At 37.1% G+C, this 1,104,722-nt stretch overlaps 3 protein-coding genes, 2 long non-coding RNA genes, 1 other non-coding gene and 1 pseudogene across 10 annotated transcripts; 6 read left to right on the top strand and 1 right to left on the bottom strand.

The window, feature by feature from the left end:
- Positions 1-12,498: 12,498 nt before the first annotated feature.
- On the bottom strand, positions 12,499-46,856 carry LOC106005709. 4 transcript variants are annotated; one of them, XR_006603292.1, is made up of 6 exons: positions 46,597-46,856; positions 46,268-46,328; positions 25,009-25,122; positions 24,565-24,670; positions 22,112-22,267; positions 12,499-14,453 (listed from the first exon to the last, which is right to left on the bottom strand). It is a non-coding gene; the product is annotated as an uncharacterized LOC106005709 (long non-coding RNA). The 4 variants fall into 4 exon arrangements; XR_006603291.1 differs by lacking the exon at positions 12,499-14,453 and adding an exon at positions 20,672-21,498; XR_006603293.1 differs by lacking the exon at positions 12,499-14,453 and having other exon boundaries at positions 20,663-22,267; positions 25,009-25,118.
- Positions 29,430-32,542, top strand: LOC106005710. The gene is made up of 2 exons (XR_001179286.2): positions 29,430-29,512; positions 32,330-32,542. It is a non-coding gene; the product is annotated as an uncharacterized LOC106005710 (long non-coding RNA).
- A 208-nt stretch (positions 46,857-47,064) lies between the features above and the next one.
- FHIP2A (FHF complex subunit HOOK interacting protein 2A) lies at positions 47,065-81,793 on the top strand. 2 transcript variants are annotated; one of them, XM_045069058.1, is made up of 17 exons: positions 47,065-47,298; positions 53,732-53,810; positions 58,472-58,641; positions 60,531-60,635; positions 61,095-61,217; positions 65,844-66,137; positions 66,328-66,524; positions 67,597-67,711; positions 68,284-68,360; positions 68,657-68,849; positions 69,021-69,190; positions 69,549-69,692; positions 70,610-70,700; positions 72,669-72,812; positions 77,775-77,915; positions 78,284-78,387; positions 78,492-81,793. In XM_045069058.1, exons 1-17 carry the CDS (start codon positions 47,254-47,256, stop codon positions 78,595-78,597), a joined length of 2,298 nt encoding a protein of 765 aa, XP_044924993.1. In that variant the 5' UTR covers positions 47,065-47,253; the 3' UTR covers positions 78,598-81,793. The 2 variants fall into 2 exon arrangements, with proteins under 2 accessions (XP_044924993.1, XP_044924994.1); XM_045069059.1 differs by lacking the exon at positions 53,732-53,810 and having other exon boundaries at positions 47,215-47,298.
- Positions 81,794-135,743: 53,950 nt separating this feature from the next.
- TRUB1 (TruB pseudouridine synthase family member 1) lies at positions 135,744-176,773 on the top strand. The gene is made up of 8 exons (XM_004751869.3): positions 135,744-136,084; positions 142,961-143,059; positions 151,601-151,656; positions 160,247-160,328; positions 171,189-171,261; positions 172,960-173,099; positions 175,111-175,167; positions 175,927-176,773. Exons 1-8 carry the CDS (start codon positions 135,799-135,801, stop codon positions 176,184-176,186), a joined length of 1,053 nt encoding a protein of 350 aa, XP_004751926.1. The 5' UTR covers positions 135,744-135,798; the 3' UTR covers positions 176,187-176,773.
- A 91,978-nt stretch (positions 176,774-268,751) lies between these two features.
- Positions 268,752-1,084,099, top strand: ATRNL1 (attractin like 1). Its single transcript, XM_013055772.2, has 29 exons — positions 268,752-269,176; positions 297,214-297,297; positions 299,057-299,170; positions 304,396-304,524; positions 305,881-306,089; positions 327,743-327,917; positions 333,335-333,422; positions 338,488-338,743; positions 360,303-360,486; positions 388,655-388,809; positions 422,093-422,177; positions 423,963-424,171; positions 425,176-425,294; positions 429,612-429,744; positions 434,360-434,541; positions 448,458-448,671; positions 450,901-451,089; positions 460,607-460,825; positions 487,928-488,065; positions 504,753-504,846; positions 529,464-529,516; positions 563,868-563,962; positions 583,255-583,333; positions 585,389-585,546; positions 646,630-646,691; positions 679,476-679,554; positions 838,564-838,671; positions 980,078-980,192; positions 1,081,926-1,084,099. The coding sequence occupies exons 1-29, from the start codon at positions 268,878-268,880 to the stop codon at positions 1,082,048-1,082,050; spliced, it is 4,149 nt and encodes a 1,382-aa protein (XP_012911226.2). The 5' UTR covers positions 268,752-268,877; the 3' UTR covers positions 1,082,051-1,084,099.
- Positions 707,781-707,971, top strand: LOC123388777. Its single transcript, XR_006603294.1, has one exon. It is a non-coding gene; the product is annotated as a U2 spliceosomal RNA (small nuclear RNA).
- Positions 816,327-816,539, top strand: LOC123388779 (annotated as a pseudogene).
- Positions 1,084,100-1,104,722: the final 20,623 nt, after the last annotated feature.

Below are 1,104,722 nucleotides of genomic sequence, written 5' to 3'. Positions count from 1 at the left end.
GGGCTTGGACCTCAGTGGGAAGAAGGCCTCGGGCAGCTCACGCTGGGCGGTCAAAGCAAAATTAGCGACCTGCGAGCTCCTTCGAAGTCGCCTGGGTGGGATGGGCGGGACTGGACTTCGGCGACCTTTGAGGTAAAACCCTGCAGAGCAGGGCTGAGCCCGCTCGGCTTGGCGTCTTGAGGCAACACTCAAGGGATGCCTGTAGATTCATTTGATTCATTGTTTCTACTCGGAAGTGTCAGAGCGGGGCTGGATTGGAAACAGGGGGCGAGCACTGCAAACAAATCCACTTTTTCTATATACCAGGGTGAAAACGAGAAAATACAAAAACAGTCTTTGGGTGTCCAGAATATAAACCCTGAAGGTAGAGCATTCATGGTAGTAAGCAAGACAGCAAAAACCACCAGATCCAGAAATCATGAACTGAAGAGGTGCGATTCTAAGCTTTGAGAGCAATCACAGTACCTTACTTAACCTGTAAGACGGGTGGAGGGATTCCAAATTTGAGGAATTCACACGCATTCCCTTCTCTGTCAGCTACTCCTCTATACACGCTCACAACATATATTCTAGTTATTTCCTATGTAGCCACTTTCCAGATCCATCCTGATATGTATAATTCATCTGACAAGCTAGAAGTATTCAAAGAACAGGTGAACATAATAGCTCTAGAAAAAAAAAATAATAAATTGGTGGATAATTGAGCATCATCAAAGAAAGCCTAATCAAATATTCAGATGGGGGAAGGAATTACAAGATAAGAGATCAATAAGGAAACTTGAAATTCTCAAATTCAACTACCAACTACAAAAATTAACTCATTTATCCATCATGATAACATCTTTTTTTTTTTTTTTTTTGAATTCTAGGCAAAAACTTGCCAATAAATCACAATCCAGTTGGTTCAGTCTCAAAATAACTCTTCTTTCCAGCTATCCTCAGTCCCTTATTAACCCTTCTGACCCAATGGACAATTACATGAATAGCCCAGCTGCTCTCCCCACACCTGGTCTCCACTCCTCCAGGTCATTCTGACTATAACCTTGAGAATAGTTTTCCTAAAACACTATTTATACTACGGCATCTTCATACTCCAAAACCTCCAGTGCATTCCCATTGATCTCCAGACAAAGCCTCAACAATTCCAAGTGTCTTCATATATACAATGAATCCATTCAACAGAATTTCATTGAAATATACTATGTACCATTCTGTATGGTTAAGTACTAGAGTTATACCTGTGAATAAGATAGAAATGCCCACATGGAACTGAAGGTCTACAAAGATTTTTTTTTTTAAGATTTTATCTATTCAGTTGACAGAGATCACAAGTAGGCAGAGAGGCAGGCAGAGAGATGGAGGGAGAAGCAGGCTGTCTGCTCAGCAGGGAGCCTGAGGCGGGCCTCGATCCCAGGACCCTGGGATCAGGACCTGAGACCAAGCCAGAGGCTTAACCCACTGAGCCACCCAGGTGCTCCAGGCTAGAGAGGTTTTCCCCCTCCCACCTCTCCGGCATCACCTCTAGCTACTCCCTAAGGAAACACTCATAGACAGAACACTGTCCCCTGTTTCTCAGTAACATCCTGATATCGTCTCCCTCATCCCCATTGCACATTCTCATTGCTCTTCCCAAATGCCCTTCTTCTTACACAAATTAAGGTATACATCGCCTCCTCCCCAAGGGTTCTCCAGCTACCCTAACCCACGGTGATCTCCTCATTCGCTCAGCTTCTGTAGTCTGTATTTTCAGAACCACCTATTTTTACTTAATACAACCCTGCGTATTGCTATTGAATGGTTTTATTATATATGTTTCCTATCTTCCCAACTGTTGTAAGTTCCTTGAAATCAGAGACTTGGGTAGTTTTGTTGAATTGAATTTGTTCTGGAAGTATATTACAGAATATTTTTATACCAGACAGCATACTCATAAGATGGGGGGGTCCCAAAATAGTGTGTTTTTCTACCTTCATCCTTCAGTTAATATCCAGTCCTTTTCTCCAACTGCCACAACAGCTCTGGTCCTTTGAATCTCACACCAGAAATACAGGTATGGTGCAAAGACCTCAATGAACACATCTTACTCTTAACCTTAAGGACCTAATAAAAGACTAGCACACTCCTGTATATAATTATAAGTCTGAAATAGGACACCTTACACAATACTGTTAGGCACACAGTTAGTACTCAGGACCTGATTGACTGGAAGCTTGATTATCTTTGACTAAAGAAAGTTTTCCTATGAGTTTAGCATTAGCCTTTGGGTTATATAGCAGTTCAGATTTTAAAATATATATGATTTGGGGTGCTTGAGTAGCTTAGTCAGTTAAGTGTCTGCCTTCATCTCAGGTCATGATCCCAGGGTCCTGGGATGGAGTCCGAAGTCGGGCTCCTGCTCATCGGGGAGTCAGCTTCTCCCTCTCCTTCCACCCCTCTCCGTGCTTGTGCGCTCTCTCTCAAATAAATAAATAAATAAAATCTTAAAGATAAAATATATATGATTTACTTATATTTTGGAGTTATGATACTTTGAAATACCTTTTAGGGTCAATCATGTCATCCCTGAATCTCTTCCTATAATCTTAGAAATCTAAAACTAATTCTTCCAAACATAGAGCAACCAAGTTCCTGTTAGTAGCTTAACATTCTGGCAAATTTCTCATCTAAAATAACTAATAATACTTAGCAAATCATTGTAAAAACAAACTGTAAGGTGCAAAGAATTTTAAGAGAAAAATCAAGTGCCACTTTTTTTTGAGCGAGAGACTGTGCACTTGCTTGGGAGAGTGTGCACTTGGTTGCACTTTTTTTGAGAGAATGTGCACTTGCCCTTTGAGTGAGTGGGGGAAGGGACAGAGGGAGGGAGAGAGAGAATCTTAAGCAGGCTTCCACACACAGCACAGAGCCTGACACAGGGCTCCATCTTAAGACCCTGAGATCATGACCTGGGGTGAAATCAAGAGTCAGACATTTAACCAACTAAACCACTCAGGCGCCCCTCAGTGCCAGTTTTTGAAGTCATAAAATATATATTCTGGGGGCGCCTGGGTGGCTCAGTGGGTTAAGCCACTGCCTTCGGCTCAGGTCATGATCTCAGCGTCCTGGGATCGAGTCCCGCATCGGGCTCTCTGCTCAGCAGGGAGCCTGCTTCCCTTCCTCTCTCTCTACCTGCCTCTCTGTCTACTTGTGATTTCTCTCTGTCAAATAAATAAATAAAATCTTAAAAAAATATATATATATATATTCTGTTGGTTGAAATTACAAAAAGGAGTTTCTATAGACCAAAGGGAAAAAACACATTTCAGTCTGCATTTGAGAAAAGATGAGTTATTTGACTCTTGTCAAAAATACCCTTTCAACTTCTAATGGAAGGAAATCCAGTGTATATTATCAGTAATTTCTGTTCTTTATTTTTTAAGATTTTAGTTCCAGTATAGTTAACATATGGTGTTATATTGGTTTCAGGTGTACAATATAGTGATTCAACACTTCTATACATTACTCAGCTGCCATCACGATGGTTGTCTCTCTAATCCCCAACACCTATTTCACCCATCCCCCACTCATCTTGCCTCTGCTAACCATCTTCCTTATTGATTTTTTAAATGTGTGAATATGGATTTTTACTCCCACAGCTTTCTAGCTACTGACTCACTATCATTTTTCACTCTGAACCTAAATTTCTCATAAGTAACATGACAATAATTCTGCTTTTTGCATAACTTCAAGTTAAAAAAAAAAAGGCAGGCTGAGCTGCTCAGTGACTTTTCAGCAAATACTTTGGTAATATGTACCATGTAATAGCCAATGAGGAAGGTATGGCAAACAATTAGATGAAGTCCCTGTCCTCACAGACATTTGCATTCTAATATACAAGCTCAAGAGGCTAGACCTAAGACTCTTCATTAAGTCAGGATACTAAAAGGGGCTAAAATGATCCCACATCAGTGGCATCCTTGGCTCACAAGAGAAGCAAACAAAAATCCCATTTTGATAAAAGCATTCTCAATTTAGACTCCCTGGATTCCACAGATGATCAGCCAAAAATGAGGTCATAATAAAAAAATTACCAAATACACAGGGCACCTGAATGGCTCAGTTGGTTAAGCAACTGACTCTTGATTTCAGCTGAGGTCATGATCTCAGGGTTGTGAGATCAAGCCCTGCATCTGGCTTTGTGCTGAGCATGGAGCCTGTGTAAGATTCTCTTTCTCATCCCTTTGACCGTCTCTGCTCACACACACACACACTCACTCTAAAAAAAAAATTTTTGTTTTAATTTTAAAAAATTTTTAAAAAGAGTTGAAATACATAAAGCAATAAAATAAAATAATAAAGATATAAATCACATGAGACTATAAAAAATGACCAAGTAAATTTCAAAAGGAGCCAAATAAAAATTTAAAATATCAACAGTTAGAATTTTTAAAGAATTCAGTGGCTACATAAAACAAAAAATTTGTTGGGGAAAAGAAACAATTACTGAAATGGAAGGTAGATATTAAATATTACTAAGAATACAGCTCTGAAATATAAAGACATGGATAATACAAGAAAGATTAAGCTATATGGAGAAAAGGATGAGATCTAATGTATAATACATTATTATAATTAATAGGAGTCCTATAAGAGAATAGAAAATATGGAAGAGAGACATCATTTGAAGAAAAAACAGCTGAGAAGTTTATAAAAAGACATAAATCCATAGACAAAGGAAATAGAACATATACTAAGCAGGATGAATAAAAATCACATTGTCTTAAACTGAACAACACTAAAAACAAAGAAAAGACCTGAAACGCAGACTAAGACAAAAAGCATAGCCTACAAAGAGATAACAGACTGACAACAGACTTCTTGATGGGAATGATGAAAACCAGAAGACAATGAAATTCTGATTAGACTATAACTAGCCATTTAATATTGCATAAACAAGAAAAATACCTTCCAAAAATGAGGGCAAGGGACACTGGGTGGCTCAGTGTGTTAAAGCCTATGCTTTCATCTTAGGTCATGATTCCAGGGTCCTGGGATCGAGCCCCACATCAAGCTCTTTGCTTTGACAGGGAGACTGTTTCTGCCCCCCCCACCCCAACCCCCGCTGCCTGCCTCTCTGCCTACTTGTGATCCCTGTCTGTCAAATAAATAAATAAAATCTTTAAAAAAAAAATGAGGGCAAAATAAAGGTACTTTAAGATTACACAAATAGGGCACCTGGGTGGCTCAGTGGGTTAAGCCGCTGCCTTCGGCTCAGGTCATGATCTCAGGGTCCTGGGATCGAGGCCCGCATCGGGCTCTCTGCTCAGCAGGGAGCCTGCTTCCCTCTCTCTCTCTCTCTGCCTGCCTCTCCATCTACTTGTGATTTCTCTCTGTCAAATAAATAAATAAAATCTTTAAAAAAAAAAAAAAAAGATTACACAAATAAAAGGGATGCCTGGGTGGCTCAGTTGGTTAAGCAGCTGCCTTCGGCTCAGGTCATGATCCCAGAGTCCTGGGATCGAGTCCCACATCGGGCTCCTTGCTCAGCAGGGAGCCTGCTTCTCCTTCTGCCTCTGCCCGCCATTCTGTCTGCCTGTGCTCACTCTCTCCCCATCTCTCTCTCTGATAAATAAATAAAATATTTTAAAAAAAAAAAGTTACACAAATAATGATTTTTCCACTAAAGTAATTTGTACTTTATATATATATACACTTTACTACTTTATATATATATATATATAAATAATAAGTAATAAGTTATATATATATAACTACTTTATATATATATAAAGTACAAATTACTTTAAAGTAGAAATTAATTTAGTAGAAATTACTAAAGTAGAAATTATATATATATAAGTATAAATTACTTTAGTAATTATATGTTTTATTTATATATAAAACATAAGTATATAGAAGGAAATGATCCCTGTTAATAGGTGTGAGATAGAAGAATAAGAGAAAAATATTTGTTTACATGTAGACAAATCCAACTAAATGTTAACGCATTTGAAATGAAAAGCAGGATAAAAAATTGGTTCTTTTAAAAGATTAAGAAGTATATAACGTTTAGTGAAATTGATTAAGATTAAAAAAAAGAAGGCATAAATGAACAATATTAGAAATTGAAAGAGGTTTTTAACTACAGGTAGAGCAGATGTTTAAAGAGGCTATGGACTGGGGACACCTGGCTGGCTCAGTCAAAAGAGCATGGGACTCTTTTTTTATTATTATTATTTAAGATATATTTATTTATTTATTTTAGAGAGAGAAGGGGAGTTGGGGGAAGTGCATAGAGAGAGTTTGAGAGAGAGAGGGAGAGTCTCCAGCAGGCTCTCCACTGTGTGAAGCCTGACATGGGGCTCAATCTCACAACTCTGAGATTATGACCTGCACTGAAATCAATAGCTAAATGCTTAATGGACTGAGCTACCCAGGTGCCCCACAAATTGCTGGAAACCAGCAGCAAAGAGAAAATCATTTAAGTGGTTAGAATAAAAAGGTAAACTACATGCAGAGCAACAAAGTTAAGAATCAGAATAGACTTCTTTACCGAACTATGCTATAAAGAAGACAATGGAAAGACTTTTTTAAGTGCTGAAAGGAAAAAAAAAAAACCTCTCAAACTAGACTTCTATATCCAGCAAAAGTATTTGTCAATAACATTAAAAACTTTCTTCAACAAACAAAAGCTGAGGAAATGCATCACTACCAGACCTGTACTAAGAATGTTGAAGAAAGTTCTCTAGGGAGAAAGAAAATGATGCCAAGTAGAATCAAATAGAACCAGACTTGGACATAAGCCCAGGTTTCATAATGACCAGACAAGGGCTTTAAAGTAACTATGAATCTGGATCTCATGCAAAAGAAGGACAGACAACACATCAAAGAGATGGGGAATTTCAGTGACAAGACAGAAACAATAGGACAAGTGCCATGGAAATGCTAGATATATCTAGATGAGATGAGATGAGACTTTCTTCAGTGAGTTCATCAGTAGCCTGGACACATATGAAGAAAGAACCAGAAAATCTGAAGGTATCTGAAACAGGGTTGGTTCAGTCACATATTGAAATATACTACATTTATGATAATGCATGCATCACACTTGTACCCGACACCATGGTTAAACTGCAGAAATAGAATGTTGTTAAAAACAAGCCATACTTGGGGCACCTGGGTGGCTCAGTGGGTTAGGCCGCTGCCTTCGGTTCGGGTCATGATCTCAGGGTCCTGGGATCGAGCCCCACATCGGGCTTTCTGCTCAGCGGGTAGCCTGCTTCCCTTCCTCTCTCTCTGCCCGCCTCTCTGCCTACTTGTGATTTCTCACTGTCAAATATATAAATAAAATATTTAAAAAACAAAAAAAAAACAAGCCATACTAGAAAATGTATCATCTAGGGATACATACTTGTATGGTAAATACTATTTTTTAAAATAAGAGAATTCTTTAAACCACACTATAACTCAGTGATATAGCAGTCTCTGCTTGGCCACAGGGACAGGTCTGATGTGGAGACTTGATCCAGAGTGGGCCAATCCAGTTCTCTTTCTAGAGAGTTTGGATTGATTGGGAAAAAGGACACTTAATAGGCTACTGTTTGGTCCCTGACCTGAGAAGTGAGGTATTGTGAACTGAATTTTGTCCCCCCAAAATAGATGTTAAAGTTCTAGTCTCTAGTGTGATGGTATTTGGACAGGGAGCCTTTGGGAGAAAATTGGGTTTAGATGAGGCATTAGGGTAGACTCCTTACAGTAGGGTAAGTACTCTTATAATAAGAAACACCAGAGAGTTTGCTATCTCTCTTTCTTCCCTTCTACCATGTGAAGACACAGCAAGAAGAATCCCATGCATCAGCCAGGAAGGGAGCCCGCAGCAAAAATCAACCATGCTGGGGGGCACCTGGGTGGCTCAGTGGGTTAAAGCCTCTGCCTTTGGCTCAGGTCATGATCCCAGAGTTCTGGGATCGAGCCCCAAATTGGGATCCCTGCTCAGCGGAGAGCCTGCTTCCCCCTCTCCCTCTCTCTGCCTGACTCTGCCTACTTGTGATCTCTGTCTGTCAAATAAATAAATAAAATCTAAAAAAAAAAAAAAAAAAAAAAAGAAAGAAAAACCATGCTGGTACCTGACCTTGGACTTGGTCTTCAGAATGGTAAGAAAAATAATCTCTGCCACATAAGCCACCCAGTCCGTGGTATTTTGTTACAGCAGTTTGAGCTGACTAAAACAGACATACAACCTTGTGGACACACAAAAAGATAGTGAATTTTACATTTTAAATGGGTGAATTGTACGGTATATGAATAAAGCTCTTTTGAAATAAATCACCAGAAGGTCGGGGCTCAATTCAAATCCTAAACTTCCTGGATGGGAGACCTTGAGTAAGTCATTTAACTTTCAAACTTAATGATTAATTGCTTAGGATTATTAAATCCTGGCTCTCTCACTTGCTCTTTCTGCTTCCTTAAGCACAACCTCTGTAAGCCTCAGATGTCCTTATCTGAAAAATAGTTGCTCCCTCTTGGAGATTTTTAATGAAGAGAGATAACGAAGGTTAAATACATCACCATAATCAGACATATGGTAAGTACTCCATAAAGTTAGCTATTATTTGCTGGGTTCACAATGTACATAATAGGGGGGGTCTGGCTTGCTCAGTCGGTAGAGCGTGCAACTCTTGATCTTGGGTTTGAGCCCAAGTTTGAGCTCATAAATTTGAGCCCCACATTGGATGTGGAGCCCACTTTAATAAAAAATGAATTAAAAATGCACATAATAGAAACAATATTCACCTCACAAGGTTATTGGAAGAGGAAAGTGCAATCATGTGTGTGAAAGAACTTTTTAAGATAGATCATTGGACAAAGGGTAATTATTTGCTTGGTTAGGAATGGGCACTTTTAGTGGGTCCTACCCCTCTACACTCCCAGTGGAGTCCTAATTTTCACCTAGGGAGCTCCTGAACTAATGAGTGAAGATGTCAACCTGTCTACTACTTCTTTCTAGAATCTCTGTTCCTTTCACTTCAGCCTCCAGCTGTGCCCATGTTTCAGAAATTTAAGTGATCTCGTGCCTAAAATGGCTATTTGGATGTGAAGCATACTGCTGTGTTTGATGTCAGCCAGTTTCTTGGGAATTGTGCTCTGAATGGGATCTATTCTGTCCTTCAGTAAATAGTAAATGCTTTACTTTCCAGTGTGTGGGGGGCCTAACATAGGGAAACTGTTAGTCTGAAGCAGACGGCTTGAGTCTGGTGATGCGGCATGCTGGAAAAGTTACGCACAAGTTGGCAGCAACTGGGGGGAAATTAACTGGACCAAGAATGGAGAGATAAAGTCAAAACAGAGGAATGAGTAAGTGAGTCCAGATCCAGGCCAGAACGTGAAGCTTGAAGGGCCTTTAATTTAGATGTGAGGGCCAGCAAAAGAGTGGAGATATTAACTATTTCAGATGTGAGTTCTGTCATTAAAAGAAATCAATACAGGGGCACCTGGGTGGCTCAGTCAGTTAAGCGGCTGCCTTCGGCTCAGGTCATGATCCCAGGGTCCTAGGATGGAGCCCCACATTGCACTCCCTGCTCAGCAGGGAGCCTACTTCTCCCTTTCCCTCTGCTTGCTGCTCCCCCTGCTTGTGTTCTCTCTCTGTCAAAAAAGTAAATAAAATCTTAAAAAAAAAAAAAAAAAGAAATCAATTCAAAGGAATGAAGGCAGAGGTAAGAAAAAACTGTATTTTCTAGCAGGAGTCAGGCAAAAAACTACAAGCTGTCCAAAGGCACCCACTCCAGGGACTATGGCCCTTAAAGGAAAAAAAAAAATGGCCACAGCCAGAAGCAAGGTATGCACGCAGCCTAAGAAGGGATGTGGATGCTGAACGGGACGTTTGAGGGATGGGGAGTGGCAATTGGCTAATTCTAACCATCAGGGATTAGGCCTCTGCTGCCGGCTAGGATCTCCTCAGTTTCAGAAGAGAGGCAGGGCACCCAAACAATATATAACTGGATGCTCATTCTAAACCACAGATAGGCCAGAAAGGGCACGTTAGCCACCAGAAGTTCTCGCTCTTCTGCTTCACTTACGACAAATCTATAGGAGTGCTGAAGACACACATTTGACAAACCCTCTCAGTCATTATTTGGATATGTTAAATCACACCAAAGGGACCTAAGCCCAAGGACGGCATTGCTGCTTATAACACTGAACTGACTTAACTCTTCCATCTCTCTTCACACCCCAAACACAGGAAATTCATAAGTAACATGGAAAAAAAAAAAAAAAATCCTGGTCTAGAGCGTGTGACTAAACTCCAAATCAGATGTTTTTAAATAGAAAATATTCTTGGTTTGCGGCACCTGGGTGGCTCGGTCGGTTCAGCATCCAGCTCTTCATTTAGGTTCCTTGTGATCTCAGGGTCATAAGATCCAGCCCCTTGTCCGGCTCAGTTCTGCATGTGGCGTCTGCTTGGGATTCTTTCTCTCCCTCTCCCTCTGTCCCTCCAACCCTCTGCTCACATGCATATTCTCTCTCTTTCTCTCACACAAGTGTTCTTAATCACTGAAAATCAGCATTACTTGTTTAGAAAATTAGAATAAAAGCTTCTAATACAAGTAATAGTCCTGATATACAGACAGAAAGCTCTTGCTAATAGGGTTAAAGCAATGTCAACTCCTGCTGAGAAGATCACAGTGATTCTATGATTTGATTGCAGAGTCCAGCCCATAGAGTACTAAAGTGGACATCACCTGAAAGGAGTTAGAGCTCCAGTCTACAACCTGATATAGCTGATAGAATTGCTCTTTATGTCACACATTTGCAAAGTCCCAAATTATGTAATATTCGGAGGGTGTGAACCCAAGTAACTCAAAGTGCTGAAGAGAGTTTCAGAGAGCCTATAAATAGTTATAAGTACGAGATGGTGGACAACAAATTCATATGTGGTGCAAGTAAGATCATTAGTGACACCTTACATAACATTTTTTTTCTTTCACCAATATAAAGATGTCATTCCACCACCTTTTCCCATGGTTTCTTTTGAGAAGACTGCAATTAGTCTTACTGTCGTTTCTTTGAAGGAGAATGTCTTTTTCCTACTTTAAGATTTGTTTTTACCTTTTTCAGTTATCACCAGGTTGGTTATGACATACCTATGTGTGATTTCTTTTTCCTTTACCCTATTTGGGGTTCAGTGGTCTTTTTTAGAAATCTTTGGGTTAAATTTTTTTTTTTTTTTTACAAATTTCTGTTCTCTCTCTCTCTCTCATATGTAAGCTAGACTGTTTTTAGACCACTGTGTTCAACATGTCTCAATGCCCTGTTCTTTTTCTTTCATAACTTTTCCTTTATAGATTTCAGTTTGGATGATTTCTGTTGACCTGTCCTCAAATTCACTAACTCTACTTTGCTTTGTCCTATCAAACTCATCAGAAGCGTATTTAAATTCACATACATTTTTCATTTCTAGAATATGAATTTGAGTCCTTTTTATAGATTCTAATTTTCTGTTGGACTTCTCTGTATTTTTATTCATTTTTCCATATTTTTTTAACTTGTTAATCATATTTAAAGTCCTTGTCAGTTAACTAATACATCAACATCTGTGACTTTGCTTGTATTGTCTATTTTTTCTCTTGATTATTGGCTGTATTTTTCTATGTTTTCATACATTTTTAATTTTTATTGTATGCCAGACTTTGTATATAGGAATCCAGAGGCTGCAGATGGTGTCATCTTCCATTAGATAGGCAGAGGACCTCAACCAAAATAGGGATATCTTTGTCCCTATTCCTCAGGTGTGACCCTCCTGCATTTTGATTGAAAGCCTCCTGGGTCTCTCTCTTTATTTCTTCAGAGTCAGTTCTGTCATTTATAGGTTTTGTGTTTAGCTTTTTGCCTACTGACCCGATGTACCTTCAAAATTGAGCAAATGTTTTAAGGGGATAACTGACTATATATTTGTGACAGGATCTCTCCTTCTGGGAGGACTTTGTCTCCCACATTCTATGAAACTAGGACATTTCATTTTGCCTTTTAGAAGCTCCTAGCCAAGTCCTCTAGCATCTAGGAATCAACAAATGCTCCTTTGTGTTCAGTTCTAAACTAGTTTACAATCTGTCAAGCCAGCACCACACAATCACCAAAAAAAGCTTCACTAGTTTCTCTTTTCCATGGAGAGGATCCTCTTCCTAGGCCATGCCTGATTCTTAGTCCTCACCTAGAACTGACAGATCTCTCCAGGGGATAAAATGGCCAGAGATTATCAGCTCATTTAGGAAGGGATCTTCCCTCTCTGGAATTTTAGTTCTTTTTTTTTTTTTTTAAGATTTTTATTTATTTATTTATTTGACAGACAGAGATCACAAGTAGGCAGAGAGGCAGGCAGAGAGAGAGGAAGGGAAGCAGGCTCCCCGTTGAGCAGAGAGCCCGATGCGGGGCTCGATCTCAAGACCCTGGGATCATGACCTGAGCTGAAGCAGAGGCTTTAACCCACTGAGTCACCCAGGCGCCCCTGGAATTTTAGTTCTTATAGTCTTACTGGGTCCATTGCTCTCTGATGTCTTTAAACTATGAATTTTGTAACTTACCTCTTTTTTCCCTAGCTGTTGTAGGAAGAACACTGGCTTTTGATGCCCTACTATATTTTCCCTAGAAGCAGAAGTCAGACATCAAGCTGTAATATTTCTTCAAAAGTTATTTGTCAAAGTTGAGACCTCTTACATAGAATCCCCTAACCTGTCTGAATAGGCAGGTTGTTTTCAGTAATCTTTCCACTGCAATACTACAGAATTAAGACCACCTTCATTTGTCACTATATTTCCAAACTTGTTAATCTTTACTTCTCCCAGTGATTTTTCCCCCATTCCATTAGCCACCCAAACACACATACACATATATAAAAACATATACACATTACAACGATATCAAACTACTGTAGTTCCCTCAGATAAGTCATGATGTTTCCTTTGCCTGGAATCCCCAATTTCTTCCTTATTTTCATAGGTAACTCTTCCTCATCCTTCTAGAATCATCACCTCTTGCTAGAAGCTTCCCGTCTTTTGCCATTCCTTTCTCCTATAACTCTATTCATTGTTCTGTATTCCTATCACAGAGCTATGTTGTATTGAAATGATCTGTTTACTGATTGATTCTTCCCTCTGCCACACCCCCATCACACAGAATGGGATCCTTAAGAAAATTTGCCTTTTGGTCTTTTTGTCTCTAACACCCAGTGCAATGGGTTGGCGTTAATGTTGATTGAACGGTACTCTCTTCCAGAGTGTCATAATGCATTTTGATCCAGACGACTAAATAACAGCAAAGCCATTAAAAGCCTCATCTCCAAGGCTGTTTGACATTGATTTTTTTAAAGGTACATTTCCTGAAGTCTCATCGGTGCCAAAATATGAGGAAAGAAATAATTTCCCTCTGACTAAAGTGGGATAACTAATGATTTATTCTTTACATAATCAATAATCCTAGCTAGCACTTACATAACTCATACTAGGTGGTAAGCATTTTACACACATCATCTTATTTCATCTCTACAATCTCTTTCTGACTAGGCACTCTTTTTAGGCCCATTTTACAGAGAAAAAAATCTGAAGCACAGAGAGGTTAAATAAGTAGCAGGCTACAACCTAAACATAGGCTCTCTGGTTCCAGGGGCCATAAAATTAAATTAATTTTCTTGCCTTCCTTTCTCTCTTGTCTCTTTCTCTTAAATGTTCATTATCTAAACAGTACATTAGTACTTTCATATTGTGAAGAATTAAAAAAACAAAACAAAAAGTCCACTTTAATCTAACTTCCACCCAAATCCAGATTTCTTCTGCAGAGGTACTCACTGCTGTTTGTTTGGTGGGTATCCTTCTAGACCCATTTCTCTTTGCTTACATACAGATATACATTATGTATACATGTACATAAACACAGGGAAATAGCTTCCTATAGATTGCTGCAGGTTTCCATATCAGTACTTGTAGATCTATTTCATTTTTATGAAATGCTGCATAGTATGGATACATTCCATAGTATTATAGTTTAGTTAACCATTTTCCTTTGTTTCTGATACCACTCGTTACATATAATGTTGCAACTGAATATCCTAGAATGTGTCTCTTTACAATTGTTTGCAAATATGTCTAGAAAAAACACTAAGAAATAAAATTGCTGGGGAGGAAGATTGTGTCAACATTTTTTTTTAAATGGCAACAGACAGAGGCCTTCCAGTGAGACTATAAATTTTACTTTGTCATTCACAGATAAAAGGGCTTGAGGCTGCTGTGTTTCCAAGAAATCAATTCTGTATATAAACACCGTCACTCTCTGACATATGAAGGAAAGCCCAAGCCTTCCCTCTTAACCACTTCATCTTCAGGAAGAAAGGGTTTTGATGTAGGTTGTTGTACAAACAGATTCCTTGAGAACACACAATGGGTTTCCTGAAAAAGGAAGAGGCAGGCCAGAAGGAAGTGAATTTTCTGTGGGGGAAAAAAAAAAAAGTGGGTCAAAGCTTTCTTTCTCCTCTTGAGTTTCTTTTTTCTATATTTTCTGACCTGTATGGTAAAACCAACCCAAGGGCACGTCCCTTTACCCTTGAAAGGCCACATTGGACAGCAGACAGTTCAGGGTTAAGAGAGAATGGAGTGAACAGTTCTGGAAAATTCTGCTCTAGTCCCCTAAGGATGATGAGAGCAACACACCAGAGACTATGAGGACCGAGGATTTAGCTAAAAGCAGTATACAGTTGCCTGAAGGTTCCCCTGCACATATACCCCTCACAACTCCAGAAAAGTCACAGAGGTAGTGACTCGTGATTGTTAGTGGCATCAAAATCACTTCTCATGAGACAAAACCAACAAGTATTGAAATGTATTTCTTTTTTTAAATGGCTTTAAAATTGGTTGCAAGTACTGTATTATTTCACATGTTATTTACAATGTTATTTTAAACATTATTTATAATGTTATTTTAAATTTTATCTTACTTGAATTTACTCCTAGCAGAATAAGTTGATAATACTCTCTGAGGCACTTAAAAAAAAAATAAATCAATGCAGTTCTATCCTTACACTGTAAGGATAAACAAGCTGTACTTTTAATACATGATTAAAGTTGCAGCACTCTCTGATAGCAAGTTAACTGACTAAATTTGTAATCATAAAACTAGAGCATATTATTATCACAGTCTAACTTATCATATTGCCAAAATCCAAATATGCTCTTTCCATATGTGTTTGATCAAGGAAAAACAAAAGGTATTTATGGCTTAATACTTTCATTGGTGCCATTTCCCTCTTGCACTGCTTGGGTTGCCATAAATATTTCAATTCCTCTCAGCAATCCTAGCTCTCTGTCTCGTAAGTACATGTGAGTAATTCAGGGCATAAATACCAGGGATGCTCTGCTTAAGTTAGGGTACCCGACTGTGAAAGGAGCAAGCGAGAGTTTCTTGAGTCTCCACACTGCCACCTTCAGGTCAGACATGGATCTTTACTCTGCACTCTGGAATGTTAAAAATGAAATGAAATTTTAAAATAGTTGTCTCCCTCCCTCCAAGAAAGTTGCCACTTATTTAAACTCCACTGTGCATGAGGGCTTATGCTAAGAACTTTTTAACACTCCTTTCACTATTTATTTCTATAAGGTAAATCCTTGTTTATATAAGTTGATTCCTTCATTCATTCAACCAAGATATAAATAGGGGGCTGAGATAAAGATCAGAACAATCAGTAGGTAGGTTTAAATTGATTTAGCATTAAAGGAACAGTAGAAGTTAATCACAGAGAGAGCAAGGAAAAGATTATTTTAGACAAGGGTGCGTATACAAAAGTTCTGTATTGGGGGGGGTGGCGGGGGAGGGAGGGGGGGATTGACCAGTTCAAGGACTAGGACACCAACCACTGTCAGCTTGAGCAGACCAGAGTGAACTTGAATGATCACACTTCAAGATGGACAGGTAAGCAGGGACCAGTTAAAAAAACCTGAAATTTGATTTTTAAACTAAATGTAATGAAAGACCACTTAAAGATGTTAAGTAGGGTAGTGAAATAAGTCAGAGAAAGACAACTATCATATGATCTCCCTGATATGAGGAAGTGGAGATGCAGTGTGGGGAGTTTGGGGGGTAGGAAAAGAATAAATGAAACAAGATGGGATCGGGTGGGAGACAAACCATCAGAGACTCTTAGTGTCACAAAACAAACTGAAGGTGACCAGGGGGAGGGGGGTCTGGGGGGGGGGTTATGGACATTGGGGAGGGCATGTACTATGGTGAGTGCTGTGACGTGTGTAAACCTGGCGTTTCACAGACCTGTACCCCGGGGCTAATAACACATTATATATTTATTAAAAAAAAAAAAAAGATTTTAAGCAGGGCAACGGTTACGGTTCATGACTTGCTGCTGCTATCTGGACATGGACCTGGGGGAGGGGTGGAGAACTGAAGTTCAGAGATCAGTAGGAGGCCATTACAGGTTTTGAGCTGAGAGATGATAGCAGCCCCAGAAGTGATGGCAATAGAAGTGAGGGATAAAAACAAGAGCCAAAAGATATTTTACAAGCAGAATTGACAGGATTTGCTGCTGGATACGACAGGAGGATGGATGGGGAAGTACCGTGGATAATGTCTGAGTCCTCAAGAAGATCGCGGCTCCTTTTACTGAAATGGAGGCTGTTGGGATGGAGAAAAGAAGCAAGGGAAAGATTTGTGGAATTCAGTCTGGAACTTCACTTTGGCCATGAGTTTGAGATGTCGGTGAGACATTGCGGACAAGTTTAAATAGATGGCTTGATGTTTGGTTTCGAACCTTTGACTGGAGGTCTGGGTTGCAGACACAAATCTGAAATCGATCGGCATAATGGTAGTATTTAAATACATGGAAATTGGTGACATTATTTTTTGAAGGTAGGGTGTGAAAGGGAGAAGAGAGGGTCCAGGACTGACTCCTGAGGAAAGTTAACAGGTAGCCATGGGATAGAGGAAAAGCCGGCAAAGGAGAAGATAGAAAAACTGAGATGGGAGGAAAATGAGGAATAGTGGCATTGAGTAAACAAGAGAAAAGAGAATTCTGTGAAGGGAAACATTGTCACATATATTTGCAGGCAGTGTGAGGGTAAATGTTTAACAAATGGCTATGGCAGGGAACGGCTCTCATCTGCGGCATTTGCTGATTTCTGTAAACGGCCTCATCATGGTGAATTTCAAGGTACCAACATGTCTTCACAGAACTTGGATGTTGCAAAAAGCCACACATAATTAGCTGTCAGGCACCATTACTCTTGGACTCCAGGACAACACTGCTGCTGAGAGGGAGCACAAGATGAACACAGGAAAATGTGCACTGAATTTCACAAAAGGAAGGTCATTAGTGACCTTAATAAGGGTTGTTTTCAGACTCTAGGGCAGAAGTGAGTTTGAAGTGGGTAGAGGAGTGCAATGAAGGTAAGAAATAAAGACAGTGCATGACTTTTGGTAAAGAAACAAATGACAGGGGCACCAGGGTGGCTCAGAGGGTTAAGCCTCTGCCTTCGGCTCAGGTCATGATCTGAGGGTTCTGGGATCAAGCCCTGCATCGGGCTCTCTGCTCAGCAGGGAGCCTGCTTCCCCCTCTCCCTCTGCCTGCTTGTGATCTCTCTCTCTGTCTGTCAAAATAAATAAATAAAATCTTAAAAAAAAAAAAACCAGAAAAAAAAGAAATGAATGGCAGCTAAAGGAAGAAGAGGAGTCAAGTTTAAAAAAAAAAGTTAAACTCAATGAGATTAAGATTTTTGTCCTGAAAATGCATCAAGTACGTGTAAATGGAAGAGATGGGATTTTAACCTGGCTTTGTTTGTCTCCAAAGCTTATGCCTTATTTGGAGCTACCTGGACTTTAGAGCAAAAAAAATTGTGTAAACTCTCTAAATATGGGATTATAGATGATTTTTAAAATACTTTCCTGTATTTTTCCAATCTTTTCATTAACAGAATAAATTACTCTCACAATCATAAAAATACTTACAAAACTATAATGAATTTTATATTTGCAGAGTAACTACTGAGATACAGCAAAGTATATGGAAACCATTGGCTAGTCAAATTCAGTGTAAATAACCCATGACCGAACAGTGCCACCTAGTGCAAAGCTTCCTTCTCTGATAAATATTTACACTTTAATTCCATTTTATAGCTTATAAATCAACACATATTGAAATGTCTGTGAACTAAAATATCAAAAGGTGCGACCTTCAAAACTCCTGATTTTATAGATTCTAATTCTGAAATGGTTTCACAACAATAGATATGGGAAGGGTCCGTGTCCCGTGTTTTGTGTAGTGCTAAGCCTGCTGACACAGCTCAAAAGATAACGAATAATGGTAGGAACAAGAAAGTGATGTAGCTTTCCGGCGAAAAAAATGGAACACTCTTGCATTGGAATCCAAAATAAATTATAATTATTTTTCTCTAGAATACAGTATGTAGTAATGGCATAAGTTACTTGGGAATGTGGATTTCATAAAGATGCTTTTTCCTTTGGCTTTGCAAGAAGACAGATCTCTGTGATCAGAGTGAGCATTCTTAGGACAGGTAGGGGTTGGAGCATGGATGTAGATGCAACAGGACCATTGTGGTGCCATTTTATAATTGTATACCATACCATTCATGGACAAATACAAACTATAAGATTATGTTGTATTTTTAGATTATAATTCTAAACTACAATAATTTTGAGTGAATATAAAATTTCAAACTAATAGAAATAGTTTTTTTTAAAGATTTATTTATTTGGGAGAGAGAGAGAGAATGCACATGAGCACAAGGGGGGGAGGGGGAACAGAAGGAGAGAGAAACATCAGCAGACTCCACATGTCCAGAGCCAGAAGTGGGGCTCCATCCCACCTCCCTGAGATATGACCTGAGCCTAAACCTAGAGTTGGACACAACCAACTGAGCCACTCAGGTACCCCCTAGAATAGTTTTTTAAGAGCATGCATGTAATCATTTCTCTTTCTCTTTAGTGCCTACATTTATTAGAATTACATTTCATTTTTTTCAAGTAGGAAAAAGAAATTGATTGCTATTTTCTAAAAAAGAGAGAAAAGTATATTACAAAGAATATTTATAGTAATACTACTTGAACTATAGAGTATGGTTTCACACAAAAATAAACATGCAGAAATCAATAGCTATCTTAATCACCAGAAGTAGTGGGTTAGAAAATATAAGGGGAAAAGATCCTATTTACAGTACCATGAAAATATTCCAAATTCTCGAAATATCATTAGAAGTATAAAAGTCACTGTAGCCCATTAGGATTGAACCACATGGGCGTTTAAATCCGTTTGATGGTGAGTTTTGGGAAAGTTGAGGACGGACTTATATTTAGTTTTGAGCATCTTCAAAATTTATCTTTCTTTGATGAAAACTTACTTTATATGAAAAATAGTCCTTTTTTAAACTTAAAAAATAGCCTTATTTGTAGATGGGTAGATAATACAGCATTACACTGGGATTCGCCAAGTGGCTCCCGTGAAATTATTTGATCAGACTGCCACCTACAGGGCACAAGGAAAGCAGAGCGGCGTTAAAACACCACCTACCTCGTCTCGAGCACAGGATTAAGAAAAATGATAGGGTCGCCAGATAAATCCAGAACTCTCACTTAAGGTTGCTTTCAGTTAATTATCAATACTTTTGTGGTATAAGTATGTCCCAAATATTCCCTGTGACATATCGATACTGAACATTTTTTCATTGTTTACCTGAAATTCAAATTTAACTGGGCATATACAGTTTTATTTGCTAAATCTGGCAACCTTTAAAAATAAAGATAATAATGTTGACCACACTCTGCTGAGTAAAACCTTTCACTGGCCTCAGGGGAAGGTAGAAGCATCTTAACACAGTGCGTAAGAACCTTCACGTCTCTGCTCCCATCCAGTTCCTCTCTCTTTAGTACCAGCTTCCCGTCAACATTAAAATCTTTCCTTTGTTTAGGTACTTTGCTTGGCCTAGAATATACAGTTCCCTGGTTTGCTGTCTTTTAATATTGCTTATGATAATTTTATTATGTAATCACACCTTGCCTCAGGACTTACTAAGTGAATGTCAAATTATCACAGCAAATTATAATTAAATAATACATTACTTCAAGACAAAAACCAATGAGAACACGTAACTTACATAAAAACATTGCCTTGGAAAGGCACACTGGAAAATGTTTTATCTCCTGAGAATTTTTGTGTTCTTATTTAAATGCTAATGAAACAAAAGTCCTGTTGAACTTAAATTGTATGTTTGTGTGTATCTGGCTATGCAACTTGCAGGGTCCTGGGTGACATAAAAATGTGGAGCCTCTTGTTCAAAAATTGCTAAGAATTTCAATATGGTAATAGCATCATATTAACCCCAGGCAAGGGACCCTTGTAAGAGCAGGGCTCTGAGCGCTGCGGTCACCTGCTCTGTATACATTTTCGCCCTCAACTGAACATATTTAGAATTGAAATTTCTCTAAAGGAAATTCTTTTTGCTTAAACTAGAAGGATATGAATAATTTAAGATTCATGATGTTTCAAAGATCTTCTTAAATGGACCTACAAGACAATCAAGAAGAAAATTAAGCTGATAAGAATGTGGACTTTGCAGGTGCACCTGGCTGGTTCAGGCCATGAAGTGTGAGGCTTTTGATCTCAAGGTCATGAGTTCGAGCCCCTTGCTGGGTATAGAAACTACTTAAAAAAATAAAATCTTTTAAAAAGGAAGAATGTACACTTTGCAATCAATTCAAGGCTTATTTTCACGGCTGCCTGGTGGATTTATTGGTTGGTTTTCGGGATCCACAAACTCCCCCTAATTATAATCAAAATTGTGTGTGTGCTTGTGTATGTGTGTATGCGTGTGTGTGTGTGTTTACATGTGCATTTTTTAGGGGAGAGCGTTCATCCAATTCTCAAAGGGATCAATAACCCAAAAAGACTTAAGAACCACTGTTCTATAAAATTATTTCTCTTTATTTCGATGTTATCTCTATAGCTAGCCATGTTTTACTTAAAGAAATGTCTGGTTTTAAAAAAAAACAACTTTAAACAAAAGGGTTAGGGCAAATTTTTAAAACAATGTTTATTTTAAAACATAGAAAAGAAATATATAAAGAAAAATATAAGGAATAAACAAATAGGTCAGGATCCCAGTCAGAGAAATCTGCAAGGATCTACATTAAACCCTTACATCTTAGCTGCTACCATCAGAAAACGTTAAAGATAGTAAAATTGATCTTTAATTGCAATATTTATTATGTAATAGTATGTAATACTTATTGAACACTTATGTCTCGGGCACTGTTCCAATTACCAACTCACTCCACTCTCTTACCAACTTTATACGCCCCCTTGCAGAAATGAGGAATCGAGCAGAGGTTAAGAGCCGACACACAATGGATAGTGGTAACAGGTCTTGAATTGGTCACAAGGTCAATATTCTTTATAAGCTTCATTTTTTCTTCATTATTTAGTAGGTCCACTTAGCAAGATGTCAATACTTCGTAGAACTTTCAGTTAGGAGGTATCAAGATTAAAGAATTAGAACACTGAAAATGTATCTTTCCAGAAAGGTTTTTCACTCTGCCTCCAGGACACAACTTCTCTGTGGGTCTCCTTATGTCTCTACCTGGCCAGTCTTTCAGTCCTTGTATGGGATTTTCCCCTTTTCCCTGTCGGGACTTGAACCTCTTCTCTCCATCTATACATCCTCCGTAGGCAAAACTAATCCAGTCCCATGACCTTAAGTGCTTCCATATGTTGATGATTTTTAAATTTGTATCTCCAGGTTGGGACACTACTTTGAACTCTAGATTCATGTATTCAGCTACCTTCTCAACCTCTTCATTTAGGGTCTAATCAACATTTCAAGCTAAGCCTGACCAAAATGAACTGCTGATGCCCTTCCTTCAAGACTCTCAGTCTCCCTCATTCAGTAAATGGAGACCCCATTCTTCAGTTAGAACAAAAACTTTGGAGCCATCTGTGTCACTTCTCCCTCCCTCACACCCCGTACCAAATCTATTGGCAAATGAGGTCAACTTAACCTTCAAAATATGTCCAGATGAATAGAAAGCAAAATTCACCGACTTTCCTAACCCAAACCACCATTATCTCTCTTACCTGGATTATGGCAAAGTCTCGGTGATGGCCAGAGTTCCCAGTGTGGAAGGATAATTGACTGGTGGGCCCATCCATCATGAGTTCACATGGAGGCCATACGTCCCACAGAGAGCTTCCAGCTTCTGGCTGGTAGGGTATACTGGAGCGGGTCCATTCCTGGGAGACAAGTGTTTTGCTGGTGGATGACTTTGGCTCAAGGACTCTCTGTTGGCCTTACCACACTTTCATAGAATGACAGTGTAGTTTCAGAATGCCCCATCAGACCTTCCTGCCCCTGTTCCGGCCCTTACCTGGGTAAGACCTACACTGCAATCTGAAGGCTCTTAACATCGCTTTTGGCCCTTTCCATGGGTCCTCCCAGCTGTTCCTTTTAATGATTCCCTCACACATCTCGTGCCAACATGGCTTCTCAGAGGACTCAGACTAACACGGTTTGTTCATCGGCCTTCCTGCTTCCACAATTACACTCCTACAGTCCATTTACGCAGCAGCCAGAAGGGATCAGGTGAAGACCAACCTCTTCACCTCTGGCTCTGGGCTCTACAAGATCTGGTCCTTGCTCTACCCATAGATCTCATCTCCTTTCTGCTGACTCTGCTTCGGCCACGCGAATCTCCTGGCTATTCTTAGACCTTTAGGTACGGTTTGCTTTCCTGTGCACTCGTCTTTCTCTGTGGAATGCTTGTGCCCCAAACATGTACATATTTTTATCCTTTTCCTTGTTCAGGTCTGTCACTCTCTATCCTCTTATCCTGGTTTATTTTTTCTTCATAGCATTAATCATCATTTGGCATATTATACATCTACTCTGGTTATTTGCTTATCGACTCCCTCTCCCCACTACAACACGAGCGCCATGAAAACAGAGGCTCTGTGTTCACTCCCATATCCCCAACACAAATAAAAGCCTATATATATATATATATATATATATATATATATATATATATATATATATATGCATATGCAGGCAGGGGCAGAGGGAGAGGGAGAGAATCTTAAGCACACTCCACACCCAGTGTGGAGCCTGACATGTGGCTTGATCACAACCCTAAGATCATGACCTGAGCAGAAATCAAGAGTCAGAGGCTTAATTGACTCAGCCATCCAGGCACTCTTTTTTTTTTTTTTATAAAGATTTAATTTATTTATTTGACAGAAATCACAAGTAGATGGAAAGACAGGCAGAGAGAGAGAGAGGGAAGCAGGCTCCCCGCTGAGCAGAGAGCCTGATGCGAGACTCGATCCCAGGACCCTGAGATCATGACCTGAGCCGAAGGCAGCGGCTTAACCCACTGAGCCACCCAGGCGCCCCAAGGCACTCTTGAATAATAAATTCTTACTAAAAATCACATATAGGGTCATAAAAATCAAAGGAATTTACAAAGCATAGGTTTGATCAGTAACATCAGAGTTTTCTGAAGAATGAGGACACAAGTAGAAAAATTAGTACCATAAGAAATTAAGGACACACATTTTTGTTTTCTTTTTTTTTGCTGATTATAAAAAAATGCTATTTTTTTAAAAAACAAAATTCATATTTATAAGTAATCTATTTAATATAAAATATGAAGTAGTATTTTATTACAAGCAAGCTCAAGTCACACTTGATTAGCTGGATTATAACCAGGAAAGTGCTAAAATATCAAGGGAGTAAAAGCTTGTCTTTCTATGACTTTGAGAGAGTAAGTGATACCAGGGAATAGTCAGAAATCTATTTTTTTCAAGCATAGAGAGAAAAATATATAGGAAAACACTCAAGAATCTCCCTAAGCTGGGAATATATGACAGCAAATTAACTTGCTGACTGTAATGGGAAGTAATTGGAAATATATCTGAATTTCTGTGAGATTTAATGAAACCGGAGTCTTGAACACACTTGAGATTAATTTTTCCAAAAAATCTATGTTGTCATGACACTCAAACCTACTTTTCTACTTTTTCCCTTTTCCTCTTCTCTTCTAGCTATATTCTTAAAGAAGGAAAAATAAAATCAAAACATTATTTAATCTCACTTAGAAAATCTGAGTCCCAAACGGTAAGTCAGTGGGTCCCACAAAATTTCTCTGACATGGTAGTTATGTGCATCCAAATGGCAGACTCTCTGGCATGGAAATAGAAGCCACAAAGTGCCTTTTTGGCCACCTGCCCTTTCTGAATATTACACTTAGAGACAACAGAAGAAAATGCAGATACTACATCCTGTCATTGATTCACTGTCCAGGAAATCAGAATTACTGAAGTGTTTAAATGACACAACTACTACCGGGAGTCTATGTGATCTTTGTCAAGTGACTAAAAGAAGCCAAGCAGAAATTACATTTCTGGTTTACCATTCAGCTATTGTATGCACTTGAATTAGTCCTCTCGATACTTCCGGAAATTATGGCAAAAATATGTAAGCATGTTTTAGAAATGCTTATGTATTATTATGGGGCAAAGAAAATATTTACCTTATTAAATTTTATTCTGCATCCCGTGAGGAAGCGTGGTCCAGTTTTCTTTTCTTTTCTCTTTTCTTCTCTTCCCTTTTCTTTCTTTCTTTCTTTCCTTCTTTTGCTGGTGAAAAAGCAAAACTGTGATCCATTGAACTATTTTAGGTAGTGCATCTGTGTTCAGTACAAAAGAATCCAAGATATATCAGAATATAGCATGATTTAACAGAATATTGAGTTGAGAGTCTACAGCCCTCTGTTCTCATTTTAAGCTGGACACGAGCTATCTGACTATGAGTAAGTTACAAAAAGTCTCAGAATTATTGACCTGTTGTTAACAAATCCCAATGAACATGTATTCTCTTCCAGGTTCTGGGAGTGGGTTCAGGGCTGGCTTAACTGCTTCTGGCTCAGGGATTCACATGAGCTTGCGACAGCTAGAGCTGCAGTCATCGGACTCACCTGGGGCTTGAGGCTCTGCTTCTAGGTTTACTTGCACGTCCAATGGCACAAGGCTCCAGGTCCTCGCTAGGTGGGCTCCTCCACAGGCTTGCTCACGAGGTGGCAGCTGACTTCCTCCAAAGGGTGTGATCCAAGAGTGAGAAAGTAATGAGGCAGGTGCTGTGATATCCATGATCACTTCTTCAGAAACAATGACATCAATTCTGCTGTATCCTACCACTCACGTAAGCTGACCTTGATGCACCGTGGGAGAGGGGTGACACAAGGCTATGAACAGCAGAAGATGGGAATCACTGGGGAACATCTTGAAGGCTGCCTATCACATTCTCTGACCTCCTTTTCCTGATCTATAGTGAGCTTTTTTATACTACATGACCTTGGAGTTTAGTGACCTCCTCTCTCCCAGGTGCTGCTTCCAGACCTTGGTTTTCACTCTCACATAGAAAATCCTATTCCTATTACTCGGCCATCAGAAAGAACGAAATATTGCCATTTGCAATGACATGAATGGAACTAGAGGGTATTATGCTAAGCTAAGTCAGTCAGAGAAAAACAAATACTATATGATGTCACTCATCTGTGGAATTTAAGAAACAAAACAGATGAACATAGGGGAAGAGGAGGAAAAATAAAATGGGATAAGTCAAAGAGGGAGGCAAATCATAAGAGACTCAACTACAGGAAACAAACTGAGGGTTGCTGGAGGGGAGGTAGGTGGGGGATGGGGTAATTGGGTGATGGCATTACGGACGGCACTTGATGTAATGAACACTTGGTATTCCATGCAACTGATGAGTCGCTACATTCACTAAATTCTATCCCTGAAACTAATAATAAAATAAAATAAAAAAAGAAGAAAATCCTATTCCTCTTAGCTGTAAGCCATACAGTTAAACCTTTCTCCACCCATCCGTGTCGCTGTCATTTCTAGACTTCCTGGTCACCGTCCTTCATCTCTGTAACTTAGCACCTGACCTACAGTTGTCCTTTTCACTCCAAGTCCTGTCATTATTCTAAGACTTCCATGTCCTCATGGGTGACTCATCCGTTATCATGGCCTTCAAGTTCCTTAACCTCCCCATCTCCAATGCCCTTCTCAGCCACCTCACTTCAGAGCCCATTCCCTACGATCACCCTGAATTTGTCATCACCAAAACTTCAACTCTGTAAACCATAAATGTAATCACTTTACTCTCTTGCTATAACTTCCCATTTATCTGATCCTCTCATCAACCGTCCCAAGATGGGTCCCCCAGATCTGAATGGAACTTCCAGGAAATGGTCAAATCTACTTTCTCTGCATCCGATCTCTCTTGTCTTCACTTCATATTGGATCTTAGAGGCCATCACTTGAAGAACCACTCTCTGGAAAGACTCCTCACCTCCTTTGTCTCATGGTCTTTCTTTTACATGTGCCTTAGTCCCGATTGCTTTCGATGGACTATCTTACACCTTCTCTGTCACCTGCCACCAGGCCACTGAAGGCTGCTGGAGAAAATCACATGACTGCGGGCTACGCAGATGGTCCTCACGTTCACACAGGCTTCCACGGCTGTCCACCAGCATCCTTGCCAGCGCTCTCCTCCAGTTGCACGGAGACTATTTCAAATACTCCCCACTTTCCGTATCTGCCCCTGCCACCTCTCCCATCCCCTTCATTTGCTCTCTCACTCTCCAAGGAAAATAAAATCCATTATCTGGACTCTCTATGTCTAGACTCACTCTTTCCTCTTTTCCTCTTTTAATGAAAGAAGAGCTTCACCTCTGACTTGAAGTCTGTCTCTGACTAAAATTCCATCCTTCTCACCTCCTCAGAAATCCTGACATTTCTTTTAACCCAGTGCAGTCTCACAGCCACTTTCTCTTCTTCCCTGAAGTAGTCCCTTGTCTTACTCTGTTGCCTTCTTTTATCTAAAACTACTGTCCACTATGGTACCACTAGCCACATGACTTGAAATATAGCTAGTCCCAAATGATAAATCCTCACCAGCCTTCAGAAACTTAGTATTTAAAGAAAATAATGTATATTATCTCTTTAATCACTTTCCATATTAATTGCATATTGCATGTATAGATTTTTGGGGGGCAGAACAGGATAGCTAGATTGACCTCTAATTCCTAAATACTCTATTCTGTGACCTGTATTATGAAGTTATCTGGTCCCCTTTATCTGAATGACATAACACATTTTCCTCTGTATATATAATCAAGATTAAATTCCTTACATAGTTGCGCCCAATATAAAAAAATGCTATCTTTATTCACAAAGTAAAAGAAATGAGTTATCTTTTACTTTAATATGAACTGTGTTCATAAAGTAGAGAACTGTGTAATGACTTTTTCTGGGAAAGTGAAATGTGACTATTTTCTTCTTTAGCTCCTTTACATAATAATATACTATGATATACTACACTATGTAAAGTGTAGAGTCTCATACACTATACCACACGTGGTATTTATATGTGAGATGAATAATGCTACAGAGGCTATTAATACTTGAATATAGGGTTGTTTGTTTTTTTTTAAATTTTAGCCCAGTGGAACCTATTCCAGACCTCTGACCTCAGAAGAGTAAGATAATACTTTTTATTGTTTTAAGCTACAAAGTTTGTAGTAAATTCTTAAAGCAGGAATGAGAAGCTTGTACACTCATTTCAGACCCTAAAGTCTCCTTTTTTTTTTTTTTTAAACAAAATGATTTTATCATTACACAGGTTCTGTGTAATGGGGCCAGGAGTCGGGATAGTTTAGATGGGTCCTCTGCTCAGGGTTTTACGGACTGCAGTCCAGGCATGGGCCTAGTGTTGCCTTCTTGCTGGTTATCAGTCAGGGGCTGCTCTTAGCTCCTAGAGGCCCCCAAAGATTTTTGCCATATGACCGTCTCGCAAATGGCTATTTGATTCTTCAAGGCTAGCATGAGAATCACTTTGACCTCCAAAAGCTGCTTTTATTTATTTTTTCATCATGATACATCCACTCTTTAATCCCCATCACTATTTCTCCCACCCCCAACACATACCTCTCCTCTGGTAATCATCAGTATCAGTTTGCTCTCTGTTATGAGACACAGGCCAGGATGATTGATGTCACTACCCTTTGCCGGCACCTCTGCCTCGTCCCGGGCTCTGTATCTTGATGAGCTCCGGGCTTATTTCTTCAACCCTCTTCCCTACCTTATCTACATCCATCCCCTGGGTGGTTGCACCCAGCTTCATGCACTGAAATCCTCCTGTAAGCCTTGACCTCCCCACCGCAAATCGACGCTGGTATATCTAATTGCCTGTTCAGCATCTCCACTTGGGTGTCTCCTCGACATCTTATAGACTGAAAGCAGAACGCTTGATTCCCCTCCCCCCAAAAGTTCACTTCTCCCTGAGTATTTTCTGAATTTAAAAATGACACCATCATTGCAGTCATTCGGGCCAAAAGCCTGGTGTCTTCCTTGATCTCGCTCTTCCCTCATTCATATCCAATTTTTCAGCAAATCTTGTCCACTTTACCTGTGAAATGTATCCAGAGTCCAACTATTCTCCACACTTCTTCCACCAACAAGTCACCATTACCTCCTACTGGAAAAACACGAGCCTCGCATCTGGACTCCCTGATTCTATTCTTGCTTCCCCCATAGTTGATTTTCCACATAGCTGCAGTCAGAGTGATATCTAAAAATGTAAATGGAACATTTCTGTTCAAAACCGTCAAATAGTTTCCAGTTTCACTCAAAATAAAATCCCAAATCCTTATGCCTTTGCCCTGTGGTAAGATCTTGGTCTAACTGAGACAACCGTAACCTGGAATTTTTATGGAGGACTGTGGCAGGGAACAGTACTAGACATCCTGCAATATATGGGGTGTTCCCATAAAAGGAAGACTTGTTTCTTATTCTATAGGATTCTTGAATTTCTGGCTGGATATGCAGGTGAAAAGCCTATTTACTATTAGTTGAGAATTTAATATGTAACCCAATGTCCAGGAAAGCACTACTCTGTAAATCAAGTGGAAGTGGCACATTATTTTTCTTGGAACATTACCAACAACTGCTCACCACTTTGGAGAATCACATTGTTCTTGGCAATACCATTGGCTATTTGCATCACTCGTATAACACACCTGAACACATTTATAGTTATCATCTTTATGCTGATTCCACGTGTAGATATAAACATCTTTTACCCTCCTGTATTGTAATTGAGTCTCTGCATTTATATGTTAAGACACACATAATTCTATAATTTTGGTCCAAATCCATCCTCCTCAACTCCACTTTCTGGTGTAGGTCTAGAAAAGGGCAACTGTATTTCCCTTTACCAGGTACCGCTGTGCCCACTTCTGCCAGCAGAGGGTGCTAGAGGGAAGGTATTAGGCAGGAGAAGAAAAGCCCCTCTCCAGTCCTTTGTGATTCCTGCCTTTGTGACTTCAAGGACACTCCAACACTCCTTTCCTCTGCTAATGGCAGCTGGCTCCAGTCTTCAGCTTCTTTGGTACTTCCAAAATGAGCTTCCAGGTAATCCCCTGAAGTACTGGTATGAGCAAGACAGCACTTCTTTCTCAGGAGTCTAAGCCTTAGGTCTACGTGGCCCCTCTTCCAAGCCTCTAATTTCTGAAAACACCAACCTCTTCTCTTTGTTCCTCTAGCAGGTTAATACATGGGTCTCAACTTTTGCTTTTTTAGTCCTTCAAGCTCCATCGCAACACATTTTTTATATTAAATTCTCTCCTGGGGGAGAACTGAGGATGGCTCAGTTGGTTAAGCATCTGATTTTTTTTTTTTTTTTAAAGATTTTATTTATTTATCAGAGAGAGAGAGGGAGAGAGTGAGCACAGGCAGACAGAGAGGCAGGCAGAGGCAGAGGGAGAAGCAGGCTCCCTGCGGAGCAAGGAGCCCGATGTGGGACTCGATCCCAGGACGCTGGGATCATGACCTGAGCCGAAGGCAGCTGCTTAACCAACTGAGCCACCCATCTGATTTTTTTTTTTTTAAGATGTTATTTATGTATTTGAGAGTGTGCGAGAGAAAGTGAGAGAAAGAGCGAGCGAGCACAAGTGGGAGAGAGCGCTAAAAGGAAAGGGAGGAGCAGACTCCCTGCTCAGTGCAGAGCCTGATGCCAGCCGGATCTCAGGACCACAAGACAATGACCAGAGCAGACGACAGCCACTTAAGTGACTGAGCCACCCAGGCACTTCCCAAGCCCCCCACCCTTGATTTCATCTCGGGTCATGATCTCGGAGTAGTGAGATCGAGCTCTGTGTCAGGCTCCACACTCAGCGAGGAGTCTGCTTGAGATTCTCCCTCTTCTTCCACGCCCCCACCCTCTCTCACATCTCTCTCTCTCTCTCTCCAGAATAAATAAATCTTTAAAAAATTTCTCTCTGCTGAAATGATGGGTGTGGTTTCTGTTTTCCTGACTTCATTCTAATGGGTACTTGCGGCCAGAGTGGTTCCAGGAAATAGACCCTCCATGATGGGATTTGGGATTGGTTGGTTCTATCCCTAACTCTGCAATCACCTGAGCTCTTTGCCTACAGAAAATTGTTATCTGGTTATCTGTGGTCATATAATGCATCATGATTATCTGACGTGTCACCTGTAGTTGACTGTGCCTACTGAAACAAATGGTCTGGAGGACCAAGTGGTGGTTGCACTTGGTAATGAGCTATGGTAAAACTGATGACTACAAGAACTGTGAGGTCAGTGGCTGCTTCCGAACATGCTGGAGAGCTTATGGAAAGGAAATAACAAGATCAGGGTTTTAAACTTTCATCTCAGGTCACAGCCAGGGGACTAGAGAGTATCCATGGCAGCTCTAAGATAATCTACTCATTCCCAGAGTGACAGCGTCAAACTTACTGAAAATCACATCCAAAATTAGTTGTCTGGGTTGCAAAACAATAACTTAAGTTGAATTTACAGACTATCCAAGTATCTTATGTTAAACTTCTGGCATTAAGAAGGAATAGATGTGAGGCTCAAAAGGGCGACTTCTGATGGAATTTAACAAATATGAGAATTTGAACTCCCAGATCTCTCTAAGCCCCTCTTGTCAAGCCTGCTTTCCTGTGTCTGGGGAGAACAGATTCACTTAAAGATCTCCTGTAACCTCACTCTGGGGAATCGGCCTTGCAAAGACATGCCAATCATTCTCAAGATGCACCCTGACCAGCCCCGAATCCTCTAGACTCAAAAGTAGAGTCCACTTGGCATACTCCAAGGAGATGAATACAAAGTTTGGCCTAGGATGACATAGCTTATACTCTCTAAGAATTTCCAGATTTTTCCAATATACAGAAAGGTAAAAACAAATATATATAAAGACTAAACTGTTGGAAATGGATTTGAGAAGTATTACTCCAAGGAGGAAAGCATACAAAACAGGATCCGGGAAAATGTACAAATATAAATGCCCTTGCAAGAGATCCCGGTGGTAACGTATAAACTAGCAGAGCTGTCAGCTTCCCACCACACGGCTGGAACTGCTTGACTGCCCGATGATTATAAGGCAGAAAATTCACAGCCCTTTATTATTATTTAAGCCCAATGCAGGACTAAGACTATTACCTGACAGATACTGTTTAATACCTCCAAACTTCAGGCTGAGGTCCTTACTTTAAGAGGGACTTTTCTTGGGAAGACTCATTTCACAGTTAAAGGTGAGGGTTGTTAGTAGCAGACGTACTGCTCTATCATCCCTACCACGGCTCCTTCCACAGTGTCAATGCCGAGCCAAAGGTTCATAGTGTGGATCCTACCTTCTCAGTTCACACTTCTCAAGTCAGTTCCTACAACTGCAGTCTGATGAATCCACAAATGGATTAATCCACAATGTATGGGGACCTAAAACATTCTCATCACCCCCAACATGGTTTCATGACAGAATGCAATGAAGGAGCCAGACTCATTTGAAGAGAAAACAAGATGATGACCACTGTAATACCATGTAAAAAAAATAGAATCTAGCCTTGATGCATTTCTGGGTAATGAAATTAAGTAATTATAGATCTTCTCAAGCTTCATCTTAGAAACTTTAATGAAATTACAGAAACCTATGAAATTGGTTTTATAGTGCATGAGTGGTGGGAAATAGGATGATAAGGGAAGAAAAAATAACATTCCTTTAAACACCATTTTATATAGGTCTATATCAGTCAGGATTCAGTCAGAGATCCAGAACCATTAGAATCTCTCTCTCTCTCTCTCACACACACACACACACAGAGACACAGATTTATTACAAGGATTAAACTTTATGCTGTGGTGGGAGCTGATAAAAGCAGTTCCTGTAAGGCTGTCTTCATATCTGATGCTAGCCCTTGAAATCTGCAGGCGGGCAGTTGAGAAGAGAGATGTCAAGTGGTGACTGGAATCCGTGTCAGCCTCACTGTCTCCAGCTTTAATGATGTGGGTATCATGCCCGAGAAGCTGGCGCCCTGTGTCCCACAGATAAGTGCAGATCTGGAGGAGGAAGTCAGAGAGCCCAGGGAAGATCCAGGGGAAGGTGAAGCAGCAGCAGGCTGGCTGCCCGCCCACACTGAGGAGGTGAGTCAGCAGACAAACAACAATGTGCATGAGCTGCGGAAGCACCCGGAGACCCTCCCCCAAACTTCTGAGCCTAAAAAGATTACATATTTGCCACCACATATTTGCACCTCACATCTCACACAAAAATGTCTCTTGCGGCACACCCTAGCTGGACATATCTAGGGGACGGAATCATGGGAGTTGTAGTTCAGCCCAACCTGCTGGACACACTACAAAGGTTCTGCAGTCCATGGATTCCCTGTCAACTTGGCACACATACATCTCTTGAAATTACACAATTTCCAAATGAAAGCAATAAAAAGTCAAATTGTCACCTAACACGTACAATTATCCCATATATAACCTAAACCACATTAACCGTATTCCCAAAAGAGGCTATGAAATCTCTCCGTCGTCTTCGGGTGATGTTCATTCCTTTTTGAGTTAATTTATACTCTCCCGTTTGTACCCTATAATTTAACTACTGAGATGAAAGGGGAATAAGAAGGGGATGAAAGTGGATAAATATATATATATATATATATATTTATATATTATATATATATACACACACATATATATATATACACACACACACACATACTTACATACATATACATAAATAGAAACATATTCATATACAATAGAAAAATTACCCATAATGGCTTTTGCCCTTATTTCTGCAACTGGTCACATGGTCCTAACTTGTATATACCACCTTCTACTACTAATTTCATATTCCCCTTACCCTTAGCAAGCGCCTCAACTGGCTGTGGTTTCTTTGGTGACTCAAATGTCTGTTCCACGGGAGTCTGGGACATTAGCAATGCAGCCTAAATTGAGTTGTTGTAGTTTTCCATTGACTGTAATCATAGGACCTGGAAGCAAGACTAAAAGCAGCCTAGAAGACAGCTGCATTCTAGACATACTCCTCCTCGCTCCCACTGAGCAGTAGCAACCCAACTCTCATTCTTGAGTCGAGATAAACGACCCCAGCCAGGGCACAACCCTTCTTGTTTGCTTGTTGATTCACTGGCAAAAAGCCCCAAGTGGGCATATCACAATTTCAACTCCCACGTCAATGGAATCACTGTCATGCCCCCTTTTGGAAACATTCCTCTCATTCCAACTAAGGCCTTTCAGCCAGCAGAATCTAATGTTATTCTGATCAAGAGCCAGTATTGCACACCCATTTCCACCCTTAATTTCCAGACTCATGAATCATGGCTCCAGAGAAACAGCAACACACATTGCTGCTGGAGAGTATGTATTACACCCCGGGACACCGTGACACATGGTGCTGCCACTTCACCACCACTGTAACTGAGTTCTATTTATTTATGCTTCAGATTTTATTTATTTACTTGACAGAGAGAGTCTCCACACGCAGGGGAAGCGGCAGGCAGAGGGAGAAGGAGAAACACACTCCCCACGGAGCAAGGAGCCCGATGCACGACCCAGTCCCAGGACCCTGAGATCATGACCTGAGCCAAGGGCAGATGCTCAACCGACTGAGCCACCCGGCCACCCTGTAACCATTGTTCTAGCAAGCCAGCTGCTTCTGGTTTATAAGAAATAGGGGATGCCCCAGGAATTACATGAGCAGCATGGACCAATCACCATATTTGATTTGCTCTAAAATAAGTTATTTGATCAGAAGCAATGCTGTATGGAACACAATGACAGTAGATAGATTTTTAAGTCTGTAAGTTATCGTTCCTGAGGGATGAAAAACAAAAAAGCACTGAGGGATGAAAAAAGTCCATGTCCAGAGCAAGTGTCTATCCTGATGAGAACAGAATGCTGTCCCCCACCCCCGCCATGATGAAAACAGGGCAGTAGAATTGAGCTGCCACAGGAAGCCGACTTATGCTCCTTGGGATGGTTCCACATTGGGTGCTCAGTGCTGGTCTCTGCAATTGGTAGTTTGGACACTCAACAGTGGCTTTGTTACATTGGTCTTGGTAAGGGGAAATCCATGTTTCTTGTCCCATGCTTAACCTCCCATCCTTGCTGGAGTGGTCACCTTGTGAGCCCACTGGGCAATGATAGGAGTGGTTGGGGACAGAGGCTGATGGACCCCCACAAAATAGGTCATCTTATCCAGCGGATTAAAATTCTGTACAGAGGCTGCCTCTGAAGCGTGTTTACACAGGATGAAAATAATATTTATTCTCTGTTCCCACTCAGAGAGCTCTAGCTACATACTTCGTCCTCAGACCTCCTTGTCACCAATCTTCCAACCATGCTCTTTCCAAATTCCTGACCACACAGCCAAAACATCAACCATATCTCAGGAATCAGTGGGCACACCCCTATCTCCAGCTACCTCCACTTTCAGGAAAAGCAAACAACCTGGTGTACTGTTGCACGTTCTGCTCTCTGGAAGCTTCCCTGTGTTGCAGGGTCGTCTTGGAGTGGTTCCGTGGTGCTAGAGCTGCCCAATTCCAGGCAGTATCAGTAGGTAATGCAAAACCATCTGGAAACCAAACCAGAATTATTATTATTTTTTTTTTCCCCTAGCAAACTGGTCAGAGAATTCCTCATGAGGCCACAAGTGATAACTGAGGGAGAAACTGTTGTAGAAGTAGGGCCCTGGTCCTCCGGGCCACTTCCTCATGCAACTTACTTGTATCTTCAGAATCTTCTCGAGCTCAGTCTCGTATCTATGAAGTGCTGCTGCACGTGCCCGACTTACTGGATGACTTAATGGGTCGCACACAAGGTCATTACAGGTCACACAATACCAGGTCATTAAGCACAGCTTAGGTCTCATGGGACTGTGGTGGTCCCCTGCCAAGCATTCAGTGTCTATTAAGGACTCAGAGCCTTATATAAAAGCATAGTGTTATACGGATAATTTTATATGGCTTGACTCCAAAATCCAGAGTCTGTACTGCAGCTCTTGTGTACGAGACTGCCCAGTGCTCCAGGCAGGAACGCTGTCCTCCACCGATGCTTCACATACCGTTGGGTCTGCTGGGTCACAGGACCCAAGCGCCAGACCCGTGTATACCACTGCCTAAACCTGCTACAGAACCTTCTATTGTTTGAAGACCCACTCAAAACTGGCAGCTTTTGGGGCCATTTAGTAATGGGTCAGAGTAGTGGGCAAATTTTTGCTTCCAAATTCCAAAGAGGTCTACTAGGTCGTCTGCTTTTTATTAGTGGTAGCGTGGGGCCAGATGTGAACTTGTCCATCACATGGAAAAGATATTTGATGTGCCCCAGACCTCTGAATCCCTAGAAGTGTCCCCAAGGTGGCAAGCCTCTACGGTTTTGTGGGCTTTCTTTCCTACCTCCTGGTCCATGTGTCTCTTAACAACACGCATAAAGATATTAATACTTCATCCTCAGCAATCAGCAGAATGTCATCAAGGTATAAGAGCAGCATGATGTTCAATGGAATGGAAGGGTAATCAAGGTTTCTGCAACCAGATTATGACAGAGAGGTAGAGAGAGAGATCTTCCAGCTAAAACAGTGAAGGTGTATTATTGGGTCTGCCTGCTGAAAACAGACTGCACTTGATGATCTTGACAAAAGGTCAGCAAACTATTGCACAAAGAAAAAAGTCTGGCCCATCACCTGTTTTTATAAATAAAATTTTATTGGAATGCAACAATCTCCATTCATTTACATATTGTTTATAGATGCTTTTGCACTACAGTGCAGATCTGAGTAGTTGTGACAGAGATCTATGGCCCACGAATCCTAAAATATTTACCATCTGGCCATTTATAGAAAAATTGCTGATCTCTGATAATAAGGAAAATACATTTGCCTTATTTATAGCTATTAGCCAGATGCAAAAGGATATGTTGATTTGCTTCAGCTATGAAAGCACATCTGGAACAACAGCTGCAATCCGAGTTACCGCCTAATTAGGTTTACAAAAATCCACTGTGGTTATACGAGTTTCTTCTGTTTTCTGTAGGGTAAACAGGCAAGTTGCATGGAGAGGTGAGAGGGATCACCATCACTGCATCCTTTCCATCCTTAAGAGTGGCACTAATCTCTGGAATCCTTCCATTAACATAACAGTGCCTCACTATTTTCATAAACAGAGGCAGTTCTAGTAGCTTCCACTTGGTCTTTTCTGCCATACTAGCATTCACTCTATGAGCCAGGGAATCAATGTGGATTCTGCCAGTTGCCGAGTGTGTCTACTTCAGTTATGCCTTATAAATCTGCGCAAATACCCACAGGCTAGATTCAGGTACCCACCGGGACCACTATGAAAAGAACCTGAGCCAAAACTCCACGGATCATCTAACAGTGATTTTTTTAAGGCTCTACTCTGACTGTTGGGTTTCAGTGACATTCGGAGTCTCTAAGAATTAGTTCAGTTCAGAGCTAGTATATAGTAATCCCTTAAAAAGTCTGAGTCTAGAAAGACCCTTAAAAAGTCTGAGGCTAGAAAGACCAACAGAATAAATGTTTGGAAGTACGGCATGGTCCATTCTCAAGAGTACCTGGCTTTCCCTTTATTCACGTGACTCCAGATCTGTGAAATGACTCAGGTCTGGGAAATGACTGAGTAACTGAGGCTGTCTACTTTGGTGATTCAAGTTGGACTTCTGTTCATTAGATCAAGTGAGACCTTAGTGGTGACGCCACCTGCTTTAACTGTAGGGACACCATGATTAACTAGCTAATGCCAAAGATCTCTGTAGTTTAGGCTACTTTAATTACTGCTTTGCCTCTGTTGCCCATTATGTTAACTAAATTTACCTTGACTTTGGTAATTAAATGCTGCCACTTGGCCCCTGCCATCCTAGGATCCCATCATCCCCATTTAATTTAAGGATCCCAATTCAATGGTAGCAGTTCCCAACTGTAATCACTCGCCTAGAGAAGAGCCACCCCAGAACTCTTCAAGAATCTGGGGTTCCCCTCATGACTCTTTCTCACTGCTGTGGAAAAGAGTGTATCCCGTGAGTCCTCTTGAATATAGTCAGAGGCTGGGTGAGCAGGTCTTACATGATTAATCCACTAACACTCCAGTTTCCTTAAACATTACAATTTCCTGAAGAGCTTCCTCTATAATATACAAAAGAAGTGTGGCATTTCTACTTCATGTAATGGGAGGTGCCTTTGGGTCCAGATTTTGGGTCAACCAATCAAACAAACAATTAGATCTATTCCATGCTCATTCAACACACTGAACCTGGAGTCTCTGATTATCTGTGAGCCAACATTTGGCCCGATCTAACTTTATATTCCTTCCATCCGGATCTTGCATCCTTAAGGTCTATTCCCAAACACATTCTCTAAGTTTTCTTATAAGTGGTCAAAAGCGTGCTGGCGGACACATTACCTTTAAGAAAGCAATACCAAAACTGACAGCTGACTTCTCAAAAAAATGGAAGCCCACAAAATGGAATGACATCTTTAGGATATGAAGAGAAAAATACACACCAACCAAAAATTCCAGTGAAATATTTTTCAACATTGAAAGTCAAATAAGTGAATAAGCAGACACAGATAAAATAATACATAAAGTAATGGTATCTTTCAAAATGAAGGTGAAATAAAGGATGTTTTCAGACAAAAAGGGAAGAAAACCCCAAAACAAAAAACAAGACTTTAGGGGTGCCTGCGTGGCTCAGTCAGCTGAGTGTGTACCTTCGGCTGAGGTCATGATCCCAGGGACCTGGATTGAGCCCCGCATTGGGTGACCTGCTCAGCGGGGAGTCTGTTTCTCCATCTCCCTTCGCTTGCTGCTCTCCCACTAGTGTTCTTTCTCTAATAAATAAAATCTCTAAAAAAAAAAAAGTCTAAGTACAATAGATTCTTTCTGTAGTTTTGTCAACGCTTGCTTTCTATATCTTGTCTCTACCACATATTATGTACAGGAACATAAAAATTACATCATCTTAATCCACTGTTATTTTACCAATATGTTATATCTGTTTTTAGCTCTTGTGATGTTTTTCATCTTCAATCCTTTTTTTTTTTTTTAAAGATTTTATTTATTCATTTGACAGAGATCACAAGTAGGCAGAGAGGCAGGCAGAGAAAGAGAGGAGGAAGCAGGCTCCCTGCTGAGCAAAGAGCCCAATGCGGGGCTCGATCCCAGGACCCTGAGATCATGACCTGAGCCGAAGGCAGAGGCTTTAACCCACTGAGCCACCCAGGCGCCCTTGATTCATATTTCTAAGTTATATCTTTTTCTATTCCTTTATTAGAGCCTCTCTTTACCCTTTTAAATATGACTCTTCTAGAAAATATGGTACTAGGTATTTTTAAAAAACCAATCTATGTATCTCTGGCTTTTAATTGGTGAGTTTGGTCCATTTCTGTATATTATAATTAATACAAAAACTTATTTTGTTTTCTATTTTTCAAGCTTTGATGTATTTTTTCCCATATTTCATTGGACTGGGCAAAAATTTTTGTACTGAATTTGAAAGTTATACTTTGTATTTTTATTTTTCTAGTGGTTACTCAGAATTCAATACTACATTTCCCAACCACCAGGTGTGGTTATATAAGTTCTGGCTGATGAAATGCAAGCAGAAGTGTGGAACTTTCAGAAGGCGTTTGTAAAAAGGGAAGAGGTAGACCCTTTCCCCCTTGCTTCCTCCTGCTACTTTTTCCAAAATTGGAAACTGGAGCTTCAGTACCTATATGGGCCCATGAAGTGATTTTGAGTGTGGCTGTGCTAGACGGTACACAGAAAGTTAAGAGTGTGTCTCCATGATAATGTCCTGATATAGTCCTGGCTACCGACCAGGCTAAAGGCAAAGAAACTTCTTTAGGTTACTGTTATTTGGGATTTTTTTTTTTTTTTTTTTTTTTTGTCACGTGCAGCTGCTGGACCTAATACGGCATGGTTCAATTCCAGGAATTGTTTCTTTAATTGTAATTAATCTCTTAGCCTATGGGATGAAGGTCTATCTCCCTTGGTCTACAGACAGTCTGTAGCACTTGGCCTTTCCATCTGGACTTCTTCCACTCTAATTCCCACACACTGTGGATTTCCCCGAAAGTAGAGCCTGGGATGAAGACTTGACTGTAAGTAGTTTACTTCAGGTCCTGGGAAGTGAGGGTCGAGGGAGAATACGAACAAAGGAAGGAAGGTGTAATAGGGCTACTGCGGTGACTACTGTGGTCAGTGGGTCCTTGATCCTACTGGGATCTTCTGAGAAGTGCTCAGAACACTTCCTAGAATTGCTTCCCACCACAGAGATAGGACACTGGAATATTTACTCACTAGATTCCAAACCTTCTTGGCTAAGACTTGTCCTTGCGGGTTCTAACTTCACCATGCTTTCGGAAAGAGCAGGCTCCCCATACAGAATTTCCAGTGGCAGAAATTCTAACGAGAGTAGCATGAGACTGAGATGAGATGCTGTCACCGTGAGGTGAGTCTGAGCTTGCACAGAACTGTCCACCACAGCTGCAAACACAATCAGAAATAGGCAAAGGGAATGTGACAGCAGATAGCAGCAATATCTGCTCTATTGGCCAAGGAGTTTTCGTAGTCGCTATGTAAGTTTCTGAAATCTATGAGCTTCCTTCTCATTTCTATGGCAGCTGTAGAGTTGAGTTCTGGAAACGAAGTTGAGTTCTGGAAATGAAGTGTGTAGCTTATGCAAATTCGCCCCTACCCTGAACCAAACTCCCAATTTTAGAAACTCTTTTCTCCCTGAGCTTTTTCACGGTATGTTTTCCTTCTCTCTTTGACTGCTCTTTTCCAGTGAATTCCTCCTCCCTATTCTGGTCCTTAAATGCAAGGAGTCCTATGTTTGTGTCTACTCTTTTTTCTTTCACTTTACCATCTCACTGAACTATCTCCTTTTTCTTTGTATCTCATCTACCGCCTAGAAAGGATAACTTTTCCAATCTTTATTTCTAACCTAGATCTCTCTCCTGACTTTTTAATTCAAATGTATCGCCCCCTACTAGACATGGTCATACAGATTCATCACACAAGTAAGAGAATCTAACATATTAAAAAAAAAAAAATCTTTTTGTCTTTCTACATCTCAGTAAAAAGCACCTTCACCTACCCTCATCCAAGCCAGAAACTCCAGAAACATCTTTGCTTTCTTCTTCTTCTTTGCTTCTCCTAAGAGCAAAATTGGGTTGCTCTTACCACATTTTTTAGGACTACTCTCTCCTTTCTATTCCCATAGTAAGTAACCTTTATAATCTTGTCTGAGCTTTTTAAAAAAATGGTTTCTTGCCTCTAGTTTCTCCCCTTGCCAAATAAAAGGAATATTGTTTATACCAGTGTATAGTTTAATCAAGAAGTTTTACATGGTTTGTTATGAAAGCCCCTATTCTTCCTCTAAAACTCCCAATTTCCTGCTCCACAGAAGGATCTCTTTCAACACCTTGAGCAGACTCTTACTATTTACTTGCTTTCTTTAAATTATATTGGGGCACCTGGGTGGCTCAGTGGGTTGGGCCTCTGCCTTTGGTTCAGGTCATGATCTCGGGGTCCTGGGATCGAGCCCCGCATCGGGCTCTCTACTTGGCAGAGAGCCTGTTTCCCCTTCTCTCTCTACCTCCGTCTATGCCTACTTGTGATCTGTCAAATAAATAAAAAATTTAAAAAAAATAATATGTCCATAATTTCATGTCATGATATTTCTGTTCTAAGCGGTAATAATGTTTCCTCATGACAGATGATGATGATTTAGCCTTTCTCTCTCTCTCACACACGCACACGCACATGCCCTGCCCCCAGTTCCACCACATATCCATCCACTCATCTTCCCAATATAGCAGCAACAACATAACTTTAATTAGATCTATATTTACATTACTATGGTTATATAGACATATTTTTAGTTGAGCTATGTGTGTATTATGATTACTTGTTCCTACAGAATATTTTATTTTTCTTGGTGTTCTAACGATCTCATTTGTTTTTTTGTTTTTTGTTTTTTTTGGCTTGGTTTTCTTTGTATTTATCACTAGTTCAATGTCAGACTCTCCTATCTTGTAAATCTTCTCAAACACATAGATAATCCATCTATAAGTTTTATCTTCTTGAGAACATCTCTTCTGACCTGCTCCAGTCTAGACAGGTTGGTTGGCTGTTCCAACTTGATGTATAGTTATCCTGGAATTCTGCTTAACCAACATCCTAGGAATTTCCTTCACCTCCCTCTGATGACAGGTTTTCTGATCTGATTCCTTCATCCTTTTTCCCTTTGGTTTACTCCCGGAGGTTTGACGGAGCACTTCTGAGAGCTTCTTGAAAGAGTGCAAGGTAGGAGAAATATTCAATACCCCATACATCTGAAATGACTTATTTTATCCTCATACTTGACAGTTTCTTTGTACAGAATTCAATTGAAATTATTTTATTTCAGAATTTTAAAGGCATTGCCCCAGTGCCTTCTTACTTCCCATGCTGTTGTAATTCTTAATTCTCTATATGGACTTCTTTTCTTTTTCTCTCATTGGAAACTGTGTAGGATCTTCTCTGAACTCAGTGTTCTGAATTTCACAGTAACATCCACTGGAGTGAATCTATTTTCATTCATTGTTCTGGCACTTAACTGAAAATTCATGTCTCTCAGATCTGTAAAATTATATTGAATTTTAAGTTCAATGATTTCCTCCCTCTGTTCACTCCAATTATTCAAATGTTGGATACACTCAACCAGCCCTCTAATTTTTGAAAAACTTTCCCATTTCTCATCCCTACATCATTTTTTAACCTAGTCTTGCAGAAAATATTTCAAGTTCATTTTCTATCCTTTCTATGTTGTTTTTCATTTCTGTTACCATATTCTTGATTCCTAAGATTTAGTTTTTGGCACCTTAAGTGTGTTTTAAAAATAGAATGCCATTCTTGTTTCATAGATGCTGTATCTTTTATCTGAGAATATTAATGATTATTTTTTTAAGTTTCCTTCTCCCTCTATTCCTATCAAGTGCAATTAATTGTTTCTTCCAAGTTTCTTTTTTGCTCTGCCTTTTCTTTTGGTCTCTATCATTAACTCTTCTCAAATTGTTGATGACCCAGCCTTTCGGATCCCATTTACGAGCGGTGCATGAAGGCACTCAGTGGATGCTCCAAGCACGTGTACAGAGCTTGTCAACTAGAGGCTGCACAGTAGGGCTGAAGATGCTCTTCAGTACCTTTAGGTCTTTTCTATTAGACGACTCAGATTCTCCAGAGAGGACTCTACCTATCTTCTTGGAGGCGGAAGGGGAGGGTGATCAGTTTGATGCTTTCATTCTGGGGGCCAAGAAGAGGATGAGGGTTGGGGATGTGTTCGATATATATACAATATCTCCCTTCACTTTGCTGTGATTTGAAGCTTGGGATCCAGAGCCGATAGCCAAGAAAGAATTCTTGAGATGTCCTCAGTGCTAAAAGGTGGTTTTAGGGGCACCTGGGTGGCTCAGTGGGTTAAAGCCTCTGCCTTCGGCTCAGGTCATGATTCTGGGGTCCTGGAATCGAGCCCCGCATCGGGCTCTCTGCTCGCAGGGAGTCTGCTTCCCCCTCTCTCTCTGCCTGCCTCTCTGCCTACTTGTGGTCTCTGTCAAATAAATAAATAAAATCTTTAAAAAATAAATAAAATAAAAGTTGGTTTTATTAAAGCACAGGGATGGGACCTGTGGGCAGAAAGAGCTGTAGTGGGGTTGTGAGGAATGGCTGATTTTATACTCTGGAGGCGGGGGAAGTAAAGACAAAGGGAGGTTTCCAGAAGGACTTTCACATATAAAAGGAGACTCACAGAATACTGGAGGCCTAGCTATTATTAGGAAAAGGTCATTTATTACTGTTTTGCAAACCCTCAGTCATGAGACCCTTCAGATGTATATCAATGGGCCACATGCTTGGAGGACGATGGCTAGCATGGGGGTAGTGATAAAGAAAGTCTCCAAAGGAACTTTTATATATTAAAAAAGACTTACAGGATCCTCGATGTCCAGCTAAGGTTGCCTTTTGCCCTTAGCCAAGTGTTAATATCACAGCAGCTGAGCTCCCAGGGGAAGGTTGCTCTACTGGTTTCATGGATTTGTCAGTGGGCTGTAGGCAGTAAGAAAATTTATTTTTTTCTTTTGCCTTTGATTCCCACATCAACTCTATCTTCTTCTTCCCTTCCACCCCCTATCAATATGGAGCCTCTGATCTTCCCCAGAATTAGATTCTAATCTGAAACCAGAGTGGAAAAAGGGGAGTCAGCCAATCTTGTGCCTTGGGGATGATCTATCTACTTCTAAACAAGTTTTCAATCCATCCTGCTATTTTTAGTCCCACTTTTACCTCTATTTCCAGAGGTACTTACTGCTACTAATTTCAGAGTCATTGAGGCTCTATAAATGTATGAATATATCACTTTGGATCTTAGTTTTCTTAATTGCTTCCTTAGGATTCAGCTTTCCTAAGGAACTGTATCAGTTATTCCCTTTACCACTACTTTCCAATTCTCAAAATTTTTTTGCCATTTCCTCCCTTAATTTGTTTGTCCTTTTGGGCTTACATACTGAGAAATCTCTTTATTGTAATTCTAGTAGCATTTAGGAAGGAAATGTTGCTAAATTCAATCTATCTATTTAACCAGAAATCTGCCAAACTTTGGAAGTAGGTGTCATCTAACTCTCTCTCCTCTTTGTTCAACTTCATCCAGACTGAGTTTCAGTTTTGTGGATTTTTCTATGTCCTCGCTGATTAAACTTCGTTCAGTAAAGAATTTAACAAACTCATTCACTCTGAAGTGTAATGAGCGATAGAAATTGGTGTGTTCTCTCTCCTAAGGGTATTTTAATTTTTAGCGGGGACTAAATTTCTCATTTGACTCAAGTCAAAGGGATAAGGAAATAAAATCCTAATTGAGGATTTTCAGGTTCCCATATCTAAGTGGCTTAGAGGCTAGAGAAGCCTGTATTATGCTTTTTCAAAACACACTTTGTTTCAGGAGTCCCAACCCTGCCCATGCATAAGGTTGGTGATAATGTTAGTGTCACTACAGACTTTCTAGGATGAGAGGTAAGGGTATCTGCTTAATTATCATTCTAGTCCAACTTGTATGTCTTGGAACCTAGATATCAGAGAGATGAATCATATTCCTAAATATTGATATTAATCTCGAGCAAAACATTTTTATTACATTCATAATAAGTATACAAAGACAAGCATCATCAAATGCAAATGACTTTAAATAGCCCGCGTTAAACAGACCCCCTTATACAATTAGTGGTTGTAAGGCATTATGAAAATACAAAATACCACATAAATGTATTTATTAGGTCAGGAAGATAATTATGGTTAATAATATGACTAACCACCTCACACTGTGTGAATAATAAAAAAATACGTCCTCTTGGTTGAAGCAGACACCATTAGCCAAAATTTGGTAAGAAGCACGTTTTAATTTTTGGCAAACAGAGAGGATGGCTCCAGCATTCTGGAGACAGGACACACAAAATTAAAGTCACATTTACCTGCTTTGCCAGGATATAAGCAACAAAAACAGAGTAAAAAAGATGAGAAAACTACAGTTCCCACTTTACAATGGTTTTACTTATGATTTTTTTACTTTATGATGGTGCAAGGGTGATAGGCATTGAGTAGAAACCATACTTGGAACTGGATCTGTTCCAGGCCAGTGGTATGCCGTGGGCTACTCTCGTGTTGCTGGCCAGCGGCAGCAACCACGGCTCCCAGGGGGGCCACTCGATCACAGGGGTAATCAACTGATGCACTTAAAATCATTGTGTTCCACTTTCAGTTTTCAATGAGGCACATGAGGTATTCAGCACTACTATAAAATAGGCTTTGTGCTAGATGATTCTGAACAATCTGTAGGTTAATGTAAGTGTTTGTTCTGAGCGCAATTAGGTAGACAGGTAGACTAAGTTGTGATATTCTGTAGGTGAAGTAGATTAAATGCATTTTGACTTAAGATATTTTCAACTTATGATGGAGTTATGGGGACATAACCCCACTGAAGGTCAGGGAAGATGCATCAAGAGTCCTCCTTGGAGAGCCTGGGTGGCTCAGTGAGTTGAGCACCTGCCTTCAGCTCAGGTCCTGACCCCAGGGTCCTGGGATGGAGCTTTGCTCATCAGGGAGTCTTCTTCTCCCTCTCCCTCTACCCCTGCTGTCTCTCAATCTTTAAAAAAAAAAAAAAAAAAAGTGTTCTCCTTAAACCTTGATTTCTGGTCCTATTGGTTTGTTAAATACTATTTACTGCTAATAATAATGGTAATAACAAATGCCAGTGTTTTCCGTATGTTAATATACGTCCACACAACCTCATGCGGTAGCTGCTTATTCTCCCTCAATTTCGCAGATGAAGAAACTAAAGCACAAAAGAGATTTAAAAACTTGCCATGGTGAGTGGTAACGCAGGGATTTCCATTCAGACCACCCACCTCCAGAGACCAGCTCTTAACACCACTCCACCCACCTCCAGAGACCAGCTCTTAACACCACTCCACGCTGCAGCTACTTCTCTGCTGCAGCTACTTCTCTGCTTTTTTTCTGTTCAACAAACTCAATTACAAATCCTTTTTATCATCACGGGTTATGCAAAGACTGACTCCACCCTCGCCTGATCAAGAAGTTAACGGTCCTTTGGATACAAGACCAATACTAGCCAAAACAAACACAAAGTTCTCCAGGATATGAGCGTTTTTATAACTTGTATCCACCCAACCTAAACTTTGCCACCGCCATTGTGCTGCTCCAAAGCTCGGCTGATACACTGTTGCACAGTACTTTCCAGAAGCCGCGGCGCAAGGACTTAGATTGTAGCCCCACTTACCGGTGCTGTGCATTGAGCAGAATTCCTTCAGATTCTGTCCCTCACTGTTGTCCTGTATCGTCTGATAAACAGAACAGAAAACACGACCGTGAACCATGCTCTGCACCCACCAGACAAGTCACACACCATTGACTGAGCCATCTTCCCATTTGTCCATCTGGGGCTTCCTGTTTTAACGGTGAATAATTAACAATTAATAATGTTAACGAGGATAATGATCTATTTTCCAGGTAGCAAAACGATTTCACCAACATTCGTTGATGCGTTCTAATTCTTAGCATTTCAAGGCACGGATCGTTTCCGATTAGGAACACTGTACTGTTTCTTACCGGCCTCCCTAGTCTGCTCTTAAAACACGAACTTCTGCACGTTACACACGAGTAGGGCTACGTTTCCCTACAAAACCCGCCTGTTACTTCCCCCGCAGAAAAAAACCGGGAGGTTGCCGGAGTTTTTCGACCGTGAGGACGACGGTGTCGGAGGCGCCCGGGAGCCGGGAGAGAGCGGAGGCTGCCCCCGTCCGGTTCCCGCCCCCCGCGGGCGCGACCTCCCCGCGCCTCTCCCGCCCCCGCGGCGTGCGGCCGGCGCGCCGCTGGGCAGGCCGGGTCGGGGCCTCCCCGGGCCGCGGCGGCGCCCCCTGCAGGCCGCGGCGGGCAGAGCGGGCGGAAGGAACCCGAGCCGGGCTGCCACCGTGTCCGAACCGGAGCCTCAGCCGCCGCCGCCGGAGCGTCGCGGGGCCCCGTGTCGGAGCCGAACGCCCCGCTCGCCGCCCGCCGCGCCCCAGCGCCCGCCGGAGCCGCCGCCGCGCCGCCCGCGCACCCCCGAAGCGGCCGGGCCCGAGCCCGCCTCGGCCCTCTGCTCGTCCTGCCCGCCCCGCACCGGCCTTCACTCTGGAGCGGCCCCGGCAGCCGCAGCAGGGGCGGCGGCGGCGGATCGAGGAGCTCTCCAGGTCGTCCCGGGAGAGGCTGCTGCAGTCCCGGGACAAGATGTTCTCCAAGTTCACCTCCATCCTGCAGCACGCCGTGGAGGCGGTAAGGCCGCGGGCAGCGGGCTCACGACAGGCCGGGGATGGCGGCGGCCTACGCTCCCTGCGGCCTCGGCCCGGGCCTCGGCGGCCGGGATCCCGCGGTGGGGGTGGGGGTGGGGGCGGCGGGCAGGTCGGGGCGGGCGCTCCGGGGTGCGGCGGGGCCGCGGGGCGCCCGGGCCAGGCCCCCTCGGCGCCGTCCTGCCCCGGGCGGGCGCGGGCCCCTGTGCGGCTGCGGTAGGGTGGGCGGGGGTGCCCGGGCGGGACGCGCGCTCCGGGCCGGCGCGGGGGTCGTCTGCCTGCGGGAGGGGGGACAGGGGCGCGGAGCACCTGGCGGGGCCGCAGGGCGCACCCCCGGGCTCCGGACCGTTAACCTGCTCCGGGAAAAGGTGGTCAGCGCGGAGCAGGACAAAAGCGACGGCCAGACGTGGCCCGGGCTGGGTTTGGCTCGCGGTCGTGTTGACTGTGGAAGGTGGGGTGGGCAGGAAGGTGCGCCCCGGCTGCGGTCGGAGGGGGCGGCTCTGCAGGACGCCGCCCGCCGGACCCCGTTTCGTAATCCTGCTGGCTTTGCCTCCGCAGGCCTCGAGGCCGAGCTCGGCCGCACCTATTGATTGTTGAGAGACTTATGGGAGCTCGGAGGGTCCGGTCGAGCGTGGTCGGGACCCTTCCGAGCCCTCGGCCGGGCGGCGGGACCATCTGTTTCCTTTCTTGCCTTCCCTTCCTGGACTCTCCCCTTTGAGGATTTTAGACACCCGCGTAGAGAAACATTCAGATACCCAGACTAGCAGAAGACAAGTAACTACAAAGAAAATGCTGTGCGGCTGTTTTCATAAGAAGTCTAGTTTGCTTTACTCAGGGAGAGCTGCCCACGTTGGAAAATGCATCCTGTGAAAGAAACCTGTACTTTGCTAATTTTAAAAAATGTCATTCTTTTTCTGTGTTTAGATTGTGTGCTAGGGCACCTTGAAATCCACACAACTTAAAACAAAAACAAAAACAAAAACAAAAACAAAAACAAACCCCAGCGGCAATAGAACCATTTTTATGGCCAGGTAAAAATAAAATGGATTTTTAGAATGAAGAATGAAAACAAAACTTTAGTACAATGTTTTTTTAAGTGATATGCAGGAAATGCTTAAAAATCATTTAAGCTCTACCACAAGTTCTTGGGAAAACGGGTATCAAATCAAAGAATGTTTTAATGAATGAGGAGCAGTGTTACACATGAAGGAGATGACAGCTTTAGACTTTAGGACAACTTTTAATTTCCCCTTCTTATACAAATTTTACAACTTTATGTTAAAAGAAGTTAACTAAGATTTATAGAAACACTGGCATTTACAGTTTATATTATTACTTAACTTAAATTACCAAGAATCATTTAATTTTAACATTGAGTACAGGTTAATACTGAGATAATTGGGAATACAAAATATATTACATTGTTTACATATTTTACCTATCAGGTTGAGATATACAGAAGTAAGTACTTAGAGAAAGGAAGATAGCTTTCATACTCTCCCAGTAAAGACTCATTTTTATCTTGAGGCTTGTGTTGTCTGTCCTCATTATCTTTTTATAACTATATATGCTAACATCACCCAAACTACCCATGTAAATTGTCTGACTCTGACTCTGTAATATCCAGCTTCTCTACTTGGCTGAGGTGAGAAAAAGTGGATTATATTCATCTGGTACTAGTACCTGATCCATAGCATTTAGAAAACCAACGTTTTTATTGGAGAGTTAGTGTTTTCAGCTGTGATACCTCCCAGTTTACCTTGATAGGAGGTTAAATCTGGGAAAAAAAAAAAAAAAAAGTTCACTAACTTTTTCCTTTTTACATTCCTCTTGGAAACCAATTCATACATAATGATAAAGAAGCCATTCTTGTGGTATTTAAAGAATCTTTTTGCCTAGCACGGGATTGGTTTCCATTTTTTCAGTTCTACTTATTTTCCTGGTATTTTCTTCTATAAACTGCTTTCATCCTTCATCAGTTTCTTTCATTAACTTTTCTCTCTACTCCTTTTAATTTGTGTGCCCAGTTAGCATTTTCCTTTTTTCTTTCTTTTTTTTCCCAATTGGCATTTTCTGATATAGTATTGCAGTTAGCCTAATTTGTCTGGATTTTTCAGAGGTGGGGCATTATCCTATGTGCAGGTGCTGACATGACCTTTTTTCAGTGTTGCTGTTTTCAACTATTTTGATATTATCACTTTATAGGTTTTCTTTGTTCAGTTGGTTCAGCCTTCAAATCTTCAAATTTTTTTTAGGGTCGACCGGATAAACATACTCATTTAAATGAGCTTTACATGTAGACTTGTCCTTATTGTTTAATTAATGGTTTCTCCTCACTTCCTGTTTACTAGTACAAGGAAAAAATATATAAGACTTTCAAGATTAGTATTTGAGTGTTACAGAGCTGATACATTATATTTTGAGCTTAGGAGAGAAATTCATACCTTGATCAAAAATAAAAACTGTAACGTAACTCTTGCTTCCCTTTTCAGAAATGAGTCTTCCCTCGGTCTAGTAATGACTGGACAGTAAGTTTTGCAGTGATCCATTTTGTTAGCCTGTTGCCACATGTCATAAGAGTGAAGTCTTATAGTTAATTCCTAGGTTGGACTAGATCGTGTTAGCGCAGTTTCTCCAAAGTACAAGTAGAGCACTTAACATCTGGTACAATTAAATATTTGTTGAGGGCCTAGTCCTAGGTCATCTGCCAGGGGCTGGTTCTTTTTAAATTTCAGCCAGTTTCACCCTTTGAGGGCAGATTTATTCCAGGAGGATAAGGGAAGAAAGATTTATCTACTTCTAACAAATTAATTCAATGGAAGTCATCCTTCAGAATTTGAGTCTTTTCTTTTCAAATTATGGTTGAGAGTTGATTGTTGAAACTGGCAATTTTTTAAAAGGTCTTCTGCCCTGGGAATCAAAACCTCAAATCAAACATATATAGTGTTTTCTTAAGTGTATCTTTTCTGATGGGATCTCTGACTTTTCATCCTTTAGTCATTCAGCTAATGTTTTATTGAGACCACCACAAAAGAGTGGCACAGTGTGGAGGAAACAGGGCCCTTGTTCATAATGCTTGTGGTCTAATTGGGGGGACAAAAGAAATACATTAAAAATTAAACTGCACAAGAGTGAGGCCTAGTCCCTAGAGCCATCCAGAACAGGGTTTCAGTCCTGCGGCTGTCCCTTCCTTCTACACAGGACAAGTTACTTAATCTTTGTACATTTCAGTTTCCTCACTGTAAAGTGGAAATAATTATACCCACCTTGTGGGCTTATTGTGAAAATTAAAATGAGTTAATACATATGAAGTTAATACATACGAAGTGCCTAGTGCAGTGCCTGGTACATTGTAAGTGCTTCATAAATGTCACCTGTTGTTATTAATTTTTGGATGATTGTTCAGTCATTGAGTTCTGTGGGGGCAAGCAGTTAGGGTTGGGGGACTTGGAGAAGGCCCTCTGGAGGAAGGGGACTTGAGCTGGACTTGAAAGAGGCTGGGCAGATAGGTGGGGTCTTAGGGAAGTTGGAAGGAAGTATGTTTGAAGATCAGTGCATGAAATGTTCAAGATACAGGTGAGAGAGAGAGCAGGTGGGGCTTACGTGGCGGACGTGGTATGGCTCTTCTCTGAATTACTGCTCTAGGTCCTTCTGTGTGGTCGGCCTTCTGGAGAAAGACGTTGTGGGTTTCTAGTTAGAAGCAGTGTTTCCCCTTGGGTGAGGCAGTTAACTGGCTTTGGATCTTAATAGGAGTTTGGGGAAAATCGGAGTTTATTGGAAGATCATTTAAGACCCAGTAGGAATTGTCAACTTTGCAGTGCTGTGCCTGGCACATAGCTACTCACTAAATGACAGCAATTTCTGTGTTGTTGGATTATTCACTCGGTGAGTATTACTGAACCCTTACTCTGTGCCATGAGTTGGAAACCAATGGGGAAGTCAGTGATGGAAAAGACAACACGATTCCCGCCCTTTTGGAGTTCACAGACAAGTGGAGGAGATCAGCAATGACAAATGTGGGATAAGGGCTAGGGAGAGTGAGCAGGGGGGAGGGGGTGCCACAGACTTTGTGGAAAGAACTGGATCTTCGGCAAGAAGTCTGGCAAGGCTTCCCAGAGAGAGCCCTGCCCAAGGTAGGCCCTCAGGTCCAGTTTGGGTTGGGAGTGTGATTGCATGCATTTCCAAAAATTTCATTTCAGTTTTGTAAAAACTTAAACGAGAATCCCCTCATGCTGATTCACACACCACCTCATCCTTTTTTTAATTTTTACCCATCGCATGCTGATTCACACACCACCTCATCCTTTTTTTAATTTTTACCCATCGCATGAATGTATATTTTATGCAATGATAAAAACAGGCAATTTGCATGTTAGAATTAGTATGAAAGACAATTTTAGTAGGAAGTTTTGCATAAATAAGGAAGTTTATTCATGTTTGAACAAGATTTTTACTAAGTTGTTAGCAATTTGGAACATCTCACTGTATATTTAAATAGGTTTCTTATTTAAATCAAACTCCTGGAAGAGAGGTATTCACAGGTAAGCAACACCGTCCTGCTTTGAATTGGACTGTAACAGCCAAGGTCCCAACACAAATCCTGTACCATCTCTGACCTAGTGACTTGACTTGGAAATGGAGTTAAGTCCCACAGGTAAAATAATCTGGAGCAAGGATGCTGTAATTCCCTACAGACCAAGGAGATACCCTTGGAAAAAATTAGCAAATCGAAATATTTAGACTTAAGAATTTAGGTACTTTTTTAAAAAAAAAAAACACCAGTCTGCATTTGGGTTTATCCCAATTGTTAATCCATTTAATTATTTAACTATATAAAGATGGTGTATTAAAAAACGGTCCAAAAAAACCAAGAGAATTTTGATATATAAGACAATCCTAAAAACAAATAGCTGATAAACAAACAAACAAAAAACACTTTTTTAATCTAAAAGGTTTGGGAAGATGGTTCTATCTGCCTAAGATAACTTCTAATTTTCTTTCTAATTTTTTTCCTCAGTGTCTCCCTAGTAAGTTCTCTGTCCATGTTCTTCTGGAAGGATACTAATCCCAAATGTTCCTAACTCCTTTGTTAAAGATCTTAAAGTCTTTTTAGAAATTTCATAGCACTCCACTTGGAAATGAGGTGGATACTTAGAATCTCTTAATCCAGTATGATTCAGAGCTGTGCACACAGGAGGTCATGAGAGCTAGCACTGAAGCGTTGGTGATTGCCACCCAGTGTTGAGGTCCACTACTTTCCTAAGGACATTTCATCTGGATTGAAGCAGGCAAGATGTCTGTGACCCGTGTTTATAATTTGCCCAGCAGCTTTGAGATTGTTTTATTAGGATTTCAGACTTTGAGGTCTCTCTTTAAGGACACCAAGAAATCAAAATGGAACAGGTAGAAGGATTGGCATAACATGATCTCTCGGATCATCAGTTCAGATGAAGTGTCTGGAAATGAAAGATGACGGTGCCATGCTTTAGGTTTCCAGAATAGGAACCTGCTTGTTTTTAAGTAAGCTGGGTCAGTTGTGAACTTTCTGACCAAAATTTATAGGGAGTAGTAGGACTGGGGGGAGCATTCTCTCTCTCTCTCCCTCCCTCTGCTGAAGGAGAAGACAGTGTTGTGGAAGGTGTATCTGCGTCTTTAGCTGTCTGTTTAATACATCTGAAATACCTGGCCGGTTGGCTATGAGATGGCTGAAGGCATAGAATTTTGGTCTTAAAATTTTTGAAGTAAATTTTAAAGCTGAAACGTAAGACATTTTGGCTTTGTGGAATTTAAATTGATAATGTCTTGTTCCCATAGGTATTTTGCTGAAAATATGCACTGCCTAATCCAGGCTTTAAAAAGAAAAGGTTTACATCTGTATGTCACTGAAAGTAGGGGACAGTTTTAATCAGATTACAGGGTTGACTTTGGTGTATGTTGTTGTAATGGTGACGTGTAACTAATTACATAGCAACTTTTTACTGTTTTGCATTTCAAAGTCCTAGGTACAAAGATCCCTGGTTACTGATAATTTCATTTTACTGATAATTTAAATGGGATTTTGCATCTTTTCATTTAACACTGATACTTTTGAAACCATATGTAGTTACCAGTTTCCGGGAGGAAGAGAATAGTTCTGGTCCTTGTAGTTTAATAATAATATTGATAAATATCTTTTTCTTTGTTCTTAATAAATCATTTTTACTTTCTTGATTTTGACCCCTTTTGTTTCTCTTCGATATCTGACATATAGAATCAAATTAATGCTCATCCCTTATTTTTATGCCGCTTTTGTATTATTAGTATTAGTATTTGTATTGTATTATTAGTAAGACAAATACAGAGTTATACTTTATGGGAAACATTTAATGCCATTTTCTTAATTGTTGTGGTTTTTTTTGTGTGTGTGTGTGTTTGTGTAGCTTGCACCTTCTCTTCCTTTACAAGAAGATTTTGTTTATCACTGGAAGGCAATTACCCATTACTACATAGAGACTTCGGGTAAGAAACAAAGCTAATGTTAATTGAACACAATTTATGAAATACTAAAATCTATTTCAGATTAGTTTTCAAAGTTATTTTATATTTAAATTTATAAACAAGTTATTTTACTTTTAATTCCTCTTTTAGATTCATTTTAAAAACGTTATCTGTTGAGCACCTGCTATGTGTAGGCAGTGTTCCAGGCACTGGGCGATAGAAGAGTAAATCAGACCAAATCCCTATCCTAATAGAGCTTACATCTTGACGACAGAGAAGCGAGCACTAAATGGACACATCCACATAGTGTGTCAGATGGCAGGTGCTAAGGGGGAAATGAGGCAGGCTAAGGGGATAGAAGCGCACACATGAGGAGAAGGGGGGCAGTTGGCTATTGTAAGTTAGAGAAAGCCTCATGGCTGGAGCAGACTTCTCAGTTGGAATCTGAAGGAAAGAGGAAGCAAGCCTGGGGGGTTGGTTTCAGGAAGAGGACGTAGCGCAGAAGCCCTGGGGCTGGAGCGTCCAGCATGCTTGGCATATTCTAGAAACTGCAAGGAAGCCGGTTTGGCTAGAGGAATGTAAACAAGGAGAAAAGTGTGAGGAGGTGACATCAGATGGGAGCTGGGTACAGTCACAGAGGGCCTTGTAAGCTATCATGAGGGCTTTGGCTCTTACTCTGAGGTGGGAAGCCATAGAGGGTTTTGAGCAGCATGTAACATTATCTGCTTTAAAGGGACCACTTTAGCTTCTGTGAAAAAAAAATGAGATTGGAAGAATGCAGAGGTGAAGCTATAAACTGTTAGGGGACTATTGCAGTGGTCCAAGCAATGATGGTGGCTCAAACCAGGATGGAGCTGGTAAGATGAGATTGTATTCTAGGTGTATTTTGCAGAAAGCTTTGTTGACAGATTGGATGTTGGGTATGAGAGACTGAGTGGAGGAAACTCCAAAGTTTTGGGCTTAGGCAGTTGGAAAATAGCAAAGCTACTTACCAGGACAGGAGGCTGCAGGAGGAACAGGTTTGTAAGAGTATTCTGGGCATGTTAAATTTGAGATGCCAACTATAATGTCCAATTGGATGTGGTGAGGAGACAGTTGGAAATAGGAATCTGGAATTTAAGGTGGAGTTCTAAACCAGAGATGTGAAATTGCAGTCATCATATGTAAGAAAGATTTAAAGTCATGAGACTGGATGAGATGTTCTAGGGAGTGAGGATGGATGGAAGAGGGTTGTTCAGAAATGGAGCCCAATGTTCAGAAATTGGGATGATGAAAACAATAGCAAAGGAAACCACTTTTGCTAATGGGGTAGAAGACAGCCAAGAGAGAATGGTGTCCCAGAAGCTAGAGGAAGAGGAGAGAGAGGGGTTCACTGTGTCCAATGATGCTGATATCAGGTTAATACTGAGAAAGGATCTTTGGACTTAGCCACAAGGAGCTCAGTAGTGGACTTGGTAAGAACCATTTTAATGGCAAGAAGAGAGAGAAAACCTGAGCATAGTACATTTAAGAGAAAATGGGCAGAGAACATGTATGGACAGTGCATATGGACTGCTCTCTTATGTTAGTGGAAAGGGGAACTGAGAAGTGGAGCATTAAATGCCAGGGAGAGATGTGGCTTCAAGAGAGGGTTTTATTTTATGTATGTATATATGAGTGTATGTGTGCATGCATTTATTTATTTAATCTCTACACCCAACATGGCGCATGGACTCAACAACTCCGAGATCAAGAGTCATACGGTCTTATTCCTGAGTGTGTCAGGTGCTCCTCAAGAGAGGGTTTTACTTTCTTTCTTTCTTTCTTTTTTTTTTTTAAAAGATGGAAGATATTTCAGTTTGAACTTTGATGGAATGATCCAGTAGAGAGGGAAAGGCGAACCGTAGTTAGCTACGACCATTTCTGAGCAATGCCCCTAAACAGGCAGGGTGGTGGAGTGTAGTGCACAAGTTAGGGCTTAGCCTTAATAGGCAGGTGGATAGTCCATCCGTCAAAATAAGGTGTGGAAAGCAGAGCACAGATGAAGAAGGAGGGTGGATGTGGTCTACAGAGCCTTGAAGAGTTCCGGCTTTCTCAGTGAGTTAGAAGGATGGAGAGTAAGGGAGATGAGAAATAAATTAGGTCAAAGGTTGACAAACTTTCTGTAAAGGGCCAGATAGTAAATATTTTCGTCTCTGTGGGTCCTTTCGCCTCCATTGCAACTGCTCAGTTCTGTTGTGCCAAGGCAGCCATCAACAGCATGTGAAGAATTGTGGTCCTTTGTTCCAATACAGTGTATGGATATGGATGTGAGGGTGGTCTGGCTGCGACATCTGTCACCCCATTGATCGTCAGGGTTGATTCGGCTGATCTGGCTGGCTAGGTGGGAGTCCCCTTCCTCCCTCAGCGCTCCACGTGCATCCCTCCCGCAGCCGTGTGCTTGGTCAAAGGAGACGGCCTTCCCTGATAGAGGAGAGGACCGTTCTGCGGTCAAGGCTCTACAAGTAGCTGCGCTCCCGGCCAGAGCCTCCAAACGAGCTCTCAAGGTCCAACACAGCATAAACAGGTGGCAAGGCTGGATTTGCCCCATAGGCCAAAGTCTGGCCCCTCCCGAAACAGAATATTCAGGCAGTCAGTCTGGTTGAGGAAGCCGAGGGGTTTGTAGGTGATAATTCCATAAAAGAAAAATTCCTTTATAGTTGTATAAGTAAAGATTAGACACAAAAATGTGTATACCTTTCTGTGTAAAATATAATTTCCACCTTAACTTGGAAATTTAGACAGCAGATCTGTGGGAAGGTTTTTTGATAGGAGCTGCCTTTTCCAAATGACTGGTCCTTAGCCCTTGTGAGTTTTTCACTCGTCCATAGCTTTAAGGAAATGCTTTAAAGGAAAGGCTTTTAAGTTCTTCTTTAAATGATTTTTTTGCAGGTTAGTAGAAACAAGTGCATTATAATAAAGTATGGGGTGAATGTATGTGTATGTGTCAGGCACAGAGAACGAAGAAGGGAGAAAGAGAAGAAGGTAGAGACCATAATGTGGGTTTTCCAGGATGAGTAGGAAGTGCCAGTCGGACAAGGAGGACCAAGGCTTTTCAGGTAGAAGGACTGGCATATGCGGGACCTGCGAGGAGCAGCGTAGGAGTGTTTCTGTCTCGTCTTCCAGGGAGCTAGGATTTTAATCCTTTCAAGTCACATTTACAATTCATTTGTCTCTTAATTTACAAAGCCTTTCTGGTCATTTTTCTCCATTGGTAACTGTAATCAGACCATGCTTGAATATTCATTCTTTCCTGGAATGTTTATAAAAGTCTGCAATGAAAGGGGGAAAATTTTGGAAAAAAAAAAAAAAAAAACACAAATTTCAAATAAATGTACAAATTATCTTCTGTTAGTGACTGGCTACTCATTTTAGAATACAAAATGAAACATTGAAAGTTAACATTTCTTGAATTCTTACTATGTGTGAAGACACTGAGCTTTACACACATGGTTTCATTGAAATCACACAACACTTACCAGTGATGATTAGCCCCATTTTACAGGTAGGTGGTGTCTGAGGCTAAAATAGTTTGCCCCGGTCATCCGGTGACAAGTGACAGAACCAAGAGTTGAATGCAAGTTATCTAACTGCAGGGCCCTGTGCTTATAATACCTGCCACATCGTGTATCAAATTTGGTGCATGTGTCATCCTTGGAAACAAGGCTGACCCTTGTGTTTCCATTCTTTTCTTTATAGGGTTAGTGTTATGGTTGACCCTATGTGTACATACATACATGTGCACATGTACAGGCAAAGCAACACATCAAATATATAGCTTCCTAGAATTGTGTGGCACATACTGTGGACATACTCAGGAAATGACAATAGAGACATAGATAAGAACTTGGCACTGCCAAGTATATTTTGTATTTAAACATTCTGTAAAACTTCACATTTTATTAAGAGCAATTTAGCCCTCGTACAATAAGGATAGGCTGATAAAATCATGTGATCTTTAACTCCAATTGTGAACTCAAAGAAGTATTGATGAATTTTTATCTTAAAAAATCAATAGTACTTAATAAGAATTCTCCTAAGAAGAAGTTTTGGCTTTGGGAATAGCTGTTTGTTTATGAGAGATGCCAGAAATTTTTCTTTGGGCTCCTCTGTGTTTTCACAGTTGGAGATGAGTTATGGGCCGTAAGTGTCTGACTTCCCAGTGTTTACAGTGTTAATTCGGTAGCAGTCAAAAACAGAACCTGCCCTTTCTATGTACCCTACCTGATTCAGCTTAATGTTTAAAGCCAGTCTGTTTCTATATAAAGAGATTTAAAATTCAAATATAGAACTTCAGATCTTCTGAACTAGCTATTTGAAAAAAAAAATGTTTTTAATTGTTAAGTGTATACAAAATTTTGATGTTATGTGTATTTTTCTTGATCATATTCCCATTTCTGTATTATTGGCTCTCATTTTGAATTATCATGCATGGACATATTTCAGAATATTGATTCCATTTTTGAGTAAGAAGATGGCGAAAAGAATCACCTGAATCCTGGCAAGGATAATTATATACCATGAATATAAATTTCACTTAAGTGTGTAGTTCAGATTTTTCTCAGTTTGAATTCTAATAGAGAAATACTGAGGGCATTTTAGGTACAAATAGGCAGTTTTAAATTTTTTGAATGTTTGATGATTTTTTTTTTATTATTATTTAGATGATAAAGCCCCAGTGACAGATACAAATATTCCCTCTCATCTGGACCAGATGTTAGGTATTTTGCTACAAGAAGAACGAGAGCGAGAGTTCGGAGTGACAGGGCCGTGTATGGAATATTTGCTCCATCACAAGATCTTGGAGACATTATATACCTTAGGAAAAGCTGACGTAAGTTCCTCACCCACATGTTCTTGGGCAGGTAATATGTGCATTAATGGCTTAGAGGTAAAGAAGCTGCCGAGTGCTAAATTTAACTATAGAGGTATGTGTCAAGCATGATGGGATTCAAGTCAGGCTTGTGAAGGACAGTTCAGCCTGCACGAATGGGACTATCCAGAGAGCTAGCAAAGCCCCCTAATGCTGAAGCCACACCTGGTACTGGGGCTCCTGAGAATTACAGTGTAAACGTTTATGAAAATACGCTCGAATATGTGTACTCAGAGTCGGAGGACACAAGAAGGAGCCCAGTGTAAATTGGGTTAGGAAAATAGGACTTAATTTTCATAATCCTGAAAGAGAGTATAACGGATCTTCTGATGGCTGCCTCCACCGATGAGGGCAGTCACGTTAAGTTTTAGACCTCATGAATCTCCGCAAGCTGGTATTTATGATATAAATAATATTCTGTACCAGGTAACTGTAAGGCTACATACAGAGGCAAGTTTCAAAGCCTGCTGGGGGTGTGAGGAAAAGGGAAGAACTTGCGCTTGCGGTTGGGAGGCCTGGCTTTGTCACTAAGACACTCCGGCCTTCAAAGTCCCTTTGGTTAACCTCCTTTCTCTTTAAAAATTAAACAGGTGATTTTTATCCCCTATAAAAAAAAAAAAATTTAAAAAAAAAAAGAAGGCAGATATAACCAAAAAAAAAAAAAAAAAATTAAACAGGTGATCACGAAAATCTCCCCCAAGTCTCAAAATCTGTGCTTTTGTCCTGTGAATTTCTCCAATATATGTGAAAATCAAACTGGAAAAAGAATCAACATGTTTAAACACCAAATAGAGTTATCAATAATGGTATTACAGAAAGTTTCCTTTTAACTAAATCTGTAATACTCCCAGTTCATTTTAAGTTAAATTTTTTGCAGTTTTATTTTTGAGGCAGGATGTCCACTCCTCTGCTGTGCGGAGAGAGCGATGGTACAACACTGAGTTGAATATAGATTAATTGATTTTTGAGCAGATGTCAATAAAATTGTAGAGCTGATAAATTAACTGATATCAATGATTGTAAATATTAGGGTTTATCTGAATAATGTAAAGTATTTGCTATCTAAAAAATATTATTGTGCATAAGATTATCGTTTATACCATTTCCAGATAGCTTGTCTATGATGATGCTATGGAAATGCTCATTTTGTGACTATATTTTAATTGCAAGGCGGTAGAAGCAGGTTGGTTAGTCACAGAACATGTCATCTTGTTTGTGCTCTCTTAACACACAGTGTAAGCAGTCATCACGTTTACCTAGTTACCAGCAAAGATTTAAAGCAGCTGGCATGTTATAAAAACTTCTTTATTAAATATTCATTGTTGATAATCATTAGATGCAAAACAGCATTGTTAGAGTAAATCACAGTATTTTATACCAGAGGATTCCCTTTACTGACATAAACATGTTTGAAGGCTTTGTTTACTCCTACATCTCTGGGATGGAAAGTTATTAGTGGCCTGTTATGTTATGAGTGTAAATAACAAGAGTCTGCCTTGCTTTAGCCATAGTTAACCATAATAGTTTGAGGTTACCCTAGCATTTGGAAGCAAACAGGTTGGTGTTACCGGAACCAAACTCTGAGTGCAGCAGCGTGTTGTTGCGTGCTGTCTGTCATCATATCGGCCTGCGGTTCCACTGGCTGTACTACACCAGGATGTGATTTTATTTCTAAAATACCAGTCATTAATATTTGATGGAGAATTTTATATTGAAAGACTTATTAGTTGGCTGGTTGCATTGACTTTGGGGGTGAAATAGATTCACATTCCTGTTCTTTAAGCTTTTGAGTAAGTGTGTTTGTGTTGTCTGTCCTCTCCTTATTTGCTTTTCTGTTCTTGTGTGCCCAGTGTCCTCCAGGAATGAAGCAGCAGGTTTTGGTGTTCTACACTAAACTCCTGGGGAGAATCCAGCAGCCGCTGCTTCCACACATTAATGTCCACAGGCCAGTGCAGGTATTTTGTTTCCCTTGCAAAACAGTATTTGGTTCCAGTTCTTTTCATATATAAATAATTCAATGTGATTTTTCTAAGGGGAAAAATAAGAAAGGAAATTGTTCCCAAAATAATGTGTAAATTAGCAAATACTTGAGCTTTTTTGTATGCATGACATTGTATTAAGTGCTCTTTCTATATTTCTCTTAAAATTTTATACATTAGTTTTTCCTTTAACTTGTGGCTATGACTTCTCAAGGAGTTTATTGTGTGCTTATTAGTTTTCTAGGGTAATGTATTTGAAAAACTTAATCCTAGTAAATCTCTTTTGTTAGAGGTGCTGGTAAGTAGTGTTCTGTCTGAAAAATGAAAGATATTTGTATTATTTGAAAATTATAAATACTCTTAAGGCAAACAGATGGCTATTTACATACTTATAAAATGTAAGTAAGTTAAAAAATTTTTTAACTTCTTTAACAGAAATTAATTCGACTCTGTGGGGAAGTCCTTGCAACACCGACAGAAAATGAAGAAATCCAGTTTCTCTGTATCGTGTGTGCAAAGCTGAAACAAAATCCTTACTTGGTTAATTTTTTTCTGGAGGTATGGTACACTTCTTGTCAACCTTCGAAGCATGCTTTTATTAAAATTATTTGGAGAATTGAATTCTGTAAATAAATTCTGTAATTACAGAATTCTGTAAATTCTGTGAATAGAAGGAATTAAATTTTGTGGGTGTCATATGGCTTGTTTCACTTCCTAGAATTATTCTTCATTGAAGACCACTGTTTTGTTTTAACCTGAAATCTTCTGAGGAAGACAGTTTTCAGAGAAAGTAGGTGACCCAGGGCAGTGCAGGGCCTGGACGAATACAGAGTCAAGGCTTAGCAGGCCTACAGCATGAAGGGGAAAGTCGGGGAGAGTGAAGTCATGGGAGCTTATCATCTGTGGTGTTTTCAGCCAAGTTTACTCAAATGTGGAGCGTGGGTAATCCGGCCCGAGGTTGGTAGGGATGGGGTGTGCGGATTTAGACGGCATGCACAAAATCGCGAGTTACCTGTCGAGCCCGGCGTAGCAATTGTGATCGCTGTGGTATTCTGTCCTGTTTTTTCTTAGCCAGTCCCTGGATCACACTTTATGTATTCCATCAATCAATATTTTGGGTTTTACTCCCAGTTTTAAATTAGAAAATACTTTGTGTACTTTCTTCTGTCACTCATTTGTTTTTTTCTGCAGTGAAGTCATTTAGGAATATAGTAGAAAAATTAATTTAGGGGGGCACCTGGGCAGCTCGGTTGGTTAAGTGTCTGCCTTCAGCTCAGGTCATGATCGCAGGGTCTTGGGATCGAGCTCCATGTCAGGCTGTCTGCTCAGCCGTGACTCTGCTTCTTTCTCTCCCTTTGCTTCTCTGCCCATGTATGCTCTCTCTCTCTCAAATAAATAAAATCTTTTAAAAAAGAAAGGAAGAAAGAAATTGATAAGTTTTTAAAAAATTTTTTTTGTGTTTCCTTTTTTTTTTTAGATTTTCTTTATTTATTTGACACAGAGAGATCACAAGTAGGCAGAGGCAGGCAGAGAGAGAGGAGGAAGCAGGCTCCCCGCTGAGCAGAGAGCCCGATGTGGGGCTCGATCCCAGGACCCCAAGATCACAACCCGAGCCGAAGGCAGAGGCACGAGCCACCCAGGCGCCCCTTTTGTGTTTCTTTTTGTCTTGTGTCCCCTAGATTAGGTACAGGTGAAGTACAGTGCAATATCATTTTTTTGGCCTATGGTTCTCTGAGCTTAACAAACCCTCAGTGCTGTAGCCGCCACTACCACCAAGCGACCCAGCAGGTCCACCACCCTCCCGCAGGTCCCTTGTAGCCCTTCTCACTCCACCCCTGTCCCTAGCAATCACTGATGTGCTTCTGTTCTAGGTTTCTCTTCCATAGAAAGTCATAGAAATGTAATCAGCCTTAAAACCTTAAAAAAAAAAAAAAAAAAGGAGGCTCCTGGGTGGCCCAGTCATGAAGCGTCTGCCTTCAGCTCAGGTTATGGGACCAAACCAGGACCCTGGGATCATGACCTGAGCTGAAGGCAGGTGCTTCATGACTGAGCCACCCAGGAGCCTCCTTTTTTTTTTTTAAGGTTTTGATATAAATACATCAAGTATTTCAATCTGGCTAAGTCTGAGATTTTTCCTCTCAAAGTTTGCTTTAGTTAAAAGTTTTCTTAGATAACCTAGTTACTTTCGATGCATGGATTTTTGTCCAAGCTTAAGCTTTAAGGACTTTTTCTCAGAATTCCTGAAACTCATTCAGAAGGACACAGCCTTTGATCAGAAGCAGAGCAAATGCAGGGGTACAGGCATGCTGATACCGGTGAGATCGATGCGCTTTGTTCACCTGTCTTGAGAGAAACGTTTCCATTTAGACCTCACAACTCCAGACGCCAGGCTTTAGAGCACATGCTTTTTCACCGCCTGAGGTATAGGCAGCTCCGTTTTCTCAAGACTATTCATAAGGTTTTAATGTGGTGGTTACAGTCTCCCTGGCATTAGAGTTACTTAAACGTGTTTCATTTTCTCCTGCTGGTCAGTAAGAGCAGCAGTTCCTTGAGGATAGGGACTCGGTTTCATTAATCTTTGGGTTCCCACAGCTTCTCTAGTATCCAGTGTAATGTATAATAACTGCTTAATTAACACTGACCGAATGAATCTTCAGAGAAATGCAGCTGTATTACTTGAAGTACAGAGAGGAATAAAAGTACTTTGCATTTCCCAGGCATGTATCCCCTGAAATCGAATCTCTCTTTTCATGGAAAGCAACTCCTATGTGCATCTACTACAGTTTAAGTGCCTGTGGTAAGTGGGTTAGGAACAGACTTGGCCCTGAAGGAGTTTACAGTCTGGTGACAAGGGTAAGATCAATATTCAGGCTGCAGTCTGAGGTAGAGAAGGTGACTGTCGTAAGAAGGGTACAAAGTCATTGTGCCTTAAGTCTTCCTAGGATGAAGGGATTGCATCTGCTCTAGGTTGTTGAGAAGGACTTCATGGAAAGGTTGTCTTTGATTTGGTTCCTGACAGATGTTTAGAAAAAGTGGGTGAACATACGTAGGATAATGAAAATATAAAAGGTTGTGGCGTGTTCATGAAACAGTATAATTAGAAAGGCCTGTGATAAGAAAAGGCCCGGAGAGACAGACTAGGAAGGGTCAAAGCCTTTGAATGGAAGGATGAACAGTTTGAACATACTTGAAGTCACTGGGGAGCCACCGAACATTCTTGAGCAGGGACGTTATTACATGATGGTGTCTGTACTTTAAGTGAAATTGGTGGCAGCATCTTGCACACTGGATTCCTTTGAGAGGAAAAGGGAAAGCAGAGGAAACTAGCTTGGAAGCTGAGGGAATCACCCTGAAGAGAAGTAGCAAGGACTGTAAGTTGGAGGCAGTGGGACAGAATGAAGTGAATATATTCCAGAAACACCAGAGGTAGTCTTGTGTGGTCTTCTGTGATCTTGTTCAGGAAGCAAGAGAAAGGATGATGAGTGCTTGAATTTCTGAACCAGCAAGGCTGTTGCTAACAGAAAGAAGAGCCCCAAGGGAGCTTATGTTTGGGAAGATGGTCATTACGGTTCTGCTGTTCTGAGTCCTCCCGGTATCCTGATGGAGATAATCAACAGGCATTTGGTCTTGCAAATCTGTGATTTGGGAGAGAAGTCTGGGTTTAAGAGCGTTGGGGGTTATGTGTGTAAATGTGCTGTGGCTATCAGGAAGACCCCTAAAGGAAGGGAGCAGTTTCAGTGAGAACCAAAGCATTAGAGAAGGCAGCAGTTCCTCATCATGTAGGGAGCTTTGAAAATGCAGATCCCATCATGATGTTGTGTACCTGAAACCAGTATAACATTGTCAGCTACATTTCAGCAATGCAGGTAAATAAGTTAAAATGCGGATTCCTTAGCTCTACCTCCAGATGTTCTCATTCAGGTCTGGGTGGGGTCCTGGAATCTACATTTTTCTCAAGCCTCACGGAAGACCATGACACCAACAGTCTTGAGTCACACTTTGCGAAACACTTGTCGAAGAAGTGAATGCTATTCTAAGATTAGTCTTCCCTTTGCCATTCTGATCTGAGATACCATCTCCAACACTATTATTAGTATTTTAGATAGAATCAAGTGTTTACATTCATAAGGGCTGTGATATGCAACTGATTTTGTAGGAAATTTGGAAGTTGTTTGGAGTAGTTGTTTTAACATGTGCTGTGGGCTCAATTTCTCAAGAAGATTGGCCCAAACTATACCTTTAACTGTATTAAAAGTGATTTATAATACCTATAATATAACTTTGGAAATGGAACTTTGAATACATTCAGTACTGAATGCATCTCTGTGGTGGTTGAAACACGGTAATGGACCCCTGAGGAGAAGCTAGTTCATGATGACTTCTGACGTGTGTGTGTGATTTGATTTTTGCTCTTAGGTTCAAATGGAAAGCAAAATACTTTTCCCCGGAGACTAAAGTTACAATTCCTTTTTTTTTTAAGAGTTTATTTATTGGAGAGAGAGAGCAAGAGAGAGCACACACAGGTGGGGGAAGAGAGAGGGAGAAGCAGACGCCCCACTGAGAAGGAAGCCCCATGTGGGGCTTGATCCCAGGATCCCAAGATCATGACCTGAGCCAAAGGCAGATGCCTAACCAACTGAGCCCCTCAGGCGCCCAACTTCGGTTAAAATTCTCTTTGTGTTTGTGTGTGTGTGTGTATTGGGGAGATGGGCCAACATTTCAAGTAAATTTCTCTAATCAAGAACACGAATAAAAGGGTCCTGAGACTACTGAGTTCTTTTTATAAAGCAGAGGGACAGGGAAAACAGAAAAATCGTCTTAGAAAACTGATCTTAGAAGAATCAGCAGTGAGGCTATGTATTTTCAGTAGCCCAGCGATGAGAAGACAGTTAATTCCAATTGAAACCTGAATCTTTTTCCCCCACTTGTATCAGTTGTTTTGAGCAATAGTCATATAGTTAACACTAATATTGTTCCTTGCTTATGGTCATGGTAAACCGTTTTGTCCTTAGTGCAGAGAGTGTTGTGACTGCCTGGGCGATTTTTAAAATAACGAAAACCCAGCTTGTTGACGTCTGAGTATTTTCTTTAGTCATAACACTTTTATCTGTTGCTACATTGGCTAGACATTGAACATTATAGGTCCTTTGACACAGATCATACAGAACATGTATTCTTTTTCAGAATAAGTTGAAATCCCTGGCTTCCAAAGGCACAGCAGATGTCATTTCAGAAGAGTCCTTGAAAGGTCAGGATTCCGTGTCAACAGACACGGGACAGTCCTGTCAGCCAGAGGAACTGTCTGGAGCCGCGGGCCTGGAGCCCCCAGAGTTCGAAGACGAGTCGCCTCAGCCAGCGGATGAGCTGTCCGCCAGCTTGGATAACCTCGCTGTTGCCCCACTGCCGGAGGCCACGGTTGTTCGTCCAAACCAGGATTACAACCTAGTGAATTCCTTGTTGAATCTCACTAGAAGTCCTGTGAGTCTTCCTTGCGCGTCCCCCCACCCCCCCACTAACCTGATCACAGTTGGTGCATTTGAAATAGAAAAAAAGAAAAAAAGTCTATTGTTTTAGTGTCAAACGTTCAATCTTTTTAAGGTGAATTTTTCCCCAAGCCCCTTGACACACATGTCATTCAGGAGTGGACGGGGTCTGTGTTTTCCCTCAGGACGGCCGGATCGCTGTGAAAGCCTGTGAGGGCTTGATGCTGTTAGTCAGCCTGCCGGAGCCCGCGGCGGCCAAGTGCCTGACGCAGAGCACGTGCTTGTGCGAGCTGCTGACCGACAGACTCGCCTCCCTGTACAAGGCCCTACCTCAGTCCGTGGACCCGTTAGATATTGAAACAGTGGAAGCAATTAACTGGGGGTAAGAGCCACTGCTTGTGTTTGCCCACAGAAGCGACTTCTTAGGCCTGGACTTGGAAATTCACTGCTGCTCTGCAGTGATAGAAATCTTCAGTTTTGGAAAATGTGACACGACCTGTGGTCCTTAAATGGGATTGTCGTCTGAGGCGCGTTTGAAATTTGTTACCAGTCCGAAGCGAATTGGTGTGGGAACAATCCAGCCGTTACGTAGTTAAGCTATTTTTCCATAATAGTGAATAATTAGGACCTTAAATACATTAAAACCAACAACTTTGATTTTTTTGTATTAATTCCTGAAAGAAGGAACATCCTTTTGTAAATATGCCTCTCGGGCAGTCTTATGCTTCGTGGCCCGTGTCTATGAACTCTCCTCTCCGACCTTAGTCTCTCACCCTCTCTACCCATCCGTCGGGGCTTCCCCTGATTCTCACAGGAAAATGTGATTATCGCAGAACATTTATAAGTATACAAGCAGCATGAGGAAAAGTACCCCAAGTCCCACCATCTATAAGCTGCCTAATGTTTTAATATAATAATAAAAACGGTTGCAGTTTTTCTGTGTATTTTTAACTCTTGCTGGGTGTTTACTAGTCTTTTTCCACCTGATATTCTGCCAATATCTCTAGTAGGGCAGACCCCCTGGTTAGCTTTACTGCTGTCCATGTGAAGGTGGGAAGAGAAGCAGGCCCCTTAATTCTTTTTGCGCATCCTTCGTTACCTTTCCTTCCGGCCCCGCGGCTGGGCACCGCCGACACTCCCTTCCCACTCCGGTCAAGTTTATGGCAGGCGCGTGAGGAGCTGTCTGTGTGGTTTTTCCTCTGCAGTTACGTTCTGTGTTAGTCTCTCTCTTCCCACTCAAGGATTAAAAGTTATTTACAACTTTTATTTGAAAGGTTTCCTCTTATCCCTGGCTTTCTTTTATAAAACCTGCTTCTGGTGGTCATCCGGCTCTCTCTGGATGCATGTGTTTTACTGCACGAGCTCGTTCACGGGCCTTCCTTGTTCCAGATGTGCTGAACTGGGTTAATGCGTTGGGATAACTCTGGGCTAAGCATTTCTTCTACCTCCTACAGCTTGGACTCCTATAGTCACAAAGAAGATGCTTCAGCGTTTCCAGGAAAACGAGCCTTAATTTCATTTCTTTCCTGGTTTGATTATTGTGATCAACTCATAAAGGAAGCACAGAAGGTTTGATTTTTTTTGTTGTTGTTATTTATTGATAATTTTAAAATGTGTCTATTAAGTAAAATTTCCTCAGTTTATGTCTCCAAAAATATCTTAAGTGTCTTAGGATAGCACAGTCAGTAAAATAAATACAATCAAATAAAACAAAAAAACCCCTGGGTATATACGTGTGTGTGTGTGTGTGTGTGTGTGTGTGTGTGTGTTACAGCTCTGGAATAAATCACAGTTCAAGTTCTGCCCTTATATTTCTTTAAGTATCACAATAGGAAGCTTCATAAGGTGATGCTGGCTTCCCTCCATTTCTCCTCTTTGAGGACATGTTAATGCCATAAGGGGGTTGGGATAATATTTTTGTCCTGTTCGTCTTGTTCTTGGACATTTAGATAAAGTGTTGAGTATGGAGTAGCTCACATCTAATCTAGGTTTACATGCCATCAACAAGATGGCCAATAGGCAAGTTTGTTTCTCCACATTAATTCAAATGGAGAGTGGAATTGGCTTACCAATGCTACCAATTAATCCTCTTTTCCATTAAAAAGAAAGGAAAAGATAATGTTACTCCTTCTGTATTCTAGACCGCTGCTGTTGCTCTGGCCAAAGCTGTTCATGAAAGATTTTTTGTCGGAGTTATGGAACCTCAGTTGATGCAAACGTGAGTAGCCTTTTTCTTAAAAAACAAAAAATGGCTGGGGGGGGGCACCTAGGTGGCTCAGTGGGTTAAAGCCTCTGCCTTTGGCTCGGGTCATGATCTCAGGGTCCTGGGATGGAGCCCCGCATCAGGCTCTCTGCTCAGTGGGGAGCCTGCTTCCTTCTCTCTCTCTGCCTGCCTCTCTGCCGACTTGTGATCTCTGTCAAATAAATAAAATCTTTAAAAAACAAAACAAAACAAAACAAAAAATTTCTATTTCATATTCTGTGCCCCACTAATGACCTGTCTGTTATGCCCAGTTCTGAGATGGGTATCCTGACCTCGACTGCTCTGCTCCATCGCATTGTTCGGCAAGTAACCTCTGACGTTTTGCTTCAAGAAATGGTGTTTTTTATCCTTGGAGAACAGAGGGAACCGGAAACTCTGGCAGATATTAGCAGACACCCTTTAAGACATAGGTTAATAGAACATTGTGATCACATATCTGATGAGGTAAGCGATGGAAGATTTAGAATGGGGCTTTGAAATATGGTTTTATGGTGTTTTGAGTGTAGCTTCTTTTTTGATGTAGCTTTAAAAATCGAAAGCCTGACTTACAGGATGGCAAGAAGAATTGTTTTTTCAGAGATGTTTTTCAGTTAGCCTTTATCACTTTGGTTTCAGATAAGCATAATGACATTAAGAATGTTTGAACATCTTTTACAAAAACCCAACGAACACATTCTTTACAACTTGGTCTTAAGAAATCTCGAAGAAAGAAATTATACCGAGTATAAGCCTGTGTGTCCAGAAGATAAAGATGTGGTGGAGAACGGATTGATAGCAGGAGCCGTGTAAGTTCCCACCCGGCCTGCAAGCTTCCCATTTCCTACAGAACTGTCGTCTTCTCTCTCCTGCTTCTCTCCCTTATTCATGAAAAAATGCCTCTTACAAGATTTTTGAAAATAAAATTTAGATGCCATGGTATCACCATCCCTTTAAACCACAAGTGGTATTCATTAAATGGAACAAAATCAATATATTCTTGAATTTGATGTTCGTATCAAATGTTTGTTTCCCTATAAAATGTAATTTTTTAATTCTTTTATTAGCAAAATCATGTAATGTTTTGTAAGAACGTGGCAGAGAATCTTCTGGTTTAGAAAATGTAATAAAATGTTGTCTTTTTATACATCATTAAATTGAACATAGAGATCTAGAAGAAGACCCATTATTTACGGACATTTCGCCGGATAACACTCTGTCAAATCAAGAATGGCTTAGTTCTTCACCCCCTGCTACTCCAGACCACCCCAAAAACGATGGGAAAACGGAAGTCCATAAAATTGTAAATAGGTGAGTTGACATATAAATGTGACTTCCATCTCTTTTGCTTGGTTTTATAACCTATAATAGCTCTGTTCTTGGATTGTTATGGAGACATACTGTAAATTCAATCTTCCCTTCTTTAAGGATTCTGTCAGCTTTTTGTCATGTGTATGTAATAAGCCACAGCCTAGGGGCAATAATCCATATCAGAGCAGGAAAGCTCTACTTAACATAGAAACAGAAATGGATAACGGTGGTTAAATAAACCTTCAGATGGCCTTGCTTTTTTATTTACTTATTTAAAAATTTTTTTTGTTATGTTAGTCACCACACAGTACGTCATTAGTTTTCAGTGTGTTCCATGATTCATTGTTTCCATATAACACCCAGTGCCTCATGCAATATGTGCCTTCCTTAATACTCTTTTCTTAACATAAATAAACTTAAGTCGTTCCCAGTTGGAACAACATGGAGAATATCCAGTTTGACAAATTGCAGTTCTTAGTCATGTACTCACATATGCTAAGGGCCATTCCCTTTTGATACTTTGGTTTTACCTTTTTTTTTTTTTTTTTTTTTTTTTAAGTGCCCCTTCTCTGGCGATGTTCTCTTTCTTCTTCCGCAGCGCTGTCACTGATGTGCCTGGTGCTGGCAGGTGACTTTAGAGAAATTGCATGTGGCTCAAGATGCAAAATTAGGGTGACTAAAAATCTTGTGTTCAGTTACCTAAGAGCCAGTTTCCTGACATGGACGGCTATTGTGGCAGTCTGTCACGGGGCTGGAATGTAAAAGATCGTTTTAGGCTTACTTCTGTTTCAAGTGGAATGAGTGATTATTAAATAAAACCTTTGAGATATGAAAGAGTAATCGATCTATAAAACTGATTCAAAATTAAGTACTGAATTGTGTATTTCTGTTATTGACCATGGCTTTTCTTATCTAAGTTTTCTCTGTCTGGTACCCGATGAAGCAAAATCGTCCTACCATGTCGAGGGCACTGGATATGACACCTACCTCCGAGATGCTCACAGGCAGGTAAGTGAAGTAGTTAATTTTTGGAAATGAACTCTAATGAGGGCACATACACACTTGGTCCCATTGTGCACAGTCATTTCTCCAAAGGTTTCCCTTAGCAAGACCTGAACTCTCTCTTATTACTTTAACTTTAGGCAGGTGACCTTACTTTGCCTTTTACTGACTGTCTCTTGTCTCAGAATTTCTTTATGCTTGCTCCTCTTTCCCTTGTCTCCCTCCCCACCTCTCCCCTTCCCACCTCCCCCCCATCCTTCTTCCCTTTCTTTCCTTTCTTTCTAAACTTTAAATTATATCTGCCCCCCATCCTTTTCTGTATTGATCCAAAACATAACTTCTCAATGATTCTGCCCACCGCCCACCCTTGATCCCAGTCCCCAGGCATAGCCCTGTCCCCTTCTCCACATCTTTTCTCACTTGAACAGTTTTGGACAAGTGCTGTGCTCCCTCACTCCCTGCCCCCCTCCTCCCTGCCCCCCGCCCCCCCCCTCAGCTTGCTACCTCCCTGATAGGACTCTGAAAGGTGTCCTCTGAAGTATTAACCTTCATGGCCTTCTCAAGGTCTACTTTTCCTCTCTCTAGCATTTTACAGAATTCCCAATTTTAAAAATGTCTCAAGTCAGAAAAACGCACATTCAATTTTCATTTAAATCCTTGAGATTGCAGTGTAGTGTTCTATACAATTAATTTGCATGTGCCTGTAGCAGGAATGCAAGTCCAGATGACTGCATGAGTGACCGGAGCTATTGTGTAGCTAGTGCCTTCAGGGACAAGAGAGTGAAAGCAAGACAAGTGGTACCAATCTCAAGATTGATTTTTAAGCTGCATTTATTCTTTTTGTAAAGTTTCATTTCCATTTTCCACAAGTGCAGTTATTATGGGTTGTTTAGAAATATTAGAAGATCAACAAGAGGGATATAAAAATGTTTACACTACTGCTTTCTAGGTGAGAATTTCAGTCATGTTAATGGGAAAATGCTTTATTGAATATTGGGGTGTGGTTTAGAATAGAAAACTGTTTGCTGAAAGCCAAATCATTTAAAACTCACGAAATACTGAAGAAGCTGGCTTTTTGATTGTTTTAAGTATGTTTTTCTTTTAAGAGTTGAAGTAGTTCGTATTTCATGGTGAGAATGTGATTTAATTTCACGTAATTTCCAAACTAGAGAGGTCAGAGTAATGTCGCTTTGTTGAATAAGGAGAATCTGAAAAGGGCACAGAAAACTGCTCTAAATTTGTTTAAACTCAGGTAAATTAAATATTGGGGAAGACTTTTCAAATTTATTCTTATTATGTGAGGTCCTGTGCTTATCAAAATCCATGTTGTTTACCCCTGTGGTAAACTGTATAGTGAAGGACTAGTTTCTTACTAATTCCAGTCGGTCAACAGACCAACAGTTGGGTAAAGTATAATAAAAATGAATTATTAGAAAGATTAAAAAAAAAAAACACAACAAAATACCAGCCCTGATTATTTTATTAGTTTCAACAGACATAAAATTTGCTCCGGTAAGTGCCGTAAAGGTTCCACATGCCGACTCTCAGTGTGGTGCTCCGCTCACTGCGAGGGTAGCAAACCATCGGCAGAGCGCGCCGCGCAGCATGGCTTTGTGCCCTGTGCTGGAGGAGAGCCAAGCCCGCCTTCCCAACGACGTGCATGTCTTCATCTCTGTGCATGTAACGTTTTCAAGTAGATTTGAAAATGTGGCTAGGGCTTACTGTGATACTAATAAGGGGAGTTAAATTACTCTGAAGGAAAGCACGTGCCTATTTTTACATCAGCGTATGTTGGTACTAGAACTTATAAGCTTCCGGGGGCCCACGTTAGCCTGTTCCCTGTGTCCCTCCCCGCTCCACGGGCACACACCCCCCCCACCAGTGCATTCTTATATGCCTGTTAGAGGAAATCATTTCTGTTTGATCTCCATTTGTTCTGGTTTGTTCTTTAACGATGCAAATGCTTTTCCCTAGTTCCGGGACTACTGCGCTATCTGCTTAAGATGGGAGTGGCCTGGGTCTCCAAAGGCATTGGAAAAGTGCAATTTAGAAGCTACTTTCTTTGAAGGCCATTTCTTGAAAGTTTTATTTGACAGAATGGGAAGAATTCTTGATCAGGTAATAAGCTTTAAAATACTGATTTTCACATTATTTTGCTACCATTCACCATGGGTTCATCTCAAGTCTTAGTTTAGCTCTTTAATAAAATAGTTTTGTTTTCTTAGTTTTTCCGCTAGATGACTTTTTCATAAAGCTTGATTGCTGGCAAGTGGTGCATTTCTGACACATTGGTTATGTCCGAAATTTTTTTCAACCTGACAGCTGTTACAGAATCCTATATTTTACTTCTCATTTTAGAACATTGTCTTAATAACCTTCACACATTTTGGAGGTAAAGGTGATTAGAAGACTTTTCCTGTCATGATGTAGAAACCCTTTTCTTTTATTAGGACAGTCAGCACAGATACAAATTGAGTCAACCTTGTAAAGTTCAAGTCAGAGGACCTTAAATATCATTTCAAATGGAAACCTGAGCGCTCTGGTCTCCTTAAAATGACAGAACAATATTAGATGAATCTGCTTCAGACAAAGAACTTATGAATGATATTCATTTTCATAAGGGGGAGGTGAAATGAAAAAGGTAAATTTACTTATTCCCAAGTAGATCGAAAGCACCATCAGCTGGTGTGTTGCTGTGTGTGTCCGGCTGTCAGGAGAAATGAAGGGAACGGATTACAGACCCTCCCTCCTGCCCTGTCTCCTTGACGGATGAACAGAGTGAGGACAGAGCTTTGCAATGCTTCACAGCCTGGGAGATACACTTGAAATAAAACCACCTGGCATAATACTTGTCTCCACATAGAAATTGACTTAACCAATGTGGAATTAATTTAAAATTGTATATTAAAGTACTTGTTCTTTTTTAGCATTTTAGTTAAATATTTATGTGAGCATAGGGAGTTCTAAAGGAAATTTACTCCCTAAGCAGGCTGTCTTCAATACCCAGAAAGCCAAATAAAGAAATTATAATTTAAGAAGTATTTCATGGGGTTAGACTTCAGTCAGTACTGTTTCTGGTAGTAATCAGTAAAAAGATGGAGTAAGTCCTTTTTTCTTTTAACCTCTTAATAGCAAGTGCTGTGTTTCTCATTTTGGTCCATTGGTTGTGAAATCCAGCTCTTGTGGGCATTAGGCTGTAGCATTCGTATCCGTCCTATACATCGTGGCTGTGGAAGCCCCCTGAGTGGTGGGGTTCTTCAGTTCATTGTTCTTTGTGCTGGTTTGCTAAGCGTCCTTTGGATCTCAGGGATTTTTCCCTTTAGTTTGTGGAGTGCTCAGAATATCCCGAAATGCTTTAAAGCTCTTTTTATGTCAGCAGCTAGCACGTCACAGCACAGAGCTGATTCCCGCATGCTGTCCCAGCCGATCTTCTGTAACCCTGTCCTGCAGGCAGGACACGCTTCTGGTCGTGCTTTGTCAGTGAGGAATCCCTAGTCGCAGTTAACGCGACTTACTGCTAGTTCACTACAGGCCCCAAAACCTTTGGTCTTCAAACCCTTGATTTTCTAAGCCTTTTTTGGTAAGAACGTGATGTAGTCAGATCTCCGAGGTAGTCGGGAGTCCTGGTGTGCTAAGCGTGCTTGGTTTAGTTTCATTTTCTTTCTTTTCTAAATGTGTTTTGTTGAGGATAATGTTTGCTTGTATTTTCCTGGTAGAGAAATAGGGCCAGGGCAACCAGCCTGGAACTAAACATTCACTACAGATAATTAGTGAAGTAGCTAGATTCCTGTATGTATAATTGAGAAATTGTGATTCAAGTGTTCATAATACTATTGTGTTGTCACAATGTTAAATTTTCTAAAATACCATATAACAGGAACCTTTAGTATCATTTGTGATGATTTTATAAAGCTAGTAAAATGCTGAGATCCCTAAGCAGAAGGGAAAGAACACCAGGGAAAATGGAGTGCGGCGGGTCCCACTTCTCTCTGCTGGGGTTTGGGCAGCTGCGCCACTGTCACATTTTCTTCTCATTAAGGTGAAGCTGATATTACTTGCTGTAACCTCCTACTTGATTTGCTTGTAAGAATTAAATGAAAAAAGCAACTTAAAATACTTGTAAAAAAGTGCAGGAATAAGGCAAATTTTATTGTCCTAAAATTCAGGCCTTGTATTTAGTGTGAACTCAAAGGTGGGCCAAGTTCATTTGATAAGTCAGAAAAATCTGGTTAGCTTTCATTCCAGGTGAATTCTGTTTGTAAAGTAGAAAATAAAGAGATCCAAAATAATAGATATAAACATTCACTGTTAACCCAGGAAAGGGTTATTCATATTAAAGGAAAAAAGTCAACTCATTTTAAAGTTAATTACCATTATAAAGTAGAGACTGTTTCAGATATAGGACGATTTCTGTATAGCTGAGATTTGTTTCCATTTTCACATTAAAATATAATCTGAGTTAGCCTTAAACTTTTTAAACAACCAAGGACTTAGATTCTTGTTCAAATAAAATGAAAAAAACCCAAAGTAATAGCCTATAAGGAAAATACAAAGTTTAAGTGGCAACGTATTACAGCCTTGCTGAAAGCCAAATTCTGTTGACTTATTTAAGTTCCTATAAATGACAGAATTCAGTGACCTGAAAATCTGACTACCAGAAATCAAGTTACATACAAAACTGTACTAAAGTTACATTTTAAGTGATTTTGTTCACATCCTGGACCAAATGCATTCTTCTTTTTTTTTAAAGATTTTATTTATTTATTTGACAGAGAGAAATCACAAGTAGTCGGAGAGGCAGGCAGAGAGAGAGAGAGGGAAGCAGGCTCCCCGCTGAGCAGAGAGCCCGATGTGGGACTCGATCCCAGGACCCTGAGATCATGACCTGAGCCGAAGGCAGTGGCTTAACCCACTAAGCCACCCAGGCGCCCCCCAAATGCATTCTTCTTAAAGATTTTAAAAAATGTCTCCTTCGTGCCTAAAATACAACTTCGTTGTTTGCTCTGAAATGAGTCCTGGAGGCCGTTCTGTTGCACGTTGTCACCTGGCTGGAGAATACGCCCTTCCAGTTACCCTTCCGTAGGAATAGTGTCCCCTTTCATTCATCTTGCTTGAGGCTCGACCGTGATTAAGAGTGACTTAGGGATACTTTTTCTTCTTTCAGAAAATCCATGTTCATGAATCTCATGGTAAAAACAAACAAACAAACAAACAAACAAATGAAAAACCCACTACAGGTGGGCTTGTAACATAGGACTTGTGGTTTCCCCATGCAACAGGACCTTTGCTGGCTTCTGGCACATGCCGTAGCATTTGTGGTCTTCTGAATGCCAAATGTTCACTTCTTAACTGCTGTTCATCATATCAACTGTGGGTTTTTTTTTTTTTTTAAGATTGTTTGCATTTATTTGAGATAGAGCAAGAGAGAGAGAGAGAGCTGAGGGGTAGAGAGAAAGAGAGAAGCAGGCTCCCCCCTGAGCAAGGAGCCCGACATAGGGCTTGATCCCAGGACCCCAGGATCATGACCTGAGCCAAAGGGAGACTGAGCCACCTAGGCGCCCTATATATATATCAAGGGTTTAGCAGCTGCTCAGTGAAAGGAGTGAAGCAGGCAGAGTCTGTGGTTAACATTCATCCATGTCAAATCCCTTTTTTCTGAATTTCTCTGAAATTCAGGCTCAGCACAGGTGCCTCACTCACCCCCTAGCCCTCCCTTGGAAGTCAATTTTGTCTCAGCCACTCAGTTTCCTTTGGCTGCGCAGAAGAAAACTGGAAGGAATGAGATTTCTGTTGAAAGTTCTAGGCATGGTAACAGCAGCTGTTTTTGTACAGTGTGCCTCTTCCTTTGACTTTGATGTCTTCCCTAAACCATCTCCAAGCTGCTTTCTCTGTGGAGTAAACAGATTAAAAATAAAAAAACTAGAATTCAAATGAAATTGTGATACGACATACAAAAATTATAGGAGGAATTGTACCCAGATGTATAAGTGTTTTGGGATAATTAATGCTCTTGCAGTAAATGAGATGATCCTTGTCTGTAATCACCATTTTGAACCTTTTCATTCGCTGTGAGGCATGTGGCAGTCATTTCTATCCCCCAAACTCTCCTGCTGCTGAGAAGGTTCTGTGATGTATCTGACTTTATTTTGTTGTGTACATGCTCTTGATAATTGGCAATAATTGAATAATCTAAGAGATGAAAAATACCTTTTCTAAAATTAGACTACCATATACTTTTTTAAAGATTTTATTTATTTATTTGACTGACAGAGATCGCAAGTAGACAGAGAGGCAGGCAGAGAGAGGGAGAAGCAGGCTTCCTGCTGAGCAGAGAGCCTGACTCGGGGCTCCATCCCAGGACCCTGAGATCATGACCTGAGGCGAAGGCAGAGGCCCAACCCACTGAGCCACCCAGGCGCCCCTAGACTCCCATATATTTTATTAAGATTTTATTTATTTATTTGATAGAGAAAGAGAGACGCAGCGAGAGAGGGCACACAAGCAGGGGAAGTGGGAAAGGGAGAAGCAGGCTTCCCACTGAGCAGTGAGCCCGATGTAGGGCTGGATCCTAGGACCCTGTCTGTAATGACAACCCAAGCCGAAGGCAGACCCTTAGTTAAGCTTCTGAGCCACCCAGGTGCCCCAGGCTACCGCATTTTAAAAGATCTTTAATACCTCCCCTTCTATCTTTGGTCTTCTATTCGATCTGTCCTATGTTGCTGTTATTGTTACATATGACACTTTCATGGGTTTTGGTGAATTTTTGAACACTTTGATTAATTAGGACAACCTGTGTAAAACAGAAACATTGTGACTATGTTATATATTTTCTTCTGTACGTCTATATATATGCTGCTTTTTTTTCTCCTAAGTTTTAGCACTGTGAAATATGCACTTTGACTAATATGGTGAGAGCCAACTTAGTTATCAGTGTTTACGTTGTAGTAGAGCACATGGAGGTAGGCATAAGATGGAATATTTTCCTTTGTTGAAAAGACAAATTGAAATGGTAAATGAAATGCTCAGGTATCTACGTTATAAATAATGTCAGATGTCTTTTTGTTTTTTACCTCTCCATAGCCATATGATGTAAATTTACAAGTCACCTCCGTGTTATCTAGACTTTCTCTCTTCCCTCATCCGCACATACATGAGTACCTTTTGGATCCTTATGTGAACCTTGCTTCTGGCTGTAGATCCCTCTTCTCTGTCATCGTCAGGGTGAGTGCTTGGTTTTGTTACATTCTCTAAGATTGACAAACCCTGTGATAAACATGTCCATTAACATTACTTACCATTGTATGTGCTTAGCGCTACGTAATGGGAAGCACTATTTATATACTGTCAAGAAGTCATTATTTTACTATGTGGAGAAAAAAAGAAAAATTTATTCTTTTAAATGGTAACTTCTATATTTAAGGAACAGGTGTGAGTCCTTTGCCAAAGATGGTTATGTGAATAGTGAAGGGTGACGCTCTTCATTTAATAATAGGAAGTTGAGGTTTTTTGTTTGTTTTGTTTTGTTTTTAATTCTGAGAGTCCCTGTGAGGTTGATTTCAGGAATACAGTTCCTTTTGTCCCTGATGCAGGTTGTCGGAGACCTGATGGTCCGAATCCAGCGTATTCCAGACTTTACTCCCAAGCTTCTGTTAGTCAGAAAGCGATTGCTTGGCTTGGAACCTGAAGGCCCCATGTAAGCCAGTGTTTTACCTGTTTTTTTTTATCTAAAAAAATTCACCCAAACTTGATGAAATATTAGTATCTCACATTGACTTATTGCTTGCTTTCCTTTCCCAGGATTGACCACATCACATTGCTGGAGGGCGTGATCGTGTTGGAAGAGTTCTGCAAGGAGCTGGCGGCAATCGCTTTTGTGAAATACCACGCTTCCTCCACACCGTAAACAGCCTCCTGCAAGTAACTACGGGAGCGGAACTGTAGTATACATTTCATCAAAAAGGATTCAGCTGCACCCAGCTGAGAGGATAAAAAGCCTTTTTAAATGAAGTACTGCTGTAAACTGGACAGGACCATTAAGAACCCATTGAGTGGACATTCTCAGTAAAATGTTGTATAATGTTTTCATTGGCTTTACCATAATGGTTCTATATGTAAGATTGCACGTCCTTGAATCCAGGATACAATCAAAGGAACTTCAGGAAATAAGCATTTCTAATGCCTGTGTGAAAAGCTGCAAAATTTCCAATGTCATGACTTTGATGATATTTCTTTTATTTTAATATCCTTTTAGGTAGCAAGGCATTTTGACATTCTCTGGGACTCAAATGCTTATATTCTTTTGGATTAATAAGTAGCAAAGAAAAAAAAACAAACTAATTTTATAACTTTTTAAGGTCAGAATTCTTATCAAACAAAATATGAAAAAAACTGTAAATGAGAAAAAATACAATTCAGAAACCATCAAATGAGTTAGGAGATAAAAATGTGTAGAGCACCATTAACTTTCTTCAGCTTTTCTAAGAATAACGATTTAATATGATAAAGAAGTTCTTGATTAATATAATATATATTTTTTAAAGAAACATTCTTTTACTCTTTTGTGCACATAGCCATGTTAGTGATTGATTTTCACGTCTGGGTCCCAGTGTATTTAAATGGTGTCATTTTTGCAACAATGTTGAATTCGTGCTCTCCATTGGTAATGTTTGCTAAAATAGTATTTTTTTAAGCTAATGAACACATGTTGGGTTGAGAACCTTTTTTTTCTTCTATCTGTCCCAGTCTGAAAGTTGCTGTATAAAAATTGCTTTATAATTTGGTTTCTTATTGGAATACATGGTAGTGTCCAGGCGGATAACTCTTAGGCAGCAATCAAAATGCCAGTGGGCCTCCTCAGTGTTTACAGTTTGAATGTTTGTTTTCATGTTGTTCACTCTTTTGTTTTAAATGATTCTAAAGAGATTTAAAAGAAAACCAGTCTGTCCTGTTTACACGTTAAGGAATTTGGGTGAATTGGGTCTGCATGAAGAACTGCGCGTTAGGTCGGCCAAGCCACCGTGCATGGCGAGCTTCTCCTGGATGCCTTGTGCGCATCCGCTTTCCCTTCTGCCTTCGGTGATGTTGTCACTCAGATGTTGCTTTTAAGCTTCTCCTTCCTCTCCTCCTCCTCTTTCTGTTGAAATGTTAAGCAGCAGCACTTTGCGCCTTACCTTTCCATTGACTGATATTTTACTGGGGGGAGCGGATGATCGAACTTTCCAGCTTGGAAGGAACTGTCGCCGCTCCTGGTAAGAAGTTATTTTGTGTAGCGTCTTCGCAGATGTACATCATGTGGGACTTGCAGAGAAGCATGTTTGACACCTTCTGCTGATTTTGTGGTATTTGTTTTTCTGATTTATAGTTAGTTTTAGCTATCAGGACAAAAGAGCAAAAGGTGATGAATATTCTTGGCTCTGGAATGCTTCCCAATGTTAAGACTTAATCCAAGTCTTTGTTGGCTCAGTCTAAGCACACTTACTGAGCAGAACAAGGGAACAAGGGAAAAAACAAAAGTGGAAGATGGTTACTTTGTGTGTGATGTTCTTCAAATGATTTTTAATGGTGGGAAAGCATTGATTGTTCAGTGCTCGGTATTTATTGGTCAGCCCACGCAAGGACCACTGCAGCATTTCCATTTTAGACATAGTTGTTGTCTACTTTGATGTAGGTTTATTTAAAATAAGGCATTAGGAGATATTAGATATTTCTTAATGTTTTCGTAGTGCTCAATGGGTGTACGAGCAATATTACCTCTCAAGCCAAATACTATTTTATCCTTGAGTTCACAGTGGGACCTTGGAGCTAATACATGACACCAAGCTCTGAAAAGCTTTAACTTTTATATTTTTGTCTATGTATGCTGCTTCTTAAAACATAATTATTTTCCTAAGTTATTGTAATGATTTTTGATCTGTAGTCAGCTAAAGCTAAAAGTGTAAGTTGTTTCTCTTCTAAGTTTCTCTCTTTCCTCTAGCTGTTTAGTTCAGACAGACCTAGAGCCAGCACAAGTTCTCACAGTGAGTTGGATTTGTCAGTGAAACAACGTGCTATATTACTAGTCTTTTTCATACTGTCTTGTGAAAGCTAAATATTTGCATTACTCAGTGACTTCAGTGCACTGTGTTGGGTGGAAGGTACCACCTTCACAAATGATTGCCATAGCAAGTTCCAAACTGAATTTTAGCCCTGCTTCACATCAGTATAAATAGGTATGCACATTTTTTTAACTTTCTAACAGTATAGTCTTTGACTTTATTTTTAGTAATGAGCCACATTCTTTACTTGATAGAACTCAGATTTGTCCTAAACCAATTATCATTGTAGTACTCACATTATAACTATGTAATGTTCTCATAATGTATCTGTCTGTGCAATATGGAAGCTATGAGAGGATTCATAGCCCTTTGGTTTAATTGTACATTATTTTGTGTGAACATGTATATATATATATATATATATATATATATATATATATGTATGTGTGTGTATGTGTGTGTGTGTGTGTGTATATATATATATATATATGGACCAAAATCCTTAGCTTGCTTACACTGTTGCTAGTGTAAAAATTGTTACACTTAATTTTACGGGGCACAAATTATGGAATTACTTCATAATTCATGATGACATATTTCCATAAATTACTGCATTAATATACAGTTCCCATTTAATTATGAAGTTCACAGGTATTGACAGAAGTTGCAGTCATGTGCTGAAACCACAAATTATATGGCAGTTATATTTTGGGTTGTATAATTAATCAAAATATGCATGTCCTTGTGACACTTGATATGTTAAAACATGATAGATAATCATATTTCTGAGCCCTGTAAAATAGTGTTACTATAATACTCTGGCCTCCTGCCTTGTTTACATTAAACAAAGGATATTTGGTGAATTTTTCTATTGAGCATTGTGTAGGTTACTGACAGTATTACCAAGGCTGGAATTCTTGGGCCATCTGTGAAGAAAAACTCTTCGGATGGCGATTGTGTACCTACTATCTCTCCAAAAGGAGGTTGTGATTAAGTTCAACTTTTTGTGCTAATGATGCATGCAGGACTAAGAGGGATAATCAAAAAATAAATAATGTAATTTAAGCAAAGTGTCTTATATTTTTATAGAATTCTAACTGAAAACACTTTATTCACTGATATATCTAAAACAGTAATTCATCATGTACAACAGGATTTGGCACACACTGAGGCATCTGGCCGGCTCTGTGGGTGGAGCATGTGATTCTTGATCGAAGGCTGCATTGGGTATACAGCTCGCTTAAAAACAAGAAAAAAGTTTATGACACACAGTCGTTCATGGGTCACTCCAGCATTGATTCCAGGAAGAGAACAAAAAGGAACAGAATCAGAATATTTGTGGAGGGGAATGTATAGCTTGGAAAATCCCCCTGAGCGAGCCTCTTGCCTCTTTATATATCCTCCACTCCACTCCTTAATGGTAACATTCTTAAAGGAAGAAATGTTTACACAAGTCTTAGAAAAACAATTCATTGTAGGCATTATTGCTTAATATATTTGTAACGCATATAAAAATTGTCTTCTTCAACTGACACGTAAGACAATTAGACTCTAGGTTTATTCCATTCATGTGAATATTTGCCAAAGTGCCCTAATTGGAAACTGAAAGAAACACATAATATATGGCATAGCCAGGGAGAGAAAAAACATAATTTTTAATCCCAGCTACCCAGGGTCTTTCCAGCCACTGTTACTCAAAAAAGTTTATGGACTTAAAAAGGAGAATAGGTTGAATGGATGTAGGGTAGGTAGGTTTAGGCACTGAGGAGTTGAAATTACCCTTCTTGCTTTGAGTTTCTATAAAAGAAAATTGCATTTGAGGGATGTATAATCAGATCCTGAGTCCAAAAACCTGGTTCAAACAAACGTGTTATCTGAAGGGAATTTAAAGAATTGACATAAAATTGTGAAAGTCAAAATTTTGTGAGTAAGTCTCAAGTAACTGTTATACCTCTCTCAAAATAAACAAAAAATGAGCCAGCAGAAGCACTGCGTGACAGTTTGATGCCAAAGGATCCGTGGTTGGAAGAAATGGAATAGGTTTTAGTTGGTTTTAGCTACGAAAGTCGTTGCTCTTGGGCCTAGCTCTTAGGAGACTGGCTTTCGTTTTTACTTGATCTATACCTGACTGTGCACATCAGGGACACCAATTGAAGCCTGTTTTGTGTACACTCACTGCTCGTGGTTTCTCGCTTGCCTCAGAGGTTTTTCTGTGTTATAATAGCATTTCTAAACATGTCAAAAATGTGCCATCCAAAACAATAATTTGGTTATTCAACAAATATTGAGAACTTGTGATGAGCCGGTTTTTAAGGTGCTGGGAAAACAAGAAGCAATTTCTGGCCTCAAGAAGTCCCAGTCACAGGGGAGAAGTGTTCCATGTGCTTACACAAATTCCAACCCACATTGATGAATGCTGTTAGTACCCAAGTGCTGGGAGAGCACAGGGAGAAAAGTAGTGTTAGCCCTTGAACAACACCTGGGGGTTAGGGATGCTGATTCCCCCACCTTGAAGTCAAAAAACCTGCATATAACGTAACAAAAATTGTCAACAGATATTTTCTATGTTATGTGTATTATGTATTGTATTCTCACAATAAAATAGGCTAGAGAAAAGAAAGCGTTACTAAGAAAATCCTAAGGAGGGGTGCCTGGGTGGCTCAGTGGGTTAAAGCCTCTGCCTTTGGCTCAGGTCATGATCCCAGGGTCCTGGGATCGAGCCCCACGTCGGGCTCTCTGCTCAGCAGGGAGCCTGCTTCCCCCTCTCTCTCTGCCTGCCTCTCTGCCTACTTGTGACCTCTCTCTCTTTCTCTGTGAAATAAATAAAAAATCTTTTAAAAAATCACAAGAGAAAGGACATTTTCAATACTGCACTATAGTCAAAAAGTCCATGTGCAAAGTGGACATGTACTGTTTAAACCTTTGTTGAAGGGTCGACCGTAGTGTCGGAAATCACCTAAAGGGAAAATCTACAACTCAAGTTTGACTGAATCACATTCTTACTTAGAACTAGAAATACACTGGATATTCTGAGAAGTCAGAACCATAAGGTCAAGTCAGCGAGAAATGGAACACGGTTCTCTATCCTGTTAACTTTACCACAGCTAACTTTTGCTTCACCTTCCTCATTCTGAGATTGGTATAAAGCTCCAGCCCAAACAATTGTGCTTTGGGGCCCATATTTTCTCAGTTGGTGAATAGTAATAAACTGCTCTGATTTAAATGACTCTTTCTAGAACTGTTACACAGAGAGAAGGTAAAAAGTCAACCGGAGTCTCTCAGTCCTGAAATTGAAGGCTGAGGTCAGGCTACAGAGCAGGACAACCTGGGGGTCATACCTGCCAGGGAGCAAAATCAAGAGACCTGACATGTTTCCCTTCTAACCCTCATATATCTGGAAGTAGCCTCAAAGAATTACTTGGTCTCCCAAGGTTAAATCAGGAATTGAAGGAAATGCAGCTTACTTTCTAGTTTGATATTTTAATCTTATTTTTCACTCTGATTAGACTAGACAGTATATCAACCAACAGAAATTCTCTTTTTAAAAGGGAAATGGAGGAGAGGAGATATTGGGGCAATAATTCTCTCTCTCTCTCTCTCTCTTTTTTAAGATTTTATTTATTTGAGAGAGAGAATGAGCAGGGGAGGAGCAGAGGGAGAGGGACAAGCAGACCCTACATTGAGCTCAAAGCCCGACACGGGGCTCGATCCCACAACCCTGAGATCATGACCTGAGCCGAAATCAAGAGTCAGACGCTCAGCCTACTGAGCCACCCAGGTGCCCCCAATTCTCTTGACTCTTGATGACTAACCAAATCCTGACATGAAAAGAGGACCCAGTGGGACTGCCAGAAACTCAAGGCGCTACCATGGGTTACTCTGCTCTCATTTGAGGAGGTGAGGGAGAGGAACGAGAGAAGACGTCCATTGACCCTGGTAGCTGTCTGCTTCCTAATGGTACTCGTGTTGTTAGCTGCATTCATTTGCATGGTGATCATTCTATTAGTTCTTAACAAAACGTTTAATTCCTATAATGTGCCAAGGGACAATATTCAGGGTAGTGAATCCAAACAAGCCAAGAACACATCCTGGGTCCAAAAGACCCTTGTTTTTCAAAACACAGTTTTTAGGTCGAGAACTATAATTGCAGGCTTGAGGAGCTGGATGTGGTTCAGAAAAAAAAAAAAAAAAAAAAAAAAAAAGCAGGTGACACGCCCAGCCCGTGAGAGTAGGGAAGACAAAGCAAAGGCATCTCCAAGTCTGTTACGGCCTCAGGCCTGTAATTTATGAGTAAGGAATCATAAAATCAATTTCACTGTAATGCAGACAGATGAGATGACATACAAATTCACTATAGTCTGGATGAAGTTATATTTCAAAGCCCTGAAGACGAGATTCATTTATGTAATAACACAAGAAATGTATTTCTCATACCCACTCACAAATGGAAGAGCATGTTGGGTTTTAATTGATTAGATTTCCCCAGAGAACCATGTACTGAAGATTTCTAGAGGGAAACAAATTAGCCATTCCTTAAACATTATTCTTCCATGTTTAAAATATGCTTTCCTTCTTAAATCTCTTTATCCTGTTGCTCCTACCAACCATGTAGCAAGTCAAAGAGCATTTTATGGCTCTAAAATCTTTGTGGGCTGCTTCAATTATTAGAGTGTCCTACAGTCTTTATGTCCATTCTGTTTTAGCAATTATTAGACAATACATCATCTTTTTCTTGAATTGATGGTGAGCTTCCACAGAAATGGAAATTGAGTAGAAAACATGTACTTTTAAGCTATAAACATTAACCCAATAGTCCATGTACCTTTGGACTCCTTGACAATACACAGGTTCCATTTTATAAAGATTTGCATTTTCCCTAAAATGATCCAAAGTGAGGCAGCTCCAAGTAAAGCTTTCCCTGAAGACTCTGTTAGCAAGAACACATGACTTATTGGAAGTTGAGTTCAAAACCACATCCTAAAAATAATGAGAGCCATCAATGCAAATGTGTGTAGCAATTTCTGAGTGTTTTTATTTGGAATTTGACATTAGAATAAAAAGAACTTTGCATGATTCTTAATGGTTGGCGTGTTTTCATGCATAACACATAATTGATATTCATTGAGTTGGGTATTTTGAAGAAAAGGCTGATACATATCTTGCCAAGTTGTATTGCTCATTTATTATCATTTTTATTTTAAGAGAAAGAAGATGAGGAAAGTGCAATTAGTTTGACATGCATTTCACCATCAACAGCATTCTGAGGCTGTTGTGAAAAGTTCTTTGTCCTCATACAGTATGCCACGACTCTACTTTCTGATACAAGCACATTGGATTTTGATCTTTCCTCCAGTAAATTATATGGTCACACATTCATCACTCCTTAGAGATCCTCACTAGTGGCCTTTTTTTGGTTAAGAACGGTGTTGGACAGATGTAAATGCTGAATTTTTCTGCTGGTGTCCGGGCTATATTTGGAAAAAGCGTGCAGTTTTCTCAGACTCTGCATTATATATATAAATACACATATTTATCACTTCAGAAATCCCCACATTGCCACGGAAGCTGATCCCTGCCTCTTACCGTGATTAAAAAAGAAGGTATTTCACAGGGGTAGGTAAGCTCTCCTCATTATTTCTGTTCATCAGACCACTGACGGCTAGAAGCTATTCCACATAGAGGCAGAGCTCTGAGTTTCTGATAGAACTTTCCAGAATGACCCTGCTTGAAGTGGAAAAATCATTCTAGCTAGTCACATAAAACACTATAATCAAGTGTTACATTTGTCGATGTTGAGGTCTGAGGTCCAAAATAGACTGTTTGTCCTGGGATTATAATAACATCACCCATGAAGCTCAGCCAATGGTTACTAAAATCTTGCCTGGCTGCTGCAAGAGGAGGGAATTTCAAGTAAGTGCCCCCTTTGAGAGATTTGCTTTTTAGAGTAGAGGTTGATAAGGCAAGCTCTGTGTAGGTTATCAAGCTATTGTCCCTCAGTTCCAAATCTACTCTTCTGTGTTACGAGGCTGTGCTGGGATCCCACACATTAGATTTCTCCTTTCCCAGCTGGCTTTCTACTAGCTTTTGGCAGTAAGCGCTTCTACAGTGAGAAGGGGAAATAGGCGGAGGAACTTCTTTCTTTGAGTTTGCTTGCTGTTCCAGACATGTCACCTCAACACGGGGTTCAACCTCTGTATTCTTTAAGCTCCTCTGGAGGCAGCATGGCAGTGCCTTCCTTGGAGGCCCGAGCCTCAGCTTTCCAGAACCTTCCTCCACGCTACCGGGTCCATAATCCCTGCATCTTCCCTTCACTGTCTTAGCCCTGGGATCCTGCTTTCTGGGTTAGTATTAATGGGTGAAGTCAGTGAATGATGCGTGTTCCTCATTCAGTGCCCCCCAACCTTACTACAACTCATTCCCATATTAAATTCCCCCCACTGAAATGCCTGTGACACAGTTTCTGTCTTCTTGACAGGACCTATCTCAGTGGCTGTATATTCCATGACCAAACCCAGCCTAGGGAAAACAGTCGGCACAAAACATTCCTGGGATGCTGATGCTTCCCTTGTTGACAGTCTCAATACTTTAATGAAGACATTGCCACCTGGACCCCATCAGGGGATATGGTAGGGTATTCGTGCCACACATGAATCCAGATCCTTATCTCCCCGAGTCTTTGGATTAGTTTTCTACATGAAACCAGGAAACTATGGCATCTCAAGTCACTGAATGTAGGCCACCAATGAGAATACATTTCATTGACTCAGAAGAGAAAACCCCTTGGGCCACTTCCAGCTGGGTGAACTAACACAACCAAGCCAAACTCAGGTAAGTACCTCCAAGTCCATGCATTTGACCTGACTGAATGTCCTACTTTATCTTCATTTGACTCTATTCCCAATAAAGTTATGCCCCACCTCTTTCAATACTGTCCTCTTTGAAAGCAAATGCATATCCTACATTTTTTTTTTTTTTTAAGTAAACTCTACCCCAACATGGAGCTGGAACTCACAACCCTGAAATCAAGAGTCACATGCTCACCCTACTGAGCCAGCCAGGTGCCTTCACAGTCCACACTTAAGAAATAGGGTGTTAAATTCTATTTTCTCGAGGCCAGAACAGCTACATGAATTATTTGGAATTCTTCTCTAAGGAAAATTTGCACCCCCCCCCCCATTTATTTGTTCAATCATTTGTTCAATTTATGTATTTATTTTGAGAACTAGAGAGAGAGCATGCATGGGTTGGGGGAGGGGCAGAGGGAGAGGCAGAGAATCCCAAGCAGACTCCACACCAAGTGCAGAAACTGATGTGGTGCCCAGTCTCAGGACCCGGAGATCGTGACCTGAGCCAAAACCAAGAGCTGGGACGCTTAACCAACTGAGCCGCCCAGGCACCCCCATTTGTTCAATCATTTATATCAATATCAACTCATGGATCTTTATCTTATGCTTTGAGTTAAAATCCAATACTGCTTCATCGCTTTTGTTGCTCAAAGTATTCCAGTCTGGCCACTGGGAGCTCTTTCAATTGGCTCCTATGCCCCGTTGACATCCCCCATCGAGGAAAGGGTTTCTGTTTGTTTTTGAACATGTCCTTACTTCCTGCAAGGTGTAAGAAATGGGTCCTTTATGCCACTCACAAATGGTAAGGAGCAAGGTGCTCAAGCTCGACTCACCTATTTCCCGCCCCAATCCTGGAATCAGCAATTTCTTCAAGGAGCACCAGGCCCATTACAAAAATTGGGTTCTGTAGCATGCATTGAGTTGGCATGGCACGTCGGGTCCAAATGGACTAAGAAAGGCTGTTGAACTAAATGTATATGGTATTGTAAATCCCTTTCAACCTGAGCATTCTTAGGTCAGGCGAAAGGACGTTGCTACACGAACAGAACTGTTTAGAATGGGTGACACAGTGGGACAAGCAGTACAATGTATTCAGAGACAAGAGTGTCCATGTTCACACACAGAAACCTCCACAGTCACCAATATTATTAGCTGGAACATGGCCACACAGAAGACTTTAATTTCAGACTTGTGTTGTTTCCAAAGGAATCATATACAGACGGGATCAAAAGAAGTTTTTCGAATACGGCTTTACACCTGTATCCCATCAACTATGGTGCACTGTGAATTATTACTTTCTAGAAACCCTGTCATTAGTTTGTAACTAGAACAATTATATTACCCGATATCTTTTGTGTTAAAAATATTAAATTCCTAAGGATAATCATTCACAATCAACTACAACTTTTATGACCTTATTTTTGCATTTCTTCACTTCACAGCTTCTGGGAGACAACCTCGGCCTCTCTAGGCCACAGAGGCCTGTGTATTATGGATTTTCCTTTCTTCTGACAAAACTGGTTTGTTGCAATCTGTACAGATGAGAACACAATTACTGTAACCTAGGAAAACCCACATAGGCTTGTGTACTTGTGTTTGCTCTGCAAAGGGCAGCATTTATGTATCTTAAGCCGCATCTTGAAAGCTCTTCTGTCTCAGCAGCTCCCTTGCATTAAACATGAGACGCTAAGTGCTGTGGCCTCCAGGGAATTACAAGCCGCTCTGGGCGCCCCGGGATGATCTCAGCTCCGGGGGTGGGTGGAGGGGTGGGGCCCGGGGGGGGGGGGCGGGTGGTTGCCTTAGCTGAGGTTTGGGGCCAAGGCTGTGCGCACCTCGGGGAGGAACACAGGTGTGGGTTTTGACTGCAGACAGAGCTGATTTTGATGTTTTTCTTTACTTAAACGATTGATTGTTCTCCTTTACATCCTGTGAGGAGAGTGTGACATGCTGTGCGGACAGGCCTTGGATCTGCGAGGGAAGATAAAACGCCCCCCCTCTGCGGGGGGAGAAAAGAAACCGGAAGAAAGGATGTGGGAGAAGAAAGGAACATGAAAAGATCCAGAAGCAAGCAGGGAGCTCAAGGGGAACGGACTGCGGGAGGGCGCGGAGGAGACCCCGGCCCCCCATCCCCCCCAGCTCACCGGCGCTCCTCCTGGCCTGTGCTCTCTGCGGTGACTGCCTGGTTTCCCGGCCCTGCTTCGTCTTCTGAAGCTCGACCTTCTCTTCCCCCCTCGCCCCATCTCCACCTCATCTCCAGCCTTTCATTCCCCGCCAGCACAATCTTGGCATCATCCCGGACTCTGGGGCTTTTCCTCAAGGAGAGCAGAAGGTCCTCGAGGGGTTCTGTGGGCTCGGCGTGCAGGTCCCTCCTACTGTTGGTCCTGCTCTGACTTGAGGCACCGGCTGTAGCAGTCGGGCATTGGACTGTTCCTGTGATCTGCTGCCTCCCGCCCTCCACCTGGTAGTGCAGTCCCAGTTTCACCCCTGTGCAGCTATGAAGCTTCGAGCACCTAATGCCACCTTCCTGAGCCTCAGTGTCCTCCTCTGTACAATGGGAGTGGCACCTCTAGCTCAGAGGACTGTGGTGAGGACAAAGTGAGGCATTAGTATTGGAGCACCATGCCTGGAACCCTCTACTGCTTCTCAAATTCCCCTGAGAGCCCCCAGGCCCATTGAGTCATAACTGGTAGAATGGGCCTTCAGAAGCCTTCTGGACAAGCGTCCCAAGTGGCTCTGGTGTGCACTGAAGTTTTCTTCACACAGATTGGTCTTCCCCCACATGCTAGCTCCAGGGCCCAGGTGTGCTCTCTGGCGCATCGTCCCTGTCCCTCTGGGCGACACTTCCTCTCCTCAGCAGCCCCCTCCCGCAGCGTACCCCCGCCTACCTCTAACTTCCAGCCCCCGCTGGGGAAATAACTAAACTGAACATTCTAAAGGGTCCCTGTCGCTAAATATTTACATTTTTCTCCTTCCCATACCCTACAACTGTTGAGGTGATTTTTTTTTTTTCTATAAGGTTACAGGAATAATTCTAGCTCAGCTCAGCAAAAAGCAACCCCACAACTCTCCTGTCCAACTGCTAAGCCTTACAATTAAGGACAAATCTGGAAACTCTGTCCCAGGTTTTATGGTTCCAAGTCTGTTGCCAACCTGTCAGGAAGGGGCAAACATATTACTAACGTGAGGGAGCTTTCCAGGGGCAGGCCCACGCCCGGCCGGTCATTGGCTGAAAAGAATGCAGGCCCAACTGGAGGCTCCACCAAGCAAGGTTCAGGAACAACAGCCCTTGGTCCTGATCCTGGAGAAACCACCAGAAGGGTGAACCCAGGCCTGGCTAAACAGTTACCAAGTGCTGCCACTGGAGGGCGATATCTCCAAACAGTCTCTCACCACCAGGAAAGGCACAGCCCCCGGGGGTGGGGTCCAGCGTGAGTTTCCAATTCGTTCAATTAGTAGGGCATTTGAAAATCATGAAGCTCCTTCTGAAATCCTCACAGATACGGATATATTAAGCTTTAGACAACGAAATAATTGAATATAGAATTTTGTATTCAACTAGGTATTCAATTAGCAGTTCCCAGTTCTGCCTGAAGATTAGAATCACCTAAAAAGGTTTTAAAGCTATAACTATCTGGACCCCACAAAAGACCAATTAAATCGGAATCTCTGAAAGATGGAGCAATGGTATTTGCATATTGTAAACCTCCACCGTAATTCTAATGTTCACTCTACAGGATTCTAGTTGAGAGATTGATAGCAGACATCAAGGGAAACTTTATGGGAGAAAAACTTAATTTTAGAAAATTCTATTATGTTTTCTCTTACAAACTGGGAAATCACTATTGATATTTGACATTAGAGGTAGAACTGTCTAGCCTAATTCTGGAAGGAATCAGTGGTTGAGAACAACTGTATGAAGTCATCTTGCCTCTAGAAGACTATTTTCAATAACACCCTTAAAAAGCTAATAATTTATTAACACCTACGTGCAAATTAGCTTATCAAATATCAAAAAAGCTTGGATTCTGATAGAAATGGGGCCAGAAGAGCTTAATCTTTAAAGAAAAGGGGGAAGAAAATTTACATTGGTTTTTGCCCTCCATTGTATAGACTTAACCTAAAAAGACAGAAAGTATTAAAAAATAAATAAATCATTCAGAACCCCTTTCTTGCTATTCACATTTTTATGCATTTCCAGTATTTTATGCGCATGTATTTTTTTAACCTATGAGGACTACATAATTTTGTTTCATCCCTTTTTACCTTAGCATTACAATAAATAGAAATAAATTAAAAAATTCCTTAAAAGCTTTGTGAATAGTCACCTAGAATCACACTGTATGAATACATGTCAAATCATGTGGCTACTTGGGGCGCCTGGGTGGCTCAGTGGGTTAAACCATGTGGCCACAGTGGAAGATGAGAGGATCTGTTTTATGCCTGTACCTTGTTTTTATGCTTCTAGAAGGAAATAACTGCACTGTATTGTCGGTTTGCATATTCCCTTCCCTAGAGTCCTGGAGATACCAGCTGGAATCCCTTGGCCCCAATTATGAATTCCCAGGGCAGGGACGCATTGGCCAACCTTGGATTGAGTGTTCTCACTTAGTCCAAACAATTATACCTGGGCAGGGGAGTGGGGGTGAGATCACACTGTTATGAGAGCTGCTGGAAGCCCCCTTCTTCTTCTTCTTCTTCCTCTTCTTCTTCTTCTTTTAAAGACTTATTTATTTGAGAGAGAGAGAGAACAGGTATGAGGGTCAGAAGGAGAGGGTCACAAGCAGACTTGTGCTGAGCACGGAGTTGATTCTGGGGCTCTATCCCATGACCTAGATCATGACCTGAGTTGAAATCAAGTGTCGGATGCTTAACCCACCCAGGCGTCCCAGGAAGCCCATTTCTATAATCTTGTAGATGGACGGTGATGTCAGGATAACCCCTAGGAAAGGAGAGCCTGGACAAGTGACCCATGGGTGTCCTCTGTAACCTGTCCTTCTTCCTTGACTCTCTCGGCTTTTGCTCATAAAAAAAACTATAATAGGAACTGTGTGGGAACTAAAGGACTATCCTCAAAGGGAGCTTAAAGTCCAAATATCAGATGGACTTTGTATGAGATGAGAAGTTAAAGAACAGTAACATTTGCTACTTTTTACTGAGCATATATTATGTGCCATGTTGTATGCATTTACTGTATCATTTGCTCCTCAGAATCTTTCTAGGGGCCAAGCAGCAGTATTCCAAATCTACAGGCCAAGAGAGGGAATATGACAGTTATTAAAGGTAGATTAGAATTTGCACCCAGGCAACCAATGCTTTCATGATTTCCCTGATGCCAGGCAATCTCAGGTAGCTCATAGTTAGGTAGTGACCTGTTCTTTATTCCCATTTGCCCTCTTTCCCCTGGGATTTGGTTTACGTCAACCCCAACATCAGATTACAGAGGGGAACTGATCTCATCTATAAAATAATAGAGCCAGACCAAAGCATAAGTGAACAAATATTCATGGGATGGTAAAACACACACACACACACACACACACACACACACACACACACACTGGGGTACTAACAGTTTTCTAGAAAGGTAACAATCTGGGAAAAACTGTCTCTGAAATAGAGATGGAATAGTGGTTCCTAATACCTGTGTGTCCACTCCCTAACATCAGAATCACCAGAACTGCTTGTCCCAATAACCCAGATATCTGGAGTCCACATAAAATTTGCTGAATCTCTGGAACAAAGCCTCCCCCCAGCCCCCATATCAAGAGCCAGTTCCTTAACTGCCTTGTGAGGAGCAGGAAACAATCGGTTAACTGTGGGGTTTTGGTTTCTCTGAGTAAACTTTGGCTTGTTTTTAAATAGTTTTCTTAAGATGTGGTTCACATACCACACAATTCATCCATTTAAAGTGTATGACCAAAGGACTTTCGGTATCTTCACAGGGCCGTGCTTCCATTTCCACAGTTTTATCACATTTTCATTATCTCAGAAAGAAACCCTACTTCCCGGGGCACCTGGGTGGCTCAGTCGGTTAAGCGTCTGCCTTCAGCTCAGGTCTTGATCTCAGGGTCCTGGGATTAAGTCCCACATTGGGCTCTCTGCTCAGCGGGGAGCCTATTTCTCCCTCTCCACCCTGCTTGTGCTCTCTCTCTCTCAAATAAGTAAATAATCTTCCCATAACCATCATCCCTAACTCTCCCAACCCTGCCCCAGACAATCACAAATGTACTTCCTGTCTGTTTGGATTTCTCTATTCTGGACATTTCATATAAATGGACACACACACATACATACATACACACTATGTCGTTGCTGAGCAAAGTTTGCAGGTTTGGGGCAAGGGCAGGTTCCCGGCAGGCAGCAGAGGCGTCCTCCGTACTGAACACCACGTGTCTGTCCTCTAAATAGGGGCTGAATGCAGTACTTTAAAAACATTGGCTGGAAGGAGGCCAAACACTCATCTTCCCAGGACCCCTGTCGATCGAGACTGGGATTACACCAAGCAGTCGCCAAGAGTCCTCTGAGCACTAAACATCCAAGGGAAAGTGCCCTTCTGCTGTTTTATCAGACCTACCTGGGCATTTGAATTACCTGGGCCCGTTCTTGGATTCGGGGCGTCCGGAATGGGGTCCAGGTAGCTGTATTTTAAGGGAATACTCTGGAGATTCTGCGTGTGGGGTACCGGATAAGCGCTGGAGAACCACTTATAAAAGCCTGTTTCAGAAACTAGACAAAAGCTGCCTTTGCTCATACGCTCCCTTTGTCAATCAGTCTTCCTTTCTTTGCAATAGCAACAACGGGGGGACTTTAAATCCACAAGAGACCATCTCAGTTATTATATGGAAATTCCGTTCTTATGGAGACCAGAGGACACTTGCAGGTATAAAAGTAACAGAAATCCCTGGAAACAACTGCAAACTGCTGACCGGCTACACGTTACAAATATGCTGGAGGATGGCTTAGGGATTTTAAACAACCACCGTGCCTGAACTGATGTGAGTGTTGGGGAGAGCTTAATGTGCCCAACAGTTCCCTTCGGCCTCCCAGCGCCCCTTCCTGGGCCTGAAACTCATTCTCCCAGTGAGCGGAAATGCTTCCTTGGCTGAGTCCCTTTTTATGACTTTGATTTACAGAAGCTTCCCAACAAATAAATACGAGGTCAGAGCCCCTGAAGAGCTTTCCAAAAGCCTCGGAGGGTCAGGAAGACAAACTGGAACGGCGTTTGCAAAATAATCCCTGTTGTTTGTCTGTCACTTTAGCGGGGGGGGGGGGGGGGGGGGGGGGGGGGGGGGGGGGGGGGTGGGGGGCTGAGACACTGATTAGATCGGGGCTCCTCGCCACCACCTTATAAGGCAGATAGGCGTTTTTTAAACTACTTTTTACAGATAAAGAACGGAGATCCCAGCGAAGAGATTTGCCCAAGATTACCCAGCTGGCCAGGGGCAGCCTCCTCCTGGGCCTTCGTCCCAGATCTCAAAGGCCCTGGGCTTCCCATGTTGCCTCCCTCCCGAAAATATTACAGCGAAGCCTGCCAGGATGTAGGAGACTTCAGAGATGTTTGTCCCAGCTGCTGAGCCCCAGAGGCTGGGTTTACAGAGCCACTAATTTAGCCTGGTCTCTCCCTGTGGTCTGCAGAATGAGGAGCTGTACATTTCAGGCATGGCTGGCCCAGGGGTTCTCGCCAAATGTCCATTCTGGGGCATCTCACAGCTCTGCTAGAAACACACACACACACAGATACATATACACATGCATACACATCTACACACACAGAGAAAGACACACACTCCCTCTCTCTCTGCTGGAAAATCCAAACATGACCTGTTTTGTTGATATTTATCGGCCTGAATATGAGCTGCCAGCCAGGCCTTGCTGCCTTGCATCAGCATCCTGCACCACTGTGGGCCTGTGTCTGCTCGCCCGAGAACAGAAGAGCCTCAGGCCGGCAGTGACGCCTCATCACCTCCCGGGAGCCAGAAAAGCTCCAGCGGCAACCTTGGGCATGTCCCTCTAAGCAAAGGAAGCGGCAGGACCCAGGCTCTAGCGTTTCTGTTCCCTTCACAGGACAGGAAGAGCTCACATGGTTGGAGAACCCACGATGCCCCCTAGCCAGCTCACGCAGTATGCCCTCCATCGTGCAGGGGAGGATTCAGTTTCCAAGAGTGGATGCAGATACCACACAAATTCCCACCCGTGCTGTGAAGAGTACGAAAGACCTGCCTGGTGGTGCTGCAGGGGTGTTTAGAAGGAAGATTTGGTCTAACGGTCAGAAAACCCCTCCTGAGCTAGTCCCATTTAAGCTGGATCTAGAAGGATGACTAGGGGATGGTGAAGGTGTGAGGTAGGATTGGGGCAGGAAGCAACAGTCTGAGAGCAGGACTAGGGAGCGTGAAGCTTGGGACAGAGCAGAGCATCAGAGGCACAAAGAAGGCCAGGGTGGTGTAGTTGGTGGACAAAGCAAGAAGGCGAACCAAGAGGTTAGGAGGGGGAGCAGGATCCAGACTAGGGAAGGCCTTGGACGCTACGGATTTGGGATCATTCTGTGATATTACAGGGTTAAATCGTTTTTGTAAATGATACCTGAAGTAGCAGGACCTTTAGAACACTCTTCCTATGGGGAAATAGTCCGAATTTTACACGATCTGTTTTCCAAGGGACGGCTGGAGCATAACCAGCCAATTGCTAAGCTACGGAGTCTCTCCACCAACCATGCCAGTTCCCGTCTTCTCTTCTCTGTGCATCTTCTCTTCTCTTTTTTTTCCCCTAAGGTTTTTTATTTATTTATTCATTTATTTGTCAGAGAGATCACAAGTAGGCAGAGAGGCAGGCAGAGACTGAGGGGGAAGCAGGCTCCCCGCTGAGTAGAGAGCCCGATGCGGGGCTCGATCCCAAGACCCTGAGATCATGACTTGAGCCAAAGGCAGAGGTTTAACCCACTGAGCCATCCAGGCACCCCGTGTGCATCTTATCTTCTTACCTACAGTGTAGTTCCTTGGCTTCAAAGGTATCGCACTTTATAGAACACACAACTCCTTACAGCCCTAGTTATTTACTATTAGAGTAAGCAATTGTTGATAACGCCTCTCTTTGAGAGTAAAAGAGATAAGCCATCTGATTGGTCTGTATTGGGTGAAAATAAAAGGAATAGTCCAGCCCAGCTTGACAGACAACACAATAGATTTTCTTACTTTACAGGTCAACTGACACTTCCTCTGGTCAACTGACACTTCCTCTGGAATGTGTGACTAGTTAGTGAAAAAACTGGTCACCTCCACACACAGAGATCTGTCTGATTACAGTGGCATCATGTTCAGAGTATTTTGTTCATCTTACTGCATAATATACCAAGAACGAATTAACGTGCTGCCCTATCATGAAAATTGCAGTGGGAATGAATCAGAATACATTAGGTTGCAAGTGTCCGAAGCTCAACTTGAATTCACTGAAGAACAAAGCACATCTATGGGAAGGTTCCTGGTATGGTAAGTAGGCTCTGAATAAAGATGGGAGCTCCCATGGGGTTCGAATGAGCCCTTCTCGAGAGAAAGGAGATCTTGTCTGGACAAACATTAATGACGACTACAGGTGTCTACTGTTTAAACTTTGGGGCTTGTTCTGTAAAGCTATCAGAAGAACACAGTATAATAAAAAAGAGCACGACTCTTCAGGTTTGAAACTTACTAGGGCTGAGACCTTAGCAAGTGAAAAACTCTTTGGACTTTTCTTCAGCCAAAAAAGAAAAGACCGTTTAAAGACATAATGAGATTGTGTATTAAAACAAAACTTAGCACAGTGCCAGAGACTTGCTGAGGGTAAATAGCGTTAGCACCGTTCTTCTCTCTGCCCACTGGGGAATGAGGATTCACCACTATGTGTGTATATAGTGCTAGGACAGTTCCTGACATATGGCAAGAGCTCAATAAATGCTTCAATTACCATCATTTTTATGATTGTTTCCAATACCCCTAAGTGAATCCAATGGCTTCCCCAAATGCCCACCTTCCTGGGAAAATCGACACAAGAGGATGTTGACCTTTTTTCTTGATCTTCTTGTCATCTTAATGCCAGGAATTGTTGCTGCTCTGCAGTGCCCAACAGACTTTGGACACTTAGTCAATATTAATTAATGATGTTGGTGTCGGTGTGCTGGCTCTTTTTTTTTTTTTTTTTTTTTTAAAGATTTTATTTATTTATTTGACAGAGAGAAATCACAAGTAGATGGAGAGGCAGGCAGAGAGAGAGAGGGAAGCAGGCTCTCCGCTGAGCAGAGAGCCCGATGCGGGACTCGATCCCAGGACTCTGAGATCATGACCTGAGCCGAAGGCAGCGGCTTAACCCACTGAGCCACCCAGGCGCCCGGTGTGCTGGCTCTTTGACACTAAAAATTTTTATGCCGACAAAGCCAAGGTAGAATCCAGCAGCCATGCTTCTGTCTGGTCTCAGATGTAATCACTGCACACTTTGGTCCTATTCCCCATGCTGTTCCTGCCACTTAACTAGCCCGGTTTTGCTGCCTTTACACTGACTATATTGGTACCCCTATGAAAGCCCCTTCAGGAATAATCCTCCCTTGTTTTTCTCTTTCTGTAGCTGTGGGGGATTGCAAGACCCCATCTCTCCCTCAACCAGGGCTTGCTTATAACCTGTGGCAAAAAGAGTGTAGAGAAGGCACCATGTTTTGCAGCCCTGGTGCATGATGGGGAAGGCAAGTGTTGTCTCAGGGCTTGGTTTATCCTGGTAGTTTACCCATTATTATGAGTTGTCAAAGAAACGGGCGACACGGACATGGTTCCATGAGAGGGTTTCTCACATTGAAGACAACAACTTCTTGATGTCAGTGATATTGCCTAAAGCATCAGTATTTCCTCTAGTGCTTAATTTAGGGCTTTGATCAAATAAATAATAATAACAGGAGAGAGATCCAACCTTTAAGTGCTTATGGGTGCTGGCATTATTCTACATTTTGCATATATAAATTGCTTAAATTTCCAAACAGCTCTATGACATACTTACTATTATTACCTCCACTTTACACATGAGAAATTAAAACACAAAGAGGTTCCATAAGTCACGGAAGGTCACCAGGCTTTCACGTGGCAATCCTGGCCCTCCGAGCTTACCGCGCGCTTTGAATCCGTGATGCAGAGACTCGGGAGTTTCTTATTGATGGATTTTTTTTTTTTAAAGATTGTATTTATTTATTTGACAGAGAGAGATCACAAATAGGCAAAGAGGCAGGCAGAGAGAGAGAGAGGAGGAAGCAGGCTCCCTGCTGAGCAGAGAGCCCGATGCAGGACTCGATCCCAGGACCTTGAGATCATGACCTGAGCCGAAGGCAGCGGCTTAACCCACTGAGCCACCCAGGCGCCCCTGATGGATTGTTTTTATTTTTACTTTGTTTTATCTGTAAAGTGTCCTTTAGGGGCTACTGGCTGGCTCAGTCAGTAGAGTATGAGACCCTTGATCTCACGTTTGGCATGGGGATTACCATGCATATACCTACCTAATATATATATATATATATTTTTTTTTTCCAATCCATGTAAAGTGTCCTTTAACACTATCTCAGGAAGAAAGAATGGAAACATTTATTGAATATCTATAATGGGTCAAATATGGCATTCGGTGTTAACTTTATCTCACTTCATCTTTTTAATAACTCTGCAAAGCAGTAACCCTGCTATTTTCTATTCTTACAGTGGAGGACACCATGGACCAGAGAAGTAAAGGATGTTGTTAAGATTCTGTAACTAGTAAGGAAGGTGGCAATGAGATTTGAATACTCACAGCACTGTCTGACCCAAAGGCCATGATTCCATTCATTTCCTATAGCAGTTGGCTTTGCAACACAGATGGAAACCATGGAGTCCTTTTCTGTACATTTTTCACTAAACTGTCCTTTTGAGGTATGGTTGCCAGCTGTAGTAGATACCTTTATATATATGCACATTGCCGTTATGATTATACTGTGTGAATACTGGCCAAAAGATCTAGAAGAACCTCTAGAAGGACCTCAATACTAGAAAAGAATCTCCTTTTCAAGATGGACCACAATTGGCCATAAATGCAATACCAGTAATTACAACATTTTACACATTTACATTATAATTTCATTAATAATAAGCACCTTACTTTTTCCTGAGGCTTACTATATGCCTGATAGTGTTTCAAACATTTCACATGGGTTGAATCATTTCATCCTTACAAAAACCCATGAAGTAATTCTAATATTACTTCCATCTCTGAATGGGAAACTGAGGCAGCGAAAGACAGAGAACTTGCCCCAGGTCACCCCGATACAAAATAGTGAAGTCAGACCTGAACCAGGGCAGTGTTGCTCCAAAGTCAGAGCTCTCAGCTGGACCCCACACGGCCACTCATTAATTAGTTATTTCAGAAATGGTAGTTCCATTTCTCTGACCATACTATAGGCCATGGGGATTAATATGAGAATTAATCCTGTGTAGTACATGACCTAATAAGTGTACTAAATGAGCTAAATATCTATTTAATGTTTATACACACACACACACACACACACATAGCATTGTGCTAGACCCTGGGAATGTAACGCCTGTCTTCCAGAAGCTGAATTAAACGAATCAGCAAACACAACACCATGCGATACAGGACTCCAGTAGGAATGTTGGCTGTGTGTATTTTCCATCTATTCCCTACACCTCTCCGTCAAACCCTATGTCCCAGGAAGCTGACCCAGGCTTTGTTGTCCCTGACTTAGGTTAGGTACAGCCTATGGGAGGAGGAGAGATGAGACAGGGTATTTCTTCCCCAGCCTCCTAGCACTGCCCAACCTCAGTTGGGGCATGTTATCCTGCCCTGAGGCTGTAAGTTCTGTTGGGTGACTACCTTTCCCTGGCCCAGCTCTCACAGGGGCAACTGTACCACCTTTCTCTCCCTTGGTTCCCTCAGGCTTCTTTTTTTTTTTTTTCCTCCTTCAGGTTGAAGGGTCGGAGCTTAGGAGTAGCTTCATCATCCCTTGTTGCATTTCTTAGCTCCTGAGTGTACCTTTGTTTCCTGCAGGGAGACTGACCGATACCAGATGAGAGCGGAGGATATCGTGGGAGGAGCCTACGGAACGGTCCCTGACCTAGACTTTGAGGGAATGGGGAGGAAGAGAAGAAATGAAATCTAAGATGACTTCTAAAGAACGAGTAGGAATTATCCAGATTGGGAAAGGAGAGACAGGACGAAAACACTGCGGAGAAAGAACAGTAAGTGGAAGGAGAAGAAAGCTAGCACGGAGATACTCCCAAGAGCCCCAAGTGGCTGCTGGATACTGTTCAAGATGAAAATCAGTACAATTAAGCCTAAGTAAGCAGGTTTCAAATCACAAAGATGGGCCTTCTGATGAAGGTTTGCTGTGTGGTTTGTCATGTAACCTTTCCTGGTATTTCCTTACGGAGCATTCAGCAAAATCTCTGTGACTTACCAGGAGTTCTAGAATTGGGTTGGGGTCGCTGAGTGAGACGAAGTGCTGAGTCTGGTTTCAAGGAGTATGTGGTGGTGAGCTGGCAATCGGCCTTAGATTGCTCTGTCAGATTCTGAAATTTATGAGCCTACACATACTACTGCTGATGTGTAGCTGTGGGCATGGATAATGGATGAGACTAACAAAGCTCATTTAGGACAAATGATTTGGACAGGACTAATCAGCAAAAAGAAAGTTCTGAGGAAAAGAGGCAGTTAATGTTCATATGTTTACAGAAGAAGCCTTGCTCTCTGCTTTTATTTGCATAATCCCTACTGCAACATACCAGAATTATTGGTAAATACCATTTAAAACTAACACTGAGGGGTACCTGGGTGGCTCAGTGGGTTACGCCTCTGCCTTCGGCTCAGGTCATGATCTCAGGGTCCTGGGATCGAGCCCCGCATCGGGCTCTCTGCTCAGCGGGGAGCCTGCTTCCCCTCTCTCTCTGCCTGCCTCTCTGCCTACTTGTGATTGCTCTCTCTGTCAAATAAATAAATAAAATCTTTAAAATAAATTAAAAAATAAAACTAAACTGAGTTCTGATGAGGAGACATGAGATGTCCCTTTCTCCTCCTATGCCTCTATTCTTGCCTCTTTTTTGCAGTTGTTAATTACCATCCTTGTTGGTGTCTTGTTTATTTTACCTACGGATGTCATGCCCCATTAGTTATTTCCATAATTCCTCATAATCCAGCCATCTTGGCTGTTCTTTCTACACTTCTAGTCATGACAGTAATGATGGTCTAGTCTCCATGGGTAAGTGCTATCGCCTACCCTAAATACCTTTGGGGCCCCATCCCCCGTGAATATTAACAAGCCCGACTGACACCATCTTTTCTAGCATGTGAGACCCACTGCCTCTGAACTTGTCAGCAATGTGTCCCCTCACTAACACATTCCTAATGGTTTTGGTAAATGGCGTGTCCTCTGGGCCCTCTGAGGACTCCAGTCCTCTGATGGGTCTTCTAGCCTTATACTTAACAGCCCTTAGTTTTCCTTCCTCACGCATTGGTCAGGGCAACTCTGGCATTTACACTTCCCGAGTGTTGGTCATTGCTTTTTTTGGGCTTCCAAGAACCACCCAGCCACGAGTTTGCCCCCATTCCCTGAGGCTCTTGCTAGGTGTTGTGAAATAATACAAAAATGCATATTGGTCTCTGCCCTCCGTTCCTGGCAGAGCTCCTCAGTCTGTTGTCATCTCCTACCTGACAACAGCACTAGGGGTATCTTCTGTTCTAATATTTGGTCTTTGCCCTCAGTTCCTGCCAGAGAGTGCCTATATCCCTTGGAATTTTCTGGGTGATAGGAGCATCTTTTGTTCTAATGAGACAACCCTGCTGGGGTCCTAAATATCTTCCAGATGGGCGCAAGTCACCAGAAAGATCAGGCCATGATTAGTCTGGAATTTGGAGACCCACCCCCTGTCATCCTGGAAGGGGAGAGAGGCTGGAGATTGAACTAACGATCGATCATGCCTACATGGGAAGCCTTGCTCAGGATCCTTCGAAACCTCACCCAATATATCTCTTTGTCTATTCATCTGATTCCTTCATCATACGTTTATTATATAATAAACTAGTAAATGTGTTTTCCTGAGTTCTGTGGGTGATTCCAGCAAGTTATTGACACAAAGAAAAGGTCATCGGAACCCCAATGTATAGCCAATCAGTCAGAAGTACCGGTAACAACCCGAGGCTTGCTGATTGGTGTCGTAATCCCGCGGGGTGGGGAGGGGGGTGGTGGTGGCGGGGGGTGGGGGCAGTCTTCTGGGATCTGATGCGGAAGTCCAGGTGGGTAGTGTCAGAATGGAACTGAACTGTAGGACACCTGGCTGGGCTCACGGAATTGCTTTGTGTGGAAAACCTACATATCTAGTGTCAGAAGTGCTGTGAGCGCCACAGTAGTGTGAAAGAAAAAGAAAACACTGTGTTTCCCCTGCAGAGGTGTTAAATCCCACATGCTGGGAAAGTGCCCCCAAACCAGTGAATTCTTGCTTTTCTAGTTTAACATTCTAGCCCTTCATCGGTCACTCTTAAAATTCGTTTCTTCTGCTGGGACACATTTCCAGGTCACCACAGTTGAAATATTCAGTAATTGAGCTGCAGTTTGTGTAATAGATGGTGCATATCCTACCCCCCAGTGAGGGTGACGTGTTTATTCCAAGTCCTAAAACTTTGCCATAACACTTGGTACAGAAATTCAACTTCTGTGAATTGGTCCTAATGCAATAAACAGAGATATATGAAAATATTTAGGAACAAATATGTGCAATAAGTCCTTGCTTTTAATAGCATTGGAATATGTATAATAATATTAATTCGAATAAAATAAAAAGGAAAGCAGGAAGATAGGCAGGCAGGCCTGAACGTTAAGAAGCAGGAAAGGGAACCTGAGTGTGAGACAATAGGAAAATGTCAGAGAAATTGTGTCACGTACGGATACGGATACGCACAGTATTTTTTAGCCTTTAGATGAGACTGTATGTTGGGTGGGAAGAAAAGATATCCAGAACAATTAATTAGGTGAAAAAAGAAACGGAAAAAGACCACCAGGATTCTTACTTGTGTTTATTTGTATACTTTTATGAAAGCACAGAGAATGGACTGAACGGATAGCACTAAAGTCTCAACAGCAATTATATGGTGGGGAGGTGGGTGGCTTACAGAGGATTTTAATTTTCTTCTTTTTATGCATCCATATTTTCTAAATGTTCTGCAATGAACCTGTAGTACTATTATAAAAATTTTTCTTAAAATCTTCTGTTGAATCAACAATCCACTTCTAGGACTGTTTCCTAAGAAAATAACCAGAGGTAGTCTCAAAGACTGGTTAGGATGATCATTGCAGCATTATTTCTAAGAGAAGGAAAATTGTAAATAATACAATTACTATAGTTATTCCACAATAAGAAAATAATTAAACCAATTAGGGTACTGAGAATACAAATATTTCTCCTATTCCTAGAGAAGTGCCTATTGTTTTGTACTCCTGGTAACAAGTACTGCTATAACCAGTACGAAATCCCTTCTATGATTCAATGCAACGTATTTCAGCGAATGTGCTCTGGTGAACCAACCAGTATGTGACAGTCTCTTAGGACCCAAAGTCAGCCAATCAGGATCGAAGGTTGGCCAATAAATAGGCTTTTCAATGCCAAACAGTCAACAGTAGTCTCACTAGCATAGTCACGTTTCTGGAGTTGATGTCAACCTATTTCTGCGCCTGAAAATCTGCCAATCCCTGAAGTGCCCATTCCCCCAAAACCCGTTATAAAATCATTGCTCTGTTACGATCCTCGAGACTGTGGCAGGCCAGCCCATGTACGCTTAGTATACAGTAGGCAACAAATTCAACTTTGTGTTGTGCTGTGTTTTGGGTTATTTACTATAGTAACAAACTCATCTGTGTGCACGTTGGAAGGCATGCACCCATGTGTCTAGGGCTGGGTGTACAAACCCAGAAGGAGCACACATTTACACACACGCATAGACACACACATGGTGGGATGCCATTCTATGTTGAACGCATTTGTTAACGAATTTATTTTCAAAGACTATGCTGGCAAGTAAAACCGCTCAAAATATATTATGCGGAAAAGATGAATACAAAACCGTGTGTTGTATGATTCTACTCAGAGAGACAGAGACGGGGGAAGAGGATGGGAGTTAGAAAGAAAATACACCAAAATGTTAAAAATGTTTATATCTGGGATCGTGAGACTCTGGGTGATTTTTACCTTCTTTAGTTTTTTTTTCTTTTCTTTTCCAAAAAAAAAAAAAAAAAAAAAGAAGAACCTACAATGACCCTTTGGTCACTTATAGGGAGTGAGGAAGACGGTGTCTGAAAAAACATTTTGGTTTAGCACTAAAGCACGAAACCAGTTAATTTTAAACGCCATCTGGAAAGTTTAGGACCTCCTTATGCGTCCTTTTTATAAGATTCTTTTCATTGATGAAGCAAGCCATGTTATGAATGTAAAGGCCTGCATTCAATGAATATGTATTGTGAGCCTCTGCACCAAACACCTAATTAGGCACCAGGTACTAAGAGAGTATCCCACTGTAACAATGTAAAAGACATCTTCACAAATGACACTAGCGTCTGAAATTATGCTTTCCCCTTTAGACACGCTCACAAGCTTTTTATTAGACCCTCAGAGTAGCAAGTGAAGGCAAGAGGAGAAGTAGAGGTGTTAGGCAGGATGGGGAATAGTGATCTATGAAATGTGGAACAATTAAAAAATGGCAGTAGTATTAGAGAGTGCAAAATAAATGATAATTTCTCCTACTGTCTTTTTCTTTATTTTGGAGGAAGAGAGCCCTAGCTTCTTAATAAAAACTGTGTCAGTGTCCTAATTGCATTTAATTAAGCCATATGTCTGGTGCTGAGAGTGTGGAAAGACGCACGAGAGCCTGCTGGTCCCCATCTCCTAATTCATGCAAGCAGCTCTTAAATGGGTAAGAAATGATGATTGAATATTGTGAGCAGGCACAATAGTTAATCTTGTATGAATAGGCAGTGGGAGGGGAATGTGTTTGTCTTGGGTTTGTTAGAAAGGTTTTCGTGATCAAACACTGAAAGAGGATTTTCCCCATTTTCTGCCTGCTGACAATGCATCACTGATAGTTTGACTTAATGAGGTTCTTAGGTTTAATAAAATAGGAAAAGGCAGCGAGCCATTTCCCAAAACGACTTGAAAGAAATATTTGGCAAAAATAATTGAGATTCGGAGATTACCAGTACAAAGAACTCTATCAGTTTCTCCCACACCAGGCTATGCCCACTTGCTCTGTGTTTCCTGCTGATTTCAGAATTTGCCCCCATTTCTGCCAGGGGGGTAACAACTCCCCTTAACAGAGGCCATTCTTCATAAACTACGAGGCGCTGAGGAATTAATCAAAACCGTCAGTGGGTAAGCAGTAAATGGAGAGTCTGTACAATTCTTTATAACCATACCCTACCCTACCTTTATCAAATCTGCTGGAGTTTACCTAGTGCTATTCTCATTCTAACCCTGTGAGTTAGGGACTATTATCCTGGCTTTACAGCTCAGGAAAGAGAGGCTCGGAATATGTAAGTGAGTTGTCCAAGGTCTTACAGTGAGAAAATGTTAGAATTCAGAACCCGGTCTGATGTTTGATCCAGTCTATCTGAACCACCACACTTAAAGGAACAGAAAGGAATATTCAGATCTGAAGTCTGAGGCCCTGGGACCCTGCCTCTTGTAAGCAGGTGACATGAGGTGTATCAATTGACCTCTCTGAACTCTACTTCTCTCATTTGAAAAAACAGAGATAATCAGGTTAGTTACCGATTTATCATTATCTCTTGGCTCCAAATCTACCCCTTATTACCACGCTAAAAGTTGAGGCTGTTATTTGACCATTCAGGTCCTCTTATGCTACTGGTCCCATAGCAAATAAAGATGAAATCATCCATCTCAGTTGCCGAGGGGAAACTCCACAATGTGGACGAGGAGACCTGTCTGGAACACAGAGGATTCTCTAGAGTTCTGGATATTTCCATGCTCAATAGTAAAGGTTAATAGAAAACTCTAGTACCCAACAAACAAAAAGCAGGAGGATTAAGGACTCAGACTCTGAAGGAATGAAGGTTTGGATCATTTCACCAGGTAGAGAACCCTGACCATCTAAGATTCTTCCTGAGGGTAGAGGGCTGTGTCTGTCTGGAAGCTCTAGGGGAGAATCTGCTTCCTTGCCTCTTCCATTTACTAAAAGCTACCCACACTCTTTAGCTCATGGCCCCCCTTCCAGAAATATCGTACTCCAACCTCTGCTTTCATCATCAGATCTCCTATTTTGAATAATCTTTATGCCCAGCATGGGGCTTGAACTCACGACCCTGAGATCAAGAGTCACATGCCATACTGATGAAGCCAGCCAGGTGCTCCCATGTCCCTTTTTCTGACGTTGACTTCCCTCTTCTAAGGATGCTTGTGACCACCTTGGGCTTACCCAGATATTCCAGGATAACCTACCCATCTCAAACTCCTTAATTTCATCACATCTACAAGATCCCTTCGCCATGTAAGTTCAAGTTCACAGCTTCCAGGAATGAGAACATGGACATCTTTAGAGGGGCCATCATTTAGCCTGCCATTAAACATTTAAGAAAAAATAATAACATAAAAAAAATGGTCAGGGTATCTGGGTGACTCAGTCAGTTAAGTGTCTACCTTCAGCTCACGTCATGATCCCGGGGTCCTGGGATGGAGACCCACATCAGGCTCCTTCTGCCACTCCCCCTGCTTATACTCTCTCCCTCCTTCTCTCAAATAAAAAAATAATATAAAATCTTTTTAAAAAGTCCTTGCATTGTCAAATATTATTATAATTATAATAGTGAAAAATTTAAAGTTACCTATTGAATGAAAATATTTGTCTTCTGAGCAAAAGTATCTCTAACTCAGATGTTTGTTATTCTGCTTTACCCTGGGCGAGGAAGGATTCTGGGATCTCGAGCACATTTGTTTCTTCTGCAGAACTGATACCGCTCATTCTTTTCTTAAAATATGCTCACTTTGAGTTGTGCATGGCCCTCCAAGCAGAGTGGAAAAGTTAAAAAAAGAATAAGAAAAGAGAGAAAAATTTGAGCAAGATGCAGAATAGAAAGTGGACAAAAATTCAGAGGCAGTTTGTCAGCATGGCTCCGGAACGGGAGGAGGGAAAGCAAAGACATACCCCAAATATTTGCCATTCTCATAGAATGGAACTGAAGTGACAGGAAGGTGTAAAGTCTCTGGGGAACAAGGAGAGCTGCTTTCATCTGACCACATTTCAAAACAATCCAAAGCAAGTGAGTGTCTCTGAAAGTAAATGGCAAAGGGGATTGATTTTTAAATTACCTTTAAATCATAAAATACCACAATTGTAACAGCATTTGGGGTAGTCATCCGGCAGACGACCAGGAACTTTGTGGAGAAGAAAAATCCAGGAAGACATTTCACGAGAACCTCTCATTTATGCATGTCCCTGTTGGATTGGAGCAGTCTATTGTCCTTAGTAACTGAGTTTTCATCCTAGAAAAGGATTATTTGTGAAAGGTGAACATTTGAAAAGCCTGCCCTGAAAGTCTAGTGGAAAACACGACATTTTATAAATGTTGAAAACCGTATGTAAAAGATGGCTGGCTGGGGGTAGACTTCAGGATGTTCTGCAACTTTAATAATTGGAAGCTTTAAAAAAAATACCCATTTATTTCTCCAAGCAGGTTGTATTTTTCTCAAAAGGTAGAGGCTTGAATTCAATATAAATTGTCAACATTTATGTTCCGTGTTCTTTCTTCTTTAATGGAAACTGAATCACTTCTGGGTGAATTATCTGAAAATCCATTTGCCAAATGCTAGTTTACAGAAATCCAATACATTCAGTGACAGTTTACCAAATGAACATCTCCAAATTTATTGAATTTACTGATTTATAAAAAAAAATCCTTAAAAATATTTCACTATTATTTCTTACTTTTCAAATGTTAAGTTAACACTAAATTATCCCAAACAAATGAGAAGGGGATTATACAACCCTGCCATATATTAAATGCTGCAAGTTTTTTTTCTAAGAGTTTATTTTTTTACTTGAGAGTGAGAGAGCGAGAGCAAGAGAGATCACAGAGGGAGAAGGAGAAGCAGAAGCAGACTTCCCACTGAGCAGAGAATCTGACGTATAGCTCAATCTTAGGACCATGAGATCAAGACCTGAGCCGAAAGCAGATGCTTAACCCACTGAGCCACCCAGGTGCCCCAAATGCTGCAAGTTTTATTTCTAGCCACCAAATATTATATACATAGACGTAGGAGCTGTCTGCAGAAAGACTCAGTGTGACAAAAGGAGAATTATTCAACTGAGTGAAAAGAATGCCTAAAAGGAGTTAGCACAAAGTACTGTATGGTTAATATTTCAGATTTGAGTTAGCTTAATCATAAACGTGAAACTGTAGAAGAATTAAAAAAGGGGTTAAAAATCCTAAAGAGGGTAAAAATGGAGAAATAAACCAGAAAGTGACAAAAGCAAACACATCACATAATAATTGCAAGCTGCAAATAGTTAAAAATAATAAACATTGATCTGTTACTTGACATAATGGAGAAAATATCTTGAAAGTGTGAAAACATTAGAAAAATAAAATTATCCTTTAAAAATCTCATTAACAAGAATTAGAAATCAATGTAAACATAAAACATTGTTGAAGTATCAGCTATGGCTAATTTTTTACATTAAATGTATTCCTAAAAGACTAGTTTACCCAGGAGTGGTTGACCAGCTGACCATTCCGTAAGACGCTGCTAGGGAGAAGAGACAGAATCAGTCAACCAAAACGTCAAGGAATCTTCAAAAGCTGTTAAAACTATCAAATTCAATTTGAGAGGCTACAAAACTGGGCTGATAAAATCCACTACATATTGCTCTAAACTTTATAAATAATTTTTTAAAACAAGGTCTGGTCAATGGGTAAATTTATTGAACGGGTCACCTCAGTCAGACCGTGATCGAAATCCTCCAGTGGTTTCTCATGGCCTTACAGAAAACCAGACTCTTGACTGGCATCTCTCTCAGTCTCCCAGGTCTTCCACAGTAAACTCCCATACTTCTCATTTCTAATCTAACCTTCAGCCAGGCACACTGGCTTGTCATGTTCTAAAAATTTCACTTCTATTCTTTCTGACTTCGTGACCTTTGCTCTTGACATCCCTCCTGCCTGGAAGAGTCTTCTTGCATTTCTCATGACTCTCTCCTCATCTCTCAGGTTACAGCCAAAATGTCACCTCTCCAGGTGATCCATGATCACCTGTATCAAGTGTCTTTCCCCAATTACCCTCCAATTGCCCTCTTCACTTCTTTTTAAAAAAGCCTATCATTATTGAGAACAACTGGGCTTGTTTTTGTCTTTGCTTGCTTATTATCCATGTTCCATAATAGAATGTAAACTCTGTGAGGATTAAAGTTATACTTCAAACTTAGCACCTTTTCCTGACACACTGTAGGTACATCATAAATATTTGCTGAATGAATCAAAGGATAAATATATTTATATTTGAGAACAGGCTTCTTTTCTGTTTAAAAAAATCACTTGGCTGGGTCTTTTAGTTATATGAAAATAGAGCAAGGAAATTTTGGAATGGAGACTTGAGACAAAGGATCGTGGCCAGTCATCCTCATCCATGTCCAAATGATTCGAAGATTCTCTTCCCCCTGGAGGACCATTTCCCCATCTCATGGAAAAGTACTTGACTCTTGAATGCACTGACTACAGGGATTTGGAAGGATCTATAACAGGCTGTCTCGGAAGGGTCCATGGAAGAATGAGTCATCTTGAAGAGTTGTCACTGCAGACAAATCTGTGACAGTGTAGAAGCATGAATCAGCATAAATCAACCAAGGGCTCATCTGGGAATTGTGTCTGCTTGTATATATCAATATCTTCTTTGGGAGGCTTGGTTCCAAAACATACTTTAAAGACAACAATATTAATCCTTGAATTTGCTTCAGAGGAAGAGATGAAAGGAGTTCCATTACTTTTGCAACCTGTGTGCCCCAGGCAACCTCACTGACTGTTTTCCCTTCCCACTGAACTCTTGTTATTGAAGAAAAGCTAATTAGAAGGTTAAAGTTCCCCAAAGACGGCATTTCAAACAGGAAATTGGTGAAAGTTTTCCAAGTTTGACAATAAGAAGGGTTTCGATAGCTATTAAGGTGACCTCAAGTTCCCCTTCAAACAAAATTTTGAGGAAACTGGTGTAAGTGTCAATCTATTTTTACTCAATGGACTGAAAGAAAAAAGGGAAAGACTCTAGACAATGTGTTACTGTCCTGGGTAAATCAATACAAATGCTGCTCTTTTTCGAAGGCTTGTGTGGGCTTAATGATCATCCAATCCTGGCCTCAGAATTCAAAGTATATATGTATGTAATTACTGCAAATGTCACTCAGAAGCACTAGTGTAAAATGAAAGACTCAATGAAAAGGCATGTGGCAGCTTCACTATGAATTCTCATACACATTATTATCATCTATTCAAATATTTATCTTTTCTGGGGACTATAAGCCCATGGGGATTGGTAATGAGATATTGAGCCTTTTGCCATTAATATTCCATCTCAAATGGAGCCCAGTTTTACAAGAGAAAAAATAAAAAAACCACCACATTGTTGTCATCTCAGTTTTCACTGGCTGCTCTTTGTAAAAGGGTAGGGAGATACTGTCAGAATTGCCTCTGCGGGAAAATTGCAAAGTTGAGGTCAGTTTCCACTCTCGTTTCACTCTTATTTGCCTCTTATTTCCTTAGGGTCTTCCTATTATCCCCCCACATTCCCAAGAGTTTGCAGTGTACAGTGCAAGATAGCCTTTGCTGGGAACTTTACCTTCCTTCCCCTGACCCGTCTGTATCTAATCTCTCTGCTCTTGTGAAGACAAAGACACTGAAGGAAAACAATATCCCTGTAGCATGGCTGTTGCTGTGTCCCTCAAAACCTTGGAAATACAGTTGCCTTCTCGGAGTTAAACTGAATGAATTCCTAACGGGTCAGTGCAGAGATTAAAGTACCTTAACAGGACCAAATGGTTCCTGAGGCAGTTAAGAATGGACGTTAATCTGATTAAAAATATTAATATGTTTCTAAATAACGGGGACAGGGGAGGGTTTTGTCAGCCAAGGAGGTAGAAATCACTAGTCAGAGATAAGACTAGCTGTGTCATCTAAGTACAGATTGTAGATGAAGCCCTTCTAATCACCTTCTTATTGTGGTCCTGGGTGGATGTCACCAAATGTCCAAATTATAAAACTTCTGCCTCCCACCTCCGCCATCCACTTATTCCATTCTTTCCAAAATGTGTCTGATAACTTGATTTCCACACTTGATCTTAGCCAAAAGCCCAAGAAGCATTTGATAACTTGATTTCCCATGCAGCTTGCCTACATGGAAAAAATGCATTGATCAGACCAACAAAAATATTCTGGATATCTAATGATTATTTTTCATACTAAAAATGTATAAGCAAGTGCCCTGATTATGATAGTGTGGAGCCAGCTTTAGAGGGACGTCACCTCTGGATATCCATGTATGTCTGAGGCTACCAGCTGAGTACAGAAGGAGTGCCTCGATGAGAAATCCCACTGTGGTCCATCTTGAGTGGCAGGTAGAAAAATTCGAGAGATAGATGTCACACAGTCTATACTTATAAGAGATGTAAATCACACACGGTTATGGGTTGAATTGTGCCCCCTGAAGGTATGTTGAAGCCCTACCCCCAGTACTTCACAATGTGATCTTACTGGGAAATAGGGTCCTTGTAGATGTTAACTTAATAGGAGGCAATATTGGAATAGGGTAGGACCTTAATCCAATATAACTGGTGTTCTTATAAGTAGAGGAAAATTTGGACACAATCAGAGATACAGAGGGAAGACCGCCATGTAAAGATGGAGGCCAAGACTGGAGTGACGCTATCACAAGCAAAGACCATTAGAAGCCAGAAGAGACAAAGAAGGATCCCTCCCCAGAGCCTCCAGCGGGAAGACAGACCTGTTGACACCTTGATTTTGGACTTCTAGAACTGTCAAAGAATAAGTTTCCTTTTTGTAAAGCCACCCAGTTTGTTTGGTAACTTGCTACAACAACCCTAGGCAATATACCATACCCATTTTTAAGAAAGAGAGTACCTAATGCCTTCAGGAGCCCATGGTGTCTGAAGTGAAGCATTCCGAGAAGAGATAGTCTATCAGAACTGGGGCTGGGTCCAAGGAGAACTATGAGGACAAGAAGGTTTGAGACAAAGAAGTTGATAAAGTCCCCTCTTAGAAGAAGTAAAATTTCAGAGCAACAACTCATCTGAGCTTCCATTTATCATGACTGGATGGAAGAAGGAAACCAGGAATTGGAACTTAAAAATTCATAATATCTGGAATGTGTGTGTGTGTGTGTGTGTGTGTGTGTGTGTGTGTGTGTGTGTGTGTGTGTGTGTAAGTAGCAAGTGAAATCCTTAAGAGCTACAGAAGTAGCAAGAGAGAGTAGATGCAAGGGACTTTGGTCCTGAGGTTGGGTAATTGGGAAGACAGTTAGTCCCTCCATCTTTCAAGCCAGAAATCTACCTAGCCTCAATTTCTCCCTTTCCTTCACTTTCTCATCCCCACATATCAGGAAATCCTGGACGGATTACCTCCAGATATATTTCTTTTACCACATCTCTGTCCTTTGCTCACCAGGTCCCTTAGACCCATCATTTGCCTGGACAAAACAATGACCTTCTAATTGGTCTCCCCACTTTCAGTCTTCCTTCCTTAACCCATTCTGCACTTGATATCAAGAATGATCTTCTTAAAACAAAAATCTAGTTATATAATTCCCCTGCTTAAAATCATCCATTCACTGAGAATAAAACCCCAACTTTTTATAATGCCTTATAAAGTGTTTTTCTACTGTATCCTCTTTCTGTCTGTCTGTCTCTCTCTCTCTCTTTCTCTACTATTCCTTGGTTCTAGCTGCACTGTTCTTCCCTCAGTACTTTACCTGGTACTCTTGCCCACTCTAGGGCCTTTGCACTAACTTTTTAAAACTGGACTCTTCAACCTGCAACAGCATGGCTAGCTATTCCGTATCCTCAGTTTCAGCTTAAATGACTCCTTGGAGAGACCCAGGACTGGAAGTTGAGGGGAGAGTTAGAACCTTTTGCTGGGAAGAGGAATTTTTTTTTTCATTTCATTTTATTTTATTTCTTTTCAGTGTTCCAGAATTCATTGTTTATCCACCATACCCAGTGCTCCATGCAATCCATGCCCCCCATTATACCCACCACCAGGCTCACCCAAACTCCCACCCCCGGCCCCTCCAAAAACCTCAGTTTGTTTCTCAGTGTCCACAGTCTCTCATGGTCTGTCTCCCCCTCCAATCTCCCCCAACTCACTTCTCCTCTCCAACTCCCAATGTCCTCCGTGTTATTCCTTACGCTCCATAAGTAAGCGAAACCATATGATAATTGACTCTCTCTGCTTGACTTATTTCACTCAGCATAATCTCTTCCAGTCCTGTCCATGTTGATACAAAAGTTGGGTATTCATCCTTTCCATTCATTGAATAAATTCAATTCATTCAGTGAATGAATTCTCCATTCATTATGGAGGCACAATACTCCATAGTATATATGGACCATATTTTCTTTATCCATTCGTCTGTTGAAGGGCATCTTGGTTCTTTCCACAATTTGGCGACCGAAGAGGAATTTTTTCAAATGTGCATATGATAATGAATTTTATGTGTCTACCTGACTGGATCAGAGAATGCTTAGATATCTGGTCAAACATTATTTCTGGTCAAACATCCAGAGTGTTTCTGGATCAGTTTAGTGTTTATTATTATTGTTGTTGTTGTCGTTATTGTTGTTATTACTTTTAAGTGGGCTCCATAGCCAGCGTGGCACTCAGCGTGGGGCTGGAACGCATGACCCTGAGATCAAGACCTGACCTGAGATCGAGAGTCAGATAGCTAAACAGCTGAGCCACCCAGGGGCCCCTGGGTCAGATTTGTATCTGAACTGGCAGACTCAGTAAAGGCCATGACCTCCATAAGGTGACTATGCATCATCCACTCTGTTGAGGACTGAACAGAACAAAAGTCAGAGGAAGGAGGAATTTCCCCCTTTTTCTCTGCCTTGTTTCTGCAGCTGAGATCTCTCATCTCATCCTCTGCCTAGGATTTACATCATCAGCTCCCCTGCTTCTCAAGACTTCAACCTCAGATTGAATTACAGCACTGGCTTTCCTGGGTCTGCAGCTTGCAGATGGCAGATGGTGGGACTTCTCAGCCTCCATAATTGCGTGAGCTGATTCCTCTTACTAAATCTCCTTTTATATCCTGGTGGTTCTGTTTCTCTGGAGAAGCCAGGCTAATACAATGCAGGAAGGATAATTTCACTCAATATGACAGTAGCTGTATTTGCAATCCAAAATCCTGGGGGGAAATATTATACTTAAATAATGTTCATTGGTGCATTATTTAAATAGCAGGAAAGTTAAATAGTCTCTCGGCTACAAGTGGAGAAAAGGGTCTATTTACTAATAGTCACCATATGGAACTTTTAAAACAATCAAAAGGGATATGGAGAAGCAAATCTCAATGTGATCTTTATCTGTGGTGTTAATCTGTCAATTAGAAGGTCAAGTGCCTGTGTGCGTTTGCATGTGTTTTGTCTTTGCAACTTAATGAAATAACAAATTTGTTTTTGGTTAACGACAATATTGTACAAAACTCCCAATGAAACCTAAAGTTTGAGGTTTCACAAAAAATGCAACTGGATTCAGAAGTTTTCAGAGGCTTTTAGTGGCCCAAATGCGCAGTGACTGCCATGGCTGGGGGGTGGGGGTGTAGGTTTCAGGACTAGTGGCTCTAAGATGGCCTCAGAATGTTCTCCAAATGTGCTCTCTGGACCAGCAGAAGCAGCAAACCCTCAAGCCCCATCTCGGACCTAATACATCAGAAATTCTGGAGGGGTCAGTGGGAACGCAGAGACCAGCAATCTGGGTTCTCGCACTTTCTCTAAGTCATTCTGATGCATGCTAACTTTTGAGAATTAGTGGTCAAAGCCCCAGTCTTGTTACCAGTTCTGTTTCCAGAGATCTGCCCAAGGGATGAAATTCTGTTCTTAAGCAAAGAAGGTTGTCTCCCTGTGGATGCTGCCCAAGTTGAACAGCCCCACATTACCTTCACCTTGGACATGCCCCAAATCCTGCCAGGAGTGGTGAGATTCTGTGCCCCATACATCCCCAGATTTGGTCAGGGATCCCTTCCGTTCTTCCTCTACTGGGTTTTAGGAGGATGAGAGTCAGTAATAAGTTTGCTTTGCTTTATCCTCGCTCTACAAATGTGTTTCTGGATAAAAAGCCAGTTATTTAGTGATGAGCTGCTTTTGACACCTCCTCTACAAGTAGAAAACTAGTTCTTAGTTTAATGCACTCCCTGTATTAGGACCTGCATGAGGTGGAACAAAACCGGCTCTAGAGTTCCCGTGGCTGAAACAGAGACACATCCCGCTCCTGTTATACTTTGTAACAAAGGAGAGTGCAGAATCCCAGAGGGCAGCAGTCTCTGAGGTTATGGAGTTTGGAAATGACAGACCTCAGACTAGTCCCCCAGGCTTGCGGCTTCTAATTTCACACGGTAATGGCTGTCCTCAATTCAATTCCCCGTTGATTTCCAGACTTCCTCAACTTGGGAGCAGGGCCAATGTGAATACTGGGGCAGTTTTATACAGATCAGAGTAGTGCTGCCGGGGGTGCGGGTGGAAAGCACAACCAGAGCCAAGCTCTGACTCCAGGTTTGGGGCAGCGTCTACCAGGAGAGACTCCTTCACGAATTTGGAAGCCCCGCTGGGGACTCTTCCAATCCTGATGTCGGAGCCACACCCGAGACCGATTCGATCAAAACCTCTGAGAATAGGGACTGCCAAGCATGTTTATCCAATAACCTTCATCAGGTGATTCGAATGCACTATCAGTGTGAAGAACCACTGTTCAAAATCATTTCCAAGCTTCCTTTACCATGCTATTTCTTTTTAAATTGTATTTATTTGAGAGAGAAAGCAAGTACAGAGAGGGAGAAGCAGGCTCTTCACTGAGGAGAGAGCCCAATGCAGGGCTTGATCCCTGGACCCTGAGATCATGACCTGAGCCGAAGGCAGATGCTTAACCAACTGAGCCACCCAGGTGGCGATTTTTTTTAAATTGAGGTTCAAGGTGGCATATTGCATTATATCAGTTTCAGGTGTACAACATAATGATTTGCTATTTGTATATATTACAAAGTGGTCACCATAATAGTCTAGTGAACATCCATCACCATACATAGTTACAAAGATTTTTTTTTTTCTCTTGACGGGGACCATACTATTATTTAAGTAAATAATAGTTTACTTAAAAACTGAAAAACTGAGCCCCTGATTTTTTTTTTCTCTTGACGGGGACCATACTATTATTTAAGTAAATAATAGTTTACTTAAAAACTGAAAAACTGAGCCCCTGATTTTGTAAAGCAACGAGATTTGGGAGTCATTGGGGATTAGTTTCTCCTTGTCCTGGCTTTCTAGTCATGGCTCATAAAGTAAGAACTTCCATGATCTTGGAACTATTGGATAGAAGCTTCTGCCTTCCTTCTCTTGCTGATACCGTCTACAGTGGGATTGCTAGAAGAGTGTTGAGCTATTGGCATCGATCTTTTCTCAACTAGCCTGTCCAGGGATATATACTCTTCACCTCAGATGACAAGCGCAAGGGCATCCCTGGCCTTTCGAGGGTCCTCCCTCTGTGTGCAGCTCAGGAAAGAACAGGAAGTCTGACTTAGTCACAGGTGCTGGCAGCCTACTCTAGTCCAGCTTTATTGGCAACAAATTTCATATTTTGATCTGCATTTGACTTCTGGGTCTATCTTTGAACTGAAAGAATAAAGACTAATTAGTCCACTGGAGCAAAAGAATAAGACTAATTACTCTACTGGAGCCCTAACACGTGAAGCTCCATGACCAAAGTGACCAGCATGACTGCCCTATTTGTGGGGTTTCCAGTGAAGTCGTCCTATAGGGTTGATACCTTCACTAAACCTTATTGCTGCAGCTTTCAATCAAACCAACTGGTTTTGGCTGAGAGGAAAGGTGGATCAGGAGAGTCTAGGAAGTATTGGTCATCCTCACTGTACTCTTGTGTTGATGACCTGAGGCTGATTAATTCAGTAGAAGGCTTCTTTTGTCAGGTTTTGTAATAATTCTAGGATAAACACAGCCAGAATTCAGGATTGGTAGAGTCAGGATTGTAGGGGAATCTTCATAACATTTACAGGCTGAGTTTCATTGTTATTCTTGCTCTGTTGGAAAGATGTAGTTGCTACCATTCTTAGAAAAGGGCTGGTTTACAGAAGTTTTGGGTTTTTTGATAAGGACAACTAATTTAATCTTTTTTGTGCTAAGATGTTTCCAGTTATGAAATAAGCTTTTGCTGGCCGAGTAATCTTATAATCATTGCTACCATGGGGCTTAGGGGACTCACTACCCATAAACTAGTAGAATATTAATGAAACTTTGTGCCCAGATCCATAAGGTGAGATTTTTTAAACCATATATAACAAAGCTAGATGATCTAGGTACAGAAATAGGTTGAATTAAAGATATTACCTTGGTTCTGAAAGCCACAAATTGGTATTTAAAATAGCGATTCACTTTTCTTCTTGGGAAACTGACGTGTCTCTAATGCTTAACAGTGGGCTCAAGTTTGGATCTTATGATGGAGTTCAATTTCCTCAGATTTTGAATTCTGAGGACTTCACTCTGAAGAAAATTGAATGTTTTCAGCCACAATAATTGGTTAAAAGACATTTCAGGGAAGAGAATATATTGATAGAACTACAGAGTCAAAGATTTAGGTAAATTTATGGGCAAAAGACTCTTTAATGTCTTCGGCGTACATGATTAATAATTTAGAGTCAAATTTAGGGGCACTCCACCTAGAGAGAATTACATTATTCAATTTCTGTTAGGTTATCCTGAAGTGTAAGCAGCAAGCTCATTAAAAATAAATGAGGTAATCAGACAAATTCTATGACTATGCGTGAGCTCCTCATTAATGTTTCACTAGACAGCATTAAGAAAGGACTAAATAGACTGCACTAGATTTGGAAGTAATAAATGGATTTCAAAAGCAAAGCAACTTAATGACCTTCCAGTAAACATGAAGACTTGAACAGAAAGGATGAAGGATTTTGGAAGCCTGTCAGCTACACTTTCTGGCTGCATCTACAATGGAAAACATGCAATGGAATATAATCAATTAGCTGCTTAATTTGTTGAATCGAGAGGCCAGGTTTAAATATTACTTTGGAGTTTGAAAGCACTGATTGGAGTGTCATTAACAGGTTAAAGTGCCGAGTTCTCCCTTCGCTAAGTACTGTTTGACTCCAGCGTGGTTTCTCAAGGGCAACACTATTGACATTTTGGCCTGGATAACTCTCCACCCTAGGGTGTGTGTCCTGCGCTTTAGAGGTTCAGCAGCAACCCTGACCTCTATTCACTAGATGCCAGTAATGTTGCTCAGTCGTGACAACCAAAAATGACTCCAGACATTGCCTGATGTCCCCTGACGTTTGTACCCCACACTAGTGACAGGAGGCATACCTGTTACACAGAGGCAGAGAACTCCCAGAATACAAATAGGACCTTTCCAGTCAGAGAGGGAGGCTCGACGCAGCATTAAATGGCAGGATTAACTTGCAATTATTTGGTCAACCTGGATTTCACAGACAATTAAACTAGTTAATTCAGATAAAAATTTCTTCTCCGAGAGTTGACTTACCAGGATAGGCAGCCACTCAGTTAGGAATCTAAGTGCTAGGTACGTGTTTTATTTTGGCTTCAGGTTTCCAGCCTAGAAATACCTCAAGTTCAAGGATTAGGACTAAAAAGCAGATGGGTCTGTGCTCATCAGCATGATTCTAGTTCCTGGGCCTTGTTACTGTGCACACACACACATCCGCCTGCAAGGACTCCTTCTGCAGGCTTCTGGTGACCTGGTCCTTGCTCTGCCAGTTGTTCTACATTGCTCTTCTCCCACCCCCTGCCTGCCTAAGCAGACAGATCAGCCCAGCTTGGTTTACCAGATAGTTTGATAATTAAACGTATGTGCTTTAGGGCCAGATAAAATTGTGTTTGTTTTTAAAAAAAAATTTTTTTAAAGATTTTATTTATTTATTTGACAGACAGAGATCACAGGTAGGCAGAGAGGCAAGCAGAGAGAGAGGAAGGGAAGCAGACTCCCTGCTGAGCAGAGAGCCCGATGCAGGGCTCTGTCCCAGGACCCCGAGATCATGACCTGAGTGGAAGGCAGAGGCTTTAACCCACTGAGCCACCCAGGCACCCCCTGTGTTTGGTTTTTGACCCCATGATTTATCAGTCTGTCATCATGAAAAAAAAAATGAAGATCAGTCATAATAATACTCTCCAATTAGGTGTGGCAGTTCCATGAATTGGTTAGGGCATTAATGCTTCTGCCTAAAAGAGAGAGCTGACCGCAGTGATAAAATAGAGAAGGGTCAATTTTTCACGTAAAAGTTGAGATAAAGGCAGTCCTGAGCTGGTATGATGCTGGAGGTAGTCATCAGGAACCAATGCACTTCCTTTATTTCTGCTCCGCAATCTTTGGTGACCTGTTTCCAACCACCGGGTTAAAAGACAGCTGTTGGATGATTTCTTCACTCCCGCAGAACGGAAAGGCCAAAAGAGTAAAGGAATTTTTTGGAAAGTGCTTCTCAGTGAGTTATTTTTATTCTTATTGGCCACACAGGTGAGAGACAGGTACTGTTGTCCCCAGGAATTCAAGTCAAATATTTCCTCTTAGAGTTCAGGAAACTCAAATCTTCAACATACAAGGCTAGGTTGCTTTATCTCGAATGATAGAGGTGGGGACACCTACAATAGGGCACGCAAACACTGCTGTTATCAGGGGGAAAATAAAGGGAAATGTTACATTCATTGATCAGTTAATGTCCTCAGCACTTTAAGTGGAACACCCGATAAAAATGTATTTTCATCTATGTGAAAGAAATGCAAATTATTTGACAGTTACTTGAAGTTTAGAATAATTGGGACTTTTTTCTTTTCCCCAGTGCCATTGTAATGCTAGAAGTATAACACTTAATGAATACTGATACTATTCAACAAAAAGTACCATTTGTTTTATTTTTCTCCAACTATAGAAAGAGAAATCTGTGTCTGTGTATTAATGTTTAAAGATTCATTGTCTGATCTCAGGCTTGTATTTTGCCCTTTTGAAAGGAAATGCTAATTAAGTAATGAATAAGGTATCATGGAATTTCCCAAGTATGTACTACTCAGAATCGTTGTCAATCTATGTTTTATAAAACATAGAATAAGTGTGGCAGACATCTATCCAAAGTCATTCTCTTCACCACCTAGACTACTTTCTTTCTTCCTTGGTAGCTGAACCCTGGTTTTGTTCAAGTATTTACTTTCTCACATACTCCGGCCCAGGAGGGAATCACTGATTCATTACTATAAACCAGTTGTTATAATTCCATGACTCTTGCTAATGATTGGTGTAAGCATGGGCATGTGGTACCCAGTTAGTCAGCTGGGAGTTTCTTCCCTGAAGAGACACAGATGAGAACTTGCCCTTCCCAGGGTTTGGAGGTTGTAATGTGAAGACACAATGCAGCCATTTTTTGGCTACAGAGAAGGACATTGTTGATATATTTCTGAATGGCATAACAGAAAGTTGGAAGGTGCCCAGACCTTGATAACATCCCTGAGCTCCTGAAATAACCCTGAACCACCCTAAATTTTTAGGATAAAAATTTACTATTTAAACTCCTTGTTGGTAAGTGTTTTGTTATTTGCATTTTGACTGTTGAATGACATAAGAGACTTTGCTGTGGTCTCTTATGTGCTAGCTGTCTATACAATATGTTGCCCATTGTTTCCTATTAACAGAACCATGATTGTATTCTTAGTAGCAGCTGACCACATTTCCCAGCTACCCTTGAAGCTAGGGCTCAACTGAGATGTAAACAAATGGATGGGTGTGCCTTCCAGGATTGCTTCCTAATAGGCACTAACTCAGTCCAGATGCTCTTTCTTTTCCCTTTTCCCTTTCCTCCTTTTTCTTGCCAGGAATTTGGATATAAAGGGTGGTTCTCTAATAGCCAAATTGACTCTGGGTAGACTTTAAGGATGAAAGACGCGTACAAACGACGGTAGAGAAGGAAGAAAGAAGGAGCTGTGGTCTCTGATTGACCATGGAAATGCCCTCCCAGCACGGGACTATCTACCTCTGGACTTTTTCTTGTTTAAAGCCATTCTTATTTGGGATGACTAATATATGCAACCAAAACCAATCCTGACTGTTGCAGCTATTGAACAGAATTAGAAGTGATATTTTTTGGAAGAAATGAAGAGAGAAGGGGGCCTGGGTGGTTCAGTGGAGTAAGCCACTGCCTTCGGCTCAGGTCATGACCTCAGGGTCCTGGGATCAGCCCTGCATCAGGCTCTCTGCTCAGCAGGAAGTCTGCTTCCCACCCACTCCTGCCCCCCTCTTGCCCCCTCCCCACCCCCTCTAGCCCCCGCCCACCTGTAGACTCTGCCTACAGGTGATCTCTCTCTGTCAAATAAATAAATAAAATCTTAAAAAAAAAAAAAAAGAAAAGAAATTAAGAGAGAAGCAGAGGTCTTCTTTCTTAGAAGACAGATTTTTTTCAGACTCAAAAATTGCCAATGAGTAATTTTGAAAGATCAAAGAGCCTCTCAAATTGTATTTAATAATTCTATTATATATTTTTTACACAATTATCCTCAAAAATATTTTCTTTTGAAGCTGATTGAGAAAGCAAGAAATAGAGACCATTAGAATGCTTGTTACTCTATTTCTGTGAATGCCCAGAAAAGAGTCCAAAGCTGTGTCACCAAATTCATTCAGGCTGCACATTTTTATTGAGTACATAAAATAAGAGAGGCACTTTGTTAGGCACCGTGTGTGTGTGTGTGTGTGTGTGTGTGTATGAGAGGGAGAGAGAGAGAGGGTACAGAGAAAGATAGAATCAGATGTAGACCATACATTTACAGTTTTTGTTTTCTTTCTTACATCCTTTTCATGTTTCCTGTAAAAAACGTTTGCTTTTTAGTCAGAAAAAAAAAAAACCTGTAAAATATTTTATTGTTAAAAAAAAATGTAGTTGTTATAAGCAAGGAATTTGGAGCCAAAGTCCTCCACCCATTATGTCCTGGGAATTCTCAGCTTTCTGCATTTCTCTTCCGTGACTGCTTAGAATTCTTTAGTTGGTCAGAGTGGCTTCAGTTGCAGGTTTTGAACCTATTAAAATGCAGATTGAGTGGAACGTTGTAATTCTTCATCAGGAATACTCAAGGTCTTTTAAGAGGTAAATAGTCTTATTCCCTTCCTAGCAATGCTGATTCACTCTCTGGAGTAGAACCAAAGCAGGTGAGTTTTTCCTCCCCGTGTGATGTTGATGTGTACCATGGGCTGAGAACCATTGCTTTAGATTGGGATCAGTTATTTGAGCCTTTGTATAAATGGGGATCCAAAGACGAGTCTGCTCGGGAATGAGGGGACATACAAGGGCAGCAGCACCTAACACAGAAGGGACAAAGGGCAGTCAGCGTGGGAGAGAAGCACAGAAGCCTCCAACTTCACCCTTCTCCCAGGACCTTGCACTAAGAGTACAAAGAAACAAAATGTATGAAAACATACCCTATAAGTGTTCAACTTATTGAGACAATGAAACAGGGGCACCCTTGTATTATAGAGATAGAAGGCAATGAGGAGAAAGAGAAATAGTTTGGATCTTCAGATACACAGCACGAAATCAACTTGAATGTGTCTCTTTTTTGAAGGCTTAAATCAGGACCAGAGTTCAGGAGAGGGTCACTGGAGACAAATCCAGAGGGTGTTATCCGGGTGTCTCCAGATATCATTAAAAACGGGGAGATGGTGTTAAACAGAGGACACTGCTTCCTTAGGCGATATAAGGGACCCAGCTGGGGATCATCACAGCTTTAACACAGAGCCAAAGTCTGCTCCAGGGTTTGCATAAATGACTGTCACTATGAATGGCATATACACATGCCAGGATGGGTCCTAATCTCCATCTTTGTTTATCACCTACAAAGGAAGATACGTGTAGGAATCATTTTTCTCCCTCATATCTTGCCAGAACAAAAGAAGATCCATCATCGACCCTAAATAGCCGGTTGTTTATCCTGGTAATTTTTTGAAAGCTCTTAAAGCTCTCTGCATTCCATGGTGTTACAGTAATTTCTTCCTCAATTCTTAATTAGAGTATTACTACTTGAAAAATGAACGTATTTTTATTGCACGTAGAATGATAATAAATCTTATAAATTTAAACCAGGAATCAAAGACCCACTGAATTAGGAGGAAATCAAAGGGCTATAAAATGTATCTCATCATTTTCCCCTGGGCAATCTGATTCTTCCTGTGTCAGCCTCTGCCTGCTTTCTTGTCCTGGTGGGCTGAAGGAGGCGGATATTGAAGATGAGGTATCACGTTCTACATTCCTAATTATACAGATGGAATTTTGATGTTTACAAATGTTTAATGCATCGACGAAGAACAGATCTTTAAAAAAAAACAAAAACAAGATTTTATTCATTTCAGAGACTGGGAGATGGGGAGAGAGAGCAGGAGAGAGGGGCAGAGGGGAAAGACTCTTAAGCAGAGTCTGTGCTGAGCACAGACCCCAACGTGGGGCTCCAACCCATGACCCCTGAGATCACGACCCGAGCTGAAGCCAAGAGTCAGACACTTAAACTGTGCCACCCAGGCACCCTGAAAAGACTTTTGTGAAAGTCTTCATTTGTTTATCAGCTTCTAGGACTTATCCTCTTGGATTTAATCAGAAAGATTTATCCAAGTAAAGAATTGTTTTAAAAATCAAAATTAAAGGCAACTAAAGAACTTCTTAAGCTAAACATGATGTAAATCAGAATCTCTTGTAGGAATGAAGATGAATTCTTTGGTGCCTGGGTAAGTTTACCTATCCCTGGAAATAAAAGAGAATCACTTCAGAGAAAAGAGGCCACCATCAATTCTATCCAGGAAAGTAAATACCATATTAGGTATTCTTACAGCATAGAGCATTGTAGTATTCCTGATAGATGAATATTTCATATTAGCTTCAGGAAAAACTAAAATCCTGCAAGTACCAAGTTAAGTACTTAAAACAATCACAGAAACGCTTTCTTTGTTAAACGCAAGAAAAAAAGACATTGTGTTACATACTTCCAGGGAATACTGGAAATGGTGGTTCGTTCTTTGGAGGAATAAAATGCAGTTTCTCCAAAGACACTTTTTCCCCCACAAAAGAGGAGTGAAGAACAGGCTGTAGTCTTAAAATAAATCATCAAACACTAATACCCAGTTACAGGTTTTATTACTGTAATCACAAAAGGCCAAAGACTAATATCATTTCCTATAACAGCTGCGGCCAGTTAACAACCATTTAGCAAAGACCACGTTCCAAGAACACACACCAAAATAATTGACGTCATCTGCCAAAAGAAATAGTACTCTGCAGTCTCCATCAGCAATCCTGAACCGTGGCAGTTATAAATAACCTCACTTAGCCCACACGGCAGCTTGCGTCTGAGAAGCGAGCTCTGCTCCCCTGGATCGACCTTCGGAATAATGATACCCAGCCTCAATGACACATTAGAAACCACTGACACACTTTCTTTGTATTTGTTCACCCCAAACTGCCAAGCCTGGCTCTTCCTGAAGCTGCGGATAATTTCTAGTTTTCAAGATGATATCAGGTTAGGTCCTCTTTTTCCCCCCAACCCCACCAAGTACGTAGGTGTGTTCCTAAGTCACTCTACCTCGTGTTCTGCGTGCCTAGCGCAATGCGGGGTACATGGGTCAGTGACACTGCGGGTTAGTCAGAGTGGGTGTCCGATGCCAAATGATAGGGACCCTACTTTGAATCCTCATTGGCTCCAAACCAAGGCATTTATGTCTCATCCATTCCGGGTTCTGCAAGTTATAATGAAACAGAAACTCATGAAAGGGAGAGAAACCTTGATCTTCCCCCGCTGGCTGTACCCTTCTCGGTTGCTTTCTTTTTTCTTCCCTTCCTTCTTTCTTTCATACTGATCTCCTCTTCCCCTTCCTTCCCGTGGATGCCTGTAAACATTTCTTGGAGGGTGTTGAGCTAGTTACTGAGGCATCTACGAAGAAATGTGGTGGTTTTTTGCCCACAACCTGCTCAGAGGAGCTCCAAGTTTGGTGAGCTACGATTCGTAACAATGAGAGCTCCATCTGTTGTACGTGGACGTCATTCCCACTGTGTTTTATGCATGGTGGTATTCAATCTTTGCGGCGATCTTGAGAGGAGGTCATTTGACCACCCCGTTTTACAGATAGGAAAAAGAGCTCAGAGTGGTTAATTAACTCGTCAAAGTTCGCACAGCTACGAAATGACCAATTTGGGATTGACAGACATTGAAGATACCTTTATGGGGTACTATTTGCATACTATGTTGATTGGGAGTTTTTTTCTTTTTCCTACCTTGGTGGAGTATTTCAGGGAACAATACAAGGTTATAAGATTATCCTGCGGCTCTTCTGTGGGCAGAATATAGACATATAATTTGGTACTGGGAAGAGACATCCTGGACAATTTATGTACCCAGGAATCAGAATTGGCTTATTCATGACTTCTAAGGAAAGTCATGCATTTAAGGAGTTGGTTATTACAACTGGTGATAAAATGCTGCTGCTGGCAGAAAATGTTATTTTATGAAAGCTTTTAAAAGAAATCTTTCCCCACACCCTGAATGATAATATATTTATGTTTTCAATTGCATGTGTCACTTCCTTATTTTCAGAGCTCTGTCCTGGCCATGAAAACATCTTCTGCTTATAGTGATACCTTAACTGAAGTTGATAGCGTTGATTTCCTGCTGGCTGGTGATGCGCATGAATCCTTCACGGAAAAATCTGAGCTATGGCGTTGTTACATGTCTTCCCTGTCCCCAGAGACCAGCGGTGAGCGCACAGGATTGCTCTTTTATCTGTGACCAAGGAAGCTAACAGGATGACTCAGAGGCCAGGGGAAAACATGCTCTAGGGATTTCTTCTCTCAGACCGCTAAAATGGGAGGAAGATTAATGGCAGGCAGAGTCACACTGCGGATTATAATTCTCCCCAGGCAGGTTACAAAGGTGTACTGACAAAGGTGCTCTACGAGGTAGGGGAGATGAGGAAAGGAAAAGTCTTAGAGCTGCTTTCAAAGCCATTTATCAGAAAAGGAAGTATCTCTTAACAAAATGACACCATATCTAAAAATTCTTACCTGGCATCCCTGTTATATGCCACAGTGTCAACTAAATATGCCTTCATAGTCATCAAAAAAAAAAAAGAATTTATGCACTGAATATATGAAAATGTTAGATACATATGTTTAATAAAATTAGCCGGCCTGTTTTAAACACTGAAATGAAGGAAGGTTAGAATTTCATAGATGGGTATGCACATCTATTTGACGAATTACATAGACTGGCAGCTTTATGAATCTTCTAAGTACCCTGGCTTTCAATAAAATATGGAATATTTATTGTATAATATAGATAGCAGGATCTCAATATTATTCCAAAAACTTTACATGAGCAGGAGAGGGAGATGTTCCCCTGGAGTAGTTTTTTATTACCAAAGATAAATTTGTTGGGTATGATGGGGTTCAGGATATGCTACCCCCAAATATGGCATGTTGGCCCCTTGAATTTCTTAAGCTGAAGGAATTTGAGAAAATGGCAGGTGCAGGAAGGTCGCTCTGACCTTCTCCTATTCGGTCTCCTTTCCTGAAACTGGAGATGAATCTCCCATGTGGAAAGTGCCCTCCCTGAACCAAGAGGAAGGAAGACATTCTTGTCGCCAGAGACAGGGAATTTGGGGCTGAGAAATCTGTACAAACAAACCTTCTTAAATGAACTCTTATCTTTCTAGCTATTTCTTCATTATTTACTACCTCTAGCCCAAATCCCTTTGTCTTGTCAATCTTTCACAAATTTATTGTTTCTTCATCTAAAAGGTGTAAAAGCTTCTTGTTCTGGCCATTTCTTCAGACATTTCTTCTTTTGTGACGATCCGTCTGTACACATAAAAATTCAGTACACTGTGTAAGCTTTTTTCCTGTTACTTTGTGAGTTTAATTTTCAGATCCAGCCAGCAGCCCTAAGAGGATCAAGGAAAACCTTTTCCTCCCCTACAGGAGGGATATAACCTTTAGCAGGATAAGCTAAACTAAGTCAATTCAACCATTGGCAAGGTGTCACGGGCAGTTCACAAACGAGGTATGAACTAGGCTCCCATGTTACAGCTTAAGAAACAGATCAAAGCCCCGCAACATTGAGTATGATCTTAGCTGTACTAAGAGGGAGTTGCTTTCTTTCTTTTTTATTTTGTAAAGGAGAAGTAAATTTTATTTGGGGGGAGAATGACTAGGGTGTTCATGGTTAATTAGTGTTTGTTCAAAGTACGGTGGTAGAAGAGGGGAAAAAAAGGAAAAAAGAACATTTATTGTTGATAGGAGATGTGGATGCAGGTCAGAACTTATTCTTAAGGTTTCTACAATACAGTTTATAGAGTAATGAAGGTATAATATATAATATGCAATTCAATGTGAAATAGTAAAAACTAATTTTAGAATGTCAGACTCAAGCTTCACTTGTTCTGAAATGTTTCTCCATACCTACGACTAACCACAAGAATCAAGAAATTTTTGGAAGCAGAGCATATCTGCATAATCGAGAAAGTAGGCAGATAGGCACTAGGCTCCAAAAATGAGAGCATGTTTTTATTTTCTAACTTAGCCTAAACATTCAGATATTTTTTTTAAAATTGTGGAATATATACCAAATCACAGATTAGGAGGAATGTATACAACCATTCTCCAGGGCCCCCCGCCCCTCCGTCCAAAAATTGGTTGTACATTTAAAAACTTGTAAAATATTTAAAAGGAAGATCATGATTTTCTAAATTCGATTAAGTAGTGATAGGAGACATTGAAGCCTTCGGGAGTTTTCAGATAACAAATGACAGTAGGGTAAATTCCTCTTCTCTGCTAGCTTCTAAGCATAGTCCAGGCTAAATAAGGGGCTCTTCATTCAACCTGTTAATGGGAAACATCAATCACCTTTGAGTCCAGCCTTAAAATGGTCCTCAAGTAGAGACCATTATTAAATGTTTAAAGAAAACTGAAGTCAAAGAATGACATTTCCCCAGCTTATGATAGCATAGATTAATCAATGAAGACAATTTGTACATTATCTTTGGAATGTGAATATGGAATGGTTTTAAGTGTTCCAAATCCTCAGAGCCTACCTAAAAACTGATACTGATGATACTTTCTCCAAGCTGTTCATCAATGACCTCATTTGCAGCAGTGGTCACTATGGATGTTATTTTACATGCCTGTCACAGTACAAATGTATGCTAAACATTTGTTGTACAAACGAATGAACAAATGAAAGTTCGGCAACATAAAAACAATCAGATCTACTGTGTTACTTTGGCAGCAATAAAGATCACATTTGACAAATCCAAGAGTAGCTTATTCTACTGTGTTTGTAATTTACCAACTGTACACAATCACATATATTTTGTTTACATTAGACTATAAATATTTATTAATATCATTTGATACAAATTCAATATTTATAATTGTATATATTGGTTTAGTTTGAGAATGTACCTTAATAACATTGTATACATTGTAAGGAATCAATTATGTCCTTTGAATGAATGTTCTGAGAGCTCAGGAGTAATTACAAGGATCTTTTTATGGACCTAAAAAGCAAGAAAATGTCAAATACTTTTACTTTATACGTTGTAAAATATTTCTATCATCTCCAGTCTTTCTGTATCATTTCCCCTCTCTTCCACCTCTTTGCCCTTAAAATTCTTCACATGTGTTTAATCTAAACTGCTGTATTGGGGGAAGAGGGAGCTTGTGGCTTCTCTCTGTGTATTACTGTGAAAATGTGCTTTTTTGATAGAGAGGTTCTGTGAGCCAGCTAATGCGTTGGCAGGTGAACTAGCTTTTACTGCCAAATGAGTCAGCTGAGATGGGAACATTAATTTATTTGAATGGACATGAATTGACAATGCCATAAAGAGGTATTGGTATAGCTTAATGGAACAAACTGTCAGGAAAATGTAGGTTGGGTACAATATGATTGGCAAGCATCAAGAATGTTTCCGTGTTCACAAATATCTCCCTTTCCTAATCTGGACTGTTGTCTCTTGGATTCCTCCATTGAACTGCAAATACCCCTGGAGGAATGACACCTTCTGCTATCATCAGGTGTTAATATTAGATTAAAATTGCTGATATTCAAAAGTTTTGACCTACATAAGTAGTACTTTGATTTGATTCAAAATCATACCTTCTTAGGGATAGTTTATGAGATCACCTTGTTATGGAACTAAGAAGAGGATAAGAAATTTCTGAGACAGGGAAAGATTTAGAGTATGAAGTATTGCCTTCATTGTTGAGTTGGCTGTGTTATCAGGACCCATGACACCCTCCTCATTCTAGACATAATGATTCCATTATTGCTTCCAAGATTCTGTCTTCTATGGCTATTTTATATTCATGTAAATTTTATAGTGTACTCATGTAAGTCTCGATGTAGACTGAAATCCCCCAAACTTGTTCATTCAGGTTGATTCTAAACCATGTTTTCTAGGACTTGGCCCTAAAAATTGGTTTTTAGGATCTAGAATTTAATGTTCATCTCTGTAAAAATAATTGCAATTCAACTTAGTTCTCTAGCTTCTACTATCTGGTTGGTGGTTACTGAATACTGGTTAAGTTTATGGACTTTGGAGTCAGGCAAAACTGGATTTTACTTGTTGGTTGTTGTAACTTTGACAAGCTGCTTACTCATTTTGGGCTTTAACGGACTCATCTTTGTATGCCACTCATATTCCTCAGAGTCATTAGATTAGTTACATGTGCATTAGATGAATTGTGCTAATTATGCACATTCCAAAGAAAAGACTAGTCGTTGACTGGTTCCCAGGAGAGAACCTCTCACTCCTTATCATATCTTGCCTGAAAAGAATGTTTTAGGATGCCTGAGGTTTTGGGTTACACTGTATCAGGTGGGCAATATAGTTTATGTGAACAAGATGACTTAGGGCAAATGTCTGTTCTTGTATGCCTGAGGTCCTGGACCACATGTTAATTTGTTTTCTGGAAGCTGGAGACTGAACGGCTAAGATCAGTGATGCACATCCTGTATGCCTATGTGACAGATCACCAACCCAATCCTTGGATGCCAAGGCAAGGGAGAGCTTTTCTGACCGACAACACTTCACACATGTTGTCACATTTTATGACTTGGAGAAGTAAGTACTGTCCTTGTAATCCCACTAGGAGATGATAACCAGAAGCTTGTGCCTGGTTTCTCTTGGTGCCTCCATCCTAAATGCCTTTTACTTTTGTTGATTTGGATCCATATCCTTTCACTGTAATAAATGGTGACCATAAGTATTATAGCTTTCTTGAATTCTCTAGACAGTCCATTCTGAGGTTGGTTTTAGGGGCCCCCACACATCTGTTTATGCTTTGCTAGCAATATATCCTGGGTCAAGTGCTCTAACCTCATTTAATTTCATTTTCTCACCAGTAAATGGGGATGATAATAATTATAGTAGCTACCTTGTCATGAAGTTTTGGGACCCAGCCTATACTTTATTTTCTCTACAAGCATTACTTGAGAGTTACTATAGAAATTCCAGGAAAATGTAAAGTGCCAGCACATAACATATATATTTTTTCAACAAAGTTCTCTTAAGCAGTCTCTTTTGTAAGTTCTCATATCTTCCCTCTCCCCTGGTCCCAAGATACCATTTCTGGATTAGGAGATCCTAGTGCAGAAATGTCTTTTTCCAAACTCAGGAGAATGAACCTCATTCTCCTCTTATCAGTGGCTATGCCCATTTTCATCCCCAAATCATCTCCTTGATGGAGAAGTCAGGCAAAATAGGTGCTTTGCTTGAGCTTTTTCACCTGATTGGCCTCAAGCAGTAAACTGATCTTTCTTGGTCATCTTTAAAAGTTCAGTTTTGTTTTCTTTTAATGTCTCTGGAATTTTTTCTTTTTTTTTTCCTATCCCCAAATCTTTTAGACTTTAACTTTTCCTTCCTATATGTTTGTGATATTATCTATGCCTCCTTTAAAGTTTTTTTGGCTTAATTAAAAATTTTACATTATTGCCACTATTTTTCCTTAATTATTAAACTTATGATCAAAATTAAAACATTAAAAATATTTATACCTTAGAAAAATAAAACTCTTTTAAAGAAGTCTAACTCTCAAGAAACCACAGATATGTTTCCTTTAAATAACCTGGTTCACAGCAGAGGTTCTTATGTAACCACTGGCTTCTTTAATTACCTTCCCTATGAGGATAATTTCCTTCTCTGTTAGGATAATTTGAAATGGCAGGGGCAGAAGATTTTTTTGGTGGGGGAGAGTTTTTTAGCTCTCTCAAATTTCATGTAATGAAACATGCCCATCTGTTCTCTGAACTTAAAAAAAATATATATGCCTTTCTCAAGGTCATGGTAGAGATTTGAGAATCTCCAGCATTTTCTTCTTCATTATCAGGAACACCCTTTTGTGCTCCAGTTTTAAAATGAGGGTCTTACATTATATGGTTTAGATGTTCACATCAAGCACTATTTTCTTTTTAAATTAAATTAAATTTATTTATTTGAGAGAGAGAGAGAGAACATGCATGAGTGTGAGGCAGAGGGAGAAGGAGAAGCTGACTCCCCGCTGAGCAGGGGGTCCAGACCAGGGCTGCATTCCAGGACCTTAGATCATGACCTGAGCTGAAGGTTGAAGCTTAACCGACTGAGCCACCCAGGCGCCCCAAGCACTATTTTCTGTGCTTCTACTGTCTATAGGAAGTTGTACAGATGAGCAACAATTGGAGAAGACTTTATAAAGAACAGTTTTCCCAGGCATATATGCCTATGGCAAGGATCAAAGAAGTGCCCCAAGAATGCCTCCGTTGTGAAAACTGTGACAGGTTTGGCATCAAACCCAAGAGGATTATCAATTTTTAGGTCCCATTAATTAACAATCCTGCAGGCGACTGGGTAGCTGAGGGTGCAGCACGGAAGCTGGTCTAGAAAGTTAACGTTTCTTTTATATAGCATGAAGTGATCATATTCTCTCTTTGCACCAGTTCTGTACACACACAGAAATGGAAACAAAAGCATTGAGGCTGCACTTGGAAGATACCTCATTATTTTATGTATTCAGCACTCTGCATTTCTGGAAACTGTCACTAATTGCCCTGTATTTACATGGTTTCTGCTGGAGTGGCCATGTTTATTGATTCAGTTATTCAACAACTATTTATTGGGGGCTATGCGTGACACTCTTCCAGGCCCTGGAGACATAGCCATGAATAAGATATACAAGAAATTTCTTATGGAGCTTGCATTCTGATGGGGGAGAAATTAAACATTAAATGAACTAAGTAAATATTTGGTATGTCACACAAAACGTGCTTTGGAGAAAAATCAAGCAAGAAAGTGAAAAAAGATAAAGGGACAAAGTGAGAGAAACCCTATGTTCCGTAGGTGGCCAAGACGGACTTCATCCAGGTTATTTTTGGAGTTAGATCAAAACAGGAGGGTTTAAACTGTGGAATGAGGAGTAGGGGGAAAAAAAGCCTGTTAGAAGCAAAAGAGAAGCACGAAGACGCAAGAGAGTAGCAGAAAAAGAGAATGTGGGTGGAGAGAGAGAGCCTGAAAGAGAACTTCTCAGGTTCTGCATATCATTCCAGTGTATGTCTGATAAATCCTTTTATAAAAATCCTTCTTCCATTTTAAACTGGATCAGTTTCTGTCACTCCCAACCAAAGAATCCTAACTCATACACATATTAAGTAAGATAACTTGTAAATTCAAGGCTTGCTCTATGTGGGAGATGTTGGTTACCTCAGAAAATTGGAGCTCGGTGCTTCTGATGCCAAGAGTACAGATTTGGTAGCACAGTAGAATTAATTTTGCTGTTCCCTAGCATTCCAGAAATAAAATGTGCAAGAAATATCCATTTTTCTGGAGCTTTTTCAAATTTTTATTTATATCCAGTTAGTTGATGTATATGGTAAAATCAGTGGCAGGTGTAGGATTTAGTGATTTTTCACTTCCGTAAGATACCCAGGGCTCTTCTGTTTTTCTTTTAATTGAATTAACTCTGACTCTGCAGTGGCACTGTGGAAAACTCAAATTGGAAGCATTATATTTCACCACTATTTTTGTTTTCCCACTGCTCCCTCCATCCTGGAGTCACAAAATAATTAGGGAAGCTTACTGATGTCTAGATCCCTGAGGAAAGGCTCTCTAATCTCCAAGTTGCTATTGTTCAACCCTGCTTTAAACTTTCTCTTAAAGTCCCTGGCACTCTGCTTCTCACCAAGAGGAGAGCACAGAAATCTGTACTGAGGCTAAAGGATGCTCTCCTTCACAGGGTGCACTCCTCCCTTCTGAAGTTGTGTCACCTTCCTGGAAAATGAAAAATCTTGAAGCAGGCTCCAGTATCCACTCAGGTAACCATGGGACCTGCAAATCATTCACTTTCTCTCTTTATTCTCAAAATAATTCTATTCTCTTCTGGCCTCCCACACTCTCCCATACACAATATTTTCATTTAGCTTAGACTTTTAGAATAGACCATAAGAGTTCGTGACTTCCACTTGTAATTCAGCTTCCCACCTTGCAAAAACTCCCCAAAGATTTTTTTTTTGGTCTTTCTTATTATGCTATAATATACATAACATAAAATTTTCCATTTTAACCATTTTTAAGTGTATGTTTTTGTGGCATTAAGTACATTTACATTGTTGTGTACCCTAAAGATTTAACAAGAATCTGGCAATCTGACTGAAATGGGGAAGGATGAAAATATAGAAATAAATTCTATATTTGAAACATTGCTCATTTGAAACATCATGTATTTGTTGAATGAATGGGGCAAGTTCCATAATTCATAATTTTGAGCAGCAGAAAGCCATCAGCAGTACAGCCAGCAGGTTTTAAAGTGCAAGAGGATGATGAGGAGAAAGCTTGGCTGTAAGGAAACTTGGGGAAACAATGAAGACAAACTTTACCTATCTCACTCATAACATCATTTAATATATCTGAAGCGAAGTAAAATGAAGACTTTTTCTCCACTATGCCTTGTGCCAGGATCAGAACAATGTTCCCGAGTGTTGATGGGGGCATAAATAACTTCCACAGAGAAAGTCTCAAATCAAAAGTAAAGTTTATTATGAATTGCAATAATGCTTTTTGTTATCTAAGCAATGGTTTACTAAGGGATGCAATCCACATAAGAGTTAGTATTAAAAAATTTTTTTAAGTATTAAAAATCTTAAACTTATTAAGAATTATAGTGGGGGTCGTAGGGCGTGGGGTGGACAGGAATGAATTCAAAATACGCTCAAGTGATTTACATTGGCTTGGCCTACAAGTTTCTTTTGGGAATTTGAAGAACTTGTATCCATTCATTCATTCTGAAATATTTAGTTAAGCGCCTACTATGTGTGAGGCCCTGGGATACAGCAGTGAACAGGTAGTTTCCTGTATTTAAAGAGCCTACATTTAGGTGTACTGGAATTCTGAGTCGTGCATCCAAGGGCACGATAAATCGAATGATGCAGTGAACCGAGGAACCACCACGATTCTTCAAAAACTTCAGCAAAATCGGTATTTAAAATTTTCTATTTTTGGAAGCTGGATCCTCTTAGTTCCGGAAAGGGGGGGGGGTGTGGGCAGGTGGGATGTAAAGAGATTGCCCGTCATATATATACACAGATTTCGTGGTTGGGTTCAGCAGTTTAGGACTGGAATTCCAAATTACAACTGCGGTACAGAACTATCCCGACCTAAGAAGCAGACAGGATTACAGAAGAAACACTAATTTATCAGAGCCCCCAGAAGGTAGAGCCATCTCAGCCTACAGCAGAAGGCCATGAACTACAACTCCCAAACGCCCTTGCTACCGCCAGCCCGACTTCGAAGTATGGGAAAGATGGAGGAACGCCGGGCGCTCTCCTGTTGCGTCATTAGAGTGCGACTCCAGGCACAAAACAGGTCTGGGCTACAAAAGTATGGCAGCTGCTGAGGCGGCGGTGGTATCGTCGTCGTCTTTGGAAACAGACAGAGCCCTGGTCCCTGAAACGGCAGGAACAGGCGCAGCAACGGCCGCCACCCCACCAGCGACGGCTGCAGCTGCGGCCGTTGCAGCCGCTGCCAGAACCGGATCCGAAGCCAGGGTCTCCAAGGCCGCTTTGGCTACTAAGCTGCTGTCCCTGAGCGGCGTGTTCGCCGTGCACAAGCCCAAAGGGCCCACTTCAGCCGAGCTGCTGAATCGGCTGAAGGAGAAGCTGCTAGCAGGTACTGCAGCCCGGGTGGGGACCAGGCTGAGGCGGTCGCCGCGAGAGCGGAAGCCGCAGAGAGCCAATAGGCTTTTTTGCGCGCCCGTGGCTCGAGAAGTCAGAGGAGGGGAAAGGGAGGATGACCACTGAATTAGCTCTGCACAGAAATCTGGGGCATCTCGGGCTTGGACTTGCCCTGACGTGAACTCCTGTAGCCTAGTTGACAGTTATCGTCTCCAGGGAAGAACAAAACACAAAACCCCCACACTTAACACGAATAAACCCCTTCCCTTGGGCAGACAGACTAATATTCTGTAATTTGATCGCCCGGGAGACTTTTGTTTGGCTCCCGTTGATGAACCCCTCCTAAAGGACGCACTGGCTCTCTACCCCCAACGTTGAAGTCTTAAAAATAGTTTGGAGATGCAGATATTACTTAATTAACCAAGACTGGAATGCCGTGGTTTTCACAGAGTGAGCATAGGAATTATTTAGAGTCCCTTGTACAAATACAGATTCCGGATCTCTGCCCTCCCAGAGATTGTGATTTTGAGGTTCTGAGGTCTTTTTTAGGAAACCATTTTTAAAAATCTCTCTTTTTTTTTTTTTTTAAGATTTTATTTATTTATCAGAGAGAGGGGGGGGAGAGAGTGAGCATAGGCAGACAGAGTGGCAGGCAGAGGCAGAGGGAGAAGCAGGCTCCCTGCTGAGCAAGGAGCCCGACGTGGGACTCGATCCCAGGACGCTGGGATCATGACCTGAGCCGAAGGCAGCTGCTTAACCAACTGAGCCACCCAGGCGTCCCTAGGAACCCATTTTTAAACTATTCATCCAGGTGGTTCTGGTGTAAGTGGCCTTTGCACGACATTTTGAGGAACACTAAGTATAATTGAAGAGCATTCTTTTTTGTTTCTTCATGTACACGGGGAGCATATTAGAAGAGCCTTGGAGGATATCTCAGTTCATCCGACCAGTAGATTATTTCCGACAGTGACATCAAGGAACCTTAGATTTATTGGACACCTACAATAAGCCAGATGTAGTTTATAGAGAAGGAAAGATGAAAAATCCTGTCTTTTCTCTTAACTGAGCTCAGAGCATAGACATTTCTGCAGACTTTGAGGATAAAACTATTTAGCTGTGTATTCAGGGCTCTCCTGAATTTGACCCTGGCCTGTCTTTCTATTAAAAATACAGTACAGGAACTTTTCTCCTCCCCCTCCACCTTCTTCTTTTGAAGATTTATTTAGTTTAGAGGGAGAGAGAGTGCACAGGCAGGGCGAAGAGGCAGAAGGAGAGGGAGAGACTCTCAAGCCGACTACTCCATGGAGCATGGAGCCCAAAGAGGGGGGCTTGATTATATAACCCTGAGATCATGACCTGAGTCCAAATCAGGAGTTAGTTGCTTAACTGACTGAGCCACCCAGGCGCTGCAGGAACTTTCTTTCCTTTTTTTTTAAGATTTTATTTATTTATTTAACAGACAGAGATCAGAAGTAGGCAGAGAGACAGGCAGAGAGAAGGGGGAAGCAGGCTCCCTGCTGAGCAGAGAGCCTGATGTGGGGCTCGATCCCAGGACCCTGAGATCATGACCTGAGCCGAAGGCAGAGGCTTTAGCCCACTGAGCCACCCAGGCGCCCCAGGAACTTTCTTTTTAACAGTGTTTAGTGTGTCTTGGCAAACTTCATTATACTTTTTTTAAATGCAAAAACAAATTATTCTGGCGGGAATTTGTTAATTAAAATTGACACAATATGGATTCAAATGTTTAATGGCATTAATGTTTAACACGTACACTCTTTAGGTGTTTAATCCCAGTGTTATATCTACTCATTCTGTTTTTATACTTCCCTTATACTTTGTTACCTGTAAGAATGGGTCATATACGATGTTGAAGGAAGGAATTGCATTAAGAACAAGCAATGTGGTGTCGTGTGTGTGTAGTTGTTCCTATACACAATTTCTTTCATTGGGCCTGATTTATTAGCTGAACTATGGTTTTTTTGATTCGCAAGGTAATGATTACCATTCTTCCTCTCAGACAGGTTTCTGATGGAATCAAAGCCATATCCTGGCCTTCTGGTTAATCTGCCTCCAAGAGTCCAAGAGCTGAAGTTTCTTGTTGAAACTTGGTTAAAACATTGTTTCAAGGCTGTTGCTAGGCGATCTTCTAGAAGCCCCTTGCTCAGATGTAGATATTCTCATTACTCCATTTCTGTATTGCTTTGATTGGTCTAATTCTATATTTGTGTTAGCTAGACCAGGCTACCTGGGAGGGTTCTAAAAGATACGAATTTCAAGGCAGCACGTTCTGTTGCTGGCCAGGTTTGACATCCACTGATTCAGGCCACCGTTAATGGCCATAGCCTCTATTAACACTTCTGGCCATTCCCTGTATTGATCCATGTTATACTGAAATCCTTGCTCTTTGTCTTCTATCTGAATCCTTCAAGGCCCAAAACATCAGAATTTTATAGCTAAAAAAGACCTTAAGAGATATTCTTCCATCAATGTTACCAATAGGATGAACCAAATTCCAATATAGTAGACGGGTGTGTCTTCGAACTTGAAAGAGTAAATTTGGACACAAAGGAAAGAAACAGGTTTGTGGGCCTTCATAGTCTAAGGAGTGTCAGGTTGAAAAATACAGAGAGTTCTCCGGAAGTTTCCTATAAATTTATAGGTGAGAGGCCCGTAATGAATTACATAAAGTGAAAGGTGAAAGGTTTGAAGCTTGAGCCTGTTCTTATGGGTTGGTGTTAAAGCAGGCTCTTCCACGCCCAGTGATGTAATCAGAGAGTGCTGTGAGGACTGTGTTCCAGACAGATGGTGTTCTGTAATTATGCAGTCAGGCCAGGCAACCCAGCACATCATTTTGGACATCTATTCTGGCTTCTCCATTATTGCTCTGCTTTCCTTCTCTTTTCTCTGTCCTCTCTTTTCGTTTCTATTGCTCTATTTTTTATCTTCATCATGTCAGTGGTTATAAGGGAAGTTTGATGGGTTTGGGAGATGTAGATCAATACAGCTGTTCTTTCCTTTTTCATTTGAAGTTCAGTAGCCAATGTTTGGTCTATATTGATATATATATGTAACAATAATAATGATAGTAATAATAATAACTTATTGTCAGAGTGCCACGTAGTTTCCAAAGCACTTTCAGATAACATTATTTCAATTTATCTTTGTAATAGGAAGATGAGATGGCCCAGGTTGACATTTTCTTTTTTTAAATCTAAATGCTTCAGAGTTTGAGATAATTTAACTGGTACCTACTTCCCACATAACCTCCCCCCCCCACCTTTTTAAAATTACCATATAATTTATTATTTGTTTCAGGGGTACAGGTCTATGATTCATCGGTCTTACACAATTCACAGTGCTCACCATAGCACATACTCTCCCTAGTGTCCATCACCCAGCCAACCCATTCCTCTGCCTCCACTCTAGCAACCCTCAGTTTGTTTCCGGAGATTAAGAGTCTCTTATGGTTTGTTTCCCTCTCTGGTTTCATATTGTTTCATTTTTTCCTCTCTTCCCCTATGATCCTCTGCCTTGTTTCTCAAACTCCACACATCAGTGAGATCATATGATAATTGTCTTTCTCTGATTGACTTATTTCGCTTAGCATAAACCCTCTAGTTCTATTCATGTCATTGCAGATGGCAAGATTTCATTTTTGATGGCTACATAATATTCCTGTGTGTGTGTGTGTGTGTGTGTGTGTGTGTGTGTAGGTATATATATACCACATCTTCTTTATCCATTCATTTGTTGATGGACATCTAGGCTCTTTCCATAGTTTGGCTATTGTGGACATTGCTGCTATAAACATTGGGGTGCATGTGCCCTTCGGATCACTACATTTGTATCTTTGGGGTAAATACCCAGTAGTGCAAATGCTAGGTCATACGGTAGCTCTATTTTCAACTTTTGAGGAACCTCCATGCTGTTTTTCAGAGTGGCTGCACCAGCTTGCGTTCCCACCAACTGTGTAGGAGGGCTTGTCTTTCTCCACATCCTTGCCAACATCTGTCTGTCATTTCCTGACTTGTTAATTTTAGCCATCCTGACTGGTGTGAGTTGATATCTCACTGTGGTATTGATTTGTATTTCCCTGATGCCATGTGATGTTGAGCACTTTTTCATGTGCCTGTTAGCTGTTTGGATGTCTTTGCAGAAATGTCTGTTCATGTCTTCTGCCCGTTTCTTGATTGGATTATTTGTTCTTTGGGTGTTGAGTTTGATCAGTTCTTTAGAGATTTTAGATACTAGCCCCTTGTCTGATATGTCATTTGCAAATGCCTTTTCCCATTCTTTTGGTTTTATTTTGGTTTTGTTGACTGTTTCCTTTGCTGTGCAAAAGCTATTTTTAAAAAATTTTTAAATTTTTTTATAAGCATATAATGTATTTTCTACCCAGGGGTACAGGTCTGTGAATCACCAGGTTTACACATTTCACAGCACTCACCATAGCACATACCCTCCCCAATGTCATAACACTACCACCCTTCCCCCAGCAACCCTCAGCCTGTTTTGTGAAATTGAGTCTTTTATGGTTTGTCTCCCTCCCGATCCCATCTTTCATTTTTTTCTTTTCCTACCCCCCAAACTTCCACGTTGCATCTCCACTTCCTCATATCAGGGAGATCATATGATAGTTGTCTTTCTCCGATTGACTTATTTCGCTAAGCACAATACCCTCTAGTTCTATCCACATCGTCACAAATGGCAAGATTTCATTTCTTTTGATGGCTGTGTAGTATTCCATTGTGTATATATATATATATATATATATATATATATATATATACAACCACATCTTCTTTATCCATTCATCTGTTGATGGACATTTAGGTTCTTTCCATAGTTTGGCTATTGTGGACATTGCTGCTATAAACATTTGGGTGCATGTGCCCCTTCGGAGCACCATGTTTGTATCTTTAGGGTGTATACCCAGTAGTGCAATCGCTGAGTCATAGGGTAGATCTATTTTGAGCTTTTTGAGGAACCTCCATGTTGTTTTCCAGAGTGGTTGTACCAGCTTGCATTCCCACCAACAGTGTAGGAGCGTTCCCCTTTCTCCGCATCCTTGCCAGCATCTGTCATTTCCTGACTTGTTAATTTTAGCCATTCTGACAGGTGTGAGGTGGTATCTCATTGTGGTTTTGATTTGTATTTCCCTGATGCGTAGTGATGTGGAGCATTTTTTCATGTGTCTGTTGGCCATCTGGATGTCTTCGTTGCAGAAATGTCTGTTCATGTCCTTTGCCCATTTCTTGATTGGATTATTTGTTCTGTGGGTGTTGAGTTTGCTAAGCTCTTTATAGATTTTGGATACTAGCCCTTTATCTGATATGTCGTTTGCAAATATCTTCTCCCATTCTGTGAGTTGTCTTTTGGTGTTGTTAACTTTCTTTTGCTGTGCAAAAGCTTTTGACCTTGATGAAGTCCCAGTAGTTCATTTTTGCCCTTGCTTCCCTTGCCTTTGGCGATGTTCCTAGGAAGATGTTGCTGAGGCTGAGCTCAAAGAGGTTGCTGCCTCTGTTCTCCTCAAGGATTTTGATGGATTCCTTTCTCACATTGAGGTCCTTCATCCATTTTGAGTCTGTTTTCATGTGTGTTGTAAGGAAATGGTCCAATTTCATTTTTTTTCATGTGGCTGTCCAATTTTCCCAGCACCATTTGTTGAAGAGGCTGTCTTTTTTCCATTGGACATTCCTTCCTGCTTTGTCGAAGATTGGTTGACCATAGAGTTGAGGGTCTATTTCTGGGCTCTCTATTCCATTCCATTGATCTATCTATGTGTCTGTTTTTGTGCCAGTACCATACTGTCTTGATGATGACAGCTTTGTAGTAGTGTTTGAAGTCTGGAATTGTGATGCCTCCAGCTTTGCTTTTCTTTTTCAACATTCCTCTGACTATTCGGGGTCTTTTCTGGTTCCATACAAATTTTAGGATTATTTGTTCCATTTCTGTGAAAAAGTTGATGGTATTTTGATAGGGATTGCATTAAATTTGTAGATTGCTCTAGGTAGCATAGACATTTACACAATATTTGTTCTTCCAATCCATGAGCATGGAACGTTTTTCCATTTCTTTGTGTCTTCCTCAATTTCTTTCATGAATACTTTGTAGTTTTCTGAATACAGATTATCTCTTTGGTTAGGTTTATTCCTAGGTATCTTATGGCTTTGGGTGCAATTATAAATGGGATTGACTCCTTCATTTCTCTTTCTTCTATCTTCTTGTTGGTATATAGAAATGCAAATGATTTCTGTGCACTGATTTTATAGACTGCCACTTTACTGAATTCCTGTATGAACTCTAGCAGGTTTGGGCCCACATAACCTTTTGCTATGATTAGCTTCTTGAAGGAATTGAGGGTTTTGATTTGGAGAGAAGGGCAACAAAAATAGATAATTTGGGAACATAGTGTTCTTAGAAGTAGCCCTTTGAAAAGTATTCCTGACATTAGGTAGTTGGGGGTACCAGCAAAGAATGCCTGGAAACGAGAGAATTAGACATGAAATCAAGAACTTCTAGAACTACCTGCCTATATAAAAACTGACTTCATTTCATCATTTAAGAGCCCACTACTGGGAATTTATTATTATGTTTTTCAGGGTTAGCCTGGATATTTGCTCACATTAAAAAATATTTCTAGAAAGTGAATTCTAGTTTCTACACAACTAATTTTGTAATACTATTTCTTCATAATTTAGGGAGTATCTGTACATCTTTAAATCTGTTCTTTGCTAATAGTGTTATCATCTTAATCTGTTAAGTTTGTACAATCCTTTTTGTTTTGAATACTCCATCCCTCTTTGCCCCATATTTATGGAGCTCTTACTTCGTTTTCTAATTGACATTTCTCATTCAATTGCTCTCACAGAAGCTGGAATGCCTTCTCCAGAATGGACCAAAAGGAAAAAGCAAACTTTGAAAATTGGACATGGAGGCACGCTAGACAGTGCAGCCCGAGGAGTTCTGGGTAAGAGATACGAATGGAAGTTTGATGTAACTACCACTTATTATAGAAAGAAATACAGATTGAGAACAGATAAAGCCATGCCATTTTAAGTCTTTGGAGTATTTCAGATCTACTGGATTTATAATGCCATCTTCTAAAGAAGCCCTTAAAAGGTACAAGCTATACAAAGCTATTAGAAATAGCCACTTTTGTGTGTGGATGGGACTGTAAGACAGGATTTGTATCTGTGAATCAAAGCGTTAACTTAGTGGGCCTGAAATTGCTATGTTTAGAAAGGCTTGCTTGCAAGTCTTTCCCTTGGCAGGCATCTGGGAACTTGGATTTTGAGAGTGTTCCCACCTTTCTTATTCAATAAGGGTGGCTTGCTGTGTGCCTCAGCGGTTGGTGTGAACAATGTGGTGTGTGCCGAACACCCTGCTTTCCTTTTAGGAGTCTGGAGTTTTGTCCTACCAGTTGTGCAGGTGTGTCTGGGCAACTGTCCTCATTCTCCCCAATTAAGAACTTTGGGTTCTGAGTTTCTAATAGGCTTTCCCGAGTAGGAACATTGCACGTGCTTTTTATATGTTGGAGAAAGGAGCAAGCTCAAGGGTCCTCTGTCACAGGAGGAAGAGAGAATAAGGAAACCTGTGTGTGGATTTCTCCAGTGTCTTTTCCCCTTTTTAATCCTATGATGTAATGGTACTATGTCACTGTAGTGAGTCTTAGCCATACACGCGTCTTCCAGTGTAGAGTGTCCTGTTGGGGATTCTGACAAAGTATTTGGCTTTTTTTTTTTTTTTTTTAACACTTATCTCAGATTTCATCTCTGAGGATCAGCTCTTTTGAGAACATGGGGCTTATGGTTCCTGAGAGGAAGTCCCACTTTCTGTTGGAGATATAGTGAACATTATTGCTTATGGAGGCAGATTGGTGGAATTGATTGACAGGAGAAAAATCACTTATCCTTTTCCCTTTTTACTCTTTTTTTTTTAATGCCTCTGGTAGAGGTTCTAAAGTTTACCGACTGCTAAACTGTGTGTCCACAGGCTAGACTATGTTTACAAACTTTTGGTATAAGTCTATCCATCGTCACAGAAATACATATGTTGGGATTCCTGTCTCCACATCTTAGAAACAGAGTTCAGTAAGACAATACCTACTTTTTTACATGTTCTGGTGTTTTGTATTTTATTCTATTTCATTTTCCTTTTAAATGTTGATAATCCACTAAATTGATTTCATGATGTACTAATGGGTTGTGATTCACAGTTTATAAAATACTGTGCTACAGTGTTCAGTCCATTTTATTGGAGCCAAAAAATTAGGTACATACAACAAACCTGATCTAAGCTATCCAAAGGAAATGAATGCTTATTTAGAAGAAACGGATAAAGTTTTTGGTGAAGAAAATTCCATTTTTTAAGAAAGCTATAAACAATATATAATTTTGCATTTTAAAAAATTACAGTTTTGGGACGCCTGTGTGGCTCAGTTGGTTAAGCAGCTGCCTTCTGCTCAGGTCATGATTCCAGCATCCTGGGATCGAGTCCCACATCGGGCTCCTTGCTCCGCAGGGAGCCTGCTTCTCCCTCTGCTTCTGCCTGCCACTCTGTCTGCCTGTCCTCGCTCTCGCTCTCTCTCTGACAAATAAATAAATAAAATCTTTAAAAAAAAATTACAGTTTTTATTTAATTCATTTGGAAAAATATCTTTACTGAGGGTGTAAGTAGATTAAAAAAACACAAGCGAATCCATTTTCCTGAGTTAGAGAACTTGAATAGGCAAATTCTGTCCACTTAAAGTTACTGTTTCTTGCCTAACTAATGATAATCATTTAATGAGCAGTGAACTACGTGTGAAGTCTTCAGCTTGGGGCATACATAAGTTATATACTTTAGTCCTCGTAAGGTAGGTGTTATGATTCCTCATTTTACAGAAGAAGAAATGAAGACCCTGAGAGAAAGTGCTTTGTCATAGTTTGTGGCAGAGTCAGGATTCTGAGCCTGATCTGCTCCGTTCCAAAGCTTCTGCCCTAACCTGGCGTGGCAGATATTGGGCCTCCTGTTCTCCTGCTCCGCCCATTGCAGGGTCACCCAGCAGTCACTGTTCTTTGCAGCTGGTCCTAAAAGTGGCTTCATGGTTTTTATCAGTTCAACACTCCTTGAGTAGAAGGCTATTCATTGTAACCATTCTGTTCTACTGTTTTCCAAGGCACAGCCCTAAAATATGAGAAGAGACAGGATAAAGTCTGCTGTTTATTTATGAATAGACCAATTGTATTAGTTTCTGGTGGTTTTTACTCCTTTGTATGCAGAAAATAGTGATATTCGAGGCAGTGAAAAAATAAGTTTATTTTTCACCCTAAAGCTAAGGGATCTTGTTGAAATTTCCATTTTAATATTATGAAAGGCTGGCATTTGGCCAAGATTTGTATGAATGGAAGAAATTCTATTGGAAATAATTTCCTATTTGGAGGCTTAGTTTATATTTGATCATCCAGGAACTTTTATGATGATATAATCCATGCATGTATCAAATTGATTAATTTTATTCTAATACCTGTATTTCCCAATGAGGAATAAAGTAAAAAAAAAAAAAAGTAGGCATTTAGTCACAGAATAAAGGGTATTCATTGTTTAAATTAGTCATCTGGAGACTTAGAACTTGATTTTTGTTATGTGGTGGAATAAGCACTGGTTCTAATCGTCATATGAGTTTGTGAACTAGCTGCTTTACTTACTAAGTAAACATAGTCTGGGAAAAATCTGTAACCTCTCTAAATCTCCATTTGTTTAATCTCTTGAAAGGGGTAAGTAACATCTACCATAATTTTCAGTAGATTTATTGAAATATCTATAACCTTTGGATATATGCTATACTCTGTCAAGTGCTTTATAAAGGTCTTTTTTTTTTCCCCCATAAAACTGGACCTGTGTGAAAAAATATACTTTTACTTTCAACATGTAAACTGTTTTTGCTGGGCTTTTTTTTCCTTTGTAATATTAATGGTACAGATTTAAGAATTTAGTTTATAATGTAAGATATAATCTGAAATTTGGGTTTATAATTCTATTAACCTATATTATATATAATATATATGACATATAATTCTATAAAGAGGACTTGCAAGATTCTTAAAAATCTTGTGGTAAGTAGAATAATGACCCCTTAAATATGCCTATGTCATAACCTCCAGAATCTAAGAATGTTCTATCACAATCTATGTTAAGTTCTAACACAAGGGGAAATTGAGGTTACTAATGAGCTGCTAAAGAGATTATCTTGGAATATGCAGGTGGACCCAGTGTAATCACAAGGGTCATTAAAAGTGGAAGAGGAGCCAGAAGAGAGAGATGTGGACACAGTGGTTGGAGTGATGTGATTACTGGCTTTTAATGAGGAAGTGAGTCACTGAGCCAAGGAATGTCGGCCCCCAAGCCCTCGGTATTAGAAAAGGCAAGGAACCTCCTATAGAAAGGCTCTAGAGAGATTCTTCCACAGGGCCTTCAGAAAAGACTGCAGCCACGTAGATATCCCCTGATTTTCAGCTTAGTAAAACTCATTTCAGACTTCTGATCTCCAGAACTGTAGGATAATAAGTTTGTTAAACTACTAAGTTGGTAATTTGTTACAGCAGCAATAGGAAACTAATACATCCATTTATTATAAATCACCTGAAATGGAATCTCAGTTTCTGTCACTTTGAAAATTATTATTTTGGGGGGTGCCTGGTTGGCTCAGTAGGTTAAAAGTCTGCCTTCAGTCCAGGTCGTGATCCCAGGGTCCTGGGAACCAGTCCTTGCTCAGTAGGGAGCCTGCTTCTCTTTCTGCCTGCCACTCGCCCTGCTTGTGCTCTCTCTGTGACAAATAAGTAAACTCCTTTAAAAAAAATTACAATTTTTTTTAACTTCAGAGTTTATAAAATTACTTAAAAATATTAGAAAATATAAAAAAACAGTAGAGGTAAAAATTGTTTTCCACGTTCAGCAATAGTCACCGACATTTTTGCTTTATTTTCTCCTAGCTTTATATCTATGCAAAATTTTTAAGTTGAGCTTTTTTATTGTACGTACATTTGTATCCTTTTTTAAAATTTAACTTAACATCATTTATGTTAACTCTCAGTAAATATTTTTCTTTTTTTTAACTTTATTGAAGAATAATTGACAAATATAATTGTGTATATTTAAAGTATTGAAATCGTGCCAAGTATATTCTCCAACCACAGTAGTATGAAACTAAGAAATCAATTATAGTAGGAAAGCTAAAAAACTCACAAATATGTACAAGTTAACACACTTTGAATAACCAGTGGGTCAAAGGGAAATCAAAAAATATCTTGAAATAAGTGAAAACAGAAATAAAACGTACCAAAGTTTATGGGGTGCAGGAAAAGCAGTTCTAAGAAGGAAGTAAACATTATTTTTAAGGGCAACATAATATTCTGTCATATCAATCAAAAACAATTATTTAGGGGTGCCTGGGTGGCTCAGTGGGTTAAAGCCTCTGCCTTTAGCTCAGGTCATGGTCTCAAGGTCCTGGGATCAGGCCCCACATCAGGCTCTCTGCTCAGCGGGGGGCCTGCTTCCCCTTCTCTCTCTGCCTGTGAGTTTTCACGTCTGAGAGACGACCAAGGAGCCAACATGGATGCAGTCACACGAGGATTTATTTAACAAGCTTGAGCTTGGGTCCAAGTATACCCGACACAGTGGAGTAGGGACTTGGACCCTGAGCTTAGTTAAGGCAGGGGTATTTATGGGTTCCTGTTACTAAAGCAGGGTGGGGGTCTCTGCAACTAAAGCAGGTTGGGGGTCCTTAGAACTAAAGTAAAGTAGGGGAAAGTTCAGCCCTTGGGCACAGGGGTCTGAGATGGCTGTCCTTATGCTAAGGCTGAACCTGAGGTGGGATGGCCTTAATTTTTCTCGGCCTCCACATTTCCCCCTCTCACAGGAACCTAAGGAAGGACCCAGTGATGGGTCCAGGCTGTTCTCAGCCACAAGGTCCGGTGGTTGGTATTGCTGTCTGAGTACCATGAGCTGACCTATACTGTCTCTGTCTTTGACAAAAGATACTAATCTATTGATAACGTAGGGCCCGAAGGTAAGGAGGAGAAGGAGGTTAATGAGGGTTACTTTTTATTCCCCCACACTGGTGTAAGAAGAGGGCGTAGTATAAGTAACATTAGTGGGGCACGTGAGAGCGGCACAGTCTCAGCTTTAGGGATTGTCCTTGGCCAGCTGGCTCTTTCATTCTGGAACAAAGTTCTTGAGAACGGCGTGTGGGTCAGCTGGACGGATGTGGGTGTAGTGGACCCAGGGAGTAATCCCGTCGACCTTGAGAGTGGTGGGAGTGGTCAGGATCACGATGTAGGGTCCCTTCCAGCGAACAAGTTTTCCACTTGGCGGCTGCGCATCCAAACCAAGTCCCCGGGTTGGTAAGCATGTGGTTCCAGCTCCTCCTCTGTCTCAGTATGGGCAGTTAGGATCTCTGCCCAGGGAGCCTGTTACCCCCTCTCTCTCTGCCTGCCTCTCTGCCTAGTTCTGATCTCTCTCTGTCAAAATAAATAAAATTTGAAAAAAACCAAAACAATTATTTAACCATTTCCCTATATGTGATCATTCATCTTAGCAGAATTTTATTAGTAGGACAGATTATGTGAGGAACATCTTTATGAATAAAACTCCTTTTGGTTTTGGATTATTAAGATAGATTTCTAGAAGTGGAAAGATGCAGTTCTTTTAAGATGGTTGCAAGGGTATTAGAGAATTAGGTAAATGACAATAGAAACTTTCATTTGCAAAAGCTTTGGAATTATATGTGTCATACTCTTGACTGTTCTGAAGGGGCTCTCATCATTTAAAAAAGTCTATATGGTTTGTGAACATTTGGATAGGTTTGGAGATAGTGTTTTTTTTTTTTTTTTTTTTTTTTTTTTTTTTTTTTTGCAGAGAGACATTTGAGCACAGAAAATTTGGGAGATGGAGAAAGAGAGTAGTCACTGTGAGACAGTGCTTAGCAAACCCTGTTATTCCTTCATTTTCCCAGTTATTCCCACTTTTCAAACTGCTTTGTCTTCTTTAGTATTAGAAAAACTACTGAGCTTTCCAGATTTGGCTGAAATGCTCTCTCCTACATGGATAGCCTGCCCACTTGTGCTTTTATATTGCTAATGTAAAGCTTCATTCTAGTCTAACCTTAACTCACAGAAGGGCTGAAACCAGGTCTTATTTATTTCTGTGCCTGTATAAGAACTGAATAAAATGTGGAACGATTGAATGAGAAAAAGCTGAGTAAAAATTCTGTCCAGTAAACTGTCCTTTGAATGAACAGCCACTGGTTGGCTGGGCCTCAACTCCAGATAATCTTTCTGCGTACCGCTTTTGCAGTTGTCTTCCTAGAGCTCTGCTTTCACTGATCAGCTAACTTAGCGGGCCTTGGTTTTCTTGGATATAAAATGAGAAGGTTAAGCTGGATAACTTTAAAATGCCTTCTTGTTTCAAATTCTGTCATGTTGGATCACTGACCTAGCAGAGAAATCAGCGTTTCAACCACGATAAAGTCAAACACGTCAGCCTGTTCTAAGACACCTGCACTCTGGTTGATAAACCCACTGTGCTTATTCTTGTATCAGAATTTGTGCGGTGTGTTCCTTTTTTAGAACATGCTTCTCTCCTTTCTGTATGTTCAAATTCTGAACATCTTTTAAGGCGTATCTCAAGCTGTGTTTGAAATGCTTGAATGAAGCATTATCTGGCCTCTTGAGTGGTTCAGAGTACTGCCTTCTTTGACGTCCTACAGCATTTATTCTGTGTTCGTTTGGACTCTTCCTCACATACTGTCTTATTGCTATTTAGCATTGTTCACTCATTAATTCATGCACCTTTTTTTTTTTTTGCTTGCAGTTTCCCTTATCTGTATTTTTTTTTCCCCATGAGGTTATAAACTCTTTCAAAGTCAGGAAATGTTCTGTTCCATTAAAAATACTGTTCTTGGGACTGTGTGCTTAGTAGCTGCTCCAGAAATATTGACTGGGGATTCTTGAGTGGAAAAAACTGCATTGGATGTTTGTTATTACTATATAGAGCTTTTTCCTGCACAGTAGCAGCTACCATTGGAAGAGTATGATGCTTCACATAGGACACTAAAGGCAGACAATTGCTTTTATCTTAGTCTTTGAGCTAATATGACTCTTATCATAGAAGCTCAGGGAGGGTTTGGGATGATTTTATGTTGGGGTTGAGATTTGACCTGGGTTTCAAAGGATGGATTTTGAACACTAGAGAGTTGGTACTCTAGGTATTGGGATCCCATTGAGGATTGCTTGGGGGCTGGTAGTGTGCAGTACAGGTAATCAGAAATGGTTATAAAATGGTGTGAACTGGAAGAGAAAGGGATAGATTGTAGAGCAGTCAGGCTGGTAGTGGTTTAGGTAATTTAGGCTCATGGCATTGGGAAGAAAGCCTCCATAAGTAAGGTGGCCGAAGGATAAAAAGGAAGGGAGGGGGTCTTCCGTTAGTCTGGTCTGAATTTTGGCCACCCTATATTAGTTGTTAGATGTTGGGCAAAGTTCTTAGTCTCTGTCTGTCTCAGTTTCCTCACCTATAAAATAGGGATAATTGTATTATTCTTTAGGGTTGTTATAAGGGTTAAATGAACTAATGAATGGAAAGCATTTTGAGTGGAATTTGATACTTGGTAAACTCAAGGAATGATATCTGCTATAAATATTCATGATAATTCTTTTAGCTGGTCAATCATTTCTTTTTGCTTTTTCTTGTAATTCTGAATCGTGGTGTTTATACTATGTTCTTTTACAAAATTATATCCATTGATGAGAAATACTTATACTTATGATTTTAAATTCTTATAAAAATTTGCTTTCTGTTAAGTGGAGAAATAATTGTAAACTCTATCCTTCTCTCCTGGTGAAATGTGTTCATAAGGATAAATAATGTTCGAAATTGAAGAGATAGGTGGGGCATTATTGTACTTAACACATGATGTATGTGAACATACATTGTTCAGGCTCGCATTTTACTTTGTATTCTTTGTGTTTGGTTGATCTGTTACGTTTCTGTTTTCTTGATTCTATACTGATGGACACTAATCATTTTTAAATGGTTCATTACTTATGATAATGGCTTTTGCTTGGTTTGATAATGAACTCTATCAGAAGACTTTATACTGTGGTTAAAGCATATCATGTGTTTTTCACTGATCCACATATAAAATTCCAATGAGTCCTCTGAGATTGTTCTAAACTTTTCATTATGTAATTGTCTGGATTGAGGTTTCTGTCATGTTTAATACTTTGAGAGGAAAAAAAAAGTTTTATTTTACATCCTTACCCTTTACATACCCTTACATCCTCTCTTCAGAATTTCTAAATTGCATGACAAGTTCAACTGATTGGAATAATAGGAACCCTCTAGTAAGGCTAAATATATGTTCTTTCCAACTTTATGTTACATGTGCCAGGGAATTATGACCCAAATATATAGTTATTTCAAAAATCTAGTTTTCAGAATAGAGTGTTATAATATTTCTTTCTTTGATTTATAGTGGTTGGAATTGGAAGGGGAACAAAAATGTTGACCAGTATGTTGTCAGGGTCCAAGGTAAGAAAATTGGAATCCTTTTTTTTTTTTCCTCTTGAATGTTTTTCTTAATGACCTATGTTTTGGATTTTAATCAATTAAAAATTATGTACATTGCATTTACAGGGGTTATTCCTGAGTATTAATTGTGTTTGTCATGATAGCTGAGATTGAAAATATTGAGACTATAAATTGGAAATGCTTCAGCAAATTGATTTATAGAAGCAAAAACTCTGGAGTGCTTATCATTTTAAAAATTATATATTTTTTTAATATATTTCTTAGATGAAAGAGAACTTACAGATCATAAATTCTATGGGCAGATTTTTTTTAAACCTTGGAATTTTTATAGAAACAATACCATTAAAAAAAAAAAGAAGAAACAATACCATTTTGTAACCCATACACTTTTACAGCAAAAGACCTGCTCTGTTCACTGGTTATAAAATGTTTACCAATACAAGTGAGGCTTCTTTAGGGTGATAAGTTGCATCATTCATCTGTAAGGGTAACCTTGGCTGAATCAAAAAGCACTTTTTGAGGCACTTAGGGAGAGAGAGGAAGGTTTATGCCGGGGCAGGGAGAGCTGTAAATCTTTGGATAGCTTTAGGCAGTGAGTGAGAACCCTCTTGCAAAACAGCAGGTAGAAGAAGCATTGAAACAGAGGTTAGTGTGTCAAAGGGGTTAACCTCTCTGGACCTCTCGGTTTTTCCTTCGGAAGAATGATTTGATCCCCTCTAGGGTCTCTTGTGGCTCTAAAGGAGACAGGCATAGCTGAATTCTAATTGGGAGTGAAGTGGTGGTTCTAATAGTTGCAGCGAGGGACCAGCGAAAATGCCTATGCAGGGAAGATTGATAAGCCGCTAGGTAGAGAATTTCAGCAAGTTCCTGAACTAACTTTTTATTTGTTTTGAAACCCTTCCTCTAAGTGGGGTATGAATAGTTGGTAAAGTGAACTTGTCTAAATTGTTTTTTAAAATACGTGTGTGTGTATGTGTATGATCAAAGACCATTAAAAAGAATTTCCTCTTATTGCAGATTAAGGACTTTTGTAAAATATAATTTAAATGCTATGACAACATCAGATTGCTAAATAAGTTTCTAAATAGTCTCATTTTTCTGAGCTTATCTCATTGCGGGTGCTGGCTCATGGAGCACACTTTGAGTGGCAGTGGTCTAAGTAAGTTTTTCTTAAAATAAAAAGCCCTCAAGAACATACTGTTTTTGACGTCCCATTTTAGTTATCAACTGGAATAGAAACCTGTATCTTTCAGTTGGAAAGGACCTTAATACTTTAGATAAATGGAAAAATTTCATTGTGTCTTACTGCATAATCTTTAAAATGTTGGTGTTAAAAAATCACAGAATACAAGAATTGTGTTAGAATGGCAGAGTTTGACGTGTTTTGCTAAATTTACATTGTGCTTAAATACTTACACATGGCATTTAGAATTTGTCTCTGATACAGGGTTTTGCCATTTGCTTAATATTTGTTTCTTTTTAATATTTCTTCTTCCAAAGTACAGACAGTGGTTCCATTGATGAAGAATTATGGATGATTTTTATTTTCTTTTTTCACATTATTTAGTATTTTCTAAAATCTTTACAATGAACAGTTACTTTTATAATAATAACAAAAAGATACGTTTGCATTAAGGATTTGTTCTTTTACTCCAAGATAAAAGATGTTGCATTCATTGGAATATTCATTATTCACCTCTCCCCTCCTTCCCAAACCACAAATACAACACGCTATTGAAAGGTTTTACATATAAATTCCAGGCATATTTCCAGAAATATGACCGGAAATGTAAATACATCATTGGCTGTGGTTTAAGCTTTATTTATCACGAACCATTTTGGTATTCAGCTTGGGAAGCTGAATGTCATACAGTGAAATCACTGATCCTCAGATGACTGTATCCTAAATAGAAAATCCCAGGTGCATCTTATTACAGAAACCTAGTTCTTGGATGCTTCGCATTTCAAAAATAGGCATTTTTATCTTGTTAGCTATTTGTTTTTCTTACACTTTTAATTTTAGATTATGTATCTGTTTAAAAAAATTAAGTCATTTAAATTTTAGCATGTGGGATACTACATTTTTACCAAAAGTAGTTGAAAAATTTTAATGAATTTTTTAAAATTAGATTTTGTGTTTAGCCCTGGAAGGAATCTTATAGATTGTCTCCAAAAATTTTCTGGCCAAGACCCATAATATAAGAAATTCATTTTACATTGTGATCCCATATACACATACACATATAAAAAAACAAAAATTTCAGGGGCACCTGAATGATACAGTTGGTTAAGCCTTTGTCTTGGGGAGCCTGCTTCGCCTTCATCCTCTGCCCCTCCTCCCAATTCATGCATGTGGTTGGTCTCTCTCTCTCTCTCTCAAATAAATAAAGTCTTAAAAAAAACAAAAAGCAAAAATTTCATTAAACAGCCTTAACCCTATGTACAATGTACTCTTGATATTTTTGCTTCTACTTCCTTAAAAAAAATTGGTTCCTACAGCCTCCAAACTAGGCAGACCTACCACTGGACCTATGTTTACTCTTTCTCCACTTCCTGCTTTTATGGACGAATTTTATTTACATCACATTGCTACTAGAAAAATTCATCTTATAGTATGTGTAGGGTAGAGTTACCTCAAGAGTAGCATTATTTGTTCTTGGATGGCAGATATGCAGTGTTCAGATTACAGCCTTATCACAGTGCTTCCCTCCCTCACCATCCAGTCCTGATTACAGACATTGCTAATTGAACATGGCCTAACACTCTTTACTGCTGAACCAAGAAACATCCTTGGAATTCATTTCAACATAATGCCACTTCATATAGTCACTGTCAGTTAATTGGTAGAGTGCTGACCTTTTCAATAAACTCTTTATGCCATCAGATGATTTGGTTCCATTCTTTGAAGACCAGAGACCATTTCAACCACCCAACTCCTCTCTTGCATTTCTTCCAATTCAGATCAGTGTATGATGTAAGGGTCCTGCTCTGTGTTCTTCACTTCTTCCTCTCCTTTCTTATAGTACTCTTTGCTTTGCCAATGATCATGTTTTTCTTGAGCCATTTTTTTTTTTCATTGCATGCTCTTTTTGGTTACATTTATAGTGTGTATAAAAAGTAGATCAATAAATACTATTAAGAGTTGACCCTTGAAAAACACAGGGGAAAAGGGTACTAACCCCCTACACAGTCATAAAACACCATATAATTTTGACTCCCTAAAAATTTAACTTACTAGTCACCTGCTATTTATCATAAACATTACTGATATATTAATTATTAACACATACTTCATAAGTTATTTGAATTTTATACTGTATTCTTAACATAAGCTCGAGAAAAGAAAGTGGTATTAAGGAAAGCATGAAGAAGAAAAAATGCGTTTATAGTACTGACTATAAAAATTACATATAAGTGGACCCATGCAGTTCGAATCCATGGTATACAAGGATCAGTAATATTACTGTTCCCAAGTATTTCATGTATCCCCAGATCTCTCTCCAGGGTTCAAGGCCTATTGGATCTCTTTAACTACATGTTCCATAAACACTGACATTTATGTCATCTAAGCAAGTTCTGTTGGAAATCTTGAGTACAGTTAATTTCATTCTTTTTCATATCTATGATTTCTGGTAACCTAGGCAAAACATGGCGCTCATCAGAAACAGGAAGTATCCCCTGCCTGTTCTTTAGGGAGAAACAGTTTCTCTGGGCATTAAAGTGAGAAAGAAATTTCTAACTGTGAGGGATATTGCATGACAGACAGTGGTTCTCAAAACCACAGATAAAGAAGTGTATCTATATAAAATGTAACTTAGGTAAGATAATTCTGAGATACGTTAGGCTAATGTATCCCTTTGGCCTAACTTGTTCTAAATACGTAGAAGGCACCAGTGGTTGCAATGTCCCTCTACCAGCTTCCCTAAATTATACTTTCTTTGAGCCAATCACTAAGCAGATATACTTAGAAGTAACAGACTGTGATGAGATTTTGTAGTACTACCTTTATTAGCGTCCTATATTGCTGATTAAAGTCAGTTACTTATATGCACTTTAGAAACCACATGAACAGATGGAAGGGTTGATGTCCTATTATGAAATCACTCGTGCCATATAAAGACTAGCATTTTCCAGATGTAAGGCTACTCCCCTATCTCTGTGGAGATAAACTGAAGTGGTACCTATAGACAAACCCAGCATTTCTTCAGAAAGCAGCTTTGTATCCCTTCAGCAGTTGAACAAATATTATCATTGAGGTATCCAAACTTTTCCACCCTGGATGTGTTCAAAAGACAGTAACCTCCCCCCAAGTGTACAGTAGCGTTTTGAGGTGAACCAGTCAATGGCTGTTCTGAAGTGTGACTTGAATGTTGCTCCTGTGGAATATAAGCCAGCTCTCCAGGACTTGTGCATTTCTTTCATTTTCTTCAGAAGCTAGTCCAATTTATACCTTGTCTTACACTCTGTTAACATGCATACATTTCATAAGTACTATATTGAAAATTTGAAGGGCTTACACTTACGATCTATAAAGAGCTATTATTCCTTTTTTAATGAAGACATTTGAAGTTACATGTTCTTGGTTTGGTAGGTTTTTAAAAAAAAGTTCTTCCTCATCATAAATAATATTCCTTTGTTTGTGAAATTTTGAATCACAAGCTTTCACATCAAACCTCAGAAAAAGCAATTGCCTACTTGAGAGGGAAATGATTATGTATATTTCTGTAATATAAAAACATTTTCCTTTCTTCTGAAGAGTACAGAAGCCAATTTGCTCTTAAATCTGTCTAGCTAATATCTTGCTATGGGGTTCTGGGAACTTGAAGATGAGTAAAGTAGAAAGTAGGGTACTACTAGTAGAAACCATGAATCCCATAGAGCACACAGTTCAGTGGAAACTTCTTTCAGAATTTTTAGGACTTCCATTCGTTTTGTTGCAGTCAATTTATGTTGAAACGAATACCTTAACAGAATTTAGAATTATCAGGTTATGCATCCTGTCTCTTTGTAGAATTTAGGGCAGTAAATAGAAATACTTTTGACCCCATAGGATAAAATGGTGATGTGTGTATACACATTCCCATGTCTTTTTTCTTCTTGGTGGTGAGGTTTTGTTTCTCTTGAGGGCTTGCCTGTCTGACTGAATTTTTCTAAGTAGCTTGTGGACCATTGACTAGAACTAAAAGATTATTATCAGTAGGTGCCAAACAAGGGAGAGCTAGAAAACAGCTATGATTTAGCTCTGCAGTTGACAAAGTTTGGTCCAGGGACTTCTCTGAGGCATTTTCAGGGGTCTGTTAAAGTCAAAACTATTTTCATAGCTTCACAATCTGATGAGCATGTTGTGGAGTTTTACATGTTGTGTACATGTATATCAGTGTTTTAAACATTTTTGTTTTAATTTCTAACACAGTAAGTATCAACAGATAGAACTCACATGAAAAAAAGTTGTGCCAGGGTTTCTAAATAACTTTCAAGTGTATATAGGGGTTTAAATCATAATGTTTGAGAATTGCTGATTTAGGTATTTTATTTCCCTTTTTAAAAAATGCAGCATGTAGCCAGATTAAGTGTAAGCACAGAACCTGGAAGGATTTGAAACTTGGCAGATACAATCTGGATGTCCCAAACTATGGTGAAATGTGAAGAATTTCACAGATAAGAACTTATCCAACATGTATATAATTCTGTCAACAAATTTTTAATTAAGTGGCTACCATGTTTCCATTTAGTAAGAAACACAATAGAACAGCAATGCAAAATCCAAGCTAACAGTTTGTAATTGGAGAAGATAAGGATCAATATATATCTTTGTATTTCTCACAAGCTCCTAGGAAATTAATTTGTACATTCACAGCCCTTAAGAAACATGACTGAATGAAAGCACATACGAATGAATGAATGAATGAATGAATGAATACATGATGTGGGTGTGATATAGGCCTTTCTTCTAGGTATTGAGCGTTTACTCTTAGCTTTGTTCCCAGGTAGGTGATTGGAAGTTGAGAAGAATTAATAGGGTGGCTTTGAAAGATGAACAGGAGGTAGGATTTGAGTCTTAGAAAAGAGAAAAAGCTCAAGGCTAGGGAAGTAGCTTATGCAAGAACCCCTGGAGTCTGGAGACAAGAAGAGGAGAATGAATATTGCATACTTGAAAGCATGTTCCAAGATTAAAAGGTTCCTGGTTAAAACTTGTTGCATAGAATAGCGCAGACATTTTCAGCATTTTCAAGGCATAGTATACATGATTGCAGGGTTTTTCTCATGCAATAAGATAGATAATTAAGGCAGAAATTAGAGCATATTCTTGCTTTACTGTTTCTTATGGGAAGTCACTGTAGCTAGATGAGGTACTCTACCCACTGTTATTGTAAATCATTCTGTATCTTCATCATCATCTTCTTCTTCTTCTTCTTTTTTTTTTTTTTAAATAATAATGATGATAATAGTGTTGTTCAGTGGTGCTCACCATGGCCAGGTATTGTTCTCAGCTCTGCCCTCCCAAGGTACTATTATCATCTCCGTCTTAAGGACAATAAGGCTCCAGGAGGAAAGACTTCCTTGACCTACTTTACTCATGTGATGCAGTCAGGATTCAAACGTTTGAGTCCACGCTCTTCCCATTCACCCTGCTATATGTACTTTTCTCCATGATTACGCTTAATCCAGGTTAATTGTTCCAAAATATGGAAGCAGGAATGGAGCATCTCATCAATTAAGAGATGAGACTGAATGTTTAGTTACAAGAAACTAATTTTTATCAATACTAATGGAGTTTTTTGGGGGACTTTTAAAATTTTAATTCCAGTATGGTTCACATACAGTGTTATATGTTTGGGGTGTACAGTATAGAGATTCAGCAATTCTGTACATTACTCAGTGCTCATCACAACAAGTGCACTCTTTTAACCCCACCACCCGTTTCCCCCATACCCCCAGCCACCTCCCTTCTGGTTACCTTCCATTTGTTCTCTCTAATGAAAGGTCTGTTTCTTGGTTTGTCTCTTTTTTCCTTTGTTCCTTTGTTTTTTCTTAAATTCCAGGTATGAGTGAAATCATATGGTATATGTCTTCTCTGACAATACTAATGAAATTTTTAAAAGTTAATTCAAATACATTGGAACATTACCTCCTGTAGTTCATTGTTTAGAAAAATTATTTTGAGGGCTGTCTGGGTTGCTTAGTTGCTTGAGTGTGCGACTATTGATTTTGGCTGAGGTCATGATTTCAGGGTCGTGGGATCAAGCCCCATGTTGGGCTCTGCGCCCAGCACGGAACCTGCTGGAGAGTCTCTCTCCCTTTGTTCCTCCTCCTGCTTGTTCTTTCTCTCTCTCTCTTTCTAATGAAAAATCATAAACAAGCTATTTTGAGCTATATAATAGAAGATGATTTCATCAATGGGCATGTAAGCTGGTATAAAATGCTTGTTTATGGGAATTTGAAGTTTTAATATTTTTCTCATTTTTGTCTCTGGTTCCTTCAATAGCCTAATGAGCTTGTCATTAATAAACTTAAGTTTCTGCAAAGTATTTTGAGCTTCCTCTTTAACAAATTGCCCACATAACTACAGATTATTTTCAGTGGGGATTATATTCCTTGCATTTTTCTCACTGTTTCATGAAATGTTCCAAGTAAAACTTGAATTTGACCCAAAGAGGGCAGTATAAAGAATATGTAATACACGGCACCTGCTTAGTCAGTTAAGCGTCAGACTCTTGATTTAAGCTCAGGTTGTGATCTCAGAGTCCTAAGACTGAGCCCCCACATCAAGCTCCACACTCAGCACTGGGGAGTATGCTTCTCTCCCTTGGCCATCTCCCCACTTGTGTGCTCTCTCTCTCAAATAAATAAATCTTAAAAAAAAAAAAAAAAGAATATGTAATACAAGTGTGCCCTGAGGGGAGAAGTAAATAGGCCTCAGTTAACTATGAATGCTGTAATTCTTCACGTATGAATAAATGATCAGTTCTTAGAAGTGATTTTTTTCCTTTCAGAGAGCTCGAGAAGTAGCTATTTCTCTTCATTAAGAAAACTCATGTAATATTAAGTATACTGCCCTTGCTGTACTAGTTTGGCCCATTTTCTACATATTTAGCTTTTGTTTATATATCTAATCAAGTTACTGAGCTTGGTTTTAGTATTTCATATGAGAAGTAGTAAACTTATTTTATTTTTAAATTAATTTTAATTATATGCATGGTAAAATTGTTGAGTCTTGTGATGGCCATGTAGGGATTTATTGTACCATTCGCTCCACTCATAAGTATATTTGGAAATTTTTCCTTCAGAATCAAAACTGCCTAGTATAAAACTGGTTTTAGAAATACGTTTGTAATAACTGTGTTTATAAGCCATAATTGTCAATAAAATAAGGCTTTTCCTTGTCATGTTGGCTGGTGTGGGAAGTTTGTGAATGCTCCTCAATTTATACAAGTGCTTCCCACATATCAAAAAAAAAAAATTTATTTTTGCTTTTAATTTAGTGTCAAGTTGGTAGTATTGGTGAAATTCTGTATAAAACTTTAAGACATACATAACAATTTTTCTTTACCTTATGATGTATTTTTCTCCCTTGCTTCTCTTCCTCTAGAGGTATATTGCCATTGGAGAACTGGGGAAAGCTACCGACACACTAGATTCTACTGGGAAAGTAACAGAAGAAAAACCTTATGGTATGATGTTCATCTAATGTGATCAGCTTTTTTAAGATTTAGAGAAAGTTTCTGTGAATTCAGACTTTTAAAATAAATGTCTTACTGGATATTACCAGTGATTATTACAGTTATTAGTACATTTCCTTGGGTTAATAGGATTGAAAGTTGTTGATCACATTTTTGCTTATTTCATATGTTTGTTCATAAAGATTTATCATAATTGCCTCTTTTCCTATAATCAGGTTTTTTTTTTTAACGTTTTCAGAGTTCTTCTAGATAATTCTCTAGCCAAACAAACATTTATAGCTAAGAATTAGGGGTTTTACCAGTGTCTTGTCATTGTTTATTGACTTACTTTTTTACAACTATTTCTTAGCTTTTGAAACATACCAGGTTTAGTACTTTACAACTAATCATTTCCTCTGCTTTTGGAGTATATTAAAAAATATGACAGAGGGAAAGCTGTTTCTCTAGAAGTAAAACAGAACTCACTGGGGCCCACCTTCATTTCCCTGCCATTCCTTTTACTACTTTGAGTGAGGATAGGTAAGTTAAATGGTTTCCTAGCAACTCTTAGGGTGTGAGGCTCTTCCAAATACAGTGGTTGCCATTCTGTTGGCTCACCTATGTTATTATGTCGTCAATTGTGAATTATTTGTAGGCTTTCTGGTTGTTGTTGTTTGTTTGTTTTTGCCTGTGTTTAATGTTACCTCTTTTTAATTTAGCCAGTCCAGCATCTGGCTTTCCTGCTTTTGTGTTGAGCATCCTTAATATATATTACATACCAACCTTCTTCTTGGCCTTGTTTGCTTCACTTGTCTTGTTAACATTTATATGTAAGTTAGTATCTTACTTGATTAATCAAACAATATAATCAAAAGATAAATCACCGATTTATGTTGAGTTAAAAAGAAATAGAGGTTGAATTATCTTTGAAATTATTGTTATTAGGAAATAATAGCAGATCCTCACTTAATAGAAACCCAACCATAATTTTCAGCAGGAAGCTTTTAAGGGATTAAAGAGGCATAGGACAATAAGAGGATGTCTGAGATTTCCAGAGTATACTAAAGTATATGCCAGTACCTACATAATCAGAAGAATGGTGAGGAAGTAAAATTGGTAAGACTTCTCGATGGGATGGGTGGTAAGGGCATTGTCAAACATGATCTAGGTTTCTAGGTTTTAAAGTTGGTTACATGATGATGCATTTCATTGAGTAGGGGATACTTGAAGAAGACCTAGGTGATGAAAATGCAGTCGACCCTTGAACAAGACAAGTTTGTCTTGTGTGGGTCCACTTATACATGGGGAGTCTTAAATGCAGTACAGTACTGTAAATGTGTTTTCCTTTTTTTTTTTTTTTTAAAGATTTTATTTAGAGAGAGAGTGCTTGTGAACAGAGGGGAGGAGCAGAAGGAGAAAGAGAATCTCATGTAGACTCCATGCTGGGTGTGGAGCCCCACACAGGGCTCGATCTCATGACTCTGAGATCATGACCTGAGGTGAAATCAAGAGTCAGTTGCTTAACTGACTGAGCCTCCCAAGTGCCCCTTCCTTATAATTTTCTTAGTAACATCTTTATCTAGCTGACTTTATGCTAAGAATATTGTATATAATCTATGTAATATACAAAACATGCGTTAGTCTGCTGTGTATGTTGTTGGGAAGGCATTCAGTCAGCAACAGGCTATTAGTAGTTAAATTTGGGGGGAGTCAAAAGTTACATATGGATTTTTTACTTCATGGGGGTTCCATGCCCCTTAACTCCTGTGTTGTTGAAGAGTCAGCTGTACTGAAACATTCCCTTCCTGCCTGCCCTTAAGCATTTTGGAATTTTAAAAAACTCTATTTTGTATTGTGCAATTTGTAACCTTCCTTACTTTAAAGGAAAATTACGTTGTTAAAAATCATCTCACTGTATGTTGAAATAAGTCATGGAGAAACCAAGTAACTTTCTTCAGACTGGAAAGGGAAACTTCCCTATAGTTTTTCGAATAGTATTTATAGTCCCAGAAAATGAAAGCTCAGAGAATTTTGCTTATTGACATGAGTTTTCTGTGTGGTTTAAGTAAATTAACAAATGTCTGTCATCGATTTAATCTGCCAAAGCAGGTACCAAGGGGAAAATAAGTATGAGACCTAACCTGTGTCCTTAAGGAGCTTCTGTTTAATGAAAATCTAGGACCCATGTTCTCAACCCTCTGAGACTCAGTACTGAGACTGTAACCAATACTTTATAATGCCTTCCTTACTCTCTTGAACTAAAATTCAGAGATACTCTCCCCTACCTACATGTTAGGAAAGAAGTCAATATAATACAATTAACAGAATATAAAGAAGAAATAAAAGTAATTTATAATAAGCTAGGTATGTTGCCATGTAAATGCACAGCTATTACTGCACTAAGAATTGGAATGAACTAGTCAGATGTTGACACAAATATGAATGCCATAAGTATAAAGGCAGACTGATATAGGTATGTTGTATTGATGACTCAGTAATGGAAAATTCAGTATATGAAAAACAGTACAAAATATACTTCGTATTTAAGTGCAAAACAGACTTAGATTCTAGCCTCAGGTGATTATAAACAGGCTTTCACCCACATAAGTATCTGGCAGACATCCAGAAGTTACGTGGTGCGCAGAACACTGGATCGTGCTGTCCCATCTGCATATTGTAGGACATCCAGCATTCCTGGCCCTCAGCTATGAGATGCTGCTGATGCTGCCGCCCCGCCCCATCACTGTAACGATGAAAAAAAAAGCAGTTCTTAATTGACCCGTTGAGGACAACTGACATAGGGGGAAGGCAACTAAGGCAGGATGCAGTAAGTGGCAAATGGCTGCTTTTCAGTCATTTTTGTTCTCTCTGGACAAATACTGTTTTTAACCATTGTTTCAGATACCTGAAAGCTTAGAAGAGTAAGAAGACAAGTCTGACTCAGTAGACTGAAAACTCAAACCATAGTAATAAGACGCTTCCTTTTATTCTCTTTCATGGAACCTTCCTTTATCCCTAAATAGCTTTTCACCATTTATAAATACACATTTGCATGTTAATCCCTAAGCTGTGCGGCTGAGACCATGTCTCTTTCGGTCCTCACTGTCTTCTTGGTGTCCAGGACCATGTGTGGCGTATAGAATAAAGCATAGAGCATGATTAAATAAGCAGGCAGTAGATAAGCATGGCAGAGATGACTGCAGCTAAGTCACACAAAAGGCAAATATTCTTCCTACCTTCTGCGGCTCTTTCCTCACCCACGTCTGGGTGTTAAGTCTCAGGGACAGTTGTTGGTGTCTCTGAGGGCACTTGGCTTTGTTGTGCTCATCTGCCCTTCGCTGAGCTCAGGACACGAGGGCTGAGGTGGCGTCCCAGGCTGTCTCAGATGTGGGCCAAGCTTCTGGGAAGGCCGGACTGCGTCTGCGATAAGAATAGGTTTTTCTATCTCTTTTGTGGCTTTTTTATTGGGAGGCCAGAAATGTGGAAGGAAAGTGGTATCTCGTGCTAATCCTCTGGTCTAAACCCTGCAACTCCTTGATCCCAAGATAGGATTTAGCAAGGTCTTCTCTAGTGGATGTAGCTGATCTGTCTAATGGGAGAGGCTCCTCTTGGACTGTGCTTTGGCTGCCCACACTTCTCAGAGGAAGCTGATGAGTTGAATTGGGTCTCGGATTGTGATTTAAACAAATAGGGCACACACTCTAGTAGGGCTGCTGTGTACCTCAGCATCAGTCATCTTATGGTGGCTTTTGTTTGTGTTTAAACCTTTTTATTATGAAATGTTACACAAATAAAGACAAGTGAATGAAGCTTAAATTTGCAGCTCAGTGAACTATCACAAAGCAAAGCTCCCTGCAGCTCCCAGTCTAGTCATCAAATAGAAAATTCCTAGAGACGTCTTTCAGGCCCCATTCCATCTATAACATTCTTCTGTCGATACACATTTGGGCTGACCCTGGTTTGAGGCTTTATGAATAAAGCTGCTATGTGTGTTTTGTACCTGTTTTTGGTAGACACATGTACTCATTTCTCTTGGATATGCCCCCAGGTGGAATTGCTGGGTCACAGGATAATCCTGCTGTACTGGGAATTGTCAGGTTTTCAAAGTAATTGTATAACTGCGTTTTTACCACCAGTAAATGACTTTCCCTTGCCTGGACAACACATCGTATTAACAGTGTTAATAATGTTGGCCGTTCTGATGTGTGTAGTGGTATTTCATTGTGATTCTCATTTGATTACTAATGAGATTCAGCACTTTCTCATCAGTGCTTTGGCTTCTTAGTCATATTCTTTTCTGTATTGTCCAGGTCTCTCGCCTCTTCTTTTATTTTTTTCTTTCTGTATTGAGTTGCCTTTTTAAAAATAATGATTTGTACAAGATCTTTGTATACTCTGGGTATATGCTCTTTTGTTATATGTCTTATGGATATTTTCTCCTACTCTGTGGCTTATCTTTTACCTCTCCTTAACCCACTGAGCCACTCAACCACCCCTATCTTTTACCTCTCTTAACTGTGTCTTGGAAAACAGAAGTTTTTAGTTTTAATTTAGTCCACTTTATCAAGTCTTTTCCTATGTAATCAGTCCAGTTGTTTTGGTGTCTAGTTAAAAAATATGGGGCGCCTGGGGTGCCTGGGTAGCTCAGTGGGTTAAAGCCTCTGCCTTTGGCTCAGGTCATGATCTCAGGGTCCTGGGATTGAGCCCCACATTGGGCTCTGTGCTCAGTGGGGAGCCTGCTTCCCCTTCTCTCTCTGCCTGCTTCTCTGCCTACTTGTGATCTCTCTCTGTGTGTCAAATAAATAAATAAAAATCTTAAAAATAATTTCCTACCCCAAAAGTATGAAGATATTTTCCTGTATTCTAGAAGTTTTGGTGCTTCTGCAATCCACCCTTTTTTCTAGCCCCGTCCTATATGGGTATCCTGTATGGCCCAGCACTTTTCCCTGTTGCATTGTCTCCTTGGTCACGAATCAAGCACCTTATAGATACGGGTTTGTTTGGAATTTATTTTGTCACACTGTTCTCTCTCTTCTTATGGTAACACCAAACACCAAATTATCTTAATTGCTATAGTTTTAGAATAGATCTTGGTATCTGAAAGAGCAAGTCTTTCTGGTTTTTTTTTTTTTAAAGATTTTCTCTATTGGTTTTTTTATAGCTTTCTTGTCAGAGTAAGGAAGTTGCTTTCTGTACCTAATTTGCTGCTTTTTTGTTACTTACTTTGTTTTAAATAAGCTTTAACCCCCGGGGCGCCTGGGTGGCTCAGTGGGTTAAAGCCTCTGCCTTCCGCTCAGGTCATGATCCCAGGGTCCTGGGATCGAGCCCCACATTGGGCTCTCTGCTGAGCAGAGAGCCTGCTTCCTCCTATCTCGCTCTCTCTCTGCCTGCCTCTCTGCCTACTTGTGGTCTCTGTCTGTCAAATAAATAAATAAAATCTTAAAAAATAAATAAATAAATAAATAAATAAATAAGCTTTACCCGCAACGTGTGGCCTGAACTCAAAACCCTGAGATCAAAAGTTGCGTTCTCTGCTGACTAAGCCAGCGGGGCACTCCCAACTGTTGTATTTTTTAAAAAATCATGAGTAGACATTGAATTTTATCAAATACTTTTTCTGTATCTGTTGATTTTTCTCTTTATTCAAATATTAAACTAACTTTACATTTCTAGAATAAGCCCAAATTGATCACGATATGTTATCCTTTATATAAATTGTTGGATTTAGTTTGTCAATATTTAATGTAGGATTTTTGCATCTTTGTCTCTGAGTGAAGATTACCCTCTATTTTTCTTCCTATTAATGTCCTTGACTGGTTTTGATATCAAAGTTATGCTGACTTCATAAAATGGGATATAAAAAAAAATGGGATGGGGAGTATTCTCATCTCTTTTTTTAATATCTAGAATTTGTGTAGATTGGCAGTATTTCTTTTTCTAATACTTGGTAGAATTTACTGGTAGACATCTTGAGTTTTCTTTGTTAGGAAGGATTGGCCTTTTTTATTAAATATCAAACAATTTTTTTATTTCTTGTGTCATTTTAGGTAATTTTTATCCTAGGAATTGGTTCATCTAAATTTTCAAACTTATTAGTATAAAGTTGTTTATACTATTTCTTTATGACCGTTCTTTTTATTTTGAAATAACATCAAACCTATTTTTGTAGTTTTCAGTATGTAGATCTTTCACGTCTTTTGTATGTGGAAACCCTAAGTCCTTCATATTTTTTGATGCTATCATAAGTTGAATTTTAAAAATTTCAGTTTCTAATAATTCATTCCTAGTGTAGAGAAAAGGAGTTAACTTTTCAATATTGGTCATATGTCTTTCAGCTTTGCTAGACTCACTAATTTGAGTCACTTTTGTGTAGATTCCTTGTTAGGGGGACATCTAAAGTAGACATTTTTCCGGGTCTGCATGCCCTACTTCTCAGACTTGACTTCTCTGAGATCTCAGTCAAATGCCCTGGGTATTCAGCCAAGTTTCTTCATTCTGGATGGTTGTAAGAGCCCACCTTGTAAGAGCTGTGATAGTGGTTCTTTGGTTAATTTTGTGGCAACTCACTGTATTATGTGCAGCTTAGAATGTAGTCAGTATCTAGCGGACCCCTGTAGACATCTCTTTCTCTGTGTGGTTCTCTCAAATTCCAGCTGCTGCTTCTTCCCCAAACTCTTGATTTTTATTCAGTGAGATTGCTAAATATCTCGGTTTTTGTCTTCTTGAAGCGAAGAATTCTGTTGAGAGACTTGAGAGAGAATTAAAGCAGCAAAGGTTTTATTTAGCAAAGGGGAAGTATACTCCAGGAATGTAGCAAAAAGGGTTGCTCTGAGGCAGATAGGCTGGTCTCTGGGTGGAGACTGGGGGGGTCCACACCCTCTTTTCTCCCCCACTGCGCATGTCTGTCTGTCTCCCTACTCGAGCCAGATCACAGTTCTCTTACTCCCCTCCGTGCACCATGGCTCAGAGCGCAGCTCCATGTGAAAGCAAGTGAACTCAGAAGGGCCTTGCCTGTTTCTTTCCCTTCTCTTAGGGATTATAGTCTTTGCTGTCTGTTGTCTAATGTTCGAAAACAGTTGTGTGTTATCTATTTTTTCCAGTTAAGTAGTTGCTTATAGTGGTAATGCTTGTCCGGTACCATTTAACTCTACCATGGTTGAATATTGCTTTTAACTGCATAGTTCATTTAAGTACCAGCTATCACGATATAAGTAGAGTCAACACATTTTAAGCAAATAAAAATGTGTGGCGTGATCTTACATATATTAATTTTATGAGAATGACTTTTTAAAATTAATTTCAAATGACTACTGGCACACTGATGAATTATTAGTTCCTAAGAAAAGAATACTTACCCAAGTCCTATGGCATTTTTATCATACCCATCTTCTTTTATCAAATATAATTTTTTTGATTGTTATTGGATATAATCACTTCAGAGATTTTATTCTCCATTTCTTTTAAATTCTTTGTAGGTAAAATCTGTATTTTTTTAAAGATTATTTGTTTATTGAGAGAGAGAGAAAACACAAGTGTGGGGAGGGCCACAGTGAGAGAGAATCTCGACAGGCTCCTCACTGAGCATAGGATAGGGCACAATATGGAGCTTGATCTCACAACTGTGAGATCACGACCTGAGTCAAGACCAAGAGTTGGGCGCTTAACCGATTGAGCTCACCCAGGTGTGCCTTGAGTCTTTATTCTTATTATTAATTATTACTTGGATTGTACTAATACCAGTTTTAGAGATAGCCAGCATGTTTCATACATACTCATATAGTGAATATAATAATCATATGTTAAAAGATAATCATGTTTTATTCTACTGTATCATGTTCACTTTTATTGCAAAACAACTTGCTACATAGGCTTTCTGTATGGTGATTCAAACATCAGATGAATGATTGGCCTTGCCCTTTGACTTTGACATTCTGTCACTGCTCAGCTAATTCAGCAGCAATGTCTTGAGTGCTGCCATAATTGTGTACATTACATAAGAAGAACTGCCTTTGCTTTTAAGGAGCTTAGAGTTTCATTGGCAAGATAATACCTGCATACATATAGTAGGTAATAATTAAAAATTGAGTATGATTGAGACACCTGGGTGGCTCAGTTTGTTAAGCATCTGTCTTCTGCTCAGGTCACGATCCCAGGGTCCCACTTCAAGCTCCCTGCTCAGCAGGGAGCCTGCTTCTCCCTCTGCCAGCTGCTCTCTCTCTCTCTGACAAATAAATAAACAAAATCTTTAATAAAAAAACATTGTGTATGAATAATTACAGAATGAACAGCACAAAGCAGAAATGCCCGAGATGTTAAGTCGGAGAAAGATCTTGGCAGAAGTAAAATGACAAGGAGCACATCTTATCATCTTGTGTTGGGGAGTGTCAGTAAAGGAGAGCCACCCAAGCAGGAAAAGGAGTATACGTTGGCAGGAATGTTAGTAAAGAGACCAGCCTAGCAGAAGTAGAAAGCATTTGGTCTTGTTTTGAAAATGTATTGCTAAGTTACGAAGTTTTGCAATGTTCTCAGCAATGACATATCTTTAGCAGTGGTCCCCTGGGAGGTAGCATTGGCTGTCGGAACTGGAAGTTTTGCATCACTAAGGTGCCACCAGTAATTGTTATAATGTTGCAGTAGAGTGAAAATTTCTCATGGAAAAAACTCATCGTATCATGAGCTACATCTGTTTGAAAAACAGTATGAAGAGAACACCCATCTGAGATCTGTCTTTGTAGACCACTAGATGTTGGAGAAATTCTCTTTGAGTTCTGTAGATCTTCTCTGTTTGAGTCTAGTAGATTTTAGTCTTTTGTTTATGTTTAACTTGAGGATCCAGGTCACCCTGAGGTAAAGATTCTTGTGTTGATATTGAAATCAGAATCCAATATTCCATGCTGTCTTTTAATCTCTATTCTGGTTTTACAACGATAACTCAAAGCACATTATTTTTGAAAATATTTTTTAATAAAATAAAATGTAGCATGTATGTATTAGACTAAAAAGTTTGAATAAATTTCCTACAAAGTGAGAAAGAAGCTCTATAGGGGCACCTGGGTGGCTCAGTCTGTTATGCATCTGCCCTCAGATTATGATCTCAGGGTCCTGGGATAGAGCTCCATGTCAGGGCTCTCTGCTCAGTGGCTAGTCTGCCTTTCCCTTGCCCTCTGATCTTCCTCCCAACTAGTGCTGTCTCAAATAAATAAATAAAATCTTTTTAAAAAAGTATAATTTTTTTCCATTGACTATAACCTAAACAAGTTATAGAATATTTCTATAATTATTGAGTATGAAATATGTACATAGTCATCTATATGTATGAAAATCCCAAATACTGAATTTCAGTGTGTTATAGTTTTCACTTGTTAAAATCATAGAACTGTACTTTAATATTATAGTGATGGTATTTTATAATTAATATAGTTAATATAGTTAATAATAGTCTGTTGGAAAGAGTATTAAATAGAAGCTGAAGATGTGACTAACAGAAACTGAAAGCTTTATGTCTCCATTCAGATTTTCTAAAATCATTGTTTTAAAAATGCTTAGTAATCATATCTTTGCTATGTACATTCTTTTTTTGCACTGGCTTATTTTTAAAATCAAACTCCTGGGAGTGTTTGTTTAAAAGAACAGAGAAATTCTAAGCAGTGAAGGGACAGAAGGAGACAAGTAAATACAACTTTACTTGGGGACAGAATCGAATGTGAATGTGTCAGTCTTATGCCATACCACAGAGCAGTTTTAAAATCTAGCCGGTGAAATTTTTAATGTGGTTAATACTTAATAATCTTTTTTAATACTGCATTAAGTTGTTTATCATATTTGATGCCTGGAGAAACGTAAGCAACTTATATAAGATGTTATTTTTAAGTAATCCCTACACCCAGGGTGGCCTTGAATTCAACCCCAAGATCAAGAGTCACACGCTCCACCAACTGAGCTAGCCAGGCACAACTCCTTTAAAAAAAATTTCTTTTAACTAAAAAGTTTAATTGATTTTTTAAAAAGATTTTTAATTACTATTTATTTATTTGACAGACAGAGATCACAAGTAGGCAGAGAGGCAGGCAGAGAGAGAGTAGGAAGCAGACTCCCCGCCCAGCAGAGAGTCCAACGTGGGACCCTAGGATTATGACCCAAGCCGAAGGCAGAGGCTTTAACCCACTGAGCCACCCAGGCGCCCCTAATTGATTTATTTTTTAATTGAAGTATAGCTGACATTCAGTATTATATTAATTTCAGGTGGAAAACAGATATTCACTGCTTACCGTCTGTCACCATACAAAGTTACCACAATATTATTGGCTATATTCTCTATGCTGTACTTTTCATTCTCATGATTTACTTATTTTACAACTGGCAGTGTGTACCTCTTAATCCCAATCACCTATTTTGCCCATCACCACTTACCATGATGGGCACTAGGTAATGTATATTTTTTAGATCACCACGTTGTACATCTGAATTATACTTCAATTTAAGAAAAATAAAAAGGACTTACCTGTATATCTCTACTTAATTTCTGATCTCATATTTTAATATGGCAGTATTGTTTCTATAGCTAATGCAACATTTTCTCAGGTCTTCTAAAGGCCATAGTAAGAACCAACTAAATGTAACAAGGTGACTGGATCAGTTTTGGAGAAGACTTGGAGAAAAAATTGAAGCGAAAGAAATTTAGTCTTAATATTACACAATACAAGACTTTTTCCTTTTATCTCATTTATATGTATTTTATTCATCTCAAAAAGGTAGAATTTGGCATACAAATTCAATTTTTAATTGAATATTCAGAACTTTCAGTGCTGTGAAAACAGCATGTATATTTCTGTGGTTGTTATAGTATTCCATTTTTTTATTCATTTTTGGCAGATAAAATAACACAAGAAGATATTGAAGGCATTCTACAGAAATTTACTGGGAATATAATGCAAGTACCTCCCCTGTAAGTTCAGTTATTGAATTTGGATAAATGTTTAATTTTTATTTTTCAGTGTTTAATATCACTTTAGTGAGGAAAAAAAGGGAGGCTTCCTTTTATGTATTATGAGGCACCTTTTAATCTGACATAACATATGATCAAGTAAAGGTGAGTCTGTAAAGGTGAGCCTGATTTAGACAAGTTACAGAGCTGCCTGCACTCTCTGAGGTAGTGGCATGTGGTTTCCTCTGTCTCTGGATGTTGCCACAGCCTGACATCAATGCTATTCCAGAGTTTATCGATCTTTCTGACTCCATCTGTATACCTCAAGGCAGTTCTGGAGTGCAGAGATGCCGGTTTTCCCGGAGTGGCTGTGAAGGGACGAGTCCAGGGGAGTACTGGTGTCAGAACTGTGATTCATAGTCCAGTTAGTCCTTTTTTTCAGGGGTGGGGACCATTCTTTTAGGCAGAATCTGCTTCACAAATCTCTGCAACAGATGAAACAGATGAGAGTAATAATATATTAAAAGTATAAGAATAGGGTCACCGGGGTGGCTCAGTGGGTTAAGCCTCTGCTTTTGGCTCAGGTCACGATCCCAGGGTCCTGAGATTGAGCCTTGCATCAGGCTCTCTTCTCATCAGGGAGCCTGCTTCTTCCTCTCTCTCTCTCTCTCTGCCTGCCTCTCCACCTACTTGAGATCCCTGTCAAATAAATAAATAAATCTTTAAAAAAAAAATAAATGTATAAGAATATTGAGTACCACTTAACCGTATTTTTTGTGGACATTACCATTTCAAGCAAATTGCTTTTTATTTAAAAAAATAGCTGAATCATATGTCTGGAGGTGACTGACAGTTCTTTTAGAATTTAATATTTTATTTATATATATATTAATTAATTGATTAATTAATATAGTAGGCTCTGTGCCCAGCATGGAGCCCAATGTGGGGCTTGAACTTCACGACCCTGAGATCAAGACCTGAGCTGAATACTTAACTGACTGACCCACCCAGGCAACCCTAGAGTTTAGTATTTATGTTTTACTTTAATATCTTGATTTTTTATCAAGAACACTAAAATATCTATAGGGAAATGTGTCTTCATAATTTTGCCTCAAATGAAGGTTTTAAAAATTTTGCAAGCTATGAATAAATGTTAATTTTTGGTCATTATTGTTAACATGCACGTTTATATCTATTTATAAGAGCAGTTTTAGAAATTTTTTCTCTGGTGATTATTCCAAGTATTTTGTGATCTAATAAAATTTTATCACACAAAACTTAAGATCTATTAAGTAGATTTGCATTTTAGAAATACTTTATTAAATTTTATGTGAAAATGAATATTATTATAATGGAAGTTGTTTAAAGAAAATACAGTAGAGACTACTGTGACCAGAGTCCTTGTGCCCTTAACCCAGAACCAGGACCAGTGAACACAGGAACAGACCATCTCCAGAGAGAAGGTTAAAGTGTAAAATTGACAGTACTGTTCATTGGGAGCAGACTGAGCTTTAGCTTTAAAGCTATTTAGGAACTCCGTCTCTGGTGCCATCATGGAGTAGATTAGAAGAAAAAAATAGTTCATGTCCTAGAAAGATTCAATTTAAGGACTTCTGGTCCTCCTCTCTTTCCATGCTCTAATGTGGAGTTATTCTCTGTCATTCTATCTTAATCTTTTCTCTCTCCTTCACTCCCTCTCTTCCTCTCTTATCTTGCAAGCTATTCTGCATTAAAGAAAGATGGACAGAGACTTTCAACCTTAATGAAGAGAGGCGAAGTAGTAGAAGCAAAACCCGCCAGGCCTGTTACCGTATACAGTCTCTCCCTTCAAAAATTCCAGCCACCATTTTTCACATTAGGTAAGGTGGGAAATTTGAAATCATTTGTCGTTAACGTGTACCTTTATTCTGCATTTGGCTACTTTTGGGTAATTTAATTTAATTTAATCCTAGGATATTGGAGATTTTTAAAATTCAAATTTAAGTAAGGTTAGGATTTATTAATACCTTTCTATTTAATGAAAAAATTGATAGCTACATGGAAGTTTAGAAATACTTTTCTAAATAGGCTGAGTTTTTTATATATCATACTGTCTTCTGAAGTTGGAAGTAACATACCTTTGATCTCTAACGGGGTATATGCTTTCAAAATTTTATATTTTATGTTTTATTATCTTATGGGTGCTTGTTCCCCCATTTTGGCTAGTACCTCGTAGTTTACATTCAGTTTTAAAATTTAAATTGCCCTTATAAAACAAAGCATTTTCAGTTTTTGGACAAGACATTCTAGGAGCGGAGTGATTATTTCTTCCCTTTCTATTTTACCTGCAAGTTACTGCTAAGGATCCTGACAATATGGAAATAATGGGTAAGGCAAAAATGTATTCTTGGACATGCAGTAAACTTTAATTCAGGTTATTAATTTGAATTTATCTACAAATCTATATTGAAATAAATTTAAAAACCAAAAAGTTTGTTTCTGTGGTTTGGAAATTTTTTCTCCTAGTTGCAGAAAGTAGTAGCTCAGGTCATGAGCATGGATATGAACTGTGAAGAATTAAAAGCTGTAGTTTTTCTAAATTAGGCTTCCTTAAATTGATCCTGCTCTTAATTTCACAATGCCTACTAAATAGAATTCCCTTTAGAAATAATTTCCTAAAACATTTTTTCCCCTAACTTCCATTGCTTTGACATTCTACTTAATGTATATAAAGTTCCTATAGAATGTGGTCTTTGTACAGTCAAAAAATTAAGTCACTTCTTTCCTTTAGTGTCCTGACTCTAAAATGTTTAACAAATAATGAGAAAAATATACTAAAAAATATTTCATTCCATGAAAATGCAGCAGCTGTGTTGGCACAGTAGATATTATCTCTGAAAGGAAGAAAAATTTGAATTTTTCTGATTGCATTTAAGTTGTAAATACCTATTTTTTCACTTGGAGGTTATGGTAGGCCCAAAAGAGCTATCTTTTCACCAAAGACAAATACAGTGCAAGAATGTTTATATACCTGCTTTGATCCCAGTGGTCATTTTTTATCTCATCCATGGCCCCCAGCCTTGAGCTGATGGGGGAAAAAATGAATTAAAATCTCAGGTAGTGAGTTCTGGTTAATTTCCTCAAGTAGCTTTTTTTGTATGATAAGACTATAAGCAGTATAGTTCTTTTCTGTGGAAATTCAGGATATCTTGTGGATGAATAAAAATAATCCAGAGTCTTGCTCTTAACCAGTAAATGTGTAATATTCTGTGTGAAGATGTTTAGATATGCATTCATTCTGGAACATTGTGTAATTTTAGTTATTTTATGATTTCTTTAGGAATATTTCCAAGAGAACATTTAAATCGAATGAGCTCTCAATGTAGTGTATTTTCCCAAACATAATTACTGTCCCTGATAAGGGATTTGGTTTGATGTATTTGTTGAGCGTGTAAATCTGAAAATATCATAAAAATCTACAGCTCTTGATAGCAAAGCTGAGATGTCCAACTGTTTAAAACCAATTAAGTGAACAAGGTATATAAATCTGAAAATATTTTTTATATGTACAGCTCATAATAGCAAAGCTGAGATTTCTAAACTATTTAAAACCTATTAAATGAACAAGACTGTAGTATTAACGTTGGTGTGACTTGCCAGTTCATTTCAAATGTGTTCATGAGTTTCTGCTGTTTGCTTTCTCTACACTCTGACTTTTCAATCTCACAAACACATATGCTATTGGATGAATAATTTATGTTTCAGCACATAAATATTTTATCACTCGATTGTTTGCATAGTGCATTTTTACATTTGTTTAGGGCATCATTTCTATGTAAAGTGGATTTCATAGGAGGTTAGCAATTTACCATGTCACTGTTAACATTCCAGATGTTGAATGTGGAGGAGGTTTTTATATCAGAAGCTTGGTCAGTGACATTGGCAAAGGTAAGCATAAAGATGAATTATGAATTATCATTTAGAGAGTAATATTCTTTTTTGATGGGAAGAGGGAATTTTCTATTTTTCATATCTCTGAGTGCTGGCCTTAGGGAACTGTACTCTTGCTGCCTTCAGCTTCAGAAGCATTGAAGGTTTATGGCATACAATTATCAGCCTCACCAGCTGCCATGAAATGCTTGTAGTAGAAGAGAAAGAGAAAGCGAGGAGCAGGAAATGAAGATGGGAATAATCAGTGTAAGAACCAACATTATTTCAGATATATTTTAACGCAAAGGGATAAGATGAAAAGATTTATCCTTCTAAAAGGTACTTTCATTGATAGAAGTAAAAAAAAAAAAAAAAAAAAAAAACTGGAAGCCACTGTCTTGCAAACAGCTAGAAGGCTGCAATTCCAGCTCTGCCCTTTGCTGGCAGCTGTGGCACTGGACAGGCCAGATGACGTCATCTGCAGATGAGAGTAATGGTTACCTCATGGGCTTGCTTCATGGCTAAATAAGAAAAGTATGTGCCAGTTCCTCGTAGACTGTAAAGCAGTGCTAAGGTGAGTTACTAAATATTATTTTGCTACTTTATCATTTGTTAATCTCAAAGCTCTTGGTTCTTAGATTAGATTATTACAGTTTTACATGTGGGATGGTTTGGAGAGGTTTGAATCAAGATCTTCTGTCATTTGAACCTCATCATGACTATGAAATACTGAATCATTTCCCCTGTGGATTTTCTTTTCCCCTTTTGTTGCTGTAGAACTCTCTTCCTGTGCCAATGTCCTAGAGCTGACCCGAACCAAACAGGGACCATTTACACTAGAAGAGCATGCCCTTCCCGAAGACAAATGGACGATTGATGACATTGCACAGTCTCTGGAACATTGCTCATCACTTCTCCCAGCAGAGCTGGCACTTAAGAAATCAAAACCTGAGGATTCTAATGAACAAGTTTTGAGCTGTGAATATATAACTCTGAGTGAGACAAAGGGAGAAGATGATGTCATTAAGACATCTTAAGATTGGTTTGGGATTGTCATCATTTCTTGGTTGACATTTGAATCCTGTGTGCAGAATGACAAGCTACGTGCAAAAGACAACTATGTCTCCCCCTCTCCCCCGCATGATTTTTTTGTGTGTGAAGAGAAACGTCCATCATTTACAGTTTCTGTCGTGTACACTTTATCTGCTCATTATAAATAAGCTTGCGGTTTGTTCGGTTCTTTGCTTTACTACGAAGTGTTCTTTTAGGATGTTATTATGTTGTTAGATTGGATTCAGGAAAATCAGATCTTCTGATTTTGATCTTTCTTCAAAGTCTTTTCCCGGAAAAAGTTGAGCACATACTCTAATCAAAGAAAAAGGAAACTCAAGCTACGTGTTTCTTTGGTGTCACAAAAGTGAATGTAAATTAGTGTTACTTTGACTTTATTTTGGCTTTCTAGTGGTTCTGTTGTATTGAATTCCTTATGTTTGAAAAGGCCATTATTTAACTCATGTTTTGAAGTTTACAGTTATTGAGAACATTTATTTGATAAGGCTGTACTACCCTGGTAATAGGTATGTTTGTTTAGATCTCAGAAACTAATAAACTTTTATAATAAATATTTGTAACTAGATTATTGCTGCTACCACTAACAGAATGTAAATATAAATAGGAGACTAAAGATTTAATTAGATTCACCTCTACTATGAGTGCAAAGGACAGCCCTGTGGCTTATATTTTGGATTTGTGTGATCTTTCCTGATGATTTCATCAAGATAGTAAACCACCCTGTACCAAGTTATTAAGTAGCATAATTTTTTAAAAGTAAGCTAAAGAATGTGTCTTCAGTTTAGAATTTCTTTTCTCTATTTTTTAGTATTTACACCTATACGGGGCATTAATCCCCATGACACTGGTTTTTGGTTTTTCTTTACTTTCTTTCTTTCTTTCTTTTTTTTTTTTTAGTTTGCTGTTTCAAATTACATTTGTAGATATTGAGGTAGCTGCTCTGAATTTCCATTTACTCTCTTCTGCTCTAAATATTTTAAAAGCAGCTATTCTCATTTTCTTTTTCTTTTTAAAGATCATTTAAAAAGAAATGAGAGGGAGAGAGAAAGCTCAAGCACAGGACGGGGGAGACAGAGGGAGAAGCAGTCTCCCTGTTCATCCCCGATGTGATGCGGGGCTCCATCCCAGGACCCTGGGACCATGACCTGATCCGAAGGTAGATGCTCAACCAACTGAGCCACCTAGGCGTCTCTCAGACACTTTCCTTCAAATAGCTTACTGAAAGTTCCAGGTCCGTTTTTAACATAATTTTGAAAACATAGTCATGTTATAAAAATGCAAATTTCGTATATAATGAGTGCTTTATATTTTTATTATGGGAAAGCAATATATTATGTGGCCAGTCTTTAGAGCTGTCCAAATCCTGCTTCACTGATTCAGATAAATATAGTTTCTAAAGGAAGAATAGTTGGAAATTTCATAAATAGGAGTTTCTAGGTTTTTATGGAAGGCTTTTCTTTTTAAAGGTGTCTCAACCGCTAACTTAAAAATTTAAACATGTAAACTAATGTGATTTTATTTGTAGTTAGTCTAATATAAATTCAATATAAAAAGTTATATGCTTCAGCAGAGCATTTTCATCATATTGGCAATTGGTATTTTATTTATTTATTTTTATTTATTTATTTTTTTTAAGTAGGCTCCATGCTGGGAGCGGGATAGGCTCCAATACGGGGCTTGAACTCACAACCCTGAGGTCAAGACCTGAGCTGAGGTCGAGAGTCAGACACTTCACTGACTGAGCCACCCAGGTACCCCGCAGCAATGTATTTCAAATGAAAATATTAAAACTAATTCTAAGTATGTACAACACACAAAACTATAAGGAAAAGAGTTTGCTCTCCTGATACAGTAACGTAAGATACCAAACACTCAAGGGTTATAAGTTGAAAGTTTACAGTTTTACTTATTCACATCTTGTGCCCTGTCGTCCGTATCAACTGCAGGTGGCGGTGTTGGCCTCCGGCCTGCTGGAACGGCGTGGCTTCCAGAATTTCTTTCTGCAGTGCCCACTAAGGTCAAATAGAGGACAATTCCGGTTTTAGAGAACGATGGGGGTTTGTGTCCTCTTTCTCGACTTAAAAACTGACATGTCATTTACTAGTGAAGAGTAGAGATTTTATCTTTTTTTTTTAATATTGAAAATACTGAAGGAAGTTTTGCCAAATGGAAAAATGACCCACGGGTCCTCACCATCCTGATGCAGTGACCTGAGAGCTTTAATTTTGTATTCCTGTTTCCCTGGTTTTTTGTTGATGTGATCACCGTCTTGACACCTAGATTTTCTAATGGACTATTTTTTCATTTCATGATCATCAGACTCTATTTGTATTTAGTTTTTATTAATCATATTACTTCGTATTGAATTTATTTAAGCCATTTCCTTATTGCTGAACACTTACTTTCAATTTTATTAGGATCAATTCCTGGGAATGGGATTATTAAGTGGAATAATAAGAACAGTTTTATGGCTCTTAATATGTTTGCCTTATTACTTTCCCAGTGAGTTACAACATTTTACAGTGGCACCATTTGAGTTTATCAGTTGATTAAAAGTTTACAGCTTTGGATAGGGGTTTTATATATATTGTTGCTAATTTAGTAAGTATAAAAAATTGCTCTTATTTGCTTTTTTGTTACTTTTTCGTATGCTCTCTTCATTTTAGAAATAAATGTCTTCATGGTTTCTTTATACATTTGTATGGGTTATTTATGTAGTAAATACTCGGTAGAAGTATTTTCATGGCCTGTTGTCTTTTTAATTTTCATTTCATTTTTCATTTTTGCTATATTTGCTAATTAATTTTAGTAACTATTCCCCTTATATAGTTGTCAGATTTATGATATGAATAGTTAAAATTTTTTAACTTTAAAATATTCTTAATTGTCATAAACAGCTGAAACTGATCAAGATGCTCTGAAAGGTTCAAGACTCATCAATAAATTCATTTTCTTCTGAACGTCTAGCATTTACGTACCAACTGTTTTGTTTTTTTCATTATGTAGTTCTAGGCCTAAAGTTTAGTGATATGATAAAGTTGTTTTGCTTTTAAGTAAAAGGACTTCCTGAAAATGTTTCAGCCTAGAATATACCAAAGTACTTAATTTTTACACTTTAGATTTTTTTATTTCTGAAAACTTTTGTCTTAGAAGGTGGTCCTAGGATTATTTTACTTATGATTTTAAAGTTTTTGAACTTTAGAATAATACAGATTTTACTCTCTGCTAATTCAAAGTGATAAAATTTGAATAAGGGCTAAACTCACATTTTCCTATACTGACTAAATCTTTTCTTCTTAAATACTTGAATTAATACAAGCTATTAATCCATCATCAGAAATGATTAATTTTGTAAAATAAAATAAAGAGTGCTTTATATCAGGTCTTCAGTACATTTTATACTCCTGACCAGTTTGAAATTTGTATCAGACTTACAGTGGCACTTAGAGGTTCATTTCGATAGTGAGTTGTTCTATTTCAAAGGAAGAAAGTAATTTACCTTCTGTCATTATGTATATAATAGAGAAAATGTAATTCAAAAAGCACTCTAAAATGTTGAAAAATTTAAATATGAGGCTATAATAGATAGTTTATGTATTGAAATCATTGTGATGGCCTTGTAGTCAAATCTGTAGAAGACTTGTCTTAAAACCATTTCTTTATACTATATGTGGGCAGCCCTGGTCTGGCCTAATTATTAAGTATCATTCATTAAATACTTATTATGTGGTGTTTGAATCAGTGATGCCTTTGTATTTTCAGTTTGAGTTAAATTCTATGAACAGGAATATTTCGGATTGCTGTTGTAAATGGTGATACCAGCAGGAAAGTTAAAGTCAGAAATAACTATACCTTCTTATCTATGACTCTTAAAATATATTAAGATCACTTCTTTATCTGTTATTAATCAGCTTTTTAATCCAGGAAAATCACTTCAATCTTTTGGGGCTTCCATTTTCTTATCTTTGAAACAAAGGGATGGACTTGTCTAAGAACTGAGTCTAAAATAAATGTGTATTTATTATGTTCAGAAACTCATTCCTTGTAACCTGAATTTTCATGTTGTTCATCAAATTCTCACTCTTCATCTCTTTGAATACTGCATCTCTTCCACCCAGTTGTCAGATTAGATTATGTCTTATCTTCTCATTTTGTTTTATGTATCTAATTACTCTTATATTTTCTATCTCTGTCCCTCTGTGCTAGAGCTTGGGGGATTTCCTGGAATTTTTTCCAGATAATGAATTCCTTCTGCCATTTTAGTTTACTCTTTACCTATATATTCATTTTAATGATTATTGTGTTTTTAGAAAAGTTCCAGAATATCACCTTTTTCCCAAAATGCCTCTTGTGTGTTATCTTGTTCTTTCATCAGATTTTAGTTTATATATATATATATATATATATATATATATATATATTTAAATATAGTTTCAATATGTTTTTTTACTTTAACTGATAATATCTATATGGTAAACTGCATATACCATAAATGTATAGACTGATGAATTTTCAAAAAGCAGACACATGTGTAACCAGCAACCAAATCAAGAAACAGGATGTTTCTAGTCCGCCAAAAGCCCTCCAAAGTTTTCTTTCAGTCACTGCCACTGACCCTCACCCTACCACCAAGGTAATCATTTCGAACATAGCTTATTAATTTGCTTTCATGATTTATATAAACAGCGTGTAATATATACTCTTTGATGTCTGACTTCTTTTGCTCAAGATTACAGTTAGGAGATTCTGCCATCTTGTTGCCTATGGTTGTAAGTTACTCATTCTCATTATTGTTCAGTATTCCATTAGGTGAATAGACCACCCTTTATTGATTCTACTGAATGATGGGCATTTGATAAGCTTTCAGCTTTGAATTTTTTTTTTTTGTATTCCATTATATTTCATTCTGTCTCATTTTTTGCTTATTCTACCCCTTTTAAAAATGTCTTAGTGTTTGCTGGAGGATTTGTGAGATACATCTTCAGTTTATCACAAATTATCTTCATTATACCACCTCATATGTAGAAACTTTGCGATACAACTTTCCATTTCCTATCTCCTATCTTTTGTGCCTTTTTCATACATCTTACTTAAACATATGACATAAACCCTATAATATATTGGGCTTTTATTTTTGTTGTTTTTTGCTTTTACTTTATTACTTTAAACTGTGGTTCAGCAAATTTTTCTGCAAAAAATGCGATTATAAATATTTCAGAGTTGGCAGGTATATGGTTCCTCTTACAGCTACTCACTTTTGCCACTGTAGCGTGAAAGCAACCATAGACAATACATATAAATGCACGGGTGTGGTTATGTTCCAATAAAATAACATTTACCCTGATGCTGTAGCTTACTGACCCCTGCTTTAGACTTACAGCCATCTTTAAGAGATTAAAAAAAAATCTTTCCTATTTCTCTATATCCTAATGTTCTTCATTTTTCTTATGTAGAACCAAATTTTTACTGCTATCATACTTCTTCCTCCTGAGTAACTTCCTTTAATATCTTTTATTTTTTTTGAAGACTTTATTTATTGAGAGAAAGAGCATGTGAGCAGGGGGTGGGGCAAAGGGAGCAGGAGAAAGAATCCCAAGCAGATTCCCCACTGAGTGTGGAGCCCAGTGCAGGGTTCGATCTCAGGACCCTGAGATCATGACCTGAACTAATATCAAGAGTCGGACACTTAACTGACTGAGCCACCCAGATGCTCCTAATATCTCTTTTAACACAGATATGACAGCAGTAAATTCTCTCAGCTTTTGACTGAACAACGTTTATTTCACCTACATTTTTGAAAGCTATTTTTGCTGGGCATATAAATCTGGGCTGGTTAACCTTTTATTTTTTTTCAGTCAGCACTTTAATGATGTCATTTAATTATCTTCTGACTTGCGTAGTTTCTCTGTCTGCCTACAAGGTTTTATTTTTGGTGTTTAGCAGTTTGACTCTGATATGTCTATGTGTGGTTTTCTTTGTATTTACTCTTTGGGACTCTGAATTTCTTACATTTTCAGTTTGTTTTCTTTCGTCAGTTCTGGAAAATTCTCAGCCATTATCTTTTCAGATATTTATTCTACTCCATGCTTTCTTTTTTCTCCTGGGACTCAAATTACTATTATATTCAACCATTTGATATTGGCACACAGGTATTGGATGCCCTGCTCTTTCAGGCATCTGATACCTGTGTGCCAGTATTTATATTTGTATGCCATAATATGTGTGCCAATACAGTTATATTTCAGTTTCACCAATTCTTTTGTTAGTGCGGTGTGGTGATACACCTGTTGAAGAAATTCTTCATCACTGATATGTTTTTAATTCTAGCATTTTCATTTAATGATTTTTTTTCTGGTTTTTATCCTTCTACTGAAATTCCCTATCTGTTCATGCATGTTGTGCATTTCCACTAGGTCCATTAACATATTAAAGTTATTTTAAAGTCTTTGTCTGATAGTTCTAACATCTGGGCCATATCTTGGTCTAGTTCTCTTAATTACTTTGTCAATTGTCTTTCCTTACTTGTGTGTGTGTGTTTCATATTTCTTGATTGAATGCCAAATATTGTGCATAAAACAGACTGAGCTACATAGTATTTACATCTGGAAATGGACACACATCTCCTCTTCAACCATTAGATTGGGTGTTGGGGCACTGTAGTCAGTAGTCAGGATAGGTTTGGGTTTGTTGTTAATCTGACTATCCACACACCAGCCTTCTAATTGCTGCTGCTGCTTTGTTTAGTGGTCACATGGATTGTGGGAGGGTTTTTCTGTTTTCCCCTGCATGCTCACATTTCAACAATTCCTTTCTACCTGTGCCACAGAAGGAATCTGACCCATGCTTTTTCACCTCTCTCAGAGGGAAATTGCTGTTACTTCAAGGAAGTGTTTCTTGGTTCTCTCACACCAGCCTCACAATCTTGGGCCTTGTGCTCCTGGACTTTGGGGGGTGGAGTTTTTCAACAATTCTGCCCCTTCACCAAGGGTCACAGATCTCTGCTTAGGATCAGCACAGCATCCTGAACCAAGTTCATTTTTGCCCCTTCCCACAGTGGCAGGCAGCTTTTGTTTCTGCTCTGCCGCCAAAGGCAAATGTATCTTTGCCTGGGCCTCGTCTCTCCCTGCAAAGTTTATGGCTTTTGCTTCACGTGAGGGAAGGGGTCATGTAGGGGGTGGGTTTCATTACTTTGTGCCACCCACAGGGTCTCTTTCAGGTCTCCTGCCCAGCCCAAGTCTTGCTTATAGATGGAGACCCATGGTAAAACTAAGAAGTGCCTTCCTTTGTGTCTGAGACTCTCCAAATTCCTAAGCTATCACTCTTGGCCTTTAAGAATTTATTACAGTTTCATTTGTTTTCATCTTAACCTGCTTTTCTGATGACTGCCTCTTCTGTACTGTGCCAGGAGTGAAACAATTCAGTTTCCCATTGCTTGTCAGAGGAGCTTGTCTCCCACTTGAATTCATTTACTTCTCTGTTAGGCTTAAAAAGTTATCCAGCTTTTTCTCGCTATTAGGATGGGACTGACACCCCTTTGAAGCTTGCTGTATCTTAAGTGCAAGCAGAACCTTAAGTGATGCTTTTATATTTTCTCCAGCTTTCTAACTCCAAATTAATGCCTTAGTAACTTAGAGGCCAGATATCTTGTCATTAATAATCTTTTGGCTCATGGAATTGCCCATATGATCCAAAGATGGCAAATAGAGACGTCTTGGTGGCTCAGTCAGTTAGGAGTCTGCCTTCAGCTCAGGTCATGATCCTGGGGTCCTGGGATCGAGCCTCGTGTCAGGCTCCCTGCTCAATAGAGTGTCGTCTTCTTCTCTTCCCTTACCTCCTCTCCTTGCTTGTGTGCTCTCTCTCATCCTCTCTCTCAAATAAATAAATAAAATATTTTTAAAAATTAAAGATGATGGGGTGCCTGGATGGCTCAGTGGGTTAAAGCCTCTACCTTCAGCTTAGGTCATGGTCTCAGGGTCCTGGGATCGAGCCCCACATCAGGCTCTCTGCTCAGTGGGGAGCCTGCTTCCCCTCTCTTTCTGCCTACTTGTGATCTCTCTCTGTCAAAATAAATTTAAAAAAAAAATTAAAGGTGATGAATAGGTGTTCTGCCTTATATAATTTAAATATGTTACTTGTCAGGGCACCTGGGTGGCTCAGTGGGTTAAAGCCTCTGCCTTTGGCTCAGGTCATGATCCCATATTGGTCCTGGGATCAAGCCCCACATCACACTCTCTGCTCAGCGGGAAGCCTGCTTCCTCCTCGCTCCCTCTGCCTACTTGTGATCTCTGTCTGTCAAATAAATAAATAAAATATTAAAATAGATAAATATGTTACTTGTCAGATATGAGTACCTTTGCCTGGGGAAACAATGTATAGCATACAGAAGTCTTGAAGACATAATCCAGGCCTTTAAGAAGTTTCACTTAATTACTTTGCTTACTGACTACATATAAAAAAATATGGTTCAAAACAATACATGAGTATCAATGAATAGTATTCCCAAAAATTGCTAGTGATGTTTAATGGAGCAATAAATAATTCTGCAAACATCTGTTAAGCTCCTAATAAGAACAGAGGAGCGAGAACAGAGGATGTCTAGTGATCAGGATAGGTGCAAGAAGACGGGAACCTTGAAGAAGAGATAATTTTCAAAGAGTTAAGGGGAGGAGTTCAGGGCAGTAGAGTAGTTCCAGCAAAGAGGGCAGTGTACAAGGCGTATGCAGTGAGGAAAGGAAAAATGACTCTGTGGTTGGCATTACGTCGTTTGGAACCTTAAAAGCCAGAAATGAATAAAGCTTCAGGGGAGGGACTGGTTTATATGGAAGCTTTATTTTAAGGAGATTAATCTGGCAGTGATGTGTGGCAGGAACTGAAGAGGTTGAAACAGGAGGCAGAGAGCCCAGCTAGAACTGAGTCTGGTGCACTCATCCAGGGCTGAGATAATAAAGATCTCCAAGCCAGAGTATCATCAGATAAGGGATGTTTGAGTGAACAGTTTAAAGGAAAATTGACATTATTCAATTTATTTATTAGAGAGTTGAGGGCCAGGAAATTGGAGGGCAAAATGATTAGCAATAGCCATCAGATAGTTTATCTAAAGGGAATGAATCTGAAATTTGGTATAAGAGTAGTATTTTCTTGGGTGTTGGGTAATTGGTGTAATTGCCTGTGCTAACAACAACCATTATGCCTTGTTCCTTTTTAATCTGTTGTGAGCAAACAACCTCATGGAAGGAGCCATGCCTTCTCGCTTCTCTCCAGTGTCTGCCGCATAGTAGGTTTACGGAATTTCATCTATAGTTGAGGATTCGCAGCAATCATGTGAAATATTAAATATTAAATCATGCTCGTGGTTGTAGGTTTATCCAAGCTCTACTGCTTTTCACCCACAATTAACTTTAGGCAAGTTAATTAGCTTTTCTGAGCCCCAGTTTCCTCATCTGTAAAGTGGGGATATTAATAGCATCTACTTCATAGAATTCTGAAGTCTAAATTAGTAAGTATTTAAGTAAAGCATTTAGCATGACTTAGAACTTAGTAAACAGAAGCAAATGCCATATATCTGGTTTATATGTAGGAGAAGAATAAACCTGAAATTCTCATAGTTTATGAATTCATAGAATACATTTCAAACAATGCTATATAAGATACTGTTTTGGTAGGAAGACTTGAGCTAAAACAAAGAACTCCTGACAGTACAGATAATTAAATGGTGCACTAGGCTACTGATGTAAGTAGAAGTCTTTAGAGAACGTCGATGCTTGCCTTTTGTATATTAAGTGTACTAAGGTGTATTAAATCTCTATATTTACACACCCACAAACACAAACACACATGTCGCAGGTTAGTAAACCTTTTGCATTCCTATCATCTTATTTGACCCTCCAGCAATCCCGTGACGTCGGAGGGATCAGTCTTCACTTGTCATTTAGGTGAAGAGCTTTAAGTGGCGTGAGGATGACATGACTCACGGAGGGTCGCATAGCCAGCCAGCTTGGCAGAGCTGTGTCTCTGTCCTCTTCTGCTTCCCAAATACTGTTTGTATTACATCTGGAGAAAAGTGATCTGAAGCACAGATGTTTCGTGGGAGGAATGAAACACGTGCTGCAATGCCAAAAAATAACTGGGCATAAAAGCAGAAAACAAGACATTTGTTTCTGTTATAATATGACAGAAAATAAGGCTCTTGCGGCTTGGGATTGAGCATTCACAGAAGAAACGGGGAGCCGTTTGATTTGGGCGACACTGCTCTTGGAACGCTGCATCTGGTTCTGGGCTACTCATTACCAGGCTCATGGAAACCAGCTGGACGAAGTTCAAAGCAAAGCTCCAAAATGATTAAGAGGCTGATGGCATTGATTAATAAGGAAAGATTAAAAGAATTAAATATGTATAGCTCAGCTAAGCAAAGACTAAGGAAAAACAAGCTAAATGTATGCAAATATCTGAAATGTGTAAACATTAAAAAGGAAGATTAATTATTTAGCGTGATACATGAGTATAATATGCAGTAATAGGATGAACATTTAAGCTGAGTATAAAGAAAAATTGCTTGATAATCGATGAAGGCAATCTGTGGCATAGACATCTCTAGCCTTATGACTTCTAAAACTTTCCTGGAAACTGGGAATTAGATGATGTGAGAGGATTATTATTCATTTGGTCAGGTTTAATAATAGTATTGTGGGGCGCCTGGATGGCTCAGTGGGTTAAAGCCTCTGCCTTCGGCTCAGGTCATGATCTCAGGGTCCTGGGATTGAGCCCCGCATCGGGCTGTCCACTCTGCGGAGAGCCTGCTTCCTCCCCTCTCTCTCTCTCTTTGCCTACTTCTGACCTCTGTCTGTCAAATAAATAAATAAAATCTTAAAAAAAGAAAAAAATAATAGTATTGTGGTTGTACAAGAACATGTCGCTTTTTAGAATTACTCTGAAATATAAGTGTAGAATCGCATGATGTAAGATATTTGCTTAAAAATACTACAGCAAGGAAAAGAGGGAGGAAAGAAGAGAGGGAGGGAGAAGAAAAGATGGAAGAAAAAGAGGAGAAGGAAGCAAGCGGGTTCAAGTGCTGATATGTTGAATGTGAAAGAAGGCAACATGTGAGTTCATTTTACTTTCATTTTACTTTTTTCTTTGCTTTTTTGTATGTTTGAAAACTTCCATAATAAAAAAAATTTAAGTTATATTTTCCTGAACAAAACTCAGTAGTATATTAATCCCTGGCCTCCCTGAATAGAAAAGCCTTCCTGCGTCATAGACAGACTTCTGGTTGACCAAGACCTGCAGTGTAGGGGTATATGTCTCTGTTCACCATCTTGGTCTGGCATTGGAGATGGAACTGGGCTGAAGGACTCTACAACTTTAGATAGAAATTCAAGAAAATTATTTGGTCTGTAGGCCTCTAGTGGTAGCTTCAAAAGGTAGGATTTCTAAGGTGCAAGAACAGAGAGTAGGTTTGTCAAACTATTAATAACTGACCTCTCCGGTCCCTAGTTCATGGAAAATACTAGCCATTGACCAGACGTCTGGGTGCCTTGGAATGGCCAAATCTTGTTCTCTTCAATGAAGAAACACTTTTCCCTTTTGTTTGTTGAGTTTGAAAGATAAGAAGAGGGGTAATTAGTAAAGTGAAAGATTTTAAAATCTAGCAATCATCTATGAAGCTGAAGTGTGTAAAAAAAAAAAAAATAGATTTTAAAAAACCATCTTCTCTCCCTTAGCTTCTCCAGGCAGGGGACTTTACAAGCTTTTGGAATGTATGCCCTCAGTCTGCTCTTTTGTTTGTAGAGGAATATAAATATTTTATCTGAATTTCACTGGTAGCAATCAAGCATGAACACAGACCCACTATTTGAGGACCTGTCATGTCTGAATTTTTCCAGAGTGCACAACTAGGCCAGCACATGGCAATTGGAATGACTCTGATTCCAGCTCAGGGTAAAGATGGACCCTGTAGCCACCGGGGCTGTCTGAAAACGCAGAGGCTGAACGGTGGACTTGCTTAGTCGAGTCCATCCCATGACCAGACGTCCTTTCTCCAGCCTAGGGTCACTGGCATATCCCTGGCCCTTATCATCTCTTACCACGGCTATTGCAGTCGCCATACCTGGGCTTCCTCGCCTCCAGTCTCTTCTTAAGCCTTTATTCTCCACCTTCCAACCAGAGTAGCTATTCTGAAATATAACTGATTGTGTCACTGCTCTGTTTAAACTCTTTATAGCACCTACAGGATAAAGTATGATCAGGACCATCTTAGTTTTTACTATTTCCCTGGTGCTCACACCTTGCCTGGCATGTAGACATTCTTCAGTGGTGGTCTGATCCAACGCACACGAGCTCAATGCCTCTCCTCTCCCAGTTGCCTCTTTGTTCCTTTGTACTTGATCTCTGCCCAGAAGGTGGCTATTTCCTGTGTCCACCCAGCAATTCTATTTTTAAAGATTATTTATTTATTTATTTATTTGACAGAGAGAGATCACAAGTAGGCAGAGAGGCAGGCAGAGAGAGAGAGAGAGGAGGAAGCAGGCTCCCTGCTGAGCGGAGAGCCTGATGCGGGACTCTGAGATCATGACCTGAGCCAAAGGCAGCGGTTTAACCCACTGAGCCACCCAGGCACCCCCACCCAGCAATTTTTAAGACTCAAAGTTTTTAATAATGAAGTCTTTTTTGATGGCCCCGTCAGAGCGAATCCATCCTTGTCTTAGTTGTCATGGTACTTCATGTATACGTTAATTACCATACTTATACCCCATTTTATTTATTTTTATTTTTTTTTAACATATAATATATTATTTCTTTCAGGAGTACAGGTCCTGTGATTCATCTGTCTTAAACAATTCATAGCATGGGGCGCCTGGGTGGCTCAGTGGGTTAAAGCCTCTACCTTCGGCCCAGGTCATAATCCTGGGGTCCTGGGATTGAGACCCGCATCGGGCTCTCTGCTCGGCCGGGAGCCTGCTTCCCTTCCTCTCTCTCTGCCTGCCTCTGCCTACTTATGATCTCTGTTTGTCAAATAAATAAATAAAATCTTAAAAAAAACAAAAAACAATTCACAGCGGTCACCATAGCACATACCCTCCCTCATGTCCATCCCCCATCCCTCCCAACCCCCTCCACGCCAGCAGCCCTCAGTTTGTTTCCTGAGACCAAGAGTCTCTTAAGGTTTGTCTCCCTCTCTGGTTTCATCTTGTTTCATTTTTCCCTCCCTTCCTCTTTGATCCTCTGTCTTGTTTCTCAATATTCCTCAAATCAGTGAGATCATATGACAATTGTCCCTCTCTGATTGACTTATTTTGTTTAGCATAATACCTTCTCGTTCTATCTACGTTATTGCAGATGGTAAGATTTAGTTTTCTTTTTGATGGCTGCATAATATTCCATTTGTATGCGTGTATCTGTGTGTCTGTGTGTATCATATCTTCTTGATCCATTCAACTGTGGATGAACATCTAGGCTCTTTCCATAGTTTGGCTATTGTGGACATCGCTGCCATAAACATTGGGGTGCACGTGCCCCTTTGGATCACTATGTATCTTTAGGGTAAATACTCAGTAGCTTAGCACCCTGTTTTAATAACTGTTTTTCCCACCAGAACTATGGGCCCTTTGAGGGCAAATAACTATGTTTTCACCTCTATTTCCCCACTGCCTGGTACATTGTAGGCCCTCATCATCATCAGGTAAACCTTGGGAGCTATGGTGTTCCAAGGATGGGAAGATGACGGGCACTCAGCAGGTTTTGAGTGAATAAAGTGAGGGACATTGATGCGGCACATATTTACTGCTCGCTTTTCATCTAGGTCGCTCTCTTGTCTGTAGTTCAAGGAGAGCATGATACACAGAACCAGAGATCTAGCTGACCTCTACGTTAACCTTGAGTCTATTGCTGGTCCTTGAATGAGGAAATATCTCCCCCTCCCATTTCTGTGTCTTAGGGACAGAAGGATGAGTAATGCAGTGATAACATTCTAGAGATATTTATTCTACTACCCTAAGCTGCCTCTCAACTTTAGGAGTCTATGAAAGAAACAAGATGATATGTAACTTATCCTAATTGGTGGTAGCATTGTTTATGTGTTTCCTTTTTAAGGAGGAGGTAGAATCGGACTGTTTGTTTGGTTTCTTCCTCAATAAGAAGCATCTTAATAAAACTAGTCTGGACATCTGTCCCATTTTCAAAAATTACAAGTTTTGATCATTGCTAAATTGTACAGATCCCAATCTGTCTGCTCTGCATACATTTGCATTTATAAAAGCAGAAACAGACTTAAAGTCTTTCTAATGCAGTCCCCTAAATGCACGAAGTATTAGATTGCTTGCCCCCATTGGTTCATGCATTGCTAAGGGCTTAAAAGGATCACCGATTTGAATTATTTAATGTGTACAGCAAGTTGAGTTTCCTTTTTTTTTTTTTTAAGAAGCTTTGGGGATATTGCTTTAGTTTTTTAATGTTAAATCTCATTTTTCTTCGAAAATAAGAAGTTAAAGCTGTATTCACATAAGCTCCCAAAGTGCCAGATTTTCATTGTGTTTTTAAACCATCTAGGAAATGTTTGATTCTAATGAACGTTACTGCTGGAAATTGGACTGAAATTGCCGGGCTGAAAATATAGTTATAACTCCATGTTATTCTAATGCTGTATTATTTTTCTGTTTTGGAGCTGATGCAGATGAAATAAAAGAGGGAGAAATTCTGTGTCTAATAAAAAGCCCCCCTAGATTTTGTGGTTTTAAAAATTTAAGCTGGTTTTGACTTAAATTCAGCCAGCGGAATCCTGTCCTTTCAGTGGTGAACATTTATACTGCATTTTTGAAGTTTTAGTTCCTACTGTTTGTGGTGGCTTACTCTTTCCCCGGGGAAAGGCAGTGGTGTTTTCATCACAACTTGGGATGGTAACATCTGGGTGAACGGATTTATTTTAGTTGGTGTTATGTTGGTAAAGCTTGCCAGAAATGGAGCCTTGTTTGTGATTTCTAGTGTGGTTCCCTTTCGCCACGCAGAGAGTGTTCTGTTACCCATATGTCAGGACACTGCACAAATAAGAAAAAGGGAAGTCCAGCCACGTAAGGCAGTCAGGTGACGTGAAAAGTTGAGGTACGGGGATCAATAGGGCGACCATATAACTTATCATCTAAACCCAGGGAGTGAGAAGGGAGCGCTAAGTGATTAAAAACATCACTTGATCTACAACAGTTGGATCTACTCGTCCATCCAGGACGATCCCAATACCATTGTCACCCTACCTGGGAAGCTTGAAACTCCCATTAAAGGTCTTGTTTACTATGATATATATACAGCACATTCTTCTGGGAATTCTGCGGGTTCTGATGAGTCATTGACGTAGCTCTGTGTCAAGGAGTGACATGGTAGGAATCCTAATACATCAGGCAATATACCACTTTTCTGGATTTGTAGCGGGTTAAGAGGCACGTTAGGGCAGAAGACAAAGCAACTGGGACTCAACAAAGGGTGTAAACATTGTCTAATAAACCCGCTAGAGCTGACAGTAAATTATTGTTATTGGCTAACCATCTTTCTTAATAAATCAGATGTGCTTAGTATCGAGGAGGGCACAGAAATTGACTGCCTCCTGGGAGAGCTGGGATTTGGGTTGCCTATGGCTTTGATTCCAGAATCAGAAACATTAGGCAAGGATGTCAGCAAATGAAATATATTTTCGCTGTTACATGCCACGAGATGCAGCCACTGTCCTATTTTCACTTACAGTAATTCCTTCTGAATTCATATACCTTAAAATAGCTGCAGAGCCTCAAATCTGTAGGAATGGTGTATGCTGCTTAGCACACATTCCTTTTTTCTGAAGGTTTCTGGGGTCTTTCAAGAACACAAGTCAATTCAGCAAATATGTGGGGGGACCTAATGTGTGAAAGTCACTGTCTAAGTTGTTTCCAAGATACAAAGGGAGAGTGACCCCTGCCCTCAAGACACTTCCTGTAATACAAGGAAATAAAGTGAAATAATAAAAGCGTGGGACCACATAGCAGGTACCATTAAAAAGGAACATACATTAAAGCCAGGTATAGGAAGAAAGATCCCTATAACATTAGTCTATAACAATTAACTGCATGTTTGAAATATCTTATACTTTTAAAACATCTTGGGGGGGGCCTGGCTGGCTCAGTTGGAAGGGCACAGGACTTTTAATCTCTGGGTCATGAGTTTGAGCCCCATGTTGGTTCTAGGAACTACTAAAAAAAAAAAAAAAAAAAAAAAACAACTCAAAAGGGAGATTTATGTATCTACGTAGTACCATGAAGATTTAGAGAACTGGGAGGTGACATTTGATTTCAAGGATCTGTGATGACTTTCCCCTTTGGGCCACCTTCCCTGTCACTTGACTTTCTTAAAACCTTTCTTAGGAAAAGAGACTTCTTTCTCATAAACGCGCAATCGTAGATAGCCAAACACATGTTCTTTGAGGACCCCAGGACATTCCCTGTTGTTTTGTCCTTAACAGCCCTTGATGTCGTCTGCCTTTCTCTCTTAACCTTGCCTGTGTCATGTGCATTGTACTTTGGCACCTGGCTCCCTGAGGCCTTCCTCCTCACTCCGGCACTTGCCAGCAGGATCTGGGGATGTGCGCACTGCTCATCTTTCCTTTGCACACCTCGGCCCAAGCCACACACACACCTCATGACTGGACTCTTGGCAATGTGAGGGGCCTGGAGGGGGGACAGGTGTGAAAATGCCGAGGAGAGTAAGACTGCTGTGCACATGCTGGTTTGAGAAGTGTTAGATATTCACCAGTTGGCAGTCAGCTGAGTCTCAAGGGAGAGATGGCTGAAGAGCCGAGATTCTTGTGTATGAGAGGTGTTTAAAACCATGGGATAGGGTCAGGTCATCGTTCTCGGGAGCACACAGATAGGCTCAGCAGCTTCTGAGTCCTTTGTCATTCCAAGTCAGTCCAATGCAATAGGAGGAAAACCCAGGAACGCTGGAATCCTGAGAAAGGAGGGGTACGGTTCTTTAAGGGGGGACTGATCGGCGCTGCTGACGGAACTATTAAGACCAAAGCAGAGAGGAAGTTGTTGGACCTGAGGAACTTGAGTTTGTTCGTAATCTTGAAAACCCCTTAAAATTATGTGCAAGATTTGTGGGATGTGTGCAACAGAGTCCTTATTTTTTTTTTTTTTAAGATTTTATTTATTTACTTGACAGAGATCACAAGTAGGCGGAGAGGCAGGCAGAGAGAGAGGAGGAAGCAGGCTCTCCGCTCAGCAGAGAGCCTGATGCGGGGCTCGATCCCAGGACCCCGGGATCATGACCTGAGCTGAAGGCAGAGGCTTTAACCCACTGAGCCACCCAGGTGCCCCAACAGAGTCCTTATTGAGTGGTTCCTCCTTGCCTGGCTGTGTAGTACTCCCATTGAAGTTTCACAGAAACCCTGTGAGTTCAGTACTGTCATCCCAAGCTTCCAGATGATGACACTGAGTCCCAGAAACTAAGTAGTTGACCTAGGGTCACACCAACTGATTAGTGAAGAGCTGGGATTTGAACCCAGGCAGCCTGACCCCAGAGCCCAAGCTCTTCAATGTGATGCTGAGACCCACAGAAGACGATGGCAGAGCGTGCACACACATCTGGCCTCGAGAATTAGGACTGGTCCACATGGGAGTCCAAGTGCAAGCTGTCAGAGCTGGTGAAATCAGAAAGAGTGAGGAAAACTGAGACCCACCAACAGCAGAAGCAGTGAACTCCTCACTGGCTGGGGGTTAAACCTTACAATTACATACAGAGATAGGTTTCTTCGACTCTTAAATAAAATTCACCTCCCCTTTGATGAGCACAAGACTTCATAACCTCCCTTGAATTTTATTTATAATCCAAGTCAAATTAAATATTGTGACCAAAACCAGGGCAAGGGGACAAAGTGCTGCTTTGGTTTCAAATTTGATGTCCATTTCCAGATTCTGACATGAATGTACACAGAGACTGACAACACACACACACACATACACACGCACACACGCACACACACGAATATCTCTAATGCGGCCGGTGGGAGCAGAGAGCTGAACAGGATGAGCCATTAAAGAGAGGGTCAGATGGAGATGGAGAGAGGCAAATGGAGAGCAAGGATAGGACTTTGTCAGCGAAGCGCCAGAGGTGAGATGTCTTATCAAAGGAGAGAGTGGCCAGCACTGTTGGCTGCAGTAGGACACGATTCCTTTGGGAGCTGCTATGTCTGTGCTTCCCTTACTACTCCCACTAGACCATATGCAGCCGTGTCAGGAAGAGTATTGTGACAAGCAGAACACTTGGTGGGGGAAGCACATTTTCCGTCCTCTAACCGATGATGAGAGCAACACCAAACCTCAACCCCCAAATCCATTTTCTTGCCTTCCCAAGAGAAGTGATCATTAGAATTGCAGGTGGCCTTGAGGAAGGAAGGGAAAAAGCTCCCCTGAAGCCAGGCTCATTTTCAGCTGTCAGTGGAAAAATACCGTTCTGCGCGAGGCTCCGCCAAGCCTCTCAGGCTGGGCCAGTAGTCGTTTTCCAACTCCTTTCTGTTACCTTTGTAATCCGAACATTTTTCGATCCATTGTTTTCTGCTGTGTCAGCACTGATCAAGCTAAGTGCGAGAGTTTGCACCACCAAGATGCCACAATTACTCACTGTGTCCCTGTCCGTGCAGGTGGGGAATGCTCACAGCTCCTGCAGACTTTGGACCAGAGCGGGGCTCTTGAAGGGATGTGATAATAGCCACGTTACATTGAGCTGGCCTTAAACTAATGGGCAAAAAGAGCCATCTGACCCTCTACTTGTGAGGGTTAGTAACAAAATAAATCATGTTTTTTTTCTGTGTCAGTTTCCCACCTTGCCCTAATTTCATAGATGAAATCACATGTGTAGAGCCGACTTTGCAATTTCGCTCTGAAGTCCAGAATGGCGACACGGGAGAGCACCATGCCTTTTTATATACTTGTTCCCTGATGTGTTAAATCACCCAGAAAGCCGGAGGGAAAAACGCTCCCCTGCCTGAGCAAGTTCAAGAAAGGTGCCATCTGAAGGATATTCCAGCATTTTACAGTTGAAAGGATGTGGAAGATCTAGGAGTATTAATAATAACTATTATTATCTTTTTATGTTTAAGCTCCGATGCAGGAAGTTGCGTTAATTACACTCCTCAGTTCCTGGCGCACTTGCATTGTTCTGTTTTCCAGTCTCTGCTCTGCTTGCTTGTGTTTCTTCCTCATTCCCGCTCTCTCTCTGTCTGCTCCCCTGCCGCCCTGGGCCCCCCATGGGTAATTGTTCTAATGCGCGCGTATTACTTATTTGCGTATATTCTTGCAAACCGCATGACCTGTATGATCAATCTACAGACCAGTATTGCGTTGTAGAGCTTTCTCTTTCTTTCTTCCCTCAACTAGGTTTTTAAGATTTATCCTTTTTGCTCTGTGGGTTTCTAACCTATTGCTTCTACTTGCTGCAGAATGCTCCATGATTTTTCGCTCTTCCCTGGGTGCTTATGACATGCCGGGTTTAGTATATGGCGCTTTACGTGCGTTCTCTCTTGATCTTACCAACAATCCAGGAGCAGGGTACTGTAATTGCGGCAGGAATCCCAAACCGAGTGAAACGAGTCAGAATAACAACAGGGGATTCAGCAGAGGGATATAGGGCTGCACCAACAGCGGGGCAGTCTTTGCTCAAGCATCCTCCGGGACGGCTGTTCTCGTGGCTTCTAGCCTTTAAACACTTCAAGTCTTTAAACGCTGCTGATCTCAGCTCAACGGTAGCTCTTTTCTTCCCTGTGGCAGTCATGTTCCTTTGGGTCCAACAGCACACGAGTCTCTGGACTTACCTAGTACCCACAGATAAAGGAGTAATGAGGCGCTGGGCATCTCTGTCCATTCTCTCAGAAGAGACATCTTAGGGAAGGCTGCAGTGCCTCTTGAACATTGTGTGCTTGGCCCAGGCCCAAACTTCATGGTTCCAACAGGACAATGAGGAACTCTGAGCTGCAGAGCAGGATCCACATCTTCAGTGGCCCAGGTGGGATGGAGAGCTGCTGGCCTTGTGAGTGAGTGCTGCCCGCCCAACCCTGCATTAGAGGCTGCAGACACGGACTGTGGGTCCCAACTATGCAAAACTTGATTCCTCTTCATGCAGTATATAAGCCCCTGTGTGGGTATAGCTCAAGCACTAGGCTGTGTGTGTCTACTCCTGCATGAATCTCGTAGAATAAATGTGCTCTTTTTCTTTTAAAACTTGCTGTCAACAGTGGCACTCATAGCACCATATCCAGGGAAACTTCAAAATCAAAATCTTACTCCGTGAAAATGCTCCAAAACCCAATATAGGGAGTTTTTTTTTTTTTTTTTCCCATGTGTGACAAGAGAGCTTCCTTTAGTGTTGACACTCTTTAAAGAAGGACTTGATTATATTTTCTCAGATCTTATATTCTGTTTTTTAAGCTGCCATTTCTATCTATTCATTTTGGAAGTAGTACGTTTGAGTAAGATTTTCAACAATTGCATATCTCCTGAATATTCTCTGGTTCCTTTCTTATTCTCTCAAAAAATATATTCAGTACAGCTGATATTGTGTTTCTTTTAAATTATCCATTTTCCTTTTATTCACCAGTCTTCACTTCTTGTCATCAAGCTTCTGGTCTCCTATTACCTTGTAGGTCTAATTGGCTATTCTAATAAAGAGCTTCTATCAGTTTCTTTTTCGAATATATCTTGTCTTTTGACTGCATGCCGGTAACAACAGACTGTTAACTGTTGTGATCTTTTATAATATTTCACACTGCGTGCTGACTACTCCTCTCTTACTGAAAGTGGTAAAATCAGCTAGTACTCAGCCAACATGGACATAGCAAAAATTAGGAGGAAAGAGACCCCTCTGGGCCTGGCAATGGATGGAGACTAGACTAGTCTCCAAAGCTCTGGAGGTGAAAAAACCGAGTTGTCTGCATGAAACACAGAGGAGTGATGGAAGAGACGTGCCTGCTGAAGCTGATCCACGTTGCGGTGGATGAGGCTTCCTGTAGGAAGCAGCCTCTGAACTACCAGCTGATGGAGAAACTCTAGGTCTGCTCTTCTGGCTCTCTGGGGCAGCTTTTCCACACCTGCGTGTTGGCACTGCAGTTTGACTCCCTTCAGGCACCCACAGATGTCAGACCCTCTTCTCTGCAGAACAGTTGCACCAACATGGAAACATGTTTCCCAAACAGGAAAGGGGTGTCACCATCACCTACTCAAAGACTGGCTCACTGGAAATACCCATGGGCCACTCAGTCCATCCTGACCATTTTTAGGAGAAGACCTTCTGACTCCAGGAGCCCGGAGATGTTTCCATCTTTGCCAGGTCTACTTTTCACTTTCTTAGAATCAGAGTTGGGAGCACACAGTGTACTGGAAAGTCATCCTGTCCTTACAAGGCAAGACACAGGGGCCTTTCCTAGCTGGAGGAAGAGGGCAGATGGACAGTTCATCTTCTTCCTGCAGCATAGATTCTCTGACACCTGGAAAGATTTGACACCCCTCATGGCAACCACTAAACAGAAAGGCATAAATACCTTCCCCCTTCCCTCCTACCGTCTGTCTGTCCATCCCTGCCTCCCTCCCATCTCTTCCTCTTTCTGGGCTCTGTACCTTCATTCAGAACCCATATTAACTATGCTATGATTTCTGCCTCTCCCTCTTCTCTGTTGGAAATGGACAGACATGGAAGTCATTTACCTTTTACTGACTGAGGTGAAAGAGCTACAAATTGATCATAAAAACGAAAGCATAAATTAGGTAGGATACTAGCAGCAATGAAAAGACTTAAAAACGGATGGAGGAAAAAGAAAAAGAGAGGAAAGAGAAACAAAACAGTAACATAGATGACCTATTTTTAGAAAAGCAACATCAGTATTGTTTCTACTCATGTATATTTCTAGAGAATAAAATTTATTCCATAGAATAGGGAGATCTTTTCTGTTTGTTTCTGAGTAATCAGAGCTGTGAGTACAATTAAGAGGAGATTCAAATAAGTGTACAACCATGGCACGTTCCACCCCCACCCCCGGGCATGGTTGCCCATCTCCTCTAAATGATGAAGAGTTTTTGGTTCAACTTAGACATGATCCACTGGCAGAACACTTGTGATTTCTTCCCATTCACCACCCCCCCCCCCAACCAAGTCACAACTGTCTTAGATAAAAAAGAACAAAACCACCCTGTTAAAGAGAAGCTTGGTGCTATAAAAAGCTTAAAATGTGCTTCCAAACCATCTCCATCATTTTAAACCCTTCCCAGTATTGTACACAAAGGATCCCAATCTTAAGAAATGTTAAATCAAATTTCTGTAATGGAAAATGTAAATTTTAAAATGTATTATGAAATGACAGTAATCAAATCAGAACTGCTGCAGGAATACGCCGACAGACCAGTGAGGCAGACATCAAGTCCAGGGATAGACTCAGAGTCGTAAAGTAATTTAATGTAAAATAAAGGTAACATGGTGAACGCGTGGGGAAAACTGTTCATGCAATAACTGGTATTGAGATAATTGGCTGGTCACTGGGAAAGAAATAAGCTTATGCCCTACCTCAGTTCTTATACTAAATAAATTAGAGATGGATATAAGATTTCTGTGTATGCTAAATATACTGAGAACCTTTTTAGAATATCTGCTGGAACCAGCCATGCCACTAATAAAATAAAGATGCAGAACTGTAAAACAGGCCCACTTTTCCAAAGCCCATTTTTTAAAATTTTATTTTCAGTAAATTCTGCCTTGACTCTCTGAAGGAGCATTACTATGGCACTTGGCTTCTCAGATGATGAACTCAACCTTCCCATTCAGCGTAGAAGCCTTTCATATTTAAAAAATAACTGGACTAGTCCTTTGGCACCATGAAAACTAAATCTTACCTAAAGCATCAAGAGGAGGTAGTACTTTGCTACGGTTAATGTTGAGCCAATTCTGACATCCATTAACACAAAGTAAAATTAGTACACCTGCTTAGAGACTTTTGTGATTAAATTTGTTTATTGAACCAACAGATGTGGTATTTGTTGGGATTTTGATTTTGATCAAGATGAACTATTTTAGTCAAAAGTTGGGTTTAGTTTTCTTAAAAAAATACGTACACAGAAACACATTTTAAAATTATATTAAAATTCAGTCCCAAATGTCAGGGCACAAAACTGTATCCTAATGCCAGCCACATGTATAACATTTGTACTTTTGTGTTTCAAAAATTACTAAATTAGAGGCACCTGGATAGCTCAGTTGGTAGAGCATGTGACGCTTGATCTCAGGGTTGTGACTTCCAGCTCCATATTGGGTGTAGAGGTTACTTAAAAATAAAATCTTTAAAAAATACTAATAATAGTTTGATAATGATTTTTTGGATATGAGACAAAAAGTCAAGGCGACAAGAGAAAAAAGAAGACAGATTGGACTTTGTGAGATTTTAGAAGTTTTGCGCATCAAAGATACTATCAACGGATGAAAAAGTTGACCCACAGAGTGAGAGAAAATGTTTGTAAATCATGTATCTAATAAGGGATTAACAATCAGAATATATAGAGAACTCCTAAAAGGCAGCAACAAAAAAAATAAACAACCCAATTCAAAGATGAGTCAAGGAGTAAATAGATATTTCTCCAAAGAAGACACACGAATGGCCAGAAAGCACAGGAAAAGGTGCTCCACATGACTCATCATTAGGGAAAAGCAAATCAGAACTACAATGAGATACCATCTCATAGCCATTGAGATGGCTACTGTAAGAGAAAGAAAAAACAGAAAATAACAAGTGTTGGTGAGGATGTGGAGAAATTGGATCTCTTGTTCACTGTTGGTGGGAAAGTAAAACAGTAGAGCCGCTGTAGAAAACAGTATGGTAGTTCCCCCCCAAAATTGAAAACAGAATTACCATATGCATCTGCACACCCACGTTTGCAGCAGCATTATTCACAACAGCTAAAATGTGGAAGCCCTCCAAGGGTCCATGGACAGAAAAGCAGATGAAGGAAATGTTGTTGTACGTATAGTGGGATACTAACCAACCTCAGAACGTAAGAAAATGCTGACATTTTCTACCGCAGGACTCAAGTATGAAGACGTAAACCGGTGAGACAAGCCAGTCACAAAAGACAAATAGTGCACGATTCTATGTACTTGAGGAACTTAGCATAGTCAAAATCAGAGACAGAAAGTAGAATGGTGGTTGCCAGGGGCATGGAGGAGGAGAGAAGGAAGAGTTACTGTTTATCAGGCATGGAGTTTCAGTTTTACAGATGAGAGCCTTCTAGAGAGGGGCGGTAGTGGTGGTTGCACAGCGAGATGAATGTTCTCACGCCCACTGGAAAGTGGTTAAGTACATTTTTTTTCTTTTTTCTTTAAAGATTTTATGTATTTATTTGACAGAGAGAAATCACAAGTAGATGGAGAGGCACGCAGAGAGAGAGAGGGAAGCAGGCGAGCAGAGAGCCCGATGCGGGACTCAATCCCAGGACCCTGAGATCATGACCCGAGCCGAAGGCAGCGGCTTAACCCACGGAGCCACCCAGGTGCCCCGGTTAAGTACATTTTATGCAGTGGGTATTTTACCACAATAAAAAATATTGGAGAAAATTACTAATAAAAATTACAGTTCCACAATCAATCATCCCAATTCCCTGAGGGAAGAGTAACATGGTTAAAGACTCAAAGCGGCCTATGAAATATATACAGAAGGACAGAATAAAGAGTCAATATTATGAGGACAAGGGGGGCACAGGCAAGATCAAGTCTAGGGAACGAATAAAGCAAAGGATAAGACTAACACAAACCCCCCCCCCCACAAATTAATAGTTGACATTTGTGGAGCTCTTATGAAGCACCTGGCCTAAGAGCTTTACATATATTCACTCATTTAATCCTCCCAGCTAACTCTTGAGGTAAACACTCATTTTTGTTTTGTTTTGTTTTTGAGGAGTGTGAATTAATTCAGTGGATTGAGCAGAGAATACACATGCAGAGGGGAAGAACAAGTGTGAAAACAAGACAAAACAGCAGAACATGACCATACAGGAAGAGCCAGATCTTGTTTCCTCTTCTGTTTCCGGCACAGGATGAAGGAAGGGTTCAAGTTGTACTTATTTCTGTTTTGTTTTAATTTTCTCTGTCTCTGTTTTTCTCTCTCTCTCTCTCTCTTTTTTTTTTTTTTTAACCACTGTCCATCATCTGTCAGTTTATGTGCTCAATATAATGATGTCAAAATGTTAACCTGCATTCTCTTGGGAAACAACTTTATTAACTACTGTCCAGTGCTTCTATATAGTTCCTGTAGTCCTTAGTCTTATAGTCTCTATTCATTATCTAAGTTCGTAGGCAAATTTTCCTCCACTCCTTTTAGTGAAATTGTGTCATGTATCTGTAACACAGTTGGATCTGTTTTTTAATTTTTATTTTTATTATTTTTTTTTTAAAGATTTTATTTATTTATTTGACAGACAGAGATCACAAGTAGGCAGAGAGAGAGGAGGAAGCAGGCTCCCCGCTGAGCAGAGAGCCCGATGCGGGACTCGGTCCCAGGACCCTGAGATCACGACCTGAGCCGAAGGCAGCGGCTCAATCCACTGAGCCACCCAGGCGCCCCTGTTTTTTAATTTTCAAAAATCAACTTGCACCTACTTCTCTCCCCATTTCTCCTCCTCCCACCCCCGACCCTGTGCTCCTCCCATTTCGCAAATGAGGAGCGGATCCAGAGATGCTGAGGAACCGGCCTGACTTCATAGCTAGCCTGTGACGGAGGTGGGGTTCGAACCTAACCGTTGATCCGGAGTCCACATTCTCCACGACTGGACTAAGTGAATACACGTGCTATCAACATTGGCAAAGGTGGGCCATAAATCTGACTTTATTTTCCGATAGCCAAAGAGAAAGTGTGATCAGAACTTACTTTAAAAAGAAAATACCAAGGCGGAGAAATTGAGTTCAGGATGAACGTACTCTCCATGTGTGTGTTTATACGTAATAAAACCTGACTCATTTTTTAGGTGGCCTATGCATTTATGCTCTAATGTCTTACCAAATAAAATTAGCTAGAGTTAAGGTGTCGTTTCTAGGCCCTGCAGTTAGGACTGAGTTTCTTTGCTTTTTTTTTAAAGTAGATTTTCTTTTAGAACAGTTTTAGATCTAGACAAAGATAGAGAGAACAGTACAGAGATTTCCCCTATACCCCACACCAATGTCCACCGTTAGTAACTTCTTACATGAGTGTCGTGCATTTGTTATCATTAATGCAGCGATACTGATACATTATTATTAACGAAAGCATATCCCTTACTCAGGCTTTCTTAGTTTTTATCCAGCATCCTTTCTCTGCTCCAGCAAGCCACGGGACCCCACGTTACGTTTGGTTTTCATGTCCCTTAGGCTCCTCTTGGCTACGACTGGGTTTTAATCTGCTCTATGCAAAGTCTGAGGCTGGTAGTACTTTCCTTGAAGCTTTACAGCTCAATATTTTCAAGCGCTTGTACAAACAGCCTAATGTTATGATGGCTCATAACAGTGTTTCGAGGTAGTAAACAGCTCTGTTTTCTGTGCCAACCGAAAGAACCGCTGCTTGCTCTCCTGCCAGATGACTAATTGGGTGCACAGGGGCATTCTTCCAGGTAAAGCATATTTCATGGGATTTCTTAAGCTGCAGCCTCAGATGCAATAATTGTCCAATTACGAGACTTATGTTCACATTTCAGCCACTCTGTTTTCACTATCTGAATCTCCAACTTTGAAAAGTATGGCTTCAGTCACTCAGAAAATTTAACATGACTATAATGTTTTTCACCCTCAATTTTGCCTCCATCAACTCTTTCCTCTTTGCCTGTTTGCCTGTACACATGCTCAAGATTCTCCCAGGCTTTCAAAAGTGAAGAAAACAGTTTATTGCAGTCTAGTTACTGCCTGATTCCCTTATTCCGTTCACCTCTGGAATTCTCGAAAACCTGGACCCTGTCATTATTCCTTCTTCTTCCTCATCCCTTTATTCCTTAATCCAGGATAATCAGGGCCCTTTCATCACTATTTAAAATGCCTCTCTGAGTGTGACCAAGTATAGTGACCTTTTCTTAGTTCTTCTTATGCTTTTGGAGCGTTTGACTATGTTGGTGATTCCCTCCTTTAAAGTGCTTCTCCGGGGCACCTGGGTGGCTCAGTGGGTTAAAGCCTCTGCCTTTGGCTCAGGTCATGGTCTCAGGGTCCTGGGATCGAGCCCCATATCGGGTTCTCTGCTCACCAGGGAGCCTGCTTGCTTCCCCTCCTTTTTGTCTGCCTCTCTGCCTACCCGTGATCTCTGTCTGTCAAATAAATACATGAAATCTTTAAAGTGCTTCTCTGGGCACTCGGATGGCTCAGGGGGTTTAGGTCTGACTCTTGATTTCTGCTCAGGTCATGATCTGAGGGTCATGAGATAGAGCCCTGCTTCGGACCCTGCGGTCAGCGCATGGTGGGGAGGGGAGTCAGCTTGAGATGCTCTCTCTCTCTTCCCTTCTGCCTCAACCCCCCACTTCCATGTGCATGCTCTCTCTCAAATACATGAATGAAATCTAAAAAAAATAATAATAATAATAATACAGTGCCTCTCACTTGGTTTTTATCAGATAAAATGATCCTTTCCCTTTCCAACCATTTCATTAACTTTTTAGCTTCCCCCTTCCTCCCATCTCCTATATGTCATTGTTTCCCAGAATCTGCCTCGCCTCTGACTGCTCGAAGCTATCTTATCTACCTGGGTCTCCATTACATTATTATACCTGTGTCAGTCCCTCTGGTCTTTCTCTTAAACCCCACCCTCCTATTTCCAAATGTCCCTAGACATTTCCCCTTGAATATCTCTCCAATATACTTAACCTGCTAAAAAATCTAATACACAATGTCTCCCACCAAATCAGTTCTTCTTAAGGTCTTCCTGTTTCCTGTTCATACTGCCACACGTCTTCCAGGAGCCCAGACTTGAAACCTTGATGTTTTCCACCACAACTTCTCTCTGGTCCTCTCTGATCAATCAGCAGATGCTATCAATCATTCCTTGATAGTATCTTTCAATAGATCCTTCCTTGCTATTATCATTCATTCATTCAGCAAATGTTTGTCCAGTGCTTACTGCATGTCATTCTGTCCGCACAGTTTGGTGATTAATTGAAAGCTGAGCAAGGTATATATTCAGAATATTCTATTCTAATTTTGTTGTCTCCATGCTTGCAAACATTTCATGGCTGCCCTTCACCCACTGCAAAATACAGGATACTCTGTTGGGCCCTAAGGGTTCCGTGGAGTTCCTTAAAGAACCAAAGTATGTGAGCATAATGTGAGGAAGCCCTGTAGCCCAACTAGCTTAGCATCATTTCATAACAATGTTTTTAAAAGCTAAAAACAAGTTTTAAAAAATTTAAACAATTTTTTTGAAAGCTAAAAACAAGTTTTTAAAAGAACTGTTTCAGGTTTAGCTTACACTTAATGCCCTCTTCAATCAAACCTTAAATGACTCTGCAGCCTAATATGCTACTAGCCAACTACAGGCAGCCCACTTTTTAACCAAACGAGACTGTCAGCAGTGGAAATCAAGCACACCAGCTCTCCACGTCTCTGCTCACACCATTACCTCTTTTCCGCAAAAAGTAGGATCTTCCCACGGACTCTTCTTCTTCTTCATCTTCGTCTTCTTCTCCTTCTTTTTTTTGGACTCATCTTCTTCTTTTTTTTTTTTTTAATTTCATTTATTTATTTGACAGAGAGTGAGAGAGAACACAAGCAGGCAGAGCAGCAGGCAGAGGGAGAGGGAGAAACAGGCACCTTGCCAAGCAAGGAGCCCGACATGGGGTTTGATCCCAGGACCCTGGGATCATGACCTGAACAGAAGGCAGTTGCCTAACCAACTGAGCCACCCAGGCACCCCTGGACTCATCTCCTTATACCGACTCCTATATCCAACTTTTAAGAGCTAGTTCATATTTCAGAAAGAGCTTTCCTTTCTCCTGAAAGTCTATGAACTTGGTTGCATGAATCTTACAGGCTCTTACTACAATATTTGCTTGATTTTTTTAATTTGTATTCATGCCTTACATGGCCTGAAGGAGTTTTAGACTCCTTGCAGACAATCAGGATGTTCTAAACAACTTTCTATTTGCCACCATAGCTAGCACAGTACCTGATCTGTACAAAGCAATGGATAGGCATTTGTGGAATACTTGAGCAAATCTGTTTTCCTAGCGTCTTGGCCTGAAAGGGTCTGTACGAGTTGCTGTCAAAAAGAGGGGGAAAAAGTACAGTCAGTTTTTTGTGAATATCCATGTAAAAGAGGTCAAGAGGAACCATGAAAAGAAAGACCAAATAAGAATGACACATAGAGGGCCCTTGGGTGGCTCAGTCTGTTAAGTGTCTAACTCTTGGCTTCAGGTCAGGTCATGATCTCAGGGTCATGAGATTGGGACTCAGTGCAGAGTCTGTTTGAGATTCTCTCTCTTTTCCCTCCATGCTCTCTCTCTCTTTCTCTGTGAAATAAATAAATCTTTTAAAAAGAGAGAGAGAGAGAAAAGAATAAAAAAGCTTACTTTCTTACTTATTCCGTACGATCCAAGAATGTAAAAAAGGTAAGTAAGAATCCTTCTTCACTTCGTATTTAATTCACTTTCTTTGCACCTTAGTTTTGATCACGTCACAAGAGAGACAGGAACTTGCTAATGCTTCCAGTATCTGTGGAGATAGAAGGGCTGCCATGTTCATCGTATCGATGGGGAAACTCGGATCATCAATGACTTAAACAGGATCCGTGGCACAGAAGTACAGCATAAAGTATGAGATGCTAGTTACAGGATTCTGATTCCTGGCTTGTGACTCATCATGTTTTGTCACTGTCCCCAAATTTATGATCTTCTCCTGTGCCTAGGGAAATAATTTTTCTTTCCTACTGTCCTTAGAATTACGATGGCTTCTTCGAAGCTCTCTTTATATGCTCAGAAACATCAAAGTTTGAGTTTGAGCCCCTTTCGGGGTCTGTATCCTTATGCACACACACAGCTCCCAATTTAACACAGAAAATCCACAGTGCCAATATTCTCAGCAGCTGCCACCAAGAACCCAGCTGAAGCAGGTGGCACTGTCATGCCAATCTTGAGTCCTCAGGGGATGCAAATGATTCTTTTAATCACTTTTTGCTGGCTTGTCTCTTTTGCTAATGGAGGAGTGGCTAGTGCATCCATATTATATCCATGTAGTGTGGCACTGTTAGCATCACTTGCCTTTTTCCAAGCAAAACTTGGAGCTGATGACAAGCTATTGCTGAGAAAATGAATATTTTTTCTGAATTCAGTTCTGCATGGGAACAGCTGACCAATTTTCATTGCTGTGATGTGGCTCTTTTGCTCATGGTTGATTTTGAGTAATAGCTTCCCTTCTGTAGAGAAAGGATTCTATTTGAAGTCCTCTCAGAGATTTGGTTCAACAAACTAGACTACAGGTCTCAGAAAAAAAAAATCTCTTTTGAACCTTCCAATAATAGACTTTTTCTTCTGTTATTTCTGGAACACTTTGTCCTACACAGCCAAGCATGTAGATAATTTTGTTGTTCGCTGTGTTCTGTGTTTGCCATTATGACCCACTTTTTCAACTTGAAGAACAGATAGAATCAAATCTCTTTTTTATTACTAATTAGTTGTTTGAGTTCCACTTTCCCTCATCAGTAGGAAGTCCACTATCTTCTTAAGAACTTCCTTTGCCCAGCCTGGGAGACAGATTATTTTGTCTGTAAGGTGTCAGTCTTCTAGCTAGATATCAGGGAGAGAAGGTTTGGAACCATGGTCATCTGTGTGATGTCACTTTCAAAAACTGGTCCTGGGTAGATCTGTGGACCTCGCCAGGCCAGCTTTTCAAAAGTAAAGCTTTTACTTTACTCATTACAGCAAATGTGATAGCAAAATATTTAACTACTGGTAAAGCATGGGCATCAAGCAATTAGAATGAATTCTAGCTATAAACATCTGGTAGACTTAGAGAGTGTCCCAGCTGACTGTTGGTCCTGGGAAACAGTTCTTTTGAGTTCCTGAGCCCATGGTCAGCCCTGTTCCCACAAAGTCCCCACACAGTGTGGAAGTGGCTGGCGCTAGAAGAGTTTCTGGCCTGGACCAGATGCTGCCCCAGAGCCAGCCCCCTACCAGAGCTGCGGAATGTCGGTACAGTTCTCGACACCTTCTTTCTTCAGTGGGTGTTATTTCGGGGATATTTCTACTTTTATTAACTATGGGGATGATTTAGAATCTTGGGGAACAGAGACAGAGTTCCTTTCCTTCTAGAAGCCCCCTGTATTTGTTTCCTAGAGCTGCTATAGCAAAGTACCACAAACTGGGGCAAACAACTTAAAACAACTGACATGTATTCTCTCACAGTTCTGGAAGCTGGAAGTGCAAAATCAAGGTGTTGGCAGAGCCACGCTCCCTCTGAAATCTGTAGAGAGGAATTCTTCCCGGCCTCCTCCCAGCTTCTGGTGGTTGTGAGGTGCTAGACTTTCTGTTTCTGCCTATATAGAATTTCTTTTAGGAGAAAAGAAACAAACCAAAGCCTGTCGTATTAGATTTGGTTGACCAAAGAAACTTGCTATATGAGGGCAAGGACTTTGTGCTCCCATATCATATGGGGGCTTTTCTTTGCTTTTCTGTTCCAGAAGATTCAAGGAATATTGTCACAATTCTTATTTTTAATTAAGGAAATTAAGATTTAGAGAAGTGACGTGGCTGTCCATGTTACTCAAATGGTGACAGAGCTGTGATAAAGAATCTTCATATCTATGTAGCTCTGACCACCAGACCAAGCTGAATTCTGTCCATCTTTTAATACTCAGCTGAAGACTCACAGCTCGGGAGACAGTATTTTTTTCCTTCCACTGATGGACCATTGATCTAGGAAAGTGAGATTAGAATGAGATCATACAAGGCTTGAATGAGAGCCAGAGGAGTTTAAATCTTGCTTATCAGGCAGCAAAGACTTTTTTAAAAAGAAAAATGGCACAATCAAGATTGAACTTTTGGAAGATTAATCTAGAAGGTATATTCAAGTGTGATAGAGAAGAATCGGGGGCCCAGCAGGAAGCTGGTAGGAAAGTCCAGGAGAGAGGATACAGCACGAGACAAGGGCATTGACAGAAGGCAAAGATGGTTCCAATGTTTGAGCCTTTAGAAGACAAAACTTCTTTAAAAATAGGGGACACAAAAGGGGCTCATCTGGGAGGGAAGGTGAATTCAACACGACACCCTGGTTTGGTGTTCTAAAGGAGATGTCCCGTTGATGGTATATGCCTTTTAGAATGAGAGTATTGAGATTCTAAGTTTGGTCTTTCTTTAGAATGCAAAGCTGGTAGCTTGTGTCCTAATGGCACATGTATCCTTATCGGACCTCTCTTGTGCTGGGATCTCTCTATTCATTGAGTAACAGTTCACCAATTTTCAGGAGCTGGGGATTCAAAAATGACTGACAGCATCCTGGATTTCAGAATAATTATAGAGTATCTCTTGGCATGGGGGCAGTGACAGAGATAAAACAAGAAATGATGGTGGGACAGGGGGGTCCAAAAAAGCTTCCAGTGTGGCATCTCTGAGCTAGGTTGTAAAGGAGGACTCAGAGTTGTGTTGGAAGAGAAATGAGTGAGGGTTTTCCCCAGGAAGGTCATAGCAAGAGTAAAAGCAGAGCGGGAAAGGATATGGATGCCTGGGAAATTCTAAGTGGGCCCATAAGGGTTCAGCACAGGAGATAGAGAAGAGGTGGAAAGCCATTTTCACAATGAGAAAACGAACAAAACAAAACTGCTCCAGTCAGAGTGAGGAAGTGGAAGACCAGGAAGGAGGAGTGGGGATCAAAAATAGAATTTCAGTCTTAGATAATATGAAGTATTCAGGTTTGTAAGAACCATCAGAGACCATTCTGCTTTAGCCACCTCACTTTATGGACAAATAAATAAAGTCCAGAAAGCACAGATGCTTTCCCCAAGGTCCACAGATAAGCTAGGACTTTAGCTCCCAGATCAATGTCCTGGCTCCTGTCTCTTCAGTGAAGACTCAGGAAGGGAAAGTGGCTGCTCAGATTCATACACAGCAATGCCAGGGCTTTGGATTCTGACCCCAGTGCTCCTTCCTCCCCGCCCCCCAGAGATCACTGCTCTGGACTGTGTCCCTCCAAAATTCATATGTTGATACCGAATCCGCAGAGCGATGGTATTTGGTGATGCGACACTCGGGAGGTGACTAGGACCTGAGGGAAGAGCCCCGTGAATGGGTTGGCACCCTTACTGAGCACTCACAGAGCTCCCTCGCCCCTTCTGCCACACAAGGACACAGGGAGAAGACAATCTTCTGTGAACCAGGAAGTAGGTTCTCGTCAGGCACTGGATTTGCGGGTACCTTGATCTTGGACTTTTCAGCTCCAGAATGGTGAAGAATAAATTTCTTTTGTTTATAAGTCATCTAGCCTAGGTACTGTTATAACAGCTGAAGCAGACTAACACAGTCATGGAGGTGAAGCAGCTGGGTGAAACCACAAGAGCAACGTGTCAGCGTGGCAGTGACATGACTGACAGGAGGCCAACATAAGGAGGGTGAAAGGGAAGACTTTGACCCACTGTGGGCCAGAGTGTGGGGAACATGACGTCAGGATGGTGGACGTCTTCCAGAATGCCACCAGAGGAAAAGGCCATGACCCAGGGTCTAGAATCATCCAGGAGGATGAGAAAGTGTTCCAGAAGCAGAAGAGGATGGGGAATGGACAGAACATGCCGATGACGAGGATTCCCAAATCAGCTGTTATTGCAGAACAGAGGAGGAACCAGAGCCTGGAAAGGGTGGCAGAAAGTGAGCTCCCTAAGGTCCCCCCTTCCCCTACGGGGCTTTTGACAAAGTGGTCATGGACAGGAGTTAGAAATCACAGTGAGGGGAAAAGTAGAATTCCCCAGGGCACAGAGTATGAGATTAGAAGTTCTACCCAGGGTAGAGTGAGGGAAGGTGCTGTTGAACCAAAAGGGAAGGAGAACGTGGGTGGCAGGGGCAGGAGGTAGGGGATTGAGGGCAGGATGGTGATTTTCTAATGTAGGGTTGAACGAGGCAGACTCTGAGAGCCCCTGGATAGCTGTGTTTATGGCCACTGAGACATGATTAAGCTCCTGTTATAGGCCAGGCACTGAGCTAAGTGCCTGGGATGTCTGTCTGCCAACGCTTACCCCGTCCCTCTGAGGTAAGTAGAGTTGTCCTCATTTTATTTTATTCTTTTATTTATTTACTCATATTTTTTATTTTTATTATAATAATAATAATAATTTTTTTTTTAGAGAAATAGAGTGTGTACACATGCACGTGCCAACAGGATGGGAGGGAGCAGACAGATAGGGACAGAGAGAATCTTAATCAAGTTCTACACCCAGCACAGAGCCCCACTCAGGGCTCAGTCTCCCAACCCTGAGATCATGACCTGAGCTGAAATCAAGAGTCAGATGCTCAACTGGCTGAGCCACCCAGGCACCCATATCCTCATTTTATTTTATTTTATTTTACTTTATTTTAGGTTTTTATTCAGATTCCAGTTAACTAACACATAGTGAGTTGTCCTCATTTTATAGGTGAGGAAATTGAGCCCCAGAAAGTGACGTGACATACCCAAGGTCATGTACCTGATGAGTGGTAATTAAAGGCAGAGGTTGAGCTGCAGCTGGCTTCATGGTTCAAGTGGGTAACTACTATGCGTTATATCCTTCACAAAAGGGGGCAGCAGTGTAGGAGGAACTGGGGTAACTGCCCCTTTCAGCCCTGAAGATATGGTAGCGTGTGATTTCTGTAAAACTCATTCTCTTTGAAGAAGGTAGCTTGGAAAAGATTATGTGGGTTTGCATCCCATCTCTGCACTAGGAGCTTAGCGACTTAGGATAAATTTCTTAACCTTATGTAGCCGACCTTTGCTTTTTATAGAGATGCTGTAATGAAAGTAATAATCAAGGTACCAATTTTAGCAGAGCATCCAGGGTGTTCCTATTAAAACATAAATCATATCCTGTCATCGCTTGGCTGAAAACCATTCAATACCTTCTGAACTTACGGTAAAAACTGGTCTTTAATGTGACCTGCAAGACCCTAGACCATCTGGTCTTTGAACTCGCCTGCTGTTCCTGGCTCCCTCATTTCCTAGCTCCAGTGACAATCGGTCTCCAGCTGTTCCTTGAAGACACCCGGCACACCTGAGTGCTAGATATCTTAGTTCACTCCCTCACTCCCCTAATTCGTTGATCCAAACTCTCTGAGGGCTTCTCTCTCCCTTATGTAAAACTACTTTTAGTGGGCTAAAACATTGACAAACATTTTATTTCTCATGGTCCGTGTGGGCCAGGAATTCTGCAAGGGCTCTCCTGGGAGGTTCTGGCTTCTGGATCTCTCTCATGTGGTCAGAGTCACATGGTGGCTAGACCTGGAAGAATGCAGGTTTCAAGCAGCTGAGGCTGGCCGGGTCTCTCTTTCTCTCTTCCTACTCTTGGTCCCTGCAGGTGAACTCTCCATGGGGGCTCATTTGAACTACCTCACAGCATGGGGGCTTCCGGGCAGTGGGCTGCTAATATGGTGGCTGAGGCTTCATAGGTGAGCTTTCCAGCAGCTGAGGTGGGAGCTGCATCACATACGAGCCACACAGTCTATGGGTTGAAGCCACAAAATGATCCCCTTTCAAGGGAAGGAAACAAAGAACCCACCTCTTAATTGGAAAAAGGTCAAAGGCAAATTGTAGCAAGGGCCCATAGGATGGGAAATACGGCTGCTGCCGTATATGAACAATTCAGCCTGCTGAACCCCCTTCCTTCGCCTCATTCTCACCTCACGTGCCCTTTACCTGACATTTCTTTCCTTCTTTTTTAAAAAAGATTTATTTATTTATTTCTTGAGCAAGAGAGAGAGAGCAGCGGAGGGGTGGAGAGAGAGGGGCGGGGGAGGGGAGGGTGACAAGTAGACTCTGCCCTGAGTGCAGGGCCCCACGCAGGGCTGCTTCATGGGAGACTCTGAGATCATAGCCTGAGCTGAAACCAAGAGCTGAACCCACTGAGCCGCTGACATTTATCTTCTGTGTTGTCTGTCTTCCGGCTCTAAAATGTCAGCCTGATTTGTTCACTGCTATGTTCCCAGGGCCTGGAACAGAGCCTGGCACATGGTATTCAATAAGTGCTTGTCGAATGAATGAATTACGTCTTTTACATCTAACTATAGGTCTCGAAGTTAGATGGTCGTAGACCCATCTTACAGATGAGGAAAGTGAGGCTCAGGAAGGTCTGGTGACTAATGCAGGGTTCTCAGCTGCAAAGTGGAAGGACTGGAAGGTCGATGTGTGTCGGCAGCGCCTCTCAGGACTCGCCTCTGCTCACTTCCCGCAGCCCTGCCCAGAGACACACACTGCCCCTCGCAGACCACGGTTCAGTTTTTACCCAGTCGGTTGCACCTAAACCGAGAGCAAAGCCATTACACTTGAAATCCCCTTACAGCCGTATCTCTGAGCATGTTCGGAGGGAACCAGCACGTTTCACATTCAGATTTTATTTCTGGTTTGCTGCGAGAAGGCAATTAAATGAAAGGTTACGCAGCTTTTTTAAATGGCCAGCTCAAACTTCTGGCTTATTTTTGCCCTGCTGTCTTTATAGACATTTTACCAATATTTATCACTACCTCCCTCAGGGAGCCCTCAGCTCTGTGATATTTGAAATAACAAAGCCTCTCCGTTGTGGGCCCTTTAAAAGGTTCCCGGTAAAACTGCACCATTAACATTCACAGTTCCTCATTTATGAGGCCGGATTGCACTTATTTCCATATTCCTCACTGTTTTGCCAATGAGGGTTTCATATAATAGTGTTTGAAGGGTAAAGACTTCAAAGCAAATTCTTTACTGTTTTTATTTTGAAAAATATTCAATATTTGTATAATTAAAGTGAAGTCTTCCTAGAAAAAATGACAACTCAAATAATCTTAAACGTACCTCCAAGAAAGAAGCTGTCAAAATGACATTTAGTTGTACGGTCACATTCTCCAAGGCGGCTGCTTCTCCTCCGGATTTCTTGTAATTTTTGAAGGTTATGTCATGGCTGACTTCAGATCACTTTTTAAATTATTACGGTCTCCCTTCAGTGTGAGTTCCGAGGCTGAGGGGCTCTGGCTTCCCTTTGCTCCACATTTCGTCTCTGGCATTGTTACCAGCCTTTTAAAGCAAAAGGCAAAACAACAAAATCTTCCTTGACCCAGGTTTTGCCCCTAGTTACTAAACTGTTTTGCCCCTAGTTACTATACTATACTACCTTTCCTCTGTACCAACGATTTTCAGTCGAGCTGCATACCTTCTGTCTTCATTTTCTCATCTCCTAAATACGTGGCAAAGATTTGACAGTGGCCTCCAAGCTCATTAGCAATTAATCTTAGGGAATTTCTCAGATTCTTTCTTTTTTTTTTTTAAAGATTTTATTTATTTATTTGACAGAGAGATATCACAAGTAGGCAGAGAGGCAGGCAGAGAGAGAGGAGGAAGCAGGCTCCCTGCTGAGCAGAGAGCCCGATGCGAGACTCGATCCCAGGACCCTGAGATCATGACCTGAGCCGAAGGCAGCGGCTTAACCCACTGAGCCACCCAGGCGCCCAACTCAGATTCTTTCTTTAATTGACTGCCCCGTCTGCCTCTCTGGTTTTCACTTCATGCTTCTCGCTTGGCAGCCTGCTCAGCGATCAAGCATCCCTCCATCTAGGATGTTCTCAGAGTAACTCAAGAGTTGGTATCATAATTCATGCGTCCTTGTGCCTGGAGCTGGCAAGGACATTCAGGGAGAGGAGGAGGAAGCCGGGGCTCGGGAAATGGATCCATCTGGTTGGCGGGCGACAGGGGCAGGAGGACATCACAGATTTACAGTTGGTGTTCAAAGGGGCTTGGAGAACTTGTGCTGGGCCTCGGCCAAAACTAGTTCTTGGAGTCCAATCCAGCGGTCAGTAGGGATTCCCAGGCAATGCCTCTGCTCATTCAATGAGAATTTACCAAGCGTCAATCCTGTGTTAGTCATTGTGCTAGGCAAAGGAGATGCCAAGTTAAATGAACACAGTAGATTTCCTTAAGTTGTTCACTGGGGGAGCAGACAGACAGAAAAGTAGACCCACAAAGTATGAAAAGAATATCTAGAAGAGTAGAGCTTGGCCTTGTGTTCGTATCAGGGGTCATGGAAACAAATGCCACTGCCTTTATCTCATCAGTTGCTCTTTTGACAGTTTGATATGGGACGTACTAGGTATTATATGGGAGAAGTATGATTGTGATTGCTTTTCACATTAGGCACATGAATAAATAAGATGCTTTGGTAGTTTTATAAATAGCGGTTACGAGCCTCTAGAATACCTGAAAGCTCTTAAAACTTGCCATGCTACTTCCTCTAAAATCTTGTATTTTGCACTTTCTTTACCCACACAAACACCTGTTTTCTTCATTGCTTAGTCTGTTTAAACCTCACATCCCTCCACCATCTCTTAGTTAATCCCATCCATTAATTCTCCTGTCCCAAATGAAACAAAAATGACAGACTTTGTCTAACCCAGGAGAGTAGATTTTCAACAGGCAGTATTCACAAGTGAGAGGAAGGAGTCAAGACAGGTTATGATAAACAAAATAAGCTAATAATGTTATAATGTAACAACTTTCAGCCCTCCACTTCAGGAAATTTAAGACCTTAAGAGAGATGTCTGCAAAGGAAGAAATAAAAACTTTAAGAGATGATGCAGACAATAACAAGAAGACTAGATTTTTCAATTTATGAGATGTGGTCAAAGCTTGCTTATTGCTAAATTCATCATCTTAAATGCTTTCTATTATTTAAAGCATAGGTTTTAGGTTTAGTTAGACCTGATCCAAATCCCGAGGCTGCCACTTGCTGAGTGACCTTCAATGACCTTGCCTCTCTCAGCGTCTGTTTCTACAGAGGGAAGGTGGGGGATACTGATGGAGTGCAGTGAGGAACTTGGGATAGATGTCAAGAATAGCATCTCGTATGGTGTAGATACTTGACAAGTTGTAGCTGCGAGTGAAGATTTGTTTAAAGAGTTCTAGTTTTGTCCTACAACTATTTAATGAACTTTTTAAAAAGGGACACATAGATTTTCTTAGTGATTCAAGAGCTTTGAAATGCTCTCAATGTGTCATACCTGTCTTCATCTAAGAAATGTATCTTTCTTCACTTCTTTTGACTTGCTATGAGTGTTTCTGGCAATTTTTAATTAAGCCCTCACAGATTTTAGATCATTGGCTATGTGGTAAGCAAATTATTTGCAAAAATAATATTCTTGCTTCCTTTGGGGAAATTTCCTCCATGGAAATAATACAGCATCCAATTTGCTGTGCAACAATTTCAGATGTTGAAAAAGGACTTTAATTTGAGAAGGGGTCTGTTTGGATTGTTTAGATTCGACGAACTGAAACTGCTTTGTTGGTTCTGTTTTCCTGGCTTCTGGGAGAGGAGGAGATATGAATTCAATTAGCACCTTGGTGTTTGCTTTATCCTTCATTTCGGTATGGGAGATGCTTCTTATGCACAGTGGTGTCAGGTTACATCAAAAGAGGGGGAAACAGTTTCTTGGTTTTTAATTTTCTACCGAAAAGGAAAGGCACCCATTTTGTTCTGCTCTAATTAGTATGGGAGCTAGTGCATGACTTTGAGGGCAGACAGATGCTTCAAAGACGCTTGCAACAGAGATCTTTATTAATTTCCGTGCAGGATTTATCCTTCTGCCATGTCTAGGCCGAAAGTAAAGGCCCAGGAGGACGAGCAGTGCAGAGAGCTCACCAGCCTAAGCCAGGTGTTACCAAGAACAAGTCACAATGGTGAGAAAATGGCATGTTCACAGTCTCCCACTTCCTTCTCCATCAGAAACACAACATTCATTATTTTATTTAGGGATTCAAAAAATTATTTTAAAGTCAGTAACAAGTCTAATTATAAAGACATTTGCTGCGAAGGTGCTGGGATTAAGGCTAGTTTGCCACCCCCTCTTTCGGAGGAAGCGAGAATGGAATCATGCAGAGAACGTTCACTCTGCTCCCAAGTCCTGCTTTTCTGATGAGGAAACAGAGGCCCATGTGGCAAACTAAGGGTTAAGAGACTAATTAGTGCTCTGGTCCTTTTATTAAGCACTGAAATCTTGGTCCAGTAATACATTTGTCCAGTAAAAGGAGCTTCCCTAACTGGTTCTCACCCTTGTCCTTGAAAGGGCCTGTGCGTCCTCTACAGACTCCGGGAGGGGACTTTGCCTCCACTGCTGAGAGACCAAAGCCTCACCTGTTCTAAGTGACATTCTGCAGCTCGTGTCCCAGCAGTACTACAATGCCTGAGCTCCAGCAAGCTGCCTGGATGGTCAGTCCATTTAATTTCAGTGAGTACTTCGTTCTGGTTAACTGAGCATCTACTTTGTAGAAGGCACTGTGGAAGTTCATAGATGAGAGAAACACGGAGAGTCTACCCTAGCCTATAAAACATCACTTTGGGAAAAGTTTAAAATGGAGGTAAGCTCCAGGGCTTTCTTTAGGCTAGAATTCACAAGCTCAGATGCCTGCAGAGGCCCAGCTGATGACATAAAGGAGTGATTTGGGCTGGATGTGAAATAATTTGGGGTGGGTGGGTGGGGGCTGTGGGCTGTCTCCAGCTGGAGAGTGCTTTCCTGTTTTAAAGGGGCAGCTGCTACTCATTCCCGGCCAATTGTGTTCCCATGCAGAAAGTCAGGACCAGTCTGGCCAATATTGAAGATTTCCCAGAAAAAGCCAGAAATCTCCATTTTGGGGTAAAAATCCCTCAAAAGGACTGTGCAGGCCAAATGGACACAGCTCAGTTTGCAGTCTCCTACTTAGCCATGTGCAGCGCTGTCCCAGAGAACAGGGCGCAATGCCCTTCAGAATCATTCTTTTTCACCCCCTGCCGTACCTTTCCTTTTCCTGCCTGGCTGTACCCTTTCTTCTCCTCCGCCCCCTCTGGCCCAGGCCCCGGTTCAGCGAATGTTCCAGAGGAACACTGAGCGTCTGTCGTGGGCTCTGTATGGACAACCTTGAGCAACACTACTCTGGGGTAAGCACCTCACTGTAGATTTGTGATTTTTTTTTTTTTAAGATTTTATTTATTTATTTGAGAGTGAGACCGTGAGAGAGAGCATGAGAGGCGAGAAGGTCAGAGGGAGAAGCAGACTCCCCATGGAGCTGGGAGCCCGATGCGGGACTCGATCCCGGGACTCCAGGACCGTGACCTGAGCCGAAGGCAGTTGCTCAACCAACTGAGCCACCCAGGCGCCCCTAGATTTGTGATTTTTAAAGAAACGTAATACTTGTGATTTTCTTCTTTCAGGGGAGAGCTGTAACCGTTTTGGTAGGTACTTCGAGGCTGACGAGGGTTAGGGCTGTACGAGCATGCGCAGTAGAGAACTCCATTATGCAATGGGTGAAAACAGCGTCAAATGCCACGTGAAAATCACTGCCAGAAGCGTTACATTAGTGTTAATATTGAGTTAAAAAATTCTGAAGGGATCAACGGACCAACCATTAAAAGACCTGCATGTGACCCCTCTTTCTCTCTTTTTCTTCTTCTTCTTCTTCTTTTTTTTTTTTTTTTTTTTTTTTTTTTTTTTTATATATTTAGGGACACCTGGGTGGCTCAGATGGTTAAGTGCCTGCCTCTGGCTCAGATGATAATCTCCTAGTCCTGGGATGGAGCCCCAGGAGCCCCACGTCTGGCTCCTGGCTCAGCGGAGAGCCTGCTTCTCTCTCTCCCTCTGCCCCTCCACCCCTGTGCTCGCTGTCTCCGTCTCAAATGAATAAATAAAATCTTCATTTAAAAAAAAAAAAGATTTTATTTATTTATTTGCCAGACAAAGAAAGAGAGCACAAGTGGGGGGAGCAGCCCACAGAGGGAAAGAAAGAAGCAGGCTCTCTGCTGCGCCACCGGCCCAATGCGGCTCCACGCAGAGCTGGGGCTGGATCCCAGGACCCTGGCAGATGCTCAACCCACGGAGCCACCCAGGCGCCCCTTTCTCTCCTTCTCTTAAAGAGATCATGTGAATGTCAGAACAGTAACTGCAGACAGACAGTGTCTACCACATTTAAAACACTGCCTATGATGCAGACATCAGGAGCTGTCCGCTGAGGGGAGCGCACGAGGAGTTAATGAGAGATGGGAAACGGAATGAACGGGATCCGAGGAGAATGTTCAAGGTACCCCCAAGTAGAGTCTGGAAAAGGGAAGGAGCAGACCATCAGAGGACATGGTGTGGAAGAACGGAGTTATGTGTATTGGGAGAGATGACTCTGGAATACAAAATAGGAAGGTCAGGAGTCAGCAGGGGATGATAGACAACAATGAGCTGAGAAGGGATTGGGGCTTATCTATAAATATATGCACACATGTGCAGTATTATACTGGAAAATGGCTAACCACTGGCCTTCCTGGGGTGGGGGTGGGGGGAGCCTTGATTTGTAGTATTTGCGGCTCATGTGGCATAAATTCTCCTACAGTGACTAGTTTCAAGCTATCGACGTGAAGGCATTGAAGGCAGAGCCAGGAAGAGGTGTGCACGGCCGGGCCCTGCAAGGTGGAAGGTAAGGAAGGTGACATGACGAGGCCCAAGGAAACTCACGATCCTGAGTGCCTCAGCGATGAGGGGTAACAAAGTCTGAAGAGCGGCTCGAGTGCAGTGATGGCTGAGGTCTTGAAGCCAGAGAGTGCTCACAGACATTAGAAGGACCCCTCCAGCTAGGAGGGTGACCGTGGAGACAGTTGTGGAGGCTGGAGCTTATGATCTAGGTCCTGAAGCCATAGAGGGCAGTGTGACGTTGTGCTCAAGGTCAGTGAATGTCAGAGGGAGATGTCGGGATGTTCTGCGCCATCGTCCATCGCAAGTTGCTGAGCATCTTCTACGGGCATGATGCTGGATGGACTCTCAAGACGTGTAAGACAGCGTTTCTATCCATTTAGTAGGAGACGAGGCCTGGACATAGGACATACAGTGTCATGTGACTGATACAGGTTAGGGATGCTATGGATTAAAAAATGAGGCTCTTAATATTCATAATAGGTACCACCTATCTGAGCCCTTAGCACTGTGTTAGGTACCTTACCTGCATTCCTTTTAACCTTCAGAACAGCATCCCATTTAACAGAGGAGGAAATGGAATCAGAAATTTTAAATAACTTACCCAGATTCACACATCTGGCAAGTGGCAGAGTTAAGCTTGAATCCCACACCTTTCTAATGCCAAAAAGCCTGTCCCCCAGCCTCTGCGCATCCCAGCCCCTCCCCCTTAAAGACAGGGCTCTGATGGACATGAAGGAGAGTGTAATAGGAGATTTGGAGTTTCTTTTTAAAAAATTACTCAGCTTGCATATTCCTAAAGAGTCAATTCATGTTAAGAAATAATTTCCCTTGTGCTCGCATGTGACATGTATTTTTAGGATCTGCTGTTAGCAAGTGTATTTTTGTGTGATTGAGTGGGAGAGTGGCAAAGTTTTTGCAGAGCTGTTTAAACCAGAATGCAGGGGGCACAGCAGAGACTTTAAAATCTCTGTCATCTAACGTCTTGGAAAAACCACAAAGAGACGTGTTCTCAATTTATTATTCTGTGTACATCCCCAGATGAATGACTAGTTAAAGGTATTGTTAAAGCATTTTAAATGACCCACTTCCAGCAGCGAACAGAATCACTTGCTGTGCCAAGCCAACTGGCGTTTCTGAGATTATAAAACCACAAAGTGAGGAAAACGTTAAAACTGCTAAAGTAAAAATGATACACAATAATGGAGAAGGATAAAAACCGAGCTTTATTGTCTGCGTAGGCAGATGGCTGACCACTAGGTGGGCCTCGGTGTAATGTCCAGGGTAATTGGCTGCTGGGGTGTTTCTGGCGAGGAAGCTTCAGACTTCAGCTCCGTACACAAAATTCTGGCGCATTCTTCCCTGTGCCCTGCTCTCTGCCTTCTCCTCACGACTAGATCTGACACTTGATCCAAGCAGGCAACTGCAAGCAGAAAGTTACCTTTATCTTCAAATGCTTTTCTGAAAATAATGACATGAAAAGTAATTAAGGACCGGATTTCCTCTCCGCCATTCTCTTCTGCATGTACAATTATCCGCAGATATAAAATTGCCTGCTTTGATAATTATACCCTCCAAATGAGGGGCAAGTGGCTAATTATGCCCACATGTGGCCGATTGCACTCTCCATTAGCCAATTATGTGCACGATTATTTGTGCACATAAATAATTGTTCTCATGGAAAATCGCCATCCTCCTGTCAAGTGCTCCTGCTTTGAGGGGCGGATGGAGTGATTGTCACGCTGGAAATGTTCTTGTTGGGAGTGAAAGAGTATCCGATACCAGGAAACGCACCAGTGACCAGAGCTTGCTGGTGGGCACTGAAGCAAATGGCAGTAGCGGTCCAGGAGAGCGGGAAGGACTCCTGGACTGCGGGACAGACTGGGGGACGGAAGGGAGAGTCTGGGGGTGAGGAAGGTGCTTCCGAGTTTGGCGGAGCTGCTCAGGTGTGGTGACCTTGAGCAGGTTCATTAACCTTCCCTCGGTTCTACTGGTTCTGCACACACAATGAGAATGATAAGAATGCCCAAGTCCCAGCTCTATTGTGGGATGGATCCGACAATTCAGGAGGGTTTGTCGTCTACTTCAGATAAAAGTACCACGTGACAGGAGGCATCAGGATGTGAGGCAACACATTTCCACCTGCCAAGGAGGGGTAATGACCCTCCTTAGCAAAGCAGGACCTTTGCTAAGGGAAAGGAGGTGTGATAAGAACAGGAAGCTTGATTCCCCAGGGCACTGATGAGACACCAGAGAATGACATGCAGAATTCATTCATTTGTTCATTCATTCATTCATTCATTCATTCCTTCATTCATTCACCTCTTCAACAGACAAGAGTCAGCCTTTCACCTGGAGCTTCTCTGATGAGTAATGAGGGGAACTTTTACTTCACACCCAAGAAATCTGGCGTGGGTTTTCACAGTTTGAATGACAGACAAACTCAGTGCCAGTGAATGTTGTGAGGTAGGGTCCCTTTTAACAACCCAGGAACTGTGGTTTTGATGCCAATACTAACAAGTAGTAGATGTCGCAGTGTCAGGGGTAAGGCCAAGAGGCAAGATTGCAGCTCTGCTACCTGCCTGTGCTCCCATCTTCTCTTTCACACATGATAGAAGGAAGTATTCTGCCTCATGGGGGGAAGGAAGAAGATTCACAGAGGCAAATAGGCTAAGTTAGTTTTGAAAGAAGAGGTGTTTGCCATATGGGTGCGGCACGGGGGGATATGGTCGTATTATACAAAACCGAGGCATAAAATAGCCTGTCTAGAGTTAAATGTGTGGACTCTGGACCAGACTCTGCCTGGGTTTGAGTCCTGGCTGTGTGATATTAAGCAAGTTACTTAGCCTCTCTGCATTTCTGTCCATTCTTATAAAATGGGGATTCTAATAGACTTGTGCCATACAGTTTTGTAAGGGTCCAATTAGTATGTATGTAAATAGAGGTATTTAGAACAATGACTAACATAGAGGAAGCACTGTCTGCCATTACTTTAATTACTAGACTAAAAATAAACCAAAAATCTCATCTAAGAAAAGTAATACTAGTGGTTCTCAATCTTCAGTATATCTAAAACTCACATATGTGACTTAGCAAATAAAGCAGACTCCTGGATTCCCGCCTCAGAGATGCTCCCTCACTAGGCTGGGCTTGAGTCCTGGCGTCTTCACTTCAAATAAGCCTCTCCCCAGTCCTGCCCCAAGTGATTCCGGTGCAGGTGACCTGCGGACCAGGCTTTGAGAAATAGAATCACACAGAAGTGGCCCCTCACCACAGCCCATTCCTTACCTGGGGGATTTCTGCTAACAAAAGCCTCTGCGGGATCGGGCGGCGGGAGCCCAGAGAGGCAAGTGCGGGTCCCCTCTGAGGCAGCAGCGTGTGTGCTGCATGGTCCCATGGGCCCACTAGCAGCTGCCTTCTGTAACTCTTCTGTAAACTCAGCAGACGGGATTTTTTTTTTTAAATTAATATTTTTATGATGAGACAAATCTTGTGTCTCTTAATTCTGTAAATGAGGAAACTAAAGTGTAAACATCTGCACTTAGGAGAACGAGTTTCCAAAGCCAGAGGCTCCCGGCTCCAGGTGATCCCCAGCAGTGGGAACGCAGGTGGACTTGCCCAGAGTGCAAAATACGGGACCTGTGGCTGCAGGTGCCACAATGGCCAGAAAGAACCGGTTCTGCCTATGGTGCGTGCATGCTTAAGGTAAGCGCTTCTTCACAATGCTGGTTTTGAAAGCTCGGCTTCCTTAAATAGGAACATTCTAATGGTAGCAAAAATGAAAACATCTTCTGGATTGAAAAGGGACCCATGGCATAACAGTTATCACACACCCCTCTCCCTGGGTGATGAGTGGCTGCCTGGCTGGCCTCCAACCCCAGGGTCCAGATGCTGAAGCAATTATAGACAAGATTGCAGGCCTACCGGACACTTCTCAGAAATAGGTTGTTGACATAAAAAGAAATATTGATTCATGAAAATAAAAATGTTATGCTTAAATACTACCCCCCCAAAAAAGAAATTTGCTTTCTGCATATCTACATATTGAACCTTCATGAAGACACGTTCCCCTAAAAACCCACTAGTGTCGGAATGTGTGTTGTCCTTTGTGATGTATGCACACAGATCTCGTAGACCCGGTCAGGAACTGCGGAGAGTGAAGGTCATCCGCTCCCTGTCTAAAGCCCGAGCAGCTCTGCGTCACAGCCCTAAGCACAGCCTCTCCCCTCTGCTGGAGGGCGGGTTCAGCGGCCAGCTGTGCTCAGCCCTGCTCTAGCAGACAGTTCCATCCTTGGCTTCCATATGAGACCATCAGGGGCGTGCTTATCTGGAAAGAGCCAGTCAGGCTGGAGGGAGGGATTGAATCTAACAAGACGACACGTGTGATAAGGATAATCCTGAAGCTGAACTCCAGACTGGAGGAATGGAGCAGCACATTTTTGAGAACAGCGGAGATGAGCTTTGGTGGTCGGGCACTTCGTCTGCCAGAGCAGCCGTTCCATCTGGATGGCTCGAACTGCTGGAAAGTTCTTCTCCACATGGTGCCCATGTAGCTTCAGTCCATTCTTGCCGTGGTGCTTGCTTGCTCCGGCTTGCTCACCCTGGCTTCCCCTATCTCTCCCTTATGTGTTCCCCTTCTGGCTTACCCCCCTCCTCCTGACTAACGAGTGCCAGTCACCTGGGGCGTTTTTTGGGGTCCTTAATGGACTAAACCCATTCCTGCATCCAAGTCCCTACCCCTGCTGTCCTACCTCTTGGCCAAGCTGCCTCCTTCCCGTCCTTCAGCACTCGGCTCCGAAGGCTCCTTGCGCAGCGTCGGCTTCCTCCCCCTGTTCCTCTCACTCTCTGTACCCTATTAACTCCCTTCTAGCGCTCAACAACATTTATACTTATTTAAAAATAGAGCTATTTGTACACTCTCTCTCCTGTCCCCCTCCTTCATTGGAGTCTTCATAAGCCAATCCTTAAAACCCAGTTAATAGATAGATATCAGACAATTATATATCATTTTCAGTCCATTCTGAGTTGATAAATATATTTTAATGTATTAGGCATGAAGAGAGCAAAGATATTTGTTCTCCTGTTCTTACCTAGGGATGTATCTAAAAAAGATTTAAAGTAGGGGCGCCTGGGTGGCTCAGTGGGTTAAAGCCTCTGCCTTCGGCTCAGGGTCCTGGGATAGAGCCCGGCATCGGGCTCTCTGCTTGGCAGGAAGCCTGCTTCCTCCTCTCTCTCTCTCTCTGCCTGCCTCTCTGCCGACTTGTGATCTCTGTCAAATAAATAAATAAAATCTTAAAAAAAAAAGATTTAAAGTAGACATTTTGGGGGCCAAATAAGTGTGGTGATGAGATGATCTTCTGCTCCTAAATACTCAGCTCTTCCAGCTCACTGACCCTGCATGGGCGTGTCAGGCCTCGGGTCCCCTTCAGACCGTGTGGTCTCTGGAGCTGTGGCTCTCCAGGACTGGCAGGCAGAATTCTGGTTGCACAGGACTGGGTCAATTCTGACCTGGTTTTCAGGCCAGAGCTGTCAGGAGCCGAGGAGGTGGTAGCTGCTGCTGTGAACGCCTTTCCCCGAGTCTGCCAAATGGCCATCAGACAGTGTTAACGACTTTTGATTTAGGTTTGAACAGAGCAGTCCCTTGGGCCATTTACTGTGCTGTATCATCCTCTCTGGAAAGTGCTCTCTAAGTAACTGCCCAGCAGACTGAGGAAATAAAATGCTCACAGACGGGGGAAAAACCACACACGCAGAGAGGCCGACTTCTCATAACACGGTGTTTAGGTCTAGAACTGGATCGTGAAAGGGTGCTTAAATTTTCTGTGTTCATTGCATAGAACACGCATTTATCCCTCCTTTCCCCTCACAGCTGCCTGCTTCTGTCTCTCTGCCACACACACACACACACACACACACACACACACACACTGAGTCATTGCCAAGAGTAATAGAGTTGCTTCTTTACCTTTTGGAAAGAAACCTCATTCTGATGAGGACGCTGCTGACTAGCCTGGCTCTTAATTGCAGAGACAATGCTTTATGCCATTATCTCTGCACAGCTGAAGGGCCTGGTGGAATCCGTCCTCTAAATGAAATAAAGTAGAGAGATTCCTGCCAAGGGTTGGCAAAACTGCAGTCTTCTCCCCCACGCTCACAGCTTCTGAGAGAGAGAGAGCAAGAGGGGGGCAACAAGCATGTAGGGGCAGGACCCCCTGAAGGGAAGATGAGGGCAGAAGTGTTCGTGGACGTCAGGCTGGCTGACAGAAAGGACATACCCCTGAGTAACTGCTTTACCCCTTCGGTACCTGCTCTGAAATACTCGGCAGAAGTTCACAAAGCACCTGACTGAAGTCTCTACTGTGGGGACCAGAGGACCCCCTTAAGGCTGAGACCTTTATTCCCACACAGACTTTGGAGAATGTACCCTGCACAGTGGTCCATATTCTTGCTCTGACAATGCCAGAGACAAGGACTACAGGTCATGGCCCTCCACCCGGGATGACGGCGGAAGGGGACATCTCCTGAGGGTTCACCGTGTGCCAAGGGCTGATCGAAGTGCTGTACTGTACCGTCACATCTAGTCCTCACAGTTACCGGAAGGGTGTGGGTATGGAGCAAAAGCCAGTAGGGGCGTCCAGGAATAGCTACCCTCCTTGGGCCCCTATAAACATAGTAATTGTGTTTTCTTCTCCAAATCCTATGTATTACTTCTGTTGCTGAGATATTCACTGTAGAAAAAAGATGTAATAGTAATCATGTGAAAGGGTGCTGGGCAAGACAGCATCCAGCCTCAGTACTCACTGGAGGCTGAACCCGAAACTCTAGCTTCACGATCGTCCCACCATGAAGATCGCTTGGTTCAAAGACAAGCCGGTAGATGGTCACTCTTCATTACATAAATGAGCAGCCTTCAAGAGAAGCGTGAAGAAATCTTTGTATTTCCCAAGATTCAAAAATCTGTCTCACTCTTTGGGTGGCAGGTCGTCCAGCTAAAGTGGGAGCCGGTACCTCTGGTTCTGTAAAGTGGCAGACCCTGAAATGAGAGACACACTTGGAGCCCATATGCCCCTGGCTCTGTGCAGGGACTGCCAGAGCTAATCACGAACAGTTGTAACTTTGGAACAAGTGCAGCAACTCCTTGGCTAAGGTTGGCCCTGACAAAGAGGGTTGTCATCCTATAAAAACCCATTGCATGTGTGCATCGGACTAGTAAAAAAGCATCATGAAAGGGACTGTAACATCTTGTGGAAATGGTCTAAGTAGCCTCTGTTTCCATTTGGTGTTAGAAGAAAATGGACCCATCTTTGTGCTCAGCAAAGCCTTGGGAGAAGGAAACCTTACAGAGGAATATACTGTAGTTTCTGCGGCGTTAATGACAGAGAGAGGAAGGGCGAGTGCTGCTGTAGGCAGTCATTCAGGAACCTGGCTGACAGCACATCTGCCATTTTTAACATTTTGTTTCCAAGGTTATTCCCATCACTGAAGTCTCTATTGCAGCCCATGAAAGAGGATGGCTTGGAGGAGCACAGATGGGAATTTTTATGCTCCAGACTTGAAATGTGCATATACCATTTCTGATCATACCCATAGAATGGGGGCTGAGAAATAGAGCCCCAGGAAGCAGATTTTGTGGACAGCTAGCAATTTCTGCCACCTACGACAAGGGGGATCTAAAGCTACTCATTAGAAAAATATAATATAATATAAATATATAGCATATTTATATTATAAATATATAATTATAAATTTATAAATAAATAAAATTTATAAATATAAATATATATTAAATAATATTATATTCATATATAATATAATATAAAAATGGTGATAGCTAACATTTATTCAAAACTGACTATACACCAGCTGGCACTCTAAGAGTTTTCATGGATCAACCCGTTTAACCCTGACAGTGGCCCTGTGAAGTCAGTGCTGATATTATCCCCATTTTATAGATTAAGAAAATGAAGTCTGGAGGGGCTTGAGTAGAGAAGTGGTCATATTTGTGCCCTTGGGCTTTGAGCAGTTCCTGGAAGTATCACCTGGAATCTGATGTGAGAAATGCTCAGACCGGCTGGGAACAAGGAGTAGAAGGGCACTGAGACTCGGGCTCAGTTGGGGATGGGTGGATGAGTGGGTTAGGCTTGAAGTTGGATAGAGAAGCTGATGCTTGACAATTTTGCGGAACCTTGAAGGGTGAGAGGGACTTTACTGGACAAACTGATGGGTCCGGCAGGCAGGAGGCAGAGGAAACCATACCCCCCACCACAGAGACACTGGAGAAACTATAGCATGTTTCTGGTGTTAAGGGATAATTCTTTGAAAGGTGAAGTCAAGCCCTCATGCAGATATGAAATGAACACATGTCAAATATTTTATTTGATTTTTAATTAATGAGGAAACCGGAAAGATGTTACAACCGGCTCCAAGGAGAATTCAGAGAGCCACACAGTGGGCAGTGAGGAGTGCTGAAGTGAGCTTTCAAGCAGATGCAAAAGGGGTTTATCCACAGAGCAAGAATCAGCTGTTTTCCACTAGACATGATTCAGGTGCATTTCCATGCATCATTATCAATTTTATGGAACAGGCAGAGTTGTAAAATAGCTCAATGCCAACGAGAGGCACGACTAGCCCAAAGGGTATGCTAGACAAGATGCCCCCAATTTTTTTTTTTTAACCTCATTTCAAAGACTTTCACAGATTTTTTTCTGATAAGGAGTATCAGCGATTCCTTGTGGTAGGAGGTAAGACTGGAAAGACAGCGGAGCCCAGTTTTAAGAGGTAACAAAAGTCCTCCAAAGGCATATGGACAATATCCTACAGGTCAGGAAGTCTCACACTATTAATAGAGACTGTAATAGAGACACCTGTCGAGTTTGTCCTCATACACTTCTCAGGCCCAGCTCCTAAAGGGTCTGAGACACTGGATTTCAGGTGGATCCTGATAATGTGCAGTTGCGTGAAGAGGCCCCCGGGTCATTGTAACACACTTCGCGAAAAATTCGTGGAACTAGTAGAGAACCATCGAAGGTTTTTAAGCATGGAAGGTTTTTAACCTGAAGACATCTATGTTGCAGCAGAGGAAAGCTGATTAGGAGGGAGAGAAGCTCGATGCTCTTTAAAGACTGCAAAGCAATAGCGAGAACAATTCACATTTGAGGGCTGATGGGGGCCCCCGAGTATGTGAGGCACACGGCATGTTGTAGACGGGAGAGCGGCCTGAACTAATTCAGTGTCAAGGGGAGGAGAAGAGGGGGCAGAGTTGAGAGTCATTTTCACTGCAGCCTGAGAGCTCCGCCTCCTCCCAAATTCAGACCCAGGGCTGCGCCCATGAACGTGTGTCCAGCCTCTTCCTGGACCTGTAGGGATGGGCTTGGGCACCTGATGAATAGGGACACTTCCCACCAATGTAAAGCCTAGACTTTGGAAATCTCTGGATGTGATTCATGCTTTCTCATAACGATGGAGATCTGAACCATAAAAAGAATCCAAGTTCCTCAAGTCATAAAGGTGCTCATCATTTGGAAGGGGTAAAACACTGTCACTATTTTCAGTCATCCGTGAAATGAACATTCTGGGAAGATACAGTGAGTTGATGCACCACCCTTGAGCAGGGGACAAAATGAATGCTCACCAGGGATACTTGGTATTTTAAGAGGATGGCAAAGGGAAGAATAGTGGGGGTGGGGCAAAAACTGAGAGAGATCATTAAATTATAATCTTAATTGAGTAAGCATTCATGGGGTCCTGTTATTTGAATGGCCTCCCAACTGTTCATGTACAAATATGATACATTGAACCAAAGCTATTTTAATAAAACATCCATTTTCAGAAACTGTAATAGGTTCTCCCAGGTCAGATTTGGTAAGCTAGAAAGAATAAATGCCAACTCATATTTTTCTGTGATAATGAAAATAAAGAGAAATGAGTGGTTCAAACCAATAGTTTAATTTTAGACAAGAGTTTGACTCCTCTCCTGTCCTTTCCCTGGAGCTGTTACCAAGTAACCAAGCCGATTGGCTCGAATCTCCCTGTTCGGCATTCACACTTATGCTGACCCTCTGTGCAGACAGTCTTCATCTGTTAAATGAATCAGTGGTTGTATAACTGGGGCTATCCTGAGTGGGATTCCTGAGGTCTACGTCCTGATTCTCTTTTGCCCGCTAAGTCTGTGAATGACCTTCAGCAAGACGCCTAAGGTCTGCGTAGAATTGCAGGCTTGTCATCTCAAAGATGGAGTTGATAATCCCATCTCTCTTGAGCCCACACTGAGAAAAAGATTACATGACTGCAGTTATTGGAGAGTCTCATGCAAAGATGTCTTATAAATATTATAATTAATGTTATCATTAAGTATTGCCTTAGTGCAGCTCTCCCAAGTATAAATATCAGCAGAGTAAGAAGTCAGTTTTCCCTGAAGCAAAACTGAAATTTGAAAATGCAAGTTGGAGGAACCTACTTTGCCATGGATGATTCCAGAAGTTCTGCAACACATGCATGATTTTTTTCCTACATGGACTATTGATGACGAATTTTGACTTAAAATTTCTTATTTCTAGGACTGTCCAGAGACTTAATAATAAAGCCCCATGGGAGGTTTCTAAAATATTTTCATACAATAGTTTTCATGACCATTAAATTTTCCATATAATATCAGTCTATATACAAGCTCAGAACCACTATGCGTTTGTCAATTGATTAGAAGAAAATATACATTAATTGTTATAAATGAGAACATTGACTTATTATATGTAATAAACATTTATAAATATATACACAGTGTCATCCTTTGGCTAGTTTAGAGGTTAGAAGAAACTGTTGCAGTGTATTGCAGTGGACAGAGGACAGGACCAGGGGTTGGGACACCTGGGTTCCTAGGAAGCACTTAATAGGGCTGCATGGTACAGCTTAGAGCTATTCCAACAGTGGACCAGCCTGGCATCATGGGTACCTACCCAAGGTCTTGTTAGAAATACAAATTCTTATCTTTGACCCTCAATTTACTGAATCAGAATCCTTGAGTATGGGCCATAAAATCTGTATTTTAGCAGATTCTGGTGAGACTCTGATGTAGTAGAGTTTGAGAAGTACTATGTAGTTGATCCTGACTTAGACTTACCAGAAATATGATCTTGAATATGTTACATCATATCACTGAGTTCAATTTTCTCATATTTAAAATCTGCACAATAATGTCTACATTACAAGTTTGCTTAGAGGATTAAACAAGATGTTGACATCTGGTCTAAGGCTGACATCAAATAAATGGTAGTTTTCTTGCTTCTCTGCTCTTCTGTAGACTAGTTGGTTAAGTGTGAGCAACTGTGAACATGAAGCTGTTCCCTATTTAGTTTCTTTATTTGTAAAAAGAAGGAGACATCGTTGTACTCAGTTCACGAGATAGTTACCAAAATCGGTTGAAATTATGTGTGTGACAGCTTTTTGCACACTTTAAAAGGATTAGACACATCTAAGAGATTAATGGGCTTGGGTTGCTGATTTTTAAGCTCAAGTGGGTAATAAGATTGACGCTGTTCTGCATCCACATAGAAACTCTAGAGAATATGCACATTTGAAACAGAGATGTCATCCTGGGAAGGTGACCTGTTCACCCAAACGAGTCCACACAGATTGGTCTTCTGGTGGTATGCTGGAGTCAACCTGTCCCACCTCATCAGGGCCAATTGATAAACTTCCAGGAATTTTTGTAAATTGGTTGTTTAAGTTAGCTATTATTTAAAATTAAGTTATATAAATTAACTTACAATGATATTAAATAAATTAAAAACAAAGAATAATTACTCTACATTCTTCCCTTCATAATTATCTTACTACCTACACCTTGAGACTATTTACATTGCTTGCATACATATGGCAGTAGTACTTCGTAATGGCATGCTATCTCCTCACTCCACAGAAACGGACATTGGGCCAGTAGCTTGAAACTGGCCATGGTGGATGAATATTTGCATCATGGAGATAGGCCAGTGCTACAGATCCAGGCTTTTTTTTTTTTTTTTTACCACTGGTCTTACCTTTGTAAATTTACTGCAGTTCAAGTTCTGACTCCAGCCTTAGAAACCGAGATTTGCCAGCATGCTGAGAATAGAACCATTTTATGGGAAGGACTCATTACCCAGGCTCACAGACTGATATATATACAATCAGAATATCCATTTATTAAGTCACAGCAAGGAGAGTTGCCATAGGACATACCTCAGGGAAGGCAAAAGGAGCTACTTACACATTTTGAATATTTAATGACATTAGGCCAAAATGACATAGACCATTTTTCTCCACAACAGGGACACCAGTTGACTTAAGGGAGGGACAAGCTAAGTGCTTGGGCAGGGTCATCCGCTCCTTTAGACCTTATGTGGGACTGTCCACTTTGCCCAGGGACTCTCCTTTCTTGACATGATTATAGGCAAGTTGACCTTGCCTTTCTGCCCCCACTGATGAGCTTATTCTTTCTTAACACATGGCAATGACTCCAATCAGGTCATAGTCAAAAATGGACAGCTGTTCTTCATCTTCAAGGCACTGTCTTCCAAAGACAAGTTCTGGGACCATATGCATCAGGATCATTTGAGTGTGTCTTAAAAATGCAGATACCCAGGCCTTCCCTACATCTGTTACATCAGAGTTTCTGCCAGTGGGGCCCAGGAATCTGTATTTTCAACAAGCTACTAGGTGATTTCTATCCACACTGCAGGCGTGACAACCAGTCCTAGAAGTTTCTTTGCACATTTCCACTCAATACATGAAGCTGTTAATTTCTGAATTTTACTCCCAAGACACCTGTAGCCTCAAGTTCCTGAGGGCACCACATCGCAGTCCCCCATACTGCTCCTACCACCTCTGTCACGAGAGACACAGCACCAGACAGTGTGGCTGTATTAGTACAAAACTCAGTTCTAATCCTGACTGTGGGCCAGTAGCCACCTTTTCAGTTCCTTTCATTAAGGGCCTACCCATTATCATTCCCCCTTGATGGCAGAGCTAGAGATGCAGGAATGCAATTTGTTCTATGTGAAATCTTAAGTGTACACAGAAGGAGGTGCATGGGTTTTGGTACCGTCTCTAAGCAGCAGAAGGAATGAACTTTGGTGAATAGGACATGATCAGAATCATTCTAGCTCAGTGCTTCTTGACCAGGAGTGAATCTGACTCCAGGCAACTGTGGCAATGTTTGGAGACATTTCTGGGTGCTGCAACTGGGGGTGGAGGTGGGTGATGGGGTGTTACTGGCATATAGTAAGTGGATGCCAGGGATGCTGTTAAACATCCTACAAAACGCAGAACAGTCTCCCCAACAAAAAATTATCCAGCCCCGGATGTCAATAGCTCTAAAGTTGAGAAACCCTGCTCAAGCTTCCTTTTCTCTTTCACATTCTAGTCATTTGTTTTCCTTTCAGCTTTAGGATTCATCCAACAGCCTCATGCCCCTGCAGTTTCTGGAGAATTTTTAAGGGCTGAATCATTTTAATGTCACAAGAAAAAAAATAAATTCCCAGGAAAGGATGGGTCATTTTGTTTAATGATGTTTTGCCTTTCACCCAGCAGGATCTCAATAAACATTTTTTTAATTAAATGGATGAATAAATTAAAACATTACTTTCACATGTGTTTGAATAACAGGAAGATGGCTTCATGTACATTTATAACTTGTTCTGGTATTTGTCTTGAGTGGGTCATAAATGCAGGCTACATGCTTTTCCCCTTTGAATGGATCCAATAATAATGCTCTTTAAAAATGAAAGGAAAGTGGCTGTGATTTGCTGAGAGTGTAATGCTCATAAAAGCCAGCCCTGAATCCAACTCCCTAGATCTATTTACGGAATTCAAAGAATGTCGGAAAAGCATGTGGCTTCAAGGTTAATGTGTAAAATTCACAGAAACTTGAAAAATCACTATGACTAAAAAGAAGGTATGAGCACTCTGGATGCCTTTAAGTTAGAACGACGGCCAAAGCCAGTTAATGCTAAAAACAGCTAATTTAACAAGTTTTTACATTTGCCTCCCGCTCCACCTCACATTTAATCAATACGCCTTAAAGAGAAATAATGAAAAAGTGGGAGCTCTGAACCAGATCTGCTTGACTGCACAAACCCCATTCAAACACTGCGTTTTCTATCTGCAACTTGGGGGCGTCCATAGTTTACTAGTCAGGAAGCAATGCAAAGAGAGGAGGAGATGCACCCCAGAGCTGGATTTGGTTACAGAGCCTGACAACATCAGTGAGTGGTCTGGAATCTAGGGCAAGCAGGCAAAAGAAGTTCTAGATAAAGGAGCCTCATCATTGTCACACCCTAAAATCATAGACTCCTGGAAGTGTACAGACGGATGTGATTAGAAATTTAAAAATCCAGTCTTTCTAGTTTTCATCTGAGAAAACAGATGCCCAGAGAGGCTAAATAATTTGTTCAAGAACACGGAGCACAGACCACCCTAGAGTATAAACCCCTTAGCAGAGCATCCCAAGCCTTTGACCTTTCCAGTCAGAATTAGGTAGTATTTTCCAGGGTCTCATGTCTGCCTCTGTCTAGCACATTTGCCCATCTGATGAGTTTGGGAGTTTCATTATCTGCCATCTACCATTATTCTACCTTCATCTCCCCATTCCTCTTCACTTGGCTGTGCCTTGGACTCAGTACATGTTGGTTAAATCAAACTGGGTTGAGCCCAGGTTTGCTGATCAGTCTGGGGCACTGGGAATCAGGATAGCTTGTAATTTGTTTTACCTTTTTTTTTTTTTTTTTGCTCATTCACTTTTTCCACATATAGACTTTCTACAAATGTTATTAACATCTGATACAAATGCTACATCTGGATTCTTGGGATTAGAGATCTCAGATATATCTTGGTAATCTCTACACATCACGTTGCTCTGAATTTTACTTTTTTAATTAATTAATTTGTGGGTTTTTTTAAAATTAATTAATTTGTGTTTTAAGTAATTTCTACCCCCAACATGGGGCTTGAACCCCAGATCCCGAAGATCAAGAGTTATGTGCTCTATGCCCTGAGCCAGCCAGATGTCCCTGTTTTGAATTTTAAAAAGTAATTGGGTGATGGTGGGGGGTAGATAAGACCCTCAAATGTATTTTTGTTAATTTTACATTTTTTTCTTTTATTCTTTTAAGTAACTTTCTTCTTATTATAATTCCTGTTCATTATAGAAACCTGAGGAAATAGTAGATAAATAAATAAGATAAAGATTACCCATAATTGTACCATACATTTTTTTAAGCCCTAGGTAAACGCTAGGAATGCAGTGTAACATCAAAACATCAAAGTTTGCAGGAGCATAATTGACTTAAGAAATTATGCAGGCTGGACAGTTCTTGCTGGGGTAATTTTACAGATGACATTATTGAGAGAATAAGTGACTAGTCAATCTCACACAGCGAGGATGTGGCTTAGGAGGATATTGGAACCAAGATTTCTACTTTCCAAGGATAGTCAAGGGGAAGTGCTAAAAATCTGACAATATCCCTCTGGACAGACATTTATTCTATTACTACAATAAGCCACATGGTAAGTCATAAGGGGCATTTCATACTTCTAATCTGTCTCTACTGTATTTAGAATCTGATAATGCCACTATTAGAATTCATCTATTTAAGAATAAAAGGAACTGAGGAACTAAAGAGAGGGTTGCACTAATCCATTAATTATATCCGTTAAGCTTCAGTTACAGCTAATAAGGAATATCACATGACCACGGTGCGTGCTTGTTCTGAACAATAAAGAACATGAGGAAAGATACGATTCAGGACCGAAATGTCCTTCAGCACTATGTAGGTAGTGGTGATGAAAGTCATTAAAAGAAAAATTGATTGAGGTATTTTAGTAAACAAAAGAACTCACTGCTTACCCTTCAGGAAGTGTATTGTTAAGATAGTGCCATTCAGCCTCTTGGAAGAAAATGTTTCTTCATGCTTCTCTCTTTAGCCTAATTCTTATCCTGTCACATTTCAGGCAAAAAGAAAAAAAAAAAAAGAAAAAAAAAGACAAGATTGAAAATGATGGCCCTATTTTATTTGCTTCAAAAGAAACAGGCTGTTGCATTGTGCTTGGAACAGTTTACTTTTGGCCTTGACGTAAGTGTGAAAGAAAGACCATGTAATTGACAAGGCTGTCTCTGGGGAAGCAGCAAATATAGTGTTAAGAAGATGAACAGGCGTGAAAACAATGACTGTTTGGTAAAAGTAAATAATTTCTGCAGCGACCATGTTCTCACCATACTTTCTTTGATACTGATTTGCTTAATAGGACAGTAACAGAACCGTAAGTAGCTTGTGGGCATTGTCTTTCTGATATTTTTTTTCTTTTGCATTCTTGAATTTATAATCACATTTGTATTACCTTTGGGTTACACTGAGGATCTGTAACTTTTATTAAAGTCTGGAGCATCCAATACCTGACATATATCTTCATTCTCTGAAATCTTAGGATTGAATTAGAACATTCTTGTGAACACTGGTATATTAAAACAGAATTTTTTGTCAACTGAAGACGTGAACACCAGACTGTCATACAGGCTTTAAAAACGGTCTTGGAGGGGGTGGAGAGGAGGGGGGAACTCAGTTTTATAAATCTTAAGGAATTCACCCTTGGTAAGAGTATATAAGGGTAGAAGTGGGAAATCAGGAAGAGAGCATTTTTGGAGAGGGATGTTGGTTTGCTATGAATGAATGCTGCCCTTCCCCCAGGGGAGATGGCCTAGGGGAGGCCTTTCCCTCAATGTCTGGTTGGAAAGGGCCCTCCACAAAACCACTTCAGGAGCCTGCTGTGGGAAAACTATTGCCCAGGGAGCGTAGTCCTCCAGACTCTGACTCTCAGCTAAAGGGGGAGAGACAGTTTGGCTGGCTGCTTCGATGGTGGAGTCAAGATTGCCCTCACTGGACAGCCTTGTGGGGGTCGCCTTAAGTCTTATCTGAGAGGTGCCCTGGAAGAAAAAACATGTAGCTACAGAGAAGATGGAGGTCGCTTCAGATGGAGCTGAAGGAGAAGTAAGTAACCAATCGGGACTCATTCACCCTGTGAAGAGAATGACACAGGAAAGATCCCCAGTGATGGGGGACAGGGGTGTCTCTATGAATGACAACCCTCTGCCCCACATACACACCCCAAAGCAATCAGTTTTAAACACATGCCGAATCTTAGGAAATTCATATACTAAATCACCCCCAGAGTATCTGGCAAGTAAGAATTTTCTGCTCCCCTTACCTCTTCTTCCTCTTTGTGCTCTAACCCTTGCAGCCCCAGTAGGACGAGCTGGAGAGGAGCAGAACCCCTGGGCTCGAAATCAGACGAGAAGTCTGCCCTCCTGCAACTGCGGATTCTCCCTTGCCACTGGCCTGAGCTGGGGGAAGGAAGGAGGTGTTCCTTTTAAATCGAGAATAAAATGTTATTTCATTTAATGCTTTCATTTAGAATAAGCATTTATAGATTTATATATTGACTGGATGTCTTAATTATTAAACCAAGACTGTGTTTGGTAGCTTAAAGTGATAAGACATCTTTTTATTGCCAAAGAGCATCCAGGAAAGTTGGGAGCCTGCCTGAGTGTTTGTGCAGTGACAGGGGAAGAATGAAGTCCTAGGGCAGATTTTATAAGTATAGCCGGAGCCCTTAAAGGCTTGTTTAATGTAGTGGTTCCGTACTAAGGTTTGTGCACCATAGCTTGTGCAGAGGGGAGAAAAAAGGGCTGTCTTATGTTTTTCCCATTCCTTTTTTAGAGGAGAGCTCAGCAAACATAAAAGCCCAATTCAAAACCCAATGGGTATATTTGCATATTCAAGTCTAAGACATATCATGTAAGAACTGAATTATGGCATTCATTATTTCAAGTGACAAGCTGTGGGGGTTTTTTCCCTTCTAATTTAACAAATTAATTTTCTTTGGAACCTTTTGGTTTGGATTTTAAGATTTTAAGCTTTCATCACGAAAAGATGACAGCCTTGAAGATTAAAGTGTGGTTCTTCCCAAGATGTTCTCAGCCCCGCCAAGGATTCTGTGCAGATTCAGGCTTCGTTCCTCTCCCATAACCTGTATTTCTTGATATTCTCTTTACGTTCTGAAAGACTTTTTTAAAAGAAAAATATCTGTGGTTGAAGGACATTTCAAACAATAGAGGATACAGTTTTAAATCAAAGGAAGTTTCATGATATGACTTTAGTAGCTCATTTGACTTACGGTGTATCCTTTCCTTATGAAAGTGTTAAAAAGCTCTGTACAGTAAGCCTGGCAGTCTTTCTACGAAACACAGGTTTGTTTCTTTTTTTCCCCCTGCCCTATAGAATGTATTTTTTAAAAACATGAATATCAACAGTTAGAAAATAGTACATTTTATATATGCATCTACTATATACATAATATGTATGTCTATGTATTTTTTACTTCCTTTTCAAAGTCCTCAAAAACCTATAATCATGAATATTTTCTCTCCTCAGTATTTTTCCCCTCCCAGAAACTTTGAAGTTTATTTGCATAACACCAGGACAAATGTGTTATTATTATTATTATTATTATTAATATTTTGTAGACATGAAAGAGGGTGCCCTATCCCCAACCAGGCTTAGGAGATTCTGAAGTCCCCTATTTTCTTCCTTCGTTTTGCAAAGAGGCCCTTTTCTTTAAGAGAAGTAATTTGTTATTCACAGTTTCCTTGTCCTCATATTATCAAGGGAAAAATTGTAGAAATTTTAAGAAAGCTCTAGGCAATGTTTTCATCGCCGAATCTTTGGGGAGTTATAAAAACAAACAGATTACTGAACCTACAAGAGAAACAATTGTGAAGTCATTACATGTTAAGCATAAAGCAAAATCTCCTCCTGGATCATTAAGTTATAGAAGAATAGAGAAATTGCATTTTAAGATTCTGATAAAGCTAGGTAACTTGGGAGGCAAACAAGTAAAATTTTACAATTCAGGAATATTGACAGCAGTTGAGTATGATAGACTTCTCACATTCCAAACGTAAAGCTTCCTTCACTGAGCTAATAGAGGCACTGCCACTGTAGATATTTAACAAAAAATAAATAGAATGAGTCAACAATTTAAAACTAAAATGTGTTTTTTATTCATTCTCATTCACATAAAATTTTTAAGTCATCATAAGAACTTTGAAAGGAGGAGGGGGCAGAAAAATCACCCACTTTCCTTCTCCCCAACTGTCTCCTTCAAATGTGTGCCTTTTCCTCAGAGTGGGGCACTCCAAAGAGGAAAGTCTAGGCAGCTCAGTCAGTACTCATCAACCCAAAGCCACTGACCATCCTCACCTTCCAGCTTCCTCACCTCCAACTTGTTCTCAGCCCTTGATTCTTGGCTTTGTTTGGGCTCAAGTCCTGTGACCTGATTTGTCTTATCAGAATGAATAGGTTAATGTTCCTCCTTCCCTCTTAATTGGTCTAGCTCTATGGTGGGCCCAGATTATTCAGAAAACGTAGCCATTCACTAGGACCCTGGTTAATTTCCTTCCAACATTTTTCCTGTATCTTCTTTTCCTTCCTAGTTAGAGTAGTATACCCATGCATGTATTTGAATATCTTGTGTTTTTCTTTAAAATCACACTTTAAACCTTTTATATCATCTCTGCAATTTTCACTTTTAAAATAATACAATACTCTCCAATTGAAATATAATTTCTTTGGTCATTCTGCCATTGAAGTAGACATCTGGTATTCTTCCTGCTCAGCATCATTCTTTCCTTTCAGGAAATGCCACTCCCCCTCATATGAGACTGCTGATCACGGTATTTTCATCCTGCATTTCATCTCACCAAGGGGCAAGCAGATGACCCAAGCCAGGCCAGTTAGATATGACCTCCATATTCTCTGCGTAGAGAATCTTAAGCATGGTATCACCCTACTCAAAATTTGGTTGGTAAGTAGAAGGTGACTGACTAAATGCTCTACTTTTACTAAGTGAAATAGAATGACTGGGTCCTTCTAACACAGTACCCCAAAGAAAGACTATCCTTAAGACCGTTATACAAAGATCCCTGGAGTTACCCTGGTTCCCATCCTTCCTGATGTCATTGATTTAAGGAACTACCCAATCTTCCCAATGTTCTCTTGCTAAAGAAAGTCAGATTTCCCGTCTGTTCTTTGCAACTAAGGAACTCTAAATGATAGACTTGTTGCTAGACATTTTGGTTATTTTTACTATTTTGGATACTTCTGTGATAAACATCTTTTGTGTGTGCTTGTATGTGTATAATGGCTTTTTATATATTTTAAATAATTTCCCAGAAGTGTAATTACTTAGTCAAAAGATATGAACATTTTCCTGACTCTTAATATAAATTGCTCAAGTGTTTTAAAGAGGATTATGTGAATTTACATTTTCTATATTACAAAGAACATTACTAAAAAAATACTACAAAAAATCTGCCTCTCCATTTCGAAGGACCTTGTAATAGATGTTGTGTTGAATGTACTTGATATAGGAACAGAGTGATTTCAGTTTGGCTCTAAAATAATTTCACTGGGTTATTCATAAGATCTTATGGAGGTATCGTGAACAAGCATTTAGGGGTTATTTGCATCAGACCCTAGGCTAGTGAACAGATTGGATATTCAACAGCCTTAAATCTGTGATAAAAATCTGATACTCAGTGGATATTGAATATACACTTGCTGGTGGCTTTGCATTATTCCATGAAATCCTCAAAATGACCCTACTGTTATCCCTATCTTATAAGTAAGGAAAAGAACCCAAAGATGTACTGGGCCTAGAACACAAATCCACATACCCCTTAACCCTTCTTATAAAACTATATCCTAGTCATCTGTTCCTATAGAACTTGGGGTCAGAAAGCCAAGTCATACTCCTGACTCCACCAAGTAGTAATTGGATAACCTTGGAAAATCCACTCAATTTCCTTGAAAATTAGTTTTCTAATCTATAGAACTAAAATAATAATACCTACTCTACCTACCACTATAGGACTTTGTGAAACTCATACAGATAATGTGGGAAAGTGCTATACAAATGTAAGCTATTGGCATGGTGACTTAGAGTTAGCGAACCCCATGGGTAAATATCTCTGAGGTCATAAAAAAACACTGGGGCCTTGGGATACCCATTCTTCTCTCTGTCTGCCTTGAGTTCTAAGTCATTTGAGATACATATACAAACCCAATAGATGAGCATAAAATATATCAGCTGGACTGGGAATGTGGTTTAAGTATGTTGCCACAATGGACTTCCTAATACTTCAGACTGAATAAGGAAATAGACATACCCACTCCTTACTGACAGAGTGGGATCCTTCATGTGTCTCCCATGGGGAAGTTATTCAGTGCCTGGTGGCAGAGGAGAAAGTTGGCTGAAGACAGGCAACTCCAAAACACAAGCATGAATGGCACTGAGCCCACATGGTCAGGTCCTTCTTCTTAAGTAAATAGTCATATCATTTGTCCTAGACAAAGGTACTGGGGTGGCATAGAGAAAAGGCTGCAAGACTCCCAAGGTTTACCCTTCTGGGAATCTTTATGGGAATATGGAAATATGAAGTTTGAGAGTGTAAAGCAGTGAAGCAGTGAAGAATCTCTGTTGGTAATAGGAAAGCAAGGACCACGGGGAGTCGTTCAACTCTACTGCCTCCCACTTGGCTGAACTGAAGGGAGCCATCTGTGGCTTCTACATACAATTTTGTCAACTTTGTAATTCCACACCCACTCTTTAATTTCTCACCATGTGGCCATAAAACTCCTTTCATATTATTCACTTAAAAAATAAAATGTGTTTCCGCTCCTATAAAATACAGTTCATTGTCAGCACTCTTGCATTGTTTGCTGTCTGATGTAATCCTTTCCCACCACTTGGGCTGCTTGCTCTGTGGTCTCTGTCCAGGTCCAAGTGTATGGCAGCCTCATTTGGGCAGCAGAAGGCCCATAGAAGGGCATTAGGAGACAAGAGCTAATTGGAGTTTTGTGATTTGCTGTCATGGATGCCTGGTCCTGTCAATAGTGCTCAATAAAGTCACAAGGCCAAACATTTCCTTCTGCATACTGATTGCTGAGTTGGATTTCTCTCTGCAGAAGCACCGTCCAGGCAGTCAATTTTAGAAAATTTGTCTTGGTTCTTAAGTGGTTAAAATCCAAGTCTGGAGAATTGTTTGTTAGGGCTGAGATTTTGCTATGATATTTTTGTCCTTCAAATCTTTACCCAGTTTCTTCGATCCCTAAGTTTTATATCTGATCAGCGATCTCCTTCCAGTCTCCAAGGGTGGTAAGTACATATTCTACCAGGCTTAGGCGATAGGACTTCTAAACGTCTTTCTCCTTGTCCCCTTTTCCTTCTTATTGCCACCCTGCTAGTCCAGGCCCTTATTCCCCATCTATGCTATTATGATGACCATGAAGGAGGTTTTCTGGGGCTACCCTAGTTCCTGTCCATCCAGAGTTCTGTTGGTCAGCCCTTTTTTCAGTCCTGTGAACTGCCTTGTCACTATATTTCTGTTTTGGCTTAAGTTGGCCTTGTAACCAAAGGATTAATAAAACACCAGCTTGCAATGATCTGTGTTGGTTTCAAACTTCTCCAGCATTTCCTATGTAATCAATCTACTGATTTTTAGTAGTTTCTTCCTTTTAGTGCGTAATTGTCTATTTGTGTGCACATCTTATCTCCTCAAATAGAATGTGGTCTTCTTAAGGTGTTGGACCATGTTCTCTGCATCTATAGATGCCTTATCAAGCTTAGTGGAGCCTTTCACAATGAAAGTCCATAATAGATATTGATCGATCACTCCATTTTCTTCTTCTTTATCTCCAGCTCCTCCTCAGTCATATTAAACATCTCCATTGGAGTACTAGAGGAAGCACTTTGCTTTACCTGCAGCTATGGGGTTCTATCCCCATGGTAGCTATAAAAGGACCCAGAGAGGCAAATACAATCCTGCCTTGGTATCATCACATCCTTGGCCTTCTGAGGGTGCATGGCAAATAGCAGAGTGTGGGGGTTATTGCTTGATCTGCTCCTCCCCCTGTGCACCTACTCCCTGCTCTCTATGGGGACCAAGTCCCTAAAGTAAAGGGGCCAGATTAGAGAAAATCATTATTTTATTTAGCAATCCAGTATAAATACTGAGTATTCTAGTGTGTGTTTATGATAAGGACACCCTTCTTTGTCAGAGAGAAAAAGAAGAGTCAAAACTAGATTATCATTATTATTATGTATTGGTTGTAATACTTTAGTGTGTTATTCAGAAATCTCTGATTGTAAGTGATGGACACTCAATTCAAGCCAATCTGAGTCTAAAAGACAGTATACTTATTCTTATAGCAAACATGTCAGGATAGGTGGACTCTCGGGGACAAAGGAATGGGATATGAAGATTAATCCAGTGTGAGTCGATGGCCCATCCCAGAAGTGGTAGTGCTGGTATGGAGTATTATTAGAGGAAGGGGAGTGCTGAGCAGATAAAGATAAGGGCCAATAAAAGCAACTTCTTTCAAGGTATGTCTCCAAAGGCAAAGGAAACCAAAGTGAAAATGAATTTTTGGGACTTCATCAAGATCAAAAGCTTCTGCACAGCAAAGGAAACAGTTAACAAAACAAAAAGGCAAACCATGGAATGGGAGAAGATATTTACAAATGACAATACAGACAAAGGGCTGATATCCAGGATCTATACAGAACTCCTCAAACTCAACACACACAAAACAGATAATCATGTCCAAAAATGGGCAGAAGACATGAACAGACACTTCTCCAATGAAGACATACAAATGGCTAATAGACACATGAAAAAATGTTCATCATCACTAGCCATCAGGGAGATTTAAGTCAAAACCACATTGAGATAACACCTTACACCAGTTAGAATGGCCAAAATTAACAAAACAGTAAACAACGTGTGTAGGAGAGGATGTGGAGAAAGGGGAAACCTCTCACACTGTTGGTGGGAATGCAAGTTGGTGCAGCCGCTTTGGAAAACAGTGTGGAGATTCCTTAAGAAATTAAAAATAGAGCTTCCCTATGACCCTGCAATTTCACTACTGGGTATTTACCCCAAAAATACAGATGTAGTGAAAAGAAGGGCCATCTGTACCCCAATGTTCATAGCAGCAATGGCCACGGTCGCCAAACTGTGGAAAGAACCAAGATGCCCTTCAACAGACGAATGCATGAGGAAGATGTGGTCCATATATACTTTTATTATGCCTCCATCAGAAAGGATGAATACCCTACCTTTTTATCAACATGGAAGGGACTGGAAGAGATTATGCTGAGTGAAATAAGTCAAGCACAGAGAGTCAATTATTATATATGGTTTTGCTTATTTGTGGAGCATTAGAAATAACACAGAGGACATGGAGAGACAGAGAGGAGAAGGAAGTTGGGGGAAATTGGAGCAGGAGATGAACCATGAGAGACTGTGGACTCTGAAAAACAATCTGAGGGTTTTGGAGGGGTAGGGGGTGAGAGGTTGGGTGAGCCTGGTGTTGACTATTATGGAGGGCACATATTGCATGGAGCACTGGGTATGTTGCATAAACAATGCATTCTGGAACATTGAAAAGAAATTTAAAAAAATAAATAAAACTTTAAAAAACTTGAAATAAAAAAAAACGATAAAGGCCAACAACCATTTTAAAAATGGTTTCCTTTAGGGGCGCCTGGGTGGCTCAGTGGGATAAAGCCTCTGCCTTCGGCTCAGGTCATGATCTCACGGTCCTGGGATGGAGCCCTGTGTCGGGCTCTCTGCTCAGTGGGGAGCCTGCTTCCCCCTCTCTCTCTGCCTACTTGTGATCTCTGTCTGTCGAATAATAAAATCTTTAAAAAAAAAAAATGAAAATGGTTTTCTTTAATGTCTTCCTAAATTTTGCAAATGCTTTCAACCAACAGGGCAAAGAACATGGAAACTATACTAGTGGGTGTTATGTTTGTATCATGAGCCCGGTGCCTGCCTTGAACAGCTCCCTCACTGCTTGCTTGTACCTGAGGCTGTAGGTGCCTGGTGAAAAGCTTCTACAAGTCTGCTCTCATGCTGGGCTCCTCGGGTGGTGCTGTTCCTGCCCTGATGCTTCACACCACTGGTCTCCCTCCTCTCCTGACCTCTGGGACTGATGTCTTGTTTGCATGGATTACCTTTGTCCTTCCTCCCTCCCTCCCTTCCTAACTTCCTTTCTTTCTTAAGATTGTATTTATTTGGGAGAGAGTGCATGCACATGGGCACACATGAGTGCAGGGAGAGGTAGAAGGAGAAGCAGACTCCCCGCTGAGTGGAGAGCCAGATGTGGTGCTAGATCCCAGGACCCTGAGATCATGACCTGAGCTGAAGTCAGATGCTTAATGGGGGTTGAGCCACCCAGATGCCCCATTGCTTTTGTTTTCATTCTGGATGACAAAGTCTTCAGATTATCCCAAACCTGATCAACTGTAGCCAACTGTAGCCAGTTGGAGGAGGGGCTAGTTTCCCCCTCCTCCCCCTGGACATTGTTCCTTCACCTTAGCTTAGGTCAAGTACTCCTGGAAAAAGAAAAGGCATGGTTCACAATAGACATTCTGGAAATGGATTGTTTCTGACATGTTGCAAAATTTATTCACGCTTTGGAACTAAAGCATTTTCCCACTAAAACCAACACCAACCAGGCTGCCCCTGGAAGGTAAGGAGGCCCAAATACAGGATGTTCTAGAGAGCTGTATTTGGGACACTTAACACATTCTCCAAAAGATTTGCTTAGGGCCCAGTGCTGCAATTGACACCATGAGGTCTGTCCTGTCCATGGAGTTGATCTCACAGCATGCAGCCTCAGAAGGGAAGCCAGCTCCTCATGGTGGCTGGCCTGCCTTCTCTCAGAAGTCAGCTGTGTTTTCTGCTAATTTTCTCCAGGAAAGGCAGCGCCTGAATCCTCAAACCATCACTAGGAGTAGTGAGCCGTCCTTCACAGGAGGCATCCAGTGCTGGAGACCCAAAGCTTGTGATAGATTATGAGAGAGAAATGAGAAAGCGGAGCTCTTCAGATAAACCTTGCTTTTTACAAATCCTCTAATTTGACTGCATAATTATTTTGAACCCACAGATAATTTGTTCAATTTTCCTATAAGTCATTCACACACAATTCCTTCTCATGCGACACTTGGCTTTGTTAATACATATCTATGAGGGAGAGCTGTACTTCTCAAGTGCAAATGTTTTATACGTGTTATGGCTCTCAGCTTACATATAAAGAGATATTGGGTACTAGGAAACCAAGATCTTTTATTTACATATGTAAAGAATTCACTAGATTGGCTAAAATAAACTCATCTGTCAGTTTCTATACAAGCTTATAACAAAGGAATCATTAGCTAAGAGCAAAAATACACATTTCGTGCAATTAAAAAAACAGACCGACTGTGCCCAGTACAAAAATAAGACAAAAGAAACTGCATGAAAGACAGTATTCCTTTAATCAGGTCATTGAGAGTCTATTACAAAGTATTTTTTTCTTTAGGGTGAGCACTCTCTTGACTCAAGTGAGCAGGGATGAGCTCTTGGACCATTTGTGTCCACATGGAGTGGGGGCGTTGTCATAAAACTCTCACCTGACCCAGGTATGAGAAAGTGCTCAGGCTTGCTTTTCAAAGCACTCCATGCATTTTCGCCTTTCAGTGAACGAAAGGGAATTAAAAAAAAATGTATCTCTGTTACAACACCTCCTCCATTTTCAGGGAATTCATTCTGCCGGGGTTCTATCTGGTAGTTACCTTTTCCAGTTCATTTAAAGCTGTCCAAGGCCCGAACACTGCTAATTTTTCTCTCACTTGTGATCAGTTTAAGCATGGGGAATGACATATTCAACTTCCTGCCCTTTGGGAAATATTCTTACTGCGAAGATGTCCTAGGAAAGGAACTTAGATTTTTGCAGAATCTGTATTCTCCCTGCCATTACTCAAGCCCATTCAACTGTTCATTCTGTCCACAGACTCAGAGAAAGAGGCATGAGGAAGGTGCAGCACCCTCCTGCATCCTCCGTGTGGGAGAAAAAACATGTGTGGCAAGGCTGACCTTACAAAGGCACATTAACGCTCGATGACAATGAAGACCTTCTCTAGGTCATTCCTCTTAAGAAAAACTACACACATGCGCACACACGCGCACAACATTACTGCAAAACAACTGTGATTGCGGTTTACGTACTGAAGCTGCTGTTTCCCTAGAATGTTTTATCCAACATCCTCTCCAGACAGTGAATGCAGAAGACCTAGGGTGGAAAAGTGCATTAGCTTTTGATTAAAGGTTGGATGAGGGCCAGTTAAATTTTTAAATCTGAATGAGCTTGCTGACTCAGGCTCCTTAGCAGCATAATGGACAGACAGTCCTCAAAGCTTTCATTAAAAGGGTTTCTGGTAACTGATGTCTAGAGAAATGAGTTGAAATATAATTCACTGAACTACTCAGCTTTCATCTGAAACAGAATCTGTAATCTCAGAGAATTCAACTGGTCTCTTGAAATTTTCAGGTAAAATTAAATTTAAAGAAGCTCGAGCTTAAATATTCTGAAGAAAAGAAACCTCCAGTAGCTTTGTGACTAAATCATTTTATCCTTCCGAATCCTGTATTTAATTCTGTTTATTGCATTTTAAGTGCAGCTGGAGTCACCAATCTGCTGATAATAAAGCCTGGAATGGCTTGTGGGAGGTTCTCAGGATGTATCAGAGACTGATTTGATTTGAGTTTTATTTTTAATTTTGGGTCCTCTCTGAACTCCGCCTTCTTGTTTTTGTCTTTTTCTCCTTAGTGGTAGGAACAAACTGTCTTTGCAGAAATCTCCCCGGGAAGCCTAGCTATAAACATGCCACAGAAACGACCCTGACCTTGGAGGCAGTCTCATCAGGACCAGTAACTCTCAACCTCTAAGATGTGGCCCGAAACAATACCTAATAATCTCCTTTTGCAATGACCCTAGAGGTGAAGATGCTCTCTTCCTGTTTCTCATGAAAGGATGTAAGTTGTATTTTTTAGTTTCCTTTTCCGGTCCAGTAATCTCTTGTTCAATGTATGAGATTGGGTCAGCACCTCCGGAAGGAGGCAGCAACAATGGCTGCTTCACAAAACGGGTGACACCTTGGCAGTCAACTCTGGGTTGAATTCTTCATTGATAACTTGTCTTCTCAAGGAGACTGTGAGCTCCTTAAGGCAGGAATTCTATCTTTTACTCCTCCCCAATCTCCCCAGCCGCTCCCATGCAATAAGATTCCAATGATCAGTTGCCAAGCCATTTATGTTCTTTTTTGGACATGTGTAGTAGACACCTTTCAGAGTGTCTGCACAGTTCCCAAAGACCACCGCCCTGCCTTGAAATCAGCCCTAGCAGCCATATTTGTGCAATACGACTCTTTCAGAGGTGGTAGCTTATTGGAATTGTGATAGGCAGTTGCCGCTAGCTGGACGGATCATATTCTCTTTATCTCTTTCTCTCCCTCTCTCTCTGGAATTTCAAATTGAGATTTAGAAACAAACCATTTTAGTCTCCGCATGTGGCTAGAACTGGTAACATATGAATTCAGGCTGTGGGGATACAATATTCTACCAAGGGAAGAGAGACTCAAAGGAAGCCAGCCTGCACAGAGAGAATGGAGTAGCAGAGAGAAGCAGACATGAATTGAGAAAAAGCCCGACACCTTTCTGGTTAAATTCCAGTCAGTTTGGAGGCCAGATGCATTCCTGTCCAGGAGCATCACAATCATCTTTTGTAAATCTATGATAACTCCCTTCTTACCCTTTTGCATGCTAGCTTAAGATCTTTTGCCCTTGAAACCAAAAGTGTTCTAAGTGATATAAAATGGCTGTCATACAGAAAGTAAAATGGCAGTTGTCAGGGGCTATGGGGTGGGGGTAATAGGAGTTGTTTAATGGGTGCAATTTCTGTTCAAGTTAAAAAATTTCTGGAGATTGGCTGTACACTAATGTGAATGTTCTTAACATTCCTGAATTATATGCTTAAATATGCTTAAGATGGTAAAATTTATGTGGTATGTATATTACCACGATTATTTTTTTTTTAAGATTTTATTTATTTACTTGAGAGAGAGACAGTGAGAGAGAGCATGAATGAGGAGAAGGTCAGAGAGAGAAGCAGACTCCCCATGGAGCTGGGAGTCCGATGTGGGACTCGATCCCGGGACTCCAGGATCATGACCTGAGCCGAAGGCAGTCGTCCAACCAACTGAGCCACCCAGGCGTCCCTATTACCACGATTTTAAAAAGAAATGAGAAGTATCAGTTACCGTGGATTTCCTGTAGTTTCCATTGCCTTATTCAGGTCCCGTTGCCCCCTGTGTGGACATCTGTGGTCACCAAACTGGTCTTCCCACTTCCATCTCCTTGGAACTTGGTCCCCAACTACCAAGCAGTCTACCCTGCATACATAGAGCTGTTCGTATTCCTAAAACAGTGTTCAACCTCTACCTTTCTCCAGCATACAAATCTTCATGCTACCCAGTGAATTCAGGATCAAGTACCACTCCCCAGCCTGGCATATAGAACCTAACAAACCTTATAAACCTTCTGATCCACTGATTCCCTAAAGGAAGATTGTTCTACGTATTCTACCAAGCTGCCTAGATTGTTTGACCTCCTATCCAGAACAGCACTTACTTATGCTATTATCTACCTTGGATCCCTTCCTTTTACTCACCATATCTCATCTCTCTTTCTGAGTCCAGTTCTAGGTCCATTTCTCCCGAGGAACATTTTCAGACCACTGTAGCTCTCTTGGGACATTTGTTATTTGAATCACACTTGTTGACATTTAAATATACATAGTTTTCTATGCAACTATTTCTTATTTTGCTAGTTTTAAAATTGCTTGATGATAGGGACTGGGTCTTACATTCTTTGATTTGATTTTTTTCTTTCTAAATTGTCTACTAAGATACTATATTCTGAGGAGGTTCTTAATAATGCTTGTTGAATGAAATCAGAAACAAGGAGGTGTTGCTTCATCAGCTTGCCTCTTTAGGACAAGCACTTGCAAGGAAGTAACAGAAACATATATTGAACACTTAGTACTTGCCAGATACCATGTCAAGTGTTTTACATGGACCGTATACCTCATTCAATCACCCCAACAGCCCCATTAAATAGATATGACTCTTATCCTCATTTTACAGAAGAGGAAATCCAGGTACATACAGTTAAATAACTGCCCAAGATCATCTCAACTGTAGGAGGCAGAGTTATGATTTTGAGCTAAATCTATTTGGCTCCCAAACCTTTGTTTTTTCTACTGTATCACCACACATTCCATACTCTATTGTTACTGCTAGCTTCCTTGCCTGGTTTTCCTGTGAATTATAACTTCCCCCATGGCAGGAATCTTGTCTTACTATCTGGTAGATGCTCACTAAAAATCTGTTAAAGAAAGGGAAGACATACTGTCTTTCTGTCTCACAAAGGATGGGAAGGAAAAAAGGAGGGAGGTTGGGTTGGTGGGATGGCTAGAAGAAACTTGGGGTAGAGCTTGTTCCCCTCCTAAGCTTGGCAAGTTGCGTTCTTGCAAGGGGCTTGGCTAGAAAACGCTGGCTCATCTTTCTAAGCCATATTCCCAGTGTCATTGATCCCTTTCCTCTGGGGAGTTATTCAACCATGTGTTCACTGTGTGGAGGATAGTTGATGATGAATATTCTCTTCCTTTGGTCTCTTCTGGCCGGGGTTCCTTGGCTCCCAGCCTGCTCCTTGCTTGTTTTGAAGAGAAAGTACATAGCCTTCTTTTCTGTCTTGTAAATGCTGAACTCTGGCCTCCCTTAGCCATTAGGTTTCTAGATAAAAAGAAAATAGGGGGCTCCCTGCCCAGCTCTACCTTTTTTGTGTCCCTGCCTGGTTATGCATGCGGAGCTATAGAATATTGGGTGGTGACATATGTTTAAGGATGGATAAGCAGATAACCCTTAACTACATTCCTGAAATCATACTATTGGGGACTAATTCTTTGTGTTAAAGAGTTCCTCCTCCTCCTTTCCCACTGCCACACCCCCTTGCCCCCCATATCTCAGTTTCCTACCTATAAAATAGAGATATTAGGGTTGTTGGAATTATTAAATGAGTTAGCACAGGTATGTGCTTAGCACAGTACCCAACACCATGAATAGTAGTTATTGTTGTTGTAATTATTATCAGTAGTAGCAGTAGTATTAAGATGCATGATAACCTGGGAAAAGTAGCTCATTAAGCCAGGATTAGTCATGAACTACCTCAGGGGAATTAGTTTACTAGCATTTTTATGCTACTTCCCAAAAGAATGGTTCATTGAGATGAGAAACATGTAGAGATGACTCCCTACAGATCTGGAGTCTGGAAATGAGGAATGCTGTGTATTCAGGTGCAGTGTGAGAAGACAGGAGGGAACTGGGGCAGGACACAGTAGTGTTCATTGAAAAATCTTTGGTTTGCAAGGAGCAGAAAGCTAAATCAAACTAATTTAAGGCATAAGAGAACTTTTCAGAAGGGTATTGGGTAACTGCAGAGACCAGGAAACAGGGTTCCCACAACCCCCACCCCCCACAACTCCCAATTTTCCTAAATTCTACAAGACTTTTACAATTTTTATTTATTTACTTATTATTACTTTTTAAATTTATTTATTTGACAGACAGAGAGATCACAAGTAGGCATAGAGGAGGGCAGAGAGAGAAGAGAAAGCAGACTCCCTGCTGAGCAGAGAGCCCTATGCGGGGCTCGATCCCAGGACCCTGGGATCATGACCTGAGCTGAAGATGGAGGCTTAACCCACTGAGCCACCCAGGCGCCCCCCCCCCCAATTTTTTCTTTATTTTTTAAAAGATTTTTTAAAAAATTTATTCTAGATAGAGAGCAAGCTAGTGAGCCAGCACATGCACAAGCAGGGGTGGGTGGGGAAGGGGCAGAGGAAGAGGGATAAGCAGACCTGCATCTGAGCAGGGAGCCTGACAGGGGGCTGCATCCCAGGACCTCAATCTCAGGACCTCGATTCCAGGACCCTGGGATCATGACCTGAGCCAAAGGCAGATGCTTAACTGACTGAGCCACGCAGGCGCCCCTGAATTCTACAAGGCTTTATCCTCTCTTTCTACAAACAGATGTTCTCTCCACGGTGGTAATGATAACTGACATTATCTCTTACGTCTCCTCTTTTCTGCTCTCTCACCAAAACCACAAAAGCTTCAAGTTTTAAAGAGAATCCCGGGGTGGAGCATGTATTGGTCAGGGCTGCCTGGGTTACATGTTTACCCCTGGTCTTTGAGTCAAGAAATCAGAGGGAACACTGGTCTCTGCACAAGACTCCCAAGAACGGAGCAAAGTAGAAACTAGTCAAACAGAAAACAACAGATGTCCACTTATTTTATAGTATATGGGTCTGGGAAAGCCGACATCCTGAGATTAGATGGCCTGCACATTTTCTTTCAGGCAGATGAAAACCTACATTCTTCCAGCTAAAATTTTTCCATTCTCTTTGTGAGGAGTGTCCATGGAGAGGCTAGCTTCATGGGATAGAGCAGCAAGAACACAGCTCGTGCTGTTTCTCCCTACTTCAGTCCAGTCCTTCCTACGGCGCACACGTTAGTCCATACTCTGGTGGGTTATGGGCTTTTTCTTTCTTTACAGGCTGCTCATATTCCCTTCCCTAAAAGCTACTCTATTAAGAGGGAGATTAGCCAAGTGGGCTTGTTTGATTATGTGCTGATTTAACTCGTAATCACAGGCCTGGAAAAGAAAATGTCAGACACACTTTAATGGCTCGGGATATAAAACACGGAGTACAAAGCGAACGGTAGGCTTTCTCCTTGCCGAACTGTAATTCTACGACAGCAGGCAAGGAAGGAACATGGTGAAGAATAATAGTTAACATCAATTGTGGCAATGTCCAGTTTTGATTTGTTTTTGTTTAAACTATGGCGGGGGGGGTGGTGGAAGAGGATGACATTAAGTCTTCAGGGTATGTATGGTTAAGTCTTAGTGTGTGCATGTTTCAAGCTAAGGCTAAATGATGAGAAAAAACAAATACAATTTCATTGGCTGTCTGATTAGGCCTAGCACGAACTGTATCTTTGATGGTGGTATTAATTTGGAAACACTGGACATTGTTCTTCCCTACTTGGCAGGGTCCTGACTGGGATGGAGAGAAACAATCACGGTTTCGCAGTTTACAAAGCACTTTCCTATAAAATAAACCATTTTAATCCTCCCAACGAGGCCGGGGGAAGGGATGTTATTCCCATTTCACAGAGTGAGAAAATTGGGCTGGAGCCCAGAAACTTGGCAGATGAGTTTGAAAAGTTGAGTATCAGCGGTTTTTAATTTTAGGGCACAGAAGCCCCTAGCAAACTTCTAAAATGCATGTTCCTGGTTCTCTACCGCCAGCGTCTTGGTTGAGTCAGTTTGGGGAAGGGTCCTGGAAACTGAATTTCTATCACGCACCCCAGGGGATTTTGAAGTATGTACTTGGCACTACCCAGGGAGCTATGGGAGAAACTGAAACACACAAACTGTGTGGCCATCTCATTTATCCTTTCCGAGCCTTGGTTTCCTCATCTGAAAATGAATGATGGTAGTGAAAATAGCCAGGTGCCACGCCAAGTACTTTCCGTATGCTGTCTCCATGAACCCTTTCGATAACCCTAGGGGGCGGGGCTATTGTTGTTCCCAGGTTATAAGACTCAAAGGCAAACCGTTTCTACCCTCTCCCTCTTTGCATAACTGCCAGAAAGAAGAGAAGAAGTGGGAAGTATCTAGCATATACTCATGATGTCGAATAAATGGCAGCATCTGTTACAACTAACTGCTAAGACTGACAATACACACAAGACAGCCACTGCTAAGAGGGCCAGAACCAGGTCATCTCCAAGTCCCCCTCCAGCCCCTTCAGCATATCAAGTTCTTCTACTTAAAGGGATTCCTACAAAGAGTGTGGCAGTAACTTAACTGAACTATAATGAGTGACCCAATTCTTCCTTTAGATTGAAATTTGTTGATTTTTTTTTTAAAGAGTGAGACTATATAAAGACTAGACAGATAAGGAGAAAAATGAGAAGAATATTGGGCTTTGATAGTATGGTTATGGATGATTTTTTTATTTAAGCAGTTTACTTTTACATATGTTTTTTCAAAGATTTTTATTTATTTATTTGAGAGAGAGAGAGAGAAAAAGAGAGTGAGAGCAAGAGAGAGCACAAGCCAGTGGGCAGAGGAAGACGGGGAGGGAGAAGCAGACTGCCTACTGAGCTGGGAGCCTGATGCAGGGCTTGATTCCAGGACCCTGGGATCATGACCTGAGCAGAAGACAAACACTTAACCGACTGAGCCATCCAGGTGTCCCTACTTTTAAATATGTTAATTAATATAGTTTCTATGAGAAATAAAAATTTGGAAGAAAAGCAGGATATCCAATTTGTCTTGTGCTGCCAATTTAATGTATATTTCCCAAATGTATTCTTTATCATAGTCAGCAATTGAAAGTTCTCTATTAAAAAAAATCAACAAAAGAAGGTATCAAGAACCAAGAAAGAAAGACTTCAGAGCTGATGGACCTAAATTACATGCTCATTAGCCTTGACTTATCTCAAAATACTAGAAGTAAAATATCCAGTCTGTATCTCCTGCACAGCATCATGTTGTTTAAATAGAAAGTTCTCGGAACAGTCTGTATCATCACTGAAACACGTCATTCAGTTCCTGGGCATTAAATGTAATCTTCTGTTCCTGCCCCATATCATTGAACAGTGCTCTCAATTTCATTGCAAAGGCAGCTACTGGAGCCTAATGCTGTACTTTTTTTTTTTTTTACATTGGACATAAAGCATAAACATTTACAGTTATGATCCTAAGTTTACTTTGCTCTGGAAATAAGAGTTGTTGATGAAAGAGGAAATCCCTTAGATCCCGTGACCTTACCAGCAACGTATAAGAAAATAATCTGTCTTTCGTTTAAAGTAGTTGTCAGAGAAGGTAATCTGTATTTTCATTTGCTCTTTAATTATCCTTTAGCTTTAACGGAGTGAACCTGCAAAGTCATATTTTGAGTTCAGAGAACATGGTCACTGTAGCAATGAGGGGAAGAGTCCATGTCTCAATGTCTTAGATGACACTGGTGTGCACTAGAAAGCGTGAGTTTGAAGACGAGGCAGGACAGTAGAGTGGGTAACTGCATGGACCACACAGATTCAAAATAATCTAGGGGGAGAGATGATGGTGGTTTACACTTGGATGCCAGCAGCAGAGGAGTTAAGAAGTGCATTATAGATATGCTGGGCTGATTCACTCTTAAATGCCCTATACCTAGGTATAGAACTTGGCACGTAGCAGTGACTCAATAAATATTTCTTGAGTGAATAAATGAGGGGGATTTGGGTAAAATTCTCTAAGGCTCAATTTCTCACCCTTTGAAATGGGGGCGAGGGAGGGAGATACTAATAGTATCTATCTCTGAGGGTTATTGTAGGGATTAAATGGAATAATTCACATAAAGTGCTCAGCACAGTCACAGAAACATAAGATAATGGCAAGATGTGTTTATGAAACACATAAATATAAAACATTTGGGAAGAGTTTATCTTTGGAGAGATGGAGGGAGTGTAGACTTTCACTCTTCACCTTATTTTTAGGGGGGAGGGGCACAGGGAGTGAGAGAGAGAGAGACTCTTAAGCAGGCTCCACGCCCAGTGCAGAGCGCCACTTGGGGCTCTGACTCAAAACCCTGAGATTATGAACTGAGCTGAAATCAAAAGTCAGACACTTAACCAACTGAGCCAGCCACCCAGGCCCCCCTTACTCTTCATTTTACATGCTCAAAATAAAGAAAAGAAAAGAGTACTGGAAGGGTGAGCCATTTTTTACTTCCTCTTTGCACTTTTCACTACCTTTTGAAATTTTTCTCTAATGAACTTGTGGAGTGAAGACAGGAATTAAAGGGTAAGATCGTTCAGAATTTTAGGGTTTTATAAAGCATCGGAAATGTGAGACTTTTTTTCCACTCCTTCTGCATGGTCCATTTCTCTGACTCTATGAATGTGGGTATTATGCTTATCATCCTCCTCTCCCGCCTCTTTTAGGTTCAGAGTAAAGTGAGCTTTTGAAGCTATTACAAAACAAGAACAACAACCTAGTTCATCCCCAAGGTCTGGAGCCTCTCATTCCTTCAAAAGAATAAACACATGTATTTAGTGGTTAAGAGTCCCTTGAGCTGAAACCATTCATCAGAGTAACTACCCTCCATCTGTCTGAGGTATAATTTATCACTAACGAAATGGGGCTCCTTGTTGGGATTTACAAACCCTATGTCCAAAGAAGGGATCTGATGCTTTTTAAGTGGAGGCACCAAAAGGTGAAAAGTAAGGTGTGCAGTTGGAGGCATAAGGGAGGGCAGAGGCCAGCAGGAGATTTGACTGTTTCAACTAACGTTAGCATCACCTCAAGAAATAACTATGCCAGGATGAGCTCTCGGTGTTTAGCAGGGCTCCTGCTGCCAAACACTGAGAGATCCTCCCTCTTCAATTTTCTTGCTCTGCTGACCCCAAGCATCTCCTTCATGTTTGCCGTTCTAGTGCTGGTGTGCTTTTTCCTAAGGTTTGCTCCCTGCTCACACATAGCTGTTGTTGCTAAGATCAAGAAGTACCTTCTTCTCAACCCTGGCTGTACTTAGGAAACTCCTGGGGAGCTTAAAAAAGAAAAAGAAAAGAGGGTACCTGGGCCCTATTCAAGACTTGTTAACTTTGAATTTCTTCTTGATGGATCCTGGACATTGCTTTTTTATTTTTATTTTATTTTTTCCCTTAAGCTTTCCAGGTGGTTCTAGTGTGCAGTCCGCATTGAAAACTACACAGAGAATTAAAGCTCAAGAGAGACCCCTCCCAGGGAGAGTTTACTTTTCTTAGAAATCTAGGAGATCGGGAAACTGTTAATACACAAAGGCATCTAATAACACTCTTCACAACAGCAACAATAATAGTAATAATGTTATTAATATTGATAGCTAATATTCATTGAGCTGTGTGTTAATTTAATTCTCATCAACTCATTGAGATAGTTACTGTTATGAATACGCCCATTTTACAAATGTGCAATCCAAGGCACCAATATTTTCCAAGCAAGGGAGTGCTCGAGATGGAATTCAAGTTCAAACAGTGCAGCTTAGAACCCACAGTCTTTATGACCACACTCTACTGTCCACTTAACGCTGCTGAAATCACAGAGGTGATGGCACTGTCGACACAGTGCTGGCATTCTCTCTCCTCCTTTCTGGGTAAATCCATTCATGTTCCAGATGACACACTTTAAAAGCAGGATATGAATACTATATGCAACTTCTCTGATATAATTTGAACTAACCGAAATACCCCATCCTGTTTTTAAAGCAATGTAAATTATTAACCAGCCTTCTGTGATTCCTTTTGGAATCTAATTCATGACATAAATCCATGGCATCAGTTAGTATCATAAGTTTTCTATAAATTGCTCATCAATCAGTATGTGATGTAAGATAAAGCAGTAAGAGTTTTCCTCCAAAGAATGGTCTTTCTGTTTGTGACAAATTATTCTTGGCATTATAATTAGCCAGTGGGGTTACTGAAACAGATGGGAAATGTTTCTTCCAAAATTTGAGAACTGAAATGATTCTTATTCTGTCTTGTGATAAATGCCAATTAAAATAGTTTTCCCTTCACAGGAAAAATTAAGAAAAAAATAGTTTAAGGAAATATCAACCCCGATTGCCAGAGGAAATTTGTTTCTGCAGTAAAACAAGCAAAACAAATCAAATCCCTTAAAATTAGGAACAGACTGTCTTCTGAAGTGAAGTTCACATCTGGAGATTTTTATAAAATTTATTGGAAATGTTCCGGTTATCTCTATTTTTAACATAACAAAAAGATTCTTGTTTGTTGAATTTGATCTAAAATGTTACTTCTAAGGCAAGTCCTGACACAGCTTTTGCATGGTTGGAAAATATTCTCTGTGTGGAAAAAGAAGCAAAGATCTTAGATATTGAAGCTAAAGTGGACCATTGATCGGCTGGAGACTCAAATATTCTTTCTAAATTATATCTAATGCCCATCACCAGGGGTGTGACCAATAAGCAAAGAGCTGACAGTAAGTAGCAAAATTAAAGAACTGTGTTTATTAATATCCTTCAAATACATGCAGTTATAGAATGCTACTTAAACTAGACCTTTTTGGTAAAGACATTGCTTGACTATGGTATCAAGAAATACTAGTTAGAATGTATATAAAAGGACCCTGGTGGGGTGGCTCAGTAAGTGAAGCATCTCACTCTTGGTTTTGGCTCAGGTCATAATTTCATGGGTCATGAGATCTAACCCTCCATCTGACTCTGCACTCAGCGCACTATCTGCTTGAGACTCTCTCTCTCCCTCTGCCCCTCCTCCCATGCAAAATTCAAAGTTCAGAAAAATTGAAATGTTCTTTTGGTCTTGCTAAATTTTGATTTTTTAAAAATCCATAAAAATGAATCAAAATCTGTTATTTCACAAGTATATTGGCTTTTTTCTCTTCATCTTGTACTCTTGTCATTTCTCTTTTTCACAGTTGCCATTTATAATTTTTCTTCCTCATAATTTTGACCTTCTCATAAATTGAGTTCTACCTTTTTGCTCCTTCTCTACCCAGTGGTCTCACTATCTCTTTCTGCACAAATTTTCAGCTTGAGCTCCTGTTCTTGATTGCTTAATTCTTTCTATATTTTCTAATTCAAATTCCCAAAAGTGAGAATTTAATTGCCCTAGTTCATCCCTGTTTGATTAGAGCTTTTGTGCCAAGTCACCTTGTAAAACTGTGGTGAGCCTAAGGATTGGCTGCCCCAAGATTGGCAGATGCCTCTGTGCTAATTATCTGTGGCAGAGGAGAACAGAATCATGTGTACCAAACATGGCTGCCTAAGTAGGCTTTATCACTGGAGGATAAGGAAGGATAATTTTCCTCAGAAGGAGTTAAGGGCTTATCTCTCATAATTATCTAACGTAGATGGTAAAGGGGTAGTGGATTATTCAAAATCCATAATCATGGAAATCTGTAAGTACCTAGACATTTTACTTAACCACATAGATGAACATACCAAAGGTAGAAATTTATCTTGAAATTCTATAATTTTAATGCATCTCAGAAAGAAATAATTTAAACAATATACTGTGAGTATTGAATTAGGTCTAACCCTATGGAAAATATATAGACACCATCACAAATAGTTCAAAGAATACAGCTTAAAGAGCTGTGGTAATCAATAATAAGTGGCCTGGTTTGTAGAAAATATTGTGGTCATTTCTGTTCTTTTTTACAAAGTGCACATTCTAATTTTGAAATGCGTGTTCCGGTTATCTTCTTCATCTCAAAAATGACTGAGCCAGATAAGAAATAATTTAAACAAGGTCAAATAAAATAATTATAGGCAGTGGAGCAATCTAGAACCCAGGGGTGAATGACTTTTTAGTTGGGGTAAAAAGAGTAGAAGTCTGGTAAGAGCTACAAAATAATATATGTTAAAGACAAGAATAATTGGACATTTTAATTTATATTTTCTAATAACTCAGGACTAAAAGGATACATGATAAAATGAAAAAGCAGAAAAAATTTAAACTAGTGAAAGAGTCTTTTTTTTTTAACTTAACAATTAACTTTAGAAACTTGAATCATGGGATAATTGCTACAGATAGTTTAAGATGATTCAGAAAGATTAGGCATTCATATGAATGAGGATAGCAGTTGCAGCAACAGAGTTAGAATAAAAATAATGAGCACTAGGAAGTCCTGAGGCTTTAGGGCATACACTGATCATATGCCAGGGAAATGTTCCCACCTGATACAACATTGTAGACCCGCCAGGACTGTTGGGCGTCTACAAGCCTTGGGAGCATGTAGGGGATTGGCACTGGTTTCTTTGGTGGTTTCCCCTGAATCATTGCACCCTCAACAACATCATACCAATGCAATATTGCTGCTTTGCTGTTTATTCATACATATTTTTGGTGTCTGGCTAGCTCAGAAGCGCCCATATTTTTTTCCTTTTAATGAGGCGGATTTTTTTTTTTCTTATTGTGAGTGATCATTTCCAGTTTCACCCTTTCCAATCTTTCTCTAATAAGTATTTCATTTTGACTAGTCTGCAGTTTAAAAGAAGATCAGTTGAGCCAAGAATCTGTCAGTAATGATGTTATTATTTATGCAGAAGAGACTTGGGGTAAGTCTTAGAGCTAGATACTTCCTTAAGCCTCCTCCTGATGATGTCTGCCAGACTTGAGTTTGGGGAGGGTGCTTACTAGTGAAGACCTTACCTTTCATTCTAATTCTCCTCTTAAGTTTATTCAGTGTGTAGTCAGAGGTGCCAAAAACCCACTATAGTCCAGTCTCCACTTGGAAGTACGTAGCTATCTATTATGACTGACTAGAGGTACCTGTCAAATCTTTCATCCAGGAGCTACTCTGTCTAAAAATATCACTATTAGTATTTAATTCCTTTGTGTTTGTTCCCTCACTGGCCTTCTTTGAAAAATAAAATCATTTGCTCCATGGACGTTATATTCTATTAAATCACTAAAGGATGTTAGGACTCAAAAAAAAAAAAAAAGGATGTTAGGACTCCTCAGGTTCATTTTCCTTTGAACAGACCAGGTAATAGTCAGGGAATGTTCATCTTATGTGTGTGCTGTGTGTGTCCTGGGGTGGGGGCCAGGTTGTTGGAGATGGTAATAGAGGTAGGATATATCTTTATACTTTTCTTATATTCCTTATCGCTCAAAACGATCAGGAAATAGGTACAGTCATTCATGTTAATGACTGGTACAAAGTAAGTGTGTTAGCTCTTTAAAGCCCTTTGCAATATAACAAGTGCCTCCTAAACCTTAAGTTAAAGGATAAAACCATGGAGTTCCAAGTTTTTGTCAGAGTGTGGTGGTTGTATGTTTTGTTCTCTGGTCACTGTGGTCCCGCCACAGGTTGGTCACTGACCTCATCGGACATAAGGCAATGGGCTGCGAAGTTGCTGCCTCCTGGGAAAAAGGTGACGGGCATCAAGAGGCAGGGGAATTACTATGCTCACTCTGTGGCTCTCTGGAATCACATGGCCCCTCTGGGTCCTATAATAGTGTTCTCCAGGAAAGAGTAAAAGCAGGCGCCATCAAGTAGAGCTTCACAGTTTTAAAAAATAACTAACATTTTTTACATCATTTGGCATTTTAATCTCCTTTTCTCTTGGCATTGTCTTGTGCTACCTTCCTAAACTGAAGGACTGTGTCCAGTGGAAAAGAACATGACTGTAAGATATTTCAAAAAATATCTGCTATCAAGCGGTTTAGGTAATTTAATAAACAAAATTCTTGCACATGCTTTCTAGTTGTGGATAAAACATTTTCTCTGTTTATGGAAGAGCCAGTTTTCCTGGAAAAATATGTCCTCTTCATGTGCAAAAAGACTTTCAGACTACATTCTAATTTTTAAAAAATGGAAAACTTGGGGTTCTTGCTTAAAATCAGCAATGTTCATGTTGACTTTTTTTCATTTAATTTAGAATTTCCCATCAGCTTTGCAGAGGGACATACAATAAGAAGAATTGTAAGGCTGGTTTTAATTTACTTGTGTACATTTTCAAAATTACGGTGCCTGGAGTCTTCCAAGACTGATGTTTTTAATAAGTAGAATGTCGTGTTATCAGGATTTGTGGAGCCTGGATATCATTTGTCAGATATTTTTCTTTTTTTATATATGTGCTGTTTTGCAGTTCTTCTTTGTCTCTGACTTTATTCAGGGAAACCTCACTGTGTTCTGATGCTTTGTCTCTCCTGATCAGAAGGTCCATAATTCTCTTTCATGCTCTTTTCCTTGTAAACATAAACATATTTTCCTGTGTCAGGACCCCAAGCAGCTTTCTAAAAGCTAGTATGTTATTCTTATGAATTGTTTATTTTGCTTGGGAGCTTTTGTGTTTTAAGTATTTCCTGTTTTCCTTACTTTGCCTGCTTTTTCTTCAAACAGAAGGAACATGAAACAAACCTCAACTCCACCAAAGGCTTATGGAGATTCTACCTGGTTTATCTGTATGTGGTGATGCCTCAGGAGTATAATTGTAGCAGCTGGATTTTTTCACAACTAAAAGAATCCTTTCTGTTACTCAAAATCACAAGTTTGTCCCTGGGTTCCATGACACTACTTTCCAGGGCATGACCCCATTTTAAGTTGGTGTTTGGAACTGTAAGATGCCTGATGCAGCTAGTGCAGTGATAGCTAATCTTAGAGTCATCCTGAGAAATTAGAATTACCAATTGGGGAAAGAATTATGACTTTAGAAAAGAAAAGAGTGTGATATTTTCTTTTTTGTTACCTGATTCAAATTGGACTTTTGTTCATTTTTATTGACAGAACTGTATTTTTAAAAAGAGTTTTTTCTACCTTCTCATGAAGGAAAGTGACAGCAAATGATTACCTGGGTGTGAAAGAGAGAAAAGTTCTCTCACCTTTTTATCTTTAAGGTGCCCTCATTCCTTCCAGCATTATCCCAGTGAGGAGAGGATAGAGAAACCTCTTAGGTGTCTTGCAATAGGTTGGAAAGTTCCAAATTTAGGCATCCCTTCTTGACACATTTTGTCAGACATTGGGCCTTTTCTTCTTACATATCTACTTTCAAGAGGAATTTTGCTGCTGGTTTGGCTTGTCTAATTGCATTTTTAAAAAAAGTATTCCTATTTCCTTTTTGGCTTTTTTCTCTGTACTCAGGCAGGAACTTTAGTCAACAAATTAACGGTATTAATTGATAATTTTTATGTTGCAGACTTTGAGCTGAGCTTTCAATATATGCCTTTACCTTTGTCAGTAAATTTGCACTTGGTTCCAAGTTTCAGGTTCAAGGTTCATTCTCTAGCTGTGTGTCATGTGTTCGGTTTAGTTTTGGCTCTGCTCTCATTAACTTGTGAGACTTTGGGCAAGTCACTTTGCAGAGCTATGTAAGGCCTTTCTGGAACTCAGCATGAATGATAGATAAACCCGAACTTGTTTCCCATTAGCCTGAACTATGAGCTATAGGACAAAGAAAACTGCATTGCTTTTCAGAAAAACTAGGGTTTTAGACTTACCTCTACCACTGTGTGAGTTTGGATAAGGTACTTCAATTTTCCTGGTCCCAGCATCTCATTTGTAAAACAGATTAGATCCATCTTCAAAATAATGAGGGTTTATCGCTTTGACTGCTTCTTTATGTTTTTGTATTTTGTATTTGTGTGTTGTGTCAAACCTAAATCTCTTTCAATTCCATGAATTCAATTCAGGGAATTAGAATGAATTCTGTTCCTAAGAGTAGTTTTTGATGAACATTAAATATCAAAGTTTGTATAGTGCGTTACCATTTACTGTGTGCTTTCATATTTTCGGTTTAGATTCTCATGTAAGCTTGGAAATGGACACTGATGCGTAATTTGATTTTCCCATCTTAACAGTGGGAAAGCTGAGGCATAGAGGTTAATGGGTCATGCAAGAGTAATCCGTATATAGGGGGCAGAATTAGAAATCAAACCCAAGTTTTTTTCTTAGGGCATATGCTACCTTTAACATTTTTTATGAACCCATATTTTAAATTAATTTTTTATTATTTTTTAGAAGTAAATTTTAATTTTCAATCAAAGAGTACCAAAAGCCTTATAATAAAATGCTGCATCTCCTGCCCATTCACTATTTCCTAAGACAAGGCAGCTTTCAACTCTTCAGGGTAGTATGATTATACTACTAGTTCTTGATTTGTCAGTTTTAGACATGCAATTACTTCTTATTAAGCAATTAAGGATTTAGACCCACCCATCTTTATCCATCTCCCATTTTAAAAATTTAGACATATTATACATTTTTGGTAAATCAATAGTGTTTATATAGTGAATATTGTTTACTGCTAAACAATCTTGTACAACTTTCCTTTTTTCCCTTAGTCAATGATTGCTTCATTTTGTTCATTTACTTGTTTTTCTGTGTGCTCATTCCATTTTCCTTCCAAATACCCCAAGATCTGTCACATATTATTAGTATTTTTCCCCCCAAAGCTCAAACAGTTCCAAACACTTGTATCTATTATTTTTCTAGTTATACCTCCCTCCTCAGCTCTGTTGCAGGTTGGACTAGTTGTTCTTGAGACACAGCTGTCTGTCATTCTAGGATATGTCTTTACAATTCTTTAATGTTCAGTCTCTTCTCCTTTCACCACTTACCATGAATTTTCTAAAGAAGGGTACATTACAAGAAAAATTTTACAAATGTTTGTGTGTCTGAAAATATCTTTATCCTCATACTTGATTGATAGGTTGGCTAGGTATAGAATTCTAGGTTGATGGTAATTTCCCTTCTACCTCTACTTTTAGCATCTAATTTTGTTGTTGAGAATTTCAATGCTATTCTAACTTCCAATCCATTCTGTTTGCCTTCCCCCCACCCTTTTTTTTCCATTTGTGAGTCTTTTAATTCGATGTTTTAGGCTATAGTGGGTAAGCAGACTCAGTTCAGTTTTGGGAAATCTTATGTTGAAGTTGATACAACAAATTTTGTCTTCTCCTACATAGGAGTTTTGCATTGTCACATTAATTAATATACAATATTGTAAATTCTTAATTTAAGATAAGAGTCTGTTATGTATAATCATTAGTGAATCTTACCCCCCCCCCAGTTTTTCCCTCCTTGATAAGAGGAGAAACTTTGTTTTTTTATTTTAATTTCTAGATTTCCCAGACTCTATTTTGTAAACTTTCTTTTATTGTATTTTAATTTTGGCTACCCTGTTTTCATTTTTTGTTCTCTGAGTATCCTTTTGTTTATTAAAGAGTATCCAGTTCTTTTTTTTTTTTTTTAAGATTTTATTTATTTGAGATAGAAGGAGAGAGAGAGCATGAGTTGGGGCAAGGACAGAGGGAAAGGGAGAAGCAGACTCCCTAATGAGCAGGGAACCCAATGCAGGGCTCCATCCCAGAACCCTAGGATTGTGACCTGAACTGAAGGCAGATGCCCAAGCAACAGAGCCACCCAAACATCCCTCCTGTTCTTGTTCTATGATTGCATTAAATATTCCCTTGTCACTTGACTGTGTTTCCTCTGATTTCCTTTTCTGTTTGTTTTGGTTTCTTTTATGTCTAATGAATCCCTACTGCTTGTATTTATAAAGAGAGTCATGAAAAAAAAGATTGGGTGAGATTTACTGACTCAGCAGCCGTCACTATAGGGTGAGCTGTAGGTTGGTTTGTCATTTGGTATGGAGACCCCCAACTGACAATATATTTTCTCTTGGACTATTCAGTTTCTGCAGATAAGTATTCTTCAATTTTCTGCCTGGAGGTTATTCAGTTGACTGTAGGTATTCAGGGAACATGTAGGAAAAGAGTGGTTGGGAAATCCACCATTCAATATATAGATTTTTACCTAATTTCCCCATTTTCAGCTGTGTACGTCTCTCCCTCCTTCCATTATGACTGATGCCATTATGACTGGAGCCTCTAGCATTCAGTTTCTTAAGAGATTTACCCTCCTGTCAGGGTTGGGTCTGGGGTCATCTTTGGCTGCTTGGGGTGAGGAAGGGGACCATGGGCCTTTATATTTCCCTCAACTATTCTCCTTGTTTTCATCCTTGAGCCCCCCCTCTACTTCTCATTGTACCTCTTACCTATGAGTCCTGGACTCTTCAGGCTTGTTTCTTACTGTTACTCATCTCTGTAGGCATAAATGATTAGTTATTGTTTCTCCATTCCCTTTTCTCCTTCCAAAGCTCTGACACTTTCAAATGCATTGGCACCTCTTATCAACTAATTGGCTCTTTTCTTACTTTCTTTGTTATTGTGAGTTTGTACCTTTAAAATTAAAAAAAAAAAAAAAATCTTTCCTGTCAAGTTGGTAGAGTTTGGAGTAGCAGTAAATGCTCCTCCTTAGTCTACTATGTTTAACAGGAAGTCCTAACCCATATTTTTATTGAATTAAATTTCATGAAAGACAAATTTCTACAACAGACTACTGACTACTAGCAATAAATGTCTTTGGGGGTAATAAGTCTGAATATTTAGGATGAAAGTTGAGTTATGTTCATTTTATTTCCCAGTTAAAAGAAATATAATAGCCCTGCACTGAGAATTTAGAATCTTTGGAGTTATTTCCTTGAATTTACTTATAACAATATGTTTGAAATGTGTTAAGTAGAAAAATTGGCAGGATCAGAGTGTATGTGTGTGTTTGCAAGTGTGACGGCAAGAGAAACTGATGGAATCCAAGAGAAAAGCAGAGTGTTAGATTTTGGTGGGGAGAAGGTTGGTATTTCAGCACATAGCCACATGAATATTTTTAATACCATCAATAATTTTTGGTAAGTACCTAAAGTTGATTTTTTCTTTACTATCTAATATCACAGACCATTCATGTTCCATCAGTGTCTTAAAAATACAGTCCCAATTACACTAAGGATACATTTGAACGAACAAACTTGTGGCTCTTGTAACCAGGCTATCTGCAACTCTCATTATCTTAGCTGCTTTCAGAAGCCTCCTATGAGCCAAACGGTGAACAATAGAGATCATTCTTCAGTCAAGCAACTGAGAAGAGGTTGCTTTGGCTCATTAGCCCAAATAGGATCTTTTACTTTTTGAGTTGCAGTCAAAAGATCAGTGGAACTGTCATTTCTCTTGTTCTTCTTTAAAAAATCATGTGCATTTCCTTCAATTTGGCAATGTGAAGTCTTAGCTTCTTGCCCATCATTTTATAGTACCACTCTTAAGTGGTATGAATGGATATGAAACACATTCCCCAAATATCTGAAGGTCCTGATATACGGCTAATTGTGGAGAAAACAAATATACTTTTCTTATCTCTTTCCCTTGGAGAAATTGTAATAGATAATTCCAATCATAACAGTTTCATCCTACTTCAGTAAAACTGATTTTCCCTCTACTACCTCTTTGGAGTAGATTTTCACCTTTCTGCTGGATTTATGACTGCTATTACCAATACAGTGAGTTATTATAGTGTCGGATAGCACTACTAGAATGCTGACTCTACTTTTTTTTTTAGAAAAAAGAGATAACCATGTTGGAGCTTTAAAATTTCTTGATCATAGAAGACACTGAAACATTAGTCCAGATTCTAGGCAAGTTTTATCACTGACTTTTTGTGTGACTGTTGTAAATCATTTAAGTTTCCTGTGTCTACATCTGTAAACTATATGACCCTTAACTGTATAAGGAATTCCCGGTTTACTGAACCTGATAATAGATAAGCTTATCCAGGGGTGAACCTCATGTTTATTTATCTTTGTTTCCTTTTCCTTAAATTCGTAAATGTTGACTTTTAAAAGAGTATGAAAGAAAAAAAATCGGATATAGAGCAAGCGGTAATCCTATGAGATCCTTGTGAGAATAATTTTATATAGATTTAGTATATACAGCTTGATTCTAAAGGCAAAGTTGAGAGGAAGACTGTGGGGCTGCATGTTCTTCAGTAATGTGAAGTACTGAGCCGATTATAGTGGTTACAAGATTAAAAGATATATATTTTTAATGGACAAATCCTTTGCTTGAATATAGGCTACAGTGAGCATGTGGCTGAGCAGTGATCTCTCTTGTTAAACGGGTTCCCGTGTACCCTTTGAGTTACCTTCACACTCACTGACTGTTTTAAGAGCTTGGCTACCTTCCACATTTCTGAAAGCAACTCTACATGGATGTGAGAAGGATGTGGTTCACTTTAAACTTTGGCTGGCATGAGAGAAGAATGGAGAAGGCAGGAGAGATTGTTCCTGTATGGCTACTACTAGAAAGAGTTCTGGATTTTATAGTCCTGGAAATTAAACAGTGTAATCCAGAACAATATCCTCCTTTTGTTTTGTTTTCCACCCCCCTAGAATGTTCTCCTCTTTTTCTTCCTTCATCCCAGGTAGTCTCTAAGGAGCATCCTGATGTGGAAAAGATGTGAAAGGAAGAAGGGGCTGTCCTCACTTTCAGGTTTGAGGATGACATTTCTAGTACTGACATTATGGGGGAGTTGTGATTTCTTTGTTATATGAATGAAAATCATGGTTTCCTTTTTTCTCCCTTTTCCTTTCAAAGGAGCCACCTCGTTCTGGACTTTTGTTTTCCCTCCTTAAGTCACTGCTGAGGTATTTGCAAACCAAGCCAACACATTTTATTCACCAAAGTAGAACAAAGCAACTGCTAATAGAAATAGCTTGGTAACTAATGGAAAAAGACACGGACTTGTATTTAAAGCTCGATTCATTACTTACCCCCAACCTGTCATTGACAAATCTTTCAACATTTCCCAGTCTCTATATCCTCATCTGCAAAATGGGGTTAATGGAGGATTTCATCTGAAAAGTGGGGATAAAAGAGATTAAAAGAGATGACGTGGGTACATTATGCCCGAAATAAACATGAGTTGAATCTTAACAATAACGACCGTGTGGTTACAACTAAAACTTTTTCTCCTTTTGCTGTCAGAAATGTCTTCGGTAGATTTTAAATTCTTTTTCGTACTGTCTGCTCCTCTTTGGTGGGGATCCCATTACATTGCTTGTAACTCGAGTATACATGGCTGCAATTTGTGTTCGGCTTCCTTTCTCAAGGGTTGAAATAGGCTTTTTAGAGAAGGCACGAAAGTACAAAGCAAAAATTTCAGCACATGCCATCAAATCTTGGAAAGTCATCTAAAGGAGGAAAGATTGCCGCTGAGAAAGGAAAAACGGCTCTTTTCTGGGCATCGTTTCTGCTCTTCTGAAAAAAAGCCCAGATGTTGCAATATTTTTCAAGGCAGAATATTGTCCCAGATGGAGGAGGAAACACTGACAAGCAGAAAAGGGAGATACCTGGGGTTCCGAGGCAGCGCGGGGAAGGGGTGGTGCGCCCCGGGCTCAGAATCTTGGAGCTCTTTGTTGGGGGCGGGGGAGTCATCATTTCGGCGGAAGAAATGGCTCCCCCTTGGAGAAGTCCCCACGCGGCCACGGCTCCCCGACCCTCGCGGCCCCTAAAACCCCGCCCCTCCCAGTTCTTGCGGACCCCACAGCGTTCCGGACTGCGGTGCCTTTAAGACTTTTGCCTGCTGCACAAGCTCAGCTCTTTGTGTGTTGTTGGAGTTTTTCTAAGAAAAAAAGAAGAAATAGGCAGGAGGATGGGGCGGAGGAAGGGGAGACGCGGGGGGGAAAAGCGCTGCACTTTTGCAGCTGTAGACGGCCGACGGGAAGGGCTGCTTTTTTGCTGAAGCTGCGAAGCCGGCCGGGTCTGCTCTTTCGCTGGTGGGGCTCAGGGGGCGCGTGGCGCGAGTGGGGCCCTGTCCCCCCCGCGCGCCGAGGGGAAGGGCACCGCGGGCACGCGGGCCACACCTGGGGGGCCAGTCTCGCTTCAGCTCGCGGGCCGGGCCGGGTGGGCGCGCGCGGGGGAGTCCCCGGTCCCTGTCAGGGCGGGGCGAGACCACAGCGCAGGGCCTGTGGGGGGGAGCGTGGGCACGCGCGAGTGGGGGCAGGCGGCCTAACGCACCGCGGGCTCCAGCCGCCACCCTGGTGCCCGGCTGACGGCAAAAGAGAGAAGATGGCTGCTGGGGGGCCGCTGGCCGCCGGCCTGGCGGTGCGGAGCTGAGCCCCGCTTCCCGAATTCCCCTCCCGGGTTGGGCGCGCCCACCTCGGGGCTCCCGCGGGCCCCCGCCTTCCCCGGCGCGCGGGGCCGGAGCCCAGGCAGTTGGCGCGAGCCGCGGGCGAGGCGGGGCCGCGCGCGGGGGTCCCCTCCCCCTCCCGCAGGTCCCCTCTGGAGCGCTCCGCGCCGCCCGCGCCGCCCGCGCCGCCCGCTCTCCGCCTCCGGCCCGGCCCGGGTCGCCGCGGCGGTGGGCTCCATTTGCCGAGGACAAGGTCAAGAGACCGAGAGGCGATGCCCGAGTGCGACTGCAGGGGGCCGAACAGAGGCGACGGCGACTGGGATCTGTCCCTCCAGACCGGGGAGCGGGACTGGGGCAGGCGCCGGTGAGGAGGAGGAGAAGCGGCGGCGGCGGTGGCGAGGTTTTCTCCGGCCGAATTGCACCCCCCGCCCCCCGAGCATCGCTGTCCGCGCCCGCGAGCGCAGCCCGGCCGGTCAGGGGCGCCCGAGAAGATGGAGCCGGGGGGCCGGGCCCGCATTGGCCCCCCGCAGCCGGCGGCCCCGGGGCTGTGGAGGGCTCGGCCGGCGGGCGGCGGCGGCGGCGGCGGTGGCGCCTCCTCCTGGCTGCTGGACGGGAACAGCTGGCTGCTGTGCTATGGCTTCCTCTACCTGGCCCTCTACGCGCAGGTGTCCCAGTCCAAGCCGTGCGAGAGGACCGGCTCCTGCTTCTCGGGCCGCTGTGTCAACTCCACCTGCCTCTGCGACCCGGGCTGGGTGGGGGACCAGTGCCAGCACTGCCAGGGCAGGTTCAAGTAAGTGTCTTCGCGACCCCGCACCTCAGCCCTGCCCCGCACGGGTCGTGCCCCCTCCCATCCTCTGCGCCCCCGCCCTCAACGCGGCCTCGGGTCCCAGCGCTGGGAACCGCCCGCAGCGCGCCGCCTCCCTGCAACCCAGGCGCCCCGGGGCACTCGAAGCCCTCGTGATGGTCCAGGTGTCCGCAGCGGCTTCGGGTCCCTCGCTCTTGAGCATTTATTTCCATACTCAGTTACGGTGCCAAACACCATTTTTGTTAGGTCACTGTTTTTTAATCAAAAATGCAAGTAACTCATGAAATACTTGAACACTGCGAAACATTCAAACAATGCAGAAGTGTAAAGGTTAAAGTTACGGGCTACCAGTACCTCCCTCTCCTCCCATCCTAGTCCTCTCTAGAGGTAACCACCGCGAAAATTTTAGTTTATTTAGTATGATAATTGTGATCCTAAGAGTTTATGATGGGCTTACTCTGTGCCAAACACTGTTAAGCGCCTGACGTGGATTATCTCATTTGTCCCTCACAACTCTGTGAGTTCCTAGGATGATTATGCTGGATTTACAGAGAGAACTCGAGGCAGTGAATTTAAGTCATTTGCCCAGGATTACACAGTTCTAAGGGCAGAGTTCTTCCAAGTCAACTAGCCTAACGCCAGAATGTTTACTTTTAGCCAATATACTATGTCGAATTTGCTACGGCAGTTTTGATTGGGAATACAAGAGTGACTTTGGGTAACATAAAATGATGAACTATGTGGGCTTTTTTAATGCAGGGAAGGTAATGGGTTTTTCGAACTGTTTATTTCACTATCAGCTGTTCTGTGAGAGCATCACTTTGGTTTTTCTCTGAAGCTCAAGGCCCTGAGGAGTTTGCTTTACAACAGCAAGGGTACCCTCCCCCTATTGGCTGATGTTTATTACCTTCCTGCCTGATATGAGAAGAAATGGGTGAATTGGGGGGAATAGCAAGGAAGATAGTTGAGGTAGCCATCTGACAATTTGCAGATAGCAGTCACTGAGTCAACTTCTTAGATTTCTAGATAGTTACTGTGAAATTTGCTGGCTGTTTTGCGGCTCTGGAATTACACTATGTAGATTCCGGATATTTATTGTCAGGATGACAGCAAAATCTCAGTGAAGTGTCTCGGGCTCTAAGGCAAAGGTAGGAAGTATGGTTCACGTTATTAATGGATTATAGGAAAATGTCCTGAGAGTTTTAAATACAGCATATTTTCCATTTATTTAAACTATTGCTAATTTAAACCATGCCCCTTAAAACTTGTGAAACTGTATTTTTTAAAAGGGCACTTTTAAATTTTAGGTAGATCCTACTATTTAAATTAATTTACAGTGGTTTTTGGAAGTGAAATCTTAAAATGAAGCTTCATGAAATTCATTTGTTTCAATAGACTGAAATGTTTTCTTGCTTCCTAATAAATTAGTATAATACTGTAGTTTCTTGATACTTTTTTTAATTTGAAAGAGGTGTTAATTAAAAGTTTTATAAAGTGTTTCAAGATAAGGAAAGATATCTTATTGAATTGTGCTTGTTGGTAGCCCTTTTTACTTAAGTGTTTTGAAGCTTTGGCTATGACAATTACAGCCAGCCTTTTTATCAAGCAAGAATTTTGAATATATAAACTGGCAGCCAACAATGAATGAAGCTGCATCAGTTTTTTACCTCTTTCTGTAAGTAGGAAGATAACCCATTGTATGTGTGATTTAGGGATTTTGGCCTTTTTGTGGATTTGGTCTATTTATCTAAAGAGGACAGAGATTGCTATGATTTTGAGAGGCTCCTTTCTACATTTTATGGTAGTGGAACTTGTTAATCAGCTAGCTAGATCAGCAGCCTGCAACCTCACTAACAGATACTGTCTCAGTTAGGAAAGATCACAGATCAAGTTAAACTATCTTAATAACATAAGATGCTGTTCATAAACTTTACACATTAGTGAGTAAAATAGAAATAGCTTCTTAAATATACTTAAATAACAGTTAACCCTGAATTACTCATTGAATATAAATCATTTCCTTGGAAACTTATTTCCTATGATTCATTGTACTCTATTGGTAAGTACTTTTTCATTTCTCTGTGGAATACAGGCTATTAATTATAGTAAATATAACTGGTACTATTCCGTGTTTTATGTATACTCTTAGGGGTAAAATGTGGTATTTAATGTTAAAGGGAAGAATCAATTTAGAAGAAAAGAATTCTTCATGGTAAAGTATATGCTAAGCTAAAAAAGGTTTATTTGAGGATGGTGGCTACTGTTATTCAGCAGTTGAAGGAATAACAGTGGAAAAGACTAACTGGAAATTCTCACTTCATTAATTATCTTGAAAATCTTTTACTAAGCTGAAGGATAGTAACCTAGCAAACAGATATAAAAAATGATCAATCTTGGTAAGCAGGTGTCAAAATTAATTGGCTGGTTCCATGGTAACTTAGTTTTTTTCCTACCGTGGGGATTTCACTAGGGAATAAGAGAATTCTTCAAATGGTTCTTTAGAATGTAAGATTGATGGTAGGTGGGTGGGGGAATGCAGAAGCAAATATGGTATCAAAAGTGGTACTTTAGTTTTCTTAGCACTGATTTCCATCTTCAGTTTCTATTTAAAGAACAAAACACTCAATTATAAGCCATTTCTCACATAGGTAAAAATGAATACTTATCTTTGGCTAAAACTAGGCTGAAGGGTTTGGGACTGAGAATCAGAAAGGACAGTGCCAATATGAAATAGAAGAATTAAGGATATAATATATGCTAACTTGGATTCTATTTATTTGAATTAGGCTAGTATAACATTAGACTAGAAAACATTTTACTATGAACTTTATTTAAATGAATGACATTCTCTTTTAGAAAGTAGGTCTTTAGAATTATTTCTGTAGAGTAATTGAGATTTATATTTATATAAATTTATATTTTGTGTTCAGACTTGGACATTTTCTTGCTAATGTGAAATAGGAAACTATGACTTCTAGTTTGTAAGCAAAATAAACTACATTAATGATCTGAGATTGGAAAATATCTCATATTGTGAACAATTTCTAAATGTAAATTTATTAAAATTTTTATTGAATATTTTTCTAAAATCATTTTTACATCTTATTATATGTTTAATGTGTATATAGATTTTTTTAAACCTTTTAGATTAGTCAAATATGGATACCGAAATTCTCGCATATATAATGGAAGTATTCTATTTCTTCTGACAGCCCGAAAATGGGGATATAATAATGAGGAACTTCATTGCTATTATACACAGAAAGGGGCAGGGTTAAATATGTAAATATGTTTCCTTAGCTTTTGGTAAGAAAACACACATTTCAATCCTTTCTATTAAGACTAGGAAAACTGTCAGTAACTATAAAGTTGGACTGAATGCTCCCTGACCTCTAGTCTGTATTTTTTCATTTAAAATTTTAATGTTTTTACCCATAAATTTTTAAAAGTTTTTATTTAAATTCTACTTCATTAACATACAGTGCAGTATTAATTTCAGGCGAATAATACAGTGATTTAACACTTCCATGTAACACCAGGGTCCTCATCCCATCACCAATCTAACCCATCCTCTCCCCACCCCCTTCTGTAACAGTCTTATTTATTTTACTTTAATTGATTAATTTTTTTAGCAGGAGAGAAAGAGTGTGTCGGGGTGGGGACAGAGAAAGAGGGGGTGATAGAATCTATTTTTTGAAGGTTTTATTTATTTGATAGAGAGCAGGAGCTAGCTGGTGTTGTGGTGGGTGTGGAGGGGCAAAGGGAGAAGCAGAAGCAGACTCCCTGCTGATCAGGGACCCTGGGATCATGACGTGAGCAGAAGGAAGATGCTTAATCCACTGAGCTACCCAGCCAACCCAAAAGAGAGAATCATAAGTGGGCTGTACGCCCAGCAAGGAGCCCATCGTGGGGCTTGATCTCATCATACTGAGATCTTGACCGAGCTTCAGTGAAGAGCCTGTTGCTTAATCCACTGAGCCATCCAGGTGCTCCAGTCTTCTTTATTTAAACTAGGATTATAGGGGCACCTGGGTGGCTAGGTTGGTAAGCATCTGCCTTTGCTTTGGCTCAGGTCATGATCCCAGGGTCTTGGGATCGAGTCTCACATCAGGCTCCCTGCTCAGTGGGAAACTTGCCTCTCCCTCTGCCCCTGCTGTATTCCCCCTCTCTTTCTTTCTCTGTCAAATAAATAAATTAACAAAATCTTTTAAGAAAAGGGGAAAATAAGATTATAATATGTAATTATATCCATGGGTTCTTTTTATGTTATTAAAACAATTACAGAGTAGAAATTTAAAATTAGAGTATTTCTAAGACCTAAATTGATAAAGTAAGTTACGTGGAGTAACATGATTTTCAAAGATTTTATTTGTTTATTTATTTGAGAGACAGAACAAGCATGAGCTGGGGAGGGGAAGAGGGAGAGCAGGATCTGGTGGGTGTGGGAGAGGGGCAGCAGGAGAGGGTCAAGTGGACCCCCAGCTGAACATGGAGCCATCCCGGGCCTTACAGCTTTTCTGTGTGGTATGTAGTAGTATCTCATTGTGGTTTTAATTTGCATTTCTCTAATGAGATGATGTTGAGCATTTTGTCATGTGCTTATTTGCCATCTGCATATCTTCGTGGTGAGGTATTTGTTCAGAACTTTTGCACACTGGGGCGCCTGGGTGGCTCAGTCATTCGCTGTCTGCCTTCAGCTCAGGTTATGAACCCAGGGTTCTAGGATGGAGCCCTGCATTGGCCTCCCTGCTCAGTGGGAAGCCTAATTCTCCCTCTCCCATTCCGCCTGCTTGTGTTCCCTTTCTTGCTTTGTCTCTGTCAAATAAATAAATAAAATCTTAAAAAAAAAATCTTGGAGCACCTGGGTGGCTCAGTGGGTTAAAGCCTCTGCCTTCTGCTCAGGTTGTGATCCCAGGGTCCTGGGATTGAACCGGCATCGGGCTCTCTGCCCAGCATGGAGCCTGCCTCTCTGCCTGCTTGTGATCTCTGTCTGTCAAATAAATAAATAAAATCTAAAAAAAAAAAAAAAAAAAAAAAAAAGACCTTTTGCACATTAGAAAAAAGATGTTTTTTTCTTACTATTCATTTTTATGGGTTCTTTACATGTCTGGATACTAGTTCCTTTTCAGATACATCATTTGCAAATGCTTTTTCCCGGGCTGGGGTTTTCATTCTCTGAACAGTGTTTTCAAAGAACACAACTTTTAAATTTGATAAACTTCAGTTTATCTTTTTCTTTTATGAAATTTACTTTTGGTTTCGGATCTAAGAAACCTTGGCTTAAGTCATAATTTCTCTTTAATTTTTTTTCTGGAAGTTTTGTAATTTTAGATTTTACATGTAGGTTTATAGTTCATTTTGAGTTAATTTCTGTATATGTAAGAGGTATGGGTCTCTATGGATCTCAGTTCTTTTCTTTTTCTTCAGGGCCATTTTAAAAACACTATTCTTGGGGCCTATGGTGGTTCAGTTGGTTAAGTGTCTGACTCTTGATTTCAGCTCAGGTCTTGATCTCAGGGTGCTGGGATTGAGCCCCACACTGAGCTCTTCTGCTCAGCATGGAGTCTGCTTGGGATTCTCTCTCTCCCTCTTCCTCGGCCCATTGCCCACTCTCTCTGTCTCTAAAATAAATAAATAAAATTAAAAAAGAAAACCAAAAAAAAACCAAAAAGACTCTCCTTTCTCTGAGAAGTCACTTTGTATCTTTGCCAAACTCAGTTGTTCACATTTCTGAATTCTCTGTTCCATTGATTTCTTTGTCTATTTGTACATCAAGACAATAACCTCTTGATTATTGTAGCTTTCTAAGTCTTCACGTCAGCAAGTGGTAAGTCCTTTAATTTTGTTCTTTTTAAAATTATTCTGGTTATTCTATTATTTGGTTATTCTGGTTCTTTGCATTTCCATATGAATTTCAGAATCAGTTTGCCAATTTCTACAAAAAAAAAAAAGCCTGCTGGGATTTTACTTTGGATTGTATGGAAGCTGTAGATGAATTTGGGGGACAGTTGATGCCTTATTAACATGGAGTTTCCTGAACCTGGTATATCTCCTTTTGTTTAGGTCTTTTTATTTATTTATTTATTTATTTAAAAAGATTTTTATTTATTTATTTGACAGAGAGAGACACAGTGAGAGAGGGAACACAAGCAGGGGGAGTGGGAGAGGGAGAAGTAAGCTCCCCGCTGAGCAGGGAGCCCGATGTGGGGCATGATCCAAGGAACCTGGAATCGTCACCTGAGCCAAAGGCAGATGCTTAACAACTGAGCCACCTGGCACCCCTGTTTAGGTCTTTTTAAATCTCTCAGCAGTCTTTTAAAATTTTCAGTGAACAGGTTTCACAGTGCTTGTCAGATTTTTCCTTAAATATTTCACTTTTTTTGATTATATCCTTTTTAATTTTGATTTCTGATTGTTGCTATTATATAAAAATACAACTGTTTTTGTTTATTAATCTTATACCTTTCAATCTTGCTAAACCATTAATTATAGATTTCTGTAAATTCCTTATGATTTTCCAAGTAGATAATTGTGTTGTTTGCATATAAAAATACCTTTGCTCCTTTCTTTACAATCTTGGTGCCTTTTCTTTTTCTTGCCTTCTTTCACTGGCTGGAACCTCCATTGCTGTGATCTATACATGGGATGAGAGTGGTCAGCTATATGCTATTCATGATTTAGGGGGACAATATTTTAATCTTTAAGCTAAGTGTAATGTTTCTATAAGATTTTTATAAATCCCTTTTATCACATTGAAGATGCTTCCTTCTGTTCCTAGTTTGATAAGAGTCTATTGGAGATGGATATTGGATTGTGTTTTCCGCATGTGTTGAGATCATCATATCATTTTTCTGATTGTTCATTGATATTATGAATTCTATTGCTTAGTTTTTAAATGTTGAACTAATGTTAAATTCCTGAGATGAGGACCATCTGAAATGATATATTTTCTTTCTTTATATATTATTTGGATTCGATTTAAAATTTTGCTTAGAATTTTTGTGTATATGTTCATGAAGGATATTGGTCTGTTAGACCAATTGGTCTATTAGAATCAGTGTAATGCCAGCCTCACAGAATGAGTTGAGACCTTCCTGTTTACTTTGCTGGAAGAGTTTGTGTTGAATTGGCATTATTTTTTCATTATGTGTTTGGTAGAATTCACCACTGAAGCCCTTGAGGCCTGGAGTTCTCTTTAAGTCCAGATTCAATTTAATTAATATAAATTTCTTTGACTTAGCATATTCAACTACAAGTTCAATTTATATAATATATATATAGAATTTGTTAAAATTTATTGGCCAGAATATTGCCCATCTTGGGAAGCATTCCTTGTGCTTTTGAAAAGAATGTGTGTAATGGGTAGAGTATTCTATAAATTTAAGTTAGCTTGAGTCGATTTCTGGTTTTGTTGGTTTTCTAAAACCTTTCTGATTTTCTGTCTACTTCTATTAGTTATTGAGAGGGAGGTATTAAAATCTTCAATTATAATTTTGCATTTATCTATTTCTCCCTGCAGTCTTATCTGTTTTGCTTCATTTATTTTGAAGCCCTGTTATAGTGTATGAAATTTTATATCTTCTTGATAAATTGACCCCTTTTATCATTATGAGATGACTATTGAAAAGATGATCTGGGGCGCCTGGGTGGCTCAGTGGGTTAAGCCACTGCCTTCGGCTCAGGTCATGATCTCAAGGTCCTGGGATCGAGTCCCATGTCGGGCTCTCTGCTCAGCGGGGAGCCTGCTTCCTCCTCTCTCTCTGCCTGCCTCTCTGCCTACTTGTGATCTCTCTGTCAAATAAATAAATAAAATCTTTAAAAAAAAAAAAAGAAAAGATGATCTTTTTTTTTTTTTCGTGTCTTTGTACCTTTGTTGAAAATCACTTGGGTAAGTCTATCTCTATATTTGTATCTTGATTCACTTCTGTTCCTTTGGTCCATATGTCTGTCTTTTTGAGAGTCTCTTTTTTGACTATTGTAGCTTTGTAGTAAGTCTTGAAATTAGATAGAGAGATTCCTATAAGTATTTTTATTTTTGAGAATTCATTTAGTTTTTCTAATTCATTTGCTTTTTCACATTTTAGAATCTGTTTATCAGTTTATCATTTCAAACACTGGGATTTTAGGTGGTATTGTGTTGACTTGAGATCATTTTAGGAAGAACTGACATCTAAACAATACTGACTTCTCCAGTCCATTGACGTGATATATTTCTTCATTTATTTATGTTTTCATGGATTTCATGCATAAGTATTTTGTAGGGATATATATATAGATCCTACAGGTATTTTGTTAGATTTATACCTAGTTTATGTTCTTTGATGCTATTGTAGTTGATACTGTTTCTTTTAATTTCACTTTCTATTTGTTCATCTTTATTATGTGGAAATAGAATTGATTTTTGTATATTGAATTTGTATCTTGCCTGCAATGTTGCTAAACCCACTTAGTTTTAGTAGCTTATTTGATTTGCTGTTATTTTGTTGAGGATTTTTGCTTCTGTGTTCTCAAAGAATAGTACTTTATAATTTTCTTTTCTTGTAATGGGTTTGATTTTCTTGTCATAATGATTTTGTTTGATTTCTTATCATGCCCTATAAAATGAATTAGAAGGTACCTCTCTTCTTTTTTCTGGAAGAATTTATGTAGAATTGGTATTACTTTTTTTCATCAATGTCAGTAAAATTCATCATCATTTAGTTCTGTGTAATACCCAGTGTTCATCACATCATGTGCCCTCCTTAATGCTCAAATGGACCAAAGAAAGATCCTGGCCCTTTCTTTGTGGAAAGGCTTGCAACTATGAATTTAGTTTTTAAATTAGATGTAAAGACGTTCATTTACTTGGTTTCTTTTTGAGTGCATTTTGGTAGATTGTCTTAGATTGTCCATTTCAAGTTTTCAAATTTGTGAGCATAACATTTGTACAGTGTGCCCTTATGATTTTGAAGTCTGTGGCATCTTTAGTAATATTTCTTCCATTTCTGATATTGGTAGTTTACATTTTCTTTCTTTTTTCTTGCTTAGTCTGGCTAGATATTTATTGGTGTTATTGATCTTTTCAAAGAATATGTTTGGTTTCATTGATTCCTGCTATTTTTTCTTTTGTTGTTATTTTCAGTTTCATTGATTGTTGCTTCCTTTGGTGTTAATTTTCTTTTATTCTAATTTCATAAGATGAAAAGTTCACATTGTTAATTTGAGGTGTGTCTTCCTTTCTAATGAAAGTTTTTTAATGCTGTTTGTGTTCTTCTAAGCACTGCTTTGCTGCATCTCACATACTGATATGTAGTGGTTTCATTTTTATTCAGTTCAATATACTTTCTGATTTTCCTTTAGACATTCTCTTTGGCTTATGTAGAACAATTTTGTTTAACTTTCAAATATTTGGATATTTACCAAAGACTTTTCTGTTACTTATTCCTAACTAAAGTCCATTATGTTCAAAGGACATTGCTTGTATGGTTTTAGTTATAAATTTATTAAGACTTGTTTCTGGGGGCACCTGCATGGCTCAGTTGGTTATGACCTTTGGCTCAGGTCATGATCCCAGTGTCCTGGGATGGAGCCCCACATTGGGCTCCCTGCTCTGCGGGAGACCTGCTTCTCCTTCTCCCACTCCTTCTGCTTATGTTCCCTCTCTTGCTGTGTCTCTGTCAAATAAATAAATAAAATCTCAAAAAAAACTTGTTTCTGGAAAAAAATATGGTGTATTGTGGTGAATTTTTACATTTGCAATTGAAAAGAATATATATTCTTCTGTTGAGTGAAATGTTACAGAAATCTCAATTAGGTCATGTTGGTTGTAATTGTTCACATATTCTTTATCCATACAATATTCTGTCTAGTTTGGTCGATTACTGAGAGAGGAGTGTTGAAGTCTCTAATTGTAACTATGGATTTGTCTGTCTCCTTTCACTTCTGTCAGTTTTGCCTGTGTTTCAAAGTTTTTTTGTGGGTTCATATACGATTAGAACTGCTGTGTTTTTTGGTGAGTTGACCCATTTATCATAGTATCATTTTCTTCCTCTTTTTCTTTGGTAATTGTTTCTGCTTTCAAGTCTTCTTTGATATTAATAGCTACTCTATTATATATACGTATTTCAATCCAATCTAGTTTTCTCTTTCTATCTGTTTATTGAGGCTTTTTACATTTAATGTATTTGGATATATTTTGGCATTCTATTTTAATTTGGTGTTGGCCCTTTAGGTATATGTCTTTTTAAAAAAACTTAAGTTCAGGGTGCCTGGGTGGCTTGGTGGGTTAAGCCGCTGCCTTCGTCTCAGGTCATGATCTCAGGGTCCTGGGATTGAGTCCCGCATCGGGCTCTCTGCTCAGCGGGGAGCCTGCTTCCTCCTCTCTCTCTCTCTCTCTCTCTCTCTCTCTGCCTGCCTCTCTGCCTACTTGTGATCTCTCTCTGTCAAATAAATAAATAAAAAATCTTAAAAAAAAATTTAAGTTCAATTAGCCAACATATAATACATCATTATTTTTGGTGTAATTTTCAGTGATTCATTAGTTGTGTATAAAACCCAGTGCTCATCACATCATGTGCCCTTCTTAAAGCTCATTACCCAGTTACCCCATCCCCCCACCCAACTGCCTTTTTCCAATCCTCAGTTTGTTTCCTGGAGTTAAGAGTCTCTCGTGGTTTGTCTCCCTCTCTGATTTCTTCCCATTCAGTTTTCCCTCCCTTCCCCTATTGTCCTCTGCACTGTTCTTTATGTTCCACTTATGAATGAAGCCATATTATAATTGTTTTTCTCTGACTTATTTTGGGTATATGTCTTCATATTATGTTTTAGTGGTTATGCTAGTATGTTAGTAATTACAGTATGCATACCTAACTTTTTATAATCTATTCAGAGTTAATATTATTTTTCTTCAGGTAATAAGTTTTAGAACTCTATTTGTCCATTTATCTATCTCCACTGACCTTTGCTATAATTGTCATATACATTACATCTATTTGTATGGCAAACCCTATTAGATAAAGTTATAAATTTTGCTTTCAGCAATATATATATTTTAAAGAATTAAGAGGAGAAAAATTGTCTTTTATATTTTCTCAGATATCTTCTCTTTCTTTTGCTCTTTGCTTATCGCTAGAGAGAAATTTCCTTGTAGGGTCATTTCCCTTTAGTGTGAACCACTTTTTTGGAAGGGTCCATTTCTTTTCAAACATGACTGTTGCTGATGTATTTTCTTAAAAATTGTTTTGACCTAACAATACCTTTATTTTGCCTTGTTTAGTGAGGGACTTTTTTATTTTTTTTAATTTGTCAGAGAGAGAGAGCACAAGCAGGCAGAGGCAGAAATGGGCTCCCCGTCGAGAAAGGAGCCCTATGTGGGACTCGATCCCACGACACTAGGATTATGACCTGAGCTGAAGGCAGCCACTTAACTGACTGAGCCACTCAGTGAGGGATATTTTTACAGGAACAGAGTCCTAGGCTTTCAACTCTTTTCTTTCAGCATTTTAAAACAGGTTGCTCAATTTTTTTCTGGCCTTTCATGGTTTCTGATGGGAAGTCTGCAGTCATGCTAATTGTTTTTCTCCTATGTATATAATGTTATTTTTTCTCTAGCTGCTTTCAAGATTTTCCTACATTTTTTGTTTTAAGCAGTTCAAATTATGTATCTGGTAGGTTTTTTAACATTTACCATGAGTGGTAGGGTTTATTGAGCTTTTTGAATTTATATTTATGTCTTTCACCAAAATGGGATTTTAGAAAAACCATTATTTCTTTTAATATATTTGCAGTAGTCTTTTTTGTTTCTTCTTCTGGGACTTCAGTGACACTAATGTTAGGTTTTTGATTTAGCTACACAGGTCCTTGAGGTTCTGATCCTTTTCTTTCTTTTTTAAATCTTTTCTCTTTCTTCAGATTCTGTTATTTCTTTTGAACTATCATTGGCTTCACTGACTATTGCCTCTGTTATCTGCATTTTGCTTTCGAACCCATCCAGTCAGTTTAAAATGTAGGATGTGGTATTTTACATTCTTAACCTTTCCGTTTTGTTCTTTTTGATGATTTTTCTTTCTTTGATGAGAATGTCTCTCTTTTCATTTCATTTTATTGTCTTTACCTTTGTCTCGTGGCATCTAGTTATAATAGTTAATGTCTGTCTGATGATGCAAATTTTTGGATCTTAGGATTTTCTGACATCCATTGATTATCTTTTTCCTTGAGAATTGTGTATATTTTCCTAGTTCTTTGTATGTCGAGTGATTTTTGGATTTATTCTGGACATTATCAAGGTTATTTTGCATAGGTTATGGATCTTGTATGTTCTGGGGAATGTTGATTTATTGATCTATCTATTTATTTGTTTATTTTTATTTAGTAAGCAACAAATCAGTTAGGTTCAAGTAGCAAATTCTCTGTCATGCTTTCTGAGGGCAGTGAATATAAAGCCTTTGGATCTGAATGCACGCATGCCACTCAGGGATTATTCTGAGACTTGTGCAGTATTTTAGTTTTATTTCTCAGATCCTTCATTAAGCTGCTTTTGGGTCTGTTCCTTGTATGGGCTGCTCAGATTGATTCTGAGTCTTATGTGGGTTCATACACAGAATTAGGGGATTTCCATCTTCAGCAATCTGTTACTTGGGACATCTTGCATACTCTGGTAGCAGGGGTACTTTTTCCCAGCCATTTTTAATGGAAAGACAGAATTTCTCCTTTAAGAGTCCATCTGTATGTGTATGTATTGCTGCCATTCTTAAGGTTTGCCATCCTTTTCATCTCTATGGCCATTGTTTTAGTAAAGTCCTGAATTTTTCTCTACTGGGTTGTTGCAGTAGCTCTTTTAATTCATTTTTCTTCTAATTTCCCCCTTGCTCTTCTCTTCTTTATTGCTACCAAAGTTTGCTTCCTAGAATACAAATTTTATTATATCTCTTCTTTTCCTGAGAGCTAGAATATTTAAAGCAGTGACTCTTAAGTTTTCTGATGACAAATCTATTGTCATAGATTCTTGTTTTCTAGCTAATGTGTCGTTTTCTTCTGGCTTTCCTTATTTTTTTCCTTTTAAATTTTCAGAAATTTGCTTATGCTATGTGTGGGTCTGGAATTCTTTGAGTTTTTCTGTTAATTGCTCTGCAGGTTTCTATCTTTTTCAGAATTTGTAAAATTTTCTGTTACCATTTTTTCAGCTACACTCTTTCTTCTTTCCTTTGACCCCAATGAGACAAATATTAGATCTTTGTTACTGAATTCTAGGTCACTAAAGCCCTATTCCGTCTGTTTTCTTTCTATTCAGGTTGGATAACTTTTATTTATCTATCTTTATGTTCATTGATTCTTTCCTCTGTTATTTCCATTCTGTTATTGGGCCCATCTTGTGAACTGATACAAAAAGTTTCATTTATTGTATTTTCCATTTTATTCTTTATGTCTTCTGTTTCTTTGCTTGAAACTGTATTTCTATATTTGTTTTGAAAGTATCTGCAGCTTCTTGTTGTATTATTTTTCTGATAGCTGCTTTAAGATTCTTGATAGATAATTCTGCCATCTTTACCAGAGCAGCGATGGTAACTTCTGATTATCTTTTTCAGATGAGTTGAGATTTTCTTGTTTCTTGGTATGGCAAGTAATTTTGGATTATATCCTGGACATTTTGAGTATTGTGTATGAAATTCTGATTCCTATTTAAAAATTCTTTTTTAGGAGGCAACCAACTTGTTCTGGTTCTGCCTACATGACCTTCACTTTTTTTTTTTTTTAAATATAACAGCTTTATTTAGTTGTAACTTATATAACATAATATTCACCACTTTAAATGGCTCAGTTGTTTTTAGGATATTCAGAGAGTGGTGCAGCCATCACCATATCTAATTTTTGAAATTTTTTTTAATCATCACACAAAGAAACCCCATTTCCATCAGCACTCATTCTGTATTTCTCCCACCCAACAACTCCACTAATCAGGTAGCCACTAATTTGCTTTCTGTCTCTGTGAACTTGCCTCTTGTGGACATGTTATATAAATGGGATCATATAATGATTCTGTCTTATGTCATGAGTTTCTTTCACATAGTATGTTTTCAGGCTTCATTCATGTACCATGTGTCCATTCCTTTTTATTGCTGAATAATATTCCATTGTATGGATATTCTACATTTTGTTAATTCAGTTATCAATTATTGGACATTTGAGTTGTTTTTACCCTTTGACTATTTTGAATAATGCTGCTGTGAATTTTTGTGTACCAAATTTTTGTGTGGACATAGGTTTTCATTTCTCTTGGGTATATATGGAGGAGTGTGCTTATCCATTTTTGTGCTGAGATTCGAATGCCAGTTTAGTTTCCAAAGCCTTGGTTGTACCATTCTGCTCTGCCCTGTTTGTCTGCTCCAAAGAGACCATTCTGAAATGCAGGTGATATTCCATACCATAGTTAAATTCTAAAACTTTTTTGCTTTGTTGGTTGAGATCTATTTCACATATGGGCTACCTGAGGGTGTACCCAGGACTTCATACACGGATTTGAAAGATCTCCCTTTTCATCATCTTCATCTTTGTGTAATCCCTTTCCCTTCTCTAGTTAGGAGGATGAGGGGTGCTGACTCTGCTGTCATTTGCATAGTGCAGGGTAGAGATGGTCTACCCCAGGATCTCTGCAGCTGCTGCAACCCAAGTGATGAGCATCAGGGCTGCCGCCTCCTTGCTGGCACTTATTTAGTGCATGGCAGAGATCACTGAGGGACCCTACCTCCACATTTTCTCCCAGTGGGGAGGGGAAGGTACTTCCTATTTTTATAGGAAACATGTAAACATTTTTTTTTAAAGCACCGTGTACATTAAGAACTCTCAAGTTGATTCTCTGTGTCTCATAAAAGAGTAGAAACTCTAAGAGCATTTTCCATGTTTTGATATATTTTTTATATGAGTTTTTGTAGGCAGGGGGTGTTTAGCTTTTACAAAATTCTCAAAAGTGATCTCAGATCTCCAAATGGTAAGAGTCATTGTATCATAGGAAAGAAAGTCAAATAATGGTCACCTTATATGTATAGCTTGAAAACTTATTTTTTCAAGACATGGAATGGTCTCAAAAGTAGTTTTTAAATATATTTTTTCAAAAAGCTTAGGACGATTATACAGCAAGGATAAAAGATTCTTCCTGTTTTTAATTGCTCAAATAATCCAAACATTTACATCTATATTACACATAGAAACATATAGATACAATGTACATTTATATATATTTACATAAATTACAAATATATTTATATATTATATATATACATACATATACCTGATGTATTTCTGTAAATACATATCAGAGTGATGGGGAATAGTCTATATTCCTCTATGTATGCATCATCACTTTACATACTCTACTTTTATTTGCTATTTGTATGTTGTCTTTCCCCTTTTATAGCCATATTGTCCACTCTGGCAGTTACTAGCCACATATATCTATTAAAAGTAGTTAAAGTTAAATTTTAAAGGGTCAGTTCCTTTGTTGCACTGGCCATATCTCAAGGGCTCAATAGCCACATGTACTGAGTGGCTCCCATATTGAACAGTAAATATATAGAACTGTTCTATCATTGCAGGAGGTCCTAGACAGCATTGCCTGGAATGTAAGGTCCAGGAGGGCAAAGACAGTTTCTTTTACCATGTTTTTCCTCCACTTTTTATATTAACGGCTTTACTGAGATATAATTTATATATCATAAATCTCACCAGTTTAAAGTACACGATTTAATGTTTTTAAATACTTAGAGTTGTGAAACCATAACCATAACTTTAAAACATTTTGTTATTCCATAAAATAACCTGAGCAGTCACTTTCTATTTTCTTCCCTACTCCTTAGCACTAGATTGCCACTAATCTACTCTTTAGAGATCTTTTAAAGTTCACTGTTCTTATCCCCCATGCCAGGAATATTGCCCCATTTAATAAATATATTTGAATCAGTGAATGACTATGTGTACAGTACATAGTCAACTATATAAGTATATAGTTGTATATACTGTAGTCAAAACTATACAAGTATATTTTTATCTGTGACTTAAAAAATAATTTACAGGGTATTTTATATAGGTAGTATAAAATTAGACTAATCTTATACTTTAGATATATGAAAATTAACTTTCATAATGATGTTCCTGAGGTATTTAACCATCCTGAGTTATGAAGACACATTAGCTCCAGAAACTTAGTAATATAGTAAGTGTGGTAAGCATAATTTTAAGAAGATCCTCTTGACTTTTGTCCCCTGGTATTACTGTCATAGTTGTGTTATAAAGCTGAAGGGAGATTATTTGAGTAGACTTAAGTCACATAGCCCTTTAAAAGCAGTTTTCTCAGGTTGCTAGTAGAAGGGAAGTCAAAGACTGGAGGTACAAAGAGAATTTGACATACCATTGCTGGTTTGAAGATGGAGGGGAACATGTGGAAAGGACTGGAGAGTGGCCTCGAGCTGAGAGCATCCTTGACCAATAGTTGTCAAGGAAATGGGACTCTGAGCCCTATAACTCAAGGAACTGAATTCTGTCAACAAGCTGAGTGGGTTTAGAAGTGGATTCTTTTCAAAAGGTTGTAGATAAGAGTCTAGCTCAGCTAGTGCTCATCTGAGTCCACAGGGACTTCTGACTTATAGAACTGTGAAATAATAAAGGTATGTTGTTTGAAGCTTCTATGTTTGTGGCAATTTGTTAACAAAGCAATAAAAAGAAACAAATTCAGGAACACATTTAGCAACAAGTCATTGAAAAAAGGTATTCTTGAGTTTCAGTTAATCATACTGTTTAGTTAACCAGAAAATTAAATTAAATTACTTCCTTAAGCATGATGGTGAATTGAGTTTTATTATTTTTAACAGCAGTAATAATGCAGGATGATTTGTGAGTTTAGTTTTTTATCATGCTTTGTTTACTTCCCTCTCCTTCCTCTCTTTGGTCTGCCATGAATGATGGGAATTAACACTGAATGGTTGGCATACGTTTACTAATTAATATTTGGATTCTTGAAGATGCTTTGATCTTTTAGCTATCTGATCTATTTGGCCCTGTTTGATCCACAGGATACTATTCATTCACACCATTCATTTCATTCTGAAATACTATTTGAGCCAAAGGTAACGATTATATCTTTAAGACAGCTGAACACCTAAAAGTGAATAGGAAAAATATAGACAGCTTAAGGCTTAAAAATGATTAGTAGATGTGAAGTCAGTTTAGCCAGAAGGGAAAAAGATTCTCCTTATTTATTATTAGACGGTAGATGAATTTGAGAAGAAGGATACAATGGGGAAGAGACTGCATGACTAAAAAAATTGCTTGGGTTGTATAGTTATCTCAGTGACTTAAGGCAATGCTGAGGAAAAAAAATGCTTAATAGGCTAGAATCCTCATATTTGGGACTAGAATTGTTAGAATTTTTGAGTTCAGAATTAGTTGAGAAATAGGCTTTGAAGTTAGATCATTAACAGATAAACTAACAGGTTTATGGGTGCTAATATGGAGAACATGATTTTTTTTAATTTAAAGATTTATTTATTTGAGAGAGAGAGAGAGAGGGTGCACATGTGCACATAGTGGGGAGGGGCCGAGGGAGAGAAAGTCTTAAGCAGACTCTGTGCTGAGTGTAAAGCCTGATACAGGCCTGAGATCACGACCTGAGCCCAAACCAGGAGTTGGATGCTTAACTGACTGAGCCACCCAGGCGCCTCTGGAGAACGACTTTGATTCATGTGTGGCCGTAATGGGCTATCTAATATTTCACTTCAAAATTAAATTTACCTGCAACCAGAGGTAAGCAACTGCTGGTCCATGTTTCTGGACAGGGCTCTTAAGTGCTTGGAAGAAAGTAAGCATAATGCATTCCCTCAGCCTGCAGTTGGTGCAGCTTTCAACATCCCGTTTTTTTCTCCTTAACCTTACCAATCAGAAGCCTCGCCTTCTCCATTGAGGAAGAAGGAAGGAGTGAGATATGGGCAGAGAGGTGAAGAGTGTCACTCTAATTAAAATCCCTCCCCATGGAAATATTAGGAATGAGTAATATATTCTAACAATCAGTAAAAAAATAAATAAGTACAACTGAATCAAATTTTTTCAAAATGAAGTATCTTGCCCGGTAACTTAATATCTTCCCCTATGCCTGTAGCCTCTTTACTCAGTATGAAGTCAGCTTTACAGTAAGCATATTTAACATGGCCAGAAATCTTGAAGTAAATGCCTAATTATAATATTTGTCCAACAACCTGATGTTCAAATATTTGAGCAAAAGACTGCTGAGTACCCGATTGCCTGCTATCAATTCCAATATAACTTATGCATAGTTAAGTATTGACACACAGCAGGTAAAAGGTTAAAATGCTGAAATCTTTTTTGATACTGGTCTTAGTAACATCTATCCTGAAGGCACTGTTTGGTCTTGGCAATTATTTGAAGCCTGGTTGAGATTGGGAAAGCTATGCAGTGGGAATGCAGTATTTTAAAGGAAGGTTTGATTTGCCAGAGGAGAAATGGTAATGGTCTTCCAGTGGCAGTCCAATAGTAGTCAATTATTTTTCACCCCAAATCATGCAAAGGGTGTGGTATAAACAGCTCCTTCCTCTTCCACTAGATGTGAGAGCTGACGAAGCACATACTATTTGCTACCACTGAGGCCAATGAATAGAGGGATTTTTGTTAGTGTGTGCTGGTGTCAGTCAACTACTGTAGTCAGGTTGGTTAGTGTACTTACACGGGGTAATACCTATTTGGCCAGGATATAGTTTGTTCAAATTTGTGTTAAGTGGGATGGTACCCAAGATGATTTACTGGAATATGGGAAGAAAATATTAGGATTTCTAGTAATGTTATTTTTAATTTTGATTTTTAAAATTTATACTTTATAGTACAAAATATTTATTTTAATTAAATTTAATTTTTTTAAGTAGGCTTCATTCCCACTCAGAGTGGAGGCCAATGTGGTGTAAGAACTGAGCTTAAATCAAGAGCCAGACACTTAACTGACTGAGCCACCCAGGGGCCCCTAGTACACAATATTTTAAATAGTACATGTATATTTACAGGTAAATATACATATACTTGAGTTATGTAATAAAAACTTTTACTGGGGGCGCCTGGGTGGCTCAGTGGGTTAAGCCGTGCCTTCGGCTCAGGTCATGATCTCAGGGTCCTGGGATTGAGTCCCGCATCGGGCTCTCTGCTCAGCAGGGAGCCTGCTTCCCTCTCTCTCTCTGCCTGCCTCTCCATCTACTTGTGATTTCTCTCTGTCAAATAAATACATAAAATCTTTAAAAAAAAAAAACTTTTACTGACAAGGGAGCATGTAATTAAGGTTTGAAGACTACTGCTCTAGCAGGTGAGGTCACTTAAACTTTTATTAGGAGTTGGATGGATGGAGAAGGCACACTTAGAAGTGGAGGATACAGGGGCGCCTGAGTGACTGAGTCAGTTGAGTGTCTGCCTTCAGCTCAGGTCATGATCCCAGAGCTCTGGGATCAAGCCCCACGTTGGGCTCGCTGCTCAGTGGGGAGCTTGCTTCTCCCTTTCCCACTCCCCCTGCTTGTGCTCCGTCTCTCTCTCACTCTGTCTGTCAAATAAATAAGTAAAATCTTAAAAAAAAAAAAAAAAAGAAGTGGAGGATACACAGTGCTCTGTGAAGAAAAAAGAAGAAATGCAAGCTCAACAGTGTAATACAATAATGACTGTGCAGAAAGGAAAAAGAATAGTTAATACCAATGAATATAATCTTTAGGTACTCTTTACTTTGTTTAACTGTATAAACTGTTAAACAATATTTTAATTAAAAATGTTTTTTTAAAAAAGACTTCCTTATGAGGATGGATTGCAATGGTGACTGTGCATAAAGATTCCCCAAATGGATTCAGCTATTCTTTGAGTAATTATTGTCAACACTAAAACCATATATTTTTAAAAAATATTTTACTTATTTATTTGTCAGAGAGAGAGAGTGTGTACAAGCAGGGAGAGCAGCAGGCAGAGGGAAAAGCAGGGAGCCTGCTGAGCAGGGACCCAGATGCGGGACTTGATCCCAGGACCCTAGGACCATGACCTGAGCTGAAGGCAGATGCTGAACTGGCTGAGCCACCCAGGCATACCAAAACTATGTTTTTTGATAAATAGGATTTATTACCTCAGAGACTTTGTACCATTTAAACTACTGATTTTTTTTCTCATTTTTATGATGTTTTAATCAAATTTTATATTCATACCAAGGATAGAGAACAATATAATTGATTTAGTTTTAGTTTTGTTTAACGTTTGTGTTGGTTTTCTTAACAGTCCAGTGTGTTTATTTGATCATGCACTCTAGACTGGGCAGTTTTAGCTAGATGAGACCTTTGAAGACATATAGGCACGTGACTTGCATCTGGACAGGGATTGGCAAACTTCTTCTATAAAATGCCAGTTAATAGATATTTTAGACTTTGCAGGCCTGATAGTCTCTGTAGCCACTGCTCAACTCTGCTCTTGTAGTGTGTTAGCAATCTTAGACATGTATAGACAAATGTGTATAGTAGAATTCCAGCAAATCTTCATTTACACAAACAGGCAATGGGGCAGTAGATTGTGGAGCTGTGATCTAGATTAACATGTCAGTATGGCTCTCAATTCATGAACAGGAGCGCCACAATAAAAAATACATCAGTTGTTCGAAACTTAGAATACATTGTAGAAACAACATTAGGAGTGGCAAGTTCAGTGTCTGTGTTTCTGTGGGGACAGTTTCTGAAAACCTCTGCAGATGGGCCATACTTTGTTTCTTTGTCTGCTTGGTAATTTTTTTGTTAATTTTTGTGATGTGATAAGGCTAGGATTAGAAGCATCTCCCTCTTTAGGTTTTTTGTTTTTGTTTGCATATGTGGGTTGTAGTTCATGATTTTTCTAAACTACTTTTGTAATGCCTGTATTCTTTATTGCATATGGTCTCTAAAGTCTCTGTTCTTTTAGCTTGTGGTCAGCTAGTGTTTTGAGATCGATTTCCTTGAATGCCTGGAGCCAAGGAAAAATGAATAACTCTCTAGTCTTTGCAGATTGACTCTTTCAGGGCACTCCTACAGTTGCATAGCTAGGTTGTTTATGACTCTACCTTAGCCTTAATTTCCTTTTTGCTTTCAGTCTAAAAGTTAACCAGAGGTTAAATTTCAGGTCTTTTGTGAGCATGTAGTCTTCCCTGGGAATGCATGTGGCTCCCCATGTTCCCCTGTATGGGCTTACATACTGGATAGTTTTTCAGTACCCTAATTCTTCAAAGAGTCTCTCTCCAGATTTTTCTCCCAGCTGTGTGGTATATCTATTGTTTGCTTCCACTGTGACCTTTTGCCTCATGCATCAGGGTTGCTGGTATTTGCCTTTCAGAGCTTTTAAGGAATGCCTTCTGTATAACTGCTTTCTTTGCTCTGAAGGGGTTTCATGTTAGGCATAGGATGATTTTCACATTTTATCAACAAATGATTTCGTTAATTAAATGTAAAAATTTTAGGTAAGTTTAAATTGCTCAAAGGGTTAATGCAATTAAATTTATGGTTTCTTCCTTTAACCACTCCAGGTAACCATTGAATCTATCTTCTCCCATTCTTGTAACCACTGTCATCTGGATTTCCTTATGGTCTCATCATTAGACATTCCCCATTGATCCAGTGAATGAGCTGTAGTCCCCCAACAGAGGAATGCTATTTCCGGAGCCTCCAAGTCTTTATACATACCTCAGTCAGAATACTGTTATATATATTCTTTTTATAAAGTGCTAGATTAAATTTGATTATATTTTAAGATTTTTTCATGATGGATTATTCATAATTTTCTTTTATTCTGTTGGTTTCATCGAGTTGTACTGTTTAAAGAACCATTCCTTTCATCTAAAATATCAATTTTTTATTTTTTAAAATTTTAAAAGAATTTTTTAATTTTTTCATAAACATATAATGTATTTTTAGCCCCAGGGGTACAGGTCTGTGAATTGCCAGGTTTATACACTTCACAGCACTCACCATTGCACATACCCTCCCCAATGTCCATAACCCCGCCACCCTCTCCCGACCCCCCTCCCCCCAGCAACCTTCAGTTTGTTTTGTGAGATTAAGAGTCTCTGATGGTTTGTCTCCCTCCCGATCCCATCTTGTTTCATTTGTTCTTCAAACCCCAAACCCCCCATGTTGCATCTCCACTTCCTCATATCAGGGAGATCATATTATAGTTGTCTTTCTCCGATTGACTTAGTTTGCTAATAAGCATAATACCCTCTAGTTCCATCCATGTCGTCGCAAATGGCAAGATTTAATTTCTTTGGATGGCTGCATAGTATTCCATTGTGTGTGTGTGTGTATATATATATGTGTGTGTGTGTGTATATATATATGTGTGTGTGTGTGTATATCTGTATATACACACACACACCACATTTTCTTTATCCATTCATCTGTTGATGGACATCTAGGATCTTTCCATAGTTTGGCTATTGTGGACATTGCTGCTATAAACATTTGGGTGCACATCTCCCTTCGGATCACTATGTTTGTATCTTTAGGGTAAATACCTAGTAGTGCAATTGGTGGGTCATAGGGTAGCTCTATTTTTAACTTTCTGAGGAACCTCCTTGCTGTTTTCCAGAGTGGTTGCACCATAAAATATCAATTTTATTGTTAGTTCTTAATGTCTTATTCTTTCTGTAGTATCTGTAGTGAGGTTTCTCTTTTCCTTTTTGATAATGGTAATTCATGATTTTTTCTTATTTTTCTTAATAAGTTTTGCTAGAAAATTTTTCTAGCAAAATTGTTAGTCTTCATGATGCCAGTTTTTTTTTTTTTTTAAAGATTTTATTTATTTATTTGACAGAGAGAGATCACCAGTAGGCATAGAGGCAGGCAGAGAGAGAGAGAGGAGGAAGCAGGCTCTCTGCTCAGCAGGGAACCCGATGCGGGACTTGATCCCAGGACCCTGAGATCATGACCTGAGCCGAAGGCAGCGGCTTAACCCACTGAGCCACCCAGGCGCCCATGATGCCAGTTTTTAATTGTGTTGGTTTCCTTTGTTGTATGACTTTTTTATTTACAAGTTTTTTTTTTTTTAAGATTTATTAATTTATTTGTGAGAGAGAGAGCATGCACCAGTGTGGGGAGGAGCAGAGGGAAAGAGAGAGAATCCCAAGGAGTCTCCTTGCTGAGCACAGAGCCCAATGCAGGCCTCAGTCTCACAACCCTCAGATCATGACCTGAGCTGAAACCAGCAGTTGGACCCTCAACTGACTGAGTCACCCAGGCCCCCCAAGAGATTTCTGTTCTTTATTATTCCCTTCCATGTATTTTCTTCTGATTTAACTCACTGTTCTTTTTCTAGCTTCTTGAGCTGTAACCGTGGATAATTGATTTTCAGTTTTCTAATATATACATCAAGAGCTAAAATTTCTCTCTAAATACTGGCTTAGCTTCATCTCATAAATTTTGATATGTTGTGGTTTTAATATTATTCAATTAAAATATTTTCTAATTGTCTTGGTGACTTAGAAGTATATTGCTTAATTTGCAAATATTTGGGGATTTTAAATTTATCTTTTTTGCATAGTCAGTGTGTATGGTGCTGCCACTAATTTCATGATTTTTGGATGCATTATTACTGTAGCCAGTTGTTATTGATTAAATTGATTTAGTTCAATTCTGGTATTACTTGTTGGTGTGACTTATGAACAAGTAGTCCTATAAAGAGGGTGGGAATTTATTTTTCTCACTGTCGACTTTGGCTCCTGAAAGACTTTTGCAGGCTCAAAAGTGTAAAAAATATATAGGAGTTCAAGGTTCTCAAGTGCATCTACCCAGATGGCACCCTCCTAGGTATCAGGGTTTTACTTCCTCTTAGGGGCACTATCTTTAGCACTGAAGTTTTGTCACGGCTGTGAATTAAACTTTTTCTAGAATTCTGCTTCTCTCACAATCTGATCCTGGGCCTGTTTTCAGCTTGATCCTCCCTTGGAATTCAGGAGCAGAGATTTTTTAAATGTTAGAGTCCCCTGGCTTTTACACTGTATCTAAAATTGGTGGTTGGTGAACTGGGTCTTATAGGTTATTGGGAAAAGCAGGTGTCTCATAGAGGGACTCTGCTGCAGTTTTCTTCCTGCAGCATATCAGTGACTTTTTATAAGCAATTAACTCATTCCACAGTCCTTCTAATTATCCTTGCTACTGTACTTCTCAAATATTAGAGCTATTGCATTAGCCTGTTGTTCGTGCATAACCTTCTACTGGAATGCCATGTCAGCTCTCAAGTAGGAGTCTTAGTCATCGTGATGCTGTAACATGCCAGGAGTTATTACCACTTGTCTACCATCTGCCCAGTGAGTGATCCACTAGAATCCTGTCCTGAAGATATGCTTCTCAGTGGTAACTGTTAGTTTGGCCACCCTCACCTCCATCACCCTGAAGCAGAAGTATCTGCTTTCACACTGAGCACTGGGCACATGTGGTATACCTGGGAGATGCTGGAACACCGACAGAGTAGTACACAGAAGTAGCCAGTAAGAAGTATATTATCAAGTCCACTACCACAGCGGGGGACCAGACTTTAATCCCATAAGGAAGTACTGGGGGGAAAATGCACTGCAGTGTTATCCCAACAAAGAAGTAAGGAAGCTTGGGAGTATCTACACTCTTACCAAATCATTCATTGGCTAGAAATCATTCATTCTGGGAGAATGTTGGTTTATAGGCACTTTCAGCTCATCACATGCAGAGGAACTGGGGTTCTAGTGGCCAGAGGGGAGTCCACTGAAGGCACTCTGCTGCAGAATTTCCTGAGGGGAGGTGCTGGGAGGAGCTATTGGTAACTGGGTTGCTGGCCGTCACAATCTATAGGAGCCTAGTCCTGGAGAAGCCAAGCTGCAGGAGATCGTTAAGTAACCCCGGTGCACTTTGTTGACAAAGCATGACAGCTTTAACATCAGGCCATTTGACAAAAAAGTATTTACAGGGCCCAGATCCATTTTCATAGAGTAGACAAACTGGATTTTGAGGTGACAGGCAATGGATAATTGGCACTACCCTTTCATTATTCAGCTTTTTAATGTTTTCTTCTAAACATATATGAATTCCCCTGCAACCAAACAACACTGCATTTCTAAGAAGATACACATCTTCCTAGTGAAGTTCTCACCCTTCGTCCAAAAGGAGAGAGTACGCAGTTCAAAGAGTCATTATATCTGTGATTGGCTGTATTAATTACTTTCCATATTCAGTCATAGTCATACTGAATATGCCATTATCTAAAGTCTAAATTGTAAAGTTAACTTACAACAGCTTGTATGTAAAGTAGAAATGAGGAGAGAAGATATACACATAACAAGAAAATAGAAACTATGCAAAGCTGTTATGATCTTTGTTTCTGTAATGTGTTTATAAGATGATAATTGCTTTCTGAGGTTTTGTTCTTCCACTCCCTATTTTTATTTCTCCTCCTCTCAGCTAGAGTTTCAGGTTGTTGGAATTTCACCTAGTGGAGTGACCAAAACCAAATGGATTGAGTTCTCAGTCCCTGCTTTGGTTGGATATTTTTTTATGGATCTATCCTCATCCTGTTTTAGCTCTGTTTAAGTGTGCTGTGTTTAAGTGTAAACCTGTGCCTCAATTTTCAATTTTGATTTTGGTAGTTTTCAGTATTAGTATACCTATTATTATTTTTTAAATATATCTCTTACCTTTTACAGTTTTTAATTAAGTGCCAAAATTTTAAGTCTTGTCTTTTGCCTTTTTGAGCTTAGTAAAGTATATTTATTTTATAGGACAGGTCTGACAGTCTCTGTAATAGAAGTATCTTCAGGTCTCTTCCTGTTGTCCCTTTGTTCTTATTTTGTTGTCTTGCATCTTCATATGTCTTAGTATTTTTAATCATACTAGATATTTTACTTGAGAGATTATTGGTAGAAATAATTTGAGGTCTAGAATGATGTTACATTTCTTTAGAGAGTATTTTTTGTATCTTATTAGGAACTTTGGCATATTAGCAGTTCCAGTAACCCCTTAAGCCAGTTCTAAGCCTTGAGGTTTTCTGCCATCCAGTTGACTCATAGCTGGGCTTCAGTCCACATGGGGCTAGTTTACTTCTGGTACAGCCTTACCCCAGTAACTGGTCATTGTGTCTCAGTTCAGAGGGCCATATTGTTTGAGCCCCTACCTTTCATGGGCCATTGCCCTCAACTGTTATCTCCCTCCATATCTTGGGCTGCCAAAAGCACTCAACTTTTTGATACTGTCTTCTAAAGAGGCAAGTCTTTCCAGAGCAAAAGCAGCTCTGAATGCCTTCCTCTTGAATTTGTAACTTCTGGGTCTTGGGTTGGTAGATCTTATCATTTTGTTACTTATAAGATGCTTTTAAGATTGTAAATATTTTCCTTAGCTTTTTAAAGTTGTTTTCAGTGCAGGATTTGTCTGAATTATCTTTTTTTTTTTTTTTAAAGATTTTATTTATTTATTTGACAGACAGTAATCACAAGTAGGCAGAGAGGCAGGCAGAGAGAGAGAGAGGAGGAAGCAGACTCCCTGCTGACCAGAGAGCCAGATGCAGGGCTGGATCCCAGGACCCTGAGATCACTACCCGAGCTGGAAGGCAGATGCTTAACTGACTGAGCCACCCAGGTGCCCTGGTTTAGAGATTTTTAAGTGAGGTAACACATATGTGCTTATGTAGGTTCCTGACACATAGAAAATGCTCAATTTATTGTTACATTAATTTGAGAGTATTTGAATTTTTCTTAAAAAACTTTTCCAAGAATGAATTAGCCCATTTATTGCCTAAAATCATCTGCAGGGATTATGAAAGACTTACAGATAACATTCTTATTGACTGACATTTCTGTCAACCATTATTTAGATAAATGGAATTTTTTTTCTAGTGTACTTAAGACTAGTCTATAAGGAAAATTTAATTTATCTAAAACTAAATAATGACCCTGAGATCTATGTGCATATGTGTATATTATGTATAATATATGTGTTTATGTATAAGTGAATATATAAAGACTAATCCTTGTATGTTTGTTTCTGTGTGTGTGTGTGTATATAAATAATGTACTTGCATATATCATATATAAAGGCTAAATAGGAAGGTATCTTGATTACTTAAAGTATGGTCTTCTGTGGATGAACAGTTGGGCTGGAGCTAAGGAGAACAAAGTGAAGTAGAACTGAGATTTTGTTTTAAATGTTTTTAAATTCTAAAAACTGAATTTTTCTAATTATCTTTTTTGTGTTTTAAATGGAAGATAATTATAAAACCTTGATTTATCCTATTTTTAGAATTGATTGAGTTTTTGGACTAGATATAAAGTAGATAAGAGAAAATGACAATAAAAGCAGGCAGCCCCCAAACTCAGTAAAGTCTAGTGACCGCTACCTCAGTAATCCTGGTTTGTGGAAAACAGACAGTGATCTAATGGGACAAATGGTGACTATAGTGGGGGTGAACATAGCATAATGGACATACTGTTAAATCACTGAGTTGGACACCTAAAACTAATAACATTGTGTGTTTACTAAAAATAAATAGATAAAAAACGTATTACTTGAGAATAAATAACACGAGAACTGAAAAAAGCCAAGACCAAAACCAAAAGCAAATATAGCTAACACTATAAGTTCAGAATGGTATGTACATACACTATTTCTCTATATTCATTGATCTGCATCTTTTAAAGTTCATTTGATCTTCCTTTTTTTTGCCTCCATCTTATTTTTATATAGAGGCAATTTAACAACATCTATTTTTGCATTAAGCCCATCGGTACAATGTTCGATCTCTCAGTGTGTTTTTTCACTGTGCAAAGTGAAACAGCCGAGATACGTCGAAGTTTAGAGAAATCCAAAATAAATTCTTTTGAGATGTAGAGAGATAGATGGCAATATGAAAACTTTCCTAATTTTTAAGTAAACTCTCCCTATTGGAAAATGCTGCATTCCATTTCTTTGGTTAAGTGTCTTTTTAATTTTCTTATGCTACTATATGTTTTAAAGTTACTTTAAGGTAATCGTTTTCATGATTTTGTTTTCTAGGTTAACAGAACCTTCTGGATATTTAACAGATGGTCCAATTAACTATAAATATAAAACTAAATGCACTTGGCTAATTGAAGGCTAGTAAGTATATAATTTGGATTAAATTATTTTATTCTGAAATAATAAAGAAGATGATCATTTCAGTTTTAAAGCATTACAGTATAATTTTATAGGTACATAGCTTGTTCAGTTACTTATCGTTCATTCAGCCATTATTCACGATATTTTAAAATGAGATTTGCAACTTTTAGATATCACATTTAATGTAAATTATAGTACCCCATTAACGAGATAATAATTCATTACATATATTTTATTTTTGAGTTGTGTTAGTGTGGCAATAAATCAAGTGGACACTTTCTGGCTTGCTTTAAACATCTTGTTATGGAATTTGAAAATGCCATAGAAAGTATAAAAATATTTCATGCTAAATTATGCTATTGGTTCATTCGATTCAGCATTTTAGTTATAAGGGTGTTAAAAAAAGAACATTTTGTAGGAGAGAGTTAATTATCTTTTTAGGAAAATTTTTCAGTAATTAGGGTTTGAGATTGAATTGATCTATTTAAACATGCTGTGAATAGATCATAAATGAATTGATAAAAGCTATTTTGAATCATGTTATGATTTTTAAAGAGTGTATTTGGAAAATGTTTTTTTTTGGGGGGTTATTTTAGAAAGTTTTTAGAACTTAAAAGTTACTAATTCCCTTAGCACTTATGGTCTCATTTTGATTTTTTGTGTTTTGTTTGTTTGTTTATTGTTTTTAAAGTAATCTCTCTGCCCAGTGTGGGGCTTGAACTCATGACCTTGAGCTCCATGCTCCACTAAGCCAGCCAGGTGCTCCCCCCCTTTTTTTCATTTTGTTTATTTATTAATATATCATTGGGACCTTTTTATTACAATTTCAAGGCCATATTAGAGCCTTTACTTAATAAACATTGTGTAGAAATAAGAGTTGTTACTTTTTGAACGTTGAATTTTAAAAATAAACTTTATTTAAGTATAATTTACTTATAATACAATGCATATTAAGTATACAGTTCAACATGGCTTCAATAATGTATACAATCTCTGTAATGTCCCTTTTAATCAAGACCTAGAATATTTACTGCTGACCAAATTTTTAGAAAATGGTGATTTATATATGCAATCTTTTAATAGATTTTGAAGTTGTATGTCATTTTTACAATTCACTTATTTTTTTTTATTTTTTAACTTTTAAAAATTTTTTTAATAAACATATAATGTATTTTTATCCCCAGGGGTACAGGTCTGTGAATTGCCAGGTTTACACACTTCACAGCACTCACCATAGCACATATCCTGCCCAATGTCCGTAACCCCACTACCCTCTCCCAACGCCCCTCCCCGCAGCAACCCTCACTTTGTTTTGTGAGATTAAGAGTCACTTATGGTTTGTCTCCCTCCCAGTCCCATCTTGTTTCATTTATTCTTCTCCTACCCCCTTACCCCCATGTTGCATCTCCACTTCCTCATATCAGGGAGATCATATGATAGTTGTCTTTCTCTGATTGACTTATTTCACTAAGCATGATATTTTTAAAGTTTTGTTTATTTAAGTAATCTCTACACCCCACATGGGGCTTGAACTCACAACCCTGAGATCAAGAGTCTCATGCTTTTCTGACTGAGCCTGCCAGGCGCCCCTCATTTTTACAATTTAGAGAAGACTCTTTATCACTCTTTTACACTGGTAACTTAAGAATGTATACAAAATTTTCTATAAATAGTTTTTTAATACAGTACTCTTAAAATTTTTTAGACTCTGCTTTGAATGTTACTTATTAATTAAATGTATTTTAATATTTTTTTTCAGTCCAAATGCAGTGTTAAGATTAAGATTCAATCATTTTGCAACAGAATGTAGCTGGGATCATATGTATGTTTATGATGGAGATTCAATATATGCTCCTTTAATAGCGGTTCTAAGGTGAGTAATAGTGTTTAATTGGTGAACTTACAGTCAGTTTTAGAACAGTAACTATAATTTATTAATTTTAAATATGTACTGCTCTGTGCTTTAAAATAAATTTAGCAGAGATATTGATGGCTAAATTCTAAGATGGTTGTAATACAAGTTTGCGTACTGTGACTGTCAACTAAATTTTGATTTAGTAAAGATAAATAAGTACTCTTTCAGAAGCGCGTATTTCTTGATAAATATCCTTTATTCTTTCCACATATCATTTATTCTTTTAAAGTGATATGAATATGTTTTCAGAGATACCTGTTGGGGAGCTTATTGTGAGCTCTATGTAACAAAGAAATAATAGGCAGATGTATATGTTTTTTATAGTTGTCTTTTTATATTGGTGAAATGATAAAATTTCCAGTTCTGTAAAAAAAGGTTTAGGTATACTTTATGTAATGACTTAATAACAGATGTGTTTCTTTCAATCTTGAATTGAGTTTTGGTTGTTTCACAATACTTATTGTTAGTAGTCAGACTTAATTTTATTTTGTTTAATTTTTTATTTTTTAAAAAAATATTTTATTTATTTATTTGAGAGAGATTACAAGTAGGCAGAGAGAGAGGGAGGGAAGCAGGCTCCCTGCTGAGCAGAGATCCCCGATGCGAGGCTCGATTCCAGGACCCTGGGACGATAACCTGAGCCAAAGGCAGAGGCCACCGGGCCACCCAGGTGCCCCCAGACTTAATTTTAAAATTAAAGTGTTTTCAGTATCAGTTTAAAAAATGCTTTCTGTGTAATACTAATTTTTATAAAATGTTTTATGAATAAGAGAAAATATATTAGACATAGGAAATATTCGGATCATGTAATATTGATTTGGTGTACAATTTAACTAAGTTTATTGTCGACCAGAGTTACTGATTAAATTATTCCTTACATTTCTTATTTCTATAATACTGCTTACATGTTCTATCATTGTTAAAATTTTGAATAAAGATAAAAGCTTATTGTTCCCCTCAAATTTTTAAAAATTTCTTTCTTCTTTTTACTATTTATGTTGTAAATATTCTGTTTACCGGGAATGTGAACTATTGTTTTTTGGATAGACATGTTAAGGACTTGTATTTCTGAAGGGATATTTCACAGTGACTCTTTAGGATCTTAAACATAGTCTGTAATATTGCTATTGTTCTAAATACTTTTAGAGTTTAATTTTTGAGTTGTTTGAAAATTATTTAAGGGGTTGGTTGCCACAGATAGCCCTTTATCCAAGGGTGATAGAAAATGGAATAGTCGTATGAATAATTATATTGTAAGATAGTTTTTTGTGATAGTTAGGTAAGATTCTGGGTTCATACATTAATTTTTTAGTAATTTAGATTTTACTCAGATGTCATTATTGTGTTTTTATGGCCTTTCCATTTGTTTTCTTCATAGTTGTAATGACTGCATTAATTAACAGTGATCCATTAACACTCTTAACAATGCTTTCTTGATACTAAAGGAAACTTTTGTAAGGTAAGGATGGGTTTTAGTATGTACTGTGAAGATGGAACCAGTGACTTGTCATTAGCAAGTGTTCCTATTAGCTGTCTTGAAGGAGACGGAAAGATGTTTATTGAGTATCCCTTGATGCTAATCAGTGTACTGGGCAGTTTAAATGTTATCAGTTTCTCACAGGGATATTGTGGTAGAAGTGCTGTTATCCCCATTTTATTGTTGAGAGAATTGAGGCTCAGAGAAATTGCTTTACTTCTAATAGATGGTGGAGCCAGGATTAGGATGTGACATTCTCTGGACTTAAAAGCCTAAAATACTACAGTTTAGAATCTTAAGTGTTTAAATCGTTCCAGTTTCATAATATACATTTCTCAACAAATACGTGATAACTTCCTCAGCTTCAGAGACTGTCATAAGCCTGGAAGATATAGTAAGGAATAAGGTACAGGCCTTGCAGTGAATTCACACACCAGCTGTCTAGAGTTGGGTCAGACTTCATAGTTGGGTGCACCGCCCTCCATAGGACTGCCCATAGTTCAGATACCAGCTGCAGGTCCAGAGGTCCTCGAGCCCCACCCACACTTCTGACCAGATGGCTGCAGATTTAGGGGTGTCCACCCCCCTTTAGTAATTCACTAGAATGACTCATAGAACTCAGGAAACACTATACTTATGATTATAGTTTCATGATAAAGATTAAAAATCAGGATCAGCCAAATGAAGAGACACATAGATTGAGGTCTTGGAGGATCACAGACAATTTCCTTGGGATATGTTACGTTTCCAGCATACCAATGTGTCTCATCATCTAGGAAGCTTACCTGATCCACAGGTGTCCAGAGTTTTTGTTGGGGTTCCGTTATATAGGCATGATTGATTGAATCATTGGCCACAAGGTCGAACTGTCTCTAGTCCTCCTGCTCTCTCTGGAATTTGGATTGATTTCTTGTGGCTCAAAACCTCAACCCTTTAATTGCATGTTGGTCTTTCTGGTGTGGCCAGCTCCCATCCTGAGTCCCCTCATTAGCATGAACAATCACAGAGTTCCCATGAATAATGGAGACAATCCTATCACTTGGGAAATTCCGAGGATTTGGAGGCTATATCAGTACACAGCAGTTTGGTACTGATGGCAGCATGCACACAGGTTTTTTTTTTTTTTTACCCAGCACATAAGTATTGTAATTAGATTATAAAAAGAGTGCTATATGATTTTAGAAGTAACTAATTCTTCATGGTGAATTTCATCATGGGCAGAAGTAGAATAGACAAAGTATGGGGGCCAGATGGGACATTCTTGATAGAGAAAAACATATGTACAAAGGCATAGATGCATTAAAGAGCTTTATGTTTTGGGCTAATAGAAGTAGTTATGAGTAATTTGATCATAGGCTATGTGAAGGGATTGGTAGGAGCCGGATTACCCAATAAACAGCAATCATTACATCTACTGAATGGTTATTATGTGCCAGGCAGTATGCAAGAGTTCTTTATATATAATAACTCATTTAATCTTCACAGTAACCCTTTAGTTAGGAATTATTATTGCCACGGAGTTTATAAATTCTCCATTCATAAATGAAGAATTGAGGTACAAAATGATTCAGAGTGGTTCAAAGTTGCCTAGCTAGGAAGTAATATAGTTAGAATAATAACTCTGGTTTTATATTCCTTTATCACTGTAGTATTGCTTTCTTCTTTACCACATTAAGGAAATGGGGCTTTATTCTATAGGCAAGACTTTAGAATGTGGAGAATGGATTGTAATAGAGAAGTGTTATTTTTTTATTGTGTGCTGGACAACTCTGTGCTGGACATCATGCTTGTAAAATCACATGTAGAAATAATTTGAAGCTTAGAAAGATAATATATTCCTATAGAGAGTGCCTGGGGACACTAGCAATCCAATCAACTGAATTTAGATACTGAGGTGATTTACATCCAAGCTGTAATGCAGTCTCCTAGAGAGTTGATCTTTTACTAGTTCACTTTTACTTAAAGTCCTTGGGGTCCAATTTTGGTTTTCTACCTCTGTAAAACAACCCAGTTTCTCAGCCCTTCAAACCTCACCGCCAACTTTGAAATCAGCAAATGCCCATAAGAAGTGGCCCCAGTACCTGGGCTCACCATCTTCTTAGTTCTCCAGGACCTTCAAACTGATTTTTTTTTTAATGTAATTTGTCATTTTTCTAGTTGACTTCAGTGGAAGGGTTAGTTGGTCCAATTGCTTGATGTGTCATATAAGATGTGGAAACCCTCTCTTATAAAGTTTATTTTTAAAAATAAATTCTTCAATTAAATTTCTTTTATTTATTTTTGAAATAAATTACTCTTAAAAAAAAAAAAAAAACACTTATGGGGCACCTGGGTGGTTCAGTGGGTTAAGCCTCTGCCTTCAGCCCAGGTCGTGATCTCAGGGTCCTGGGATCGAGCCCCGCATCAGGCTCTCTGCTCAGCAGGGAGCCTGCTTCCCCCTATCTCTCTGCCTGCCTCTCTGCCTGCTTATGATCTCTCTCTCTGTCAAATAGATAAATAAAATCTTTTAAAAAAAAACCACACACTCTTAAATAAATAACCAATAAACATATCTGTCCTTTGTTTCAGAGAGGTTAATTATATCTATTATAAAGACCTGGGAATATTATTTTTAATAATGTACTCACTTCAAAGTAATCTCACTTTAGTGAAAAATATATGTAACTAAGATTGGTAGTATAGAATTAGAATTCTTTTGACAGTCCCCTTTTAAAATTTTTTGTTCCTTCACAAACATAGGTTAGTAGATGCAGTAATAATTAGAAAGGCATCAAGATTTGATTGCTTTTTCATTTGTTTACTTTGAGAATGTGTTTGTAAAATAAATCATTTGATTATTGTATTTCATTTTGTTCTGGCAAATATGGTTTGAATGAGATAGTTCAGTTCCTGGTGACGCCTATACATTAATTTAACATTGCTAAAAGGAACGGACTATTTCGAGTAATGTAATTTGTTGTTAGCAGCTTCTTTTCTCATAGTGCATGTTTTCACAGATTTAGAGAGGGTAGGATGGTATTAGTAAATGAAGATATGTAATTTTTCCTAATGCATATGGAGATTGAAAAAGGGAAAAGTAGCAATTACTAACTGATTACTGACTCAGAACTCTTGCACATTAATATCTGCCTCTCTCTCTTTGTTAGTTTTCTTTTGTGTGAATATGGACTTAAATGTCTTTTGGAATATTAATATAAGTTGTATGAGTATGCAAACATTTTTTTTAATGACCTGAAATACCTGGATAAGTGTCCTGGAAGTGTACAGGTTTAACCAGAAAGTCACTGTAGTCCCTTCGCTGGGGTGGAGTATTCTCCTTCCAGCTTCATCAGAATTTGCCACCAGAGGGAGAGATAGCAAGGCTCTATGCCGGCTTTAAGAGAAGGTTAGCACGTGACTTAAGAGACCACCCTGTAGTATTATAACAGGATGGGTAGGAGGATAAAGGGGGAAATGGACACTGTGATCCAGCGGGTGTCCGGGAAGAAGAGAGGGTGGTGACACGAGAATGAACCTTGGTCCCTTGGCAGCAGTAGAGGGCTAATTGGGTGAAAAATGGAGAGAAGCTTGTTTTAGGCTTATCCTTTTAGTTGCTTCTTCTGTTACAGATTTTTAGTGATGCTGACAATATTTTTTGAGTAAGTTTTAATGTGATGAAGTCATATGCATATTAATATATATTGCATTCAATTTTGCTCTCTTACAGTGGTTTGATTGTTCCTGAAATCCGGGGAAATGAAACTGTGCCTGAAGTTGTTACAACATCTGGCTATGCACTGTTACATTTTTTTAGTGATGCTGCATATAATCTAACTGGTTTCAACATTTTTTATTCGTAAGTTTTTTTTTTAAAATTCTGTATTATAATGGTTCTTATAACTTGACTTTAAATAATTTATTGTTTTTATAAATGTCTTTTATATGAGGAGCCAGGCTAGTGTGTTAAATTTCAGAATTATAAGATCTTTTCCTACGTGACATAAAATCTTAATCATATGCCTCAAAGTACTGTTTGAGTTTGTATTCTAAGTCTCAGGATATTATGGTAGCAAGTTGGGTTGGCAATTAATTATGAATTTTAAGATTGTCAGTAAAGGATTAAATGAACAAGTACAAGTTAGGGAAATTGTAGCAGCAGTCATGTGGGATCACAGGGGTCTTCATCTGTGTCTGTGCTCGAAGGTATTTGAAGATGGGTGTGCGAACCAAGTTTGTGTAGTCCTTCTGCTTTCCAGAGGTTGTGCTGGATACTCTGCGTGCACTACGTTCTTTGGTTCTCTTTACAACTGTTCTGTCTAGTGGGTATTTTTCCTATTTTACAAGTGAGGAAATTAAGGCCTAAAATAAGGTAAATGAATATACCACTGTCTCCTCTAAAATAAGAAAATGATTTTTGTTAAGACTCTATTATGCATCTGATACTTTATATAAATTTTCATGCTTGGAAGTCTCACTTACATGAAGTGGAGGAGCCACGTGCTTTCATGGGAATGCCCACAGAAGAACTTGATACACTTCTTTTTTCCCTTTTCTTCAGGAATGTAGAATATGACTAGAGAATTTTCCTGCATGAATAAAATGTTGTAAATATCTTCAGATTATTAGAATTTAAAATCAGCAAGCTGTTATAGAACCTATTTATCTTATATATATGCAAGGAAGAATAAATGTGTAGTAGAATGTAATTGGTCAAAGGGCTTTAAAATAAAATGTGATAAGCATCCCTATTCTTCCGTGGCAGTGTATAGGTGATAGCATGCTATGTAAATATTATTATATAACCAGCCTAAATTTTAGCTTTTCATTTAATCTCAGATATTCATGAATTTAATTATTTTCTATAAAATATATATTCAGAACGTTTGAGTACTTAATTCTTTACAAAACATTGTGTTTGGAACTGTATAGATCCTGCAAATGTTGAGTGTGGAGTTCTTGGAGGTTTGGAGTTTGGAGTTTGGAGTAAACTCATTGAATGAGTTAAAGTCAATTGCAAAAGTCAATTGCAATTAACTGAATTGCATTAGGTATAAAAGGGTCCAGAGTAAAGAATTGAAGTCACATTGTGAAATTGGGTTAAACAAAACATATCAAACACAACATAAAAGTGATAAATAAGGCTTACAAAATATCAATCAAAATTCTTTTTTAATTACTTTGAATTTGAATCTATATGTATTATATTTTACAGAATTAATTCATGTCCTAACAATTGCTCTGGTCATGGGAAGTGTACAACTAGTATTTCTGTTCCAAGTCAAGTGTACTGTGAATGTGATAAATACTGGAAGGGTGAAGCTTGTGATATTCCTTATTGTAAAGCCAATTGCGGCAGTCCTGATCATGGTTACTGCGACCTAACAGGAGAAAAATTGTGCGTCTGCAATGATAGTTGGCAAGGTAAGCATGTGTGGTGTGATGGCTTTTGAAACATTGATTCATATATTTAATAAGATTAAAAGATTCTATATTCATTTGTTTTGTTACAGTTTTCACACCCAGATCTCATGTCTTTTATTTTTAGAATTTTCAGATGAACAATCAACTTCTTAGGATGTTTGTTTCTTCCCAACTAGAGTTGTGTCTATACCCTGTTTTGAGAATCAAGTGCTTCTTGGCAATCTTTCTAAATTGTGGGTGTGTGATCAGTGTGATATTCTGGAATTTTTGGCTGAATGCTGAAAAATTTGATGACTTGACTGAATTTAATGCAGGTTGCCTTCAAATTTGACTTGTAATGGGTAATAGTATATTGCAAAAATGCTTATCTTCATGGCAGGGTTTAAATTTATTTCTTAGGAAAGACTGACCTCTTGTGGCTATTTTTTTAAAAGAACAGACTATTTTTTGAAGTATTTAAAAAATTTCATTAAGGATTAGTATTAAGGATTTCAGCTGCTTATTCAAGAGTAATATTTCTGGGGAAGAATTGCTAAACAGTTTTTATAAGTATCTATGATTAAATATTAATTTTAGACTACATTGAAGAGTTTTAGCTTACTTAAGTATTTGGCTATAAAATCATAAACTTTGTCATTGTGGAATTAAATGAAGAGGTACATCTAGTTATCCATATACTTACCTTTCTGGAGCTTACTTTGTGCTAATTGTAATTACATATTGAGAGCTTGCTTTGTGCCAGCATGCTAATCCTGTTGATTGAGGCAGTTTTGACTCAAGAAATAAGTAATCCAAAATCACATGATCATGTGTTATAGTACAGGGTAGCAGTAGGTCCTAAGTAAAAACCAAAGAGAACGTGCTCCTCATATAGTTGTAGTCATCATTCTTTAGATGACTTTAAGAAAAAAAATGTTACTAAGTATGCTGAGTACTTGTTAAGAGGAATTAATTTAGGCTTTGTATAAATTATGCCCATCTTAAATCCATGTTATCTCACTAAAAAAATTAGTTGCCACTGACACAAAATATGATTTCTTACTGAAATGAATTTGGTTACCTATTTTGATTATGATAGAGACAGATTTCTCTATGTTCTTTAATTATAGGAGCATGTATTTTGTTAAGTGGTTATTTTAATAGTTTGTGATCTTTCTTCTCCTAAAAGTGCCTCAGTACACCATTTTTTTTTTTTCATTTTAGTCTTGAAACTAAAATAATGTCCTTTTCTTTGGAGAGAATGGTACATCAGGAATATATTTACATTTATTGAAATTAAGGCCTGAGAAATAGAAGTGTAGCTTATACACAGTGTTTTTCAAAGTGGTCTTCAGTGGCTCTCAGTCTTTCATCTCATTTCAACAGTCTTGAAAGCAAAAGAAGAATATGTTTGTATGCTATTCTCTGTGAACATCTCTGTTCTTTTTTATTCTTTCTTTCTTTCTTTCTTTTTTTTTTTTTTAACTAGTCCTTCTTTAAAATGCTTTGTTTTCTGGGGGTTTATAAAGTCTAGCTCAAATGTTATCTTTTGTTTTTTGGCTTTTGTTTGACCTTTCACATTTTATTATTCTTGTCAGTAGTGCCTTAAGACAAAGGAAATTCCTGACTCTTACATATAAGAAATTGGAAATGGGGTAGCAAATACTGGGCATGTTCACTTTTAAAGCAAAGGGATAATATGAATAGTCCCATATTTATACCCACAGAAATATATCTATATTTTACGTATAACTTTTAAAAATAAATATAAAATGTTGTACAGAAGTCAGACCACTATTCTTAATAAAGAGTTGATCTCTGAGCTGATGTGAATGTTTTGAGGGTAGGGTACTTGGTGAAAGTGATATTATGCTTCTTTCATGACAGATGACATACATATTGGTTCCTTTGAGCTTCAGACCTGATCCCTGGTTTTGTATTTAAGGAAGTGTAGCTTAAAGTAGCTGGAATTACTACCAGAACTGCTAGGGAGAAAATGATGTTTCTATTTCAGATACGTAGAATGGGGAGGAATCATTAAGGGGGAAATGAGAGAGAAATTTGTTTCTAGGACATCTGGGGAATGATCAAAGAACTCGAGATATTTAAAAATGAGAGCTGAGGAGGCAATTTATGAGATTCAAAATCTGGCACGTTTTTGTTATTTGGAATTAGATTCTTTGGGTTAAAAATAAGATTATTCTACCTCCATTATATTTTATCCTTTTATGTTGGTTCATTTTACTTACTCTTTTGGGCCTATGCTAATATACCAAAAAAAAAAAAAGTATTGCTTTCTAGAAACAGATTTTATTAAAGAGGACAAGTGTGGAGGGGAAGCCCAGCTTTATGTTAAGTCTTGGATTCCCCTCCTAACATTTCTGTAGTGCTTGTCCCACCTGGCTTCTGTTCCTCTTTCTAATTTAGTTTTTTGTGGGTACCTTCGAAGATTTCTGCTTACCCATCACCATACTTTTTCCTCCCTTAACTTTTTCTTCTTTCTTCCTTAATCATTTGCTGTCATCTTTTTACTGTTTGAGGAATTTTTCCAAATTAGAGAGGAATTTGTTTTAATGGAAGATGGCGCCATCAATGTTAACTGCCCCCCCCTTTCCTTTAGAAAGGCATGTTGAGGGGCACTTGGGTGGCTCAGTGGGTTAAGCCTCTGCCTTCGGCTCGGGTCATGATCTCGGGGTCCTGGGATCGAGCCCCACATCGGGCTCTCTGCTCAGCGGGGAGCCTACTTCTCCCTCTCTCTCTCTGACTGCCTCTCTGCCTACTTGTGATCTCTGTCAAATAAATAAATTAATAAAATCTTTAAAAAAATAAAAAAATAAAAATTTAGGGAAAGGCATGTTGAAAAGCATACAGGTTTGTTGTATTATGTGTAATTATAATAATGTATGGTTGTCAAAGATGATATATACATATTAGATTATTTAAAGGGTAGGGACCTCTGTGGGCTCATCTGCTTCTGTGATGATTTTCAGTTAATAAAATTATTTAAGTCCTAATAAGTCACAGAAGGGGAAAAGGGAGCTTTAAAAAGTAATTTTCTTTAGAGATGGCTTCCAAACATTAATACAGATGAGGAATTTTTAAAAGACATCAAAATCATGATACAACAAATTGAGTTTATGTTCATATGTAGAGAATTTCAAAGCAGCATCCAAGTTGTAGTGTCTCTACCCTTCCCCCCAGGCTATCAATTCCCTAATTAGAGGGGCTCCAGGTTTCTGTCTTTTACATAAATTAAACAAAATCTGAATCACTGGAAGTCTTTGGTTATAAGCAGAAGCAGTTCTGGCTTACTTGAGCAAAAAAGGCACTTATTGGAAAGCATGGCAGAGACCATTGTTGCCCAGAATTCGTTTTTCCCTTGTTTTTAGCACATGGCATTCCAGCTGCATACCACATTTCTCAGGCTCCCTTGCAGCTGGTATGGCTGTAGTACTAAGTTCAGGTCAGCAGGACACGAGTGGAAGTGCTCTGTGGAACTTGTAGATCATTGAGATCTTTCCAAATGGTGGTAGATGACAATAACTTTAGTAACCAATATTACTTGCCTATTTGCTTCTAGAATTTATCATTAGGGAGAAATTTAGTTTTAGCTGATTTAAGCAGCTTAGTTTTGGTTCTCCTAACCTATACCCTAACTAATACAGAAGGGTCCCCAATAGCTCTGAAGAGAGATGAAAGGCTGGTCGAACCTTGGTTGGAAAGGGTCAAGTACAACGGAAAGGCAGGTGGGTAGATTCACGGTTACCTGAAAGATGAAGCCACAGGAATGTTGGATGAGAATATTCATGTCACTCCACTGGACCCTGGGATTCCCACTGGGATCCTTACTGTGCATACAACATGCTTCAGGCATGGCTAGAGAGAATTCTAAGTGTTTCCTACACCTTTGTATCACTTGTTAAGATTCAAAGTCCTGCTTAGTAGCATCTGTTTGGCTGAGGTCCTACTCATACCTTGGCTGCCTAGAGATGCATAAAGAGAAGTTAGCTTCTCTGATCCATGAGTAGAAGGAATCCCGTTTCCGAACAGAAATCACACGAGAGAGATTTTCCCAAACAAGAAGGGGGTTTATATGATTAGAGTCTCTCAAACAAATACAAAATGCAAATAAAATAATTTTTAAACTTTTAAAAAAAGATTTTATTTATTTATTTGAGAGAGAGAGTGAAAGAGCATTAGAGCAGAGAAGGTCAAAGGGAGAAGCAGACTCTCCGTGGAACAGGGAGCCTGATGTAGGACTTGATCCGGGGACTCCAGGATCGTGACCAGAGCCGAAGGTAGTGGCTTAACCAACTGAGCCACCCAGGCGCCCCCAAATAAAATATTTTAAAATGTAGATTGTTGCCTTAATTGACAAGGAGTGGTATAAGTAGTTCTCTGATATCTACTCAGAAAAAAATTTTGCAATGTGGGACAGATGGTGGAAGTAGACAGGTTAAAAAAATAAACCCGTAGGCTTCAGCGTCTGATTTTCTTTTTCTTAATCCGTTACACAAGACATTTTCCCCCTATTTTATAGAGATGAAAAATAGGTCACCGTCTTTATATACATGACCATTATCTAACCATTTAACAGTTGTTCCTGTGATGTTCCTTTCCTATTCCAGAATGTCCTGCTTAATCCTACTGTTCAGTCCTTTTAAATGTCTTCAGGATATTCATTGTTTATAGTATTTCAGTTCAGTTAAGACTTGGTTCTCATATAAAGATTGGAGTTTGTTGTGTTAAGCCTTTAAATTATTGATTAAAAGATAATATCTACATATACAAATCAGAGAATTTGATAGTTTTATATAGAGCCTCTGATTCTTTATTTAAACTCATACTTTATTTGAACTTATTTCAGTTTCTTTCTTTCTTTCTTTTTTTAAAGATTTTATTTATTTATTAGAAATCACAAGTAGGCAGAGAGGCAGGCAGAGAAAGAAAGAGAGAGAGAGAGAAGCAGACTCCCCGCCAAGCAGAAAGCCCGACGCGGGGCTTGATCCCAGAACCCTGGGATCATGATCTGAGCCGAAGGCAGAGGCTTTAACCCACTGAGCCACCCAGGCACCCCTTATTTCAGTTTCTTTCATGTCTCTTTGACCCTTAGTATTTCACGGCCTTTCTTATTTCTGAATTTCATCCAGGAATACCTTACCCCATTAACATTCTAAGACCAGGTTGGATTCTCCTGTTGTATGCTTTCCTAAGACCCTACCTTTTTAATTTATAGCACTTATCACATTTATGTATGTTTGATTTTTAATTTTCTTTCCTACTGGAGTATAAGCTCCATGAAGTTAAGAATGATTATGTTTTGATCATGTTTGTGTCCCCAGTACATATTATAGTGCTTGACGTGTAGTAGGCATTCAAGTTTTTTGTTGTTGCTGAGGGAACTATTATTATTATTTCTTAAATTTATTTTTACTTAGTTAACATACGGTGCAATATTGGTTTCTGGAGTTGAATAAATGAATAAAACTAGTTTAATGATATATAGACATTCAAGTATAAATGTTTCAGAAGATGAGTACTATAATAAATTACTTAATGTACTTAATTTATAAAAAATGACTTTAAATATTGAGAAAAACAACTGAATTTGAGCTTGTGGTTCTTGGATTCTTTGTTTTCCAGTATTGCAATCCTTTGGTTTTAGATTTTAACATTTGCCAGTAGGTGGCAGTATTGACTACCAGAACATACACTTAACCTCTGCTTTCATTCAGGTTGTAAAAACTTGATAATGTTGTTTTAGAAAAATATAAGATGTTTTAATTTAAACTCTTGAATATTTTATCTTGAAGTGTTTTTTTCTGCGCTAGCCATATGACATACCAGGACATGCTTAGTTACTTTAGTATGTAAGTACGCATTAGAGTTGCGTACTTTAAATGTAGCACCTTTAAAAAATTCACTGGATAAATTACCTTTTCCTTTTTATGTTTAATGATAATAAACATTGTCTCTCTATGTAACTTTAATGACAGGTAATATATTAAATTTAATTCTTTTCTTTTAGTCATTCTTCTTACTAGTAAAATCAGCAGATCTGACTTTTTGCAAGTCAATAAAATTAAGTTTTTATTCCTAACCTACTTGAAAAATTGTTTAAAGGTAGCATTGAGAATGTGTGTGTGGGTCTGTGAGTGTGTGTATAAATATATATTATATTCATTTATGTAACAAAATTTTTTGAGCATCTACTAAGTTTTAGTCACTATTCTATGCCTTTCAGATACCTCGTGGAACAAAGAAATCAAGGATCTCTATGTAGCTTACGTACATTAAACTGGGAGAGAGATCACAGACAATGAACATAATATACATGTTATAAGTACAGTATATTAGAAAGGGATAAGTGCTGTGGAAAAATAAAGTAGAGCAGAGAAAGAGGGGTAGATATGGGGATGGGAGTTACAGTTTAAAATAGAGTGGTCAGTTTAGGCCTTACTGAGAAGGTGACATTTGTGCAAGGACTTGGTACATGTGAAGGAATTAACTATATCCTTACTTAGGAGAAGAATATTCTAGGCAGTTGGAACAGTCAGTACAAAAGCCCTAAGGTAGCAACATGCCCTTTGTGTTTGAGGACCAACTAAAAGGCCAGTGTGCCTAGAGTTGAATTACTAATGGAAGATTAGTCAGATAGGAGCTCAGAGAAGTTACAGAACAGGGGAGAGGATTGGAGATATGGGGTTTAAGGGTTACTGGAGTGATGGAGGTATGTGAAGAATGGAGCCAGTTTAGCTAAGCCTTAGCATTGGGGACAGCTCTAATGATTTTGACTTTTACCCTAGGTGAAATGGGGAACCACGGAAAAATTTTGAGCAGAAGATTGATCTAATCTGACTTAGTTTTTAAAGGTTTCTGTTGGCTTCTAATTGAGAATATTGAAGGCATAGTACCAGTTAAGAGGTTACTGCTATAATTATTATCCAGATGAGAGGTGATAGTAGTGTGGGCAGGCAGTGGAGGGGTAAGAGTGGCTTGAGTGTTAAATGGAACTTAGGGGCGCCTGGGTGGCTCAGTGGGTTAAGCCGCTGCCTTTGGCTCAGGTCATGATCTCAGGGTCCTGGGATCGAGTCCTGCTTCGGGCTCTCTGCTCGGCAGGGAGCCTGCTTCCCTCCCTCTCTCTCTCTCTCTCTGCCTGCCTCTCCATCTACTTGTGATTTCTCTCTGTCAAATAAATAAAAAATCTTTAAAAAAAAATAAATGGAACTTAAAAAGCAGGGTTAATAAGATTTGCTGACACATTGCGTATGGGTGAGGGAAAGAAAAGAGTCAAAATGACTAAGATTTTTTAGACCACAGAGGTAAGGTAGAGTTACCAATGGATATGAAGAAGAGTTTAGGAGGAAAATTAGTTTGACTTTGGTGCGTGAAGTTTGAAATGTCTTTTAGACATCTAAGTGGAGATGTTGAACAGATAGTTGGGGTTTAGTGGAGGATGTCTGTACTGTAGCTATACATTTGGGTCTTAAAAATATTAAATTGGAAACTATTGGTGGTACTTAAGCCATGAAGTCAGATGAGATCACCAGGAAAGTAAGTGTAGAGAGAGAGTGAAACCTACTGAGCTCTGGGTTACAATACAATTCACGGGATATTGTGTGAGATGAGTAACTTCCCTCCTTAGAGAAGCTTACCTGATGTTGAAACAAGCTCTTGTATTAATGTTTCTGACTTAGAGAAGTAGAATAAACAAATCCTGCTCTCAGTCCTAGCAAACTCTGTATTAATCATTTTCAACTAATCAGAACCAAAGTCCATAAAGCTTTGTTTTAATCCTTCCACGACTCAAAATAATATGTTGGAAAATACTTTTCTTTGCCAACAGGACAGTTCCTGTCTATATTATAATTGCATCATTGACCTAAACTGAGAGAACCAAATATTCCTGGAACAGAACAGTATAATGATTACCATTCACACAACTCATTGTTCTATAAAATTAAAATACTGTCAAAACATCTGTGAACATTCACAATACACGAAAATTCATGCCTGACCTTTGGAGATTGGTTTAGTGGGGCTAGAAAATGTTTAGAATACTTTGGATACTGAAACAAAATCAGATTTTTCAGTGCTGTTAGAAGATGAATTATACTTTTGTTACCTTGTTTTGCTTTTTATTTGGAGAACTTCAGATTCAGTATACATACTAAATCATAAAATTATTTCTGGGATGATTACAATAAGTTACATACACAGTTCTTAAAATCTCCCTTCTCAGCGTATTTTTTTCCTTTTCTGTTAGCAATCCAACTTTGGGAAATTGCCTTTCATTTAGTTAAAGTAGTCGTGATGGGATGATGAATACAGATAGTTGTCTATTCTAAACTTGTTTTTTAGCCTCATTTTGAAATTCTCTGAATTTCTCCAGTAATTCCCATCTTTTTCCTCAAAGTAGCCGAAATTAGTTTCTGTGGCTTACAACCAAAGAAATCTAGCTGATACACTATACCAGAATATAGTGGTACTCTGTACTATAGTGCCCTCTATACTATTAGAGTTCATATGTATATATGTGTGTATGTATTTTATATTTCTGTTATTAGTTTTATTTAAAATACTAAAAGTGATATTTGCAACATAGATGTATTGAAAGAAATTTAGCTTAACTATTTGCATTTGGTACAAAGTTAGCACTAATTTAGCATTTTTAATTGAGAACTGAAAAAAGAAAATAAATATAATTTGGCCTTTTAAGTCTATACCACCTTGATAATTTTCATCATGACTTAGATTAAAGATGAATTAAAAGTATGAGCTAAAACTATATTAGGAAGTCCAAAATTCTAGAGAAAGATTAATTTTTCCCCTGAAAATCCCTTATATGACTGCATAATTTTTGGGTTTCTTTTCTTACTTTAAATGATACAGAGAAACTCCATTCAGAGTAATTCTTGTTTTTAGAAATCAAAGCCTGCTGTTAAGTTATTATTACTGAGGAACAGTTAATCTTCTGGGGGAGATCGAATTTTACTGTCAGGTTTTCCTTTCTTTATCTTTGTATATAGCAATTACAGGTTTTCTAGTAACATCGAAAATTTGTATATAAATCTATTAATAATTTTTGGACCTTTGGGGGATTGCTGTTTCACTCATCTGAAAACTTTAAATTTTTATCTTTCTTTATATGGAAGCTAAGTTATTTTATAAATTTCATTTGTGTTATACACATTTTTTTGTATTGATTTTGTATTGATTTCCATTATAAAATCAGAGATAGATTCCTTTAGAAAAACTTGTCCAGTTTTTCCAGTGCAAAATACAACACTTTGGAATGTAATTTAGTGGTCTGGAATTACTTTCGAAGAACTTTAAACATTTTGCAGTTCTTTCTTTATTCTCGGTTTTATCTTTGCAATTTTTTTCTCTATTTGATTTTCCCGCTATTATAGGACTTATTTTGCAGACTTACTGCCCAGTGTGGAGCCTGATGTAGGGCTGATCTCACTACCCTGAGATCATGATCTGAGCCAAAATAAAGATCAGTTTGCTAACCGACTTAGCCATCCAGGAGCCCCTTGGGATTATAGGAATTTTTCACTTGTAATTTTCCTTTTTTCTTTGACATGTTTATTTGTAGTATCTAATGACACTAGGCTTTATTAACATAGATTGCCTCAAGTATACTTAGTTTTCTTATATATAAAATGAGGGGACTGACTTAATAATAAGAATAGGATTACTGGGACACCTGGGTGGCTCAGTCTTTAAGTTAAGCGTCTGTCTGTCTTCCACTCAGGTCATGATCCCAGGGTCCTGGAATTGAGCCTTGCCTGGGGCTCTCCACTCAGCGGGAAGCCTGCTTCTCCCGCTCTCTCTCCCCCTGCTTGGGTTCCCTTTCTGGCTCTCTTTCTGTCAAATAAATAATTAAATAAATAATCTTAAAAAAAAAAAAAGGATTAGGATTATTGTAAAGGAGCTTGAAGAAGTAACTTCATATCTAGTAAGTTGAAAATCTTGGTTTACTTCATAGCTCTTTTGATCTTTTATAGCTCTAAGGTTATTTTTATTCATTCATTCCGTAAGTATATACTGAGACCACTCATAGGTGTTGGGCTATGTTAGGAATTTTTCATTTTGTTTGAAGTGTGATGGGAAATCACTGAAGGATTTTGAGTAGGAGTGAATTCATATTTTTAATTACTCTGGTTGCATTGTGGAGAGTAGAATGTGATGGGAAGGGAACCAGAATGGAAATAAGGAAACCAGTTTTTGGAGACTCTTGTTCCAAATAGTTCCAAATAGGTGGCTAGGACTAGGATGGTAGCTGTTAAGGAAAGAATTGGTGGTTGGTGTCTAGTAGAAATGACAGAATTTAAAGATGTTTATCATCGGTAGGGTACAGACACTCAGACACCAGCCAGTCAAAAGGGATGCTGGCCTTAAGACAGAGCTAGATCCTGGAGAAGCCATGCTGTGCCAGGTATCATGCCTTTAGTTGTTGACTGGAGAGGCTTGGATTATCTCAGGAAGGGGCCAGGGGAACTGGGAGGGTAGGCCAGGGGCTTGAGGCAGCATCTGCTTCAATTGAAACCTTTCCATATTGTAATGGTCAGAAAGGCTGTACGCCTGCATACTAATGAATGTCAGTCCGGGATTTGTTGATGGATTGGATATGGAATGTGAGTGAAAGAGAGAGCTCAGGAATAGCCCCATGGTCTTTGTCCTGAACAGTGAGGTGAATGGAAGTGCCATTTACTGAGATGGTGAACACTAGTGAGGGAACAGATTTGAAAGGGAAGAGTTAAGATTTTAGTTTTGGACATGTTAAGTTTGAGATTATTATTAGACATCCAGCTGGTGGAGATGTCATATAGGTCATTTCTCTTTGAACCTGGAATTCAAGAGGGATTGTGGGACTAGAGATACACATTTGGGAGAGATCAGAGTGTAATTCTACTCTCTATGATTGTGTGTAGAATAGCATTTTCCCTTTAGAAATCTCTCAACAGCCTTTAATCTCCAAAGTTACAGCATTAGAAATTCATTTGTGCTCTTTGGATTATAAATGATGCACAACCTGTGGAAAATGTAGCATATTAAATCTTTATGAAATCTCCACTGTAATGTGAATTAGTTTATTCCATCTTTTCAAGACAGCTGAGTTCTGCATACCTTGAGGAGATAGAGAGAAGTTGTGCAGGAAGAGTTAATGCAGAGGGGCTGCATAAGGGGCCACATTAGGAAGTGGTAGATAGAGGACTTTTCATGGAAATTATATATATATATATGTATATATATATATATATATGTATATATATATATATATATTAAGGTTTTATTTATTTATTTGACAGAGATCACAAGTAGGCAGAGAGGCAGGCAGAGAGAGAGGAAGGAAAGCAGACTCCCTGCTGAGTGGAGAGTCCGACACAGGCCTCCATCCCAGGACCCTGGAACCATGACCCGAGCTAAAGGCAGAGGCTTTAACCCACTGAGCCACCCAGGCATCCCTCATGGATATATTTTTATAAAAAGGGAGTCTTGGGGCGCCTAGGTGGCTCAGTTAGTTAAGCATCCGACTCTTGAATTTGGCTAAGGTTATGATCTCAGGGACCTGAGATTGAGCCCTGCCCAGAGTGGAGTCTGCTTAAGATTCTCTCTCTTCCTCTCCCCCTGCCCCTTCCCCACTCTCTTAAAAAAAACTAAAAAGGGAGTCTTTGAGGGCCTTAAATGTAGATATCAATATTAGATTTTTAATGGATGGTGACGCCTTTATGTATAGTGTAATCTTTGTAGTTATTTATGTTTTAAATTAATGTTCAGTTTATAAAATTACATTTTAAAAAAAGGATTTCATTTATTTATTTGAGAGAGAGAACGAGCAGGGGAGAGTGACAAGATTGTCCGCTGAGCAGGGACTCTGATGTGGGACTTGATCCTAGGACCTTGATATCATGACCTGAGCCAAAGTCAGATGCTTAACTCACTGAGCTACTCAGGCACCCTATAAAATGATGTTTTTAATTATTTTAGTTATAGAACACAGCGTGCTACAAATTAAGCTATCTAGTTTTCCTTAAACTTTTAAGCCATATTCATAAATCTCATTCTATTTATAAATTTCCTAATTTAGAACGAAATAAAGACAATCTATAGAGTTTGACTATAGACATTTCTTCTAATAATTGCCGGAAGTAAGATATGGTAGTAACAAAGATAAGAAAAATTTTAACTCCTATTTTGTGTAGAAAATCAGATTTTTTAGATTACGGAGTAAAATTTAAAAAACCTTTAGAATCTTGTTTTTCTGTATTAAATAACAATATTTAAATAAATTAAGTAATAAATTTAGTTATACATGTTAGTTTCTTATAACTGCTATAATGAATTACCATAAACCTGATGTCTTGAAACAATACACCTTTATTAATCTCTTACCATCTGAGATAAGAAGTGTGAAGTCAGTTTCACTGGTCTAAAATCTCAGGACTTGCAAGGTCACACTCCTGGAGGCTCTAGATCTTTTCCTAGATCTTTTCTAGATCCTTGACTTTTCCTGCTTCTAGAGCTGCGGTTCCTAGTTTTCCCTTCCTCCACTATCAAAGCTTACACTACAGCTGCCTTCAGTGGTCATATTGCTTTCTTCTTCTGTATTCACATCTTCCTCTCTTGTTAAGGAAACTTGTAATTACATTCAGAGCCTGCCTGGATAATCCAGGATAAACTTCTGAGCTCGATTCCTAATTTAGTCATATCTTCAAAGTTCCTTTTGCCAGATAAGGTAACATTCACAGGTTTCAGTGATTAGGACCTAGACTTCTTTGGGGCGAGGCGCTTTATATAGCCTACCACAAACCTGCTCTGAAATATTTTGCTTTAGCATAGGTTTCATAAACATATTACACTTTAAACAATTTTATTTTAAGATTTTATTTATTTATTTGACAGAGAGAAACCACAAGTAGACGGAGAGGCAGGCAGAGAGAGAGAGAGGGAAGCAGGCTCCCTGCTGAGCAGAGAGCCCCAGGCGGGACTCGATCCCAGGACCCTGAGATCATGACCTGAGCCACCCAGGCGCCCCCATATTACACTTTAAATATGGTTCTGACTCTCAAGAGTTTTACGTGCTGTTAATTCTCTGTCAAACTCTTTGTCAAATAATACCCAGGTATTATTTGACTGCTCCCAGCTCTGCCTTTAGGTGGTTGACTTTTTTTAAGTTTTTACTTAGAAAGTTTTAAATTTATGAAAAAATTGCAAGAATAAGAATAGTACAAAGACTATGAAAGCACCCTTTACCCCCATTTTCACCAGTTGTTGACATTTTTACCCTATTTGCTTTATTATTCCTGACTTACATGACTTAAAATAAATCTACATTTCCTTTTTAAGAAAACAAGATACAAAAATTCATACCAATGAATATATTACTTATATATAACGTCCATATGATCTCATTTCTCTTCAGTCTACGTAGAGATTGGTGAACCATTCTGTGAGTTTTGTCTTTGTAGGCCACACAGTCTATGTTGCAGGTATTCAGCTGTACTCGTGCGGAAGCAGTTACCGGTCGTACTTGAATGAGCATGACATGTTCTAATAAAATGTCGTTTATGAAAACAGATAGTGGCCTGGAGTTTGCTCATGGTTTGTTGTTTGCCAACTTGAATTCTAAGTGATTTCGAATGGGAATTAAAATATATTTTTGGCAGCAGTATATTCTTTTTTTTTCTTTTTTTTAAATTTTTTCTTTTTTATAAACATATATTTTTATCCCCAGGGGTACAGGTCTGTGAATCACCAGGTTTACACACTTCACAGCACTCACCAAACAACATACCCTCTCCAATGTCCATAATCCCACCCCCTTCTCCCAAACCCCCTCCCCCCAGCAACCCTCAGTTTGTTTTGTGAGATTAAGAGTCACTTATGGTTTGTCTCTCTCCCAATCCCATCTTGTTTCATTTATTCTTCTTCTACCCACTTAAGCCCCCATGTTGCATCACCACTTCCTCATATCAGGGAGATCATATGATAGTTGTCTTTCTCTGCTTGACTTATTTCGCTAAGCATGATACGTTCTAGTTCCATCCATGTTGTCGCAAATGGCAAGATTTCACTTCTTTTGATGGCTGCATAGTATTCCATTATGTATATATACCACATGTTCTTGATCCATTCATCTGTTGATGGACATCTAGGTTCTTTCCATAGTTTGGCTATTGTGGACATTGCTGCTATAAACATTCGGGTGCACGTGCCCCTTTGGATCACCATGTTTGTATCTTTAGGGTAAATACCCAGTAGTGCAATTGCTGGGTCATAGGGCAGTTCTATTTTCAACATTTTGAGGAACCTCCATGCTGTTTTCCAGAGTGGCTGCACCAGCTTGCATTCCCACCAACAGTGTAGGAGGGTTCCCCTTTCTCCGCATCCTCGCCAGCATCTGTCATTTCCTGACTTGTTGATTTTAGCCATTCTGACTGGTGTGAGGTGATATCTCATTGTGGTTTTGATTTGTATTTCCCTGATGCCGAGTGATATGGAGCACTTTTTCATGTGTCTGTTGGCCATCTGGATGTCTTCTTTGCAGAAATGTCTGTTCATGTCCTCTGCCCATTTCTTGATTGGATTATTTGTTCTTTGGGTGTTGAGTTTGCTAAGTTCTTTATAGATTCTGGACACTAGTCCTTTATCTGATATGTCGTTTGCAAATATCTTCTCCCATTCTGTCAGTTGTCTTTTGATTTTGTTAATGGTTTCCTTTGCTGTGCAAAAGCTTTTGATCTTGATGAAATTCCAATAGTTCATTTTTGCCCTTGCTTCCCTTGCCTTTGGCGTTGTTCCTAGGAAGATGTTGCTGCGGCTGAGGTCGAAGAGGTTTCTGCCTGTGTTCTCCTCAAGGATTTTGATGGATTCCTTTCGCACATTGAGGTCCTTGATCCATTTTGAGTCTATTTTTGTGTGTGGTGTAAGGAAATGGTCCAATTTCATTTTTCTGCATGTGGCTGTCCAATTTTCCCAGCACCATTTATTGAAGAGGCTGTCTTTTTTCCATTGGACATTCTTTCCTGCTTTGTCGAAGATTAGTTGACTGTAGAGTTGAGGGTCTATTTCTGGGCTCTCTATTCTGTTCCATTGAACTATGTGTCTGTTTTTGTGCCAGTACCATGCTGTCTTGACGATGACAGCTTTGTAATAGAGCTTGAAGTCCGGAATTGTGATGCCACCAACGTTGGCTTTCTTTTTCAATATCCCTTTGGCTATTCGAGGTCTTTTCTGGTTCCATATAAATTTTAGAATTATTTGTTCCATTTCTTTGAAAAAGATGGATGGTACTTTGATAGGAATTGCATTAAATGTGTAGATTGCTTTAGGTATCATAGACATTTTCACAATATTTATTCTTCCAATCCAGGAGCATGGAACATTTTTCCATTTCTTTGTGTCTTCCTCAATTTCTTTCATGAGTACTTTATAGTTTTCTGAGTATAGATTCTGTGCCTCTTTGGTTAGGTTTATTCCTAGGTATCTTATGGTTTTGGGTGCAATTGTAAATGGGATTGACTCCTTAATTTCTCTTTCTTCTGTCTTGCTGTTGGTGTAGAGAAATGTAACTGATTTCTGTGCATTGATTTTGTATCCTGACACTTTACTGAATTCCTGTATAAGTTCTAGCAGTTTTGGAGTGGAGTCTTTTGGGTTTTCCACATATAGTATCATATCATCTGCGAAGAGTGATAATTTGACTTCTTCTTTGCCGATTTGGATGCCTTTAATTTCTTTTCGTTGTCTGATTGCTGAGGCTAGGACCTCTAGTACTATGTTGAATAGCAGTGTGATAATGGACATCCCTGCCATGTTCCTGACCTTAGCGGAAAAGCTTTCCATTTTTCTCCATTGAGAATGATATTTGCGGTGGGTTTTTCATAGATGGCTTTGATGATATTGAGGTATGCGCCCTCTATCCCTACACATTGAAGAGTTTTGATCAGGAAGGGATGCTGTACTTTGTCAAATGCTTTTTCAGCATCTATTGAGAGTATCATATGGTTCTTGTTCTTTCTTTTAATGATGTGTTGATTCACATTGACTGATTTGCGGATGTTGAACCAACCTTGCAGCCCTGGAATAAATCCCACTTGGTCGTGGTGAATAATCCTTTTAATGTACTGCTGAATCCTATTGGCTAGTATTTTGTTGAGTATTTTCGCATCTGTGTTCATCAAGGATATTGGTCTATAGCTCTCTTTTTTGATGGGATCCTTGTCTGGTTTTGGGATCAAGGTGATGCTGGCCTCATGAAGTGAATTTGGAAGTTTTCCTTCCATTTCTATTTTTTGGAACAGTTTCAGGAGAATAGGAATTAGTTCTTCTTTAAATGTTTGTAGAATTTCCCCGGGAAGCCGTCTGGCCCTGGGCTTTTGTTTGTTTGGAGATTGTTAATGACTGTTTCAATCTTCTTACTGGTTATGGGTCTGTTCAGGCTTTCTATTTCTTCCTGGTTCAGTTGTGGTAGTTTATATGTTTGTAGGAATGCATCCATTTCTTCCAGATTGTCAAATTTGTTGGCGTAGAGTTGCTCATAGTATGTTCTTATAATAGTTTGTATTTCTTTGGTGTTAGTTGTGATCTCTCCTCTTTCATTCATGATTTTATTTATTTGGGTCCTTTCTCTTTTCTTTTTGATAAGTCGGGCCAGGGGTTTATCAATTTTATTAATTCTTTCAAAGAACCAGCTCTTAGTTTCGTTGATTTGTTCTATTGTTTTTTTGGTTTCTATTTCATTGATTTCTGCTCTGATCTTTATGATTTCTCTTCTCCTGCTGGGCTTAGGGTTTCTTTCTTGTTCTTTCTCCAGTTCCTTTAGGTGTAGGGTTAGGTTGTGTACCTGAGACCTTTCTTGTTTCTTGAGAAAGGCTTGTACCGCTATATATTTTCCTCTCAGGACTGCCTTTGTTGTGTCCCACAGATTTTGAACCGTTGTATTTTTATTATCATTTGTTTCCATGATTTTTTTCAATTCTTCTTTAATTTCCCGGTTTACCGATTCATTCTTTAGAAGGATGCTGTTTAGTCTCCATGTATTTGGGTTCTTTTCAAACTTCCTTTTGTGGTTGAATTCTAGCTTTAGAGCATTGTGGTCTGAAAATATGCAGGGAATGATCCCAATCTCTTGATACCGTTTGAGTCCTGATTTAGGACCGAGGATGTGATCTATTCTGGGGAATGTTCCATGTGCACTAGAGAAGAATGTGTATTCTGTTGCTTTGGGATGAAATGTTTTGAATATATCTGTGATGTCCATCTGGTCCAGTGTGTCATTTAAGGCCTTTGTTTCCTTGCTGATCTTTTGCTTGGATGATCTGTGCATTTCAGTAAGGGGAGTGTTAAAGTCCCCTACTATTATTGTATTATTGTTGATGTGTTTCTTTGATTTTGTTATTAATTGGTTTATATAGTTGGCTGCTCCCACGTTGGGGGCATATTTAAAATTGTTAAATCTTCTTGTTGGACAGACCCTTTGAGTATGATATAGTGTCCTTCCTCAACTCTTATTACAGTCTTTGGCTTAAAATCTAATTGATCTGATATAAGGATTGCCACTCCTGCTTTCTTCTGATGTCCATTAGCATGGTAAATTCTTTTCCACCCCCTCACTTTAAATCTGGAGGTGTCTTCGGGCTTAAAATGAGTTTCTTGGAGGCAGCATATAGATGGGTTTTGTTTTTTATCCATTCTGATACCCTGTGTCTTTTGACAGGGGCATTTAGCCCATTAACATTCAGGGTAACTATTGAGAGATATGAATTTAGTGCCATTGTATTGCCTGTAAGGTGACTGTTACTGTATATGGTCTCTGTTCCTTTCTGATCTAACACTTGTTGGCTCTCTCTTTGCTTAGAGGACCCCTTTCAATATTTCCTGTAGAACTGGTTTGGTGTTTGCAAATTCTTTCAGTTGTTGTTTGTCCTGGAAGCTTTTAATCTCTCCTTCTATTTTCAATGATAGCCTAGCTGGATATAGTATTCTTGGCTGCATGTTTTTCTCGTTTAGTGCTCTGAAAATATCATGCCAGCTCTTTCTGGCCTGCCAGGTCTTTGTGGATAAGTCAGCTGCCAATCTAATATTTTTACCATTGTATGTTACAGACTTCTTTTCCCGGGCTGCTTTCAGGATTTTCTCTTTGTCACTGAGACTTGTAAATTTTACTATTAGGTGATGGGGTGTGGGCCTATTCTTTTTGATTTTGAGGGGCGTTCTCTGAACCCCCTGAATTTTGATGCTCGTTCCCTTTGCCATATTGGGGAAATTCTCCCCAATAATTCTCTCCAGTATACCTTCTGCTCCCCTCTCTCTTTCTTCTTCTTCTGGAATCCCAATTATTCTAATGTTGTTTCGTCTTATGGTATCACTTATCTCTCGAATTCTCCCCTCGTGGTCCAGTAGCTGTTTGTCCCTCTTTTGCTCAGCTTCTTTATGCTCTGTCATTTGGTCTTCTATATCACTAATTCTTTCTTCTGCCTCATTTATCCTAGCAATGAGAGCCTCCATTTTTGATTGCACCTCATTAATAGCTTTTTTGATTTCAACTTGGTTAGATTTTAGTTCTTTTATTTCTCCAGAAAGGGCTTTTATATCTCTCGAGAAGGTTTCTCTCATATCTTCCATGCCTTTTTCGAGCCTGGCTAGAACCTTGAGAATTGTCATTCTGTACTCTAGATCTGACATATTACCAATGTCTGTATTGATTAGGTCCCTAGCCTTTGGTACTTCCTCTTGTTCTTTTTTTTGTGTTGAATTCTTCTGTCTTGTCATTTTGTCCAGATAAGAGTATATGAAGGAGCAAGGAAAATACTAAAAGGGTGGCAACAACCCCAGGAAAATATGCTTTCACCAAATTAGAAGAGATTCCAAATCGTGAGGGGGGAGAAAGGGAATAAAAACAGGTTCAAAAAGGAAGAAAGAAAAAAAAAAAGAAAAGAAAATAATTAAAAAAAAAGAAAACAAATAAGAAAAATATAAAAAAGAAAAAATATATAGTTAAAAAATGTTAAAAAAGAAAAAGGTAAAAGTTAAAAAAAATTTTTACCAGAAGGCGAGAAACAAAACAAAAAGTGAAAAAGAAAAAAATTAAATTAAATGCAAGACTAAAAAAAAATCACAGGGAAAAAGCCATGAGTTCCGTGCTTTGCTTTCTCCTCCTCTGGAATTCTGCTGCTCTCCTTGGTATTGAAACAGCACTCCTTGGTAGGTGAACTTGGTCTCGGCTGGATTTCTTGTTGATCTTCTGGGGGAGGGGCCTGTTGTAGTTATTCTCATGTGTCTTTGCCCCAGGCGGAATTGCACCGCCCTTACCCGGGGCCGGGGTGAGTAATCTGCTCGGGTTTGCTTTCAGGAGCTTTTGTTCCCTGAGCGCTTGCCGTAGAGTTCCGTAGGACGGGAATACAAATGGCGGCCTCCTGGTCTCCGGCCAGGAGGAGCCGAGAGCCCAGGGCCCCACTCCTCAGTGCGCCCTCAGAGAACAGCGCCCAGCCACTCCCGTCTGCCTGACCTCCGGCCGCGCTCCGAGCTCACCGAGCCTGCGACCGGTTCAAGGTAACACGGAGCTGCGAGCTTACTGTCGGCTCTGTCTCTGTAGCCGGCTTTCCCGTTCCGATACCCGCAAGCTCTGCGACACTCAGACACCCCCGATCCTTCTGTGACCCTGCGGGACCTGAGGCCACCCTGACCCCGCGTGGGCTTCGCCCCGGTGTAGCCTCTGGAGCGATGTCCCTCAGCGGAACAGACTTTTAAAAGTCCTGATTTTGTGCGCGGTTGCTCCGCCACTTGCCGGGAGCCGGCCCCTCCCCCCCGGGGTCTATCTTCCCGTCGCTTTGGATTCACTTCTCCGCCGGTCCTACCTTTCAGAAAGTGGTTGTTTTTCTGTTTCCAGAATTGCTGTTCTTCTTCTCTTCGATCTGCCGATGGATTTTCAGGTGTTTGCAATCTTTAGATAAGCTATCTAGCTGATCTCCGGCTAGCTGAAGTAGTCTCAGCCTGCTACTTCTCCGCCATCTTGACTCCTCCGGCAGCAGTATATTCTTTAAATTTCTTCAGTTACCAAGGAATAGTTTGTAGTCTTCTCACTCAGAATCAGTAACATTTTCTGTATTTGATTTAAAGGATTATGCTGTTATCAAAGAGATAAGCTAGAATGCTACCTAGTTTGTAACTGAAAAATATAGCACGCAAGCACTGAAAAGGACTTTGAAGATGAATGAGTGAGTGCAGGGTGAGTGAACCCAGAAACAAATGGGAACTGTGTGGGTTCATGTCTCTCACATCAGAGTCTCTTCGGATATTTTAAAATTTTGTGATTCAAGATAATCTAAAACTTTTTGGTATTAACAAATTTAAGCCAAGTGATTGCTCTCGTAATTGAGTAAAAATGTCACTTGGTTGCAATGTCAGCATTCCTGTTTGCTATGGATTTGAGACCAAGTGATGTTACTTACTATAGGCTAAAAAGAATATTCCTCAGGTGTTTTATGCTTTTGTGACAAGTGCAGTTCAAATGATAATATGGCATATTATTGAATTTAAACTATTTATTAAAGGTAAAGGAAAGAAAAGTGATGAGAGAATTATGTCAAGATAATATAGGTATGCTAAAGTATGTTAAAAAGGCACTGTAGTAATATCATTTTCAACTTGGGACCAATGATTTACTTTGAGCAAAGCACTATTACCATCATATTAAGTAAACATTAATTTTACGGGTTTTGTAAGTTTATATACAATTTATAAATTTTTGTTGGTTTTATATTTATAAAAGTACTTCAAACATAAGGAATTTATATTTAGTTTTATTTCAGTGTATTTTAGTTTCCTTAGAATTAAAATAATTTATGAACCTTAAGTTTGGTAAAATATGTATTTCCTTTGGGAGCATTCCTTCAATTAGTTAAGTTTGAGAAACCTGATCTAGGCTAGTCTCCTATATTTTACAGAGGAGGAAATCAAGTCTCATGAGTAACTTGAATGATGGGTAGGTAAAGGCAGTGTTTTTAACATAAAGTTATTTAGGTTATCCTGCACTTATTAATACTTTTTATTTTATTATACATAATAATTTTTTTCTGTTTGAGGATAATAAGCCTCTCTACTAATACCAATTTTGGTTGTTCTTCATATAATGATACTAAGAAAAATATAATTTTTGGTTTCATATTTGTTTAATAGTTTATAATTTATAAATGCTTTCATTTCCATTGTCTTTTAAAAAATTATGATAATCTTTAGGGGATCAATTGTTATTTCTATTTTATAGATGAAAGATTGATGATGGGAGAGACAAACAGACTTGGTCAAGGTCATATTTGTTGTTAGTGACTAAACCAGGATTTGTGTACATTGATTTGCAGTCTGATATTCCAGTAGCATTCTAGTAGCATAATAAAGTAAATAGGATATTTTGTATTACTTAAATGATTTTTTTTCAGGTTGTGGTATTTATGTCTGATTGGGTATATGAATTTTTTGCCTGGTAGGCATTATTTTTGGTCTTAGAAATTTTCCTATAAGTTATATTTTAGGTCATTTTATGTATATTGCATTTATTAGTATCATGAGCATTGAATTCTTAAATTTTCTTAATCCTTATATTCTATTTCTATAACCTAAGGTCTTTGTTTAATGCATTGTGTTTGATTTTTTTTTTTTAATAGGTCCTGATTGTTCTTTGAATGTTCCTTCTACTGAGTCTTACTGGATTTTGCCAAATGTTAAACCCTTCAGTCCTTCTGTAGGTCGGGCTTCCCATAAAGCAGTTTTACATGGGAAATTTATGTGGGTGATTGGTGGATATACTTTTAACTACAGTTCTTTTCAAATGGTCCTGAAGTAAGTTTTTTTTCAAATGTTCATAATCTATTGGATTATTTTGGTAATAAGGTTATACTAAATTTCTTATTTTATTGCTGTCCAAATTTATAAACAGATCAGTGGTAGTAACTACTTGCTACATAGGACTGATTTGAGAATACATGAAATCAGTATATACATGGTTAATTTTTGTCATTGTGCATGTAAGTTTGTTTTGTAGAAATCTTATTACTTCTCTAGAGATTGCTTTTCTCAAATTCTTAGCATGAAAATACTAACTTCAAAGAAGTAGGGGACTGTGCCTGTATTAGACATTAAAATCCTGTCACCTTTCATTTTCTTAGAATGAAGTGTATTTGCTTATATAAAAATACTTTCAGTTTTTTGTTCTGTAAGTTTTAATTTACCTGAGCTTTTATTTTACAAGCTTTTGGGAACACAGCGCCAGTATTATAAAATAAATCATTCATTTGCTGTTGGTGCAATAGAGATTATCCTCTGCATGATTGGATGACATGAAAAATCACATGGGTGGCAGGTTTATCTGACTTTTTTTTCAGCTGCCAGTTTTATTTTATCAACCATCTATTAATAGAATAAAAGAGGAATTAGAGTAATTTGATTATCAGTATTGTTTTCAATATAATAATATAACTGGTACAACCTGGGCATCAACCAGTCAGAACTGACCTTGTTAGTCTTCATTGTAAAATTATATATGTTGCATGTAGGCTTCTTGCAATATGCAATATACAAAATAACTTTAAAAATATGTATTTTTGCTTTTGTTCCAAATATTGTATGGGTACACTAAAAACTTGTTGGTTGCTTATCTGAAATTCAGATTTAACTGAGCATCCTGTATTTTATCTGGCAACCCTACCAAGTGAAAATACTAACCTTGTTACTTTGGAGAATATAAAAATGTCTGTGTTTAAGAGGAGATTGCTTTAAAGCTATGATTGAATACGATGGAATTAGTCTAAAATGAATTCTGGAGAGGAAGAAAAGGAAGAGTGATAGGTAAATATTTAAGTGAAGAATTAACATTATACCTCATAGTATATGAAGGATAAAATATTCTAAAAAGAATTGAAGGAGTGTTGGTAGTATTAAACAAGTTGTTAAAGGTATAAAAAGAACCTGAAGCAATAATACAATTTAAATGTGGAAATGAGAAGGAAATTAACTATGATTAATGATAATGAAAAGTCTATGAAAATAAAATAAAACTTTGAATTAAACTGTGGTCTTTGCATCTTTGTGAAGATAGAGTACAGTGTCAGGGAAACATGGGAATCTTAAAAATTTGTGTTCTGTACAAGTTTAAATGCATATTTAAAATTAAGTGGTGAATATCATTTATTTATTTATTTATTTATTAAAGATTTTTTTTTTTAATTTTTTATTTTTTATACACATATATTTTTATCCCCAGGGGTACAGGTCTGTGAATCACCAGGTTTACACACTTCACAGCACTCACCAAAGCACATACCCTCCCCAATGTCCATAATCCCACCCCCTTCTCCCAAACCCCCTCCCCCCGGCAACCCTCAGTTTGTTTTGTGGTGAATATCATTTGATACTCTTAAACTTATATATTTCTCATTTGACTCAGATAATTTAACATTTTTTTTTTGTCTGCAACCTGTTTCTTTTGCCTGTAGTGTTTAGTTTTAAGTCTCGAGGTGTCAGATTAAAAGTAACCTGGTTGCTGTGTTTACAAGTTAGAGAATTTTTTGTTTTTATTATTCTGAATATAATTCAGTTGTAGATAGGTAAGGATATTTATTGGCTTTTAGAAGTGATGTTAGTCATTAGTCAATTTCTCTTCTATAGAATTTAATCGAGGTATAGATGTTACATTTGTAAGAATCTTTTGCAATTTTAACAAAGATTTTATTTGAGAGAGAGAGAGAGAAAGAGAGAGAAAGAGAACATGATCAGGGGTAGGGGTAGAAGGAAAAGCAGACTCCCTGTGAGCAAGGAATCCAGTGTGGGACTTGATCCTGGGATTCCGGGATCATGTCCTGAGCTTAAAGCAGATGCTTAACTGACTGAGCCACTAAGATGCCCCTAGATGTTATATTTTAAGACAAAATTGTTCACTAAGATATAAAATTCTGTATTATTTGACAGAACATATATGATGGGTCCCCCAATGATAGGTCCGTGATCAAAGGAGCGAGACTGATAAAAAGTGAAGGTCAAGCAAAGCTTTATTTTGCGCCAAGCATCGAGAATCAAACTGACTGTTCGGGGCTGCCTCTTACAAAGAGGGTGACCCTTCCCTGCCTTACTGACTAACTTTTAAAGGGCAAGGGCCATGTGGTTGGCCACACACAGGTGGCCAATGAGATTGCAACATACAGAGAAAGCTGCATAGTCATGCTAGGTCACACACAAGTGACCAATTGAATCACAATTTACCCTATAGTAGATATTTGAACTAGGCTATCACCTTGGTCAGAATTGGCACCCAAAAGGCGCCCAAAAGGCAGGGCCCACACTCCTTGGTAGCTAGGGAGACAGAATGCATGCCCCACTGATTGGATGTCTCCACCCGGCCTGACCCACCCTTGTATTTGGGCTTTGTTACCTGGGACTGGTTTCCTGGACTTGCTTTTAAGTAAGTCCCCTGGTGGGGGGGCAGGGTCAGTTTAAGTTTTACTGCGTAAACAACAAAACCACTGTTTAACCGGATGGAATCGCTCTGGCTAAATAGACCCTTACGTTATATACTGACATTAGTGAGAATTAACATGTATTTATGGGCATAGCAAACTGTTTTGAATATTAACTGTATGCTTGATATTTGGGATACATAGTGGACATATTAATTGTCTCTATATTTATGGAGTTAGTGAGGAAAGACAGGCAATTAGAAAAACACAATTACCATCATAAATAAGTACATTTTATGTAAATTATATATATATATATATATATATATGTATATATGTATAAAAAGATACCGAGATAGATAGGATAAGCAAATCACAAAGTGCAAAGAGGAGAGTTATCAATGTGGTCAAGGTAGCCATCAAGGGAAAGGTGATAACAGATTTAAAGAGATTAAGCATTGGCAGTGCAGTTATCTGGAGACAGAAAAGAGCCAGACAAAAGCCTTAATGTGGAGCTACTTGCACAGTTCAAGCAGCAAAAAGGAGGCCTTGTGACTTTCATGGAATACATGAGAGGGACACATGAACTTCTTGGGATAGTCGGAGAGAGAGACAGATCATGTAGGATGTTGTAGGTTTTTTGAGAGTCATGGGAATCTTTGAGCATGCTTTGACTTGCATTGTGCCTACTTTGTGAAGACTATACTGGGATTGTAAGAAGAATAGAAATGGGGCTTGAGTTAGGATGATATCATTAAAGGAATGAATTCTAGGTGGAGAAGAGAACCAAGAACTGAGCCCAAGGCACCGTATCACTAGGAGGTCAAGGTAAAAGATGAGAAAACAGCAGAGGAGGCTGTAAAGGAGTGGCCTGTGAGGTAGGAAAACCAAGTGTGGTATCTTTGAAGGCAAGGGAAGAGAATATATGAGGAGAAAGGATTGATTAGCCGTGTCAGATGCTAATGATTAACCAAATCAAGGAAAATGAGGACTGAGAAGGCCCAGGGATTTTAGCAGGAGGAAGCTGGTTTTAACAAAAACAGTTTTGTTGGAGCCTCGTTTTAAAAGCTTATTTAGAGTTAGTTGAAGGGAGTGGTGAGGTTCAGGGTGGGGTAAGGAAGAATAGGCATAGTAAAGAGATGGGGTGATAGCTTGAAGGGGGAACAGTAAGGTCAAGAGAACAGTAAGGTCAAGAGAAATTTTCCTTTTTTTTTTAATAAGTGGGGAAAAATAACACCATGTTTTTATGCCAATGGGAATTATCTAGTAAATCCATAACGTGGTGATGTAGGAAAGAGATGGCAGAACTGCTAGAATGTTGTGGGATCCACTGCACCAGGAACACAAATATAGTTTATTGATAGCAGAAACAGCCAACTGCCAAGGAGGGGCCTAGGGCCTAGATGCTAAGAATGGTTTTGCATTCTTTTTTTTTTTTTTTTTTTTCAAGATTTTATTTATTTATTTGACAGAAATTACAAGTACACCGAGAGGCAGGCAGAGAGAGAGAGAAGGAAGCAGGCTCCCTGCTGAGCAGAGAGCCCGATGCGGGACTCAATCCCAGGACCCTGAGATCATGACCTGAGCCGAAGGCAGCGGCTTAACCCACTGAGCCACCCAGGTGCCCTGGTTTTGCATTCTTAATGGGCTGTAGAAAAGAACCGAAGAAGAATGTATGAGACCAATGTGGTACACAAAGCCTAAAATATTTATTGTCTGGCCTTTTACAGAAATAGTTTGCTGGCCCCTAATTTATGGTAATTTGGTAGAAAGCTGTGTGTTGGGTGCAGATATGGTATGTAGATACAGGTACGAGTCTGGAAGTTATGTTTATGTTCTGGTTGATTATATTTCCTCATTTATGACTTACACATATTTTATAACTCCGTGGTAGGAAATAAGTTAAACATGATACTGAAGACAATTTTTAGTAACCCTTTCTTTCTCTCTCTCTCTTTTTTTTTTTTTTTTTTTGGGGTGAAGGGAACCCTCTTACCTTTCTTGATGAGTTGAAGAGAAGAGGGGAAATAATTGATAATGAGCTTCGTAAACAATGTTCTTGCTAATTCTTAGCTGGGTGCTTCCCTTTTTTATGTTTAGGCAAATTGAGGAACTTTGAGTGTAGAGTATGATGGTGGAGTTCTGTTGGATGAGCACTTGAGATTCATAGTTTGGAACTTCTGTTTCATATATATATTTTAGAATATATTAATTTTCTTTTTTTATCCTGTAATCCAATAAGTACTTTATTTTTACAGAAGCTTCTATCTTACTAGATTCATTTTATTTCAAAAAGTGTTCTGTGAACGTGTTATATTTGGCATAGGAAATGCATACTTAGTTAATTTACATAATTCTAAGCTTAGTCTGTATAAAAGAATAAAAATGAATACATAAAGGAAATGGCTGTTATGAAAATAGGGAGAAGTTTTATCTATTTTGAAAAGAAAAAGGTGGCTTTTAAAAAAACTTAAAAATGCAGAATAACTCACTTATTATTTAGGCTACTCAGTTGGTTGAAATTGTTAAGGGTAATTGAACAAATTAATTCCAGTAATAAATAGCCTACTCAAGTTAATATATATTACATGTTTAAATGATTGAATTTTGATTTAGAGTAGGTATGTCTTGAATGAGTCTTTATTAAAAATTTCTAATGTGGCACATGAAATTATGAGTTTATTAGTTATAATTATTTTTGAGTTGAATGAATACTTGAATACAAGCGAGGAAAACATGGAAATTAAAAAAACAAAAATGAATCTTAGCTTATAAAGTTTTTTTTCTTTTCTTTTTTTTTGCTTTTAGTTATAATTTGGAAAGCAGTATATGGAATGTAGGAAGTCTATCAAGGGGTCCTCTCCAGAGATATGGACACTCTCTTGCTTTATATCAGGTATGGATCGTTTCGTTTTTTTTTACATTCTATTCAATGTTTTTTTAAGAGTTTACCTTTGAGGAAAAAAAAATGCTCAATCCCAGTTTTACTTCAAATCTTAATGAGAATAGATCATAGATCACAATAACTTGAGATGTCACAAACTTGTATAGTATTTTAGTAAAAAAATAGATTTTAGTACAATTCTTCATTAAACATGAGAAAAAATGAAGATTCAGTTTTTGTCCATGGCTTTATGCCTAGTTATCAGGTTAATCACTTTTTTTAAAAAGATTTTATTTATTTATTTGGAAAAGAGAGAGTGAGTGAGAGAGCAAGCATGGGGAGGGGAAGAAGGAGAGGGAGAAGCAGACTCCCCTCTGAGCCAGGAACCCATTGTGGGGCTTGATCCCAGGATCCTGGAATCATGGCCCGAGCTGAAGGCAGTCACATAACCCACTGAGCCACCTCGGCTTTTAAAAAATTGTAGTAAAGTACACATAATATAAAATTTACTATTTTAACCATTTTTAAATGTATTTTGAGTGACATTAAGGATACAAATTGTTGTACAAGAGTTACCACCATTATTTCCAGACCTTTTTTCATCTTGCAAAAATGACACTCTATACCCATTAAACAATAACTCTCCCTTTTATTCCCCAACCCCCAGCAACCACCATTCTACTTTCTCTCTCTGTAATTTGACTACTCCTCATATAAGTGAAATCATACAGTATTTGTCTTTTGACTGGCTTATTTTACTTAGCATAATGCCCTCAAGATTCATCCATACAGTATATGCTAGAGTATCCTCCCTTTTTAAGCCTAAATAATATTCTATTGTATGGACATATCACATTTTATTTATCCATTCATTCATTGATAGACCCTTGGGTTGCTTTCACATTTTTAACTCTTGTGAATGATGCTGTTGTGAACATGGATATATAACTATTTAAGTCCTCCTTTAAACTTTTTGGATAGATAACTAGAAGAAGAGTTGCTGGAATATATCATAATTCTATTTTTGATTATTTTGAGGAATTGTCATATTGTTTTTCACAGCAGCTGTACCATTTTACATTTTCACCAGCAGGACACAGGATTCTAATCCCTCCACATCCTTGTCAACACTTATTATTTTTTGTTTGTTTGTTTGTTTTTTATAATAGTCACCCTTGTATGAAATGGTATTTATTCTGGTTTTGATTTGCATTTTTTCAATGATAGGTAATGTTGAGCATCTTTTCATGTGCTTTTTGGCTATTTGTATGCCTCCTCTAAAGAAACGTATATTCAAGTCTTTTGCCCATTTTTAAAATCAGGTTGGTTGTTTCTTTGTTGTTGAGTTGAAAGTGTTCTTTATATATTCTGAATATTAGCCCCGTATCAGATACATGATTTGCAAATATTTTCTCTCATTCTGTGGGCTCTTTTCACTCTCTTGATACATTCTTTGATGTACATAAGTTTTTAATTTTGGCATAGTCCAGTTAATGTATTTTGTTGTTGTTGTTGTTTTTCTCTGGGCTTTTGGTGTCATATCCAAGAAGTCATTGCCAAATCCATTGTTATGAGTAACAATGTTATGTTATTTCACTGTATTTTCTTTTAAGAGTTTTAAAGTTTTAGTTTTTATATTTAGCTCTTTAATCCATTTTGAGTTAATTTTTTTTGTTTATGGTGTAGGGTAGGTGTTCACTTTCATTTCTTTGCTTGGAGATACTTTGTTTTCCCTTCACCATTTGTTGAAATTACTGTCTTTTCCTCATTGAATGGTTTTGGTGCCCTTGTTGAAAATCATTTCATCATGTGTGAGGGTTTATATTGGGCTATTCTTTTTTTTTTTTAAAGATTTTATTTATTTATTTGACAGAGAGGGATCAGAAGTAGACAGAGAGGCAGAAGAGAAAGGGAGAAGCAGGCTCCCCACTGAGCAGAGAGCCCGATGCGGGGCTTTATCCCAGAACCCTGAGACATGACCTGGGCCGAAGGCAAAGGCTTTACCCACTGAGCCACCCAGGAACCCCTATCTGGGCTATTCTTTTGATCTGTGTCTGTGTACCAGTACCAGTGTGACACAACTTTGATTATTATACTTTTGTAGTAAGTTTTGAAATGAGGAAGTGTGAGACTTCCGGCTTTGATCTTGTTTTTTAAGTTTGTTTTGCCAACTTGGAATCATTTAAGATTCCGTATGAATTTTAGGATAGATTTTTCTGTTTCTCCAATGTCACGGATTTTTTGATAGGGATTACATTGTACTCACTTACCCTTGTGTAATTCATGAATTTAGTATGATTAAAACATAGGCTATTTAACTGTTTTATTTTGAATCAACAAAGATTCTTATATTTTGTAGTCTTTGACTAGACCTGTTAAATAAAAACTTATATATTTTCTGTGCTTATTTAAGAAAATTGGGAAAATACAAGAGTGATGTAAAGAATAAATGTTAACTCTTTTTTTCTATGTGTATGCATGTTTTAAAGATAAAAACCTCTCTATGTATATGTGTTTATGAACCACTTCTCGGCCTTTTGGCTAAGATCAAGTGTATATGTGTTTGTGTGTATATAAATGCTTTTTTTCTTTTAATTTTGGTTTTTAGTTTTAGTGTTTTGATTATTGCATTTTTGTGGTAATAACTTTTGAGATGTAATTGATATACCGTACAGTTCAGCATCCATAGTGTGCATTTGGAATGGTTTTTAATTTATTTAGAGTTGTGCAACAACCTTATGCGTATTTGCATAAAATCACAGAGTTGGTTGAATAATCAATTTTAGAACCTCACAAAGATACTTGTACCCTTGTTACTCTAAACCTCCTCATCCTCCCAGCTTTAAGCAATCATGAATCTCTAGAGATTCGTCTGTTCTGGACATTCCATATAAATGACATTATATACCATATAGTTTGTGTCTAGCATGTTGTAGCATGTATTGATACTTCATTTTTATGGCTAAATAATATTCTATTATGGATATACTACACTTGCTTTATTCATTTATCAGTTGATTGGGCATTTGAGTTGTTTTCACCTTTTGGCTGTTATGATAATGCTGCTGTGAACATTCATGTGTAAGTGTTTGTGTGGACATGTGCTTATGTTTCCCTTGGGTATATAAGTAGGATTGAAATTTGCTGGGTCAAATGGTAACTCTATATTTAACTTTTTGAGGAACTACCAGACTGTTTTCCAGAGTGGCTACATCATTTTACATTTCTACAGGCCATATATGAAGGTTGCAGTTATTTTACGTCCTTGCCAGCACTGGTTATTTGATATCGTTTTGGATTATAACCATCGCTAGTGAAGTGGTATCAGAGTTTGTTTTGATTTGCATTTCCCTGTTGACTAATGTTATGAGTCATCTTTTCATGTGCTTATTGCCTATTTGTATTTTCTTTGGAGAAATATCTATTCAAGTTCTCTTACCATTTTTAATTTTTTAAATTTACTTTTATTTCATTTTATTTTTAAAAGATTTTATTTATTTATTTGAGAGAGAAAGAGCAGAACTGGTGGAGAGGGGAGGGGAAAGGGTGAGGAAGAAGCAGACTCTCTGCTGAGAGAGCCCCGTGGGAGGAGGCTTGGGGACTGGGTTGGGGAGGGCTGGATCCCAGGGTCTTGGGATCCTGACATAAGCTGAAGGCAGATCCCCTAAGCGACTGAACCACCCAGGTACTCCCCCTTCCCATTGTTTAATTGGGTTATTTGTCTTTTTATTATTGAGAAGTAAGAGGTATTTATATATTCTAGATACAAGTCCCTTATCAAATACATGTTTTGCAGATTTTTTCCCATTCTGTGAGCTTTCTTGATAGTGTCTTTTGAAGCACAGAAGTTTCTTAATTTTGATGAAATCCAATTTATTGTTTTTCTTTTGTTGCTTGTGTTTGGTGTCATATTTAAGAAACCATTGCCAAATCCAGTGTTATGAAGGTTTACCTCCTGTTTCTTTCTAAAATTTTATAGTTTGGCTCTTAAATTTAGGTGTTTGATCCATTTGGGTTGGGTTTTGTACATAGTATGCCATAAAGGTTCAAGTTCATTCTTTGTCATGTTAACTGTCTAGCTCTCATTATACCATTTGTTGAAGAGGCTGTTCTTTTCCTTCTGAGTGGTCTTGGCACTTTTGTCAAGTATCAGTTGGCCCTAGATATACAGATTTATTTCTGGACTCTCAGTTCTATTGATTTATATGCCTGTCTTTATGCCTGTAGTACACTGTCTTGATTACTTTTCCTTTATAGTAAGTTTTGAAATTGAACAGTGTGAGTCTTCCAATTATAACCCTCTTTTTCAAGATTGTTTGGATATTCTGGGTCCCTTGCAATTCCATGTGTTTTGGAATCAACTTGTCAATTTCTACAAAGAAGCAGTTTAAGAGATTGCATTGAATCTGTTGATCAGTTTGGAGACATTGCCATCTTAATTATATTAAGTCTTTTGACCAATGAACATGGGTTGTCTTGCCATTCATTTAGATCTTTTAAAATTTCTTTCAACAATATTTTGTAGCTTTCAGAGTTAGTTATTTCTTTTGTTAAATTTATTTTTAAGTATTATTTCCTTCTTGATGCTTTTGTGAATGGAATTGTTTACTTAGTTTCATTTTTCATTTTTGGATTGTTCATTTTTAGTGTATAGAAATAGAATAGATTTTTTGTATATTGATTTTGTATTCTGCAATGTGGTCTACCTTTTTGGTGGACAGTTCTTGAAGAAAACAGTGAATGAGAATAGCACAAAGCAATATACATAGCTGGTAAAATTTAAGTGTAAGAAGTGGAGACTCAACAACTAAGAGAATTAAAAATATAGTCAATTTAACTCTATTAATATACCTATTTTAAAGAAAGTATTTTAAAGTAACTTTTTGAAAGCATGGATTTCCCCCCCCTTCTTGTAAGTAAAAGCATTAATTCCGTTTGACTTTCTATAAATAAAAACTATGCCTTGTGCATGTTATGAGTGATTACTAAAGTTTAGTGTTTAAATTAAACCTTTATTTTTAATTATATTGCTATGATATGACTATTTTGCTTATTAATATATGTTTTTAATTTACAGGAAAACATCTTTATGTATGGAGGCAGAATTGAAACAAATGACGGCAATGTCACCGACGAACTATGGGTTTTTAACGTACATAGTCAGTCATGGAGTACAAAAACTCCGACTGTTCTTGGACATGGTCAGCAGTATGCTGTGGAGGGACATTCAGCACACATTATGGAGTTGGATAGTAGAGATGTTGTCATGATCATAATATTTGGATATTCGGCAATATATGGTTATACAAGCAGCATACAGGAATACCATATCTGTGAGTTACTTTGAAAATGTAACTATATACTCTTTCCTTTATTAGTTGAGACTATTGTTATCTTTAATAAAATCTTCGTATGAATTTAGTCAAATGCTGAGTTTTTAAAAATCAGAATTATGAGCTAAGAATTACTTTTTAATATAAACCTTTTGATTTTGTGTTAGGTTTTGTCCTTTAGTATTTACCTTCTTAGCTAAAAGTGAGGAAGTGTTACATACCAGTTACACATTTTCAAGAATTGAGAATTTTTATAAATATGAGAAATTCCAACAGATGGTGCTATTTCTTTGGATTTTACTTATGAACCAAGAACTAACACTAAAATAGTCTCTTTACTATGCATTCCATGATTTCAGGATTTTCATTTTTTCAGGGTTCTGTTTTTAATCTTTCTGTAGGATCTCTATATGTGTATTATTCTTTTAAAGTTAGCTTCCTGAAGATGGTCTGTTGTAATCTTTTATAAGAGATTATTATCTGGTGGGTGAAGGTGACTGAGACGATCTGCATACGACTTTTTATACTATGCTCTTAAATACTCTTCTTTGTTTTTCTGGTACTTTAAAATTTAAAAAAAAAAATTCTTTACAACATTTTCAAACACAAGATTTTTTTTTTTTACAAAATTTATGTACACATACCATATGTTCCCTGTTTAGATTGAAGACCATATTCCATTTTTAGCTCTGGCCAGTATTATGAACTCAAGTTTTTGGCTCCTTTGTGTATAGATAGCTATATTCAACTGTTTAGAGTCCTTGTGTAGTCTTAATGAGGACTCTCACTTACAGAGCAACAAGGGAGTCCTTAATGTGCTCACAAGACTCCTTTTCTAAAAATATTCCTCTCTTCCCCCTGCAGTCCTTTCAAGTGATAAGTTTTCTTTTCAAAATCCCCACTGCAGCTGAGTGGAAAGTGGAATACATATCCTTCTTACTTCTTATTGCCATTTTACACCATTCCCCTTCCTTCCTCTTTTAAAGCACTCACCTTTGAACCTTACATCGTCAAACTGTGTCGCCTATTACTTCTTTACTTTTCTGTTGCCCTCAGATCACCGCTTTATTCCTTGAAAAATATAACTTCTGGTCCACTATCATTCTACCCCACAGAATATATTACATTACAATACATTAGAAAGCAAAATGTTAGTCAACTATTTCTCTGATTTCACTATCCACTTAAAGCGTTATTCTAATTCTTGGATTCTCTCTTTTTTTTTAATCTCTCTTCCGGGATCTTATTTCCCATCCTATTTGAGTCTCTCTTTCCCATTGTTATACCCTTGACCTGTGTTCCTCGGTGTATCCCACAATTTCCATTTCAGTTATCTTACTCATTGAGTGCCACTGATCTTTCCAGTTTACTCCTTCTAGTACCCCACCTCCCACAATTCTGCAACCTTACTAGAGCTGTCAGTGCATTGGGCCTCCTATAGGTTTTTCACTATCACTCCCTTATCTATACTTCTCACCTTACCCAGCTTGAACCTCACAATCACCAGTCTTTCCTCCAACTGTCCCAGGTTGACCATTTCATACATTTCCTCTCTATTTCATATATATTTCCTCTCTATACAAATATTTACATTTCATTCATATTTCCTCTCTAAACTTCCAGTGCTTCCTTCTCCACAATTACCCTGAGCCAATGACCTGACTTCTTAACTTACTGGGAAAATAGAACAGATCTAAAGAGAATTCCTGCTGATGGGAACACTTTGGGGTGTAATGGTTAATTAGCGATACTGTATTGGATAGACGGCTATGTACACACATTATTGTTGTAACAGACTCATGGTGGCATTGAAGCACATGTGGTTGTCATTGCATTTCTTAGATGGGCCCAAGGGTTGTTTAAGCAGCAGTTAGAAATTTTCTATGTAGAAGCGTGCTTGTTTTTTGATTTTGTTATTAATTTTTTTCTTTATTATGTTGTTCAGGGAACACATATCTATCAAATCTACTTCATTAATCTGTTTAGGTATTCTATTCTTTCCTTACTTTTTTTGGTACTTTATCTGCTATGCTCTGAAAATTGAATTAAAGCCTAAAAATGTTAGGTTATTTTTGCCTATTTTTCCTTGTATATTCTGGAATTTATACTTTATAAAAGTTGATATTGTGGATATTCATAACTGTTACATCTTTATTGTAAATTGTGTCTTTTAATATTATAAATTGCTTTGCTTGCTTAATGTTGACTTGATTTGACTTGATTTCTCCTTTGTCTGATATTTAATATTATGGCTCTTGCTTTCTGTGGGAAGGGGTTCAGTATTTTCCTGTTATACTTTTGCCCTTTCCTTCATTGTTAACCTTCCAGAATCACTTTGTTTTAAATGTGTCTCTTGTGTATAAGAGGGGATTGGATTTTGCTTTATATTCCATCTGGTTTTTGTATACTTTGTGTTACTCTGTTGTCTTCTTGTTTATAATTATGGCTCTTCTTACATTTAGGGAGAGAAAGCCTTTTTGTGGGAAGGAGCGTGGTAATTTTTGAGATCTGCTACCATTAAGCTTCTTCCACACTCCTGTTTCTCATCTTTTCTGCATTCTTGTGGCTTTTTCTCTGTGACTCTCTTGGTTTTACTTACTTGTTTGCATATTCACACCTTATTTGGAGTTTGTAGTTTTTTAAAAGTTCCTAGTTTCTCTGGATATTTAATTTTCTTTTTCTTTCACGTTACCTTCGTGTTTTCCTTATTGTTTTACACATCTTCTCTGAGGAAAATGGGAAGATTCAGAATTAAACTATCATGAATCTTATGATTGAACCAGAGGTTTTGACTTTTGAAGTTTCATAAAAAATGAAGTCTAAAGTTAACTAGTACTTTCACTCTTTGGTCAACCTCCAATTTATAGGCTACTATTTCTGCTGCTTTAATTCTTGTTTTGTTTTAAGTACATTTGACCATATTATCAATATTTTAAACTAAGGGTCACAGTCTTTTCTGTAAAGGGCCAGAGAGTAAATATTTCAGGTTTTGTGGGCCACGTGGTTTTTATCATAACTAGTCAGCTCGGCTGGTTTGCATAAAAGCAGCCACATATAATACATACCACAAACGAGCATGGCTTTGTTCCAGATTGGGCCCCCTTGGGTGTTAGTTCGCCTGCTCTAGAGAGAATATGTACTTCTGGGGGCCTAGAAGCCTTGGTCTAAATTAAATTAAAATTTCGGCTTTTTGGGACCTTATTTATATGTAGGGTAAATTCATGCCCACAGTGACATGATGTCTAGTGTTTGAAGGAAAGTTTTTAAGGGAAGCCCTTTCTCCTTCCACATAGGGCCAAGGCTAAAATAGACATTTTCTGCCTGCCTCTGCAAAGCAGATTGAAACAAAACAAAACAAAACCATTTTTTGTTGAGGGTATAACCCTGACTTTATGTAGAAGCTCTCTGATTCAGTATTTACATGGGCTCACATGCAGTTTTGGCCATGAAAACTGAATTTCTAAGTTACCTGATTAGTACATGTCTTCTCTACTCTGCCTCCCAACAATATAGTTTATAGTTCACAGAATATGTTACTTACTCTTTTCATATTCCCCTTTATTGAACAGTAGTATCATTCAGTTATGAGACATGGTGGTGATTATGCTTTCTAGGGATAGCTAGGAAGGCACGTCAGAGTTTTTCTAATCTATGAATGGTAAATGTTGATGTAGGTTGTTAATTGATAAATTCATTGGCTGGTAGGTTTTTGTTTTCATTTGGAATAATTTGAGTATATAATTTTAATTGTAGTTTTGGTAAAATTTTAATGATTTCTTAGAGTTCTTTTGGTTTATTCTATAACAACAATACTATTTATAAATAAATTTATCCACAGGGTTTTTTTGGTTTTACTTTTGCCTTATTAGTTGCACTACTTCCAGGCACACTTATGAATGTAGTATAAGATAGAAATGGGAGGAATGCATAGTTTATGAGTTTTATAAGAGTAATAGATGAATTGTGGGCAGTTTTCAAATTCTGTGAATTAAGGACAAAGTAGAGTTCATCAACTTTTCTGTAAAATTATATCTTAATAATAAAATTAACATTACTTTATTTACTCCTGTGCATTTTAAATTCACTGCTTTTGAAAGTATGTGATATCAAAGAATAATTGAAGTACTTTCACTTTGGAAAGTCCTTAAAAATAAAAGAATACAAAACCAATGAGTAAAATAGTTTAAATATGTTAGAAAAATTAAGTTCTATATATCATAGAAAAGTGCTTCTTTAGGGAATGATATTAAGTAGGGCTACTTTGAATGTAAGTAATAAGATAATTTATCATCTTAGTTATAAATGAATACTTGTTGCCATAGAGAGAGTATATATTCATTTATTTATTTAGTCCTGTTCTTAGGGGGAATTACTACACTGTGTTGGCAGTTTCGCCTCTTTTTTCCTGACTGATTTTAATGGCATCAGGTCCTCAAACGTAGGTTGGTTTTACTTTGACTATCCTTACATATTAAAGCTTCTAGACAACTAAGGAAAAAAATGCTTTTGTATTAAAGAAGGGGCTATCTCTTTAACCAGCATCATGGTGAGGTAACTGAAAAGAAAGAGTAATTCATGAAAACAGGTTATTTTGGTAGCTAAAAATTTACTCAGAAGCATACGCTAAGAATATTGATCTCATGGTTATATAGAAATTTTAAAAACAGAGAAAAAATTTCCAGTTAACAAATGACCCTTATTCAACTTTTAATAATATTGCAAATCATTCTAAGGTATTTCTGTTTCTGCATTTAATACAGTGATTCTTATTTGAGATTTTTGTAATATAATTTAGAACAAAATGACCATTTAGTTAACTTATCTTCAATTTTCTTAATTGGAGAATTATAGATTAGCACTAAAAAAAATCTAAGATACTAGAGAATATTTTTTAACTGCTGAGATTGTAAGTATCGTCCTTGCTATTTTATGAGTTTTAGAGTTTTGTTGATCTAGGGTGTACTTCCTAAACATTGGGTTGACTTTGTAGCTTATATGAGCACATTTTGGTTCTACTTGGTTTCAGACATATGCAGTAATGCACACCAACAAATGATGAATCAGGTATTTTCCCTTAGCTTTGCAGAGCTTATTTCGAGCAGGGTGATACAGACAATAAAAAATAAATATAATATGGATGTATGTTATATGATGTGTTAGAAGATAGTAAGTTTTAGAAAATCAGAGCAAGGTAAGGGGATTGAGAGAGAGATTGAAAGTGAGGTAGTTTCAAAACAGGAAGGAGACAGTAGATGTCACTGCAAAGGTGAGTTTTGAGCAAAGAGTTGAAAGATGTGAAGGTATTTACCGTGTGAGTGTCCGGGGAAGAGTGTTTCCTTGAGGCGAGAGCAGCTGTGTCAAGGCAAGAGCATGCTGAGCATGTTCAAGGAACAGTAAGGAATCTGGAGAAGAACGGGTGGAAAGTAAAAGGGAAAGATGAGGTTAGAGGAGTAATAAAGAAGCAAGATTATTGGGTTTTTGCATTGCTTTTGTTTTTTTTACTGAGTTAAATGGAGAGACCTTGCAAGACTTTGAGTAGAGGAATGACATAATTTTTAAAAGCATCATTTTGTGTGTGTTGGAAATAAGCTCTAGGAAGGAAAGAACAGAAGCTAGGAGGCCAGTTAGGGAGTTGTTAAAATAATCTGGACAGGGACGGTGGTAATATTGAAGATGATGAGAATTAGTCCATTTCTCATCAACATCTATGTTTTTAAATTAAATCAGCAATATTACTTGCTGAAGGTTTTGGATGTAGAGTCTGAGATAGATGAGTCAAGGATGATTTTAAGGTTTTTGGTTGGAGCAGTCGGAGAAATGAAATTGCCATACTGAACACAGAAGATTCTGAGGCAGGTTTGAGGTGAAGGTGGTTTGAAGGTCAGGAGTTAGTTTGGATATGTTATATGTGAGATATCCATTAGGCATTAGACTAGAGAGAGATCTGGCCTGGAGATGTAAATTTTGGGCCTCTTAGGATATGGAAAGCAGTGAAAGCCATGAGACTGGATCAGATCACTAAGGAAATGGGTGTAGATAAACAAAAGAAAAAGATTGGGCCCCATGGTGTTCCATAAGAAGGAGAAGAAGATAAGCAAGGAAGAGTAGTGTTGTGAACGGAAGCCAAGTGAAGAAAGATTATTAAACAGAAAAGTGATTAATTGTACCAGATGCTGCTCTGCTCTTGGCTCAAGGAAAATGATTTAAAAAAAGAGAGAGAGAGAGCACCCATGCACGCACACACATGCACGTGAGTAGGGGGATGAACAGAGGGAGAGGGAGTGAGAGAATCTTACGTAGGCCCCATATCAATGATGAGCCTGTTTCGGGGCTCAGTCTCACGGCCCTGATATCATGACCTGAGCTGAAATCAAGATGCTTAACTGACTGAGCCATCCAGGTACCCCTCAAGGAAAATGATTTCTAAGGATTGGCCATTGAATTTAGTGCAGTGCAGACGATTGGTGATCTTGGCAAGAACACTTTTTTTTTGGTTCTCTCTAAGAGTTCTGGAAACCATTCTCTCCTCTTGCTTTTTTCAGGCTAGCAGATACTAAAGACTTCCTGCTGTGTTATTTCCAAGATATTACCCTGACCATAGTTTTAAAAGTAGTCTTTCTATTAGACTCCTTATAATTACTCATTTTTAGTATATCATCTGTTTTCTCTCAAGACCCTGGGAATTGTAGCAACTGTTGATTCCTTAGAGATTCAAATATAACTGTTCATCTAAATGATCTTTTACATGTATTTAGGTCTTAGGATCCTGGAAGGTGGGAGAAAGAAGTGTTTTATAAGAGGACTTCATCCTTTATTAGATGAGAAAAATGTCAGCAGAAATATAAACCTTTTAGAATAGCATGGGTCCTTTGGTCCATTTCTACTACTGTTATTTTGAATTACAATTTTTAATACTATGTGGTCCTTTGTAGCATTTTATTTTTTCTTAATGTTAAAGGTTGTTATGTTTATTTAACTTCTTTTTATTTAACATTTTTAAGAGCATTAGCTATTCTGTTTTTTTTTTTTTAAGTAAGCAGCACTCTTATGTGCCTACATATTGCTTTCTATTTATTTATTTATTTTTAAAAGATTATTTAGGAGAGAGAGAGTGAGCACGAGTGTGTGAGTAGGGGGAATAAAATAAACTTCTTAGAAGAAGAATGTAAGTACCAGAAGAATACCTATATAAAGCCATATATGTGTCATATTCACTTATGAACAAAGAGATACAGGAATGTGGAGGAAAATTAAACGACTTCCAAAAAAAATGAAAAATTCCACAAATACAGCTCTGGATTAACAAGAGTCTTTTCACCATTATACAATTAAGAAGGCCACCTTTACTTTGTTAATTAAACAAAAGGTTAGGGAACCTTTACTGCAAGCTGATCTCTTCATTATGCATTTTCCTGATTGTTCCAATAATTCTGCACATGAAGCTCATTGGATTACTGTCACTCCTAAGCACCTGACAGCCATACGGCACTTTTAGAAGTTGTAGGGGGAGAGAAGAGCAGAGGGAGAGGGACAAGCAGACTCTGTACTGAGTGCAGAGCCTGATGAGGAGCTCAGTCCCAGGATCCTGAGATCATGATCTGAGCTGAAACCAAGAGTTGAATGCTCAACCCAGGTGCCCCAGCTTTCAATTTATTTTTAAAAACAACCACTTATTGGTTTCTTATTATGTTTACTCAGCTCAACTTTATTTTGTTATTAAATCATCAGTGTAGAAATGACCATGTCTTACTAGCAAAAGCACCCCAAAAGTATATTTGGTAAGATGATATTTATGAAAAAATGTAACCATTTATTGTAGTCCTTTAAGTTTTCTCTTTATAATTGTAGTCATTAAAAAAATTGTTGGATTTTACAAAAAAGTTTTCTGTCTCTATACTATTCTAAAATCTAGAATTTCTTATGGATTTGTTTTTAAAAATAGCTTTTTATATGTTTATGCTTATATTGCATATTGTTTTGTTTATTTGGTTTTGAGTTTTACAAAAAGGAAATAATATTTTATACAGTTTTCTGAGGCTTTCTTCTATTTCATTCACCTATTATATTGCTAAGGTTCATCTATGTTATGTATTTATGTATTAACTCCTTTACAATACTGTGTTTCATTATATGACTCTACCACAATTCCTTTATCCATTCTCCTGTTCATGAATGGGTGCTTGGTTAAATTCAACCACAGCAGCAATTTTGAGACATCTTGATAAAACTACTGTGTTTTAAAAGACAAAGAAAAAGTCTTCAGGATTTTCAGGCAGAGAGATAAAATATCTTACAAGGGCAAGAGATTAGCTTGTATCAGATTTCTCAAAAGTAACATACAAATCAAGGCAACCAAGGAGCGAATTTTTCAAGAAACGTAAGGAAAGAAATATAGTTTAAGGCTTTTATATCTTGCCAAACTGTCCTTCAAGTGTCAAGGTTATAGAAAAAACAGTTTGAACATGGAAAAACTCAGGTAATTTCGTGTATATGTGCCCTTACCTGAGAAATCTAGTAAAGTAGAAATGTGCAGACTTTTTCGTAGAGGTCTAGATAGTAAATTACTTTGGCTTTGTAGGCCACATGGTCGTTACTCAGTTCTGCTGTTGAGTCTGTACACATGCACTGGTATAAAATACATAAGTGAATGAGTATGGCTGAGTTCCAGTAAAACTTGATTTACAGAAACAGTTGGTGGGCTGTTTGGCCTGTGGACTGTGATTTGTCAAACCCTGTCCTAGAGAATAAGCATCATCTGACAAAGAGATGAATGGGAACACTTCAGGTAAAAGACTGGTTAGAGGACGTGTATTTAACTTTAGAGCTAAGACTAAAACAAGGGTAGAGATGTCAGTAGACCACTAGAATGCAGATATTATGTGTTCCTTCTAAGTAGAAAGAATGCAACTAAAAATGGGGGAAGGGTGAGAGAAAGAGGAAAGCAGAGAAAGAGCCTGGATTCTTGCATAGGTAATTGGTCGGAGTCAAGAATGCCATTTAACTCTTAATACCATAAATGTTAGTCAGTCCCAATTTTAGTTGTTTGAGTAAGCCGACCTAACATTCTGTGAAGGCTGTTCTTTCATAAATCTCATTCTTTCTTAGAAGTCTTTAAAGAACAAAGAGAACATTTACTTACTTAAAAATATAGTATAAAATATTCTATCTGCAATTACAGATGGATTTGTTGGATGCTTTTACAAATCTAAGATATACTCTAGGATCTTGGTGCTTATTTTTATTATGTTTGCTTTGCTATTTCATTTTCCTAGAAATTAATTCATTGCTCATCAGTTATTACCAAACAATGCTAAAAAATTTAACAAGGAAACAACTTACTTAGGAGGGTGATACATGAATGAAATATATGGTCACTTTCAGTTTTCTTATTGCAGTGCCCAAAGTATTTTATTACATTTGAGAAGGCATAAAAGGACTGGAGGCACCATCATTGTAGCCTGCTCTTAGCTTTTATTGAACATAGTAATTAGATTCAATGAGATAGCATGGGTTGTGATCCTAATGCCAGAGAAAATAGAATTCAGGCCACCAAAACATTGTATGAGTCAAGAATACCTTATTGTATTAAAACCACAATTCACCAGAAGATGTAATGTACAATAGAAGAATATCTATGTACCAAATAACCCAGCAACCAGCCATTTAAAACAGAAACTGTAGGCAATACAGAGAGATAGATAGCAGCAATTTCTTTACAAAGCAGTTCAAGCATTACTCTGTACACGACAAGACAAAGAGAAGGTAGAAAGATCTAAACAATATAATCAAGCAATGTTAAGAATATATATCAACACAACCTGATTATGAACAAAGTACTTGTGGACTTCTTAAGTATGCATGGAAAACTCATAAAAAGTGAGTAGATTGTATCTTAGGATATAAAGAAAACATCAGTAGGTCCCCCCAAAATGGAGATACTAAATAAAACCTTTAAGGTAGGTATAAGCTTAAGTTACAAAATTGCTGAAAAATAATGACAGTAAAAGCAAAACATACAAGAATCTATCAGATAAGTTTAAAGCAGTTATCAGAGGATTATTTATAGCATTAGACAACTGTATTAATATGAGTGAAAATAGGTGGACCACATTCTGAACTCAAAAAGCAAAAAATAGAACAAAGTACATACGGACCTAGAAGTGATAGGATTCAAATAGTAAAAATGACATCTGAAATTATTGATGTAAGAGCAAAAAGGCAATAGATCAATTTAATAGATTATTAAAAATTTTAAAATAGATAAAACTCTAGCTAACTCATTTAATCAAGAAATAAGGAAGAAACCACAAATATACAAAATAAGAAATGGTAAGGGGAGAATAGTACTAGTAAAGAGGAAATTTTTTAAAAAATGAGACTACTTTGTATAGCTATGCAAATAAATTAAAAAATATAGAAAAAATAGATAATTTTTTAGAAAATAACAGTTTTGTAAAATTAAGCCCAGTGGAGATAGAAAGTTTATATAGATGAATTTCCATAGAACAAAATAAAGCACCAAGCCTAGATGATGTTATAGGTTAACTTTAGCAATGCTTGTAAATTCTTTTAGAGAATAAAAATGGAAGGAGAACTTCAAATTTACTTTAGAAAACAAGTATAACATTGCTACCTACAGTTATCTCAGAAATAGGAGATTATAGACCTGTGTGATTGAAAATGAGTTAACATGCTTTCCTTTAAAAATCACCAAAAAATCTTAAAATGAACAAACTTTAACACACACCAATGAGATACCATGATCAAGTAGGATATATAACTAGGATTCCAGGGATGATTTAATATTAGGAAATACATTAATAAAATTCACTATGTTAATAGGTCTAGGGAGACCATGCTAAAAAAGCCCATTCCTAAAAAAAATCTTAAAAAATAAATGTATCTATATCAATCCAAAGCCAGCGTCTTCTATGGGGAATCAGGCACTTGGGTGAAGGTTAGGATCAAAATAAAGATGCCCACAATCTCCTTTACTACTAGACATTTTTCTGAAGGTAGTAGAGGAAACATTAGAGGAATAGGACTTTGATAAGGAGAACATAAACTATTTGCAAGTGATATAGAATTTTTGGAAAACTTACGCAATAAGAGAACTAACTGAAACAATAAAACAATAAAAGAACTCAGCAAGGTAACAGGTTATAAAATTAATATGCAAAAAGCGTGCCTGGGTGCTACAGTCAGTTCAACGTCTAACTATTGGTTTTGGTTCAAGTCGTGATCTCAGGGTGGTGAGATCGAGCCCCATGTTGGGCACTGTTCAGTGGGAGTCTGCTTAAAATAAAAGACTCTGCCCCCCATAAATCTTTAAAAATTAGTATGCAAAAATCAATATCCTTCCTGTATATAGTAGGCAATTAGAAGACATAAGAAGGAGAAAAACACATTTAGAAAGCTACAGTGAAGCTAAATTATTTAGGTATAAATTGAACAAGAAATGTTCAAATATATATATATTTTTTAATACTATAAACCATTCCTGAAAGTCACAAATGTAGGGGGAAAAAACCCAACAAAATATATAACAAAAATACATATCAATTCCATTTCAAAGAATTTATGCTTCAGTTTTACCTCCAAAATACAGAAACACTTTTTTTTCCCCCTGTGGACAGAGTTATTCACTGTAACATTATTTAGAAACTACTGGTACATAAAGCATGGTACATCCGTATTAGTGAAGTACTGCTGTGTGCTTGTAGAAAAGGAAGAAGTTTGAAATCTTATGGTTTACAGGATATATCAAGTGACAAGTGAAAAATAGCATATGTAGCATATTACTTTTTGTGTAAGAAAGTAGGGGAAATCAGAAAATACTGTTATGCCTGCTTTTTTAAGTAAAAATGAACACTGGAAGGATAAACTAGAAGATGGTGATGTTGGCTACTTACAAAAGATAGTAGAGAATGGAAAATGGTGTGGGAAGGACAGAAAATGAAAGTCTATTTCCCTTAAACAGTTTTGACTTAGAAGCAGATTGATCTACATGCCAAATCATCAACAAGGAAAGCAATCAAACTCTAGAACAATGCAAACGGGAACTCATGAACTCACTCATGTCTCAAATGGATAACACAAACCACTGAAGAGGGAGAAAATAACCCATAGGCCTTTTTAACACAGTGTTGGGTTACGTGTCCTCAGGCTAGGTGTGGCTATGTGGGGAAGAGCTGCTAACAAATTTTTTAAGTTTGTTTTTTGAAGGTTGTGGTAAAGTAATTCTACATTATTTTGGGTGTATTCGACAGATTTAAAAAAATCAATAAATGTGTTGTTGGGAGCTAAAATTCTCAACATGGAAGACAGGAGATACAAATGTGAAATGGGGAAGGCAGGAAGAATCATGTCTGATGGACTGGGCTTGTAGGTATCCTTGTGAGCTTGTAGTTTGGTTGGCAGGTAGCAGGTAGACAGGTAAATAGGCAGGCGGCCCACAGTTACAGGGTTAGATTCTTCTGAAAGGGCCTAGAAGCTAAGATACCCCAGTAAAAGTGAGCAAAATGATCACCCATATTCCCAGATCTAGTTTCTAAAAACATTCCCAAGAAAAGAAACCAAGACTCTTTGGAGAAATGGCTGATTCTAGGGCTCTGGCAGGAAAAGTAAGGATGAACCTGGTATATCTTGTTATATCAAATTAAGGAACCGCTCAGGAAAATGATGCGTCCTGTCAAAAGCACAGAAGAATTGGCTTGGGGGGGCGTCCTTTGGGAAAATCGGGGATACTTTGAGCATCAAAATAATTTAGGCAAATAATAAATTATAAAATTGAACCAGGAATCCGTGAGCTTATACTGATAATGGGCAGATTGACAAATAGAGGAGAGGAAGACACAGAATGCTGAATGACATTGGGAATGCTGACTGGAGTTGAGGAAAAAAATCATTGTTTAATAATAATTGTAGCAAACAATTGGTTTGGGAAAGAATCATCAATAGGTTTTAAATCAATAGGTTTTAAATAGGGGATAAATTTTTGATGAGATGTTCACAGTATTTAAATGTCTTTCTCACAGATTGTTTATAAGGTGCAGAGAAAAATAGTACCTTGTCTGAGAAATCAAAATTCATATAAAAAACCATGGGAAATTATACATTGTGTGCCTCTGGATGTGATAGCTGCTGAGAGAAACATCACTTAAAACAGAGTTTGGCACACTCTTTGTACAGGTTAAGACAGTAAATATTGTGGGCTTTGTGGATTATACAGTCTCTGTTTCATCTACTCAGTCCTGCTGTTGAAATTTGAAAGCACGCCATAGATAGTATGTAAATGAGTAAATGTACCTGTATGCCAAAAAATATTTATTTAAAAAAATGAGCCACTGGCTAGATTTGGCCAATGAGACACAGGTTTCCTACCCAGCATTTTGAGTGGGACTGCAAACTTAAATCTAATCATTAAGCAGTATTGTATAAATCTCAAATAAGGAAATTTTTGTTTAAAAAGGCAAAGAGCTTTATTCTTCAAAAATGTCAATGTTGGGGCACCGCTGTGGTTCAGTCAGTTAAGCGTCTGACTCTTGATTTCTGCCCAGGTCGTGATCTCAGGGTCCTGGGATTGAGCCCCGTGCAGGGCTCCGCACTCAGCGGGAAGTTCCTGGAGATTCTCTCTCCCTCTCCATCTGCCCTCCCCCCTCCCCTGTGCTCTCCCTCTCTAAAATAAATAAATTTTTAAAAAATGTCATAGGAAACAAAGACTAAAGAATTGTTCCAGATTAGAGGAGGTTTATGAAACATGACAACTGAATATGGTAGATGATCCCTGACTGTATTTCTATACTGGATGAAAAAATGCTGTGAAGGACATTACTGGCCTAATTTAAAAACTAAAATATTTGTGGATTAAAGCATTCTATAAATGTTAAATTTCTTGACATTAATAACTATAATATGGTTCTATAAAAAGAAAGTCTGTTCTTAAAATATATACCATAATATATAGGGATAAGAGAAATGATGTATACACAGTTATTGTGCTTGTGTGTGTCCACACGTGTGCATGCGTGTGTGTGTCTGTGAGAGAGAGAGAGGAAAAGAGAGATTGACTGAGGTGGGGAAGGAAAGGGAGGGAGAGAGAAGAAGGGGAAATAATAAAATGGAACAAGGTATTAACAATGAATCTGAGAAATGGGTGTATGGGGATTCTTAGATTACTCTTGCAACTCATTTGTACCTTTGAAATAATTTCCAAATAAAATGCTAGAAGTAGATTACAAGAAGTGTATGTAATTTTTAAAATATTTGTTTATGTAGGACATATATTTGAACTGAATGTTATAGAGAATTCTTGTGAACTTCCTCTGGTGATAAAGGAAACGTCAGTTTGTCCTTTCTGCTATACTTAGAATTACAGCTTTTAGGGAATCTGTAAATCTCAGAGGGGGCTTATCTGGATGGTTTTACTAACTTGGACCATAAAGCTATTCTGGGTTAGTCCTGAGGGAAATTTCACTTTAGGTTAGCAATACCTCATAAACTTTCTAAGAATCTCAATGTGAATCTCAAGGTCAGTATAATATTAATGTTTTGCTTTAGTATTTTTCATGCTTTTAGAATTTGGAAGGTGTAGTTGGGAAGCCAGTATTAATACCATTTTATCTTCACTTTTTTTCCTTTTGATTTAAAAACTGTTAGATATGATATTTTCAGGGACTTTTTCCCCCCCTTTGTAAGTGTAGTGTTATCTGACTTTCTCTTTCGCTTGTAACATGACATGTTTTTCAAAATTTGGTGGTGAATTTCAAGTGTGAATTGGACATTGCTTTTCAGAAAACTAGTGTCTGAAAATATAATTCTATAGAACAGATGTATTAGGTGGTAGAAGTTAGGAATTTTTAATAGAGGAAGTCTTCCCTTTAAAAATAATTCAGTCATAGGAATCATAAAACACATACTTTTACTGTCTTAAATTAGGGTTGGCATTTGGTATAGAATTTCATTTGTGAAGAACTTTTTAGGACTAAATAAGTAAAGTAAAACAGTTTCAGTGTAATAAGTAAAATATTGCTTTAATAAAGTGTTCAGTCTGTGTGACAAAGGCTGCTGTTCAGAGTATATATGTTTTCATATTTTCTAAGAATATCACAATAATAAAGACCAGTTTTGGTAAGTGACTTTATTATATCATGCTTTTAAAGCTGTTTATAAGCTATATGAATATTATATATTTAAAAATATGCATTGGTTATATCAAAAAAATTTCACTACATATGTGTTCAGGATTCAGAAAATTCTGGTCTTTCTCTGTTTAACATTCTTTTATTGATGGAGATCTTAGTCCCTTAAAGGCAGCCACTGCATTATTATATATATTTAAAAAATTCTATTTATATTTAGAAGAAAAACGCTCTTCTTGTAAATTTGTACTTAGTTTTTCATGAGTATATAGAACTGTATAAGTTCTATAGTGCAAAGTCCCTCATGCTTCCTTCCACATACTGGCTCTACAAAAATTCTGAGATACCTTATTTTCCACTTGCCTTCCATTCTTCAGACTTTTCTTTAGACAAGCAGCTCTAGTGCCTTTAGTCTTCACTCGACTGGGCCTACATTCATAGCTTTTTGTTAATGCCTTACATTAAAACAAATGTTAATGATTTAAAGAATATTTTGTAACAATGATAATAGCAGCTAACATTTGTTTGCTGGGGACTTATTCTGTGGTAGGTGGTATTATAAGTACCTCATGCATGTTAATTCAAAGTGAACATATAAATATAAGCTATTTTTACCCCATTTTATAGGCAAGGGAACTGACACACAGATGTGTCACACAAGTAGCCATGGTCATCCAGTTAGCAAATGGGAAGGTCAGGATTATATAAATATAAGATACACATTATCTTCGTTGACCTTTTGATATCTTTATCACCCTCTCTGGACAAACCATACTTTGTAACAACCCTTTCAGACTTAACGGTGTGTAACAGAGTGTGATGTGTTATCTAATGTGAGACCATTAAGTTCCCTTATTCTAGATATGATATTTTCTTTTATACTGGTATTACTGTGTTGACCTATAGTTGGCCTAAAGAAAGCAAAACTTCTTATTTGGTTTATTAGTTTTTGTTTTTTATATAATTGCTGTGAAGGGAGATATATACTCTGTCCTATATTTGTTTAATTTTAGAAACTCGTGAGGGGTTTATTGAAAGAGTTTCAGCCCATTATTGGTATAAGGTTTATAATTCTGGTATCTAAAGACTTAGTTACCTTATCCTTTTATTGGTCAGTGGTCATTTAATAAGTACAACTTCATTCTAGGAATTGACAAAAAATGGTAAAGAGTAAACCATTGGCAATAAAAAAAAAGAGTTGGAGAATGTATAGATAAAAAGAGATTTAATAGACATATCAGAATATCAGACACCTGTAATGTGTGGATCTCATGTAGATCCTGATTTCAACAAACTTAAAAAAAGCTTATAAAATAATTAGAAATTCGAACACTGACTGGAAACTTCCTGATTTAGATAATTATTAATTGTCTGGGTTTGTGTGGTTGTTGTTGTTGTTGTTTTGTTGTTGTTGTTTTTTGAGAATTGCCGTGCAGACCTCTGGGGTTTTGGAACAAAGCTATAATCTCTTCTACAGATCACTTTTTGAGAAACAGTTTCTCTTTTGCTAGTCTTGCTGCCTATTATATGAGTATATTATTTTTTCCCTTGTCTGGATGGCTTTCAGTTGTTAATACTTTTCCCAAAGATGTTTGGTAGAAATTGGCAAAGCCATCTGAGTTTGGAATTTTCTTGGTGGCAAGGCTTTAAAATTACAGGTTCAATTAATCTAATAGTTATAAAGCTACTCAAGTTTTTTCTCACTTCTTGTCAGAGTTAGCATTTGATTATTCTTTCAGGATTTTTCTATTTTACTTAAATTTTCAAGTGTATTGACATAAAGGTTTTCATAATATGCTGTTAGTGAGGTTTAGAAGATTTTATAGCTATGCTCCCTTTAGGTCCATAATAATGTCTTATTTGGACCTTCTTGTCTTGTGCAGATTCTCCAGAAGATTGTAAGTATTAATACTTTTCAAAGTACTAACTTTGGGAGTTACTGATTTTTTTGTATATTTTTTTATCTATTTATTTCTTACTTTTATTATTCCCTCCTTTTAATATATTTTGATTGTTAAGCTTTCCCTCTTTCTTTATATTGATATTCATTGTTATCAGGTTTTTAAAAATGTTTTTTAAAAATATGTATTTCTTCTTTACCATGTCTTTTAAAAAGCAGATATTTTAAATTTGTATAAACTATATCATAAGTTTTTATGGTGTCTGGGTTTTCTATTCTGAGAGATCTTTGTCAAGGTCACAAAGGTTTTACTCCTAGCTGTTTTAGAGTTTTGCCTCTTATCCTCAGATCTATCATCTATTTGAGTTGGTTTTCACAAATGGTATGAGTATGAAGTAAGGGGTGAGGGTTTTTTTTTTGTTTGTTTAATAAATATAAAAATTTTCCAGTAACATTTGTTGAAAAGATTTTCCTTTTCCCGTTGATAGATGTGTTGAAAAGTCAGTTGACCATATGAGTTAATGTTTGGACTCTCTTTTGATCCATTAATGTATACAGCCACACTTCATTGACTACTGTGGCCTTTATAATTGAGGTGGTATAAGTCCTGTTTTTTTTTTTTTTCTATTTCCAAAAAATTTTGGACTATTCTCTGTACTTAACATTACCATATAAAATTTAGAATCAGCTTGTCAATTTCTTAAAAAAAAAAGCTTGTAGGAATTTTAATTGAGGTTGAATTATGTGTACAGAGAGGAAAATCAAGTCTAGTAATATTAATTCTTCTAACTCATGGGCATGGCGTATTTCAGCATTTACTTAGATGTTTTGCAGGTATTTGTGTAGTGTAATGACTGTCATGTTTGCCTGTTAATGGCACTTAAAATTTCAATTTACAATTGTTGATTGCTAGTAAATAGGAAAGAAGTGGAGTTTTCCTATTGAACTGGTATCCTGCATCTTTGGTAAACACAGTTACTAATACTTATAGCTTTTTGGTAGAGTCCTTATTTTCTACATAGATAGATGATCATGTGTTAAAACCATGATAATAAATTTTGTTTATTTTTCCTTTTCAGTCTGCATACCTTTGCCTTGTTTTCTTTGTATTATTGCTGTGGCAGTATCTCTGGTACAGTGCTGAGTAGGAGTACTGAAAGCAGCTATTTCTGCTTTTTTTTCCTGTTAAGAGGGAAAGTTCCAGTCTTTTAATTATTGCATTAGTGGTATGTTTTCTAGGTGCTTTTTATGTGGTGAAGGAAATCCACTTTTATTCTTAGTTCACCAAAAGTCTTTTTCCTCAATGATGTTAATTTTGTCAAAGAATTTTTATGCATCTATTGAGAAGATAATTTGTTCTTTTTTTTTTCATTTCTTAATATGGTAAATGACATTGATTTTCAGGCATTAAATAATGTTTGCATTCTTGGGTAAATCCCATTGGTCATAATGTATTATCTTTTTCATATATTGCTGGAATTGATTTGCTAAAATGTTAAGGATTTTTATGTTTATGTTCAGAAGAGATACTGGACTATAGTTTTCTGTTTTTATAGTCTTTATCTGGTTTTCAATCTGGATTGATAAAGTGATTTGGGGTGTGTTTTACTCTATGCTATTTTCTGTAAGAGTTTGTGTAGAATTGCTATTATTTCTTTCTTAAACTTTTGATGGCACTCACCAGTGAAACTGTCTAGTTCATGAGCTTTCTTTGTCAGAAAGATTTTGACTATTGCATTTTTTTCTTTACCAAATGTTAGAGATCTTTAAATTACCCATTTCTTTGTGGGCGAGCTTTGGTAGTTTGTGTTAAATTTATTGGCATGAGTTCTTTTCTTATTCTCTTATTTTTCTCTTCTTCTTTTTAATGTTTGTAAAATGTATAATGATATCTGATATGAATTATTTGTGTCCTCTCTTGTCAGTTTGACTAGAGGTTAATAGGTTAAACAAATTTATTGATATTTTCAAATAACTTGCTTTTGTTTCCTTTTTTCTATTTTTATTGATTAATGCTCTATTTATCATATTTCTTTCCTTATTTGGGTTTTATTCACTCTGTGGAAGAATAGGTCATTGAATTGGCTGAGACATTTTCCTTCTTTTTAAAAATATAAGTGTTTATTGCTATAAATTTCTTTCTAAGCTAATGGTTCTCAAACTTTAATATACATAATTATGAATCACCTGGATGGTTGTAGGATTGCTATGTCCTAACCCCTGGTTTTCTTAGTATGTGAGTATTGATGCCAAGAAACTTCCATTTTTAAAAAATTTCTAAGTAATGTCATTTGATGCTGTCAAGGAACCATCCTTGAGAGTGATTGCTTAAGCTGTCTCCTGCATAGTAAAATGTATTTTTGTTTCCATTTAATTCAAAATATTTTCTAATTTTCTTTGTGATTTTTTTTTTTCCTGGCTCCTAGGTTGTTTAGTAGTATTGAGTTTTATCCAAATGGATGAAGATTTTTCAGGTCTCTTTCTTGTCATTATTTCTTATTTCCTTTAGCTGTTGTCAGAGACTATATTTTGCTATTAAAATTTTTGTGAGTCTTCTGAGAATATGGTCTATCTTGGTGAATGTTAAGTGTCAGTTAAAAAGGGTGTGTCTTCTGCTGCTGTTGGTTGGGGTGTTCTATGAATGCCAAATGCATGATGATGCTTGGAGTTGTTTAATATTGGTATTTTGTTTTAAAACGTGTTTTCCTTAATTACTGAAAGACTAATGTAGAAACCTCCATTTATGGTTGTGGATTTAAGTGTTGAATTTTTCGGTTCTATCAGTTTTTGCTTTATACATTTAGATGTTTTGTTATTAGGTATTTATATAATTAGAATTTTCAGGTCCCTGAAGTAAATTGTCTGCCTTCATTCCGAGTTATCTTCTGTTACCATTTCTGTTATCATCTGTTTGAACAGCTTCTTTAGCATGTCTTTCAGAGTAGATCTGCTGGATATAGATTATCCTGTTTTTTTTTTTTTTATATATATATGAGGATCTTTTTATTTCACAATCATCCCTGAAGGATAGCTTTGCTTATCATGGAGTTCTGAGTTACATTTATTTTTTGGCATTTTAAAAAGTGTTGGTACTTATTCTGGCCTCTATGGTTTCTTTGGATGAAAATCACAGTCATTCAAAATGTAATTTTTGTTTTTCTCTAACCGCTTCTGAGATGTTCATTTTGAGTGTTCAGCAGCTTGATTGTGATGTGTTTAGGGGTCTAGATTTCTTTCAGTTTGACTTGTTTGTGATTATTTCAGCTTCTTGAATCTATAGGAACATTAATTTATTAACTATACCTTTTTGTCTTATTTTTGTTGAAGTTGCTCTAGGGATTACAATATACGTTTTCAATTTATCAGATTCTACCTTTAAATAATGTTCTACCACTTCACATGTAGTGATAGAACCTCTGAATTTCCTGTATTTCTTCTCTTTTCCTTTGTGCTAATATTATGTCTCATATGTTATGAACAGCATCATAAATTGTTATGCTTTTTGTTTTAGGAAATAATTTATCATTTTAAGGAGACAAAAAAAGGAGAAATTACGTCTTTTATATTTACCACCTAGTGACCTTTCTTGTAGTCTTCATTCATGTATGTAAATCCAAGTTCTGTCTGGTATCGATTGTTATTTTCATTCAGCTTGAAGAAATTCTTTTGTCATCTCTTGTAGGGCAAGTCTGGAGTAGTACATTATCTCTCTCTCTCTCTCTTTTTTTTTTTTTTTTTTGGTCTGAAAAAGTTGTTTCATCTTTGGAAAATACTTTATTGGGTATAGAATTCTATCTTGATAGTTACTTTTTTTTTGGGGTAGAGAATTCTAGGTTGACAGATTTTTTATACCTTCTGAGTAGTTTAAAATGTGAGACTTTATTGTCTTCTGACTTAAATTCTTTCTGATAAGAAATTAGTTGTAATTCTTATTTTTGTTTTTCAGGTTGTACATCTTTATTACTTAATGCTATTCCTTGGCATGGGTTTCTTTCTTGCTTGCTTGTATTTCATTGATCTAGTCCTGGAGTCTGTAACCAGTCTGCCTTTACACTTTTCAGATTTGTCTCTTGCACTGTTTCCAGTGTCTGTTGTTGTACTTAATTAGGGGGAGAGGAAGAAATGAGTCTATACCATTTTGTTCCACTTATCAACTTTTAAACTTTTGGTGGCTTTCTGCAAACTATTTGTTAGTCTTTATCTCAGGGCTGTTTATAAATACAGAAATGTATGTGAGAATAAAATTTTCCTTTTCCTGTTGCACATCCAAAAATTTTGCATTTTAATATTTCAGAATTTAATCCACAGAAAAACTAGTCTTACTCAACTTTAATCTCTAGCATCTAACATAGTAACTAACATCTATTTAATAATTGTTTTTTGATTAAATGAATATTAATTATACTTACTTTACTCATAAAATGTGCTATTAGAATTTGCTTATTGGTAGTTTGGTGATATATTAGTTATATTTTTAAATATTCCTTGAAGTTCATGGTTTATCTTCTTTCATTTTCAGCATCAAACACTTGGCTTGTTCCAGAAACTAAAGGAGCTATTGTTCAAGGTGGATATGGCCATACCAGTGTGTATGATGAAATAACAAAGTCCATTTATGTTCATGGAGGCTATAAAGCATTACCAGGCAATAAATATGGATTGGTAGATGATCTTTATAAGTATGAAGTTAACACTAAGACTTGGTGAGTAGATTGGATCAAAGTATGATGAGAAACTTTGTCACTGTTTTATTTTATATTTGTATAATAGTGGTATTTATTAAATATTTTCAGGGAAACATTATTGTCCTTTTTTCCTGTTTATTTCAGCTAATGAAATTCTCTTGTACAGCAAAGGCACAAAATAACATTCTCTATGTATTCATTATCACTTTAAGTGATTGACTTTGAAATGTTTTCTGATTATATAGATATGCTTATTCTGTATATATTACTTATAAGTGCTGATCTCATGTTCAATTCAGATGAGCAGATTTGCTTACCAATGGAACTTTGAGCTTTGATATTTTTTGCTCTGTGATTTTTTTTGCATTCATATTTTAATGTCATTTGTAAATTTTAAAAGCATTTCTTCAGTTTCATCATCTAATTTCCTTTGAAATGCAAAGCTTTTGCATTTTTTATTGTTGTTATAAACAGTGTTACATTGTACATCTTGTACTGGTTTCCTCATGCAGATATGCGAGAGTTTTTGTAGGACATATACCTAAAAGTGAGATTGTTGTGTCTGAGGATATTTACATCCTCAATTTTACTACATGTTGCCCAACTGCACTCCCAAGTCACTATGGTAATGTATACTTTCACCAGCCAGATGTAAATACCCCTGTTTCTTCATATTACCACCAAAATTTGTAATTGTGAGGCTCTTTTCCCTTTGCACTTGAGGTGGATTTGCATGGTATCTTAATGATATTTATTATGGATACCCAGATTATTGTTGTGACTAGTCATCTTTTTATAAAAGTGTTATTTGCTACTTGTGTTTCCTAGTGAATTGCCTATTTATAACCATAATGTTCTTTTTTATGTTTCACTTATTATTTTTTCTATATATATGAGTTTTAAAATAGATTTTTTTTTTTTTAGGTTTTTTTTTTTTAAGATTCTATTTATTCAACAGAGAGAGGATCACACGTAGGCAGAGAGGCAGGCAGAGAGAGAGGGGGAAGCAGGCTCCCTGCTGATCAGAGAGCCTGATGCGGGACTGGATCCTAGGACACTGAGATCATGACTTGAGCTGAAGGCAGAGGCTTAACCCACTGAGCCACCCAGGTGCCCTGAAAATAGAATTTTTTTTTAAATAGAATTTTTGTTGTGTTCAAATATTTACCTTTATAAAGCCTGGGAAATGATTCTGTTGTTTTCTTAAGACATTGTACATTCCTTTAAACTCTTATGAAATTACTTTATGCATTGAATGAAATAGAGTTTTTCACCAAATTTTGATTTGTTCTATCCCCTTCACTTTCAAACATACATTCTAAATTTTATTTTCTTTGAAAAAGAAAGATGGAATTAAAGAAAAGAGACATTTCCTTTGCATGATTTAGTAATTTTTATTACTTTTTGTCTAATTAATACATTATTATTCTTTATATTTTTATAAATAGTAAAACTAGTAAATCACTTTTTTCTTTTATATAATTTTAGCATTGCATTTTATTTTCTATTTTAAACTTTCTAACTTTAACTTTTTGTTCTGATAGCAAGAGGAACTATGATTTAGTGATTAAGGCACTATCAATCTGCTTAACATATTTTTGTGATGTGAATGGATAAGAGAACTATGGGTATTATTTGAATGAAGTCAAAATGAGAGTTATTTGTTGCTCACCACTTGAATGGGATTTGCTCAGATTTTAACATGATTCCCTTCCCGAAAGTTTCCCATAGTGAACTTTTATGTAGAAGAATGTAATTATCAATCTTGGCATTTTAGTATATGTACAAATACCATTGGATACTTATCCCTTAGGAGAATTTATTGAAATAATTTGCAAATTATTTTTAGTACCTTATTAGATATATATTATAGATACATATGATACTTTAAATATTTTACTGGTTTCTGTGTTTTTAAAAAATATCATAAAATTATTAGTGAGTACTAAAATATTTTTCTATTATTCTTAAAGTTTTGATACTTGTTAGCTTACCTTTAAAGTTTGCTATCATATAGCAATTAGTATGTATAGGTTTATTTGTGATATAAGTTAAAAATGTCACTAATATATATCTGTTGTACAGATTGATTTTTATGTTTTTATCACCTCAGAACTAGTTTTATAATTTTTAGTAGATATAGTTTATAGATAGGCTACTTTGTTGAAGTATTAGTAAATGGGTGTTTGGAGGAATTCTTTTTCATTGGTATAATGGATTATTTTGGAATATTTTTTCCATTGAGAAGAATTAGGAATTACATCTTTTTAGGCACCTAAGAACTGTCAAGGCAGTGAGAATCTGTGGATCAAGATCTAGGAGAGGTGGAATGTCAAGGGAGGTAAAATTGGCATTTTGTGGAACTATTTTCCCTTTAGATGATAATAAATCCTGAAAGCTGTCTAAGAAACTGAGTAGAACTTTTGTCAATTAATATGGAGGAATAAGATTGGATTTCCAAGTGTGCTAATGAAGATGGACTTCGCTACACACATAAGGATTTGGTTTACTCCCTGAAGTTCTAGGCCTGCTAGTGTGGATAAGTCCACTTTGAGTCATTGGATTGCAGTGATCTGCTCATAAACTATGTAGCTGGCAGAACATAAGTAAATCCTCTCTTGAGGAAGATAATATCACACAGAGCCTCAAATTATTTCTTCAAAAAACATATGCAATATCCGATACAAAATAAAACAATGATAAGTCTTAGAAAAAGCCAAGAAAGGAAGAAAACAGCCTTTAGAAGCATAGCTTTAGGATAATGGTGTTTTAAGACAGAAACTTTAACATAAAAGGTAGAAAGTATTAGGAAACAAGGGGAAACTTTTACTAAAAAATCAAATGGAAATTTTAGAAATGAAGAATACATTAAATGAATGAAGAATTCCTTAGATAGGTTTAACAACAGGTTAGATACAGCTGAGGAGGGAATTAATGAAATGGAAGATCAGAACGAAATACCTGCACTGAAATAAAGAAAGAGAAGAATGAAAAATAAAATAAGGAAGGAAATATTAAGGACCTGTAGAATGACCTAACATGCATGTAATTGAAGTCCAGAGGAAGAAAAGTTAGAAAATAAGGTAGAGCACTATTTGAAGTCTTAATGACTGAGCATTTTCAAAAGTGATAAAAAACATCAAGCTACAAATTGGAAAACTTCCATGTGCAACATAATAAAAAGAGACGTAGACTTAGAAATATCGTGTGATGAAAATACAAACATGAAGGGAAAAATTTTAAAGCAGCCAATGGGAAAAAAAGTCATACTCTTTAAAGAAACAATATTAAGACTGACAACTGATTCCTTCCTCCCTTCCTTTCTCTGTTCCTTCCTCTCTTCCTTCCTTTCTTCCTTCCTCTCCTCCCTCCCTCCCTTCCTTCCTAAGGCTTTTATTTATTTATTTGAGGGAGAATGAGAGAGAGCATGTGCTGGGGAAGGAACGGAGAGAGAGCGAGGGAGAAGCAGACTTCCCTGCTGAGCAGGGAGCCTGATGTGGGGCTCAATGCCAGGATCTTGGGATTGTGACCTGAGCCCAAGGCAGATGCTTAGCTGACTGATCCATGAGGTGCCCCTAGACTGACAACTGATTTCTTAACTGAAAAAATGAAATCTAGAAAACATGGTCTTCAAATTGCTGAAAGGAAATAATCATCAACCTAAAATTTTGCACCTAGTGAAATATCTTTAAGAAATGAAAGCAAAATATATTTTTCAGAAAAACAAGAGTTAAAGGAATCTGACAAGAACAGACCTCCAATAAAGGAGATACTAAAAGAAAATGCTATTGAAGTAAAAGAAAAATGTTGCCAGATACTGGAATGAATAGGAAACTTAAGAGTAAATTGAAATAATTATTTGTTATTTTAAACTATAAAAATAATAGAGGCTTAAATGGATATAAAATTTGAATGCATGATAATAACATCTCATAAGTCAGGAAGAAGGGTAAATGATGTTCAAAATACTAGGGGTTTTGTTACATGTGGGAATTGGTAAGAGAAGTAGTTTATAGTAGACCTTAATAACTAAGGATTTATATTGTAATTATTAAGCAACAAAAATAAAAGTAGACCTTCATATCTAACAAGCTAATAGGAAGGAAAATAATACTACTTAATGGATTTGGAAGAAGACAAGAAAAGAATGGAATAGGACAAAGTCTAGTTGGGATACTTGTAAAGGAAGTAGGAAGTGTATTTAACTCCAGATATTTCAATAATTACACTAAATGTAAGGGAATAAATATTCCAGATTACAGTAAATGTAAGAGACTAAATATTTCAATGAAAAGCTAAGGATTTTTTGGACTTTGTATAAAGCAAAACCTAGCCATATGCTGCTTAGAAGAGATACAAAAATCTAAAAATATTTGGAAAAATTGAAAGAAAAGAATGGAAAAAGATACACAATTGCTAAACAAAAGAAAGTTGAGATAACTTTACTAATACCAGACAGATAAGAATTTAAGTCAGACATCTACTTGGAAGATAGAACAGTGAATTTATATGTGCCTTATAACATGTGTTAAATAAAGCAAAAAAATGATGGAACAAATGGGGACAGATTATATTGGGATGTTTTTAATCCAGTTATCTTGGGAACTGATAGCACAAGGAGACAAAAAACAAAAAACAGAAAAGATATGAATGATTTCAACAGTCTAATAATTTTGTGTTCTTCAGTATTTGGGAGGATATTATAACTGCAGAATATGTACTGTTTTCAAGTACATATGGAACATTTTCCAAAATTTACCATATGCATTTTAATGCAGGTCTCAACAAATTTAAAAAGATTCAAATTATACAAAGTAATTGATCACAATGAAAGAAACACAGAAGTAACTAGAAAATCCCTAAGATGTCTGGAATTAATAAATTTCTTAAAACTAACTGGTCAAAGGAATTATACTAAAATTAGAAAATATTTTGTACAGAATAATGACAGATCAAAATGTGTATGATGCCACAAAGAGGGACATTTATAACTTTATTTATTTATTTTTAAAAAGATTTTATTTATTTATTTGACAGACAGAGATCACAAGTAGGCAGAGAGGCAGGCAGAGAGTTAGAGGAGGAAGCAGGCTCTCCACTGAGCAGACCACCCAATGTGGGGCTCGATCCCAGGACCCTGGGATCATGACCTGAGCCAAAGGCAGAGGCTTTAACCCATTGAGCCACCCAGGTGCCCCCATTTATAACTTTAAATGCATTTGTTAGAAAAGATTTTTAAAAAGCCTGAGAATCAGTGTTATAAAAGCATAATCTCAAGAAGTTAGAAAAAATGATAGATTAGTCCCATAAGAAGAATATAAATAAAGATAAGAAAAAGAATATGAGATAACATAAATTAATGAAATAGAAAAGAAACATGAAAAAGATGATCCATATAGTTACCCCAAATCAATAAAATTGGTTGTTTGGAAAACGGTAACTTAAAAGCAATACAATTTATGCTATCATAAAAACATTAACAACTATGGAGAAAATGCAATGACATGTATGTACGAACTTTACACAGAAAATTAAAAACCTTATTTAAGTGAGAAATAAATAAGAGCCAAATAAATGGAGGCTACATTATGATAATTGTTAGAAAAATGGAATAGTGTAGAGATTTTTTTGTTTTTTGTTTTTGTTTTTTAGGATTTTTATCTATTTGAGAGAGAGAGCACAAGTGTGTGCATAAGTCTGTTGGGGGGAGTCGCCAGAAGAGAGGGAGATAGACAAGCAGACTCCCTGCTGAACAGGGAGCTGGATATGGGGCTTAATCCCAGGACTCCGAGATCATGACCTTGTGAACCAAAGGCAGATGCTTAACTGTGTGAGCCACCAGGTACCCCTGTAGAGATCTCTCTTTTGCTCAAACTGATCCTGTAAATTTAGTGTAATCCTAAATAAAATCATAGCAAGTATTTTTTTCTAAGTTGATGTGCATATTCTAAAATTTATATGAAAATGCAAATGACCAACTATAGCTGAAACAAAGTTTAAGAAGAACAAAGCTAGAGGACTTCTATACCGGATCTCATGATTTTGAAGCTATGGTAGTTAAGTGTTGTTGCAAAGATAATGAAGTAGACCAGTGTGGCAAATAGGAGTTCCATAGGCAGACTCACATATTTGTGGAAATCTAATTTATGACAAAGTTGAACTACAGAGCTGTTTTTATGATAAATTGTTTTGGACCAGTAAAATATACAATTGAAAAAAAAGAATATTGGGCCCTACTTCACACCATACACAAAAATCAGTTTCAGATCAATCGTGGATCCAAATATGGAAGGTAAAATAATAAGTGTTGTACAAGATGACATAGGCAAATATTTTTATATTGTTGTTCAAGAAAGACTTTTAAGGTAGATTTAAATAATTTCCTTTTTTTTTTTTTTTTAAAGATTTTATTTATTTAACAGAGAGCGACAGAGTCAGCAGGCAGAGGCAGAAGGAGTAGCAGGCTCCCTTCTGAGCAAGGAGCCCAACGCAGGGCTCCATCCCAGGACCTGAAATCATGACCTGGGCAAAGTCAGATGCTTAACTGACCGAGCCACCCAGGCTGTTTTAAGTGTTTAAGAACCTTGGTGGGGCGAGGGGAGGGGATGGGAGAGGGAGGGACAAAGCAAAATTGTATTGGGAAACTGAGGAAAATTTAAGAAACCAAATAAATGGGTTTGCTTCCTTGTCATGGATTCTGTTAGGACATAGTTCTTCTCAAATTTCCTGTTAGCTGGCATGTGTCATATTTAAAGCAGATTAAGTAGGACAAGCGAGTCAGCAGAATAGAAATATTAAAAAGAATCATTCTTTTAATCACAAATCTTATTTTGGGGTTTAAAAAAACTTCTAGTTTTAGCCAGGTGTGCGCCTTAATTACTTATTATTTAAATCCTATTAGTAAGCGAGAAGTGATAAACTGAAATACATATGTTTAAAAATATAAAAAAATTAAGTGAAGGTGCACCATGGAAAGTATTTGCAACACAGGAAGTCAACAAAAGACTGTCTCTTCCTGCAAATATAGGGAAGCACTAACAATCAGTAAGAAAATGTCAGATAATTCAATAGAAAATATGTAAGAATCTTGAACAGGTATTTCACAAAAAAGATATTTGGATGGCTAAAATACATATTAAAAGGTGCTCAACTTTATTTGTTACTAGGACAATTTAAATTAAGACAACATTGACATACCACCACACATCCACTTAAATGGCTAAAATTTGATACTACCTGACTGCTAGTATCAAATATGTATAAATTGGTTTGAAGTACTCTGAAAAAATCTTTTCTGCTAAATATGAATACACTCACACTCTTAATGTATGAATCCTCTGAAGTAGCTATTGTAGTTCTATATCCAACAAATGCGTATATGTGTGCACTGTAGTCATATACAATAGTATTCATGACAACTTATTTATAACAATCAATAATCAAAAACAGGTGAAATATCTGTCATTTGTTCAAATGGATGAGTTATATATTCTTACAATGGAATGCTGTGTAATAATGAAAATGAAAGAATCATCTCTGTACACATTCATTCAGTTGTATCTCACCAAAATAGTGTTGACCAAAGAAGTCAGACCAGAAGAAAATAATATGATTCCACTTAAATGAAGTTTAACAGCAAGAAAAATTAATCTGTGGTCTTAGAAGTTATAACAGGGATTAGGCTAGAAAGGCTAGAAAGAACTGAGTAGTGATTGGGTGAGCAACAGAGAAGCTTCGGGAATGGTTACACGGATGTGTTCACTTTGTGATAACTCATTGAACTATACCCTCAAAATATGTATACTTTTTGGTATGTATGTTATATGTTATTAAAATTTATTTAAAAACAGAAATCTGTATTTGATTTGACTTTGTAGGTTTAATAGTATATACTTATGGTTTATAATAATTGGAATAATGAAAGCGGGTCAAGTTTTTAAAAAATTTCTTTATGTATTTATGAGATAAAGAGAGTGAGCTCAAGCAGGGGGAGGGGCATAGGGAGGGGAAGAAGCAGGCTCCCCCTGAGCAGGGAGCCTGATGTTGAACTTGATCCCAGGACCCTGAGATCATGACCTGAGCCAAAGACATACACTTAACCGACTGAGCCACCCAGGTGTCCCAAGAGGTTCAATTTTTAATATATAGTTACCAAAATACCTTCTTTTTTTTTTTTTTTTTTTTTTTTTTGCCATTGTTAGAAAAGAATTGAAATGTAAAAGTTCTGATACACCAGAAGCCATTGCTGCGATTCCACTACTTCAGGACTAGTTGAATCTGGTTTTTCTACATTTAAGGAATAAAAGAGATCAGATATCCTGTATTTTTAGGAATTCCCATTTCTCAAAAATGATTCCTTATATATTGTTGGAATGTACTATTCATTGATATCATCATTTAAGAGGTTTAAGCTTTGCTGTAATGGTTTTGGTTACTAAGGCCATTGTGGTCTTGATTTCTTAGCCTTGTTAGATAAGACATCTCATAATATTCTTTGCGCATACATGTTTGTAGAACTAACAGTAGGATTCTTTTCTGTGATAGTGGAAATCTTAGATTTTCTAGACCTTCTGTTGAGGTCCTTTCCTCTACTGCTGTCTTCTTTTAACCTGTGAAAAAGACCAGTAAGTTTTAACACATAAGGAACATATTAAACATTATTGTTTATAACTTATAGCTATTATGATCAACTAAGAAATCTTTTCCCATTTTTTTAAGTGGAAGAAAATAGATTTTAGCTTTACTTTGAGAAATATTAAAAAGTTAAGTACAAGTCTAATGATAGTACTTTTGTGGTACTATATTAATTCTGTACTTTAAAAAATTTTGGAATCACATTTACCTTAAATGTATTTTTATAATGATACTATATCTGATTACATAAAATGAGTTCTTTTACATTCTTAAATTTGATATAATGGGAGTTATTTTTACATTGAAGGATTCAAAATTATTAAGTTACTGAGTTTTTGTGATTTCTCTAAAATTTCAGCTGTCAGGCTTTGGAAAGTGATATAAGACAATTTTATAAATGTTATTAGTTAACTTACCTTTTAGTAAATACTGATGAGCATGGTGTCCATCCTTGCTCATTTCTCTTCACGATGAGAGTCTGAAATCTTTTCAACTAACTTGTTGACTCTGTTAGGTACTGTGTTGGGAATAATTTATGATATCCTCAGTAAGGAAGACAGAAATTTTAAGGTTCATGTATATTTGGGAAATAATAGAAATACACACATACATATATATAAAGAAGTGGAATAGTAGACTTATTAAAATGAACAAAATATATAGGCAAAAAATATTATCATCTTTATAAACATCATGGTATGTTATGGGATTTAGAATTTTGGAAAGTATGGTTAAAACCACACACTGCTAATTTGAAGAAATACTTATCTCTTTAAGGTAATTTTGAGATGTGTTGTACTTACTTTTATCCTAGTGCTCTTTTATAAACTAGGGAATATTGCATATGGTATCTGAAAGCATACATTTATAATTTTTGAATAATAATGAAGTGAACACCTGATCTTCCCGAGCTATATAAGAGGACATTACAATACCCCCATCATGCATGACTTCATGATGGCATTCCCTTCATTATCCCTGAAAGAGATAACCATTATGCTTAATACTGTGTTAATTATTTCCTTGCTTTCCATTTTTTATATGTATTTGCAAACAAACCACTCAGTCTCTTTTGAATTTTGCTTCTATTGTTAAACTTTGTATGCTTTCCTTAGAGATCTTTTAAAAAATCAAATCTGTGTGTTAGAGATATATTTTAATGGAGGGAGGTAGATAATAAAAAAGGAAGTAAATAAAACATATTTAAATGATAATAACTGCTGTGGAGGAAAGAGAAAGCATGGAAAGAGGATGGGTTTTAGGTTGTTGCATTTAAATAGGGTAGTGAGAGAAGACATAACCAAGGCCATATGTGAGGAAAGACCTGAAAGAGGTTAGAGAGGGAGCCATGCTGAATCTGAGGGGCAAGTAGAAAGGTAGTGCAAAAATCTTGAAATGGGGATATACTTATCATTTGGAATAGCAAGGTGGCCAGTATAGCTGGAGTAGGGGGTCTTAGAGTGGACTGGATGAAATGGTAGATAGAAAATGATCTTAAAGTGGTAATTGGGAACATTGTCAACAAGCTCAGTATAAGGATTTTGATTTTTATACAATATGGGAAGCCATTGGAGGGTTTTGAATAGAGAAGTGAGATGTTCTGCCTTAGGTTTTTTAGGGGATCACTCTGGCTGTTGTGATGTGATTATGATGCAAGAGTAGAAGCAAGAACACCATTTAGGTTATTGTAGTAACCTAAGAAACAGATGATAGCATCTGGGACCAATGAGGTAATGTGCAAGTGATGAGAATTGGTTAGATTCTGAATATAGTTTTAAGGTAGAGCCCAGAGAGATTGCAGGGACTAAGGGATTGGAAATAGAGTGGTAGAGAGAACAACTGAAAGAGGAGTTAGACTTTGCCTGAAGACCTGAAAGCATGGAGTTGGTATTAATGGAGATGATGAATTTTTTGAGAGGAATAGGTTTGGTGTAGAGGAAGATGAGAAGCTCAGTGTTAGATATATTTAATTTGAGATACAGACTACACATCCTTGTGGATCTGTTTAATAGGTGGATAGGTATAGGAGTTTGGGCATCTGGACACTAATTTTCTGGTCAGAGAAGTAAGGATAAATAATAAGAAAAGGCGACTGAGAATGAGTAGTTAAATCAGCAGGAAAACCAGGAAAATCTGTGTTCTAGAAGCCAGGAATGTGTTTCAAAGGAGGGAGAAAATCTGTTCCCATCAGCAGCTGTTAATGGGTGAAGTAATATGAGAATTGGGAGATATTCATAGGATCTGGCAAGCTGGAGTTTTTTGGTGATATAAGTAAGTTGCAGTGGAGTGGTAGAATGAAATTCTGATCAGCATGGATTCTGATCAGGGTGAAAGAGGATTTGGTGAAAAGTACTCGTAAATTTTCTGAGGAGTTTAGTTTTAAGGGAAAGAGAAAAATAGGATAATGGTGGGTAAAGGAGGTGGGGACAAAAGAGGTTTTTTTTTTTTTTAAGTTTGGAGAAATGATTGTTTTTTGGCTTAAAGGGAAGATCAACTGTATGTTTAAAAAAAAAAATTATGCCAGAGGGAAGAATTTGATAGAAGGAAGTACTTAGAACAAGTAGCCATGGGTTCTAGCGAACACAAATAGTGAGGATAGGTTTTAGGAGCATAGACATTTTATTCATAGGAATAGGAGAAAAGGCAGGTTACATGAATATGGAGCAAGAAAATCGGTAGAGTGATGAGAACTTAGGAAGATTTGATTCTTTTTTATTCTTAATGAAGTGGAAAGTGAAGTTACCAGTTGGGAGAGAATGAGGGATATTTAAGAAGGTGGAGGGATAGGCAGAATGGATGAAGGGAAGTGGGAGATACAGGCTTTCAGTTATGGAGTGTATAATCTAAGGAAATGAGGTACAGCATAGGCAATATAGTCAATGGTATTGTAATAGCGCTGTTCAGTGACAAATGGTAGCTACACTTGTGGTGAGACTAGCATAAGGTATAGACCTGTTGAATCCCTGTGTTATACACCTAAACTATTGCAATGTTTTGTGTCAATTATATTAAAAAAAAGAATTGAGGATATTTATTAGAGGTTGAAGGTTTGAAGAGAGAAGTTGCAGTATGAAATGTTCATTTAGGAGGAGAGTATGGAAGTATGGTAGAATTGTTGGCAGACTGCAATTGTAGTCTTATGTGAGAGATACTTAAAGTATGAAAATATTTCCTTTTTATATTTTCTGCCATGGATGGTATTTGGAATGTACCAAGTTTTGTATTATGAACAATTATAGTATATCTGTTCTTATTTAGTCTTCTCTTGTTTCCTATATAGGTTTCTCTAAGCTATTTCCTTAGTATTATAAATGCTTTCTCATAGGCAATGTCAAGCTCACTTTTACCCAACTACACTTCAACATTATTTCACTAATTTATACACTTAGCAGTCATGAATGGGAGTTTCTAGTTCTCTACAATTTCTTCAAAATGTGATGTTTGAATTTTAAAATAAATTTTGTCAACATGATGGGTGTGAAATGGTGTTCCCATTTGGTTTTCATTTGATTTCCCCTGATTACTAAATAGGTGAAACATCTTTTCATGTTTTTTGTCCATATATTTCTTCTTCTTGTTTTGTCATACTGGTTATTTTGTGTATCCTTCTTTTTGATATTAATCCTTTGATAGTCGTCTACTTTGCCAGCCTGCTTTCTCTTGGGTCATGGATTTTCATTCTGCTCTTTGTATAATGTTTAATGAATGGAACTTCTTAATTTAAATATAGAAATGATTAATATTTTCTTTTGTGGGTTGTATTTTGTGTTTTGCATAAATAATACTTCCATACTTTAATATTTTCTATATTCCCTACCATTTTATAGTTTTGCCCCTCATATTTAGTTTGAATCCAACTGGATAGGGATTTTTTTTTTTTAATGTGGATATCCTTTTGTCCCAGACCATTCCTTTAATGGTCTGTAATACTAATAAATTTTTGTTAGAATTATTGCTAGGTGTTTGATATTTTTGATATTTTCCTAAATGACATCTCTCTTAGCTTTTGAAGGCTGAGATGACAAATTACCACAATTTATCCTCTCATAATTCTGTAAGCTAGACACCAGAATGGAAATCAAGGAGTCAGCTGGGCCACACTTTCTCTAATGGCTCTCGGGAAGTTTTTCTTACCTTTACTAGCATCTGGTTAACTCTGGGCAGTCCTGGGTGTTCTTTGGTTGTAACTCCATTCATCACTCTAATCTCTGCCTCTGTCTTTCCATTGCCTTCTTTCTGTGTGTACATATATGTGTTTTCACGTGGCCTTCTTATAAAAAGACACCAATTATGGGACTCAGGATCACCCTAATCTAGTGAGACCTTACTTTACTTAGCTAATTAAGTCTGCAAAGATTATTTCCAAATAAGGTCTTGTTCAGAGGTTCGAGGTAGACTTGAGTTTTGGGGGATTCTATTCAACCATATATTATCTTTTTATTTCTTTTTGGGCTGATATATGGAGATGCAGTTTTTTTATATTTCTTTTTTGTCTAACAACTTGCTGTATTTTAGTAACTTATGTGTAGATATTTCTTAGTTTTTTTTAATAGATGATCAGATTATATGCAAATAATGATAGCTTTGTTTCTTCCTTTTTGGGTCTTACAACTTTTTATTTTTCTTACCTTATCATTTCAGCAACCATCTCCAGTTCAGTGCTGAATAGAAGTTAACAGGCATCCTTTATTAGTTCTGAGCTTTAATGAAATGCTTTTGGTGTTTCTCCAGTATGAATGATGTACACCGTGGGTTTTGTAGATGTTGTTAAGAAAGAGCCTTTATTTTCCTGGTTTCCTAAAAGTTTATATCATGAATGGTTGGATGGATTCTATCAAAAATATTTTGGGGAAAGTTTATCTGATTTTTCTACTCAATAATTTACTATGGGTAATTACTTTAATTATGTTATTATTAACCTAATTTGGGTTAAGTCAAATTGAGTCAATATATATTACTTGTTTTTTGGCTTGCTAACATTTTGATAAACATTTTTGCACTGATGTCAACAGATTTGCATGTGGTTTTCTTGCATATTCTTGTCAGTTCTTTGGTGATAAGATTATGTGGGCCTTATTAAATGGGTTGGGGACTACTCCTTTTTATACTTTGGAACAGTATGTATGTATGTATGTATAAGACTGGGAGTTATTTTTCCTGAATATTTTATGATGATAACCTTGAAGTCAGGTGTTAGAAAACAACTTTATGTGTAGTATTTAGGTACTATGTCCAATATATATAATGGTTATAAACCTATTTAGATGCTATAATTAGTTCTTAAGTTTTGATGAGACCTATTTTTTGGAATTTATCCAAGAAATCAATGTCTTCTGTTAAGTTGTTCTAGAAGTGTCTTTATTATGTTCACTTAGAATCTTCAATATTAGCAACATTTGTAGTTATGTTCCCTTTTAATTATTTTAAGCACTATCTGTAATTATCTATCATAGCCATCTATAATATTTTTTCTCAATTAATAGTGAGTTCTGAATATTTTTATACTTATTTACTAAAAAACAAGGACATTCTCTCCCATAATCACAATATAGCTATCAAATTTAGGATATAACATTAGTAGAATATACTAATACAGCCTGTAGATTATATTCATCTTTCTTAGTGACTCTATTATCTTTTATAAAAAGGATAACACTTTTTTATGGCTGAATTTGATTTCTTAATAAATTTTGCATGTATGTTCACAGGTGAAATTGCCTGAGGTTTTCCCTTTTTATACTTTCCTACTTAGGTTTTGATATTTTTTTCCTTGCCAGGGTTTGATATCCTTTCCTGATCCAGGATTATATCTAAGATCACACATGTGTTTAGTGGTCATGCCTTTTTAGTCTTTTTAATCTGAGACAATTTCAGTCTTTCTTTTGAAGAATTTACCCAATCTGGAATGTTTCTTCATGATTAGATTCACTTTTTAAATTTTTGGTAGAATACCAAAATAATTCCTTGCATGATTTTTTTAAACTATTTTTGTTGACATCAAATTCATGTAACAATATTCTCCACTTTGACTATTTTTAAAGTGTACAATTCAGTGGTTTTTAGTATATTTATAATGTTTTGCAGCCATCATTACTAATTTCAGAATATTTCTATCCCCTCCAAAAGAAATCATATACCTCCCTAAGCACTCTTCCTCTCTGTCTCCTACAAACCATTAATCTACTTTCTGTCTCTAGATTTGCCTATTTTTGATATTCATATAAGGGGAATATACAATATGTGGCCTTCTGTGTCTGGTTTATTTCACTTAGCATAATATTTTCAGACTTCATCCACACTGTGATATGTTTTACTACTTCATTCTTTTTTATAGCTGAATAATATTTCATTGTATGAATATTCCACATATTGTTTATCCATTCACGAGTTGATGGACATTTGGGTTGTTTTCACTTTAGGATATCATGAATGAGGCTGCTATGAACATTCCTGTAGAGGTTAACTTTATATATTGGTTAAAGTGGTGGTTAAAATGGTTCCAGTTTTCTCAACTGTAAAGACACACTTTTTCCTTTTTAAATTAATAAACACCTGTGGAGAGATACTTATAGATTATGTAAGTATTCTGTTTCTTATTAAACTTTTATCTAATAGTTTTAGTATCCACTGATCATTCTTGTGAGAAAGTTATTACCATTGTTGGTTACTGAATAGTGATATCTAATTTTATTATTCCTTCTAAATTGCCCTGAATTTTTCTTTATTTTGTTAAATGTTTTATAATGAATTACTGTTTTTCTTTATTTTGCTGCTCAAAGTGTCCCACATTTGGCCACTGTGAGCTCCTTTCAGCCAGGCGGCTGTGTTCTTCAGATGTTTCCTCACTGTCTTTCGACTCCTCTACTTTCTGGCACACATACAACAAAAAAAAATTCCTTCACATTTTGTTCTTTTCCAGCTGGAATAAGTAATTTTCTCTAGGAACCCACATTCCTTTAGTGGAGAATAGCGTTTAAAAACTGAGATTAGGGCACTAGGTTTGCTTATTGCTTTTTTGATGTGCTTATAGATCCTCTCAGAAGATAGAGCCAGAAAATATGCAAACACACATATCTATATCTATTTTTAGAAAAAGGCATATATCTCTGTCTCTATATATTTGTCTGTCTCTCTGCCTAAACCCTGTCCTGTCTAAACTGCATAATGATGCATCACAGTATTTATTCTAGCCTTCCTCTCTTCTGCATTTGTAAATCCCTTCTGACAGTGAGAAACCTGGATCAAAAGATATCTTGATTTCTTTCATTGGAGTTTTGTACTTTTTGTTATATAGGTAATATATATATATTTAGATTTATACCTATTTTATTTTTTGGTGCTAATATAAATGGTGTGTATCTTTAATTTCAAGTATTCATTATGCTGGTATGTAAGAAAGCAATTGACTTTAGTTTATTAGCCTTGTATTCCTTACCCTTGTTATAATCACTTAGTTCAAGGGATTTTCTCCATAGACAATCATGTCATGTGTGAACAAATACAGTTTTTTTTCTAAATTTGTTTATCTTTTATTTCCTTTTCTTATTTGATTGCATTGGTTAGAACTACCAGTACAATGTTGAATAGAAGTTGTTAGAGAATATTTTTTGCCTTCTTCTTTCTCTTAGAAGGAAAACATCTAGTTTCTCACTGTTAAGCCTGATTTTTTTTTTTTTTTTTTTTTTTGGTAAATTTTCTTTATCAAGCTGAGGAACTTACCCTCAATTCCTAGTTTGCTGAAAGTTTTTATCATGAATAGATGCTGTATTTTGTTTAGTGATTTTTTTCTGTATCTGTTGATATGATCATATGATTATTGTTCTTTATGCTGTTGATGTGATAGATTACATTATTTGACCTTCAGATGTTTAATCAGCTTTGCATACTTGGATAAATCCTATCTGTTTAATCATTAGATTAAAACATTTTCAACTTAAAATTCTCTCTAGTAACTGAGTATTTTTCCTTGATTCATATATTTCCTTTGCTATTTACTATCTAGATAGTGTTTATTTTGTAAAAAGAGATCATAGACCAGTAGATTTTAAAAGGAAAATGTGCTGTATTTTGTTTAAAAACATTCAACTTGAACGTGCTCTCTATTTGGCAGTGGTATAATTTTGTATATGTGCCACTGAAGTGAGCATGACAATCATATAATTTTGAATCTATAGATTTCTTTTGTAACCAGAAAGGCTTAGGAGAGAATGGGAGACAAATTTCTAGATGAAGCCATCTATAGTAGTTTATTATGAAAGCCCAATATTCTTTCTTTTACAGCCTTATTAAGATGTAGTTCATATACCATAAAATCTACTTACTTAAAGTATAATCTTCAGTGTATAATTCACTGAGTTGTCCAGTCATCACCACAAACTTAGAACCATTTTATTCTCGCAAAAGGAAACCCTATACTTATTAGTAGTCACTCCTTATTTCCCCACAGACCTTCAGCTCTAGGTAAGCACTGTTTACTTTCTATCTCTATAGATTTTTCTTCTGGAGTTATAAATGGATGATACAATATGTTTTTTTTTTTTTAAATATGCTTCTTTAAGCCCAATGAGAGCATGATTTCATATTGTAGTATGTATCAACAATTTCTTCTTTTGTTAAAATATATTCTGCTGTATGGATATATCACATTTTACTTATTCACTTGTCAGTTGATAGAAATTGGGGTTGTTATTACTTTTTAGCTATGGCTAATAATACTTCTATGAACATCTGTGTACATGTTTTTATGTAGAGGTTTGTTTTCATTGCTCTTGGATATATATCTAGGATTGGATTTGCCAGCTCTACAGTTACTCTACATTTAAATTTTTAAGGAATAGCCAGACTGTTTTACAAAGTGGCCACACCATTTTATATTTCCATCTGCAGTGTATGAGGATTTTAATTTCTCCATATGCTTGCCAACACTTGTTACTGTCAAACATTTTGATTACAGTGACCCTGGTGGGTATCTCATTATAGTTTTTGATTTCTATTGTTATAATTGCTGTTCATATTAAGCATCTTTTCAAGTGCTTTTTGGCCATTTATATAACTCCCTTGGAGAAATGTGTATTAGGATCCTTTGCCAATTATTTAATTTGATTTATGTCTGTTTATTGTGGAGTTATGAGGTCTTTATATATTCTAGTTGTAAGTTCTTGGTTAATTATATGAGTTTCAAATATTTCTCCCATTTTGTGTGTTATTTTTCACTTAGTTTACAGTGTCCTCTGAAGCTAAAACTTTAAAATTTGGTGATGTCCAATTTGTTATATATTTTGTCACTTATGCTTTTGGTGTTATATCTACGAATCCATTGCCTAACCCAGTGCCAGGAATATTTACTTCTGAATTTTCTTCTATGGGTTTTATATTTTTAGTTCTTAAATTTAGGCCTTTTATCCATTCTGAGTTAATATTTGTCTATATTGTGAGAGAGGAGTTCTTTTTTCTTTTTTCATGTAGATATTCATTGTCCTAGAAACATTTGTTGGAAAGAGTACTTTTCCTTTATTTGAATTTACAATTCTTTGAATTGACTATTATGGTTTCTTGAATTTCTACATGATTTTAAGATCAGCCTGTCAATTTCAAAACAAAACAAAACTCCAGTTGGGACTTTTATGGGGAATAAGTTGAATTTATAGATCAAATTGTAGAGTATGGCCATCTTAATAGTATTTTGTTTTCCAATCCATGAAAATGGGCTATCCTTCCATTCATTTAGGCCATCTTTAATTTCTTTCCTTAATATTTTTTAAATTTTTTTTTTTTTTTACAGATTTTATTTATTTGACAGAAATCACAAGTAGATGGAGAGGCAGGCAGAGAAGGGAGGGAAGCAGGCTCTCCGCTGAGCAGAGAGCCCGATGCGGGACTCGATCCCAGGACTCTGAGATCACGACCTGAGCCGAAGGCAGCGGCTTAACCCACTGAGCCACCCAGGCGCCCTATTTTTTAAATTTTTTACAGTACAATTTTTATACTTGCTTTCCTACATTTATTCCAAAATATTTTATTCTTTTTGATACTATTGTCAGTTGATTTTTTAATTTATTTTTGTCTTAGGATTTTGCATTGGTAGGTATACAAGTTGGTGGGTATAGATGTTCAACTAATATTTGTATATTGTTCTCTTATCCCATAGATTTGCCAAACCCATTTATTATTTTTAGTAATTTTTTGTGGATTCATTAAAATTTCTATATATAAGATCATGTCATCTACAAATAGAGTTTCACGTCTTCCTTTCTAGTCTGGATGCCTTTTATTTCATTTCCTTGCTTCTTTCCCTTTCTATAACCTGTAGTACAATGTTGAATAGAATCAACAAGAACAGACATCTGTGTATTGTTTCTGGTCTTGGGGAGAAAGAATTTAGTTTTTCACCATTAAGTATCATGTCAGCTGCTCTTTTTTTTTTTTTTTTTAAATAGATGTCTTTTATATTAGATTTCTATGGCTGCTATAACAAGTTACCACACACTGTGGTATGTATTCTATCACAGATCTGGAGGCCAGAAGTCTAAAATCAAATTATGAACAGGGCCATGCCACCTCCAGAGGTGCTAGGGAAATTCCTTTCCTTTCCTTTTTCAGCCTTTGGTGCCTGTCAGTATTCCTGGAGTTGTGGATGAATTTTTCTGTTGTCTGCCTCCACATTATATTACCTGATCCTCTTTTCTGTGTGTGTCTTTTATAAGGACACTTGTCATTGGAGTAAGGTTAGCTGCATAATCCACAACGATCTCATCTCAGAATCCTTAATTACATTTGCAAAGACACTTCCTCCAAATAAGTTAACATTCATAGGTTCTAGGGATTGAAACATGCATTTATCTTTTGGGTTGGAGTACCATTCAGCCTTTATCAGAAGTTCCTTTCTGTTCCTATTTTTTGGAATGTTGTTACCATGAAGGGGTATTAGATTTTATCAAAAACTTCTCCTATATCTATTGAGATTAATTTTTTTCTTTATTAATATGGTATGTAACATTGATTTTCAGATATTAAGCCAATTATGAATTCTTGGGATAAACTCCACTTGGTCATGGTGTATAATCCTTTTTATATATTACTGGTTTTGGTTTGCTAGTATTTTGTGCAGGATTTTTGTGTCTTCCTTTTAAAGGAAGAGTAGTCTGTAATTTTCTTGTGATTTGATGGTATCAGTATCAGACTCATATTTTCTCATACAATGAGGTGGACACTATACCATCCTATTTTATATTTTTGAAGAGTTTGTGAGGAATTTACATTACTCTTCTTTAAATATTTGTTAGAATTAACCAGTGAAGTCATCTGGCCGCCTTCTTTTTTTTTTTTCTTTAAGGAAATTTTAAAATTCTTAATTCACTCTCTTTATTTGTTATAGGTCTATTCAGATTTTCTATTTCTTCTTGTCTCAATTTTGATAGTTTCTATCTTTTGAGGACTTTGTTTATTTCATATTGTTTGTATATAGTTGTTTAGTATTGTAGTCATATGCTTTCTTTCATTCTTGATTTTATTTTATTTTTAAAAAGATTTTATTTATTTATTTGAGATAGAGAAAGCAAGAGCGAGTGAGTATGAGCCAGGGGGAGGGGCAAAAGGAGAGGGTAAAGCAGATTCCCTGATGAGCAGAGAGTCTGACCTGGGCTCAATTCCAGGATCCAAGATCATGACCTGAGCCAAAGGCAGATGCTTAGCCAACTGAACCACCCAGGTCCCCTCATTCTTGATTTTAATAATTTGAGTTTTCTGTCTCCTTTTATTCTTGTTCAGTATACCTAAGAGTTTGTCAATTTTTTTTTTTTTTTGGTCTTTTAAAAGAAAGAACTTTTGGCTTCATTGATTCTATTGTTTTTCATCTATTTTATATTATTTCCTGTTCTAATTTTTATTATTTTAAAATTCTTTTTGGTGTAGGCTTGGTTTGCCCTTTTGTCCAGTCTCTTATAGTTGAAGTTTAAGTTATGGTATGGAATTCTCATTTTTTCTTTAAATACGTATCTCTGCAAATATAGATTTCCCTCTAAAGTATTGCTTTTGGTGTATTCCATGTGTGTCTTTGTTTTCATTTTCATTCATCTCAAAGTGTTTTTTAAAATGCTTTTGATTTTTTTCTTTGACCCATTTGTTATTTTAGAGTTTTTGTTTCATTTCCACATATTTGTGGTTTTCCCACATATTTTTGTTTTAATTATTTTAATTTCAGTGTAGTTAACATTCAGTGTTGTATTAGTTTCAGGTGTACAGTATAGTCATTCAGCAACTTCATACATCATCTAGTGCTCATCACTACAAGTGCACTCCCTCATTCCCATCATCTATTTAATCCATCCCATCACACCTTCCCCTGTGGTAACCAGCAGTTTGTTCTCTATAGTTAAGGGTATGTTTCTTGGTTTGTCCCTTTCTCTTTCCCTCTTTTTTCTTTGCTTGTTTTGTTTCTTAAATTCCACATATGAGTGGAATCATATGATATTCGTTTTTCTCTGACTGACATTTCACTTAGCACTATACTCTGTAGCTCTATCAATGTCATTGCAAATGGCAAGATTTTATTCTTTTTTATGGCTGAATAATAGTCCACTATATATATATATATATGTGTATATATATATATATATATATATATATATAATCTCTCTCTCACATCTTTATCTATTCATCCATTAATAGACACTTGGGTGGCTTGCATAATTTGGCTATTGTATCCTAAACAATTTCTGTTATTTGTTTTTAATATAATTCCATTGTGGTCAGAGAGCATACTTTGTATGATTATAACACTTCCGAATTTATTTAGGCTTATTTTATGACCTAGCATTTGGTCAGTCCTAGAGAAATGTTACATGTGTGCTTGCAAAGAATGTGTATATTGATGTTGTTGGCTACAGTGTTCTACATATGTCCGTAAGGGCTAGTTGGTTTGTGGCATTATTCAGGTATTCTGTTTCCATGTTTATCATAGAATTCATTCCATTTTTGAAAGTGAATTTTGAAGTTTGCTGCTATTAATGATTTATCTATATCTCTTTTCTGCACATTTTGCCTCATTTTGGGGGGGTTCTGTTGTAATGTCATATACATTTATAATTGCTGTATCTTCTTGATGGACTGATCCTTTTATCACTGTGAAATACTACTATTGAAGTCTTGGAATTTTTTTTTAATTTTTTTATTTTTTATAAACATATAATATTTTTATCCCCAGGGGTACAGGTCTGTGAATCGCCAGGTTTACACACTTCACAGCACTCACCAAAGCACATACCCTCCCCAATGTCCATAACCCCACCCCCCTTTTCCCAACCCCCCTACCCCCAGCAACACTCAGTTTGTTTTGTGAGATTGAGAGTCACTTATGGTTTGTCTGGAATTTTTTTTTTTAATGTCTATTCTGTTTGATGTTATTATACTATATATTACTCCATTATACTATATATTATTCCAGCTTTCTTATGTTTATTGTCTGCATATCTTTTAAAAATCCTTTTCTTAATATATTTGTACCCCTCAATCTAAAATATGTCTCCTAGAGAGAGCACATAGTTGGTACCAGTTTTTTTTTTAATCCTGTCTCACTCATAATCTCTGCCTTTTATTTGTATATTTAATAACTTTAATGTTATTTTTTATATAGTTGAATTTGTCTGTTATTTTAATTTTTTAAATCTCATTTGTTATTGTAGATAATGCTTCTTGTTACTCTTTTTTATTGCTCTTTTTGTATTGAGTAAATATTTTCCAGTGTAACAGTTTAATGCTTTTATTTTTTTTAAATACAGTCATTTTAGTTACTTCTTTACTGTTGGTTCTAGGTCTTATCATATATATCTTAACTTACCAGAATATACTTCCAACTTACCCTAACTTAACTCCAGTGAAATATAAAAATGTTGTTCTTATAGATCTCTATTCCCTTTTTCATCTTTTTTTGCACTATTATAATTATATGTAATATCTGTGTTTGTTGTAAGCTCAAAAATACATTGTTACTATGCTGACTTTATGCAATTTTTGCCTCTCAGAGAGAGAGAGAGAAAGAAGAGGAAATATAAATTTGTTTTGGATATTTTTGCGTGCTGCTTTTTCATTTGTTCCTGTTGATATGCATTACTATTTGGCATCTTCAACAGAATTTTGCTTTCATCTGTCACTTTGTGTGTTATTGTCAAATATATTGTACTTTTTAATGTTACAGATCCAACAATACATGTGTTGTTTTGTAATAATTATTTATCAAATGTATTAGGAAAAGAAAGGAGAAGAAATATGCATTTATACTTTGTTTTATAATTACATAATTGCCTTTTCTAGAACTCTGGATTGAAATGACTGATCTAAGACTGGAGAACTTCCTTTAATATCTTATAAAGCAGATATTCTACCAATAAATTTATAATTTTTATTCATCTGGTAATGTGTTTATCTGGGTTATTTTTTTTCCAGCTTTCTTGAACTTCAATTGACAGATAAGAATTATATATATTTAAGGTTTATATGTGATGTTTTGATATACATACACAGTGGGAAATGATTACCATAGCCAAACTAATTAACATATTCATTATCTTACATAGTTCACCCCCCCCCTTTTTTGGCTGTGTGTGGCGAGAATACTTATGATGCTCTGTCAGCAAATTTCAAGTATACAAGGCAGTCTTATTAACTGTAGTAACCATGCTGTACATTAGATTTCCAGAGCTTATGTATTCTGCATAATTGAAACTTTATGTGCTTTGACCTATGCCTCTCCTTTTCCCTCATTCTTAGGCCTTGCAAGTCACCATTTTACTCTCTGCTTTTTTGAGTTTGACTCTTAGATTCCACGTAAAGTGAGATCATGTAATTATTTGTCTTTCTGTGTCTGGCTTATTTCACTTAGCATAATATTGTCCAGATTCATCTATGTTGTTGTAAATGGCAGGATTTCTTCCTTTTAAAAAGCTGAATAATACTACACATATTTATATAATACTAATACTACACATATTTATATTTATATTTAATTTTCTTTATTCATTCATTCATTGATAGACACTTAAGTTGTTTCCATATCTTGGCTACTATGAATAATACTTCAGTGAACATGAGAATGAAGAGATATTTTTAAGATACTGATTTCATTTCCTTTGGACATATACCCAGAAGTGGGATTGCTGAATAGTACGATAGCTCTTGGTAGTTTTATTTTTAATTTTTTGAGTAGGGTCTATAATGTTTTCCAAATTGATTGTACCAATTTACTTTCTCACCAACAGTGTACAAAGTTTCCTTTTACTCCACATCCTCATCAACATTTATTTCTTATCTTTTCAATTATAGCTATTCTAACAGGTATGAGGTGATATCTCAATTTTTTTTTTTCATTCCCTGATCATTAGGGATGTTAAGTGCTTTTTCATTTACCTGATGACAATCTATATGTCTTCTTTGGAAAAGTATTTGTTCATATCGTCTGTGAATTGTTTAATTGGATTGTTCTTTTTTATTGATTTTTGTCAGTATTTTTAATATTTTGGATATTCTATTCTCCATTCTGCAAAGCTAGGTCCAATGCTGAGGGCTTCCCATTTTTTCACTCGGGCAGTGCCTGAAGTGTGCAGGGTTATTCATCTTCTACCAGTGCAACACAGTTGACCCAGCTGTCTGTCTATGCTCATGAACCATCTGCAGGAGCACGAGTGTGCTATATGAGGAGGGATTTATGGGTTGTTGGGGGCATATTTGTGCTATTTGGGGTAAGTTTGCAGGTGATGTATCCTATGAAGTTCATGGGTAGGCCTCTTGTAAGAGTTTATGAAGTGGTTAGTAGAAATGTTGAGTCTTTGTTGAGTTCTGTGCCCCAGTTGCTTTGAGCACCCTTTTTCTTACTTTGCCAATCTTCTTATCTTTCTGGATGGGATAAGAAAGAAGTGGTCCTCTTGGGCATAATCCCTCTTGGCTGTGGAAGCCAGATACATACTATATTCTCCCATGGGAGTAATTGTAGGTTGAAGGGGTTTCTCTTGGGAGTGAGCAGTGTTGTCTTGGGGAGAGGTGATGTGGTAATGTTCTTCCTACCCTCCTTGACACTCCTATTCTTGGAATTTTTGCTCCAAGTGGTCCTGGGATTTCTGGGCTCCCATAAAGGTACTTTTATCCCTCCATAGTTGATAAAATCTGTTTCTATGGGAGGATGAGGTCAGAAAACTCTTATTCCATCATCATATGTCCCTCCCTGTATTTTGATTTTTTTTTCATTCAGCACTTTGCATATGTCATTTCACTGCATTTTGACCTTTATTATTTCTAGTGTAAAGTCAGTTGTTTGTCCTATTGGTGTTCTCTTGTATGCAAAAAAAATCCTCTTTCTTGCTGCTTTTAATATTTTCTCTTTCTCTGTAGTCTACAACGTTTTTACTATTTTATGTCTGAATGTGGTTCTTCCTGTGTTTTTTCCTCCTGTAGTTCATTGAGCTACTTGAATGTGTATATTAATCTTTTTCATCAAATTTAGGAAGTTGTCACACATTATTTCTTGAAAATTTTTTACCACTTTACCCTCTGTGCTAGAATTTTCAGTAAAAGTGTGTTGTTGCTGTTAATGGTGTTCTGCATTTCTTACAGGCTTTGTTCATTTTCTTTTCTTATTCTTCAGATAGCAGAATCTCTGTTTTTCTGTCTTCTACGTCATTGATTTTTTCCTTCTTTTTAAAAGTGTTTTTTTTTTTAAAGATTTTATTTATTTATTTGACAGAAATCACAAGTAGCAGAGAGGCAGGCAGAGAGAGAGGGGGAAGCAGGCTCCCCGCTGAGCAGAGAGCCTGATGCAGGGCTTGATCCCAGGACCCTCAGATCATGACCTGTGCTGAAGGCAGAGGCTTTAACCCACTGAGCCACCCAGGCGCCCCGATTTTTTTCTTCTTGTTGAAATTTACTATTAGGTTTCTGTCATAAATGTAAAAATTTCAGTTCTTATACTTTTGAATTCTAGATTTGGGTAATTTCTGTATCTTTTGTTTTATATTTGATATGACATTTTAAATTTTTCTTTACTTCTTTAAACCTGTTTTCTTTAAGACTGAACATTTATAATAGCTGCTTTGAAGGTTTTTTTGCTTCATCTGACATCTGGGTTCTCTCAAAGGCATTTCCGTTGCCTGCTTTTCTCCCTGTGTATAGGTTACTCTTTCCTGTTTTGTTGCATGCCATAGTTTCCCCTGAACACTGAACATTTTAGAGAACATGTTGTAGCAATTCTGGATCCTGGTTTTTCCTCCTTTTCTGGAAGTGTTGTAGTTTTACTTATGTAGTGCCTTTGATGAACTGTTTTAGTGAAGTCATTTTCTTCCTCCAGTAGATCCTCTGATGTTGCTCCTTAGAATAAGCAGCCTGAGGATGCGCAAAACCCCCCCAGATGACAGGAGTGTTAGTGGGGCTTTCTGACTTTTCCCTCTGACTTCTGTGGGAAGCTATCTGATTGCATTACAACTACCTGCAAGCACCACTAGTTGCTGACTGTGGGTGAATTATTCTCAGCAATACTCTGGGGGTGTAAATTGCTCCTTAGTCTGAATTCAATTTCAGCCCTTTTTCAGGCATGGTCTTTGAGACCAGTCTTAGAGATTTTGACTCTACTATGGCTCTTACTAGCTGTCTTTTCCCCTGCTTTTCTCTGGTGAACTCCTCTCTATTCTGTGTTTTAGCTGATTGCTCTCAGGGAGTTGCCAACTGTCTCTTAATTGCTTACAGTGGAAACCTCCATTGTTTTTGAGAGTGCCCTTAGAGCTTGAAGTTTCCCACCTTTTATTACAAATAAACTCAGTTCTCTTGGGACATCTGTGGCGCTCTCTTTTTCTTCGCCTGCGTCTCCCTGGTGTGGGATGGGGTGAGACTCTGTGCCACTACTTTGGAATTGTAGGTGGGGTTAGTAGTCTGTTCCTCCTGGAGTGATTCCACTGTGTTCTGTGCAGGAAGTAGATGGGGGACAGTGACCTTTGCTCTTCTCAGCTTGCATAGAACTTCTGCCTATGACTGATATGGGGTGAAGATTTCTTGGCCCTCTTAGCCTGCTAGGCCTGAGTGTACAGCTTACAGCATATGAATGGGGACTAGGTCAAGGATGAACATTCAGACCTCTCATGTATTTCTGGAGTAGAGATTTTGTTACCCAGAACTGGGGGCCATGAGAAGTATTGGCTGTCTGCTGTTCTTGGTTAGATATCAGTGGCCTGGACTAGGAGGTGAGGAATGAAGGAGCTGTCTGTTCTCAGCTTTACCCACCTGGAGTTGAACTTCCTCCTTGCTGAACTAGTTGTGTGTGTGTGGTGGAGGAGGGTGCTGTTATGGGGAAGGATGGGAGTAGATAGTGGGTTAAGTATTATGGATTCCTGCTGTTCTTACTGAAATTTCGTAGGCATTCTTGAGTAAATATTTATTTATTTATTGACAAATAACAATTATTTGTTGTTGCTCTTACTAAATTTTTCTGAGAAATTAAATGCCGTTTTTTTGTAATTTTTACCAATTATAGTTCTCTCCCTATAGAATTTGTGGGACTCCTTATCTTGCTGTTATGGAAGTCAGCTCCATATTCTTTAAGCATTAATTGCTATAGGTTTTTGAGATATATACTATACATATCTTACTCATTATACTGTATGTACTGGGTTTACATTCTGATTCTTTTTTAGTAGCACTGCTTTATTTGGAATACTTACGAAATATTGATTCATATTGAGTCATGCAGTTTATTAGATTTCAGTACATCAAGGTGAAATATAATTATGAGCATATATTTATAGTACTTTCAGTTATACTTCAATTAATTAAAAATGTTTATATTAATTTGATGTTTCTTAAAAATACATTATGATTTTACACAATATGGATCTATCTCAAAAATAATCTTAAGCAAAATAATGTGTATACAAATGGATACAGGCTATATGATTCTATTTTATAAAGTACAGCAACAATACAAATAGAACAAACAATCCTAAGCTTGGTATGGAACCACAAAAGAATCAGAACAGTGCTAATCTTTTAAAAAAATATCTCAGTACTCTTTACACAATTATGTTCATCTTGTGAAATTTCACTGAATTTTAGACATGTGCATCTTTATGTATGTTATATTTAAATAAAAATTAAATGGTGTATTATGGGATCCATGTGAATTATTAGTTTTAACTGAATACAGTTCAGAGTAAATTTATTATATTAAACTTTCTATTTACTTTTGTATTTAAAACTTACGGTACTTTGGTCCTCTAGTTTTAAGGACACTTGTTTGCTACTTTTATAAATGAAATAAAAGTTCAAAATACAAATTATAAAATCATGAACAATTATGTTTAATATTGTGTTTCCTCAGAACATTTGAAGAAACTGTGAATCTCAAAATATTTTAAAAATATTGAAATTTAGAGGACATGTATGAATTGTTAAAAAATAAAGCATGTTATTTTCATAATTTGAAGGAAAATTCTATATGCAAGTTAGACCCTTTATATAATATATATAAAATCAGGGAGGTCTTTTTATCCTTTGTAATACATTTTCAAATTTTATCCTGTAGGACTATTTTGAAAGAAAGTGGGTTTGCCAGATACCTTCATTCAGCTGTTCTTATCAATGGAGCTATGCTTATTTTTGGAGGAAATACCCATAATGACACTTCCTTGAGTAACGGTGCAAAATGTTTTTCTGCCGATTTCCTGGCATATGACATAGGTATGTATCTGTTAGGATTGTACAAAGTAGGAAATACCAGAAATTTGTCATATAGAGATTCTCAAATACATTAATTGACAGCATGTGTATATGTCATTTTAGAGATAAATTCAGTGACAGATTATGAATGGAATTCTCTCTAATTTCAGCACAATAGTAGTATAGGGCCAGGAGAACAGACACTATAGGTTTAAGCATCCTTTTTGAGGGCTTTTGTATATTGTATCCCTGTGTGAGCCCTTTATCAGTCTATTATGTTGCCTTATTAGTTTTGATAACAGACAGATATGGGGCTCTGTCAAATTATATAAATTACAAGTAGTAGGAATGCAAATATTTTAGGGTTAGTGTGTATGAGCAAAGATGCATTTAAATTAAACACGGAGTTATAGTTCCTTTGTGTAGGAAGATGATAGAAGTAAAGAGAGGAGTATAGAGACAGTAGAGCTAAGGAAATAAGATTTGGGGACAAAATGGAAACCCAGAACATACCTGGGAATGGAAGTAACCAAATAAGAATATTTTTCAGAGAGCCAGAAGTACAGTGTATTTATATATTTTCTTAATTTTGTTTATGCTATCTATAGTCCTTTAATTTCTAAACATTAAATGAGTATATTTTTTGAAATACTAAATTTAGCTACCCCGTGGACCAGTATAGTGAAAATACTTCTTCTCTTTGTGTCATTTTATAGATGAAGATTACTTGATATTTAAAATATATTTAACAGTAGTTCCGAACTTAATTGATGGTGTAAAGTAATATGCCAATTTTAAGCTATTATGAAACTTCCTGATAAATAAAAATAAAAAATAAACTAAAGAATAACACACTTAATGGATTTAAGAGATATAGTTTTGCTCTTAAACATCATAAACGCACATAGTCTACTTTGAAAAATTATTTCAAGTGGTGGCATATAAAAAAATTATGCCTATTAGTAAGGACTTTGGTTTTTATATTGTTATACATTTGGAAGGAAATTCCTAGTGATAAAATTAAGCATACTTTTTGATTCTAAGCTGTGAGTATCTGTCTGTGATTAATCATTATAAAGAATCCACTGCCTTTAGGATTTTTAGATACTAAATAATTAAATCTTTACCTTTTTGGACTAATAATTTGAAGTGATAATTCATTATCAAAATTGGATTGTCTTGGTTTATAAATTAGTGCTGAGATCCTGAAAAATGGATTAGATGATGTTCTGAATCTAGGCTCCTTTTTATGATCTGTCATTGCCAGGCTGAGGCTGCCAACATATTTTTTTGGTTGTGATGAGACAGTAAGCTTATTTCTCTGGAGGTAGATGAAGGGATTTTGTTTCATTTCATTTTTTCTTTTATGAATAAAAACTGAGAAAAGTATAGAATTTGTTATTATTGTTAAAAACCTATGAAGTGAGATTTTGGACTTTTTCAGAAGATTCTTCAAGGAGTTACCACCTAGTTTGTATACTTTAATGAAGGAGTTAATGTTGAGGTATTTTGTAGCTAACATATTGGGAAATTAATTTTATTCCTTCCATATTGTTCAAGATTATTATATTTTAGGGTTTATGTATCAGAAAAGCTTATCCATGTGAAAAATAATAGAGGTATTAGATTAGTTTGAAAGAGATCCGATTATCATTTTTCTAATTACTATTTGTTAAGTGTTTTTAAGGATTAGATAGTATGCTAAGGACTTTATATACAATATCTTAACCTCTCTAATAATTTTGTATCAAGGTGTTAATAAACTCATTTCTGGAATAGTAAGCCCAAAACCATGCAGGTGGTAAGTGGTACATCCAGCTTTTGTAACTCCTAAAACTTACATAGTCTTTCTACTTGAGTATCTTGTGCTGCTGTTTGGTTGGATCCATTTTATGTTCTAATTTTGTAACAGATTATCAGACACTTATATTTAATAATGTTTTTTAATGCTGTGGAAAGATAGAAACAAATACCAGTTTCGTTTTTCAAGCAAATTGTTCAGATGGGAGAGAGAATAACATTTTAAGCAGTTTTTACACTTAAATATAACATTAACAATTAACAACAAAATATTAACAATATTAACAAAACCTAAAACAACCATATAATTCAACATAGGATAAAAGTGTTCTGTTTTATCTAATTTAATTATTTTTGTGCAGTTCCCAATAAAGCTGTCCCCCCAAATCTGTTTTTATTCTCTTGAATTTGTGGCATCAAATGTTGGAATGTTTTCCTGGGAAAAATATTTTTTATATTTCATAAAATGTTTTTTTTTTTTTTTTTTTTTTTTTTTTTTTAAAGATTTTATTTATTTATTTGACAGAGAGAAATTACAAGTACACTGAGAGGCAGGCAGAGAGAGAGAGAGAGAGAAGGAAGCAGGCTCCCTGCTGAGCAGAGAGCCTGATGCGGGACTCGATCCCAGGACCCTGAGATCATGACCTGAGCCGAAGGCAGCGGCTTAACCCACTGAGCCACCCAGGCGCCCCTCATAAAATGTTTTCTAAAATAGTTGTTTTCCTTATGGAGTATATTTTATGGAAATAAAATACAACCATTGCATAATGAACCAACTGGAAAATAGATCTGTTTTGAAAAAAAGGTCATCTTGCTAATTTTTCTCTTTAGTACATTATCCTTGGACTTTTATGGCATATTTAACTGGAGTGCACCTGAGGAGTTAGCTGATTGTATTGTGTTTTATGATGTTTAAATAAATAGGAATATTTGTGCCAATACGTTGCTCTAAAAAGTACTATTTCAACCTTAATTGCCATAGTAAATTTTACATGGTGAATATTGTTAATCTTTGAGGACATAACCTTGACTTCACAGTTCTCATTGTTACACTATAGATGATAGATGTGGAGGGCACATGGCAGTGATTTTTTAACATGGCTGTACCTTGGCATCCCCCTTGAAGATTATAGGGAAGAACTTAGATCTGTATAAACTGATTCTCTTAGATTAGGCACTGGGCATCTGTATTTTAAAAAAGCAACTCTAGTGCAATTGGTAATAGACCCAGGGCTGGTGAATGAGACTGAATCAACTCTAATATAGAATGATATATTACTTAACGATCTTGTTTATAAATCTAGCTTGAGATCAGATAACTTTGTTATTTTTTTGTTATTGTTAGTGGTAGTATTACTGCTTTCAGAAAGCCCCCATGACACTTTATTCAAGATGAAAATGATCTTTGTGGTAAAGATAACCTTCGGCTAAAGATGTAATGGAAAAACATGCCTCATGTTCATCTCCTGTTATTAGACATTTATACTCTGAAATTATTTGGCTGTGGGAAGTATGCATTGTCATAAGTTAGTTTTCTAGGGTTAGAAGGAAAAAAGGTAACAGGTTGTTAGTTTTTTTTCACATCTCTAAAGTATCTCTAAGTAGTTTGAGGATTTCAGCATTTACAAATGAGAGATTGTCCTGAATTGAAACAGACATTAATAATGAACTGAATTTTGAGACATTATTTCAGAATCATAAAATGAAGAGCTATTACAAGAATGTTTGGTAGGCCTAACATAGAATTATGACCCTTTAAATACAAATGGTAGTCATTCTTTTCTAGTAAGAAAATTTGCCCAGTGGTTAAGAGGATGTATAGAATTCTGAACAAGATGAAGGACAACTCAGAGATACAGGGATCATATATCTTTTTCTTTAGAAAGATAGTAGAAACACCAAAGTGTGATTTACTGAATTAGACTAAAGTAAGATTTATATTAGAAATACATCTTGCAGAAAGTAGATATATTGAAACTGAAATGGAAAATCAGATCAAAATAATAAGATCAAATCAGATCAAAATAACAAGAGTTCTAAAATTTTTTTTATTTCTGGGCGCCTGGGTGGCTCAGTGGGTTAAGACTGCCTTCGGCTCAAGTCATGATCTCAGAGTCCTGGGATCAAGTCCCGCATCGGGCTCTCTGCTCGGCAGGGAGCCTGCTTCCTCGTCTTTCTCTCTCTGCCTGCCTCTCTGCCTACTTGTGATCTCTCTCTGTCAAATAAATAAATAAACAAATAAAAATTTAAAGAAAATTTTTCAAGATTAATTTATTCATTTGAGAGAGAAAGAGAGCACTCAGGAGGAGGACCAGAGGGAATAGAATCTTGAACAGATCCCCCATCTCCAAGTGCAGAGCCCCACATGAGGCTCAACCCAGTACTCTGAGATCATGATCTGAGCCACAGTCAAGAGTTAGAAACTTAACTGAGCCAGCAAGGCACCCCAATTTTATTTTTTTTTTAAGTGAGCTCTACATTCAATCTGGAGTTTGAACTCAGAACCCTGAGATCAAGAGTTGTGTGCTCTATGAAGTGAGCAAGCCAGGTGCTCTAATAATAAGAGTTTTTAAACTAAATTTCTTGAACATGACAGTTTTACTTATGACATTAATTTCTTGGTAGGTGATTATTTGAAAACAAATTCAGTAAAGAGAACTTAAAAGTAATTTCATATTTTCAGAAGCAGTGTTATTTTAATTGGCAATGTGTAGTAATATGTACAGTTAACCACACTGTTAAAACACAGTGAAGTTGTAGTTCACCATACCATTAAAAATCACTTGACTGGTTTATGAGCTTAGCACGCATATTTTTGTACACTCCTATAGAATGTATGTGTGTGTGTGTGTATGTTCAATGTATATAATTTTACAAGATATATAATTTCATTAAAAATCATTTAAATAAAACATCTAATCATTTAATTTTTTTAAAATTTTTTTATTTTTTATAAACATATATTTTTATCCGCAGGGGTACAGGTCTGTGAATCGCCAGGTTTACACACTTCACAGCACTCACCAAAGCACATACCCTCCCCAATGTCCATAACACCACCCCCCTTCTCCCAACCCCCCTCCCCCCAGCAACCCTCAGTTTGTTTTGTGAGATTAAGAGTCACTTATGGTTTGTCTCCCTCCCAATCCCATCTCGATTCATTGATTCTTCTCCTACCCACTTAAGCCCCCATGTTGCATCACCACTTCCTCATATCAGGGAGATCATATGATAGTTGTCTTTCTCTGCTTGACTTATTTCGCTAAGCATGATACGCTCTAGTTCCATCCATGTTGTCGCAAATGGCAAGATTTCATTTCTTTTGATGGCTGCATAGTATTCCATTGTGTATATATACCACATCTTCTCGATCCATTCATCTGTTGATGGACATCTAGGTTCTTTCCATAGTTTGGCTATTGTGGACATTGCTGCTATAAACATTCGGGTGCACGTGCCCCTTTGGATCACCATGTTTGTATCTTTAGGGTAAATACCCAGTAGTGCAATTGCTGGGTCATAGGGCAGTTCTATTTTCAACATTTTGAGGAACCTCCATGCTGTTTTCCAGAGTGGCTGCACCAGCTTGCATTCCCACCAACAGTGTAGGAGGGTTCCCCTTTCTCCGCATCCTCGCCAGCATCTGTCATTTCCTGACTTGTTGATTTTAGCCATTCTGACTGGTGTGAGGTGATATCTCATTGTGGTTTTGATTTGTATTTCCCTGATGCCAAGTGATATGGAGCACCTTTTCACGTGTCTGTTGGCCATCTGGATGTCTTCTTTGCAGAAATGTCTGTTCATGTCCTCTGCCCATTTCTTGATTGGATTATTTGTTCTTTGGGTGTTGAGTTTGCTAAGTTCTTTATAGATTCTGGACACTAGTCCTTTATCTGATATGTCGTTTGCAAATATCTTCTCCCATTCTGTCAGTTGTCTTTTGATTTTTTTAACTGTTTCCTTTGCTGTGCAAAAACTTTGATCTTGATGAAATCCCAATAGTTCATTTTTGCCCTTGCTTCCCTTGCCTTTGGCGATGTTCCTAGGAAGATGTTGCTGCAGCTGAGGTCAAAGAGGTGTTCTCCTCAAGGATTTTGATGGATTCCTTTCTCACATTGAGGTCCTTCATCCATTTTGAGTCTATTTTTGTGTGTGGTGTAAGGAAATGGTCCAATTTCATTTTTCTGCATGTGGCTGTCCAATTTTCCCAGCACCATTTGTTGAAGAGGCTGTCTTTTTTCCATTGGACATTCTTTCCTGCTTTGTCGAAGATTAGTTGACCATAGATTTGAGGGTCTATTTCTGGGCTCTCTATTCTGTTCCATTGATCTATGTGTCTGTTTTTGTGCCAGTACCATGGTGTCTTGATGATGATAGCTTTGTAATAGAGCTTGAAGTCCGGAATTGTGATGCCACCAACGTTGGCATCTTTTTTAATATCCCTTTGGGCTTTAGAGGTCTTTTCTGGTTCCATTAAATTTTAGAATTATTTGTTCCATTTCTTTGAAAAAGATGGATGGTACTTTGATAGGAATTGCATTAAATGTGTAGATTGCTTTAGGTATCATAGACATTTTCACAATATTTATTCTTCCAATCCAGGAGCATGGAACATTTTTCCATTTCTTTGTGTCTTCCTCAGTTTCTTTCTTGAGTACTTTATAGTTTTCTGAGTATAGATTCTTAGCCTCTTTGGTTAGGTTTATTCCTAGGTATCTTATGTTTTGGGGTGTAATTGTAAATGGGATAGACTCCTTAATTACTCTTTTGTCTGTCTTGTTGTTGGTTTAGAGAAATGCAACTGATTTCTGTGCATTGATTTTATATCCTGACACTTTACTGAATTCCTGTACAAGTTCTAGCAGTTTTGGAGTGGAGTCCTTTGGGTTTTCCACATATGGTATCATATCATCTGCGAAGAGTGATAGTTTGACTTCTTCTTTGCTGATTTGGATGCCTTTAATTGCCTTTTGTTGTCTGATTGCTGAGGTTAGGACCTCTAGTACTATGTTGAATAGCAGTGGTGATAATGGACATCCCTGCCGTGTTCCTGACCTTAGCGGAAAAGCTTTAACTTTTTCTCCATTGAGAATATTTGCAGTGGGTTTTTCATAGATGGCTTTGATGATATTGAGGTATGTGCCTCTATCCCTACACATTGAAGAGTTTTGATCAGGAAGGGATGCTGTACTTTGTCAAATGCTTTTTCAGCATCTATTGAGAGTATACTATGGTTCTTGTTCTTTCTTTTATTGATGTGTTGTATCACATTGACTGATTTGCGGATGTTGAACCAACCTTGCAGCCCTGGAATAAATCCCACTTGGTCGTGGTGAATAATCCTTTTAATGTACTGTTGAATCCTATTGGCTAGTATTTTGGTGAGAATTTTCGCATCTGTTTTCATCAAGGATATTGGTCTATAGCTCTCTTTTTTGATGGGATCCTGGTTTTGGGATCAAGGTGATGCTGGCCTCATAAAATGAGTTTGGAAGTTTTCCTTCCATTTCTATTTTTTGGAACAGTTTCAGGAGAATAGGAATTAGTTCTTTTTTAAATGTTTGGTAGAATTTCCCCGGGAAGCCGTCTGGCCCTGGGCTTTTGTTTGTTTGGAGATTTTTAATGACTGTTTCAATGTCCTTACTGGTTATGGGTCTGTTCAGGCTTTCTATTTCTTCCTGGTTCAGTTGTGGTAGTTTATATGTTTGTAGGAATGCATCCATTTCTTCCAGATTGTCAAATTTGTTGGCGTAGAGTTGCTCATAGTATGTTCTTATAATAGTTTGTATTTCTTTGGTGTTAGTTGTGATCTCTCCTCTTTCATTCATGATTTTATTTATTTGGGTCCTTTCTCTTTTCTTTTTGATAAGTCGGGCCAGGGGTTTATCAATTTTATTAATTCTTTCAAAGAACCAGCTCCTACTTTCGTTGATTTTTTCTATTGTTTTTTTGGTTTCTATTTCATTGATTTCTGTTCTGATCTTTATGATTTCTCTTTTCCTGCTGGGCTTAGGGTTTCTTTCTTGTTCTTTCTCCAGTTCCTTTAGGTGTAGGGTTAGGTTGTGTACCTGAGACCTTTCTTGTTTCTTGAGAAAGGCTTGTACCGCTATATATTTTCCTCTCAGGACTGCCTTTGTTGTGTCCCACAGATTTTGAACCGTTGTATTTTCATTGTCATCTGTTTCCATGTTTTTTTTTTCAATTCTTTAATTTCCCGGTTGACCCATTCATTCTTTAGAAGGATGCTGTTTAGTCTCCATGTATTTGGGTTCTTTCCAAACTTCCTCTTGTTTGGAGGAAGTTGTTTGCTCTGAGTTCTAGCTTCAGAGCATTGTGGTCTGAAATATGCAGGGATTAATCCCAATCTCTTGATACTGGTTGAGTCCTGATTTAGGACCGAGGATGTGATCTATTCTGGAGAATGTTCCATGTGCATTAGAGAAGAATGTGTATTCTCTTGCTTTGGGGTGAAATGTTCTGAATATATCTGTGATGTCCATCTGATCCAGTGTGTCGTTTAAGGCCTTTATTTCCTTGTTGATCTTTTGCTTGGATGATCTGTGCATTTCAGTATGGGGAGTTTTAAAGTCCCCTACTATTATTGTATTATTGTTGATGTGTTTCTTTGATTTTTGTTATTAATTGGTTTATATAGTTGGCTGCTCCCACCTTGGGGGCATAGATATTTAGAATTGTTAGATCTTCTTATTGGACAGTCCCTTTGAGTATGATATAGTGTCCTTCCTCATCTTTTATTATAGTCTTTGGTTTAAAATCTAATTGATCTGATATAAGGATTGCCACTCCTGCTTTCTTCTGATGTCCATTAGCATGGTAAATTCTTTTCCACCCCCTCACTTTAAATCTGGAGGTGTCTTCAGGCTTAAAATGAGTTTCTTGGAGGCAACCTATAGATGGGTCTTGTTTTTTTATCCATTCTGATCCCCTGTGTCTTTTGATTGGGGCATTTAGCCCATTAACATTCAGGGTAACTATTGAGAGATATGAATTTAGTGTCATTGTATTGCCTGTATGGTGATTGTTACTGTATATTGTCTCTGTTCCTTACTGATCTACCACTTGTAGTCTCTCTCTTTGCTTAGAGGACCCCTTTCAATATTTCCTGTAGAGCTGGTTTGGTGTTTGCAAATTCTTTCAGTTGTTGTTTGTCCTGGAAGCTTTTAATCTCTCTTTCTATTTTCAATGATAGCCTAGCTGGATATAGTATTCTTGGCTGCATGTTTTTTTCGTTTAGTGCTCTGAAAATATCATGCCAGCTCTTTCTGGCCTGCCAGGTCTTTGTGGGTAAGTCAGCTGCCAATCTAATATTTTTACCATTGTATGTTACAGACTTCTTTTCCCGGGCTGCTTTCAGGATTTTTTCTTTGTCACTAAGACTTGTAAATTTTACTATTAGGTGATGGGGTGTGGGCCTATTCTTATTGATTTTGAGAGGCGTTCTCTGAACCCCCTGAATTTTGATGCTCGTTCCCTTTGCCATATTGGGGAAATTCTCCCCAATAATTCTCTCCAGTATACCTTCTGCTCCCCTCTCTCTTTCTTCTTCTGGAATCCCAATATTCTAATGTTGTTTTGTTTTATGGTTTCACTTATCTCTCGAATTCTCCCCTTGTGGTCCAGCAGCTGTTTGTCCCTCTTTTGCTCAGCTTCTTTATGCTCTGTCATTTGGTCTTCTATATCACTAATTCTTCCTTCTGCCTCATTTATCCTAGCAGTGAGAGCCTCCATTTTTGATTGCACCTCATTAATAGCTTTTTTGATTTCAACTTGGTTAGATTTTAGTTCTTTTATTTCTGCAGAAAGGGCTTTTATATCTCCCAAGAGGGTTTCTCTAATATCTTCCATGCCTTTTTCGAGTCTGGCTAGAACCTTGAGAATATTCATTCTGAACACTAGATCTGACATATTACCAATGTCTGTATTGATTAGGTCCGTAGCCTTCGGTACTGCCTCTTCTTCTTTTTTTTGTTGTGAATTTTTCCGCCTTGTCATTTTGTTCAGCTAAGAGTATATGAAGGAGCAAGTAAAATACTAAAAGGGTGGCAATAACCCCAGGAAAATATGCTTTAACCAAATCAGAAGAGATCCCAAATCATGAGCGGGGAGAAAGGGAATAAAAAGAGGTTCAAAAAGAAAGAAAGAAAAAAAAGAAAAAAAAAGAAAAGAAAAAAGAAATGAAAAGAATTTAAAAAAAGAAAACGAATAAAGAAAAATATAAAAAAGAAAAAATATATATATTAGATAACCTAGTTTAAAAACGTTAAAAAAGAAAAGGGTCAAGGTTAAAAAAATATTTAGCAGAAGATGAGAAAAAATTGAAAAAGAATAAAATTAAATTAACTGCAAGACTAAAAAAATCACTGGAAGAAAGCCATGAGTTCCATGCTTTGCTTTCTCCTCCTCTGGATTTCTGCTGCTCTCCTTGGTATTGAAACTGCACTCCTTGGTAGGTGAACTTGGTCTTGGCTGGATTTCTTGTTGATCTTCTGGGGGAGGGGCCTGGTGTAGTGATTCTCAAGTGTCTTTGCCCCAGGCGGAATTGCACAGCCCTTACTAGGGGCTGGGCTGTGTAATCCGGTCAGGTTTGCTTTCAGGAGCTTTTGTCCCTGAGCGCTTCGCTTTCCGTAGATTTCTTTCAGAAAGTGGTTGTTTTTCTGTTTCCAGAATTGCTGTTCTTCTCTTCGATCTGCCGATGGATTTGCAGGTGTTTGCAATCTTTAGATAGGCTATCTAGCTGATCTCCTGCTAGCTGAAGTAGTCTCAGCCTGCTACTTCTCTGCCATCTTGACTCCTCTAATTATTTAATTTTTTGAACACACCAGCAAAATTATAAAAATCCCAACCTACTTGCTCTTTATAATTATTTTCATTTTCTGGGGGTAATTTTTTTAGTTCCTCTGTTAATTAAAATTTCTCTATACCCTTTGTTAAGTTCTTAGGGTTCTTCTTCGGTGAAATCAGCACCCCTTGCCTGGTCACCTGAAAGAACCTGTTTGTTTCTCTTTGTCATCAGAAAAACTCTTAAAATTATTCACACATTTTTTTCACTGAATTTAGCCAACTGCTGTTTTTAGCTTTATTGTGTTTTTTGCTCAAGGGGTCCTTTCTATAATATACTATTATATAGAAGAAATAGTATCTTCTTTCTTAAAAAGAGGCCAATAATTAAAGGAAAAAGTGACCTTTCATTTTGAGAAATGGGAGAACTAGAATTTGTTAAATGTTTCCTGTGGTGCTTGGCACTTATCACGTGCTTTATGATATAATGCATCATAACCTCTAATAACACCTATCTAGTATGTATGGTTATATTATTTATAGGGGAAGAAACTGATTTAGCATGGTTAAACCCAAAGTCACATAGGTCATAAGATGATCTATTTAGAATTTGAACCGAAGCCTAAGTTCAAATTTCTTTTGATTCTACCACTATGCTATGATAATGATTTTTTCTCTGATTTAACTGGAAAATATTTAAATGATCTTTAATTGGGGAAAGGGCATATAATATTTGCTAATGTGGAAAGTCACTCAAGAAAATTAGTTTTATTAGTAGATTTAGAGTTAATCAGATATTTAAGGCATATTTGAATTATATTGTACCTCCCCTCTCCCACAAATTAATCAGAGAATACTGATCTCAAGATAGGAACTCAAGGAAGAAGAAAAATGAAAAAAGAAAAACGAATAAATCTCTCTTTCTCTTAACAGATATACTAGCGTTTTGAGAGATTGTTTTGAATGCAAAAATTGCTGAATACAGATTCTTGTAATAAAATATAAAACTGAAAGAAAAGTTTTCAAATGTCTTAACAGAACCCCAGGGGAAGAAGGCACGGGGAAGCAGTCATGAATATAGAATAAAAATTTTAAAATAAATTATTAGCAAATAGAACTTGACCGTGTTTCAAAAGTATAATAAACTCTGACCAAATAGGAGTTATTCTTGGAACTCATGTATGATTCATCATCAAGAAACCTATAAATATTTTTACATCAAGACTGTGTAGAAGCCAACAGGAAATATCATTGTATGTTAAAACTATAAAATCATTTCAATTAAGATTGAGAGTCGAATAGTGATACACATTTTTCCTGGCAGAGAGTAAGGAACTAAATAAATATAAATATTCATTGAGTGAATCATAGGGGACAGAATCCTGAGTAGAGCTGTGATTAGATCACCTAGGAAGAGTGTGCGCCGTTTACAGATTAGGAGACTTGGCCTAGTGGACAAAAAACCCACTGAAGCACTGTCACTTAAGGGACAAGTGGAAAAACATTTTGGCAACATCCATAAGTTTGGTTTTCTATTACAAAATGTACAAATCAATAATAGAAGTTTTTCTTTATATCCATCTAGTTTTGAGTTTTTTATATATAATATGTGTATTGTTTTTAGTAATATTAGTAATATGAATACTGACTGACTTTTGAACTGGCATTTCAAGTGGGTTATTAAAAGGATCTTTAAAATATGTCCTTAAAGTAGTATAGATACATATTTTCATGAAAAATATGAATATTTTTAGAAAAATAGTAAAAATACTAAAAATTAGTAACCATTGACTATGCATTTTCCACCTGCACTATTTTTTGCATCATTGATGAAATAAACCAGTCTCTAATTTCAGCAAAAGTTCTTAATGTAATTGTGTGGCCCTTCATAAAGAGATAATTTGGGTTTGAGAGAATGCTACCTCTAATTTCTTGATTTTTTTTTTAAGATTTTATTTATTTATTTGACAGACAGAGATCACAAGTAGGCAGAGAGACAGGCAGAGAGAGGAGGAAGCAGGCTCCCCGCTGAGCAGAGACCCCGATGCGGGGCTCGATCCCAGGATCCTGAGATCATCACCTGAGCCGAAGGCAGAGGCTTTAACCCATTGAGCCACCCAGGCACCTCTAATTTCTTGATGTTATGTGTATTGAATAAAATTTGTAAATTAATATTTAGTACCTTGCAGTATAAGTGTTTTTTAAAATCTGTATTTCAGAGAGTATATTTTAGTTTGGTCATTAATCCTGTATTGTTTTTCTGTTGTCCTGGAATGGTGTTTTTGTCAGTTTTCATGGTGTTAGTAGGCTGTGGGGTTTTGCTCTCATTTGTGTAACCTTGAAATGTTTGTTAGGTGATAATGACCTGAGTGCTTTGGAAATATATTGTCTTCTTGGCAAGAAATACAATTATAGATTATAGTTAGATTAATAATAAACAGACTTTTCAATGTAATAATGGGAATAGACTATATGTAAACAAAGTATATTAGTTTAATATTGAGCTTTAAGGCATTTGATAACTTCTACATGTTATAGGAAAACTAATCTGTGTTTTATAATGAATCCTGGTCAAGAATGTGAAAATTCAGCAACAGAATTTATCTAGCTCAACCTTCTGTTTTGTAGCTATTAAAGAAACAAGAAGGTATAAGTAGAAAGCCTATTTGTAACAACGGCTCTTATCCTTTTCTTTTCTTATTCTGTTGAAAAATCCTGGCATGTTGGGCAAATATCAGCAAGGATCAAAAAGTGTCTATATCCGCAAAAGTTGCTTACCTCAACAAGCTTTTCATAAGCTTGCAACTTAAATTCTGTTCTTCCTAAACTGAGGGTTTTTTTTTTTTAATTTTATTGATTTATTTGAGAGAGAAAGCGCACAGGCGTGGGGAAGGGCAGAGGGAGAAGGAGAAGCAGACTCCCTGCCGAGTGGGGAGCCCAACATGGGGCTTGATCACCAGGCCCTGGGGTCATGACCTGAGCCAAAGGCAGATGCTTAACCAAATGAGCCATCCAGGCATCCCATTTTCTAAATAGTTTCATGAATGAAAACAATTTGCGAGCAATTCTAAGAAACTGCAGAGGAACCTCACTCTGTATTTATTGTATTGTATTGTATTTATTGTATTGTATTAGTCAGTACAGGTTAGGTCATACTCTGGCAACAAACAATCCTGCCATAGTCTGGGTTCTCTGGAAAGCAAATTCTAAGACAGATTTTAGTGTTTGGGGCTTATTTGGTTTAGTGTTATTGAGTCATTGGATAAACAGCTGTGAAAAGGACATGGAAGAAGCAGGATTGGGCAGAGGAAAAATTCAAGTAGAATTTAACAGCTGCAGTCAATCCCAGGGGAACTCTGGAGTTGAAATGTTCATCAGAGTTGTCCTTTGTTAGGATGGAATAGCCAGGCCTTGATCAGTCATTGTATGAGAGTCACTCCTAGGAGTGTAGGAACTTGGGTTAGGAAGCTCTGTGTGTGCGCAGCTAAAGCCGTTTCTATGGGGGCTGGTAGCTGAATGATGTTGCTTGACACCAGTCCTAGCAGCAGGGACAAGAGGTTCTTTCTGAAGGTTTATTTAGGCAGATCATGTCCATGTTCATCACAATTTGTTCTTTGAGCTACTCGGTCTACTTCAAGCACATTTCTCAAGAGCTCCTCTAGGATTCCAGTGACCCTTTCTTCCTGGCGGAAACCTGGGTTATTGCTTCGGCTTCTGTAGTTGGTTTCAGGGCTATAGCTGATATTCAGCATGTCCCCCTTTTATTATTTTTTGTAAATATTCTTTACTTTCAGTTGGAACCCACAATCTTTGTGACTTACCTGGTGGTATGACGTAGACCCTTACCCTTAGGTATTTGAGCCCTGGTCATTATGTACCTCCTGCTCTAGGTATTGAAGTTGCCCATTTACCATAACTCTTGGCAAGAGGATACCAAGGGACACCCAAGGGATCATCTGTGTACCAAACATATTCCCCTCCCCTTATTTTGTAACAGTGGTGGTCCTACCTTCCTTTTATGATCTGGGCCAATTATCCCTGCCAAGATGGTGACTCCTTTTTTGCCTGCTTGCTGGTACCTTGACAGAAGGAGCCTGAAGTGCCTAAGGGACACTATGGCTTATAGTTCAGAGGGGTATTGCTTTGGCCTCTGCCAGAGTATTTCCCCTTTGGGGAATAAGATCTCTAATCCTGCAGAGCCCAGATTTCTGGGATAAGAAGCACAAATTACTCAACTGTATCACTGAAAGTGAGGCCACTAAGAGTGGCTCTTACTCCTTGGGTCCTGGACTTTTATATTCTTCCTACTGGGAACAGATTACCATGTAAAGTTGCTAAATTCCAAGGTGTATCCTGCATGGTGGTGTTTCATTTGTGCCTATCCAAAGGTCTATCAGACTGTGTATTATGGGATCCAGTTGATCCTATGGTTATGGGCTCATTCCTATACTTCCTTTGCTGTAGTGTGTCTTTTGATTACATAGGAACCCCTGCTGCTTGATCTATTACTTCATAATTTCTAAGGCAGTCATACTGGTTAAGACTTTGTGGTTGAGAAAATCAAACTGATACTCCGAGTATGTATCTAGTTTTTTTTTTTTTTTTAATGAAAATTTTTTAAAATTTATTTTTTTTATTTTTATTTTTATTTTTAAAAAGATTTTATTTATTTATTTGACAGAGGTCACAAGTAGGCAGACAGGCAGGCAGAGAGAGAGAGAGAGAGGAGGAGGAAGCAGGCTCTCCACTGAGCAGAGAGCTGGATGCGGGGCTTGATCCCAGGACCCTGGGATCATGACCTGTGGAAGGCAGAGACTTTAACCCACTGAGCCACCCAGGCACCCCCCAATTTTTTTTTAAATTTTATTTACTTATTTGACACACAGAGAGATCACAAGCAGGCAGAGAGTCAGACAGAGAGAGGGGAGGGGGGAAGCAGGCTCCCTGCTGAGCAGAGAGCCCAATGCGGGGCTCGATCCCAGGACCCTGAGATCATGACCTGAGCCGAAGACAGAGACTTTAACCCACTGAGCCACCCAGGTGCCCCAGTATATATCTATTCTTGTCCTAATGAATTGTTGATCAGATTAGAGTGGAAGGGGCCCATTTGTAGTCAGCTTGCCACTAAGTGTTTATTTGGTGGCCTTGGGGAATGGTTTCATCAAGGGACCAGAGTTGATATCTTGCTCGCAGGCTGACCAGTTGCCAGTAACAGTAGCTCGATCAGCTTTGTTCAGAGGAGCCCATGTTATTGTATTCCTAGATGACTTCCATCTCTCTATAATGGCTAGTTTGTTCATGTTCTTATTGTGCCAGCACTGAGGTATCCTATAGTGGAGCCTAACTGATGCTAGCTGTTTTAGTTATTTGTTTGCTTGTTGTTTATTGTCGCTTCCATGTTCGATGCTCTCTGATGCCTTTAAATTGTGTCACAAAGATCTTTATATTTTGTACTTGTTCAAATATATCCATCCATTTGCCTCTACCCCAGGCCCTCTTTGTTTATGATCTTCCAGTATTTCTTTCTCTATGCTACTGATCAGTGAGCTAGACCACTAATTACTGGCCCAAAGAGAATTGGGCCAATTCTTTTTGCGTACATTGTGGATGATACACTGCCCAAAGACCTGCCACACTGAGAGGCTTTTTCCTTTTCCATTGTTCCTTGAGGTCACTCCTGAGTGAGGTTCTCTAGGTGATGTCCATTTTTGACTTGTCCCCACATATCAAGCTGAAATATTTGTACTTTTCTCTGATTGGTATCATGGCATAGAGAATTCTTCATATGACCATAGCTGTAAAATGACAGGTGCAGGTGCAACAGTGTTACTTAACATGGGGCCTGAACTATCTGTTCGTGCAGAGTGCTTGTGCAGTATGTGATCTGGCTTATACTTCATCTTGGGTGCCACTTTCATTTTATGTTCTTATGATTCTTGATAACAGAGTCAGCTCATAATATAAAACTCTGAACACCTGTGTTAGTTGATAACACAGGGTCTCTATCTCTGGCAGGGTCCAATAACATGGCAGGCATAGAGAATAAAGTTTTCCACTGCAGATGATATGGCCTTTGACATGTGTATGGGGTCTGCGTTGGGATTCTACTGGGATTCTACTTTCTGTATATTTCATGTGCTACTTTTCCCAACAGTGCCTCCACCAATAGCTATAATTCTTCTGGGTCTTGCAGCCCTAACTGCAAGTCTGCTTACAAAGTGTAGCCTGAACCTATAGCAGAGCTATTCCCTACCCTGGCATGAACTCAAAGCTGACAGCCTTTCATGTTGTTCAGTATGTGGGCTAGAGCAGTATTTCCAGGTGTGAAATAAGCTACCTTCAGAACCCAAAGAGACCTACTGGATGGTTTGCTTTCTGCTTTTCATGGGCATTGCAAGGTATAATAATTGGTCTTTTTTTTTTTTTAAAGATTTTATTTATTTATTTATTTGACACAGGAGAGAGAGCATAAGTAGGCAGAGAGGCAGGCAGAGAGAGAAGGGGAGGCAGGCTCCCTGCTGAGCAGAGAGCCCGATGTGGGGCTCGATTCCAGGACACTGAGATCATGACCTGGGCTGAAGGCAGAGGCTTAACGCACTGAGCCACCTAGGTGCCCCAATAATTGGTCTTTCAATTCAGATGAGCTGTCTGAAAATGTTCTTCACCACTGGTTCCCTACATATTTTACTAATATGAAATCTGAATCTTTGTAGGTTTTATCTTTCACCCTTTGAAGCCTGTATATCTTAACAAGGCCTCCATTGCATAAGCCTTTCTTATTCATCTGGCACAGTTAGAATGATGTCATTAATGTAATGGAACAATGTAATGTTCTGCAAGATGTCCAGTTGGACCAAATTTGTTATATGTTATGACAAAAGGAGGGAGAGTTAGTATGAACCTGAGGGAAAATTGTGAATGTATATTATTTCCTATTCCATATGAAAGCAAACTGGTTTTGATCCTCTTTTTTAAAAGGATCAGCAAAGAACACATTTGCAAAAAATGGTCACGCTAATCTGTTTTAAGAAAAATATGCGTTTTGCATAGTGACTACTATTTGGGCTACTACCTGGTAGTAGGCTCATATCCTCCAGGCTTTGTTTGGTTTGCAGGGCCCAGATCGGTGATTTAAAAGGAGATTAAATGGGGTCCATCATTCCTGCATTCTTTAATTCTTCAGGGCACTACTAATTCTTGCCATCCACACCCCCTGGAATGCAACATTTGTTTAAAATGTAATACATTATCCAGGGGGTGGTTGTTTCAGAAGTTTCCACTTGATCTTTGCCACTGTGAAAGCCAAGGACCCAATGTCAGTGTTGTGCCATTTGCCAGAAACATCCAGAACATGACCACTTCATAGGTCTGCAGACCTAGTGACTCATTTTGAACAGGACCTTGGCTAGGACATCATTAATTACCTCATTGCCATATATCCCTCCTGTAAAGAGAGGCCTTGATGACACTTTATATCCAGGGTGTCAGTGCTAACTCAGACCTGTGTCCAACTGTACTTGAAACGTTTGTGCTGCTTTTCCCCCTAGTTATGCAATTAAATGTTCATGGGTGACTTTGATAAAGAAATAGGGGAATTATTACCATGTACACTTACTGTGGTATTGCAGGGTCATTCCCTGTAGGCATCAGAATTTTAAATATATCAAATCTGGACTTCATAAATGACTCAATTTCAGGAACTGAGTAATAAATTGTGACTTTTTATTGCAGCATCTGCCATCAGCCTCCTGATCATCCATCCTTGATTTCTTCTGATGACTTAAGTTAGATAGTAGTACCCTTGCTGGCTGCCTATTTTGCTTCTAGGGATGCTGTGGTCTATTAAACATCTGTATAATTTTTAACGTATTATTCTCCTTGACTGATGCTCCAACCTTGCTTCTTATTATAAATCTTGCCCTCTTCTTGGATTGGATTCTAATGGTTTAATGTCACCAGTTGGGATGGATTATCCTCTTGTCTCCATCATTGAGCTCAGTTTTTTTTGTGGTTTCTCCTACCATCAGCTTTGGTCTGTGGAGAAGAGCTAGCACATTCTTATTGATTCCAGTACCATTTTCTCCATCACATCCTTATGACTTTAGTAAATGGCATACCATCTGGCCCTTTCCATAGATATAAGACCTGGTAGATTTTCTGGTGTTACATTAGTATATCCACTTTAGAATGCCCATATTTCTAGACTTTTTATCCTCTCTTTGCTCTTTGTTATGGCAATTCCAACCTTTTGACCTTACTAAGCAAAGGCTGTATTTTTTATGTCTCTATGCATCTTCTTTTTCTTTTTTAGCTTTATTGAGGTATAACTGGCAAATAAAATTATAAGATATAAAAACATGTACATTGTAATGATTATATGTATACATTGTGATAGGAATCCCTCAGTATAGTTAATGCATCCATAAGTTCACATTTTTTTCCTTTTTAAAGACTATTTATTTATTTATTTGACAGACCGTGATCACAAGTAGGCAGAGAGGCAGGCAGAGAGAGAGAGGGGGAAGGAGTCTTGCCGAGGAGCAGAGAACCCACTATGGGGCTAAATCCCAGGACTCTGGGATCGTGACCTGAGCTGAAGGCAGAGGCTTTAACCCACTGAGCCACCCAGGTGCCCCTTTTTCCCTTTTTTTAATTTGATGTTCTTTGTAGAGTAAGTTCTACTCTTTGATCAAATTTCAATGATAAACTACTCTGTTATCAACTATAGCAACCATGTTGTATATTAAATCCTCATACCTGGTTCATTTTATAACAGAAAGTTTGTATCCTTTTTATGAACCTCTCCTTATTGTCCTTATTACTTAGTCCCTGGCAAACATTTTTTGACTGTTTCTATGAGCTTGACTTTTTTTCCCCTTTAGAAATCCCACGAATAAAGACAAATACTGTGTATTATTTATCTTTTTTTCTCAGACTTACTTTGCTTAGTGTGATACCTCCAATGTCCATCGTTGTTTTCTTAAATGGCAGGATTTCTTTCTTAGGGCTGAATAATATTCCATTGTGTATGTATATGTATACACACATGTATATATATATATATATATATATATATATATATATATATATATAATGCATACACATATATATGTAGGTATGTCACATCTTCTTTATCCATTCAGCCATTGATGAACACTTTGTTTCTGTATCTTGGCTTCTGTGAATAATGCTGCAGTGAACGTGAGAGTGCAGAGATCTCTTTGATATCCTGTTTTCATTTCCTTTGTGTATATACCCAGATGTGGGATTGCTGGATCATATATGGTAGTTTTATTTTTAATATTTTGAGGAAACTTCCTGTTTGAGGGACAGTGGCTGAACCAATTTAAATCCCCACCAACAGTGCACAGGGTTCCCTTTTCTTCATGACCTTATCAACACATGATATCTCTTTTCTTTTTGGTGATTGCCATTCTAACGTGTGAAGTGATAGCTTATTGTGGTTTTGATTTGCTTTTTCCTGATAACTAGCTATATCGAACACCTTTTTTGTTATTTATTTATTTATTAGACAGAGAGAGAGAGAGAGTGAGCACGCACACAGCTAGGGAGAGGGAGAAGCAGCCTTCTTGCTTAGCAGAGAGCCTGATGCGGGGCTTGATCCCAGGACCTGAGGTCATGACCTGAGCTTAAGGCAGACACTTTACCAACTGAGCCACCCAGGCACTTCTGAATACCTTTTCTTATACCTTTTGGCCATTTGGATGTCTTCTTTGGAAAAATATGTGTTCATTTCCTCTATTCATTTTTAAAAAATTATTTATTTTTTTTTTTAAATTTCCTTTCAGTGTTCCAGAATTCATTGTTTATGCACCACACCCAGTGCTCCATGCAATACGTGCCCTCCATAATACCCACCACCAGGCTCACCCAACCTCCCACCACCCTCACCTCCAAACCCTCAGTTGGTTTCTCAGAGTCCACAGTCTCTCATGGTTCATCTCTCCTTCCAGTTTCCCCCAACTCACTTCTCCTCTCCATCTCCCCATTTCCTTTGTGTTATCCTTATGCTCTATAAATAAGCGAAACCATATGATAACTGACTCTCTCTGCTTGACTTATTTCACTCAGCATAATCTCTTCCAGTCCCTTCCATGTTGATACAAAAGTTGGGTATTCATCCTGTCTGATGGAGGCATAATACTCCATAGTATATATGGACCATATCTTCTTTATCCATTCGTCCATTGAAGGGCATCTTGGTTCTTTCCACAGTTTGGCGACTATGGCCATTGCTGCTATGAACATTGGGGTATAGATGGCCCTTTTTTTCACTACATCTATATCTTTGCAGTAAATACCCAGTAGTGCAATTGCAGGGTCATAAATTAGCTCTATATTTAATTTCTTAAAGAATCTCTACACTGTTTTCCAAATTGACTGCACCAACTTGCATTCCCACCAACAGTGTAAGAGGGTTCCCCTTTCTCCACAACCTCTCCAACACATGTTGTTTACTGTCTTGTTAATTTTGGCCATTCTAACTGGTGTAAGGTGGTATCTCAATGTGGTTTTGATTTGAATATCCCTGATGGCTAGTGATGAACATTTCTATCCATTTTTTAATTGGATTTTTTTTTCTTTTTGTTGCTGAGTTGTGCCAATTTCTTTGTATATCTTTGTATATTAAACCTTTAACAGATATATGAATTACAGATATTTTCCACCATTCTGTAGGTTGGCTTTTCATTTTGTTGATTGCTTCCTTTGCTATAAATAGGAGTCATTTTGATAGTGAGCTTACACCATCTCCTGGGGTCCATTTCAGGGCATAAATCCTGCATCTTGGGAGAGTGCTTTTAAATCTGTAAACTTCCCTAACACAATATAAGGCCCTTTGGGTCACTTTCCGCTTATTATCGAGTACAATGTGTACTTCCCCAACTTCTGCCAATATTTGCTTTCTAGGTCTTCCAGATACTTGGGGCATCATCCCTTTCCTTCCTTAGCGGTCACAGCATGTCCCTGGCTGAATTATGCTGAGCCAAGATTATTGACTCAATGGCCAATAGGGAAGGAGTGAACAGATTCTGAACTGGGGCACAAGTCTTGCTGGAGAGAAGCCTGCATTGTGTTTAAGCAAGGACTAGTACTATCTATGCAGGGTAGGGTGGACAACTTCTGTAGTCTCAAATGATTCTGGAAAATTTGGGTAGATTATCAGAGGGGTCAACTCAGATGTCCCCAACCCATGTGTCATGATCTTTTTCTTTTCCTAGCTGGCTCTTGACTTTGAAATAGCAGACATTCTTTAATTTGCAGACTTTCTGTACTTGGCATCCTTTATATATGGGACTAAGGAGGGCCTCTGGCTTTCTTGGCCTTTCTTATATTTTTATTTAGTTATTATTTTTTAAAGATGTAATTTATTTATTTGTCAGAGAGAAAGAGAGAGAGAGAGAGCAGTAGCGGGGAAGTGGCAGGCAGAGGGAAAAGCAGGCTCCCTGCTGAGCAAGGAGCCTGATGTGGGACTCAATCCCAGGACTCTGGGATCATGACTTGAGCTGAAGGCAGACGCTTAATTGATTGAGCCACCCAGGTGATTGGCTTATCACCAATAAGATATGCCACCTATTTATCTTATTATTTTTTAAAGCTTTTATTTATTTGAGAGACAGAGAAAGAGTTGGGGGAGAGCTAGAGGGAGAGAAGCACAAGCAGACTCTTGGCCGAACCCAAAAGCGGGGCGCGATCCTACAATCCCAAGATCACGACCTGAGCCAAGATCAAGAGTTGGACACTTATTCGACTGAGCCACTCAGGTGCCCCTCATTAACTTTTTTCTAGAGCTCAGTGGGGCTAAGCTATAGACATGTGGTTTTAGTATATTAGTAGTTAACTGTTACCAGACATCTGATACTTCACACCTGCTAGAATATTCCCCTCCCTTTGGCATACCTTCCTAATTTACCACTGGTATAAGTTAATAGTTGATGACATCTTGTGCCAGAGGCTTTCTCCGTTATGCTTACAGCAGTGATAGGTTCTTCACTGCTAGCCTGGTGGTATGTGATGCAGCTCACAACCTCCATCTTTCTTCCTGCTTTTCTTGTGTCAGTCCTGGTACCAGCTCTCATAGTTGGGTTCTCTGGGAAGTAGACTCTGAGACAGAGTTTTGTGTTTATGATGTTTGTTGAGAGCCCTTAAAATCAGTGCCTTTGGAAAAGGTAGGGAGGAAGCAAGATTTGACAAAAGGAAAAGTTGAGTTGTGATACTGGACAGACAACCTTAGTCAACTCAATTCACAAGAAACTCTGGAGGTAAAATGGGTGGTATGTTGGGATGAAGTGACAGGACCTTTAAAACTTCATGTTGATCAGCAACTGCATGTGGATCATCCTTAAAAAGATGTGGCCTTGTGTGTGGAGTGGCCCAAAGATACTGAGGCACTTGCTGAAGTAGTTTGCAGCTGATGACTGCTCACCGACAGCTCTCCCAGCAACAGGGACAGCAGTTCCTTCCTTGAATGAGGTCTGGGTAGCACATATCCATGTCTGCCATGAATCTCTTAAGTTTCAGAGGATTAAGACCAATAAAAGTGGGCGCCTGGGTGGCTCAGTGGATTAAGCCGCTGTCTTCGGCTCAGGTCATGAACTCAGAGTCCTGGGATCGAGCCCCACATCTGGCTCTCTGCTCAGCAGGGAGCCTGCTTCCTCCTCTCTCTCTGCCTGCTTCTCTGCCTGCTTGTGATCTCTCTCTGTCAAATAAATAAATAAAATCTTTAAAAAAAAAAGACCAATAAAAGTTAATTTCTCACTCATACCACATGTTTAATATTGGAGGCAGGGCAGATTAGCTTATTGTCATCATGTAGGGACCCAGGACGAAATTGCATTGTCTTTCATTGGTAATTCAGTGGTTCCATCTAGAAATACAAGTGTCACTTTAACTTGCATTTTGTTGGCAGAAACAAGTCATATTATCACATCCAACTTCTGGGAAGTGTGGGAGTTTAATTTTACCATGGACCCGAAGGAAGAGAACATGAATATCTGTTAAATAACATCAATATATATAGCAAATATTCTTTGTAATTCTTTGTAAACTTTTAGTATAATTGAAGGTGATGTCTTGCAGATAGAAATAAAGCCTTCATCTCCTACCACCACATATGTTAAAAGGCAACCAACTTATACAAGTAGAATTGTGTTGTATTATTATTGGTCTGAATTAACTATTCTCATCTGTAATTAAAAATTAATAGTGTACTGTACAATTTCTCTCCAGGGACTTGCATACTTTAAAAATATTACTACTTTCATGACATTAATGTTTATGTCAAAAAGGATAGTTTGATGATATAGTGAGACAGTATAATATAGTAATTAAGATCTTGTTTTGAATATGGACTTCACCATTAAATGACTTTAAGGAAGTTACCAAACCTCTAAAGACTGTTTCCTTACCTATAACATGGCAACACAAAAATATTACTACTTTCATGACATTAATGTTTATGTCAAAAAGGATAGTTTGATGATATAGTGAGACAGTATAATATAGTAATTAAGATCTTGTTTTGAATATGGACTTCACCATTAAATGACTTTAAGGAAGTTACCAAACCTCTAAAGACTGTTTCCTTACCTATAACATGGCAACACAAATATTTACTCCTCCAAGTTGTTTTCAGAATTAAATACTACATAGCATTGATAAGCAATGAGTATATTGTTTTTATTAGGTAAAAAGTCATGACTACTTATCTTAGGAAGATTTACCCATTTAAAAAAGGCTATGGGGTTTTGGGGCGCCTGGGTGGCTCAGTGGGTTAAGCCTCTGCCTTTGGCTCAGGTCATGATCTCAGGGTCCTGGGATCCAGCCCCGCATCGGGCTCTCTGCTCAGCAGGGAGCCTGCTTCCCCCTCTCTCTCTGCCTGCCTCTCTGCCTACTTGTGATCTCTCTCTCTCTTTCTCTCTGTCAGATAAATAAATAAAATCTTAAAAAAAAAAAGGCTATGGGGTTTTATGTGTTCTTCAGTTAATTTTATATAATATTATTATAGCAATTAAAAAATTAACTTTTAGAAGCAACTGTGTGCTTTCCTATTTTTGGAGGGAGACTCCAATGGCACTCTTTATATCTCTCTCTTAAGACTTGTCACATTCTGTTGTTTTTCCTTCAGGGCAGGAATTCCGTCTCATTCAGTTTTATATCCATAATGTTGTTGTGTCATTGGATCTGCATTACATCTAAGTTGAATTACTTAGTGATCATCCTTTTTCCTCCGTTTATCTAAATCTATTAACTCAAATTTTACTTATTTTTTTCCTATTCTTAGTTAAGAGCAGTTGATGACTTCTCAGTCTTCCTTTCTTTAGATTGAAACACCCAAGTTAATTAATGTTTCTATTTTCAAGATTCACTATTATGTGAATTACAACTCCCTGATCTTTTAGCATTGTTACTAAATTGAGATGTGCAGTTTTTATTTTTTTTTTTAAAGATTTGCTTTCTTTATTTGAGAGAGAGAGTGTGAGATCACAAGCAGGGGGAGTTGCAGAAGGAGATGGAGAAGCAGGCTCCCTGGTGAGCCCGATGGATCCCAGGAACCTGCGATCATGACCTGAGCTGAAGGCAGATGCTTAACCAACTGAGCCACCCAGGCGCTCTTGAGGTGTTCAGTTTTTAAATGTGCAAATAACTATTACCTAAATAGGAAGCAACTCAATGGATAAATCTCAAAATGCCATGCTTTTGACTTCATGGGCCTTGCTCACTTTTGTTAGCTGTGTGATTTGATCAGTAGATATGTTGTTTGATCACCTAGGTCCTACTATTTCACTGTCTTGAACACATTCCCAGTATTCTTGCCATTACTTGGGAGTTGAGTTGGAGTTGTCTGTCTCTCATGTACTTTTGCTTTATTTTGTATTTTATCTTATTTTATTTATTTAGAGTTTTTAAGTATTTCTGAAAATGGGATGTGCTGTGGACCTGAAACAGAAAATTTGATTAAAAACCTATACAATTAGCTGTTAAATCCCCAAATTCCCTTCTTCAGCTTGTGCAGATGAGTATCTGTCCTGCCTCTACTCTGCTGAAAGGCAGAAGTTTCTTCTCTGTGGATGTTTTTTTTTTTTTTTTTTTTTTTTTTTAAAGATTTTATTTATTTATTTGTCAGAGAGAGAGCGAGCAAGAGCGAGCGCAGGCAGAGTGGAAGGCAGAGTCAGGGGGAGAAGCAGGCTCCCTGCGGAGCAAGGAGCCCGATGTGGGACTCGATCCCAGGACGCTGGGATCATGACCTGAGCTGAAGGCAGCTGCTTAACCAACTGAGCCACCCAGGCGTCCCTTCTCTGTGGATGTTGACCTAGGTACCAGAACATGGTTGAGGGTGTCAGTACAATTTTGGAAACATTGGAATTGATGAAAGTGTACATACTTATGAATGGAAATGTTAGCTTTTTTTCTTTACTTAGGTCCAGAATACTGTTAGCCAGGTGTATAGCTTCTAGGCAGGAGATTGGAGGATTTACCTCAAAGAATCTGGCCAGCCCAAGAGAAGGCATGTGCAAAAACTAACATTTGGAGGTCTTCAACTGAAATAGTACCACCTATCAAAACCCCATACTGCTGTATAGTATGTATGAAAGTTATTAAGAGAGTAAATCTTAAGAGTTGTTATAACAAGGCGGAAAACATTTTTTTCTTTTTCTATTTATTTATTTATTTATTTTTGGTGTGAAGTAAACTGTGTTTAGTCATTTCACTACACACACACACACACACACACATCAAGTCATGTTATACATCTTAAACTTATACAGTGTTCGTTTCAGTTATATTTCAAAACACAAACAAACAAAAAGTATTCCAACAGTCAACAGCATGTCTTGGCCAAGCACAGAGTTTCCAAACAGTCTTTTTGTGCTTTATTCTTCAACTTGAAAGGGCAGCTAGTTATCATAGACATTTGCAAAAAACTGCTAAATCTGATGAAAATATCAAATGAATAGGAAAAAAACAAGAAATCAAAAGAAATTGACGTAATCCTGGAAGGAGATAAAAACTTCAGTCTTTATGGACAGAAGATGTTACATTTATGAAGTAAAAATGTAACTTTTAAAAATAGATCATTCAGAAAACAAAAAATGGGGCTTTTGAAATTAAAATTAGGATAACAAATTAATTTTAAGATAAAAATGAAGATTATGTTCCAAAGTAGTATGAACAAAAGACAGATGTAAAATAAAAGTTAGGAAATTTAAATGATTATTCCAGAATATTTGCTGAGTGTTAGGAGTAGCCAAATTAAAGAACAGAAAATTTTAAATGAATTAATTATGAAATGAATAATTCAAGAAAAATTTCTGGGCTTGAAGTACATGAATTTCCAGAATAAAAAATATCACATAGCCCCAGAAGAGACTTGTAGCAAAATCGGTCATGAAAAGTGGTGAGAGAAAGAAGACCCTAAGAGCTCATATGTAGAGCAAAGAAATAAGACAGGGTCTTACAAAAGCAAAATCAGAAGCCAGAAGATTGGAGAGTAATACATTTAATATCTGAAAATGCTTTCCAAGTTAGAGTTCTAACTTGATCAAATAATCATATAAGTAGTATGATCGTATGGTTGCTTTCAGAATTGCAACCTCTCAAAAATTTACTTACAATGTACACTTTCTCTGGAAGCTACAGAAGTATGTCTCCTACTAACGTATTTGACTAAATAAACAAATGTAAATTGATAAAAATTTAAATCCAAGGAATAAATAATAAGGAGATGTGCAGAGAATCCTTCCTTTGCTACAGCAGGCCCAGAGGCAAGTTTGAATTTTAGAAGAAAGATGGAGTTTTAGTAGGGATGTCTTCAAGAAGTAAATGAAACTTCTAGATAGCTTGATATATTCGAAAATGTTGTGAAAAGTTGTACACATTTAGTAAAGAGGGATGAAGTAGCAGATCTATAGAAACCTAAACAAAAAAAAAATGATTTTCAGGGAAAAATACAAAGTTATTCAAGAATAAAATGAATTATAATCTACATGGCTTATCTGTATATAGAATAATATATAGTAAATACTCAATATTGGTCTAAATAAAATTATAAGTACATGAGGAAGATGGAGGGAAGGGAAGTATGTGTGTATATGTCTGCATAAGAGTTAAATCTTCATCTTTTAAAGGGAAAGTTAGAGATATTATCTGAAACTAAGAACTTAGTATGCCATTTAGAATGAGGAGATAAATACAAAAACAAGCTTCTTCTAGTGTTTTAGAATTCAAAGTGCTTACCTCTGTGATTCAGGAGTAAACATTGAGAAGATAGGGAGCAGGAGAATTTTTTGTGGTAAACCTTGTGGGATTATTTGACTTTTAAACTTTGCCCATACATATATTTTGATGTTTTGATTGAAAACAAGCAAAATAAGAACATACCAAACCAGTACAGGAACAGAGTGAGGCACAAATTAGTGGGTCAGGGTAAATATTAGGATAGTGGTTCTGGGAAGATTGGTATATGGTAATACACAGAAAGGTATAGGAAATAAGATATATGGGAAAAATTAAATTACATTCCTGGAGAAGATGCAAAACTGAGTTCCAAATGGATTGAAGATCAAATGGTTAAAGCCAAACTGTACATCCTTTAAAAGAATATTGGAAATTATCTTTAAAATCTTGAGTTAAGAGTAAAGAGAATAAATCATGAAGAAAATGATAAATTTGATCAGGTTTATGTACAAACTTTGGTAAAATAAGGCTCCATAAACTACATGAAAATGCACTTCACAGCATAGGAGAATATATGTTAATTTGCATATAATTAGCAAAGAATTGCTAATTAAGTATTTAGAATACTTAATAAAGAATTTGTAAAATTATCGAAAAACTAAAATTCTGGGGGCACCTGGTTGGCTCAGTCAGAAGAGCACATGACTCTTGAATTCAGCATTTTAAGTTCAAGCCCCACATTGGGTGTAGTGATTACTTAAAATCTTTGTTAAAACAAAAACAAAAATCAAATAGAAAAATGGGCAAAGACTTGAACAGTGATTTTACAGGAGGGTGAAAACAAATGACCTATTACTGTAAAAAAATGCTTGATCTTACCAGTAACTAGGGAAAAAAACTTCATCAGATTGGTAAAAATGTAAAAGTCTGAGAAAGCTACATAATGGAGTGGGTGTGACATAAGAGCTGTCATGCATGGCTAGTGTGAATTTAAGTCAGTGCAACACTTTGTGGAGCAAATGGGTATCGGAGAAATCTAGTACAATTGAACTTATGTCTTTCCTTAAACCTAGTGATTTTCCGTTTAGAAATCTGCCTGGAGAGGGGTGCCTGGGTGGCTCAGTGGGTTGGGCCTCTGCCTTTGGCTCAGGTCGTGGTCTGAGGGTCCTGGGATTGAGCCCCACGTCGGGCTCTCTGCTTGTTGGGGAGCCTGCCTCCTCCTCTATCTCTGCCTGCCTCTCTGCCTACTTGTGATCGCTCTCTCTCTGTCAAATAAATAAATAAAATCTTAAAAAAAAAAACTACCTGGAAAAACTCTCAAAACTTGCAAAAGAAGGTGTGTGTAACAGTGAACAAACCAACATGTGACTTGTAGTAGAAAAAATCTAAAAAAACTCTAATTCATCTTTAAAAGGATAAATATGTTTTCATATAATCATAATATGGAATGTTATAACATGATTAAAGTGAGAACATAGCACCATGTATGTGCATAAGTCTAAATAGGTTGTTTAATAGACATTTCTCCAAAGAAGATACATAAATGGCCAGTAAGAACACATGAAAAATCATTTGGAAAATACAGATCAAAACCATTTTGAGATACCACTTCACATCCATTAGGATGGCTATTATCAAGAAATAGAAAAATAAGTGTAAGTAAGGATATGGAGAAACTGGAACCCTTGTGCACTCCTTGTTGGACTATAAAATGGTACAGCTGGTGTGGAAAAGAGGATGGATGGTCCTCAAAAATTTAAACAAGACTTAACCACATAATTCCAGCAATTCCACTTCAGGTATTTACCCAAAAGAATTGAAAGCAGGTACAAGAACAGATATTTGTCCATCCATATTCATAGCAGCATCATTCACAATAGCCAAGATGAGAAGCAACCCAGGTGTCCACTGATGGATAAATGGGTAAAGGAAATGTGGTGTATGCGTACAATGGGCCATCAGGCTTAAAAAGGATGGAATTCTGACACACAGCACAACATGGATGAATCTTAACGATCTGGTAAAGGAAGGAAGTCAAAGACTAAGGGTCTAATACTGTATGATTTCATTCATCTGAGGTACTAAAGTAATCAAATTTATGGACAAAAAAAGCAAAAAGGTGATTAGCAGGGGCTGAGAGTGAAGGGAATGGGAAATTACTGTTTAAGAGGCACAGAGTTTTAGTTTTGCAAAATAAGAAAGTGCTGAGATGGATGGTTGTGTTGTTTTAAAAATATAAATGTACTTAATGTCACTGAACTGCACACATAAAAATGGCTAAAATGTGAAGAGAATAAAAAGCAAAACAATGTGTTGAAAATAAGTTATAGAATTGATACTCTATACTACAATATACATTTGTATTAATGCAAAGCTTTCCCATGTACGAAAATTACTATATATGTATCATATATATAGAAACACTGATAAGCAAATACAGAATAGTAGTTGCATCCTAAGAAGGAAGACCTAATAGAGCTTGAATTGGAATGAGAGTACACAGGGAGCCTGTCATATCTGTAAGAATTTATTTCTTTAAAAAATCTAAAGTAGGGGCGCCTGGGTGGCTCAGTTCGTTGAGCAGCTGCCTTCGGCTCAGGTCATTATCCTAGCGTCCTGGGATCGTCCATCGGGCTCCTTGTTCCGTAGGGAGCCCGCTTCTCCCTCTACTGCTCTGTCTGCCTGTGCGCTTGCGCTCTCGCTCTCTCTCTCTCTCTGACAAAAAATAAATAAATAAAATCTTTAAAAAAAAAATCTAAAGTAAATATGGTCAAATACTAGGTTTGGCAAATCTGGTTAGTGGTACATAGGTGTTTGTAATGCCATTTTTTTGGGCTGTTCTGTGCGCTGAAAACAAAATCATCTTCTACCAAAAGAAATTGGCTTATGAAATTAGAAGAAATCCTCAGGAAGCCAATTTTTTAGTTAATGCTTGTCTTTATTCTTAGCTCCTTTCCCCCCCTTTTTTTCCTGAGTTTTTCTGAGCATTTCTATGGTTCTCATCTGGAAAATCTGCTTTCCTTCTTGCCTGGTTTGTGTTGGATTCTGGGCCAAATGGCTTACTTTTTAGTCCTAGGTTAGCTCAGATGGTTGGATCATTTTCTTTTCTGGACTGCAGATTGCCCCCAAACGATCTTAAAGATTCTTCTTTGGAGATTTTTGTAACAAACTGGTATCTGGTAGTGTTACTCTTTCATCTGACTCTTTCTGTTTTATTTCTTTGAAGCATATTCAGGTTTCTAATTCTGTTGTTGGAATACTATAAACAACACAATTTGTAAATCACTGGCCGTGTGTGTGTGTGTGTGTGTGTGTGTGTGTGTATGTGTGTGTGTGTGTGTGTGTGTGTGTGTGTGTTGGGTGGGATGATTGAAATCTATTTGCTCTAACTCATTTACTGTCTCTAACATTCCCATCTCTTTCTTTTTCAAAGCCTATGCCTTTTACAGGTCACCCTTTCCAAATGGGAATGATCTTTCAGAATCTGCTACAAATATACTTTTAAATGTCAAATATTTTTATAATAATTTATAGAAAAACAAAGGTAATCAAATGGGCTTTGAATAAATTGCCTAACTTCTTCTAGATCTAATTTTTTAATTTTCTTTTTAAAAGATTTTATTTATTTGACGGAGGGAGAGAGAGAAAGAGAGAGCGTAGAAGCAGGGGGAGCAGCAGAGGGAGAGAGAGAAGAAGGCTCTCTGCTGAGCAGGGAGCCCACGGGGCTAGAATTTAGGACCCTGGGGACATGACCCTAGCTGAAGGCAGACACTTAATCGATTGAGCCACCCTAGTTCCCCTAATTTTTCATTTTCAGCATATGATAATACCTGCTGAATCAATTTCATTGGGTTCTTACAAAGACCGTTTTAAATTATGTAGATGAATGCACTTTTTTTTTTAAAGATTTTTATTTATTTATTTGACAGACAGAGATCACAAGTAGGCAGAGAGACAGGCAGAGATAGGAGGAAGCAGGCTCTCTGCTGAGCAGAGACCCCCCCGGGATCATAACCTGAGCCAAAGGCAGAGGCTTTAACCCACTGAGCCACCCAGGCACCCCTAGATGAATGCACTTTGGAAGCTTTATAGTACTATACACATGTAAGCATACTTCTTACATAAACTGTAACATGTAAATTTGACCAGAATGTTAATTGTATGTATAAGCCTCCTTCATAGTATTTCCCAAGATGTGATATTCAGAGCATTGGCTCTTAGAAATGTTAATGTGAAAAGTATGACATGAAAAGTGCTTCTGTGAATAAAATATTGGGAACATTGTGTTAGGTATAGTTAGGCTTCTATATGTCTGTACTCTCTTTTGAGACTATTTAATAGGCAGATGTATTTTCTGAACTAAAGAGAGAGATTATATAAACTAAGGAATAACTTCTCTTGGGGGGAATTTGTGTTCTTTGGAATAGACTTCAGGAGACGTAATTCAAGGTGTGTTTTATTGCTGTCTGTTTTCTATTTTCATTTTTTAAACCATGATTTTGGTTTTTATAATTTCTTTGATCTTCACTAGTAGTGATATTGAATTAAAACCCAATTATTATTTTATTACTAGTGTTATAGAGGTAATCACATGAATAGGAAAACAAATAATTTATTACAACTTTAACTTCTACAACTAACTCTATTTTAGGTTATTCTCTTTTTCCCAGAGGGCTTCTAAACTACCTAAAAATAAAATTTGTTTTTAAAAATTTGTTACATCTATGTGTTTTTATTAAATACTACTGCCTGCCTTTAGATATGGCATGTCTAAGAAGATGAAATCTAAAACACTGTCCTGAGGATGTCCCTAGTAACTGAAAACAATATTTGACATCTCAAAAGCTATGTTAGTGTATGTGTCAATTTTGAAGCTAGGTTATATTGAAAGGATACAAAGTTTTCTATTAACATTTTTCTTTTCATATTTTTATATAGCTCATGAATTATTTAGGTTTTTAAATTTTTTCTAGATATTTGCAACTGAAGTCATTCTGTTTTATATAAAATGAACCCTATTATTTTGAAATACCAAATCATTTATGATTTTATTTTGATGATTCCATTTTTAGGCATTATTTCACTGAATATTATTTATATATAATTTAATTTCATAAGCGTGAATGTACAATTTGGTTTAGTAATTTAATTTTCTAATAGGTTTGCCCAGTATTGGTATTCATGCAGTTTACTATATGAGCCTTGATTTATTTAATAAAGATATGTCTTTGGAATTATCCTCCAATAAAAACTATACCCCTAATTTTTTTCATTTTCATCATTCTCATACACTTAAATTTATTTGTGGGAATTTTATGCAGAAGTTGTTTTTATTTAAGGAATGATGCCAGTTGAGTAGTGTTATTAAATTGTAGGTCATGGCAAGTTAATGAAAGTCTTCCTAATTTTAATTATTGTATCTTCAATTTGACCAAATATGGTTTTATATTATTTGTCTTGATTTATTGTTTTATTTCATTTTTTTGTTTTGCTGTTCTCTTTTTTCTAGCTTGTGATGAATGGAAAATATTACCAAAACCAAATCTTCATAGAGATGTCAACAGATTTGGACACTCTGCGGTTGTTATTAATGGGTAAAAAACATACATTTGTCAGTCAAACTATCCACATATTCTGTTACTCTTTTCAAAAATTATCATTTGTACTTAATGGAATTGGGTATCCCTAGTCTACTGTGGACTACATTTTGGTTCGTTAACCGTATCCTTCATTCTTTTGTGTTCAAATATATTTAAGAGAAAGGGGAGCAGTCAGACAGAATTAAAACTGAGATAAAACCAAAGATATTAAAAAAAATATCATCCTGCCTTCTTTTCTTTTTGTAGAGATCAGACAATGAATGTCTTCTTTAAAAAAGGTCAAACTGAAATGATAAAAAGGCTAGCTGCCTATTTCTATCAAGGAGAACAAGGAAAGTGAGAAGAATTACATTGTCATTTTAGTTCTGTCATTAACCCTGTGATTTTTGACAATCCCTTAATGTCTTTAAACTTTAATATCTTTATATCCCTTGGGATTTTGGATGGGATGATCCTTAAGTTACCTTCTTTTAAGTTAGTATCATTTTTCTTTTCTTTTTTAAAAAAGATTTAACTTATTCATTAGAAAGTGAGAGAGAGAGAGAAATTGTGAGCAGGGGGTAGAGATAGAGGGAGAAGCAGGCTTCCTGCTGAGTAGGGAGCCTGATGTGGGACTCAAGACCAGGACTCTGGCATCATGACCTGCGCCAAAGGCCAATGCTTAACTAACTGAGCCACCCAGGTGCCCTCATTTTTCTATTTCTAAGGCAGAAATTTGGTAATATGGCAGGAAACAGTAGGTCTTTCCTTAGCTTAAAATTTGTAATTTATAATGACATTTTTATAGGTTTATTTTTTCTCCACCTTATTCTAATTATGTAAAAATTCTTCAGGATGGTACTAAAAGCACGTAGAAGTTAACCACAATGAAACTCTGTAATTGATATCAGTTAGCTTTCAAAACAGTAATAAATGAAATTCAGAGTTTATAACTAAAACCTCTAGACTTCTTTGTTGCAATACTGTGTTGGTTGACTTTTATTTTACTCTTTTTAAATAATAAAAGATAATATTGAAGCATTTTCTGATCTTTTCTACTTATTAATAATGTTGGAAATAAAAATTATGCTTTTTTAGAGCACAGAATTCTTTGGCACTTGTAGTTGAATCAATTTGGCAATTGTCTGGACTTCTTTTCCTGAATTGAAGTTTTGAATATCTTTTTGATATTTTACCTTTGGTTTATTTCGTAAGAGGATAGTAAAGCAGATTCTGTATCTAAGTTCACTGTCAGTATTAAAAAATTGTAATTCTAGGGCGCCTGGGTGGCTCAGTGGGTTAAGCTGCTGCCTTCGGCTCAGGTCATGATCTCAGAGTCCTGGGATCGAGTCCCGCATCAGGCTCTCTGCTCAGCGGAGAGCCTGCTTTCCTCTCTCTCTGCCTGCCTCTCCATCTACTTGTGATTTCTCTCTGTCAAATAAATAAATAAAATCTTTTAAAAAAAATTGTAATTCTAGATAGCAGTTCTAAAGTGTATCTTATTATCCATGTAGAGGCATTTTCAATTTCTATTTTTTAAATTTTAAATTTTTATTTTTTTATAAACATATAATGTATTTTTATTTCCAGGGGTACAGGTCTGTGAATCGCTGGGTTTACACACTTCATAGCACTCACCATAGCACATACCCTCCCCAATGTCCATAACCCCAGCATTTTCATTTTCTAAAAAAAATTATTTACTACCTTGATAAATGTATTTAAATTTATTTTTCAAACTAGTAAGTTGGACTTTTCTTAATATTGTTTCTTTGGGATTCTTTTTTTTTTTTTTAATAGGTCCATGTATATATTTGGAGGATTTTCTAGTGTGCTCCTTAATGATATCCTTGTTTACAAGCCTCCAAATTGCAAGGCTTTCAGAGATGAAGAACTTTGTAAGAATGCTGGTCCTGGAATAAAATGTATTTGGAATAAAAATCACTGTGAATCTTGGGAATCTGGAAATAGTAATAATATCCTTAGGGCAAAATGCCCTCCTAAAACAGGTAGTTTTTATTTTTTTCTTCCTTTCTGGCATAAATCTTCTCTACTTGGCTAGAAGTACTAATACATTTTGCTTATAAGAGTTACCTTGGTATAGCTTTTAGAATTAAAAATTCATAATCCTTTAGTTAGGAATTTTAAAGTTTGAACTTAGCAGTGATTAACAATTTTTTATTAGCTATTTTCAGTTTTCTCTTTTAATTCTATATGTAATATTATATATACCAATATTTTACGTATAACATGGTCATGTACATATATGTATATATGAACTATTTTCTTGTATAAGTAAAAAATGCTTTAAAGTATATTCTAAGAACTACTGTGCTTCTAAGAAATACAATGAAATAATTTATTCTGCACTTGGTAGTTTTTTTTCCTTCTTTAATATTGCCAAGCCAACCACAGAGTTAAAAGATTTTCTAGAATTTTGATGACTAATGTTTTAGTTTAATACTTATTATAAAATATTGAATAAGTAAATCAAACATGAAAAATTGCTAGTAAATATTTATGAGTGAATGATTTGGATAAAAACTGTTCAATTTCCTTTAAATGGGTGGCACTTTTATATATTTTTTTATGCTACAATTAGTAATGTATTTTTAGTGAATCTGATTAATGTGATGCCTCTGATTATCTTTATGAAGAATGATAACCAATGAGTATTTGTTATAATGTTTCTTTTCAATGTGCAGTAATGGTTTTTTAATTAAAAAGCCTGTAAGTCTTTCCCCTTCCATACTGGATAAATGTTAAATGGCAGTAGGATCCTGGTAGACTGAATAATTAAAATGAGGGTAGGAGGAATCTCAAAACCTGCAAACACAATTCAAATTCAATATGAAGTTAAGTTCATATTGAAGATGTTATTTTCATGTTTTTGGCCATATTTATGGTGTAAAATGTCTTAGTGATTCTTAGACAGGTGTTAAAAATGTGTGAATGAAGAAGTGTGACATTTTCTTTCTCACCCTGACTCACTCATCTCCTGTTTGTCCCACAGCTGCTCCTGATGACAGATGCTACAGATACGCAGACTGTGCCAGCTGTGCTGCCAATACCAACGGGTGCCAGTGGTGTGATGACAAGAAATGCATTTCTGCAAACAGCAACTGCAGTGTGGTTAGTATTTATGGGTGAATGGTGATGTGGTTAGCCTGGCTGCTTCCAGTTATTAGCTTCCCATTTAGTAGCCTGGTGCAGGCAGCACCTCACACATCAATGAAAATATGGAAGGAATCCCTCACTGTGTGCTGAAGTCACTCCAGCTTCTTGCTCAGATTTTTTAGTCTAGATTCCAAAAACTTTTGCTTCTTCCCATGCCCTTTAAAAAAAGACTAGAACTGTCAAGGTAGTTTTCTGTGCTGATAGACACATTATATGGGTAAGTATTGGAATGATTTCCATGGCATTCTGGTCAGACATACACATGCGTGGTAGTAGTGTGGTCTTATGTTTTGTTCACAGGCTTTGTATGTAAGTTTACTCAGAGGTTGACAGTGGCACTTTCCGTTTGTCTCTTTAGATCAGTGGTTCTCAACCACAGGCAGTTTTGTGCCTTAAGGGACATTTGGCAATGTGTGTCAGCATTTTTGGTTGTCACAACTGTGGGGCTGCTTCTGGCATCTAGAAGAGGCCAGGGATGCTGTTAAAATTCCATAATGCATGAACTCTCCCACAAAACACAAGTATCTGGCTCAAAATGTCAATAGGGTTAAGTTTGAGAAACCCTACTTTAAGTAGACAATTGAAAAAAAGTAATGAAATTAATAGTTATGGTAGATGAAAATGGATTAAGAGCAGTAAAAATTAATCTTATAAGCAGGTAGTATCAAAATATCCCATGTTTTTAAGATGTCAACAATTGGAAAGAAAAGTTTCAAAATAAAAAAACATTAAAAGGATTAAAAACTATAGTAGGACCAAGAATTCTCTTACTGGGCTGTAGCTTAAAACACTAAATGATGTCCTTACATATTTTCAACTAAATGTAACATACATTATTTAAAAAAAATTTTTTTTTAAATTTTCATTAATCACCAAAAGTATTCACTTATTTTTTTCAGAATACTATATGGAGATAAAGGTAAAGAAAAGGGTGTTTGAAAGTTAAGTAAAAAATCTTTATTGTATCATCAAACATTTTTTAATAAACAGTCATATTTAAAAATATTTGTTTTATGGTTCTATACTGTAATAATATTCAGAACTTAAAATGGTGGAGATTTTTCAGTTACTAACTCATCAGATTGAAACCTTTGCTTTAGTACATATTGTGTTGGTATATACTTTCCCATGATATAAGTTGCTTTAGTAATAGATATACTTCAATTTTATATGAATTTTAACATTAATAGGGCATGACTCTGCTTTGAAAATTTGAAATACTTTTTAATATTTGCATTAATATTTGTCTAATGGGGGTTATTTTAGTGAGTAAAATAAAGCACGGGAATAAGAGTAAAATGAAGAATGTTATTAAATAAAAATTGTAAACAGATTGTGTTTAAAGCTTTGTTGGATAACCATGAGTTTAGGTATTGTGTTTAGACATTATTGTGTTTAGACATTTAAACTAAATGAAAATAGGGGCACCTGGGTGGCTCAGTGGGTTAAGCCTCTGCCTTCAGCGCAGGTCATGATCCCACTGGGGTCCTGGGATCAAGCCCTGCATTGGGCTCTCTGCTCGGCAGGGAGCCTGCTTTCCCCTTTCTCTCTCTGCCTGCCTCTCTGCCTACTTGTGGTCTCTGTCTGTCAAATAAATAAATGAAATCGTAAAAAAAATAAACTAAATGAAAACATGCGTTACCTCAAAAATTGTGTTATGTAAATTATCAAGTATTCATTTTATAAAGTGACCTTATTTATATTTTATTTTATTTTTAAAGATTTCATTTATTTATTTGAGCGTGAGAGAGAATGAGAAGAGAGAACACGAGAGGAGAGGGGTCAGCGGGAGAAGCAGATTCCCCACAGATCAGGGAACCCGGTTTGGGACTCTATCCCTGGACACCAGGATCATGACCGGAGCCCAAGGCAGTCGCTTAACCAACTGAGCTGCCCAGGCGCCCTATATTTTATTTTTTAAAATGATGTGTTAACGAGGAAGGCACTGGGCGAGATAGTATAAGTGAACAGATAGTACTCACTTATAATTTAGATTTTGATGTAATGTCTTTTAGACGGTTTGATCAGAATGGTGATTAAACTAAACCAAATGCTAATGGTTACAGAAAGTTCTGTGAGATGTTAGTGTGAATGATACCCATTGATACCCTATTTTGTTATTTGGTCATATTTACTTGAAGTTGCATATTTTGTGCTCTTAAAGCTCAAATAACCTGCTTACTTATTTGGTTCATTAGGCTAAAAATTACCAACCGTGTTTCAGAATAACAGTCATTTCTTTCCTCATTGGTTAAATTGGCCCCTGTGTGTGATTAAAATATAATTTCATCTATTGTACTGGTTCAGCATCAATAAACTACCTTCCCGTTTGTAATGAAGAGCAGTGGAGTTATTCAGATGGTAACTCTAATGACACCGTTGTTAGTCTAAAGACTGGCATTAAAACTGTTCTTTCTTTTATCCTAACAAGTTGTTCAGCCATCCTCCTGTCATTTTTACAGGTTATTCTATTTGTCGGATGGTTTGAGTAAATTTATTCCTTTTCCATTAGCTGACAAATGTTTGGAGCTATATTCTAATTATTACATAGAATAATGCTAAGATTTATACATATTCTATATGAAGACAGAAAACTACGAATTAGAAAAAGTAACAATGAAAAAGTATATATGTTCTGAATGAAAATGTGGTTGAATAAGAGTCACAAAGTAATTTGAGATTTAAAAAAATGTATCTCCTCTGGGTTTTTGTTTTTTTTTTAGGATGAATAATGAAAAACATTAGTATCTATCTACTTTTTATCTGTTACCTTATAGCACATGTAATTTGCCCTAAAGAAATGAACGTCTTTGGAATTGAGGTGACTGCAGTGTGTTTTGTGTGGGAAAGTATAGTAGTTTATAGAAAAATATTTGATGGGTGACATTTAAATTACCCAAGAGGATAAAAGTTGCTTCAACCATTTTTATATTTGGGATAGGTATATTAAATTTTAACTATTAACTTTATTGACTAAAAAGAAATATTTAGCTCCCTTAGTTAAAGCCTGAGTTAAGTATTTATATCTATAGAGGAAAAAAAAGATTGAAGTGAAGCTCAGTGTTCAGCATTAAGTCCTTTATGTTTTCTTCTCAAGAGTTATGGAAAGAATTGAACCAAATATTTTAATCATAGATATTGATGACATCCTGTAAAATATCTGAACTTTGATGTTTGTAGGGAACTCCCACCAAAGTTCCTGTGGTGCCTAAATTTTTTCTTTTCTTTCCTTCCCTTTTTTTTCTTTTTTTCTTTTTTTACCTTTTTAACTTTAATCTCTTAATGCTGGAGTTTAGTTGACGTATGATTATGTTTTATGGTAGGATTGGTCAAAGTCTGACTTCTGCGGCTTCTTTGCAGCCACCATAAAGGAAATGTGACAAATACAGAAGTGTCAGTTAACCAAAATGATTATTTCAGGGGCGCCTGGGTGGCTCAGTGGGTTAAGCCGCTGCCTTCGGCTCAGGTCATGATCCCGGGGTCCCGGGATTGAGTCCCGCATCGGGCTCTCTCTGCTCAGCGGGGAGCCTGCTTCCTCCTCTCTCTCTCTGCCCACTTGTGATTTCTGTCAAATAAATAAATAAATAAAAATCTTAAAAAAAAAAAAGATTATTTCATGTCTGTGGGAATAAAATTAGTTTGAGTTATTGTGAATATAATTCATCTTTTTAGATTGATTTTGATAAATTATCTCTTTATTTTTTATTATTTATCATTTCTACTTCATTTCTAGGGGTTTGTATGATAGTTTTATTATGACTAGAATTCTTTCACATGGTCATGAGGAGCAGTGACTCTGCATTGGCTTTATTGATTGAATGGAAGCCTGTTATCAGATTCAATAGAAAATATTTTCATTAGATGGTTTCTGTTTCAAATTACAAAATGTGCACATTTTTTCCAATAAGTATATGTTGTAGTTCCAAGAACTATAGTTTAAAGAAATGAGTAAAAGAGATTCTGATTCAATAAACTCGATCTGGGATGGCTCAGTGGGTTAAACCTCTGCTTTCAGCTCAGGTCATGATCTCAGTGTCCTGGGATCAAGCCCCACATCGGGCTCTCTGCTCAGCAGGAAGGCTGCTTCCCCCTCTCTTTCTGCCTGCTTCTCTGCCTACTTGTGATCTCTCTCTTTCTCTGTCCAATAAATTCTTAAAAAAAAATAGAAATCTTAATTTTAAAATTTACTTGTGATTTATATTTATGATGTAGTTTAAGAATTATTGCTATACAAAGATGAAAAATAACATGCTTTATCTTTAAACTTTCTAGTCTGTGAAAAACTACACCAAATGTCATGTGAGAAATGAGCAGATTTGTAACAAACTTACCAGCTGTAAAAGCTGTTCACTAAACTTGAATTGCCAGTGGGATCAGCGACAACAAGAATGCCAGGCTTTACCAGGTAAAGATTTCAATTTGGTAAATGAATTTCTAGTCCACAGATGAACGCCATTATAATAAAGAGCATGTAGTAAGAACATTCCAGTTCTTACTAATTTTTAACTTAATTTTTAAATTAAAATTAAATTAATAGCAAATAAACAATAATATTGGAATAATAATAGCATAGTTTCTATGAGAAAATTTTGTATATTTGCTTCCAGTTCTTTTAGGATGTTCAGGATTTCTTATATTTATTATACTAGTGATTATATCTTAAATCATATCTTAAAAACAAAATAATAAGCACTGAGACTAATATTCAGATTTAATGAAAGTTAACATTTCAACCTATTTGGTTTGTTTTTTAAGTGCCCTTTATCTTTGAAATTCTGGGAACTTTTTTACTGACTACTTTTTTACTATAAATAACAATTTTTATAATAAGTTTTATATGATTTAATGAGACTCAAGTTATGTAAACCAGAGAAAAGCCCATTTTAAAAAGCAATTTCAAGTTATTTTTTGCATATAACACTCTTCTTAGTAGACTCTAAGTACTCTTCCTTTTAAATATAAAGGTAAAATCAGAAACTAGAAGAGTAGTATGGGTATTTAACCGATTCCATCTTCCTGTTATACAGGTTAACTGAGACATACACTGGTTAAGCGACTTGCTCAAAGCTACATGGCTTGTAAATGGCAAATGTAACTATTAACTGGGAGGTCAATTCTTGCCTTTGTCTATCCAGTGGTTTTTGTTTGCTTGTTATATTTTTTCAAAGAAAAATTTCTGTGCATATGTAACTTTAAAAAGTCCTTGGAAATCCCATCAAAGGATCTATGTCATGCTTAGAAGTTCATGTAATAAAATAAAAATTAGAATGCCTTTACAAGTACCATTCATATTTTACAATATTCAAATTGTGGGTTTTGTTGATATACTGACCTTTAAAATTTTTAAACAGTGATATGTGCATGTGTGTTCACTTTGAAAAAATTAGAGAATATTAATGCAGTTCCAGATTTTGAAAAGCAGTAGTGAGATGACACTAAACTTGAAAGTAATATTGGTATCTAAGTGTTAAATTCTAAAATCAGCATGTAGATCAGTAAAAAATACTTAAAAAGTTGTTTTAAAAATCTTGGAGCAAGGGGCATCTGTTGGTGCAGCTGGTTAAGCGTCATGGTCTCAGGGTCGTGAGATGGAGCCCCACCTCAGCTCTGTGCTGGGCATGGAGCCTGCTTAATATTCTCTCCCTCTTCCTCTGCCCGTCTTACCCCGTGTGTATGCTCCCTCTCTCAAATAAATAAATGTTTTAAAAAAATCTTGGACCAAAATAGGATTTGACCGAGGGAAAAAAAATATATATATATATAAAATATATATAAACATATATTTATTTATATTTATATATAAATAAAATAATATATATAAGTAAATAAATGTTTTTTAAAAATCTTGGGCCAAAATAAGATTTGAATGAGGAATATATATATGTAAATAATACATATAAATATATATATTTATATTTATATATAAATAATATATATAAATAAATGTTTTTTAAAAATCTTGGACCAAAATAAGATTTGACTGAAGAATATATATGTATATATAAATATATATATATTTATATACATGTATATTTTACATATATAAATATATATATTTATAAATATATAAATATATATATTTATATTTATAAATATATATATTTATATACATGTATATTTATATATACATATATATTTAAAGGAAGATTGCTGCAGTGAGAAGGGAATTTGATTGCCAGCGGAAGTTTGGAAAAATAAGCGAAGTCATGTTTGGTAGCACCCATCTACTCATTCCCCGGAAAGAATATTAGTTTGGTATAAGAGCTCTACTTGGCCAGGCTATTTTGGAGAATAATAAATAACATACAGTAAATGTAATAAAAATTACATTATAAATTAACTTACCTTGTTCTAGGTTCATATTTACTAAGCAGCAATTTGGGTATATATAGTCTGTTTTCCCCTCAGCTTGTCTTGAGGAAGTGAATGCTCCAGATGGAGGACCCTGTCTATCCAGAGTTAGGCTCTCCCTTGAACATTTGTGAATTGTATTTTTCAATTGAGCTCACATAAACTTGGCAATTTGAATTTATCTCACTAAACTCATTTTAAAAATTTACCGCTCCCCATTTAACTCTGAAGCTGAGTTGATGCTCAATATTACAAACCCTAAACCCTCAAAATATCTGGGTCAGTGGTATAATTTAGTTTAGCCCCAAAGACCCATACGTTTCTTTTCATTTTCATGGTTTGTCAAGTAAGTGTTTTCGTCTCATAAAAAAATAAGACAGGGCAAAAGTAATCGAAACCCTTCCTTGATTAAGTAAGTTAACAAAAGCCATACTTAAGCAAAACTTTTATACTGTTTCCTTAAGTTGATTAGGTACTTTGGATTCCAGAAGACAAGGAATATTGCTATAGCTGTAGCCTGAAAAGGAGAATAAAGATGTTTTAAACAATCATATTAAATGAAAATTATACTTTATTAAGGTATTGCTATGTTCTAGGTACTATTCATAGTATCCAATTTGGTAGGACTGCAGTTATTAAAGAACAGAAGTTCCATGCTCATGGACTCTCTCAGAGGGTCCATGAGGTCAATACTAGTAATACTCATATGATTACTTACTTTTTAAATTCTGATTCTGTCATGGGTTTATTATGGAGTTTTCCAAAGGCTATGTAATATATGATTCCAGTAGTTTGGAGAAGTAGATAGGAGACTAGAATTGTCTTATTTTAAACCAACATTAAAGAGATTTGCAAAAATGCAAAAGAGTGCTATACTTTTTGCTATTTTTTTTTTTACGGTTTTATTTATTTATTTGTCAGAGATCACAAGTAGGCAGAGAGGCAGGCAGAGAGAGAGGGGTGGGGGAAGCAGGTTCCCTGCTGAGCAGAGAGCCTGATGCAGGGCTTAATCCCAGGACCCTGAGACCATGACCTGAGCTGAAGGCAGAGGCTTAACCCACTGAGCCACCCAAGTGCCCCCTTTTATCTGTTTTAAAGACTATATTTCTCTTAAAATAAAATCTACTTTTGATTTTAAGTTGTAATGTTTTCCCCCAACATTTTATTATGAAAAACATTTTTTTAAAAGATTTTATTTATTTATTTGACAGAGAGGTAGAGAGAACACAAGTAGGCAGAGAGGCAGGCAGAGGGAGAGGGAAAAGCAGGCTCTCTGCTGAGCAGGGAGTCCAACATGGGGGCTCGATCCTCATGGCCTGAGCTGAAGGCAGACGCTTAACCGACTGTGCCACCCAGGAACCCCTATCTTGAATATTCTTACACGTACAGAAAACTGGAAAGAATCGTAGAGAGGACACCCACCGAATACCCTCACCCAGATTCTACAATGAACATTTTGCTCTGCTTTATCCTTGATCTGTCTATCTGACCCTCTATTCGTTCATTGTTCTTTCTTAATTTTTTGATGCCCGTGGCCTGATTTGAACTATCAGCTTCTCTTTCTCAGGGAGAGAATTTGATGACACATCTCCTTTGGCCTGTATAAAGGGGCAAGACACCCCAAAGAGCTGGACGAGTGTGTCTGTAATGAATTTTTTAAGTACAATTTTAAGTGAACAAATAAATATATTTTTAAATGGTCATTTAAAATTTTTAATATGGTCAAAGCCAATAGGTAAAAAAATACATAAGGATCTGTGAAGTCTTCAATAATATTTAAGAAATAAAGGGGTCTCGAGACCAAAATGTTTGAGAATTGCAGCTTTAGAACAATTCCAGAAAATATGCACTACTGCATCTAAAGCCGAAAGGTCAAAGGGCACTGAAGCATTTAATGTGGTATGGAAACGAAAATATAGTCAAAATTTATAGAACAGTGTATTAATGAAGCACTATATTATTAGCTAGTACACACTGAAGCATAACTTTATAATGTACTTATAAATGTGTGTTTTAGAAAATAGCACTATTTTAAGATCAGCTTGTATTCTAAGCATAAACCACTGTTATTGTACAGTATGTTTAAATGTTAAACTTGAATATCTGTATAAAAATAAACATTAGAAAGCAAAGATTATAGCTTCTTTATTAAACATAAAAGAAATAAGACTTATATCCCTACAGTTATAATTAAAGAATCAAAGAACCCAGCTTATATCAAAATAGTGCACCAGGGCTATGGAATGGAGGAATAACTTTGAAATTGCTTTTGTTAAGTGGTGTTTATTTTTCTTTAAAGTGATCTTGTATTATATAAATTGGACCTGAAGATGTAAATGTAGTAGCGATTTTATTAACTGAGATACCATATGCCAATACACTAAGAAACCTAGCAGGCAATCAACACATTTTAACAGATTTTATAGCCATAGCTTATATTATGTTTAAGAATTAAAGGAAAAAATAAGAACTTCTGTTTTTATTCTTCACCAAACTATTAGATAAATTTTATTTAGTAAATCATATTGATATCCTTAGAATTTTTATCATTGAAAGTTATTTAAACAAATAAAGAAGTTGTATTTAGAATTCTAAAATAACTGAAGAATATACATGCCTTTTGGTAATCTAAAAATAAGATACAATTTTTTTTTTTTTTTTATGACTAGCTCATCTTTGTGGAGAAGGATGGAATCATATTGGTGATGCTTGTCTTAGAATCAATTACAGTAGAGAAAGCTATGACAATGCAAAACTTTATTGTTATAATCTCAGCGGAAATCTTGCTTCATTAACAACATCAAAAGAAGTAGAATTCGTTCTGGATGAAATACAAAAGTATACGCAACAGGTAATAGCTCTACTTGTTTATATTGTGGAAATACACAGGAAGTCCTAAAATCATTAGCAATGGTTCATTTTTTTGTTTTTAAATAAATTGTTTTTACTAAATTTTGGAAGCAAAGTGTACAGGACTTCAAAAGTCAATTGGCACTGGACTTCATCTGTATATGTATTTGGGAATAAGATTTTCTAAATTACTCATCTATGTTTTGCATAGTAAGCCGCTACATTTCTTACCAAGAAATCATTTCATATGAATAAATACACCTTAAAATACATTTTTAAAAAAAGATTTTATTTATTTATTTGTCAGAGAGAGAGCACAAGTAGGGGGAGTAGCAGGCAGAGCAGTCAGAGGGAGAAGCAGGCTTCCTGCTGAGCAAGTAGCTGGATGGGGACTCTTTCCCAGGAGCCTGGAATCATCACTTGAGCCAAAGGCAGCTGCTTAACTGCCTGAGCCATTCAGGTGTCCCAAGAATTTGTTTTGAAGTGTAGTGTCTTCGTAACTTGAGATGTCCCTTATAATTAAAACACAAGAGGGACAGATGGTTGGCTCAGTCAGTTGGGTGTCTGACTCTTGGTTTGGGCTTAGGTCATGATCTCATAAGTCCTGGGATGGAGCCTCTGCTGAGGGCAGAGTTAGCTTGGGATTCTCTCCCTTTCCCTCTGTTTTTCCTCTGACTCAGGCTCTTTCTTTCTCTCTCTCAAAAAAGAAATAATAAAAATAATTAAGGCCAACACATTGGTTACATTTGTATATATGTATTTTTTGTGAGTGTGTGTTTTTGAATTATGCTATTTTTTTAGGTGTAGATTTGCTTAAAATAATATATTAAGGGTTAGCTGAAATAAAACCAGTTTTTAAAGTATATAGAAGTTGTTGGAACTTACAGCACTTAGAAACTGTTTCAATATTTCAGGGGGTTTTATGGAAAATATTTCCATAAAAAATGGAATATTTCTTTGAAAACCAGGTGATGGGTATTAAGGAGGGCATGTGTGGTGATGAGCCCTGAGTGTTATATGCAACTAATGAATCATTGAACACTACATCAAAAACTAATGATGTACTATATGTTGGTTAATTGAACATAACAAAAAAATAAAAAAATGAAAACTGTATTAAAATATTAGTTTATAAGCTATTTCTAAGAAGAATTTACTGTATTTTCTACTCTTGGATCTTCAAAATATAGTTAACTCTTAAGAGTAGATTATATAAGGAAATTTAGAAATAATTTACTAAACCTAGTTTTGAAATATTTAGCTCATGTAATTACTTGAAGTGTACAAATACAAACCGTCATAGCATCATAGCAGATTTTTGTATTTTGTTTCAAAAATAAAGTTAGAACTCAAAACAGATCAGGTAAGTGATAAGACTAAACAATAATAAAATAAATTTTATTTATGTATGAATAAAGTATATTATTTTATTTATAAATATAATAATAAATAATAAATAAATAATAAATGCCTTAAATCTGTGGTTTGTGCTAGATTTGGCCTCACATTTAAGATAAAAACATGGGGCGCCTGGGGCTCAGTGGGTTAAAGCCCCTGCCTTCGGCTCAGGTCATGATCCCAGAGTCCTGGGATCGAGCCCCACATCGGGCTCTCTGCTCTGCAGGGAGCCTGCTTCCTCCTCTCTGCCTGCCTCTCTGCCTGCCTCTCTGCCTACTTGTGATCTCTATCTGTCAAATAAATAAATAAAATCTTAAAAAAAAAAAAAAGAGTTGGATGCTTAACCAACTGCACTAGTAAGATAAAAACACAAGACATGCAGAGATATCCTATTGTCAATAAAGTACAAAGTAGAAAAATTTCTATACAAATAATGTAGGTGTGTCTATAATTCACCTGTTTCTTTGAAAACTCTATTAGGCCTGATCTCAACGACTTTATTTTGACTTTGAGTTATGATTTTTATTTGGACAAAGTCTGTTGGTACTTCAAAACTTTACTTTGTATAGGACAGAAGAGACCATTTTGGCTTGAAAATATTTTAGAGCAATATTACCAATTACTTGCTATAGAAATACTTAAGTAATGTTTTCTTGGTATAGCTGATTTTAAAGGAACATTGAGGACCACCATCAAAATGCTGGAGAGCATGTAATTGGACATACTGTTTATCTTTAAAACTTGTCAGAAAAAATAAGATAATGCATATAAAGAATATATATTTTATTTTTCAGGGTATACAGTAATTATTATTGTTTGCATTTTAAGGTTTTTTTTTAAAAGATTTTATTTATTTATCTGATAGAGACACAGCAAGAAAGGGAATACAAGCAGAGAGAGTGGGAGAGGGAGAAACAGGCTCCCCCTTGAGCAGGGAGCCCATTTGGGGCTTGATCCCAGGACTCTGGGATCATGACCCGAGCCAAAGGCAGATACCCAAGGACTGAACCACCCAGGTGCCCCGAGGGTTGTTATTTTGTATCACTTTCTCACTGCTGCTATTACTACCATGTCCCAGAGTCATTATTTAGAATTCTTAGGTAACTTGATGAATTTATTTAATGAATAATTAATACTGATATTAATTGTGGAAAAATATTTGCCCCATATGACTAATGTAATTTTTCCATAGTGAATGAGAAATCCACCCTGCTATTCCCCCACCCCCACTGACTGCCCTGGGTACTTATACAGAACCTTTTATCTCTTAAGATAATTCCTGATTTTTGATGAAGAATAGGTTGCTGATTTCACCTTTACTAGTAACAGAGGAATATGCACCTTGTGTTTAAAAAGTGACATAAGAACAGTTTGTATAAATGTTAAAAAAAAAATTAGGGGACTTGTGCACACTCCCTTTGGAAATTTTTGTATGGACATTCACTTCACAGTTACTGCTTACCCTCACATTTTTGGTGATATTAGCAATTATATTTCTGTTTTTTTAAAAGATTTTATTTATTTATTAGAGAGAGAGAGCACAAGCAGGCAGAGCAGAAAGCAGGGAGAGGGAGAAGCAGGCTCTCCACTGAGCACAAGTCTGACGCGGGGCTCAATCCCAGGACCCTGGGATTGTGACCTGAGCCAAAGGCAGCCACTTAACGAATTGAGCCACCTGGGCCCCGGCATGTGTATTTCTTATAAGTATTAATATGAGATGATTTAACTTATAATTATAGTTTCTAATTGTAGAGCCCTACCTCACACATAATAAAATGTTTAAATTAATTATGTCCTAGGCTTTTATAAATAATCAAAATTTGGGGGCACCTGGGTGGCTTAGTGGGTTAAAGCCTCTGCCTTCGGCAGAGGTCATGATCGCAGGGTCCTGGGATTGAGCCCCACGTTGGGCTCTTTGCTCAGCAGGGAACCTGTCTCCTTTCCTCTCTCTCTGCCTACTTACGATCTCTGTCTGTCAAATAAATAAATAAAATCTTAAAAAAATATATTAAAAATTTTGAAGTGGTTATCACAATATACTTGTTGACTCTCAAATATTTATTATATGCCTGATTTTAATAGAATAAAGAAAAACTATTATAATTAAATTCATGTGAAAAACTAATCTGTGAAATTATTTTTTTGTGAACTGTAACTATTTTTCTGTGAAGAATGAGCCAGTATTCATTCAGTTAGTAAACATTTTTTGGGAATGTACTTCTTGCTGAGGATAGGGATCAAAAGACAGTCACTCATCTGTTTGTTTTGTTTTGTTTTTTATTAACATATAATGTATTATTAGCCCCAGGGGTACAGGTCTGTGAATCGCCAGGATTACACACTTCACAGCAGTCACCATAGCACATACCCTCCCCAATGTCCATAACGCAACTACCCTGTCCCTACCCCTGAACCCCGGGCAACCCTCAGTTTGTTTTGTGAGTTTAAGAGTCTCTTATGGTGTGTCTCTCTCCTGATCCCATTGTGTTTCATTTATTATTTTCCTACCCCCCAAACCCCCAATGTTGCAGCTCCACTTCCTCATATCAGGAAGATCATATGATAGTTGTCTTTCTCCGATTGATTTATTTCGCTAAGCATAATACCCTGTAGTTCCATTCACGTTGTTGCAAATGGCAAGATTTCATTTCTTTTGATGGCTGCATAGTATTCCATTGTATACGTATACCACATCTTTATCCATTCATCTGTTGATGGACATCTAGGTTCTTTCCATAGTTTGGCTATTGTGGACATTGCTGCTATAAACATTCGGGTACACATGCCTCTTCGGTTCATTATATTTGTATCTTTAGGATAAATACCCAGTAGTGCAATTGCTGGGTCATAGGGTAGTTCTATTTTTCAACTTTTTGAGGAACCTCCCTGCTGTTTTCCAGAGTGGTTGTACCAGCTTGCATTCCCACCAACAGTGTAGGAGGGTTCCCCTTTCTCCGCATCCTCGCCAGGTCTGTCATTTCCTGACTTATTAATTTTTAGCCATTCTGACTGGCGTGAGGTGCTATCTCATTGTGGTTTTGATTTGTGTTTCCCTCATGCAGAGTGATAGAAAGAACTTTTTCACGTGTCTCTTAGCCATCTGGATGTTGTCTTTGCAGAAATGTCTGTTCATGTCCTCTGCCCATTTCTTGATTTGATTATTTGTTCTTTGGGTGTTGAGTTTGATAAGTTCTTTATAGATTTTGGATACTAGCCCTTTATCTGATATGTCGTTTGCAAATATCTTCTCCCATTCTGTCAGTTGTCTTTTGTCTTTTGGTTTTGTTAACTGTTTCCTTTGCTGTGGAAAAAGCTTTTGATCTTGATGAAGTCCCGATGTTCATTTTTGCCCTTGCTTCCCTTGCCTTTGGAAATGTTCCTAGGAAGAAGTTGCTGTGGCTGTTGTCAAAGAGGTTGCTGCCTGTGGTCTCCTCAAGGATTTTGATGGATTCCTTTCTTTCTTTTTTAAAATTTCTTTCTTTTTTTGTTTTTTAATGATTTTATTTATTTATTAGAGAGAGAGATCACAAGTAGGCAGAGAGGCAGGCAGAGAGAGAAAGAGGGGAAGGGAAGCAGGCTCCCTGCTGAGCAGAGAGCCTAATGCGGGGCTCCAGGACCCTTGATCTCACATTGAGGTCCTTCATCCATTTTGAGTCTATTTTCATGTGTGGTGTAAGGAAATGGTTCAGTTTCATTTTTCTGCATGTGACTGTCTAATTTTCCCAACACCGTTTGTTGAAGAGACTGTCTTTATTCCATTGGACATTTTTCTTGCTTTGTCAAAAATTAGTTGCCCATAGAGTTGAGAGTCTATATCTGGGCTCTCTATTCTGTTCCATTGTTCTATGTGTCTGTTTTTGTGCCAGTACCATACTGTCTTGATGATGACAGCTTTGTAATAGAGCTTGAAGTCTGGAATTGTGATGCCACCAACTTTGGCTTTCTTTTTCAACATTCCTCTGGCTACTTGGGGTCTTTTCTGGTTCCATATAAATTTTAGGATTATTTGTTCCATTTCTTTGAAAAAAATAGATGGGATTTTGATAGGAATTGCACTAAACTTGTAGATTCCTTTAGGTAGCATAGACATTTTCACAATAGTTGTTCTTCCAAACTGTGAATATGGATAGTTTTTCCATTTCTTTGTGCTTTCCTCCATTTCTCTCATGAGTACTTTATAGTTTTCTGAGTACAGATTCTTTGCCTCTTTGGTTAGGTTTATTTCTAGGTATCTTATGGTTTGGGGTGCAATGGTAAATGGGATTGACTCCTTAATTTCTCTTTCTTCTGTCTTGTTGTTGGTGTAAAGAAATACAACTGATTTCTGTGCATTGATTTTATATACTGACACTTTACTGAATTCCTGTATGAGTTCTAGCAGTTTTGGAGTGGAGTCTTTTGGGTTAACCACATAAAGTATCATATCGTCTGCAAAGAGTGAGAGTTTGCCTCCTCCTTGTCGATTCAGATGCCTTTTATTTCTTTTTGTTGTGTAACTGCTGAGGGTAGGACTTCTAGTGCTATGTTGAATAACAGTGGTGATAGTGGACATCCTTTCCATGTTCCTGACCTTAGGGGAAAAGCTCTCAGTTTTTCTCCATTTAGAGTGATATTCACTGTGGGTTTTTCATAGATGGCTTTTTTTTTTTTTAAGATTTTATTTATTTATTTGACAGACAGAGATCACAAGTAGGCCAAGAGGCTGGTAGAGAGAGAGGAAGGGAAGCAGGCTTCCTGTTAGCAGGGAGCCTGTTGTGGGGCTTGATCCCAGGACCCTAGGATCATGACCTGAGCCGAAGGCAGAGGCTTTAATCCACTGAACCACCCAGGCACCCCATAGATGGCTTTTATAATATTGAGGTATGTACCCTCTATGCCTACACTTTGAGGAGTTTTGATTAAGAAAGGATGCTGTACTTTGTCAAATGCCTTTTCGGCATCTCTTGAGAGTATCATGTGGTTCTTGTTCTTTCTTTTATTAATGTATTGTATCATACTGATTGATTTGTGGATGTTGAACCAACCTTGCAGCCCAGGAATAAATCCCACTTGGTCGTGGTGAATAATCATTTTAAGGTACTATTGGATACTATTGGCTAGTATTTTGGCGAGAATTTTCGCACATGTGTTCATTAAGGATATTGGTCTGTAATTCCCCTTTTTGATGGGACCTTTGTCTGGTTTTGGAATCAAGGTAATGCTGGCCTCATAAAATGAGTTTGGAAGTTTTCCTTCCATTTCTATTTTTTGGAACAGTTTCAGGAGAATAGGTATTAATTCTTCTTAAATGTTTGGTAGAATTCCCCTGGGAAACAGTCTAGCCCTGGGCTCTTGTTTGTTGGGAGATTTTTTTATGACTGTTTCAATCTCCTTACTGGTTATGGGTCTGTTCAGGTTTTCTTTTTCTTCCTGGTTCAGTTTTGGTAGTTCATATGTCTCTAGGAATGCATCCATTTTTATCATAGTTGTTCATAATATGTTATTATAATTGTTTGTGTTTTTTTGGTGTTGGTTGTCATCTTTCTTCTTTCATTCATGATTTTCTTTATTCGGGTCCTTGCTCTTTTCTCTTTTCTTTTTGACAAGTTTGGCCAGGGGTTTATCAATTTTATTAATTTCAAAGAATCATCTCTTAGTTTTGTTGGTTTTTTTCTATTGCTTTTTTGGTTTCAATTTATTGATTGCTGCTCTTGATCTTTCTTGTTTCTCTTCTCCTGTTGGGTTTAGGATTTCTTTGCTGTTCTTTCTCCAGCTCTTTTAGGTGTAATGTTAGGTTGTGTACTTGAGACCTTTCTTGTTTCTTGAGAAAGGCTTGTATTGTGATATGCTTTTCTCTCAGGACCGCCTTTGCTGCATCCCACAGATTTTGAACAGTTGTGTTTTCATTTTCATTTGTTTCCATGAATTTTTAAAATTCTTCTTTAATTTCCTAGTTGACACATTCATTCTTCAGTAGGATGCTCTTTAGCCTCCATGTATTTGGGTTCTTTCCAACTTTCCTCCTGTGATTGAGATCTAGCTTCAGAGCATTGTGGTCTGAAAATATGCAGGGAATCATTCCAATCTTTTGATACCAGTTGGGACCTGATTTGTGACCCAGATTGTGATTTATTCTGGAGACTGTTGTGTGTACTAGAGAAGAATGTGTATTCTGATGCTTTGGGATGGAATGTTCTGAATATATCTGTGATGTCCATCTGGTCCAGTTTGTCATTTAAGGCCTTTATTTCCTTCTTGATCTGTTGCTCAAATGATCTGTCCATTTCAATGAGGGGGGTATTAAGGTCCTGTACTATTATTGTATTATTGTTGATGTGTTTCTTTGATTTTGTTATTAATTGGTTTATATGAAATGTGCTATTTTAGAAGTTGCACATTTCAAGGTTTCTTGTGTTAGTTCCTCATTTTTTCTTGCTTGTTTTTATAGATCATAAACATCGGACTAACAGTTATTTTGGATGTGTAAGGAACTTAGATTTGAGAGTTTGTGGTCTAGCATGTGCTAGGAAAGAAAAATATTTTGTTTCATTAGAAAGCTGAGCTGTAGCAAAATTTCAAAGGTGGAAGCCTCTGCAAGGTGACATTCCATTAAGCATACCTTTATGTAAAATGAATTATATCCTGAGTCATTCCAGTTATATACACTTAAGATAACACTTCCTTGGCAAGTAAAGACGGACAAATTCAGGCAATTTAAAAAGATATTCTGCGTCAAATAATCATTTACTTATCGGAAATGGCTAATGAAATGTTGTAATGATTTATGGCGTGCTGCAGTAAATTTTCATAATATAGTAATTTGTCTTTGATTTTCAACTCCCTGTCCAGTTCATTTACTGGGTAATAGTTACTTTAAATGTTTTATCAATGGCTTCATTTTTCTGTTTCTCTCCTCTTCCTCGCAGATCCTTACCATGATGAGATAGGGAATAATATTTCATTTTAAATGACTTGTCTTTACTATAGATAGTTGGAAATGTAGGCAGAGTCACTGTAATGTGAAGCACAGTCATTAATCTGAAATATCTATGTTGGATTGAGTCCTGCTGTTATTATCAAGAACTATAAAAATGTTACAGTTTTTTTGTTATCAAAATATCTTTCAGCATAATATATGAAATAAATGGTGATTATAAGAAAAAACAGCATGTGTATTTTTATAATTAGAAACATTTATTAAGTACTATCTCTATCTCAGGAATTGGATGGTAGAAAGTAACCATATATGTTCTAATGTACTTTGGTTCTAAAAATTTATTGACTACCTACTATCTGTATAGCATTCTACTAAGTGATAATGTCATAATGAATATTCATAGGATATTTTAATTGTAGCTAGGACATATTTGTTGAGTGTTAACAATGAAATTTATTGTATTTATACACCTTGCAAATTTCTAGGTCTATAGCTGTCTTTAGAAGCTCTATAGGACCATTTGTATAACATATTTAGAATAAACACTGGATATATCTATCTTATTTCTGTATGTTAAACATTCAAATAGAGAGACATATTTTTCTCTATCCTGACAGTCCACAATGTAAAAAGGTGACATGAGTTTTGAAGTCACCTCACATTATAATATTATTAACTTAATAACTGAAAAAATAAATATATTATGTGCATTAAGGTAGAAGTGTTTAGGAATAATGTCAGCAAGATGACAGAATGGAAATTTCAAGGTTTTGTCCTGCATTGGTGGTATAGTGGTGAGCAAAGCTACATTCCAGCTTTTGTTCCCTCATAGAAACATTGGTTTGAACAACCATTCATATACAAAAATACCTTTGCAAGAGCTAGGTAATCTCAGTGAGAGATTATAACAGTTGAGAAAAGTGCAGAAATAAGAAAGGATACTTTTATAATACCTGCATCATCCCCGCCCCCAAGCCTGTGCAGGGTAGTGAAGCATTGTGAGAGATACCTTCTACAAAGGGGAAGAAAAGTAAAGTGAGCACCTGACTTTGCTGCTGAACGAGCTTCAGGTTTTCTCTAGTGAACCCTGATGCCTGATTGGTTCCTAGTGATCCAGGTACCAGGCTTGCTCCAGACTGATCCCCATGGCCTCACAGTACAGGCAGGCTTCCTGTGGCCCTAGGCTCCAGAAGACCAAAAGTTCAGGACCTTCCCAGTATACTCTAGTACTTGGCCCAAGATCAAGTACTAGTACTCTAGTACTTGTGACCCAAGACCAGGCTCACCCCTGGAAAGTCAAGCTTTAGACTCTTCCCTGTATACCCAACCTTCAGGCTTGCCCCTGTGTTTCCAGGTACCAAGCCCATCTTTTGTTACTCAGAATCTGGCCTGCTTCCATGGATTTGGCCACTAGCCTTAACCTAGGAGACCCTGGCACCAGGCTAGCCTCTATAGACTCAGAACCAGGTCCATACCCATGAGTCCAGGTGCCAGGCTCATCCCAGGACTAAGCTGGCATCCATGGATTCAGAATTGAAAATTATCCCGATGCCAGGTAACCTCCATGTTTCCTTCAGTCTGTCCCAAGAGATTTAAGCTCCAGATTGGCCCTTTTGGACCCAGCTACAGGCCTGCCACCATGGACCGTGGTTCTAGGTGTACTCTCATAAACCTAGTTCCCATGACTACTTCAATGGACCCTTGTACCAGGTGGCCCCCATGCACCCAGTATCCAGGCCTGTATCTACAGACACAGATTCTAGGCCCACTTCCATGAACCCAGGCATTGGCCTACTCATGTGGACATAAACTCCAGACCTATGGCAATGGTCCCAGGCTTGCCCCTCTGAATCCAGGTACCAGGCAGCCCCCTGTAGACCCAGACTCTAGACCTGATTACCCACTGACCTAGCCACCAGGCTAGCCTAGCTGAATAATCCAGCAGTAAACCTGCCTATGGATTCTACTTTATGGCCCTCTAGAATTGCTGGAATTTCTGGATAGGCTGAATGATGAAGGGCTTTCCTTACTGAAGTCTGTCTATAAAGATTAAAAGAAATAGTTACTTCTTCAGATGAAACACTAATGCAAGGCAATAGGGATCACAAAAAATCAGGGAAATATGACACTACCATAGAAACAGAATAAAGTACCAGTAACTGACCCTAAATAATGGAGAACTAAAAACTGACAATTCAAAATAATCATCTAAAAGAAGCTTAGTGAGCTAAAAGAAATAAAGATAGACAACTAAATTATATTAAGAAAATGATATGTGAACAAAATGAGAAGTTTAACAAAGACATGGAAATCATAACAAAGAAACAAACAGGAATTATAGAGCTAAAGAACACAGTGATTGAAATAAAAAAATTCATATAGCACTTCAATAGCAGACACTGTCAGAAGAAAAGAATCATTGAGCCCAAAGTCAAGTCATTTGAAATCATCTAGTCAGAGGTAGAAAAAGAAAAAAAAAAAAAAGGATAGAAACATGAAGAAAGCCTCTGGGACCTATGACAGACCATCAAATGCATCCATACATGGTTTTTGGGAGTGCCAGAAGTCATAGAGAAAGACAAAAGAGGCAGCAATTTTCTTTAAAGAAATAATAACAGGAAACTTCTCAAATCTGAAACTCCCCAAGTGAATATCCAGATCCATGAGACCCCAAATAGATTAAAAACATAAAGAGAACCTTCACCAGGACACATTATAACAGAGAGCCCAGAAACAAATTCATGCATTTATGATCAACTGATCTTCAGCAGAGGTACCAAGAACATAAAATGGGGAAAGGACAATTCAATAAATGATGCTGGGAAAACTGGATATCCTTGTGCAGAAGAATGAACGTGGACCCTTGTCTCACACCATATAAAAAAATCTGAAAATGGATTAAAGACACGAATGGAAGCCCTGAAACTGTAAAAATTCTAGAACAAAACTTGGAGAATAGGCTTCTTGACATTAGTTAGGGCAATGATTTTTGAGAAATGATCCCAAGAGTATAGGCAATGAGCAAAAATAGACAAATGGCATTGCATCAAACTAATCAGTGTCTTCACAGCAAAGGAAGCAGTCAGCACAGGAAAGGGACAACCTGTGGATTGGGAGAAAATGTTTGTAAATCATACATTTGATAAGGAGTTAAAGTCCACAATATATAAGAAGGCAGATAACTCAATAGCAAAGAAAAAGAACTCAGTGAAGAGATGGACAAAGGATACGAATAGCCATTTTTCTAAACAGAATATACAGATCACCAACAGGTATATGATAAAAGCTGGGTATCATTAATCATCAGGGAAATACAATTCAAAATCAAAGTGACCCTGTTAGAATGGTTGTTAACAAAAAACAAGATAACAAGTTGGCAAAGATCTGGAGAAAAAGGAACCCTTGCATACTGTTGGTGGGAATACAAATTGGTAAAGTCAATTTGGAAAACAGTATGGATGTTCCTCAAAAAATTAAAAATGGAACTGCCATGTGATCCAGCAATCCCATGTCTAGGTATATATTCAAAGGGAATGTAATCATATCAGTGAGGATATCAGTGAGGCATCTGCATTCCCATGTTCATTGTAGCATTATTCACAATAGCCAAGGTATGGAAACAACCTGTGTTCATTGATGGGTAAATGGATAAAGAAAATGAAATGTGATATGTGATAGTGTGTGTGTGTGTGTGTGTGTGTGTGGTATGTGAGATAGATAGATAATGGCATATTATATAACCTTACAAAAGCAGGACACCTTGCCATTTGCTACAGCATGTATAAACCTGGAGGACATTACACTAGGTGAAATAAGCTAGATACAGAAAGATAAATACTGCTTGATTGTATTTATATGTGAAATCTAAAAATGTCAAACTCCTAAAAGCAGTTAATTGAGTGGTGGTTGCCAGGGACAGGGTATGAGGGAAATGTAGAGATATAGGTCAAAAGGTACAAAGTTTCAGTTATACAGGATAAATAAGCTCTGGACATCTAATGTACAGCATGGTTACTAGTTAATAATACTGTATTGTATACTTGGAATTGAAGATACTAGGTGTTAAATGTTCTCACCACAAATATAAAGGTAACTCTATGAGGTGATGGAAATGTTAATTAGCTTGATTGTGGTAATCATTTCATGTTGACTGCATGTACCAAAACATCAAATTGTATGTGTTTTAGATCTATATTTTTAAATTTTTCAATTATATCCCAAGAAAGTGAGACAAAAATAAAAAATTTATGAAACCACACATAATTCAGAAACAAGAAAATAAAAAGAGTTGTTTATAATCTAATATATATAGAGTAGCAAAAATGTATCATTTAAAAAATATATTTTAATAAACACATTTTAAAATTGATTCATGATTAAAATAAATCTGTGTATACAGAATGAATTTCTTTTCAAACCCCTTTTGAAATATTAATGAGAGCATTAGGAGTATTTTGTTTTGTGGCATTTGGCAATCTATTAAATTTTAGGCAAAGGAGTCAGATTTTATCAATTTTCTTGATCTCTTTCATAATGAAAGTAGATGACATAACTTCATCAAAAATTGAGTAAAAGTCCTGAGGTACCAGTAGAAGTCTGAACTAGGACAGAGGCGGTTTTTCTTCTTAGTCCTTATGTGAACATGTTAAGTTTTCACTCACCTCTGTATACAGTTTGTTGATTTTGTTTCCTGTTCTCTCACAGTGCGTGTAATGGCAACTTAGCTGTAGATTCTTACCTCCAGAACTGATTAAATTGTTAAAGTAGAGCAGTAGCAGAGCAGCAGCAGCAATATGTTAATTTTTTAGTGATCTTGTTTTGTAAGGTAGGTATTTATATCAGACATTTATAACATCATTTTGTAGAAGAGGCAACTGAGGTTCACAAGGGCTAAACAACTGGCCCCAATTATGTAGCATGAGTGCAAGATCTATTTTTGAAAAATACTGTTCTTTTCTACATCATTCTCTAAAATATGCTGGAATTGTTAATTATCCTTGGTACAGGAAGTCATTAGAAAGGCAGTTTTATATATTTTTAAATGTTATTTTTACTTTTTAAATTATTTTTTGTTTGTTTTTTTTTTTTAAAGATTTTATTTATTTATTTGAGAGACAGAGAATGAGAGAGAGAGAGAGCATGAGAGGAGAGAGGTCAGCAGGAGAAGCAGACTCCCTGCTGAGCAGGGAGCCCGATGTGGGACTTGATCCTGGGACTCCAGGATCATGACCTGAGCTGAAGGCAGTTACTTAACCAACTGAGCCACTGAGGCTTCCCTTAAATGTAATTTTTAATGATAAGGAGGTATTTGCTAAGGAATATGACTTTTTTTAAAAAAACTTTTTATTTATTTGTTTGACAGATTACAAGTAGGCAGAGAGGCAGGCAGAGAGAGAGAGAGAGAGAGAGAGAGAGAGAGAGAGAGAGAGAGGAAACAGGCTCCCGCTGAGCAGGGAGCCCGATGCGGGGCTTGATCCCAGAACCCTGGAACCATTACCTGAGCCGAAGGCAGAGGCTTTAACCCACTGAGCCACCCAGGTGCCCCCGGAATATGACTTTTTATATCTAACTTTCTTTAATACTCCTTTTGCTATTGTTTACAGAAAGTATCACCATGGGTAGGCTTGCGCAAGATCAATATATCCTACTGGGGATGGGAAGACATGTCTCCTTTTACAAACACGACGCTGCAGTGGCTTCCTGGTGAACCGAATGATTCTGGATTCTGTGCATATCTGGAAAAGGCTGCAGTGGCAGGCCTGAAAGCGAATCCTTGTACATCGATGGCAGATGGCCTGGTCTGTGAAAAACCTGTTGGTAAGCAGTAAACTAGTATTTCTTTAAAATAATTACCACGCCTTTCCACTTGCAGTAGTCTATGTGCCTAAGGTAAATTTCACCATCTTTTTATGATGTTGATTCCCTGATAATTTTGGTAAATTTTATCTTTAACTACATTCCCCACTTACTATTAGTGACCTCACTGTTAACTTGTGAAAATACCAAAATTTTATGGTTTTATACAATTTTTATTTTTTGATTGAGTCTATTCTTAATTTTGTTAACAACTTTTACTTTTATAATTCCAGTGTTTAGAAGGAAGATTTGTTTTTAAGATTAACAACTAATTTTGAATCATTTTCATCTTATAGTCTCTTTCATTTGGCAAGTAAGAAGAAACATTTCTGTTCTTTTTTTTCCCTAATATGTCATTTTGTGGTGATTGACTTTTATTATTTTTTATATTGGCCATGACATTCAAACCCCAAACCTGTATTAATTGTGTGGTAATTTTTTATTTGGTTTTATTAGGCAGTATAAAATATTAGACATATACATTGTTTTTTTTAAGTTTTTATTTTAATTTCCGTTAGTTAACATATAGTACAATATTAGTTTCTGGTGTGCAGGACATGTGCCCTCCTTACTCCCTATCCTCCATTTCACCCACCCACCTCCCCCCACCTCTGCCACCCTCCTCCCTTGTCAGCATCACTTTGTTCTCTATAGTTGAACGTCTGTTTTTTCATTTGTCTCTCTCTTTTTTCTCTTAACTCATTTGTTTTGTTTCCTAAATTCCACATATGAGTGAAATCACATGTGTGTCTTGAAATGGATTTTCGCTAAGTGATAAAGGAATATTGAATTATTTTCTCTTTTTAAACACTTTTAAAAAAATATACATAATATAAAATTTACCATTTTAACCATTTTTAAATGCAGAGTTCAGTGTTATTGCATGCATCAACATTATTGTGCATTAATCAACAGCATGTATCTCCAGAACTTCCTCATCTTCCCAAACTCTATACTCATTAAACAATAACTCTCCAGACCTCTCTCCCCCAGCCCCTGACAAGCGCCTTCTACTTTCTGTGTCTATGAGTTTGACTAATTTATTTACCTCATATAGATGGAATCATAAAGTGCATGAACTTTTATGCCTGGCTTATCTCCCTTAACATAATGTCTTCAAGGTTCATTCATATTGTAACATATGTTAGAATATCCTTCCATTTTTAACATGAATAATTATCCATTGTATGTACATCCAACATTTTGTTTATCCATTCATCCATTAGTGTACACCTGAGTTGCTTTTACTTATTGGCTGTTGTGAATAAGGATGCTATGAACATGGGTTTACAGATATCTTTTCCAGTTCTGGTTCGTATCTTTTGGGTATATAGGCAGAAGAAGGAATTGCTGTATCATATGGTAATTTTATGTTCATGTTTTGAGGAATTGCCTTACTGTTTACCGTAGAAGTTGTACCATTTTACATCCCTACCAGCAATGAACAAGTGTTCCAATTTCTTCACATCCTTGCTAGCATTAAAAAATTATTTATCTGGGGCGCCTGGGTGGCTCAGTGGGTTAAAGCCTCCGCTTTCGGCTCAGGTCATGGTCCCAGGGTCCTGGGATCGAGCCCCGCATCGGGCTCTCTGCTCGGCAGGGAGCCTGCTTCCTCCTCTCTCTCTCTCTGCCTGCCTCTCTGCCTACTTGTGATCTCTGTCTGTCAAAGAAATTAAAAAAAAAATATATATATATATATATTTATCTAAAGGTTATGATATTCTATTTCATGTAAAGATTTTATAGTGTATTGTTTTATTTTTATTGTTTGTTTATCAGAGACATGTTCACTGATAAGCATTTGTTTTGATAAGGTATGGAATGTTTATGGAAAAAATTTTAGTGGGAAAGTAAATAATGAGTGTGTGTGTAGTACTTAGCCAAAAACAGAAAACTAGGTTATGGGCTACATCTCTATGTATAAGTTTTTAAATTATGTAACTTTATGTACTTTGTAAAGGATTAAAATTTTCAAAAGAAGTATGATTTTCAAATTTGATAATAAATTTAAGAAGTATTAACACCTCATCTTCATTTTCATTTATCGTATTATGTAGTTTTTGCTATAATTTTTATTTCACACTTGGCTTACTTGAAACATTCCCCAAACCTCAAAACAAATTAAACCCATATATCTGTGCTAAAATATAGTTAACAAATAAAATAATTGTATTTGTTGATTTATTCTAGTCAGTCCGAATCAAAATGCAAGGCCGTGCAAAAAGCCGTGCTCTCTACGGACATCCTGCTCCAACTGCACCAGCAATGGCATGGAGTGTATGTGGTGCAGTAGCACGAGGCGCTGCGTTGACTCCAATGCCTACATAATCTCTTTTCCATACGGACAGTGTCTGGAGTGGCAAACGGCCACCTGCTCTCGTAAGTATTTATTTAGAGTGACTTTTCATGTAAAGGCAACACAAATCAATTTTCTGTGATGGAAGGAGGAATTAAACATCTGAAGAAGTTTTTAAAAGTTGGGAAAAAGTTTTTGCTTTTGTTGCAACAAAAAACTGTTGTTTTAAAACCTATTAATGGTATAGGCCCCAGAATTATACTATACCATCATTTTGAATTCTACTAATTATTTTATCTGACATAGGCACACACACACACATTTTGCCACATTTGTGCTCTCCCCAACTCTGAGTGTACGTTGCAGAGAGTTTAACACTTCATGAAAGTGCTTATTGCTGCAAAGATCGCATACTGCTTTGTTGTGCTCCTTTAGTGTCCTCTAATCTAGCAGAGTTCCCATGTCTTACACAACTGATATTTTTGAAGAATCTACACCATTTGTTTTTTTACCTGCCCCAATTTGGATTTATCTAATTCTTTCCTCATGATTGGATTCAAATTAAGCATTTGTTGGCCAGATATCAGTCCTATCAGTGGTGGTGCATCTACCAGGAAGGCAGGATGCAGTCTTGGAATCACATGGGGAGTCCCGGCAGCAGGTCGGTACTGCACTTGCTATTGGTTGTACTTCAGGGCTAGATCTTACCCCTTGCTCAAATTTTTTAAGGACTTGACTGAGTGTATGTATCATACCACTGTGTGGTTATGAGAGTGGCCTTGTAAAGGCAGATTGCATCATGATGCTATTGCCAAGGTCATTGCATAGCACTACTGAGAGCACCTGGTGTCCTTGTAGGAATTTGAAACCACATGCAGCTTTTTTTTTTTTTTTTCCTTTTGGAAAATGTAGAAGCTGCTTTTCTTAGCGAGCTTTGAGCGAGCAGAAAATATGGTTTATCTTTCCACAATCTACCCTCTGACACTGGGTCTTATCAAAAAAATGCCTTTCCAAAAGGGACATGAAGTAATTGGTCTCTTCAGATTTATAATAAGAAGGTAGGAACAATTATTTATTTCCAGTGCTCCCTCACCTGCTTTTCAATGTTGAATTGATTTATTCATGCCACACTAATTGGGGTTTGTCCTTTTTGTGACTGATTCAGACTTTGTGTCCTTTTTGGAGAACATACTCTGCTGGTGCCCAGGGTCGCCATTCCACAACCACAGTTAGTTCTGGAATCACCTTAGATAAAGTTGGAGTTCAGTGTGTATTTGACCAGAAATCCTTTATTTAAACAAAGCAAAACATCTATTCACTTGCTAAATTCAAGCAGATACAGATGAATGAGAGGAATGAGGAATATGAGAGGAATGTTTAGGAAGCTCTCTAAGGCAGAAGGACCAGGAGTCCTTAGGTTTGTTTTATTTTAGTTTTCTTCCCAATACTTTTACTTGCAATAACCTGTGTTTGCAATGAATGAATGCCAGGTCCCAAAGGAACTGCAGTTACAGTGCAGTGAAGGGAGACAAAAGAGCAGCCACTTGAAGCCCCATATGGGTTAAACTCAGGAAGATATTGTAGTTGAAGTGTTCAATGGGATAGAGAAGGGCCAGTTTTAATCTTTCTAAGGGAATACTCCTCAGTGGATCTTGTTATCCCACGTCTAGTTTTTTTCCCTCCTAACAATTGCTTTGATAGTTGTTACACACTTGTTATGCCTTCTCTCACCCGATCTTTGCAGCTCTGGTAGGTCCAGTTCAGGTCTTTGCATCAGTCCACTGGCTTCCCTCTGTTCTTTCCCTCTTCCAAGCAGGCACTTGTAGGTTTCCGAGGAGTTTGGGCCATGGCACAGCTTGTTCCTGCAACTTTTTAAAGTTTTGTCTGGACTTTCTTATCAGCCCATTGGCTTCCTTACATTCCTTCCATAGGAACAGCTGCCGCTGCTGTAACCGTGATGATGGATGGATAAATGTCCTAGCAGCAGCATGCATTGTCCGGCCACGCATTCTTCCTTCCATCCTTCCTTGAGCTCTCTTGCTTATACTGGAAGAGGAAGGAAGAGCTGCTTCTTTTAAGAGGAGCTTCCTAAGTCTGAGATACCCTTTGGTGGTGAATCTACTATTTTGAGGCTTGCGCCCGGGATCTGGTAGCCCACAGACAACATGGCCACCCATGTTCATAAGCTCTTCTTGCTCAGATGAGTGAGGATGAGTGACCTTGTCATTTTGAGGTAACCAGCTGCTTAAGACAGTGCAGATGGAGACTCACTGGCCTTTCCAGAACTTATATCATTCCCAAAGATACCCTCATAGTCTACCAGCCAGCCAAACCTGTGTTTGTTCCATATAGTCACCCCTGGTGCATGAAGAGCTGAGATAGAACAGTAAGTGCCACAAGGTAGGCCAGAACTTCTAGGCTGTGGCTGTTGGGTATATTTGTTTCCCCAGGTTCTTGGCATCACGTGGAGAGGTGTTCTTGGCATGGACATAGCTGGGTATATTCGGTGTTGAGCTCCTCGGTGCTGTACTTTTTTAGGAACTTTATTTATTTATTTTTTAAATTAATTTCTTTTCGGCATAACAGAATTCATTGTTTATGCACCATACCCAGTGCTCCATGCCATACGTGCCCTCCATAATACGCACTACCTGGCTCCCCCAAGCTCCCACCCTCCACCCCTTCAAAACCCTCAGATTGTTTATCAGAGTCCATAGTCTCTCATGGTTCATCTCCCCTTCCAATTTCCCTCAACTCCCTTCTCCTCTCCATCTCCCTTTTTTTAAAAATAGGGAATGAAGACGGGCCTCATTCAGCGCATGGCACTGGGGTTGTTGCAGGCATAAAAGGGTCTTACTCCCGCAGAAAATGTCTTATTAGGAGTCAGCTGCCCAGGGGAGCTGCATCCAGTGATGCAGTCTTAGGGGGAACTGACAGCACCCAGGCTCTCTTGCCTTCATAATCATGTTTGTCTTTCCACAAACTTTAATGTTTGATGAAAGAAATCAGACACAAAAGTTTATATACAGAATGGCTCCATTTAGATAAAGTTCAAAAATAGGCAAAACTAAGCTCTCTTGTTTAGGAATGAATATTTAGGTGGTAAAACTGTAGAGTAAGGCAAAAAATTAATGTAAATGACAGATAGTGGATGCTGCTGGGAGAAGACTAGGGTGTTGGCTAGGACAGGGGTGCAAGGAAGGCAGTGGGCCACCTCCAGGCTGAGTGCAGGCACAGAGTATTTCTGTACAATAATTGATTAATCTCACATTTCTCTATGGGCTTCTCTGTGTGTGTTATAGAATAAAAGGATAAAGGGTAACGAAAAAGGAGCTTGTAAACTTTCCAAGGTCTTACATGCTTAAGAACTTCCTAAAAATTATTTAGAGTTAAATCTAAGTCGTCTTCACTACTCACAAATCTTTCTTGTATTCCATGTCTTCCGTCTCATTTATTAACCTTTTGGAGAATAGTCTTCAGTAATTCATTCAAATAAATTTATGGATAATAATCTTTTTGAATTTTTGTATGTCTAAAGTGTATTTTTTTATGTTGACTTGAATGATTAAGTGGCTGGATGTGGGAGTTCTAGGTTATTCTATCCTTAGACCTTATAGTGTTTGGTGTTGTGAGTGAGAATTTTCCTGTGAATTTGATTTTCATTCCTTTGTGGGGCATCTTTTTAAAAAAATTCTTCAAGAAATGAAAGATTGTAATTTTTTTCTCTTAATCCCTGGGATTCCAAATTCTGTAATTCATTTCAATTTCCAGTAATTGAGTTAAATTTTAAAAATGGATTCTCATTTGCTCTTTGAATCTGAAGAGTAGTGTCTTTCTTTACCGCTAAAAATGGTCTTTAATACTTACATTGTTTTCTTCTATTTATTCTTTTTTAGAAATCTTCTATTTATTCTTCCTTAGAAATCTTAAAATAGTGGTTGGAATTTCTTTTTATTATTATTATTATTATTTTAGTCACCATATAGTACAGCATTAATTTTTGATGTAGTGTTCCATGATTTATTGTTTGCATATAACACCCAGTGCTCCATGCAATCTGTGCCCTCCTTAATAATTATCAATATGTCTTGAATTCACTTGAATTTTCCATCTCTTAGTTACAATTCAGATGTTTTTTCTTCTTTATGGTTGTTTATTTGGGGATTTTTATCTCTTTTAAAACAATGTTTTTGAGAACCTTGTATTTCCACCATAAAAGTCTAACTGAATTTTTTGAGAAGGTATATGAAACATGATTAAACACCAGTATGAAGTGTATCTTCTTCACTGATGAACTAAATTGTGACACATACTGCTGGGAGGGCTGTCCGCTAGAGGTGTGTACATCAGTTGTTAAGTTCTGCCTTTATGTCTTCTGTTTTTGACTCTTCTTTTTTTGTTTTCTTGATTTTGATTTCTTGAGAGTTTTGTGTTCTACTTCAACCATTTTTTCTTGGGCAGTTAGTCTGCTGCATTTTTCTTTTCTGTAAGTCTTTTCTTTCACTGTTTGTGTCTGTTGTCATATTTACCTTCTTGGTGGCTATCTACAGTTCATTTGTGCTGATGATGTCCAATTATTTTTGTTCCACATCCTTTTAAATTATATGCCCTTCCCTTTGCACCCTTGTAGGGAAGAGGGCTACTGAACTTCTCTTTAAGGAGATCTTGTATTTTCTGGAAGTAAATACAAGTAAACCTGGTGGTGATCTACTCCTTGTGAGAAATAAACTCCTTCTCTATTATGTCATTCTTCCCTGCTTTTAACCAAAAGGCTTTTTTTTAAAAAAAAGATTTATTTATTTATTTATTGGACAGAGAGATCACAAGTAGACAGAGAGGCAGGCAGAGAGAGAGAGAGAGAAGCAGACTCCCTGCTGAGCAGAGAGCCCGACGCGGGACTCGATCCCAGGACCCCGAGATCATGACCTGAGCCGAACGCAGCGGCTTAACCCACTGAGCCACCCAGGTGCCCCTAACCAAAAGGCTTTTAATGAGCAATAAGGAAATGCTAGGAAATAAAATAAGGACTAGGAACAAAGGTGGCATCCTTTATCAAAATCTGCCTGGGTGGCTTAGGCGTTGGGCGTCAGCCTTCGGCCGAGGTTGTGATCCCAAAGTCCTAGATTCAAGCCCCCATCGGGCTCCCTGCTCGGTGGGAATCCTGCTTGTCCCTCTCCCACTACCCCTGCTTGTTTTCCCTCTCTTGCTGTCTCTCTGTTAAATAAATAAAATCTTAAAAAAAAAATCTTGAGTGCAAAACATAGCTGAATATTATTGTTTCAAAGACATCAGCTTTTGGGCAATGTTTTTATCATACTTTTGCTTTTAACTTTATATCTTGTTATCTTGTTAACATTAAATATTAACAATGGATTTACATGATCATTTCTACTACACGTATCTGGTCTTTCACTAAACATTTAACAGTAGTAAGTCTTTAAAAACATTCTTAGAGTTATAAATAAAATTGTGTTAGAAATGGTATATATTTTATGTTGCTTTTGTAAAGTTGTTCAGGGATCATTTGAGGTTTCCTAGTAAATGGAACTTGAAGGAAATTTTTCTTTGCTAATGAGAAACAAATATGGATTTTATAGTATTTGCCAGTGTTTTTTTTTGTTGTGCTATTGTGATATTAGTACTTAAAATTTACAAATTGAAGAAAAGAAATGTATCTTAAGACAACTTTTGCCTAATGTTTTCTGAGAAAGCTTTGTTAATAACTGCAATTATTAATAATTGAGATATTTTATTTAAAATATTGGTTATTCTCTTTGTGAAGATGATCTTCAAAAGGATAATATAATGCAGTAATAGGTTTAGTTCTTAATACGTAAAAGTTCAAATAAAAATGTAATTAAATTGATAACAGTGAAAATGAAACAATAGGAAACATGAGAATATAGTACACTGTTACAAATCTGTATTTTTTTCGGTATTTTACAAGTTTATGTACATGCTCAATTTAAACATTTTTTTCTCGGCAGTTAGGGAAGGTAGTCTTTTAAAAATTGATTAAAATTTATTTTTTAGAGTAGTTTTAGGTTCACAGCAATTTTGAGAGGAAGGTGCAGAGAATTCCTTTATGTCCTCTGCTCCCACACATGCACAACTTCCCCACGGTCAACATCCCACACCAGAATGGTTCCTTTGCTACAGCTGATCAATCTACACTGACATCATTATTGCCCAAAGTCTGTCATCCAAAATCCTCTGACCTCCACCTGTTCATCCCTCTTTCTCTCCTAACTCCTGGAAATCACCAATATTTTTACTGTCTGCATAGTTTTGTCTTTTCCACAATGTCATATCATTTGTATGTAGCTTCTCAGATTGGTTTTAAGTCTCTCCATGTCTTTTCTGGCTTGGTAGCTTAATTTATTTTTAGAGCTGAATAATATTCCATTGTCTTTTACCACAATTTATCTGTGCAGGTATTAAAGTCTTGTTGCTTTTGGCAATTTTTGACAATTATGAATAAAGCTTCAGTAAACATCTTTGTGCAGGTTTCTTATTTTCTTTCTTTCTTTCTTTCTTTCTTTCTTTCTTTTTTTTTTTTAAAGGTTTTTATTTATTTGAGAAAGAGAGAGAGAGAGTATGTGAAGGGGGAGGGTCAGAGGGAGAAGCAGACTCCCTGCCAAGCAGGGAGCTCAATGCAGGACTAGATCCAGGGACTCCAGGATCATAACCTGAGCCGAAGGTAGTTTCTTAACTAACTGAGCCACCCAGGCGCCCCAGGTCTCTGTATGGACATAAATTTTCAGTTCATTTGTATAAATATCATGGAGTGTTTTTGCTAGAATGTATGGTAAAAGTATGTTTAGTTTTGTAAGAAACCACTAAACTGTCTTTCAGAGTGGCTGTATTTTGGATTCCACCAGCAATGAATGATTTGTTACTTTGCATTCTACATACTCACCAGCATTTGGTGTTGTCAGTGTTTTGGATTTGGACCATTTTAATAGGAGTATATTACTGTTTTTAGTTTGAAGTTCTCTAGTGACATATGATGTGGAGAATCTTTTCATACTTGCTTCTGTATACCTTCTTTGGTGAGCTATCTGCTTAGGTCTTTTGCCCATTTTTAAAATTGAGTTGTTTGTTTTCTTATTATTGAGTTTTAAGAGTTCCTCATGTATTTTAGGTAAGGGTCCTTTATCAGGTGTGTCTTTTTGAAATATTTCCTTACAGCTATGGCTTGTATTTTCATTCTCTTGACAGTGTCTTTATAGAGCAGAAATTTTAAATTTGAATTTAAATTTTAATGAAGTTTAGTTTATCGATTTTTTTTCTTTCATGGATTGTGCCTTTGGTGTCATAACTAAAACACCATCACCAAACTCAAGGTCATCTAGATCTTATATGCTATCTTCTGGGAGTTTTATAGTTTTGCTTACAATGCTCATCTGTTCACGCATGTTACCATTAGAACTTTTAGCATATTAATCATAGTTGTTTTAAATTCTGGTCTGATAATTCTGACTTTCCTGCAGTGTCTGGTCTGATGCTTGCTCTATCTTTTCACATTGTGTTTTTTGCCTTTTGGTATGCCTTGTAATTTTTTTCTTGGTAGTCAGATATGATTTACAGGTAAAAGAGACCGCTGTAAGTGGGCTTTTAGTACTGTGGTGGTAGGTTGTGCAAAGGGCAGAAGCCTTCTGTAACTGACTAAGTCTTTCTGTGGGCTTGTGCTTCATGCTGTGAACTTCCCTAGTGCTTCTCAGTTTCTTTCCCCTCTCTCGGGTTGCACAGGATGGCTGGCTGGATCTGTGCCTTTCTTTCCCCACACAGAAGGCCCAAGCAGGCTAGAGTTGGGTATTTCCCAACAGTTCAGGGGGGCTCCAATAAAACCCCAGCAGTTTGGGCTCTGTTCAGTAGTTTTTCCCAGCCTTGTTAAAAAGAACGGAATGCTCTGACATGTTTCAGGATGTTTCCTTTTTGTCTTCCCCTGCTGGAAGCACAAGAAGATTTGTCTTTGATGTTCACTGTGAGGACTCTGTAGAGCTTCTGGAGGTTAAAGGAAAAAAAAGTGTGGGAGTGCCCCTGTGACTGGGTCCTTCTGGGAATTTTAACTCTCAGTGTTGTCCACACTGAGCTTCCAGCAATCGATCAGCTGTAAGAGGCCTTTGGATCATGGTTTCTTCCCCACATACTGGCTCCTGCAGAGGTTTCAAATGTGGTATACTATGATTCTCTGCATACTCCTGTCTGTCTTTCCAGTCTTGCATGCAGTGATTTGCTCTGTGACCTCACGTCTCTGACAGATCTAAGAAGAGTTGTTGATTTTTCATTTTGTGCTGCTTCTTACTTTTTGTTAGGATGAAGTGGTAACTTCTGAATGCCTAGCATGCTGGATCAGAAACCAGAAGTCTCCAGTAATCATCTGATGACAGAATTTCTTACAGATTGATTTCTCAACTTCTTACACATTTCAAAAATCCATATTGGATGTTTAACAACTTAATTTTTCAAAAAGCCAAAAATAAATAAAATAAAAATGATTGCTCTAATTATTTATCGTTTATACATAGTCTCTTTGCTATTCATAACTTAGGAAAAATAGCATAGGCTACCAAAGCTTCCCTGTATTATTGTCTAAAAAACGTTAGACTCTGTCAGGTTTTGAATCAATATTAAATACTAAAGAATGAAATTTCTGTTAATCTTTAAGCAGTGCCTGTTGCTTTTTACTCTTGAGCAAAAGGGAAACCAACATTACCTTATGTAATAGTTTCATATGTAAAATAAAATCTGAGAATAAAATGTTGCTCTGAACTTGATATTTTGTAACTTGTTATTAAAGCCTAAAATCAAATAGATAAACAGAACTAGAAGATTGACAGTTTGTCATTCAGCAGTGCAAGAAACCCAGCATTCTTTCATCTAAGATTTTCCTAGTTTGGAAAGTATTAGTAGGAATTCTATACTTGAGAAGAGTTTAGAGTTTACTTTGTATGTAATGCTTGTTCAAGGCTTTTTTTTTTTTTTAAATTTATGTCCTTAAAAAGATAGTCCTAAAATAAAATTTACTTTCCTAGGAGATATTCATAGACTCGTAAATATAAAACTAGATTTAATCTGGGGGGGTCTAGTAAAAATCTACTTCAGATCATCACACAGTACACATGGGGCTAAGCTCTCTCAGGATGGGCAGGCAGCAGTTCCACTGGACGTCCAAGGCAGTGCAGAGTTTTTCTTTGGAGGCCTTCACTAGGCCCAAGACCAGCTAACATGGCTTTACACATGGACAAGGGTAAATGAGATCTGTAGGCCCCTGAAGCAGCTTCCAAAAGGTCCTAAAAACAGGTAAAAAAATTCTCAGCAACCTTTAAGTGCTGACTTCATTTTTCTCTATGTAATAGTTATCATACTTCTTTTCACCTTTAAGTCAGTCCATTTATCTCCTCTTTGCCCATGATGTATATTTTATTTGGTTTAAGTAATTGCTGTCTCTTAGATATTATTACAAAAAAATGTTTACATCAACTATAGACAACTTTTACAGGCTTTTTTTAGACCGTATTTATTTTTCCATTACCTTATAATTCCATTTGAGTATAAAGTCATATAACATATTTTGTTACTGTTCCTGTCATGCAGCTCAAAATTGTTCTGGATTGAGAACCTGTGGGCATTGTTTGGAACAGCCTGGGTGTGGCTGGTGCAATGATCCTAGTAATACAGGAAGAGGACACTGCATTGAAGGATCTTCACGGGGACCAATGAAGCTTGTTGGGATGCACAATAATGAGATGATTCTCGACACCAGTCTTTGTCCTAAAGAAAAAAACTATGAGTGGTCATTTATCCAGTGTCCAGGTAATAAAAATGTGATGAAATTAATTACAGTTTGGAAACCAAGAATGAGTTGTTCTTTCTTATAATAAATATTCAGGAAAACAATGAGACTCAAATTTCACAGATGAAAAAATATTCTTCCCTATATTCATCTCTATCGTGCAGATGGCATTCTGTTTGGAATCATTAAATAGGCTTACCAAATGGTATACAGTTGTTATATTTGGCTTTATATGAATTGCTAAGAGGGGAAATAATGGGTTCATGCCAATTTTCTATCTTGTACTATAGTCTTTTATGTGCACAGTATAATAATAACTTAAAATTCAAGGCAATTCAGAAGATCCAGTCAACTTCATGCTAATTGTGGGAATATTTTAAATGATATTTGTGATGGAATCAACAGGCCTCATTTTAAATATCATTCAGTTTTGAAAGTCATTAGTTTTCAGGGTTTTTTTTAATATAGGAAGTCAGTTCTTATACTGAAGAAAGCCAATCTCCTAGAAAAATTAACTTACTCAGTATATTTTTATTGAGTGCCTACTATGTGCCAAAGAGTGTTTGAAGTGTTAGAGACATAACAATTAACAAATGAGAGTAAAATCACTGCTTTCGTGGAACCTGTATTCTAACTGAAATTAACAAAATTAATTACACACATAAGAAGTTACATGCTGTTAAATTGCTGTTAAATAAATGAAGTAAGGAAGGGGGATAAGGCCTGCAGTTTTAAAAGGGTAGTGAGATAAGAGCTCACTGAGACATAGCAATAAACAATTCATGTAGTTGAGGGAGTGAGTGAGTCATAGGGATATCTGGGAAAGTGTTCTAGAGCAGGTAATAGTCTGACACAAGGGCTTGGATGAAAGGGTTTATTAAGGAGGTGAACCCGGGAGGCACAATTGAGGAAACAGTTTTGGAGAAGGGAGAAAAACCAAAAATATTAAGCTGGGTGCTGTACTTAGAAATGTGGCCTCACACCCACTAGGGACCTAGCAGAGCCGTGTAGAATGCTTCTCAGAGTTAACCCACTGACGAAATGGGAAGGTAGAGCACTTATCTATGGATTCTCATTAGTTGAGTGATATCTTTGGAGGTATGGTACTTCTGAGCTGTGCCAGCATGTCTGATCAATAGTTTGCCCTGGCACTAATGAAAATTCTGAGGTTGAAAAGTAGAGAGACACTGCAGAACTTTCATTAGGTGAGTCACCAACAGTGTGCTGTCCTGAAACCAGATGGATTGTGGGAATGTGGCACAGAGTGCAATGAAACCTGCTACATAAAATTTGAAGTATATGAAAAGCAAAAATGAAAAAAAAAACAATTGGTTTGTACAAGATGATTGAATTTAAAATTTTTTTTGCTTAGTGAAAGAAACCAGACCCAAAGGCTACATGTAGTATTATTTCATTTATAAAATGATCTGGAACAGGCAGAATTGTGGGGATGGAAAACAGATCAGTTATTTGCCAGGAGTAGCAAAGGTAGGGATTTATTTCAAGGGGGGGCCTCACAAGGGAATTTTTTGTGTTATGGAACTGGTCTTTATGGTACTGTGTTAGGTTGATACATGACTCCATACATTTGTCAAAACCCATGTTGTTTACCACAAAGAACCAACTTTCCTGAATGCAAATTAAAAGGAAAAGTCAACTAGAATACCAGGGGATCCCAGGATGTAAAGTAAACTGTGACAAGTAAATTTAACTATATTACAAATGCCATAATGTAATATATACAAGTAATAAATGTAAGAAAAAGAAAAAATAAAAGAGCTGACCTAAGTAACTTTGGCAAACAATTTGATTTGATACTGTCAAGCTAAGGAAAAAGAAAACTATATATAAGATTGTATTCTGGTTAGTAAATTTGTGTATCACATGGTATAAGTTAACATTTCTAACAATACTTTATGCATTTACTAGGTTTGGACAAATAAATTGTGTTTAATTTAAGCTAGGTTTTCCCTTGTCAGAAAAAGAAGTTAAAAATAAGCAAGGACTGAAGACTACAAACAACCCTGTGGTGTTGGATTAGGGTCTGAGATAATAATGTGAATTCATGTTTATTCTAACATATATACACCAAAAAGTGAATATAGGTATGTATGTATACATAGGTTAGTATTATGCAGTGTTATTTCCTAGTTCTGTTGTCAAGAGGGTCTAGAAGTCATGACATCCCAGTAGCAATGAACATATCTAGTGCCTGCATCTTGGTTTCTAAATACTGTTTTCCAGTGAAAGGAACCATGGTACTGTAGAGAAATGGCTAAGTCTAGCACTGGGGCAGGGAGAAAACACGATGAGCCCGGAGCATTGTTTGGTGACAGAAAGTAAAAAAGAACTTTAAAAAAAGAGAGGATGGGATCGTGATTATGCCACAGGAACACAGCACCAACCTAAATGAGCTCTCCGTGGATGAAATATGAGCAAAAGATAATGATCGTGTTGTATTATAACTCAAAAACCTAAATCCTGATTCTGTATTGATTTAATGATGTAATAAATAAAGAAACGGTGTGAATGAACAAGAATTCCTTATAGAAAAATTCTAAATAATAAATGTAGAAGGAATGAGGGGAATAAAAACATCACTCTTAGCACCCCCCAGTATTAAATGCTATAAGAATAATCCACTTAATATAGAAATTGAGGAATGAAATTTTAAGGAGAAACAGGGTGCTTGTGTAGCTTTAAGGCTTCTGGTCAGTAATCACTTCTTTTCTCTTTTTCAATGTTTGAAGTTTTTATTTAAATTCTAGTTATCTAACATAAATTGTAATACTTGTTTTGGGAACAGAATTTAGTGATTCTTCACCAACACACAACACCCAGTGCTCATCACAAATGCCCTCCTTTATGCCCATCACCCATTTAGCCCGTTTCCCCTGCCCACTTCTCTCCAGCAACCCCCAGTTTGTTCTCTGTAGTTAAGAGTTTCTTTTATGGTTTGCCCTCCCCCCCTGCCCTTTTTCCTTCTCATATATTTATCTGTTTTATTTCTTAAATTCCACATATGAGTGAAGTCATATGGTATTTGTCTTTCTCTGGCTGACTTATTTCACTTAGCTTAATACACTTTGGATCCATCCACATTGTTGCAAATGGCAAGATTTCATTCTTTTTGATGGCTGAGTAATATTTCTCTCTCTGTGTGTGTGTCTCTTTGTTTTGGTTTTAAGTTTGATAAGTTCTTTATAAATTTTGGATACTAACACTTTATCAAATGTCATTTGGAAATATCTTTCTCCATTCCAAAGGTTGCCTTTTAGTTCTGTTGATTGTTTCTTTTGCTGTGCAGAAGTTTTTTTTTTAAGATTTTATTTATTTATTTGTCAGAGAGAGGAGTGAGAGTGAGCACAGGCAGACAGAGTGGCAGGCAGAGGCAGAGGGAGAAGCAAGCTCCCTGCCAAGCAAGGAGCCCGACATGGGACTCCATCCCAGGACCCTGGGATCATGACCTGAGCTAAAGGCAGCTGCTTAACCAACTGAGCCACCCAGGCGTCCCTGTGCAGAAGTTTTTATCTTGAAGTCCCATTAGTTCATTTTGCTTTTGTTTCCCTTGCCTGTGGAGATGTATCTAGTAAGAAGTTGCTATAGCTGATGTCAAATAGATTACTGCCTGTGTTCTCCTCTATAATTCTGATGGTTTCCTGTCTCACATTTAGGTCTGTCATCCATTTTGAATTGATTTTTGTGTGTGCCAAGAGAAAGTGGTCTAGTTCAATTTTTCTGAATGTTGCTGTCCAGTTTCCCCACACCATTTTTTGAAGAGGCTTTCTCTTTTTCTATTGGATATTCTTCCCAGCTTTGTTGAAAATTAGTTGACCATATACTTGTGGGTTCATTTCTGGGTTTTCTAGTCTGTTTCATTGATCTAAGTGTCTATTTCTCTGCCAGTACCATACTGTCTTTATCACTATAGCTTTGTAATGTACCTTGAAGTCTGAAGCTGTGATGCCTCCAGCTTTGGTTTTCTTTTTCAAGATTGCTTTGGCTATTTGGGGTCTTTTGTGATTCCATACTCATTTTAGGATTGTTTATTGTAGTTCTTTGAAAAATGCTATTGATATTTTGATATGGATTGCATTAAATGTATAGATTGCTTTGGGAAGATTAGAAATTTTAATAATATCTATTCTTCTAATCCTTGACCATACAATGTTTTTCCATTTCTTTGTTTCCTCTTCACTTTCTTTCATAAGTGTTCTATAGTTTTCAAAACACAGATCTTTTACCTCTTCAATTAAATTTATTCCTGGATATCTTATGGTTTTTGATGTAATTGTAAATAGGATTGATTCCTTGATTTCTCTTTCTGCTGTTTCATTATTGATCTGTTAAAATGCACAGATTTCTGTACATTCATTTTGTATTCTATGATTTTATTGAATTCATGTATCAATTCTAGCAAATATTTTTGGTGGAGTCTTTTGGGTTTTCTACATATGGTATCAAGTTGTCTGTGAGTAGTGCAATTTTGACTTCCTTGCCAATCTGGATGCCTTTTACTTCTTTGTTGTCTGATTGCTAAGGCTAAGACTTCCAGTACCAGCAATGGTGAGAGTGGATGTCCCTGTCTTGTTCCTGACTGTGGAGGAAAAGCTCTCAGTTGTTCCCCATTTGGAATGATATTAGTTGTGGGTCTTTTTTATATGGCCTTTGTGATGTTGACTTACACTTCCTGTATCCTTTTACTATATTGAGGGTTTTTATAAAAAATGGATGCTGTATTTTGTCAAATGCTTTTAGTGCATGTATTCAGAGGATCATATGGTTCTTCTTAGCCTTTCTTTTATTAATGTGTTGAATCCCATTGATAAGTTTGTGAATATTGAACCACCTTTATAGCCTAGGAATAAATCCCACTTGGTTGTCGGGAATGATGCTTTTAATGTACTATTGGATTCAAATTGCTAGTATTTTGTTGAGAATTTCTGCATCCATGTTCATCAAGGTTATTTGCCTGTAATTCTCCTTTTTTAGTGGGGTCTTCCTCTGGTTTTGGAATCAAGGTAATGCTGCCCTCATAGAATGAATTTTGAAGTTTTCCTTCCATTTCTGTTTTTTAGAACAGTTTGAGGAGAATAGGTATTAATGCTTCTTTTTAAAAATTTATTTATTTTTAAAATTTCTTTTCAGTGTTCCAGAATTCACTGTTTATGTACCATACCCAGTGCTCCATGCACTACGTGCCCTCCACAATACCCACCACCAGGCCCACCCAACTTCCCATCCCCTCCCCTCCAAAACCCTCAGTTTGTTTCTCAGAGTCCACAGTCATTCATGGTTCATCTCCCCCTCCAGTTTCCCCCAAATCCCTTCTCCTCTCCATCTCCCCATGTCCTCCATGTTATTCCTTATGCTCCAAAAATAAGTGAAACCATATGATAATTGACTCTCTCTGCTTGACTTATTTCACTCAGCATAATCTCTTCCAGTTCTGTCCATGTTGTTACAAAAGTTGGGTATAAGTGTCTGGCAGAGTTCCCCTGTGAAGACATCTGGCCCTGGGCTTTTGTTTATTGGGAGTTTTTTCATTACTGACTCAGTTTCTTTGCTGGTTATCAGTCTGTTCAAATTTTCTATTTTTTTCCTGTTTCAGTTTTGGTAGTTTATATGTTTCTAGTGTTGTCATATAATTTTTCACAATATTCCTTTATAATTGTGTTTCTATGATGTTGGTTGTGATCTCTCTTTTGTGACTTTGTTTCCTTTCTGTTTTCTTTTTGATAAGTCTGGCTTATAAGGGTTTTATAAATTTTAGTAGTTCTTTCAAAGAACCAGCTCCTAGTTTCATTGATCTGTTCTACTCTTTTTAATTGTTTATATATTGGTTATTTCTGCTCTAATCTATATTATTTCCCTTCTTCTGCTGGCTTTAGGCTTCATTTGATGTTCCTTTTTTAGCTTCTTTAGGTCTAAGATTAGGTTATATATTTGAGATTTTTCTTGCTTCTTGAGGTGGGCCTGTGTTGCTTTATTCTTCCCTGTAGGATTGCTTTTGCTGCATCCCAGAGGTTTTGGACTGTCATGTTTTCATTTGCATTTGTTTCCATGCATTTTAAAAAATTTCTTCTTAATTTCCTGGTTAACCCATTCTTTATTTAGTAGGATGTTCTTTAACCTCTATGTATGTGTGGTCTTTCCAAATTTTTTTGTGTGGTTGGCTTCAAGTTTCATAGCATTGTGGTCAGAAAATATGTCATGGTATGATCTCAGTCTTTTTGTACTTATTAAGGACTGATTTGTGACCCAGTATGTGATGTATTCTGGATAATGTCCATGTGTACTTGAAAAGAATGTGTATTCTGCTGCTTTAGGATGAAATGTTCTGAATATACCTGATAAGTCCATTTGGTCCAGTGTGTCATTAAAAGGCCTTATTTCCTTGTTGCTTTTCTGCTTAAATGACCTGTCCATTGCTAAGTGGGATGTTAAAGCCCCCTACTATTATTGTATTATGATCAATGAGGTTTTTTATGTTTGTTATTAATTGATTTATATATTTGGGTGCTCCCAAGTAGAGGCATAAATATGGACAACTGTTAGACCTTCTTGTTGGATAGACTCCTTTACTAAGATATTTGCTCTTCTTCATCTCTTGTTATATTCTTTGTTTTAAAATTGAGTTCATCTCTTATAAGTATGGCTACTCTTGCTTTCTTTTGATGTCCGTTAGCATGATAAATAGTTCTCCATCCTCTCTCTTTCAACCTGCAGGTAGGTATCTTTAGGTTTAAAATGTGTCTCCTGTAGGCAGCGTATAGATGGGTCTTGTTTTTGTTTTTTTTTTTTTTGTTGTTGTTGTTTTATCCAATCTGATACCTATGTCTTTTGATTGGAGCATTTACATCATTTACATCAGAGTGATAACTGATAGGTATTTACATCAGAGTGATTATTGATATAAATTTAGTGCCATTGTATTACCTGTTAAATTATCATTTCTGGAGACTTTTTTCTGTTCCTAGAAGTCTTTGCTGATTTTAATCTTTTTTCCTACTCAGAGAATTCCCTAATATTTCTTTCCTGGCCAGTTTTGTGTCATGAATTTTGTTACTTTTTGTTTTCTGGGAAACTCTTTATTGTTTCTTCTATTCTGAATGATAGCTTTGCTGGATAAAGTATTCTTGGTTGCATATTTTCCCACTCAGCATATTGCATATATCATGCCACTTCTGCCTGGCCTGTCAAGTTTCTGTGGATAGATCTGTTGCTAACCTGATTTGTCTTCCCTTGTACATGAGATATTTCTTTTCCCTTGCTGCTTTTAGGACTTTTTTCTTATTAGTAATTTGCAAATTTTACTGTGATATGTCTTTGCGTTGTCCTGCTTTTGTTGGATTTGATGGGCATTGTCTGTGCTTTCGGGATTTGGATGTCTGTTTTTTCCCCCCCAGATCAGGGAAGTTTTCAACTATAATTTGTTCAAAACCTTTCCCTGTTTCCTTCTCTTCTTCTGGGATTCCTACGATATGAATAATATCTCCCCTCATGTGTTCTAGGCATGTTCTCAGCCTTCACCCTGTCTGTGTCCCAGACATCTGCCCATCTGTGTTTTATCTCAGGGTTGCTGGCTGAGTTTCAAATATCCAAACTTTAGGGACCCAATGTGGTGTCGATCCATGCTGGTCCTCTGGGGGAGGGTCTCATCATACTTTGGCCGGTGCTGGTTTGCCCCAGTTGGGTAGTCATAGGAATGCACAACAGCTTGAAGTTTATGGTAACGCTCACCAAAATTTATCATCCAGGTTAGCTGCCCTCAATAAGTGTCTCTACCCTTATGCTATGGAATGGGGCAGCACAATATGGGAACTGTTGGCTCTTTTGTTCCCCAAAATGCAGAGCAACCGCTCCCAGATGCACTCCAAGAATGGGGAAACAGCTCTCCCAGTACATCCTCTGATCATGAAACTTCTTTCTGGCCTCTGCCCTTCTTCATATGAGAACTGCTTACCCACCAGGCTCCACTCTGTCCACAGTGCATGTTGGTTTTGGTCAGCAAACCTTGAGATGGTGAATCAAAGGATTGATTGCTTCCAACACCTTAGTAGGAGAAAGGAAAGGCCTGGGGATCAGGTGCTCTATTGGTGAAAGTCCTTGAGCCAAGCTCTGTCTAGGCTTTCATTATGAATTTAATTAATACACACATGCAAGGCAAGGAGTTCTTGAAGCACATGATCACTTTAGGTGCCTATATTTTAAACATCTACTCCTGGGAAGAGAACCTTGAGCTGCAGTAAGAATCTGTCTGTCTACTTTCAGCCATGAAAGTTCAAAGGAGGCCTAGTGTTCTGGGCACTCCTCCTTTGCCTTTCAATTAATTTTATCCAGGGAACATATACAAGTCAGGCTTTATCTGTCCAGGCACTGTGAATCCCAAGTGTGGTCTTCTAAAACTTCAGTCTTTGAGCTCCTCTGGTTATAAAAATGCATAATAATCAGCCCCTCTTGTTTTCCCAGTCAGTGGTTTTGGTAAGTGTTTTTCTTGTGTGATCCTTTGTGTGCTGCTCTTTGTCTGTCTGTCTGTCTGTCTGTCTCTCACCCCCTTCTCTTCATGATCAGGGCTCCCTCTCCTCTGTAGCCCATGATTCTTTTCTTCTCCCAAATCACTTCTCCACACCTCTTATTTTCCACAATGTGGTTTCTTTTCTCTCTCTAGTTGTGCAGTTTGTTCTCTCAGTCTTCAGATCGATTTCTTCAATGTTCAGAATGATTTAGTATTTATCTAGGTGTGTTTGAGGGATGAGGCAAGCATAAGTTCCTCCTACTAATCCACCATCTTAACTCCCACCTAACAGTTACTTCTTAAACAGGACTCAAAAGATTAACCACATGGAAAAATATTATAAATTGTACTATATTAATATCTAAGAATTCTTTTCATTGAAAACATGAACAAGGAAAGTTACAGAATTAAAGATACTTACAATACTACCTAATAAAGCCCTTTATCCAGAATTGATATTTTTTATACACCAATAATAAAAGACTACACAAATAAAAAATGGCCAAGATAGTTGAACCTCACAAAAATGAATACTTAAAAGACCAATAGATATCTGAAAGTTTGTTTAATCTCTTTGGTCTTGAGGGAAATGCAAATGAAAACCGCAAAATGATACCATTAATCTCCCATAAGCGTTTCTAAAATGAAAAAAAGATCATTTTAAATGTTAGCAAGGATGTAGAGCAAATGGAAATCTCATACATTGGTTTTTGAGAGACTAAAAGGTATAAACACTTTAAAAACATTTTGCAAATATGGGTTAAAGCTGAACGAATGTATACCCAATAATTCAAGAATTGTATGTCTAGGCCATGACTGGTAAACTGAAATCTGCTGCCAAATTTAGCATGTGACTTGTTTCTACATAGCCTGTGAACAAGAGTGATTTCACATTTTTAAAACTGAAAAGGAGTAGGAGAAAGAGTGGGGAAGGGAGGAGTGCAGGAGGGAAGGAAATTAAGGAAGGGAAGAATCTTTGACAGTCTATATGTGCCCACAGTGTCTAAAAACACTTACTATTTGGTCCTTTACAGAAAATGTTTGCTGGTCTCTGGTTTAGGCCCAATAACCCAATAGGAAGCATAGTTATGTTCACTTACAGGACATGCATAGGGATGTTCATAGCAGCACTGTTTTAATATCTCCAACCGAGAACTCATCCAAATGTTCATCAACAGTTGGATAATTAAAGAAGTTGATATTACGCACAACAGAACATATAGCATGAGAATGATTAACCTATAATTGTATGGAACAACATGGTGGCTCTCCCATACACAGTGTGGAGAGAAGGAAACCAGACATAAACAAGATACTGACTCAGTTTACCTATGGCAAATCTGTTTTATGGTATTATATAGGTCAGGAAAGTGATAACTTTTTTGGGGCACAGCAACTAGTGACTGGAAGGGGGTACAAAGGTATTATTTTTTTTCTAAGAAGTTTTCTTGTATTATATTTTTAAATAGATTCTCCATTTCTGACCCTCTTTATTTCTCTCTGAATCACCTTATTGCTTTCTTGGTTGTTTTTCTGCCTTGCTTTAATGCCTCATTAAATTGTGAAGGTTATCTATTTTTCTGTTTTGGATGTCTTATAATTCAGTGTCCATTTTAGGGCTTGTTTTCATTTCCTTCCATAGTTCAGTCAACTCTTTTTTCATTTCTTCCTCTTTTATGTCCATTTCTATTCTTAATTGAATTTCTGATTTAAGGTAGTTTTAAAAAAATTCTTCAAATGTTGGTTTAACTATATTTATTGTTTAGAAATTTGTCATAATTTCCTGCTCCATGGTTATATTTTTCAGGGGAATTTTCATCAGTTAAGCTATGTTATATCTGGTTTCCTGATTTTATTCTTATTTTTCTGATTTTTGGGGAATAACTATGTAGTGTCATTTTTTTTTTCTTTCCATTTCTGGCATTGGTGTAGTTTGTAGGATTTCTGGTTTTATGGTCTCTCTTTTGTGAGAACAGCAAAGTTGTGGTGGCCAAGATAAGGACTGTGTGGCCTCTGAATTTCTGGCTTTCTTTTTTGTTTTGCAGGAATTTAACTTTCCAATTAATTTCTTTATCCCTTAGCCACCTGGTCCTAAAAGCCACCTTTCTTACTTCCCACCTTTTTCTCCATAATCAAGAGCAGTTCTTCAAATTATCCACACTTCTAAGTCATCTTCTTTGTTTCTTGGGAGACATAGTCCTAGGCAGCCTTCATTGTTTTCAGTTATCAAAAAGTTCTACAGTGTTCCCTCATGCTGGAACAAATGGGATTTTAAAGACATAATTTTCTAATGTTTTGTTATTTTATTTTATTATTGTTATTTTAAAAAGGTTTATTTATGAGAGAGAGAAAGAGCATGTGTGCACCGAGTGGTAGGAGGGTCTAAATAATAGGAAGAGAGAATCTTTAAACAGACTTTATGCCGAGTGCAGGGCCTGACATGGGGCTCAATCCCACAACACCAAGATCATGACCTGAGCTGAAACCAAGAATTGGATGCTTAACTGACTGTACCTCCCAGGTGCCCCTAATTTGCTATTTTATAGAAATACATTTTATTTTATTATATAGTATCCCTGTACTAAGTGACCTTGGTGATTTCTTCTGTTCATCCTGGTACATTTTTTATAGATTCCTTAGGATTTTTTTTAACGTTGCTTTTCAATAAACAGAGTTATTTTTCCTTTCTGAATCATGCATGTTATTTTTGTTCTTTCCCTATTGCTCTGTCAAGACCCACTGTGCAACATGGTATTGAATGAGTGAGAGTGTACATTAGTCTTAAATGGAAAGTATTTAGCCTTTAACCTTTAAGTAAAATGTTAACTGTTGGTTTTTCATAAATGTCCTTACAGTTTGAAGAACTTTTAGTTGAGGTTTTGTTTTGTTTGTTTTGTTTTATTTTATTTATTTGTTTGTTTTAAATCACGACCAGATGTGTAATTCTTCCAAAGATATGCATCTATTGAGCAGATCGTATAATTATTTTTTGTCTTAGTTAATACCATTAATTCATATTGTTTGGTTTTTAAATGCCAAACCAATCTTGCATTTTGGGATAAACTCCACTTATGATGTAGTATCCTTTTAGTATATTGCTGGATTCAATTTGTTTAAATCTTGCCAAGTATTTTTGTATTTATATTGTTAAGACCCTTGTAGTTACCTTAGGGTCTGGTTTGGTATCATTCTCAAGACTTGGGAAATACTTTTTCCTCTTCCATTTTCTGGAAGAGTTTATGTAAAATTGGCATTATTTCTTAAATATTTGGTGTAATTTACCTATGAAGACATCTGGCCTGGAGTTTTCTTTGGGAGAGAGATTTTAACTACAAATTCTTTTTTCTTTTTTTTTTTTTAAGTAGGTATGAGGCTATTCAGGTTCACTAACTTTTCTTGAAGAAGTTTAGTAGTTTGTGTCTTTCGAGGAATTTATTGCATTGAAGATGTTACTGACAGATATTTATAATAATTGTTATTATCCTTTTCTCTAAAGGATCTTTAGTGATAACCTCTTTTTAATTCTAAATATTGATAATTTGTGTTTTCTCTCATGAGCAGTCTGTCTGGGGGTTTGTCAGTTTTCATTGATCCTAGAAATAGCTTTTCATTGTATTGATTTTCCTCTATTGTCCATTTGATATTTCATAAATTTCTGCTCTTAATTTTTCCTTCATTTTGCTTGCTTATACTTTAATTTGCTTTTCTTCTAGTTACATAAGGTTGAAACTTAAATAACCAAGTTGATAATTTTTTTCTAATATAAGCCTTTGATGTTATAAATGTTCCTCTAGAAACTACATTTCAGTAGTGGTTTTATGATACACTCTTTCCATATTTTTACTTTAAGCTACCTGTGTTGTATTTTTAGTATGTTTTTTATAGATAACACATTGTTAGGCTCTTTCTTTTTAATACAATTTGATAGTGTATACCATTAAATTAATGTGTTTGGGTCGTTTAAAGTAAATTTTTTATTAATATGGTTGACTTAAATTTCCATCTGGTTACTTATTTTCTCTTCTTCTCATCTGTTCTTTGTGTCTGTTTCTTCCTTTTTTTGCCTTCCTTTGAATTAATTTAATATATTTTATGCTTCATTTTATTGGCCTATTGACTATATTACCTTCTTTTGCTTGCTCTTGGATTTCTATTCATCTTTAACTTGTCACAGTCTGTATTTAAGTGATATTATAACTACACAGTAATGTAAGAGCCTTATTACTTTTAAATATGTTATAAATCACATAGTGTACTTTTATTAATTTTTCTTTAATGGCAAGTTATCTTTAAAATTTTTTTTTAAAATTAAAAAAAAATACTTTATCATCGAGCAGAAATGGTGTAAAAGTGAGTAGGTTATCCAGCTATCCTGGAATGTGTCCAGGACTGAGGGCTTCCTTGAGATGTGGGACTTTGAGTACAAACACCAGTATAGTCCTGGGAAAGTTGGGATGACTGGTTACTCTAAAAATGACCCAATTTAATTGCCCCTAGTTGAAACAATTAAGAAATGGGACAAAATGAAAAACACTTCTTGAGACATTGGACAGGCAGCCAAAGTTAATGATCCCTCAGAAACAGGAAAGGAGTCAGGTGAACCTTACCACTATCCCCAGTTAGTGCTGGAAGAAAGTTTGCATGAGGTGCTGCATGGGTCAGGGGACACAAGTAGAGTCTGGTTATCCTGTGTTGGAAAAATGGAACTGGGAATCTGGGGAGCGGAGGACAAGGTGCCTGTCTGTTCAAAGAAGAGAGTTGAGCAGAGAGAGAGAATTGTGGAAAACTGCAGAAGAGTATCCTCTGAATATTCAGCTAAAAAATAAGTACAACATTGTAGAAAACTACTTGAGTTCTGCAGGAAGAATTACTTGAGTGGAATAAAAGGAATAGTCACCAAATAGCACACAGGACTGGGAATGGCCTGGGCATTATTCATTGGACAATTTGTAGAGTACTTTAGAAGAATTTGCTTTAATTAATATGGCAAAATTATCACTAGACTAGATGTTGCAATTGTCTTGTGTAACATTGGCCAGAGGATCAAACTGTCTTCAATTAACATAGCCAAATTCCAGAACAAAGCTAAACAATATAGGAATACAAAAAGTTTCCAGCATTCAAAATGTAATATTTAAGATTTACTATGTCTGACTTCCAATAAAAAAATTAGCATGTATGCAAAGAATAGGAAAACCTTGACCCCTACTGAAAAAGAAAAATCAATAGAAACCAACCTAGAAGTTAGATAGATGTGAAGAGTAGACAAGGCTATTGAAATAATGATTATGAAGGCATTTCATATATTAAAAATTAAACTTTTGAGCATGTTAAGTAGAGTCACAGAAATAAAAGAAAACAAAATACCAAGTAGAATTTATAGAGATGAAATATATTCTAAGATGAAAAATGAATGGGCTTAATATCAGATTAGACACTGCAAAAGTAAAGATTGGTATACTCTTAAAGACAAATAGGAAGTACTCTAATGAAGCACAGAAGGAAGAATAACTGAAGCAAAATGAATAGCACATCAATGAGCTTTGGGGCATGAGGCCTCGTAATTTTGTAATTGGATACTCTGAATGAGGGGAGAGAGAAAGGACTTCGAAAAATCAGAAAAAAAAAAAAAACAATGGCAGAATTTTTCTAAATTGGATGAAACCCAAAAACCCAAAGAGGCAGGAATGTCAATAAATGTTAAGCACAAGAAATGTGAGGATATCTATATCAATGCCCATAATAATTAAATTGTTTAAAGCCAGTGATAAAAAGATAAAAGCAGCCCAGAGAGAAATAAGGCTTAGTATGAACAGAGAAACAAAGGTAAGTTTGAACCAGATTTCTTTGCAGGGAAAAAAAAAAAAAGCCAGAAAACAGTGGAGCTACAGAAATGCAGTATCTTTAAAATAGCAAAAGAAAAAAAACTTGAAGTTCTTTACTTAATGATGTATATATTTTTAAAAAGTAAGGGTCAAATAAAGATTCTTTCAAAGTTCTAAAAACTCTAAAATTCATTACCAGTGGACCTGCTGTATAAGAAGTGTTAAGAAATCTTAAGTCCTTCATTCAGAAGAATAATTTCCATATATAAATCTGATCTACACAAAGGAATGAAGAACAAAAGACATGGTAGCACTGTGAGTAAAGACTTTTTTCCCCTAAAACTTCCATATTTAAAAAAGGCAATTAGTGTTTTAAGGCAAAAATGACAAGACTGTATTCAGAGTTTAGTTTTTATGTGGAAATATACCAACAATACCTCAAAGGCCAAGGAAAGAATATTGGAAGTCTACTGTTGTAAGATTTTTTTTTTTTAAACAATATGTGAAGTGGTAAATCTTGAGCTTAATTGGTAGATGTATATTCTAAACCCTCAAAGAACTACTAAAATAACACAGAGTCATAGCCAAGGAAGTAGATAAAATAATCCAAATGAAGGCAAGATAAGGGAAAAAGAGCCATGGAGAAAAGATGGGACAAATAGTTCACTAATGGCAAATGATAGATTTAACCTCAGCTATTTCAATAATCATATTAAATGTAAATGATATACGCACCATAAAAAAAAGGCTGAGATTTTCATATTAGCTAAAAGCAAGACCTAATACCCTACCTCTAAGAAATCCATTTAAAATACAAAGATACATTTTAAAAGTGAAAGCATGGAAATAGATAAACTATGCTAACGTAAGTCAAGAGAAAGCTGAATTGGTGACATTGGTATAAGAGATACAGATTTTAGAGCAAAAGATAATACCTAGAATAAAGAGGATCACTTCACAAAGATAAATAGGTGAATTCATCAAGAGAACATAACATTCCTGAACATTTCTACCTAACCGTAAACATTCAAAATAGGTGAAGGTTCAACAGTGTATGATAAGGCTTCTCTTTTGATTTCCAGAGATATTGTAGGTTACCACTTTCTACTTAGAGATAAGTAGCTGCCATCACATCAGTTTGTTTGTTTTTCTCCACGGCTCTATTTTGGAGAATGTATTAGTTTTCTTTTGCAGCATGACTAATTACCACAGACTTAGAGGCCTAAACAATACACAATTATAGCTTGGGATTATAGCTCTTGGATGTGGCCTGGTTGGCTTCTCAGCTCAAGTTCTCAGAGGCTGAAATCAAGTGCCAGGCTGAGTCTTTGGAAGCTCTGGAGAAGAATGTGCTTCCAAACTTACACAGATTTTTTTCAAAATTCAGTTCTTGCAGTTGTATAACTAAGTGCCTGTTTTTTCACTGGCTATCAATAGTAAACCACTTCATCTCCTGAAGTATGCTCACATTCTTTCCCACATGTCCCCCTCCATCACTAAAACTAGCAACATCATCTCAAAAGGTCACATGGAATCTCTCACTTTGAATCTCTTACTTCCAGTAGAGACCAATTCCTTTTAAAGGATCTTTTGGTTGGATTCAATCAGAATGAGTTTCTTTTCTTAAAGTCAGCTATGCCATGTAATATAACTGAATCACCAGATTAAGCTGATGACCCTTCTATCATATACATATCATATACAAGTTCCTACCACACTGAAGAGGAGGCCATTAGTGTTTGATTAAAAAGCTGAGTACTGTAACCTAGTTTTATTGACACCAAAGATTAACCACCATAACATACAATTTACCCATTTAAAAGTATATAACTCAATGAGTTTTTAGTATAATCAATTATGCAGCTATCACCACCATCAATTTAAAAGAAATTTTACCATCCCCAGAAGAAAACTTCTACTTATTGGCAGTCACTATTAAGCCCCCACTTACCCTTGTCAGCAATAGGTAATCTTTATATCTTTAATGGATTTATGTATCCATTATGTATCTCTAATCTTTATATCTCTATGGATTTATGTATTTTGGACATTTTAAGTAAATTGACTCATAGCGGTAGTCTGTTGAGACTGGTTTCTTTCACATTCTATAATATTTTCAAATTTGATCCATGTTGCAGCATATAGCAGTACTTTATTTCTTTATATTACTAGATAATGTTCAATTTTATGAATATACCACAATTTATTTATTCAGTTATGACCTGATGGACATTTGAGTCTTTACAATTTGAGTCTTTTGGATAATGCTTCTATAAACATGCATGTAAGAATTTATGTGTGGACCTATTTTCATCACTTTTGAAATGGTGTATCTTTACTAGATACAATTACTTTGGGTCAAATAGCGACTACATCAAACCTTTTGAGGAACTACCAAACTGTTTCAGCTGCTGCTGTGTTATTTTATATTGCCACTGACAGTTCACAAGGGGTTCTGATTACTCTATATCTTTACCAACATTGGTTATTTCATGTCATTTTGATTATAATTATCCTGGTTTGTGTGAGGTGGTATCTCACTGCAGTTATGATATACAGTTTCTAAGTGGATATGGTGTTGAGCATCTTTTCATGTGCCTATTGGCTTTTTCCACTCTTTTTCAGAGAAATGTCCATAATCTTCTTTGCCCATTATTTAATTGGGATATTTGTCTTATTATTATTGAACCATAAGAATTCATTATATACTGTAGATGTAAGTCCTTTATCAAAGATTGATTTGCAAATATATTTTCTACTCTATGGATTGTTCTGTCATTTTCTTGATAATGTACTCTGTTGCACACACACAATGTTTTTGAAGATTTTATATATGTATTTGACAGAAAAAGAGAGAGTGAGCACAAGCAGGGGGAGTGGCGCAAAAGGGAGAGGGAGAAGCAGGCTTCCTGTGGAGCAAGGAGCCTGATGCAGGGCTTAATCCCAAGACCTGGGGATCATGACCTAAGCTGAAGGCAGACAGTTAACTGACTAAAACTGACTAAGTCACCCAGGCACCCCTGTTGCACAAAAATTTTAAATTTTGATGATGGCCTATCTGGTTCTTTTTTTTTTTTTTTTTTCATTTGGTGTCTTATCTGGAAAACCATGCATAATGTAAGATACCAAAGATTTACTCCTGTGTTTTTTTTTTCTAAGAATTTAATAGTTTTAGCTATTACATTTAGGTTTTTTATCTATTTTGACTTAATTTTTGTGTGTGATATGAGATATGGATCCAACTCAATTCTTGAACATTTTTTTTATCCAGGTGTCCAAGCACCATTTGTTGAAAGACTACTTTTTTCCTCATTGAATTAGTTTTTTATTTTGTTTTATTTTTCATCTTTTTAAAATGGTGTTTTAATCACTTCTGTATTTTCCATTTCTCTCCTTTTTATGTTAATGTTTTATTTTATATTCTTGAACATATAAAGCTTATTTATTTATTTATTTATAGAAAGAGCAAGAGACTGGGAGTAAGGACAAAAGGAGAGGGAGAGAGATTCTTAAACAGACTCAATGCCTAGTTCAGAGCTGATGTGGGGCTTGAACTTAAGGCCCTGAGAGCATGACCTGGGCTGAAATCAGGAGTAGACACTTACCTGACCCAGCTACTCAGGAATAAAGCATACTTTCAATAGCTGTTTTAAAAATCATTCTGTGCTCATTCCATCATGTGTGATGTTTTCTTGTTTGTTTGTTCTATTGATTTTTTTGTTTGCTTTACTGATGAAGGAGCAGATGTTCCAGCTTGGTTATTTTTTTTGTGGTATTCTAGACATTGTGAATTTTTGGAGTTTTATTATATAGTTTTGTTCTGTTTCTTTTAGTGTGTTGTACTTTATTCTGGCATGCAGTTACGTTATTTAGAATCTGTATGATCATTTCAAGAATTGTTTTTAAGTTTTTTTCTTTTCTTTTCTTTTTTTTTTTTTTAAAGGTCCTGTACGTAGCAGTCCTAAGTTCCGGGCTAATTTATTTCCACTGCTAAGTCACTGTCTTTCTGTGGTCTCGATAGAGTGCTCTTTGTATTAAGGGGTCTCCACTCCAGTTGGAATACAAAGTATTCCAGTCCTTTGTGAGCTACTGGCATTGTTTGACTTACTGTTTTCTGGTGGTACTTTCTCTAAATTCATGGAGTTTCAGACTCTGTCATTATGCAGCCAAAGATTTAAGAAAACTCCTCAGTAGATTGATATGTATAGCTCTCTTTCCTCTCATGTTTTATCCCCCAATTCTAGCCACTGTGACCTCCCCTGTCTTTGATCTTCGCTTTCTCAGCTAAATAACTCTCTGGCCATTGTTTGGGTTTGCCTCCCTGGGCTGCTTCCTTAAATCTGTCTCCAGGTAACAAGTCAGGGGAGTCATAGGCCCATGTTTCCATTTTTCTCAGATGCCATTCTTGAGCTGCTTTAAAAAGTAGTTTTTTGAAAGTTTTGAAAGTAGTTGTTTCATATATTCTGTTTCATGTTTGTTGTTTACAAGTGGAGGTCAATTCTTAGAGTGGTTAATGCCTTATTGGCAGAAGTGGAAGTCTTCTGTCTGTTTTTATCGACAATAATGAATCTCTTGTAAACAACATATAGGTCTTGCCTTTTTTGTTTGTTTTGTTTTGTTTTTTTAAATCTAGTCTGACAATCTCTGCCTTTTATCAGAGTGTTTAGTCAATTTAGATTTAATATAACACTGGTATACTTGAGTTTTAGTTCTACCATCATGGTATTTATTTTTTAAATTTCTTTTATTTTTTTCTTCTGTTGTTGATTCTTCCTTTTGCCTTTTTTGGATTAATTGAGTGTTTTTAAAGTCCATTTTTATCACCTTTATTGGATTTTTAGCTATACTTCTTTTGTGTTTTTTTTAGTGACTGCTGTAGTGATTGTAATAGTCATCTTTATCTTATCACAGTCTACCTTGAATCAATATTATACTACTTCATGTATAAGGTAAGAATATTACAATAGTGTAATTCCATTTGCTCTTTTTCTGTCCTTTGTCTAATTATTGCCATATATTTTACTTCTGTATATGTTATTAACCACACAATGCATAGTTTTCGCTTTAAACAGATGATTTTCTTATAAAGAAATCACGACAAGAAAAAAATCCTTTTACTAATCCATGTAGTGTTCATTTTCTGTGATCTTCATTTTTTCCTATAGATCTGAATTTACTTCTGTTATATTTCTTTAGCTTGATGAATTTATTTAACATTTATAAATGTTAAATTTATATTACATTTGTTTCTCAATTGTAGCTATAAATATTACAATTGTTTCTCAATTGTAGCTATAAATGATGTTTGCTTTCATATACCTGAGAAATGTTTTTATTGTATACTTGCATGTATTTATATTTGAAGGATATTTTTTGTAAATAGCATTCTAAGTTGATAGATACATTTTTTCCCTCCAATAATTTGAAGATGTAATTTCCTTTTCTTCTGGCTCCTACTGCTTCTCTTAAGAATTCCTTTATCAGTTTTATTGTTTACTTTTTGAAAGTAGTATTTTTTTTAAATCTCCGGCTGGCTTTTTAAAATAGATTTTTTTCTTTGTTTTTGAATATCAGCAGTTTTAATATGATGTACCTAAGGATCAATTTTATTTGTTATTGTGATTGTGAATTATATGGTTTATTTACTCTGTAGCTTGATTTTTTTCATCATTTTGTACAATTTCCTGCAATTATATCTTCACATATTGCATCTGTCCCATCATGTCACTCTGTCTTCTATTTCTAGGACTTTGCTTTTTCATTATGTCCATAATTTTTCTTACTGTTCTTTGTATTTTATATTCTTGCATCTCCTTTGATCTGTGTCTCAATTCATTGATTCTTCCTATACATGTTTCTAGTTTTTTGTTAAACTTATGTTTCAGTTATTACTATTTAACATAGTACCCCAGGCTCACAGTATTAAAGCAGTTTTATTCATGATTTTGCATCATCTCTTTTCTTGTTGAATTCCGCTAGGCATCTCTTCTGTTAGTCTCCCTTAAATTGATTAATTGGTTGATTGATTAATTGATTTTTTAATGTGACTGCAGTTATCTGGCTTTCTGATTTGCTTTGACTTGTCTTAAAATGTTTCCCTTACATGTCTAGTACTTTGAGCTGGCTGGTTGGTCTAGGGGTCCTCTGCTATGGATGACTTATTTCTGCTGTCCTATCATCCTCCCGTTTATAGACTGTGCTCTATACATGTCATTTTTAGCATTCTAAGGAGAGAGCAGAGTGTGTATGCCTCTTGAGGCCTAAACTTAGAATTTGTATACCATCACTTCTTCATTCTGTTTTTTGAGAAGTCTTGATGCCAATCCAGGTTCAAAGAATGGGGAAAAAAAATCCCACTTTTTTGGTGAGAGCAAGGATAAAATAATGTTATGTACAGCCTTCCTAATGGGAAGAATTCAACCAGTTCAACCCAAATATGGGAAGAATTTGTGTCAATTATTTTTCAGCTCATCTACCTAGCTCTAATTTTTTGTACGTTTGTTAATTGATGTATAACTCATATGGCGTAAAATCCTCCATGTTAAAGTATATAATTCAGTGGTTTGCAGAATAATTGGTAGGTTTGTAACTGTCACCAGAATATAGTTCCAGTAAATTTAGGTACCCCAAAATAAAACCCCATACCCTTAATAGTCCTTTCCTAGTCTTATTTCTCTTGGAACCCCAAAACTACTGATATACTTATTTATGAATTTGTTTATTCTGGACATTTAAATATGGTTTAAATGTACTGTTTTTAGAATATGCCCTTGATACTTAATATAGCCTTTTGAGAATTATTATAAAATTATGTTAAGAAATAGCATAGAGGATCATAGGGGAGGGGAGGGAAAACTGAATGGGAAGAAATCAGAGAAGGAGACATACCACAAGAAACTCTTGACTCCAGGAAATAAACTGAGGCTTGCTGGAGGGAGGTGGCTGTGGGGATGGGGTAGCTGAGGGCACATGAGGTAATGAGCACTGGGTATTATGTGCAACTGAAGACTCACTGAACTCTACCTCTGAAACTAATAATATACTACGTGTTGGCTAATTGAATTTAAATAAAAAATAAATAAAAGACAATCCCTACGTCAAAAATTATAAAATACATAGAAGTAAACTTAGTCAATGAGACAAAAGACTTGTAAAAAAATTAAAAAATAAAACTGTTTTATAACAGAAAAAAAAAAAAGTACTTATGGGGGAGGGACAGAGGGAAAGAGGAAATCCCAAGCAGACTCCACACTGAGTGTGGAGCCTGACTGGGGGCTTGATCCCACGACCCTGAGATCATGACCTAAGCTGAAACCAAGAGTTGGTCACTTAACCATCTGAGCTACCCTGGCGCCCTGACTTAAGTTCTTTTAAATTTTTTGAGGTCCATTTTATGACCTGGTATGTAGTGTATTGATGGAGAATGTTTTAGGTGTACTTAAAAAAATGTATATTCTGCTGCTGTTATGTGGATTCTTCTCTTTGTGTTTGTTTGGTCTAGGTTTATAGTGTTCAAGTCTTCTCTCCCCTGCTGATCTAATGTCTAGATGTTATATTCTTGTTGAAAGTATTAAGGCCTCCAACCATTTTTTTTGAATTGTGTATTTATATTTTAATTCTGTGTTTTCTTCATGCATTTTGAAGATCTGTTAGTAGGTACATATGTATTTATACTTTTAATATGTTCTTCATGAATTGACCTTTATTGTTACACAATGTCCCTCTATATCTCTAAGAAAATTTTTAAAAGTCTATCTGAAATTTGTAGAGCTACTGCAACTTTCTTATGGTTGCTGTTTGTATGTTAATATCTTTTTTCATTCACTCACTTTCAATATATTTGCATCTTTAGGTGTGTCTCCTGTACACAGTATACAATTAGATCTTAATTTTAATCCAGTCTATCTCTTCATATTTTTTGTACTTAAAATTATGCTTCTTCACTGTGTCGATAACATTTTTTTATCAAATTAGGGTAGTTTTCAGAATTTCAAGTAAATTTTAGCCTCCCCTACTCTCTCTCATCCTTTCAACACTCCCATTACATGTAGGCCTGAGTACTTGATGGTTTCCCATATTTATCGGAGATTTTGTTCACTTTTCTCCATTCTTTTTTCTCTGTACATACATAGTTTCTATTGACCTATAAATTCTTTCTTCTGTCATTATTAATCTACTGTTCAGTCCCTTTAGTGTATTTTTCATTTTAGTTATTAAACTATTCTACTAATTCATTTTTCATTCACTTTTTAAAAACTTGCTTTTACCATTGTTCTCTATTTGATCAGATATTGTCATCATACCTACTTTTACTTCTTTTATTCTTTGTCTTTAATTCTTCTGAATATTTTCATATCTTCTAATTGTCCTAAGTGTCCAGTTCTTGGGCTATCAATTCTCATTTTTATTATCTCTCCCTTTCTTTCTTCTGAGTCTTCTTTTTGATGCTTTGTAAGTTTTTTCTTTGAGGTTTAACCCTGTGTTTTCGTTTATTTACTTGTCTCGCACTCTCCCATAAGTCAGAGGTTTGCAAAGCAAGGCCTGAAGGCCAGGCCTGGTCCCTTGCTTATTTTTGTAAGTGGAGTTTTACTGAAATGCAGATATGCTCAACTGTTATGTATTGTGTATGGTTGTTTTTGCACTATAATGCTCCATAATGGCAGAGGTGAGGAACTGTGATAGAAATTATATCATCAGCAAAGCCTAAAATACTTACCATCTAGCCCTTTACAGAAAAACAGATTTTCTCACTGTGTATTCTGTGTTGTATTTGTTTGAGTTTTTAGAAGTATTTCTAGGGGCCGTTTACACCTGATTTTACAAAGTGTATGAGGCTTTTCTTGATTACAGAACAGATTTTACATTAATGTTTGATGTTGGAGTTTCTCTACCATGTGGACAATGTGAATTTCTTCCAGTAGATATGTCTGGCATAGGCTTTAAGTTCTCACAAAGTGGACTTGTGATGTGCTTTTCTCCCTGACAGATAGGGGCTGCAATTGGAGGCTTCAAGCCTTGTAAGTATGGTTTAGTTTTGCTGTCTTCCTTGAGGATGCCAGAGACCATATCACCTGGCCATATTGGGTTTTGAAACCCATGTCTCCTTATTCTTGTTTGTCCATTCTATAGGTAGCGAAATTCTGTTACTAGCTCAAGATTCTCTATAACATTCTTGTTTTGAATCCCAGCTCTGATTTCTAGCATCTGATAATCCCTTTTCTTTTAAGATAGGGTAGGTGTTAAAAAATATTTTGAGTAAATTTTCTGTGTATACATTTTTTGAATTTTATTGAGAATGTCAAACAGATATTTTTAAATGTTTTACATCTGTTTTAGAGAGCACATACTTTGCAAAACTATGTACCTTATTTGCATATCAAATGCTGAGTTTTCCATAATATTTTTTTTCTTTCTTTTTTCTTTCTTTCCTTTTTACATGTTTGTATATATAGACAAGAAACCATCTGGGCTGGTTTTAAAATTTAGACAAAACAGTATGGATGGCTTCTTTTTAGCTTTATTCATGTTCCTCAGCCAGGTTGTTATTAGAACCTTTCAAGTAACAATGTATCCTGGAAGAACTATTAGATACAAGCTTCTATTACTCTTCGCTTCAGCACCCTATGCTAGTGGGAATAAAACATAAGCATAGGCTTATAGTGTATCTTTTTCTTGTCTGTGTTTGCCACAGCCATTATGTCTGGGTTCCACTTTGTGTAGCATGCTTTCTCTTTTGCCATTGTTGCCATGCTAGTTACAGGCCAGGACAATGACTACCCCCACCCCCCTGCCTTTTCTTCCCCGCCTTGGAAATTTTGTCTGCAGTCACATCTAAATTGTACTAACTTTTTGTGTGGTATGTTCATTACCTTAAACATTACACTTACCTGTATCACACTTTCCATGAGCTTTATGGCATCAAGCCAATAATATGCTTTGTGATTGCCCTATGGCTCAGAAATGCCTTTTGAACTTCTCATTTTCAGGAAGAGACAGTGAGTGGCATTACACCAGGGATCCTCTTTTAATTTCCAGAGGTATTGTAGTTTACTACCTTCTAGTTTAATTTGTGTCGTTGTCACCATACAAATTCCTGTAGTTGCTGGTAAGTTTCCTTCTTATTTTAGTGGTGAGCTAACAGGAGGATATTAGATGTGATTGCTGAATTTAGACATCTTATTCAGAAGTTAAAGCATTTGTTTTTCTGGTGGAAATATGTCACCAGAAGATTCATAAAATACATATATAGTAACCTATTTCTTACTTTAACTTTTTCAGGTAATGCTTTACATGTAGTGGGCACTCAATAAATTTGTTTTTACCCGACTGAATTAATTAGTGGTATCAATAATAAAGTTTCTGTGAAACAACAACTTATACTTTTAAACAAATATTTAAAAAATCAAAGTTCTTAACATTATTATTTTTATAGAACTAATATGAATTTGCTATAGAAAATTGATGATGCAAAAAAAAACTTACTAAACTGAGATAACCTATATTAACTTTCGATAGGCAAACCTATATATTTTATTTTATTTTTTTAAACTTTGTCTTTACTTTTTTAAAATTTAAATTCAATTAATTAACATACAGTATATTATTTGTTTCAGGAATACAGGTCTGTGACTCATCAGTCTTATATAATACCCAGTGCTCATTATAGCATATACCTTCCCCAGTGATCACCCAGTTACCCCATCCCCCTACTCCCTCCCCTCCAGCAGCTCTCAGTTTCCTAAGATTAAGAGTCTTTTATGGTTTGTCTCCCAATTTTCATTTCTTTAAAGATTTATTTATTTATTTTAAAGAGAGAGAGCTCTCAAGATAGTGAGTAGGGGGAGGGCCAGAAGGGGAGGGAGGAAGAGGGAGAGAAGGAGACTCCCGCTGAGCATGAAGCCTGATGCTGGGCTAGATCTCCCGATTCTGAGATCATGACCTGAGCTGAAATCAAGAGTCAGTCAGATGTTCAACCAACTGAGCCACGCAGCCATCCCATACTGATACATTTTAAAACAAAATTGTTGTCATTTTAAATATCAAGTTTTGTACCTTGATTTCACCTAAATTATCATGAACATTTTTCCTTGTTCTAAATTTCTTCCTCGTTGTTTCATAATGTAATATAAAATATGAAAACTATAATTTTCCTCAGTTTTATAGAGGATGATGAAGTTTATTTAACATTTCCCCATGATGACTTTATGTTATTTCTATACTGTCTTATAGTAGAGTTATGGCTCTGAAAATTTCTATAAAGTATAGGAGTTCAGTTTTTACTGTTATTGCCTGTGTCTTTCTTTACCTTTTGATGTTAGCTCTTGTGGTGACCCTGTGTTACTCTCTCAGGATCTCCCTTTCTCACTTTCGAATTTTCTACATACAATAGCTATGGTATTTAATGTCTGGTCTTTTGATTCAAACTTTCTGTTTATGTGTTTGTTTCTGCTGTTGATTAGCTGTGTGACTTTGGATGGTTGCTTAACCTAGGCTTCCTTCGTGTGGTGCATAAACAATGAATCTTGGAACATTAAAAAAATAAAATAATAAAAAAAAAGTCTTAGAAATGGCCCCAATGTAATACCTCCCATATAGAATTATTGTGAGGATTAAATGATATAATTTAGGTCTACCACCTGGTATACTATCTGGCAATTGAGTAGTATTTATATATTTTAAAAGCGATGCAATATGTACACTGACCAATCAGAATAGTAGCTGGCCACAACAATTGGTATTGATGGAATATTGGCTTCCCTGGCTACAGTAAGAGGAAGCTCAATTAAGTGCTATCTTAGTTGTAATAATTATGAAAATGACTATGAGGGTGGCAATGATGATGGTGTTTGGACAAGCAGTTACAAAATTAATTCATTATGTTCCAAATAGGCACAAAAGGCATGAGCTTTCATGTATGAACTTTATCTCTCATCTGAAATTCTGTTGTAAAATTAATACCAGAACTTTTAAAATCTTATGTTATGAACATATAAAAAAGTATTATGCTTTAAATGTGATTTTGTGTAGTTCACTTTCAAATAGAATTTTGACTAAGCTTTGAAGCTTTTCTTATCCAAAGAAGATAAGAAGATAATTTGTTTTTATGCAAATTAATTTAGAAGTACTATTTTTATTTATCATACACAGAGTTTTTTGAAGTAAGGGCCTATTGCTGCACAATATTTTATATTTATTGATCATTTGTTATTATGTGTAAATATAATTAAGATGAAATTTAGCATCCTTTATTAAAGCTATATTATTCATTCTTGTGTGTATATAACTTAACAGATAAATATTCATGTGGATCTTTAAGTAATGTGTTAAAAAAAGTATTCCTTCTTGGGGCCCCTGGGTGGTTCAGTCACTTAAGTGTCTGACTCTTGATTTTGTCTCAGGGCATGATATCAGGGTCGTGTATCAGGCCCTGTATTGAGCTCTGTGCTGGGCATGGAGCTTGCTTAAGATTCTCCCCCTCCCTCTGCCCCTCACCCTTGCTCATGCACGTGCACTCTCTCATAGCTATGTTATGTTTTACTTTATCTCTTTCCCCTATATTTTATAGAACATACAACAAAATTTCAACATAATTTATTGTATATATTGTCCTGTATTTATATTTTGAACCACATATATTTTACATAAAAAAATAAATCTTGGGAAATGTCCTTTGGCCTTTGCTACCATTTAAATTTGTAAAACAAATTCTTTGTCTTGATAAGTGTTATACATGCTGTGGTTTTGTAGATATTTATGATATTTTTTACTCTTTTCTTCAGCTTGCCAGTGTAATGGACATAGCACGTGCATCAATAACAATGTGTGTGAACAGTGTAAAAATCTTACCACAGGAAAGCAGTGTCAAGACTGTATGCCAGGTTATTACGGGGATCCGACTAACGGAGGACAGTGCACGGGTAAGTATGTTTTCTTTTACTTCAGTATATTTTTATTACAGAAAAGAAAATTGAGGAAGATACGTATCTTGTGGAAAATATATTTTATAAAAGAAAATTTTTTCCATTAAGTTCCAGTATTTTTAGAAGGTAGTATTTACTCAGTAGGAGTGATGTGAATTATAACAATTCTGTGAAACACTTTACAAAGTTCTTATTGCAAAATTAATACATGTTTATTACAGGAAATTTAGCAAATGCAGGCACATTAAAAATTACCTGTAGTCTCCCTATTGAAAAATAATCACTACTGGGGCACCTGGGTGGCTCAGTGGGTTAAAGCCTCTGCCTTTAGCTCAGGTCATGATCCCGGGGTTCTGGGATCGAGCCCCACATTAGGTTCTCTGCTCAGTGGGGAGCCTGCTTCCTCCTCTCTCTCTGCCTGCCTCTCTGCCTACTTGTGATCTCTGTCTGTCAAATAAATAAATAAAATCTTAAAAAAAATGTTTAAAAAAATAATCACTACTGATTATTTTTTAATAACAGTAAGTCATTGTTTTGACTCTAGATATAAGAAATAATTAAAGGTTTTGGGTATGCCTTATATCAGATAAGCTTTTTTGGGTTTGGAATCAATCCTGGACTGATATCCACCCCCACTGCCAGTGTTCACATGTATGGCCATAACCACTCAACCTGTCAGTGCCTCCTTGTACTCATATGTAAAAGGGAGATGATGAAGGTCAAATGAAATGATACATAATAGAGGCACACGTAAGGAAATTGAAGCACAGTAAAAGACCATTTAAAGTGCTCTTCTCATCACATGGTTTTTTGGTCACTAAACTCTGCTTTTCTCCATTTTCCTCTATATCCTCCTGCTTTTTCCTCTTACTTTTTAGGGAATTTTTAGATTTCCTTTTTAAAAATTTCCTTCTAAGCTGTGATTTTATAGTAATCCTTTTTTATCTCTAGGTTAGTCCTTGTCGCTCATGTTTTAAATTTTCTATTTCTACATGGAGGTTGCCCATACAGCACCCACAGACCAGCCTCCATTGTTGTCTATGCAAAGATTAAGACTGTTAAACAGGGAGCGGGCCCAGGGCCTGACCTAGATAAGAACGTTCACATTGCTTGCGTGCTGTGGATAGTGCTGCTTTGAACCTGTTTGAATATTGGTTTGTAGTTCTCTTGTGCATAAACTAGAAGAGGCATTGTGGCAGTTCTGTGTTTAACTTTTTGAGGAATTGCCCCATTGTTCAAGTTTTCCATAGTGGCTGCCTCATTCTACATTCCTGCCAGAAATGTAGAGGATTCCAGTTTCTCCACATCCTTGCCAACACTAGTTATATTCCATTTTTTAAAAATGTTAATCATCTTAGTGGATGGGAAATGATATCCCATTGTGGTTTTGATTTGCATTTCCCTAATGACTAGTGATGTTAACTATCTTTATCTTTTCATGTGGTTGTTGGCCATTGTATATTTTCTTTGGAAAAATATCTTTAGAAGCCCTTTGCCCATTTTAGAAGAATTTATTTTCTTTTAATTGTGGTGAAATATGCATAACATAAAATTTATCATTTTACCATATTTATATGTATAGCACAAAGGCTTTAAGTACATTTACATTGTTGTGAAACTATCATCACCATCCATTTCCAGAACTTTTTTCATCTTGCAAAACTGAAACTCCGTACCTATTAAATAATAATTCTTTATTACCCTTACACAAGCTACTGGCAACCACCATTTTATTTTCTCTTATTATGAACATGACTTCTTCAGATAGCCTTAAATATGTGAAATTGTACATTATTTGTCCTTTAGTGACTGGCTTATTTCTCTTAGCACAATTGTCTTTAATTTTCTTTCATGTTCTAGCATGTGTCAGATTTTCCTTGCTTTTAAAGGCCAAATGCTGTTCCGTTGTATGAGTATATACATTCTGTTCATCCATTCATCCATTAATGGACCCTGAGTTGCTTCCACCTATTGGTATTGTGAGTAATGCTGCGACGAACATGGGCCTGCAGATACTTGTTTAGGTTCCTGTGTCTTTTCGTGTTGTTTTTGGCCATTTGTAGATCTGTGGAGAAGCGTCTGTTAAGCCCTTTGCCCATTTTTTATTTGGGTCGTTGATGTTGTTGTTCAATTATAAGGGTTTTTTTTTAATATATTCTAGATATTAAGCCCTTAGCAGATACATAATTTGTAAATATTTTCTCCCATTCTGTAGGTTGCCTTTTAATTTTCTTTATAGTGTCCTTTGAAACACAAAAGTTTCCAAGTTTGATGAAGTCCAGTTTACTTATTTATTTTTTTGTTGCTTGTGTTTTTGGTGCCTATCTAAGGATCCACTGCCAAATGCAATGTCATGAGGATTACCAAAGTATTGATTTTTTGCCAACATAGGCAAAAGGAACATTATATTAGCTATAAAATGTTTTAAGTTAGAATGTAAGTTTTATCACTCCAATAGACATAAGTGCTTTTAGAAATATGTTCCCCTTTGGGGAGGATATGTCTCTTCTAGGTTTAAGACTAAGTTCAGTTATTCCATATTCATTTTTGTTGCTGACATTACACATCTGGCAAGCTGAGGCATAATGCAATGGAAAATTAAAGGGGATGAAAGATAAATGCCTATCTTATTCAGTACTGCACATTCTCTGGTAGTTTATGGAGCTTTAAATAATTCCTTATAGTTTCATTGTTTCCTAAAGTTGGCAAGATATTATTTTGCTGTCTGTGACTTCTCTATGGTGATGTAATATATGAAAGTCATTTTTATTTCTTAGGGCCATATTACCTATCTAACTAAATCAACAGTATGTCACATCTGGCGAATTATTTTTAAGCAGCTGTGGCTAAAATAAATTTATAAAAAATAAGAAGTATAAATTTACTGGTATTTCTTCATTTTTAGTTCACCTTTTTGGGAAAAGTTCATTTTTCATTAGTAGATGCATTTATTAAGATTCAAAGTCTGCTGATATTAAGGGGAAGAAGGAAGTCGATTTATATTTGGATGGTGAAGCTTTAGAGGTACTGAAGATTCAGAGATTATTTTTTAAATTCAGTGTACTAAAGTCAATTTAACATTGTTGCCGATATTAATGAATGTACATGTAGATTTTCCTCAGATTGTTTTTAGACTATGGCATATTCATAGCTATTCTTTTATTATAATTAACTATTTTTTATTATAATTAACTACTTAAAGTGGTTTATTAGTAACTGTCAGAGGGTGCCTGGGTTGCTTAGTCAGTTAAGCGTCTGACTCTTGATTTTGGCTTAGGTCATGATCTTGGAGTGGTGAGATTGAGCTCTGTGTCAAGCTCTCATCACAGAGTCTGCTTGAGATTCTTTTTCTCCCTCTGCCCCTTCCCCTGCTTTCTCTCTCTCTCAAATAAATAAGTAAATCTTAAAAAAAAATACTTGTCAGAATGGCTAAAATTAACAACAGGGGTAATCACAGATGTTGGCAAGGATGCCGAGAAAGGGGAACTCTCTTACATTGTTGGTGAGTACACAAACTGGTACAGCCACTCTGAAAAAATGTATGGAGGTTCCTCAGAAAGGTAAAAATGGAACTAACCTATGATCCAGCAATTGCAGTACTAGGTATTTAGCAAACGATACAAAAACACTGAATTGAAGGTTCACATGCACCCCAATGTTTATAGCAACGTTATCAATGATAGCTAAATTGTAAAAAAAAGCTCAAATGTCTTCAACTGATGAATGGATAAAGAAGATATGGGATACACACACACACACACACACACAGAGTGTGTATTATTACTCAGTGGAATTTTACTCAGCCATTAAGAAAGAATGAAGTCTGGCCATTTGCAAGCATGTGGATGGAGCTAGAGTGTATTATGCTAAGTGAAGTAAGTTAGTCAGAGATTTCACTCATATGTGGAATTTAAGAAATGTGAAACAGATGTACATAGGAAAAAAAGAAAAGAGAGAGCACTGACCTGGATGATTTAAAAAAAAAAAAAAAGAAAAGAGTTAACTATAGAGAACAAACTGAGGGTTGCTGGAGGTGTGGTGGGTGGGGAGATAGGTTATATAGGAGGATGGGTATTAAGAGGGGCAACTTGTGATGAGCATTGGGTATTATATTTGAGTGATGAATCATTAAATTCTATTCCTGAAACTAATATTATACTGTATATTAACTAACTGGAGTTTAAATAAGAACTTGAAACAAAAAACTTTTTAAAAAGTGTTTTTTTATTAAAATTATTTCTCATTGATGTCCAAGAAGATTCTTTGATACACATTTGCTCTGGAGTTGCTGTCTGTCTCTCTGTCTGTCTATCATCCGTCTATCAATCTTCATAGCTATGGAAGAATATAACGTTGTCAACAGCTTGGGCTTTGGAATCATACTGCTTGGGTCCATATCCAGGCAATGCCACTGTCACATTGGGTACTTATTTAACCTCTTATTGTCTCAGTTTCCTCAGTTAAAAATTATATGACTGCTTTAATTTATTGTGAGGCATAAATGAGGTACTTTACATAAGAAATAATTTGTGCTTCTGGCAAATGTTTATTCTAGAATGCTGTCATTGTCATTATTACTATTATTTTTATTACAAAAATTTGTTACATCAGTAAACTTAAGTATGTTAATAAAACTATGATTTTATACTTTGTAACAGTATTATTTTTGTCATACTATCTTCAACTTGACTTATAAATGTTAGTAAAAGAACGTAAGTGAAAGTTTCATTGACTAGAATGGCTTGCTGTACTCTAATGGCTCAACACTATGTACTGTATTACTTTGCAATGAAGGATTATCTTCGATTCACAAACAATTATTGAATACTTAACTATATGCAAAACTCTGGACTAGGGCTTGAATTTCTATACATTGTAAGGGTGATATAATGGTGTTATGAAGAGGCTGAATGATAGAACCAGGGACAAAGAGTTTAATTTTTTTTTTTTTAGACGCTTAACCCACTGAGCCAGCCACCCAGGTACCCCAAGAGTTTAATTATGATGGAAGGATCTGGGTGGGCCCTTTGGAGTTGAGTTCAATTTATAAGTTTCACTTTTATACCATTATCATTAATTCTATGCTTTTCATTATACCTTGTTCTAAGTGTGAGGCAACTAAGCTATAATGCTATTAATCACCAGAATGTTAAAAAATATTTGTATGTATTTGTTTTATTTGATTATTCATAAAAAGATGCACAATAAGAACAACGACAAAAAAACCCACCTCTCCAAATCGTGAAATATAGGCATTTAAAAAATTGTAGACATATGTGACCAATAGTTTTTTTCATCTAGGTCTTAACTCTTTTTGGTTATTTTATTGCAAGATGTTTAATGGGTTAAACAATAATGCAATGTTTAATAGCATTATCAATAAGATTTTTTTCTTTTACACTGCATTCATAATTGGTTTTAACATAGTCTAATTTTGTTATGTCTTTTTGTTCATTTTGTTGTTCTTTTTCTAGGAGTTTGAATACTATACTCATCTGATTTTTTTCTTTCTACATACTTTTTAAAATTTTATTTTAGGTCTTTACTTTTAATAGTGATAAAGAAACTCTTTTCTAGTTTGAGGAAAATCACTTCCTTCAACACAGTGACAGTTCTATTTTTACCTTGTTTCGTATAAGCAAAACTTATTTATTTTTAAAATTTTTTGATATATTGTGGATATCTACCCATAGCAGACTTTTACAGAAGTAATTAATAATTTTTTTTCAAAGATTTTCGTTATTTATTTCACCGAGAGAAACACAGCAAGAGAGGGAACGCAAGCAGGGGGAGTGGGAGAGAGAGAAGCAGGCTTCCTGCTGAGCAGGGAGCCAACATGGGGCTTGACCCCAGGACCCTGGATCACGACCTGAGCCAAAGGCAGATGCCTAACGATGGAGACTCCCTGTTTAATACTTTAATAAATACATTGGGCTATGACACAACTATCCTCAGAGACAAGAGGGTAGTAAAAGGAATTTGAATGAGCTCTTCTTTTTCTCTACTAGGAGGGGAATTTTTTTCATTTTAAACTTTTCTCACGTATCAGAGGTGTTTATAGAAGCTGAAAGTTTATAATCAAATGACCTTGAGTATTCCTTGAAATAAGCATAAGTAATTTAAATCTCTCAAACTGGGAGCATTGACCTGAATGATTTAAACCTGCCAATGGATGAAAATTACTTGACATGGAAATCTTATTTCTATTAATTATTTTGACACAACAAAGTTAAAAAGTTTGTATTTTCTTAGTATACATGATTTTCCTGTGTGGCAAAGAAGGGCCAACCTGAGACTTTACATATCCCCAAAAGAGCCCATTACATGAATAATTATGTAATTATATGTAGATATTTAGCATATGGTATGGGCATGAAGTTATACTTTGATTAAAGACTTGCTTCAGAATAACATTTTTCAAAAACATTTAAATACATTAAGAAAACAAAAAAAGCCTTTTTAAATAAATTTTTTAAAAGATTTTATTTATTTATTTGACAGAGTTCACAAGTAGGCAGAGAGGCAGGCAGAGAGAGAGAAGGGGGAAACAGTCTCCCTCTGAGCAGAGAGTCGAATGTGGGGGCTCAATCTCAGGATCCTGAGATCATGACCTGAGCTGAAGGCAGAGGCTTTAACCCACTGAGCCACCCAGGCGCCCCCCAGAAAGGCTTTTTATATCATGCAGAGCTGCCTGTTTAAACTGAATGATTAAAAAAATTAAAAATAAAAAAATCTTTGTTTTATAGCTTCTATGATATTTGTAGCTAATTTGTCTTCTCTCTGTACTAATTATTTTGAAGCGTTTTGTTTTTCTGAGGGATGTGTTCCTCTAACTTCAAATACTTAGAGCCCTAAGCTTTCTTTATCTATTCCATCTTTCTGAGCTCTGTTTATCTCTTTTATTCTCATAAAAGGAATCAAAAGGACAAGAAGAACTGAGATTATGAAAAGTATTTGCACCTGACATTAAGTCAGATAATTTCAGAATGACCTTGATTGTGGTTAGTAGAAGGTGCAGTTTTTACTACTTTCTTGTGTTAGATGCCTTTTCAGCGAGATGTCTGTGGGCTGAGCCTTATGAAACTGCTAGAGACACCCTTGGTAAACTTTTGAGTGTTGGGGAACTTCGCTTGGCTTGCTTCCGCACCTTTATTATACCTACCCCTTTTCAAGATCTTTTCAAGATCTTGAAGATCTTGAAGATCAAGATTGCAAGAGAGATCTTTTCAAGATGTCTCTCCCTGTTTTTTATTTGCACAAACTTCTAGTTTCCGCCCATCCTAACTTTAAACCTTCATTTCAACTTTTGGCATTTGGTTAGTGCTATTGGCAGTTGGTTAGTTCCTAGGCCTGATGCTGCAAATTATTTCCACCTCTAATTTGCATATTTTTGACAATAAAATGTGTGACTTGCATGCTTTCTTTTCATTAATAAGTTCACTAATATATCTCATGGAATTAAAAAAAATAATGGCTTTAAATCTACAAGTACAGTGTTTATCTTTTGGGGACTACATAGAAGCTATTATTTTATCTTAAGTGTTTAATATTTCTCTTTAATTTCATTTGATGTGATGCCTAGTGCCCTTATCATGTATTGCTTGAGATTTTGTGTTATAAGGATCCGGCACTATTTGATTATTTAAAAAGTGAGGTAAGATGGTATAATTTAATTTAACAATAAAAAAGGCTATTATACAATCCTACAAAAATTAAGCAATTCTTATTTGCTTCAAATGACAGGCATAGGATAAAAATTAAAAAGTAAATTTAAAATGGTGCATATTTCTCATATTCTAAAAACATAAAACATTTATTTAGTGTATTCCAGAAAATTAGAGGTTAATCTAAGAAACTCTAGGCGTGTATTTGGTTTTAGTCTGATATTTATAGATTTTTTAAAGATTAGAATTCAGCTAAGTGCCAATTTGGATACACACTTTTTCATTGCTTAGATAATGCACAAAAAGTAATTAGTGATGGTAGACAAGTTAATCATATGTTAGAAATGCCTAGAGCAGGTGTAGGAAAGCATCAGCATAAATATTTTCTGTAAATAGTTCATAAACATAATAAAATCCTTCTTAATACATTATTACCAAGAAAAACCTTTTCTTTCAAAGTTCCATTTTTATATACCATAGGATATGAATGCAAATATTTGCTTTTCTTTTAATCACAGTTTCATCTATACCTTTCATCTTGCTTTTTCTCTATGGGTTCATCTAGTGATTTTATTAGACTAATTATCTATATTTTTAGGCTTCAAAGGGAATATATAATTGTTTGATTGTGTATTTATTTTAATGAGCAATGTTTACTTGTTTTTTGTCATCCTTACAAGGCCAGAATTGTTCATATTAATTGGTTCAAAACCTGAATTCAACAACTGCATTATTTAAAAATAGTCTCCTTTTACCCCCGTTTTAGTTAATGATAAACCAATTAAGTGCCCTCAATTCTTCTTTTCTTCTTTTGCTGTTGGGTGTTACAGGTTAGCTGAAATGGAATAGCTTCTTCTTAAATATTTGTGGAATGAATGAGTGAATACTCTCCCTACAATCTCTATACCCTCCATACAGTGTCTCTATTTGTCATCTACCTTTTTATCTCATTTACAGAAAGAGAAAGAATTAATAATGTTTTCTTGAGATATGGAATTGTTTACTTCACATATTGCTGACAACATCCCTTCTACTCATTATGGTGAAAACAAAGCCTCGATAACATATAGGGAAAAAAAGAACACCTCAAAGTTGTTAAGCAATGTTGTTACCGACTTAAAAGTCAAAAACAAGCATGTATTTTACTTTTTTTTTTTTTTTTTGGTGTATATGTGTTTAATCTTTTCAAAATTGAAAAGTTAATTTAACTTTTTTGTTTTATTGTTTTGACATAATTTAGCACTGGAAAGTTGCAGGTAATACACAGAGTTCCATCGTGCTTCCTCTCTCTCTTGCTGTTTCAGTTAAATATTGCAGACTTGATGGGCCTTTATCCCTTAAATACTTTAGTGATGTTTTCTGAAAACTAGGAATTTTTTAAACCACATTACAGTTCCAGAAATCAGGAAATCAACCTTGGTGTGTATTATTATTAAATATAGACATTATTTAGATTTTAATTTGTCCCTGCATTGTTCTTTTGAGAAAAAGAAAATCCAAGGTGACTGGTTTTATTCATTTGTGTATCTCTTGAGACTTCTTGAATCTGGAACATTTCTTGATCTTTCTTTTCATTAAGTGACATTGACATTGTTTAGGATTGTAGTCCATTTTTTGGTGTGTGTATATAGCATGTGCTTTGTATGGAACATGGCTTTGTTTGACATTTCTTCATGGTTATATTCTGCTACATACTTTTGGTGGGAGTACCACTGAAGTTATGCTAAATTCTTCTCATGAGCTATCATCATGACCTACATGCTACCATCATTCCAGTAAAGGTAATGTTCAGTAGGGACATTTGGATAATGTGTCTGCCAGATTTCTTTACTCTAAAGTTACGATATTATTCTTCAATGAAAAAAAATATCTTTTAGGAGATACTTTGAGACTCTGTAGTATCTCAAAACTAGTCTACTAGTTTTATGATTTTTACCAAATGGTGATTTTCTATCATTCTTTCTATACTAATTATTAGGCTTTCTTTTGTGATGAAAAGCTTTCTCTTCTCTAGTTCATCTGTGTATTTTATTTATGTATTTATGTATCTGTTTATCTATCTATCATCTCTTTGTATCATATTCATCCATTTTTCATATACTCTTTATCATTCTTTGAGCATTTTCTTGTATTTTTGCCACCAGCTAGTACTTTCCCTGCTCTAACTGAAAGCTGGCATTTTTTAAGCAGCCTTGGTTCCTTTAGTGGGCTCTTTGCTACAAAGACAATTTTATTTCTAGATCACTTCAACAGACAGAACTGGAGAATAAATAAATATCTGTGTACACACATTGCTTACATTTCTAACCATAGATGGTTATATATTCTTATACATGTACATAACTACACACATTGATATATAGTTCTACATCCACCTATATTTTATACTAAAATCTGTGAGTGTAGGGGCATCTGGGTGGCTCAGTCAGTTAAGGGTCCAACTTTAGGCTTTGGCGCAGGTCATGATGTCAGGGTAGTGAGATTGAGCCCCACCTTGGGCTCCGTGCTGAACTAGAATCTGCTTGGGATTCTTTCCACCTCCCCCACTTTCCCCCTCTACTCTTCTCCTTGTTTGCACTCTTTCTCTAAAATAAAATAAATAAAATCTTAAAAAAAAAAACAACAACAACCCATGAGTTTACACTAACACCTCATTTTCTGTCCCTTACTACAGGGTTCATTTTTATTCTTTCTACTGTCCAATTTTTAAGCCGACTTTCATTATCCACAGTATATATTTTTAAATTTCCCCAATCTTAAAATGTACAGAAAGTAGTTTTGGAACTGCTAAGCCATACCTTCCACGAAAAGGAAGTCTACTAATTAGAATTTAGCATTTATACATTTATTTTTGTCTTCAGTATGAGGACATAGAGTCTGTAACTGTTTAAAAAGTACTTGTGTTCACTCTTTTTCTCTCCTTCAGTGTGGTTGTTAGTCATTTCAGTTGGGGCCATTCATTTATTTCTGTGTTTAGTCAGCTTTAGGCCACCTGTGCCCCACCAGTGTTGTTGATGTAATTTTTTTTTTTTTTTTGAGTACGTGAAATAGTAACATGGTCCTCAAAGTCACGAATGTGCAAAAAGCCAGTTTCCTCCTTGCCCTTCCCCCCCATCTTTTCATGACATTCTCACTCATGCCCGGTAAGTAACCTATCTCAAACCCATCTCTGGTTTCTCCTCCCTATGTTATTTTAAAAATTAAATATATAGAAACATGAATATATTCTTAGTTTTTTTTTTTACACAAAGCGTAACTTTTGTCATTTAATAATGTAACTTGGAAATCATTCCACATTACAGAGCTCTTCCTCATTGTTTTTATAACTACCTAGTACTACATTATGAAGTTATACTACAACTATGAACATCTAGGTAAATTCCAGTAATTTCAAATATCAGTAATAGCATAGTGGAAACTTTTGTGTGCATGTATATTTCTGTACTCTAAGACGTGTATCTTCAGGATAAATTCCTAGAAGGGAGCATGTGAGGTTCAGAGATAAACACATACATTGTATGCTAGTCATGGTTCTACCAGTCTGTACTCCCACTAGTAGTTTATGAGAGTACCTGTTTCCATATAGCTTTGTGAACAGAAGATATTTTTATACTTTTTAACTTTTGTCTGATAGATGAAATTTTAATTTTTAGTTTTCTTATCATGTGTGAAATTAATATAATCTTCATACATTTAAGGACCATTTTTATATTTATGTGAATTATCTGTATTTTTTGCTCAATTTTCTGTTGAACAGTTTTCTCCAACTATGTATCTGTCCTTTGAAATTGCTTACGGTGGTTTTTTGTTTGTTTTGGCTGTGAAGTCTTTATATTTTAATCTCATCAAAATAATTACTCTTGAGTTAGAATACTTTTTCTTATACCCAGCCTATCCAAGTTACCTATGCATTCTGTTACTTGTGTCCTTTTGCTTTTTTACATTTAGATCACTAATGGTTTTCGAGTTTAATTTTGTGTATGGTGTGAGCTATAGATGTTAATTTACCTTTTCCATCACTTGTCCAATTGACATTTATTTTAAAAAATTTTGATCCATGATTTAATATACAAGCTTTTTAAATTCTAAAGTTTCAAATGTCTTATGGATTTTTTATTCTACTCTGCTTATCTGTTTGTCTCTTGATACTCCAGTATTACAATGTTTTATTATAGAGGGCTTATAAATGTTTTAATGTCTAGTAGGCTGGTTCTTTGTTTTTTAAGCTTTTCTTTTTTTAGTGTTTTCCTGGCTCTTCCTGCCTGTTTATTTTTTTATATGATGACCGTTATCAATTTATCTATTCCCAGAAAAAACTTGGTATTTTTTTTTCATTTCTTTGAAGCTGTTCTTCTGTCAAATGGGTATAATATGTGAGGTAAAAGATTAAAGAAGTAATGTGTATGAAAATACATCAGAAATAGTACAGTCATATATAGATACAAAATATTGTTATTATGTTACAAAATATAAAACACATTTTGTAACATAATACTCAACATTTTTTCAGATTCTTTGATTCATCATCTAATATCTATTCAAGGCAATTTTATAAAGTAATCTCATTGAAAACAATGCAGATTCAAAATAGACACAATAAAGATTCAGTCACTTGGAATTTAAGAATTTGAACTTGAGGCAAGCAATAATATTTGTGAATAGCTTTTAATAATGTGTCATTCTTAAAAGTCTCATTTATAGCCCAGGTATTGGTATTTTGTTGTTTTTTTAGATGAATGAGAAACAGATTAAATAAAGTATAAGAAGTCAATTCTAAAGGATTTATATACTTTAATGGTAGTCATTAGCAGCAGTCAAGAAACTAGCCAGTTAGAGTAAGAAAATAAAATATGACTGAAGGTTTACTCTTTTATCAAAGATATTGAAGCAAGATTAAAGTTACTCTTTTATAAAAGTAAACACAGGTTATTAGAAATTCAATTTTTAGAAGTTGAGTTAAAATTTAGTTTGGTGACATTTTAAATATTTTAATATTTTTAATATTTAATGTTTTTGCTTAACCTTTCTTCTATTAGGAAAAAAACCTAATTGTTTTAAATATGATTTCAGTTTTTAAAATTAAACCAGAATGGAAAGCTGACAAATTATGTGATTGCAGGCTTGGTGATTATAGATCAGGGACTGCATGCTTTTTTTCTTCTAAAGGGTTAAATAGTAAATTTTGGTTTTTGTGGGCTACTTATGCTTGCTGCTGTTGCTGTCTCTGCCTCTTCTGCCTCCTTCTCCTTCTCTTCTTTCTCTCCACCTTCACCTCCTTCTCTTTCTTCACCATTCTTTAAATGTAAAAACCATTCTTAGCTTATGGACTGTACAATAACAGGAATTGGGCCAGATTTGGCCCCAGGGATATAGTTAAAATAGATGGTTAGAGTTTCTTCTCTCCATTTTTGAATATGTTGAACAGCTTTGGACTATAAAATATAAATCTTAAAGTCCTGTTGGCACTTTATGACTTTCTAACCTATCACTGAAATCCTTGAAATAGTGCCATGTGCTTGAAGGTTCCAGTTACTTAAGTTCTGGATCCTTATTTGTCACTTTTTTTTTTTTTAAGATTTATTTATTTATTTATTTGAGAGAGAGAGCACACAAGCAGAGGGAGGCCTGGAGGGGCAGAGGGAGACGAAGAGAGAATCCTCAAGCAGGCTCCCTGGCGAGCACAGAGTCTGTTGAGCGGTTCTATCCTAGGACCCTGAGATCATGACCTGAGTTGAAATCCAGAGTTGGACGCTCAACTGACTGGGCCATCCAGGCATTCCTTCTTTGCCATCTTAATTACAGTTCTAAAGCAGTGCCTTATACCCCCATCCCATTCTGTAAATACTGGATCTAGGGCTGAATAACTGAGTTTTACTACTTACTCTTTATTTAGGCAAGTACAGGTGTCAAATATCCTGACTAAAAGTAATCTCTGTAAGTCCGATTGATGGCCCATTTTTAATTATGAGAACTATCAGTTTTTCAGTAGGAAAAAAAAATTATACTCTCTCAACAGGGACATGGCAATAGTTATAATTCTTGCATTAAAAAAAAAGATTTTATTTATTTATCTGACAGACAGAGATCATAGGTAGGCAAAGAGAGAGGAGGAAGCAGGCTCCCTGCTGAGCAGAGAGCCTGGCCCAGGACCCTGGGATCATGACCTGAGCTGAAGGCAGGGGCTTTAACCCACTGAGTCACCCAGGCACCCCTAGTTCTAGCATTTTTGATGAGAAAATTCAGATTGCTAAGATGATGTTGGTATCAGCATTTCATGTTTATTTATATAAAAAAGAAGCAGCTATATTCTGTTTCCCTTCTTTCATAAACCATGCATCAGTGAAAATTTGGGTTTAGAGTTGTAAGTAAAAATGTAAGTTTGAATAGAATTTTAGTTCAGCTATTTGAACATTTGCCTTTGTCAGAATTCTTACTCCCTTGAAATATAATGTATAGCAGATCTAGTAAATATCAAGTATAATACACTAGATGTATACAGTGCATATTAAATGGACACGATTTCCTAATTTCCAGAAATTATTGTTATAGGTATTCAACAGATAGTAAGGATCTAGCAATGGAAGGGACTTTGACACATAAGCTGACTTAGAAACAAGTCCCACCAATGCTGACTACCATTTTTGGTTTCATGTTTCTATATATTCTTCATGTACAACTTGTTAGAATAACCCTTAGAGCATCTTTATTTTTTCTATCCTTATTGTTCAGTCTTGGCTATAAGTTAATATTGCAACTTTATACTGTAGGGGAACAGAAATAACATGTGACCACAAAATGTCCCTTCAGTGTATGTCTAGGCTATAAAATCATCATCATATAAAATTTGCCAAACAAGAGGCCACTGTATGATGATTTCATAGGTGCTTATTCAGCATAAAAAGATAACCTCAGATGCTGACAACAGAGTAATTTCAACACTTTCATGAAGTGTAAATTTTAAACAATTGAATTTGAAATACATTTGTGCCATTTTAACCTGACATACAGAACCGCAAGGGAATTCTCTCAAAATTGGCTTACATTAAAAGGCATTTTAACACAATTTTTTTTGGTCTCAGGAATTATTAAAGCTACTATACAATGATAATTCTTCAAAGGAACTCTGCAAACATAACTCTTATTTAGTTCTGCCATAAAGGGTAAATAAAATGTTTATCTAAGTTTTAAAATATTAATATGCATCATTATTTTTAGTGAAGTTCTGACTATGAGACAATATTAATATGAACCTCTGCAAGTTAATATTAAGATATCATGGTATATTCATTTACTATTTATGAAATTACATGTTATCAATATATCTTAGAGTCCCGTAGATTCATTTCTGTAATTCTCACACCGTGTGTTTCCATAGTTAATTCTACAAGCTTAAAGGAAAACTATGCTGATTTATTTAAATATTCTTTAGGAAGAAAAAAGTAGTACTTTTATGTAGAACTTTCTTTTAGCCAGAAAACCACGTTCTTAAGAATCTATCTAGTACCAAAACTTACTTTATATGTGTGTTTATTTACTTTATATTAATCATCTATATTTTTCAAAGCAAATAATCATAAACAATTAGCAAGATGCTTAGTTTCTAGAGTATTTTTTAAAAAATTATTTATTTATTTGACAGAGAGAGATCATAAGGAGGCAGAGAGGCAGGCAGAGGGAAAGGGACAAGCAGACTTCCTGTTGAGCAGGGAGCCCGATGTGGGGCTCGATTGCAGGACTTTGAGATTATGACCTGAGCCGAAGGCAGAAGCTTAACCCATTGAACCATTCAGGTTCCCCTGTTCTAGAGTATTTTATATTTTGATCAAAACTCACTTATTTTTACATGTATATGTGAACCAAGAAAAAACCACATTGTTTCATTTATATCAGAGAGTGGTTTAACTAGCTGGAGGTGTGTAGGACATGGTCGATCTCACTGAAGTTTTTGGAAGAGCTAGTAGCATGGTTGACCTGGTCTCTTTAGGCTGTCTCAGGATTGGCCAAACGCATTGTAGCCTAGAAATAACTGATGGTAGATCAGGTATGTGACTGTATGATTATGACATGTGTTATGTTATGTATTATGATATGTGACATATGATTGGGACTGACACAATACAGTGTCAGTGTGTGACACTGACATATGTCAATGACATATGCTGTCCCACCAAATACAGTGGTTATCACAATATAAGAGAGATTGTGCAGATATAAGAGAGATTGTGCATGCTGAAATAGAACTTACCAGTTGTTTGGATGGTGGACACAATAAGTATGGAGTTTGTGTCCCAAATAATTGGAATGCTACTCTTTAACAAGGAATGCAAAATAATAAAATGAAATGAGTCCCCTGTTTGTTTCAGTTAATATTGTGGAATATTAAAACTCAGAGTGATCTCAGAAGCAAGATAAGATTATTTGGGGCAATAAAGAGGCATGCTTTATTTACATGATTTATAGCTATATTTTTATTATTTTTGGCAACGTAATAGTAGTAGAAGTAATAGCTTTATTTATTAAGTGCTCGATATGTGTTAGGTATTTAAAAATATGCGATATCATTTAATCTTCACATCAGTACTAAGAGCGAAACATCATCATCATCATCATCATTATTATTATCTTTTGCAGATGAATAAACTAAGGCAGAGAAGTTACATAAATTGCCCAAGGTAGCTGGTGATTACAGATGTACATTTTGAATCTAAGCCTTTGATTCCAAAATTCTTAAGCTCTTTGAAATTCATTTGCTTAACTAGAAATGGAGAGGAGCCCAAAGAAGAATGCAATAATACTTGGATCCATACTTAACTTCAGGATACCCCAAAGTCTTTAAAGAGTTTCACAAAATTTTTCAATAAGTGAATTTACTTCCTTTTAATAAAAAAATAACTTATGAGGTAACTCTAGTTTTTGGATGGACAGGGGACAATACATGGTATAAAAATAAAGCCCTAAATGAAATGTGATGCATATTTGTGATGGAGAATATTCAGTGTCATTTTCATTTTGACTTACAGCTTGTACATGCAGCGGCCATGCAAACATTTGTCACATGCACACAGGAAAATGTTTCTGCACAACGAAAGGAATCAAAGGTGACCAATGCCAACTGTAAGTAAAAATGACTTTTAGAACTTTTTGTAGATTGAACTTTTGCTATAAACTAATTGTTACAGGCTTTCCTTTTTTAAGGTTAGTGTTGTGCTAGTTAAGCAACCCATATTATTGTAAACTAGGTTTACTTGCATTTTATCAATTCTCATAAAAAACCTAAGCCTTTTAAAAATGGTAGTTTTGCGGGGGCTTTAAAAGAACCCATAGAATATCTTTGCTTTGGTATCTCTCTAAAAAAAGAAACATTCTTAATTTTTTTGAAAAATGCATACATTAAATTTTCATTATATTTTTATGATTTTCCTCCATAGCCTGTTAAGTAAAAAATCATATTTCTTGCCTTTTTTTGAATCTGTCATTATTAATTATAATTGTAGTTATTTAAGCTTTTTAAGTGGTTCCTTATACTTCTTTTTCACTCTTTCACTAAACATGAACCCACCTTTTTTACTCGCTTTCAATATTTGTTTAAAGTGTTTTATTTATTTATTTGACACACAGAGAGAGATAGTGAGAGAGAGAGTATAAGCAGGGGTGTGGCAGGCAGGCAGAGGGAGAGGGAGAATCAGGCTTCTCGCTGAGCCGGGAGCCCGATGTGGGGCTTGATTTCGACCCCAAGGCAGATGCTTAATGACTGAGCCACCCAGGCGCCCTGCTTTCAGTAGTTTTGTGAATGATTTTTGTCTTCTTATAATTTAATTGTTATTCTCAAGATTTATTCTCCCCCTCAAGAAAATAACCCTAAAAAGCAGTTGTGTCATGGTACCTAAACATTCATTTTTTCTAATTTATATATGACATATAATATTAAAATAATTTTTGTTTCGGAGTTGTCTATATGCACCTATATTAGGTATAAATGTACTGTATTGGACACAAATCATCAACTCTATAATAACTATAAAATTATGAAAAAATAAGAAAGGGTGAATACCAACTTTTGTATCAAAACGAATGGAACTGGAGGAGATTATGCTGAGTGAAATAAGTCAAGCAGAGAAAGTCAGTTATCATATGGTTTCACTTACTTGTGGAGCATAAGGAATAGCATGGAGGACATTAGGAAAAGGAAAAGAAAAAATGAAGGGGGGGGAATTAAAGGGGGAGAAGAACCATGAGAGGCTATGGACTCTGGGAAACAAACTGAGGGTTCTGGGGGTTATGAGTGAGCCTGGTGATGTGTATTAGGGAGGGGACGTATCGCATGGAGCGCTGGGTGTTATACACAAACAATGAATCATGGAACACTACATCAAAAACTAATGGTGTACTGTAGGGTGGCAAATAAATGCATAAATAAACAAATAAGCAAAATAGGTATTTCTCTTAATTTTTATCTGGACCATATGTATTATGAAGCATTAGGCACATTAGCACTTTCCACATGCATTTGTATTTTATTCATTTATATTTTTTCACTTCAATTTCAAAATAAAGAACATTTTCCATGGGAAAAAAATAAAACTTTTATATCCAGAGAAGTCTGTTAACCATGGAAAATGATCAGTTTATTTCTTTTTGTTAAAACAAATATAGTATTTGCTGTAGAATTATTTTAAGCATTTCAAGTTAGAAGAACATATCTTTGACTAGCCACTGAGGTGTCATAGGTTTTCAAGTTCAGAGAAAGTGAACAGACTAGTTTTTATTTTTTCTCCATAGCCTCTAAACTTAAAAAAAGGAAGTGAAAGCACAAGATCTTAGGGAAATTCCTATTAAGGAAAGCTGTTTTTGTCTCAAGACCAATGGATTTAAATCAGAGTTCTGTGTTCTAAGACAGACGATACTTCTAATATTTCACTGAATACAAAATTCATAAGTAGGGCCACCTTCTTGGGTGTGTGTCTAGAAGGGCATCGTGCTTGGTTTAATGTACTGCTATCACCATCTTGAAATTCTTAATAAATTTTTAGCAAGAGCCTTACATTTTTATTTTGTACTTCTTCTTGCCTCCCTCTGCCACAAATTATGTATCAGGTCCTGGACATAGAGAAGAAATATTCTATTTTTGTTCTAAGATTTGATTATTGCATCAAATAAAACTGACATCTTTAATTTGTACTGTATTTTTACTTAAATGATATAACCATCTATAATAATTTGTGATGTGGTATTTTAGTAAGATGCTTTTGTCTCCAGATTAGTGAGAGCAGTATTTTAATTCATTGAAATCATGGGATTATCACTTTAGAAATACAAAGTAACCGGATTTGGCATATGTATGAAATAGTAGAAAAATAAATTATATAGTTCTGAATGATGAAAGTACAATTTGCCTTAGTTCTTATTTATGATTTTTGTAAGCAAGGGAAAAATTGGAATACTAATTTGTACGGTACTTTGTATATAGCCTTTCTAGATAGAATTATATTCATTATTTTTTCTTTGTTTTATTTATTTGGCTTTTGAGTGCAGGGCACTGAAAATAGGATCATCATTCTTAAAGCAATTATTTTCAACAGTGTGCTTATACTAAAAAAAAAACACTCTTATTAGGAAGCAAAGCTAGTCATTCAAATCGCCAAATAATTATTAAGTTAATGCTTATACTATTAATGAAGATGAATATCACATAGTTTTTGCTGAAAGTATCTTTCAGGCTAACAGTGGAGACACCAGCCAAAATGTAATATACTAATTTGCTGTTTCAGTGATTTGAAATGCTTGGGAACCTTTCCCTTTTCACAGGACGATTTTTGTTTGACTTTAAATTTATAGTTGGACATCACATCTTGTGTATTTATACCTCCTCAAACTAAAATTTTATAACCTCTTCCAACTAAAATGCATTCTCTTCCTGTATGTTAATGTGTTCCTTGCATTATCTGTGCACTCGCCTGTAACCTTTGCTAGAATGAAATTCTCTGGGGACCATGTCATCTGTACCACAGTGTAAGTGTTTAGTAAATTTATACTGGAATGGAATGAAGAACATTTTGCTGGAGTACTGAAAAGGCAGGATTAATTTACCTTGGAGGGATCAGGAAAGTTTGAGAATAGGATACTTGAGCTGGAACTTGAAGGAGGAGGTGAAATATTCTGGGTGGAGAATATAGTAAACAGAAGGAGAAACTTTATCAGTAAAACAAGGGAGTGAAAATGAAGAAGGTTATAGCATTTCAAGCTTTTGCTCAAGGACACAGACAGCTGGCAAGAGCATTGCTCTGACCCCTACAATGAAAGAAACAAGAGCTGGGAAAACTGAAAATCCATGACTTTTCTGGAAATCACTGCAGAACCGAGACTACAGGGTAAACAAATAGCCAAAAGTCTGAAGGGAAACCAGAGCTTTCCGGGAGACATGAGACAGGAACACTGGCTTACCTGCAGTGAAACGAACTGGAAACGTAGAAGACTTGAGCTGAGGTAGTTGATAGACTGCTGTTGTAGTTTGGACGGGCAGTAGAGTGTAGAGCTCTTGGTGGGGGTCCACAGGGATTGGGGTCCCCCAAGGGCTCTTTCTAGAATTTTTTCCCCATGCACCCCACCAGTTGCTCAAGGAAGAAAATGGAGAATATTTCAAGAATGCATTTCCTGTGATGTAAGCTGGGGGAAGGGGAATAGCAGAAGCAGACAGGGTGAACAGGGCTTCAGTAATGGGGCCAAAATGTTCATTCAAAGAAGCACTGCATTATTTGCCTTGCCAGGGTTCTGGCTCTGACCTAAACCACAGCTGGAACTCAGAAATGGTCACTTAAAACATTATTTAATGGAGATATGAACTGTAAGATAAATATGTAATGATATGTAAAGATAAATATGTAATTCTCTACGACACTTGTTTACTTTTGAGGAGTAACATGCTGACGTCAAAGAAAACACAATATATTATTTTTGTAACATGTATCAGTTTTACAGTGTGAAGGTCATGCATATTTGCATTCTGTGAAATGCAGTGTCTCTCACTCACTCAAATTCCTGTTCAATGTAATAGTGTAAGGAAGGTCAGTAGTTAATTTTTTTTTCTTCAACCTTATAACAACCGTTGTGATAGACACTAGTGTTCTTCAGTGGGAGAGAATTTATTTTAATAAAATAAAAATGGTAAAAGAAGTTTTGATAAAATGTTGTGGCAGATACTTACGATATATCTTGCTAATAACTCCCTTGGCTGTCATACTTTCACCAAAGCTGTAGGGACAGTTTCCTGTCCTTTCCAGGGTTCCACATAAAGTAGGAGAATCTTTGTTCCTCTTTCAGTTCCAGAGATACTTATTTCTGCCCAGTGCAACCAGGAAATATAAGATAGTTTATGCCAAAATGGGTCCTCCTCCACCAATGAAGGGTGAGTGTTTATCCTGCATTTCCCATTGTGTCACAGTGCTTCCTGAGATGACTACCCTCGGCAAGCACCCCCATCCTACCTTGGCATCTGCTACTGAGGTAATTCCAGCTAATGCAGTTGCTCCTGAAGGTGGCTCTTGGTAACAGGCCTTCATCAGGGGATCTTATGGTTAGAAGACTTACCAGGGGCAGTAAGCACTATGTAATGCTAACAGTAAGTGTGATAGTGGTTATCCTGGTGTGTTATAGGATGATTATTGAGAATATAACTGTGTTTGATAGACTGAAATATAGGCTGGAGGAGAAGTGCTGGTTTGTGCAGCAACCTTAGCACTTGAAAGTCTTGGCAGGGTGGATCATAACTATGACCGTGGATTTGGCTGGCTTTTATTAACTGTCATAAAGCCTTAAAGAAAGAGACTTCCATCAACTCAGGGCATCCTGTGAATATCACTTGGTCTTCATGACAGCATTTGATGAACCTTAACTTCGATAGCTATAGAGAGCAGAGTATGTTGAATTTATGCCTGGGATTTAATTACTAGTTTGGCTGGCTGCAAATGAAACTGAAAGATGAGCCATGACAGGTACCCATGCTAGAGTCACTGCCTGGTGAGAACGAGTGGGAGTTTGAGGCATACAGGGGGGACACTTCTAAGTGTGACCTCAGAGTCTTGAATCCTAGATTCATTCCCTGGAAAACTCCTGGGTAGAAGTCATACTCTTCTGTCATTTGATAGAGTAAGGTCACTTCCCTTTCCCTGCCAACAATGCAAAGATTTCACCTGATGTTTATGTTTCATAAGAAGATGTTTGTCTTCTTCCAGAGTGCACCCTGCCTCCATTTATTGTCTCCAGATCAGTAATAAGTGTCAGGTCTCAGTGTAGCATGATTGGGAAGACACAGTCTCTGCTGTAGATAGGTAAGAGATAGCTTGCCACTGAAAAAGTTGCAGGGCCTGAGCAATATGCAGAGACAGGAACCAGCAGTGGGTATATGAGAATTACCTTGAGGGTTTGGGATTAGGGAGTGTGAAATCTAAGGCTGGAGAAGGGAGAATTTATTGATGATATCATATCACTCTCCTATGATCCAGGATTTCATGCCTTAGTGATATACCTGTAGTTGCTGATGGGTTTTTAAAATGTGAGCATGCTGATTGGCTGTAGTATATAGGTGAGGAGATGCTGTAACTGTCGAGGAAATGTTGAGCATTGGAGTCAGGAAACTCAGGAAGTTGGATATGTTGGAATACAAATATTACATAATATCCGGTAGACTATTAATTGATTCTGTTTTCTTGGAGGTTTTCCAGAGCACTTTCTTCATTAAGACAATAAAGAGTACAGTTGTAAGGGGAACTCTGGAGTCTTTGAAACTCAGTGATGGCTGTTGTCATGGTAGACAAGAGAAAATATTACCTGTCAATTGGGTTCCCTAGTATCAGCGTGGTTATGTTAGGATTCCAAAATCGTAAAGGATGGGTGGTTGTACCTAACTCTTAATTACCTTAACAGTTAACAAGACCAGATGGCTAACAGGATGTGTTAGTTGGCAAGAATTTGTGGTAATGCCTAAGTGAGTTCTGAGGGATGAACTAATTTGGCAACCAAGTAGATTATTGTTTGACTTAAATTACCAGAAAAAGAAAAAAAATCATGAACCAGTAAGCAGAAGGTTGATGTCAGCTGTCCCAGTGGAAAATTGTGAATCTTCACTCTTAGGATTCCAGTCTGAAATGCTGGTTCCCAGCACCCATCAAATAAAGTAAAAGAAGCACCTGTACCATCTCATCGATATACACAATAAATACTTCTCCACTGTTTCTCCAAAGGGACCTCAACTCATTTAGTAGATAATTGGTCATGGGAAAAGGCACAAAGATACTTCTGAGGGGCTTTGGATAAGGTATATGAATTGGTATCAAGTACCAAAAATATCATTAATTTATTTGCTTAAAAATTTTTTTCAATATTGCTACCATGTATCTTAGGAAGTTGTGTTAGTTCTTCTTAAGACACCATTGACAATTTTTATCTTAACTGCAAGTGACGAAAAAAAAACCAAAAACATGTTTCTGGATTGGCCCTCGATTAGACCTTTTCTAATCTACTACTTTTTTTTTTTTTTTTTTGTTCTGTTGTGTTAGTCCCCACACGGTGCATCATTAGTTTTTGTGCGTGGAGCACTGGGTGTTATACACAAACAATGAATCATGGAACACCACATTGAAAACTAATCTACTTCTGATTACCAGAAAATATCTGAATTCCAACAAGTCAGTAAAGTGTTCTTATGTCTTGTAGACAGTAAATGTGAAGGTCAAAGTATTTTGGTTGGGCAGAGGAAAACATTATTAGGTCAATGATTCTCAATGGGGATGGAATAATGTTCTCTAGAACTTTATGGATTTTCATAATTAATAATCTTGAAAAGTAAGGAGTGCTCCTGGCATTTAGAGATGAAGAGTCATAGCCTCTTTGTAAAAATGGGAACTTATGGGGACTAGGTAATAAATTGAATTTTGGTATAAATCTATTTAATTGATTATATTGGGTCTGCAGACTCACTCTGTGGTAATTTTCCCTGTCTCTAAGTGCATAATTGGAATGGGTATATGTTGCCTCTTGTAGAACTGCATATTATTTTTGATCTGTGAGAAATGAGCTGTTAAGGCAGAAAGGGCCAAGTGGAAGAAGTCTCTGAAACTCCTTTCATTCACTCTGAACTCAATCAAGATAGTAAATCAGAAACTGGAGATCTCATGCCAAGACAGATAACAGGCTGTTGAAATGGAGAAAATGAGGAAGTATTATATTTTAAGTATGAGCTGATCTTTGAGTGGTTAAAATATGGACAAGATTATGATGAAATGCCACGGAAAATATATTTTCCGTCTTGAAGCCCATCACATGTCAAGGCATTCATTCAGTTTTTGATATTTAAAAAGACTTTGGAAACTATATCATTTCATTGATTTTAGGAAATAGATGACAGATTGGAAAAAGATACAGTAATATTAGAGCAAAAGGAGTTAGACTGTAGGCTTCTGGGAGCATTTTATGAGTCCCATGTTGAAAAACAATTGTCAGCCCCCAAGTAAATAATTTTAATGTGTGATTTCTACCACAAAGATTTTGTGCTACAAATTAAAAAAATATGTTGGCTAGAAATAATATAACTTTAATCACTTTATTAATGAAATCCAATCTGTTAATAAGTTGATATGACTAATAATACTTGGTTTATAGTCTACTAAAAGGAGTCTCAGATATTTTCTAGACATATGGTGTACTCAAAGATGTGTATTGTACATAGCTGTGATGCAATTTCCTGACATGATGAACACATTTTTGTTAAGTTCTAATCAGAATTGTATATGGTATATTTTCAAGTCACATGGTTGCATTTCTAGAAAATTCAGTGTATGTTGTAAACATGCAAAGCTACTCTGCATTTATATGTAAAATGGATGTAAGTTCTAGATTCAAATAATTATGAACAAAAAAATCCTGTTCATGGTTCAAAAAGCCATGTTGTTCAAAAGTTACATGGGTTTTGGATCAATTATTTTTTGTTGTTTTGTGGAGTTGCCTTGTGCACTCAGGATGTCTATAATCCTTGGCATCCTTTTTAGCCCTTTTAGTACGTTCTATTAGAAATCCATAATTATTGGGGCACCTTGGTGGCTCAGTCAGTTAAGCATCTGTCTTTGGCCCAGGTCGTGATCCCGGGGTCCTGGGTTTGAGTCTCTTATCAGGCTCCCTGCTCACCTGGGAGTCTGCTTCTCCTTCTGCCTGCCACTCCCAGTGCTTGAGCCCACTCTCTGTCAAATAAATCAAAAAAATCTTTTTTTTAAAAAAGATTTTATTCATTTAACAGAGAGAGAGATCACAAGTAGGCAGAAAGAGAGAGGGGGAAGCAGTCTCCCCACTGAGCAGAGAGATCGATGTGGGGCTCAATCCCAGGACCCTGAGCTGAAGGCAGAGGCCCTAACCCACTGAGCCACCCAGGCACCCCCCAAAAAATCTTTAAAAAAAAGAAGAGAAATCCATAATTATGGAGATAAATAATTGTTACCCTAAAATTTATCTCCACTGAGAACCAGTTACCTCATCAGTTTGTGTTTTTTTTAGCCAAAGAACTTTGTTATTTCATTTATTCCACATCAGATCTTAGAGCAATTTATTGACTACTTGAGAAGGTTGTATATATTGGTAGGATTGTTAGATACCATGTTGGTAGATTAATGAAAATGAATGGGTTTGTCCAGAATCATATTTTATTTTTTCCCACAATAAATTGAAGACTAAATTTCTCAAAAACATTTGGAATTATAAAATAATTATATGAGATATAGGTCACTATTACTAAGCAGGATCTTTTAATTTAATAAATTAATCCATAATTGAATATTCTTTTCCTTATAAACTTTTCACTGATTATGGCTTTTTCATAGCTCTTATGTTAGGCTCAAGATACTAGTTCTCAAAATTAGTGTGAAAAAGAAATCTTTGGAAATATAGTGACTTGAATTCTAGTTTGGGGACCCAAATTTTGCTTTATTACAAGTATTCTAGGTGACTGTGAAGTAATAGTCCTTTATGTACTTTGGGAAATATTCCCTTAGGAGGATAGTCTTCTGAGTACTTTTTCCTCCCTAGTTTACCTTTAGGCCAGTGATGTCTAAGATTATTACCTATTTTTCCGTATTTTTCTATTTTGTTATATCTAGTCTTTTTTTTTTTTTTTTTTTTGTGGGAAAGAGGCAGAGGAAGATGTCAATGCCTTTTCCATTTCAGGAAGATCAAACTTGTGCCTTCTTTTTTAGACTAGTTTCTGGCACATAACAGGGACTTTGTAAAATAAATATCTTAGGATTTTTGTTTTTCCCGATTTCTCTTGTCACTTTTAAAAGTCTTCTGTATTGGGAATGAGGAAGTACAGTACCTATTTCATCACTGTGCCCTAATCTCCGTTGTTATTAAACAAAAAAATACAAAGGAATCATTTGCTGTACAACCTACCTTTTTATACTATATCAATTTGCATATCGATTATCAGCTTCATAAACAAGATTGGATAAACAGATGGTAAATACAGTCTTCACATACTAATGCTAAATATTGCTTATGTTTTCCACCTCATTTTTGCCCATTGTAGTCACAACTATAGTTTGACTTAATGGTTTATCTGTGCCGATGAGCCACGCAGCCTTAATACCTATGAAATAAGATATTTGAGGAACACCTATGCTTGCTTTATTTCAGAAACATTCTGTCAGTGAGATACCATAAAGACATAAATCTCAGCATATCAGTTGAGCAAACAGGTTGCTAATTCAGTTTAATCTTGCCCCATGTGAAAACAGATTTAATACTATCTACCTCCAATTCTCCAGGAAGGTGCTCTCCTGGTAAGAAGTCCAGCGTAAGTAAAAAATACCCCTGGTGTCAAGAATATGTTTGGGTTCTTTTGGAATATGTCTTCCTGCATTTAAAACTTTTGGATTTGTAGGAACACACTTCCAAATCTGTTAGCTTTGCAATTCGTCTTTCTTAGCCCCAGAACTGCACTAGATAGTATTTCATTTAGTTATCAATTGTGTAAACTTTCTGAACACAGCCAGGCTGTTTTCTAGTTACTGTTAGTTAGGTTGGAGGTCATGTAATTGGGTTCTGACCAATAAACATTAAATAATGTCCATCATTCCAGGCCTGGTCCCTAAAAAGTTATGTGCCACACATCCTCTTTGCCCCCATTCAGTAGTACAGTGAAGAGGAGGACGAGGACTTGAACGATCACGGAGCTCATGAACATCTCCGTTCCGGAAGACTGCATGAAGCCAGATGTCTTCCCCAACTCCTCCTCTCCATACCGGACTGTGTCTTAAGTTACAATCAGACATTTATTGTGGAGAAGTACTGAGAATTCAGAGTTTTTTTTTTTTTTTTTTTTTTTTTTTTTTTTTTTTTTTAGTAGTAGTTAGCATACCCTTCCATGAGTAATTATTGTTCCTTTGGCACTTTGCTTGGCATCCTTAATTAAAGCACTTTCATTTGAATTACCTTAAATGAAAGGTATTGATTAAGTGTGTCTTCTGGTATTAGTTTAGTGAATTATCTGTGGGGTGTTTGGGTCAATTTGTTCTTTTATCCACATTCATCTCTTATAGCCTTTGCATACTTTCCATTTCTTTTATTAGAGCTATTCTCATTGGAGGCTGTCTCTTAGGAGACTAGCATAGTCCTTGATCTCCAGTTTGATTATTACATTGATATAAGACATAGCAGAGTTACGTGGTTTTAATTCTAGATGGTCAGAATAATTCTAGATGGTGTGTAGGTTATACTAATTGTAAGTAATTGGAATTGGAAACAATTACAGAAAGAAACAGACTTAAATACCAAAGGAAAAAAATGTACTTTAAACTTTCAATTTGTTTTGGTCATTCTATATTTATTATTAAAAATTATGTTAACATATCAGAGGATGAAATAGTCTCCTAGTATATTCCAATGTAACCTTCTGTGAAGAATTAAAGTACAGTAAATTTCAACATTTTAATGTAGAACATATATCTGGTGTATGTGTAGATGTTTTATCAAAATATGGATGCATTTCAAATCATGTGCATTTTAAGATGAATTACCGCTATATACTGCTCTGCCAGTTTGATTCATTTCTGGCGGCCTCAGTGCAACACTCGTACTTCTAGGAAAAAAGATAGATGATTGAAAATATTCCAGTGTAATCTGTTTCTCAAATAATTGTCTTTTGGTCTTGCTTTGACATTTGCAGGTACAAATATAATGTCCTTTATTTTTATGTTTTTACTTTTCTTCATCGGTGTCATTACTGTCATCATACTTAACATATATTGAACTCCGCCAAATGCCTATCTCTGGGCCAGGTACTTGTATTTAATTCCTACAATAATTTTGTAAAGTGGGTAGTATTATTATCCCCGTTTTACTCTTAAGGGCACGGTAACTTACAAAAGTTAGTTTGTTCAAGGTCACACTTTAATTACTGTTAGAGTAGAACTTCCATCTAGGTTTCTCTAACTAAAATAACAGTGTTCTTTACTTACTATATACCCATCATTTTAAAAATTTGTAAAAGATTTAATTATTTATTTTAGAGTGAGAAAGCATGCATGTACATGCACACAGGAGCTGGGAGGGGGTGCAGAGGGAGAGGATCTCAAGCAGATGCCCTGCTGAGCCTGGAGCCTGGCCTGGGTCTTGATCCCATGACCCTGAGATTACGACCTGAGCTGAAATCAAGAGTTGGTTGCTTAATTCACTGAGCCACCCTGGCACGCCCCCCCATCATTTCCTTATTAAGGTTAATTGGCAAAAGAGAATTGAGGCACTATTTCTGGATTTGTTGAAAAATATATGAATACTATTTGTGAGTTATTAAATGACAGTTTTAATATAAAATATTTAGTAATTAATTAAAATTAAGTATTGTTTAGATAACCAAATTATTAATACTGTTTTTTCCCTAGGGAAAGAATTATATAATGTAGAGATTGATTTTATTCTTCAGAGACTTGTGCTCTAACTATACTAAGTTTCAGATTAATCACTCTTCAGTTTACATTTTTTTAATGTGAAATACTTTGTAATTTATCAGTAATTTCAATTTTTATTTTATTTTAATCCATTATCTTTAGCCTTTGCCCCTTAATTTTAAAGACATTGAATTAGTATTTTTTTAATCTTTTCATTGACTGATTTTGTCAATGTGGATATTTTTTGATGGACTTTAGTCTTTTTTTTAACGATTTTATTTTATCTAGCTAGCTAGCTAGCTATCTACCTATCTTACCTATTCTATTTATTTGTCAGAGACAGAGAGAAAGAGCACACACAAGCAGGGGAATGGCAGGCAGAGGGAGTAGCAGGCTCCCTGTTGAGCAAGGAGCCTGATGCGGGGCTTGATCCAAGGACCCTGGGATCATGACCTGAGCTAAAGGCAGGCACTTAACTGACTGAGCCACCCAGGCATCCTTAATGGATTTTAGTTTTTAGGGCAGGTTTTGGTTCACAACAATATTGAACAGAGGTACAGACATTTCCCACATACCCCTTACGTAACACATAGCTCTCTCCATTATCAATACCTTTTACCAGGCTGGTACGTTTATTATAATTTATGAACATACACTGGCACATCATTAAAACCCAAAGTCCCAGAGTGCCTGGGTGGAACAGTCCTTTGAGTGTCTGACTCTTGATCTTGCCTCAGGCTATCGTCTCAGGTCTTGGGATCAAGCCCCGCATTGGTCTCTGCTCAGTTTGGAGTCTGCTTGTCCCTCCCCTTCGGCTCCTCCCCACCTCCCACATATACTTTCTCTCAAATAAAATAAAATAAAATGACCCAAATCCAAGTTGACATTAGGGTTCACTCTTGGTCTTGTACATCCTGTAGGCTTTGGCAAATGTATAAATGACTGTACCCACCAGTATAGTATCAGAGTAGTTTCAATGCCCTGAAAATTCCCTGTGCCTCTACTATTCATTTGTCTCCCCTAACTCCTTGCAAGCACTAATCTTTTATTGTTTCCATGGTTTTGCTTTTTACAGAATGTGATGTAGTTGAACTCATACAATATGTAGACTTCTCAGATTGGTTTCTTTCACTTAATAATAGACATTAAAGTTTCCTCCATGTATTTTCATGGCTTAATAGCTCATTTCTTTTTAACGCTGAATAGTATTTCATTGTGGGGATGTGCCATAGTTTATTTGTCCACTCACCTGCTTACTGAAGGACATCTTGATTGCTTCCAAATTTTAGCAGATATGAATAAAGTCATGGTAATTATTTATTTTCACTTTTCTCTGTGGACATAAATGTTCACCTTCTTTGGGTCAATACTAAGGAGAACAGGTGCTGGGTCATATGTTGTCAGTATGTTTAATTTTGTAAGAAACTATGAGAATGTCTTTGAATATGGCTGTACCATTTTGCATTCCCATCAGCAATGACTGAGGTTTCCTGTTGCTCCATATTCCACTACTTACGAGCGACTGGTGCTGGTGTTCTGGATTTTGCCTGTTCAAAATTGTGTGTGGTTGTTACACACAAAAGTCGATACACACAGTGTGTGTATCTTGCTGTTTTACTTTGAGTGTCCCTGATGACATAGGACGTACAGCATCTTTTTGTGTGCTTATTTGCTATATCTTAGTTGTGTATATTCTTTGGTGTGGGGTCTTTGGCCCATGTTTTAATTAGGTTATTTGTTTTCTTATTATTGAGTTTTAAGAGTTCTTCATGTATTTTAGATAAAGTCCTTTATCAGATACATCTTCTTCAAATATTTTCTTCTAGTCTGAGACTATATTGTGTTGTGTTGTGTTTCTCACCCAACAACTTGATATTCATCTAAGCTGTTGCTTTCAGGTAGCTGTAATTGGATCCTTTTCAATGATGTAGAGTATTTTGTTGCACTATTATACCACACTTCATTTATTCATTCTCCTATGTCTTATTTGATAATCTCAGTTTTGTTTTTGTTTTACATGAAAATTAATGTGCTTATTATTCTTCACATGTATATCTCCTGGTTCACAACTGTGTGCATTTTTGCCAGGCATGTATTTGGTATCCATATTTTCAATTTCAGAGCATTAACTGTTTTGTAAAATTATTACATCAAATTATATCCTTTACAGGGCTGTATAAGTTTTTTTAATGTCTATGCACTTGACAATACTTGCTATTAAAAGATATTTTAGTTTTAAGGATTCTGATATTGCATGATATTGTATTTGGATTTTCTTAAGAATTAAAGTTCTTGGGTGCCTGTGTGGCTCAGTGGGTTAAAGCCTCTGCCTTTAGCTCAGGTTGTGATCCCAGGGTCCTGGGATGGAGCCCCGCATAGGGCTCTCTGCTCGGCAGAGAGCCTGCTTCACTTCCTCTTTCTCTGTCTGCCTCTCTGCCTACTTCTGATCTCTGTCAAATGAATAAAATCTTCAAAAAAAAAATAAGAATTTAAGTTCTCGAAGATTTATGTGCTTAATCTTTAAGAGATCAATTTTTCTCTTTTATGAAATTGTCCTCTTTCAAATGTCTTGTGTTTTTTTTTTTCCTCCTGGATTCTTAATGTTATGTAATGATTTTTATACATTCTAGATGCATGTCTTTTGTTGGTGATATGTGTGGTAAATACCACTATGTGGTCTGCATTTTCATTGTTTTCTGTGTCTTTCATGAAGAGACATTCTTAATTTTAATATAATCTGAAACATCAGTCTTTTCCATATGGTTAGTGATTTTGGGGGGGGATTCTGTTTAAAACTTCCTTGTCTTCTCCATTATTAGGTAATATCCCGATTGTGGCCAAATGACCCTAGGTTATGTGGAAAGGTCTTAATTATTTCTTCACAATAAGATATAAACTATTCAATTCTTTAAAAGAATATAAACTATTTAGATTTTTAATTTTTCTTATGTCTATTTTATTCTTTTGTTTTTAAACAAAAATTGTTGGTATACTTAATTCTTCTTATAATTATTTTTTTCATTTATCATGTCAGGAATTTTAGAAAGTTCAGCCAGTGCTCTTCAAATGTTTCTTGTTTTCTGTTTCCTCTGTCTTCTGCTTTGGGACTCCAGTAACACCATATCTTTTATGTCTCTTTCATATTTTTCTCCTGTCTCCTGACCCGTTTTTCAGTTCACTTTTCTACTGTGTCCAATTTGCTCTTAATCTCATTCATTCAGTTCTTAATTTTGGTTACTGCATTTTCATTTTGTTGTTATTATAGTTCCCACTTTTTTCAGATTAAATTCTTAAACTTATCTATTACAGTTTCTAATTGTCTTTTATTGTTTCTATTTTTTAAGGCAGATTTCTCTTCCATTATAATAAAGATCATTATTTTAAGAACTGTGTCTTTTTCCTGATAATATCTGGATTGCCATATCCCTGTTTCTGGTAGCTCCTGTTTCTTGTTTTCTTACCTATTTCCATGTCGGGTTATTTTTCATTTTGTCCTCAATAGCATATTTACAAAATCTAATTATAGATTGAGACCTTGTATGAAATCTTTTCCAAAAAGAATGTAATCCTGCTATGTGCATGAAGACAGTAGAACCTTAATCACTTTTAGAGATAAGTGTCCTTCAAAGTAGATCTGCAGGCTCTGGAAGGCTTCACTATGCTCTAATTCCCAAGATTACTCTTTAGGACTTAGCTCACCAAACTTTGGTGGGCCTGGACTCTAATCCATTTTCCTGTGAAATATTGTCCTTATCCATAATTAGAGACAAGAGGATTCCTAAGATGATCCAGGGAGTCCATCCTTTTCTGCATCTGGGCCTGGTAATTTTTCATTCTTAATCTTCAGCCTTTTAAGCTGAAAAGTAAACTCTGCCTTTTTTAGTTGTCTGTAACTTACTTGGTTAGTTCTATTTATCATTATTAGTCTCTGAAATCCATAAACAGGTTTATAATTTTAAAACCTGTGCCTACCTCCTGTACTGTTTGAGGGTTTACCTTACCTTTGGTTCTGATATTTTAAGTTAAATTGCCTTAGAAATATGTTATTAATATTGATACTGTGCTACTCCCTAATATCCTATTTTTCTTCATATTATGTAACATTTTAATGGGTATTTTTAGAGAAGAAACAAAACAAAAGCAAGTGAGTTTTATCTTGTGTGTACTTTTTATAATTTCTTGGGAAAATGCAAACTTCTTATCAGATTCCCAGCTGTTGTAAATCGTCTGTCATGATATATCAAAATTAAAGTTTCTGAGTAGAAAAAGTATAATCTCATGATAAGATGTATATGTATGTATATTTAAATATTTAATTAATAGGGACAAGATGAAATGCTATATTTTAGCTCTTAGAATATAGAATTATTTTACATTTTGCTTTTTACAGGTTATATTTATAATGCAATGTGATAATTCACAAAAGTGATAGTCATTATTTAGGTGATATTTGCCCTTTCAAAGTCCCTAATATTTCAGTCTAAATCTGTTTTCTTAAAAGGTATGGCTATTTGCTTAGTTTGCTTGTTGGAACAAGAGGATGATTATCCCTTTGCTTTAGACACAGAATACTTTGATGTTATGTTTTTAATTAACCATTCAGAAGGTTTCTGAAGATGTTTAATGTTTGTATCTAATCCTTATACAGAAATATTCTGAAGTTAAAAATATTACTTAACCTACATATTAGAAATATTAGTGTAATTTATATTCAGTATTAATATGTTTAAAGAATTATTTATGTCTATACTTTTCCTTCACATTATTTGACCTCCTATAATCTGAGTTTGAACTTCATCAAATAATTTAATTTCTCAAATTGTTTATTATGTGAATTAGATTAGTATATGTTCATATTTCAAATAAATATATTGAAATATTTTATGGTAAGAAATTTTATGTATAACAAAATATGGTGGACAGACTTGCAATGGTCTCTGTCTCCGGGAATTCACACTATTGTATAGTGTGGGCAGGATTTTTGACTTCTAAACCAGAATATATGGCAAGGATAATGGTATATATCACTTATATAATTATGGCATATCACTTTCATACATATGCTTTAAGTATGTCCTTTTTTAAAAGAAGATTTTATTTATTTATTTGAGAGAGAGAGAGAGAGAGCACCTAGAGGGAAAGTGAGAGGGAGAAGCTGACTTCCCGCAGAACAGACAGCCTTATGTGGGGCTCTGTCCCCAGATGCTGAGATCATGACCCAAACCAAAGGCACGCTCTTAACCAATGAGCCACCAGGCACCCCTTTAAGTCTGTGTCATGCTAGAAGTTTTGCTCTAGAGAATTTCTCCCTTTCTCCCTCACTTTGAAGAAGTAAATGGAGCTGAAGGCATCTTCTGGGAGGTGAGGGCAGCCTTCAGTCAATAATAAATGGGAAACCAAGGTCTTTAGTTCTATAGCCATAAAAAAATAAATTCTGCCAGCAACCTGAGGGAGCTTAGAAGCAGCCCACCCCATCTAACCTTTAAGGGCAACCCAACCCCATATGTAGCAGATCCCAGCTCCAGCCAGTGCCTTGATTGTATCCTAACTCATCTCAGAATCTGAGGACCCAACTTTGCCCTGTGTGCAGACTCCAGGCCCACAAAATCTGTGAGATAATAAATTTTGTTGATTAAAGTTACTAAGCTTTTGTGATTTGTTACTTAGCAATAGAGAACTACTGCAAATATATCCAATTAATCTTTTATTTACTTGAATTATATATTTGTGTATTAAGTATACAATACACACCTTATGTGCTTTTAGGGTTTTCAAACCAGGAGGGGCATCTCAATCTTCCATAGAAAAAATATACTTTCCTGAATGGGCAAAATAATTTTAACAATGCAAATTAAGGCTTTTTAAAAAACAGATTATTTAAAAAGAAATTTTACTTTTGTGTTACTTAACACAGTGGTTTGTTACAAAACAAATCATAGCTTAGGGGCACCCGAGGGTGGCTGAGTTGGTTAAGCATCCCACTCTTGATTTCAGCTCAAGTTATGACCTCAGGGTGATGGAATCAAGCCCTGCGTTGGGTTCCACGCTCAGCAGAGAGACTACTTGTTTCTCTCCCTCTGCTCCTTCTCTTGCTTGTGCTTTTTCTCTTTCTCTCTCTCAAAATAAATTAAAAAAAATAAAATCCTTTAAAAAAAGTAAAACATATCTTAAAACATTTTTTCTTAATCAGAATACTTCACATTCATATATGTAAAATTTTAGTAAGAAAGAATTTAAAATTTTCTTCTTAATATTGCTCTCCTTTTGTTGAAAATAATTGTGAGGTACTCCATTCTGATATTTTAATTTCATTTATGTATAAAGTCTATAATGAAATTGACAGGTTTTAATAATTTTGATTTCTATTCACATTATTATGTAGGTTACATGAAAATGTATAATGGCTGTGCTAAACATTTCAATATAACAGCTGATTATATTTGTAACAGATTTGCATAAGTGGTTATATTAATTGATTTTGACATGTGGGAAATGAGATGGGGGATCATACATTTGCATAGAACAGCATTAGGTGTAAGTGATACATTTATATATATTTTTAAAATTTTTACACATATACATTTATATGTTTATTTGAGATTTCATTAATTTCATCCCTTGGTTGTTTTTTTGTTTGTTTTTCATTTCATCCCTTGTAATGAATATATTTTTCCATTAAGTAAGCAGAGTGTTAACTCTGCTATTAGAATGCAAAATCTTGGATTTTGATTAGAAATATGACAAGTAGACCTGATATCTTTTTCTTTTGTCTTTTTTGAATGAATTAGACATGAAACAAATTTATCTTATAGGATATTCATGTTTATAAGAAGAAATATTTGATTATTCTTGCCTGGTCTCTATCTTTACTATGATGATAACCAACTCCCATACTTCTACATTTACCAGTGAGCTCTTAAAATTCTGCTGTTAGCAAGAGCTCTTCCTTCTCCACCATTTAATTATTATTGGGATGAACGCATGAATTCCCATTTTCTCCAATCATAGATAAATCACTTAGCACTCAACTTGTTCCAGATTTGGTTAGTGGGGGCGACTTCAGGTAAACTTGTATTTTTGTGACATATACCCATCATTTTGTGAATACTTCCTTACTCTGATATAAGAAGATGTTCCAGGCTGATGTTATACCTGTCCTGTCTCAGCCATTTTTTTAAAAGATTTATTTAATTGACAGACAGAGATCACAAGTAGGCAGAAAGGCAGAAAAAAGGAGGGGGTGGGAAGCAGGGTCCCCGCTGAGCAGAGAGCCCAATGCGGGGCTTGATCCCAGGATTCTGAGATCATGACCTGAGCTGAAGGCAGAGGCTTTAACCCACTGAGCACCCAGGCAACCCCTGTCTCAGCCATTTAAAACATGTTTTTGTAGATCTCTGATTCCTTGTAATGAAGAATTATATTGGAGGCCATTATCTTGGTGCTAGATATGTCCTTTGCTAATGAGGTATCTTAATGGACTATTTAGTGAACAGAACTAAGAAATATTTATATGTACAGATAAATACATATATTCATGTACATGTGTACATATGCATCCACATACACACATATACATATTTTAGAAAGCATTACTTAATACCTAGACTTCCAATTCCAATGTATCCCTCCAAGGTTCTTTTGGACCTTCTCTAGTTTAGTATCTGTATGTCTCTTCTTCCTCAGTGAAAGCACTGGCTTCTGGTGATGTAACACACTCCTTATTTGCTCAATTCTCTAATACAAGAAATGCTTTCAGAATTGCTTTGTCTGTATCAATTTAATAAGCAAACCTAAAAAGATTCCAAAGTTTAACTCGTCCACGCTCAGGATTGAGGATATATAGTCAGATACTGTGTTAGGAAGTTATTTGGAATGGTCCCTCTTCTTTTTTCTTCCCTCCCCTCCTCCCTTATTTCTTTCCTTTCTTTTCTGTTCTTCCTCACCTCTCCCTCCGGTTCTCCTCCCTCCCTTCCTTCCTTTCCCTTCACGATGGCTATATGGTATTCATTGGAAATTCATTAGATTCATTTCTTTTAGTTTCTGTTTGGCGGTTTTTTCCCTCTTTCTCATTCTTACTGGTTTTATGTATATATTTCAGAATATGTTGAACACTGACATTCTTTCAAAAGGTAAAAGTACTTAAAAATATACTCAGAGAGATTAGTTCCCATTTCCTCCTTTCTTCTCCAGGGGGTAACTGACTTCATTGTTTCTTGTTTATCCTTCCTGTGATTCATATATATATATGTGTGTATATATATATACATATACGCACACATATATATAAAATATACATGCATATGTTTCTTATATATGTACATATATATATACACACACATATACATATTCTTTTTCTTCTTACACAGAAGGTAACATATCATAGATATGTATCTATATTAGGTCATAAAGATCTTTATTACCTATTTGTTTGGTTTTATTTATTGATGTATAGCACTCCATTATGTTTATGTACTATAGTTTATTTAACAAATCTTGCATGCATGGACATTCAGATCATTTATAATATTTTGTAATTATAAATGATGCTGTATTAAATAAACTTGTGCTCATATATATTCATAATGCTGGTGATTTACTTTCAAATTCCTTTAAGTGGGATTTTTGGGTTGAAGAATAAGTGCTCCCATATATTTGTTAGATATTGCTAAATTCTCCTCCATAGGGATTTTCTCATTTTGCATTCTCACCAGCTCATAATTTTATAGGAGTGCTGTTTGCCCACAGTCTCATTTGTAAGCAGAGCATATTGCTATACTTTTAAAATTTTGACAATCTGATGAGAGAGAAGCGGGCATCTTAGTACAGTTTTAGTTCTTATTTCCCTATTTGTAAGTAAAGTTGAACATTTTTTCACATAGTTAAGAACCATTTCTTTGTGTGTGTGTGTGAATTGTCTGTGTTTTTTGCTAGTTTTTCTATGGAATCGTCAGTCCTTCCCTTATTATTAGAGAGTTCTTTGTAAATTAAGGATTTTAGCACTTTTATGTTACATACATTGTCAGTTTTCTCACAATTTGTCATATTTTTTTTATTTTACTAATGACCTTCCTTTTACCATGCTTTTCAGTATATCCATGCTATCTTGCAATTTTTTTCTTCTAATATGTTTAAAGTTTTATTTTGTATGCTAGGATTTCTGATCCATTTAGAGTTTTTTATATGTGTTTGATATGAGGAATGGATTTGATTTTATATTTTTCCAAATGGCTATCCAGTTTACCATATTTTGCCATTATGGTATTTTACCATAAATACCATTTATGAAAAAAACTTTACTTTGATCATTTAAAATACACTTTTATCATATGATATGCTAGATTTTTAGTATATGATAGTTGAGCTTGTTTGTGGAATTTCTGTTCTGTACCTTTGGTTTTTCTATCAATGCACTGATATTACACTATTTTATTTTACAGACTTTGAGTATATTTTAATATCTTTTAAGTCTCATTGCCCCCAAAGCTCTTCCTTTTCACTGTTTTTTCCCCCTTTTTTAAATTAAATTTTTAATTTTAATTCCAGTATAGTTAACATACAGTGTTATATTACTTGCAGGTATACAATATAGTGATTCAGTAGTTCTGTACATTACTTAGTGCTTATCATGCTAAGTTCACTTTTTAATCCTCATCACCTATTTTGCCCATCCCCCTGCATTCCCTGTCTGATAACCATCAGTTTGTTTAGTTTTTTGCTTTCTCTCTCTCTTTTTCCTTTTCTTGTTTGTTTTGTTTCTTAAATTCCTTATCATATAGTATTTTTTTTCTTCTGGGTTATTTCACTTAGCATTATACTCTCTAGGTCCATAGATGTTGTTAAAAATGGTAAGAAATCATTCTTAATGGCTAAATAATATTCTATTGTGTATACATACCTCAATGTTTCTAACTCCTTTAAAACTTACTGGAATTTTTATTTGGTAAAATTAAAAATTACCTTTCAAATTAACTGCCATCTTATGACATTGCAATGTACCAATGAAAAATAAGGAATGTGTTCGCATATATTTATGCATACTTTTGTGTTTTGCAGGCTGACTTTTATGCCTAAAGTTTCATTATATTTCCTTTGGAACTATTTATTTCCTTAGTTATTTGTAGGCATTAGTGATTTTTTAGATGACAGCTAAAGTTAAATTACTAAAAATTGATATTTAAGTTCCACTCATAATTATACACTTAGAAAATACTTTTAATACATTCAAAATTGTCTCAATACTTATTAATATAAAGCTCTTTAGATAATATATGATTGTCTAAAGAGTTTAAAATTTAAAAGAGAATATAATTCTGTATTGGACACCTTCAAGAACTCTATAAAGCCTCTCCGTTTAATTCTTTTGTTTAAAGGTTTTATTTATTTATTTTAGAAAGATTGTGAGAGTGTGTGCAAGTAGGGGGAGGGGCAGAGGAGGAGAGATAGGGAGGGAGAGAGAATCTGAAGAAGACTCTGAGCTGAGCATGGAGCCCGTCATGGAGCTCTGTCTCACTACTCCAAGATCATGACCTGAGCTGAAACCAAGAGTCAGCCACTTACCCACCCAGGCACCCCTCAGCTTAGTTCTTAACAAGGTGATATTAATTCCTTATTTCTGTAGGAAATGAAAGGCAGGAAAAATTACTTCCTAAACGAGAATATATAATTTCATCCTCCTGAGATAATTTGTAGTTTGGAGAAAATAAAATTTTAACTGTGCCTTTATAAAAATTATATTATGTTGAAGGTAACATCACAATGACTTCTATTCCAATATGATATTAAATAATTTGAATAAACTTAATATTATCAACCAAAATAAATATTGTGTAACTTCCATATGGGAATATAGGTTTGTATCCAGAGCTCTTAATGTCAACATATAGATCAATTAAAAAGTACTTGAAATCCGTAACATTTGTCAAAGTTAGTCATTTTCGACTGCAAATAAGACATGCAGGGAATATTATGCATAGCAATGCAGGCACTATTATTTTGAATATTTCCCTATTCTTAAAGTAGTATTGTGGGTCACCTGCATGGCTCAGATATTTAAGTACCTGCCTTTGGGTCAGGTCACGATCCTGGGGTCCTGGAATTGAGCCCCATATAGGGTTCTCTGCTCAGTGGGGAGCCTGCTTCTTCTTCCTCTTCCTCTGCTGCTCCCCCTGGTTGTGCTCTCTCTCTTTCAAATAAATAAATAAATAATAAAATAAAACAAAAGTAGTATTGAGATATCCATTTGCAACAAGTCATATTTATATTTTGTGACAGAAAAAGGAATTATAATAATATTGTAAATCAGTCCTTCAGTGTATGTTATATATTTGATACTAAGTCATGGGATTTATGGTGGTGAGCCTGAAGGAAGGAACAAAATATAGAAATAGTAGAGAACCTTAAGTGCTTAACCTAGAAATGGTGAGTATGATCATTATATGATCATAATCATGATACTTATGATACCAGTAAAATGTATGTCACACATTTTGAAAGTTGCATTTGGGGAAGTCACAGGAAACCTAACTCCCAAAGTTTCATTGTTTCCCAGAGAATAAAGTTAGTTGTATAAAGGATTATTATATTTCTACTTTAATTTTGCAGTTAATGTAGAAAAAGATTTATTCTTCAACTCATGAATAAAAAAACTAGCAACTCAAGGCTGATAAATGCATTCAGAATGTAACCTGATTATTTAGCCTAATTGTCTCAACTCTTTGACCTTTTATTAGTTAAAATATATATAAAAATTATTCCTGTGTTCTAGTTAACTCTATTAAAACTAAAGACATTTTGAAAGGTCTTATTCATCTTTTAAACTTTTAAATATACTTTAAATATTAAGTCACTTTATTCAGTTAGCCTGGTGTGTTTTATTGTATAATAATTTATTTTGGAGGGTGTTCCAGTGAAAAAACATTATGTGAAATCAAGCTGTATCAGTATTAGGTGCTAACTCTCATTTTAATTGACTTTTGGAAGCAGATATAAAAATGTGAACTTTAGAAATTTTTAGAATATTTATGATCTTCTCCCACTGCTATAATTAAGCATAATTTTGAAGAATTTAATTTAATTTAGAATTCATGATTTGGAATGCTCTTATGTTCTTCTGTTTTTTATTAATCTCACATAAATTCAGAGTTTGAGCAATTGAATTTAGAGTTGGACAATTCAGAAAAAAACTTTTCTTTATTACATAATTGGGGAGATCTTTTTTGAAAATATAGATTCATGTGTAGAAACTGGGAAAAATATATTGATTTCAAAGAATACCAGAAGTAAGAAAATGATGTAGATTTATAAATTCCACAAACTTTCTTCCTTCCCCTTAAAGTGTCTCTATATCTTTATCAAGACTTTCAATTTCTTTTTCTATTATTAAGGAAGAATATTTATTCCCAGACTCCTAGTCTTATCCTATCTGCCTTGTGACATTCCCTTTTATCATCTTGTGTGTGACTATTTGTCATCACTGTTTCTTTTCTCTACTCATGCTCAAATATTGGCTTTTTACTTTAATTATTTTAAAGTTTTCTTTTAAAACTTTGATTAATGAGTTTGATTAATGATTAATTAGTTTTTAAGATGTTTTAATGTAGAGTTTATTGTTTTTCTTAAAGAAAAATACGGAGTTTTGAATTTTGTTGCTCAGCAGTAGATGAGTTTTTTTCCCTATTTATAGGTTTAATTTCTGTCATTTTAATTTATTTTTAATTTTTTATTGTGTTATGTTAGTCACCATACAGTACATCATTAGTTTTTGATGTAGTGTTCCGTGATTCATTGTTTGTGTTTTTATTTCTGCAGATGTGACTCTGAAAATCGCTATGTTGGTAATCCACTTAGAGGAACATGTTATTGTAAGTACTTTTACTTTTTCATTTTAAGTAATTAGTATTTTTAGTTTTAGGTGATTTTGCAGATTATAAAATTCATCTTGCATGCTGCTGTTGTCATTAGTATGTTACCACTGCTATTTCTTAAATCGTATAATATAATTCCATATATGTTGCTAAGAAAGGCAGTCTTTTTGCTATATTTTAAAAATTATATTTGGTGCATTTTTTTCTACTCTTGAAGAGTGACATAGCAGTAGATCTTATTCTGGAAGTGGAAACAAAAATGAGATTTGAGTAATCTCAACTGATTTTAATGTGGTCTTTTCATTTTGATTAAATTTTTAACGAACAGAATTTTGTGATAGATTTTTGCAGGGGGCAGTTTTGGTCATCACTAAAAAGCAGTGTTGAATTGTTACTGTAAGATACTTTCACTGGGTAGTGATCATATGAGAGATGTATGATAAACCTTTTAAGAAAGAATTTTTCAAATGGTTATACCATTTTACATTCCCATCAGGAGTATATGAGTTTCAGTTCCTCAAGTCTCTAAATTTCATATGGTCAGTCTTTTTAATTTTAGCTGTTCTAGTAGGTGTGCAATGGTATCTAATTCTTATTTACATTTTTCTAATGAGTAGTGATGTTAAACATATGTTGTGATTATTTGTGATAATTGTGAATATTTGGTTTATATATATTTTATTTAATGAAGTGTGTTTAAATCGGTTTTCCACTTTTAAAAATTGAATTGTTTTCAGGGTACTTTATGTATTCCCGATACAAATATTTTATGTGACATATAATTTGCATTTTTTTTTGTGGCTTGTCTTTTCACTCTAGTAGGAGTATTTTTTTTTTTTGGAAGAGGAGTTTTAATTAAAATGAAGTTCAACTTATTAATTGTTCTTCTGAGAAATCTTATCCTAACCTAAGATCACAAAGATTCCCATTTTCTTTTAGAAGTTTTCTATTTTTATGTTTTTGTTTAAGAATACTATACATTTTGCGTTAATATATGTATGTATTTCAAGAGATGGATCAATTTTTTTCTCCATATGGATATCCAAATGTTCTGGCACAGTTTGTTCAAAGTCTTTCTTTTATTATTATTTTTTCAAAGATTTTATTTATTTGAGAGAGAGAGAGAGAGAATGAGAGGAGGGACGGTTAGAGGAAGAAGCAGACTTTCCATGGAGCTGGGAGCCTGATGCAGGACTCTATCCCAGGACTCCAGGATCATGATGTGAGCCAAAAGCAGTTGCTTAACCAACTGAGCCACACAGGCACCCAAAGACTTTTTTTAAAACAATGAAATGCTTTTAGACCTTTGTGGAAAGTCTGTTGCCTGTGTATGAGTATAAGGTTGTAAAGGCTGGGGGCACCTGGGTGGCTCAGTCAGCTAAGTGCCTAATTCTTGGTTTAGGCTTAGGTTATGATCTCATGGTCATGAGCCTGTAACAAGCTCCATGCTCAGTGTGGAGTCTCCTTGTCCCTCCCCCATCATCCTCTACCTGTTTCTCTCTCTCTCTCAAATAAATAAACAAAATCTTAAAAAAAAAAAAGTATAAAGGCTATTTCTGGAATCCCTATTGTAGTTTATTAATTAATTTGCCTACTTTTATACCAAAATAACACTGTTACAACTACTATAGTTTCATAATAAATCTTGAAATCATGTAGCATTTATTCTCCAATTTCATTCTTTTTCAATCTTTTGGCTTTGAGTTCCATTTCTCTTATGTTTGCATATGAATTTTAGAATACACATGTCAGTTTTTACCAAAACACATGCTTGGATTTGGATTGAGATTGTGTTTAATTTACAGACCAGTTTGGGGGGAATTGATAGTTTAACCATAGTGAGTCTTCTGACCCATGAACATATATCTCTTTTTTGATCTTAATTATTTTAAAATTTAGTCTCAACAATATTTGGTATTTTTCACTATGTGGGTCTTTCACAGTCTTTTTCAGCTTTACCACTACATATTTTATATTTCTGATGCTGTTGTAAAGAGTATTTTTTAATATTTAATTTTTAATTGTGTCTGGATAGTAAAAATACAATTGATTTTTATGTTGATTTTATTTATCCTTAAGCCTTGTTGAGCTTAGTTATTAGTTGTAGTACATTTTTTTTTGTAGATTCCATTATATTTTTTATGTGGACAGTAATGTGTTTTGCAATTAATGGAATTGTTTTTTTTCTTTCCTCTAAGGACGCCTTTTATTTCTTTTTCTTGCCTTATTGCATTGGCTACACCTCTCTTATCATGTGAAAAGCTGTGAAGAGCATGGCAACATTCTAGTGTTGTTGATTTTGGATGGAAAACATTCAGTCTTTCACTATTAAGTATGATGTAGGTTTTTCCTAGATGCCTTTATCAGGTTGAAGAAATTCTCTTCTAGTCCTTCTAGAATGGGTGTTTGTATATGTCATATAGTTTTTCTGGATCAATTGTGACAATCACAAGTTGTTTCTATTTTACTTTACTAGTATAGCAATTTTAGTTTTTAAAAGTAATGAATGCTACAACATATGGATATACCACTTTTAAAGTTTATTAGTAGATGAACATTGGGATTATCTCTAGCCTTTGGCTGTTATGAAAAAAAGCTGATATAAACATTCATATGGATTTTGTATAGACATATAATTCCATTTCTCTTGAGTAGATTCCTAGAAGTGGAATTACTGGGTCATATGATAAACTTATTTTTAACTTTTTAAGTAACTGCCAAAAGATTTTACAATATGTTTGCATCATTTTACATTCCTACTAGAAATTTATAGATGCTTCAGTAATTCTGCATACTCACCAAAACTTAATATTGTCTGTCTCTTGATTATAGCTATTCTAGAGTATTTGTAGTAGTAGCTTATGGTTTTATTTTATGTTTTTCTTATGACTGAAAATGTTGAGCTTGATTTCATGTATCCATGTCCTACACATGTTTTGTTAAATATGTAAAATACTAAATTTCTGGATACCTTTGTTGCTATTTAAATGTTTTTTAAGGGGCGCCTGGGTGGCTCAGTTGGTTAGGCGACTGCTTTCAGCACAGGTCATGATCCCAGAGTCCTGGGATCGAGGCCCACATCAGGCTCCCTGCTCCACGGGGAATCTGCTTCTTCCTCTGACCTTCTCCTCTCTCATGCTCTCTCTCAAATAAATAAATCTTTAAAAAAAGAAAAAAAATAATGTCTTTTAAAATTACATTTTCTACTTACATTTCATATATAAAAATTAAATTCATCTTAGTACATTAATCTGATATTCATAAGCCTTAATGTATTCTCTTATTAGTTCTAATTATTTATATATTTGGTTTTAAAATACAATTAATTATATTACGTATAAATAAAAACAGTTTTATTCTTTTGTTGGTAGTTTTTTGATTACAGATTCAATTTATTTTTTCTAGTAATCACTCTGCTCAAATTTCTTATTTCTCCCTGATTCAGTTTTGGAAGGTTAGTAATTTATGTCTTCTAGGTTGTCCAATATGTTGGTATATAATTTTTTTCTGTGGCATTGGTTATTATTTCTCCTCTTTCATTCCTAATTTTATATATGAGCCCTCTTTTTCTTGATGAATCTTGCTAAAGGTTTATTTATTTTGTTTATCCATTCAAAGAACTATCTCGTGATTTCACTCATCTTTTCTGTTGTTCTTTTAGTCTTTATTTCATTTGTTTCTGCTCTAATCTTTTTTTTTTTAATAATTTTTTTATTTTTTATAAACGTATTTTTATCCCCAGGGGTACAGGTCTGTGAGTCACCAGATTTACACACTTCACAGCACTCACCAAAGCACATACCTTCCCCAATGTCCATAACCCCACCCCCCTTCTCCAAACCCCCTTTCCCCCAGCAACCCTCAGTTTGTTTTGTGAAATTAAGAGTCACTTATGGTTTGTCTCCCTCCCAATCCCATTCATTGATTCTTCTCCTACCCACTTAAAGCCCCATGTTGCATCGCCACTTCCTCATATCAGGGAGATCATATGATAGTTGTCTTTCTCTGCTTGACTTATTTCGCTAAGCATGCTCTAATCTTTTTATTTCCTTCCTTCTTCTGGCTTTAGTTCTGTTTGTTCTTTTTCTAGCTCCTCTGGCATAACGTTACATTGCTTATCTGAGATTTTTCTTGCTTCTTGAGGTAGGCTTGTATTGCTATAAACTTCCCTCTTAGATCTGCTTTTGTTGCATCCCAAGGTTTTGGACCATTGTGTTTTCATTTTCATTTGTCTCCATGTATTTTTTTATTTACTCGTTGATTTCTTGGTTGATCTCTTCATTGATTAGTAGCATGTTTGTTTGGTCTCCATGTATTTCTGTTCTTTCCAGAATTTTTCTTGTAATTAATTGTGAGTTTCATACCCTTGTGTTTGGAAAGATGCATGATATTATTTCAGTCTTTTTGAATTTATTGAGACTTGTTTTGTGGTCTAATGTGATCTATTCTGGATAATATTCCATGTACACATGAAAATAATGTGTAGTCTACTGTTATTAGATGGAATGTTCTGAATGTATCTGTTAGGTTGATGTGGTCTAACAAATAATTCAAAGCCACTGTTTTCTTATAGATTTTTTGTCTGGATGTTCCATCCATTGATATAAGTGGGGTGTTACAGTCCTCTACTACTATAGTATGACTATTAATTTATTCCTGTATATATGTTAATAGTTGTTTTATGTGTTTAAATCCTCCTATTTTGGTTGCATAGATATTTACAATTGATATATACTCTTTTTGGATTGTTTTCTTTATGATTGTGTAGTGTCCCTCTTTGTCTCTTGTTAGAGTCTTTGTTTTAAAGTATATTTTGTTCAATATAAGTATTGTTACTTTCCCACCACCAAAATTAACCCAAGGAGGTCCACAGCAATATACATAATAAATAAAATGACAGAAAGATTTAAAAGCAAGAGGGAAAAACAGCTGTAGACAAAGAAGAACCCGTAAGGCTAACAGCTGATTTTTCAGTGGTAGCTTTAAAAGGCCAGAAAGGAGTGGCGTGATATATTCTAAATGTTGAAAGGAAAAAAAACTGCACCCAAGAAGGTTCTACGTATCAAGTCTATCATTCAGAATAGAAAGAGAGATAGAGTTTCCCAAACAAAAAACAAAAACAACAAACCAAAAAAAAAGTTTCTCAAATAAAAGCAAAAGGTGCTCATCACCAGTAAAGTAGCCTTACAAGAAAGATTAATGGAAATTCTTTGAATGTAAAGAAGAGGCCATAATTTGAAGTAAGAAAATTATGAAAGAAAAAATTTCACAGGTAAACATAAACGTATAATAAAAGTGGTAGATCCATCACTTACAATACCAGTATGGATGTTAAATCACAGAAACTGAAAAATCAAGTAAGTTTACAAAAATCTGTAAAGGAATTCACAAAATAAAAAAAATGTATAACACTATATACATAAAACATGGGGAAGGGAGTAAAAATGCAGCATTTTTAGAATGGGTTCAAACTTAAGTGACCACCAATTTACTATAGATTGCTATATGCATAAGATGTTATATATGAACTTAATGATAATCACAAATCAAAAACCTATCACTGATACATAGAAAATAGAGAAGAATCCACACATTACACTAAAGAACACTATGAAATCACAAGGGAAGAGAGTAAGAGAAGAAAGGAATACAGAACACAAAAACAACTGTAAAACAAGTAACAAATTGGCAGTAAGTACCTTATCTATCAATAATTACTTTAAATGGAAATGGACTAAATGTTCTAATCAAGACATAGGGTGACCAAGTGGGTAAAAAAGCCAGGTCCATCTATGTGTTGCTTATAAGAGACTCACTTCAGACCTAAAGATACATGAAGATTGAAGGTGAAGGGATGGAAAACCATTTACTATCAAAATGTAAGCAAAAAGAATTCTGGGGTAATAATACTTACATTTTTCCAGTTTTTAAAATCCCATACTGGGATGGTTGGGATCTCTGTTTAAGCACTGAATCAAAATGATGGTAGTAGACACCACCATCAAGTAAAGAGTTTGCTGTAATTTATGGAATATTTCCTTTATCAAGTTAAAAAATTATTATCTATTAGTCTGCTACAAAATTTCATCATGAATGAATTCTTCCTTTACCTTGTTTAGTGTGAAGTTGTAATAATAGGTTTTCTGATGTTAAGTATCTTTTAAGCATGTGGTAAACCAAACCTGGGCATGACACATTATTATTTGGGACACTGCTAAATGGTGCTTGTTTATATTATATTTAGGATTATTTTCAATATGAATGAATGTAAATTATACTTTTACTTTATACTTTTACTTTTTTTTCTAATGAAATGACCTCTGACTGTAATGTTTTAGTTTTTCTTTTCTATTTTCATGCTGGATAACCAAGGGTGATAGCTTTTAAAAATAAACTTTGAGAAGATTGGAGATCTTGTTTAAAATAGAAATAGTTAAAAAATATTAAGTGAGCTTCAAAGACTAGCTAAATACAAACAAAATTTTGGAATCTTGTGCTATTTTATTGGTAGTGTTTTCTCTTTCTCTCTCTCTGCCATATTATAACATGGCCTTTGGGTTTATACATCCTTTCCAATGATTTTGTTTTCTAGTTCATAGCTTTAGGGTTTGTCTAGTAATCTCCTTCTCTTATTTACTTTTTAATTGTTATTGTTTCTTATTAACATTATTTTCTACATAGTTCTTAGCAGACACTGAAGCTCAGTGTTTAGATTGTAATTGATTAGGGGTTGTAAAACTGATAATTTTAACTCCTTATTTATTTCTTGATTAGAAAACTTCTGTAAAAATAAATTTGCTCTCATCAAATATTTGGTTACTCATTGCTACAGTTTATATAGGAAAGGCATGACAAATGTGATATTAGTTGTTTTTATTTACCAGTTTTCAAAGTAAAGAATTATTTGCTCAATATCTCTCAAACATGACAAGTTTTCTTTTTATCATAAACTTATGAACTCATACATATTTATTATGTTTAAATCCATTTGCAATTATTAACCTCACTGATGCTCAAATTGTTTTTTATGTCTCATAAATTATTTTTATTCTCTAATTTGTCCACATTAGTTTTGCTTTTCTTTTTCAAACATTCCCGATTTTGGGGCGGGGGGCATATTTTTTTGTGATTTTTTTTTTTTTAATTAGAAATTCCCCTTTGGTCTTTTTTTAATCTTTACCTTTTATTGTGTCCCAAAGGAGTAACTAGTTACACTTATGGACATGTGTAAGTTATATTACACTTTTTTTAAAAAATAAGAAATATAGTAATATTTAATAAATCTTTTATGTTTAAGACTAAGATAACTTTTCTTACAGATCAATGCTATCCAATATAAATATAATGTGAATGACATATGTAATTATAAATTTTCTACTAGCTATATTAATAAAGTTAAAGGAAACAGGTAAAATTAATTTTGATAATCTATTTTATTTTACCCAACATAGCTGAAATCTCAGTTTAACATGTAACGGTATAAAAATCATCAATGAGATATCTTTTTTTAGTTTTTTTTTCAAACTGAGTCTGAAATACAATTTGTATTCTATCCTTATAGTAATCGCAATTCAAATCAGTCACATTTCAGTTACTCAATAGCCACTGGTGTATAGTGGCTGCCATACAGGATAGCTCACCTCTAGATTACATAGGACTCTCACTCTCTTAAAAATGTTAAAGGAATAGTCATAAAGCACTAGATGGCAGCCTTGTCATTTGTTAAGAGACCTTTAAAACTCAATAACATTGGAAAGAAATGGTGTTTTAAAAAACAAAAGGTCAGTAGTTCTTGTAATAGTGTTAATGGAAACTATTCTGGTTTTAAAGATTCCAGTGAAATTTAAAATGCAAACATATACTGTAGCTTAAAGCAATTGAATGCAATGTGGTGTTAACTTAATTGAAAGTAATATACCAGCAGTTGTATCATAGACAGTCTTTGTAATTTTTTAAAGTTCAGTTTAAAACCCCAAACTGAATGTACTAGAAAGTGGTCATTCCTTACATGAAACAAAATTCAAGTTCCTAGCAGTGATTTGTCCTTTGATTGGTCCTTGTAAACATTGAATTTCTTGATTTATCTTGGCAAATATGAAAAATAGTAGTTACTGCAGTGTCGTTTCTTTTTTTCTTAAATGCTTTCTTTTTAATTATAACAGTTATAGCAAAGAAATCTTAAACACAAAATGAAGACTGGACTATGAAAATGTTATATAGATGATGTGTTTCAGAGTATAGAAAGTCATTGTCTAAAATCCTCTACTTTATGCTACTACTACATTAATTATTTAAGGACATGTAATGTCCAAACTACTAATTATTATTGTTTTAGTATATTTCCAAATATATTTTGGCTTATTTAACCTTTTATTTTTGAAAATTACCGTTTTATTTTGAATTTCTTCTATTGCTATTTAGAGTTCAGGATACAATTTTGTGATGTACACTGAAATACACTGTCTCTTTTAAGAGTAAGGAATTTAATTACTACTTTAAAAAAATTACTACTTTTATATTCAGTGCTCAGTTTTACCAGTCATCACATCTTACATTAGTATATATTACTAAAATAATAAATATTCACTCATCCCACTGTAAACTCTTTAGTTATTATTGATATAGTTAATGTTTATTAATGTTTATGTTTTGGGCGGAAAGATTTTTTTAAGCATATTATTTAAGGATTTGTATTTTTCTTTTGTTTGGTATAAGAGATGATATTTCTAATAAGTGTTATAGCTTTAACTAATGAAAATCAATTTCAATTTATTTACTTAAAATTCTATGTTATACAAAGCAATAAAAGAAATTAAAATATGAATTAACCTTATACTTAGTGTAATTATCCTATATTTTGTTCTAAAATGGGAATAAAAGATTTTTCCCATTTTAAGCTAAATATACTGTATTTTGTTAGTTAATGTTTTCTGTGGCTTTTTAAAAAAACATTATTTGACAGACAGAGATCACAAGAAGGCAGAGAGGCAGACAGAGAGGAAGGGAAGTGGGCTCCCTGCTGAGCAGAGAGCCTGATGCTGGGCTCCATCCTGGGACCCTGGGAACATTACCTGAGCCAAAGGCAGAGGCTTTAACCCACTGTGCCACCTTGGTGCCCCTGTTTTCTATGACTTTTTAATCACTGAGTATAAGTAGCTATTTGAACAGAATCTGGCTGGTCCATCTGCAAATAGAGAAGTGACCCTGATGAACTCAGAGAATCTAAATTCTTTTGTTTCCAAGATACAAAGAAGACATGTTGGATTGAGGATGATCTGACAAAACATAAATTAAACACATGGTTGGCATTTTAACTTTATTCTTTGATTCATCAATGTTTTTGTTAAATTTCCTTAAGCTTTTAGATTTTTATTTCAGAAATTATTAACTTTTTAGCATACTTTAAAATGAATGGCAATATAATACAACTATGAAAAAGTTTAAAATAGCTGATAAAAATTGCTGTTGGGAACACCTGGTTGGCTCACTTGGCTAAGTGTCTGCCTTTGGCCTCGGGTCATGATCCCAGGGTCCCAGGATGGAGTCCCATGTCAGGCTCCTTGCTCCGTGGGAAGCCTGCTTCTCCCTGTGCCTGCTGCTCCCCCTGCTTGTGCTTTTTTTCTCCCTTTCTCTCTGACATGTAAGTAAAAATCTTTTAAAAATTAAAGAATTGCTATTGAATTAATCTAGAAGTGAGATGAAAAATTCCTTTGGCAAAATATTTTATAATGAAAGTATTAAATTATTCTGGTTATATTAATAATATAATATATATTATATATAATATATATATATATAATATATAAACAATACAGACTCATTGTAAAAATAAATAAGGTAAAGTTTAAGGAAGAAATAAAAATGTCTGAAAACATCCCACCAGGGCTCCCAAATGGAGTTGTGCAGTCTGTGCCCTCTGCAAAGTTTCCAAGCTGCAGGAGAGAATGGGCACTGATATCTTGTGCTTACATCTCTTACTAAGCTGCGTAACCTGTTGTGTTGTGTATCTGTTGTGAGCAACGGGTAATAGTTCCTTACTTGTATAAAGATGCTTAACGGGCAAATGAAGGCCCAGAATGCCTTTCTAAATAAATCATGCCCTGAGAACGATTTCACATATAAACATAACATATAGAGTATTCTCACTGTGAACAACTTTTCCTCACTGATATCTAGCTCATTATTTACTGTCATATATTAAATAAAACATAGTTTGGGTCCAACTAGGAAAACAATTACCTGACTTTAAAATAATGATACTAGTTAACATTTATTGAGCATTTACTGTCCCAAGCTAGTCTAAGCTTTTTATATTTATTAGTTTATTTAATCCTGAAATGAGAAGGGTATAGTAACTATCAACATTTTTTTGTTTGGGGCAACAGAGGCAAGGAGAGTTTAGTTAATTTTTATGAAATCACACATCTAGGAAATGACAAAGCCAGTTTCCATTTAGCATTCTGTGTCTATAACCCATACTCTTGACTATGAGAAATAAAACTAGGACAACAAAAATTAATAATATATTTACCTCACATGTTTTTATATGAATAAAATAGAAACATCATGTTGAAAGAAATAAAAAGAGGGTCTAAACATTTAAAAATTCAAACTGTTTTCTTAAATAAGAAGTCTTCATATGAAAATATCATACTTAACCAAAACTGATACATAAATTTTATGAAATTCCAATTAGAATTTCATTCAGTTCAGTTTTTTGAAGTATATACTTTAGCATAAATTACTGTAAAATTTATTTTAAATAATACACTTTTAGAATATTCAGTAAAATTATGAAAGGGAAAAAATAGTGAGAAACTCCCACCTGATAGGTATCCAGACACAGTGTAACTTTAGTTATACTGATTCCCATACTGACATAGGAATCAATGAACAAATAGAGACCAAGATTAGATTTCTCAATATTTGGGAATTTATAGGGCAGTTATTTTATTTTTATAAAAGTTCTTAATGACTTAATCTGGTGGTTTTTTTTTTTTAAAGATTTTATTTATTTGACAGAGATCACAAGCAGGTAGAGAGGTGGGCAGAGGAAGAGGAGGAAGTAGGCTCCCTACTGAGCAAGGAGCCTGATGCGGGACTTGATCCCAGGGCCCTGGGATCATGACCTGAGCTGAAGGCAGAGGCTTTGACCCACTGAGCCACCCAGGTGCCCCATAATCTGTTTCTTTTTAAATATCTTAAACTTTGCCTTAGATCATGGCTTTTGCACTTAATATTTTTCTGCCTTAAATACTTTGTCTTTAGCTAATATTCCATCCCACCTAAAATGGACTCTTTCAGGTATCACAATAACTTTTTTCCCCCATCCTAATACTTAAACACTGTATGAACCTATTTCACTTGGTTTATTTGTTTATATACATGTGGGTTTTCTTTATTCACTAGAGTGGAAGTCTATCAGCCCAGGGCCTTCTCTTTTTGGAATCCGTACTTAGAAAAGTGTGTGTCTTTTAGGCAGGCTTTAAATAATACATAATAGTAGTACACATATAAATTATCAACAAATAAGTGAATATGCATATATTGTAGCTGTATGAGGAAGTATTTTTATTGGTGGGTGTTTGACCAAAAATGTTTAGAGATCATGTTATATGTAATCAAGTAAAAGTTGCTTAACATTTATTTTTAAATTTATTTTCATAAATTAGTAAAATCCATCATTGAACAACTTTAAGCATCAGCCATTCATTTTTAAAAATGTTTCAAGACTGTGTTTTTACTTAGTCTTTTGAACATTTGCTTCACATAAAATCTGCATAGATTTCCATATATCACTGCAGAGTAATAACATAGTTTAGCTACTTGGAGATCCTATGAAGTAAGGAAAGGGGCGTATGAAGAAGTCATGACACATTGTATGAAGAGCCCTAAGTTAGAATCAGTGATATATATGCATCGGTAATCATCATCAATCTTCTTTTATTCCCTGATGAAAAAAATAAGAAACAATGAGTTTGTATATCCTAGGAGGCCACAGATTCAGTCATTGTCAGAGTGAGTAATAACAAAATATCTTTGCTTTTTTCTCTGAAACTATATCTAGCAAATGTTCAACTTTCAATTTTTACCTTTGGAATTATTCTAAATGTTCCAAGCTCAATAGAAATTTTTTTTGATTTTTTTTATTAACATAATGTATTATTAATCCCAGGGGTACAGGTCTGTGAATTGCCAGGTTTATACACTTCACAGCACTCACCATAGCACATACCTTTCCCAATGTCCATAACCCAGCTACACTCTCCCGATCCCCCTCCCCCCGGCAACCATCAGTTTGTTTTGTGAGATTAAGAGTGTCTTACGGTTTGTCTCCCTCCCAATCCCATCTTATTTCATTTATTCCTTTCCTACTCCCCCAAACCCCCCATGTTGCTTCTCACCTGCTTCATATCAGGGAGATAATATGATAATTGTCTTTCTCTGATTGACTTATTTCGCTCAGCATATTGCCTTCTAGTTCCATCCACATTGTAGCAAATAGCAAGATTTCATTTTGATTTTGATCGCTGCAAGATTTTGATCGGTGCTGGTATTCATACACACACACACACACACACACACACACACACATACACACATATATACACACATATATATCATCATCTTTATCCATTCACCTGTCGATGGACATGTAGGTTCTTTCCATAGTTTGGCTACTGTGGATATTGCTGCTATAAACATTTGGATGTATATACCCCTTCAGATCACTATATTTGTATCTTTAAGGTAAATACCCAGTAGTGCGATTGCTGGGTCATAGGTAGCTCTATTTTCAACTTTTTGAGGAACCTCCATGCTATTTTCCAGAGTGGTTGCGCCAGCCTGCATTCCCACCAACAGTGTAGGAGGGTTCCCCTTTCTCCGTGTCCTCACCAGATCTGTCATTTCCTGACTTATTAATTTTAGCCCTTCTGATTGGTCTGAGGTGCTATCTCATTGTGGTTTTGATTTGTATTTCCCTGATGCCGAGCGATGTGGAGCACTTTTTCATGTGTCTGTTGGCCATCTGGATGTCTTCTTTGCAGAAATGTCTGTTCTTGTCCTCTGCCCATTTCTCGATCAGATTATTTGTTCATTGGGTGTTGAGTTTGATAAGTTCTTCATAAATTTTGAATACTAGCCCTTTATCTGATATGTCGTTTGCAAATATCTTCTCCCATTTTTTCAGTTGTCTTTTGGTTTTGTTAACTATTTCCTTTGCTGTGCAAAGCTTTTGATCTTGATGAAATCCCGATAGTTCATTTTTGCCCTTGCTTCCCTTGCCTTTGGCAATGTTCCTTGGAAGAAGTTGCTGTGGCTGAGGTCGAAGAGGTTACTGCCTGTGTTCTTCTCAAGGATTTGGATGGATTCCTGTCTCACATTGAGCTCCTTCATCCATTTTGAGTCTGTTTTCATCTCTGGTGTAAGGGAATGGTCCAGTCATTTTTCTGCATGTGGCTGTCCAATTTTCCCAACACCATCTGTTGAAGATACTGTCTTTTTTCCATTGGACATTCTTTCCTGCTTTGCCAAAAATTAGTTGCTCATAGAGTTGAGGGTCTATTTCTAGGCTTTCTATTCTGTTCCATTGATCTATGTGTCTGTTTTTGTGCCAGTACCATACTGTCTTGATGATGACAGTTTTGTAATAGAGCTTGAAGTCTGGAATTCTGATGCCACCCACTTTAGCTTTCTTTTTCATATTCCTCTGGCTATTCGAGGTTTTTCTGGTTCCATATAAATTTTAGGATTATTTCTTCCATTTCTTTGAAAAAAATGGATGGGATTTTGATAGGGATTGCATTAAACATGTAGATTCCTTTAGGAAGGATAGTCATTTTCACAATATTTGTTCTTCCAATCCATGAGCATGGACATTTTTCCATTTCTTTGTGTCTTCCTCAGTTTTGTTCATGAGTATTTTATAGTTTTTTGAGTATAGATCCTTTGCCTCTTTGGTTAGGTTTATTCCTAGGTATCTTATGGTTTTGGGTGTAATGGTAAATGGGATTGACTCCTTAATTTCTCTTTCTTCTGTCTTGTTGTTGGTGTGTAGAAATGCAACTGATTTCCATGCATTGACTTTATATCCTGACACTTGACTGAATTCCTGTATGAGTTTTGGCAGTTTTGGAGTGGAGTCTTTTGGGTTAACCACATAAAGTATCATATCATCTGCAGAGAGTGAGAGTTTGACTTCCTCTTTGCCAATTTGGATGCCTTTAATTTCTTCTTGTTGTCTGATTGCTGAGGCTAGGACTTCTAGTACTATGTTGCATAGCAGTGGTGATAATGGACATCCCTGCCTTATTCCTGACCTTAGCAGAAAAGCTCTTAGTTTTTCTCCATTGAGAATGATATTCGCTGTGGGTTTTTCATAGATGGCTTTTAGGATATTGAGGTGTGTACCCTACACTTTGAAGAGTTTTGATCAGGAAAGGATGCTGTACTTTGTCAAATGCTTTTTCAGCATCTATTGAGAGTATTATATGATTCTTGTTCTTACTTTTATTAATGTATTGTATCACCTTGATTGATTTGTGGATGTTGAACCAACCGTGTAGCCCAGGAATAAATCACACTTGGTCGTGGTGAGTATTCCTTTTAATGTACTGTTTGATCCTATTGGCTAGTATTTTGGTGAGAATTTTCACATCTGTGTTCATCAAGGATACTGGTCTGTAATTCTCTTTTTTCATGGGATCCTTGTTGGGTTTGGGGATCAAAGTAATGCTGGCCTCATAAAATGAGTTTGGAAGTTTTCCTTCCATTTCTATTTTTTGGAACAGTTTCAGGAGAATAGGAATTAGTTCTTCTTTAAATGTTTGGTAGAATTCCCCTGGGAAGCCGTCTGGCCCTGGGCTCTTGTTTGTGAGATTTTTTTTTTAATTAATTTTTTATTTTTTATAAACATATATTTTTATCCCCAGGGGTACAGGTCTGTGAATCACCAGGTTTACACACTTCACAGCACTCACCAAAGCACATACCCTCCCCAATGTCCATAATCCCACCCACTTCTCCATTTTGATGACTGTTTCAATCTCCTTACTGGTTATAGGTCTGTTCAGGTTTTCTATTTCTTCCTGGTTCAGGTTTGGTAGTTTATATGTCTCTAGGAATGCATCCATTACTTCCGGATTGTCAAATTTGCTGGCATATAGTTGCTCATAATATGTTCTTATAATTGTTTGTATTTCTTTTGTGTTGGTTGTGATCTCCTCTTTCATTAATGATTTTCTTTATTTGGGTCCTTTCTCTTTTGTTTTCGATAAGTCTGGCCAGGGGTTTATCAATCTTATTAATTCTTTCAAAGAGCCAGCTCTTTGTTTTGTTGATTTGTTCTATTGTTTCTTTGGTTTCTGTTTCATTGGTTTCTGCTCTGATCTTTATGAATTCTCTTCTCCTGCTGGGATTTGGGTTTCTTTGTTGTTCTTTCTTCAGCTCCTTTAAGTGTAGGGTTAGGTTGTATTTGAGATCTTCCTTGTTTCTTGAGAAAGGCTTATATCCCTATATATTTTCCTCTCAAGACTGCCTTTGCTGTGTCCCACAGATTTTGAACCATTGTGTTTTCATTATCATTTGCTTCCATGAATTTTTTCAATTCTTCAATTTCCTGGTTAACCCATTCATTCTTTAGAAGGATGCTGTTTAGTCTTCATGTATTTGGGTTCTTTCCAACTTTCCTCTTGTGATTGAGTTCTAGCTTCAGAGCATTGTGGTCTGAAAATATGCAGGGAATCATCCCAGTCTTTTGGTACCAGTTGAGACCTGATTTGTGACCCAGGATATGATCTATTCTGGAGAATGTTCCATGTGCACTGGAGAAGAATGTGTATTCTATTGCCTTGGGATGGAATATTCTGATTACATCTGTGATGTCCATCTGGTCCAGTGTGTCATTTAAGGCCTTTATTTCCTTGTTGATCTTTTGCTTGGACGATCTGTCCATTTCAGTGAGGGGGATGTTAAAGTCCCCTACTATTATTGTATTATTTCGATGTGTTTCTTTGATTTTGTTTTTAATTGGTTTATATAGTTGTCTGCTCCCATGTTAGGGTCATAGATATTTAAAATTGTTAAATCTTCTTGTCGGACAGACCCATTGAGTATGGTATAGTGTCCTTCATCATCTTTTATTATAGTCTTTGGTTTAAAATATAATTGTTCTGACATAAGGATTGCCACCCCAGCTTTCTTTTGATGTCCATTAGCATGATAAATAGTTTTCCACCCCCTCACTTTAAATCTGGTGGTGTCTTTGGGTCTAAAATGAGTTTCTTGTAGACAATATATTGATAGTTTTTAGTTTGTTTGTTTGTTTTAATCTGTTCTGATACTCTGTGTCTTTTGAGATAAGAATTTAGTACCATTGTATTGCCTTTTAGGTGACTGTCCCTGTATATTGTATGTGTTCCTTTCTCGTCTAGTACTTTTAGGCTCTCTCTTTGCTTAGATTACCCCTTTCAATATTTCCTGTAGAGCTGGTTTGGTGTTTACAAATTCTTTTAGTTTTTGTTTGTCCTGAAAGCTTTTAATCTCTCCTTCGCTTTTCAAGATAGCCTAGCTGTATATAGTATTCTTGGCTGCATGTTTTTCTCGTTTAGTGCTCTGAATATATCATGCCAGTTCTTTCTGGCCTGCCAGGTCTCTGTGGATAAGTTTGCTGCCAATCTAATATTTTATCTGTTGTATGTTACAGACTTCTTTTCCCAGGCTGCTTTCAGGATTTTTTCTTTGTCACTACGATTTTTAAGTTTTAGTGTTAGATGAAGGGATGTGTACCTGTTCTTATTGATTTTGAGGGGAGTTCTTGCTCCTTCTGGATTTTGATGCTTGTTCCCTTTGCCATAGTAGGGAAATTCTCTCCAATAATTCTCTCTAATATACCTTCTGCCCCGATCTCTCTTTCTTCTTGTTCTGGAGTCCCAAATATTCTAATGTTGTTTCATCTTATGGTGTCACTTACCTCTCGAATTCTCCCTTAGAGGTCCAGTATTTGTTTTTCTCTCTTTTCTCAGCTTCTTTATTCTCTGTCTTTTGGTCTTCTACATCACTAAATTCTCTCTTCTGCCCTATTTATCCTAGCAGCAAGAGCCTCCATTTTTTATTGTACCTCATTAGTAGCTTTTTTGATTTCAACTTGGTTAGATTTTAGTTCTTTTATTTCTCCAGAAAGGGCTTTTATTTATCCAGAAAGTCTTTCTCTAATATCTTCCATGCCTTTTTTGAGCCCAGCTAGCATCTTGAGAATCGTCATTCTGAACTCTAGATCTGATATATTACCAATGTCTATATTGATTAGGTCCTAGCCTTCGGTACTGCCTCTTGTTCCTTTTTTGGTGGTGAGTTTTCCTGCCTTTCATTTTATCCAGGTAAAAGGGTGGCAAAGACCCCAGAAAAATGTGCTTTAACCAAATCAGAAGAGACCCCAAATCACTGGGGTAAGAAAGGGGGTAAGTAGGATTAAAAACAAAAAGAAAAAAGAAAACGAAAAAAAAAAAAAGGAAAAAGGAAATATATGTATTAGACTGGTGAATAGAACAGAGCTACCCACTTAATTTTGGGTGTATTTTGGTCTCTTAGAAAAAATGGCCTCCCAAAATTTTAAGGAAAGAAAAACATATATATATATACATACATATACATATATATATATGTACACACACACACACACACACACACAAATAAGTGTAAACATGATGAAAGGATGTAATATGAATGTAAAGATGAATTTTTTTTTTTTAAGATTTTATTTATTTGTCAGAGAGGGTGAGCACAAGCAGACAGAGTGGCAGGCAGAGGCAGAGGGAGAAGCAGGTTCCTCGCGAGCAAGGAGGCCGATGCGGGACTCGATCCCAGGACGCCGGGATCATAACCCGAGCCGAAGGCAGCCGCCTAACCAACTGAGCCACCCAGACATTCCCGTAAAGATGAAATTTTAAGAAAATTCTAAAAAGGGAGTTGAATAGAGAAGTTGCTTGGGAAAAGAAAGAACAAGAAAGTCGAGAGAATTTGCTCAGGCTGCAGACTTGAAGAAAGCCCTGTGCTAGATTTAGGGTATATTTAGATGTATTTGAAGAAGTTGTATCCCTATATTTTTCTAGAAGAAAAAACCATATGTATATTCAAAAGATAAAGTTAGATGTAATGAAGGATAAAATATGACTATAATAATGATGGGTCAAAAAGATTTTTTTTTTAAGAAAGGTATTGTTAAGATAAACTAGTTAAAAAGATGTTTAAAGAGGAGAGAGTAAAAGTTAAAATTTGAATAAGAAAAAAAATTTTTTTTTAATTAATTAACTTTGCAAGAGTAAAGAATCATGGGGAGAAAGCCATGATTCCCCTTGTCTGGAATTCCGCTGTTCTCCTTGATCAGTGAGATTGGTGTTGGCTGGAAATTCTTTCTGATCTACTGGGGGGGGGGCCGTTTTAGTGATTCTCAAATGTTTTTGCCCGAGGCAGAATTGCGCTGCACTTGCCAGGGGCCGGGCTAAGTGATCTTCTAATTCGTTCTTGGGAGTTTTTGTTCCCTTACTGCTTTCCGTAGAGCTCTGGAGGACTGGAATGTAAATGGCGTCCTCCCAATCTCCGGCCTGGAGGCGCCGAGAGCTCCAGGTCCCACTCCTCAGTGCGCCCTCAGAGAAAAGTGCTCAATCACTCCCGTCTTCCTGGTCTCCAGCAGCACTCTAAGATCATCCAGCCTGTGACTAAGCATCTCTCTCTCTGGCACACAGCCCTGCCTGTAGTCTTCAAACCCAGTAGATCCCTGCTGCTCTTCTTGTGGGGGTCTCTCCAGATCTGCCACTTGTGGTATCCCTGCTCAACGAACAGTGGTCTGACTGTGCCACCGATCATAGTTTAAGGTAACCCAAAGGTGATATGTAACTCCTCGGCCCTATCTCTGTAGCCGGGTTCCCCACTTCAGTATCTGGGAGTTCTGCGACACTCAGACACTCCCAATCCTTCTGTGACCCCAAGACCACACTGTCTCCTCGAGGGTTCCACCCCTGCTTAGCCTCTGGAGTGATGTCCCTTAGTGGAGCAGACTTTTTAAAGTTCTTATTTTGTGCTTTGTTGCTCTGCCGCTTGCCTGGAGCCAGCTCTTCCCCCCATCCCCCCAGGTCTATCTTTCCATCACTTTGGATTCACTTCTCTACAGGTCCTACCTTTTCAGAGAGTAGTGATTTTCTGTTTCTAGAATTACTGCTCTTCTGTTCGATCTCTTGTTGGATTTGTAGGTATTCAGAATGGTTTGATAAACTATGTAGCTGATCTCCTGCTACCTGATGTCAACTCAGCCTGCTACTCCTCCACTGTCTGGACTCCTCAATAGAAATTTTAAATTAATAATTGTAAACATGGATATTACTGTTCAGCAAGCAAATAAAAATAGTATCTATTGGATATTTATTATGTAGAAAACAATTTAATAGTAATCATTTCATTTAATACTCACAAGAGTGACATTTTTTTTTCTCCTTAATTTACTTACTGAAGAGTTATACTGTTAGGGCTTCACGAGGATGTCACTTATTGGAATTGACTCACTTTTGTTTATTCACTGAACATGTATTTATTGACTAACTACTTTGTTGGACTCTGGGGATATTACAGAGAACAAAATGGGTTCTGCTCCATTGATGCTTATTAACTAGTAGGGAAATAGATATTATACCTGTTATACAATTGCCTAGATATATAATTGTCATAAGAACTTTGAATGAGAAATATAGATGCCTTGGGAACATATTATAAGAGAACCTGACCTAATTTGTGAGACAGGAAATAGGAATGGCTCAGGCAAGAGAATGAGGGAGCTTTGATGTACAGATAACTTGATAGTGGAGTGGTGTACGTGTGAGATTGGAGTGCAGTCAGAGGGACAGCATGTACAAAGGTCATCTGGCTGGAAAGAACATGGTATGTGAGAAACACAGAATCAGTTGTAAGGAGGCAACAGATGAGGTGCATGAGATTTGCAGGATCCAAAACATGCAGTACTTTATAAAACATAGACGGTTTTGGCCTTGTAACAAAAATGGGAGCCATTGAAAAGTGTTATGAGGAGACTAAAATGTTAAATTTTAATTTTAAAATAGTCTGTTTTCAATGTGTTAGACAGCTTGGTGAGAGCAATAGAATATGAAAGAACGCATTTTAGTTCATTTTCTGAGGCATATTTCTGGATCTACATGTAAAAATGTGAAACAGTAAGACTTAAATTCACACAAATTCTATCATTTACTAAACCTTTTTCTAAGTTGGCAAACATATGTATGTATACAAATGCTATTGTTTAAAATATACTTGGATCCTTAATATTTTTGTCCATCTATGTGCATCCTTTCCTGACCCCAGGATGACTAAATAAATATGTCTGATATTTTTCTCCTAAACATCTTTTTTCCAAGCATTTTCATCACATAAACTAATAGAGTATAAGTCAATTCTGCCATAAAAGATAAAATCATAAAAAATAAAAGAGGGACATGCATTAAAAAGGACATAAACATGAAAATGTAACAAAATTAAAAACTCTTTATTGTCAAATACAAAATATTTGAATACCTTTAAAATGTGTGTGGATTCATAGCAATACTTTGCAAATAAGTGATTTTATTTTGCTGGTCGTCCCTAAGAACTTGTTTTTAAATTATTTTCTTCATACTGTTATACATTTTTTTCCTTGCTTGTTGATTTGTTTCCTCCTTCAACATTATAATTTTTCCTTTTCTGGTCACAATTTTTCCTTCTTTAGTAGGGATATCAGTTTCTAAATAGTAGTATGCATATTGGTACCTGGGCTTTGTATTGCATTGTGAAAGCATTCTACACTGTTATTTATTCTTTCCATCTTATCACAAGTCCACTGATAGTTCTGCAGGAAATGTGGGTTCAGAACTATGTGCTGCTGTATGGACCATTATGAGGTCCAAGATTTATATAGTATAAAAATGGGAGCACTGCATCAATGGAGAAATGAAACCAAACAGGTGTTGAAGCCAAAAATCTGTCAAGCCAAACTGTCACCAGTTATTTTTTATCTTTTATGGCAAATTGCCTTATGGCCAATTATTTGTACAACAAACATGCTTGTGGCAAAGGGATTACAGTGAAACTACATAGAACCAAATATATGTGATCATGAACTCATATTTATTAACAATATGTAATTATATATAAATACACATATGAGAATCTGTTTGACTTTTGAAATTTTTTAGAATTTATTCAGAGCCAATAGAGTAAATGAGAAAAGTGAAACAACATTTATCGAATGCCTTTATTTTCTAACAGTCTTCTCTAAGCCACATACTTACTGGCACAATTATATTTAACCCGCAGAATAATCCTCTGAGATAAGCGGTTTTATCCCCATTGTGGCATTGAATCTCACTGAGGTTAGTTAACCTGTATAACATAACCTCTTCAGTAAAGGGGAGGCTAAGATTGAGATCTCCTTAAATATTGTGATTAATGCTCAATTAAAAGTGAAATACAGCATTAATGGTAAAAAAGCAAATCATAAAGCCTCAGTTTCTTTCTCAAAATATTCAAATTAAAAATTTCTGTAACAATTCAAAATTTATGTAATAATTATTCTTGTTCTCAAATGAACTGAAATTTGAATGAACAGTATCGTTGATATATACAAGTCAAGATCAATTTCATTTCTGATCCTGATGTTTGCCTTCTTGCATCTCAAATATATAGGTATCTCCAACATATATTTTGATTATTTTTATCACTGATTATTATTTTCTTAGAAACTACATTATCACATGTAGCTTTTGTTGAAAGACTACAACAAATACTGATTATTTGCTTTTCGTCACCTCACATATATAATGTTCTCAGAAACTTTCTTTATAGTCCAAGTTCTGTTTCAAAGAACCTTTTGCTGTAACATTTAAATTTTTAGTCATCTTTCCCATTAATCTCTAGTTTGGCCTCTTTAAATATTTTATACATGTTAAAGTCTTTTCACTTGACATTTTGTTTGCAAAAGCTTCTTTTATGGTGTTTCATTTATTCATGAACTTAATTTTGTATGTACATGTTATTCTTTGCAGTAAATAGCAGTCACTTTTTTTGTTCCATGACTGCTAGTCCAGTACTGACTGAATTACCCCCCAAAAAATCTGCTGCTGCATGTTGGAACTCAACTCTTGGTTTGCTCTAGTCATAGAAGTCTAACAAAAGAGACTGAGTATTTTACATGTTTTTTTGGTGTATACTCATTTCTAAGTGAATTAGAAATGAGATAGGCCATTTTTTGAACAGATACATAACTATGTAAATCTAATTACTTAATGCATAGTTTAAATCATTTGAGAAATGTGTTAAAGATCAAGGATCAAAAGAGAAAAGTCCTCTGAGCATCCCGTTTAAAAATCTTTTTTGGCCCAGTTATGGAAGTAATAATGCACGTTCATTCTAGAAAAGAGATAGGAAAAAGACAAATTAAAATTGCTGATAATTCTACCTAGAGAAAACTGTTTCTAACACTGTATTAGATATTTCCCCAGTCATTTTCTTATAAACTGATACTGGTAGGCTGAATAATCCTATTTCCCCCAAAGATGTACACATCCTAGTCCCTAAAAGTTGTGAATATATTACCTTAAGTGGTAAAAGAGATTGATTAATGGTAAAAGATATGATTAAATTGACCATTTTGAGATGGGGAGATTGTTCTTGTAGATCCAGTGTAATACCAACATTTCTTAAGAAACGGGGGTGAGGGAGATTTGACTACAGCTGTGGGAGATGTGATCATGGAAACAGGGAGCCAGGAAGGGGACAGAGCCATGAGCGAAGGAGTGAGCAATCTTTAGAAGCTGGAAAAGGCAAGGAAATGAATACTCTTTGAATGCCGCCAGAAGTAACCTCACCTAACACATTCTTTTTACTTTGTAAGGTTCATTTGGACTTCCTTAGGACTTCTAGAACTGGGAGAATAAATTCACATTGTTTTAAGCCACTGAGTTTGTGGTCAATTTTTACAGCAGCAGTAAGGAATTAATACCTCACAAAGGGAATATTTCTCAAAATTACTCTCTAGTAATTATTATTATTATTTATTTTTAAATTAATCCTTAATATCTTTATGTATGCTGTTATTTTGTTCTCTTGTAACTATCAGTGTACTATAGTTTTAAGATATTTTTAGTCATCATTTTTTTCATAGTGGCAGTTTTTAAAAATTAAATTTAAATTTATCTCATTTTAACATGAAATCTGCCCTCTTAAAAATATTTTAGGTGTACAGCTGTAGCACAAATCTCCAGAACTTATTTATCTTGCATAATTGACACTTTATGTCTCTTATTTATTTATCCTCTCATACCCACCTCCCTGCTCCCTGGCAACAACCGTGCTACTCTCTGATTTAAAAGTTTAACTATTTTAGAGACCTTACACAAATAGAATCGTGGAGTATATGTCCTTCTGCGACTGGTTTATTTCACTTACATCCAGCGGTTTTACTTCTGAGTATTTATCCAAAAGAATACAAATCAGGATCTCAAAGAGATAATAGCCCTCAAATGTTTATTGCAACACTATTCAAAAGAGCCATTATGTAAAAACAGCTTAAATGTCCATTGACTGATGAGTGGAAATCCTGCAATATGTATCATGGATGAAACTGGAGGACATATATACAGTTTTGAAAAAAGTTCTTTTAAAGTTTTCAGTGCGAAATAATTACAGACTTACATATATTTACAAATATTTCTTTATGACCTTGACTCTTGAAGTGTTGGATATTTATAGTATATCCCCCACTTTGGATTTGCCTGGTGTTTTTTCATGGTTAAATTCAGGTTGTGCATTTTTAGTAATGATAGTGCAGAAGTGATGTGTGTCTTTCTCAATGTATCCTATAGGGATGCATATGGTACCAATTTTTTCCACCATTGATGCTATTATCTTTGATTGGCTCTTACTGTATGGTGGGTGCCGCTTTTTTCACTCTAAAGTTAGTTTCTTTTTTTTTTTTTAATCTAATGAGTATTTTATGAGGAAATTCTTTGGATTGTGTAAATATCCTATTTATCATCATACTATCACCCATTTTTTTTTTTACTATACATGTATTTTACCATACAATACTTACCTGAAAAAGTTTTTAATGTACTTGCCAAATGGTGATTTTTCTCTTCCACTATTTCTTCTGCATTTAATAACTATAAAGAAGAGCTGCTCATTTTCTCTTATTTATTTGTTTATTCAGTTATTTGTTTATATCAGTATTGCCTCATGGGTATGTATTTAAGGCTTATAATAAATTACCATCATTATTTATAACTTCATCTGCTCTAAATTTGGCTATTTGGAAAATCCTCAAATCAGCCCTTGCTTCCTTTGAGCATGATTCCATAATTTTTTTGTGTATTTTCCTTATTTTCTTGCACTTAAAGATATTTCAGACTTACCTTGTACATTTCCTGCCCTTGCTCTGGAATCATCCATTGTTCTAGGAAGTCATGGTTTCTTATAATTGGAGAATGGTATTTAGAAACCAACATATGATATGATTGTCTATTTTGTGTGTGTTGAGTTTGAGGAGTTCATTATAGATCTTGGATATCAACCTTTTGTCTGTACTGTCATTTACAAATATCTTCTCCCATTCCGTGGGTTGCCTCTTTGTTTTGCTGACTGTTTCCTTTGCTGTGCAGAAGCTTTTGATTTTGATCAAGTCCCAAAAGTTCATCTTTGCTTTTGTTTCCTTTGCCTTTGGAGACATATCTTGAAAGAAGTTGCTGTGGCTGATATCGAAGAGATTACTGCCTATGTTCTCCTCTAGGATTCTGATGGATTCCTGTCTCACATTGAGGTCTTTTTTATCCATTTTGAGTTTATCTTTGTGTATGGTGTAAGAGAATGGTCGAGTTTCATTCTTCTACATATAGCTGCCCAGTTTTCCCAGCACCATTTATTGAAGAGACTCTCTTTTTTCCACTGTATATTTTTTCCTGTTTTGTCGAAGATTGTTTGCCCATAGAGTTGAGGGTCCATATCTGGGTTCTCTACTCTGTTCCACTGGTCTATGTGTCTGTTCTTATGCCAGTACCATGCTGTCTTGGTGATCACATCTTTATAGTAAAGCTTGAAATCAGGTAACGTGATGCCCCCAGTTTTATTTTTGTTTTTCAGCATTTCCTTAGCAATTCAGGGTCTCTTCTGATTCCATACAAATTTTAGGATTATTTGCTCCAGCTCTTTGAAGAATACCAGTGGAATTTTGATTGGAATGTCATTAAAAGTATAGATTGCTCTAGGCAGTATAGACATTTTAACAATGTTTATTCTTCCGATCCAAGAGCATGGAATGGTCTTCCATCTTTTTGTGTCTTCTTCAATTTCTTTCATGAGTGTTCTGTAGTTCCTTGAGTACAGATCCTTTACCTCTTTGGTTAGGTTTATTCCCAGGTATCTTATGGTTCTTGGTGCTATAGTAAATGGAATCTATTCTCTAATTTCCCTTTCTGTATTTTCATTGTTAGTGTATAAGAAAGCCACTGATTTCTGTACATTGACTTTGTATCCTGCCATGTTGAGATTCCTCAAGAACTTCCCTATGATTCTGCCATTGCACTCCTGGGTATTTACCCCAAAGATACAGATGTTGTGAAAAGAAGGGCCATCTGTACCCCAATGTTTATAGCAGCAATGGCCACGGTCGCCAAACTGTGGAAAGAACCAAGATGCCCTTCAACGGACGAATGGATAAGGAAGATATGGTCCATATACACTATGGAGTATTATGCCTCCATCAGAAAGGACGAATACCCAACTTTTGTAGCAACGTGGACAGGACTGGAAGAGATTATGCTGAGTGAAATAAGTCAAGCAGAGAGAGTCAATTATCATATGGTTTCACTTATTTGTGGAGCATAACAAAAAGCATGGAGGACATGGGGAGTTAGAGAGAAGGGGTTTGGGGTAAATTGGAAGGGGAGGTGAATCATGAGTGACTATGGACTCTGAAAAACAATCTGAGGGGTTTGAAGTGGCGGGGGGGTGGGAGGTCGGGTACAGGTGGTGGGTATTAACTAGAGGGCACGGATTGTATGGAGCACTGGGTGTGGTGCAAAAATAATGATACTGTTATGCTGAAAATAAATAAATTTAAAAAAAAGAAACCAACATATAGGAGCTAAGTATGCTCATTTGGTTCTGGGGTGTTGTTCTTTTTTTCCTTTATTTAAAAATTTTGTTTTTCAAAATTAAATCACCAAGTATATTCCTTCTCCTCCTCCTTCATCACTTCCTCTTTCCTCTTCTTCAACTCTACCTTCTTTTTAAAATGCTTTTATTTAAATTCCAGTTTGTTAACATACAGTGTAATATTATAGTGATTCAACACTTCCGTAGAACATCTGGTGTTCATCCCAACAAATGCACTCCATAATCTCCATCACCTATGTAACCCATCCCCTCACTCTCTCCCCCCTGGTGAAAAAAAATAAATAAATTTTTTCTCTGTAATTAAGTCTGTTTTTTGGTTTGCCTCTCTTTTTTAACCCCTTTGGTTATTTGTTTTGTTTCTTGAATTCCACGTATGAGCGAAATAATATGACATTTGTCTTTCTCTGACTGACTTATTTAGCTTAGTGTAATACTCTAGAGAGTACTATGGAATTCCACTGTCTTGGTGTAACTGAAACTTACTGTATCCTGAAACCTAGCTGTCCCTTAAAGGAAGAGTTGACTTTTTCTTCTTTCCTAATCTTGATACCTTAGAATCTAGACATGGGAATGGCATCTGCCTTGATATCTTTGACATTGACAAATAATTGCTTTTCTATATCTGTTCAAAAATTTCATCTCCTCTGAAGCATTATTCCACCTTCCTTCTTCCTACTTTTCATGGAAATCCTGTGCCCTCAATTTAATATTTTATCTACTGCATACTTTTTTACCTGCCTCATTGTTTCTGTTATTATCTGTCTTGGCATGGTTCTTAGTTTCAATTTCCACATATATTTTAATTATGCATTAATTTTTTTTATGTTCAACTTTTAAAAGGACTTATAGGACTCAAACTCTCTATACTCCCAGGGCAGCTTTATTATAAGCAAAATGTATGGATTTAAAATAGTTTAGAGGAGGACCTGGGTGGCTTAACGGGTAAGTGTCTACCTTCAGCTCAGGTCATGATCCCAGGGTCCTGAGATGGAGCCCCACATGGAGTTCCCTATTCTGTGGGGAGCCTCCTTCTCCCTCTTCCTCTGCCTGCTGCTCTCCCTCCTTGTGTTCTCTTTCTCCCTTTCTCCCTGACAAATAAGGAAATAAAATTCTTTAAAAAAATTCTTAAGAAAGTATGGAGAGCTAAGATATTAGGGCTAACTGTGTACTTGTTATTAATATAATGTGGTTTTTTTTGTGTGTGTGTGGAGAGAGAAGCATAATCACCAATGTAACCATTGTAGTCAAATAGCCTCAAATCAGAGTTGTAGGTGCTTATATGTATATTTTTAAGATTTTACTTTTAAGTAATTTCTATATCCAGTGTGGGGCTCGAACTCACAACCCTGAGATCAAGAGTTGCTGTGGCACTGACTGAGCCAGCCAGGCACCCTGGTGCTTGTATTTTTATATTATACCTGCCTATATACTTAACTTGTTTATTATTTTAAATGTTTTATATTTCTTTGTAAGCAATCTGATTTTAGACATAGATAATTTTGTTTTCTTCTTTTATTCCAACTTGAAATCTGTCATCTGTTCACTGCCAGGCCTTTTCTTTATGCTGTTTCCTTATTTGTATTTGTCTCTTAGTTGTAGAATGTGATGAATAATTTTTTTTAGAAGAGTATATAGATCATGTCTTTTAGGACATTTTTTACCTGAAATTTATCACTATGTTATTTTTCTGTGTAGCCAGCATGGCTGAGTATACATATTCCATAAATACGACTCCAGTTTCTTTTCTTTTGATTTATATTGTTACCTAAGAACACTTGTCATCTTGTGTCATCTTTCTTTGTAAACTACTTATTTGTGTGAATGTGTGTGTGTATGTGTGCATATGCTTGTATACAGAGACATGCTCAGATGTCAGTAATTTTTTTTTAAATAACAGCTTTATTGAGATATAATTCATATGCTCCAAATCTTACTCTTTTTAAAGTGTTCAATTCAGTATCTTTTACTATCTTTGGAAAGTTGTGTAACCATTACCATAATCAAATTTTAGAACATTCCATCACTCCTAAGAGAAACCAGTACATAGAAGCAGTCACTCCTCATCTTTCCTTCCTGCACACCCCAATAGTCTTCTTTCTGTCTCTATGGATTTATTACTCTGACATATATAGAAATGAAAATGTGGAATATTTGGTCTTTTGTTACTGACTTATTTATCATGATTCAAGACTCACATTAAGTATCAGTACTTCATTCCTTTTTATGACAAAATAATATTCTACGGTGTGGACACATTGCCTTTTTTTTTTTTTTACTGTTTTCCAACTGATGGAAATTGGGTTGTTTTTACTTTTGGGCTATCATGAATAATGCTGGATTCTTTTTATTTTTATATGAGGTGTTTCAGTATTTAAGTTTTAGTCTTCAACAGATCTTTTCTATCATATAGCATATATGTATGATATGCATATATAATATATACTTTTTCAATTTGTTATGATGTCTGCTTTAACAACATTAGTCATGCATATATTGAAATTTCTGTGCCTACCTCTTGAATTTTCATCTTTGTTCTGTTCTGGGAGGCTGTTTCAGATTTGACCTACATAGACTGATTCAGTCTTAATGTTGTTTTAATTATTCTGTTTTCTGATTCCGTTATTCTGTTTAATTTTTCCATTTTTTATTACCTTATTACTTTACATTATTTTATTACTTTTTTGTTTCTGTATGTTTTTACAGTTTTAGTTTATTTAGCTCCTTTTTATTGTAGTCTTCAATATTATTATCTCATTTTTTATCTGTAATTTTATAGAGTTTTTTAGATTTCCCTTTTTATTTTATGCATACCAAATAAATATTTTAAATGACTAGACAGTTTACTCATGTTAAATTATTATATATACTATATATATAACTATATATGGTATATATTACATATATAACATTCACAAATATTTTTCTTTCTCACTATGCAAGTCAAACTAATTTAACAATATAAAATAGTCAACTTTTTGGTTTTTACTTTTTTAATCTATGCAATTAGAATTTGCAGTCAGAATTACGAACAGCTGCATATTCTCCTTAAGTTCTGCTAAGTTCATACAAAAAGTTAAAGAGCTGTATAAAAAGAGTGGCTATTTTTTATATCTATTTTACCCTTATTTGTAGGCTTCATTTTTAGATACAATTGGGAAATTAATTGCAAAGTTCTAATTTTCCCAAAATTATTAGAGATTGCTCATTGTTAGTCAAAATATTTAAGAGTTGGGATATCATTTACAGTTGTTCCAAACTCCAGGCCCCAGGCTGTAAAATCAGAGGATTCATTTATATAGTGTTTATCATTTCTTCAAATTGTGACATACATCCCTTTGGTATTTTTCTATTCACAAAGTTTTCAAATGATTGTTCCTAGCCAGTAATATATTTAAACATGTAGTATACAGTTTGTATTTTGTAAATAATGAAAATTTAAAATATACTGAAAAGTATAGTATACATACTTTTATATATATATGTTACATATCCTTCTGTAGTATATATAATATCATTTGAAAGTTGTGTATATTACTAAGGTTTAGTAAAACTTAACACTTTGCTATATTTCCTGCAACAGTACAAGCTTCAGCTCTGCTCACCTTGGTGTAAGATGAACATGGTGTACAGGGTTCCACCCTATATTTAGTCCCAACAGCAGGATTTTCCTAGGACTTCTTTTTTTTTTTTTTTTTTCCCTGTATGAACTTGCCCTTGCTTCCAGATTGTAGCTGTTCTAGCACTGAGGTGGGGATATCTGGAAGGAGAAAGGACAAACAAACAAAAACCTCACAAATCTAGGGAATGCACTACTGGGCCATCCCTTGAGTTCTGAACTCATTGCTTTTTACCTGCAGGACATTGTTCTAAAATTTCTCCTCTCATTAATTTTTCCCTTTCTACTAAATTTATATTTATGCCAATCAGTATAAAAACATGCTACTTCTCTCCACTTAAAAAGTAGTTCACCCTAAAAGACAACCTAATGAATGGGAGAAGATATTTACAAATGACGTATCTGATAAAAGATTAGTATCCAAAATATAAAAGAACTTATACAACTCAACACCTGAAAAACAAATAATCCCATTAAAACGTGGGCAGAACACATGAATAGACATTTCTACAAGGAAGACATAGCATGGCCCATAGACACATGAAAAGATACCAGCATCACTGATCATCAGGGAAATGCAAATCAGAGCCACATTGAGATATCACCTCATACCTGTCAGAATGGCTAAAATCAACATCACAAGAAACAATAGATGTTGGCGTGGATGTGGAGAAAAAGAAGCCCTTGTGCACTGTTGGTGTGAATACAAACTGATGTAGCCAATGTGAAAAACAGTATGGAGGTTCCTCAAAAATTTAGAAATTGAATTTTCCATATGATCTAGTAATTCCACTTCTGGGTTTTAACCCAAATAGTATGAAAGCACTAATTCAAAAAGATATATGTATCCCTACATTTATTGCAGCATTATTTACAATAGCCAAAGTATGGAAGCAGTCCAAGGGTTCTATTGATAGAAGAATGGGTAAAGATGTGGTGTGTTTGTACAGTTGAATATTATTCAGCCATAAAAAGGAGTGAAATCTTGTCATTTGCAACAACATGGATGGATCTGGAGAGTATAATGCTAAGTGAAATAAGTCAACCAGAGAAAGACAAATACCACATGATTTCGCTCATATGTGGAATTTGAGAAATAAAACAATGAACAAAGGAAAAATAAAAAGAGACAAACTAAAAAAAGACAAATAAAACAGACTCAACTATAGAGAATGAACAAACTGATCTTTACCAGTGGGAGGTGGGGGAGGGTGGAATAAATGTAATAGATTAATAGTGCACGCAGCTTGATGAGCACTGAGTAATGTATAGTACTGTTGAATTACTATATTGTACACCTGAAACTAAAACTGGATGTTAAGTATACTGGAATTTAAAAGAAGTGGTTTTCTCACCTCTCCACACTTATTCCTCCTGCTACTTTGTCATTACTCATTAATTATGATAACATAATAAATTGATTGTAGTCAAACAGGACTTCCTGTTTTATACCATAATGAGGTAGTTCATTAAAGTAGTACAAAAACTTAGGGCGCCTGGGTGACTCAGTGGGTTAAAGTCTCTGCCTTTGGCTCAGGTCATGATCTCAGGTCATGGGATCGAGCCCCGCATCAGGCTCTCTACTCAGCAGGGAGCCTGCTTCCTCCTCTCTCTCTGCCTGCCTGTCTGCCCGCTTATGATCTCTCTCTCTGTGTCAAATAAATAAATAAAATCTTTAAAAAAAAATAGTACAAAAACTTATTTTCAAATTGTGTACATTTGCATAAACTTGATACTTACTTAACATTTTAATGTTTTTTGTTATGTACTGTATTTGGCTAAGAAGTTCAGAGTAAATTTCAGCATTGAGATACATGTTTTTAGTGCCAGGTAATTATTCATTGAGACTCCCCTAAAAACACACCAACATGATATTTAAAACTGTTAGGGGGAGAGGTAGATCATCTCCTGGTTAAGTGGAAAATTGCACGGTTGGCTTCTGGAGGAATTTGATTCTAAGCAGCTTTAAAACAAACCATTTTGTTAGGACCACAAATTTTATTCAGTTTATAGTAATTAACATTCACGACAGGTACTCTTATTAGTCACGTGAATTGAATAATACTCCTACTAATTTTCTTCCAGGATTCAGACTTATTTTTTAGCTCAAGTCACATTAAGATTGATCATTAGCATATATATGTTGTACTGATCTTGTTCTTCCAAATTGAATGAATAAGAAAGAATAGTAAAATCAAAGTTGAATGCCTTGCCAAGAATCTAATGGGATAGGATTGTGCCACAGACCTAGGGTCCATAGAGGCAGAAGAATGGGGGCACTGCAGCCAATGCTCATGGATATGAAGTGTCCCTTGTTACCAGTCCTTACCTCCCAGAGCAGTCTACTCCTGACTTCTTAATACTTAACTTTCATGCTAGAAAAAGTAAATAGAATTATGCAGATTCTTGAAACTAATTTTGCAGTGCTTACATTTCCTCAGTCATATTTTTCCTTCATTTTGAATAGATAGTACCTTTCCACAGTATTGCAATCTTGCCTCTGAACCCCTGCCAGCTGGAACTGACCAGGCTGATCACTATTCTCTTTTTTAAACAACATGTTTACTTGACTCCCATGACACTAACTTCTGGTTTTATTCCTATCTCATAGGTTGCTATCTCTGTCTCCTGAGGATCGATTATTTACATTGGTATGCCTCAGGGCTTACTTCTCACACCTCTTCTCTATTTGTAGTTGGTGATTTCTTGGCTTCAGGGTTTCAGATCTCCTCTAAAATGTTGATAATTTGCAAATTGTTATCTACTAAACAAGGTCCTAAGCTCGATTCAATATATCGCTTGGAAATTCAATAAGTAGTTCAACCTTCACATCTTCAAAACTAGACTCCTAAAGTTTCCTCTAACTCCCCCAAAATAAAACCTAGTTTTCTTAATCATCACAGTTAATGCCAACATTTTGTGTGGTCACGAGTCAAAAAAGCTTTACCTTTCTTTCTTTCAAATGCTACATCCCATCATTCAGTTAATCCTGTGTGTTGAATGCTACCAAACACATTCTGAATGTCTGGCCTTTTCTTGTAACCTCCCCTGCTAGTACCCTCGCCACCATCACCTGTGGCCTATTCCTTGCAACATCGCTTTTTACGAGATTCATAGTTAAGACGAACTTTTTTTTTTTTTTCTTTAATGAGAGGTTGGTACTTGTTTCTTCTGCCTGGATTCCATTTTCTTCAGTAAACTCTGCAGCTTATATTACTAATGTCTTTCATCTTTAAATGTTCCTTCTCAAAATTTCAACCGAACTCCTACTCTGACAACAGTTTCTCTCCTTTTCATTGATTTATTATTCTCCAAAACACTTAATGTCATCTGTTATACTATATACTTAAGTTATTTATTTATTTCTAATGTCCATCCAATAGGATATAAGAGACATGAGGAGAAAAATTTTAATCATTTATTACTGTGTCTCCAGTGCCTAGAACATACTGGCCTATTGATTTTACCTTTGCAGTTACTGGCAGTCAGTTGAAAACTGGAAATATTACCTATTGTACAATTCTTATTATCCCACATAAATTCTGAGAAAGATGAAATGTTGTGTTACGCTAAATTAAAGAGAAATTTATAAGGTGGATCTTATAAAATATATGTAGTAAGCAACATATAAAGAATGATGCCTCGATAATTTTAACAATAATTTCAGTGATATTATTCCTATCTTTACTTTTTATTTTAATAGTGTTTAATGGCTGAGGGCATAACATGAAAGGTATGTATCCAAAAAATAGAAGTCATCTTTATTTAAAATAATTTGAAATGTTTTTTGTAAAGGTGGCAGTTTAACATTAATGAATAATTCTTCACTCTTGTATAACATATGAAGCTACTCATGATATATAACCCTCACATCTTTCACCTTGGTTTCAACATTATACATGAACAAATTAAAAATTTTTTACATGGATTTCTTTTTGTCAATTATTAATGAATTACCTCTGTAGAATGATGTTTATCACAGAGTCATTTTTAAATTGCTAAAGGTAAAAATTACCACAATAGTAAAGGAAAAAATAAATTCATTAGAATATGTGATGAAGTATTATTTATATATTAATGCTCATGTGTTCAAAGAATTTTGATTTTTTGAAATTAGGGTACCAAAATGTCTGCCTGTCTATTTTTCTATCTACAAAATTTTAACTGGAATCAAATGCACCAAAATGTTGCCTGTATTTTTCTCTAGTTCTAAGATTATGGTTGACTTTTTCATTTCTTTTCACATTTGTGTACTTTCCAGAATATGTATTCTGTTTGTAGAACTTTTGTAATGACAAGAGAAGTAATAAGTACAATTTTTAAAGAATTAGAATTTCTTCCATAACTGTATTTTGCTTCTTGTTGCTTGATAACAAAGATACATATATTGGTAGTCTTGAATGGGCCACTGATAATTAATAATAATTATTTTTAATACTCATAAACAATATGTTTCCACTTAACTTTTCTTTATCAATTTGTGAAAATGCATACACCAGGATTGTATTTCTTTTTCCCCCACAGACAGCCTTTTGATTGACTATCAGTTTACCTTCAGCTTATTACAGGAAGATGATCGCCACCATACTGCCATAAACTTCATAGCAAACCCAGAACAGGTGAGAAGATAATTTAACTTTTATTATATAATTATATTAATATTGTGGGATACATATTTTTTGTTATTTTTCTATTGTAATTTTAACCTCTTCTCAGAATTACTTCATTGCAGGGCTTTTGAAGAAAGACTAATCATGTTAATTTTTTTTTTTTTTGTAAAATTTATGTATCTTTGTGATTAAGGGAGTTTGTGTGTTTGATATTTCATTTATTCTTCTCGTCTGCCAACAGCCCTACAACTTAAATTGTATGTTTTAGTTATTTTTTCAGTCTCATCACAGTGTTTGTGTTTATAATTATGCTCTTAAACTGGGGGTAACCTTATCTGAAAACAAAAGCCGTAAATTCAAAACGTGCTATATTAGATATGTTATTTTTCTTATACATTTTTGCACAGTAGTAGATTTTCCACTGTCTTTTCTTAAATCCACTGGTTTATCTAAGTTAGATGCCTCCTGGATTCTTTTTTAATCATTTTTATTGAGATATAGTTAGCATATTATATTATATAAGTTTAAAGTATATATAACAGGTTGCTTTGATACATTTATATGTATTGCAATATTTACCATGGTAGCATCAGCTAACACCACTATTATATCATATAATTATCATTTCTTTTTTGTGGTGGGAATAATTAAAAGCTAGTCTCTTAGCGACATTGAAGTATATAATTCAGAATTATTACCTATGTTAACTATGCTGTGCATTTGATCTCTGGGACTTATTTATTTACTGTTTGCAAGGTTTTTTTCCTTAAACAGCATGTTCCCAATCCTGCCCAACCCTCAACCCGAAGGGCTTTTATGAGTTTGGCTTTTCTAGATTCTACATATAAATGATATCATTACAAGTATTTGTCTTTTTTTGACTTAGCTCATTTAGCATTATGGAATACTTGTTTCTTTGAACAATTTACTGCATCAGTGATATAATTATAAAAGTTTGTGAAGTTTAAATGTATGAAAGATTAATTGTAAGTCATCACAGAAAAGGGCTCAAAGTTTGGAGTAACATACATCTATTTCTATCCATCTGAGATTGTATAAAGTTAAATGAAACAAGATGGGATTGGGAGGGAGACAAACCATAAGTGACTCTTAATCTCACAAAACAAACTGAGGGTTGCCGGGGGGAGGGGGTTTGGGAAAAGGGGGTGGGATTATGGACATTGGGGAGGGTATGTGCTTTGGTGAGTGCTGTGAAGTGTGTAAACCTGGTGATTCACAGACCTGTACCCCTGGGGATAAAAATATATGTTTATAAAAAATAAAAAATTATATTAAAAAAAATTTAAAAAAAACTGTATGATTGATACTTCTATTCCCTTGACTTTTTTTTTTTTTTTATAAACATATATTTTTATCCCCAGGGGTACAGGTCTGTGAATCACCAGGTTTACATACTTCACAGCACTCACCAAAACACATACCCTCCCCAATGTCCATAATACCACCCCCTTCTCCCAAACCCCCTCCCCCCAGCAACCCTCAGTTTGTTTTGTGAGATTAAGAGTCGCTTATGGTTTGTCTCCCTCCCAATCCCATCTTCTTTCATTTATTCTTCTCGTACCCACTTAAGCCCCCATGTTGCATCACCACTTCCTCATATCAGGGAGATCATATGATAGTTGTCTTTCTCCGCTTGACTTATTTCACTAAGCATGATATGCTCTAATTCCATCCATGTTGTCGCAAATGGCAAGATTTCATTTCTTTTGATGGCTGCATAGTATTCCATTGTGTATATATACCACATCTTCTTGATCCATTCATCTGTTGATGGACATCTAGGTTCTTTCCATAGTTTGGCTATTGTGGACAATCATACAGTTTATTTGGGTAGAATTTTAGTTCTTTTGAAACTGAAAATAACTCTTTAAAAATGAAGATGTTACAAAATGAAGATGGTAATGAAATATTTGAATTATTCTTTTTTGTTTACTGTGTTTAGAACTGTTAACATGAGATCTAGTCTCCTAAAAAGTTTTTAAGAGTACAGTACAGTATTGTGAACCATAGACACTGTATTATACAGACTAGACCTGATTCTTGCATAGCTGAAATTTTATATCTATCTATCTATATCTATATCTATCTATCTATCTATATATATATATATATATATACAGTGAAATAGGTGAATAGGTAAAGACTGGTAATTGCCAGAGGTGGGGGTGCAAGTGGGATAAAGACTTCCACCCCACCCCCATCTCTGGCAATTACCAGTCTTTTCTCTTTATCTATGAGATCTGGGTTTGGTTTGGTTTAAATTATACATGTAAGTGAGATCATACAATATTTTTCTTTTTCTGTCTGGCATATTTCACTTGGTCTAGTGCCCTCACGTTCTCTTCATGTTGTTGCAAATAGCAATATTTTCTTCTTTTTTTATGGCAGAAAATTATTCTATTGTATATGCATACCACAATTTCTTTGTGTTTTCATGCAGTGATGGACACTTACATTGCTTCCATATCTTGGGTGTTGTATATTGCAATGAACATGGAGCACATATATCTCTTTGAGGCAGTATTTTCATTTTCATTGGGCAAACATCCAAAAGTAGAATTGCTGGATCATACAGTAGTTTTATCTTTAAATTTTTCATAAATTTCCATATTTTTTCCATAGCATCTGCACTAATTTACATTTTCACCAATAGTACATAAGGGTCTCCTTTTTTTCACATCCTCACCAACACTTGTTATTTCTTGTTGTTTTGTTTTGTTTTTTGGGGGGGGTTGTTTGTTTGGTTTGTTTGTTTGTTTTGGTAATAACCATTCTAACCTGTGTGAGCGGATATCTCATTATGGTTTTGATTTGCATTTCCCTGATAAATAGTAATGTTGAGTACCTTTTCTTGGGCATCAGTGTGTTTTCATTAGAATAAGTCACAGGAATAAAAGATACAATAAGGGAACATAGTCAATGATCTTGTAATAGCATCATATGGTGACAGAAGGTAGCTGCACTTGTGGTGAACATAGCATATAGAGATGTTGAATCAGTATGCTATACACCTGAAACTAACCTAACATTGTTTGTCAAACTGGACTCAAAACAAGTTTTTAAAAGCCTATTCAGATCCTTTGTCCACTTTATATTTTTATTTTTTAATGTTTTTCAAGTTTTAATTTAAATCCTGATTGGTTAACATACAGTGTAATGTTAGTTTCAGGTGTTGATTTTAGGGTTCATCACTTACATACAACACCTAGTGCTTATCATAAGTTCCCTCCTAATACCCATCACCTATTTACTCCATCCCTCAGCCCACTTCCCCTGTAATAAACCTGTTCTCGGTAGTTAAGAGTCTGTTTTCTGGTTTGCCTCTCTCTTCCTGCTCCCTCCCCACCCCTTGTTCATCTGTTTTGTTTCTTGAATTCCACATGTGAGTGAAATCATATAGTATATTTCTTTCTCTGTCTTATTTTGCTTATACAATGATATCTAGCTCTATCTACATCATTGCAAATGGCAAGGTTTCATTCTTTTTTATTACTGAGTAATAATTCCATTGTATATATTTGTACCACAGCTGTTTTCTCCATTCATCAGTCACTGGACATTTGGGCTCTTTCCATTATTTGGCTGGCTATTGTTGATAATGCTGCTATAAACATTGGGGCTCATGTTCCCCTTTGAATCAGATTTTTGTATCCTTTGGGTAAATACCTGGTAGTGCAATTTCTGGGTCATAGGGTAGCTCTATTTTTAACTTTTTGAGAAGTATCCACACTATTTTTCAGAGTGGTTGGACCAGTTTGTATTACCACCAACAGTGTAAGAGGGTTCCCCTTTCTCCCCATTCTCGCCAATACCTGTTGTTTCCTGTATTGCTAATTTTAGCTGACAGGTGTGAGGTGATATCTCATTGTAGTTTTGATTTGTCTTTCACTGATGATGAGTGATATTGAGCATCTTTTGATGCATCTGTTAGCCATCTGTATGTCTTTTTTGGAGAAATGTCTATTCATGTCTTCTGCTCATTTCTTAACTGGATTATTTGGTTTTGGGGTGTTGAGTTTGATAAGTTCTTTATGGATTTTGGATACTAACCCTTTATCAGAGATGTCATTTGCACATATCTTCTCCCATGCAGTAGGTTGCCTTTTAGTTTTGTTGATTGTTCCCTTTGCTGTGCGGAAGCTTTTTATCTTGATGAAGTCCTGGTAGTTTCTTTTTGCTTTTGTTTTCCTTCCCTCCAGAGAGATAACTAGTAAGAAGTTGCTGTGGCTGATGTCAAGGAGTCTACTGCTTGTGCTCTCTTTTAGGATTCTGATGGATTTCTGTCTCATATTTAGGTCTTTCATCCATTATGAATTTATTTTTGTGTGTGGTGTGAGAAAGTGGTCCAATTACATTCTTCTGCATGTTGCTGTCCAGTTTCCCCAACATGTTTTGTTGAAGAGATCATCTTTTTTCCATGGATATTCTTTACTGCTTTGTTGAATATTAGTTGACCATAGTGTTGTGGGTTCATTTCTGGGTTTTCTATTCTGTGTGTCTGTTTTTGTGCCAGTACCATGCTGTCTTGATCACTACAGCTTATTGGTATAGCTTGATGTCCAGAAGTGTGATGCTTCCAGGTTTCCTCCCCTCCTCCCCAAGATTGCTTTGGCTATTTGAAGGTCTTTTGTAGTTCTGTACTAATTTTAGGATTGTTTGTTGTAACTCTGTGCAAAATGCTGTTTGTATTTTGATAGGGATTGCATTAAATGTGCAGATTGCTTTGGGTATTTTAAAAATATTTGTTTATAAACAATGAGCATGGGAAGTTTTTCCATTTCTTTGTGTCATCTTCAATTTCTTTCATAAATGTTCTGTTTTCAGAGTACAGATCTTTTACCTCTTTGGTAGGTTTATTCCTAGGTATCCTATGGTGTTTTGTGGTGTAATAGTGGGATTGATTCCTTGATTTCTCTTACTGCTTTTCATTATTAGTGGATAGAAATAAAACAGATTTCTGTATGCATTTTATATTTTGCAACTTTACTGAATTCATGTATCAGTTTTAGCAATTTTTTGGTGGACTCTTTTCAGTTTTTCTATATATAGTATCATGTCATCTATAAGTAGTAAAAGTTTTATTTCTTCCTTGCTGATTTGGCTACCTTTTATTTCTTTGTTTTATTGGTGGCCTAAGACTTTCAATACTAATTTAAATAACAGTGGTGAGAGTGGACATCTCTCTTGTTCCTAACTATAGAGGAAAAATTGCCAGTTTTTCTCCATTGAGGATGATATTAACTATAGGTTTTTCATATGTAGCCTTTGTTATGTTGAGGTATGTTCCCTTTAAACCTACTTTGTTGAGGGCTTTTATCATGAACGAATGTTTCATTTTGTTAAATGCTTTTTCTGCATCTATTGAAATGATCCTATGGTTTTTATCCTTTGTTTAATTAATATGATGAATCATATTGATTGATTTGTGAATATTGAGCCACACTTGTAGCCCAGAAATAAATCCCACTGATCATGGTGAATAATTTTTTTAATGTATTATTAGATTTGGTTTACTAGCATTTTATTGAAAATTTTTGCAACTATTTTCATTAGAAATATTCACCCTGTAGCCTTCTTTTTTTGTGGAATCTTTATCTGGTTTCAGTGTCTGGGTTGGTGGCCTCATAGAATGAATTTGGAAGTTTTCCTTCCTTTTCTGTTATTTAGAATAGTTCAAGAAGAATGGGTATTAACTCTTTTTTACCTGTTTGGTAGAATTTATCTGTGAACCTCTCTGGTCTGGATTTTTGTTTGTTGAAAGTTATTTGATTACTGATTTGATTACTTTGCTGGTTATCAGTCTTTTCATATTTTATGTTTCTTCCTGTTTCAGTTTTGATTATTATTATGTTTCTAGGAATTTATCCTTCTAGGTTTTCCCATTTGTTGGCATATATTTTATCATAGTACTCACTTATAATTGTATTTCTGTGGTGTTGGTTGTTCTCTCCTCTTTAATTTTTTATTTTATTTATATGCCCTTTTTCTTTTTGATAAGTCTCACTGGGGTTTTTCAATTTTGTTAAATTTTTTTTAATGAACTAGCTTCTAGTTTCATAGATAATTCTATCGGGTTTTCGTTTCTATATTATTTATTTCTGCTCTCATTTTTAAATTTCCCTTCTTTCATATATTTTCTTAAGGTTGGCTTCTAGTTTTATAGATTTATGGTCAGGAAAGATACGTGGTATGATTTCAGTTTTTTGTATATGTTGAGGCCTGTTTTGTGGCTCAATATATGTTCTATTGTGGCGAATGTTCCTTGTGCACTTGAAAAGAATGTGTATTCTGCTGTTTTAGGATGGAATATTCTGAATATATGTTATTGCATGTGGTCAAATAGGTCTTTCAAAGCCATTTTTCCCTTGTCTTTCTATTTAGAAAATCTGTCCTTTGACTTCAGCGGAGTATTTAAGTTCCCCACTATTATTGCATTACTATCTATTATTTCCTTTATAGTTGTTATTGTTTTATATATTTGAGTGTCACGTGTTGGGTACAAAAATGTTTGCAATTGTTATGGTCTTGTTGGATTTTCCTCTTTATGATTTTGTAGTGCCCTTCTTTGTCTCTTATTACAGTCTTTGTTTTAATATCTAGTTTGTCTGATATAAATATTGCTACTCCAGCTTTCCTTTGACATTCATTTGCATGATAAATGTTTTTCCATCTCCTCACTTTCACCATTGTATATTACAGACTTCTTGTCCCAGGCTGCTTTCAGGATTTCAGGACTTTCTCTTTGGCACTAAGATTTGTAAATTTTACTATTAGATAATGGGGTGTGGACCTATTCTTATTGATTTTAAGGGGGGTTCTTTGCACCTCCTGAATTTTGATGCTTGTTCCCTTTGCTATATTAGGGAAGTTCTCTATAATAATTCTCTCCAATATACCTTTGTTAAGATAAGCCGGTTAAAAAATATTAAAAGAGGAAAGGATAAAAGTTAAAAAATAAATTGGGGCACCTGGGTAGCTCAATGGGTTAAAGCCTCTGCCTTCAGCTCAGGTTATGATCCCAGGGTCCTGGGATTGAGCCCCACATTGGACTCTCTGCTCAGCGGGGAGCCTGCTTCCCTTCCTCTCTCCCTGCCTGCCTCTCTGCCTAATTGTGATCTCTGTTTGTCAAATAAATAAATAAATAAATAAATCTTAAAAAAAAAAGTTAAAAAAGATTTAGCCAAAGAAAAAAAATTTAATTAAAAAAATTAATCAACTCTGCAAGACTAAAGAGTCATGTGGAGAAAGCTATGAATTCTATGCTTTGCTTTCTCCTTCTCTGGAATTCCGCTATTCTCCTTTGTAAGTGAACTTGGTCTTGGCTGGATTTCTTGTTGATCTTCTGGGTTAGGGGTCTGTTGTAGTGATTCTCCAATTTTAGTATATGTGCTGCCGAAGCGAGCACTGTTGTAGTGATTCTCAAGTGTCTTTGCCCTAGGTACGATTGCACCGACCTTACCAGGGGCTATGCTAAGTAATCCACTCTGGTTTGCTTTTGGGAGCTTTTGTTCCCTGAACACTTTCCGTAGAGTTCCAGAGGGCAGGAATGGAAATGGCAGCCTCCCAATCTCCAGCCCGGAGGAGCCAAGTGCTCGGGGCCCAATTCCTCAGTGTGCCCTTGGAGAAAAGTGCTCATTTACTCCAGTCTCCCTGGCCTCTGGTTGCACTCTGAGCTCACCCAGCCTGTGACCAAGCATCTCTGTCTCTGGCACACAGCTTCGCCTGGAGTCTCTGAACCTCGCAGATCCCTGAGCTCTTCTGGGGGGGTCTCCTCGGATCTTGTGGGGTCCCCACTCACAGAGCAGTGACCTGTGCCACGGATTACAGTTCAAGGTAACCCTGAGTTGAGAGCTCACTCCTCGGCTCTGTCTCTGTAGCCGGCTTCCCAGCTCTAATACCTGTGAGCTCTGTGATACTCAGACACCCCTGATCCTTCTGTGACCCTGCAGGACCTGAGGCCTTGCTGTCCCTGAGTGGGCTTTACCCCGGTTTACCTATGGAGTGATGTCCCTCAGTGGAGCAGACTTTTTAAAAGTTCTGATTTTGTGCTCCATTGCTCTGCCACTTGCCAGCCCCTCCCCCTGCAGTCTACCTTCCTGTCACTTTGGATTTACTTTTCTCCTCCGGTCCTGCCTTTCAGAAAGTGATCGATTTTCTGTTTTTAGAATTGTTGCTCTTCTTCTCTTCGATCTCCTGTTGGATTGTAGGTGTTCGGAATGGTTTGATAAGCTATCTAGCTGATCTCCTGCTACCTGATGTCATCTCAGCCTGCTACTTCTCTACCATCTTGACTCCTCCCCCATTCCCTCACTTTCAGTCTACAAGTGTCTTTAGGTCTAAAATGGGTCCCTTGTTGGCAGCATATGGCATATTGGTCTTTTTTTTTTTTTTTGAAGATTTTATTTATTTATTTCACAGACAGAGATCACAAATAGGCAGAGAGGCAAGCAGAGAGAGAGAAGGAAGCAGGCTCCCCATGGAGCAGAGAGCCCGATGCGGGGCTCGATCCCAGGACCCTGGGATCATGACCTGAGCTGAAGGCAGAGGCTTTAACCCACTGAGCCACCCAGGCACCCATATTGGTCTTATTTTTAATACATCTGGCATCCTCTGTCTTTTGACTGGCGTTTTTATCCATTTACATTTAAAGTACTTATTAACAGATATGTATTTATTGCTATTTTATTACTTGTTTTTTCTTGTTGCTAGGGATTTTCTCTGGTCCTTTCTTGTGTTTGTCACTTTCCGTCTTTCCTTTGCATTCGAAGAGGCCCCTTTACTATATCTTGCAGGGTTGAGTTAGTGTTTACAAACTCTTTTGGTTTTTGTTTGTCTTGGTAACTCTTTATTTCTCCTTCTATTCTGAATGATAACCTTGCTGGGTAGAATATTTTTGGCTGCAGATTTTTCCCATTCAGCACTTCTAATATAGCACGCCACTCCTTTTGGCTTGCCAAGTTTCTGTTGAGAAATCTCTAGCTAGCCTTCTGGGTTTTCCCTTGTAAGTTAAGGACGTCTTTTGTCTTTCTGCTTTTATGATTTTTTTTTTAAATTTTATTTCTTTATTTTAGAGAGATAGAGAAAATATGAGTTGGGGAGGTGCAGAAGGAGAGGGAGATGTAGACTCCCTCCTGAGCAGGGAGCCCATCTCAGGGCCAAATCCTAGGACACTGAGATCATTATCTGAGCCTAGGTCAGGCACTTAATCCAACTGAGCCACCCAGGTGCCCCACTTTTATGATTTTTTATTTAACACTATATTTTGTTACTTACAATCTTGGTGCTGGCCTGCTTTTGTTGGTTTTGGTGGGAGTTCTCTGCCTCCTGGCTCTGGATGTCTGTTTCCTTCCTCATACTAGGGAAGTATTCAGCTATTATTTCTTCAAACCAATTTTCTGCCCCCCTTTTTCTCTTCTTTTGGGACTCGTATAACATTCATATGTAATGTTATTACATTTGATGATGTCACTGATGTCTTCTATTCTTTCCCAAGTCCAGTGAGTGTCCTTATGGTTATTGCTTTAAATTCTCCATTTGGCATGTTACTTATATCGGTTTTGCTTTGATCTCTGGCCATGACCTTTTCTTGTTCTTTCTTTTGGAATGAATTCTTATATCTTGGCATTTTATCTTAGTCTTTGACATCTTCTGTGTGTTAAAAAAAGGCAGTTATGTCTCCTCCTTTCCTTAAAGTAATGGCCTTATGAAGAAGAGGTCATGTAGAGTGCATGGCCTGAGCTTTCTGTAGTATTTCTGGTATGTGTGACCGAGGCAATCCCACCAGCGTGCATGGGTTTGGGCTTGATATAATAAGCAAGTTAGGCAGCCATTGATGGATGCTTCACCCTGTATGTGGCTCTGTGTTTATGCTGAGGGGCAGGGGAGTGAAATGTCCAGATTATTTTTTCTTGCATATGCATATCTATAAATGCTACCTCTCAGGGATGTGATTCCAGGAGAGAGAATAAGCTACTCCTGTGTTCCCCAGATGTTTTTCAGATTGCTGTTACCACACTGTCTGCCCTGTGATATTTGCCAGCTTTCTCTCCAGGAGGAGCACAGTGACCTTCAGGCCCTTTACCAGTCAAGCTACTGACTTTTAAAAGTCCAGACTTTAAGACCTGCTGGTTGCAAGACTCATGAAATTCAGCCCCTCTCATTTTCCAAGACAGTGACTTTGCGGAAATGTTCTTTTGTGTTTCCCTGTGTGCTCCGCTCTTTCTCTTGCCCTTCTCCATGATAACAGCTTCCTCCCTTCCACAGCACGCACAATCCATTTCTCCCCTAAACCATATCTCCATACTTCCTACCTTCTTTGATGTGGCCTCTTCTCTCCTTTTAGTTCTGGAGTTTTGTTCTGTCAGTCTTCAGGTCAATTTCTGGGGTATTTAGTTATCTAGTGTTATCTATTTAGTTATCTAGTGTTCATGGGAAGAGATGAGCCTAGGGTCCTCCTACTCTGACACTGTATTCCTACCCAGTCTTTTTCTTTCTCACTTTTTTTCTAACTTTTTCTAAATTTATAAATCATTCAGTAAAAGTCTAACTGAAGAGTATTTTTCTCTATCTGTCCTACTCCCCTTAAGTTTCCACTATGACTCTTTTTCAACCCGTGTCTTTATTCTTTTAATTTAATTTAATTTTTTATTTTTATTTTCTTTTTCTTTTTTATTTTCTTTTTCTTTTTTATTTTATTATGTGTATTTATTTTTTACTTTTTAAAATTTAAATTCAATTAATTAATATATAATATATTATTAGTTTCAGATGGTAAAGTTCAGTGATTCATCAATCTTATATAATACCCAGTGCTCATTACATTACATGCTCTTCTTTTGTTTTTTTTTTTTCAAAATTTATTTATTTATTTAACAGAGAGAGATAGAGAGAGAGAGATCACAAGTAAATGGAGAGGCAGGCAGAGAGAGAGAGAGGGAAGCAGGCTCCCTGCTGAGCAGAGAGCCTGATGTGGGACTCTATCCCAGGACCCTGGGACCATGACCTGAGCCGAAGGCAGTGGCTTAACCCACTGAGCCACTCAGGCGCCCCATTACATGCTCTTCTTAATGCCCATCACCCAGTTACTCTATCCTACACCCCCACCCCTCCAGCACCCTCAGTTTTTTCCCCATGATTAAGAATTTCTTGGTTTGTCTCCCTGTCTGCTTTTATCTTGTTTTATTCTCCCCCATGATCCTGTTTTGTTTCTTAAATTCCATAGATGAGTGAGATAATATAATTATCTTTCTCTGATTGACTTATTTCACTTAGCATAAGAGCTTCTAGTTCCATCTTCATTGTTGCAAATGGCAAGGGTTTTTTTTTTTTTTTTTGGCTAAGAAGTATTCCATTGTGTGTGTGTGTGTGTGTGTGTATACATACATACATACTTATGTATGTATATATATGCCATCTTCTTTATCTTTTCATCTTTTGATGGACATCTGGGATCTTTCCATCATTTGGCCATTGTGGACATTGCTGGAAAAACATTGGGGTACAAGTGTTCCTTTTGATCACAACATTTTTATTTTAGGGTAAATACCTAGGAGTACAATTGCTGGGTCTTAGGGTAGCTCTATTTTCAACTTTTTGAGGAACCTCCATACTGTTTTCCAGAGTGGCTGCACCAGTTTACATTCCCACCAACAGTTTAAGAGTATTTCCCTTTCTGCACATCCTTGCCAACAACTGTCGTTTACTGACTTGTTTATTTTAGCCATTCTGACTGGTGTGAGGTGGTATCTCATTGTGGTTTTGATTTGTCTTTTACTTATGCTGAGTGATGCTGAGCATTTTTTCATGTGTGTGTTGGCCATTTGTATGTCTTCTCTGGAGAAACATCTATTCATGTTTTCTGCCCATTTCTTGATTGGATTATTTGTTCTTTGGGTGTTGAGTTTGATAAATTCTTCATGGACTTTAGATACCAGCCCATTATCTGGTATGTCATTTGCAAATATTTTCTCCTATGCTATTGTTTATCTTTTGGATTTGTGGACTGTTTCCTTTGCTGTGCAAAAGGTTTGATCTTGATGAATTCCCAATAGTTCATTCTCATCGAGATATTAGCCAATAAGATCTAAGAGTACATTAAAAGTATTATTTACCATAATTGAGTGATATTTATTCCCAGGTTGCCAGGGTGATTTCAACAGCCTCATATTAATCAGTGTGATACTCTACATTAATAAAAGAAAGGCCAAGAACCATATGATCCTCTCAGTAGATGCAGAAACAGCATTTGACAATGTACAACATCCTTTCTTGATTAAAATTCTTTATAGTGTAGGGATAGAGAGAACATACCTCAATACCATAAAAGCCATATACAAAAGGCTTACAGTGAATATCATTCTCAATGGGGAAAAACTGAGAGCTTTTCCCCTAAGATCAGGAACACGGCAGGGATGTCGTGTTTTTCAACATAGTACTAGAAGTCCTAGCCTCAGCAATCAGACAACAAAAAGAAATTAAAGACATCTGAAAATTGACAAAGAAGTCAAACTCTCAATATTTGCAGATGATGTAACACTTTATGTGGAAAACCCAAATGACTCTACCACCAAATTGCTAGAACTAATACAGGAATTCAGCAAAGTGGCAGGATATAAAATCATTGCAGAAAAATCAGTTGCATTTCTACTAACAATGAGATAGAAGTCAGAAAAATTAAGGAATTGATCCCATTTACAATTGCACCCCAAACCATAAGATACCTAGGAATAAATCTAACTAAAGAGGCAAAGATCTGTACTCTGAAAACAATTGAACTCTCATGAAAGAAATTGAGGAAGGCACAAAGAAGTGAAAAACATCCATGCTCATGGATTGGAGGAATAAATATTGTTAAAATGTCTATGCTACCTAGAGAAATCTATACATTCAATGCAATCCCTATCAAAATACCATCAACTTTTTTCACATAGCTAGAAAAAAATAATCCTAAAATTTGTATGAAGCCAGAAAAGACCCCAAATAGCCATAGGAATTTTGAAAAAGAAAGCCAAAGCCGGTAGCATCACAATTTCAGACTTCAAGCTCTATTACAAAACTGTAATCATCAAGATAGTATGGTACTGCCACAAAAACAGACCCTTAAATCAATGGAATGGAATAGAGATTCCAGAAATGGGCCCTCAGTTCTATGGGCAACTAATCTTCACCAAAGCAGGGAAGAATATCCAATGGGAAAAAGACAGTCTCTTTGACAAATGGTTTTGGGAAAATTGGACAGCCACAAGCAGAAGAATGAAACTGGACCATTTTCTTACACCATACACAGAAATAGACTCAAAATGAATGAAAGACCTAAATGTGGGACAGGAATCCATCAAAATCCTAAAGGACAACACAGGCAGCAACCTCTGTAACCTCAGCCACAATAGCTTCTTGCTACACAGGTCTTCTACAGTTTCTTTAATTCACTTTGTGTTCTTTATATATGTCTGTGCCCCCACCCCCAACCCCAGAATCATGTGTTAAATCCTAATGCTCAATGTGAAGGTGTTTAGAGATGGGACATTTGCGGGGTAATTAGGTCATGAGGGTGGAACTCCTATTTTGTTGATTTTCTTGTTTTCTACTCTTTATTTATCTCTGTATTAGTTTTTAATATTTACTTTTCTTGTTAGCTTTAAACATAGTTTGTTGTCTTTTGAATTGAGGTGTAAAGTGAAGTTGTTTGAGAAATCTTTTTTTTAAGATTTTATTTATTTCAGACAGAGAGCAAGAGAGAGAGAATGACTGGGGGAGAGGAGGGTGTGGGAGTAGACATAGAGGAAAGATACTCCCCACTGAGAAGGGAGCTCAACATGGGGCTCTATCCCAGACCCTGGGATCATGACCTGAATGGAAGACAGATGTTTAACTGATTGAGCCACCCAGGAATCCCTGAAAGTGCTCTTCTTTTTTAATGTAAGCATTTGTTACTTTTAGTTTTCTCTTTGAACTAGTTTTGTTGCATACCATTAGTTTTGGTATATAATTTTTTCATTTTATTTTGTCTCAACATATTTTCTGATTTCCCTTTTGATTTCCTTTTTGATCTATTATTTCAGAAATATGTTATTAAAATTCTACATATTTTTAACTTTTAAAATTTTCTCCTGCTATTGATTCCTAGTTTCATTCTGTTGTAATCAGAAAAGATAACTGATATTTTTTCAGCCTTCTTAAATTTGTTCTTCTTAAATTTGTTAAGACTTGTTTTGTGACCTAATATGTGATATATTTTGGAGACTATCTCGCATGCATATGAACAGAATGTGGATTCTGATGCTGTTAACGTGGAATTTTGTTTCTGTGTCTGTTAAGCACTTGTGTTTTCTAGTGTTGTTCAAGTCCACTTTTTCCTTATTGATTTTCTCTTTGAATATTCTATCCATTGTTGAAAATTGGTTACTGAAGTCCCTTACTATTATTCCACTTTTTTATTCTTCCCTTCAGTAGTGCCAATGTTTGTTTCTATATTTAGATGCTCTCATAGTGTGTACATATACATTTATCATAGTTGTATCTTCTTGATTAATTTATCCATTTATAATTATATAATGTCCTTGTTTGTCTTTTGTTAAAGATTTTTTTTTTAAAGATTTTATTTATTTATTTGACAGAGAGAAATCACAAGTAGGCAGAGAGGCAGGCAGAGAGAGAGGAGGAAGCAGGCTCCCTGCTGAGCAGAGAGCCCGATGTGGGACTCGATCCCAGGACCCTGAGATCATGACCTGAGCCGAAGGCAGCGGCTTAACCACTGAGCCACCCAGGCTCCCCTAAAGATTTTGACTTAAAGTCTGTTTTTGTCTCATATAAGTATACTACTTCTTTCTTCTTTTGTTTCTTATTTTCACGGAATATCTTTTCCAATCCCTTCGCATTTCGTTGATAAGTGTCCTTAAAGCTGAAATGAGTCTCTTTTAGATAGCATATTGTTGTTTTTGTTTTGTTTTGTTTTGTTTGGAAATTCAGTTGTCCACTCTATGTCTTTTGATTGGGGGGGGTGTTAATGGATTTATGTTTAAAGTAATTATTGATAGGATAGGACTTACTATTGCCATTTTGTTCATTGTTATCTGTCTTATACATTTTTTGTTCTTCTTTTTTCCTTTGCTGTCTTTTATGGTGCTTTGATTTTTTTGTAATGATACGCTTTGATTTCTTGCTCTTTTTCTTTTATCTTTTATATATATTTTCTTTGTAGTTATCATGAGATTTATTTACAATACATTGTAGTTATAGCAGTATTTTTTAAGCTTTAAAACATAATTTCAATCGCATACCAAAAGTCTATACTTTTACGTTTGTCTCCCATCTCACTCTGTCATTGATGTTATTTTTGTTTTTTATTTTATTGTAAAGCAGATCTAGTGGTGATAAGCTTCCTCAGCTTCTCTTTGTCTGGGAAAGTCTATCTCTCAACTTTTCTTTCTTTCTTTTTTTTTTTTAATATTTTATTTATTCATTTAACAGACAGAGATCAGAAGTAGGCAGAGAGGCAGGCAGAGAGAGAGAGAGAGAGGAAGGGAAGCAGGCTCCCCACTGAGCAGAGAGCCCTATGCGGGGCTGGATCCCAGGACCCTGAGATCATGACCTGAGTCAAAGTCAGAGGCTTTAACCCACTGAGCCACCCAGGCGCCCCTATCTCTCAACTTTTCTAAGAACAGTTTTACCAGGAATTCTATTCCTGGTTGGTATATTTTTCCTTTGAAAACTTTTAATTTGTTATCTCAATCTTTTATGGTGTGCAAAATTTCTGCTGAGAAATCCACTCATAACCTTATGGGGCTCACTTGTATGTGATCAGTTACTTGGTTATTGGTTTTTTCAAATTTTGTCTTTGACTTTTAACAATTTGATTTGATTTCTTTGGTTTCATCTTCCTTCTCTTTTCTTCAGGTTCATGAATCTAGATGCCTATACTTCTTGGATTTTAGGCCATTATATTCTTAAATAAGATTTTTGTCCCTTTCTTTCTCTTCTTTTTCTTGGACTTTCATAATTTATATATTGGTTTTTATTGAAGTATTACATAAGTCCACTAGGCTTTCTTCACTTCTTTTCTTTTTGCTTCTCTTACTATGTAACTTCAGATAATTTGCCTTTGAGTTCACTGATTTTTTCTTCTGCTCAGTCAAGTTTGTTGTTGAGCCTCTATATTGATTTTTCTTTTTTTAACTTAAGTTACTGTATACTTTTGTGGTTATTTTTTTAGTTCTATCTCTGTTGAGATATTGACATTTTGTTCATATATTGTTTTCTTGATTTCATTTGATTATCTTTCTGTGGTCTCTTATTACTCCTTTACTTCTTTAATATAATTATTTTGAGTTACTTGCCAGGCAATTCTAGAGCTCCATTTATTTAGGGTTACTTACTTGAGAATTATTTTGTTGCTATGGTTGTGTCATATTTCTCTAGTCCTTCATTTCCCTTGTAGCTTTGCATTGGTGTCTGTGCATTTGAAGAAACAATTGCTTCTCCTAGTCTTTATAGACCAACTTTAAAGGGAAAAACCTTCATCATTCACTTAGATAGAGATACTGGGAGCATCTGAAAACTTTTCTATGAATGATCATGTTCAACTCTTCCTTCCTCCTAGGGGATAAGTCTCAGTTTGCATGTCTTCTTTCAATTTCAGAGAGCCATTCTGGCTATAGTGAGCTGTCTACCTTTTCCCGTTGGAAAGTGCACAGAAAATTCAGGGTGTTGAATGCACACCCCATTCATTCTCCCTTCTGAAGGAGAAGACTCAGGGTTATGTACCTTCTCCAGTGTTGCAGAGCCATGACAGCAGCAGTAAGCCACCCACTTATATTCTTTATTTTTAGCTGCTGTCAGGAGGCTGAACTATACTTGTTCTCTTAGTGCTCTGGTTGAGGTAAAATGGAAACAGACCTTTTGTGCAGTGCCATGAAAGGCCAGGGATGTTGGATATATGCTACACTCTCCCTTTTCTCTGAGGGAGAAGTCATAAGCTGAGATGATCTCTCTAATGCTGAGTGCTGTCCTGGGGCATGGGCTGAAATGGGTAAAGTGAAATTGTTCTTATCCATTATAATGTGACTGTGGTTAGTTTTGTATTAATCTTTGGTACTGCAACTTTTATAAAGGTATTTTGGTTCATATAACATTGTTAAATCAGTGTTTTTATGAAGGGTAAGTGTTGGTACTTACTACTTCACCATCTTGCTGATGTCACTCTCTATTGCTGTGTTTTTTATTAAATATTAATTTATCTTTTAATCCATATCATATTTTTAAAATTAAACTAAATTTATTTATTTATTTTTTGAGAGAAACCGTGAGAGAGGGAACATAAGCAGGAGGGAGTGGGAGAGAGAGAAACAGGCGTCCTGCTGAGCAGAGTCTGATGCGGGTCTCCATCCCAGGATCCTGGGATCAAGGCATTTAATGACTGAGCCTCCCAGGTGCCCCTCCATTATCATATATTTTAATAGTTTATCAAATACATGAAACTTCAGAATATATCCTGCCATTTGCTAGCTTCTTTCCTCTAAAGTATTTTCTTTGATTTGCCAATAAATAACATAATTTCTTAAATTTCTTTTACAGTAAAATAGGATCCCTTTTCTCAAAACGTAGAACAGTTCATTTTATGTTACTTTTTATTCCTTAGAGTTTAAGGAAATGTTTATATTCTTGGGAATATATCAGAAACTACATTCTTCAGTGTGATAAGAAAGCTTTATAACCACCACTGACTTCTTTTTTATTGTAAATATACATAAAACTTATCATTTTAACCATTTTTAGATGGACAATTCAGTGGCATTATTACATTCACAGTGTTTTACAGTCATCACCACTATCCATCACCAAAATTTTTTTTTATCATTTCAAACAGAATTTCTAAATCCATTAAGCAATAATTCCTCATTTCTTCTCCCTGTAACCCTGTTATTTTACTTTCTGTCTTTATGAAGTAAAGTGAAGTAGGTACCTCATATCATACAATATTGTAACCATACAATATTTGTTCTTTTTTGTTTGGCTTACTTCATTTAGTCTAACATTTCCAAGACTTATCTATGTTATAGCATGTTATCAGAATTTCATTCTTTAACATTGGCCTCTTGAACGTTTAATACCAAGTAACTGGAGTGTAATTCTAAAACTTATGGACTTTGAAGACATAAGACATTAATATAATTTGGAATATCTGACTCAAAATATGGGTTTAGGGGTGTCTGGGTCACTAGGTGAGTTAAATGTCTGCCTTTGGCTCTGGTCATGATCTCAGGGTCCTGGGATGGAGCTCCCTGCTGAGCAGGGAGTCTGCTTCTCCCTCTCCTTCTGCCCCTCTCCCCACTTCTTCTCTCTTTCTCTCAAATAAATAATAAAATCTTTACAATAAATTTGGGTGTGAATAATATTTCTCCATAATATTATCCATAGTGTCACACACGTAGGTCCAGATTAGCTGTAATTCTAGTTTGCTTCTCTCCTGACCGTCCTTTCCTTTTTCAGCTTCCTGAAATTCTTGACTGCTTCCAAATGTCATAGCTTTCTGTTTTACTTTCTACTATCTTGTCCCAATTGAAACCAAGAGCCCAGACACATTTTCTTTGAAATGATAGGATGCTAAACTGTCATGAGAGGGGCCATTAAGAATGCTAATGACATCATTATATCTAATTATATAAATATAACATATCTAAAATGATATTCAACCTTGAACAGTTACTGAAATTAATACAGATTAGTGGTCAGGGCTTCCTACTTATCCTACATAAAAAAATAGTAATAAATAGGTACCTTAGTTATTTATGCATTTCTTACATTTTGACAATAGATTTAATTCTAATCCATTTTTACTCAAAGTTCTGGTTTATGTATTTCACATATATTTTTTCACTACAAAAATGTGTGTATAATAATACAGTATGCACCTAAGAAGAAATCTTTCAACTAAACAATAATATTACATTGCTATAAAATTACTTTGGACTAACCCAAATCTGTATCATTTAGCTATTATCTATAGGTCAACAAAGAAAATCAAAATACAAACAATGAATTTCAGCAGCCTCTGGTTTACATACAGAAGGCTGGATTATAGTAGGGAGGATAAATGGAAAATTTTAAATACCTTTGAATTTATCACCTATATGTTTTCATTAAAAAAGTATAACTGACATCTATACTTAGTTGAATAATGACAAAATGTACAAAGTCTGAAATAGTGCATGGGCATAATTAAAACATAAAATATTATTTAGTGTAATTTGATTTTTTAACCTGAATATTTTTTTTCTTGGTAGTCAAACAAAAATTTGGATATTTCAATTAATGCATCAAACAACTTTAATCTCAACATTACATGGTCAGTTGGTTCAACAGGTAAGAGGATTTTGTTGTCACATGTCTTTCACATCTGTTTATGGAAGGTGTTCTAACATGGCCTTTTATTCTTAATTCAAATAATAAAAATAAAAAAAAATATATGTCATTGTGCTGATTCAGGTAAAAATAATAAGTAGTATGATTAATAAAGTTTCATTCCTTTGTTAACTTTGTCCCTTATTCAATTAAAATTAGATGGGTAACAAATATTGTACACCACTTAAAATAGCAGTTTTATGAATTGCTATGATATTAATTAAGATAGATTACTTCTTGAATGGCTAGGGACTGAGATTGCAATTATTTGATTCACTATTGAAGCTATAAATTTAACTATTAACCTTAATACTGATACAAAACAATGATGTTCTGTGCATGTTGATTTCTATTACTTTCAAGCTTAGAAATATACTATTCCCTTTGTCAGCTTCAGTGCTGAGAGAAGGTTAAAAAAACCCCTATACTTAAGATGTCTTCCATAATAAGGTTTAAAAGTTGAAGTTTTTGGCTTTTAAAAAATGTAACCAAGTTGAAATATAAACTATGTTGGATTATAATAAAGTATGCTCACTTTTTTTTTTTGTATTTGCATCTTAGGAAATTCTATTACTTTTTATTTTCTATATGAAAGATATACTCTTACATCAAAGTGTTGGAGTCTTATTTAAAGAAAATATATGGATTCTCAGTTATTCATATTTGATTTCTGAAAATCAAGTCATTATGCTATTTTAATATGGAGAATAATGGAGATGTAGATTTCAAGAATGATAAAGTCTTTGCAATTCTAGAACCTACATTACATGTGTTAAAAATGAGAAGTTTGGGCAACTATATAGACATTTTGTTACTGTGGTACCAAAAGTATAGTAAAGTCTTGGTATTTTGAGCTTCACTAAGAATTCATGACGGAACACTGGGCTTGCTCAGTCGGTAGAACATGTATCTTCTGATCTTAGGGTTGTAAGTTCAAGTCTCATGTTGGGTGTAGAGATTACTTAAAAATGGAATCATTTTTAAAAAAGTAATTCATGAAAACTTGTGCTATTAGTTTGAAATTTACTTTGGCACAATAAATGGACTCTGGAAGATTTTTAAAATTTGTTAACAAAAATATATAAAACCTTTGTAAAAGTTTAGAACGGTCTTTTTTTTTTTTTTTTTTTTTTTTAATGAAAGAAGTTGTTGTAACTTTTAGATTCCCAGAACTAAATCTCAGAAATTTTTATTTTTGGGGTTAGGAGATGGGGTCAGGAAATCTGCCTTTTATAAAAGCATCCCACATAATTTTGGAATAGGTGATGAATTTAATTCAACTTCTCAGTATACTAATTCTAAATATTTTTACTTAGTTAAATAAGTAAGGTGGAAGTCTTGGTAAGATTGTTGGAAATGTTTTGTTCCATTTGGTTAATTTCAGTAAATACTTATTGAGTATGTAATATGTGTTTAACTAATTGAACATTTAGCTCATGTTTTAAATTGTAGCCTCCTTTCAATTTATTCAAAGCAATGATGGTTCAATTTGTAAGACAAATAAATTTATTTCTTTTCCCTTTTTTAATTGGACTGAGACATGTGAAATATGTCCTGATTGTTTTGAGAGGCTCTGTGGAGTAGTAAATGGAAGGAGTTCAGTATCTGGAGCTAATATATATCTGAGTTCCAAAGAGGAATTTACCATTCAGTAGCTATAAACTTAACTTTCTGAGGGTCAGGTTTCAATTTGAAAAATAGAGATGGAATACCTCTGGGATAAAACTGTTACTTGAAAAGAATGAAAATCTCCATATCACTGCCTAGTACATAGCACTTAATCAGTGGTATCGTTTTTAAAAATGATTTTTTATACTATTTCCATTACATTTATGATGAATCTTATTTTATTTCTCCTTTGTCACTCTAAATAGTGAACAAGTTTATTTTGATAATTATGTTTTTATATGTATAGTTTTAAAAATTAAGTAAATATAACATATATTTTTAAGTTCCTAAAGATCCTTTTTTCCTAATATGAGTTTTAAAATTTTGTTTTTATTATTTACATTTTAGCTGGAACAATATCCGGAGAGGAGACTCCTATAGTTTCCAAAACTAATATAAAGGAATACAGAGATAGCTTTTCCTATGAAAAATTTAACTTCAGAAGCAATCCTAACATTACATTCTATGTGTACGTCAGCAACTTTTCCTGGCCTATTAAAATACAGGTAAGTGTTAATAGTATTTAACATAATGCCCATTGAATATTTTGTTCACAAAAACAATGCTGTTATTGTTCAAAGTAATGATATCGGTAAGATTTCTGTGTTTTAAACAACATGAAGCGTATTGAGCTTTGATAAAAAAGGGTACTTAGAATGTCTGATGATGAATGTGTTTATTTATTTTTTGACTGTTTGAGATCTATTGGTTTAATATTAATTATAGTTTCTTTTCTGGTAACAATGGAGTGCCAGTGAGGCAATATTATTTCGCCTAGTTTATACTCTAACTGAAAGGGTAGGAAAACAGAATCCAAGTACAGAAAGTTTATCTACATGGTTTCGAAGTTTAAGACCCAGCACAGGTAGAAGATAGGTCAAGAGTAGATGGTTTATGGTTTTCTCCTTCTTTATATTAGCTCAAAGGGAAGGTTTTGGCCTGATTAAAGTACAGGTGGTAAGTCTGAGGGCTGGTGTCCAGGAAAGGAGTGAAAAGCTGGTTATTTCTTGGGACTGGACTTTGCAACAGACAGCAGATCTGCTCAGTCTCTGTGTCCAGGCTTTTGACACCTCTCACAGTTATAAGAGCCATGGAAAAATGTGCTCGAGTATTCCTCAGGGTCTCCAAAGGAAGACAGAACCAGATTCTGGGTTTAGAATATCACAGCTGCCCTCTGGCCTAGGCAGCATGTTTCTCCCTTTCTTCTTTATTTTTCCTTTTTTGGGGGGCAAAATCTAGTGAAGGGCAAAATCTGTGCTGCTTTAACACTTCATTTTTCTGTGGCCCAGCAATGAAAACTGTCAGTTACGCAGTCAACAGATTATCTGTTCTACCTTCAGATTGTGAAACTCGATTGCCTTACATTTCTAGTTTACTGGTTCTCAAAGTATGGTCCCCAGATCACGAGCAGTTGTGATAATGAACATTTTTTAAAAAAATGTTCATGCTAATGATACTGGCTCATTAAAAAAAAAGTACTAATTTTTCAATGAAATTGTATTCTAAGAAATGCATCAAAACTTCAGATAACTAGATTGGGTTTTGTGATAAATTGTGTACTTCATCTGAGGGTTAGATACTCTGTTCTTACAGCTCTACTTGAAATTATTTGCTTTGTTTAGAATTTCATTTTTGCTTTATTATATACTGAACATAATTTAAACTTCATTAAAAATTTAGGTAAGCAGTACTTAACAGTTATTTAAGATCCACCACCTCTCATTGTTGATTACTTTATGCTACATATAGATGTTGGATATTTCCTTCCTTTTTTTAAAAATTAAGTTGTATATTTCGTTTTTTATTGTGTTTACTGATAGGCTACCAAAGGTTTAGATTTACGGCTAGGAAACATTTAGGATGTTCTTCCTATCTTGAATTAGTCAGGGTTTGTGTTCTTTATTTATGCATTTATGAAAGAAAAGCCTATATGTTGTAATGTTGGATTTGTTCATATTTCATTCTTTTATGACTGATTATTTGATTAGATTGAATTCAAATTAGTATATGGAATAGTTCCTATGTACCAAGCTCTGTGCGAGGTCATTATGTTTTAAAATCCTTAAGAGGTGCCTGGGTGATTGATTTAGATGCTAATACGGTCAGAAAATGCTGGAAATATTTTGACCTTGAGGATGTTGGATGCATCATTTTATTTTCTAGAATTTTTACAGAAATATGAATCAGGTTCCACTTGGTATATTCAAATTATGACTAAAGGCAACCAAAGGGCTCATCTATTGAGCTTATTAAGTAGCAATTAAATTAGATATAACTGTTATATCTTAAATAGTTTCATGTACTTCATGTCTTGGTTATCTATTTTATTTTTAAGCAAATTATATCATTATTATTGAATGTTCATGAATATTTAATGGTTAAAATTAAATTTTTTAATTGAATTTTCTTTTGAGAATATACTAGTTCTAGAAACCACACCAGAATTTGTATAATAAAGTTGGAATATTCTACTCTCCCCAAATAATAAAATTTAGAAAGAAAGTAACTGATGGTTAACATAGTTACAGCCTAATTCCTACTCTTTCATTATTATTTATTTATTTTTAATAATTTTTTATTTTTTATAAACATATATTTTTATCCCCAGGGGTACAGGTCTGTGAATCACCAGGTTTACACACTTCACAGCACTCACCAAAGCACATACCCTCCCCAATGTCCATAATCCCACCCCCTTCTCCCAAAACCCCTCCCCCCAGCAACCCTCAGTTTGTTTTGTGAGATCTTTCATTATAATCATTATATTAGGGAACCAGGGTGGCTCAGTGGATTAAGCCTCTGTTTTTGGCTCAGGTCATGATCTCAGGGTCCTGGGATAGAGCCCCACGTCGGGCTCTCTGCTCAGTAGGGACCCTGCTTCCCTCTCTCTGTGCCTGCCTCTCTATCTACTTGTGATCTCTCTCTCTCTTTCAAATAAATAAGTAAAATCATTTAAAAAAATCATTATATTAGTTCTGAGGAATATGTCCTATTAAAGCATATGAGTACATGTGTTTATAGGATTATAAAAAACTTTCAGTTATTAAACATAAAGTAGTAAAGTTATTTCAATTGAACTTTATTTGCAGTAGCATTGAAATAACCATTTTTAAAGGCTTTTGAATGCTCAATCAACCTTGTTATACAGGGGTAAACTTCAGGTGGTCATTTTGTATTTTTTTAAATTTATTGTTGGATTTGATTTGTTAAAATTTGATTAAGAACTTTTATACCTATGATTATGAAGGGTATTAGTCTATAATCTTCTATTGTTGTAATCTTGTTTGACTTTGTATCATGGTACTGCTGGCCTTATAAAATGAATTAGGAAATATTTCCTCTTAATTTTTGAAAGATTTGTGTGCAATTGATATTACTGTTTTTCTTAAATTTGTGGTAGAATTCAATATTTAATGTATTTGGACTTGCAGTTTTCTTTGTGGGAAGGTTTTAGCTAAAAATTCAAAATTCAATTTCTTTAATAGATTTAGAGCTTTTTTGGTTTTCTATTTCTTCTTGAATAAGTTCTATCAGTTTGTGTGTCTCAATTATATTTCTCCCATTTGATTTAACTTGTAGAACTTATTGGTAAGATTATTAATAATATTTACATGTTATCCAGTGGATATCATCACTTTCATTTCTGGTATTCATGATTTTTTTCTCCTTTCTCTCTTTCTCTTTTTTTTTCCTTGATCAGCCAGAGAGTTATCAGTTTCACTAATTTTTCTTAAGGAAACAAATGGTTTCATTTGTTTTCTCTATTTTTTTCTATTTCTTTCATTTCTTCTCATTATTCCCCTTCTTTTGCTTACTACAACATTAATTTGCTCTCCTTTTTCTGTTTTTTTAAGATGAATACTTTCCAATTTCCTTTTTGATTTCTTTCTTTGTCAGTGGAGTATTTAGAAGTGGGATATTTTATTTGCAGCTATTTGGAAAATGTCTAAAAATGTTTCTGTCGTGTATTCCTAATTTAACTTCATTGTCACAGAACATATTTTGAATGATTTCAATTTCTTAAGTGAGACTTATTTTATGATCCAATGTGTTTGGCAGAATAGTGGCTCCACAGAGGTAACCACATCCTAATCCCTGGATCTATTATCCTACATAAAAAAGGGGAGTCTGAACATGTGATTAAGGTAGGGCCTTAAGATGCTTACCCAGGATTGCTAGGGAGATCCAACCTAATTAGCTGGGTCTCAAAGTAATGTTTGCTCCCTGAAGTCAGGGATGGAGAGGGATGTGCATACAGAAGAAGAGTTAGAGAGAAGCAGGATTACTAGCTTTGAATATGGGATAAAGGGGAATCTAGAAACTGGAAAAGTGGAGGAAACAGGTTCTTTTTTAGAATACCTAAAAGGAAACACAGCCCTGCCAATACCTTGATGTTAGTTCATTGAAACCTCTATTAGACTGCTCACAACAGAGCTGTAGGAGTAAATATGTCAGATTTCTAACATACAGAATTGTGTTAGTAAATGTGTATTGTTATTTAAGCTACTAAGTTCATGGTAATTCCTTGCCACAGCAGTAGAAAATGAATAAATCTGGTGTCTTAGTACATTGGACTGTTATTTTATTATTAACAAAATAACACTGACTGGGTAGTTTATAAACAATAAAAATTTTTTGCTCACCATTCTGGAGGCTGGAAAATCAATATCAAGGCACCAGCATTGTCAGGTATCCTCTTTCTCATTCATAAAGTAGCACCTTCTCACTGTATCCTCACATGGTGGAAGAGGATATGGAACTCTGTGGGACTTCTTTTGTTGGAGCACTAATCCCTTTGATGAGGGATCCATGCTTGTGATCTATTCACCTTCCAAAAGTCTTGCCTATTAATACCATTGCCTTTAAGAGTTAGCAATTGAACAGATGAATTTTGGGGCAGGGGCATAAACATTCAGATCATAGCATCCAGTATATGATCTATTTTAGTAAATGTTTCTTGGACACCTGAAAAGAAATTACATTTTGCTGTCATTGGATGGAGTGTTCTACAAATGTGAATTAGGTCAAGTTGGTTGATGGTTTTGTTGTCTTCTAATTTTCTCATTGATGTTCTGTCAGTTTGAGAAATGAATGTTGAAATCTGTGACTGTAATTGTGGATTAGTTTATTCTTGCAATTCTATCAATTTTTACTTCATGTATTTTGAAACTCATTTTTACTTTGATACATAAATGTTTATGTCTTTTTGATGAATTGATGACTTGACTTCATCGTTAGGAAATCACTTTCTGTATTCCTGGTAATATTTGCTCTAAAATTTACTTTTCCAGATATTATTATAGCCGCTCTAGCTTAGTATTGATTATGCTATAAATTTTTTTATGTTTTGTTTGTATTTAAATTCTAATTAGTAATATATAGTGTAATATTGGTTTTGGGAGTAGGATTTAATGATTCATCAATTATATTATCACGCAGTGCTCATCACATCAAGTGCCCTCCTTAATACCTATTACCCATTTAGCCCATCTCCCTAGTCACCACCTGTCCATCAAGTCTGTTTGTTCTTTATAGTTAAGAGACTCTTTATGGTTTGCCTCCCTTTCTTTTTTTTTCCCTTTCCCGTATGATAATCAGTTTTCTCTTTTAAATTCCATGTATGAGTAAAATCATATGCTGTTGGTCTTTCTCTGAGTGACTTATTTTGCTTAATATAATCTCTAGCTCCATCCACATCACTGCAAATGGGTGAGATTTCATTCTTTTTAAAGGCTGAGTGATATTCCATTGCATATATATACACATACCACATCCATTCATCATCAGTCAGTGGACATTTGGGCTCTTTCCATTATTTGGCTGGCTATTGTTGATAATGCTGCTATAAACATTGGGGCTCATGTGCCCCTTTGAATCAGTATTTTTGTATCCTTTGGGTAAATGCCTGGTAGTGCAATTTCTGGGTCATAGGGTAGCTCTATTTTTAACTTTTTGAGAAGTATCCACACTATTTTTCAGAGTGGACCAGTTTGCATTACCACCAACAGTGTAAGAGGGTTCCCCTTTCTCCCCATTCTCGCCAATACCTGTTGTTTCCTGTATTGCTAATTTTAGCTGACAGGTGTGAGGTGATATCTCATTGTAGTTTTGATTTGTATTTCACTGATGGTGAGTGATATTGAGCATCTTTTGATGCGTCTGTTAGCCATCTGTATGTCTTTTTTGGAGAAATGTCTATTCATGTCTTCTGCTCATTTCTTAACTGGATTATTTGGTTTTGGGGTGTTGAGTTTGGTAAGTTCTTTATGGATTTTGGATACTAACCCTTTATTAGAGATGTTATTTGCAGATATCTTCTCCCATGCAGTAGGTTGCCTTTTGGTTTTGTTGATTGTTCCCTTTGCTGTGCGGAAGCTTTTTATCTTGATGAAGTCCTGGTAGTTTCTTTTTGCTTTTGTTTCCCTTACCTCCAGAGAGATAACTAGTAAGAAGCTGCTGTGGCTGATGTCAAGGAGGCTTCTGCTTGTGCTCTCTTTTAGGATTCTGATGGATTTCTGTCTCATATTTAGGTCTTTCATCCATTATGAATTTATTTTTGTGTGTGGTGTGAGAAAGTGGTCAATTTCATTCTTCTGCATGTTGCTATCCAGTTTCCCCAACACCATTTGTTGAAGAGACCATCTTTTTTCCATGGATATTCTTTCCTGCTTTATTGTATATTAGTTGGCCATAGTGTTATGGGTTCATTTCTGAGTTTTCTCTTATGTTCCATTGATCTCTATGCATTTTTGTGCCAGTGCCATACTGTCTTGACCACTACAGCTTTTTAGTATAGCTTGAAGTCTGGAAGTGTGATGTCTCCAGATTTGCTTTTCTTTTTCAAGATTGCTTTGGCTATTTGAGGGTCTTTTGTGGTTCTGTACAAATTTTAGGATTGTTTGTTTTAGATCTGTGAAAAATGTTGTTTATATTTTGTGTTTTTGTGGGTTTCTTTTGGTTTGTTTTTAAGATTTTTTATTTATTTTGTTGGCAGAGAGAGAAAGAGAGTGAGCACAAGCAGAGGGAGCAGTAGGCAGAGGGAGAGGGAGAAGCAAGCGTCTCCCCATGGAGGAGGGAGCCTGATGCAGGGCTCAATCACTGGACCCTGGGATCCTGACCTGAGCCAAAGGCAGATGCTTAACTGACTGAGCCATCCAGACACCCATGCTGTTTGCATTTTGTTAGGAATTGCATTAAACGTGTAGATGCTTTGGGTACTATAGATATTTTAACAATATTTGTTTTTCTAACCCATTAGCATGGAATGTTTTTCTATTTCTTTTTGTCCTCTTCAATTTCTTTCATAAGTGTTCTCTAGTTTTCAGAGTACAGATGTTTTACTTCTTTGGTTAAATTTATCCCTAGGTATCCTGTGTTTTTTTTTTTTTTTTTTTTTTTTTTTTTTTTTTTTTTTTGTGGTGCAAAAGTCAGTGGGATTGATTCCTTGATTTCTCTTTCTGGTTTTCATTATTGGTGTATAGAAATACAACAGATTTCTGTATGTTCGGTTTGTATCCTGAGACTTTACTAAATTTGTGTCTCAATTTTAACAATTTTTTGGTGGAGTCTTTGGGTTTTCTACATAGAGTATCATGTCGTCTGTGAATAGTGAAAGTTTGATTTCTTCCTTATTTGGATGTCTCTTATTTATTTTTGTTGTCTAATTGCTGAGGCTAGGACTTACATTACTATGTTAAGTAACAATGGCAAATTATATAAGACTGATGAATCACAGACTTGTACCCTGGAAACAAATAATACATTACATGTTAATTAATTGAATTTAAACAAAAAAAAAATAAGAGTGAGACAAAAAAATGAGAGTGGACAATAAACCTGTCTTGTTCTGGACTATAGAGGAAAAGCTCCCATTCCCCATTGAGGATATTACCTGTAGGTCTGTCATATATAGCCTCTATGATGTTGAAGTATGTTCCCTTTATCCCTACTTTGTTGATGGTTTTTATCAAGAATTGATGTACTTTGTCAAATACTTTCTCTGCATCTATCGAGAAGATTATATGTTTTTTGTTCTTTCTTTTATTAATGTGTATCACATTGATTTACAGACATTGAACCACTCTTGCAGCCCAGGAATAAATCCCGCTTGATCATGTTGAATGATTCTTTTAACCTGCTGTTGGAATTGTTTTGCTAGTATTTGTTAAGAGTTTCTGCATCCTGGGCACCTGGGTGGCTCAGTTGTTAAGTGGCTGCCTTTGGCTCATGTCATGATCCCAGGGTTCTGGGATTGAGGCCCACATTGGGCTTGCTGCTCTTTGGGAAGCCTGCTTCTCCCTCTCTCACTTCCCCTTCTTGTCTTTCCTCTCTCTCTCTGTGTCTCTCTGTCAAATAAATAAATAGAATCTTAAAAAAAAAAAAAAAAAGGTTTCTGCAACCATGTTCATCAGGGATATTGGCCTGTAATCCTCCTTTTTAAGTGTGGGGTCTTTGGTTTTGGAATCCAAGTAATGGTGGCCTCATAGAATGAATTTGGAAGTTTTTCTTTCATTTCTATTTTTTGGAGCAGTTTGAGAAGAATAGGTATTAATTCTATTTAGATGTTTGGTAGAATTCCCTTGGAAGCCTTTCTAGGCCTGGGTGTTTTTTGATTATTGATTCAATTTCATTGCTGGTTATCAGTTCAAATTTTCTCTTCTTCCTGTTTCAGTTTTGTTAGTTTATACCTCTCTAGGAATTTATGTAATCCAGATTGCCCAGTTTGCTGGCATATATTTTTTCATAATATTCTCTTAAAAATGTTTGCATTTCTTTGGTGGTGTTTATGATTTCTCCTCTCTCATTCATGATTTTACTTATTTGGCTGCTTTCTGTCTCTTTTCGAAAAGTCTGGCTAGGAGTTTCTCAATTTTAGCAGTTGTTTCAGAGAATAAGCTCCTAGTTTCATTGATCTATTCACTGTTTTTTATTGTTTCCATATTTTTTATTTCTGCTCTAATCTTTATTATTTCCCTTCCTCTGCTAGATTTAGGACTCATTTGCTGTTCTTTGTTTAGCTTCTTTGGGTGTAAGGTTAGGTTATGTATTTGAGATTTTTCTTGCTTTTTGAAGTAGGCTGGTATTGCTATATTCTGCCCTTTTAGGACTGCTTTTGCTGCATCCCAAATGTTTTAGACTGTCATGTTTTCATTTGCATTTGTTTCCTTGCATTTTTAAAATTTTTCTTTAATTTCCTGGTTAACCCATTGATTGTTTAGTAGGATGTTTCCTAACTTCCATGTATTTGTGGTCTTTCCAAATTTTTTCTTGTAGCTGACTTCCAACTTCATGGTGTCTTCCAAGCATTTCTCAAGCCCAGCTACTATCCCAGTTGTTGTTTAAAATTCTGGATCAGTCATATTACTTATATCTCTTTCAATTAGATTTCTGACTGTGACCATTTTTTGTTCTTTCTTTTGGGATGAATTCCTACATCTTGGCATTTGTCTAGGTTTCTGTCTTTTTGTTGTTAGGAAAACCTATTTTGTTTCCTGCTCCAGAGAGTAATGCCCTTATTAAGAAGAGGTCATATGATGTCCAGGGCCTAGTGTTTCAAGAAGTGTTATTGGTTTATGTACTGTGCACTGTGCTGCTATGTTATAGCTGTCCTTTCCCTCAGGTTAGTCCTCTGCAGAGTTTCTCCTTTACCTTGGCGGGGAGTGTTTGCAGCTTATCCAGTGTGTGGTGAGTTTTAAGGAGGTGTACTCTGGTCTGCTTGTTAAAAGGGGCCTGATCTTTTTTCCACTAGATCGGAAGCTTTGTAGCACTCTGGTGAGTAGACTTGGTGTATGTGGGAGTTTGTGCTGGTCTTCTGGGGGAGGGGCCTGTTGCTCTGGCTCTCAGGCACCCTTGCCCTAGTATAGAACCACATGCATAGTGCAGGGTAGTGGGGCTGCTGTACGCATGTCAGGCCTCCACTGTGAGCATTGTGCTACTCACTGAAGTCCATCTGTGCTCATGGGTGGAGAAGAAATCGGTGCTCTAAAGTTCAGCTCTAAAGAGTGGAGTTTGTGCTTGCCGCTGTCCAGCAAGCCCTCAGAGAAGAATAAGCAGTCTCCCCTCATGTGTTCTAGGTGTCCTTCAGATCTGTGCCTTCACCTTGTCTGTGTTCCAGCTATCTGCCCACTGCAGCACAGTTCACTTGTGTTCTATCTCAGGCATGCCAGCTGAGTTTCAAAACTCCAAATTTTAGGGGCCTGGCATGTGCAGACCCTTGCTGATCCTCTTGGGGAGTCTCACTGCACTGGGACCACTGCATTTTTGTCTCAGAAGGATGGTCAGACAAATGCACAGGAAGTAGAAGTTTTAAAGTAAAGAACAGCAAAACGCCACAACCAGGTTAGCTGCCCTCAGCAGGTGTCTCTGCCCCAATGCTAACGAACAGGACAGGGTAATGGTGCCTCCAGTCTCTTTTATCTCCTGAGCGGCACTGCCACCTCCCAAAAGTACTCCAAGAACTGGAACCTTCTCTCCCAATTTGATGCAAGCTATCCTCAGACCATGATGTCTGCTCCCAGGTTTCTCCCCTTCTTTTCCACTGTGGCACCACTATGCCCAATGGGCTCAACGTCTCCTACAATGCAAACTTCTGTAACTACAGTCTTTCAGCTCTGCTGGTTGTAAAAACTCATGATAATCAACTCTTCTCATTTTCTCAGTCAGTGGTTTTGGGGAATTGTTTTTCTTTGCAATCCCCTGTGAGCTGCTCTCTCTCCTTCTCTCTACTCTATCTGTGATCAAAACTCCTTCTCCTCCACAGCAATTCTGATACTTTTTCCCCAAATCTTGTTCTGCACCTCCTACCTTCCATGACGTGGCCTCTTTTCTCCCTCTACTTGTGCAATGTGTTCTCTCAGTCCTCAGATCAATTTCTTGGGTGTTTAAACTGATTAGATATTTATCTAGCTGTGTTCTAGGGACAAGGCAAGCATAGGGCCGCCCTACCACTCCATCATCATGACTGCCTCTGTAGAAAACTCTAGAATGCTATATCATTTTTCATCCTTTTACTTTAGTCTATTTTTTATTTTATATTTAAAGGGGGTCTCTTTTAGGCAGCATGTTGTTTATCCAATCTTAAACCATGTACAGACGATACACATATAGTTATATCTTTGGGTTTTAATCTTATTATTATTTGTTTACTATTTTTCTTTTGCTCTTCATTCTTCCTTTCTTCCTTTTGTCTTTAAAATTATTTTTTATTATTTCATTTTATCCTCTCTTTTGGTTTATTAGCTACAATTCCTTTTTTGTTATTTTAGTCATTATTTTATAGTTTATCATATTTCTCTTATACTTTTCATTGACTAATTTCAGGTAATATTACATCACACATTTTTTTGTATCTTAATTCTAAAACAGTATACTTTCATTTTCATCTTGCTGGGATTTGAACCATTCCTGAATATGTTTTACTGCTTCTTATATTAGAAAATCCACACTACACTGTTACTATTTTTTATATAGTCAGTTATATTTAGATATATTAAAAATAAGAAATAATCTTCTACTTTACCAGTGTATTAACTCTTTTCAGTATTCATCTTTCCTTTTTTTCCTTTTTGTAGATCCAGGTTTTTACCTGGATATCTATCTGGTGTCATTTTCTAACTGTGTAAGGACATAGACATTTAACACTCTAGTGTAGCTCTGCTGGGAAAGAAGTGTTATCAGTCTGTATTCTGAAGACATCTATTTTACTTTTTCAGAGGTTGAAGAATTCTAAATTGTAGATTTTTCTTTCTTCAGTTAAAAGTGTTTCTCCACTGTGTCTTGGTTTGCAGTATTCTTAGTGAGATATCTACTTTAAATCTTATTCTTTGTATGTAATGGGTCTTATTCCTCTTTTTGCAATTTAAAATTTTTAACTTTTTCACTGATTTTGGCCAATTTGATTATGATGTATGTAGGTTTGGTTTTCTTCCAGTTTCTTGTGCATGGGTTTTACTGATTTGTAAAATTATAGTTTTCACCAGATTTGGAAAGCTTTTTCGTTTTTTTTCTGTACACCTTTCTTTACCTTTGGGAATTGCAATTGTACATATATTAGACTGCCTGAAATCGTTCCTTGGCTCTCTAATGCTTTGTTTTTATTTTTTGTTCAGTCTTTTTTCCCTTTGTGTTTCATTTTGTATATTTTCTTTTCCTGTATCTTTAAATTCATTAACCTTTTTTTCTGTAGTGTCCAGTTTGATGTTAATCCCGTCCGGTGTATATTTCATCACAGACATTATATTTTTTGTATCTAGAATTTTGATAAGATTTTTTTAGAAAATATCTTCCGTCTCTACTTAACATGCTCTATTTTTTCCGCCTTACTTAATATATGGAATACAGTTATTATAACTCTTCTATAAATTGCCTATAAATTGTATCATTTGTGTCATTTCCGAGTTTTTTTTTCCTTGTTTTATTTTGCTGCTCCTTGTGGGTCATATTTTGATTAGATAGCAAACATTCTGGATTTTATATTTTTGGGTGCTAGGTATTTATCAATTTTGATAAATAAATTTAAGCTTTGTTCTGGTATGGAGTTTTTCTTGGAAAAAACCATAGTCTCTCATGGTTCACCCCCCCTTCCAATTTCCCTCAACTCCTTTCTCCTCTCCATCTCCCCTTGTCCTCCATGCTATTTGTTATGCTCCACAAATAAGTGAAACCATATGATAATTGACTCTCTCTGCTTGACTTATTTCACTCAGCATAATCTCTTCCAGTCCTGTCCACGTTGCTACAAAAGTTGGGTATTCATCCTTTCTGATGGAGGCATAATACTCCATAGTGTATATGGACCACATCTTCTTTATCCATTCGTCCGTTGAAGGGCATCTTGGTTCTTTCCACAGTTTGGCAACCATGGCCATTGCTGCTATAAACATTGGGGTACAGATGGCCCTTCTTTTCATGACATCTGTATATTTGGGGTAAATACCCAGGAGTGCAATTGCAGGGTCATAGGGAAGATATGTTTTTAATTTCTTGAGGTATCTCCACACTGTTTTCCAAAGTGGCTGCACCAACTTGCATTCCCATCAACAGTGTAGGAAGGTTCCCCTTTCCCCACATCCTCTCCAACACATATTGTTTCCTGTCTTGTTAATTTTGGCCATTCTAACTGGTATAAGGTGGTATCTCAATGTGGTTTTAATTTGAATCTCCCTGATGGCTAGTGATGATGAACATTTTTTCACGTGTCTGATAGCCATTTGTATGTCTTCATTGGAGAACTGTCTGTTCATATCTTCTGCCCATTTTTTGATATGATTATCTGTTTTGTGTGTGTTGAGTTTGAGGAGTTCTTTATAGATCCTGGATATCAACCTTTTGTCTGTACTGTCATTTGCAAATATCTTCTCCCATTTGTAGGTTGCCTCTTTGTTTTGATGACTGTTTCCTTTGCTGTGCAGAAGCTTTTGATCTTGATGAAGTCCCAAAAGATCATCTTCGCTTTTGTTTCCTTTGCCTTTGGAGACATATATTGAAAGAAGTTGCTGTGGCTGATATCGAAGAGATTACTGCCTATATTCTCCTCTAGGGTTCTGATGGATTCCTGTCTCACATTGAAGTCTTTTATACATTTCGAGTTTATCTTTGTGTACGGTGTAAGAGAACAGTCGAGTTTCATTCTTCTACATATAGCTGTCCAGTTTTCCCAGCACCATTTTTTGAAGAGACTGTCTTTTTTCCACTGTATATTTTTTCCTATTTTGTTGAAGATTATTTACCCATAGAGTTGAGGGTCCATATCTGGGCTCTCTACTCTGTTCCACTGGTCTATGTGTCTGTTTTTATGCCAGTACCATGCTGTCGTGGTGATCACAGCTTTGTAGTAAAGCTTGAAATCAGCTAACATGATGCCCCCAATTTTATTTTTGTTTTTCAACATTTCCTTAGCGATTCGGGGTCTCTTCTGATTTCATACAAATTTTTGGATTATTTGCTCCAGCTCTTTGAAAAATACTGGTGGAATTTTGATCAGAATGTCATTAAAAGTATAGGTTGCTCTAGGCAGTATAGACATTTTAACAATGTTTATTCTTCCGATCCAAGAGCATAGAATGGTCTTCCATTTTTTTGTGTCTTCTTCAATTTCTTTCATGAGTGTTCTGTAGTTCCTCGAGTACAGATCCTTTACCTCTTTGGTTAGGTTTATTCCCAAGTATCTTATGGTTCTTGGTGCTATACTAAAGGAATCGATTCTCTAATTTCCTTTTCTGTATTTTCATTGTTAGTTTATAATAAAGCCACTGATTTCTGTACATTGACTTTGTATCCTGCCACATTGCTGAATTGTTGTATGAGTTCTAGTAGTTTGGGGGTGGAGTCTTTTGGGTTTTCCATATAAAGAATCCTGTCATCTGTGAACAGAGAGAGTTTTTCTTCTTCATTGCCAATTTGGATACCTTTTATTTCTCTTTGTTGTCTGATTGCTGTTGCTAGGACTTCTAATACTATGTTGAACAAGAGTGGTGAGAGTGAGTATCCTTGTCGTGTTCCTGATCTCAACGGGAAGGCTGCAAGCTTTTTCCCATTGAGGATGATATTTGCTGTGGGTTTTTCATAGATAGATTTTTTTGAAGCTCAGGAATGTTCCCTCTATCCCTATACTTTGAAACGTTTTAATCAGGAACAGATGCTGGATTTTGTCAAATGCTTTTTCTGCATCAATTGAGAGGACCATGTGGTTCTTCTCTCTTCTCTTATTAATTTGTTCTATCACATTGATTTATTTGCGAATGTTGAACCATCCTTGTAGCCCTGGAATGAATCCCATCTGGTCATGGTGGATAATCTTTTTAATGTGCTGTTGGATCCTGTTTGCTAAGATTTTGTTGAGAATCTTAGCATCCATATTCATCAGTGATATTGGTCTGAAACTCTCCTTTTTGGTAGGGTCTTTGCCTGGTTTAGGGTTCAAGGTAATGCTGGCTTCATAGAAAGGGTCTGGAAATTTTCCTTCTGCTTCAATTTTTTGAAACAGCTTCAGGAGAATAGGTGTTATTTATTTTTTGAAAGTTATGTAGAATTCCCCAGGGAATCTATCAGGTCCTGGGCTCTTGTTTTTTCGAAGGTTTTTGATCACTGCTTCAATCTTGTTACTGGATATTGGTCTATTCAGGTTGTCAGTTTCTTCCTGGTTCATTTTTGGGAGTTTATAGTTTTCCAGGAATGCATCCATTTCATCTAGGTTGCTTAGCTTATTGGCATATAATTGTTGATAATAACTTCTGATGATTGTTTCTACTTCCTTGGTGTTCATTGTGATCTCTCCCTTTTCATTCATAATTTTATGAATTTGGGCTTTCTCTCTTTTCTTTTGGATTAGTGTGGCCAATGGTTTATCGATCTTTTTGATTCTTTCAAAAAAACAGCTTCTAGTTTCATTGATACGTTCTACTGTATCTCTGGTTTCTACCTCATTGATCTCAGCTCTAATCTTGATTATTCCCCTTCTTATGTGTGGAGTTAGTTTGATTTGTTGTTGATTCTCCAGTTCTTTAAGGTGTAGAGACAGCTGGTGTGTTCTGGATTTTTCAATTTTTTTGAGGGATGCTTGGATAGCTATGTTTTACCCCTTAGGACCGCCTTTGCGGTATCCCATAGGTTTTGGACTGAAGTGTTTCCATGAATTGTTTCAGTTCTTCTTTGATCTCCTGGTTGATCCAAGCATTCTTAAGCAAGGTGGTCTTTAGCTTCCAGGTGTTTGAGTTCCTTCCGAACTTTTCCTTGTGATTGAGCTCCAGTTTCAAAGCATTGTGATCTGAGAATGTGAAGGGAATAATCTTAATCTTTTGGTATTGGTCGAATCCTGATTTGTGATCCAGTATGTGGTCTATTCTGGAGAAGGTTCCATGTGCACTTGAGAAGAATGAGTATTCTATTGTTTTAGGGTGGAATGTTCTGTATATATCTATGAGGTCTATCTGGTCCAATGTGTCATTAAATGCTCTTGTTTCTTTATTGATTTTCTGCTTTGATGATCTGTCTATTTCTGAGAGAGGCATGTTAAGATCTCCTATTATTAGTGTATTCATATCAATATGACTCTTTATCTTGATTAACAGTTTTCTTATGTAATTGGCTGCTCCTATATTGGGGGCATAGATATTTACAATTGTTAGATCATCTTGGTGGATAGTCCCTTTGAGAATGATATAGTATCCTTCTCTATCTCTGACTACAGTCTTTAGTTAAAAATCTAATTTGTCTGATATGAGAATCGCTCCCCCCGGCCTTCTTTTGAGACCCATTGGCATGAAAGATGTTTCTCCGTCCCTTCACTTTTAGTCTGGGTTTATCTTTAGGTTCAAAATGGGTCTCTTGTAGACAACATATGGATGGTCCTGTCGTTTTATCCAATCTGCAACCCTGTGCCATTTTATGGGCGTATTTAGGCCATTCACATTGAGAGTGATTATTGATAGATACGTTTTTATTGACATCGTGTTACCTTTGAAGTCTTTCTTTCTGTAGATTGTCTCTATATTTCTGTTCAATGCTATTCTTAGGATTTTCCCTCTATAATAGAACCCCCCTTAATATTTCCTGCAGTGTCGGCTTGGTGGTTGCATAGTCTTTTAAGCCTTGCTGGTCTTGGAAACTCTTTATCTCTCCATCCATTTTGAATGTCATTCTTGCTGGATAAAGTATTCTTGGCTGCATGTTCTTCTCATTCAGTGCCCTGAATATATCTTCCCAGCCCTTTCTGGCTTGCCAGGTCTCTGTGGACAGGTCTGACGTTATTCTGATGGGCCTTCCTCTGTAAGTAAGGAGCCTCTTTGTCCTAGTGGCTTTCAAGAGATTATATCTACAATTATGATTCCTCAATTTGACTATCAGGTGCCTTGATGTTTTTCTAGAATCTGTAATCTTGGGTGGAGACCATTCAGCCTCTAGTACATGAACGCTGGTTCCATTCGCAAGATTGGAAAAATTTTCATGAAGAACTTGTTCCACTGTATCATCTAGACTTCTTTCTTTCTCCTCCCCTTCAGGGATTCCAATAATTCTGACATTGCAACGTTTCATGGCATCATTTATTTCCCTGATTCTGTTTTCATGGCTTCTAAGCTGTTTGTTCCAGGCTTCCTCCTGATCCTTTCTCTCTATCTGTTTGTCCTCCAGATCACTAATTCTTTCTTCTATCTCAGTTACCCTAGCTTTGAGAGAATTTGGATTAGATTGGAACTCATTGAAAGCATTGTGAAGCTCATCCCTGGTAGCTTTCAGCTCTTCCCTAACATTGAAAACATGATCCCTGGTCACTTTCAGTTCGGCCCTAATCAGTTCCGTTTGGTCATCCATGGCTTTCTCCAACCTAGCTATTGCCTGGATAATTGTTAGCCTGAATTCTCTTTCTGACATATTGTCTATGTTGATAGCTCTGTTGCAGAAGGTCCATCCTCTGTATTTTTCTTCTGTTGGGCATTCCTCCTCCTAGTCATTTTGGTGATAGATGACTGAATGGATGTAGCTGGATGTATCTACCGTGATGCAGTCAAGGTGCACCCTGGAATGTGTCTGAGCAATCAGGGTTCCCCACCCAAATGAGAGAAAAAAGAAAAGAAAAAGAAAAAAAGAGAGAGAGAGAGAAAGGAAAGAAAGGGAAGATAAAAGTGAAGGTTCAGCCCAAATGGGCCCCAAGGTAAGATTTATGAAGTATACAAACAAAAACTGACAAACAAAAAGACTGATAAAAGTATATGACAAGAGAAAAAAATATATATATGCAAATAAAGGAAGAACCTTGTTAAAAAGAACCCCAAGTGTAAGATTTATATACTATCAGGACAAACACAAAAACACAGAAACACTGGTGGAAGAAAAAGATGGGAGGGTGGTTATGAATTCTCAGTGTGGGCGAGGAAGATTGTTTTGATTCTTCCTGAATGTATCTTGATATCTTTGTTAAAGGACTCAACTACCCTAAGATAAAGGGGGATTAAAAATTGGTTTACCTATAGGGGTAGCATTGATTGGGGAAAGGGAATTACCTTAAAGTTTAACTCTATATGAATATTAGAAAGTAAAAATTAAAAAAGGAATAAACTAGACTAAACTAAACTTAAATTAAAAAAAAAAAGAAATTTAAAAAATAGAAATGCCAAAGAAAAACACAGGTATATGTATCAAAAAGCTCATGTTTGAAGGAATTTGATGTACTGGACATCTCACTGTGATGGTAAATAGGTTAAAAAATTATCTATATAAAAAAAAATAAGCCAGAATAGTGGGAATGAATTAAAAATAAAAGTTGTTCCATGAAGTTGTGGTGATTGTTCTCTTGTCATCTTTTTTTTTCCCCCTTTCCTGGTTGGTTTTTTGGGGGAGGGGCCTGCCACATGGGTTTTCAGTCAATGATGTTCTCTGAGTTAAGTCCTCCCGCCCCCCTCAAGGGGGTGGGCTCTGAGGAAACTGGTTTTTTCAGGCTTTTGTTCTCTGGAGATTTTTATGTTTGTTCACTTTTGTTTTTCTCTCTCACCTTGACTGCTTTTGATGGTTTTTGTAGGTTTAGAGGAAAGTAAACTGCACCCTGACCACCCTCTCAACGAGAAGCCTCAGTCTGGCTGCAGAGCCCAAATAAATCCCCCCTTGGCTGCTGGCAGAGCAGGTTCCCAGTCGTGGTCCCTGGGGATGCAGGATTTTTTGCTTGTACCCAAAACAATGGCAGAGGCGGCTGTCTGGGCAGTTCCAGACTGCCAGAGAAGTTCCAAGCAGTGGTCACACACTGAGATTTTCCCGCTGGCCCCTGCTGGGGTCTGGGAGTGCCTGGTCTTTCAGGATCTAAGAGCACAGGGCTGGTGCCTGTGAGCACCTCTCTCAGGGGAGGGCGTGGGGCTCGACTTGGACTCTGATAGCACAGCAGGGCACTCAGCAGGGCACTCGCATGGGGACTGCAAAAAGGTTGTGCTTCTGTTGGCTTGCAGGGCCCCCAGCCCTTCACAGGAGCTGGGCCCCATGGGCTCTCAGGGTGCTGGTAGCTTGGGGATCAAGACCTGGTTTCTCCACCGCACTCTCTCTGGCTCTGCGCCAGGGGGGGCTGTCCTGGGTCTGGGGACTTAAGCCCCTGTCCCTAACACCCTGATTCCCACAATTTCCCTCCGGTGATCCTTTGCTCTTTTTGAGTGCTTTCTACCAGACTCCCGAGTTAATGCTGGTCCCCAGATGCAGGGCACTCTCGTATTGGGGTATTACTTTCTAATGGGTCACCTCTGGTGGCTCCCTCCCCCTTTTTTTTTATCTTCTGATATCAGTCTGACTTTCCCACTCTGCTTTACCTGCCCACTGGCGTCTTCTGCTCCAGTAGAGATCTAGACGTGTATAATTCTGATCTCAGGCTGATTTCTTGGGTCATTGGAGTTCTTTGGAAGGTAATTAGCTCACTTTAGGGTACAGCTTGAAAGGGCACCTCCTCCTACTTCTCATATTTCCATATACATTTGAATAGATTGAACAGATCAATTTAAAAGGTATTACTTGAATAAGGAGAAGTTTTTACTGATAAGCAGGAAAATAGAAAAATATTTCATTTGACTTGATCCATCATGGTCTAATCTTGTTATTAATAAGATGAAACTTACTCGCATGATAATAGAACTTTGTGTATTTGTACAAATGATAAACAAAATAAGAAGACAGTGTAATGATTGTTGCTTACTTAGGATCCTCTGTATTTTGTTATTCAAAGACTAATATAAGGTAGTGCTTCTTACAGAAATGACAGATATCGAATATTTTAATAAAATTTTGTCTATACTTTGAAGCAATTAATGTTTCAATCTTATGCAAGAAATTTTGCTAGCATATAAAATAATACATGTAGCTCACAAAATATATTAGTAAGCATTCTTTGTTATAAATAAAGATATCTAACTTTAAATTCAGTAGGCTTAGAAAATGGGGCATCCAGAGGAAATGCCTTTGGGGTCTTCAAGAATGCAATTACACTTCCTCTGAACATCTTACCTAAAACTGCATCCCTTAAAATCCTCTCATGGTAAAAAACTCTCAACAAAGTTTTTGAAGGAACATACCTCAACATAATAAAGGCCACATATGAAAAACTCACAACTAACATCATCCTTAATGGGAAAGAACTGAGAGTTTTCCCCCTAAGTTCAGGAACAAGCAAGAATGTCCACTGTCATCACTTTTATTCAACATAGTACTGGAAGTCCTAACCATAGCCATTAGACAACAAAAAGAAACAAAAGGCATCCAAAATGACAAAGAAGAAGTATAATTTTAACTATTTGCAAACCACATGACACTATATAAATCTTCATCCATTCATGTTCCTCATACTGTACTATATAAATAATTATTGAATTAACTGGATTTCACAATGTACATTGACTGTATTGTATTCTATTTTAGTTGTACTTATAGCATCCAAATTTAGCAATCCCAGAGAGTAAAGGGAAAAGACTCCCTCTTAATGTCTTTAGATAGAGTCTCAGAGACATACTTTGATTTTGTTTAGGTCATAAGATATTCTCTGAGGTATTTGCTGTCACTAATATGATGTGAAAGTTATTTATGACTTGGAAAGTTCTAGATTATATGTCCATCTTTGTGTTTGTTACAGAGGTGATATTGATGCAGGGGAGGTTCTTAGAAAGAGTTATACTAAAGCAAGATTTTGAAGGATATGTAGAAGTTCAGAAAAGGGACATGATACATAAGAGTGAATTCTAGATAAGAAGAATGGATTAAATAATTTCAATTAGGGAGTAAATTGATTTCTAATAGCCAGAAAATAGGTAGTATGATAGAAAAGCATAGGGTGATCAGGGTGATGGTGCAGGAGTATATGCATATGGCTGCAAGTAGAGGCGAAATGTGGCTGGAACATTTTCCTGGAACAAAATGATAAAGTATTTATAGAGTTAATAATGAAATGTGCATTTTATTTTTTAAAAGATTTATTTATTAGAGAGAGAGAGAAAGCACCCACAAGTGGGGGGAGGGGCAGAGGGAGAGAGAGAATCTCAAGCAGACTCCACACTAAGTGTAGATCGTGATGCAGGGCTTGATGTCACCTTTCTTGAGATTACGACCTGAACTGAAACCCTGAAACTAAGAGCTAGATGCTTAACTGACTGAGTCACCCAGGTTTCCCAGAAATGTACATTTTAGAAAGAGAATTCAGACTACCATATGGCTGAAGTGTTGGACTATGAGAATTTTTCTGAAAACTAATTCCAAGTTGTGTTTATTTTTTAAAATTTAACATTTATATAAGGAATTTTCTGTATTCTGAATTGACAACCAAAATAATAAGACTATCATTTTTCAAGACCAATATTGACATATCCTAAAAGAGGATCTTCCTACTTAAGAAATGTCCCGTTATTTTGCACACTAGTTGGTAGATCAGTCTAAATAATCAAAAGCATTTCAAAATGTCTATTCAAAGAGAGGAAATTTTTTTCTAGGAGTATTTCTGAGTTAAAATGTCTGTTTTTCAAAAGAGAGGAAAACCAAGAAACAGACTATTAACTATAGAAAACAAACTGATGGTTATCAGAGGAGAGGTGAGGCAGGGGAGTGGGTGAAATAGGTGATGGGATTAAGGAGGGGACTTTTTATGATGAGCACCAGGCATTGTATGGAAGTGTTGAATCATTAAATTATACACCTAAAACTAATATTAATATGGTGAGTTAACTAACTGGAATTCAAATAAAATTTAAAGAAAAAAAATAATCAAAATGTCTCTTTTTCTTTCTTTATTCAAGTCGATAGATGTTAATTGCATGCTTAGTATGGTGAGGCACTATACTATGTATTAGTAGTATACATATAGTATATAACTATACTACATATTATTGTTATCCACATTGTCAGTTTGTAATTTACAATTTATTTCTTCTTCTACCTCAGTCCTATTTCTACCCATATTGCTCCTTTGAAGCTATTAAGACATAGGCCATAGACAACTTACAGACACTGACTTTCCAGTTTCTTGCTTCAGTCTTACTTGACCTATCAACAGCATTATTAGATCCTGTTTTTAAACACTCCTTCCTCTTGGTTTCCATGCCACCACATTTTTCTACTTTTCCTTCCTCCTTTCTAAACCAAGTTTTATTTACTTTTAAATATTTTCCTTCTGTCATTATTTAAATTCTTGTATTCCTTTGGTCTACATTTTAGATATTCTGTCCTTAAACAACAAACTTTCTGTTTTCATTTCACTTACTATATGGCTTCAATAGTCACTTATGTGCAGATTATTTATAAATCAGCATTAGTTGAGGCCTTGCTTATATGTTCCAGTATATCTCATATGTCTTCTTATCCATTGCTGCTTTCTTAAACACCCACACATTTTGCTTGAATCACAGACTTGGGTTTCGACCATTCGCCTCAATCTGTTCTTTAGTCAACAGGCACAAACCACACATTGAACTAATTGCATCAATAGTATTCCACCTTTTTCTTTTAAATGTCTCATTAATCCATTTTTTCCCCCCAAGCACCTGCTGCTAACCCTATTCTTCCTAGGCTCCTGCAGCAGCACCTATTTCTCTTGTCCTAAATACTGCTTTTCAATGGTTTCTTCACACTGTAAACAGTGCTATGTTTCTAATATGCAAACTAAATTAGTTTACACCTATTCTTTAAACCTTCCAAAGCATCTCTTAACCCTGTGATCAAGCTCAAACTGCCTAAAATGGCCTGTATGGTGCTACAGAATCAGATTTGTTTAGTCACATTTCTTAGCATACTTTCCTCTGAGCTCCACAATCTAGTAATACTACATTTCCTTCAATTCTTTAAAAGTATTATTGCCTTTTCTTTCTGCTAGGCTTTCATCTGTGCTCTTTCTTATACTTTTTTCCTTTTCACTTAATTTTTACTGCTCTTTCTTTTTGATCTTGTAATATCCGTTTTGTCTCATGCTTCTGAGTCTGTAGGTCCACTGCAATTCATTTGATTTAGGCGTAGCCCCACTGGATGGCTCTGATTCAAGGTGCAGGTCAGCCAGGGTTAGTTTAGCCCTATGGCTTGGGTTTGTGTCTGCTCCATGTAAGATCATTCTGGTGCCCAGACAAAGAGGTAGTGGTTACCCAGGAAATGGTCTCCTACTGGAGGATCACAAAGGATAAGACAAACAGTGTGAAAACATTCGAATCTCCATCCATATACTCCATCCATGACTTGGCCAAAGCAAGTCAGATGGCTATGCCTGATATACATGAGTGGCAAAATATATTGCACTCAAGGGAAAAGGGAGTACTTATTTTTTGAATACTAATTCAAGCCATCACACTTACTATAGCCTATTTTTATTAAATATTTAATGAATGATTCTTTGGCAGTCCTTTCCTTTAAACTAGAATGTTGAAGATTATGAAGTCTCTGGTATACTTTCACCTTTGTTCTGATTTTCAGAATACCATTATGAAAGTCTCTATCAAATTGAAATTTGGGGAATATTTGTTCTTCTGTATTTCATATAATTGTATTTGATTATAATGGAGACCAGTGTCAGAAGAGATGTGCTATAGTGATTTAGAATGCATTGTGTGTGGTATGTAAAATAATTCTTGGAGTATTTTTCCTCACACAGAAGTTTCTCTCTTTCATAAGCCATATAATAGGATATTTCTTTGCTGTTTGTCTGTTATTTAGTATATCCATTCAGCTTCCTTGTGGTTGCTTTTTGCATGATATATCTTTTATTTAAAATTTTTTTTAATTTTTATATTTGGTAATGTTTTTAAATTTTTTAATTTTTTTAATTTTTTTTTTTAACTTTCAGCCTTTTGTATTTTCTGATGTAGGCTGTGTTTCATGTAGACAGCATGTAGTTGGAGTCTGGGTTTGTTTTGTTTTTGTTTTTGTTTTTTTAAAATCCAGTCTCACAATCTCTGCTTTTCAATTGGATTTTTAGTTCACTGATATTTAAGACTCTGATATAGTTGAATTTATTTCATTTATTGTTTCTTGTATCATTTTTGTTCCTGTTCCTTTATTGCTTTCTTTTGCATCAGTATTTTCTAGTGTAGCATTTTAATTCCTTTAACTGTTTTTTCAGTAATTTTTAAACTTTCAAGTTTTTTTTTTTTTTTTTTTTTTTTTTTAGAGCTTACCATTTATATGTTAACTTACTAGAATTTACCTCAGATTCAAACTAACCTAAGTCCAGGGAGGGATAGAAATTGTACTGTTAGAGAGCTCTAGTCCATAGTCCCTCCTTTTGTTCTATAATTATTAAACATTATATCATACATATATGTTACAAACCCAATATACTGTTAAAATAACTACTTTATATAATTTTATGTCTGTTAAATAAGCTGAGAAATGAAAGGAGAACAAGTGTATGTTTATAGAGATTCTTGTATTAATCTTTTTATTCGTCATTTCTGGTTTTCTTCTTGTGGATTCGAGTTATGATCTGATATCATTGTCTTACTCCAATACACATTTTTTTCCACTTGCTTTTATTTCAAGTAAATTACATTTCTATGTGTTATAGGCCTAACATTATAGTTATATACATAGTCTTATATAATTCCTTTTTAAATCATTTAAGAGAAGAAAGAAGAAATATGCATCTATATTTTATACATACCTACTTACATAATTACCTTTACTGGTGCTTTTATTTTCTTTTTTTTCTTTTTTTCATTTGAATTGCCAGCGGGGATCAATTTCTTTCAATCCGAAGAAATTATTTTAGTATTCCTTAAGGTGAGTCTGCTAGCAACACCTTCTCCAAGTTTTCAAATATATGGGAATGTCTACTTTGCCTTTGTTTAAAAAAAAAAAAATGGTTGACGAGATATACAATATTTTTCCTTTAAGTATTCTGAACTTGACATCCCATCACCTTCTGGCCTCCTTTGTTTTGGATATAAAGGCAGATACTAGCCTCATTGATATCACTTGCATATCCTAACTCATTTTTCTCTTAGTGCTTTCAAGATTTTTGTCTTTGTCTTTCAAAACTTTTTTTTTTAATATTTTATTTATTTATTTGACAGACAGAGGGCACAAGTAGGCAGAGAGCCAGGCAGAGAGAGAGGAGGAAGCAGGCTCCCTGCTGAGCAGAGAGCCCGATGTGGGGCTTGATACCAGAACCCTGGGATCATGACCTGAGCCAAAGGCAGAGGCTCTAACCCACTGAGCCACTCAGGCGCCCCTGTCTTTCAAAACTTTTAATGTGTTATTTCCTTTTAATGTGTAATTTCTTAATGTGTTGACATTCTCTTGGTGTTTATCCTATGTGGAATTTATTGAACTTCTTAGATATATAGACTAATGTATTTCATCAAATTTGGGAAGTTTCCATCATTATTCTTCAAATATTTTTCTTCTGCTACTTTCTGTCTCCTATTTGGTAACTCTAGCATTCTTGTGTTGGTGTACTTAATAATATTCCACATTTTTCTGAGGTTCTGTTCATTTTCCTTCATTTTTTTTCTCTTTGTACTTAAGATTGCACAATATCTATTGAGCTACACGTTTGAGAATTCTTCTTTAAGGTTAAATCTGTTGAGCTTTGATAGTGAAATTTTCATTTCAATTATTTTTAATTTTAGAATTTCCATTTGATTCTTTCTTTAAAATTTCTATCTGTTGATAGTCTTTATTTCATGAAAGATTATTATCACATCGTTTTTTTTTTCTTTTTCTTTTAGCATGGCTTCCTTTAGCTATTTGAACATATTTATAATAGCTCCTTTGATGTTTTCATTAAATCCAATATCTGAGCCCTCTCACAGTCTTTGTCACCTGTTTTATAATTCTGTGCATGGGTTATGCTATTCTGTTTCTTTGCATGTTTTGTGTTTTATTGTTTTTGTTGAAAACTATACATATTAGGATATTTATTATGCCAGCCTTGGTTATTGATTTTCCTTTGTTGTTTGCTTGTTTATTTGAGTTGGCTAGACTATTTTAGTAAAGTCTATTTATTCTGCAGTGGGAAACCTGTAGCCTTACTCTCCAAAGGGTATTGCCTGTGTATGGGCATAGTCACCATGAGATAACACTGGTTTTTACATTTTTCTCTTTGAGTGTCTTACTCCATGATCTCTCTGTTAAGATCTCTCCTATGTATGGTATGACAATGGCTAGTCTGTCCTAATTTGCCACTGATTGCTGTGTTGTGTTCAACAGTGCCCCAGGGCATAAATTGTTCCACATTTCTGATCCAGTTAAAGTCTGATTAGTTTTGGGGCTAGTTGTTATTTTTCCTTAATCCCACCTAAGCTTTCATTATTTCCTTTTCCCTTGTTCTCTCTGATGAACCTGCTGGCCTGTGTTATAACAGGTTGCTCTTAATGAAAAGAATCTGAAAAAAAAAAAAAAGAAAGAAAGAAAAAGAAATCTCAGCAAGTTAAGAATAGAGGGGAATTTTCTCAACTTGATAAAGAGAACATTTTAGTAGTATATAGAGATATATACTATGTTATATATGAACATGTTTAAATTGAAATTAAAAACATGATAGTATTTATAGTTGCTCTAAAGAAAATGAAATTAAGTATACATTTAATAAAACATATACATGATCTGCATGCTGAAAATTATAAAATGATGATGAAAGATATATAGGAAGATCTAAATAAATGGAAAGACCATATTTATGGATTGAAAGACTTATCATTAAGAACTACACCAGTTCTTTCCAAATTGACCTATAGGTGTAATCCAATTCCTATCAGTATCCCAGGAAGATATTTTATAGATATAGGCAAGCTTCTTCTAAAATTTATATGGAAAGGAACAAGCCCTAGAATAGCTAATATGATTTGACAGAAATCAAATCATATTAGTTTTAGTTTAGTTTAGTTTTAGAGAAAACTAAACCAGGAAGTCTTTTATATATATATATATATATATATATATTTATTTATTTATTTGTCTTACTACATAAATACAGCAATCAGGAGAATATAAGATTGGAGGAAAAACAGACATATAATTCAGTGGAACAGAATGGAGAACCCAGAAATAGATCTACAAAAATATATTTGACCGGCATTTCATCACTATTATAAACTTGCCTTTCAAGAGCCCATGTCAAATTAGAGTATAAGCTATACACTGGAAGAAAATATTAATAAATCACATTTCCAAGAAAAGACTAGTATATAAAATATATGAAGAGCTCTTAATACACAGCCTTTAAGAAACCAAATATGGTGATTAGAAAATTCACAAAGACATGAAGCAGTGATCTAAAATTGCCAAGTGAGCATATTAAGAGGGGTTCAAAATCATTATCAGGGAAATGAAGAATAAAAACCATAATTAAATATCACTACACACTTAATCAGATGGGTAAATAATAATGTACTAAATGCATTCAAGGATATGGAGAAACTATATCACTCATACATTTCATACAGCACTATAAGATGGTAGAACTACCATTAGTGTCTTATAAAACTTAATATGAAATTATCATACTATAGCCGTTTTATTCTTGGACATTTATCCCAGAGAAATAAAAACTTGTGTTTATATTCCTGTACACAAATGTTCATAACACCTTTATTTGTAATAGCCAAAAACTGCAGTCATCATTTAGCAGTGGAATAGTCAAACAAACTGTGGTTTGTAATACTTCTCAGCAATAATACTTCTCAGCAATAAAAAGGAACAAACTATTGACTCATATAATGCTCTAGGTGAATCTTTTAGAAATTATACTGAGTAAAAAGAAGCCAGTCTCAGTAAGTAATGCATTGTATGATATAATTTAAAATGATATAATTTTAGAAATGGAGAGCAAGTTAATGACGCCTAGGATTAGGGTGAGGTAAAACAGGGATAGGAGAGAGATAGATGTGAACTTTACATGACATCTTCAAAAATCCTTGTTAGTATTGGAACTATTCAGTATGTTGACTGGTGATGGATATAGGAACCTACACATGAGATAAAATGCACACATAAATGAGTACAACTATAATTAGGGAAATATGGGTAAGATGAATATTAATCTCTGGAGTGTTATATCATCGTTTTGGAAAATAATACTTTTGGGGTAAACTGGGCAAAGTGTAGAAGGGCTGTCTTTGTGTTCTTATAACGTGAATCTATAAATTATGTCAAAAAATGTTCAATTATAAAGTATTCTGCATAAAGGTCAAGGAGTTGATGTTTCAAAAAGGGCAAGCTGAATCAAATGTAAATACCTATTAGGATTTTGGGCCACTTTTCTATGAGGAAGAGTTAATGGTATTTTACACCACAATTTGCTGTACCTTTTTGCCACTAGTATATATGAGCTGAACATAATTGCATGGCCAGCGAAAGTTCTGTTACAAGTGCATTTACCTGGTGTGCAGATCCTATTGTACACTGGAATATGAATACTGAAGGAATGTGGGCAATACCCAAAGAGGTATAGCTACTGAAGGTGCTAGGGAGATGAAAATTGGCTTGCAAATCCAATCTTCCTGCCAAGGAGAAGAGACCCTGGCAGATGCTCTAAGCTTTCAATTGTGTCTCCTTAAGTGCTGTGTTCTCTAAGTCAGGTCACAGCAGATAGCCTCAAATTTTTTCATTCCCTGATTTTATCAAGGTGATCAGTCCTTCTTTACTTTTCTGAAAAATAAAAGAATCTTTCTGGAAGAAACTAAAATCCACTGCATCTGCCATTTTTGATCCATAGTGTCATATAAAGAATTAAAAGTTTTCAGTCATCAGGAGGAATGGGAATAAAAGATCAAATCCAAGAGGAAAGAGAAAAGACTACAGAAAAAGATCCCCATGGTAAACAAGATTTTATCAATTTTTAAATATCTGTGATTTCAGGAAAAAAGGTTAACTAAAATGAAAATTTCATTAAAGAAATATAATCTTTAATAAGAATAATCAAATGGATAAAAGGATTAAAAATAAAATCAGCAGAATTAATTTCTTCATGAATGGGTTTCACAGATTAGACCAGAAGAAGAGAGAAATTAGAATGTAGTTGTGGTAGATTGCAGTATTGTCCAAGATTACCTTTGCTGGTAATCACTCTTTTTTATTTTGTGTGATTTTACAGTTTCTTGGATTAAAGTTGTAGAGCTTATTTTCTCATCCTTGGCTTTGGGTATAGATAGTTGTCCTGCATTTGTTAGTGAGGCAAAGGTAGGGTCTGTAAGTTTTAAGCCCAGAACTTAGAGGACTTGCATATTTCCACTTTCTCCTCCCATCTCTGAGAAGTTCATGGTCAGACCAGTCTAATTGCTCCAGTGCTGATAGGTGATTTCACAATAGAAACCATTAGCCAGGAGAAAATGAATGACATCTTTTTTTTTTTTTTAAGATTTTATTTATTTATTTGACAGAGAGAGATCACAAGTAGGCAGAGAGACAGGCAGAAAGAGAGGAGGAAGCAGGCTTCTCGCAGAGCAGAGAGCCCGATGTGGGGCTCGATCCCAGGACCCTGGGATCATGACCTGAGCCGAAGGCAGAGGCTTAACCTGCTGAGCCACCCAGGCGCCCCAATGAATGACATCTTAATGCACCGAACAAAAATATCTGCCAGCTATAAACAACAAAAATATTTTTGAATTCAAGGTAAAAAAAAAAAAAGCATTTTCAGTCAAAATCTGAAGGATTTTACTTGCACTAGGTGGGTGACAAAAGAAGTACCACAGAGAGGAGCTTAGGTCAAAGGCAAATGATCTTAGATATAGACATATAAATATGATAGTAAGTGAAGAATAACAGAATAAGCCAACTTAAATGAATACTGAGTAGAAAAAATAGACTGGGAAGCCTGAGTGGCTCAGTCAGTTAAGTGGCCAGCTCTTGGTGTCAGGTCAGGTCGTGATCTCCATGTCCTGGGATAGAGCTCTGCTTCAGGTGCTCCCTGGGCAGTGGGGAGTCTGCTTGAGGATTCTTTTTTCCTCCCTCTCTGCCCCTCCCCCCACACTCTCTCAAATAAATAAATCTTTAAAAAAAATTAAAAATTACAAATAACTCACGAAGTTAAATTTTCTAAGATTTTATTTATTTGTGAGAGAGAGAGCGAGCAGAAGAGCGAGCATACACGGGTAGGAGAGGGAGAGGGAGAAAGAGTCTCCTGGCTGAGGAGGAAGCCCAATGCAGGGCTTGATCCTAGGACCCTGGGATCATGACCTGAGCCAAAAGCAGACACTTCAGTAACTGAGCCACCCAGGTATCCCTGCTCATGAAGTTTAAAATATGTGTAGTAAAAAAAAAAAAAATAACAACAACAATAATGCGAAGAGCAATGGGGTAAGAAGAGGTAATGTAGTCTAAGTAGCAATATCAGTGAAATTGCAAAAGGTTGCAAATCTTAAGAGGTTTTAATTTTTATAATTTCTAGGGTAAATCTAGAGAAGAATAAAGGATAGCATGAACTAACAAGTTGATCAAGGATTTGAACTGATTAATAAAAATATTTTATGAGCTCACAAGAAAGTATGAAAAGAGAAAAAGAGGTGCGTAACAAAGATGGTTCAAGGTCATAAGTCATAAGATCATAAGTCTAAACTGAACTGTATTATTAATCACATTGAATTTCAGTGGATGATGTACATCAAGTAAAAGCCCAAAACTATCATATAGGATTGGAAAAAAAAAAAAACTGCTTGAAAGAGGCATACTTTAAATATAATGATTCAGGGCGCTTGGGTGGATAAGTCGTTAAGCGTCTGCCTTTTGTTTGGGTCATGATCTCGGGGTCCCAGGATGGAGCCCACATTTGACTCCCTGAAGCAGAGAACCTGCTTCTCCCTCTCCCTCTGCCATTCCCCCTGCTTGTGTGCGTGTTCTCTCTCTATCTGTCAAATGAATAAACAAAATCTTCAAAAAAATATAATGATTCAAATGGTTGAAATTAAAAGTATGCTCAAAATATTCTATATAAACCTAATGAAAAGAAATCTCTGTTGATCACACAAAGTAGTTTATAGCAAGATGCATTATTAGAGCTAAAGAGGGATTTTTTTAAAGATTTTACTTATTTATTTGACAGACAGAGATCACAAGTAGGCAGAGAGGTAGGCAGAGAGAGAGGAGGAAGCAGGCTCCCTGCTGAGCAGAGAGTCTGATGTGGGGCTCGATCCCAGGACCCTGGGATCATGACCTGAGCTGAAGGCAGAGGCTTTAACCCACTGAGTCACCCAGGTGCCCAAGAGGGATGTTTTGTAATAATAAAGAGGTAGTAGATCCCTTGGATCTGAAGATGACACAGTCCTGAATCTGTATGTGTCCAATATGTAACTTCACATTACTATAGAAACAATACTGATGCACAATCCAGTGGACTAATAATTACACAGGACTCCGGGAACTGATGAGAAAATTCAAAACGTGGAGTTATTTGGAGGGGTTATTATATTATTTTTTAATATTCTGCTTTCTAATAGATATCTGATGAAGGTGTTTTGTTTTTTGGTCTACAGAAATAAATTTTCTTGACTTAGTAGCGGCTTAGTAACAACAGGCTTTAGATTTGCTGATGAGCCTACAAGAAGATTGTATTTATGTTTAACTATTATGATTAACTATTCTTGCTGTGAAAACACCATGAAATCAACTCTTTGGGGACCAAGAATAGTTTTTGGAGATACTTAGGATTTGAAAGGAGATGATTGGGAAAGACTGTACGGAACTTGGAAATAGGCAAAAGTGATTATTGTTTAACTTACCGGAATTGTGCTAGGTGTTATATAGTTGATTCCCCAAGGGGTTATCTGATTCTCTAGAGGTACAGCTTTGACTAATTTGTTATTATTTGGAATAATGTATAGTTTTTAAATGATTGGCATTTATACCTCTAAAAGATCTAATAAATATGTAAATGAGTTTTGTTTTATAATAGCACTGCAAAAGATTCTTATACAACAGTAGTTGGACAAGAATCAATTTACTCCAATAGAAATATAAATGATTTCATCCTAGTAGACAATATATAGTTCCTACAGTTTTTTTGATATAAAGGTATCACAAATTTCATATTTAAATTACTAATATATTAAGGTGTTCTTCTAGCCACTATAGCTTCTTTCCATGTAATTTTCTGTTAACATGAATACTTATTTTTCTAAATTCTAATTTCTGCATTGTTTGGACTATCCTTAATACCTTGCTATTTCCCTCTTTAATTACTTAAAGACGTCTGTGAAGTCTATGGCATTTGCTTATGCACATTTGTGTGTGTCTGTATGCGTGCATGTGTGTGTGTGGCCAAAATCATTGTAGAGATTTTATCCCACTTTTAACTCTTATTAGCTAATAGAATAAAAGAAATAAAGTATCTTAGTATCATAACCCTGAGATAAAAGATCTACACAGCACAATAACATGACTGTGTGTTTATGTATACATGAAGGAGAGAGAACATAAACATACAATGACAGAATTGACATACTTCTGAAGTACACATAGAACTTTTAATAAAAACTAATAAAAGGCAATTTACTGGACAGGTCATTGGAAGCATTCCTATTTCAAATAAGAAGTAAGATGGGGTAAATACATAGCAGCCTTTCCTCCCACTGAACATAACCAAAAATATCTGGGCCAAATGTATAAGTTAGCCATTTGGGGTCTCTGAGAAGTAATCATCAGTAAGTAGATTAAAGAAGAATGTTAGAATTAAAAGACCACTGAACTGGTGAGACTAGCATTTCCCCTCCCTGGAATTCACTGACCTGAACTCAAGACAGCCTCAGCCCCAGAAGTGAGCACTGTGTTTCAGAGAAAGTGAGTTGCAGAAGAAACCCTCCACTTCTGGTCTGAAATGTGAAAGAGGGAACTTGTAAAGGTCAGGAACTGTAGGGCACAGCCACCATTTTTTTCTAATCAAGGGAGTGACCTTTTCCATCATTTTCAGATTTAAGGGAAGGAATATACAGGGTGTGTACATTAGAGACTGGTATTCTTGTCGGCCATCTTACAGTTCTGCCTAATACACTCTCTTAGGGTAGTTTCAGAAATTAAAAAGATAATACATGTCATGCAACATGTATAATAAGTGCTTAGTGTTAGCTATAATTAATAGTATTTAACCGAAAAACTCTTGTCATTACAAGCAATCATCTGAAACTGAAAAGACCTTCAAATGTGAAGAGGTTGTAATTTCTTGCTAGATTATAGACTATATATTTTTTTAATAAGATGTCCACTCAGATTTAAATATTGAAATTAATGCCATATCATTCCAATTCTTATTACTGATTCTCCCTTTCTGAACCTTCCTGTCTTCTCTTCCTTAAGAATTTTTAAAAGATTTTATTTATTTATTTTAGAGAGAGAGAGAGCATGAATGAGGGGAGAAACAGAGGGATAGGAACAAGCAGACTCTGCTGAGCATGAAGCAGGACACTGGGCCCCATCCCACAACCCTGAGGTCATGACCTGAACTAAAATCAAAAATTCAGATGTCCAACTGACTGAGCCACCCAGGTGCCCCAGAATATTTTGTTTCATATTTAGTATTCTTTTATTTTTTTAATGTGTCTAGGTGTGAGATTTTTAGTCATTCAACTTTTTTTTTTTTAATTAAAGGAAATGTATCTCCATTGTGCTTTCAGGTACTTCTTCCAGTCCATTTTTCTTTGCCATTATGAGATTCTTAATAATAATGTTAATAATATTAATATTAATATCAGACCACATTTCTATATATCTCTCCCATATCTCTTAGCCTTTCTTTTAATTTTTCTCTTTTTTCTCTTCCTTTGCCTCCTCCATCTGGTCTTCCAGCATGCTAATTTGTTCTACTCATATATCCATCTACTCTACATTTTATTTCACCTACTTTATTTCTAAGTGTTATTTACTTATTCATTTATAATTGAAGTATAGTTGCCCTTCTGTATCCTATTAGTTTTAGGTATACAACATAGTGATTGGACATTTATACACATTGTGAAATGCTCAGCCTCAGTGGAGTTTTCTCATTCTCCTTTCACATTGCTGATGATTTCTCTTATATGTTTAAAATATACTCTTGAAGATAATTTGAAAATCTTCAGCAAATTTTTGGACCTAGGGCTATTGGCTATTCTGAAAAGTACTGCATATGAAGAACAGCCAGGATCAGATGAGTCCAGTGGAAGGGATGTTGAAAATTTCTAAGATGTAAATCTTCTGGTCACTAGAAGACTACTTTTCTAAACTTATACCTAAACTCAGGCCTTTTTTGATAAACACTAGATGTGCATATCCAGCTACTTTCTTGATCTGTCCACTTGAATATATAATAGGAATTTCAAAAACTAACATGTCCAAAAATAAAGTCTCTGATCTGCTCACAAAAGCCTGCTTGATTTTATCATACTATAAGCATATAGAGGACGTCCAGTTCTGGTTGCCTCATAGTAATAGGGACATTAACAAACTATGATACATCCAGAAAAGGTTAACTATAGATTGAAATTATATCATTTGAAGAAGATTTAATGAATTGTAACTTTTACATGGAGTATAATTTCTATGGAACCCTAGGAAGTAGAACTAAAATCAGTCAGTTAGATGTTATAGAGAAATATATTGTGGTTTAAGGCCAAATTTCTAATGAATAAAGATGTCCAAAAGAATGTTTTGCCAGGCTTAATAGTGAGCATTCCACTTCCAAAACTGAGTAAAGGCTTTATTATAGTCTAATATTGTAGAGAAGATATATGTGGCTTTCTGACTATCTCTAATGGTATAAGATTAAATAATCTTCTAATTACACTCTGAGATTTTACTTTTGTGATTTTGAATAGACAATGAAATTTTTATACTGCTTAATTATTAGAATGTAGTAATTGATACATGTTTGATTTATGAAAAGTTTCTTTTGGGGGGTTAAATTTAAATGATAAAAACAGTGAAAATTATTTAATTTTAAAATGTTCTCATATGATTGGAAAATGAGATAAGTTAGACTTAGATTTCACCTTGTCACATGAGGCATTCATTTTTGACCAAACCATTTCATGTCCTCTTTTCTGGCTGTCATCCTATTCCATTAGTACTTTAGGAACAATGGCAGACAGAACAACCGACATTATTCTGGAGGTAACTAACTGTACCTTGTTTGCAAACAAAAAGAGAATGGGTCATTCTGTTTTGCTTTTAGCTTTCTCCTCAACATTATTGAGATATAATTGACATATAACTGTAAATTTAAGGTGTACTGTATAATGTTTTGATACATTTATATATTGAAAAATGTTTACCAAAATAAGGTTAGTTAACACATTCTTTACTTCAGATAATTAACCATTTTTTTGTTGTTGTTAAGTGAGAACATTAACTACTCTCATAGCAACTTTCGCATCTGAAACATTTGTTTAAAATTGAGTGCCTCAGTTGACATCCAGGGCCCCTGAAGATCAAAGAAAAAACTTCTGTATTGCAAAAGAAACCATCAACAAGATAAAGGGGCAACCTACAGATTGGGAGAACATATTTCCAAATCATGTATCTGATAAGGGTTTAATATCCAAAATATATCAAGAACTCATACAACTCAATAGTCAAAACAAAACAAACAAACAAACAAACAAACAGGAAAAAAAAAGCCAAACCACTAGAGGTGAATTATATGACAAACAAGCAGTCCTTGTGGTGTTAAGACTGCATGTGGGTAAAGATTGTGATAATTGCTGAATTAAAGGGCAAATTATGACCTCTCATTCTGAAAGCATTGTTTCTGCCAAAATCCACTGGCTCAATGATTTTTTTTTAATGTTTATTAAAGTATTTGAGGAATGAAACATCTTTGTTAAGGATTTTTATTTTACTTTTTTGTAAGTATTGTTCCATTTTTTTTTCCTTTACTTTATGAGTTGTTACGGAGTTATATGTATTGTAAAAGTTTAAATCTTATAGCATCATAAATCTTATACTTACTAATAGCATTTTAGAAATCAAGGAAGTGATTATTTCTCTTTCAGATCATTTATCAGAGTAGGAAATTTTGAGTATGTGACTGTTTATACACAATTATTCAGACTTTAATTTGGCCACCTTAATATATTATTTGATCAATTTATATATTTAAGAAGGCTGTATCAATTTAATGTAAATCCTTCTAGTGTTAAATTTTTTTCATTGTCTTCAATAGAGTATTTTATACATCATCAACCACTTTAGCATTCAAATATCCTTAAAAATTCTATGACTGTGAGATATATAGTAGCAATGTTGTATGATAACTATGTCAATAATCTATTAATTAAACATGAATTTTTTTTCTTTTGGAATGCTAGTAATCGTGCCACTGAGTTGATTGGCATCAGTTCCTAAAGTGAGATTTTATTTTGGTAACATTTATTCTTTATGACTTACAATGTCATGCAATTGAATCTTGATAAAAAAAGGGAAAAAATTACTACTATAACTGCAGTGCTAATAACTTGAAAAACAAAAAGAGTGCATTGAGCATAAGTACTTTGTATTCTCCTACAATAGTGCTACTCATCAACTCTTATACATCACCACTTAAATTAAATTAAATTAGATTGAATCTAAATTACCTGTTTCTGAGTAAATGGGATTTTGTAATTTACTATTAAGTCAGTCTGCAAACTGATGTCATAATTTAGATTTGATTTTTTTTTTTATGAGCATGATGCTAGGAATCATTCTTCAATTTGCAATTCTAATTTCTGTAGTAGACTAGGTACATCCCCTTACTAATAACGGTTAACTTAAACAGAACAAAATAGAAAAGAACAGAATCCTAATGCTGATGTCTGTAAATTTTTATCACAAGTGTTTTAGCATTTTTGAACACAGAAGATGAGTCATTTGAGCACAAAATAAGGTTGGAAAGCTACTGGATATGCAGATATTAAAGTAAAAGAGGAAGTTTTATCTTGTGTGTTTGGTTTGAGAAGTGTTATCATTACAAATGTGCTGATATACATGCCCTTGTATAATTTTTTCTGAAATTATCCCAAAGGATATATTATTTTATTTCCCTTCCTCCTGTTATTATTATTACTGTTGTTGTTTTTTACTTGTGTTTTTTTCCAAATTTTTATAAGCTTGAGAAATTTATCATACAAATTTTCAAATATATTTTCCTGGTTTTTTTTTAAGATTTTATTTATTTATTTGACAGAGAGAGATCACAAGTAGGCATAGAGGCAGGCAGAGAGAGAGAGAGGAGGAAGCAGGCTCCCTGATGAGCAGAGAGCCCGATGCGGGACTCCATCCCAGAACCCTGAGCCGAAGGCAGTGGCTTAACCCACTGAGCCACCCAGGTGCCCCCATTTTCCTGTTTTTTAAGCTTCAGTTCTTTTGTCATTAAACCTAGGTTGGCATAAGTTCAAGAAATGGTATTGGAAATTGTTAGTTTTATTCATTATTTAACTAATATATCAATTATATAATCAGAAATTATAAATGTGAGGAATATATAATCATACTTAAGAAACTTTCTTAAAGAGACAAATGGAAAAATTTATGATAGCTTCAAAATAAGATTGGTTGTGATAGGTATGGATGTTCTGGAGTTTAAAGAAGGAAGATATATCAAGTTGACCAGAGCTTAGTTTCACAACCCTGAGATCCATGACCTGAGTCGAAATCAAGTGTTGACTACATATGTGACTGAGCCACCCAGGCACCCCTATACACAATTAAATTCATTCATCTTAAGTGCACAATTTTATGAATTATGGCAGTCAAACATAATGATATAATCTCCACTGTAATCAAGATTAAAAATTTCATCAGCCAAAAAGTTACTCTACATACCATTGCTATTAATCATCTCTCACTGACCCAGACTGGTAGAAAGGTGATCACTTTTCTATTATTATAGCTTTGCCTTTCTATAATTTTTATATAATGGAATTATATAGTATATATTTGCTTTATAATATATTTGAAATTACCCAAGTTGATATTTCTGTGAACATTTGTTTCTTTTTTTATTATTGAATATATTCCATGGAAGGGAGCTATAATAATTTGTTTATTCATTCACTAGTTGATGAATTATGGGGATCTGTCCAGTTTGGGGCAATTTTTAAATAAACCACTCTAAGTGTTCACATATAGGTTTTTTGTGGGTGTATGTTCTCCTGGTATCTACGTGTAGGACAACGAGGTCATGTAGTAATTGCATGTTTACTTTTGTAAGTAATTATTTACTGAAATGTTTGAACAATTTTGCATTTCTATTAGTAATATATTAGCATTCTACTTGCTCCCATCTTCAATGGTACTTGCTATTGTCAATGTTCTTGTTGTTTTAGTTTTAGCTATTCTAAGATATGTGAATGGTAATTTGTTGATTTAATTTTATTTTTCCTAAAAACTAATGGTGTTAACCATCTTGTCATGTGTTTAGTTTGCATTCATATATTTTTTTTGGTCAAGTATCTGTTCCAGTCTTTGCCCAGATTTTTTTACTTTGATAGTTCTTTATATATTATGGGTATAAGTCCTTCTAAAATGTGTCTCCCAGATTATTTCTTGTTACTTCGTTCTGTTAACATTCTTTCAAGGAACAGAAGTTTTTAGTTTTAATCATGTCCAATTTATCAGTTTCTCTTTTTTTAATGGACAATGTTTTTGATGTTATATTTAAGAAATCCTAGCCTAAACCAGGTAACAAAGATTTTTTTCTCCTGAAACTTTATAATTTAAAAAATAATTTTATGTTTTACATTAAGGCCTATAATTTTTAATTTTTTTATATTTGAATGTATGGGCTAATATTTACTGTTTGCATTTTGTTATATATTTCAGCAACAATTATTAAACAAGAGTATTTTTTCTTCATTGAATTATCCTTGAACCTTTGTCAAAAATCAATTGATTTTTTTGTGTACATTGATTTCTAGGCTTTCTGTTCTGCTCCATTCAGATATGTGTCTATCTTTTCATCAGTTCACATTGTTTTGGTTACAGTAGCTTTTTTATAAGTCTTGAATCAGATACCATGACTCTTTCAGTTTGTTCTTCCTTTCAAAAATCTTTTGGCTCTTCTATTTTCTTTCCCTTTGTACATAAATACTAGAATCTCCTTTTTTAACTTCTATAAGAAATCCTGAGATTTTAATTGTGATTGCATTGAAGTTATCGGTCAGTCTGGGGAGAATTGTCATCTTAATTCTTTTAAGCCTTATAATTTATGACTATAGTATATCTGTTTATTTAGGTCTAATTTGATTTCTGTTGTTAGTATTTTGTAATATTCAACATATGTGATTTGCACATATTTTATCAGATTTTTTCATAGTTTTTGATATTATAAATTGTTTTTTCACTTATATTTTCAATTGTTTATTGTTAGTATATAGAAATGCAATAGAGTATTGTAACTTTGTTTCTGCAAAGTAACTAAATTAATTTATTTTTTATTATTAGTTTTGGGAATTAAAAATCATACTGTCTGAAAATAGAGTTTTATTTCTTCCTTTCCAGTTCTAACTTTTTTTATCTTTTTTAATTGTATTGGTAAGAGGTTCAGTGTGGTACTAAGAAGTTTTGAGAGCAGACATTGTTGCCTTGTTGCCGATCTTTTTTTTTTTAATTATTTTTATTAACATATAATGTGTTAATTTGCTCCAGGGATACAGGTCTGTGCTTCATCAGGCTTACACATTTCACAGCATACCCCATAGTACATACCGTCCACATGTCTCTACACTCCCACCCTCCCCCCAGCAACCCTAGGTTTGTTTTGTGAGATTAAGAGATTCTTACGGTTTGTCTCCCTCCCGATCACCTTACTTCATTTTTCCCGTCCCTACCCACCACTACCCCCTGAACTTCCTCTTAAATTCCTCATATGAGAGAGATCATATGATAATTATCTTTCTCTGATTGACTTATTTCAGTTAGCATAATATCCTCTAGTTCCATCCATGTCATTGCAAATAGCAAGATTTGGGGTATTTTTGATGGCTGCATACTATTCCATTGTATACATATACCACATCTTCTTTATCCATTCACCTGTTGATGGACATCTAGGCTCTTTCCTTAGTTTGGCTATTGTGGGCATTGCTGCTATAAACATTCGGGTGCACGTGCGGATCACTACATTTTTATCTTTAGGGTAAATACCCAGTAGTGCGATTGCTGGGTCATAGGGTACCTCTATTTTCAACTTTTTGAGGAACCTCCATACTGTTTTCCAGAGTGGCTGCACCAGCTAGCATTCCCACCAACAGTGTAGGAGGGTTACCCTTTCTCCACATCCTAGCCAACATCTGTCATTTCCTGACTTATTAATTTTAGCCATTCTGACTGGCATGATGTGGTATCTCACTGTGGTTTTGATTTGTATTTCCCTGACGACAAGAGATGTTGAGCACTTTTCATTTGTCTGTTGGCCATCTGGATGTCTTTTTTGCAGAAATATCTGTTCATCACTTCTGCCCATTTTGCAATTGGATTATTTGTTCTTGGGTGCTGGGTTTGATAATTCTTTATAGATTTTGGATACTAGCCCTTTATCTCGTATGTCATTTGTTAATATCTTCTCCCATTCTTTCAGTTGTCTTTTGGATTTGTTAACTGTTTCCTTTGCTGTGCAAAAGCTTTTGATCTTGATGAGGTCCCAATAGTTCATTTTTGTCCTTGTGTCTCTTGCCTTTGGTGAGAGGCTGCTGCCTATATTCTCCTCAAGGATTTTGATGGATTCCTGTCTCACATTTAGGTCTTTCTTCCATTTTGAGTCTATTTTTCTGTGTGGTGTAAGGAAATGGACCAGTTTCATTTTTCTGCATGTGGCTGTCCAAATTTCCCAACACCATGTGTTGAAGAGACTTTTTTCCATTGGACATTCTTTCTTCTTCGTTGAAGATTAGTTGACCATAAAGTTAAAGGTCCATTTCTAATCTCTCTTTTTGGTTCCATTGATCCATGGGTCTGTTTTTGTGCCAGTACCATACTGTCTTGATGATGAAAGTTTTGAAATAGAGCTTGTAGTCTGGGATTGTGATGCTGCCAGCTTTGGTTTTCTTTTTTTCAACATTCCTCTGGCTATTTGGGGTTGTTTCTGTTTCCATATAAATTTTAGGATTATTTGTTCCATTTCTTTGCAAAAAATTGATGGTATTTTGATAAGGATTGCATTAAATGTGTAGATTGCTTCAGGTAACATAAACATTTTTCACAATATTTTTTCTTCCAAACCTATTGGTGTACAGAAGTGCAACTGATTTCTGTGAATTGATTTTATATTCTGACACTTTACTGAATTCCTGTACGAGTTCTGGAAGATTTGGAGTGGAGTCTTTTGGGTTTTCCACATAAAGTAACATATTGTCTGCAAGAGTGAGAGTGACTTCTTCGCTGATTTGGATGACTTTTATTTCTTTTGTTGTCTGATTGCCAAGGCTAGGACTTCTAGTACTCTGTTGAATAGCGGTGATAATAGTGGACATCCCTGCCATGTTCCTGACCTTAGGCGAAGAGCTCTCAGTTTTTCTCGATTGAGAATGATATTTGCTGTGGGTTTTTCATAGATGGCTTTAAGGATATTGAGGTATGTACCCTCTATGCATGTGCTATGAAGAGTTTTGATCAGGAAAGGATGCTGTACTTTGTCAAATTTTTTATCAGCATCTATTGAGAGTGTCATATGGTTCCTGTTCTTTCTTTTATTAATGCATTGTATCACAATGATTGATTTGCAGATGTTGAACCAACCTTACAGCCCAAGAATAAATCCCACTTGGTCATGGTGTATAGTCCTCTTAATATACTGTTGGATCCTATTGGCTAGTATTTTGGTGAGAATTTTTGCATCTATGTTCACCAGGGATATTGGTCTGTACTCCTTTTTGATGGGGTCTTTATCTGGTTTTGGGATCAAGGTAATGCTGGCCTCTTAAGATGAGTTTGGAAGTTTTCCTTACCTTTCTATTTTTTGGCACAGTTTCAGGAGAATAGGTATTAATTCTTTTTTAAATGTTGGTAGAATTCCCCCGGGAAGCCATGTGGACCAGGACTCTTGTTTGTTGGGAGATTTTTGATGACTGCTTCGATCTCCTTATTGGTTATGGGTCTGTTCAGGTTTTCTTTTTCTTCTTGGTTAAGTTTTGGTAGTTTATATGTCTCTAGGAATGCATCCATTTCTTCCAGATTGTCAAATTTGCTGGCATATAGTTGCTCATAACATGTTCATATAATTTTTTGTATTTCTTTGGTGCTGGTTGTGATCTCTCCTCTTTCATTCATGATTTTATTATTTTGGAGCCTTTCTCTTTTCCTTTTGATGAGTCTGGCCAGGAGTTTATCAATCTTATTATAGAACCTTTATCAGTCCTTTCATGGAATCAGCTCCCAGTTTCATTGATCTGTTCTACTGTTCTTTTTGGTTTCTATTTTATTGATTTCTGCCCTGATCTTTGATTTCTCTTCTCCTGCTGGTTTTAGGCTTTCTTTGCTGTTCTTTCTCCAGCTCCTTTAAGTGTAGGGTTAGGTTGTGTGCTTGAGACCTTTCTTGTTTCTTGAGAAAGGCTTGTGTCTGTAAATACTTTCTTCTCAGGACCACCTTTGTTGTGTCCCACAGATTTTGAACCATTGTGTTTTCACTATCATTTGTTTCCAGGAATTTTTTTAATTCTTCTTTTATTTCCTGTTTGACACATTCATTCTTTAGTAGGATGCTCTTTAGCCTCCATGTATTTGGGTTCTTTCCAAATTTCCTCTTGTGATTGAGCTCTAGTTTCAGAGCATTGTGGTCTGAAAATATGTGGGGAATGATCCCAATCTTTGGGTGCTTGTGAAGACCTGATTTGTGACCCAGGATATGATCTATTCTGGAGAATGTTCCATGTGCACTAGAGAAGAATGTGGGTTCTGTTTTTTTGGTGTGGAATATTCTGAATATATCTGTGATATCCATCTGGTCCAGTATGTCATTTAAGGCCTTTATTTCCTTGTTAATCTTTTGCTTAGATGATCTGTTCGTTTCAGTGAGGGGGATGTTAAAGTCCCTACTATTATTATATTATTGTTGATGTGTTTCTTTGATTTTGTTGCTAATTGGTTTATTTAATTGGCTGCTCCCATGATAGGGGCATAGATATTTAAAATTGTTAGATCTTGTTGGACAGACCCTTTAAGTATGGTATAATTCTGTTCCTCATCTCTTATTCTAGTCTTTGGCTTAGAAATCTGAATATCTTTCTTTTGTTGTCCATTAGCTTGGTAAATTGTTTTCTACCCTCTCATGTGAAATCTGGAGGTGTCTTGCATCTAAAATGAGTTTCTTGTAGACTGCATATCAGTGTTTTTTTTTTTTTTTTAATCCATTCTGATACTCTTTGTCTTTTGATTGGGGCATTTAGCCCATTTACATTTAGGGTAACTATTGAAAGATATGAATTTACTGCCATTGTATTGCTGTAAGATGATTGTTACTGTATATTGTCTTTGTTCCTTTCTGGTCTATTACTTTTGTTTATTTGTTTGTTTTAGATTTTTAAAAATTTTTTATCTTACATAAATTACAAGTAGGCAGAGAGGCAGGCAGAGACAGAGAGAGGGGGAAGCAGACTCCCTACCAAGCAGAGAATCTGATGCGGGGCTCGATCCCAGGAACCTGGGATCATGTCCTGAGTCGAAGGCAAAGGCTTTAACCCACTGAGCCACCTAGGCACCCCTCTGGTCTATTACTTTGAAGCTCTCTTTTTGTTTAGAAGACACTTTTCAATATTTTCTGTAAGACTGGTTTGGTGTTTGCAAAATGTTTTAATTTTCAGTTTTCCTAGAAGCCTTTTATCTCCTTCTATTTTCTTTCTTTTTTTTTTTTTTAAGATTTTATTTATTTATTTGACAGAGAGAGAGAGATCACGAATAGGCAGAGGCAGGCAGAGAGAGGGGGAAACAAGGCTTGATCTCTCCTTCTATTTTCAATGATATCCTAGCTGGATATAGTATTCTTGGCTGCATGTTTTTCTCATTTAGTGCTCTGAATATATCATTGTAGTCCTTTCTGGCCTGCCAGTCTCTGTGGATAAATCTACTGCCAATCTAATATTTCTATCATTGTATGTTAAAAGCCTTTTTTCTAAGCTGCTTTCGGGATGTTCTCTTTGTCACTAAGTCTTGTAAGTATTATTATTTGATGACAGGGTATGTAGCTATTTGTGTTGATTTTGAGGGAGTTCTCTCTGTTTCCTGGATTTTGATGCTTCTTCCCTTTGCCATAATAGGGAAATTCTCTGTTACAATTTTCTCCAATATACCTTCTCCCCCAACCCTTTCTTCTTCTTTTGGGATCCCAATTATGCTAATATTGTTTCATCTTATGGTATCACTTATCTCTCAAATTCTCCCCTCGTGTTCCAGTAGTTGTTCCTCTCTCTTTTGCTCAGCTTCTTTATTCTCCATCATTTGGTCTTCTATATCACTAATTCTCTCTTTTGCCTCATTTATCCTAGCAGTAAGAGCCTCCATATTTGATTGCACCTCCTTAATAGCTTTTTCTTAAATTTCAACTTGGTTTGATCTTAGTTCTTTTATTTCTCCAGAAATGGATTTTAGTTATCCAGAAAGGGTTTCTCTAATGTCTTTCATGCCTTTATTTAGCTCAGCTAGAACCTTGGTAATTGTTTGTCTGAACTCTAGTTCTGACATATTACTAATGTCCATATTGATTAGTTCCCTAGCTCTTGGTACTGCCTCTTGTTCTTTTTATTGTGGTGAGTTTTACTGCCTTGTCATTTTATTCAGATAAGGTTATATGAATGAGAGAGTAAAATACTAAAAGGGTGTCAATGACTGCATAAAAATCAGAAGTGACCCGAAAATGGGGGAAGAAAAAAGGGGGGGAAAATATATATATATATATATGTGTGTGTGTGTGTGTGTGTACATACATACATACACTGGTGAATGGAACAGAGACACCCACTTGATTTTTGGTGTATTCTGGTCTCTTAGAAGAAACTGCCTCTCAAAATTTTAAGGAAAGAAAAAGTTTTATACACACACACACACACACACACACACAAATAAGGGTAAACACGATGAAGGGATGGATTATGATTGTAAAGATGAAAATTTAAAAAGATTCTAAAGGAATTTAGAAGTTAAGTTGGTTGGGAAAAGAAGAAAAAAATGTGACCATGCTTGAGCTAGATTTAGGGTGTATACATATATATATATATATATATGTATACACCCTAAATCTATATATTATATATATATATAATTTAGGGTATATTTTGATCAATATATAATTTAGGGTATATTTTGATCAATTAGAAGAAATTGAATCCCCCAAATTTTAAGAATAAAAAATATATGTATACACAAAATAAGGTTAAATACAATGAAGAGATAAAATATGACTATAATAATGAAAATTTAAAAAGATTTTTTAAAAAGGTATCCATAAGATAAAATAGTTAATCAACATTAAAAGAGGAAAGAGGAAAAATTAAAAAATAGAATAAGAAAAAATAAAATAAAAAAAATTTTAACTTTGTAAGACTAAAGAATCATGGACAAAAGCCATGAATTCTATGTGTTGCTTTCCTCTAGCTCTGCAGCTCTGGAGTTCTTGTTGATTTGTTGATTTGCGAATTTGGTCTTGGTTGGATGTTCCTGCTGATCTTCTCGGGGAGGGGCTTGTTGCTGCAATTCTCATATGTCTTTGCCCAGGGTGGAATTACACCACCCTTACTAGGGGCCAGGCTAAGTAATCAGCTTGGCTTCGCTCTCCACAGCTTTTGTTCCCTGAACAATTTCTGTAGATCTTTGGAGGATGGGAATGAAAATGGTGGCCTCCCAGTCTCTGGCCTGGAGGAGCCAAGAGCTCAGGCCCCACTCCTCAGTGCACCATCAGAGAAAAGCAGCCAATTCCTCCCTGTCCGGTGTCCACATGCACTCCAAGCTTACCTGACCTGGGACTGAGTGTTTCTATCTCTGGGACACAGCCCCGTTTGGAGTCTCCAAACCCAGCAGATTCCTGCCACATGCTCCTGCTCTGCTCCTCCTGGAGGAGGAAGGAGGGAGTCTCTCCAGATCTGGCACTTGTGGTTCCTGCTTGAAGAGCAGTAGCTCAAGTGTGCCTTTGATCACAGCTTAAGGTAACCCTGATCTTAGAGCTCGCCTCTCAGCTCTGTCTCTGTAGCCGGCTTCCCTGCTCTGTTTCCTGGGAAATCTGCCACATTCAGACATCCCCAATCTTTCTGTGACCTCGCAGGTCCTGAGACCACACTGTCCCCTTGAGGGCTCCACCCCTGCTTAGCCCCTGGAGTGATGTCCCTCAGTGGAGCTGATTTCTAAAAGTTCTGATTTTGTGCTCCGTTGCTCCACTCCTTGCCAGGAGATGGCTGCTCCCACACAGTCTGTCTTCCTGTTGCTTCAGATTCATTTCTCTGCATGTACTATCTTCCAGAAAGTGGTCAATTTTCTGTTCCTAGAATTGCTGCTCTTCTTCTCTTCTATTTCCTGTTGAGTTTGTAGGTGTTCAGAATGGTTTGATAACTATCTAGCTGAACTCCTGGGACCTAATGCTATTTCAGTCTCCTACTCCTTCACCATCCTGCTCCCTCCACTCACCTTGTTGTCAGTCTTAAAAGGAAAGCATTCCATTCTTCACCATTAATTATTATGTTAGTTAAAGGTTTTCCAAGAAGTTCTTTAGAGAAGTTTTCTTCTATATTATTTTACTGATAATTTTTTAATCAATAATTGGTGTTAAATTGTTTCAAATATATTTCTGTATCTTGCGGAATAGTTTTCTGGTAATTCACTTTTTAGTCTTTAGGCTTGGTAAATTGCATTGATGAACTTTGAATGTTGAACCAGTTCTGCATTTCTGGGATAAGCCACAATTGGTATTGATTTATTATACTTTTTATATATTGCTGGATTCAATTTGCTAATATTTATTGAGAACTTATTCTGCTTCAATATTAATGAAAGATATTTGTGTCTAGATTTTTTTTTTTCTTATAATGCCTTTGTCTGGTTTTTCCTCAGAATAGTGCTGGTCTCACAAAATAAGTGTTAATGAAAGTGTTATTTCCTTTTATGTGTTCTAAAATAGGGTGTGTAGATGTGGCACTACTTAAATATTGAGGATTCTCCAATGAACTCATATGCCTATAGTTGATTACTTTGTTGTTTTGGTTGTGTTCTTTCAAGGTTTTAAATTAAAAATCTAATGTGCTTAATAGCTACATGGGTTATCTATTTTTTCCTTAAGAGCGCTGTATTATGTTGTGTATTGCAGTGAAGTTTTCCATTTCACCAAGGATATTGAATTTATGGGAATTCGTTTGTTTGAAAAATTACCTTATTATCCTTTTCATTTCTGTAGGTCTATAGTAATGTCCCCTCTTTCATTCCTGATATTGGTAATTTGTGACTTCTTTTACTTGATTTGACTAGAGACTTACGAACTTTATTGATCTTTTAACAGAATCAGCTTCTAGAAATCTATATTTCTAGATATATAAATATATATATTTATAATATATAATATTCCTCTATCTGATGAAAGGTGTCTTAAAAGCATGTATAGAGGCACCTGGATGTTCAGTGGGTTAAGGCCTCTGCCTTCGGCTCAGGTCATAATCCCAGGGTCATGGGATCAAGCCCTGCATTGGGCTCTCTGCTCAGTGGGGAGCCTGCTTCCCCCCACCCCTTGTCTGCCTCTCTGCCTGCTTGTGATCTCTGTCAGATAAATAAATAATATCTTTAAAAAAATAAAAAGCATGTATAGACATCTGTATGAACTCATGGTTAGCTTAATACAGAAAAAAATGATTATATGTATAGAAATATTTATAGATATGTGTACATCCACAGGTTAGTAAACACACATATATTTCCTTGTTCTGTGAGCTCAGAAGGCCTAGAAACAATGACAACATAGTATCAGCAAGCAAGCCTACTGCCTAGGATTTGGTTTCTAATACCATTCTCCTGTAAAGAAACTACTTGGAAGAAATGGTTGATTCAAGGACTAGGGTAGCAAATACTCAAAATGATCTTGGAGTATTTTATTGTGCCAGAAAATAAGGCAGTGTTAAAACAAATAACAAAATACAATTATGGGAATATTTCAAAAGGATATAAGAATCAAATGAAAGAACTCCCAATGGCCAAAGCTGGAACAGTTTCAGCAACAATGAAGGTAATATTGGATCATACTGTAAGGTATAAAATAGGCATACATGATACCATACTGTTATAAATAAATAAATAAATGGGCAAATTTCACATGTTTCCAAATATATGTAAATAACATGTGTCAAAGAAGGTAGCCTGTTAATTTCCCACTTCTTAAATGTGCATGAGAACACCTTCTGAAGAGTGCAATATGGAAAAGTATTAAAAAGAGTAATTTTACAGGAGAAACCAAACCCTTGACAAACACTGTCTCAGCGGGGTCAACAATGTTAACAGCAGCAGAAATAAGTCACATTGATAGTCTGTACATTTAGTATGAAGTGATAAAAATTGCACTTTAATTTCTTTGGTCTTCCTTTAAAAACTCCGTAACCTCAGCCTAATCATAAGAAAAACACTTCATGAATGCTGCTTGACATACATTCTACCAAATACCTTACTACTACTCCTCAAAACTGTGAAAATAATATAAAACAAAGTCTGAGAAATTGTCATAGCCAAGAGGACCTAAAGAGACATAATGGCTAGATGTTATTTGCTATCCTGGATGGAATGCAGGAATAAAAATAGGATATCTGAATACATTTTGAACTTTGGTTAATAGTGATGATATTTTTCAGGAGAGTGTAGAATTGTGGAAAGGGGAATTACAGAAATATTTTTCAGTTTTAAAAGGAACATTTTGTCATCTGGGTGAGGAGTGACCAGAGTGTTCTGAGATGAAGACAGGGAAATCATTTCTGTTTTTGCATTAAACCAGGAGGAAAGTTATGAGGAAGGTGAGGCAATTATTTGCTCTAAAAAGAATGAAACCCATTAATTTTTTTAAACAATGTTCAGGAATGTATAATCAGAAATTTGTGTAATATTTATGCAGAATTGGCTGGTATGTTCATTTCACATGTTTATATCCAGAAATAGGCTTTATTCTTTTAAAAATCATTTCTTTTCCATTAACTCTATATTTTGAAATATTTTTTATCAGGAATGATACAGATTATTACATTAATAAACCTCATGTTAATGATCTATAGGAGTCTTATTCTTATCTGAAATAGATTATCAAGGTTGATTTTATCCAGTAATAGCTAACTTAAGCTCCAGTTTGCTTTTATTATTTTAAAAAATTGGATATTTAAACCCACAAGATCTTGAATTGCTTGGCTGAAACATAGCTTGTCTTTGACATATCAATAATTGACTAACTTCCATTATGTAAGTATGCTTTTATGTCATCTTTTTGAAAGACTGTGATCTAAACAATGGTTTGAAGAACTTCTCCTTTACTTTCAGTTTGTTCAATGAATTTGATTATTTCAGCACATCCCTTTATATTTTCATTTTTGTTTATCTCATATTATAGCGGAGTTTATTTATGGCAGGCTGACATTTTGCACAAACACACCAATTTGTCCTCCAAATTAACATTTTTTTCTCTCTTAACAAATTCTGACATTTTGGGGTAAATATCATGCTATTAATTTACTTCTCTATCCAGAGATATTTCATGGAGATTTCTTCATCAAATCATAAACTCAAAATGTTGATCATTTTGATTATTAATTATTATTAATTAATGAATAATGTAGCATATCTTAAATTCAGGTTTTAGATTTTAGACATGTTTTCCATATGAATTTGCATGTAATATCAAATGGTTAAAATATATTATCAACATTACTGTTGCTACAGTCTTGGCTAACTCAGTTTTTTAGCATGTCACTTGTTTTGGGGCTTTTTAAAAACTTTGAGAGAATTAGGATATTTTGAAATTTTACCATAATTGATCTCTTGATCTTGATTAATTTTCTTTGAATAATTAGGGATAACTTGAATAACATCATTATAGGAAAAGGAATTTTGGTGGTGCATTTATGCTGGCTAAAGTTTAAAACTAACTTTTAATGCACCTTGAGTGAACTTCTCATATTTTTCATGGGCAAGACCACAGAACCGAAATGGAACATATTGATTATCTGTAAAAGGCCATGTTCTAGCAATGGCATCAGCCAATAGAAATCTTTCCAATTAGATCCAAACAGATTTTAGAGTCAGAAATATTCTATTTCCTTAGGAGATATACTCTCAGGGACACTACAAAGTTACGGTGTTGTTATTGGTATTGATTTGAGTCACGCTTTTCTGAATAAAATTGTCTAAATGAACACTTTTTTAAAGCAGTCTTATTTGTTTTCTCATTGGCTTAAAAAATAATATTTCAGGGGTGCCTGGGTGGCTCAGTGGATTAAAGCCTCTACCTTCAGCTCAGGTCATGATCCCAGGGTCCTGGGATCAAGCCCCACATCGGGCTCTCTGCTCCATAGGGACCCTGCTTCTTCCTCTCTCTCTGCCTGCCTCTCTGCCTACTTGTGATCTCTGTCAAATAAATAAACAAAATATTTAAAAAAAATATTTCAGGTAATGCCATCTATTTTAGATAAGATTGCAGTCTGATGCAATTCATCTACTCAAAGAAATTTCTAGAAGCCAATAGGTTTAAAAATGTTTATTGTTGAAATTAAGAAGGTGAGGTGAAAATACATATTAAGAAATCATTTCTGATACCCTGATTTCAAAATATAGCTAAAATTATAAATGATAGACCTTACAAAAGTTTTCTATGACTAAAAATGAGTAAAAATATTTTTTATAAAAGAAGCACGTATTTTCTATCTTTTGAGCTGTATAAAAACATCAGTTTTATAGGGAAAAATAATACATTATGATCTTTAATAAGCAGATAGTTATAGTCTATATGATTACTGATTTATGAAAGAAATTCAAATACATAAAAAATTCAAAAATATTTTTCAGAATAACATCTATACCTACTTCCTCTCATGGCACTTAAGGATATATGGAGTCCTAAGAATACTCTCATGCTAACTTTTGTTATTCACTATATTCATTTATTTGGCAAGCTTTTAGTAAATGCTTACTATGTACCAAATGCTGTTCTAGGTATTAGAACATTGCTATGAACAATATGAACAAGGCTACTATTCTCATGGAGCTTACATTTTAGTGAAGAAAGACATTTTAACTAACGATCAACTAATAAATTAAGGTAGTTTCAGGCTAAAGTATAAAAGAAATAAGTTCATAGAAGAATACAGAATAAGGGAGACAGCACCTACTTCAGAGAGCGTTTTAGAGAAGTGTGTAATTTATGGTGAGATCTGGATAAGAACGAGCCAGCCAGCCACGTGAAGACCAGTGCTCAGTCTCACTTAAAATGGTTCTCCTCTGTATATTCTTACACCTTTTCTTGTTGGCCTCCAGTTTCATTGGAAAGGGCCTGGAGCTGCTGGATTCTGATCTAAATTGAGAAAAAATGAGGACAGCCAGATACCTTAAACATGAAGTTATGTTTCATATTTTTCTGCGACCCCTACCTTTCCTCCTGTCTCTTCTCAGCACTTCAACATAGTTTTAGACACCGAAGAGTGATTTCTTGTTTTACATATATTAATGTAGAAAATATCATACTTTTAAAAATTATAGTTAACACACAATGTTGCCAAAAAATAAGATACTTTAATATTTATTTTCCCATTAACACTTACAAGTTCTAACACACTATATAATTTTTATTATGACCTTTTTTTTTTTCTGCTGTCATCACCACCACCACCACAATTAGGAATTTTGATGTTATTTTTCACTGATAAATTTAAGAACTTGATATGATATTCAGAATATAGTAGATATGAAGTAAATTTTTTTTTAAGATTTTATTTATTTATTTGAGAGAGAGGCAGTGAGAGAGAGCATGAGCGAGGAGAAGGTCAGAGGGAGAAGCAGACTCCCCGTGATGCTGGGAGCCCGATGCGGGACTCAATCCTGCACTCCAGGATCATGACCTGAGCCGAAAGCAATCGTCCAACCAACTGAGCCACCCAGGTGTCCCGAAGTGAATTTTTTTTTTTAAGATTTTATTTATTTATTTGACAGAGAGCGATCACAAGTAGGCAGAGAGGCAGGAAGAGAGAGGGGGAAGCAGAGAGCCTGATGGGGGGCTCGATCCCAGGACCCTGAGACCATGACCTGAGCCGAAGGCAGAGGCTTAACCCGCTGAGCCACCGAGTCGCCTTGAAGTGAAATTATTTGATGGGTGAATAAGTTGGCACCATATATGAGGGAATTTGCTTGAGTTAGTGAATTAGTGTCTGCTGGGCCGTGTTCACCAGTGATACCAAATTATCCTTGCATCTGCCTTCCATTTTTAGAATCAGTGCAATCTGATTAGTAAGCCTGTGGCTGAGAATGAACTTTCTGACATAGTATTTTCCAGGGCTGTCTCCTGTGGAACTTCCTACAGATAATCGCAAGTGCAGAAATATTTTGAAAGATTTTCACAACACTTGTAGTGCTGACTTTCCTTTTGAACAAACAAAATGGAATGCTTTTCAACTTGAGGCTCAAGCATCCAGATGATATGCTGAGTACAGAGATTGCTTATGCCAAGTCTGCTTTTAATCTTGAGTACATTTGTGCTACGAGATTAGTTACTTTAGGGCATTACTTGCTTCTATGTTTACGGCAGTTTGTATTTCAGATACAGTTTCTGACAGAGATCTCCCCCATCAGTGTTTACCCCATCATCATGCTCCTTAGTGTGAAAGGTAGAGTATTCTCTGTAGGTTGAAGTCTACAAACAGTACTTTACTTCCTGTTCAAGCATTACATTGCAACTTAATTTGTGAAGAACTGCAGCTGGCACTGTGACAAATTAGAAAATGTGTTAATTTGGAAAGTCTATGTGTCTCATCACCCCAGGGGAGTGGAATCCCAGATTATTCTCTACATATAAGCTGGAGTCAAAATATCATTCATATCACTAATGAAAACTTTCATTTTTTCTTTAATTATATTAATAGGTAGAGTTAGATAAGATAGCTGAAGTTTTAAAATGTTTTAGTGCTTTAGTTCATGGTTATAGCTGGTAGAACTTAATTCTAAATACTACTTTATTCAGATATTCTTTGGGAAAAAGTAGGAAATTGTGAGTGTTTTCATATGTATCAGTGTTTTACTTACTTGTCTCGAAGTATGATTTTTGTTCCGAAGTACTTAGCTATGTGGACCCAGAAAAAGCAAGATCTGTTTCTAACATACTCTCATGGATAGTCACCTGTGGAGAAAATTCATTTGTATTTTTTCGATTTAAAAAGACATTTTTTTCTTAAATCTTTTAAGACATTTTCACCTATAACCAATCTCCTACAGCAATTATCTTGCCTCACTCTCTGTATAAGTGCTCTGTAATTCTTCAAATGCTAAGAGGCTTTTTGGAAATGAATGTCACTATATTTAAGCCATCGTGTATATGCCAAAAATTAAACCATCTTCTCAATTGACTATAATTCTTTATTTTATATAAGAGATACTGATATTTCTTATTTAAAATGCCATTTAAATTCTTTAGTGTTATTTCTTTGCACTGAAAGCTGGGATCACTGTAAGTCTCATCTCTTTCGTTTTCCTTTACTTATGGATTATGTCTTCCTCTACCTTGTGTCCAATGTCTGAAAGTTTTTGTTTTCATATACTTTGTATTGTTTTCTAGTTGTTTAAGGGAGGAGATATCTCTCATCCCTGAAAGTCTATTTGTCCTGGAAGTGGAAATTCAATTCCATGTTTTCTGATCATTTTCATAAAAAATTATTAAAGGGAAAAGAGATTTCAATACTTTAATGGTTAAATTTCAGCTGTCTGGGAAAATTCACTTATGTTGACCAACTCCTCTATACATGATATAAAAGTATAATAATATTCATTATATTGTACCTACTATATGCCAGGTATTATGGCAAGGATTTTTGTTAATTCAGTTTATCTTTCCTCTAGCATTATGAAGTAGGTATTTCATTACTACTTTTCACTTATGGGAGAACGGAGACACAGACAATCTAAATAGTTTTCCAGAATATTTACACTTATTAAATGAAAAGGTGATTTCAAAATCAGAAATTCTCTATTCAGATACTGCATTATTGACTAATACACTATGTCGCACTTCCTGAAGAACTGTGTAACAATATAATCTCTACGTTAGCAGAAATGTAGAACAGCTTTAGCTTATTGACCAATTTCATCTCTGAAAATTCATTTTTTTATTAACATGAAATTATAAAACAAGATGACATATTTTGGTTTTTGAGTAGAGTATAAAAAATAATTATAAGCATGCACACAGCTTCTTTAGACAAAAATATATGGGAAAGAACAAATCCTGTTTCCTTGATAGAGTAGAAATTTATTATTATCTCTTGGCTTTTAAGTAATTATCAGTTGTATTAATAGGCAGTGTGATCATTATTAAATGAAGAAATTCATTTACATGTATTAGGTACATTTAATATGCTATAGGATTACATGTGAAACTTAACATACATCATTGAAGTAATTTTGTAATAGTTTTTTAAAATTTTTTTCATAAACATATAATGTATTATTAGCCTCAGGGGTACAGGTCTGAGAATTGCCAGGTTTACACACTTCACAGCACTCACCAGAGCACATTCCCTCCCCCAATGTCCATAACCCCACCACCCTCTCCTGACCCGCTCCCCCAGCAACCATCAGTTTGTTTTGTGAAATTAAGAGTCTCTCATGTTTTGTCTCCCTCCCAATCCCATCCTGTTTCATTTATTCTTTTCCTACCCCCCCCAAACCCCCCACATTACATCTGCACTTTCTCATATCAGGGAGGTCATATGACAGTTGTCTTTCTCTGATTGACGTATTTTGCTAAGCATAGTACCCTCTATTAGTTCCATCCAAACTGTCACAGATGGCAAGATTTCATTTCTTTTGATGGCTGCATAGTATTCCATTGTATATATATACCATATCTTCTTTATCCATTCATCTGTTGATGGACATCTAGGTTCTTTCCATAGTTTGGCTATTGTGGAAAATGCTGCTATAAACATTCGGGTGCACGTGCCCCTTCGGATCACTACGTTTGTATCTTTAGAGTAAATACCCAGTAATGCAATTGCTGGGTCATAGGGTAGCTCTATTTTCAACTTTTTGAGGAACCTGCATACTGTTTTCCAGAGTGGCTATACCAGCTTGCATTTCCACCAGCAGTGTAGGTTTCCCCTTTCTCTGCATCCTCGCCAGCATCTCTCATTTCCTGACTTGTTAATTTTAGCCATTCTGACTGGCATGAGGTGGTATCTCATTGTGGTTTTGATGTGTATTTCTCTGATGCCGAGTGATGTGGAGCATTTTTTCATGTGTCTGTTGGCCATCTGGATGTCTTCCTTGCAGAAATGTCTGTTCATGTCCTTTGCCCATTTCTTGATTGCATTATTTGTTCTTTGGGTGTTGATTTTGCTACGCTCTTTATAGATTTTGGATACTAGCCCTTTTTCTGATATGTTGTTTGTAAAGATCTTCTCCTATTCTGTCAATTGTCTTTTGGATTTGTTAACTGTTTCTTTTGCTGTGCAAAAGCTTTTGATCTTGATAAAATCCCAAAAGTTCATTTTTGCCCTTGCTTCCCTTGCATTTGGCAATGTTCCTAGGAAGAAGTTGCTGTGGCTGAGGTCAAAGAGGTTGCTGCCTGTGTTCTCCTCAAAAATTTGGATGGATTTCTGTCTCACATTGAGGTCCTTCATCCATTTTGAGTCTATTTTCGTGTGTGGTGTAAGGAAATGGTCCAGTTTCATTTTTCTCCGTGTGGCTGTCCAATTTTCCCAACACCATTTGTTGAAGAGGCTGTCTTTCTTCCATTCGACATTCTTTCCTGCTTTGTCAAAGATTAGTTGACCATAGAGTTGAGGGTGTATTTTTGGGCTCTCTATTCTGTTCCATTGAACTCTGTATCTGTTTTTTTACCAATTCCATACTGTCTTGATGATGACAGCTTTGTAATAGAGCTTGAAGTCCAGAATTCTGATGCCACCAACTTTGGCTTTCTTTTTCAACATTCTTTTGACTATTTGAGGTCTTTTCTGGTTCCATATAAATTTTAGGATTATTTATTCAATTTCTTTGGGAAAAAAAAGGATGGGATTTTGATAGGGATTACATTAAATGTGTAGATTGCTTTAGGTAACAAAGACGTTTTCACAATATTTGTTCTTCCGATCCAGGAGCATGGTACATTTTTCCATTTCTTTGTGTCTTCCTCAATTTCTTTCATGAGTACTTTATAGGTTTCTGAGTATAGATTCTTTGCCTTTTTGGTTATATTTATTCCTAGGTATCTTATGGTTTGGGGTTCTCTTTCTTCTGTCCTGAAGGTGGTGTAAAGAAATGCAACTGATTTCTGTGCATTGATTTTATATCCTGACACTTTACTGAATTCCTGTACAAGTTCTAGCAGTTTTGGAGTGGAGTCTTTTGGGTTTTCCACATAGAGTATCATATCATCAGCAAAGAGTGATAATTTGACGTCTTCTTTGCTGATTTGGATGCCTTTAATTTCTTTTTGTTGTCTGATTGCTGAGGCTAGGACTTCCAGTACTGTGTTGAATAGCAGTGGTGATAATAGACATCCCTGCCATGTTCCTGACCTTAGTGGAAAAGCTTTCAGTTTTTCTCCATTGAGAATGATATTTGCAGTGGGTTTTTCATAGATGGTTTAATGATGTTGAGGTATGTGCCCTCTATCCCTACACTTTGAAGAGTTTTGATCAGGAAGGGATGCTGTACTTTGTCAAATACCTTTTCAGCATCTATTGAGAGTATCATATGGTTCCTGTTCTTTCTTTGATTAATGTATTGTATCACATTGATTGATTTGCAGATGTTGAACCAACCTTGCAGCCCTGGAATAAATTCCACTTGGTCATGGTGAATAATCCTTTTAATGTACTGTTGGATCCTACTGGCTAGTGTTTTGGTGAGAATTTTTGCATCTGTGTTCATCAAGGATACTGGACTGTAATTCTCTTTTTTAATGGGATCCTTGTCTGGTTTTGGGATCAAGGTGATGCTGACTTCATAAAATGAGTTTGGAAGTTTTCCTTCCATTTCTTTTTTGAACAGTTTCAGGAGAATAAGAATTAATTCTTCTTTAAATGTGTGGTAGAATTCCCCTGGGAAGCCGTCTAGCTTTGGGATTTTGTTTGTTTGGAGATTTTTGATGACTGTTTCAATCTCCTTACTGGTTATGGGTCTGTTCAGGTTTTCTATTTCTTCCTGGTTCAGTTGTGGCAGTTTATATATCTCTAGGAATTCATCCATTTCTTCCAGATTGTCAAATTTGTTGGCGTAGAGTTGCTCATAGTATGTTCTTATAATTGTTTATATTTCTTTGGTGTTGGTTGTGATCTCTCCTCTTTCATGATTTTATTTATTTGGATGCTTTCTCTTTTATTTTTGATAATTCTGGCAAGGGGTTTATCAATCTCATTAATTCTTTCAAAGAACCAGCTCCTAGTTTCGTTGATTTGTTCTTTTTTTGGGGGGGGGGAGTTCCTATTTCATTGATTTCTGCTCTGATCTTTATGATTTCTCTTCTCTGCTGGGTTTAGGCTTTCTTTGTTGTTCTTTCTCCAGCTCCTTTAAGTGTAGGGTTAGGTGTTGTATTTAAGAAATACAGGTATTTGAGAAAGTGTAGGGTTAGGTGTTGTTTCTTTTTCTTTTTCTTTTTTTTTTTTAAGATTTTATTCATCCAACTTGTGATTCATCCAGAAATCACAAGTAGACAGGCAGGCAGAGAGAGGGGGAAGTAAGCTCCCCGCTGAGCAGAGAGCCCAATGCAGGGCTCGATCCCAGGACCCCGAGATCGTGACCTGAGCCGGAGGCAGAGGCTTTAACCCACTGAGCCACCCAGGCGCCCCAGGTGTTGTTTCTTGAGAACAGCTTATACCACTATATATTTTCCTCTCAGGACTGCCTTTGTTGTGTCCCACAGACTTTGAGCCATTGAGTTTTCATTATCATTTGTTTCTATGAATTTTTTTCAATTCCTCTTTAATTTTCTGGTTGACCCATTCATCTTTAGAAGGATGCTGTTTAGGGGCACCTGGGTGGCTCAGTGGGTTAAGCTGCTGCCTTCGGCTCAGGTCATGATCTCAGGGTCCTGGGATCGAGTCCCACATCGGGCTCAGAGAGCCCTCTTCCCTCTCTCTCTCTCTGCCTGCCTCTCCATCTACTTGTGATTTCTCTCTGTCAAATAAATAAATAAAATCTTTAAAAAAAAAAAAAAAGAAGGATGCTGTTTAGTCTCCATGTATTTGGGTTCTTTCCAACTTTCCTCTTGTGCTTGAGTTCTAGTTTCAGAGCACTGTGGTCTGAAAATATGCAGGGAATGATCTCTATCTTTTGATGCCGGTTGAGACCTGATTTATAACCCAGGATGTGATCTATTCTGGATAGTGTTCCATGTGCACTAGAGAAAAATGTGTATTCTGTTGCTTTGGTATGGAATGTTCTGAATATATCTGTGATGTCCATCTGGTCCAGTCTGTCATTTAAGGACTTTATTTCCTTGTTGATCTTTTGCTTGGATGATCTATCCATTCCAGTGAGGGGAGTGTTAAAGTTGCCTACTATTATTGTATTATTGTCAATGTGTTTTTTTGATTTTGTTATTAATTGGTTTATAAAGTTGGCTTCTCCCATGTTAGGGGTATAGATATTTAAAATTGTTAGATCTTCTTGTTGGACAGACCCTTTTAGTATGATGATGTAGTTTCCTTCTTCATCTCTCATTATAGTCTTTGGCTAAAAATCTTATTGATCTGATAGAAGGATTGCCACCCCAGCTTTCTTCTGATGTCTGTTAGCATGGTAAATTGTTTTCCACCCCCTTACTTTAAATCTGGAGGTGTCTTCTGTTCTAAAATGAGTTTCTTGTAGGCAGCATATTGATGGCTTTTGTTTTTTTATCCATTCTGATAACCTGTGTCTTTTGATTGGAGCATTTAGCCCATTTACATTCAGGGTATCTATTGAGAGATATGAATTTATTGTCATTGTATTTCCTGTAAGGTTACTGTTACTGTATATTGTCTCTGTTCCTTTCTGGTCTACTACTTTCAGGGTCTCTCTTTGCTTAGAGGGCCCTTTTCAATATTTCCCATAGAGCTGGTTTGGTGTTTGCTAATTCTTTCAGGTTTTTTTGTCTTGGAAGATTTTTATCTCTCCTTCTATTTTCAGTAATAGCTTAGCTGGATATAGTATTCTTGGCTGCATGTTTTTCTCATTTTGTGCTTTGAATGTATCATGCCAGTTCTTTCTGGCCTGCCAGGTCTCTGTGGATAAGTCTGCTGCCCATGTAATATTTTATCTGTTGTATGTTACAGACTTCTTTTCCCGGACTGCTTTCAGGATTTTCTCTCTGTTGCTAAGACTTGTAAATTTTACTATCAGGTGATGGGCTGTGGACCTATTCTTATTGATTTTGAGGGGGGTTCTTTGCACCTCCTGGATATTTGTTCCCTTTGCCATATTAAGGATATTATCTACAATAATTCCCTCCAATATAGCTTCTGCTCCCCTCTCTCTTTCTTCTTCTGAATCCCAATTATTCTAATGTTGTTTCTTTAGTCTTACGGTATCACTTATCTCTCGAATTCTACCCTCATGATCCAGTATTTGTTTGTCTCTCTTTTGCTCAGCTTCTTTATTCTCTGTAAATTGGTCTTCTATATCACTAATTCTTTCTTCTGCCCTATTTATCCTAGCAGTAAGAGCCTCCATATTTTATTCTACCTCATTAGTAGCTTTTTTATTTCAACTTGGCTAGATTTTAGTTCTTTTATTTCTCCAGGAAGGGCTTTTATTTCTCCAGAGAGCAGTTCTCTAATATCTTCTGTGCCTTTTTCAAGCCCGGCTAGAACCTTGAGAATTGTCATTCTGAACTCTAAATCTGACATATTACTAATGTCCGTATTGATTAGGTCCCTAGCCCTTGGTAGTGCCTCTTGTTCTTTTTTTTTGTGGTGTGTTTTCTGCCTTGTCATTTTTCCAGATATATATGAAGGAGCAAATAAAATACTACAAGGGTGGCAAAGACCCCAGGAAGATGTGCTTTAACTAAACTAAATATGCTTTAACTAAGAAGAGACCCCCAATCGTCGGTGGGGGAGAAATCGGATAAAAAGAAGGTCAGAAAAAAATTTTTTAAAAGAAAACAAATAAAGAAAAATTAAATATAATAATGAAGTCTCAAAAAAGATTGTCATTTTTTAAAGGTATTGTTAAGATAAACTAGTTAAAAAATGTTAAAAGAAAGGTAAAAGTTTAAAAAAATTTATTAGAGGAAAAAAATAAAATAAAATAAATTTATTAACTGCAAGACTAAATAATCATGGGGAGAAAGCCATGAATTGCATGGTTTGCTTTCTCCTCCTCTTGAATTCCCCTGTTTGCCTTGGTAAGTGAAGTTGGTCTTGGCTGAATTTCTTGTTGATCTTCTGGGGGAGCGGCCCTTTGCCGTGATTGTCAAGTGTCTTTGCCTGAGGCGGAATTGCACCGAGCTTACCAGGGGCTGGGCTAAGTAATCGGATCAGGTTCGCTTTAGGGAGCTTTTGTTCCCTCAATGCTTTCCGTAGAGTTTCAGAAGAGGGGAATGAAAATGGCGGCTTCCCAATCTCCGGCCTGGAGGAACCGAGAGTTCAGGGTCTCACTCCTCAGTTCGCCCTCAGGGAAAAACGTTCAATCACTCCCATCTCCCTGGCCTCCCGCCGCGCTCCGAGCTCACCCAGCCTGTGACTAAGTGTCTCTGTCTCTGACACGCAGCTCTCCCTGGAGTTTCCGAACTCCACAGATCCCTGAGCTCTTCCAGGGTGTGTCTCCCTGGATCTTGTGGGGTTCCCACTCACAGAGCAGTTAGCTGTGCCAGGGATTTTGGTGCAAGGTAACCCCGAGTTGATAGCTCACTCCTTGGCTCTGTCTCTGTAGCCAGCTTCCCTGCTCTAATACCTGTGAGTCTGTGACACTCAGACACACCTGATCCTTCTGTGAGTTGCGGGACCTGGGCCACACTGACCTCGTGTGAGCTTCACCCCAGTTTAGCCTCTGGAGCGATGTCCCTCCATGGAGCAGACTTTTTTAAAAGTCCTGATTTTGTGCTCAGTTGCTCGGCTGCTTTCTGGGAGCTGGCCCTTCCTCCCCGCGGTCTATCTTCCCATTGCTTTGGATTCACTTCGCCGGTCCTACCTTTCAGAAAGTGGTTGATTTTCTGTTTCTAGAATTGTTGCTCTTCTCTTCGATCTCCTGTTGGGTTTATAGGTGTTTGGAATGATTTGATAAGCTATCTAGCTGATCTCCTGCTACCTGATGTCCTCTCAGTCTGCTAGTTCTCTGCCATCTTGACTCCTCCAGCTGTAATAGTTTTTTAAAATCATTTATGTAATAGCATATTTAAAAGTCATCATTGTTGGTTGTTAACTTTACTAGGTGTTCTAGATGAAGCTTTGATTTCAGCAAACATGATTTATAATATAGTGATCCAAATCTTTTCATGATTTCCGAATCTTATTTTACAAATGCCATGAAACATGACCACAGATATTGGGAAAGAACATATATTGAGTTTCAAACTTTCTTTTATTTTGATTTTTCAGATTGCATTCTCACAACACAATACAATCATGGATCTTGTGCAGTTTTTTGTCACCTTCTTCAGGTAATTTGCTTTTACTGACTTTGAATTTATTAAACCTATATTCTGATGATGTTCTGTCAATCTGTAAGGAAATTTGTCACATCTCTAACCCTAAAATATAATAATGTGTCTTGAATGGTTTTATATGCTTAAATATATACCACAAAGTTGAAATATACTTGTCAAGTATACTTGAGATATACTTGTCAAGATTATTTTGCTATTGTACTATTTAATTGCTGATGGAGTCAGTAGAAAGAAGATAATAACTTTATATTCCTGTTGCATAGGTAATTAAGGCCTGCTTTATTTAATGAAATTAGCAATATATCCACTATATTGATTAGGTATAGCATTAAATCAATTCAGTTGTTTTTTAGGAAATTATCACATTTAGCACACTGTGCTCAAAATCTGTAGGGAATGTATTTATTGTCCTCAGTGAACTTCTCATCTGGAAATGCTAAATATGACTTTGAGTAGATCATCATTCCCTAGAACATTATTATCTGAGGTATTAACAGTAAGTTAATAAGAAAGTTTCTGTAATTAACTCTGGAAAATAGGGCTCTTTAGTTTGCTTATAACTAACATTACTTCTACTACTAATGTTATAAGTTTTTTTTCCCCTTCGAGTTTTTAATATGCTAATCTGCAATGTATCTTTCTAAAAGAGAGGGTAGAGTTTGTAGCATTTCTCAAAACATGAAAACCCTTTCAGGGGACATCTATTATTTCCATGGGATGTAAATAAAGAAACATTGAATTGGGAGAGGCAGTGAGTCAGTGATAGGATATCTTGTTATGGCATCTTAGATCATCTGGATAGGAAGGGAGGTTATTTTTGTTAATATGATTATTGTATGTGCAGGTTGTGCTGGCCCACTGGGTGCCTTCATGCAAATTAGAAAATTTGTGTCCTCCTTTTGGCAGACATAGCCCTATATCATGGCACACAGCTTTACAGAGTGCAGTATGAATTTTGGCCTCCATTCACCAAGTTGGCTGGCTTCGTTTATACTAAGTGAAGAAACCCATACAGCCCAATCCTTGACATAGTTGATATGCCAAGCACTTTCTTAAAGACCAGTGTAACCATTGTTGGTTATCTTACCAAGATATCCATACAATACTTAAATTTCTAATACCTTCCTCACAGGGGTCAGCAAACATTTTCTTTAAAGGGCCAAATATTTCAGGATTTGTGGGCTATACCATCTCTGTTGCATGTATGCAAACCTGCTGCTATAGTATTAGAGCAGATAGAGCCAATAAGGAAACAAATGGGAGTGGCTCTATTCCAATAAACCTTTATTACAAAAACAGCTGGTGGGCTGAGTTCTGCCTGTAGACATAATTTGCCCAACCCCTCATCTAGCTTATGCCCGAATGCCTTTAATGGCAAAATTGCGCCATCTCCTGAGATAGCATTTTCTATCTTCAGATAACTAATTGTTCTTTATAATTGAGATGAAATCTGTCTCCCCATAACACCACTTCTCATTCATCCATATGGTCCAACACAGAGCAGGTCTCATCTCTCATCTCCATTTATAGCCCTTCAGTTTTCTAAACTCCTTTTTCCAATTTACATTTTCCCTGTCTCTTTATCCTCTTCTGTTGTTGAAGCCTTGTCACTTTGGTCACTTTGCTCTGAAAACAGTCCTGTTTGTCTCTGTCCCCTTTAAAAGTTGTGATTTCCAGAATTTAATGCTATAAACACATTTATCACTAATGTGTGCATACTTTAAATTTGTCCCTTAAAAATGAAAAGAGGAAACATCTTAAATATACCTAATGTTTTATGACTTTGTTCTTCTGAGTATAAATGGGCTTTAGGGCTATTTATCAGGGAATAGTATGTTTTTGGAAAGTATTAGCAGTTATAATCGGACAACCATTATTAAAGCATCAAAATAAAACTGGTTTTTGATGCAGAAAAGTGTGGATGGAAATATACTGAAAAGTACAACTTTGTATAAAAATTCACAAAGTTGAATATATATGTAAATTATTAAATGTTTAGGGTTTTATTTTAAGCTTTTGAATTTGTATGCATATTTAAGTTCAATAGCTTTTTTTATTAAGTAAAAGCTAGTGTTAATGTGTACCATGTCTTAGAGATGATCCTATTTATTATGTTGTCATCATGGACAAAGTGAAATAAAATATTCTACCTGTTGTGTGAGATAAAATATATTTGATGTGCTTTTTTGTCATTTAAATTTCTTTCAGTAGTGAGATGGAAATTAGTTTTAAAATTATCTCATTGTTAAGAAAAAACATGGATAGAATATTTTAAAGTTTTTTTTTCCTATTTTTTTAAATAAAGCTACTGCTAAGTCTTAAAAGACCGTTTTAAACAAGTCAGCATTTATGGACATCCTTCAATCAGACCCCTGTTACTGCTGCGGCTGTTTCTGAGTTACTGATGTAGCAAAGGTGAATGTCAGCTTCTCAGTTTAGCCATGATTCGATGGAGGCCGGTTCACAAACTGCCAGTTTTGACCTCTCTATTAGGCATAGTTCAGGGGTAATAAGAATGAGCAAGTACAGGGAGATCACTTATAGGCATAGCCTGGCTCTGATCTTAGCTTCTCTACAATCATAAGTAGCTCATAGTTAGGTGAAAATCTCAGTTCTTTCGTATATAGAACTAAAGGATTTTCTTATTGTGAGAGTCTGTAGTATAACATAGTAAATGATTAGAAAACTGGAAGGGAATTATTTTAAAAATAAATTGGGTGTTACACGCAAACAATGAATCATGGCACACTACATCCAAAACTAAGAATGCACTGTATGCACTAAGAAAGCACTTAACCTAACATAATAAAAAATAAAAATAAATGTTTTTGTTTGGTATGTAAGGTTGAAAGGTAAGTCTGTGTGAATCTGAAATGTTAAGCATGGCAAATTTTTTTTTTAATGTTTTATTTTTTTTTAATATAATTTTTTATTTTTTATAAACATATATTTTTATCCCCAGGGGTACAGGTCTGTGAATCACCAGGTTTACACACTTCACAGCACTCACCAAAACACATACCCTCCCCAATGTCCATAATCCCACCCCCTTCTCCCAAACCCCCTCCCCCCAGCAACCCTCAGTTTGATTTGTGAGATTAAGAGTCACTTGTGGTTTGTCTCCCTCCCAATCTCATCTTCTTTCATTTATTCTTCTTGTACCCACTTAAGCCCCCATGTTGCATCACCACTTCCTCATATCAGGGAGTTCATATGATAGTTGTCTTTCTCCACTTGACTTATTTCGCTAAGCATGATACGCTCTAGTTCCATCCATGTTGTCACAAATGGCAAGATTTCATTTCTTTTGATGGCTGCATAGTATTCCATTGTGTATATATACCACATCTTCTTGATCCATTCATCTGTTGATGGACATCCAGGTTCTTTCCATAGTTTGGCTATTGTGGACATTGCTGCTATAAACATTCGAGTACACGTGCCCCTTTGGATCACTACGTTTGTATCTTTAGGGTAAATACCCAATAGTGCAATTGCTGGGTCATAGGGCAGTTCTATTTTCAACATTTTGAGGAACCTCCATGCTGTTTTCCAGAGAGGTTGCACCAGCTTGCATTCCCACAAACAGTGTAGGAGGGTTCCCCTTTCTCCGCATCCTCGCCAGTCAGGAAATGACAGATGCTGGCGAGGATGTGTCTTTTCCTGACTTGTTGATTTTAGCCATTCTGACTGGTGTGATGTGATATCGCATTGTGGTTTTGATTTGTATTTCCCTGATGCCGAGTGATATGGAGCACTTTTTCATGTGTCTGTTGGCCATCTGGATGTCTTCTTTGCAGAAATGTCTGTTCATGTCCTCTGCCCATTTCTTGATTGGATTATTTGTTCTTTGGGTGTTGAGTTTGCTAAGTTCTTTATAGATTCTGGACACTAGTCCTTTATCTGATATGTCGTTTGCAAATATCTTCTCCCATTCTGTCAGTTGTCTTTTGATTTTGTTAACTGTTTCCTTTGCTGTGCAAAAGCTTTTGATCTTGATGAAATCCCAATAGTTCATTTTTGCCCTTGCTTCCCTTGCCTTTGGCGTTGTTCCTAGGAAGATGTTGCTGCTGCTGAGGTCAAAGAGGTTGCTGCCTGTGTTCTCCTCAAGGATTTTGATGGATTCCTTTCGCACATTGAGATCCTTCATCCATTTTGAGTCTATTTTTGTGTGTGGTGTAAGGAAATGGTCCAATTTCATTTTTCTGCATGTGGCTGTCCAATTTTCCCAGCACCATTTATTGAAGAGGCTGTCTTTTTTCCATTGGACATTCTTTCCTGCTTTGTCGAAGATTAGTTGACCATAGAGTTGAAAGTTGGCAAATTAAATGCAAATAGAGTAGGTACCACTGCCTTTGCACCTTTTAGAATTTTAAGGTGGTACATACTTGCACTAAGCCTCTGGGATGACAGTGCTTTTAATTTACCATCTTATCCAGATGGAGGGTAGTTTTAGAGGTTGCCGTTTGGTCTTTCTCACTGTGATAGATCTTACCCACTGGCCAGGGACACAATGTAGAGGTTACTCTAACCACCTTCTCCATGAATTCTTATTATACACTTAAGAACTGGGGAAATTATCACTGCTTGGTCCATAGTGAGCCAGACTTTAGCAAAAATTTGTTACATGACTCCTGAAGACACCCCAAATCTAACAAGGGGCCATTTTTGACATTTAATCCCTGAGTATCTGTGTCATCTCTCTCCCAGTATCTGATATTAATTAAAGTATCTACTTATTTCTCTTGTACAGTATATATAACCGTTATATGCTTTTATCTATCTATCTATCTATATACACACACACACACACAAACACACACACACACACACACACACAAATATACAGCATTAGGGATAGGAATCACACAAAGGTCCCCTTGAGGATCACTTGACACACTTTTCAAGATGTTTCAAGATGTTCTTTCTTCTATGGACCCAGCTACCTGTTCAGTCAATGGGGCTCTGGATCTGGAAATTAGCTTATCTGGAAACTGGACAGAGGATCATGATTTTTCTATTGAGAGAACAGTTCTCAGCCTGTTGTTTCCTCATTCTTGCTTAAAACAAAAGTAAATGTTAAATAGCACCATTGTTGTCTGCCCACCTATTTGAGCTCTGAAGATGCCATGCATTATTAATCATCTCCACAGCTCTTTGTGGGCAAGTCCTCTTGTCTGCTCCAACAGTCTTATTGATCATTATGGTAATTGTGGGCCATAGATTTTATCAGCTAAGCCCTGACACCTGCCGTCTTTTACTTAGGGGTCCCTTTCTTAATGTCTACCCCTATTACTGCCTCTACTCTTGTCAGCTCTGGTCTGCAGAAGCACGCCACCACTGAACTTCTTAGTGAAGCTGATGCCCCTCTCATCAACATGATCCTTCTCTAGTGGCCTTGGTGAATGATGGTGTCCCATGAGGCATAATCTGCTGGTAGTTCTTTTGGCCTTACATAGTATACCCATTCTAGCATATTCCCTCTGTTGGCTTCTTTATTCCTTTCTCTTCCATCTGCTTAGGCAACTTAGGCATTTCCATTACACTTTCAATTGACCATTGCTTTTTACAGGCTTCTAAGAATCACTCCAGAAGCAATTTTTCCCCATCCCCTCCTCAGGAGTCCTCAGTATGACATGATATCTCCTGTGGTCTTGAGAATATACATGAAAATTCATGAGTTCTTGTTTATCCGGCCTTACCTGCCATCCTTCTTGAAGAAACACCGCCAAAATCCAATTCCTGTCATACTCCCCTGGTTCATGCCAGTACATTCTAGCTTATTGGTATAGCTCTTTCAAGTATATGTATCTTCCTTTTCTTATGAGGCCAATATATGTATTATGCTGTCTTTAAACCCTAGTTATGGGGTGCTTGGGTGGCTCAGTTGGTTAAGCATTCATTTTGAGTTCTGCTCAGGTCATGATCTCAGGGCTGTGAAACCAGGCCTGCTTTGCTCTGTGCTCAGCATGGGGTTTGCTTGTCCCTCTTCCTCTGCTCTTCCCCCTACTTGTGCATGTTCTCGTTCTCGGTGTCTGTCTCTGTCTGTCTGTCTCTCTCTCTCTGTCAAATCTTAAAAAAAAATAGTTATCAGACTGGTAAGCAGGAGAGGAGGTGGTAACAGCTCATTAGGGACGAGTCTATTATCTCTCCTACTAGGGAAGGGAATTGTAGAACCAACAGATTCATACTTAAAAGCACTTTTCTTGATATTCCATTCTAAATATTCCTATCCCATATTTCAAGGGCTAGTTTTTCCCAGCCATGGCCCTTGTGTGTGCATGAGAGAACTGGTCTGGCTGAGCATTTGATAACCTTGGGCTCTGCAACTCTAACAATTAGATCATCGTCTGCTGCTGATCCATATTGGCTTTCCCAATGTCAAAGATAAGGACCTCAGTTAAAGCTATCCAAGGGACTCTCTAGCCTTTATATTTAGTTACTAATGTTTGTTAATGACCGTTAGTCTCTTGTTATCACACTGCAGGTATTAATACAACATAGCAGCAATCAGCCAACCTAGTCTCTCTTGAAGGTGATTTCCCCAGCTTTCCACTGGTGAAATCTTTAGCAGTTGCAGTGTTCTTCCATGGACTGTCTGTGCCCCACTACCAATGCTGATGGTGTTCTTTTAGCCTGCCAAGGAATAAGTGAGCCATTTCCAAATCCCCTTTTTTAAACCTCATGATTACCCAGACTAAAGTCCTCAGAGAAGCAGACAACCAAGATGGCATTAAACATGCAATAAATGTATTAGGGGAAACTCCTGCAAAGGAAAGAGCAGGGAAGAAGGTTAAAGATCTTTTATATCACAGAGCTGATATCAGTGATCAGTAAGGCAGATTTTAATGACTGGCATAATAGATTCGTCTGTTGCTTGAAGGTTTGGTAGAACTGCCCTATCAAACCATGTGAGGGCAACCATCTCGGGTCCCCTTCCTCATTAGGAGCTTGGTACTATCACATAGCTATGGCTCAATAAACCTTGCTCTGCTGCCCACCAATCAGTCAATCAACCCAGTCAATAAGACCATATGAATTTGGTAAGGCTTTTAAATATGCTTTGGTAGCTGGCCGGTTAGCTCAGTTGGTTAGAGTGTGGTGCTAATAAATTTGCTTTTGTATGATTTGATTTTTTTGAGTAGATTTTTCAGTTTCTCATGAAATTTCGTTAATATTTACATCTCAGGTTTTCTATTTTTTTTCTTGACATAAGTGATGATTTTCTTTAGGAAATTGCCGATCTTATCTTATTTTAAAAATTTATTGCCATATATTTTCCAATATTAATATTCCAAAATTTCTCTTATATTAGAATGATGTCTCCTTTTTCATTGTGAATTTTGCCTCTTTTCGTATTCCTTTTTTTCTCGATAAGCCATGTAATAGTTTTGACAATATTGGGGATACTTGTAAAAACTGGGTTTCATTCCATTGTTTTATTGTTTTCTAATTCATTGTTCTCTGCTTTTACTTTACCTTTTTTAAAATTTGCTTTATTATTTTCCAAATTTTAGATTTAAAATGTAATCAGGCTTATTAATTTCTATTAATTTCTAGCTATTTGGCTCTAATATATGCATTTAGGGCTACCAATTCCCCCCCCCCCCCAGTGGCTGCATTTATATATTTTTATAATTAAATTTATTTATTTTCAGCATAACAGTATTCATTATTTTTGCACCACACCCAGTGCTCCATGCAATCCGTGCCCTCTATAATACCCACCACCTGGTACCCCAACGTCTCACCCCCCCACCACTTCATTCCCCTCAGATTGTTTTTCAGAGTCATAGTCTCTCATGGTTCACCTCCACTTACAATTTCCCCCAACTCCCTTCTCCTCTCCAATTCCCCATGTCCTCCATGATATTTGTTATGCTCCACAATTAAGTGAAACCATATGATAATTGACTCTCTCTGCTAGACTTATTTCACTCAGCATAATCTTTTCCAGTCCCACCCATGTTGCTACAAAAGTTGGATATTCATCCTTTCTGATGGAGGCATAATACTTCATAGTGTATATGGACCACATTTTCCTTATCCATTCGTCTGTTGAAGGGCAGAAAGATTCCCTCCTTTTTTTTTTATAAACATATATTTTTATCCCCAGGGGTACAGGTCTGTGAATCACCAGGTTTACACACTTCACAACACTCACCAAAACACATACCCTCCCCAATGTCCATAATCCCACCCCCTTCTCCCAAACCCCCTCCCCCCAGCAACCCTCAGTTTGTTTTGTGAGATTAAGAGTCACTTATGGTTTCTCTCCCTCCCAATCCCGTCTTGTTTCATTTATTCTTGTCCTACCCACTTAAGCCTCCATGTTGCATCACCACTTCCTCATATCAGGGAGATCATATGATAGTTGTCTTTCTCTGCTTGACTTATTTCGCTAAGCATGACACGCTCCAGGTCCATCCATATTGTCGCAAATGGCAAGATTTAATTTCTCTTGATGGCTGCATAGTATTCCATTGTGTATATATACCACATCTTCTTGATCCATTCATCTGTTGATGGGCATCTAGGTTCTTTCCATAGTTTGGCTATTGTGGACATTGCTGCTATAAACATTCGGGTGCACGTGCCCCTTTGGATCACTACGTTTGTATCTTTAGGGTAAATACCCAATAGTGCAATTGCTGGGTCATAGGGCAGTTCTATTTTCAACATTTTGAGGAACCTCCATGCTGTTTTCCAGAGTGGCTGCACCAGCTTGCATTCCCACCAACAGTGTAGGAGGGTTCCCCTTTCTCCACATCCTCGTCAGCATCTGTCATTTCCTGACTTGTTGATTTTAGCCATTCTGACTGGTGTGATGTGATATCGCATTGTGGTTTTGATTTGTATTTCCCTGATGCCGAGTGATATGGAGCACTTTTTCATGTGTCTGTTGGCCATCTGGATGTCTTCTTTGCAGAAATGTCTGTTCATGTCCTCTGCCCATTTCTTGATTGGATTATTTGTTCTTTGGGTGTTGAGTTTGCTAAGTTCTTTATAGATTCTGGACACTAGTCCTTTATCTGATATGTCGTTTGCAAATATCTTCTCCCATTCTGTCAGTTGTCTTTTGATTTTGTTAACTGTTTCCTTTGCTGTGCAAAAGCTTTTGATCTTGATGAAATCCCAATAGTTCATTTTTGCCCTTGCTTCCCTTGCCTTTGGCGTTGTTCCTAGGAAGATGTTGCTGCGGCTGAGGTCGAAGAGGTTGCTGCCTGTGTTCTCCTCAAGGATTTTGATGGATTGCCTTCGCACATTGAGGTCCTTGATCCATTTTGAGTCTATTTTTGTGTGTGGTGTAAGGAAATGGTCAAATTTCATTTTTCTGCATGTGGCTGTCCAATTTTCCCAACACCATTTATTGAAGAGGCTGTCTTTTTTCCATTGGACATTCTTTCCTGTTTTGTCGAAGATGAGTTGACTGTAGTGTTGAGGGTCTATTTCTGGGCTCTCTATTCTGTTCCATTGATCTATGTGCCTGTTTTTGTGCCAGTACCATGCTGTCTTGATGATGACAGCTTTGTAATAGAGCTTGAAGTCCGGAATTGTGATGCCACCAACGTTGGCTTTCTTTTTCAATATCCCTTTGGCTATTCGAGGTCTTTTCTGGTTCCATATAAATTTTAGCATTATTTGTTCCATTTCTTTGAAAAAGATGGATGGTACTTTGATAGGAATTGCATTAAATGTGTAGATTGCTTTAGGTAGCATAGACATTTTCACAATATTTATTCTTCCAATCCAGGAGCATGGTACATTTTTCCATTTCTTTGTGTCTTCCTCAATTTCTTTCATGAGTACTTTATAGTTTTCTGAGTATAGATTCTGTGTCTCTTTGGTTAGGTTTATTCCCAGGTATCTTATGGTTTTGGGTGCAATTGTAAATGGGATTGACTCCTTAATTTGTCTTTCTTCTGTCTTGCTGTTGGTGTAGAGAAATGCAACTGATTTCTGTGCATTGATTTTATATCCTGACACTTTACTGAATTCCTGTATAAGTTCTAGCAGTTTTGGAGTGGAGTCTTTTGGGTTTTCCACATATAGTATCATATCATCTGTGAGGAGTGATAATTTGACTTCTTCTTTGCTGATTTGGATGCCTTTAATTTCCTTTTGTTGTCTGATTGCTGAGGCTAGGACCTCTAGTACTATGTTGAATAGCAGCAGTGATAATGGACATCCCTGCCATGTTCCTGACGTTAGCGGAAAAGCTTTCAGTTTTTCTCCATCGAGAATGATATTTGCGGTGGGTTTTTCATAGATGGCTTTGATGATATTGAGGTATGTGCCCTCTATCCCTACACGTTGAAGAGTTTTGATCAGGAAGGGATGCTGTACTTTGTCAAATGCTTTTTCAGCATCTATTGAGAGTATCATATGGGTCTTGTTCTTTCTTTTATTGAACTGTTGTATCACATTGACTGATTTGCGGATGTTGAACCAACCTTGCAGCCCTGGAATAAATTCCACTTGGTTGTGGTGAATAATCCTTTTAATGTACTGTTGAATCCTATTGGCTAGTATTTTGTTGAGTATTTTCGCATCTGTGTTCATCAAGGATATTGGTCTATAGCTCTCTTTTTTGATGGGATCCTTGTCTGGTTTTGGGATCAAGGTGATGCTGGCCTCATAAAATGAGTTTGGAAGTTTTCCTTCCATTTCTATTTTTTGGAACAGTTTCAGGAGAATAGGATTTAGTTCTTCTTTAAATGTTTGGTAGAATTCCCCCAGGAAGCCGTCTGGCCCTGGGCTTTTGTTTGTTTGGAGATTTTTAATGACTGTTTCAATCTCCTTACTGGTTATGGGTCTGTTCAGGCTTTCTATTTCTTCCTTGTTCAGTTGTGGTAGTTTATATGTTTCTAGGAATGCATCCATTTCTTCCAGATTGTCAAATTTATTGGCGTAGAGTTGCTCATAGTATGTTCTTATAATAGTTTGTATTTCTTTGGTGTTGGTTGTGATCTCTCCTCTTTCATTCATGATTTTATTTATTTGGGTCCTTTCTCTTTTCTTTTTGATAAGTCAGGCCAGGGGTTTATCAATTTTATTAATTCTTTCAAAGAACCAGCTCCTAGTTTCGTTAATTTGTTCTATTGTTTTTTTGGTTTCTATTTCATTGATTTCTGCTCTGATCTTTATGATTTCCCTTCTCCTGCTGGGTTTGGGGTTTCTTTCTTGTTCTATCTCCAGCTCCTTTAGGTGTAGGGTTAGGTTGTGTACCTGAGACCTTTCTTGTTTCTTGAGAAAGGCTTGTTCCGCTATATATTTTCCTCTCAGGACTGCCTTTGTTGTGTTCCACAGATTTTGAACCGTTGTATTTTCATTATCATTTGTTTCCATGATTTTTTTCAATTCTTCTTTAATTTCCCGGTTGACCCATTCATTCTTTAGAAGGATGCTGTTTAGTCTCCATGTATTTGGGTTCTTTTCAAACTTCCTTTTGTGGTTGAGTTCTAGCTTTAGAGCATTGTGGTCTGAAAATATGCAGGGAATGATCCCAATCTTTTGATACTGGTGGAGTCCTGATTTAGGACCGAGGATGTGATCTATTCTGGAGAACGTTCCATGTGCACTAGAGAAGAATGTGTATTCTGTTGCTTTGGGATGAAATGTTCTGAATATAACTGTGATGTCCATCTGGTCCAGTGTGTCGTTTAAGGCCTTTATTTCCTTGCTGATCTTTTGCTTGGATGATCTGTCCATTTCAGTGAGGGGAGTGTTAAAGTCCCCTACTATTATTGTATTATTGTTGATGTGTTTCTTTGATTTTGTTATTAAATGGTTTATATAGTTGGCTGCTCCCACGTTGGGGGCATAGATATTTAAAATTGTTAGATCTTCTTGTTGGACAGACCCTTTGAGTATGATAGAGTGTCCTTCCTCATCTCTTATTATAGTCTTTGGCTTAAAATCTAATTGAACTGATATAAGGATTGCCACTCCTGCTTTCTTCTGATGTCCATTAGCATGGTAAATTCTTTTCCACCCCCTCACTTTAAATCTGGAGGTGTCTTCGGGCTTAAAATGGGTTTCTTGGAGGCAACATATAGATGGGTTTTGTTTTTTTATCCATTCTGATACCCTGTGTCTTTTGACAGGGGCATTTTGTCCATTAACATTCAGGGTAACTATTGAGAGATATGAATTTAGGGCCATTGTATTGCCTGTAAGGTGACTGTTACTGTATATGGTCTCTGTTCCTTTTTGATCTACCACTTGTAGGCTCTCTCTTTGCTTAGAGGACCCCTTTCAATATTTCCTGTAGAGCTGGTTGGGTGTTTGCAAATTCTTTCAGTTGTTGTTTGTCCTGGAAGCTTTTAATCTCTCCTTCTATTTCCAATGATAGTCTAGCTGGATAGAGTATTCTTGGCTGCATGTTTTTCTCGTTTAGTGCTCTGAAAATATCATGCCAGCTCTTTCTGGCCTGCCAGGTCTCTGTGGATAAGTCAGCTGCCAATCTAATATTTTTACTGTTGTATGTTACAGACTTCTTTTCCCGGGCTGCTTTCAGGATTTTCTCTTTGTCACTGAGACTTGTAAATTTTACTATTAGGTGACGGGGTGTGGGCCTATTCTTATTGATTTTGAGGGGTGTTCTCTGAACCTCCTGAATTTTGATGCTGGTTCCCTTTTCCGTATTGGGGAAATTCTCCCCAATAATTCTCTCCAGTATACCTTCTGCTCCCCTCTCTCTTTCTTCTTCTTCTGGAATCCCAATTATTCTAATGTTGTTTCGTCTTATGGTGTCACTTATCTCTCGAATTCTCCCCTCGTGGTCCAGTAGCTGTTTGTCCCTCTTTTGATCAGCTTCTTTATTCTCTGTCATTTGGTCTTCTATATCACTAATTCTTTCTTCTGCCTCATTTATCCTAGCAGTGAGAGCCTCCATTTTTGATTGTATCTCATTAATAGCTTTTTTGATTTCAACTTGGTTAGATTTTAGTTCTTTTATTTCTCCAGAAAGGGCTTTTATATCTCTCGAGAGGGTTTCTCTCATATCTTCCATGCCTTTTTCGAGCCCAGCTAGAACCTTGAGAATTGTCATTCTGAACTCTAGATCTGACATATTACCAATGTCTGTATAGATTAGGTTCCTAGCCTTTGGTACTGCCTCTTGTTCTTTTTTTTGTGTTGAATTCTTCTGTCTTGTCATTTTGTCCAGATAAGAGTATATGAAGGAGCAAGGAAAATACTAAAAGAGTGGCAGCAACCCCAGGAAAATATGCTTTAACCAAATTAGAAGAGATCCCAAATCGTGAGGGGGGAGAAAGGGGATAAAAAGAGGTTCAAAAAGGAAGAAAGAAAAAAGAAAAAAAAAGAAAAGAAAACAATTAAAAAAAGAAAACAAATAAGAAAAATATAAAAAAGAAAAAATATATATATTAGATAAACTAGTTTAAAAACGTTAAAAAAGAAAACGGTAAAAGTTAAAAAAAAAATTTAACCAGAAGGTGAGGAAAAAAACACAAAAACTGAAAAAGAAAAAAATTAAATTAACTGCAAGACTAAAAAAAATCACAGGGAAAAAGCCATGAGTTCCGTCCTTTGCTTTCTCCTACTCTGGAATTCTGCTGCTCTCCTTGGTATTGAAACCTTACTCCTTGGTAGGTGAACTTGGTCTCGGCTGGATTTCTTATTGATCTTCTGGGGGAGGGGCCTGTTGTAGTGATTCTCAAGTGTCTTTTCCCCAGGCGGAATTGCACCGCCCTTATCAGGGGCGGGGTGAGAAATCCGCTTGGGTTTGCGTTCAGGAGCTTTTGTTCCCTGAGCGCTTTCCATAGAGTTCCGGAGGACGGGGAATACAAATGGCGGCATCCTGGTCTCCGGCCCGGAGGAGCCGAGAGCCCAGGGCCGCACTCCTCAGTGTGCCCTCAGAGAACAGCGCCCAGTTACTCCCGTCTGCCTGACCTCCGGCCGCGCTCCGAGCTCACCGAGCCTTCGACCGGTTCAAGGTAACCCCGAGCTGTGAGCTTACTGTCGGCTCTGTCTCTGTAGCCGGCTTTCCCGTTCCAATACCCGCAAGCTCTGCGACACTCAGACACCCCCGATCCTTCTGTGACCCTGCGGGACCTGAGGCCACGGTGACCCCGCGTGGGCTTCGCCCCGGTTTAGCCTCTGGAGCGATGTCCCTCAGCGGAACAGACTTTTTAAAGTCCTGATTTTGTTCGCGGTTGCTCCGCCGCTTGCCGGGAGCCGGCCCCTCCCCCGGGGTCTATCTTCCTGTCGCTTTGGATTCACTTCTCCGCTGGTCCTACCTTTCAGAAAGTGGTTGTTTTTCTGTTTCCAGAATTGCTGTTCTTCTTCTCTTCGTTCTGCTGATGGATTTTCAGGTGTTTGCAATCTTTAGATAAGCTATCTAGCTGATCTCCGGCTAGCTGAAGTAGTCTCAGCCTGCTACTTCTCCGCCATCTTGACTCCTCCCCCCCAGGGCTACCAATTTTTTAAAAAAAATTCTGTTTCAGCTGAATTCGTGGAGTTTAATATATAGCATTTTATCATCCTGCAAGTCAAATAATTTTCTAATTCCTTTTATGATTTCCACTTGAATTATTTAGAAGTCTATTTTTGAATTTCTAAATGTGTAGGATTTCTTCTATGTGTCTTTTTATTGGCTTTTTCTTCAGTCAGTAAAAGATCTTTATGATATTTAGGTATTTTGTTGAATTTTTTTCTGTTGTCAAATATAGGATCAACATTTGTAAATGTTGCACTTACTTGATAAGAGTAGAGTTTCTTAGATCATTGGATTCAGGATTTTATAGATGGCCCATTAGGTAAAACTTGTTAGTTTTTCCTGCATGTTCATGTTTCATGTTTTATCTACATATTATTAAGTGAGATTTATTACTGTGTCATTTATTACTTGTGCATTTGTCAAGTTTGGTTTAATATTTTTCATTTTAATATTATGGCTTTAGGTGTAAACAAGTTAGAATTATTAAATTTTTCTTATGAATTTTTGCATTTTTCGTTCAACTTTTATATTATGATAAAACACACATAAAACTGGCCTTCTTAACTATTTCTAAGTGAATATTTCAGTGATATAAAATATTTTCATATTATTATGTAACTATCACCACTATCCATCTCCAGAATGTTTTATCTTTCACAACTGAAACTCTATGCCATTAAATAATAATTTCCCGTCTCCTTTCCTCAGCCCCCTGACAATTACCACCAGCCTTCTGTCTCTATAATTTTGAGTATTCTAGTACACTTTATAAAAAGTGTCACATAGTGTTTTTACTTTTGTGACTGACTTATTTCTCTTAGCAAAATGTTCTCAGGATTCATCCCTATTGTAAAATGTATCAATTTCCCTCCTTTCCAAGGCTAAATAATATTCCATTGTATGTAAATTCCACGCTTTCTTTGTCCATTTTTCTGTTGATGGACATGAGTTATTTCTGTCTTTTAGCTGTTGTAAATAATGCTGCTATGAACATGAGTGTACAAATATGTATTCAAGACCTCACTTTCTGTTCCTTTCTGTAGGAACTCAGAAGTGGAATTGCTGAATATATGGTGATTCTGTTTTTAATTTTTTGAGGAAACTTCATACTATTTTCCACAGTAGTTGTACTATTTTACATTTTCACCAAAAGTGCACAAGGATTCCAGTTTTTCCATATCCTCACTTACACTTGTAATTTTTTTTGTTTTTTGACAGTAGCCTCCCTAATGAGTGTGAGGTAGTATTTTATAGTGGTTTTTATTTATTTTTCCCTAATGATTAGTGATGTTTAGCATTTTTTTATGTGCTTAATCATCAATTACCTATCTTCTTTGTAGAAATGTCTGTTCAAATCCTTTGCCCAGTTTTGAATCTGGTTCCTTGTTTTTTTGTTGTTAAGTGGTAAGAGCTCTTTATATATCCTAGATATTAATCCCTGATAATTAGTCAGCTATATGATTTTCAATTGTTTTCCTCCACTAAATATCCTGCTTTAACTCTAATGATAGTTCCCTTGATGAATAGATGTTTTTAGTTTTTATGGAGCCCATTTTGTCTATGCCTGAGCCTTTTGTGTTATATCCAAGAAATCATTGCCAAACAAATGTCCTGAAGCTTGTGGCCTAAATTTTGCTCTACGAGTTTTACCATTTAAGCTATTGTGTTAGGTTGTTGATCCTTTTTGAGTTAATTTTTTGACATGGTATTAAGTAAGGGTCTATCTTTATTCTTTTGCATTTGGATATCCATTTTTCCCAGCACCATTTGTTGAAAAGCCTATCCCTTATTTATTGAATGGTGTTGGCACCCTTGTCACAAATCATTTGATCCAGTATGTGAAGGTTTATTTATGGGATTTTTATTCTATTCCATTGGTTCTATATGTCTATTTTTATGCCAGTACCAGACTGTTTTAATTATTATAGTTTTATTGTAAGTTTTGAAATCAGGAAGTATGAGTCCTCCAACTTTGTCCTTTTATTAAGATTATATTATATTGGGGCACCTGAGTGACTCAGTGGATTAAAGCCTCTGCCTTTATGCTCAGGTCATGATCCCAGAATCCTGGGATTGAGCCCCGCATAGAGCTCTCTGCTCACCGTGGAACCTGCTTCCCCCTGTCTCTCTCTGTCTGCCTCTCAGCCTACTTGGGATTTCTTTCTCTGTGTCAAATAAATAAGTAAAATCTTTAAAAAAAAGATTATATTATATTAACTTGCTATTTAGGTACTTGAGGTTCCATATGAATTTTAGGATGAATTTTTCTATTTCTAAAAAACAAAACAACCCCTCCCCACAAAAAAACAAAAACAAAAACAGAAATATTGTTGGGATTTTGATAGGGATTGTGTTGTATGTGTAGATTGCTTTGGATAGTATAAACATCATTACAGTGTTGATGTTAACACCATTACAGTATTAAGTCTTCAAATCCATTATAATGAGATGTCTTTCTATTTATTTGCCTTTTGTTTTGGGCAATATTTTGTACTTTTTATTGTACAGGTCTTTCAGTTCCTTTTTAAAGTGAATTCCCAAGTATTTAAACCTTTTTGATGCTACTGTTAATGGAGGTGTTTAGTTAATTTCTTTTTAGATTGTTTATTGTTAGTATATAGAAATGGAACTGTTTTTTTGTGTTAACTTTGTGTCCTGCTACTTTGCTGAATTTCTCTATTAATTCTAAGTTTTTTTGGTGTGTGGAATTTTTAGAGTTTTCTATATATATGTTCATTTCATTTGCAAACAGGTAACGTCTTCTTTTCCAAGTTAGATGCCTTTTATTTCTTTTTCTTGTTAGTTGTTCTATGTAGGACTTCATTACCATGTTAAATAGAAGTGTCAAAAGCAAGCACCTTGTTTCTGATTTTATTTTATTTTTTTAAAGATTTTAAAAAATTTATCTGAGAGAGAACCTGCACGCTTGCATGCATGCGCAAGTGGAGGCAGGGCAGAGGGAGAGAATCTGAAACTGACTCCCTCGATCCCAGGATCCTGAGATCATGACCTGAGCTGAAATCAAGAGTCGGATGCTTAAGCAACTGAGCCACCCAGGCACCCCTCTTGTTTCTGATTTTAGAGGAAAAGCATTTAGTCTTTGACTATTGAGTATGATATAGAAGCTGCAGCAAATCATCCAGAAGATCTAGCTAAGATATTAACAAGGCTACACTAAACAACAGATTTTAATGAAGGTGAAACAGCCTTATTTGGAAGAAAGTGGCTTCTAGGACCTCCGTAGCTGGAAAGGAGGAGTCAATCATGACCTGGCTTCAAAGACTCAAAAGAAAAGCTGAATGTCTTGTTAAGGCTAATACAGCCAGTGACTTTAAGTTGAAGCCATTGCTCATTTACCATAGGGTTTCCAGTTCCAGGCAATACTGAGTAAACATAAAACCCTTTCTATTTCCCACTGATTTCAATGATAAAACCTGGATAAAATGCATGGATAGCTATTTGATAGTTCTGAAAAGTATCAGTAGGGAGATCAAGGAAGACCCAAATTCAAAGTGCCACTAAACCTTTTGGGAATTTACCATTATTTTCTTCTGGTATCCCCTGACTTGAAACTTAATGCAGGCTGAAACCTGAGAGTGACTACTGAGGTCTAGACAAGAAACATCATGGAAACATCCCCTAGTTCTGAGTTAGGGCAAGGAAAAGGAAAAGGAAGCTCTTCAGAGTGAACGTGGAGACCTCCCATTTTTTCTCTCTCTCCCTAGTTCACTCACCCCCACCCCCAAATCCCAAGCAGTCCTACAACAGTAACATGGCTGGAATGAGAAGTTGCAAGAACCAAATCTCCAAAGGAGGGGAATCTTCCTTTACATACGGTAGAGCTGTGGTTACAAGAGGGCTAAGACATATGCCATTGCTTTTTCCTTTCCTCTGTCCCCCTAGCCCAGAATGCGGCACATTCATGGAAGTGAGCAGTTTCTGGCCAAAGGATGACAAGTGGTGCCCAGAGAATCAGGAAGGATCTGGGAAATGAAATAACAGAGAGAAAGTCATCCTATAAAGTCACTTATGACTTTATGGGATCACTTTTCAGCAGCACAGGAGAGGATCTGATCCTAATTAACATACCAAAGAATTTGAGACCTGACCTAATGGTTAGAACTCTGTCCACACCGCAGACTGAACCTGAAGGGCAAGACTCAAATAGTACTGAAAAGGTTTTGGGTGAATTGTAACCACAGCCTACAGATGGCTAAAACAAAGTTTTGCTATAGGGAGTATCAACATTCTCTATAGAATGTTAGTGACCCCGGTCGCTCAGGAAAGTTAATGTAACAGGAGAGAATTCTGCAGTAGAGGGAGTAGCAGAGAGGTCTGGGATGGAAGTGGGGCCATTCTTAAGTTTTGTTAGCAAAGTCCACAATTGTCAATGTTTATCGCTTTATGATAAAAACCTTTTCATAATGTTTTGGTGCTGGATCTACTAACCATGCACATGGTAGAAAAATAACATTAGACTCTTAGCTCATGCTAAATATAAAAGTAAATTCCAGGAGAAAGGGAAGACAAGGATATATCTAGAAGATGAAATAGGAATTCTTCTTCATAACTTTAGAATAGGGAAAATTATACACAAAGCACTACAATAATATTAAACTACTGTAAAACTAAAAAGTTTTGTCATCAGAAGATATCCACAGTATTATAAAAAATCTAGCTTCCCAGTGGTATAAAATATAACTTGCATAAAGGACAAAGGTCTTATATTCACAATATATAACTCATATAAATCAGTAAAAACAGTCTGAAACTGTAACCCTTCCCTGCGAAAATGGTGAGAGACTTGGATAGGCACTTCACAAAAGAGGATATGATATCTAAGTGACTAACAAAACATAAACATGTGCTCAATTTAATTTTTACCAGGGAATGCAAATTAAAGCCACAATAGAATACAGCTTACTATATCCTCATCAAAGACGCTTAAAATTAAAAAACAAAACAAGAACAAATGTAGGAGAGGATGTGGAACTCTCAAAATTTCTGGTAGTCTAGAAACTGGAATAACAACTTTGAAAACACCTTGACATAATATTCTAAAGTTGAATTGACTTATACTTCGTGATCCAACAATTCTATTCCACCAAAAACCACATAAAAATAGGGCATCATGTTTTATGTAACCAAACCCTTAGAATATCCTAAATACCCAAAAATAATTGAATAGAGAATATAGCCATTTAATGAAAAAATATGGGGTAATGAAAAAGAACAAATGACTCCTACAAGAACGATATAGAAGTCACTCACAAACATAATGTTGAACAAAAGAAGCCAAAAACAAAAAAGACTAAATACTATAGGATTTCACTTGTATGAAGTTCATAAATATGCAGAACCAAACTATAGTGTTAAAAATCAACATGTGAGCTACCTTTGAGGAGGAAGGAGTGGGTGAATTGCTATTTCTTTATTGGGGTGTTAGTTACATGGGTATATTATCTTTGGATAGTTTGTTGAGCTGAATGCTTGTGATTTCTCTGTGTGTATTATGTATTGATGTTCTGGGAAAGTTTTTAAAAAGAGCATTTCCTACTTTTAAACTATTAAGGAAATTTTATAATTAAAATATTATTTCCAACTACGTGATTTCAAAAAGGTATGCCTTAAATAAAGATTGAGTTTAGAAAGGAGAATTGTATACAATGATCTTTATCATTTTTTTGAAAATTTAGAAGATTAAGATATTATCTAGGTAGGTTATTTGTAGCAGGAGGAGTTAACTAGGAAGATCTTCCATATTAGATGTTGTTTGTCCTTTTATTATCTTGCCAGGGAGGCTTGAGAGCACTGTACTTTTTGTAAAATATTTGAAGGAAGGATTGAAGAGTTATCAAAGATGCTTTGTAGATTTTTAAATGTGTTAGTAGTTTGGAGGAGGCTCATTTGGTTATTTTCCTATGAATTTTACAAAATGGTATCTGAAATTGATTTTATGTATTATTTCTCAGGCTTAATTTAACTTCTTACATATGGCTATAAAGCAGTGATTTTATTTGGGCGGGATTGCTCCCTCACTAGCTTCATGGGTGGGCTAAAACCCATTTATGGGTAGCCTTCAATAGCCAAATGCTAGGTGAAGATTGAGCATATATAATGGTATATAATGTGAGTCCTGAATTCTTGCATCCATTTTTGTTCCTAAGTGGGAAACAAGCCTGAGGATAGAGCTGAAACACAGCTAAATATATAGGTCAGAGAATCAGAGAACAATGTAGTTAGGGTGCTGATTAGTCCAAACCTCGGAGTTATTTTTCCTTTTGACTTTGGGGAGTGCCTGGGTCTGCTTGGGCTGTCATACCACAGACCGAATGGCTTTAACAATAGAAATTTTTTAATCTTACAGTCCTGCAGGCTGGAGAATCCAGGATTTGAGGGCTAGCATTGTTGGTTTCTGGTTTGAGAATTCTTGATTTGCAGATGGTTGTCTTTTTGCTCTGTGTTCACATCGTCTTTCCTCAGTGCATGTACATGGAGAGAGAGTGCAGGCTCTCTGAGGTCTCTTTTGGTAAGGACACTAATTCTGTTGGCTCAGGGTTCCATCCTTATGATCTCATTTAACTTTAATCACAACTCAAAGTCCCTATTTTCAAATATAATTGCATTTGGGGTGAGGGATTCCACATATAAGTTTTGCAGGAACATAATTTGTCCATTGCATTCTGCCTCTGGCCTCCCATGATCATGTTCTTTTTACATGACAAATGCATTCATTTTTTTTTTTATAATTTTTTATTTTTTATAAACATATATTTTATCCCGACAATCTCAAAAGCCTTAACTCATTCTAGGAGCAACTCTAGAGTTTGACGTCTCATCTAAACACCGTCTAGATCAGGGACGCCTGGGTGGCTCAGTTGTTGGGCATCTGCCTTTGGCTCAGGTCATGATGAGCTTCACATGGAGCCCCACATGGAGCCCCACTGCATCGGGCTCTGCATTGGGCTCCCTGCTAAGCAGGAAGCCCACTTCTCCCTCTCCCACCCCCTTCCCCATTCTGCTTGTATTCCCTCTCTGGACGTCTCTCTCTGTCAAATGAATCTATAAAATCTTAAAAAAAAAAAAAAACAAACACTATCTAGATCAGATATGGCTGAAATTTAGGATATAATTCATCCTGAGGCAACGTTTTCTCTACCTGTGAACTGTGAAACCAGATAACTTAAATGATTCCAAAATACCATGGTGGTGCAGGCATAGCATAGATATTTTCAGTTCATAAGGGGGTTATCTGAAGAAGAAAGAGGTAACTGGTCCTAAGCAAGTCTAAAACCTAGAAGGCAAATTCCTTCAGATCTTAAAGATTTGAAAATAATCCTCTTTGGTTCTGTGCCCTACCTCCAGGTCCACTGGGGTGGCAGCAGCACCACACAGGTCTACCGAGTGTCCCTGCCCTTTTAGCATGACGAGGTGGCCCTGACCTTGCAGCACTGTGCTGAAGCTTTGTCGCCAAGACACTGGTTAGTGGCATCTTGGTCCCCAAACCATAGGTGGAACCCGTCTTGCCCTTATAATCTCTGACTTAACTTCAGGGCTACTTCCTTTTCTTAAAGGATAAAGCATGTTCCTAACTGAATAGCATTATGGTTCTGTCCCGTAGAATCTCAAGAAGCCTGACAGCCTTTTTTCATCTTGTCCTGCTTTCTCTGTTCCCTTTAAACTTACAGTGTCTCTGCTGGTATAATCCCATCTCTATTCCTGATTCTGTGGAGATGACTAATTAAATCCCCACATCATACCCATGAGCTCCTCGTTAAAAATCATTGCTCATCCACATCCTTTGTGTTATCTTCAGAACAGGACTTCTCAGCTTTTGCGATATGGGTTGGCGGAGAATTTTCCAAATCTCCAGGTTCTGGTTCTTTTGTTGTAAACAATTCCTTCCTCAAATCAATCTCTCCTCTTGTACTTAGCTATAAGCCAGAATGCGGTCCAAACCTACATCTTCAATTCTTTGCTTAGAAATATTCTCTGCTAAATTTAGTTTTATAGCTTTCAAGTTCTATCGTCCAGATAACACTAGAACACAATTCAGCCAACTTCTTTGCCATTTTATTTATTTATTTATTTGTTTGTTTGTTTGTTTTTAAAGACAGAGAGATAGCTAGAGCAGGAACACAAGACAGAGGAGTGGGAAAGGGAGAAGCAGGCTCCCGCTGAGCAGGGAATCCAATAAGGGGCTCAATCCTAGAAGCAGACTCTTAACAACTGAGCCACCCTTCTTTGCCATTTTATAACAGGGATGGGCACAGGGTGCCTGGGTGGCTCAGTTGGTTGAGTGTCTGACTCTTGATTTTGGCTCAGGTCATGATCTCAATGTCCCGGTATCAGCCCCACCTGGGGCTCTGTATCAGTGGGAGTATCCTTGAGATTCTCTCCCCCTGCTCACTCCTCCCCCACTCATGGGCATGCACTTGCACTCTCTCTTTCTCTTAAATAAATAAATCCTAAAAAATAATAATAACAGGAATGACCTTTCTTACAGTTTCCATTAACCTGTTTCTCATTTACATCTGAGACTTCATCAGAATGGTTTTTAACATCCATATGTATATCAACATTCTGTTTGTGATTATTTATGTATTATCTAAAAAGATAGAGACTTTCTCTCTAGCTGTTCTTGATTCTTTCAGAGCTGTCACCAGATTGCCTTTAATATCCATGTTTCTTCAAACAGTCTCTTCACAGCAATCTAGGCTTTCTTTAGTTCCTTAAAATTTCCCCAAGCTCTACTCATTACTCAGTTCCAAAGCTGCTTCCACATTTATAGGTTTTTTGTTACAGCAACACTTACTTCATGGTACTGAAATCTGCCTCTGTTCATGCTGCCATAACACAATACAATAGACTAATGGCTTAGACAACAGAAATTCATTATCTCACCATTCTGGAGGCTGGAAAATCCATGACCAGGATGCTGGCATGGTTGGTTTCTGATGCTTTCTCTGTTGGCTTGCAGATGGCCACTTTCTTGCGTGTGTTCATACGGCCTTTCCTCAGTTTGTGCTCACTGGAAGAAGAGAGAGTGGGAGGGAGACAAGGAGGGAGAGCAGGGAGGAGAGAAGGAGAGGCAGGAAGGGAAGGACGGAGGGAGGGCAGGAAAGCGGAAGAAAGGAAGGTGGATAGGAAGGTAGGAAGGGGAAAAGACATGAAGGAATGAAGGAAGGTAGAAAGAAAGAGAAAAAGAAAAAGGGAAGGAAGAAATAGAGCTAGAGAGCCCGCTGGGGTCTCTTCTTAGAGAATGATCCAGTTGGATCAGGGTCCCACCCTTATGACCCCATTTAACCTGATTACCTCCTAAATTTCCTATCTCTAAATATGGTCACCTCGGATGTTGGTCTTCTGCATAGGAATTTTGGGGTAATACAATTTATTTCATAGCAGGGAGTATGAAATCCATTTAGTCCCAATACTTTTTATACTGTTTTGTGATGGATTTCTGTCTCTTGCCCTTGAAATCATTTTAACTGGCAGTGTATCCCAAGGTATAATTAATTCTTGCTTTAACAATCCTCAAAAAAAGTGTACCAGTTTATGACAACATATTGCTTTTCCACTTTTACCCACTAGGCTTTGTTGATTTTTCATCATTCCCAACTTAATAACTGAAACAAATTTTAAAAATGCAGTTTTTATTGTATTCTAAGTTGGCAATTTATTTTGTTATTATTATAGTTGGTAAGAAAAAAGACATCCCCAAGTGTTAGGAAGGTATTTTTAAACCCTTAAAAGATATTTTTTGGAATAGCAATTATTAGGAGGTAAATTACCTTTTAAAATTATATGTTTCTATATTTCAACACAATTCCCTGGTTTGTAACATTCTTCAATGAAATAAAAGATTAATATGCCTAAACTATCTTTTAAAATATGTATTTAAGACTTGAATTTTATGATCAATTAACCTCAAATTGCTATAAAATAGTGACAATATTATCTCTTTTTGCATTTGGCCAACTAGATTACCACCAGAGGATATTTCTTTGTCACTAGAAACCTGCTTTACAATATAACCTTATACCACACTGTGTTACTTTTATTGAATTCTTTTTAATTTTCACTAAATGAGAATACCTAATGAGTTCCATGGTTTTTCATATTAAGAATCCTTTCCATAATGACCATTTTATGAAGGTTAAAATCAAATTACTGAAATATCTCTCCCTAAGTTCCTGTGCTTTCCTTTTTTTTTTTTTTTAAATCCCTGCAGCTCATGTACTTGCTTTTTTAAATATTTCTTTTCTTTTATGTTTTTTTCTGTTTCCATTAGGAGTATTTTACTAAAGGGTATTGAACCTTTCAGATCTTCTGGCATTATTATACAGCAGACTTTATTAAAAAATGAAAGCCCAATTATTCCTGCATGCCCCCCCCCATATCTGTTTGAAGGAGCAATAGGAGCTATTGTAGAATATGCTATAAAAAATATGAAAGAAAGTAGTGAAACTAGTTTTTCTCTGGCAAAAGTGCCACATAGTGGATTAAAGGATGTTAATGCTTGATGTTGCCTATTAAGACTTTTGACTTAAGAAATATATTAAGGAAAACTTACTAAACAGATAAGCCCAGAAATCTTAGTCACTTTATTGAATAAAAGTTTATTTCTCACCCGGCATCCATTGGGCATAATGGGAACCAGTGAAAGAACAGGGTGGTGTGCAGGGCACTGCTTTCCAGGATTGTCAGTAGGGACTGGGATTTTCTGGTAGTCACAAAAGGATGAGTTTTCAACAATGCTGGGTAAATATGTTAGGTGTTTTTAGTTTTTTGCTGTTTAATAAAACAAGTGTTCTCAATAAACTGGTTCTGTTTTAGGTAGATTTTTTAAAAAGAACTGTAACTTTTATTTGCACTTTGGTTTATTAGGAATTAAAAGCATTTATAAACATTACCTTGATAAAAAAGGTAAAATTGACAAATAGGACATCTAATGTCAGAAACAATTAATAGTTTTTTAAAATCAGTTAAAGAACTAGTTCCATTCATTTAACAAAACCTTAATGACAACTACTATGTGGCAGGAACTGAGATATATTTTCCTGGGTTTTTAATATTTATTGGAGATTATTAAAATTTTAGTAGAAGAATGTTTTTTGACTATTTTTTTGATTTTGCCTACTTGTTTGCATCATGATGGTTTCTCTTACTTTTACTGAAAACATAATATGAATTAATGTAGAAAGCATTTGCTGCAAACCCCTGAAGTATATGTTTCCACTTCACAAGAAGGTGAAATTATAAACAAAATATTATATTGGGCATTTTGCATCATTATAAAGATGACACTTTTTAGTTGAGTCATGATGTCTAGATCACAAAGAATTTAGGTTCCTCATGGAAAAATTAAACCAGTCTTCAGCAGCTTGAACTGAATTGTTATCATGCATGTCACTGTTTTGGAGGATCTACTGTGAATTACAGATCATTGAAAAAAATGCATTTTGGTACTTAAGATGTATTTAATTACTAAACGTAAATGAATTTTGATGTGTGTAGTATTATTGTCTATTATTACACGTATTTTGAAAGGAACAGTTGGTAAGATTTGTTGTTGGATTCGGTACAGGGATTTTAAAGATGAATATGCTTTTACATTTTACCGGAAAAGTAGTGGTAAAACAAGGAAGTTAGGAGAAAGAGCGGACTTGTAATTTTAACACTTTTGTCACTTAGGTGACTTACTTAAATTTGCCATGACTCAGTTTTGTTATCTTTTAAATAAGTACATAACAGTATACATAGCATATTATGTGTGTTTTTGGTAATTAAATAAATACGGGTAAAACATAGAACATAGTGCTTGGTACATATTACTGGATGGATGTTGGGTTTTTTTAATCATTATGAATGTTTATTATGAGTTCTGCTTTGGCACAGTAGGTTGGAGGTGATACATTTCTTATGTTAAAATATTTAAGTATGTTGATGGGACCAAAATTCAGGTAAATGGATCCTTGGTCTTTATCTGAAGTATTAATTCCTAGTACCATATTTGAACAGTTAAAGTTTTAATCTGGGGTGTAACAAGGAAAGTGGAATCACAATGGTAATGATTCAGACTGGAAGAGGGTTTCAAGCTATGATTGGCGTATTGAGCTGGGAAAACCTTTGTTACTGGCAGGGGGCTGGGCTTCTGTATTGTAGGGCATTTACTGGCATTCCACTAGATGTCCCCCAAATGGTGAAACCAGAATGTCTCCAGGGACTACTGAATATCCCCTGGAGCACAAAACTCTCCTGATTGAGAACCAGTGAACTAAGGGCAATCCTGTAGGCTTTTTCAAATATATAAAGAAGCTTTAGCATATGGAAGAGGAATACACTGATGCAGTGTAAACCAGAAGACAGAAGGAAACAGCACTGTATGGATAAAAGTTAGAAAGCTTAATAGAAGAACAATGTTATAGATTGAGCTAGCTAAAAATAGAATGAAGAATGCAGTGACTGGCGAGTCAGCAGCTGTTCAGTTTAGATGAGTGTTTAGAGGCACAAAAGTGTGCTGTGTATTTCTTTCCTGGGAGGGTGTCTGAATTAAATCTCTTAGGTCACCTTTAATAAGATCCTCTCTTTTGGGCAGGTGTAATGATAGCGGTTTGTAAATCATTCCAGTTGAGGCCATGAGAGTTGAGGCCATGAGGATAACTGAGCTCATTCTCTCTGAGAGCAAGAGAAGGTGACAACAGGGTGTGAACTGGGTTTTAGGGAATGTCCATAATTTAAAAGAGGGAACCTGGAATGCAATGTACCTCATTGACCCTCTACTACTGTGTCAGGAAGGATGAAGGAAAACCAAGAAAATTAAGGACTTTCTTTGAAAAAAAATTAATGAAATTGATAACCACCCTAGCAAATTTTATGGAAAAGAGGAAGGACCCAAATAAATAAAATCACAAATGACAGAGGAGAAATAACATCCAATATCACAAATATAAACAATTATGAGAGACTATTAAGAAAAACTATATGCCAACAAACTGGACACCTGGAAGAAATGGATTAATTCCTAGAAACATATAAGCTACCAAAATTAAAATAGGAAGAAATAGAAAACTTGAACAGCCCCACCAGCAAAGAAGTTGAATCAGTAATAAAAAAATCTTTCAACAATCAAAAGTCCAGGGCCAGATGGCTCCACAGGCAAATATAATCAGAGATTTTAAAAAAGAGTTAATACCTATTCTTCTCAAACTATTTCAAAAAATAGAAAAGGAAAATTTCCAAATTCATTCTATGAGGCTAGCATTACCCTGATACCAAAACCAGATAAAGACACCACAAAAAAAGAGAACTATAAGCCAATATCTCTGATGAACATGTATGCCAGAATTCTCAATAAAATACTAGCAAATCAAATCCAACAAGTACATTAAAAGAATCAATCACCATGATCAAGTGGGATGTATTCCTGGACTGAAGATGTGGTTCAATATTTGCAAATCAATCAATGTGATACACCACATTAATAAAAAAGAATTAAGAACCCTATGATCCTTTCAATAGATTCAGAAAAAGCATTTGACTAAGTACAGCATCCATTTATGATAAAAACCCTCAACAAAGTAGGGATAGAGGGAACATACCTCAACATCATGAAGGCTGTATATGAAAAACCCATAGTTAATATGCTCAATGGGGAAAAACTGAGAGCTTTTCCTCTACAGTCAGGAATAAAACAAGGATGTCCACTCTCACCATTGTTATTTAATATAGTATTGGAATCCTAGCCACAGTAATCAGAGAACAAAAAGAAATAAAAAGGAGCCAAATCAGCAAGGAAGAAGTCAGACTTTCCCTATTTGCAGATGACATGATGTTCTGTATAGACAACCCTAAAGATGGCACCAAAAAACTTCTAGAGCTGATACACAAATACAATAAAGTTATAGGCTGCAAAATCAACAAAATCAATCAAATGCATACCTGCATTTTGATACACCAAAATAAAGCAGCAGAAAGAGAAATCAAGGAATCCATCCTATTTACAATTGTCCCCAAACTGTAAGATACCCAGGAATAAACCTAACCAAAGTACTCTGAAAACTATAAAACACTTATGAAAGATATTGAAGATAACACAAAGAAATGGAAAAACATTCCATGCTCATGTATTTGAAGAACAAATATGTTAAAGTGTCGGTATTACTGAAAGCAATCTACATGTTTAATACAGTTCCTATCAAAATACCAACAGCACTTTTCACAGAGCTACTACAGTCCTAAAATTTGCATGGAACCACAAAAGACCTCAAATAGCCAAAGCAAACTTGAAAAAGAAAAGCAAAGCTGGAGGTATCACAATTCCATACTTCAAGTTATATAACAAAGCTATAGTATACTGGCACAAAAATAAACATATAGATCAATGCAACAGAATAGAAAACCCAGAAGTGAACCCACAACTATATGGTGAGTTAATCTTTGACAAAACAGGAAAGCATATCCAAGGGGAAAAGGGTCTCTTTAACAAATGGTGCTGGGAAGACTGGACAGCAACATGCAGAAGAATGAAACATTCTGGACCATTTCCATACAGAAACACAACAGTAAATTCAAAGTGGACTAAAGACCTAAATATGAGATAAGAAAACATTATAATCTTAGAGGATATTACAGATAGTAACCTCTTTGACATGGCTATAGCAATTTCTTACTATATATGTTTCCTGAGTCAAGGGAAACAAAAGCAAAAATAAACTATTGGGATTTCATTAAAATGAAAAGCTTCTGTACAGGGAAGGAAATAATCAAAAACCCACTGCATAGGAGAAGATATTTGCAAGTAACATATCCGATAAAGGGTTAGTATCCAACATATATGAAGATCTAATAAAACTCAACACCCAAACAATAAATAATTGAATTAAAGAATGGGCAGAAGAAATGAATTGGTATTTTTCCAAAGAAGATGAACAGATGGCCAACAGATACATGAAAAGATGCTCCACAGGGAAATGCAGATCAAAACTACAATGAGGTATCACCTTACACCAGTGAGATTGGCTAAAATTAACAATACAAGAAACAACAAGTGTTGATGAGGGTGTGGAGAAATGGGAACCCTCTTACACTGTTGGTGGAAATGCAAAATGGTACGGGCTCTGTGGAAAACAGTATGGAGGTTCCACAGAAAGTTAAAAATCGAACTGTCCTATGAGGAAGCAGTTGCACTACTAGGTATTTATACAAAGAATACAAAAATACTAAATACAAAAATACCAAGTTGAAGGGATACATGCACCAATGTTTACAGCAACATCATCTGCAAAGAGCCCAAATGTCCATTGACTGATGAATGGATAAAGAGGATGTGGTATATGTATGTGTGTATCCATAATACATATATATAATGGAATATTACTTAGCTATAAAAAAGAATGAAATCTTGCCATTTTCAGTGATGTGGATGGAGGAAGAGAGTATTATACTAAGGGAGATAACTCACAGAATGACAAGTACCATATGATTTCACTCATATGTGGAATTTAAGAATCAAAACAATAAACATAGGGGGAAACAGAGACAAATCTAAGAACGGATTCCTAACAACCAAGAATAAACTGTGGTGAGCAGAGCGGAAGTGGACGGGATGGGATGGGTTAACTAGGCAGTAGGGATTAAGGACGGCACTTGCCGTGATGAGCACGGGCCGTTGTATGTAAGTGTTGAATTAATAAATTGTACACCTGAAACTAATATTACACTGTAGGTTAACTAACTGGAATTTAAATAAAAATTTTTAAAAAGGAAATAAAGTTTTAAGAAAGTTTTAAAGAACGGATGTCTAGCATTATCAATTAAAAAGTGGGAGTCTGTTAATAGAGAAAAGACCAGTTTATTTAATATGTAGAAAGTCAGGGTGAGGAAAGTATCCTCTAAAATACTGCATATTTTATAAACATTGATCATTATTGATACTAACAACTTTGTGTGTCTATAAGCCAGATGCTACATTGCGAGGGGTTGAACAGGACTAGGTTGTGAGGAAGTTGACATGGAGGTGGCTACATTGAATACTTGCTTGATAAATTAGAGGAAGTCATGGGCTCAATAAAATAAGGTTGTTGTTTCTATTTTTCAGGAGATAATGGGACTTGGGTACTTTTGGAAATCTAAATTAAGATGAAGTAAAAAGAAAGAGTTTATAAATATTAGGGGGGAGATAATTATTAAAAAACCCCAAAGACACCATACTAGTTAAAAAGGTTAGGGTCACAGACTTTTTTTCCTTTTTTAATCCTCTTTATTTGATACCGGATAACAGATTAGATAATGCAAATGGAAATACAACTATTGTGAGATTGTATGCAAAATGAGAGTTCCCAACAGTTGTGGAGGAGAGAGTTTCAGGCTTAAAAGCTAGATTTGAACTTTGACTCTACTGCTCACTCGCTTTGTGACAATCAGCAACTTACTTGGAACTTTCTGAGCCTTGGATTTTTCTTTTTGAAAATAAGAATAATATATTCCGCCTGGGAGTGTTCTTCTAAAACCAAACCCATGCTTCAGTGTGAATGAAGTATTTGGCACAGTATCTGAAATGTGTTCAGTGCTCATTGGTTAGGTGCTGGAAATGCCATTTTCATCATTGAAGGATATTCTAAGATCTTCTAGTGAAACAAGGGAAAAAAGTGTATTAAAGAATTAACAAGGGTAGAAAGCACTAAAATTTACACAGCTATGAGTGAATCAATTTAAGAATACAGAGATTATCAATCAAGGATGAAGACCAGGTTTTTAATAGTGACCAGTGACTACTGAATTTGCTCATCTCTGGGTCTATTCGTAGCATAATGTGTGACCACAGAGGAGAGGGAGGAAAAACAGTGGTACATGGTTGGAACCAATGAATCAGATCCACATGATTCTGGTATTTTGAGATTTGTTAGTCTCAAGTCACTACTAACAAAGTAACCTGCATTTTAATATCTTGTTGCATATTATACTAAATATGTGTAAACACTGTAATTGAATTGTTTCTTAGTGTAAACATTACTGTATACTAGGTTTTCTCTATTTAAGTGTGACTGTTATGTTGGACTGGATAGTTCTTTGTCATTGAGGACAGTCCTATGCCCTGCAGGATAGTTTAAAAAGCAGCATCCCTGGCTCTACCATCTGATGCAACTTGTACCCCATCAATGTTGTGATAATCACACATATCTCCAGACATTGCCAAATGTGCCCTGGGGGTGAGTAGGGAACAAAATTGTCTTCAGTTGAGAAATGCTGGAATATTCTCATATCTAAAATAGTTACCAATAAGATAAAATGAATGAACCTGTGTGAAATTTAGATTTATACAATTTCCAGCTTTTATGACTCAATAGCAATTCTAAATAGATTTCTGTTGCGTATAAGACCAACACAGCTATAAACTCACAGTCCTTCTGGCAGGGAAAATCTTAAAGATAGACTATATTGTATAACAGGAATATAAATAATTATTCTACATGTATACTTTGTTTTTACTTGAGAACATTTTTTTTTAAAGATTTTATTTATTTATTTGACAGAGAGAAATCACAAGTAGATGGAGAGGCAGGCAGAGAGAGAGAGGGAAGCAGGCTCCCTGCTGAGCAGAGAGCCCGATGTGGGACTCGATCCCAGGACCCTGAGATCATGACCTGAGCCGAAGGCAGCGGCTTAACCCACTGAGCCACCCAGGCGCCCTACTTGAGAACATTTTAAACACAGCTAATTTATCCATTTTTGGATATTTATTTTTTAAATAATTAAATATTTACCAAGGCAGAATGGTTAGTTCTATATATTTTTAAATTCTGTACAGGATATGGGGAGTTAGAGAGGAGAAGGGAGTTGGGGGAAATTGGAAGGGGAGGTGAACCATGAGAGACTATGGACTCTAAAAAACAATCTAAGGGTTTTGAAGGGGTGGGGGGTGGGAGGTCGGGGTACCAGGTGGTGGGTATTATAGAGGGCATGGATTACATGGAGCACTGGGTGTGGTGCAAAAATAATGAATACTGTTATGCTGAAAATAAAAAATAAATTTAAAAAATTCTGTACAGGGGCACCTGGGTGGCTTAGTGGATTAAGCCACTGCCTTTGGCTCAGGTCATGATCTCAGGGTCCTGGGATCGAGTCCCGCATCTGGCTCTCTGCTCAGTGGGGAGCCTGCTTCCTCCTCTCTCTCTGCCTGCCTCTCTGCCTGCTTGTGATCTCTGTCAAATAAATAAATAAAATCTTAAAAAAAAATTCTGTACATATTCTTGAATATTTCATTACATGTTTCCAGTGTATTAAGCACAAATTCCTTGTGTTTTATTTTCCAGTTGTTTTTTATCCTTATTGCTGGTAGCTGCAGTGGTGTGGAAGATCAAACAAACATGCTGGGCTTCTCGACGGAGAGAGGTATCAGTAATATTGCTTAATCTTTTGTTTAAAGATCTGAGTAAACATGAATCTGTATTGCTTAATTAACCTGTGTCACTCACGTACAGAGTTTCAAGTCAGCCTTACTCATTAAGATTGAACAAATCGATCTAGAATTTTTAAGCTTTACAGTAAACTTTACCACTGTCATTTAAGTCAGTATCGGTAGAAATATTGGTTAATTGCAATGTTAATTGCAAAGTTATTTCATTTTAAATAGTATTAGAATTCATATTGAATTTATGTCTTAATACTGTTGATTAAATGATTTTCAATCTCTTTAGGTAGTTATAAAAACAATTTATTTTTATAAGTATCTCTGTTATAATTTAAAAGAAAATTCTCAGTGATAAATATTTAATTTTGGCTTTTACCACCTAGATTTTTTATGTAATCAAATCTTTACCATTTCATGATTATCTGGTAATTCAAGTATATTAAAATGTACCTCAATTTGATACATCTCTGTGTCAGAATTAATCATTTATGTTCCCTCTAATTCTAAAATTGATAAAAAACTGTAGTACTCTTGCAGAATAACTAATGATATAAATATATTAGATAGTTTCACAACTTTGTATATATTAGTCAATTGAAAGGAACAAAACAATATAATAATCTGGGAGTATAAATGTGCAGTAGGTTTATTGTTCTATACTTATATATTGAAAAAGCAAGTTTCTGTTTTTATTAGTATTATAGTCTATGAGTATTAATATTACCATACTGTTATTAGTATTAAAATTATTCTATTTGCTGTTGCATTTTGTGGTATATTTTCTATATATAATTTTGTGCAACAGTATGAAGCAGTAGTATAATTGCTTAACATCTTTTTCTCCACATACAAAATATTATATTTGAAGATTTAAAACTAATGCAGAGTATTCTAAGCTATATAGTTAGTGAATGAGATGATTGTTCTTAATTATTCTTCAGTTTTCAAACATCCATGAAAACTCAGTGTGTGCCTATAATAAGTTTGCCAACTTGACAGCTCTCCCCCAGAAATAAATAATTTATCTCAATCATCTCTGTCTGATTTTCAGTATATGGCCAATGCAACATCAGTAAGAATATACTTGGTATGACTCTATCATAAAGTAATCCAGTTGAAAGGATCTTATTAAATATAAATACATAAATATTTGACAAGAAGTGGAATTCTGTGTGGAGTCTTCTACACATGTTAAACCATCTGTTAGATGAAATTATGGATTCTGGAGTAAAAACAATTGGTAGGCAGGCAATGTGAAGGCCTTCCATAATGGCATAGGCCAAATGGCAGTTTATGCTTCTAATCATTAGAAAAGAAGTCAAGATCAATCAGGTAGCTTGGGTTCTGACCTCATTATGACTAACACTGTTTAAATATCTGATTTCTAAAGTTTATAGAATGCAACTATATAAATGTAGCATTGTGAAAAGATCAGTATATGACTCTGTCATTAACAAGTTTCTGAAAATGGTTAAGTGTCCTAATTGAATTTCCTTTCCTCTAATGAGAAGGGATTGTACTATGAAACTAATTCCTTAAGCTCTAGGAATATTTAGGAATATTTATACATAACAACTAAAGTTTAAAAATAGTATTAAATATTTGAGAAAACTAATGTGAATAGTTCATTTACCTATAAAACTTTCACACTTCTCAGGATGAGAAATTGCTTTTGGTTAGGAGTATATCAATTCAAGGAAATAATGTTGTTTTTGCATATTAGAAGTTCTAGTAAGCTGATATTAAACTTTAAATTGTAAAAGATAAATTTATCTTTTTATTGAAAGTCAAAATCTTTCAAAATACATGCTCACATGGACAGAACAAGGGAGAAATAGGAAGGGAGAACTTAGATTAGGACCACTGGGCCATTTCTAATCTGTGCCTCTAAATATTACCAGGTCCTCTTGATAGTCCCTTGATATAATATCCCTTTGTCTAGAGCTCATCTGGGTAGTGAGTCTTATAATAATGATTGAATTTAATTTGCTACCCCTACTGAAGTACATATTTTTTCTTGTTGAGATGTCATGTGATGTTTATAATATCATTTTAAAAATATCATGAGGTGTTTTCTCAAATAGAATTTTATTAATCTTTTGAATACAGAGCTCTAAATGTCATAGAAACTATCCATATGTTGATGCCCAAGTCGAGGTGCCATTTTGATGACTTACAGATCAGTTATTAGATAATAATTTTGTATTATTAAAAGATTTTCATTTTGGTTTTAAATGCCCAAAGACTTTTAACTACAGTAGTTGTAGCTAATATAACAACCCCATTTATAGACTTTATTTGGATGGAGGTAAAGATGTGTTTTTATTTGATCTTCTCTTTATTCACTTTTAACTACTAGGTTAACACAGTCCCAAAAAGGAAAGATCCAGTATGTTTTCTTTATATGATATGCCACTTTCTCTAACATTAAGACATGAACTATTGTAAGCCTCAGAGGACCTCTATGATTAGTACAAGGGCAATTTATTTGAAACACTATATGAAAATTATTTAAAGGATTCTCCTTTCTTAATATTTCTGTGATTTTTGTTAGAGGAATTATACTATTTGCTTCTCTAAATATTAGGACTGGTTTAAAATTTAAAAAAAATCTTTGGATTTTTAATATATATTGTTGAATCCAACCAGTCATGTTGCTTTTTTAAAAAGAAACTTTTTCATGCTTTGATTTCTCATAAACACATCTATACTGTTTTGTGGTGTAATTTTAGTAATCGAAGCCTATTATTGATGTAACACTTTGTGGATAACACTCCTGACAACTTAGGGGCTCTTAAAAACACAACCACAAAGGACTTTCATTTAAATATACCTCTTCATATAGGAACTTCACATTCATTTCTATGATACCCTATTAAGAATATGAACATATTAATGTGGATGGATGGAAAAATAAGTGGATATTGATAAGTGGAAATATTTTAATAGACTAGAAGTTAAGTCCATATTTTATAGTTTGTGCTTATTATAGAGGTATTATACCATTTTATTTCAATGTTACATTTAATTTTAGATAAATAGTCATTAGATTACAAAAATATTTGTTAGGAGCAAGTACACATTAAAAGGAGTCTACTGAAATATTGTCATGCTTAATAATCTTCATTTTTAAAGTGAAATTTGAGTTTTTAGTATCATAAGGCACAAACACATCCAAATGTTATAATTACTGCTTGCATTGAAGATATTTAATCTTATGTTTGACTAAGGTGAGTGAAAATATCCTGCGTATCTTAATAGTTACAAGAATTTATTTCTTTTGAGTTGAAAACATTTTTTTCCACATTTTGAGTAGTTTAATTATAGTTTGCCTCAGTTAAAATCTAACTGCAGGGGTGCCGTGGTGGTTCAGTTGGTTAAGGTTCTAACATTTGATTTTGGCTCAGGTCATGAGATCCATCCTGGGCTGGAGCCCTGCCTCTGGCTTCTCACTGGGTGTGGAGCCCACTTAAGATTCTCTCTCTCTCCAGTCTGTCTCCACCCCTGTCCCCAACTACTTGTGCAGGAGCCCACATGCTGTCTCTCTCTTTAAAAAAGAAAAATCTAGGGGCACCTGGGTGGCTCAGTTGGTTAAGTGCCCAATTCCTGATTTTGGCTCAGATCATGATCTCAGGGTCCTGGGATCAAGCCTGTTTTGGGCTCAGAGGTCAACAGGGAGTCTACTTGTCTCCCTCTTTCTGCCACTCTCCCCACTTGTGCATGCACTTGTGTGTGTGCGCACTCGAGCTTTCTCTCTTAAATAAATAAATAAATCTTTTAAAGAAGGCCAATTGCAAAATCCATAGACTAATAGATCCTGTAGGCAAATGTGAGGTTATTTATTTTATTAAGAAAAGATTGATTTATATATATATATATATTTGATAGCGTGATCATGGTGGGGTCGGGATGGGCCAAGGGAGAGAAAAACTCTCATGTGGACTGTCAACTGAGCACCAAGCTGGAGTGGGGCTCCACCCGGGCTCAGTCTCATGACTCTGATGTCATGACCTGAGCCCAAACCAAGAGTCCATGCCTTAACCGACTGAGCCACACAGGGCCCCTAAGGTTATTTCTAATCAACTTCATGTTACTAGTGGGTTTGTGTGTTTGAATGATTATTACATTTCCTCTATCAGCAACTTTTCCTTCTATAATTCTCTTTAATTTGCAGTCTTTAAAAGTTAAAGAAATATATTACTATGGAGCTTTACCACATGATTTGCTTATCTTTCATAATCAGGTATGATTTTCTAATGCTTGAAAATCAATAAAAACAGCTTTGCCTGGGATAAGACAATGTCCACTGAGCGACTGACCTTGTGTTTATGATGCACTACTTTCTTGCTCATTTCATAATCATGCTGCATAAAACCTAGATTTGAATGTAGCATTATCAACCTGAAATTTGAGTTAAAAATAAACTAAAATCCAGAGATAGGATTCTAGTAGCTATGAGTAGCAAACTACTTTTCTAGAGGAAAATACATGGTCTTTCCATCTCTATCTAATTGTTTTATGGTCACAAAAATAGAAGAAGTAATAATATCATGAAGTTATGCTTTACTGAGGTCATGTCATGGGTAAATAATTAATGATAGAATATTCTCTGAGATGCTAAATTTGTGGTAAATGGATTCCTATTAATGCAATGTTGCAGTGTTTATAAAATGAGTTGCTCTACCTCCTTAGACACCCACCTTTTTTAGAGAGAGAGGAGTGGTTATAGTGAAGAGAGTAATGAGAAAATGTTATTTTGGGTGGAGAAATTAAACTTAATAAATTACATACTATATGCAACTTCTTACAGAATTTCTTAGTATTTTAAGAATCTATTTTATATAATATTTACATATGTTAATGTCTAGGTAAAGATTTCCATAAACATTCTTTTGTCAAAACAAGATTTTTTAAAACCTAAATAATGCACTCAAACAAATCTCTCTCTTTGTATTTAATGGCCTTAGTGTTAATTTATTTTTTCTTACCATTTTCTCTTACTGGATTTCAAAATGTAATTATTCCCTTGCTTTATTTATTTTTCACTTTATCCTGTAAGACTAGAAATTACAGATGTTCAGCATGCCTGTTTATATTATCATAGTTTTAAAAACTATGCCTGTTTATATTATCATAGTTTTTAAAACTAGCCTATCTACTTAAAAGTAACTTCAGTTGAGAAGTCAATATGTATGGGAGCACAAGATTTGGAAGTTAGCTTACTTTTGCCTTTATACCTGTTGCTAAAATCTTATCATAGGTATAGTGCTTTCATTTTGTTCAATTCAGCAAAGATGTATTAATCTCTTGCAATATTCCAGACAGATTGATAAATACTACAGATATAAAGAAAAAGACACAGATTCTTTTTGGGGGAGTTATTCATACCTTTAGCAATGTTAATAAGATACACACATACATGTACACACTCTCTCAGGAATACTTGATTTTACTTTGTTGTGGTATCATCCATCGGGAGAGATACAGTACATCCAAAAGTTTTCTGGAAGTAGGATTAGTAGTGGAAGTAAATATAAATTGTTGTATAACTGTACATAGAGTTAATTTTTTAAAAAAAGATACAAAAAATTTTAGCATTGTACTATATATTTATTATTACAATTATAAAAATTGGCTAAAATTATAGTATTTATTTATTATATGTTGTATCTTTAACTTAGACCCAATTATTTATATAGATTAAGAAATAGCTCGGAACGGGGCACCTGGGTGGCTCAGTGGGTTAAGCTTCTGCCTTCGGCTCAGGTCATGATCCCGGGGTCCTAGGATCGAGCCCCGCATCAGGCTCTGTGCTCAGCAGGGGGCCTGCTTCCCTTCCTCTCTCTCTGCCTGCCTCTCTGCCTACTTGTGATCTCTCTCTGTCAAATAAATAAATAAAAATCTTTTTTTTTTTTTTAAAAAGGAATAGCCCGGAATATTGAATTTCTGTCAATAAATTTTAATCTGATTGACCATAACATGTTATAATATAACCTAAGAATCTGTTTGTTGTAGAGGGAATATGCTGTATTTCATCTAATATTATGATAACTCAATCATTATTTGATGTACCACTTAGAAGGAAAATACAGTGACAATTAAACTATCCCATAGTACTCTCACCACTAAAAATATTTATTTTATGCTTACTGAAACTGCTCTTATAGACTTACTTAGATAGAGATTTTATTATATATCATTCGCATAATATACACTGAAGGAAAGTAAAAGAAAAAGAAATTGATAAGGTATTGCTAAAACTTATGTACATTCTTAGTCCAATTTTTTATAAGTCACTTTTTGATTTAGGTCAATGTTTTGTTTCACATAGTATCATTGACTAGAATAATCAAATTTGTGTCTTTACAGGGCATGACATATATATCATAAATGGCCTCTGGGCCAGTAGTGGTTGTGTGATTTCACTGGTTATAAGACACATCAGGTTTTAGAGATATTAAGATGTGAAAACAAAATGTGTCTTAGAATCAAAATATGGTAGGGTTTACTTTATAAGATTTTTAGTAGTAAGTGAATTAATGCACGCTATGTTCTTGCTTCTCTACCATTTCCTTACCAGACTTCAAAAATGTTACCTGTTATTGTTATTGATATGTAATATAAATAATGATTAACATTATATTATTCATTAATATTAGTAACAGCAACTCCTATATATCTTGGGTTCTTCTCCTCCATGTATACTCTAACACGGTTGTTCTCAATTCAATAGGCCCTTTTGAATTTTTAAAAAATTACATTTAGGTATCCTTGAGCACCACTCCACTGTTGTGCCCCCACCAACCTATAAATCAGAATTCTGTGAGGCTCAGCTTTATGAGTCTATTTTTAAAGCACACAATCAATTCTAATATGCATCACTGGCACTGAAACTCTTCTTTGGCTTTTACTCTTAGAGAGATGGAATCATTTGAAGGGATTTCAACAGAGGAGATAAGTGATTTGAGTTAAAAAAAAAAAAGATATGATTTAAACTGATAATTCTGCTATTGTGTTGAGACTAGACCAAGGGAGATGAATATGGAGGTTACCACTCTACCTGGTGAGAGATAGCAATTGCTCAGATCAAGAGGTGGCAGTGGATATGGCAAGAAGAGATCAGATTATGGATATGTTTTGGAGATAACACAATTGCATGAATAGGGAGGTATGAGAAAGTATTAAACCAACCATGACTTCAAAAGAGTATAAACCAAGCATGACTTGAAGGTTTTGCCTGAACAACTATACAGAGATAAAATTGCCATCAACTGAAATGGAGTTAATTGCAAGTAAAATTGGCTTGAGGAAAGGAATTTAATTTTTACATGTGAAGTTTGAGATATCTATTGGACATCCAACTAGATAAGTCAAGGAAGCAGGAGTTGGCTCTGGCATATGGAAAAAGCTTAGCAGGAGAGACTAATTTGGGAATCTCAGTATATCAATGGTATTTAAAAGCAAGGGACCAAGGGCGCCTGGGTCTGCCTTTGGCTTAGGTCATGATCTCAGGGTCCTGGTATCAAGCTCCGCATCAGGCTCTCTGCTCAGCAGGGAGCCTGCTTCCTCCCCCCTCTCTCTCTGCCTTCTTGTGATCTGTCTGTCAAATAAATCTTAAAAAAATAAAATAAAATAAAATAAAAGCAAGAGACTAATAGTCTCACCAAAGGAGGACGATTAAGCCCTACAGTGTTCATAATGTAATGGGTTGAATATGTCTCCTCCCAAATCCATATGTTGAGGCCCTAAACCCAAATGCTATGGCATCTGGAACTGAGGTCATTAGGAGGTTTTTAGGCTTTTATGATGTTGATATTCTTATGATGGAATTAGTGCCCTTTTAAAGAGGAGCAGAGGAAGCATAGCATGCTTTGTCTCTGACAGTATACAAAGAAGAGGTCATATCAGCACACAATGAGATGGAAGCTGTCTGAAAGCCAGGAGGATGGCCCTCTCCAATAACCAAATCTGCCAGCATCTTGATCTCAGACTTCCTAGCCTTTAGAATTGTGAGAAGTAAATGCCTCCTGCTTAAGTCATTCCGTTTATGGTATTTTGTTGTAGCAGCCTGAGCTGACTAAGACATTCAAGATGATAGAGAGAAGAGAAAATCAGCAAAGAATACTATGAAGTTGGAGAATAGCTAGTTAATGTGGGTTCTCAGAAGCTGAGGAAACACTGTAGAAGAGAAAAGAGTTTTCAAGTGTCTCATAGGCTGCTGATGGGCAAAGCAAAATTGTAACTAAAATTTGAGCATTGGATTTAACTATTTGGAAGTCATTTGTGACCTTGACAAGAGCAATTTTAATGGGTCAATAGCTATGAAAGCTCAACTGAAGTGTGATTAAAAGAGAACAAGAGGCGATACCTTCCAGAGTAACAGTAAAAGGAGCTCCATGGACTTATAACCATAGCTGACAAACAACTCTAACTGGGGAACATTATTTTTTTTTTAAAGATTTTGTTATTTATCTGACAGAGGAGAGAGATCACAAGTAGGCAGAGCAGTACACAAAGCAAATGGGAAAAGTAGGCTCTCTGCTTAGCAGGGAACCTGACATCGGTTTTGATCTCAGAACCCTGGGATCATGACCCAAGCTGCTTAACCCACTGAGCCACCCAGGTGCCCCTGGTGAACATTATTTTTAAAACAAATAAGCATTTCTGGAATATGTCTTAAGTGCATACAGCAATTCAAGAAAATCTAAATCTTAGTTAAAAAGAAGAAGCAGCAGCAGCCAGTAGCAGCAGCCAGTAGCATTTGAGCCATGACCTGCTCTCTTCTTATCCCCTCTCAGCTCAATATGTTCTTATCTCCAGCAACCCTTGTCCAGTTATGTTTTCAGAGGTTCTATTTTAGGTAAATGAAACTGAGATCTGAGGCCCTTTTCCTTCTCCAAGCCTTGTCTTACTGGTCAGAGTTCTTCCTCCAGGAGAGTAGACTTAGAATTCCAGAGTCCCTATTGCCCTCATCACACTTTGCTCAAAGGGTGGAGATTTCATGCCAGTGGAGACAGTGTGACAATATAAGAGGCTTCCATACCTGTCTGGCACTATCCTCATGAAATAGGAGAGTCATTTGAGAGAGGTATGAGCCACTGTCCCCACCACCAGCTTTGGAACTGTGGCACAGAATTTTTTTCCACGGGAAGAAGTTTGTTTGTTTGAAACAAACTATGGAGAAGTTCAACCCCGATGGCTTCCTTGAAAAAAAAAAAAAAAAAAAAAAAAGGACATTGTGGTAGTAAACAATGCAGAAGAGGCTGATAGCTCAACCATAAATCACCTAGACGTTTACCAGAACAATCCAATGATAGAGAAAGTTAAGATCTCTTCTAGGGTTATAAAAATTGTTGAGTCTCAAATAGTATCCTACAATGGACCCAGAATTAATTGAATCAGATTAGGTAGCAATTTAAACATGAGAGCATTATCAAAAACAATAGTCAGTCATCAATTCATGGAGACAAACTAGCTGGGTGTGATACCAAAGGAGGCAGGGGGCTTAACAGAAGGATCTTGGGTAGACACAAAGAGAGCCCTGATAAAACTAGTTATTCCACATGACCATGCACATGCCCAAAGCTGCACCCTCTGAGGAACAACATCACAGGCTGCACTACAGAGAAAACAGACTTCACGAAAATACCCACACCAAGTCACTAAACAAATCACTATACAGAATTATTGTAATCTATTACCTATTATTGTAATCTATTACCTAAAATGTCAGTGTTTTTCAACAAAAAATTATGGGACATGCAAAAAGAGGGAATTGTGGCTCATAGACAGGACAAATAGCAGCAGGTAACAGAGCATGCTTGTTAGAGGGCCCCACTGTCAGAATTAGCTGACCAAGACTTCAGAGCAGCTGTTGTAAATATGTCCAAAGAATTAAAGGAAGCCATGACTAAGGTAGGATAGAAATATCTCATAAAACCGATAATATCAATAAAGAGATAGAATTATAAAAAAAAGAGAAGCTAATGGAAAATCAGGAATTGAGAAGTACAGAACCATGAAAAAAAAATTTACTAGAGAGACTCAATGATAGATTTGAACTGGCAGAAGAAAGAATTTATGAGCTTGAAAATGGATCAGTAGAGATTATGAAACAAGAGCAGAGAGAAAAAAGAATGAAAAAAATAAACCTAACAGAAATACAGAATAACCGTAAGTACGCCAATATATGCATAGTAAGAGTGCCACAAGGAAAGAAGAAAGAGAGGAGCAGAAGAAATATTTGAAGAAAGGCTGCCTGAAATTTAAAAATACTTAGAGATGAATGAAAATGATAACACAATATACCAGAATTCATGGGATGAAACTAAGGCAGTGTTCAGTGGGAAATAAATATCTGTGCATGCCAGTATTTAGAAGAAAAGATACCTTAAATAAGTAGCTTTTTAAAAACGTTTTAATTTAAATCACAGTTAGTTAACATACAGTGTAATATTAGTTTTAGGTGTACAATATAGTGATTCAACTTTTGCATACAACACCAAGTTCTCATCACAAGTGCACTCCTTATGCCCTAACACCTGTTTCACCCATCCCTCCATCCCCACCTCTCGGGTAACCAACCATTAGTGTGTTCTCTAGAGTCAAGAGTCTATTTCTTGGTTTGCCTCTGTCTCTCTTTTTTCCCCTTTGCTTATTTGTTTTGTTTCTTAAATTCCAGATATGAGTGAAATCATGGTATTTGTCTTTCCCCGACTGTTATTTTGCTAAGCATAATAATCTCTAGCTCCATCCTGACCTTCCACATTAAGTAACGTGAAAAAGAAGAACAAATTAAATCTACAGAAAACAGAAAAGGAAAGAAATAATAAAGATTAGAGAAGAAAGTATTGTAACAGAGAATAGGAAAACAACAGAGAAAATCAATGAAAAAAAAGTTGTTTCTTTGAAAAGATCAATAAATTGACAAAATAGATAGACTGACCAAGAATAAAAGAGAGAAGACTCGAATTGCTAAAATCAATACTAAAAGCAGAGATATTGTTACGAAACTTTCAGAAATAAAAAGTATTCTAAGGGTACATTATGAACATCTATATGACAACAAACTGAAGAATTTAGATGAAATGAAAAATTCCTAGAAATGCATAAACTGCCAACATTGATTCATGAAGAAATAGAAAGTCTGAATAAATCTATGAAAAGCAAAAAATTGCATTTGAAATTTTAAAACTTCCCTCTAGATGCATCAGCAACCTGTCTGTAACAAGCACATCTACTGTCCGATCTTGCTTTGTTTCATGTTTTTATTTAAATTCTAGATAGTTAACATTGTAGTGTAATACTGGTTTCAGGAGTAGAATTTAATAATTCATCACTTACATACCAATCTTGTTTTCTAATACACCTTTCCAATAAAAGGAACCAGGGCTGCTTGTAGAACCAGAGCAGAAAACACACATGCTGAGTTTTATAGTGCCAAAATATAAGGAAGTCCTCAAACACACACACCTCACCATGATGGGAGTATGTCAAAGAGACACAGAAGCTACAGTAGAGACAACTTTCAGTGATAAAAGCTGGAACAATGTGAGCACTAAATTAAACAAAGTAATATTGTATTATAACCCAAAGTGTAAAATGAATTAATCCATACTGATATAAACAAGTAATTGAATAAATAAATGGAAGAGAATTGATATTCTTCCATGCAGACACATTCCAAATAATTTATGTAGATATTTTGCCCTTAAGAAAGTTGAGCACAACTTCATGCTCCTTAATGTGAGCTGAGTGACATCCTTGAGTCACAGCTGTGCCAGAAATAATACTAAATTGGCACTTGACACATACTTTCATTATCTAGAACTTATATGGTATTCTGGTCACAGTGGTATATTGTGTTTGTTTAAGATTTTCAGTATCAGTATAATTATAGTTTAATTTGGTTTATTGCCATTCACCAAAATAATTCATATAATTTGTGATATTTAGGTGAACCACTATTGGAGCATATTGAATGAACATGGTATTAGATTCACTCATGAATCTAATATTGAAATGTTAGTCATTTTGGTTTATTAATTATTCTGAGTCTCAATTCCGCTGTTATAACCAATACTTTGAACAAGGATAGACAATCAAACCTTGATATTTTTTTAGAAAATTATTCCCACAGACCATTCAAACTCATTTTCTGCACCCAATTTTTTCCTGTTCCTTGAGTAACTAGGGACAGGCATGATTTTTTTTTTTTTTTGTCCTTTCTTTTCTAGACACATGTTTTCCATTTTGTGGGTAATTTGATATAAAAGAATTTTATTCTTATGCTGGAGGAGATTTTTAGATGTCATTCTCTCTTTTGGAAGTAATCATGAGCAGATTGTGATCAAATTAAGCATCAACTTTGTTCTTTTTACTTATTTTTTTGCATTTTGTCTTAATATCTATTTTTAATAGACAATATATCTGTGTTGCAGAATTTAAAATGTGCATCCCTGTTACCTAGTCACTCACTTCTTCCCTCCTCATAGGTTTTGTGTGTGTATGTTTGTATTCTTTTGAAGCTCTTTGATATATACACCGGTAAATGTGAACATACATTATTTACTCTAATGGTAGCATGTTATATATACTCTGTTTGGTAGAATTTTATGTAACTTTTAAGGTCTAATAAATTCTTGTACTTCTAAATTATTACTAACTTAAAAATAATATTTCTCATGTATTAATGAGCAGTCAAGATGTATAAATTAATACTTTCATGATACATCACATTTTGATGATTTTGTAATCTTTTTTTTCTGTTTTAATTATTTCTACAGTGGAACCATACACTTAGGATATTCTTCCAAAAAGATTTTTTAAAGAATTCCAAGATGCCAGTCTAGCTATGTAATTCTGAGAAATAATTTTTTTTAAGATTTTTAAAATTAATTTATTTGTCAGAGAGAGAGAGCACAGGGAGGCAGAGTGACAGGCAGAGAGAGAAGCAGTCTCCCCACTGAGTAAGGAGCCCCATGTGGGATTCGATCCTAGGACCCTGGGATCGTGACCTGAACTGGAGGCAGCAGCTTAACCAACTGAGCCACCCAGGCGTCACATGAAAAATAATTCTTAAAACTACACTCCAATGGAGTACTTCTCAAAAACTCATGGCTCTTGTTCAAATGTATAATAGTTATATGAGAAAATTTACTGAGTATTTCAGTAAGAAATTTAGGGCACAGCAAGCTAAATCATAACCTTAGAGAGTTAAATTAAAATACTGGCAAATTACTTTGGACCTTTTTGTAAATTGTTTGAATTTACAAACCATTGCTCATCATAATGAGCAAATGCAAAATAATAATAAAATTTAGCTTTTGCTACATTTTTCTTCATTAAATTAAAAGAACCAATTATATATAAATAACTTTTTTTCTGTTGTTGTGGAAAGACTTTCTAATTGTATAGTCACTACATCATGTAATTATAAATTTGTACCGTATTTCTGTGTGAAAAAATAATATACACTTATGCCCCTCAAGTACTAGTCTTTAATCTAGTACATGTAGAGCAACTTGTGTTTACTTACTTTGGCCAAAATTCCTTGCTTGGGAAGTTGACTTATAGTGATTTTGAAACACAAACTTACCACCTGCTAATAATTTTAAATGTATCAGATTTCAAATCTACATAGTATTTTTAAGTAAAATCTGTAAGATTATAATTAAAAATCCAGAAGTCATCATTTATTTTGGCTGTTTCCTTTTCACTATGTGCAATTTTTGCTATCAATTTTTTCTATTGGTATAAAATCGTATTTTTCTTAAAAATGCCAAGTTATTCAGCATTATTTGCAATAGCCAAAATATGGAAGCAAACTAAGTGTCCATTGATAGATGAATGCATACAGATGATTGATAGATGAATGCATACAGATGAATGGAGATATATATATATATATAGATAGATATCTATCTATATATATATATATATAAAATGTAATAATGGAGTATTACTCAGCCGCAAAAAAGGATAAAATTTTGCCCTTTGAAACAACATGGATGGAGTTAAAGAGTGTAATGCTAAGTGAAATAAGTCAGAAGAAGACAAATACCATATGATTTCACTAATATGAGGAATTTAAGAAACAAAAAAACCAAAGGGAAAAAGAGACAAACCAGACTCTAAAATGCACAAAACGAACTGGTGGTTACCAGAAGTGAGCTGGGTAGGGAGAATGGGTAAAATAGGTGAAGGGAATAAAGAGTATATTTATTGTGATGAACACTGAGTAATGTATTGAATTGTTGAATCACTATATTTTATATCTGAAGCTAATATAACACTGTCCTTAATTATCCTGGCATTTAAAAAAATAAAAATAAAACTGAATGCCAAGTTATATCTGTAAAAGCACATCAATTTCAATAATGTATAGGTCAACAAGATCCTACTTAGACTATTTCTTTTAAGGTGCCTCACCAAAAATATTAACTTCTCACTTCTTCTTAATACATCCTGAAGTTCTGACATTGTGGACTCCAATGAGGTTTATAATTGGAATATTGACTTTGACTTTCAAAAACCATACATAATTGTTTAAATAATCCTATATAAGGCTCATAGTTAAATCAAAATGAGAGGTATACACCATTCTCAGAAGCTGGTTTCGTATTGTATCATTGAATATAAAACATTTATCTCAAACAGATATAGACAATTTTTTAGAATTATTTATTTCTTTTCAGCGTAACAGTATTCATTGTTTTTGCCCCACACCCAGTGCTCCGTGCAATCTGTGCCCTCCCTAATACCCACCACCTGGTTCCCCCAACCTCCCATCCCCTGCCCCTTCAAAACCCTCAGGTTGTTTTTCAGAGTCCATAGTGTCTCATGGTTCACCTCCCCTTCCAATTTCCCTCAACTCCCTTTTCCTCTCCATCTCCCGTTGTCCTCCTTGTTATTTGTTATGCTCCACAAATAAGTGAAGCCATATGATAATTGACTCTCTCTGCTTGACTTATTTCACTCAGCATAATCTCTTCCAGTCCTGTCCATGTTGCTACAAAAGTTGGGTATTCATCCTTTCTGATGGAGGCACAATACTCTATAGTGTATATGGACCACATCTTCCTTATCCATTCGTCCATTGAAGGGCATCTTGTTTTTTCCCACAGTTTGGTGACTGTGGCCATTGCTGCTATAAACATTGGGGTACAGATGGCCCTTCTTTTCACAACATCTATATCTTTGGGGTAAATACCCAGTAGTCCAATTGCAGGGTCATAGGGAAGCTCTATTTTTAATTTCTTGAGGAATCTCCACACTGTTCTCCAAAGTGGCTGCACCAACTTGCATTCCCACCAACAGTGTAAGAGGGTTCCCCTTTCTCCGCATCCTCTCCAACACATGTTGTTTCCTATCTTGCTAATTTTGGCCATTCTAACTGGTGTAAGGTGGTATCTCAATGTGGTTTTAATTTGAATCTCCCTGATGGCTAGTGCTGATGAACATTTTTTCATGTGTCTGATAGCCATTTGTATGTCTTCATTGGAGAAGTGTCTGTTCATAGACAATTTATTATTGCTTTCAGAATAGCTATTTGCTTAACACATGAACTAACTATGAATTAAGCAGTAAGTCAGTTTTGCTTACTTTACAAAATTAGTAATTTACATATAACCTTTGGCTATTCCTTTATCTTAAAGTATTGATACAAGTTGCATAAAATTATTTTCTATATAGAAAATGCTTTGAAATGTAACATTATTTAATGAAAATGCACTACTATTTTAGGGTAGTTGTATTCTAAATGATACCATGGAGACTACCATGGATGTTTAGGGAGTCTGGATGGAATGTATAAAGATGCTAAATTATAACCTTTATGGATGACTATAAGTCATTTTATCAATTATTTTAAATAAATGAAAAATGCCAAAGTATTTAGAGTATTACTTTTTTAATACATCCTGTACTAGAAATTATACTATTTCTTACCATAACAGCCTTTTTCATATCAAGGTATACATTAAAGGATAGGTTCTTAAAATACTCTAAGGTAAACAGGTAAGGCTTATTGTGAATGCAGGAATCCTACTCAGGGTCTCTAACATAGACCCCTGGAGGCTTCCCAAGAAGTGAGGACATCAGTACATTAATGACCAATTACCACACACTAGTTTGTGAACCATACCCCAATTACTGGCAGCTGAAATCCAATTTTGGAGAAGACACGGTAAATGGTGCACTTGCCTGTCAGATAGGTAGGTCCTGCAAATGGTGTTTACCCAGAGCACCTTATTTGCGTAACATATTGTTAGCAACTACCCAGGACTGGGTAAACAACTCTGTTGTCTTTCATTCTAAAACTTTGAAAAGTTCATAAGTTTTTGTTAAGATTGAGTGTAGAATCTTGTGGTGGCTAGAAGCTTAAGTGGCTAGATGATGACTGCTCAGAATATTAATATCTTAGATCATAGCTTTTTATTCTTAGTATTTCACAAGTTAGAATTAGTAAATGTTTTAGACTGCTATCCTGTTTTTTCTTTACTGTGTATGGCAAAGTGGATTACTTTGTTTTAATATATGTCTGAGATGAATGGGGGTAATTTTTTTCCAAATGAAAACATCTCATTTTGTTTTATTTTATTTTTTTTAAGATTTTATTTATTTATTTGTCGGGGATAGAGGGAGAGAGAGCAAGCGAGCACAGGCAGACAGAGAGGCAGGCAGAGGCAGAGGAAGAAACAGGCTCCCTGCCGAGCAAGGAGCCTGATGTGGGACTCGATCCCAGGACACTGGGATCATGACCTGAGCCGAAAGCAGCTGCTTAACCAACTGAGCCACCCAGGCGTCCCTCTCATTTTGTTTTAGAGATTAATTCATAATTAGGGTTTGCCTAATTAAATTTGTTTTCCATTTAATTTTGATGGATCTATTTTATCAAGAAAAATATAAACTAATTGAAAGTTTACATCAGATAAGTCAGTCAGGGATGCCTTATATGCCAATACCGATTAAAAGGTTAAAAAAAAAAATTTAAGATTCATTTCACTTTGATGTCCTATTGATAGTTTTATTTTTAGTCAATTTTTAATTTAAAAGTATAATCATATACTTATTCAAATTGTATGTAAAGATATAAATTTAGATCAATGTAGGAACATATTATTTCCTTATTTTGTTAGGACTTACTCATTTTTTTACATCTTCAAATTAGCAAATTACCTGCTCATTAGTGAAACACTAGAAGGTATTTTAATAACAGAAAGTTTAATTAAGATGGTGAAAACCAAATAAATTCTCCAGAAAGTTCTTGCAAGGAGAATAATGCATAACAATAAGTAACAGTCACAATGTCTGTGATTCCTTTTTGTTTAACCTTTATAAAACCTTTATTATCTTGCTTCCTGATAAGTGAAATATTTGGTGGCAGCTTGAGTACTATCATCCTTTATCTAGTTGTTACTCTACTTAATATGCCTCATTATTGTGCCTAGAATTACTTTTTATTTTTCTTAAGATAAATGTTTGATTTCAAATGAAGGTGACTTTGATGCTCAAAGCTGGCAGTTAACGATAACAGTGAAATAACTTTTTATGTGTGTGGTACAGAGACTCCTGTCTAGCAGAGGTTATTGTCATACATAGTAAGTGGCCGGCACATTTTGTGCAGGCTGTTAAAGCTTGGTGATATGTGTTATTTCAGCTACAGGAAAAAGGATATTATGGTAAGTCCTTCTTAATATTGAAGTTTACAAGAAATGGAACACATTATAATTGGCTTCACCTTTTTTTTAATGCCAAAAATTTAATATTGAAAGTGAACTTAATAATCTGAGTACAGGAGCATTAAAGAAAATAAACGATATCCATTGAAGGTTTGATATCCAATTACTAAAATCATGTTCTAGCCTTTTATTGTGTTAAAGAGTTTAAATTCTAGAAATATCACTTTGGTAATAATATTTTCAGTTATTTTGACCATAAAGACCTATTGATCCTATCTACAAGGATTGGGTATTACCCTAAATTTCTATGCCAGAATTTAGATCTTGAATATAAAGCCCTCAGTAAGTTCTCAATGTTTGGTCAAAACTCAGATTTTATTGTAGCAAGAATATGATGTGGTGAGTAAAAAGCAAGTACAGATTCTTTTGAACAGTATTTTTAAATTGGTTTTATAGTACAAGTTTTTATTTTAATTAGTTTAACTTTTAGATGAGTAATACATTCACATCGTTTAAAACTTAGAACAAAATTGACTTCAGAGAAAGATGGTGGAGTAGGAGGACCCTAAACTCATCCTTATCCCATGGGTACAACTAGATAACACTCACATTAATGCAAATAACCCAGAATGCATCTGGAAGACTGGCTGAGAAACAGATTATCACACTGGGGAGCTGCATAGGGAAGAAAAATCCCCATGGCATTTGGCTTTGAAAATATAAAGAACATTCCACCCTAAAACAACAGAATACTCCTTCTTTTTGAGTATACATGGAACATTCTTCAGAATAGATCACATATTGGGTCAAAATAGGGGTTCAACTGATACCAAAAGATTGAGATTATCCCCTGCATAATCTCAGACCACAATGCTTTGAACCTGGAACTCAACCACAAGAAAAAGTTTGGAAGGAATTCAAACACTTGGAAGCTAAAGACCACCTTGCTTAAGAATGTTTGGATCAACCTGAAAATCAAAGAAGAACTTAAACAATTCATGGAACCCAATGAGAATGAAGACCTTCAGTCCAAAACCTATGGGATACAGCAAAGTTGGTCCTAAGGGGGAAATATATAGCCATCCAAGCCTCCCTCAAAAAAAAAAAAATTGAAAAATCCAGAATACACCAGCTCTCTTTACACCTTAAAGAACTGGAGAATCAACAACAAATTAAGCCAACCCCACTCAAAGAAGGGAAATAATCACGATTAGAGCAGAGATCAATGAGATAGAAACTAGAGATACAGTAGAACACATCAGTGAAACTAAGAAGCTGGTTTTTTTAAAGAATCAGTAAGATCGATAAACCATTGGCCAAACTAATCCAAAAGAAAAGAGAGAGGACCCAAATCAATAAAATTATAAATGAAAAGGGAGAGATTATGACTAACACCAAGGAAATAGAAACAATCATCAGAAATTATTATCAGCACTTATATGGCAATAAGTTAAGCAACCTAGACGAAATGGATGCATTCCTGGAAACCTATAAACTTCCAAGACTGAATCAGGAAGAAACTGACAACCTGAATAGATCTATATCTAATAACGAGATTGCAGCAGTGCTCAAAAACCTCCCAAAAAACAAGAGCCCAGGACCTGATGGATTCCCTGGAGAATTCTACCAAACATTCAAAGAAGAAATAATACCTATTTTTCTGAAGCTGATTCGAAAAATAGAAACAGAAGGAAAACTTCCAGACTCTTTCTATGAAGCCAGTATTTCCCAGATCCCCAAACCAGGTAAAGAACCCACCAAAAAGGAGAATTTCAGACCAATATCCCTGATGAATATGGATGTTAAGATTCTCAACAAGATCCTAGGTAATAGGATCCAACAGTATATTAAAAAGATTATCCACCATGACCGGGTGGGATTCATCCATGGGATGCAAGGGAGGTTCAACATTCAAAAATCAGTCAATATGATAGAATAAATCAGTGAGAGAAGAGAGAAGAACCACTTGGTTCTTTCACTGATGCAGAAAAAGCATTTGACAAGATACATCATCCATTCCTCATTAAAATGATTCAAAGTATAGGGATAGAGGGAACATTCCTCAACTTCATAAAACCTATCTATGAAAAACCCACAGCAAATATCATCCTCAGTGGGGAAAAGCTGACAGCCTTCCCTCTGAGAGTAGGAACATGACAAAGATGCTCACTCTATCCAGTCTTGTTCAACATAGTACTAGAAGTCTGAGCAACAGCAATCAGACAACAAAAAGAAATAAAAAGTATTCAAATTGGCAATGAAGAAGTCAAACTTTCTCTCTTTGCAGATGACATGATACTTAATATGGAAAACTCAAAAGACTTCACCTCAAACTACTAGAACTCATACAACAATTCAGTAATGTGGCAGGATACAAAATCAATGTACAAGTCCTCAGGGACTTCTACAGGAACAAAGGAGCTGGCAGGCACCATTTCCCTCCCCCACCCCCCAGCATAATCATATGTCCATCTGCTGCAATCAGTGCTTTCACTACTTAATGCGCTTACACTGCACTTTGCCCTCTGCAGCCAGCTCTGCCTCAGTCCCAGTGCTACAGGTACTCTCCCCCAGAAGACCAGCACAAAACTTCTCAATACTGCATCTCCCAACCTCTTGCAGAGGACACATGCACCTTGTGAAAACTGCACTCCCCACACTTTGTGGAGCTGCTCCAGCAAGACAGTTTTCAGTCTCTGGGGAAGCTGTATGTCCCTTGTGGAAGAGGATCAGTGCCACCTTGTTTAAAGTGTGTCCTCCACCCACTACTTTTAAGAGACATAGCTGACTTTCCTAACACACAGAAACAGACACATGATAGGCAAAATGAAGAGAGAGAAATATGAACCAAATGAAAGAACAGGACAATATCACAGCAAAAGACCAAAGTAAAATGGAGATAAGTAATATGCCTGATAGAGAATTTAAAGTAATGATCATAAAGATACTCACTGGACTTGAAAAAAGAGTAGAGGACATCAGGAAGACCCTTAACAGAAAAGAACCAATCAGACATGATGAATACAATAATTAAAATTAAAAATACACTTGACAGAATAAATAGCAGACTAGAGGGACCAGAGGAATGAATGAATAATGTGAAAGACAGAGTAATGGAAAGTAATCAAGCTGAGCAATTGGGAGAAAAATGTGCAAAATGAGAACAGACTTAAAGAAGTCAGTGACTCCATCAAACATCATAGCATTTACATTATAGGGATCACAGAAGTAGAGAGGGAAAGAGGGGCAGAAAATTAATTTGAAGGAAATAATAGCTTAGAACTTCTCTAAACTGAAGAAAAAAAACCAGAAATCCAGATCCAGGAGGTACAGATCCCCCAACAAAATCAACCCAAGGAGGCCCATGCTAATACATAGTAATTAAAATGGCAAATATTAGTGACAAAGAAAAAAGCTTAAAAGGAGCAAGAGAAGACAGTTACATAGAACAGAGTCCCCATTAGGCTATCAGCTGATTTTTCAGCAGATACTTTGCAGGCTAGAGGGAAAGGCACTATATATTCAGAATCCTAAAAGGGAAAAAGCTACAGCCAAGAATACTCTGCCTAGCAGAGTATAGAAGCAGAATAGAAGGAGAGATAAAGAGTTTCCAAGACAAACAGAAAATAAAGGATTTCATGACCACTAAACCACCCCTACAAGAAACATTAAATGGGACTCTTTGAGTGGAAAGGAAAGACCATAAGTGAGAGCATGAAAAATAAAGAATGCAGTAAAAATAAGTCTGAAAAGTCTGTGAAAATCAGTCAAGGGACTCACAAAATAAAAGGATGTAAAATATGACACCATATATCTAAAACTTGGGGTGGGAGGAAAGGAATAAAGAAGGGATTTAAACTTAAGTGACCATCAACTTTATATAGACTGCTACCTGAAGATATTATATACTACTAACCAAATGGTAATCACAAATCAAAAATCCAGTAATAGATATGCAAAAAATAAAGAGAAAGGAATTCAAGTATATCACAAAAGAAAGCCAGCAAACCATGAAAGAGAACATGAGAAGAAAATATAAGAGAAAAAAACTACAAAATAACCTCAAAACCAATAACAAAGTGCTAATAAATATATATCTCATAGTAATTACGTTGAATGTAAATAGACTAAATGCAGCAATCAAATGACATTACGTGCAGAGTGGATAATAAAACAAGGCCCATCAATGTGTTGTCTATAAGAAGGAGACTCATTTTAGCCCCCAAAATGCCTACAGATTGAAAGCAAGGAAATGGAGACATATTTGTCATGCAAATGGATGTCAAAAGAAAGCCAAGGTAGCAATACTTATATTGGATCCAGTAGACTTAATTTTTTAAAAGATTTCATTTGTGTATTTGAAAAAGAGAGAGAAAGAGAAAAAGCAGGGCGAGTGGCAGAGGGAGAGGGAGAGGGAGAATCAGTCTTCCTGCTGAGCAGGGAGCCCGATACGGGCTCAATCCCAGGACCATGACATGAGGGGAATCCAGATGCTTTACCGGCTGAGCCACCCAGCTGCCCTGACAAAGTAGACCTTAGAACAAAGACTGTTGGTGTACCTGGGTGGCTCAGTTGGTTAAGCATCCGACCCTTGATTTCAGCTCAGGTTTTGATCTCAGGGTCATGAATTCAAGCCCCTTGTTGACTCCACACTGAGCATGGAGCCTACTTAAAAAACAACACAAAAACAAAAACAAAGACTGTTACAAGAGACAAAGAAGGACTATATAATAATAAAGGTGATAATTCAACAGAGGATATAGCAAATCTAAGTATTTACGAGCCCAACATTAGAGCACCCAAATATATAAATTAATTAATAACAAACATAAAGGAACTAATTAATAGTGATGCAAAAATAGGAGATTTTCTGTGAAGTGTGTAGACCTGGTGATTCACAGACCTGTACCCCTGGGGATAAAAATATATGTTTATAAAAAATAAAAAATTAAAAAAAAATAGGAGACTTTAACACCCCTCATATCAATGGATCATCCAAAAGATCATCCAAAAGGAAATCAACAGAGAAACAATGACACACTGGACCAGATGGACTTAACAGATCTATTCAGAACATTTCATCTTTAAACAGTAGAATACACATTCTCTTTGAGTACACATGGAACATTCTTCAGAATGGGTCACATATTAGGGCACAAAACAAGTCTCAACAAATTTCAAAAGATCTAAATCATACCATACATTTATTCTGACCACACACTGTGAATCTAGAAATCAACCATAAGAAATAATTTGGAAAGAGCACAAATACATGGAGGTTAAATAGTTTGCTAAAAAATGCATGTGTCAATGTGGGAGGAAATAAAAAAAATACATGGAAATAAATGAAAATGAAAACACAATGGTCCAAAATCTTTGGAATGCAGGAAAAGCAGTTCTAAAAGGGAGGTTTGTAGCAATATAAGTCTACCTTAAGATGCAAGAAAAATATCAAGTAAACAACCTAAATGTATGTCTAAAAGAACTAGAAAAATGAGAAGAGACAAAATCCCAAACCAGTGAAAGGAAGGATTAAGATTTATTATCACAAAGATTACTGTAGAAATAAATGATACAGAAACTATAACAAAGCAAAACAAACAGTAGAAGAGATCAGTAAATCCAGGAGCTACTTCTTTGAAAAAATACAAAATGGATAAAACTCTAGCCAAACTCATCAAAAAAAAAAAAAAAAAAAAAAAAGGAAGACTTATAAACAAAATAGCAAGTGAGGAGAAATAACAACCTTTACCACAGTAAACAAATAAATGTAAGAGAATATTATGAAAAATTATATGGCAACAAGTTGGAAAACCTAGAAGAAAAGGATAAATTCCTAGAAACCTGTAACTTCAGAAAATTGAATCAATATAAAACAGAAGTTTTGCACACACCAATTACCAAAAATAAAATAGAATCAGTAATTAAAAAAAAAAAAAAACTCTCAAAGTCTAGGATCAGATGGCTTCCAAAGTGAATTCTACCAATCATTTAAAAAAAGAGTCAATATCTATTCTTCTCAAACTTCTCCAAAAAATAGAAAACAAAGAAAAACTTCCAAATTTATTTTATGAGGTCAACCTCACACGGATACTAAAACCAGACAAAAACACCACAGAAGGGACGCCTGGGTGGCTCAGTGGGTTAAAGCCTCTGCCTTCAGCTCAGGTAATGATGCCAGCGTCCTGGGATTGAGCCCCACATTGGGCTCTCTGCTCAGTGGGGAGCCTGCTTCCCCCTCTTTCTCTGCCTGCCTCTCTGGTTATGATCTCTGGCTTTCAAATAAATAAATCGTTAAAAAAAACCACACACACAAAAAGAGAACTATAGGCCAGTATCTCTGTTGAACATAGATGCAAAAATCTTCAACAAAATACTAATAAACCAAATCTAACAGTACATTAAAAAGAAATCACTCACCATGATCAAGTGGGACTTATTCCTAGGATGCAAGGAGTGGTTCAGTATTTGGAAATCAATCAACATTATACAGCACATCAAAAAGATAAAGAATAAAAACCATATAATCATTTCAATAAATATAGAAAAAGCATTTGACAAAGTCCTGTATCCATTCATGATAAAAATATAATATAGACAATATATGAAAAATCCACAGCTAGTATCATTCTCAATGGGGACATACTGAGAGCACTTCCCCTAAGGTCAGGAACAAGATAAGGATGTCCACTCTTACCACTTTCATCCAACATAGTACTGGAAGTCCTAGCCACAGCGATCAGATAACAAAAGGAAATAAAAAGCATCTGGATCCTGAAAAACTTTCACTGTTGCAGATGACATGATATTATATAAAGAAAACCCTAAAGACTCAAACAAAAAACTACTAGAACTGACAAATTCAGTAAACTCACAGCATAGGAAATCATTGTGAACAAAATCTGTTGCATTTCTATACACTAATAATGATGCAGCAAGAAAGAAAATAAAAAAGCAATCCCATTTACAGTTACACCAAAAAGAATAAAACGCCTAGGAATAAACTTAACCAAAGAATTTAAAGACCTGTTCTCTAAAAACTGTAACACATTGATGAAGAAAAATAGAGATGACACAAAGAATCAGAAAGACATTCCTTGCTCATGGATTGGAAGAACAAATATTATTAAAATGTCTATACTACCCAAAGCAATCTATGCATTTAATGCAATCCCTATGGAAATACCTACATGCAAATACCAACAGTATTTTTCACAGAACTAGAACAAGCAATCCTAAAATTCATATGGAACCATAAAAGACCCCAAATAGTAAAGGCAATCTTGAAAGAGAAAAAACCAGAGGTATCATGATTCCAGAGTTCAAGTTATACAACAAAGCTGTAGTCATCAAAACAGTATAGTACTAACACAAAAACAGACACATAGATCAAAAGAATAGAATAGAAAATCCAGAAGTAAACCCACAATTCTGTAGTTAATTAATCTTAGACAAAGCAGGAAAGAATATCAATGAGAAAAAGTGTATTCAATTAATGGTTCTGGGAAAGCTGGACAGCACCATTCAAAAGAATGAAACTGGACCATTTTATTATACTATACACAAAAATAAATTCAAAATGGATTTGAGAGCTAAATGTGAGATCTGAAACCATAAAAATCCTAAAGAGAGCACAGGCAGTAATATGTCTAACATGGACCATACCAACATTTTTCTATATATGTCTCCTGATGCAAAGGGTAATAAGAGCAAATAAATAAATAAATAAATAAATAAATAAATAAATGAGTATTATTGGGACAACATCAAAATAAAAAGCTTCTGTATAATGAAAGAAACAATAAATAAAACCAAAAGGCATCCTACTGCATGGAAGAAGGTATTTGCAAATGACCTATCTGATAAATGATTCATCTCCAAACTAGATAAAGATCTGATACAAATCAACATCCAAAAACTAAATAATCCAGTTATAAAATTAGCTGAAGTCATGAATAGACATATCTCTAAAGAAGACATACAGATGGCCAGCAGGCACATGAAAAGATGCTCAACATCCTTAATCATCAGGGAAATGCAAATCAAAACCACAATGAGATACCACTTCACACTTGTCAGTATAGGTGAAAGTCAAAAACATAGAGACTACAAGTGTTGGCAAGGATGTGGAGGAAAAGAAACCTTCATGCACTGTTGGTGGGAATACGAATTTGTGCAGCCACTAGGGAAAACAGTATGGAAGTTCCTCAAAAAGTTAAAAACAGAACCACTCTATGATATACCAATTGCACTATGAACATTTATGTCCAAAATATAAAAATACTAAGTCAAAGGAATACAGGAACCACTATGTTTATTGCAGCATTATTTAAATAGCCAAAGTGTGGAAGCAGCCTAATTGTCCATTGATACATTGATAAATGAATAGATAAAGAAGATGTGGTATGTATGTATGTATGTGTGTGTATATATATACACACATATATATACATATATAATGTTTAATATGTATATAATTATATATACATATATAATTATATATATTATATAAACATATACATGTTTCATGGTATATGCAACATTATTCAGCCACAAAAAAAAGAACGAAATCTTGCCCTTTGCAATAACATGGATGGAGCAAGGGAGTATAATGCTAAATGAAATAAGTTGGTCAAAGACAAATACTGTATGATTTCAGTCATATGTGGAATTTAAGAAAAAACAGATGAACAAAAGGAGATAGAAAGAGAAACCAAGAAACTGACTCTTAATTATAGAGAACAAACTGATGGTTATCAGATTGGAGATGGATGGGGGGATGGGTGAAATAGGTGATTAAGAGTATAGTTAGGGGCGCCTGAGTGGCTCAGTGGGTTAAGCTGCTGCCTTCGGTTCAGGTCATGATCTCGGGGTCCTGGGATCGAGTCCCGCATCGGGCTCTCTGCTCAGCAGGGAGCCTGCTTCCCTCTCTCTCTCTCTCTGCCTGTCTCTCCATTACTTCTGATCTCTCTGTGTCAAATAAATAAATAAAATCTTTACAAAAAAAAAAAAGAGCATGGTTATGAGGGGCGCCTGGGTGGCTCAGTGGGTTAAAGCCTCTGCCTTAGGCTCAGGTCATGGTCCCAGAGTCCTGGGATCGAGCCCCGCATCGGGCTCTCTGCTCAGCGGGGAGCCTGCTTCCTCCTCTCTCTCTGCCTGCTTGTGATCTCTCTCTGTCAAATTAAATAAATAAATAAATAAATAAATAAAATCTTAAAAAAAGAAAGAGTATAGTTATGAGGAGCACTGAATAATGTATAGAATTATTGAGACACTATATTATACACATAAACATACTATAACACTATATGTTATTTATACTGGAATTAAAGTAAAAAACTAAAAAAAAAAAAGTGGGAACTAGTCCTCTAGCACACCAGTGGGGTAGGCTATTACTAAAACTTAGGAGCTGCACAAATGTCATTCTTATATCCTAATAGCAAAATTAAAGTCAAGGTTTGTACAATATATTTAACAAACTGTGGTTAACCCATGGGGACAAAAAAGAGATGAGTCTGATCCAGTCTTATTTTTAAAAAAATTAGAACAAAATAAAAATATATAGAGAAGTTTCACATCCAACTACAGCTTTGTCTATTCCTTTGCTCCCTCTCCCCGTATAGCACTGTTTCTTATGTATCCTTTTATTTTTTTAATGCAAATTTCAACAAATGCAATTATATCATCTTATTTACCATATTTCTTACACAAAATAATATATTTCCATACTTTTTCAGACCTGAAATATCATGCAGTGTGATGTATAACATTTTTAATGTATCACCAAATAGGAAAAAAATACTGGCACTTAAAATGTGACATGGCATTGATTATACAGTACATCACAATGCCAGAAATATTAAGGTGAGAATAAATTCATATTTTAGAATAAAAATATGGTATGTATCCTCTGCTGTCCATCACTCTTGTCATTTAAGAACATAACCTGAATATCTTTGCATTGCAGGCCTTCTTTATTACTTTTTTTACAGGTACATAATATTTCATAGCATATTGTAGTCTGGTTTTATTTAACTCGTATAAATGGACACTTGGTATTTTTTCCTGTCTTTGAATCTTTGTGCATAGGTCATTTTTTATGCATTGCAGGTAAAACTACAGTATACATTCCAAATGAGATTACTGACTTACTGGTAATTACATTTCTAATTTGTATAGCTTTTACCAGAAAGTATAGTTTTAGCTCTGTATTTTCCAGCCAACTGAATGAAGAATATGTAGTCATATTGGATTTTTGCCAATTGAGAAGTGAGAAATGTATTTCAGAATGGTTCTAATCTGTACTTCTTGAATAAGGTCGAGAATATGTTCTCTTGTTTAAGGACCATTTGTTTTTCTTTTACTGCATACTGTTCATGTTCTTTGCCCTGTTTCTATTAGATTGTTCATTTTTTATTATTTCTAGAAATTCTTTGTAGTTTGCCTTTTCTCTCTGAAATGGGCTAGAGTTTCTTTTCTCAGCTTGTTATTGATTCTTTACCTATTTAAAAAAAAATGAAGATGTTATCGCTTCTCGGCCTTTTGGCTAAGATCAAGTGTAGTATCTGTTATTATCAGTTTAATATCTGATACGTCCTCTATCCGAGGACAATATATTAAATGGATTTTTGGAGCAGGGAGATGGAATAGAAGCTTGCTCCGTCCACTCCACTCATCGACCTGGTATTGCAGTACTTCCAGGAATGGTACACCCCCCTCGGGGGTTAAAATGCGTGGTTTCCCATAACAGAGTTTGCTTTTAGATGCAGTAGTTTTCAACTTTTTTCTTTTTCGTTTTGGTGTACTTCTTAACGTCTATTATGATTTCTGTTGCTCATACCACCAACTTCTTGAGATTCTGTATCTCCACATTCTTGGTATGTTGAGGGGCAACGTTCATTCTTGGTTTAGCAAAGTTTTTGGCAAGCCGCCTTGGGGGAGTGGTTGTGCTGGGTTTGTCGAAATAGAGTCTCCTGTTTCTTTATTCCCAGATTAATTAAACATGGAGGCAGTTTTTTTGGTCTTTCACTAGTGATTGGTGGAAGAACAAACTAAAAAAAAAAAAAAATGAAGATGTTATTCATATTTAATGTCAAATTGTTCAGCTTCTCTTTTTGACTTCCAGAATTTTGACTTCCAGAATAGTCATAGATTATAAAGGACTTTTCCATGTTTTCTTCTAGAAATGCTATGGCTTTTTTTTTTTTTTTTTTAACATTTTGTTTAGGCTTGTACTTTGGTACCCTCCTCCCCATGGCCCATATAGACACACCCTTGTGTAAGCCCTTTCTATACTGACTCTAGACTGGGGCTCTCTGACTGCTTTGACTAATCAGGTATTTTTTTTTTATTTTTTTAATTTATTTTTTATTTTCAGCATAACAGTATTCATTATTTTTGTACCACACCCAGTGCTCCTAATCAGTTTTGTTTGGAGTGGCGCTTTGTCACTTTGACACCTAGTCCTTAATTAAGTGGGCAGTTCTTTTATCTTGGAAGCTTACCAATTAAACACTTCTTGGTGCCCAACCACCATGTAAGAAGGCTGCCCCAGCTGAGTGGCCCATTTCAAAGAGAATCAGCTCCAGCAGACAGTAGCTTCAACTGAGGTCCCAGTCAGGTCTCCAGAAGAGAAAGGTTGTCCAGGTGCTGGACCTTTCATCCCACATGGGTTCTCAGTTGAGCCTCCAGTTGACTGTGGTCATCCCAGCAAAACAACTGACACCAAGCGGGCAGAACTTTCCACTTAACATAAACAATTGTGAGAGATAATGCCTTGTTGCTTTGGGCCAATAAATTGTTTCACCTCAAATCTTAATGGCTTAACATAACAAAAATCATCATTGCTTATAATTTAGGCAGGGCTCAGGAGAGAAGGAGACATGATAGGAACTTAGCAAATCTCTCTCCAACATGGCATCAAGGGAGGCAGTTACAAGGTAGGCTGGAGAATCTTCTTGAAAGAAGTTTTAATGACAGACTGGCCCTTGGTTAAGGGCTCAGTGCAGGCTGTTGGCTTTGGGCTTCAGTTTTGTTCCAGAAGAGCGAGGTAGCTGAGTTTTGAGAGGGAGGAAGTGGCAGCTGCAGTTTCTCTTGAAGGCTAAGCCTATTACTTCCATATAATACTATCACCTCCACTGTATTATGTGGGCAAAAGCAGTCATAGGAGCATCTCAGATTCAAGGGTATTAAGAAATAGATTGTCACACCTCTTTATGGGAGAAGTGATAAAGAATTTTTGAACATCTTTAATTCATCACATATTTAAATATTTGATACAACTTAATCTTCCCCTGATGGCTATCAGGTCATCCATCACCATTTATTGACAGATTATTCTCTATTTCAGTATTTAGAGATATTCTCATTAACACATTCTAAATTCTTATAATTTCTGTGTTGCTTTATAGGTCTCTCTGTTCATGCACCACTAATAAATATTATATATTATAAAATATTTTCTTTTTCTTTTTTTTAATTTTTTTTTAAAGATTTTATTTATTTATCAGAGAGAGGGAGGGAGAGAGAGCGAGCACAAGCAGACAGAGAGGCAGGCAGAGGCAGAGGGAGAAGCAGACTCCCTGCCGAGCAAGGAGCCCGATGTGGGACTCGATCCCAGGACGCTGGGATCATGACCTGAGCCGAAGGCAGCCGCTCAACCAACTGAGCCACCCAGGCGTCCCAAAATATTTTCTTGCTGGTACATTGGCTACCTCTCATTCTTTTGTTTTCATAATTTTATTGGGTATTCTTACAAACTTATTTTTATAAATAAATGTTATAATTGGTTTGTCATATTCTGGAGGAAAAAGAGACTATTGGTATAAATACTGAGATTAAATTAAAATTATAAATTAATTTAGGTAGAACTGTTACCTTTCAGATTTTCAGTCTTCCTAACCAAGAATATAATATGTCTTACCATCTACTTTTGTGTCTTTAAGTAATATTTTAAAGATTTTTTCAAATAAGTTTTGTATATCTTCCTTTAAGTTTATAGACACATGTATATAAGACATGCACACATAGAAAGATTTACTTATATTTACTAATTGAACATGCTGTATGCTGCACTGAATTCCTTTATTGCTTGTAATAATATTTCAGTTCATACTTAAGGGTCTTCCAGGTATACAGTTACATTAACTAAAAAGTTATTTCCTCTTTTTCTAATATTTATACTTCAGATTTATTTCTTTTGTCTAATTATACTGGCTAATATCTTCAGTACAGTGTTACTAATGGTAGAGGTGATGGTGGACATCCTTGTCTTATTTCTAACTTTGGTGGAAATGTCTTCAGTGATTTCCCATTAAGTAAAATGCTTTGGGGCTTTTAGATCAATTGATTAATTTATCTATCCATGAAATCATATTAAATAATATTTTCATTGAATTGGATGCTTTTGCTAAGAATTTATGTTGAATTTGTATCAAATACCTTTTTATTTTCTGTGGAAATACATTATTTTCTTCTTAAATCAAGCAATATATTATATAGTAATAACATATTTTCTAATATTTAACCATTCCTATAATCTTGTAATAAATACTCATGATGATGATCAATTATTATTTGAATGTGTTGCTGGAATCTATTTGCTTATTTAATTTAGAAATTTACATCAATATCTAAAGTGATATTGATCTATAGTGTTCTTTTTGTGTGTGTAATCTTTTTTAGTCTTTAGTATTTATATGCTACACAATTCACAAGTAAGATTTGGAAGTATTCCTTCTAGTTTTCTGACCTTAAACCATCTAAATATCATTGGAATTTCTGTACCAAATGGTTTGGTAGGATTCTTTTGAAAATGATTGGATTGTGCTTTGGAGGGGCTAACTGACTATTTCTTAACTACATCAGTATAGACTTTTTCATCTGTGAGAATTATCTATATTATCTATATTATTAAAATGATTTGGGGTGCCTGGGTAGCTCAGTGGGCTAAAGCCTCTGCCTTCGGCTCGGGTCATGATCCTAGGGATCCTAGGGTCTTGGGATCAAGCCCCGCATCAGCCTCTCTGCTCAGTGTGGAGCCCGTTTCCTCCTCTCTCTCTGCCTGCCCCTCTGCCTGCTTGTGGTCTCTGTCTCTCAAATAAATAAATAAAATCTTAAAAAAAAATATTTTCATAAGATGATAAATACATGTAAACTCAAAAAGGGTTTGTTCTTTTACCAAAGTGAAGTTAAGCTAGAGCTAAATAACAGGAATATAAATAGGAATTTCTATATATTTAGAAATTAAGGAGTCTGTCCTATGTAACCTATGAGTCCTAGATAACATTATAATAGAAATTAGAGAATATTTTGGATGAAATGATAAATCAGATGCAAATATTAAACTTTTATGACAGGCAGCAACACAGTGCTTACCAAGAAAGTGGTAGTTTAAAATCCTTATATCAGAAGAGATAAAAGGCTGAAATCAGTGATATAAGGATCCATATCAAAAGTTAGGAAAAGAAAAAATTAAATCCAAGTAAAATGGATGGAATGAAATAAAAAAATAATGGATGGCATGGAATAATAATAAAGACAAAAGCAGGAATTAATGAGATAGAAAATTAAATATAATAAGATCAATGAATCCCTAAGTTGATTGTTTGAAAAAAATTAATCAAATTGATAAACCTCAAGGAAGACTAATCTAGGAGTCTTCAGGGTCTTTAGACATATTCTCTCTACCAGAAATGTTGGCTTTACTGTTTTTTTTTTTCTTTTTTCATCTCTCAATGCTTACTCTTTTTTCAGATCATAGTCCAAATGTCACTTTCTTTCTTTTTTTTTTTTTAAGATTTTATTTATTTGACAGAGAGAGAGAAATCTCAAGTAGGCAGAGAGGCAGACAGAGAGAGAGGGGGGGGGGGACGCAGGCCCCCTGCGGAGCGGAGAGCTGGATGTGGGGCTCAATCCCAGGACCCCGGGATCATGACCCGAGCCGAAGGCAGAGGCTCTAACCCACTGAGCCACCCAGGCGCCCCCAAATGTCACTTTCTTAATGAAGATTTACCTCACCCTCCTAGATGAATTTAGTGTCCTGTTGAATTTGTTCTTTTAGTAAATTTGGGTTTCCTTTTATGTAAGCTGGGAAGTCATTAGATTTTATGCAGGAATTACACTAGATGATTTATACTTTTAAAAGATTGCTCTGTGCTCCCCAAAGTGATCTATAGACTCAACACAATCCATAGCATTATCCCAGCTGAATTGTAGAAAAAATTGGCAAGCTGATCTTAAAATTCACATGAAAATGCAAAGGACCCCAAAGAGCCAAAGTAGTCTTGAAAGAACAAGTTTGAGGACATACACTGGCTGATTTCAACATTTACTGCTAAGCTATAGCAATCAAAGTAGTGTGGTAGTGTCATAATGATATAGACCTATATAGATCAGTGAAATAAAACTAAGAGTTGAGAAATAAACTCTTACATTTATGGTCAATTTTTTTTGACAAAGGTGCCAAGTAAATTTAGTTGTGGAAATGTCTTTTCAACAAGTTGGGCTGGGACAGCTGGACATCTAGATGTAAGGACATAAATTTGGGTCCTTACAAGACAAAAATCTAAAAATGCATCTTATATATTAATGTAAGGGCTAAAACTATAAAACTCTTTGAAGAAAACATAAGAATGTATCTTAATTACCTTGGGTTAGGCAATGATTTTTTAGATATATCACCAAAAGCTCAGGCAATAAAAGAAAAAATACGTTGGGCTTCATCAAAATGAAAAAAATTTGCACTTCAAAAGACACAATCAAGAAAGTGAAAAGGCAACCCACAGAATGAAAGAAAATTTTGTAAATCACTTATTTCATAAGAATCTAGTGTTCAGAATATATAAAGAACCTTTGCAACTTAATAATAAGACAAATAACTCAATTTAGAAGTGGGCAAATTATTTGACTATATACTTCTCCTAAGAACACATGTGAATGATCATTGAGCACTTTTTTTAAAAAAGATTATTTATTTATTTATTTATTTGAGAGAGAGAGAGCATGAGAGGGGAGAAGGTCAGAGGGAGAAGCAGACTCCCCATGGAGCTGGGAGCCCGATGTGGGACTTGATCCCGGGACTCTGGGATCATGACCTGAGCTGAAGGCAGTTGCTTAACCAACTGAGGCACCCAGGTGCCCCAGATCATTGAGCACTTTAAAAGATGCTCAACATCAGTGTCACTAGGGAAATGCAAGTCAAAAACCACAATGAGACTGGGAGCAGGGCATGGAACTTATTGCTGAATGGGTATTGGGCCTCTGTTGGGGTGTTGAGTCATACTGGAAATAGATAGTAATAAATGTCATAAACATTCTGAATATAATTAATACCATTAAATTGTATGCTTAAATTAGTTAAGATGGCAAGTTTTGGTGTATATATATCTTTTCACAATGAACAAATAATAAACATACATACAATGAGATACCATTTCATATCCATTGGGATGGTACAATAAAAAAGATAATAAGTGTTGACGAGAATGTGGAGAAAGTGGAGGTCTCATGCATTGCTGAAGGGAATTTAAAGTTGGTAGAGCTATTTTTCTCAAAATATTAATCATAGAGTCACTACATGACCCTGCAATTCCATTTCTAGGTATTTGCCCAAGGGAAATGAAAAAGATTGTCCACACAAGAATGTGTGTGTAGTGTTTATAATAGCATTATTCATAATAGTCAAAAAGTGGAAATGATCTAATTATCCATCTATGGTTAAGGAATAAACAAAATCTAAATGAATGAAGGCAAACACAAAGTACCAATATTGTATGATTATGTTTACGTGAAATGTGCAGAAAAGGTAAATATATAGAGACAACCTGATACCGGATGTGGGAATGAAGACTGACAGCAAATAGGCAAGAGATTTCATTTGGCATGATGGATATGTTCATTAGATGGTGTGATGATGGTTGCATAACTTTTTAGATATATTAAAACTCACTGGATTCTACATTATGGTGAATTTTATGGTCTGCATATTCTATTGCAATAAAATTGTTAAAATAAAAGAAAACTAGATAACTCTGACTGCTGTGTGAATAGTGGAAGTAGGGAGACAACTTTATAGAGGCTAGGATAGTAGTCCACAAAGAGAAGATAGTGATTTGGACGGTTTTTGTCTTCAATACCTGGGTATATAGTGACACAACCTGAGATGATAAGAACTAGGACAAGTTAGGCAGCAATCAAGAACACTAATTGGTCTTGTTAAGTTTAAGATGCTTATTAGATATTCAAGGGGGCAGGTCACTTAGGCAGCTGGACATAAAATCAGTTGGATATCCAAGTCTGGATTTCCTGAGAGGTCTAGATTGAATATATAAGTTTGCAAAAACTGTTGCCATAAGAATGATACTTAAGACCTAAGACTGGATGAATGTTAAATGTTGTGTGCCAGGAATTGTTTAAGGTAGAGGTCACAATGTCTTTGGGGACCTCACAATTCAGTGAGTAAGTATACTCAAAGAAGTGGGTATATGCAAACTGTGCTAAATTTCACCACAAGGTGGAGGATAGGTAGTTAGAAGTAGGCCTGATCAAATAAGAACCATTTGAGCTATCAAGAGTACACATTTATTTAATGGAGAAATTGATTAGGATGTTATTCATTGTCAATATGGGTGGAGAAAACACCATGGGAAAATACTGGAAGATATAAAAGGTACCCATTGTTTTCAAAATACTGAATAATCCAGTGTGGATGTGTAAGTTAAAAGATGAAGAAGAAAAAAAAAAGCTTTATTTGTGTCTGATTATAGGAGAAGTTATGACAGGCAAGGAAAAAAAATGGAAACAGTAATTGGGTAAATCATATAAAGGAGAATATTCTTTGAGAAATAGTTATCTCAATTATTCCTTACAAAATCATGATGCCGTCTCTCCTACTTTTGATAAGAAGCTATAGCCTCCATATATGAATATAACATCCGCATATACGTAAAGTATGAGTATACCATGCTTTTACATTTTTCCAAAAAAGCTTATAGTTGCCAATATTAATCCATTAAAATATTTTTTTCAAATTTACATTGTCTATTTTTATGAACTAACATCAAGAGACTGTATTCAGTATATCATTAACTATTAAGAATATTTCAGTACAAATCTACCTTCTCAATCTTTTATATTTTTTCTGTAACATATTTTGAACATTTAGCTGAAACTCCTTGATAAATGCATTATATCATTTTCCTCTATTTCAATTACACTTAGGTTCAATGTTCTTTGGACACCAAGTGTTTTTTAGTTGATTTTTTTATGAAGATTTTCCATAGCCCCAGAAACTCTCTGAACAATATGCATATCAAAGCCAGTTGAAGTTTCTCAACCCTGTTCTTCACAAATAATTTTTCTACTCATAGCAGGATGCTAAAGCAAAAATTTCCATCTTTCTTTTCCTTGCATATTCATTTTGGACATAGCCTATTTTCTTTGTAAAGACTTAGAGGCATCTCTTAACTAAATAAAATTACCAAGTAAGCATATGTAAATCATTTTGAAATGGCTATAACTTGTGGAAACTTAAGGTAATATTTCAAAACCGTATACAGCACTATAGGTCTGATGCTTAACTTTAAAGATAATAATTCAGTGTAACTCATAGATACCATGTAAAAATAGAGTTATAGTAAATATTGATGCTTTTTTCTTGAACCTGTAAAATTCATTGTTTTAATGGAAAATGTTTAAATACTCTATCTCAAGAATTTATAAATTATACTATTTTAAAACATTATATTTTGGAGATTTAGGCAGAGTGTATAATATATATTCATTTTTTTCCACTTAATGTTGAGTTTTAGAAAATGTATATTGTTAATGGGCCGTGCACTTTCAAGTCATTTTGTTTACCAAGCTAGAACTAAGATCTGAGCAATGATGTATGTTGTAAAACCTTTAAAACCAGAATGCATTGCATTAAAGAATGCTCATATTCTTTTGCAGTGAAGTATAGTATAAGAATTTTGCCCTAAGTAAGATTAAATTCAGATGCAAACTCTGTGTACATTGTTGCATTTATTATTATAAATAATAATCTGAATGTTTAATGTTGACATTTGGAATGTTTTCCAACATACTTCATAATGTGTTTTACTCTCTTTTCATTGTTAATCACATAGCCATTTTCAGTTCCTCTTAGTGTTTTTCAAGTGTTAGAAACCTTTTTACTTTTTTGCAGTTAATGAGATCTCATTGCCACAACTATATTTTTATAAACATCCTAGGTGTAGAATTCAGGTAGACTTTAAACAACTGTAAGTGATTTCCTTACATGTCTAGTACTTATCATGTACAGACTTTTTGCAGATGATTAGACCACTAATATTTAGTGCTAAGGAGTTACGACTCTCTCATTCCAGCTGATAGTACAGTGAACAGTAGTGGTCATGGGAAATGACAAATAAAATTAAAAAAAACTACATATCTCTATGAGTTGTAATGGTGGATACTAGGAAAAAATGAATAATTTAAGATAAAATTAGGCCATGATTATAATATAAAAATAAAATACATTTTAAAATTATCAACCTGCTTATGATCTATAAGGCATAAGCTAAAACCTTCTAATAATGTCAAGGAATTATGTGCAATGATTATTAGTTGTATGAAGCTGGAGGAGTATTTAAATAATCTATTTAAAATCAATTACTCATTTATTAATAATCTTGGACAGTCCTTACCATCTTTCAGAAGGGCTACCTTGGCCAGTATGGAGATTATCATATTTATTCACAGTCTTTTATCATTGTACCCTTGCTTTGTCATTGGATTCTCATTTGCTTAATGAAGAAAACACTTTGAATTGTCATAGGGACCATATTTCAGTATTTGGTCCTTTGACAGTAATTGTATAAGAGCTCCAGACATCACACAGCTGGTCTTAAATTTTATTTTATAAAGAGTACTTTCAAATGCTTTCAGAAAGACAAATGAAATTTCCTTCTCCCTTATTATTTGGGTATTTGGGATAAGATATTTCCTGGGCCCAGTTAATCTATACACACTTGTGGCTATCTTTTTGACAATATTTTTTGACAAAGATTTAACAGTTCTTGTTAATTTTTATTTTAACTTTGAGCGACATTGTTTTAAATTTAAATTAGTTTATGTAACACATAATTTCTGCTCCCCCTCAAAGTCTTTTGAATCAAAAGTATCAGAGGGGCTATTGATGAGAGATGAGCCTGTTAACCTTCCAGTAGCAAGGTCGAGAGTCCACAGTCAGTAGTAGTCTTCGCCGACACTCCTTTTGGCAACAGGCCATCTCCTTTGCTGCTTTTATCATTTTCTGTGTGAAGCTAGATTATAGCTGACATGGCTCAGCGTTGGTTCTCAGTAAAATTGCTCTAATGTAGCAGCTTACTCTGTGCTGTGAAAGTCCCAGTGTAGAATATACTGTAGCAAAATAAATGAATTCATTGTTGTGCTAGTTAAATTCAAAGTATTGACTCTAGCAGCCCGGAGAATAAATCTGAATTGTAAAGAGTCTGATTGTTAAATGAATACAATCATTTACTGCCATAGGCCACAAAAATTAAAAAGGTCTAAGTGCTTCTTTTAGACAGAGATGCAGAGACTAATTTTACATGAATGCATATCCTAACAAGATTAGGAGGCTTATTCTGGCACATGAATTGTACTTTTGTTCATTGCATGCAACACGCTTGCATCTTCAGTTTCACCCTGTTTTTATCATGATCTTAAGTTCTTTGCTTTAGCACTTTGCTTTCTTTGTGTGTTTTAACCTTTAGTTGTTTCATTATTGTTTCCTGCAGTAGATATTTAGTATTTTCTTTGTGCTTTCCATTATTTATGTTATAAATTCATTGCTTATCTAGTCACTAAGCAAATATAAAAAGAGAAAGGGGCAGCAGAGTGGGGAAGGAGAAACGGAGTATTTGTAAACAATAAAAAAATCGACTGCAGTACATTTCCTACACATACAAACTTCCCTTTTTTTTTATATACGCAGTTCACTCACTGCCTAGCTACCTCCTCCAGGAAGAAACTCAAAATTCCCATCTAATTGTTCAATAACCTTGAAGTAAAAATGCAAGTTATCTAGCTCCCTCTCCTTTCACATTCAATATTCAGTAGTGAAATGGGACAGGAGAACTGTAATAAGCACCTCCACTGGAAAGGGTAGAAGGACACAGCAGTCCCTGAACACCGCGTTTCTAAACTGTCGCTGATCAAGCGTTTTACCTTCTCACTCCCTATGACTAGGATATCTTTGCTTAGGTTTTCTGGGAGCAGTTCCCAGAAACTGCTTCTGGCTCTGACCTGTGGGAAATCCTTCTGTTTTCATTATTTTGCTTGGTCATATCTACAGATGACCATGCAGAATCTACCTTCTTGAGAGTCTGAGTGTTGACTCAGAAACTATGAAGGATTTGAAGTTACTCTACTTGGCACAAATGTACATATACACATGTATGTGCATGTTTATGATGTTTATGCCACACACACATACACACCCACAGAGATGAGTAAAAGGAATGCCATGTCACTGAATTTCTGACCTCTCTATTCTTTCTTTCATCTCTTCCTGAACGCAAGACAGTTCTTTCCTGAGCTCGATTTTATATTATATTAACTTCTCATTTTTAGCAATAATAACTAGTTCACATTAGTAATATAGTCCTTTGAAAATTGGTTGTCTATCACCACACATTGATTTTACGTGAATCAATTTTTTATTAAAAGATTACAGATTCACCAACTGTTTTCCTGCTGCATAACAAGGGTGTCTGTGTCAAGCCTCCAGCAATAACCTCTTACCTACCTCCTACCCTTTTCAGTTAGTGCCACATATTTTAATTTGATTTAACAGTAACCACTTCTTCATACCACTTTTTTTATATCATCTTTTTATTAATAGTAACAACTCAGGGACACCAAGCCAAACCATGCAATTGATTTAAAGCTCTGTCAGGACATTGCATTTATCATGGCACCACACATTTCATGGACTAAAGCAAACAATATGATCAAGCCTGGAAGATTACTTCCAGGGCACATGAGGGGAGGAGTGGGTGACAAGACGAGTATTTATGATCAATAATTCTGTTTCCCATAGAAAGAGAAAAAGCATGATCCTTTTTCCTTTGTGTCAATTAGCAACTTTCAGTTACTAAGAAAATGAATTAAATGGTCAGTGTCCATCAACTGATGAATGGATAAAGGATATGTGGTATATATACACAATGGGATATTACTGAGCCATAAAAAAGGATGAAATCTTTCCATTTGCAATGAGATGTATGGAACTAGAGAGTATTGCACTGGATGAAATAAGTCAGAGAAAGACAGATACTATATGATTTCACTTCTATGTGGAAATTAGGAAACAAAACAAACAAGCAGAGGGGGAAGAAAGAGAGAGGCAAACCAAGAAATAGAACAGACTCCTAACTATAGAGAACAAACTGATGGTTACCAGAGGGGAGGTGGGTGGGCGATTAGTTAAAGAGGTATAGGGTTAAGGAGTAAACTTAGTGTGATGAGTACCAGGCGTGTATCTAAATAGTTTTTTTACTGTTTTAGAATATTCTATGTGGTTATTTGTTATCAGATGTGGTTTGTGATTATCAATTGTGCTACATTTGATGTCTTAGAAGAAAAATAGTCTTATAAGACTTATAAGATTTTCTTATAGATCTTATAAGAAAAATGATTCCTTTTATATCATTGGTTTAAAGGTTTATTTCAAATATGGGCTGATATATTCTTAAACACTGCAAATGACTAGATTATTGGGAATCTGAAAAATCAGTATTGAAACTTTGGCTTCTAAACACAAAATGATTTCATTTTACAAAATACTTTATCTGAATCCCATGGAAACATTAGCTCCTATGCCATTTTTTAAAAATTAATTGTTTCTTTAGTAAGATTTTATTTTTTAACTAATCTTTACATCCAGTGTAGGACTTGAACTCACAACCCTGATGTCAATAGTTGCATGCTTTACTGAGTGAGCCAGCCAGGCAACAGGTGCACTCATTCATTCATTCATTCATTTGTTCATTCCAGTTAGTTAACATACAATATAACAGTTTCAGATGTACAATATAGTGATTCAACATGTCCATTCAACACCTTGTATTCCTCACTACAAGTGTACTCCTTAATTCCCATTACCTATTTAACCCATCCGTATTCCATTTTAGAACATTACAAATATTTGGATGTGTGCCAGCCCATAATTTCTTTGAGGAAATAGTTTGGTTTGGGGACACAAAATCGATCTGAATTTTATTTTTATTCTAGAAGGCTTCTCATAAAATCAAGTGATTCTAAACTTGATTTCAACAGATTGCTAACATTTATTTTAGTCTCATATCTGTATGCACTAAGATAATAAACCATGCATCAATTTTCTATTTTTGAAAGTTTTTCCTTTTCATTAAAAAGTGATATATTGTTCAAGTAAAGTTTGAAAGTAACACAAAACAGACCATAATAACCACATCATCTTACCACAACCTAATATGTCATTAGGATCATTGTATATGTGGAAATTTATATTATTTTTTTTTTAATTTTTTATTTTTTATAAACATATATTTTTATCCCCTGGGGTACAGGTCTGTGAATCACAAGGCTTACACACTTCACAGCACTCACCAAATCACATACCCTCCCCAATGTCCATAATCCCACCCCCTTCTCCCAAACCCCCTCCCCCCGGCAACCTCAGTTTGTTTTGTGAGATTAAGAGTCACTTATGGTTTGTCTCCCTCCCAATCCCATCTTCTTTCATTTATTCTTCTTCTACCCACTTAAGCCTCCATGTTGCATCACCACTTCCTCATATCAGGGAGATCATATGATAGTTGTCTTTCTCTGCTTGACTTATTTCGCTAAGCATGATACGCTCTAGTTCCATCCACGTTGTCGCAAATGGCAAGATTTCATTTCTTTTGATGGCTGCATAGTATTCCATTGTGTATATATACCACATCTTCTTGATCCATTCATCTGTTGATGGACATCTAGGTTCTTTCCATAATTTGGCTATTGTGGACATTGCTGCTATAAACATTCGGGTGCACGTGTCCCTTTGGATCACTACATTTGTATCTTTAGGGTAAATACCCAATAGTGCAATTGCTGGGTCATAGGGCAGTTCTATTTTCAACATTTTGAGGAACCTCCATGCTGTTTTCCAGAGTGGCTGCACCAGCTTGCATTCCCACCAACAGTGTAGGAGGGTTCCCCTTTCTCCGCATCCTCGCCAGCATGTCATTTCCTGACTTGTTGATTTTAGCCATTCTGACTGGTGTGAGGTGATATCTCATTGTGGTTTTGATTTGTATTTCCCTGATGCCGAGTGATATGGAGCACTTTTTCATGTGTCTGTTCGCCATCTGGATATCTTCTTTGCAGAAATGTCTGTTCATGTCTTCTGCCCATTTCTTGATTGGATTATTTGTTCTTTGGGTGTTGAGTTTGCTAAGTTCTTTATAGATTCTGGACACTAGTCCTTTATCTGATATGTCATTTGCAAATATCTTCTCCCATTCTGTCAGTTGTCTTTTGATTTTGTTAACTGTTTCCTTTGCTGTGCAAAAGCTTTTGATCTTGATGAAATCCCAGTAGTTCATTTTTTCCCTTGCTTCCCTTGCCTTTTGCGTTGTTCCTAGGAAGATGTTGCTGCGGCAGAGGTCGAAGAGGTTGCTGCCCGTGTTCTCCTCAAGGATTTTGATGGATTCCTTTCGTACATTGAGGTCCTTCATCCATTTTGAGTCTATTTTTGTGTGTGGTGTAAGGAAATGGTCCAATTTCATTTTTCTGCATGTGGCTGTCCAATTTTCCCAACACCATTTATTGAAAAGGCTGTCTTTTTTCCATTGGACATTCTTTCCTGCTTTGTCAAAGATTAGTTGACCATAGATTTGATGGTCTATTTCTGGGCTCTCTATTCTGTTCCATTGATCTATGTGTCTGTTTTTGTGCCAGTACCATGCTGTCTTGATGATGACAGCTTTGTAATAGAGCCTGAAGTCCGGAATTGTGATGCCACCAACGTTGGCTTTCTTTTTCAATATCCCTTTGGCTATTCGAGGTCTTTTCTGGTTCCATATAAATTTTAGCATTATTTGTTCCATTTCTTTGAAAAAGATGGATGGTACTTTGATAGGAATTGCATTAAATGTGTAGATTGCTTTAGGTAGCATAGACATTTTCACAATATTTATTCTTCCAATCCAGGAGCATGGAACATTTTTCCATTTCTTTGTGTCTTCCTCAATTTCTTTCATGAGTACTTTATAGTTTTCTGAGTATAGATTCTGTGTCTCTTTGGTTAGGTTTATTCCTAGGTATCTTATTGTTTTGGATGCAATTGTAAATGGGATTGACTCCTTAATATCTCTTTCTTCTGTCTTGCTGTTGGTGTAGAGAAATGCAACTGATTTCTGTGCATTGATTTTATATCCTGACACTTTACTGAATTCCTGTATAAGTTCTAGCTGTTTTGGAGTGGAGTCTTTTGGGTTTTCCACATATAGTATCATATCATCTGTGAAGAGTGATAATTTGACTTCTTCTTTGCTGATTTGGATGCCTTTAATTTCCTTTTGTTGTCTGATTGCTGAGGCTAGGACCTCTAGTACGATGTTGAATAGCAGTGGTGATAATGGACATCCCTGCCGTGTTCCTGACCTTAGCGGAAAAGCTTTCAGTTTTTCTCCATTGAGAATGATATTTGCGGTGGGTTTTTCATAGATGGCTTTGATGATATTGAGGTGTGTGCCCTCTATCCCTACACTTTGAAGAGTTTTGATCAGGAAGGGATGTTGTACTTTGTCAAATGCTTTTTCAGCATCTATTGAGAGTATCATATGGGTCTTGTTCTTTCTTTTATTGATGTGTTGTATCACATTGACTGATTTGCGGATGTTGAACCAACCTTGCAGCCCTGGAATAAATTCCACTTGGTCGTGGTGAATAATCCTTTTAATGTACTGTTGAATCCTATTGGCTAGTATTTTGTTGAGTATTTTCGCATCTGTGTTCATCAAGGATATCGGTCTATAGCTCTCTTTTTTGGTGGGATCCTTGTCTGGTTTTGGGATCAAGGTGATGCTGGCCTCATAAAATGAGTTTGGAAGTTTTCCTTCCATTTCTATTTTTTGGAACAGTTTCAGGAGAATAGGAATTAGTTCTTCTTTAAATATTTGGTAGAATTCCCCCGGGAAGCCGTCTGGCCCTGGGCTTTTGTTTGTTTGGAGATTTTTGATGACTGTTTCAATCTCCTTACCGGTTATGGGTCTGTTCAGGCTTTCTATTTCTTCCTGGTTCAGTTGTGGTAGTTCATATGTTTCTAGGAATGCATCCATTTCTTCCAGATTGTCAAATTTATTGGCATACAGTTGCTCATAGTATGTTCTTATAATAGTTTGTATTTCTTTGGTGTTAGTTGTGATCTCTCCTCTTTCATTCATGATTTTATTTATTTGGGTCCTTTCTCTTTTCTTTTTGATAAGTCGGGCCAGGGGTTTATCAATTTTATTAATTCTTTCAAAGAACCAGCTCCTAGTTTCGTTGATTTGTTCTATTGTTTTTTTGGTTTCTATTTCATTGATTTCTGCTCTGATCTTTATGATTTCTGTTCTCCTGCTGGGCTTAGGGTTTCTTTCTTGTTCTTTCTCCAGCTCCTTTAGGTGTAGGGTTAGGTTGTGTACCTGAGACCTTTCTTGTTTCTTGAGAAAGGCTTGTACCGCTATATATTTTCCTCTCAGGACTGCCTTTGTTGTGTCCCACAGATTTTGAACCGTTGTATTTTCATTATCATTTGTTTCCATGATTTTTTTCAATTCTTCTTTAATTTCCCGGTTGACCCATTCATTGTTTAGAAGGATACTGTTTAGTCTCCATGTATTTGGGTTCTTTCCAAACTTCCTTTTGTGGTTGAGTTCTAGCTTTAGAGCATTGTGGTCTGAAAATATGCAGGGAATGATCCCAATCTTTTGATACCGGTTGAGTCCTGATTTAGGACCGAGGATGTGATCTATTCTGGAGAATGTTCCATGTGCACTAGAGAAGAATGTGTAGTCTGTTGCTTTGGGATGAAATATTCTGAATATATCTGTGATGTCCATCTGGTCCAGTGTGTCATTTAAGGCCTTTATTTCCTTGCTGATCTTTTGCTTGGATGACCTGTCCATTTCAGTGAGGGGAGTGTTAAAGTCCCCTACTATTATTGTATTATTGTTGATGTGTTTCTTTGATTTTGTTATTAATTGGTTTATATAGTTGGCTGCTCCCACATTGGGGGCATAGATATTTAAAATTGTTAAATCTTCTTGTTGGACAGACCCTTTGAGTATGATATAGTGTCCTTCCTCATCTCTTATTATAGTCTGTGGCTTAAAATCTAATTGATCTGATCTAAGGATTGCCACTCCTGCTTTCTTCTGATGTCCATTAGCATGGTAAATTCTTTTCCACCCCCTCACTTTAAATCTGGAGGTGTCTTCGGGCTTAAAATGTGTTTCTTGGAGGCAACATATAGATGGGTTTTGTTTTTTTATCCATTCTGATACCCTGTGTCTTTTGACAGGGGCATTTAGCCCATTCACATTCAGGGTAACTATTGAGAGATATGAATTTGTGCCATTGTATTGCCTGTAAGGTGACTGTTACTGTATATGGTCTCTGTTCCTTTCTGATCTACCACTTGTAGGCTCTCTCTTTGCTTAGAGGACCCCTTTCAATATTTCCTGTAGAGCTGGTTTGGTATTTGCAAATTCTTTCAGTTGTTGTTTGTCCTGGAAGCTTTTAATCTCTCCTTCTATTTTCAATGATAGCCTAGCTGGATATAGTATTCTTGGCTGCATGTTTTTCTCGTTTAGTGCTCTGAAAATATCATGCCAGCTCTTTCTGGCCTGCCAGGTCTCTGTCAGCTGCCAATCTAATATTTTTACCATTGTATGTTACAGACTTCTTTTCCAGGGCTGCTTTCAGGATTTTCTCTTTGTCATTGAGACTTGTAAATTTTACTATTAGGTGACGGGGTGTGGGCCTATTCTTATTGATTTTGAGGGGCATTCTCTGAACCTCCTGAATTTTGATGCTCGTTCCCTTTGCCATATTGGGGAAATTCTCCCCAATAATTCTCTCCAGTATACCTTCTGCTCCCCTCTCACTTTCTTCTTCTTCTGGAATCCCAATTATTCTAATGTTGTTTCGTCTTATGGTGTCACTTATCTCTCGAATTCTCCCCTCGTGGTCCAGTAGCTGTTTGTCCCTCTTTTGCTCAGCTTCTTTATTCTCTGTCATTTGGTCTTCTATATCACTAATTCTTTCTTCTGCCTCATTTATCCTAGCAGTTAGAGCCTCCATTTTTGATTGCACCTCATTAATAGCTTTTTTGATTTCACCTTGGTTAGATTTTAGTTCTTTTATTTCTCCAGAAAGGGCTTTTATATCTCTCGAGAGGGTTTCTCTAATATCTTCCATGCCTTTTTCGAGCCCGGCTAGAACCTTGAGAATTGTCATTCTGAACTCTAGATCTGACATATTACCGATGTCTGTATTGATTAGGTCCCTAGCCTTCGGTACTGCCTCTTGTTCTTTTTTTTGTGTTGAATTTTTACGTCTTGTCATTTTGTCCAGATAAGAGTAAATGAAGGGGCAAGTAAAATACTAAAAGGGTGGCAACAACCCCAGGAAAATATGCTTTAACCAAATTAGAAGAGATCCAAAATCGTGAGTGGGGAGAAAGGGGATAAAAAGAGGTTCAAAAAGGAAGAAAGAAAAAAAAAAAAAGAAAAGAAAAAGAAAAAAAAAGAAAAGAAAAGAAAAGAAAAGAATTTTTAAAAAAAGAAAACACCTAAGAAAAATGTAAAAAAAAATATATATATATTAGATAAACTAGTAAAAAATCGTTAAGAAAGAAAAAGGTAACAGTTAAAAAAAAAATTTTACCCGAAGGCGAGAAAAAAAAAAATGAAAAAGAAAAAATTAAATTAACTGCAAGACTAAAAAAAATCACAGGAAAAAAGCCATGAGTTCCGTGCTTGGCTTTCTCCTCCTCTGGAATTCTGCTGCTCTCCTTGGTATTAAAACCTCACTCCTTGGTAGGTGAACTTGGTCTCGGCTGGATTTCTTGTTGATCTTCTGGGGGAGGGGCCTGTTGTAGTGATTCTCAAGTGTCTTTGCCCCAGGCGGAATTACACCGCCCTTACCCGGGGCCGGGGTGAGTAATCCGCTCGGGTTTGCTTTCAGGAGCTTTTGTTCCCTGAGCGCTTTCCATAGAGTTCCAGAGGACAGGAATACAAATGGCGGCCTCCTGGTCTCCGGCCCGGAGGAGCCGAGAGCCCAGGGCCCCACTCCTCAGTGCGCCCTCAGAGAACCGCGCCCAGTTACTCCCGTCTGCCTGACCTCCGGCCGCGCTCCGAGCTCACCGAGCCTGCGACCGGTTCAAGGTAACACGGAGCTGCGAGCTTACTGTCAGCTCTGTCTCTGCAGCCGGCTTTCCCGTTCCAATACCCGCAAGCTCTGTGACACTCAGACACCCCCGATCCTTCTGTGACCCTGCGGGACCTGAGGCCACGCTGACCCCGCGTGGGCTTCGCCCCGGTTTAGCCTCTGGAGCGATGTCCCTCAGCGGAACAGACTTTTAAAAGTCCTGATTTTGTGCGGGTTGCTCCGCCGCTTGCCGGGAGCCGGCCCCTCCCCCCGGGGTCTATCTTCCCGTCGCTTGTCGCTTTGGATTCACTTCTCCGCCGGTCCTACCTTTCAGAAAGTGGTTGTTTTTCTGTTTCCAGAATTGCTGTTCTTCTTCTCTTCGATCTGCCGATGGATTTTCAGGTGTTTGCAATCTTTAGATAAGCTATCTAGCTGATCTCCGGCTAGCTGAAGCAGTCTCAGCTTGCTACTTCTCCGCCATCTTGACTCCTCGATCGGAAATTTATATTATTTTTAAAATCAACATCATATAATAAACATTACCAATATATCTATTTTAATGATAATTTTCACAATTATATCTAAAATTTACATGGAAACAAAATTTGTGTTGGCACTTTTAAAAATCATTCTGAGGTTATTGTTAAATGGGTAATTTTGTCCTACAAAAGAAATCTTTTGTGGGTACCTGTGTGGCACACCAGTTAAACATCTGACTCTGGGTTTCAGCTCAGGTTATGATCTCAAGGTTGGGAGACCCCCATAATGGGTTCCTTGCTCAATGTGGAGTCTGCTTAAGATTGTCTCACCCTCTCCCTCTACCCATCCCACTCATGCTCTCCCTTTCTCAAATAAACAAATCTTTAAAAAAAAAAAAAAGAAATATTTTGCTCATACTTATTATTTTATCTTGCTTTGTAGTTGAGATTTAATTGATTGTCTTACCTATTCTTCATATAGTATGTGATTATTTTGTTTAAAAAATATATATACTTTCCATGTTGCTGCAAATGGCAAGATTCATTCTTCTTTAGGGCTGAGTAATATCCCATAGTAAAAATATAACATATATTCTTTATACATTTATGAATTGTTAGATCCTTAGGTTACTTCCTTTTCTTGGCTCCTGTAAATAATGCGGCAGTAAATGTAAAGGTGCATAGACCTTTTTGAGATAGTGGTTTTTGTTCCCCCTTTGGAAAAACTTCTTTTCAGGTTCTTTGCCCATTTTTTAATTGGATTGTTGGTGTTAACTTGGTTCTTTAAATATTTTAAATATTGACCCCCTTATCAGATATATCATTTGCGTATGTCTTCTCCCATTTACTCCCATTTACTCTCTTAGGTCTTACATGGATGGACCTGGAGAGTATTATGCTAAGTGAAATAAGTCAGAAAGAAAAAGAGAAGTGCTGTGTGATTTCACATATACAGGGAATCTGAAACAAAACAAAATAAGTAAATCGAAATCCCAGACTCTCAAATATATTGAACAGACTGGTGGTTGCTGGAGGCGAAGGTGAGTGGGGGAGGGAATAGGTAAAGTACATGAAGAAGATTAAGAGGTACAAACTTCCAGTTATAAATAAGTCATGGAGATGAAAGCTATAGCATAAGGAATATAGTCAATAATATTATAACATTGTATGGTGAAAGATGGTGACTACCCTTAACTGTGGTTAACACTAATTAAGGTATGGAACCATTGTATATCAATTATATTTCAGTAATAATCTAAAAAAAATGTCAGCAGCCAAATATCACACATAAAATATGAAGTTCTTATAAAGTATTTATAAATAGTTCAAATCAAGGGAATTAATTGCCCTGCTTTTGCATAAAATAAAGTACATTTGACTGCTAAAATATCTATATATAGAGTATAAATAGATTAATAATAGATTAAATTATATGTATAATTTATATATAATTTGACTATATATAAATATATAGTTATAGAATAAATAAATTTATTAATAAATAAATACATTTATTTATAAAGTTATATAAATAAACTACATATGAAACTCTTATAATTAAATTATATATAATTTAATCTATTTAAATAACCCAGGAGAGATGAGTTTTCATACCTTGCTATGAAACAAACTCTATAAAACGTATAATTTAGTCAATAAGATTCCAGATATCTTTGTTTTTAATCTATTTAAATCAGCTGTAACATCATTCATATTTACTTTTACTGGTTCAGAAGGAATAAAACTGTAGTTTTACCTAACTATGTATGATTTATAATTCTTTCTTGAAGAGGAAGAATCACATAGCCCATCCTTGATATCTAAAAGTAATAAATGCTTCACGATCCTAAATACTGTTATATATATATATCATATATGAATCATATATTATAAATAAAATATTACCTAATATTTCTTATCCCCCCTTAAATGTTATATATTTTATAATTGGTATATTTTTGTTATATACATTTTAAGCTACAGTTTACCTGATTTTAGGGTCTTTTTTTTCCCCCTCTGGTGAAATTTCATCTTTGCTTCAATAAACTTGCTTAAGGACTCTGAAGATTTGAGTTAGATAAAGAGTTTTGTGTAGTGTGAATCCAGATGGACCTTAATTTGCATTTTCTTACCAGGGACTCTGGAATAAGAAAGTAATTCTTCAGTAACCCTATTTCCCTGAAATCCTCCAGCTCTCCAAAGAGGTCCCCAGGCAATATATGGCTCCAAATCGAAATAGAGTTCTTAGAAGTTACATGTTATCCTTCTTGGGTCATCACCCCTTTTCAAGTCTTCAGTCTTGGGTGCTTAGTAGTTCTCTCTTTGATTTTTCTTTTTAATCTTTGTTAGTTCTTTATTGGGTTGCCTTCCTGTTGAAGTATAATCTGTAAGCAGAACAGGAAACAAATTGGAAGCTTATTTCTTGTTCACTCCTCTGTAACTACCTTCCATCTACATCTATCTACAGAAGGAAATGAATGCCACAGAAGATCCACTTGGCTCCCTTCCAGTCACAGTCCTCCGTAAAACAATGACTATTCTGATTTTTAACATAAATAATCTATGGTTATTGTGGGTGTTTGAAATATTTTTCCCTTTCTTTCTTCATTCCTTTCATCGTTTTTCTTTTTTAATTTTAAAAGGAGCCAAATATGAGGTGCTGATATAATCTATATAATATTCATTTTTAAGTGGAAAACATCAAGTAGAAATGAAATATGTTCTTTTTCTGAATAGAAAAACCTCCATGAGATAGGTAATATTACATTTTATCTAGTCAAAATAGCTATTAAAAGCTGCTATACTATCTTTCATTTAGTATTTCATTCATTTTTTAATTTAAATTATTATTTGGCTAATATGTTAAGAAAATTGTTAAGGCAGTATTTAAGAACTCGGTTTTTATGCAAAAGAAATAAAGTTTTTTCCTTGAGCATTTATGTATTACACTCCCATTTTATTAAGTAGATAGAGCTATTTTTTCTTTAAAACTTCTTTAAAACATGATAACATGGGGCGCCTGGGTGGCTCAGTGGGTTAAAGCCTCTGCCTTCGGCTCAGGTCATGATCCCAGTGTCCTGGGATGGAGCCCCACATCAGGCTGTCTGCTGCACAGGGAGCCTGCTTCTTCTTCTCTCTCTCTCTGCCTGCCTCTCTGCCTACTTGTGATCTCCGTCTGTCAAATAGATAAATAAATAAAATCTTTAAAAAAAAAAAGTCTTATCTATCATGATAACATTTGATTCATTTCAGTCTTTTTAGATGTGAAAATAACAGTGTAGCCATTCAGGTTTTTATTTATGACTCGGCATTTTATGAATTGATTTATCCTTCAACTGAAATGCTACAATTTGCTCTCATTTTGAAAGGTTTTAGTTAATTATGATGAAGCACTAAAGATTGATAATTAGAATTTGAAATCAAAATGTCAGTATATTTATTATGAACCTACTTGAATGGGCTGAGAATTTCACTAATATATGACAATCACCAATCATAAATACCCCAACACAATTCTAAAGATAACACTGTCTTCAAGTTATCCTTCAATTTTTTCTCTCTGTGATCTTATAAGTAGAAAAGTTATGAGTTGAATAAGTGCAACTAATAATATTTTATATATCTGTTATATTTTGGTAATATTTTATATATCTGTTGTGTTTATATCTGGAAATGAGTCACACCTGAATTGCCTCATTATTCTTATTTGATTCAGTAGGCATAGATTATCATTTAAATATATGTCCACATACTCTTTTCAACTCATGCTAAACACAAAGACATTTATAGATAAAATTAGTAACAAATGGAAAGGTAGGTCTTTATACTTTCTTCTGTCTTAGTAATTTTATGGAACATTTTATAGGAGAGAAAATAGGGTAATAAAGGAGTAGAAGCAATAGTCATGTTCAGTGATTGGGCAGATTTACTGGACTTAAGCTGAAGATGTTTTTGCAGGTTGATTTGTTTGGAATGGGGTAGAAGAACTAGGACAGTATTGGAGACCTGTGACTGTGAGATGAATTGAGAAACAAGATTGTATGTGAAAAGTTACTTTGTTAAGCTTTAAGGTAGTATGAAATTATTAGTTATTATTAGCCAATTTATTTTTAATATCAGTTGAAAATATTATTTCTAATATTTAGTATTGAAATACAGCTCAGGGATGAATCATTCTTTGTTTATAGGATCACACTATTGGTATCTTAAATTCAAATTAAATATATTGTACACCATAACTGATATATAATGTTACATTTATTTTTTATTTATTATTCAGCTGATAGCAAATATGAACAACAGCAGCAAGAATTTTTTAGAAAGAACTGATATCGTTTTCAACCTTAAATCAGTTAAATTTAGCTTATATAATGTATTTAAATTAAGCTCAATTAAATTGTATTATTAAATTGATTTTGGATTGAAATATTTGGTTAATATGTTAATATATTTATATGACATTTTTTAGGACTTATAAAATACACTGGTTTAAGTGAGAGCCTTAAGTAATTTTGGTAAAACAAGAAAAATGAGAATTCCATCTTTCTATTGCAGAAAAATTTTCCGGCCTACACAGAGGAAAAATATGGTCTTTTAAAACAATTTAATGATCTGTCCTTTAGGGTAAACAATAAAAATGTTTACTAAAGTCTAGATCATTAAATTATTTTAAAAGTAAGATCAGGGGCTCTAGGTGGCTCAGCTAGTTAAGTGTCTAACTCTTGATTTCATCTTGGGTCATGATCTCAGAATTATGGGATCAAGTCTTGCATTTGACTCCATGCTCAGTGTTAAATCTGCTTAAGATTCTTTCGCTCTGCCCCTTCCTTCCCCACTGTATGTACATTCCCTCCCTCTGTCTCTCTGAAAGAAAGAAAGGAAGGAAGGAAGGAAGGAATGAGGGAAGGAAGGAAGGAAGAAAAAGAATAAAATAAAATTTAAAAATTAAAATTAAATTAAATTTTTAAAAAAGTAATATATTTTCCTTCTATGTTTGCTGGAAAATTCAGGTAGTGAATCACGGAAGTCCTACAACACAAATATTATTCAAATGTAAATTTCAAAACTAGTTCAATAGTAATACAGCCATAGTTATAAAAACTATTCTTTGAATGGTTTAAAAATAAAGTTATGTGATGCAATGTAATTTTTATCTTTATGCCCACCTATTTTATGACATAATTTTGGGAAAAGATATTTTACTTTTACTAAATACTTAACTATCATGTGAATTAAAATAGTAATTAAATATAAAGGTGGTTTAATTATGTTTAAATTTTATTATAAAATATTAAATAAATATTTTGAGAACATGATCTGAACTATTTTATTGGCAGCTGGACCAGCCTCAGAACTCAGAGCAGGTACGCCCAAGTCAGCTCTCAGGATATCCATTCTGCTTCACAGATTACCATGTGCTGACAGAAAACAGGGGCAAACATTGGCATATTTCATTTGTTTCCCTCTTTTTTTTTTTAGGAATAACTGTTATTCGGGCTCCTTCGCAACACCCAGAAGCAATTCTTTCATATATTCTATCCATTTTTTTCAAATTGTTTCTGGCAGAAGCATAAATCTGTTCTCTATTAATCAAAGCCAGATGTGGAATATTAATTAATTATTTTTAAAATGTTTGTATTTCCAGTTTGATTTCTAAATGATTCAAAGATATTTCTTTTATTTTAAAGTGTAAGCTTTGTGTAGAAAGAGTCTAGGTGATAAAGAATTGTAAAATTTTCAACTATTATAAAATGTGAACATTTTCACATGAGCTAATATGGATGCCATGTTAGGAGATGGCTAAGTATGCTTGACAACTATTCACCAAATACATATATTTTGTGCCATTTTTATGCAATTTCATAAGCATACATAAATTTAAAGGTTTATTTGCTATACTTACTATCTCTTTATAATGTCTTGCCTTACAGAGATTGTCTAGGTCCAGTATTGCCATCATGTTTTTTATTCACCAGAAAACATTGCTCTTATCCCTGGAAATAAACAGAATTGTTGGTTTCTTTCTCCATTGATGGCAGTAATTTGGCCAATTTACGTACAAATAGTGTGCAAGCTCTTGATGATGGATTAGGCTTACCTCTACAGAGATAGACAAATAAAAGTACTACTAATAGGAACACTCTGTAACTACAGTTAGAGAAAGAGAGAATTATTTAATGATACACCTTTATGCAGAATAAAAACATTTATGCTTATCTTTACATTTCAAACAACTTTTATAGTAGAGCAGTGAATAATTAAATAAAATGTCCTTTAATATGTATTATACACACACACACAACACACACATAAATATATACAGGCACAGATATACATGGGCAAAATATCAGTGGCTTTCATTCATCAAACTATTTAAACCTTTTATATTATGGTAACTATTTCTAAATTATTTCTATCTAATTTCTGAGACTTATAACTCAGGTCTCTTAAATAAAAATTTGAATGTTAGGATTTCTACTACACTAGCAAGAATTTCACATACATAATGATTTGAACAGAAAAAAAAGGGAAGAAAGAGAAGTTAAGTGAGGATATTTTTATCTGAGTTTGTCATATACCCTGTGTTTAAGTCCAAGATCCACTCTTTGACATTGACTGTTATGGAATAAATTGAAATGTATTAGAGATGATTTTGATTGTCATATTGCAAATGTACGATGTAGTGTTCAGAAATATTTTTTGCATAGACCCTTGAATTGAGAGGCAAAAGTTCAGATAGCAGTTGTATATTTAGGCTTTCATATTTGATTCTAGGAATGTACATTCTCAGCATGGTACTCAGAATTAAATGCACAGCTGCCAAAACTGTTAATGGGAACTGCATGCTTAATTTAGTGCTACACCGAAAACATATCCCTCCTATTCAATATATTCAATCAAAAAAATTCATTAAGAAGTGTTCTTATCTACTTTTCATTTTCAGGGTACAACAAGAGACTGTTACATCCCATTAAAAATTAATGTTTAAGTAACGAATTTCAGAAATAAAATATTGACTTTTTGAAGTGCTTTGGGGAAAATTTAATTTATGAAAAAGAAAACTCCTGGAATATGGTTGTAGCATTTCAAGGTTTTTTTTTCCTGGGCTTGCAATTATTATGCAAATATTACTGCTGTTGCAAAAGACCTTTGTCATGAATTGCTTTGTAATAGAGCAAAGCTACTAAACATTATTTTTCAAATAGATGTGTCTATGACAGCTTTAATACCTAAGACCTAAGATAAATTGCTGGTGGTAAGAGACTAAGCAAATGCACCCACCTCTTTTTTCCTAAAGTGCCAGAATTAAAGATGTTTATCCAAATATTTTAAATTAATTTATTTTTATATTTTTTTAGCTATGCCTGTGGTAGAAAATATGAAACAATGATTGTATTCAGCTTTCTTCTTTATCTGTCACTAAGACGGTGTCATAATGTTTAGAGACAGGCTCTCTTAACTGTCAGCATTTGTTACAGTTCAGTGATGCGTGACAAAGTGTGAGGGACGTTGTCTTCCCTCACTGTTAAATATATTAATGCAGTAATGATATTTCCCAGTGACTTCTTACTCAAGGTCAAAATAATGAGAATCATCTGTATTTTGCAACAAGTTGTTTATTAATCAATATATTTTCCGTCTTAGCCAATTTCCTCAAGTTTATGAGGTACTTTCTAAATATTGAGGCATATATATGTTACAACTTAGAGAAGGGCTTGTCATTTTTAACCTTTAATTTTTTTTTAAATAATCAACTATGACTTCTCAGTTTATCTTTTAAAATAAATAAGCAGCACTCTCATTTGTTCTTTTTGTTTCTATCTATGAAAAGATAACTCGAGGCAGAATTCTATATTTCTCTACTGAAATTCTCTTCCTTTTTATGGTTTTAATAAATATAAAATTATTTTATAAAACAATAATTGCTGGGGCGCCTGGGTGGCTCAGTGGGTTAAAGCCTCTGCCTTCGGCTCAGGTCATGATCTCAGGGTCCTGGAATCAAGCCCTGCATCTGGATCTCTGCTCAGCAGGGAGCCTGCTTCCCGCCCCTTCCTCTGCCTGCCTCTCTGCCTACTTGTGATCTCTGTCTGTCAAATAAATAAATAAAATCTTTAAAAAAAATTGCTGGGTGATAGCCAAGTAGTCATCCTGTTCATTTAATAATCCTCTATTACTCATATAATGCTTTAAAGTTTGCAACTTGTCTTCACGGGCAATATTTATTTTCATCCTAATAGCAATTCTTTGTGGTAGGTATGTCAGAAAATATTACCCCCATTTTACAGATGAGGAAATTGAGTTCAGGGGTGTTAGAACCCAAAATTCACACAGATTAAACTTGAAGTTAGGCCTTTTTGACTCCAATTGTGTTATCATTCTTTCTATTCCATTCTTATTTGTTTATATTTATTGAAAATCTGAAGATTGCTTTGCTATAAATATTATAATGTGCTTTTATAGCGTAACAAAATTACTACTTCAATTAAATATTCATTGCTTCTGGATTAATCTTTCTTAATCATTACTTTCAGCGATGTCACTTTTTACTTAAAAAATTCCAGTGGCTCATTGCCAACCCTGTTCCATCTTCCTATATCTGTATAACCATTTTCAAACGAAATATTAACTCAGATAAGAGGTGTCATTGTTTGTAGATTTTCATTTACTGTAGTTGGTCTCATTTCACTGAGTAGATTACATATTGATTACAAATGTTTGCATGGGATAATTTCATTTTACCGGTTTAATAGGAACCCAGTGTATGCTATTGGTTTAATAAGAGCAGTCTTTCCAATTCCAATCTACCTAAATGTCATAAATGATCTTTAATTTTTCCCCATAGCATATTTAGACATTTTGGGGACTCAATTTGCACTGAAATTTAAACTATCCAATGGTATCTTTCAAAGCAGGCTCTGTAAATCCTTTAAGTTCTGTATTATTAGCAATTATATGTGTCAATTAACTTCCATTACTTGTAACTATCCTTCTGCAATGAAGAGCTTGAAAGAGTAAAATATTTAATTCAGATACCACTAGAAGTAGTACCCAGAGGTAATTTGAAAAACAGATCTGAACTGTGAAGTTCTATGTCAGAATTTTCATTTTAAAAACTCCCTTTCAATCATATACTAAGGATCATGAACACTATGTACTCATGTAGATACTTTTGGACAAAGTTTATTATAAATGTATATATACTGTAGTAGTGCAAATATGTGACAATGGTTTCACAGTTATTGCTAAAAGCATGCATTCAAATTTTCAGCTATTTTAATTCATTGTATGGAGAATAACTAGACTTTTAATTAAAGGTCTATGAAGTAAAAATGTCCCACGTCAGGCTCTGCTCGGCAGGGAGCCTGCTTCCTCCTCTCTCTCTGCCTGCCTGTCTGCCTACTTGTGATCTCTCTGTGTCAAATAAATAAATAAATTCTTTTAAAAAATGCATAATATATCAAAAATATATATTACAGTTACTAAATAAAATTTCCATTGTTGAAAGTTTGAAGTATTTTCCTTTTATGGGAACCTAAGTTCTTAAAAGGATATGGTTCAGCAAGAACTTGCCTGTTAAAGCTACTTACATTAGTTTTCCTCAATCTTTACTTTCAAAAGAATATGATTTGAACTTTTGATTGTCAGTAATGAGTTCCTTAATAGTTTAAAATCTCAGTAAACAAGATGCTTTAAGCTTTTAGTTAATAGTTGCTAGGAACTAAATTTGTTAATATTTGCTAGGGATTTGAATTGTTTAATTGTATGGATGACATGAGTTTACTGATGATGATGAGTTTACTGATGTGTAAGTGCAAATAAGTACTTCTGCTATTAATATAAAATACTTTACAGCTAATATATATATTTATTTTTTTCATTTTTTAGAATTCCAGTATAATTAGCATATAGCCTTATATTAGTTTCGGATATACAGTATAGTTATTCAACAGTTTTACAAATTACTCAGTGATCATCACTGTAAGTCTAAGTCCTTTCACCTCTTTTACCACCCCCCCACCTTTCCTCTGATAACCAACAATTTGTTCTCTAGATTTGAGTCTATTTTTTTTTGTCTCTTTTCTTTTTTCAGTTGTTTGGTAAAATCTTGTAGTATTTGTCTTTCTCTGACTGACTTATTTCACTTAGCATTGAATCCTCTCCATGTTGTTTTTAATGGCAAGGTTTCATTCTTTTTTATGGCTGAGTAATATTCCTATGTATGTATATGTGTGTGTGTGTGTGTGTGTGTGTGTGTATTTTTTATCCATTCAGTGGACACTTAAGCTGCTTCCATAGTTTGGCTATTGCAAATAATGTTGCAATAAACATAAGGGTGCATATATATTTTCAAATTCATATTCTTTGGACACTCAATAGTGGAATTACTAGATCATATGATAATTCTCTTAATTTTTTGAGGAACCTCCACACTGTTTTCTACAGTGGCTCCACCAGTTTGCATTCCCACCAACAGTGGGAGAGGGGTCCTTTTTTCCACAACCTTATCAACACTGGTTGTTTCTTTGTGTGTTTGTGTGTGTGTGGTATCTCGTAGTTTTGATATGCATTTCGCTGATGATGAGTGATGTTGAACATCTTTTCATGTGTCTGTTAGCCATTTGTATGTCTTGTTTGGAAAACATCTGTTCATGTCTTCTGGACATTTTTAATTAGACTATTTTTTGACTCTTGAGTTGTGTAATTTCTTTATATATTTGAGATATTCATCCTTTATTGGCTATGTCATTTGCAAATATCTTCTCCCATGAAGTAGGCTGCCTTTTAGTTTTGTTGACTGTTTATTTCACTGTGCAGAGCTTTTTATTTTGGTGTAGTCCCAATAGTTTGTTGTTATTGTTGTTTTTGCTTTTATTTCCCTTTGCCTCAGGAGCCATATCTAGAAAAAGTTGCTGTAGTTGATGTCAGAGAAATTACTGCCCATGTTCTCTTCTAGGATTTTTATGGTTTCAGGTCTCACATTTATATCTTTAATCCATTTTGAATTTATTTTTGTATATGGTATAAGAAAGTAGTCCAATTTCATTCTTTTGCAAGTTGCTGTCCAGTTTTCCCAAAACCATTTGTTGAGAAAACTTTTTCTCATTGATATTCTTTCCTTCTTTGTCAAAAATTAATTGACCATATAATTGTGGGTTTATGTCTGGGTTTTTATCTGTTCTTTGATCTGTGTGTCTGTTTTTATGCTAGTACTATCCTGTTTTGATTACTGCAGGTTTGCAGTATTATTGAAATCTGGGATTGTGATATCTTCAGCTTTGTTCTTCTTTTTCAAGATTGTTTTTTCTATATGGGCTTTTTGTGATTAGATATATTTAAATGTAGAAATTAAGTTAAAGTATTATTTTAATATTATTAAAGTGGAATATACATAATTTATATGTATTATGTTTTCTGAAAATTCTGAATTTTTTTTAAAAAGGCATATGATTTTAATAAGATTGCAGAGACTTCAGTCTATCAAAATTTTATAGTTTTTGCCACAAGCATCGCTGCTTCCTTAGTTTCCTTGTACCCTGTTGGTATGATGTGGGGCTCAGAGTATCTGACAAGTGGAATAACCAGAATGTGTCTTGTAAAGAGTGCTGTTTCAGATCACAGTGAAATCCAGAGAAGGAAACTCTTCTTTGACCTGCCGGGAGTTACATCTACAGGTTATCTTATCCCAGCTTCTGATTTGACATAATATAGCTATAATTGTAAATTAAGAGTATTTAATTTAGAGTTTAAAAAATGACTGATTAAATCTTTGTATTTTGAATCACTGTTTTATAATCATCATCAAAATTGTTTCAGTCCTTTAGGAACTCGTATTTTAAAAGAGAGAAGAATATTTCCTATGTTTAGAAGTATACACAGTTGTATTTCAGTATAACTGCTAAGCATGAGAATTATTGTTTTGTTTACTTTCTCCTGTCCTTTTTTTTTTTTTTTTCTGGCACATTGCCTAAAAACAGGAAAATGAGCAATGTGGGGTGTGTTGGGAATAAACAAGGGAATGAGTCTCAAATTTTGGCACCTTTAATACAAGACAGAAAGGAGTGGATTTGATAGTCAATCATTTGGTTACACTGAGCAGAGGTAGATAATGAAAGATCTGGGGTCTGTAGTGCCTACAGAAGTGGTTGAAGGAGAATAGATTCCCCTTAAGAACCATGGTTTCCTCTCTCTCCTTCTGGGACATGAGGACATGCATATGCTGATCTTGTGAGATGTTAGAAGTCTAATCAAGTGGACGTAAGACAATTGATAAAAGTAATAAAATTATTTACCTTTTATTATGCTGAGTTCTGTGCTAAATTCCCTCTAAAAAATCTATTTCATTTTTTTCTTCACAATTTGTGAGGTAGACAAAATCATTATCCTCACTTTGTAAATTAAGCTTGTAGAGATTATGTAACTGCCCAAGATAACACAGCTAGTAATGGAGAAACCAGAATGCAAATCTAGGGTGTCATTATTCTAGAAAATGTGCTCTTAATCACTTCTTTCTGGTGCATTCTGTGGCCTTTCCAAACGTGCAATAAAACCAAATTTGAATAGCCAGTAGAATAAATTTAATAAACAACTGAAAGCAATTGAAGTCTATGAAAATTGTTTTATATTATAGAATCTGTACAACTGCAAAAGATTTCATTTACTCTTGTTGGCTTTATTTCTATAGAAATGATGAGCCAAAGCTTCATCAGAATTTTTCATTTTCTGAGGACTCTTCAAAGTAATAGTTATAACTATTTATAATTTTTTGTAGGTAAATTAATTTTGGTTATGATTAACTTTAATAGACTTAGAATAACTTGGCTGCTCAAACACCTATGTTCAAATCTTAGTCATTTTTATTAAATTTCTCTGTGAGTTAAGGAAAATAACAGTACCTTCATCATGGAGTTGTGAACAGTAAATAAATTGTTACATGTGAAGTTTTTAGAACAGTTGTTGCCTTGTCTAAACACTTAATTTATTTCATTAGCAATTATTATAAAAGAGAATTGCATTATGCATTAACTATCATCAAAGTTATGAATTTCAAGGTTAATGCTATTTAATAAAGTTCAACTAAATATCATCCCTTTTGGTTATATTTGTAAATAGTATTCAAAATGGCAGAATGAATAGTATTTATCGTCAGATTTTGAGTTAATGAGATTACCATGAAAAGTAAATAAATATAAACATTTGCCTTTGTTTTACATTTTCAAATATATAGATGATATATTACTCAAATGTAGAATTTCAAGATATAAATCCTCTCCAAACAACATAGTAGTTTTCAAAGGACTTTTTTTTTTTTATTATATACTTCATGAAACAATGAAATAATGAAAGAAGAGTTTAATAAGGTGGAACTGATTGGATTGGACATTTGTATACCTCTGTGGGTATTGTTTAATTGTCCATGAGATTGAGTTGTTAAATAAGCAGATTAATATGAGTAACACATAAAGAAAGAAAATAATAAGAACATTGGAAAAATAATTTTATTTCTAATTATAGGTAGCACTTTTGGGCATGTAAAATATGTACATTTCATTGGGAGAAATTTTTACTTATCAGGATTAGTTTTTATTTCATATATTATTTGTTAGGTATTATCAAAGTAAAGTATTTACAGTTAAACAGTAGACATATTAGAAAGTACATTGATAGGTGACAACTGTTAGGATTATATAGTTCAATAGATTTAGCTTACATCTTAGTAAGTTAAGTACACTCATGAAGGATTTTAGTCTACTGTCTTTTAAGTTTTTCTCATTATCCTAATGTAATTATTTTTGTAATGGGGCAAGAAGTATCATATTTATAATGTCTTTTTATGGATTTAAAAAATATAATTTAAATAGTTAAATAGTGTGAAGTGTTTAGTTAAATACCATCAGTTATCATCTCATGCATATAGACATAGAGTTCTTGGTTAATATTAGCTTGATTAATATTATTTGAATCATATTTTATAATTTATAATTAAGATATTTTATAATTTATCTAAAAATTAGAGCCCATAGTATAGGGACTTCTATTGACAGGAGAGGTTAATCAGATTAACCTTTCCACTGGATTTTTAAACACTTGATATAATTTATACAATTTCCTAATAGCATCAATGAACCCAGTTGAAGAATAGATAATAATGACAAGGCCAAAAAATTAGGGTAAAGGAGAATTGAGAAGTAAGAGGAGAACTGCAGAAGTTTTGCTTTGCTGGCCTTTCTCTATAAATGGAAACTTGACATTTAGTTTGTTGACCTCAGAGTATAGGGAGAACAAGGAAAAGCCCTAGCAGCACTGGGAATCTGGTAGAAAATGCTTACCATACTAAAGTGGAAGTTCAAAGAGAGCACATTCAGGGTGTGAATTGAAAGTCAATCTGCAACACTCCCATTTTGTAGCCACAAGGTGTGCCTTAAATAACTGCAAGATCCAAAAATATCTTGAATCTTGAGTTTAGTTAAAAGTAGCAACTGGCAGAAGAAGGAAATCTCTGAAGGAGTACAGGTCATTCAACTCCAAAGAATTTCCCAGCATATTTTTTTGAAGACAAATAAACAGTATACAACCAAAAATTACCAAACACATAGGTAATAAAGTAGCATGAGCAAGGACAACAAGAAATGATACATTAGTAGAACAGACTGGAAGATTTTATTTATTTATTTCTCTATCTATCTATTTATTTATTTTTTTAGTTTTTAGTTTTTAATTAAATTCTAGTTAGTTAATATGTAGTGTAATATTGGTATCAGAAATAGAAATTAGTGATTCATCATTTATGTATAACACCCATTGCTCATTAGGACAAATGCCCTCCTTAATGTCCATCACCCATTTCCCTTCTGTCAACCCTGCTTGTTCTCTATAATTAAGAGTCTTTTATGGTTTGATTCCCTCTCTATTTTCTCCCCTTCCCCTATGTTCATCTGCTATTTCTTTAATTCCACATATGAGTGAAATCATAAGATGTTTATCTTTTTTTGATTTGTTTCACAGCATAATACATTGTAGCTCCATTTTGATGGCTGAGTAATATTATATTGTGTGTGTATACATCTACATACATACATACATAGATAGATACACACATACATATATATATGACATTTTTCCAAAGACATACTGGCCAACAGACACATAATAGGTATATATACCCCACATCTTCTTTATCCATTCATCAGTTGATGGACATTTGTGCTCTTTCCATAATTGGCTCTTGTAGATAATGCTGCTATAAACATCAGGGGCATGTGTCCCTTCAAATCAGTATTTTTATATCCTTTGAGTACATACTAAGAGTGCAATTGCTGAGTCATAAGGTAGTTCTATTTTTAACTCTTTGAGGAAACTTCATATTGTCTTCTGGAGTGACTGTACCAGTCTGCATTCCCACCAACAGTGTAAGAAGGTTCCCCTTTCTCTGCATCCTCACCAACATCTGTTATTTCCTGTGTTGTTAATTTTAGCCATTCTGACAGGTGTGAGGTAATATCTTATAGTTTTGATTTGTATTTCCCTGATGAAGACTGATGTTGAATATCTTCTTATGTGTCTGTTAGCCAGTATGTCTTTGGAAAAAATGTCTATACATATCTTCTGCTCATTTCTTAACTGTATTATTTGTTTTAGTGGTGTTGAATTTGATAAGTTCTTTATAGATTTTTGATACAAACCCTTTATCAGGTATGTCAATTGTGAATATCTTCTCCCATCCCATAGTTTGCCTTTTAGTTTTGTTGATTTGTTTCCTTGGCTGTGCAGAAGATTTTTTTTTAAAGATTTTGCATTTATTTATTTGACAGAGAGAACACAAGCAGGGGGAGAGGCAGGCAGAAGGAGAGGGAGAAGCCGGCTCCCCACTGAGCAGAGAGCCTGACATGGGTCTTGATCCCAGGACCTTGAGATCCTGACCTGAGCTGAAGCTAGATGCCCAACCCACTGAGCAACCCAGATGCAATTATCTTGCTGAAGTCCCAGGTTCATTTTTGCTTTTGTTCCCCTTGCCTCTGAAGAGTTATGTAGTAAGAAGTTGCGTCAGCTTATGTTAAAGAGTTTATGGCCGGTGTTGTTCTCTAAGATTTTGATGGTCTCACATTTTGTACCTTGTCTTCATTTTAGAAAGATTTTTTCACTGGATATAGAGTTTTAATTTTAAATTAATGTATTTTTCAGTTTTATAAGTTCTATTTGGTTATATCTCAAATCTGCTATGTTACTTTTTATAATTCTCAGTTATTTCTAGATTTTTTCAAACTCCTTTTTATTACTTTCAATATCGTAAGTGTGGGTATCTTGTAGTATGTATGTAGTATGTAGGGTAAGTTGGGGTAGAGATTACTAACTTTCTGCAATCTCAGTTTTAAATATTCATTTTAAATTGCCCTGGAAAAGGCAGAATGGAAGCTTGGGATGGTTATTCTAAGCTCACGTCTTTGTCTGAAGACTTTGGGTGTGAGCCAGGTTGTTATACTCTAAAGGGTCGAGGCAGCAATTGAAAATAGTTGTTTTTCTCAGCACAGGATAAATAGAAATGACAGAAATTCAGTAAGATCATAGGCTTCATAAGATGGGTCTATGTGATATTTTAGTTTTAGTGGACATTGCATTTAATGAAAAAAAGATTAATATATTTGAAAAAGTACATTTTTGTTCTTCAAGCCAAATGCCTTCTGTAGCCCCTTATACTGATGACTTGGAATCAGTGGGTAAGTGCATGCTTTATACAGTTGTGTAGCTAGAAATTGTGTGGATGAATTTGAAAATAGGAGAACTATCAGTGCAAATTTTCAAGCTGATAGAACCTTGGAATTGCCTGAATCTTTTTTTTGGCAATTTAAAAAATATATAATAAATCACAAAAAAGCTTATAAGCATTCATAGTCCCACCACCCCAAATGAAAATGAAGCATATTTACTTGTAGTTTTGTTCCCTTTTTTAAATGAAGAGAAATCACTATTATTAAAAAATATGCATGTTTATTGAAAATAAAGTGTAAGAATGATAGAAAAAACAAAATATCTCCATCTAGAACTCATCATCCATATCGTTCTGGAAATAACTTTATATACATATAAAATTCAGGATGAAAGGAAGGAAGGCCAATATGCAGTAATAAAGACCTATGGTAAATGTACTTGCCACTTTTATGAAAAGAATTTTATTTCATTTGACTTTAATTCAATGAAAACTAAAGTTAAACCAAAATAATTCTTGAACATCAAAAAATTTATTACCAAAAGAAGTATTAATTCCTAAAATATTCCTCTAGGATTAAAATAAGAAATTATGACAAATATTGAGAATTTAGAATCGAATGGATTTTTAAACTTCATGATTTTAGCTTTAGAGAATTTTTTGATAGGATTCTTTGATCAAAGAGAATATCAGTACTTTCATCTTCACTGTACATCTCTTCTCCCCGACCCTCCCAATTTTTTAAATTGTGTATTTCTTAGATTGTCCTGATTTTTCAGATTTACTTTCTCTTCTATGGATTCCTAGGTTTGGTTAGTATTAGTTACATATTTGATGGATATGATACATACAACTAGTCTTCTTATTGGAGCTAACTCTTGAATTTTTATTTATCTCTTAATTGTCAAGTTTCTATTGTCAAGTAATTTTGTTTTTTGGGGTTTTTAAAAATTGTTTATCGTAGGAAACTTCCACGAGAGCTACATTTCCCAAACATGACGTTCCAAATTTTTTTGTATTCGAGCACCTTTAGAATATCAGTTACTGTTTCACAATTAGACCCAAAGAGGTACCTACGATTTTTTTAATGAAATGGTTAGGTTCAAACAGTTCAACAAGTATTTGTATCCTAATGACTTACAAGTTATTTTAAAAATGCACGAAAATTAAAAAAAATAATATTTTATTTCATTCTCGAATAACCTTCATCACCTACTAATGAGATGTACATGCCTGCTGGACACTACACAGCTTCTCAAATCTTGGAATCATATTATGCAATACACATTTACTGTTCCATATTTATTTTCATGTGGTTCTTTCTTTTCGTCATAGCAACTGCTGAAAATTTAGTCTCACAAAAATGTGACATTAATTAAAGGATAGTTGCACATTTTGTTGAAATTGGTGTCTACTTCAAGCAATGATCAATGCAATGTGTCTATAAGTAGTATCAGTGTATACACATTTAGTGTTTGATGAAAGTTTTGCCTATTGCATTTATATTATAACAGTCATCATTTACTCTATAATTTATGGTATTTTCCTATTTGTGAACCAAAATTGAGCCCGGGAGGATAATTGCCTGACTGAGTTCCCAGGATTCCATTCTTGCGTCTGAAAGCAATTTAATCTGTATGTTTATATATTTTTTACCTCAGTGAACAATCTCTTCTCTCTCCAGAGGTAACTTTGGCACCCTTAAATCAAACCCATCAAGCAGCCCCAACTTCCCTTTTGTTAGTGTATTAATTTCAACTGTGTACTCTTACTCAACTGATCCCACACCTTTTCTCTGACCTCCTGAATTTGCCCCAGTCCACCTTGCAGAGGAAATGTCTTATTAATTATATTTCCTACCACTTGATATGTGTCCTCACCATCTGAGACTGGTACTAACTTGAAACAAGATACCCAGTAGTAATAAACCTTTCTTAAATAGGTTGGATATCTATCATCATTTACACAGACACATGCACACACATACTAGGTTTGTTAAGAATATATTAATTATAACTAAACAAAATTCTTAAACAGGATGACATACATAACCTATAAATTGTGGGATGGATAGGTTGTATTCCTGTGTCAATTGTTATAGAATGGGGAAAAAGGATTACAAATAATCACATTTTATAAATTGCTCAGTTGCCAAAGCAGCATAGATTCATTTGAAACATCAGCTGTCCTGGTAATTATCATACTTAGAGTTAACAGTAATTTGGCTCAAATAATTTATTTTTGGTCTCTATATTGCTTAAGCATCTGTTCATGAATTAGCTTTTGTAATGTTTCAATATGTTCTGGTTCATGTTTGGCATTTTTGGTTCTGCTACGATAATGAGATAAAACCATAGATTCTCTAAGTAGTCCTTGGACAATATTTAATATGTTGTCTTAGGCAGCAAAATAAATTATTTTAAGTTATTTTTCATAATTTTTAATCTTACTCATATTTGATATTGTTAGTGAACTTGCAAATCAGTTTCTGAGAGTACACAAACTAAATTTGTTCCAGTATGAAAGAAAAATAAGCGATTTGTCCAGAGGAAGATATTCTGTTACTGATTTATGTATAGATATAAGATATATTTTCTAAAAATTAATTTAAGACATTGCTTTTGTCTTACATATGAATAAGAGAAAGTCAATCATCTAGCATCTGTTTAAGTCATTTTCTCATATAGAAATAATCCATAAATATGGTATACTCTTGATTAGCCAGTCTTAAAAATCTTTGGCATATATATATCCAAATAGTGATGTTTAACATATTTCCTGTCCCCATAAAAACTCCATATTTCATGCTTTGATGAAGATATAAAATTAGGGTGATAAATGAGTAAATTTTTAAAAATATTATTTGAATAAAGTGAAATTCACAAAACAAAATGAGATATTTTAAAGTAAACCATTCAGTGTCATTTAGGGCATTCACAATGATGTGCAACCACCACCTATATCTAGTTCCAAAACTTTTTCATCACTGCAAATTAAAATGCTATATCCATTAAGCAGTTGTTTCCCATACTTCTCTCCCCCTACTGGATACCTGGCAATGACTAACCTAAGTTGTCTCTATGGATGTACCTATTACGAATACTTCATATAATTGGGACCACACATTTTTGCATCTGGCTTCTTTGATTTCACACAACATATTAAAGTTTATTCATGTTATAGCATGTATCATTATTTCATTGTATGCATATACTGTAATTTGTTTATTCATTAATGGATATTTGGACTGTTACTACATTTTGGATATTATATCTATCTATAAATCATAATGTTTCTATGAACATTACTCTATAAAAATTTCAATTATTTGGGGTATATTCCTAGGAATAGAATTTCTGATTAATATAGTTTACTCTATGTTAAACTTATTGAGGAACCATTAACATGTTTTCCATAGTCCAAAATGAGCCATTTTATAGGCCCATCAGCATGTATAAGGATTTTAGTTTCTCCACATTTTTGACATTTACTATTTTCCACTTTTTAAAACTGTAACTGTCTTTTGGGTGTGAAGTTGTATCTCATTTTGATTGGGGTTTGCATCTCTAATGATTAAAATTTTTGAGCATCTTTTTATGAGCATTTTGACCATTGCTTTTTTTTTTTTAAAGATTTTATTTATTTATTTGACAGAGAGAAATCACAAGTAGATGGAGAGGCAGGCAGAGAGAGAGAGAGGGAAGCAGGCTCCCTGCTGAGCAGAGAGCCCGATGCGGGACTCGATCCCAGGACCCTGAGATCATGACCTGAGCCGAAGGCAGCAGCTTAACCCACTGAGCCACCCAGGCACCCCGACCATTGTTTTTTTATTGTTGTAATATATTCCGTATAGTAGACCCTTAACATATATATTATGTATTATCTGCAAATATTTTTTCCCATATATTGTCTTTTAACTTTCTTGAAAATCTTTTTTGATGCACAAAATGAAATCTAATTTGCATGTTTTTCTTTCTTTCACTGTTTGTGCTTTTGGTGTCATATCTGAGAATTTGGTGCCAAATCCAAGGTCATGAAGTTTTACCCCTTTGTTTTCTTCTAAGAGTTTTATGGTCTTAGCTCTTACAGTCAAATCATTGATTCACTTTGAGTTAATTTCTGTGTAAAGTGTGAAGTAGGGTTCTGACTTCTTTTTTTTTTTTTTTTTTCCTTAAATCCAATTGCCATAGTATCACTTCTTGAAGATGTATCTTCTTCCCTCATTGAATGATTCTGGTTCCCAAATCAATTGGCCATAGATATGTGGGTTTATCTCTGAACTCTCATTTCTATTCCATTGATTAATATGTTTATCTTTACAAATATTTTAAGGCTAAATAAAATAGGAATTGCGAATTATCCACACATTTAAAGAATTATTTGCCTGTAATTTTTAATTAAGTTACAATTACATAGATACTCTTTTATAGGCACTCTGCTAGGCAGAAGGAACACAAAGTTGAATACATACTACCCTTAATTTTGAGAAAGAGTTTAATGTTTTAGTGTGGAGCCAACATAACTAAATCAAGAATTTAATTTTAGTTTTATAAGGATGAATATTTAGAAGGGCACATGATACTATAGGAGTCTAGGGGGATATAATGAGTATTCACCTATGTCAGTTGAACAGGTAATTAGTCTAAATTAATTATAGAACCCTATTCCCCTTGCCAGGGATTTTTCTTTTTCAGTGATGGGTTGCTAAGTCACTTTAAGCTAGGAGAGGCCCCAGGAAAGGTTACTGAGGGATTTGTAAAGGGAAGCTTTATCGCTTTTTAAAGAAAGTCACAGGAAGTTGATCTCTTTCCTTTGGAAATTAATGAGGAAATGTATTCCTTACATGTTACCAGCAGTCTTCCATGAAGGCACACTGAAGACTCTCTGAACAGAGTCAAAAAAACTGAATCCTTGATGGCATGATTGAACCACTGCCTTAACCAACCCTGAAAACTCACCTACCTCTATGCTAATTCATAAATTTTCTTACTATTTATGGTAGTTGATAGCAGATAAAATTTATGGGAAACATAGTGCCAGCAGTATATATAAGTGATTAAGTTTCAGATATAGCTTCCCCAAAATAGTGATGTTTGAACTGAATGTTAAAAAATAAGTAACTTAGCTAAGCAAAAAAGGAACATGAAATGTGAATTACAAAGTGGAAAAAATGAGCCCTGATAATAAAGAATTTACAATATAATAAGGATAATAGAATATAGATATAAAAAGGCAATGCATACTCTCATGTATTGTTTCTTCATTTTCATATCAACACTGTTAAGAAGGGACACCTGGGTGGTTCCATTGGTTAAGCATCTGACTCTTGGTTTCAATTCAAGTCATGATCTCATGGTTGTGAGATTGAGCCCTGTGTTTAGGTCCTTGCAGGGTATGGAGCTGGTTTAAGATTCTTTCTCTCCCTTCTCTTTCTGCTCCTCCTCACCCCCACTCCTGTACACTCCCTCTCTCTCTCTTATAAAAAAAAAAAGAGAAGAAGAAAGAAAGAAAGAAAGAAAAGAAAAAAGAGAAGGAGAAAGTAAATGAGTATAGGAGAACAGATGGGAGAAACACTCAGAAATGCCAGACCTCAACAGTAACACAAATAAGTAAACAAGTAATTGGGGTTTTGTTTTGTTTTTAAAAGATTTTATTTACTTATTTGACCGAGAGTTAGAGGGCACAAGTAGACAGAGTGGCAGAGAGGGAGAGAGAAGGAGAAGCAGCCTGCCTGCTGAGCAGGGAGCCCGATGCAGGACTCTATCCCAGGACACTGGGATCATGACCTGAGCTGAAGGCAGCTGCTTAATCGACTGAGCCACCCAGGCACCCCTAAACGGGTAATTATTGAGGTCAAAAGTGCTGATACCACTGACCTGAGGAGTTTTCAAAGCTTAAGAGTTGTAATTAGGAGATCATGATATATTCTAGTTAATGTCCGCCTATAATAGTATATTAAATCTGTGACATACAGTGCTGTTACCAAAACCAGGATGGCGATACCTTCTAATATGATCAAGATTGCATTTTGAAAAGAGGAGACCACCTAATGGATGTTTTCAGTGGGTTTCTAGGACTGACATGAGTAGTGAAACCCTGACAAAATGGAAGTCTAGTCTGCTTAGCAAGAAGGAGAAACACCTGCAACTATGGCGGAAACTTTGTTTATCGAGATGGAAATGCTTATTACTCCATGGCATTTTCACTGTGATTTAATTTCCCAAATAGAAAGGGTCAGTGGAAGACTCCCCTACTGACAAAACTGCTAGTTATGTCTCACATTAATTTTTACTAATATAAATTAGTGAAGTTGAATTTTATTTCTTAGGGTTTTTTGAGTCTTGATTCTGATAAAGCAGTATGATATATTAAGACTACATACTCTGGGGGCGCCTGGGTGGCTCAGTGGGTTAAAGTCTCTGCCATCGGTTCAGGTCATGATCCCAGGGTCCTGGGATCATGCCCCACATCGGGCTCTCTGCTCAGCAGAGAGTCTGCTTCCCCCCAACCCCAGCCTGCCTGCCTCTCTGCCTACTTGTGATCTGTCAAATAAATAAATAAAATCTTAAAAAAAAAAAAAAAGACTACGTACTCTGAGGGCGACTGGGTGGCTTGGTTGGTTAAGCATCTTCCTTTGACTCAGGTCATGATTTCAGGGTTCTGAGATTAAGTCCCATGTTAGGCTCCTTGCTCAGCAGGGAGTCTGCTTCTCCCTCTCCCTGTGCCTGTCGTCCTGCTTATGGTCTCTCTGTCTCTCTCTCTCCAATAAATAAATACATAAAATCTTAAAACAAAACAAAACTGTATATTCTTGAGCCATACTGACTATTTGGGTTCAGATACAAACTCAGTCACACAGTAGCTGTATAGTTGAGATTCACTTAAGTTCTCTGCCTGTTTCCTCATCTGTAATGAAGGGATAATAATTATAGAACGTTTCTTATTTAGTTGTGAGAATTAAATGTCATCCATGTTAAATGTACTGGATAACTAGAATACTGCCATAATATTTGGCATAAAATCAGTGGTCAATAACCATTATTCTAATAGCTATTTTATTAGTATTCAGTTATTATGGCAGTAATTCCTTCTAAATCATCAATAAAAACAACTTCCTGGTCTAAGTGACAGAGGGCCGGAAGTTGTGCTGTATTGGGGCAGCCAGGTTGTCCCTACTAAAGGATACGGTTCAGCAAATAGCCAGTGTCCTTGGGCTAATAATCACTTTCATCCACGGCATGTGTGCTATCATTGCTTCCCATGACAGAATGAGTGAGTAGCCATCTGACACTGGCAACAGACCTCTAGAGTGAAGGTGATTTTCCCAATGTCACAGAACAAGTCTTAAGACCTGAACCCTAGTAACCTGACTCCATAATCCTATGATCATTTCATTGTCTAATGAAAATATAAAATTTTCTAGCCCTCCTGCTTTTCCCGTCCTGAGGTTAATAGGATTTATATAAATAAGTACAGTTAAATGTCCCCTAAGTGGTCTGCTGATTAAAAGCAACATATTTCCTGTAATATCGTACCTCTTGTCATATGGATACCTCTCATTCTAGAACAAGTTCAGTTATAATGCAGCAAGATCTTCTAGAAAATAGCACTTAGATAATGGAACATATTTATTCTTTAAAGATCTTTAAAGATATTGTTCTTTAAGGACAAATTTTTATTTCTCTCATTAAAATATGAATCATGTATTTTAGAATTCTTTTTTTAAAGATTTACTTACTCTAGAGAGAGAGAAAAGAGAGAGAGCAAGAGCACACCCATGAGTGGAGGAGGAGTGGAGTAAGAGAATCTTCAAGCAGACTTCCAGCTGAGGAAGGGCTTGATCCCATGACCCAGGAAATCATGACCGGAGCTGAAACTAAGAGTCAGAGGGTTAACTGACTGAGCCATCCAGGTGCCTCATGTATTATATAACTGTATCACAAAACTATAGTTAACACATCTTAATTTTTCATAGCATGCACATATAATTTATATGATTTAGATTATTTTCATTTAGAATGCAGGCTTAGTGCTTCAATGGGGAAATAAATCAACATGGTAGACAAGTGTTTGTCTACCATAGTATTCTAGGGCTGGCGAGTGGCTCAGGGCAGGCAGGCAGCTCGTTCCACAAGTTCACAAATGAACTCTGCTGTGCTCTAGCGGGTTGTCCTTATTTACATGCCAGAGCTGGCTCTCAAGCATCACATCCTTATATTCCAGCCCATGTGACCATGAGCAATGAGAAATCAGAACTTTTTCAGATTCATGTTTTTTCTTTTTTTAAGATTTTATTTATTTATTTGTCATAGAGAAGCGAGAGCAAGCACAGGTAGACAGAGTGGCAGGCAGAGGCAGAGGGAGAAGCAGGCTCCCTGCCAAGCAAGGAGCCTGATGTGGGACTCGATCCCAGGATGCTGGGATCATGACCCGAGCCGAAGGCAGCCGCTCAACCAACTGAGCCACCCAGGCGTCCCCAGATTCATGTTTTAAAGAGTATGTGTGATAGTCACCTTCATCGGTCTGTTCATATTCCACTGTTCAAAATTTAAATTACTAGCTGCAGAAAATTATGGGAAATACGGCCTTCAGCTATGTGGCCTTGTACCTGTCTAAAATTCACTGTTACCAATTAACGGTGTTAAATAAACCCACATGGATAAGTGACTTTTAGGGAGTAGGTGGAGGTAAGGAGATCATATGGCTGAGTAATCATCCACTTATCTGAATGCAAAGTAATAGATGATCCTGTCAGGCTTGTGTGGTTGGAAGTGAGTCAGAGTGTGTGAATCCAATAAATGTTACTGTGGAAAAAGCACAATATCTTTATGACGAGGACAGAAAAAAAGAAAATATTAATGCTTGATTATTTTTTATTATCTTCAGTGAATAAGCAAGTTGGCAATAAATAAGAACTCCTTATCTATTATATTCAAAGTAAAACTAGAGACCAGAAGTTGGAAGTTTCTTTCTTTAAATAAGTGCTTTATAATTTTTAAAGAATCTATTTAGCATAGGACATCAACTCTCTCTTATTTTACCCAAATATGTAGCCAATTTTATTTATCCAAGCAAGCTACCTAATTTTACTTGTTGCGATATTTTGGTATTCTTTTAGAGTTCTCGAAAACTATTAATATAAAGAGAATATGCATATGGTGATGGAATATACACTCCATTATTTATTTGTTATTTACCATACTGGAAAATTCTACTAAGTAGAGAATAGTGATATTATCACATAACACAGTTTTTTGATAAGCCACAACACATGAATAATATAAAGGCAAGCTTTCAAATCTTCAGTCAATATTATAAATACAAATCTTAAGCCCTAAAGCTAAAATTTCAAAGGACATTCCTCTTGTCCATTATTCATTACAAAAATGCACGTATCTCTAATGGGAAAACAATTTCTATCATGAAATACAGAGGATGTGTGTCTTAGTTCTGTCTGTGCTAATGTAAGTATTTTTATCACTACAGGCTTGTAGGCTTGGTTGTTTTGGGATTCATCTGTGACAGTTTCTTTCTGTGTATTTGAATTTGATGTATAGATTTATGCTATGAGGACACAAGCCAATTCTTTTCTTGTATAGACTTTAGAGTCATTTCAAAGGCATGAGTTAAAATATTTTAGTACCAAAAAAAAAAAAAATTAGTAGCAGACTGATAGCCATGGATTTTGATTCAAAAAAATAAGTCCAGACAGTAATACTAACACAGGGCTACTTGCATTTGTTTCCAATTGTTTCCAAGGCTAATGGAATGAATAGTAGTTTATTAGCATTAACTCCTCATCCTGTCCTATTGAGTGTGTGACATGTGCATTTTAAAAGTTGTAAATACTGGGCGCCTGGGTGGCTCAGTGGGTTAAGCCGCTGCCTTCAGCTCAGGTCGTGATCTCAGGGTCCTGGGATTGAGTCCTGCATCGGGCTCTCTGCTCAGCAGGGAGCCTGCTTCCTCCTCTCTCTCTGCCTTCCTCTCTGCCTACTTGTGATCTCTCTCTGTCGAATAAATAAATAAAATCTTAAAAAAAAAAAAAGTTGTAAATACTGCAAGCATGACCGAATAATGCCTTTTTTTAACCTCATTAGTAGTTTTAGCAACAAGTCCTTTATGCTTCAGAAATAATTAAAAAAAAAAAGAGATTCTGAAGTAATTTGATACTACTGAAGCCTTAGAAAGTGTGCCTTTTCAAATTTACCATGGTAGGCATGAAGCAAGATCTATATTTAGTATTAGCTGTGAGTAAAGACATTTTAATTCATAAAACAAATTTATCATTAGTATCTGTATTTTTTATTATCCTTAAATCTGTCATCATTCCTATAATAGAGAAAAGAGGGAGAAAAGTTAGTGTTATATGTAATATCTTCTAATGAAGTATTAATAATACTGGAATCTGAAAATTAAAAAATTATTATCTATTAAAAAGTCAGGTAAACTAATTTTATCCATTAAAACATTTTAAATCACTTTAAATTTTGATATATACAACACACTATAATTATTATGCACTTTTATTATCTTTGGCAAATTATCCTCACCATTTTCTAAGTCACTACAATAAAATGGATTTTCTATTTCATGCTACACAGTAGCAATTCATTAGTGTCTATAATGACACTTGAATTCAATCAACCGTATTAAGCACTGACCTATTTCCAGAATGGTTCAAAGAATAGTGATACATATATTTGGATTTTGATAGTCTTAGATTCTGGTAAAAGGCAACATATTTTATGGTTGAAAAAATTCATAGTGGAACAATGAGTTTAATTGACCACCAGACAGTAAGCAAATAAGACGTCAAAAATCCCTGTAATTTAGTAACCCATTAAGCCTAATGTAACTACATATGCTAGAGGATTTGAAAAATTGTATTTTAGATAATCATTATCATCCTTTGCCATTTGAATTACATTTAGATAAAAATGTTTAATCTGAAGATTTTAAATTTTATATATATATATATATATATATATATATTTTTTTTTTTTACTACATGGAAGTAAATACTTTGCTCAAGTACTTAAAAAGTAGATGCAATTGATTAGTTCCAGAGGGATAAGTTACAGAGTAGGAATAAATATTTTCAATGCATAAACCTGACAAATGATTCATACTCATAAAGACCAATTTTACAAATCAATAAAAGAAGACAGATAAACCAGTAGGAAAAAGGGTAAAGATTTGGACAGACACTCCATAAAAGAGGATATCCGAATACCCAATAAATATATGTAAAAATTTTCAGTTTCATTATTCATTAGAAAAATGTAAAATAAAACTACAGTGAGATAACACTATATCACTATCAAATGGCTAAAATGAAAAAAAAGATAATTCTAAGTGTTGTCAAAGATGTGTAGCAATTGAAACTCATTCAATATAGTAAAGAGTGTAAGTTGGTACAACTCCTTTAGATAACTGTTTAGTAATTAAAGTTAATCATATGCATATGACTGATATGTTCTATTCTTAGGTACCTGATAATTTACTAAAAACACATTCAGAAATGTTCATAATAGCATTATTAGTAGTAGCCAGACCCTGGTATACTGAAATACTCATCAACAGTTGGAATTTTTTTAAAGTTTCAGTGGCACACACAGGAAAGAAAATGAGTGACCTTCTACAGTTTCATGTGACAATATAGATGAATCTCACAAGCATAATGACTACTTAAGGGGAAGAAAAAGACCAGAAACGTAAGAATAAATATTGTCTGATTCAGTTTATTTAAAGTTTAAAAACGTGCAGAACTAACCAGTATGTTGTTTCAAGTTAGTACTCACCCATGTGAGGGGTAGTATTTACTGGAAGTAGTATAAGGAGACCTTCAAGGGTGCTGCTAATAATAATATTTCTTATTCTGGCTCCTCTTTATACAGATATATCAAACTTTTGAAAGACAATTAAGCTATGTGCTTATGATTTATAGACTTCTGTGTGTTTTCTATTTTGATAAAAATTTAAAACAATATTTGGTGTGAGCAGGTGAACAGTAGAGGGGACCCATTCATAACAAAGAGACCAGTCCTAGAAGCCTCTTTGTCCTCTAGGGTTTAAGACTCTCCTCCCTCATGCCAGAGACATAGAGGCAGCCTAGAGACACTGACACAGGGATCTCACCATGTTCTTATCCCATAGAGATAGCCTAGGGCAGGTGTGGGAAATCCCTTTTACCTCCTCAGATAATGCTAGAGGTTATGAGCTAACTGGGAGCCCCAGAAACACCAAATATACCATACCGACCAAAATAAGACTACAAAGACTCTGAAAAACTGATAACAGAACCACAGCCTACAAAAGTTTGCCCAGATCGGAGTACTAAAACTAAATAGTGTTAATGTCTGCTATAATAAGATATTAATAGAATTCAGAGTCTTCTATCATAATAGAAATGTCTAGCATGTAATTTAAAAAATTATCCTTCTTATCAACAACCAAGCTAAGCACAATGTATATGAGAAAAGATAATCAACTGATATCAACATAGATGAGTGAGATATTGGAATTTTCAAATAAGGATTTTAAAGCATCCATCATAAAAATTTTCAAAAATGAATTATAAATTCTCTTTAAAAATCAAGAGTGGGAAAGTTCAGCAAAAAAAATAGAAATTATAGAAAACCCGTATACCAAAACCAATTGTATTTCTGTACACTAGGAGCGAATAATCTGTAACTGAAGTTAAATGTAATTCCACTTATAAGAACATAAGATAGAATAAAATGGGAACAAATTTAATAATTTCAAGACTTATACCCTGACAATTACAAAATATAGTTGAAAGAAATTAAAGAAGCCCTAAATAAATAGAAAGATACCTCATGTTTATGAATTAGAAGACTTACTGTTGTTAAGATGGCAATACTCCCCAGCTGGTATGTAGATTTCATGCAATTCCTATCAAAATCATAGCTGCCTTCCTTGCAGATGTTAAAAAACTGGTCTTAAAATACATATGGAGGGGTGCCTGGGTGGCTCAGTGGGTTAAAGCCTCTGCCTTCGGCTCAGGTCATGATTCCTGGGTCCTGGGATCAAGCCCTGCATTGGGATCTCTGCTCAGCAGGAAGCTTGCTTCCTCTTCTCTCTCTCTGCCTGCATCTCTGCCTACTCTCTCTCTGTCAAATAAATTAAAAAAAAAGTACATATGGAAATTCAAGGGATCTATGATTGCAAAACCACTCTTGAAAACCACAAAGCTAGAGGACACACAATTTCTGATTTCAAAATTTATTGTAAAGCTATAGCAATAAAGACAATGTGGTTCTGGCACAAAAATAGAAATATAGATTAATGGAATAGAACTGGGAATCCAGAATAAACCTTAACATGGCTAATTGGTTTCTGCTAAGGGCACCAAGACAATTCATTGGAGGAAAGAATAGACTTTTTAATGGTGCTGGGATACCTTGCTGCACACATGCAAAATTATGAGGTTGAGCACTCTACCTCACACTATATACAAAAATTAACTGAAAATAGATCATACATCTAAATATAAAACTATAACTATGAAATTCTTAGAAGAAAACATAGGGATAGATATTTATGGCATTGAATTATGTAGAGGTTTCATAGATTACTTAAAAATCACAACAACAAAGGAAAAATAAATTGAACTTCATAAAAAGAAAAACTTTTACACTTCAAGAGACATCATTGAAAAAGTAAAAAGACAGCCTGCAGAATGGGAGAAAATATTTGCAAATATGATATCTTGTATCAAGATGGGGAATTGTATTCAAAATATAGAGAATTCATTCAACTCAATATAATGAACAAAATCAATTTAAGTACAGAAAATAAGCAAATAATTTTTTTCCCAAAGAAGATAAATAAATGGCTAATAAGTACATAAAAAGTTACTTAACATCATTAGTGGTTAGGAGAATGCAAATCAAAACTACAGTGAGATACCACTTCACATCCACAAGACGGACAGTAACAAGTGTTGGTGAGGATGTGGAACGATTGAACTTCCAAAATCTGTTGTGGGAATGTAAAATTGTGAAACCTTTTTGGAAAATAGTTTGGCTGGACCTCAGAAGTTAAACATACCATGTGACCATGCAATTTCACATGTATATACAAGGAAAAATTTAAAAATAATGCCCATACAAAACTTGTTTACAAGTGTTCTTTGCAGTATTATTTGCCATAGCCAAAAAATAAAACAACGCAAATGTCTATCAACTGATGACTGAAAAAAACCAAAAGTGGTACCTACATACAATGGAATACTATTTGGTAATAAAAAAAGAATGAAGTATTAACACATACTATAACATGGATGAACCTTGAAAACATCATGCTAAGTGAAAGAAGTCAGACACAAGAGGTCACATAATGTATGATTCCCTTTATATGAAGTGTTTAAATCATGTAATCTACAGAGATAGAAAATGGTGGTTTTCAGAGACTAGGGACACAGGGAAGGGGGAGTGACTAATAATCAGTATGGAGCATTTTTTGAAGGTGATGAAAACATCCTGGAATTAGATAACAATGATAATTGCAAAACTCTGTGAATAAACTAAAACCACTCATTTTGACACCTTAAGAGGATGAATATTTTTTATTTTATATATATTTATATATAAGAAAAACTATATTTAATAAAAAAGAAGAAAAAATTATAAAACCTAAAAATTCAGTAACAAATTTTTTAAAATTTTTCCTGAATGGACTCCATATTAGAGTGGAGATGAGAGAATAGAATTATTGAACTTGAGGACAGAACAATGGAATTCACTCAGCAGAGAAAATGGACTAAAATAATGAACAGAACACTAAGGATCTGTGGGATAAGAACTTGAGAACCAACATTCCTGTCATCCGAGTCTCAGAAGTTGTGGAGAAAGAGTGTGGAGCTGAAATGGTATTTGAAGAAATAATGGCTAAGAACTTATTAAACTTGGCAACGGACACACACCTACAGATCCAGGAAGCTGATTGAACCCCAGCAGGATATACCCAAAATTATTCCCACCAAGAAATAATCATAATTAAATTTAAAAAACAAGGACAAAGAAAATTGCAGTCCGAGAGCTAATGTGTTGCATCTACAACACCAGTTTATATGTCAGTGAATTTTGCTTCTGAAACCAGGGAGGCCTGAAAGAAGTGGCACAGTATTTTTTAAATGATGAAAGAAAAGAGCTTTCAACTATGAGTTCTATATTTGGAGGAACAATCTATCCTTCAGGAATGAAGGGGAAATAAGACATTCTCAGAGGAAGGAAAATGGAAAGGATCTGTGTCCTACAAACCTACCAGTTATGTAATGGAAATTCTTCAAACTGAAAGGAAGTGATAAAGGCCTGAGATTTGGGGCATCAGGAAGAAGGATCAATAAGAAGAATAGAAATATAGGTATAAACCATAGACTATCCTTTTACTCATGAGATTTATAAATCTTTGATTATTGAAAATAGAATCATAGTACAGTCTCATACTCAATATAATGATTTTTTTAAAAGGTTATTTATTTATTTATTTATTTGAGAGAGCAAGAGAACACAAGCGGGAGGAGTGGCAGAGGGAGAAGAAGAAGCAGGCTCCCTGCCAAACAGGTAGCCCCATGTGGGGCTCAATCTCAGAACCCTAAGATCATGGACCTGGGCCAGAGGCAGTTGTTTAACTGACTAAGCCAACAAGGTGCCCCTGAATACAATGATATTTCTTTCTCTCTCTCTCTCTCTCTCTCTATATATATATATATATATATATATATATATATAATATAGAATATTTAAGAATATTCTACTCAACAACAAGGGACATTCACTAAGATAAAAATTCTCCTAGGTCATAAAGATAACAAATTTAAGAGGAAACATACAGAATGTGTATTCTGACCATAAAGAAATGAAATTAGAAATCAAAAACAGAAAACAAGAAAAAAAAATCTTTAAACATTTGAAATTACACAGCAAAGTTCTAAATAACCAATTAGTCTCAAAGAAAATGTTTAAAAATTTTAGAACTGAAGGAAATTGGATGAAAACAGAAACACAGCATATCAAAATATTTGGGATGTAGCCAATGCAGTTCTGAGAGGGAAATTTATAGTACTAAAATGCTTATATTAGAAAGAAGGATCTCAAATCAATAATCTTAAGTTCCTTACATAAAGAAACTAGAAAAAAAGAGTAAAAAATAACACAAATCAGGCAAAAAGAAGCAAATAATAAAGATAAAACAGAAGTCCAGGAAGCTTGACATAGGAAAATGAAAATCAGTGAAGCTTAAAGCTGATTCTTAAAAAAAAATCAGTAGTATTTATAAATCTCTAGAATCTAACTTGAAAGAGAGAATCTAGGAAAAATAGAGACACAAATGGTATCAGAAATGAAATGGAAGTTATTACTACAGATTTTTAGCTGTTTAGGGAATACAATGGATAGCTTTATGCCCATAAATTTAATAATTACAATGAAATGGACCAATTTTTCAAAAATTACAAATTACTGAAACTGAACCGAGATGAAACAGATACTCCAAATTGTCCTAAACCATGAAATAAATCAAATTTATAATTTTATTTTATTTTTCAATTTTTAAAATATTTTATTCATTTATTTTAAAGAGAGAAACAGCAGGAGTGTGAGGGGCAGTGGGAGAGGGAGAGAGAGAATATCAAGCAGACTCCATGCTGAGCAGGGAGCCTAATGAGGGGCTTGATCCCAGGAACCTGGAACCATGACTTGAGCTGAAACCAGAGTCAGACTCTTAATCAACTGCACAACCCAGGCAACCCAAATTTATAATTTTGAATCATTCCTTAAAATTAATTCCTGGGCGCCTGGGTGGCTCAGTGGGTTAAAGCCTCTGCCTTCGGCTCAAGTCCTGATCCCGGGGTCCTGGAATGAGCCTCGCATTGGGCTCTCTGCTCAGCAGGGAGCTTTCTTCCTCCCTTCTCTCTCTCTCTGCCTGCCTCTCTGCCTACTTGTGATTTCTGTCTTTCAAATGAATAAAATGTTTTAAAAAAATTAATATTATAGTCTCCTTTTGAAATGTGATTTCAACTTGATCATAACATCATTTGATGAACTGTGTATTGTCTTCTGGGCTAGAATTTAGGAGGCTGGAATTTACTTAGTTTGGAAACTTGTCAATTGAATAGAGAGCCCAGAAATAAACTCATGTTACATAGGGTCAACTAAGCTTTGACAAGGAAACCAAAGACACAATGTGAAAAGAATGGTCTCTCTAATAAATGATGTTGGAAAAATTGGTATCCACATGAAAGAGAATGAAACTAGACTCCTGTCTTAACAACACTCACAAAAATTAGCTCAAAATGGATTTGAGACTTGAATATAAGGCCTGTACATACAAAACTCCTACAGGCAAACATACGGAAAAATCTCCTTAATGCTGATCTTAGCAATGAATTTCTGGATACGACACTTAAAGGATAAGCAACAAAATGAAAAACAAGTGAGAGCACATCAAAGTGAAATGTTTCTGCACGGCAAAGGAAACAATCAACAAGATGAAAAGGCAACCTACACACTAGGAAGAAATATTTGTAAATCATCTATCTGATTTGGGGTAAGTATCTAAAATATATAAGAAAGTCTTATAACTCAATACCAAAAAAAAAAAAAAAATCTGATTAAAATATGGGCAAAAGTCCTGAATAAATATATTTCAAAATAAGTCATCCAAATTATAAACAGGTACATGAAAAGGTATCACCATCACTAATTATTGGGAAAACACCAATCCAAACCACAGTAAGATACCACCTCACACCTGTTACGATAGGTAACAGAATGACAAGTGATAACAGGTGCGCAGGGTGGTTGGAGAAATGGAAACTCTTGTAGTCTGTTGGTGAGAATGTAGAGTGGTGCAGCCACTTTGAAAAACAGTATGGAACTTCCTCAAAAAATTAAAAATAGAACTGACATATGATCAGCAATCCCCTTTCTTGGTATATATCTGAAAGAAATGCAATATGTATCTCAAAGAGATATCTGCACTCTCCTGTTCATTATAGCATTATACATAATAGCCAATATATGGAGCAGCCCAACATCCACCAATGGATGTATGGATTAAGAAAATGTGGTGTATACTTAAAATTAAATATTATTCATCTTTAAAAAAAAGGAAATCCTGCCATTTGCAACAACATGAATGTAACTAAAGGACATTATGCTAAGTGAAATAAGCCAATTACAGAATGACAAGTATTTCATGATTCCACTTAGATGTAGTATCTAAAATAGTCAAACTCCTAGAAGCAGAGAATAGAATGACGGTTGTCAGGAGCTTTGAGGAGGAAAAACAGGGAATTTTTTTTCAAAGAGTATAAAATTTCTCTTATGCAAGATAAATAATTTCTAGAGATGTTCTGTACAACATAGTATCTACATTTTTATTTTTATTTTTATTTTTTTTTAATTTTTTATTTTTTATAAACATATATTTTTATCCCCAGGGGTACAGGTCTGTGAATCACCAGGTTTACACACTTCACAGCACTCACCAAATCACATACCCTCCCCAATGTCCATAATCCCACCCCCTTCTCCCAAACCCCCTCCCCCCGGCAACCCTCAGTTTGTTTTGTGAGATTAAGAGTCACTTATGGTTTGTCTCCCTCCCAATCCCATCTTCTTTCATTTATTCTTCTTCTACCCACTTAAGCCTCCATGTTGCATCACCACTTCCTCATATCAGGGAGATCATATGATAGTTGTCTTTCTCTGCTTGACTTATTTCGCTAAGCATGATACGCTCTAGTTCCATCCATGTTGTTGCAAATGGCAAGATTTCATTTCTTTTGATGGCTGCATAGTATTCCATTGTGTATATATACCACATCTTCTTGATCCATTCATCTGTTGATGGACATCTAGGTTCTTTCCATAGTTTGGCTATTGTGGACATTGCTGCTATAAACATTCGGGTGCATGTGTCCCTTTGGATCACTACATTTGTATCTACATTTTTAAATGTGATATTATACACTTTAAAATATGTTAAGAGGGTTGGTCTGGATAGATCTCAAGTGTTCTTACCAAAACACACACACACACACACACACAGAAGAATAGAAGTAAATTATGAGAGATGGATATATTTAACATATTAAATATATTTATATGGATATAAAATTAGTTGTGGTGATGGTATTATGGACATATGCCTATGTCCAGACTCATCAAGATGTATACATTAAATGTGTGTACTTTCTTTGTATATCAGTTATAACCCAATACAACTAAAAACCTTTAAAAAATGGGGAAAAGTACATTATGTAATATAATACCAAAAGGTTTTCAAAATCAGGACAAAGGATACAAAGCCAATGTATTAAAGTATGGGTATTTCTATATACTGCCTTTGAACAGTGAAACATTGAAATAAATAAGAGTGACATTTACAGTATCTGAAAAACATGAAATGTTTAAGGAAAACAACAAAATAATGTGCTGAAGACTTATGAAACACTGATGAAAGAAATCAAAGAAGACCTAATTAAATGGAGAAATATACTTCTTTCATGGCTTAGAAGAATCAATATTGTTAAGATTGTAGTAGTGCTCAAATGGATCTACAGATTTAACAGAATCCTGATAAAAATTCCAGTATATTTTTAATATAAATCAATGAGCTGATTCTAAAATTTATGTGAAATGGAAAGGAATTACAATCACCTAAACAAATTTGAGAAAAAAAACAAGTTAAAGAATTCATAAAACTTAGTTTCAAAGCCTATTCTGAAGTGATTTTCCTTTTTAAAAATTTTTTAAATTTAAATTCAATTTAGTCACATGTAGTGTATTATTAGCTTCAGAGGTAGAAGTCAGTGACCCGTCAGTTGCATGTAGCACCCAGTGCTCATTACATCAAGCGCCCTCCTTACTGCCCATCACCCAGGTACCCCTGCCTCTACCCACCTCCCCTCCAGCAACCCTCAGTTTGTTTCCTGTAGTTAAGAGTCTCTGATGGTTTGCCGCCCTCTCTGTTTTTCTCTTACTTTATTTTTCCTTCCCTTCCCTTATGTTCATCTGTTTTGTTTCTTAAATTCCACATATAAATGAAGGAAGTCACCGTTTTTAACAGGGGACCATTTTGCAACCTTGAGAACATTTGACAATGGTCTGGGGACATTTTGGCTCTCAGAACTGGGAGGCTGCTAGTGGCATTGAGTGGATAGAGGCTAGAGATGCTGATAAACATTTACAATGCACGGTTTGCTCCCAAACAAAGAATTGCCCTGATGGAGATATCAATTATGGTAAGGGTGAGAAACCCTCCTCTAAAACTCTTTGATGAACACTGGCTGTTAGATGCAAGTTAAAATTATTGAACACTACATCTGAAACTAATGGTGGCTAACTGAATTTAAATAAAAAAAATATTTTTAAAAAGGAAAAGAAAACTGTAGTAATCAAGACAGGGCAGCATTGGTAAGAAGGTAGATGTGTAGATCAATGGAATGAAAATACACCAAAATATGTAGTTAATCAATGTCAGCCAAGATTAAAATATATTGCAATAGAGCATGTATAGACCCTTTCTTTATCAAATGGTGTTGGAACTACTGGATATCAATATGCAAAAAAAGAAATAAACCTCATATTAATGCGTAAAAAATTAACTCAAAGTTGATTACAAACTCAAATTTCAAACCTAAAATCATAAAATATATAAAAGAAAACATGGAAAAATCTTTGTGACCTATGTTAGGCAAAGATTTTTTTAGATATATCAAAATTAAGACCTATGGAAGGAAACACTGGTAGGTTGGACTTACTGAATGAATATGAAAAACAAACCATAGACTGGGAGAAAATTGTTGCAAAGCACTATCTGACCAAGAACTTAGATCTAAAATGTATGACAAATTCTCAAAAGACAAGAAAACAAAAAATACAATTTTTAAAATATGCAAAAGATTTGAACATACATTTCAACAAAGAAGATGCACGAATGCTTTATAAGCACTTGAAAATTTTTCACTATCATTTGTCTTAGCGTAAATTAAAACAGCAACATGCTACTACTACTGCTGCTGCTATTACTACTACTACTACTACTTCTGCTGCTGCTACTATTACTGTATTACTAGTACTACCACACACACACTAAAAAACAAAAAGAAAACTCTTACAGTAGCAGAAAGGATGCCTAACACCTGAACTCCCAAACACTGCTTTGGAAATGCAAAGTCATATGGTCACTTTGGGAAAACAGGCAAATTTTTGTGTAGTTAAACAAATACACACCATCTGTCGTAACAGTCCCATTCATTCATATTTACCCAAAAGAATTAAGAACTTATGTGTACACAGAATTCATATATGAACATTTATAGTAGCTTTATTAATAAACATGGAAACTTGGAAGTAATTCCAAAGTCTATCACCTGTTAAGTGAACAAATAATAGAATTATTAAATAAAATATTATTAAATAATGGGTGTATTAAATAATTAAATAATAATAAATTAAATTCATTTAATTATAATATAATTATATGTAAAACATATAATATAATATATCATTTATATTAATATTATATATTATATAAATAATAAAAATAAAATAATAAATAATAATACAATTATTAAATAATGGAATGCTACTTGGCACCGAGGGAAAAACAAAACAAAAAAACCTTGGAGAACAGCCTGGTTGAATCTAAAATACATTATGCTGAGTGAAAAAAGTGAAACAATAAACTCAAAAGGTCCTGTTTGATTCCATTTGTATGGGATTTGGAAAACACAAAATTCTAGGGGAAAAATGGATCAGTGATTAGCAAGGGCTCATTGTAGGAGGGATTAGCTTAAAAAGGGCCATGAAAGAATATCTTGATATGATACATTGTTTTATTTCTTGATTATAGTGGTGGTTACACAATTTTATATATATAACAAAATTCATAAAACTGTAATTTAAAAGGTGAATTTTACCGTGTGTAAGTTATACTTCAGATTTTAAAAAATAAAAGATTTTTAAAAAGATTTTCAAGATTTTAAAAAATAAAGCCAGATACAATGTCTTCCGTTTAATAAAAATAAATAATATGCTTGCTCCTCTTTCCAACTACGTATGTATGTGCATACGGATTTTCTTCATGTATTTCAACTCAAACATATGTCATAACACAGTGAAAGCAGAAGCATATATGAGAATTTGATCATCCTTTATTAAGCTAGATATTAAAGAGATTTGTGAACATAAAACAATGCCAATTGTGAACATAAAACAATTGTGAAAACAATTGTGAACATAAAACAATAAAAAATTCTCACAAAATTTTAGTTGTTAAATTTTTTAAAAAAATGAATTGTTGCTGTTATAAATCAAAAATGATTTTTCAAATGTTCAATTTTTATTTCTAATGTAGTGAATTTTGAGAGCAATAATTTACAAAAACAATAGCTCTTTGGGATCCACTACAGCTTTTAAGAGGAAAAAGAGTCTTGACACAAAAAGTTTGAAAAGACCAGTGACTTGCAAGGAAGCTGGTAGCTGAATTATCATGAGGAACGGAGCTGCTCTGGCCGTCTGAATCAGTAACATTAGGATTGTTTTGTGATACAGAAATAAATTCCTTTGTTCTTTATAATCAGGCTACTGTTGGATTCCTTCCTGACAAAAACCAACGACACCTTAACTAAATATAATCCCTGTGAGCCAACCAGTACACGAAACACTACTGTATTCTCACATTTAATCTCCACGATATTGTATATAGGCATTTAATTTAATTAATTTAAGATTCTATTTATTTATTCAAGGGAGAGAACTGGAGGAGGAGCCGAAGGAGAGAGACGAGCAGACTCCACACTGAGCTTGGAGCCTGTGATGAGGCTCAGTCCCATGACTCGAGATCTTGACCTGAGACAAAAACCAAGAGTCAGACACCTAACTGACTGAGCCACCCAGGCACCCCGAATGCAGGCATTTTAAATTCATTTCTACACATGAAGAAAATGAGTCTCCTAGAGGAAGTAACTTGCTCAAGGTCATACAGCTAATAAGTTTCTTATTCAGGCCTTATTCCAAAACCTAAATACTTTGATCATGTAGTAACAGACTTGGAGGCAGACAGACCTGGATTCATATTCTTGTTTAGTCATTTACTACTGTCAAGATTTGATAGCTATTAAATGGAAATTTGGGTAGCATCTATTTCACAGTGCTGTGAGAATTTTTAAAAAATGAGTAAATGTAAGATTTAGTCCAAGATATATGCTAAATAAATGTTAACTATTACTACATCTCAATGCCTCTCTTCATCTGGTACCCTACTAGGGATTTCATGGTGCTTTGAAAACTATGTGTAAGGTGCTGAGAACAACATACTCGGCATGTTATTAGCCAAAAATAAGTTCTGGCTATAAATATAATTCCTGCATTTGACGTGCTTGATTATTTGAGGAAACCTCCTTTGTTCTAGTAGGCTTATTCCTAAAATCATTTCAAGTATCTTGTATTTCATCTAAAATTTCTAGTGAAGCACTCACAGCCCTGAACTAGTCATTTTCAAGACAAAATCAGTTATTACCACTTCTGACATTATTTCTCAATTGAGTTTAGAGAAACAGTCAGGGACATTATCTGAGATACCAAGACTTTGTCTCATCACTCAAGCCTAATGGGCAGGCTGAGTAGTTTATTCTTTTTAGAGACTCTGAAATACACATAATAAGACTTTCATTGCTTACTGTGTTTTTCTGTGTTCAACAATAGGAGAGTATGTATCTGGCTTATCTAGTCCATACTCACTTAAGTGAAATTTTATAACATAAATGAAAAAAACTATTAGGGTCTGTCTTTATTTAAACCCATGACTTGCTCATGAGATAAACAAAGGCATTCTTTTGATTTATTATTTATTTATTTATTTAAAGATTTCATTTATTTGACAGAGAGACAGCAAGAGAGGGAATACAAACAGAGGGAGTGGGAAGAGAGGAAGCTGAGCAGGGAGCCAGAAGGACTCGATGCAGGATTCGATCGCAGGACCTTGGTATCATGACCTGAACGGAAGGCAGACGCTTAACGACTGAGCCTCCCATGCGCCCCTGCATTCTTTCAATTTAAATATACTGTCCCTCTTGAAGAAAGTCAGCAAAAACATGAAACTAAAAATTTTCCTTTCTCCCTTGTTCTTCATCCTACACAGTTCCCACTTCATTCCTAATGGTTTCTAATTTTATTAGTTTCATATATATCGTTTCAGAGATTTCCCTTTTTTTTTTTAATATAATTTTTTATTTTTTATAAACATGTATTTTTATCCCCAGTGGTACAGGTCTGTGAATCACCAGGTTTACACCTTTTAAATGCACATACAAGCACCACAGAATTTGCTACGAATTTTGGCATTTAACCAAACTGGGTTTTCGCCGTGAACATTAAGATGAAAAGATCTGCGTCATATCGTGTGGACCCATAGTTTGCCTGCTGGGAGACTTGACAACAGCAGACATTAGAAACATACTCTGAATGTTAATCTAGTGGTTTTATTTCTTCTATTTGTCTCTGGCAGTGATTTAGGGTAGAGTCTGCATGGAGTTGTTATTGAACTCTTCTAGAAGCCCTACTTATTTCCCGCCACCCCAGCTCAATTGTGTTTGACATAGAAAGCTGAAGAGCGAAGATGGTGAAGATGAATATGGCCATGTTTTAGTCCTTGGCGTCTCAAGGCAAAATTGGTACTTGAAACTAAGTCTCTGCCTTCAGATCCCACCGTCTCTGTCTATACTGTGCTCCAGACCGTTCTCTCCTTGTTTTTGCAGATTTTTAAAATTTACATCATATATGCACTTAAGCTGAGGGCATATCAGAAGTTATGGGAGATTTGTATAAAAAAAGCTTATGCTTATTGAAAGGGTCTTAAATTTATACTGATTTTAAGAAGTAGGTGTAATTCTTTTCTAATGTTCCTTTATTTTTTCCTGATCTTCCTTTAAAATGATGCTTTGGTATTTTGTAATAATGGTCGCTGTTGTGTGAAAATTAATGTCCATCAGGTCTGTGTTGGACCCTTGATTAGTTGAATAATGTATTAGTGCTAATTTTAGTAACTAAAGGAACTTCTTTCTCTCTTATGGACCAGTTTAATGTATCTGTTCTCTCCAAGAAGCTGCTTTTTCCCGAGTGAGTCCTTTGCCTTTCATCTTTGCCTTTCATCGGGAATGGCTCCGTCATTCCCAAGGTATTCCAGTGCACAGGATGGTAAATAGACTAGAGGAGGTACACTTCCTTCTTAAAAACCATGGCCTGGAAGTGATACACACACACACACACACACACACACACACACACACATCTGATGCATTCCATTAGGATGAAATTGTAATAAACTACCTTAAAAGAGTAATTTCGTCCACTGACAGATAGCAAGTCATGTCTGGCACAGACTGTTTCAGGGTAGTTTATCACTTTAGGTGTCTCATTGCGTGGCCTGTAATTGTGTACATTAGCAGCATTTTGTGAAATACTGTTTTAATTCAGTGCAGTGGCAAAGTAACAACCAACACACTTGGTGTCGAATATTTATGTGTAGGTGCTCATAGTCAGTGTAGAGTATTTCTAGAATGAGGATCAGGTCTGTGTTTGCCTCTAGTCTCTACTTTTCTTTAGGTACGTGACCTTGGGAAGATCATTTAATCCCTTAAAGCTTGTGTCTGTTTCTTCATCTGTAAATTCAGGAGGTCTTATGCTCTCCAAAGGTCCTTTCGATGTTAAAATTCTATGAAATTAGAGTTATGTAAATTTTTTAAGTTTAAAGTGTCTTTTTTTCCACTTGTTTATTTGTTGCTTGAATTTAAATGAAATATAATTTCATCATCATTTTAAGACAATAATCCTCACTGAAAGAATTAAAAATTGGTATTTATATTTATTCATGCCTAGTTAAATTTAACAGCAACATGAAATAAATGATTACCTGTTTGGATATAATTTCATAATAAGGCCTCTGAAGGTCGTTTGAAATACTGCACTAATTAATGTTTTATTTCCAGCCTTCCTTAATTATTCTAGCCAGATGGTCCTTTATTTATGTTATTGCTAGAGGTTTCCAGCTGAGGTTGTTTGATTGTTGAAGAAAAATATGTGATGGCACCATAAGATAACTGTAATTGAATTGTTAGGTATGTTAGAGCATTTGAGCCTTCTGTCCCTGTTCTATCCACATCTGGGAAATAAGTTTGTTAACAAAGCACTTTGACACCTCATCTGATGCTTGAGTGAAATTCTGAACCGCGTGGAAGGAATTCAAATGGGAAAATGACACTGCATTTTATTGTAAAAGGAGATACTTTGCACATATCTCTCTGTACAAAGTTCATTTTGTGAATGATTCAAAAAACTTTAAAATAAGTGTACTTTTAAGGACATGATCTGTTTTCCAATGTCCTAATAACTTCAGGAATAAGCTGTTCCATTAAGGTCAAATTTAAAATTTGTGCAGATTAGCCACTATTTAGGAAGCAGCTAAATGGAATTTTTATGGCATAGAACTTCAAAAGTCTAAATGAATTATCAGCTGAATAGATAGTCCAATAAAAGAAACAGACTTAAAGTGGAAGATAAAAGTGATAAAGTGACAGTAAATTAGAGAATAGAACTAAAAGCTCCATTGTTATGAAGAATAACAATAGACCTGAATTATCTATGTTTCTCTAGAAAGTATCCCTTCTTCTTTCACTTGTGAGTTTAGAATTACTAAATAAATTGATAAGCATTTGAGCTGGAAGCTTCTATCAGCCACATTAGGTAGGAAGTCTTATTAACATGGCCGTTGGCAACTTAACACTGGACAATTTTCTTCCAAGTGAACGTGATTTCATTATTATAGTACTTAAGCTGTGCACATGCAGAATAAATCAGTTCAATGACCTTCTTCCCAATATGTTCAAAGACTTTGAAACCTTAGCATATGCAGAACTGATGCAATTGGACATTATTGTCCAAACATTTTGGTGATGCGGTCTGTAGGCTCATTGTTTCTTGGAGGCTTTGTCTTGTCTTTGCTTACCATGATGCATATGTAAATGAAATTTTATTGATAAGAAAGTTATTTTCTTGAAATCATGGTACTGCTTGAATCTAATATATTTAATAGATATTTATTATTAATAATTAAAGAGGTAACAAGTCTGAGAGATAATTTGATACTTAATGAGCAAAACAAAAATAAGTGATTCCCAAAAGAAGGTACATATACACACACACACATGTACATCCATTTGAATAGAAAAATTGATCATATGGATTTAAAAAGATTTTTAAGGAAACCAAAGAAGAAGGTAAAAATGTGAGAGGATTGTATTGTTGTTTTATCTTCTTTATATATTTTTCCATCATTTTGCTTGCTTTTGGCAATAAATATTCAATAGCATACTTAAGTCAGCCATCTGAAAAGCACTGAATGATGCCTTGTAAGAGAAAGAGCTTAATAGAGTGTTGTTGGGGTGTTTTTCTTTATTAACTTGTCCCTATTTCTGCCATTATTTAGTTGACTATTTCAATCTGAATAATTTCTCTCTGCAGTAGGCTTTTTGGGCCAATTGCTAAAGTAAATCTCCTAATTTTTATAACCCTGAACATATTTTAATTTGACCTTGTGGAGCATATACTAAGAACATCCACCTGTGTATCATTAAGTGTACTTAGTTCTGGGCAGAATGAGAGTCAGCTTGAGTGTTTTCTTGGCTTGCCATGGAAAAACACATAACCACAAGCCCTTACTTCAGCTCTTAGCCACCACCTGCTTTATAAACTAGGGGAAGATCAATGCTCCTAAAGTTGGCATGAAATAAAATAAAAGTTATGTTTGAAAAGATGACTAAGGTTTTTGTGAAAGTCATAAAGATTATGAGAAACTAGATTGGAGACCTTTACATAAGTATCTTGCTAAGAATTATTAAATGTGCTTCAATGCAGATTCATAAAATGATTAAGTAGTACTTTTGACCAATTTGATTATGTGCTTTGAGGTTGACTTTTCTAGTTCTCTTCCTTTACCAATGGTTGGTTCATGCTGAATTATCTCCCTGTTATATGGCAACAGTATATAAATACCACATGTGGATCTTAACATTGGCCAACCAAATGATCCAGGAATATACACTGGAATAAACTCTTCAGTTATCTCCCACTGTAATTACGAAGACTACTGTAGTTTTCTTGTTTAAAAGCTTTCTAAAAGTGCCTAGGTGGCTCAGTGGGTTAAAGCCTCTGCCTTCGGCTCAGGTCGTGATCCCAGGGTCCTGGGATGGAGCCCTGCATCGGGCTCTCTGCTTGGCAGGAAGCCTGCTTCCTCCTCTCTCTCTCTGCCTGTCTCTCTGCCTACTTGTGATCTCTGTCTGTCAAATAAATAAATAAAATCTTTAAAAAAAAAAAAAAGCTTTATAAAATAAGTTATAGGAATTTATGTTTTCTATGCACTTGGGGCCATCTTGTGAACAAATGTAGTTATGATGAAGTCCCAGAACCTAAGTCCGGTTCGGTGGGGTGAGGAGGTTCAGAGCCGACGACTAAAGAAAGAATTCTCAAGACGTCGTTGGTGCAAAATGGTGGTTTATTAAAGCACGGGGACAGGACCCGTGGGCAGGAAGAGCTGCTGCCCCGGGTTGTGAGGGTGGGCATGTTAGATACCCCACGGTTGGGGGGAGGTGGTGAAGGGATGGGAGGTTTCGACAGAGTTCTCACGTGCTAGGGAGGGCCTACAAGGTGCCGGGGGGGAGGCCTTGCCCTATGGCTTGATCAATGTCGTCTTTAGGTCAAGCACTAACATCAAGATAGTTGGGAGATTCTTGGTGGGGTATTATGATCCGGCTATCATTCACATTCCCTTCTACCTCAGTCTCCTCCAGTTTATGGTGGGAGGGAGACATTAGGGCTTCAGGAACCGAGAGTTATTTGCCTCTGGAAATTTGTGCTATTGATAAGGTAACCTCCCTGTTTAGGTCTCTAGGACATCTTGTAGAGCAAGGGAGAGTCCTGTTCTGCAGGATTGCGATCCCTGCAAGTTAACTATTTATCATTTTATGGCAGTCAGGGGTGCCTGAGGAATGCTACCCATATGGAGGGGAGCGGGTGAAGAGGGGGTGCAAGGCGCTAGCTTGTACTTTGTCCTCAGCCAGCCTCCTGCTCCTTCATCAGTTACAGATTTTAATAAATTTATGCCAGATAGTAGAATCCTAAATAATTGTTAGTAAAGAATTATTCTCTGTAGTTTTAGCCTTTCATATAATTTTGTGTATTTTCATAGCTTTAAAGATAGCATTTCTCTATCCAAAAGTACCTACCAGATCACTGTTTTTTTGTATGTTTTGACTAATACAGTCTAAGGAGAGTTGGAACTTTTTCTGTTTTATATTTTTCTCATACATTTGAGATGGTAAAATCGTTCATCATTTTCAATCACTAGAAAATAATTCACTGTGATATGAGTCAAAAGCCTGATGCATAGAAGACCCCTGCACTGACCAATGATAATTGGTACTGATATACATTTTCTCTCTAGCACCGCAATAACATATGCTTCCCCAATGATTTATGAAATATACCTGACCAGTGGAAGTGAGCATAGACAGAGGGCTTGCAGAATAGGGAAGACATTTAGGAGAACCAAAATAATGGAAACCTGTAGGTAGCCATTCCTGTTAATTGATGATAAAATGTCATTGATTTTTCAAGGGCAAAACCTTAATGAAACAGTATATTCAGGGTTTCAGATAGTCTCAAAGCAACTCAATAGAATTAGAGCACACTATTCTGCATACATCTTATTTTTAAGAGACGTAGGGTACCTAAAGATTAAATATTTGCTTGTAATGGTAACCTTGTCATGTAATAACTAACAATACCATTATATGGTATTAAGCGTGAAAACGACTAGATAAGAAATGTTTGCTAGTTGTCTAAATTTTATTTTGATAAAGATGGACCTTTTTCTGAATTTGTCTTATTTTCTAGATCATTATTGGTCATTTATTATAGGTGAATTATTAGAAGTCTATAGTGCGTGTTGATTTCCTTTCAGTTTAGTAAAATGGGAAGTCTATTATTACCAATTTAAATATTGTAATTGTATAGTTTCTAGTTAAAAATTAGGCAGAAGCTTTTGTATTAGTCACTTTTTAAGTAATAGTTTATATTTGTCACTACATAAAATAATTATAACACTGAAACTGTAAACACTAAATCAACAAGCAATCTAATGAATGCCAGCAATTGAAAAAACACATTTGGCCCATAAATAAAACCCTTCAGATTTATGACATTATGTTTAAAAGCTTTCACATGCTTTTCTTTTTGAGCTCTGAAATGTGCCTTTTTGAAAATTTACGGGCTTGTGTACAAATATGCTTTTGTACATGTGGCTACACATGTGTAAGTAGCCATCTGAAATTATCACGTTCATTTATTTTGTCCATTGTCCCTCCTCCTTTCAGTATGAAATCCATGCTTATCAGCATTAAGTAAAAGACACTAAGTGATGTGATCATAGTTTTCTCCCCCAGGCTTATCTTTCTGCTACAAAGCCACACTGGCTTTGCCCTGAATCTACCTATATTTTCTTTTCCAAATCTGCTAGCAATCTTTGCCCCACTGATTGAGATGTTTGCTAACTCCATAGTTATTCAAAACTGCCACCTTTCTCAATATCCTTCCAATGGACTTTCAGGTCTCAGGTTACCATTGTCCCCTGGAGGGTCTTCCCAGGCAATCAGCCCTCACTCTGAGCTAAGCATTTCATCTTTGTTCCTTTATAGCAGCCTGCATTTACCCTCTTTGTGGGCCTTGTCATACTGTCACAGAGTTGCCTGCTTACTCATCTCTCTCTCCCAATATTCTATGCTCCTTGTTTGCGAAGATTATGTCTTCTTTAATCTCTGTATTTTCAAAACAATGCAGCACGATGCCCTAGCATATAGCAGCCACTCAATAAACATTTGTTTATCAAACAAAATAATTCATGAGGTCCACCTATTAATGTAATCTTAAGTGTGCGTGTGATTACATCTTCTATATGCAACGTTTCTGGGTTTAGATAATGTATCTTGAAGACTAATATTAAATACAATCATCTCTGGTTTCTCTTGTGGAACAATGAAATAGCCCTTTCTAGTTGTCTCTGAAAATGTGTTTATCCTCAGAATTGAATACACTATAAGCAGGCTAATAACATTCTTTCAATTATTGACGTTTTGTCAAAATAGGGAATATCTTCCAGTTTTTGCACGTGGGAGAGATTGGCATTGCTGTTGTAGACAGAAAGGGAATTTGTAGATTTCTAACAAGTCTCCTCTCCCTGCTGTCATTCTCCTTTTCTCCTTGACTAGTTTTTATATTACTTAGAAAACTATTTCTTTCACTATTTTTACTTGCATTTTCTACCTAGAAAACTACTAGTTTTATATTACCTAGAAAACTATTTATTTCACTATTTTTACTTGCATTTTCCATTTTCCATTAGACCATTCACTAAGGGGGAAAATAAGCCTGACCACATGTACTGGTACTGCTAAATATTCCTTATTTGCACATGGGTTTTCTCCTTATGATGTTATTAGCATCAGTCAGGGACTTGTGACCAGAGGAACAAGGAATAGCACCTCCACTATTTGTTACTAGCCAGGCTTCCTGCTGTACTCGGTGATCTCCGGCAGTGCTGTTGGTTCCCCTCACTCTCGTCCTTCCAAGAATTTAATCCAGTGATCTTCTATTCCATGCCATTATAAGAAATACTTTGCAGTGTCCCCTTTATTAACATGGAATGAGACTTATTACCAATGTAACTTACATAAATACATGATTTTAAAAAGCTGTAAGGTGTCCTACTGTAAGAGACAAAGGAAAGTGATTTATGAAAACTAATATATATTCTAATATCCAGATGTTTGTGTACATCTGTGCTTCAACATATAATGAAGTAGTCAGTAGTCATCTATTCAGAGAACTACCACAAATATGACAGCTGCAGATGCTAACAAACCGAGATTTGTCATATTGGTGACCCATCTCTAAGAGCTGCCGGGCAGTATAGTCACGTGATTCTTCTGACTGCGGAGCCACTCCCGGTGATATGGTGATGTTAGAAAGGATAGTGATCTCTTGAAATGCATGGAGGGTGCATCCTTAAAACAGTCATTGTTATAACAACTGTGCGAAGCATACTTAGTATTTATATGACTATGTAGTTAGGTGTTGGGCTTAAATAGTTACAAACAGATGACTGCCTGATAAGGCTTTTGAATGTCATGCAGGAATCAGGACATTTTATGGTGGGGGAAGTGTCTTGTGAGTCTCCTACTAAATGCCAGCCCAGCCATTTCTCTCATTCAGTGTAACAGTTCTCGCAAGGACACACACTGGGCAGTTTTCCGTAGTGCCCCTCCACAATGGCACTTCCACCGAGTACGAACTTCAGCTTCAAACACTCTCTTCTCTTTCATCCTGGGTTTATACCCCAGCAGCTCGCTGATGATACATGCCTCCTGAATTCTCGGGGTTAACATGTAACAATTTCTCCTGGCTACACATAATATGAAATTTTACCAAACTTGTAGGATAACATAACTTTTTCTTATAACATCTCTTACTTAAATAAATTCTGTGTACATACATCTTGACACCTAAATTTCATACTTCTTGCTTAACTAGTGTTACTCATTATTTCCCATGCTGCTTTATTTTCTTGGCAGATGTGCATACTTCTGTATACATGTACACACATGCACACACATATTCTTCTATTACCCCATTAGAGCAAGATCATATGTTATGGGAAATACGGGGACTGGTAATATGGCTTTGAAGTCCTCAGGAGGAGGTGAATCACTGATGGGCAGGAGATGAAGATGGAGCAGCCGGGGAAGCAAATTAGGACGTTCCCGTATCACATGCCGAGGAGGAGGATACTGTAAGAACACTTCGAAAAGACAAAATAAGGCCTGAGAAGGGCTCAGAGAAAGAAACGAGCAAGTTGACAAAGCAATCTTGGCTAAGGCAGTTTTGTTGGAGAGATGGAGATGGAAGCCAGATTAGAGAAGTAAGATGTGAGGAAGTAACGGGAATAAGTAGAGACAAGTATTTTTCAAACTTTTTTTTTTTCTCTGCAAAGGAGAGGATATGGCTGTAGTTGGGGAGATGTGGTCATGGCTTGGGGATATGGATTATGTTTTTCGGAGGTACAAGTGTAAGGGCACACATAAGTTTGTGTGCATGTATGTACATTAATGAAGGTATCTTAAAGAGATGTAAGTGCTAATAGAAATAGGCAATACAGAGTAAAGTTTAGGGAAAAGAGAATGACCAATAGATTTAGATTCATGAGAAAGTAGGAGAGGAACAATATTGTTATCAGTTTATATTATTGCTTTCCTACTAGCCCTTAACACACAGAAGCTATGCATTTCTTTGTACCCCTAGCACATAAATTATTACCTAGTAGGATCGTCTATATTTTTTCTGAAGGAGAAAAGGAACTGTATCCTGCTAAGAGAGTTAATTTACCTCAGAACTTGAATACCAAGATCTCGTACCAATATTTTAATTATATCCCACCTTCAAAAATTGTCAAACTTATGTTCCTTATATATTTTACCTATAGAAAACTTTTAAATGATCTATCTCATACATTAAGTGTTTTTAATAATTTTGAATTAGCATTAAGTATATAATTTTAGTGCTCTTCTAACATGCACTAAATTTTAAAAAGTAATAAATGTGAGAAATGAGTTAAATCAATATGGTTAAATTTAATAAAATACAATTTGAAGAACCTACGTTATTTCTAGAGTAATATCTGTAAAAGAGTGACAAAGACTTCTTCATCTATACAGGCTCCAGTGGGAAGAGGATTATGTGCAGACAGCTTTTGTTTTCTTGGTCCTGTATCTCACCTGTTCTTTTTTATTGATTGATCCAATTTCGGGAAACTCAAGTCTGTTGACATTAGATTAGATCGTACCAGCCACATGGTTTTCTTTTATACTCAAATCTCAAATTTAATAAATGATCAGAAGTAATTTAGATTCTATAATAATAGATCATAATATAGTTCATAGGGCTTGCTTAGGTGGCTAAATTAAAATGAAATTCCACCTAATTATGTTGGTGGGGGTGGGATGTATTTGGTGCCTGTGTCCTGTGTACTCTTTGATCAGTTGCATGCAGCTTTATTGTGATTCTCTGAAGTGTATTCAATAATTATATACTGTTAGAAATAATTTGTATTTTGAGGATTTTCAGTAAAATACTTATTTGGGAATACCATCTACTTTATGACTTTAGAGGCTATCCCTCATAATAGAGTTAAAAACATCAAAAATAGTTACTTTTTAAATGAAAGGAAAAGATAAATTCCAACCACCCGATCATTCCAAGGGTAGAATTATTGACTTGATGCTAAATTGACCCTCATATATCATAAAAAAGGATGCTCCAAGTGATATGAATCATTTTACTGAAAATCTTATTTATTTAAGAGAAAAAGAAAACAGTTAATATATCCCTGACATTAGCTGATGAAAATCAGATTACTTTGTGTTAACATTTAAAGTAAATAATGTTAAACATGGGAAACATTAAGTGAAGTAATATATACTATCTCTTCTGAAAAGTGATTCAGATTTTTATTATAATATAAACGAAAATCTACTGTAATTTTTTAAACTGGTTGTCCTTTTTTTGCCTTGTTAGTATATGTCAGGGCCTGTGCCAAGTGCTTTACATACATTATCTCATTTAATTTACACAAAAACCCTGTAAACTATTATTTCTATTTTACCAGTGAACAAAGGTCCAGAGAGTTTACATGACTTAATTTGGTCATAAACTAGTAACTAGACAAAACAGAATTTAAATCTGGGCTGGTCTGACTTGGAGGCCAATGTTCTTGACCACTTTGATGTGCCATAGTCTTGGCAACTTGTAACATTTTACTTAGACTTTAAGTATAATATTTATACATGCACAATATAATTGGCTATGTTTGTTTATATTTTTAAATGCATTAAACAAATATTTATGTAATACCTATTATTAATCTAGAACAGCACTACACATTATGAATTTCAAAATGTGTAACAAGCTATCTACTCTCAAGGCATATTCAATCTAGCTAGAAAAGGGTGATGTATATCTATATATATAGTTATAAAAAATTGCTCTATTTACAGAAATAAAACAATTAGTGATGGTATAGTTCAAATTGCATTGGATATATTGTTATATAATGGTATAATATGCAAAAAATATGTATGCTGGAGATAAGTCCTCTAGAGGAGTTTTTAAAAAAAAGTTTAATGTCATATGTCTTCAGGAGAGCTTTTTGGAGGAGGTAAGAACTGAGCATTTAATGTATATAAAATATTTGAATTGATTTGGATACACAAAGTGGACTTACTGAGACACATCTACTTTAGGATTAAGGTTCTCCTTAAAATGAGTAAAACCAAGCATTTTCTGGTTCTGAAGGTACTTATCAGACAATGGCCCCATATATTTCTCTGATGCAGCTAAGGCAGTTTATTTAGAATCCTGGTGCATATCTTGGCTAATACCTTTCCCTACTCCTGCGTTTTCGGAGTTTCATTCTGGAGGATCTGGTCTACCATATTCCCATCAAAGTCAGCCTTCTTACCATAGCACTCTTCCCTGGTTTCAGTTCTCATTGAGCATAATTTCCTTGTCCCTTCACTAATATTCTCCACTGGAGGAATGACTAGGTACTTCTCAGCTTCAGTGTCTAACTGCCCCAGCACTGGCTAACTCCCTACGCTAATTTATAGCAACCCTCACACTCATTAACATGCTGGTCTCAGTGACCAAAAAAAAAAAAAAAACATCCTGCACTTGTGTTTTAGTAGTAGGAACAACTGCATGGCAAAGAAAGACAGTGAATCATCACACCATTTAAAATCCCAAATATCAGAGTGCCTGGGTGGCTTAGTCCATTAAGCATCTGCCTTCGGCTCACATTATGATCCCACAGTCCCCACTGGGCAGGGAGCCCAATGTAGGGCCTGCTTCTCCCTCTGCCTCTGCTGCACCATTTATACTCTCTTTCTCTCTGTGTGTGTCAAATAAATAAATAAAATCTTTAAAAAAAATCCCAAATGTCATTTTTCTTTCTGTGCTATTAGATATGAACAATTATAATTTATGAAGATAGTATGTAGATTATGGATAACTTCTGATTTCTGATGTTCATATTTATATTCATTTCTAAATTCTGATATTCATATAACTCATAGAAAATTAGAAATTATATATAAAATATATATATATAACTATACACACACAAATATTTTTGCTCAAGATAGTGAGTCATTATTTTGCTTATTAATTTTCATGTCCTGTCATCATGTATAAATAAGCATACAGCTTTGAACAATTTAATGTTTTCCAGTAAAAAACTTCAGACATAAAAGAGGTGTGCATTTTTCAAGTTGATCTATTTTTATCTTCAAGGTTTACAATCACTTTCCAATATATGAAAATTACCATTTGACATAAAATTTTTTTCTCTTCACATTTCAAGGTTTATTTCTAGATACAGAAAAATATATTTTTTTTCTCCCTTCTACTCCTGGAATTATAATCCAAACCATTTGCAGCTATTTTACTGCTTTCTTTTTTATTTACCTCACTATAATTGTATCCAGTGGTGAAGCCTACAGGATCAAGGTTACCTTGTTCTATGTCAAGCTACTCCACTTCTTAACTGTTTCTGCCTTTTAAAATATATATTATTAGACATTAAATTCTGAGTTTTTGTTCATTTAATTTTTTTTTTAATTTTATTTATTTTTTTGACAGACAGAGATCACAAGTAGGCAGAGAGAGAGGAGGAAGCAGGCTCCCCGCTGAGCAGAGAGCCCAATGCAGGGCTGGATCCCAGGGCTCTGGAATCATGACCTGAGCCAAAGGCAGAGCCTTAACACACTGAGCCACCCAGGCACCCCTATTCATTTACTTTTAAAGCCATGGCTGAATTGGTTCAGTTTAGGAACATTATCTCAGAAATGATCTGTGTACTTGGTCATTTGACTACTGATTCTGGAGACCAGCTAGGAAAACATCCGATGGTTTCCCAGTAGTGCAGAGGATGCAGTGATAGAAACAATACATTTGTTTTGGGGGCCAGCATTAAAGAAAGAGTTATTAAGAAGCTAAAGCCTGCTGATGTGGGTGGAGGGACAGGAGCTGGGAAGAGGAATTGAGGCATTATTTCTATTAGAAACCTATTACAGAGTCATGGGTTATTAAAATTGTGAAGATACTTAGAGATCCTCTAGTAAAAACTAATTTTCCTAAGGGAAACTGAGGCATAGAGAAACTAGGTGACCTTCCCTAGAGCACCTAACCAATTAGTAATTAACCAAGACTAGGAAATATTCTATATCATGATTAATTTACAAAATTTATATTAAATTCACTTCGAGCCAAATTTTGTTTGTTGTTGCTTTTTTGTTTTTATTGTATATTTGGATTATTCATGGTTTCCTTGAATCTCATTACTCTAGTTTATTGAGAGCTGTGTTGGTTGCTTTGGGAAGCTGTTTTTCTACAATTCTGAAACTCTATCATTCTTCATTTAAAATATATTTCTAACTTATTATTTGGAACTACCTTCAAAAATAATTGGTGTGTACATGGGTGGCTCAGGGTGTTAAGCCTCTGCCTTCAGCTCAGGTCATGATCCAGGATCGAGTCCCAGATCGGGCTCTCTACCTGGCAGGGAACCTGCTTCCCCCTCTCTCTCTGCCTACCTGTCTGCCTACTTGTGATCTCTCTATGTCAAATAAATAAATAAAGTCTTTTAAAAGAAAATTGGTAAATCACATGAAGAACCGACCACATTGCTTATAGATATTATGTTTTTCCCTGAAAAGATAAAGAGATCTGAGCTGTCCAATATGGTAGCCACTAGTCACATATGGCTACTTAATTAATATTTAATTAAAATTAAATAGAATTAAAAGTCTAGTTCTTTAGTCACACTGGCCTCATGTAAGGTGCTCAATAGCCACACATTATTAGAAGCTACTGTAGTGAACATTGCAAATATAGAATATTTTCATCATCACAAGTTCTGTTGGATAGCACTTAGACTGACCATCAACCTTCCTCGCAGGTCTTGTCACTAGAGCTTTTAAAATTCACATACAGTTTTAAAGGGTAAAAATATTTATCAGCACTAAAGATACTCCATGAGGTTTGCTGTAGACGCTAAAGGAAAGTTCATTGTTCAAAAGTATTTTGAGCAATATATTAAATACATGTTGTTCAGGGACTATAGATGAATACTTTGAGTGCTTCAGGGTGTGTATTTTGGTAGAAGTGCTGGATGTAATCTTTATGCTCCTTCAGGTCCACTCTTCATCCTTTCTTCCTTTCTATCCCATTCTCTGCCCAGGAGCTGACCTATAGGTCCTATGCCAGTGGACTCCCTCACTGTCTTTTTTCCAGTAGGTTTCATGTGAACTATGAGATCAGAGTATTTATGTCACCAGTTCCCACCTTGCAAGGTTCTATAGGCTGACTGTATCCTGCAACCCAAGCCATATTTGCTACCTACTGTTGTATAACAAACAATCCCAAATTCTAATGGCTTACAACAATAATTTATTTTCCACAGTTCTGTGGATTTTCTGGATTCTCTCTGGGGAGTTCCTCTTTTCCATGTCGTGTTGGCTGGGATCCCTTATGAGAGGTCATCCGGAGCCAGAACATGTCTGACATCTCAGCAGGAGTGGCTAGAACAGATGGGAGTGGTTGGTCCTCTCTTTCAAGTAAGGTAGTCTCTTTGCGTGATGGATCAGGGGTTCCAGAGGTTGAAACAGAAGTTTTTAGACCTCTTAAGGCTAAGACTAGGAACTAGTACAACATTGCATCCACTACATCTTATTGGTCAAAGCAAGTTATAGAATCAGCCCATTTTCAAGGGACAGAGGGAAACTGGATTGGAGAAGCAGCATAGCATATACAGAGATGGGAAGAGTTGTTAGCAGCCATATCTTTCAAGGGACTCTTTGATCTTTCAAGGGACTCTTCACAAAGACTCTCTTTGTTTCCCAATAACCACATGCCGCCTTTATCCCTCCAAGTCCAGGGGTGGTGTGGCTCCTCAGTTCTTACTAATCCCAAGATACTAAATGATACCTTGTGAATTTCTTAAACTTGTCCACCTCTTGGTCAATATTCCTTTTTATTTTCCCCCAGCTTCCTTTTATAAAGTTTACTCAGGTGACCCAGTTAGAGAGTTCTTTTTCCTACATGATCCTGTTTCAGCACATTTATTAAATATTAGTTATACTTCTTATACCTGGATTTATTTATAATATCCTATTAATTTTATTTTCTAGCATCAGATGTATTTAGGAATTTCCTCTACCCAATTTACTTTACTTTCAATTTTTGTGATTTTTTATATAAAGATTTAATCTTGAGAATGAATATTAAGTTTAACTAATGAGGTATTCTTCAGACTTCTCATATCTCACAACAGGGTGGTAGCTGCAATCTTTAGTGACAGGACTTAAAATTTCTAATTGCATGACTCAGTTCTACATTGAGTTTCAATGTCAGTACATTAAAATGTCTACTTTTTTCTAGGATTATAGAAATCTTTTACTTTTATGTCTTAAGCAGTGCTAAAGCATTTCACTTTAACCTTCTAGATTGTCTGTGTTCCATAGAATTCATTCCCTTCACTATTTCCATCAATATTTCTTTTGTTTCCATTCTGACTTAATTGATTTCTGTTTGAACACTTGAGGTTTAAAACAGCTGATCACATGATCACTCAGTCTTTAAAGAATCCAGGACTTTCAGAACTAAATTTCAGTGTTTCCTTCAGACATACTGATTTCTTGGTATTAATTGTGTTAGAGTTTTTTGAACTAGCTTCCTATTCAAAAAGGAAGAAGGCTATCCCCTTCTGAATTTGCATGAAAATGGATTTTCAAATGATTACTTTATAAATATTTGATACCATATTACATTCCTTTAAAATTTGTTTTGGTTCTGATTAAAGAAAAAAATCTTTAGTAATCTTAAATAAATTGGACCACTACCCTGAGACTTAAGAAAGCATTTGTAGTAAACTAACGATATTTATTTCATGTCATTTAAAGTCTGAATTTTTGTTTCTTTTTCATACTGCTGGTAGAATATAAGAGTAGTCTGGAGAATATATGATGTTTACAAATGGGCATGTAGCAGATACACATCAGAATTTGAGTGTATCTAGATACAGGAATACTAGATTTCTTTATTGCAATCATATCACTATGGTATTTCATTGCAGCTGTAAGAAATTTGTATGACTTACCATAAGGTAAATGCTAACTTTGCAACATGTATCACTTTTGTAACTGACATTCTGTGTTCAGGTTCATTGTGTTCCTGACATATCCCCATCATTTCCTTTCATGAGAGAACCTCTTCCTTGTGAACTACAGTGACTTTTTTATTGACATGATACAAGTGCAAAAGCTTTCCAGTAAAGCATTACTTTGTAACAATAGGCAAGACACATTCTGCCAAACAATAAATCATCTATATAGTCACTGGAGCGCAAAAATATTTCAGTGATAGACCAGGTAAAAATTGATATTTGAGTAGGAAGATTTTGATTAAACGCTCTTTTTTTCTGCAGCTTTGGTAAAATTTCAGGTATTTAATTTCCATATATAATTATGTTCTGAACTCCATATATACATTGTTACGTTTTTCAACTGAATTCCCAGCTGAATATAAAAACAGAACAAGAAGAGGTGTTATTACGTAGAGGTGTTTTTAACAGTTCTCCAATTTCATAACTTGTCATTTCCTTTTTTGACTTAGAAATGTGTTATACTCCTGGAAGTTCTTATATTTGATATATGCAAAAAATAATTTGAAAGGGATTATGCTAATATAGTAGTTAAAAACTCAGATTCTGAAACCAGACAGCCTGGGTTTTTAATCTCAGCTCTGATCCTTACTTGCTTCCTAACTGTGCCTATTACTTTCCTGCTCTATACTTCAGTTTCTTCATCTTTAAAAATGGGAATAAGAGGATAATACCTCATAGGGTTGTTACGATGATTGAGTTAATTTTTGTGAAGTGCTTAAAATTGTGGATGTCGTATAGTAAACTTGATCTGTTTGCTACCATTATTGCTATCAAAAAAGTGAAAACATTTGCTTCAATCAATGAGCATAATTAGTTTCAATCATTGTTTTTAATTTATTTCAATTTCCCTACAGTGAAAAAGAATGCAATGAATTCCTTTGCCATTATTTGATATTTTGAGTTGTATTTTTCATGGCCACATATGAAATCTCCCATGCTGTTTCACAATGTGTTAGATATTAGGAATTTAATAATAATTTGTTTGAGTAATGTTTCCACTCACAGAGACTCTACACCATCCTAACTAGGAAAAGAAAATTATTGTCTTAACTCATAATAAGCAAGTAGACTCTTTAAAATCACCCCATTCTGTAGATGCCATAGATATATTACTCTTTAAGCGTATTAATAGTTGATATTTTTCTGTTTCTCATCCTATGAGAGATTAAGGCCTTGTAAAGGTATATTTCTTTAAGAGGGAGAGGAAGAGTGTGCCCTTGCATTTCTCAAGTGAGGTGAAGAGGTACAGTAAAATGAGCAATGGAGTAGGAGGCAGAACACCCAAGTTCTGGCCCTGGCTCTGCCATTAACAGCTGTATGATCCTGAGTTGATCTCTTACCTTTGTGACTTAAAATTTCTTTACTAGCTAACTCTTGATTATTGTAAGAATGGAATATGAGAATTAGTCAAAACCTTTTGGGTACTAAAAAGATCATGCAAATGGAAAACAATATTATTGTTCATTTTAATTAGAAGCAACTCTACCCTTACCCTGATGAAGAGGTTAAGGATTAAACTGACTTTTAATATGCATTATGTAGAAGTGAGATTAGGGTTCTGCAGACCATGTTGATGTTCATGCTTAGGGAGATGGACAATAATTATTTGCCGCCAACTCTTAGAGGAGGACAGCAACTCTCAGGACTGTTTGAAGGTAAAGAACAGGCTGCATTTAGCAGAAATGATAGTTTCTTAATCCCTGCTAGAGGGCAGATTAATGGTGTCTAAAAGATTATTTAGAAGGCTTATTTTTGTCCAAAACCTTCTGAGAAATAGCCTATCAAATGTTTTTCTTAAGGATTATCAGTGCATGACAAAATTAACAGAGTTCAAACATTTCTCCTTTCATCCTTATTCATCATGGTGGCGATGTTAATAGCTCTAGATAATAGACAAAAAGAAAGAAAAAAATAATGGACAGACTAGGTATTCATAATATGAAACAATTACCAGTTAGCTGAATGCTATACCAGAAAAGGAAAAGTATTTACATTATTTTGACACGTATTTATTGTGCTACACATTTGCTAGAGTTACAAAGATGATCCTTGTCCTTAAGAGCCTTCTGGTCTATTTGAGGAGCTATGTACCGAGGAAGGTATTAAACTGCTCCTGCCGAAGCTAACTAAAAGAGGTGCATTGTTTTTCTCATCAGGATGTTGGATAAAGACAAAGATGAGACATGGGTAGTTGAGTATGGGGACAGGAGAACACTGAAGACCACTGACTCAATGAGGAGAGAGGGAGCAATTGGGACCTTGGTCCTTTGGAGCAAAAGGTTTAAAGAAAATTGTTTATGAAGTTTGTTTTGAAGTAATATAACCCTTTATTCTTATCCCAAAGAAACTGCCACTAAACTTTTATATTTTACTGCAAATTTTTTTACTTGGATTTGTAGGTACTTTAATTTATTTTTGGATGTGATATTATGCTAAGAGTAGCCATAAGGTAAAAGGACAAGATGGCCCAATAAATGTCACATACAGACTTATTTTAAAAAATACATAAACAGTGCTACCAGATTTGACATGTTAACTTTAACTACAGTTTTTAAATGGTAAGTGTTATTGGCTGCAGGAAAAGTCAATGATTGGCACATATATAAACAACATAATTGTATGACATATATTGTTCTTATTATGATTAACACTACTACCACGAGTGAGTGTATCAACCAAAAATTACTTGAGGTGTTTTTATATCATCTGATATTAACAATAACTTGAAACATAGTAAATGTTGATATATGCATTTTAAAGATGAGAAAAAAGGGAGTGCAGTGGTTAATTGATATGCCCCAGATCACAGCCCAGAAAGTTGCAGAGCTCAAATTTCATGTGAAGTTGACTCCAAAAGCCTATTCTTTTTCTAACTTACTCTGTTCCTTTGGGAAGAATACAACTTATTTTAGGAATTAGTGGTAGAAGTATCTCCCATTAATTCTATATTTGTAATCTCATAAATCAAACCTTAAATTATAGCATTTTATAATATAGTATATTAAAAAGTGGAACATATTTGGACTAGAACAAAGAAACGACTAAGAGGATAAAAATAACCCAGAGCAATAATTTAATTTAAGCAAATTTAAGCTGAACATTGAGAAGTTAAGAATATAAAAATCTTAGATTTTCAAAGCAATAACCTTTCTTACTGGAGACTTCATTTTATTTAAAGCATTGATTACTTAAAAACAACAACAACAATAATAGTCATTTGTTATTATTCCCACCCTTCTAAATTAGTTATATTGACCAATTTTTGTATTTGTTAAATCATTTTTGATCCAGTATTCCTATCTCCTTTTGTGGTGGGGGTAGAGGGTAGAAGAAAGGAAAAGAGAAGGAATCCCTTTCTGAATTATGTGTATGTACAAATCTATATATGTGTTCACGTATATATATGTGTGTGTATGTATATATACCCATATATATGTATACATATATATATATGTTGAAGTTTTGAGTTTATAGTAAATTAAGTAGTCTTATTTGTCCAGTTTATGATGCTTTAGTATCTTTTTGACCACTCACACCACATCTTGTTTCAGCAATTTAGTTTATTGCCAAATCCTGCCACTTCTCACTTTACTTCATTACCATTTTCAATTGATATTTTATTTTCCTGATTTGGGAAAAACAGTGACTTTGATCTTCTTACTGACGGAAAGGTGCCACAGAAATTTGTGGTTTTTCCTAGTTTTAAATAAAGCATGTAAATATTGAAATATTATAGGACATTCTAATGGAGTTACCTAGCAGGTATTTGGGATGAAAAAAGAGAAGTCAGAGTTTAGGATGCTCACTTGCCTACCTTTAAAGGAAGTAAAGAAGAAATCTCACCAACCTTGTGGCTGACTCAGATTTATTTTATTCTTACTTCTATGGTTATAAACATTAAATTAGATGTAATAAATTGCTAGGCTTATAAAGTTATGAAAACAAAGCTAAAATGCCTTTAAAATTTTAAACAAAATAAATATCCCAAATTGAAAATTCTGATGAAGAAATTGAAGACTTTCTGTAATCCTTTTCTCTGTTACAATCTGTCCATTCCTCAGGATTTGAATGCAATGCTACCTCTTCCAAGAAGTCTTTCTTTCTTTCTTTGTTTTTTTAAAATGAAGTATAGTCAAGTTATAATATTATATTAATTTCAAGTACAAGAAATCTTTCTTAATCATCCTGAATATAGTAAGTGATCCCACTCTCCTAAAGCTCTATAAAAATCACACATCCTTCCTTTATGGTACTTACCAAATAGCATGTTAATTATACTGAAATTTTAAAAAATTAATAAAATATTTTATTAAAATATTAATGCATTAGCCTCGTTTTATTTTTGTATACATTTGTTTTGTGTACATTAGTGTCTTCTACATAAATATTTGTTGAATAAATAACTTGAGTTGGATTGTAAAGCTCTATGTCTATGTAAGGATTTGTATGTATGTTTGCATTGTTTTTATCATTAAGCCAATGCTTTTGGAGATCTGATTGGGTCAAACATTGAATACTGTCTGGAAAAAAACAGAATTAAATACAATTTCTGCACTAAAGGGGCACATAGATATTTTAGAAAGACAAAGGAACCAACAATTATAGTACCATTAACAACAAACCCAGGTTAGGTCCAACTTCCTTCCTAACTCATATAAGGCTTATTAAAGTAAGCACTCAAAATTGAGACACTTAAAACTGAAGGATGCAAAATCCACCATAGGACACATCAGATAGCAGCACAATATATAGCTCATTACTTTCTTTTTCTCTCTTTAGCTTCTAGGGATAGAAAATTTCTTGTGATGAAGCTACATAAATTTATGAATGAGCTGTTTTTGAGCTAATATCAGATGCTTTATTTCCTGTTTCCACTTTCACCACTATTTCAGATGCCCTCAACTTTAATTTATCTTAACAGGAACCTAGAGATTAATTTGTGTTTGTTTCTGATGCACATGTATCATCGTGTGATCGCAACTGAGATATTTACTAATTTTAATTAATAAAATTTAACACAAGACACAACTGTTCTAAGTAATAAAGGGTATTAAGATATTGAAATTTTCTCTCAAATCATTTAAACCCACTACAAATATAGCATGTTACACGTAATAAGTACAGTGATTCATTGTTTCTAACACATATCTTTTTGCTGCCTATTATATACCAAGCTTTGAGGTAGGTCCTAGAAATATAGCAAGGAGCAATGGACACATTTCTGGCTCTCACAGAAGTTATAGTCCAGTGGATGATAGAAATGTACACAAGTTGACAAATTTTCATTTATAACTTAGTTTTTAAATTTGTAAATGTATTATTCTTGGATAAAATGTATAAATGGAGTTTGTTTATAAAAACATCTTGTTTTCCTTATTTTTTATGAAGTATAATTAACACAATATTTTATTAGTTTCAAGTGTACAACATATCATTCAACAATTCTCTACATTACTCAGTGCTCTCCACAGTAAGTATAATCACCATCTGTCAACACACAGTATTATAATATTATTGTCTATATTCCCTGTCTTGTATTTTTCAATTTTAAATAATTCATGTTGAATGAAAATTGTAGTACTAGTGACTCACTAGAACCTAACTAGTCCTGGAAAAATGTATATCAAGAATCAGGTTGAAAAGTGTATGACATTTTCTTACCCTAGAATGAGTCGTGAGAGCTAGAACACTCCCATTCACATCTTGGGAATTCTAGAAGCAGTAGCTATTCCAGTGATAGCTGGGATGCAAAGGCTTCTGGACTACAATCCCAGACGGGCATGGAAGTCTCAGTGGCAACAGCATTTTCTAGAAAACAGTGATGGAGGAAATGGAATGATAGGAGAGGCCATTTTTATGTACCACTAATTTTTAAGTCAAGTATAGTTACGTTAAGATCAAGAACTATATGCAGCTAAATTCTAGCTAAGGTAAAAGTAAACCAAATCAATATAACCAATACTAACATCTGTGACAGACTTTATTTTCCAGTAATGGCCACTGTATCTCCTATTTCACATGTTCTTCTACAGTGTGAACTTGGTACTCTCTTATCAACAGGTGGAAGCTTATTCTTCTCCCCTTGAATGTGGACTGGCCTTAGCAACTCACTTATTACCATCAGATTAGAGTAGAAGCGATGTGTGTGCCTCCACTTCTATGTTGGGAAAAGCCTGCAGCTTCCTCCTTGTTTTTCTGGTCTCCCGGAACACTTGCTGTCTTAATACTTCTATTTGGATGCTTCCTTCCGGGAGGTGCCATGCTGTTAAAAGTCCAGGCCATATAAAGATGCAGGCCCTCCAGTTGACACACCCCCTGGATCCCAGTTCCACATCATTCCAACCTAGATCCAGGTACATGTGAGTGACATTGTATATGTGCAAAGAAGAAAGCAAAGTGATACTTGGTGACCAGAATGATGCTTGTGGCAAAGACAGTAATATTCACCAAATACTCCGTCTGTTCTCCCAAAAGTCTTAGGCCCCTTGGAATCAGTTAGGACTGATTAAACCTGAAGAATAGGCCATGAGCAGCAATGATACATGTCATTTCCTAGCCATAGCAGAGACCATCAGTGATGTATCAGTTGATATTTAGATAGCCTGGATCCTCAGGATTTCTTATTCAAGAATGAGGAAAAAACCTCATTCTTTTTTTTTTAATTTTTAATTTTTAATTTTTTTTTTTTTTTTAATTTTTAATTTTTTATAAACATATATTTTTATCCCCAGGGGTACAGGTCTGTGAATCACCAGGTTTACACACTTCACAGCACTCACCAAAGCACATACCCTCCCCAATGTCCATAATCCCACCCCCTTCTCCCAAACCCCCTCCCCCCAGCAACCCTCAGTTTGTTTTGTGAGATTAAGAGTCACTTATGGTTTGTCTCCCTCCCAATCCCATCTTGTTTCATTGATTCTTCTCCTACCCACTTAAGCCCCCATGTTGCATCACCACTTCCTCATATCAGGGAGATCATATGATAGTTGTCTTTCTCTGCTTGACTTATTTCGCTAAGCATGATACACTCTAGTTCCATCCATGTTGTTGCAAATGGCAAGATTTCATTTATTTTGATGGCTGCATAGTATTCCATTGTGTATATATACCACATCTTCTTGATCCATTCATCTGTTGATGGACATCTAGGTTCTTTCCATAGTTTGGCTATTGTGGACATTGCTGCTATAAACATTCGGGTGCACGTGCCCCTTTGGAACCTCATTCTTGAATAATATACTTTCCTCATTTCTCATTGTATTTAATCACTCATTATTTCCACTTACAGGGCTCCTACTATGTGCCAGGCAGGTGCTGGAAATAGAGATGAAGAAAACATAGTTCTGATTTTGAAGGGTCTTAGCATCTTATGGTGAACTTCTTCTAAATATTTAATTGTTTACTTGCCACTTACACACTTTCTTCAGAAGAAATCTTTGAAAGTCTTAGTTATTCAACCAAGAATGCATGGCCATTCCAACATGACCTTAACTTATCATTCCTGTATTATTTTCTGTTAACACATTCCAACCACATCAGAAATTTCATTTTCCTTATAAATAGACTCAATTTCTAGACTATGATGATTTTCTGTATGCTGTTAATTTTGCCTAAAATGACCAGAATTACCATTGTTCATCAAAATTCAACCTACTCTTTATAACCCAGTTTAAATACTACTTCTTCATGACATTCTTCCTGAATACCTCACCAAATATGATACAATTTTCTGTTAAGATGCAGTGACAGTTTGTGCCCATTTCTTTGTACTCCTGCCCCACTACACTGTAAGTTCCTTGAGAGCAGGACTGGTTACCTATTTCTGTATCGTAGGTGTCACTTGGAATGAAATCTTCCACACAGTGAGGATTCAGCAAAGATTTATTGAGTTGAATGGAGTTGAACACAACACCTTAACTTTTACCTGTATCGTTTGTTCATGAATGCATCATAGGTTTTACAAGTGTAAGAGAAAATGTGATATGAGTATAAAAATATGAAATTCCAGCAACTATGCCTCAACATTACTATTATAAAATGAGAACTACCATATCAAAACTTATCCAAATGAAGAAAGGGAAAAACAGCTTGAAATGTCAACATGCTTCAATAACACAATAATCCTATAAATTATAATTTATCCATAAATCTAAACTTTTTGTATAAATCTGATCATTTACTTAACGATTTAATATTAATAAATGCCTTCAAATCAACAAATTTCATCTCTAACTACAGATTTTTGTAAAATGACAAGGAAGACACAACTTATCTACATAGGTGATCTACTCTGACTTCAAAATCCAATCAAACTTGGAAATTAAAATATGTTAATGTTTGGCATGAACAAAAGACAATGCAATGTTCATAAGTTTCATACCAAAAGTCTTATTTTGTGTCCTGAGACATATTATTTATTTGCTTATGCCAAACAGTCTGTTTAAGAGATTCTATCTTGCCTTATGCTCTTGTTCCTCTGGAAATACACAGTAATGAAGGTGCTCTTAACAGATGTTCCTCTTGACATATTAACTTCCAATGTTCACTGTTCATTTTATTCACCACAACTATTTTTATTACAGCAAGTATGAATGGGAAAATGCAGAAGGTCAAAGGACTTCTCTTCCAGTACCTACTGTGGTTATACACTAGCTATATGTCATTAATAATGCCATACCTGCTCACACTTACTGATCACTCACTATGTGCCAGTCAGCCTTATAAGGGCTTTACACATGTTACTCAGTTTAATTCTCATAAAAAAACTTATGAAATATGTTAATTGTTATTACCACCTTATAGTTGAAGAAACTGGCACAGAGAGGTTAAATAACTTGCCCAAGTTTAAAAAGCTAGCAAGCTAATAAACAGTGAGTCGGGATCCCTGTATCTCAGGCTATCTGTCTTCAGAGCCAGGACCCCTGGTAATGTTCTAAGCAAGGAAGGAAATTCTAAATCCTACGTAGTTGTTCTTAGATAACTTCGGGTAAAATTTTGCAAATCATTCTTTCTGGAAAGAAAACGTAATAGCCATTTCAGTGATTGTTAACCAATAACAACAAGTTCACAGAGCATTTAATTAGTTTCCTAAGGATAATTCTTAACTTAGATGAAATTTACTCTGGCATGTGAAGTGATCCACAGCAACAATAAGGGAAGGTTATTGTGATGTACTGATACTACAAAAGCTAAAGAAAACAAGTTTTCCAAGTAATCAAGGCTAGAACCAAAAACTGAAAGATACTGTATATTTTGTTAGGGTAAAACACAGTAACTCTATTAAAGAGATACTAAAAAATATTTCTGTAGAAGTGTATATTTTTTGAACAATAGCTTGGTTTAATGGTTTATGCAAATTTCAGTAGAATTTATCAGTTAACAAAATAATCCTACTTTTTTTGGCAATTTAACTTTACAAACAGGGATGATATGGTAGGTTAATTATATATGATCTGGAGTGAGTAATGGAGATCTCCGCCTATCTCTTATCTCATCTGTATTTATACCTGTTTATAATTCAGTAAGCATGAAGATGAGAACACAACCTGGAATGTTCTAACTTATAATGTGCCAGTTCATGTCAAATATATTTTTAGAAGGAAAGGTGTTATGATGTGTCCATGTCGGTCCATCAGTTGTAATGAATGTATCATTCTGGTAGGGAATATTGATAATGGAAGAGACTGTATATGGGGGGGACATAGAGTGTAGGGGAAATCTGTGAACCATCTCTTCAACTTTTCTATGAACATTTAGGCTCTAAAAAATAAGATCTTCAAAAAAAGGCAAAACAAACCCTCACTTTTATAGTCACTTAATCTATGATAAATGAAGGAAGAATATACCATGGGAGAAGGGTCTCTTCAACAAATGGTACTGGGAGAAACTGGGCAGCTCCATGGGTAAGAATGAAACTGGATCACGTTCTTGCATCATACACAAAAGTAAACTAAAAATAGATCAAAGACCTAAATGTGAGACCTGAAATATGATTTCACTCATATGTGGAATTTAAGAAACAAAACAAAGAAAGAAGAGACAGATTCTTAAATATAGAAACAAACTGGTGGTTGCGAGTGGGAAGGTGGGCAGGGGGATGGGTGAAACAGGTGCAGAGGATTAAGGGTATATTCATCATCATGAGCACTGAGTAATGTTTATAATTGTGGAATCATCATATTCTATACCTGAAACTAATAGAATACTGTATGTTAATTATACTTGAATAACAGTAATACAGTTTACCCTGAACAACATGAGTTTGAACTGTTTGGGTGCTCTTATGTGCGTTTTTTTTTTTTTTTTTTTACAGTACAATACTAAATGTAAATGTATTTTGTCTTCCTTATGATTTTAATAACAGTTTTCTCTGAATTAGTTTATTGTAAGAATATAGTGTATAGATAAACAAAAATATGTGCTGCTCAGCTATTTATGTTATTGATCAGGCTTCCTGTCAGCAGCTGTACTTTTAGTTTATTAGTAGTTGGGAGAGTCAAAAACTATGCATGGATTTTTGACTGGGCAGAAGGCTGGCACCCCTAATCCCTACATTATTCAAGGGTCAGCTGTAGCACTCCAGGCAGCCACCACTAACTGATGAGCGGTAGCACAGGATAGCAGGCCTATTTGCCATCCCTGACCCAGAATGTGGCTCCATCGGAGTCCTCTCCTCTCTATGCTATAACTATGTGGTTGGCTTCTGTATTCAATATATTCTATATTGTAATCTCTTAGGAAGGAGGGATTTTTTTTCTGCACTAAGGCTTGGCAGAAAAATGTTGAGTAACAGTAAATTAATGGAACATTTTTTTTTAAAAGCAAACACAAGTCAAGGGAAAAGGATATATTGTGCTTGTGTTAAAGCAAACACAAGTCAAGGGAAGGGATATATAAGGGGCCAACTTAATATATATTGAGTTGACTCTCCCAACTTAATATATATTAAGTTGGCCCCTTATATATTAAGTTGGCCCCTTAATATAAGGGCCAACTGTGGGGAAATAAGGCAAAAGGAAAAGAGCAGATAAGCTGAGCGGGATATTAAATAACTTTTTAGCAACAGCTCAATGGACATACCCACAAAGAACACTCATGTCAGATAAGTATAAATACTGAACTCATTTCTGGGTTTCTGTTTCTTTCTGTTAGATCTATGACCAATATTTCAATTAAAGAAAGTAGAAACAAAGGCAAACGAACTGTTTAGTTCCTGTTACATACCTTTCCTTGGGCACTTATTCCACTGCTTTAGTTACTTCTTCTGTATCTGGCTGCCGTACCAGCATATGTAAGCATCTGTGAGAACTGATCATGCTCTATTTATCTTCATTTTCTCAATACCCAGCATAGTGTCAAAAAAACCCCAGCATAGTGTCTTATATATAGCAGGCACTAGGATAATATCTGTTGAATAAATACATGTATGCATAAGTAGATAAAAGACAATAAGTTGATAATGAATCACCAATATGCATAATTAATCTCATGGCGTAAATGTTATGAATGTAAGTATAGGGGATCCCAGGGATTTAGGGGCTGGTCAGGATAAAGATGTGAGCACAAGTTGGCAGCAGCACACACAAGCATTATGTGGGTAATGCTTTGACAAGTTTGCGTACGGGCAGAAGTCCCTCCCGATGGGAGACTGTCTACAAACTACCACGTGGGGCCACTACCAGAAGAGGAAGAGGACCAGGAAACTCCTGGGATATAAGGGGGAAAGAGACGGGGGCTACATGTCTAGGTGATATTGCTCAGCAGCCCCTAGGGGAGTCCCTAGGTCAGAAAGCTCCAAAGGGCATCAATAGCTTCGGGTCTTTATATCCTGGGGTTTATCAATCCCTCAGGGCTAGGAGACATGTGGCACAGTTTCATGTGGTCTACAAAACAGGCAGGCTCTAACTGACTAAAAATCTGCTTATTTGGCCTATGTTAAAAACAGGTGGATGGGTAGAAATTTGAGTTTGGAGCTTGTGGGCCTTGGAGCATATGGGTCCCAGCCTGCTGTGAAGAAATAAACGACCTAGAGGCTAATATACAGAAAGCACCTTTGGCTCCTTTATGTAACAATAAGTAGCCATGATATGAAATATAATAAGGGAGGTGGGTGGGGATGAGTGAAACAGATAAAGGGGATAAAGAAGTATTCCATAATCACAGATAACAGTAGAAGAGACACAGGGTAAGCAGAGTCAACACTCCCGCCTGAGAACGGGACGAATGGAAGCTGAGTGGTGGGCTCCTGTCTGTCAGCTTTCTGAAAACTCACAGTGACTGCGAGCGTGAGGAATCCTGGTTGGCTGTTGCACATCAGTCCCTAGACAGATGCTCAGGAAGGTACCTCCTTCCTGTTACATTCCTTGGCTATATCTGAAATAGGAGTTGTAGAATAGCCCTTGGGGCTATGAAGCTTTTTCTTCCTACTTACTGCTCAAAGAAAGTTGGAAGCCTGAGTGTAATTTTGAGTCCTGAACAGTAATATTATTTTCTTACTACAGGTTTGTGGTTCCTTTGGCAGTACAACTCTCTCAGAAACTCATGGGGCTTCTTCTCTATTTGATTACAGTGAGTTCCATGTACCAGTAACCGTGCCCATGGTTTCTTTAGAGACATATTCTCAGATCTGCTATATTGCTTTTTTTTCTTTCCCCGCACCTCACTCTTCTAGACTCGACGCGGGCTGCATTGAGGCTATCTGACTTCTGTAAAAAGGCAAAGCTTTCCATCTGATCTTTGCTCTGAGTTATTTTATCTAGACAAAATATTTTAGGGTGCATCAACCCAGGCTAAAATTTGTCTGAGGTATCATAATCAACTCAGTAATTTTTAAAATGGGCATAAGGCTATACTTTTAATGTGATCTTTGACACAAGATTAGATTTTTATTTTTATTTTTGTTTTTTTAAAAGATTTTATTTATTTATTTGGTAGAGATCACAAGTAGGCAGAGAGGCAGACAGAGAGAGAGGAGGAAGCAGGCTCCCCACTGAGCAGAGAGCCCAATGGGGGGCTCGATCCCAGGACCCCGGGACCACGACCTGAGCCGAAGGCAGAGGCTTATACCCACTGAGCCATCCAGGCGCCCCCCAAGATTAAATTTTAATGGGCATTTTATCGCTCAAAGTCTTTCTCAGTCGTATTTCTTACTGTTTAAGGTCTATAGCGGTTAGTTTTCCAATATTGTAAGGCCTCAAATTTTTGGAGGCTCTATTCCATTTTACGTCTCTTTACTAATGAATTCTTTCCTGATTAAAGGTCTTTTCTTAATATCTTAACAAATGCAAGTCAACATATTCTACTAATGCTGTTTTCCAATTTCTTCCCATAATACTTGAAGTTATTAGGTACATGATTTCTTTCCGAAGTTATCAAAGACAACATTTAACCAAATGTTTTCCCACCAGATAACATGGATTGCTACCTGTTCAACTTCTAATATCAGTTCTCTCATAACCTGACTACTATTCAATGCCACATAGTTTAGGTTTTTATTACAGCAGTGCCCTACCCTGGTACCAATTTCTGAATTAGTCAAAATAGGCTTTGTAATGCTGTGATAATAAATTAACCTTGAAATCTCAGCCTTTATAGAGCAAAGGCTTATTTCTCAAACCTGTAACATGTCTAAAAGTAATCAGCAAGGGATCTCTCTCCTATGTAGTCAATCAGAGACATAGGCTGACAGATCCACGTCTAAATTCTCACTGGTCAGTCAAAGCAGATGTAACGAATGTATGGAGAACTCACATTTTTTGCTTTGGCCCAGAATAGATGTCAATTGTAATCACAGCTCATAAGATAGAATTAGTCATACGGCCCTGCCTAACTGCAAGATGTATAGGAAAAATAAAGAATCATAGGAAATATTTGGTAAGCATTGCCATTTCTCATGAAGAAAAAATTCAAGTATATAAAATTATGAAAAATATAAACAAATTAAGGAATACAGGTATTTGCCAAATTTGTAGTTTCAGAGCTTCTAGGAATTGGTCTTTGTAGCCTTGGAATGTATTTTCAGATAAATAAAACTTAGTCTCCTTCAGTGGGTTAATAATATACTTATTAAATTCTTTAAGGAATGATATGGGCAAAAGTTGTAAAGTAGGCTCAAGAAAGAGATGTGTTCAAAATAGTAGCCCTGTATATAAAATGTAGATTTTAGGAAACAGGTGATATTTGAAGTATATCCTTCGAAAGCAATCATGTGAATACCATACTCTCCAACGGGCAGATCCTCAGTTGGACTAGAGAGACTGCTTTTCTGAAGGAGTCTAGCACTTTTTGTGTGTGTTTTAGAAGAAACGATTTACACTTACAGTATATCCAGATTTGAAGTCAAATGTGATTTCCTGACTCAGTTACAGTCTATGAATGATGAGCCTTTGTAAATTATAAAAATTTACATTACATACCTCTTTCCAGACCTGTAATGAGTCTACAAGTGCTAGCAAAAGGATTATGATGAATCTACCTTTCTCACATATGAAATTTAAGTGTTGAATATATAGCTTTGAATGTCAGTTATAAGATTATTAAAGAGACTGGATTTGTTTGGTTCTTTATGCCATTTGTTAGTTATAGGTTAAGACCTAAAGCTAACAAATTAAAATTTATACAAAATAAATACTGGAGAAACTATAATAATAGGTTATTCATTGAAGTATCACACTAAGGATTTTTGTCTCTTATCATATTTATTTCTCATAATCTATGAGGTAGTAAAATGATGGCAAAAAGGTTCAGCAGCTGACCCAAGGTCACACAAGTAGCAGGACTGGTATGCTAACCAATCAGTCTGACTCTAGACACCACATTCTCAGTTACTGCTGAACACCACCCTCTCTGTATGATAGAAGGTGTTTGTACTGCATCACGGAATTGAACCATCTTGAGAGTTTGTGTTGGCAGATTTCATTTCAATGGGTACCATGTCATAGTTGGCTAAGGGAATTTTTCAGATTGCATAGATCTTTTTCCCACTCTTTCCCCCTACTCTCCTGTCGTCTATTCAATTTGTTTACTTAGGTGAATGTACCTTTAAAAAATGCTTTTACGTTATTCTAATACACCTCTCCAACCACCACCCCTTCAAGAACCGCTGCTCTAGTTTGTATTAGTAACTCTTTTTCCCCATGTAAGGGGAAAGGAGACGTTTAAAAGAAATATAGATATTTCTGATCTCAGGAAGGCTTACCATAAACTGGTCCTAAAATGTATTATAATGGTTAAGACTGAAGGATTCGTGATCAGACAAAGTGTGAACTTTGTATGTAGCCTTTCATTGTTGCAATGATATTTTTAGAGTGTCTAAGACTCTGTGTCTAACACTGGTTCTTACTCCAGCTGTGAGAATAAAAGTCTCTTGGGCACTGCTTTCTGTTCTCTCTGATAGCTAGATGGTTAAATTAAATATAGGACTAGCTGCACAACGTAATTACTGTAGAAATGTAGGCAAGTTACTTTTTGATTCTGTGTCTTCTTTTACTAATGTGTTAAATAGAAAAATAATAATATGTACTTCCTATATTGTTGTGAGAATCAAGAGTTACTTGCAAACTGTCTAGAAATGTCCCTATTACATAGTAAGCACTCAATGTATAATAATAGATATAGTAGTGAAAATTATTATGTAAGACAAGCTAGCTAATTCACTACCTTTATGTTCTTATCCCTCCACCATCAGAAATCTCCCACCAATAGAACAAAACAATTGGCCACTTTAGACCTCTTAAGTCACACTGTTTCTTAAAAGAATCTATAAAATAGGAACTAGGTGTTTCTTAATATCACAATGGAGGCACTATTGGGATAAAGTTTAGAAGTACAGAATCTGGAATGAGATTGCTCAGAATTGAATCCTTACTCTGCCTTTTACTGTGTAATCTTTTACAAGTATATATCCTCTCAGGAGATAATTTCCTCTTTTGTAAAAAAATGAATGAAGGAGCAATCATAGTTCTTTTCTCATAGGGTTATCATTAGGTACAGAGGAGTATCACTTACATTGTTTGTGAAATAAATGAACAAAGTTTTAAACATACTTTATGAATATACATTTTATTCCATGTTAAAATACTTTTTCTATTAGGGGCTCCTGGGTGATGCAGTTGGTTAAGCATCTGATTTCTATTTATCTCAGGTTGTGATCTCAGAATCATGAGCTCAAGTCCAGTGTGGGGCTCTCCACTCAGCACAGAGTCTGCTTGGGATTCTCTCTACTTCTCCTCCTGCCCCTACTACTCATGCTCACACTTTCTCTCTCTCACTGTAAAAATAAATAAATCTAAATAAAAATATATTAGTTCGTAAAATTCTGGGCAACAGTGGAGCAAATACTAAACTTGAGATTTGACTCTCTACTAGAAGACAAAGCAGAAAGAAAGACTGTCACTTATGTAATTATTATTATGAAAAGAAAGAAACTTCTTGTCTCAAATTTATTGTCACTTAACCCCTCTAAGACTTAACTACATTATAAGGAAATTATTGTTTCTAACACCTGTACTTTTTCTATAATTTTTGATTCTCCGACAATGAATATGAATGTGCTTTCTATATTGAAAAGAATCTTAAAAGGAACCAAGGTATATGGGAGAAAAATAGAACTAGCAGTTTTTGCATGCCTAATACAGTAAACACTTTTTGATGTATTTACTCATTAATTTCACAATAACCCCACTAATAGCACTTAACAATACAAATACTCAACTAACATTATGTAATGGATAAGTGATAGTGCTAGAAAATTCAACTCAGATTTACCTCCAATATCCAGAGAGTACAAATAATTGAAATTCAGATGAATCACAGAGAACTGTAGAACCTAGCAACCAAATTCTTATGTTGAAATTTGTATAAGCAGCAATGTTCTGAAAAGACTTAGTGTAGATTTCAAAAACATTGATAAAAAATATGACATAGAAATAGCATATAAGGGTGCCTGGGTGGCTCAGTGGGTTAAGCCACTGCCTTCGGCTCAGGTCATGATCTTAGGGTCCTGGGATCGAGTCCCGCATGGGGCTCCCTGCTGAGCAGAGAGCCTGCTTCCTCCTCTCCTGTCTCTGCCTGCCTCTCTGCCTACTTGTGATCTCTCTCTCTGTCAAATAAATAAATAAATAAAATCTTAAAAAAAAAAAAAGAAATAGCATATAAATAAATCTTGCCCAAGAAAATTTTCATTGGCTACTCAGTCTTGACTTAGCCAATTTGATTCTAAGAGAGTTAACTAGATACTTGATAGACACTTTTTTAAAAAAAGATTTTACCTATTTAATTGACAGAGAGAGAGAGACAGCAAGAGAGGGAACACAGCAGGGGGAGTGGGAGAGGGAGAAGCAGGCTTCCCGTTGAACGGGGTGCCCCACACTGTCCTCCATCCCAGGACCTTGGGATCATGACCAGAGCTGAAGGCAGACCCTTAAGGACTGAACCACCCGGGCGCTCTATGAAACATTTTTTGTCTAATAATGTGTTAAAAGCTATTGTAAGAATAATATCAATATACTGTTCATGATAGTTGTTTGCATATTTATATATTATTGTTAATCTATGTTAATTATTACATTGTGGTTAAATTGAGTGAAAAGGTTTTTTTTAGAAACCTAGTAATTGCTATAAAACACTTTTATTGGTTAAGGGTTTTAATTTAAACTTCCTACTGTTTGGCAATATATTGTTGCTTTAGTATATTTTATAAAATATTTATGTACTTAATAAGATATTTCTAAGAAAATAATTTATCTTGGGCGCTCCAAAATCAGTGCATTTTAAGGATGTGCTAAACTTGAATAGGAAGCATAGCAGGGACCATTTTTCTGTTTCTCTAGTAACTCAGTCTGAGGACTTTGTGTTGTCTATGTGTATAATGTTACTGCAAGTCAACATTTTTAAACAATTATAGCTTTGTTTTAATTTTTCCCAAGCAAATTTTTATCTCTAAGGTTAATTTTTAATCTTTTAGGCCAGAATATTTATAATAATATTTATATAATATTTATAATAAATAATATCACTATCCTTCATTCAAACAGAATTGAGTGTTGTTCTTAAGAATGAATAATTTAAATTAAAATATGAGCCTCTGAGTAAAACTTCCCTAAAAAAAACTCCTCTATGTACTATATCAGTGACTTTGGGTTAATTACCTGACCTCCCTGAATCTTCGTCTTCTCATTTATAGAAGTGGGAATGTCAGTATGTTCATTCTAGAGTTGTTGGGTGAACTGGATACCGTATGTATCAATGTCTAGCATGTAATGGCATTTGAATTTTAGTCTTCTTCCTCCTTTTTTCTCAGTAATTTAATTGATTTGTTGTTGCTATTGCATAGTACAGTATGTTCTACAGTATTTTTTACAATAACTTTCAAAATATGAGAAATGGATAGCTATCAGTCAATAGGACTAATGACTTAGAGTGCATCAGTGATTCCCAGTAATGAATTCATGGGTGGTTCATGGCTACATTTTTACTCTATAACTAGAGAAATAAGGACAATTTTAAGTTTTTCATAAAGCTAAATGAATTCCATTCAAATCTTAAATTCTTTCCAATTATGTTGTGATTAAGATGTCCTATATTAAATTATAGTAAAAATAGTGATTTGGGAGGTTTTAAAAAAATAACCTTTAGAGCAAAAGAAAAAAGTTGGAACTCCTATATCAGTGACCCAAACTTCTTTTAGACTTTATTTTAAATATCAACTCTGCCACTTGTTACTTATATGATTTAGGGCAAGTTATTCATCCTCTCTCATACATTGTTTTCTCATCTGTAGAATGGGAATACCAATAGTAATCATCTCATGGGTCGTTATTAAAGTAAAATTAGATAATAGATCAAGACTCATAGAACAGCACTGGAACAAATTAGCATTCCACAACAAGCTAGAGTTACTGTCATTATCACTGGTCTGAATCCAGACTGCTGGGAACCCTGCATTTAGATAATTTGTCTTATGTCCAGATCACTTTTGAAGGAAAGAAAACTTATGTTTGTAGATGATATAATATCTGAAAGTCAGAGATAGTTTTTGTAGACATATGAGATTGTTATTTTCTGTGAAAGTACTTAACAAAATATCCCTGTTTCTTGCAATAAGCTAAATACTGTCATTGAACACCACCCATAATTATGTGGCTATTTTTAAAGACCTGTCTTTATTTTTATATTAGATTAGGATTTGGTGCTTTTGTTCAGCCCAAGAAAACAGTTTTTGGCTATATTATATTTTGCATTTAATTTAATTATCAAATTTTCCTCCCTTAGTTTCTCAACATTTCTTAGAGCAAAACTTTTCTACATACCGATTACATAATTATGAAGGTCTACATGGTTTTATTGCAAGTAAAAATAAATAATTGTGAAAATGAAACATAATTTTTCATTTTTTTCACATTGAGTTACTTTGTATAATTTATTTCCAGAAGTTTAGGAAAATTAGGATGGTGTTTATTATTTACTGTTTCTGCTATTCTTGTAAGATATCACAGGAGAAAAACAATAATTAGGTAACTTTTTTGGAAAAGCTTAGCATTTCCTTTAATTTGCATAGCATTTATTCTGTTTTCTCAGAAGAAAGTGCTGTTGTGTTCATTTTGAGTTATTAATGCCATACCACACCATAGGAAAAAAAACCTACAGCCACATGTTTAAATGGTCGAAGATAAAGGATTTCATTTTGAGGAAAATACAGTATAGTAAATGGTTCCTTTGAGGCCAAGACATTGCTCCCTTGTAGGCTTTGTTTTAGAGCATTCTGGTCTGATCGCTCTTGAAATATCTCAATTTAGCTCCTGAGCTATATTCTCCTAAAAATCAAAGCTTTGCCCTTTGTCCTTATAAGGGAATGGGAGGGCTTGGCAGGGAATGCCTGGATCTTCAGTAATCTGTATTTTTGCAGCAATACTAATATTCTGTTCCTGGGATATAAGGTATGAATTCTACCTTTTTTTTTTTAAGAGTTTATTTATTTATTTGATAGAGCAGAGAGGAAGGGAAAGAGAGCACAAGCAGAGAGAGTGGCAAGCAAAGGGAGAGGGAGAAGCAGGCCCCCCACTGAGCAGGGAGCCCAATGTGGGGCTCAGATGCCCGGACGTGGGGTCATGACCTGAGCTGAAGGCAGAGACTTAACTGACTGAGCCACAGAGGCACGATTCCTTTTCTTTCTTTTTTAAAAATATTTTATTTATTTATTTATTTATTTATTTATTTGAGAAGGAGAGAGAATGTGAGCAGGGGGAAGGGCAGAGGGAGAGACCCTCCAGCAGACTCCACACTGAGCATAGAGCCAGAGGCAGGGCTCTATCTCATGATCCTGAGATCATGACCTAAGCTGAAACCAAGAGGCGGTTAGGCTAGGCTGGCTAGGCTGCCTAGGCTCCTGGGGACCCGACCTTGTTCTCCTTTCATCCCTAATACCTAATACGTATGTAGTATGATGTTTGCTTGACATAACAGTAGGTGCTTAATGAGTATTTGTAAAATGAATACATGTTAAGCCAACTGACCAAAGCAGCACATGTCAAATTAGATTAATTGTGAAGTTAATTGCAAGTTAATTACTTTCACACTAATAGGCTTGATATCCAAATTAACTTCTGGTTTTTCCCTGGACCTGTTACAGAATTGAGAGAAAATCTGACTACTACATTTGGAACAAAACTTGGCCAAGCATCTTAACTGAATGATGAATATAAAATTTGAACTTCACTAATGAAGCTTTTTTTGACTCATGATGTTCTGAGACTCTTCCCAAGAGTGGAATAAAATAATATATTTTAAGTTCCTAATTCCTGAACAATTAAAGAAAACATGATTCCCCTCAATTACAATAAAATAAAGTTTTGGCTATTAATAGTTGAAATCTTGTTAATAAAATGAGGAGCTGATAGGTATCTGATGGGACCTCATTGCTTTAGGGATCCCATTGAAACCAGAACTGTTCTTCCATTGTGAGACTCCCGAAGTGGAAGTTCAGGAGTAATTGTCAGTAAGCAAGACAGTGCAAGAACTTGCAGAATAAATTGCTATATGGTATTGGCAGTGTACAAAGTTGCAGTCAAGAGCCATGAACCTAAGCACATGTTGCACTAGATATGTTACAGGTGAAGATCATCCTATTACCCTGATGAATCAGTGGGTCCTGGAGGGCTTTACTTGACATCAGATGTTAGATTTTTAAAGCACTTTTAAAAAAATTGCTTCATAAGAGATTTATAGAATGGATTGATAGTTATGAAACAAAATAATCGTTGCAGGAAAGGTGGATATTTTTAGAAAATAATATTTGACTCATTATTCATTCTGTGTATGCCTAATGCTTAGGCTATTATCATTTTACCATAGATAATCTATGAGAAAGGCAGAGTCTTTGTTTCGCCATAGCCTCTTTTAAATGCAATGTACCTCTTTAAATATAAGCATTGCTTCCAAGCTGCCATATCCTTTAAAAGGCACTTAGCAAAACCATTGAAATTTGATACATCTGTGTACTGAGGAGCAATTTCTGTGGAAAATTCTTTCCTAAATTAGTTGGATTTTTTTATATGTAATAAAGTAAAAAGGGAAGTTTTGCTCAAATAAGAGTATATCACCAACCTTTGTTTTTATGAAGGATAGCAATACTTTTGTGACTTATTTAAGTAGCAGAGAGGTAACTACTTATTTCAAAATGTTTTTTACACCTATTTCTTTTTTAATATCCTATTATGAGCAGGAGTGAAACTGGACTTAAATTCAGGTTATTACCAATACTCTAATAGCTATAAATGCATCACTATTTCATGTGAGTGAACACTGGCTGAGATTTAGCAAAGCTATTGGACCAGAAAAATCTATTTATCCAATGGCTGGTTTATAGCTTTTCAATAGAACATTGAAATAGAACATTTTTTACATTTTTTGTTAACTTCAGTATCCTTTGTCTGTACTAAATTACTCTCAAATCTAATTGTGAAGTAAATACAAGAAAAATTGCTATTTTTGGTGGGGAAGATGGAAAGAAAGGGCCAGAGCCTTGCCAAATTTTATACTCCCATTTCCCCAGCCCCATATCTCTGCCACCAAAGTACAATTCAGAAAAGGTCACTTGAATGGAAAACTTAACATGTAAATTAGAAGATTATTGATATTTCTGATAATCTAATTATAAATCCTAAACTAATCATAATACTGATTTCTGATCTGTCATCACACCCAACCTCACAGTCTACACCCCCCCACACACACACACACTACTCACTCATCCTATGGTGGCCAAAGATCAGGACGAAAGTAAAATTTTAAAGTAGCTGAAGAAGATGCATGTTCCATTACTACTCGATCCTCTCTCAGTAATCTCTCTGCAATTGAACTTGGCTCCTGCTTATTTTCTGGGGGTGTAGCATTCAACTCTCCATTGCTCCCCATGGAAGTCAACCTACCCTAAGCTAAGTTTCATTCTCTCAAATTCCCAGTAAATAATATGCATCTGTTAAACAGATAACATATTTATTAGTAATATACAATGAATTTATTTAGTTTCTTCTTCCTCATCATATTTAACACCCTAATAGTAATAGTTATATCCGGTTGTGTAATACAACTATAGTACAAGGAATTGAGTTTTATGGAACTCCAGTAGTAGGGCTGATTAAATATTTTTTATGAATATCATACAGTTGAGTAACCACTTAATGATGATGTCTTAGATTTGTGCAGTGCTTATACTAAATTCTTGAAATATATTAGCTGAGTGGTTCCCAAAATATGGCAACCAAACCACTACTGATGTGAAATATGATTTTAAGTGGTGGCCAACACAGTTTTATGTGATATATAAACACCTGGAATTACAAAATACCGAAGTATATGAACATTTGTCAGTTATCTTTTTATCCTTTGAAATCTTAAGAAGAAAACCTCATTTTTTTGGTCTTTTTAAAAAAATATTTTACTGTATTATATTAGTCACCATACAATACTTCATTAGTTTTCAATGTAGTGTTCCATGATTCATTGTTTGCATATAACACCCAGTGCTCCATATGATACATGGCCTCCTTAATACCCACCACTAGGCTCACCCATTATCCCACCACCCCTCCTCTCTAAAACCTTCAGTTTGTTTCTGAGAAGAGTCCACATTCTCTCATGGTTCATCTCCCCCTCTGATTTCCCACCCCTTCACTTTTCCTTTCCTTCTCCTAATGTCCTCTTCATTATTCCTTATGCTCCACAAGTAAGTGAAACCATATGATAATTGACTTTCTCTGCTTGACTTATTTCACTCAGCATAATCTCATCCAGTTCCATCCATGTTGATGCAAAAGTTGGGTATTCATCTTTTCTGATGGCTAAGTAATATTCCGTTGTATATATGGACCACATCTTCTTTATCCATTTGTCTATTGAAGAGTATCTTGGCTCTTTCCACAGTTTGGCTATGGTGGACATTGTTGCTTGAACATTGGGGTACATACATATGACCCTTCTTTTCACTATATCTGTATCTTTTGGGTAAATACCCAGTAGTGCAATATCAGGGTCATAGGGTAGCTCTATTTTTAATTTTTTGAGGAACCTCCATACTGGTCTCTGAAGTGGCTGCACCAACTTGCATTCCCACCAACAGCATAAGAGGGTCCCCCTTTCTCCACATCCTCTCCAACATTTTTAATTTCATGATTTGTTCATTTTTGCCATTCTGACTGGTGTTAACAGGTATTTCAATGTGGTTTTGATTTGAATTTCCCTGATGGCTAATGATGATGAACATATTTTCATGTGTCTGATAGCCATTTGTATGTCTTCATGGAAGAAGCCTCTGTTCATGTCTTCTGCCCATTTTTTTTTTTAACCTGATTATCTGTTTTTTGGGTGTTGAGTTTGAGAAGTTCTTTATAGATCTTGGATATCAGCCCTTTGTCTGTAGTGTCATTTGCAAATATCTTTTCCCATTCCATGGTTTGCCTCTTTGTTTTGTTGACTGTTTCGTTTGCTTTGCAGAAGATTTTTATCTTGATGAAGTCCCAAAATTTCGTTTTTGTTTTTGTTTCCCTTGCCATTGGAGATGTGTCTTGAAAGAAGTTGCTGTGGCCAATGTCGAAGAGTTTATTGCCTATGTTCTCCTCTAAGATTTTGATGGATTCTTGTCTCACATTGAGGTCTTTTATCCATTTTGAGTTTATCTTTGTATATTGTATAAGAGAATGGTCGAGTTTTATTCTTCTGTACATAGCTCTCCAATTTTTCCAGCACTATTTATTGAAGAGACTGTCTTTTTTCCACTGGATATTTTTTCCTGCTTTGTCAAAGAATATTTGACCATAGAGTTGAGGGTCCATATCTGGACTCTCTACTCTGTTCCATTGGTCTGTGTGTCTGTTTTTGGGCCAGTACCATGCTGTCTTGGTGATCACAGCTTTGTAATAAAGCTTGAAATCAGACAACCTGATGCTCCCAGCTTTTTCTTTTTCAACATTTCTTTGGTGATTTGGGATCTAGAAAGACTCACTTTGGTGCGAGTGTTATTTTGAAATAAATTTGCTTTGTAAAAGGTAAGCAGATTTAAGTTAAAAGTCTAGGTAAATAATAGCATTAGGTGGTATTAGGAAATGTCAAATTTTACAAAGGCAGTGCTGAAATTACTTGAATTTGGGAAACTCCATTAACTCATTTGCTCTTCATAAAAAACTCCTGGGTGGGTAGTGTAGCTATTTTATATCCATTTTTTCAGCTAAAGGAACCAAAGCTGAAAGGTAGGTTTAGTGATTTTTCATGTCCGCACAACAGCAAACATGTGAACTTTCACCTCCAACAGTGTCAAGTGCTAGTTATTCTATAGGTCAGGAGATAAAACCATATTTGTCTTATGATTGGTTATGTTTGAAAATATGTATGCATTTATTATAATAAATTACTTGGAGATATATACATAGACACATACACAGATTAAAACATATTAATATATGAAGGCTTGTTTTGAAAATATAAAATTAATTATATAGAGACTGTGTTCTAACATCGTGGAACTAATTTGGATAGAGTTATTAGGAAGGAAATATTTTTTTTTAAGATTTTTTTTTTTAAGATTTTATTTATTTATTTGACAGAGAGAAATCACAAGTAGATGGAGAGGCAGGCAGAGAGAGAGAGAGAGGGAAGCAGGCTCCCTGCCGAGCAAAGAGCCCGATGCGGGACTCGATCCCAGGACCCTGAGATCATGACCTGAGCCGAAGGCAGTGGCTCAACCCACTGAGCCACCCAGGCGCCCCTAGGAAGGAAATATTAAACAGATATCTTGCTTAAAGTAATATTCAGTAAGAAAGTAAAACCCATTTTTTGTAGTGAGACCCCTTGAAATCAACTCTCTTGCCATATTTCAAGTATACAATATATAATTATTAACTATAGTTACCATGGTGATACACTAGGTTTTCACAACTTATTCATCTTATAACTGAAAGTTTGTGCTCTTTCACTGATATCTTCCCTTTACCCTCTCCAGCATCTGGTAATCACAGTTCTCCTCTGTGTTATTATAACATTGAGCTTTTTTTAAAATTCTGCATGTGAGTGGGATCATGTAATATTTGATTGTGGTTTTATTTCACTTAGCATAATGCCCTACAGGTTCATCCATGTTGTTGCAAATTTGGTGTAGATATATTAATTAGCCTGATCTTGGTAACTGTATCACAATATATACATATATCAAAGCATACTACTTAAATATACACAATTTTTATTTGTCAGCCATACTTTAATAAGCTAGAAAAAATGTCCAGCACCAACAAAAAAATAAATAAAACCACAAAGCACAAAGATGATTTGTATTTTAATCTCATTCTATAGAGAACACATACAGGGTGTTAATAACTATATGTATGTGTGTGTATATATATATATGAAGTATGTCATAACTGTTATAACATAAACAATGAAAAGATTAATGATAGTAAATTAAGTGGAAAATAAAACACATATTCATGTATTGGTAGTGAGAAAAATCATAAAACAAAAATTAGTTGACTAAATATATCTAACCACCCAGGAGTGACGAAGAATGAATGTCACAATAGAATTTTCCAAAATTCCTAAAAGGCAGTAATTGTGTCTTATTTACCTTTGTAGCTCCACACCTAGTGAAACACCAGGTTATAAGAGGATGTTCAGCTAATGTTTCTTAAATCAATATACTATTTTTTTTAAAGATTTTATTTATTTATTTGACAAAGAGAGATCACAAGTAGGCAGAGAGGCAGGCAGAAAGAGAGAGAGGAGGAAGCAGGCTCCCTGCCGAGCAGAGAGCCCGACGCGGGACTCGATCCCAGGACCCTGAGATCATGACCTGAGCCGAAGGCAGCGGCTTAACCCACTGAGCCACCCAGGCGCCCTCAATATACTATTTTTAAAGCAAAAGCTTATCATCTTCTACTCTTTCTAGGATTGTAACTATCTTTTCCCTGCATGTTCTTATTTTCCATCATGGATAAAGTTATATCTTACTGTACTCCATATTCTACTTTTTTACCTCTGGGAGTGGCCATGATCATGTACACCTCCTGTACCTGCCTTTAATATTCAGCTTCAAATCCAAGATGAACTTGGATTAGCTATTGTTTGCATTTTCCTTAATTCCAGTTAACTAAAATAAAAGAGTTTTAGGGGTGCCTGGGTGGCTCAGTAGGATAAAGCCTCTGCCTTCGGTTCAGGTCATGATCCCAGGGTCCTGGGATCAAGCAACGCATTGGGCTCTCTGTTCGACAAGGAGTCTGCTTCCCTTCCTCTCTCTCTGCCTGCTTCTCTGCCTATTTGTGACCTCTGTCAAATAAATAAATTTTTTAAAAAGTGTTTTAGTCCTCCTCTTTGGTGTCATAGGTAGACTGATACCTCACTCAATAATGTCTCTAAAATATCATTTTTATTATAAGAGAAATATGTGTCTCTGAAGGAATAGAATCGTGGATAATGTAAAGAACTGGTTGTGTTCTGCCATGTTAACAGCATATCACCGTTGGAGCTTGTACTTTATGAGAATATCATCTATTTTTAAAAATTAATTAAAAACTTCAGTGTGTTAGATATAGGATTCCACTATAAATCTGTGTTTATGAATGTACATATTATGGGACATACCATATTTTATGTTACTTTTATACTTCCTTTGACTTAGAGGTCTTTAATAATATCTTAATGGTACCAAAGCAAAACATTCTTTACAGCTAAGAAGACAAAGCCTCCTTTTGACCATGTCATTGCTGCTATCCTGTACTTGGCTGTCCTTTTTGTTGTAAATTAAAATAGATGAAAGCTGTCGAGCCAAGTCAATGATGGAGGCTAATTTAATGTGATATAATTGATGAACTCTAAATTGACCCACTTTTCCTTTTTGAAACACAGTGAGTAGAGCTTAAACTTTCAGAGTATTTGATTTATACTTTGTCACATTGATGTTGAACAACTCATTGTAGTGATAGAGAAATAGCGATGAACTCTTTTTATGGATATTTCCGTAGTTTCTACATATTTGGCAGTGCAAAAGTCAGAGAAATGGACCCAGGTTAAATATACTACCTAAGTAACCCTTAAAAAAAAAAAAAAAAAAAAGCAAAGAAGAGAAGAGAAGTGTTACCCAAGACAGAAGGAAGGGGGTTGTAGAATTTACCAAATTAATACTAAAGAAGTTAATCAAATGCGATGAAAACAATCAAATTATTGCAAAAGGAAAAAAAATAAAGTAAAATAAAGTCCAAGTAAAATATTGGGCTTGTGTCACCATGATTTTCATAGATTTTAGAGAATCTGAATTCCCTTGAAGCAGAATATATGCCAAAATTTTCAATCTAGGCATCTCAGCATGATGAATCTTCCCAGCATCTGGCATGCAGATAGAGTTCAGTAGAATTGGAAGGGTGCTATTGTTGTGTCTGAGTATCCAGAAGAAACATAAGAAGGCAAAAAAGAATGACTATCCAGAAATTATCATTACTAGCAATATTTGGTTCAGTGCTTTTTCCAGGGGTTATGTCAAAAAGACCATCAACGGTGCACATCCACAGAACAGTGCTTTCTGCTTACACAATCTGTGTAGGATAGCTAACAGAGAGGAACAAGGGGAAAAAAATCAAGACTTACTTAAACAATATCCACATACCTTTTACTATTTGGCAGAAGTGTTAGTGGCTACACTAAGGTTGCTGATCATTAAATTTGGCAGTTCATGAATTGAGATAGTGGAGCTTTTCTGTAATCATTGATCAAGCAGTGTCATTCTCATGAGAGACTGAGATCACTTGGGAAGTGAAGGGTTAAAAATAAAATTTCAACCAAAAAGCTGAAAGCAGAAGCATCACACAGCTGCCCAATGTGAATAGAACTGCAAATCCAAACCATAGTCTCATTTGTGCAGTAATTGCTTTCTTTTTGATTTTTGTTTGATTGTATTTTGGTTTTGTTTTCTTTTGTTTTGTCTCATTAATGAAAAATTACAATGGCCCTAAACCACATGGGCAACCAGAAGAGTTCTTTTGGACCATGCGGTCCAGTTGACGGACTGAGAAGTCCATCTTATAAAGAGTAGTCAGCTACAACCTACTGAAATATTAGTTCCCTGTTTGTGAAAAATTATCAGGAGAAGAAAGCCAAATCCTTCCTATTAAACTTCTAAATTATCAGGACTATAAGAACAGTTTGTTGCCAAGAAAATGAAAGGGCCAATAAAACTAAAGAGAATTATGGAGTAAATTCTTCAGAAATGGAAACCTCTTGCCAAACTCAGTTCAAAAACACTGGTGCATGAATTCAGTCAAGCAGATACATTAAAAAATTTTGTTTATATCATGTCAGGACAATGTCAAAAAGAATAAAAAGCACTGTGATCGGTCTGTTAAAGGACAGTGACAAAAATCAGGAGCAGACTATGTCTGTTACATTCGAACACTCTTACTGTTTAGTAGGAGTTTTCCCTTCCTTTAGCACTTGTAACTTCATGCAGTCTTGGTTCTTTAATCACCTTTGCGTTTAAGCCTTCTTATTATTTGCCCACTGTCCAACCTCCGAATATCAATGCTTATTGTATTTATGGAAGAGAGTCGTATGGTCATCACAGTAGATGAAAGGGTGCCAAAATTTTCATTCATGACTAAAAGAATAATCTTGGCAAACTAGAAATACAAAGAAATTAAATGATAAAAAGTATCTGTAGAAGTCCAATACAGAGAAAACATGGTACTCAGTGGAGAAAGATACAAAACACACCTTTTAAAATCATAAACAGGGAAAGAATTCCTTCTATCTCTTCTTCTCTTTAAAATTGTGCTGGTGCCTTTAGCCAGTGCAGTTAGTTAAGAAAAAAGTAGAAGTTATACTAAGATCACAAATAAATACACTTTTCATTATTTATAAATTGTATAATTGTCTACATAGAAAATATAAATGAATACATTAAAAAATTTTTGTAGATAATAAAAAGTTAGCAAGTAACCAGAAGTACTCTAAATACACTCAAAAAAGTTTATATAAAAAGCAACAAATAGCAATTGTGATCTTTAAAAATATTATTTATAGTAGCAATAAAAATATAAGCTAATTAGTATGAATTTTAACAGATGTGCAAATTTTTTTATGTAGAAAAATATGAAGTTATAGGATAATAAACTTGTATAAAGTTGTATTGAGAAATTTTAATGAAGATACAACTAAATGAAGAGAAATTCCTTCATGGATAGGAGGATTCCATTAGTGAAGTTATCAGTTCTACTCACACTGATCTATAGATTTAATGAAATTTTCATTGAAAAAAGTTTTTATAGAACATAAAAGATAACCTTAAAATTTCCACAGAAGAACAAGCATCTGTCAGTGCAAATCACTGGGGATAAAAGAAAGAAATTATAGCCTCACAGAACAACATGGATGAAAGTTAGAAACATAAGTTAAGTGAAAAAAGCAAGTTGTAAAGTATTATTCGTAGCTAGAGAACATTTTAAAAACAGTAGAATGTGCGCGCCTGGGTGGCTCAGTGGGTTAAAGCCTCTGCCTTCGGCTCAGGTCATGATCTCAGGGTCCTGGGATTGAGCCCCACATCGGGCTCTCTGCTCAGCAGGGAGCCTACTTCCCCCCTCTCTCTGCCTGCTGCTCTGCCTGCTTGTGATCGCTCCCTCTCTGTGTCAAATAAATAAACAAAATCTTAAAAAAAAAAAAAAAAAGTAGAATGAGCCTAAACTATTTACAGTGGTGATTATCTTTAGAGTGGGGAAGCACAGGAATGAAATAGTAAGAGTAAATAGGTGGAAGGAAGTTTTAGTAATGTCTAGTTCTTGAGTTGGATGATGGGTTTAGGGGTGTTCATTATATTATGCTTTTAACCTAATGAGTATGTGTAATGTACACATTAACTTATAAAAATAGGTCAACAATTATTTTAAAATAATTGATATTAAGTAAATAAAAGATGGAAGCAGTCCAAGTGTTTATCAACAGATGAATAAGCAAGGAAGATTTAGTGTGTATATATATGCTGTGGAATATTATTCAGCCATAAAAGAGAGTGAAACCTTGCCCTTTGCAACAACACGGAGGGAGCTAGAGAGTATAATGCTAAGTGAAATAAGTCAGTCAGAGAAAGGCAGATATCATATGATGTCACTCATGTGTGGAAAGCAAGAAACAAAACAACCAAACAGAGAAAAAAGAGAGAGAGAAAAACCAAGAAGCAGACTCTTAACTAGAAAGAACAAACTGTTGGTTACCAGAGGGAAGGTGGGTAGGGGAATGGGTGAGATAGATGACGGGGATTAAAGAGTACATTGGTCGTGAGGAACACCATGTAATGCACAGAAATTTTTAGTCACTACACTGTACATCTGAAAGTAATGTAACATGGTCTGTTAACTATACTGGAATTATAATTTAAAAATTTAATAAAATCAAATAAATAAAAGAAAACCACGATACTCTAGAAAAAGATGAAACGATTTGGGGGAATTTCCTTTCCAGAAATCAAAATTAACTGTGGTGCTTGCGTAAAGATACATCACTTACGGAATTGAATAGAAAGTCCAGAAATAGACTCCACATGAATGTATGGAAATATATGGGAATTTCATTTATGTCTTTATTTGCATAATGGTGGGGAAAGAATATTTAATAAATGATGGTGGTACAATTGATTATCCATATGGAAAAAAGGAAGAGGAGCCCAATTTGATCATGCACAAAAATTAATCTCAGATGGGTGAATGGTAATCAAATATTATTTAAAGTAAAAAGCCAAACCTTTCAATTTAAAAAATTATAGGACAATAGTTTAGCAAAGTTGAAGATACACATCATGAATTTGTGGGTTGCTCTCCCAAAGACACTTGGACATGTGCACTAGGAGATTATATATAAAATTTTTCTTGGCAGTATTATTTTTGATAGCAAAAGCTAGAATTAACAGGTGTCCATTTATAAACAAATTATGCTATATTTGTATATAGAATGGTATGAGTAAAAAAGAGAATTACCTACATAGAGAGTCATCGACATGAATAAGCCTCGAAAACATAACACAAGTATCCCCCACTTTTTGAAAGCTCACATTGGGCCACTTGCTTTTACGGAAGAACTTACATTACTATGGGTTTTTGCAAACAAAAGAAATCTGAAGAGGACTTTCACTTTTATGAAATAGGTGAAAGTCAAAAATAGCACTCAGTGTTTTACAGCCATTCCTTAAAGGGTCAGCACACACTCTGAGTCCAGAGTGTAGTCCTGCTTCTCCCCATGGAAGTGATTCAGAGCCTTCCCTGGGAATGATACTCAGCGTCTCAGCATCAGGCTGCCAGAGCTCTGAACTGTGTCTGTGAGCATCTGTGCTTTATCTCCATTTATTTTGTGCATCTGTTAGCAAGATGTGTCCTAAGGTATCAGAAAAGCCTCAGGAGAGGTTATTTTGGGGCCTGGGAATGCTAAATATTTTTTTCCCATTTAAATTAATGGAAATTGCTTCTTTGCTTTAAGGCCATTTTGGCTTATGAGACTTCATAGGAACACTCTACTTTCAGAGAGTCGGGAGGATCACTTCTCGGCCTTTTGGCTAAGATCAAGTGTAGAATCTGTTCTTAGCAGTTCAGAGAGTGGGGGAACGTGTAGTGTGCAGGCGAGCAAACTGCTGGCTGTATAGAGCATGGAAAGAATGAAAACAGTTATATCTAAGTGTTTTATTGTTTAGCGATATGCACATTTGTGGGAAACTATTTAAAATAAAGAGAACAATCCACACAATATTCAGGATATGGTATCATCTGAAAGGATAGTGATATAATCCAGGAAAGTTACATAGGAGCCTCAAAGATCCGGACCGTTCTCTTCCTTAAGCAATTTCAAGTACATGGATGTTCATTTTGTAACTTGGTTTTCTAGGGCTGCTTCAGCCAAGTACCACAAACTGAGTGACTTAAAAACACAAATCTATTGTCTCACAGTTCTGCAGGCTGTAGGTCCAAGATGAAGATGCTGGCAGGGCTGCTTCCTTTGAAGGCTATGAGAGAGAGTCCCTTCATGCCTCTCTCCTGGTATCTGGTGCTGGGCTGGCTGTGGCTTTCCATGGCTGGCAGATGCCTCACGCTGGTCTCTGGCTTCATCCTCACATGGCTTTCCCCTTTGTCTCTGCCTCTTTGCATTACATACTTTTTTTGGTTTTTTGTTTGTTTTTGTTTTTTTTAAGGACACCAGTCATATTGGATTAAGGACCCAGACTTCTCCGGTATGACCACATCTTAACCAATTATATCTGGAAGCACCCTATTTCCAAATAAGGTCATATTCTGGGGTCCTGGGGGTAGGACTTCTAGGTATTTTTTGGTTGGGGAGGGCTTGATTCAAGCCATAACAATCATTATTCTTCAAGTTGTATACAGGAGTTATATATACTATTTTAAGAAATATTTCATAATTTAATTTTTAAGAAAAATATTAGCCAGGATACATTTTTAAGCAGTTATCACTTGTGGACAATAAAATGTTTGTGTCTTGCAGTAAATGCTTTAAATTGAAAAACAGAAGCTACCATACCTAGACTCTCCATCTTCTGTAGAACGCTTTGAGATATGGGTTTCAAAGGCTTGCCGAGCTAACTTCGTTTCCACTGCTTTCCCATATGTTCTAAGGAAAGCAAAATGTTGTCTATTCCATAGTATTTTATTTTATTTTATTTTATGCCTTCACATTTCCTATTCCAGTCTTTCTGCTTAATGTACTTTCATTTTTCTTCTCTATTTACCCTCCTTCCTTCTCCCCTTAACCTCCCTCTCTCGGATAACCGTAGTTATCACCTTCTTTTTCAAAATTCGTCCGAAGACCTTCATAGCCCACCATTTACTTACTCTTCGTATGAGTTAAATGACCCTTCTCTTTTGCTCCCATAGCTGGTATGGATTTCTCTTTCATGGCATATTTAAATTATGTGTTTTAAAGACAGGTATATCTCTTTTCTACTTGCCTGGCACAGTCCCCAGAATCTGGTCTGCAGTTAGTAAATGCTTATTGAATTAAACCAATCACCTTAAATAGATGCATGTAGGTTTCCCTTGCTCTTCACTTTGACCTCGCCTTATCAGACTGTTTCCCTCTGAATCCTAAGAACTCAAGAACTAAGTCTGTACACTTCTGTTTTTCAAGTGTAAGTATACATTATAGTCATTCCAATACAATAGACATTTTTATTTTTAGTATCACAAGTAGAAATTTTCTTCTTTATGTCCCAGAAAGCAGGATTGGTTAAAATCATAAGGTTTTGATAAAGATAGTAAATATGCTGAATATTACTTCTCAGACCAGTGCTATCTTTTCATTTTGTTGAATTTATTGAATTTTATCTCAAGCTTCATTTTACTCTAAATGTGTTCTTCACCACAGGCTAACTGCTTGCTTTGGTTAATATTTAACATTTAAAATATTTTATATTACATCACATTGGGTAGTGAAATGTATACCCACTTTAAGAGTTCTGCCACGTGTTAAGGAAGAGCTTAAAAACACCTGTAGAGTAAAATACATTCACTCTTCTATTTTTCTAAATTTCCTAGTCAGGTCACAGGGATTATGATAGAAAAGACTTTCCGTGTGCATTCTGTTTGGTTTCTTTTCTGAATAATTTTGACAACTTTTTCCAGGCTGGACAAAATTAGTTTGTGTAATAATGCAGGTTCTTGACAGACATAGTCATACTTAAGATCAATCAGTGTAGAATGTTAATTTTCCACACCTCTTCTTAAGGTGCTTGTATCGCTCCAGGCTCAGGCCTTCTTCCACATACCTATTGTATTAATTTTCTGTGACTACTGTAACAAATTACCACAGTTCTGCTGAAAAAACAAATACATATTTATCCCTTACAATTCTGCAGGTCAAAATTCTGAAATCCACTTTACTGTGCCAAAATCAAGGGGTCAGGGCATACCGCCTCTGACTGAAGAATCTAGGAGAAAAGGCTTCATCTTGCTGTTTCTAGCTTTTAAAGCTATATTCCTTACATTCCTTAGTTCCTGGCCCCTTTCTTCCATCTTCAAAGCCTGCTGTGTCTCTTCTTGCTTTAAAGTTTCCTTGCCTTGTCTTCTCTAGTCAAATCTTTCTCTACTTCCTTCTTATAACAACACTGTGATTGCATTTAGGGTACCAAAATTGTCTTCACCTTGTAGGCCCAGTTCAAAATCCTGACACTGAAACATTAAGTGAAGATATCTGAATTGTCTCCTACCAGATGGCAAGCTTTGTCATAGTACTCCTACTCCTAATCTAATCTAGTTTTGAAGGCTAAAGAGTTAAATATGCCAATTTAAATTCAGTCATAGTGCCATGCAGTGTTGGATCAATGGAACTTGTATTATCTAGATCGCTTCTGATGAGAATAACTACACACAATCAGATCTTTAAAATTGTCCTCTGAGCTATTTCACTGGCCTCTGAAACAGATAACTACTCTGGTTTCAACACCAACAATTTTATTTCCATTTAATTAAGATTCTTTAAATGCTGTATTCACTAATTTTTCCAGTAACTCTTTATAAGTTTCCTAAATTTTATTAAGAATATACATAGTACCTGGGAACCTGGGTGGCTCAGTTGGCTGAGCGTACGACTCTTGATCTCTGCTCAGGTCACAATCGCAGGCCTGGCTCAGACTCTGTGCTGGGTATGGAGGCTGATTAAGATTCTCTCCCTCTCCTTCTCCCCCTCCCGCCATTCTCTCTCTCAAAAAAATTAAAGTATATGTAGTACCAGTTAAGATAAATAATTGACTATTGGCTATTATTTATTTTAATTGTAATTATTTACACACAGGATTTCTCCTAGAACTCATTAGTACTTTTATCTCAAGCAAGTACTAATCCTTGCCACTTTTATCTTGTAGTGTTATGTAATATATATTATAAATAATAGGCACAAATACACCAGCTTTTGAAAATACCAAAAGTTATTACTCTATTACTTTATTGGCTTTGTTTTTCAAATCATACATTCTTATGGTAACAGTTTCAACAGTTGAGAGTCTTCAAAAGAATGATGGAATATTCTCCTTTCTTTGTTATAGAAACCTCTATAGAAAAGTCAGGAAAAATATAAATTAAATGAATTAAAATTCATGTTCTAAAAATAAAACATCATTGTATTTCCTCCTGGACATAAAGATGTAGGTTAAAATGATATAGGTATATAAGTGGGATCATACTTAACAGTGATGTTTTTGTTTTGTACTTCATGCAAAATATGAGATTAATTATATTGGTCCTCCCCCATTCCTTCATCCCCAAACCCAAAGTAAATATTTCAAATCTTATTTTTATCATATATAATTTTACATATGAGTTTATATATGTGTGTATATGTATTATCCTGGTTTTACATGTAATTACATCCTTGACATTTTCCAATATCATTATAAATTCCTTGAAAACATAATTTTAATGATTATATAGTATTTTACTTTTTTGATATTCTAGTTTATTTAGCCAAATTGTCTCCAGTTTTTCATTATTTTAAATTGTACTTTGTCTGGAATTTGTAAATGTTGCTCTTTGACAGGAATTTGTAAATCTTGCTTGTGTCAATGATTATTTTATAAATGGGAGTCATAAGGTGGACTTAACAGACTCAAAGTATGTTTGAACATTTGATGTTCTTAGTATCTATTAGCAAATAATTTATCAAAAAAGCCAACTGACTATTCTTTTAATACAATTACTGAAGTTCTTCACTAATCTTTGCAAATTAGTTAAAAATATTCCTTAATGTTTTCTTATAATCAATTTTTATCTTATGAGTCTCTTCCTTTCAAATTATTTTAATTACATATATAATAAAATTGAGATAAAAGTCATCATTCATCCTGCTGTACTAATATTGGGGAAAGACATAACTGCTGGGATTTCTAAAGGTGGCAGGAAATACAGGGTAGAACTGAGAACCTTTTACCAATTTGCTGAAGGCTATCTCAAGCTTCTAATTTTGTATAGATCAGAGTTGTCACCATTGCAATAGAGAGACAAGGAGAACAGAAGTAGATCTCTTAACTAGAATTGTTTTGTGCCCTTTTAGCAAATCCTAGATATCCTTTGTGACTCACTATTCCCTAAGGAAATTAGAGCCTGGCATGGCAAGGTTCTTGTGATGGCACAATTATTTTCAAAGAGTAACATTCCTCAAGGGAATTATTGCTCTAATAAAAAGATATATCAATAGATAATAAAAATACATTTGAAAATTCATGAACTCTTATTCACTTTTTAATACCATTTATTTGAAAGAATTAAGAGATCTTTTTATACAAAGAGGGCATTGTTTCCAATGACATTATACTCATTCTTCCTCCCTTTTTGTTTGCACTAAAGAAAATCTTACCAAATTTGATACATTATTCTCTGAAGGTATGTTTGCATCATTTCCAATTAAATGTTTTAAGTCAGCAGTATACAGTGAATTATCATAAATGTTATTGTAAGTTCAAGCTGAAATGTTAGCAAGAGAATTGCTAACGGGCAGCATTTAAACTCTTATTGACTCTGTGTATTTTCTAATGTCTGTGGTATATACTACTTAGACTGATGAGCTTTCAGTAGCTTCCAACTTGAATTAATATATGGTGTTCATCTCTCTTTTTGTGTTTTGAAGTCAATACAACATTTAAATTGGAATAACATTTGCTTATTCATCTCACTTTTTTGAAGGAAGTAGGCAATGATTCGGGAAAATAAATTATAATTTTTTCCTTGGGATCCTTAGAAAAGAAATATGCATGTGTTTTGTTGAAAACGATGGCATTCAGTGGATTGAGTAATAATTTATGTTTTTTTTTTTTACTTTTATTACTGATAAAAACTCTTCTCTAAAACAGTTGTTTGAAAAGTAGGAGAGACCAATTAAATTTTCAGGTGTATTTTAATAGTATCCATAAAAATTCACTTACTCTCTAATAATCTATATATTTCTTTGACTCTTGACCCACTTGGCCTTCAAACTGTTGATGGATATAAGGTGATTTCTTAATTAACAAAGCCTAAAACATTCAAATCAGTGGTAGAATTCTTTTGGCATTTGTTGGCACGTGATACACTTGGATATCATGCTTGTCCAACATATACTGCACTGTCTGTTGAGCAAAGCTTATGACACAGAAATGATCAATGCAAATGTAGTTATGTTTTTCAAATCTTGGTAACTCAAACTTATCCCAATGTGTTTGAAGGGCAAAAACTTGTTTCCTATAGTTAAATGTAAAAAGTTGTAGAAAAGGCAGGGTAGAAAAAGATCTATGGAATTCAGAGTTGACATAATTTGAGTGATTCCAAGAGAATGAAAGCAGGAAAGAGAAACATGTATGGTGTTTGACAAATGAGAAGGAATGATATGCAGGAATTTGTAGTATAGAGAAATAAGGGCCTTGTTTATTCTCATAAAATGTTAATTGTGAAGTGAAAGAATTATTCATACCCAAATTATTGTTTAATTCTCATAATATGGTTCATCAAATTCAGCAATTCCTTTAAATATCAGCTTTGCCTCGCAGACTTCGTGAAGCCTTTAGTACCAGTCTAGTCCATGCAGATACTTTTTCTAAGATCATAGTATTTGTTTATGCCACTCATTTAACATGTGATCACACATTTACATTTCTGATTTGTTTCATCATTAAAATCTTCTATTGCAAGTTAACATTTCTTTATTTAAATCTCAATCTCATAAGGATAATATAAATCTGGAAGACAAGTGCTCTGTCCTATTTCTTGCTAGTCTCTACAACCTTAGCAAAAATCTGCATATCTCAGTTTTCTATTGATTGAGCATAACATACACTATTTTTCACTAAAGGAAGTCATTCACCCATATTAAGAGAAAAGATAAAAATATCATTGAAAACATTCAAAGATTTGGGTGAAATTTAGAAGCTTTAAAACTTGTAGATTAGTTATTTATTTTGGTCATGGTATAGATCTGAGATGGAGGATTGGTGTTTGTGAGTCAAGGTAGTATTCATAAAAGGGGATAGTAAATGGAGAGGGAGTACATGAATGGCAGTTTTACTTTTAGAGTTGGTGGTTCTCATGAGTATTGCACTTGAACTCCAAGGTATATCCCTTGAGCTGAAAATGTGTGTAGTCATAATTGCATGACCTGTGATAAATTGTCTTTGTCCCAAGATGGATTACAAAACTGGCACTGTATCAATATAGAGTAATTGTAGAAGAATAGAAACCATCTGGACATCTGCTAAAGGCACACACCACAGAAAGCTGAAGATATGATCAGTTCTTGAGTTGCTTTGCTGACAGCTTCAACTTTCAGAAGGGAGACAGAATAGTGGAAGAAACTACCAACCATGCTGGGGGTGTAGAAGTTTGAAGGAAAAGAAAATTGATTTCATTTTAGAGTATATAACAGCAAGGAAAATGAATATAGGAGGTATTACACATTTTAGCAAGATAGATTATACACAATGGAATACTATGCAGCCATCAAAAGAAATGAAATCTTGCCATTTGCGACAACATGGATGGAACTAGAGTGTATCATGCTTAGCGAAATAAGTCAAGCAGAGAAAGACAACTATCATATGATCTCCCTGATATGAGGAAGTGGTGATAGATTTCAAAATGTTTAAAGAAAAGCTATATTCGTTCAAATGGAAAGAGGTGCTAAAATAAGGTATCCTAATTAGCATTTATTTGTTTGTTTAGTTACTAAAGCAAAAGCAGTGGTGTTAGAAAGTCCAGAGCTATGAGTCAGTTAGGACTTCAAAACTGAACTATTTTTCTTTTTTGTTAGGATAACTTGGGTGATACAGCAAGAATAGTCTACAGGTATGATATATCTTGACTTCAGCAAGGGATTTAACAGTATCAGATGTTTTGAAGAAGATAGAGAAATGGACACTTGGGTAACAATACAGTTATTTCTAGGGGATAAGGACCAATTATTAGCACTCTCCTCTCTATTTGAATTCTAAGCAAATGTGAGCTGAACAATTAAATAGCAAACCTAATGAGTTTGAAAAATATAACTTCAAATTTAGTCACTTGCCATGGATACTAGACTAGGGCATGGTTTACCTCATGGAGATCTTCCCAGATAAGAAATTATGAGATAAAGGAGCAGAGTATAATTCACATCATCTGAACATACCCCCATTCATCAATAGAATAAATCACTCCACCTGCTATGGTCAACCTTGGGAGTGGTTATACACCCTGGGGAATAAACCAGCAATTTGTCAGGATAGCTCTGTACCCACCTTCAGGAGGAAGGATGCCAATTCCTATCACTGACTCTCTGGGTATTCTCCTGGCACCCATGGTGGTCAGTTTTGATTTCATATCCAGAAAGCTCTGAAATGGGTTGGAACAGTACATATATCAAGCTCATGTAGTACATAAATCAGCTCCCATGATACTCCTGGTAATTTATCTGCAATGTATTCTCAAATTATTTCTCACTAGTTATATGACCACACTAAATAACTTATTAAGTACTAAATGCTGAATTAAATGATAATTGCATTAAATACTAAAATGCATAAAGTTAGATCAATATTAAAATTTCAACAAGGAAGAAATGCCCTAAATTGAAGAGTCACCTGCCCTTTATCAAATTTCAAGGGGAAATTATTAAAGCTTAAAAGATTTTGATTTCAAGTTAAAATCATAGGTAAAGTCCAAAGTAAAATTATTTTGCCTTTGTGAGTTAAAAATTCCTCACATAAATTCCAAAAACTATCCTTCAATATTACTTATTCTATTTAGTCCTTGCCAGAACCATTCTCCATTCACATGTAGAGTTGGGATTGTCTCTTACCAAGATGCATGAAAATTTCCTTTCAGTTGTATTAGTTCAGTAGCAAGTGTTTCATAGGCCTTATTTTTAAAGAATACAAATACTTACTAACTCACAGAACATTTTCACAGCACTGGCCCCACAATTACCAAAGTTAGAAAATAGGCCAATATTTAGCCTCTACTGGAATTATCTCAAGCAAAATTGTGTTTCCCAGGGATGCTCAGATGGCTCAGTCAGTAAAGCGTCTGCCTTCAGCTTAGGTCATGATCTTAGGGTCCTCAGATCAAGTCCCACATTGGGCTCCCTGCTCTGCGGAGAGCCTGCTCCTCCCTCTGCCTGCTGCTCTTCCTGTTTGTGCTCTCTCTCTCTCTCTCTCAATCTCTCTGTTAAATAAGTAAATAAAATCTTATAAAAGAAATTGTGTTGCCCAAACTTACGTCTTAGTGTTGTCAAAAATCATAGCAAAGACTCAGTGGTATCTGAATTAAAAGGGTCTCTGCAAGTTAAGTGTGAGAAATTTCTAAGCAAAATATTAATGTTGGTCTTAGGCTTACTTATCCCTTAGACAGTTCTTGCAAAGTTTAGAAATTTGTAATGGTATCAGCCACGAGCACCATATTCAAATGCCTTTTTTCCCCACACTGTCTATTCAAAAACCTCTTTGTTTCTGTTTACCTCAATAATAAGTTGAGAATGCCTGTTCTGGCAGGTAGCCCCCATGAACGAGCATGTCCTTTCTAGTTCCCTGCAGCTGTTGCCACAGCACATCATTATGGCATTGCTCCTGAGGAAAGCTTGGTCTCTCAGATTTTATTAGAGACAATCTGAGACCATGTGGTGAAGAGTGACCTTGAGCTTGTATTTATACCACATGATTCCAAGATGCATCCGTAGGTTCTTCCTTGGTCCTAAATTAATTCTTTAATTCAACAAATATTTAGTAACCATCTGCAATATACCAAGTACTTTTTGACACTGAAATTTTAACATGGACAATGGGACCCACTCCTCATATGAAATGTATACAAAGTATAAAAATTAGGATTCAACAACATATGACCCAAAAAGCTTTACTTTAGGGAAAGATCTAGGGAGGCTATGTTTTGGATAAATTTTTACAGTGGGAAGAGGATGATTTCACACAGTCTGAAAATAAAAGAGAGTGTATACCAGCTGTGGAACTTCTCGGGTATCAAATAGCTATTTTCTCCCAGGGTGGATATTTGAATATGGCCCATGAAAATAAACCAGATATTTCTAAATCCATACACTTCATCTGTTCTATCTTTTGACGTCACTATAAGGAGGGAACTCTATAACATAAAAAGCAAAAGTCATTCTCTTGGTGGCTTTTATGATTTACCTTGTGTTGCTAGAAAGTAAGGCAATTCTCTGTTCTGATAGTTCTCTTTGTCATCCAATCTTACCAACCTGGTCAGAGAGTGAAGCAGAGGCTCAACACAAATGATAATATGGGGATAACTGTTCATTATGTTAACTGAGGGTTCAAAATATCAAAGACAATTCTGCACTCAAGGGAAAATAGGATAAAAATAATAACAACACTAACACATGAGAAATTAAACACAATGTAAAGTTCTAGATTTAGATTTAAAAACTCAGTTGTAGAAGTTTTAAGTTGGAACACTTGTTTTGATCAAAGTTCACGTGAGAAAGACCTGGAATTGTTGATTGGGTCCAACAGTACAGTTGTTCTAAAAATTAAAAACAAAAACAAAAACAAAAAACTATTTTAAAGCACATGTAAATATGGAATACATTAAGAGAAATACTTCTACCATATTCTACACTAGTCAGATCACATCTAAAATATGCGTTCATTTTACATTTAAGAGGAACATTGAAAAACAAAATGCTGAAAACCATGTTAAATGAGAAAGAGTTTTGTGCTTTTTATGAGACTATGAGTAAACTCCTTGAGGACAGGACTATATTACATATGTCTAAAGTGGCAGTGTCTGGCCTTCTTCCCAGAACATTGAAGTATTCCGTAAATGTTTGTGCATGAATAATGAATGCAAAATTTAAGATATGGGAATTGTTTAATTTGAACATATAAGAAATTTCAAATAATAAATATTTGAAGGAATTTTAAGGAGATTAAAAATATTCTATTTAACTTTAATGATCCAAAAAGATCCCAAGAATATAAATTTTTGTTCAGTATAATGAATTCTAACTGTAGTATAAACCTTTTGGGGGAAAAATACTGCCTTCATAAAAAGCAATTTTTTTGCTAGAGATAAGTGAGGATGCTAGATAACCATTTGTCAAAAATTTCAGAGCACTTGGGAACATTGGACTAGGTAATCTCTAGGATTCCTTCCAATTCCGAGAATGAGTTATTTCAAGGAGTCTGCGATGACCACTGATTTTTCTTACAGTTTGATTTTTATGGTATAAAATACCATTCTGAGTACATAAGAAAGGCAACTTATATCAGTCGTAATTTGTGCTGCATCTAACTGTCCTTCACATTTAAAAATCCAAGTGATTGAAATTAGTTTTAAAAATATTTATATCCTATCTCCTTGCACAAAAGATTAAAAACAAATAACTGCTTATTAATCTATCATATTGATTCTTCCATGAACAAAGTAGGTATCTTTCAATAGGCTATAGAAAATCGTAATTAACAGATGTCTTATTTCACAAAGAAACATTTTACAGAAAAACCATTTTTTTTTTTTTTTATACAGATTAGTTTCTCAATATTGAACCGAAAATGGCTCCATTCGCTAATAGCAAAATAATCACATTTTCCTTAAAGGAAAAAAAAAAACATTTTAATAATATCGATTAAGAGGAAAATGCCAGTGTTTGAGTCACTTATGTCTCCAGGAAGATTTAAGTACTTCTTCAAGAACTTTAAAATTATTGTCACAAACTACTTAAATGTCTGACATGAACCTTTTATACAGTAAATGTAAAAGCTAACTGGATTATGTTGCATTTAGAATTTCTTAACCTAGACGCTAGCATATTGTGGTTCAAAAATGAATCTTGAGCTTCGTATTGATTCCCAGAATCATGGAGAGAAAAAAGTACTTCTTTAGTAAATTAATTCTTGAGAGGGGGGAAACGCGACTGAAGGATTGATCTGAGCTTTATTGTAAGAAGAGCCTCCAGTCATAAATTACCAGCACACAGGCAGGAGTCGATGTGTCGTTTCTATTGTAATCAGCTGCTTTTATATTTCCACTTGTCAAGGTTGACTTGATCATATTGTGCACGTCTTGGATGTCAAAGGCATTCATTTGCTCTTCTTGAAAGCAGGACAAGTATTTCTCAGACAACTTAGACCTCTAACTTGAGGAAGTAATGTATTCTGCAGTATGAGTGTGAGGGTGTTCTATGAGGGGGGAACATTTTTTTTTCTAGCACATGTTTCAAAATTTGAAGTTATCCAGTTCCCATTTTCACTCTTTGAGGAGTAATATGTATTAAATATCCATTCTGGGGATCTAGCTTTTAAATGACCTTTTCAGTACTCATCCTTTTGCTCATTTTGATTTGCTCAGATAAATTACAACCACCTGGCCTTTTGTATTAAAGAAGGTTACATACAAAATTGACCTTTTGATACTTATTGGGAGATCTAAGTTCATTGTATTTGAGATTAACTGCTGTTACTGTTTTCTTGGTTATGTCTTAAATAACTTTATACGAGGATGGTAAAGCTCGTTTTTTTTTTTGTTTGTTTATTTTGTTTTGCCCATTTGTTTCGAGCTATTTCTAACACCATAGGGATAGACTCTAAACAATAAAAAAGAAAATATGTTTGAAAAAATAATAAATATGACTTCTTTAGATCATATAATGTCTGATGATTTATATATATTATTTCAATTTCTCTTAACCTTGATAAAGCCAAAATTATCTTTTGACCATTCTGCTCCTTGCCACATTGCTTAATAAGACTCAGCCTTCCATCTGTTTCTTGAGTACTTTAAGGTCAGACTTGCCTCCAGAACCTTCCAGTTGCTGTTCCCTCTGCCTGAAATGATCTTTTCTAGCTTCCCTTGTTCCATTCACCTAATATTCTACTTCTTCCCCTGCATTTTCTTGGCCTCTGTTTGGTTAGGGTGGGCATGTGACTATTTATGGGCCATAAGGTATGTCGCTTCTGGTTTGAGGCACTGGAAAGTCCATATAGGATCCACTAGCTTTCTGCCTTTATACTCAAGGAATCCTTGGGTTGAGATGCAGAACCTCAAGACTGAAGCAGTCTGTATTACTGGTTTACCAGATAGGAAGTTATTTACATCTGTAGAAGATTTTGTGTGAGCAAGAAATAGACTTTTCTATTTTAAACTACTGAGCTTTTGGGTATGCATGCATATCCCGAGTTTCAAGGTTTTAGGTTAAATGACATTTCTTAGGACACCTTCTGTCATCATCCTACCTAAAGCACTTTCTCCTTCTGCTAGCTCTTTCTCCCAATCATTATATGTTTTCTGCAGTGGTTTTCTGGTAATATTTTATTTAAGTATATGTTGAACAAACAAGACTTCTGTATGCCGTTAGTAATGATTTTTAAGTGTCTAGAGTAATCTTTAAATTGGCAATCAGCACTTTATTTTTGACTTTTTGTTTTAATGTCAAGAAGTGCAAACAAACCAAAATAAAATACCACCTTGCAAAGGTCCATTGTATTTCCTATTGATCACCAGAAAGGATGGTCTCATATCAAGCAATAGCTGAGTTCTTAACTTTTCTACAGAAATCCATTCTGTATGAAATGATTCCTTTCATTCAGAAGTGAGGTCATCTTTGGCAAAGTCTAAATCAACGATGCCTATCTTTGTCACAAAGAAAGGACTAAGAACCCAAATTTCAGAATTTCCTGAAGTGACCTTCAAAATTCTACAATATTTTTACATGTCTTAAAGTTTTTGCCCACTAAGAAATAGGTAAGTCTGGGGCACCTGGGTGGCTTAAAGTCTCTGCCTTCGGCTCAGGTCATGAGCCCAGAGTCCGAGGATCGAGCCCCGCATCGGGCTCTCTGCTCGGCAGGGAGCCTGCTTCCTCCTTTCTCTCTGCCTGTCTCTCTGCCTACTTGTGATCTCTGTCAAATAAATAAATAAAATCTTAAAAAAAAAAAAAAAGAAATAGGTAAGTCTTTGTTACTTTCAAATCCAGCCTGCATAAGTATTTCATCCAACATCAGAGTATTGTCTTTCTCTAGTCTCCTGGTAGATGGTCTAGAAGAGTCCTGATAGGGTGTTTTTTTTTTTTTTTTAATATCATGTAAAAGCTTACTGAATTTAGAATCCAAAGAGTCACCTTTTATATATGTAGGAGCTGAGTGATTTAGTGCAGCAGTGTGGTGAGTGGCTGATGGAGGCTAGTAGGACTGAGGAAGCAGGTATTGGTGGTAGCCCTGCCCCCTCCCCAGACCCTTCTGCAAGTCAGGAAGGACACAGCCTTTGGCCATAGTGGAGAAGTGGGCAGCAGCGATTCCCCCCCACCCCAGGGGGCGGGGAGCACGTATCCCATGCACCCCAGAGGTAAAAGTTCTTTTTCAATGAATGGATGTTCACAGCCAAACTTATTCACTAAGTAGATGAAGATATGAATGAACTCTCTATCAAATGGTTCTAAGAATGGCCTTTTACAAAGGAAGGAGGGAAGGAAGGAAGGAGGAGAAGGAGGGAAAAGAACAAAAGGGGAATGGAGGGGAGAGAAAGGGAAGGGAAGAAAGAAAAAAAAATCTGCTCAGAATTTTAGTTTAAACTCTTTAAGATTCATCTTTTGGATGCCAAATAAAAAAGAATTTCAGAGGGGCGCCTGGGTGGCTCAGTGGGTTAAGCTGCTGCCTTCGGCTCAGGTCATGATCTCAGGGTCCTGGGATCGAGCCCCGCATCGGGCTCTCTGCTCAGCAGGGAGCCTGCTTCTCTCTCTCTCTCTCTGCCTGCCTCTCTGCCTACTTGTGATCTGTCAAATAAATAAATAAAATCTTAAAAAAAAAAAAAAAAGAATTTCAGAATCTCCTTTTGTTCCTTAATTAAATTTCTTGATAAGGCAGGAGACTTTACTGAGAATTATTTTCTTATTGCTGATGCATGAAGAGATGACATATAGTCATACTTCTTTTTCCATTGGTAAATTAAATAAAATATGTTGCTAAATATAAGATAAAAAGAAATATATAAAGGCATATCATCTGCATTATCAAAGTGTTGCATGGGAAATCAACTATCTATTATTAAGATACAAATTATTTTCTTTTGAAAGAATTCACAAGATGGAATTCTTCATTGATGCAGGCAACAGGCACACACAGTTGATGGAAACCAGGAATTGGCTATGCTGGGACATGTTAGTATTTCACTTAGACAACAGAGAAATGCTGAAGCTACCAATTCTATCCTAACTTACTTCAATATGTTAAAAGGAATGTTAGCAAAGATTAGCAGTTTCTGGAGTGGATATGATAATTTGATAGAAATATTATTTCACTTTTCTTTGTTTTCTCCACACCAACATGAACTTGATCTTTCCAAACAGAATGGTTCTCTCACGGTTTATCCAATGATACAGAGCTTAACTGATTTGATGAACAACCTTGTGGGTGCTTTAAGAAATAGCTTTTGTAGTAAGAAAAAAATCCCAAACTTTGGTTTGGTCTAACCCTTTCAGATTAAAGGGCTAGATCCTTTGGTCTAAACCCTTGCAGATTAAACCATACAGACTTACAGTGATTGATACAGAGAGACTGTTGTCAGGTGCTGTTTCCATTTTCTTGGCTTCAGACTGCAACTGGGAAGAATTGTGCCATGTAAGAAGTACTATTTTGGCTCCTATGCATGACCATGAATACATAAGGATAAGGAAGATCTGTCATACTTTCTTTGACATTGCCTAAATTAACCTAAACAAAGACAGTCCATACTTAACTGCCCTACTTATAAAAGTGAGATATATTTTCTTTAACTCCTGTCAGTAGAGAGCTTTTAAGACCTTATTATAGGCAAATGATGGTGATACTATCAGGCCATACAGTTTGTGTCACTCTGCTCCTGATAGTATGGGCAATTTTTAGAGTTCCATGAGAATTATACTACATGGAAGCTATTTAAAATCAGAAAGGGGGCACCTGGGTGGCTCAGTCGGTTAAGCGCCTGACTCTTGATTTCAGTACAGGTCATGATCTCAGGGTTCTGAGATCAAAACCTGTGTTGGGCTCTGTGCTGGGTGTGGAGGACTGCTTAAGATTCTCTCTCTCTGCCCCTTCCCCCCTCAAAAAACAAAACAAAATAAAGTAAGTATATTCCATCTAGAATATAGGTGATGTTGTACATACAACCTCATAAACATCAAAGTTTAAGAACCACTAGCTTGTCATCAACAAGCTAGAGGAAAAAATAAAAGGAAACTTTATAAATAGATGTTTAGTCCTTTGAACCCATTCTGCTTTTAAGATATATTTCAAGTTCTTTTTTTTTTTTTCTTATCCAACGAATAGGGATGTATAGAGAATCCTAAAGTAGTCTTACTTGCTTTCATTATTCATTCTATTTTATTTTTAAGCATTAATATCTGTTGAGAAATTTGTCTGTTGAAAGAATTTAAGAAAATAGTAGAGTTACATTCTGGTTCTAGATGAGGGGCAATTAGCTTCTGAAGACAGTAGTAAGTTAAATTATTGAATCCATTGAAATTGCAAAGAAAAAAATTTTTTTTTGAAAAAAAAATTTTTAAGTAAACAACTATTTCAAGAGTAACATAGTCCCAATAGGTCAAAGATTGCAGAAGTCTAGAAAAAGGTAATTAAAGTAACCTGAATAAGAATGTTAAGCCCGGCCACTCCCATAAAATGCTAATACTAGTTTCAAACCAGAAGACTGGGAAGCGAAACATTCCCGCTATTCTGAATAAGAATTTGAGACTTGCACCTTGCAGATTTAGTTGTCTGAAATGCTAGAAATCATACTCTCCTAATTTAAGGATACAAAAATTTATTGCCACTTCTTTTTACTTCCTTGCACCATCCTAATACCAAAATAACAAAATTAATTGTTCACCTCCATTGCTTTATGTTAGCTGTATTTGTGTCAAACACAGCTATTGATACTATACAACAGAAATACTCTTTTTCATAAAATGTTGCTTAATCTCTTATTGAAGCACTTTGTTCATTTTGGTATGGAAGTTCAAGAGTAATGACTAAATCATCTTGATTGCACCCTCCATGCCTTTCTAAAATCTTGGGAGTGTAATTGCTATTAAAAATACAAATACATTATAATGACTTTATGGCAGTTTTTTTTTTCCAAAATTTTTGCAGTATTACAATAAGGTAAATGAAAAGCAACATGAAACCTGCCATTGATTTGTTGGGTCCACAAAATTGCCCCATTCAAATATATATATATATATATATATATATATATATATATATATATCTGTTTAGTTTGGAGGATAAAACTTCTAGAATATGAGGGACACAAACTTTTTTTTTGGGGGGGACACATACTTTTAAAGGTTTAATCATAATTAAAATTAGTTTTATCATAACTTGCTTTCACTCACATTTGGATGATATAGATTTTTATACTTTAAGTCATTCATTAATTGTTCATTCATCAAATGATTGCCAACTAGCACTGTGAGTAATAAAAAACAAATAAAAACAGATCTTTTCCTTAAGGAAGATTTCAGAAAAGTCTAAAGATATTAGAAGATAGTACCATACTAATGTAGTAAATAATTTATAAGTGAAATGATTACTTCAAACTTGGGGTGAAGTTGAAGCACCTTTGGAAGTGGGGGAGGAGGATGAATAGGACCTAGACATAGAATGTCTATGAGACATGAAGGAGACATGAAGACAACTGGGGACAGTTAGTTACTGTTCTGTTGTGTGATTTTTAAGGATTATTTTCGTAAAATCTGTTAGAGAGTTGTATGCCTTTTGTTGGAAAGGTGGTTAGTATGAACTATGAAGAATGATACAGTATTTGAAATTGTTGTATTGAGTAGAAAAATTATCATATACATTTGATAGAATCAATGATTATTCCTGGTTGCCACATTTAAGCCAGGATTTTCATATTATTTTTAATTTCATGGTTTGTTTTGTAAGACATTTTGAATAATAAAATAGTTATTATAGACAACAAACATGACACTAAGAACATCTTTTTAATTTTTAAATTTTCTTCACCACAGTGTTTATGGCAGCATGATTATAATCTATTGTATTATGGTCAATTTGTTCTTTTGGCTTTATCTTTATGCTGAATAATTGGCAATAGCAGATTAGTTATAAAACAGATCATCTGTTTTATGGCTCTTATTGCTGTACAAAATGTTAAAATTCATTTTATATAAAAATCACAATCACAAAATTAATTTAATTTCAAAAGTTCTTAAGAAAATATTCTATATTTCCTCCCAATTTGTAGGTTGAAGTTTTATCATTCTTAGTCACAAATAGCAAAAAGCAGTTCCAAGTCTAAATTCATTTTACCACAATTATGACATTTAACAACTGTGTCATAAATTTGCAACATTGTTAAAAGGGAGAGTAGTGGAGCAAAATGTGTCACTAGTGCTGAAGAAAATGGACCTCTGGTAATTAGTGTGCCACCTTCAAAGACAAAATTAGTGCTTGAAATTTAACATAATAATTGTACCAATGAACAGTTACCGAGTGCTCACAATGTTCCAGTCTCTGTGTTGAGCTGTTCAAGGGAATTTCTTCTTCAGTGCCTTATCCCTTCTGATATTACTGTTATTCCCATTTTTGTGGAGAGAAATAATAAGTATTAGAAAGGTCTGAGTAATTTGGCTACGGCCCAAGAGTTTGTGGATGGAGAAGCTGGGATTCAAAACGAATCCTCTGAGATATAGTTGTAGGTGTAGACACTGTTAATATCCCAACTATTCCAATGAGAAAAATTGAGGTTTAGAGAGCTCTAAATAATTTGGTTAAGCTCAAACAGCTAATAAGTGAAGAAAAAAAAAATGGTGTTCAGACACAGGACCTCTTCACTCCAAAGTCTGACTATATGGCCTGTCAGATAAACTTTGACAATATTGAAGTCACCAGCATGTCATTTACATCCTATTTGTTCTGACACAGAGGGGACTAAATTCAGGAAGGAATGCATACAGACATTACCTGGCAAGAGGGGACACAATTGGTAAGGATATGGCTCAACGCCAGAAATTAGTAGCAAAGAGAATCTCACTTTATTCCACTTCATTATTTTAGGGCCATCATATCAAAGCAAAAGTGTTTCAGGAGAAAGTGACATACCTTTTCTGAGTTTCAGCCAAAATATTTGCATTAGTTTTCTAAAGTAAGAAAGTCAGTGTTCAGCCAGTCCTCAAACTAGTTCTCTACTAAGTGGCCCAGAGTTAATTTGTCTGGCTAATTCCCGATTTGTATCTTTTAAAGTACACTATCTTGTGCCCTAATTATTTTTATATTACCATGTCTTTTTTTATGTATTACAGCGTTATGGTCTTGGGCAAGAATAGTGTTTTTCTTGATTTTGCAAACAGTATTGTAGGAAGCATTCGATTCTTTTTTTTTTCTGCTTAACTATTATTATTTATTCATATACTATACTTTATTTTTTTAATATAATTTTTTATTTTTTATAAACATATATTTTTATCCCCAGGGGTACAGGTCTGTGAATCACCAGGTTTACACACTTAACAGCACTCACCAAAGCACATACCCTCCCCAATGTCCATAATCCCACCCCCTTCTCCCAAACCCCCTCCCCCCAGCAACCCTCAGTTTGTTTTGTGAGATTAAAAGTCACTTATGGTTTGTCTCCCTCCCAATCTCATCTTGTTTCATTGAAAAAAAAAAAAAAAAGAATAAGAAGGGTAAATAAGAGTGAGGCAAATTCAATCAGGTCAGCTTGAAATCTTTAGGTGGTCTTTGAATTTGTTGAAAAGAAAAAGAATTCTGTTGCTACAAGAGTAGCGTTTAAAGTATAGTATATGCTTCTCGTACCCACTTAAGCCCCCATGTTGCAAAGAAGATGGGATTGGGAGGGAGACAAACCATAAGTGACTCTTAATCTCACAAAACAAACTGAGGGTTGCTGGGGGGAGGGGGTTTGGGAGAAGGGGGTGGGATTATGGACATTGGGGAGGGTATGTGCTTTGGTGAGTGCTGTGAAGTGTGTAAACCTGGTGATTCACAGACCTGTACCCCTGGGGATAAAAATATATGTTTATAAAAAATAAAAAATTAAAAAAAAAAAAAGAAGCATTCGATTCTTAAAAAATGATGGAAATTCAAACCTCAGAGGACAGATTAGAATCTTTAAAAATACCTTTGTATTCTACAAATCTTTTTTTAAATGAACAAAAGTATTAGATAGTCATTGATTTTTCTTTATTATGAGTAGTGAGGTTCACAATAATATATTATAGTCCAGAGAAATATATTCTTTGTCAAAGATAGCGAATTTGGAATATTTATAGACTTACATTACAATTTGTGGTATGGAGTATTCATGCACTATATTTTGTAGACCTTTTACTTTTAGATCTAGGGAGAAGGTAAGGTAAGGAAACAGAGCTGTTCATTTTGTTAAAAGTCTCTTAACTATAGAAAAGTAACTGAGGGTTTCTGGAGGGGAAGTGGGTGTGGGGGATGGTCTAAATCAGTGATGGGGAAGGAGGACTTGTGATGAACACTGGATATTATATCCAAGAGGTGAATCACTAAATTCTACTCCTGAAACCAATGCTACACTATATGTTAACCAATTTGGATTTAAATAAAAATGTGGAAGGAAAAAAATCTCTCAATTATATGAGATGTCATTTGTAATATGAGGAGAACTAGTATAAATGAAGAAAAAACAATTTTTTGAGAGAGGGAGAGAGAAAGGGGTTGGGAGGGTCCGAGGGAGAGGGAGAGAGAGAATCTTAAGCAGGCTCCACACCTAGCATGGAGCCCAATGCTGGGCTCAATCTCACAACCTTCAGATCATGACTTGAGCTGAAATCAAGAGTTAGACTCTTAACCAACTGGGTCATCAAGGCACCCCCACATGAAGAAACTTTTTAATACAAATGTTAGAAAATTGTGTTTAAACCCAAATTAAAATTTACAATTTTCTCATGGGAATTTGTACATTACCATAGGAAAGATAGTTTGTATATTTGTGTATGTGTTTGTGTGTCTGTGTCTATATCTATGTGTGCGTCTGTATGTACATTTTTATCTGAAAGACAAAGAGCATTGTGTCTTCTACACTTGATATCCCTTGACATCTGAAGTAATGTTACATTTGCATTTGTATAAACAGAATGTTCAGATCTATTGACCACTCCTAAGGCACAAACAAGATTCTATTTTCTAGCAGCTGTATTTTTAATAATGTAATTTTGAGGTTATATTAAGTGAATAATTTGGTGGTTAATATCATTCACTTTTTCCTTTGAATATGTTTTTAGTGTGTCTTCATTGCTTTTAAATATACATATAATTTAGGAACTTAAACTATTACTCAATAATAAGTGTGTTATTTCTATCCATCCATATTGGCTTGTGGATGTTCTCTTTTTAATAATGACAAAGCAAGGCCTTAAATTATATTTTAGACGCTCATTTCATGAACACTGTCACTGCTGTGTTACAAGTGTTAAAACAAAAATGTTAAATAATAAACTGCCATCAGGTGTTGGCTTTTGTTCCTTCATCAACTGAAAGCGAATTTTATGAATGATGCATCACGACGCGACATACATTTACATTCAAATACCAGTTGTTGACGTTTTAAGTTAATGCCAGTGAATCTTTAAAAATCTCTGTGAATAATGAAGCTATTCATTGTGTTCAAGGATTTTGCCTTTTTCAATGATAGGATTTTCTTCTCATTTGAAAGAGTATTTAATTGCATCGCTCATCCACTTTTAATATTTAATAATAATTTTATTAGCTGTGTAGAATGAGAAGGGCAAGATTTGCAATATCTCCTGCTGGTCATCAATTTTTTCTTATCATGACTTAATGAATATTATAATTACAAGGAAAGGCAGAAATATAAATTAGGTTGGTAGTTGGCTGGGACTTGCTAGTTTATTGCTTTTAGCTTGGGCAAAGCCCAGAGTAGACATAAGGAAAAAGAAACAAATATCTGGGGGTGCTTCAGAAGACCTGACACAAAATTTTTGTAACCTACTAATCATTGCTTGTTTTAAATAATGAACACAGACGGTTTGAATCAAGTTACAAACACTGTCAGTAACAATTCCTGCTGGTTCCACAGCAGTTGACAGACTCTTGATGACTTCCAAAACTTAGTCTTGGCAGGTGTATGTTTCTTTAATCTCTATTAATGCCTTTTGAAACTTTTTAAAAAAGATTTATTTATTTGTTTGTTTGTTTGTTTATTTGACGGACAGAGATCACAAGCAGGCAGGAAGGCAGGCAGAGAGAGAGGAGGAGGCTGGCTCCCTGCTGAGCAAAGAGCCCAACACAGGGCTCGATCCCACGACCTTGGGATCAAGACCTGAGCTGAAGGCAGAGGCCCTAACCCATGGAGCCACCTAGGTGCCCCCTTTTGAAAACTGTTATTATCTTTTTCTTAAACACATTTACTGGTATTTACCTTCAGCTGAGATAAAAGCTGCATTATTTTGAGTGGGAAGACTTGGCATATCCATCATCATAGCAGGGCCTTTTACTGAACTAGCCCTCCCATCTTGGGTTTTCAGAATGCTTTTGAATACATTTCATTAGGTCTGTGGGATAGAAGTCAGGGGAAAAGTTCTTTACAGTCATCATGCGTTCAAAGCCTCTATGGATTAATGACCCAGGCCATGGGGAAAAAACAATTTTTATGTTAGTGATCTAGGTATAGATGTGTGTGTCAGATGATTCCTAAGTTTTGAGTACCATTTGTTCAAAATGGAAACCGATCTTGTTGAATTTCCTGTTTTTAAACCTATTTTAAACAAATCATTTTTAACCCCCTGCAGCAATTGCTTCGAGAACGACAGCAGATGGCCAGCCGTCCCTTTGCTTCTGTTGATGTTGCACTGGAAGTAGGAGCCGAGCAAGCAGAGTTTCTGCGAGGGCCATTAGAGGTAGGAACTGTGGTACTGAGAGGGGACCGCTGTGATTTGCATACTTATATTGCTTCTCTAATTTGCATCTGCTTGTACAGCCAAATAGAGTCTGATTATGTAGAGTTGACAAGATTCAGCTACATTTGTGATGCCACTTCCAAGGCACATAGTTTTAATAGTATGACATGAGCTGTAACAAAAGCCACTGGAGAGTCTATTAGTCTAGGCAAGAGTGACAGACTGCTCACTGGCAGCCTGGAGCTGACAGGTAGGAGCTGAAGGAATTTAAGATACAGGTATGATGGAAGAAACAAAGCACCTCTATTTAGTCCTTGGAGTGCCCAACACCTTTTAGTTCCCAATTCACATTTATCTTTATTAACAAAGTTGACTACAACAGGTAGGTGGAAATGAGTTGCATTTTAATCACATAGTTGCATTTTTGAATGTTGAGAATTATAGAATATTGTGAATATTTTCATTTGTGGTAATGGCTGTATTAGTATAATCTTTTTATTGCACATGCAGAAATAGAGTATAGTGAAGGAGAAATCATTATGTGCAAGTAAATGTTGTACTGGTCTCCTGCAATAATGCCTGGAATGGTTTCTGAAAATAAGAACACACCGAGAGGAAAAATCCACAGATTGTGATTAATGACTAATCAAAGCATTTTGAGGCATAGTAATTTAGTTATATGCTTATTATTTTTTATTTCTATTTCACAGATGGTAAGACGTTTAAGTAGGAAGATTAAGAAACACTATAGAATTGAAAATTGTTTTCCCTTTTTAAAAAATATCCTTATATGACTAATTTCATGTTGCTATTTTCAAATCTTGCTTTTCTTCAAGGAAAGCAAGGAATATAAAAATAGACTCCTCCAAAAACCTAGGTACAAATAGAATTGATTCTGTCTCTAGCACTTTAGTTATTTGGGGGAAAAAAAAATTAAACAACTGAATCAGGCCTTGCAAATGCTATCCAAAGAGCCAGTTTCTAGAGGACATTTCTCTGTGAATTTTTGTGTACTTGATTTATTATTCTAGATCACAGATTGCCATGGAAGCTCAGATCATTAGGAAATTAGTAGGTATATTTTCCATTACTTGGGGAGAAGTTAGATGAGAGAAGATTAAATGGAAGTTACAGGAAGTGCTCTGATTTCATGTTGGCCTCACCTCACTTTAGTACAAAATCTTTAACAAATAGGAAACCTGCACTGTTTGAATCCTACTTCTTTTTCTCCTCATCTGTTAAAAACATTGTCCAACACTGCGAAAACACAGTCACAGGAGAGAAACGGATGTAAAGAATACAGACAGAGTCCACAGAAGAAAGGGACCAATCAAAGAACTAGAAAACTCACAAACGTAAGGAGCAAATGTAATTCCCGTACATATGTACCTCCCTGGTGTGTTAGCTGCTGCTCACTAGTGCTCAAGAGTGTATCGTTAGGTGTGTGTGTTCCTAATCTTTCCATTTCTTTGTTTTATTTCTTCCAGATTTTGTTTCCTTATCATTGTCATTTTTAACATTAAATTTTATTATATAGAATTTAAAGATTTCTGCCTCTACTTATAGTTCGTGTTTGCCTGCTAGTCCTTTTATTCCTTTACTTCCAACTTCTCTGTATCCTTTTGTTTCCTACTTATCCCTTGTAGAGGTGACTATTCACTTTATCCTGCCATCCTATAGTCCATCTTTTGATTAACTGCCTGAATCTATTTACGTTGACAATAATTACTATACTCCCAAGGATGATTTTAGCTGCTCCGTTGTGTGTGCAGGTGTGTGTACATGTGTGTGCTGTTCTTATTGTTACTACCCTTCTGTTTTGTTCTTTTTCCCTATTGCTCTTGGATAAATTGATGTCCTTCTAATAAACAGTGTTACATATTCTATTTCTCTGTTTCTGATGGTTACACATTACATACCAAGATTCATAGTGATGGTTCTTTTCCCTATCACCATCTAAGCTTATTAATACATATTTCACCCTGCCTGTCTCAAACAAAATTAATATTTTAATATGCTTTTAACTCCTTCTGTTTCTCCTACCCTATGTTAATACTGCTTGGAAATATTAATCCAGATATGGGCGTACTTTTAAAATTTAAGTAACAGTGAATTATCTTTACCCTTCTTTTTCTTTATATCTAGGTGCTTACTCATGCATTTCATTTATTTTCCACTATAATAAATCCTCCAAGATACCTTTCAAAGAGAAATTTTATGTGGCATGCTCTTTGAGACCTCAAATGCCTATCAGTATGTTTATTTTGTCCTCACATGGAATAACAATTTAATTAGATATAAAATTCAATTTCAAAGTTCTCTTCTTCAGAACTTCAAGGGTATTAATTGCCCCTTTGTCTCAAGTCTGATGTCAGTTTGATTCTCTGTCCTTCGTAAATGATCTCCATTTCCTTTTTGCAGGCTTTCAGAATTTTCTTGTTTCTCAATGTTCTTAAATCTCTCTCAGATATGTACCCATTATCTCATATTTGGCATTCTATACCCCCTTTAAATCTGCAGTCCTATAACTTTGTATTTTTCTGGATAATCTTTGGTTACTATTTCTTTTAATATTTCTTACCGTATTCTTTCTTGGATTTCCCATTAGATGCTCTTGATACTTCTTCTATCATCTGTATTTCTTTTTTTTTTTTTAAGATTTTATTTATTTGACAGAGAACACAAGTAGGCAAAGAGACAGGCAGAGAGAGAGGGGGGAAGCAGACTCCCTGCTGAGCAGAGAGCCTGATGCGGGGCTTGATCCCAGCACCCTGAGATCATGGCCCGAGCTGAAGGCAGAGGCTTAACCCACTGAGCCACCCAGGTGCCCCTGTCATCTGTATTTCTTAATTGTCTCTCATTATTTCTACTCTTTCGATTCTTTCTGGTGCCTCTGGGAACATTCCTCAATCTGCCATTCCAGTATACTGATTTTTCTTAGAGTGTATCCTTCTGTTATTTAACCTATTCACTGACTTCGTATCAACAATGATATATTTTGTTGTCAATAGCTGCAATTGTTTTCATAACTGCTTGTGGATGCCTCATATTTCTAATATCCTCCCTCATCTTTCTGAAGCCATTCATATTTAATTTAAATACTGCTACGGGCTTTCCCTTATATTTGACTTCCTCTGGTGTAGATCATTCCATATTTCTATTTTCATGGTGCTTACACTCTTCAGAGGTCTCCTTTTTTCTATGTACACATATTTTATTTCAGCTACTAAGATCCACTTAGGAAGAACGATAAAATCCTTGACTCTCTATTGTACTCTTTTAAGCAGTTAGTGGTTGGGGGAGAGGAACCTGCCTATGATATATAATCTAGCTTCAGTCACCACTGCTCATTTGTCATGGATGTCCCTTTCACTAGCAAGACTTTAAAGTACTTCCTTCCCAAGCATTATTCCCACCAGATGGTAGCCTCTCGCTGCTGCAGTTGGAGCGCCACAGTTGAGGTGGGGAGAAGTGAATGCTTTCGGGTTGTCCAGAACCCCACATGTATAGGTCTGGGATTCTATACCCCAGGTGAGCTCTAAAGCTACTCTATCATTAGTTTGCAGTCTTGTGCTGACACTGGCTGTTTCTGCTGCTTTCTTGCCATGCACAGGTGGGATAGGCATCACCTATCCAGGCAGAGCGTGGACTCTGACCCTCTCCTAATGCAGGACACGATTTACTTCCTATAAGAGGTCTAACCACCTTCTATCTTTCCAACTGTTACTTCAAGTTTCTGTATGAATTGCTGCGTGTGTTCTGACAACCAGAAGAATTCTTATAACTTATATGTTATCACTATGTTTTGAACTCAGGGGAGGGGGACAAGTAACTCATTTTGTTTTATCAGTTGTTGGCTACAGGACCATGTGTGTACTTTAAAGGGTAGCTCTATTCTCAAGTTTTTGAGGAACCTCCATGCTGTCTTAGAGTGGCTGCACCAGCTTGCATTCCCACCAACAGTGTAGGAGGGTTCCCCTTTCTCCGCATCCTCTGCCAACATCTGTCATATCCTGATTTGTTAATTTTAGCTATTCTGACTGGTGTGAGGTGGTATCTCACTATGGTTTTGATTTGTATTTCCCTGATGCTGAGTGATGAGGAGTACTTTGTTATGTGTCTTTTAGCCATTTGGATGTCTTCTTTACAGAAATGTCTGTTCATGTCTTCTGCCCATTTCTCGATTGGATTATTTGTTCTTTGGGTGTTGAGTTTGATAAGTTCTTTATAGTTTTTTTGATACTAGCTCTTTATTTGATATGTCATTTGTAAATATCATCTCCCATTCTGTCAGTTGTCTTTTGGTTTTGTTGACTGTTTCCTTTGCTGTGCAAAAAGCTTTTGATCTCGATGAAGTCCCAATAATTCATTTTTGCCCTGGCTTCCCTTGCCTTTGGTTTTACGATGTTTCTAGGAAGAGGTTGCTGGGGCTGAGGTCAAAGAGATTGCTGCCTTTGTTCTCCTAATGGATTTTGATGGATTCCAGTCTTACATTGAGGTCTTTCATCCATTTTGACTCTGGTTGGTCCAGTTTCATTCATCTGCATATGGCTGTCCAATTTTCCCAACACCATTTGTTGAAGAGACTGTCTTTTTTTCCACTGGACATTCTTTCCTGCTTGTCGAAGATTAATTGGCCATAGAGTTGAAGGTCCATTTCTGGGCTCTCTATTCAGTTCCATTGATCTATGGGTCTGTTTTTATAGCAGTACCATACTGTCTTGATGATAACAGCTTTGTAATAGAGCTTGAAGTCTGGGATTGTGATGCTGCCAACTTTGGTTTTCTTTTTTCAACATTCCTCTGGCTATTTGTGGTTGTTTCTGGTTCCATATAAATTTTAGGATTATTTGTTCCATTTCTTTGCAACAAATTGATGGCATTTTAATAGGGATTGCTTTAAATGTGTATATTGCTTCAGGTAGCATAGACATTTTTCACAATATTTGTTCTTCCGATCCATGACCATAGAAAATTTTTCCATTTCTTTGTGTCTTCCTCCATTTCTCTCATGAGTACTTTATAGTTTTCTGAGTACAGATTCTTTGCCTCTTTGGTTAGGTATTCCTAGGTATCTTATGGTTTTGGGTACAATTGTAAATGGGATTGACTCCTTAATTTCTCTTTCTTCTGTCTTGTTGTTAGTTTATAGAAATGCAACTGATTTCTTTGCATTGATTTTATATCCTGACACTTTACTGAATTCCTGAATGAGTTCTAGCAGTTTTGGAGTGGAATTTTTGGGGTTTTCTACATAAACTGTCATATCATCTGCAAAGAGTGAGAGTTTGCCTCCTCCTTGCCAATTTGGATGCCTTTTATTTCTTTTTGTTGTGTAATTGCTGAGGCTAGGACTTCTAGTACTATGTTGAATAGCAGTGGTGACAGCATCCCTGCCATGTTCCTGATCTCAGGGAAAAAGCTCTCAGTTTTTCCCCATTGAGAATGATATTTGCTGTGGGTTTTTCATAGATGGCTTTTGTGATATTGAGTTATGTACCCTCTATCCCTACACTGTGAAGAGTTTTGATCAAAAAAGGATGATGTACTTTGTCAAATGTTTTTTCAGCATCTATTGAGAGTATCATATGGTTCTTGTCCTTTTTTAAATTAATTAACCCTGATTGATTTGTGGATGTTGAACCAACCTTGTAACCCAGGAATAAATCCCACTTGGTCGTGGTGAATAATCCTCTTAAGGTACTGTTGGATCCTATTGGCTAGTATTTTGGTGAGAATTTTTGCATCTGTGTTCATCAGGGATATTGGTCTGTAATTCTCCTTTTGATGGGGTCTTTATCTGGCTTTGGGATCAAGGTAATGCTGGCCTCTCAAGAGTTTGGAAGTTTTCCTTCCCTTTCTATTTTTGGCACAGTTTCAGGAGAATAGGTAATAATTCTTCTTTAAATGTTGGTAGAATTCCCCCGGGACGCCATGTTTGTTGGGATATTTTTGATGACAGCTTCAATCTCCTTACTGGTTATGGGTCTGTTCAGGTTTTCTATTTCTTCCTAGTTCAGTTTTGATAGTCTCTAGGAATGTGTCCATTTCTTTTAGATTTTCAAATTTCCTGGTGTATATGCTCATAATATGTTGTTATAATTGTTTTTGTTTCTCTGGAGTTGGTTGTGATATCCCCTCCTTGATTCATGATTTTATTTATTTGGTTCCTTTCTCTTTCTTTTTGATAAGTCTGTCCAGGGGTTTATCAATATTATTAATTCTTTCAAAGAACCAGCTCTCAATTTTGTTGATCTCTTCTAGTGTTCTTTTGGTTTCTATTTCATTGACTTCTGCTCTGATCTTTATGATTTCTCTTCTCCTGCTGGGTTTAGGCTTTCTTTTCTGTTCTTTCTCCAGCTCCTTTAGGTGTAGGTATATTTGAGACCTTTCTTGTTTCTTGAGAAAGGCTTGTATTGCAATATACTTTCCTCTCAGGACCTCCTCTGCTTTATCCCACAGATTTTGAACCATTGTGATTTCATTTTCATTTGTGTCCATGATTTTTTCAATTCTTCTTTAATTTCCCAGTTGACCCATTCATTCTTTAGTATGTTGCTCTTTAGCCTCCCTGTGTTTGAGTTCTTTCCAACTTTCCTCTTGTCATTGAGTTCTAGTTTCAAAGCACTGTGGTCTGAAAATATGCAGAGAATGATCCCAGTCTTTTGGACCAATTGAGATCTGATTTATGACCAAGGATGTGATCTATTCTCGAGAAAGTTCCACATGCACTAGAGAAGAATGTGTATTCTGTTACTTTGGGATGGAATATTCTGAATATATCTGTGATGTCCATCTGGTCCAGTATGTCACTTAAAGCCTTTATTTCCTTGTTGATCTTTTGTTTTGATGATATGTCCATTTCCGTGAGGGGAGTGTTAAATTCCCCTACTATTATTGTATTATTGTCGATGTGTTTCTTTGATTTTGTTACTAATTGGTTTATATAACTGGCTGCTCCCATATTAGGGGCATAGATATTTAAAATTGTTAGTTCTTCTTGTTAGACAGACCCTTTAAGAATGATATAGTATCCTTCCTCATCTCTTATTATAGTCTTTGGCTTAAAATCTAATTTATCTGTTATAAGGATTGCCACCCCAGCTTTCTTTTGATGTCCATTAGCATGGTAACTTATTTCCCACCTCCTCACTTTAAATCTGAAGGTGTCTTTGGGTCTAAAATGAATTTCTTGCAGACATCATAACAATGTCTTTTCTTGTTTTTGTGGGGTTTTTTTTAAGATTTTATTTATCTATTTGACAGACAGAGATCACAAGCAGAGAGGCAGGCAGAGAGAGAGGGGGATGCAGATTCCCCGCTGGGCAGAGAGCCCGACAATGGGGCTCAATCCCAGGACCCTGAGATCATGACCTGAGCCGAAGGCAGTGGCTTAACCCACTGAGCCACCCAGGCACCCCTTGTGGGTTTTTTAAAAATTCATTTTGATACCCTATGTCTTTATCTTCTTGATTGGGGGCATTTAGCCCACTTACATTCAAAGTAACTATTGAGAGATATGAATTTAGTGTCATTGTGTTGCCTGTAAGGTGACTGGTACTGTATATAGTCTCTGTTCCTTTCTGGTCTGTTACTTTTAAGCTCTCTCTTTATATAGAGGACCTCTTTCAATATTTTATGTAGGGCTGGTGTGGTGTTTGCAAATTCTTTTAGTATTTGTTTGTTCTGGAGGCTTTTTACCCCTCCTTCTATTTTCTGTGACAGCATAGCTGGATATAATATTCTTGGCTGCATATTTTTCTTGTTTAGTGCTCTAAATATATAATGCCAGTCCTTTCTGGCCTGCCAAGGTCTCTGTGGATAGGTCTGCTGCCAATCTAATATTTTTACCATTGTTTGTTACAGACCTCTTGTCCCGAACTGCTATCAGGGTTTTCTCTTTGTCACTGAGAATTGTTAAGTTTTACTAATAGAGGACAGGGTGTGGACCTATTTTTTGTTATTTTGAGGGGGGTTCTCTGTGCTTCCTGGATTTTGATGGTTGTTCTCTTTGCCAAATTGGGGAAATTCTCTGTTATAATTTGCTCCAATATACCTTCTGCCCTCTCTCTCTCTTTCTTCTTCTGGGATCTCAATTATTCTAACATTGTTTCATCTTATGGTATCACTTATCTCTTGAATTCTCCCTTAGTGGTCCAGTAGTTGTTTATCTTCTTCTGCTCAGCTTCTTTATTCTCCATCATTTGGTCTTCTGTATCACTAATTCTTTCTTCTGCCTCATTTATCCTAGCAGTAAGAGCCTCCATATTTGATTGCACCTTATTAATAACTTTTTTTTATTTCAAATTGGTTAGATTTTAGCTTTTTTATTTCTCCAGGAAGGAATTTTATTTATCCAGAAAGGGATTCTCTAGTATCTTCCATGCTTTTCTCAAGCCCAGCTAGCACCTTGATAATTGTCATTCTGAACTTTAGTTCTGACACATTACCAATGTCCATATTGATTAGGTCCCTAGCCATTGGTACTGCCTCTTGTTCCTTTTTCTTGAGGTGAGTTTTTCCACCTTGTCATTTTATCCAGATAAGAATAAATGAATGAGAGAACAAAATATTAACAGGGTAGCAACAGCCCCAGAAAAATATACACTAACCAAATCAGAAGATACCTGAAACTTCTAGATTATGGTTGCTTTTCTGTTCCTATAATTGCTTCTCTTATTCCCTTACATCCTGTTGATTTTATAGATATTCAGAATGGTTTGATAACTATCTGGCTGAACTCCTGGGAACCAATGGTATTTAAGTCTTCTACTCTTCTGCCATCTTACTCCTCTGTCATTCCATCTTGCTCCTCCGCCCACTGAAAAATGCTTTTACGAATGTTTATGTACAAGTATCATTTCTTGGCCATGTAATTAAGAATAGAAATGCTGGGTCATATGGTAATTTTTTATTATTTATTGAAAAAAATTCTTTCCCCATTGAATGATCTTGGGACCTTTGTTGAAAATCAATTTACCATAGGTGTAGGGATTTATTTTACTGTACACTCAATGACATTCCGTTGTTTGATAGGTCTATCATATGACAGTACCACATATCTTGATTATTATAGCTTTGTAGTAAGTTTTAGAATTCTAAATTATGAGTCTTTCATCTTTGTTCTCTTTGAAGATTGTTTTGGTTCTTTAAGGTCTCTGAATTTCCACATTAATTTTAGAATTGCTAATTGCTACAATAAAGCCCACTAGTATTTTGATAGGATTTGTGTTGAATCTGTAGATCAATTTGGGGAAATATATAATATTTTAACATTTACTTTATTAAGGTTGTAATTTCATTAATTGAGTACCTTCATGCCCCATGCCTAAAATCCTAAATCCCATAATAGGTTTCTTCTCTCTTGGTAAATAATTATGATTTCTGATAATTGAAATTCCCTATAGCTACATATGTCTAACCATGTTAAATAAATCCACAATATAGATTTAAAAAAATATAAGCTGAAAACATTGTTGTTCAGTAGATTGTTTTAGAGCTTAAATTGTTTCTTTATTTCTTCCTGTAAAATTAAACATCAGAAATAAATCTGAGCAGCTGCTAGTATCTTCCTTTAGAAAATAATAGCAGTAGAAGTAGAATGTTTAAAATTTTATTTTCTTTTTTCCTTTGCTAAGCATTTTGTGATAATTACTATTAAGTGGAAGTTATCTATCTGAAATGTATATACATACATATACATATATATGTGAAATTTGTTTTCCATTTTTACAGTACACTGGAAACTGGTCCAAATCTCTTTTTTTAAATATACATAACAGTACAATGTGGTTTATTGATTTGCTTACACAGTGAATTCCAAAACTTAGGCTCTGAAATTGCATTAGGGATTTTATTTAAACCTAAAAATCAAAGTAATTTTAAAGTTTCTCTGTTTGGTTTTTCTTAAAATTCAGTGTTTAACTTCAATACAAAGCCATAGGTTAGCTGGCTATTACTGTTCTGTAAATATTTTTTGAGTGTTCATAATGTAGTAAGTTAAGAAATGGATTTCTTTTAAATTAAATTTGACTCATGTGCCACAGAGTTCCACATCTGTACAGTCAGGAGAAAATGTAAGGTGCAATATGGAATAATTACTTCTGATACATCTATGGGTAACTGTGTGCTACTATACACCAAATGGCCTATTCAATGAAGTAGATGTTTTCCTGAAAATTTTTACATATATATAAATTATATTTTTTAACAAGTGAGAAGTGCTGAATCTTTATAGGACCTTTGTGTAAAGCCCTAGGTGTAAAACCATTTGTGACTGAAAAAACATACATCTAATGTGAATAATCACACTCTAAATTATCTATAGCAAATACAAATCATTATATTTTGTTATAGTGACAAATTAAAATACATTATTAAAATTTAATGTACTTAGAATGTAAATTTATATACAAACTCAATGTATTAGTTGGTTTCAAACTTATATTAAAAAGAGGACTATTTTTACAGTAATAATGTGGCCTATAATATATGTGTGTCATTTTTCTTTTAGCCAGCAATAACATGAAAATTTATGGTAATTGTTCAGCTGATTTTTTATGGAACACTTTCTATGTGTTGGGCACTGTTCTAAGTACTTGAGAAACAATCAGAGAATAAAACAAAGAACTCTATCCTCATGTTTATGTTATAGCAGGGGAGAGGAAATTATTTAATATGTTAGGATGTGGTAAGTGCAATGGAAAAGGAAAAATAAAGCAAGATAAAGGTTTTTAGAATGCTTTGTGGAAGTGGAGGAGAGTGTGAAGTATTGAGTAGGCTGGCAGTCAGGGTGACCTCATTTAGAAGATGAGATTTGAGGTAAAGGAGGTAAGCAGGCAGGAGATTTCCAGGGAAAAAGTGTTCCAGGCTAAGGGAATACCTGAGGCAGAAGCCCTAAGGTGGGGCATTCCTGTCACGTTCAGGGAAGAGCAAGCATGGGCTAGGAGTAGGCAGATGATAATAAGGCCTCATAGACCTTTGTAAAGACTTTGACATTCAATTCTGAGTGATGAGAAGACCCAATTATAGGATTTTATGAGAGGACGGACATAATTCGATGGTTTTTAAAGGATCACTCTGCCTTTAGGGTTGAGAGTAGTCTGAAGAGAAATGTCTTCATATAGTTATCTGAGAAACAGACACCATGAAGAAGAATTTGTTCATCTGGGATTGAGGAATGTACTGGTAGCAAAGTAGAGCCATAAGAATGGAACTGGAAGACCACCATACCACCAAAACTTAATCTCCTTGGGAATCACACAGCAGACTATGGACTCCTGAGGCAGTAGGGCCAGAGTATTTACCCTTAGCTCCTTTCCGTTATCGGTTAAGGGCTACTTCCTAAGAAGTCAGAGAAAGCCCTCAGGCAAAGAAATGCAGGCTCCAGCACTGGCAGTTAGCAAGAAAACTGACATGGTAACTGAGGGGTAGTGGAAATCAACCAACACTCCCTGCTACTGGGAGAGAACAGAAGAAGAAAGACTTGTTAACAGGCTACTGTAGGAATCCAGGCCACAGATAATGGTGGCAAGACCGACTAAAGTGATGGAAAGTGATCACATTCTGGACAACATTTTTAAGGTTCCTATGAGTATAAGATTTTCATTTTGAAAGTTTCTCCAATGACATTATGTTTGTAAAATCTAAATAGAAAGATAAGAAAATGATTTTCAGTTCCTCTTCAAGATGGAAATATAGAAAGATCCTGAACTTACCTCCTCCCACAGACACACTGAATCTACAGTTACATATGGAACAACTTCCTTTAAAAACAAACACACCCTAAAAACTGGTGGAGCAACCCCTTCACATTAAGTAAATGAGAGGGATACTGCATTGAAGCAGGTAGGAAAAGGTGAGGCATTATCTTGCCATAAACCTCACCCAGCACAGCAACTCACACTCAGGAACTCACACTTCTCCTTAGGGAGAAGCTCACAACCCAGAGCTTCTCCCTAAGGAGTAAAGAGTTTGTACTACACATCAGCATTTCAACTTCTAAGACTGTTACCTGGGAGATGAGCCCTGAAAACACCTGACTTTGAAGACCAATGTGACTATGCCTGAGGGGCAGGCTTCTGGTTTGGCATACTTCAAAGGGGCCACAGAGGTATTCTCAGGTAGTGCTGGCTGGTGGACACAATGTTTGTGCTCTCCTTTTTCTTTGCTCCAGCTTGCTGGTATCTTCTGGGATAGTGTTTATATCCTTGTCTGGTGCTCTGATTTTTGCAGCTGCTGCCAAAGAACACCTCTTCATTGCTGGCTCCCATAACTAGCAGGGCTTATGCTCAAGTCCCACAGAACTATAACCAAAGGAGAAAGACTTCTTGACTAGCTAGCACCCCCAGAGCACAGAAAGAGGCAACAAACTCAGGAGCTCAATCTTTCTATGAAAGAGGCCTATTAGTCTTAGCTAATCATAGCTGCAGCCTGAGAGCCAAGCTTCTCATTAAATAAACTTCTAAAGGCTGACTGTAAATCATACATATGATAAGGAGTTAATATTCCCTATGTATGTGTGTGTGTGTGTGTGTGTGTGTGTGTGTGTATATATATATATATATATATATAGAACTCATACAACTCAACAACAACAACAAAAAATCAGATTAAAAAAGGGACAGAGATGGGGTATCTGGGTGGCTCAGTTGGTTAAGCGACTGCCTTCAACTCAGGTCATGATCCCAGAGTTTCAGGATTGAGTCCCACTTCAGGCTACCAGCTCTGCAAGGAGTCTGCTTCTCCTTCTGACCTTCTTCCCTCTCATACTCTCTCTCTCTCTCTCTCTCAAATAAATAAATAAATACAATCTTAAAAAAAAATGGGCAGAGGATCTGAATAAACATTTCTAGAGGTGACACACAGTTGACCAATAGGTATATGAAAGTGGTGCATAAACAATGAATTATGGATCACTGAAAAAAAAATTTAATTAAAAAAAAAAGAAAAGATGCTCAGTTATCAGAAAGGCAAGAAATAATAAGTGTTGTCAAGGATATGGAGAAACAGGAACTCTTATGCACTGTTGGTAGGAATGTAAGTTGGTGTAGCCACTGTGGAAAACTGCATGGAATTTCCTTAAAAAATAAACCTAGAACTACAATGTGATCCAATAATTCTACCTCTGGATATTTATCTAAAGAAAATGAAAACACTAATTTGAAAAGATATCTGCATTCCCATATTTATTGCAGAAATAGCCAAGATATGGAAAGTGTCCATGGATAGATGAACAAAGAAGATGTGACATATATATTGATATATGTGTATTATTTATACATATATATATACATACATATGCACCCTATATATATATATATCCCATATGTACATATATACTCCATATTTATAAACTCTTCAGCTATAAAAAATGAAATCTTGCCATTTGCAACACTATGAATGGACCTTGAGGACATTATGGTAAATGAAATAAGTCAAATGGAGAAAGACAAATACCCTATGATCTCACTTACATGTGGAATCAAAACAAAAAAAGAAAAAAGAAAAAGTGAGTTTATAGACACAGAGAAAAGATTGATGATTGCCAGAGGCAAGGGTGGGGGGCTGTGCAAAAAGCAAAGAGAATCAAAGGTACAAACTTCTAGTTATAAAATAATCATGGGGATATAGTGTACAGTATGGTGATTATAGTTAATAATACTGCATTGTATGTTTGGAAGTTGCAGGAAAAAATCTTTGAAGTTCTCATCACAAGAAAAAACCCTATATGTATGGTGACAGATGTTAACTAGACTTATTGGGATAATCATTTTGCAATATACACAAATATCGAATCATGTTGGCCCATTATGTTGGGCACTTGAAACTAATATAGTACTGTTTGTCAATTATCCCTCAAAAAATGCAGAAAAATAAAATTATTTTCTCTTTTTAAATGGCACTATAATATTTCTAGAGCTTCTGATGCTGTTGTATTTATTCATTGAGATACATAATAGGTGCATTCTGTCTCATTGTAATTTCTCAAACAACCAAATATGTGCTTTTCTTTAGTAACTGATAGAAACCTTAAGAAATGGAGGCAGAAATACCTATTGCCCCTTAAGTGACTGACTTGGTTTGTTAGGTCTGGGGTCACAATCACAGCCTACAATTGGATCACAAACAAGGGAATGTATAGCCCTTTCGCTGAAATGATGATGATGCCTGGGTGGCTCACTTGATTAAGCGACTGCCCTTGGCTCAGGTCGTGATCCTGGAATCCCGGGATTGAGTCCCGCATCGAGTCCCGGGATCGGGCTCCCTGCTTGGCAGCGAGTCTGCTTCTCCCTCTGACCCTCCCCCTTTTCATGCTCTCTCTCTCTCTTAAACAAAATATTTAAAAAGAAAAAAGATACATTCAATATTCGTGGTGGGTTTTTTTGTTTTTTGTTTTGTTTTGTTTTGGGTTTTTTTTTTTAATTTTTAATTTTTTATAAACATATATTTTTATCCCCAGGGGTACAGGTCTGTGAATCACCAGGTTTACACACTTCACAGCACTCACCAAAGCACATACCCTCCCCAATGTCCATAATCTCACCCCCTTCTCCCAAACCCCCTCCCCCCAGCAACCCTCAGTTTGTTTTGTGAGATTAAGAGTCACTTATGGTTTGTCTCCCTCCCAATCCCATCTTGTTTCATTGATTCTTCTCCTACCCACTTAAGCCCCCATGTTGCATCACCACTTCCTCATATCAGGGAGATCATATGATAGTTGTTTTTCTCTGCTTGACTTATTTCACTAAGCATGATACGCTCTAGTTCCATCCATGTTGTCGCAAATGGCAAGATTTCATTTCTTTTGATGGCTGCATAGTATTCCATTGTGTATATATACCACATCTTCTTGATCCATTCATCTGTTGATGTACATCTAGGTTCTTTCCATAGTTTGGCTATTGTGGACATTGCTGCTATAAACATTCTTTGCTGGGAGTATAAACTTGTGTGAGTCCCTAAATTTAATTGATGGTTTTTGCTGGGATATTATTCTTTGTTTCTATTTTTATTTCTAATAATTATTTAGCAAATTATTTTTTTTTTTAAAGGATTTTACTTTTTTTTTTTTTTTAAATATTTTTATTTATTTATTTGACAGAGAGAGATCACAAGCAGGCAGAGAGGCAGGCAGAGAGAGAGGAGGAAGCAGGCTCCCCATTGAGCAGAGAGCCCGATGTGGGCCTCGATCCCAGGACCCTGAGATCATGACCTGAGCCGAAGGCAGCGGCTTAACCCACTGAGCCACCCAGGCGCCCATAGCAAATTATTTTTACTGTTACTTTTAGCACTGAAAAACAAAACCACTTACTGGCCAACAATAAAGGATTTGTTAATTTATTTTATGTTACACAATAGTATATACATTGTGATCTAATTTTGATAAACATGGAAAGGTAAGTTTTTAATTAGTAGTTCTGTCTAGATGCATGGTATATATGGGCTGTTCTTCTTGTATAGTTGTACTGTCCTTTCTATCATACCAAGAACTGCTTTTTTAAACAAAGAATTAATAAAAGTATAAAATATGAGCTATATTTTCCCAATTTTTAGACTCCTGTATTTTAGACTCCACATATATTCGGGTTTGAAATTTTGCCAGTTATTTAAAATGAATATCTCTGGTTATCATTTCTATTTTAGGGGGTAAAACCCCTTATTTATATTATACATACTCTGGGCCGCTCTGTTACCTCTTAACCCACTATAATTAATTTGTTTACATTTCAATTTTTGATAATGGAAAGGACAATTGACATATATTCTACACTTAGTTGTGCTTCAGGCATGCATTAAGAGATAGCTTTCCAGACAGTAGAAATGAGGATTCACATGCCAAGGTAAGGAGCCTGAACTTGATCTTCCTAGGTCATGAGAACAACTGAAATATTTGTACTGAGTTTAAGGTCGTGTTTTTCAACATTCATTTACATACACTATCTCAACCTCACTTGAGCTTAGAATAAAGACATTTCTTTGTCTTTTACCACTGAGCAAACTGAGGCTCTGTGAACTTAAGACCTTTGTTCAAGCTCACAAATTCATTCACCTGTAGAGCAAGGACTGAATCTGAATCTCAGATTGGCTCAGAAGTTTCTCTTACACCATTCTTTTTTTTTTTTTTTTTTTTTTTTTTTTTTTTTTTTTTTTTTTTTTTTTTTTTTTAGATTTTTATTTATTTATTTGACAGAAAGAGATCACTAGTAGGCAGAGAGGCAAGCAGGGGTCGGGTGGGGGGGACGCTGGCTCCCTGCTGAGCAGAGAGCCTAATGTGGGGCTTGATGAGGGGCTCAATCCCAGGATCCTGGGATCATGACCAGAGCTGAAGGCAGAGGCTTTAACCCACTGAGCCACCCAGGCGCCCCTCTCTTACACCATTCTTTAAACACATTGATTTTAGTTTAAATTGAGAATACATCTTAGGCACCAATGTCTTGGTGGAATATTTTCTTGTAAAGCTGTCTGTGAACATGGAGTTACTTGAAATACTATGTAGTATTCTTTGATTCCAGGTGCTCAAATAGACATGAATCGTTGAGACCGTTCAGCCTAATACATATACTGTGTAGAAACCCCTTGTCCAAGTTGACAGGCACATTGTCCAGGCCAGACAAAATGAACTTGGTGGCTTCCCTGCAGGAGTGGTGTGAGCGGCTGGGCACAGCCATGGCCCCCAGCACTTCCTTCCTGTGTGCCGTCTTCACGGACCACAGTTTCCTGCGGTTAGTGTCAGTGGCTTATTTACTCTTCCCTGGGTTCCTAATTTTTCAGAGTGTTACAGCTATCTTGTGATATGTGAATTTTAATTATTTTATTAACACTTACCATTAATTTTTAATTATGTAAGTAATAAATCATTACTGTAGAAAAAATCTTCCACAATCCCACCACCCACAAATATTCACTGCCAGAACTTTTATGTCCTTCCAGTAACATTTTCCTTTGCACATGCATTTTTACAAAATTGAAAGTATATTCTATATTTGATTTTACATTCTGTTTTTCTCAGTGTTAATAAGAACATTTTCTTTTACTTCTAGATTTGATTTTAAAGTGTCATGTTAATTATTTTATAGTGTAACATAATTTATTTCCTTATTTTATTTTCAATTAGCTTGATTCCAATTTCACACTACTATAAATAAGAATATAATTAATTTTGTATATAACTTCTGATCTTAATCTGTAAAAGAGAAATTATTAGATAAAAAATTATAACCTTTGATGTACCTTGAGATATATTATTGCTTACTTTCCCAAATGCTCCTATTCATACTACCTATAGTAAAACATAAGAATTCCAGTTTTCCAGGAGCCTTGTAAAAAATTATTTTTTAAAAAGTTTTATTTATTTATTTGAGAGGTGGAGGGAGTACAGAGGGAGAGGAAGAGAGAGAGATTGAAGCAGACTATGTACTGAGCATGGGGCCAACATGAAGCTCAATCTCACCATCCTGAGATCATGACCTGAGCCAAAACCAGGAGTCCGACTCTTAACTGACTGAGCCACCCAGATGCCCCTCAAAAATGATTTTAAAAGCATTATAAAAAAAGTTTTGTTAATTTTATACGTGAAATGTTGTTTTTTCTTAATCAGATTTCTTATTACTTGTGAAACTGAAAATTTTCATATTGTCTTTGACCATTGTGTTTCTCCTCATTCATTTCAATGGCCAGTTTTCCTTTGTTTTCCTTTATTTTAATAGCATTTATCATTAGTAATCTGGCTACACAAGATATTCCATATCAATTAGAGAAAATTTGAAAATGTTAGAATAACTTTCGTTTTTTCTTCATTTCTGTCTTGGAACATTGTTTGCTTCTTATTTAGAAATCAAATATATAAAATGTATATTTTCTGTTATAAATACTTTCCTCCTGGATATGGCTATTGAATTTTTATATTTTTTCTTTTTTTTCTATTATTCAGACTGTCTTAGTAATATTTTCAGATATCACCCTTGTTTTCTGTTTATCCTGAATTTTCTATTATTTCCCCCTCTTTGCTGGCCTTCTTCTGAATTGAAGATTTTTTTAAAAATCAGTATTTCACAACTTTTTTCTCAAATTTTCTCAACTTTTTTCTTAACTAATTTGTATGTTTTACACTCTCGCTCTTTAGTAATTACTCTTAAAATTTTAACAGTCATAGTTTAAGTCTGAAATTAGTAAACATTTCTATTTCTTTGCAGACAATTTTTAACAATTTAAAACAATTTAAATCTTATAGGACATAGTTCTCTTTTTTATAGCTGAGTTGTGTCACTAGTTGAATTAAACATTATTATTGCTGCTGTTGCTTTACATGACCAATATGTGTTTGTCTTTTTTTTAAGATTTTATTTATTTATTTGAGAGAGAGACAGAGAGAGCACAAGTGGGGGAAGGGGCAAAGAGAGAGGGAGAAGCAGACTCCCTGCTGAGCCAATGTGGGCTTGATCCCAGGACCCTAGGATGATGACCTGAGCCAAAAGCAGATGCTTAACCCACTGAGCCACCCAGGAACCCCAATTGATAAGTGTTTAAATTTACTTACATATTTACTATTTCTTTGCTCACTGTTTTTCTTTGCATTCAGAGTTTTTTTCTGGAATGTTTCCTTGGTCCCATGACTTATCCTAAGAAATTCCCTTACCATGTTGTCTTTTGATGATAAACTCATTTAGCTTGTTACTTACAACTCCCCTTTTCAGTTTTCCTAGTGACATGGTGCGTCCTTTCATTTGCTTACGATACAAGAAATAATGAAAAATGTCCTTCATCAAGCATCTAGTTATTTTCCAATGGGAGGGACATACTTGCACATTTTGTTTGTTTAAAAATTGTTCTCACATTTGCCTTCCATGTCACACCTGAGAAATCTTCTAACAGAGTAACTGCTGTTCCTTTGCAGCTAATCTGGCTTTCTTTCTAATGGCTTCTGTCTCTGGTATTCTGCAGTTTTACTATGAGTTTTCCAAGCATGAATTTATTTGAAATTATGTCGCTTATTTTGTGCTTCTATGTCTAAGGATAAAAATTAGCATTTATTATCCCTTTTAATGTTCTCACACCCTATTTTCTCTGTTTTCCTTCTGAAATTCTGACTATATGCATAATGAACCTTCTCATCCTATCTTCAAAATCTCTTAACCTCTTAGGAGTATTTTCCATCATCTTCTCTCTCTGTTTCTTCTGACTTATTTCCTCAGAGCCTTATTCCAGTTCACTAATTTTTTTTTGTTGAATTGTATATAATCTGGTTTTTACCCTATTCACTGAATAACTTTCAACACTTCTTTTTTTCATTTTTGAAAGTTCTGTTTTGTTCTTTTTCAAATCTGCTTAGCAGTTTTTTAAAGTCTTTTCCCTTGCTGGAATTATTACCTGATGTCATTCCAAACGTAACCATTTTAATTTTATATTTGATTATTCCAAACTCTGAAATCCTTGGATATCTAAATCCATTGCTTATTTCTGTTGGCTCTCATTTGTTGTGGCATATTTCCTTGTGTATTTGGTGAGCTTTGTGAGCTACTATTTATTTGATCTTAGTCTATTGTTTTCTACTGGCCTAAATAAAGAATGCTCTCCTCCAAAGAGGATTTTTCTGCCAGAAACCAAGGGCCTGCGATTATTTCTTTTTTTTTTTTAATATAATTTTTTATTTTTTATAAACATATATTTTTATCCCCAGGGGTACAGGTCTGTGAATCACCAGGTTTACACACTTCACAGCACTCACCAAAACACATACCCTCCCCAATGTCCATAATACCACCCCTTTCTCCCAAACCCCCTCCCCCCAGCAACCCTCAGTTTGTTTTGTGAGATTAAGAGTCACTTATGGTTTGTCTCCCTCCCAATCCCATCTTCTTTCATTTATTCTTCTCGTACCCACTTAAGCCCCCATGTTGCATCACCACTTCCTCATATCAGGGAGATCATATGATAGTTGTCTTTCTCCGCTTGACTTATTTCGCTAAGCATGATACGCTCTAGTTCCATCCACGTTGTCGCAAATGGCAAGATTTCATTTCTTTTGATGGCTGCATAGTATTCCATTGTGTATATATACCACATCTTCTTGATCCATTCATCTGTTGATGGACATCCAGGTTCTTTCCATAGTTTGGCTATTGTGGACATTGCTGCTATAAACATTCGAGTACACGTGCCCCTTTGGATCACTACGTTTGTATCTTTAGGGTAAATACCCAATAGTGCAATTGCTGGGTCATAGGGCAGTTCTATTTTCAACATTTTGAGGAATCTCCATGCTGTTTTCCAGAGAGGTTGCACCAGCTTGCATTCCCACCAACAGTGTAGGAGGGTTCCCCTTTCTCCGCATCCTCGCCAGCATCTGTCATTTCCTGACTTGTTGATTTTAGCCATTCTGACTGGTGTGAGGTGATATCGCATTGTGGTTTTGATTTGTATTTCCCTGATGCCGAGTGATATGGAGCACTTTTTCATGTGTCTGTTGGCCATCTGGATGTCTTCTTTGCAGAAATGTCTGTTCATGTCCTCTGCCCATTTCTTGATTGGATTATTTGTTCTTTGGGTGTTGAGTTTGCTAAGTTCTTTATAGATTCTGGACACTAGTCCTTTATCTGATATGTCGTTTGCAAATATCTTCTCCCATTCTGTGGCCTGCGATTATTTCTTAACCACTTCTTCGAGGGTCCCTGGCATAGGGCAAGAATCTCAAGCTCAGCTTTCTTATCTTTTGGGTTACTTGTATTGGCTTTTGTCCTCTGGGCTGTTCTGCTTTTTGTTTTCTACTCCTCTCTCCAGTTTTGGCTGGTCACCTTGGAGAATTCCTTACCACCTGCAGTGTTAGCAGTGCATTAAAATGCATTAAGAATTTGGTGTTTTAAACTGGGAGGACCCTTCTGACAATTGTGGTTTGTCTTCCAGAGAAGCTCTGTTTTACTGGTGAGAGGGTCTTTTGGACTGCTGTTTCTCTCCCTGGCATTGGCTTGCTAGTTTCATCAATGCCATTTCTAAAATCCAGTTCTGACAACCTCTGATGGGGAAAGGTCTCACTACTTGTTTGTGGACTAGTCATATAGAAGCAGTCAAGCCCCCAATTCCCAATTGACCTTCTTGTACTTCCTAAGGCTCAGGAAGAGGGAGGACTCCCAATACCAACTCTGATTTTCTTAGCCTCCTGGGGGCCAAACAGTCCAAGGATGTTCTTTTAGGGACTATATTGACTTTCCTCTTGGTGTTTATAGATCTTTCCAGACCAAACCTCTGTAAAATCCTTGCCTTGATGCTAGTTTCTATGAACTTATCCAGTCCAAAGAGGGCAACATTAGACCAAGTTCCCTCAGCTAGAACTTACACAGGACATAAGCCCTATTTGCACATAGCTAGCCATAGGCCTCAGGAGAGATTTGCCTTAAAGAGGGAGATGATTTTCAGTTGGTAGTAGAGTGAAGGAAACTGTTAAGGTCACATCTTTTCATATTCCCCATAATAAATGCTTTATAGGATAAAGAATTCCTTATTTTAAGAAAAATATTTAGAGTGAATAGGAGATTTTTATAGGCACACTTTTGGTCTTGAAGTATGGAAGGATCTGGATTCCTAGTTGCATTTTCAAGTTTTCTTTATCTTTATTTTAAAGTTGTAAAGGACCTTTCATCACCAAAACCACCTGATCACACAATGTTTTCTAAAAAATTTTAGGAATATAAGATTTGGAATTATAACACCATATCATAAACTTTGTGAATGAATGGAGCATGAATTGAGAATTAAAGGTGATTCTTCAAAATTAACATGATATGAATAGAACCTGGCAACACGGTATGAATATATACTTAAGTTATTGGAATCTCTGTGGTCCTAAATTAATGTAATCAGACATCATAATACATTTAGGGATGAAAAAATCCATTTCTTTCCAGTTTTTGGTAAATAGCTTATTAATGTCATAGATAAACTACATATAAGTAAAATACTGCTCTCATATTTCATACAGAATTCAGTGAGTTCAAAGCTGTGTATACATTTATATTTCTTATATACTTTTTAAAAATTTTTTTTAAAAAGTTTTCATCAACATGTTAAAACCTTATGGTTGTCTTACCTCAATCATTTAAAATTAATGTAAACTATGATGAAGAAGAATATAAAGGTAAAAATGAACAACAGAAAGATAAACCCATTTTCACTTCTCAGTGGCTGAAATGATAAACAGAAAAATTGGCAAATGCAAAGTCTTATAACCCTGGGCACCCATATTCATATGGGCTATCATTCAGCAGAACATTACATTACTTAAGGGTATGGTCATATCACATGAAACAATGCTAGCATAAATTACTTATATAGCAATCTTACAAGTAAGAAGTGGCTATGTAAAGTGAGGCTATGATATAATTTATTGGAAAGTTATAAGTGCAGTTTAGCAATTCTTGGTGGCAGTGTTCCAGCTCTGAGTATAAAAAAAATTAATTTCCAACACTATCCCATCCTTCACCTACTCTCAGATAGAACAAGTAATATATGGGACCCATCAAAAAAAAAAAAAAAACCCAAAAACAAAAAACTATGCTCATCAGATTGGGCAGATCACACATACTGTGACCAAGAACATTCCACAATCTGTGAAACACAGTAGGGTGTTTCTGAGTACTTTCAAACACTTTTAATATTCATTTTTATATGTATGTTGAACCATTAATATTTGATACATTAACATAAAGCTAATATTAATTTCTTAGTACTGGTTGCTCATAATAACAACGACAAAACACTTATTATAGTGTTTTTACTTCTTATTCTAACTCTTTAGATTGCTTTGAAGCGCTTTTTGTGTGTCTGGTAGTCTGCAATAGTTATTTTCTGATTACTGTTAAATATTTTATTAGGATATAGATCTCTATGACAGTTGCTATTGCGTTAAATTTATGTTTCTGCTTAATACATTTTTTTGTTTACATTTTATGTGAAATCAGTTACGAATTTAACCTTTAATTCTTCTTCCTTTCCACTGATAGATAATCTGATGAGGTTTATATTTTCAAGGGAATAACTGACTCTAGGAATTCTATGAAATGCTGTTAAATCATATGGAAATCTTACAAAGTAAAATCTCAGATATTAGAATTGTAGTGCTAGATATTTTATATGTAGACTCAAAGAAACTAATAATGTTATACTTTGGCTAAGTAAATATTTTCATATTTTGCTTTCTTAGAAAGTAAAACAGCAACTAGATAAAAATTTAGGGTATTAACTCTGAAAATTTACCTACTATCTTAATATACATTTTCCTTTTACACAGGGTCATGGTTCTATGTATTCATACAAAAAGCCTTTGTTCATATTTATACCTTATAATTTTGCTCATGTTTATTACTAGCCCCTATTAATTTTTGGTTCATGAAGAAACACTCAATGTTAACCATTCACAGCATATAAAAATAAGGCAGACTAAATGTCATATAGGCAAAGTGTGTGTGTAATTTTTCATGAAGAAAAAGTCATTATTCTTAATGCATTTCTCATCTCTAGGACATCTTAGGAAACAAAAGCAAAATTTACCTAATTTCATTTTTCCATATTTCATAATAGAAAATCTATCTTAAAAACAAAATGTCTATACTATGAAAAATTGGTTCAACAAATGTTTACCAGATTTACTATGTGCAAAGCAGTCGAGAAGATGAAAGACATTGTCTGTTTCTTTCAGAAACTTACAAACTATGAGGAAAGATAAGCCATGTAAAAATACCTCTAATAAAAAATACAGTGTGATTAATGCTAAAAGAAAAACATACTCAAAGAAGAGGGGGAAAAGAATTAAAAAACTCAGGATCATGATGAATGTTTCATGAGAGATTATAACAGGAGATGTTTCCATTTAAAAGTAGATAAAATGTCAAGACAAAGCTAGGAGTAGGGTTGAGATGGGAAGAGTGAAGAGATATGCCAAGCTGAAGGAACAATTTGAGCAAAAGACAGAGACCGTGAAGAGTGGTGTATATGTGAAACAGTAAGAAGGCAGGACAGGCGAGCGGAGGGAGGAATTAAACTAGAAGATATAGATTATATTACGAAAGTCGATTTTAATGAGATGATAAGGATCACATAAAAATTTTTTTTAAGCAGAAGAAGTTTATGATTGATTTTAGACAAATGATACTAGCAGCATTTTGTAGCATCCGTTGTTTCGAGGAACAATTGGGAAGGAGAAACATAGGCAAGTTAAGTTCTGAACTGGTGACTGTCAAAAAGTAAGGAAGTAAATATATTGAAACTGCAAAGAAGCAGAATTTATAAAACTAAATATTGGATTGATTATGGAGATGTGACTGGGGCAAAGAAGAGGGTCAGAATGCTGGGAATTCTTTTTTTTTTTAGAATGCTGGGAATTCTTTACACACACCTGAAGTCATGGAGTGAGAAGGGAAAGGAGAATCAAAGACAGAATGTAGGAAAATTGCTATAATTAAAATGTTGGAGGCACATTGAATGAAAGAAAGTATCAAATGACAGGCTGAGAAATAAGCAAATTGAGAAGTGTAGGACCATTAGAATTAAGAAAAGTAAGGTAGCTAAAAAGGATGAAGTGGCAAAAGATGCTATGCATTTCATAAGCAATCAAGGAAGAGGGGAAGTGAGGGGGGCACGTGGAATCTGGTAATTATGCAGTCATCAGTGACTATTGAGGAAGTCAATTGAATGGCAGAAACCAGACCAAAAAAAGGCTGCATTGAAAATGAGAAGGTGGATGCAACAAGACTAGACTAGACTACCATTTTGAAACCAATAATGTCAAAAGGAAGGAGAGAATTAAGTTGGTAATTTGAAAAATTGGCAGATCCAAGAGAAAGTTCCTCTGGGAGAAGAAATATTGAAGGGGGAAAAATGCACATTAGAATATATAATAGATGAAAATAAAGAGAGGATCAAGGAAACAAGTACGAGGATTAATTTTGGGAAGACAAGAAAGGATAAGAAAATGGTGAGTAAGATTAAAGAGAATTTGAGCAGTTTCACCTGATAAAAGTTTAACTTTGATGATGATCTTTCATGTCTGTGGCAACATTAGAAGGAAGGTCACCTGCAGAGAGATAGCTATGGATATAAGTTTGAGGCCTAAGAATTATAAAAGAGACATAGAACACTTGTGGGAGACACTTGATAACAAACAGTTTAAGACAGAAAACTGAAAATTACCAAGATTTCTCCTTCCACTCTATTCTTCATTTTCTATCATTGAGCAATGTCAGTTGTACAGCCAAAATATGTTTTTTCTAATTTAATTTTATTTTTTTCAGTGTTCCAAGATTCATTGTTTATACACCACGCCCAGGGCTCCTTGTAATACGTGCCCTCCTTAGTACCCACCACCAGGCTCACCTAACCCCCTACTCCCCCTCCACTCCAAACCCTCAGCTTGTTTTTCAGAGTCCACAGTTTCTCATGGTACATCTCCCCCTCCAATTTCCCCCAATTTACCTTTGCTTTCCTTCTAATGTCCTCCATGTTATTCCTTATGCTCCACAAGTAAGTGAAACCATATGATAATTGACTCTCTCTGCTTGACTTACTTCACTCAGCATAATCTCCTCCAGTCCCATCCATGTTGATACAAAAGTTGGGCATTCATCCTTTCTGATGGAGGCATAATACTTCATTGTATATATGGACCATATCTCCTTTATCCATTTGTTCTGTTGAAGGGCATCTTGGCTCTTGCCGCAGTTTGGCGATTATGGCCACAAAATATCTTTTAAATCCATTACTTCATCCCATACTGCTGTAATTTCAAGCCTTCAAGATTTTTTTTGTGAATGTGTTATATTACTCTCTTTACTGATCTTCCTGCCTTTCTCCATCTCCTCCTTCCAGGCTTTTCCCCCCATTGCCACTGAAGTGATCTTTCTAGGGTACAAATCTGCTCATATCACCCTGCTCAAAATTCCCCAAGGGCTCCTGATCTCTTACGTTGTAAAAATTCAAATTTGTCTGCATTATATACCATAACCTACAGCAATCTAGTCCCTCCCTTCCTATCTGGCCATTTCTTGCTATCTCACCCTAAAACCTGGATCCCCTTCCAACATCCCTTGCCTCTTTCTTGTTTCTATCATTCCCTTGTCCTGGAAGAACTTGCATATTTGGTAGAATTTGACCAGTTCCTCTAGTATGAAGAAGAAGAAAAGGAGAAGGAATAGGAGGGAGAGAAAGAGGCAGAGGAGAAGAAAAGTATGAATAAAGGAAGAATCCAATGAAATACATTGTCTTAAGGTGTCAAAAAGGATTGCTGGGCAGCAAGAAAAACCAAAGGAACTTAGCGTGAAGTAGGATAATGACTTTGTCTTACAATGATCTTAAAGCTAGAATCAGAAGTGAGGAAAGCAGAAAGTGGGGTTCCCTCAGGGTTAGATATTAGCAAAGTGAATAAAGATAATCAAGTTTATGAGAGATTCTGGGATTTTAGTATGAGAACCCCTTTTAATGTGCTGAAGGTAGGAGTGAAAAGGTTGATGGTGAAAGCAAAAGTCTGTGTCTGGGAATATGGATAGCTCAAGGGATAGAAAATTGAGATCAATTAGTTAATTCATTATTTTCTTGCTAATCTAAACTTTACTGTGTATCGCCAGTGTTTCAAAATTGGAGAATACAGACATGAATATGGGGGCATAGTCCCTATTCCTGTGAATAACAGTTTGATTAGGAGTGTGGGGGGAATTCAGTGTTTAAGATCTTCAAGAGATTTGACGTATAAAGTAGTTGGGACAGCCTCATTTTGCCTTAGTTAGTCACTACTCAATTAAGTAGTCTGTGTTCTGAGTACTCAGTTTTGCAACTTCCTTCTTTTGCTTTAATGCACAGAAAAACACAAGCAATATTCCACATTTAGAAAAAAAATCAAATACTTGTTTAGAAAAGATGGTAAACACGCAACATTTTTTCATAACCACAGTGGAAAATCTTGTCCCACCACTGTTTTGTATACATACACATATTTTGTACATGCATATTTTTGTCCTGAGGGAAAAATAAATGTAAATTATTCTGTACTCTATGTGAATAAATACTGAGTATTAGTAAATCTACATACTTTCAAAATGTGTTTTTTTAGAGCATTTTTAGATTCACAGCATAATTAAGAGGAAGATACAGAGATTTCCCATATGCTTACCTACTACCTCCATACATGCCCTATATAAGTTTTTTGCTTATAGCTTCATGTTATAATATACACTTTTTCAAAATTATTGTATTTTTCAGGTATCTAATATATCTGTGGCCTTTGCATCTCCCTGAAGTGATATGTTATGACTTCTGTATTTATGCTTTTGGGAATTATTAGAAAGTATGCTTATAAAATAGAATAATTTTATCTTATATAAACTAAATTTCAAGCAGTTCCATATAACTTTTAATGAACTACTTTTAATAAAGCACATTAAAATTTGATGGCCTCATTCAGCAAAATAAATAAATAATTTAACATTCTGAAAATGTACAATGCACAATATGAGGCACTGCAGACAACAGAAAAATGTTTATGCTACAGTCAGTGCTCTAGACTATCCTAGAATGTGCTGTGGAGGATGACATGAATTACCTCACTCTACCATTATTTAATTACCCCTTCCTGCTGCTGCTGCTCCTTCTTCCTCCTTCAGGCTGGTTCTGTTAACCCACACTTTCCTGCAACATACTAACTCATACATGTATGACGGCAAAGCTCAGGCACCATAAGATTCCAGAATACTTTTGACTTATCAAAGAAAGCTTACTTTTGGTATAATTAGTTATAAAGCTATTTTATTACAGTTACACATTTATATGTGATCATTCTCTCCACCATAATATTTGGTTAAATACCTCCAGTCTCCCACTGTATTGAATGAAGTATGTGTGTGGACATAAATGCACATGCACAGTTTTCATGAAATACTGAGAGAAAATGTGACTGACATATCATTTCATTATTTTCCTATGTATTCTTGAACTGTCAAGCCAATACAGTTGTCATAACACCCGTTGTTACTATTTTTTTTTCTTTTTTAAGAAGCTGACAGAGGTGGGAGGGGCACAAGGAGAGGGACAGGGAGAATCCCAAGCAGGCTGCGCACCCAGTGCAGAACTGCATGCAGGACTCCATTGCACAACACTAAGATCATGACCTCAGCCAAACCAAGAGTCCAACACCCAACCAACTGAGCCACCCAGGCTCCCCTGTTAATACTTTTTAAATAATGTTAGTTTCTTCCTCTGATTAAAAAAAATTAAAAATTCTAATTATGGAAAATTTAGGAAATACAGGAAGCTATATTATAAAAATAAAAAGCCTCATCCATACCCCATCAACTCTAACAGATGGCTACATCATGGAAGGACCACCTCTGTCTGGATGTAGAATGTGTCCCTCACGGCAGAAAGTTCCCTCATGCCCTTCCATAGTCAGTCCCATCCATCTACCCCAAAGCCTTGGCAACCACTCATTTGATTTATGTTATTATGGTTTTGTTTTTTCCAGAAAGTCATATAAATGGAAACCTATACAGGGTAGCCTCTGATATCTGGCTTCTTTCATTTGACATAATGCTTTCCAGATCTATCTATGGAAATATATTTTTGTTGTTCTTGGGTAAATATATATATCAGTAAGGTTGTTGGGTCATATGGTAAAAGAATGCTTACATTTAATAGTTTTCCAAAACTGCAGTACCGTTTATATTCCTGTCTGCAGCATATGAACGTTCCCATTGTTCTGCATCCTCATCAGCACCAGGTATTTTGATTTTTTTTTTTTGTATTTTATTTTGTCATTCCAGTAGATGTGTGGTGGTATATCATTGTTGTGTTTGGTTTTGAGGATACCTAAATTTCTTTCAATATAGACGGGGCCTACCTACCCATTTATAGGTGTGTATACCTTCAAATGTTTACTTTTCTATAGACATATGCATTGACATCAACCAAGGGATTTATTCTGAAATAAAAGGCAAGGATCAGGGAATATCTAATACGTGCCTATAAAACAAGAATTCAGAAAGTAACTTTGAGAAAAATATCTTCATAAAGTAGTTGTATTTTTCTAGCTTCCTACGAGACCTTCTTCAGTGAAATAACTCTGTTAACTACAAAATAAAATATTAATATCAGATTAATTTTTAACTTTTATAATAAAAAAATTAAGCACACAGAAATAGAAAAATGAATCATATCATCTAGACTTAGCAAGTGGTAACTCATGCCCAATCTTATTTCATCTCTATCCCCACTTCCCCCTAACCCCACCAGTGATTATTTTGAAGCCAAATCCCAGACATCAGAGATTAAATTTTAATGGAATCTCTGAGTTCTTGATTTATCATATTAGCATTGAAAATAACTATTTTAAAGTGTTTTAATTTTAAAAATCAATTTCTGGTATTTATCTCTAAGGTTTTGCTAGTTTTCTGGTTTGACCTATTTATATGTAAAATATTTGCTAAGTATATTATTCCAGGCACTTATCCAATAAGTAATGGGAAATCATCACAACTGAATAGAAATAAAAATTCATTAAGTGAGATTATTTTGTTTTATTGGCTATTCTATATGTAGTCTCTTTAGTAGCATTGTATAGACATCAAATTAAAACTATAGATTTTGCTTATTGAAGGTGCTACTTAAGTTAGCAAAAGAGGTCGTTTGATCCATTTTCTATTTAGTATATTTTATTTTTAAAATTACACATTGAGTATAATCCTAGGATACTTTCTTAATTCTTATTACAGTACTGATGTAATTTTTCTCACTGGGTAGCTCAACTGAAGTACATAACCAGTTTTAATTAAGAATAAAAAAGGAAAAAAAACCACCTCACATCATTAGGAATTCTGATTTTTGCTGCTCTAACAAAAAAGACCATGAGCAATATGAGATTAGTCAGATGTGAGGAATGATAAGCAACCATATTAGGGACCACCTATGACTAACTACATTAATTAGGGAAGTAACCTTGACATTTTTCAGTCCAAGTATGAATATCTATAGTTTATTATATTCCAGACAGTATCCATTATCAAAGATGTAGGGCCAAATTAACTTTAATGTTGCTCTCTTCACAAGACATTCCATAGCTAGCAATAACATTAAGATAATGCTGTTAAAATAAGAATTTCAATTATAAGGCAGATGAGACTGTGAAAAACATGACAGCCTTAATGAGCAGTAGGAGTTGGTATTCATTTTGATAAGGAACATAGTTATCATAGATAGAAAGGAAAGAAAATACAGCATACAGCCTTTTCTTATTGTATCATGTCATCCTCTATTGATAACTGCTTTGGGTTCATATTCATTTTTATTCATTTTCCCAGACTGGTACTAGGATGAAGATCCTGTGACTCTTCCAGTTGCAGCAACAATACCTTCAGTTTCTGTAGTGCTTCATCCTTCCAAGTAGTTGGAAGCATTTTCTTTTATTTGGTCTTAGCACATCTTTGTTAAGAATGAAAGAGAGCTAAGGTAATGGTCTTTTCTTGCAGGTGGGAGAACTGGATCAGTAACTCAGTGCTAACATTGCAAACAGATTCAAATTACTTGAGAGATCACCCATTGCTAACCAGGGGCCCGATTTTAACCAAGACATGTCATGAATATGACTCAAGTACAGTATCATTGTTTGGGTTATATTACATATATCCTTGTTTTGGGCGGGGTACTTTCTTTTTTAAATGTTATTTTATTTTTTCAGTGTTCCAAGATTCATTGTTTATACACCACACCCAGTGCTCCATGCAATATGCGCCCTCCTTGATATCTACCACCAGGCTCACCCATCCCCCCGCTTCCAAAACACTCAGTTTGTTTCTCAGAGTCCACAGTCTCTCATGGTCCATCTCCCCTCCAATTTCCCCCAATTCACTTTTCCTTTCCTTCTCCTAATGTTCTCCATGTTATTTCTTATACTCCACAAGTAAGTGAAACGATATGATAATTGACTCTCTCTGCTTGACTTATTTCACTCAGCATAATCTCCTCTGGTCCTGGCCATGTTGACACAAAAGTTGGGTATTCATCCTTTCTGATGGAGGCATAATATTCCATTGTATATATGGACCATATCTTTATCCTTTCATCTGTTGAGGGGCATCTTGGCTCTTTCCACAGTTTGGCAAGTGTGGCCATTGCTGCTATGAACATTGGGGTACAGGTAGCCCTTCATTTCACTACATCTGTATCTTTAGGGTAAATACCAAGTAGTGCAATTGCTGGGTCATAGGGTAGTTCTATTTTTAATTTTTTGAGGACTCTCCACAGTTTTCCAAAGTGGCTGTACCAGCTTGGATTCCCACTAACAGCATAAAAGGGTTGCCCTTTCTCCACATCCTCTCCGACATTTTTTATTTCTTGCCTTGTTCATTTTTGCCATTCTGACTGGTGTAAGGTGGTATTTCAATGTGGTTTTGATTTGAATTTCCCTGATGACTAATGATGGTGAACATTTTTTTATTTGTCTGATAACCATTTGTATGTCTTCATTGAAGATGTCTCTGTTCATGTCTTCTGCACATTTTTTGATGTGATTATCTGTTTTTTGGGTGTTGAGTTTGAGTTCTTTATAGATCCTGGATATCAGCCCTTTGTCTGTACTGTCATTTGCGAATATCTTCTTCCATTCCATAGATTGCCTCTTTGTTTTGTTGACTGTTTCATTTGCTGTGCAAATGACTTCTTGATGAAGTCCCAGAAGTTCATTTTCGCTTATGTTTCCCTTGCCTTTGGAGATGTGTCTTGAAAGAAGTTGCCGTGGCCAATGTCGAAGAGGTTACTGCCTATGTTCTCCTCTAGGATTTTGATGGATTCCTGCCTCACATTGAGGTCTTTTATCCATTTCGAGTTTATCTTTGTATAAAAAAAAGGGTATGAGTATACCCTTGTTTTTGACATTACAGTGGTAGAGAGAGATGGAACTAGTGCATGTCTCTGGTGGGAATAGTAAGATCAGAAGAGGAAAAGGCTGCCATAATAGCTATTTATCTTATCTGTTTACTGATAGCTAGCCCCTAAGTGTGGAACTACTCCTACACTGGCCGTCTTACTAACTTCGTTGGCCAAACCCATGAGTCATATGCAGTATAGTGTAATCATGGTTCTCCTGGTGTGGCTTAATGCAGAATCCCATGCCTAGGGCAGCTGCATGGAAGCACAGTTACCTATCCTGAAGCTTCAAGGCTGTTTTATACAATTAAGGAAAGCTAAGAGGGCATCCTGCTCATCTCATTTATAATCCATGTGTTTAGTGTTAGTCATCAGCTGTACCATTTTTGCCTCTGTGTTGTAAATTTTTAGGGACTGTAGTTTCTTCTTGTTCACTTTAAATTTTCACAATTCATGTGCAAATGCAGATTTTTCTTTGCATAAAGAATAAACCTATATGATAATTTTGGCTATTTTTAGTGGTCTGGAATTCTTTTCTGCTTCTGAAAAAGCGTAAAGACTATTTTGGTTTTAATTTACCCTATATATCACTATTCACCACTTATATAATTAATATAAACATTTTTTCTCAATTTCCTTATAAATATATTTCTCATGGAGCATTTTCATCCATATTGCTTACTCTAGAGCATGACCAATTTTCATAGTCTTTACTACAATATGCTGTAAAACACTCATAATGTTTGTGCTGTCTCCTTTCATATTTACTTAATCTATCATCACAGGGAGCATGGCTGATGCCTTTAAGTGAACCAATCGATTATACAACATTATGTTTAGCTTCCACAAGCAGAAATTTCATTTTCTCCCTTAGGAACCTTAATTCTAGAAATGAGCATTCCATCCAGATTCAGAATGTTCATTTATTAAATGCAAATTTATTTTAGCTTACACAATACATATTTAAATGATGGACTTATAGAGGAACAATAAAATGTATAAGGTGATTTATTAGCATCTATGATGATTTTAAATATAATAAAAAATGAAACTGATTTGAATTACAAATATTGCAGAAAATCTTTCAAGATGAATCACAGAGCTCAAACGCAAAGTTGATGTTCTTAAATTAATCGGTTAGTTAATATGTTGTCTAACAAACTAAAATATAATACCATATTAGTGGAGCAAATTCGCCAAACAGATCTTATGCTTTTTAAATATAAGAACATAGTGAATTTCAACCATATTCTTAAAATCATCTCATATCTGGCTTTTATAGATCTATTTTATTTTCTTTCCTTCTTTATCACTAGAAACAATGACCCAATGATTCCAAAATAAAGGAAAACTCACTATTTTTATTATTGTTCATTTCTTTTTGTCCTGTTATTTGTACTTAGAAACACCATGTTATCATTTACTAGGTTTCTTTTGTGTATTGCCTTGCAGTAGTCTGAACAGCTTCATATATAAATTTTTAAAATTAGCAAAAATTAGTCTCATACTCTTAGTAAAAATGTGAGGTATAAAGACAGTAAAAGACATATAAACAGTAGCCATGCTGAACAAAAAAAAAATGTTTTTTAAATCTAATATCACCTTCAAACTTGTAATTAATATTATCACTCTCAGAATATGTTTAAAACTGATATTTTAAAAATGTTACTTCGGCTCTCATCCACCAAAAGGAAGGAGAATATCTGGTTCATCAAATTATTAATCAGATTTAGACCTTAATAACATGTAAGCCTCTTGAATGAATGTTATTTCAGAATTGAAATAGAAATAAAGAGGAATGAAATCAAGACCAATGATACAGTCGTTTTACCTCTAACATTAAGAACATTAAGTTTGAAGTCAGAAAACTTAATTTCAGTTTTAGTTCTACTTTTTGCTTATGTGTATGTGACCTTGAGAAGGTAATTTAAACATTTCTGAACTCCGAGTTCCTCATTTATAAAACAGAGGTTAGATATCTTCTCTGCTTATCATTTAGAGTTCTTGTTGAATCAAATAAGGTTTGCAGCATTTAGATGGCAAACAAAACATTGCCATGTAAACATACAGTATTCTAGCAGACTTCCTGTCTAACATTTTCATTTATATATTTTTAATAATGATTTATTGATTATCCTCAGTGTGCAAGGAACACTGCCAGACATTAGGGAAATAAAAGTGGGTAATATAATACCCAATAACCTGAAATTCTGGTGGGGAAAACATATAAATACATAATAAAATAATTTCAGTCATTGACTTTAACTGACTTGTTGTTGGTTGAGTGTTTTCCAGGTATAAATAATTACTTTATTGGCAAGAGGTATCATAAATGTTTAAAAGAAAGATCAAAAAGGAAATAGAATTAAAAATCTAGACATAGATCAAATTACATATGGAAATTTAGCATATAAAAAGTGGCATATCAATCAGTGGAGAGAAAAATGGGCTTCTCAGCAAATGGCATATGTGACTAGAAAAACAAAAGCAAAAACAAAAACAAAGGTGAATTACTCTATAAATTCAGAGTAGCCAAAAGTTTCCTAACTATGATTGAAAATCTAGAAGCAATAAGGGAATGATTAATAAAGTTTACTTTATAAAAAAATACTAAGAATTTTCCATGGCCCCAAAATTTAAAAGGTAAAATGAAAAATATGAAAATATTTACAGTTTATATCACGGACAAAGAGTTGATAGAATATGAAGAGCTTTTAAAATTAAAAGGAAACATTGGGGTGCCTGGGTGGCTCAGTGGGTTAAGCCGCTGCCTTCGGCTCAGGTCATGATCTCAGGGTCCTGGGATTGAGTCCCACATCGGGCTCTCTGCTCGGCAGGGAGCCTGCTTCCCTCTCTCTCTTTCTGCCTGCCTCTCCGTCTACTTGTGATTTCTCTCTGTCAAATAAATAAATAAAATCTTAAAAATAAAATAAAAATAAAGGGAAACAAAAAACCAATTCTATAAAAAAGGGATAAGAGTTACCAAATAGTTCACGGGAAAAGAAATGCAAAGGGCGTAAGAAATGGGACTGTATGTTCAAATTTACTCTTAATAAAAAGTGTAATTTAAATTAAGTTAAAATTAAAATTAAATTAAAATAAATGTTGATTGCCATTGCTTGTCAATGAGACTGTAAAAAATCTGAAAACATGGCAGCCTACTTGAGATAGGTAGAATATTGACTCCCAACGATGTCTATATCCTAATCCCCAGAACTTCACATGGCAAAAGGACTTTGTAGCTATGACTGAATTGAGGATTATGAGATGTGCAGATGATTCTGGGTTATTCAGGTAGGCTTCATGTAATTACAAAGTTCCTTACCTTAATTAGTGAAAGAGGAGAGTCCGTCAGAAGAGACATGATGAGGGAAAGAGAGGTTGGAGATGTGATAGCTAGCTTTGAAGACAGAAGGGGGCCACCAGCTGAAGACTATTGGCAGCCTCTGAAAGATGGAAAAAACAAGGAAACCAATTTTCCCCTGCAGCCTCTGAAAGGAAAGAGTCCTACCGGCATCTTGATTTTAGCCCAGTGAGACCTATTTTTTGACTTCTGGTTTCTAGAACAATAAGATAACAAATTTACATCATTTTAATCTCTTAAATTTGTGGTAACTTGTTACCATATCAATAGTTAACAAATACCATTCTCCAAGAGGAAGGTTGTGAGCAAACTGGCATTTTCATATCTTGATGGGAATGGAAATTGTACAGTGAATTTGGAGGAAATTTTTACTATATTTACATTTATACTTGCCTTAGTTCCTGCAAACCTTTCTCTGCCACTGTCAAAAATATGAAAAGATACACAGAAGGCTATTGTAGCCCATTTGTAATAAAAGAGATTGGTAACAGCCCAAATATCCATCAATAGTTGACTGATTGAGTTAAATGTGATACAACATTGTACTATTTGGTTATTAAAAATAGTATTTCGGTATTATGCTGTGAAATGATCTCAAACATTATTGTTAAGTGAAAGTGGCAAGGTAAAAGAAAGTATATTCAGTACCTGACTATTTAGCTAATAAGGGGGATTATATAAATATAAATAAATACACATATTTTCTTTTAAAAATTAAAGGATGTGTGTGCGTTTGGTGGTGATTGATAGGGCATGAAGGAAACAAGGATAAATGGTATATCCAAGTGTATTTATTTTGTAGATCTGGCCCTAGAACCAAACAAAAGCCTTGAAATTATAAAACAGAAATAAATAAATTCTGCAGAATTTGTTTTTTAAAAAGCATAAATAAATAAATTAAATTAAATCCACCTCCCCATCAACCCCTCCCCATTATTCTAAATAGAGATTGAGTCAGTGGCAGAACCAGAGAGATCCTGTTTTGTTTTTTTTTTTTAAGATTTTATTTATTTATTTGACAGAGAGAGAGAGAGAGAGAGAGAGAACACAAGTAGGCAGAGAGGGAGGGAGAAGCAGGCTCCCCGCTGAGCAGAGAGCCTGATGTGGGGCTCGATCCCAGGACCCTGGAATCATGACCTGAGCCGAAGGCAGAGGCTTTAACCCACTGAGCCACCCAGGCGCCCGAGAGATCCTGTTTCAAGTGATTTTTTATTTTATTTTTATTTTTTTTTTTATTTTTTTTTTTTTTTTAAAGATTTTATTTATTTATTTGACAGAGAGAAATCACAAGTAGATGGAGAGGCAGGCAGAGAGAGAGAGGGAAGCAGGCTCTCTGCTGAGCAGAGAGCCCGATGCGGGACTCGATCCCAGGACTCTGAGATCATGACCTGAGCCGAAGGCAGTGGCTTAACCCACTGAGCCACCCAGGCGCCCCTCAAGTGATTTTTTAATACACAGTATTTGACTATATCCTTAGTGGGGTATATCCTCATGATGAAAAAGAACAAAGAAATCAATTTGGGGGCACCTGGCTGGCTCTGTCAGAAAAGCATGTGACTCTTAGCCTCAGGGTGTGAATTTGAGCTGCCTGTTGGGTATAGAAATTACTAAATAAACAAAACTTTAAAAAAAGAAATAAATTTATATTAATTATATTTTCAGATAGAATATATAATATTATATTTAAATTAGTACTGTAGCATAAAAGTAATTATCAGTATCTTTAGGTATCAAGATTTTCAATGTAAGAGAAAAGAAATACAAAAACTCAAAGAAGTTAAGTAAAACAACTTAATTTGAATGGTAACCAATTCATCACCATGAATTTATGGTATATTTTTTCTCTTTTAAAAAACTCTCAGTAGGGAGGGCACATTGATATTTTACACAGATCCCCCTGTTTTAAAGATGTGTTGCTCTGCTTCTGAGATGCTGTTGGCCATTTTCAGCTGTCAACCTATTCAGGGATTACCATAACAGAAGAGAGGGGCCTTCCCCAAGATCATGACCATTCCCAGGGCAACCAGTGTGTAGGTGTGATCCTTGAATGAGTATAAAAGGCTGGCCCTCTGGCCTAGCTAGGTTATTGAAAGATCATTCTAGCTCCAGATCTCCACATGGGTCTGTGTCATAGTTTAACCATTTTTCTCTGTCCAGTGCGGCTTCTTTCCTTTCCCTTCCACTTTTTTTTTTTCTTTAGTTCATAGGAACTCCATCTCCCAGGAAGTCTGCTTTTTTGGGAATAAATCTATGACACTGAGCTATGTTACCTAAAATTTCTTAGGACAGTGACCAATCCAGTAGCGGTAAATACCTCTCACATTTAGAATGAGATCTCTAAATACCACTCCCAGCAGACATCCTTAGAGAAATATCTGATTACCGCTCTGGGACAGGTAAAAGACAAGGAAGCCATGAAAGGCTTTTGTGCACATGTTAGAAGAACTAAGGAGCCAATTTGAAGACATTCTCATAGTTCAAAGATAGTACAATTTGAACAATTAACAAAACTCATGTTAACAAAAGTTATTACTACTACTAACAGGGAAGTAAGTATTTAGCCTACTTTTCTTATAAAACTCAGTAAATGTAGAGTAGAGTAGAGGGGAACTTCCTCAACTTGATGAAGAATATCAGCAAAAAACCTACAGCTAACACCATGCTTAATGGTGAGAAACTTGAATTATTCCCACTAAGATCAAGTACAAGGTAAGGATGTCCCCTTATCAACAATTATTTCCCACATTGTACTAGGAGTTATAGCTAATATACTATGGCAAGAAAAGGAAATAAAAAAATATACAGATTAGGAGGAAGAAATGAAACTCTCTTTATGCACACATGACATGATTGTCTATGTAGAAAATCCACAAGAGGGGTGCCTGGGTAGTTCGGTCAGTTGAGTATCTCTCCTTCTGTCCCTCCCCCACCCTGTTCATGCTCTTTCTTTCTCTCTCAAAAATATATATATATGTATATATACATATATATTATTATATATACTTATATATTATAATATACTTATTATACACATATATATAGTCACAAATGTGTGTGTATATATATAATAAGAAATCCAAAACAATCAACAAAAATACTCCTGGAATAATACACAATTATAGCAGGATTCAAAGATACAAGGTTAATATGCAAAAATCAGTTGCTTTTCTACATGTCAGGAATGAATAAGCGGAATTTGAAATTAAAGATACAATTGCATTTACACTACTACCCTCAAAATGAAATACTTATATATAAATATAACAAAATATGTACAAGCTCTACATGAAAAAAACTACAAAACTCTGAGGAAAAAAACAAAAAAAGATTAAATAAATAGATATTCTGTGTCCATGGATAAGAAAAATCAATATGTCAAGATGTCAGTTTTCCCTAACCTGGTCTGTAGATTCAAAGCAATCCCAATCAAAATGCTAGGAGGTTATTTTATGGATATTGACAGTCTGATTCTGAAGCTTGTCTGGAGAGGCAAAAGACCTGGGATAGCCAATAGGATATTGAAGAATAAAGTTGGAGGCCTGACACTACACGGTTTCAAGACTTACTACAAATCTACAAGACAGTGTGTTTGAGCAAAAGAATAGACATTTTTTATCAATAGAATGTAATAGAGCATCCAGAAATAGATCTACATGAATATACTCAATTGATCTTTAACAAAAGAGCAAAGACAATGCACAGAAGCAAAGCTAATCTTTTCAATCAATGGTGCTAGAACTGGTCCACATGCAAAAAAAAAAAATAAAGAATCAAGGCACAAAGGATATTTGTGATAACAAATTAGAATAAGCAGGGACGCCTGGGTGGCTCAGTTGGTTAAGCAGCTGCCTTCAGCTCAGATCATGATCCCAGCGTCCTGGGATTGAGTCCCACATCAGGCTCTTTGCTTGGCAGGGAGCCTGCTTCTCCTTCTGCCTCTACCTGCCACCCTGTCTGCCTCTGCGGACTCTTGCTCCTCTCTCTCTCTGACAAATAAATAAATAAAATCTTAAAAAAAAAAATAGAATAAGCAAAAACCAGTGAGAATCACTGCTTTAAATGTTGGCATAGTGAAGTTCTAATTAGTAAGATTCTGGTTAGTATGTTTTGTTTAATACTAAAAGCAAAGATAATGAATTATAAGGTATTTTATAATGTAGTCAGTAATATTTGAGTAAATAAAATTTTCTAATTGTGAACATATGAAGTCATTCTGATAAAAATTTAAATAAAAATATGAGTGTCATAGTATATGTAAATATATATTATTGTTTTCTATTTACTCATTACATATGATTTATTCTATAATACTTCTCACAAATATTGCTCCACACCCTACCCTTTTTACCCAAAACAAAACAAACAAAAGACTAAATTTGTACTAAATATGCTTGTGGTTTGGTTTTCACTGGTTTTTAAAGATTTATTTATTTATTTGAGAGAAGGAGCAGGAGGAGGGGGAGAGCGAGGAGAGAGAGAATCTCAAGCAGACTCCCTGCTGAGTATGGAGCCTCATGCAGGGCTCCATCCCAGGACTCTGAGATCATGACCTGAATCAAAATCAAGAGTCAGACACTTAACCAACTTAGCCACCCAGGCACCCCATATTGGTTTTGTTTTTGATTTTACAAATATTAGTTAATATTTGGAGGAAAGAAGCTTACTTTTATATTTTGCTCTAGTACATGAAGTGTCATCTCATAGATTTTTAAATTTTTTAATATTTTATTTACTTATTTTTAGAGAAAGAGAGAAAGCATGGGCAGGAGGAGGGGCAAAGGGAGAAGGAGAAGCCAACTCCCCACTAAGCAGGGAGCTTGATGCAGGGATTGATTCCAGGACCCTGAAATCATGAAGCATGTATTTTATACATATATATATATATATATATATATATATATATATATATATGGATACATATCCATAGCTAATAAGAAACTATGGATAAAGGAAATCCATGTTTTATATACTGGATAAAAGATAACAAAAACAGAAGATAGCAGCTGAAATTTTTTGTTCTACTTGTGTGAAAGGTTATCAACTAGTAAATAATGTGAGCAGAGCATGAAAATGACCAGTAATTCAAGAATAAATTGGACAAGGTATAGTTGGTTGTGTTTTTAACTACAGAAGGCCGGTCAATAGCTGGACTCAATTTGCTGTTGCTTCCTTCTGGAAAGCTCAGTTTGTTAGCTTTAGGATAGGCTCAGTCAATGGATTCTTTTTTACTAAGAGAAATGATCCACGGGAGGTCCCCCAAGGAGTAAAGTCATAAGAAAACACAGGCAGCCTTTCATGCCATACAGTTCTACTAGGGAAGTTAAGACTCTGACCTATTTGAGATAGAGTTTCAAAGACCGTGGGTTTGGAGCTCTTAAAAGAAAAAAAAAAAATCAATTCACATTATCAAAAGAAAGCTGAAAACGATAACAAAAGGCTGTTTTTATTAGAAAAGCTTTTATTATAATAATACATTATTTGAAGTGCTTGAAATGGGCCTCAAATAATACTAAAATTCATATTAAAGAAGGTAATAATTACACTTTGTTAGTTTGCCTGTTTGTAGGTACCTTTTGCCATCTCCTAGTAGAACAATTTGAGGGGTGGGGAAGACACACAGATTTGGGTAAGATAAGAAGATACACGCATTCATTAATAGTATGTGATTTGACTTAGAGCAAAAGGATGCAGCACCCAGTGATCTCTATCTATGTATATATTTATATATATGTGCATATTGATAAGACAAAAAACCATAAATAATTTATCATGTTTAGTACTGCCGACAATTAAATTCTCCATTTGCACAAATAAGACTGAAGGGCAGTTTCCCTTTTGAGAGTATTACTGTTGTTATTGTTATTGTTACTATTTTCTCTCCTATTTCCAAAAAAGAACTGAAGATGAAAGGGACAAACAAAATAAATGCAAAGTTCTTTTGTTGTTGTTGTTGCTGCTGCTGCTGCTTCTGGGTTTCGTTTTTGTAGTTTTGGGGGTTTTTTGTTTGTTCATTTTTAGGAAAGAGTGGCACAGTAGAATAAACTTTGGGGTCAGACAGGATTGGGTATAAATTCTAGCTCTTTTCTCTTAAGTCCATTTTGGGTGAATTAATTCCGTTTTTTGAATTTTGCTTCCCAAAACTGAAAAAAGCACAGTAATGACTACCTCAGGATTTCTGTGAGGATTAAATGAGCTAAAACTGGTAAAATACCTAGCAGAATACCTGGAACAAAGTATAGGCTTGATAATGAACACATCTTTCCCTCTGGTTTTCCCCTCTCTAAGGAGATGGAGATTTCAAAGAACCTTGCCCAGAAGGGCTCTTTTCTCCCTCTTCCATCAAATCACTATCTTTTCAATATCTAAGAGTCCAGTAATGAAAGAGTATCCAAGTTTTATATGAACAAATCAGAAACACTCATTTATTTATTCAACACACTGTTTTTGAGCACCTACTCTGTGTAAGAAAGCTGGCTGTAGACTGTGGGGGATAGGAGAAGCGTTTGAAGTGCCCAACCCCAGCAAGAAGGAGCTTTGCTTTTTGGAAAAAGGAATTTAGAAATGGGGTAGAGGGTAGTGAGTGGCTCAGGTGGTTAGGCCCCCGGCTCTTGGTTTCTAACTCAGGTCATGATCTCATGGGTCTTGGAACGGAGCCCTTCATGGAGGCGTGCATCAGGCTCTGTGCTCAGTGGGGAGTTGCTTTGATTTTCTCTGTCTGCCCCTTCTGCCACCTGTGCCCTCTCTCTCTCAAATAAATAAGTAAATCTTTAAAAAAAAAACCAAAACTCAGTTTTCTTCTTTCCTCCTGTTTTAAAAACCTTAGTAGATATGTCATTATATCTGAAAGTTGTATTCAACCTGGCTCAGACTGTGGTGATGACTTCTTTAAAAAGCCTGCCTAGTCTTTTGGAGAGTTGGTAGGATATGTATGACTTCATCCATGAAGACTGAAAATATACAGATGAGACAGATTAATTGAATGCAGAAAATCTAGTACTTCCTAAGTAATAATGAAATTAAGAATAAGAACTAGAAATAGTTCTTATATTTCTATTTCTAATAGAAATAAGAACTAAGAAATAATAAAATTAAGATTAAGGATTCATTGATAGAATAGTCACTTAAGTGAAAACAAATGCCACGGTGATATAGAACTCAAAATCTGAAAAAAATGGTCAGGATTTATAAATTTCTTTTTAAAGGACCAATTTGGGAAACTGAAATTTACTATTTAATTTCTTTTAATTATAATATGAGTTGGGGGGAAAGGGGTGTTTTTACATCCCATCTAAGGCTAAGGCTCTCAAAAAATACAATATAAAAATAAAATTAAAAAATTACTCCATACTTAGAAAGTAACTAACAATAAGTTATACTGACAGCTTCTAACTACAGAAAAATTTTAAATGTGAACAGTTAATCATGAAAACCACTCTGTAACAACTTCATTTTTTAAACTTCTTTAGTGGCTTAGAAAATAACAACTTGTAATTTTTATTTTTATTCATTCATTTTTATTTTCTTAAGATTTTATTTATTTATTTGAGAGAGAGAGCGTGCACACAAGTGTGGGGGGGGGTGCGAGGGCAGAGGGAGAAGCAGACTCCCCACTGAGCAGGGAGCCTGTCGCAGGCCTGGATTCCAGGTCCCTGAGATCATGGCCTGAGCCAAAGGCACACAATGAACTGAGCCACTCAGGTGCCCCATTTTATTCATTCATTTTTAAAACAGCTTTATTGAGATATAATTCACATTCCATGCATTTCACTCATTTAAACTGTACAGTTTAGTGTTCTTTAGTATACTCCGAGGTATGTGCAATCATCTCTGTAGCCCCCCCATATCCTCCCCCAGCCCTAATAATCACTCATCTACCCTACCCGGTAGATTCTCTCTCCCTCCATAAGGCTTTCTGGTGTTGATTATTGAGGACTGCTATTGTTCATTTGTTTAGTGACTTCTCCAAACTAATTTTGCAAAGATGTTATTTTTTATCATGTATGCTCCTTGAAGTCTCAGTTCTGCTATCTCAGCAGGCAAGTAGTGACAGGACGATACTACCTTCAACGCCTAGAGACAAAAAGGAAAATAAAAACTCCCTTGGTCTTTGCATATTGTCTCTGAGCTAGGATATTCCTTCATTGCTAGGTCAAACTGACTAGAACCCTTCTTAGCCTTAAATTCCTGCTTGTGTCCAGTTCAAAGATCAGCCCAAGGTTTAAGTTGAGAGTCCTCTCTGGTATTTTTTAGCGTGGGTCTGACCCTGGCCATGCATGTTGCACTCCAGATTCCCCTGTGAGCTCCAGAGCTTTTCACAGCTCTCTTCCCTAGCTTCCAGAGCTTTCCTCAGCCTCCTCATACTCGGGCTTTTGGGTGGGTCTGCTGTTTGCTTCATCCTTTATTCCTTGCCTCAGGCAGCAATTGGTAGCAGATGTCACCCAGAAAGCCACTTCACCTTAGAGGAACAAAATAAAAGTTGGTCTCTGGGGCGTCTGGGTGGCTCAGTGGGTTAAAGCCTCTGCCTTCGGCTCAGGGTCCTGGGATCGAGCCCTGCATCGGGCTCTCTGCTCAGTGGAGAGCCTGCTTCTGCCTCTCTCTCTCTCTCTACCTGCCTCTCTCTCTCTCTCTCTACCTGCCTCTCAGCCTACTTGTGATCTCTGTCAAACAAATAAATAAAATCTTAAAAAAAAAAAAAAAAAGTCGGTCTCAGTGCTGGTGCCTTGGGGAATCAGCTGAGCAGTTTTCAAGAACAAGGTCTATGTTGCTTTTCCTGACACCAGGAACACAAGCCATTGTCCATAAGCTTGGGGACTGGGAGATGCTAGGCAGGTAAGCAAAAACCACACAATGCCTCTTACCAAAATTCAGTGGCCTGTTTCTTTATTCAGCACTCCTTGATTGACAGGGTTGTTTGATTGGGTTCTAGAGTTTCAAAAAAACTTGAATCTGTCGGTTTTTATCAGCTCAATTCTTGCTGGAGAGACCATTTCTTACAAGAGACCAATTCTTGGAGCTCCTCATTATGCTAATTCCATGATGTCATTTCTATTGCAAGTACTTAGGAGAACAGTTTGGCATTTTGTAGTAAGTCAAAAGATACACAAACCAGCAGTTTTCCTCCTCGTTATTTACTCTTGAACAGTGATTCTAAACTGGGGCCATTTTGCCTCGTCAGTAACATTTGGGAGTGTCTTGAGACATTTCTGGTTTTCATAACAGTGGGTATACCACTGGCATCTACTAGGTAGAAGCTGTGGATGCTGCTAAATGTCCTGCAGCACACAGAATAGTCTCTTCCCCACCCACCTCAAAGAATGATCTGGAAAAATTTACCAAAAGTTGAGAAATCCTAATTTAGAGAAATGGTTATTCATATGCAGAAGGAGAAAGCCCATAACCGCCCTGCTTATAATAGTTCTAAATAGGAAGTTGTTCTAACAACCTAAATAGCTATCAACAATGGAATAGTTATATTCTTCTATAAACATTTATAGAATAATTTATAGCAATGAAGATGGTGAAGAAAAGCAAGAAAGTGTTTTCCCTAGATATTAAGAGTGGTCACTTGGAAAGGGGGTGGTGGTTAGTTAAGACTGGGAAAGGACTTGAGATCTGGGATTCTGGCAGTGTTCTGTTTCTTGAACTGGGTGGTATTACATCAGTGTTCAGTTTTTTTAAAAGCTACACACTAACACTTTATACTTTCACATACATTTTATAATAAAATAGACAAAAGCTGTCAGTAACTATTCTATTATGCTCCCTATTCTGATAGATCATGTTTTTCTTTCTAATGGAGATATAACATATACAATATAAAATTACTTACAGGTATACAACAGAGTGATTTGAAATTTGTATACATTGTGAAATGATCACCACAATAGGTCTACTTAATATATGTCACCATACAAAGTTATTATAGTATCGACTATATTCCCCATGCTGTACATTTTATTTCTGTGACTTCTTTATTTTATAAATGGAAGTTTGTACTTCTTGATCCCATTCACCCATTTCACCCCCACAAATCACTCCATCTGGCAACCACCAATCTGTTCTCTTTCTTTTTGTTTTGTTTTGTTTGTTTTGCTTATTTTTTTGTTTTGTTTTGCTTTTCAGATTCCACATAAAAATGAAATCCAGTGGTATTACTCTTTCTCTGTCTGACTTGTTTCATAGCATAATACTCTCTAGGTTTAGATCTATTGATGTTGTGACAAATGGCAAGATTTCATTTTTATGATTGAGTAGTATTCCATCATTGATCTACGTGTGTGTGTGTGTGTACACATGTACATACAGTTTTTTTTAAAAACTGAACTTATCTAACACTTATGATGGATATAGATAGATTAGTTGGGTAGATAGATAGAAAGAGGAAGAGAGGAAGGGAGAGAGAGAGATAATTATTTATTTATTTATCCATCTTTACCCATCAGTGGCTCCTTGAGTTCTTTCCATATCTTGGCTATTGTGAATAATGCTGCAGTGAGCAGGGAGGTACATATATCTTTTTTTTTTTTTTTTTTTTTTGAGAGTGAGATGGGGGACACACACAGGTGGAAGAGCAGAAGGGGAAGCAGAGGGAGAGGATATCAGGCAGATTCCATGCTGAGCACAGAGCTCAGTGCAGGGCCTGACCTCATGATTCTGAGATCATGACCTGAGCTGAAACTAGGAGAGAGATGCTTAACCAGCTGAGCCACCCAGGTGCCCCTATATAGATCTTTACAATTTAGTGTGTTTGTTTTATTCAGATAGATACCCATTAGTAGAATTGCTGGATCACATGGCAGTTCTATTTTAATTTTTTTGAAGAACCTCAATGCTGTTTTCTATACTGGCTGCACAAATTTACATTCTCACTAAGCATGTACAGCGATTCCCTTCTCTCCATAGTCTCACCAAAGCTGTTTTGTTTTGTTTTGTTTTGTTTGTACTAGCCATTCTGACAGGCATATGGTGGTTATCTCATTGTGGTTTTGCTTCACATTTCCCTGGTAATTAGTGTTGTTGAACATCTTTTCATGTGCCTGTTGACCAATTGTATATCTTCTTTGGAAAAAATATCTTCTCAGAGCCTCTGTCCATTTCTAAGTTGGATTATTGTTTTTTTTGTTATTGAGTTATATGAGTTCCTTTTATATTTTGGTTATGAACCTCTTGTTGGATGTATGATATCCATACCTGATTTATCTTCTCTCATTCAGTAGATGACCTTTTCATTCTGTTGATCATTTCCTTCATTGTACAGAAGCTTTTTAGTTTGATGTAGTCCCTGCGCTCATTTTTGCTTTGTTCCCCCTTATCTTTGATTTCAGATCTAAACAAACAAAAAAAACATGGCTAAGATCTTTGTCAAGGAACTTACCACATAGGTTTTTTTCTAGGAGTTTCATGGTTTTAGGCCTTACATCTAAGGCTTTAACCCATTTTGAGTTAATTTTTATATATGGTGGATGATAGTGTCCAGTTTCATTCTTTGATATTTTTTTTTGTCTTTTTCTTCTTTTGTATGTACCTGTCCAGTTTTCCAAATAATATTTATTGAAAATAATGTCTTTTCCTCATTGTATATTCTTGGCCCCTTTGACACAAATTAACTGACCATATATAAGTGGGTTTATTTCTGGGTTCTTTATTCTATTCTATTGATCTACATGTCTGTTCTTATGACAATATCATACTGTTTTGATTACCATAACATTATAATACAATTTGAAATCAGGGAGTGTAATACCTCCAGCTTTGTTCTTTTTTATCAAGATTGTTTTGGCTATTCAGGGTCATTTGTGGTTTTATATAAATTTTAGAATTATTTGTTTTAGTTCTGTGAAAAATGCCATCAGAATTTTGAAAGGGATTTCATTGAATCTGTAGCTTGCATTGGGTAGTACGAACTTTTTAACAATATTAATTCTTCTAATCCATTAGCATGCAATATCCTTCCATTTATTTATGTCATCTTCAGTTTCTGTCATTAATGGCATAGTTTTCAGTGTACAGATCTTTCACCTCTTTGGTGAAATTTATTCCTAGGTGTTTTTCTCTTTGATGTGATTGTAAATCAGATTATTTTCTTGATTTCTCTTTCTGATAGTTCATTATAAGTGTATAGAAACATAGCAGATTTTTGTATGTTAATTTTGTAATCTGAAACTTCACTGAATTTATTTATTTGCTGTAACAATTTTTTGGAATGTTTATGATTTTATATTTATAGTATCATGCCATCTGCAAAAAGGGACAGTTTTACTTCTTTTCAAATTTGCATGCTGTTTTTTTTTCCTTGACTAATTGCTCTGCCTAGGACTTCAAATATTATGTTGAATAAAAGTGGTGAAAGTGTGTATCCTTGTCTTATTCCTGATCTTAGAGGAAAAGCTTACAGCTTTTCACTATAGACGATGATATCAGCTGTGGGTTTGCCATGTATGGTTTTAATAGATCAAGGTACATTCCCTCTATACCCACTTTGTTGTTGTTTTAAATCATAAATGTATGTTGAACTTTGTCAAATGCTTTTTCTGCATCTATTGAGGTGATAAATGTAATTTTTATCTTCCATTTTGTTAATGTGGTATATCAGATTGATTGATTTGAAGGTGTTGAATTATCCTTGAATCCCTGGAATAAATCTCATTTGACCATGGTGTATAATCTTTTTAATGTATTGTTGAATTCAGTTGTTAATATTTTGTTGAGGATTTTTACATATATGTTCATCAAGGATATTATACTATAGTCTGTTTTTTATTTTGTTTTGCTTTTTATGGTGTCCTTGTCTGTTTCTGGCATCAGTGAAATGCTGGCCTTGTAAAATGAGTTTGGAAGCATTCCCTTCTCTTCAATTTTTTGGAAGGGATTGAAAAGGCTAGGTATTAAATCTTTTTGAATGTCTGGTAGAATTCACCAGTGAAGCCATCTGGTCCTGGACTTTCATTTGTTAAGAGGTTTTTGATTACTGATTCTTTTTTTTTTTTACTAGTAATTAATCTATTCAGATTTTTTTCTTTCTCCATGATTTAGTCTTGGAAGATTAGAAGTTTCTAGGAATTTATCCATTTCCTCTAGTTTGTCCAAATTGTTAGTGTATAAAATTTGTTCCCAGTATTCTTTTATAGTCTTGTATTTTTGTGATATCAGGTATAACTTTTCTTTCATTTCTAATTTTATTTGAAACTTTTTCAGCTAAAGGTTTATCACTTTTATTTATCATTTCAAACAACTTTTAGTTGTTTTGGTTTTTAATTTCATTGAACTTTTATATCACCTTTTTAGTCTTTATTTCATTTATTTCCACTCGATCTTTATTGTTAACTTTCTTCTACTAACTTTGAGCTTTGTTATTCTTTTTTCTGGTCCCTTTAAGTGTAAAATTAAAGTGTTTATTTGATATTTCTCTTGTTTCTTAAAGTAGGCCTATATTGCTATGAACTTTGCTCTTAGAACCACGTTTGCTGCCTTCCATAGATTTTGATATGTTGTGTTTATCTTCTCATTTGTCTCTGCGTATTTTAAATTTTTCCTTTGATTTTTTTTGTGACCCTAGAGTTGTGCAGTAACATGTTATTTGTCATTATTTAACTTTTTTTTTTTTTTCTTCTTGTAATTGTTTTCTAGTTTCACACTGTTGCGGTCAGAAAGGATGTTTGATGTGGTTTCAGTCTTCTTAAATCTATTGAGAATTGTTTTACAGTCTAACATGTGATCTGTCCTAGAGAATGTTTCTTGTGAGCTTGAGAAGAATATGAATTCTCTTTTGAGATGGAATGATTTACATATATCTATTAAGTCCGTCTGGTCTAATGTATCATTTAAGGCCAATGTTTCCTTACTGATTTTCTGTCTGTAGGATTTATCCATTGATATGAGCTGTTAAATTCCCCTCCTATTATTATAGTGCTGTTAATTTCTCCCTTTAGGTTTGTTACTATTTGCTTTATATAATTTGGTACTCCTATGTTGCATGCATATATATTTATAAGTATTATACCCTCTTACTGGATTATCATTACATAGTGCCCCTTTTTGTCTTGTATTAATGTGTTTGGTTTAAAGTTTATTTTAATGATATGAATAAAGTGACACCAGCTTTGTTTTTGTTTCCATTTGCATGGAATAACTTTTTCATCCCTTCACTTTCAGGCTGTGTCTGACCTACTTCTGAAGAGAGTCTCTTGAATGCAGTAAAACGATGTGTCTTTTTTCTCTTTTTTCTTTTTATTTTTTAATCAATTCAGCCACTCTTTGATTGGACCCAGTCTTTTTATTGGAGAAATTATATGATTTACATTTAAGAAAATTATTGATTGGAATATAGTTTTTGATATTTTGTTGATTGTTTTCTGGCTGTTTTTTGTAGATCCTCTCTATTTCTTTCTTCTTCTTCTCTCTCTCTCTTCCCTGTAGTTTAATGGCTTTCTCTATTGTTAGGTTTAAATTCCTTTATCATTTTCTTCTACATCTACTATAAGTTTTTGCTTTGTGATCACTGTAAGGTTTACATATATCATCCTATGTATATAATAGTCTATTTTAAGTTGATAGCAATTTAAATTTGAATATATTCCAAAGCCCCCTCACATTTTTTTTGTCATAATTTACATCTTTTTATTTTATGTATTCCTTAACTAATTATTATAGTTTTAGTTAATTTTACTACCTTTGTCTCTTAACTTTTATAGTGAGTTACAAGTGATCAATCCACAACCTTTACTATAAACTTACTTTTTTTGGTGAGATTTTTTTACTTGTTTATGTTTTCCTGTTACTAATTAGTGCCAATTCTTTACAGCTTAAAGATATGCTTTTACCGTTCTTGTAAGATTGGTTTACTAGTGATGAGCTCCTTTAGCTTTTGCTTGTCTAGAAGACTCTTTATTCTCTTTAATTCTGAATGATAATATTGCTGGGTAGAGTATTCTTGTCTGAAAGGTTTTTTTTCCTTTCAGTTCTTTGAATTTGTCGTGACTCTCTCTTCTGGTCTGTAAAGTATCTTCTGAGAAATCTGCTCATAGCCTTATGCATTTCCCTTGTATATAACAATTTGTTTTCCTTTTGCTACCTTTAAGATTCTCTCTTCAACTTTTGACATTTTAATTATAATGTGTCTTGGTGTGGATCTGTGGGTTCATATTATTTGTAACGTTCTGGGCTTCCTGGACCCAGATGTCTGTTTCCTTCCCTAGATTGGGAAAATTTTCAGCTATTATTTCTTCAAATAAACATCTGTCCCTTTCTCTCCTTGCTCCCTTCTAGAATAGCTATAACATGAATACTATTCTACTTGTTGTTCCACAGGTTCAGTGAGTATCTTCATTTTTTAAAAAATATTTTTTTTCTTTTTGCTGCTTTATCCAAGTAAGTTCCATTGCTTTGTCTTCCAGCTTACTGATCTGTTCTTCTTTATCTAGTCTACTGAATATTTTTCACTTCAGCTATTGAATTCTTCAGTTTTGTGACTTCTGTCTCCCATATTTTCTGTCTCCTTGTTGAAGATTTTACTATATTCATGCATTCTTCCCCTGAGTTCAGTGGGCATTTTTATGACCATGACATTGAATTCTTTATCAGATAGATTACTTATCTCAATATCATTAAGATCTTCTTGTGAAATTTTATCTTAGTCTTTTATTTGGAAAATACTTCTCTGTTTCCTCATTTTTGCTAGACTCTCTGATTTGTTTCTATGTATTAGGTGAAACAGCTACCTCTTAGTCTTGAATGGGTGGCCTTGTATAGGTGATGAACATTGTTGTTCAGTCTTCTTCTAGTTCTTGTCTCTGAGATCTTCATGGTTGTCTAAACTGCCTGATTTATTCTTGATATGTCCTCATGGTCGAGGGTATGCCAAAACCTGTCATTGTTTCACAGGGAGGGATCTCATTTACATTCTAGTTTTAGGCTGATTGGAAGCCAGACACTCAGGCAGCAGCTTTTAAAGTCTGTAAATATATACAGTTCCTGTGGGGCTGTGATTGTAATCCCTGCTGACCTGCAGACCAGGAGATCTGGGGATGTCCCCTCAGTGATAGTTGCAAAATTCTGGGCTCTGGATGAGTGTATAAACCCTTTTCTGGGAGATCTTGTCAAGCTGTAGTAAGACCAGTGGGGTGTTTAAGGATGGTGTCTATCTGTTTATGTCCTTTGTGAGCACCTTCTTAGCCTCTAGATGGGTAGGAAATATGAAGTCGGTCTCTCAGGCTTAAGCTCCAGGCTAAGTAAATAGGCCTTTTTCACAGGAAGAATGGTTGTCTGTACAGTGTCCTGGGGGAGGTAGTCTGCCAAGAACTTTCTTTCTAATTGTTACATTCCTGTGGAGCTCAAGAACCCCAGCCCCTTGGCTACAAGGCCAGGTGATCAAGGGGTACCGCCTGTGTGGATTATGAGCACTCACTGGTTTTAGCTAGGCAGCTGGAATATATAAGATGTGGGGCCCAGTACTATAGAAAGGCAGGAGGGGGAAATGTCTTGACTTTGGGTACCCATGGGCTTCATTAATACAGAGGGAAAGTGCTGTGTCATTTTGTGGAGCTAGCTTTAGGCTAGGAAAAGGAGAATGTCATGACTGCTCATGCTACCAGGGAATGGGGGAGTGTTTGGTTTCAGCGAGGCAGTGGAATGGTGCCGTGAGCTCTCGTACCCATGTGTCTTACCAAGGCATTGAGAGGGTGTCCTGTCTGAGCTTACCCACTATGCTAACAGGGTAGGCAGAGAGTTATAAAATGGGGTCCTTTACCACTTTCAACTCCAGAGATTCAACTGTCCCCTGCTCCTTTTGCATATTCTTTTAAATTAGCAAATGAATCTCCATAGATAGTCTAGCCACTTAACAAAATTAATAAATAAATAAAACCCCTGTGGGTCTTGGGGTAAGTTAGACAGCATGCAAGCCCTTTAAAATGGAGATTTCAGTTTCCTATCATATTTTGGGTCCCTTGGACATCAGCCTTGATGGTTTTCTAAGTCAAACATTTTGAGAGCTTGCCTCTCCAATGCGGATTCCAGGGGCTGGGGTCCTTGTTGTAGGGCACCCACCCTTCGCTCCTCTGGGAAATAGGGGACTGGTGAGATGCAGAGGAGGGGAAGGAAATGGCGAGATCACATCTTTGCCTCTCCTACCTTTCTTGATATGGCCTTTTTATCCTTTCTTGTGGAAAAGCCAGTCATCTAGTTTCAAATCTTTTGCAGAAGAAATTGATCCATATGTAGCTGAGATTCGGTGTGTCTACGGGAGGAGGTGCATTCAGGATCTTCCCATCCTGCCATCTTATAGAAATCTCTATAAGCTCATAATTTTCAAGTTGTGTTTGAAATATCTTTACCCACTTTTGTTTAAATTATTGAAATAGTCCTTCTCAATTTAAGTAAAAATTAGGTCTGTAAAAATATTAGTGCTTAAATTATAAGGGGATTGTATTAAAATTTTCTCTTCTTTTTATGGCATTTGTATAATATTGGATAACATGTCAGGTAGGTTGTGAAAGTTTAAATAATTTGTTCAGGTTGTCACAAAAATTACAATACAGTAAATATAATGTATTCATATTCTTACCAATCAAGGCTATTTTGGTTTTGTTTTGTGGGTATGTTTTAATCATATTACTGTATGCAGTTTCCATCAAAGGTTAGGATTTATCCATGAATTAATCTATTTGTTCATTATTCAAGAATCCTTACTGAACAATTATCATAGATCTGCCACTATGGTAAGGTTGCATACGCAAAGATGAATAAAATTCAGGCCTCACCCTTTAGGCACTCATAGTCTATTGAGAGAGAGACAGACACTTGACTGTGTGATATAATTATGAAGAGACGTTCATATTCTCCAGGAACAAAGAGAAAGGAGAAACTAATTATGATCATAGGAGAAGTGGAGTAATTTTTCCAATGAAAGCAAGATTATTTCAAAATTGTTTCAATATTTGAGTAAAAGCTTGGGCGGGGGGGAAAGTAAAAGTTCCCTTAGACAAGAGAGGCCATTCCAGGAAGGTAGTCAAGAGGGAGCATGGTATAGTTGGCCTGGCTGCAAATGGACTCCAAGAAAAATGGTGAGAGACAGAAAAGGGAATGGAGAGTCACAAAGTGTCTTATTCCTGTAAGCAATGGGAAACTGGAGAAGATATTAAAGCACAATAAATTTATATTCTCAATAAATCCTTCCAGTGATATTATGGGGAATAAATTGAAAGAAAAAGACTGAAGGCAGAAAAATATATTAGGAGTCTGTCAGATGATGAGAAAAGAAATGTGAGTAAAGGAAGGCTATTTTTTCATTCCTTTATTCATTATGTCAACAAATATTTTATTCCCAACTATATGCCAGGCACCGTTCTAGGCACTAGTAATTCAGCACTGAAAAGAACAGACAAAATTCCTGTGCTTGTGAATTTTATATCCCAGGCAGGAAAGGATTTAGAGACTCTTTTTCCACCCTTATCCAGTTGTTTATCCAGGACAAGGGTGATTTCTACGTAAACCTTTGATTCATGATGTATTTTTAATAAATTAAGAAAATGTGTCGATGTGTGTGGAGTATGTGTATATGTATATAGATGATGGATGGATAGATAATATATGTGTGCATATATATATTTGCACACATACCTAAGTATGTATATATTTTACACTTACAGCATGAGGATACTTTTAGAAAAAATATTGAACTATTTTACTAAGTATTCAATGCCTATGATAGAGCATTCATATTAAAAAATCAAAAGATAAGGAAGAGGATATAATAAAATGAGAATTAAACCATTCTCTCACCTTGATCCCCTAGCCACCTATTCATCTTCCTAGAAGTAACCAGTATTTTCAGGATTTTTGTGTTTCTTTACAGAAATAATTCATATCATTGCTAATATCAATGTTCTTTATAGATGCAGTACTCTTCACTTTGCAAGACAGTTACATATTAGCACTTATGGATAACTGCTTTTTTAATGGCTGTATAGTGTTCCATAGCTCCATAATTTATTTAACTATTTCCCCACTGATGTACTTTTCCCAACACTTAGCTATTTCGAACCATGTTGCAATAAATATTCTTGTCCAGATCTTCTTATTAGCTTTCCTTTCCCCACCACCTGAACCTCTTATCCTCTAATATACTATGTATTTTCCTTGTTTCATTTGCAGTTCCTATACCCACCCTGCATTAGCATGTTAACTCCAAAAGGCAAAGACTTCTCTCAGATTTGTACCCTGATATAATCGTAGCTCCTAGAGTACATGAATTCAATATATGAATCCTAGAGTAGATGAATTCAATAAATATTCAATGAATATTCAATGAATATTTATTGAGTAAATATATTTGCACATGTATAACTACATGTAGGAAAAACAGTAGAAGTAAAATTTCTTGTGGAAGAAGAATATGCATTTATAATTTTGAAAAAGCTGGCCAAGTTGATCTTTATCCAGCAGGATATCTCAGCCTCAGCACTGTCGACATTTTGGGCCTGATCATTCTTTCTCTGGAGGACTGTACCTTGTACTCTGTTGAGCAGCATCTTTGGCCTCTAACTACCAGATGCTACTAGATATGACAACCAAAAATGTTTCCAGACATTGCAAATGTCCTTGATTTAAAAAAAAATACTGTTGTAGTGTCTTAGACTGTCTTAGACTCCCACCAATAGTTATGATAATGATTGTTTCCTAGAGTCTTGCCAATACCCTAAACATTTGGTTCTTTGAAATCTGATGGTGAAAAGTAGTACCTCATAGTTTAAGCTGCCATATTAATTCACATTTTAAAAGAACTTTGATATATTGAATCCCTGGCATTGTGTACTGCACCGATGAAGGTGAGTTTGACTTTCTATTATAGAGCGAAAGAAAGAGAATATATGAAATCTAGACTCATTTGGGGAAAAAATGCTATGTGCCCTTATTTTTCTTCATTAAAATATGTAAGTTTTACAAATCCTTTCTTATCTTTGGACTATTATGACTTCATGGACTGAATCTTGTCTGGAATTATATAAGTTGGCCTTAATTAATGAATAAAATTTGGAGTCAAAAGACTTGGATTTGAGTCCAGGTTTTCCTAAATACTAGTTGTGTTTCCTTGGAGAAGTTACATAAACTCTGAGCTATAATTTACTCATATGAAATTTGTGGATAGTAACATTTGCTCTCTCTACATCATTGAATTATTATAAGAATTATTATTTTTTTTAGATTGGGAAGCTTTTCACAATTGCAAGGGCTTGGGATAATTATTATGAAGGCTTTATGACCCAGTGCTTTTTCTTATGACTCATAGTGTCCCGAGAGTTTATCATTGCTCAGCGCTTCAGTATTCCCTTTTAACTGTTCTCACTCATTTATTTATTAAACATAGACATTTTGTACCTTACCATACCTTTGCTCCAGCTCTGTAGTCTTAAATCATTATAGTACAATTTTCCTCATAACTGAGCAAGTCCCAGACAGACTCATCATTCATTGATTTACTCAGTGAACATTAAATAAGCCCCATTATCTTCCCCCCAGCTGACTTTCCTTTTGAACAGCTCCGTTTTTGTCAATGCTGTTATTAATCTAGTCTTAAGGGTAGGAACTTTGGCGTCATCTACCTTGCTTGTGTTCCGTGTTTCATTGATCCTGCTTGCCATGACCAGACTTATTATGATAGAATACCACCTTTTTCAGTTCCTTCCCACTAGTTTTTAAGCTTATGAGTGCTGCCTGTTGGCTATCACATCAAATCCAAGTTATTTTTTACTAGCACTTGTTATTACACTTAACCTGTTCAATCTCGTAACTACTTTCCCTTTCATTGCACCAGGCCCGTTCCTGCACCTATGCTTTTGTTCACAACTTCCTCCTTTATCTGTTCTTTCACCTACCAACCAGCACTCTCTTTCAAGGTCTCTATCATTCCCATTACTCCGTATTCTTCTTTTCTTGACAGTTCACCCTACTCTGGTCTTTTTATCGTTTAATTCTTATTCTTCTTGGCCAGTTTAACTTGGTGTATCATAGAGGATCTCAATCCTGGCTGCACATCAGAGTCACTTTACAAGTTTTGTTTGCTATCTTGGTACATAATCCCAGGGCCACCCTCTGAAGACTTTAGGAGTAGAGCTTAGTCATTGTAGTTTCGACACGGAGTGGTTTGAACATTCTTGTGGATATTATAATTATTTAATTTTTCTCTTCCCAATCAAGAAGTGTAAGTGGTGCTAAGAATGCTAACGGTACATGGTCAATAAATGATTGATCAGTACTTTGAGCACGAAAATGTTTCTTATTCATTTTCTGCAAAGCCTATAATTTGTATCCTACCTCTTCCAATTTCTGGCTCTGTGACTTAAATAAATTGCTTGCTTGCTTTTAGCCTCATGTATCTCCATATGTAAAATGGCTATAATAACATCTATGTTTCTAAGTGTCACAAGAACATGTATGTGCATATAAATCATCCACATAGCTAATAATTGATAAATAATGGCCCCTTTTATTCGTATTAGCAGTATAGGCACCTGGGTGACTCAGTAGTTTAAGTGTCTGCCTTCAGCTCAGATCATGATCCAGGGGTGTTGGGGTCAAGCTCCATGTCCAGCTTTCTGCTTAGTGGGGGGTCTGCTCCTCCTCCTCCCACTGCCATTCCTCCATCTCTCTTTTCCACCACCCCCTACTTTTGCTCTCTCTATTTCTCTGTCAAATTAATAAATAAAATCTTTAAAACACACACACACACATTGTCTACCCTCTCTGCTTTTCTGGAGATGCTGGGAACCCCCTTTTTCTTGCTTGCTTTAGGATTTGCTATTTTTTATGACTTGGTAGATATGTTTATCTGCATTATTATTGGAATTAGGAAGACAAGATGGCAAGGCCCTATCTAATCACTGTGCCATTTTTATGTCCGTTAAATCTAATTACATTTTCTCATTTCAAGGAGCAAATGGGTGTCCCATTTTTTGACCATCCTTGGTTGTTGTTCCTTGATGATAGGAGAATATGCACCATTACAGTTTTTCCTTGTCAGCAGCAACTCTAAGTTATGCATATTGGAAGTTTACGCATCCTCTTCGCTTCACCTGACAATGTCAAGTGGCTCGTTCTTCCTCTTCACTGCACTTTAAAGGAAGATTTTAATTTATTAATTTAACCCACTTTTATTGTACAGTTTATAATTATTTCATTTAATTTTAAAGTTAGGGAAGAGTAACATTATTCTATTAAATTTAATCTCACCATATTTATTGTGCTCTTGTGAGAATTAGCAAGACTACATAGAGAATTTTGTTTTCCACAGAAGATTATTACATGAATTACCTTTATTAAGTTCTATGTCTTCAGTGAGTCATTTTTCATCTTTTACTTTTCTTATTAATAAAAAAACTGAAATTGCATTTTTAAGTAAAACATACAGATAAATGAAAAAACAAGTATTATTTATTGACTTTTACCCATTACATTCAATGAAAATAATAAGAAAGGACTTAACGGAAGTGATACATTGTCAACGACAATATAGGAGAAAAAGTCCAGAGCAATTAAATTATTTTCCAATAATGTCTTCAAGCATGGACATTTACACTTGTTTTTCAGTTTCAAAGTTGAAAAGTAATGCTGGAGGTCAACCCCTCCTGCACTGGAATTAGAAACCGTTTCTTCGGAATGCCTCTTATCATGGAAGTTATCCCTCTAAGTTAATCAAACCTAAAGATGCAACACTGCTGAACAGTGCACATTTTCAGTTTCCAAAATTCTTGCAGCTGAAATTTATGCAGATGTCAACAATACTGAGGGCTCAGGGTTGAAATGAAAGTGTTTGAAACATTTTGTGAATTACCCTTCTTACAGTAGAGTTAAGAGGTGAGATGTATGTTTAATTCTCTTCTCATCTATTATGTGGATGTATTAATACTTCCTCAGTTGTTGGAAGGATTAAATGCACTTAGCATAGGAGACGGACACATACTGCTTAGTATATTGGAATAAAGGAGCATGTTATTTCTGGAAGATGGTATGGGAGAGGGACAGCTCAGACTGCATCTTCTCAAGAGTCTATACTTTTCTAATAGTTGGCTTCAAAGTGGGATTTCTCTGGGGGGTGGGGGAGAAGAGAAGAGTAGTAGGGAGGGGAGGGGAGGCAGAGACCACCTTCAGAGCTGGCTGCAGCCGCTCAGGACAACCTGGAAGCCCCCTCCTCAGGAGCACAAAAGGAATGATGAGTCTTCTTTTGGGGGGAAGGGGGATGATGAGTCTTATGAAGTGTTGGTATTAACAGAGTATGTGAGAAGATACCATTGGTGCAATCAAGTGTTTGGCCACAGTTCAGGACCTATGGTAGAACAATACTCAGTAGCCCCCCAGATTGCAATAGGTGGGGTGACAGGATGCTGTGTGGGATTTTTGTTCCAGAAAGTTGGAAAACTAGCAGCAGTCACAATATAATTAAAGAAGAAGCAGAATTGATCAAATAGAACATTTGATATCCTGTGGATTTGTTGGAGGCTTTCTGCCAAGCCTTGTGTCTTAAGGATATGACGTTCTATCTCAGTGGAGTCACTGGTAAGAAGAGAAATGGTGACAATGGAGCGTTTCTCAACATTACTCACCCAGAATCTCTGGGGCCATGCGAAACAACTAACTGGACAATACCAAACTCACAACTTAGTGTTTTGCCATTGAAGTCTGACAATCTAGTATTTGCTATAAAAACAACCTGTACAGTGTGTGTACGATAGTATTCCTGAGTAAACCATGGCTTTCATTATATTTTTTCAAATTTTGCATTTGTTTTTAAATTAGGCTGTAAAATACCACTATTGGATGTAGAAATGTATAGAAAAAAATGTGTTGGATACATTCCCCAATGAAATGTTATCCTTGGTCGTGGCGGTAATTAAAAATTTGTATTATAGCTTCAACATTAGGGTTGACTTTTTTTTTTAAGATATAGTGGCAGTAACTGTAGAACTGTAATTCCCTTTTGTGGAAGGATTTAGAAGTTACAGAATTATTAGAGATATTAATCACATTTAAGAAAAAAGAAAGAAAGAAAGACAAAAAGAAAGAGGGAAAAAAGAAAAAAGAAAAGGAAAAGAAAAAAAGGGAGGGAAGGAAGGAGAATGAAAAGACTCTTTTGTTCACTTAGTTTTGATTATCTCTGAATTTGAGTAATTCACACCTGGTTTCATATTTCAGGTGTATCACCTGATAGCTGGTTGATTTCAGGTAATATCACTTAACTTGTCTGAGTTGCCTTAACTTATCTCAGTTTCTTCATCAATAAAATAGAAATAAATAATAGCAGCCTCATGGAGTGGTTTTTAGGTTATAATGAGAAGATATATATGAAGGATTTCCTGTACATTTTATGAGCACTTTTTAAGTAGTAAATGTTATTACTCTTACTTTTACCATTATACATAGTGTCTTGGGGTCTAGATTTGTTTGCATGCATATCTTAGAATAATATGGAAGAGTCAAACAGCTATTGCCCAAGAAGTGGATTGACTTTGAAGCTAATGAAACTTAAGCCTAAAGGCCCCTCATATGCACAGATGCTTACAAATGCTGATATTTTATACTGTATTCTTAATTTTATATTCTTTTTCTTATAGAGGGTTTCAATAACTCCAAAAGTTTTGGGTTCCACAAAACCTGGATCTAGGTTGTACTGCAACTGAAAGTTGTTTTGTTTTGTTAACTGAAAAAAATCAAAGGGAAATCTGTATAAGGAGGTCTAAAATTTTATGCCATCTAATGAACACATTGATAGCAGTATTTATATTAAATTACTATTTTAAGCCCAAATCCCACCAATTCATAAAAGCTTCAAAATGATGCTGCAAGTAAAAATGGCATATTAGAAACAATGAAGACCAGAGGTCACTAAAGCATGGCAATAAAACTCTAAAGATATGTAATCAATGTATGAAATTGTCTCATTTTTATCCTCAATATTTTCTAAGCTGTTTTTCATAAAGAAAGGAAAATAGTTTTAACAGACCAGTGAGTAAGTTAACTGATTAAACTTACTTAAAATAAATGCCAGTCCTCTTTAAGTTAAAGTATGTCAAAAGCATATTGAGGCATAGATCTTCCAACAAATTAACAATTAAATGTCTATTACTCACACATACAGTAGTTGAAGCTGAGAAAATTACATATTTGAAGTCAATAAAACAAACACTGGTATTATAAAAATAAGCTGCAATCTACAGAAAATAGATTCCTATTTAAAATAGTTAGCTTCCATAATTTGAGGAAAAAATACTTAGAGGTCTTTTTGGTGATAACTGTTAGTGAGTTTGAATAAAGCACTGAAAATGCCTTGGAATTTATATTATTAATCTTGGTCTTTTCAAGAATTTATTGATGGGTTTTCTTAATATACCTATATGCTCAGTAGGTGTGAAATATGAAAAATATAATGTAAAGCAATTCAGAAAAATATTCTTGAGTTACAAGTCAGGTGTTTTAAAAATATGTGCTCTGGGGCACCTGCGTGGCTCAGTGGGTTAAAGCCTCTGCCTTTGGCTCAGGTCATGATCCTGGGTTCCTGGGATCGAGCCCCAAATCGGGCTCTCTGCTGGGCAGGGAGCCTGGTTCCCTTCCTCTCTCTCTGCCTGCCTCTCTTCCTACTTGTGATCTCTGTCTGTCAAATAAATAAATAAAATCTTTTTTTTTAAAAAAAGGAGAAAATAAATAAAATCTTTAAAAGAAAGTGTGCTCTACCTTTAAGAAGTATACATGCACTTCAAGGTAAATGAAATGCATTAAACATGTTTCACCTAAGAAACACAAAATTTAAAAAAAACACACATTTTGGTAGGGGGAAGGGGTTTGGGGAGTAGGGAAGGAAAAAATGAAACAAGGTGGGATCGGGAGGGAGACAAACCGTAAGAGACTCTTAATCTCATGAACCAAATTGAGGGTTGCTTGGGGGCGGAGGCGGGGTACGGATAGGGTGGCTGGATTATGGACATTGGGGAGGGTATGTGCTATGGTGAGTGCTGTGAAGTGTGTAAGCCTGACAATACACATTTTATTATATGTTAATAAAAAATAATTAAGAAAAAAAAACACATTTTGATCTTATGGAACAGATGATATTAACTTCTTAGTAAGCCAGAATCTTACAGGAATTAAACTACACTTAATAACAGAAAAGATCCATTAATTATCAGATACGTTACTTTAGCACTGTGGTAAGAAACATCATCCCCATTTTACAGAGATAATGAGGATTAAATAATTTTCCCAGTGACTGATGCAACCAAGACAAGCATTCACAGTCTCCTTGCTTACAGTCTGTCTCTTAATCTTGTTAGGTCACATCATCTCTCAGCATTTTTAGAAAATGCCCCCTTTTTTTATTATGTTTTCAGCAGACTGTGAATCTAACATACCAGCTTTACTCTTTTCTGTGCTTTCTTTCCTTGAGTATATTTTCAGGAGAGAAATCTGTTCTAGTTTTCTGTCTCTTCCAAATAGTTAAAAACATAAAAGATCAGAGATGTAGTAAATTAGTTTAGAAGCTCGATGACTTGATTGGGATGTTCAATTTTACTATAATAGCCTAATCTGAAATGTTATCTGAAATGCTTACTCCTTCACAATTTTTTTTTCTATGCTACAAAAATTGTTCATAACAAGAACAATCTTGGGGAAAAAACAAGATGAGATGTTTCAGACAGCTTAATGGGGCTGCCACTGTACTAGATAACCATTGTTTAGAGGAGTCTTGGATTAGCTGAAGGCTAGTATAGACTGAACATATTGAACAATGTCTTAAGTTGCACTTTAAAAGTCAGGATAGACAGTTCTCATAAGAAATGAAAGCTCCTTTGACCATTATAGGTGTTCTGTAGCTAAAGATGAAGTGCCACACTAACAGAACAGAGCTTGCAATTTGTGGAATTGGATTCCAAGGTGAAAGAGAAGGTTAACAGTTTTTTGTAAAATTTTTCTTTCCCGAGAATAGAAATTCCAAGATTATAAAATGCAATATTCACAAAACCATTTTATACTGTGCTTATAAGTAGGAGTTAGAGAAAATATCATCTTGCTCAATATTTTGGCAACTGATTTTAAAAGCCTTCCTAACCAAGACCAACTGAATTGCTCCCTTAAAAAATTTGAACCTTATTAAGTATCTAACTCATTGATACGGTCCATTTGAAGAAGCAATTTATTAGTCTAATGGTTAACACCTGTTAGTTGAAGCTGAAAAATGAAAAGATTTTAATTGAAAGCAAATGCAGTAAATTCTGCTTTTTTTTTTTTCTGGTTTTATAAAAAATTCACACACACACACACACACACACACACATATACACACAGTCACTAACACAATCTCCTTTCCCTTGGATGATTTTAGTACATTTTCCCTGTGAGTTAAAAGCCATAAGTATCCCCACAGATATTTTTTTGCAAGTGAAATTGCTTTTCATTTGGCAAAAACTAAACCTATGATTCATCCAGCTTAGAGAGCTCAAGGCCAAAGAGTAAGTCTTGCTTGCTTTGACTGACATTTTTGCAGGATAAATCAGACCTGCATGATTCAGCTGCATTGAGATTCATTATGCTGTGAGAGGGGAGGTTTGGGGGTGGCATAAAAGAGCATGAAGGGAAATCATCTTGGAAATCGTGGCTAGTGGCTGAGGTAAAAATCACCCACAACCAATAGGCAGTTTCAATTGGTATTTGATTGGGAAGGCAATATTTTCCTGCCACACCCTTTATACAAAGAACTAGCAAAGAACATTGAGGAAGAGTTAGTAAAGGAAATTTTTGAGGGGTGCCTTGGTGGTTCAGTTGGTTAAGCGTCTGCCTTCAGCTCTAGTCATGATCCTGGGGTCCTGGGATCAAGTCCCTCATTGGGCTCTCTGCTCAGTGGGGTGTCTGCTTCTCCCTCGCCCTCTCCTTCTGCCCCTGCTCTGTGCTTGCTCTCTCACTCACTCTGTCTCTCAAATAGATTCATAAAATCTTTAAAAAAAAAAAAAGAAAGAAAGAAAAATTTTGAGAGAAACAGGAAAAGGGATTTTCCTTGTTAGGAGAAGTATAGTTAAGGTAGAGAGCAAGAGTGTAGAGTAAATGGCTAATGCATTAAAAGTAAATCAAATTTGTATTTTGTGTAAAAGGAAAAGTGAGGAAAAATCCATCATCAAAAACATTTACCCTAAACATCCATCATTAGTAGTTCATTCCTTTTAGATATCTTCGTTAGGTTTGTCCATCAGTTCCTTTTAAATTTCCTGTGCCCGGAAGGAGTGAAAATCTTCCTACACAAGGTACTTCCCTATCCAGCCTTAATAAAAGGAGAATGCCAGAAAATTGCTTTAGGAATTTGGGGCATCGGGAGAGAAGAGTGTTTACAAAGGATTACAGTAGCTAACACTCCATTTTTGCTTAATATTTGGTTTATTCTTTCTCAGTGTTGATATATAACACAGTCATAACAGACTTTATTCAAGACCAGATATATAATATACGGTGCAAAATGAATATACAGAGCCTTTTGTTCAACTATTTTTAAGTATCTCAAGATGGGGGCGACTGGGTGGCTCAGTCAGTTGAGCTTCTGCCTTCAGCTCAGGTCATGATTCCTGGGTCCTGTGATTGAGCCCCATGTCGGGCTCCTGCTCAGCAGGGATCCTATTCCCCCTACTTGTGCACTCTCTCTCTCTCTCTCTGTCAAATAAATAAATAAAATGTTTTTTAAAAATTTCAAGATGGAGAATCCCAAGAATTTCAGCAAAGTATTTAACCAAGCTTGGGACATCCCAACCATAGGACCCTGTGCAACTGCCCAATATAACACAAGCCCGTGAGATCAGTCCTCATTTTATTCATTATAGTAGAAATGGTGAACTCTAAGCTTGGTTAATAAAAAACATTTCAATAAAGATATTCAGATACTTCCACTTGTGAATCCTTAACACTAATACTAAAATATTGAAACCAAATTTTTTTTTAAGTTAATGTGGGCCTTTAGAAATCACTGAGTTTAACTTATTAAATTCTATATGAGTGATCGATCTTACCTGCCCATCTATCTTTCCTTCTTTACCTGACCTTCTTTGGGAATGTATAGGATTCATGAGTTTCTACCTTATTATTTCAGGTTTGGACCCTATGCCCTTACCCTTATGCCTGAGATTCAAAAATATAGTCTCCTTTTACCCTTCCTAACACATGAGCCATTCAAGTGCATAAAGTCAAGGATTGCTCCCTAGAGTCTCCCCAAATAAGCGCTCACCTAGAACAACAAGCCATATTTCAGCCCCAGGTTTGAGGTTAGAATGTGTATGGTTGATACCTGGCTATGCCAAATCCTGAAGTAGGTCAATGAAAGCTAAGGATGGTTTAGGTAAGGTTTTCTAAAATCCCAGTTAATAGGGAAATTAGGCCTACAAGTGTCTTGGTCATGGAAGCCATAAAAGGTACCTTTAGGGGGTGCCCAGCTGGCTCAGTCAATAGAGCATGCACCTCTTGATCTCAGGATCATGATTTCAAGCTCCACTTTGGGTGTAGAGATTACTAAATAAATAAATAGATGGCACCTCTTGGTAGAATAGGTTTCACATTCCTATCCAAACCTGAGCTAACTGCTATCTAAGCCAATATTGCTTTCCTCTCTAGATGTTGCCAACAGTAGAATGCCTTTTAATTCTTCTATTAAATTGTCTCTTCATCTTTTGTTGACGCATCACTATAATTAATATTACATTAATCCCACCACTAACAGAATGCACCAGGATTTTTTTATTTTATTTTATTTTACTTTTCAAGATCAGGTGTTGCTGATAACTCTTCTGAGTTTTTAATCTTTTACTCAATTGTGTTTAGAGTAAATGAGGTCATTCTTTTGATGTGAGGCTTTGTTTTTTCTTCTCTCAACCCATAGGCATCAGCGAAAGTTAAATGAAATAATGGCATTTTTATGATGTTGACTAATAGTCATAAGACATTAGCTGAGAAATGAATAGCATTGAGGTTTTCAATAATCTGCTGTTAATTTTTAATGTTATAACTTAGAAAATAATTATAAATCCTGTTTTTGATCAGAGTTGACCACTAAAACTCTTTTTTAGTAATATATGTTGAGTAAGTACATTATGTCTAATGTGATTCTAAGTACATACTTCTAAAATATTTGTCTATAAATTTTCTCTTCTAAAATACACAACAATAGCTTGTCAATTTATTAGCAAGTGAATGTGAATAGTTTAGTTAAAAATGTTGAATCATCTTTGCAATACTTGACTGGGTTTTTTAAAAAAATAGTATGATTATTTTATCTTTTAAAAGAAAATACTTCTATAAAATAGTACTTTTTAAAATTCTATGTATTGTATGCAAAGTGTTCCACTATCAATAGATAACTTTGACTTTAGGAAACAGAGTTGACAGTATTTTCTCTTCAATCAGAAAATGTTTACCACTAAGTATCATTTTATAGCATTGGATTATTCTTCTGAAAGGAAGCTTTTGAAGATTTTATGGGCTTCCAGTTATAATCCAATATAACAGAATAAACATGAAGCCAAGGCTCTGTAACAAAATACGAAAAGTTATGATGTTTGAACTAAAAAAGACAAATGTAGTATGTAGACTTCAAAATATATAAGAAATCTAGAAGAATCAGTACAACAATTTGTTTGAGGTACAGTGTTTAGAAGAGAGGAGAAAGTGAATCTACAGAAAAGTCAAATACTGTTTTATTGAAGGAACTTTAGTATGCTAGAGGTAATATTTAAACAATGTTAATAGGCTTTATGCTTTCTTGATGGCATAGCCAATTAGTCTGTAATCTAGTCAGTTACCAAGCTTAATCATGAATGCAAGATAACACATCTTTAAAATAAATGTGATAGTTTAAGTGTAAATAGTATGTTATCTAGAAAGTAAGTTCAGTACTGAAATCACATATAAAGACCTTGCTTCAACGTAGATCTTTGCTTCCAATTATATAAAGCACATGTTAACCCTGACATGGTGTGTCTATAGCTAGATGTTATATATTACTACACAAATACCATTTGTCCTCTCTGAAAGAATATGAACTGGTAAAGGGTAAGGAAGCTTTCAAAATAATATACAGTTGCTAAGTAATCCTACCTTTTTGATAAATTAAAAATGTCCTTGAATTTTTTGAAATTCCTTTTGTCAAGAGGTAAGGTCTAGGTTTCCTCTTCTTGAATCTGAGTAGGTTCTGTGACTGTTAGACCAACAGAATATAGGGGAAGTGAAGCTTCCTAGTTTTAGTGTTTATGCTTTCAGAGTCTGGAAGCTTCCATATTCAGTGTCTTGAAATATTGACTTTTGGAAACTAAGCTGCCATGCTATAAGGTAGCTTATACATCCCAGTGTATGGAAAGGGCTGTGTAGAAAGGAACTAAAGCCTCTGCTGACAGCCCATGCTGAGCTGACCGCTAAATGCCAGCACTACTGTTCTAGGCATATGAGTGAGTCAATTTGGAAGAGAGCCTCAGAGATAAGCTAACCCCTCCAATCCCTGACCAAATTACAGATTTGATTGCACCAGGGAATTCTGGGATTGGCTCCTTCATTTGCAGCAGTTAGGATCATAAGAATGCATGAGAAGTAAAGAGCCAAGGTATGAAAGAATAAAGGGTTGGAGGAGACAGAGTATGTCCGTTTGCTTTCTCTCATTTTTTACTTAGACATTTCCCCCAATATCTCTTTAGGATGGGATAATATCCCTTTTCACAAAGACAAGAAAAATGTGTTATCCTTAGCCCTTAGAATGTTTGGTAACATAAGCTAGTGCACATGCATGTACACTAAATATTCCAAACAGGTCTTGCCCGCATCAAGAAAAATGCTAAATCCATAATTATCAGAGTGAGCCAACAGATAGTTAGGATAATTAGGGTACTGTTGTGTTTTTTTAATTAGAACAGCTTCTCTACATAGAGTTTTTTTTCCCTTCAGTTACATTTTCCTAAAGATATGAAACCATTTGTCATGCCATTCAATTATTATCCTTTTTTTTTCCCTAAGAAGATATAGTCAATGAATACATTAACCTATAATGTTAGTTCATTTGCAACCCAGTTCTTTGAGGAATTGAAAAGAGCTTTCATTTTCATTTTTTTAAAGTTTTTATGAATTCCAGATAGTTAACATACAGTATAATAATATTAATTTCAGGTGTACAATATAGTGATTCAACACTTCCACACATCACTGGTGCTCATCACAAGTGTCCTCCTTAATCCCCATCAGCTCATTAAACCATTCCGCCACTCACATTCAATCATGATCTTAATCCAGACCTCCTAGAGGGCTCATCAGAATCTCCTAGTAAAATTCAAACTCCTTAGTCTGGCATTGCTTCCGAAATCAAGTACCATTTATACTTTTCAACCTTGTTGTTGTTGTTCAACCTTGTCTCAACCTCTGAGACAGATCAAACCTCTATTCTTAACCATATTTAAGTTGGATATGCCTCTCAGCCTTGACTTCTTATTCTCCTGAAAGTCTGACTTACCTCTAAAGGCCAACTTCAAACTTTTGTGAAACGTTCTTAATCATAGCAGCTGATATTCCTTTCTCCATCTCCCATACTTCTATGTGTCCCTGATGGAACATATAGACTTCTTTGTTTCATATTTCTTTCTATCCACGTCACACCTCTCTCAAAAGTCTATGATATTCTGAAAGGCTGTTAACAAGTCTTATATTTCTGTGCAGTTCTCTATGGAACCTAGCAATACATTGAGCAATGTAGTTGAATTTGTCCATTGATTAAATATTCAGTCTTAATGAAGGTACCAGACTAGATGCTCTTTACATTACAGATAAGAAATGATTACATTACTATACTTTCTTTTACCATCAAGTAGAAATGACTGTATGATTCTAGTCCTTTTTATATCATGATCTCATGATCACTTTTGCCAGAAACTTGTCACGTACCTACCAGCAAAATCAAAACAAAACAAAACAAAAAACCCATTATAAAGATTTTTTAAAAAATTTATTTATTTGACAGAGATCACAAGTAGGCAGAGAGGCAGGCAGAGAGAGAGGGGGAAGCAGACTAAGCAAGGAGCCTGTTGCGGGGCTTGATCCCAGGACCCTGGGGCCATGACCCGAGCCCAAGGCAGAGGTCCAACCTACTGAGCCACCCAGGTGCCCCCCAAGAACCCATTATAACAATGCAACAAATACAACTCTCTAGAAATGTTATAAAAATTAAGTAGGTTTGAAAAATGTGGTATGTTTATCTTATTGAGATCAGAGTGCTTGTAGATATGGAGAGAAGATTTACTCCATAGCGTTAAGGTCACATTTTGCAAAGTGGAAGTTTTATTAAGAACTAAATATTTCCAAATATTGGAATCTAAGTATTTCCAAATAGCTTAGTTATCCCCTGGACTTTGTTCAAATAAGGTTTGAAATGGAAGTCATTCAGTTGTCTGTATTTTTATTACATTATAACTGGGGGTTACCTGTGAGATTTTTCTCTAGGAGAAGCCTGTTCTAATCAGTGGTTCTCAAATTACAGTTTTTCACATTTACAAGGGAAATACTTGTTAAAAGGAAGATTCTGGGCCCAGTCCCCTCTGATACTTTGAATTAGCTAATCTCAGTAAGCCCCTGAATTCTTCAGTTTAATAAGCACTCCTCTCAAGTCTCTTAAGTCTCTAATCACTGAGAACTAATGCTCCAAGTGACGCTTTTTTGTTTTCTGTAACTCATGCTGAAATGGCAAGAGTATAAAAGAGAAAGATTGTGAATGGTGAATGAATAAGACTCAGAATGTTCTAATCTGAGCTACTCAGTCAATATTGGTGGGAGTGTCTTCGGTGATCCATCTTATAAAAAAAAGTAACTAAGGTTTTGCCCACTATAACCTTAAGTGAGCATAGCAAATGGGAAGATGTCTTATCCCAGCAACCATTAGTGTTAGTGCAGAAACCCCGAGACAGGTCACTTACCTAGGAATCCTGATGAATAATACCAACAACAGCATTTTAGAAAAGTACCAACCTCTCACAGCTACTTCCACAATTATCTTCACAATTTGATAGAGACTACCAAAAAACCCAGACCCTTGCAGGAATCGGCACTGTGAAAGAGCTTTAAGAATATGTGGATTACTTTTGTGTATCTCAATACCCCCATAAAACTCCAAGACCACTCTCAGGAGATCTTAAGAGGCTAAAAGCTTAAATATAACTTCATTGGCAAATATCATTAAGCAAATAAGTTATCACAGCCATTTGGAGTGGTCTTGTGCATATGTCATAATTGTCAGAGACTTAGGAAAACTTTGGAACACATGAATTGTTTTGTTATTTAGGATCTTGAATTATAACTGCCACAGGAAGCATCATAGACATCACTGACATTTTTTTTCATGTATATGTATATCAAAATATAAAGGAGCTATCATTTTCAGACTTGACCTACTAGCTTAAAATTGACATAGGTAGTGGAATGCTTGCCTCATTTAAAGAAATATGAGAACCAGCACTTTTGTATCACATTCCCTATGACACAAATACAGATTTTTGAAAGATATGTTGAATTGCCACATGAAGAAAAACGTTTCTAAGAAATTTTTGCAAGTCTATGCAATTGAGAAAAATTCCATTTGATTGAATTAAAACTCTACTCAGAATAAGCATGAATATTGATAAATAATACATATGAAAGTTTTGACAATGAAATTGTCAAAATTGATGTCTGCAACTTATTTTGACATGTTTCAAAAGAAATGGATTGATAAATGGACAAATGGATAGATCCATTTGATAAAGCTGTGATAAAGCAAATAAAGCAAAATGTTAAGATTTGTAGAATTGGAGTGCAAGTATATGGTAGCTACTACACAATTCCTCCAACTTTTCTGCATGCTTGAATATTTTCATAATGAATTGTAGTTGGGAAAAGCATTCATCAGTAGAAAAGGGGAACAATCCTTTTTCTTGTTGGAAAGGCAGTCAGCCTACGTTTTTGAACACAAGATTTATAGTCAGACAGACCAAGAGTAGAATCCCTATTTTTACACAGTGTCTGTTTGACCCTGGCGATGTTAAATTAATCACTAAGCTCTCATTTTATCATCCATAACAGGAGTGTAATAATACCTACCATCTACTGAATGTGTAAGAATTAAATATATGCCAAGTGTCTGAAAACCAGCAAACATTTAAAGAGAAGTTATTGTTTTTTTAAATTGTTACTGGTTTTGATATCTGCTATTAAACGAATAATAAAATAATTTATACATATTAATTTCCTTTTAAAAACTTTCTAAATTCAAAAATGGGAATTGTGACTGTAATGTTATGTAAAGACATGTAAAGTTCTTGCTAAGTAAGTAATATATTTTCTATAATTCCAAATTCAACAATAATCCTATAAGATTTAGGAAAATTAATTAACATAAATTCCATGGCATTTGATGTATTTCAACATTAATTTTACCAAATTTAAATTTAACTCTCCTAACAAGAGAAGGAGATATCTAGTCTATATTTCTAACCAATATATTTTCAACAAAACATTTCATTCAAAAAAAAAAAAAATAGCCCTGTGTTAGATGTTGGGGAGGAAAATGGAGCTTAATACAAGGCCCTCATCCACAAAAGAATTTCACTGTGGCTAGGAAAAAATATCCAGCCCTTGGGAAAAAAAGAACAATGCATGAGTTAAAAATATAAAACATGTAACAAAGAAATATATGATTAAGAACCAAATGAGTGATATAAATAATATGTGCTGAGAGTTCAAAAAAGGGAAAAATTCATAATGGCCTTGAAGTAAAAGTTCTGGGGATTCTGTGCCTATTTAAACCCTTTGGAACATGAAAGAAACTATTGAGAACATGTGGTTTTGATGGGAGGCAAAATGCAATTGAATAGATAGTGTTGTTCAGGGCAGGCCTTTCCTTGGGAATTATGAACAGGAGGGAAGAACAAGAACAGAATATTTAACAACAATCACATGATTAGTAACTGAATGTTATATACTTCCTTCATTTCAAGAAGTGTTTATTTAGAGTCTGGTTCATATAAAGAATTGGTATGGCTGCTGGGGGCTCATATGAGTGAGATTTGGCTCTAACTCCAAGGAGTTTATGAGCAACAGTAAGTAGAAGTATTATTAAATGCTCAGTGTATGCCAGGCTAGTTGAAGCTTAGAGTCTTTGAGAATTAAGACAAAAATCTGTGATACATGAAGTATAAAAAAGCAACACCATAAAGGAGAACAGATGAAATACTAAGCAAACACAGAGAAGAATTTTCTTGAAGTTGACACAAGGAAGATATTCATGTAAGAAGTTAACAGTGAGTTGGTCATTGAAGAAGAATGAGTAGAATGTAGACAGAGATGCCGTGAAGAAGTAAGGTAAAGAACAGGAGTGAACCAAGTTCCAGAGGTAAAGCATATACATGAAATAGAGTACATGGTTCTTCTGGAAGAAAGTATGGAGAGAGGGAGGGGGAAAAGGATGGAGATCACCAAGGCCTTGAGTACCAAGCTAAGTTTTGAACTTTATTCTGTTGGCAATAGAGAGCTATTATGTGCTAAAGAATGAAATGTTCAGAAATTGTTATTTGTTTTTACTCTGGTAGCCTGTGTAAGATGAACTGGAAGAAGAAAAGACTAAGTGCAAAATGACTATAAGGCAAGGAGAGCCTGAGTCTAGGGACATAGAAAGAGCTATCTCAGAGGATAAAAGGATATAACTTTAGAACTTATTCAACTTCAAGAGCACAGGGACAGCAGAGTGTACTAAAGTGGAATGTGGTAGGAGACTGACATGGTTAAAATTTCCAATAATTGGTAATAATAAAAACCCTACCCATTTCTAGTCAGCTTTATTGTTGTTTTCAATTCTCTACAGACAATGCCCTCTTTATTGCTTGCACCCAGAGAAGATTGCTCCCACTGCCTCCAATCTTTGTATATCACTGCATGGGATGGAAGCAATTCGAGAAGTTTCTCAGATCTAAGCTTAGCACCTGAGGTTTTGAGCTTTCTTTTAATAGACATAGAACTCAGAGAGATAAAAGAGCAGATTTGAGAATGAGTTTAATTTTATACATGTTAAATATGAGTTACTGGTAGAACAGCTAAATAGTAATATCAACATTGAAAATGTAAGCATGGATGTAACCCAGCCGAGAAGTTAGGATAAAGATCTAGGCTCGGGAGTCATCTACAGAGAAGTGGCAACAAAGACTAGTAGAATGCCTAAGCTTTGAGGGCTACAATATTTATAACTGAGTATCTACAGTATGAGCCACATATTTGGTCTCTAAGTCATATGGATTTTAAGCCAAATAATACTCAGAATATGTGCAATCATGTGTGTCTGTTAGAAATCTCCATTTTGATTCATCTTTCCTTAAGCTTCTGCCGATATTACAGTTGAGATTATTGATACTTGAAAGCAAAGTATAAGAAGAATTTTAAGCATATTCCTTTTATCTTTAAATATAATATCACTGCAAGTGATATTATATTTATATAACATGTATAACTGATAAAATAGTTTATACTAAAGAAATTCAAATATCAAAATATAGTTTAAATTGAGTACATTAGAATGTAACTTCCTAAAGAAATATTCATCTGATTTACAGGGTAATATTCTGCTTTGGCATTCCTTTAGAATTGGTACAGTACAGGAAGAAAATGTCAAAGTAGTCGTAAAACTAGCAAATACATTGTTTTTTATACACACATGATATGTCTTTTTTGTAAATGTGTTCCTAGAAAAGGGTTATCTTTTTCCCAAGAATTTTTATGCTTCCTGTGTCTGTCAGTGAAGATCCCTTCTGATCTTGACTACTAGGAATTTCAGAACTATATTTAATGATCAAGGACGTTAACCATCTTACCATAAAATCTTAGGAGAATGATAGCCCTACTTGACCTATTTAGGCTTTATTCTTAAATGGTATACATGTGAGTTTTATTGTTAGTTATTTCAATATATTAAGGAATAAGTCAGGCTATAAATAACAGAAGTAATAAGTAGTTGAAAGTGTGATGCTAGATGATATTTTTAAAATTTTTTCGTTAAGGAGGTAGTGAAAAAAGAAGAGCCAGAAGAAGTAGCACAATATATTGAAAAGGAAAAAAAAAAGCACCATCCCTATGATCTGAATAACAATTGCTATTTGTTCCATATACAGAGTTCTAGGTACTTTGCATAATTATATTTAGTAACCATGATAACACCATATTATAAAGAAGAAAATTAAGAATCAGAGAGCCACTGGTTTTCTCTAGTAATGAAGGCGGAAATTGAGCAAAGATACCAATAAGTTCTGAAGGATATATTTTGTCCACTCATCAAGGCTCTATCCTTAGAACATATGCTCAAAATATGTCACTTACTAGCTATTTTCTTTTGGCCTCTAAGGGATATTTCAAGCCTGATACTCTATGATTTTAGAATGAAATTGAAATAGCAATCAATACAATATGAAGTATAAAAATTTTACCATTTACAATAACATCAAAACTATTAAATACCTAATAATAAGTGTAACACAAGAAGTGTGTAAGGCCTCTACAGTGAAAACTAAACATTATTGAGAGATCTGAAGATGTCATAGTAAACGGAATGATAGACCATATTTGAGAATCAGAAACGTAGTATTACAGTGATGTAGTTTCTCCCTAGATTGAAAATAGAGTCAGTGTATTTCCAATAAAAATCCTAGAGACATTTTTTGTAGAAATGGACAAACTGATTCTAAAATATTTATGGAAATCAAAAGGCAAGGAATATCCAAAGAAGAAAACCGTATGCTACCAGATATCGAGACCTATTATAAAGCTGTAATAACTAAGCCAATTGGAATTGGTGCCAGGATAGAAAAATAGATCAGATAGTGGAAAGTGTGGTGTGATACATGACAAAGGTAGCATTGCATTTCAGTGAAAAAAGAATGGTCTTTTCAATAAATCATGCTAGATCAATTGGATATCCATATAAGAAAAAAATTATTAGGATTCCCATCTCACAGAAGTCAAAATCAGATGGACTACAGATCTATAATGCAAAAATAAAATGAAGTTTTTAAAGGAAAGCAAAATAGGTTCATGACTTGGAGATATTTCATGATTCCTTAAACATGCTATAAAAAGTAGTAGCCATAATAGAAAATTTGTTATATTAATATCAAGAACTTCTTTCATCCAATGGTACTGTTAAGAGAGTGAAAATATAACCTATGTAATGGGACAAGGTATTACCTACAAAAATATCTTTAGAAAGGACTCATTCTTCATTGTATATAAAGAATTCCTCCAAATTAATAAGAAGAGATGCGATCAGCTCAGTAGAAAAAAGAGCAAAACATTTGAGCAGGGACTTCATAAATGGATATCCAAATGACTAATAAACTTATGTAAAGGTGCTCAACTTCATTAGTCACTGGGAAAATGCAAATTAAAACTACAGTGCAACACCATTACCTATCCATACAAATGGCTAGAATTAAACAAAGACATCACCAAATTTTGGCTTGGATATGAAAACAACCTTAACACTCATACATTGCTTTTGGGAGTATAAATTGGTACAACTATTTGGAAAAATAGGTCAAACACTTTAAAGATAAACATATACATACCCATGACCAAGTAATTCTCCTCTCAGATACAAGCCCAACAGAAACAAATATAGGTGTTCATCAAAGACATATGTAAAAAAATTGTTCATAGCAGTACCATCTGTAGATTACTTTGGGTAGTATGGATATTTTAATAATATTAATTCTTCTAATGTATGACCATGGAATATCTTTCCATTTATTTGTGTCATCTTCAGTATCCATACCTTACTTTGGTCAGTGTGCAGATCATTCACCTCCTTGGTAAATTTATTCCTAAGTATTTTATTCTTTTGAGTGTAATTATAAATGGATTTTTTGGTGTCATTTCTTTTGATGTAATTATAAGTGGTAAAGAAAAGTCTTTTCCACAAATGATATTGGTAAAACTGGACAGCCACATGTAAAAGAATGGAACTGTATGCCTTACACCTTATATAAAATCAATTCAAAGTAAACAGAAAACTTGAATGTAAGACCTGAAGCCATAAAACTCCTAGAAGAAAACATAGGGGGGTAAGCTCCTTAGCATTAATTAGTCTTGGCAATGATTTTTTTTTTAATTAGACACCAACGCAAAGGCAAAAACGCAAAAATAAACGAAGTGGGACTACCTCAAACTAAAAAGCTACTGCACAGTGAAGGAAACAATCAACAAAATGAAGAGGCAGCCTATGGAATTGGAGAAAATATTTGCAAATTGTATATCTGATAAGTAAGGTTTTATATATAGCTTTATGTAAATTTATATATAAATATAATACTCATATTATATTAAATATAATAAGGAACTCATATAACTCAACATCAAAATAACCTCCCCCTCCCCCAAAACCCTATCTGATTAAAAATTGGAAAGAGGAACTGAAAAAACATCTTTCCAGAGAAGACATATAAATGCCCAACAGGTACATGAAGGGGTGCTCAGCATCACTAATCCTCAGGGAAATGCAAATCAAAACCGTAATGAGATATCACCTCATTCCTGTTAGCATGGCTGTCGTCAAAAAGACCAGAGATAGGTCTTGGCAAGGAGGTGGGCAAAAGGCAATCCTTGTGTATTGGTGGTAGAAATGTAAACTGCTGCAGCCACTTTGGAAAACAGTATGGAGGTTTCTCAAAAAATTAAAAATAGAGCTACTCTATGATCCAGTAATCCCAATTCTGAACCCAAAGGAAAAGAAAACATTAACTTGAAAAGACAGATGCACCCCTACCACCATCGTCTCCGCTCCCAGCTCAATGCGGCTTTACTCACCATAGCCAAGATAGGAAATAACTATGTGTCCTTCAATGAGTAAATGTATAAAGAAGATGTGAGGGTGCCTAGGTGGCTCAGTTGGTTAAGCAACTGCCTTCAGCTCAGGTCATGATCCCGGAGTCCCAGCATCAAGTCCTGCATTGGGCTGCAAGCTCCATGGAGAGTCTGCTTCTCCCTCTGACTTTCTCCCCTCTCATGCTCTCTCTTGCTCTCTCTCTCTCAAATAAATAAATAAAATCCTTAAATCTGTGCTTTCTTAAAAAAAAAAGAAGATGTGAAATACATATATCGTATCACATCATATTCTATGTAGAGAATATATACCTACAGATGAAAGATATTAAGACAACCTACGGGTCATCTTTGGACTTTAACATTCAAACAATTTTATTTCAGTTCATAGAGCAGTTACTCTTCCTCTAGTTTTTGTAAATGAATTACTTACAGGTGGTAAGCAGGAATTCCTTATGTCAGATAGTATCAAGAGAGAAGTACGAAATAATTTAGAGTCAGAACTGTGTTGAAGACTTAGCTTTGCCATTTATTTGCTTTGTGAGCTAAAGCAAGAAATTAACTTCCCTGAACCTCCGTTTCCTTTTCTATAAAATCGGAAAAGTACACTTTATGCAGTTGTGTGGAACTTATAGGAGACTATATAATCACACACTACCTATTAACTATTAGGATTGTTAAGATTTTTTTTATTTGTGCCAGGTATAGTCCTAGATGTTGGGGATACAAATAGGGAAAGACCTGAGCCCTGCCTTCAAATCCATAGACCACTGTGGAGGAAATATCCTATGAAGAGATAATGTCAGCACAGCAAGATAAGTCCTGTGATAAAGGTATGCCCAAGGTTCATGGAGCAGTAGAATTAGACAAGACTTATTACAGGAGATGGTTTGAAACTCAGGACTGACAAATGAGTAAGGTGTATGTTAATTGCAAGATTAATTCTGGATTAGTTTTTTAGGACTTCCATGACAGATTACCTCAAACTGCAGGACTTAAAACAATAGAAATGTATTATCTGCCAGCTCTGGAAGCTGGAAGAATTGGTTCCTTCTGGAGACTCTGAAAGAGAAACAATTTTATTCCTTTTCCCTAGCTTCTGGTGGTTGCCAGGAACATTTGTGTTCCTTGAATTACAGCTGCATTATTCCGATTTCTGCCATAGTCTTCACATGGCCTTCTGACAATGATACCAGTCACTGGATCGAAGCAGGCCCACATCTTAATCCAGTTATTTCTCCTCTTAACTAATTATATCTGGTAAGACCCTTTTTCCAAGAAAGGTCACATTCTGAAGTTTGGGGAGGACATAAATTTGATGGGACACTATTCAGCCCAGTACAATTACCCTGTGGTCCCCCAAAATTCATATCATCTTATGTGAAAAATACATTCATTCCATTTCAACATCCCCAAAGTCTTAACTCCTTCCAGTATTAACTTTAAATCCAAGTTCTCATCTAAATATCAACTTGGAAAGTTTCAAATCTCAGCATGTAAATCAGGTATAGGTGGGTATGATCCATCTTAGAGCAAAATTCCTTTCTATTTGTGGATTTGTGAAACTGGAAAACAAGTTATCTGATTCCAGAATAGAATGATGGGACAGGCACAAGATAGATATTCCCATTCTAAAAGGAAGAAAATGGAAGGGATAAATGGGTCATTGTTTCAAACAAATCTGAAACCCAGAAAGGCAAGTTCTATTAGATTCCAAGGCCTGAAAATAATCCTTATTGGCTCACTGCTCTATTCTTGGGACCCATCATGGCCCCTTCTGGTTTCTGCATCCGTGGGTCTGACACCAAGCATCATTCTTCATTTCCTCCCTTCTCCGTACCTTTCCATCTAAGCTGTGGCAGTGTTTCTGTTGGTATACATTTCTCAAAAATCTTGTTGGTCTCCTGTGCAATACAGGGAGTTCCTCCACCCCATCACACAAGATGGTCTCCACATATCTTTCCAAGATAACCCCATCAATCCCGTCTCTGCTGGCTTCTGCTGAGATTGGTTGATTGGATCCATGAGTCAGATATTTAATTTCTTCAACAAAATGTGGTCCAGCTACAACATTTGTACTCTCTACACAGTTCTGGTTCCTTTTTGTTTATCCCAGTCTTTGCCCTAGTTTCTCTCTTTCTTCTCACACTTTACTATAAGCAGTATGAAGAAAACAGGCATACCTTCTACACTTTGCCTTTCCTCCCCTTTTTTATTATCTTTATTTTCATCTGAGACCTCGCCAGAAACACCTTTAATGTTAAGATTTTTTTTTATTATGTTCAGTTAGCCAGCATTAGTTTTTGATGCTTCACTTCTATGGACCACACCTTCTTTATCCATTCATCTGTTGAAGGACATCTCAGCTCCTTCCACAGTTTGGCTGTTGTGGACATAGAGCAACATTCTGTTAATGACAATATATGTTATTCTCTAAGACAATAGAACCTTCCTCTACAGCTCCCTTCACTTTCTGAGCTCTCATGAGAATGAGAATGTATCCATAGTATCCATATTTCTACCAACAGTCTTTTCAAGAAAATCTAGTCTATCAAGTGCCTCAAAGTTCTTCTAACTTCTACCCATTACCCAGTAGCAAAATCCTTTGCAGTATTTTTTTTTAAGATTTTATTTATTTATTTGACAGAGATCACAAGTGGGCACAGAGGCAGGCAGAGAGAGAGAGGTAGAAGCAGGCTCCCCGATGAGCAGAGAGCCCGATGCAGGGCTCGACACCAGGACCCCAGGATCACGACCTGAGCTGAAGGCAGAGGCTTTAACCCACTGAGCCACCCAGGCGCCCCCTTTGCAGTTTTTTTTTTTTTAAGAAAATAACTTTTTTTAAAAAGGTTTTATTTATTTATTTGACAGAGAGTGACAGCGAGAGACCAAAAGCACAAGCACCGGGAATGGTAGGCAGAGGGAGAAGGAGAAGCAGGCTTCCCACTGAGTAAGGAGCCCAATGAAGGACTTGTTCCCAGGACCCTGAAATCATGACACCAGCCAAAAGCAGACGCTTAATTGACTGAGCCACCCAGGTACCCCTCATTTGCAGATCTGTAGGTGTATATTATAGAAGCACCTCAGTTCTTGGCGCCAAAATCTGTATCAGTTTCCTAAGGCTGCCATTAACAAATTGCCATAGACTGGATGGTTTAAAGCAAAAGAAACTTAATCTCTCTTTATCACAGTTCTGGAAGCCAGAAGTCCAAAATTAAGGTGCTGGCAAGACCAGGCTCACTGTCAAGGATCCAGAGAAGAATACTTCCCTGCTTCTCTCCTAGCTTCTGGTGGCCTCCAATAATCCTCACCACTTCTTGATTTGTAGCTTTATCAATCTCATCTCTGCTTTTGTGGTCACATGAATTTCTTTTTTCCCTGTGTGTCTTCATATGGCCTTTAAGGACACTGTTTGTTGGATTTAGAGTCCATCCTAATCCAATATGAACTCATTTTAACTAATTGCATCTACAAAACCCTCTTCCCAAGTAAGTTCATATTCTGAGGTTCTTGGTGGACATGAATTTTGGAAAGGCACTGTTCATCTCATTACAGGTTCTTATAGATCTCTGATTCTCCTTCAGCTCTCTGATGGTTGACTCTGCTAATATTAAGTTCCTTTGGTGACAGCTTATTCATCTGACCTACTGTCTGCATCCTAATCCTCTGTTTCTTTTCAAACTGTGTTTCTTAAATGTTAAACCTTTAAACTGACAGATGCACTGATGGCAATATCTTGAGAAATCTGAATGTTATGTTTATCTGGAGATGGGAATTTTGCCAAGGTGAGGTGAGAAACAGTGAAACATTGTTTTTAATTCGTTGGATTAATATGTCTGATACTTATTGTGGTTAAATAATAATCTTTGTTTTTGTTTGTATTTAATTACGTGTTGAAGTTGAAAATATCAAGGGTTCTTTAACTAATTCTATGAATTGATATTTAAAACATGGTCTGCCATGGTTACCCAGCCTGGGATTTGTTACTTTAACATATCAATCAATGGCAAAGTCAATGTGTAAGCCGCTAGTGATTTTGAAAGTGTCTTTGTATTCAATAGTCTTGTACCTTGTTTGTAACTGAAGGTCATTCTTTAGGAAAAGAATGATATCTAAGACTATAAATTTATTGTACTTTCTAAGCTCTTGAGATCAGAGATTTACAGCATCAATATATGTGAGCTTTACCCATTCAGGTTGCTAAGGCTGATGCTTATAGCTTTAATTATTTTCACATGATGCAGCTAATTTCAAGAATGTTATTCTTTACTTACTTGGCTCTTAGAAAATATGTCTATTTTATAATTTGAAGCCTATTTAATAATACCTCTTTTTGTTTTAGCAAAGCCCCTTCTTTCACCAAAACACTTGTTAGATTTTATTTGTCTTATCTTCATAGCAGTCCATGTCCAAGGGATATTATATTTAGAAATTATATCTCATATTAGTTATAAACTGGAACATTGTTTCTTGAAGTTCGTGATGAACATGTGCTCCAGTCACCTGTTTCTTGGGGGTATTGTTATAGGCTAAACCCATTCCCCTACCCACCACCTCCAAATATTTGCATCCTAATCCCCAAAACCTGTGAATGTGATTTTATTTGGGAAAAGAGCCTATTCACATGTGATTAGGTTAATGATCTTGGGAGGGGAGATTATCCTGGGTTATCCTTGTGGACTCTGAATATGATTGCCGGTGTCTGAGTAGAAAAGAGTGGAAGAGGGAGATTTGACACCAGAAGAGGAGAAGGCAATGAGACCACAAAGGCAGTAATTGGAGAAAGGCAGACACAAACCAAGGGAGGCCAGAAGCTGAGAGAGGCAAGGAGCCTATCCTCCTATGAAGTCCCTAGCCTTGCCCGTACCTTGATTTCAGCCCAGGAAAAATGATTTTGGACTTCTGGTCTCCATAACTGTGAGAAAATAGATATCTGTTGAGTTAAGCCATCAAATTTGGGTAGTTTGTTATAGTTGACGTGGGAAACAGAGGCACAAGAAAAAATTATTAAATTTCCTTACCCGCTGACAAGCCCTTGAAACAGGCAGAGTGACATTCCTCTAGGGATTCTACAACTTAAGGCTTTGCTAAGGGCAAAAGCAATCCTAGCCTGACCGACCCTTACCCCCAACCAGGATCCTGTAAGTCTACTTTAACAATTCCTTTGGAAACTTCCTTTATCTCTAAACCCTCCAAGATATTGTTGACAATCTTACCCAAGCATATGGCATGGCATATGTACATACATATATACATATATACATCTGAAGGGTCTCAAACAAAGGTTTTATTACTGGTAATGAATAACCTTTTCCTCGACAACAGCTAGCCTCTCAAGGTCCTAGAAACCTCGCTTCCAAAATTCCTTAGAGACTTATACCATCCCTGACCCCCTTCCAACTTGCAAGCATATCATGGACCACTCCTCACAGTCCCAGGGCAGCAGCACTTTCTGCCCAAGGGTCCTGTCCCCATTCTTCAATAAACCACCCTGTTGCACCAAAAATGTCTCAAGAATTCTTTCTTGGTTGTCGGCTCCAGACGTCACCCCACCAAACCTCACTAACATTCTAAAACTTCATCATAGTCACCTCAGGAAACTAATATAGACATATAACATTTTCTCTTGGGAGATATGAGATAGACTATACCCCATCAAAAGCAGTTTTACTTACTAGATTTACTTATAGTGATTATGTTTCTTAGTGGTTCTATGGAGTAAGCTCGTCCTCTGAGTTGATACTGAATTTTGAGTAACGTATCTTTCCTTTGACTTTAGGTTTAATACCGAATCTAGCTGTCAAAATCACTCCGAATTTCCCTATAGAATTGTTTCTTAAATTGGGAGACTATTTCATTGATATCTGTTAAAAAGAGGCACATCTTTCCCTACTTGAATAGCATATTTCGAATTTCCTCCTCCTGTAAATAGTCATATTCCTTTATAAAGTCTCAAGCTCTGTTCAGTTTTCATTTCACATTATAGATTACAAATTAAACCAAAGCTTCCTTTATGGGTGCAAAATTGATGGTACAACTAATTGTTCTCTCAAATGGCTAATTATATTTCTAGTTGCCTACTTGAAGGTCTAATTAGCCAATTGCATATGCTTATGTGGGGGCAAGGAGATAATTGGCATTCTCAAGCAGGTAATTAGAAAAGCAATTAGTAGTGCCCACAACTAATTACAAGAATGAAAATTGTACCCACCAAGATGGTACCAGTGTCTACTGAGCAGAAAACCTGTCTCTGGAAAGTGGTAGGAGACTTACTACATCTGGCACTATCTTAATGAGAAGCAGTAACACCAACCAGGAACTAGTAGGTCTTCCTGGATCTATAAGCTTCCTTCTCCCAGGGCTGCCAGAGTCTTTCCATCTCTGGCAAAGGGCTGCCTTTGGGGCAATTTTCCTATTGCCAATACTAATTTGTCAAAAACAACTTGCCCCTGAACTTCTAAGCACATCAGGAGCACTATGATCTTCGAAGTTATTTGATTTCTGGAGCTAATATATTGGGAAATCAATCTGGGGTAGTGATTTTTGATGATGTGTTATCAGCATCTCCTTTTCATGTATTTGTCACGACCAGCATGACAAACTGACCCGGAAAACGTGAGGGCTAAGAGGATGGTGAAAAGAAATTAAGAGACAAAGAGATGGGGACAGGAGGGACACTGAAGATGATGTCCAACAGTGCCAATTTTATTCCACATCTTACAATCATTTATAACGCAGACCAGAAAAGGAGGAGCAATACATCAGTACATAGTCAGATGACCACAAGTTTCTCTAACAAGTTTACATTTACTACAAGCAAACCTCGTGATGCCAAGTAGTTTCGGCTAAAGCCATTAGCAAGACAATCACCCAGGGAGTGGGTTCTGGGAAGTACAGAACAACAAGGACTAACTAAGAATTCAGGACCCTGGCCACATTGTTCCCTACTGTAGGGAGAGCGTGTGGGAAGTCACGTAGGAGAGCGCACGACACATAGCACAGACCCTTTTCTCAGTGCACTCAACTTTCCCGTCCTTAACCTTGTCAAGGTGTCTGGACTTCGAAGGAGACACAAGTCAGGGCCTAGTTTGGTCCTCAACTCCAACCATGCCGTAGCCTCCAACACGTGTTGTCATATAAAGGGTCCTATGAGGAGCATCATCTTGGTTTTGGTTGTTTTTCCAGGGTACCTGACCAGCCTCTTGACTTAACAGAGCTCCAGTCAAGGTTTCAGCAAATTCGCTTTGAGCAGAAAGCTTCCTGTGGTTTACAGATTTTGTTGTTGAAATCCCTGCAGCTTTTATGCCCCATTAAGTTTCTGACTGTGCTCTTTGTTCTGTGTTACCCAAACGTAAACTACTGATTCCTTATTAATGAGAAGGGATAGAAATGGGGAGATGTGTTTTCTGGGACAGCTAAGTCAAAAATTTAGTTCTCAGGTAACAAGAAAATAAAACTTGAAAGTTTGGTGCTCTGAATACCTGAAAATACTAAATCTGCTGTCAAGAAAAATGAAAAAGCCTGACTCATTCCCTCTTCTGACACGTTTCAAAACGGGTGTACCCAGCACAAATTGTGCAGTGGTGCTGGTGATCACAGGGGTCCAGAACTCCCACAGCCCCCAGTTCAGCTGCTAAGGGGACCCATTGGTGGGGTTGTGCATTGGTAGCAGCCTGTAGAGCTAAGGAAGTTAAGGTCAGGAGTTCCTCAAAATAGAACAAATATGCCAAAAAAAAAAAATTAATGATTTAACTAGAAAAAATGCCTTTTTCTTTTTTTCTTTTTTCCTATTTTTAAAAGTTCTTTGCCTTACCCTCTATTTTCCTATCAGTCTTCTTAGTCTGTCTAAGTCGTTTCCTTTAGTCAGGACCTCCTGCCTTGTGCACCAGGGCAAAATGTCTAGGACTGTGGAAAAAATTTACCTTGAAGTAAAAGTCCAAACAAATGCAAATCTGCTATTACGGTTGAGCAATTTAAACACTGCAGCACAATTGAGGATTAAAATCTGGAAAAGAATGTCCAGAAAAAATACACAACCTGGGGGTTATTTTTTAAATTAGCTATGATTGAGGGATAATACAGAAGAGGGATTAGAGGCATTAATTACACAACAGAGAATAAGCAGCCCTTGCTTAAAATGTAGTGTAGTCTTGTTAACTATCTGTTCTTAAACAGTGGCAAAACAATAGCTCAATTAAATGTATATTCAACCAGAGGTACATTATTTTTTAAAAAAATGAAATTCTGCCTCATTTAGCTGTAAAAACTTGTAACTTGACTTTTTTTTTTAACTGAGTATGTTGCTTCAGAGAGACCTAACCTGGATATGTCTTTAGAACTTCTGTGCTTAAGGTAATATTTCATTTACTTCTCTAGCTATATTTCTTTTCTCCTGTCTTCTCCTACTTAGTTTTAAAAAGCTTAAAATGGGAAAAATTAAAAGATACCTATTTTGTTTACTCTCATTTCTCACCTCATATATATTCATGCTTCCTGCAGAAACTTCATTAGTTTTCAACTGGACCCATTTTTCTCTTATTCTGCCCGTCCCCTACCGGATAGTCTCGGTGTGATTTACATGAAGCAACCCAAAGGAGTCAAAGACATCAGTGAAAGTTAAGAATCAATCTGTCAGGTGATTACTAGCAACCACGGTAATTTTAGGGAAACTATACTGTGACATGTTCGGGTCTGAGTGCCTTTTCACTTCCTGTTGTCTCTTCCTGGAAATCCTTTCCCGCTCCCAGAGACGCACACAGCACACTCCTTCACCTGCTTCAAGTTTTGCTCGATTGCCACCTTTTCAGTGAGGCCTTGCCAAGGCTGCCTACTTAAAATTGTATTTTCCCCTTCTTTAAGTCCATACACTTCTATCACCTCCCCTCCCTGCTTTTTCTCTGTAACACTCATCATCTTCCGTGTACTTTTTCTTATTTCATTTGTGAAAGATCATTCACATAGGACAATATATTATTCATAGGTAAGTTTAGAGAAAACACCTAGATAAACAAACACTTGTGTATCTATTACTCAGGTTAAGAAGTAAGAGGCTCCCGTGTGTTCTCCCTCTCCCGACTTTCTTGGTAATCACTCCCTTTCATTTCTTGATTATACGTATGCACACAGTACTAATAATACATAATTTACTTATTAATTATAGTTAAAACAATGATACCTGGCATCATTTGTGCAGATGAACTTTTAGACCTATTCCAGGGCACCCCCAGACCCATCCTTAGCCAATCAGCTTGCCTCTTTCTTCACCAGTTTCCTTGGCTTTACGTATTTTTACCACAACCTTCCACCCCCTCCCAGATTTAATTTCCTAGTTTAGCATTCATTTCAGCCTCTGATATATACCTTTGCTAGATTTTCACATTCTTTCCCAATTCCCTTAACAGGACAACCTTCACTTTTGACTTAAGTCAGATGGTGAAAGTAATGTAATTTTACTGAAAATAACTCACCCCTCAGATTGCCAATGCCAGATATTGGGCACATGACATGTAATTTCTTTCATTTCTTTTATGCCTGAAACAGACTTAAATGGTTACAGAGTTTCCAATATCTGTTACCCGTTCTGATAGCAGGAAAGCTCAGGCTCGTCTTGATTGCCAAACTCTTTGTTCTCTGGCCAAGTCCTCAGAGTGACTTTGCTCTGGTTAGGCGTATCGCATGTACGAGCCACAATTTCCATTCTGATTGATCCCAAGGATTCTAACAAACATCCTGCTTCACAGATGATCTCATTTTGTTTTGATAATGTGCCCAATCATTTCGTATACAATCAAAATGTGTAATCAGAGGTGATGCAAATGAAACTTTATCATCATTGGGACCTCTGCCTGTTTGCAAGTGTCCTTCCTCTTCATCTGGTAGAAGTTAGCCATTATTCTCTTCATAGCGTTTTCAGTTGAACAATGTCCACCTTTGTATTGTACACTATGGAGTCTAGAGAACAGTGCTCACTTTCTTTTAATGTTGTTAGAATTAGATGTACCATTCATCCATAATCTGCTTTCTACAATAGCAGCAATCACTGTGTCATTGGCCCCTAAAATGAATTCTTAGATTCTGCAATCACTGCACTATCAACATAAATCAGGTGTAGCTTCTAAATCTTCCATTGAGAATATGTTGCCATTTTACCTATCCAAAGCATGCAGTAAGTGTAACAGTATATATCTAAATTTACTTCTCTTGAAGCATTTATGTGTTCTGCCTTCTCACTCCATTGGCTGCATTTTACTGGAAACAAAAGTTATGGAGCAACAGATTATCCATACATAGTCTAGGAGTTCCTTTGGTGAAGGAGAAATATGGAAACTTGTATAAGAAAAAAATGTGGTGTTTTCATTTAGTTTTCTTCTTTATTAGCGTCACTATTTTTGCATTTCTTAATTTTAAGAAACAGATTTTTAAGTGGGAATTATTATACCCAATGCTTAATAACTGAAGTTTAAATAGACTAAAACATACACAAAACAATACTTCAAAAAATGTAATTGAAGTATCTTTTTTTCAGTTTGAGAAATTTATCTTATATGAAAATCATTCTTTCTAGAGATAGTATATTTTCTGTAGCAGATTAATCCAGTTCTTTGAGAGATTTATTACTGTCAAACATTTACCAATAAGTGGTTTTTCTAAGAATGCAATTATGTCAATGCCTGTACCCACATAAGTACTAAAATTTTAAGGAGATTCTTTAAAGTAGAGGCTTAAATTTTTTTCACCATTACCACAAGATAATAATTTGACCATTTTTAAGGGTTTTGCATTGAATTGTTCATGAAAAAGAGGTCTTGCTGAGTCTTGAATGAAAATAAAATGTAGTTTTATTTAAAAAAAAAAAACAATTCTATGGGTATGCATAATCTGTACTCCACTACTTTTTTGTCATAAGGTTACGCTGGAGGAAATCTTTTTTTATATGTTTGTCTCTAGTTCAATCATGTAATAAAGTTATCCTGCATTTGAAGAATTTTATTTAGTCTATCATCATAGAAATTTAGAGTAGGTTGCCAATTTGGCAAAGATTGTAAGTTCAAGTATGCTGGTTATTTGTATCTATGCTAAAGTGACCTCAGAACTTTCCAACACATATTGATATAATAGTAGCTCATTATCTGTATTCTGTTAGACCACAATAAAGATAATACTACTACCATGGATTTTATAAAGTAACTTTGAAGAAGCTGAAAGCTTAATTTATTTTAGTATAAGATGCTTGAGGACTACTTTTTAAAATTAAATGTGGAAAATAGCAAATGGAAGATAATTATAAAGATGCCAATCATAAAGAGATGTATTATCAATCACCTACTGGCAATTCATTTGTCAAATATTTGTTGACTGTCTACTATGTGCCACTATATCCTGCACCAATAGAGAGTGGAATAAGTTTTTAAAATAAAATTAGTGGTGGAAATGATAATGGCTGCTAATGGGTATTGGTCTGGGGAGTGACACGGTAAAAATATCCTAAAATTAGGTGTCCTAAAATGATGGATGCACAACTGTAAATATACTAAAAACCACTGACCTGTGCACATGCACTTTAAAAGAGTGGATTTTGTGGTATGTGGATTATATCTCAATAAAACTATTTAGAAAAAAAGCTTTATGGATGGACAATAAGACCAAATCATAATGAAATTCATTATAATATTGGCTTTTAGTGTTGACCAACTAGCTTCTAGTGTTGACCAACTAGGCAAGTGTGTACAGTTTATGAGGCTGTCCTGAAGAAGGTGGGCCACTTAAATTTGAGAGTAGTGTTTGCTCTCCTCTGGATGTGCAAGAAAATTCAGGCCCTGTGGCGCATTATGCTTCAAAAAAAAAAAGAAAGAAAGAAAGAAAGAAAAAAACCCAGAACAATAAAAATTTACATGAAATTTACATGTCAGGACTTTTTTTCTTGCACCATTTGAGAATAAGTTGTCACCTGAAATCCCTCCATTACTTCAGTGTCTATTTCCTGAAAATAAGAACATTTCCCTATAGTCATCATTATAGGGACACTAACATGGCCGTATTAGTGCCATCCAGCCCTCAGACCCCGTTCAGGCTTCCATTGTCTCAATCCCGTACAGCAAAATTATTGCAAGAGAATTGAGTCTAGAATCATGCCTTGTGTTTGGTCTTCCTCAGTCCCAAATAGTTTCTCAGTCTTTTTTGGACTTTTATTAGCTTGACACTTTTGAAGAATTATTTTATAGTGGATTTTCTGATGTCCCTCAATTGGGATTTTCTCATATTTCCTCGTGATTACATTCAGGTAATGCAATTTTTAGCAGCAATATTACAGAAGTGATCTGTGTTCTTCTCATTCCACCTTATCAAGATGTGCACAATTTCAATTTGTTCCATTACTGATGGCGTTCACTTTAATTACTAAGGTGGTTTCTCCGGGGCTTCTCCAATATACCATTATTCTTTTTCTTTTTATAATTAATAAGTATTTTATGGAAGGTACTCTGAAATGCCATATATTTCACATTATCCATCAGACTGTCTATTTGTTATTTACTTATTTCTGTAGCACAGTGTCCTGTTTTATTCACTGAATAATAATCCATTACTACTATGATGTTGATGCTCAAACTGCCTGAGATCTGGGCATCAAGACCTTCTTTAGAAAGGCTTCTGTGTCCTTGTGCTGAGTCTCCATGCTCTTTGAGTACCTCCTTGCTTTCTGGAACAAGCTGTTCTGGTCCCATCTTATTCTTTCTCGGCTCTAGTTATTTCTCCATGAGGTCCTCATGCTTTGCAGTGGGGAATGCTATGTAGAAGTCAAGATCTGGCCTTAGACATGCCCTTGCTGTTGAAGTGTTGCTGCTGCCAGGCCTCTGGGTAGACAGAGCTAGAAAATATATGTACATGTATATACATTTGCATGTGCATTCCTTTCTCTCTATATTGAAAACTATGAATTTGCACTAATAGCTATAATTCCAGTTCAGTGTCATGGGGTTTAATTCCCTTTCCATATCTATAACTCCTTTCTCTAGCCAGGTGATGAACATGTCTTCCATTATCCTTAATATATTTACTTTAAAAAAAAATAACATTCCGTTTTATGTTAACTAGCATTCTATCTTAGTGGCTATTTCCTCCCCACCCTCCACCAAATCAGTCTCCAGCACCCCATGCCGGGCTGCTCTGTGCTGCCCACAGATGCCTTCCTCATCCCTCTAAGGCTCTCACACTGTGTGCCAACCACTACTCGATCTGGACTCCCTCCTCGCCCTCTGTGTACCAGGACTCCAAGTCCATGAGCTCCCTCCCTGCCCACCTCTCAGGTACACACTTCTCATGCTTCTCACCCCGCTCAGCACCGGAATCCCCATGCTTGGCCACACCCTCCCTAGCTTGGGTACTCACACCACATGCTAGGCTGTCTCCACGGAGAAGTCTGTATCTCTGCCCTTGGAGACAGCTCAGGCCATGCTCATTTGTGGGTACCCACCTCACCCCACATCTGCCCTCATTTGCAGGTCCCTCTGGGGCTCTAACAGCCTGTTCTAGAACACTGTGACTTCCCTTTTCCCCCTGGCCTGGGCACCTCCCATGCTCTGCCCCACCTAATGGCTTCAGGACTAAATTGTTCAGAAAGGAGAAGGGAAGAGCTCACATGATACTTAACTTGACCTGTCTTTCTTACCTGTTAGACTAAAGTCTGTGGGGGAAGGGACCACTTTTTTACATCTTTTAATTCTCTGTTCTTAACAAAGTATCTGACACATAGAGGTAGGAACTCAATAAATGCTTGTTAAATCAACCTTATCCAAGTTGAAAGCTGAGGACTTATATAATTCCAGGCTTTAGTTATTATCAGTGATCTTGGTAAAATCTTCTGAGCATTATTACAGAGAGGAAGGTGAGTCTTAAGCAGTTTTGCCAGTTGTCCTTCAAAGGTTATTTCTGGAAAAGTACAACAAAATGAACTTGTTTTTTTGACAAGGGTTGAAACTTCTATATACAATTTGCTGATAACATGAACCAAATCTATTGATTTATTTTGGAATCATACATTTAATAACAGGAATATTAGTTAGATACACAACTTTGTTCTCATTAAGTAGCAAAAATCATAAGTGATCAAAATTATGCCTATTTCCTTCATTTTCATAATATAGATAAGCGGATTAGCTTCTGTATATGCTCAATCTTACAGCTAATGCAAGAAACATAATACATTGAAAGAAAATTGAAATAAGTGATGTTTGAAATGAAGCATTACATAACAATAATAAAAACTGACCATTTATTCTGACTTTCAGTCATATTTCAACATTGACTTTTAGTTCCTGTTATTAGCAGGAACAAGCTTTAGTTTGTTTGTATCATTCCTGGGACATTTGTTCATTCATTCATTTATTCTCACTAAAATGTAGCACTTTTCCCTTTCTTCTGTGGTCTCTCTTTTGACCTGTATGGTGTTCTTTATTTACCATTTAATTGTACACTTGGAATTCTCATCAGGCAAGTGTCGCCCTTAATAGGCTCCAGGAGGTGCCTGGGGGCAGTTGGTAGGAGCTGGAGGAGATACAGACACACTTGGCCACTATGTGCAGTGCCAGTTGCTAGACTGACATGGGACAGTAGAGTGAACAAAATAGGCAAAAAGTCCCTGCATCATGAAACTTACATTCTAGCAGAAGACACATTATAGAGGGCACGAATTGCATGGAGCACTGGGTGTGGTGCAAAAATAATGAATACTGTTATGCTGAAAATAAATAAAAAATTTAAAAAAAGAAGACACATTAAAAAATGAGTGTGAATGTGTATGTGCATATGCAGTATTGGTTAGAGAGTGATAAGTCTTGTAGACAATAAATTAATAAAACAAAAGAGTGGGACTTGGAGTATTCATTATAGGATAGGAAGTGGGGTTGCAACTTAAATGGGGCCATTTGGAAAGACAGCACTCAAGCAAAGACCCGGCCGTGAGGGAGCCAGCCTTGTGGGTAGACTGGGGCAACATTGCCGCGGACAGAAGGAAGAGCAAACACAGATTCTCTTCCGTCGATGCTACACACTTTTCCATTTATAAAGTCAGATTTCCCGGGTCGTCGTCCGCTTCTCCCCTCACTCTCTGCCTTCCTCCACATCACAAACCTTGCTTCTAGAATCTGTTTCATCTCCTTTCCCAGTTTAATTACCCCAGTTGATCTCTGCCTCCAGAGATGATTGAAATCTCGCTGCCCATCTTCCTTACACAGCTCACTGTTCCTCTCGCTCAGAAGCCCAGCCATGTGGCTTTCCCTCATCATACCAAAATATCGAAGTGTAGGACCATATGCTATCTCTGAAATACCATAAGAGGGTCTGGTTATTTCCTCTAATGGAACATCAGCAGCACGTTGACACCCCATTGCTTGTACTCATTCTGGAATATATTTTTCCCGTCTCACACTGTTGAAAACTCACTCATAGATAAAACCTCAGTTCCAGTGCCAACCTCTTCCTGGAATGTTTCCTGCCTTATCTGGTGGGAATGAACTTCGGGCATACCACATTTTCCTGTGCTTCGCAGATACTGTGTTTCTTACAAAGTAAAGTTTTGTGGCTTCAAGTCTATAGGCACCATTTTTCCAACATTTGCTCATTTGTGTCTCTAAGTCACATTGTGATAATTCTCAGACTATTTCAGTCTTTTTCATTATATTATGGCCGTCTGTGATCAGTGATCTTTGATGTTACCATTGTAATTATCTTGAGCTGCGCCCAGATAAGATGATAAACTTGATAAACATATGTGTTCTGTCTGCTCCATCCACTGGATGTTCCCCATCTCGCCCCTCTCCTTGGACTTCCGTGTTCCCTGACACACAACAATATTGAAAGCAGGCCAGTTAGTAACCCTACTGTGCCCTCTGAGTGTTCAAGTGAAAGGAAGAGTTACATGTCTCTCACTTTAAATCAAACGCGAGAAATGATTAGGTCTAATAAAGAAAGCCTGTCAAAAGCGGAGAGAAGCTAAAAGCAAGTCCTCCTGTGTGAAACAGTTAGCTAAGTTGCGAATGAAAAGGAGAGTTCTTAAAGGAAATTAAAAGTGCTGCTCCAGTGAACACACAAATAATGAGAAAAACAACCTTATTGCTGATATGATGAAAGTTTTAGTGGTCTGGATAGAAGATCAAACCAGCTCCAACATTCTATTAAGCCAAAGTTGAGTCGAGAGCAAGGCCCTAACACTCTCCAGTTTCGTGAAGGCTCAGAGAGGTGAGAATCTGTAGAAGAAAAGTTGGAAGTTAGAAGACATTGGTTCATGTGGCTTAAGGAAAGAAGCTCTCTCTGTAACATAAAAATGCAAGGTGAAGCACCAAGTGCTGATGTAGAAGCTGCAGCAGGTTCTCTGGAAGATCTAGCTAAGATAATGAATGAAGGTGGCTACACCAAACAACAGATTTTCTGTGTAGATGAAACAACCTTATATTAGAAGAAGATACCATCTGGGACTCTTATAGCTGTAGAGGAGAAGTCAATGCCTGGCTTCAAGCTTCAAAAGACAGGCTGACTTTCTTGTTAGGGGCTAACATAGCTGGTGACTTTAAGATTAATGCTCATTTACCATTTTGAAAATCCTAGAACCCTTAAGAATTAGGCTAAATATATGCTGCTGTGTTCCATAAATAGAACAACAAAGCCCAGATCTGTTTACAACACGGTTTACTGAGGTTTTTGTTTATTTTTTTGTTTTGTTTCTTTTTTGGTTCACTGAGCATTTTAAGTTTACTGTTGAAACCTACTGCTCAGGAAAAAAGATTCGTTCAAAATATTATTGTTCTTTTGGGCACCTGGACAGTTCAGTCAATTAAGCATCACCTTTGGCTCAGTTCATGGTCTCAGGATCCTGGGATTGAGCCCCACTTGGGAGTCCCAGGGAGTCTGCTTTTGCCCCTGACCCCTGCTCTCTCATGCACATGCTCTCTCTCTCTTTCTCTCAAATAAATAAGTAAAATCATACACACATACACACACACACACACACACACACACACGATTTTATATCCTATATGAATGATATGTATCATTGACAATGAGCTCTGATGGAGTTATGCAATGAGATTAATGTGTTCATGTCTGATAAAACAACATCCAAGGGTATTAGCACATGGATAAAGGAATAGTTTTGACTTTCATTTTTTATTGTTTAAGACATACATTTTGTAAGGCTGCCATAGGTAGTGATTCTTCTGAAAGATCTGGGCAAAGTCATTTGAAAACCTTCTGGAAAGGATTTACCATTCTAGATGCCATTAAGAACATTTGTGGTTCATGGGAAGAGATCAAAATATAAACATTAGGGATGCCTGGGTGGCTCCGTGGGTTAAAGCCTCTGCCTTCGGCTCAGGTCATGATCCCAGGGTCCTGGGATCGAGCCCAGCATTGGGCTCTCTGCTCAGCGGGGAGCCTGCTTACCTCTCTCTCTCTGCCTGCCTTTCTGCCTACTTGTGATCTGTCTGTCAAATAAATAAATAAAATATCTTTTTAAAAAAACCAACATTAATAAGTGTTTAGAAAAAGTTGATTCAAACCCTCATGGATGACTTTAAGGGGTTGAAAACTTCAGTAGAGGAAGTAACTGCAGACGTAGTAGAAATAGGAAGAGAAGTAGAATTAGAAGTGGAGCATAAAAATGAGACTGAATTGCTGCAATCTCATGATAAAATGGATGAGGAGTTGCTTCTTACGGATGATCAAAGTGGTTTCTTGAGATGGAATCTACCCCTGATGAAGATGCTGTGAAGATTGTTGAAATGACAACAAAAGATTTAGAATATTACATAAACTCAGTTGATAAAGCAGCTGCAGGGTTTTGAGAGGACTGACTCCAATTTTGAAATAAATTCTATTCTGGGTAAAATGCTATCAACCAGCATCGCAAAGTACAGAAATCCTTCTTGAAAGAAAGAGCCAATCAATGTGACAAACTTTAGTATTATTTTAAGAAATTGCACAGACATCCCAACTTTCAATAACCACTACCCTGATCAATCAGCAGCCATCAACATCAAGGCCAGACCCTCCACCAGCAAAGAGATTATGACTTGCTGAAGACTCAGGTGATGGTTATCATTTTTTAGTAATAATTAGTATTTTAATTAATATATGTACCTTGTTTTATAGACATAATGCTATTGCATACTTAATAGGTTCCAATATAGTATAAATCTAACTTTGTGTCACTGAAAAAATACATTTGATTCACTTTATTACAATATTCTCCTCCCCCCTTTTTTTTTCAGTATTCACTTTAGTATGATGATCTGGAAATAAACCCATAATATCCCCAAGGTATGCCTGTACTCACCTGGCTTTGATTTTATTTAAATATCTCTCTACCCACTGGATATTAAGCTTTCAAGTCAGAGATTCTGCCTAACCCGTCTTTACATTCATACTACTTATCTGTTTGCCCTGCACCAAACATGTGATTAATACATATTTGTTGAATTTAATATTAATACAATTAATATCACTTATAAAGCAGTAATCCTTCTATAATCCACCTAGCAATAATACAAATTAGAATAACTTGAATTCAGACATCGAATGATTAGCAAGTGACTATTGTAATCTACCTGATCCCCTTTATTCAAAGTTCCTCAAGAAGGAGACATGGAATCTAAGATGATGCTGGACAGGGAAAATTTATTATAATCCTGTCTCAGGAAGCAGGAAGGTGGGGGAGTAGGTCCTCAGTATTCTTCCAGTCCAGTCTCTCTGCTTCAAGCCAATAAAATGTGTATTAACTAACCAGGAGATTTCTGCAATCACTGCTGCTATTCTGGAAGTCCAAGGTAACCATCAATTTTTTTTTTTTTAAGCTAGGGCTATTACCACTAGGTGGCACCAAACTTCAGCCCAGAGTAGGAGGAGTTTGGATCAGACACTGAGCTCCCAGACAGCCTGGCTCACCTCTGTCACTTAATCAGTTAATCGGCTAATCTTGTGACACAACCTCATATTGTACACAGCTCAGGTTTTGAGCACTGTCTTGGTCTATTTGAGTAACTATAACAGAATACCACAGACTGAGCAGCTTATACACAACAGAAATTTATTTCTTATAGTTCTGGTGTTTGGGGAGTCCGAGATCAAGGCACAGGGTGATTACACTGTGGCAAAGGCCCACTTCCTGGTTCGTAGAGAGTCATTTTCTCACATGACAGAAGGGGCAGGAGAGCTCTCTGGGGTCTCTTTTATAAAGTCATTAATCCTCTTCTTGAGGGCTCCCCCCTTACCTCTTAATACTTAATATCATCACATTGGGAGTTAGGATTTCAACATACGAATTTGGAGGGGGACACATGCATTCAGACCATAGCAGACACCACTGTTTGCATTAGACAGAGTTCTATTGTACCATTTTTTAAAGATCAGATACTGTACCAGCCAGATTATATGCTTTATCTCTAATCTTTACAGTAACCTATAAGGTAGTCGGTACTGATATTTTTACTCTGTTTTTAAAGAATTTGATGCTAAGAGAAGAAAAGTTCCTGTCCTAAGATTGTACAGCTAAGTATGTGGGAGACCTAGGTAAGAATTAAAGCCTGTCTGACTCCCGTGCCATACTCTTCATAATTTCACTGGTAAAGGGAAGAAAGAGATTGAGGGAGCTGGGGGGAAGTGTGGAGAGAGAAAGAGAAGGGAAAGAAAGACATTTTTGAAGCAAAGAAAAAAAGTAAACATGGCCATCTCTGTTTCCTGAGCCCCAGAAGTCTGACTCTGCGCAGGAAAGAGAAGCTTCCAACTTTTTCCTTTGTCTCTTTTCCTTCCCTGCTCAACTCTCACACCAGAGACTCCCACCATGGCTCTTAAGGACTCAATGTGTTTCTCCAGTGTTGAAGTCCTAACCCCTCATGTGATGGTATTAGTAGGCATGACCTTTGGGGGATAATTAGGTTCAGATGAGGTCATGAGGGTGAAGTCCTCATGGTGGGATTATTGCCCTTAGAACAAGAATTCAGAGATCAGAGAGTCCCAGCCCTCTCTACTCGTCCATATGAGGACGCTGTAAGAAGGTAACCTCCCAGAAGCCAGAAAGAAAGTTCTCACCAGAACCCAACTATGCTGGCAAGCTGATCTCAGACTTCTCAACCTCCAGAGTTGTGATAAATAAATGTCTATTCTTTAAACCATCTAATCTGTGGTACTCTGTTATAGGAGATGAACTAAGACAATGACTTTCTATTTTCTTTAATTATGAAAGTGAAAGGCCTTTTGCTCACCTACCTGGCTCAGAGGCAAGTTCACATCCCCATTTTCCAGTTTTTGATCAAGATGGCAGACTTTCTGTCTCTTTGGTCATTGTCAGCACCCAAACCTAAGGCTTTCCCATCTAGCTAGTCTCTCTCTCTTGTTTTAATGCCCTGAGTTTTCCATTAGTTAATGGTTCAGACTTCTGGGAGTGGTAGGTTAGTTCATTCTTGTCTGACTTTAAATGATTGACTGTTTAACCTTGAGGAAAGACATATCCTTCAAGGACTACAGTCTTTATGGCAACTTAGAAAACCTTAAGATGAGGTAGGGTGCTTCACCGTGGAGGAAATAAATGAGGAAGAACAAGAATAAAAGCCAGCAAGAGAAAGAGAGAATAAAATGTGGGTACAAAAAATTCCAAAATTTCGGTGAATTATTATTCTTCCAATTGTGTTTAATAAATCATTCTGTCCTTCATTTGCAATAAGAGTGTTGGAATATTATTATATTTGAAATTCAAATTATGTGGTTAACCACTGTTCACTTTCTAAACTCTTTAATTATTTAACATGTGGATGGAAGATTGTTCATGGACTACATTGGTTAAGAACCAAGATGATATCTACCCACATAGCTCTGAGTTTACAGTAATGTGACCACTTTCCAGTTGCCTTCTGAAAACATGACTTTAGCATTCCAAGAAACTCTTGCCCAGAAAGATAAAATTGGCAAATAACACTCTTGTTCCTTTTAGGAACTTTTTGAAAATCCACTTAAAGGAATATTAAACTATTCAACTTTAAATAAATAACATCGGATGATTGCTTAAATCTCCAAACCTCATTTTGACCCCTTCCCCTGTGTGTACATCAATTCCAAATTATTATATAGTAATCCTTGGGCAACCGCAGTCAAGCCCCTTCCTGGTGAAAGACCTGCCTTAAATCAGAACCTCCACCCTCAATGCCACCCGAAACAAACCTCTTAAATATCCCACCTTGCTCTCACTTTTCTGGGCGATATCTAAAAGTGTGTTAAGAAAGCAGTCTCTCTTCTGGTGGTAAGCAGTGAACTCAACTTTGTCTTATGAATAGACTTTACAAAAGCCAATTTTGACAGTATTTTGAGGGAGTCACCATTCAGCAGGGAAGCAATTGATGCCATTCCTTTCAGGCTTATGGAATGAAACTAAAGGTCTAATTCTGTCCAGGAAAGAGAAGCCTCTCATCTTTTATCCTATGGTGTCTATAAACTCATCATACTTTTCTTTGACAAAAATATACTAATTGTCAAAAGTTTATAACACTAGGCACAGAAAGGAAAAAAAGAATCATAGTTGTTAGAGAAAGCTTAGTGGAAAAAAATATAAAATCACTACAAAAATAATTCATATGAAGTTATATTTTGAGATTACATTATTTTCTCTGTGGCATTCAGACACCTGAAATTCATTTGAAAATATGTTGGTGAACAATTCTCATTCTCCAGAAGTACATTTTTTAAAAAGCAGTATTTCATAATAGCAATATAAAATGAAAATCATTGACTATCTTGCCTTGTGGGACTTGGCTTTTGATTTAAATAGAGATGAAAATAATGACATTCATCTATATGAGACATTGATAGACTTAAGAGACATTAAGTCACAAGCCTGTAAGACTAGTTCATAAATCAGTAAATCAGAAAATTGGTAAAACTTTTCTAAAACGCTGTCCAGGGACTACTTACTCCTTTGCAATTTGTTACCTATTTATATGTCTTTTTAGGAACGCTCATCTCCCATTAAATGTTTGGCAAAAAGAATATATAAAATTAGAATTTACAAAAGCTTACAACTATTATGTCATTTTTGATTTAACATTTTTTTAAGACTTGTGCAAAAATTACTCCTGATTTTAGTTTTCTTAGTAGTTCTCTAAAATGCTGCTGCTCTCAGGACATAAATGCCATACAGCCAGTGGTAGAAAGGCTGTCATGTAACCATTAAGACTGCACTAAAAGGCAAAATGTTGCAGCTAAAAGTATTTTTAATGACTTGAAATTGCTTGGAGTGCTTTCTAGAAGTAAAAAGATGCTGATTTATTTACCTAGTATACTTACCTAAATTAATTTGGCAGGATTACTTGGGTCCTAATCCTCTTACAATGAAATTTATATGTTAATATTTTTAAATAGTGCATCATTTCCCCCCGAAGGATACTATATATCGCAATGACATGAACCTACCAAAAGTCATTAAAGAACGAAGTAAATTAACCCATTGTTGAAATAAGAGCAAGGACTACATTTTTACACAGACTACATTTATGATTTTCTGTGACCTTGCAGATAAAACATCACTATGTAAAATGTTAATAAGAGTAAATAGAATTACATTCTATTTTTAGATTTCCCTCGGATACATTGTCCACTTAGAAATATGGAAGGGCTTTACTCTGGCATGATTTTTGTTGTTTTTTTGTCACAGGGTTTTTTAAAATTTTAAATGAATGGCCTTTTTGCACATCTTTTGATTAAGCACAATCTTTACTACAGATAGAAGAATCCCAAGGAAATTTCTGTATAGACCACTTTTCCATGTATTTTTCCTCTTTCATGGAAATAATAACCATAATCATTTACATATAAATAGACTTCCCAAAGTAAAGTCAGAACAGGTATACTTTGTGATCTGCATTTTTACATCTTGTGTTTTTCTCTGGTTATGGACATCTCCTTGGTACTTAGGGTTGTGGCCTTGACAACCGGTACAAATATAATGAGATGTGTATGAACTGTGAAATACATTTTTTTATATAATTAATAGTTGATGTGCCTTTTAAATGAATATGTCAGGTCCATATAGCTGAAATTTAATTTGTTTTTACTGTGGACCAGGTACTGTGGGGAGCGTGTGCTGTGAATGAACACTGGTGCCCACCCCCCTCCTTTCATATGTTGGAATCCTAGACCCCATTGTGATGTTTGAAGGTGGGGCCTTTGGGAGGTAATTAGGTCACTAGGGTGGAGTGTCCTTAAAGAAGAGACAGAGGAGAGATGGTCTTTCTGGGCTGTGTGAAGACACAGGGAGAAACTGGCCACCTGCAAACCAGGAAGAGGGCCCTCACCAGCAACCTGACCACGTCGGCCCCCTGATCTTAGACTCCCAACCCCCAGAGTTTGTGTGAGAAATAAATGTCAATTGTTTAAGCCATTCAGTTTATGGTATTCTGTTGTAGCAGCCTGAAATGAGTAAACTGGCATGTCGGATAATCATTTTGTAATTCTTACAGGAGCCAATGCTATCATTACTTTAGAAAGGAAAAAACAAAAGTTAGAAAATTAAATGGCCTGTCCAAGACTCACAGCTGCTAAAAAGGGGTCCAGAACTTGAATACAGGTTTGCCTGCTACTCCCTTCATGGCTCTTAACAACTTTTACGCATGGTCTTTCAAGATAATTTATCTTGATTGTCCATTTGACTAACATCTCCCCAGGACATACAAAATACTTGAATCCATGCATGCTGCAAACATCAAAGGCCCAGGAACCCTAAAATGAAAGCCACAATTTACGGAGTGCATTGTGGTATTACGTAGTGGAGGTGGTTTCCTCCCTCTTACATATGCCACCAGTGGGAAATGTATTAAAGTTATAGGAAAGTCCACTTGAAAATATTTAATATGCAAAAATTTATTTTCTACAACTCCTTGGGAACACATCTCAATTCATGTTAAAGAAGGTTAATGTAATCATAGATTAGTTTTTAGGTGAGTATGTCAAAGTATAGGTTAAATCTAAACAATAATTTGCAAACTCTAGGTTTATATGTGGGTTAGGTGGCTGAAGATGGAGTTCAGGACAGTATGCATCTTAGGAACACATGTGAACATCCAGGAGGTATTTTCTTTCCCAAGGAGGCACACATTGATGCTGAAAGATTATCCATCTTCCTGCTGATGGTAGAAAGGGATGTTCCTTTGTTATTCAGCCCAACAATTGTTTGCAGCCTTATCTACAATCCCTTTGGTCCATCCTAGTCCCTTGACCATGGGAAACTCTCCCAGAAGACAGCATCTAAAGTCATTTTGGGGTACTTCACTCTCCTGTGAAAGCAACTTGTAGTAGTTCCAAGAGAGTGCTTTTTTTTTTTTTTTTTTTTAAGAGTGTCATGATTCTTCTCTATATATCTTGAAGTTATCTACTGCCACAGGTCCGTTCTCTGTTCACCATTTACGACTCTGTAAGGTGATTTTCGTAAATGCATAAAACAATGGTTATATAATCTGCAAGTTTGTACCACTCATGTTTTAGCTGTTCTAAATCAAACATTTACTACTATTTTCCCCATTTCACTCCACTGCGGCATCACCTACTTACCTCTGCTTTGCTGGAGGTGTATTGAGGGATGGTCAGGGAGTTCAGTTGTACATATTCTGATGGAACCAAGAAGCAAATTTAACTTAACAGGATCCTTGTTTCTTCAGCAGCAGGGGGATGACGTATCTATGTACAGGCAGCCTGTGGCTTGAAGACAGAGCTGCCATGTTTGCCAGGTAGGGACATTTAAAGACCTAGATTCTAAAAATCAACCCAATAATAACCTTATATTGTGTAAGAAAACTCTGCAGTGGAATGGATTTTCACATTCAGAAATTATGTGCATTTTCCCAGCATGGTATCTACTTACCTAACGCTTTATGCCACATAAAACGATAGATTATCCAGTGTAATCTAAAACCATCCAAGACATTTAAAAGTTTTATAGTACAGTATTTTAAGGTTTACTAACCATTATATAAAATTAATAAGATAGTTTATGCAGTTTCTTGCTTTATTGATTGTGGGTAATAACCTTTAGATGGGAACATAGTAGAATGATGTGACTAACTGCCTTTAAAGGAAACTTACTTAAACTTGAATAATTTATTTTGGGTTTCTCAGATTCCTTTCACTTCTGAAGTCTTAGAGAGGAACGGTCAGATATTGAGTTGCTTTATTCTCTAAAAATTTTGTGGAGAATTTCTTTAAGGGAAGATGTGGATTTTAATGCATAAATTTTTTAGACAGACTATTGAAGTTGAAATTTCATTTCAAGAGGCAGTCAGCTTTGTTTAACTCTATATTTTTAGTATCCAAAATTACTGAGCCAGATTTTGCTTTAATTAATAACTATAGGATGTGAGGCAGTTCCAGTGCTGCTTTTTCTATTAACTTGCAATTTCCTGTAGGAAATTAAAAAAATGGAAGAGGGGGGTGGCCAGCAAGAATAAATACATGCTACAGTTGCAAGTCACCAAAATTCATCAGAATACATTAAGCTGCACAGTTTTGTTTTAATTCTATGGAGTTTCTTAATTCTTAAGGCAAATTTGACAAAGAAACAGGGCCATTCAAATCTAAACTTTAATATAAATAACTTTTAATATAAAGACATTATTAAATTGGTTAAGATATAAAACTTAACTGGAAAATGTAGCTTCATGTAAGAAAACAGATTCTAGAAACAGACTGCCTGAGTTTGAATTCTGTGGTAGTGCAGGCAATTTACCTACCATTTTATATCTCTTTTTTGTTTAAAATGGGGACCATAATAACACCTGTCTCACAGGGTTGGTGTGAGGCTTCAGTGAGTTACTCTGCATGGTATCTGCTACACCACGTATGGTGCATGTGACTGCACTTAGTGTATTTTTCTTTGCTATTAAATCTTCTTAAAAATCTTTTCATTTAGCTATGTCTTCCTACAACTACTAGAGCCAAATCTTTAGAAGACAACTTTAAGTTTTTAAGATATTGCCAAAGTTTGTTAAACTTTTGAGTAATTCCCTGTTAATTTGCCTGATTTTTAATTGATTTACCCAGGAATCCAAAGGGGGTCCATAGCTGTGCATACAAAACTTTTAAGTCAGTATTATAAGTACCAAATTCCTAGTGTCTGATCATTTTTTCCAGTAAAAGAATTTCTCTAGCTGAGATTCTTGAAAAATAAAAAAATTGGAAGAATATTGCCAATTGACTAGAATACACAAAGAAACACAGCATCTGGGCCCTTTAATTGCTCGTGTTTTAGATCTGCAATTCAATCACATTGGTAAGGGCAGCAGGCTTTTCCTAGTGTGGTTGCCTTTTCATAGTTATGCTTGTGCTCATTCTACAATCAATACGTATTGCAATTTAAATAAAAACATAATAAAATGTAGAATTAAGACTGTATTGTTTATCTAGTTAATAGCATTAACAAATCTTAGTTTTGGCTTCATTTGAACTGCATGTAAATGCCTTGTGAGTGGCATACCTGAAATAGCTTCTTGTTCTTTTTTATTATGTGCTTATGTGCTCATCTGAGCATGTCTTGTTACTAGGATTGCCTTATAAAAGTTGCTTTTAATTTCCCTAGTTAATTAAAGGTTTCTCTTACATTTACAGGCTCCCTAGTTTTGAGGTTTTGTTTTTTTTTTTTTTTCTGGGAGGGGGAACGTTGGTAGAGTGGTACCTTTTATCATTCCATCATATATGATTTATCTTTGCTCTGTGAATTATTAAATTATTACTTTTATGAAGTAATAATGAGTAATTGAAACAAATGTTAATGGAATGACTGAAATATATATGCTAACACATTCATCTGTTGTTTTTTTCTTCCTAACACTGATTTAAGTGGATTACACTTCAGAAGGACCTTATTTGAAAAATGTTGCTAATTTGTTGTTTTCATGTTGATAATGACATTCACAGAATGTTCAAAATCTTTTCCAGTGTAGCACATTTAAATCAGTGCTAGGAAGAAATTTTTCCATAGTATGGACGTTTCATAATCTATTTATCAGTTTATGGACTTTTGTTTCCAGTTAGAAGCTATTATGTATAAAGCTACTGTGACCATTTGTATACAGATCTTTTTGTAGACACATTTTTTTTCATTTCTCTTGGTTATATACCTTAGAGTGATACTCTATTGGTAGAGTATATAATAAATATATATTTAATTTCCTGAGAAACTGCCAGGTGCCTTTTGAAAAATAGATGTTTTTAATTTTGATGGTGTGTGATTTACTTTTTTTCTTTTGGTGGATCATACTTTTGATATCAAATTAAGAAATCTTTGCCTAACTCAAGATCACAAAGATTTCCTCCTGTTTCCTTCTAGAATTTGTATGATTTAACTCTTATATATGGATTTGCTTGCACTCTGAGGTTTTATTCTGTTGGGTTTTGTTTTGTTTTTGCTTCAGTGTGAGATATGGGTGTAAGTTTTGTTGTTGTTGTTTTTCATATGGATATACAGTCATTCCAGCACTTTCCTTGCTCCCACTTTATTACCTTGGCTGCTTCAATGCAAATCAGTTGACTATATATGTGTGGTTCAAAGTATTGATTCTGTTTATATATGTGTTTATCTTTATGCCAGTCCTACAAGTTCTTGATTATTGTGGCTTTATAGTAAGTCTAAGAATAAAGTAGAGTGAATCCTACAATTTGTACTTCTTTTTCAAATTTGTTTTGGCTATTCTAGGTATTTTGCATTCCCCATATAAATTTTAGAATCGGTTTTTCATTTTCTCAGAAAAAATACCAAAAACCAACTGGGATTATGATTGGAATTGTGTTGAATCCATGGATTAATATGGAGAAAATTGACATCTTAACAGTCCTGTGTCTTCTAATCTGTAAACAGGGTAATATCTCTTCATTAGTTTAGATTTTCTTTAACTTCTCTCTGCAATGTTTCATAGTGAGATATTTTGTTAAATTTGTACTTATTTCATTTTTGATCCTATTTTAAATGATACTTTCTTATTTTTGTTCTCAATTATTTGTGACCATTGAATGCTGAAATACAATTAATTTTTGCCTATTGACCTTTTTTGTCATCTTACTAAACTCCTTATTGAGTTTCAATAGAATTTTATAGATTCCTTAGGATTTTCTATGCAGAAAGTCATATCATTTGCAAATAAATGGCTTGACTTCTTCTTTTCTCATCTTATGTCTCTTCTTTCTTTTACTTGCCTTATTGCTTTGGCTAGAATTTCTAATACACTACTGAATTGAAATGTTGGCAGCCAGTATCTTTGCTTCATCTTAGGTTTATATTAGAAAAAAAAAAAAAGGCTTTATATTAGGAAAAAAAAATTCAATCTTTTACCAACCATTAAGTGTGATGTTAAATTATAGATTTTCTAAAATGTACTTTATTAAGTTTAGGAAATCTACTTTGTTTACTGAGAATTTTTGTCTGGATTATATGCTGACTTTTGACAATGGCTTTCTGAATTTTTAAGATAATCTTATGGTTTTGGTTTTTCAGATTGTTCATATGGTAAATTAAGTTGATTGGTTTTCCAATGTCAAACTGACATTGTCAAACTAAGGGATTGCTTTCACTTAGTCATTGCTTGCTATCTTTTTTATATATGTCTAAATTCAATTGGCTATTTGTAAAGCCCCCCCCCTTTATGTTTATTAGGCATATTTGTCTTTAATTTTGATTATTTATCAAGTCTTTCTGCAACTTTGATATCAGAGTAATGCTGGCTTTTAAAATATGAGTGAGGACATGTTCCCTCCTCATCTATTTTATGGAAGACTTTGTAAAGAACTGGTATTCTATCATCCTCAAATGTTTGTTAAAAATTATCAGGTATAGGGGCGCCTGGGTGGCTCAGTGGATTAAGCCGCTGCCTTCGGCTCAGGTCATGATCTCAGTGTCCTGGGATCGAGCCCCGCATCGGGCTCTTTGCTCAGCGGGAGCCTGCTTCTCTCTCTCTCTCTGCCTGACTCTCCGCCTACTTGTGATCTCTCTCTCTGTCAAATAAATAAATAAAATCTTTAAAAAAAAAAAATTATCAGGTATAGGGGTGCCTTGGTGGGTCAGTAGGTTAAGCCTCTGCCTTCAGCTCAGGTCATGATCCCAGAGTCCTGGGATCAAGCCCCACATCAGGCTCTCTGCTCTGTGGGGAGCCTGCTTTCCCTGCTCTCTCTCTGCCTGCCTCTCTGCCTACTTGAGATCTCTGTCTGTCAAATAAATAAATAAAATCTTAAAAAAAAATTACCAGGTATAGAGCTACCTGGGGATGTTTCATGGGATAGTTTTAACTAATTCTTTAATAGACTGGACTTCTTTAATAGATTACAGGGATGTCCAGGTTATATAATTCTTCTTGAGTGAGTTTTGATAGTTTTAATTTTTCCAGGAATTTGTCATTTCATCTAAATTGTCAAATTAATTGGCATTCCTTTTTTATCTTTTTAATGTTCACTTATTTTCTTGAAGTCTGTAGAATCTATATTGATGACTTCTCTCATTCCTAATATATGTCTTCTCTTTTCCTTCATCAGTCTGCCTACAGATATATCAAATTTATTGGTATTTTCCAAGAAACAACTTCTGGTTTTATGGATTTTCCTTTCATTTTTATGTTTTGTATGTTATGAATATTTGTATCATTATTATTTCTTTCTATCTGTTTGGGTTTACTAGTTATTTCTTGGTGGCCTAATTTGGCTCATTGATTTGAGGCCTTTTTTAGTATAAACATCTGAAGGTATACATTTACCCCTAAACCCTCCTTTGACTACACTGCACATATTTTTTAGGTTGTATTTTCATTTTCGTTCAGTTCAAAACATTTCCTAATTTTTGTGTGAATTCCTTCTTGAATTTTGGGTTATTTAGAAATAAGTTTAATTTTCAGGTACTTAGGGATTTTTCAGATATCTTTCTGTGATTTATTTCTTGTTTAATATTTTTATGGTTAGGGAATATTTTTGTATGATTTCCATCCTCTTAAATTTGTTGATGTATCTTTTATGACTCAATATGAGCTATCTTGGTGAGTGATCCCTGTACACTTCAATAGAATGTGTATTTTGTTCTTGTGTGGAGTTCTAGATCAGGTTCAACTAGGTTAACTTCACTGATAAATATTAGTCAAGTCTTTTACATTCTTAAGTCTATAGTCTTACTATAGACTATTGTCCTTCGTTCCTATTCCAAAATGTCCCAACTATTATTATGGTCTTGTCTATTTCTCCTTTAAATTATCAGTTTTTATCTCATGTATTTTGAAATTATTATTAAGCCTCTGCACATTTAGGGTCATTATGTTATCTTGATGAACTGACTTTTTTTTAATCATTATAGAATGTTCTTCCTTTTTCCTGGTAATATTTTTTGGTCTGAAATTTTTTCTTTCTGCTGTTAATATAGCCAACCCAGCTTTCTTTTAATTAGTGGTGCATGGAATATCTTTTTTCATCTTTTTACTTTTAATCCTTCTGTGTTTATATTTAAAATGAGTCTGCTGTAGACAGCTATAATTAGGTATTGCTTTTTTTATCCAATATGATGATTCCACTCTTTAATTCCTTTATTTAGACACATATGTTTAATATAATTATCAGTATGGTTGGGTTAAAATCTATTATCTTATTATTTGTTTGCAAAGTCCTTGTTTAGGTCTTGCTCTACCAATACATTCTCATACATATTTTACAACATTTTGTTTCTCCTACTTTGCATGTAGGCATTATAATTTATTCTAACTCCTTCAGTGGGCCATATTTTCACAGCCTCGTGATATTTCCACAAGCTATTCTCTCTGCCAATGTATCCTGCCTTTTCTTCCCCTGTTTCTCAACTTTTTTTAACTAATTCTTGCTCATCCTTCAGACTACAATAAAGATTATATCCCTCTAAGAAGCTTTTCATTTATTCCTGGGGTAAGTGCATTTCCCTATCTTTGCTTCATCTACCTTACAGTTTGTTATACTCTAGCACTGGTTGTTTAAGTTCTGTATAGGAGTTTGCTAGAGTGAATGACAATGTCTTCTTCAAAAGGAGAACCCATTAACCAGATTGCCATGAGAGTCTGCCACTCTGTCACACTCTTAGAATCTCATTTTGGAGTTCTTTTCCCATCCTGCCTGATACCATCTCAGTTAAAGTAATAAGAGAGTCCCCTAATATGTCTGCAAGAATATCTCTTCCTTACATATAATCTGTTTAACTACAGTATAGTTAGGCATTTTTATATCATTTCTTTAGAGAACCAAAGGAAGTTTCTCTTTTAGATCATTTCTATTTTATCAAAATAAAAAATCAGGTGTATTTGCTAGAAAACTGAAGCTGAGTTGCTGAAAATTCATTGCTGGTGTTTTTCACTAATAGTGGTCTGAATTGTTTCACTGGCTGAGTACCAAAATCTGATTTTATGCTATTGCAATAGGATAGCTGCTGGTTGTACTTGGTACCCTTATGAAACAGCATTCTTTTTGTATTAGATTATTACGAAACATTTAAATAACCTTTTCTAAATTGATTTTTTAAATTTCTACAACAAAATTTATCACCATTTATATATCAAGATAGCAGCAATTGTAAAATGGTACTAAATAATAGATGATGTCTTAAGAACAATAATGTAGGTTTTTTTTAATCCCTACAGGACAAATTATGGTAATAAGTATTGACAAGAAGTGTGGTTTATCTATTTATAGAAAACATAATTATAGCAGACATTTTCAAGTATATTTTTTTCTTACTCCCTTAATTAACTTTAATCAGACATTCTTAGAACATCTTGTACTTACAGAAGGTATTCTTTGACAACCAAATGCAATCTGAAAAGGAGACTTTTATAGGAGTTATTTATTTTTTCATGTGACCCATAATGGTGAATCTCATTTTCATTATGTTGCTGGAAAGAAGCTTAAGTTATGTTTTGTTTTCTGTAGAGTAAAAAATTATATCCTATTAAAAAAAACCTGAATAAAATAGGTCAAAACCCAGTTTATTCTTTGTATAGCACATAAATATAAGATCTAAATATTCCTATACTTTAATTTAGGGAGCAAACATGAAAGTGTAATTAGTGAACAGTTAATAATTTTAAAAATTCTATCTGAGTCATCATAATATCAGCCATAGTGGGGAAAATATTGTGATGTTGATTTGGTTAGCAGTGGTAACTTACCTCCCCCAGAATATGTATTTTGGGGTTTGTTTGGTTTTATTGTTATTGTTGTTGTTTGTTTGTTTTCACCTGAAAAGCTTTTTCTTAAAGGGGTTTTTCAGAACTTGCTATTGGCAGAAGATCAGAATGTGGCTGTGGTTCCCTTTTTAATAAAATAAATAAATATGTGTATGTATATGTGTGTGTGTGTGTATATCCATTTTAACCATTTTAGATACTTTAATCTATCCAAAAGATCTTATTAAAATCAAAATACAGGTCAAATCTTTAAAAGTAAGTTGCTATTTTGCAGGAAACATTCCAGGTATGTGCACGTATATGATAGTGAGCTACTAGCCGTGTTGAGATTCAAGTGTTAAAAATAGCAATTGGCTAACTAGACAGTAATTAGTCCTGAGCCTAGGTGTGAGATCTAACTCTTACACCCAGTAGGTATAAAATCAGAGGCAAGCTATCCAGCCTCTGTGTGCCTGAGTTTCCTTATCTATTAAAAATTCCTTTGCTTTGGGGCACCTGGGTGGCTCAGTGGGTTAAGCCTCTGCGTTTGACTCAGGTCATGGTCTCAGGGTCCTGGGATTGAGCCCTGCAGTGGGCTCTCTGCTCAGCGGGGAGCCTGCTTCCCCACCCCAACCCCCACCTGCCTTTCTGCCTACTTGTGATCTCTGTCTGTCAAATTAATTAATTAATTAATTTAAAAAATTTTTTGCTTCCTACATTCCATAATCGTGTCAAAAAAACATTTTCAAGTGCAAAGCATGGTACATATATTAATTACAACTCACGTACATGATCAGATTAGGAAAAAAATATGAGAAGCACGTTTTTAAAATTACCCACCTACACAATTCTGCTGTGAATAGGCAGTAGTCATTAAACAAACAACAAACACCAAAATATCAGTCTCATGGTAGTATGAAATCTATAATCCATTTCTATATTTCTTTCAGGCTTAACTTAACCTCACTTCAAGTTGAATATAATAAAGACTCACGAGCTAAGACTGGGGGATGAGAACCTCCTCCTAAATTGTGAGAACACAGCTTTGTAGAAAAGTATACTTTTATTACTTGAAAGTAATAAAATTACCCTGTTTGTATATTTTCATTTTGAGTGTCTAAAAATAAAGTTGCTATTGAATTACCTCACCACACATCCAGACACTCATTCGCATGTGTGTATGACATGTATGTATACATAGAATAGAATATCCTACAATCATGATTTTTTAAATTATATTTTTTATTGCTTTTCTTAAATTACAGATTATATGAAGCTTGATAAATATCCAAAAGATTTAGTAACCTAGTCGCAAAACAGCCTACCATCTTCAGGTCAATATTAGTGGATATCTTTAAGTGGAGAGTGACTTCGGAACAGAATTTTTTTTCTTTATCATTTCTTTTTGTCCCCTTATCAGGCAGTATTTAACAAAGCAGAAACACATGTACATGTACCAAGAATAAGTGAACATAATGGGAGAAGCCTCTAGACCCACATTTATTTTGGAAAGGTTAGAAAATGAGAAAGTGATGGCACTCTGAATAGGTGTACATTTTATCTTCTCAGTGTTATAATTCTTTTAAAAATCATATTTCAATCTCGGACTGCTGGGTAAGAGCAGAATACATAGGAAGACAAGGTGATTCCATGAACATCCAGCACTGTCCCACATGCAGTGTGGGACTAATTATGTTCTCTGGGAACACTCTCTAGAAGCAGGTTCAGTGAATTGCAATCTTGGGGTTAACCAAGACAATTTTAAGCAAAAAGAAACACTTCTTCAATGTGACAGTGGGAAACAAGAAACATTCTTGTTATCACTATAATTCGCTGAGCACAAACTTTAATCTCTTCATATCTCCTTTACCTGCCAAATTGCTTGAATTCTTTGTGCCGGCATTCACACAACCTGATATGCCAGTTGCAGTTTCTCATACTCTGCCACTTTGTTCTTCAAGGGAACCCTGGCTACATTGTATCCCTAGGTTCTTTTGACTATTGCCAGACATGAGTGATGCTGAACAATGGGAAATCAGTTCAAACAGTGGCTTAAGAATCAAGTGTATTATATCATTCATTCATTCATTCTTAATGAGCATCTTCTATGTGCCAGACACTGGGGCACGCCTTATAAGAATTTTTATTTGAACTCTGAAGAAATCAAGTGCCAAGAATCAGATAGTAGAGTTGTGTTTACCTGGGGTGCGGAGGTGGGGGAAATAGAGAGATTATGGTCAAAGGGTAAAAAGCTGTAGTTATGCAGAATGAAAAAGTTCAGAGATCCTGCCATATAGCATGATGACTATAGTATGATGACTATACTGTATTCAATACGAAATTTCCAAAGGGAGTCAATTTCAGGTGCTCTCATTACATATACCAAACAACAACAACAACAACAACAACAAAACACTATATATGGAAATGGTATCTTAATTACCTTGGTGGTTGTAATCATTTCACTATGTATTTATACATCAAACCATCATATTGTACACCTTAAATACACATGTTTATTTTTTAAAAAATAAATATTTCACATCCAGATATTTCTGGTTGTAAGGTGCATTCTCTTTCATCCATATCATATACACTAATGTGAAGAGTAGAGGGAGGAAAATGAGCGCCTTCAATGTATAGTATATCTGTCATCCCTTTTCTTGGCAATTAGAATAGAATCATGTCCAGAGTTATATGTGGGTTATAGCAGGTATTCCCCAAATCTTATTTTCCTATTACATAGAATAGAAACTCTTTTCTCATACCAACTTTTCCTTTTCCTACTGCACTGTTGGATAATTTTCAAGGAAGTTGATTCTCTAAACACAAATCCCAGGACACAAAGAGCCCAGTCCACTTGTAGGGGCTGTGTATCATGCTACTGCCTTTTAGGAACACCCATCTCTTCATTTGCATGTTTACTTGTATTCCAAGGACATCTTCTTTAAAGCCAAGAGTTTAAGCTCCACCTCCTTGTCTAACTTAAATAAATAAAATTATAAGGCTTTTCTTTGACTCTTTGAATTGAGAAGCAAATATGCTTATTCTGGACCATTTTTTTTTTAATTTCAGAAAAATTTTAAAATTATATACGAGGCAATAAAAAAACATGATTTAGTTTCCTAGTATGGATTTCATGAGACTAAATTATCTGAGGACAACTGAAAGATCATCATTTGTTTATCTAACCAATATTTATTGAGTACTAAGTATGAAATATAGTGCCAGGGCTCAGGCAGAAATGAATGAGACACAGCCCTTGACCTCAACGCTATTTACAGTCTAATAAAGATAGACACAAACACATAGGGTAGAAGGGTATGAAAGAAGAGTGAGACTCTGATAAATATTGAAGAGTAATTGTGTTGAGGTAGAGCTTATTAATCCCAGTTTTCCTTCTACCTTTCCTGTTTAACTAGAAAAATAAAACCACCTCTTATATAAGAAGGAAAAGAGGAAAAGGAAACTGTCAAGATGTTTCATGGTTTGAATTAGCACTTAGCATTAAATGTGTAAGCTAAATGGCTCATAAAAAGTGGTGGGTTATTTGGTGTTTTATTTTGTTTTTGATTGGGAGATACTTATTCCTGTGACATAGGCTACTTCCTCAAATACAAAATTTTAGTATATGGTTTATATTTTATGTTGCATTGTTTCTTGTTTCAGTGTTCAGTTATACTAAACTTGAAGTTATCATGGTTTGAACAGACAGTTCTAGATGTCATTAGCTAATGTTTTATCATCAGGGAGAGACTATTTTACAACAAAATTTCAAAACAAAACTTTTCCTCCATTAGTCAGTATCCATTCTCCAGTCCCTCCTCCTTTTGCTGCTCCATTAGTCTGTATAAATTGCCTTTCATTTTATTACTTTCCAGGGCTTTTAAGTGCTTGTTTAGAAACAAATTTTCTTAAGTCCAAGCTAAAGTCCAGAATTTATTTGATTCTTTTTTTTTTTTTTAAATCAGCCAATCCTTTATTCATTAGTTTCAGTTTCTGTGAATAAGAACCAGAGACACGGAGCTGCTAAAGCTTTATGGAAGAAATGTCCATTTGGTCCGTGAAGCCAGTTGTAAGCAAGTTTGTTATGTTCCTGAACTAGTTTCAGATTAAGCAACAATTGGAGCCTGTTTGCTTTATTGTGTTATTTAGGATGTAAATATGATTACTAAACACCCTTTGTTTTTTAATACTTTTATTATAATTATTTTATTTTGTATTATATTTTCCTATCCATCTAGCAGTCAACCAAATAATATAATGCAATTCCATTTTAATTAAACTGTTGTTTTTAAAAAAAAAAGACATTATGGCCTGGAAACTATACGTTTGCTGTGCCATCCCTAATGGATTTCACATTTCTAACATTTTAAAAGCCAACATTATTTATTATGTTTCTTTCTTTCCAGCCACTTTTACTGTTTTTTCCCCATACAAAGGGAATTTCCTAATTGGCAAGTGCACTAGGTGCTTTCTAGTCCTTGTTATACTTGACCTGGCTATAGCATGTTGTGTTAGTTAATAGACTAATAATTAAGCTCTATTAATAGATATAATTCAACAATAGATATTAAGGACCACCGTTGTGCCAGATGCTGTGCTAATCATTGGGAAGAGCTTTTCCTCCAGCAAAGAATTTGAAGACAATAGCAACAGCTGAAAACAAAACTCTCTTCTCTTTAATTTCATGACTTCGTTCAATCCTAATTTTTAATCTGTCTTTTCAGACCTCTCCATCACATCATTTGCTGGATGCACTTCCTTTATGTTAAACATTGTTGTTATTCAGGCTTCCTTCCCAGCCCCCTTTTAGCTCTACCTTGTTTTCTAAAGGTGATCTTATCTCCTTATCAGACACTGACCATCTTCTATTTGCCTGTGATGCCAGTTCCCTTGATCTGCAAACCCAATAGCCAACAACTTGCTAGTTGTTGCTTGTGGCACCTCAAACTCATGTTCAGAATAGACCTCGTCAGCTTTATTATCTTTTCTTCAGACCTTTCTCTGCTCTCCACTTGTACTCATTTTCTTAGCTGATAGTATCACTGTCCACCTAGAATATTTTTAGTACTGTTTCCTATGAGAACAGAGAACTTCTCTGACCAGATCCATATCTCTGGTTCTCAATAAATACGGGTATTCAAAACATGTGCTGAATAAATTAAGAGGTTTTCTTGACTCTTCTGTCTCCCTCACTACTAATAAAATTTATTCAAGTCATTCTTCAGTTCTGAAAATTATACCACTAACATCTTTCTAGAATTCATTCCTTGTCATCATCTTTACAGCACTTCACCTAGTTCAAGCCCCTTCTTATATACTTCTAAAGTACTGTTTTTGTCCATCTCTATCTTTGCGTCTCTCAATAGCACCCACACCCATGTCCTTCATATCCCAAATCAAATTTTTTTTTATAAAATGCTGAGCCCAGATGTAGTTGATTGAGGTATGCAGACTCTGCCATGTCCTTCCACCCCAAGTCACTGGCCCTTGCCACTAAACCCTGACCATCACCTCATCTCAAAAAAAGCTCTCTGTCTCGCCTTCTTCCATTTATAAGATAGAATTCTCTTTCCAGGAAATACATTTCTTAAAATCCTAGCCTCTGGTTAATGTGAGGAATAGTACCAAGTCGGGGAGGAGGCGGTGAGGTTGTTTACTAGAAGATAAAACCAGAAGATGCTCTGGTAGGACTCTCTTACTGTAGCCCTAATCCACGTGCGCAAATGGCTTCCAGAGTATGGCCCAATAGAGGTCACCCTCTTGTTACCATTTATGTAAATCCCTTTTTAAGCATGGGCAAAATATAGTTCTTTCTCTGATCCTAATACCCTGGAAATCACTGTGGCTTTAACAATGACAGAAATTCCATAAATTATCAAGTAAATGTCATCTTCATGCCTATCAAATTCACTCTAGTACTGATTAGTACATTTTTGTTACCATAAAATGCATTGATTGGCTCCTCCAGCTGTGTGCATCTCCACCTCCCACAGTGTTCATTGCAGGGAGCCGCATTACCTGACTAGCCTAGAACTGTCACACTTCCTTCCTCCGTATCCAGAAAGGAGATAGAACCATGTTTTGGAACAATCACCAAGGGCTTTTTGCTATATATGTCAAGACCTTGGATTTTCATGAGTTAACCGCTGACTTCTGAAAGTTTAGTTTTGCTTTTTTTTTTTTTTTTTCTAATGATGACAGATAAACCAGAACTATGTCACATCGACTTGCTGCAGTCTGCTAGAGGCTAAGGGCTCCGGTTTCCATGTTTTCTCTCTCCAAGTGTTGTCTTCTTTGTCTCTAGAGCTTCTCCTCCAGAACCTCATCCAAAAAGCAGTACAGGGTTGTGGTAAGGAGTATGTGCTCTGCTCCAGAAGAAGTCAACTGTTCTGGCTCATCTAGTAATGGTTCTGGCAGCCCTGGTTCACCTCTCTCTGTGCCACAATCTCCTCATTTTCTTTTTTTTTTTTTAATATTTTATTTATTTATTTGACAGAGAGAGATCACAAGTAGACAGAGAGGCAGGCAGAGAGAGAGAGAGAAGCAGGCTCCCCACTGAGCAGAGAGCCCGATGTGGGACTCGAACCCAGGACCCTGAGATCATGACCTGAGCCGAAGGCAGCGGCTTAACCCACTGAGCCACCCAGGTGTCCCAACAATCTCCTCATTTTCTAAAGGGAGGATAAACCATCTACCTCATTGGTAGTCATAAAGATTAAATATGTTATACATCCCCTGTGCTTAGCAGAGTATCTAGCGTAGAGTAACCTTTCTACATGCTTGACAGCATCGCCGTGCTCTACCCATGCCTAAAATTCTCCTTAGCTTTCACCCCCACCCCCTGCCCAATCACGGCTTCAATTACCTAAAACACATTTAAAGTTTTAAATCCTTGGCCTACAAATGTCATGGAAGGCCCACACTCTGCCCTTCCAGCCTGGTCTCCCACCATTTTCCCATTTCTGACCCCTGTGTTTTAATCCTATCATGCTTCATACTAAGCGCTCTCAGGCATCACACACACTAATAGAAATTAAGACCCAACTCTCAGTCCAAATGCTCTCTTCTCAGGGAAGATCCCCAGTTAGCCCTTGAAAGGCTAATCAACTGTGCAAGCTTGTACGACCTGTAGTTCATTGTATCATGACCATTTCTTGAGGCATCTTCTGCTCCATGAAAGACTTTTCCACCTGGTGTGCTTGGTGCTCAGCGTCTAGCGCACAAATGCTGTTCAATAAGTTTGCTGAATAAGGGAGTGCTGTACACAGAAATTAGTAAATGTGGACATGAGGTTTTAGCTTTTATTGATGTAGCTTTTGGTTTGTTAAGCATCTCAAAGCCTTTTACAAGGTTGAACTAACATGAAATATACACATCTCATAAAAACTAGCTTCTTAGATGGCTATTGCATGGGGTTACCATAGATGATCATGTTAGCCATGAATGTGGCCCCACCTCATTTTTAGAAATGGATCAACCAATATACTGTCCCATTATTTTCAGATCTGTCTGTCTCTGAATTTCTCTCAAGTTGCTGGACACTGGTGTCCTCTATTCAGGTATCATACATCACAGAGCTGTACTTTATCAAAGTGAACATACCCACAGGCAGATTCATTTGTGAAACTGGGTGGAGGTGGGCAGGCATCGTGTCTGCCTGCTCTTATGCCACATGATAGGACTTGGACATGCCCAAAGTCAGAGCTCCAGAAGACAATGTCCCTGCCTTAGAGGGACTATCAAAGTCTGCAAATCTATAGCACGACTCCAACTCATTGATTTACTGAAGGCAAACAACTAAACCCATCAGTGAAGAAAGAAAGTATTGCAGCTCAGGCTGCCGATTATAGAGGCTACACCCCTGAGAGAAAATTTGTAACATGGGTCTGTGCTCTGGGATTTCACAATTTAAGATATGCTTGACTATGCCCCTGTTAATGTGCTATTCCAGCATACACACACCAGTTCAGCAAAGAATGCTGGCAGGCCCCAAGTTGTCCCAAACACTGTGTTTCCTGTTTGGTTGCATCAGTCTGAAGCCTTCCGAGGTCAGAGGCAGGGTGTTGGTTGATGTTATTGTTGATGATTATCCAAAGGAATGACCACATCATGAACATATTGTACAATGTGGTGAGGGTTTCACTTTTCTTATGGACAAAAGAATTCTGACAACATCCTAACAGCTGTACCAAACTGCTGCCTAGGATAGATGTTAAATCAGAGAAGGGATGAGAACCCCCTTGTCATCAGAATGGCTTCCGTGTGCCACATGTTGGCATAGGTAAGAGATGACATAAGAGCAAAGACAGTTGTCCGATCCTCACACAAGGGAGCGACCCTGGATTCCGTGAGCTTGCAGGTGGTCAAACATGAAACCCAGACTAGCTGTATGCAGTGGTCACAGTGAAATCATGACTAAAGAATGTTCCTATGGGGCCGCCTCTATGGGCAATCCCACCAGAGCCGATTCTCAGCACCCAGGAGAAGGGGGCTGCAGAGATTTGCAGCAGCCCCAATGAGGTAGAGGGCAGAGATGTTCACAGAGGCCCTAACACATGCGGAATGGAATGAATGCTTCAAGAAACACTAAGCCTGGCGTGAGCCTCGGAACAGCAGACTGTGTGCAGCTGTTAAGGCTGTGTGGAAAGGCGCTCTGGAAAATGGAAATCAAGGAAATAAAGCGGAGATTCTTCATGGCTTGTCAATTATTTTACTCTAAAGGACATTTCAATTGCAATGGGAGGTTTGAATAGATGGGTAGCTACGGTTCCTATGTCTCCTCATCCTCATGCCTAGCGTAGTGACAGCTGTCTACCTATTTTTGTTGTTGTTTGCTTTCAAACTTCTCAGGGTTTTATTAATGTTTTACGTCTCTGCGTTCTTTGGGCGAGCTCCAATGATAGTCATTATATTTACCTCCCTAAATTTTACTACTATTTCACAAGTCCGTTTGTGGGGGGAGTTTTGCTCCTCTAACCTTCTCATCTATTAAATGACTGCCAGGTTTCAGCTCAGTCCCGTCTGTCCCGGTAGTGAAATACATACATACTCATCATCTTCTAGGAGACATCTGAGAGTTTTTGCATAAATTTAAAAGAGACTGACCAAATTCTTGTTTTAAAAAATGTGATGTCACATGAATGGCCCTCTCCAAATTCCTTGTTATTAGTGATAGCATGTCTAGGGGAGAGGAGCTAGGATTCAAAAGAGAGTTCTAAGTTCTGCACATGGGCATTATTTTATAATCCTTTCCTCGGTCTTCCTATCTGTAGACTTTTCCTCCATAAATACCACATGAGGACCCGAAGTGAAAGGTGATGATTTATAAAGTATTCTGAGCCTAAGAGTAATGTGCCACATAGTATTTGAGGGGGGAAAAAACGCAAGGGAAGACCAGACCTACAGCAAGATGATACTTTGTCCCTACACATTTTCCCTACTTTAGGGAAAAAAGGAACAATTTTGGCAAACCCAAGTTGAGGGTATCAGACTGGTGGATGAGCATGTGAAGAGGCTAGCTCCTGCCCTGGGCGGGGTTTCACAGGAACCAGCAGAGATGATCACAGGGAGAGGTGCAGGTGGGTAGAGAGGAATTTTAGGAAAGTTTATTTGTGTTATATGATCAAGTTTATATTGATTTCCACGTTTGCAGTCTCTTCTTAAGGAGATTTCAGTGAGCTTCCTTCTTAAAAAAAAAAAAAAATGCAAGAAAAGAAGTAATGCTGCTGGCATTGAGAACGGAGTAGCCCAGGGCTCCCTGGTGTGTACGCCACCTTCCCCTCCTGAGCTCACATACTCTTCCAAGCTAAAAAAGGATGCCCTTTCCCAAGACCTTATATCTTATGCCACAAGAAATTCCACTTCAGGAACACAAGGCCAGGGGATATTTTCTTTTCCTTTCTCATTTTGGGGACTCTCCAAGAGCTAAAGCAGAAAAATAGTCAACACTAGATGGCCCTAGAAGATATACTCTTAATAATTCAGCCTCTTGTCCGATTATCCTGGGAATAGTTCTTAGACATTTTCCAACACACAGCGATGCCACCTCCTAGCCCCCGCTTATCTGAACTTTCCACAACTAATGCTCCATACTTTCAGTTACATGGTAGGAATTCATCTTGGTCTGAGTCAAACCCTTAACAGAAGGGCTGACCCTATTTTACGGCAGTGCAGTAAGTGTTGGCTACTATTAATGAGTAGACTTGCAAGGAGCTAATCCATTGTTAACGACAAAATTCTCCTGCCCTCATGCTGACAAAGGTTGGCAGCCTATGCATAACGCCTGGTGTGTTGCAGCGTCTCGGGAAATATGTGTGTGCGGATGTACAAGTAAACAAAGAAAAGGGTTTTGTAATTGTTGTTGTTGTTGTTGTTTGTTTCTTTGGCAAAAAGGAATTCATCTGGTCAAGTGACCTAAGAGTGTGCAGAGATAGAGTCACAGCCCGAAAAAATTCTTGTTTGCTCCTTACGCTGTTGGAAGTGGTTGAGGTAAGATTTGAGGCCTCTCTTTATTAGGAATTCAGCAAGACCAACCTTCTCATTATATGGAGCAGCACACTGAGTAATAAGAAATCTGGCGTGGCTACAGTATCTTGCACATAGGCTATGCTCAATAAACATTTATTGAATGACTGTCTTGTTACCAAGACTTTGCAGCGATAAGCTTTAGAGGTTTTCGTCTGACCATCTGCTTGAGTGGGATGAGTTGTGATGTTGATAGTTCAAATTGGGTTTGTCCTCACAAATTCCTAACCTCCAAGTAAGATAGATGCAGACCCTCCGCCAGAAAATATTGCACTATCTGGAAATCTATTGCTTTTCAAATGAAAAGCACCGAGGTGAGGCTGTTTTACACTGATGGTCTCAGGTGGAACCAGGAGCCCTTGGGCACATACTGAAGAAGTTTCCAAAACTGAACTTTTTCCTTTGGAGCACCTCCACCAAAGCTTCCTGTGTTCTTCATGGAAAACGAATTGCCTTTGGCCAGTCGCGCTAACGTGGCTTCTTGACAGTTCTTCACATGAGAGCTAGTTTCTGTCCATCCGTCCTCACTGCCTGAGTGACTTTTCTTCAATTCATAAGAAAATATGCAGATGGGAAAGTGTAAAACACAGTCCAGGACTCGCCTTCTTATTTTCCATGGCTGCGAACCCACACTGAGCCACATACTCAGTCTACTGGTCCCTTCTGTGCTCCATTCCTGCACAGATTTCCCATGAGCATGTTTTGTGGAAAACATCAAGAAAAACCATTTTCTTGGAAAAATACCCCCACCTTTCCTTTGTTCACTAAGAAACACACCCAGATTGGTTGGCTGTTGGTGTTTGCTTATTTGTTTCCCTTTTCTGACTGTGGATTCACAGCCCGTGGGAGGCTTCCCTAGGTGCCATTACTAACTGCTTGCTGCTGGAGAGAAAGTGTGAGGACGAAGGATGCTTGTCTGTGGTCCTCTCCCTTCCCAGCTCCTCCGGGCCTCCTTCCTTTTGTGCCTCTCCGTATCGCATCTTTCTTATTTACAGCAGTGTACAGAACTGTTAGAGGAGAGACGATGTGAGATCGATAGTTTTTTTTTTCAACAGATTAGATTTGTCAGTATTCTTTAATAAGTAGGAACAAGAATCTCATAGATGAGTACAAGTGGCTGGGCCTGGTACAGCCCAGAGAACACCTGATATCATAAGAAAACTCCTTCAGTGGGAAGGACATCGTGTTGGGGTAGAGTGGGTGTGGAAAGCAGATGGGTTGGGAAGGTGTGTGTCTGTACTAGGAAGAGTCTAGGAGGCGTCGCTCACACATTCCTTCTTGCACCCGCCAGCATATTGTGGCAACTTTCTATCCCCTCAAGTCTTCACTCTCAGAGCCTCAGTTGTGTCGTAAGTCATGTCTGGAAAGTAAATACTCTTCTGACCCCTCCACGGAGTAGCTGTATGAGTCACGTGAGATTTTAAAGAGTTTTGTCAACCATTTGGTACTTGGAAAAAGGGCTAGTAGAGATTGTTATCCAAAGAGATAATTTTAAATTACTGTAACTACCTGCTATTAACTAAACACATTAGGCAACTATACAACTAACGCTGAGAAAAATATGATTCAATTTTCTGACAAATGATAATTTTGTCTTATTCAAAATTTGTCTTATTTTCCTGAGGTGATCTCAGAAAGTATAGAGCAATTTACAGAGATTAACCGGTCCCAACTTTGCTTTTTTGAGGAAAATAAAGGGGAATAGCTAAAGTCATAGAAAACTTGAGGGCTGTGTTAGCTAGAGTTGGAGAAATCAGTTTATATTTATAAAAATGTTTAGGTTCATGGAAAAGGGGCATAGTCCTTTTAAAAATAAAGCTGTAGTCAGAGAGCTATCTGGGCACCAGTGTAAAATAGAGAATTTTTTCACAATTAGTTGGTGCTGATGTCTTCTGTGGGGTGAACCTCATCTTGGTGAGGCGCGGCCAATGGCCTGTTGCCTCCACTAACACAGTTGGGAAGATTGACTCCTATCATCAGGAGCCAGAGGACAGTGATGAAGGGGGATAGAAGTTTGAAGGTTCTTTCTATATTTCTTCATAACTTGACATCTTTTTATACTTGTCTTATTTCTTCAAATCTCGTAGACTCTCTGGGTTCTCAGCTTTGTACTTTAAATAGTCATGTGTCTCCTGTGACATCACATAACTTCTAGATGAGATGGAGAATTGGGAAAGAACCAGGCACTAGAATGACGACAGGCCTCAGTTTGAGTCCCCATGCTTCCACTTGCATTGCACAGGCAAAAAGTGGCCGCCATGATCACGTAGACCGCTCCTCAACCCACAGCCAACTATCTGCTCTCTAACTCTCTCCTCACTTATGCTGTCCTTGTTTGCTTCAAATCCGTGCCTCTGAAGCTTGTCTCTGCCTGACCCCTGGCTGCCCCCGCCCCAGCTCTGACAGTAACATGAATTATGGTCTCAGCAGACAAAGATCTATGGTTGTGAGATGCAGTTAAGTAGCAAGGTAATTCCCTTCTAAATCGAAAATGACCATCACAAGTATTTTCATGACACAGTATTTCATTTTAGTGCATTTTAAAATAATTCTTCCAGGACATACAAGAAAAGAGAAAAAAAGGAAATTGAAATAGCAAACTGAGAATTGATAGTGCTCAAATATAGTAAGTAGGCAAGTTAAAGGTACCTCTGATTGAGAAGAAAAACAGGGCTAAGTAATAGAGCTGCCATTTATTAAATGCTTACATTATGCCACATAGTATACCAAGTACTTATATAAGTAAGTTGTCTGGTTTACTCATTGCTAAAACCCCAGGAGTTACTGGCACTATTTTTAGTCCCTTTGTAAAGGTGAAGATACTTGGGCCTAACATCACATGGTCTGTAAGTGGTAGAGCAAGGATTCAAACTCAGTTTTGCTTTTCATAGCATAATATACCTGCCCGCAAGAAGGACCTCAAAGCCTGTGTCGTATCAGAACCACATGTAACGCTGGAATGTTCTATCATAAATTAGAATATTAAAGCTGAGTGATAAGAATAAGTTATTTTTGTGTAAAAATGCATGGTAAGTTTGGGGCGCCTGGGTGTCTCAGTCATTTAAGCGTCCAACTTCTAATTTTGGCTCGGGTCGTGAGATCGAGCCCTGCGCTGGGCTCCAGGATCCGTGGATGTCTGCTCAAGATTCTCTCTCTCCCGCTTCCTCTGCCACCCCCCACGGCTCTCTAAAATATACAAATAAATATTTTAATAAAATGTATAGGTTAAACAGACCATTGAAGAGTAACAAAACAAAATAACAACACTAGCATTTACTGAACACTTGCTCTATGTCAGGCAGTGTCCTAAATGCTTTAAAAGTATCAGCTTATTTTATCCTCACAACAACCTGATGAGGTAGATAGTATAATCATTGTCATTTTACAGACGAGAAGACCACACACAGAGTTAAGAAATGCGCTGGTTTTACACAGTAAGGGGTAGTGTTAAGAATTGCATCGAGGTAGCATTCAATCAGAGGCTCCCCTGGTAAGCTCTGTCCTGTACCAACCACCTGCTAAACTCTGGTCCTGTGTTCTAGCTGCTCTGAAGTATCGTCTTTTAAAGCTGGAGTGGGAAGCTCGGCCTCACTGGCGGCAGTGACCTACCCTTCACCACTTGGATTTAATACCTGGCTGCTTCTTGGTGAAGAAATGCAAGGAAGGAAATACTTCTTAGAAAATGATTCTGAATTCATGTCTGTGCTCTGCGCAGCTGCTGGAGCACTTCACTTGCCCACCGTCACGGACAGACCGTAACTGAGCTCTTTTCCCTCTAGAGTAAAGTCAGTGGTTCTCGGGAGTCAGCTCTGTCGCACCCGTCCAAGCCCCACCTCCTTGGCCCACTCTGAGAGCTCGCTCCCCCAATAGGCCTGTGGAGCCTGACATGACACACTCTAGCTTCGCTTGCTGCTGTCCATTAGAAAGTCCACAAAATTCCTTCTTTATCCTTTATAGTGTTTGGATGACACATCTTATTAAACCATCCTGTCCCTTGAGCCATATTATTTTCGATTCTTTAGTGTTGGGATGATACCTGTATTTCTCCTGAACTTTTTGAAAGTCACTTTCCTAAGTGTGAGGATGCTTGTCTGAGTCTCAGCACACTCAGCACTGCTTGTTTGGTGACCCAATGGCCCCCGTCTGTCTTGCCCCTCACAGTCCCCCACTTTACCTTCAGGAACGCACAGTGTCATTAGGCAAACCCCTATATTTTCGATCTCCTCAGCCAATTAGAATGTTCCCTTTATCTTGCTGCTCGAACTGAAGCCTGGCTGTTCCCCGAGTTAACGACTTCCCCTGCAGCTGTCTCGGGGTGTTCCCGTGGCCCTTCCTTCTCTAGACCCAGAAAGCGGGCCATGCGCTTCTCTGCTTTTTCGGAAGCTATGCCTCCACTGCCTCCAGATACTGGATTTCATACATCCTGTTCTCTGACCCCTCCCCTCTGTAGTTCCAGCTCACTTCCTCTATTAACCTCTGCTTGCCAGAGTCTTTGATCTCCACCGGGACCTCCAATCCATAAACCTGAGCACTTTCTTTGTTGTGAACACCCCCTCCCTCATCGCGGTAATCTTCTCCTCCCCCTACTTTACGTTTCCTTTCACACCCTGAACAACCTGGTCTCTCTCCCTTGCTCCTGTGTCCTCTCAGACTTCCTCCAGCCTTGGTTAAACCTAATTTTCCTAGTTCTCTGTCTACTCCAGTTCTGCACCCCAAGCAGCAAAAAGAGGCTGGAAGAAACTGAAAACAAAAATGGTTTTATTTCAATCTTATGACCACAACTTTGACAAATCTTACATTGCCCGAGTCCATTTGTTGGTCTTTTTGCTGGTGCTTGAATGCAGCATTTCCACTCCTCCCTGGGGACCTTTTCCTTTAATGCGACTTCTCATTGGTTTCTAACTCTTCACATGGCCTCGCCACACCCGCCCCCACTTCATTCAGATCATACTTACATTTCACTTCCTCTGAGAGGCCTTCCCTGGTCCCCCTCTCTAATGTAACCTGCTTGACCTGCTCTAATCACATATTCTTGTATTTGTTTTTTAATCATCCTCTTCCCTTCTCTGGAAAGGGAAAGATCCTCTCTGTCTTGTTCACTGTTCTTTGCCTAGTATCTGCAACAGTCCTATTCAAAGCATGTGCTTAAAAAGAATCTGTAGGACGAATGAATTATTTTGGTCCAGTATTTTAAATTCTAAGAGAGCATGGTCATGCTCTTGAATGCTCTCGTTACATTCCTGTTTACTTCTATGCTAATCAGAACCAGAACAGAATATCTGCTTCTTTATTCTTTTAGCCCAAGAAATGAAACTGTCAATTGCTTAAGTTACATAATATCATCAGTTTCTGCTTGTTTTGAACGGAATGAGACTGCCAGCAGCCATATAGCTAGTGTTGGGTTTGGAATCCGTATTAAGAAACATCATCCTAGTTTTTTCTCTAATTGGATGTCTACATTGTAGGACTAGTTACATTACCTCATCTCCCAGCCGAGTTCCTTCTGTCATGCGTCCATCCTCAAGGTGAAGCTTTCTACCAGGGTATGTATCTTTTAGCCTTGCAGTGAGAGGAGGCAACCTTTACAGAAAAGTATTGATGGAGATGTTCCTCCCAACAGGTTTAGTTTTTTTGTAGCAGTAGATTTTACAACCAAATAAAACTTAATTATGTTCTGGGTTCAAAAAAAATCTGTATCTCGCTAATACTTAGAGTGAGTGTTAGTATGTCCCACAGTGCTCAGTAACTGCTCTTTAGCTCACCTACTCCCTCTGCCCCAGAGAGTCTCAATATGTAATTAGTGCTCGAGGAATAAGGGCTGCAGTTCTTCCTCTTACTGTTATTGTTGTTAGAGGAAACCCTTAAAAATTCATATTTACTGAAAGCATCTGACTTAGCAGACCAACAGAAGAAATTAGTATTTTCTCTGCCATCCCTTTTGACACCTTATAAAACCTCAGTGATATTAATTAATTTCTCCTCTTCTACTGTGCCTGCATGCAAAATAAGGATGACCTCTTTCTCTGGAAGCTTCATGACTTAACAAAAAAATAAGATACATTGAGTCGTTTGAAAACGAAGTGTGAAGGGTAAGCAATGCTTGCTCAGTTCTTTAGACTATTGACCTAGCCGTGGAGTGAGCACTGAGATAATCATTTCTGCCCTTTTCTGAAGGGAAAAATAACCATCAGAGTTCGCCAGGCAAGATAGGAAAAATTAAAGAGGGAAGCCACCATGGTCCCAACGAGCAAGCATTGTTATGGGAAGATTAGTGACAGCAATAACACAGAAGCTTGACAAAACCGCGTGAAAAACAGAAGTGTACATGTCTAATAACCCTATCTGTACCATAACATATTGTATATGGATCTGGCCAAAGTCACTTTCTCACCAACAAGGACATTTTTTATTAAAACCATGAATGCTGTGGTGGGGCGGGGAAGTACTGCCCAGGCCCCCCTTCAGGATGGAGCCTGTTAGTCTCACAGCTCACAGCTCTGGGTCCCTCTCCAGGAATTGCCCTTTGCTGAGAGAAGCTGCCTCACCAACACTACCATCCTCCCGTATCCTTGGGTGGGGGGTTGAGTTCTTGGCCTCTTGCCTCCATTGATACAACTCCGAAGGTCCACACCACTCATCACAAATGAACTTTTCCCTCTGCACATCTCTGCTTCCATCACCCCACGCGGATTCCTGAGGGTACTTCTCAAAAAACTTCTTGCACACAAATCTCAGAGTCTCAGAATCTGTTTCCTAGGAAACCTGACATATAACATATACCATGTCTACAATCTAAGGAATAGTTATTATGAGCATTTCCAATTTTATGAATATCATCAATTTTATGATGATCACAAAACTCGCGTAACTAAGTGAATTTCCCCATTGACATTTGCCATGCTATGTGATATGGGGCTTATTTCTCCAATGCGAGTAGCTTCAGTGACCCCCAAATAGGGAAAAATGCCCTGAGGGATTGGAGTTAGTCACAGTTTTAGTGTTATACTTCATGATCACTTCCAAACAGCAGAAAAAGATGGCAAACAATCAATACTCTGTTAGAGGTCAGATTGTGACCGGGGAGACTATGTGTTTCCCACGGCTGCCATAACAAATTACCACAAACGTGGTGGCTTAAAATGACAGAAATTTATCCTCACCATTCTAGAGGCCAGGAGTCTGAAATGAAGGTTCTGGCAGGTTTGGTTCCTTTAGGACACCCTGACGGAGAACCTGTTCTAAGACACTGTCCTGTTTCTGGTGACTGCCGGCAAACCTGGGCATCTCCGCGGCATGGGCCTGACCATGCCATCACCTCAGGTCTCCGTACAGAGTGTCCCCTCTGTATGCTCTCTTCTCTTCCTAAAAGGCCATCAGGCCCACCTTAATCCAGCATGACCTCTCCTTAACTAATTACATCTGCAAAGGCCCTGTTTTCAGATGTGGTCACATTTTGAGGTGGTGGGTGGACATGACCTTCTGTGTGGATACTGTTCAACTTGGTACAGAGACCACATGAGGAAACAAACCAGATTTCCTTCCCTGTGGGCACTTTTATTTGTGCTATGAATCTTTTAATTAACCTGCTGTCCTTTTTAAAGAAAACACAGTGGACCAGATGTGTGCAGTGGGCCACGCCCAGTGACAGAAGGCTCCTCAAAAGTTTAATCAATCAGATAATTAGTAAGACCAAGAGGGAGCAGCATGAGTGAAACCAGAGGAAGGATCATTACACAGACTCTGACCATTAATTTTTAGTCATACTGAAAAAGGAGCTTTAGCGGGGAAAAGATCTGGAGAGAGATTTTATTCACTGCCGCATACTTCCATTTTTTAAAGCAAGCTCTGATGAGGTAGCTGAGTTCACACAATCAGATCATTTACGGGAAAGGCCAAGAGGAATGCTACACAAATATATTTAGTTTGGTCATGGAAGGAGTCTACATGTCTCAGGTCCTAGGCAGGGCAGCAAGCCTGCCCCGTGGGTTCCAGAGACTCTTAGAATGACCAGGGTGACTGAGTGACTGAAAGCCTCCTCCGCCCACTGTTCCCTTTCATTTTTCCCCTTTTAGCCCTTTGGATTATAAAATCAAGGAAATTTAATCTAGCAAATAATGGTGAGAGAGCTGGTGAGCAAAAAGTCTTCCCAGGCCACGCAGAGACACATAAAAACACTCTTAGGAACCTATTCCTCCATAAGAGAGTTTTCTGTTTGCTGTATAAGCCAAAGGTTTCAGTGGAATATTTATCTTTTTAATAGCTTTTCCCCCCCCTGAACTTTCTACCACTGGTGCTGATCAATGATCATCTTCCCTGCAAACTTGGAACTTCATTCCAACTTTAATGTACAGGCACTGCTGTAGCGGTGCCAAACTTCAGAACGAAGTCTGAGTGAACGAAAGTGCCCAGGAGGGAAAGATAAGAAAAGATCTGGACACATTAACCTCCCTTACTCCATTGCCATGAATCACCAGAACAAAGGGGAAGGGGGATTTTTAGGGTGGAATAGATAACATAGCTAATATTCAGTTGGATTTGACTTTAAAAAATTGTGTTTGCGAATGATTTGACCTAATATAAAAATTTAAACACCTGTTTTTTTGCTAGGCACTCTGCTAAATACCTTACTCATATGTTGTCCTTTATCATCTTCAGAGTAACTTTGCAGGATTGGCGTTATAAATTCTCTTCTTCATCTAAAGAGCCTGAGGCATCATAAAGTTAAATAATTTGCCCAAGATCCCGTAAGATTTGAACCCAATTCTGCTTTACATGCAGTCAAGGCATCTGGGCATGATGAATATATCTAGACTTTATAATAAGATTACTTCTAAACCTTATGCTAAAATTATTGATATTAGAAAGGCTACCCTGCCCACAAACTTCAAGGGATCTAAGAGGATTGCTACAGACGGTCAAGATGTTCATGGGACTGGTGGTAGAGAAATGCATCAGGGCTTCGAACAATGCTAACAGGTCATGACACACGGATAGCAACAGGGTATAGATATTAGGGGGGATGAGAAAAATTCTTGGGAAGAAGCTCACTTCGGTGTTTGCATCAGTGATGAACTTTAAAAGTGGTTGTGTTAGCCACTGGCGGCCATGCAGTCTTCGGGGTGCCTTATATAGAGACAAATAAGCAAAAGGAAGTTGGCGTTTTTAAGGAAGTTGGTGGCTTTTTAAGGAAGAAAAAGGAAGAAAAGAAACCTTTGGAGCTACTCCGTATTCATGCATATATCTGCAGCTCCATGTACCCTCAGCATATTGTGAAAACTGATATTTAAAATGGTGATCATGGGGCAGCAAGACATGTTAAATTATGTTTAATCTATTCCAGTCTTGTCGGAAAAAAGGGACTTGGATATTTATTTTGAGATTTCATACTTACTAAAAGAAAATACCTGAAAATAGCGAAGACTTGGTCCTTACAGAGTTAATGTTCAGCTTTCTGTCAGCCATAATGACTCATTGTTAAAGAAATCCAGGTTGGTTTTACTGTATCATAATTACATACATGTTTTTTATAACAAGTCAAATAAGCTCTTCCATTCAGAATTTTGTCCATGCTTTTGTTACTTATAATAGGCTGTGATTGGTTTAATAATATAGTAGAAAGTCATTTATTATGCTGGATCTATTAACATTTGATTCCTCATTAAGAATATTGCCTTGTCTGCACTTTCATTCTTTCTGCTGACAGTTAGTTTTCACAGTGCTTCTTGATTTAGTTTTATGATTGAAGTTTCAGGAATAAATGTTTTAATTTAATGTTCACTTGGTATAAGAGATTTGACCAATAGTTTAATAAAAGAGCATTGTGAATTCCTGATGGAGAAGGGCTTGCTGGTATGCGTTTGGGACGATTTGTGCCATGTCTTAATGAAGGTCCCAGAAACCCACTATGTGCTGCCCTTGTGAGGTCCCATCTGAGCACCCAAGCACGCCTTTCTGAGCAAGTAGTGATGATCTCAGTCATCCCAGCTGGGAAGTGTGCTGAGGGGCTGATGAGGGACCTGTTTCACGGATGGCACCTGCCTACTAAACATTTCCTAGGCTCTATCCCTAGGGAGCTTATAGCAATTTCCCAAATAAGCTATGTATCTTTTACCTCTGCATTCATGCTTTTCCTTCCGCTAGAAATCTCTGTCCTTCCTTGTTCTCCTAATGAACTGCAAGTCATCCTCTGACAGGTAAAATCCTTCCCCAGGAGACTCCCTCCTCTACTATCCCCAAGCGTCTTTGCATAACTCTGTGAGCCAGTTTGGCTGTTAGTCACAGTTGCCATCAGCGTGAGGGCCCCGCCAGGGCAGGCACTGGACGTGTGCAGCAAGCACTCCACCCCTACTTGACAGCAGGGGACCTAGCACAGTTACCCCTTGCATTGAGTTGATCTGTCAGTTGCAGGGCTCAGGTCGCATCTTGCATGGATAATGTAATGTGTTTTGGAAGGGACCTGCCTAGAGTGTAATACCAAGATCTTGATTTTCCAACTTTTCTGCTGGTTTAGTTCTATCTTTAGTAGATTGAGCTTCTGTCCGTAACTTTTGCCATTAAGTGTAGAGATTTACCTTGTGCACAATTTGGGAAAGAAAGAACAAATACCCATTTATCCATGAAATATCTATTAAATAGCACAGCCTTAGGTGCCAGGGAGAGTCTACTCTGCATAGCACATAATGCTCTCGTGAGATTAGACACCTTGATCAAACAATGGAAAAATGGGCAGATTTTTCAGTGGCAGTGTTGATGGGACATGATAGGAAATTTGACATTGGGATCAGATTTTCCCTACTCTATAAGCCATTAATAAAATCCTCTCCTGGAGGCTGAACTTCTTAATAAATCTATTTCAAACCATTAGCAGAGATTTAAAACAATATTGTCTCTGCCTTAAGATATATAGGTAGAGAGAGAGAGAGAAATTTTTTTAATCCTCATCACAACACTATGAGGAAGGTATAGTTATCCCGTTTTCTAGATGGGCAACTCCAGACACAGAGAGGTTGTGATCTGACCAATGTCACACTTCACTGGGTGAGAGAGCAGGACCTTGAACCAGGCAGTGGTGGCTAAAGGTTTCTCTCTTAGCCACATTACACTTCTCTTCAGTGGTTTATGATAGGAAAATTTACTCCTGATTATTATTATTTTTAAAGATCTTACTTATTTATTCATTTATTAGCGAAGGAGAATGAGCATGGGCGGCGGGGGGAGGCGCAGAGGGAGATAATCTCAAGCAGACTTTCTGCTGAGCATGGAGCCTGGTGCGGGGCTCAATCCCATGACTCTGAGACCATGACCTAAGCTGAAATCTAGAGTCAGACTTAAATGACTGAGCCACCCAGGTGCCCCAACTCCTGCTTATTGAGAGAAAGTAGAGTGAGGAAGTCTTGGAGTGGCCTAGGATGACCTGGGATGGCTTCTTGCAGAGGAATTTTGAGCCAGATCTTGCAGAAATAGTAGATGTTGGCAAGTAGTCTAGGTGGATGGAATGGCCTGAACAAAAGCACAGGGCTGGTCTTAAGCAAGACAGGAAGTCAGCTGATTTGGCAGGCACGGGCACATTTGTCTCACACACTATTAAGTGTCACTTTTTGAGGTCAAAAAGGATGGTCCTAATTTTTGAAATAAATATATGAAGTGTAGTGGATAGGTTGCTTTTTGCACTGGAGAAAAGTGAAGCCTGGCAATTGTTTAATAAATGATCAATTTCAAATTTTTAAAAATACTGTCAGGAATCACCTTTTAGAGATAGTGTGTGCAAAGTCACCTCCTATTAGCATTCATATTTATTGAGCAATTCAGGGCAAAGCATGATTACATAATATCTCCAAATCAGATAATATCCTCATTTTCTGGGACCTAACTACCTATTTAAAAATCAGTTAGTAAAACTGCTGTGATCGCAACCAGCCTCTTCACTCTGCAAGTCAGTGCCACACAATTAAAATAAATGTAAAGCTCGGTTTGGTTTAAACCAGATATTATACTATAGATATAAACCTGTGTGTGTGTGTGTGTGTGTGTGTGTGTGTGTGTGTAGTGAGAGATTTTGAACAGAGATCGAACAGGGAGGCATTTCAACAATGGAAAAAAATACTTGGTACAATATGAAAATTAAGCTTACAATTGGAATACCTTTGGAGTCTCAAGAGCAGCATACTGATTCTGTGAATATTGTGTTTTATTCCTTTACCTATTCCCACATGTAATCCTTTATTCTCTTTGAATTTGCTTCTAATGCAGTTTAACCCTGGTTTTGACGGTGTCCATCAACTTAATTTCTTTTATTAATATGAATTCTTCTTTTAGCGAGTAAAGCTAGCTAATCTGTTTTTTCCCTTTATCATTTCATGCAGAGCAAATAGTAAATAAGGAAGGAATATGATTTTCACTTCTGTTTTTCCCAAGTGTAAACAATGAAGTCAGAGACTCTGTGCCCGAGATCTAGAGCCTTGGTATTTGTTGATCCTATGGAATCAACGCCCTTGATTAGCTATAAGCCAAGCCATCAGGCTGACTTAATTCTATGCTCAGTAAATTAATTCTATTTTACTAATGTGACTAAAAACTAAATTTCATATCAATATAAACACTCATTAAACTGCAAATACCAAGTTGTGCAAGCTGTTGAAAAGACTCATTTTTATTTATAGATGGATTCTGATAAGAATAGCATTAGAAGTGGTTTAGTAGGGAAATGTTAGAGTGATTAATGTGCAGTTGTTTGCATTTTTAATATTTCACTCATATATCAGATTAGTATTTGTGCATACTGTCAGACTTTATTCTGTCCTTGTCAAAACACTTATTACTGCTGACAGGTATAACATATCCACGTTAATCCTTAATTCCTTGATTCAATTTTCTAATTGCTTTTTTGGCATGCGATGGTGGCCATTTAGGTTTATGTGATGTATTCATCATATGGTATAATAATGTGCTTTAAAAATTAGACGTGTCATTTAAAGTAACTGAACAAGAAAAAAATGACTAAAGATTGGAAATTTCAAATTTCACCATATTAGACAAAGTATTAGATATTGGTATGTCACACATTCTGGAGATTGTCCATAAATCATGGTCACAGAGTGTTAAAGGGACCCTAAAAATCATACCATCTATTTGTTCATTTTTCAGTTGGGGAAATTGACTTAATAACATGCCCAGTATTACATAAATCCATGCTGGCAGAGCTGGTCCAAGAACTCAAGTGTTCTGAACCCTGGTCGGGAATGAGGCAGGTGCATGCATATGACTTTTAAAAGTGATATCTTAAGTTCACTCCTACATTAATAGCCAAACTGAAAGAATGAGATATTCTTTGTCTGCTTAAGTTGTATTTTTAGCAGTATCATAAGGTGGTTAAAAACCAAGATACTAGAATCAGACAGATCTGAGTGTCAGTCTGTCCCTCGACCTGCCCCTCCCTCACTGTGTCACCCTGAGCATATTATCTGACCTTTCTGAATTTTAATTTCTTCCTTTTATATAATAGAAAATAACATAATAATTCATGTAAAATGCTTAGCACAGCCCTTGAAACCAGTAAGTACTCACTAATTGTTAGTTAATATTTTTTTAAATGTTTTATTATCCCCTTAATATCTATAGGAGAAACTGAGTCATGCCTACCATGTGACAGTTTCATTTATGCTTTGATTCACACACTTGTCGTGTGAAAGATGTCCTCTGTTAGATGGTGTAGGTCAACCAAAGAGGGCTCCAACGTGGTATCTGGCTTAGTGGAGCAGGAATCTAACAGAGGCATATGACATGTACGTCAGTAGCTCAGGTAAAAGATTGGGAGACGTAAGTCCTCAAAGGTGGCACAGGCACCATGCTTAGGCATTTCAAAGAGAGAAGGTTGAGTGCAGAGGTGATAAGGATGGATAAGAAACTGGGCCTATCCTCAAAGAGTTCGTTCCAATGGGATGATAGGGTATTTATGCAAGTGCCATGCAAGGTGGAAAGTGAGGAGGGCCATGAAAGGTACAATTGAAGTGGCGGGGGGGTGGGAGGTTGGGGTACCAGGTGGTGGGTATTATAGAGGGCACGGATTGCATGGAGCACTGGGTGTGGTGCAAAAATAATGAATACTGTTAAGCTGAAAATAAAAACAAACAAACAAAGGGAGAGAGACGTAAATTTGTATATTTTGAAGAGTTCCAATTATTGCATGGAGAGCTTGAAAACAAAGCAACAAAGAAAACCTTGCCTGATGGTAGAGAGGAAAGGTCTCCTAGACACTAGGAATATTATGAGTGAAGACGGCACAGATTCTGGAAACCCTGGGCACAGGGTTGAAGAGTGAACACTTGCACGGACTAAAACATAGAGTTTGTGCAGAATAAAAGATGATGTTTGATGAGAGCCTGGCAATCCTAAAATGCCATTTTTGGACTCCATGTTACAGAGATCACAACGACCTGTCATCAAACCATTTTGGCCCACAGATGTCTTCTTTTGACAGCAACAATTTTGAGATGTAATGTCTTTAAAGAAATCTCATACTTTAGTAGTACCCACTACTTTTTGTCTTCTTCTAGAAGATAATCTTCCTACCTACTGTAGGCATTGTACATAGTGCTTAGGCATACAAGCTCAGACGGTAGGTTACATTTTTCCAAATCATGGCCCTGTCACCTATTAGGTCTACAACTCTAATTATGTTACTTGAACTCTCTGAGCTTCAGTTTCATTATCTGTCAAAGGGGAGTAGTTCCTAGCTCATGGAGTAAGGTTAAACTCACGTAAGCACACAGCACAGCACAAGGCATATTGTGAGCATTTAAGAAATGTTGGGCATTGTTAAATTACCCACCTGGGCCTTGAAGGAATTTGAGTTTGCAACCTTACTTTGAAACTAGTGAACATTTTTGAGAAAGGAAATTTTTTTTTTTTTAAATCTTCTGAGGCCTAGAGTATCAGACTACTTAAATTGTTGGGACTAGTCCAAGGACATCAAATAATTCTGTTAAATCCTCAGCTGCTGGGGTGAGGGTTTCCAGTAATGGGGCTTCAGTGTGATTTCTGGGAATGAACCACTCACACATTTACTCACTCTCTCAGTGGGCCAGTGGAGGAAGGAACAAGTACGTGGCCCCCTTTGCCCACTGGCGTCTTCTAAGCATGCCCTGACTTGCAGGACCAGTTTCCCAGGCTATGTTGAACGGTGGCCTCACTTTCAGAATACTTCTTTTTCAGTCATTATAAATTTAAAGAACTGTCATCTTGAAAATCCTTATGATTCCAGAAGCTTCTCTGGTAACTTGCTTGTCTTCAGTAGCTGAAAAATGGAACGAGATAACACAGAATTGTTGCCTCTAAAAACAAGAACTTGAAAATATGAGTACAATAGTTTTGAAAACACTAGAGTGAACAAAACAAGCCTTTTTCACTCTAAAAGTGCTGTGTGCTTAATAAACAAAGACTGCTAATTATATAACTGTCAGTGAATTTTCTGGCTTGGTCTAACACCAGTTTCTTGTGGTACAACAAATATGAAACTGCCTGGAAGTAAATCACAGCCTCTAAGTGCTGTGGGCAAACAAATCCATGCCTTATCTCTTTCAAAGGAAGCCATGGAAAATGCATGATAAATCGCACAGTTCAGTGAACATGTTATGTCATTGTGAAATGATTTTGATTCATGGTTATGTATCTATCGCTAAACAACTGGCAAACCTCAAGGTATCAGAAATATCATTCATGGGGTTTTGCTATTTTCTGCTACAAAAATCAAGTGCTATAAAATGAGGATTTTTTCCTTTTTATTTAAAATTCTTTATTGAAAGTGAGATTTGCCACAAATTCTTTGGAAATAATTTTTTAAGTTATGTGATTTCTTGCCAGAAAAGTCAAAGGGCTGAGCTCGTTACTAATATTCTTAACATACTGAATAATTCATACTTTTGCTAATATCCTTTTATGAAAATTTTATAGCCAAAATAGAAAAACTTGTAAGCCAATTTGACTTTAAAATAGAATTTTAAGCTCTTTTCACATGGCTTATCAATATAAAAAATTCTGAATGTTTGCAGTACAATAGCAGCAGAATTAAGAGTAGGGAATTATTGTAAGAATGCTTTCTCAGAAGTGGCTTTTTTACGGGCATAATTTCTTTTCTGTGGTCAAGATATTTTACTACACTCTTCATCTGTTGCTGATTCTCTGACATTAAATAATTAAGTTGTTTTCCACCCTAAATTTACAGTTATTTTTTACTAATTTTTCCCTCAGTTAGTGCTTTTGGCATTAGCATTTGATGTTTAAAACCTTTTCTTCCAGTATTAAAAACAGCAGAAAGGTAGGCTGACAACACAGTCAACTGATGTGCTCCCAAATTGTTTCCTGTTTTCTAAATCCCCTAAGCCAGGAACCACCATTTCTCAAGTGGTTTTTGTTGTTGTTTTGTTTTATTATATTGTAATCATAAACTTATTTTCTTCTCATTTTTGTAATCAAATATTTTCATCTAAATTTGTATATTTTGAATAGTTCCAATCATTGCATGGAGAGCTTGAAAACAAAACAACAAAGAGAATCTTGCCTGATGGTAGAGAGGATAAGTATTTCTTAGGTATATTAAAGAGGATTTTAATATATCTGATATATCACCATTATTTAAACCTGAATTTATTTTATTTTTTCTTCGTATATTTTAACCAATTGACCTTTGCATATACTTTGCATTTATTAAATTAGAATAAATTTCAGAAGCCTAGAAATATGGTTCAAAACATTCATAGTATTTTTCTGTTAGCCTTGGAATATGACAAGCCTATTCTCTAAATATTTACATCATTGGAGACTATCTATGTACTTATGCTGATTTTGACTTAACATTTTCAAAAATAAGTCTGTTAAATTAAATGTAAGCTTTAAAGTGTAAAACCATAGATCATGTAACTTGATACAAAGTATTGCAACATGGCTTACAGCATATTCCTGGAAGATTTTTATGCCCTTTACTTCTGCCATCATGGCCACTTTCACCTTTATATTGAAAACTCCCAAAATGTATCTGTATGAGGATAATTTTAAAACACGAGATTTATGTTGCTATAAAGGAGAAATCCTTTATAACCACATAAAACTGTTGTCACCAGAAATTTCAGTCTAAATTTTACATGAAAGGGGACATATTTTATCTTTAATGCCTCATTAAACTTTCTGGAAATGGCAGTATTCTAAAATATTCTTGGTGAATGACTACATATGTCTGTATTTCTTTGAGAAGTTCAAATATGATCAACAACAACAAAAAAACCAAACAAATCATTTGTTCTAATAATTAAACCATTGGCATTTTTCCTTCTATTTTGTCTTCATGCATAGATCTTGTATTGACACGTCAGCCATGTCCCACCTGCAGTTTTTTCAGGGAAGTAGCCAAAATCACCTTTCCTATGCTAAAATGATATCCTTGCTGTTTCAGAGGTGACATTGGTATTTACACCTTAATTCCTTGTGCATGTTTGTATCCACATGTGTGCATGGAATGTGTGTGTTCACACACCTATGAGCTTGCACATGGATTTATGCCACGTGTGTGGTTCATGTCTGTTTGCACATGCACACATATGATAAACTGCATTGTGTGGTTAAGAGGGTGGACTCAGGAGGCAGCCTGCCTGAGTGTAAATCTCAGCCCTTCTCTTTCCTCATTATATACATTTAAATAGGTCATTTTAACTTTGCTTCAGTGTTCTCACTATAAGATTTAAATGAGTTCATATATGTAAAGAATTGTGAGTATCTAATTCATAGTAAGTACTTAATACAAAACTAGCTATTACTACTATAATCATTATCATATTTTCACTGACTCTATTCCTAGGGTCATGTTATATAGACAAATGCCTTAGTTGGTGATTACGACATACGTATTTCACTGAAGTGATATTAAAGATATGCTAACAAAATATTTTGTGTTGTAATCATTTAATTGGGTAAACTGTACTGTGTAGTGCATCATTGGTGGCAGGAAACAATTATGAGAAAGCAACACAAGTTGCATACCTTTGTGGCTCACAGACTACCCATCAAATATAGTGACACGCATTCATTTATCCAAACATAGGCAAACCGCACATCCCTTTTGCGCCAGGATTTGGTGTTAAAATGAAACATGGCACCATACAATCCAGCAGTCATACTCCTTGATATTTACTCCAAGGATCTGAGAACTTCTATCCACGTAAAAATTTACTTGCTAAAAGAGGAACAGCATGAAGGGAACAAGGGTGGATGGTAAACTTCTCTAAATGTACTTTATTTTTTAGATCTGACCCTGGAGCCATATCAGCATATTAAAATTATAAAGCAATATTAAATAAAAATGGAAAGGGGAACAATCCCTCAAAACAATCAGCTTCTGAATTCACAAACTTACCTAAATTGGGATGAACTCAGTGGCGAAACCACACTGAGAAGACCTATTTCAAGTGATTTTATTTTTATTTCTTTTTCCAAATGATTTTAAATATGCAGTATTTAAACACGCAATATATTCTTTGCAGGATCCTTAAGACAAAAAAACCCCAAAACTACAAAGAAGTCAATTTTAATTAGTTTTATTGTCACATATAATATAAAAAATATTTAAATTATATTTTATGCTATAATAAAAGTTATTATCAGTATTACTAGGTATCAGATTTTCATCTAAGAGAAAAGAGATATAAAAATGCAAAGAAGTTAAAGCAAATTAAATTTGAATTGGCAATATCATTGTGAATTCATGATATATTTTTCCTTTTTAAGAACAATTCTCAGTTTGGAGGGCACATTGATATTTTACACAATTCCACCTTTCCTGAAGACATGATATCCATTTTCTGGGAATGCTGTTCACTGTCTTCAGCTGTCAACCTCTTCAGGTATTACTGTAACAGCAGAGAGCCACCTTTTCCAAGGTCATGACCCTTCCCAAGGGCAATGATATGTAAAAACTGATCTTTGGAGGAGCATAACTGCTTGGCCCTCTTCGCCCAACTTGATTGTTGAAAGATCATTCTTGGCCCTGCATCTCAGTTTAGCCCTTTCCCTCTATCTAACAAGGCTTCACTTCTTTTTTCTTCTACATTTTTTTTCAACCATAAGAACCTCTGCTTGGTAACTCTTTCTCCCAGGGAGTCTTCTTCTTTGGAAATCTAATTTATGACACTGAGCTCTGTTGCTTAAAATGTCCTAGAAGAATGGCCAGCCCAGTAGTAATAAATACCTCTTATGTCTGGAATTAATACCACTTTCCAGCAAGTTTCCTTAGAGGAAGGTCTGATTATAGGTCTGGGACAGGCAGAAGACAAGGAAGCTATCAAAGGCTTTTGTGGAGTCAAATTTGAAAACATTCTCATTGTTCAAAGATTTTGAATATTCAATAGAACAATTTGAACAATTGATAAAACTAATAAAAAATTATAGAAGCTACCAATTGAAACACATCAGAAGTATTAAAAGTTATAATTTTATAATGATAATATAAATTGTCATGTTTGGAGAATGCTAGCAAATAATTATTTTGAAAATTGATAAATGAAAGGGAATAATCAAGTATTTAGCCTACTTTTCCTATAAAAACTGTATACAAACTCTCACTAAACTAAGAATAGAGGGGAATTTCCTTAACATGTTGAAGAATATCTGCACAAATCCTACAACTAACATCGTGCTTAACGATGAGAAAGTAGAAGCACTCCTCCCAAGATCAAGTACAAGGAAGGTTGTCCCCTTCTCACCACTCCTTTTCAACACTATACTGGAAATTGCAGCTAATGCATTATGACAAGAAAAAGAAATGAAAGGTATACAGATGGGTATGCAAAAAATGAAACTCTCTTTATTCACACATGACATGATTTTCTATGTAGAAAAGTCCAAAGAATCAACAAAAGTACTCACAGAATGATAAGCAATTACAGCAAGGTTGCAAGATACAAGGTTAAAATACAAGTCAGTTTCTTTCCTGTGAACCAGCAATGAACAAGTAGGATTTAAAATTAAAGATATAATAGCATTTATACTACTACCCCTCAAAATGAAATACTTAGATATAAATCTAACAAAATATGTACAAGATCTATATGAGGAAAACTATAAAAGTTTGATGAATAAAATAAAAAAGAACTAATAAAGGTAAAGTTACTCTGTGTTCATGAATGTGGATGATCAATATTGTCAAGATATCAGCTCTTCCCAACCTGATGTATAGATTCAAAACAATCCCAATCAAAATATCAGGTTCTTTTGTGAATATCTACAAATTAACTCTAAATTTTATATGGAGAGGCAAAAGATCCAGAATAGCCAACACAGTATTGAAGTTGGGAGGCCTGACACTAGCCAGCTGTAGATTACTGAACCTATAGTAATCTACAGTAATCAAGATAGTGTAGTATTGGTAAAAGAATAGACAATTAGATCAATGAAACAGAATAGAGTGCAGAATTAGACCTACATAAATATAGTCTGTTGATCTTTGTCAAAGGATCAAATGCAATGCAGTGAAGCAAAGTCAGTCTTTTTGAGAAATGGTTCTGGAACAACTGGACATCCAGTGCAAAAAAATGAATCTAGAAACCTACCTTAAACCTTCCACAAAAATTAACTCAAAATGGATGATAGACCTAAATGTAAACTGCAAAACTATAAAAGTCCTGCATAACCTAGAAGAACACCTGATGACCTGGAATATGGCAATGACTTTTTAGAGACAACACCAAAAACACAATTTATGAAAGAAATAATTATGAAGCTGGAATTCATCAAAATCAAAAACTTTTGCTCTTTAGAAGAGAATATCAAGAGAATGGAAAGACAAAACACAAACTGGGAGAAACTATTTGCAAAAGAGACATCTGATAAAAAAAAAATGCTTTCTGAAATACACAAAGAACTCTTAAATCTCAACAATAAGAAGCAAGCCAATTAAAAGTTGTCCAAAGACCTTAACAGATACCTCACCAAAGGAGACATAAGGAATAGCAAATAAGCATATGAAAAGATCCTTCATATCATATATCATCAGAGAAGTTCAAATTAAAACAGCAGCAAGATGTCACTGCACACCTTTTAGAATGGCCCAAATCTGGAACACTGACACCATTAAATGCTGGTGAAGAGAAAGAGCAAGAGGAGATCTTATTCATTGATGGTGGTAATGCAAAATGATACAGCCACTTTGGAAGACAATTGATGATTTCTTAAAGAACTAAACATACTGTACTATAAGATCCAGCAGTCACACTCCTTGATAGTTTCCCAGTGGAGCTGAAAACTTACATTCACACAAGAGCCACCACATGGATGTTTAGAGTAGCTTTATTTATTTTATTTCTTTATATTTTTAGAGAGAACACATGCAAATGGGGGGGGGGACAGAGGGAGAGAATCTTAATCAGGCTCCCTGCCCAGCACTGGGACACAACATGGGGCGGTCTTATGACCCTGAGATCATGACCTAAGCCAAAGTCAAGAGTTAGACACTTCCCTGACTGAACCACCCACGTACTCCATATAGCAGTAGCTTTATTTTTAATAGTGGAAATTTATAGGCATCCAAGGTGTCCTTCAGAAGGTGAATAGATAAATGAACTGTGGTACCTCCAGACAATGTAGTGTTTCTTGGCACTAAAAAGGAATGAGCTACAAGACAAGAGAAGCCATGGAGGAACCTTGGGTGCCTATTAATTACTAGTGAAAGAAGTCAACTTGAAAAGGTTAAATTCTGTGATTTCAACTATATGACACTCTGGAAAAGGCAGAACTATGGAGCCACTAAGATCACTGGTGCCAGGGTTTGGGGTAGTGAGGAAGGGATAGATAGGTGGTACACGGGAATTTGGGGCAGTGAATATACTCTGTATGATACTATAATGGTGGATTCATGTCATTTACATTTGTCCAAACCCATAAACTATAACACAAGAGTGAACCCTAATGTAAACTATGGGCCTCTGATAACCGTGATGTCAATGAAGGTTCATCAGTTGTAACAAATATACCTCCAGGTGGGAGCAGTTGATGATGTGGGAAGCTATGCATATGTTAAGGCAAAGTGTGTAGGGGAAATACTGTGTCTTCCTCTCACTTCTGCTGTGAACCTAGAGCTGCTCTAAACAATAAATTCTACATCACATGCTTGCGGTATAAGACTGATGAATTACAGACCTGTACCTCTGAAACCAATAATACATTATATGTGAACTTAAAAATTTAATAAAAATAATCCTGACAATTGTTTAAAAAAAGTCTAAAAATATCTAAAAAATAAAGTCTATCAAAGAAAAAAAAAAACTAAAGATAGAAAAAAGAGTACTTTTCAAAAATAAATATGTACCAATTTTTAACCCCCCCTAAAAATGTCTTCTAAATGTTAATGACCACCACTACAAAAACACTGTATTACAATGAGAAAATAGTCAATTGAACTATTAGAAAATGAGACATTTTCTGTCCCCATCCACTAGGAGTGTATAGGTTAAGTGACTTCAGCAAGGGTAGGAGAAAAGTAGAATCACAGTGTCCTGTCAATTATGCGAATTTAAGGTTGGGTTTTCTTTTTCAGGGAGCACCCAAGCCCATAGCCATTGAACCATGTGCTGGGAACAGAGCTGCTGTTCTGACTGTGTTTCTTTGTCTCCCTCGAGGATCATCAGGTGCCCCTCCTCCTGGACAGTCAGGTAAGACGAACATGGAGCCATCAGCAGTAAAACAAAAACACATAGACTAAATGGAAGAAATAAACAATGCTATCATGCAGCACAGTGAGGATGCTTACATGGTTCTAATGGAAAGTGTCTTAGAATTTCTTAGAATGCAAACTTTTACCAAAATATCTAGAAATCCTCATTGCTATAAATTCAGATTTGCCAATGTTTCTCTTAGAAGTACATGTTAAATATGTGTGTATGTTTGTGTATAATGTATGTGAGTATGTATGTACACACACACACACACACACACACACACATCCCAATGTGGTGTTGTAACTACAGTAGAAATCTCCCTGACATGGCAAGCAAATTTTTGACCCCTTTGGACCACTTATTTTTTCCTAGTATGTGTGTCATAGAGGATGCCAAATTATAAATGTGATCAAAATATGGAACCAAATTAAAGAGTTTACTTGCATGTTTAGAATGTGAAGTTGTGTCAGAGGATGATGGCTTGATGCCAGCCTCTGGGTACTTAATATATGTCCTTGTTCTCAGCACCAGACAGCTGGAGCCATGGGTCAGGGAATCCCTCCCCCCAAATGGCACAACCAGTCTTCGCCTCTGATTCTTTTCCTACCTGAAAATCATATTTTGAACTAGGGGTAACTGGATGTGCCCTGTTGGAGGTCTTCTCATTGCTGTGATGTTGTCCACATTGTACACACACACACACACACACAATGTTGATATAACTTGTAATTAGATCACAAACTGTGCTTATGTCTCTCTTTTTACATATTCTATTCCACTTTCTTACAATGTGTAATTTTTCTGTCTCTGATTATTTGCTCTTCGCAACTCTTATGAAATGGCTGCTTTTTGAGGGTAAGGGTAATTTCCAATCTTTCTCTGGCAAAAAGTGCCAGAGATCTGGCAAGTTCTCAATAACAGTAATTGATGCTGAACTCACTTCCCTGATTATTTTATCTTTTCTTGGTTCCCTAGCTAGCCTTGACCTTGCATCTCACTTTCTTGATTTGTATCCAACCTGACACAGAAATGGAAGCTGTATTACTTTATTCCCTGTAAGCTTAAGATACTCCTAGAACAGGAGTTTTTTCCCGTATGGAGACGGAGGGTTTCCATCTCTTAAAAATGATTTGCCACTTACGGTACCTGATGATACCCTGTTGCAGGAATTTCTCCACAAAGTTTATGTGTAGGTGTTTGTTCAAAGAAATAAACGTTCTCTGTGCTTTCTCATATATTGAGTGAATGCCTTGCTCTTCTTTCAGATCTACCAAGGTAAACGTAAATGGGATGCAGCAAGTGAAATAGTTTGGCACGGGTCAGATAAGATGGATAATTGTAGGTACTGGGCCCAGCTAATGGAAGTATTGTTTTAGGACTGGGATGATTTCCAAAGCAAACCCTTCACTAATGAAAACAGGTCTGTGTGATATACACTGAGGTTCTTCTGGATCCTTGACAAGATGACGTACTAATGGGCAGAGTGAAGGCAACTGCCAATACTCTGTCCCTTTAACCTTTGAAATCTTTTTGACTGATTTGAAAGAACCCAGTAGCAGTGTGGCCCATTACCTTAGCTGTGTTCTATTGCAGATGCATTATGATTGCTAACAGTAATGCTACCTTAGATGCGCATAGTGCTTTAATCTATACAGTGTTCTCTTATTTTTTGCATTTGATCCTCATGACAAGCCGTGCAATCAGTAGTATAAAACTCACTTTGTAAATGATGGAATTGAGGCATAGAAATCTATTTTCTATGGAAATTCAAGGAATAATTAGGAAACTACTGGAGTGTAGAGAAAAAAAAATACTGATAACCAACATGCCAGGTAGTTTTCCCTGATGCTATGTAGCAGAGAGGTTATTTCTCTATACTCCAAAGCCCGTGTCTTCACAAAGCCCAGCATTTGAGGGAGTACTGAAAATGTCTATAGCGTTGATAAAGGTAGACAAAATTTTGAGTTAACTTACCATACTTTCTCAGAGCCTGTCAACTGAGCTGTATCGAAAATCTGTGTGCATAATTCAGGATGAGCTTGTTCTTTGTTTAAAAAAAACTCATAAATGTTTTCTAGGTGTTTTTTAGGATTAGGAATACTCTTTGAGTCTACTTCAAAACAGTATTAGGTGCTGTCTGCAGTCTACTTTGAAATGCATCAAAAACATGGTATTGATGTATGGATTGGAGGTAGGATGGGCGGATGGAAGCTATATTATAAAGCAGGTCAAGTAATTGTTAATGGTAGAATGCAGGTGGTGGGAATACTGTCATTAAAATTCTTTCTACTTTGCTACATGTTTGAAATTTTTATAGTAAGATGTTAGGAAACAATAAAATTAAAAAAAAAAAAAAAGCTCCTGACTTCACTGCCACCACAAACAAACAAAAAACAGGCAGTGTTTGTAGAGAGAAATTTTCTAAAGTTCACGTCTCAGTTTTCCCTAAATAAGGCAAATACTGACACCAACATACAAATTATATGACTTATTTTTTTACTCTTCATCAAGATACTTGGTGTGTACACAGCCAATTAAAACTTAACATAGTACCGTCTACTACTTGAGAAGAAATGCATTCCAGGGATCATTTGAGAACCATATTGGCTCTTGGAAAGGAAGTGTTGACATTGGTTATCTCATTTCTAGAGTTTAGTTTACCGCATATCTTTGCAAGAAGTTCGTCTATGTGCCTATGCTTATCCCAGTGCCCTACACACAGAAAGCAGTTCAAAAACACTCTTCATGATGATGGTGGTAGAGAAGGAGCTTCATGGATCAGCTCCTGACGCCATCCCCACGATGGGATGAACAAGGTGCTAGGAGCCTTCTCCTGGCTCTTGAGTGACTTTATGTCTGCAGATATTAGCATATCTATTCAATGTCTAGTACGTCTTATTTATTAGATTAAAAGTTCTCTTGCAGTCCTTAGCTCAGTCTCAACATTTTTTACGAGGCCCTTTTTTGAAATGTAGCTTTCCAGATGTTGAGTGATGCTTTTCATAAGGTTTTCTTCATTAGCATGAATGAAAGCCCTGTAGACAAGGGTCAGTTTGGGGATAAAGAGAAGGCGGGAACATCTGAGGAGCATGGCGGTCTTCTCTCTGAAACTGAGTGCCAGCACCCACAAATACATGATTCGGAAACGCACGCGTGCTAGGTTAATCACCATCTCTTTTGAGCAACAGCTAGTAATTTTTTTTTAATATTTTTATTTATTTATTTGACGGAGAGAGAGATCACAAGTAGACAGAGAGGCAGACTGAGAGAGAGAGAGAAGCAGGCTCCCCGCTGAGCAGAAAGCCCGATGTGGGGCTCCATCCCAGGACCCTGAGACCATGACCCGAGCTGAAGGCAGAGGCTTTAACCCACTGAGCCACCCAGGCACCCCTAGTAATTATTTTTTTAATTTAAAATATGACATGGTCTTTCTGGTTCATTCTCTTTCCACCAGAAAGTAGTTTAGGAATGCTTAGCAAGTCATAAGGGTCTAAAAATGTCGGAAGTCCTTTCCATGGCTTTCCTCTAAACAGAGATCGAAAGAAAAGCTGCAGATTCCTCCATCAGATTACCCCGTGTACTAATCTTTTTTTCCTTCTTTTTTTAATGTAATGAAATTAGGTGTTTGTGAGCAGTTCTCCCTCTAGGTGGCTTAGAAGAGTAAAAGCAAAAGATATTAAATAGGCTTTTTGGCATTCCTGGAGCAGGACTAATTAGGTTCCCAGTTCCCCCACCCCGTAAACCTGCTGCTTCATTATTCTTTGTGAGAAACTGTGGCCAGCCATGCCAGACTCTTTGGGTTAACGTGGTATTTCTGCTGTTGACAATTTGTGCACTATACACCACTTTCTCTACTGACCTCAAGATGGTTGAAAGACTGACATCCCCAGGAAAACAGGGCCCGCCAAGTAACTGCTGCATGACACTAAACAACGAAGCATGTCTCCAGTCACCTTGGATGGCAAGGTCCCCAAGCGTTTTAGAGTCACATTAAGATGAAATGTGGACAAAGTAAATAGAGCTCTTCAAAAGCATAAATTGAAAATGATAATGATTGCTGTCACTTTGTGATGGAGGATTATGGATTTCATAGTTTATGGATTCTCACTAATAAGTAGCAAATTAAGTCTTCTCACTGGATTAAAAATCCCAGGGACCCACATGTCCACAGCCAAAAAGAAGCGATGTGCTTCAACTAAAGATGGAATTTTGTCCTGGTCTTGCCTCACGTTTGACTGAGTCTAACATTACCAAAAAGAACACTGTAGAAAAGCTAAGGTTTTTATTCTATTTTTTTCTTTAGGCTTAGAAGTTTTGACAGGATGACCAGATTATTTTTAAAAATCTAAAATGCTGTGTAATGCTTAAAATGATAGTCTATTTACAGGGTCATGGATAACGATGACAAAAAAGAGACTTTGATTTAACTGAATGAAAAAGAGGTGGGAGAAAGGGAAGTAGTAATTCTGAGCATTGTCTCAGGTGCTTTCCATACAGTCATTGGTCTAAGCCTCTTAATGATTCTGGAAAGTAGCTATTGTTATCCCACAGCACCTGTGAAATATAGAAGGTCTTTGCAGTTCCAGGGACAGATTAGGTCTGCAGGTTCAAAGCATGGGACTCTCTTCCTCTGAAAGCTGTTTTTAAGCTAATTCACATTTCCAGAATCTTCTGAGTTTACTCATCCCTTAAGACTATTTTCCTTCCATAAATTTGCCACTGTATCTTCACACTTGTAGAAACACACCTGTTGATCTAATCTTAGCACTCTCTCTGTTAGGTGGCTGGAATAAGAAATAAAATTACTGAACCATATCAAGGCTCCGTTATGAAATATCTGGCATGGTAGTTACCTTTTAACCTCAAATCCAAATATTATTTGCATACACCATATGTATCTTCATAAAGAAGAAAGAAGAGGCTTTTCATGGCAAAATAAACTATAAAATTAGGCAGAGAGCCCAGGCAACACCAAAGAACCAAACACCTGGGATTATTGTTAATAAACATGACTCTGTGTCAAAAACACACCTGCTATTAAAAAGGCCCACAGATCAATCATAGAAAGTAATTTTGTCTTCTATCCAAAGTATAGTTACATAGTTACTGTGAATCTTCATGTACTACCTTTATTCATTTGAGAAATATTTAAATATGTCTGCCATAGACCAGACACTGGATATATGGTGGTGAACAAAAACAGAGTTCCTGCCCCTTTAGGGGGTACAGCATGTGTGGAGATAAACGTGAAGTAAGTAGTCACACAAGTAAACCAGTAAGACAAATTGTGCTAGGTGCTATGGACACAGAGTAAACAGTGCTATAGAGAGAGAGAGAGAGTGCTATAACTAGAGAGAGTTATATGGTCACTAAGCTTAATATCCTTCTAAGTGAGTAACAAAATGACAGTCACTCAAATCTCCTTTTTTCAGTTCTCACTTGCCACCAAGTCTTTGTCTGGCTTGACAGTTGAATAGTCCCTGTCTCGCCTCTCCAGCTTCTGGAAACCCTCCCCTCTGGTGTGCCTTGATCTACTTCAGGCACCTACTTACAGAGGATGGACGTGGAGCACCTCCCTTTGGTTCTTGGTTTGCCTCACGTGCCTCAAGTCCTTTAGCCAACCTCTCGTCCTTCTCCATGCTGTCTCCCAAGGGCTGTGCCCTGTCCACTCCAGGGGAGCTCACCCCTGACTCCGGATCTCCAGCCAGCACTGCTCACCTGTTGAGCACCAGCACCGCAACCTGGATTTGCTGCCCTTTGGGCATAACGTCATTCTTCCTGGACTTTCTCCCTGTTACCCTGCCTACTTCCCTACTGTTTTGTAAAATTCGTTTCAGAGTGGCTCAAGTTTGAGATCGTGGAGTTGCTTGCCTTCTTCACTTTCTCCCATCGTGTGTGCAAATCATCATGAAGATCTTTAGCTTTTACCCCTGTGGCAGATAAGGCAGACATCTTGTTTTTGCCATTCTTCCTGTCTCTACTTTTCATCGGGGCACCCGCTGTTCTCACTGGACTTCGGCCAAGAGAGCACAATTCTTTTTTTTCTTTTTAATTTTATTTATTTATCTGACAGAGAGAGATCACAAGCAGGCAGAGAGGCAGGCAGAGAGAGAGGAGGAAGCAGGCCCCCCGCTGAGCAGAGAGCCCGATGTGGGGCTCAATCCCAGGACCCTGAGATCACTACCGGAGCCGAAGGCAGCAGCCCAACCCACTAAGCCACCCAGGCGCCCCAAGAGAGCACAATTCTAATCATATCACTCTCTTCCTCATAAACCTTTGCTGGCATTTTATTGCCTGTTGATGTGAGTCCAGACATCTAGTCAGGGGTGTGAGGTCCTCCTCAACCTCTCTTCAGACTTCTTTCAGGTTTTGCATCCACCCACAGAATCTTGCCAGCGCTACCTATGGAGCACCATGGGCGAGCCTGCCCTTGGGCAGTTATTTTAACCTCTTGGACCCTCAGTTTTCTCGTCTATAAAGTAAAGAAGATGACCACATGGTATATTTTTATGATTGCTGCCAGGCCTGTAGTTCCACATGTATGTTTCTTCCTATGATTCTGTGAGTGTATGTGTGTTCTCTGAGGTGCGCTCTCCCTCTTAGCTGCCTGTTTCCAAAGCCCAGCTCAAAAGCCAGTTCCTCTTCCATGAAGACTTCTGTCTCCTCCATATACATGTGACCTCATTCTCCTTAAAGTCCCATAGATCTACCACATCAATTCATTACTGCCTCCTAACATGTATCAGAGTCACTGTGTTCTTTCCTTAACTTTCGTCCCCGGTGGTGAGCTCTCTGAGGGCAGTGGCTGTGTCTTATTTTGTCTTTGATTCCCCAGCTGCTAATAAGTTTTTGTACTTAGTAATTGCTTGATAAATATTTAATTGGTGAATAAAATTAATTATCCCTAAGTTATAGAACTTCTTCACCAAAAATATGTTGAAAATCTATAGTTATATGCTATACAAATGTACAATTTACTAGTTATAATTTGACTTCAGGCCAATAATCTTTGATAGACTAGATTTTATGTATTTATGATTCATGTAGCATTCAAGTTACAGATCTTGGACACTCAAATCAAACTCAACATTGCACCTTTGATGAAAAATATTAAAACTTGGTTGTTTAGATTTAAGGTTTAAGGAAAATCAGAATATTAGGGGACTATGACACAAAAAATAAGGCACTGTATGTTTCCAATGTAGCATGTACTAAACCTATCATAAACGTATTCTATTTTTTATTATTTGAACGTTGATTTCTTTTTTGATGATAATTTTTACAAAACCATGTTATTTCAGTTTGAGAGAGCACAACTAGGTTCCACCCTTTATGACCAGAAAAACAACTTTTAAATCTTACAGAATAGATGTCTACATATTAGTTAAAATCAGGAAAGATAACCTCACAAAATGCATCTAGCAAATAAAAAGTATCAGTTGCTATTGTACTTATTATTAACACATATCATTTGTTGTGATTCTGCTCTATGTTCATTACCATTCTTTCAATTATCATCACCCTATGAAGCATATAATATAACTTTTCTTTCATAGGTGAGAAAAATAAATTCACGGAGCTTAAGTCAACTTTTCTATAACCACACAGTAAATAAGTCACTGAGCCAGAATTTAAAACCAGAAAATCTCACACCATAATGCTCTATCCAAATCTTTTCTTTTTCCTTATGGGAAGTGGGGTGGGTTATGGTCAAAGGCCATTAGCTATCTGCTTTGAGAGAGAGTGGAGACTTCCCTTCCCTGCCCAATGTCTCTATGAAGTGACATGGCCATGGTTTTCCCATTTGAGATTTTAATTTTTTTCTTCGTGTCATTGGTAATAGAGAGAAATTAATTAATGTGCAAAAGGAACAAAGAAGAAAATAAGGACAAGAAACATGAAGAATAGTGAACATGGCTAATTAAATATGCAGTAGAAGGAAGTGAAACAGCCTGGAAGTTAACTCAAATACTCTCAAGATAGAGCAATTAGAAATAAACTCACATGAAAAGTCAGAATTCACGGACGTGAAAAGTGAGCCCCCGGCACTGAAAACACGGCCAACACAATTTTCTTTTCTTTTTCTTCTCCCCACCTGCCACTCTGTTCAGGTATTTCTAGAATTGACTGGGAAATAATTACTGTGGTCAAAGAGAAAAGCAGGAAAAACTAAGCAGCTCAACAAATCAACTACAAAGCCAAAGGGGAAAATCAAAATTTGTTGGGTATAAGTAAGTTGCTTCAAAGCAACAAAACAAGAAAATAAGAATTTTGCAGAGATGAACAAAATTTAAAGCCTAAATCAGCCAACCAGTATTTCCTATGCTGGTTGACATGACGGTCTCTATACAAAGCTTCCAATTAGTAAGATGTTTCACTTTTAATTGGTCATGAATTAAATAGTCCTGCTTTACATGCTTTAGGGGAATTTAGCAGAAGGCCACCTGCCTTAAACAAGGATAGATGGGTAATTCTGAGTGTTAGACAATTTTAAAAGTTTAGGAGCTTTAGAACTGAACTTAGAAACCATTTACTTCTCTCCTGCATTTTGCAGTAAGAAAGAAAAGGAGGGAGGGAGAAAGGAAGAGAGAAACAAAGAAACCTGGAGAGCCAGAAGCTGGGGAGAGATTTGTCAAGCTCAGCTCGTGAGAACTAAAACCAAGGTCTCTGGATCTCTCATGGAGGGAGGGAATTCACCCCTGCCTCATGCTTATTATGCCATGTGGTAAAGCCTGACAAGAAAAGACCACAATAATAATCCCCGCATTGCCAGAAGGCAGGACTGCATACCTTTCACCAGAGCCCAGAAATGGCAGATGGAAACAAATTCCCTAGGTCCAAAAAGGAAAATTAAATGGCTTGAGAAAATATGTATCCTTATCAGGAAACTGATAAAATGCTAAGAAAATGTGGGTGGAGGGCCCTGGGAATTTCTTCTTTTCACATAAACATGTTTCTGGTGGCCACTCCAAAGGGCGAGTGGTCCCTTAGCAAATTCATCTGGAAGGAGTATATTCAAGTTTTGATAAAAAATTCCATGTTATACTGACAGCTGATTTAATCTCCTATCATTTACTGTAAAATGGTACCACAGGACCTACCAAAGGCATCTTTGAGTGTGACTTTCCCTTCATTCTTAATGAAAGGCCCAGTGGAGAAGCTCGCACCAATGATAGTAGTGTTGTAACTCTAAACAAGGTAAACACTGATTATAACAACATTAACCACTGAAGGCCTGAATCATCTCTCTCCAAGGACTTTTAGGGAAAGAGTTAATGGTCCTCTGCAAAGTGAGTAAGTTGCCTTCTTTTATACACTGTATTACTTGCCAATGAGGGCAGCCCATGTAAGTTGGGTCTAGACCCATAACTGGTGGGCAGCAAGTTCAGAGTGGGCCTGCAGAAAAAGTGTTGGCAAAACTTAAGAAGGAGCTCATCCTCTTCTTTAAGAACACAACTCCAAATAAGCAGTTTGAGAAGTTCTTCTTGGTCCCTGGAATTATCATTTAGAAGGCTTGGAGGAATGAATGAATTCTTGCCCCATGAACCTGCTGTCTGACATAATTTGAACCGAACCTTGAAGGCCCTAAAAGTCTGGATGCAGTGACCATACATTCAGTTCCATTTATTCAACAAGCCAGGCAAGGATCATCAAATCAATAACATGACTGTGCCATCTGCTTTCTCCTTGCTCACCATCATAATGAAAAATGACTCCTTAAGTGTTCTGTGAGGCAATTAGCTCTGAATGTAGAGCTGTAATGGTGAGAGGCTGAGTCACATTTGTATTCAAAACTTTACTGGTAAAATGGAAAGGCAACTATTGTCCATATTAATAGATACATAAAATGTATAAATGGGGTAATTTGGTATTACTCTATTTATGCATAATATTATAAAATTGAAGAAACACAGAGATAGGAAGGGCACTGTAATGACACCGGCTCATCCAATGGCTTGCGACCACAGCTAGTGACCCTGCTCAGAATCATCTTGGACAGACAGACAATTTCTAAAAACTTTCCCAAAAGGCATGCCCATAACTTCTGGGACTAATTCGTTCTGTTATTTAAAAATCTTCACTGCAATTTTCCCATTTTCTTTTGTGTTCTCTCTCTCTCTCTCTCTCTCTTTGTTTTTGTTTTGTTTTTGCTCTGTTTTTGTTCTCATCCCTCCAGAAATAGAGAACAGCTGATCACATTCCTTATAATAATCCATCATGTGGTAGAAGGCAGTTTTGAAATCACCTCCCAGGTCAGGTTCAACGCACTGCTCCCAGTCCTTCTATCCGTGCCTTCTGGAGCCTATGTCTTCCAGCTTGGGTCATCCCATGGCTCTCAGAATGTCCCTCAATCTTCCCAAAGCTCATTTGCTCAAGAGTCATGGAATAGAAGGAGATTCTGGAGATGGTTCTATCTCTTTGTTCGAAAGAAGAAGAAGGTAAAGCTCACCTGGACAGACTTCCTTAGTGCCCACCATCCTAGAACCCAGGGGGCTCTCTCCGGCTTTAGTGTCATCATGCCTTAGTGCTAACATCTCTTTTAAAACCAGCTGCCCTGCCCTGCTGGTTACTTCCCCACCCCCCACAGTTCAGAAGGACTCCTTTGTCCTTTTCTGACCCTTTCTGCCATTCTGCATTTTGCATTTATACCTACTGTTTTTCTTGCACAAGGAAAGGAGGCAGTTCATTTCAGTTAGTTTCTCTGATGTTTCAAGGTTTTTTGAAGTTTAATACCATTATTCTAAGCTCTGTTCTCATGCCCTATGTCCCATTTGTGTTATCTGCAAATATGAAATTTCAGAGAGACAAAAAATACTTCACATTGCTGGATGCTAAAGTAATTTTTAAGATACACTCTGATGTTATAGATACACCACACCCCTGTCCTGAGCATGTACTAGTCCTTCTGACTATCTATCTAAACTATCCTCCAACACACAGCAACCCCCACACCTCCCCTCCTAACAAAGGAATGTCACTTCAAGGGTCACTTCCTCTGTGAAACCTATTTCCATCCTCAGTCCACTCCTTTATTTTTTGTTTATTACTATAACATTTTTATTATAGTGTCTCTATGTTACTCAGACAAGCTAAGGGCAGGAGTTTTCCCCTTGTTCATCATTATATCTCTGGGTGCTAAGTGGTACCTAGAACACAATAGAAAGTCAGCACATGTGCTTAATTATTTTACTCTTTTCTCTTACTCATCTGTCCTTACTGGTGCTAACTTTCCAGAGTCCAGCTCTTAAGCTCACTATGAATTTTCAACTGCATTTTCCCATGTACTTGTTATAAATGAATTATAATATAAATTATAATTACAATATAAGTTAATTCTATATGTTTCTCAGTTTTAAAAAGTGGGGGAAAAAAAAAAAACCCTCCCTAATCTCTGGCCTAAAATTTGGCTTCTGAAATAGGATCAAAACTCTACCAAGGTTAAATCACCTGTTTCTTCATTGCTAACTAGCCCATTGTTTCAGCCCCATTCTAGAGGACTACTTGTCTCAAGTCATGTTGGTCACTTTGCAATATGTGGCTTTTTAACCCCTTACATTTAACAAGTTCCTTTGGGTCTTTGAATATTTTTTTCCATACATAAAAATCTTACTTTGATGATTTGGTCATACACAAGATCATGGTTTGACCTTTTCTAAGATCGTCCTTTTTTCTTTTCTTAAAAATAAATGTTTCATAGGCTCCTCTTCGTTCTGGGTGCTTAAAGCAGGATCAGAGTCCCTACTTCCTTTTCTTGGTGGCCTAGGAGTGAGTCACCAGACCCTGCTTCTGCTGCTTGACCATCCTTTTACAGTCTGCTCTGATTCTTGCTTGGCTATGTAGCTTCTATATTCTTTGTTGTGGGTTTTTAGATCACAGCTGTTTTTAAGACTGAGATTTTTCAAATGCTTTGAGTATCTCTATTTTGATATTTGTTTCTAGCCTTTTCTCTTCATGTAAAAACAAGTCAATCTTTTTAAACCTGTCTTATGCTTACTGCATTACAGATTATGTTCCATTCCCCTTTATATCCCCAGGGGTCACTTTCGTCTTTGCATTAATGTTTTTCACTTTCCCAAACACTTCAGAATCATCCCTGTATCCTAGTCTTCTTAGGTGACTTAAAGTCTTGTCAGAACACTCCAAAGTCCCATTTTAGCTCTCTATATGCCTCTTTTCTGTCCATCTGAGCTTTACCTCACTTCCTTTTTCCTTTGCATTACAATTATTTCTAGGATTGCAAGTATTCTCACCTATCATGTTGGTGAAAACTAAAAAGTGTGACAACACATTGCTAGTGAAAATGCAAACTGGTACATCCCTGTTAGAGGGGAATTTGGCAATAAATACATAACAAAACTACACTTGCACTCTTTTGACCCAGAAATCCCCCTCATAGGAATATACCCAAAAATATACTTCCAGTAATGTGGCAATACATGGACATTCATTTCAGCATTGTTTTAAATCACATAACATTGGGAACAACTTACATGAGAGTACATGGGAAAGTAATAAAATAAATTATAGTACATCCACAAATAGAGTACAATGCATCTGTAAAAAAAAAAAAAAAAGATGAGGAAGATCTCTATAAGCTGATATGAAATTATTTCCAGGATATGTTATTAAGTGAGAAACATAAAGTGTAAAAGAATATCTAGAGTATGCTATCTTTCATATAAGCAACAAGGAAATTTTTAAAAATGTACAGATACCTACTCAATTTTTCAGAATACAAGAAACATAAAGGGAAAACTAATGAGATTGGTTACCTACAGGGAGTGGAAATGGAATATGAAAATGGAGAAATAGAAGGGGGGTATAGGAATGAGGGGTGAGGGGAGAGTGACACTTCTTTGAGTACCTTTTTATATACTGCTAGAAACATTGTAGTGTTTCACATCCCAATAAATGAACAAAGAAAATCAGGATATGGGGAACCCAAAATGGAAGAGAAACCGTAAAAAAATGAACCTAAATGCATTTCAGATGAGTAACATACCTGCACAAAGGGGATAGGAAAGAAAACAGCCTAAGTAACTTGGTAAAATAACATTTGATCGTATACTATAAGGTTAAAAGCAAATAGAACTATTTGCAAGCATTATACTGTAGTTAGTACATCTGTTTCTTTGGAAATGGTGGTGGGGCATGGGTTTGCAATGCTGACACTATGTCGATGCCATGGTTAAACAAAGAGATTAAATGCCTTGTGGATAATGAGAGTAGGGTTTCTCACTCTCAGAGAAAAATAAAGTGAGAAGAGTAGAGTGAGTCCTGTGGTACTGAATTGGTATTAGAACCATCAGCAAGGGCTTATTCACATGCATGAAGACATACGTAGAAATGCAGCTGTGTGTATGTGGATTAGCGTACATATGTGTGTTTCTTCACTGTGTCCTCTGAGAGGGCTTGGAAGCAAGGATAACCTCAGTAACAATGAACACTCTGAGTTCGCATCTCTGCGTTTCCTAAGCACATTCTGCAATAAAAGGAACCAGAACTTTCCAGAGAAATGGTTGACTCCAAGGCCAGGAAGGGAAAATGCAAGATGAGCTTGGGACATCTTACGGTTCCAGGGTTCAAAAGTTAAGTGTTCAAAAAGTTATGAAGACATGTCGGAAAGACACAGGAGTCCACCTCGAAGGAACAACCATCTGCCAAACCTGGAATAATGAACAATAGAATAAATACATGTACCATTGGATTATGACTCAGAGAATAAATTAAATGCCCACAACTCCTTACTAACATAGATATAAAAATTGAATAAGTTAAAAAGTGGCATAGAAAGAACAGCTCCTCTTTACAGTAGAATTCTAGTTAATGGTTATACAAAGAATAAGAAAGATAGAAAAGTCATCTTAGACAAATACCACAGTGGTAATTACTGCAGGCAAGAACAATTGATGGAGTCTAAAATTAATGGGAGAAAATATAATGTAAAACAGCACATTCGCAAAGCCTCAAAAGTATCTTCCCACAAGACATTTCTAATTACAAAGGGGAAAATAATTAGTTTATAGTAGAAAACTGTAGCAGACATGACCTTATCCAAATGATCAGGGTTATCCTATCATCAGTAATAAAACATAAAGAAATCATACACCCCCTGATATGTTGCCCTAAAAGACCAAAAACATCACTACTGTTCTCGTTAAATGCATAAGACTAATCTAATTATGAGTGAAGATCAGAACAAATCCAAATTGAGGGAGAGTCTACAAAACAAACTGACAAAAAGTCTTCAAAATGTCAAGGTCATGAAAGACAGGGAAGGACTGAGGAATTAACACTAATTAGAGGCTAACAACATCTGCATGCAGTCAGATCCTGAATTAAATCCTGGAGCAGAAATAAAAGATTAGAGGGAAAACTGGTGAAATTCAAATAAGGCCTATAGTTGACTCAATAGTACTATGTCAGTGTTCATTTTCTGGTTTTGATCATTATTTGATAGGACAGTGTCAGGGGAAGCCAGGTAAATGGCAAATGAGAACTCTGTACTCCTTTGTAACTTTTCTGTAAGTCTAAAATTATTTTAATGTGAAAAGCTAGTAAAACACATTTTCAGGACTCTTCCGCATTTGGGTCTTATTCCAAAAGTTAACCTATAGATTATGGGCTGTATGACAGACCTCTCATGCAATCTGGAATATCTGTCCTTGTGACTTTCAGTTTGGGGCTCAGATTTTGAAAGCACTGTTTTCCCTGTCCATGGTCTCTTCCAGTCAGCAACCACATGGGCTTTCTGTATCTGAGTTTCAGCTGCTCAAGGGAATGGCTGCCACAGTCTTTGAAGCTATTCCTCAAAATTTCCAAAGTGAACCTTATATATTCCACATAGTTTATATTAAGGCATACCATCCCAAACATACCTCCAAAATGGTGAAAAAAATATCTAGCCATTAATATGTGATGTTTAACATATAAATACAAAAACATATCTTCACTTACAATAACTAAATAATAACATTAGGTGTAGCCACGATTTACTGAGCATCTGCCATGTATGGCCACTGTCCCAGGTGCTTTATGTATATTTAAACCATTTAATTTTTTGACTGTAACTCATGGGTGAAATTATGTGTTTTACAGCTAAAGAAACCATGCTTCAAAAGGTTATTTTACTTGCCAAAAATTTTTTACTTGCTGAAGATTTTAGAGCAAGCAAGTTGTAGAGCTGGTTTTAAAGCCTGGTCTCTGTGCCCCATATGCTGAGCTGTCCTATCATTGAAATCTCTGAGGTCATGTTGGCCAGGCTACTTGTTCACACGTTAAAGACATTGAAGATGAGCAAATCTTGTGAATGCCTTGATGCTATCCTCTTAGAATTTTCTCCTTTGATTCTTGAATTGCATGTTCATTTTTATTTTGTTCATTAGAATGCTATAGCTCATGGATTTTTTTTTCTAATTCTGTCTTTCATCTTTAAATCATATTTAATGTATAAATCAGGAAGTGTAGGACTTCTAATGCAACATGGAAAGCAAGACTAATAAACTTAAAACAAGATGATGCATATTTACTACATTGTTCATATCTTTTACCATATTTCTTGATGAGAGAGAGAGAGAGCTGGGGAGGGGTAAAGGAAGAGGGAGAGAATCTTAAGCAGACTCCAGCCCCCCCCCCCACAGAGCCTGACATGGGGCTTGATCTCATGACCCTGAGATTATCACCTGAGCTAAAATCAAGAGCCAGACACTTAACACTTAACTGAGTCAACCAGGAGCCCTATTTTACCTACTTTTTGTTAAAGTTTTGAAAATGTTTAAAGAAATTAGTCATCCCAAGACCATGAAAAAGCGAAGAAGCTTTTTCTATTAAAAATATTCTTAAGTTATTTTGATCTGGAAATATTGTGTTGAAAAGTTAGCGGTGCGGGGGGTGGCGCCTGGGTGGCTCAGTGGGTTAAAGCCTCTGCTTTAGGCTCAGGTCATGGTCCCAGAGTCCTGGGATCAAGCCCAGAGGCTCTCTGCTCAGCGGGGAGCCTGCTTCCTCCTCTTTCTCTCTGCCTGCCTCTCTGCCTACTTGTAATCTCTGCCTGTCAAATAAATAAATAAAATCTTTAAAAAAAAAGAAAAGAAAAGAAAAGTTACTGGGGGAGAGGAAGCATCCTAATGCAAATATCATTTCTCTTATTGATTTTTCTCAATTTAGAAAATATATTCAGTGGCGTGCAAATGTCTGAAATGAGCAAAGATATACACACACAACTACACACACACACACATACACACGCACACACACAAACATACAATTTATTGGGTATTTACTATGAGTCCATTGCTGTAATAATATTTTCCGAGTTTTCTCATTTAATATTGTACTAATCCTGTAAGTTGGATCCTACCATTTGTACTTAACAAACAAGGAAAATTGAGTTCAAAAACTTGTAGTAACTGATAAACTCAGGATTTCACCCCATTTTTTTTTTCTGACTCTAAAGCCTAGGCCACTAATCCCTATATTCTACTGGTTCCCCAGTAGGAAAATATTAAAAACAGCATGGGAAAGTACGAAGGCAAAAAAGGCACTTACATGAAATATGTTAAGCTTACATCTAATTTGCTCTATTTTGTGATTTGGGGGAAAAAAAAAGGTAGAGCAAAAAGAAAGAAGGGATTTTAGAGAGTGATTCAGAGATCAAACATTATTTTATCTTTTGTCCCAGAGCGCTTCAGATATAAACCCAAGGCTTCGCTGTTGCTAACGCGCAGCCCTCTCTGTGTCTTGTAATTGGTAAATTTACATCATGTGTGTCACCAGCAGCTTAAGGAAGGCACAGATGTCAGTTTTGGAAATCCTGGGAATTTCAGGCTTGCTCAGACTAATTGGTCCAATCGATAAAATGCTAATGAAAAAATAAATCCAAACCTTTACCATAGTAACTGAGTTCTGACATCGAAGATTAATATAACTGCCTTTCTGGAATCCCTATATTTTCACACAGTAAAATTTATAAATATTCATATGTATATAATTTTATATAATATTTTGTTATATATATGTTTAATGTAATGGGTGATTTAGGGATGTATCTACTCAAATAAGTACATTTAATCTTCCAAGTAACAGCCTTGAAGGGAGCAGCAACCAATTCAATAATGTATGTATTTATATTTATATTCATATTTATATTTATAGATATTTCCTTTAAAAAATAAAAACATGGCTATTTAAAAAATTATTACCATGTTAAATTGGTAATGTAAAGATCACCATTCTAATTACAAATGTTAGCCGTTTAATAAAACTAAATTCCACTGTCACATTTTCTTAGAACAACTATATTCCATGTGTCACCTGTTGACTTGGTAACACATCTGACCTGGTAACACATCTAGGAATTTCAAACCACCACTAACTGCGTAGGCGTTAATGTCTCTCCGATACCGTATCATCAGAGGAAGCCCCCATTAGTTTACACGATCTTTAGTAGCAGAAAAATGGTACCGAACAAGGTCAAAGCCTACTTACTGGAAGCAGCAGCCTGCTAAGCTGTCTCGGGTTCCCGGTATGTGTTTTGCTCCCTGCACTGGCCCTCTTTGCTCTCTTTCAGTCTCAGGATCATTAGCATAACAGGATCAGACAACTAGAGTTCATCTTGTTCAGCCCCCTGTCTCGTGCAGCATCCATTTCACATTTTTAAACATATCCACAGAATGAGACTACACAGGTTCTCACTGTAATAATTTCCAGATCTTAATTTCCTTTTAGCATTTGGAATGTGGCCACTGCGTGATTGATTTTTATACAAACATACTAGAGCTTATACGTTGAATTGGTTGCTGCCCCCTTTGAGGCTGTTACCTTGGAAGGTTAAATAGACTTATATGAGTAGATATATCTCTAAACCACTCATTAGACTAAACATTATTTATCTGTCTTCCTCCCTAACTAGACAGTGAGCTCCAAGCAAGCAAAGACCATCTTTCTTTATCACAGTGTCCTCCATGTCCAGCATAGTGCCTGACACAATGGGCCAATACTTAGCTGAGTGAATGAATGCATGAATTCATATATTCCATCCCTGTACTTTTATCATATGAAAGCAGAACCCTAAAGAAGGTGTACAGTTTGCTCCAGGGCATATAGCTGATTATTGGCAGAACAAGCAGGTGACCCCAGGTCTTCTCTCTCCCAGGCCAGTGGGTTTCACATAATACTGACATCACCCAAAAGAATTTTTGGCTTCCTCTTTCTTTTTTTTTTTTTTAAAGATTTTTTATTTGTTTATTTGACAGACAGAGATTACAAGTAGACAGAGAGGCAGGCAGAGAGAGAGAGAGAGGGAAGCAGGCTCCCTGCTGAGCAGAGAGCCCGACGCGGGACTCTGATCCCAGGACCCTGAGATCATGACCTGAGCCGAAGGCAGCGGCTTAACCCACTGAGCCACCCAGGCGCCCCTGGCTTCCTCTTTCTAATTGCTCTCAAAGCCCAGAGTATATTCTCTTGAATATACTTGGTGGCAAATCTTTAATCTCTTGAGTGGTAACTTTGATGTTTGGAATCATCCTAACGTAACCAGAAGCCCCTGGGATCTGGCCTCAAACCACCTTTCTCCATTACTACCACTTGCAGAGCCTACCCTCGTGGAAAGAGAATATCAGTCTCTGCCCTACACAGCCTGCTGTGCTCAGCTGATAGATCTTTGCTTACGCTCCCCTCTGCCAGGAATGCCTTCTTCTTTCCCTCCTCAAAAGTCAGAATTCTTCTCATCTTGGTTCATGTGCTTTCCCAAGCAAGGATTTGAACTGTAGTGGCAGAGGAAGGAAGGAGGGGAGAGTCAATTGAGCTAATGTTTTCATATTTCTAATAACATTTCATCTCACTAAATGGAAGCCAGAATGTAGACAGGAACTTGTTCAGTAAAAAGAAAGGAGGAAAAGCCAGTGAGTGGCACCACCTATAAAATGCATTACAAAAATCTGTGAAGATATGTGCCAAAGGAGACTCCAGCCTCATTTCAACCTGAAGAATTAAGGCCCCATTATGGGAGAGTTATCAGAGTCAGGCTTCTGAGTAATTTGCCTAAAAATCACATTGCAATGATTTGACTCAGTTTATATTTCTAGTAACCAGGCAGGCATCCCAGCCTTTATGGGAAGGAGCTACCTGAGATTGGTAATCAAGTGTTTGTAGATGTGTATGTACCTTTGAATACACCCTTTCTTATACACAGGTGTTAAGGCCTGGGGAGGTAGAGGAAGGTGCAGGGGAATCGGGATATTTCTGCAGGAAAAGGAGGCCGTGTTTCTCTTCTGCTGTCTGCCTCTCACCACCATCACCACCACCACACACACTAATATCTGCCAGTTCTTCTCCCTGTAGCTCACAGGTATTCATCCTATCAGCTGGTTTTTGTGACTATAAAATTAATATTTATTTTTTAAAAATTGAGAAAAGAGAAAACAAAGTCTTACGACCCAGAGGTAACTAACAAAAGACATATGTCCTCTCCGGATGTTAGATATATTTATATATCTTTTCTTTTTACTTAAGGAACATCATTTTTTAATGAAGTTCTGTATTCTGCTTTTCCACTGAATGTTATGTAATGAGTATTAAATTCTGTGTCATTAAAAATTCTTCAGAAACGTAATTTTAATGACTGCATAGTATTTCATTTTATGGATACCATAAACTTAATTATTCTCCTCTTCTTGCATAAATAATGTTGTTCCCTGGATTCTTCTTCCATTCTTGTGTGTGTGTGTGTGTGTGTGTGTGTGTGTGTATGTGTGTGTGTGTGGTGTAAATAATGCTGCGATACAGATTGTATGTAAAACCTTTGTCCAAATCTCTGATAATTTTTTTAGGATAAAATAGTTAGTTCTGGGGGTGCCTGGGTAGCTCAGTGGGTTAAGCCTCTGCCTTCAGCTCAGGTCATGATCTCAGGGTCCTGGGATTGAGCCTTGCAAAGGGCTCTCTGCTCAGCGGGGAGCCTGCTTCTCCCTCTCTGTCTACCTGCCTCTCTGCCTACTTGTGATCTCTCTGTCAAATAAATACATAAAATCTTTAAAAAAAAATACTAGTTCGGAAGCAGGTAAGAATGAATTTTTTTTTTAAGGTTTTCAACACATGTTGTTAAGTTGCTTTTCAGGAAAATTTTACCTATTTATATTTAGTCAACTGAGGCATTTTAAACATCATGAAAAAAACCATTGTAGTAAACTACGGCCACATTCCCCCCCCCCCCGAATGAAAATGCCCATGGGACATAGAGAGACAGTCAGACTTCATAACAAAGGGATTAATTGCAACTGACTAGTGACAGGTTCTGCACTTGGCATACCGGGAACATCCACAGAGGGCTGGTCGAGGAAAAGTATAGTATAAAGCATCTGAAATGAAGATTAAAATATCCATTAGCATATGGAGAAATGGTAGTAAGGTTGCCAATATGTATCTAGGACATTTGGTAGGACGTGCTTGGTTATTCACAACCCACCTGTATCCGGAAAGCATTTGAGGGGAGCACTGGTCATCTGAGGCTCTTCCTGATGGAGCATTTGTTCTCTGAGCTCCCAGACCTGTGTAACTGAGTAACCAGACTCCAAAGCAGAGATTAGGTCCTCATGTTCAGGGGGGCCTAACCAATCCATCTCTACTTGATTACTGATAATATCAAGACTATCTCTGTACATCAATCAAGCTTTTTATGAAACACAGTAAAACATTAAGATGGTTAAAAGCATAGACTGTGGAGCCAGACCACCTAAAGTCTAATTCCTGGCTCTATCATTTAATAGCTGTGTGATCCTGGGCAGTTTACTCAATATATATGTGCCTTGATTTTCTCATCTATAAATTAAGGATACTCATAGTCCTTCCCTTTAGGATTGTCATGAAGACTAAATAGGTTAATATGTGTAAAATGCTAGGAAATTACTACTTAGCAAGTGCCCATAGTAAGTGCTACATAAAAATCTCCTATTATTTCCAGCTGCTAAGAATTAACTTCAACACATGAACTAATGTCAGTTAATAAAAATATTTTAAAGTACTTGCTTCAGGGTGCCTGGGTGGCTCAGTTGATTAAGCATCTGCCTTTGGCTCAGGTCATGATTCTAGAGTCCCGGAAATCCTGGGATCAGCCCTGCAGGCTCCCTAGTCAGCAGGAAGTCTGCTTCTTCCTCTGGCTTTCACCTCACTCATGCACTCGCTCTCTCTCTCTCTCTCTCAAATAATAAAGTCTTAAAAGAAAAAAAATCACTTTCCTAGACTCTGTGGATAAAAGGAAAACATTTTTTTAAGTAGGTTCTCAGGAATATTCCTGGTCCATCTTTGAAAAGGTTTTTTATGGTAATTCTACTAAGTAAACTTTTGCATCTCTCAGAAATATTGAAAGCTGTATCTTATACTAAAGATAAAGACCATTAGCATCATCATCTCAACAGACACTTTTCCTTCCAACATTAAAGAAATTATATACTTTATCATCAGACATTTAAAGAATTTAGCCCTCTATCTTGTCTAAGGTAAAGAAATCCCTAAAGTAACACTTAAAAACCATAGCACATTCCCATAATCTCACAACCCAAATATAACAATGGCAGTGAAAATAAAAGGTTTATTTCTTTTCAGAACATTTTTTAGCCATACCATTTCTCCTAGATTCATCTGCACAAATCTCACTGAGCTATACATGTGTGTTTAGCATTTGACAGGCTCAGCCCTGGAAAGATTTGGTCAGAATATGATTTCCAACCATGGACTACTGGAAATCTAATTCTACCGAGTGATCCTGATAAACAAGTGAACTAAATTAAAAAAGCATCCAAGTAAAGGGACTGTTCAAAGAACCAGGAACTGCTTGACCAGCAGAAATTGGGCCATGGACTTAAGAGTATACAAACTGTAGGCCATCAAGGATAATTGAAAGTCATAATCTTCCAAAGGGATTTAATTGAATATTTGGAAATCTGTATGAAAATAAACTGAGTCAACTAAATAGAAATAAACACAGCTCAACTAACCAGTATAAATCTTCAGAAGAAGAACCCTAATTAAAAAGATATATTGCACTTCCTACACTTTGCCATTCTGGTTGTTTTCAATATTATGCCACTGGGAAAATACAACTGTTCCTAATCAAATAATTTAAACTCCCATGCTGGGGCTTAAGGGTGGGTTTTCCCATTTTTCTCTTCCCACTTGTTTTGGGGATAAAGCCGTGCAAATTATTCAGACACCAATCAGATTTATCATCCTGTGCCTTTTGATGACATCCATCTGTTTATCTAAGAAGCCATTAAAGACTTATTGAGTTACAGCCCTATGGAGAAAATTGGGTTATCATCTATGGTTAAATCCAATTCTTGCATCTGCCATCTTTTCAGCTTATGCGGTATATTCTGAAATTACCCTGACTTGCAGACCTGCACTACAAGAATACATTTGCTTCATAGCCTTTTTATGTCATTTCTAGAGAATTTCTAATGCATGAGCAATTTGTAGTTCAGGAAAATGTTGACAGAAAGATGTCAGAGCTTTCTCTTGTTAAAAGTTCAAAAGCTGCACCCATTTAAAAGTCTTATTCCAAAGTGGGCACTGTTCAATTCTGAGTTTTGTATTTAGAAGAGCCTAGTCAAAGAAAAAACGGACTCTAGGTCACAAAGGTAGTATTGTGTTAATCAGAAGATAAAGATAAATTAATATCAAGTCAAAATTCAAATGAAGAGGAAAAAGTGAGAGCTCATCACAAACGACGTTAAATAAATACCAGCAGGTGAACTGATAAGACACAAAGGACCCAATCTTCCTAGCGAATGACGAGGTAGGAGTTCAGTGCTTATCTCCCAAGTCAAGCAGCTTAAGCAATACTAAAAGTCATGTTTTCTGAGCTGGCTGAAGAGGCAGTGGACTGTGTGGCGAAAACTAATTGAAATAAAGTGAATATTTGCCATTTCCTGGAGACACTGTTAGAGCCTGACTGCAGGAGCTCCAGAGAAAGAGCAACTGTGAATCCGGCAGATGCTTCAACTTGCCAGTTTTTCTAGCATTTGTCAGAGAAATGAGAAAGAATCCACGAGAAAAGCAGTTCCTTGATTTGTTTATGTAAATCAAGCCAGATTTCTCGGAAGCCTAGATTTTCCGGGAATCTTCGAAGATTACAGCGTGGCTGCTCTTCCTTAAAATCTAGCTGTACACACTATTTATGGGCCATTTAAGGAGTTCCTTCCGATCGTATTTCACAGTGCCCTTTCATTGTTTGCCTTGTTATGAGATAAGTACCCGGACATGGGAGACAATAGCAGCACAACTGCTGCACGTCAGCACTTGAGACCGACAGGCTGAGTGTGGCTGGTTTCAGAAAGAGGTTCCTTTGTCTCCCTACCTGTTTGCTTGTCCGTGACCTTCATACAGTACTGACTGTGCTGTCAGCAGAGAAACTGTTCTTATAAAGTCACCAGTGATGCCACAATGACAGAAAGCTGTTGCCAAGCCAAGGATGCTCAGGAACCAGGATTAGACTGCAGGGTGGCAAATAAGAGGCAGAGGAGTCTTCAGGAGTATTTCATACCTGACTGCATCCATCCCAAAAGTGAATTTGAGGAGGACCAAAAAAGCTCCTGTTTAGAGTGAGAAATTGTATACTTTATGACTTTAGACCTGTGGCCTTTCTCTCATCACTGCCCTACTCCGCCCAAAAAATACTTCCCCTAACTTGCTCAGGTCTGAAATTCTATAACCTAATGTAGTTTCTGGTTGGGGAACAGAAGGAGTAAGGGGGGGCCCTTTGAGACAAGAGAAAACACTTTGTTGCTCCAAAGCCTTATTTTCGGATCTACTCCACTGATAATCTATTAGTAAAATATACTGGCAACTTTTCATTCATTTCTTTTTTTTTTTTTTAAAGATTTTATTTATTTATTTGACAGAGAGAGATCACAAGTAGACAGAGAGGCAGGCAGAGAGAGAAGGGGAAGCAGGCTCCTTGCTGGGCAGAGAGCCCGATGCGGGACTTGATCCTAGGACCCTGAGATCATGACCTAAGCCAAAGGTGGAGGCTTACCCCACTGAGCCACCCAGGTGCCCCAAAGATTAATTTCTGAACACCTACAGACTTTCATAATTAATTTTAATGTTCAGGTAGGAAAAATGATACTGTAAATTCTTTAAGAAAGTTTTCAGTAATTCCAGTGATTCATCAGTTAAGGATGTCAATCTGGATACAAACAACTGCTAAAATGGCTAAAAGAAAGGTTCTGAATATTGAATTGCTGGAAGCAATAGATCTAGGAGAACCAAAATGAGAGCCTACAATAATGCCCAAAGGTAGTACCACCATTCTCCTCTCTTAGATCTTTCCCATCCCCTTATCTCCTACACAGCTCACCATGCTTCTCAGTCCAGGGACAGGTGTGATTTCTGTCTCTCTGACAACCTGCTGGAGAAGATCTGTTGCCTTTTTGCCTGTCGGTGACATCCCTCTCTACATCTTGTCTTTACTCTATGGCTTCTTAGAATGCAAGGGCCACAGCCAGAGATGCCTTGTATTTGCTGGACTGACTTCTTCCACCTTGAAGATTACCTCCCTGATTGACCTACCTTTCTTTCTTTCATTATTTCTTTCTTTTTTTTTTTTTAATTTTTTATTTCTTTTCAGCATAACAGTATTCATTGTTTTTGCACCACACCCAGTGCTCCATGCAATCTGTGCCCTCTCTAATACCCACCACCTGGTACCCCGATCTCCCACTCCCCACTTCTTCAAAACCCTCAGATTGTTTTTCAGAGTCCATAGTCTCTCATGGTTCACCTCCCCTTCCAATTTCCCTCAACTCCCTTCTCCTCTCCATCTCCCCTTAGCAAGACAGGAAACAACATGTGTTGGAGAGGATGTGGAGAAAGGGGAACCCTCTTACACTGTTGGTGGGAATGCAAGTTGGTGCAGCCACTTTGGAGAACAGTGTGGAGATTCCTCAAGAAATTAAAAATAGAGCTTCCCTGTGACCCTGCAATTGCACTACTGGATATTTACCCCAAAGATACAGATGTAGTGAAAAGAAGGGCCATCTGTACCCCAATGTTTATAGCAGCAATGGCCACGGTCGCCAAACTGTGGAAAGAACCAAGATGCCCTTCAATGGACGAATGGATAAAGAAGATGTGGTCCATATACGCTATGGAGTATTATGCCTCCATGAGAAAGGATGAATACCCAAGTTTTGTAGCAACATGGATGGGACTGGAAGAGATTATGCTGAGTGAAATAAGTCAAGCAGAGAGAGTCAATTATTGACCTACCTTTCAACCGAAGTCTCCATTCTCACACCGACCAGTATTAATTGAAGCAGGTAACATCATCTGTTGGCAATCAGGTCCTGCATGATTTTAGGCTGCTCCAATAGGTTGTTCTCATTACTGACTTAAGACGTGAAGATGATTACCTTTACAGGAGTTCCTTAACAGTCAATTTCTCAAGTGGACATGATTGAAGAAGGAAATTAATACAATATTAATTAATGCACAAGCTTTAGGAATAGAAAATTTAAATAATTACTTTCCTGAAGAAGACTATCATTTCTTTGGGCAGACAATAAATAAATATATAAAAATTCCATGTCTACAAAAGAAAAATTAGAGAGAAAAAATACTTTTACTAAATGTTTTGGACTGATTTGTGTTTCCCCAAATTCATAAGTTGCACCTTTAACCCCTAGTGTGACTATATTTAGAGATAGGGCCTTAAAAGAGGTATTTAAGGTTAAGTGAGGTCATAGGGTGGGGACTGGTGTCCTTATAGCAAGAGGACAAGACACCAGGAGTGTATACACACAACAAGGGGATAAGACACCAGGAGTGTATACACACAGAGGAAAGACCATTTGAAAACAGGGAGAGAAGGTGGCCAAGTGCAAGCCAAGAAGAGAGGCCTCAGGAGAAACCAAACCTGTCAACACTTTGATGATATAGAAGGAAATATAGAAGGAAAAGGTCATTATAAACCTCATAAGGGGTTCATAAGCAGAGAAGAGTCAGAAGTCAGAGTGATGTGAAACTGGAGGGTTGCTATGGAAAATGGAAGAAAATGGTAGGTGGGTCCTCACTCCCCAGATGAACTTGAATTTTATCTGGTGGGAATTGGATAAAAGAATAAAGACTGATCTCAAAATGAAGAGTTTTAAGAAAATTAGCTTTGCTGCAGTTTATGCAAACTCAGTTGTACAAGATTAAGACTAAAAGTTGAAGACCAATTAGGAAAAAATTACAGTAATCCAAGTAGGTAAGGGCCCAGATAGTGGTAGAAAAGGAGAGTATCTGATAAATTTGAAAGTTACTGCAAAGTAGGAATTGATAGGACTTGGTAACAAAATTGAATTATGTTAATTAATAAATCATTTATTTTTTGTGCATCTCAGCATTATACAGTTCACTCTACGAGTGAACTCGTTAAAGAGATTCTTATGTTAATAGAAAATTTCATAACATAAGTTATTTGAGAGCTTTTTTCTAATTGAATAAAGTTGTTGAGCTGTTAGAATTACCCTGAAGATCTTAGTAAGCAAGGAATCATTTAAAATTATGTAATCTATATAAATAAAGCATTCAGACAATTGAAACTTACTGCCATGACCCAATCTGGGGAAGAAGAGGGACTAGAGAGTCAGATAACTCTTTGGAATTAGGTAATCCCGAGGGACCAGTAGAGGAATCTAGTTAAGGCCCATTTTTTCTAAAAATAGTCAGGAAAGGGATTTTGAAAGAAATCCCTCTATACCAAGATATCACTCCTTGAGACAAACATAGGATTGATGTAAATATCCAAGTATATAAGTAAATCTCAGTCATTTGTAAAATAATATTACTAATGTGTATTGAGTACCTGCTATGTGCTAAGAGTTTTGCATAGTTTGTTTTATTTATATGCACTGAGTACTTAACTAGGTGTTAATTCAGGCATGGTCCCTGCCCTTACGGGGCTTACAGTCTGGTGTGGGTGATAGGCATCAACAAATTACTGCACAAATACATACCTGATTAAAAATTGTGTCAGTCTCCCTGAGTAGATGACCAGGAATTAACTGGGGGGAAAGACTGGAAGAAACCGATTTGGGCCAGAAGAGAGGCCAGTGATTCATAGGGAGCCAGAGGACTGTCTGTTGGCATTCCAAAGATATGGCAGCATGGGTTGAGATCTGGTCATCAAGAGACTTGAGTTCATTTGCAGGGAGTTTGTCTCAGTCCAGGGTGTAGATAAAACCAATTATTAAAGACCAGGACCTTCTTACTGCAACGTTCAGTCATAGGAACATTGAAAGGCAAAGTAGAAAACCAGATTCTGGGAATCTTGGATACAAAGTGAAATGCAACAGATTTAAGTATAAGCTGTGCGGTCCCCATATTACCCAATTCAGAACCTACAGGCCCAAACTAAGTAGAAAGTGTTGTGTGGTTTAATGGTCAGAACACCAGAATTGTACTCAGGTGCCTGTGGACCACTTCCTAGGTATTTTATTCTGGGAAACCATTTAGCCTTTGTCAGATTAATTTTTTCATTCTATAAAATGGAGATGATACTATCTATTTCTTAGAAATGGGGTAAAGCTTGAAAGAGATAATGTCCATAACATGCTTAATTCAGTGCCTGACTGACAATATGTGCTCTTCCTTCCTTCACATGTCACCAATATTTTTGCTGTACTTTTGACCTCTATTTGGTTAATAACATGAAGATACCTACATACTCAATAAAATGTATGAACTTTATAACTGATGTTTTCTTTGTTCTTCTGAAGCTTGTCTGACTCTTTTCTACTTTTTTGAAATTTTATTGTTTTTAATTTTAATTCCAGTATAGATAACATACAGTGGTTTGTTAGTTTCAGGTATATAGTATAGTGATTTAACAATTCTATACATTGCTCAATAATAAATATATACTCTTTAATCGCCATCACCTATTTCACCAATTCCCCTATGCACTTCCCCTCAGTTTGGTAACCATCAGTTTGTTCTCTATAGTTCAGAGTCGGTTTCTTGCTTTGTGCCTTTTTTCCCCCTTTGTTCTCTGTTTTTTTCTTAAATTCCACATGTGGATAAAATAATATAGTATTTTTCTTTCTCTGACTGACTTATTTCACTTAACATTAGGTTAAGTTGTCGTGTTCAAAGGCAAGATTTCATTATTTATAAAGACTGAATAATATTCCATTGTATATATACCACATTTTCTTTATCCATTCATCTATCAATGGACAAATGGTTTGCTTCCATAATTTGGCTATTGTAAATAATCCTGCAATAAACACCAGGAACATACGTCCTTTCAAATTAGTGTTTTTTGTTTCTTTATTTAAGTACCCAGTAGTACAGTTACTGGAACACATGGTAGTTCTATGTTTAAAATTTTGAGGAATCTCCATACTGTTTTCCATAGTCGCTGCACCAGTTTGTATTCCCATGAACAGTGCATGAGGGTCCCTTTTTCTCCACATCCTTGCCAACACTTACTGTTTCTTGTGTTTTTCCAATACCAATTCCAATTCTAATACCTAGGAGGTGATATATCTCAAAGTAGTTTCAATTTGCATTTCTCTGATGATGAGTGATGTTGAGCATCTCTTCATGTGTCTGTTGGCCATCTGTGTGTTTCTTTGGAGAAATACCTATTTGTGTCTTCTGCCCATTTTTATTTGGATTATTTGGGTTTTTTGGCTGTTAAGTTGTATGAGTTCTTTATATATTTTGGATACTAATCCTTCATTGGATATGTCATTTGTAAATATCTTCTCCCATTTAATTGGGTGTCTTTTAGTTTTATTGATTGTTTCCTTCACTGTGCAGAAGCTTTAATGTTGATGTAGTCTCAATAGATTATTTTTATTTTTATTTCCCTTGCTTCAGGAGGCATACCTAGAAAAGTGTTGCTGCAATGTCAGAGAAATTACTCCCTATGCTCTCTTCTAGGATTTTTATGGTTTCAGATCTCACATTTAGGTCTTTAATCTGTTTTGGTTTATTTTTGTGTATGGGCTAAGAAAGTGGTCCAGTTTCATTCTTGTGCATGTTGCTGTCTAGTTTTCCCAACACCATTTGTTGAAGAAACTTGACTTTTTCCCACTGCACATTTTTGCCTCTCTTATTGAAGATTAATTGAGCATGTAATCATAGATTTGTTTCTGGACTTTCTGTCCTGTTCTGTTTATCTATGTGTTTATTTTTGTGCCAGTACCATACTGTTTTGATTACTAGTTTGTAGTATAATTTGAAATCTGGAGTTGTGGCATCTACAGCCTTGTTTTTCTTTTTTGGTTCCATATAAACTTCAGGATCATTTGTTCTAGTTCCGTGGAAAACACTGTTGGTATTTTAAAAGGGATTGCATTAAATCTACAGATTGCTTTGGCCAGTATGGACATTTGAACAATATTTGTTCTTCCAATCCATGAGCATGGAATATCTTCCTGTCTGTTTCATTTCCATTTTCTTTCATGAATGCTTTATATCTTTATAGTACAGGTCTTTCACTTCCTTAAGTTTATTCCTAGGTATTTTATTATTTTTGGTGCAATTATAGATGGGATTCTTTCTTAATTTGTCTTTCTGCAGCTTCATTATTAGTGTATAGAAACACAATGGTTTTCTGTACATTGATTTTGTATCCTGTGACTTTATTGAATTCATTTATTAGTTCTAGTAGTTTCTTGGTGGAGTTATCAGGGTTCTCTATACAGAGTATCATGTCATCTGCAAATAGTGAAAATGTTACTTCTTCCTTACCAATTTGGTTGTCTTTTATACCTTTTTCTTGTCTGATTGCTGTGGCTAGGACTTGCAGTATTTTGTTGTATAAAAGTGGTGAGAGTGGACATCCTTGTTTTTTTTGTTAATGGTCTTAGGGGGTAAGCTCTCAGTTTTCCTCCACTGAGTATGATGTTAGCTCTAAGCTCTTCATATATAGCCTTTATTATGTTGAGCTGTGTTCCCTCTGAATCTACTTTGTTGAGTTGTTGAAGGCTGTTATCATGAATGGATGCTATACTTTGTCAGATGCTTTTTCTGCACCCATTGAAATGACCATATTTGTTTAAATCTTTTCTCCTATGGATGTGATATATCACATTGATTGATTTGCAAATATTGAACCACCCTTGCATCCCAGGAATAGGTCTCAATTGATCATGGTGAATGATTTTTTTTTTTAAATGTGTTGTTGGATTTTGTTTTCTAATATTTTGCTGAGGATTTTTGTGTCTATGGTCATCAGAGCTATTGGCCTATAGTTTTCTTTGCTTGTAGTGTCTTTGTCTAGTTTTGGTATCAGAGTAATGCATGCTTTATACAATGAATTTGGAAGTTTTTCTTCCTCTTCTAATTTTTGGAATGGTTTGAGAAGAATGGATATTAACTCTTCTTTAAATATTTGGTAGACTTCACCTGTGAAGCCATTTGATCCTGGACTTCTGTTTTTTGGGAGGTTTAGTTTTTGGGTTTTTTTTTTCCCCTGATTGAATTTTATTGTTGGTAATTGGTCTGTTTAAATTTCTATTTCTTCCTGATTCAGTTTTGTGAGGTATATGTTTCTAGGAATTATCCATTTCTTCCACGTTGTCCAACTTGTTGGCATATGATTTTTCATAACATTCTCTTTTAATCCTTTGTATTTCTGTAGTATCAGTTGTTACTTCTCTTATTTCATTTCTGATTTTGTTTATTTGGGTCCTCTCTTTTTTGAGGAGTCTGACTAAAGGTTTATTAATTTTGTTGACCTTTTCAAAGAACCGGGTCCTGGTTTCACTGATCTGCTCTATTGTTTTTCTGGCTTCTATTTCATTTATTTCTGCTCTATTTCTTTCTTTCTATTTATTTCCTTCTATTGGTTTTGGGTTTTATTTGTTCTTCTTTTTCTACCTCCTTTAGAGGTGAGGTTAGGTTGTTTATTTTAGGGTTTGGGTGGTTTTTTTTTCTTCTTCTTCTTTAGGTAGGACTTATTGCTCTAAACTTCCCTCTTAGAGCAGTACTTGCTGTATCCCAAAGATTTTGGACCACTGTGTTTTCATTTTCATTTGTCTCCAGGTATTTTTTTTTTCTCTTTGATTTCACAGTTGACCCATTCATTGTTTAGCAGCATATTATTTATCCTCCATTTATTTGTGCTCTTTCAAGATTTTTTTCTTGTGTATGATTTCTAGTTTCATAGTATCATGCCCAGAAAAGATGCATGGTATGACTTTGATCTTTTTGAATTTGTTAAGATTTGCTCTGTGGCCTAATATGTGATCTATTCTGGAGAATGTTCCACTTGTACTTGAAAAGAATGTGTATTCTGCTATTTTAGGATAGAATGTTCTGAATATATCTGTTAAATACATCTGACCCAATGAGCATTCAAAGCCACTGTTCCCTTTTTGATTTTCTGTTTGGATGATCTGTCCATTGATGTAAGTATGATGTCAAAGTCCCCTAATATTATTGTATTACTATTAATTGCTTCCTTTGTGTTTATTATTAACTGTGTTTAGTATTTTAGTGCTCAGTGTCCTTTGTTTCTCTCTACAGTCTTTGTTTTAAAGTCTCTTTTATCCACTACAAGTGTTGCTACTCCAGCTTTCTTTTTACATTCATTTGCACAATAAGTGCTTCTTCATTCCCTCACTTTCAATCTGCATGTGTCTTTAGGTCTGAAATGAGTCTTTTGTAGAAAGGATCTTACTTTTTATCCATTCACTCACGCTGTTTCTTTTGAGTGGAGCATTTAGTCCATTTACATTCAAAGTAATTATTGATAGATATGTATTTATTGCCATTTTGTTACTTATTTTATGGTTGTTTTTGTAGTTTTTCACCATTCCTTTCTTCTCTTGCTCTCTTCTCTTAGGATTAGTTGGCTTTCCTTAGTGATGTACTTAGATTTCTTTCTGTTTATTTTTTGCATATTTATTACTGGTGGTTACTATTCAGTTTATATATAACAACTTTCATATATAGTAGTGTATATTAAGTTGATGGTTGCTTACGTTTGAGCCCATTATTTACTCCTCTCCTCCTCATGTTTGAGGTATATGGTGTCATACTTTACATCCTTTTATTTTGTAGTCTCTTGACTGATTTCGACAGATATAATTATTTTTACTGCTCTTGTACTTCCAGTTTTCCTTACTCTTGGTTACTCTCATTTCACTCAGAGAGTCCCCTTTAATATTTCTTGTAGGGCTGGTTTAGTGATCATGAATTTCCTTAACTTTTGTTTGTCTGGGAAACTATCTCTGCTTCTATTCTGAATGACAGTCTTGCTGGACAGAATATTCCTCGCTGCAGATTTTTTCCTTTCAGTTCTTTGAATATATCACACTACTCTCTTCTGGTCTGCAAAGTTTCTGCTAAGAAATTAGCTGATGGCCTTATGGGGTTTCCTTTGTATATAACTGCTTGCTTTTTTTCTAGCTGTTTTTAAAATTCTCTACCACTACTTTTTGCCATCTTAATTACTTTATGTCTTGGGTGTGGACTTCCTTGGGCTGATTTTGTTGGTGGATCTCTGTACCTCCTGGATCTGGATGTCTGCTTCTTTTCCCAGATTTGGGAATTTTTCAGCTATTATTTCTTCAAATAAGTTTTTGTCCCCTTTTCTTTTTCTTTTCCTTCTGGGATCCCTATAATATGAATGTTATTACACTTGCTAGAGTTGCTGAGTTCCCTAAGTCTGTTCTCATTTTGCATACTTTTTTTCTCTCACCTGCTCAGCTTTATTACTTTCTGTTATTCTGCCCTCCAGGTCACTAATTTGTTCTTCTCTTCCAACTAAACTAGTATTTTTTCCAGCCGCTATATTTTTAATTTCATTTATTGTGTTCTTCATCTTTTTAAGAGATTTTATTTATTTGACAGAGAGAGAGATCAAAAGTAGGCAGAGAGGCAGGCAGAGAGAGAAGGGGAAGCAAGCTCCCTGCTGAGCAGAGAGCCTGATGTGGGGCTCGATCCCAGGGCCCTGGGATCATAACCCGAGCCGAAGGCAGAAGCTTAACCCACTGAGCCACCCAGGCTCCCCTGTGTTCTTCATCTTTGATTGTTGTTGTTTTTTTTTTTTTTTTTAAATATCATTGTTAAGTGTCTGGCTGATGTCCTCTACTCTTTTCTCAAATTCATTGAGTATCTTTATGACCATTACTTTGGATTCTCTATTAGGCATATTTTACTTACGTCTGTTTCATTTAGGTCTCTTGCTGTGATTTTGTTCTGTTCTTTCATTTGGGACATATTACTCTGTCTCCTCATTTCATCTAACTCTCTGTGTCTATCACTGTGTTAGGAAAGAAAGCTACAACTCCTGCACTCGAAAGTAATGGCCTTATGAAGAAGAGGTCCTGGGGTGCCCTGCTGTACAGGGTTCCCTGTTCATCCCTGGTGCTCTAGGGATGTCTTTTGTGTGTTTTGTGCACTGTGCTGTTTTGGCTGAGCCACTTTTTCCTTCAGTCCATTTGTCTGCAGTGGCTCTCTTTTCTTGTTGTAGGCAGTGTTTGTCACTGTGGTGTTAGTGGACCAGTCTAGGGGATGCCTCAGGCTTCAGTTGAGTCAGACCAGGTGTTTGTAAGAGATGCAGTAGCACCAGACTTCAGGGTGCTTTCCCTATGTTATCCCCTGAGGAGCTTTTGTTGGTGGGCAAGGCCTACAATCAGACCACTTGTCTCCTCTCACCCACTGCTGGGAACTCTGACTGGTGTGTATGGTTATCTTTCCCTCTCTCCAGCACAGGAGTCGGTTTAGAGTGGTGCTGGCCACTGGAGGGGCTGCTTGTATAGTGATCAGCTGCCCTGTATGGGCACTGGACAAGAGAGTATTAGATGCATCCTTGATGAATCTGGGAAACAGTGCTAGCAAGCTTTGTGTGTCCCAGTCCTCTGTGGGAGGGACCCTGCTGCACCCAAACTGAGGCAAGCTGTCTGGCTGAATTGGTGGAAGCACAGCACAGAGAGCAGAGCCGTAGTGCTAGCAAGTTAGGTTATGAGTCTTACAGGTGACTGTGTTTCTGTGGTGGGGCAGGGGACAGAAATGGTGCCTGCTAGTTCCTTTGTTCCTGGAGGAGTTCCCCAGCAATTTCTGTCCCTCTGATAAATAACTGTCCTTCCTTATTCCCCAAGTACCTTTCACACTGCAGCTTCTAAGCTGTATCTTTGGGGGATATTTGTTGTGCTGTCTAGGATGGAGACTCAGGTTCCTCACACCCTCTGAGTTCTCCCAGAGTCCTGCCTGCTGATTTTTTAAAATTACAGGTTTTGAGTACTGCTGGTTGTAAGAAATCGTGAAATTAGGCCCTTCTGGTTTTTCAAAGACACTTGCTATGGGGCTTCATCTTCCGCGGTGGGGTGGGGGTTCCAGGTGTGGAGGTCTCTTTCTCTCCCCTCTCCACTCATGCAGTGTCTCTCCCTACTGTAGATAGTCCGTCCTATGAGTCCATTTGGTTCCCAACCATGTCTCCACCCTTCCTACCCTCTTCAGTGTGACCTCTTCTGTACATTTAGTTGTGGAGCTTATTCTGCCAGTCGTTGGGTTATTTTCTGGGTTATTTATACTGATGTGAGTGTTACCTTGTGTCCATGGTATGAGGTGAGACTAAGGTCCTCCTACTCTACCATCTTCCCCCTCTTCTCCATTTTTTTCTTGATTTGTAATTGTGTTTCATATTTTGAGTCTCTTTCAGATGAATCTCCAGAATGGGGGAGGGTCAGGGGATTAGTATGTAAATTTACTCATTTAGAGATAGAATTCAACCTGTGCTCAATTAAGACTGTATGAATGAATGATTGCTCTTTGATTACAGAGATTTGACAGTGATAAGCATAGTTAATTAGTTGTGAAGATGGTATATATTAAAAATAATTTTAAAGCATTTTTTTGTAATTTGTGTCTTAAAGTGATTAGTAAAGTGAATGCTAACCTCTTGCTCTCTGAATATTCTCTTAGCTATAAGCCTACCATGTTTTAATTAGAGAACTGTTCTGACAGTTCCGGGAAAGGAAACATTTTTTCTGTTTAAAACATTCCTAGCATTTAAGCTACACAATTTATCTAGAATGATATTCCCTTTAAAAGGAATAGTAGACAATAAGAAGAACAGCACTGTAAATTTTCTGCCTTATGGATCGAAGCCAAGAACCATACAACTTTTGTGCTTTATAAGCAATTGCAAACTAAAATGAGTAACTGGTGTATTGTAATAGAGTTGCTTTGAGCTGCTATTACCATAGAATACTTTTCCAGCTTTCTTAGAAGCATGAGAACAGAATTGAGAAGAAGGCATCTATCTGATTAAAGCTAGAATGTTGCTTGCATTGTACTTCACTTTAGGCAGAGTGGTAGTCATTTTATTTGCTATTAATATGAATAAAGAGATCACTTCTTTTCAGAATGCAGCCTGCAAAAAAGATCTGTAGCCAATACACATGGCTAGAAATGAAGCTGCCTGTATAAATGTAGACATCCCTGAGTCTGGTAAGACCCTAGAAACTGTCCTGAAAATCACAGTGGGAAGACTGTACACTTGTTCAAATCAACAATGTCTGTGAGGGAGTTATTGAAACCTCCCATGAGCTCTTCCTTCAGAATATGGGAGTGCAGGTTGGACCAAACCAAATAGTCCCTATTCATGTGAACGCTTTTATCAGGATTAGGTTAGTGATAAGACAGCAAGGTACACTGGTATTTGAATATTTCCTTTATGATAATAACTGGATGAAATTATTTTATTTAGACTTTAGAAATAAAAGCATTGCTTGAGTATGTTTAAATTCTGCTAAATATAAGTAGTAAACAAAATGTACACAGCTAACTTTATATATTCCAGCCAACCACATATCCATACAAATGCTATGTTAGTTCAGCCTCTTAGGGACCTGGCAATATTTTTCCTTTGGCAAGTAGGTTTCACCCTTTTATTCATTTACTCAAAAGTATTTACTGAGTATAGGAAAAATCCCAAGCACTGTATTAGGTACTAAGTATACAGTACCTAGTAAGTAAATGAACACTAATCCCCAGCTTTTCGATACTTAAAATCTACTGTGGGAGACAGAGAGGAATCAAATGGTGCCACAATATCCTTTCTCCAGGTGAAATCTTTGAAAGAACACTAATGGATAAAAGTGGAGCAGCTCTGGTAGAAATGGAACAGGCCAAGGAATCCGCTGTTCTGCTCCTACTCACTGCCCTCTTGGCAAACCTCTTTAGGGCTCTGTGGACTTAGTCTGAAAATCATTTTAATCATTTACATGCAGTCAGATGTGCAGAAACATGGGGAGCCTTGCTCTGCAGGACGTCATTCTGGCTAAATCTACTTCAGATGGAGCTAGCCAGCCTCACCAGACTAGCCACACACCATGGACACAGAACTTTATTCTAACCAGCCTAATGCTCTTTGCAGTGAGAAACACAACATATTTATTGCCATGGGTTAGGCAGGAGGGAGTGCCGCTGTAAGACTCTTCTCCCAAGAAATAGACAACTATAGAAACTATAATTATATGAAAGAAATTGATGAGAAACCTCAGTATACCTATACACACCTGCCTGCATGTACACACACACACACACACATACTCATGTTAGCCAAATGCTTTGAACCTGCCAAAGGGGTCTAAACTTGCAGAGTATCAGATAATTAGATACTTGGACCACATTCATCCTGGGCAGGGAACATGTACCCTATCAGACTTCTCTTTTGCTTTTTCTCTGTCCAAGAGGAACCTGGAGATGTGCTTCATTTATACTGAGAGTAAGAGGGTCCTATTCAACGTTAAGCTCTGACTCTGTAGTTTCTAGATTCTCTGCTCTCTGATGCATCCTGTGTGTGTTCTGTTAATACCCATCCCACTTAATAGTGATGCCCCTAGTACTAGGTATATGTGAGCAGTGCAAGTAGTTCCTTGGTCTAGCAGCAACAAGGCCTGTACATGTAGAAAAATCTTTCTTCTAACTCCTCAAATATTGTTTGATTGAGGATTGGGAGATTCCAGTCATAAGAATGAAAGAACATGAAAACATGAAGTTTTAGGCATAAAAATAATACAAGGAATAGAAAAACTATACTGGCTATCACATATATATATGTCACATATTCTGTGCCGGATATTATTAAAAAGACTTATGGACATGCATTCGCATGCTTACTGAAACATTACAGCAGCCCCATGGAATAAGCCCCACACTTACTGCTGAAATTTATGGATGGGGAAGACAAGGTAAGCACCTCACACAAGATCACACGGAGTCAGGATTTGAACCCAGATGGTCCAGCTGCCAGGTCAATGCTCCTAGAATAACCCTGTGCCACCACAGTGCTAGGAGGGCCTTCTGCAGAGCATGTAGACAGAGAGAAGATTTCTTCCAACAAAAAAGTGGGTGTGGGGGTGCCTGGGTGGCTCAGTCATTACGCATCTGCCTTCGGCTCAGGTCATGATCCTAGGGTCCTGGGATCGAGTCCTGTATCAGGCTCCCTGCTCAGCAGGAAGCCTGCTTCTCCCTCTCCCTCTTCCCCTGCTTGTGTTCCCTCTCTCTCCCTGTCAAATAAATAAATAAAATCTTTTTGTAAAAAAAAAGGAAACAAGTGGGTGTGAACTCTGTGAGGCTATCTAATGGGGTAAAGAGAATTGAGAGGAAAGAAATGAAGGACTTTGAGAGGAATGGAGAACAGGCTAACGACCCTGACTGTGATGACTAGAACCGAACATAAAAATAATAGTTACTTAGCTACTTTGAATCCTTTTCTGGAAGTAGACAGTAGATGAATTCCAAATAAAAAAATTGTCACCATGAGGGTTTTGTTTTTGTTGTTGTTGTTGTTGTTGTTGTTGTTGTTTTTAAAGAGAAAGACTAGAGATTGTGGCCTAGTTGTGGTTCAAGTGGCTGCAAGTTCGCTTCAGCCCGGATCTGAGACTGCGCTCACTGACGGGCACCCGTAGGCTGGGGAGCCAAGCAGAGGCTGTGGGTGACGGACGGGCAACTCGTTGAAAGAATAGTGTGGAGAAGCCTGAGGTCACGGTGGAGCAATAAAAGCTGATTTCAGGAGCCAGGAACATTTTCAGAAACTAGAAATCAACATTCGCCAGATGGTAGAAGTCAACACAGCCGAGACGATGCCAACAAGTGTCTGGAACTGAGGCAGTACCTGCCTCGGACGGGAGGCAGCTTACACGTTGGACCAGGATCCGAAATTATTTCAGGATAGGCTTTTTGCTCAGGCCCTCAAGTAGAGTGCTTGACCCAGACTGGCTGCCTCTGGCAGCCCAGGAAGTAGATGTGGAGCCCACACTGAAAAGCTCCCTTTTGGAAGGACCCCCAGATGGGAGACACCAGCTTCAACTGAACCAGACCATGGGAATGGGTGGTCTGGGTAGAAACACGAGGAACCTCGGGCTCTTGCTCAAGAAGACCTGTGGTAGTCAAAATGGCCACATGCCTGGAAGGACCCAGAAGCCTGTGATTCAAGTGGTAAAACCCCTCGGCCAACTGTGTCCCTCTCCCTAGCATAACTAGTACTGAGCTTTCATCCTCCGTCTCTGGTGCATGTGAGTGTGGTTAAGCCCTTTGCTCTCTGAAGTGTTTACTATGCACAGTAGTAAAAAGTTGCCTTGGGAAGAGAGGGAAGCACTTATTCACAACATAAGGTTTCGTTTGGTTTGGTTTGGCTTCCCGTGAGAAAACAAAAAGAGCAAGTTTGGGATGGGCAGATGTGAGGCTTCTTCCCACTTTGATATTCTTGGACTATCTGAATGGCCTGCACCTAGAGGATTACTCAGAGAGGCAGGGGCTCCCTACCCATGTGTCTGTGGGGCTGCACGAGGCCCGTGTCCGCAGGGCCTGACCTGTCTTTTCAGGGCCACAGGCTCCCTCTCCCGTGCCTTCCTGAGTTTCGCACTGAGGCCAATGCCTGGCTGGGCTGGGGCTTGGGCTCTCCCCTCTCTGAGCACTCCCTCCGGCACACCCTCCTCACTTCTCCGCAGTGGATGGAAGTGCTCTTCTTGCCAGGGCTGCCACAGGCTCACATACTGCCCCTGAGCCACTCCAGAGTTCACGGATTGGCACCCAGAGCGTTCTTGTATGTGGACGGCTGGCACAGGCGTTCTCAGCACTCTGGGGATGGCCTTGCCTCTGCCTGGCTGCTGGCACCCAGGACTCCAGTGCCCCAAGGCCATACTTTAACTCAGTAGCTTTCTCCCCCAGATCACTCCTGCATTCTCTCTGTGTGCTGAACCCAAGCATTCAAGTCCTCCTCACCCCCATCAAGCTCTGTGTGTAGTCACACAGCAGTCTTGATCTCACCCAGATTTCTGAGCTGCTTCTGTAGTTGACAAAGCCAGGTACCCAACTGTGCTTTCACTCGCTCTAGGTCAGTATAAATGTGGGGACTGATGCTTACACAATTTGAGTATTTTGGCCTCAAATGCATGCTACCTCCCCAGGTCTGTGTGCTTCAAATCCCATGGCCTTTTGCCAGCATTGCAAGATGCGCAGCAGTGGCTCCACGGCCTCCACGGGTCTCCCTGCCTCCCGCTTCCCTCCGCCACACCATCTCCAACCCCACCGGGCACAAACAGTAACTGGGAGATGCTGCAAGCTCAGCGCCTGGCATTGCACAAGCAGGTGTTGTCCCTAGGGAAGGGATTTAAGGGGTGGGGAAGGTGAGCCACCAGAGGCCTTGAATGAACACAGAGCAGAGCAAAGACGTACATGCATCAGCATGACAACAGGTGCCCAGACAAGTCTGTTCATCCAGTAGTGAATGTGAGCATGCGGACGGAACTAGCCATCAGCTTCTCCCCTTTCAGGGATGCTCAGGCAATGCTGACAAACTGACTAAACCCCCTGGCCTTAAAAACACCACCCCGTCTGTGACATCCACATTCAACTTTCTTGGTTTCTGGCAAACACCCTGTATGTTCAGACTTCTCTGCCTTCGCCTGTGATATACCTTCAGCCAATAAGGCATTTTGTCACCTGGAAAAATCCCATCACTCTCCAGGGCCACACATTATTGTCACCTCCTCTGTGAAGCCTTCCAGGATCCTCTTAGGCAGTGTTAAAACCGTTTGCTGGTTCACAAAGGAGTAGAGAGAAAATTGGGGGGAGGAAGGTGTCAGAGCTGGAGTGAGAAGTAGAGGGGAGAATGGAATAGCATTTACTCTCCACTGGCCCTTGGGCGTTTGCTCATCCTACTGCTAATAGCACTAACCATTCTGAGTGTTGGCTGGCTTTATAATTAACCAGATGTCTACAAATACTTCAGTCCTTGCCAGATAGAGAGCCATTAGTTCCTGCCTCCCAGTGGGCTGCTAGTTATATCTGGAAGTCCCCAGAAGAATGAACCATGGTTAGTGTGACTTCAGTGCTGTTTTGAACCCTCTGACTCCAGCTGTCCCTTGTTCCTGTCCTCTGCCCATGAAGTCTTTAGATGCCTTCCAATGCCATGGCCTATCCAGGAAAGATGCCAGTAGCTTCCAAAGCTACAGTCTCTTGATAATCCCAGACTCCTATCTTCTAACACAAAAGACCTGAGCTCACTTAATGGAGGTGGTGGGAATGTACCCTCTGGTTCCTGAACCCCTCTCTTTGGGCCCACCGTAGCCTATGAGCACTGCTTTACCCCTTCTGTACTGGGGACTCACATCCAGCCCATAAGCCCTAGAGGAATGGTAGACACCATTTCTTTCTGCACTTCCCATCCCATCTCAGACCCACTCTTCAGCAAGACTCTCTTCTCTTCTAGAGAAACAAAGGTCTCGTGCACATGGCCGAGTGTGTTTTAGCTGTTTGGAGTCAGCAGGGCAATGATATTTTTAAGTCTAAACCCAACAGAAGTGGGTATACCAAAGGACATAAATAGGAATGTTCATAACAGCATAATTACAGTAGCTAAGCACTGAGAACAAGCCAAAGCCCATCATCAGCAGAGTGGATACAGTGGAGCATGTCCATACACAGGACTAGTAGGCAACAAGGCGTGCACCGCGTCTACATGCCGCATTGCAGATGAACCTCACTTAGGTAGGGCTGAGCAGAAGGAGCCAGCCACGGAGGAGGACTTGTTAATAACATGATTCCACTTATATAAAGTTGTTGGGGCTTTTTGGGGTTTTTGTGCATTTTTTTAAAGACAATTTATTTATTTATTTGAGAGAGCATGCACAGAGAGAAGGCAGGGGCAGAAGGAAAGGAAGAGAGAGAATCCCAAGCAGACTCCTCGCTGAGCATGAAGCCACACGTGGGGCTCAGATCACGACCTGAGCCACAATCAAGTATCAGATGTTTAACCGATGGAGCCATCTAAGTGCCACTGAAGTTGTTTTTTGTGTGTTTTTGTTTGTTTGTTTGTTTGTTTTTTAATAACAATGAATCAGCGGTGATAGGAATCGGTTTGGTAGTTAACCTCTGGAGAGGAGAGAGCAGGAGGAATCTTCTGGGACTTGGGTCTAGAGGGAACTATGGTGCCGCAGATGAGTAAGGCTGGCCTTCTGCTGGGGTAAAGGATCTCAGCACGGTTCAAAAATGGCTTGCATCGTTCGGCTGGACACACATCCTTTCCGTACTCTTCATTCAGCCTTTTGCGTTCAATGCAGAGAATGACATTTTTCAGTAACTCCGTGTCCACTCTGTTCATAGGAAGGAACCTGGTAGTTGATGTTGTAAATATAATTCCAGGAAAAACAATGTGCATTCAGATATGGGCTCTGATAGCTGCAATTCTAGAGCCGAGGAAAAAGGGAACCAGCCGTCATAAACAAGCGAAAGAAAATAGCACTTTCCATCTGGACCGTACCTTCGCAGGGCTGTTTTAGCCATCATCATTCCAAAACAGATTTGAAGCTGTATTTTACCTCATTGCTCTTTATATCTGGCCCAATATTTCTTTTGATAATCCATGCTATGAAGCACTTATAAACAGAATCCTGGCCTATTTTCAAGGATGGGAGATATGACACACCAATTAACTATAGAAAGGTTTGAATTTAGGATGGTTTTATTTCACAACGCAGAGTATGTCAGCCGTTTCTCCATAGAGCCGGCTACTGCAAATTCTAATAACAGAATCCCATTGCTCCCACAGTGGATCGCCCCGGCTGTCAGGAGATTCTCTGCAAACAACAACAACAACAACAAAAAGCATTAAGCCGCTTCTTCCTAATTATGGCGCACTCTAAATATCTAATTATCGCTGAGAACAAATTGCATGTTGCAGGGATAATATTATGGGGAATCGTTCATCTGTTGGGCTTCTGCTTTTGAATTCCTGAGTTGGTGCAGCAGCTGCTGGAGCAAAAAATTTTGCCACCTGGACACTTCGTTATGATTTCATATTTAAATGCAAAAACTGCTGAAGAGGGGCTCTATTTGATGGGCTTGGCTTCCTCAGGCATTTTGTACTTAGATGTGCATCATGTGTACAGCTTTTCCAGATTTCCCAGGTAGCTGGGAATATTGAATAATTGGGCATTTAGAGGAACAGCAAACATGGAAGCAATGGGGCTAGAGTAATACCAGTACGGCGACAGGGAAAGCAAGTTCTCTAATAATTTTTTCTGTATCAGTGCACAAAGGTCTGCAGCTCTTTATGACATTCCTCAGGAACTACATGGGATTTTCTTAATAAATGCTGATCCAAAAAGTACACATTCCCAAAGATTACCTGATAATTACACCTACTGTAATATGCTTAAAGCTAATTAACATTCAGTCTTCACTTTAGAGAATAGAAATTACCAGGTACTTATCCTATAATTACATCTTTGTGCACTCACTATTGTAATCCGTGGCATTAACTATATAATTAAATGATGAACAGTGACTGTATAAGTAGAGAGTACTTATGTAAAATTTGCGCCTTATCCAAAAAAAAAAAAATAATAAACAGACTCAAAGAATCACATCTCATTTTAAATTCCATTGTTCTCATGGAGATTGTATAGTATGCCAAGAATTAATAATAATATTGTTAGCTCCTTGGAAGGGGGACACTGATCATACTGCCCCACTGTCAGGGGGACGTCCACTGCAGTTCAGCTTCCCCTTTTAAGGATGAGTTGCGCCAAGCAATTCTCACTGCTTTTTTTTCTAGGTGCACATCAGATAACAAATACGTAGAAGCTGTCTTACTAAATATGGCCTGTCTCTAAGCTATTAAGTCCAGTAGTTTTGTGTCAGATGCTTTGTGTAAGAATTCTTTCAAAAAGTAATGTTTTTATCTGATTTTAAATGCTAATATACATTCATTGTAGAAAGTTTTTAAAATATTGAAAAAATACACAGAAGAAAATAGAAATCACTTACAATACCATATCAATGTTAACTTTTTATTCTTCCAGTCTCTTTTCTTCAGTCTCTTTTCTAGAAGAATCTTTCCTCCTCTTTTTCTCTCTCCATATATATGAAATATATCTCAAATATCATAACCTGCTTTTAAATATCATATTTATTTGCTATAAATATCAAATATCAAATACCTGCTTTTTTAAAGCAGTGTATTATGACCATTCTAATGAAGTATTATTTCTTATCATATTGACCATGATCCCATAATATTCTGTAACACTGACCGTCCCTAAATAATTTAACTATCTGTAATGGACATTTGGGTTATTTCCCGTTTTTCATCCTCAAGTATTATTCCCCTCATCACTGTGTAAGAGTTCTCTGAGAGAATTTTTAAACCTTGTATCTCCATGAAAGCTCTACACCATCCATTCTAAATAATTGCCTTGGGACAATCTCAGTTCCTGAGTCTACCTCTGGATTCATAGCCTTGTGGAGCCATGGTGCTTCACAGTCCACACCATGCACCGGCAGAGATCAACTCGATGAACAAATGGTCCATCCAGTGAAACTAAAAGACTTTGTAGCAGAAAGGACAAATGCCAGTTCCAACAGAGAACAGTAGAGACAAGATTGTCATCCCACAGCAGTAGCATAGATATATCAAACTCAAAAAATCCACAAGAAGTTGATACCATATTTACCACAGCAAGCAGTCATCCCAGTTCCAATAAGTATCATCAGGCACTCAGGGCAACTTGTTGGCTCAGTCAGTCAAGCGTAGAACTTTTGATTTTGGCTCAGGTCATGATCCCAGGGTCCTGGGATTGAGCCCCTTGTCAGGCTCCGTGCTCAGCACACAGTCGGCTTGGGATTCTCTCTCTCCCTCTCCCTCTGCCCCTCCCCCCATTTGTGTTCTCTCTCTCTCTCCCAAATAAATAAATAAAATATTTTTTTAAATGTCATCAAACACCCTAAATTAATGCTGTTGGTTTGAAATGGATTTGTTTGTATGTGATGTATTTAACTTGCAAATTTGTTTTGCATGAGTTTGGGTGGTATAGTTTAAGAGCTATAATTGTAAGGAGTTACTATGTAATTCAGATTTTCACACGTTTAAGTAACAGTAAGAATCGTTTAACATGGGGGGTTCTGTAACGAGTTTTCTGCTAAGGTGGACCCATACATTTTCTCCATTTGGGCTGTGCTGCTCTCAGAGCCGCTTCCTTATGCGTAGCCTTGAAATAAATGACTTCCTTGGGGAAATTCCCTAGACACAAAATTACTGTCAAATGTGGTAAACATGTGAAGGCTTTTGATGTTCCTGTCAAATGTGAGTACCGATTCTTCAAGTTACTTTTTCTCCCTTTAGTTTCACCTTTACTTTTAATATTTTCCACCGTAGTCCATTCATTTAAGTTTGCCCAATACTTATTGAGTGCTTACTCTGCGTAGGCATCACACCTGCCATTGGGCCTTCCAAGACGTGAAGGACTGCCCTGAAGGAGCTCACCCACTAATAGGAAGCCAATAACATAAGACAGCAGTTCTCACATGTTCATTTTCACTTTTAAAAATGATTGAGGACCCAAAGAACTTTTGTTTTTATGAGTTATATTACTGCTGTTTACTATATTAGAAAATGGATAAATATGCCAATGCCTTAATTCTTATTTTCACTTCAAAGCTTATACTTTATCAGTGATCACACATATGGTCCCTTGTTTTTCCTTAAAGTAACAGCCTTTACTTGGTTCATCTTTGAGAAAATGTCTCCCCTATACCCAAGTCTGAATAACTGTAATTGGTCAGTTCTTCGTTTAAGAATAAATGGCGTCCTCGCCTGGGTGGCTCGGTTGGTTAAGCAGCTGCCTTTGGCTCAGGTCATGATCCCAGTCTCCTGGGATCCCAGTCTCCTGGGTCCCACATCGGGCTCCTTGCTCAGCAGGGAGCCTGCTTCTCCCTCTGCCTCTGCCTGCCACTCTATCTGCCTGTGCTCACTCTCTCTGTCAAATAAATAAATATAATCTTTAAAAAAAATGGCGTCCCATTAAAAAAAAGGGGGCGGGGGGAGCAGCTAGTTCAGCTGGCAATTTCAACAGCCATGTGAGTGCTTTTCTTGAGACACCTGTCACACGCTGGTCCGCAGCAAAAGTGCTTCTGTGTGTTTCCCATGTCATCACACAAAATACAAGACATGTCTATGACAGTCAAGTCTTCATGGATTAAAACATTCTTAGGTGAAACTGGTATTATTTTTGCTGGGAGTATGTAGCCGATGGAAAATATCTGGCTGCTCCTGACTTTTGGTGGCACTGCCCAGATTCATACTGAAACTCCTGCCATTTTGCCCACCATACCATTTGCACCATGATGCAACAAAAAAGGGGCAAATAATGCCTAGTGATTTTGGCAAATGATGGCTTAACATTATGAAAATTATTTTGACCTTGTGGCAGCCCTGAAAGAGCCTCAAGGTCCCCCAGGGTCTGCGGAGCTTACTTTGAGAAACTCAGCTATGGAGTAGGGTTATTCTGTGCTGGGTACATGCACAGTCTACTGTGACAACACAAGAAAAGGAGGGCCTGAGTCTGCAGGGAAATCACGGAAGGGTTGATCAAGCGGAAGGGGCTACCATTAAAAGCAAAAAGTCCAGGATCTCACATTTGCCTCCCATTGCTGCTTCATCTCTTAATCTCTTCACATTAAACTTCTCTGAAGAATTTGCTATGCACCCTGACCCCATCTCCCTACCTTCTACCCATGTCCACTCCAACCTATTTTCTGGCCCCGTCCTGCACCAAAATAATCTTGCCCCTTCTTGCTTAAAATGCTCTCCTGCCCTGAATTCACTTGTATAATATTCTCCTGGGTTCCCTCTTCCTTTTTTTTCCCCCCCTAAGATTTATTTTATTTATTTGATTCAGAAAGAGAAAGAGAGAGGGCACAAGCAGGGGGAGCAGCAGAGGGAGAGGGAGAAGCAGACTCTCTGCTGAGCCCTGACACAGGGCTCAACCCAGGATTCCAGAATCATGGCCTGAGTCCAAAGGATACTTAACCGACTGAGCCACCCAGGCGCCCTTCCTTTTATCTTTATATCTATCCCTTTTTGCGTTCTTTGGGGGCTCATATGCCTCTACCCAGCCATTGAAAGTTGATGTTACTTAAGACTCAATTCTAGACCCTGATCTCCTACCACTCTGGATTTTCTCTAAGCACTCCCAGCCAAACCCAAGTCTTCGGTTACAGTTTCTCAAAAATTTTAGCTCCAACCGGATTTGTCCTCAACCCTTCCTACTTAAAGTGTGGTCTGTAGATCAGTAGCATTGGCATCACCTGTGAACATGTTAAGAACGCAGAATCATGGACCCCATCCCAGGCATACTGAATTAGAATCTGCATTTTAATCAGATCCCCGGGTGACTGTGGGTATATTCAAGTTCAAGATGCCGTGTTTCAAGAAACAGACCCGGAGGTCAAACTACTTCCCTGGCATATACTCTTGGCTATCACAAAGACACCTCAAACTCAACATGCTCAAAATAGGACTCAGTTGTTTTTCAGCATATCTAGTTCTTTATCCACTTTACCTTCCTTACTTCAATAAATGGCGTTGCCAAATATTGTATCATGCAAATGGGAAACCTTCATCTATGTATCCTCTTACTCAATTTATCACCAAGTTCCCCATCTCTCATATCTGTCCCCTTCTCTCCATTTCCCTCCTCACTGACACCATCCTGGCCCAGGTGTCCCTTCTCTGTTACCTGGGCATTTCTCAATATCCTCCTTAACCAATTCCCCTGCTTTGAATCTTACCACCCCTAGTCGATTTTCCACAGTAGTTTGTGCAAAAGAGTAATCTTTGGATTCACATATTGGCTTTCATCATCATCTTGCTTAAAACATCCCAATGACTTTCTATTGCTCTTGTGATAAATATGACAATCCACAATATGGCCCCTACCTGCCCCCACCCCAAGACTTGTTCTGGGCCAAGTTCCTTGAGATTCCTCTTCCCTCACACCTGGCTTTCTTGCCACCAACATGATTTATCTAGTGAACTCCTATTCTCCCTTAGGTCTTAGCGCAATCATCTCTTCCTCAGGGAACCTTCTTCTCTGGCCTCCTTAATTGAATCTATTCCTCTTATTCTGTGATCTCATTATACCACTTATTTGCCTGCATATTTGTCACAGTTGTAACTCAAGATTCATTTTTTGTAATTCTTTGATTAATGTCTGACTCCTTCATGAGACTGCCCGCTCCATTAGGGCAGAAACCACTCATGTTCTCTCCCGCTATTGTAACCTAGCTCTTGCCCGGCAGATAATCAGCAGGGCTTACAGGTCCTCACCTCTCTTCCTTTGTTCGTTTGTAATTCTGTCATGCCGAGTTCCTTTCTTCTTTGTCGTCAGATAGCCAAATAATACCTGTCTTTCACATTAGACTACAGTGGCATCCCCTGTATGTGGCCTTCACAGCAGAAGTGCTCTTCAGATCCTCCAATATGGTACTTATCACCTTCTACAATAATTACTGTGCGTTTATTCTCTCTGTATTAATTAGTGTAAGTAACCACCAGTCACTGTAAAGATAAATAGAAGTTTAATTTTCACTCACATCTAGTTCAGTGGACCGACTGAAGCAGTTCTCCAACGAGTAACTTGGGGATTGGGTTTCCTTCATGATCTCATGCTGCTTTCCTAGCATATGGCTTTTTCCACATACCTTACCTCAATGAATGGCATATACTGTCACAGGGCATGGACGTGGCTCAATCTCTTAAATGTCCTGGCCCAGAAATGGCATGTTATTTCTACTAGAACTTGTAATCTGACCCCTCCTAAATGGATAGGAAAATGGAGTAGATTCTTCCCATATGCCAGTAAAGTGCATAGTATCAGGTAGGAGAGAAAACTAGTCATCTCAACCAAGCCAGAAACTCCTCAAAGAGGACAAGATCTAAGTCTGAGTCACCTTTATAAAACACAGATGTATTTGATATTTCACAGGTTTAGCGATTAATCCAAATTACTGGGGCAGTAAATAATTGATGATTTCAAAAGACAAAAGTGAAGAGAGAGACAAAACCAACAAGAAGCAGAGTAGCAGATATGGAACACTAGCAGGTATTTCTTTCATAATCCAATGCTATTCATTTCCAATGCTAACACCCATTTGGGCAGTGATAACTAACCTGGTCAACAACCCAAGTCCCTCTTCCCACCCCAAAACAGTCAGTTTTTGATGAAACATTGTGACTTCCTGTGCTGTGATGATATAAATGAAAATTTTCAGAATAACATTATGTGCTGGAGAGTGTACAAGGGGCTTTACCTATGCCACCATATGGTGATTCTTTCACCAATTCTGCAATGTAGTCATTCTTATCTCAGAGCTGATGGGTCTTGTTCCAGACCACACAGCTCACAATTAACTGTCTCAGGAGGTGGGCTCAGATGCGTCTGACTCAAAAACCTACATACTTACCCACGATGTCGCACTGCAGAGTTTATTAAACAGCTGAATATTTATCAACCTCGAGAATGAGTACATATAAGTAGTAGAATTAATCAGCCCATTGTAATCCCCATGACCTAACTTGGATAATACTCCAAGGGATCACTTGTAGAATTTTGCCAAGACTGTAGGCACATTCTAAGGAATATTAAGTGTCTGTGTTTAACTAACTTACATAGTCTAAAGCCAAGGTGATATTATCATAATTGGCCTATGTTGTTTGGCATAATATGTTTCTGGTGTGTGTGGAGGGCAGGGGGTTTCCAGAGGAGACAATGGCCCCAAAGTGTCTTGTCTTTTTTCCCCTCTAATATATACAACCCATCTGTGTTTGCAGAAGTAAGACTAGCTTTTGGCTTTCTGCTTGTTTTTATGTACAGTCAAAACAGTGAATCATGGAAGTATTCATCACAGGAAGGCCAGAGAAGACCTCTCAGCCCTTCTATCACTGTTTCTCACCCCTATCACCAGAAGTTGCAGCCTTGAAAATAGACCAGGAAGAGTGGCAGTCTGTGTAGCCTGAATATGGAACCTACGAAGTACAGACTAGGAAGCTGAGGGATTCCATTTTTCACCAGCTATAATGCAGCTAATTTTTAAAGCTATTTATTGAACACAAAGACATCTGATTGAGCGCTTGGAAGTATGAATCTTTCTCTGTCACCCTCATTCACCACCTATTTTCATGGTATCTTTGTTAAAATTTGCAGTAATGGTACTGTATAAAGGGCCTTTGTGTGACTCACAGTGCCTATAAAATAAGATTTTTTTCTGTGATCATCTTTTGAAAGTTGCTGTTTCTGTTATATCACATTATTTTTTTTCCAGGTGCACTAGGTTTACCTGCTACAGGAAAAGATTATTTAAAGAAACATACACCTTTTATTTTCTTTAATAGCTTGTGTTATGATATGTTTGATAGTTCATGAAGGACACTGTCAGGTTTGGAGAAGGAGCCAATAAACTTTCGGTGCTAAGAAATATAGCCCCATAATATGCCTACTCATATGCAGAGATATTTTATCAGCTTAATGGTACCTTTTAGTATCGGACACCTTTGGTTTACAGATTTGCTCAATGGCTATTTGCCTCTGTGTCACATTAGTGTTGAAGGAAGTTTCTGATGAGAATATTCAGTTGGGATATTAGATTTATGGTTTTTCAATGTGGAGATAGTCCGGCTTATCTCAGGTGCCCTCTCTACTGCTGATGCCAGCTGGGGACTCATGAAATGCCAGAGAAACTCTTGTTTGGCTTTAAAGATATAACTAAAGGTGTGTGGGCATGAGAGCCATGGCATTAATAGCTGCTTACTTTGATAAAATGTGTTCTATCCTCCCTGGGTAAAAAGGAAAAAAAAAAAAAAAAAGAATCATACGTTCATCGTATTTTAAACATATTCTTTTAATGGTAAATGAAATCCTGCATTATGTGAAATGCCATCATCATTATATTAATATATAATCTGGGCAGCCAAGGAAGAGAACTGGGAGAAGGACATTTATGGAAGGGGAAATTCAGGTCACGAAGCAAAGAATGTAGTCTAGTGTCCCAGAAGCCAGGGCAAGAGGAAAGTCCGGCTGTTAACTTTAAACTGCCTGAGCCTGTGAACTTCATCCAAGAACAGAGCTGGGACTGGGCTTCAGGGCTTTGTCTTTCTCTTTTGAAATGCAGAGTTTGCCAAATAAATGAGAGGATACATAACTATTTTCACGCAGAATCTTTCCTGTGGACAATATATCAAATTAAATTGCCATGTTTGGAGCAAATGACTGAGTTTCAGGGTGAATGGCCATGGATCTGTCAGTCATTCCTCCATGCTTGGATCCATTGATTAGATACTAATTCCTCAATTTCTTCCATTTCAAATGCATCTTCTCCAAGTACTACAACTCACTTAGCTCCTTAAAGAAAATTTTTGTCCTCCAAATAGACAGGAACTTTCATATGTCCTAAGAAATGATAGCTTCAGTTTTCTTTTATTTTGGCAATCTGGATGAGATTCATTTAACTTGGCCAGGTAAGCAAGTAAAAATTTGCTTTTTCTTAGTAAAACATACTGTTGTGTTACATTGATCAGATAATTTTATGTATTTTAAAGGTGCTACAGTTTAAATGGGACTTCATTATTATTCCTTATTATCGATTCAGCTCTTCAGCTTATTACAAAGACGTGGTGCAGATGCCCACACCTTTACTGACTGGATGACAGAGTCAGGATAGGAAAAACAGCTCCGTCCTTATGTGGGTGACAGCAAAACCCTACGCACAGAGGCTCGTGTGGCTGTGAATAGGAACGTGTCTACCGAGTCTCTTGAAATGCTATCAAATACTTTTTTCTTTTCTTCTGCTATATTCTCGCAGCTTATTCTCGCAGCTTATTCTCACAGGGCACATGACACTTACTCTTCTCTCAGAAGCATAATTTTCAACCTTCAAGACACTGTAATGGTAGTTTTCATTAAAGTAAAATTTTATGGCTTTTTTTTTTCTTTATAGAAACCTGCCAGCTAATGCAAACACAGCCATTGACCATTCCCTCCTACAAGAGTAGGGTAGAGTTTCACATAAGGGATTGTTTACCCAATAAAAGGAAATTTATAGTTTCCAAAAGTATGATGTAGAAATTCACTAATTTCTCCTCAAACTATTTACATCTAGTAATACATTTTCTCTTCCATCTAGCCACCCGAAATTTCAACATGTACAGAAACTATTAAAAACTTTTATGTGACACAGAGTCATTCAAAGTAATACTGCTTTTCTTTTCTTACTGTTTTATAATAAGAATAGTGGATTCTAGGCTAGCAACGTTTCACACTGATAACATATATCTTGTCAGACTAAGAACTCTTTGAAAGCAGGCATAGCAAGTATATAATTTAAACTATACTGTGTGCTTATTTGGGGAGGAAACAGATGGAGATTACAGAGGACTTAAAGCCCCCTCAAGTCACCCATATTAATAAGTCATAGCACTGCATATTATACAACGGATTTAAAGTCTGATAGAAATCTTTCATCATCAAGGAGAATTTAAATAAAGGAAATTCAGACACCTGGGAAAGAAGAGGGCTTGAGTTGTTTTATAAGCCTGCTTGTGCCCTTGTGCTTGTAATTGTAACTCTAATTATATTTGTACTATATTAAAATTAAGTGATCTAATTAAATATTCCATATACTGATAAAATGTTCACTCAAAAATGGTTCCTACTGAAATTAATACTTCAGAAACACTTAAGACAATTTCTTTAAAAAATTGCTGTTGGGTATGTGGACATGTATGACATGGAAACCAAGAGAGAAAAAGGTTTCAAGAAGAACATTCTCACTCATGTCAAATGCTTCAAGAACAGAAGAATAAAGCATATGGAAAGATTTGGATTTGTCAACTCAGGAGACATTGCTGACCATTCAATTTAGAGTTTCATTATACGGGTTAGAGCAAAAGCTGAATTTGAAGATGATAAGCATGAGATTGTGGGAGAAGGGCATAGGACATGGAGACTGTGATTACGGGGATCATTCAGCGACCAAACAAAGTGAGGGGAAGAGAAGGTACAGAGAGAATGACAGTCTACCGCTGGGAAGGAGTTCATTAAAGGGATGGTGCTGAAGAGAAGAGCAAGCTTTTGGCTTTGCAAACTTTGTGCCTTCTAGCAATATATTTAACTCCTTGTGCAACTATGTATTCTATTCCTTCTATAAAACTGAAATAATAACACCTAATTAAAAGATTCTTGGGTAGGGGTGCCTGGGTGGCTCAGTGGGTTAAGCGTCTGCCTTCAGCTCAGGTCATGATCCCAGGGTCCTGGGATGGAGCCCTGCATGGAGCTCCTGCTCAGTAGGAAGTTGGCTTCTCCCTCTCCCTCCGCCTCTCTTCCCACCCAAATTTAAAAAAAAAAAAAAAAAAAAAAAAGACCAATTCAATGTGATTATATAGCAGCATTTTTTTTCTTCTTTATATTTCAACTTTCTTCTTGGAAGGGTGAATCTTGTCCAATTGGAAGATGGCACCCTGCTGAGCATACTCATGGATTAGCATAAGTACTTTGGGAGCGGACCTGAGGAAAGCTGAGTTGCCCCGTGTTTAGAGCACAGAGCCCTGGCTGCTCCCACAGGAGACTGAAGGCAGGGGCTGGGCAGATGGGAATGCAGGTGGGAAGGGAAGGGCAGCCATGGGACAGGCCGCTGTCATGGTTTGAAATAGGACCCCTTCCTTAGGAAGCCCTTCCAAAAATAATATTTGTGATGTCTATTGGACTCACAAATGCTTGATGTGGATATTTTTATAGTGTTAACCAAATAAGGACCTTTGTTTCATGCCTGGGTCAATAAGACAAAGGAAATTTCTCAAGGAAGCCAGAACTCAAGGAAATTCAGAAGACCACTGTAAACCCCATATTCAAGAATGAACAAAAATCTTTGGAAGGATTTTTTTATTTCCACAGGATGAGCAAAGAGGCAAGAAGACTAGAGGGGACTTCCAACAAGACTTTAGGGTGCAAGGAATCCCTGAACTGACTCTTGTGTTACGTATAAAGCCTAGTGCCTTGAACATAATTGATACAGAATCAGGGGTGCTAATTAGCATAACCTTTGAAGAAGCACCAGAAGGAATTCTAGATGGCCCACTGTCCAAAGTAGTTGGAGGAATGGGACTGAGATAACAGCTGGATTTCTCTACTTCATAGGCCATGAGACTAGTGACTGGAACAGAGCTTTGGCATCATGTTGCTTTTCCTTATTTTGCTGTTCTTTGGGAAATTTGAACTTTTCTCAGGACCTTGCTGACCTTGCCACTGTTTCTCCAGTAAGCTGTCCTTAGTCTCACCTTCACAAAAACCTGAGAGATTTAAAACTGGCCACAGGCAGGTGCAATAGATGTAAGGGAGTGGTACCAAGGGAATTTTTATTCCTTTTCTAAAATTACAAAGTCATTTAGTAGGCCTCTGCAAAATGCTGGAATTGTAATATAAATGTTCTGGCAATCTCTAAAATACCCCAAGGAAAATTAGTTTTTGAAGTAGCTACCAAGATATTAACCGTTGTTGCATTGTTATAATGATTAAGAATATGTTCTTATAAAAGCAAAGAAATATTTATCCTATTTGTTAAAGTTAACACAAATTTGTGGGTGTCTATGATGCTACCACATAACACTCCTGGGCAGTGAGAGTGGCAATATCATTTCTTTTAAAATCTACCACAAATATCTACCTCCTTCTGTTTATACAAAGGCAACCATAATGACTTTTGCTTCTGGCAGGCTGAAATAACATGTGGGGCCTGTGTAGAAACACTTGGAGCCTACAAAATGAGCTTTTAGTTTATCCCCTGGTAGTTAATTACTATACCTCTAGGTCAATTAGATGGCTCCTAATAGCTCGGTTGTAACTGTGGTTTCACTCACAAGCTGTGTGTGGTAATTCTGGTTTACTGGTTTTCTTAAGTAAAACTCAAATTGCCATGTGTATGAGATCCAAAATAATGATCAAAACTGAAGTATGCCAAAGTGGGATCCATAATTAAAACAATTTCATCAAAAGCTTCTTATTTTCAATTGCTGTTATACTGTTAATGTTCTCTTGGTTCCTCCAAAGATCATTTCTAAAAAAAATAATATAAAATAGAAGGAACATTTGCACCTTCATTACTTTAGCACAAGTGATTAGAGATTTGCATGACCTGAAATTAAACAAGAGATACTGAGTGGTTGTGTGTATTCAAGGAACAACGCCACATTGGTCCACTAGGGATACAGCTGAATCACCTAGAGGCATTTGTTTCATTCGGTATTTCTCTAGTGCAGTACCTTCGCAGCTGCCAAAAAGTTACTGCTCAGCAGTGTGTTGCAACAGTCCATGCTCTTCCTGCTGTTCTAATGTGAATGCACTATTTCCAGCTCTGGAACTCCTGCAAGTTTATGGTTCCTTCCTCCCCCTTTTGGACTATGACTCCTCCATCTGAGAGATGCCCAATGAAACATCTTCTGCCTGCGTCTGCCACCCCACTTCCACCCCCAAGAAAGCCACTACCCCTGCTTTGTGCATTCAATGGACACTTAATGAACATCTACTAATAGAAGACATTGCCAAATACTAGGCAGATAGAAGGTGAATAAACCTAGACTCTGTGCTCAAAAATGGCAATGTTCTATGAAGGAAACAGACACTTAGACAAGTAATTACAAGAAAGTATGATAAGGACTCTTAATTGAGATGCCTACGAAGTGACACAGACAAAAAGAAGGAGCACCTAATGGTATCCAAGGGTGATGTAGGGAAGAGGAAACATAGTGGACTTCATGAAGGAGTCGGCGCTTGAACAGGGGGCTAGAAAAATGTGAGAAAGTTGTCAAGTAGATCAAATAGGAAATGGAGATGTTACCAGACAGAAGAAAGAGCATGAGTAAAGGCAGAAAGGATGGCTTCTGTTTGCTAACTTGACCAACCAGGTGGGTGAGGATGTCACAAACCAAGAAAAGAAAATTAAAGGGGAAAATGGAGTGCATGTAGGAGCCCGGTTCCTTTTCTCTCTATCACTGTCACCACTATCACAAAACCGTATTTCCCCAATTCATTCCCCTAACACATGAATGGATTGATAAAAAAGCTATACTGCCCATTCTAGGTGGGCCTCGCTGTTTGTTGTCTTCCTAATAATACAACATATACTTGATTACTGTCTGCCTGTTCTGTACTTTTAAATTATGAAGTAACTCATAATCCACAAGTGGGAAAACTTAAATTGACCGATAATCACAAAATAACTTTAGAAAGCTTTTTTAAAGTTACTCCCTAAAAAATGCTAGATCTACATGGTTTTATAGGAAAATTATTTTAAACCATCAAGAAATAAGTAATTCCAAAGCTAATTAAACTATTTCAGAGCATAGAGAAATAAGTCAACTTTTTGAAGCAAGAATAGCCATAATGCAAAACCTGACCTGACAGAGAAAGCAAAGTAAAAGTATACCTTGACAAAATGGTTATATGGTTTATTTAAAATGATAAAGATATAAAAATATCTACTCAAAGTCTGGAAAAATAATGACTATAATAATGGGAAAGGAATAATTATTCTAGATGTTAAAACATAGAGCTGTAGAATTGAAACAATATTGGGTTTAGATTCAATACAGAAATCAGTAGAATAAAAAATACAGATGTAGTCACAAATGTATAAGGCAATTTAGTGCAATAATAAAGAATATCAAATAAGTGGAGGAAGGATGATTTTTTAATAATAGTCTCAAGAGAGTTGGCTATATACTATTAAAAAATATTAATTCAAGCATCACTCCTTCCATGAAAATAAGTTCCAGGTGGGTAAAATAACATAGTATAAAAAGATGCACATAAATGTATTGAATTAAAATATAAGTAAACATTTCTACAAACCGAACCAGGAGGACCCATAAAGAAAAAGACTAAAGGCTGTGACTGCAACACTGACACATAAATTCTATAACCAAAGCCACAGTGAAAGACTAAAATGCACTGGCAAAATTTAGGACATTTATATCAGAGTCAATATTCCTAACATAAAGAGTCCCTACCAGTTAATTTTTAAAAATAAATATGCCAATAGAACACAAGGCAAATGAAATTAACATGCATACGTACTAATGAAAGAAATAGGAAAAGCCTGTAAGAATATTAAAATAAACTCAACTTTGCTAATAATTTAAAAATGTAAGTTCTGACTATAATAAATGATCATTTATGACTAACTATTAGATAAGCAAGGAAGAAACAACTTCATAATATCCAGTGTTGGCAGTGAGCAAAGAAAGGAGCATGCTTATGGATTGTTGGAGGGATAGTTTGGCAACATTTATCAAAATGCAGAATGTATTTCATCAGTCTCTCGTGATTTAGCTATTCAAATCAGTATTCAAAGGTAGATTCAAGGCTAGTGATTTCAGCTTTTTATGTAATAATGAAAAGTTAGAAATATCCGACATGTTAATCAGAAGAGGATACCGTTCATCTAGGTAAACATAAAAAATGTTACATGCCTCAGATGGGTCATGACAATAGTTAAGTAAAGGAAGTGGGTCAGAGGTAAAACAGTAGAAAGGGAGGCAGACTGTAGATAACCGAGGGCATTTCCTTTCTCAAGCGGAGAGCCACTCGAAGGTCCAACTCTTTGTTGCCATGAAATAATACTAAGCCAGGCTGCAAGATTTTCCAATTTTCCTGAAACAGGAGTTAGAAATTGGATTTGAAATCTAATTGTAAATACCTAACACTGCATAGGTCATAAATATGCATGCCACATTTAACTTACAGAACCCATTTGCACCATCTGATTTATACAATGAAATACTATATAACCAGTCTTGTGGTAGATTGTTCCCACATCTGTTTTCCCTTCCTTGAAAAAGGGTTGCATATCCCATCCTCCACTGTGCCTAGCAGAGCTTTCTGTGGTAGTAGTACACTGCCCTATCCTGTTAAAGTCAGACTCCATGACATGTCTCACTTTGACCAATGAAATGTGCATGGAGGTGACACACAGCTTGTGCAAGAATCAGTACGTGCCTCCACTGATCCTCCCCTCAGCCTCTGTCCTAAATAGGGGCTGCCTAAGGCCTGAAATGAGATATCATGGGAAGCAGAGCCTTGAGGGATGACCCCGACCTCAGACAGGCCTTGTACGCAACAAATAAATATTTGTATTTATAAAGCACTGAACTGTTGAGGTTGATGCTGTGACCAAGCTGACTAATAAACTACTAAAAAGTATGACAGAGGTGTCTGGGTGGCTCAGTGGGTAAAGTCTCTGCCTTCAGCTCAGGTCATGATGCCAGGGTTCTGGGATCGAGCCCCTCATCAGGCTCGCTGCTCAGGAGGGGGCCTGCTTCCCCTCTCTCTCTCTGCCTGCCTCTCTGCCTAATGTGATCTCTCTTTCTCTGTCAAATAAATAAATAAAATCTTTTAAAAAAAAAAAAAGCATGACAGTTTTCACTGACATAGAAAGATCTTTGCAATGTATTGTTGAATTTAAAAATAGCGAGCAATAAAATAATGAAATTTTTTCGTGTAAAACCTTGTCTATAAATATACCTCCGTATAGGTATATGTATTAAAGAAAAGTCTGAAAGGTGTATAAAAATCTTTGATAGCAAATGTCTTGAGAGGTGGAACTTAAGATACTTTTCAGTTTTATTTTTATATTTTCCTGTATTTTTTTCAATCAAACAAATCATTTTTGTAAAAAGAAAATAATATTTTTACATGCTTGATGATTTTTAAAAAACTCAAAAGCCACATAAAATATTATAAAATTATCCCATTTGGAGAATCCCAGCCCCCCCCCCCAAAAAATGAACATATCTGTCTTCTTAGAAAAATTTGATTGTAAAGACAAAATGAGATAAGGCACTCCCAGTGAAAGTCAAAGTGCAGAGATTTGCTTTCAGGATTTCAAGAATTATTATAAAGCTATAGTAATTAAGACAATGTAGTATTGGCACAATGCAGGTATATGAACCAATAAAAAGAACAATTGAGAGTCTACTCATAGCCACAAATTTGATTTGTAACAAAGTTGACATTGTGCACAAGTGGGAAAGGAATGGACGTCCCATAAATGGTATTGAAAAATTGGTTGTCCATATTTAAAAAATGAAATTGGATACCTACTTCACATTGTAGCACAAAATTAATACCACATGTCTTAAAAATTTTAATATAAAAGGTAATATAAAACATTTAGAAGACATTCTACAGAAGATTTTAATGAATTTGGAAGCAAGGAGTCCCTTAATATAAAGTTCAAACCATGAAAACAATTGATTAATTCAACTACATTAGAGAACTTCTCTTCATTGAAAGATGTCATTAAAAAATGAAAATATAAACTACCGAAAAGGAGATATGTTAAAAACCTATAACTGACAGATAATATTTGGTGATTTTTGAGTGCTTACTATATGCCAGATACTGTATGCAGTACTTTACATACAAGAATGAATTTCACTTTCACAACTATCCTGTCAGACGAGTAGTATGATTCCCCACGTCTAGATAGTACCAAGGCAAAGAGAGGTTAGAAAACTTGCTCAAGTCCCCACAGTAAGTGGTAGAGCTGGAATCTGAACCCAGGCAGACTGGCTCTGAAGTCTGTTCTTTCGACCACTTCAATACTGTATTATGCTGCTTTAGCTATATTATATTATATTATATTATATTATATTATATTATATTATATTAATAAAGGATGGTAATCTAAAATATATGAAGAACACCTACAAATCGATAACAAAAAGACAATGCAATGAAAATAGGTCAAACGACAACAGTTACTTCACAGAAGAGGAGATATTAATGGTCAGTAAACATATCAGTAGTGCTCGATTTACTAGCAACTGGTGAAATACAGATTAGAGCTACAAAGGGATACAATTGCACCATCTGATTGACAAGGATTTGGAAGTTTGTCGGTATAAAAAAATGACAGGGAGAGAGAGAGAGAGCAGGGGGAGAAGCAGAGGAAGAGGGAGGGAGAGAATCTGCAGCAGACTCGGCACTGAGTACAGAGCCTGACCAGGGGCTCCGTCCCAAGACCCTGAGGCCATGATCCAAGCCAAAATCAAGAGTGGGACATTTAATGATTGAGCCATCCAGGCTCCCCCTACTAGGTAAAGTCTTTGTGGGAAAAAAAATATTTTTCTAAGCCACATTTTTCTTTATTTGACACACAGTTTATCTAACGTGGACACATGGAATAGTCTCACCAAAAATAGAAGCAGATATGTTTCAATTTCTAAAATACGCATAGAGAGTTTATTAAATGGCTTGTAAAATAAAAAATCAGTCTTTAAAATTTGATGGAAAAATTGAGTCTCATTGAAGTCTATGTTAGTTAAAAAGATGTTACATATTTGAGTGAAAAAAATTATTTAACTTGTTCTTCAGAGCTTATTTAAGAAGAATTTTTAGATCAACTGGGAGAGGTTGACAAACCAAAATGTTAACTTAATCAATTGCAGGTGTAAGGGAGGGAAATTTTTCTTTTCTTCCCTTCTAGCTTCTTTGTCTAGTCTCATAATTAAATTGACATAAAGCAGATTACAGAAGAAAAACAAATTTAATTTCACACATAGAAGAGCTCATAAAAATATGAGACTCAAAGTGACCAAAGCTGGCAGCTTTTGTATCTTTCAGAAAAAGAGACAATAAATTTGCAAAGAATTGACAGGACAGAGTTTGGGCTTGGGGTAGCAAATTAATGAAGAAGTAACACGATTTTGTTTTCACCACTTTCTTGGTGCTTTAAATATCTCTGGTGCTAAGGATGGCTTCTACCCTCCAGGTGCAGGGAGCGTCCTGGCACATGGAGAATATAGTTCCTGCTTCCCAGGGAACAGAGGCCAGTCAGAGTGCCTTTCTTGTTCTGGCTATTTCTTAAGTAACTTTAATTCAAAATGATCAACATGTCAAAGTGGAATATTTGGGGACCACCTGCCTTAAATCCCATCACAGGTTTTTAAGCTGTGTTTTTTTTTTTCATCATTTAATCTGATGCCTTTTTCTCACTGTCCTTATAAGATATTTATCTTAAAATATTGAATCAGCAAGGGAAGTGTCAGAAGATTTCAGCTCAGTTCATCTCAAACCACCACTTACATTACACTGACCTGCAAAACAGTCCTAGTGATGTTATAAAAAGGCCAGAGAGGAAAAGAATTAAAAAAAAAAAAAAGCCTCCCTCCAAAAAAAAAAAAAAAAAAAACCAAAAACTTGCAGTTCTAGAAAGGTTCCTAACCTCAGTGCTAAAAATTATCATGCTTTGAGCCATCGTTTTGGACTAGGTAGTAGTCATAGAGAGAATACCCCTTGGCCCCTCGGTGCAGTCCTGCAGAATTGAGTCCCGGAGGCGGCTTCTGTCCAGTTTGTTTGAGATATTGATCTGCGAAAGATCCCAAAGCTGTCAGCATCGTGGGCCCCGACTTATAATAATAGGGTAAATTATGTTTTCTTTTCCACATCTGCACGCCGAGATTGTTTTGGAGATCTTTCAACTTAACTCATTATAATCAAGTTGTACCAGCCTTTGTTTTAATAAGATTGTAATCTCCAGGTCTATCCTTCTCATCAATGACTTTACACTGTTAATTGCTTTCTTGTCCTCCATTAAATTGCAGTTGCAATAGCTTCATCTTAACAGGCGCCTGGTGCTTTGTATTCTGCCCCATGCTCTGCAGACACACTTAGTAACATCATCTTCCAAAAGAACAAAATTACCTATTATCCCTTTAATCTTGATGTACTTTTTTTATGTCTCTTTGGTTCCTAGCTAGTGTCCAACCAGGAAACTGCATATTATCTTCCCTTAAAAAATGTGTTGTTGTTGTTGTTGTTTTTAAAGCAGCATAGTATGGACGACGAGAATTTATTTCTAGATAGAACTCACACAGTGCATTCATCTATTGTTTTATAGGACCAATTAAAAAGACAAAGGGGTCTATTCTCCCCCCTGATACACAAGAGTGACTTCCATTAACATTAATGGAAGGGAAACACTTGCGTGGAGATGAGTGGAACCGCCATATTAGAAAGTGGGGGAAAAAGCAGAATCTGAAACAAACGTCTCCATGCATTTCACTAGAAAATCTACACAAAAAGCAAACCGTTCAATTCACGAATGTTTTTTCCCCCTATACTTGTGGCTTGTTTGTATATTAAAGAAAGTCAGTGAATAATTTTGAGGCGGTTCCTTCCTTCACGAATCAATCAGATGCGAATTTGTTATTTTAACACAAATGGCACAACTTGTGTAAGGAATTCAGTAATGAAAAGCGGTCAGGGGCTTTGACAGGTTTTAGATGAAGAGGGGTCCTGGGAGACCTGCTTTTGGAGGCAGAGGTGAAAGTCGAAGTTGGTTACCTGAAGAACTCTGTACACAAAAGCTTAATTTTCAAGGGAAACGGGCTGTCCGTGTCAAGCTTATCTTTTGGCACATCTTGCCTGAAATCTATCAAAATCGGGGAACTGATTCTGACTCCAGTGGAACCTCTGAATCTCTGACCCTCTTGGCCCTCTTGCGTGCCTTCTGAAAATATTAAATTGTAGCCGAGCATCACCTGACACAAATTTGGACATTTCCTTTCTATCGTTTCATTTTTTGATGAATTGTTTGGGAGTTAAATTATTTAAAGTGTGACCAGCTCCCCATGCTAACATCTTTTCTTTAAAAATATTCACACATTCATTTTGTATCTGGTAGATGTTAGTTCCAATTAGATTTTAACCTTTGAAAATGTGCTTCAAACATAGAAGCTGTCTGCTGAGTGACAGCCCTCTCTTTGGTGTCCCTCCATCTGTCCTCAGCTTCCCTGGCCCGGACTTTCATTTACTACACAAACCAGGCTCAGCAGTATCTTCTCTACCTCCAATCTGTCCCTTTCTATGCCTGCTTAGCACCATCTCTGGAATGTTGTTAGTGTTCATACTGACCTGGAAAATGCTTCTGAGATGCTTCCTACTTTAATTGCTTCCTTTCTTAACTATGACAAATTCCCTGCTTCAGAGCATTACGTGCAACTTTCTTTGGAGCCAAGAGATCCAACTTCTTAGCCAGAGTTCCTTTTTTTAGTTTAAAAAGTGACTGTATCGCTGTCATCTACTTCTCACCTTCAGTATCCTCCCTTTTGTCTTGGGATCCAGTTCAACCTGATCTGCTCTGGTCAGAATTCTCTAAAGATACTCTTCTCGCAGCAAAACCATGTTTTTCCCACACTTGGTATTACGATGCAGTTTGTGTCACGCGTCCGATGGAACCTGGAGCACGGCAAGTGGGGGTAGCAAGAAAGGGGTTTCAGGCATTTCATTTTAACTTGATAGTTTAAAAATGCTTTCATTCTCCCTAACATTCCACAGTGTGTTCATTCAGGTCCTCTGAGAGGTGACTCCAAGATGAGATTAGATGTGCAAGGTCTGTGTTGGGGGAAATGCTGTGAAGGATACAGGGCAGAAGCAGGAGTAAGGAAGGAGAGCCCCAGATCAGGATGTCTCCGTGGGTGTGGCACCATTCAAGGTTTTGGACAGACCAGTGGGAAAGTCCTGAAGCCAGTCGCCTGTTAGACAAGTGACCTATCAGGCAGGAATGGGGCTTCCCTAGTGCTCCCATCATGCTTACCAATGGCTGGGAACCACCTGGGAGAAGCCTGGCCTCCGTGTACATGGTGCTGGACCCAGAGGGGTGGCTGCTGGGGCGGGGCGGGGGGGTCAGGCACCTGCGCAGGAGATCTGACTGGCACCTTTTTAGGCCACCACACCCAGCTATTTGTTTTCCCACTTGCAGTGTGACTTGTCCTTGAGGGAGGAAATCAGCAAACTATCAGGACAGCTCTGCTCCTGCTGGCCATTCTTCCAGTGCCAACTACTGCCCTTTTGGGAGTTATTATGCCCCTGATGGGTACTGTAGATTTTTTTCCTTGAAATTGATGAGAACCGTATATCAATTAAATTAGCTCCAAGGCCATGCTGTAGCCAAAGCTGAAAATCTATTTCCTCTTCCCTATTCCAGATTACGTGCAGCGGGGGTTCCAAAAGAGCACATAACAGGTTGTGGAGATCAAACACAATTAAGATACTTCAACACTAGTCAACCAACACGAAGATGCCCTGAGTCTGTATATTAACCCACTATCGTTTTCAAATTCCTTGGGAAAAATTTAAGTCCAAATATTTAATTGCTTTACAAATCAAAGTCCAAAGAAAATAAAGTCTGCAATCTTAGGTCCTCTTGTCCTGGTGAATTAATTTCTTTTGAAGTCCAAAGGTTATTCTCCCCAATTTCTTAATGTTGCTCAGTGGCAACATTCTAGCGAAGTTCTAGATACTGGCAAGGAGTTAGGGTTTCTTCAGCAGCCTCATCCCGAACTATACCCATCACTGGAATGGACGTAGTTCTTTCAGTGCTTCCTAAATTACAGCCCAATTTCCGAAAAGTCAAAAAAAGTTCGTAGGAACCTCAAGAACCTTAAAACCCCAGTCTCATACTTACCCAAACTAGAAAAGGAGCTGGTCTCCAGCCCCTAAAGTAAATATCCCAGTACCCAGGGTAACCAAAACCAGAGCAGAGATTCATTGGTAAGTGAGTGTAGGAAGGTAGATGGAAAAAATCTTGGTTTTAGTCTTCCAAGGTTGCCAGTCAATCTATGCCTGATGCCCAGAATCCATGACCTGTGAATATAAATTCTACTGGGAAAAACCTCTCCATGAGAGGTTAATTAGACCCTATATATTTATATCTATGGGGAAAAATCCATCCGTGTAAATGTTCCACTCCAGTAAATGTTCTCAACCCTTTCAAAACACTTATCCCGAGGCCAAGAACTATGTCTGTCATGTGCACCATGGAATCCCTGGCATCCAGCACCTTGCCTCACGGATAGAGGGGGCATGATAAATCATTGTAATAAAAATAGAATTTAATAGAAATTAGTTCCTTCTCCTGTCATTCAAGCTTCTATATTGCCTTAGTTGAAGAATAGCCTGGTTACAAGGTGACCTGTTAAAAAAAAATCTGTTAAAATTTACAACTATGTGTGCAGGATTTTCTAAATACTATGCGACAAAAAGAAAAACAGAAATTAATCAGGCTCAGGGACCAGTACGACCTGTGACCATCATCCATAATCTCTGATTTCAAGTTTTTATGTTCATCAGGACAGCCACACTATTTTCATCGATTGACTTTATGACAGATATTTACGTTTGAACAATAGCTGTTTAAAAAGTTATAAATATATCTTATATTTATACTAATAAAACAATGCATTTTAACAATGTATGATTTTTTTAAAAGCTAGGTTTCTAAAAAGTTTGAAATCTACTGGTTCAGCAGTAGTAAAATGGGCGTTGAGCCTGAGAGTTTTACCTGGATTCAAATTCCTTTCTGCCTTAACATTCCTGAGACTAAGGTAATTCTTTTGTAAAATGAGAGTGATTATACTTGTCTCAAAGTTTGTTGGGAGGTTGAGAGAGTTAAATTAAAAAATCTGGAAAGTTCTGGCGCAAGGCAGACTGTCTCTGTGCTTTTATACAAAGCAATCACAGTGGATTACATAGGACAGCAAACAAAATAGGCACTATTATGTTTTAATTAATTTTAGTTTCAATATTTGAAGATCCTTAAAGATGTTTTAAATAGTTTCAATTATAACTGGGAAAAACAGTTTTCATTATTAAAATACGAACTTTCCCATAAATTTTCAAATTAATTTGTTCATACCTGGGCACATGCTTCCCACTATAAGTTAGTGCTTTGAGCATAGGGATTGCATCCCAGTTTCCATCTTGGGGGCCATACAGTTGAACAGAGTATATTCCGAATAAATACTTTTTTTTTTTTAACTCAGGAAACTCATATATGGAACGTATGTACCAGTCTTTGTTGTAAATGCTTTGTAAATATCAACCCACTTAATCGACAGAATCCTCTGAGATGGCTGCTGTTATTACTTCCATTTTACAGATAGGGAAATTGAGGCTCAGGGGGCTTAAAGTCATACAGTGAAGTGAGACCCCAGTGGCTTGAAAGTCCGTTCTCTTCATCCTGCAGTAGGGTGTCCCCCCTCCGTGAAAATGATGATCATATCGTCGAAAAGAGAGTTGCAGGAGAAGGCTGATTGAATTAGTAATAATTTAGTGCTAGAATTTGTATTATAGTTTCCATAGTAACCTTAATTCTTCCTGCTTGGTGTGTGTACATTATAAAAGAAGCATTCATAATTCTAAGTGTGGTGTTGATCTGCGGGACCATTTCATCCATTAGCACTATGAGCACACTGCCTTGGGCCTATGAAAATGTTGAAGAAATGAAACAAAAATTTTATTCTAAAATAAGGAAACTACAAAATTGAAATTAAGAAATATCAATAAAATGTAATCTAATGTCAACTTCATTAATTGTTAAATTTAGGATTCATAAATATTTCAGTGTACTTGCAAACAACCCGTAGGTTTAATTTGCTCACTTCATTAGAATTCCTAAGCAGGATCATTACAGAACAGTCATAACCAATCATAGGTTACATAAGATACTCATAGTAAATATTTCAAAAATAGAAATTATGAAAAACTTTTCAAATACTTTATAATAAAAATTGAATTTCATGTGAGTACACTTTACTGTGCTTGATACAACATGTAGAGGGGTCTTTGAAGGTCTTCAAGTGGTCTTTTTATGATTCACTTCATTTTAGTTCTCCACAGACTACCCAGCGAGCTGCCTGCTTCTCTGTATGCGGGTAGCCACTTTGAATGAGGCACAGAAGAAGGTGTACCATTTTATTTGTAAGTCTCAGAAGTCACCAGTTTGTAAAAGTAAGTTATTTTTCCGATACATTTCCATACAAATACTTGCATTTTTCCTCCTCCGTTTTCTGACTTTGCAATTCAGAGAATATTTCCTATAAGAAGCAGCAGAGAATGGCATTATAAGGAAAAAAGGGAAAGTGCTTGTGTGGGGTGGGGGCAGGCTGGGAAGGACAGATGAACCCTCCCCACCCCCATTCATACTTTCCCAGAGGAGGATGGCACATCTGGGGCTCCAGCGAACTCCCGCGCTATGAATATGTATCCCAGAGCCCTGGGGCCATTTGCATGAGTTTAAATATCCCAGGACTCCCTGTCAGTAAGCACCTCGCACAGTTCTGAGCCTGTAGGGAGACGTGAGCTTCCTAATGCTGCTGTAACAAATTACCGCAGATGAGGCGGCTTACAACGACAGAGATTTCTTATCTAACGGTTTTGGAAGTCAGAAGTCTCATCTGGGTCAGAAGCGTCCCATTCGTTCGGGTGGGTCTAGGGAAGAATCCGTTTCCTTGCCTTTTCTAGCTTCTAGAAGTCGCAGCGTTCCTCAGTTTGTGGCCTCCTGCCTCCATCTTCAAAGGCAGCCCCACTTTCCATCACTGGCGCCAACTCTTCTGTCTTCCTCCTCCACGTGGCAGGCACTTCGTGGTGCTGTTGGGCCACCCAGATGATCCAGGATTCTGTCCCCTTTGCCCTCACTTCAGTCACCTCTGTACAGTCCCTTTTGCCATTTAAGATGGATTCCAGGGATTAGGATGTGGGCGCGGGCATCTTTGGTGAGGGGACGTGCTTCTGCCCACCAAGAAGCCCTGGGCAAGCTCTAGGCGAGCTGGCGCTGCGGCCGCACCTGGGCAAAAGCCAGAAAATCCACTTGCAGTGACTCTCAGAGGCTTGCTCAGTCTCTCTGGCTGTGTTCCTGCTACGGCTTCCCCGATGGACTTTAATTCCTCCTCTGAAGTTGCCGCTGCCTCTCTTCCCACTCATCAATTTCCCCTTCAACCTAATGATAGGGAAGTTGTAGGAGTCACTCTCTTCCTTTTATTCTCTCCGTAATAGCGCCCTGGGAGAGGGACCCTGGGTGGGAAGGGGAGCCTCGTTCGCGGATAGCGTGCGGGGATTCTTCTTTCCCATCTTTATCTCCGGGTTTGCACTACTTTATATTAAGAGCATATTTTGTTGCTGTTTAGAAAATTGCCACACGGGTGGAATTCTTCCAAGACACCGTGCCGAGCCGGTAATGCACGCGGCTAATGGTGGGCTCGTTCCCTGCTCCTCCCTGCCCGGGCCCCGACGCCCCCTCTTTCTCCTCCTCGGTCAGCTCCAGGGATGAGAGGCAGGGACCCTGCCACCTCACATCTGCCACTTGGCTGTGATCCTCGCAAATGCCTCAATTTCTGCGCCTCCGTTTCCTTCGATATAACATGTGAATAACAGCTTTTCCACTTCACACCACCCTCAGGAGCTGCTGTTTCATCTTTGTCTTTATTAAAACACGTCTGATTTCTGAAGCAGCTGTCAGGCTGCCTGGGACTAACGTCTGCGGGGTAAAGACCAAAGGCTTCAGCAAAGAGGTTCTTCAGACTCGACCCCACCCGAACTTTCCAGCTTCGACTCCCACTGCCTCCACGCACACAGCACTCCCACAAAACCCATCTGCTTGTCATGCCCCCGTGTGCCAGAGAGAGGACATGGCTTACAGTTCTCTCTCTCTCTCTCTCTCTCTCTCTGTGGTTTTTGTTTTTCAGTTTTTTGTTTGTTTGTTTTTCATTTCAGTAGATTGGGAAAAGGGTTGGGGGTGGAGAGAGCAAGTGTTAGTCGTTGTTAGATTTTCTAAAATATTACAATGTTTATCTTGCTTTGAAGAAAGAGAAGAGTGAAGGCATTTAAATTTAGATAAAACGTATGTTTCAGTTTAGAACGTACAGCTAATCAGAGCTAACTCTGTGGTGGTCCGTGATTCCTGACCAGAAAGATGTTTTAAGCATTATTAAATTTTATCTGCCCTAAAGTAGATGATAGAGCCAAGGATGGCTAAGTTTCTGCTTCACTCAGTGGGCTTTGGAGTAAGTAAATAAGTGGAAAGTCAGCTTCTACTTGGGCTGTTGCAACCGGACTTGGGGAGGGGAGCGATGGACACCGTGAGAAGTCTCACCTCTAGGCAGGACTTGGTATTCCTGAAGGTTCCTTCTTCTTATTCGCCTGATGCCTTAGCACCACTGACCTGGAGAAAAGCAATCACAGACAACGCAAGGAGAACCAGTGACATCACATCCTCCGCCAGTCACTTTCATAGGGAGGCAGAATGCCTGAACCACGAAAATCTTCTACAGAGGGATCAGGGTCTCAAGAACAGAGGAGAGAGGTTGTTACTACATTGTGGGCTTCATTCTTTGTCCTTATACCCTTTATACAGAACTCTTTTACTTTTAAGAGCCATGTTAAGGGTGCTCCATTTGATTGTTCTGGGTGGCTGAATTTTTGACAGGTTGTTTTCCACAGCAGCCATGTCTGCCTCTCAGAAAAGCCATCCAGGACCCATGCGATGCCCTTTCATACCTCGAGAACTTTCTACGTGCTCTTCCAGTAAAACCGCCCTCTCACCCCCCCCCACTTGCACACCAGGCAATTCCTGCCCATCGCCCATACTCAGTGTCGTAGCTATGAAGTTCTTCCTAATGACCAGCACTCCCCGACACACACAGCAAAGAAAGGTCATTAATTAATATTGTATGCTAACCTTTAATGTATTATACAAGCTGATGTGTGTATGACAGAATTTTCCTGCAGATTTTTCATCGAAACATTTTGTTCAGCAGGCTGTGCTGGCCACCATAGAAATCAAGTTAACTAACTTTAGAGCTTGGTTTTAGGGACATTCAAACATGTATCATGGGGCAGGGAGCAAGGGAGGGAGGGGAATTAAAGGAAACCAGGGGGCGCCTGGGTGGCTCAGTGGGGTAAAGCCTCTGCCTTCAGCTCAGGTCATGATCCCAGGGTCCTGGGATCGAGCCCCGCATCGGGCTCTCTGCTCAGCAGGGAGACTACTTCCCTTCCTCTCTCTCTGCCTGCTTCTCTGCCGACTTGTGATCTCTGTCAAATAAATGGTTAAAAATCTTAAAAAAAAAAAAAAAAAGATTTAAAGGAAACCAGAATTGTCATCTGAAAAAAATCATGGCTTCTCGTCTTGGTTGTCAATGAGTTTTTCCCGTAAGATACTAAGTAACAGCAAAACTTCCATGAAAATGCTGACTTACAGTTCCTTTGGCTGCACGGTTCACAGATTGTTTTCATATTGATTCTCTCACTGGACCTTGGCAACACCCCTGTGCATCACCCATTTTAGACGGAGAATTGGGGGTGCCTGGGTGACTCAGTTGATTAAGCATCCAACTGTTGATTTTGGCTCAGGTCATGATCACAGGGTTGTGAGTTCAAGCCCCACATCAGGCTCCATGCTGGGCCTGGAGCCTGCTTAAGATTCCCTCTCTCCCTCTCCCTCTGCCCCTCCTCCCACTCACATGCTCTCTAAATCAATCAGTTAATCAATAAAATCTTAAAAAAAAAAAAATAGTGAAATGGAGGCTCCACAAGGGCAATTGACTTATCCGAATTACCAGAGCCAGTGAGTGGCACTCTGGAGAGGAGCTGTGGTCCTCCGCGTGCCCATCCTCCAACAAGCTCTTGCAGACCACTGCCTGTACTAGGAGCTAATGAGAGCACAAAGGAAATGCAGCTAGAGTTCCTCCCCGCAAGGAACCGCCACCTTGCTTTTCCCACGCACCATCCTGGGTTTCTCCCTCTTACTCCTCATTTGAGGGCTTATATTTCAGTAACTGTTCCCTGCTCAGTTTGGAAAGTTTGAAGCCTGGATAGTCATATAATTTGTGATTCACTTCCCATGTCTGCCTATATTAATAGAACTCTGTATGATGTGCTCCCTTGATTTACTGTTTTTCTGACCACCACATCAGACTATTAAATGATTTAATTCCATGCTTCTGACATAAAGAGCTTCCCATCCCCTGGGGTGACAGGAAGAACTCGGTGGGAAGAACTACGGGACACAGAGGCACCCCAGCCTCTGACAATGAAGACACGGAATGGCAGCTAAGTGAGGGGGAATCTGAGGAAATATTACCAATAAATATGGGAAAACACTGACTACTTATTGTTAAGGAAGCTTATACAAATCAGGTTATGCAAATAACTTCGGTACAAAAAGGGACTAAGTATACAAATAATTGACAAAGAAACAAATGACTAATAAAAGATATGAAAATCCCACAGTCTAACAGTAGTTAATAAAAAGATATTAAAATGATAATCCTGACTTGCAAATTAGTGAAAATTAAACATACATTATAAGTATATATAGTGAAATAGACACATTTTTTAAACACTGCTGGTACAGGTACAGCATAAGTCTTTCCAAAGAATAAATTGGGACTATGTATTAAGAGCTTTAAAATGGTTCATATTCTTGCATTTAATAATTTCACTTTTAAGAATCTCCTGGAGGGAAACAATAAGGAATTTGGTCAGATAAGCAAAAACAGAGACCATCAGCCCAGCATTATTTGTAATAGTGGACAATTAGGAACTTAAATAAACAACAGTAAAAAAAAAGTATAGAAATTAGATAGCTATGTGTTATGTCATAATAATATGGAGAATACTTAATGACATGGGGAAATGTCAGATTGTCAAATGTTCAAATGTCACTTTGTTCACCTAAAATCTTAGAAGAAGGCAATTGTTCCCATGCTGTGGCAGCAGCAAGGTAGGGCCGTTCTCCACCTGGGGAGGGTGTCAGGGCCAGGAGGGAACACCAGGGCCGGCGCCCCAGCTGCTGCCTCTGACTCACCATGGGGCCTGGGCAGAGTCACCAGACCGCCCAGCCCCCCACTTCCTGCGGGTGCTCCCCGCTTCTACCTCAGCAAGAGAATGGTGAGACGGTATGTGTTAACTGCCTTGTGGGGAGGTAATGGGCTCCTCTTAGCACAGAAGGCAGACACTTGAGAGAAAAAATTATTAGTGGGATAAAGAATAAACTGTGAAAGTACTTTACAAATGAAATTGCAGTATAAGTAATATTTTAACTGATTCCTAATTTTCATATTTTCCACATATAGAACATTCATCTCCCCAGTTGTCATCAGTATCTTAAACATGATCCTAATTGCCTAGTTACGTGATGCCCTCCACAAACAGCCCTGAATCTTTTGATCGCCCCCACCTACACCAGCTCCCCGAGATGGCCGCAGCCTCACGGGGAGCCTTGCAGGGTGGCGCTGGGGTTAAGAATGCCAGCTTGGGGGCGAGGATCCCGGTTCCAGTCCCAGCTTTGTCACATTCCCATTGCTAACCTTAGTCAAGGTGCTTCACTGCTACAAAGCCACAGTTCCTTTAACTCCCGAAAATGCAGACAGCAGCCTCTGCTTCCCTGAGGCAGGGGGTTGGCGGGGGGGTTGGCAGGGGGGGGTGGTGTTAGATGAAAGGATCTGGGTAAAGGGCTTGGCCAGAGCAACACCTGGCACAGAGTCAACAATGACTGGTCAGCTTTTATTATTACAACTGCCTCTAACTCCCAGCTTCTAGCTTCCAGTGATGGACAGTGCTTGAGCCCGATCCTCGCTTCCCCACTTGCCCAGCACATTCTGGTGGAGGAGGCTTGGAGCAGCCTCCAGAGCCCAAGACGATGTCAGCCAGTGCAGAAAACACAGATGGTATCACGGAACTGGCGGGAGACCCTTGTGGATGTCCAGACTGCTCCTGGGTACCCCCAAACTTTGATCCCCAAACCCCAGGTCCCTATTCTAAGGTAGGTTTGGAGTATGAGCACAAATTGGGAATGGTGAGCATTTGAAAGCCCTCCTGCTGTGTCAGCGGAAACAGGATATGCACAGAGAGGAAGAAATCCAGTGTGGTCCATAAAACATGTGGAAGTGATGGAATTCCAAGGTAGTCTGACCAAAGAGCAGGGACCTGCGGGTCCCACGAAGGCCATAAACAAGTCAAAGCAGATGGAAATGTGTTCATATCCCCTGTACACCGAGCTAGAGTGGTCACGATGTCAGCGAGCAAGCCAGTGAGGGGCCCAGCCTCCAAATGTGTCGTGATTTCAGCCCGAAGACCAGTTCTGGGCCTTTTCCTTCATGTCTGTTCACGCTCCTTAAGCTTCTCTGTGCACCTGCTGGGTCCTTCTCCACACTGGTGGTCATGTAACCCTCACCCTTTCTTCCTGTTGACTGTAGAGACCTTTTCCATTTTAGAGTTATATTTCCCCTCCTCATTTTGCAAATATTAAGCTGTGGCATAGAGAGAGAAGTATGGGCTCTGGAGTCAGTAGAGGAGTCAGACCTTCCTCCTTCCGGGTCCTTTGGGAAAGATACTTAAAAGCCTCCATTTCTATATTTCTAACATGAATGTAAAAATACTATGTCCCAGCTCACTGTTGTGAGAATTCGTTGAAAAAAAAAATACATATTTGTTGAGAAACCAGCATAGAGTAGGTAGTTAATAAATACCTACTTTTCCTTTAGTGGAGAAATGTTTAAATGCAAATATTGCATTTTATGCATTTGCAATGTTTACCGACAAACATTGTACTTGTGGTTTTATGAGTATCTAATCAAATATGCTTGTAAGTGCTTCGATGATTAAAAATATTTGACAATTACAACCAGGTCAAGTGCTAAGATAATAATGATAAATAAAAAAATTCTTGCCAGCTGGAGCTTTCATTCTAGTTGGGAAAGATAGCAGATAATTAACATGGATATAAATAATGCATAGACAAATATTTTTCTAGAAAAATAAGATATCCGTATGTGCTTAGTTTGCATGACTTTTCAATGGAGATTTTGCCCATTGAATGATTGATGATCTTAGCTGGTGATGAGGGCATGCAAATAAATCCCACACGTTGAGGTATCAGGTCCTATAGAGATTAGAGTGAGGAGGTAGATTTTGAGCTGAGAAGGATCACGTGCGGATGTCTAAGTAAACACGTTCTATAAATTGTGACACCTCTGAAAACCAAGTCAGCTGGCTTTCCTAGGCCAGCAAATTGCTGGTGACCCTAGAGAATTGTGTGAGGCCACAATTTAATTGCACAAGCTTTAAGAGATCTGCAGTCTTTTATCCCATTAATTCAACCTGCAACTTTGTTCTCCCGTCCTTTTGAATATGCAATTCTCATTGATTTCAATGGGAGTTAGAGACACAGAGAAAGGGAAGAATTGGGCCAATTATCTGTTCAAAGCAGAGCATCATTTAAAGTACAGTCTTAAAATGTTTGCAGGCACATTAGTGAGTCAGTTCCTTCTTCCTCGTTTGTCCAGAAGGCTTTCCAGTTTGAATGGACCCTTTTAAAGGGCAGTCTCCTTCCCTAAATTCTCAGTGTCAAACTCATGCACCAGTAATTTGATGTGACTGCTGGGAGGCAATGACCTCACATTTTAGTCTCGATTTTACTGCTGAATTGTTTTAGATTTAAGCTATAGCCTATTCATAATTACCAACCCCAAATAACATTATAAATTCCTACAATGCCTACTGGGTTCTGACCAGTGCTGCATACAGCAAGTTAAGTCAGCCCAGCCTCGGCCCTCGGAGACTTTTTGTTTGAAATAGTCTCAGTCCATTGGTCATATACCAGCCTAGTGCAAAGAGGAAAAATGGTTGCAAATAGAACGTTCAAAGCAACTGTACTTACACAGACGGTGAACACAGCATTGTGATTTCAGCTCTCCCTCACCTTATGGACTATGTGTTATAGCATTTAGCTGCACTGTACATTTCTGTAAAGCAAACCCCATTTTTCTACTGATTTCCATTCCATAGTTCCATGCTTATGAGAACTTATGAAGGTCTTAGTTGAAAACTCCTGTGTTGGAGAGATCTAGGTGATGTGGCCAACAGACACCCCAACTCCACCACCAGTCTGTGCCTTTGAGGGACCTCTCAGTGTGGAACAGGTTACCGCCCCGAGAGCTCAGGATCTTCTCCTTGTTGAGAGCTCTTTCTCTGACCCACAGAGGTGTTGCTCCCACCCGTAGATACACCCTGCCTTCCTGCGGCAACACCCTTCTGTCCTTCTGTCTGGGTATTTATAATGCTTTATAGGACCAGGCTCAGAACTGGTCTCCGGCAGTAATTGTTTCCAGATGTGGCACAAAAATTGAGTTCAATTTGTGGCTGTACACTTCAGGTGAAGAGGGCTGCCATGCACAGTTGCATAGGTTGTGTAATCCACCCTGTCCGTGGCAAAGCTGTCACCTCACAGCATAGTAATCACAGGAATATGGTAGGGGCTTTAGGAAGCATTCTAAATCTGCCTTCAAGCATAGGAGGTATGAGACCTTGGAAGAGCTCTGGGATGTTTCTGGGATGTTTCTGCCTCAGGAAGGTGAGGCCTCCCTGTCCACCTTCTAGAGTGTTTGTGGACTAGCTATGATAAAGTATGTAAAAAGTCTGCTCAGTACGTCGTGGTTCTCTGTTTGGTTTGTTTTGTTTTCAATGAGAAGGGTTATTGAAATGTATTATAGATTTTCTGTGGAGTAAAAAGTCCATACGTGATTAATATTTTAAAGAAAAAGCTCTTGTTTATTTTTCTCAAGTGCTATTTCATAGGGAACAAAGACCCTGTGAAGTAGCTCAGCAAATAGTCTAGATAATCATATATTGTTCATAATACTACATTTTAAATGAAAATTTTCTGCAGACCTTGATTACTATTTCAGGTTTGCCCAGTGCTTACTCACCTGGTACGCTCCCTGTAAACAAGGAAAATAAAAATAAGTGGGGGCAACAAAAATCACTGCTATTATATTTATTACAAACAAGTATTCTTGTGTGGATTGACTTTTCTTATCTGAATTCCTGTTTCTAATAATTGTTAAAATAGTAAATAATAGGCTCCAGAGATAATAATTACTATCATTTTAAAATCTTTTAAAAAATGTTTCTTACCTTGCTATAATGAGGAATCTGAGATTCGAGGGATACGTGCCCTTGCTGGCAGCCATTTATTTTCCAGCATCTTCTCCTTGCCTTCTGAGTAGTTCTACAGATGAACAGGGAGTGCTAACTACATTCCTTGTAGAATATACAGTTATGAAATTCCTAGGAAAAGGTTCAATAATTTGAAGACAATGATCTCAATAAATGTTAGGAAATAACTAGATTTTAAAAATAATTAACTGAGTATTTCCACAGTAGAAGTGTAGTGGGGTTAGGGGTCAGAGGAAGCACTTTAGCCTTAGCTGAGAAAATGACAATAAACAATGTAACCATCAGGGATTATGTAAAGCAGACCTTAGGTGCTCAAGAAGTTCAGGAGAGAAATTCTAGTGAAGTCTATAGTAAGTAATCAGAAGAGCTTCGTCTTCAGCTGGGTCTTAAGCAATAGAGGAACAGAATTTGGATAGGCAGAGAAAACATGTTTCCTATGGTTTTTATACCTCTCATCGGCAGTAGGAACCTGTGAATTCCTTTGCAATTTCGGTATAGGAGATATTTCCTGGTAATTAGCAAACATAAGAACCTGACTGTGGGCAGCTAAAGTGATTGGCCCTTGCTCAACAGGAGAACTTCAGAGGGGTGACCGCATGGGGGAAGAGGAAACACTTCCAATGAGGCTCCCCCTTCCAGTTGGCATCCAAGATTGCCCTGAGTCTTTGCATGCAGATCTCCAAGAGATAAGGGGTCAACAGATTGTGTTGATGCAAATGCGATGTTCAGAGTCTTCTTGGGAGCTCAAGTAAATAGTAAACAAGAGAACCTGAAAGTTAGCTAAATTGGAAAGCTGACTGAAATGCTAAATAGAACATACTTGGTAAGAAATGATTGGTTCATTCAGCCTGAACGAAGAGCAGCAGAATGGAGAATGTGTCCTAATACAGCTCTACTCATTACGATCTCAGCTCCAAGTTCTCCAGTGATAGGTACAGAAGGCACTCTGAAAGCTTTCCACATGTCTAATTATTTCCTGCAAAGTCTTTCATCAAAAAGTGGAAACATATAAAAATCCCGTGAATTTTTTCTATTTTCCATGACATAAAATGGAACTGCAGGTTTTGGAGTTCTGGGCTAGAGATGAAAGATATGGATACAGAGGTAGAGATGAAATACAACTGAAGCTCTTGGTTGCCCCAGGAATCTGTCCATCTGTCCATGACCCTCAGTATCTCCTCAACTCAGTGCAACCCCATCCTTCCTGACTCCCCTCAAACTCAGACCCACTGCCAGCCATTCTTCTCACACTGTTTCCCTGCACTCCATGTCCACGTTTGATTAGATTCATGGGAATTCTATTAAGTCTAGGTCTTTCGTGATACAAGCAGGGAGAGCATATCCCTGGCTTTGATGGCTATGGTGGTTTTATGGTACATCCACAAACTTTTTTTTTTTTTTTAGATTTTTAAATTTATTTGACAGAGATCACAAGTAGGCAGAGAGGCAGGTGGGGGGGGGGGGCAGGGATTGAAGCAGGCCTCTTGCTGAGCAGAGAGCCCGATGTGGGGCTCCATCCCAGGACCCTGGGATCATGACCTGAGCCGAAGGCAGAGGCTCTGAGCCACCCAGGTGCTCCCTACATCCACAATATAACCACATAATATAATCCACAATATAATCCACAATAACCCACTGAACCACCCAGGTGCCCCCTATATCCACAAATTTTTGATAATCTTCCTGTCAACAAGTAGAGCCCAAATCTCCTACCCCTGGGGATGGTCTGGACTCAGGGACTCCCTTCTAACAGAGTAACACAGATGTCACAAGGCCCAGCTTTCCCTGCTGGGTTACAAAAGGCACTTCTGCTTTTGTTCATTCTTTCTCTTGGATCACTTGCTGTGAGAAAAGCCAGCGGCCATCATAAGGACACTTGCCACGGAGAGGCCCATGTGGTAAGAAACGGAGGCTCTGGTCAGCAGCCAGGAGGGAGGCCTTCCCGATGGCTCCCTGCATGAGCTTTGAATGGGTCCTCAGGTCCCAGTCAGGCCTTCAGGTGCTTGTCACCATGGCCAACATCGTAGCTACAACCTCAGGAGAGGCCTTGAGCTCAGCTCAGTCAGTCCCAAATTTTGACTCACAGAAACTGTGAAATTAATAAACACTTGTTACCTTAAGCATATAACTTTGGGGGTAACTTGTTATATTATTGATACCTAATACAATGGCCTAACAGAGTCATGTGCTATCCCAATGTAAAAAAGTCTCCCAAAGAATTAGGTGACAATTCCTCATGTTTTGATAGGCCTTGAAAAGGAAGAATCAGCTTTGGTCCACCGCTAAGGTTTTTCACATCATATCTGAAAGAACACACTTCTAACAGTGATGCTCAGCAGGGGCAGTACTACCCCATAAAACTTTTTCAGAAATTTGCAGAACATTCTGGGTTTTCATCATGACTGGGGCCACTTTCCAGGCAGTTAGTAGGGAAGGCACAGTGGTCTCAGATGCCCTGCAGAGCACGGGGCAGGACCACACAGTGTAGAGTGCCACGCTGGCCACTCGTGAAGGGAAAGACAAAAAAAAAAAAATTGTTTAAAGCTGTCTGAACTTAGAATTTCTGTTTCACATTAAACTCATTCTTAATGCTTCTAATATATACTGAATTTTCCAGAAATATCTTCTGTGTAAGTTGATAGATTAAACTTTGTTTCTTAGAACCTTTCTAGAGTTGTTCAAAAGCGCCTCAATGGCAATCGTGATCCTCATATATTAAGTTGCTAATAAGACACACACATCAGTCTGCATTTACTCCTGAAGAATTCCTAGTGATTCTACAAATAGTTAAAAAGTATCTGACTACTCATAATATAGCCATATGCAAGCAGGACATTCGGAGAACCTTTGCCCTCAGTTGGTGCAGATGTGTTGAGAGATGGTGTGGCAGAATAAGGGGATAGATAGACCTGGATTCAAATCCTGCTTCTACCATTTGCCCTGAGTTAGTAACCTTTTACTTCTTTCAGGATCAAGTTTTCTCACCTGGGCAATAAGGTAATAACAACTACATTGCAGATTTTTGGAAGGATTAGAGTTCACATTTCAAAGTGTTCAGGGTAGTACCTGGCCCACTGTGGGTGTGTAATAATGACACATACCGTTGTAAATAATAGTACATGTTTTGCTCCATTCTGTAACAGTAAATCAGTGTGCTTGTTCCTCCCAGGTGCACTAGATAGGACGCCAGCTTGATTCTGAAGCTAACAATAGTCATGATTTAAAATAACAACAGAAAAACCCAATGAGATATAAGGTATTATTTAGCTTAAGAGTAGGGACGGAGCTTCTACAGTCGGTTGTGAGCTTGGAAGTACACAATAAAACTATTAGGAAGCTAAGGGATGTCCGGTTTTTTCAATATGGGTTAGCATTTTCAGTGACATTTTTGATGCAGAAAGTAACTGTCCCCCATGCCACAAGCGGTTATAAAAAGCTGCACTAAAAGACAAGGAATCTTGCCCTTCTCACAGGGTCACCATGGCCTCCACTGTCCACACCCCTCCTCTCCAAGCAGAGACAACGACTGGGTTACGTTTGTGGAGAGTCGGTGTGTTTGGGGGCGTGCTGTCTTCCGATCTCTCCTGTGTTCATTAGTGGGTAGCACCTCCCTCGGACTCTAGCACACGTGGGCAGGTGGGCCAAAATGTGTTCTGTCCTCAATTCAGTCTTTGCTACTGCTCATGGAACTCAAGCCAGCAAAAGCCAAAGCTACCCCAAGCCTTCCAAAGAAATGAGGAAAGTCAGACTGTGGGCAAAAGGAGGTCGTATTAAGACTCTAATTCTGAGACACTCGTCTATCCCCTGCTGGGAGTAGTCTGGGTGTCTCACAGACTCCAGAGTCTGAGAGAGCACGAGAACACATCTAGCCAGGGCTGGCAGGAGATTCATTTGCTACAGATCCCAAGAGGAACCCTTAGAAGGGGCCAAGCAGCCCAAAGGTGCATGGAATGGATTTAAGTCATCCTTTAAAGTGACCTTGCATTAACCAAAATCTGGATTAATTTGCATTGTACTTTAAAAAAATATATCACCTTTATAACCTCAGATGGAAGCATTAATAAAAGAGGGAAATCTAGTCAGTATCATAAAAAGAAGTCATATAAACTCAATTATTTTATAGATGGGGTACTAAAATTCCAAAAAGAAAGTTTTAAGAGAAAAAATGAATATGTTAAGAATTATCAAAATATCAGTACTTCTTTTGACAACTGATGTATATATAGAGGATATTTAAATATAAATTGCCTGGGAACCAAAATTAGAAGAACAGCACAATAACAGAAATGGTTATTGAAACATCTGAAATCCCTTCTATGTTCTACAGTATCAGATAATGATATGACAGTGCAAGTTGCCCACAGAATAAGACAGCTTTAGAGAAATTTTAGTAGACATTTCACAAAAGGAGGTCCCTGAAAACTTAGAAGAATGTTTTAGATAATGCAATTATTTAATCAAGAATGTCAAAGACCAGCCATCACACTACCTGCTTTTTAAAGTCAAAGAAGCTGGGAATAAAGAGGGTATTTTAAAAAGAAGCAGAAGAAGAGCAAATGACAAGAGAAAGAGAAAAATTATGACATCCAGCCTAACAGAGATGATCATAGATTGTAGCTCTGCACTGTTTTCTCAAAAGCTTATACACAAGCTAATATGTATGAAAAGATTTTTTGAAATGTAGAAACTAGTAACTTTTTAAAAAAAAGGATGAGGTAAGAGACCTAAGTTACAACTTTTTAAAAGATTTTGTTTATTTAAGAGAGAGAGAGCACAATGGGGGGCAGGGAAGTGCAGAGGGAGAGGGAGAAGCAGGCTGGCCACTGAGCAGACAGCCTGATGCAGGGCTCCATCGATCTAAGGACTCCGGGATCATAACCTGAGCAGAAGGCAGATGCTTACCCAACTGAGCCACCCAGGTCCCCCTCAATATATTTTAAGTCAAGGCACTTTCATTCTTTTCCCTCCTCCCATGTTTCCAGGCTTCACTGGTCCGCAGTTTGCGAATGCATTCCTCATTTACCTTTATGCTGTCCTTCGTGGTTAGAGAGCATCAGGTAGCAGGTGCCTCACCAGTGTACCTAGCATCAATACCAGAAGAAATAGAACATGAATAATCTTCACGCAGTGGCTGATTTCCTAAAAATTGGTGTCCATATAAAATATTGGTGAATCTCCTGATTTCAAAAGGGAATAACCTTAAATTTAGTAACCTTTTGATAACTGTGTATTTTCAAACATTGTAAAATAAAAACAGATTGACTTGAATATTGTGGAAATTCAGGCAGGGTTAACCAAAACTTTCTGTGTTTCAAACCTATGAGTGAAAATGTTTCTCAAACACTAGCCCGCTTCCCTACCCCAGTGACTGTGACTCACCTGGAGCCGTGGGGCTTTGCTCAGCTGACGGGGCTCCCGCCAGCCTCGTTACCCATGGGTGCCCGTCAGCACAGGCTGAATGCGGGCCTGAGCCATCCCTGAACCCAGCCCTACCTGCTCGCTATCATTTTGGCACTAAGGTTTGGTTGAAAGGAAAAAAGTCTGTGGATATACATAAGCAGTTTAGCGTGGCCTGTCTTTGGGAAAATATTTTTATTCTAATCTTTTTTTTTTTTAAGATTTTGTTTATTTATTTGAGAGACAGAGAATGAGAGAGAGAGAGCATGAGAGGAGAGGGGTCAGCAGGAGAAGCAGACTCCCCACGGAGCAGGGAACCCGATGTGGGACTCGATCCTGGGACTTCAGGATCATGACCTGAGCCAAAGGCAGTTGTTTAACCAACTGAGCCACCCAGGTGTCCTAATCCTTATTTTTAGAGAGAAACACTATAATTTGTCAACTGGGATTTGTATGTTTTACTAAGGAAACCAGAATCAGAAGTAGTTTTCAGTAATCATTTGGCTAAAATTTGATTTAATGTAAGGGGTGCCTGGGTGGTGCCGTTGGTTGAGCAGCAACTCTTGATCTGGGCTCAGGTCATGATCTCAGGATCATAGGCACTAGCCCCGTCTGTGTCTGGCTCCTTGCTCAGCAGGGAGTCTGCTTAAGCCTCTCTCTCCCTCTCCCTCTGCCCCTCCCCCCAAGTGTACACGAAAGTGTGTGCACCCTCTCTCTAAAATAATAAATAAATATTTAAAATTTAATGTTAAAATTTTCTGAAGATAAATAGCCAATCAAAATTAAGTATACTTTAACATATAATAACATGATCCCTTTATATACATAAATAATCTAGATATTATTCTTTCTTTTTTTAAAGATTTATTTATTTTAAAGAGCATGGGAGAGCAGTGTTGGGGGGTGGGCCAGGGGAGAGGGAGAGGGAGAGAGAATCTCAAGCAGACTCCCTGCTGAGCAAGGAGCCAGACATGGGGCTAGTGTCCATGACCCTGAGATCATGACCTGAGCCCAAATCAAGAGTTGGACCCTTAACCAACTGAGCCACCCTGGCACTCTGATAATATTCTTCTTAGTAGTCAGGATTATCTCTGGCCAAAAAAATTCTCTTTTCCAGGCTGGCATATGTGATATTATAAGAACAGGTTTTAAAATTTTTAAATTAATAAGAAAATAAGAAGTAAGGCAATATCTTTCATATAAAGAATAACATATAGAAAAAACAAATTGTAAGTTAAAAGAAAAAATTTAGATTTACTTCTATAGACACAAAGACCTAAAAGAGCAAAACTAATTTAGTATTTTTAGCGTAAGGAGAATACAACTCGTGTAATAAGTGGGCTCATGGGTTATTTTCTTGCTATCCTTAAGATATTCATGTTCTTTACCCCACAGTAAAGGGTGAATAGGAATCATTTCCATAATTTAGTGTAATGTTTGAATTACAAAGAGCGATTCAATTTTTTGTTAAGATCATTCTGTAGGCACTTACAGTCTTTTTTGATCAGAGTCTTTACTTAAGGATTAAAATCCTTCTAGTGATGATGAAGTGGTCCCATGATTTAAATTATGTAAATTATTATATGCACATCTTCACGCAACCCAGCAATGTCTCATACATACATATGTTCACATATATTATACATATGTAGTAGACCAAAAATTAGAATTGCAGGGGCGCCTGGGTGGCTCAGTGGGTTAAGCCTCTGCCTTTGGCTCGGGTCATGATCTCAGGGTCCTGGGATCGAGCCCCGCATCAGGTTCTCTGCTCAGCAGGGAGCCTGCTTCCCCATCTCTCTCTGCTTGCCTCTCTGCCTACTTGTGATCTCTATCAAAAAAAAAAAAATCTTAAAAAAAAATTAGAATTACATTAATTCAACAGTGATTGATAAAGTTTGAACATTTGCTAAGAATATTGTAATCGCTGCAACTTCTTTTGTATTTTCTTAATAATATAAAAAATTTAAATTAAAAAAAACAACAACAACAAACAACTGGGATACCTGTGTGGCTCAGTCAGTTGAGCATCGGGCTCTTGATTTTAGCTCAGGCCATGATCTCAGGGTCCTGGGATCCAGCAGCAGCTCCGCATGAGGCTCCACTCTGCAGGGAGTCTGCTTCTCTCCCTCTCCCTCCCTCTGTCCCTTCCACTGCTCCTGCATAAGTGCTCTCTCTCTTTTTCTAAATAATAAAGGAATAAATACATTTAAAAATAATAATAAAAAAAATAAAAAATAAAGCAATAGGAGAAAACAGGAGAACACCTTATTATGGTCTTAAGTAAGGAAGGCCCTTCCAAGTAGCACAAAAATATACGAGTCATAAAGAGCACCTGTAACTTGAACTACATATGAAAGCAAGTTTGATGCTAAGAGAAAAATAAAGTAAAAAGACAAATAGCAAAATTAGAGAAATATTTGCAACACAGTATACTGCTGTTGAATGTTCCTTTATCCAAAGTTTTTCACGGTGATACAAATTTGTAAATGTATTTGACAGTATTTCATTGACTTGTCAAAAACATCAATGCACAATGGAGGTGTCAGGAATAGTCTGAGTGCTATTTTCATGCTATTGCTTAAAAATCTAAATTCTGCAGTAAGTGTTTCATGTTATGATTCCGCATAATCTCTGAGCTCAAACTGTAGTCTCAAACTGCAGGGACAAGAAGCAGCAGGTGGAAGTTATTTATTTAAACAACTTTATATTTAAATGCCAAATTAGTCTTTGAATAATTCTAACTTTTCTGTGTTTTCCAATGGAGAAAGTGAAATCATTCCCCTCCACTACTCCACCCCACTCCCCTGACAGTTTGGGATACTGACCTGTTCTTTCCCTACATGTTAAACCAAGAGATTTCTAAGATTCCTTCCAGCTCTGAAATTCTCTGGTTCTCTGAATATCCCCATTATTATCATGACATCTCATTCTGCTGAAAGAAGGTTAAATCGGTAGTCTCTTATCTTACATCTATCTTTGTGAGAAAGAGTAAAGAAAACCGAATTCAGTTTCTTCATGATTAATGCATTTGTCAAATTCTTTCCAAGTAGCAAATTAATTTATTGTGTTTTTTCATGAATGCAAATTAAAGCTGTTCAAACTATTGTAAAACTTAGCAGTCCTTTTTCATAAATTAAAGCTAACTGATTTAATGTTAACGAGAGGAACTATATTCAAATACAAATTTTAATAACCTGGGTAGAAAGAAAACCTTAGACTTCATAAGCCTTTCCTTACATAAAATTCATGTAACTCGAACAGAAAGTCATTAAAAAGTAATTTTCTATATTGAAGCCTGTATTAATTACCTTGTATGAAACTCTGAAAAGTTCCTTAATAAATGTCTGGCCCTACGTGTCCCCGAGAAGGAGAATTGTCTATTGATTAGTTAATTATCCCAAACCAAAGTCCCCAAATTCAGTTTCTGATGCTCACTCTCTTACCTTTTTCCTTGTTTGAAATTCTCATCAAACCAGAACTAAATCAGTATTGCTTTGTTGTTGTTTTTCTTTAAATAAGGGAGTACTTTGCTTAGTCTGTTCATATGGATAATAAAAAGGGTACCAGTAGAAATATAATAGAATATTTTGCACTTTGTTGGTTCTTAGGGGTTAATCTAATACTCCATAAGTGTACGTGCGTGCGTGCGTGCGTGTGTGTGTGTGTGTGTAAAGCATCCTTATTGGAAGGATCAGACTTTAAGAATGATCTTAGAAATCTGTCCTGTAAGCTTGATTCTTTCATACTTGTAACAATGCCTGAATTTGCTTCAACGGGATTGTAAGAAACAAAAACATTACCAAACTCACTGAATCTTTGTATTCTTCAACATAACCATCCTGAGAACCCCATTTTGTCAATCCTCCCCTGAAGAACAAGAGAGAATCAAAATCAGTATTTTCCTTTGCATTTGTGTTGTAACTGCGATGTGCTCGATTTTCACTCCGTTCAACAAGGAGAAATTTCAACTTCTGTTCTGACTGATAAACTATAGGGACTAATTTAGGCTCACATTTTTGAAAAGGAAAATTTTGTTGATGCTAAACGTGATCACATATATTTCCTACTGGGATTTGGGAACTTTTGTATAATAAAAGTATCTGTTTTTTAATATTAAAGTTTGCAACATTTGCTGACTTCAAAAGGCAGTGCCCGATTAGATTTACTGTTCACTAATTCTAGGGCTAATCATTTAAATTGAGGAAGAGACATCTAAAACATAAGTCTTTGACACTTTCGATCTGATTTTTGTGTTACACCAAAGTCATAAGAATCAATAAAATAATGAGATTAAAGCTGAAATATGTCCAAAATCTTTTTGGCTCCTCATCTAGGAGCCAGAGAAGTAACAAGTCTGAAGGAGTCTGCGCTTTGACTAGGTCCTTTCATCCTGCTTGCAATAGTTGTCCTTGTTGGGTTCACTTTAGGACAAAATGAGCTCATGGAGAAGCACTGTAGGCTTCCTGTGATGAACACATGAAATATTTTCACCCACTTTTTCAGTATATCTTGGCTACCTTACCACCTTCCAAAATGTCAGCAGTGATTAGACTACATTATGGCATAATTAATATGAACTTTTATCTCACAGCTAATTTTGAGTTAATACTAGAACAAAACACATGTCAATATGTTAAAGATGGAGAGTGGAACAGACTGCTTTGGTATATAAAAATATATTTTTTCTCTTTTCAAATGTCAGTCTAATATAAACGTTTGAGAAAGGTTAAGTAATCTGCGTCTTTGTGAGGTTTGTGGTGTAGTTTCCAAGTCCTCTCACAGAATATGGTACAGATCCTTTCATATTAAAGTTCTGCTCATGTTAAGAAGTTAAGCAAGTGTCTCCTCATGGACCGGGCTTCAGGGTATGTGGCTGTGGATGATTAACTATGTCCAATGTACACTCGAATACCAGCACTCCGTATTTTAAAATGATCTTCAGGAGGCATCCTACGCCTGTTTCTTTCTTCTGAACCAGCCTTTTTCCACATCAGCTACAGTGAGTCAATAATTTATTTCATCTCACGGTAGTTCTAGAGATATAGGAGATTTCTGATCCTAAGATGCCTGTGCATGTTTAATTGTGCTTCTAAATATAGCTCATGTTCAGGATTACAGTGTATCAACTCTGCATGTTGGATCACAGAGTTCAAGACATGATCTAGACATGCCATCGAGGCCACCGTAACTGTAAACCAATCTGAATGGCTCAGCCCAAAAGTCAGGCTGTTCCACCCAGAATTTAATTGTTGCTTTGAATTAAAATTAAATTTGGGGTATAATTGGTTTAGCTCCTTATTCAGCTGGATCAGTTCTGGCCATATGAATAGTGTCTGTACAAAGACAGCCATATTTTGTTTCAGGCAGCTCACCCAATATTTTCTTGCAGATAACACTGTTTATAATTCCCTGCAAAGAAGGCTCTGTGGTATGCAGCTAGGCGTAATGCTTGATGGACTTTGGATGTTGAGTCCCTGAGCCTTTAGGATCTGCTACTTTGTGCACTCACTTTCCATCCTTTGCAGATTATCCTAGTTTTCCACAAATAGTGGGTAGTTCTTTGGCATTGTAGCTTATTGTCTCAAGGTCAGTACTTTCTGCTCTACCTTCTCTTTTCTTGATTAGTACTTGACCAAAGAAATAAAAACAGCTCATTGGCCATTTTCACCTGTGGAAAGTGAAACGGGAATGAAATGTAATTCATTAAAATCTGCAGCTATTCATAGGGCATGTGCATTAGTTCTGATTATTGCAATACTTGTTTGTCCAAATGTGTTTAAAACATAGTCTTTCACACACAAAAAAAAATAATAAAAATTGTAAAAGCAAGGGAGACTAAATGTACTTAATTATAAATAAGTCATTTATAGTTGCCTTTCAGTATCTCCTTTACATCGTTCAAGGGCAAGTCTTAAGTACTTTTGTAAATACAATTTTTAATCTACATTCTCCAGCTCTAATAAGTGAGGGTTTTTGAAGAATTAAAAAAAAAATAAGGATTTGGAGTAAGGAATATAAAACAAAATCTGATATATATATACTTTCGTGTGTGTGTGTGTGTGTGTGTGTGCGCAAACCTTTTTAAAATTTTTATTGTTGCAGTGTAGTTGGCATACAATATTATACCAGTTTCAGGTGTACAACATAGTGATCTGACAATTCTGTATATTACTCAGTGCTTGCCACAATAGGTATGGTTACTCTCTGTCATGATACATTATTACAGTGTTATATTCCATATTTTCTATGCTATCTTTTTCATATTTATTTTATAACTGGAAGATCATACCTCTTAATCCCCTTCATCTATTTTACCCTTCCCTCCACTTCCCTTCCCGTCTAGCAACCACCAATTTGTTCTCCATCTTTATGAGTCCATTTCTGGTATTTGTTTGTTTGTTTGTTTTGTTTTGTTTTTTAGTTTCCATGTGTAAGTGAAATCATATGGTATTTGTCTTTCTCTGAGTTATTTCAACTTTATGTATCACCACTGTGTGGTCACAATTGGCAAGATCTCATTCTTTTTTTATGGCTGAGTAATATTCCATTATATTCCAATAGTCCAGTATATCATTTCATATTATCTTTATCCATTCATTTATCAATGGATACTTACATTGTTTCCATATCTTAGGTATTGTAAATGACATTGCAATAAACGGAGGGGTGCTTTTATCTTTGGGGGTTAGTGTTTTCTTTTCCTTTGGACACATATATCAGAATTGGGATTGCCGGATCATATGGTATTTCTATTTTAATTTTTTGAGGTATCTTCATACTGTTTTCCATAGTAGCTGCACCAATTTACATTCCTACCAACAGGGCACAAGGGTTCCCTTTGCTCCACATCCTTGCCAACATTTGTTGTTTCTTGTCTTTTTGATGCTAGCATTCTGACTGGTATCAGGTGATACCAGTGGTTTTTGGCTTGCATTTCCCTGATGATTTTTTGTGGTTTTTGGCTTGCATTTCCCTGATGATGAGTGATGTCGAGTGTCTTCTCATATGTCTGTTGGCTTTCTGTATGTGTTCTTTGGAAAAATGTCTATTCCTATCCTTTGCCCATTTTTTAATCAGATTAGGTTTTTGCTGTTGTTGGTTTTGGTGTTGAATTGTGTAGGTTCTTTATGTATTTTGGATATTAGTCCTGTATCAGATATATCATTTGCAAACATCTCCCGTTTAGTGAGTTACCTTTTTGTTTTGTTGATGGTTTCCTTTGTTGTGCAAAACCTTTTCATTTTGGTGTAGTCCCAATGGTGGATTTTTATTTTTGTTCCCCTTTTGTTCCCCTTGCCTGAGGAGACATAGCCATAGATATCTTACTAAGACCAATTTAAGGCTTCAGGTCTCAACGTTTAGATCTTTAATACACTTTGAGTTTATTTCTGTGTGTGGTATAAGTGGTCCACTTTCATTTTTTGCATGTAGCTGTCAAGTATTCCCAACACTATTTATTAAAGAGACTGTCTCTTCCCATTGTATATTCTCCTGCCCTTTGTCATAGATTAATTGACCATAAACGCATGGGTTTATTTCTGGGCTCTCTATCCTGTTTCATTGATCTGTGCATCTTGAAACATAAATACTTTTTAAAACCAGATAGTACCATACTTCTGCTATACTCCTATACTTTCTTAGATTTAATTCCTCTAAAATGCAAGTTTCTTTTCCTTATTAAAACAAAACAAAACAAAAAAAAAAACTTTTCCTCTAATTATGAGAACTCATCAACCATCGGGCTGAAAGTCAGCAGCAGCTGGATGGTGAACTGGCCCCTTGCCCAGACCTCAGAGTAAGACTAATTTGAAAACCCTTTACAGAATGCAGCTCAGAGCCTGCTGCTCAGAAGATCCTGTTCTAATCAACCATTGATCATAAGAGATTTCCTTTATTGACCTGAAAGCAAGTTTTTTCATCTCCCTGCCAGCTAAGGCACTTACTGAAAATAGGTAGATAAAATCCAAAGTGAATACGCCTAATGAAGAAGGCAAAGTCTTCCATCTCTCCCACAAATGACATTCTGATTCTCTCTCCAGTGGGCCCTTTATAATGACACGTACAAATACGAATTTCTGTCTCCATCCATCTCTTAGCCCATTTCATTGCCACGCTATGAAGAAGCTATGATTAGCAAGATATCCCTTCTCCAAATATATTTGGATATTTAAAAAACTATAGTCAGAGATTGTAGAACAATGTATTGGAGTTCTTTTTGTGTCTACAGATACCTTGGAATGAATGCAGGACCATGTTTATCCCCCTGGATATAACATCAGAAAGTTCCAGATCATTCTGAAATCTGCTCCCTCTATGATTTACCTGCCTGTAGAGTTTGAAAGGTTCCCACTAGTGCTGACTCTTCGTAACACTTTTCAATTTACAGTAGCTCAGGGGACACTTTGATTGTTTCCAAAGGCAAAGTGGGGCAAAATGACACTTTTTTCACTCAGAAGGGTCAGTCTTTATGGGACAAGCTCAGTCAGAATCTCAAAATTGCTTCAGAGAATGAAGGTTTCTTTTATAATATTTTCTGTCAGATTAAAGGAGGTCATTTAAACAAACTACTTCCCCAAAGTCCCTGTTTTGAATTACTGGAGAGAAATGTGTACTATCTGGGGTCTTGGATCACTTAGCAAACATCAGAGGCATGGTTTGGAGTCTTTTTTTGGGAAATACACTGTCCAACTATACTGCCTTTTCCTTCAGCAAAGGAGATTTATCAAGGATCAATTTGGTTACAGACACATCTGTTTTTGCTAAAATGCCTTTGGCCATTAAGTTATCTGTAATAACTTTTGGTAAGGTCTAAGCAATTTATAATAATATTAATGGAAAAATCATGATTCTGTATGGCATTTTTCCCTTCCATTTTATCTAAATGGCTAGCAGTGAGGATTTGCATAATTTTATCTTGCTTTTTTTTCCCCTCCCAGTTTTGCTATGATCTGAGAGTTTTAAACAGAAGGCACAAATTGACAGCTGTGAATTTAGGGAAGCAGAAACATCACCTTGGACAATACTAAACTTCATTATTTTTTAAGTTGATGGCTTGTCTTTTTTTTTGATGGCTTGTCTTCTAATAGTCAGTGTGGTCCATAGGCACTGTGTGGTATTTAAGCTTGAGGCTGTCTACTGTACTCTCATATATTCTTCTATAAATGCTGTGGAAAGCAGTGACTCACAGCATACCAACACTGTTTAATCTTGACTAAAAATTATAATCTAGTTCCTTATAAATAGATATCAGAGCTCAAAAAATTATTTGTGTTTTTTGTGTTGGCTCTAACTTTGCACAGATCTCCAGAGAGAGATCAGAACTTGAAAGGTGAACTGATTTTACCCTTTTGGGAAGTGGTTCATTCAGGAACTGAAAGAAGCTTATGATGGGGCTTCCCGAGTTGATTTAAAACTCTCAGTCTCTCCAAAGACATTTCGGGAGAGCTGAATTGCTAATGCTTCGCTGCCAAGCAAGTGGGGCAGCTGTTTCAATTTTTCATCAATATTGTACACACAGCCACAGATATTAAAACCTGTTTATAGACCATGTTGACCAAGATACTGGGCCAGATGCTCACTGGTGTAGCTCCACTGTCTGGACATAAGCATGTTCAGGCCTTCAGGGGAGCACAGTGAGACCATGCAGGAGACTCTCCCCTGGATCCCCTTTTGGACAAGGGACTGTTTATAGGTCCACTGCTGCTCTGGTGGCCCCTCCCTGCCCTGCATTATTCCCACGCTCCACTCACTGTCTTCTTTGCAGCGAAGCACAGGGAGAGAGAAAAGAAGGAGGCGAGCCTCTGTTTCCGAATACCTTCAAGATAAAATAACACCAAGACCTCGAATCAGAATTCGCTTCTTTAGCAGCATACAGAACGACGATATTGCATTTACTCCTCATTCAAGTGGTGGTTGTTGACTACCTATTTCAGACTAAGCATTGGGATATAAAGGTGAATAAAAACATAGCTCTTACATTTTAAGTGCTCCCAATCTTGGGGGTAGGCAGAGTTAAAAATGCAAAATTCTATTATAACACGAAGAGTTAGAAAATTAATTTAAAAAATAATCTATTCAGTTGTCCAGAGATTGCTAGACATAATGCTAGTCCCAGTTTGGTCTTTGACACCGTGCCTCCTCCTTATCTCTCTGATAGGAAACGTAGAACCAGGTCTTGGTGGGTGTTCTTGGCGTCACGGAAACCACATCTGGAAGTACAGACCATACCTACTGTTACGGGTGTGGTTCTCACTCTGGTAGAAGTATGTCCAGGCCTTCACAAGTCCATAGGCAGCAGGAACAAATGCTCATCTCCAGCAAGGAAGTCCTTGTCCCCGGACTCTGCAGTCATGCTCGTGGCAGCCCGCTCTGCCGCCCTCGAGAGCCTGTACAAGCGAGGGGGCCTGCGGCGGGGTCTGGGTCCTGGCTGCAGGCCTGCTGAAGAAAGGCAGCTGCAGCCATAAATCTAGAGAGCCAGAGTGACCTTAGGAACCACCGACTCCAACTTCCTTCCAAGAGAAACCTCTCAAGGGACGTTCCGAATTTCAGATCAAGAAAAGCTTGGAAGCCACGCACTCAGCTGGCTTAGAGTTGTCATGGAATTTTGTGGCTATTTGTTACAAACAAAAACGGGTCCCACAGGTTAGAACTAGCCCCTGACTAGTCTTCTTGGAGTCTTGGCCAGTCTCAGTTCTGCCTTCCTCCTGCCTCTCCGGGTGGTCTGTCTTCCCGTGGACTCCCCACCACCATGGCCAGTCGTCTCCTCTCGGGCTGACCTCCTTCTACCCTCTTCTTCCCACCAAGGGCAGCCTCCTCCGCCTGGTGGCAGAGACTGCCGGCTTCCCACCCAAGATCCGACCCTCCATCCTTTAGCGGAGAGATGTTCCCGCAGAGGAGGACTTGCTAATGGCATTGAGGCAGTACCATGAGCTTCTCTACCTTCTCGTCTCCCACCTGCCTCCTAGATGTCAATGGCCCAGGCACTCGTGGAAGCCCCAGCTGAAGATGGCAGAATGGCCGTCAGCCCGGGTCCCGGAGTTACTGCACAGGCCAGGGGCTGCACTCACTCCCTCATCCTCCCCCCCCGCCCTCCACGCATGTCCCGACACCAATCAGGATACTCATCTGGGACTTTTACAAAGTGAGGAAATGAACTAAGATGTGGAGCCACTGAGATGTCAGCCTTTAACTATTACAACACCTAGCATTACTTGCCTATACTTACAAAGCCTTCAGATTCCATCCATGCAGAACACCCTGGTTATCTCTGGGCTAGACTTTATTTCTGAGCTTCCCACTGGCCTATCTAGCCAGACACCCCCTCTGAGATGTCTCACAGATCGCTGAACTCAGTACGTCCAGAACAGAACAAATGATCCGCCATGGTGATTCTGTCCCTCCTTCACATGCCAGTGAGTAACATTTGTATGCACTTGGCTGTTCAAGCCAGCAAGCTGGGAGTTGGTCTAGATCACTCCCTATTTTTCATCTCCCATATTAATCTCTCCTAAAACATCTGTGCTGTTCATCATTTTTTTTCTCTCTCTTTATTGCTGTTTTCTTATCTGGTTATAGTTCTCGTAGCCTTACCCCCAACTCCCATCCGTCTCAGCTACCACTAGGAGTGTCTCTTTGAAATCAACATATGGTGATGCCTTTCCACTCCTTAAAATCATCCCGTGGCTCTTTCCGGCTTGCGGACGGAACACCTGTTCCCACGTTCGGCAGCTGGGGCTGTCTCCTGGACTCCTTTCTGCTTCCCCTCACTCTCCTGCTCGCACCTGTGCTCCACCCAGAGCAAACGTCCAAAAGTTTCAAATGCCCTTGCCCTTCGTGCTGGGGAGGCGTTAGTTCCCGGTAGCCCGAATGCACCCCAGTGCTCAGGCCAGGCCTTTTCCCCCGCGTAATCCTTTCTCATCTTTCACACCTCAGCTCAGAAACCATCTCGCCTGGGAATCTTTGACCTCCACACCCACCCCAGAGGTCTCCCCTCTGCATTTTTTTCCCTCATGCTTTGGGCCTACTTCATAGCATTTATCTCTGTGTGATTATTAGCAAATCTAGGAGTGCTTGTCTTGTTGCCCTAGCTTCACGCCGTTTGATAATGACTCTTTGACAACAGCCCACCTCAACCATGCTAGTTACATATATGCCCTCAACACAGGTTTGTCAGTTGAAGCGACACTGTCGTCTGCTCCTATTTGCATAAGTGGATAAAATGATACACATCCAGTGCTGAGGGCAATGACTGCATTAGTAAGCATTCAGTCAATGGTAACAGAATAGGGATTTTTAAAAAAGTATATTATTGCTATTATTTTTATAACCATCAACATTAATTAATGCCTTTGACCTTCACTGATTTTACACCTCTACCAGTTTTTGAATTTTGGGTTCCACAGCCCCCCCGCCTTTGGCTTAATATCATATGTTACTCATTTGTACTAAAGTAGCAATTTTCTTCTAATGGTATGAAGTGAGCAGAGTTCAAGTCAAAGGGTCTGGAGGCCTGAGTTCAGGTGCCACCTCCAGCGCCAGCTGTGTGGCCCTGAACTGGGCATTTCATCACTCTGTGCCTCATTTGGCCATCAGTGAAGAGGGCATACAATGAGCTCCCTGACCCACTTAAGCCAAAGATTATCAATGGGAAAGCATTTTTTTTAACCCTAGAAAGTGGATAAAGGTTAATTATTGGTAGTATTTCCAATAATAGAGCAATATTAATATAAACAATGCTTTCTCTGTTGCATGTTGCCTTTCCTCTATTTTGCCACTACCACTTTCAATTATTTTCATATTCTATAATGAATAGCAATATACATAAGTCTTCTGTATCACTATGAGCAAATTCTCAATTTGGTTATCCAAGGCATCAAAATAATTTTGGTTTGAGGATTGAACACAGTACCACCTCACTGACAATGTTGCTCTAAATCGATGCCATCCACAAGTCTTTGAGTCCCCCTTTCTATCTAACTGTGTTCCTTATTTGGCATTCCAGACAGTAGGCACACTAGCTGTTGGGTGAATGAATGAATGCTATTAAAGGATAGAAGCAAAGTCTTGAGTGCTCTGTGTTTTGTCAACTGCTCCCTACTTGACTTCAGACTTCTCACTTAGTGATGATGGTCATGGTGATGATGGTGGTGATGGTGATGGTGATGGTGATGATGGTGGTGGTGATGATGGAGGTGATGGTAGTGATGGTGATGATGATGGCGGTGATGATAATGATGATGGTGATGATGACATTTTTGAGCTCTTAGGTACCAGGTACTTTTCCTAAGCACTTCACATTTAATCTTCACAATAACTCTGTCAAAAGAAAACAAAAGCTTGATTCACTATAATGGAAGTTCCATGGGATATCAAATCTTTTATGTCTTGTCTGTCTTATCCATTGCTAAACTCTTAGGGACTCAGTGCAGTGCCTAACATATATAGTAGACACTCAAGAAATAATAGTTAAGTGAAGTGAATTGCCCTTCAAACACTTTCTAGATATTTGAGGACTTTGGAGTTTTCTGGACATTCATAATTTGATTGATTTCTTACTAGTAGTGGTAGTAACTGATTGTTTAATTATTAAAATTATTAATTACCTTTGTATAGGAATTTATAAATATTTTCACACATAATCTCATTTAATTTAAAGCAACCAATGACATTTTATTACTAGAAATGCTGAAATACAATGTCTCTACCTAATGGAAAATAAAATATTACCAAAATAAAATAAAATATCTACCTAATGGAAAATAAAATATAATATTACCTATTGGAAAATAAAATGTTACCATAAAATAAAATATTACAGTATTACCATGGTTTGATTTTTCCAATGAATGATCAGAAAGCACTTTGATTAATTTAAAGATGATTAGGGCTTAAAATAAAGAATTATCACATATCAGATTCCTTTAAATGAAGGAAGAAAATACCAGGAAATATTTCCCCAGGTGGCTTAGGATGAGAGAATTCTCAATTGGAAATTTACTTAACAATGTGGAAGGGTAGCTATAAGGCTGATTCTTCTAATGTCCGTGACTCTTAAAAAAAAAAAAAAATCACTGAATATTTTAAATGAATTAGTAAGATTTTTTACTATGTAATTAAAATTAGAACTGTTAACATCCAAAAGAAACTTTACTTGTTAAGAAAGCATGAGGATTTGCATTAAACCATGGCTTGAGATAGTAATGACCATGATTTACTCAACATATTCCAACCAATCAGAGAACAGTCCATATACAATTTAGGGAGAACTTACTTAGCAATGTTACAGAAGGTGGCATCTGTGGTGCTGGGGTAGGATTATATTTCATAAAACTTGCACGGTGTGTCTTTAAATGAAATTTTAAAATATTATGATGTGTTAAAGGCCAAACAAAATTGTATAAGCAGAATACATTTACAATTTGTATTTAAACACTGACATCTCTAGTTGTCATTGGTTTTTAGTAGGTGAAGGGAAACGTTTCTTTAAACTCTCAGACAAATATGACTAGTCCATTTGTCATTCCAGTGTTTTCAGTACTTGAAGCATTTCAATTTTGGTTCAACAATGTAACCTTTGGAGTTCTGCCTAATAATGACTTCAGTTGCACTGGCCTTCCAACAGATAAATTAAAATGGAAATGCATATTTTCTAATTATGCATCCAGCCCTAGTTGCATATTGGCAAGGATGGCCACACTGAATGTTAAATTAAGTCTGCACAATAGCTAGAGTCTAGGTAACATCAAAGTTTCCCAAAGTCACTTTCTTAATCATGTGAAGGATAGCCAGGACTCTGATCAGTAGTATGTAGCTGTATACAATCAGAGGGAAAACATTTAAACATCCCAGCATGGTATTTCCATTTAAATCTGATTACAGTGAAATAAAACTGTAGCCATTAAAGGTTTAGAAGAACTACAAATACAAGCCGTAAAAGAAGACAGATAGTAAATGAGGTAGTAAAACATTTCAGCAGGGCAAACAGTTTACAGCACTCATTCAAGTCGTCCTAAAGCAGACTGTGTAATTCACTGCAGACCCTGCACCATTCCCTGAGCTCCACTTAAACCTGCAATTAACCTTTCACGCCTAATGAAGCTGTTTTCCTGGAAAATTAAAATATATAGTGGTGCCTGCTTTTACACAGACTTGGGAGGGGAGCATTTCAAAATGAATGACTTTTCGGGGGCTTTGTTCAAATGTAAAATGGAAGTGCTATGTTTGTATATAAAGAGGATGTTCTTTCCAAGGCAATTTCACTTGATGTGCAGTATTTTATTACTGTACTTATTAATTGTTCTGCATAATTGTAAAAAAACACACATCAGTAATTTTATGATTACATTGTTACAGCCGGAGTCTACTAATACCATTCCACTTCCATTAGGAAAAACTAGAGTTTTACTAAAGATAACTCAATCCCTGATGTTTCTCCTTGGTGGCTTTCATTGCAAATTTAGCGGTTTAAAAAGATATATTTATTTACCATGTAAATATGTAGCTGTTAGTCATTTCTATTGTTTTTGTTTTGTTTTGTTTTGTTTTTTAAGGGCATGTCTGCAGGTGTTTATTGAGAAACAAAGTTCTTAATTTTAGGAAGAAATGGTTGGAATTTTTTTTTCCCCTTAAGAATCTGGGTAAAGGTCTGATTCTGGTATATCTTCTACTTACTTCCTAAATATCCATGGTAGCTCTTGGCATTCACACCAGTAACTGTTAAATAGTGCCCCTGTTCTGAAGGAAGTCTGCATGGTCCCAAAGGAGTCTGCTTTCTTCCCAGCTCACCAAGCCCCAAGTGACTGAGAACAGCCACCAGTGACATGCCACCTCTGTAAGAGCATGTTTGACACACCATGAGGCTTTGGCAGGTGGAGTACGAAACAGAAGATGGTACCTTCTTTCTTATGAGGTTTATAATTCATATTTAAATAACCTAAATGTCATTGTGTCTGGTATTTAAAAACTAGAAGTGCAAAAAGGTAAAGCTTATAATAAATATTTAAACCCCAGCATTTTTATTGACTCTCCCGGCATATTTTGATGTAAATTCTGCAGCCCGCCGCGTCTGTGCATCATCTTGACACGGTAAATGAAATTCCTTTGGACCACCAGTCTAAAATAATGAATTGTTCCCCCGGTTAATTGTATTGCTTTGATAACAAGGAACTATGCTAGGCCCAGAGAACACAATAAGTGGATTTCATCAGATGATTTGTGTGACGTTTTGAAAAATGATCTTCTGGAGTGACCTGATTTTAATGGAACTCAAACCCTGGGCAGCACGCACCGCTGCATGGCGTCCTGTTGGCCAGAAGCGCTTCCACTAGGGGCACCAGGAGTGGGGGGTCGGCACCTGGAAACCTCTCCCTGGGCACAGATTTCCCAGGGAACTCTAAACAAGGAGAAAGGGTTTGCCTCAAAGAGCAATGTGGATGAATTATTTTTAAGTTGTTTTTATTTATTGATGCATTGAAAAAAAAAAAAACAACAACCTAGGAAAGATCTCAAGCTACCTTTATCTCTTCATCACCCTTCTGAAAATAAACCAAGACTAAAGAAATAACAAGCAAGGCTATTTATTCAGAACTTGCTCCAGCAAGGGAATCACCCAACATTCAGTGCTTGCATTTCGACAGACGCTTAAAAATAGGCAAGTGTGTGGGATATAGTGGAAAAAAGAGAGGACTTCAAGCATGCCCTGATTGGAAGCTATTGGCACAGGAAAGCTAGAGTCAGGTTAACTAGACATGGGGCATCCTAGATGATTGGTTAGGGGTCCATATTTGCCCTTCTTGGGTTGGCCCTAAGTTGGAAGCTTGGACAAAAATTAGGGAAGTTGTTAGTTATTAATGAAGTTTGGTAGGTGGGACCCGTTGTTACCGGGTAATCATTTCACCTCCTGGATTGTTACCAGAGATAGCAGGCTGACTTCCCGCAAACCTGCCACGGCAGGCGGGCTTCCTAGTCTGGTTATTGTAGATAGGGGTTGGTTTCCTGAGCAGGTTGCTGCTTTTGTGGGCCAGAGTCATGTTATTGCCTGGTGATTGCCTGTTTATATAGTCAGTCTCCCACCAGCATACACATGTTTCATGCAAGGAGAGGGCAGAAATACTGGTTTTCTTAAAGAGCTACTGACAACTTTTCTTTATACCAACTAAGATTCCCTACAACAGAGTATACTGAAGGGCAAGGATAGAAACTAGTTTGACTTCTCAACCTCTCTCCCTTTTTTAAAGGGACTTCCACACACTAGACACTTCGGGAAGACTGGGACCTGTTTCCTCATGTTTACTCCTCTGTTCAGGCTTCTTGAAGGTTGAATGAGGACCTAGCAATTTCTGGGTTGTTGTGTTAGAGTTCTCCACAGAGTACAATATAAAGAAATGCAAAAATGGTAATAAAAACTTACGCCCAATAATTTGATTCAGAATACATGCAGTTGTTCTGATCATTATGCTGTTCTTAATTAAATTATAAGATTATTTTAAAAGGATAACTCATGAGATGCTACAGCTGTGTAGTCCTGTAAAGGATCCAAGTTTAAATCTAAACAAAAAGTTGGTTTGGCCCTTCCAGAGGATGAGAGCCAGTCATGCGCCCCCTGGAGCCTCCTCTCAGGGTACATGTGGGGGACACTCAACATCACTGTAGGAATTCAAGGTTCCTACATGCACGTGCCATTTATGCAGAATCTGTAAATGTAGTTGATAGTTCTATTTCCATAGGAAAGAACAAAAATTTGCCAAATTAAAAATGAGCATGATTTGCGATTTTATTTGTAAATCAAGGACTGAAATATGGTTTGTGATTTATTATTTTCAATGGAATGTGTTTTCAAACTTACAAATCATTAGCAAACCCAGGATATGAGAGACACGACTTTAATTTGGCTTCAGACTTCCAATAGCCTGGATTGCAAAGGTACAGTGGCAGTTTTAGATTAGCAAGGAATTTCCTGTTTGGGCAACTCAAACTGCTTCTCTCCTGACATTATATCTTCTGTTAGGAAAATCACATTTGCAGCCACATGTAAATGGAAGAGTATTGTGTTTCAGAGCTCGTTTGGACTGGGTCATGCAGTAGTTTAATGAATAACATGATTTCATATTTAGAAGCTGTGATCATTGCAATTACTGTAAGTGGTCTCTGTCTACATTAGAAGAGACATATATTCTTTGTCATATTTGGCTGTCTCTGGAAAAGATGGTGCCAGGAATGAAGTAACAGAAGGTTGTGAATTATGACAGAAGGATGCCAAGAGATCTGTGGAAACTTAAGGTCTGCCTGTACTGAATTTTTTGTTAGCACAACCCTGGCCTGTGAGTCTTTTTAACAACAACAAAACATGTGCTTCAGCTCCCTCCCTTGAAGAAATAACAAAATCATTATTTCCTACAGCAGAAATATCTGTGTGGGCACTTCAGAAGTTCCTACATATTCTTCAGAGGTCAAGAAAGCAATATTTATTTAAACTCTGAACCTTTAAACTCGCGTTATCTCTAAGCAATTCAGAATGTTTATTTAATGTCCTGAAAGAGCAGGGTATTTAACAGCAGCCCTTAAAAGGCAAATATCTAAGATTATCAGCCTAGGCAGTGATTACTGTAACTTTTTAATCCTTTCCCTCCCTAGCTTTGTTAATTTCTTCTTCTCCACAAATACCTTCTCTTCTATTTTCACATGTACATAAAAACTCCTTTTTCCTTCGAAAAATGTATGTCCTCAGATGATGCTCTGTATTTGCATATATCTCATCTGACCTGTTGCTTTCCCTGTGTACCAACTCAACTCTTTGCAGTGCCAAACGGCTTGAACATGGAGGCTTTGTGTGTTCTCACTTTTCCTCTCTCCCCATTCCCTGCTTAACTGTCAGACTTCCCTCCTCAGTTAGGTACGGACATGACTCAAACATCATCCAGATCTTCTCCGAGGAAATCTAATGTCCTTGCATCCAGCCTCAGTGCTGGCCCATTTGGAACTCTCTGCAGACTCCTTGAACGTGGCGTCCCTTGACTTCTACAGTCGCGCACTAGACTGGTTGACCCTCCTCTTACACTACCTGTTTCCCTCTATTGGCATTTCTTTCTATTCATAGACCTCTGGAGTTCTGTTCTTGCCAGATCACATTCGAGACCTACCTAGAGAATACTACCCACATGGAGTCAATTATGGCGTAAAATAATTATGACCCACATGCAGTCAATTATGGAGTAAAATAACTCAGTGGCATCTTGCATAACTTCAGATCCAAAGTGAGACCTTCTTCTGAGAGCAGCGCATGGAGGAAATGTCTGTAGGGCTCAGGGCTTGGTTCAGGTCAACCCAGGGTCAAGTCTTTAAGACCTAGGAGATGGGAAAATGAACCAAAAGTCCTTTAGTCACCCCTTAAACCAAGCAGGCTGGTCTCTTGGTTTAATATGGTGACTTGGCACATTTTGTTTTTCTCAAGAATTATATGAAACTAACTTAATAGAAACTAAAATGTTTCACGTATAGCTATGACAAACCGGAGTATCTGGCTGGACCATTGATTGTACAAATTTAGGAAAGTCTTTACTATCCATGAACATCGTACCAAATGTTCTTGTCAATTAATAGACAAAATTATGTAACAAAACAATACTCTTTAAATTACCAAAGATAACTAGAGATTCATTTTTGTGCTGATAGTCTGCTGATAATACTCAGAATTTATTCTTATTTTTAAGAAATATCAAGCTGTCTTTCTTCCATGTCTACTTGTCCATAACACAACTCTGTGCCTGGGTGCTTTCTTACTTCTTAAAAGCACTTGAAAAAAAGGAATGAAAAGACAGGCCACAGATTTGGAGAAAATATTTGCAAAACACATATCTGATAAAGGACTAGTATCTAAAATGTTAATTAACTCTTAAAACTCAACAATAAGAAAACAAACTGTTCAATAAAAAAGGGTAAAAGATCTGAGCAGACACCTCACCAAAAAAAAGTGCATCTGACAAATAAGCAAATGAAAAAGATGCTTAACATCTTATGTTATTATGGAATTGCAAATGAAAACAACCATGAGATATAGTTACGTTCCTATCAGAATGCTAAAATCCCACACACCACCACCACCACATGCTGACAGAGACGCTGTCAAATGCTGGTGGGAATGCAAAATAGTATAGCTCCTGTGCAAGATAGGTAGTTTCTTTCAAACCTAAAAGCCAGGCTCACCACATGATCTGATGATCATGCTCCTAGGTATTTGTGAATTGGAAACTTACATCTACATTAAAACTTGCACATAGGTATTTACACTTGCCTTATTTATAATTCCCCAAAATTGGATGCAGTCAAAATATCCTTCAATAAGGGGACGGACAAACAAACTGTGGAATGGAATACAAATTCCATTGTATGGAATATTATCCCAAAAAGAAATGAGCCATTGAACCAAAAAAGATATGATGGACCCTAAAGGCATATTGTTAAGTGAAATAAGACCATCTAAAAAGGCTGTGCCCAATGATTCCAACCATATGATGTTCTGGACAAGGCAAAACTACAGAGACTTTTAAAAAAAGATCAGTGATTATCAGAGGCTCATGGGAAGGGGAGGGATAAACTGGGAAAGCACAGGGGATTTTTAAGGCAGTGAGTCTACTCTGTGTGATACTCTAATGTTGAATATATGATATTATGCATTTGTCCAAACCCTTAGAATGTACAATACAAAGAGTGAACCCAAAGAGTAAACTATGGACTTTGGTTAATAATCATGTATCAGTACTAGCTCAATTTTTCTTTAAACCTAAAACTGCTCAAAATTTCTAGAAAAAAATATTAATACAATGGCTTTTTATTCTATACACATAAGCATAATAGTAACACTGAAAATTCTGTGTACAGCTAAAACAAACTTGTGTTCAGACGTGGGAACTAAGGTGTGGGGTCCTGTCCACAGCTGGCTGTAATGTCTTTGTCACACACACTGAATTTGACCATCTGAAGTCAGAGTTAATTAACTGTTAGATTCTTGTTCTTCTTCCTGTGTCACATTCATATGTCTCAATTGAGAAACATTTTAAGTAAAGGGCAAGCTACATGCTAACTTCCAATAAACAGTGAAATGTTTGATGACTAAATATAAAACAATAAAAAACAGGGTGCTAAAATACCACTGTCACTCTCCCAGAAATGTCTAACTAAATATTTGAATGATTTTCTCCTCTTCTTACAGGCCTTGCAATTGCCAGTGCCCTAATAGATATTTCACAACAGAAGCCTTCAGATAGTAAAGACAAGACTTCGGGAGTCCGAAATCGAAAACACCACCTCTCAACACGTCAGGGAACTTGTGTCTGAGAAACAGAAGCTGCTTCTGGATATTCCGAAATGTTTCGATTTTGTAAAATGACTTCCATTAAGGCTGGTCTGTGGCCTCAGTTTTTATGGAGGCGAATCTCCGTATGGTCCCAGGGCTCACGTACAGTTCCCTCCGAATGGGCAATGACCCGAGTGACCAGAGAATGTTCGTGACTTTTATGAAAGTAACAGTATTGATGGTCACGGACGATAAAGTCAGTTTTTACGACTCTCTTAGGCTTATCGTAGATAACATTAAATTACGCTGGAAAAAGATGTATATTGTTTCTTAATGCAGATGAAAATATGTAATTCATATAAACCAAACTGTTTATATCCCAAGACTTTAAAGAAAGACATTTTATAATGCCTGGATGATGAGAATTGTACAGTTTTTGCCTCATAAGCAAACTTAAATCACTTGTATATGAACAGGAAATGAGCAAATTGCAATGGCTTTAAATGCTGTTTTATCTCACTGTAAATGTAAAAGCAAGATTTTGGTTTAGTAGGGTATAGGTAGTATATTTAAATATTCCACATGACCATATCATGTCTACACTCGGTTTGAGAATGTGACTATTTTCCATCTAACAGGAACGCAGACCACAACTGGTCACATTTGGATGGACGGCGTGTGCAACTTCACAGGAGGTTTATTAGAATTCTGAGTGAAAAGGACATTCCTGTCATCCACGCCAACTGCCTAACTCATTATCAGAGCTGATAGAGCATGGAAAAACCTGTCCAGCAATCAATGTTTCCCCTCCTTCCAAAAACCCTCCGATACCGAAACTGGAGAGAGCTGAAATGGTTATTTTAGTGTGTGCAAGCCTCAGCTCTACTGTGCTGATTTTTTTAATTGGTTAGGAATCATTGGATCAGACCTAAATGATCCATCTGCATTTTGTAAGAACGGACCATCTTCTGTTGGCCTTCCTCTCCTAGCTGCTCGATTTTTATCTATGCTTTGCAGATATTATGAAAAGTATTTTAGAGGTGACACCTCCCAAGTTTTAATGTGATTCAGGTCCCTTCCCACCATCAAGTCGATGTCTACAGTATCCTTATTTCTAATGTGGACGCGTTAATGTCACGAGAGGAAGTTTCCAGTTTAGAAAATGAGTTCATCACGGCCCACATTGACCATATTCTTAACGATTCACAAATCTGCATCATGGCAGAAAGGAAAAATGATTTCAAAGCGCTTTCACTCTGGGACATAGAATCCTTGGTGTCCTCATTTGGACACCAGTTCGCTAGAACTCAGTAGCATCACAGATCTCCTTTGAAATGTTTTCTCCACCTCAGGGGGACAACAGGATATGTGTAGAAAGCAGTGACAGAGATATCCAAAGCTGCCTCATACAACACAGCTTCGTTCACTATGAAAGTCATTTCAATATAATTGAGGTTTAGTACTATCTATGTACTTTTCACGTTCTTTGGATTTCTGGAAGGTAAACCACTTTACTGTTTACAGCTGATGGATGCATAGTTCCTTGCATGCTGTGATCGTGCAGTAGCAGAATATGACCCTATTGTGATACTCAATGTTTATTTCATGATGCCATTTATCCATAGCTTCATCCGATGAGGACTGAATGTAATATAGAAGAGGAATGACCATACAATAGGTAGTTGCATCGTATATACGATTGCTAGGTTGCATCGAGCCATGACTATCATTGTTTTGATAATTAGGCACTTGCTAATTATAGTATATATCCTTTATGTTGGCATGATAATTTTGCTATTTTCTATGCATTAAAAATAAGACTAATTCTTAGAATAATTCATCTATAGCCTGTGGGTTTTTTGGGAGAGGGGGCGGGAGTGGGACTGGTTGTTTTTGCCTCCCTGTGATGTTTTCTCTCTCAAAAAAAAAAAAAAAAGAAGTGAGCAAAGTTTGTAAATGTCTCCTAAAAACAATCAAGTAATTTTATTAGCTTCTTTTTGGACCCTTTAAATGTTGATTTTTTCTCCTGGAGAAATAAATTGACAAAACTGGTGACTACAAAAATATAATCATTTAAAAATAAAACGATTGCCCGATTTGTTTTGATTCTCGAATGACTATCATGAGGGAGGCTTATATAACAAAAACACAAAAGCAGAGAGAGTTGTAGGTAAGATCTATTTCAGCCGTCCTTTTGGAGAGGCCAAGCAAACAGTATTACTATGAAAAAATTGCCAAGCTTCATCCATCTCGAATCCCACTAGGTTCCTAACGCTTGAAAATTTGAATTTTAGAGAACAACAGGACATCATGCAATGTGAAGTTAAAGTCATACTGTATCTTTCCGGGCCAAATATTGCTAACTCCGTGACTAATTATGCAACATCTTCTCAAATTATCAAAGCTTTTTACTGGCAGTAAAATTCTTCACCCTCAGGTGAAATGGATTGAAAAGACCTTAGGGATTCTCACTTTGAATCTGTGTCACGTTCTTTTTGTCCCCATACCCCAAACACTTTAAATTTAGATGCCCCCCCCCCTTTTTTTTAACTTTTTAAATTCAATCCACACATATACATACAGATCCTCTTCCAAAAGTATACAGTGAAATGACTGATTGTCTTGAAAACTTTATCTTTGTGGAATTCTGTACCTTTCAGTTTAGGATAACTTTGAAACGTCCTTTAGATTTTAGGATTTCTTATTCTTCCAAGTATTAAAAATTTTTGTTAAATAGAATGGAGTTTTAAAAATTTACCTGGGCACAGGGGTGGGGAGTAGGGGGCAGGTGGTGCCTGGATGGCTCAATCGGTTAAGTGTCAGACTCTTGGTTTCAGCTCAGGTTATGATCTCAGGGTCATGAGCTCCCTCTCCCTCAACCCCTCCCGTTCGTACTCCCTCTAAAATAAATAAATAAAATTAAAAATCTGCCTGGGGACAATATTTGGCCAACTAGAGAATCTTGTTGAGGAGATGGACATCCTCAGAGGTCAACTTAATACATTTTAAGGAGACTGGGATTTTCATAATCACTTTTGAGTGGAAATTTATTTCAGTGACACACGTCGAAGGAAAGAGTATGCCACATACTACTGTGTTCAAATAGGACACATTTCAACATGGAATAAATACTTGCAGTACCCCCAAAGAACACATTTTTGGGGAGTTTTGTCAGACAGTGGTCATTGTATGGCTATGGTCCTGCTGCAGAGTCCCTTAGAGTGTAGACCAGCAGACACGCCTGGGAACAGATGCTGGAACCAGCTTCGAGCTGCGTGGTGCTGGGCACATTTTTGACCTCTAGAAGCATCCAGACTTTGCATCTGTGAATAGAGGTGTGGAGCTGCTGTGAGCTTAGAGGGTAATGAACATAAACCTCCCACAGCAGGTTCTCCATGCAGTATAGCTGGTCTTGACCATCCTGGGGCTACCAGGCCACTCCTTTACTACTACCTGTCATATGAATCCGTCTGTTAATTTTTCATCCATCTTGCACCACAGCTGAAGATCAAGTAGGTTTTTGTAGGTAAAAGTTTCATAACAATCTTCAGTTCCTCTATTTCTAGGACATAGAAATTTCTTTAAAAAACTACTTTGATGGTTGAGTCCTTAGAAGTTTTGACTCTTTCAAAATATATACAGCTTTAGTATTTCTTAAATGACTGTTTGATGACCGTCAGGCAGGAACAGTAATTGTCACTTCCATTCAAGTAAGGCCAGAAGAAACCAGTCCTTACATTTGGTTGGCGTACATGGTACAACTTTTTGTCATGAAACATAAAATGATGACTGGAGTGTTTTATATGAAAGGTTTTAAAAAATTAAAATTGACCAAATGAATGAATTCTCCCACATACACTGAAGAACAAGTCAACTTCCAAAGCCCATTTGCCATTTTACTAGAGTGAGTTCAGAACTTACTCAGTCATAAGAACTCCCCGCCTTCGTACAGATTCCTACTTCTGCCTCTAGAGATTAAGATTCAGAAGGACTGGATCAGACCCTGGAGATTCATATGCTCAATAAGCAGCTTAGTGATTCTTACCATGCCGCAAACGAGGGAGACACTGTGCTGGGCCAAAGAGCTCCCTTTATCTACAGTTAGAAGAATTTCTTTAAGTAACAAAGTTATCGCTCTAATTCAAAATACTTTAAATGATTTTCCAGGGAATAGAAGCCCTTGGGTTGGTGTTACAGCAGCGTTTTCACCACAGTATCCCTTTAACAGTGGGGTGTTATCAAATTTCTAAAATTAAGACTTACCACCATATCAATATACACATCCACAGGTGTGCATGGCAGTGTTAGCACAGATTGGGTGGAAGTTCCAACCTGCTTTAAAAAGTCCACATTTTCTGCCACAGTGTGCTGTGAATCAGGAGTTGAATTACTGGAATAAGAGCACTGGATGCTCCAAGCCCCACTGCTAAACACAGTTTTGTTTTGTTTTGTTTTGTTTGTCCCCCTCCAAAACTGCACAGGAAAAGCACTGAGCCCCTGAGAGGGCAGCCCCTCTGCCATGGAAGACTTGCTTGGAACCTTTGTGGTCTTGAACACCACGTGCGAAATACCTGTTTCTCTCCCTCTTCACCTGATTTTCACTGGTCTTTTCTATGCATTCTCTCCGAATGGCATCCCGAACACTTGGAATGTTCCTGACAATGGAAGCAACACGCACAAGAGCCTCAGTGGCCAGGATTTCAGCTCTCCGGCCCAGCCCTGTGTGCTGTGTGTACAAACACTGTTCTTACAGTAACAATCCACTTTCAGAGACTGGTACCGCCATGGCAGAGTTGAGCAGTTTTCTAAGAAGTCTGCTTATTCTTTGGCAAGCTTTAGGTTTCATTCCCCAGAGGCCATCTCTGTCCTTGCTCTATGTTCGTGCCCCTGCTCTGCTGGGCCTCAGAACGGAATTACTGAAAAGGAGCTGCCAAGGAGGAGCCAAACATCTCACCTGTGTGCGGCCCCCACAGGGGACCCAAGCACCCATGACCACTCTTGGGCTCAGGGTCTTGGCCTAACCTTGAGCTGGGCCCCTGCCTGTGCCCTAGCCGACAGAACGGTGGTCTCCTTCCAAGTAGCCCTCCACCACACCTCCCAGGGCGCAGGCCAGGGAGGAGGCTGAGATCAGGAGGTCCAGTCATCCCTGGGAATCAGGCCCAACCTGGCTGGCGCCTCCCAGCAGCTTTAGAAGGTCGAGAGGACCTTCCGTAGGGATCCTGCTGAAAAAGTCCCCAAAGCGGGGAGAGCACCGAGCAGATCCTGGAGCCCCCTTTCTTTTACAACAGAGAGCAGCAGCTTCTCTGAACATCTGAGCCTTGCACGGGCTTTTCTAAAGCTTTTTGGTGGTGAGTCAGTGGCTAACAGGAGATTTGAAGATTTCAGCTCAGAACCAAACCTTCTCTGCCCTAACAAAGTTTCCCTGCAGGAGTCACCCATGAGCCACTGAAGTGAGGGGCAGCCTCCCTGGGCTAACCCCCAGCCCTTTCTCCCTCTCCAGAACTGAACACGTTTAGCAATAGGGCGTCTACCATAGCCAGAGCAGCCAAGATTTTCTGGAACTTTACTTTCTCCAGACCTACCAATGAAAACAGCAAGTAGTATTATTTTTCTTTCCAAACAGGAGACCACATTATCATTTTGGATGAGCTTTTGTAAGCACCAGCTTCCCGCCACTCCTGCCCCCAAGTCTGACCTGTCCGCTTCCCCGGGCTCCCCGCTCCCTCCAGGAAAGAATTCTGCACCATTCAAGGAGTAGTTGCCAAGCAGTCCTCATTGAGCATGAAACCAAACCCCTCAAAGAGCACTGCAGAAATGCTGTCTTCTGCTAAGCATCAAATGGTTTCACCAATTTATTTTTGGCAGAAGTGAAATTTTCACGCAGGCAAGATAGCCGTTTAAGCATAAACTTCTGTAAAAGGCTCCGTGTACGGTCAGATAGGAGATCTCGCTCCAGAAAATCCGCCTAGGAAAATGGCATTAGTGAGCAAATTCTTGTACCAGTTCTTCGTGCGCCTGTAGCCCCAGTTACTGAAGGAGATCTTAAATTTTGTGCTTTCCAGTTCCGAGTTAGCTTAGTCCTGTTGAGCAATGCCCTCGAGTTTTAATGTAAACTCAAACCACACTTTTTTTTTTTTTTAACTGCCTTGGGCCATTGTCTTAACCATTTCTAAGTAACCTATGATAAAAATGCTCACCTAGGTACCTCACCTAGGTCTTGTGATGGGTTTTGTTGTTGAAATGAGAAGTGGATCAAAATTAAATGTGTTCAACTTTTACTGGGAAAAGGCTCAGGTTAAATTCAATACATTGCAAGCAATGATTTTCTCCGGAGATTTTTCTGGTAACACTAAAGCACACATTGGTGCCAAAGTTCCCAAGCAGTCAAATTCCAGTGGAAACCATGGATACATGTTACCTGATGATTCAGATTTGTGCTTTCCAGGGTTTGGTTTTGTTTTGTTTTACAAAGTCTATTATATTTCAAATATTACCTTCCTCAACTTTAAATGGTAATTTTGCAGCAAATACTAAAAGAGCGTGTTGGGTTTTCTTTCCCATCGTCACACATCTTTTCTGACCCTTCATTGACTAATCTACTCCTTTCCTCCCAGCAGTAAACAAACATCTCAGACCTCTCTCAATGCTTAAAAAATGAAGAAATAACCTAAAATAGGTCTTGCACATCCTCGTTCCCTTGTGACGACGATGCACGCAGGCAGCTGTTGTCTTTTCCTTCAGATCAGCTTGTTTGAAATAGGACGGCACTTAAAAGGAAGGCCAGCTGGAAGGACACCAATAAAGATACCAACTCAGCTTAAAACTATTTGATTTCAACCCAAAATGGATTACCTTGCAACGCAGATAGATAACGGCACACAGGATATTCTACTTACCAAGACTGTTCCTTGATCCAGTCAGAACCCCGGGTTCATCTGAAGCTTGTTGCCTGGTGGAGGTGGGGGAATGTGGTCTCCCAGACATGTATGTGTGCATGCACCTGCTGGAAGAAGGAACAAGATCTGAGTACGCAACGTCCACTCCTTGCTGATTACTGAAGTGACAGCTCCCATTTGGCCTTTGAATGCAAAAACCCAGTCAGTTCGCTGTTAAGGGAACTGGCCTTGCTGTGAGGGCAAACCACCCAATAGAATCACCTTCCTTCTCAGGAGGCAACATCTACGAGGCGCTCTACAAACTAGAAACTTGTCTAAAGACATATAAGGTTGTGTTTTTGTGCTTTTTTTCGTAACGTGTGATGTTTTAGTGACAAGATTTTCCTTTTCTAAACCATATCAGAGGATGGTGGTATGGTAGACCTTTTATGAGTAATTCTTACTTTGGAAGTATATATAAACCACTTACATTTTGCACATCAGTGAACGGTGAATTATTTTGTTCTGAAGTGGAATGTCCAAAGAAAGAATACCCTTTCATCAAAATCCCTTGGGAAGAAAACAATAACCATGTTCCTCCTCTATCAAAATGTTATAACCATGTTTATATCCGTCCACACCGCAAGAATATGATGACTGATGGCCTTCTCCCTCTTCTTCTTTCTCTTCTTCCGCTCCCTCCCTGGCACCGCCTTCTCCTGCTGCTGAGGCATCTTTCTGTTCTTCCTCCACTTCTTCTTACGCAAATTACTTTGTATGGACATTCTCTTTTGGTATGATTTTTTGGTATAGATATTCTTAGTGCTATCTTAATAATCGCCCTTGTAATTTACTCTCTACGGAGATATTTACAATATTTGCAAAGATTATGGCAACATCAGGCTTATGATCTTGATGGAAGATAGAACAAAGAATAATGATTCATACCGTCTACAGAGTTTGAGACCTATTATGACTATTGGCATACAGTTTAATTCCATTCATAAAACAAGTCATTTCATGTCACTTAAAGTAAAGTGCAATGTTCTAAACTTGGGTCTCAACCACATTAATATCAAGCCCAAATGGCAGTCCCATCTGGGTGTTTTGTGCCTTCATGTTACATGAACAAGTCTGTATCAACTATACATGAACCAAAAATATCCAAGGAAACGGGGGTGCATGAGTCAATTTTGGCAACTTTTCTTCAAAGTCTGTCAAGGACATGTGATCTAGGGATTAAAGTGGAGACCTGGAAAAACTAGAATAAAACCAAGATCCTATCCTTAGCTAAATGACCAAGCCTCACCATGCTTTATGTACCCCATGTACGGAAATGAGGACTCTGGCTCCCTCCTTCCAGATGCTTGTGAGAAATACACTCGGTGTTCAGAGCCTCAGAGCCAGTCCCGTCCATCCCGCTGTCATTATCAGAAGGCTGTGCCCATGGCATTGTGTATAAGCCTGGGGTAAATACTCTTTACATTGTGATTGCACTTGATTTCCTAACACTGTTGCCATGGGCTAGCATGCTGTGTTTTCTAGGCTTTGAAGGTGGAGGGATACATGGTATTTCACGGCCTACAGAAGCTATTGTAACTGTCACAAAGGAATGAATGCACAAGGTGCCACATCCTGGTTTGAATTCCCATTTGTAGCTGTATTTTCCGAAGTTCAATACTTTGGATCTTTCTGTTCCAGCATTAAACGACGAAGTTACTCATCCATATAGAAGAATCTGAAGTTTTATCAGGTAATTACATAAATGAAATATTGTACACAAGGCATTAAAATTTGTATCAGAAAGAACAGCTCGCATTATTCCTCAATCAATATTGGCATATGTAAAACACTTTGAAAGCTCTCAACAAAATAATAAACTAAAACATGCTCCTCTCTTCCCATTCGTCGTTATCTATATATTTTTCTTTTAGATAAACAATCGACAGTGTGTTTACTGAAGCTTGCATTGCTATTCCCCAGTAGTGTTTGCAACTGGAGTTTTATTCCAGCAGCTACACGAAATGAGTCCACAGTGCAGAGCAGGAAGGCCCCTCTGGAACCTGAGATTATTTGTTCTCTCACTGTTCTAAAGGTAATTAAGGAGCATTGCATGTTTCTCAATTAATGATTTCTCATTCAACAGGGGATCTTTGATGCTAATTTGTTTTAATCAGGGCAGAGGCTGCTCAAAAACTCTAAACAATTCAGTGAAGAGGAACTAGGAATTTTTAATCAAGTGGAAGAGATTTAAATGCTATGAGGGACGCATCCATCATGCACTTTCAATTCCTGTTCATTTAACTATGTTCTTTTACGTTTTATAAACCAATGTGAGAATTATTAAAGAAAGGTTATTGGATTACATATCACTGTTTTCCTTATGTATTTGTGTGCATGTATAATGGATGTCTCCATTGAAAGCCTACTTCTATACAACTTGCATATCTCTCCCTATCTAGAATGTATTGATACATCTATCTTATATTCTTATTTATTATGTATACTTGGAAATGTAGAATATGGATGTGTAAGGGTATATTCACAAATCTGTAGCCAAAGAATAATGGAAGAAACGTTATGAATGAGCATTAGGTTTAAGACAATCTCTCACATCTCGGACAACTGTCCAGAGTGGCTATTCATAACCTGAGCTGTTAAGTCAAATTGCATCAGGCACATGAAACATTTAAAAGCTTTTCATCCATTGCACCTGAAAGAGGCACAACAGTATGATTAGACCTCGGTTCGTGGAAAAGATGACTTCACCAGGTGACTATCTCTCACGGAAGTAAATGCTTAAAGCAGTGAAGTCAGAATCCTGCCTTTTTTCCCTCATGATCAATTTCTGATCATCTCGTTCTGATGTCTTTAAATCAAGTCTACTTTGCAGGAATGTCAATCATAGGAAAATGAGGTTTGTTTGGATTTTCTCCTTCTTCTAACTGAATATAGAAAAAAAAGGTCTCCAGAAATGCTCGAGAGGCCGAACTAATTAAATACTTACAGGCTTACTGTATTGCAATAGGTAAGATGGCGAGCTTTTGTTTTTATTTTTTTGAAACTAGTGGCTCTCAAACTTTGAAATAAGTCAGGATCACCTGGAAGGCTGGGACCCGCCTCCTAGAACTTCTGACTCAGTAGGTCTGGAATGGGGCTTGAGAATTCCGGTTTCTAACAAGTTTTCAGGTAATGCTGAGCCTGGCTGGGGCTGTTGTCCCCACTTGGAGAACTCTGGTTATGATTGAGAATTCTGAGAATGAGGGGGCCGTGGTTTGAGTGCAGCGCTGAGCGATGACTCTGCGTTCTTCATAAAGTCCAATGTATTTTTCACGTCTTCTCTGCCAGGAAGCAGGTAGGCCTTGTGTGTCTCGAAGTGGCCTCTGGGTGAATTTCTGGACCCGTTGGGCAGGGGTTAAGTGCTGCACTTGGATGACATTCATGCCCACATTTTAATTCATGGAGATCCCCTGGAGGTTTGCTGGAGTTACAAACACCTGAAAACAAGCCTTTGAATGGAAATAATGATCTAGGACACCTGCGCGAATGGGCAATGCCAGCCACGAAACCGGCTTGTGAAAAGGCAGACCAGGATACCGTGGTTTCCAGCCCTGCTGATAATAAGAATGATCCAGGGCTCTGTTTTTAATAAGGTTTTTAATAAGGCCTCCAATTAACCCAACAAACAAGTCTGGGGGACTCTGCTTAAGGACCCAGTTCTTTCCCCTTACAACTATTCTTCATAACGCTACTAAAACGGCCGAGATAGAGCTCTGGAGGGAAGGCCATTCACAGAGCCTCTGTCTGGGACACTCATGCACAGGCTGACCCTGCTGGCTCAGCTTTCCCCGACACAGGGCACGACTGTGTTGGTAGCAGTGAATTCTCCCATGTGTCTCTCAGAATATGATCATTTCAATGGAGATTTTCTTTGATTCTGTCAATACTTTTTTTTTTTAAGATTTTATTTATTTATTTGACAGATAGAGATCACAAGTAGGCAGAGAGGCAGGCAGAGAGAGAGGGGGAGAAGCAGGCTCCCCACTGAGCAGAGAGTCCGATGCAGGGCTCGATCCTAGGACCCCAGGATCACGACCTGAGCCAAAGGCAGAGGCTTTAACCCACTGAGTCACCCAGGCGCCCCAATACTTTTTTTTTTGACTCCCCTATCATAAGGCAGTTTGAGGGTAAGGGGACTAGGTTCTCCTATTTAAGTATGAATGGTTATTTAATTTCATTTACATTCACCCTTATGATTAACTAGTGGGCACAGAATTAAATGCCCGATGATCACCCTGTTTTGAAATCTATCTTCTGCAAGTTCAGAAAGTTAGTAACACTTACTATGTGCCTGACACTGCGCATGTTATTTAACCCTTGCATAACCAATCAGAAAGGAATATTAGAATCCCTGTTTCACAGATGAGAAAACAGAGGCTTAGAGCATGAACCTGACTGAGCTCAAGTGGCAACTGTGGGAGAGAACATAGCACAGCGAGCTGCCCCCCCGAAGCTGCCCGTGACTAACGCACAACCTTCAGACAATGGCAGGAAGACTGATGTCAGAAACTCCCACGATCGTTCCCTTACCGTATTACATCATGATAGAAACATTTCTAACTGACGGGACTCAGTCCCTATTCTAATGAGCAATTGAACCTTTTGGAGTTATCATGGTTCACCCATGCAAAGAAAAGGGGCTCAGCTCCCCCCCTGCTCCAGGCGGTCTCTGACTTTTCCGATGCCCGTGACCCACTGTGCCCATGAGTCAGTTCGCTTAATCGCCCAACCGTCCTGTGCGTTCGTGGGCTGGCTTCAGACCTAATCATGTCATATCATCGGGTCACACAAGTGCTAGTGATCTAATCGAAAGTGACTTTGCAATTACAAGTTACATCTTGATGTGATCATATTGTCAGTATTCCACTTTGCTGGGACTTAACAGATCTCCAGACCGAAGTTAGAATGCTTGTCTAAGCCCAGTGCAAAAAGTCATCAGGAGGCGGTGGGGGCCCTCACGGTAATTCTCTTGTCCACATCACTGCTTAGTTTGGAGAGTGTTAATGCATATCACCTTCCTCTAAGCCCTCTCTGGCCCTTTACAGAGCCACCCTTCCATGCAGGATTTTGCCATGCACCCTCGCTTACCAAGCTGGGTCCTGGGTTCTAAGTTCTGGAAGAGGAAGGCACAGGCTATCCGGGAGCTCGGGATTTGCATCAGATCAAATCCCAGGACAGGTTGCAATCAAAGGCCCTCAAATCTTCTCCTGGCTCTGTAGTGCTGAGGACAGTCTAAGCTGGGAAGTCTTTCCTTTGCTGGGTCCCACAGTAACAGAAAGCAATACACTGAAGCGTGTCCGTGGGACAAGTCGTGTTCCTTCTGGTTTTCTGTCTCAGTTCTCTTATTTGTCTAATGAAGGTCCCTCTCGGAACGCACTGGCTGGTTCTCTCCGAATTCCTACTGGGTGACCATGCTACTGTGCTTACCTGGGTTGCTGTGACTTACATTTTTATGAAATCAGCCCTAAGAAGTGTATGTTAGAACCCATCCGGTGACCTCAGCTTCATGAGAAACGTGTCCTTAAGACGGCACACAAATCGTCATAGGCATTTACAAGGTCAAAGTTTCTGTTCGGTGATTTTGGATTGCTTTGGTTGCACTTCGGATTGGCTGGAGAGCGTGTAGAGAGAAATGGGTATACTAGCCTTCTCGCCCATTTCCTTAGTCTTTTCTCATGAGATCCTTTGAACTGTACAGTCTTCAGCTATTCTTTCTTCCCCACCACCAAAACACTAAATTCTTACCTTATTCCTCGGTGAAGCTTAAATTCTCCCCAAAGGACAGTGTATTATGACTCTGTTGTTAGGGATGTGTGTCAAAACTTCATGGCCTCTAAAGGGACCTTACAGAATACATTGTGTCTACTCAGGAGATAAAATGGAGGTGTAGAGAATTAATAAATTATTTGGGCATCAAAAGATTCTATAAAAGAACTGTTAGTTAACAAAGATAGGAATGTGAAAGTTTCTTAGTCCCCTAAAAAGACTGTGGGCAATGGTTTTGTGGCAGCCAACTTTCAGAAAGAACGTCACGAGATTATTTTACAGTCGTATTAAAGGGGAACAATCCTTCTCCATTCAGGGCCAAAATAAATGGAAATTCTCCATCCAGCATGGCCCTAACAATTTAGAAAGAAGCCGATACTAGGTAACTAGCTGGAGTGTTCATTTGCAACATGCAGATGTATGACCTAGATCCATCTCTAAAAATTAATTTAACGGCGCTGCACTGGGCCCCGCTAATACTCTAACAAGTTTTTTTTTTCTTTTCTTTAATGATGAGCATAAACCCTGAGGGCATTGTGTTTGATAGAAGTGACAGCTCTGCAAGATGCAGGCTCCTCTAAGACTGAGTGTGCTGACTCAGAAAATAGAGGGACAGGGCTGGATGGGAGCGGAGTTGTCAGACAAATCAGTAACCTTCTAGATTAAAAGTTATGTAGCTAATCAGTGCTACAGGCAGACTTTGCCCGTATCCCCAAGGAGGGGCTGATTTCCTTAGGATTTATTTCTTAAAAGAAAAATCAGCATAGAACTTAAAAACGGCATTATGAAATGCCCTGGGTCCTTCTCCTTTGGTTGCTGGACATATTTTTAATTCCCGTATCATCTGAATAAAGGAGTTTATGTTTCCTTCTTCTTTCTTTCTCCTTTTCCAACCCTCCAGACTCAAGGAGATCCATCATGTTCCTGAAACCACACAGGACACTGAAATCTTTGTCTTTCAAATATGCTTAGAAATAAAATTGCAGAGGTTTTCTTATTTCTAAGATATTGCAGAATTAAGTCTGATATCAGTGAGGGAGCTGAAACAAACAATGCAGCAAGAAAAACTGGTATTTATGTCTATTTGCCTGGGATTTTCTTTAAAGTGGCTTAAGTGACACCCAGGATTAATTAATCTGGTAGTTGATTGCTGTGCTGCACAGAGCCCGGGGAGCCCTGGCTGATTTGGAAAGTGTGTGCCCGAGATCTGCTGGCGCCCAGACTAGAGCGAGCATCCTGAGAAGGACATGCATGGAGGAGCTAGGACAGCGCTTTTAGGTATTTTTGATAAAGGGGAAGTGAGACTCAAATGATTAGCAGCTCAGGGTCAGCATGGGAATCCTAACTATTGCAGGGAGGATGAACCCTACTCAGGTATCATTACACTTCAAGAGAATTTTGAATTTGTGGCTTACAAAGATGATTTTGCGACTCTGTTCCAAACTTGGGAATGAGAATGGTGGATGCCCTTACTGTAGAGTCAACTCCGCAAGGAGATGCCCAGCCATGCTAAGGTGCCATGCGGTGGCTTCAGACTGCCATTGGTGTGAAGGATCGGGGTGCCCGAGTCTCCTTCTGCTGGTAGCATCTGGACTCTAGTCTCCGGGCTTTGTCCCTGTTGGTTTCTGTGTTTGTTTTCCATCTCTTGGGTGTATTCAATACAAGTAATGGACAACCTGAAACCAGTAGATTGAACCATAAGGAGTTCATGTTTCATTTAACAAGAACATCTGGCAGTACGAGTCTTAAGGTTTTGATGGCTCAAAGATGTCCTCCCCATCCTCGGTGGATAAGCTTTTATCCTCAAGTGTGTCCCTCTTTGTCATAAGATAGCTGCCACAGCTCAGGAGCTCATCTCCTCATGTGGCATAGGATAAAGCAGGAACAATTCCTTATGATTCTCTTATCTTTCATCAGGAAGGAAAATCTTCCTCAGAAGCCCACCCTGCCTTCAGCCTACCTTCTCATAGCTTTCTCTGGTTAAGATTAGGTCACATGATTGCTCTGAACCAATCCCTGGCAAGGGGCAATGTGCTTGCTGTCATTGGTTTAGACCCCTCTCCACTCCAGGTATGATCTAAGGGGGAGCACTTTTGGGGGGTTGTTAGGATTGTAGGGTCTCAGACCCGCCCCAGACCTACTCAGTCTGAATCTTCATTGAACAAGAGCTCTGTGGTGATCAGAGGACCTAAAATTGTGAGAAGCCCCAGCCTGAAATCAATGATGATTCATCCACTAGGGCTGGGCATGTTGCAACTTAGGAAAATCAGGATTATGTTAGCATAAAAGGTGGGAATGGCTTTTGGGTAGGCAAACCTCAGTGTCTACCACAATCTTGTTCTCCCTCATTGCTTAGACAGGTGTTGTCACTTGTTTTGGTGACTATTACTTTCTCTCCAAAAAGCTCTGCAAATTTCTGTCTGCTAACATTACGTGCTACTCCGGGGAGTAGCATGGTCCACTTGAGTTGGCCCTACATCTCTCCTTCATCTTCTAGCCCTTGGATCGTATCAATATTCTCCTTGGATGCTGAGCAAAGAGTGCACGTGTCATCCCACTTCCCTTGGGCAGGATCACTTCCTGAGTAGGGTCCGAGCTCAAAGTGTTCCTCTGTTATGGTAGAATGAATGGTTCCCAAAGCTATCAAGGTCCTAATCTTGGCACCTGTACATGTTCTCTTGTATGATAAAAGAGACTTGGCGGATTTGAGGAGCGGAGTGATGCTGCTGTACACTGTGGAATGCCAGCAGCCACCAGAGCTGGGAGAGGCAAGGAAGAGATTGTCCCTTAGAGCTTCCAGAAGGAATGAGCACTGCCAATGACTTTGCTTTAGCCCTAGAATACTCATTTTGGACTTCTGGCCTCTGGAACTGTAAAAAAAAATTCATTTCTGCTGTCTTAGGCCACTAGGTTTGTAGCAGTTTTTTCCAAAAGCCACAGGAAGTGAATACATCCATCTCAAACCCCCTGGCATTCCCTGTGTCACAACTTTAAATCCAGACATGTTACCTTTTCATTGTTTTAGTATAGTTTACAGATGGAATTACAGATTAATTTTTACAATTCACTCAAATACTGTTAAACTAAGATGCTCAATGGGTTAGGATAAGAAATTAGACCCTTGGAAGCCTAGAGAGGCAATTACCTGCCCATCACGGTTTCAGGTCCTTGGTCACTATCATCATCATCTTGCCCCCAGCAGCAGGATGACAGGAGGGAGGCAGGGAGCACCTGAGAATCACCCTGTCCCTCTCCCCTATACCCCCAACACACACGCAGCCTGGCAGCTCACAGAGCAGAAAAAAAAAAGCACAATTAGAAAATGAACTTCACATAGCTTTTCCAGATGCTGTTGTATCGTGAGCCCAGTCAATGGCTCTTCTCTCCACCAAAACCATTTGACAGGACAATAAAGACTGAGAAAGGTCAGAAGCTAAGGCTGTGAGAGACTAAACATGCCACTGAGATGAATAAAGAGGGGGTCCCTAGCAGCTGTGAAGATGCGTGAGATGGATCTGGAAAAGGGGACAGGGAGTCTCATGCCAAGCAGGCACCCCCTGGGCAGAGGCCACAGCTCAGGCCTGTGGGGGCAGCTGCGATCCTGCGGATGGGGGGGCCTGATGTCCAGCAGGGAGAAAGGGCCATTCCTGCAGCTGGCACGTCTGTGCTGAGGGAGGCTTTTAAATATGCTCTTTGGACAGTGTTCATCGCAGGCCATTGGGATGGAGATGGATGAGGGTCTGAAGTGAGCCAGACTAATGTGAAGAATCATTGTTTTCACTGCTGGGAAGGAGGGGGAGGAGGCTGTCACAAACCTGCAAGTTCAGCTTTTTCTCCGAAATGAGCTCTCAGCCCTGAAGTCTGTCTGCTCCTAAACTCCATGTTCTGCTAAATGGTGCTAATAACGCGTGGCCCACGCTGGCCACCATCCCGCCACCCAGGAGTCATGAGGCCCCGGAGCCATCTTGTCCGTTGCCGGTTCTGCCCGGCACAGAGCCTCACCCCCCAGCCCTCCCCAGTCCCGACGCCTCCGTTTGGACAGAGAGAGCTTCCTTTTCACTGCTGGCTCCCTCACAGCCGTGGCTGAGCCTTATGGTATAAACTTCCATCAGTAGAAAGGGCTCATATGTGAGGTTTGTTGGGTAGGTTCCTGCGTTTGTTGTTTTTTGGACTTTGTCCTTGAAATTCCTCTGTTGATACTATCTTACTGGTGCATCGCCCCAAATAAAACAGATCATCAAGAAAAGCAGACTTTGGCTCTTAGGCTCCAAAGAAAGAAGAATCAAGTGAAGTATAAGAAGAAATAAAATACATTAGTGTTCAGTTCTGGGTTTTGAGATTCCTGTGGCTCAAGGCCTCGTGCTCTATAGGTTTGACAGAATATTTAGTTGATAGGCCCCTGCCCTCAGCCATGCCCAGCCACAGAGAGAGGCCATGATTGATGGAAGACAGGGAGAACCTATAGAAGAAGAAAAGAGTGAGATACAGAGTTGAAGCCCTTCTAGATTAAGACCATTGGTGTGCAGAGCACATGTCCACACACATGGAAGGTCTTGGCTACTGGCAGCTGCCTGTGGGTCATGCAAGGCCAAGGCCAATGGAAGACCAGCTGCTGCCCTCAGCAGATACCAGTGGGGATAGATGTCGATGGTCAGAGCAAAACAGGGTGGTGGCCCCCACCAGAGGGCCAGCATGGACAGAAGGTGGCAGGGGACAGGGAACATCTTTCCCAGTGACAAGGAGATACACCCATCATTCTACCCCACGAAAGTATAGCCATGGCATTAGGGACCGAAATGACTCGAAACCCTAAGAGAAAATTCAAGTAGCTGCATTTCCTTAACTTGCCTAAAATTTGACCACAGTTGGAATAGAAACTTAAGGAAAAAAAAAAGGCTGAATTAGAAGGAAAGTTACCCATTTTTACACACATATGAATATGGCTTATGAATTAACATACTTGATATACTAAGTTTATTACACCTGTAATGAATTTAAAAGTTGCCTTAAGCTCGAGATTTCCATTCTCTATTGGAAGAGAATTTGGTTGGATGCGTTTGATCCACCTTTACTTCCTCTCTGTCCTTCCCAACAGAGCTGATCTCCACAGAAGACAGCTTCCTCCCAGTGGTTGCATTCTCCCTGTGAATTCACTGAATGTGCTTTATGTGTTCCTAAAAATATTCAAGATACAAGCAAATAGCCACCCAAAGGGGACTAACATTTATTAAATACCGGTTATGATGCCATTATTCCCGAAACGTGATGAATGGTACCTTCCTCCGTTCAGTCCCACTGATTACCTGGGATGTGGCTGCTATCATTCTCCAGGTGCAGAGGAGGAAGCAGAGCTTTGGTGGCCTACCCAAGGATGCGTGACTTGTACTGAACTGCCCTGCCAGACACACTCGGAAGCGCACTGAATATAAGATCCACAAAAGACGAAAGTGTTAGAAGGCAGAAAATGCTAGCTGAGAACAAATTTAAGGTCTGACCACCATTTTCCCTCTGCCTCAGTTCCCTTCTGAGAACACAGCCCTCAAAGTGTTCTGGCAAAGGTGGACAGCTTGTGAAGAAAAGGCATGTGGGTCACAAGACCTGGAGGGAGCAGAGGATACAACAATCAGTCGCAGACCACCATCCTCTCTTGTATAGAGAAGTTCCGGGTGACTGGTTCCCTGGCACTGGCAGCATCCTTGCGCAGACCCTGGTGATGAGCCCAACATGGCTCGCCTCACCTGTGCCCTTGATGCATGGACAGATGGTGTAGCACAGAGGCTGAGTGTATAGGCTCTGGGGCCCCAGTAGCTGGGGTCCATATCCTGGTGGGTCCTGGGCAAGTCATTTGACCTCTCTGCCTCCACTTCTTCATCTGCAAAGCAGAGATAATAGTACTATCTACTCAAAGGCGGTGTACCGATGAGTGAGTGAGCAACACGCATAAGATATTTAGGGTAGCGCCCGGTGCATGGTTAGTGCCGTGAAGACATTAGTGGTCATTATTCAGTGGTCTTGGGATCGGATGACAGGATTCACCAGCTCAACAGCTGGGAAAGTTTCCCCGGGGAGCTGCTTCCGAATCTAACTCAGTCTCCCTGTTACTCTGTACTGTCTAGTTGTGTAAGAAGGCTTCTTGAGTAAAGTGGGACCTCCAATGCATCCTTGCTTTACATCTTTGGAAATTGGGAATGGCAAGACTCGTTTGCTCTGACTTAGCCCATGAGATAATTACCCCTACAGGCTTCAGAGAACTGAGGCATTTTCTGGGCAATCAATCTGACTTCCAGCCTAATAGAATCAAGCATGGTGAAGAGTACCGTCTACTTGAATGAGGAAACGGGGCAGCCAAGGCGGTGGTGATCCTACTAGGGCCAGGTCCTGAGGGCCCACTCTGTCCCCCGACATGTCTCTGTGAGGTATCACCGGTCTCTTTGTAGAAGCAAGAAAGGAAACCCCAGAGGAGCTACAGTACTCCCAAAGGCCAAGGGCTCATGGGTTGAGCAGGATTCACACTCAGGTCTGCCTGATGGCAAAGCCTTGGGCCTTTCCCCACCTCCCCTCCTTTATCCTTTGTTTTTTAATTTTTTTTTTAAAGTCTTTCTTTGTCCTGCCTTTCAGGGATATGCTGCCCTCAGCCACTCTTTATACTTTACTCCTGGCTCCTATCTTTTCTGCGCAGGACAGCAACTCCTTTTGTTTGGGGGTACTCAAGCCCCCCCCCCCATTAACCAGACTCTCTCCTCATCTCCCTCTCCAGCAGGCCGCTTCAGCAGAAGCTAAGAAAGTCACTCCCAACAGTGACTGTGAGAGGGTGAGCTACGAGTCTCCCTGGGGACATTAGTTATGCCTCAACCCAGGGGACTGCCTCTGCAGAGACTGGGATTCAGTCTGGTGGATGATGGTTGAGAAAATAAATTCAAAATGAGGCATAATCAGTAAATACTGGGTTCTAGAACACTGAACAGTCTGATTAAATGGAAGTCCCAGGGAAAATCACAAGCCCACTGTAGCCAACTAGTAAGATCTAGTATAACCACGGCTTCCAACACAGAACCTAGAAATCCATGAAGATGCTGATGACGGGACTGGGGGCAGCTGGGGCCGGTCCCAGTCCCTACACACTTCTGTTCTCTAATGTGCTTTAAGGCGGGTTTAGCCCCAATGTCTTCTTCCATTCTGGTTGCTATAACAAAATACCGTAAACTGGGTGTCTTAGAAACAACAGAACTCTATTTCTTGCAGTTCTGGAAGCTGATAAGTCTGAGATCATGGCACCAGTGGATTTAGTATTTGAAGGGGGGGGTGTCTGCTTCCTAGATGGTCACCTCTTTACTCTGTCTTCACATGACAGAAGGGACTAGTTGGCTATCTGGGGTCTCTTTTATAAGGATACTAATCCCAACCACAAGGCTTCACCCTCACGGCCTAATCACCACCCAAAAGCTCTACTTCCTACTAACACCATCACATTTCGGGTTAGGATTTCAACATATGAATTTCAGGGGGACACAAATATTCAGATCATAGCACCCGACAAGGAGAAACTGGCTATAGACCCAAATGAATGCACTGTGTCCAAAGCATTCATCAGAGCCAGGGCTGCTTGGGAGAAAGCTCACACTCTATTTCTGTGTCCTTCTCTGATCTCCCCACCCTGGGGCATCCTAAGAAAAAAAGTTGACATTTATTGAACAGCTAGTATGCTCCAGGTCCATTTTACACCCACGTCAGATTCTGGAAAGCCTTTATGATCACACTCATGCCGCAGGGTGGGTGTCAGGAAAGTTCCTTGGGTTGCTTTCACCTGGGATTGCCCCATGTGGGTCCTGTGTGCTCAGGCTCCTTCTTCCTTGATTCTATACCCACTACTCCTGACTTCCCTGCCCTGCCTGCTGAAATGCTGTTGATCTTTTGAGGTGCCCTGAAACATGACCACATCCCCATGACCAGTACTTTGGTTTTGGGGTCCGTATGCCTCCTTGATTGGATCTGACTTTGTACTATAGCATCTAGCTGTGTCCACAGTCATTTCCCCCAAAGCTTCTTGAGGGGTTCACAGAACTCAGCTGAAGCCACCTTTCCCCCACAGAGAGCAGGGAGTCACAGCGAAGCACAGGTCAGACCCACACTGGCTGATTCAAACTGATTCTGCCAGTTCCTAGCCATGTGACAGGGGGCCCGTCACTTAACCTTCTATAACTCTTTGTAAAATTAGGATATAAAATGAGGAGGTAATGGTCTCTGCAAAGGTCTCAGTGATGATGTTATGAGATAACGCCAGTAATGCATCAGCTTCCGTAACAGTAATCATCATCCGTCTGCAAGCATCTTTCATCCAGGTGCTCAGTTAGCTGTGATCTGGTGCCCAGCACAGTGCCTGGCACAGAGTGGGCACTCCAGTATTGTTTGCATGAAAGATGGAATGACCCGAGGTACCCAAAATAAGAACTCTAGAAGACTGAGGTCAGTGTATATGCAGGAATATACACACTTTCCCCTTTCTTTTGTTCCAATCTGATTCTAACTTAGCTTGAGGAATTCCTACAACCCAGTTCTGTTGACCAGGATGTCACATAAATTACTGTTTTGCCCCATACCATGTTGGATTCTGAAGCATTCTGAATATCTACTAATCCCTTCACCCATTCATACGTGGCATGTTCATTGAGTTTCTACTATGTGCCAAGTCCTTTTCTAGGCACTGAGGATGTAATAGTGAGCAGAATAGATAAAAATCCCTTCACTCACAGAGCGTACATTATAGAAGGAGACAAATAATAAATATAAGTAACTGAATAATGTAGTGTGATAGTAGGTTCTAGGGGCTATCGAGGAAAACAAAGGAGGGGTTGTGGAGAAGGCTGGATCCTTGGAAGTTGGCATTTAAGCAAAAATCAAAAAAGTAAGGAAGCAAAGCCTGTCTAAATCTGGAAAAAGAATGTTCCAGAAAGAGGAGCAGCCAGCCCAAAGGCCCTGCAGTAGCAGTGTGCCTGGCTTGCTGGTGGAGGTCAGCTCATACGGAATCCAGTGAATAAGGCAAGAGAGTAGGAGAGGCCACACCAGGCAAGGCTGAGTGGGCCCAGTGGTACTTTAACTCTGACTCTGAGTAACATAGAATTGTTGGAAGGTCTTGAACATAACAGTGACTCGATATTATTTGCTTTCTACTTTATCTGTGATATTTATCAATTCTTATAAAACACTTGGCCTCAAAACTCCTTTTAAAAGAATCAGGTAGAGGGACACCTGGATGGTTCAGTGGGTTGAGTGTCTGACTTCTGCCCAGGTCATGTTTCCAGGGTCCTGGGTCAAGCCCTACATCAGGCTCCTTGCTTAGCGGGGAGCCTGCTTCTCCCTCTGCCTGTTGCTCTCCCTGCTTGTGCATGCTTACTCTCTCTCTCTCTCTCTCTGACAAATAAATAAATAAATAAATAATTTTTTTAAAAAAAATTTGGTTACAGTATCAGGTAGAGTAAAAATGCCAACCATATAGGGAAAAGAATTGTGCAGAAATTGCATAATCATAACCAAACTCAAAGTGTTTGCTGCTTGGGGTGCATTGAATTAAATGTGACCCAAAGAACTTTTAATTGTTTTTCATAAGTAAGGAGACAGGGAGATAGCCCCCAAAGCACTCTCTCCCATGGGGCTAGTACAGGGAGCTCTTACTCGGTATACTAGGTGGGGCATGGGCTGGGAGCTGCCACAGGCATGTTTAGCTCATTTGCACATGCCCAGTGTGTCAACCTGCTGGTGCATACATACACACTCAAAAAATGGCAGAAAATTCCTCCCATAGGAGGAGATTTGAGTATAATAACGAGCTAGAGGTAACTTCAGGACCAGCCAGGGGAACTTCTGCACAGGTCCTCAGCTTTCATCCAACTCAAACTGGCTCACATAAGGGCTATCAGCTGAGACACACCTAGCACGGGGCTACCAGGTGAAACACCTCGTTGGGCATTTTCTTGGCTGGAACTGTTGCCTCTGCAAAAACAAAACACATTCCGTC

The sequence above is a fragment of the Mustela putorius genome, unplaced genomic scaffold (assembly GCF_011764305.1).
Source record: "Mustela putorius furo isolate JIRA1106 unplaced genomic scaffold, ASM1176430v1.1 tig00003909_pilon_pilon_pilon, whole genome shotgun sequence".
In the NCBI taxonomy this organism is placed as follows: domain Eukaryota; kingdom Metazoa; phylum Chordata; class Mammalia; order Carnivora; family Mustelidae; genus Mustela; species Mustela putorius.
Note: the sequence above shows the minus strand (reverse complement) of the source record. Positions and strands in the feature narration are given on the sequence as shown.

What these genes read in the sequence shown, in the direction of transcription:
- FHIP2A (XM_045069058.1), top strand. Translation starts at nt 47,254, where the DNA reads ATGTTCTCCAAGTTCACCTCCATCCTGCAGCACGCCGTGGAGGCG. An exon ending in TCATAAAGGAAGCACAGAAG is followed by an intron (nt 67,712 to 68,283) that starts GTTTGATTTTTT and finishes TCTGTATTCTAG; the next exon opens with ACCGCTGCTGTTGCTCTGGC. An exon ending in TCTTCTCTGTCATCGTCAGG is followed by an intron (nt 77,916 to 78,283) that starts GTGAGTGCTTGG and finishes TCCCTGATGCAG; the next exon opens with GTTGTCGGAGACCTGATGGT.
- TRUB1 (XM_004751869.3), top strand. Translation starts at nt 135,799, where the DNA reads ATGGCAGCTGCTGAGGCGGCGGTGGTATCGTCGTCGTCTTTGGAAACA. An exon ending in GAAGGAGAAGCTGCTAGCAG is followed by an intron (nt 136,085 to 142,960) that starts GTACTGCAGCCC and finishes TTGCTCTCACAG; the next exon opens with AAGCTGGAATGCCTTCTCCA. An exon ending in ATAATGCAAGTACCTCCCCT is followed by an intron (nt 171,262 to 172,959) that starts GTAAGTTCAGTT and finishes TTATCTTGCAAG; the next exon opens with CTATTCTGCATTAAAGAAAG.
- ATRNL1 (XM_013055772.2), top strand. Translation starts at nt 268,878, where the DNA reads ATGGAGCCGGGGGGCCGGGCCCGCATTGGCCCCCCGCAGCCGGCGGCC. An exon ending in CATACAGGAATACCATATCT is followed by an intron (nt 338,744 to 360,302) that starts GTGAGTTACTTT and finishes TTTCATTTTCAG; the next exon opens with CATCAAACACTTGGCTTGTT. An exon ending in CAAACAGCAACTGCAGTGTG is followed by an intron (nt 425,295 to 429,611) that starts GTTAGTATTTAT and finishes TAAACTTTCTAG; the next exon opens with TCTGTGAAAAACTACACCAA.